The sequence below is a fragment of the Cetorhinus maximus genome, chromosome 19, assembly GCF_964194155.1.
Source record: "Cetorhinus maximus chromosome 19, sCetMax3.hap1.1, whole genome shotgun sequence".
In the NCBI taxonomy this organism is placed as follows: Eukaryota; Metazoa; Chordata; class Chondrichthyes; order Lamniformes; family Cetorhinidae; genus Cetorhinus; species Cetorhinus maximus.
The window spans coordinates 15,378,568-16,532,000 of NC_135897.1; the positions used below are offsets into that span (position 1 = coordinate 15,378,568).

General features: G+C 45.1%; 1 protein-coding gene and 1 long non-coding RNA gene across 2 annotated transcripts; both read right to left on the minus strand.

The window, feature by feature from the left end:
* Positions 1 to 106,898: 106,898 nt before the first annotated feature.
* On the minus strand, positions 106,899 to 138,958 carry LOC144694145 (uncharacterized). The gene is made up of 2 exons (XR_013579657.1): positions 138,865 to 138,958; positions 106,899 to 106,939 (listed from the first exon to the last, which is right to left on the minus strand). It is a non-coding gene; the product is annotated as an uncharacterized LOC144694145 (long non-coding RNA).
* A 57,448-nt stretch (positions 138,959 to 196,406) lies between these two features.
* On the minus strand, positions 196,407 to 736,510 carry LOC144693664 (ephrin type-B receptor 1). Its single transcript, XM_078563531.1, has 17 exons — positions 736,336 to 736,510; positions 600,370 to 600,434; positions 526,571 to 527,252; positions 397,596 to 397,751; positions 378,105 to 378,440; positions 311,373 to 311,497; positions 293,542 to 293,704; positions 285,356 to 285,464; positions 284,160 to 284,224; positions 269,511 to 269,633; positions 269,073 to 269,320; positions 260,850 to 261,065; positions 224,178 to 224,327; positions 214,714 to 214,907; positions 210,573 to 210,728; positions 207,976 to 208,933; positions 196,407 to 196,780 (listed from the first exon to the last, which is right to left on the minus strand). The coding sequence occupies exons 1-16, from the start codon at positions 736,385 to 736,387 to the stop codon at positions 208,825 to 208,827; spliced, it is 2,949 nt and encodes a 982-aa protein (XP_078419657.1). The 5' UTR covers positions 736,388 to 736,510; the 3' UTR covers positions 196,407 to 196,780; positions 207,976 to 208,824.
* Positions 736,511 to 1,153,433: the final 416,923 nt, after the last annotated feature.

The window sequence follows — 1,153,433 nt, forward strand, 5'->3', positions numbered from 1 at the left end:
AAATGCCTTGACAGCTCACTTTGACAGTTCATTCAAGGGAAGGTACCTCACCTCCTGACTCCCAAAAGCCTTTCCACCAGCTATGAGGCACAAGTCAGGAGTGTGATGGAATATCCTTACCTGGATAAGCACAGCTCCAAAAATACTCAAGAAGCTTGACACCAGGCAAGACAAAGCAGTCTGTTTGCTCGACACCCCATCCACAGAATCACAGAAATGTTACAGTGCAGAAGGAGGCCATTTTGGCCATTGTATCTGCACCGGCTCTCCGATTGTGCAATTCACTTAGTGCCATTCTCCTGTCTTCTGCCCATAACCCTACATGTTCTTCCTTTTTAGATAACAGTTTTGAATACTTCAACAGAATCTGCCTCCACCACATTCTCAGGCAGTGCATTCCAGAGCTTAACCACCCGCTGCGTGAAAAAGTTTGTTCGCAAAACTTTTGCTTCTTTCACCAGTTACTTTAAATCTGTGCCCTCTCATTCTTGATCCTTCCACCAATGGGAACAGTTTCTCCCTATCTACTCTGTCCAGACCCGCCCCCACCCCCCCACCACCATTGTTTTGAAAAGCCCTATCAAATCTCCTCTCAGCCTTCTTTTATCCAAGGAAACAGTCCTAACTTCTCCAATCTATCTTCATAATTGAAGTTCCTCATCCCTGGAGCCCTTCTCATAAACCCTTTTGCACTTTCTCCAATGCGTTCACACCCTTCATAAAGTGTGGCACCCGGAACTGGATGCAATACTCCAGCTGAGGCCAAACTAGTTCTGTGTATAAGTACAACATAACCTCCTTGCTCTTGTGCTCTACACACCTATTAATGAAGTCCAGGATATTATTTGCTTTATTAACCACTCCCTCAACCTGTCCTGCCACCTTCAATGATTTATGCACATATACACCCAGTTACTTTGCTTCTGCATCTCCCTTTAGAATTGTATCCTTTATTTTATATTGTCTCTACATGGTCTTTCTACCAAAGTGAATCACTTCACATTTCTCCACTTTTGAACTTCATTCTGCAGTCAGTTCGCCCATTCCACCAACTTGTTTAGGTCCGCATAACTAGGGAAGTAGAGAGGGCTTTAAACTAAACAAGGGGGATAAGGATCCAGTGCGGGCGGGGGAAGGAGGGAGAGTCAGGGCCAGCGCTTCTTCACGGAAACAGCACTCCAATCTCCCTGAGGCATGGAGCTGCCCCAGGGATATTGAATCGATATTAAAATTATTAAATAAAAGGTTTAAAATTTTATTTAAACATGTCCCCTCATGTGACTGTGTCATGTGAGTTGGGACATGTTTTTATATTTATGAAATTTTTAAAATTTATTTTGCAAAAGCTTTAGGAAACCTCATCCCGCTCGTGGATGAGGTTTCTTAAAAATGCAAAGGCCGCTTGGGCTTTTCGCCTGCCCGCCAACCTTAAGGTTGCACAGGCAGCGTTAACAATTACAATAGTTGCTTTGTTAATGGCCTTAACAGGCCATTTACATTTCAGTGGGCGAGCAGCAAACTCTGGTGCACGCCCACGGAACAAAATAAGGCGGGACTGCGCGATGACGCCGGGACCCACGCCCAACGTCATCGCGCGTCAGCATGTCGGGCCCACCCCTGCATGCCGATTGAAAAATTCTGCCCTTGGTGATTTTAGATGAGGTAGGAGTGCTGCCTAGGACCCGAGGGGAATGTTCCGCTCTATTTGCAATAGTAACTCCTTTAAAATTTCAATAGAGAGTGGATGACAGGAATCAATGTTGTGTTTGTCGTACATACGTTCTTGAATGTGATACAATTTCATGTGCTGAATGTAATGACTTGTAATAATCTTTCTGCTTTGAAGCTTGTGTCACTCCTGCTGCGAATAATGAATAAATAATTAACTGCAACTAGTGATTAATTGAAATGCAGTCAAGTCTTTGGTCGTTGTTTGGAATGGAGACTACTTGCTCAGTCAGAAGGACATTTCACCATGTTTGCTCATGGGTAGATGATGCCTAACTTAAAGTCACACCAAGCAGAAATACAAGAATGGAAAATTGGACAGGGTATGTAACAGGAGGCTGATCTTGGCATTGCCTGAGTTCAAAGCTTTGACCGTAATTAGGGTTTGGATTTCTCAATCTTCTTCATTTCTGAATGATATCTGTCTGAAATTCAAATTGCACCAGTTTCCAGCATGAAATTGCAGCAGGGAGCAGGGAGACGAGGCCAGTCCATGTATAGGGCTGGATTGGGGTGGAGGGCAGAGATTGAGCTGCAGTATTTCTATGGAGCCAGGAGGAAGAGCTCTCCTGTCTCTAACACAAAAACTTCATTTCTCTGCCCATTTATACATCGATTCTCATCACAATCCCAGAGCCAGTGTTAAAGACTCTGATTAGCATTTGCAAGTCACCTCAAGTCTGTTTCAGGTGGGTAAGCTGTACAACTAGAAGTACTTGGCTTCCAACCTGGTAGGTAACAGGCTACCAATGAAGACTGGGAGAGGAGGATCTCAAAATCTATTAGCTCAACATTGATTAAAGCATCCAATAAATAGGCACAATTATATACAAATATCTACTCTCCATTGTCTCTCTGACATTTTGTACCATGCTGATATTTCTAATCGGAGATATTTTGTAACCATAGCTTTTGTATTGTTTGTCATGGACTTTCAACTTTATTGTTCTTGTTTAAATGAATTTGGACTGATTTTTAAATTTTTCAACCTAGTTTAAAAATATATACCTTTTTTTGTGCGGTGAGTGCCAAAGGAGTGATTAATTCCTTATAGATTTACATAGGATCCACTATACAAACACCCCAATTCGAATTGCCTGTAAAAAGTTTCAGTATAAGCCACTTGGGTCTCACTGATGTGATTTAGGTGACCCGTGGTTTCCTGAAGATGTGCTGAGAAAGTGTTTCCTCACTTGTGGACTAATCGAGAGGATGACTTGAACTTATGTTGTGTCAGTACGTGTCCCTCAGCTCTCCAAAGAAATTCATTTAGGTACAACACTAAATATACAATGAATTATTTTGAATTAGATTGAGTCTTGTTAAGAATTCAGATTGAGCAGCTGTTGTTCACAAAGCTGTTGTTCATCCTGGAACCAACAAAGGACTAGATAATCTAGTTTTAGTCTTATTGATTGATAGACGAATGCTGATACAAGGGGAATTCTGTATTCCTCACTGAATAATACCATAAGATTGGTGCTGTCTCCCTGAGAGGGCAAGGACTTGCTTTCAGGATTCAAATTCAGTAACTCTTGACAGTGTAGCACTCTCTCTCATACTGTCTGTTGTGGCAGCTTAAATTACGTGCTCAAAGGGTTGTGAATGCATAGCTTTCTGATTCAGACGTGCAAGTGCTCCCAACTGAGCCAATCTGGAAAGTTGCATGAAACAATGCTGTAAATCATAAAATCACAGAATTGTTACAGTGCAGAAAGAAGCCATTTGTCCCACCGTGTCTGCACCAGCTTTCCGAATGAGCGATTCATTTAGTGCCATTTTCCCACTTTCTCCTCATAAACCTGCACATTCTTCCTTTTCAGATAACAGTCTAATTCCCTTTTGAGTACTTTAATTGAACCTGTTTCCATCGCATTCTCAGGCAGTGCATTCCAGACCCTAACCACTCGCTGTGGGAAAAGGTTTTCTCCTATGTTGCCTTTGCTTCTTTTGCCAATTATTTTAAACTTGTGCCCTCTCATTCACGACCCTTTCACAAGTGGGAACAACTTTTCCCTATCTATTCTGTCCAGACCCCCTCATGATTTTGAATACCTCTTTCAAATCTCCTCTCAGTCTTCTCTTCTCCAAGGAAAACAGCCCCAACTTCTCCAATCTATCTTTATAACTAAAGTTCCTCATCCCAGGAACCATTCTTGTGAATCTTCTCTACACTCTCTCAGGTGCCTTCAAACCCTTCTTAAGGAGCGGTGCCCAGAACTGGACGCAATACTCCAGCTGAGGCTGAAATAGTGTCATACAAGTTCAATATAACCTTCTTGCTCTTATACTCTATACTCCTATTAATAAAGCCTAAGATAATGTATGCTTTATTAACTGCTCTCTCAACCTGTCCTGTCACTTTCAATGACTTATGCACAACAGGAGTAAGCTATTCAGCTATTCAGCCCCCAAAACCTGTTCCACCATTCAATAAAATCATCCGCTTGACAATCCCATTCTATCCCCGTATCCCTTGATCCTCTTTGTGTCCAAAAATATATTGATCTCCGTCTTGAATATGCTCAATGTCTGAGCATCCACAACTCTCCGGTATAGAGTATTGTAGAGGCTCACAACCCTTCTAGTGAAGATGTTTCTTATCATCTCAGTTCAAAACAGTCGACCTCTTACTGCAGAGGAGAATGCTCGATCAGTGCCTTCTCCAGCTTTTCCAGGAATAATGGAGGAAGAGCAGAAGAAGTGGTGTAGACCACAGCCCCATGATTTGATGATGACTCCCTGTGAGTCCTCCTCCAGGCTCTGAGTGATCAGCAGAGTTGGGGGATGGGGGATTCTCATGCCAGCAGATGAGATACAATTAATGGCCAATTAACGGCCAGCCAGGTGAAATGCGCCCTCAAATGCCCAGCGCTGACAGGGTGGGGGAGGGCAGGTGCTGACATAAGCGCGGGCGTGGGGGAGCGTGGAATGAAAGCACCCTGAAGTCAGAGAGTTGCCTCAAGGAGCTGAAGAATTTAAAAGCAATAAATAACGATTTTAAAATCCAGAAAAAAAAGCGTCCACACATCAGAATCAGTCACCTGAACATATACATGGTGAAAATTCTGCCCATACATTTTTTTAAATTTAATAATGGAAAACTCATCCTGCCCTTGGATGAGGTTTCATCAAAAGTACAAAGTCCCCCTAGCAGATTCGTCCACCCACCAACCGTAAGGTTGGACGGACCATGGAAAAACGGGGACAATGTGAACTTTAATGGGCTTAATTGCCCTCTTAATTGTCTGCGGGCACAGATCTGAATTCCTTGTGCGCCCACCAACCAAAATGTCGTGTGTATGCGGGATGACATCAGGACGCATGCCCAATGTCATCAAATGCTATTTTACGCTTGAGTGGGGTGGGCGCGCACCAGCACGCTGAGCTAAAAATTGCGCCCTATATGTCAGAAGGCCATGTAAAATCTAACAGGAGTCTGTGAAATAGCCTTAATGAAGCCTCCAGCATTTGTGCGTAAGTCTGCCGTATAACAAAACTGAAGCTGGAGAAAAGCCATTTGGAGTTCCACTGTCCAGGTTATTGTGTTAATTTACTGAGTTTGTTTTAAATCTAAAATCTATTTTTGAACCGTTGCTTTAAAGGGTGTGTAACTGGGGGTCAGGTTAATTAGGAATTTTAGGAGTTATTATAGTAGTAATTGTAGTCTTATGTATGTGTTTGAAATCTTTTGTTTGTTAATAAATATTTTAGTTTAATTTTTAAAGTCTCTAAAAGTCTTGGTGGACATATTGCTTCTGAATTCAGTGCACACATCTCATAATAAATACAAATTGCGAAACTGTTGTGATAGCACGACCAATTTTCTCTTGTGGATTTGGTCCACCTGGCACACATCAGCTGCCACATCATAGCAATGACATAAAACCAATTTTTGGCCTTCTCGCCATATTGTCTGCTAACGCTTGCCATGATGCCCGCCTCCAATGGGGATGGAAACTTTCAGCTGTAGTCTTCGAAGCCATTGGTGCTCTGACATTTGGAGGTAGGTTATCCTCACCCTATGTAATCTGTTGATAGGATAGAGCCTGCCTGCTGCTGTCTCTCCTCTGCAGAGCCATGCTCAGCAGCAGGTTCCATAACTTCCTGGACCACAGGGTGCACATGTCCCTGGCCAGCACCCCTCCTCCTCCTTCTCTCCTCCTCACTGGAGGAGGAGCCTCCTCCAGAATGGACAATGCCCATGGGGGACAGTGATCTCCAGGTCCACAAACATCAGTTTAACCCTACCCTGTAGGTCACCTTCCATGACAATATGTCCTACTGCAGGCTGAAAACAATTATTAAAGGAACTTTAAGCACTAGGAAACTCTCCCGCTCTTCTGTTGAATGCAGTCATGTTCCTGCTTGCAGCCGTTCTCTACATCTTTACAACACCTTCTCATACCTGGTGTAAAACCCTCTGAACATTTTTCACGTGTGCCCACTGGAAAATGGAGTGGCCAACGTAAAATAGCAATCTATTAGGTTGTTAACAACCAACTTAATAGCTTGTTAATTAGTTTTTTCCAAAATAGTGGGCGTTCTACCAATCTTGGTTCTGTCCATCGCCTGTATCATTGGAGAACGACGTGATAATGTCAGGTTAGCAACACGATATCATCGCGCCAGATTTTAAGTAAGTGTGTGGGAGCTCATCAAGCCCGATTTCTGACCGTAAAGTTCACCCCCACGGGCAGAGTTCTCCCGTTGGTGAGCAGGGGCGGGACCCGCACGCTGACGCGTAAAATGATGCGCGGTGACGTCTGGCGAGTGTCCCGACATCACCGCATTCCGATGCGCGTCCGCCATTAATTAACGGGCCGCTTAAGGCCCTCGAGGCACCAATCGATGGCAATTTTTCAGCACCCATGTGATCTTCGGGTTGTTGCACAGGTGCAACGGGCAGGTGGGTAGGACACATTTGTATAAACCTCATCCATGGACAGGATAAGAGGCCTCAGTGTGGTCGCAAGTGTGCTCTGTCAAATATTGATTTTTCAAAGTTACTGGTACTTGCCTGTGTGATCTGCAATACTTCAAAATGCATACCAGCTGTTTGGACTAGATTCACAACCTTCAGCGCTCTGCAGTGAGGAATCTTTTTTGGGCCTGCAGGTTTCAGGAAGCCTTCCCTTAGCCTGGGAATGGGAGCTGAACTCTCCACTGGAGGCACCTCCTCTGAGGAGGAAGGGAGGGCTAGAAGGGGGAGGAGGCCAGGAGTGCACATTCAGCCTCAAGGGGAGCCACCTTTGGGAGGAGAGGCGCAGGCACAAGGGGTGCAGGGCCAAGAGGTAGTCCAAGGTGGAAGGGGCCGCAGAACACACCACTATCCTGCTGCCAGGGTATACAGGCGGTGAAGCAGCTACCTCAATATGTCTGAGGTGCAGTGCCAAAGGAGGTTCCATCTGTAAAGAGAGACAGTCAACTATGACTGTCAGATGATTGGGCCTGAGATCTCCGCGAACTGTGTGGGTGGACACCCCATGCCAGTGGCCCTAAAGATCACAGCTGCCATCAACTTCTATGCCTCTGGCCCCTTCCAGAGTCGGCAGGTGATCTTTGCAGTGTCTCCCAATCAGATGTCCACACTTGTGTCAAGCAGGTCAGACGCTCTGTTCAGGGGTGGATTGACCTTCATCCTCTACTGCTGGGACCAGGCAAGCCAGACACAGCGAGCCAGAGGCTTCGCGGCCATTTCTGGCTTCCCCCGTGTCCAGGGTGCTATAGACTGTACACATGTGGCCATCAAGGTGCCAGCGGGTGAGCCTGGTGCCTTTGTCAACAGGAAGGGCTTCCACTCCATGAACGTGCAGATAGTGTGTGATCACAGGATGCTGATTCTACAAATCTGTGCGAAGTACCCAGGCAGCTCCCATGAGGCCTACATCCTCAGACACTCCCAGGTGCCGGGGCTCTTCAGTGCTCTGGCTAGGCTGGATGGATGGCTGCTGGGTGACAAGGGCTATCCCCTCAGAAGGTGGCTCATGACGCCTCTCCGCCATCCAGGAACAGAAGCTGAGCAGCGGTACAATAGTAGCCACGCTTCCACAAGGGCTGTGGTGGAGAGAACCATCGGTCTTCTAAAGATGCGCTTCCGATGACTGGACCGCTCAGGGGGCGCACTCTAGTACCCCCCAGATCGTGTGTCGCTGATAGTGGTTGCATGCTGCGCTCTCCACAATCTTGCGCTGGAAAGGGGGGATGCAGTGGACGATGAAGACATCGACGCAGTTGCTCCAGGTGCACACAATGAGTCCAGCAGTGAGTCTAAGGATAAGCATGCACAGGGAAATGTTGAGGGGGTAGACGCTGACCCGGGCATTCTCCAGGGAGGCAGGGACACCTGAGAGGCTTCAATCCAATGAACCTTCAGCTAGAACACCACATAAGGACCCCCAGGACAAGCCTGGCCTGTAGGCTCCATACTCCATTCCTAAGTGCAAAATCTGCCTGGTTAGGAACATTAACTAAGGTCCTTGTTAATAAAGCTGAATGTCCCACAAAACATTCATTACATTATTGGAAACCATCCACCTGCAGAAGGACAGAGGCACCCTCAGCCATGGTGACATGTCTGAATTTAATATTACAACCAGGTTCAGCAGGGGGAGATGCACAGCCAAAATTAGGAGAGAGAGCAAGTGAGTCTGAAGGCATAGAAATTATAGGCCCGTTAAGGCACAAGGGAGTTTGGCAAGGTTGGATAGTATTTATTTTAATGCAAGGAGTCTGATAAATAAGGCAGATAAGTTGAGGGCACAAAATAACACATGGAAGTATGATGTCATTGCTGTCACAGAGACATAGTTGAGAGAGGGGCATGATTGGCAGCTCAATATTCCAGGATATAGTGTCTTCAGGCGAGACAGGGAAGGAGGTAAAAGAGGGGGTATTGCAATATTGATCAAGGAATCAATTACAGCAGTAAGGAGGGATGGCATCTTAGAAGGCCACTCAAATGAAGCCATATGGGTAGAACTAAAAAACAAAAAAGGAGCAATCACATTGCTGGGAGAGTACTATAGGCACCCAAACAGTCAGAGAAATAGAAGAGCAGGTATGTAGGCAAATTTCAGAGAAGTGTAAAAATAATAGGGCAGTAATAGTGGGGGATTTCAATTTCCCCAACATTAACTGGGTTAGACATAGTGTGATAGGTTTAGAGGGAGTGGAATTCTTAAATTGCATCCAGAAGAGCTTTTTAAGCCAGTACGTAGAAGGTCCTACAAGAGAGGGGGTGGTCCTGGACTTAATTTTAGGGAATGAAGCCGGGCAAGTGGTAGAGGTATCAGTGGGGAACATTTTGCAGATAGTGATCATAACTCCGTTAGATTCAAGGTTGTTATGGAAAAGGACAAGGATGGGCCAGAAATCAGAGTTCTAAATTGGGGGAAGGCTGATTTTAATAAGATCAGATATGATTTGGCCAGCGTGGACTGGGAACAGCTACTTTTATGTAAATCTGCATCAGAGCAGTGGGACTCATTCAAGAAGGAAATAGGGAGAGTACAGGGCCAACATATTCCAGTAAAGACAAAGGGTGGGAACAACAAATCCAGGGAACCCTGGATGTTGAGGGATATACAGGGTTGGATAAAGAGAAAAAGGGAGGCTTATGGTAGATACCGAGGGCTCAAAACAGCGGAAGCCCTGGAGGAATATAGAATATGTAGGGGGGAACTTAAAAAGGAAATTAAAATCAAAAAGGGGGCATGAAAAAACATTAGCAGATAAATAAAGGAAAATCCAAAATTATTTTACAAGTACATTAAGAGTAAGAGGATAACTAGGGAAAGAGTAGGGCCCATTAAGGACCATAGTGGTAATTTGTGTGTGGAGCCGGAAGACGTAGGTAAGGTTCTAAATGAATACTTGTATCGGTATTCACAAGTGAGAGGGACGACGTGGGTATGGAAATCAGGCAGAAGGACTGTGATATAATTGAAGAAATTAGCATAGAAAGGGAGGAGGTTCTAAGTGGTCTGGCAGGATTAAAAGTGGATAAATCTCCAGGCCCAGATGAAATGTATCCCAGGCTGTTGAGTGAGGCAAGGGAGGAGATAGCAGGGTTGCTGGAAATCATTTTCAATACCTCTCTGGCTACAGGAGAGGTGCCAGAGGACTGGAGGACAGCCAATATGGTACCGTTATTCATGAAGGGAGGAAGGGATAAAGCAGGGAACGACAGGCCAGTCAGTATAACCTCAGTGATGGCAAAATGATTGGAAGCAATCCTGAGGGACTGGTCGGAATTAATCTACACTTGGAGAGGCAGGTATTAATCAAGGACAGTCAGCATGGTTTTGTTAAGGGGAGGTCATGTCTGACCAATTTGAATTTTTCGAAGAGGCGACCAGGCGTTTAGATGAGGGCAATGCATTTTGCATTTGACGTAGTCTACTTGGGCTTCAGCAAGGCTTTTGATAAGGTCCTGCATGGGAGACTGATAATGAAGGTAAGAGCCCGTGGGATCCAAGGCAATTTGGCAAATTGGATCCAGAATTGGCTGAGTGGCAGGAAGCAGATGGTGATGGGCGAGAGGTGTTTTTGTGACTGGATGCCTGTGACCTGTGGGGTTCCACAGGGATCGGTGTTGGATCCCTTGCTGTTTATGGTATATATAAACGATTTAGACTTGAATGTAGGAGGGTTCATCAGTAAGTTCGCGGATAACACGAAAACTGGTGGGGCAGTAAATAGTGAGGACATTTACATTACAGGAAGATGTAGACGGGCTGATCAGATGGGCTGATCAGTGGCAAATGGAATTTAATCCGGATAAGTGTGAGGTGATGCACTGGGGCAGGACAAACAAGGCATGGGAATACACAATGAATGGTAGGACCCTGGGAAGTACCAAGGATCAGAGGGACCTTGGTGTGCATGTCCACCAGTCCCTTAAGGTAGCGGGACAGGTAGATAAGGTGGTTAAGAAGGCATATGGGATACTTGCATTTATTAGCCGAGGCATAGAATATAAGTGCAGGGAGGTTATGCTGGGACTGTATAAAATGCTGGTTAGGTCACAACTAGAATATTGTGCACAGTTCTGGAATCCGTATTATAGGAAGGATGTGATTGCACTAGAGAGAGTGCAGAGGAGATTTACCAGGATGTTGCCTGGGCTGCAGAGTTTTAGCTATGAAGAGAGATTGGATAGACTGGGGTTATTTTCCCTGGAGCAGAGGAGATTGAGGGGGGACATGATTGAGGTGTATAAAATTATGAGGGGCATAAATAGGGTAGACAGGAAGGAACTTTTCCCCTTGTTGGAGGAATCAATAACCAGGGGACACAGATTTAAGGTAAGGGACAGGAGGGTTAGAGGGGATCTGAGGAAAAAATTTTTCACCCAGAGGGTGGTGGGAATCCGGAACTCACTGCCTGAAAGGGTGGTAGAGGCAGAAACCCTCATAACGTTTAAGAAGTATTTGGATGTGCACTTGCGATGCCATGGCACACAAGGCTATGGGCCTGGTGCTGGAAAATGGGATTAGAATAGGTACTTGTTTGACTGGCACAGACTCGATGGAACGAAGGGCCTTTTTCTGTGCTGTAGACCTCGATGACTCTATGACTCTATAACCAAAAGAACTTAAGAAAACAAAATGACAAAGGTGTTAAAAACCACACCAACTCATAAAGACCTCATTGCGGGCCAGCACAAAAGCACCAGTGGTAAACCCGTGGTGTGCCTAAAGTGCCTTATGTTTACGTTTTCGGGTGCTACGTCTTGGTGCTGCCCCTTCGATGAGAGTGGCATCTGAGACAGCCTGCCCACTGTGCTGTCCTGTTAGCCTCGATGACCTTGGCGGCCGTCCTCTGGCCCATGAAGCCTGTGCTGGCCCCGCCTGGGAGGGAGCTGCCAGTTCCACAGCTGGCATCTCCCCAGTCGTCACAGCCTCACTGGATGCTATGGTCACTGGCAGAGGGGCAGAGGAGCTGCTGCCCTCATTTGGAACGCCCTGAGAGGAGCCCGCAGAGATGACAGGCAGCAGCTGCACCGACATGAGGTCACTTCGGAACTCCCTGCTCGCCGTGAATGGATGGGCACCAAGCTGGGAAACTTGGTGCCCAGACCACCTCCCACACTGGCACTGACCAGCTGAGGTCAATGCCGATGTGAGGTCTTGCTGGTCTGAGCGCATCCCCAGGAAGCCCTGATGGGTCTCCTGGAGAAGCACCTCCATGAGAAACACCACTCTCTCCATGGAGGATGCATGGCGCTCGGCCATGAGGCTCATTGCATCGGTGATAGTCTGCGTTGACTCCTCCACCACGGACACCAAGCCAAGCATAGCCTCATGTATCTCCCCCAGATGCTCCCGCACACCCGGCCGCATTTCCTGCGCTTGATGTGTCGCGGACGACTCCAGAGGCACATCACCAGGCCCCGACTGAGCATGTGCCTGGTCCCCTGCAGCCCTCCGACTGCTGGCGCCATGGGCACTCTCTGTCTCCACCAGCTCCTCCAGCAACTGTGAAGTGCCCTCACCACTGTGCCCTGGGACACTAGCCGCTTTTCTAATTCCCACCGAGGTGCTAGTATCTGCGCTGGTGCCTGCCTGGCAGAGATGGTGTGACGCTGGTGAGACTTCAGGGCCCTCAGGTGTGAGAGGGGGCCTCTGCTGCTCCTCCTCCCGGCCCTGCTCCTCTGATGCTGAAAGGAAGAACAGGGACATTGGATCAGTTAAAGTGGAGACAATGTCAATCTGCATCCCTGTCCCCCGGATCATTATGTGCTCATCCTTCCATAAGCAATGGTCAAGTCATGTTGCAAACTTCACTCACTGAACATTCAGCACTGCCATGGCTGCTGGGAGAACAATGGTGGCCTCACTGCTGGGTACATATACCTGCCCGTGGCACCCCAGCCACTCCGACACCGGTGGACCTGGGCGCATGGCGCCTCTCCAGATCGAGGGCCTCCTGCTCGAAGCGGCTGAGAATCACTAACTGTGCCGGGCGCCACCAGTCTTCACCCGCTCGGCTGCATTATGTGCATTCTTCTCCTGAAAAGGAGAGAAGAGCATTGATTCGTGCTAATTGTACCTGGACTCTCTTCGCAGACGGCCCACCCCAACCAGAGTGGGACATTGCAGGGCTCCAGAGCCTCCTCACCCCACAGCTGCTGAACACTCACACAAAGATGCTAGGCCTGTCCCCACCCCCCACCCCCTTGGCCAAATGCTGCCCACATCACATTAGGCACCACACGGTCTAACCTTCCATAGCAAGGAGGCGCAAGCACATGGAGCGCAGAGGACAACAAATCGATCTGTGCCAACGCCACCTTGAAGCTTCCCTCCCAGCATCACATCACCCTGACTTTGACATGTCCTGGAGTTCCAGCTCTATGTCTAGGTGCAGCTCCTCCAGGTTGCCCCCAAAACAGTAATGTGGGTAAAGTAGTGTACCACATGCTGCGGGTGCAGAACCCATCTCTTCACCACCCTCTCAGGGTGACCTCGGCATGGGCAATATCTGCTGGCCCACCCAGCGAAGGACACATGCCGTCAATGATTCAATGCAGTCACTACACTCGTACTTGGGGCAGGGGTGTGGTGGGGGGAGCATGGGGGGAGGTACCAGAGGGGAAAGCCTACCTGCTGGGCTAAGGGACCAATGCCAACATGGTACTCGCCCTTCCTGAGCACAACAGATCATATTTGCGACACTGGATCCAGGTGCACCGCACCACGTCCCGGGAGCTCACCACCTCCGCCACCTCCTCCCAGGCACGTTTGGTCACGTGGGGGGATCTCCTCCTCCCGTCCTGGGGTACGAGGACCTCACGCTGTGCTGCTACCTCCTCGAGGAGGGCAACAAGGTAATTGTCTGAGAAACGAGGGGCACAGTGCCCCCCTGCCCTACCCTCCTGCCTGGCCTGCTCACCAGCAACGCTCTGGGGAGCCCTTCCACTGGATTCACAGCCTTTGAAAGGCTGCAGCAGCTTTTTAAAACAGGCCACCGGGTCACCATTGGACCCACAGTCCTGTCACCGCCTGCCCACTCCCGCTGTCCTCGGGAGCATCGATTCACACTGGGCGAACCTTAATTGATCTGCCCGTGTAAAATGGCAGCGCGGACCTGATCGGGTCTGTGCCCACCCGCGCCTGCCCGCGCCTGCTCCCGCTCCGCCCACCCGACAGGCAGAAAATTCTGTCCCATGTCTCATTCTTCTCAACTCCAGGGAATATTGGCCCAATCTATTCAAATCTCCCCCCTACCTCTCCGGACAGCTCTTTCATCCCAGGATGATTCAGGTGAATCTGTGCTGCAGACATTCCAAAGCCAATATATCTTTCCTGAAGTGTCATGTCCAGAATTGAACACCGTTTCTCAGATGCAAACCTTTCGAGATTCTTTATTGTTTCATTACACTTCTCTTCGTACCATTTTTTGGGTCGTATTATTGGTCAAATCTTCCGTGACCATGTACCATTGGCAGAGTCTCTCGTCCAGAGGGCACTTGTGATGTCCACTTCGAGGTGGATCCTCCAATGGGGCAGCTTTGTGGAAAGATTCCCCTTATATTATCTCACTGGGAGCATGTTGCCATGGAAATGACATGAGGAAGTCATATCCTGTCAGGCTCAGCTAACTCCAAAGGATGTCAAGATACAAAATCTACAGCTCCTCTTGGCTGGACTATTTATCCCTAGTTTCTTTTCTTTAATGCTTCTGCATCTGGCAGTTAACTGGAAATGGAAATTGATTTTCCTTTTGGTCTTTAACTGCCAGACACACATAAAAATTTTAAGAAAGAGAGGCTGATTTAGAAAACTCATTGCTGGAAAATTATAGTTGGAGTTTTTAGATTTGAAGGAACGTCAATAATGGAAGAAACAAGCAAAACAATTCATACAGGGAATGGTACAGGGAATTATATTCCTACAAAAAATTCCTGTTTTTAGTGGAAGAATTGTGTCCTCACACATAAACAATAGCCACATGTTCAGCTATATACCTTATTGTAATGATTTGACAGAGTGGACAGGTTTCAACAAGAAACAGATAAGCTTTATTACGGAGAGCTTTCCAGGTGTTACATGCTCGATCAGGACTCTCGTCAGGAAGCCCCACCCCCTGGATTGCCCGTGCTTAGGGTTCATTGGTCGGAGCCTCCCAGAACATCACGTGACACCAGGTAGACAGCAGAAGAGGCTATACCTTCAGTTACTATATTTCCTCCCCCTTTAGGTTTTTTTACAATTTTTATTTACAAGGAAACATTTGAATATCCAACAACATATACATATATACAACTTCAGGTCATTAAAGGTCAAGCCTCTGAGGTGCTCTCCTTATATGGCTAGCGCGGCATAGCTCTGCCACTTGAGGTTCCTCAACAGGATCGACATGATCTGGAACTGCAGCAAGAGACACGTCATTAGCAAGAGGCAGTTCTGGGTTTGGCAACTCTACAGAGACGTCGCACATGTTAATTCTAGGTCAATCTGTCACTTCAGGGATTGACAGTTCAACATTAATCACAAGTGGAATATTTGGTTGTTGGAATGTCTCTCTAGCATGAATGTGATCTACGTGCTTACAAGCAATTCTATCTTCCACTTGAATTTGGAAAGATAATGGGCCAGTCTCTGAGACAATCGTTCCAGGAACCCAAGATCAACTTCCGAAATTTTGCACAAATACTGTGTCGCCTACACTGAGCTTTGCTGTGCATATTGTGGTTCAATTTTTTATTACTCTGATTCCGCTCTACCTTCCCCTCTAAATTTGGAAAAACCAGGCATAACTGTGTACATAGGCAGCATTTCATCAATAACTGAGAAGGTGTCGAACCTGTAGTTGAATGTGGCGTTGAATGATAACTGAGAAGAAAGTGGGAAAGTCAAGATTCTAGAGTACCTTCTGATAACATTTTCATACCAGACTTAAAAGTTTGTACAGCTCTCAGCTAAACCATTCGATAAGGGATGGTAAGGGGCTGTTTTAATATGTCTGATTCTATTCAGATTCATGAATTTCTGAAATTCGGTACTGGTAAGGGCTGTACTGTTATCAGAAACGACAATACCAGGTAGGCCATGTATGCTAAAACAGTGACACAGCTTCTCGATAGTTGTGCTCGATGTTGACAATTTGACATCGTACACATCCATCCATTTCGAATGTGCATCCACAGTGAGCCAAAACATGGTACCTAAGAATGGTCCTATGTAATCACTATGTTGTCTAACCCAAGGTCGACAAGGCCACTCCCGCAGATGCAGGGAGTTGAAACAGGCAACTTCTGTTGTTGCTGACAATGGAGAGAGTGCTTGACCATGTTTTCAATGTCACTGTCTATTCCTGGCCACCAGACATAACTTCGCGCAAGTGTTTTCATCTTTGATATGCCTGGATGTGCACTGTGAAGCTCTGTCAAGAGCGGTTCTCTGCCTTGTGATGGGACAACAACTCTTGATCCCCACAACAAAAATCCATCTTGGCAGCATCTCTGTGTTTCGGGCATGGAATGGTCTCACATCTTCATGTGCAGGTGAGTTTGACCATCCTTGCAAAACAAAGTCTCTGATTTTTGACAATATTGGACCTCTGTTTGTTCAATTTCTAATTTGCTTCACAAATACAGGTGAAGAAGCCAAGAAATTCAATAATAGCCCAACTTCTTGTGGAACATGCAGATGTACAATACTATCTGGTAATGGGAGATGACTATGTGTGTCCGCATTTGCAATGACCTTTGTTATGATAGTAATGGCATTCTGCCTCCTTGAATTTACAGGTGTCCAGTCTGTGGTGACCTCCACATCTATAACAACTTAATTTTTGAGTTGCTTCTGAAGTGTTTCTACTAGAACTTTTCATGTTTCTAACATCGGACATTGCCTCTCGCTTCACTGCTGTGTCTCTGGTTTTTGTGTCACGCCCGGCAGTAGGTTCCTGCCCAACATGAAGAACAGCGCCATGTTGTATGTGTTGTAAAGCCTGTGAGTCTCTCACAGCACTTTCCTTGGCGAGGGAGATTTCTCGGGTGTTTTTAAAGTCAATGTCGACCTCGGTGAGTTAACGCTGCTGAATGGCACTTTCCTTAGCTCCATAAACTAATCGGTCCTGCAGCTTATCATTTAAGTGTCCCCGAAGTTGCAGTGTTCGGTCAACTGCTTCAGGTTCACTACACAGGTTGCGATGAACACTCCCAGGGCCCTAAGTCTGGAATTATATTTAAACCTCTGCATTATTATGGTTGGCTTCAGCTGGAAATGTGTTTTCACGAGGTCCACTAATTCATTAAAGGACTGAGAATTGGGCGCGCTTGAGGCCATCAGGTTGTGAATGTGATTGTATGTCTTACTGTCTTTATTCAAAAGAATATCTGCCACAGTCATCACAGACAACGTGGCATAGCCTCCAACAGTGTGTACGCGAGAGGGGTGCCGGGCAGCTCGATCTCACTCCAGCTTCCCCTTCTCTTCAAGGAGTCAGCCTGGGGCCCTCGGGCACCCATAGGGAGGAGGATCGGCAGGTGCACATCCCGGGGCCATCCAATCTGGTGATTCCGGGAGTTCCTAGCCCATCCGAATCCCCTCTTCCTGTGACCTCAGCAGCTCCAGCTCCACAGACCGAGGAGGGTGCCACTGCCACACAGCAGGACCCTGGAAGTAGGCCGGGGCCCTCCAGATCTCAGCCCTCCAAAGGACGTCTGCCAAGGTCATCACAGACAGTAGCAGTCAGCAGGCTGCCTCCACCTCTGCGGTGGGTGTCCGGGGAGAACCAAGACATAGCGGCAGGGTTAGGAAAGTTGAGAAGAATTAATTGCACAGCCTGGACTCCGGTGTTAATCACTTATACATATGTTCACTATTGCAAAACAAATCCCAAGAATGTCTCCGTGTCTATGGCTCCTTGTTCTGATGAACAGTGTTCATGTCACTCAGATGTGAAACCTTGGTTCCTGCACAGGATAAAGGCAGGTGTCTCAGTCCAGGGCCTCTTCCCTGTGCAGTGTGTAACATTCAGACCAAAGTCCAGCCTCACACTCACTGGGCACATTACTGATGCCTGCACCTCGATGGTGCTGGTCAATGCTTCCAAAATGTTGTGGGCAGACGTCACAGAGTTCCCTCATTCTCTCTGTGTGCTCTCAACACCTTTAAGCTGGGGTTGGTCCCAAATCTCTTCAGCATCTGTGTCTGGTAACGGTGTATTCCTGAAGGGGTCAGGTGCTGAAGGCTGACAAAGGATTAGGTGTACTTAAAGTTTCACAGCGGTGTCTCTATGATATGACCCTGATCACAGAGCGCAAGCGAGCTGCCCTCAGCCAGACAGGAGTCAGACATTCACCGAGGTAATGTGAAGATCTATGGCGTGTCCTCACTGCATGTCATCATCATCCTCCTGGAATTTAGTGACTATTTGGGCCTCCACTACTTCTCCATGACATGAGCCTGAGCACTGAGGGTATGTGCGCTGCCATCAGCCACACAGGAGTCAAACGTTCACAGATGCAAGGTGAGGATGTCAGGGCTGTCCTCACTGCACCTCGTCATCATCCTCCATGAATCTTGCAGCTTTTAGGGCCTCACGAGTGTGCCTGCCTCAGCTAGAAAGTGTGATGTGCTCATCGTGGGCATCCTCGTCTTTGAAGATCTCATCACCCTCATTCCCCTCGACGCCCTCCTCATTGGAGGAGACATGCAGCTTTTCCATCTCCTCCTCGCCAGGTCCCCTCCCCATTGCAGCACCAGGTTGTGGAGCATGCAGCAAGCTACAATGATGCGCAACACCCTCTGGGAAATGCACATAGTTCTGTGCCTTCATGAAGTTGGCGTCCGTGACCTCCTGGATACACTTCTGTGTGGAGGCTTGTGAGATCCTGCACAGGTTACCTGTGGAGCTCTGGAAGGAGCCACTGGAATAAAAGTTGAACACCATGATCACTTTCATGGCCACTGGCAGTGGATGCCCTCCATGTCCCCGTGGCACTAAATGCAGCAGCGAGTGACATACCTGACCAACCAGTTCCCCTACATGCACAGTCTTTGGTGACACTGGTTCTTAGTCATCTGCAGGAATGACAGGCGCTGTCTATAGACCCTGGGTCTGGCGAGGTGCCTACAAGTGACGGCTCGCTGTGGACAGCTCACTATGCACAGGAGGTCCTGCCGCACCTTCATCATGAGGGAGGTACTCCTCCCATTGGTGAGCCAGGCACCTCCACCACTTTCTTCTTCTTCTTCTTCTCTGCTTCCTGTAAGCCATGAGGCAGAGCACTACATCACCAGGCTCCATGATCCTGATGTCCTCCTCCTGCAGGATCAGAGAGAGAGATGCATGGGTTAGCATATGTGTCCTAAGAACCTCTCTTGGTTAAGTCTTAAGGCCCCTTCATGCATGCAGGAGAGTGCTGGCCACCACTTGGGTGACCAGTGTGTAGTGCGCTTCATGGCTGTCCGAAACCCCACCCACCTCCGCCCCACTCCACTTGACCAATTGGGGTAGCTTTGCCCATTGGACTGCATGCTGTGTTCTCAGCTCAGGCACAGGCATTCTCCTAACCCGCACTGCAAGGCTGCACTGTTAGCTTGAACTATGGGGGAGACTGGTCCAAACCAGGATGATGACTTTGCAGGGGACTGTGAGCACCTCCAGCAGTGACTGCACCATGGCCACCTCTCGCAAGGGAATTCTACAACTGGCCCAGTCAGCCAGTAGTTCTGCTGCCCCCTAAAACGCACATTAGTTTGCAGTCTGCACCCGAGGGGTGAAAAGTTCTGGAGCATTTGGTGGCACGTTCATGTATTTGCGAAGCTTGAGTGGGCAGAAAATCTTCAGAGACCCGACTCCAAGCAGGTCAATGGAGCTGCTGCTGAACAGCCTCAGCTGTGGAAGAATGCTCACTTTTGACAAACTTTTCCAAGTGCGTGGCCGCGTCCCTCACCCCCGTACCACCCCCAGCATGTGCTTGTGCATTTCCTTCAGTCTGTGCTGTCTAGCCCCTCCACCCCTCTGGCCTTACCCGCACTGCAGCCCTTGCCCTGGCACCACATTGAAAGCCAGCCAGGAAAAGGCGACTTGCCTGTGCCACCTCCAGAATCTGCTTTCTGTCCTACGGGTGATGCTCACAAGCACTGTCCAAGGTTGTGTGCCCTCACCTCCGAGTTCCCCGCGAAGTTCAGGTCATCAGGTACACGCCTTTTAAGGCAATCGTGAAGCATGCTATTCTGGAGTCACGCCATCATGGGAAGTAAATTTGACATGGGGGAATGATTCCAGCATGATGGGAACAATAATGAGATGCAAATGCATTAAAATTATGTTCCCAACATTGGATGGCAGGAAAAGCGGCCCACCCACCATTGACGGGTGGAGCAGACGATCACAAACTGGTTTCATGATAAATTAAGACTGATTTTTGGCCTTCCCGCCATATTGTCCACTCAATCCTGACATGACACCCGCCGCCAAAGGGAGTGGAAAATTCCGACCATGGTCACACTGCAGGTTAGGAGTATGGAGGCAGAAAGGGAATGGGTGACTGCCAGGCAGCCCAAGAGAACCAGACAGGTAGTACAGGAGGCCGCTGGGCTCCTGCTGGCTAATTGGTTTTCTGTTTTGGAAGCTGGTTCTTCAGAGGAGTGCAGTCAGGGCCAAGTTTGTGGCACCATGAGTGGCTCGGCTGTATAGGAGGGGAGGAGGAAGAAAGGAAGAGCAATAGTGATAGGGGATTCATTGGTTAGGGGCACAGGCAGGCATTTCTGCAACCATAGATGTGACTCCAGGATGGTATGTTGCCTCCCTGGTGCCAGGGTCAAAGATGTCACCGAGCAGCTGCAGGTCATTCTTCTGGGGAGGGTGATCAGCCAGAGGTCATGGTCCACATTGGTATCAATGACTTCGGTAAGAAGGGGGATGTGGTCCTGCAAACAGAATTTAGATAGTTAGGTAGGAAATTAGCAAGCAGGACCTCAAAAGTAGTAATCTCCAGATTGCTCCCAGTGCCACATGCCAGTGAGTACAGAAATAGGAGGATACGGCAAATGAATATGTGGCTGGAAAGAAGCTGCAGCAGGGAGGGCTTTAGATTCCTGGGACACTGAGACCGGCTCTGAGGGAGGTGGTACATGTACAAGACGTATGGATTGCACCTGAACAGAGTCTGGACTGAGTTTCTTGCTAGTTCTATTGGGAGGGCTTTAAACTAAATCGGCAGGGATGTGGGAACGAGGGGAGAATATTAGAGAGTAATATCAGGATGCATAAAATACTGGGAGAGACAGATAGCACTAGAATAGAGAATAGTAAGTTAATAGGCAGAGCCGGAGTAAGGGAAAAAGTAATGAAGTCTAAATCAGGGTTATACTGCATGCATGTGAAAGCATGGAGTAAATAAGATCGGGGAGTTACAGGTGCAGATTGCCGTGTGGAAATATGATGTTGTGACAATAACAAAGACCTGGCTCAAGGAAGGGCAGGGCCTGGTGTTAAATATTCCTGGGTACAAGGTGTTTATATGACCATAGAAGATTTTGGGATTCCCCTTTATGTTGGCTGTCAGCCTTTTCTCATAATCCCTTTTCACTTTTCTAATATGCTTCTTCACCACACCTCTGAACCTTCTGTATTCCCGATTCTCGATTGAATTTTTTTACCTGACACTTGTCATAGGCACACTTTTTTTTTCTTTATCTTAATTTCTATCTTGTTTTTCATCCAGGGAGCTCTGCATTTGTTTGCCCTACCTTTACCTTTAGAATTCTTTGCATCTGTCTTTACCAAGGAAGCAGATGCTACCCAGGCCATGGTGACAGAAGAGGAAACTCTGTCACTAGAAGCATTCAAAATTGATGAGGTGGTGGTATTGGATATGCTGTTGGTACTTAAAGTTGACAAGGCACTAGGACCAGGTTAGATGCATCCAAGGATATTGAAGGAAATGAGAGTGGAAATGAGAGTGGAAATTGCAGGGGCACTGCGCATAATCTTTCAGTCTTCCATAGACTCAGGGGAGGTGCCAGAGGACTGAAGAATTGCAAACATTATGCCCTTGTTCAAAAAAGGTTGTAAGGATAAGCCCAGTAATTACAGACCAGTCAGTTTAACTTCAGTGGTGGGGAAACTTCTAAAAAACATTATTTGGGCTAGAATTAATAGTTACATGGAAAAATGTGGGTTGATTAGGAAGAGCCAGCATGGATTTCTTATGGGAAAATCATGTTTAACTAACTTGCCGGAGTTTTTTGAAGAGGTAACAGAGACGGTTGATGAGTGTAATGCTGTTGATGTGGTGTACATGGACTTCCAAAAGGCATTCAATATAGTGCCACACAACAGACTTGTGAGAAAAGTCATAGTTCATGGAGTAAAAGGGACAGTAGCAATGTGGAGAGAAAATAAAAAATAACTCTACTCTAAAGGGGGTGCAGGAGCAGAGGGGCCTGGGTGTATATGTGCATAAGTCATTAAAGGTGGCAGGACAGGTGGAGAGAGCAGTTAATAAAGCATACAATATCCTAAGCTTTATTAATAGGGGCATCAAGTACAAGAACCAGGAGGTTATGCTGAACTTGTATAGGACACTAGTTTGATCTCAGCTCGAGTATTGTGTACAGTTCTGGTCACCACAGTGGGCGCATTGGAGAGAATGCAGGAGAGGTTTATAATAATGGTTCCAGGGATGAAAAACTACAGTTATGAAGATAGACTAGAGAAGTTGGGACTGTTCTCCTTGGAGAGGAGTAGGCTAAGAGGAGATTTGATAGAGGTGTTCAGAACCATGAGGGGGCAGGATAGAGTAGATAGGGAAAAACTGAGCATTCGTTGGTCATTTAAATAGAAACAATGTGCAACGATACGGAGAAGAGGCAGGAGAATGGCACTGAGTCATAACGCTCATTTGGAGAGCCGGTGCAGGCACGATGGGCCAAATGGCCTCCTTCAGCATCGTAACAATTCTGTGATTCTGTGTTCCAATGAAGCTGAACACAAGCTTGAGGAGCAGCACCTTATCATTTGACTTGGCACTCTGCAGCCTTCTGGACTCAACATCGAGTTCAACAATTCTAGATCATAACCTCTGTCTTGATTTCATTTCATGTTTCTTTGCTGGCTTGGTTTCCACCCATTTCTCTCTTTCATGACTTTGTGTTCGGACTATTTAGGATCCTGCCATTCACACCTCCTCTAGATACATCTTTTCTTTCTTTACTTGTCCCATTACCACCCCCTTTACCCTTTCACCATGAATCCTTTTGTCATTGAACCTCTCCTGTCAACCTGAAGCCTTAACTATGTTTCTCTCCCTGCAGATGCTGACAGACTTGCTGAGTATTTCTAGCATTTTCTGTTTTTATCCCAGTACTCAGGGAACTAGGCTGTGCAAGGTGCAGAGTTCTCAGAAGGGAAAGAAAGGAAGTAGAGAGCTGGTGAAATTCTAAAACTCACTACCAGCTCTCAGTAACTCTGTATGTTAGACACGTTAAAAACAAAAGCTCACAATAACTCTTGTTGTCCTGAATGCAATTGGTACAGTTTGGAATTTTTACTTCTCTCAGGTCTATACAACAGCAGCATATTACATTTAAATAGTACTTTTTTAATGTATCAAAATGTCTCAGGAAGCATGCATGTGAGTAATCAGACAGAAATGGACACTAAGCTAGGAAGGGAACATTAGAAATAGCTTAAAGTTTTAACTTAAAACTTAAGTTTTTCATCACTGTTCCTAAGCTCATGACTTGCAACAAGCCCAGGGGTGAAACAGAAAATGTATAACTATTTTTCAGTTTGTTGTTTCTATCAGATATTCTCACACGCTCTCCCTCGTCTTGTCGGAAGCAGAACAAACATTACATTCGACTATGGCTCAAGCTATAAGCTGACAAACAGAAGTAATAAAGAGTAAACAGATATGTAAACAGTAGCAATGACACGCTCAAGATACGTAGTAGATACAGACTCCACAACTGTTCCGAGAGAATAGAAAATAAAAAAACAATATTGTCTGTTGTACTGAATATCAATATGATCTAAATTTGGTACATCGTCCCTGAATATGAACCTGACATGAGTCGATGTTAACCTTCCCAGGGTCAATAGACTATAATTCTCTTTGATGGTTTCAGATTGGCCACTCAATTGGAAAGACAATCCACACTTTAGTTGCGAAATATAGCTAGGATAAAGGAAATTAAAACATGCATTTCAAACTCGGGTTGAGTCCAATTAAACATCTATATTCAAAAGATAACAATAAGTTCTTGAATCTAGTGATGTGCATACTTACGGCAAATACCAGGCTTGATTGAGTGGAGGGGGTAGGGTGGGGATCGAGGCCAAACACCCCTGAATGGGCCCTGAAACTGAAGTTACGAACTTCGATCTCATCGCTCCGACCTCCACAAGTAGGGCACTTGCTGCATAACTGTGGGAAATCAGCCATTATCCTGCATTCCTGAAACTCCAGACTGGACACCATTGGCCACTGATGCTCTGGTGGAAGGAGAGAGCATGATAGTGGCCACCTCCCCTATTACCCTGCTTTATGAATGGCTGTAACTGATTCAAAACCTTTTGTTAACCCTATAATAAAGATCAGTGGGTAATTCACCAAAGGGTAATCCAGTTCATAATGGCAATTACGTTGGATGAGACATTAAACTGAGGCTCTGTCTGCCCTCACAGATGGACAAGAAAGATTGCTGACACTATTTCAAAGAGCAGGAGAGTTCTCCCCAGTACCCTGGCCAATAATCACCCTTTAATCAACATCACTGAAAAGCAGATTTTCTGGTCATTATCACATTGCTGATTGTGGGGAGTTTGCTGTGTGAAACTTAACTGCCACATTTTCCTACATTACAACAGTGACTACACTTCAAACATACTTCATTAGCTGTAAAGCGCTTTGAGATACCAGGAGGTCCTGAAAGACGTGTACCCTTGCAAGTCTTTCGCTCTTTGCTGTGGCTACTGCATACCAAAATACATGGGGTCATTTTCCAGATTTGGCTTGTTTAACCACATGTCACAAGTGGGCAGGAAGAAAGATGGCAATAAGATATTACATCCAAATCAACCAGTAAAAGCTTTCACAAATACCACATTCAACAATGCATCAAAACCAATGCTGAGGGAAAGTATCAGCAACAGTCAGCTCCATTCTGCTACTCTGTCCTACACGACAGGGCAAAGAGCCAGCAACATCTCCCGATGATTTCCTTTAATGAAACTCAATCTACTAATACTCTTCGGCTTATATAGAGCAATTGTTTTCAAGGACTAGAATCAAACTCTCATCTGATATCATTCCATAAAGATAACAGTATTATTCCAGCAACTTTATATCTGACCAAGGCTGTTAAACCTCAGACTATGAGGTCAAAGAAATACTGGAACTACACTGAGTAAAAATTGCCCTTTGGTTCCCATAAGAACGGAGTAATGAAGAACACTTCTGTTTTCTATGACCTATGAGTGGGATGAATTGATTCATGTAGTAATAAAAATGCTCAACTCTCCTTTCATTCCAAGAAAAATAAAAATAAGAAGTCTTCCAGACCGTGTCACGGGACTGAGATCAGTTCATGAATTAATTTCCTCTCTCTTGGAAATTGATGTTACATCACTGAAAAAACATTGTTTTTAAATTGACCGTGTAATTTTAAAATGAATTGTCCTTCTGATACAGCAGCCAATCTAAGTTATGCTGCTTCACTCCTATTTTATTCATTGAGTGTGAATTGTATCTGGTCTGAATATTCCAATGATTAAAGTTACCATCCCTCCCCAATAGCTCAGTGCATAAGCCTATTGTGGCAGCAGCGTAAACCATCCACAAGATGCATTGCAGAAATTCGTCAAGGCTGCTTTGACAGCATCTTCCAAAGATGTGACTTCTACCACCTAGAAGGATAAGGGCAGCAAGCACATGGGAACATCGCCACCTGCAAGTTCACCTCTAAGTCACACACCATCCCTCCTTAGAACTATGCCGCTGTTCCTTCACTCTCGCTGGATCAAAATCCTGGGACTTCAGCCCTAATGCTATTGTGGGAATACCTTCACCCAATGGACTGCAGCAGTTGAAGAAGACAGCTCACCTCCACCTTTTCAAAGGCAATTTGGAATGGGCAGTAAATGCTGGTATTACTAGAAATGGTCACATTCTGAGAACAATATTTTTAAAATAGGAAGATCACAGTTTCAATCCCTGGTCTGTGCTGAGTTAATAAGTCCAACTGGGCTGATGAGCGATGTCACTGCACCCATACAAGGAAAGGAGAAAGATAAGAAACAGGATTCCTAGTCTTGATCACCAATCATTGATCTATGTTGGAAAGTATGAACATCAGATGTAAAATCACAGTCAGCTGTGATGCCTTTCACAGCCGAGCTAAGAGCCAGCACAAAAACAATGTGTCAAGTGGTTGCTTTCCATGTTCATGTCTATGCCTCCTCTCTCTCACTGTCCAATTTGGAGTTGAGAGTCAGCTCAGAAAGGTTTGGGTTTTCATTGGCTGAAAGGCAGTTTTAAAAGCAAATATTTCAGCCTTAATTTAAAATATAGTTTGGGAAGATTAAATTGCAGCATTAAACATTTAAGCGTGACACAAATATTCGATGCATTTTCAATTGTCTAATCCAGGAAGAAGCTCAGTTGCCAAGTAAGGTTGTGGGCAGCCATGGTCAAACAAGCTATGACTGTCTGGAATTCTCAAAGGGAGCCATCAGCATCCTGGAGAGAAATGGCCTGAACTGTAGGGATTACACAGATCTCATACCAACGTTTCAGCAAGAGCTTGGGTCAGCCTTTCGGAAATTCACAGAATTATAGCCCAGAATTTTCTATGCCCGCCAGCATCAGGTGTGCTCAGTGGCGTGAGCGGACAATATGGCACGATTGGTTTCACGATGGCGTTAAAACGGTTTGCGATCATCTGCTCAAACCTCCAATGGTGGGCCGCGTTTCCTGCCATTGGACATTGGCAACCTCATTGTAAACATCTGCATATCATTACTAGGCTAGCCTGCCAGAATCATCCCCCCTGTTGGAACGTCCATTCACGTTGGTGGGAAAGCAGGCTGACGTGTTTCACAGCAGCATATAAAAGGCACGCTCTTGAGGGCTGCACTTTGAGGGAACTGAGGGGTGAGTATACAGCAGCGATGTGCAGTGCTCGATGTGGTCGCCTGATGGACTTCAAGCTTGAGGAGCGTTGAGGGGAGTGGGGTGGGCAAAGGCTGCTGTGCAGTTGAGGCAACTTGTGTGTGGAGGGGGATGTGGGTAAGGGCTGCTCTGTGTGGTCGAGATGACTGTTTTTTTATTCATTCACAGGAAGTGGGCTTCACTGGCTGGGCCAACATTTATTGCCCATCCCTAGCTGCCCTTGAGAAGGTGGTGGTGAGCTGCCTTCTTGAACCGCTGCAGTCCATATGGTGTAGGTACACCCACAGTGCTGTTAGGGAGTTGCAGGGGGAGCAAGGGCAGCTCTGCCGTTGAGGCGACTTGTTGTGGGGAGGGGGGAGGGGGGAAAGGGCTGCTGTATGGTTGAAGCAACTTGTTGGGGAGTGGGGGCAAGGGCAGCCTTGCGGTTGAGTATAGCGCACAAGCATTTGGGGTGGAGGTAGAGTGGGCGAGGAAGTGGCCATGCATTAGGGACACCTTATATAAAGTGACCATTCCTCTGCAGCTGAGACAGTTCAGATGCAGCCACACTGATATAATTGGAGTCAGGCTTTTAGCTTATCTGCCCACTCAAGCAACACAGAGGCATGAAAGTGCACCAAGTGCTCCAAAGCTTTTCACCACACCCCACCCCCAACCCTGGCACAGACTGCAAACTAATGAGCATTTTATTGGACTGCAGAACAGTTGGATGACTGGACACGTTGTACAATCTCCTTGCTAAAGCTGGCCATAGAGCAGTCACTGCTGGGGGCGCTCACAGCCCCTTGCAATGTCATCATCCCGGTTTGGACCAGTCTACCCCATGGTTCAAGCTAACAGTGCAGCCTTGCAGTGCGGGTTAGGAGAATGCCTGTGCCTGAGCTGAGAGCACAGCGTGCAGTCCAGTGGACAAAGCTGCCACCAATCGGTCAGGTGGAGTGGGGTGGAGGTGGGTGGGGTTTCGGGCAGCCATGCAGCGCACTAAACTCTGGCCATCCACGTGGTGGCCAGCACTCTCTGGGAATTGTTAAGGGGCTTCACACTTAACCAGGACAGGTTCTTAGTACACCCATGCTAACCATGTTCTCTTCCAACCTGCAGGAGGAGTACGTCAGGATCATGGAGCCTGGTGAGCTAGCTGAGTGCCTGATGACTTACAGAGAGTGAACACAATGGAGGAGAGAGTGACTGAGGCTCCTGGCTGCACAGAGGCAGGAGTAGCAACCTCAGGATGAAGGGGGCACCTGGGGTTTCCACACACACCACCAAAGAGTGACTGTGAGCCGTCACTGGTCAGCACCTTGCTCGACCCAGGTATAGACGGCGCCTTTCATTACTGCAGATAACGGAGAACCAGTGTCGCCGAAGACTGCACATGTCTAGGGAACCGTTCAGTCACATCTGCCACCTGCTGAAGGACTTGGTGCCACAGGGACATGGAGGGCATCCACTGCCAGTGGCTGTGAAAGTGACACTGGTGCTCAATTTCTATGCCAGTGGCTCCTTTCAGGGCTCCACAGGTGACCTCTGTGGGATTTCACAAGCCGCCGCCCACAAATGCATCCATGAGGTCACGGATGCCATTTTCACGAGGGCACAGAACTTTGTGCATTTCACCCAGGACCGGGACAACCAGGATAAAAAAGCGATTGGATTCGCCCAGATCTCGGGGTTCCCACAGGTTCAGGGTGCGATCGATGGCACTCACATGGCGCTCAGATCTCCATCACAACACATGGTGAACTACATCAACCACAAGGGGTGCCACTCGCTGAATGTACAGCTGGTGTGCGACCACCACAAACACATCCTTCTAAATTCTCAGTCAGTCACAGATCCCTGGAGTCCTCCAGGGTCCACAGAAGCTGCAGGAATGGCTCCTCGGGGACAAGGGCTGCTCACAGAGGCCGTGGCTGATGACACCCGTGCAGTGGCCTCAGACTGCAGTAGAGCGACGCTATAATGAGGCTCATGCAGCAGCTCACAACTTGGTGGAGCAGACCATCAGGATGCTGAAGATGAGGTTCCGGTGCCTGGACCGGTCTGGTGGAGCCCTGCAATACAGTCCACAGAGGGTGTCACACATCGTCGTCGTCTGCTGCGCCCTTTACAACCTGGCGCTGCAACGGGGAGAGGAGTTGGCTGAGGAGGAGATGGAGGAGCTGGAGGTCTCCTCCGATGAGGAGGATGCTGACAGGGATGAGGGTGAGGAGATCCTCGGAGGCAATAATGATGGGGATGAGCCCCTCGCACTAGCCAAACGAGGCAGGCACGCTCAGGAGGTCCTCATAGCCAGATTTCTGGAGGATGATGGCGATATGCAGTGAGGAGACACCATAGATCCTCACATCACATCTGTGAACGTTTGACTCCAGTCTGGCTTAAGGCAGCGCAAATACCCTCTGTGAGAATGCTCCAGTCATGGAAATGCAGTGGAGGCCCTAATAGTTGCTAGATTCCATGAGGATGATGACAACATGCAGTGAGGACACTCCATAGATCTTCACAGAGCCTCTGAGAATGTCTGACTCCTGTCTGGCTGAGGGCAGCTCGCTTGCGCTCTGTGATCAGGGTCATATCATAGAGACACAGCCATGAAACTTTAAAAGCATCTGGTTCTTTGTTTGCCTTCACCACCTGACCCCTTCAGGAGCACAGCATCACCGGACACAGATGCTGAAGAGATGGGAGACAGCTCCACCTTAAAGGTGCTGACAGCACACAGAGAGAATGAGGGAACTCTGTGACACCTGCCCACTACATTCTGGCAGCAATGACCAGCACCATCGAGGTGCAGACATCAGTAATGTGTCCAGGGAGTGTGAGGCTGGACCATCACTTTGGTCTGAAGGCCGCACAGAGCACAGGGAAGAGGCCCTGGGCTGAGACACCTGCCTTTACCTTGTGCAGACAGGTTTCACATCTGAGTGACAAGAACACTGCTCATCAGAACAAGGAGCCACAGACAGGGAGACATTCTTGGGAGTTTATTGGCAATAGTGAACATTATGTACAAGTGATCAACACCCGTGCTCAGGCTGTTCAACTAATTCTCTTTAGCTTTCCTAACCCTGGCTACGTCTTGCTGCTCCCCGGACATCCACAGTGGAGGTGGAGGCAGCCTGCTGACTGCAACTCCCTGTCTGTGATGACCTTGGCGGACGTCCCCTGGAGGGCTGAGACCTGGAGAGCCCAGGCCTGCTTTCGGGGGCCTGCTGTGTGGCAGTGGCACCCTCCTCGGCCTGTGGAGCTGGAGCTGCTGAGGTCACAGGAAGAGGGGATTCGAGTGGGCTGGGAATTCCCAGAGTCACCTGGGTGGATGGCCCTGGGGTGTGCACCTGCTGATCCTCCTCTCTGGGAGACCAAAAGGTCCCAGGCTGACTCTTTGAAAAGAAGGGGAAGCTGGAGTGAGATCAAGCTGCCTGGCACCCCTCTTACGTACACAATGTTGGAGGCCAAATATGGCATCAATGATGGAGTTGAGCCCGCACAGCCGTGCAGGACCAATGTCCTGGACCAAGGTCTCCATGGCATCTGCCATCCTACCAGTGTTGACCTCGGTGCATTGGCATGCTGGCACTATCACCTCAGCCTGAAGGTGGACGGACTCCTCCATCGTGCCTTGCAATCTGAGGAGTGCAGCGGACATCCCTTCCTGATGTCCCTGAGTTTACCTTTGCAGCTCCAGCAACTGTGACATGACCGGGTCCAGAGGTTCATCATCTGACTTGGACTCAGCAACGTTCTGGCCTCCAGCAGTCTCCCGAGTGCTGGAAACCTGGGAAGTCCCTGCTGCCGCCTCCTGTTGTTGTGGATCAGAAGGTGCCATGTGCTCACTGGATTGTGATCCTGAGGCTATTCTGAAGTTTGTTCCCATCGAGGTGTGTGTCTCTGCGCTGGTGGAGGGTGTGGGTGAGCGCTGTGACCGGACTTCAGGGAGGGTGCCTCCAGATTCCTCCTCACAGATTTCTTTGGGGCTTGAGTGGAGACCCTGGGTCGTGGACTCCATCAGCTGTTTCCCAGGTGTGCCTGTGAAAGCAAGGAGAGATAATTAGTCCATGGCAGTGGCCTGTGAAACAGGACACATCACTCACAGCATGGTTGTCTGATGGATGTTGCACTGCTGGATCTTCACTTGGTAGAGCACCATTGACCTCACCGTCAGCACAGGACCGGTCCCGATCCTCGCCGGCCAGCTGGATGGCTCTGTTTTCAAAGTCCGTGAGGACCTTGATTTCAGGCATTCCTTCACCAGCCTGCGACCTCTCCCTCTTGTTGTGACAGTTTGTCCTGCATGAATAGAGATGGAGAGAGTGTAAGCAGGATGCCTGCCGGGCCAGATGATAAGTATGCCTGGCATGTGTGGGTGGTGAGTGGTCCCATGGATGGGATGAGGACAATGAAGGTGTGTGTGTGAGAGAGTGAATGGTGATGTCCTTTGAACAGGCAGTGAGTGAGGGCCCTGTGGATGTGAGATAGGTTTGAGAGTATGTGAGTTGAGAATAATGAGAAGAGTGACTTTCTCTGGTGGAGCAGAGGAGATCACTCACCCCTTTGTGGCACTGGGTGGCTGACCTCTTTTGAAGTGTGTTGGTGCTGACCACCGCTGCCACCACCTGCCAAGCTTGGTTGGTCACACTGCTGCTGATCCTGAGGTCAGAGCGGGGGTACAGGACAGCCCAGCAGGACTCCACAGCATCCAAAAGGAATTCCAGTGAAGCGGGAAGGGGAGGTTATGGCATAGTGGCAGTGTCGCTGGACTAGTAACCCAGAGACCCAAGGTAATGCTCTGGGGACTCAGGTTTGAATCCCGCCATAGCAGATGGTAGCATTTGAATTCAATAAAATTCTGGAATAAAAAGTCTGATGATGACCATGAAACCATTGCTGATTGTTGTAAAAACCCATCTAGTTCACTAATGTCCTTTAGGGAAGGAAATCTGTTGTCCTTACCTGGTCTGGCCTACACGTAACTCCAGACCCACATGTGGTTGACTCTGAAATGGCCTAGCAAGCCACTCAGTTGTAATAACCTGTGACAATGTCACAAAAATGAATGAAACCGGACATCGAACTAGACAGTGGGAGGACAGGCCCAGCACAGTGGTATACAGTCGGGAGGGAGTTGACATCGACTCTGGACCCCATGAAGTCTCATGGCATCAGGTCAAAAATGGGCTAGGAAACCTCCTGCTGATTACCACGTACCGCCCTCCCTCAGCTGATGAATCAGTGCTCCTCCATGTTGAATAACACTTAGAGGAAGCACTGAGGGTGGCAAGGGCACAGAGTGTACTCTAGTTGGGGGACTTCAATGTCCATCACCAAGAGTGGCTCAGTAGCACCACTACTGACCGAGCTGGCCAAGACCTAAAGGACATAGCTGCTAGACTGGGTCTGCGGCAGCTGGTGAGATAAAAACATACTTGACCTTATCCTCACCAACCTATCTGCTGCAGGTGCATCTGTCCATGACAGTATCAGTAGGAGTGACCACTGCACAGTTGTTGTAGAGATGAAGTCCCAGCTTCACATTGAGGATACCGTTCATCATGTTGTGTGGCACTACCACTGTGCTAAATGGGATAGATTTCAAACAGATCAAGCAATTCAAGACTGGGCAACCATGAGGTGCTGTGGGCCATCAGTAGCAGCAGAATTGTACTGTAGCACAATCTGTAACCTCATCGCCTGGCATATCCCCCACTCGACCATTACCATCAAGCCAGGGGATTAACCCCAGTTCAATGAATAGTGCAGGAGGGCATGCCAGGAGCATACCTAAAAATGAGGTGTCAATCTGGTGAAGCTATAACACAGGACTACCTGTGTGCCAAACAGCATAAGCAGCAAGTGACAGACAGAGCTAAGCGATCCCACAACCAATGGATCAGATCTAAGCTCTGCAGTCCTGCCACATCCAGTTGTGAATGGTGGTGGACAATTAAACAACTCACTGGAGGAGCAGACTCCACAAATATCCCCATCCTCAATGATGGAGGAGCCCAAAAATAAGGCTAAAGCATTTGCTACAATCTTCAGCCAGAAGTGCCGAGTGGATGATCCATCTCGGCCTCCTCCAGAGGTCATAGAAACATAGAAACTAGGAGCAGGAGTAGGCCATTCGGCCCTCTGAGCCTGCTCCGCCATTCATTATGATCATGGATGATCATCCAACTCAAAAGTCTGCTCTCGCTTTCTCCCCATACCCTTTGATCTCTTTCGCCCCAAGAGCTATATCTAACTCCTTCTTGAAAGCATACAATGTTTTGGTCTCAACTACTTTCTGTGGTAACGAATTCCACAGGCTCACCATTCTCTGGGTGAAGAAATTGCTCCTCATCACAGTCCTAAATGGTCTACCCCATATCCTCAGACTGTGACCTCTGCTTCTGGACTCCCCCACCATCAAGAACATCCTTCCTGCATCTACTCTGTCTAGTCATGTTAGAATTTTATAGGTTTCTGTGAGATCCGCCCTCATTCTTCTGAACTCCAGCGAATATAATCCTAATCGACTCAATCTCTCCTCAAATGTCAGTCCCGCCATCCCAGGAATCAGTCTGGTAAACCTTCGCTGCACTCCCTCTATAGCAAGTACATCCTTCCTCAGATAAGGAGACCAAAACTGCACACAATATTCCAGGTGTGGTCTTACAAAGGCCCTGTACAATTGCAGCAAAACATCCCTGTTCCTGTATTCGAATCCTCTCGCTATGAAGGCCAACATACCATTTGCCTTCTTTACCGCCTGCTGCACCTGCATGCTTACCTTCAGCGACTGGTGCACAAGGACACTCAGGTCTCATTGCACATTCCGCTCTCTCAATTTATAGCCATTCAGATAATAATCTGCCTTCCTGTTTTTGCTACCAAAGTGGATAACCTCACATTTACCCACATTATACTGCAGCTGCCATGCATTTGCCCACTCACTCAGCTTATCCAAATCACATTGAAGCATCTCTGCATCCTCCTCACAGCTCACCCTCCCACACAGCTTTGTGTCATCTGCAAATTTGGAGATATTACATTTAATTCCCTCATCTAAATCATTAATACATATTGTGAATAACTGGGGTCCCATCACCGATCCCTGCGGTACCCCACTAGTCACTGCCTGCCGTTTGGAAAAAGACCCAAATATTCCTACTCTTTGTTTCCTGTCTGCCAACCAGTTTTCTATCCATCTCAAAACACTGCCCCCAATCCCATGCGCTTTAATTTTACACGCCAATCTCTTATGCGGGACTTTGTCAAAAGCCTCCTGAAAGTCCAAATAAACCACATCCACTGGCTCCCCCTCATCAACTCTACTAGTTACATTCTCGAAAAATTCCAGTACATTTGTCAAGCATGATTTCCCTTTCATTAATCCATGCTGACTCTGTCCAATTCTGCCACTGTTTTCCATGTGCTCAGCTATTAAATCTTTTATAATGGACTCTAGAATTTTCCTCACTACCGAAGTCAGGCTGAAGTCAGGTCCCCAGCATCACAGATGCCAGTCTTCAGCCAATTTGATTCATTCCACATGATATCAAGAAACAGCTGAAGATACTGGATACTGCAAAGGCTATGGGCCCTGACAATATTCCAGCAATAGTACTGAAGACTTGTGCTTCAGGACTTGTCGCAACCCAAGCCAAGCTGTTCCAGTACAGCTACAACACGGCATCTACCAGGCTATGTGGAATATTGCCCAGGTATGTTCTGTACACAAAAAGTAGGACAAATCCAACCTGGCCAATTACCGCCCCATCAGTCTACTTTTCATCATCAGAAAAGTAATGGAAGGGGTCATCAACAGTGTTATCAAGCAGCACTTGCTTAGCAGTTACCAGCTCACTGACACCCAGTTTGGGATCCGCCAGGGCCACTCAGCTCCTGACTTCATTCCAGCCTTGGTTCAAACATGGACAAAAGAGCTGAAGTCCCAAGGTGAGGTGAGAGTGACTGCCCTTGACATCAAGGCAGCATTTAATAGAGTGTGGCATCAAGGAGCCCTAGCAAAACTGGAGTCAATAGGAATCAGAGGGAATACTCTCCACTGGTTGGAGTCATATCTAGCACAGAGGAAGATGGTTGTGGTTGTTGGAGGTCATTCATTTCATCTCCAGGACATCACCGGAGGAGTTCCTCAGAGTAGTGTCCTCGGCCCAACCATGTTCAGCTGCTTCATCAATGACCTTCCATCCATCATAAGATCGGAAGTGGGGATGTTCGCTGATGATTGCACAATGTTCAGCACCATTCACGGCTCCTCAGATACTGAAGCAGTCCATGTCCAAATGCAGCAAGACCTGGACAATATCCAGGCTTGGGCTGACAAGTAGCAAGTAACATTCACGCCACACAAGTGTCAGGCAATGACCATCTCCAACAGGGGAGAATCCAACCATCACCCCTTAATGCTCAATGACATTACCATCACTGAATCTCCCAGTATCAACATCCTGGGAGTTACCATTGACCAGAAACTGAACTGGACTAGCCATATAAATACTGTGGCTACAAGAGCAGGTCAGAGGCTAGGAATCATGCGACGAGTAACCCACCTCCTGACTCCCCGAAGCCTGTCCACCATCTATAAGGCACAAGTCAGGAGTGTGATGGAATACTCCCCACTTGCCTGGATGTGTGCAGCTCCCAAAACACTCAAGAAGCTTGACACCGTCCAGGGCAAAGCAGCCCGCTTGATTGACACCACATCCACAAACATTCACTCCCTCCACCACCGATGCACAGTAGCATCCGTGTGTACCATCTACAGGAATTCACCAAGGCTCCTTCAACAGCACCATCCAAACCCACAACCACTACCATCTAGAAGGACAAGGGCAGCAGAAAGATGGCAACACCGCCACCTGGAACTTCCCCTCCAAGCCATTCACCATCCTGACTTGGAAATGTATCCGTTCCTTCACTCTCTCTGGGTCAAAATCCTGGAACTCTTTCCCTAGCAGCACTGTGGGTGTACCTACACCACATGGACCGCAGCAGTTCAAGAAGGCAGCTCATCACCACCTTCTCAAGGGCAATTAGGGATTGGCAATAAATGCTGGCCCAGCCAGCGAAGCCCACATCCCAATAATGAATTAAAAAAAACCTGGGGGCTGCAGTCTTTTTTCCTATTGTGGACATCTTCCCTGCAGCAGACATGGGCTGGAAGCACTGAGATGTGGTGCACGTGGCTGGATTTTAAATATGGCGCTTGGCGTGATGAAGTGTCGAGATGATGGCGGATGGGCGTGTTTTCTGGGAATGCATAAATAATGTGACGGGTTTGGGAGGATGGGACGTGAAAACCCGCCATCAGGGCCGGTGTGTAAAACATAATTTTCCCTGCCCGTTACCATGACGCAAACCTGGAAGGATTCCATCCATAGAATCCTACAGCACAGAGGTAGACCATTCGGTGCATCATGCCTGTGCTGTCTCTTAGTAGAGATACTCAACTAGTTCTACACCCATCTCAATTAAGCAAAGCGAGCCTGGAATTATAATGATAATTAAGCAAATGGCAGAGGTATTAAACATTAACCTTGTATCTGTCTTCACAGTCAAAGGCTTCTGGAAATAATGGGGAACCAAGGATCCAGCAAGAATGAGGAACTTAAAGAAATCAGTATAAGAAGTAGCAATGGAGAAACTAACATGATTAAGTGGTATTAAATCTCCTTGGGAGATTTTCCATGGGGATCTCATGCCCTGCGTCCTCGGGTTTTAAAGGAGATAGTGAATACAATGGTTTAGATCTTTTAGAATTTCTTAGTTTTCAGAGCAATTCCCAAACATTGGAATGTAACAAACATAACCCTGCTATCCCAGAGAGGAGGAAGAGAGGAAATGAGGAACCATAGGCCAGGTAGCCTAAAGTCAGTACTAGGTACTTAGAAAATCACAAATGGCCCATAACTTCCAAGCTCCGGGGCATCGTACCCCAAAGATACGCTGGGAAACCTGTCCCACAGCCCAGGAGGTCCCCAATTAAGGATTGAATACAATTAACCAGAAGTTCAACCTTCTACTGGGCAATTGTCCTGCCATGGGAGCCATTTGAAAGTCTGGTTTAAATCAGAAATTTCGGATGGTTCTGACTGTCTTGCAGTAATTATTACCAAGAAAAAGTTAGAAGGATTAAAACCACTTCTAACTTCTGGGTAACTATAGTACTGACCCACCTTTACACCCTTGGGATAACCCCCACCCACCCCAACACCCCCATGAGACTCCACCCCACTCCCAACCCTCATTGGCATCCTCCAAGCCCCACATGGGGCTCCGCCACCACTCCCCCGAGCCCACACAAGATTCCCCCCCACCCCCAACCCCACCCCCAACTCCCCATGGGATTGCTCCATACCTCCGAATCCCCATGGGACCCCCTGACTAGGCTTACCACCCCAGACTACCCCCATCCACCTGACTAACCCCCATCCCCGGCTATACACCCCAACCCTCAACTACATCCCCCCCCAACCGACTTTCCCCGACTACCCTCCCTACCACCGCAACTACCCCCTGCTTACCCACCGCACCCCCTAACAAACCCTGCATGCATCGACTACCCTCAAAACTACCCTACTCAACCCAACCTCCGACTAACCTCCACCCCAACCACCCCCACCCTATAACCGCGCCCCCCATGACTACTTTCACCCACCGAATACCTCTTAACTACCCTCCCCACCTCCTGACTAGCCCCCACCCCCAACCATGTTCCCCTCCCCTGGCTACCCTCCCCACCTTCCCCCTGACCATCCCATTGATCATGTGATCCCCACTGACCACCCCACCACTGACCATCACACTCCCACATCACTGACCATCAAACCCCCCCCCCAATCACCCCCTCTCCTAAAATTCTATCCACTTAACTTATACACTTACCTTCGCTCTGGCTTCTCAAAGTGGCTGGGACATTTGAACTAACCTGCTTTATGGCAGCCAGTGCCATAAAAAAGGGGTGTGGCTTCCTTTCCTCTGACTCTCCTGCCTCGAGAACCCACAGCACTGCACTGTTGTCACCCAGCCAGAGTTGGAATGTTGGGCGGGCAAGGAGCAGTTTCATTTCCAGGTAAGTAAGTAGGAGCGGAGTAGCAATCCAACTCTGACTCCAAGTTGCAGGTCTATGTGATTAATCAGGGCAAACTTGCATTAATGAAATGGAAACTGAGTTTGGCAAATCTGTTCAAGTTTATTGGGGATATAAATAGTAGGATGGATAAGGGGGAGTCAGTGGATTTAGTGCATTTGGATTTTCAAAAATCTTTTGTTAAGGTGCCACACTATACAAAATTAGGACTCATGGGATCGGGAGAAATTATATTAGCATGGATTGAGGATTGGCTAATGAACCAAAAACAGAGAGTAGGAGTAAACAGGACATTTCAGATTGCTCGGCTGTAACTAGCCTACAAGTATCTGCACTTGGGTCTCAGCTACTTATAATCTTTATTAATGACTTACCTGAGGGGACTGAATGTAACATATCCAGGGTTGCTAATGATACAAAGTTAGGTAGGAATGTAGCATTGAGAAGGACACAAAGAGGCTGCAGAGAGATAGAGGCAGGTTGGGTCAGTGGGTAAGAACATGGCAGATCAAATGTAGTATGGCAAAATGTGAAGTTATCCACTTTGGTAGGAAAAACAAGACAAATATTTTTCTGAATGACGAGAGATTGGGATTTGTTTGTATTCAGAGGGGTCAGAGGATAGCAGATTTGTGTTCCACTGAGTCACTGACTCTCAGCCAGGGCAATACTAGCAACTGTACTGATCAGTTTCAGAATAGACTGCTGGAATGCTATCACACACTGAAAGCCCCTTGGTGAAAAGTGATATTCAGAGCTACAATGGCATCAGCCTCAGCTTCCACTGGAACACTCAGAGTCGATGGAAGCAATGGAAGCTGTGACATTAGGCCCTAGACATTGCACTCGGTGGGCCCCACTAAAGTGTGATGATGAAGGCAACCAGCCATTCCATGCTGGGAAGGATGGGCTCCAAGCTCTGTGCGAACCCTGTGCCAAGTTAGTGCCAAACTCCTTCCTGCTGCTCGACATTGAGTGTAGGCTTCAGACAGACTTCCCAATGCATCAAGAATTTGATTATGTACACGGACCAGTTTGCTTCTGCCCTCTGGTCCATTAAAAATCTCATCTGAGTTCTCTGCAGCAGAGTGTGAGGTCATGAGCTAGCAAGCTGGCTCCTGCTCTATCCTTTCTCCTCTGCTCTGGCTCCTGCACACTTTTGCCAAGTGCCTCACGACGGGCAGATCACTCCTCTACCTTACTCTCTAAAGTACACACCAGTGCCAGTATCCGCACTGATGTCTGAGAGGGTAAGATCGAGTTGGCAATGCCTCTTCATCTTCACTGTCTTCTTCCTCATCCTCCATTGGCTGGGCAGGTTCCAGTTCTTGAGTAACTGACATGAGAAAGGGTTAAGTGTTGGGTTGTGGTGATGGGTGGGAAGAAAGTAAGAAGTGGGAGCTTACACCACCCACAGCTTGTGAGTCAGCAGAGATTGTGGGATGAGGGGGAACTGGGAGTGAGAGGAGGAGGATTGGTATGTAGATACCTTCATCTTCAATGGCTTCAGCCCTACCAATGGCTACAGCCTCAGCAATGCCCTTTCCCATGATGGTCAGCAGTGTCTCCTCCATGGGTATTAAAACATGCAGGTGGCTTGTGGTGTACCACCTTCTCCTGAAAGTAAGAGGGAAGCAGATCTGTGGTTGAGTAGATGCCAGTGTGTGTGAGCTGTGAGATAAGAGTGAGGTTAGCAACAGCGGTAAGCGCATGAGGGTAAGGTGAAGCATAGGAATCTTCAGGCTGAGTACTGATTGAGGGAGACAGACACTGGCTTTTTGAGCATTGGTGAGAGAGCTCTGTCCTACAGCATTTTAGATTAGGTTCCCTAACACAAATAAGAACAATTGGAGTCGGCCAGTTTTTAAAAATTCATTCATGGGATGCGGGCGTCACTGGCTGGGCCAGCATTTATTGCCGATCCCTAGTTGCCCTAGAGAAGGTGGTGGTGAACTGCCTTCTTGAGGCACTGCAGTCCATGTGATGTAGGTACTCCCACAGTGCTGTTAGGGAGGAGGTTCCAGGATTTTGACCCAGCGACAGTAAAGGAACAGTGATATATTTCCAAGTCAGGATGGTGAGTGGCTTGAAGGGGAGCTTCCAGGTAGTGGTGTTCCCATCTATCTGCTGCCCTTGTCCTTCGAGATGGTAGTGGTCGTGCCTAAGGAGCCTTGGTGAGTTGCTGCAGTGTATCTTGTACACATTGCTGCTATTGTGCGTCAGTGGTGGAGGGACTGAATGTTTGTGGATCTAGTGTCAATCAAGTGGGCTGCTTTTTTCTGGATGGTGACCAGCTTCTTGAGTGTTGTTGGAGCTGCACTAATCCAGGCAAGTGGGGAGTATTCCATCGCACTCCTACAAGGCACAAGTCAGATGGTGGACAGGCTTTGGGGAGTCAGGGGGCGAGTTATTCATTGCAGGATTCTTAGCATCTGACATTCTCTCGTAGCCACAGTATTTATATGGCTAGTCCAGTTCAGTTTCTGGCCAATGGTAACTGCAGGATGTTGATAGTGGGGAATGCCATTGAATGTCATGGGGTGATGGTTAGATTCTCTCATGTTGGAGGTCATAATTGCCTGGCATTTGTGTAGCGTGAATGTTACTTGCCACTTGTCAGCCCAAGCCTGGATATTGTCCGGGTCTTGCGGCATTTGGACATGGACTGATTCGTGTGTGTGGAGTTTCAGTCAGACAGATGATTTAGTAGGCAGACTTAAAAGATCAAGATAATTCAAATTTAATTTAAAGATAGAATTTACAGCATAGAAACAGGCCCTTCCACCCAAAATGTTTATGCCAGTGTTTATTCTCCTCCTACCTTACTTTAACACTAAGGTACCGAGGGATTAATAGATGGAAGGTGGCGTCTTCGCTGATTATTTATCCTGATTTCCACTCATTCCACACCATATTCCAGAAAGTACGAAAGCAATTCCCTGGAAATTTGGACACGAGTTGCCGTCATAAAGATCAATTACCTGCCTGAGTTACAGCGACAGATCGATGGATGTGACGTTTCATAGTGAGTCCTAACAGACACAGCTTGAAGCAGATTAGGAAGTGACCTTTCTGGTTGCCCACAAATATAATTTGGATTCTGGTGCCCTTAATATAAGTAACACTGAGGTTTCTCTGCATTCTGCAAGATATTGACACATTTATTCCCTGGAGTTTATTGTCTTGTATCGCTACTGATTACAACATTTACTGCAATAACAAAGGCATCTTCCTCATAGACAAAGAACAACGATTAGAATCAGTGTTCCATCCAGAATGTACATCCATATATCCAGTGGCTAGTTGAGATTTGAATTAGCCATAGTTCAAAAGATCAATGGTGTCCCAATTGATCACCTAATCTATGTAATTGCGAATAAAGGCTGCTACACTATTGATGTGCTTTTAGACTTCCCTAGTGTATCTCATGAATTGTGTGAGGCTGATAATGTGCTGTTTGGCGTCTGTAGCACAAAAACAGATACTGACTTCTTTTGTTTCTTTCCTTGTCCCAATAGCACTCCCTTTGACTCTGCACACCAAATCTTTTGCCACTTAACCTTTCCTGTCTTCCACCCTATCACAGACCTTCCCTTTGCTTTTCCCCCCAAACTCTTCCCCCTCTGTTTCACTTGCTTAAAGCCCATCACATTTCTAACTTTTCCCAGTTCTGATGAAAGGACATTGATCTGAAGCATTAACTCCATGTCATTCTCCACAGATGCTGTCAGACCTGCTGAGTATTTCCAACATTTTCTGTTTCTTTATCATATTCTGAGACCTGTCACTGATATGCAGTTTGCAACCATGTTGTCTACAACCAACGGGTCTACCTTTGATCCTGTTAACACCCAATGTGTTGTGTTACGTGCTGCCAGTGTATCATGTGAGTGAATGTAAGTCTGCAAAGGGATATAGACAGGTTAAGTGAGTGGGCAAAAATTTGGCAGATGGAGTATAATGTGGGAAAATGTGAACTTGTCCACTTTGGCAGGAAGAATAGAAAATCAGAATACTATTTAAATAGAGAGAGATTGCAGAACTCTACAGAAGGATCAGGGTGTCGTAGTACATGAATCACAGAAAGTTAGTCTGCAGGTACAGCAAGTGATTAGGAAGGAAACTGGAATGTTGATGTTTATTGCGAGGGGAATGGAATATAAAAGTAGGGGCTTTTTTTTTACAGTTGGTGAGACCACATCTAGAGTAATGTGTACAGTTTTGGTCTCCTTATTGGATTGCATTGGAAGCAGTACAGAGAAGGTTCACTTGACAGATTCTGGGGATGAGGAGGTTGTCTTACAAGGAAAGGTTGAGCAGGTTGGGCCTGTACCCATTAGAGTTTAGAGGCAGAATTTTCCGGTCCTGCCAGCAGCAGGTTTCGTGGCTGGGGGGGAGCTGGCGCCCAGCGGGAAACACGCCACTAAACCCACCCACCACTGCATTTAGTTTCCAAAATGGAAAATTCCACCTTAAAAGAATGAGAGGTGACCTTATTGAAAGATGTAAGATCCTGAGAGAACTGGACTGAGTGGATGCTGAAAGGATGTTTCTCTTTGTGGGAGAGACTAGAAATAGAGGACACAGTTTAAAAATAAGGGCTGTCCCATTTACGATGGAGATCTTTTCTCACAGAGGATCGTTAGTCTGTGGAATTCTCTTCCTCAGAGAGCAGTGGAGGCTGGGTCATTGAATATTTTAAACTATCAGTTCGATAAATTCTTGACTGACCAGGGAGTCAAAGGGTATAGAGGTAGACAGGAAACTAGAGGCCACAATTAGATCAGCCATGACCTCATCAAATGGGGAAGCAGGATTGAGGGGCTGAATGGCCTACTCCTGCTCATGACCTGTCAGGAACTAGAGATAGTTTAAATAAGTGATATTTGTATTTGTGGGTGTTAGGAATAAGATATAGCTTTAAGTTCTTTTTTTTTTATTAAGAAAGGTGAAACCTGGGTTTGGTTTCAGTGTAGGGCTTTTGAGAGAAGAAGCTGGCAAGTCTGGGGACCCATTTGTATACAGGCATTTTTAATGAGGTTTTATAACTCAAAGTGAAGAGATGGGCTAAAATAAACACAAAAAGCAGAAAAACCTGTGCTGTTGCCTAGCAACAGGGAATCAGAGAAGACGAGACCCACAGACATACAGGGAGAGACAAGAAAAGCAGCATTTAGTTGCAGTTGGTATAAGTGTGCCACAGAGTGAAGACAGAAAAGGTCTGAGACTCTAGCTGGAAATGATGCCAGACTGTTAAGGAGCTCATTTGTACTGCTCTAAAGTTAAAGTAATAGTGAATATAGAGTGAGTTTTCTGGATATCTCAAGGGAGACACCAGGTGTGAAAGGGCTACTAGTGAGTGTTCAGAAGCCTACTGGGAAAGAAACCTCTCTGCAACTGAACCAGCTCCACCCTTGGGATGGAAATAGCGGGACTTCACTGGAGTGCTGTGTCTGTAAGGGGATTGCTGGGATAAAAGGGATAGTGTGAGTTTTATGCTTTGAATGATCAGATTCGCTTTGTCCTGCGAATGCTAGCTGCGCCCTTGTTACCTACACACTAGTTGGTGCTTGAAATGATTTAGGCAGAGAGAGACTGATTAACTGAATAAACACTGGTGGTTTATTGGAACCAAGAACAGAGCGCTAACACCATGTGTGCTTTTTCAATCACCTCCTGCTCTAGACTTCCAGTTACCAAAGTAGCATGCGCTGTGTAGCGATTAGTCAAAGCAGTCACGTGGTCAGTTAACTACATCCTTTTAAAGGTACATAGCACTCCACTTTACCACATCCCTCCCCCTTTAATTGAAAGTACAATTGACAAGCTTTACATGAATATTTACAAGGCAAGTCTCTCAGGAGGCTTCTTCGGACATGTCGAGCATTGTAGCTCAACGACCTCATCTGGTTTTTCCGAGACCCCCTTCTCAGGGGCCAACTGCCCACCAGGCTCGTCAGTGGAAGTGGGCAAGTTTGTGTCTTCAACCCTCTCAGGTCCAACAGGCCCCACGGGTGCTTCCAAATCGTGTGACATTTCTTCCACGTGAGCTGCAGACTCGAACGCAAATGATGTTGGTATTCTTTCTCGTGGGATTGTCTCTCTTCTCCGGAGATGATCCACATGTCGTCTAATTATCCGACCGTTTACTGGTACACTATAGGAGAGAGGTCCTGTCACGGCACTCACTTCACCTAATAGCCAATGGGGCCCATCTCCAAAGTTCTTCGCGAGAACTGTGTCTCTCGCTATGAAATTTCTTTCATGATTATGGCCATCATGTCTGGTCTTCTGGGTCTCTTGGCTTCTCTCCACCCTTCCCCCTAAATTCGGCCCGATAAGAGTTAGACGGGTGCGGAGACGTCTCTTCATTAGTAATTCAGCAGGGGTAATACTGGTGGTCGTGTGTGGTGTCATCCAGTATGTGAACAGGAACCGTGACAATCTGGTGCTAATGGAATCCCCGTCCAGATTTTTCATCCCGGACTTAAAAGTTTGGACTGCCCGCCCAGCCAAACCATTAGAGGCAGAGTGGTAAGGCAAGGTTTTGATGTGAGTTATTCCGTTGAGGGTTGTAAACCTGTGGGATTCCCTGCTGGTAACTGCAGTCCCGTTGTCTAACACGAGCACCTCTGGTAACCCGTGCACTGCAAAACTCTGTCACAAACATATGTGGCAGCAGATGTGGGTGACCAGACTTCGGAGACATCCAGCCACATGGAGTGGGCGTCTAATAGTAAAAGGAACATTGTGCCCAAGAAGAGTCCCACGTATTCGACTTGGAGGCACACCCATGGCCACCCCGGCCATTCCCAGGGGTGCAATGGAGCTCAGGGGGGTAGCTTTTGTACCTGCTGGCATTGAAGACAACTTTTGATTTGAGTTTCGATGTCCACGTCCATCCCTGGTCACCACAAGTAGCTGCACGCGAGCATCTTCATCCTACTAATGCCAGGGTGAGAGCTATGTAATTCGGCCAGTAATAGCCTTTGCCCTCTAGGGGGCACAATAACCCTTGTTCCCCAGAGCAAGATGCTGTCCTGGCAGGTGAGCTTGTATCTGTGATTGAAATAGGGCTTCAGGTCAACAGACTTGGGCACACCTGACCATCCATTCAAGACCTGCACCCAGACATGAGATAAAAGCGGATCTCAGCTTGTCCACTCACAGATTTGTTTGGCCTGGACAGGGGAGGAATCCAAAACATTTAGTACTAAGAGAAGTTCCTGGGGAATTGGAACCTTCACATTGTTATCTGGCAGGTGGAGGTGGCTCATTGCGTCAATGTGCGATCTGGCTTCCTGATCGGTGAATAAAAGTGTATTTGTAAGCAGCCAATATCAGTGACACCCCCCTCTGGATGTGAGCAAATGCGATGGGGGAGGTATTGCCTTATCCTCTCCAAATAATCCCAGCAGAGGCTTGTGGGCAGATATAATGTGAAAATGGCGACCGTGGAGGTATTGATGGAATTTCTGAACACCAGACACAACAGACACCCCTCCTTCTCAATTTGAGAATGTTGTCGCTCTACAGCACTGAGGGTGTGAGACATATAACCAATGGGTCAGTCGGAACTATCCACCATCCGGTGTGAAAGTACAGCCCCTACTCCATAAGGGGATGTGTCGCAAGTTAAAATCAATTCTTTCTTTGGGTCAGAGTGGACCAGTAGGGCCGATGATCTTAACAATTGCTTTACCTTCAGAAACGCATCCTGGTGTGGAGCTTGCCAAATCCATTTATGGTTTCTCTTAGGCAATGCGTACAATGGAGCCAGTACAGTTGATAGATTTGGGAGAAATCGCCCATAGTAGTTTTTCATGCCTAAGAAGGTCTTTAGTTCTGTAGTGTTCCTCGGTGCAGGTGCCTGGGAAATAGCCTTGACCTGTTCTTCCACGGGCTGTAGGCTCCGCACGTTGACATTATGGCCCAAGTAAACTTTCTCTTTGACTTGGAAAAGACATTTCTCTTGCTACAAGCGCACCCCCGCTTGTGAGAAGCATTTCAGCACCTCCTCCAAATTAGCTAAGGGTTCTTCGTCAGTTCGTCCCGTGACTAAGACATTGTCCAGATAAACAGTGACATGGGGCAGTCCCTGCTGCAGATTTTCCATGGTATGCTGGAAAATAGCACATGCTGATGAGACCCCAAAGGGTATTCGATTTTATTAGGACAAAGCGTATTCAAGTATATTGATATTGATGCATATTCATAGTCACAAATTCTCTAGAGCCTTCTTCCAACGCTACCTGCTGGTTGGCGGGTCTCATGTCGAGTTTTGAATATGTGCTGCCCCTGCCAATTTCAAATATAATTCATCAATCTTCAGTATCAGGTGTCTATCAAGTTTGGCCAGTCTATTTACAGTTAAGTTATAGTCACCGCATAGGCGAATACTTTGATCTGGCTTCAGTACGGGTACTATGGGTGCCGCCCACTTGGAAAATTGCACCAGTTGTAAGATACCCAGCCTTTCCAGCCTGTTTATCTCGGTCTTGACCTTGTCTCGTACAGCACAAGGGACTGGTCTGGCTCTGATAAATCTGGGGGTTGCATTAGGGCCTACATGGATTTTGGCTTGTAGCTCATGAATTCTTCCTAGCTCATCACTGAAGATGGAAGCGTACTTTTGTAATCATTCCTGTAACTTTCTCATACTGATTTGAAAAATCTTGGCCCATTGCAATTTAATTTTTTCAAGCCAGTTACAACCAATTAAACTGGGGCCCACCCCAGCTACTACTATAAGGGGTAAATTTGCAGACTGATCCCTATACTGCACCAGGACTTGGCATATCCTTTACACTCTTATTTCTTTGGCCGTATATATTTTTAATTTAGTGTCCGATTCTTCCAAACTTAAAGGATGGACTCCTTTATTCAAGCTTCTGAACATATGTTCTCCTATGACAGACAATGATGTCCCAGTATCAACCTCCATCTTGATGGGTTGTTCATTGACTCTAATGACTATCTGGATTGGCTCAGTTCTACCCACTTTCAGGTTGCATAATGAATAGATGACAGATTCTGCTTCCTCTGGTTCTTCAATGAGACAGATTTCACGATTTCTACCTTTGTTTTTAAAATGCTGTCTCAGCCGATCTTGACAGTGCCGCATTATGTGACCATTATGGTGGCAGAAAAAGCATTCGATATTTCTGAACTGTTGATCGCCTGCAGGCTGCCTGGATACATTTCTCTCATTCATGTTGTGGGTTTTCACTGTAGCTCTGTTGTTCTTCAATGGCCTGTACATGGTGGGCGTATCCCGCCTTTCTGTGGAGCCCGGCGTTTTTGCCCCTTTTGTTACCGGCCCTTCTCGCTCTACAAGATGGACGGCACCATTTTGTGTATCTTTTATTGTCTCCGAGTCTCTAACAGCCTCCCCATGGCTGTTGCCAATTCTAATGTCTTACTGAAGTCTAGATTAGTTTCAGATAGCAGTCGATTTTGAATAGCATCGTCCCCGATTCCAAAATCAATCGGTCTCTTAATATGTCATTAATTGAAGTTCTGAACTCACAATATTCTGTTAACTCCTTTAAAGCAGCTACTTAGCCAACGATTGTCTCTCCTGGAAGCCTATTCCTCGAATTGAATTGAAAATACTGCACAGTGACTGAGGGCTTTGACTTCAGGTGTTTTTTTACAATATTTAACTAATTCGTCAAAAGTCTTCGTACCGGGGGTGTTAGGCGATGTGAGGCTGCGGATGAGCCCGTGTGTTTTGCTCCTGCATGCGGACAAAAGAATCACCCTCTTCTTATCCTCCCCAGCAATGTTGTTAGCTGTAAAGAAGAACGCTAGGCGTTCAACATAATGAGACCAGTCATCAGACATGGGGTTGAATGGTACAAGATGCCCAAACCGCGACATACTCGATGACTAAGGAGACTGCGCTTTCAAACAGTTTTCAAGGTAGTGGTGAAGTAACGTAGCTGGCTTACCGTGGCTTTCTCGATTCCCATCAATTGATCCGGTTTATCCTCGGTGCCGGTATTACGTTTTGAGTTATTGGGTTCGCTTTGTCCTGCGAACGCTAGCTGCACCCTTAATATCCACACACCAGTAGGTGCTTGAAACAATGTAGGCAGAGAGACCGATTAACTGAACAAACACTGGTGGTTTATTGGAACTAAGAACAGAGCACTAACACCATGTGCGCTTCTTCAATCACCTCCAGCTCTAGATTTACAGTTACCCAAGAAGCCCGCGCTGTGCAGCGATTGGTCAATACGGTCACGTGGTCAATTAATTACATTCTCTTAAAGGTACATAGCACTCCACTTTACCACATCGAGTTTGATTCATTTTTTCCTTGGTGTCTGTGTTGAAATTTTTCCAACCTTTTTGTTGTCTAGTGTTATATAGTTAATTTTTCTTGTTTAATAATTTTTTTTTGTTAAAAAGCCAACAGCAGACTCCAGTGAATCAGTTTCAGTAAATACCCTCCACAGTTCAAAAATAAAATGACCTATCAAGCCAGGTTCTATTCTGGAATCTGACTTGTCCAGTAATAACATCAGCTAGGATCATAACAACCCATATGTTAGTACGCTATGCAGCCCCCAAATTTATGAAGCCCATGACCCACCGGTAGAACAACATTGGACACCATACGTATTGAATGACAATATTGGATGAACTTTCAAGGTTGAAGATAGATTGATCATCAAGATTCCACTACCTAACATGTCTGAGATGCCTGTAATCTGGGGGAAAGTGTTGAAGGTATATATAGGACAGAGCACATTGTCACCACACACCATGCTAATTGGCTCAGATTTCATTATTTCTAAACCTATGGGTGGAATCTTGTGCCCTCCCACATGACAGGTTTGGTGGCTGGGGTGCATTTAATCAGGTGAAAGAGTGGCAGGTAGGTACCCCATCAGCTTCTCACTTCCACCCCAAATAAGTCAGTGGCAGGAGGAGCCATGGAGGCCATCTCTTTCTGCTGCCAATTGAGGCTCTTAACAGCACTGTAGGTGCACCTACACCACATGGACTGCAGTGGTTAAAGAAGATGGCTCACTAGCACCTTCTCAAGGGCAATTAAAGGTGGGCAATAAATGCTGACCTTGCCAGCGCTGTCCACATTCTGAGAGAGAATTAAAAAAATTCCACTTTTATTTCAAGTATTATTATTTTTTGCAGAGGGGATCTAGCATGTTTATTAAGTCAACTAAGAGTGATGCTGTGACTTAGTAGAGATCTGTGTGAGCTAATGTGCTAGAGGGCCATACAGAACAGAAAAGTCCTGGGCTAAATCCATGCTGCGCCCTGTGATTCCTGCTCCTGACAACTGGTCATTCTCTCTATCTGAAACATTTGCTTTGGTGCTCAGAGAGGGGCAGCTTGGTTTTGCTGGAATGTGTCCTGTGGTCAGTAGAAAATGCTGAAAATACTCATCAGAAAGGTAATGGACCTGAAACATTAACCCTGTTTCTCCCTCCACAGATGCTCCCAGAGCAGCTGAGTATTTCCAGCATTTTCTCCTTATATTTCAGGTTTCCAGAATCCACAGTACTTTGCTTTTGTACAACATTTGTAGATCGGTCTCCTATAAAAGAGTGCCCGCTTGAATGAGAGCTGTTCGTAACAGTGGAACTGTATCCCACTGTGAGTCAACAACCGCTTGAAAAAAACAGGAGAAATAAAGGGGGAAATAAGTCAACGAGGGAAAGAACATCACTTTGACTCTTTCAATGGTGTACTGGACAGAAGAGTTTGCCTCAAGTTCATAATCACAGGCCTAACAGAAAAGGGAATGATAACAAATGAAGTCTTTCAGGAATGACGGATTAAATGAAGCAGTAATAACTGTTACCTCATGAACTATTATTAACCATTCTACTTATCAGCTTCTTCAGTCCAACCGCAATTGAAGTGCTTCTTAGTGACTCGTCACATGACATTCACTGATTAGATTAAGGGATCCAAAACCACAGACTTCCTCAAACTGCTCTGTTAATATAGCTTCACCTCAAGGAGCCCTTTGTGCTCAATTTGAAAAGGGTACAATGATGATAACCTTGCAAACCTATCTAATGACAGGGCAGTGATCTTTCGTAATTCAAGGCAATGTCATTTGAGCATGACATCCTCTTCCTCATATTGGGATAAATGAGAGGGAATCTCTGAAGCGAGGGTCCTACATTGTGTGGTTCTGAATTAAATTGTAGCATTATTAGACAGGTCAAACAAGTTACATTCCTAGACATTCAACTTCTGTGCTATAGCAATCAAGCATAAAATGAGGCCTGCGCTCTATGATTTCGTTCATTTAAAGGGACACTACCCCTTTGTTGACAAGTACAAGATTCCCTTCAACATTAAATCAAACTCACCTTAATGTTCGAGGCACTTCAGCTTTGGAAAGTAATGGGCTCTTCTGTTCCTGAGTGCACTAAAGACATTTCCATGCCATAAATCATACTAATTCAAGCCAATACTTTGGTGGCGGTGGTGGGTGGGGGGGGATGTAGGGGTGGATGGCAAATTTACACATTAATGTGAGAACGTGAAGATTCACCCAAGATCTTCTCCTCCAGAGGGGCTTCCAGCTGTACATTTGTTATCTTATAATCTCATTTTGTTGGTTGTTTGGCTTGCTTAAAGTGGCATCATTTTAATAATTCTTTGAAACTCATCCTAACCTTTGAGAGGCAACTGATTTATTTGTAGATAAGTCTCTGGTTATCCTTGAATCCCAGAAGAAGCTCTGTTTTAAAAATTCAAACTTAAAAGACATGAATGGTTTTACTGATTCCCAAAAGGGCAAGGTTTGAAATTCCTGAAGCTTTTCAAAAAAACAGAAACAGGAAAGAATTACATCAAAATTAACTATGAAATTTCTCGCACCAAGTCACAGTCTGATAGGTTCATGGAGGGGACTGTAAGTACAATGAGGTCTTTTGAACTAAAAATTACTTTTAATATCATAGATGTATAAATACATAGTTTTTGTACGTTCCTAAACTCATTCTTTTGATGTTTATCCCTCTTTATACTGGCATAAAGAACATTTTTTCTTTTAAATTAAAGATAGAAGCATGGCAAGTTCATCAATTTGATCTCAATTGGACGCCCTTCATCACATTAACACATTTCATATATGTTGTATATTTGACCCAGTAACAACATCTCAAAGTGCTTCAGTGGTGTAATCAGCCAAAGATTGACACCCAGCCAAAGAACATTAAGACAATTAACCAAATGGTCAGTCAAAGATACAACAACGACGTATATTTATATAGAACATTTAACTTAATATAAAATCCCAAGGTGCTTCACAAGAGCTTTATAAAACAAAATATGACATCCAGTCACATAATGAGATATTAGGTCAGTTAACGAAAAGCTTCACCAAAGAGATAGATTTTAATGAGTGCCTTGGAGGAGGAAAGCCCGAGGTGTAGAAGAGGGGAGCGTAAGGACGACACTGCAGAATGTGAGATCTAGGAAATGGAACGTATGGCGACTGATGGTCATGCATTAAATCAGGGATGCTCAGGATGCCAGAATTAGAGGAATATGTGGATCTCCGAGGGTTATAGGGCTGGATCTGAAATCATCAATAAGAATTTTAAAATCAAGACTTTACTTGACTGGAAGCCAATGTAGATCAGTGAGCACGGGGGTGATGGATATACATGGGACTAGGTGCAAGTTAAAACACAGCCAGCAGAGCTTCAGATGACCTTAAGTTTACTGAATGTAGAATGTGGGAGAGCAGCCAGGAGTGTGCTGGAATAATGAAGTATAGAGATAATGAAGGCATAAATGAGGGTTTCACCAACAGATGAGCTGAGGCAGGGGTAAAATTGGTTATGTCATGAAGGTGGCAAAAGGCAGTCTTGGTGAATATAAGGTCAGAAGCTCACCTCAGGGTCAAATGTGACACCAAAATTGTGAACAAACTGGTTTAATCCCAGGCTTTTGCCAGGGAGCAGGATGGGTTCAGTAGCTAAGAAACGGAGTTTGGTGTGGAGACAGAAAACAATAGCTTCAGTCTTCCCAATATTTAATTGGAAGGAAATTTCTGTTTGATAGATTTGAAGTATTGACATTAAACGTTTCTCGGACTGCTGTTCCCGTCGATTTCTGAGATCCACATTCAGTGCCATCCGCCGCCATATGAACACACTCGACCTCTCCCTCCAGCAGCACCGCCGCACCCTTTTTCAAAGCTGCGCGTGCCCCCAGTTTCATTTTATTCTTCGTCTCATCCGACGCCTCAACAAGAAACTTTTTCTCTTTCTCTCAAGTGCTAAGGAACGCAAGCTCCAACAACTCATCGACACCAACACCCATCTAGGACCCTCCACCCCTGCCTGTCCCTCCGTCCCCACCCCGTCTTCCAATCCCAGCCCCGGCCGTGTATTCACCATACCCCCTGGCCTTCCCCTCTCCGAAGCTGAACGTTCATTGCTCAGCAAAGGATTTAGTTTCATACCCTTACGCCCTCATCTCAATGAATTTCGGGCTCGGCACGATGCTGAACTCTTCTTCCGCCGTCTTCGTCTCCGTGCTCACTTCTTTGGGCAGGAGTCCTCTCCCCGTTCAACGGATCCTTTTACCCACCTCCAATATTCTCTCTCCACCTGGACCCCTCCCTCTGGATTCTTACCTTCTCTTGACCTTTTCATTGAGAACTGTCGGCGTGACATTAGTCGTCTCAATTTCTCTGCTCCTCTCACCCATTCTAATCTGTCTCTCTCTGAACTTACTGCATTCCGTTCTCTCAGGTCCAACCCCAACATTGTCATCAAACCCGCTGACAAGGGTGGTGCTGTTGTTGTCTGGCGCACTGACCTCTACCTTGCGGAGGCTGAGCGTCAACTCGCAGACACTTCCTCCTACCTCTCCCTGGACCATGACCCCACCACTGAACATCAAGCCATTGTTTCCAGGACTGTCACTGACCTCATCTCCTCTGGCGATCTTCCTCCCACAGCTTCCAACCTGATAGTCGCCCAACCTCGGACGGCCCGCTTCTACCTCCTACCCAAAATCCACAAACAGAACTGTCCCGGCAGACCGATCGTGTCAGCCTGTTCCTGCCCCACGGAACTCATTTCTCATTATCCTGACTCCCTTCTCTCTCCCCTTGTCCAGTCCCTTCCCACCTACATCCGTGATTCCTCTGACACCTTACGTCACATCAACAATTTCCATTTCCCTGGCCCCAACCGCTTCCTCTTCACCATGGACGTCCAATCCCTCTACACCTCCATCCCCCACCAGGATGGTCTGAGGGCCCTTAGCTTCTTCCTTGAACAGAGGCCCGAACAATCCCCATCCACCACTACTCTCCTCCGTCTGGCTGAACTTGTTCTCACACTCAACAATTTCTCCTTTAACTCCTCTCACTTCTCCAAATAAAAGGTGTGGCTATGGGTACCCGCATGGGCCCCAGCTCTGCCTGTCTCTTTATGGGGTATGTGGAACATTCCTTGTTCCAGTCCTACTCCGGCCCCCTCCCACAACTCTTTCTCCGGTACATTGATGATTACTTCGGTGCAGCTTCATGCTCTCGTCGGGACCTGGAAAAATTTATTAATTTTGCTTCCAATCTCCACCCCTCCATCATTTTCACATGGTCCATCTCTGACACTTCCCTTCCCTTCCTTGACCTCTCTGTCTCAATTTCTGGTGATAGACTGTCCACCAATATCCATTACAAGCCTACCGACTCCCACAGATACCTTGACTACAGCTCCTCACACCCCGCTTCCTGTAAGGACTCCATCCCATTCTCTCAGTTCCTTCGCCTCCATCGCATCTGTTCTGATGATGCTACCTTCAAAAACAGTTCCTCTGACATGTCCTCCTTCTTCCTTAACCGAGGTTTTCCACCCACGGTCGTTGACAGGGCCCTCAACCGTGTCCGGCCCATCTCCCGCGCATCCGCCCTCACGCCTTCTCCTCCCTCCCAGAAACATGATAGGGTCCCCCTTGTCCTCACTTATCACCCCACCAGCCTCCGCATTCAAAGGATCATCCTCCACCATTTCCGCCAACTTCAGTATGATGCCACCACCAAACACATCTTCCCTTCACCCCCCCGGTGGCATTCCGTAGGGATTGTTCCCTCCGGGACACCCTGGTCCACTCCTCCATCACCCCCTACTCCTCAACCCCCATCTATGGCACCTCCCCATGCCCATGCAGAAGATGCAACACCTGCCCCTTCACTTCCTCTCTCCTCACCGCCCAAGGGCCCAAACACTCCTTTCAAGTGAAGCAGCATTTTACTTGCATTTCCCCTAACTTAGTCTACTGCATTCGTTGCTCCCAATGCGGTCTCCTCTACATTGGAGAGACCAAACGTAAACTGGGCGACCTGCGGTCTGTCCGCAAGAAAGATCCAAACCTCCCTGTCGCTTGCCATTTTAACACTCCACCCTGCTCTCTTGCCCACATGTCTGTCCTTGGCTTGCTGCATTGTTCCAGTGAAGCCCAACGCAAACTGGAGGAACAGCACCTCATCTTCCGACTAGGCACTTTACAGCCTTCCGGACTGAATATTGAATTCAGCAACTTTAGATCTTGAATGCCCTCATCCATCCCCACCCCCTTTCCGTTTCTTCCTCTTCCCTTTTGTTTTTTCCAATAATTTATATAGATTTTTCTTTTCCCACCTATTTCCATTATTTTTAAATCTATACATGTAATGCCCTGTTAGTCTTTCCACCCCACCCCCACTAGAGCTGTACCTTGCGTGTCCTGCCATCCATTCTTAATTAGCACATTCTGTTAGATAATATCGCCACCTTCAACAACTCTTTGTTCCTTTATCTGTGACATCTTTTGATTATCTGCTCCTATCACTGCTTGCTTGTCCCCCCCAACTTGTCTCCCCCCCCCATCCCCCCACCTTAAACCAGCTTATATTTCACCCCTCTCCTAATATTACTCAGTTCTGTTGAAGGGTCATGAGGACTCGAAACGTCAACTCTTTTCTTCTCCGCCGATGTTGCCAGACCTGCTGAGTTTTTCCAGGTAATTCTGCTTTTGTTTTGGATTTCCAGCATCCGCAGTAGTTTTTTGAAGTATTGTCTTACAGGAGCACAAAGAAGTGCAGATGCAAAGAGTCTGAGGGAGAGAATTCCAGAGCATGGGGCTGAGATGGTTAAAGGCATGGCTGCCAATGATGAGGCATGGGGGATGCACAAGAGATCAGAGTTGGACAATGAACATACATGGTTACCACTTGAAACACATATCTATCTTTCTCATCAAGATGCTGACTGACAAGCTTTTTCTACTTTTGTTTCAGAGTTGTGGCACTAGACATTATGATATATGCATATCCATATATCAGAGTTTACGTTCTATCCATGCACAAAGTTTTGCCAGTAATCTGATGTATTTGCATTAAGTTACCATGGGGAATTCCTATGAATCTAATCAATTGTTACACAGGGGAGGGGGCTGAATTGCTTATTAGTTCCACAGACAAAATCAGCAAATCACAAGGGAAAATCACAACAATTATATTAAATGACACGCAGCTTCCTTCATATTGTTTCTTGTCTTTCATTTGGTAATTTGCAACCTTTTTCCAAACCTGTTTGTATTTAGATTTTTCTGCTTCCCGTTTATAATCATTTCCTTCAACAATAACAATAGTTTGCATTTTGTAGTGTCTTTAAATAAAGGACCGTCACAAGGCAGGTAGGTGGCTGTAAGAAAAACAGACTTTTAAAGCCAGAAATTGTTTTTTGATATTCTTTCATGGGATGTGTGTGTTGCCGACAAGGCCAGCATTCATTGCCCATCCCTAATTGCCCTTGAACTGAACAGCTTACCAGGCCATTTCAGAGGTCAACCACATTGCTATGGGTCTGGAGTCACATGTCGGCCTGACCAGGTAAGGGTGGCAGATTTCCTTCCCTAATGGACATTAGCGAACGGTGATAGTTTCATGGTCACTGTTACTGAGACTAGCTTTATATTTCAGATTTATTAATTGAATTCAAATTCCACCAGCTGCCATGGTGGGATTCGAACCCTTGACCCCAGAGCATTAGCCTGGGCCTCTGAATTACTAGTCCAGTGACATTACCATTACACCATTGTATGGTGCAAGAAAGACAGACTTTTAAAGCCTGAATTTTTTTTAAAGGGGGATAACTAAAGATTTACTTGAGGAAGTGGGTTTGGCAGAGTTTTCAGAGGAGGAGAGATAGGTAGAGAGACAGAAAGATTTGGGGAGAGAATTCAAGGGCAGGATCCAGACAACAGGAGGTTCTGCTGCCAGTACTGGGATGGAGATATTGACCAGAGTCAGAGAGAGAGTATGGTGGGGGAAATATAATGTTGGAGACAATTGCAGGCTTTAGTGAGGGTTATGGTGGATATTGAAGACAAAGGGCGAGGATTTTAGGTGTGTTATGACCCCAGCTGATGTTACTACTGGACAAGCCTGATCCCAGGAGGGAACCCAACTTGATAGATCCTAATTTTTATTTTTTGTTTAGATACGTGGAGAGTGGCTATTGAACAGAGCCACAGGAGTCAGCTAATTAATTTTTAACAAAAGAAAACGTTTATTAAACAAGAGAAGATTAATAATATTACAATACTCCTTCACCCACAACTATACCTTTACAGATAAATACAGATTTGTAAGGATAACCCAAGTTACAAAAGCTATCTTATACTCTAATGTTCACAATAAGTGTATAGTCTATGTAAACCAGTCGGTGACTTGTGGTCAGACACACCACACACTGAAACCAAGTGATGGATGCCACCCCAAACAGATGCTATGGATCTCTCCCTCAACTCCCTCCCAGATGCTTGTCACACTTTGAACCAACCGGTCTCCATTTGTTGCACGAGGGTTTCCAACTCCACTTTCCAAGAATAACTTCGGCATCTCCTCCCAAACCGATGCTTTCTCTTGGATGCCTCCTGCAAGGGGGCAGCTCCAGGATTTCAAACTCTCCTTCTGATGTTCCTCTCCCCTGGGTTACCACGTGTGTTCAAGCTTTCTTCCATGCACTCTCTCTCAAATGCTCAGCCGTGCTAACAGAGCACCACTGCTTCACATTAAAGATGTATCTTATTCTTAACACACCCAAATACACACATAATTTGCTTAAACTATTACTATTTCCGAACAGATGTAACATGTTGGGGGACCAGTAGCCAATACAGGCCAGGTGATAAAAGGGTTGGGGAAGCTGGACCATGAAGGACAGGATATGAGCAACATAACTTTGCACAAGTTGCAGTTCATGGAGGAAGCAGAGGAAAGGTCACCTCTGCAAGAAACCTAACCTGAATGTGGCAAAGGCATGAATTAGTGGGAAGAATTTTTGCCCCGTTGAGGGGGGGTGGATGTGCAGGAGTAGGCACGGCTCCGATCGGTGCCCCCGATCAAGGGTACACCGCCATTGTACGTGACGTCCGCATGGAAGTACTATGCACTCCCTGTGCGGGGTGGGGGGGTAATCCTTCAGCTGAGAGTGCGCTCTTTCACGAATGCATGTCAAAGAGCACATTGATCTCCCCGAGGCTAAGTGCTGCCTCAGGGATATCGGCACCAAATTTAAAAATAGTGAAGGGGCAAAAATAAAATTTCCCTGACGTGTCACCTCATGTGATACTGTCACATGAGTTGGGACATGTCCATCACTTTTAATCAAACATTTATTAAATTTTTTAAAACCCTCATGAAACCTCATCCCGCCTGTGGATGAGGTTTCATGCTTTTTCTGAAGCCCGCCAGCACTCCCAGCCTGCCCGCCAACCCTAAGGTTGGACGGGCAGGTCCATTAATTATTTCGATTACTTTTTAAATGGCCTCAATAGGCCAATGACGGGTCGGCGGGTGCTCAGCTGATCTGGCTGCGCCCCCGCCAACCTGAAACTTGAAATGACGCAGGGTGATGTCGGGAGTTCTGCCCGATATCATCCCGCATCTTTTTACCCATCGGTGAATGTGCCCCACCCCCAGCTCGCCGACCTAAATATCCTGGCCAGTGTTTCAGCGGTGGGAAGATAGTGGTAAGGCTGGGAGTGGAGAATGATGCAGGGGTGGGAGAAAAAGTGTTCTTTTTGGCTGAGAGGTTATGAGCTTGAAACTTGGTGCAAGACACCAAGCTTGTGTCCAGTTAAACCTTTTGGTCAGGGCAAAAGGAAGAGTTAATACAAGGAGCAAGAGTTGTAAAAGAAACCCAACAGGTTCACCAATATCCACCCCTATTCTGGCCTGGTTTACGTGTGATTTTCCTGTCCTGTGTTACTTGGATGACTCTTAATGCCCTCAGGGCAACTAGGGATGGGCAATAAATGTGGTCTTGCCAGAATTGCCCTCATCCTGAGAACAAATAGATTTAAAACAAGCAAAAGAAATGGTATTAGATGGAAAAACGGTTTAATTTGGAATATGCCCCAATCAATATGTACCTAAGCTGCTGGAAATTCTAAGAAACCCTATGAAAGAAAAGCTTTTCCATCAACTACTTTACCACTATTGACAATAAGCAGTAAATCTGTTAGAAGGCAAGTCTTCTTATAAAAGTACCTTCAAGGTGGCCTCTGAACTCAGAAATTGTGAAGCTCTAATTCACTTGATTCAATCTTTTGAAATAAATACACAGGTTTCAACAGGGGTCATTGATGAGTAGTCAGGAACAGGAACATTGCTTAACCAAGGGGCACCAAGACCAATTGTGACTCTCTACTGTCGCCCTTATTGTGATTAAACACAGACTAAGGAGTTGAACCCAAAACATCCTGAATTTTGAAGCAATAACCCATTGAGTCCTGTGCATTTTCCTTCTTATTCCTTCAGGAAGGGGTAGCTCCAGCCTTCCACTTTTCCATGGATCGTCAAATCATCTTTCAGTGCATCAGCGGCTGCAGAACATTCTAAGGGAAGAGAGCGAACAGCAAGAGGTCATCTTCCACATCGGCACCAATAGGCAGAGGAGTGAGGTGCCGAAGGTAGATTTCAGGGAACTAGGAAAGGAATTGAAATGTAGTACCTCAAAAGTAGCATTTTCCAGATTGCTCCTTGTGCTGCAGGCTAGTGAGTATAGAAAACAGGAGGGTAGAACAGCTGAAAGCATGGCTGAACAGATGGTGCTGAAGGGAGGGCTTTAGATTGCTGGGGCATTGGGATCAGTTTTGGGACAGGGAGGACCTGTACATGTAGGATGCGTTGCACCTAACAGGGCTGGGAACAATATCCTAGTGGGGAAATTTGCTAGTGTTGATGGGAAGGGTTTGAACTAACCTGACAGGAGGATAGGAACCCGGGTGTAGATTCCGAAGAGAGAAAAGCAAAACTGGAAATGGAAGGCAGAAAATTAGTAAGCAATATGGACAGTCGAGGAAACAAAGAAGAGAAAATAGACAACAAAGGAGTTGTTTAATAATGAATGGTATACACTTCACTGTAAGGAGTCTTGTGAATAAGGCAGATAAGACGAAGGCACAGATAGACATTTGGAAGTATGATATTATCACTATTCCTGAAACATAAAACTTAAAGATGGGCAAGATATGGCATTTCAACGGTTCTGGTTATGTGGTTTTCAGATGATATAGAGAGGGGGATAAAAAAAAAGGAGGGGGGGCTTCACAATATTGGTTAAAGAAACAATGTGGTTAACTCTTAAATGTCCTCTGGAACAAGGGCCATTAGGGATGGGCAATAAATGCTGGCCTAGCCAGTGACACCCACATCCCATGAATGAATAAAAGAGTTATAACTGTGAAGAGGAAAAATATGCCAAAATATCATCAAATGAGAATGTACGAGTTGAACTGAGGAACAAAAAAGGGGCAATCACGCTGCTGTGAGTGTACTATAGACCCCCAAGCAGCCAGAGAGGAAGATAGAAAAGCATACATGTAGACAAATTGCTGAGAAGTGTAAAAACAATAGGGCAGTAATATTGAGGATTTCAACCACCCTAATACTAACTGGGATTAATCTAGTATAAAAGGCACAGAGGGAGCAGAATTCTTAACAAGCATTCAGGAGAACATTTTTATCAATATGCTGCATGCCCAACAAGAGAAGAGCAGTTATGGACTGGAGAACTGCTAATGCTGTGCTGTAGTTTAAAAGAGGAGGAAGGCATAGCCTCAGTTAATACAGCCCAGTCAGCCTAAACTCAGTGGTGAAAATTATTGGAAAAAATTTTGAGGAACAATATAAATGATCATTTAGAGTGCCACAGATTAATCAAGGACAGTCAAACATAGATTTATTAAGGGAGGGTCCTGTCTGACTAATTTGATTGAATGTTTTGATCAGGTAAAAAGAGGGTTGATGAGGGTAACACATTTGATGTAATTTACATTGATATTTTGAGAAGATTTGTGGCAGAGTGAGTGGTGTTCACGTCGTGTACCAGGCGACCCAGATCCTTATGTACCCCAGAGTCCTGCAATCTCTCTCCATTTAAATAATATGTTGCTTTTCTATTCTTCCTGTCAAAATGGACAAGCTCACATTTCCCACATGAAACTTCATTTGCCCACTCAATAAGCTTGTCTATATCACTTTGCAGACTCCCTACCTCCTCTTGGCAATTTACTTTCCTACCTATCTTGGTGTCATTGGCAAATTTAGCTACCATACATTCAGTGCCTTCATCCAAGTCATTGATATAGATTGTAAACAGTGGAGGCTTTGGCACTGATCCCTGTGGCACTCCAAATGTTACATCTTCCCAGTCCAGATAAGACCCATTTATCCCTACTGTTTTAGCTAACCAATCCTTGGGATTGAAAGAAACGAGGAGAGGCAGTGGTATATTGGTAATCCCACTAGACTAGCAATCCAGAGTCCCAGAAAATGCTCTGAGTACATCTATACAGCGGGTAAAATTTAATTTTAATTAATAAATATGGAATTAACAGTGAGTCTCAGTAATTGTGACCATGAAACCATTTTCAATTGTTGTAAAAAAAATCTGCTTCACTAATGCCTTTTAGGGAAGGAAATCTGCCATTCTTACTCAGTCTGGTCTGTACATGACTCCAGATCCACAACAATGTAGTTGATTCTTAAATGCCTCGGAAATGGCCTAGCAAGCAAACCGCTACAAAGCCTAAAAAAAGCAATGAAACCAGATAAACCACCTTCATCAACCTAGGCAGCAGAAACAACAATGGCACAACCAACCCTGTTGACCTGCAAAGTCCTCTTCACATCTGGGGGTTTGTGTCAAAATTACTCACGTCTGGGGGTTTGTGTCAAAATTGGGGGAGTTGGGAGAGCTGTCCCACACACTAGTCAAGCAATTGCCTTACATGGTCATACTCATGGGATCTACCTTACATACATTGCCTCAGTCAGAACAGACCATCAGTAGTTGCAGGACAGTGGTATGCAGTTGGGAGAGAGTTGCCCTGGGAATCGTCAACCTTGACTCTGGATCTCATGTAGTTACATGGCATCAGGTCAAACATGGTTACCACCTACCACCCACCCTCAGTTACTGAATCAGTAGTGCTCCATGTTGAATGCCACTTGAAGAAGCACTGAGGGTGGCAAGGGTGCAGAGAGTACTCTGGGTTGGGGACTTCAATGTTCATAATAAGAGTAGCTCAGTATGCCTTCTTGCATCTATCAATAAAATGCTGCTTGTTTAATCTTAAAGCTGACTCATGTCAAGCGTCTTTAGATACTCTGCAACAACATCAAGCCAGCATTTTTTGAGTGTGGTATCACGAGGCCCAGCAAAACTGGAGTCAATGGGAAAAAGGGATGAACTCTCCACTGGTTGGGGTCATACCTAGCACAAAAGATGATGGCTATGGTTGTTGGAGGTCAATCATTTCAGTCCCAGTATGTCACTGCAGGAATTTCTCAGGTTAGTGTCCTAAGTCCAACCAGCTATAGTTTCTTCACCAATGACCTTCCCCCGATCATAGTGGGGATGTGCGCTAATGATTGCACAATGTTCAGCACCATTCGTGATTCCACAGATACTGAAGCAGTCCATGCCCATATACAGCAATACCCGGACAACATTCAGACTTGGGCTGATTAGTGGCAAGTAACATTCATGCCACAATGCCAGGCAATGACCATCCCAAACAAAAGATAATCTAACCATCTCCCCTTGATATTCAATGGCATCACCATTGCTGAATCCTTAACTATCAACATCCTGGTTGTTACCATTGACCAGAAACTGAACGAGACCAACCATATAAATAGCATGTCTACAAGAACAGGTCAGAGGCTGGGAATTTTGTGAATTTTAACTCACCTCCTGACTCCCCAAAGCTTGTCCACCATCTACAAGGCACAAGTCAGGAGTGTGATGGAATACTCGCCACTCACTTGGATGAGTGCAGCTCCCACAACACTCAAGAAACTCAACACCATCCAGGACAAAATTGCCTGTTTGATTGACATCCCATCCAACTCCTTCAACATTCACTCCCTCCAGCACTGACACACAGTAGCAGCAGTGTGTACCACCAACTAGATGCACTGCAGCAACCAAGGCTTCTTCGACAGCACATTGCAAATCCATGACTTCTATTCACCTAGAACAACCGCCATCTGCATGTTCCCCTCCAAGCCACACAGCATCCTGACTGGGCACTATACCTTCTCTGTTGCTAGTTCAAAATCCTGGAACTCCCTTCCTAACAGCACTGTGAGTGTTTCTGCACCACATGGACTGCAGTGGTTCAAGAAGCTAGCTCACCACCACCTTCTCAAGGGCAATTGAGGATGGGCAATAAATGCTGACCTAGCCAGCGATGCCCACATCCCATGAAAACAATAGGGAAAAAAAAATGTTGGGGCTTCTACCATTACTGTCCGTAACTCCAGACTGGAAGATGTAAAACTGGAAGTTGACACAGCAACTCGGACTTCCTGTGTGAACTGCAACATACCAGCACTAATAGATTTTAGCAGGGTTGTTGACCTGGTCGCACGTGGCTGACCAGTCAGAGAAGTAAAAGTTCATGGAATCCAATAGAAAGTTGGATCCAAAATTGGCTCAGTGGCAGGAAGCAAAGGATTATGGTTGATGATGTTTTTGTGACTAGGTGGCTATTTCCAGTGGGGTTCTGCAGGGCTCAGTACAGGGTCCCTGGCTTCATGTGGTATATCTCAATGATTTATGCTGAAATGTAGGGGGCATTAGGGGGCATGATTAAGCCATTTGTCAATGAAACAAATATTGGCTGTGTGGCTGAGGTGAGGAAGAAAGCTGTAGACTGTAGGAAGATATCAATGGACTGGTCAGGTAGATGGAACTGTGGCAATGGAATTCAACCCGAAGAGGTCGGAGGTAATACATTTAAGGATGTCTAACAAGGTAAGGGAATACACAATAAATGTGGGATACTGAAGAGTGTAAAGGAACAAAGAGACCTTGGAATGTATGTTCACAGATCCCTGAAGATAGCAGGACAGGTAGATATGGTGGTTAAGAAGGCAAACGGGATATTTTTCATTATTGGCTGAGGCCTAAAGTATAGGAACAGTAAGGTTATGTTAGAACTATATAAAATACTACCTAGGGTGTAGCTAGAGTATTGGGTACAGTTCCGGTTACCACATTACTGGGAGAATGTGATCGCACTAGAGAGAGTAGATAGAAGATTTACAAGGAGGTTTAGAAGGATTTTGGCTATGAGGGAAGACTGCATAGACTGGACTGGACCTGCTGAGTTTTTCCAGGTAATTCTGTTTTTGTTTTAGACTGGACTGGAGCTGTTTTATTTGGAAAGCAGGAATCTTAGAGGAAATTTGTGTAAAAATATGAGAGGCACAGATAGAGTGCATAGGAAGAAACTGTGTCCTCAGCAGACAGGTCAATAACTAGAGTCCATAGATTTAAAGTAATTGGTAGAAGAATCAGAGGGGAGATAAGGAAACATTTTTTCACCCAGAAATTGATAGGCACCTGGAACTCTCTGCCTGAAAGGATGGTAGAGGCAGAAAACCCTCATCACATTAAAAAAAATCCTTGGATATGCACTAAAAGTGCCAGAACCTACAGGGCTGCGGACTGAAAGCTGAAAGGTGGGACTAGGCATGGGACCTACTGTCTACCAGAGTGATGGAAGAGGAGGCAATTAATGATATCAAAAGGAAATTGGATGAGTATTTGAAGGAAATAAGCCTGCAGAGCTACAGGGATAGAACAGGGAATAGGACTTACTGCTGCCCAGCATGGACATGATGGGCCAAATGGCTTCCTTTTCTGTGCCATGAAATCTTTCTATGTTTCTATAGTCCAAGTCATGGGGAAAGCCTGGCACTATCCACTGCACCTCCACTGAGCCATGGAATATTCTCATGATTTTCGAGGGAGTTGCAAGGAACATTATTTTGTTCCCTTCTTCAAATGGACCTTGCCAATGAATCAAGTGAAGCTGCGATTCATTAATTAGGAAATAATTATTCCATCTATTTAATCTTTCCAGTTCTCTGCCTCCATCTTCATTCTTCCTGCCACAAACCCCAGCAATCAGTTTCAAAACTCATTAGAATTTAATCAAGCCAAGTGCATTTTCAAGTCTCGTTGAGTTTGCTGATATTATAAGCAGCCTCTAACTCTTAGGGTAACTTTTTTTTAAAAATTACAACATTTTCCATAGGGTGTAGCTTAAAAATAAGCCATTTGACCCAACAGGTTAATGCTGGTATTTATGCTCCACTTGAGTCTCCTCCGATGCTGGTTTCATCTCATCCTATCAACATATCCTTCCACTCCTTTCTCCCTCACAGCTTCCCACTAAATGCATTTATGCTATTCACCTCAACTACTCCATGTAGTAACAAGTTCCACAATGTCACCACTCTAAGACATTATCTGACAGATGCACCTCTTTCAGTGGTTGAATGTTCGATGGATGGCGGAATGGTGACTGCAGTGGGAGGGTTCGCTTACGATTTCTGAGCTATTATTTGCTAACTGGTTACTTTATTCTTAATTAGCACTTTTCTTAGATAATATCACCACCTTCAACACCTCTTTGATTCTTTTGTCTGTGACATCTTTTGATTATCTGCTCCTATCACTGCTTGCTTGTCCCTACAACCACCCCACCCTCAACTTCTCTCTCCCCCCGCCCCCCCACCTTAAACCAGCTTATATTTCACCCCTCTCCTAACTATACTCAGTTCTGTTGAAGGGTCATGTGGACTCGAAACGTCGACTCTTTTCTTCTCCGCCGATGCTGCCAGACCTGCTGAGTTTTTCCAGGTAATTCTGTTTTTGTTTTTACTTTATTGGTAGAATGTTTGTAGAAAGTATCAGCCTGAAACATCCACTGGGCTCACCCTTAATGCAGTAACAGTGATGCACATTTGCAGCCTGGGTCTTTTGATGAGAAAGCTAACTTTCAGTGTCCTTTGCACCAGTCATTAAATTCCAAGCAGCCTTAGTAAACTGGAATACGATGGCTAAATCACCAATTAAACACTAATTAAAGGCATAGTCCCAACTAAAACAAACCAAGCTTACATGTGCTATTTATTTTGCATGTGCTAAGCATATGCACTTTAAGATGTGGTTTAATACCATCTGTGCTATTTGCACAAGCATCTCCTATAATTTGTTCCTGCTGCAATTTATACCATCAAAAATCTAACTAAGTTCACATGCAGGATTACCTACATATCTTTTTCAGCATTCTGTAGACACTATGCACGAGCTTAGTCATTAGGAAATATTCAGCCTTACACCATGTGGGAGCACCATCACCACATGAGCTACAGTGATTCAAGAAGCAGCTTCCCTACCACCTTCTCAAGAGCAACTAAGGATATGCAATAAATACCAGCTTTGCCATGACACCCACATCTTGCGAAATCACTGCTACATTAGACATCTTGCATGAGGCATCAGGCACATTCCACGTAGCAGAAACCAAACAGCTAAAATGAAACGGGCCCTTACAAATTAATTTCCTCTCCTGCTCTAGCCAACTGCAATTTTAACTTTCAGGCGGCAAGGCACCCGCCCCAATCCGGCGGAGTCCTCTTTAAAGAGCCTAGACCTAAAGGCCCAGAAAGGTTACTGTAGTGATTGAAGGTCTAACCTTTCCTACTACCTATTAGGGGTCACATGATTGTTCTTGACGAATGAGCCCTAAGCACAGGAAATCCAGGGGAGACGGAGCTTTCTATACCTGGACCTGGTTCAAGCATGTAGCCTCTAAAAGAGCTCTGTAAGAAAGTTATCTGTTTCAGGTAAGAAACCTGTCTGGCACACCAAGTTATTACATTTGGCGATGAGAATAAATATCTCCGACCCTGCACCTCACCTTGGAATGCGAGTGCGTCAATTCTCAAGGGAAGAAAGAAAAGTATTCTCACCAGGCATGCTGCTTTTCGGCAGAATCAACCCTTATGACTTGTCCATGGAAGACTGGAGCCAGTAAGTAGAGCGCCTAAGTTTTATTTTGTAGCAAATGAAATAACGGTGGAGGAGGAGCAGAAAACAATTTTTTAATTGTCTGTGGTAGCAAGACATATAACTTCATCCACAGCCTAATGGCTCTGAACGTGCCAATTCTAAACCATTTAATGACCTCGTGAAGACACATTTTCAGCTGAACCCATCGGTAATAATGCAGAGGTTTAAGTTTACATCCAGATTAAGGGCCCCGAGCAAGTCCATCACAATTTATATAGTGAAGTTGAAGCAGTCAACTGAGCACTGCGACTTCGGAGACACATTGAATGATATGTTGTGGGACCGGTTGGTTCGTGGTGTTCACAATGACACCATTGAGTACCATTTACTTGCAGAAGTGAACATCGATTTGAAGCACACCATGGAAATAGCGCTAGCCATGGAAAATGCTGAGAGGGACTCGCAAGCTTCACAAGGTGCGCAACATGGCGCCGTTCTTCAGCTGGTGCTGGAACCTACTGCTGGGCATGGTACAAAAGCCAGAGAGACAGCAGCAAAACGAGAGACAGTCTCTGCTGCTCGGAAAACAAAAAGGCCCAGTGGATGTATTTCAGCACCAATTCCAAAGTTAATCTGTTTCCGATGTGGGGGCACCTGCAGATTCAAGGGGGCAGAATGCCATTACTGCCACAAGAAAGGGCACATAATAAAGCAATGCAGGGCAAAATCAAGACAGCCAATCAGACAGCAGACCAAGGTGAATGAAGTAAATAATATAACAGATCCAGAAGCTGCTGATACTGATATCTATTCACTATACAATGTCAAAGCAGTAAAAACTGAGCCAATAACCATCACCCTTCAAGTGAATGGGAAACCTCCAGTCATGGAGGTAGACATGGAAGCCTCGACCACAGTGGTGGGAGAACACGCATTTAATGAAGTATATGAAGACACCCAGCCACTGAATCTGGAGTGAACAACGGCTCAACTGAAGACATACACTGGAGAATCAATACAGATAAAGGGCATCGCCACAGTACCTGTGAACTATAAGCAACAGACAGCCCAACTTCGAGTGATCATAGTGACCAGTGAAGAACTTAGGGCAGGATTTTATGTCCCCCGGGAGGGGCACGCGCCCGACATGATTGGGCATAAAATCACACGCGACGACGTCGGATGAGCATCCCGACATCATCGCGCACTCTCACAATATGTGTTGGCAGTACGCCCGCTGACAATTAAGCGGCCTATTAAAGCACTTAATCAAAGAACAAAGAAAAGTACAGCACAGGAACAGGCCCATCGGCCCTCCAAGCCTGCGCCGATCATATTGCCCGTCAACTAAAACATTTTGCACTTCCGGGGTCCGTATCCCTCTATTCCCATCCTATTCATGTATTTGTCAAGCTGCCTCTTAAACACCACTATCGTACCTGCTTCCACCACCTCCTCTGGCAGCGAATTCCAGACATTCACTACCCTCTGCGTAAAAAACTTGCCCCGCACATCTCCTCTATAGTTTTCTCCTCTCACCTTAAATCTATGTCCCCTAGTAATTGACTCTTTCACCCTGGGAAAAAGCTTATGACTATCTACTCTCTCCATGCCACTCATAATTTTGTAAACTTCTATCAAGTTGCCCCTCAATCTCCATTGCTCTAGTGAGAACAATCCGAGTTTCTCCAACCTCTTCTCTTAGCTACATAACCTCCAGACCAGGCAGCATCCTGGTAAACCTCCTCTGCACCCTCTCCAACGCCTCCATATCTTTCTGGTAAGTGGCGACCAGAATTGCACGCAATATTCCAAGTGTGGCCTAACCAAGGCTCTATACAGCTGCAGCATGAGTTCCCAGCTTTTATACTCAATACCCCTGCCAATGAAGGCAAGCATGCCATATGCCTTCCTGACTACCTTATCCACCTGCGTTGCCACTTTCAGTGACCTGTGGACCTGTACACCCAGATCCCTCTGCCTGTCAATGCACTTAAGGGTTCTGCCATTTACTGTATAATTCCTGCCTGTATTAGACCTTCCAAAATGCATTACCTCGCATTTGTCCGGATTAAACTCCATCTGCCACTTCTCTGCCCAAGTCTCCAACCAATCTATATCCCGTTGTATCCTTTAACAATCCTCTTCACTATCTGCAACTCCTCCAACCTTAGTGTCATCTGCAAACTTACTAATTAGCCCAGTTACATTTTCCTCCAAATCATTTACGTATACTACAAACAGCAAAGGTCCTAGCACTGATCCCTGCGGAACTCCACTAGTCACAGCTCTCCATTCAGAAAAGCACCCTTCCACTGCTACCCTCTGTCTTCTATGACCAAGCCAATTCTGTATCCATCTTGCCAGCTCACCTCTGATCCCGTGCGACTTTACCTTCTGTACCACTCTGCCATGAGAGACCTTGTCAATTAAGGTAAACTTATTTTTCGCTGCCTGTTCAACCGAACAGGTTGGCGGGCAGGTGAATCGGCCAGGCAGGCTTTGCATTTTTTAGGAAACCTCATCCACAGGCAGGAGGTGGTTTCCAACAGTAATTGAAAATGTTTAAACATAATTTTTAATATGTCCCTGTTCATGTGACTGAGTCACATGTGGGGGTATGTTTCTCTCGTTTTTAAAATCTTTATTTATGAATCCACAATTATTCAGCTCCCTGAGGCAGCTCTTTGCCTTTCGCGCTGGCTGGCCGTTAATTGGCCAGCATGAAACCGTGATCGGCCATGGCAGGCCGTTTCTCGGCCGTTCCCAGGCCCACCCGCTACGCCCACCCGACAAACGGAAAATCCTGTCCCTTGTCTTCTGGGCCGTGACTGGTTACAAAAAATTAAGCTCAACTGGCCAGAAATATTTCAAGTGAGAACAGAAGGAATTCCTGAGCTGTAAATGAAATACAACAGTATATTTCATGATGAATTGGGAAAGATAAAAGGCTTACAAGCAAAAATATATATAGGTTCAGAGGCGACACCCTGGTCTTTTAAGTCCAGACCTGTGCCATATGCCCTAAAGGAGAAGGTGGATGTAGAATTGTGCCACTTAGAGAAGCTAATCCAGCCAGTCCAATTTTCAGAATGGGCAGCGCCCGTAGTCCCTGTGATGAAACCTGATCAAACTATACACACCTGTGGGGACTACAAATTAACCATGGACAAGGCTGATAAACTATCCCAAGGTTAGACGACTTGTACGCTAATCTAGCTGGAGGGAAATCCTGCACCAAACTGGACATGAGCCATGCACACTAACAGCTAGAGCTGAATAGAATGCCTAGAGGGTATGTAGCCATCAACACACATAAGGGCCTGTATCAATATACACACCTGCCCTTTGGGCTATCCTCTGCCTGTGCAATCTTCCAAAGGACCATGGAAATTCTATTGCAAGGATGTCCCCGAGTAGTAGTGTACCTGGATGATATCCTGATCACAGGGTCAATGGAAGTCGAACATTTGGCCAACCTAGAAGAGGTTTTAAGAAGATTTTTGGAAGCCGGTGTATGATCAAAGAAAATGTACATTCCAAGCATGAAAAGTAACTTACTTCGGTGACCAAGTGGATGCCCAGGGGCTGCACCCAGTAGAGGAGAAAGTCAGGGCAATCAGAGAGGTACCCTCTCCTTCTAGTGTCACTGAACTCAAGTCTGCTTTGGGCATGATAAATTATTATAGTCGCTTCTTGTCAAACTTGTCAAGTGTTAGCCCCTTTACTCTTAATATTGTAAAAAAAGAACCATTGTTGGTCATGGAATTCGCAGCAAGAAGAAACCTTCATGAAAGTCAAGAAGCTATTACATTCATCATGTCTACTAATACATTATGACCCATTGGAAGAATTAATATTAACCTGTGATGTGTCTCCTTACGGTGTGGGAGCTGTGTTATCACACAGGATGGAAGATGGTTCCGTAAGGCCAATTGGCTGTCTCCAGAACCCTCTCTGCAGCTGGGAAGGGTTATTCATAACTTGAAAAGAAAGCTTTATCAGTAATATTTGGAGTAAAGAAATTCCACCAGTATCTGCATGGACGACATTTCACTATTGTGTCAGACCATAAACCACTAATGGGTTTATTTCGTGAGGATAAAGCCATTCCACCAATAGCCTCGGCAAGAATATAATGTCGGACTTTGATAATATCTGTGTATGAGCATACCTTTATGCACCGTCCTGGCGTGCATATTACAAATGCAGACACAATCAGTTGTCTTCCGTTAGCAGATAGCATTGTACATGCTCCAGTGCCACAGGAAGTTGTGCTTGGGCTGAATTTCTTGGACTCTTCACCTGTCTGTGTGAAGCAAATAAGGAACGGGACAAACAGGGTCCAATTTTGTCAAAAGTCCGAGACCTAGTATTGTAAGGATGGTTGAATTCACCAGTGTCTGAAGGGAGGAGACCATTCCATGCCCGAAAAACAGAGTTAGTTGTTAAAATAGAATCTTGCTGTGGGGATCAAGAGTCATCATCCCTCCGCAAGGAAGAGAACCACTCTTGACAGAGCTTCACGGTGCGCATCCAGGCATTTTGAAGATGAAGATGCCTGCACAAAGCTATGTCTGGTGACATTGAAAACATGGTCAAGCACTGTCTGCAGTGTCAGCAACAACAGAAGTTGCCCATTTCAGCTCCACTGCATCTGTGGGAGTGGCCTGATTGACCCTGGGTTAGACTACATATAGACTATGTAGGTCCATTTTTAGACACCATGTTTTTATTGATCATCGCTGCGCATTCTATGTGGATGGATGTGTATGAAGTTAGATCACCAACAAGGCGTACAACTACTGAAAAGCTAGGCCAATGTTTTAGTATGCATGGCCTACTGGAAGTAATTGTTTCAGATAATATTCAGTCTTTACTAGTACAGAATTTCAGTGATTCATAAGTTTAAATGGAATTAAGCATATTAAAACAGCACCATCTCATCCCTCATCAAATGGGTTAGCTGAAAGAGCGATGCAAATGTTCAAATCAGGAATGAAGAGGTTATCCGAAGGTACTTTAGAAACTCAACTTTGACAATTTCTCCTCAATTATCGTAGGCTCCTCATTAAACTATGAGTTCAACTCCACCTGAATTACTGATGAAACACTGCTTACATGCAAGGTTATGTCTGGTGTTTCCAAACTTAAAGGCCAAGGTAGAGAAGAATCAGCGTAATCCAAAATTGAATCATGATATTCATAGCAAAACTTGAAATTTTTCTGTGGGGGATACAGTTTTCATGTGGTATTTTGGAAATGATCCTGTTTGAGTTCCTGGTATAATTGTCTCTGAAACTGGACCCTTGTCGTTCCAAGTGGAAGTGGAAGACCCGATTGTTTGAAAACATGTGGAGCATCCAAGGAGTGGAGAGACATTCCGACAACCAGCTATTCTGCCTGTAATTGATGTTGAACCTTTAATCCCTGAGGTGACAGATCGAACTAGAATGGACATATCTCATGTTTCTGTTGAATTACCTCATCCTGAACTGCCACTTTCTAAGGATGTCTCTGCTGCTGCAGTTCCTGATCATGTCAATCCAGCGGGAGAACCTCAAGTGGTAGAGCTCTAACCAAATTAGAAAACCACCAGAGACATAATCTCTAATCACCTGACCTGTGTATATATGTATATGTTGTGGATTAAAACATTCTTTGTAAATAGGAAATGTAAAAAAACTAAAAGGGGGAGGAAATGTAGTGATTGAAGGTCTAACCTTTCCCACTGCCTATTAGGAGTCACCTGAGTGTTCTTGATGGATGAAGCCTAAGCACAGGTAATCTTGGAGGGGTGGGGGTGGGGGCAGAGGAGCTTTCTAGTCATGGACCTGGTTCATGTGGCTATGTATGTGGCTACTGAAAGAACTCTGTAATAAAGTTATCTGTTTCAAGTAAGAAACCTGTCCGGTAATCAAGTTATTACGGTAACTTATTTGATTATTTCCCTTAATTACAAAGGAATGAGGGCAGAGTTGGCTGGAGTGGACTGGGAAAGGAGTTTAGCAGAAAAGACGGTTGATGAACAATGGCAGACGTTTAAGAAGATAGTTCATGACTCTCAACAAAGATATATCCCAGTGAGGAATAAGGATTCAAGGAAGAGGATAAACCAACCATGGTTAACCAAGGAAGTTAAGGACAGTATCAAATTGAAAGAAAAAAACATACAATGTGGCAAAGGTTAGTGGAGAGCCAGAGGATTGGGAAAGTTTTAAAAACCAACAAAAGATGACCAATAAAATAATGAAGAGGGAGAAAATAAACTTTGAGTATAAACTAGCAAGTAATATAAAAACAGACAGTAAGAGCTTCTTTAAATATATAAAATGGAAGAGAGAGGCCAGAGTGAACGTAGGCCCCTTAGAGAATGAGGCTGGGGAAATAATAATGGGGAACCAGGAAATGGCAGAGGAGGTGAATAAATTATTTGCTTCAGTCTTCACGGTAGAAGATATTAATAGCATTCCAAAAATACAAAATAATCAAGCGGCAAAAGGGGGAAGGAAATAAATACAATAACTATCACTAGAGAAAAGGTACTAGGGAAACTAATGGGGCTAAAGGCCAATAAATCCCCTGGACATGATTGGTTGCATCCTAGGATATTAAAGGAAGTAGCTGCAGAGATAGTGGATGCACTGATAGTAATCTTCCAAGAATCCTTAGATTCTGGAAAAGTTCCAGATGATTGGAGAATGGCCAATGTAACACCCTTATTCAAAAAGCGAGGGAGACAAAAAACAGGTAACTATAGGCCAGTTAACTTAACACCTGTCATTGGGAAAATGTTGGCGTCTATTATAAAGGATGTAATAGCAGAGCATTTAGAAATATATAATCTAATCAAGCAGAGTTAGCATGGCTTCATGAAGGAGAAACTATGCTTAACAAATTTATTAGAATTAACAAGCAGGATAGACAAAGGGGAACCAATAGATGTAATATATTTGGATTTCCAAAAGGTGTTCGATAAGGTACCGCACATAAGGCTACTTAATAAGATAAAAGCCCATGGTGTTGGGTGTAGTATATTAGCATGGATAGAGGTTTGGCTAACTAATAAAAGACAGAGGCCAGAATTTTCCCGTCAGTGATTGGGGGTGGGGCCCGCTCGCCGATGGGAAAATGACACGGGATGATGTTGGGAGGAACCCCCGACGTCATCCTGGTCCCTTTAAATTTTTAGGAAACTCTTTCGAGTTACCAACAGTCACAGATTGCAACTTCTTTCGAGTACAATCACAGTTCTTGGTTTTTCCGGGAGTGGGACATGAACCCACAACCCTCTGATTCAAAGGCGAGGGTGCTATGAACTGAGCCACAGCTGACACAAGCGGGCGGACAGCGAAATCAGCTGTTCTCCCGCCGACCTGTCAGTGGCCAATTGAGGCCATTGACAGGATAATTAAGATAATTAAAGACCTGCCCGTCCAACCTTAAGGCTGGCGGGCAGGGCAGGAGCCCCGGTGGTCTTCTGATAAAACATGAAACCTCATCCACCGGCGGGATGAGGTTTCATGTTCGTGTTTAAAAACTTTCATAAAGTTTCAATGCTTCTTATTAACATGTCCTATCTTGTGTGACATTGTCACATGAGGGGGACATGTTAATAATGTTTTTATTTTCCTATTCTTAGAGTTTTTTAACCTGTCACTAATTTCCCTGAGACAGCACTTAGTCTCAGGGAGCAGTGCGAAAGAGCGCAATTTGACAATTGGGGATTCCCTCCCCTGCCAGCACAGGAAGCCCATAGCGCTTCCCGTTGGGCAGGGCCTTAATTTCCCACTCAAAATGGTGGCGGGCCCCGTTTCAGCAGCGGGGGTCAGCTGCCAGCCCGCCGCTGAGCCGGTGGGGCCCACCCATCCACCAAGGGCAAAATTCTGCCCAGAGCGTTGAATAAGGGGGGCATTTTCAGGATGGCAACCAGTAACCAGTGGAGTGCCACAGGGATCAGTGCTGGGGCCACAATTATTTACAATATATATTAATGACTTGGATGAGGGAAGTGAATGTACTAATGTCAAGTTTGTGGATGACACAAAAATAGGTGGGAAGGCAAGTGGTGAGGATGACACAGGGAGTCTACAGAGGGATATAGACAGGTTAAGTGAGTGGGCAAAAACCTGGCAGGTGGAATACTATGTAAGAAAATGTGAGGTTATGCACTTTGGCAGGAAGAATAGAGGAGCTGAATAATATTTAAATGGAGAAAGACTGCAGAAGGTTGCAGCACAGAGGGATTTGGGACCCCTTGTGCATGAATCCCAAAAAGATAGCATATAAGTTCAACAGGTAATAGGGAAGGCAAATGGAATGTTGTCCTTTATTTCAAAGGGAATGGAGTATAAAAATAGGGAAGTCTTGCTAAAACAATACAAGGCACTAGTTAGACCACACCTAGAATACTGTGAACAATTTTGGTCCCCTTATCTAAGGAAAGATATACTGGCATTGGAGGCAGTCCAGAGAAGGTTCACTAGGTTGGTCCCGGGGATCGAGGGATTTTCTTATGAGGAGAAGTTGAGTAGGTTGGGCTTGCACTCATTGGAGTTTAGAAGAATGAGAGGTGACCTTATTGAAACATATAAGATTCTTAGGGGGCTTGACAGGGTAGATGCTGAAAGGTGTTTCCCCTTGTGGGTGAGTCTAGGACCAGAGGGCATAATCTCAGAGTAAGAGGGCGCCCATTTAAAACAGAGATGAGGAGGAATTTCTTCTCTCAGAGGATAGTGAATCTATAGAATTCTTTACCGCAGAGGGCAGTAGAGGCTGGGTTGTTAAGTATATTCAAGGCTGAGATAGACAGGTTTTTAAACAGTAAGAGAATCAAGGGTTATGGGGAAAAGGCAGGAAAGTGGAGTTGAGGATTATCAGATCAGCCATGATCTCATTGAATGGTGGAGCAGACTAGATGGGCCGAATGGCCTACTTCTGCTCCTGCATCTTATGGTCTTAACCAAGGCCAAAATCTTCCGGTTGGCGAGCGGGGGCAGGGCCTGCTCACCGACACGTAAAATAACACAGTGTAACGTCGGGCATGTGTCCCAACATCACCCTGCATCATTTAGATTGTCAGTTTGGTGGGCGCGCATCCAGGTCGGATGCGTGCCCGCTGACCTGTCAACGGTCTATTAAGGCCATTAAAAAACAAATTGAACTCATTAATGGACCTGCCCGTCCAGCCTTAAGGTTGGTGGGCAGGCTGGGAGCCCAGGCGGGCTTGTGAAAAAACATGAAACCTCATCCACGGGCGGGATGAGGTTTCATGAGTGATTTTAAAAATGCAGAATATTTTACAATAAAAGCTATGGATATGTCCCAGCTCATGTGACAGTGTCACATGAGGGGACATGGCAGAGAAATTTTTTCTAATCTTTATTGAAAGTTTTAAATAGGAGCTGATCTCCCTGGGGCAGCACTTTGCCTCAGGGAGATCTGTGCACTCTTTTGTGCGCATGTGCAAAAGAATGCACTCCCGGCCGAGGGAATCCCCCCCTCTCCCCCCACCGCCCGCAGAGGGAGCGTATAGCGCTTCCTGGCGCATGTCACGCTGGGCAGGCCTTAATTAGCCCGTCCATGTAAAATGGCGGTGATCAGAAGCACGCCCACTTGCGCCCGCTCCCACACATCCCCCCTGATTGGTGGGGGGGGACAATGTGGCAGGCATGTCTCTCCTATCACCACGAGGAAACCATGGGCCTCTCCTACCCCAGGTAACTTCCCCCTTTTCCAGGCAGTTGGAAGGCATCACATTAATGAGGCTTGGCTGTTAATATGGCCAAATCTGCCACTCGTTAGGTCATTTTCCCCAGTTGTGAGCTCAAATCACATCTCGTATATCACAACTGTGACCTGGAGTTTATGACCAATTTTTGATGATCAAGTTTTCTTGGCACAATCACACACACCCCCACCCCCCACCCCCCCATATCAGTGTAACCAAGGAAAGATTTTGCAGAATTTTAATCGCAAATTGTGTTCAACTCAATTCACGTTTCCAGCGCTTTTTCCCTGATTTTGGAAACATCGCAGACCCCGCCCACTTAAACCAACCACACTCACAGGTGAATTAATCAACACTATGGCCGGAATTTTCTGTCAAAAGTCCATTGGTACTTTCAGCGGAACCAGATGATCCCAGCAGCAGGTGGGAGTGGAAAATCCCACTCTGGGAGTTTTCACTGATTGCGTTCATTTGCAGGTGTTCAGAGACTCCAAAGGCTCCGAAAATTAAACTGGAACTTTTGGTGCAAGATGGCCAGGCAATGACCATCTCCAACAAGTGACAATCTAACCAGCTTTTCCTTTCACGTTCAACAGCATTGACATCACTGTACCACCGACACACAGTGGCAGCAGTGTGTACCATCGACAAGATGCACTGCAACAACTCACCAAGGCTCCTTCAACAGCACCTTCCAAACCCACGACCGCTACCATCTGCAAGGACAAGGGCAGCAGATGCATGGGAACACCACAATCCTGACTTGGAAACATTTCGCTGTTCTTTTACTGTCACAGAGTTAAAATCCTGGAACTCCCCTCCCTAATAGCACTATAATACCACACCACATGGACTGCAGCGATTCAAGAAGGTGGCTCACCACCACCCTCTCAAGGGCAATCAGGGGTGGGCAATAAATGCTGGCCTAATGCAAGAATTTTTTAAAATCTGATGGTCATTTATGAGGGAATAAATCATAACTGAGGGCAGGGATACACTGGACAGACTGCTGACATTCTTTTAAACATAATGGTGCTGCTGAGTCAGTGTCCTATTTGCTGACACTAATTGACAGCAAACACAGAGGTCCTGTTTATTGGCTGCCTCCCAAAAGCTCAAACCAGAGGGCGGACCACTGACACAGGAGGGGTTGAGACTGCAAGTGGCCCTGATGCTTGAGAATTGTATAAGCCTAGAAGGTTCTGGCCAAAGAGTTAGTGTGTTGATCAGACTGAAGAGTGTTATGCTCCGGGGATCAGCACTGTGCGCATTCTTACTCTTGGTATTTGTGGATGATTTGAACTTGACTAAAGGGTGTACAGCCTTGGCATTTTCTGACCACTCAAAAATAGTAAGAGGTTTAGCAAATAGTGACAAGTCTTAAAGATTTCAAGAAGATAAAGACAGGTTAGAGGAATGGGGAAACAGGTAGAAAATGAAAATTAATGTGGATAAGTGCGACACAATTCATCTTGGAAAGAAAAACAAAGAATGGGATTGTGCACTCAATGGAAAGGCACTGAACAGAAAGCCCTTGGGTTCCAATGTAGGGCTATGGGGAGAGACCAGGACTCTGGTATTAGAGTGGTATTAGTTGGGGATTGATACAGGACTATTGGGGAAGAGCGGGTCAGTGGGATTGATACAGGGCTATGGAGTGGGGGGAGGGGGGTGGGGAGTAAAGAGTGGGACAGTGGGATTAATACAGGGCTATGGAGTTAGAGTGGGGCAGTGGGTTTAGTTTCCAATTGCTCTAGGAAAGATTTACACAGATATTTGGGCCAAATGGCTTCCTTACATGCTGTAAACATTGATCAGTCTATATTTATTAGATAAAATTCATAGTATAATACTAAGAATATATATTCTTATAGCTCCAGATTGTATAGAACGCTGAACAGAGTTTGAAACCTTGAATTAATTCAGTTGAAATGTGCATATTTTGAAGAACTCCTATTTTGCTAATTAAACATTAAAATGTAATTACATTAAGTTGTAAGTGAATTTATTTTTGATTATTGAGTACTAATTTGTTCATCTCCCTTCTCTTACCAACATACATCCTCATTTTCCATTGATCTGAATATAAAGCAGCAATTTTGTTTTTAGCAAGTGACTGAAATGTATGTGTCAGAAATATAATGTATGACTGTCACATGGGCAATTTTGAGGGCTTGGGTATAATTCTGTCTCAACGACTTTGTCTATCTTGTTTAATGTGCCATACTGTTGGTCAAGGCTTACAATGACCCGCTTTGCTTCCTTTTCTGGGGTGATGTGCTAATGAATTTCTTCTCACCCCCCCTGGGAACAGAAAGCTCCCATCAAATCAAGATTGGTTTTGAGATTCACCAAACAGTGGAAACAGGTCAGCTCCCAAAAGAATCTGCTCAGACTTCCATAACGTCTATTAAACGCAGACAGAATTGGGAGGCGGCCGGGCCAAAGGGACTGAAACAATTGCATTCTCCAGTCTACCATGGGATTTGGAAATGTTTTCAACAAATTGCCTTTGAGATTCTCACCGTGTAATGTGGTAGTGTTGAACTATTTATAGCTGATGTTCTTCCAATCTCCCTTAATGCAAAAGTGAGCAGTGTATCCAGGCATAGACAGTCAATATTATGACCTTTAACCTTCCAGGTAGTTCTTCGCTCTGCTGAATCAATATGTGTAGCAAGTGGCTCCTTGGTTTATTGACAGAATTTTATTAGCCAACAATTTGTATGTTTCAGGGGACTTTTCAGAAAAAAACATGGAGAAAATTTAAGCAATTTTGCTGCACATTCAGCACAAAAGGGGTGAGGATGAGAAAAGGAAATCTCCAGTCATTCATTTAAAATCTGTTTAATGTATCATAATTGAATTTTATGAGTGATTGGAGGAAGCAACTTGAAATGTAGATAAAAAACATGAACTGTAAAGGAATGGTTCTCTCATTTGCTAGGTATTAATTCAAGGCATCAGGCTACAGCCTTCTCCCGTCAATGGGTGAGGGTCGGATAAGACTTCATCCCAATGTCTATCCATTCAATTCTGCCATCTCCAATTGAAATGTCTGCTCAGGGTCCTCATTCAATAATGCAAGGCAGCTTTGAGCAGTAAAATTGCTAACTTATTGAGTTACCAGCAATGTATGGGATGGAAATAGAGTTGGTGCAACCATTTAAGGGCTGCAGCAAGTTAAAGAAGGGCATGAGTTTTTGAACAGCGGGAAACAGGTGATGGTGTGTCTGAAGAAGTATTGGTTTTGGGGTGAGGGTTGTGGGGATGCTTGGACAGGCTTCCAGGTTCTCTGATCTATCCATGGAGGTTTTGCTGGCTGAACAAAAAGTGAGTTGATCATAGTGTGAACCAGTTTCTAGACATTTGGAGGTTTCTTTCAACTATTGCTATTCAACCAGTATTTCTCCAAATGTCAGTGTGAATGTTAGTCCAGATGATTAAGCTTTTCTGTGTTTGGTATCAATAGGGAAGCCTTCGAGGAAGAAACCATCGACTGCGATGGCACCCAGGCATTTCCAGGCCCATTGCCATGTTTAAAATCAGCAAAGAGATGCCCATTAGGGATGAAATTGTGAGGTAGGAGGGATTTCACTGGGTGAAGCACTGAATTCTAATGAGCATGAGGCCTTGGAAGTGGAAAAGGAGGAGCATACTATTGTTCCTTGGAGAGTAACAGAGTGACATTCTCACTTAGGTGCCCAGGGAGCCAGTTCATGGGCCCAGTCTTCAGAAGAACAATGTGTAAGCAACATCAATTGCCTCTGCAGGCAGCGGAGACAGTTTTAGGAACACATCAGTTGAAACGACAGAACTGGAAGGAGTCCACTTCCTGCATCTGCACCACATTGCAGGGAGTTTCTCATCAGCTGCAGGCCACATTAGAGAGAGTGAGGGTTTAGCAGGTTTCTGCAGCAACAAGTTGGCAAAGGGACTTACCATGGAGAGGGATGGCTTCCAGTGTGACAGGCACCCCTGTTTCAGCAGATGCCCTACAAGTCAGCCTGAAAAGTACATTTACACAGGGCTTCTGTGATGATAGAAGCCAGTCGAACCTTAAAATCTATTCCCTACACCAGTGGGTTGTAAGGGGTATGTGCATTAATTTCACTGTCATTGGAATATGGCAACAGGAGGAGGCCATTCAGCCCCATCCTATCATTCCTTTAGACCATAGTTTCTGTCCATCAACTCCAGCCATATAAATACTGTGGCTACAAGACCAGACCAGTGTCTGGGAATTCTGCAATGAGCAACTCACCTCCAGACTTCCTAAAGCCTGTTGACCATCTGCAAGGCACAAGTCAGGAGTGTGATGGAATACTCTCCATTTGCCTGGATGAGTGTGGCTCCTCCAAGAACACTCAAATTCAACAACATCCAGGAGAAAGCAGCCTGCTTTATCAGCACTACATCCATCAGCTTAAACATTCACTCCCTCCAACACACAGTGGCAGCAGTGCGTATTTTATACAAGATGCGTTGCAGCGACTCACCAAGGTTCCTTCAACAGTACCTTCCAAACCCATGACTTCTACCATCTAGAAGGACAAGGGAAGGAGACAAAGGGAACACCACCACCTGGAAATTCCCCTCCAAGCCACACGCCATCCTGATTTGGAACTATATTGCTGTTCCTTCACTGTCACTGGGTCAAAATTCTGGAACTCCCTTCCTAACAGCACCATGGGTAAACCACATGGACTGCAGCGGTTCAAGAAGGCAGCTCACCACCATCTTTGAGGGCAATTAGGGATGGGCAATAAATGCTGGCAACAAATAGTGTTTTCCAATATCAGGGAGTTAACGCGGTAACCATTAGTGCCCCATTTTACTACACCTGAAAACCATCCTAGAAAATGAGCAATAAATAAAAAACGGCCCTCAATATTGTTCATTGGATGCACTCCTTTAATAATGAATGTGTTGGTACTCTGTCAAATCAATAGTCAGTAGATCAAAGTAGGACACAGCGACAATGATGTCATTAAACAGGAAAAGAGCAATTTAAAAAAGAATGATTAAACTGTGATATCCCTCTATTCTCGCCTCCTTTGCAACAACAAAAAATTACAGACATTTTAGGATGACTAAAGACATGAATATATTGCTGTGATTGATCTATCTTCTAATGCTAAAAAGAAATTGAGGAAAAAAGACAAAGGAAGGATTTGGGAAGAAAACAGGCATTTCACAAGAGCCCTTGATGCTGCCTTCAATCAGTCAAGCAGAAAATTATCATGAGGAAAGTAGGACAAGGCCCAGTGCTGTTACTTGACATCACATGCGAAAGCTACATAAAATGACACTGAGATGAAATATTCCTTTCTTTTCTGGCCTATATAGCATAGATGTTGAAACTAGTTAATGAATCAGGACAGCAAATGAAAAGAGAAACTGGATTTGCTCAGCTGTCCACTCACCAGCACCTTCTGATTGGCTACAGGAATGCTTGTTCATCCAGGCAAACAACTTTATAATTCATTCTGCTTCAAAAGGAGAACAAAATGTGGACACAGCACCAGTTTGAAGGCTACCATTGGACGAAAGAAAGACTTTGCATTTATATAGCACCTTTCATAACCACAGGATGTCCCAAAGTGCTTTACAGCCAATGAAGTAATTTAAAATCATAATCACTGTTGTAATGGAGGATCTCAGTTCCCCAGCCTGGGCAAAGGGGAGCTGAGCAAGCGTTTCCATTACTCATCACTATCCACTGGAACTTTGACTTCATGGGTTTTGGGTAAGGAGAGCTGCCACTGCTGGGTTGGACATATAAGTTTAGGTGGGCAGTGCCCACTTGTTGGGCATGATCCAATTTCTTGGTCATTATATCCCCCAAGATGAAATTCCCCAATGTCGTTCGGGATTGGATTATTCTCCAATTAGCGAGGTAAAAGCATGATAGAGTTGCTGCCCATGCCATATAACTCTACTTTTAAACCACCTGGAGCAAAATTTTTATGCCTCATGGGCAGGTGCGGGCCCGACCTGGCATAAAAATCGCACGAGATGATGTCAGGCAAGCCTCCCAAGGTCATCCTGCACACGTGCAATTTTCAGGCTGGTGGGCACGCGGTGTCAGAGCTGCGTCCACCATCAATTAAAAGGCCACTTAAGGGCACTAAAAACCCAACTGATCCAAGTTTTACTTTGCCCACGTGATTTTGCACTTGTCACATGGGTGAAACGAGCAGGCGGGCAGCCCATTTTTTGCAAAACCTCATCCAAGGGTGGGATAAAAGGGTCAGTAGCATTGCTATTGTGAGTAGTGAGGAGTTTAGGAGAAAGTTTGCTGCTGGTTGCTTATTTGAACTTGACAGCTTCATTTCAGTTCTGCCCCATGGTTGGCACTAGAATGTATTACTCCAAGAAATTATCCCAAATACACTATGAACCTATTTTCCAGGCTACCTTTGCCAACCTAATTTGCCCAATCTATATGTAGATTAAAGTCACCCATGATTATCGTAGTACCTTTCTTATACATCCCATTTATTTTACCTGTAAATTCTGTTCTACACAGTATCTATTGTTGTGGAGTTGGGGGGGTGGGGGAGGCCTAGAAATCACTCTCACAATTAATCTCTTACATTTGCTATTTCTTATCTCTACCTAAATGATTCTACATCTTGGCCTTTTGAGCTAAGGTCATCTCTCACTATTGTACTAATGTTATCCGCAATTAACAGAGCTACCCCACCACCTTTTCCTAGCTTCCGGTCCTTCCAAAATGTCAAATAGCCTTCAATATTCAGGTCCCAGCTTTAGCCATTACAGAGACATGGGTGCAAAGGGACCATTGTGCTAACAATTCATCCATTTTATTATGAATGTTGTGTGCATTCAGATAGAGGTTTTAATTCTGTCTTTTTACCATTGTTGGTATCTTTATGGCTTATCGGTGGTGCACCTTTAAGTTTGTATGCTTTGTCCCTTCCTGCCACATTCTGGTTATCTTTACCCAAATCGTCACCCTGCTTCTATTACATTCTCGTTCCCCTTTAGTTTACTATATCTCCCCTCACATGATTCCTTCCAGCCACTATTTAGTTCAAAGCCCTCTCTACCACCCTAGTTACATGACTCACCAGAACACTGGTCCCAGAACAGTTCAGAGGAAGACCATCCCAACAGTACAGCTCCCACTTTCCGCAGTGCTAGTGCAAGTGCCCGATGAATCAAAACTCATTTCTCCCACACCAATCTTTGAGTCATGCATTTATCCCTCTAATCGTATCTACTCTACGCCAGTTTGCACATGGTTTAGGTAATCTAGAGATTATAGGTTTTCCATTTAATTTAGCCTCAACTGTTCATAATCCCTAAGCAGAACCCCTTTCCTAGTCCTATCATGGTTATGGGTACCAAGTTGGACCATGACAATTGAATCCTTCCCCACCCCCATCTTGATGAGTGCAAGACAAAAAGCTTTGACAAAGTCTTTTTTTTCCTGAAATACTCAAGTTCTGTGCCAGCAAATGAATATTTATCACAGCATTCCTATTTGCTCCCCCCTGCTTGAATGACTTCCTGTACCACAATGCCATGGTCATTTCACTCATCCATCCTGCAGGCCCCACTCATCCATACAAGCTGCAAGAACCTCAAAGCTGTTGGACAATTGCAAGGGTTGAGGCTCCTCCACTTCTATATCTACCTCACATGCAGTCATACCCTCCTGTACCTGACGATGGGCCAAAACAGATGACCCTTCCTTCCTACCCTCAAGGGGTATGGCTGTCTTCTGTAACAAAGTGCCCAGGTAACTTTCCCTTCTCTGATGCATCGCTATTTCTCTAGCTCAATCTCCAGTTCAATAACTCTGAGCCAAAGCTCCTCGAGTCATAGACACTTACTGCAGATGTGGTTGCTGTGGATCACACAGGCCTCTACCAGTACCCAAATACTACAACCACAACACATCACATGCATTGCCTTCGTTATTGTGTTAATTAATTTACTTAATTAATAATTAAGAAATCCTACTACTAATAAGCTTTACCTCTGTCGGTAAACCTTACTACTACCACCAATAAAACCTCACTAATAAATTAACCAAGTTTTGGAAGATTCTTATTCTTACTATTTCAATCAATGTTATACTTAATCCAATTAAAAGCCCCTAGTTTAGATAAGAGTAAAAGAGAAAATGCTCACCAACCAATCACTTATCTTTCTTACTGTTACATCACATTTTGATTTTTTTTGGAATGCTCTGAACCCACAGGCTCATGCACCTCCCCCCCCCACCCCCTCTGACCCCACCCCACCCACTCTTCTTCTGGCACAGAGTTGATTGGCCACAGTGGAATGACAATTTGGTGCCCACAGCCTGCCAATAGCATGGTAACAAGGCCCAGCACTCAGGGAAGGTCAGCTCTCCAGTTGGCAGCACACAAGCCTAAAGCTTCTGCCTACAGAGTTGTTTGTCAGAGGGCTGCAGCTAACCTAAGGATTGACTTCCTTCTCAAAGGGCTCAGAAATAGATATCAATCAAAGTTGCAACCTTGGCACAAGTGCTGACTCTTCAATATGGACCAGGGAGTTTCCAGAATTCTGTCTGCCTATTGTTTCCACTGTGCAATTTGAATTGAGAGAGCCTCTCCCCTCCCCCAGACAATGAGATTATGGGGTAGTTTTAAACTGACTCATCAGAGAGGAGACCCACAGGAGGCTGACCCACAGGATTGGGTGAACTACCAATCTTACACCCCACCCAATATTACTTATTGACTTCAACGCAGAGTAAAATTATGAAGAGTATCACACTAGCATTGTATCCAATTGTCTCAGCTTCCCAATGATCGGTTTAGATTGAGTTTTCCCCAATAAATAACAATTCCCCCTCAGAATGGTTAACTAATTAGCTAACTACTGAACATTATTGTGTGAGTTTTACTTCTTATGGTAAATTTTAAAGGACTGATGGCTTCCTGCTCCAATTGCTGCTGTTCCCTTGCGAGTTACCCCCTTACATCCTGAATCAAATATTGTTAATTAAAAAATCCAACACAGGCAACACATGTAAAACTCTAATTTACCACAGTATTCATGGGTCCTTTTTTTTAAAAATCAAGTTAAACACAGCTAAAAATATAATCCTAAAAATATCTTTGAATGTGGTAACAAACATTATAGGTGATGGAAGAGCATTGATGGGCTTAATCCTCATACTGGTCAGCTACCTTCAATCATTAAACCACATCTGCAATGCTATAGTTAGCCACAGAAGCCTATCCAAGGGTTATTTAAACATGTTTTATCTTGATCCAGTATTGGACTGATTACATGACAGTCTGATCAGCTGCTCAAGTTTAAACACGAGACAAAAAGAGAAGTGAGCTAACTAAACTTGTAACTGTCAAACAAAGCAATACAAGTCAGAATCACTAATTCAATTGTACATCCCTTCAGGTTTCTAGAGGCAGAATCCAATTTTCAATCACTCAATCAAGGATTCGCTAGACACATCAGATACATAGCAGAACCAAACTGAATAAGATTTGTCTCTTCTGTGTCAGGCTTACATGTATTTCCTCTGTTGATCTATTTGTCGTAGAGTCTAGAGTCATAGACTCGTAATGGCACAGAGGGAGGACATTCAGTCCATTGAGTTCATATTGTTGTGTATCCAGCTTTGCCTCTTCCCTCTTAGCCGAATTTCTGTGACTAATTCTCTCTAGGAGTTTTAATCAAAACCTTTGAATAAATTAAGAAACGTAACAATTGAAACCATCAACCTAATTATTTACATGAGTTCAGACCATCAATGAATTATATGCCATTTTACGTAACCATAAGTACTGAAGCTGGTCTCTCGTGCATCTGTTTCCTTTGCGCACTATTGGGAGCAGTGCCATCTATCTTCGAAACTCTGGGATTCCTTCCCTACACCTCTCTCTTGGCCAATCTACCTCTCCCCCTTCCTTTAGGACACTCCATAACACCTTCCTTTTTGACCAGTATTCTGGTCATCTGCATCGTTGCTTCTTTGACTTGATGCCACCTATTGTGTACATATGCTCTGGTGAAGCATCTTGGGATATTTTACTGCTTTCAAGGTGCTATATAAATGCAAGCTCTTGTTGCTGAGTATGTCACAGTCCTGCCTGTTTTGTGAGCTATCTTCTGTTTCCCTGAAGGGGACATTCAGATATTAGAAAGCTGCTTGTCTAAGTGAACAGAATGGAGGAGTGCCTTCCCTATTACCAGTGAACATCCACCATTGCCTGTTACTCTGAACTTTGCCCATATTTTTCTCACAATAAAACTCATCATTGACTTTGCACTTGTCCAATCTTTAATTTGTTTTTTGATACACCAAGAAAAAAGGATGTGTTTTTTCTCTTAAATGTAACTATGCTAGTCACCTCAACCATTTCACATGATAGAGATTTCCACACTTGAACTAGGTAATTAAGAGAAAGTTACAACATTGAAGGATTTCATGTACTGAAAACATGCTCTGTCTATATTAATGTGCCAACACATCATAGCAGAGGCACAAACTGGGCTAAAGAACGTCAGTTAGCTCTGCTGTAAACACAAGGAAGGCATTTCATGGAAGCTTGTTAATGGTTTGTGTGCTAATTGAATATTTCCAGAGTTTTCTGCTTCTATTTCAGATTTCCAGCATTTGTTCTCATATTAGGGTGAGTTTAAGTCCCACTCTAGAAACAGCACTGTATAATCCAAGCTGACTCTCCAGCACAGTACTGAGAAGGTGCTACACTGTTGCAGATGTTGGGGGCAATTTTCCACAGGTAATTTGGATACTAAAGAGACTCCAAACCATCTATCAAAATCTACCCTGAGTATCAAAAATTGGTCAACTGGGAAGAGGATCCCAGCCGGGTCCATTTCTCTCCTCACCTGATATCTAGAAATCCAGCTGGGTTCACCAAATATTGTTAAGTGAGCAGACACTCAGCAGTTTAATATTCCCCAATCCAGGGATGCTGAAGACAGGTTTTGCATAGGATTACGTAGGATATCCAGCACAAAAACAGGCCATTCAGCCCAACCAATCCATGCCAGCCTTTATGATCCACTTGAGCCTCCACCCATCTTTCCTCATCTAAATCTATCCTTGGAACCCTATAATCCCTTCTCCTTCATATGCCTGTCTAACTTCCCTTTAAATGCATCTATACTATGCGCTTCAGCCACTCCCTTTGGTAGCGAGTTCCACATCCTTACCACTCTTTGGTTGAAGACATTTCTTCTGAATTACCTGTTGGATTTCTTGGTGACTGTCTTATATTGATAGCTTCTAGTTCTGCTCTTCCCCAAAAGAGGAAACATTCTCTCTGTATCCACTCTATAAAATCCTTTCATAATTTTAAAGACCTTTATTAGGTCACCCCTGAGCCTTCCTTTTTCGAGGGAGAAGGGATCCAGCCATCAAGCCTTTCCTGATGTGTATGGCCATGCTTTTATGGTATCACCCTTGTAAATCTCTGCAGTGCGTCTATATCAGTTTTATAATATGATGACCAAAACTGCAAGTGGTACTCTAAATGTGGTCTAACCAAGGTTCAATGCACACAAGGTTGGACAAAACTTCCTTACTCCTCAATTCTATCCCTCTATAATTAAATCCAGTGTTTTATTTGCTTTTTTATGGCCTTGCGAACCTGTGGCACAACTTTTAGTGATGCTGGGCTGGATTTTCGCAGATTTCTGGGATTCCTGCCCTATCCCTGGAGCTGCCAACTTTCTCTAGCACAAGAGAAGGGTGTGGGCTCTTTCCCGACCTGTCTGGCTCCATTGTGGTAGCAGGCATCTCCTACCCGCACCCCCCCTCCAATTTTCGTGGTGTCAGGCCAGCTTCCCCATGACTCATGGTTCACTTCAGAGGAGTCATGAACCATAGTCCGTGTGCAGGAACCTCTTGAAATATAACTTCAAATGGCCTTACCAATGCTCCCCATGCCATGCATGCCCTCCTCACCCACCCCCAATGGCCCCTCATACCCTCAATGCCAAGTCATGACCTTCAGCCCTACCCCAATAGCCCCTCATATCCTCCATGTCAACTCATAGCACTCCCATGCTCATTCACCTAGTATCCACTCTGTACAGAACCAACAAACGCTACAGTAACAATGGCATGTGTGGAAAAGCTTTAAATATAGACATTCATAACTTACTTAAAAAAACTGCAGATGCTACAACTCTTTAAAAGTGTAGTGTTAATCAACCATAACTTTAAAGTATAAATAGCATAAACTATAAGCGCTTGACACCTCTTTATCTTGTGTAAATGAACATTGACCCAGTGACAAAATAGATCACAGAAAAATGGGTGTAAACTTATCAATCAAATAATGTTTTCCCTCTGTGCACCTATTTCAACAAGCTAATGGACATCTGGGCACTCAGCCAAGCATATGTAATGAGAATTGATATGGGGAGTGGGTGGGGTGAGGGGGTGTGAAGGGTGAGGGTTAAACAGCCCATAGTTAACAAAGCAACTGGGACAAAGACCTAGAGAACCAAGGCCTTTTAACTAGCCCGCCTCAGCACTTGGCAGCCCCTATGGGTGTCTCCAATCAGCGTCTAGGGGTGGTGATCCCTATTGTATCCTGCTTTCATGCCCCCACCCCCCCCACCCCACCACCACCACCACCCCACCTCCAGAAACAAAAATTATGCCATTCAGGGAACTTTGTCCCAAGGCAGGTGTGCCGAGCCAGGAAATTTCCCAACTTGCGCTACCTGCCTCAATGATGAAAATCTGGCCTTGTGTATTTGTACTCTGAGATTCCTTTGTTCCACTATCCCACCTAGGCTCTCATCTTCCAAGTAATAAATGACCTCCCTATTCTTCCTACCAAAATGTACTATCTTACATTTATCTGTGTTGAACTTCATTTGCCAATTATGTGTCCATTCTGCAAATTTATTAACATCCTCCCGTGAATGTTGCAATCCTCCTCAGTATTGACTGTCCTCCCAATTTGGCGTCATCACAAATTTAGAAATTGTCGTTTTGATTCCAAAGTCCAAATTGTTAATGTAAATTGTGAACATCAGTGGCCATAGCACTGATTCTTGTGGAATACCACTTCCCACCTCCTGACATTCTGAATAACTACCCTTTACTTCCGCTCCCTGCTTTCTGTCTTGAAGCCAACTGGCAATCTGCCTTTTGTCCCCTGACTCCACATTCCCTGACCTTATCCATTAAGGCTATTGTGGGGAACCTTATTGAAGGCCTTTTTGAAAATCCAGATAAATTATAGCAACTGCATCACCAATGTCTGTTCTCTCCTAGTCCTTCCCCAAAAATTCAATAAGGTTGGTCAAGCAAAACTTTCCCTTTTGAAATTCTTGCTAATTATTCATTAGTATATTTCTCATTCCTAGAAGTTCTTCTATTCTCTCCTTTAGTAAGGATTCCCTTGTTTTTGCAGTACTGATGTTAAGCTGACTGGTGTGTCCTCCTCCTTAAAAATTGGAATTACATTAACAATCCACCAGTATCAGGCACTACAGCTTTTTCTAATGAATTATTAAATATGAGTAGTAATGCCTCTGCTATCTCTTCCTTTGATTCTATGTGCATAAAATCCATTTGGACCATGGGTTTTACCTTTTTAAGTTTGATAAGTTTATGCAATACCTTCGCCTTTTTTCTGTATCCACAGCTTGCTGCTCATTTCAGCTGTGGCTTTTGGCAAAAGGAGATCAAATATGTTCCATTGACCAGAAACCCAACATACCTCCCTGTCACACTCCACATAATTATTGCGGCTACAAGAACAGGTTAGAGGGTGGGAATTCTGCAGTAAATAACTCACCTCCTGAGTCCCCAAAACCTGTCTGCCATCCACTGTCAGGAGTACAAAACATATTCAGGAGTGATGGAATGCTCTCCCTTTGCTTGGATGAGTGCATCTCCAACAAAAGTCAAGAAGCGCAAAATCATCCAGCACAAAGCAGCCTGCTTGGTCAGCACCTCATCCCAAGCTCCTTCAACAATACCTTCTAAACCCATGATCTCTATCACCTAGAAGAACAAGGACAGCAGGTACATGGGAACATCAGCATCTACAAGTTCCCCTTAAAATCCCACACCATCCTGACATTTGACTATAATGTGGCTCCTTCATCATCGCTGGGTCATAATCCTGGAACTCCCTCCCTAACAGCACTGTCGGTGTACCTACACCAGATGGACTGCAGTGATTCAAGAAGGCAGCTTACCCACCACCTTCTGAAAGGCAATTAGGGATGGGCAATAAATACTGGCCTCGCTAGTGACGCACATCCCATGAAAAAAAGTAAGGTAGTAAAAACATCAAAAATGTTGTATTTTTTCAGTTGCCCAGGGGGATAAGGGGTGGGATGGGGGCTGGATGAGGGAAGGGTGTGTTTCTGGGTATGACTTTACTGCCACTTCATGCGTATTTGAGGAAAAGAGTAGAAGTTGTCTGCAGATAGGTCACGTCTCACCCCATCATTCAAACCATGTTTCTTGGAAGGTTACATGAGAGGCAGTGTCATTAATGCAGGACCATCTTGACTCTGAAATTAGAAAAAAAACAAGATATTTATTTTTTAATCATCAACCAGCCTTTGTGTCTGACTGTGACACAGGCACTTGGCGAAGATGAGGACTAATAATATCTCAGGTGTGGAGTGTCTTCAGTACACTTCGATTTTTTTCCAGTACAATATAATTTGTCGCCATTATTTTCAGTAACATTGAGCAATTCAGAGCTATCATCATTTTCTAAGAAGTGCTAGTTTTATGCTGATGTATTTCTCTGAAAGATGCAATTTTGTGTCATCACCATATTCTGGTTAGAAACCTCAATCACAGCAATCTATCCTATAGACGGCATTGATTTATTTCGATTACAGTGCACAAAGCTTCATTTAAAACCACCTCATTAATTGTGCTCCCTCCACAATTAATCTGCAGCAATTTGTGCACTGATCATGATTGTTGCACCAGGCTGTTATTGTTTTGCTATCACTTGTCACCTTTTTGAGGATGGCAGCACCCCCTCCATAAGTAATAGGACTTGATTTTGATTCGTGGGTGAGGTACAACCTCAGAAAGATTTTCTCACTCCAATTGCTCCTAACCATAAGTAGGAATCCAGTTGTTAGTCAACTGGTGGATTGCTTTTCAGGGTAATGGTTCTGCCCTGACAATTAACAAGTGGTTTGGTCCCCTCGACACCTGGGGCTGAATTTTCCTCCCGTCGGAGGTGGGGGGGCTTTGTGCGTTGGGCAGGAGCAGGCGCGAACCCGGTCAGTGCCCCCTATCGAGGCCACGCCGCCATTTTACGTGGGCGGGCCAGTTGAGGCCCGCCCAGCGTGACGCTCGCCCGGAACATAACAACATAAGAACTAGGAGCAGGAGTAGGCAATTCAGCCCCTCGAGCCTGCCCCGCCATTCAAAACGATCATGGCTGATCTCATTTTGGCCTCAACTCCAATTTCCTGCCCTCTCCCCATAACCTTTCAACCTGTTACTAATTAAAGATCTGTCTATCTCCTCCTTAAATTTATTCAGCGTCCCAGCATCCACTGCACTCTGAGGTAGCGAATTCCACAGATTCATGACCCTTTGAGAAAAGTAATTCCTCCTCATCTCTGATTTAAATCTACCACCCCTTAGCCTAAAACTATAGCCTCTCATTCTAGAATGCCCCACAAGGGGAAACATCTGCTCCATGTCTACTTTGTCTATCCCCTTTAGCATCTTATATACCTCAATTAGATCTCCTCTCATCCTTCTAAACTCTAGCGAGTATGGGCCTAAACTGCTCAATCTCTCCTCATAAGACAAGCCCCGCATCTCTGGAATCAATCTAGTGAACCTCCTCTGAACAGCCTCCAGTGCAACTACATCCTTCCTCAAGTAAGCCCTGAATCCTGTGTGCACGGCGGGGGGGATTCCCTGAGTTGGGGCCTGCGCTCTTTCACGCAAGTGGGTGAAAGAGCCAGAAACCTCCCTGAGGCACAGAGGTGCTTCAGGGAGATCAGGTTAAGGTTTTAAAATTTAAATAAAGGAAAAAAAAAACTTTTAAAACATGTCCCCTCATGTGACAGTGTCACATGAGCTGGGACGTGTCAATGAAATTTTAAAATAATTTTTATTGAATTTTAAAATCTTCGTGAAACCCCATCCCGCCCGTGGATGAGGTTTCATGAAAAATGCGAAGTCCGCTTGGGCTCTTCACCTGTCCGCCAACCTTAAGGTTGGATGGGCAGCTCATTTAACTGTTTTACCTAGTTTTTAACAGGCCTTAATAAGCCTTTGACAGTTTGACGGGCGTGCAGCTGAACTGAAAATCTAAATGATGCATGGTGACGTTGGGACACCCACCTGATGTCACCGCGCATCATTTTACATGTTGGCGAGTGGGCCCCACCCCTGCTCGCCGACCAGAAAATTCTTCCCCTGGTTACTTTGTTTGGTCTCTCGAGAATATGGTTGTTGTGTGGTCAGCAGCTTCCACATTAAATAAAGAAATTCATGTACCTCTGTGTTCATATGTTGTATCTGGATGCTTATCTTCAACAACAGAAGATAAACAATTGCTCATCATCTTTATATTAAAAGAAAGATTTGCGTTTATGTAACATTTTTCAGATCTCAGGATATGCTTTCTATCTAATGAAATAATAATAAAGTGTAGTCTCTGTGATACTGTAAGAATGTGACCAGAACTGGAGAATTTTGGTTATGAGCAAACAATTGAATAGGGCTGTTTTCTTTACCTTTGCAACTGAGGTGGCTGAGGGGAGATATAACTGAGGTATATACAATTATCAGGGGCTTTAATAGAGTGGATAGGAAGAATCTATTTACCTTAGCAGAGAGGATGATAATCTGGGGGCAAAGATTTAAAGTAACTGACGGAAGGATTAGAGGGAAATTAAGGAGGAATTTTTGTACCTGAAGGGTGGTGGGAATCGGTAACTCAATGCCTGAAAGGATGATAGAGACAGAAACCCTCATCACATTTAAAAAATATTTAGTTGTGCACTTTAAGTGATGTAACCCACAAGGTTATGGACCAAGATCTGGGAGGTGGGTTTAGGCTGTAGAACGCTTTTTCAGACACATTGGACTGAATGACCTCTTCCTGTACCTTAAATTTCTATGAATCCTCTGATTTGATTGCATGGTTCTAAGAAGCACTGTGACCAATTTACAGTCAGCAAGATCCCCCAAGCAATAGTAATGAGATAATAACCATATAATCTGTTTTTATTGATGTTGGCTGAAGGATAAATGTAGACCTGGACATAGGTGGGGGTCAGCTGCCCCACCCTTTTTTGAATAGCGCCATGAGCTCTTTCATTCCCACCGACGAGGGCAGACTGGTTTCACATCTCACCTGAAAGACGGTACTTCCAACAGTGCTGCACTGCACTGGAATGTCAACCTTGGAGCTAGTGACAGCTCAATCAGCCCAACCTCCTGGACAGACACAGGCTCCTGGCATCACCTGTGTCTGAAGGAAGCCACATGTGATTAAAGTTTCCACTTTTATTTCTAGTATTACAGGGGGATTACCTCAAATATGGCAACCTTGGAAATGAGTCTGTGCCAGATTTCAGAACTTTGGGTAAAAAAAATTGTAACCCTTAATTCAGTGAATAGGCGACACCAGGAAACCAAATGATATAATTGTGAAGCACTTTAGGTCAATGGTCATATCGCTCTGATATTAATTCATTTCTCATGCATTGGATTTAATAATTCTTTCATGCCTCCCCCATTTCCCTGCGTCAGCACACTCTGTTTAAAATGAGAAAAGATCAATCAAACTGAAATGATGTTCAAAAGAATCCTATAGTTGTAAATGTAAACATCACACTTGCAAAACCAATCCATATTCAGCTTGCCAGCGCGCCACTGCAGAAACTCCCTGAACATTTCCGAGCTGGATCGGGTGGGGTCAAGGTTCACTAAGCCTCTCAGAGCACAGGACAAAGATGTTCAGTTTTCGAACACCACTGGTTTCCGGGTAGCCGATTTTGAGGTACGCTACTTGCATTAATTTTTGTGCTCAAGTCTCTACATTGGGGACTTGAACCCATGAACTCTAACTCAGAGTAAGATAGCTACCACTGAACTACAGTGGACACCTATGATTGATAACACTCACCACTACATCACTGGCTTTATTTTCATAGAACTGCTGGACTCATTAAACTGCAGTCACCATGCTATCGGTTGCTATTTCTCCAAGATGCTATTGAAGTGTTTACACATCTAAACAAACTTCTGGTGAAAGATCATTGAGCTGAAACATTAACTGGGTATTTCCATGCCTGCTGGCGTCGGGTGTGTGTGGTAGCATGAGTGGACAAAATGGCGAGAAGAAACGGCGAAATGGCAACATCGTGAAACCGGTTTGTGATCGTCCACTCCACCCGCCGATGGCAGGCCGCATTGGACATCGGGAACCTCATTGTAATACATCAGCATATCATTTTAAGGCCAGCCTGGCGGACTCATCCTCCCCCGCTGGATCATCCACCCACGTCGGCGGGAAAACACACCGATCTGTTTCACAGCAGCATGTATAAGGCATGCATTTGATGGGCTGCACTTCACTCGGGCTTTCGAGTTTAGTTTGCCTACCTTGCTTCAGGCAGCACTCACAGTCATCAGCGCCAGGCTTCACAGGCAGCACCACATCACTTTTACGCGGGCTTATAGGCATTTCTCTACCTACCAGACCAGCCATAAGGCAGGCGTGGCTTTTCAATGGCTGCAGGGCTAGGGCTTTCTTGGCAAAGGGGGAGAAGTGGCCTCAGGCAAGGGAAGGGGCTGCAGGACGAGGGCTGTACTGGGGAAGGAGGGTATCCCAGGGTATGCGTGGAGGCACATGTTGATCTATGAAAGGGGCCTCAAGATGGTGAGAGCTTGAGGGGCAGCCTCCAGAGGAGATGAGTCCAGATGGAGATGTGAGGGTGTGTGTGAGAGAGTGAGTGGTGATGTCCCTTGAGCTGGCAGTGAGTGAGATGCTAGTGAACGTGTGATGGGCTTGTGAATGTGTGAGTTTAGAGTGATAAGATGGTTGCCTTACCCTGGCTGCATGGATGAGACCATTCACCCTCTATCTGCATTGGATGGCCAACTTCTTCTGTGCAGCATTGGCACCGATCACCACTGTCATTGCCCACAAGCCGGAGTGGTAATGTTGCTGCCCCTTCTGCAGCCAGAGTGGGAGTAAAGGACATCACATTGGGGCCTCCATGGCATCCAAAAGGAGCTCGAGGGCTGCAGTCTTCTTGCCTTCTGGGGCCCTGTCTTCTTTGCTGCAGTCCTGGGCTGGAAGCACTGAGCGCGGCTGTACTTTAAATGTGGTGCCTGGTGTGATGAAGCAGCGAGGTGATGGCGTGGCAGGGGAATCGGAGCCCGCCTGCCATCGAAACAGTGTGTATCCTGGAAATACATAATTAATGCGGCAGGTTTGGGACGATACAGTGTGAAAAGCCACCATTGCGACCGGCAGAAACTGCCCACTACTGCACATAGTGCAAATCTGGGACGAATCTGCCCATTAACACTGTTTCGCTCTCCGCAGATGTTACCTGACCTGCTGAGTTTTTGCAGCATTTTATGTTTTTTTGTGTTTTTGAAATCCTATCAATGATTTGGGGGAAGAGGCCAGTTGTTCAGAGGAACCTTTGATCTTATCATGATTCACAACTCTTGGCCCATCTTCACTAACCTCAGCATGACACCTTGCCTAGCCAGCCACCATCACAGACACACTTTCCTGGGAGGCCATTGTCTCTTTAAGGCACTGGACAGGCAGCTGCATGAGGAGCTGGAAATAGAAGAATATCAGAGCGTTATTCCCCCACAGAGTATGAGGAAAAATCTGTGCCTGCTTTTCAAATAAATAATTTGGGAGTGTAGATCTCACCTGTCAGCAACGTACTCTCAGGTGTACGGTTCAGATGATGGAGCAGTGGGATGGGTCCACTTCCTGCATCTGCAAAATATTGAAAGAAATTTCTCATGACATGTAGGCTATTTCAGAAAAACTGGCAGTTCAGGACATTCCTGCAGCAATAAGGCAGCAGGAAGAGTCTCCAAGGACATTGATAGCTTCTAGAATTGCAGCTAATATTGCTTCAATAGAGGATCAACCTGAACACTTCACTTTCTTAGGGCTTAAAAAGCTCAGTTGGAACTATTCAGCTGTTAGTTACAGGTTGCACATTTGAACATGGCGGGCTATAGGCGTGGTAACACATTTTTCCAGTGCAAGGAATCACAGTCCTGGGAATAGCTTCCCTTAACAATGCAAGAGGATGGGAACTAGTATCTGGATTCCCCCAGGAGGAATAGTTTCACTGAGATCAGAGTTACCTCAGGACTTGACAGATCCAAATAAATCTTTCCAGCTACCCACCTCTCAAACATATATCACTTTTAGGAATAGGAGATTAGGAGCAGGAGTAAGTAAGACAGTGGGAAGGCACCAGACACAAAAGAAGAACAGGGCAAGAAATAGCTACAGTGTGAATGAAACCGCTTGGCAAACTTTGTCGTTAAAAGCGACAGGTGTTTGACTGCACAGAAGTCAAAGTTCATTTCAGACTTGTCCTGTGACATTTGAAACTGTGACTTCTATATTATGGAGACAAGGCCCAGGGAATGCAGGTCTCTATGAGGCAATTAGAGTAGTGTCTGGGTGGTGTGGCGTTCAAGCTGAGGGGGGGCAGGGTTATTTCATTCAATTTTTCTATTTGTTGAAAGGACTCAACTGTCAGGTATTGATTCCTCTCTCTCTCTGACCCCAGGCTGATGTTTTAACCTCACTCCTTCCTGGATCCCTCTTCCTGATGGAGCATCATCTCCATATCCTTCATCATCAGCAGTTCCTTCAGACTCAGGAGATACTCAGCTTTTCTGCATTGGAGAACACAGCAATTATTCTGGAGACTTTCGTTCCTCTCTTTGCAACATGGTTCCATCAGATTTATTGATTGAGACACCAAAAGCAAGGCTTCATAATGCATACTACACTCCTTATAGAACTCCTTATACTTATTCTGCCCTCAGTCCTTCATCTATGGATGTCTTATTGGACTCATCAGGAATAGCTGAGGTAGTGGATATACCTGATTGTAAATCAGCCAGCCTGATGTGTACTTCTGAATCATCAAGGTTAATGTGGTAAATTGTCAGATGATCTGAGCTTCAAGATTAGTGTCCATTAACATGCATGAAAAATTAATTGTTACTATCTGGTTGCTTATTGAATCAAAGCCTTGCTGTTAATGAAACTGTGAAGGGTGTCAATGGGTCTTTCACTGCCACATGTGCACTAGTTGTTGCTGTCTGCATCTGTGGAACCTGGCCAATCTATAGAATTGGATTTAGAAAATATCAGCAGGATTAGACAAAGTCAACATGGATTTATGAAAGGGAAATCATGTTTGACAAACCTACTGGAGTTTTTGAGGACATAACTTGCAGAATAGATAAGGGAGAACCAGTATATGTGGTGTATTTGGATTTTCAGAAAGCTTTTGATAAAGTCCCACATAAGAGGTCAGTGTGTAAAATGAAAGCACATGGGTTTGGGGGTAATATGTGGTCATGGATTGAGAATTGGTTAACAGACAGGAAACAGAGAGTAGGAATAAACGGGTCTATTTCAGAGCGGCAGTGCTTAGGCCTCAGCTATTCACAATATACATCAGTGATTTGGATCAGTGAACCATATGTAATATTTCCAAGTTTGCTGACAATACAAAACTAGGTGAGAATGTGAGTGGTGAGAAGAACATTAAGAGGCTTCAAGGCAATTTAGCCAAGTTGAGTGAGGGGGCAAATACATGGCAGATGCAGTATAACATGGATAAATATGAAGTTGTCCACTTTGGTAGGAAAAACAGAATGGCAGAGTATTATTTAATAACTGTTGATGTACAAAGGGACCTGGGTGTCCCTGTACACCAATCACTGAAAGCAAGAATGCAGGTGCAGCAAACAGTTAAGAAGGCAAATGGTATGTTGGTCTTCAGTGCAAGAGGACTTAAGTACAGGAGCAAGGATGTCTTACTGCAGCTATACATGGCCTTGGTGAGACCACACCTGGAGTATTGTGTGCAGTTTTGGTCTCCTTACCTAAGAAAGGATATATGTGGCATGGAGGCAGTGCAGCGAAGGTTCATCAGACTGATTCCTGGGATGGCAGGATTGTTGTATGAGGAGAGATTGTGTTGATTAGACTTGTTTTCACTGGAGTTTAGAGGAATGAAAGGAGATCTCATTCAAATATATAAAATTCTGACAGGGGTGGACAGACTGGATGGAGGGATGATGTTTCCCCTGGCTGGGGGGGGTTTGGAACAAGGGGTCACAGTCTCAGGATACGGGTATGGGGTAGGCCATTTAGGACTGAGATAAGGAGAAACTTCTTCACTCACAGGATGGTGAACCTGTGGAATTCTCTACCACAGAAGGCTGTGGAGGCCAAGTCACTGAATATATTTAAGAAGGAAATAGATAGATTTCTAGACTCTAAAGGCATCAAGGGGTATGAGGAGAGTGCAGGAGTGTGGCGTTGAGATAGAGGATCAGCCATGATCATATGGAATGTTGGAGCAGACTCAAAGGGCTGAATGATCTACTCCTGCTCCTATTTTCTATGTTTTTGTGGACTGCTTTCTCTCTGCCTTTTGTAGATCATGAAAAGTGAGGTCCACCTGGATAAGCATCAGCAGTCTACTTTATCAAATGGTGAGCCACTGCCTGACTAACATGACAAAGGTCACCCAAAGCTGCCTGGAAGGGCCCAAAAAATTCAAGACAGAGGTAGCGTTGACAGGTACATACAGTCCTGTTCTCTTGTCGGAGCTGGGCTACAGGCCTTCAACCTATTGCTGGTATAACTGCCCAATTGCCCCTGTGGGCAGTGGAGGGAATGATGGAGGAGAACTACTGCAACCTCTTATCCAGAGATTGGTTACAGCATATAAGTGTTATATTATTGTAATGATATAATACTTTGGCTTATTTACTGTACAAGACACAAGGCACCAATCATTCATAAGGGTTTGGGTAAACATGTTATGGGTTCATTTATTAAGACAAAGCACATGAGAACAGTTATACACAGGTATAAAGCTTGACAACATCAGAGTTGTGTGTGTGTGTGTGTGTGTCTGTGTGCACATGTTTGTATGTGCATGTGTATGTGTGTGTGCGTGTATGTGCGTGTGTATGTGTGTGTGCATGTATGTGCGTGTGTATATGTGTGTGTGTGTGTGTGTATGTGTGCTCATATGACACCTTTCCCTTCTAGTGATGTCATGCTGATATCACTTAAAGGCATATCACAACATCCCCCTTTATTTTAAAGCTATTTTCCCCTCTTCCAAAGAAGTATAACTATTTCCAACACATGTCCATGTTTAGTTTCCATTACATAAGTGCACAGAACAGATTAATCTATGAGCCTCGAAGGTGTAAAGACAATCTGCTAGTACACTGGGATTTTGTAGTTGTAACCTTGTCTGGAGGTTTCTTTAATTGCTCACAATGATCTGTGGGATTGACAATTTTGGGTGTTGTTCCTGGTTGCATTTGGGATCGTGTCCTCAAAGGGCCCCTTAAAGCCATTAAAAAGGCAATCGATCCCGATTTTATGTTGCCCATCCGATTTTGCACTTGTCGCATGGGCAGGCGGGCAGCCCACTTTTAACGAAATCTCATCCAAGGGCAGGATAAAAAGGGTCAGCAGCATTGCCAGTGTGAGTAGTGAGGAGTTTAGGAGATAGTTTGCTGCTGGTTGCTTATTTGAACTTGACAGTTTCATCTCCATTCTGAGCTTCATTCTTAGCATTTCTAGGCTTCATTTCAGGACTCATTGCTGTCCCCAAGGCCTCCGAGTGGACCCTTCCAGGCACCATATAGCCGTCTGTTACCCTGGGAATGGGGATTGTGGTCTCTGCTGGTGGCACCTTCTCTGAGGAGGAAGAGAGGGGCAGAAGGGAGAGGAGGCCAGATGTCCAAATGCAGCTTCCAGGGTAGTGGCCTGTGGGAGGAGAGGCGCAGGCACAAGGGGCACAGGGCCAGCAGCTGGTCCAAGGCGGAAGGGGTTGCTGAAGACGCCACTATCCTGCTGCCAGGGTTTACAGGCAGCGAAGCAGCTACCTCAATATGTCTGAGGTGCGAAGCCGAAGGAGGCTCCGACTCTCAAAGGAGACAGTGACCTCCATCTGTCAGGTGATTGGGCCTTCGTCAACAGGAAGGGCTTCCACTCCATGAAAGTCCAGATAGTTTGTGAATACAAGGCACAGATTCTGCAAGTCTGTGCAAGGTACCCTGACAGCTCCTATGATGTTTACATCCTCAAACACTCACAGGTGCCAAGGCTGTCAACTGATGGGTGGCTGCTGGGTGACAAGGGCTATCCATTGAAAAGGTGGCTCATGACGCCTCTCCGACACTCAAAAACAGAGGCAGAGCAGCTTTATAATAGGAGTCATGCCTCCACAAGGGCGGTAATAGAGAGGACCAAAGGCCTTCTGAAGATGCGCTTCCGATGCCTGGACCGTTCAGGGGGAGCAATACAATACCCCCCAGAGTGGGTGTCACTGATAGTGGTTGCATGCTGCGCTCTCCACAATCTGACACTGGCAAGGGGGGGACCCACTGGAGGAAAAGGATCTTGAGACAGCTCCGCAGGCCACAAAGGATGGATCCAGTGGTGAGTCAGAGGAGAAGCATGGTGAGGAGCACTCTGAGGGCATGGAGTCAGACCTCGGTAACCTCCAGGGAGGCAGGGACACCAGGGACATCTTGATCCAACGCTCCTTCAGCTCAGCTACCAAAGATCTGCTTCCACCTCATTCCAGGGCTGCCGCCTCCATCCCGGGTGTCTGAAATGACCCTTTCATTTGAACCCAAAGTCCACACAGTGCCTGTGCAATAAAGTTTACAGCCACTCACATCCAGCTTGAGATACTGGCGTACCCTGCACCTGCAGAACAAGGGAAGCATACTCGGGCCATTAAGGCAAAAGCAAATTTTATATCATGTTAGCACTCACATCAAATGAACATAACAATATATGGTATTAATGGTCACACCAGTAAATATATTAACAAAACATGGCAGAATAGAAGATCACCGTGAACAGTCCCTCTTGTGCTCATGGTATCTTAAACTTATGTTTGCGAGTGCTACATCTTGTTGCTCCCCCGTTCACTGACAGTAGCATTGGAGTCAGACTGCTGACTCTGCTGTCCTGTTGGCCTAGATGACCTAGGTGGTCATCCTCTGGCCAGTGGAGCCTGTGCTGGCCTCGCCTGGGAAGGAGCGACCAGTGCCACAGCTGGCATCTCCCCAGTCATCGCAGCCTCATCAAATGCCACTGTCACTGGCAGAGGGGAGGAGGGGCTGCTGCTGTCATCCAGAGCACCCTGACAGGAGCCCATAAAAACGCTAAGCAGCTCATGTGCAGACTTGAGTTTGGTCTGGACCTCCCTGCTCACCATTGATGGATGGGCACCTAGCTGGGAAACTGGGTGCCTCATCCATCTCCCACACTGACACTGACCTCCTGAGCTTATTGCCTGTGTGAGGGCTTGCAGGTCCAAGTGCATCCCCAGAAACTCTCGATTCTGTCCCTGGAGTTGCCTCTCCATGAGAGTCACCAGCTCCATGTTTGAGGCTCCCAGTAATGATGAGACTACACGAGAATGTTTGCACAATCTGGCAGCCTCACCTCTGTACACTGCACTCTTACTTTCGTCAGAGACCCCTGCCTCTCCACAACGGGCCGACCGAAGTAGGTGGCAACACCAAAACATCCATCTCGTAGCTCGTCAGAATGAAGAGGTTTGGGGGGCCTCCGCCTGTCTTAGTTCTTTCGTTGATGTTATGGCTCCTCTTCTCCTGAAATCACAGAGGAGCATTGATCAGTCCACTCTCTACCTGCGGCACCATTGCAGCCATTGCAGCCTGGCAAACCCCACCCCCTCTGGGATGCCTTGCAGGGCACGTCTGTGTCATGGCCCTCAACCCACAAGGCACTCAGTCCAAACAGCCAGGGCTCAGCCCCTTGGCCAGCTCCAGTGTCATTGACGATTGGCACTCAGACTCTAACACCCCTGAGCTCCATGGGGGGACAGCCAGACCTTAACACTTCTCCATAGTGATCCATGCCACTCAGTACTCACCCTTGCCAAGCACAGCAGATCATTGAACCTTTTGCGGCACTGCATCCATGTGGCCACTGACCTCAGCTTCCACCTCTTCCCAGGCTGTTTTGGTCAGGTGCAGTGGCCTCCTCCTGCCATCCCTGGGTTCTAGAGTGTCCTGCCCAACACCGACCTCCTCCATGAGGACAGTGAGGTACTCATCCGAGGAACGGGGGGGCCAATTGCACACCTGACCTGCCCTCCCGCCTGACGTCTCCAGCCGCTGGTGAGGCCATTGTTCAAATGAAATGGTTTCCTGGACAGACTCCAAAGATTCTCCCCCGGCAGCCTTCAGGGAGCTGCCTCTGCCGGTTTTGAAGTGCCCGCTGGGTCACCAATGGACCCAGCGCCCGTCGGCTTCCCGCCCTCACCCGGCCCTTCCCGGCCATTAAGGAGACGCGTTTCTTGAAGAATGAACCTTAACTGGTCATCCAGCATGAAACTGCGTTTGCAACATGACTGCAGCCGGGAGTAGATTCCACATCCGATTCTGCTCCTGCCGACTTGGTGTGCATGCCAAGCATGAAACTCAGGCCACGAGGCACTTGGTAAAGTAGCCGATGATGACGATGAGGTCAATGCCATGGACATGAAAGAGGTTGGTTGCAATTTTGGACCAAGGATGTGTAGGAACTTCATGTAGAATCAATGGTGCTTTGTGCTGAATTGGCATATACTCATGAAAACACATAAAAAGGCATTATTCCAAACATGAAAGCTAATGTTTCCCGCTCGATGTTGGAATAGTTGGATTCCATTACAGACAGAGATTTTGAAGCAAATGCAACTGGTTTGCCTTTTTGTACTCTGCGTGCTCCCAGACCTTTCTGTGAGGTGTCTTTCTCCAGGGTAGTTGTCTCCCTCAGATGATAAAATTGCAATGTCCATGCTTCTGATAATGACTGTTTCTGTGCTTGGAAGGGGTATTGTGGTCTTCATGCCACAGGAAAAGCACATCCTTTCTCAACAATTCCCTTAACGATAAAGACTTTTGAGTGAAATTAGGACACCTGGAGACAAGAAATTAAAGAGACCTAGACATCTTCAAAGATCGTCCTTATCTTGAGCTGACATGGCTTTAATATCCTCTATTTTACTTGGATCAGGACGTATACAAGCAGTGGAGTAAATAGAACTGAAGAAATTTATCTGCTGCACATTGATGGCAAATTTCAGACTATAAAATGCCAATCCTTCATTATGTGTCACATGCATCAATGGATGCAGATTGTGGTCATGTCTTCCCACATAAGTTATATCATCTGCAATACAGATGCATGTAGGCACAGTACATGTAATGCGGTCCATATGAGCTTGAAAGAGATACTGGCTAACAGTCCAAAAGGAAGTCGTTAAAAACACTAAAACAGAATTACCTTGAAAAACTCAGCAGGACTGGCAGCATCGGTGGAGAAGAAAAGAGTCGACGTTTCGAGTCCAACATGACCCTTCAACAGAACTGAAGTATAGTTAGGAGAGGGGTGAAATATAAGCTGGTTTAAGGTGGGGGGCGGGGGGAGAGAAGTTGAGGGTGGGGTGGTTGTAGGGACAAGCAAGCAGTGATAGGAGCAGATAATCAAAAGATGTCACAGACAAAAGGATCAAAGAGGTGTTGAAGGTGGTGATATTATCTAAGAAAAGTGCTAATTAAGAATGGATGGCAGGACACTCAAGGTACAGCTCTAGTGGGGGTGGGGTGGAAAGACTGACAAGGTATTAGTTGTAGATTTAAAAATAATGGAAATAGGTGGGAAAAGAAAAATCTATATAAATTTTTGAAGAAAAAACAAAAGGGAGGGGGAAGAAACGGGGTGGGGATGGGGGGAGGGGGAGTTTAAAATCTAAAGTTGTTGAATTCAATATTCAGCCCGGAAGGCTGTAAAGTGCCTAGTCGGAAGATGAGGTGCTGTTCCTTCAGTTTGCGTCGGGCTTCACTGGAACAATGCAGCAAGCCAAGGACAGACATGTGGGCAAGAGAGCAGGGTGGAGTGTTAAAATGGCAAGCGACAGGGAGGTTTGGGTCTTTCTTGCAGACAGACCGCAGGTGTTCTGCAAAGCGGTCGCCCAGTTTGCGTTTGGTCTCTCCAATGTAGAGGAGACCGCATTGGGAGCAACGAATGCAGTAGACTAAGTTAGGGGAAATGCAAGTGAAATGCTGCTTCACTTGAAAGGAGTGTTTGGGCCCTTGGACGGTGAGGAGAGAGGAAGTGAAGGGGCAGGTGTTGCATCTTCTGCGTGGGCAGGGGGAGGTGCCATAGGTGGGGATTGAGGAGTAGGGGGTGATGGAGGAGTGGACCAGGGTGTCCCGGAGGGAACGATCTCTACGGAATGCTGCCGGGGGGGTGAAGGGAAGATGTGTTTGGTGGTGGCATCATGCTGGAGTTGGCGGAAATGGTGGAGGATGATCCTTTGAATGCGGAGGCTGGTGGGGTGATAAGTGAGGACAAGGGGGACCCTATCATGTTTCTGGGAGGGAGGAGAAGGCGTGAGGGCGGATGCGCGGGAGATGGGCCGGACACGGTTGAGGGTCCTGTCAATGACCGTGGGTGGAAAACCTCGGTTAAGGAAGAAGGAGGACATGTCAGAGGAACTGTTTTTGAAGGTAGCGTCATCAGAACAGATGCGACGGAGGCAAAGGAACTGAGAGAATGGGATGGAGTCCTTACAGGAAGCAGGGTGTGAGGAGCTGTAGTCGAGGTATCTGTGGGAGTCGGTAGGCTTGTAATGGATATTGGTGGACAGTCTACCATCAGAAATTGTTAAAAACACTATTGTCTGAAAGGGGTATGAAATATAGTAAGCACTTGGGACTTCTCCGAGGGATGTACCAACCAGTAACCGTGCTTGGCATCAAACTTCACCACTCGTCATCTCGTTGTGCACATCATCATCATTTCCTCGGCCCAACCATCTTCAGCTGCTTCATCAATGACCTTCCTTCCATCATAAGGTCAGAAGTGGGGATGTTCACTGATGATTGCACAATGTTCAGCACCATTTGCAACACCTCAGATACTGAAGCAGTCCATGTCCAAATGCTGCAAGACCTGGACAATATGCAGGCTGGGCTGACAAATGGCAAGTAACATTCGCGCCACACAAGTGCCAGGCAATGATCATCTCCAACAAGAGAGAATCTAACCATCACCCCTTAACTTTCAATGGCATTGCTATCTCTAAATCCCCCAGTATCAGCATCCTAGGGGTTACCATTGACCAGAAACTGAACTGGACCAGCCATATACATACTGTGGCAACAAGAACAGGTCAGAGGCTAGGAATCCTGCGACGAGTAACTCATCTCCTGACTCCCCAAAGACTGTCCACCATCTACAAGGCACAAGTCAGGAGTGTGATGGAACACTCTCCAATTGCCTGGATGTGTGCAGCTCCCACAACACTCAAGAAACTCGACACTGTCCAGGACAAAGCAGCCCACTTGACTGGCACCACATCCACAAACATTCACTCCCTCCACCACCGATGCACAGTAGCAGCAGTGTGTACCATCAACAAGATGCACTACAGGAATTCACAAAGCCTCCTTAGACAGTACCTTCCAAACCCACAACCCCCACCATATACAAGGACAAGGGCAGCAGGTGCAAGGGAACACCACCACCTGGAAGTTCCCCTCCAAGTCACTCACCGTCCTGACTTGGAAATATATTGCCGTTCCTTAACTGTCGCTGGGTCAAAATTCTGGAACTCCCTCTCTAACAGCACTGTAGGTATACTTACACCACATGGACGGCAGCGATTCAAGAAGACAGCTCACCACCACCTTCTCAAGGGAACTAGGGATAGGCAGTAAATGCTGGCCCAGCCAGCGAAGCCCACATCCCAGGCATGAATAAAAATAAAATCACCACATGTACATGTTTCTGACTGAATACCAGTGTCGCGGAAATCGGAGTGAACACTCAGACCCAGGAGGTTTGTCTCGGAAGCCTTTATTAATCGTGATATCACGGAGAGCCCAGTAGCATACAAGGTAGCTGGCTGACACTCTGAGGAAGCATCAGAGCACACACGTATTTATAGTAGAAGTTGTACATATCAAAGAGCTTGAAGGTGATAAGACTGTCTAACTTTCAATGATCAATTACATTGAGAATCATTGTCACACAATTAGTCTATTCTAAGTTTATGACTATACAGGATATTGGGGGAAGCTCACGTAGTAATAAAAAGTGAGACAGAGAATAGATAACCATGCTTGACCTTATCTTTAGTGCTAGGGGGTGTACACTCTAGAGAACAGATGACCGTTGCTTGATCCTGGGGGCAGACATCCCAGCCCTGTCTCAAGGATTCCAGGAAGCCTGCCCATGACACTCCCCTTTCTCCCCTCCTGCTCAATTAGCTGGCAGCTGCAGATGTACCTGCTAGAACAAAAGAGGGAACTGTGCTGTAGTATTCCACTATGGTGCAAACTGTTTAACCCTTAGTTGTCCTGTAGATGTATTTTATTCTTCCACAATCCCTCCTTATTAATCTTTCAGATTAATACCAATGAGGAATAGTATTTTCATCATCATAAGGGGGCTCATAACCATAAGGGAAAGGCCGATCCCTGGCAGGGTAAACCTTTTCTCCCCACCAGTGGGTTTCACTGGGGCCAGTGCGTGTCAATTGAGGAACAACTGGAGCTCCTCCTAATCCAGTAGAGACACTGTTAATAACCTGGGAACAGCAAATCCGCAAAGCAATACATGCACAAAACTCTATAACACATGCTACGACCAACCCAATTAAAAAGTATAGCAACCAACTTCCCCAACCGGAGAACCAACCTAGTATTACAGACCACCAAGAATCTTTTTTATAAAAATTACTCAAAACTTCCATTTCAATACATAATACAAGTTAGATCACTTGGTAACAGCTGCTATATTGTTGCCGGACAATGTCTTTTACAGTGAGTGGCGTGGACCCAGTCTTCCTTCCCTTTAATCTTCAGGGCCGTTCGAGTTGTTAGCAGCAAAAGGTAGGGTCCTTTCCACCCTCTCATGCAATTCAGCTGCTGTTTTGCATAGAGGAAAATGAGTACAAATCCAACATTTAGTCTGATAAACTTGCAAGGCTACGGCCTGCATTCGTTGAACCGCAGAATTGGTATTCCATGCCCCCGCAAGGACCACGCAGGACAGGATCCAAATCAGAGTCAGCATTCCGACGGCTCAGTTAAAGTTCTTGCACAAGCACTTCCGTCCGAAGTCAGTGTCCGCTTGACGTGCGATGCGTGGATCCACAAGGGCGTCCTTCAACCTTTACGGCCATATGGGTAGTGAGCAGGACTTGGAAAGGCCCTTCCCATCGAGGTTCCAAACAGTTCTTTCTCCTGAAGGTCTTTACTAGGACTAGGTCCCCGGGCTGGTATTGATTGCAGTCTTCAATGGTGGGCTTTTTCTGAGCTTCTACTACCTGTATATGCAAGCTCTTGAGAGAATTAGTGAGCACTATACAGTATGTAATCATTCCCTCATCCATAGCGTGGATGTCCATTTCCCTAGCAGACAAGGGTGGGGTCACTGGGAAGCGCATAGGACATCCCATTACAACTTCATAAGGAGAGAGGGAGGTGGTACGGTTAGGGTGAGAGTGCATAGCCATGAACGCCAAGGGTAGAGCTTCAGGCCATTTCAAACCGGTTTCTTCACATAATTTAGCTACTTTGTTTTTCAGAATACCATTTTGTCTTTCCACCACCCCAGTAGACTGGGAGTGGTATGGGCAGGAAAGGTGATGGTTGCATTGTAAGGCCTTCGACAGTTCCTTTATCACTTTAGCAGTAAAATGAACAACAATTTTACAACAACAACAGCATCATTTCGTCGGGTGGGATACACCTCCACCCATCGCGAGAACAAACATACTAGAACTAAAACATAATTATATTCCATACATTTAGGCATTTGTATAAAGTCCATTTGTAGGTGTACAAACGGGCCCCATGGCTGGGGTCCCGTACCAGCAGTCACTGTGGGCGTCTTGCCCGGGTTATGTCATTGACAAAGGTATGACAGGTATTACTAATACAATGCCTATTAGCATATTACTATTCACTATACATTCAACATTCATTCTACATACAGGTGTTAAACCCCTGAGCTGGCAACCGGTCAAGTCATGATTCCTGTGTCGTGAGAGATTCAATAAATGCTCATTAGTTACCCATAAAGGGACTACCCCTTCTTTAGTCTGTCTTAAATTTTCTCAGGCTTGTTCCAGTGCCCAAGATCCATAGGTGTTGCATACAGCATTTCTGCTTGCTTCGTCTGAAATATTTTTCCCTATTTCCATTAATTTATTGATAGTCCCCGCATGACTTTCGAGCACGGTAGCCAGGCTTTGGATTAACCAATGATGTCCCTAATTTGAATATCAAAGTGGCATCATTTATCAGGCTGCGCTTAACGCGGTTCCCTTCCAAGCCTGATCGCACCTCGCCATTGAACTGAACTGCTTCAGTCATCAACTGGCGCGTCAGAGCCATATAGAGTGCTTGGGTATGGGTTGAGTACCATTGGGGAAGACGACACCGGATACATTCTAGACTATGGGTACCAGCTCATGGTGTACATTATCATACAAAACTTCTGATCAACCACTACCAAACCATTCGCCGGTCCTGGATGCATAGTCGGACAAGATGGATCAGTCGGTGTGGTTTGAGGGGCTTCAATTATCTCTACTCAGACTGTGAAAGTAGAGGTGGGAGGTGGCTGGGTATTGGCGGACCTCCCATGCTCGATCTGAAGCAAACCCTTACTACAATTTGAAACCACTTGTTCTCCTACTGTTACATTTATCATTCCCCGTTGCGAGTCATTCGGCACTGTCCGTGCTGTACCAAAGTTCCTCCTGCGGTGCGGGATGAGCAGTGATGATCCCCGACCTTGTTGCCAGTACTGATAGGCCCACGACCAGGATCGTAGATCTGTGGAGAAATTAACATCGGCTCCCGTTCTCTGGGTTACCGCTTGCTCAATTGCCATGTATCTTTAACTGTGTGTAATGCCTTCATTTACTTCCCTTTCATTGTCCTGTACTTTTCCTTTCTGTGGCCCTACACCTCCTACTATGATACCTTCAGGTAATTGCATGGCCCTTCCTGTTATCATTTCAAATGGAGTGAACCTGTCGGTCCTGCTTGGGGTAGCCCACAGTGCATTAGAATATTGGGCTGTTCCCTGTCTCTTGATTGATTTTTTTTTTAAAGTTCATCCTTTCCACCCTCCCTGGACTCTGGGGGTGGTAAGGAATATGGAATTTCTGTTTAATCTCCATAAGATTTCACACTTCTTTAATGACTCTCTCTGTGAAATTAGTTCCCTGATCTGAATCCATCTGGGTAGGCATCCCCACTCCTTCCAGTTTACTCTCTCCTGCTGCTGTCTCATGTCCGACCTCAATTCCTTAAACAACTCTACAGTGCACCTTCTTATCCTATCTTTCAATGACTCGGTATCTTCACTTCCAGTGATGGTTCTCTCTGGGAACCGCTTAACTCTGCCTGTCCTCAAGGTGTTAATCCTATGGTTTTACTTTTTGTAGCTCACAGGCACATTAATATAATCAGTAATACATCTATTTAGCCTTTTTCCAGCTTTCCCTTTACCTGTATCCATCTTGTGGTAAATTGTTGTTAAGTATTATTTCTCCTTACATTTCAATTCCTGAACTACAGGTTCCTCGTAGTTTTACCTCTAAGTTTTCTTTCCTGACCATGGTCATCCTAAAGTTCTCTATTCAGTTTCTCTATTGTCTTGGATTGTTTAAAATGTTTGAATACTCTTTAGGCCATATTAACTATTCCATTTCAATGGGGATCTCTGTCTCGAGATCTTTGCTTATCTCCCCCTGTGCAGTTCCAATGCCTTAGTTGATGGCCAGATTATCAAATTCATTTCCCTTAAAACAGTTTGTACATTATGTCCTCTTTCCCTGACTCATTCTCCCACTTTCCTCATACCAGTTTACACTTGCAACAGCTACCATCTTATCTTGTTCAGGTTGTCTGGAGAGACTTTACAATCCAATCAAGTATTTTCATAACAGTTTTAAAACAGAAATCAGGTATGGACATGTTTTGCTTCCTTTTCTTCTTCTCAAAGATTTTATTGTCTTAAAAGTAACCCAATAAATTGTGTCTGACCCTTTTCTTTAGAATTATCTCAGATTCATTAACTCGGCCAAAAATTGGATTTCTGCCAAACTTTACCAAGGTCTTGAGCTTAGCTTCATATTTTGGGAACAGACTTATAAACACAAAAGCTTGCAGCATTTGAATTAGTGCCAATTGTTGTCAGACCTTTTAAAATGAAAATTCCCTTTTGAGAACTTTATCAAGTGCCAAACCTCGAATTTTTAAACTTTGAAAAAACTAATTTACACTATCAAAATTAAAACAACCTCTTGTTCATGTGTAACGATTTGTATCCAAGTTATAATTTCCGTATGTTTATTGACACGTTAGTTATCTTAAATAGCATCCTAGTGATTCAAAAGTAACCTGTTAAATTACACTGCACTTTACATCTCAAGATTGTCCCCAATTCAAATTTCAGTGCTTTTGGGAAGCAGATTTCCTTAAATATTTAATTCATCTCTTCATAAGAAACCCCTTTTTATCCATTGGAACCACCTAGACCTTGTGTTTATGTCTTTTCGTTTTCCTAGAATCTTTCTGAATTTCAAGTAATTTCTTTTTCTCAGAATTTTAGAATAATAACTCGTATGTATTAATCCCATTCAGCTTGGAAGCTGATGATAAGGGTTATTCCCTACTAGTCTGCAAGGGGGGTGGTACAAAGGTTGGTTCATCTCAAACAAAGGCAAGACCTGTTTTATCTTTACACTACCTTCAAATTACGATTTTTGCCAGAAATCTCAACTCAAACTTTATACTCAAAACTTTGGAGTATTTGAATAAACTTTTCCTTTAATCTAATATGGGGCTTTCGACTCGAGTACTCAACTACACACACAAAAGACAATTCAGGGAAGAACAACTACACACACACAAGACAATTCAGGGAAGAAAACACATTAAAGCTCACATACAAATGCTTCATTGCACACAAACAAACACATAGATAAAGGTATGTATCGATACTCCTATAATATTGAACTTAACTCTAAACGAAGCTTCGAGTAGCAGTGGGGGGAATAAAGGGATCTTGAAGGCTCCACCTATAGGGACCTTCAAGCTGACGAAAGCTCACATTTTCTCTGCTGCTGCTTGCAAATTGCTCATTAACCCCCTAGGGGTAGCCTCTCTCTCTCTCTCTCTCTTCAGCACAAACAACCCTTGTAACTTAGGTCAATTCATTCTTTTTTTTTAAGTTACAGAAAATTCAGTAGCGGACTATCTAACTCCCTTAAAACATATTATAAGCGCTCAAATCTGTCCCGATTAAAAGTTCCAGCTGGTGGGAAGCTCTCTCCTTTACTTTGAGTCCATTTAACCCAATCAGAAACATATTGGACATTTTCAGGACCGTAATGGACACAAAGGAAAAACACAGAAATTACTTACTTTTCACCTCCAGGGGACTCGAACCCTTGGGTATACTACTACTTTTTTTTTCGTTTTCTTACCCATCTTCAAAGTTCCTGATTTAAGCTCCGGTTTCGCCGGTTTCGGTTTGTTCTTAGTACTTTGAGAAGTGGGGGGAGTGGCAGAGCCCGCTCTGCTGTTGCGATCTCCCATTTTTCTGAAAGGAAAACACAATTAACAGCGCGGCGCATTTCCTACCCTATGCGCTCACCGGTGTTTAAGAATTCCTCAACAATGCCTTCAAATCCTTGGGTCTTTGAAATCTTTTCGGTCGGTAGCTACCCTTTTTGCAAGCAGTCCCCCTTTCAACTAGGATGCTTGTTCGTCCCCCCTTCACCTCTCCAACTTAAGAGGTAGCTGGGATGCTATTTAACTGCACTCCCCCTTTTCAGCTAGGATGCAGTTTGCACTCTCCCTAACTTGGGAGAGGTATTCCTCCCTTTTTTCCGCGAGGGTTCTTTTTTAGAGATCCGACGGCCCAGGATTTCAATCACCTCTCTAACTTAAGAGGTTACTGGACTTCAGTCGGATCCCACCTTCGTCGCCAATTTGTCGCAGAAATCGGAGTGAACACTCAGACCCAGGAGGTTTGTCTCGGAAGCCTTTATTAATCGTGATATCACGGAGAGCCCAGTAGCATACAAGGTAGCTAGCTGACACTCTGAGGAAGCATCAGAGCACACACGTATTTATAGTAGAAGTTGTACATATCAAAGAGCTTGAAGGTGATAAGACTGTCTAACTTTCAATGATCAATTACATTGAGAATCATTGTCACACAATTAGTCTATTCTAAGTTTATGACTATACAGGATATTGGGGGAAGCTCACGTAGTAATAAAAAGTGAGACAGAGAATAGATAACCATGCTTGACCTTATCTTTAGTGCTAGGGGGTGTACACTCTAGAGAACAGATGACCGTTGCTTGATCCTGGGGGCAGACATCCCAGCCCCATCTCAAGGACTCCAGGAAGCCTGCCCATGACACTCCCCTTTCTCCCCTCCTGCTCAGTTAGCTGGCAGCTGCAGGTGTGCCTGCTAGAACAAAAGAGGGAACTGTGCTGTAGTATTCCACTATGGTGCTAACTGTTTAACCCTTGGTTGACCTGTAGATGTATTTTATTCTTCCAAAACCAGATAGCTATTCTTATTGCTTGAAGGTACCTGTTGTGTACAGCCTGTTTGGAGCAGTGCACAACTCTTTGTAGCTGCATCAGCCTTTGCTCCAGTGCACTGCCCTACCAATGGTCCTTCCTGCCACATGTCTTGCAGAACTGAGTAAAAGCTGGGCATTTCCTTTGGTGCGTGTAGAAGTCCACACTTTCTACATGTGTTGCCAGGTTTCGGTGTTCCAGTGAATGTGTCAACAATTGGGGTCGTACTTAGGATCTGTAAGCTTCATCAACCTGTGAAAATCATTTCATATTTATGTCCATCCTTGAGCAACTCTGATGCTATATGTTTTGGGTTTGTCCAGCAGATCCATCTGGAATGCTTCCATGGGAGTGGATGTGATCACCAACTCAACAATTCTGTCTGCTAGCTCTGCGTTTGAAAAATCACAGTACAGACCCTTGTCTCTGCATCTGCTGATGAAGTGGTCTATGGATTCTGTGGGCTGTTGTCAAAATGACATGAATTCTAGTTCATGAATATGGAAGTTTAATCTGATTCTGAGCAGGTCTTCCAATGTACTCCATATCTTATGGGGATCCTTTAGCTCTTCTGCTGTTAATCCTGACATGTTCAGCCTATGGAGACTTTCATTCACAATTTCAAATTTGTATGGTTTGCTTGTCTGGCTCAGACACATCTGAATCAAGAAACTATAGCTCTGTACGCTGTTTACACATTCTGAATTTGGATAGCAAGTCAGCTGCATCCCAATCAGACTGGGGGATTTAGTGGACATTTTGACAACATCCCTTTGACCTTCCTTTGTCTGTAGTACCTGGGATAAGTGTCGCTGTAGCCGCTTTCACATGCTTTTCTGAAGCTCCGCCCACAAAGACGAGTTGTGGCGGGAACGCACCACAGAGTAATAATGTCTTTACTTTTTATTCAATTTATTGTTCAGCAACTCCCTAAGCTACCCATCATAATCACACCTTGTCCGGCCTGACTTTTATGATGGTTTTTTTTTGTTTTTTTTGTCTGTTTGACTCTCCCTTGCTCGCTATCAATCTGGCCCACTCCCTGGTCACTCGCCTTTCCCGACAAAGCTGACCGGTGCTGGTCCTCTCGATGCACTGTCCCACTCACTGAACTGACAGGCTATGTGCTGCAATCTCACCATGAGGGATCCGGCAACTACCCCGCTCTTTACTTGAGAACTAGCTCGACGCTGTGTCTCCAAAGCTTTTTGTCACAGTCACTGCGCTTCGTTTTTAACCACCCTCTGATACTGTGACTTTGTTGTGATCTGACCAAAACATCAGGAAACGTCTCATGCCATGTAGCACGATCTAAAATTGTTCACCATGTCATACCTGTACTTAATCTTGCTGTACCTGTCTTACCACTGCTGATCTCCATGTTGTATTCTTATAATGTTTATGTACAAGGCATCAATTGCTCATAAGGGATTGGACAAACACGTGGTGGATTCATCTACTAAGACTTGGCACATGAGAACAGTTAATCATAGGTATATAGCTTGAAGGCATCAGGGATGTGTGTGTGTGCTCTGCTCAAGTAAAAGTGAAACTAAGACTGGATCACATGACACCTTTCCCTTCTAGTGATGACATGTCTCCAACAAGAAAGAAGCTGAGGAGGTAGGTGTAAAGGGTTTAAGGGAAGGAGTCGAGGGGGAGGAAGGAGTGCAGAGAGGGGAAGGAGTCCGTGGGGAGAAAGGAGTGAGGAGAGGGGTGGGAGTAAGGGTGGAGGAAGAAGTAAGGGTAGAGGAAGGAGTCGCGAAGAGGGAAGTAGTAAAGCTGGAGGAAGAATGGTGGGTGTCTGAAGGAGTCAGGAAGGGAGAAGGAAAAAGGCTGGAGGAAGAAGTGAGGCTGAGGAAGGGGGGAATGTGGCAGAAGAGGTAAGGGTTTCTGAGGGAGTCAGGAAGGGGGAGGGACCAAGCGGAGGGGGATTCCGGGGGTGTGGGAGGACTAAGAAGGGCAGAAGGAGGCGAAGGTGTTCCATAGGTGGAAGGGGTCTGGAGGGGGCGAAGGGGTTCCGGGGGGGGAAGGGGTCTGGAAGGGAGGATGTCCAGGTGAAAGTGCAAGGGAGGGGTCCTTTGGGTCCATATCTGCCTCCTGGGGAGTGAACTGAGGGTGGGCATGGTATGAGGGAAAGGCAAAAATGACTGAGGGCAGAATGAGGCAGTGGAAGCGTGAGGGTTCAAAGGTAGCGGCAGAAGGGACGGCAAAAGTGGTTGGTGAGGCCTTGGGGGCAGACATGAACCCTGGGGGTGGGAAGGAGGAAGTCAAGGAGGTGAATGTGGATGGGGGTATGGTTTTTGGGAAGGAAAGGAACGTGCACGTTCACCTGAACGTCCCCAAAGAGAAAGGGTCGTGGCTGTTAGGTCACGGAAGGATGGTGGAAGGTGATGCCAGGTGGTCAACTGTGATGGGGAACGGGAATGGGGACAGGGGAGGGGAAAATATGGGAGAGCGTATGAAAAACTGAACCCAGACCATGCTGTCCAAATCGAAACTGAAACGAGAGTCCTGGTGGGCGAGATCAGGTGCTGCATGGGAGTGTGATCAGTGGGTGGGTGGAGATGCAGCTCAGCTCAGATGGACAACAGGTGAACCCCAGCAGGCAGCATTCAAAATACTCAGGACAGTGATGTGAGTGTGATACATGAGAGATCCACGTGCGAGGGACAGTGCTGGCATGAGGCTCTGAAAAGCCCTCCCACACACAAACTTCCCCCTCCAAAATCACTCGTGGTCCAGCTGCTCCCCCTGCGGTGCCAGAGGACGAGGTTGAGGGGCTCACAGGCAAAGGGGACTCGGAGGGAGTGGACAGCGTCTGAGATTCCTGAGTGGATTGCACAGGGGTGTCCAGCTGCTGCTCCTCCTCCCTCCAGGTGCCCGAGGGCCCCGCCTGACTCCTTGAGGGAAGGGAGCACCTGGAAGGATATCGAGGTGCCCCATTTCCATCCGGTGTCACCACTGCAGGAACTCACCCAGGGCTTCCGCGATGGAGTGCAGGTCTGCACACTTCTCCACGTTCTGCTGGACCAGGGTCTCCATGGCGTCTGCCATCCTCCCCATAGAGACCCCCATACACACATGTGTCGGTCGCTTGGCAGAGCTCCCTGTGAACCAAAGTAGAGATAATTAGTGCATGGCAGCAGAGTCAAAAGCAGGAGAGAGAGACACTCACAGCTGTATTGAGAGAGGGACGATGTGGTGCAGGATCCTCATGAGGGTGTTCACCATCAACCTCACCGTCACCACAGGCACAGTCCACGTCCTCACTAGTCAGTGCAATGACACACTCCTCAAAGTGAGTGAGGGGCCTAATGTGGGCCACACCACCCCCGGTCTGGGACCTCTCCCTGCTGATCTGAGCCAGCTTCTCCTACATGAAAACAGATGGAGAGAGTGTGAGCAGGACACATGACACTGTGTGGAATGTTTGTGTGGGGAGTGGAGCCATGGACGGGATAAGGACATGAGCTCAAGGGGATATGAGCCTGATGGAGATGTGAGGGTGTGTGTGAGAGTTAGTGGTGTTGTCCCTTGAGGTGTGAGATCCCTGTGGGTGTGTGAGTTGAGAGCGATGAGAAGAATGACTTACCCTGGCAGAACGGATGAGACCATTCATCCCGTAGCGGCACTGGGTACCTGTCCTCTTTTGCAGGGCGTTGGCACTGACCATCACTGACCACCTCCTCCCAAGCCGGATTAGTGAGGTTGCTGCCCATCCTGCAGCCGGAGAGGGTGTAGAGGACATCATGGCGAGCCTCCACGGTGTCCAAAAGGCACTCAAAGGACATGTCATTGAGCCTGGGGGCTGCAGTCTTTTTGCCTGTCAGGGCCATGTCTTCTCTGCAGCAGTTGTGAGCTGGAAGCAGCGAGAGGTGTGTGCGGCTAAATTTTAAATATAGCGCCCGGAGTGCTGAAGCAGCAAGGTGATGGTGTGACGGGTGAAGGAGAGCCTGTCCGCCATGGAAATGTCGTGTTTCCCGGGAATGCGTAATTAATGCAGCAGGTTTTGGATGATACGGCAAGAAAAGCCGCCATTGTGGCTGGCTAGTATAACATCATTTTACCCACCCGCACTTAGTGCAATTCTGGGACAATTCTGCCCAGAATCTAACCATCAACACTTGACATTCAATGGAATTACCATTGCTGAATCCCCTACTGTCAACATCCTGGGGGGGTTACCATTGCCCAGAAGCTGAACTGGACCAACCTTGTAAATGCTGTGGCTACAAGAGCAGGTCAGAGGCTAAGAATCCTGCAGTGAGTAACCCACCTCCTGACTCCCCAGAGCCTGTCCACCATCTACAAAGCACAAGTCAGGAGTGTGATGGAATACTCTCCATTTGCCTGGATGAGTGCAGCTCCAACAACACTCAAGAAACTTGACACCATTCAGGACAATGCAGCCGCTTGATTGGCACCCCATTTACAAATAGTCACTCCCTCCACCACCGACGCACAGTAGCAGCAGTGTGTACCATCTACAAGATGCATTGCAGGAGCTCACCAAGGCTCCTTAGACAGCACCTTCCAAACCCACGGACGCTACCATCTAGAAGGACAAGGGCAGCAGATAGATGGGAACACCAATACCTGGAAGTTCCCTTCCAAGCTACACACCATCCTGACTTGGAAATATATCACTGTTCCTTCACTGTCGCTGGGTCAAAATCCTGGAACTCCCTCCCTAACAGCACTGTGGGTGTACCTACACCACAGGGACTGCAGAAATTCAAGAAGGTCACACACCACCACCTTCTCAAGAGCAATTAGGGATGGGCAATAAATGCTGGCCTAGTCAGGAATGCCCAGTTCTCATGGATGAATTTTAAAAATCCCTTAAAGGCATATTACAACACTAAGGCCATTTGACCTTGCGCTGACTCTATGCAGGAGCAATTTAGCTAGTCCCACTTCCTGACATCTTCCCCATGGCCTTAAAATTTGTTTCATTCAGGTGCTTATCCAATTCTGCCTTGACTCTGCCTCTGCCACACTCTCAGGCAATGCATTCCTGAGCCTAACCACCTGCTGCATAAAAAATGTTTTCCCTCATGCTGCCATCGGTTATTTTACCAATCGCCTTAAATCAGTGCTGCCTGGTTCTCGATCCGTCAGCCAATGGGAACAGTTCTCTCCATCTACTCTGTCTAGGCCCTTCATGATTTTGAACAACTCTACCAATTTGCCTCTTGATCTTCTCTTCTCCCAGGAGAACTTCTCCAATCTATCCACGTAACTGAAGTCCTTCATCCCTAGAATATTCTCACAAATCTTTTCCACATCCTCTCTCAAGCCTTTACATCTTTCCTAAAGTATGGTGCCCAGAAATGGATGTAATACTGCAGTTGAGGCTGAATTAGTGTTGTATAAATGTTCGTCATAGCTTCCTTGTTTTTGTACTCTGCCTCGATTTCTAAAACCCAGGATCACATATGAATTTTTAACTGCGTTCTCAACCTTCCTTCACCTTCACCTTCAACAACTGTGGACATATTCCCCCAGGTTTCGTTATTCCTGCACCCACTTCTAGAATTGTACCCTTTAGTTTATATGGCCTCAATCTTTCTACCAAAATGCATCATTCACATTTCTCTGCATTAAATTTCATCCGTCCATTCTACCAGCCTATTTGTGTCACCTTGAAATCTATCATTATTCTCACGGTTCACTATATCCACAAGTTTTGTGTCATTTGCAAATTTTGAAATTGTGTCCTGTAGAACCAAGTCCAAGTCAGTAATATAGATCAAGAAAAGCAGTGGTCCTAACACCAACTCCTGGGAACACCACTGTATACCTTCCTCCAGGCCAAAAAACCACTAATTTCAGGTTCAGTCAGACAGCCAACTTGTTGAAACCTTCCCTTTTATCTCAAGGACTTCAACTTTTCTGTCAAGCCAGCTATGTGGCACTTTATCAAACATTTTTTGGAAAACCATATACACCACATCCACTACAATACCCTTATCAACCCTCCTGGTTACCACATTAAAAAAACTGAATCAAGTTAGTTAAATCTAAATAATAAAGAACTTCTTTACCCAGAGAGTCATAAGAATGTGCAATCTGGTATGACGGAAGGTAAAGAAACATTTGCAGGAGAACATAATAGAAGGATATATTTTTAGGGCTAGATGAATAATAGGAAGTTCGGCTGAAGCAAATCATCAGCATGGATGTGTTGGGCCAACTGGTCAAACTCTACTTAACAGAAACTTGTGTATATGTCGAGCCTTAAATATAGTTAAACATCCCAAAGTACTTCGCAGGAATTATATCAAATGTCAAGAGAAGAATCTTTGCGCAGTACAATACAGGTCCCTGACCCCCTATCCAGGAAGCTTGAGATTGGACATGTGCCGGATTTGGGGATTTTACAGATTTTGAGTCCTGTACTTATAATACATAAAGTGAAGTATAAAACTAAAGTTACAAACAACAGCCTCCTCCCATTGCGCTGTTACCTCATGTCAGTTGGGAGGCTGGGGGGCTACTGAAGCTCCTACAACATTCAGATCACTGCACAAATTCACAGTTAATGCCTGCTGTAACACCCTGCATATTGAAAGTATCACAGAATGTGGAGAATCGAATAAAGAATAAAAGGGTTTGCACACCAACTTCAAATTGTAGCTTCTCGGGTCCTTCCAGACTTTGGGATAAGGGTTCCAGTACCTATATTAGCTCATTTTATTACTTTTATTGCCCAAAAACAGGCAGAAAAAAGGACAATCAAGCCTATAACTCTATGACTTATGGTTTTCATGTGGAACCAAGGCTGAAATTTAGTGTCCCAACCCCACCCCACCTGGAAGGGGGCTGGCAGGTGTGGGGATGTAAAATTGGGTGGGTTGGTGACGGAGCGGGTGCCCACCGCCTACGCAGCTCCACTGGCATTTTACCAGTGATACCATGGGGCAGAATTTTTCCCTCGTCGGGCAGGCATGTGCCTGACCTGAACAGGAGAAGAAGAGTGCACGATGACGTCGGGCAAGTGTCCTGACGCCATCGCACACTCGCGCGATATTTCAGTCAGCGGGCACACGTGGGAGTCGACTGTGTGCCCGCTGACAATTAAGAGGGCTGTTAAGCGCATTGAATAGAATTTTTCCCTGCCCATCCAACCTCATGGCTGGCGGGCGGGGAAATAGGCCAGATAGCCTTTGGATTTTTGAGGAAACCTCATCCAAGGTTGGATGAGGTTGATTAAAAATAAAATTAAAAATTTTTAAACTCATTTTCAACACATCTCTCATGTGTCAGAGTCCATGAGGAGGCATGTTTTCCTTTTTTTTGAAAACTTTATTTCAATGTGAAAAACCTTCAGCTCCCTGAGGCAGCTCTGTGCCTTCAGTGAGCTTTCACTGAGCGCACCCACACGCATGTGCTGACTTCCGCATTCGCCCTCCTCCACCTCCCCACCCCCCACCCCCAAAACCTGGCAGCGCTGAGGTTATCAGCGCTGGCTGTTAATTGGCCAGCGTGAAATCGTGGTCAGGGCCCAATTGCGGGCGGCGGTCCATGCATGGCCGCTCCAGGCCTGCCCACCATGCCCATCCGACGAGGTAAAAATTCTGCCCCATGCCTTGTGGTCATCAGATGAATCCTGGCAGCCTGGCCGTGAGCTCAGGGGTGGGTGACCCCTCTCGTTCAGGCTTCCTATGCCCAACACATGACCCTCTTACAGTGGAAAGGGCCACCCCAACTTAAACCAACTCCCTAATCATAGACACACTACCCCCCCTCCCACAGCCCCCCCCCCCCACCCCGCCCCCACACCACCGCCTCCCACCCAAAACCTCTGCAGGACCTTCCTGATCGACCCCAGTGAGGTCATTCATTTACCTTCAAATCCAGCTTCCAGCAACGATCCTATTTGGGAATTGACTGCAGTACCAGCTGTGGCCAACATTCCTGGTGGCACTGCAGGGACTGGAGAGCTGCCCTCCCCATCAGATTGGCCAGCAGCTCTAAGAGGCAGGACATCCTCCCAGATCAGGGCAGAAACCACGACCTCATGCAATTAACTGCCTGACAACTGGAAAATCAGGTAATGGCTTCTTGGCCTGGTGGACAGGGGCTTGTGCCTGTCTTTTCAGTCAGTGGGCAGAGACAGCCTCAAGTATATTTTTAACTCAATCAAAAACACCAACAATTTGTATTGATTTGGCACCTTTACTGTCGTAAAACATCCCAAGGCACTTTCCAGGGCCATTATAGACAATACTGAATCACATAAGGAGATGTTAGAATAGATGACTAAAAGGTTAGTCAAAGAGATAGGTTTTAAGGAGTGACTTGAGGAGAGAGTGGTAGAGAGGATGAGGCACTCTAGAACTTAGGGCCAAGACAGCTGAAGGCATGGCCTCTAATGGTGTAGCAATAAAAAGATAAGAATTTGCGAGAGGCCAGAGTTAGAGGGGTCTTGTGATCTCAGAGAGTTGTAGGGTTGGCAGAGGTTACAGAAATAATGAGACGTAACACCATGGAGGAACTCGAACACAAGGATGAGATTTACAGAAACTGTGAAGAGCAAGATCTGACCAAAAGCTCTGAGATATATAATCAAATTATTTGTTTTTGATGGTGGCTGAGAGATAAATATTGGCTCAGGAACCAGGGAGATCTTCCCTTCCTCTCATCAAAATAGGGATCCTTTCCATCCACTTGATTTAATGCCTCAGCCAATAGGCTACAGCTCCGACAGTGCAGCATTGACACAATAAACTGGAGTGTCATAGGCCTAATGAGATGGGAAACTGATGAACACAAAGAAAACAGGGAAAGAAAAAGTTTGGCTCTCCTCTAGAGTTTATACAGGGATGAATTCCATGCTGATGATGAGATTTCTTTGCTTCTTCTTCCTCACTTTAACCTTCTGACCCTAACTAAAAGAATGTGACTTCAAATGCAGCAGCAGACACAAGCGCCGCTGTGTATATTGGGTGGGTGACATTCCATTGGTGGTTGTACCGATCTGTTGTGAGTAATGGGCTGCTAAAGCGTTGGTGTTTTATCTGTAGTTTAACTGATCAATGCTCTGTCACTTCCATTAGGGCAGTGAGCACAGGGGTAATAAGTGAATGGGACTTAACACAAGTTAAATTACAGTCAGCAAATTTTGGATGAGTGTAAGATTACAGAGGGTGCAAAATCAGTGGTGGGGGTGGGGGGGGCGGATGGGCACGCATTGGATTAGTCGAGTCTGGTGGTGACAAGGTATGGATGAGGCAAATGAGTTGAGTCAACGTAGAGATGGGTGATGTTATACAACAAGATGGAGGTGGTCTTGGTGATGAACTGGATATGGAGTCAACTTCTCTGTTCAAAGACAAATACAAGGCAAAGATCCCAGGCAACCTGGTTCAGCCTCAGACAGTTGCCAGGGAGAGGGATTTAGTTCACAGCTCAGGAATGGAGCCTATAACACAGATCAAAGACAGTAGCTTCCAAAATATTCTGTCTTCCCAGTATTTCATTGGAGGAAATTTCTGCTTATCTAAAAATTGGATGTCAGGTAAGCAGTCTGACAAATCAGGCCGGGAGAGTTGGAGGTGAGTTCGAGCTGGGTCTCATCAGCATATATCAGCACAAACTAACACTGTGTTTTCAGGTGATCTTGCCAAGGCCTCACATGTGGATGAGAAATAGAGAGGGGTAATAGACCATGTCCGCCAGCCCATTCAAGCTGAAGCTATGTTGAACAATAACAGACATGACAGTACCTCTCTTTCTTCAATCATAACCTGACACTGCACCTCCATGCCTCTCTGTTGTCAAAAAATGTAATGCAAACCATAATTGACAATGAGAAACTCATGAATCAGCCTTCCTCCCAGAGAACAGTAACCAAAACTTCATTTCTTTTTCTACTGTTTCTCTCTATGCATTTTGACCTTGCTGCTTGAAAGGCAAGATCAATGAAACTCGTCACTTTAACACACTCTTCTTCCCTCTTTGAAGTGCGGTAATTTATACATTAATATTAAAATGAGATGCCCAGTTGGAGTGCATCCTTTGAAATATTTAGAGTTCAGCAGCTTAGTAGCAGAGTGCAAAGTGCTTCAAAGAAAAGATGGTTCCCTCCCCAATACCCTGCAGCTCCTTGGCAGGGATACGATCTCACATGCTGTCATTATCTATACTATAATGTGTTGAACTTTTCCAAGCTGTAAGGACCAGGATGGGTACAAGAGTAAAAAAAACAGGTGAAGATGTCCTTGTGTTTACATTAGCCATATAACAAATCAAAGCATACTGAATGCCTCGAGGAGCTCATCTCGTTTTTAAAAACTTAACTTCAAAAGAGAGAGCGCGATAAAAATATTAGATAATCCCAGATTTTCTGTTATGTTGACAGCTTCAAAGTTTTTTTGCTTTTGATGTTATTGCAGGAACAGTGATAATGAAAGACAGATTCCCTTGTGTGGTGAATTCACAAACCTGTCCAGAAGGAAAGTAGTTTGAATTTTTCTAAATACCATACACAGGGGAAATCTTCCTTCATGGTGTGAGAAATGAATGAGCATGATCAGCAGAATAATAAAAACTCCTTCAAATTACTGAGGGTAACTATACAGCTAGACTTTAAGATGTCAGCTTCTCTGACCAATACAGGCCCAATGAGGACTGTACCAGGAGCAGCATCAGGAGTCCCTTAGAATGAGGCACCAAACTTAGGATTTTACAGTCAGGTAAAAGCAAAATACTGCGGATGTTGGAAATCTGAAACAAAAACAAAAATAGCTGGAAAAACTCAGCAGGTCTGAGAGCATCTGCAGAAAGGAAAACATAGTCAACGTTTCGAGTCCATGTGGCTCTTCAGCAGTTCTGATGAAGAGTCATACGGACTTGAAACGTTAACTGTCTTCCTCTCCGCAGATGCTGTCAGAACTGCTGAGTTTTTCCAGCTATTTTTGTTTTTGTTTAGGATTTTACAGGCCCGGCGTGGTATGTCTCACAACAACAGCCGCGGTGTGTCTCCCCCCAGCAGCTGCGGTGTATCTCACCCCAGCAGCCACGGTGTATCTCACCCAGCAGCCGCGGTGTGTCTCCCCCCAGCAGCTGCGGTGTATCTCACCCCAGCAGCCACGGTGTATCTCCCCCCAGCAGCCGTGATGCGTCTCCCCCCAGCAGCCGCGGTGTATCTCACCCCAGCAGCCGTGATGTATCTCACCCCAGCAGCCGCGGTGTGTCTCCCCCCAGCAGCTGCGGTGTATCTCACCCCAGCAGCCGCGGTGTATCTCCCCCCAGCAGCCGCGGTGTATCTCCCCCCAGCAGCCGTGGTGTATCTCACCCCAGCAGCCGCGGTGTGTCTGCTCCCAGCAGCCGCGGTGTATCTCCCCCCAGCAGCCGCGGTGTGTCTGCTCCCAGCAGCCGCGGTGTATCTCCCCCCAGCAGCCGCGGTGTATCTCCCCCCAGCAGCCGCGGTGTATCTCACCCCAGCAGCCGTGATGCGTCTCCCCCCAGCAGCCGCGGTGTGTCTCCCCCCAGCAGCCGCGGTGTATCTCCCCCCAGCAGCCGCGGTGTATCTCCCCCCAGCAGCCGCGGTGTGTCTCCCCCCAGCAGCCGCGGTGTATCTCCCCCCAGCAGCCGCGGTGTATCTCCCCCCAGCAGCCGCGGTGTGTCTCCCCCCAGCAGCCGCGGTGTGTCTCCCCCCAGCAGCCGTGATGCGTCTCCCCCCAGCAGCCGCGGTGTATCTCCCCCCAGCAGCCGCGGTGTGTCTCCCCCCAGCAGCCGCGGTGTATCTCCCCCCAGCAGCCGCGGTGTGTCTCCCCCCAGCAGCCGTGTTGTGTCTCCCCCCAGCAGCCGCGGTGTATCTCCCCCCAGCAGCCGCGGTGTATCTCCCCCCAGCAGCCGCGGTGTATCTCCCCCCAGCAGCCGCGGTGTATCTCCCCCCAGCAGCCGCGGTGTGTCTCCCCCCAGCAGCCGCGGTGTGTCTCCCCCCAGCAGCCGCGGTGTGTCTCCCCCAGGCAGCCGCGGTGTGTCTCCCCCCAGCAGCCGCGGTGTGTCTGCTCCCAGCGGATGCAGCAAACCATTTAAATCTCCAGCCAGTTCGGCGGGACCGTAATATTCCACGGGGCGGGAGGGGCTGTAAAATCCTGGCCTTAGTTTACCTACAACACAGGCTGACCCGCAAACTAAGCGTTAAAAACAGGGGGCCCCACACATAAAACATGTCCTTGCAAACAAGGATCAGAACAAGGTTCTATAACCTAACCTCATCCAGTCAAGCATGGTGCAAGGAAATCAGGTACTACACGACAAGGAGGCTCCATAAATATGCCAAAATCTCAACTATGTGGAGGTCAGGATTGGCCTAAGTGCTGACTGAAGTGTTTTGCAACCTTCTTCAGTGAAAAATACTGAATTGATGATCATATTTGGCCTCCGCCAATGTCCCCATGACCATAGATGTACCTCTGGTACACTGAATGTGACATTAAATGTCTGGGTGCCGCTGGACAGAGCAAAAGAAATGGGCTTAATTTTCCCGCAGGCTTCAGAGCCCTGATGTCAGGACCAAATGGGGCCCCTATGACTGGCACAGGGAGGCCACCTCCATTGAACTAGCAGCTGCCCCATGGAGTTGGGGGTTACCGGTGGGGGTGGGGGGTGGGGGGAGGTGGTATGGTCGGCACTCTGATACTGGCAAAATGCCAGTTATCACAAAAATCACCCATAATTGGGGCCTTAATCACTTCAATTGGCTGTCTGCCTCCATTGCATGGAAAGCCAATCCACCTGCCAGCCTACTCTGGGGAAAGTTCCCCGGTGGTGGGAATGCTTCAAGGAGTCATCCTGAAATGGCTCCCCACTATTTTTGCAGCACCCGGCACACCACCAGCCACCCAACCCACACCCACCACACCCCCCCGCCCCCTCCCTCCCACCTTCTCGCTGGGGTTGGGAAAATTCAACCCAACATAATGTTTGTAGTGCTGAAGATCTGTGAATCAAAGATAAATATCTCTCTAGCCTTGCATTTCCAATGCCGCTTTGACATTGGCAGGTAGCCAACAATAAGGAAGATTGCCCAGGTATGTATCCTCCATAAAAAGAATGATAAATCTAGCCAACCAAATGTTATCGGACCAGTCTGCTCCCAGTTATCAGTAAGTTAAGAAATCTCTGACAGTGAAAACACAGGAAGGATAGTGAGGTTTTCCTGAGGGTACAGTGTAAATAGACTAGGATGATGCCTGGTAAAAGGAAATACAAATACCAAGCAAGTCTTGGAAAACTGGGTTTTCCCTTTCTACAACAAGAAAGATTACACACAGTCCAAATGTTTAAAGTTATGAAGGAATGGGACAAGATCGATATGAGTTGATAGTTTCTAGTAGGTGAGGACTGAAGAACAAGGACCTATAGAAACAAGATTAATTGCAAGAGATTTAGATAAGAGGGGAGAAACCTCTTCACACGCCGGGAGCTGTGAAAATGTGGAATTCACTTCAACAGTTAGTTGTTGAGGCAGAAGCTATGTCAACATTCAAGATTAGATTGGATAGAGGATGGAAGAAAAGTAGATAAATGGATATGAAACAGGGTGAGTAAATGTGTTTAGGGTTGTTTGTTCATGTGAAGTGTAAATACTGACAAGATGGGTTGAGCCAAATGGATTGCTCCCATGTTGTAACTTCCATGTATTTCTGAGTATTTTGAGATAATCATCAATAACCCTCTCGCCGATACTCAGTTTGGGTTCTGCCTGTACAACTCAGCTTCAGACTTCATCAGGTCCATAATTCAGATGTGGAGGCAAGTAAGAAGCACATGCCAGTGGAAAGGTGTGAGTAGCTGCAGTCAACAAGGTAGCATTGGACAGGGAATGCCTCCAAAAAAAGTGTTTGCTGAGGTTAATAATTCAATCACCACTGTGGCTATAAATCCAGGGTAAATGCTGAGAACTTTGCCATCTGTGACTCATCTCTTGAGTGCATCCTTTAGATCATACACATTACAGCCATAGTGCATGGCTGGTGTAGGGATGGATATTGAATTCAGTGGCAGAGACTGCAATCAAGAGAACTGTTCAGTCCTTGGTGATGTTTAAAGTCCAAGTGATGTTTAAGTGCTATTGTAACTATACCAATCCAGGTGAGTAGTGGGGACTCCATCACACGGCTGACTTAAAAGCCTTGTAGATGGTAGAGATGAGGGTCCTCCTATACCGACCTAGTATCTTTTACATGGGACCGTATCATCCTCCTCTAACACCTGCCCTCCTTTGGCCAGCTGGGTTGGAATGCACTTACCTGGTTCCATTCTATCTGGAATCTATTGTAGCCAGATCATTACCTTGCAATGGCTTCTTTCCACACTCCTGCACCATTACATCTGGTGATCCCCCAAGGATCTACCCTTGGCCCCATCCTATTTCTCATCTACATGCTATCCCTAAGTGGTATTATTCAAAAACACAGAATCAGTTTTCACATGTATGCTGACAATACCCAGATTTACCTCACCATTATAAGATTCTTGGCCTCGCTGTGCTAATACTGAATATTTACAGAGTCTGCCGAGGTAAAGAAAACACTAACTTTATTAAGAAACACCTTACAATGGCTTCATCCTTCCAAGAGTTTCAACAAGAGGGAGCAAAATGATGAGACATTGCATCATGTCCTGTGACGTTTTATACTGTGTCACATTAACATATCACACAGTTAGAATTAACCCCTTATACTAAATCTCCTTGACATCTCTGATCTTCCCCATTATACATCTCCCCCAAGTCTCTGACTTCAATTTCTTTTTATAGGGACATCTGCTGTGTGGTTTCGTGAGTCAACCCAAACAGATCCTCTCCTGTTTTGGAGGAGACTGGGGATTTGAATCCTGTGGATGGTCTCTCAGGCTCTGCTGGGCAGAAGGAGATCTTGTAGATGACTCAGGTTCACCAACAGGGCTATCATCTGGATCTCTCAATGAATGCTGCATCTCTAGTCTGTTTGGTTTTGTAGATAACTGCTTCAACTGTGTAGGAGATTCATTCTGTTGGCAACTAACGCACTTTTGTTCCGTCTCACCATTCCATTACCTGTTTGAATGAGGTTGGACTGTGGATGTGGTACCTGTTCAAGCACTTGTCCATAGCGAACTTGATCTCAGATCCAAACTGGCTCTCCTAGTTGGATGTCTGGCAGGTTGCGTGCTTTGCGATGTTTCTCATATGGCTGGAATGGAATGGCTGGAATCTGGCTGGAATGATATTCACCCTCTTTCTCCCAAGTCATCAGCTGGTACACAAGGCATGAATGTGTGTGGGAGCATAGGGAGCTGAGTTCTCAGTTTTCTTCCTATGATGAGTTCACATGGTGCTAGACCATTTCAGAGTGGAGTTGAACGATAGCTCAGAAGTGCAAGTTGGATGCCATCATTCTTCTTCAGCAATGCTTTCACTGTATACACTCCTTTTTTAGTTTCATCGTTGGCTTGAGGGCATCTTGGTAAGCTGGTAGTATGGACTAATCCATACAATGCCCTGAACTCTTCGAAGTATTCATTGACAAATTACGGTCCATTGCCCAAGATTGCAAGGTCTAGGACTCCATGTGTTGTAAATATCTCCTTCAGCAATGTAATCACTGCTTCAGAAGTGTGACCCTATAGCTACTTGACTTCTATCTATCTGGAGTAGTAGTCTACTATGATCTATAGAAGTAGTAATGGGGCATTTGGAAAGTCAAAATGCAATCCATCAGAGTCAGCATGGTTTTATGAAGAGTAAATTATATTTGACTAATTTGCTAGAGTTCATTGAAGATGTGACAAGCAAAGTGGATAATGGGGATCCTGTAGATGTAGTATATCTGGACTTCCAGAAGGCCTTTGATAAGGTGCCGCACAAAAAATTAATACACAAGATAAGATCACACAGAGTTAGGGATAATATATTAGTTTGGATAGAGGATTGGCTAACCAACAGAAAGCAGAGTCAGGATAAATCGGTCTTTTTCTGGATGACAAGCTGTAACTAGTGGGGTGCCACAGGATTCGGTCCTTGGGCCCCAACTATTTACAATCTATATTGATGACTTGGATTCATGGATAGAAGGTACTAGAGCTAAATTTGCAGATGACACCAAAATAGTTGGGAAAGTAATTTGCAATGAAGAAATAAGAAATTTACAAATGGATATGGACAGGTTAGGTGAATGGACCAAAATGTGGCAAGTGGAGTTTAACATGGATAAGTGTGAGGTTATCCATTTTGGTCGGAAGAACAAAAAGGCGACTTATTATTTAAATGGAGAGAAACTTCAGAATGCTTCAGTGCAGAGGGATCTGGGTGTCCTCGTGCATTAATCTCTGAAAACTAGTCTGCAGGTACAGCAGGTAATAAGGAAGACAAATGGAATTTTGGCATTTATTATAAAGGAATAGAGTATAAAAATAGTGAAGCGTTGTTGCAACTGTACAAGGCATTGGTGAGACCGCACCTGGAGTACTGTGCACAGTTTTGGTCCCCTTACTTGAGGAAGGATGTAGTTGCATTGGAGGTGGTTCAGAGGAGGTTCACTAGATTGATTTCAGAGATGCGGGACTTGTCTTATGAGGAGAGATTGAGCAGTTTAGGCCTATACCCACTAGAGTTTAGAAGGATGAGAGGAGATCTAATTGAGGTAAATAAGATGCTAAAGGGGATAGACAAGGTAGACGTGGAGCGGATGTTTCCCCTTGTGGGGCATTCTAGAATGAGAGGCGATAGTTTTAGGCTAAGGGGTGGTAGATTGAAATCAGAGATGAGGAGGAATTACTTTTCTCAAAGGGTCATGAATCTATGGAATTCACTACCTCAGAGTGCAGTGGATGTCGGGACACTGAATAAATTTAAGGAGGAGATAGACAGATTTTTAATGAGTAATGGGTTGAAAGGTTATGGGGAGAGGGCGGGAAATTGGAGTTGAGGCCGAAATGAGATCAGCCATGATCGTCATGAATGGAGGGGCAGGCTTGAGGGGCTGAATTGCCTACTCCTGTTCTTAGTTCTTATGTTCTTATGTTCTTATGATCAAGAACAGCTCACCATCTCACCTCTGTGTTTGAAGAGGTCCATCCCAAGATGTTCTTATGGTCTTGATGGAAAGGAAGATGACACCAACGCTTCTCTTGTATCCTGATGATGAGTAGCACAAATAAAACAGCTTGATGGGATCTCTTCCATCAACTTGAGAATCCTAGCCACCAAACAGAAACCTTGTGCCATTTTGTGATGCCCAAGTGTCCTTACAGTATGTTGAGCCTTAGAACTCTTGGAATGACCAATCTCTTGTCATAGATGAGTAAATCATCAACTACACTGAGATGTCCTCTCTGTTCATAGCAACCTCTGAGAATAGGATTGCATGGCATGTGTGCTGGCCATCCTTTGAAGCAGTTCACTCAGACCTGAGCACATTCTTCATCAGATTTCAGATTTCATTCAGTTGCTAGATTGTTGCTGGTAGAATTATGGTTGTTTTCGATTCAAACCTCTTCGACAGGGACTACATCACCTTGTTCAGGGCCTTGACACTTGGATACAGAACTAAGCATCTGCAGGAGTCTGCCATTTTCACAGGACATGCTCTGTCTTTGCATCAAACCTCATCATCCTCAATCTGAATCATTGTACTTGTGGAGTCATTTTTGCAAACTCGTTAGAATTTAAGAGTGTTACCAAGGGCTTGTTGTCTCTCTCTATCTTGAAGTGGAGACCAAGAACATAACATGCAAACTTTTCACAAGCCCATGTAGCAGCTAATGTTTTTTTTCCTCTATCACTGAATATCTCTGTTCAGTCTCTGTCAGTGAATGAGATGCATAGTAAACTGGTCTGCGCATTCCATCTATCAGTACCTGAAAGAGTACAGCGCCTAATCCTGTAGAAGATGTATGTGCAGCAATGATAGTGGGTAGCTCTGGGTCATAATGAGCTAAAACATGAGGTGATATCAGCATCTCTTTGATTTTCTCAAAAGACCTCAGTTCTGCTTCCTCCCAGCACCATGTATTGTCTTGTCCTGACAGCTGATGTAATGGCTCCTTGACGATAGCTGGCTGGACAGGACCTTTCTGACTCAGTTTACCAAACCCGTGAATCTCTGGATCTCAGTCACGTTCTGAAACTCTTGGATTTCTCTTGCCTTCTGTGAGTGAACCTGACACCAGGGCCAGGATTTTGTGGCCTCATCATGACGGGACCCACCACAGGAGATTCGGTGACCCAGCCAAAAGTCCATTGACTTTTGGTGGGGCCGGACAATCCGGGTGGTGGACTGGGCTGGTATATCCCACCCCAGGTGCATCCACAATATGCCCAAGAAATTTGATAGCTACAAGAATTCACATTTGTTGTTGAGTGTAAGTCTTGCTTTCTCTAGGCATCGGGGTATGGCTCGCACTCTAGTGTCATGTTCTGTCTGAGTGGATCCATGGACCAGAACATCGTCCATGTGACATACGACTCCATCCAATCCTTCTAGGATGCTTGAAATTGTCCTCTGGGAGATTTCTGGCACTGATGTGATGCTGAAGGGTAATCTGTTGAAACAAAACCTCCCAAATGGTGTAATGAATGTTGTGAGCAATTTACACTCTTCATCAGGGGGAGTTGCCAATAGGTTTATGAAGACTGACATTTTTCCCAATTTTGCTACACTCTCATTCATAGACAATATAGGACGAACTTCGCATTCAACTGCTTTGTTCAGCTGTGTAAGATCTATGCAAATTCTGATAGATCCGTTGGGTTTTGACACTGGGACCATCTCTGAGCACCAGCTTGTTGGTTCTGTCACAGGTGAAATAACCCCTTGCTTCAACATAGAGTCAATTTCCACCTTTATCTTAGGCGAGTGAATGAGGAGCTTTTCTGGGTGTATATAGACACACTGGCTTCATTTCAGGATGTAGAATGATGTGGTATGCTGCGTTCAGCTTTCCAAGTCCTGTAGAAACAGCTGTAGAAATTCAGCTTTGAAGTTTTTAGGTTGACCCTCTCAGTTGTCCAGTTTGTCTACTCAGCAAATCAGATGTAAGTCGGTACAGGCCTTCCTACTTAAGATTGAACAACCCTTCTTCAGGATCAAATACAAGGTTTTAGTGATTTTTCTCTCTCTATATTGAAGGGTTGCATTCAGTTGTCCTATGACCTCGAGTTCTATACATCCTGGCCATGAAGCTTTTTGCATGACGGCTGGAGAGAACTTTTCTCCAACCACGGTTCAGCATAAGAAAGAACTGAAACTGCTGCACCGATATTTAATTTAAAGCCTGTCCGGTTTCCCTCTGCTAGGAAATCAGCACTCCAGTAACTTCTGCTTGATTTCTGGATCTCTCCAGCAAAGGCATCTTAATATCATTGATATCTTCTCTTTCATGGATCTTGTCACCTTTCGAAGGGCTCGCTTTTTGTTTATTCTGTACAGGATTCTTGCTGTGACACTACAGCCCCTAAAAATGACCCTTCTTTCTGTAAAAATGGCATTCAGCCTCTTCGTTGGGAACATTTTCTTGCCTGTGTTTTTTCCCACCACACCGATTACAGTTATCGGGGACAATTGATGGACCATCTTCCTGCCTCCCCAGCTTTTTTACGGCCACCTCTCTGCTTTTAAATTTAACATGCTCCAGTGAATCGGCCATTTTTGCGATTATGGTTCTCCCTGTCACCATGAATCCCCCATTGATTTTGCTTCCTGACCCCAGCTTGTCTGCTCAGTTGGATTGCCTCTGTCATAGTTAAACCATCTCTCAACTGCAATTGTCAGACAATGCTTCATCCTAGACTCCAACAACAATTCTGTCTCTGATTAGTTCATCTTTTAAGCTGCCATATTCGCAGCTCTCTGCAAGTCTATACAAATCATCAATACGTGTATGATATTTTCCCCTTATTGGGTGCGCTTGTTAAATTTCAACACCTTGACAATGGTATTCTTTCACAGATTGAAGTCAGCGTGGAGCGCTTTTATTATTTCATTGTACATAACTTTTTTTTTTCTCGATTCCTTGCCTAACTAGGATATCGTCTGCACAGGAACCCATCCCATAGAATAGCGTAGTAACTTGCTCACCACTTGGCTTTGCCATGAGGCCTGATGCGGTGCGATATCTGGCAAATCAGCAGTGTCAATTCAGCCATACTTCTGCCTAGATGAGACCTGTGACCTGTTTGAAGCTTTCCAGTAATGGCAGAAACATTTCCATGCTTGTTCTTTCACTTGTTGCCACCATACAATGTTCTTGGTCTTCTGCTATCACAGAATATTCAGTCTGCTGAGGTAAGGGAAACACAAACTTTATTGAGAAACATCTTACAAAAGCTTCTTGCCATGAGGTTCAACAAGAGAGAGCAAGATCATGAGGCATTGCGTCCTTTCTTGTGATAATGTATACTGTGTCTCATTAGCATATTGCACAGTTAGAATTAACCCCTTATACTACAACGCCACCTTTCTTGATTATTTTCACTATCTCTCAACCCAGTAATGGATATGCAGAAATCTCCTCCAACTAAATATTGGGGAGACAGAAGCTAATGTCTTCAGCACCCGCCACAAACTCTGTTTCCTCGTCACTGACTCCGTCCTTCCCATCAGCAATTGTCTGAGGCTGAACCAGGGTGTTTGTAAGATTGTTGCCATATTTGACCCTGAGATGAGCTTCCAACCACACATCTGTCCCACCACTAAGAACCACTAATTTCCATCTCTGTAAACTGGCATGACTCCAACCTGTCAGTCCTCTCTCAGCTCATCTGCCACAAACTCTGATTGATGTCTTTGCTACCTCTAGATTTGACTATTCTAATGCAATATCCACAAGCTTGAGTTCATCAAAAGCTCTGTTGCCCAGAAACTGAACTGGACTAGCCATATAAATACTGGGGCTACAAGAGCAGGTCACAGGTAGGAATCCTGCAGCAAGTAATTCCCCTCCTGACTCCCCAAAGCCTGTCCACCATCGACAAGGCACAAATCAGGAGTGTGATGGAATACTCCCCACTTGCTCAGATGGTGCAGCTGAAACAACACTCAAGAAGCTTGACACCGTCCAGGGCAAAGCAGCCTGCTTCACTGGCACCCTGTCGACCACGTTAAAATTCAAACCCTCAACCACCGACGCACAGTGGCAGCAGTGTGTACCATCGACAAGATGCACTGCAGGAATTCACCATATGCCAAATAATCAACTTCTAAAGCCGATTCTCTTTTCATGACTGAAAGATGTCACTCGATCTTGAGGAGGACAGAGAAAACATTTTAAGGGCACTCTGAAGGCTTCATTGAAAAAGGGACGAATTGGGATGAACTCGTCACTAACCATGTCACATGGCGGCACCTCATCCAACACGTCACTACCTAGCCAGAATCTGACCGCATAAACTCTGCTGCGGAGAAGTGAATTAAACGGAAGGACAGAGAGCAGAACCCTGGTTCAAGAACCATTCCCTTCCTCGGGGGAACTCTCACCCCCTCTACCCATTGACCTGTGACTCCAGGACTGTCCTGCGGACTCACCTGAGGACACACAAATCATAAAGTCTGGCTCGTTTCGAGGGGCTGATGACGAGGAGTTGTCAGCCCAGGCCTGGACATTATCAATCTCAAAACACTTTGCACTATGAATTATCTATGAAACATGGGGGCCGTTATGAAGTTCAGTGAGGCTGCCATTTTGTACCATCAATATGAAGAGTGGGTTTTTTTTTGGTGGTATTCCTTGAGGGAGAACATTGGCTCGAATAACAGGAGCACTCTCTATCAACACAGCAATAACTAATTTTGCTGGGACATTTTTTTCCCCCCACAGATTTCCATGATTCTGCAGAGTGGAAAAGATTCTTCTGGTTTCGTGTCCAGCTGGTTAATTTTGTGTTCTTGTCTTGCAGCCCTGTAATGATTAATTTCATTACCCATTGCTTCCGAGCTCCAGGGCATTGTATCTGGGTGGTACCCCAAAGATGCGCTGAGGAACCTTCCCCACCCCAGAAGTTCCCAGCAAAGATTGCACGGCAATTGCCCGGGAAGTTCAAACTTACGTTGGGCAAATTCCCTGCAATGGGGACAATCTGATACTGTGACTTAAATCACAAACTTCAGATGGTTCCCACTGTGTAACAGTAATAGTTGCCCAGAAAAGTTAGAAAATTAAAACCGCTTCTAACTCCTGGGTAACTATTAAACCAATTCACCCCCACAACCCACCATGCTGGACTCCCCCACACCACCCCACCACTAACAACCCATATCCCCAGGCACGGGATCCACTAACTTCCCACGGGACCCCTGGACTACCACCCACTTCCTGACTACCCCCAACTAGCCCCCTACTCCCGACTATCTGACTATAACCTCCAACTACACCAACCCCGACTGCACTCCCCACCGCCCCCCCCAACTACCCCTTTTGACTACCCTCCCCGCCTATACTATCACCCGACTACCCCCCTCCCACTGACCACCTCCCTGATCGCCTGACCAACCCCCGCCCCGCACTGACCAGCCGAGGCCCCCTGACCACCCATCCCACCCTACACCTGCCAACCCCAAATCCGGCCCATTTCTCTTACACACTTACTTTCTCCCTGGCTTCTCCCTGGCCTTTAACCTGGCCTGCTTTAAGGTAGCTAGTGCCTTACCTCCGACTCACGTTCCCTCACCATAAGGCCTCGGGAGCCCACTGTGTTGTACTGTTCTCACCTGGCCCTGAGTTGGAAGGTTGGGCAGGAAAGGAACGACTTCATTTCCAGATAAATAACGAGGAGCAGAGTAGCAATCCGAATCTGATTGCCTCTCCATTGGGAGATTCGGGCCACTAAGTTCGGCAACGTGTATAAACCTGCACCATCATTGCCTTTCAGCTTTTTTGGATTCAGATTCATGTTCCTTCATCAATCTTCCTTTCTCAACCTCGATTCCTGTGGATCTTTGTTCTGAACCCCATCATAGACGTCATCTCTGAAGTTTTTGAAATGCATCAATGCCCCTTTGGGGGCTGGGTTCAAAGATTACCCAGTCTATTCTACCCAAAGGACCTAAATAACCTGTTTCAACTTATTATTATCACCTTTGAGATACATCCCATGATTAATCTTGTTCACAACTCCTTATGCTGATGTCCAATTGTTGTCCAAACTGAATTGTTATGAACAGGAATGTACTGCCTGAAAAGGTGATGGAAACAGGTTCAATCATCATTTTTTAAATGGAATCAGATAAATATTTGACAAATAAAAAGTTTCAGGGCTTTGTGGAAAAGGGCACAGGGAGTGCAATTATTTTATAACTCTTTCAAAGAGCCAGCACAGGCATGATGGGCTGAGTGGCCTCTCTCAATACTGTAAGATTCTTTAATTCTAATAAGTACACTCCAATCCTTCCCTGTTTTAACCATTGCCAATGGTTGCTCACTCTTTGAAGGATATTGTGATGACTGAGAGAAAAACTAAGGCTGGAGGAAAGATTTGGGAGGGGGGAACGTCTAAGGGTGGCAGGAGAAGTAAGGGTGTCTGAAGGAGCCAGGAAGGGGGAAGAACGAAGTTTGGTGGGGGTGGGGGGGAATCCGGTGGGGTGGGGGAAGACTAAGAGGGAGAAGGGGTTCCAAGGTGGAAGGAGTTCCAAGTGGGTAAGAGGTCTGAAGCAGGGGATGTCCAGGTGAACATGCAAGGGAGGGCTCTGATGAGTCCATGACTGCCTCCTGGCGAATGAACTGAGGATGGATGTGGGAGGAGGGAAGGGTGAGAATGGCTGAGGGCAAAGTGAGGCGATGGGATGGGAGGCTGACAGTTTGATACTAGCAGTAAAAGGGATGCAAGGGAGGTTGGTGTGGACCCAGAGGCAGACACAGACCCCGTAGGTGGGAAGAAGGAGGCTGGGAGGTTAATGAGGCAGCTTTCAAAATGCTCAGGACATTGAGGTGAGTGTGATACATGAGGGAGAGTGCTTGCATGAGGCTCCTGCCACACACACATTTCTCCCTCCAGAATCACTCATGGTCCAGCTGCACCCTCTGCGGTGACAGAGCAGGAGGCTGGGGGCTCACAGGCAAAGGGAATTCGGAGGGAAAGGACAGCATCTTAGATTCCTGAGTGGATGACCCATGGTTGTCCCACTTCTCCTCCTATCGGATGCCCGGGGACCTCAGTCTGATTCTATGAGGGGAAGGGGCATCTGGAGGAATGCTGAGGTGCCTCATTTCCCTCTCACATTGCCACTGCAGGGACTCACCCAGGGCTCCCGCGATGGATTGCAGGTCTGCACACTTCTCCGTGTTCTGCTGGACCAGGGTCTCCATGGCATCTGCCATCCTCCCCATGGAGACCCCCACACACGCACATTTGGGCACCACTTCATCAGAGAGCAGGCGAACGCACTCCTCCAACTCATGTGCAACTTTGTTGAGGGCTTCCACAGCTCTGCGTGATGTTCTCCCACCTTCTGCTGACTCTTGGCGATGAGTTGAAAGGCTGAATCCGTCATCTGACTTGGAGCTCACAGCGGCCTCTTCCTCAGCAGTCCTCCGAGTTCCGGGAGCTCGACTGAACCTACCTCCTGCTCCGGACAAATGTCCGTGCAGTGACCACCAGATTGTGAACCCGAGCCTGCTCTAGATCTAGGTCCCACCGAGGTGTGTGTCTCTACATTGGTGGAGGGTGTGGGTAAGCGCTGTGACGGGTCTTCCAGGCTGCTTATTTCCAGCTCTTCAATAGAGGAGGAGTCCTCTTGGCTGGAGGTGAGGATGTGGTTGGAGCTGAGGGACTGGCTGAGGGTGTCAGTCACTTGGCAGAGCTCCCTGTGAACCAAAGTAGAGATAATTAGTGCATGGCAGCAGAGTCAAAAGCAGGAGAGAGAGCACTCACAGCTGTGTTGAGAGAGGGATGATGTGGTGCAGGATCCTCATGAGGGTGTTCATGCCGACCTCACCATCACCGCAGGCACAGTCCACGTCCTCACCAGTCAGTGTGATGGCACATTCCTCAAAGTGACTGAGGGGCCTAATGTGGGCCACTCCACCCCCGGTCTGGGACCTCTTCCTGCTGATGTGAGCCAGCTTCTCCTGCATGAAAACAGATGGAGAGAGTGTGAGCAGGAGACATGACACTGTGTGGAATGTTTGTGTGGTGAGCGGAGCCATGGTGTCGCGGAAATCGGAGTGAACACTCAGACCCAGGAGGTTTGTCTCGGAAGCCTTTATTAATCGTGATATCACGGAGAGCCCAGCAGCATACAAGGTAGCTAGCTGTCACTCTGAGGACACACGTATTTATAGTAGAAGTTGTACATATCAAAGAGCTTGAAGGTGATAAGGCTGTCTAACTTTCAATGATCAATTACATTAAGAATCATTGTCACACAATTAGTCTATTCTAAGTTTATGACTATACAGGATATTGGGGGAAGCTCACGTAGTAATAAAAGTGAGACAGAGAATAGATGACCATTGCATGATCCTGGGGGCAGACATCCCATCTCAAGGACTCCAGGAAGCCTGCCCATGACACTCCCCTTTCTCCCCTCCTGCTCAGTTAGCTGGCAGCTGCAGGTGTGCCTGCTAGAACAAAAGAGGGAACTGTGCTGTAGTATTCCACCATTGTGCTAACGAGAGAGGGAACTAGTATTCCACTATGGTGCTAACTGTTTAACCCTTAGTTGACCTGTAGATGTATTTTATTCTTCCACAATCCCTCCTTGTTAATCTTTCAGATTAATACCAATGAGGAATAGTATCTTCATCATCATAAGGGGGCTCATAACCATAAGGGAAAGGCCGATCCCTGGCAGGGTAAACCTTTTCTCCCCACCAGTGGGTTTCGCTGGGGCCAGTGCGTGTCAATTGAGGAACAACTGGAGCTCCTCCTAACCCAGTGGTGACTCCATTCATAGCTCCATTAACACACTGGACACAGCAAATCCTCAAAGTAGCACAAGCACAACACCCTATAACACCTATTAAAACTGACCCAATTAAAACATACAGCAGCCAACTTCCCCAGCCGGAGAACCAACCTAGTATTACAGACCACCAAGAATCTTTTTTATAAAAATTACTCAAAACTTCCGTTTCAATACATAATACAAATTAGATCACTTGGTAACAGCTGCTATATTGTTGCCGGACAATGTCTTTTACAGTGAGTGGCGTGGACCCAGTCTTCCTTCCCTTTAATCTTCAGAGCCGTTCGAGTTGTTAGCAGCACAAGGTAGGGTCCTTTCCACCCTCTCATGCAATTCAGCTGCTGTTTTGCATAGAGGAAAATGAGTACAAATCCAACATTTAGTCTGATTAACTTGCAAGGCTACGGCCTGCATTCGTTGAACTGCAGAATTGGTATTCCAAGCCCCCGCAAGGGCCACGCAGGACAGGATCCAAATCAGAGTCAGCATTCCGACGGCTCAGTTAAAGTTCTTGCACAAGCACTTCCGTCCGAAGTCAGCGTCCGCTTGACGTGCGATGCGTGGATCCACAAGGGCATCCTTCAACGTTTACAGCCATATGGGTGGTGAGCAGGACTTGGAAAGGCCCTTCCCATCGAGGCTCCAAACAGTTCTTTCTCCTGAAGGTCTTTACTAGGACTAGGTCCCCGGGCTGGTATTGATGGCAGTCTTCAATGGTGGGCTTTTTCTGAGCTTCTACTACCTGTATATGCAAGCTTTTGAGAGAATTAGTGAGCACTATACAGTATGTAATCATTCCCTCATCCATAGCGTGGATGTCCATTTCCCTAGCAGACAAGGGTGGGGTCACTGGGAAGCGCATAGGACATCCCATTAAAACTTCATAAGGAGAGAGGGAGGTGGTACGGTTAGGGTGAGAGTGCATAGCCATGAGCGCCAAGGGTAGAGCTTCAGGCCCTTTCAAACTGGTTTCTTCACATAATTTAGCTACTTTGTTTTTCAGAATACCATTTTGTCTTTCCACCGCCCCAGTAGACTGGGGGTGGTATGGGCAGGAAAGGTGATGGTTGCATTGTAAGGCCTTCAACGGTTCCTTTGTCACTTTAGCAGTAAAATGAACAACAATTTTACAACAACAACAGCATCATTTCTTTGGGTGGGATACGCCTCCACCCATCGCGAGAACAAAACATACTAGAACTAAAACATAATTATATTCCATACATTTAGGCATTTGTATAAAGTCCATTTGTAGGTGTACAAACGGGCCCCATGGCTGGGGTCCCGTACCAGCAGTCACTGTGGGCGTCTTGCCCGGGTTATGTCGTTGACATAGGTATGACAGGTATTACTAATACAATGCCTATTAGCATATTCCTATTCACTATACATTCAACATTCATTCTACATACACGTGTTAAACCCCTGAGCTGGCAACCGGTCAAGTCATGATTCCTGTGTCGTGAGAGATTCAATAAATGCTCATTAGTTACCCATAAAGGAACTACCCCTTCTTTAGTCTGTCTTAAATTTTCTCAGGCTTGTTCCAGTGCCCAAGATCCATAGGTGTTGCATACATCATTTCTGCTCACTTCGTCTGAAATATTTTTCCCTATTTCCATTAATTTATTGATAGTCCCCGCATGACTTTCGAGCAGGGTAGCCAGGCTTTGGATTAACCAATGATGTCCCTATATTGAATATTGTAGCGGCATCATTTATCAGGCTGTGCTTAACGCGGTTCCCTCCCAAGCCTGATCGCATCTCGCCACTGAACTGAACTGCTTCAGTCATCAATTGGCGCGTCAGAGCCTTATAGAGTGCTTGGGTATGGGTTGAGCACCATTGGGGCTGGACGACACCGGATACATTCAAGACTACGGGTACCAGCTCATGGTGTACATTATCATACAAAACTTCTGACTAACCACTACCAAACCATTCGCCGGTCCTGGATGCATAGTCGGACAAGATGGGTCAGTCGGTGTGGTTTGAGGGGCTTCAATTATCTCTACTCAGACTGTGAAAGTAGAGGTGGGAGGTGGCTGGGTATTGGCGGACCTCCCATGCTCGATCTGAAGCAAACCCTTACTACAATTTGAAAGCACTTGTTCTCCTACTGTTACATTTATCATTCCCCGTTGCGAGTCATTCGGCACTGTCCATGCTGTACCAAAGTTCCTCCTGCGGTGCAGGATGAGCAGTGATGATCCCCGACCTTGTTGCCAGTACTGATAGGCCCACGACCAGGATCATAGATCTGTGGAGAAATTAACATCGGCTCCCGTTCTCTGGGTTACCGCTTGCTCAATTGCCATGTATCTTTAACTGTGTGTAATGCCTCCTTTTACTTCCCTTTCATTGTCCTGTACTTTTCCTTTCTGTGGCCCTACACCTCCTACTATGATACCTTCAGGTAATTGCATGGCCCTTCCTGTTATCATTTCAAATGGGGTGAACCTGTCGGTCCTGCTTGGGGTAGCCCGCAGTGCATTAGAATATTGGGCTGTTCCCTGTCTCTTGATTGATTTTTTTTTTAAAGTTCAGTTCATCCTTTCCACCCTCCCTGGACTCTGGGGGTGGTAAGAAATATGGAATTTCTGTTTAATCTCCATAAGATTTCACACTTCTTTAATGACTCTCCCTGTGAAATTAGTTCCCTGATTTGAATCCATTTGGGTAGGCATCCCCACTCCTTCCAGTTTACGCTCTCCTGCTGCTGTCTCATGTCCGACCTCAATTCCTTAAACAACTCTACAGTGCACCTTCTTATCCTATCTTTCAATGACTCGGTATCTTCACTTCCAGTGATGGTTCTCTCTGGGAACCGCTTAACTCTGCCTGTCCTCAAGGTGTTAATCCTATGGTTTTACTTTTTGTAGCTCACAGGCACATTAATATAATCAGTAATACATCTATTTAGCCTTTTTCCAGCTTTCCCTTTACCTGTATCCATCTTGTGGTAAATTGTTGTTAAGTATTATTTCTCCTTACATTTCAATTCCTGAACTACAGATTCCTCGTAGTTTTACCTCTAAGTTTTCTTTCCTGACCATGGTCATCCTAAAGTTCTCTATTCAGTTTCTCTATTGTCTTGGATTGTTTAAAATGTTTGAATACTCTTTAGGCCATATTAACTATTCCATTTCAATGGGGATCTCTGTCTCGAGATCTTTGCTTATCTCCCCCTGTGCAGTTCCAATGTCTCAGTTGATGGCCAGATTATCAAATTCATTTCCCTTAAATCAGTTTGTACATTATGTCCTCTTTCCCTGACTCATTCTCCCATTTTCCTCATACCAGTTTACACTTGCAACAGCTACCATCTTATCTTGTTCAGGTTGTCTGGAGAGACTTTACAATCCAATCAAGTATTTTCATAACAGTTTTAAAACAGAAATCAGGTATTGACATATTTTGCTTCCTTTTCTTCTTCTCAAAGATTTTATTGTCTTAAAAGTAACCCAATAAATTGTGCCTGACCCTTTTCTTTAGAATTATCCTAGATTCATTAACTCAGCCAAAAATTGGATTTCTGCCAAACTTTGCCAAGGTCTTGAGCTTAGCTTCATATTTTGGGAACAGACTTATAAACACAAAAGCTTGCAGCATTTGAATTAGTGCCAATTGTTGTCAGACCTTTTAAAATGAAAATTCCCTTTTGAGAACTTTATCAAGAACCAAACCTCGAATTCTTAAACTTTGAAAAAAAAACTGTAATTTACACTATCAAAATTAAAACAACCTCTTGTTCATGTGTAATGATTTGTATCCAAGTTATAATTTCCGTATGTTTATTGACACGTTATTTATCTTAAGTAGCATCCTAGTGATTCAAAAGTAACCTGTTAAATTATACTGCACTTTACATCTCAAGATTGTCCCCAATTCAAATTTCAGTGCTTTTGGGAAGCAGATTTCCTTAAATATTTAATTCATCTCTTCATAAGAAACCCCTTTTTATCCATTGGAACCACCTAGACCTTGTGTTTATGTCTTTTCGTTTTCCTAGAATCTTTCTGAATTTCAAGTAATTTCTTTTTCTCAGAATTTTAGAATAATAACTCGTATGTATTAATCCCAATCAGCTTGGAAGCTGATGATAAGAGTTATTCCCTACTAGTCTGCAAGGGGGGTGGTACAAAGGTTGGTTCATCTCAAACAAAGGCAAGACCTGTTTTATCTTTACATTACCTTCAAATTACGATTTTTGCCATAAATCTCAACTCAAACCTTATACTCAAAACTTTGGAGTATTTGAATAAACCTTTCCTTTAATCTAATATGGGGCTTTCGACTCAAGTGCTCAACTACACACACAAAAGACAATTCAGGGAAGAACAACTACACACACACAAGACAATTCAGGGAAGAAAACACATTAAAGCTCACATACAAATGCTTCATTGCACACAAACAAACACATAGATAAAGGTTTGTATCGATACTCCTATAATATTGAACTTAACTCTAAAACGAAGCTTCGAGTAGCAGTGAGGGGAATAAAGGGATCTTTAAGGCTCCACCTATAGGGACCTCAAACTGACGAAAGCTCACATTTTCTCCGCTGCTAATTGCAAATTGCTCATTAACCCCCTAGGGGTACCCTCTCTCTCTCTCTCTCTTCAGCACAAACAGCCCTTGTAACTTAGGTCAATTCATTCTTTTTTTTTAAGTTACAGAAAATTCAGTAGCGGACTATCTACCTCCCTTAAAACATATTATAAGCACTCAAATCTGTCCCGATTAAAAGTTCCAGCTGGTGGGAAGCTCTCTCCTTTACTTTGAGTCCATTTAACCCAATCAGAAACATATTGGACATTTTCAGGACCGTAATGGACACAAAAGAAAAACACAGAAATTATTTACTTTTCACCTCCAGGGGACTCGAACCCTTGGGTATACTACTACTACTTTTTTTTCTTTTCGTTTTCTTACCCATCTTCAAAGTTCCTGATTTAAGCTCCGGTTTCACCGGTTTCGGTTTGTTCTTAGTACTTTGAGTAGCGGGCGGAGTAGCAGAGCCCGCTCTGCTGTTGCGATCTCCCATTTTTCTGAAAAGAAAACACAATTAACAGCGCGGCGCATTTCCTATCCTATGCGCTCACCGGTGTTTAAGAATTCCTCAACAATTCCTCCAAATCCTTGGGTCTTTCAAATCTTTTCGGTCGGTAGCTACCCTTTTTGCAAGCACTCCCCCTTTCAGCTAGGATGCTTGTTCATCCCCCTTTCACCTGTCCAACTTAAGAGGTAGCTAGGACGCTATTTAACTGCACTCCCCCTTTTCAGCTAGGATTCAGTTCGCACTCTCCCTAACTTGGGAGAGGTATTCCTCCCTTTTTTCCGCGAGGGTTCTTTTTTAGAGATCCGACGGCCCAGGATTTCAATCACCTCTCCAACATAAGAGGTTACTGGACTTCAGTCGGATCCCACCTTCGTCGCCAATTTGTCGCGGAAATCGGAGTGAACACTCAGACCCAGGAGGTTTGTCTCGGAAGCCTTTATTAATCGTGATATCACGGAGAGCCCAGTAGCATACAAGGTAGCTAGCTGACACTCTGAGGAAGCATCAGAGCACACACGTATTTATAGTAGAAGTTGTACATATCAAAGAGCTTGAAGGTGATAAGGCTGTCTAACTTTCAATGATCAATTACATTAAGAATCATTGTCACACAATTAGTCTATTCTAAGTTTATGACTATACAGGATATTGGGGGAAGCTCACGTAGTAATAAAAGTGAGACAGAGAATAGATGACCATTGCTTGATCCTGGGGGCAGACATCCCGTCTCAAGGAGTCCAGGAAGCCTGCCCATGACACTCCCCTTTCTCCCCTCCTGCTCAGTTAGCTGGCAGCTGCAGGTGTGCCTGCTAGAACAAAAGAGGGAACTGTGCTGTAGTATTCCACCATTGTGCTAACGAGAGAGGGAACTAGTATTCCACCATGGTGCTAACTGTTTAACCCTTAGTTGACCTGTAGATGTATTTTATTCTTCCACACATGGGCGGGATGAGGATGCGAGCTCGAGGGGATCTGATCCTGTTGGAGATGTGAGGTTGTGTGTGAGAGTTAGTGGTGTTGTCCCTTGAGGTGTGAGATCCCTGTGGATGTGTGATGGGATTGTGAGTGTGTGATTTGAGAGTGAGGAGAAGAGTGACTTACCCTGGCTGAGACCATTCATCCTCTTGAGCCACTGGGTGACTGACCTCTTTTGCAGGACTTTGGCACTGACCGTCACTGCCACTAGTGGCCATGCTGGATTGGTGCTGCCGCTGCACTGCCTGTGGCCAGAGCAGGGGTAGAGGACATCATTGCAGGCCTCCACTGTGTCCAAAAGGCACCCAAGGGTCACATCACTAAACTGGGGAGCAGCAGTCTTTTTGCCTTTGGGCGCCATCCTGTGTTCTGTGCAGCAGTCCGGGGCTGGGGACACTGAGAGGTGTGAATGTGGCTGCATTTTTAATATGGTGCCTGGTGTGATCAAGCAGTGAGGTAATGTTGTGGCAGGCAAATGAGAGCCTGCCCGCCATTGAAATGGTGTGTTTTCTGGAAATGCATAATTATTGCGGCAATTTTGGGATGATACAGTGTGAGAAGCTACGGGTAAAATGTCGTTATCCCCGCCCACTAATGCACAGTGTGAATCTGGGACAATTCCACCCCTTGTTTACTGATGTCCGGATGAGTTCTTGAGAAATCCATGGACTCTGTCTAGGTTGCATCTGCTATTTACTCTGTAGTGTGGTGTGTTCGACCGCAGTTCGTCTCTTAATTCACGTGTACCTCATACTTTGCCTGAATGTCAGAGTATAAGATACATATTGCAAATTGTTTTATCTTTCTGAAGTTGTAGAATAAAGTTCGTTTTTGGCTTGTTCAAAACCTGTGGAATCGTATGGCTTTATTCTAAAAGCAGTCACCTTGAATCTCAGACTTTATCTACTTTAAACAAAACATTATTGGTTCCTGACCAGATCTCCCCCACATGTCCTGGGGTCTGTCACGGATCGTAATAATCTTGTACTCACACTCTGTCCCTGGGCTGGAGCATTCACTAGTCTCATGCTCTGTGCCTGAAGTTGAAATTATGAGTCTAACTGTGTCTTTTTTGCTCCTCACGTTTCCTTTCTCATTTTTGGAATGATACAGTGTGAGAAGCTGCGGGTAAAATGTCATTTTCCCCACCCACTAATGCACAGTGTGAATCTGGGACGGATCCACCCCTTGTTTACTGATGTCTGGATGAGCTCTTGAGAAATCCATGGACTCTGTCTAGGTTGCATCTGCCATTTACTCTGTAGTGTGGTGTGTTCGACCGCAGTTCGTCTCTTAATTCATGATGTCGGGAACTTGTTTTTCGCAGTGAGATTCTGTAGTTAAGAAGGGCTAAGTTAATATCTTCATTCCTTTTCATCAATTCCTTCATTGTTCAAACCCCTCGTTCTGCTTTTCCATTCGACTGAGGATATGGAGGTGAACTAGTCTCATGCATGAAACCACATTCCTGCACAAAGTTATGGAATAGTTCATCAGAAAACTGAAGACCGTTGTCTGACACCACAACGTCCGGGATGTCACGTGTGACGAAGATTCTTCTTAGTGATGTAACGACTGCCTCCACCATGATGCTGTGCAGTCTACTCACCTCAAACCATCTGGAGTAGTGATCAATGACGATGATGAAAACTTTGCCTTTGAACTCAAATTAATCCATTCCCAGGCACTGCTATGGCCTCGAAGGAAAAGTGGAGAGTGCCAGTGGTTCATGCTGTTGTTGGCTCTGCACTGCACATGTATGGCAATTTGTGATTAACTCTTCAATGGGCTGATTGATGTTTGCCCACCAAATTGACTGCTGGGCTCTTGTTCAGCATTTCACTATTCCCAAGTGACCTTGATGGGTTTTCTGAAGAAGGTCGAGACAAATGGGGCCGGCTCGTCTATTGTTAATAATTAAGAAATTGTTGATAATTATGAGATGTTTCCTTTGCTCAGGCATTTGATTTGATAAAGTGGCATATCAAAGATTATTGTGGAAAATAAAAGCTCATGGTATAGGGGATGACATACTGGCATGGAAAGAAGATTGCCTGGCCAACAGGAAGCAGAGAGTAGGCATAAATGGGTCTTTTTCAGTGTTATGACACAGCCAATAGTAAAAACTGAGTTGTTCAAATCCCAGAGGGAAACTTGAAATAACTGTCATAACCCATTTTTGCAATTTGTATGTTTCGAGATGCAGGCTTTGAATTCAATAGTAATAAGACCACTGAGTCTCAAGGTTTTTTTTACATAAAACTACTAAATTACTACTATTATAACTACAAAAATCCACTAATTAATCTGACTCTCAGTTAGACCCCTGGTAAGGCAACAGTAAATCTCATAGATTTAAACAGAGACCTGGCAAAGCACACCCTGGGCAGTCGCATTAAAAATGAGTTTATTTTGCTCTGGGTCCTTGTGGAAAGCAGCTTGAAGCTTCTCACACTTGTTGGATCTTAAAACGCCTCTCCCTTACACACAATCTCCTTTCTCCTTTATACATAACTTTTTATTTGAATGTAAATTTGCCATTGTATCACTAGGCTTTTAATTTTTGCTCTTCTAACAATAACATCCTTTCATTCCACCAATTTTATTAGTAAGTTGAAACACATTACTTGGCATCTTCTAGCTAGGTGCAAGATTTCACCCATTCTTTTGAATGCTTTACTTAAAAATGCAAATTGCCCACTTGACACCTTAAGTTTCTAAACTTCCCCATGTTTATCTAACTACCCTTTCAGACCTATTTTTTTCTATACATCAAAGCCTCTAGACACACACACACATACATACACATAGACACAGACACCACTAAACTCTATTTTAAAAAATAATTTCCAATAACATTATAGACGTTAATATCTCTTCATGACATTCAGGCTGGCAAGATGTAAAGAGTGGTGTGCCACAGAGATTCGTGCTGGGATCTCAACTGTTTACAATTTATATAAATGACTTGGGTGAAGAGTTGGATGGGATGGTTGCCAAATTTGCTGATGAAACAAAGATAGGTAGGAAAGTAAGTTGTGAAGAGGACATAAGGAGGCTATAAAAAGATACAGATAGGCTAACTGAGTGGGCAAAGATCTGGCAAATGGGGTATAATGTGGGAAAATGTGAAATTGTGCATTTTGGCATGAAAAATAAAAAAGAAGCATATTACCTAAATGGCAGAACTCTGAGATGCAGAGGGATCCAGGCATTCTAGTGCATGAATTGCAAAAAGCTAATAAGCAGGCACAGCAAGTAATTAGGAAAGCTAATAGAATGTTATCATTTATTGCGAGAGGATTTGCATACAAAAGTAGAGGGGTTATGCTCCAGTTATACAGATGACTACAGTATTGGTCACCCTATTTTAGAAAAGATGTAAATGCATTGGAAGCAGTTCAGAGTTTTACCAGACTAATACCTGGACAGGGGGGGTTGTCTTATGAGGAAAGGCTGGACAGACTAGTCTTGTATCCACTGGAGTTTAGAAGAGTAAGAGGTGACTTGATTGAAGCCTTTAAGATCCTGAGGAGTCTTGACAGGATGGATATGGAGAGGATCTTTCCTCTTGTGGGAGAATCTAGAACCAGTGGTCACTGTTTAAAAAGAAGGGCTCGCCTATTTAAAATGGAGATGAGGATAAATTTTCTCTTGCAGAGGATTGTGAGTCTTGGGAGCTCTCTTCCTAAAAGTCCAGTGGAAGCAGAGTCTTTGGATATTTTTAAGGCAGAGGTGGATAGATTCTTGGTAAGCAAGGGGGTGATAGGTTATCGGGGGTAGGCAGCATACAGATTTAAGGTTACTATCAGATCATCCATGATCTTATTAAATGGCAGAGCAGGCTCTGGGGCCTAATCCTGCTCCTTGTTCATATGTTTGTATGTACAGGATTATTTGGAGTCTACTTTGGCCAACTGCTCTGGCATACTCTTATTTTCACCCGCATATCAGCCTGCTTTTGTGCTTGCTTAATTTCTTGCAATCTCTTCTGAATGGCTAGTAAGTGTTTGGTAATGAGAAAATTATATGCCTCCACTTCCTCAATAAAATTTAAATCTTCCAATTGAATCCTTCCATTGGTACTCTTGACAATGCACCTGCTGCTGTCTGGTACTGTTCTTGAACATACTCAGTAACTGAATCATACCTCATGAATCTCAGTCTAAAATGGTGAATTATAGGTGGCAATTTCCTTTAGGCTAACAAGCATAAGCTAATGTTCGTGGTTGGTTTCAATGTTAAACCACAATCCCATGACACAATTAGGGAACTTCTCACAGGCTCAGATGGCTGCTAATGCTTCTTTCTCAATTGTTGCATGCTTCTTCTCTATGTCTGTGAGAGATCTCAAGGTGTAATAAACTGGTCTTCTTTGTCCATCTTTTTGAAATTGAAACAACGCAACATGCATGTGTGTAGATGCTGTGTCTATTGCTACAATTGTTGGCAACTCTGGATCATAGGGCAGGATTTTTCCCCATGAAGGGCGGGCACGCACAGACGTGCTTCCGATCGGCACCCCTGATTGGGGGGCGCGGCGCCATTTTACGTGGGCGGGCCAATTAAGGCCCGTCCAGTGTGACGTCTGCACAGAAGCGCTATGCGCTCCCCGTGCGGGCGGGGGAGGGGGGAGGGGGGAATCCCAAAATCGTGAGTGTGCTCTTTCGCGCATGTGCACGAAAGAGCACACTCATCTCCCTGAGGCTAAATGCTGCCTCAGGTGATCGGCTGTAAATGTGAAAAAGCTCAAAATAGAAAAATAAAATTTCCCTAACATGGTCCCTCATGTGACACTGTCACTTGTGTTGGGACATGTCCATAATTTTTACAAAAACTTTATTAAAATTTCTTAAAACCTACATGAAACCTCATCCCGCCCGTGGGTGAGGTTTCATGCTTTTCCTAGTTGCTGCCGAGGCTCCTGGCCTGCCCACCAACCTTAATGTTAGACGGGCAGGTCTTTTAATCACTTAATTGACTCTGTCAATGGCCTCAATTGGCCATTGACAGGTCGGCGGGTGCGCAGCTGATTTCTCTGCACCCCCGCCTTCCTGAAAATTTAAATGGGGCGCGGTGATGTCGGGAATTCCGCCCGACGTCACCACGTGTCATTTTACGGATTGGCAAGCAGGCCCCGCCCCCGCTCGCCGATGTGCAAAATCCTGTGCGCAAGAATTCCTGGTGAAATTAGAAGATTTTTGATCTTGCCAAAGGCATTTTGCTGGTCTACATTCTAGCACCACTGTTGACCTTGTCTCAACATCTGTCACAATGACTCATTGATTTCTGCCAAGCTTGGTAGGAACTTGCCTACTTGATTTGCCATCCCAAGGAATCCTTGAAATTCTGTGATGTTTTTAGGCTGTGAGAATTCTCTAATCACCTTGGGTCGGCCATAATTCCTGAAACTTGCACAATGTGCCCTAAGAATTTTATCATAGGCTTTGAAAATTCATATTTGTCATTTAATGTCAAACCTGCTTCTTGTTGGACGTTGAGGACTGTTCTCATTCGACAGTCATGTTCTTCCTTTGATGAACCATGTAACAGAATGTCGTCCATATGGCAAGTTGCAACTTCCATGTCTTCCAGGGTCAGAGACATCGCTCTTTGGAATATCTCAGGTGTAAAAGCAATTCTGAATGATAACCGGTTAAAGCAATAATGACCAAATGGGGTAATAAAAATCATTAACAATCTGGATTCTTTGTCCAGAGGCAACTGCCAAAGCCATTGTTAGCATCTAATTTTGTGAAGAGGGAGCTTTTTGCTAACTTGGCGAGACTTTCATCCACTGATGCCATTGTGTGGATCTCGTGCATTACTGACTTGTTTAATAGAGTCAAGTCCACACAGATTCTAATTGAACCATTAGGACTTGGTACTGTCACCATTCCAGAACACCACTTTATCAGTATGGTTACTGTAAGGAGATGATCCCTTGTTGTAACATATATTCAATCTCTCTCTTGACTTTGTTTAAGAGTGGATGAGGGACCTTCCTTGCTGTGAAGAGACATATAGGTTTAACATTCGCCCTTAGGATTATGTGACATTGTGTCTTCAGCTTTCCTAAGCCTGAAAATAGGGATGAAAATTCATTCCTGAACACCTCACTAAACTGCTCATCAACAATTTCATCAACCTTTTAAATGGACCTCTTCTGGGAGTATGCTTTTCTGCTCGATAATGATGACTCCCGGTTCTGTTTAACATACAGGGGTTCAATAATTTATTTATTCTTGTATCTTAATCTTGCCAATGTTGGCCTACTAATTTAAGTGTTGTCCCTCCTGGACCTTGTAACAGGAAGGAGGATGGCTGTAACGTGATATTTTTCAACCATTTTACTTCATCAGGTAATACTGAAACACCTGCACCACTATTTAGTTTGAATTCTTTGGGGTGACCGTCAACTTCTAATTTAATGCTCCAAACTTATTTTCTGCTCTGTTAACTTCTTCAAAGAAGGTTATTTGTTTTATCTGTGGCTCTTCCACTTCTTAGAGGTTATTTGTTTTGTTGTTATTTCTTTCTTCCTATAGGAACTGTAGGAACTTTGGATCTGCAGGTTATTTTAAAATACCCTAACTTCCACAGTTGTGGCACTCAGCTCCTCCTGCTGGACATCCTTCCTGCCTGTGTAGGGTTTTCCCACCACACTGACAGCATCTCAAGATGTTGGTTGGCGAGTTTTTCCCTAATTTCATGGGTTTTTGCTTCACTGCACTTTCTCTTTATTGTTCGACATATTCAATGGCTTCACTCATTTTTCTCTCCAAAGGACATCGCTTGCCTCATGAACAACCATTCCATTTAGCTTCCTCTAAGCTTTCACCTAAGACCCCAACCATCATATAATCCCATATTAATTCATCTCTGAGGATCACAGGATCATAATTCTCTGCGAGTCTGTACAGGTCATTGAGTCCATGAACTCAATTGGTTTTTCCCTCCTCATTAAATTTCACTCGCTCAATGATCAGTTTTTTTTGAACACGGAAGTATGAATCAAATGCCTGGAGGGCTTCTTTGTAGCCTCATCAATGCCCTGTCTTGCAATAACATCATCTGTTATGACCCCTACTGCCACACCGATTACAGTTACCTCAGGTGGCTGATGGGTACTCTTCCTGCCTCCCCTGCTTTTGGATGGCATCATCTCTGCTTTTAAGTTTAACATCTTCCACTGAGTCAGTCATTTTTGGGATATATCAACATACGAAATAGGAGCAGAAGTAGGCAATTCGTCCCCTTGAGACTGCCTGCCATTCAATAATATCATGGCTGATCTGTTTGCATTTAAAATTCCACATTCCCATCTACCTCTGCCTTAAAAATATTCAATGACCCCGCCTCCACCACCTTCAGAGACAGAGAATTCCAAAGTTGCACAACCCTCTGAGAGAAAAAAATTCTCCGCATCTCTGTCCTAAAAGGGCGACCCCTAATTTTAAAACAGTGCCCCTTAGTTCTGGACTCACCCACAAGAGGAAACATCCTTTCCACTTCCACCTTGTCAATGCTCTTTTGGATCTTGTATACTTCAATCCAGTCACCCCTCACTCTTCTAAACTCCAGTGGAAACAACCCAAGCATGTCTAAGCTTTCCTCATAAGGCAAACCCGCTCATTCCAGGTATCAATCTGGTAAACATCCTCTGAACTGCTTCCAATGCATTTATATCCTTCCTTAAATAAGGAGACCAAAACTGCACACAATGTTTGAAATGTCTTGTAATGACAATGACAACAACTGAGGCGTAACATCCTTACTTTTATGTTTAATTCCTCTCAGAATAAAGGATAGCATTCAATTAGCCTTAATTACTTGCTGTACCAACGTACTAATTTTTTGTGGCCCATGCACTGGACCACCTAGATCCCTCTGTACCTCAGGATTCTGCAGCCGTTCTCCGTTTAAGTAATATTCTGCCTTTTCATTCTTCCTGCCAAAGTGAACAACTTCACATTTTCCTACATTGTACTCCATGTGCCAGGTTTTTTCCCACTCACTCATTCAACCTATTTATATCCGTCTGCAACCTCCTTATGTCCTCTTCTCAACATACTTTCCCATCTATCTTTGTGTCACCTGCAAATTTCGCTACCATGTCTTCACTCCCCTCATCTAAGGCATTGATATAAATTGTAAAAAGTTGAGGCCTCAGCACAGACCCCTGCGTGCCTTCACTTGTCACATCCTGCCAATCAGAAAAAGACCCATTTATGCATACTTTCTGCTTTCTGCCAGCCAGCCAATCTTCTAACCATGCCAATATGTTACCCCCTACACCATGAGCTTTTATTTTCCCCAATAACTGTTGATGTGGCACCTTATCAAATGCCTTCTGGAAATCCAAGTACAGCACATCTACAGGCTCTCCTTTATCCGCAGCGAATGTTACTTCTTCCAGGAACTCCAATAAATTGGTTAAACCTGATTTCCCTTTCACAAAACCATGTTTACTCTTCCCGATTACCTTGAGTTTTTCTAAGTGCCCAGCTATAACCTCGTTAATGATCGATTCTAACACCTTCCCCATGACAGCCATCAAGCTAACTGGCCTATAGTTTCATGTTTTCTGCCTCCCTCCCTTCTTGAATAGAGGGGTTATATTTGTTACTTTCCAGTCTGATGGAACCTTTCCAGAATCTTGCAAATTTTAGAAAATTAACACCAGTGCATCTATTACCTTATTAGCCCCCTCTTTTAAAACCCTAGGATGAAGCCCCTCAGGTCCCAAAGACTTGTCAGCCCGCAGCTCCATCAGTTTGCTGAGTACCACTTCCCCAATGATTGTAATTTCACCAAGTCCCTCGTTCCCTTCCATCTGCTGATTTACAGCTATTACTGCTTTTTGTATCCTCTATAATGAAGACAGAAGCAAAATATTTGTTCACTTCATTCGCCATTTCCTTATTATCTAATATTAACTCCCCACTATCACTCTCTAGAGTACTAACACTCACTTTACTTACTTTTTCCTTTTCAAATATCTGTAGAAACTCTTGGGGGAGAATTTTCTCCCTGTCGGTGGGCCAGTTGGGAGCATGATGTGCAACCGGTAGTGCTCGGTGCTACCTGTGTGGGTGGGGGAAGGATGGAGAGCCGCATGCGCGGGAAAGATCGCAGAAATGTCCCTGAGGCATGGCGCTGCCCCAGGGAGATTAAGTTCATGTTGAGAATTTTTAATAAAGTAAGTTAAAAATCATTTACACATGTCCCCTCATGTGACAGTGTCGCATGAGCTGGGACATATTTATGAAATGAGCAAAATTTATTTATTAATTTAATAAAACCGTCATGAAACCTCATCCCACCCGTGGGTGAGGTTTCAAGAAAAACTCGAAAGCTGCTTGGGCTCTTTGCCTGCCCGTCAATTTTAAGGTTGGATGGGCAGCATTGAGAATTAGTTTAATTGGTTTATTAATGGCCTTCACAGGCCTTTGACAGTTCAGCAGGCGCGCAGCCATCTCCGGAGCACGCCATCTGACCGGAAGATCGGAATGAAGTGCGGTGATGTTGGGACGCACACCTGACGTCCCCACACGTCATTTGACATCTCAGCGTGTGGACCCCGTCTCCGCACACCGACGTGAAAGTTCTCCCCTTGTTGTCCATTTTTACATTCCTAGCTAGCTTCCTCTCATACTCTAATTTCTTTCCCCTGATTAACCTTTCAGTCATTCTCTGCTGTTCTTTATATTCTAACCAATCATCTCACCTGCCACTCATCTTTGTGCAGTTATATGCTTTTTCTTTAAGTTTGATGTTTTCCTAAGCTTCTTTAGTTAGCCAAGGATGAATTTTTCTTTACAGTAGGAATATATTTATTCTGAGCATTCTGAAATATCCCCTTAAATGTCTGCCACTGCTTCTCTATTGATCTATCCCTTAGCCTAGTATCCGAGTGCACTTGGGAAAGCTCAGCTTTCACGCCCACATGGTTGCCCTTATTTAAGTTTAAAATACTAGTCTTAAACCCACTCTCCTCCCTTTCAAACTGCATGTAAAATTTAATCATATTGTAGTCGCTGCCAACTAGGGGTGCCTCCACTCTGAGGTCATTAATTAATCCTGTCACATTACACAATACCAAGTCGAATATAACCTGCTCTCTGATTGGTTCCAGAATGTGTTGCTCTAAAAAAAAGTAATCTCGAAAGCATTCTAAGAACTCCTCAACCAGGCTATTACTGCCAATCTGATTTTTTCCAGTTTATGTGTAGATTAAAATCACCCATGATTATTGCTGTTCTTTAATCACAAGCACCCAGTATTTCTTCTTGTATAGTTTGTCCTACATTGTGGTTACTATAGGGGACCTATAGACCACTCCTGCTAGTGACCTCTTTCCCCTGCTATTCCTCATCTCCACCCAAACTGATTCTACATCTTGATACTCTGCACTAAGGTCATCTCTAACTATTGCACCAATGGCATCATTGATTAACAGTGCTACCCCTCCACCTTTACCTAGCTTCCTATTCTTCTTGAATATCACATATCCCTCAATATTCAGCACCCAATCCTTGCTATTCTGCAGCCATATTTCCGTAATGGCTATCAGACCATATTTATTTATTTCAACATGTACCATCAATTCATTTATTTTGTTTTGAATGCTACATGCATTCAGATAGAGAGCCTTTAGTTTTGTCTTTTTGTTATCTTTTTAACATCCAGTCCTGACTATTGGTACATTCATAAGTTTTATCTCCCTGCCCCTTCCTGCCATTCTATGACCCTCATTTCCCATACTATTATTATGGTCTCCTGTCTCAAAACTACCCCTTGATTTGCCACGTTTACCCAAGCTTGATCCCTCACTCCCTTGTATAGTTCTCCCTGCCACTCGAGTCACCAATCGATTTTGCTTCCTGGCCTCAGCTTGTCTGCTCAGTTAAATTGCTTTTGTCAAGGTTAAATTGTACACCTGTGGTCAGACAATTCTTCATCCAAGCCTCTGACAACAGTTCCTTCCCTGATTACTTCATCTTTCAAGCTGCAATATTCACAGTTCTCTGAAATCTATACAGATCATTTATAAATGTATCAATACTTTCCCCTTGTTGGGTACACTTGTTAAATTTGGCCCTCTTGACAATGGCATTCATTCACAGATTGAATTCAGCATCGAGTGTTTTTATTGTTTAATTGTGCATAGCTTTTTCTTTGTCGATCCCTTGCCTGACTGGCATATCATCTGCACAACAACCCATCACATATAATAGCATACTGACCTGCTTACTGCTCTCCTTTGTAGTGAGGCCTGATGCAGTGCAATATCTGGCAAATCTACGCTGTCAATTCAGCCATGTGTTAGCTTGATTGAGACCTGAAACCTGCTCGAGGCTTTCCAGTAATCGCAGAGACTTTTCCATGCTTGTTCTTTCACTCGCTGCCACCATATAATATTCTTGGTTTTGTGCTAGCAAAGAATATTCAGAGTCTGCTGAGGTAAGGAAAACATGAACTTTATTGAGAAACATCTTACAGTGGCTTCTTAACATAAGGTCTATAAGAGAGAGCAAGATCATGTGACATCTTATCACTTCCTGGGATGATGTGTAATGGTCTCATTAGCATATCACACAATTAGAATTAAACCCTTATACTACACCTGGCACCCTCGTAAAATCCACCTGATGTTCCTTAGCCCTGTTAATTAATTTGTTGAGATCTCTATGAACATCATCAACCTCTCTTACATTTATTCCTGGGTCGAAGAGCTTGATCTCATCAAACCTCATTTTATTGTTGCAAAGGTTCTTCCTCCGTATTGTTTGAATAGTGTGAGCAGTATACATCAGTAGAAAAAAAAACAAAAGGATTCTGGACCAACCTTCTTAGTAGGCATGCTGGATTGTGAAGCACAAACTCATTATTTGAATCTATGTGAATTCCTAATCTGGAAGTCCACATGATGCTTTAGTTCTCGCAGATGTTCAGCAGTGACAGATGTCTGGATAATTTAAGTCAATATGGCCCTTTGCATTACTGTATTGACAATCTAAACCTGTGGGCCAGGATTTGTTCTCTCTCCTTCATCCCACTGTGAAAACATCATCCTTAGTAAACCTTTCTTAATATTCCTGAAATGAACAATGTATTTTTTAATAATATTTGTACATCAAAAATGTCAGATTTTACTAAATAGTTCTTTTGATAGGTGTTACACAAATGCTGACATGACTTCTGTCCATCAAAAAGGGTGAACTGAAAATTAGCTCATTAAGGACTCCATCTGTTGGCCAACAGGTTTAGTTGATCAATTTGTGTATCACCTGCCTCTTTCACATCCAAAGAAGTAGCAGTGACAATTAAACATTCTGTTCCGCTACTAATCATTCCTCACTATATTCAATGCACGCAGTTTGTCTGCATTGCCAACTGTAGCCTAGGTCACATCTCAGGAAAGGGGGTGTCTTGATCCTTGTGTCTAAATGTTTGAAACTGTGAAAAACAAAGCCCACAAAGGATGGGAGGTGGAGATGGATCTGTCCATTTTTACGACCTTTTTGAACCTTGAAGCATTAAGCAAGTGAGCTGTGAAATGATAATCCCATTGACATTAGAAAGTGTATATTTCCCTTAGGGTTTTGTCATGTTGAGAGAGGCACAAGATGAAGCCAGCAGGCAAAGCTTATATTTAAGGAAGATGTTTTTCGTTCCTTCTTGGAATTACTGATTTATAGAATGTGCTGCTGTTGAATGTGGTGAACATTAACCCCCTTGATGTATTCACAGAAGAAATGAATCAATGTGGAAGCACACAAAGGGTAGCTGCATTTGGGACTTGGGATTGTAAAAATAAAATATGTTAGTCTGTGCCGCAAAACAAGAGCTGGAGGACAAGGTATCTTGGTGAGGTTGAATGACCTTTCCTTGTTCCTTCAGCCTTGCTTATTTTCCACTTTGTAAGCAAGACAGGACAGAGCTTCAGGGTTCAAACTCAAATTGCTTTCTAATACTTCAAGAATTTGTAAGACCATTTTTTAAAATAATGCTGCCAACAACACATTTGTGAGGATGAGATGCAAGTTTAATTAACAGTGGCAACTGAGGTCTCATCGCTTTATTGAAGGAAGCAAACTATGCTGCAGGTGATAGTTTAAGCTAAGAGGAAGCAAATTAGTATTTCTGGAATAATTTACATTTACATCATTGGAAGTTTATGAAATGTCCTCCACAAATTTCACATTGAAAACATTCAGTTTAAAATCCATATACAAAAAACAGTTGTGTTTTCCTATTACAGAATATTTATTGGCACTGTGAATTTATTTACAAAATGAGAGAATATTATTCTATTTGCAATATTTAATAGATTAATAAACCGTTTTTCTCTTGGCTTGAATTTTTTTTGCCAAGAAGGGGAAAACACTTACAGCATAGGACAGAGAAACAAAGGCTTTCATTCTAGATGAAGACCAGGGTCTTCACCAGGACCTGAAATTCAGATCTCCAGAACAAATCATGTGTCTGTTTCCTTACGCAGAGGCAGAATGTCATAGAACAGAGACATTGCTTAAATTAACTTCTCTTAGTCAACCCAGTTAACTAAATAGCCTTGATCTTTCTAGTACATTTTCTGCTCATTGACAGTGCCAATGTTGGGAGATATAATACTAATGTGAGAGCATAAGAAATAAGGACATAAGAAATAGGAGCAGGCGGAGGCCATTTGACCGCTCAGACCTGCTCCAACATTCAATAGGATCATGGCTGATCTGACTGTGGCCTTAACTCCACTTTCCTGCTGAGCCCCATCCCCCATAACCTTTTACTCACTTGTAGATCAAAAATCTGCCTAACTTGGCCTTGAATATATTCAGTGACCCAGCCTCAACTCTTCTTGGACTAGAGAATTCCAAAAATTAACAACCCTGAGAGAAGAAATTCCTTCTCGTCTACATCTTAAATGAGATACCTCTCATGTTGAACCTGTGCTCCCCCTAGTTCTAGTTTACCCCATGAGGGGAAACATCCTCTCAGCATTAACCCTGTCAAGCCCCCTCAGAATTATGTTTCAATAAGATCACCTTTCATTCTCTAAACTCCAATGAGGACAGGCCCAACCTGCTCAGCCTTTCCTCATAAGACAACCCCTTCACTACAGGAATGAACTGGTGAACCTTCTCTGAGCTGCCTCCATTTATCCCTCCTTAAATAAGTAAATCAAAATTATATGCAGTACCCCAAGTGCAGTCATACCAATGCCCTTAACAGTTGTACCGAGACTTCCCTACTTTTATAGTACACAACCAACCACCGCCCCTTGCAATAAAGACCATTTGCCTATTAACGGTTTGCTGTAACTGCTTGTTAACTCTTTGTGATTCATGTAAGAGGACACCCAGATCCCTCTATACCACATAATCCTGTCTATATAAAATCTTCAATACTTAATATATAATAAAATGTAACAAAATACTTCCACATCTATGGCTAAATGAAGGAAGGCTTGCATTTATATGGCACCTGTCATGACCATTGGACATCTCAGGCTCTTTACAAACAATGAAAATGTTTTGACATTTAGTCAACATTGTTATGTATGAAACATGCCAGCTAATTTGCATACAACAAGCTATACTCCGTTCTTGCGATGTTGATCGAGGGATAAATATTGGCCAGGGCAGCAGGGGTAACTGCCGACTCTTTTTCAAAATAGTGCCATGGGATCTTTTGCATCCATCTGAGAGGGTAGGCAGGACCTCGATTTAGCACCACGGACAGTGCAGCACCCCCTCAACGTTGCACTAGAGTGTCAGCCAGGGCTTTCTTGACTAGTGTCGGAATTAAATACATGGGGTCAGGGGCCCGAGTAGGTTAAGTATGGAAGAACTCTAACAATGAGCCTTACCCTTAATCTTTGAAACCCACACTCTCAACCTAATGTAATATTTCCAAACTCCAGAGCATCTTTCATTCTGCCCTTTTGGAGTAAGGGGGCTTCCATTGTAGAGTGACTAATAGTGCAGCCGAGGCATAAATGCAGTTGAATTTGGATTCAGAGCTTAACTTGGCATTCAAACAAGGCAGAGTGACACTAGGTTGTGGGTTCAATCCCCACCCCTGAGACTTGAGCACAAATTCAATGCTGACACCCCAGTGCTTTACTGAAGAAGTGCTGCATTGTTGGATCGGCTGACTTTCAGATGAGACTAAGATCACTTGTGCTCTCCCAGATGGATGGAAAAGGTCCCATACCCTAATTCTAAAGAACAGGGAAGACCTCCCCTATTAGCTGGTCAATTCTTATCCCTCAACCAACAGTGTGGAGACTTCAAAAGGGCTTAATTGGCTATAAAACACTGAGAAATCCTGCGCCCCTGAAAGATGCTACAGAAATACAAGTCATTCTTTCTAAATGCACTGGAATCTGGATTCAGAACCTGACCTGCCACTCAAATGTGGTGATGCCATTGCTAAGTCCGACTAGATCCACCTCCATAACATTGGCCCAACCCCCTTGCTGCTGAAATCCTCATCCTGTGGACTTGGTTATTCTAATGAACTCCTGGCTGACCTCCTATGTTCTACCCTCTGTAAACTTAAGGCCATCCAAAACTATTGTACCGATATCCTAACTCATACCAAATCCAATTCAACAATTGACCCGTACCTGCTGACCTACATTGGCTCCCAGTTAAACAATGCCTCCATTTAAAATTCTCATCTTTGTTTTCAAATCCCTCCATGGCCTCACCCCTCCCTATCTCTGTAATCTCCTGCAGCCCCATAGCCCTCTGCGATATCTGCACTCCTCTAATTCTGGCTTCTTAAACATTGTCGATTAAAATCGCTCCCCCATTGGTGGCTGTACCTTCAGTTGCCAAGGCACTGGCTCTGGAATTCCCTCTCTAAACTTCTTTGCCTCTCTACCTTGCTTTCCTCCTTTAAAATACTGCTTAAAACCTACCTCTTTGACCAAGCTTTGGCCATCTGAGCCAATAACTTCTTGTGTCGCTCCATGTCATAGTTTGCTTTCTAAATATCTCTGTGTAGTGCCTCAGATGTTTTACCACATCAAAGGTATTATATAACTACAATTTCCCATTGTAGGAGTGATCCTCACTCTCCTTTGCTTCAGGATTATGTTGGTTCTTCACATCTGATTAACAGTCCAATGTCAGTATAAGAAGTAAGCATTTATGGCTTTATATTAATGCTGAGGTTTCTGAACACAGTGTGAGATTGACAACATAAAGTTAAGTACTGCTAGATGATGGTTTACTTTATATTGTGGCATCATACTCACTCAGCACAGATTTAAACTGTCCATTGTCACTTCACCAAACAATGTAGACTCTAATCTCATTATTTTCTCACTGGTTGGTGGAGAGGAGTGGGGGTGGTGGGGGTGGAGGGGTTATGTTTCTTTAAATTTGACCTTTTTTCTTGGAATAGTCTTGGCAACAGTATCTTGATGCATTTTGACAGAGACAGCACTTATCTTACTCTGCGGCAGGGTCTGTATGGAACATTTGTGTTTCCCATTGCATCCTGCTCCTGTCGAAGTAAAGGGCAGATTTTTATCTACCAGAAAGATGCTGGGAGATAAGGGAATGTTCCCATTTGGATCACAAAGTGATTTACATGGGAATTTGATGGAGTCATAAATGCTAATATTTTCCAAAAAAAGCTCTAGCCTCCTGGGTGCATTGGCTATGCAGGAAGCAGGCACAGAGTGACATGTGAACGCTTGATGTATTAAGGAGGGGCAGGGAGAAATTCCAGCAACTTCTTTAGAAACTGAGTCATTCGTATCCGAAGTAATTATTCAGGGAATTGACCTTCGGCCTGTCAGAGTTAATATTTGAATAGGTTTTTGCACATTAATGAAGGAGCAGTATAGAACAGTCTCTGATCACCAATTTGTCACACAGCAAAAGCTAGGCAGCTTTTCATCACACACACAGGAGGAGGACAGTTTTGAGTACAAGTCATGAGTTAAAATTGTACGTCAGGTGTGAGCTATGTTTTTGGATCATTCTTTTCCTCGTTTATTGAGTATCTAATTGAAGTGGAATTTGAAAAAAACCATACCATCAGGTGCGTGGTGCTGGAATAGTTTTTTCCTTCGAAAAATCACTTCAACAAATTGTCAAGTGAAAAGAAACAAAACAACTGAACAAAAATGGTTTGATTTTCCTGCTTTCATTCTGGAGTGGTGTAGAAATGATTGGCATTATTATAGAATCATAAAATGAAGAAAGAAACTAAGGCAAAGACATGTGAATTCCAAATCACAATCTTATTGCTGCATTAGTGGGAGTTTCTGATTGGCTCCAACAGGAAATAGAATTAATAAATTAATGTCCTGCAAAGCCAACAGGAAATTAATTGCCTCCTGATGCAGAGTGCATTGCATCCCAGAGAATGGAACATTGTGTCCCAGTGAATGGAACATTGCATCCCGGAGAATGGAACATTGTATCCCAGTGAATGGAACATTGCATCCCGGTGAATGGAACATTGTATCCTGGGGAATGGAGAATAGTATCCCGGTAAATGGTTCATTGTATCCCGGTGAATGGGGCATTGTATCCCAGTGAATGGAACATTGCATCCCGGTAAATGGTTCATTGTATCCCGGTGAATGGGGCATTGTATCCCGGTGAGTGGAGCATGGTATTCCCGTGAATGGAACATTGCATCCGGTGAATGGAGCATTGCATCCCGGGGGGAATGGATCATAGCATCCCGGTGAATGGAGCATTGTATCCCGGGAAATGGAGCATTGTATCCCACTGAATGGAAAATTGCATCCCAGTGAATGGAACATTGTATCCTGGTGAATGGAGCATTGCATCCTGGTGAATAGAGCATTGCATCCCGGGTATGGAGCATTGTATCCTGGGGAATAGAGCATTGCATCCTGGTAAATGGAGCATTGCATCCCGGGGAATGGAGCATTGCTTCCCGGTAAATGGAGTATTACATCCCGGGGGGAATGGGGCACTGTATCCCGGTGAGTGGAGCATGGTTTCCCGGTAAATGGAGCATTGTATCCCGGTAAATGGAGCATTGTATCCCGGTGAATGGAGCATTGTATCCCAGTGAAGGGAAAATTGCATCCCGGTGAATGGAACATTGTATCCTGGTGAATAGAGCATTGCCTCCCGGGGAATGGAACATTGCATCCCGGTGAATGTAGCATTGTATCCCAGGGAATGGAGCATGGCATTCCAGGGAAAGGACCATTGCATCCCAGGGAATGGAGCATTGCATCCCGGTAAATGTAGCATTGTATCCCTGTGAATGGAAAATTGCATTCCCGTGAACGGAACATTGCATCCCGGTGAATGGAGCATTGGATCACAGTAAATGGAGCATTGGATCACGGTAAATGGAGCATTACATCCCGGTGAGTGGGGCATTGTATCCCGGTGAGTGGGGCATTGTATCCCGGTGAATGGAGCATTGCATCCCGGAAAGTGGAGCATTACATCCCGCTAAATGGAGCATTACATCCCAGGGGGAATGGAGCATTGTATCCGGTGAATGGAGCATTGTATCCCGATGAGTAGAGAATGGTATCCTGGTGAGTGGAGCAGTGCATCCCAGTGAATGGAGCATTGTATCCCGGGGGGAATGGAGCATTGCATCCCGGCGAATGTAGCAATGTATCCCGGGGAAAGGAGCATTGCATCCCGGGAAAGGAGCACTGCATCCCGGTAAATGGAGCACTGTATCCTGGGAAAAGGAGCATTGCATCCCAGGGAAAGGAGCATTATATCCCGGGGAATGGATCATTGTATCCCGGTGAATGGAGTATTGTATCCCGGTGAGTGGAATATTGCATCCTGGTAAATTGAGCATTGCATCCTGGGAGGAATGGAGCACAGTATCCCGGGGAATAGAACATTGCATCCCGGTAAATGGAGCATTGCATCCAGGTGAATGGAGAATGGTATCCCGCCGAATGGAGCACTGCATTCCGGTGAATGCAGCATTACATCCCGGTGAATGCAGCATTGCATCTCGGTGAATGGAACATTGTATCCCGGTGAATGGAACATTGTATCCCGGTGAATGGACCATTGTATCCTGGTGAATAAAGCATTGCATCCTGGTGAATGGAGCACGGTATCCAGGTGAATGGAGCATTGCATCCCAGTGAATGGAACATTGTATCCTGGTGAATAAAGCATTGCATCCTGGTGAATGGAGCATTGCATTTCGGGGAAAGGAGCATTGCATCCCGGGAGGAATAGAGCATGGGATCGCAGGGAACGCAGCATTGCATCCAGCTGAATGGAGCATTGTATCAAGGTGAATGGAGCATTGTATCCCGGTGAATGGAGCATTGTATCCCGGTGAATGGAGCATGGTATTCCAGAGAATGGGGCACTGCATCCTGGGAAATGGAGCATTACATCGCGGGGGGAGTGGAGCATTGCATCCCGGCAAATGGAGCAATGTATCCTGGGGAAAGGAGCATTGCATCCCGGGGAAAGGAGAATTGCATCCCAGGAAAAGGAGCATTATATCCCGGGAAAAGGGTCATTGTATCCCGGTGAATGGAGCATTGTATCGCGAGAAAGGAGCATGGTATCCTGGTGAATGCAGCATTGCATCCATGCGAATGGAGCATTGCATCCAGGTGAATGGAGCATTGCATCCTGGGGTGAATGGGGCATGGTATCCCAGGGAATGGAGCATTGCATCCCGGTAAATGGAGAATGGTGTCCCAGCGAATGGAGCGCTGCATTCCGGTGAATGCAGTATGGCATCCCGGTGAATGCAGCATTGCATCCCAGTGAATGGAACATTGTATTCCGGCGAGTGAAGCATTGCAACCTGGTGAATAAAGCATTGCATCCCAGTGAATGGAGCACTGCATTCTGGTGAATGCAGCATTGCATCCCGGTGAATGCAGTATTGCATCCAGGTGAATGGAGCACTGCATCCAGGTGAATGCAGCATTGCATCCCGATGAATGCAGTATTGCATCCAGGTGAATGGAGCATTGTATCCTGTTAAATGGAGCATTGCATCCCGGTGAATGCAGCATTGCATCCCAGGGAATGGAGCATTGCATCCCCGGGGAATAAAGCATTGCATCCTGGGGAAAGGAGCATTGCATCCCGGTGAATGGAGCATTCCATCCCGGTAAATGGAGCATTGTATTCCAGTGAATGGAGCACGGTATCCCAGTAAGTGGAACCTTGCATCCCGGTGAATGGAGCATTGTATCCCGGTGAGTGCGGCAATGCATCCTGGTGAATAAAGCATTGCATCCCAATAAATGGAGCACTGTATCCCAGTGAATGAAGCATTGCATCCCGGAGAATGCAGCATTGTATCCTGGTGAACGGAGCACTACTTTCCGGTGAATCCAGCATTGCATCCAGGTGAATGGAGCATTGCATCCCACTGAATGCAGCATTGCATCCCAGTGAAAGGAACATTGTATCCCAGTTAATGGAGCATTGTATCCCACTGAATGCAGCATTGCATCCCAGTGAAAGGAACATTGTATCCCGGTTAATGGAGCATTGTATCTCGGTGAGTACAGCAATGCATCCTGGTGAATAAAGCATTGCATCCCAGTGAATGGAGCACTGCATCCCGGCGAATGGAGCATTGCATCCCGTGAATGGAGCATTGCATCCCGGTAAATGGAGCATTGTATTCCAGTGAATGGAGCACCATATCCCAGTAAATGGAACATTGCATCCCGATGAATGGAGCATTGCATCCCGGTGAGTGCAGCAATGCATCCTGGGGAATGGAGCATTGCATCCCAGTGAATGGAGCATTGTATCCCGGTGAATGGAGCATTGCATCCCGGTAAATGGAACATTCTTTCCTGGTGAATAAAGCATTGCATCCTGGTGAATGGAGCATGGTATCCAGGTGAATGGAGCATTGTATCCTGGTGAATAAAGCATTGTATCCTGGTGAATGGAACATTGTATCCTGGTGAATAAAGAATTGCATTTCGGGGAAAGGAGCACTGCATCCCAGGAAGATTGGAGCATGGTGTCGCAGGGAACACAGCATTGCATACAGCTGAATGGAGCAATGTATCCATGTGAATGGAGCATTGTATCCCGGTGAATGGAGCACTGCATCCTGGGAAATGTAGCATTACATCCCGGTGAATGGAGCATGGTAAAATGGAACATTGTATCCCAGTGAGTGGAGCATTGCATCCCGGGGTGAACGGAGCATTGCATCCCGGCAAATGGAGCAATTTATCCCGGTGAATGGAGCATTGTATCCCAGTGAGTGGAGCATGGTATCCCGGTGAGTGGAGCATGGTATCCCGGTGAGTGGAGCATGGTATCCCGGTGAGTGGAGCATTGCACCCCGGGGAAAGGATCATTGCATCCCGGGGAAAGGAGCATTGCATCCTGGTAAATGGAGCATTGTATCCTGGGGAATGCAGCATTGCATCCATGTGAATGGAGCATTGCATCCCGGTAAATGGGGCACGGTATCCCGGCGAATGGAGCGCTGCATTCCGGTGAATGCAGTATTGCATCCCGGTGAATGCAGCATTGCATCCCGGTGAATGGAGCATTGCATCCCGGTGAATGGAGCACTGCATTCAGGTGAATCCAGCATTGCATCCCAGTAAATGGAACATTGTATTCCGGTGAATGAAGCATTGCAACCTGGTGAATAAAGCATTGCATCCCAGTGAATGAAGCACTGTATCCCAGTGAATAGAGCATTGCATCCCAGTGAATGGAGCACTGCATTCCGGTGAATGCAGCATTGCATCCCGGTGAATGGAGCATTACATCCCGGTGAATGGAACATTGTATTCCGGTGAGTGAAGCATTGCAACCTGGTGAATAAAGCATTGCCTCCCAGTGAATGAAGCACTGTATCCCAGTGAATAGAGCATTGCATCCCAGTGAATGGAGCACTGCATTCCGGTGAATGCAGCATTGCATCCCGATGAATGCAGTATTGCATCCAGGTGAATGGAGCATTGTATCCTGTTAAATGAAGCATTGCATCCCACTGAATGCAGCATTGCATCCCAGGGAATGGAGCATTGCATCCTGGTGAATGGAGCATTGCATCCCGGTGAACGGAGCACTGCATTCCGGTGAATCCAGCATTGCATCCTGGTGAATGGAACTTTGTATTCCGGTGAGTGGAGCATTGCAACCTGGTGAATGGAGCTTTGCATCCAGGGGAAAGGAGCATTGCATCCCAGTGAATGGAGCATTGTATCCAGGTAAATGGAACATTGCATCCTGATGAATGGAGCATTGTATCCCAGTGAGTGCAGCAATGCATCCTGGGGAATGGAGCATTGCATCCCGGTGAATGGAGCATTGCATCCCGGTGAATGGAGCATTGTATCCCGGTGAATAAAGCATTGCATCCCGGTGAATGGAACATTGTATCCCGGTGAATGGAGCATTGTATCCTGGTGAATGGAACATTGTATCCTGGTGAATAAAGCATTGTATCCCGGTGAATGGAACATTGTATCCTGGTGAATAAAGCATTGTATCCCGGTGAATGGAACATTGTATCCTGGTGAATAAAGCATTGTATCCCGGTGAATGGAACATTGTATCCTGGTGAATAAAGCATTGTATCCCGGTGAATGGAACATTGTATCCTGGTGAATAAAGCATTGCATCCTGGTGAATGGAGCACGGTATCCAGGTGAATGGAGCATTGAATCCCAGGGAAGGAGAACTGTTTCCCGGTGAATGGAGCATTGCATCCCAGTGAATAGAACATTGTATCCTGGTGAATAAAGCATTGCATCCCAGTGAATGGAGCACTGCATCCCAGTGAATGGAGCATTGCATCCCAGTGAATGGAACATTGTATCCTGGTGAATAAAGCATTGCATCCCAGTGAATAAAGCATTGCATCCCAGTGAATGGAGCATTGCATCCCAGTGAATGGAACATTGTATCCTGGTGAATAAAGCATTGTATCCCGGTGAATGGAACATTGTATCCTGGTGAATAAAGCATTGCATTTCGGGGAAAGGAACATTGCATCCCAGGAAGATTGGAGCATGGTATCGCAGGGAACACAGCATTGCATACAGCTGAATGGAGCAATGTATCCATGTGAATGGAGCATTGTATCCCGGTGAGTGGAGCATGGTATCCCGGTGAGTGAAGCATTGAATCCCAGGGAATGGAGCATCGCATCCCGGGGGGAATGGAGAATTGCGGCCCGGCAAATGGAGCAATGTATCCCAGGGAAAGGAGCATGGTATCCTGGTGAATGGAGCATGTTATCCCTGGGAATGCAGAATTGTATCCCGGTGAATTGAACATTGCATCCTGGTGAATAAAGCATTGTATCCTGGTGAATGGAGCATTGTGTTTCGGGGAAAGGAGCATTGCATCCCGGTAAATTGAGCATTGAATACCGGGGGGAACGGAGCACGGTATCCCGGGGAATGGAGCATTGTATCCCGGTAAATGGAGCATTGCATCCAGGTAAATGTAGAATGGTATCCCTGTGAATGCAGTATTGCATCCCAGTGAATGGAACATTGTATCCTGGTGAATAAAGCATTGCATCCCAGTGAATGGAACATTGTATCCTGGTGAATAAAGCATTGTATCCCGGTGAATGGAACATTGTATCCTGGTGAATAAAGCATTGTATCCCGGTGAATGGAACATTGTATCCTGGTGAATAAAGCATTGTATCCCGGTGAATGGAACATTGTATCCTGGTGAATAAAGCATTGTATCCCGGTGAATGGAACATTGTATCCTGGTGAATAAAGCATTGTATCCCGGTGAATGGAACATTGTATCCTGGTGAATAAAGCATTGTATCCCGGTGAATGGAACATTGTATCCTGGTGAATAAAGCATTGCATCCTGGTGAATGGAGCACGGTATCCAGGTGAATGGAGCATTGAATCCCAGGGAAGGAGAACTGTTTCCCGGTGAATGGAGCATTGCATCCCAGTGAATAGAACATTGTATCCTGGTGAATAAAGCATTGCATCCCAGTGAATGGAGCACTGCATCCCAGTGAATGGAGCATTGCATCCCAGTGAATGGAACATTGTATCCTGGTGAATAAAGCATTGTATCCCGGTGAATGGAACATTGTATCCTGGTGAATAAAGCATTGCATTTCGGGGAAAGGAACATTGCATCCCAGGAAGATTGGAGCATGGTATCGCAGGGAACACAGCATTGCATACAGCTGAATGGAGCAATGTATCCATGTGAATGGAGCATTGTATCCCGGTGAGTGGAGCATGGTATCCCGGTGAGTGAAGCATTGAATCCCAGGGAATGGAGCATCGCATCCCGGGGGGAATGGAGAATTGCGGCCCGGCAAATGGAGCAATGTATCCCAGGGAAAGGAGCATGGTATCCTGGTGAATGGAGCATGTTATCCCTGGGAATGCAGAATTGTATCCCGGTGAATTGAACATTGCATCCTGGTGAATAAAGCATTGTATCCTGGTGAATGGAGCATTGTGTTTCGGGGAAAGGAGCATTGCATCCCGGTAAATTGAGCATTGAATACCGGGGGGAACGGAGCACGGTATCCCGGGGAATGGAGCATTGTATCCCGGTAAATGGAGCATTGCATCCAGGTAAATGTAGAATGGTATCCCTGTGAATGCAGTATTGCATCCCAGTGAATGGAACATTGTATCCTGGTGAATAAAGCATTGCATCCCAGTGAATGGAACATTGTATCCTGGTGAATAAAGCATTGTATCCCGGTGAATGGAACATTGTATCCTGGTGAATAAAGCATTGCATTTCGGGGAAAGGAGCATTGCATCCCAGGAAGATTGGAGCATGGTATCGCAGGGAACGCAGCATTGTATCCAGCTGAATGGAGCAATGTATCCATGTGAATGGAGCATGGTATTCCAGAGAGTGGATCACTGCATCCTGGGAAATGTAGCATTACATCCCGGAGAATGGAGCATTGTATTTCAGTGAGTGGAGCATTGCATCCCGAGGTGAATGGAGCATTGCATCCCAGCAAATGGAGCAATGTATCCCGGTGAATGGATCATTGTATCTCGGTGAGTGGAGCATTGAATCCAGGGGAATGGAGCATTGCATCCCGAGGTGAATGGAGCATTGCATCCCAGCAAATAGGGCAATGTATCCCGGGGAAAGGAGCATTGTATCCCGGTGAGTGGAGCTTGGTATCCCGGTGAGTGGAGCATTGCATCCCGGGGAAAGGATCATTCCATCCCAGGGAAAGGAGCAATGCATCCCGGTGAATGGAGCATTACATCCCGGTAAATAGAGCACAGTATCCTGGTAAATGGAACATTGAATGCCGGTGAGTGGAGCATTGCATGCTGGTGAATAAAGCATTGCATCCCTGTGAATGGAACATTGCATACCAGCAAATGGAGCATTGCGTCCTGGTGAATGGAACATTGTATTCTGGTGAATAAAGCATTGCATCCTGGTGAATGGAGCACGTTATCCAGGTGAATGGAGCATTGCATCCCGGGGAAGGAGAACTGTATCCTGGTGAATGGAGCATTGTATCCCGGTGAATGGAGCTTGGTATCCCGGTGAGTGGAGCATGGTATCCCGGTGAGTGGAGCATTGCATCCCGGGGAAAGGATCATTGCATCCCAGGGAAAGGAGCATTGCATCCCGGTAAATGGAGCATTGTATCCCGGGAAAAGGAGCATGGTATCCCGGTGAGTGGAGCATTGCATCCCGGGAAAGGAGCCGGGTATCCTGGTGAATGGAGCATGCAATCCCAGGGAATGCAGCATTGTTTCCTGGTGAATTGAACATTGCATCCTGGTGAATAAAGCATTGTATCCTGGTGAATGGAGCATTGCGTTTCGGGGAAAGGAGCATTGCATCCCAGTAAATTGAGCATTGAATCCGTGGGGAAAAGAGCACGGTATCCCGGGGAATGGAGCATTGCATCCCGGGAAATGGAGCATTGCATCCCGGGGGGAATGGTGCATTGTATCCTGGGGAAAGGAGCATTGCATCCCGGTGAATGGAGCATTACATCCCGGTAAATGGAGCACGGTATCCCGGGGAATGGAGCGTTGCATCCCAGGAAATGGAGCATTGCATCCCGGGGGGAATGGTGCATTGTATCCTGGGGAAAGGAGCATTGCATCCCGGTGAATAAAGCATTGCATCCTGGTGAATGGAGCACGGTGTCCAGGTGAATGGAGCATTGCATCCCGGGGAAGGAGAACTGTATCCTGGTGAATGGAGCATTGCATCCCAGTGAATGGAACATTGCATCCCGGTGAATGTAACATTGTATCTCGGTGAATGGAGCATTGTATCACCGTGAATGGAGCATTGTATCCTGAGGAATGAAGCATTGTATCCCGGTGAATGGAGCATTGCATCCAGGTGAATGGAGCATTGCATCCTGGGGAATGGAGCATTGTTTCCTGGTGAATGGAGCATTGTATCCTGGTTAATGGAGCATGGTATCCTGGGGAATGGAGCATTGCATCCTGAGGAATAGAGCATTGCATCCTGGGGAATGGAGCATTGTTTCCCGGTGAATGGAGCATTGTATCTCGGTGAATGGAGCATTGCATCCTGGGGAATGGAGCATTGTTTCCCGGTGAATGGAGCATTGCATCATGGGGAATTGAGCATTGTATCCTGGTGAATGGAGCATTGTCTCCCGGTGAATGGAGCATTGCATCCTGGGGAATGGAGCATTGCATCCTGGGGAATGGGAGTTGTACTCTCCACTCTCTGAGGAGGAAGGGAGGGCTAGAACTGGGAATAGGCCAGGAATGCACATTCAGCCTCCAGGGGAGCCACCTATGGGAGGTCAGGCGCAGGCACAAGGCTTGCAGGGCCAAGAGGTAGTCCAAGGTGGAAGGGGCCGCAGAAGACGCCACTATCCTGCTGCCAGGGTTTACAGGCAGCAAAGCAGCTGCCTCAATATGCCTGAGGTGCAGTGCTGAAGGTGGTTCCGTCTCTCAAGGGAAACAGTCAACTATATCTGTCAGATGATTGGGCCTGAGGTCTCCACTAGCTGTGTGGATGGACACCCCATGCCAGTGGCTCTAAAGGTCACAGCTGCCCTCAACTTCTATGCCTCTGGCTCCTTCCTGGGACCAGTGAGTGATCTTTGCGGTGTCTCCCAATCAGCTGTTCACAGTTGTGTCAAGCATGTTACAGACGCTCTGTTCAGGTGTGCATTGACATTCAACCTCTACTGTTGGGACCAGGCAAGCCAGACAGAGCGAGCCAGAGGCTTTGCGGCCATTGCTGGCTTCCCCCTCGTCCAGGGTGCAATAGACTGTACACATATGGCCATCAAGGCACCAGCGGGTGAGCCCGGTGCCTTTGTCAACTCCATGAACGTGCAGATAGTGTGTGATCACAGGATGCTGATTCTACAAGTCTGTGCAAGGTACCCAGGCAGCTCCCACGACACCTACATCCTCAGACATTCCCAGGTGCCGGGGCTCTTCAGTGCCCCAGCCCGGCTGGATGGATGGCTGCTGAGTGACAAGGGCTATCCCCTCAGAAGATGGCTCATGATGCCTCTCCGCCATCCAAGCTGAGCAGCCGTACAAAAGGAGCCACGTCTCCACAAGGGCTGTGGTGAAGAGAGCTGTTGGTTTCCTGAAGATGCGCTTCTGATGCCTGGACCACTCAGGGGGCTCACTCCAGTACCCCCCAGAGTGTGTGTCAGTGATAGTGGCTACATGCTGTACTCTCCATAATCTAGCGCTGGAAAGGGGGGACGCTGTGGAGGAAGAAGATGTAGATGCAGCTGCTCTGGCAGCAGATGATGAGTCCAGCATTGAGTCTGAGGGTGAGCACGCACAGGAGAATGCTGAGGCGGTAGACGTTGACCCGGGCATACTCCAGGGAGGCAGGGACACCCGGGAGGCTTTAATTCAATGAACCTTCAGTGGGCACACCACAGATGGACCTCCAACACATGCCAGGGCTGTAGGCTCCATATTCGTGACCTAAGTGCAAAATCTGCCTGGTTAGGAACATTAACTAAGGTCCTTGTTAATAAAGCTGAATGTCCCACAAATCACTCAGAATATTTTTGGAAACCATCCACCTGCAGAAGGACAGAGGCACCCTCAGCCATGGTGACATGTCTGAATTTAATATTGCAACCAAATAAACTTAATGAAACAAAATGAAAAAGGTGTTAAAAATCACACCAATTCATAAAAACTTCTTTGCGGGTCAACACAAAAGCACCAGTGAGAAACCCGTGGTGTGCCTAAGGTGCCTTATGTTTACATTTTCGGGTGCTATGCCTGGTTGCTGCCCCCTCGCTGGCACTGGCATCTGAGGCATCCTGCTCACTCTGCTGTCCTGTTGACCTCGATGACCTTGGCGGACGTCCTCTGGCCTGTGGAGCCTGTGCTGGCCCCGCCTGGGACGGAGCTGCCAGTTCCACAGCTGGCACCTCCCCAGTCGTCACAGCCTCACCGGATAATAGGGTCACTGGCAGAGGGACGGAGGAGCTGACGCCCTCATCCGGAGCACCCTGAGAGGAGCTCACAAAGATGACAGGCAGCTGCTGCACCGACATGAGGTCACTTCGGACCTCCCTGCTCACCATGGATAGGTGGGCACCGAGCTGGGAAACTTGGTGCCCAGACCATCTCCCACACTGGCAGTGACCAGCTGAGGTAAATTCTGATGTGAGGTCTTGCTGGTCCGAGCGCATCCCCAGGAAGCCCTGATGGGTCTCCTGGAGAAGCCTCTCCACGGAGGACGCATGGCACTCAGACATGAGGCACATTGCTTCGGTGATAGTCTGCATAGACTCCTCCTCCACGGACACCAAGCCAAGCATAGCCACATGTATCTCCCCCAGATGCTCCCGCACACCCGGCCATATTTCCAGCGTTTGCTGCGCCGCGGACGACTCCAGAGGCACATCACCAGGCACCGACTGAGCATGTGCCTGGTCCCCTGCAGCCCTCCGACTACTGGCGCCATGGGCACTCTCTGTCTCTGCCAGCTCCTCCAGCAACTGTGAAGTGCCCTCACCACTGTGCCCCGGGACACTAGCCGCTGTTCAAATTCCCACTGAGGTGCTAGTATCTGCGCTGGTGCCTGCCTGGCAGAGATGGTGTGACGCTGGTGAGGCTTCAGGGCCCTCAGGTGTGAGAGGGGGCCTCTGCTGCTCCTCCTTCCGGCCCTGCTCCACTGATGCTGAAAGGAAGAACAAGGACATTGGATCAGTTAAAGTGGAGACAATGTCAATCTGCATCCCTGTCCCCCGGATCATTATGTGCTCATCCTTCCATAAGCAATGGTCAAGTCATGTTGCAAACTTCACTCACTGAACATTCAGCACTGCCATGGCTGCTGGGAGAACAATGGTGGCCTCACTGCTGGGTACATATACCTGCCCGTGGCACCCCAGCCTCACCGACACCGGTGGACCTGGGCGCATGGCGCCTCTCCAGATCGAGGGCCTCCTGCTCGAAGCGGCTGAGAATCTCTAACTGTGCCGGGCCGCCACCAGTCCTCACCCGCTCGGCTGCATTATGTGCATTCTTCTCCTGAAAAGGAGAGAAGAGCATTGATTCGTGCTAATTGTACCTGGACTCTCTTCGCAGACAGCCCACCCCAACCAGAGTGGGACATTGCAGGGCTCCAGAGCCTCCTCACCCCACAGCTGCCGAACATTCACACAAAGATGCTAGGCCTGTCCCCACCCTCCACCCCCTTGGCCAAACACTGCCTACATCACATTAGGCACCACATAGTCTAACCTTCCATAGCAAGGAGGCGCAAGCATGTGGAGCGCAGAGGGCAGAAGATCGATTGGTGCCAACGCCATCTTGAAGCTTCCCTCCCAGCATCACATCACCCTGACTTTGACATGTCCTGGAGTTCCAGCTCTGTGTCTAGGTGCAGCTCCTCCAGGTTGCCCCCAAAACAGTAATGTGGGTCACAGTGTACCACATGCTGTGGGGGCAGAACCCATCTCTTCACCACCCTTTCAGGGTGACCTCAGCATGGGCAATATCTGCTGGCTCACCCAGCGAAAGGCACATACCGTCAATGATTCAATGCAGTCACTACACTCAGACTTGGGGGGGCAGTGGGTGGGGGTACCAGGGGGGAAAGCCTACCTGCTGGGATAAGTGACCAATGCCAATATGGTACTCACCCTTCCAAAACACAACAGGTCGCTGAAGCACTTGCAACACTGGACCCAGGTGCACAGTGATTGGGACATTGATTCTCTATGAATAGGGCATTGAATCACAGGAATTGGAATTTTATCCCAGTGAATGGACATTGTATCCCAGTGAATGGGACATTGTATCTCAGTGAATGGAGAATTGAGTCCTGGGGAATGAAGAATGGAATCCCAGGGAATGGAATATTGTATCCTGGTGAATGGAGAATTGCATCAAGTGAATGGAGATTTGAATACTCGTGAATGGGGAATTGAATCCTGGTGAATGGGGAATTGAATCCTGGTGAGCCCAACTCACATTGGACTCTGTGCAGAGTATTAAGATGGTAAATGGACATTGGAATGAGCCACAAGTCTTCGCTTTGTACCCTTGGTCTCTTAGAATCATAACATGTTATATTACCGAAACAGGCCATATAACAATTAAATAATGTGCCTGTATTTTTATTCATATAAACTGCTTTGTTTAACTTCACTCTACAGTTCAATACCCATATCGTTTAGTATCCCTCCCAGACTAAGCTCTGACTGGAATCCCCAGAAGAACTATCACTTTCGCCAGTACACTGAACTGAATATTGGTGGTGAGTGAGATATACTTAGGGGACTCCTGTCCTAACTGCTTGGCAATTACCTTTACCCTCTCTGCCTGAATAACATTAAGCTGTGGGTGACCACCTCTAGCAACATACCATCCATGTAGGTCTTAGCCTTGAAGATGCACCACAGTGATGTCAGCTGCTGCTCAAGCTCCGAAACCCAAAGCTTGAGGTCCTCCAGCTGATGACAATTCCTGCACACGTGGTGGTCCAGGCCATGAGAATATCCTGGAGTTCCCGCATGGAACAGGATGCAGTTTCCACGGGACTCGGGTATCCCGCCATGCCTCAATTTATTATACTTTTAACTGTGTTAAGAGGAATAATCTCAAGATTTAAAAGAAAACACCCACCAAGCACTCAGCAATCAGCTCCTACCCTTGTGCTGACAGTATTATCAGTGTTTTTATTGTCTCTGTCCCTAACACTCATGTTCCCATTCCTCAGGGCTCTCAGATTCAATTTAGCTTATTTCTGTAGTTTTTAAACTAATTTCTTAATCTAGATTAAGTTATAGGTAGGCTAATTTAAATGGTTTTTGTCATTAAATGATTTTTGAAATGCACCCTAGCAGAAATATCACACAGTCCACTTATAGGGTTAAGTCACAGCGCAGGCTACATTCTAAACCTGTAAAAACTCTGAAGTAGGTAAGCAGTTCTGAGTTCAGTGATACATATACAGCTGAAGTATTCAAAGTTATTTGTTCATAGCAACACAAATTACATAATTAACACTTCATCAGTTTGCAGGGCTCTTGAACATAACAACATGTCAGGTTATAAAGAGTTGCAGTGTTGTTATGATACATTTCTAATTATCTGCTGCATCTCACTGAATGAATAAGTGCTTAATTAATAAAAAAAAATGTGCATGCTTCAGTTACCTTTCAGTTTTGGATTTAAGAACTTTTTAACTACAGCTCATTGCCAAACCCTTATAAACCAATCTTTAAGTTGCAAGGTGTGTTACTCATACCTTGTGGTATAGACCTGGAGGAAGGAACTGGAGGACCTTCTGATCATAAAGTGGAAATACTTCCACTTCTACCATACCTTTCACTATCTCAGGGTCTCCCAAAGTGCTGTACCCGCCAATGAAGCACTGTTGAAGTATAGTCGCTCGTGTAACATTGGAAACATTGCAGCCAATGTTAACACAGCAAGCTCCCACAACAGCAAATGTGATAATGACCAGATCATCTGATTTAACGATGTTGGGTGAGGAATAAATATTGGCCAGGATACTGGGAATAATTCCCCTGTTCTTTTTCAAAGTAGCCATTGAATCTTTTACATTCACTCTGATTTAGTGTCTCACCTGTAAGATAGCACTCCAACAGTGCAGCATTCCACTGGTGTGTTGGCCTAGATTTTATCCTCAGGTCTTGAAGTAGACTTGGACACACAGCCTTTTGACCTAGAGGCATGAATGTTACTCATTGAAGTGGGCCTGAATTAAAAAGCGAATAAATGAATAAGGGGTTGCTCACAAGTAGATCCTGAAAAACCTGGTGCAGAATTTGATGTCCCATGGGCGGGCACACGCCCGACCCAACTGGGCATAAAACCACGTGAGAAATTTCAGTCGGCAGCACACACGAGAATCGGCAGGGCGCCCACCGACAATTACGATGCCTACTAAGGCCATTAAAGTGTTAATTATGACCGATTTTTCACTGCCCATCCAATGTTACAGTTGGCGTGCGGGCAAATCGGCCAGGCGGTCTTTGCATTTTTGAGGAGACCTCATCCACGGGCGGGATGTGGTTTCCGATATTAATTTTTTAAAAGTTAAAATGTTTTGACATAATTTTTATTATGTTTATGTTCATGTGAGTGAGTTCTATGTGAGACTCACATTTTTCAATATTTCAGAAATCTTTATTTTTGATTTTAAAATTCTTCGGCTCCCTGAGGCAGCTCTCTGCCTTCAGCGAGCTTGCATTGTGCGCACCCCCACACCTGTGCAGGCTTCAGCGCTCACCCTCCTCCCGCCCCCACCCCAGCAGCGCTGAACCTCTCAGCGCGCGTTTCACGCGTAGGGCAGTGCTTGACAAGGTTCCGGTTGAATAATTCACCAAGTCTGCTCTCTGGGCCTCAGGTGACCTTGCAGCCACAGTCAAGTAGAATAACTGAAATAACTACGTCACCATCACTTTCAACTTGTTGGCCAGGCTATCTCTGAACCTCACCAGGGACTTCACCTGAGCTGCTGCACTGGGTGAGTGACTGAGGTCGTCTACCAGTAGACCATTACAGCAGTTTCAGCATCAATTGGTAGGAAAGAAGGAAGCTTAGTCTCTCTTATCATTCCCAAAGTCCTGAATGTGTCTCAAGCGCCAAGCATTATACCACTGTTCATAATCCTGGACTGCATACAAACCAAAGGGGTTTCTATTCCCAAAGCAGACAGATGCATGCACCTTTTATTTGGAAATCAAATTGTAGAGCATTACAGCACAGAGATAGGCTCTTCCGCCCATATGCATGTGTCAGCTCTTTGAAAGAGTTCTCCAATTAGTCCCACTCCCTGCTCTTTCCCTAAGTCTTGCAAGTGTTTTCTCTTTTTCTTGAATGTTTGCTATGGACTGCCCTTCTACCGCCCTTTCAGGGAGAATCCAGATCGCAGCCAAATGGCCCAAGTTAAAAAAAAAAGAAAAACACTTGCATTTATATAACCTTTTTCACAACCACCCCCCTGATGTCTCAGTGTTTTACAGCCAGTAAAGTGCTTTTGAAGTGTAGTCACTGCAGGAATCAGCAGCCAATTTGTGCACAGCAAGCTCCCATCTGTCGCAATTTAATCATGTCCAGATAATCTGTTTTCGTGATGTGGATAGAAAGGTCATTATCACCCAGGGCACAGCGGATAACTCCCCTGCTCTTCTTCAAGATAGTGCCATTTACATCCACCTCAGCAGGCAGATATTTAATGCCTCAGCCTCAAAACTGCACCTCCAGCTGTGCAGCACTCCCCCAGTAATGCACTGGATTGTCAGCCTTGATTTTTGTACCCAAGCCCTGGAGTGGCAAGTGAAGACTCAGAGGTGAGAATGCTACCAACTGAACCACAGCTTACAAGTATTGGAGCTGGCAATCCATCAACACAAATGCTGACTTTATAACTGCCCTGGCTCTTGTACAAGCACCATTTACTGCGGATACTGCCTGTGGGAATCATACATTTCTATGTAAGCAAACTGTCTGTTGCCTATGTAAAGGATTTGACATAAAGGGGTGGGCACAGCAATGATTACATAATGCTCAGTGCTCATGTCATGAGGTGCCTCCTTTTAAAACCCCTTCTTTGCTCAGAGAATCTTTCTGTGTCAGTGTGTTAGAAATTAAAACTGAGGAATAGTTAAGGAATCTATTCTTATCAATTGCTGTATTATGTGCCAGATTCCATTTATATCAAGTTCTGCAGTAAAACTTAAAATTGAAAGGCTGGCAGTGTACCTGTGCCAAAGATTATTGCTGTAAGCTTGAAGGCCAAGCTAGCTCATTGTTTACACCGAGATTGACTCTATCACTTGAAAGTGGAGACTCAGTATCGTTGCTTTGCTAACCTGTCTTCTTGTCATGCTGGCCTTACAACATCAATGTTTTCCTGTAGAACACTGACCATAAGACATGAAAATGGGAATTGTGAGTTGGGGGAGGGTGCTGGGAAAAGCCTTTTAACCAAGTTTTAAAGCAAGAATATTGTACCATGAGTTGGAAAATGAAGAGAGAAGACATCAAGAGGTTGCAGTATATGAATCCTCTGCACCCAATGTCATCTCAGCAGGCGCAAGCACGTCAGACTCAAATACAACCTATACCTGATTGCGAGTGACCAGTTTTGTAGGGGTGTTTCTCCAAGAACAGGAGGAAATACCACAAACATTACAAAGCCCAGTGAATCCCAGGGCCACAGTTCCAGGGTCGACTTCCTTCTGTTTGGTTGTAAAACTAAAAAACTGATAGCTTTTTGTTCATTTCTGCCAATGATCTGTTCCAATGAGCAGCTTTTCTTTCTCCTCTGCCAATTTTGACCCCTTCTCTCCTGAATGCTTAGGCTGACCTTCAAAAAACAACTGCCCTCATGCTTGAGAACAGCTGACAGATGTTGACAGGTATTTAACTAGAGGTATTCACAGCCAACACTGAGCCCACCCTGACCAGACCATTCCAGAAGGGAAATCAGGAAATCATTCCTCACACAAGAGATTGCAGAAATTTGGGATCTCTCTCCCCAAGGAGTTGTGGATGCTGGGGGTCAACTGAATGTAAGATATTTTGGTTAAGTAACGGTATGAAGGGGTATGGAGTACTGGAGGGGATGCAGAGGAGATTCACCAGGATGTTGCCTGGGATGAAACATTTAAGTAATGAAGAGAGGTTGGATAGACTTGGGTTGTTTTCGTTGGAGCAGAGAAGACTGAGAAGCGACCTGATTGAGATTATGAGGGGCATGGACAGGGTGTATAGGGAGCAGCTGTTCACCTTAGTTGAAGGGTCAATCACAAGGGGGCATAAATTCAAGGTGAGGGGCATGAGGTTTAGGGGGGATGTGAGGAAAAACTTTTTTACCCAGAGGGTGGTGACAGTCTGGAATGCGCTGCCTGGGAGGGTGGTGGAGGCAGGTTGCCTCACATCCTTTAAAATGTACCTGGATGAGCACTTGGCACGTCATAACATTCAAGACTATGGGCCAAGTGCTGGTAAATGGGATTAGGTAGGTAGGTCAGGTGTTTCTCACGTGTCGGTGCAGACTCAATGGGCCGAAGGGCCTCTTCTGCACTGTGTGATTCTGTGATTCTGTGAGTAAATGCAGGAAAATGGAGCTGGGGTAAAGATCAAACAGGATCTAATTCAACGGTGGGGCAGGCCCAAAGATCTGAATGGTCTCTTCCTGTTCCTAATGTTCTTGCCTGCGTGTGCATTATCAAGCAGGATGGTGACAGGAGCATCAGACGTGGCTCAGTTTCTTCCTCTCTACCTCAGAGGCTAATGTACTATTCTTACAGCTCCCTCCCCACCAAACCTATCCTCAGATGAGAGCTATCAAGTCATCGTGGGCTCAAACGTGGACTTTCCTGCTGTGTATGATTCAGTCCTACAGTGCGCTAACTATCCAAAGGCAAGATTATTGATTTATCTGGTGTCATTGACTGGTAACAAGGTGGGTCATTGGAGCAGGAGTAGCTGATAAATGCTCAGCCAATGGGAAGAGGAGTGAGATGAAAATGCAGAAAAGAATTCAGATGGAATCCTTTGTTCCAATCTTTAATTACATTTAAAGAGATGTTATAGATTCATGTGCAGGTCATTCAGATCAGTGATGTTTTAATCTAAAACTGTGCTGGAAATGTAGGCATTTCTCCCCTGGAGAAGGCCTATGTTGGAATTAGAGGAATGTCATGAGGGGCCCGACAAACTGCAGCAGCTGAAGTGAACGCAAATCCACTTTCTAAAAGAAATGTCCCCAAGCAACATTACAAGAAATTTGCTGGTAAATTATAACAAAATGTTTGTACAGAAGCAATTTCAAGGCAGAGACCACATCTCAGGAGTCAGATTATGGTGATTATCTGCTCAGGTCTCTCTCATGGTTTACACCATAATCTGAATCCCTCAATTAGATTTCTGCCTTCAATCATTCCCAGTTATTCATTATTCTATATATAAACCATCTACACCCCTTGATTAGGCTTTCTAAGAACTCGCAAGTCATAGCTATCCTATTTATAAAACATCTGAGCTCCTTCATGAAATTATTGCCTTGAAATCACTTGCAGTGTCTATTATTTTACATATAAACGACATGAACCCCTCAGATTTCAACCTTTCACTCACTCCTATGTTTCCATTATTAGTAAATTGATGAGGTTTTAAATATGTCAGCCAATTCTGAAAACTGGTTGCTAATTCAACATTCACACACCTCAAAAGTGAATTGTGGTTCTTGTGTGAACAATGTTCACTCACAGAATCATACCACACAGACAGCGTCCATTCAGCCCAGCATGTCTCTGTCAGCTCTTTGAAAGAGCTATTCAATTGTCACTCTGACCTCATCTCTGGAGTTCAGCTCTTTTGCCCATGTTTGAACCAAGGCTGTAATGAGGTCAGGAGCTGCGACCCTGGCAGAACCCAAACTGAGCATCAAGAGAGCAGGTTATTGCTGAGTAAGTGTCACTTAACAGTGCTGTTGACGATCCTTTCCATCACTTTGCTGACGATTGAGAGTAGGCTGATAGGGTGAATTGGATTTGTACTGATTTTTGTGGATGGGACACACTTGAGCAATTTCCCACATTACCGGGTAGATGCTGTACTGGGACAGCTTAGCTAGGGGCATGGCAAGTTCTGCAGCACAAGCTTTCAGTACTACTGCCAGGATGTTGTCTGGGCCCATAGCCTTTGCAGTATCTGGTACCTTCAACCGTTTCTTAATATCATGTGGAGTGAATCAAGCTGGTTGAAGATTGGCATCTGTGATGCTGGGGATTTCCGGAAGAGGCTGAGATGGATCATCCACTCGGCATTTCTGGCTGAAGATTATTGCAAATGCTTCAGCCTTATCTTTATCACTGGTGTACTGGGTTCTCCCATCATTGAGGACGGGAATATTTGTTGAGCCTCCTCTTCCAGTGAGTTGTTTAATTGTCCATCAACATTCATGACTGAATGTGGCAAGACTGCAGAACTTAGATCTGACCCGTTGGTTGTGGGATCGCTTAGCTCTGTATATCGCATGCTGCTTCCACAGTTTGGCATGCAAGTTGTCGTGTATTGTGACTTCACCAGGTTGACACTTCATTTTTAAGTATGCCTGGAGCTGCTCCTGGCATGCCTTCCTGAATTATTCATTGAACCAAGGTTGATACCCCGGCTTGATGGTTATGGCAGAGTGGGTGTATTGCTGGACTATGATGTTACAGCCTGGGAGATGGTGGTGTTGTGGTAAAGTCATTGAACTAGTAATCTAGAAGCTTGGAATAATGCTCTGAGGGCATGGGTTCAAATCCCACCATAGCAACTGGTGAAATTTAAATTCAATTAAGAAATCTGGATTTAAAGGCTAGTCTCAGTAAAGGTGACTGATTGTTGTCAGCCCGTTTAGTTCATTAGCACCCTTTAGGGAAGGAAATCTGTCATCCTTACCTATTCTGCCTACATATGACTGCAGATCCACAGCAACATGGTTGCTCTGAAATGGCCTAGCAAGTCACTCAGTTGTATCAAACCACCACAAAGTCAAAAATGAATGAAACTGGATCAACCACCTGGCTTTGACCTTTGCACTGGAAATGACAATGGCACACCCAACCCTGTTGACTCTGCAAAGTCCTCCTTACCAACACCATCCCAATATTTTGTGCCAAAATTGGGAGAGCTAGTCAGGCAACAGCTTTGGAACTCTCTGCCTCAAAAGACAGCGGGAGCAGAGACTTTGAATATTTTTAAGGCAGAGATGGATAGGTTCTTGATAAGCAAGGTGTGAGAGGTTATCGGGGGGAGGCGGAAATGTCGGTTTGTAGTTACAGTCAGATCAGCCATGATCTTATAGAATGGTGGACCAGGCTGGAGGGGCCGAGTGGCCTACTCCTGCTACTAATTCATATGTTTGTATGTTCGTATGGGACTTTAACGTCCATCATCAAGAGTGGCTCGAGAGCACCACTACTCACCCAGCTGGCCAAGTCCTAAAGGACATAGCTGCTAGACAGCCGCTAGATAGCTGCAGCAGGTGGTGAGAGAACCAACAAGAGTGAAAAACACACTTGACCTCATCCTCACCAATCTACCTATTGCAGCTGCATTTATCCCAGACAGTATTGGCTGGAGTGACCACCGCACAGTCCTTGTGGAGATGAAGTTCTGCCTTCACGTTGAATATACACTCCAATGTGACGTGTGGCACTGCCCTCCATGATAAATTAGATCAATTTCCAACAGATCTAGCAACTCAATATAGGGCATCCATGAGGCACTGTGGTCCATCAGCAGCAGGAGAATGAATATGGTATATGTAAATACATTATTTAGATAAATAGATATAGATTCTGTCCACTCAATGTAACTTTATGATAATGTGGTCTTTCTCAATATTTTCAATTTGTTACATGTTGTAGAAATTGAGTGGAGCTGCTTCCACAGAGGATGACTGCATTTAGTATTGGCTTTAAGTATAGCAATATTTATAACAGCAGCACCAGAATAACGTCCAATGCCCAGCTACGCTATTCACTGGGATAAACTGTACACGGGATTGGACACATTCTAATAAACTACATTTACAAATTGTTCTGACCCTATTTTCAGTTATAGAACACTAGTCTGGGGCTGGAATTCCCTGAAGTACCACTAATATCAGCACACCAGACATCAAAAAATAAAAACACAGTTTGCTGTTAAACGACCATTGCTGTGAGGCTTTTCACATCCCTTCCTGCTAGTGCCATTACTGCAATGCTACATATAAATAGAGGGGTAACTTGTATGAATGCAGCTATGTACAAGGATAATTTGTAGCTCTATAGGAATGTAGATATCATGTAGTGCTCTAGGTAAACAGTAGGCTAACCTTCCAGATATGTAAACCTGTAACCCTGGTGCACTACAGGTAAGTAGAAGGGTAATCTACAATACTACAAGTATACAGACAATTGACCTGGAATACTACAGGGATATAGAAGGATATTGTCTGGTATTACAGGTATGTAGAAGGGTGATTTGCAGTTCTACAAGTGTTCAGAGGGATTTAAGTATGCTTGTACATGAAATACAGAAAGTTAGCATGCAGGTGCAGCAAGCAATTAGGAAAGCAAATGGCATGCTGGCCTTTATTGCAAAGGGATTGGAGAACACAAGTAAGGAAGTCTTGCTACCATTGCCCAGGATATTAGTGAAAATGGATTTAGAGTGGAATTTGGCGGTCGTGATGTTTCTATGCATTTGTCCTACTTGGTTTGAAAGGTGCTGTCAAGGAAGCCTTGGCAAGTTGCTGCAGCGCATCTTGTAGATGTCCCATACTGCTGCCACTGTGTATCAGGAGTGATTGTTTAAGGTGGTGGATGGGGTTCCAGTCAAATGGATTGCTATGTCCTGGATGGTGTCAAGCTTCTTGAGTGTTATGGGAGCTGTACTCATCTAGGCAAGTGGGGAGTATTTCATTACACTCCTGACTTGTGCCTTGTAGATAGTGGACAGTCTTTGGGGAGTCAGGAAGCGAGTTACTCACCACAGAATTCCCAACCTCTGACTGGCTCTGGTAGCCACTATATTTATATGGCTGGTCCAGTTATGTCTCTGTTCATTGGTCAGCTCCAGAATGTTGATGGTAGGAGATTCAGCGATATTAATGCTGTTGAATATCAAGAGGAGGTGGTTAGGGCATAACAGTATAAAAACATAAGAAATAGGAGCAGGAGTAGTCCAGTTGGCCCCTCGAGACCTTTAATAAGATCATGGCTAATCTGAATGTGACCTTAATTCCTCTTTCCTATCTGCTCCCCGAACCCTTGGCTCCCTTGTAGATCAAAAATCTGCCTAACTCGGCTTTGAATATATTCAATGACCCAGCCTCCGCTGCTCTTTGGGACAAAGAATTCTAATTAGTGACGACTATCTGAGAGAAGAAATTCCTCCACAATTCTGTCTTATTCTGTCCCTTATCCTGAAACTATTCCCTCTAGTAGTTCTAGATTTCCCATCCTCTCAGCATCCACCCTGTCAAGTCCCCTCAGAATCTTATATGTTTCGGTAAGATCACCTCTCATTCTTCTAAACTCCAATGGGTATAGGCCCAACCTGTCCAACCCTCTCGTCATATGATAACCCCTTCATCCCAGCAATCAGCTGAGTGAACCTTCTCTGAACTGTCTCCAATGCAAGTATATCCTTCCTTACTACAGGTATGCGGAAAGTTGATTATTAATGGTACAAGTATTAAAGGGGTGACCTCTAATCTTACAAGAATGCAGCAGGGTGATCTGTAGTGGTACATAGATTTAATAGAGTGACAGGTACAAGGAAGTACCTCTGGTACTACGGGTCTATAGAAGCCCAACCTGTTTTACTACAGGACTGTAGAAAAGTAACCTGTAGCAGTACAGGTATGCAGAAGTGTAGCCTGTAGTGCTATAATTACTGCATGTGGAATGGTCATGCAGGTCTCTAGGATCTTTAAGGTCATCTGTGGTTGCACAGTTATGATGAAAGATATGTAAAAGGGAAAACTGTAGTGCAGTGGTTCTTAAACGTTTTGTCTTTGGACCACTTAGGCAGGGCAAAAGATCCACAGACCACATATCAGTCCTGCCCAAACCACTTTCCCTTGCCATCACAAAAAGCCTCAACAGAATTACTGAAAATAATTGTTTTTTGATGAGACACTGTTGATGTGATGTCTGATTCCAAGCTGGAGAGCTTCAGTCTTATATCAGGGTCAATGTTCAGTCAGTCCCTCTTTGTTTTCAACCCCACAAGTGTTGAAAATCCAATCTCACAGGTGTATGTTGTTGGGAATGGCAAGAGGTGCTCATGTCCTGTCCTTATATTGATATAAGCACTAAGCACTCATAAGGGAATGTGTAACATGTTGTGGGTTCCTTTATTTAAGCTAGGCACATGAGAACAGATAAACATGGATAGCAAGCTTGAAGACATCAGCAGCACAGCTGTGTTCTGCTCACAGGCGAAAGTGAAACAAAAACTGGATCGCATGACACACTTCCCTTCTATTGATGTCATGCTGCTATCCATTAAAGGCATATTAGAACACTTCAGAGCTGCATCAGTGAGTCCAGGATGCTCGGACTGTAGGTGGAGTCAAAAGTCTGCCAAACATTTCTCGCCAAATACCAGCTTCAGTGACCTGTCTTTAATGCAGACTCCACAAGACTGTCTACCTCTTTTGATCGAAGCTTGACATTGGTCTCTTCAATGTGGCCTATGTTTGTGAATAGATTTCAGATACAATCAAATTCTATCTCTGGTTCTGGGAAATACTTCTCAAATTGCTTCTGGAGGCTCCTTAGCTGCGTTGTGAAGTCTTTGACAATGTGCACACCTATTTCTTCCTCAGATGTAAAATCGGTAAAAGCTGTGAAAGAGCTCAAATTCCCGGAGGCTGAGGTGGCCACACCACAGTTTTATCTTCATATGTAAACCTATTACTCTGTCCTGCAAATTAAAGATGGTGACTGCTTTTCCCTGCAAGACAAATTTTAGCCCATTCAAGATGATGAAAGTATCAGCCAAGTATTCTAGTTCAGTAAGCCCAGAGAAATCTTGTAAGCGATCCAAGAGGTCACACCCTCAACAGTCACTATAGTGCAGGTGGATTTTGACCTCTACACACAGTTCAAAGAGACGGGTGAGTACTTCTGAAGTGCAATTGCCCTGCACCCTGGGCCCCAGTGCGAATATCTCCAACTCTGAGCTAGAGTTGGAGACTTGGGACAATTCCACAATACCTAACTGCATAGTTATCCAAGAAATAACTATCCCCCTGAACTCCCAACCCAACTACACCCCCAACCACTAGGCACCTGCAGCCCCCATGACCTGACCTGACTACAACCCTGACCCAATTTCCCCCCAAACTACTTCCCCGACCCAACCACATTCCAACTTGACCTGATTACACCCCCAACCTTCTCCCCCAACAACCTGTCTGACCCCCGACCAGACCCTTTCCCGACTACCCACCCCAACTCAACCCGACCCTATTACTCTCCCAGCCTGACCTGAACCAGCTACCCTGACTGGACCTGTCTATTCCGCCATAACCTGACCAGCCCCCTTCCCCAACCACCCTACAATCCTTCCTGACCGGACCAGACCTTCCCCCTGTGATTACCTGAGTACGCCCCCAACCGGACTCAACCCTACCTGACTAAACCCAAGACAGATTACACACTCTGACCACCCGACAGTACCCCCCAACCACCCAACAACCCCCTGAGCTCACTATCCCCATCCCAACCTAACTACCCCACCCAATCACCCGACTACCCTTCCAACCTGACCACCTCTCCAAACCACCAGACCACCCTTCTGACCCAACCAGGCTACCCACCAACTCAGCTACCCCTCCCAATCACCCAACTACTCTCACGGCCTGACCCAACCCGACTACCCCCCCTCCGACCAAACCTAACCCAACAATATCCTCGACCTAACTCTTTGGGATTTGATCTCTGTAGTCACAAGGCCATTAGCACCTCTTTAGAGATAATGAGGTTGCTGCTGTTCTGAAGGCTAGGGATCCCTTTGTTATGAGTCATAGCCAGTGATAGCTTCAGCCAGTTTTTAAAAATATATATATAGATTATCCAGGATGATATATATTTTATAAAAATATAGAGTGAGGTCTTAAGCCCCCCTGACAAGGCTTCGATCAAGTTCTCTGTGACAGTATGATTTTTCTCAGTCTTGGCTACTAGCAGTGATAATTTTCTGAAGCTTCTGCAGCATTTTTCCCACTAGTAACAATAAAATGCATAGTGTTCTTATTGTGTATCAGTTCTATGTATTTGTCCTTAAAAAAAACTCACGGGTCTTTCCAATGGATTCCTTGTGCTTGCATTCAAAATGGGGTTTTAGCCGATAAGGTTTCAATGCTCATTAAGCAATGTTTTGTAACATTAAACACAAAGGCTGGAATTTTCAGGCTCCGTTGGCGTCGGGTTTCATGGCGGGTGGGGGGTGGGTGCACGCGGGACAATATGGTGAGAAGGTCATAAAGCGATTTGACGCCAGCGTGAAAGCACAGTGGGAACATTCTCAGAATGCCAATCCCACTTTGTATCTCGCTGATGGGATGCAAAGTAAGGCCCAACCAGAATCGTTCTGCTATGCCAGATTTACCATTACGCTGGCGGGAAAACATGCCGGCCCACAAACACGTCTGGACAAGTGTGACATGCAGAAGTTGGGAATTACTGTGAGGGCCTTGCTCACATCATGGACATCTGAGGAGAAAATGATGCTGGAGCCAACAGCTACTGGACCCTGGAGGGACACATATATCACATGCTGGGTAGATTCTCATGGACATGGATCCACCGCAAAGCAGCTCCCAGAAGGTGGGAACTCTCCGTTGATGCCTCGGGTCTGCTTCGGAACATCACGGTCTTGTCCATGGCCTGCTATGGATGATCGACGAGGTGGTGGGGGGTGGGGTGGGGGGTCGGGGGGGGGATGGGGGGAGGGTGGTGAGGGAGGTCCAGATGTGAGTGGGAGAGGGAAGTGTCCTCGGGGGGTGAAGGGTGGGGTGGGAGAGAAAGGCCTAGGTTTGACTGGAAGAGGAAGGTGTACCAGGGGGTGCAGGGGTGCAGTTGGGATGGAGGGATGAGGGTGTCAAGGGGGGGGTGACATTGGGAGGTGGGGGGACAAAGATGTCAGGTGTTGAGGTTGGGGGTGGGGGGAAGAAGGTGTCGAGCATGTGAGGTTGAGATGGGGAAGGGGGGAGTATGGGGGGAGGAGGGTAATGGGGGAGAATGTGGCAAGTGGGGTGGTAGGTGTAAGGGGGGGAGGAAGGTGTAAGGGAAGGAGTCCAGGGGTAGGACAGAGCTAGGAGGGGGAAAGGAGACCATGAGGAGGAGTGAGCTTGGAGGGGGAAGGAGTTCGGAGATGGGAAGGAGTCCAGAGGGAGAAAGGTGCCCAGGGGAAGGAGGGAGTAAGGGTGGAGGAGGGAATAAGGGAGGGATGTCCAGGTGAATGTGCAGGGGAAGGGTCTGTGGAGTTAATGACTGTCTGTTGAAGACGGTATTGAGGGTGGATGTGGTAGGAGGGAATGGTGTGTATGAGAAGGGGCAGAGGGAGCCAGAAGGGTGGGAGGATGAGGGTGCGTCAGTAGCGGTAGGAGGGACAGCAAGTGTGGTTGATGGGGACTCAGAGGCAGACACAGGTCCTGGTGTGGGAGGAGGAAGTGGTGGAGGTCGATGAGGTTGGGGGTAGGATTCTCAGGAAAGTAGGGAATGTACACGTTCACCTGGACATCCTGGAAAGGAAAGGGTTCTGGTTGGTAGGTGATGGTGGGGAGGTGGAAGGTGATTTCAAGGGCGTCAACAATGAGGGGGAAAAGGAAGGGGAGTTGAGCAAAAATCTGACGACGACCACCGTCGTTAAAATCAAAAGTGAGCAGGGCCTAGCCTTGAAGAGGCATAGGTGCTTCATGGGACAATCAATGTGTGGGGGAGATGCAGGTCAGCTCAGATGGACAACTGAAGAGAGCCCCAGCAGGCAGCATTGAAAATGCTCAGGACATTGAGATGAGTGCAATGGATGAAGGCTCGGTGTGTGTGGGACAGTGCTTGCACCAGGCTCCGAAAGGCCCTGCCACACACACTCCTCTCCCTCCAGAATCACTCATTGTCCAGCTACATGCAGCTGAACTGCTAGTGGGGGGGTGGGGGAATGCAGTGGGAGGACGCATGAAGCCTGTCAATGAAGCTGAAAGACACCATTACACATTAATCAATGAAAGTGAATATATTTTCAGAATAAAAAGTGACTAAATGTGTTCACACATGCAAACACTTGTGATCAGAATTTCTTAACTTTTCTAGGCCTACTACTTCTTCTAGGTGCTGCCCTGACATCCACAGCAGGGGCGGAGACTGCCTGTGCAGCGGTTGACCCCATTGCCTCTGATTACTTTGGCGTGTGACTTTTGGAGAGACGAGGCCTTGAGGGACCCATTTTGCTTTGGCTGTCCTCCTGTCGGCCAGCTGCTCCCTCTGTGGTGACAGAGCATGAGGTTCAGGGGCTCACAGGCAAACTGGACTCGGAGGGTGTAGACAGCCTCTGAGATTCTTGAGTGGATGACCCAGGGCTGCTCCTCCTCCCTTTGGGTGCCGGAGGGCCCAGGCCTGAATCCTTGAGGGGAAAGAGCAACTGGAGGGATGTCGAGGTGTCCTATTTTCCTCTCACGTTGTCACTGCAGGAACTCACCCATGACTACTGCAATGGAGTGCACTATGTATCTCTGTGTTCTGCTGGACCAGGGTCTCCATGGCATCCACCATCCTCCCCATGGAGACCTTCATATGTGCACATATGGGCACCACTTCATCAGAGAGCAGGCGGACGCACTCCTCTGATTCACGAGCCACTCTGTTGAGGGCTTCCGACACTCTGCGTGATGTTCCCCCGCCTTCTGCTGACTCTCCACAATGAGTTGGAAGGCCGAATCCAGACACTCGATACCTGACAATTCCGCCCAGAGACTTGAATTTTCACTCCCAGGGCGGGAGTGCAGAGTCAGAACAGCTCCCGGATCACCAACCCTGACCTGGGAAAAAGTGCCCAGAGGTATGGATTTTCATTCCATAGTGGGGAGCCATGGATGAAAATGGATGTTGTGGCTGCTACCATCAGGTGTGGAGGCAGGCCAGACGAAAAGGCCTGCCTCGGTGCTCCAGCACTTTGTTGCAATTGTGAAAAAGAATGAAACAAAATCTGCCCTCTCCTCATACCCCCTTACACCCTCACACATTCCCCATGCCTTATCAAGCCAACCTATGCCCCTACCCACCCCCATGGCCCCTCATACCTCCATGCTATTTCATGCCCTCTACCTACCTGTTCTGGCCATCTATAGCCCCTATGCCACCTATGCCCCTTTACCCACCCCATGGCCCTTTATTGCCTCTAAGCCAACTTAGTCCCAACTCATGCCAACCCATGCCCCCCAACCCACCACCCTTTGCCCTTAAATACTCCATCTCAAGTCACCCAATATCCACCATAAGTTGTCCTGAGATTTTAAAAAGTTCTTATGGGTCTCTTGATGAATTCACTATTTAAAAACAAAACACTATTGTTGATTAAAAATCCATTCACTATGTTTAATTTCCTTTAATCCCTTATAAAAACAAGCATTTGTATTCATAGTCCCACTTCAAAGATTTTATAACCACTTGGAGCTGTCAGGCAAACTGTGAACTGACATACATACCAATGTGATGATATTAAGTTGTGAAATCAGTCATGCAGCACTAATTCTATAATGATCGCTCTCAGGCCTATTTCAACAGTCTGAAATAGCAAGCACTGATCTTTTTTAACACTGCAGTTTTTTTTTCAAATATTTAAAGGGCAGGACATTTAAATGCCTTGACAGATTGACAGCTCCCTTTGATAGCTGTTTGACAGCTCCGTTTCACAGCTTCCTTTCATTGTTCCAAAAGTTTGATGAAAGCGACCAAGCAACATTACCTATTTCGTCTGAGTGCAAAGCTTTCATTGACTGGAAACTTCACCATGGCTCAGGAAAAAAGCAGCCGTCCACAGGCATCTGAAGGCAGCGGTGAAGAACAAATAGTGAATAGAAAGAGCACGGGAGATCCAACAACTCACAGGTGCCAATAACATGCACGGTTTCTTCGCACTGTCAAGACACTGTATGGCCCAAGAATGCATGGTCTCAACCCGTTGAGAGCCAAGTCCTGAAGGAGAGCTCATCATGGACAGGGAGACAGTCAGTACTCCCTGGAGAGAACATTTCAAAGAATTCCTAAACCGAGATTCTGTTTTCAAAATGAATGCCCTCAACTCCTCCCCTCACTACCACATCTGACTTTGTCTCAGCGCTAGCCCAAACAGGAATGAAGTTGAAAAACAACAAAGCCCTGGAGCAGATGGAATCCTTGTTGAAATTCTGAAACACTAAGAGATACACTCCTGGCACTGCTACACGACCTCATGTTCCACACCTGGGAAGAAAAGCGCAAGCATAGGGATCTCAGCAATGCTGTGATCATGACTGTATTCAAAAAGGGAGACAAATCTGATTGTGGTAATTACAGAGTAGTCTCCCTGCTGCCTGCCACAGGGAAGATCATTGCAAGCATCATCCTCAACCATCTCTGCCTGGTGGCCGAAGAGGTCGTTCATGAATCGCAGTCACCATCAAGAGGCACCACAGACATAATCTTCACTGGGCGGCAAATTCAAGAAAAGTGCAAAGAACAGCACAAACCATTGTGGATAGCCTTTTTTAACCACATGAGAGTTTTTAACTCTATCAACCGTCAAGGCTTATGGAGTATCCTCCTCAAATTTAGCTGTCCTCAGAAATTTGTCACAATAGGTTTCTCAGCAACCCACCTGGGCGTCAGCAAACACTGTGAGTCAACCAACCTTGTTGAAGCTCTGTCTCTCTCACGAGGGATCCCAGTCTTCACCTTTGAAGATCTCGCCCTGAAATTCTCTCCAGAAACTGCTCCAACTCGGACAGCCTCAATGACTGCATACCTCGCAAGGTTTCAATATCACCTCCTGAGATTCCGTTCCCCTGGATTCCTGATTATGTACTCAAGCACCAACTCACAAGCACAACTTCAGCTCTTGCCGCACTACTGAATACTACCGCTTCAAAGGGGTACCTTTGCCCCAATGGCCCACAGCACAGAGTCACCAATCTTCTGCTGTCTCCATCAATTTCCAGGGCTTCTCCTGAGCCCACACCACTTCAAGCCTGCCAACTGCAGCTCTTTTTCTGCTTGGAGCCTCTTTTTCTTATTTGTTCTTGGGATGTGGCTGTCGCTGCCTAGGCCAGCAATTATTGCCCATCCCTAATTGACCTTGTTCAGAGGGCATTTAAGAGTCAACCACATTGCTGTGGGTCTGGAGTCACATGTAGGCCAGACCAGGTAAGGCCGGTAGATTTCCTTCCCTAAAGGACATTAGTGAACCAGATGGGTTTTGATGACAATCGGCAATGGTTTCATGGACATCATCAGACTTTTAATTCCAGATTTTTGATGAATTCAGATTTCACCATCTACCACATGTCTTTCTCTGCTCCTCTCTTTCTCTAAACTTGAACCTCTCCCTGTCCCCTCTCCCTATCCCCTCACTGAGACTTCCTTTGGGGCCTCCCCCTCTCCCTTCTCCCTTGCCTGGGACTATCTAGATTATGGCACTCCCCTCCCTGTCACATGATCTTGTTTTTGTGTTGTTTCTTTTTTTCCCCTTTTTACGCAGGCCCACTGCCATCAGGATGGCTGGGTCCTTTAGCTGCCTGTTTGCATATGCACCGTCCGCTCCCGGCCCATGCTTGCGCAAAATTCCCGAGCCCTGTCAGGACTTGGTGTCCCCTTCCCCTGCTCCACAAGAAGGCAAGATGGATCTCACATCTTGTCCCTTTGGCTGTTCGCAATAGGCAGAGTACCGACTGTACTCAACCAACCTATGCTTGCCAAACTTAGAACATAATGTCTATCGTTAGATGTGATTCCACGATTGGACAACACTTACTGAACAATCCCAAATGTGCTAAGAATTACAACAACAACCAATTTAAGGTTATCAGTCAGGCTCATAATGTGGCTCACATATGCTTGCTAGAAGCTACATATATTCAGGGATCTGTCCTCTACAGGCAAAAAGAATGTGTCCAGGCATTGTGCCTTCTTCTATTTGAACAAAAGCATAGGGATAATAGCTCCCTGGTGCATTGGCCATGGCAACGCCTCGACCAATCAAAGTCGACTTGGCAATCAATCAGCACCTTTTTCTTGTGCAGTATAAATTGTTGCTTCCTTTGAAATTTGGCATTTTTGCATCTGTCCTGCTGAGTGCAAGATGAGAAGCTTTGACAATACGTCTCTTTCTTCAGCAATACTGAGCAAGTTCATCGGGAGCATGCAGAGACGAAGTTGAGATGTCAGTAAGGGTGCACAAACCTCCATACAACTCACCCACCCAACTCCCCAAGAGCCACATGCCCCATATATGGCAGAGACTGCAGATGGTGCATTGGGCTTAACAAGCATCACAGAACCCATCGAACTTGAGTGGAAGGAAGTCATCCTCAATCCTGAGGGACTGTCTACGAAGCTCATACTGACCCTTCTGGATTTGAGAAGCTTCATGTGTGTATCCAGTTTGATCCTGAATGCTGATTTCTTGTGCTCTGATATATATCTCGGTTTATCACAGTAACTCATGATGTGAAAGAGTAATGAAATGGCTGCCCTTGTGGAGTTGAAAGCCAGTGCTGTGAATTTTATTTTATGCTGGTTTGGAAATGTTTTCACCACAATGTTTTGAGAGGAGAGGTCAGGGAATAGTCCATGCAGAGAGTGAACACCTTATTATCTGCCCTTTCTAGGTGGGCACTAAACAACAATAAGCCTGCTTGTAATTTTCCACTAAATATCATTATAATTTGGCAAAAAGATCTTCTCGCTGGATCAATACAATAGAAACTAAAGTGGAATGTTCCAGAAGACTGGAAACTACAGGATTTAATTGTAATTTTAGGTGATAATGTGAAATGGGCAATAATGGATATTTACATCCCATAGAAAACAAAAGCTAAAGAGTAGGGTGAGCTGTTTTACACTTGTTTTACACAAATGGCTAAAGTCCAAATGACCCCATTGCCACTTACATTTCATTCCTGGTTCATGTCTAAATCGGCAGCCATACTATCATCTCTCCAGGTGTATTGAAACGTTTCCAGTCCTGTATCCGTAAGAAAATTGGGAACATATGGGGAGAGCAGTAATTATGTTTGTCATGTGATGTACCCAAACTCACTCGGCAATCTGCAGGGATTTTTAACGGCTTTTTCCTGAAGTTACGTGAAAAGATTATCCCTCTTTTCCCTCGGCAAGAATGGGCTTTTTGAGTGACTGGAGTGAGGGGATGGTGTGTGCGGCTGCCTCAGCTACTGAACAGCATGAGCACTGAGGATATTAAGGATCTTTCCTCTCTCCACTTTTCTCTGTTTGTGTGAGGGAGGTGCAATTACTGTCACATTTTGTTTGCTGGGTTTCAGGCACAGAACGGCTTTTTAAAAAAATGTAGTCCTCCTAAACAATGTCCTTTTACAACTCACTGTATATTTTGTCCTGCATTCATGTGTCTTCAAACTGTTAGTACAAAACTAAAACGTGACCAAGATTATTCCTGACCTTAGCACCTGAGGTTCACACAAATGTGAGCAATAGCAAAGGGAGTTGTTTTAGACAAGCAAAATCTCTGCTGGAAGCAAGAATCTACAAGTACTGCTTTCAGTTTCAGATCCAGCCTGGAGATGGACACACCTGGAAGGGTCACCCTGGACTCCCACTGTGGGACCGAGTAAACATAACCTCGACTGCAGCCAACGTGTACATATAATTAGTCCCAGGTTTCACAAAAAAGACAATATACCTGAGGTCAGATGAGAGGGATCTCAGTAGGAACACATGGCCATGATACCATGAGAATTCACGTTAACAGATCCACCAGTCCCTCTGCCAATTGCATAGAACCCACTAATTTTACACCAAAAGAACCCCAAAACTAACAAAGTAACACCTCCAAATGTGCCATTTACATTACGATGAAGACTGAGTTTAGGTTGACTCCAGAATCTCCTAGATTTTGAGACAGAGATAAAAATTTGGCAAAGATGGGAGGCCATTCAGCCCATCATGTCTATGTTAGCTTTATGCCAGAGCTATCTAATTGATCCAATTTCTGCCCTTTCCCCACAGTCCTGCACAGTTTTCCTTTTCAAGTGTTTATCCAATTCCCTTTTGAAAGTTACTGTTGAATCTGCTTCCGCTACCCTTTCAGGCAATGTGTTCCAGGTCATAAGTTGTTGCGTAAAAAAGAAACTCCTTTTGCCGAATTCTTCTTTTGCAATTGGGTGATCCAGGCAACTTGGCCTTAAAACTAAAAAGGATTGGATTGCTTTTTTCTGTCTTTAATCAGTTCAATTAATCTTTATTGAGTGCATTTTAGTACAATATTTTCCGAAACTTAACTGTTACAAACTTAAACATACTCCACACAAATAACAAACTGGGAATGTACAGGGAAAGCAAAAAAAAAATAAATTTTAACAGAATTTCATTCCATATTTACAGAATGCTGCTTACAACATGCCTGCACACTTCATACATCCTAGAGGTGGGGACAACAAGTGCTCAAAAATCGTGAGGGCACAAGAAAGGGTGCGGGTTGTTTAGGTACAACCTCCAGTCTCTGGATTTCTGGTTCTGTTCACCCCGAGGGTGGCTGATCCTGTCTGAACTTTCCCCACATCCTTCCATTGACTGAAATGCCTTTACCCTGCAGGAAAGGAGGACACAAGACAAAAGAGGAATTATAAGGATCCCAAGTGCACAGTAATAACACCTTTCACTACCTCAGGACATCCCAAAGCAGTCTTACAGCTAAAAAAAAGTACTTTTGAAATGTAGTTATAGCCATTTGTGGCAAGCAATTTATTGACAAACAGCAATGAGGTAATGACCAGATAATCTGTTGCAGTGATGCTGGGTGATGAATACTAAAATAGATCAATGTGAAATGGTTGACTTTGTTTGGGATAATGAGATGGCTGCCTACTCATTGGAAAATAGGTGTAAATGGGGTAGAGATGTTATGGGATCTAGGTTTCCCTATTCACAAATTATTAAAAACACAGGTTAAGAAAGCCAACAAAATGCAAATAATGCATCGGTCTTCATCTCTAGAGGAATAGAATTCGTAACAGAGAAGTTATGTTAGACTCATATAAACATAGGGCAAGACTTTACATCCCACGGGTGGGCATGGGCCTGACCCGGTCAGGCATGTAATAGTGCGCGATGACATCAGGGCACTCGCCCGACATCATCACACACTACTCTACACGATGTTTCAATCAGCGGACACGTGTGAGAGTTGGCAGCGGGACCACCAACAATTGAGAGGCTTATTAAGGCCCTTAATCAATTAATTTAAACATATTTTTCACTGCCTGTCCAACCATAGGGCTGCTGGGCAGGAGAATCGGCCAGGCGGCCTTTGATTTTTAAGCAAACCTCATTCACAGGCGGGATGAGGTTTCCACAATTAAATAAAAAATAAATGTAAATTTTTGGGCAGAATTTTTATTCGGTTCATGTTATCGTGAGTGAGCCCCATATCAGGACATTTTTTTTTCATATTTTCAAAATATTTATTTTTGATTTTAAAATTGTTCAGCTCCCTGCCTTCAGGGAGCTTTCAGTGCGCGCTCCCCCACACATGCGCAGACTTTAGCGCTCACGCCCCTCTTGCCCCCACGCCAGCAGCGCTAAGCTTCTCAGCGCGCCTTTCACCACTCGCTGGCCACGTCTGCCCGGCAACCCGAAAACCCTGCCCATAGATCACACTCAGAGCATGGTGAACGTTTCTGGTCTAAGCACACAAAGGCACTTGGGAGAAGTTGCAAAAAAGATTCACAAGGATGATACCAGAACTGGTGGGGGGGTGGGGGTACAACTATCAGGGAGGATTGACCTGGCTGGGGCTCTTTCCTTGGAAAAGAGAAGGCTTGGCAGGATTTTCCAGCCCCGCCTGCTGTCCGGATTGTCCGGTCCCGCCGAAAGTCGATGGACTTCTGGCTAGGCCACCGCATCCCTCGCGGCTGATCCTGCTACGGTCGGGCTGGGAAATCTAAGCCTCAGAGGCGAGCTGATAGAGCTCATTAAAACCATAAAGGGGTTTGAAAGGGTACACGTAAAGAAATTATGCCCCTACTTGTGGTTAAGTTTAAAATTGGGGTTCCTAAACATAAATTAATTACTAATAAATACTATTAAAAAATTCAGAAGAAATGTATTTACCCAGTGAACGGTGAGAATGTGGAATTTGTCACCACCTGGAGTGGTGAGATGAATAGTTTGGATGCGTTTTGGATCCTTTAAAAAGTACCTGGATCAGCAAGTACTTGGCATAACATTCAAGGCTATGGGCCAAGTGCTAGTAAATGGGATTAGGTAGGTAGGTCAGGTGTTTCCGACGTGTCGGTGCAGACTCGATGGGCCGAAGGGCCTCTTCTGCACTGTGTGCTTCTGTGATTCTGCATTTAAGGGGAAGCTGAGTTAACACATGAGAGATAAAGCAGAAAGTGCTGGAAAAACCCAGCAGGTCTGGCAGTATCTGTGGAGAGAGAAATGGAGTTACCATTTCGAGTCCAATTTGGAACTCTTCTTTTAAGAAGATTCATATTGGACTGAAACGTTAACTCTGTTTCTCTCTCCACAGATGCTGCCAGACCTGCTGGGTTTTTCCCAGCACTTTCTGTTTTTATTTCAGATCTCCAGCATCTGCAGTTTTTTGCTTTTATTTTTAGAACATGACGAAGAACGGAATAAAGGGATATGATGATAGGGTGAGATGAAGAGCAGTAGGAGGAGGCTCATGTGGCACACAAACACCAGCATAAATGTGTAGGGCCTGTTTCTGTGCTGTGGATTATCCATAATGATATGTAATTTTCAGCATCTGAGCTTCTCAGTGAGATCACCGTTCACTCTCTGAGATCTCACTCTACAGTTCAGCTGTGAGAGGTCACAATTCCACAGCTGATCTCCCTAAATATGGAATCATAGAATGGCTACAGTCCAGGAGGCCATTCAGCCTATTGAGCCCATGCCAGCTCTCCAAAAGAGCAATTTAGCTAGTCCGACTCCCCTGTTTTTTTCCCTGTAACCCTTAATTTTTTTCCCCTAATACTTATGCAATTCCCATTTTAAAGCCACGATTGAATCGGCCTCCACCACACTCTCAGGCAGTACATTTCAGACCATTCGCTGTGTAAAAAAGATTTCCTCCTGTTGCCTTTGGCTCTTTTGCCAATCACCTTCAATTCTGTATCCTCTGATTCTCAATTCCTTACCATACAATATTCAGCCAGGGAAGCCTAGTCAGATATACTGGCAGATAAGGGCCTTAAAGCAAGACTCAGTCTCTATTCTCACACCGTACCAGTAAAGCTCCTAATGAAATGATGATAAATGCAACTCTTATCATTTATTATTCACTGCATTCACATTAATCACCTAAAACCTGTTATTGCAGTAATGGCAAAATATAAAACTAAGCTTCATTGTCTCTGTATCAGCCCTTTGAAAGAGCTATCAAATTAGCCTCACTCTCCCGTTCTTACCCAGTGGCCCTGAGAATGTTTCCTTTGCAAGTATTGCTGCAATTCCCTCCTGCAAGTTACTATAGAATATGTTTTCAGATCACATTAACTCGCTTTATAAAATTTTCTCCTCACCTCCCCCTCTGGTTCTTTGGCCAATTGTCTTTAATCTATATCCATTGGTTACCAATCCTCCTACCAAATAGTTTCTCCTTATTCATCCTATTAAAATCTCTAATTATTTTGAACATCTCTATTAAATCTCCCCTCAACCTTCTTTAGTTTCTCCAGATAATTGAATTCCCCAATCCCTGGTACTATTCCAGTAAATCCTTTCTGTAGCTCTCGAAGGCTTTGATATCTATCCTAAAATTATTGTGCCCTGAATTAGTCACTGTGCTCCAGCTGGGGTCTAACCAATGATTTATAATGGTTTAGCATAATTTCCTTGGTTTTGGGCTTGACACCTCTATAAAGCCAAGAGTCTCATTGATTTTTTTCACTGCCCTGTCACATCGCTCAATCTCCAAATTTCCTCCCCCTTCCCATAGGGCTTCTGTCCCACAATATAATATGCTGCATCATCCAGGCTCTTCAGTAACAATGATGGCAAATTTGTGTCCTGTGAGGGTAATAGTCATCACTGCATCATAACATCTCAGCAGACTTTCATGGGTTAATAGAGGTCAACAATATATCTGGCTGGGATGTTAAGTGTGTCCATATGAGGGTTGACCAATTCCTACTGTATAAGTCGGTTCCATCCGATACAGAGAGCATGTCTAATCACTGACCAGTAAATCAAGGCAGGTCAATGGGTCTGATGCTAGCTGTGAAAGGCTGAATTAGGAATGCTCTATGGAGATGATGAGCAAAAGCACCGATTGGTGGAAATGGAGAATAAAAACAGAGGATTAGAAACCCGGTTTCAGGCAGCCAGGTATTTGATTAGAAAATGTACATTACAGGACCCAATATGGTTTGCAGTGTCCATGCACGTTCAGTTTGTCATCTTGGTTAGGGTGCCCTATGGTTTCACTGTTGCAGGCCACTTGGTGAAATCAGATCCTGCCTGCATACAGTGCGTGTCGTGCATTCTGCAGTCTATTTTCTCAGGAACACAGCCGCGGCTGTTAAAGGGGGTCACTTGCAGCTGTCCCAAAGCTAAGTCTGACGCTTTTGGCTTTGCTGAATGTGAAGCCAGGAGGAGCAGCAGTTCTTTCTCTCGGGTCCACCCATAAATCGCAGGTTGCTCCTGTCACCACTCCTCCCCCTCCCCCTCCCAATTAGCACCATCGCCCTATTTCCAGACTCAACTCAGAGCCTCGGCTACATCCCAGCCACAGTTCAACAAAAAGCCCTGTTCCCACCCACGGCTGACGAGCTAGCTCCAGCTCCACGACTGACATCAGCAGCTAACCGAAAATATGTAAATGAGGTTTTCAGCACAAGCCCATTGGAGAAATTAACTAGCAATGTACTCATCTTATTCTGTTGATTTACATAATTTAATCCAGCATGATTTGTTATATGCCTTATGCAACCCTGTAATAAAATCCTTCAATGCACATGAAGCCCAAGAGTCCGTTCCCCTCGAATGAATTAAAATCCAGCCTCTCGCCATATCTCTTGCCCTCCTAATCACCTACTTAACCCACGTATATGGCCTGTTTCAATCACTTTCCCTGGTAACTCATCCAGCAAGGCAATTAAAGTGACGTTCCCTGACCTCTCCTTCCTCCTAAACTCCTAATTTTTAAGTTTGTATCCCTTGGTGCTTAACCCTTCCCCACGGTGAGCAATTGGTTTGCCTGAACTTTGTCAGAGCACTTGTAACCTTCAAAACTTCGATTCAGTCACCGTGTCAAATAAATAATAATTTGCGTCCCAGGATCTGATTGAACAAAGGCGGCGAGCTGAGCATGGGTTAGGAACATGACCCTAACAGTCTGATAATGCTTTCACCATTCAGGCAGTATTCAGTGACCCTGATGATCTTTCCTTCAATAATACATTACCACAGCTCCTAACTACAATCCATATTGATATCATCCTTTTTTTTTGTTTAACTAAAAGCATGAATCATTCATTGTCGGTTTAACCTTTTCATTTATTTTGGCATTTAATTTATATATAGAACTGATTGTTGTATGGTTGATTGCCTTCAATTCACTTCCATATGTTGATTAATAAATGACGCCTTAATCCCTATTTATTTTTCAGGCTGGATACTTTAAAGATTCCTTTCAGCAAACTGAGGTCTAGTGTTGCTTAACCCTCCAGGATTTCCCTGGAGTCTCCAGAACTGAATCTTAATCTCAGGGCTGTTGATAGCAACTCAGGAGAAAGATCATAGGGCACTAAGAAAAAAAGTGTTTTTTTTCAAAATTTTCTTTCAATCTTCTTCAGGTATGTCCTCGATTACTCAAGGGTTGCTGAACGACAGCTTGTGCTGTAATTTTACTATGGGGCAGGACAAAGAGGCAGGTCTGAAGTCTACCTCAGCCGGAATGGGGAATTAAACCCTATGCTGTTGATGCTATTCTGAACCACCGGCCTACAAGTTACAAAACTATAGAGGTTAGTTGGGAAAAAAAGGCTGTCTGACTGTCAATAACCATCTAGCTGAGTGGTGAAGAGTCCATTCGCTTCCCAGTTGCTATGGAAAGATGACATTTTGTGAGGATGGACATATCGGCGAACCAGTGGGGGTGGGGGAGATGGTATATCATTTAATGATACCTCCAGGAATGCATCCAACTATGGTTGGCAACACTGCCAAAGCCTGCCTCTGGATGTTGAGGTATTAATCCAGTAGGGAATTCAGGGGAAATTTCTTGGCCCAGAGAGTGGTTCATTTGCTGCAAGGCTTTTCGGGACACCCTAAGGTGTCCCAAAAAGCCCAGGAGGAGGTTGAATGTGGGACTCACTCCACACACGGTTGAGGCAAATAGCATAGACGTTGTCAAGGGCAAGTTAGATAAACACGAGGGGGAAAGGAACACGGTGTGCCGATAAATGGAGATGAAGCAGGCTAGCGGGGGGGGGGAGGGGGGGGGGAGGGGGGTCTTGTGTGGAGCATAAGCATCAGCATAAAGCAGCTGGGCCAAATAGCCTGAGCCCACGCTGTAAATTCAATGTAAATGTGTGGTCCACAGCAAAGTCTAACAGTGGCATATGTGCTTGCTGTCTGGAAAGTCTTTACAGAATATAACAGAGTGGGGTTGGAGTGGTGAGATTGTGTTTCTTGATATGTTTGGTGCCTTGGTTGTGGAGTTCCTGTGAAACCAGTCACTACCACACTCCCAATTCTCAGAGTCTGCCTGCCACTGGGCTCTGTCACTCAACAAGCACTTCCTCAGTCATTTTTCACATTCTGACAGCAGCTCCCTAGAGTTTAGATGGAGGAATTTTTTTTCCCTTCCACTTATTTGTTTAGCTTGAGGTACAGTCTGTCAGAGAGGTCAGCTATGAAGAGAGTAACCTTTGAACAGTGTTCAAGATCAGGAATGTGGTGACTGCCAATCCGCTGTCGCGTATAAATATTTAAATCCCAACACCCTGAAAGAACAGAGCCACTTTTCTTCTTTCCCTCCTTCAACCTTGGCCAAGCATTCACTCTCACTTCTCTTTCAGAAACACTCCATTTTATTATGGAAATAAAATAAATGTGTTGATTATCACCACGGAAAATAAATAAGAACAGGAGTGGAGGGCACTCCCCGCTCAGCGACTCAGCACGCTCAGGCTCCGTAAAGCATGCCACGTGTCCAGCATTGCTCATTACACTCTAACAGACCCTCATCTCCAATGTGCCTTAGGCCGCCCCCCCAGTCAGGAACCCACTTCTGTCTCAGTCTCACCATTTGCTTTCCCACAACAGCTACCCTTAGGATTGAGGTGGCCATCAATGCTAAGCCAAAGGAGCGTTACCGACATGACATTTCGACCGCTGTGAAGTCCATCTTAGTCATCGGGAATTCATGGCTTGGTCACAGACATTCTCGCATTCCTCATCCCCCATACTGGGTGCTCTGGGGATTTGCTGTCCTCCCTTGGAAGTCTGCAACAAGGAGGTTAAGTTTTCTGCCACCTGATCTCCGCTAATTACCCAGTGATCTAGTAGCTTGGACATCACTGACTATAGAGTACACAGAATCCAGCAGAGTACACAGTTGGTGACACTTGCACCTCTGAGTCTGAAGATTGTGTGTTTAAGTTCCACTCCAGAGACTTGGGTGCAAATGTCCAGGCTGACACTCCAGTGCAGATGTACTGAGGGCTTGCTGCACTGCCAGATGTACCATCTCTCAGGTGAAATGCTGCCTGTCTTTTTTGGTGGATGTAAAAGATCCTGTGGCAATATTTCGAAGGACAGCAGGTGAGTTAACCCCAGTGTCCTGACCAATATTCATCCCGCGATCACTGGAGCAGTTTTGTTAGCCATCATCACATCCAAGGGTCCAAACACTCCTTTCAAGTGAAGCAGCATTTCACTTGCATTTCCCCTTAGTCTACTGCATTCGTTGCTCCCAATGCGGTCTCCTCTACATTGGAGAGACCAAACGCAAACTGGGCGACCGTTTTGCGGAACACCTGCGGTCTGTCCGCAAGAAAGACCCAAACCTCCCTGTCGCTTGCCCTTTTAACACACCACCCTGTTCTCTTGCCCACATGTCTGTCCTTGGCTTGCTGCATTGTTCCAGTGAAGCCCAACGCAAACTGGAGGAACAGCACCTCATCTTCCGACTAGGCACTTTACAGCCTTCCGGGCTGAATATTGAATTCAACAACTTTAGGTCTTAAACTCCCCCTCCCCCCATCCCCACCCCGTTTCTCCCCCACCCCCCCCTTTTTTTTCAATAATTTATATAGATTCTTCTTTCCCCACCTATTTCCATTATTTTTAAATCTAAAACTAAAACCTTGTTAGTCTGTCCACCCCACCCCCACTAGAGCTGTACTTTGAATATCCTGTCTTCCATTCTTAATTAGCACTTTTCTTAGACAAATATCACCACCTTCAACACCTCTTTGACCCTTTTGTCTGTGACATCTTTTGATTATCTGCTCCTATCACTGCTCATCTCCACAATCACCACACCCTCAACGTCTCTCTCCCCCGCCACCCCCCCCACCACCTTAAACCAGTTTATATTTCTCCCTTCTCCTAACTATGCTTCAGTTCTGCCGAAGGGCCATGAAGGCTCGAAACGTTAACTGATTTCTTCTCCGCCGATGCTGCCAGACCTGCTGAGTTTTTCCAGGTAATTCTGTTTTTGTTTTTATCATCACATTACTGTTTGTTGTGTTCAAACTGGCTGCCATGTTTCCTACAATACAACAGGAGAACACTTCAAAACTACACCATTTGCTACAGGGCTTTTTGGGACATCCTAAGGTTGTGAAAGCTGCTGCATAAATGCTAGTTTTCTCCCTTTTTTAACAGTTGAAAGTCATCGGCATTTTTTACCCAGTGAGTAGCGAGAATGTGGAACACATTGTCATATGTTGAGGGTGGAGCAGAAAATGCAGATACTGCATAGACGAGGGTGAAGAAACAAAAAGGAACTCGGGAGCAGGGCGGGAGTAGGTCATTATCGTTTCAGGAGGTGTATGCGGAGTATAAAATGTGGTCAATCTGGTTGGGCCATATGGTCTGATTCTTCACTGTTGGTTTGATGTCTTTTTGTAGTTTTACTCCTTTCAGCACTCCTCTATTACACATGGACCCTCTCTTATAGCCCAAGGAGACTGACAGGGGGAGAGCACTCAGCGCTGGATCATATGGAAACATTAGGATCAAGGGTAGGCAGTTCAGTTACTCGAGGTTGCTGCACTATTCAGTTGCCGTCAGTCTCTGTCTCAAAAGCACCAACTGTCCCCTAGTGCTCACAGAATTTTGAGGGGTTATAAATTGTGGGTAAATCAGACATGCTGTGATTTACCTTCATCTTGAATTTATTTAAGTATTTGCCCATCTCAGCTCATCAACTGTCGAAACCCTCACCCATGCCTCTATTCCAAAGCATTCCTGGCCGCTCTCACACATTCGACCTTCCGGAAACTTGAGGTCATCCAAAACTCTGCTGCCTGTGTCTTAACTCACAGCAAGTCCTGTTCCCCTATCACTCCTGTGCTCACTGACTTACAGTGGATCTTGGTCAAGGAAAGTCTTGATTTTAAAATGCTCATCCTTATTTTCAAACGTCTCTATGGCCTTGACCCTCACTATCTCTGTAATCTCCTCCAGCCCCATAACCCTCCCAAGATATCTGAGTTCCACTAATTCTGGCCTCTTGTGCATTCCCAATTTTAATTACTCCACCATTGGTGACTGTGCCTTCAGTTGTCTAGACCTCTGGAATTCCCTCCCTAAACCTTTCCATCTCTCAATGTCAGTTTCCTCCCTTAAGGCACTCCTTAAAGCTTACCTCTCTGAACAAGCCTTTGGTCATCTGACCTAATGGCCCAAATCTTCCTATATGAGGTGTTTTACTCAAGTTAAGTCCCTGATGCCAGTCAGGACCCTGACGAAGTCCTGACATGCGCACATCCGCACTACTTATGCAAGAAGCTTGGAAGGTCTAATTGCCGGTTTTACGGTGTCCAGATTGCTCCTCAGTTCCAACAACAGCGGGATCAGATCACCAGAACCATGGAAATTTGGGCTGTTTGCACTCTGCTTACCCTGGTTTTACACGGATTTACTAGAAATTTTCACAGCAGGTATAAAACTAGTGAAACTCTCAATAAATCAGTTGGAATATCAAAGCACAATGGCAACTAAAGCAATGTTCACCACCCCCACCCCGCCCCGGCAATGACCCCCCCCCCACACCCCCTCCCCACCCCGGCAACGTTCACTCTTGCCCTGGCAATGATCCCCCCCCCCACCCCGCCAATGATCCCCCACCCCCTCCGCCTGCCCCGGCAATGTTCCTTCCCCCGCCCCATAATGTTCACCACCACCCCCCCCCTTCCCGGCAATGTTCCTCCCCCCACTCTGGCATTACTCACCCCACCACCCACCCCCACCCCAGCAATGTCCCCCCCACCCACCCGCCCCGGCAATGTTCACTCCCGCCCCGGTAATGTTCCTCCACCTCGCCCCGGTAATGTCCACCCCCGCCCCAGCAATGATCCCCCCCGCTGCCCGCCCTGGCAATTTTCCCCCCCACTGCCCCGGCAATGTTCATTCCACCACCCACCCCAGCCCTGGCAATGTTCCCTCCACCCCAAGTAATGTTCACCACCCTCCCCCCACCCACCCCGCCCCGGGGATGTTCACCCCACTCCAGTCAGTGCTCACCTCCACCCAACTCACTTTCCAGAATCCCTGGCTCCTGTCCAACCAATATTGGAAGAGTCAGCATCGTCAGGGGGTGCGGTGTTAAGCATTTTCGGGAGTGAAGTGAGGTGAGGGGAGCTGAACATTGTAGGGGGTGAGGGAGGGAGTGAACACTGTCAGGGTGTGTGAGAGGAGGGTAAACACTGTGAAGGGTGACGGGGAGTGAACACTGTCTGGGGTGAAAGAAGGGTAAACACACTCCAGGCTGAGGGGGGTGGGGGGGTTTGAGGGAGGGTTTTGACATTGTCGAGGGGTGAGATGGGGGTGGGTTTAGTACTGTCTGTAGGGTGGGGCCATGCAGTATCGGACGTTGACAGCGATATATGAAACTGTGAAAGTCAATGAAGTGAAGACAGACGTTAAAGGCTTTCTTTAGTTCACAATGAGAAAAGGCTGTGCTGGAATCACCCTCCACAACTTTGTTCATTCCTGCATCCTGCTGCAGCCAACATCAGAAGGTGCAAATGCTCCACTGTTAAAATGGTAAGCAGGCAGTTTAAATTGCAGTCAGCATCGGATACACCCTCTCTGACGCTGATTGGAATACCTGAGCCATTATCTCCTGTGGCTTGGTGTCATTCTTTGTTTTAAAATGCCTCTGCCTCGGTGACGCACATGTTTCATTACATTAAAGGTGCCATATAAATGTAAGTTGTTGTTGGAATGAAGCTTTGGTACACTGTAGGAATGAGCAGTAAATTGTTCATGGTTGCCATAGTTACGACACCAGGCCGAGCACTGCCTGGTTTCTGTCATTTATTCCATCGAGAATGTAAAGTGGGAACACAGAATTGAGACAACCGAATGCATAACCTCCTGGAAGAAAAGGACAACATCAAAACCTCTAACTTAGTACACGGCGCCGAAGTAGCTCTTACTGACTGAGATGATGGGATTGTCCCAGACTGACCCTCAGGAATGGCAGTGGGCATTCAGTCAGGCTGCAGAAAGCGTGCCCCACTATTCAACACTCTGCCATCAAAAAGAAACAGGGAAGCAATCAAATTCTGGACTTACCAGAAAGTTGAAGCAGCAAAGTTCTGAGCACTGGGTTGAATGGACGTCACTAGAATTCCAACAAGCACTGACACACAAAGCAAAATGTTCAAAATGAGTCAATTAATGAGCGGTGCAATGTAACACCAGAGGTACTTCGTATCATTGTCCGACTACACCTCTCTTGTCAACGACAAGCAAGGTCAGTGGGGTCCATCGCTTGTACCGCTTGCAAAAGAATCACATCTTTTCTATACAGTTAATCCAAAGAGTTAATAAGAAGTCTGGTCACCAATGCCTGCCAGCCACAAGCACAGGCCTTGTGTATGTTGCCTGATAAATACCTACTTCCCTCTTTGTACAAGTGTAGCTGGCTCAAGTTCTGCCAGCGTTCAGAGTCATTGCTATCAAAACACAGACATTGTTGCAGAAAATGCAAGCAAAGAATGATTACTTCTGATCATCTTCAATATGAAGATATAAAGGATCTGGAATCCATCTTAGGGAAGGGGCAGTCTCTTGGCACCAACATCTGAAGAACATCACTTATGAAGAAAAAAGAAATGCATCTAACAAACATTAAAGAATATCACAGCATGTTCTTTGGAATAATGGGATGTTCATTTGATTCCAGTTTCACAGGCCCTGGCTTCATGAAGGGACAGATTGTTTTCTTAAAAAAGAGATTATCCGGCTAGATCTTGTTTGTTTTTTTAAGGACAGGAATGCATGATTTCCGAATAGGATCAGTCTGGTAGACAGTAACAATGTGTTTCCTTCATAAGAATGGTCTTGAGCCCAGGAGAAATGGTCTGCATCTTTCTTTTACACCACCAGTGCTGTTTAGACATGTCCCATCATCCACTGCTGTCATGCCATAGCTGAAGTTGATTGGCTGATTTGTCCTCTCATTGACTGAATGCTGTTCAGAATTTTCTTCTGGTGACCAGCCAAAGTGACCCCTATCCTCAGCAAGTCCCTGCAGGAAAGACAACAATCATTATTTCAATAATACTAACAAAATATGTTCATGGGATCTCACTTTTCCTGCGTTAGGTTTTATTTGATTCTGTGTGTCTGTGTGTGTGCCTCTGTGTGAGAGTGAGAGTGGTGCATGTGTGAGTTTGAGAGCATGTCTGTTTGTACGTGTGTCTGTGAGTGTGAGTGTGTCTGTATATGTGTGCGTATGTGTGTCTGTATGCATGTGTGCCTGCATCTGTGCCTGTGTGAGCATGTCTGTCTGTGTGCGTGTGCGTGCGTATGTGTGAAAGCGAGTGTGTGTATGTGTATGTGTCTGTGTGGGATTGTGTCTGTTTGTGTGTGTCTGTGTGAATGTGAGATTGTGCATGTGTCTGTCTGTGTGAGTGTGTCTGTCTATGCGTGTGCCTGTGAGTGAGAATGTGTCTGTATGTGCGCATGTGTCTATGTGGGTGCATATGTGTGAGAGCAAGATTGGGTGTGTGTGTGTGAGATTGTGTCTGTTTGTGTGTGCCTGTGTGTGCATGTGTGTGTATGTGAGTGTGTGTCTGTGTGAGTGTGAGATTATGTGTGTGTCTCTGTGAGTCAATGTGTCTGTTTTTTATGTGTGCTTCTTCCAGGAAAATAAATTCTTTCTGTTATCGGCTCTTTTTCCCCCAGCTTTCTCTCCTAATCCTTTGCTTCCACACCTAGAGAGCTGCCTTCAACAAACTCATCCAGCTTGATTGTTCCCACGTGTAACCTCTTGTAGACTGAATTGGGGGCAGAGTGGAGGGGGGAGGGGAGGGGGGTTGGGGCTTTGCGAAGAAGGAAGGTGGAGGTGGTGGTTCTGAGAGTTCCCAGTTTTACCCATGTCTGGAGCCTGTCATTATCCAACAGTCTGCAGTCATGGTTAGATGGGAATTCAGGTCCCAGAAGTGAAGGAAGAGTGTGCAATAGATCTCCTGAACACACTCCCTGTTTTGTTTCATAGAATACTTAGCAGAGGTCGCACTGAACAATGAAATGCAAGTGGCAAGTTTGAACAAAAAGAGCTGACCTAACTCTAGTCCAGAGCTGAAATTTTGAATTTGGGTGAGTGTGTGAAGTGAATGATAGGAATTCAACTGCCTGTTCCCCATCTCTCCTGATTTCAATTTCCCTTGAAGTTTTCATGACAGCATTTTGATATCTCACCCAGCATCTGCTCAGTGAGTGTCAGCAGGCTATACGACTGTGGAAAGCATCACACCTCTGCTCTTGCATGGTGAAGGTTCAATGGTTAGTGATCGGGAGTGACAATCCTTGCTGATTTTCCTGCTGCCAGCACTGACCAGCTTTGGAACCTGGAACTTTCTCAGTCTGTCTGGGTTGTTACACTTGAATGTAATCCAGCTCTCCGAAAGCTGACTGCACATGTCTTTGTGGCACAGTGCCAACATTTAGTGACTTTACATAAATGCCTTTATGTAAATGACTTTACATAAATACATACATCCTGGCCAGTTCTCCTCAACTGCTCATGTGGAAGGATTCACTGAGGGTGATTGCGGGCAGGAATTATTTCAGATGCAGTCAGGGTTAGTTTTAGTATTCTGGGAGGAATGAGCCAAACGACCTTCTTTTCCAATCCTCACTTGTACATTCCCTATGATACTCACTCAGAAGTCATCTGTGTGCTCAGCTGGAGTGAGGTGAATCCAGAATTGAGGAAGTTCTCTCTGTACTGACTCATCTTGATTGCACTAAGCCAATCTTCTACTGAGGTGAAAGCAGTGAAGTCAGGGACACTGCGATCCAACAGGGGCTGCGAAGGCCTGCGTTCGTTAGCAAACAACAAAAAGAGAACATCAGTGTCTCTGACAAACAAATAACAACTGTCGCAAAATTCTTTCTCATTCCCATTCTCAAGAAAAGCTCAAATCAACGCATTTGTTCCTCTAATCCTCTCTTTCGTACCATCTCACCCTCCGCCACCTTAGACCCTGGAAAGAATTAGTCCTCTCTATTTTCATGAGAGGACAAATTGGCCCCTGGCAGTTTTTAATTGACTTTTGTTTTATAGGAAAGAAGTGACTGGAGTTTGGATGTCTGTGATATTAGGAAGAAAAACCATGGCTAGAAATAACCATAATCAGAAAGAACTGGACATTAAATTGCCTCTGATTTTCCCTGGGGTTTAGTTATTTGTTGTCCTTTCCTGAGAAAATAAGACACTTTCTCTCTCTCAAGGTGACTTCAAAGTGTCAGTTTTACTCAATGGATAGCACTCTTGCCTCTGAGCAAAAGGTTCTGTGTTCAAGCACCTCTTTGAGCTTTTGACACTCCAATGCAATACCAAGGGAGTGCTGCACTGTTGGAAGTGCTGTCTTTTGGACAAGATCTTAAGCCAAGGCCCCATCTGCCTATTCAGGTTGGCACTAGTTAAAGAGGTGACAGGAAACTACTATTGCAGTGCTTGCTCAGAAACCAACACCACAAAGATAGACGACCTGGTCCTGTATCTCATTGCTGGTTGTGAGGCTGTGGGCAAAGTGGTGATTCCATTTGTTGACAAAATAACTGTAACCACATTTCAGAAACAAGTTATGAATCTGAGAAGCACTTTGGGGTGCCCCTCAGAGGTGAGAGGTTATATAGAAATAAAATGTTGCTCCTTCTGTCATTCATTCTCTTCAAGTAGAGACAGTCCAGCCACCAGATGTCTCCACAGGCACTTTACAAGGTCATCCCTCAAGTACATATGAATTAATCAGCTTTGGCCTGGAGAGTTTCACAAAACAATACTTGCAGCACAAGTCAACTTTTTTCATGATTTTTGAAAGTCAGACAGTCTGCAGAGATGAGTTGAAGAGTCAGAACATCACTTGGTTCCAGTTACAAGCCACGAGCTGCCCTGGCTCTCGTTACTGTTATTAGATTATGAGTTTAGATGAATGAATGGGGTTTTTGTTTATAAAGGAAGGTTGGAGTGTAATAAGACACCGCCTTGGACCCTGGAAAGAATTAGTCCTCTCTATTTCCATGAGAGGACAAAATGGCCCCTGGCGCTTTTTAATTGACTTTTGTTTTGTAGGAATTCAGAATGACTGGGGATGGGAAGACAAACCATAGCTATAAATATCTATAATCAGGGAGAATTGGACATTAAGATGCCTCTGATTTTCCCTGGGGCTTAGATATTTGTTGCCCTTTCCTGTTTTGATAGTTTGTAGAAAATAAGAGACTAAGCCTTCACCACCTCATTAAATTCTGCTCGAAAGGATGTTTGACTTTAGTTATTTTGACACTGGCTTTGTAAGGCTATGGAAGGAGGTTACAGAGATGGAAGGGGGGGCAAGGCCATGGATGGATTTAAACACAAGGATGGGAATTTTAAATTTGAGGCATTAAAGGACTGCTGCACAAACATTACTTGACCCCTTCATGAAGTTAGTCAAAGACTGAGCTCACGAACCAGTTCAACTTTAATAATGAGATTCAGCATGCCTAATCTGGCAGACAAAAAGACACATTTTTAGGAGACTCCAGACTGCCTTCTCCTTCACTTATAATTCTTTCAGCCCTTTTTCCAACTGAAGCACCTTGCTGTAAGATAGCGAGCAGTATGCCTCACAGAGACATGGCTCCAGTGTTTACTGGTGGGATGCCCCAATGGAGACAAGGAGTTCTGGTTGGGACATTGTTTCCTGAATGTCGTGAAGTTAAGTTGTGGCATGTGAGGGAGGATCAGTCATCATGGGGAGGCTGACACCTACATCCTGTAAATGAATTTTAAAAAACATACGAGGGAGAAAGGAATAAACAGATACATGGAGGCAGGATGGGAAGAGGTAATTGGAGTGCAAGAAGGCTCATGTGATATAAGTGCCATCACTGACCTGTCAGGCTGCATGGCCTGTTTCTGATTTGTAAACTCTCTAATTCCATGTGAATGTCTCCCTGTTGTGCTGGCATTTTTCATGAACATAAGCTAATAAAGAAAGGATTTGTACTTATACATCATCTTTTGCAACCTCAGTACATCCCAAAGTGCTTGGCAACCATTTTTTCTATTTTTAATGGGGTGCAGATGTCACTGGCTAGACCAGCATTTATTGCCCATCTTTAATTGCCTTTGAGAAGGTGGTGGGTGAGCTGCCTTCTTGAACCGCTGCAGTGCCTGTGGTGTAGGTACACCCACAGTGCTGTTAGGAAGGGAGTTCCAGGGTTTTGACCCAGCCACAGTGAAGGAACGACGATATATTTCCATGTCAGGGTGGTGTGTGGTTTGGGGGGAAATTTGCAGGTGATGGTGTTCCCCTGAGCCTGCGGCCCTTCTCCTTCTAAGTGATAGAGGTTGTGGGTTTGGAAGGTGCCATCGAAGGACATGAGTTTCAGCAGTGCATCTTGTAGATGGTACACACTGTAGTCACTGTGTGTCGGTGATGGAGGGAGTGAATGTTTGTGGACGGGGTGCCAATCAAGCGGGCTGCTTTGTCCTGGACAGTGTCAAGCTTCTTGAGTGTTGTGGGAGCTGCACTTATCCAGGCAAGTGGGGAGTATTCCATCACATTCCTGGCTTGTGCTTTGTAGATGGTGGACAGGCTTTGGGAAGCTATGAGGTGAGTTACTTGCTACAGAAGTCCCAACTTCTGACCTGTTCTTGTAGCCACAGTTTTTACACGGCTGGTCCAGTTCAGTTTCTGATCAATGGTAACCCTAAGGGTGTTGATAGTGGGGGATTCAGTGATGGTAATGCCATTAAATGTCATGGGGCAATGGTTAGATTCTCTCTTGTTGGAGATAGTCATTGCCTGTCACTTGTGTGGCATAAATGTTACTTACTACTTGTCAGCCCAGGCCTGGATATTGTCCAGGTCTTGCTGCATTTGGACATGGACTGTTTCAATATTTGAGGAGTTGCAAATGGTGCTGAACACTGTGCAATCATCAAAGAACATCCCCACTTCTGACCTTATGATGGAACGATGGTCATTAACGTAGCAGCTGAAGGTGGTTGGGCCGAGTACACTACCCTGAGAAACTCCTGCAGTGATGTTACCAATGCTGGGGGAAGCGTCAGGAGGCCCGCTCACCTGTGAGCCAATTGAGGCCCTTCAGTGGCCAATTAATGTAGCGCCCCCCTCCCCAAAAATGTCTATGGCACTCCCCTCTCCCAGTTCACCTTCCCCACTGTCTATCTACCTCAGCCCCTCACCCCCTTACCCTAGCCATCTAGCCTGGCCTCGTCAATCCAACCTCCCCAATTACCTTGAGTCCAGCTCAATGGCTCCTCACTGTTGGCGTCTGCATATATTCCCAACCCATTGGTCTTGGTGGTGCAGCTGGGACCAGAGAGCTGCCAGCCTTTTGGTTGGCCGGCGATTCTCATAGGCGGGACTTCCTCATGGCCGCTAAATGGCAGTTTTTCGCCAGGGTGGGCAGGAGACCCCGACGCCCCATAAAATCCAGCCCTATATCTTTTAGTCCCTTTATACACAACAGCAAACTTCATGTGCTGATCTATTGCCCCTCTGCCTTACATGTGGTAAATTACAGGACATTTCTTCACTGCTTCTGTACCCAATGTACAAACCATGAGCCTTGGGTTAGAATTTTTTCTTCACCACGTGGGCGACGTGTATCGACCAAAATTTGGGGTTATGAGGATGAAAACCAACCCCCACGTGACAGCCTGAAAACTCTTCCCCATTGCATCCTGAACCATGATGAGGGTTTGACCACTGCCACAGGCTGAATCAAATGAGCAAGAATGTCGCCAATGATTGGCCAGTGACTGAGAAGAGGATAAATGCCTACACTGCGGTGATGGTGGCCATAGTCTTGAGGCTGGTCGGATTCCGGATCATTTTGTCGAGGGTGTTGACATTCTGGGCGAATTTGGGCCTGGAATTGCGGTCTTTCTGCCAGCAGTCTAACATAAGCTGGTGTAGAGCAGCCGGGCAGTCCATGGGTGGTGGAAGGCGATAGTCCTGCTCAATAGCATTGATTACCTGAAAGTATATACAAAAAAGAACAAGTTATTTAATCATTTTCCAACAAACAGCACAAGTTATGATGCTTATTACATTAACTTTCAGTAGTGATCAGGTGGAATGATCCTGGTACCTACCACAAGAAAAGCGAGAACTTGTATTCACAAAGCATCTTCCACAACCTCAATTTCTCCAGTCAACAAAATACTTTCATGGTGTAGTCACTGTTGTGATGTAGGAAACGTGGCAGCCAATTTGCTCACAGCAAGTTCCCTACAAACAGCAATGTGATAATGACTGGGTAATCCAACTGGGGAACTCACCTGTTTTTCTTCCAAGAGCGGTGTGGGTTTTTTTGCATCTGCCTGAGAGGGAAGACAGGGGCCTCAATTTAACATCTCATCCAAAAGAAAGCCCCTCCAACAGTGCAGCACTCCCTCAGTACTGCACTGAAATTTCAATTCTGATTTTGTGCTCAAGTTAGATGACCAAATGCTTGGTCAGAGAGGTAGGTTTTAAGGAGTGTCCTGAAGGAAGAGAGAGTTGTAGTGAGGTGGGGATGTTTAAGGAGAGAATTTGGGACCTTAGTGCCTCGACAGCTGACAGCATGGCTGGGAATAGTAGGACAATGAAAACTGGTGATGCGAAATAGGTCAGAATTAGGAGTTTGGAATTCCCAGACGGTTGGAGGGCTGGGGAACATGGCAGAGATAGGGAGAGGTGAAACCATGAAGAGAGGAAAGAGAAGTGTAAAATGGAGACATTCAGGGACCAGGAGCCAATGCAGGTCAGGAAGTACAGGAGTGATGGGTGAGCAGAACTTAGTGCAGGATAGGATATGGATAGCAGAGGTCTAGACCAGCTCAAGTTTGTACAGGGTGGAGAATGGGAGGCCAGCCAAAAGAGCAGCACTTCAATCGACACCCTTCTCACTCCAGGGAGTGTGCTACCCACTGAGTCATGGCTGACACAAGGGAAATGTGTCCTCAATGGTAGGTCATCACTTTTCAACCATTTCAATGTACAATGTACACCAATGCTTGGTGCTTAGGTTTAAATTCCGGTTTAAACTAGGTAAAACCAAATTTAGGGCCGATATCTGGAAATTATTCTTTGTGCAAAAGGGTTAGGGATATGAAGCAAAGGCATTTTTGAGGTGTTGAGGCGCAGATAGGTGATCGATGATCCCAATGATTAGCCAAACAGGCTACCCCTGTTCCTATGTTCCACTTGGAATGGAATTGTGGGCAGGGTAGTGCAGAGAAAACTGAAATAATTTAAACAACAAGCCCATGTGAAGCAACTACATAGGATCATAGCAGGTGATAGGCAGAGTTAACCAGTTCCCTGGCCAATGTATCTGCACAGGAGAAAGGTGATGAAAAGCCTGGCAACTAACTGGACAAAGAGGCTCCATGAATGGTCTGTGTACTCAGAGTGATCAATGTATGAAATACATTCCCACATAGAGTATGGTTCTCTGGGTGGGTAAACTATAATATGCCAAATGGTCTTCATCATTGTAAAGATCTAGTGATTTTGTGTAGGAAAGAAAGATGAGATAAATCAGGAAGTAAGAAATAGCTAATAGGAAGCCTGGGTTTTAACACAGATTGCTGTCAAGGGATGAGTGAAGGAGGTAAAGAGTTGACGCTAAGGATAAGTTAGAGTGGGAGATAGTGTGAGGATTTAGATTTGAACAATAGATGTCTAGCCTCTCCATCACTAAGACTGTCTGCTTACATCCCGGTAATATCACTCATCACTGCCCTTTGTCTCAGCCCATCTGCTGCTGAACACCTCATCCATGACCTTATTATCTCAGGATTCAATTATTCCAATGCTCTTTTGGCTGGCCTCCCATTCTCCACCCTCTATGAACTTGAGCTGATCTAGACCTCTGCTATCCATATCTTATCCAGCACCAAGTCCTGTCCACCCATCACTCCCGTGCTTGCTGACCTACATTGGCTCCCGGTCCCTGAAAGTCTCCATTTTATAGTTCTCATGTCTTCATGGCCTCACCTTGCCTTATGGTTTTAAGGGGAGCTGGTGGTGTAGTAGCATTGTCACTGGACTAGTAACCCAGAGACCCAGGCTAATGCTTTGGGGACCTGGGTTCAAATCCCACCATAGCAGATGGCAAAATTTGAATCCAATAATAATCTGGAATTCAAAGTCTGATGATGACCATGAAACCATTGTCAATTGTTATAAAAACCCATCTGATTCACTAATGCCCCTTTGGGGAAGGAAATTTTCTGTCCTTGTCTGGTCTAGGCTACATATGACTCCAGACCCATAACAATGTGGTTGACTCTTAAATGCCCCCTGAACAAGGGCAATTAGGAATGGCAATAAATGCTGGCCTAGCCAGTGATGCCCACACCCCATGAATGAATAATAAAAAAAATGTCCTCCAGTCCTACAACCCTCTGGGACCTCTGCACTCTTCTAATTCTAATTGTCATTGTCCCATTTTTCAGCCACTTGGGAACTCCTTAAATCTCCTGCCTCATCCATCTTTCTCCTCCTTTCAGACACCCCTTAAAAGCTACCTCTTTGACCGAGCATTTGGTCACCTGTCCTAATGTCTTCTTTCTTTGCTTCAGTGGCAATTTGTTTTGCCTGTTTATAGTCCTATGAAGCATGTTGCGACAGCTTACAACATTAAAGAGTTGATATAAATGCAAGTAGTTAGTGTACGGTGAGCTGGAAGAGCCTGTATATTGGGAGCTAAGGAGAGACGAGTGTATAATGATTAACAGTTCACAACTTTGTGCTAAATCCTGGTCTGTTATCTTACTGCTGGTGTTACTCAATGTTTGTGTTAAAGTAGCACACAGGGATATTAACTGGAGAAAATTAAAGCCCTACCCCACCCCCCCCTGACAGTAGGTTATATTGATAGGTAGATTTCTGAAAGGTCAACTAATTGAATACAGAGAACAGCGGTTAATTATAGTCATATGTCATTGTTCATTGACCTTAGACAACCTTAACAATGTACTGAGCCTTAATGTCCTTGTGTTATTCCCTGTTGATTAAAAAAAAATCATTTGTTTAATGGATAGATCCTTCTGGCATGGCTGGGAGAGTAAAGCTGGTTCCCATACTCAGCCAAAGTCTCTGATCTCTCAGGTTGTCAGACTCAATAATTCTTTCTCGCCAATCCTCCTGAGGCCCTCCTCAAAACCAAGTGTTGAAACAGAAATAAATGTTAAAAAAAAAGTAACCTCATTAATGCTCAGAATAATTACCTTTAAGCAGATTACATCTAAGCAGCACTGTTAGTGAATCACACTTCAGGGGGCGACTTTATTCAAAGATTTTGTATACATTTGACCTACTGAGCCTTCAAACCAGATGCGATTGACTAACAACAGGAGTACGGTGAATTTAACATTTGAACTATGTTAACACTCGCTGGTTGATGTCAAAAATACTCTCAGCTGAAAATAACTGCTTTTATTTTTCTGTCAGGCATTTACTTTCTATTATATGTTAGGCAACTCCAGGCAACTCCAGAGCAGAACATTCAGCACCAACTGACTGCCAGAAATGTCATAATGTATATCGTCTGAAATGATTTAATTCTATCTGCCAATCAAGAGCTAAAGCATAAAAATGGATGGAAATTATTAGCATAAATCGCAGATGTGTGTGCAACTGGGTTCAGAGGTCCAACCAATCTGAAATTGATTCTTCCAGAGACATGAAATGAACCTCAAGCTAGGCCATCCAGGAGTGAAGCCAGGAAGAACTTTCCCACACAAAGGGGAGTAGAAATATGGAATTCTCTCTCCCAAAAGGCTATGGATGTTGGGCCAACTGCAGCGTTCAAGGTTGAGGTAAGTTGTTTTATCATTAGGTGGGGACATCAAGGGATACGGACCAAAGGCAGATAACTGGAGTTCAGGCACCGATCAGCCATGATCTAACTGAATGGTGAAGAAAGCCCGAGGGATTAAGATTATTTCTCATTGTCGATTCTCCAACAGAGGGAATAGATTCTCTGTATCGACCTTATCAAACCTTTATAACATTTTAATCATCTTAATCAGATCACCCCTCAATCTGCTATAGTCAAGGGAATACAGGCCAAGCTAACAAAACCTGTTTTCCTAATTTAACCCTCTATACCTTGGCATCATTCTGATGAATCTGCACTGCAGCCCTTCCATGACCAATATCTCATTCTGGAGATGTGATGCCCAGAATGGAATCCAGTATGAGGGTCAGTATGGCATCAGTATTGGAACAGGAGGGATCTGTACCGTTGGGACGGTCTCCACCTGAACCGATCTGAGACCAATGTTCTAGCGAAAAGGGTAAATAGGGTGGTCAACAGGACTTCAAACTAGAAAGTGGAGGGGTGGGGGGGGAGGGAAGGGTAAAACTCCAAGAAATATGACTAATGGGAAACAAAGCAGCAGGTTAGTGTGTGGGGGGGTGGATTCAACTTCATGGAAAATTATGAAAAAGCTGAAAAGAAAGGAGAGCCCAGGAGAGGCTATTAAAGTTCCCAGAACACAAAATAGGACAGAGTGTTTGGAAAGGGCTAGGAATCTAACTTCAAGCATATCAGATAAAGGGACGACAATGAGAAAGGGGATGGGAAATACAGGACTGAAGGTGTTGTATCTGAATACACGCAGTATATGAAATAAGGTAAATGAGCTTGTGGCGCAGATTGAAATTGGCAGGTATGATGTGGTGGGCATTACGGAGACATGGCTGCAAGGGGATCAGGACTGGGAGCTAAATATCCAAGGATATACAGCCTATCGAAAAGATAGGTGGGTTGGCAGAGGGGTGGGGTTGCTTTGTTAGTAAGAAATGAAATTAAATCAATAGCAAGAAATGATGTAGGGTCAGATGGTGTAGAATCTGTGTGGGTAGAGTTGAGGAACCGCAAAGGTAAAAAAAACCATAATGGGAGTTATGTACAGGCCTCCGAACAGTATTCAGAATGTGGGGCACAAGATACACCAGGAGATAGAAAAGGTGTGTAAGAAAGGCAAGGTTACAGTGATCATGGGGGATTTCAATATGCAGGTAGACTGGGAAAATCAGGTTGGTAGTGGATCCCAAGAAAAGGAATTTGTGGAATGTCTACGAGCAGCTTGTGGTGGAGCCCACTAGGGAACAGGCAATTCTAGATTTAGTGATGTGTAATGAGGCAGATTTGATTAGGGAGCTTAAAGTGAAGGAAGCCTTAGGAGGAAGTGACCATAATATGATAGAATTTACCCTGCAATTTGAGAGGAAAAAGCTGGAATCAGATGTAACGGTATTACAGTTGAATAAAGGCAACTACAGAGGCATGAGGGAGGAGCTGGCCAGAATTGACTGGGAGATGAGCCTAGCAGGAAAGACAGTGGAACAGCAATGGTAGGAGTTTCTGGGAGTAATTTGGGAGACACAGCAAAAATTCATCCCTAGGAAGAAGAAGCATACTAAAGGGAGGACGAGGCAACCATGGCTGACAAGGGAAGTCAGGGACAGCATAAAAGCTAAAGCGAAAGCATACAATGCAGCGAAGAGCAGTGGGAAACCAGGGGATTGGGAAGCCTACAAAGACCAACAGAGGACAACTAAAAAAGAAATAAGGAGGGAGAAGGTTAAATATGAGAGTAAACTAGCTAGTAATATAAAAGAAGATTGCAAGAGTTTTTTTAGATATATAATGGGTAAGAGAGAAGCAAAAGTGGACATTGGGTCGCTGGAAAATGACGCTGGAGAAGTAGTAGTGGGGAACAAAGAAATGGTGGAGGAACTGAATAGGTACTTTGCGTCAGTCTTCACAGTGGAAGACACGAGTGACATCCCCAAAGTTCAAGAGAGTCGGGGGGCAGAGGTGAGTATGGTGGCCATTACCAAGGAGAAGGTGCTAGGAAAACTGAAAGGTCTGAAGGTGGATAAATCACCTGGACCAGATGGATTACACCCCAGAGTTCTGAAGGAGAAAGCTGAAGAGATAGTGGAGGCATTAGTGGTGATCTTTCAGGAATCACTGGAGTCAGGGAGGGTCCCAGAGGACTGGAAAATTGCTAATGTAACCCCCCTGCTTAAGAAGGGAGTGAGGCAAAAGACGGGAAATTACAGGCCGATTAGCCTGACCTCGGTCGTTGGTAAGATTTTAGAGTCCATTATTAAGGATGAGATTTCAGAATACTTGGAAGTTCATGGTAAAATCGGGCAAAGTTAGCATGGTTTCATCAAGGGGAAGTCATGCCTGACAAATCTATTAGAATTCTTTGAGGAGGTAACGAGTCGGTTAGACAAAGGAAAGCCAATGGATGTTATCTACTTGGACTTCCAGGAGGCCTTTGACAAGGTGCCGCACAGGAGGCTGCTCAGTAAGATAAGAGCCCATGGTGTTAGAGGCAAGGTACTAGCATGGATAGAAGATTGGCTGTCTGGCAGGAGGCAGAGAGTGGGATAAGGGGGTCCTTCTCAGGATGGCGGCCGGTGACTAGTGGAGTTCTGCAGGGGTCAGTGTTGGGACCACAACTTTTCACTTTATACATTAATGATCTAGATGAAGGAACTGAGGGCATCCTGGCTAAGTTTGCAGATGATACAAAGATAGGTGGAGGGACAGGTGGTATTGAGGAGGCGGGGAGGCTGCAGAAGGATTTGGACAGGTTAGGAGAATGGGCAAAGAAGTGGCAGATAGAATACAACGTGGGGAAGTGTGAGGTCATGCACTTTGGTAGGAAGAATAGAGGCATAGACTATTTTCTAAATGGGGAGAGAATTCAGAAGTCTGGAGTGCAAAGGGACTTGGGAGTCCTAGTCCAGGATTCTCTTAAGGTTAACTTGCAGGTTGAGTCAGTAGTTAGGAAGGCAAATGCAATGTTGGCATTTATTTCGAGAGGACTAGAATATAAAAGCAGGGATGTGATGCTGAGGCTTTATAAGGCTCTGGTCAGACCACATTTAGAATATTGTGAGCAATTTTGGGCCCCGTATCTCAGGAAGGATGTTCTGGCCCTGGAGAGGGTCCAGAGGAGGTTCACGAGAATGATCCCAGGAATGAAAGGCTTAACATATGAGGAACGTTTGAGGACACTGGGTCTATACTCGATGGAGTTTAGAAGGATGAGGGGGGATCTGATTGAAACTTACAGAATACTGAAAGGTTGGATATAGTGGACGTGGAGAAGATGTTTCCATTAGTAGGAGAGACTAGGACCCGAGGGTACAGCCTCAGAGTAAAGGGAAGACCTTTTAGAACAGAGATGAGGAGAAACTTCTTTAGCCAGAGAGTGGTGAATCTATGGAATTCATTGCCACAGAAGGCTGTGGAGGCCAGGTCATTGAGTGTATTTAAGACCGAGATAGATAGGTTCTTGATTGGTAAGGGGATCAAAGGTTACGGGGAGAAGGCGGGAGAATGGGGTTGAGAAACTTATCAGCCATGATTGAATGGCGGAGCAGACTCAATGGGCCGAATGGCCTAATTTCTGCTCCTATGTCTTATGGTCTTATGGTCTGACCAAAGTTCTGTTTAACTGAAGAATAACTTCTACTCCTTTGTAATCCAAACCTTTCGAAGTAAAGGCCAACACTGCTTTTGCCTTTTTGTATCTGTCCAAAAGGAAGATAAACAGTAAAAACTGGGAAATAAGAATACTGGTCTGAATTGGCCTTGTATACCTTAAAATGGAACACCAGTAAAAACTGGGAAATAAGAATACTGGTCTGAATTGGTCTTGTGTACCTTAAAATGGAACACCAGTAAAAACTGGGAAACAAGAGTACTGGTCCAAACCTGTTTTTCCTTCTGGGCAGGCTTTAACTGATTTATATACTTGGATTCCTAAGTTTCTGTGTTCCTCCACAGTTTCTTATCATTCAGAAAGTACCCTGATTTTATCTTTCTCAGGTTTTTCTTCAGCATAAACACCTGAAAGTTAGTGCTCAAAGTCGTGGAGCGTGGAGCAGGTGTCATCTTCTGTCGGAGATACAGACACAATAGGCCTGATCCACAGGCTCAGAGTCTTCAAGGTGCTGCAGCATCTGCTTGAAAGCTGGGAGCTCATGTAGGAAAAAGCAAATCACTAATCAAAGCCCATTAGCTGCTAATCAGTTTGTCATTATGCACAGCAGCACCACTCTGTTGATCAAGACAAAGAAATTACTTCAATCCCAGTTATCTCATGCACTCTCAAAAGAAAACAAAGAACGCCAATTAGAGGGGGAAAATATTCTTATGGAAAAAAATTGAGAGAAAATCACGTGCACTTTTTGCATGGGTATACAGTTCACACTGCATACCCTAGTGAAGTAGAACAGGAGAGAACTCATGGGGGAATTTTAGCCCTACTTGCCCAGAGGAGACTGGGTAGTTAAAATGGCTTACCCACTAATTCGCCACCAATCTTGATTTTAACCTGCCTTTATGAGCAGGTGCCAAAGACACCCATCTGAAACCAGCAGGGTCCTTCTTTAAATATGTACATCAGGGGTCCAGTGATCCACTGGGCCCTGACAGCAAGTTTAACCTAGATCTGAGTGGGAAGGTTGCTGCCGTTTTCGTGCCAGGCTGAAGCTAGTCAGAATAGGGTTGGACATGAAGAGGTCCTGGAAGGTATTTACTTTTCTTCATCCTGGCCTCTGGGCCTTACAAAGGAAGTTTAAGCTCCTCCTGCCCTGAGCTCTCCCCACCATCATTCTCCCCAAACATTGAGACACATTCCCAGAATTGCCTTTCCCAAACCTCTTTGCATGCCAATGGTCAGAGGCAGACAACTGGCATGTTAATGAGGGCTGGGAATTAAAATAACCCAGCCTCATCTCTGTAGCAATGGTGACTATCCAGCCCAAGGCCTAGGTTAAAATCAGGGCCTATGTTCTAAGGAAGATTTGATAAGCTCGCCAATAAATACTTTCCCACTATTTCACTGGCTGGTTATGCAGTGCCAGGACCATTCAGATTCATTTGAAATCGAAAGTTTTAAGTGCTAATAACCAACAGATCTTACCAGAAATAAGGAGCAGGTCAGTTAGCTTGTGAAAGAGAAAGCCAATCTAATTCTAACTCGTGTATTCATTCATCAGGCCTTTTTCTGATAAATGGATCAGGTTGAAGAATAGATTTGTCTATCTCTTTCATACACTGATTTAACCCATAGTGTATTTCCAGTGTTTCTCGATTCTACTTTTTCAGCAATTAAGCATTTTTCCTTTTATCCAATTCTCAAAATAGTTTCTTATATTTTTTTGGGTTGCATTGTATAAGGATTAGGAACAGTTGTATTTTCTGACATATGTACTTACATCTTGATTTGACATGTCCCAGTAAGGCCTCTCTCCAAAGGACATCACTTCCCACATGACAATTCCGTAGCTCCACACATCGCTGGCCGAAGTGAATTTACGATATGCAATCGCCTCCGGTGCTGTCCATCGCACGGGGATCTTTCCACCCTGTACAAACAGTTAATGGCAGTCCTGTGTTAGGTTCACTCTTTGCACAGCTATGGTGTTTCTCTATGTAAAGAGGCTTTGGCAGCTTCTTCATGCTACTTTGTGGCTCAGTAGGTAGCGCTCTCACCTCCAACTCAGAAGGCCACTGGTTTAAGATTGAGCGCAGAAATTTGAGCCCATAATCCAGGCTGCCGCACTGTTGCAATACTGAAAGCATGCTGCACTGTCAGCTGGTGATGTTATGCTGTCTGCTGTCTCAAATGGATGTAAAAGATATCCCAGCAGTAAGAAGAGCAAGTGAGTTCCCCCAGTATATTTGCCAATATTTATGTCCCAAACAACATCATTTAAACAGATTATCTGGCAATGTATGTAATGTTTTTTGTAGGAGCTTGCTGCGCACACGTTAATTGCTGCTTTTCTTATATCACAATAAAGGTTAAACTTCAAAAGCACGTCATTGGCTATGAAGTATTTTGGGACATCCTGAGGTCATGAAAGGCACTGTATAAATAGAAGTTGCTAAATTATCGGATGCTTGTCTGATGTTCAGTACTGGATGAGCAGAAATTTCCTCCAGTTCGAGCTGTAGGGCAGTGTAACTGGGGGGACCACACATGCCACCCCCCCCACTCCCAACTCTGAAGTTCCCAGATAAAGATTGCATGGTAATTGCCTGAGAAGTTCAAACATCCCTAGGCAAATTGCCCTTCATTGGGAACTATCCAAAAAATGTGATTTAAATCACAAACTTCAGGTGGCTCCAACTGTGTTACAGTAATAGTTACTCAGAAACAGTTAGAAGAATTACAACCATTTCTAACTTCTGGGTAACTATTGTGCAGACCGAACCCCGAGGGGACTCACCCACCACCCCAAACCCCTGGGAGATTCTCCCACTCCCTCATGAGATTCCCTCAACCCCATGGAACTATCCCTCCTGTCCCCCACCCTCCTCTCCTCCTCGCCAACCAAGGCCCGAGTCCTGACTCTCACCCCCAACCCTGAGGCCCAACCCGACCCTCTCCACCACCCGCCCTGACCCCACCCACCGAGGCCCAGCCCAACTCCCAACTCTCGCCCCCACCCCGAGGCCCAATCTGACCCACCCCACCGTCCGTCCCCCCCACCCAATGAGGCCCAACCTGACCCCCAAATCTTACTTCCACCTGAGATCCAATCCGACCCGACCCACCCACGACTACACCCCCTACCTCGAGGCCCGGCCCCAACCCAACACATACTCCCCTTGGCCCCCCACCCAGAGGTCTGACCTGACCACCCAACCTCCCAAATGCTACCCTCTTAGCCACTTATCTTCTCCCTGGCCTGTCAAATACCTTTCAACTTGGGTATACAATTGTCATGATAATGAAAGAGAAACTGAATTGCATGTGGAAATATTGGACTTAAAAAATAAGACCTGAGTTTTTAAAATGTACACAAGCCATTGGCTGGAATGCTGTAGGGTGACTCCCTAAGGGGTAATGGAATCCCACCCTGTTGCCAGACAAGGTACTTCTAAAGGCATCCAGAAACTAAATGCTCCCTCCGGTAGAGACAATGGAACGTAATGGGAGTTGAGAATCATCTCATCAAGAAATCCTGTGAGCAATGGCCAGAGAGATTTGTTAATTTGCTTCCCACTTGGAATATACAAAGAAGGGGTTAAAAGTGAGCTGAAAAGCTGCCCTGGTGTCTGTCTGTTGGTGGATGTTCTAGGAGAGCAAGTGCTGAAAGTTTGACTCAGAAGTAACAGCCACACATAGTACCCCTGCAAATCACCATTTTGCAAGTATCCCGATCTCTCTTCATCTCCACCGAATTCAACACTACTGGAACCTCAAAACCAACTATCTGCCTGTCGGAGTCAACACTACTAGAACCTCAAATCTGACCATTCGTCTGCTGGAGTTAATTCTACTGGAATCTCGAATTGCAAAGACCAGAACAGTCAATCACCTAATCCTCACGAGTCAAGGACTTCTGTATAACTTTTTAAAAATATACATATATATATTCACTTACTTCAAGCTAAATTCTTACTTCTAACCTATATGACGGTATGTGCATGTGTTTTATACTTTCTTCCCTTTAGCAGTTAATAAACTTATTCTTACCTTTAACTCAAGAAAGTCTGATCAAATTGGCTCCATCAAAACCAGAACAAATGGGTCAAGGAAAAAGGTATCCATGAAAGGGATACTTTTTAGATTAAATCTTGTTGTGACCAATAAAGGGTGGTTGCTGAATAAAGACAGGGAGCCAGTTCACCCCTCCTCACCCGGGTCATAACAATTTGGGAGTGTCCCATCCAGATGGTGACAAATTGAGGGGTCGCGCCTGGATCAACAGCTTTGGGGAACCTCACCTGAGGGGGTGGGTTGTAACAGCATTTAACTTACCTGGCTTATGGCAGCTAGTGCCGCCAAGAAGGGGGCGTGGCCTCCTTACACCCGACTTTACAGCTCTCGACACTAGGCCTTAGGGACGCACTACACTGCACAGACCTCACCCAGGCTGAGTCGGAAGATTGGGCTAGAGGAGCAGAGTGGCAATCCGACTCTGATTGCCAGTCCACTGAAGGCCCATTGTCTTCAGTTCCAACTGCAAACTCCATTCCTCCTAGCTACAGACTCCTGCCCTCTGACAACTGGCTGAGGCTGTACCAGACTGTTCACAACCTTGATATCATATTTGACCCTGAGATGAGCTTCCAAACACATATTCATACCATCATTATTTCCACCTCTGTAACAATGCCTGACTCTGCCCATCTGCTCTTGAAATCCTCATCCAGGCTATTGTTACCTCTAGACTTGACTAATCCAATGCTTTCCTGGCCAGCCTCCCACATTCTACCCTCAGTAAAGTTGAGGTAATCTGAAACTCCACTTCCCTTGTGCATATTCACACCCATTACCCCAGTGCTCCTGACCAAGCAATGCCTTCATTTTAAAATTCTCATTCTTTTATTTCAAACCTCTCTAAGGCCTCACCCCTGGCCATCTCTGTAATCTCCTCTAGCCCTACAACTCTCCAAGGTATCTACACTCCCGTAATTTTGGCCTCTTGATCATCTGTGATTTTAATCGCTCCACCATTGCTGGCCATGCCTCAAGTATATAGCCCCCATGCTCTGGAATTCTCTACCTAAACCTCTCCACCTCTCCACCTCTCTTTCTTAAAATGCTCCTTAAAATCTACTTCTTTCAACAAGTTTTTGGTCAGTGGCCCTGATATCGCCTTGTTTGGTTTGGTGTCTAATTTTGCTTCATAATGCTTTTGTAAAGCACATTGGGATATTTTATCACATTATACGTGCTATATAAATGTAAGTTGTCGTTTATCAGACTGATACAGCTCCTCAAGTTGAAGATTGTAAAAAGGCTGAACAATAAAAATGTCCCTATCTGCACCCAGATAAGGTAGATCAAGAATTAAACAAAGGATGAAACAAATCCACCTGAGTGGCAAAGACCATGCCCTATAGACCAGTGTTCCCCACTTCCCCGAATTATGTTGCCTAATTCAGAAACAATTCGTGTGAGAATATTTGAATTAAGGCCCGGGCCCAACTTCCCTCTAAACTGAACCTACCCAAATTCATTCTTTCATCTCATCAATTAACTTGGCATTCAAACCTCAAGAAGAGGAGGGTGTATTAGGCATTAGAAAGCAGCAAGTATGAAACTTCTTTACAAAAATAGCAAGATCAATACACCAATGTCAATTAGTTGTGGGTTTTTTTCATTTGTTTATGGGATGTGGGTGTCACTGGCTAGGCCAGCATTTATTGCCCTTGTTCAGAGGGCCTTTAAGACCCACATTACTGTGGGCGGGTCTGGAGTCACATGTAGGCCAGGTAAGAAAAGCAGATTTCCTTCCCTAAGGGATATTAGTGAACCAAATGGGCTTTGATGGCAATCAGCATTGGTTCTGTGGGCATCATCAGACTTTTAACTCCAGATTTTTTACTGATCCAAATTTCACCATCTGCTGTGATGGGATTTGAATCTGGGTTCCCAGAGCATTGCCCTGGGTCTCTGGAATATTAGTTCAGTGACAATGCTGCCACGCCACTGCCTCCATCCTGAGGCTCACTCCAGGTCTTTCAAGTACCTAATTGAGATTGGCCATCTGGTGCTATACTGGAGGAGTGCTGCACTGATGAAGATGCTAACCTTTGGATGAGTGGAATTTGCCACAACCATATTCAATTCCTGGTGGATGCTGTGTGGTGATTTTAGCTGGGGGAAGGCTTGGAGGGAGCACCATAGCTTACCATTCTCATTCTTGTTCATCACCTCGTGTTGCTTGCTCAACATCGCATGTGTGTGCAGGAGTGGGTGCGATTCCTTCTCAGACTGTCTGGGTTCAGTCACTGACAATAACCATTTGGAAGGCATAATGAAGGGCAGAACTGTAACTTTGAGCGAATCATTAATGCTGTGCCCCTCTAATAACTGTACTCATAGTGGCTGTAAGCTTGCTGCATAATTGGATGCAAAAAAGGAAGATGATGCAACAGTGATCAAATGCTGCAAGCTATCAGTGTGAAACTGTTAGCCCTGTGGGAAGGAGTTAGAAAAATGCTTAACATTTGTATAAATTAGTTCCTATTAACCTTTTCACCTTTATTTAAGTGGGGAAAATACAATTCCTCATCACAGCACTGAGCTCCTGAATCTTATTGTGGATTGCTGTGTGACATGATTCAGAAATGTATACATCAAGTACATCTGAATTGTGGCTGTTTGCTCATTGCGGGGGGGTCAGGATATTTTGCTCAACAAGTTGCTGAGGCAGTGGAAGCAAGAAGGAAATAAGGAAGTCAAAAGGTATCATCTTCTTTGTGTTTATTCTCCCTCCCTAACAGCACTGTGGGTGTACCTACACCACAAGGATAGCAGTGGTTCAAGAAGGCAGCTCACCACCACCTTTTCAAGGGCAACTAGGAACGGGCAATAAATACTGGCCTAGCCAGCAAAGCCCACATCCCATGAACAAACATAAAAAATAAATCATCCTCAGACCAAGAGGCCCTATACTAACTGAACCCTTTGGGGGTCAAATACCATTTGCTTTGTGTACAGGACCTACATCTGACCTCAGTAGGCAAAGGGCCCACACGGCCTAGTAAGAGCACATTTGACAGCACAGTCTAAGGACATCCACTCATAGCTGCAAAACAATGTCCTCCCCTACAAAGAATAAACTAACCTCTTCGCCCCCATCACAGACTGGGATTGTATAGAAACACAAAGGTTTACAAGACGAAAACAGGCGAGTGGCCCAATCAGTCTGTGATAACACTTTCCCTCCACACAATCAAATCATCCCAATCATCTTTGCCCACCCTGTTCCTTTCAACCTCTTTCCTTCATATGTTTATCTAATCTAATCTTGAACATTGACATACCTTCTGCTAAAACCAATAACCCTGGGAGTGAATTGCACAGCTTCAAGAATCAAACGGACTCAAAACATTAACTGTGTTCCTCTCTGCAGATGCTGTCAGACCTGCTGAGTTTTTCCAGGTATTTTTGTTTTTGTCACAGTTCTCTGTCTGTGTAAAGAAGTTTCTCCTGCTCTCGGTTCTAAATCTCATTTATTTGACCTTGCATCTTTGGCCTCATGTTCTTGACCCCTTAACTACTGGAAACAGTCTGCTTCTAGCTATCCTGCCCCGCCTTTATAATTATAAACACTTGGTTATAACACCCCATAACCAACACCTAAAAACATTTGATAAGATCATTAGCTTATTGCTGCTGGTGGTAATTCCCTGTGTGCAAATTGGCTGCTACATTTCCTGTGTTACAACACAGTTGTTGTAAATGGCTTTGCGACACCTGGAGCTCAGGAATGGCACTGTGGCAATGCAATGCTTTGAGTTTAAAATGCTCATTAGTTTAAAATTTTCAGGTCTCTCCATGGCCTGGCCACTCTACATTTTAGTAATCTCCTGCAGCCCTACAATCTCCCCTGATCTCTGTATTGCTCCAATTCCAGCCTCTTATGCATCTCCAGTTTTATTACTTCACCATGAGTGGTTGTGCCTTCAGCTGCTTAGGCCCTAAGCTCTGGAATTTCCCCCCAAACTTCTTTGCCTCACTACCTCTCTTTCCTCATTTAAGGCATTTCCTAAGATCTACCTCTTGGGCCAAATTTTTGGACATCTGTCCCACTATCTCCTTTTTTAGCTCAGGGTCATATTTTACTTGATAATGTTCCTATGACGTGCTTTGGGATTTTTTACTCACTCACCATGCTCTCTCTCCTCTGAGCTCACTGCTCTCTTATCCTCCCTATTTCTCTCCCTCCATGTAAATTCCTCAACCCATATTCACAGCCACTCCCCTTGGCCTTGCCAACTCAATTGATCTTTCTTGTCCCATTGTATCAATCACAGATAAGGCCAGTTCTGATCACTTCCTTGTGTCACTCTCTTGTTCCCCTACCTCCATGCCCCAAACCCTACTTCCTTCTTTATTATTTCCAACCTCCCTGTCCTTTCCAAAGTTCTTGAACAGGTGGTTCCCTCCCAAATTCATGTCCATCTTTCCCGGAACTCCGTGCATCAATTTTCTCCCATTAATTTTAGGAAGACTGAAGCCATTGCCTTCGGTCCCCACTACAAAATCTGTTCCCTAGCTACTGGCTCCATTCCTCTTCCTGGCAACCATCTGAGGCTGAATTAGGCTGTTTGCAATCTTGATGTTGTCATGGTCATGGATCCTATCCCCAAATTACTTATGGACACATTGAACTCTTAAGTAAGACATGTGTTTTGTAAAAAAGGACTTAGAAGCAAAAGCTGGCTGAGACTGTAACCACTTGGTAGAGAATTACTATGTGGATTACACTTGACCAAGTAGTCCAGAGAGAATGGAATGTCACACCTAAAAGATGTAACACAACCTCCTTCAGACAGAGGCACTTCAAAGGAAAAGATATAATGCAAACTGAACTGTAATCTCCTGTGGTTGAGGAGGTAATGGAACATGATTACCCTCTCAGCCAAAATCATGTCCTGTTGGGTTATATCCAGACTGTGAACACTAATTAAGTTGAAAGGAAAACAGATCTGGGCAAAAGACACTCCTTCCAGGAATACACAAGGAAAGGAGTTTTAAAAAGCCAACTGCAACCCTAGTTGTGTGTGCTAATCTGGTGTTCTGTTCTGGTGTGTGTGTGTGTGTGTGTGTGTGTGTGTGTGTGTGCTGTGAAGGTCACAGCTGAAGAGCACCAACTGGGCATCCCTGCGCTTGCAGGTAAAAAGTCCTCTCTCTCTGATTGCTGGAAGCAAGTCACAAGTCAGCAAAGCCACAGTCGAAAAGGAAACAGGACAACTCCTTTCAGTTAACCTACAGAACCAAGAATCTCCAAACCAACTGCTCAACTACCAAAGTCAGCGCTACTGGAATCACCCAAGTTAACGGCTGCAACATTTCACCATCTACTCCTCACAGACAAGCCAAAGGACTGATTCGTATATCTTTATTAACCTTTATTTGTGGGCCTAATCCCCATTTCTAATCTGTGCATAGAAACATTGAAACTAGGAGCAGGAGTAGGCCATTGGGCCCTTCGAGCCTGCTCCGCCATTCATTATGATCATGGATGATCATCCAACTCAATAGCCTGCTCTTGCTTTCTCCCCATACCCTTTGATCCCTTTCGCCCCAAGAGCTATATCTAACTCCTTCTTGAAAGCATACCATGTTTTGTTTTCAACTACTTTCTGTGGTAATGAATTCCACAGGCTCACCACTCTTTGGGTGAAGAAATTTCTCCTCATCTCAGTCCTAAATGGTCTACCCCGTATCCTCAGACTGTGACCCCTGGTTCTGGACTCCCCCACCATCAGGAACATCCTTCCTGCATCTACTCTGTCTAGCCCTGTTAGAATTTTATAAGTTTCTATGAGATTCCTCCTCGTTCTTCTGAACTCCAGTGAATATAATCCTAATCGACACAATCTCTCCTCATATGTCAGTCCCGCCATCCCAGGAATCAGTCGGGTAAACCTTCGCTGCACTCCCTCTACAGCAAGAACATCCTTCCTCAGATAGGGAGACCAAAACTGCACACAATATTCCAGGTGTGGTCTCACCAAGGCCCTGGACAATTGCAGCAAAACATCCCTGTTCCTGTACTCAAATCCTCTCGCTATGAAGGCCAACATACCATTTGCCATCTTTACCACCTGCTGCACCTGCATGCTTACCTTCAGCGACTGGTGTACAACGACACCCAGGTCTTGTTGCACATTCCACTCTCTCAATTTATAGCCATTCAGATAATAATCTGCCTTCCTGTTTTTGCTACCAAAATGGATAACCTCACATTTATCCACATTATACTGCATCTGCCATGCATTTGCCCTCTCACTCAGCTTGTCCAAATCACACTGAAGCATCTCTGCATCCTCCTCACAGCTCACCCTCCCACCCAGCTTTGTGTCATCTGCAAATTTAGAGATAGTACATTTAATTCCGTCATCTAAATCATTAATATATATTGTGAATAACTGGGGTCCCAGCACCGATCCCTGTGGCACCCCACTAGTCACCTCCTGCCGTTCGGAAAAAGACCCGTTTATTCCTACTCTTTGTTTCCTGTCTGCCAACCAGTTTTCTATCCATCTCAATACACTACCCCCAATCCCATGCACTTTAATTTTACACGCCAATCTCTTATGTGGGACTTTGTCGAAAGCCTTCTGAAATGCAAATAAACCACATCCACTGGCTGCCCCTCATCAACTCTACTAGTTACATCCTCGAAAAATTCCAGTAGATTAGTCAAGCATGATTTCCCTTTCATAAATCCATGCTGACTCTGTCCGATTCTGCTACTGTTTTCCACGTGCTCAGCTGTTAAATCTTTTATAATGGACTCTAGGGGCAGACTTTTACGACTGACGCATGACATCACGATATTGAGGTGGGCGGACGCTATGAAGCGCGACGCGCGCCTGTCATTAATTAAAGGCCTTGTTAAGGCCCTTAACTCGGCAATTGACGCTGATTTTGAGGAGCCCGTGCAATCTTCGGCTTGGCGCACGGGCCCAAAGGGCAGGAGGGTAACTGATTTTTTAACAAACCTCATCCACGGGCGGGATATGTGGGCTCAGAGGGGTTGTTAGTGTTTTTTTCTGAAGTATTTAATGCAGAAAGTGTTTTAAAGTTGCCTGTGTGATTGTTAGCAGTTCAGGTCGATTTCCAATAGCTTTCTCTGTACTTTGAAGCTTCAGCTCAGCAGTCTGCAGACAGGAATCTTTATCGGGCCTGCGGCTTTCCAGAGGCCTCCATTTAGCTTGGGTATGGGTTCTGACATCTCCACTGGAGGCAGCTCCTCTGAGGAGGAAGGGAGGGATAGAATGAGGAGGAGGCCAGAAGTGGACAATCAGCCTCCAGGGAAGCCACCTTTGGGAGGCCAGGCGCAGGCACAAGGGGCGCAGGGCCAAGAGGTTGTCCAAGGTGGAAGGGGCCGCAGAAGACGCCACTATCCTGCTGCCAAGGTATACAGGCAGTGAAGCAGCTACCTCAATATGACTGAGGTGCAGTGCCGAAGAAGCCTCCGACTCTCAAGGGAAACACTCAACAATATCTGTCAGATGATTGGCCCTGAGATCTCCCCGAACTGTGTGGGTGGACACCCCATACCAGCAGCTCTGAAGGTCACAGTTGCCCTCAACTTCTATGCCTCTGCTCCTTCCAGGGCTTGGTGGGTGATCTTTGCGGTGTCTCCCAATCAGCTGTCCACACTTGTGTCAAGCAGGTTACAGATGCTCTGTTCAGACGGGCATTGACCTTCATCCACTTCTGCTGTGACCAGGCAAGTCAGACACAGCGAGCCAGAGGCTTCGCAGCCATTGCTGGCTTCCCCCGTGTCCAGGGTGCTATAGACTGTACACATGTGGCCATCAAGGCGCCAGCAGGTGAGCCCGGTGCCTTCGTCAACAGGAAGGGCTTCCACTCCATGAACGTTCAGATAGTGTGTGATCACAGGATGCTGATTCTACAAGTCTGTGCAAGGTACCCAGGCAGCACAACGCTTACATCCTCAGACACTCCCAGGTGCCGAGGTGCTTCAGTGCTCTGACTCGGCTGGATGGTTGGCTGCTGGATGACAAGGGCTATCCCCTCAGAAGGTGGCTCATGACGTCTCTCTGCCATCCAAGAACAGAAGCTGAGGAGCGGTACAATAGAAGCCACGCCTCCACAAGGGCTGTGGTGGAGAGAACCTTCGGTCTTCTCAAGATGCGCTTCCGTTGCCTGGACCGCTCAGGGGGCGCACTCCAGTACCCCCGAGATCGTGTCTCTCTGATAGTGGTAGCATGCTGCGCCCTGCACAATATTGTGCTGGAAAGGGGGGATGCAGTTGACGATGAAGACCTTGACGCAGTGGATGAGGCTGCACATGATGAATCCAGCAGTGGCTCAGAGGATGAGGAAGCACAGGGCGATGATGAGGGGCAGCACACTGACCCGCTACTACACCAAGGAGGCAGGGGAACCTGGGGCACTTTAATCCAATGAATCTTCAGCTAGCTCCACACACATGGATCAGCAGGACCAGCATTGCCTGGCACTTCCACACTTGGCACTTAGGTGCTACTTCTTCCACCTCAACAACTGCAACTAAGGGCTTAGTACAGAAACATCAATGTCCACTCAAACACTCTTGATATGTCTGCGAAACATGCAAATACAGCACAAAGGAAACACCCTCAGCCATGGTCAGAAAAGTGGACTTTATTCCCACCAAAATAAAGCACAAACATCACTCTGACGTACATAATGATATTTTCCCTAATCTAGGGCCGACACAAAATCGCCAGTGACATACCCGGGGAGTGCCTAACGTGCCTTATGCTTACATTTCCGGGTGCTATGTCTAGGTGCTGCCCCATCGCTCGGAGTGGCTTGTGAGACAGCCTGCTGACTCTGCTGTCCTATTGGCCTAGATGACCTTGGCGGGCGTCTTCTGGCCCGTGGAGCCTGTGCTGGCCCCGCCTGGGAGGGAGGCCAGAACTGGCACCTCCCCAGTTGTCACAGCCTCAATGGATGCAACGGTCACTGGCAGAGAGGCAGAGGAACTGCTGCCCTCATCCAGAGCGCCATGAGAGGAGCTCGCAGCGACGACAGGCAGCTACTGCGCCGACGTGAGGTCACATTGGACCTCCCTGCTCACCGCAGATGGCTGGGCACCGAGTGGCAACACTTGTGCCCAGAACATCTCCCACATTGCGAATGACCACCTGTGACCATTAGCACTGTGAGGGCTTGCAGGTCAGAGCGTAACCCAATCAGAAGATTCTCAATCCGATGGAAGCCCCTCTCCATGAGAGTCGCCAATCTCTCAATGGAGGAAGCCTGAAGCTCTGTCCTGAGGTTCATGCCATCACTGACACTCTGCCTGGACTCCTCCACCACAGAGACCACACCCTCATGCAACCCTGCCAGATGCTCCCACATACCCTGCCACTTGTTCTGAGTATGTGTCCAGCTGCCTCTCCTGCAGGTTGCCCCCAGGATACTCCAATGTGACAAACACCAACATATGCTGCAGAGAGAATCCATCTTCTCCTCAACCATTAAGGCTGATGTAAGCATGGTCACTATTTGTTTGCCCACCCAGCGTGCGCCAAATGCCCAATGCAGTAACGACACTAAGACGTGCGGGGTAGGGGGGCATCAAAGGCTAAGGCTACCTGCTGGGTAAAATGGCCAAGGCTGACATGGTACTCACCCTTACAGAGCGCAGCAAATCATTGAAGCGCTTGTGGCACTGCGTTCCTGTGCACCGCGCATCGTCATGGGGGCTAACAGCCACCGCCACCTCCTGCCACACCTGCCTGGTCACGTGGGGGGCCCTCCTCCTCCCATCCTCCGGAAACAAGACATCCTGATGGTTGGACACCTCTTGGAGGAGGACAGCAAGGCAGGCATCTGAAAACCGAGGGGCACAGTGGCCCCCCGCTGGCCTACCCTGCAGCCTGCCCCCTTCCTTCTCCTCTGCCCTCACCTCTTGTGCTGCCCAATGATTGGCCATGGTCAACAACCTAAAGGAGGCTGCCTGGCCATTCTTTATACAGACTGTTGGGTCCCCATTGGAACCGGCGGTCTGAACACGCCCGCCGCCAATTTAATTTTCCCGATGAACACGAGAGTCTGAAACGCGTTGGACGGGCCTTAATTGCCCCACCCGCGCAAAATGGCGGCACGGCCCGTTTCGGTGGCGGGGATCGGCTCCCCACCTGCCGCCGATTTGGTCGGGCCCGCCCGCTTGCCTGCCCAACAAACGCAAAATTTTGCCCTTGAATTTTCCCCACTACCGACGTCAGGCTGACTGGTCTATAATTCCCTGTTTTCTCTCTGCCTCCCTTTTTAAATAGTGGGGTTACATTAGCTACCCTCCAATATGTAGGAACTGTTTCAGGGTCTATAGAATCTCGGAAGATGACCACCAATGTATCCACTATTTCTAGGGCCACTTCCTTAAGTACTCTGGGATGTAGATTACCACGCCCCAGGGGTTTATCGGCCTTCAATTCAATCAATTTCCCCAGCACCATTTGCCTACTAATACTAATTTCTTTCAGTTCCTCCCTCTCACTAAACCCTGTCTATGTGTGTTGCATTTTTTTACTTGTGTTTGGTAACTAATAAACTCACTCTTTCTTTGACTCAAGAAAGCCTGATTAAATTGGCTCCTTTTAAAACATAAATACATTTGGGCTGGGAAAAGGTATCCACAAGGGAAGGGGGTCCTTTTTAAATTAACCTTGTTGCGACCAACCAAGGGAGTTAAATAAAGAAGGGGAGCCAGTTCATTCCTCCTCACCTGGGAGCGCAACAATTAGGGGGAACCTCACTCGGGGACCGGTTGTAACAATGTCATATTTAACCCCAAGATGAGTGCTCAACCATACAACCGCACCATCACCATGGCTGCCTAATTCCAACTTTGTAACATAGCTTGACTCTGCCCCTGCCCCAACTCATCTGTTACTGAAGCATTCTTGTGTTCCTCTGTTACTCCTAGGCTTGACTATTCTAATTCATTGCTGGCTGACCTCTCACATTGTATTCTCTGTAAGCTTGAGGTCATCCAAAACTCAGCTGCCCATGTCCTAACTCGCACAATTCTGTTCACGTATCACCCAGTGACATACATTGGCTCCAGGTTAAGCAATGCCTTGAGCTTAAAACTCTTGCCCTTATTTTCAAATTCTCCCATTGCTTCCCCTCCCTGTCTCTGCAATCTTCTTCGGTCCTGCACCCTCTGAGGTATCTGAGCTCCTCTAATTCTGACCTCTTGTGCATCCCGGATTTTACTTACTCCACCGCTGTTGGCTATGCTTCAAGCTACCTGGGTCTTAAGCTCTGGAATTCCCTCCCTAAACCTTCCCCTTCTCTACCTCTCCCCCTTTTAAGATGGTCCTTAAAACCTACCTCTTTGACCAAGCTTTTAGCCATCTGCTCTAATATCGCCTTATGTGGCTCAGTGTCCTATTTTGTTTTATAATGCTTCTATCCCAATGTGTCTTGGGACATTTTATTACATTAATAATGCTACATAGTGTCGGGCATGGCCCAGTTAGCAGCATTCTTACCTCTGATTCACAAGGCTCCTGGCTCAAGTCCCACTCAGGGCTTGTGAGTAAAAATCAAGGCTAACACTCCAGTGCAGTATTGAGGGAGTGCTGTACTGTTGGAGGTGTGGTCTTTCAGAAAGATGTTGAACTGAGGTCCTATGTGCCTACTTGGGCAGATGCCAAATATCCATTGGCACTATTTTGAAGTAGAACAGGGGAGTTATCCCCGATTGCCTGGCCAATATTGATCCCTCAATCAACATTACAAAAAACAACAGATTATCTGGTCATTTTGACATCGTTGTTTGTGGGAGTTTGCAATGTGCAAATTAGCTGCACCATTTCCTACAATACGACAATGACTATACTTCAAAAAATACTTCATTGGCCAGCTGGTAGTTGTAAAAAGCACGCAAAAACTTCAAGTCCTTTTTAAACATATGTAGAAGGTTTTATCATTACCTTAAAGATGTTATATAAATCATAGGTATCTATACATTGCTTTGCTCTGCCTTTGTTATGCACAAGAGACTTTCCAAGCATTCTGCTGTGGAGCAGAATGAATCATGCAGTGCACATCCCCTATTGGTAATGTGCAGGAGAACAGGCCTCGCTGATGGGATCGGGAGCCAGTTTACCCTGTGAGGGACCAACAGCTGATTCAAGGGCAGCATTGTTGGAAGAGCAGGAGCAGCTTGTTGAAGGTGTCGCCTGAGCAGACCAAGGGAGTGAGAAAACAAAATGTTACAACCGGCACTTTAGACTGATGCCAAGGTGGAAATGCAATCCTGCCTTAAATTTAGCAATAAGTAGGATTGGAGGACATTCTAGTCTCAGCTTGCAGAAGGTGAGAATAGAAATTAGATACAAGGATTTCAGGTTGGGGAAATAAGATTCATAGGGATAGAAACCAATCATTTTGTGGTTACACCAAACAGTTAATAATAGTTTGGCAGCACCCATTTTGCAAACTGCCCAATTTTATTTAACATTGAATTCTCTGCCCCATAAGAGGAGAGGGATTAAATTTTCCCATTAGGAGCCACTGGCTGAGACACTGAGTTGCCCCACTGCATCTCCTGAACACGGGTAATTATAATTAGTGACAGCAGTTTTCTGGCAGGTGGGATACCTTCAACAGTATGATCAGGAAATCGCAGTGCCACCCTGGATGTTACAGCAAGTTCTCGCTGGCACAGGCATTATTTATTGGTCATAAAACTTGAGTTTGACATAGCTGGAAGGACAAGGGCAGCAGATAGATGGGAACACCGCCACCTGGAAATTCCCCTCCAAGTCACACACTATCATGACTTGGAAATATATCGCCGTTCCTTCACTGTCGTTGGATCAAAATCCTGAACTCCCTCCCTAACAGCACTGTGGGTGTACCTACACCACATGAGCTGCAGCAGTTCAAGAAGGCAGCTCACCACCACCTTCTCAAGGGCAATTGGGGATGGGTAATAAATACTGGCCCAGCCAGCGACACCCATTCTTATGAATGAACTTTAGAACTATGGTGGAGGGAAAGTTTAAGATGGTGCAAGGTTTGTCAATCAAGTGGGCTGCTTTGTGCTGGACTGTTTCAAGCTTCTTGGGTGTTGTTGGAGCTGCACTCATCCAGGCAAGTGGAGAGTATTCCATCACACTCCTGACTTGTGCCTTGTAGATGGTGGACAGGCTTTAGGGAGTCAAGAGGTGAGTTACTCACTACAGAATTCCCAGCCTCTGACCTGCTCTTGTAGCCACAGTATTTATATGGCTAGTCCAGTTCCGTTTCTGGTCAATGGTAACCCCCAGGATGTTGATAATGGGGGATTCAGCAATGATAATGCAATTGAATGTCAAGGGGCAATGATTAGATTCTCCCTTGTTGGAGATGGTCATTGCCTGGCACTTGTGTGGCATGATTGTTACTTGCTTTTTTAAAAAATAGATAGCCTTTAGCTAACTTCTCAATTCTGTCCTTCATTCTGTTAAGCTGTCTGAGCAAGTTAGTTTGATGGGAGTTGTCAAATTCATTTCCATTCAGGCTCTTTGAGCATGTCTTTTCTAGGGCCATTCTGCTTCCGCATTTCCTCAGTTGCAATAGCCAAACTGCCTCTGAACTCTGATTTGTTCAGAGAGAATAAATAAGACTTCTAACCATGGGTGTGAAGTATTTATCAAAATGGAGACAAGCCATTGAACTTATAGTCAACAGCACCAAACTATTATCTTTACTATCTCTGGTCAACATTTTCCCTCTAATTAGTAGGAATACACCCAATTTTAACCAGGGGTGGCAGGGGGAGAGGAGTGAAGTGTGTATGGGGGAGGCAAGTGCAGTGAGGTGTGGGGGAGGACAGTGCGGTGTGTGTGTGGGGAGGGGAGTGTGGTGTGTGTGGGGGAGGGGAGTGCGGTGTGTGTGGGAGAGGGGAGTGTGATGTGTGTGGGGGAGGGGAGTGCGGTGTGTGTGAGGGAGGGGAGTGCATTGTGTGTGGGGGAGGGGAGTGTGATGTGTGTGTGGGGGGTCAATGCAGTGAGTGTGAAAGTTAGAGTGTGCAGTGTGTACGTGGGTGGAAGGGAGTGCAGTGAGTGTGTGAGAGAGGGGAGTGCGGTGTGTGTGGGGGAGGGGTCGGCGGTCTGTGTGGGGGAGGGGAGTTTGGTGTGTGTGGGGGAGGGGAGTGCACTGTGTGTGGGGGAGGGGAGTGCGGTGTGTGTGTGGGGGAGGGGAGTGCGTTGTGTGTGGGGGAGGGGAGTGCGGTGTGTGTGAGGGAGGGGAGTGCAGTGTGTGTGTGGGGGAGGGGAGTGCGCTGTGTGTGGGGGAGGGGAGTGCGTTGTGTGTGGGGGAGGGGAGTGCGGTGTGTGTGGGGGAGGGGAGTGGATTGTGTGTGGGGGAGGGGATGCGGTGTGTGTGGGGGGGAGGGGAGTGCGCTGTATGTGGGGGAGGGGTGTGCGTTGTGTGTGGGGGAGGGGAGTGCGGTGTGTGTGAGGGAGGGGAGTGCATTGTGTGTGGGGGAGGGGAGTGTGGTGTGTGTCGGGAAGGGAAATTTGGTGTGTGTGGGGGAGGGGAGTTTGGTGTGTTTGGGGGAGGGGAGTTTGGTGTGTGTGGGGGAGGGGAGTGCAGTGTGGGTGGGGGAGGGGAGTGCAGTGTGTATGGGGGAGGGGAGTGTGGTGTGTGTCGGGAAGGGGAATTTGGTGTGTGTGGGGGAGGGGAGTTTCGTGTGTGTGGGGGAGGGGAGTTTGGTGTGTGTGGGGGAGGGGAGTGCAGTGTGTGTGGGGGAGGGGATTGCGGTGTGTGTGGGGGAGGGGAGTGCGGTGTGTGTGTGGGGGAGGGGAGTGCGGTGTGTGTGTGGGGGAGGGGAATTTGGTGTATGTGGGGGAGGGGAGTGCGGTGTGTGTGGGGGAGGGGAGTGCGGTGTGTGTGGGGGAGGGGAGTGCGGTGTGTATAGGGGAGGGGAGTGCGGTATGTGTGGGGGAGGGGAGTGCGGTGTGTGTAGGGGAGGGGAGTGCGGTGTGTGTGGGGGAGGGGAGTGCGGTGTGTGTGGGGGAGGGGAGTGCGGTGTGTGTGGGGGAAGGGATATGGGTGTGTGTGGGGAGGGGAGTGCGGTGTGTGTGGGGGAGGGGAGTACGGTGTGTGTGGGGGAAGGGATATGGGTGTGTGTGGGGGAAGGGATATGGGTGTGTGTGGGGGAGGGGAGTGCGGTGTGTGTGGGGGAGGGGAGTGCGGTGTGTGTGGGGGAGGGGAGTGCGGTGTGTGTGGGGGAGGGGAGTTTGGTGTGTGTGGGGGAAGGGAGTTTGGTGTGTGTGGGGGAGGGGAGTGCGGTCTGTGTGGGGGAGGGGAGTGCAGTGTCTGTGGGGGAGGGGAGTGCGGTGTGTGTGTGGGGGAGGGGAGTTTGGTGTGTGTGGGGGAGGGGAGTGCAGTGTGTGTGGGGGAGGGGAGTGCGGTGTGTGTGGGGGAGGGGAGTTTGGTGTGTGTGGGGGAGGGGAGTGTGGTTTGTGTGGGGGAGGGGAGTTTGGTGTGTGTAGGGGAGGGGAGTGCAGTCTGTGTGGGGGAGGGGAGTGCGGTGTGTGTGGGGGAGGGGAGTGCGGTGTGTGTGGGGGAGGGGAGTTTGGTGTGTGTGGGGGAAGGGAGTTTGGTGTGTGTGGGGGAGGGGAGTGCGGTCTGTGTGGGGGAGGGGAGTGCAGTGTCTGTGGGGGAGGGGAGTGCGGTGTGTGTGTGGGGGAGGGGAGTTTGGTGTGTGTGGGGGAGGGGAGTGCGGTGTGTGTGGGGGAGGGGAGTGCGGTGTGTGTGGGGGAGGGGAGTTTGGTGTGTGTGGGGGAGGGGAGTGTGGTTTGTGTGGGGGAGGGGAGTTTGGTGTGTGTAGGGGAGGGGAGTGCAGTCTGTGTGGGGGAGGGGAGTGCGGTGTGTGTCGGGGAGGGGAGTTTGGTGTGTGTGGGGGAGGGGAGTGCAGTGTGTGTGGGGGATGGGAGTGCAGTGTGTGTGGGGGATGGGAGTGTGGTGTGTGCGGGGGAGGGGAGTTTGGTGTGTGTGGGGGAGGGGAGTTTGGTGTGTGTGGGGGAGGGGAGTGCAGTGTGTGTGGGTGAGGGGTGTTTGATGTGTGTGGGGGAGGAGAGTGTGGTGTGTGTGGGGGAGGGGAGTGCGGTGTGTGTTGGGGAGGGGGATTTGGTTTGTGTGGGGGAGAGGAGTTTGGTGTGTGTGGGGAAGGGGAGTGCGGTGTGTGTGGGGGAGGGGAGTGCGATGTGTGTGGGGGAGGGGAGTGCGGTGTGTGTGGGGGAGGGGCGTGCGCTGTGTGTGGGGGAGGGGAGTGCGGTGTGTGTGGGAGAGGGGAGTGCGGTGTGTGTGGGGGAGGGGAGTGCGATGTGTGTGGGGGAGGGGAGTGCGGTGTGTGTGGGGGAGGGGCGTGCGCTGTGTGTGGGGGAGGGGAGTGCGGTGTGTGTGGGAGAGGGGGGTGCGGTGTGTGTGGGGGAGGGAGTGCGGTGTGTGTGGGGGAGGGGAGTGCCGTGTGTGTGGGGGAGGGGAGTTTGGTCTGTGTGGGGGAGGGGAGTTTGGTGTGTGTGGGGGAGGGGAGTGCGGTATGTGTGGGGGAGCGGGTGAGGGCACAAGGAAAGCAGTCCTGATGGTGCCAACATGAGGCCTGCGCAACACCTCTTCCTGAGCCTCACTGTAAAATTCCAGTGCTGACTCTGCTGATGTTGGCAGGGAGTTCACTGAGTTCAGCCGGAGGGAACGCGAAAATCATGCAGTTGCATGATTAAAATTGTGGCTAAACAGAACATTTAAAGTAACTCTTGTTTTCCCGAACATTTGCTGTGGAAAAATGATTAAAGATTCCCAACTATGAGCAGTGCTGTTTTACTGAGGGAAGAGACCATAGATCATTAATTGTGTCATACGGAAAGCCTCGTGCACAACACGTCAAAATAACACAACTCTGTTTTTCACACTGACAGTGTTTACAGTCCAAACTCAATCTCAGATAGCATTGTGATTAAACATTCCCACCTGAAGGTATCTGTACAAAAGGTGCAGGAGTTTTAACAGAGGTTAATAAAGCGATCATCCTCCTACACAATAATTAGAATCCCAACACACTGCACCATCCAGATCATGAATGTCTTTCATTCGGAGTTGAAGTGCTAACTTCAGTGTTACTTGTTTGTTTCCTGCCATCATTTTCAGCTTCCTTCTCCCCTCTTCAATGTTGGTGACATAATTGGAAAATCTTCCTTCACACATTACCCAATCTTCTAATCTTTGCTGTGCTCATTAACAAACCCAGGAACATTTCCCCAAACGTCACAACAGAACAACGAATTTTGGATGTGAAAGTAATCAATCTGGCCTGGGAACAGGAGAGATATCAGGACAGTGTTTCAACCCTTAACATAACCCAGAGGTCCCATGTGTGCTGGTCACATCTATAATGATTGGGAGCAATTATAAGACCGCAACCTGATTGACTTCTGGATACACATTTTGTGTAATATAGCTTTTGACACCCTTTGACAGTTTTAATTAAAAACGGTTAAACTGAAAGAATCTCAAGTAGGTTTTAACAGCCGATCCCACCTGCTGACTTGATCACAGCCTTGCTCTCCAGTATCAGTCTAATACATCTATGAGCAGATCTCTCATGGCATTGCCCATAGTGAGTCAAAACCAAAGTGTGACTGGAAGTGTGTGCTATACACAGGATTTCCAATATTTGACTATTATTAGCAGTTAATGTGGGGCGATTTTGTCCCTTTTTGTGTTGGAGGCAGCTCTGCACAATTACTGACTGTCGAGATGCATGTAAGACATGAGACCAACACGTGAAAGGATTAATACTCAAACAGTCACTGGAGCAGATTCACATCAGGAAGGAACCTGTAACGAATTATGGGTAAATGCAAGGTACCGTGCACAGCACAAGCCTTCAAAATTTGAAAAGTCTGCGAGCTGTTTTCTAGCGATCTGGAACATGCAGGCTAATGGTTTCCACTAGAATCCTCCATCCCTTTCAGTAATTTGAAACACTACAGGGAGAAGAGCTTAGTAACACTAGCCAGGGCCTTCATGTCTGTGGTAATTAAACCCAGCCATGACAGAGCTCCTGGGTTGATTAGGTTGCGAAGTATGTGGGGAAGTATCGGCCATCCAAAAGCGATTCTAAAGGACAACAGTGTGTTCTTAATTATTAGCTAGATGGAAGGTGAGATTTGCAATGGAATTCTAAGACACGAAGGCTGCAGTCTCACCATGTGTCGCTGTGTTAGAAAGTAGCTGTTGATTAACACTTCCCGCATCCTGCTGTCAATCACGTTCTTGAACCACAGAATGATAGTGGGGCTTTTATATCATAACACGTGTTTTGTGTCAAGTCGGAGTTAAAAATTTGCCTTTCAGATTGAAAAATAGCTGAGTGATACCAGCTGTGACTAGGTAGGCTGATTCTGGAGGCCCTAATCTAATATGGATGGCATGTCCTTCATTGCTTGTAATGCCAACTCTACATCACAGCACTGGGGAATATTCAGCTGTGCCCTCTGTGTGCTGTCACTCACTGGGTATGGGACTGCATCCTGATTATTGCCTTCTTACATTCAAGGATCATCCGCTGTCTGGAATACTAAGATGCAGGGACACCAAAATCAAAAGCAAGAGATGGGTGGTTTATGCTTTCAAGGCAATATTCCGAGTAACAACATAAGAATTCTTCATTTGGAAAATTGTTCAGATGTCAAGAGGGCCACTAATGAGCCATAAAGATAAACATCTCACTAAGACCGACATGTGGGGGCCAATATCAACAATTGTCTAATATTGTTCTGACTTTACCATAGAAAGGGCTTCATTGTAATATTTGTGAGTTTGAGTTCCCATATCCAAGTGATGTGTCAACAATTCTGAACAGATGTCTGTTCAAGGGGTGATAAAATGTTTTTAAAAATCTATGCGGACTGCACTCCTATGCTGATGCAGTGAGTAATGTTGGCTTTTCTAGTGAGTAACTCAAAGCCAGTTTTGTCCCCAGCATCAGAAATGCTTGCATGGAGACGTCAAGTATAATTTTTCAACCAGGACGTGAGTGGATTAGAGAAACTCTATGAGAGAGAAGGGGAACAAACTCAAATAAATTATCAAAAAGCAAAAAATCTTTAAATGAGCTGTGTGGTCTAGAGCAATCCACACTGGGCAAAACTGAAGAGAAGTTGAAGGAATTGAATTCACAATGAATATGACATTTACATGTAATCTCCCGGTATGTGCTCTGCTGAGCAGAATTAAACTAACCCCATTTTCCTTAAAAGATCCGAAATACAAGTTAGACCTAAACCCCCAGTAAAAGAGGATCTTGCATTATGTTTCATACAGTGGACTCCCTTGGCCCACCTCTGTTCATTGCATTGGCTTCAGGGATGAACAACTCTGAGGCTAAGTTTCACCTTTACTTCAAACAGTAAATATGTAGAATGAATCACTCACATGTTATACAGCCCACCTAAGTTTCATTCCCACTGATTTCAACTGAAGTGCAAATCTAGCAGCTTTGATAGTGTATCTGAGGTGTGTTTCACTAGTTAATGTGTCACAATGAGGGTGAAGCAATGGCAATCAGTCAAAGTCCACAAAGGACCATAGGCATCTCTCTCCATTCGAGAGAGACGATGGTTATATATACTCGAGGGGCACCATTTCACAAGCGTCGGGAAAGGGGACAAGGCAGGGCCTCCTTGAACTACCACAGCCAGTACAGGGATTGACCTCACACCATTTGCATCATTCTGCTTCACACTCTAGCCAGGTGTCCCCCATTAAAGCATGTTGTAACTACAGACCCAAAGTGTATCACAACTGGGGGGGGGGGTCTACCATAGATTTCAGTGCAAACAGTTGTCATTGCCATTGGTACAACGAGGAGTAATGGTTCTCTAGTCCATTCAAATGCTTCTTGTTAGACACAGCGACACCTCAAGTTGCTCAGCCTTGCAAACATGGAAGGGTATTATCCTTCTACCAGCCACTCTTTATGTTGAACCAAGGTTCTTAAATGTCAGGGTTCTACTTGTTACCTGCTTCCCTTGCATTTAATATTTGGCATGTACTTTGCTGTTTGCTGAAAGAATTCTTCATCAGACAACTGCCATTTCAGTTTTACTTTCTTTAACGTTTCAAAAGTTAAGACTGGGAGTTTGTAACATGCTGGAGCCTGCACCATGACATTTCTGTTAAAGTCTGGGAATCTATGCAATGTAAGAGAGAGCTCAAGATCATAGTATCTGTGAGTTTTACTGGAAATGCTTCATTTTTGCTAATTTTTGAGGAGATGGGAGTAGAATTGTTGCAACAATTTCCCCCACCTCCTTATTATTTTCTTCTTTGAGGGTTTTGCCTTTGGCTCAGTGAGCAACCTTTTTGTCAGAAGGTTGTGGGTTCAAGTCCCACTCCAGCAGCCTGAGCACAAAATCTAGGCTGACGCTCCACTGCAGTACTGAGTGAGCACTGCATTATCAGAGGCACCATTTTTGGATGTGGTATTAAACCGAGGCCCCGTTTGCCCTCTTAGGCGATCCTAAAAGATTCCATTCATTCAGCAGGGAGTTGTCTCTGGTGTTCTGGCCAGTGTCCTGTCCCCCATTCAAGATCACAAAAAAAAAATCATCTGGTCATTACCTCTTGGCTGTTTGTGGGATCTTGCTATGTCTAACCTGGCTTCCTCATTTCCTACATTACAATAGTGGCTATAAATACTGCAGTTGTTTGGTAGTACAGAATTTGCTGAAAAGAGAGACACGCTGTTAAAACTTTTCCACTTGTAAGAATACCAAATTGTAAAAGGAACAACAATTTATACTGCATGAGAAGCGAGTGCTGATTGGTTGGCAAACAGGCTGCAATTGATAGAGGTGTTGCCATGGAGAATGCACCAGTAACTGACAACTGACAGTTAACTGTCAAGCTTTCTTTAAATTCAAACCAGGCAGGTTGACTCTGATTGGTCAAGGCATTAGCCTAGGGAATGACTGTTCCCTAAGCTCTTGTTTAGTTGAAAAAGGTGTAATGTGTGTACATGCTCCTGTTGTCTGCAAATAACAGGGGCCTTTGTGCAAATATATGTAGCTTCTAGCACACCTAAGTGAGCCACACTGCAAGTCCAATTGATAATCTTAAATTGGTTGTCAGTGTAATTCTTAGCACAATCAATTGTTGTTCCCTTTACAATTGGGTATTCTTGTGAATTGTCCTAATAAATGCACGACTAAAAGCTTCAAAAGCATGTCTTTTTTTTTAAGCAATAGTGACTATACTTCAAACCTACCTTTGACTGTCTTCATTGGGAAGAAAAATTGAACCATGTTGGTAAACCCAAAACTTTTTTTTGTACTCCAACTGAAGTTAAATTTTACCCCAATTATTACCCAACATCTTCATATTCAATTTGTGGCCTCGGTATTTAAACTGCTCTTTTCCTCCAACTCACAGGTGCTATTGCCACAATGGTTGTATATTTACCTTGCCATCTCATTGTATAGTGACTGACTGAAGCTTTTGCAGTGCCAGCCAATACACATTAATTAAAATCCCAATCACTGAATGGGGGTGGGGCACAAAGGGATAAAGAGGTGGTAAGGCAAAATGTTTATGACATGACAAAAACAGAATTACCTGGAAAAACTCAGCAGGTCTGGCAGCATCGGTGGAGAAGAAAAGAGCTGACGTTTCGAGTCCTCATGACCCTTCAACAGAACTGAAGTATAGTTAGGAGAGAGGTGAAATATAAGCTGGTTTAAGGTGGGGGGCGGGGGGAGAGAGAAGTTGAGGGTGGGGTGGTTGTGGGGACAAGCAAGCAGTGATAGGAGCAGATAATCAAAAGATGTCACAGACAAAAGGATCAAAGAGGTGTTGAAGGTGGTGATATTATCTAAGAAAAGTGCTAATTAAGAATGGAAGGCAGGATACTCAAGGTACAGCTCTAGTGGGGGTGGGGTGGAAAGACTAACAAGGTATTAGTTGTAGATTTAAAAATAATGGAAATAGGTGGGAAAAGAAGAATCTATATAAATTATTGAAAAAAAACAAAAGGGAGGGGGAAGAAATGGGGTGGGGATGGGGGGAGGAGGAGTTTAAGATCTAAAGTTGTTGAATTCAATATTCAGCCCGGAAGGCTGTAAAGTGCCTAGTCGGAAGATGAGGTGCTGTTCCTCCAGTTTGCGTTGGGCTTCACTGGAACAATGCAGCAAGCCAAGGACAGACGTGTGGGCAAGAGAGCAGGGTGGAGTGTTAAAATGGCAAGCGACAGGGAGGTTTGGGTCTTTCTTGCGGACAGACCGCAGGTGTTCCGCAAAGCGGTTTATGACATGGTTTACTGGAGCCAAAGTTTGGAGGTTTGTAAATTGAAAAGAAGTTTCACATTGTGTTGCTCAGCATCTTGAAGGGTAAAGCGCCAGCACACAGACTTTTAAAAAAAAATGATTCCAAAGGAATTTTTATTAGCTTTCAATATCCTCTTGTTTATTTCTGTCTTTGTGTCAATTCATTTTTCTAAAAAGTAATTTAAATATTTGCTTTAGGCACCATCAGGGGAATTAGCTAAACGGAATTACAGAGTCAAACAGTGCCTCAGGAGTTGAATTAACAAGCAATTCAAACACCATGTCTGCTGCAGCCGTCCAGATTAGCGATTGTATTCCAATTGATGTTAATCCATCCTGTTTACATCAGGGATCTCAGTAACTCTTCCAGCCCACGTTCCCCAACAATGTCATTGTGATGTGCCATTTTGGCCTCATTCTGCCTGTTTTAAATGATAAAAATCCGTATTCTATGCCATCTCTTATTAGGAATATATAGCTTGCCAGTGTGGTAACATATTAGAAGAGTCTTCCCTGAGTGTCTGAGCGAGTTGTCTATTTCTCAGTGTGGGGGAAGATGGAAGCATTTATCCAGCTGCCTAGCCATTCAACTAGTGTAACCTTGGGCTGCTTTTCTTGTCTGATATCTCCAACCCCAATTAAAGAAGCACAGGCAAACCTGCGGGTTTACCTATGTGAACTGAAAACTTTGTTGCTCTAAAGGGGAGGTGGTGGTGTAGTGGTAATGTCACTGGACTAGTGATCAGAAGCCCAGGCTAATGTTCTGGGAACAGGGATTCAAATCCCAGAACAGCAGTAGGTAGAATTTCAATTCGCTTAATAGATCTTGAATTTTTTTCAAAAAAATAGCTGGTCTCCATAATAGTGACCACAAAAGGCCAGGAATTGCCTTGGCACTGATGAAGGTACTTCAGGGCTAGTTGTTCATGCAGACAGAGTTAGCTTGTGTCACAGGCAGTTAGCCATCTGCTTCAAGGAATATCAGTTACTTCCATTCCCGGAGTGAAACTAGGGCACGGATATTTACAAAGAACATGTATAGAGCTCACACACATTAAGAGTTGTACACATGACATACATTAAAAATGACCTACTATATACAATGAGGAAACAAATACCCTTTACATATATTACCATGTAACAATGTACAAATAAATACACAAAATATTCACTGGATTTTACATCGGGTTACTCATTCATTGAGCGTGAAATAGGAGTCTCCCAAATGACAAACAAATTAACACAGGCAACTCTTATGCAAAACATGAAAGCCAAATGAATCAGCAATTCAGAGATTTTATAGCTAAACTTGGTGCCAGAGTAGTAAACCTTACTTAACTAAGCTTAAAGCATATTATTCTATGTGCTATATTAGAATTACTTGCAGGAGATTCCCTGAAGGTTCAAGTGGGTAGCTGAGTTTAACAATGCAAGACAGTCCAAGCTTTGATCTGTGGGTCTGAACTGTGAAGGAAGTTGGAGTACTGTAACTGGTCACGTTGTCCCTGGGTTAGGGGGGAGAAATCACCCAAAAACAAAAACAGCTAATGAAAAGTTTGCCATTATCTCAAGTGCGTTGGAATACTAAGGGATGGAAGTGATGCTTCACCTTTGCAGACCTTCTGTCACATTCCGTCTGGAGTGTGATGTTATGGGTACCACACCTCAGGAAGGAGATAGTGCTCATGTAGGGTTTTTTAAATTATGAAGGCATTAGATGGGTTAAAGGAGAAAGACTTGCATTTATATAGCGCTTTTCACGACCAAGAAATGTCTCAAAGCGCTTTACAGTCAACAAAGCACTTTTGAAGTGTAGTCACTGTTGTAATGTAAGAATGCAGCAGCCAATTTATGCACAGCAAGCTCCCACAAACAGCAATGTGACAATGACCAGATAATTTGTTTTTGTGACGTTGATTGAGAGATAAATATCGGCCAGGACACTGGGGAGAACTCTGCTTTTTTTGAAATGTACCACAAAATCTTTTATACCCACCCGAGGGAATGATAGGGCCTTGGTTTAACATCTCATCCAAAAGATGACATCTCCGACAGTGTAGCACTCGCTCAGTGTTGCACTGGAGTGTCAGCCTCGATTTTTGTGTTTCAGTCGAGGAGTGGGACTTGACCAGAATCTTGTGACTCAGGAGGTGAGAATGCTACCAACTGAGCTGCAGTTGTATAACACAGAACATCTCTTTTCTCTGGTGGGGCAATCCAGAACAAAGGAGCATAATCATAAATTTAGCACTGAGTCATTCAGGAAAGAAATCAGGAAGAAATGTTTCACACCAAGGTAGTGGAAAGTTCTTCCCCAAGAGGAATGAAGAGGCTGTGGATGCTGAGACAATTGACATTTTGAAAACAGATTGATAGATATTTGCTGGGTTATGGGATCAAGGGATATGGAGCAAAGATGGTTAAATAGAATTGAATAGTGGAGCAGACTCAAGGGGCTGAATGGCCTATATCCTGCTCCTGATCTCTATTCAGTAACCAGAGTAAAGATGCTGATGGTGTAGTTATTGATTGGTTGGTCTGGCTATAGTGCCATTTCTCTCAGCCATTCTCAAGCGGGCTGTGAAACACAACTGAAAAAGGTACCAAAGAGCAACCATGAAAGTGAATCCCAGGATCTGTGGAGGTGGTTAACATTTCAGGTCAATGGCCTGTCACTAGAGAAGTTTTGTGTTCTGATCAAGGGTCATCAACCTGAAACATTAACTTTGGGTGGAATTGTCCCAGGTTTACACTAAGTGAGGTGGTGGGCAGGACAAAGACAGTTTTACCCGTTGGCCGCGGTGGTGGCTTCTCACAGCGTATCATCCCAATCTGACCTCATTAATCATGTATTCCCGGGAAACACGCAGTTTTGCTGGTGGGCAGCCTCTGATTCACTAACCACACGGTCACCTTGCCTCTTCCTCATGCCAGGCACCATATCAAGTGCAGCTGCTCGCACACCTCTCAGTGCTTCCAGCCCAGGACTGCTGCAAGGAAGACAAGGTCGAGAAAGGCGAGAAGACTGCAGCCCCGATTCAGTGCCACTTCCCTGGAGTGCCTTTTTGATGTGATGGAGACCCGCCATGATATCCTCTACCCCCACTCTGGCCACAGGAGGGGCAGCAACATCACCAATCCGGCATGGGAGGTGGTGGCAGCGGTGGTCAGCCCTGCAAGAGATGACAGCCACCCAGTGCCAAAAGAGGATGAATGATCTCCTCAGTTCCACCAGAGTAAATCACTCTTCTCATCACTCCCAACTCACACACCCATCACACATCCACAGGGCCCTCACTCACTGCCAGCTCAAGGGACATCACCATTCACTCTCACACACACCTTCATTGTCCTCATCCCTTCTGTGGCACCACTCACCACCCACATGCCAGGCATACTTATCATCTGGTCTGGCAGGCGTCCTGCTTATACTCTCTCCATCTGTATCCATGCAGGACAAGCTGGCACACAACAAGAGGGAGAGGTTGCAGACTGATGGAGGAATGCCTGAAATCAATGCCCTCGCACACTTTGAAAATAGAGTCATCCTGCTAGACGGTGAAGATCTGGATCATTCCTGTGCTGACGGTGAGGTCGGTGCTGCTCTACCAAGTGAGGATCCAGCAGTGCAACATCCATCAGATAACCATGCTGTGAGTGATGTGTCCTGTTTCACAGGCCACTGCCATGGACTAATTATCTCTCCTTGCTTTCGCTGGCACATCTGGGAAACAGCTGAGGAAGTCCACGACCCAGGGTCTCGAGTCAAGCCCTGAAGACACCTTGGAAGAGGAATCCGATGAAACCCTCCTTGAAGTCCCGTCACAGCCTCACCCACACCCTCCACCAGCGCAGAAATATACATCTCTATGGGACCAAACTTTAGAGTAGCCTCGGGATCATGATCTGGTGAGCACATCCCACTGTCTAATCCACAGCAGGCGGAGACAGGGACTTCCCAGGTCCCCGGCACTCAGAAGAGTGCTAGAGACCAGAAATCTGCTGAGTCCGAGTCAGATGAGGAGCCTCTGGACTCGGTCATGTCACAGTTGCTGGGGCTGCAAAGGCAAGCTCGGGAACAACAGGAAGGGATGTCCGCTACACTCCTCAGATTGCAAGGCACGATGGAGGAGTCTGTCTGCCTTCAGGCTGAGGTGATAGCGCCAGCATTGCAACGCACCGAGGTCAACACTGGTAGGATGGCGGCCGCCATGGAGACCTTGGTCCTGGACATCGGTCCTGCACTGCTGCACGGGCTGAACTCCATCGCAGGGGCCATAGTTGGCCTCCAACAGTGTCAATGTGAGAGGGATGTGGGGCAGCTCGATCTCACTCCAGCTACCCCTTCTCCTCAAGGAGTCAGCCAAAGGGAGGAGGATCAGCAGGTGCACATCCCGGGGCCATCCACCCAGGTGATTCCAGGAATGTCCAGCCCATCAGAGTCCCCTCTTCCTGTGATCCCAGCAGCTCCAGCTTCACAGGTTGAGGAGGGTGTCACTGCCACACAGTAGGACCCTGAAAGCAGGCTGAGGCTTTCCACATCTTGGCCCTCCAGAGGACACCCATCAAAGTCATCACAGTCAGGGCGTCGCAGTCAGCAGGCTGCCTCCACCTCCGCTGTGGATGTCGGGGGAGCATCAAGACGTATTATCAGGGTTAGGAAGGTTAAAAAGATGTAGTTTCACAGCCGGTCCACGGGTGCTGAACACAATCACATAACGTTCACTATTGTAAATAAACTCCCAAGAATGTCTCCCTGCCTGTGGTTCCTTGTTCTGATGACCAGTGTTCCTGTCACACAGATGTGAAACCTTGGTCCCTGCACAAGATAAAGGCAGGTGTCTCAGTCCAGGGCCTCCTCCCTGTGCTTTGTGTAACTTTCCCAGCACACTGATGGTGCATCTTCACTGTCACTGGTCACATCAGTCATGCCTGCACCTCGATGGGGCTTGTCATTGCTGCCAGAATGCCCTGGGCCAGCGGCACAGAGTTCCATCATTCTCTCTGTGTGTTCTCAGCACCTTGAGGTGCGACTGGCCCCCGTCTCATCGGCATCTGTGTCCGGAGGCAGTGTGGTCCTGAAGGGTTCAACTCACGAAAGATGCCATAGGATCAGGAGAAGTTAAAGTTTCCCCGTTGCATCTCCATGATATGACTCTGTTCACGTGCATGTTAATGCGGCTGCGCCTGAACTGTCTCAGCTGTGGAGGAATGGTCACTTTATACAAGTTTTCCCTCATGCTTGGCCGCTTCCCTCCCTCCAACCCTGCACATGCTTGTGCACTACCATTAACCGCAAGGCAGCCCTTGCCCACTTGCCCCCGCCCCCCAACTTGCCTCAACCGCAGTGAAGCCCTTGCCCCGGCACCACCCTGTCATCAGCCGGAATGTGCGGTGCCTAAACCTTGAGAGGCGACCCTCTCGAGCGCTGCACAACGTTACTGTGCACTCACCTCCATGTTTCCCTTGAAGTGCAGCCCGACAGGTGCACACCCTATAAATGCTGTTGTGAAACCCGTCGGTGTGCAATCATGCTGATGGGCTCGGATGATCCAGCGTGGGGGGGATGACTCCGGCGAACTGGGCTTATAATGATATGCAGATGTATTACAGTGAAGTTCCCAATGTGTGGTGGAGGGAAATGCGGCCCGCCATTGACGGGCAAAGCGGACGATTGCAAACATGTTTCCCAACGTCGTCAAACAGATTTTTGGCCCTCCCGCCATGTTGTCCACTCACACCCGCCATGACACCAGACGCCAGTGGGCACGGAAAATACCACCCATTCCTTTCTCCACAGATGCTGCCTGACCTGGATATTTCCAGCATTTTCTGTTTTTATTTTAAATTTCCAGCATCCGCAGTATTTTGCTTTTGTATGTGTGCCTGAGTAACCTGGCATTCTCCTCAGGAATCAATTCAGAGTGAGACAACTTCAGCTTGACAAACCCACTTGTTCCCCATCTCCAGTTGGCAGAGAAAGGTCAATATTGACTTAATATTGGGCATGGTTACTGGATATTTGATCTTGCCTAGGCTCTGTCCTTTAGTAACATTGACTGGAAAAGCATACAATCAAAGTTCCCTTTACACCATAATTAGAAAGGCAGTAATGCAATTTGTTTGATGATGGAGAAAAGATTGGATGGTACACTGGGTCCAATCCCCTGTCAGACCTGGTCTAAATCCAGCCCATGGTAATGAAGTGATGTTTCCCTCTCTCCACCAGCAATGAAGGACCTATGCACCAATGGGTTTAGTTAGCTGCAGCTCAGCTCATACAGGGCACAGATTCACAGCACAGTCCTGGCAATGATTCAGCGCTAAAGCCATTAGTCAATGTGAGTGAACACAGAAGCCATTTTGGCAATCCTGCAGGGACAGATTGGTGGGGTGCTGTGGTGACAGATGGAGCATGTTGTCAGGGGGCTTCACTCTGAACCCAACCTGAGCCACACCTGACCAGGGAGTATTTAATACTGAATCTTGGGTAACAAGTACATCAAAATTACACTCTGAAAATTAGTGCCTGCACTACAATGGGCACCTGTGACCTTGACACTGTTATCAGCAAGTCACCAAGCCTTCTAACTACCTCTGTGTCCAGGCAGCCTAGTTGGTCTCAGGATTAATTGCTTTTCCACTTCAGTAGTTGATTAATTATTAAAAGCGGTCAGCTTCTTCTGTTTTAGCCAAACAAAAGAGCAGAAGGGAAATAGTCAAAAGCAAGAGATGTGCTCTCTCTATCTCTCTCTCTCTTGCTTTCAGGCAATAGTACTTATATCACTGTCACTCGTTGACATTGGTATGCATCAAGTAGGCAAAGCAAACCTCTCATATTATACAAGGACTGACACCCTGACTCGCTTGGCTGCGCGCTGTCATTTCTTCACACTAGATAGAGGTGTTCAGTTTGTATCATTCTACAACCTGTCAGACACAGCTGGCAAAATACTCCCAACAGTGTTCTGCGTGTTTGGTGTATGGTGTATGTGTGTATGTGTGTAGCATGTGGAGAGGTGTGCGTTTCTGTGTGACAGTGGTGTGAATTTGTCTGCACTCACACTTCCCTCAACAGATCAATACATTGATTGGTTTGTTTTTGTGTACAGGTTATGTGTATGGTGTTCTTCCTGCTGTTTTTTTTCATTTGGAAGCCTAGCTGACTGAAGCACAACAGAAGCAGCCAGGTGGCAGGCATTTAACAATGATGTTGAAGGGTTAAGATGTGTTACACTTCTGACAAAATTCCACGATAAGAGGTCTGGCCTTTTCAATGTCAGGTTTGAATATATGCTGATGTAAGTACTGGATCAGTGAATCTTAAGATGCTCCTTAAAACCTGTCTCTTTGAGCAAGCTTTTGGCCTTGATATCTCATCATTGCTACTTGTGGGATCTTGCAATACTGTTTAGCAACTTTCCTATGCAGCACCTTGGGATGTTTAACTATGTAAAAGATGCTATATAAATACAGTTTACTTAAAAAGAGTTTCTCTCTCCTGCACAAAGTCCACAGGTGGGTTGTTCAATAAATCAGGAGGCTCCTATGTTAAGGTCATCTCTGGATGAAAGGAATACCTGAAAGGTGATTAGGGAAAAGAAAATGGGTGCTGGGGGTAAATCGAAATTTTCACAGCTGAGATTGATAGGTTTTTGCTGGGTAAAAGTATTGAGGGATATTGAGCCAATGAGTTGATCAGCCATGATCGGACTGAAGGGTGGAACAGGCTCGAGGGGTTGAATTGTCCACTACTCCTATGTTAGACATTCTGGTGCAGTAATGCGGTATGTCACAGGGTGACAAAGGGGTGATTCATGCTTTAGAGAGCTAACTTATGAAGGGAAATTACTGAATTTAAGATGTGCAATAGAAAAAAAACACAAGTCTGCATACAGTGGCGTCAGGATTTGACCAGCCCTACAGTATCCACCTGAGAGGGCAGCTGAGAGATCAGTTGAATGTCTCACCTGAAAGACGGTGAACATGCATTGGACAATTATTGGGACAATGGTTTTATCAATATGTAGCATTTAAACATGACAATAACTACCATAAGTGGTTCCAAATGCTTCATTTTATCAGTTCTGTGTCTGAGCTTGGATGCTGGTGAGATGTCAGAAGTGAGGGCTGTGGGGGTTATCTCTAGTCCCCAGTAATTATTTTTACTCAACAGTAATAGGATTGTAGAGTTGCCAAAGTATAAACAAGGCATGCAAGTTTTCAGGGTGAGAGGTGTTTTCAGGCAAAATAATGTGGCTGGCATCCCATGTTAACTGCCCATCAATAGAATGATAGTCCTTCCTGTAGAAATGAGCTTCCCCTCCCACAAAGTTTACTTCACCTCAGCCTAGCAAGATATCATTCTAATCCTTTCCTCATCATTTAATTATCCAGCTTCCACTTAAATACATCTATGCCACTTACTTCAACTGCTCTATGTAGTATTGACCTCCACGTCCTAACTACTTTCTGCGTCTTTTTTTATTTGTTCATGGAATGTAAGCATCATTGACAGCATATATTGCCCATCCCTAATTGCCTCTGAGAAGGCATTGATGAGCTGCCTTCTTGAACTCCTGAAGTCCATGTGGTGTAGGTACACCCACAGTGCTGTTAGGAAGGGTGTTCCAGGATTTTGACCCAGTGACAGTGAAGGAATGGCAATATTTTTCCAAGTCAGGATGGTGAGTGGCTTGGAGGGGAACTTGCAGGTGGTGGTGTTCCCATGTGTCTGCTCACCTTGTCTCTCTAGGCAGGACACATCGCAGGTTTGGATGGCACTGTTGAAGAAGCCTTGGTCAGTTGCTGCAGTGCATCCTGTGGGCAGCACACCCTGCAGAACAGAGAGCTGTTGGTGGAGGGATTGAATGGTTAAGATATTGGATGGGGTGCCAATCAAGCAGGCTGCTTTGTCCTGGATGGCGGAATGCTTCTTGAGTGTTGTGGGAGCTGCACTCATCCAGGCAAGTGGAGAATATTCCATCACACTCCTGACTTGTGCCTTGTCAATGGTGGACAGGCTTTGGGAAGTCAGGAGGTGAGTTACTTGTTGCACTATTCCTAGCCTCTGACCTGCTCTTGTAGCCACAGCATTTATATGGCTTGACTGGTTCTGCCTCTGTTCATTGGTGGCTTCCAGGTCATTGATGATGATGAATCTGCCAATGGTAACTCATTTGAACATCAAGGAGAGGTGATTATGCTCTCTTATTGGGGAAGGTCATTGTCTGGCATTGGTGCAGCACGAATGTTACTTGCCACTTATCAACCCAAGCCTGAATGTGTCCAGGTCTTGCTGCATGCGGACAAGGACATAAAGGAGTTTCTCCTGAATTCTTTACTGGATTTATTGGTGACCATCTCATGTTAATGGCCGCTAGCTTTGGACTCCTTCACAAGCTGAGACTTCTTTTTTAGGGTTATTCCATCGAATACTTTCATAATTATAAAGACCACTGTCAGGTCACCCCTTGCCCTTTTCTCTAAAAGTTGACAAGCCTTCTGAGCAGAGAAATGGAGAGCCTATTACACTGATGCATAGTGGACATCAACTGAGGATGCTCAGAAAAAGCTGGTGCATAAGAGTTCCAGACTGTGGTCAATTTAACATCCAGTGCCGAAGCTGTGCCCATGTTGAGATAACGTGTAATCTATGGCCAGCAGCTGGTGCAACTCTCTTGTTGGGTCCAACCTCTGCATTCACTGTTATTAACACAGCAATGTAGTAACAGCTTCAGGCAAGAGAATTCATCTAGCTCGCCTATCTCCAGGGTCTGGAGCCCAGACAGCTGAAGACATGGCCCCAACGATAGGATGAAAGGGGCTGATGTACAAGTCAAAGGAAAGAAAGAAAGAAAGACTTGCAGACTCCTGAGAAACTTTTTACCCAAACAGTGAGAATGGAAAAATTCATCCCAGATAATAAACATCCCTCAGCATTGAATATATCACAATCAGAACAGGGCATTGTTGAATCGTTTGAATGCAATGTATGATGATTTCCAGCACCAGCAACCCTCTATGGTTTGGTATGTATGGGTGGTGGTTAATTAAGTGAAATGTAATGAAACATGGGGATCATATGCAGCTGACAATGTTACCTTCTAATTAAAGCCCATGTGTATTCATTCGTTGGCCTGATGTTTCTGTTAAGTTATACTGCGCTTTTCACAGCTTTTCGCCTATATTTGGTCAAAGCAGCACAAAAAGCTGTGACATTTTCAGCATAAATTCAATTTTTAAAAATTGCACAAAAGGTTGCAGAAATTTAATTTGTACTAGTTTAAAAAAACATTAAACTAGATGCATCCCCGCCCACAAAACTAACCATGCCCCAGACTAAATTAATCAGCATGGTGAGTTGGCACTAATTGAGCCCCATTGCAGGCCTTCGAAGAGACTCTTAAAATGAGGCACATGGGCATTAATAGGCACCTGTTAAAATTTTAAAAATATATTCTTTTTAATTAACTAGGAAACTGAATACTGTACACCAATGAACCAAGTAAATGGTTCTGGATGGTTTTTTAAGGTCATTTTCACTTCTCACGGCTGCCGGACTAGGCACTGATTAAAAATATTTGCTCTTTTGCGATAAACCCTTTTCCAGCTGTGTTAATAAAACTGCACCAGTTTTACCACTCAAACATAGCTCAGAATATATTTTTTAAGCAACATTTAAAGAAAATTATGTTCTAAAATGCTGCCTCAATGTGATGGTTCAAGGCAGATTTTGCATTTGTTGACATGCAAATGAGTTTGAGTGAAAATTGAGCAAAGAAAACACTTAAAACAGACATAACTTTGGTGCAATTTGAACATAGATGGCTGATTGTGCCCAAGGCAGAAACTTTACCCCATTATGTAAATTGGTTTATACTCTTAATAAAGGAGCTGACTGAAAACACAACAGACACCCATAGACCTTTAGCCTAAGGGAAGAATCACACACATGTTACTTAGAGCAGCTAGCTACTACAACATCCCTCCCCTTCTACAAGATAAACTGTGCCATTCAAATGATTTCAGCTTGTCAGGCGTGTTGTGATATGATGACATGCACTTTTAAAGGGGCGTATCTCAAACCACTGTCAATCATTACTACCTCGACAGGATGTGATTTATTAGTCCCATGACTTGTAGTCAGTCTGCAGGCAGCAGTAGTCAAGATTAGACATACTATACTTAGTGTCCCAGTTAACCTTACCTGTAGATAGTCTTATCTTCAAATAAAGAACCCACATTATTGTTTCACCAATCTCTGTGCACGATTGGTACGTTTATGTTGAAGAGAAGAAGAATGTAACAAGGAAGACTATTAGTCTTCTATCTATTTGGAGCCCAAGATATCTGTACGTTTCAAAGGGCTGAGGGATAAAAAAGAGTTACACTTATCTAGCACCGTTTGAGAGTTCAGGGCACCCCAAAGCACTTTCAAGGCAGTGAAGTGTAGCCACTGTTGCAAGGTAGGAAACAAGGCAGCCAATTAGCACACAGCAAGATCCCACAGTGGCAATGAGATAAATGACCAGGTGATCTTTTTTAAAAAAAAATTACTTTGATTGAGGGATAAATATTGACCAGAACACCAGGGAGAATCCCTGTGAATTTCTGGAAAGTACCTTGTGAGCATTTACATCCATGTGAGAGGACAGATAGGGCTTGTCCCACAGATGGGACCAACAAACAGCAATGGACCAATGACTATAGAAGACATGAGAAACACCCAGATATTCTACATTTGCTTCCACAATCAGCCAGCAATCCTATGTGAGGCTGGTGAATTTGAGTTTAGACAGGTATTGTACTACCAGCATGCTGTTTTCACTCCCTTGTCATATTCTCCCTAGAGTTCTTTTGCATTTTTCTGAATGCATCTGAGTATATTCAGACACCCTGCACACAGGTGAGCAGGATTGATGGCACTAAGAGCGGTTGTGAAGGGAACCACCATCACTGTGCTGACTCTCTGATCTACACTCCTCTCGAGTGGAACCACCCCCCACTCCCCAGGTTTGTTCTGTTGTCCCAGCTGATGCAGTCAATGTGAAACTCGGACTTACCAGAGAGCTAGTGTAGGTGGGGTCTGAGGTGTCATCCTGCAGGTAGCGTGACAGGCCAAAGTCTGACACCTTGCACACCAGGTTGCTGTTGACTAGGATGTTGCGTGCGGCCAGATCACGATGCACGAAGTTCATCTCCGACAGGTACTTCATCCCGGCTGCAATACCCCGCATCATTCCCACCAGCTGGATCACTGTGAACTGCCCATCATTTTGCTGTGGGAAATGAATAAATTCATTAGCACATGATTGGGAGGTTTTCAACAAGAAAAGACAAATCTGAAAGGGAGGTCTTTAATGCAACAATGTGAGGAGAGCACAAAGGAAAAACACACAAATGGCTGACTTCACCTCAGCTCCTCTTCCATCAAATATTACAGCTTCCCCACTGCTCTACCTGGAATTCTGGAATCTTTGCTGGGGTATGGTTTCATCAGTACTGTGCTGTTACCACATTCAAGGGAGTACTGACAAGCTATTTAATTCTGGAATGCATCTTCCCCTAACCTAACCTCATTCTCACCCATGTGCATGTGACAAAAGTGAAGGCTTACTGTCTGGAGTTTAAACAAAGAGCTTCACTCACAGGTGTTCTGTCCTATCTCAGCTCAATCCCATTCCAACAGATTCCATTTTTGCCGGAATGGGAAGGGGCGGGGGCGCGGGGTGTGACTCACATATGAGAGAAACACCAACTCAGCAATGCTAAGTTCTTATAGATTCAATTTTTGCTGGCCTTATCCTACATTGCAGTAGTTAGGAATTTTTAGTGTGATGGATATGTGAGAGAGGCAAACCTGAACTCCTTTCTTTCTCACTGTTTGTCATAAGTAGAGGCGTTTTAATTTTTGAAATAGGCTGTCCCAGTGGCAGGACGGACCCAGGCGGTACAGTGGTATACACTCAGCGGGGAGGTGCCCTGGGAGTCCTCAATATCAACTCCGGACCCCTTGAAGTATCATGGCACCAGGTCAAACATGGCAAGGAAACCTCCTGCTGATTACCACGTACCGCCCTCCCTCAGCTGATGAATCAGTGCTCCTCCATGTTGAGCATCACTTGGAGGAAGCACTGAGGGTGGCAAGGACGCAGAACGTACTCTGGGTGGGGGACTTCAATGTCCATCACTAAGACTGGCTCGGTAGCACCACTACTGACCGAGATGGCCGAGTCTTAAATGACATAGCTGCTAGACAGGGTCTGCGGCAGGTGATGAAGGAACCAACAAGAGGGAAAAACATACATGACCTCATCCTCACTGACCTGCCTGCCGCAGATGCATCTGTCCACGACAGTATTGGTAGGAGTGACCACCACACACTCGTCGTGGAGACGAAGTCCTGCCTACATGTTGAACGTACTCTCCATCGTGTTATACGGCACTACCATCATGCTAAATGGAATAGAGTTCAAACAGATCTAGCAATTCAAGACTGGGCATCCATGAGGCTTTGTGGGCCATCAGCAGCAGCAGAGTTGTACTCAAACACAATCTAATCGTCCAATATATTCCCCACTCTACCATTACCATCAAGCCAGGGGATCAACTCTGGTTCAATGAAGAGTCCAGGAGGGCATGCCAGGATCAGCCCCAGGATATATCTAAAAATAAAGTGTCAACCTGGTGAAGCGACAACACAGGACTACTTGCGTGCCAAACAACATAAGCAGCAAGTGTTAGACAGAGCTAAACGATCCCACAATCAACAGATCAGACTTAAGGTCTGCGGTCCTGCCACATCCAGTCGTGAATGGCGGTGGACAATTAAACAGCTCACTGGAGGAGGAGGCTTCACAAATATCCCCATCCTCAATGATGGAGGAACCCAGCACATCAGTGCAAAAGGTAAGGCTGAAGCATTTGCTGCAATCTTCAGCAGGAAGTGCCGTGGGTGATCCACCTCAGCCTCCTCCGGAGGTCACCAGCATGTGATATCAAGAAACAGCTGAAGGCACTGGATACTGCAAAGGCTATGGGTCCTGACAATATTCCGGCAATAGTACTGAAGACTTGTGCTCTACAACTTGCTGCGCCACTAGCCAAGCTGTTCCAGTACAGCCACAACACTGGCATCTACATGGCTATGTGTACAATTGCCCAGATATGCTCTGCACGCAGAAACCCGGCCAATTACCGCCCCATCATCAGTAAAGTAATGGAAGGGGTCATCAACAATGCTGTCAAGTGGCACTTGCTTAGCAATAGCCTGCTCACTGAGGCCCATTTTGGGTTCTGCCAGGACCACTCATCTCCTGACCTCACCACAGCCTTGGTTGAAACATGGGCAAAAGAGCTGAACTCCCAAGGTGAGGTGAGAGTCATTGCTTTTGACATCAAGGCCGCATTTGACCAAATATGGCATCAAGGAGCCCTAGCAAAACTGAAGTAAATGGGAATCAGGGGGAAAACTCTCCGCTGGTTGGAGTCATACCTAGCATAAAGGAAGATGGTTATGGTTGTTGGAGGTCAATCATCTCAGCTCCAGGACATCACTGCAGGAGTTCCTCAGGATAGTGCCCTTGGCCCAACTATCTTCAGCTGTTTCATCAATGACCTTCCTTCCATCATAAGGTCAGAAGTGGGGATGTTCACTGATGATTGCACGATATTCAGCACCATTCGCGACTCCTCAGATACTGAAGCAGTCCATGTCCAAATGCTGCAAGACCTGGACAATATGCAGGCTGGGCTGACAAGTGGCAAGTAACATTTGCGCCACACAAGTGCCAGGCAATGACCATCTCCAACAAGAGAGAATCCAAACATCTCCACTTGACATTCAATGGCAGTACCATCACTGAAACCCCCACTGTCAACATCCTGGGGGGTTACCATTGACCAGAAACTGAACTGGACTAGCCATATAAATACTGTGGCTACAAGCGCAGGTCAGAGGCTAGAAATCCTGCGGCGAGTAACTCACCTCCTGACTCCCCAAAGCCTGTCCACCATCTACAAGGCACAAGTCAGGAGTGTGATGGAATATTCTCCACTTGCCTGGATGAGTGCAGCTCCTACAACACTCAAGAAGCTTGACACCATCCAGGACAAAGCAGCCCGCTTGATTGGCATCACATACACAAATATTCACTCCCTCCACCACCGATGCACAGTAGCAGCAGTGTGTACCATTTACAAGATGCACTGCAGGAATTCACCAAGGCTCCTTATGCAGCACCTTCCAAACACATGACCACTACCATCTAGAAGGACAAGGGCAGCAGATAGATGGGAACACCCCCACCTGGAAGTTCCCCTCCAAGTCACTCACCATCCTGACTTGGAACCACATCACCATTCCTTCACTGTCACTGGGTCAAAATCCTGGAACTCCCTTCCTAACAGCACTGTGGGTGTACCTATACCACATGGACTGCAGCGGTTCAAGAAGGCAGCTCACCACCACCTTCTCAATGGCAATGAATGCTGGACCAGCCAGCGAAGCCCGCATTCCGGGGATGAATTTAAAAAAACACATTGCTGTTGGTCTGGACTCACATGTAGGCCAGACCAGGTAAGGACAGCAGATTTCCTTCCCTAAAGGGCATTAGTGAGCCAGATGGGTTTTTACAACGATCAACAGTGGTTTCATGGTCATCATCAGACTTTTAAGTCCAAATTCTTATTGAATTCATCATCTGCTGTGGTGGGATTCAAACCCAGATCCTTAGAGCATTACCCTGGGTCTCTGGAATACTAGTCCAGTGACAATACCACTATGCCACTGCCACCGCCTCCCCTGTGATTGTGTGTGTGTGTGTGTGTGTGTGTGTGTGAGGGTGTATGAGAGAGAGCATGTGAGTGTGAGAGCATATGAGTGTGGGTGTGTGAGTGTGAGAGTGTGTGCGTGTTCAACAGCTTTGCATTTCTCATGGAATCATGGAGCAGAGCAATCAGCTGAACGTCTCTAGCCTGAATTTTTACTCCCGAGTCAGATGCCCAGAGTTAGGAATTTTCCTGACTCCCCAAACCCAAATTGGGAGAAACTGCCCCAAATGGCCTGAATTTCGCCCTGACACGATGGATGCTAAATGGAGTCAAGCCCGCCGCTAAATGGAGTCAAGCCCGCTGCCCCAGAAATGCCGTGTAGGTGACCACAGTGGTAGTTGAGTTCTGAGGCAGGCTGTTTAAAAGTCCGCCTTTGTGCCCTGGGATTTTTTGCTAGTTATAATAAAAACAGTAATGCTCTCAACCCTCACGCACTCCCCATTCATGCCACCTCATGCCCCACACCCACCCACCCATGGCCTCTCTTACCCTCCCATCCATGGTATCCCATGCCCCTGTGCCCGCCCCCATAGTCCCTCATCCCATCATGGCAGCTGGAGGAATTTAAATTAAATTAATAAAATCTGGAATATAAAACTAGCCTCAGTAACAGGTGATCCTGAAACTATCATTAATTGTCACAAGAAACCATTTGGTTCACTAATGTCCTTTAGGGAAGCAAATCTGCCATCCTCACCTGGTCTGGCCTATGTGTGACTACAGGTCCACAGCAACGTGGCTGACTGTTAACTGCCCTCTGAAATGGCCTAGCAAGGTACTCAGTTCAAGGACAATTAGGGATTGGTAGCAAATGCTGGCCTTGTCAGTGACACCCACATCCCATCAAAGAATAAAAAAAACTGAGAGTCTGTTTTTTCCCCCAAAATTTAAAGAGCAGGGGATTTAAATGACTTGGCAGTTCCAGAGGCTTTATCCACCTTTTACGCACATTCATATCTACTCTTAACAATCCTAAAAGGGTCCCTGGCCTTTCCAAAGGGGTATGTGAGCTCTCTTAGAACTCCAGTAGATTTAGATCTTTTTCTCAAAGTTGTAAAGCCCAGGAGGCCTGTTTCAGAAACCTGGGTGACGAGAATTGCTCCTGAGTGAAGGCAGCTGCGCTTTTAAATGTGCTGCTGCTCAGCAAACCATGGATATGTGAACTATGTCTCGCCCCCATTCACTGTCATCCCACCCTCCCAACACCAGTGAAAATGGTGGGTGCCAGATATAGGAGCAGGACTGCCAGATTCAGGGCTCCAGCAGCATTTTGGCTAAGGTGTGCATCCTTTCCTTGTCTGTGAAAATTTGGGTCTCTCTTTCTTTTCTGTTTGTAACCAAGAGGCACAGAGTGAATTGTTACCTCAGCAACATGACAAGTGAAAACATTCTCGAGATGTTAGGTCTTTCCCACAGTCATAGGCTGAAACACAGAAGCCAAAAATATCTTGCCCGAAACTATTAAAAGAATCTGGAAAATTTGATCACCCCACACACAGGACGGTTCAAATATGGTGACAGGAGAACATTCACCAGAGATTGAGTTCCTACATCCTCATCCTGCAGCATGGAAGCTGATGGAGGCACTGCCAACAGTTGCCTTGGTGCAGTCCAGAACATTCCTGGTCTGTCCAGGTTATTGCTGCAGAGAATTATGATTTTCCCAACATAGTTTAACTGAGAAATCCGTTCTCACCCTCCTTTGAACAACATGCAAAACTTTTGACTCAAACACTGGCTTCCAGCTGTCAGAAATTCAAACGGCTTGTTAGCTTAGTGAATGTGAATGACAGAGTGTTTCTCCATTGTGAAATAAAAGTCACATTTGAAAAAGTCTCTGGCATAATTAAAACCATCCAACCTTTGATGAGATATCACAGATCAGCAGCACCTTCTTATTTATTCTCAAGCTGTTTTTCAAATCAATTTTATTGAGCTCATTCTAACTACAGCTGACCTGTCAGTGAGACCTCTTCTCAAAATCTTTATTTTATCAATGTGTTTTTGAACATTTGCCGACATCATGGTGCCTGAGATTTTGTCTTCGGAGGCTGTATCGGTGGGTACTACACATTTAGCAACCAAGATTTCCTGGGTCACAATCCTGGTGGGTTACAGGACAAAACTCTCATTGCTGCAGCACTGGACACTGAACACACCTTTAGCAGAGAGCTCTATACAGTTCCTTCTGTTCTTGCCACTGCAATTAGCAATGAACCTCACACGGCCTTACACTGGTAAATAAACCATTCAATATTAAGTTCAATTTTTCTCTTGCTGATTTTAGTTACTTCATTTGAACCCAGCTTTTCAGATTTCAGAGTGTTACACACTGACCTCGGGCCAAGAGAAACATCAACAAAATGATAGCTGTATTGACCACTGGCTGACAGGTAGAGCTGACTGACACCGATCCAATGAAGGTGTGCAGCAAGCTCTTGGCCATAAGTTAAAAAAACCACTTCTGTTTGAAAAGAATTTGACTGGTTGTCCTTCAATGATGCTGACTGAAGAGTGACATCTCTGTGCGGCTAATAGATTGTGCACACTGATCACTGTACCAGTTAATAGTTGAGTATTACGTGGTGTGTGCTGCCAGAATCCTGCCAGAGGTTCCACCTCAGCTGGCAGCCATTTGGTCAACCTCTGGGCTTCACAAACTGCGGTCGCCAGTGTCCTTGATGGAGGCCAGGAGAACTCTCGGGCCTCCTGTGATTGATTGAGGTTGACATTTAATGCTCTCAAAGGAAGTACAGTGGGGCAATGAATATTGTCCTTCCACTGTCGCCCACATCAAAAGATCAATACAACCAGTCCAATATAAATGCCCCAGTCCAATATAACAACCCCCCACCACGTCCAATACAACCCCCACCACCCACCTCCCACCCCCCAAATCAAATACAACCATCCAGTCCAACAAAACACCCCCAGTCCATTTTCACCACCCCAATCAGATTGAATCCTCCACAGTTCTATATAAATTCCCACAATCCAACATAAACCCCATAAGTCAATACAAACCCTCCTAAACCAATATAAACACCCTAATCAAAAAGAAATGCCCCCTCCCCCCCGCACCACGTTTAATACAAAGTCAACCCAGTGCAGTGTAACACCCCCAGTCTAACATAACACCCACAGTCCAATAGCTCTTCAGGGTAATTTCCTCGGCCCAACCATCTTCAGCTGCTTCATCAATGACCTTCTTTCCATCATAAGGTCAGAAGTGGGGATGTTTGATGATGATTGCACAATGTTCAGCACCATTCGCAACTCCTCAGAAACTGAAGCAGTCCATGTCCAGATGCAGTAAGACCTGGACAATATCCAGGCTTGGGCTGACAAGTGGCAAGTAACATTCGCGCCACACAAGTGCCAGGCAATGACCATCCCCAACAACAGAGAATCCAACCATCACCCCTTGACATTCAATGGCATTACCATCACTGAAACCCCCACTATCAACATCCTGGGGGGTTACCATTGACCAGAAACTGAACTGGACTAGCCATATAAATACTGTGGCTACAAGCGCAGGTCAGAGGCTAGAAATCCTGCTGCGTGTAACTCACCTCCTGACTCCCCAAAGCCTGTCCACCATCTACAAGGCACAAGTCAGGAGTGTGATGGAATATTTTCCACTTGCCTGGATGAGTGCAGCTCCTACAACACTCAAGAAGCTTGACACCATCCAGGACAAAGCAGCCCACTTGATTGGCATCGCATACACAAATATTCACTACCTCCACCACCGATGCACAGTAGCAGCAGTGTATATCATCTACAAGACGCACAGGAGGAATTCACCAAGTTTCCTTCGACAGCACCTTCTAAACCCATGACCACTACCATCTAGAAGGACAAGGGCAGCAGATAGATGGGAACACCCCCACCTGGAAGTTCCCCTCCAAGTCACTCACCATCCTGACTTGGAAATATATCGCTGTTCCTTCACTGTCGCTGGGTCAAAATCCTGGAACTCCCTTCCTAACAGCACAGTGGGCATACTTACACTGCATGGACTGCAGCGGTTCAAGAAGGCAGCTCATCACCACCTTCCTGAGAGCAATTAGGAATGAGCAATAAATGCTGGCCCAGCCAGCAAAGCCCACATCACGTGAATGAATAAAAAAAAATAACACCCCCAGTCCAAGATAAACCTCCCAGACTACAATATAAACCTGAAACATTTGTTACAAACATAAATCAATAAACTTGATCTGATTGGAAACAAGTCCCGCCAATCCAAGCATCCGTGTAAAAATTATGCAGGCTTGTAATCACCATATCACTAATAATGAAGATTGTTTTATGCATGCCCATTCTGATTAACTGTTGTAGCTTTGATTACATTTCAGTTTTGCTTCTTTTTTCGAGGACTGAACAAGAACTAGAAAAGCTGAAGATTGTTTGACCTGGCCTTCTTGGTGATGACCAGCTTAAACATTTACCCTTAGGAATGAATCCAGAGCTCCATTCTCCATAAACTCTGTGATGATCATCACGGGACGACTTTTGGTTACCACGCCCTCCAGCCGGATGATATTTGGATGGTCAAACTGACCCATGATACTGGCCTCACTCAGAAAGTCCCGCCGCTGTTTCTCGGAATAGCCCGCCTTCAGGGTCTTAATCGCTGCAGAGATTTCCCGCTTTGCCGGCAATTTGAGACGACCTTTGTAGACTTCTCCAAATTCTCCTGGGGGGGAGGTGGGTGGCGAGAAGGAGAGAAGAGGGAGAGGGTCAGGAAAGAATAGAGAAGTTAGGAATTCAATTTACAACAGAAGAAAACAAGCTTCAATTACAACAGCAGCAAAAAGAGTCGGAATATATTCCAGTCAGGAGAAGTCAATCAACATGCACAACATCTCAAACCCAACAAGACGTACCTGCTCCAATTACTTCCTCAATTTTCACACAAGAGACATCAATCTCCTTGGCAAACTCCCGGACGGCCTCATTTGGGTCCTCATAAGTGAATGGATCAATGTAGATCTTCATCCCGGGAGAACCTGGAGAGAGCAGACAGCAGATATCAGTCAAATCAGCTGCTGTCACGGCATTTCGATAAAAACAAACTAGTTAGAGCCTTCCATCCCTGTGTGGTGCTTGTAATGAATACCAAAACACTGATCTGCTGGAGGAAAAAAAATGATGCTTCAATTTTTCTGCTCTGCTAGAGAGCAGCAAAGAAATGGCCTAAAAAAGGGCACTTATAGCTCCCCTCAATTGCTGAACCTCATGATTTATGAGCTTCCTTCTACCTTCGGATGCATTAATTTATTCTCACAGCAATAACGCTTCGCCAACAGACAGAAGTGGCTGGAGGTATCGAACAATTCAACAACTTGAAATACTTTATTACAACAAAGAGCAGAAGCAGCTCTAGAATGGAAGGCTTGATTATGCGATCAGAATTTAAAGTGATACTTCTGCAGCTCGATTAAGTTTTCACTTTCTCTTTTCTCTCTGCCCATTCCCCTTCCAATAGCCTCATCTGCATATATTATTGGTTTAGCTCATATTCTCGCCTCATTACAACATCATTAGGAGCCCAATGGCCAGTAGGTCAAGAGTCTGGAGTGAATCTTAATTGTTCTGCTTAAATATCAATGCAGGAATGTTTGAACAGCTCTTGAAATATTAATTGTAGACAATACACCCCTTCCTTGTCCTGCTCTACTTATAGCTGTCATGCCTAACTCTGGCATGTGAACTGAATGACAAGCAGGGCTGGTGCTGAAACCTGTACCCGAGGGATGCCTGTAGAAGCAGTCCTCGCTCTATTTCCTACCTTATCACAGCATATAGCCATGCAGATTAGTCTTTGTGACAGCCAGCATGCCAGCTTTGATGTAGTGGCTTGAAGTTGGCTGCTGTGGATTTAAGCATTGTATAGCAGTGGGGGTGCCCAGAATTGGCATTCAATATTTATCAAGTTACTGTAAAATGATCTTTGCAGCAGCCTTAGGAAGATGCAGTCTCGGCTGTCACCCAGCTTTTTATTTGTTTCATTCACTGTTGGCAATCGAAATGGAATTGACTCCGAAACAAGCTTCCAACCTCATATTTGAACAGAGACCACTTATTTCCACCTCTGTAACATCACCTAACTTTGCCCTTGACTCAGTTCATCTGTTGCTGAAACCCTCAGTCATGCCTTTGTTACCTCTAGACGCGACAACTCCAACACACTCCTGGCTGCTCTCCCACATTCTACCCTCCATAAACTTGAGGTCGACAACGTCTTAACTCGCACCAAGTCCCATTCCCTTATCACCCCCCTGTGCTCGCTGATCTACATTGGCCTCCAGTCAAATGACATCTTGACTTTAATATTCTCATCCTTGTTTTCAAATCCATCCGTGGTCTTGCCTCTCCCTGTCTCTGTAACCTCCTCCATCCCCACAAACCTGCAAGATAATCTTCACTCCTCTAATCTGGCCTCTTGTGCATCCCTATTTTTATTTACTCCAGCACTGGCAGCCATGCCTCTAGCTGCCTGGGCCCTAAATCCTGGAATTTCCTCCCTCTACCTCCCTCCCAGTCTTCCTCAGTTTTCTCCTTTAAGACACTCCTTAAAACCTACTTTTTTGACCAAGATTTTGGTCACCTGAACCAACGGACTGGATTTTTATGGAGTAGGAGACTTCATGGAGGTGTGAAAATGGCAGCTGGCCCCAGATTCTGGGATTCTGGATCCTGTCCCTGGGGTTTCCAAATTTCACCAGTGCTACTTAAGGGTGGGAGCTGGATCAGGTCCTGAGCCTACAACCGGCACTCCTGGCCCGGCTGGCTCCATTGAGGAAATAGGCATGTCCTACTCCTCCACAATTTTCATGGAGTTGGACCAGCTTTTCATAGTGTTGTGGTTCATGACACCTCAGAGGTGTTGTGAGTGATAATCTGAATGAGGGGACCTAATCTGAATGAGGGGACCTTTCAAAAGGTCCTTACCTATGCCAAGCTCTTTCTTTCCATCCACCCCAAGGTCTCTCATACCCTCCATGCCAAGCTTTACCCCTCCATGCTGAGCTGTGGCACATCTATGCCTATTCACCCACTATACACTGTACAGAGCCAATGAGCCCTATAGTGACAATAGAATGTCTCAGTGACTTTTTATAAAAAGTCATTCATTCATAAAAGTTGTTTTGCAGCAGCCCAATTAAAGTGTCAATCATCCAGACCCTTTAATGTATCAATAGCAGAAATTGCAAGCACTTGAAACCTCTATCTTGTATAAAAACTGAAACTGACGGAATAGATCAGAGAGCCAGAGCTGTCAATCAAACAATGTTTTCTCTAGGTTTTTTAGTACCCTAATGGATACCTGGGCTCTCGGCCATCCTTTACAGTGTTGAAACAGTTGTGCCCCAGGAAAAACATTGCTTAGCTGACAGATTTGGCCATGTGATCTATTCTGTCAATTTCACAATATTTATTCACACAAGATAAATAAGTTTCAAGGGCTTGCAATAAAGCTTTTGACGCTTTAAAAAGGTCTGGATGACTGACACTTTTATTGGGCTGTAGTAAAAGCAATTTTTATGAATGAATGGCTTTTTAAAAGTTTTTTTAAACACATTCTGTTGTTGCTATATACTTCATTGGTTCTCTACAGTGTGTATAGTGGGTGAATAGGCATGAAGTGCCACAGGCAGGTGTGGAGGGGCAAAAACTTGGCATGGAGGGCCTGAGGAGCCATGGGAGGTGTGGATGGGGGGCATAGCTTGACATGGAAAGCATGTGGGGCTATTGGGGGTGGGTGGAGGGCATGAGATGTCATGGATGGGACATGGGAAATGTGAGGGGTGTGAGACAATGTGAGGGCTGAGGGCTAGAGCATCTTACAGCTTTTAAAAAAAAAAACTTGGACAAAATCCCATATCACCAAGGTAGCCCTTTTAACCCACCCTCCTCTGCACGCAGCAGCCCCTGTGGCTGCCTCAGAATATTTTCTGGGTCACCGGGCCCAAACCTTGTTAGCACCTGCACCCCTGGAATGAAAATCCCACCTCTGTGGGCACTTTCTCCCAGAGCAGGTGGGCTGAGCTGGGAAATTTCCTGACTCCCGTTATTTGCCTCAAGGGCGAAAATCCAGCCCAACATCTCCATCTGTGGCTTGGTGACATAGTTTGTTTGATGATGCTCCTGCATAAAACCTTGGGAGGTGTTATTCCATTAAAAATGCAATGTGACAACATGGTGTTATGTTGAATTAAGAGTGGAGAGAAGGTATAATGGACCAAGGATAGGCAAGTGCCTTTTTTATACCATCACCCAAAGGCAAAGTGATTTATGTGGGTGTTGGGTGACAGTGGGACTAGGGTACTCTGTGGCGGCTGATGATAGTTATCCAGCCTCACATCAAAAATCGCCACTTGGCTAAAGTGCCCAGAATTGGCCTGGGTCCTTAGAATTGCACAGGTGAATTGTACAGTTGAATTGCACAGGTGGATTGTACAGGTGACTTGTACAGGTGAATTGTACAGGTGAATTGTACATGAGGCAGTGTCCAAGGAGGAAGGGGTGGAAACAAAATGGCCCCAAAATGTGATCCAAGGGGTTACTGTACATACTTAGGTAAACATCGATCCCATGATTTGTGGCCTAAAACACAAATTCTCAAATACCTCATGTGAACGACCCTCTTAGTTTTTCAGGGGTCAAAGCCCAAAAATTTCAGAACCAAAGTGTGATCCTGGTGATGTTAATGGAAATAGCTGATTTCATTGTAATTATAAAAATACTAATGAAAATGTAAACCGGTAAAGTAAATGCTTAAAATATTTCTACGTTTATGTTTTGTTCTTATTTATTCCAATTATTAAAAAGGTCAGATTATGAATGATAATTCATATCAATTCTTTATTGTTGGTGGTTTTTTACTTTATTCCATTGCAATGGCCTTTTTTGGGCCCAAATCAAACACACATACCAGCCCCTCAAACACAGTACCATCCAAAAGTTGACCCCATGATGGCCTTCAAAGTTTCTCTCAAAAATTCAACTTTTCCACAAGTCTATCCAGCAGCATTCAAGGGATAAAATCAGAAAGCATGCTTTCACATAATAGACAGTAGAAATCTAACCCAAAAAGCTGGGTCAATTGAAATTTTTATGACTGAGATTGATAGATTATTATTGTGTACATGTAACCAAGGGATAGGGGTCAAAGGTGAATAAATGGAGTTAAGCTACAGATCAGTCACAATTTAAATGAATGGCAGGATAGGCTTGAGGGGCTGAATGGCCTCCCCTTCCTCTGGATAGTGCTAATGGATATCCTGCAGTGCCAATTCTGCCATTCAGACTAAGAATCATAGAACCATGTTGCATAGAAGGAGGTCCTTTATATCTGTGCTGACTCTTTCAAAGAGCTATCCAATTAACCCCACTCTTCTGCTCTTCCCTCAGTTTTGCTAAATTCTCTTTCCAAGTATTTATCCAATTCCTTTTTGGGAGTTACTATGGAATCTGCATCCACTGCCCTTTCAGGCAGCGTGTTCCAGTTCACAACAACTCCCTGTAAAACTGTTCCCCTCTGATTCAATCTCCAATTGTTTTAAACCTGTTTTCAGGTTACTGAACCTTCTGTGACTGGAACAAGTTTATCCTTATCTAACTTTGAACACAAGAATGCAAAGTTAAAATAAATATTTATATATATTTTTTGAGGATCCAGTCTGCCTCCCTTGCCTAGTCTCAAACCCTCAGTGAGGCAGAAATGTGCCCTAAGGAGGCCAGAAATGCCACATCTTACTGTTTCCAGCAGTCAATTTTTGGTCTGTCCCAGATTTGGTTCCTCATATTAGAGCTGGTGCAGGGACTACCTACACTGGGTGCTTTTGGACATTCTGATCTCCAAACTTAGCTGCGTCCCACTGAGAGGAGGGAAGGAAAAGTGCCCAGTTTAGGTAGTCCCTGCACCAGCTCTAATATGAGGAACCAAATCTGGGACAGACCAAAAATTGACTGCTGGAAACAGTCAGTGAAGACTGGGGCCTGGGAACTCCTATTCCCAGGCTTTTCACTTGACTTACCAGACATTCCCAAGACTAATGTATATTTAAGATACGTTCTCATTCACTAAATAATAGTTCCTATTAAAATGACAAGAGAAAGGTGATAAGCTGCCAACCCAACATGGTGGGCTGCTGGGGTGAGTACTGAGCGTAGGCATGGCAAAATTTATCTTGCAGGGTAATCTTCCAGGCCTTCCGCTTTGCTGAATCGGAGGATTGCTCACTGACTCAGAGAGATGCTTCCCTTCTCCATCTCCTTTCTGATGTCATGAAGTCCGGAGGAGTGGAGGAGAAGGCGAAAGCTTTAAATCGCCCATTGCTTCACTTGTTCCCAATGCTCCAGTTAGGCTTTGAGGCCTGCAAGTTGATGCAGTGCCTGAACAAAGCCCACAGTACCAGCAGCAACACACTCCTTCTCATGCATTATAAAACATCCCTTAGACGATGCATGATACAATATTGTGACTGCTTTACCGTAAAAGTAGTAATAACAAATCATAAAACTATGCTAAACTGTTAAAATTCATTGACATATTTTACTCTTGATTTCACGGTGCTATGGTTTCAGCTCAGGTCCATGGCAGGGTAAGGTTACCCTTTATATATACAGTTTGGCTTCAAACCACTCAAACAGCTTTGAGCAAATTTCAAGTGCCTGTCAATCACAACCCTCTTCCCCTCCTGCTGATAAGATCTAGCTTCCTGATTTCCTAACAGCATTCGTCTCACCCTCACCCCTGGTTTACAAGTCCTGAAAACTCTCCCTTTCCGGTGTTGCTGTTATGAAAAACAAGAGTTGCCATTGGCTGTTCTACTTTAAAATAAAAAACCTAAAGGTGACTGATTTCAACACTGGTCGAACCGATGTTAGCCACTCTTTTAACAGGAATTCCATCGGGTTGTTCCGATGGTTCAGTGGATTACTGTTCCGTCTCTTCAGGAATTGACCATACCGATCAGTAAGTCTCAGGTTTCATCTGTTTCCGGATAGGGTAGTGAGGGGGATACTAACCAATGACCTCAGGGTCCCAATGAAGAGGACACATGGGTGAGTTTCGGGTAAATAGCAATGTAAAGGTGACTTGTTAGTGCCGTCTGCTGATGCTTAGTGTTCCAGCTAACACATAAGGAATAGAAAAAGGAAAAAAAGGGCTTGCATTTATATAGCACCTTTCACGTCCCAAAATGCTTTACAGCCAATGAAGTATCGTCACTGTTGTGAAATGAGAGACATGACAGGAAATTTGCATGCAGCAAAACTCCCACAAACAGCAATCTGATAATGGTGTGATGGTTGAGAGATAAATATTGACCAGGACCATGTGATCCTTCATATCCACCTGACAGGTGATATCTGACATAACCTCAGTTTAATGTTTCACCTGAAAGACAGCACTTCTGATAGTGCGGCATTCCCTCAGTACCGGACCAGGGGTGTCAGCCTGTATTTTGCTTTAAGTCACTGTGGTGTGGGTTCAACCCGCAACCTCTGAGTGAGCCATGACTAACACCAGGGCATCGCCTTAGGGCTTTGTGACATTTTAGGAGGAGGAAAAGGCTCACACTGGGCATGTGTTATCCATACTTGTATTCAGTAGCACTTTTTCCAGACCCCAGTTGCAACCAGCATGGATTACTGATACCCTGGGCACTCTTACCCCCAATCTTTTGGTCCACTTTGATTGCATGTAGGGTCTTGCCAACAGCAGAATCTCCAAATCTGTTTCATCAATCATACAGTTTGGGGTTGAGCGCACATTCATCTGAAATGAGTTTCCAGGTGTGAACTCTACCTGTCCGCGATGTGCACCTGGCTATACCACGCGCACACATGCACGCACGCACGACACACACGTGACACACAACACATGTGCAACACACACGCATGTGCATACACACTTGCACACCTAACTATGAGCATGATCTTGAAGTGAAGGTTGTGTGTGGACGTGTGGAGGGCATGGGTGCATATCCAAGAGTGGAGTCACAAACCTGGAGTAAGTTGGGATGTCTTAAGCCTGAACCTGCACGAAACAGTGATAACGAACACTCCTTGCTTACAGCAGGAGCACAGCTAGATAAGGAACCACAGCATTTTGAGAAAGTGTGTGGTCCTTTAAGGGCTGCCGTTCAAATTTAGAGACTCAGTCATTTAAAGGCAATGGACAAAATCTAGGAGCAAATATTACTGGAGCTTTTTGTAATGGTGAGAAATTGATTTTTATTTCCCTTTTCAGTCTAAAGACCGAATGAGGAGGGTAGAAATGACGGACAAGAATGAAAGGGCAGAAATCCTAATTTGGTACGATAAAGAGATCTGTGGCAATATGCACCTGTATGCCTGTTGCTCTCTGATGTCTGGTGAGGTGGGTGAGAGGAGAGTGGCCTGGTGTGGCTCTCCAGAGTATTCCATCCAGGGGAGAATCAGCAGAACATGGTGCACACTGTTAATGGTGCTTTCAGGATCTGGGAGTAGATGTAGGAGAATGTGGCAAACATTAAGAAATCTGGTAAGGTAAGACTAACCAATAGTACTGCATAGCAGGTAGTTACCACAAGGTTTGTGCTGGCACGGCATTAACCTGATGATCTGTTCTACAGTCACTGCTCACCCATACTGAGCCCACACACAATATCACTTTGTATCGCTCCGAGGGCTTCACACATCATTGACCCTTTGTGACACAAACATGTGCACAAGTGGGGTTTCTGTCAAGCTTTTGTTGAAAATGTTTTATGTTTATTTCCATGCTAAAAGAGCAGAATGGGTGTAGCATTTGCTCGTTGTTTGTGCTTTGCATCAAATATGTGTATTGTAGGCCAAGACTCAAAGCAACATCTCACAAGACTCCTGCAGCTTGACTGTAGCTGAGGAGAGTTCTGTAGCTTGCTGCTTGTCTCCACAATTTCCCAGCACAGCTTACTCCAAAATCCCAGCACAGCCCATTTTGTGTCCCCTGGATATCCACGCGCTGTTCTCCCCCTCTTCCCCGATATCCATTTGCAGTTTGCACCCTCCCTTTAGTTGAAATTGATGGGATTCATGAGAATGTGAGCAGAATCATCCCAGATTTGCACTAAGTGCAGTAGGGGGCGGGTATAACGACATTTTACCCACTGACCGCAATGGTGGCTTTTCATGCCGTACTGTCCCAAACTAGCTACATTAATTATGCATTCCTGGGAAACACGCTGCTTCCATGGCGGGTGGGCTCTCATTCACCCACCACACCATCACCTCACCGCTTCATCATGCCAGGCGATATATTTAAAGTGCAGCCGCGTGCACACCTTTCAGTGCTGCCAGCCTGTGACTGCTGCATTGAAAACAGGGCCCCGAAAGGCAAGAAGACTGCAGCCCCCAGGTTCAATGACGTGTCTCTCGAGCGCCTTTTTGACGCAGTGGAGGCTGGCTGTGATGTCCTCTACCCCCACTCTGGCCACAGGATGGGCAGCAACATCACTAAATCTGGCTTGGGAGGCAATGCAGCGTTGGTCAGCGCCAATGCCATGCAAAAGGGGACAGCCCCCCAATGCCACAAGAGGATGAATGGTCTTGTCCATTCTGCCAGGTTAAGTCACTCTTCTCATCACTCTCAACTCACACACTCATAAACCCATCACACATCCACAAGACCTTCACTCACTGCCTGTTCAAGGGACACCACCATTCATTGTCTCACACACACTTTCATTGTCCTCATCCCGTCCATAGCACCACTCACCACCCACACAGGCCAGGCATACTTATCATCTGGCTTGGCAGGCATCCTGCTTACACTTTATCCATCTCTATTCATGCAGGGCAAGCTGGCACACAACAAGAGGGAGAGGTTGCAAACTGGTGGAGGAATGTTTGAAATCAAGGTCCTCACGAACTTGAAAACAGAGCCATCCAGCTAGTTGGCAAGGATCTGGACCATTCCTGTTCTGACAGTGAGGTTGGCGGTGCTCAACCAAGCGAGGATCCAGCAGTGCAACATACATCAAACAACCTGATGTGTCCTGTCACAGGCCACTGCCATGCACTATCTCTCCTTGCTTCCGCAGGCACATCTGGGAAACTGCCAAGAGAGTCCATGACCCGGGGCCTTCAATCAAGCCTCGGGGGAAGCTCAGAAGAGGAATCTGCTGAAACCCTCCCTGAAATTCCATCACAGCGTCACCCACACCCTGCACCAGCGCAGAGACACACACCTCGGTGGGACCTAGCTTTAGAGTCGCCTCGGGATCACAATCTGGTGAGCACATCTCACTGACTGATCCACAACAGGTGGCGGCAGGGTCTTCTCGGGTTACCAACACTCAGAGGGTTGCTGGAGGCCAGAACGTTACTGAGTCTGAGTCAGATGACGAGCCTCTGGATTTGGCCATGTCACAGTTGCTAGAGCTGCAAAGGTAAACTCGGGAACATCAGGAAGAGATGTCCACTGCACTCCTCAGATTGCAAGGCACAATGGAGGAGCCTGTCGGCCTTCAGGTTGAAGTGATAGTACCAGCATGCCAACACTTCTATGATTGCGGCCGCCTTGGTGACCTTGGTCCAGGACATTGGTCCTGCACTGCTGGGTGGGCTGAACCCCATCGCCAAACTCCATGGTTGATATCCAACAGTGTGTGCATGAGAGGGGTGCGGGGCAGCTCGATCTCACTCCAGCTTCTCCTCAAGGAGTCAGCCTGGGGCCCTCGGGCACCCATAGGGAGGAGGTTCAGCAGGTGCACACCCTGAGGCCATCCACCCAGGTGACTCCGGGAGTGTCTGGCCCATCCGAATCCCCTCTTCCTGTGACCCCAGCAGCTCCAGCTGAGGCCGAGGAGGGTACCACTGCCACACAGCAGGAGCCCAAAAGCTGGTTGGGGCCCTCCAGGTCTCAACCCTCCAGGGGACGCCTGACAAGGTCATCACAGACAGGGTGTTACAGTCAGCAGGCTGCCTCCACTTCCATTGTTGATGTCGGGGGAGCACCAAGACGTAGCGGCAGGGTTAGGAAGGTTAAGAATATGTAACTCCTTTGAGTTATCAACAGATCGCATGTAACTCTTTCGAGTACATTCACAGTTCTTGGTTTCCGGGAGTGGGACATGAACCCACAACCTTCTGATTCAAAGGCGAGGGTGCTATGAACTGAGCCACAGCTGACACCTCCTCAAGAATATGTAGTTGCACAGCCTGGACACAGGTGTTAATCACTTGTACATAATGTTCACTATTGTCAATAGACTCCCAAGAATGTCTCCCTGCCTGTGACTCCTTGTTCTGATGAGCTGTGTTTGTGTCACTCAGATGTGAAACATTTCTGCACATGATACAGGCAGGTGTCTCAGTCCAGGGCCTCTTCCCTGTGCTCTGTGCAGCCTTCAGACCAAAGTGATGTTCCGGCCTCACACTCCTTGGACACATTACCAGCGGTGCTGGTCATTGCTGCCAGAATGTAGTGGGCAGGTGTCACAGAGTTCCCTCATTCTCTCTGTGTGCTCTCAGCACCTTTAAGGTGGGGCTGGCCCCCATCTCTTCAGCTGGCCTTATAATGATATGCAGATGTATTACAATGAGGTCTGATGGCGGGAAACTTGGCCCGCCATTGACAGGCTGAGCGGATGATCGCAAACTGGTTTCACAATATCATGAAATCGGTTTTTGGTCTTCTCGCCATATTGTCCACTCGCGCCGCCGAGCACGCCCGACGCCAGCAGGTGCGGACGATTCCACCCTGTGTCTATATCGGGCCTACCGGCTTCCTGCCTGAGTGAATAATTGAAATTCCAACCTCCTCTTTCTCCTCCAACCTGGGAAGGCTGTTGTTACCTCCCCACAACCCCCAATAACAATTCACAGATTAAACGATCTGATAAGCGGTGAGATGGACGCTATCCAATGCCCAATGCCATGACCCACCTTCCAGACAATGGCAGAGGAAGCTGGATGCATATGGGCCTGATCAGTCGTGTAGCATAACGTGCAATACAGCGGCAGTGAGCAAACACCACCATGCGGCATTGCTTAAACAAACTGCTTCCAAAAGCAAAATCAAACAGAAAAAGCAAACAGCAGCAGCTTTTAGTCAGTGAGTAATGCAATTAGAGTAAAGTGCTGAGAGTGAGCTGTCAGTAACAAGGATGTAAAGTGTGCTGCAGCTGAGCAAACTACTCACAAATTAGCTCTCCTGTCTCCTTAGTACAGCAATTTGGAGGGACTACGTTGCGTTAAGTGTCTATATTACGGCTCACCATATTTCAGAATTCCCTGACACTTTCATGTAAACTGAGATTACGCAGGAATATATTCAATCTCGAGCTGTGACAGTGTTTATTTCGATATATTTTCAGATGAGTGCGATTAGCCAGCTGGCACCATCTGGGAGTTTAACAACTTCCCATTAACAAGGTGTTGTGTAAACATCAGTGCCATATAAGCTGTTAGATGCATTACCATTTACTGCTGGTAATAGACTCCTCCTAATTTACTCTGCACAAAACACACACTTGTACATCCTTGTAAGACACTGCTGCCCATCTGTGGCAACATTCTACCAGTGCCTGGTGCCTGCTGTTTACAGCTCACCAATCAATTAGCAAACCGCATATCTGTGCCTGCACCAATCTCCTTAACCCCCTACAACCCTCCCATGGGCAATAATAAACATGGAATTATGCAGAGAGTGGAATCTTTTGCATGGGACATTTGCAAGCATCAGGCCATTTCTGGGTCAGTGGTTCACCAGCAGGGGAGATTTTCGGGGAGGCGACCGGGAACAGGCCTCCTCCTTATTTGCCATCCAGTTGAGGAGAGCAGGCTGGTTCCAAAGATGGAAGCGCAAGATCTCAACATCCTCTACACAGCAGGCTGGTGGTCCCCACTGAAAGGCCAGTGAGAACACTGCTGAGGACCAAACTGAAGGAGCCTCCCATTAGTAACTGGAAAATAATACGCATACAGCCCTCAGCGACATCCCTCTCCACGAAAAGCTCAATGGCAAATCTGCAACATGGGGAGACAGCAGCCTTGCCACTTGCTGCTGGTGAGCTCAGCGACAGCCTTAGAGTTTTTGAGGCTCCGACCTTCCACTGTGAAATTGCCTCCTCTCACCTGCTGGGAAGCAGACACAGCATTGGGCTAGAGGTCTGGGGCATGCACAGCTCGCAAAATTTCAACTCTGTCAAAAAATCAGGCTTAATTGCCCTTTTAAGTGCCTTAACTGACTATACCCACCACAACTCACCTGCCTTCAAGGAGCCAGGAAGATTCCAGCCAGAAATGACAATATGTGAACTGGCCGTTTAGCCCACCAGTCCATCTTGTAGTTTACGTTTCACGCAGGCACAATCCTAAACTTACCTCTTTCCCTGATCCCATATCCCTTTAATCCTGCTTTCCTTCACCATTCTGTCTGACCCATTGTTAAACATTGGCTCAGTCGCTTTAATCACGAACAGAAGGAGCGTATTCCTTAGCCCCATGTGTGAAGAGGTTTGCCCTGCCCTCTGTCTTACACTTAATCTTATAATTATATCGCCTTGTTCTAGATCCCTCACCCACTTGAACTGTTCTGTTTTCTATCTGCTCTGTTCCATCCCATCAAAACTTTAAAGTTCTCCATTAAATCACTTTCTAATCCTTTCCCATAAAAATTGATTCTATTGCTTTCAATGCTTGTTTCTCTCTTTTTCAACATAACTCAAGATCCAAAATTACATCTTTGACTTCACTCAGGTTGCCCTGCCCTATCTGCCTTCACAATATAACTGAGTGGAACATCGGAACATTAGAGACAAGAGGAGGTCATTCAGCCCTTCTGGACTGTTCTATTCAATTAGATCATGACATATTGGCAGCTCAACTCCATTTACCCACCTTTGCTCCAGATCTCTTGATACCCCTGCCTGACAAAAACTGATCGGTCAAACTTGCAAACACCAATTGTACCAGATTTCACAAACTATTTTGGGATGGTGTTCCTCATTTCCACTAGCCTTTGTTTAAAAAAGTCTTTTCTGATTTCACTCCTGAATGACTGAGCTTTAACCCAATACTCCGTTAGCCTTTTTGATTACTCCCTTTACCCATCAACTAGCTTTTAATGGATTTAATGGATTCCCAAATCTTTTCGCTCCTTCACAATCCCTATTGTCTCATCATAGATGGTGGTGGTTGTGGGTTTAGAAGGTGCTGTCTAAGGAGCCTTGGTGAATTCCTGTAGTGCATCTTGTAGATGGTACACACTGCTGCTACTGTGCGTCAGTGGTGAAGGGAGTGAATGTTTGTGGGTGTGGTGACAATCAAGTGGACTGCTTTGTCCTGAATGGTGTAAAGCTTCTTGAGTGTTGTGGGAGCTGCACTCATTCAGGCAAGTGGAGACTATTCCATCACACTCCTGACTTGTGCCTTGTAAATGGTGGACAGGCTCTGGGGAGTCAGGAGGTGAGTTACTAGAGGTGAGATTCTTAGCCTCTGACCTGCCCTTGTAGCCATAGTGTTTATATGGTTAGTCCAGTTCAATTTCTGGTAACACCCAGGATGTTGATAGTGGGGGATTCAGCGATGGTAATACCATTGAATGTCAAGGGGCAATGGTTAGATACTCTCTTGTTGGAGATGGTCATTGCCTGGATGGTGTCAAACTTACCATCACAAGATCTGGGCATACCAGCAGATTAATCTCTATGCTTTAGTGACTCATAGATTCATCAATTCTATACATTTGTGTAATGGTAACTAAACATGAGCATGTGTTGTAAATAGTTATACTTCTTTGGAAGGGTGGGTGGGCAAGTATCTTTAAGAATATAGGGGGGTGTTGTAATATGCCTTTAAGGGATGGCAGCATGACATCAGTACAGGGAAATGTGTCATATGTTCCAGCCTTAGTTTCACTTTTGATTTGAGCAGAGCACACACACACAGCTCTGACGTCTTCAAGCTTTACATCTGTGTTTAACTGTTCTCGTGTGCCTGACCTTAATAAATGAACCCACAACATGTTTACCCAATCCCTTATGAATGATTGGTGATGATATCATTATAATAACATGACATCTTCCCCATTGTCTCTCAAGTACCCCTTGCCACAGAGAAACCAACAAAACGTTTTCATAAAGTCATAGACTCTTAAAGCACAGAAGGGGGACTTTCAGCCCATCATGTCTGTTCTAGCTCATTCAATCAGCATGCCAATTTAGTCATATATCCCAACCTTTTCCTCTTCTCAGTTTACTGAAATGATTCTTCTTCTTTACCTTTTTTGCAGTCGTTGTAGGAAGTGGGCATTGGGTTCACTACCCAGCCCTAACTACCCTGACCTGGGCAGTTAAGAGTCACTTGTAGGACAGACCAGGCAAATAAGGCAGCTTTCCCTCTTCAAAAGGACAACAGCGAACCACTTAGGTTTTAATGACAATCCAACAGCTTCACTGTCACTTTTACTGATTTCATTTAACCTGAATTTAACTTCTCAAACAGCAGTGTTTGAATTGGTACCGTTGCAGAGTGAAGCCCTCCCTGAGGTCACTCACCTCGTCCAGTGCTGTAATGCTGAAGCTTATCGCTGTATGCTGCTTCTTTGCCATAGGCTCGCTTCCTGTCACCAAAAGAAACACAAACACATGATTCCTCGTGGTTGGAGAAGTTATGAGGGGTGTGAGGAGACTTAAGAGAAAAACAAATAATAAGATTAATTCCAATAGTGAAAGGAAGCATCAAATATTTTAAACTTAATCTGCAGTGTTCAAATTCTGCTGGCACCATTTTCCACACACAAGTGAAAGGGCAAGCATTAATTGACACATTAGGGAGTAAATTTGTCTTTGATTTTCCTGCACTAACACCTAGAAACAGGAGGTCATTCAGCCCCTCTAGCCCATTCCATTATTCTATCAGATCATGGCTGACCTGCACCTCAACTCCTTTTTTGCTCCATAACCCTTGATGACTTACCAAACAAAAATCTACCTTGAAAGCTTCAATTAACATTCAGCGTCCACAACCAAAAGGGGGGAAGAGGGTTCCAGATTTCCACCACCCTTTGTGTAAAGAAATGCTTCCCGATTTCACTCCTGAAAAGTCTAGCTCAAATGTTCGAAGATTGTGCCTCCCCAATTCTTCTTGATTGCCCTAACTGACAAAATAGTTTTTCTGTATCTAGCCATAAACAAATTTTAACATTTTAAACACCTTGATTGGATTTCCCCCTCAATTTCCTTTACTGAAGGGAATACAATCCTCCATCATAATTTAACACTTAATTCTGGCATGATTCTGGTCAACTTGTGCTGCACCCCCTCTGAAGCAAATATGGCCTTCCTGAGGTGTGATACCCTACATTGAACACAGTACTCCAGGTGGAGTCTGTCCAACTCAAGGATAACTTCCTACCAACAACATTGCAAAGCCCTTGAGCTAAAAGCCCCTTGCTCTAGATTCCCCCACCAGAGGAGATTCAGGAACATGATGGGGAATAATCAATCCTAGAAGATAATTGGAATGTCTCTACTCAACAGATGTGGCCAATGGCTCGGAGCTTTCTCTGAGCTAGTCCTTCCACTAGACTGTGTAAACGAGAACATTAAGACACTTTCCACAACACCAAAGATGTGCTTTTGCTACCAGATTACAAATATTCTTTCATTCAAGTGGTCAATTGAAAAAAAAAACACAGCCCCTTCTCTGAATATTTTACTAGAATAAAGTCTGAATGTGTTTCCATAGCGACCTGCTGCAGACGATCGACACGGCCACCAGCGAGACAATGAAGACCACTCCCGCAGCTGCTGAACCTGCAATCAGTGGCAACTGCTCCCTCAGCTCAGAGTTGTAGTCATCTACAAGGAGAAAAATGGGGCAATGTGAGGAACTTCATCAACAATCATTACAGAAACAAGTGAGGCCATTAAAGAAACATCTTTACAATCAGGCTGAGAGCTCCAATTCTAACATTTCAGCTCTACTTAGTCTGTGTTGGTTGAGGTTAATGTGAAATGCATGTCAAATGCACTTTGACAGCATCAAACTCTCAATCCCTCAGCCTTTTTTTATAAAGCACATTTCCTTCCCATCACTGCTTTTGCTTTCAGGCTTCAGTTTAAAGTACCTTGTAATTGGGTTAGCTTAACTCATTGTGCACCAAGATTCAGTTTCTGCTTTTTTATAGTAAAGTAAGCAGCTGCCTCCTGCTTGCTGAGGAGGGTCAAATAAAAATTGATTCTTGAAAGCAAGAGCATGTTTTGGAGGAGGTGATGTGAGGCTAGCATTCTAACTGTATAGGATTCCTGGATTATATTACAGGATTATAGGAAGAAGAATCAGTACGACCAGGAGAAACCAATGGAGTAGGAGCCTGAATCTGTCAGTAAGTCCAACTGGCAAGTCTGGGAGTCATCAGCTCATGGTTAATCAGTGGCTTTCTTCAAGATGTGCCCTGGCTCTACATGAATAAGGCCCTTGCTAGGGCAAGGCAGATTATATCTGTCATAGTGTAGTATTTAAACATGTCATACATTTCAATTTAGTTGCAGCCTTTGGAGAGAAGTGGAGGTGGTTATTGTCTTTGAGGAGCAGTATTTAACAATCTGTCCTTGCTTATGGGGGGAGTGGAACTACATGTTGGTTTCTTTATGTCAGGGTTCACAAACAGTAGCATTTTGTGGTGCAACATCACATGCCCGTTGCATGCCTGCATTATGGGTGCCATCATAGTGGCAAAGGCAGCACTGGAGGTGCCCTGGTTGGCCAGCAAAAAACAGGGGGTTTGGTCCCTTCCATATGGAAATGAGGTGACTAAAGCACACTTTTGGCCCCCCTTGCAGAGATTGGTTTGTATTGAGCAGAACCAGGCCTGTTCCACTCGGGATCCTGAAGCTGACTAAGTAGATGCCACTAAAAAGCACACTTAAAATAATGACAACCAAGCAATATTCCTGTGGAGCCGGTCAGTACAATTGATGTGTTCCATCTCATGCCAATACATCAACCCTCTCCCAGCACTTAACTCCAGGCCACTGCCAGAGAGGCAAGCCCCCCAATATCCCCCTTAGTGAAATGCGTGGCTGCATTTGGGGCCTTCTCAGCTCATGCAAAAAAATGCTATTGAGGCCAGAGGGCCAATTTTGGACTGGCCTCATGCCAGCAGGTTGGTGCACACACAGTCCGCTTGTTTTAGACCAGAAAAATGGAGTTGAGGTTTGTTTGGCCAATATCTTTGGACTGTTCACCAACAGGAAAAGGTTTTGGCAAATATCATGTTATGACTGAGCAATGACCTAGAAAGTCTTTGTTGAACAACCTATCGTGTCTTGGCACTGGAAGTCTTTCAGCTTAATATCTCAATTCTACAATGGCAAAGAATATACAAACCACACTGTCGATTGTGGGTGCAAGTTCCGCTCCCTCTGCCACCCCATGCCCCAACACCATCACCCCTGCCCCCACTGTCTTCACAGCAACACAAAGCTGATTACCACCACCTGGAAGTTCCCCTCCAAGACACTCACCATCCTGACTTGGAAATATATCACTGTTCCTTCACTGTCGCTGGGTTAAAATCCTGTAACTCCCTCCCTAACAGCACTGTGGGTGTACCTACACCACAAGGACTGCAGCGGTTCAAGAGGGCAGCTCACCACCATCTTCTCAAGAGGCAAGAAACTAGTTAGTCCACACCTAGAATACCGTGAACAGTCTTGGTCCCCTTATCTAAGGAAAGATATACTGGTATTGGAGGCAATCCAGAGAAGGTTCACTAGGTTGATCCTGGATATGGAGGAATTTTCTTATGAGGAGAGGTTGAGCAGGTTGGGCCTGTACTCATTGGAGTTTACAATATTTTTTAGGGGGCTTGACAGGGTAGATGCTGAGAGGTTGCTTCCCATTGTGGGTGAGTCTAGGACCAGAGGGCATAATCTCAGAGTAAGGGGTCGTCCATTTATGACAGAGGTGAGGAGGAATTTCTTCTCTCAGAGGGTAGTTAATCTGTGGAATTCTTTACCTCAGAGGGCTGAAGGAGCTGGGTTGTTAGGTATATTCAAGGTGGAGAGAGACAGATTTTTAATCAGTAAAAGAACCAAGGGTTATGGGGGGAAAGGCAGGAAAGTGGAGTTGAGGATTATCAGATCAGCCATGATCTCATTGAATGGCAGAGCAGACTCGATGGGCCGAATGGCCTACTACTGCTCCTGCACCTTATGGTCAATCAGGGATGGACCATAAATGCTGGCCTAACCAGTGACGCCCACATCCCATGAATGAATATATATATAAAAAAGCTTCTATCTAGGATCAACACACATGAGGAATCCGAGTTGGAATATTGTGGGTATGAGGCTTAATCAATTTACATGGTGGACAATCAGGAGTTGAAGGCCCTTAATTTCATGACCATCACTTTCTCTCAAAAATTCTCCTTACTGGAGGGAAATCAGCCTGTACATTAGAAAAATGTACCCATTGTGCAGTCACCAGGTAAATGCTGGTGACCACAATGTTGCCAATTAGTGGCATGACTGAACATGTGAATGGTAACCATATCAACCTGGCATAAAGCTGTGAGAAAATAAACTAAATTTAAAAAAAATCTACAATATATGGCAAAAAAGCTTCTTGGGATCAAGTGGTCTTCAAATAACTGTATAAACTCATAACATGTTCATAACATTGTTTGATCATTAATGATCTTTGCATTTCAAATAAAAGTCTGAGATTTATTTCAGAGGGCAATAGCCCACAAAGCCTATATTATTAATTGATGGTTTACTTGTTTTCTGCTCTGTACGGAGATTAAAAAGTTCAGGGAGAAATTAATCTTGGATTGCACATCACTTGCTGCAGAGACATGACTCCACAAACCTCATCACCACATTAAGAAATAATTAAGAAAAAATTTAGAATGATATAGCACAGGAAGAGGTCGTTTGGCCCATGGTGTTTGTGCTGGCTCTTCGAAAAGCTATCCAATTAGCTCGGCTACACTGCATTTTCCCCATAGTCCTGCAAATTTTACCTTTTTCAAGCATTTATCCAATTCCATTTGAAAGTTCCTACTGATTCTGCTTCCACCACCCTTTCAGGCAGCACATTCCAGATCGCAACAACTCACTGTGTAAAATAAATTCTCATCAGCCTTCTGGTATTCTGTTACCACTTACTTCAAACCTGTAACCAACTCTTCTGCCAGAGGAAACAGTTTCTCCTTATTTACTCTGTCCAAACCCTTCATGATGTTGAACGCCTTGACTAAATCTCCCCATTAACCTTCTCTGCTCTGAGGGGAACAATCCCATCTTCTCCAGTCTCTCATCCCTGGTGCCATTCTGGGAAGTCTCCTGCGCACCCTCTCCAAGGCCTTGACATCCTTCCTAAAATGTGGGGCTCAGAATTGGCATGTAACCTGTGATTTCTAAAGGTTTATCATAAGTTTCTTGCTTTTGTATTCCTTGCCTCTATTAATTAAGCCCGAATACTTTTTAACAGCTTTCTCAATTTGACTTGGCGCATTGAAAGATTTGTATATGTGAACCCCACTCCCAGGCTGTCTCTGTTCCTGGACTCCTTTTAGAATTGTTCTTCTATGGAATTTGAGAATATGTCTTTATTAGGACCCATTTGTTTTTGAAAATTCATGACAGACACTCCTGATTTCCTCCTGTAAATACCAACCTCCACAATCGGACAATTTCACAGAGGCTTCTAGTTACTTGGTCAAACATGAGCCTAAGTGGCCAGTAGGCCACTGGACTTCAGGGAATATCACAGTCAAGAGCCCATACCTGGCCTCATTCAATGTTCCCAGCCACAGGATGTTCAGCAGAGGTTATTAGATTTCACCTGGAGAAAGAACCTAAAGTGATCTTCTCCACTCTATTCCAGTGCCCAAGGCCAATTGTGGCATCTATACAGCAGCTATGGCTGAGATCAGGTGCCAAGTGCTCAATGTAAGTCCTTCCTCAATCCCACAATGGGTCATTCAGTTACCAGGTGAGCCACTGGGGCAGCTCAGGACATGGCCAGCTGATTTCAAGTGAAATGAAAAGGAACATCAAATGGGTTCTTATTCCCTTTAAAGGTCTAACAGGATACTTGTGATGGAAAATGGAATCCCTTCCTATAACTATACCTGGTAGCCATGGACCCAATAATCTCCAATAAGCCTAACCCATCACCTAGCTGCAAGCACACTATATAGCTTCCCTGACTTGAGGTTGAGACTGATAACAGAAATATTCCAAGGTGTCCTTGCTGGTGTCCTCAACCAGCATATAAAAAACAGATTGTCTTCCCATTATCACGCCCCTGTTTGTAGAACTTTGCTGCAGATGCTTTTCCTACATTACAACAGTGACAAGATTGGCAGTTGCTTTTCCTACATTACAAAAGTGACAAGATTTCAAAATAATACTCCCATTGGCTGTAAAATGTTTTGGTACATCTTGGGGTCCTGAAAGGTGCTATATAAAAATAAGTTTGTTCATTCTTTACTACATTCTGCCTTAAGGGAATAGCCTTTGATCAGCACCTAAGCGTTTTGAGAATATCCACTTGCAACAGGAGGACAGCCTCGCTGATCACTACAGCCAGTGACACGCAATGAACCAGGGCAACCTTGAATAAATTAATTCCACTCCCAGGAATACTTTGACTCAGTTCCAGAATAAACGCATCCGATCGGGACACTGACTACAAATGCAATCGAAAGCATTGTTGCCTCATCGTTTTGTTACAGACTCTGAAGGTCGCTGCGGAGCTTGATCTGGCTTAGAGGACGCATCTCCTACTTGCTGGGAGCACATTAAGTTGAAGAGGGGAGCTGATAGTGCAGTTAAAATCTCTCCCTCTGTATGTTGCTGCCATTTGATCTGTCCCTGCTTCGCACAGAATAAATAGTTTTCTTTTCCATATTTTGCAATCTGTCATCTACCTGCTCCCTGCACGTATAGCCTGTAGCTTTCAATCCTTTGCCTCACAATCTCAATTGATGATTTTCTCCCCTGTTTATTTATTAATGCGCCGCGGGCTCCCTTTCAATGAATATGTTTATTCTATTTTACTGCAAGAAAGATACACCAATTTTTCACTTTCCTCTGATGTCCAATAATCCTGAATTTTTCAGTCAATAATAAGAATCTGACTGTACGAAATGATGAATCTCCTGTCTCTGTGCATTGCAGGCAAAATGGGAAAACTGTGCAGCATCACATTAATCTGTTTAGCTACACAGAAAGAAAATCCATTTCAGCTAATGTACAACCCTGATATCCATGTTATGATCAGACAGTAACCCTCTGGGCTCTCAAAGGTCACGTGGACAGTTAGGTTTACTGCTGGACTATTGCTCCTTGTCACTCCACCATCCTTAGCTCTTCTCAAGCAGTGAGAAAGGAGTGGGAAAGATTAAATTGGATCAGATAGTAGCAGAAGAGGCCATTCCTTAGGTGATGATGGTAACTTGGCAAAGCCACTTCCCATTTCTCTTAACGGAATGAAATTTGGGCATGCTGCACAGTCAGCGACCAGAAAGCCCTCTCCAGCAGGTCACAGTACCGCAATGAAAATCAAAATTTACCCCAGTGACTTTAGGCTCAACACATTGAGGGAATGAGCATGTGGGAAATGGATAAAGTCACACATTGCTTGGAAAATAAAAATCTAAATGGGGGAGGGAATGAAGGGATCTGGAAATATAATACACCAATCACTGAAAGTAGTGACATAGGTCAGCAAGACCAAAGAAAAAGCAAATCATTCACCAGGGTTTATTTCTAGAGAGAGAGAATTGAAAATGAGAGAATTTTAATTAGACTGCCACGTTTGAAGTACTGTGCCTAGTTCTGGTCGCCATATTATATAAAGGCTATAGAAACACAGGAGGTGGGTACAGAAAGGACGATATCAGAACTGCGAGGTTATACCTATCAGGGAAGGATGAATAGACTGGGTCTCTTTTCTCTTGAAAAAAGAATGCGGAGGGATGACCTAATAATGGTCTTCAAAATTATGCAAGGTTTTGACAGAGTACTCACAGACAGAATGTTTCCACTTGTGGAGAAGATCATAACTGGAGGCTATCAATATAAGATAGTCACCAAGAGATCCAGTAGGGAATTCAAAAAGAAAGACTTGCATTTATATAGCGCTTTTCACAGTTGCCGGACATCTCAAAGTGCTTTACAGCTAATGAAGCACTTGTTAAATGTAGTCATTGTTGCAGGAAGTGCAGCAACCAATTTGTGCACAGCAAACTGCCGTAAGCAACGTGATAGAGACCAGACAATTTTTTTTTGTGAGGTCGATTGAGAGATAAATACTCGTCAGGATAGCAGGGAAAACTCCCCTGCTCTTCTTTGAAATAATACTCCCACCAGAGTAAGCAGATGGAGCCTTCATCTGATTGACAGCACCTCTGACTTGCAGCGCTCTCTCAGTACTGCGCTAGAATGGGGATTAAAGCCACAACTTTGTGAATCAGAGGCAAGAATGCGACAAACTGAGCCACAGCTTACATTCAAGAGAAACACCTTGACCCAGAAACTGGTGAGAATGTGTAACTCGTCATCAGAAGGAGTTGTTAAAGTGAATAGTATAGATGCATTTAAGAGGAGGCTAGATAAGCACATGAGGAGAAGTGAATTAAGGGTTATACTGATAGAGTTAAATGGGAAAGAATAATAGAAGGTTTGAATGGAGCATAATCGCCAGCATGGGCTGGTTGGGCCGAATGGCCTGTTTCTGTACTGCTTATTCTATTCACACAGTAATTCCATGTTAAATGATCTTCTAATAGCCCGACATTGTGCTGCATTATTACGCTGTTTGGGCTTATATACATGTGTACTGAGACATTTGCAAGAATTGATCCAATCTTTTTAGTGAACACGAGCCAGTTTGTTATCAGCAATCCTTTCAAAAATCATTTGCAGGGCATTGGGTTTCCATGTGATTAGTGGGCACAAATCAAAGTAAGGCAGGAGCAGAAATTTGCTGGTCTGATAGTGCAGCCTGCTGGGATTCAGCTTGGGTGAGTTGGGTACACTCGTCACTGAATCAGGTGGTCATGGTTTCAAGTCTCCCACTGGACTTCAGGACAAAATCTAGCTCAATAGTTCAGTGCAGTACTGTGCGAGTGTTGTACTATCAGAGGGGCTGTCTTTCAGATGAGGTGGTAAAGAGAGTAAACCTGTTTGATTGTCCAGGTGAGTTTAAAGGAACCCGAGGCACTGTTGAAGAGGAGCAGGGGAGTTCACCTGATTTTTATTTTCTATGTGGAGAAAATGTGACAGGTGATGTAATGGCGATGTAGCCCTTGTGACCAATATTCCAATGACTTCCCAGTCTGAGATCAAAAAAATGGAAAATGATCCCTTAGGTTCCATGGATGATGCTTTCTCTTTCACATGATGGCGTTCCTTCTTGTTTGAAAGAAGTGCTCTCTTTAACAGCTGGAAAGAACAGCTGAAGGGACAGGGGCTGTGACAGTCAAATTCTCTCAGGTACCCACATACCGCTGGCCCCCTTCCCATCTGCAAAGTCGAACATCAGGCAAAGAGATTGATCATCTGCTCAGATAGGCAACAAATTCAGCACAGGCAGCTGGAGGTGGGATGGCAATGCCAGTCCGCTCAGCCGTCAGTCAGTTCCTGGTACCTTCATTCTGCACCTCCAAGGCAGTGTTCTTGGCTTTGTTCAGCCAGGAATCTCAAAAGTAGAAGAGACAGGAAAATCACAGGATGGAAAACATCAAATAATAAATCAAGGCAGGTTTATGTTTTGTTTCCCTTCTTGTTTCAGTTCCTGCCTACCCAGGCTGTCAGGAGGTGGCTACTGACGGGTTTTAACTCGTCCAGTCAATTAGGAGCTTTGCCATTATTGTAATCTGTTTCCCTCGGCAGCACCCTCCCCTGCCAAGCTTACCATCTGTCAGCGTTTGGAAGCACATTTTGCCGCTGTACTTTCCAAAGCCAGCGACGGTTCTGGCTCGCACCTGTACCACGTACACAACGCCAGGCCGCAGACCATCAATGCGAGCTGTGTTAGTCAGGCTCTTTGCCACTGAAGAATTGTATTCATTCTGATCCTGAAAAACAAGGGAAAACATCCATAGTTAATCATAGAATCATACAGCGCAGAAGAAGGCCATTTGGCCCATCCTGCCCCTTCCGGCCCTTTGAAAGAGCAAATCCGATTAGCCTCATTTCCCCCTACCCTTTCTCTGTAGCCCCACAAATATCTCCTTATCAAGCGCTGATCAAATCCCTTTTTGAAAATTATTACTGAATCTGCTTCTACCTCCACTTCAGGCAGTGCAATCCACATCACAACTCGCTTTAACTCCACTTGGTTCTTTCTTTACAATCAGGCAGAGTTAACATTGTTTTGTGAAAAGGAAATTGTGTTTGGCTAATTTATTTGAGTTCTTCAAGGAAGTATCAAGCAATGTGGACGAAGGAAGACCTGTAGATGTGGTGTACTTGGATTTCCAAAAGGCACTCAACAGGGTGCTACATCAAAGGTTATTCACAAAATAAGAGCTCATGGTGTAGGGGGTAACATTTTAGCATGGACAAAGGATTGGTTAGCTAACAGGAAGCAGAGAGTAGGGATAACTCAGTCATTTTCAGGGTACATACAAACATACAAACAAACATACATACATACATACATATGAACATATGAATTAGAAGGAGTAGGTCATTCAACCCCTCAAGCCTTACCTGCTATTTAATAATATTAAAACTGATCTGAATGTGGCCTCAGCTCCACTTTCCTGTCTACCCTCTATACCTTTTGACTCCCTGTGCAATCCCTTGTGAATCTATCTAACAGCTTTAAAAATATTCAATGACCGAGCGCCCACTGCTTTCTGGGGAAGATAATTCCATAGATAACGATCCTCTGAGAGGAAAAAAATCTCCTCACCTCTATCTTAAATGGGACACCCCTTATCTTCAAACTGTGTCCCCTAGATCTAGTTTCTCCCATAAGCAGAAACATCCTCTCAGTATTCACCCAGTTAATTCCCCTCAGGGTCTTATATGTTTCAATAAGATCATCTCTCATTCTTCTAAACTCCAATGGACACAGGCCCAACCTTTCCTCCTAAGATAACCCTTGCATCCCAGGAATCAGCTGAGTGAACCTTCTCTGAATTGCTTCTAATACCATTGTATCCTTTCTCAAGTAAGGAGACCAGAATTGTACATAGTGCTGTAAATGTGGTCTCACCAACGGCCTATACAATTGTAGCAAAATTCCCTACTTTCATATTCCATCCCCCTTGCAATAAATATCAACATTTCATTTGCCTTCCTAATCACTTGTTGTACCTGCAGACTAACTTTTTTGTGATTCATGTACCAGGACACCCATATCCCTCTGTACCTTAGAGTTCTGCAGTCTCTCTCCATTTAACCAGCATATTGTTTTTCTATTCTTCCTACCCAAGTGGACAAGTTCATATTTTTCCACATTATACTCCATCTGCCAAATTTTTGCCCATTCACTTAACCTGCCTATATCCCTTTGTACAGTCTTTATGTTTTCCTCACAATTTACTTTCCTACCTATCTTTGTCTCATCAGCAAATTTAGCAACCATGCATCGGTCTCTTCACCCAAGTCATTTATATAAGTTGTAAATAGTTGGGGCCCCAGCACTGATTCCTGTGGCATTTCACTGGTTACAGCATGCCAACCTGAAAATGATCCATTTATGCCTACTCTCTGCATCCTGTTAGCCAGCCTATCCCCTATCGACGCTGGTATGTTACCCCTACACTATGAGCTCTTATTGTGTGGGTAACCTTTGCTGTGGCACCTTATCAATTGCCTTTTAGAGATCCAAGTACACCACATCTACAGGTTCCCCTTTATCCACATTACTCTTTATTTCCTCAAAGAACTCTAACAGATTAATCAAACATGATTTCCCTTTCACGAAACTATGTTGGCTCTTCCTAATTGTGTTAAGATTTTCTAAGTGCCCTGCTATAACCTCCTTAATAATAGATTCTAGCATTTTCACTCGGACCGATGTTAGGCAAACTGACCTGTAGCTACCCCCTTCGTCTCTTTCTTTTCTTGATTACAGGAGGTACATTCGCTATTTTCCAGTCTGATGCAATCTTTCCAGGATCAAGGGAATTTTGGAGAATTAAAACCAATGCATCTATTATCTCAGCAGCCACTTCTATCAGGCCCAAGGATGAAATCCATTAGGTCCTGGGGACTTGTCAGCCTTTAGCTCCAATAGTTTTCTTCATGTCCCCTTTTCCCCTGGTGACTGCAACTGTTTTAGGTTCCTCCTTCCCTTTCTCTCCCTGAATCTGGGATGTTATTTGTATCCTCTACAGTGAAGACAGATGCAAAATATCTGTTCAGTTCATCCACCATTTCCTTATTTACCAAATTAATATCCCATACTCACTGTCCAGAGAACCCACACTTATAGCTACTCTTTTCCTTTTTTTGAAATGCTTGGAGAAACTCCTACTATCTGATTTTATATTTCTAGTTGGCTGTTGCTGGCTAGCTGGCAAGCTGTAAAGAGTGAAGTGCCACAGGGATCAATACTGGGGCCTCAACTATTTACAATCTATATCAATGAATTGGATGCAGGGGCTGAAGGTATGGGAGCTACATTTGCCGATGACACAAAGATAGGTAGAATGGTAAGTTGTCAAGAGGACATAAAGAGTGCACAGAGAGATGAAGTAAGGTTAAGTAAGTGGGCAAAAATTTGGCAGATGGAGTATAATGTGGGAAAATGTGAACTTGCCCACTTTGGCAGGAAGAATAGAAAAGCAGTATCCTTTTTTTTATTCATTCACGGGATGTGGGCTTCACTAGCTGGGCCAGCATTTATTGCCCATCCCTAATTGCCCTCAAGAAGGTGGTGGTGAGCTGCCTCTTGAACAGCTGCAGTCCCTGTGGTGTAGGTACACCCACAGTGCTGTTAGGGGGGCAGGGAGTTCCAGGATATTGACCCTGCGACAGCGAACAAATGCTGATGTAGTTCCAAGTCATAACGGTGAGTGGCTTGGAGGGGAACATCCAGGCGGTGGCGTTCCCATGTGCTTACTGCTCTTGTCCTTCTAGATAGCAGTGGTTGTGGGTTTTGAAGGTGCTGCCTAAAGAGCCTTGGTGAGTTCCTGCAGTGCATCTTGTAGATGGTACACACTGCTGCTACTGTGCATTGATGATGGAGGGAGTGAATGTTTGTGGATGGGGTGCCAATCAAGCAGGCTGCTTTGTCCTGGATGGTGTCAAGCTTCTTGAGCGTTATTGGAGCTGCACTCGTCCAGGCAAGTGGAGAGTGTTCCATCACACTCCTGGCTTGTACCTTGTAGATGGTGGACAGGCTTGGGGGAGTGAGGGGTGAGTTACTCCCTGCAGGATTCCTAGCCTCTGACCTGCTCTTGTAGCCACAGTATTTATATGGCTAGTCCAGTTCAGTTTCTGGTCAATGGTAACTCCCAGAATGTTGATAGTGGGGGTTTCATTGATGGTAATGCCATTGAATGTCATGAGAAGATGGTTAGATTCTCTCTTGTTGGAGATGGTCATTGCCTGACACTTGTGTGGCGCAAATGTTACTTGCCACTTGTCAGCTCAAGTGAGGTATTGTCCAGGTCTTGCTGCATTTGGACATGGACTGCTTCAGTATCTGAGGAGTCGCAAATGGTGCTGAACATTGTGCAATCATCAGCAAACATCCGCACTTCTGACCTTATGATGGAAGGAAGGTCATTGATGAAGCAGCTGAAGATAGTTGGGCCGAGGACACTACCCTGAGGAACTCCTGCAGTGATGTCCTGGAGCTGAGAAGACTGACCTCTAACAACCACAACCATCTTCTTTTGTGCTACATATGACTCCAACCAGCGGAGAGTTTTCCCCCTGATTCCCAGTGACTCCAATTTTGCTAGGGCTCCTTGATACCACACTTGGTCAAATGCGGCCTTGATGTCAAGAGCAGTAACTCTCACCTCACCTCAGGAGTTCAGCACTTTTGTCCCTGTTTGAATCAAGGCTGTGATGAGGTCAGGATCTGAGTGATCCTGGCGGAACCCAAACTGAGCATCAGTGAGCAGGTTATTGCTAAGCAAGTGCTGCTTGATAGCACTATTGATGACCCCTTCCATTACTTTACCGATGATCGAAGGTTGACTGATGGGGCGGTAATTGGCTGGATTGGATTTGTCTTGCTTTTTGTATACAGTACATACCTGGGCAATTTTCCACATAGCCAGGTAGATGCCAGTGTTGTAGCTGTACTGGAACAGCTTGGCTAGGGGTGTGGCAAGTTCTGGAGCACAAGTCTTCAGTACTATTGCCGGAATATTGTCAGGGCCCATAGCCTTTGCAGTACCCAGTGCCTTCAGCCATTTCTTGCTATCATGTGGAGTGAATCGAATTGGCTGAAGACTGGCATCTGTGATGCTGGGGACCTCCAGAGGAGTGCAAGATGGATCATCCATTCAACACTTCTGGCTGAAGATTGTTACAAATGCTTCACCTTATCTTTTTACACTGCTGTGCTGGGCTCCTCCATCATTGAGGATGAGGATGTTTGTGGAGCCTCCTCCTCCAGTGAGTTGTTTAATTGTCCACCACCATTCACAACTGGATGTGGCAGGACTGCAGTGCTTAGATCTGATCTGTTGGTTGTGGAATCGCTTAGCTCTGTCTATCACTTATTGCTTATGCTGTTTGGCATGCAAGTAGTCCTGTATCGTAGATTCACCAGGTTGACACCTCATTTTTAGGTATGCCTGCTGCTGCTCCTGGCATGCCCTCCTGCACTCTTCATTGAACCAGGGTTGATCCCTTGGCTTGATGGTAACGGTAGAATGGAGGATATGCCGGGCCATGAGGTTATTGATTGTGTTCGAGTACAACTCTGCTACTGCTGATGGCCCACAGCGCCTCATGGATGCCCAGTCTTAAGTTGCTGGATCTGTTTGAAATCTATCCCATTTAGCACAGTGGTAGTGCCACACAACATGTGAACGGAGAGAGGCTGCAGACTCCACGGTACAGAGGAACCTGGGTGTCATTGTATATTAATCACAAAAAGTTGGTAAGCAGGTGCAGCAAATGATTACAAAGGCAAATGGAATGCTGCGAGGGGAATCAAGTATAAAAGCAGGGATGTTTTGCTACAACTGTACACGGCCTTGGTGAGACTACACCTGGAGTACTATGTACAGTTTTGGTCTGCTTATTCAAGAAAGGATATAATTGCATTGGAAGCCGTTCATAGAGGGTTCACTGGACTGATTCTTGGGGTTGTCTCTTATGAGGAAAGGTTGGGCTTATACTCATTGTAGTTTAGAAGAATGAGAGGTGACCTTATTGAAACATATAGGATTCTGAGGGGACTTGACAGGGTAGATGCTGAGAGGATGTTTCCCCTTGTGGGAGAGACTAGAACTAGGGGATGCAGTTTAAAAATTAGGGGTCTCCCATTTAAAGAAGAGGAGAAACTTTTTCTCTCAGAGAGTCATTAGTCTGTAGAATTCTCTTCTCCAGAGAGCAGTGGTCGTTGAATATGCTCATGGCTGAGTTAGATAGATTTTTGATCAGCAAGGGAGTCAAGGGTTACAGTGGGCAGGCAGGAAAGTGGAGTTGAGGCCACAATCAGATCTGCCATGATCTTATTGAATGGCGGAGCAGGCTAAAGGGGTCAAATGGCCTATTCCTGCTCCTAATTCCTGTGTTCCTGTGCCAATTAAATGAGTCCTCTGATTACCGACCCCCTTATGCCAGCATTATTGCTGATTCTCTCTCCATCCTGCCAAATCATACAAGGCAATGTCTCATTTGACACTCATTTAGATTTGTGGAGAAGCATTTCTGCACTTTTATCCTTGCAATTGTTGTTGATGAATGTGGAAGTGTGACATACACTGCAGCAGATAGCGAACTGCACACACTGATGCCTGCAACTCTAAAATATAGCCACACAGTTGAACGGTGATGACATCGTAACAATGATCTCAGCTTCACAACTGAGCCCAGTAGTGTGAGCTGGCTGCACAAAGATCAGCAGAGTACCAATCATTAACACTGAGTTCTGGCTGAGGAGAGCAACTGAATCTGACAGAGTGAAGGAGCTGGATTAACATCAGTTGTGACACAATCATTAACACAGCGTGCTGGCAGCAAGGTGGAACTGAGCCTGGTAACGCAAGAAAGTTGGATTAACAATTGCGCAGAGACCAACACAAGGTGCTGATGTTCTCTGGTGATCCAGCCAGTCAATGACTATATCATTCAGACCAGATTCAACCCCAGGAATGTGGAGTAAATGCTTCTCAGCAGTGACAGCAATAGGGTTGTTTCACCAATGTATTTAGGTTAGGGAGAGGTAAATGGGCAGGGTTCCTATTCCTGATCACAAAGCAGTAACTGACACTGGTAGTTCACATCTGTGGATGCAGGTCAGGCACTGGATAGAAAAAAAAACTACTGTATTTATATTGCATCGTTCCCAACTCAGGACATCCCAGAGCACTTTGTGGTTAATGAAGCATTTTTTGAAGTCACTCAAAACGTTGCAGCCAATTTGCACACAGCAAGATCCCACAAACGCCAATAATATAACTGACAAAATCACCTGTTTCAATGATGTTAGCTGAGGGATCATGTTGGGTAAGAGATTGAGATGATTGCCTTGCTCTTCTTTGAATAGTGTCGTGGAGCCTTTTACATACACCATGGCTCAGCATTTGTACTCTCGACTGGGTCAGAAGAGTGTGGGTTGAAAACGGACTCCAGGGGCCTGAGCACATAGTCCAGTCTGATACTGCAGCACAGTGCTAGGGAGAGATGCACTATTGGAGATATTGTCTTTCACATGTTAAACCCCAGCTGCCCTTTCAGGAGGACGTAAAGGCACTGTTCAAAGAAGAGAAGCAAAATTCTCCCTGGTGTTTTAGCCAATATTTTGGCTTTAACCAACTTTGTTGTAGTGCACTTTGGGATACCAAGGTTGTGAAAGATGCTATATAAATGTAATCCAGCACTATGGTTTAGCTGGCCAGGCCATCTATCTAATATGAGATCCTGGGTTTGAGTCCCAAACCCATGCCTGGCTTCCTAATTATATCAGCCTCTGAATTACTTCCTGGTATAGATTCATTGGGCTGAATGGCCTCTTTCTGTGCTTTTAATCCTCTGCAAGTGCTTCCTTTTATCATTCTCTGGTAGCACGTGTACCATTTTGTTTAAATGTACAACAACAGTGAAAATGATGTGGAGGAAATTCTGGGTCAGAATGATTAATTACACATTGTCTTTGGTTTCAGTGCAGGTTTACCTAATTAGAAACTAATTAGCCACTAATGGGCTGAACAATTTCTCTAGCCTGGTATTAAGTGACTGGAAGCAGAGGTTGCCAGTCACCCAGCTTGTCAATGATTCATATCTAGTGCAATCACAGGTCAGTTCAACACAGTTCGCTATTCTAAGGACAACAAAATGGTTTGATTTGGGACTGGGTGGGTATATTTCCCCCTCATCATGAACTAGTTTCTCTCCTCGGAAGGTGGCTGATTGATGCCTGACTGTGTGGATTTTGCCAATAAAATATTAAAAGGGCAATTCCAACTGTGTCCACCTGGTGTGGCTTTCCACAGCCACACACTCAAATGGACTAGGGATTATTAGTAATTAGTAATTGAGCAGTGATTATCTCAGATCAGACACAGTATTAGTGAAAACTGAAGTATCATCAGCAGAGAAGGAATGGAATGACAGACCGGGGACCATTTGGCTCTTTGAAAGAGAGACCCAATTACTCCCATTCCCCTCCTCTCCCCCTGTCCTGCAATTTTGTCTCCTTCAAGTATTTATCCAATTCCCTTTAGAAAGTCACTATTGAATCTGCTTGCCCCGCAATTTCAGAGAGAGCATATAACAACAAGCTCAGTCTTAGTACAAAGTCACCTGATTCTAAGCAAAAACTGCTAATTAAATCATTAATATCCTCTCCTTTGATTGGTTAGCTGGTCCTTCCCTCCCCAGTTGGTTTTAGTCTCTCATCTGTTAAAATATGGCTTTTAATCTGTCATTAATCTGAAAGTGAGAGATGAGACCAGAAGTGTCAGAACTTCCTCTTTTCAGAAACTGACAGACCTGCTGTGGATTTTTGGCACTGTTTCTTGTTACTGATAATTCAAGGAATTTTCTTTTGCTATTATTTATACTGCACTAAATATGTTGAACTAAGCAAAGAATGACTCTGAATGGCAAGAATAGACTGGAATACAGACTACTGCTGTTAATTGTCTCATCCTGTACCTGTGATTTGAATAAAAATCTTTCTTTATACTACTGTATTATTATGGGTTTAAGAGTTGAATGTTTGCAAATCAGTCTTCTTTCCTTTTGTTACAAACAATTACATTATCAGCCATCTTCATACCACTCGCTTCCACCAATGCTTTTTGCTGGGAGATGCAAAGGAGCAGGGCCCCCCATTGCATTCAGAGACAGTCGCAAATCTCAATGAGACTCAATGTGACATGATAAGGTCTCAATACCAACAAGCTTACTGTCTTCCATCTTGGTGCTGCTAAACACAGAAATCATCAGTGAACAAAATGTGCTGTCAGCCTGGAACTGGGATGCACGTCCCAGTGATGTGATCTTTAAGGACAGTGCAGGCATGCTGGCACTGAGGTTAGTAACTAGCAAGTGAGCAAGTGGCGGATGTGATGGGTGATGAATGCTGCGGGTATTTTATTTTTCAGATGGAGCTATACTCCACCAAATCTGAAATCCTCCCCTCCAATGCTCTTGACAACAGGATATGGTAACTGCACTTTGGATATTAATAAATGATCTGCATGTAACAGCATCCCTCTGACTCTCCCACCCAATTCTAAACTCGTATCCAACAAGAACATCCAAGGATGTCCCAATATGGTTTAAACTGAATGAATTAGTTTTGTAAGGTAGTCATTGTAGAATGCTTGGGAGAAGATCAACTTATATCTCTCACAATCCTTGGCTCACCTCTTGGGAGAGAAGATCCCCATATTCTGGACCTGAGGTTACTGTAATGGCTGAGAGATGAGTGCTCCCTGGCCTTTCAGGGACGTCATTTCCGGACCTTCAATACGGCCGTCAATTAGGGTGCTCTGAGCTTCCGTAAACAGCAGAAATAATGACCAGTGAATCTCCTTTGGCTCATAGGTTGAGAGACATCTATTGGTCAGGACGCTGGGGAAGACTACACACTCTCCAAATAGTTTTCTGGGTCTTTTATATCCACTTGAGAGGACAGAAAGGCCCTTGGTTTAATATAACTCCTGAACGATAGCACCTGTGACCATGCAGCGCTCCCTCAGTGCTGCACCGGAGTGTCAGCCTAAGATCACAGAATCACAGAATTGTTACGACACAGAAGGAGGCCATTCAGCCCATCATGTCTACACTGGCTCTCCAAATGAGCATTATGACTTATGCCATTCCCCTGCCTTTTCCCTGTAACCCTGCAGAGTGATTGTATTTAAATAATCATCAAATGCCCTCTTGAATACGTTGAATCTGCTCAAAGCCTGGAGTGGGGCTTGAACGCTTGAGCTTCTGAAGAAAAAGTACAGGCCAAAATGCCACAAATATTATTAAATACCACTCTCTTCCACACAGAAGGGAATTAGAAAGTTGTCTGAAAAAGTGGAATATTAAATATGTATTGGATATGTAGAACTGCTGTGAGATACAAATCATAGAATGGTTACAGCACAGAAGAAGGCCATTCAACATTTAGTGTTGGCTCTCAGCAAGAGCAACTCAACTAGTCCCACTCCTCTGCCCTGTAAATTTTCTCCCTTCAGGTGCTTCCCAATTCCTTTTTGAAAGTCATGATTGAATCTGCCTCCACCACACTCTCAGGCAGTGCATTTCAGATACTAACCACTCACTGTGTGGAAATGTTTTTCCTCATGTCGTTGTTTGTTCTTCTGCTAATCTCCTTAAATTAGTGGCCACTGATTCTTAACCCTTCTAACAAGTGGAAGTTTCTCCCTATCTACTCTGTTCAGATCCGTCATGATTTTGAACACCTCTAACAAATTACAGAAGCACAGAGTTGTTACAGCTCAGAAATGTCCCCTCAACCTTCTCTTCTCTAAGGGCAATTGTCCCAGATTCTCCAATCTATCCGCATAACTGAAGTTCCTCATCCCTGGAACCATTCTCATGAATCTCTTCTGTAACTCTCTCCAATGCCTTCACATCTTTCCCGAAGTGTGTTGCCCAGAATTGAACACAATACTCCAGGTGAGGCCGCACTAGTGTTTATAAAGGTCCACCATAGCTTCCTTGCTTTTGTACTCTATGCATCTCTTTATAAAGCCCAAGATCCTGAATACCCTCTTCACCACTTTCTGCCCTACCATCATTTGTGACTTGTGTACATATATCCCTAGGTCACTCTGCTCCTGCACCCCCTTTAGTATTGTATCCTTTATTTTGTACTGCCTCTCTTCGCTCTTACCAAAATGTGTCAATTCATATTTCTCTGCATTAAATTTCATCTGCCACTTGTCTGCCCATTCTACCAGCCAGTCTTGAAGTCTACCACTATCCTTTTCGCAGTTCGCAATATTTCCAAGTTTTCTGCCACCTGCAAATATTAAAATTATACCCTGCACACCCAAGGCTAGGTCACTAATGTACATGAATAAAAGCAGTGGACCCAGTACTGGGCCCAGGGAACCCTACAATATACCTTCTTCCAGTCCAAGAAACGAAACAACAGTTCACCTGGGGGCTAATGTGGAAAATGACACTGGTGCAGATTCCATGGGCTGAATATTCCAGAGGTGAGGTGAGAGTGACTGCCCTTGACATAAAGGCAGCATTTGACCGAGTGTGGCATCAAGGAGCCCTAGCAAAACTGGAGTCAATGGGAATCAGGGGGAAAACTCTCCGTTGGTTGGAGTCATGCCGAGCACAAAGGAAGATGGTTGTGGTTGTTGGGGGTCAATCATCTCAGTTCCAGGACATCACTGCAGGAGTTCCTCAGGGTAGCGTCCAAGGCCCAACCATCTTCAGCTGCTTCATTAATGACCTTCCTTCCATCATAAGGTCAGAAGTGGGGATGTTCACTGATGATTGCACAATGTTCAGCACCATTCGCAACTCCTCAGATACTGAAGCAGTCCATGTCCAAATGCAGCAAGACCTGGACAATATGCAGGCTTGGGCTGACAAGTGGCAAGTAACATTTGCACCACACAAGTGCCAGGCAATAACCATCTATAATAAGAGAGAATCCAACCACCTCCTCTTGACATTCCATGGCATTACCATCTCCCACTAGCAACATCCTGGGGGTTACCATTGACCAGGAACTGAACTGGATCAGCCATATTAATACTGTGGCTACAAGCGCAGGTCAGAGGCTAGGAATCCTGCAGCTAGGAATCAAACGCACCTCCCGACTCCCCAAAGCCTGTCCACAATCTACAAGGCACAAGTCAGGAGTGTGACAGAATACTCTCCACTTGCCTAGATGAGTGCAGCTCCCACAACACTCATGAAGCTCAACACCATCCAGGACAAAGCAGCCTGCTTGATTGGCACCCCATCCACAACCATTCACTCCCTTCAACACCAACGCACAGTAGCAGCTATCTGTACCATCTACAAGATGCACTTAAGAAACTCATCAAGGCTCCTTAGACCTCACCTTCCAAACCCACGACCACTACCATCTAGAAGGACAAGGGAAGCAAATAGATGGGAACACCACCACCTAGAAGTTCCCCTCCAAGCCACACATGATTTGGAAATATATCGCCGTTCCTTCATTGTCGCTGGATTAAAATCCTGGAACTCCCTCCCTAACAGCACTGTGGGTGTACTTACACCTCATGGACTGCAGCGGTTCAAGAAGGCCGCTCATTACCACTTTCTCAAGGGCAATTAGGGATGGGCAATAAAATGCTGGCCTAGACAGTGACGCCCACATCCTGTGAAATAATTTTTAAAAACGGTTGTTTCTGTGCTGTAATATTCTGCTGGTCCAAGTCAGTTCTTAAAGAGAAGCAGAGACGGAGCTTTCAAATAAATGCTTTCTTATCGCCATTGAAAGACAACAAATCCTTGAGAATCTCGGAATAAAAATGCAATAGAAAATTACCAGTCCATTGATAGTGGCTGCAATTCCTTAATAACCAGCATTTTAAGTCATTATGTTCACTCTGCAGGGAGTACAATTACCTTCCTTGTCTGTGAGACATCAAAAGAAACAGTCAGGGGTATTTTTGATGGTAAAATTTAAAGGAAAGCAATGCATTCAAAAGGAACAGAAAAAAACATTCTGGATATCATCAAATCAATACTTCTGTTAAAGAGATTCTCATTGGATATAAATTTAGATTCTCGTCTCAAAAAGTCAATATTTCACTTATAATGTAATTTCAGGACAATGTAGCCTCCAGTGGGTGGGTTCACAGTAGCATGGCTCATCCATGCAATGAGAAAGATGCCTAGAACTTCATTTATTTTATTTTAAGTGCACCAGTGCCATGCAGTGCCATGAGGGAAAGAATACAAGCTTGATTCCCCAACCTGGCCTGCCTGATACTGAAATTGAGTGTGTTAAATGGGAAAGCAATCCCTTGCCCAGCATGAATTTCCCACATTTTTTTTAATGAGCACAGGACTCACCAGATCTTTTAGTCATTTTACAGTTCAGAATATGTGCTTGAGAAGGCCTACCTCCTGCCATGCTAATCAATAAGAGGCGTGAGCACTGGCTTTCAGAATCTATGGTCTGCATGTGTGAGAAAAGTTCAGGCATTTTCGAGGTGATAACAGGAAGTGCTGAGCTTGAAAACTTGGAAAGATATCTGTTTCTCTACCCATACAGTCAAACTGCCACAGACGATTAGCTGCCTTCTGTATAAACTAACTGTCTTCATTTGCTCATGTGGCAGGAGAAGCTGTAAAGTATACAGCAAGAATAAAATATAGAAAATAAGTCTACTTGCCAACCTGGTCTTACGATCAACTAAAGGTCTGATCCAATAACTAGCAGTTGACTTGATTTCATAAACAGTTAGTGACCTAATCCGATAACCAGCTCATTTCCATGACCAGTTAGTGGTCGTTCCTATAAATATAACTAACTGATGTCTATGGTCACATCATTTGGGATTATTCATTGGCTGATGCAAATTAGCAGTGAAAGGCTGTGTTCTGAAAACATTTTTCATCTAAGTACTTACCAAATTTATTCAGAGAGGTTAAAAATATTCAGTGCTCGGCTCTGAATGACACAGATTAGCATATCTCTGTGCCCTAGACACCAATCCAGCCTGGACTGATTGGTTTTAACACTCCTCTCGTCTCCGTCAACTGTGAAATGACTTTAGGGCACTCTCAACCCACTTTCAATGATTAGAATGTGGCACAAAGTATTAGTTTCTCTCAGGGCAGTCACAAGAACGGCTGCCGTTGAAAAAGAAAAACCAACTGATGCCGCGACTATTCTGTTTAAAGTTAAGGCACATTGACAAAGAGGCAGCTTTACTCTGCATTGAACTCATTCCTGAGAGAGAGGAATGCTGATAGTGGGTACAAAGCAGCAGAAAAGTATTGCCCACATTATGAGGTGCTTTATCAAATGCCTTTTAATAGTCCATATCCACAACATCAACCTCATTACCCTCATCAAACTTCTCCATTATTTCATCAAAGAACTCAATCAAGTTCATCACACACAATTTGCCCTTAACAAATCCATGCTGACTGCCATTTATAAAGCCATGTTTCCCAAGTGACAATTAATAGCATTCCACATCATCTTCACTACCTTGAAGCTGTACTTCGAGCACTGCACTTGTTCAAGAACCCTTGCTCCTTAATGACCCACAGGTCGATTGTCCTTATTAATTTATCATGTTTTTAGTCATGCCGACGGTGGATTAATAACTTAATTAAATGGAGTCAAAAAACTATATTTGTCTCCCGAATCATAAACTTAAAATTCTACTGCAGGATGCGATGTTAATAAAATCATAGACGTTTACAATGCAGAGTGAGTCCATTCGACCTTTGTTAGAGTAATCCAAAAATAATCACACTGCCCTCTCTCCCTTCACTGCCCTGTGTTTTTTTTTACTCTATTCTTGGGATATGGGCATTGGTGGCAAAATTGGCATTTACTGCCCTCCCCTAGTTGCCGTTGAAAAGGTGGTGCCTTCATGAACTGCGAAAGTCCATGTGGTGATAGTACAACCCCAGTGGTGTTGGGTAGAGAGTTCCAGGAATTTGTCCCAGTGATGATGAAGGAATGCTGATATGTTTCCAAATCAGGATGGTGTGCGACTTGGTGGGTAACTTGAAGGTTGTGGTGTTCCCATGTATCTGCCTTCCTTGTTCTTCTAAAAGGTGGTGGTTGTAGATTTGAGAGGTGGTGCCAAAGAAGTCTTAGAGAAGTCTTACTGCACTCCGTTCTCTCAGGTCCAACCCCAACATTGTCATCAAACCCGCTGACAAGGGTGGTGCAGTTGTTGTCTGGCGCACTGACCTCTACCTCGCGGAGGCTGAGCGTCAACTTGCAGACACTTCCTCCTACCTCTCCCTGGACCATGACCCCACCACTGAACATCAAGCCATTGTTTCCAGGACTGTCACTGACCTCATCTCCTCTGGAGATCTTCCTCCCACAGCTTCCAACCTGATAGTCGCCCAACCTCGGACGGCCCGCTTCTACCTCCTACCCAAAATCCACAAACAGAACTGTCCCGGCAGACTGATCGTGTCAGCCTGTTCCTGCCCCACGGAACTCATTTCTCATTATCTTGACTCCCTTCTCTCTCCCCTTGTCCAGTCCCTTGCCACCTACATCCGTGATTCCTCTGACACCTTACGTCACATCAACAATTTCCAGTTCCCTGGCCCCAACCGCTTCCTCTTCACCATGGACGCCCAATCCCTCTACACCTCCATTCCCCACCAGGATGGTCTGAGGGCCCTTAGCTTCTTCCTTGAACAGAGGCCCGAACAATCCCCATCCACCACTACTCTCCTCCGTCTGGCTGAACTTGTTCTCACACTGAACAATTTCTACTTTAACTCCTCTCACTTCCTCTAAATAAAAGGTGTGGCTATGGGTACCCGCATGGGCTCCAGCTATGCCTGTCTCTTTATGGGGTATGTGGAACATTCCTTGTTCCAGTCCTACTCCGGCCCCCTCCCACAACTCTTTCTCCGGTACATCGATGATTACTTCGGTGCTGCTTCATGCTCTCGTCGGGACCTGGAAAAATTTATTAATTTTGCTTCCAATCTCCATCCCTCCATCATTTTCACATGGTCCACCTCTGACACTTCCCTTCCCTTCCTTGACCTCTCTGTCTCAATTTCTGGTGATAGACTGTCCACCAACATCCATTACAAGCCTACCGACTCCCACAGCTACCTCGACTACAGCTCCTCACACCCCGCTTCCTGTAAGGACTCCATCCCATTCTCCCAGTTCCTTCGCCTCCATCGCATATGTTCTGATGATGCTACCCTTCAAAAACAGTTCCTCTGACATGTCCTCCTTCTTCCTTAACCGAGGTTTTCCACCCACGGTCATTGACAGGGCCCTCAACCGTGTCCGGCCCATCTCCCACACATCCGCCCTCACGCCTTCTCCTCCCTCCCAGAAACATGATAGAGTCCCCCTTGTCCTCACTTATCACCCCACCAGCCTCCGTATTCAAAGGATCATCCGCCACCATTTCTGCCAACTCCAGCAAGATGCCACCACCAAACACATCTTCCCTTCACCCCCACTGGCGGCATTCCATAGGGATCGTTCCCTCTGGGACACCCTGGTCCACTCCTCCATCACCCCCTACTCCTCAACCCCCACCTATGGCACCTCCCCATGCCCACGCAGAAGATGCAACACCTGCCCCTTCACTTCCTCTCTCCTCACCGTCCAAGGGCCCAGACACTCCTTTCAAGTGAAGCAGCATTTCACTTGCATTTCCCCTAACTTAGTCTACTGCATTCGTTGCTCCCAATGCAGTCTCCTCTACATTGGAGAGACCAAACGTAAACTGGGCGACCGCTTTGCAGAACACCTGCGGTCTGTCCGCAAGAAAGACCCAAACCTCCCTGTCACTTGCCATTTTAACACTCCACCCTGCTCTCTTGCCCACATGTCTGTCCTTGGCTTGCTGCATTGTTCCAGTGAAGCCCAACGCAAACTGGAGGAACAGCACCTCATCTTCCGACTAGGCACTTTACAGCCTTCCGGGCTGAATATTGAATTCAACAACTTTAGATCTTGAAATCCCTCCCCCATCCCCACCCCCTTCCCGTTTCTTCCCCCTCCCTTTTGTTTCTTCCAATAATTTATATAGATTTTTCTTTTCCCACCTATTTCCATTATTTTTAAATCTATAACTGTAATGCCCTGTCAGTCTTTCCACCCCACGCCACTAGAGCTGTACCTTGAGTGTCCTGCCATCCATTCTTAATTAGCACATTCTCTTAGATAATATCACCACCTTTAACACGTCTTTGTTCCTTTGTCTGTGACATCTTTTGATTATCTGCTCCTATCACTGCTTGCTTGTCCCTACAGCCACCTCCCCCACCACCAACTTCTCTACCCCCCCACCCCTCCCCACCTTAAACCAGCTTATATTTCACCCCTCTCCTAACTTTACTCAGTTCTGCTGAAGGGTCATGAGGACTCGAAACGTCAACTCTTTTCTTCTCCGCCGATGCTGCCAGACCTGCTGAGTTTTTCCAGGTAATTCTGTTTTTGTTTTGGATTTCCAGCATCTGCAGTAGTTTTTTGTTTTAAGTCTTGGAGATGTTGCAACCTATTTATAGGTGTTACACACTGCAGCCACAGTGTGCTGGATGGAGGGAGTGAATATTTAAAGTACTGGAGATAGTGCCAATCAAGCAGACACCTTTGTCCCTGATGGTTTATTGAGTGTTGTTGCAGCTGGACCAATTCGGGCAAGTGGAGTATATTCCATCACAGTTCTAACTTGTATCTTGTAGATGGTAGAAAGGCTTTGAGAGTTAAGAGACAGCCTCTTGCTACAGAATTCCCAGTCTTTGATCTGCTCTTGTATCTTCCACTGCTTTAAGTATTTATCAGTTTTCTCTTAAAAGGTGCAATGGTCCTTGCCTCATCCACTTCATCTGGTAAAGTATTCCAGACTCTAAAAAACCATCCGTGTAAAGACATTTCTCCTAATCTCTCTTCTCACTGTCTTAGTGACTATTTTAACTTTTTGCTCCCCTTACCACTGATTCCCGAATCAAAAGTAGGAATCTTTCTCTACACATCCTTTCAAAGCTCTTCACAATTTTACAAAGTTCCATTCAATCTCCTCTTCACCTTCTCAGCTCCAGTGCAAATAGTCTCTCCTCATAACGAAAGTTTCCCATTGCTAGTATCATCCTACACTGTGAGCTTTCTCTGACTTTACTGTCCTCTCCATAAAGAGGTGCCATAAACTGCACACAGTATTTGAACTGTGACCTAACCAATGTTTTCTACAATTTTGGCATTACTTCTTTATTCTTGTACATGATGCTGCAAATGTGATCTAACATTTCTACTGATTCGGTCAAAAATTACTTTGATTTTTCAGTGGGATTTACCAAGTTTTCAAATTAATAAACAAAATTAATAAACTCCACAAGCACAAACAATGATGTCATTTACAGTATGATGCATAGGTTGATTAAAAATCCCTGTACCTTTTCATAGTACCGCAGTTCATAGTCAAGGATGATCCCATTTGGTTGGTCAGGCTGTGGCCAGGACAAAGTGATGCTGGTCATCGTAGAGCTCACCTGATGCATGATGGGAACCGTAGAGGGAGCTGCAGGAAACAGAAGTGAAAAGAGTGAAAAAAATAAACTTGTGTTTTCTTTCAAAGAGGAACAACACTTTTAAGCCCAACCCATCTCCTTCTAGCCTTTCATTTCAGAATAATCAAAATCTTTGGCTTTTGCACTTGCAGCTTCTTGAAGATAATAAGGGTAAACTAATCTCCTGCTGACCATATGATTTAGTGCAAGGAAATCTTTGGTTTCAAATCTGGAGAATGGTCAGGAGTCTGCCTGGCAGTCAGTGAAAATCAAAAACCAATGCACATTGGCCAGAAGGAAATGTTTCTAAAATGTTGCTTGGTGTTGAGAGAAGGGGCAAGAGAGAGTCATTTTTTTTATCACCTGCAGTTCAATTCACACAAACAGTGACTGCTTTGTGTGGTCCAATTTGTACCACTACAGAGCAGTGGAGTGCCCCTGCTGGGAACTCCATTTAGACCAAGACCAAATTGGTTTAGATTGCTTTTTCTTTTAAAAAAAAAATAGATTTCCAAATGGATTTCTGTTCAGAAAAGCTGAATTGGTCGACTCGAAAAAACAGTTTTCCCAGATTGGATAACCATTTCAGTCCAATTCACTATCAGCTACAAAATTCAAAACAACAAAACTATAACTGAAACACTCGCTGCTGTGAATCAGAATGCTTGATACATCATTCTATATCGAGTCTGTCAAGGTATTGGGTGCGGACCCTCCATCAGGATTGGAAAATCAGAGACACACAGACGTACTTCTGGGATCAGAAACATGGGAAAGGGAAGTGTCACAAACACAGGGAGGTGGCCTCAGTGCAAATAATGACGTCTCAAGCCAAGTTGTGTGTTCTGTTTATTGTAGAATTGAGGTGTTCGATAGCATCATTCCACTGAGCGTTTCCTCCCTGTGCCTGTTGGCCAGTTTTTAATATATAGTCTTCTGCCTTATTTTTCAGATCATATTAAATATGTGTGCCCATACATTCCAGTCCTGTTACATTTGAAATATTGACGCACCTTCTTTCCCTCCACAGATGCTGTCTGACTTGTTGAGTGTCTCCAGCTTTCCTAGCTTTGTTTCTATATGCAGCATTTTAAAATGTTATTTTTACCTCCATCTCATCAGAGTCCCCTAGCTCCCTTTCCCTCTTAAGCACATACTAAACACAGGCATTCAAGTTTATTAATTTTTCTCAGCTTGCAATGTTTGTGCTGGTGTCAGATTTTGCAAGATGATGTTGTGACACACGCACATTCTGGTCTAGTCAAAATAATAATAAGAATTTAAATAGCTAATATTATGAGGGCTGAATTTATGCAAATGCTGCCTCTGCTGGATTCTTTCCAGCAACATTTATAAGTATCGTGTATGAGTCTACCATCCAGAGGGCTGAGATTGCTGCTCCAAATTCAGGAACTGCAACGGTTGCCAGCTCTCTGAATTCTTCTTGTTTTTGCCAGCAGCTAACAAAATCCACTGTAGCTTCATGCCTATGGTTTGTACATCTCTCCATCCATCCAGTTCTGGACTGTCACCTATCTCTGATTTTTGTTGCCTCAACATTGGCAGCCGAGCCTTCAGCTGCAGAGGCCCTTAGCTTTGGAATTCCTTCCCTAAAACTCTCTGCCTCTCCCCCTCTCTCATCTGTGACCCTCAAAAACTATCTCTTTGACCAAGTATCTGGTCTCCTGTCCTAGAGTCTGTTGATATGGCTTGTTGCCTTGCTTTATGTCTCCTGTGATAAGCCTTGGGATGTTTTAGTGCATACAGTATATACATGGTGCAAAATAGATATGAGTTGTTGTTGTATCAATCCAAAAAATTCTGTATGGAATACCATGTTGAAGTTCCATAGTCTGCTTTTTCTGCCAATGGTGCTGCATCCCTAAACATCAAGTCTTCGTACTTTACACATACCGTCAACATTTGTACCCAGTGCCTCTTGAAACTAGAGCTTGACCATTCAGGAGCCATGTCAGGATACATTTTTTCCACAGAAAGGCAAATTGAAATCTGGAATTCTCTCACTCAACAGGCTGTGAATGCTGGAGGAGAATTAAAATTTTCAAGACTGGTATTGATGATGATTTGTTAGTGCAGTGATTGTAAGTTAAACTCTTCATACCTCTATGGGGATCATGTGACTGTACGGACCAATCAGCCCTGAGCGTGGGCAATCTTAGGGGCGGAGCTTTCTAGCCTTGGTCTCGGTACGAGCATGTAGCTTCATCAGGAGCTCTGTAAATAAAGTTTACTGTTTCTTACAAGAAACCTACCTGGTATTCCAAGTTTATTACAAATTGGCGATGAGGATAAATAGCGCCAACACAGCACCTCACCTCCCGAATGTGAGTATTTTGATTTTTAAGGGAGGAAAAGGAAATATACTCATCAGCAATGCCTCTCTTCAGCAGAATTGACCCGTACGACTCACCCATTGAGGGCTGGGGTCAGCACATAGAGCGCCTAGGTTTCTACTTTGTGGCAAATGAAATAACGGCAGAGGAGAAACAGAGGACAATTCTCCTAAGTCTCTGCTGGAGTAAAATGTATAACCTGATCCATAGTCTGACAGCCCCGAATGTGCCAAATTCCAGATCCTTCACCGAGCTAGTAGATCTCACGAAGGCACATTTTCAGCCTAAACTATCGGTGATCATGAAAAGATTCAAGTTCAACTCTAGAGTAAGGGCCTCTGGTGAGTTGATTGCAACATACATCACAAAGCTAAAACAGTTAACGGAGCACTGTGACTTTGGTGATACACTAAACAATATGGTGTGAGATCGTTTGGTTTGCGGTGTACATGACGATGCCATTCAGTGCAGTTTATTTGCAGAAGTTAATATAGACCTGAAGCACGCCATGGAGATAGCGCTGGCAATGGAGAGAGTGCTGAGAGAGACTCACAGGCTTTGCAGAGTGTGCAACATGGTGCCGTTCTGCAGTTAGGACAGGAACCTGCCGCTGGGCGGGGCACAAAGACCAGAGAGGCAATCGCGAAGCAGGACACTGTCCCTATTGCTCGAAAAACAAAAAGAAATACTGGAAACAGCTCACCAGTCATTCTGGAATTAAAGTGTTACCGATGTGGGTGTAATCATGTACTGGAAACCTGCAGGTTTAAAGAGGTAGAATGCCACTGCTGTCATAAAAGGGGCATGTTATAAAACAGTGCAGGGCAAGATGAAGACAGCCATTCAGGCAGCAGGCCCAGATGAATGAAATGCACAATATGGATGACCCAGAAGCAGCTGATACTGATGTTTATTCCCTACACAATCTGAAGGCCAGGAAAACTGAATAAATCACCGTTACCCTTCAAGCAAATGGAAAGCCTCTAGTCATGGAGATTGACACATGAGCATCGACCACAGCAGTGGGAGAACACATCTTTAAATACCTCAGAGAAGGTACCCAGCCATTGAGTTTGGAGCAAACCACAGCTCAGCTAAAAACGTATACTGGAGAGACAATACAGATGAAAGGCATCACCTCTGTACCTGTATCCTACAGGCAACAGACAGCCCAGCTGCCAGTGATTGTTGTAACACTTTTGGGCCATGATTGGTTGAAAGAAATTAAACTCAGTTGGTCAGAAATGTTTCAAGTCAGAACAGGAGGAATTCCTGAGCTGTTAAAAAACTATGACAGAGTATTCTGAAAGGAGTTGGGCGAAATAAAAGGCCTACAAGCTAAAATATATGTGGACTCTGAAGCAACACCCTGGTTCTTTAAGGCCAGACCTGTGCCTTACATCCTAAAGGAGAGGATGGATGCAGACTTGTGCTGTTTGAAGAAGTTAGGAATAATCCAGCCAGTCCCATTTTCAGAATGGGCAGGACCTGTGATGAAACCAGGTCAAACCATTAGCATTTGCTGAGATTATAAATTAATTGTAAACAAGGCTGCGAAATTAGACAAATATCCAGTTCCAAGGATTGATGACCTGTACGCTAAACTCACAAGAGGATCCTACACTAAAATGGACATGAGCCATTCCTACCAATAACTAGAGCTGGACAACACATCTAGAGGATATGTCACCATAAACACGCACAAGGACCTGTACCAGTAGTCACGTCTACCCTTTGGTGTGGCATCTGCCTGTGTGATTTTCCAAAGAACCATGGAAAGCCTACTACAAGGATTTCCTCGAGTTATAGTGACCTGGATGATATCCTGGTCACAGGATCATGGAAGCAGAACATTTGGCCAACCTCGAAGAGGTTCTGAAGAGATTTTTGGGCGCTGGCGTTCTGGTTGGAAAAAAGTGAAATGCACTTTCCAAACAACTGAAGTCATGTATTTGGGTCATCGTGTGGATGCCCAAGGGTTGCATCCATTACAGGAGAAAGCCAGGGCAATCAGGGAGCACCCTCTCCTTCCAACGTCATGGAGCTCAAGTCTTTTTTGGGCATGGTAAATTATTACATTTGATTCTTGCCTAATCTATCTCTATGTTAGCCCCTTTACACTTTTTATTGCATAAGAACCACAGATGGTCCTGGAAGGCACAGCAAGAGGAAGTCTTCATAAAAGTCAAGAAGTTTTTACACTCGTCGAGTCTGCTAGTGCACTATCACCCATCAAAGGAATTAATATTCACTTGTGATGCATCTTTCTACGGAGTGGGAGCGGTAATGTCAAACAAGATGGTGGTTGGATCTGAAAGGCCAATAGGATATGTCTCTAGAATCCTTTCTGCAGCCAAGAAGGGTTGCCCACAAATTGAAAAGGCTTATCCATCATGTATGGAATACAGAAGTTCCATCAATATTTACATGGTTGACACTTCACCATAGTGTCATATCACAAGCCACTGTTTGTTTTGGTGAAGATAAGGCAATCCCACTGATAGCCTCTGCTCGAATTCCAAGGTGGGCTTTATTTTTGTCGGCTTACGAGTACGCTCTTATGCACCATCCGGGTGTGCAGATAGCAAATGCAGACACCCTCAGTCGTCTTCCATTGCCAGATATCATTACACATGCTCCAGTGCCTCAAGAAGTTGTACTTGTGATGAAGTTCCAGGACTCCTCACCAGTTTGCACGAGACAGATAAAGAATTGGACAAATCGGGATCCAAGAGACCAAGAACAGGATGGTCAAATGCACAAGTCTCTGAAGAATTAAAACCATTCTACGCCCGTAAACTAGTGGGGGTGATGATGGTACAGTAATCCAGAGTCCCGGGGTAATGCTCTGAGGACCCCGGTTCCAATCCCACCATGGCAGATGGTGGAATTTGAATTCAATAAAAAAATCTGGAATTAAAAGTCTAATGATGACCAATGATACTATTGTCGATTGTTGTAAAAACACATCTGGTTTACTAATGCCCTTTAGGGAGGGAAATCTAACGTCTTTGCCTGGTCTGGAGTACATATGACTCCAGACCCACAGCAATGTGGCTGACTCTTAAGTGCTCTCTGAAATTGCTTAGCAAGCCACTCAGCTGTAACTATCCATTACAAATTCTCAAAAAGGAACAAAACCGGACGGACCACCTGGCATCAACCTAGGCACTGGAAACAACAACAGCAAACTCAGCCCTGTCGACCCTGCCTCTTTACTGACATCTGGAGGCTAGTGCCAAAATTAGGAGAGCTGTTTCACAGACTGTTCAAGCAACAGCCTGATATAGTCATCCTCACACAATCGTATCTTACAGATAATGTCCCAGACACCGCCATCACCATCACTGGGTATGTCCTGTACAAGACAGAGCCAGCAGAGGTGACGGCACAGTGGTATACGGTTAGGAGGGAGTTGCCCTGGGAGTCCTCAACATTGACTCTGGAAGTCACATGGCATCGGGTCAACTATGGGCAAGGAAACCACCTGCTGATTACGATGTACCACCTTCGCACAGCTGCTGAATCAGTGCTCCTCCATGTTGAACACCACTTGGAGGAAGCACTAAGGGTGGCAAGGGCACAGAATGTACTCTGGGTGGGGGACTTTAAAGTCCATCACCTAGAGTGGATCAGTAACACCACTACTGACCGAGCCCTAAAGGACATAGTTGCTAGACAGTCTGCGGCAGGTGGGGGAGTCAACAAGAGGGAAAACATACCTGACCTCATCTTCACCAACCTGCCTGTCGCAGATGCATCTGTCCATGACAGTATCGGTAGGAGTGACCACCACACAGTTATTTTGGAGATGAAGTCCCGCATTCACATTGAGGATGCCCTCCATCGTGTTGTGTGGCACTAACACCACGTTAAATGGGATAGGATTCGAACAGGTCTAGCAGCTCAAGACTGGGCATCCATGAAGTGCTGTGGGCCATCAGCAGCAACAGAATTGTATTCGAACAAAATCTGTAAACTCATGGCCCGGCATATTCCCCCAGTCCACCATTACCATCAAGCCATGGAATCAAACCTGGTTTCAATGAAGAGTGCAGGAGGGTATGCCAAGTGCAGCACCAGGCATGGCTTAAAATGAGGTGTCAACCTGGTGAAGCTATAACATAGGACTACTAGCGTGCCAAACAGCATAAGCAGCAAATGATAGATAGTGCTAAGCGATCCCACAACCAATGGATCAGATCCAACTTCTGTGGTCCTGCCACATCCTGTTGAGAATGGCGGTGGACAATAAAACAACTGGAGAAGGAGCTTCCTCAAATGTCCACATCCTCAATGACGGAGGAGCCCAGCACATCAGTGCAACAGATAAGGCTGAAGCATTTGCTACAATCTTCAGCCAGAAGTGCCGAATGGTTGATCCATCTCGGCCTCCTCCGGAGGTCCCCAGCATCACAGATGCCAGTCTTCAGCCAATTCAATTCACTCCATGTATATCAAGAAACAGCTGAAGACACTGGATACTGCAAAGGCTATGGACCCTTACAATATTCTGGCAATAGTACTGAAGACTTGTGCTCCAGAACTTGCTGCGCCCTTAGCCAAACTGTTCCAGTACAGCTACAACACTGGCATCTACCCGGCAATGTGAAAAATTGCCCAGGTATGTGCTGTACACAAAAAGCAGGACAAATCCAACCTGGCCAATTAATGCCCCGTCAATCTACTCTCGGTCATCAGTAAAGTAATAGAAGGGGTCATCAAAAGTGCTATCAAGAGGCAGCTGCTTAGCAATGACCTGCTCACTGGTGCTCAGTTTGCGTTCCACCAGGATCATTCAGCTTCTGACCTCATTACAGCCTTGGTTTAAAGATGGACAAAAGAGCTGAACTCCCGATGTGAGGTGAGAGTGACTGCCCTTGACATCAAGGCAGCATTTGATAGAGCATGGCATCAAAGAGCCCTAGCAAAACTGGAGCCAATGGGAATCAGGGGGAAAACTCTCCACTGGTTGGAGTCATACCTAGCACAAGGGCAGATGGTTACAGTTGTTGGAGGTCAGTCATCTCAGCTCCAGGACATCACTGCAGGAGTACCTCAGGATACTGTCCTCAGCCCAACCATCTTCAGCTGCTTCATCAATGACCTTCCCTCAATCATAAGGTCAGAAGTGGAGATTTTCATTGATGATTACACAATGTTCAGCACCATTCATGACTCCTCAGATACTGAAGCAGTCCATGTCTAAATGCAGCAAAACCTGGACAATATCCAGGCTTGGGCTGACAAGTGGCAAGTAACATTTGTGCCACACAAGTGCCAGGCAATGAACATCTTCAACAAGAGAGAATTTAACCATCACCCCTTGATGTTCAATGGCATTACCATCACTAAATCCCCCACTGTCAACATCCTGGGGAGTTACCATTGACCAGAAAGTGAACTGGACTAGCCATATAAATACTGTGGCTACAAGAGAAGCTCGGAGGCTAGGAATCCTGCAATGAATAACTCACTTCCAGACTCCCCAAAGCCTGTCCACCATCGACAAGGCACAAGTCAGGAGTGTGATGGAATACGCTTCACTTGCCTGGATGAGGCAGCTCCCTCAACACTCAAGAAGCTTGAATCTGTCCAGGACAAAGCAGCCAGCTTGTTGGTACCACATCTACAAACATTCACTCCCCCCAACACCGATGCACAGTAGCAGCAGTGTGTATCATCTACAAGATGCACCGCAGGAATTCACCAAGTCTCCTTATACAGCACCTTCCAAACCCACGACCACTACCAACTAGAAGGACAAGGGCAGCAGATTGTTGGGAACACCACCACCTGGAAGTTCCCCTCCAAGTCACTCCCCATCCTGAACTGGAAATATATCACCGTTCCTTCACTGTCGCTGGGTCAAAATCCTGGAACTCCCTCCCTAACAGCTCTGTGGGTGTACCTACACCACATGGACGGCAGCAGTTCAAGAAGGCAGCTCACCACCACCTTCTCAAGGGCAACTAGGGATGGGCAATAAATGCTGGCCCAGCCAACGAAGCCCAATTCCCATGAATAAATAATTTTTAAAAAATCTGATCTGAGTTGTCAGGATACTTGTTATGGGGAGCAAGAGTCATCATCCCTTTGCAAGGGAGGGAACCACTATTAACAGAGCTTCATATGTGCATCCTGGCATTTCAAAAATGAGGTTTCTTTTTCATTCATTCATGGAATGTGGGTATCACTGGCTCAGCCAGCATTTATTGCCCATCCCTAATTGCTCTTGTTCAGAGGGCAGTTAACAGTCAGTCACATTGCTGTGGGTCTGCAGTCACATGTAGTTAGGCCAGGTAAGGACAGCAGATTTCCTTTCCTAAAGGACATGGGTTAAAGCAGATGGGTTTTTACAACAATCAGCAATGATTTCATGGTCATCATCAGACACTTAATCCAGATTTTTATTGAATTCAAATTTCACTATCTGCCTTGGTTGGATTTGAACTCAAGTCCCCAGAGCATTACCCTGGGTCTCTGAAATACCAGTCCAGTGACAATACCACTATGCCACCACTTCCTCTGATACTCACACAATGTTATATCTGGCAGCCAGGTATAGACAGTGATATATAAAGAATGATTGAACACTGTCTCCAGTGTCAGCAACAACAGAAGTTGCCCATTTCAGCTTCACTGCAATTGTACGAGTGGCCTGGTCAACCCTGGGTTAGACTACATATGGACTATGTAGGTCCATTTCTAGATACCATGTTTTTAATGATCATCGATGCACATTCTAAGTGGATGGATGTGTATGAAGTGATTACCTACATCGTGTCAACTATTGAAAAGCTGCACCAATGTTTTAGTGTACATGGTCTAGTAGAAGTCATTGTTTCAGATAATGGCACTGCTTTCACTAGTACAGAATTCCAGAGATTCATGAACCTAAATAGGATTAAACATGTCAGGACAACATCATATCATCCCTCATCCATTGGTTAGCAGAAAGAGCAGTGTAAACCTTTAAAACAGGCATGAAGAAACTATCCAGGGGAACGTTAGAAACACGTTAGAATTTCAAGATTTCTGTTCAACTATCACACAACTCCTCATGCAACCATTGGTTCAACACCTTCTGAGTTGCTAATAAAACACTGACTACATACAAGATTGAGCCTAGTATTCCCTAGAGGGGAACGTGGAGAAGAACCAAAGTAGTCAGAAAGTGAATCATGGTGTTCACATTAAAAATCGAGAATTTACTGTGGGAGAATCAGTTTTTGCACGAAAGTTTGCAACTGGACCAAGAGTGGTTCCTGGTACAATCGTCTCTGAAATAGAACCTTTGTCATATCAAATGAAAGTGGAAAACAGGATTGTTAGGAAACAAGTGGGTCATCTTAGAAGTCGAAACACATTCCAACAACCAGTTACTCCACCTGATGTCGAAGTCGAACCTTTGATCCTTGAGGTGCCAGATCGGCAAAGAATAGACATACCTGATGTCTCTGTTGAAGTAAATAATTCTGAACTGACATTGTCTAAGGATGTCCCTGATGCTGTAGTTCCTGATCAAGTCAATCTAATGGAAGAATCTTGAGTCATAGAGTTGCGTTGTTCTATCCAAATCAGAAAACCACCTCAAAGGCTAAATCTATGATTGCATGAACTGTACATATTTATATATGATATGGGTTAAGATAATTTTCTAAATAAGAGTGATAAAACAAAATTAAAGGGGGAGGAATATAGTAATTGTAAGTTAAACCTTTCATAGTGTTTTGGGGATCTTGTGACTGTACAGACAAATCAGCCCTAAGCGCGAGTAATTTTAAGGGCAGAGCTTTTTAGCTTTAGTCTCGGTACAATCATGTAGCTTCATCAGGAGCTCTGTAAATAAAGTTTACTGTTTCTTACAAGAAATCTGCTTGGTATTCCAAGTTTATTACCATTAGGCATCAAGGGATATGGAGTAAAGGGGGATAAATGAGGCTGAGATTCAGATCAGCCATGATCACATGACTCACAGAATGGGCTTGAGGGGCTGAATAGCCTCCTGCTGTTCCTCAGCTTGCTTTCTGCACTTCACATGCAGGTTAGAATAGCACCCATTGAAACCTCTGGGCTTTCAAACAATGGAGAGCTGTTCCATCACCCATTGTGGATGAGCTTCAATGCAAACTGTTGCTTCATGTGGGTCCCACACTTTAGTTTCCGAAATCAAGTTGTTTGATGTCTCTTCTCTCCCAAGTGGAGGTGATAGGAGAAAGAATTGCAATGCAGAATGGCCCTCAGGGCTTCACTTTGCGTGTGATTTTCCAGTCACTTAAATGAATGGTCAGAACTCCGTGCACTGCACAAGCCTGAGTTTCATCAATACACTCTCAGTGGTGAGACTCCTCACCAGCATCTTTCTCTCCGCAGCTCTGGCTACATGGAACTGGGGTCCCTTGGCCTCATCATCCAGACACCAGAATTACACCATGTGCCCCCTCTTCACATGTTCAAAAATAGCTGTATTCAAACATCAAGACTTGACTTACTGGCCGGAATCTTCCAGCCCCACCTCGTCGGGATCCCCCGCAGCGGGACAACCAGCCATTGAAATCTCCGTCCACATCGGCGAGGCTGGAAGATCCCATCGGCGTGAGGGGCTGGAAAATTTTGGACACTATCTAATTTCAAAAGTACTGATTCGCTGCTCATCCATCAGGTAATGGAGGAGTCTGGAGTCAGTCTTTCTTTAACATAGGTTTATTCACATAACCCAGAGAACACAGGCTCCCTTTTCCTACCCCTCACACAGATAGATACCAGTTTTTGTATATACTTAATAATAATGCCATAACCTTTCCCCAATTAGTAACAGCTACTCTCACTTACAACTAAAGCATGCACTTCATTGTAACAGAATTGCAACTTTAACACTAATGCACTTTGTTCATATATAATATTGTGCTTCACAAACTGAACAGACTCACACTAACCACCACTCACGTGTTACATTATGTAAGGAGCAAATCTTTTTATTTTTGTTGGACCATTGTAAATAACATATCCTTTTATTTTCTGTTGGGCTGTGGATAAAATTACAATGGCTGCAGTTTGAAAGACATATCCACTGGAACAGGATGAGAGATATATTCAAGGTTGCAGTCCTGGGCCAGAGTGTGCCACGAATGGTGGTGCTGGATGGTGCTGGAAAGAAGTCCTGGACCAAGAGAGCTGCTTGGCAACAGCGTTTTAATTGGCTCCTGACGAGGTGACCAGGTTTTTGTGTGAGGGCAGTGTAGCAGAATAGCTCCTAGCCTGAAAGGAAAAAGACTTAAAACCTCTTGCTCCTGTGTGTAGAAGAGTCCAGTAATTCCACAATAATGGCTAGCTGGCACAATAATGGCTAGCTGGCACAATAATGGCTAGCTGGCATTTTCTCCTCATATACCACCCCTCCTCCTCTCCCCACCCCCAACACCCCCGCTCGCCGACCGGGAAATCCTGCCCATTAAGTTTACAAACCTGGTGCTTGTATTCTGTTAACCAATTTAAACAGTTCGGTAGAATTGGGACAATCTGGTGGTTTGATCAAACTTTTCACATTTGTCATGGCTCGGGGAACAGTGGGGTTGGATAGTACAGCGCACTATCCCCGGTGAGTCGTGATAATTATCTATTTACGCTGGTCTTCTGTGTCCATTTAAAAAAACATTTTAAAAAATGTATTCATGGGATATGGATGTTGCCAACAAGGCTGGCATTTATTGTCCATCCTTGGTTGCCCTGATACAGTTCAGGAGTTGGTGATCAGGCCACTTCACAGAGCAAGTATGAGTAAATTACATTAATATGTAACTGGAGTCATGTATAGGCCAGACTGAGTAGGCAAGATTAGTTAACCAGCTGGGTTTCAAGATTTTTTTTCGACTGACTTCAAATTTCAAAAACTGCCATTTTGAAGGTGGTGAAAATGAATCTCATGTTCTGCTGGGTTACTATTAGAGGATCCAGGCCTCACGATTACTAACCAATAAACACAACCATTGCATTAACATACCCCCGTCAAGTGGCTGCCTTTCTATCTGCCTGTTACTTAAAGAATACAGGAACCAGAATTCGCCCTCTGCTGCAGACTCTGTGCCTACGAGAGAACGGAAGCTTTGCTCCACATCTCTGCTCTCTCACGAAAAGGATAGAAGTGTAGCAGTTCCCCCTTACCTAGCTTTCCACCGAGTGTATGATGAAGGCTGTAATGTTATAGTGGGATTTTCCTTTTTTTCTCTGAGATGAGAATGCTCGTCTGCCAGAAACACATTAATCAAGCTGTTTCTCGCATTCACTGCTGAACTCCCGTGGGATGCAACACAAGTTATTTCTGAAATTGTCAATTAAAGTTTCAATTCATCGCCTCTATCTGGTCGATTAGTGGCCTTGGCGAATATGAAGGGGCGCACTTGTTTTTTTCTCTTTTGCTGTTAAATGTCAGTAATTTTGCTGGAAGATGATAGCAGGTGCGAGGTGTTTTTAATCACTGTATGCAGCTCTGAAGGTCAGGCTAGATTTTGTCAGCATGAAATACCAACAGAGCAAGCGAGAACAAGAGCACTAAAGAAAGGCAAGTGTATGAAACAAATGGCTCTGTCAGGGGTCTAATCATCATGTTGTCAAGCCTCGATCTTAGTATCTGAAGCCAATTGCCTGACATTTCCATCTGTGCATTTGTACCACAGGTAGACTATCTACAATCAACTGTGATTACACGAGGAGCACTGAGACAAGCAAGATCCCTCATGATGCACAGAAGGGTGTCTGTTCAAAGAGAAAGTGCTGTGATAATATTATTTAACTCATAATCCTTCCCATGTATTAAATCCTGTTGTACTGTAAGATTAGCTTCCAGTTAATCTCCTTCCATTATCTTTGGCAGCAGTATGAACCAACTACAAGATGCACTGCAGCAACTCACCAAGACTCCTTAGACAGCACCTTCCAAACCCGAAAACTCTACCATCTAGAAGGACAAGGGCAGCGGATGAATGGGAACACCACCACCTGCAAACTCTCCTCCAAGTCTCACACCATCCTGACTTGGAAATATGTCGCTGCTATCCCTTCACTGCCACTGGGTCAAAATCCTGGAACTCCCTCCCTAACCTCACTGCGGGAGTGCCTTCACCACATGGTCTGCAGTGGGTTAAAAAAGGCGGCTCACTACCACCTTCTCAAGGGCAATTAGGGATGAACAATAAGCCCTGGCCTTGTTAATGACTCCCATATCTGCAGAAATAATGTTTTTAAAAATTCCCAACTGGAAGTGAGATCAAAATGTTTGCAAATGTTTGGATTCAGCCCTATAACATTTGATACTGAATAATCAGCATGTCTAACTCGCCTCCACTCCTTGAAATAAATGACAGGAGTTGTTCATGAACAGTTCTTCCAGTCCCGAGGCTCAGGACCATGGTAGAAGGAAGCTGGTACAACTGGTTACCTCAGAATGCTCACCAGTCCAATATTTACTGAAATGTCCAATTTGTTTGGGGGTAGGGGTGATTACTTGCTTAGGATCCAAGGAGATAAATTAAGGAACTTTTACATAGATAAAGTACAAGTGCAGATATTATGAGATTTTGTTCCTGGTAGTGAGTTTCTCCCATTGGGACTGCATGTCACAAAATCGCCAGCTCTCCCAGTTGACACTGCTAATGGAACAGATTCCCACTGAGAGTCTCTCTTCATGGAATCCATTAGGTATCTGATACGCAGAAAGCCATCATCCTGAAGGAGGATCACCAGTTGACACGTGGTTCAGTGGGTAGCAGTCTCTCCTCCAAATCAGAAGTTTATGGGTTGAAGTACCACTGCAGAGACTTAAGCACAAGATCTCGGCTGACACTCACTGCGGTTCTGAGGGAGTGTTGCAATGTCATTTGATGTTGTCTTTCTAATGAGACACTAAACTGAAGTCAACTGACCTCATCTCCTCTGGAAATCTTCGCTCTCCAACTTCCAACCTCATAATCTCCTAGTCCTGCACAGCCCACTTCTACCTCCTTCCCAAAACCCACAAACAGAACTGTCCTGATAGACTTATTTTGTCAGTCTGTTCCTGCCCCAAAGAACTGATTCCTTCCTATCTTGACTCCATTCTATCTCCCCTTGTCCAGTCTCTTCCCACCTACATTCGTGATTCCTCTGATATCCCACATCATATCAACAATTTCCAGTTTCCCTAACTGCTTCCTCTTCACCATGGACGTCCAATCCCTCTACACCTCCGTCCCCCACCGGGATGGTCTGAGGGCTCTCCACTTCTTCCTTGAACAGAGGCCCGAACAATCCCCATCCACCACCACTCTCCTCCGTCTGGCTGAACTTGTTCTCTCACTGAACAATTTCTCCTTAAACTTGTCTCACTTCTTCTAAATAAAAGGTGTGGCTATGGGTACCCGCGTGGGTCCCAGTTATGCCTGTCTCTTTATGGGGTATGTGGAACATTCCTTGTTCCAGTCCTATTCCAGCCGCCTCCCACAACTCTTCTTTTGGTACATTGATGACTGTATCAGCGCCGCTTCATGCTCTCATCTACACCTGTAAAAATGGATCAATTTTGCTTCCAATTTCCACCCCTCTATCACCTTCACATGGTCCATCTCCAACACTTCCCTTCCCTTCCTTGGCCTCTCTATCTCCATTTCTGGTGATAGACTGTCCACCAATACTCATTACAAGCCTACTGACTCCCACAGCTACCTCGACTACAGCTCCTCACACCTTGCTTCCTATAAATACTCCATCCCATTCTCTCAGTTCCTCTGCCTCCGTCCCATCTGTTCTGATAGTGCTACCTTCCAAACCGTCACTTCTGACATGTCCTCCTTTTTCCTGAACCGAGGGTTCCCCCACACTGTGGTTGACAGGGCCCTCAACCGTGTCCAACCTATCTCCCACACCTTTGCCCTCACCCCTTTGCCTCCCTCCTAGATCTATGATAGGGTCCCACTTGTCCTCACTTTTCACCCCACCAGCCTTCAAAGGATCATACTCCACCATTAACGTCAACTCCAGCAAGATCCCACCACCAAACACATCTTTCCCTCACCCCTCAATCAGCATTCCATAGGGACCGTTCCCTCCGTAAACCCTGGTCTACTCCTCCAACACCCCCAACTCTTCATCACCTTCCCACGGTACCTTCCCATTCAATCGCAGAAGGTGTAACACTGCCCCTTTGCCTCTTCCCTCCTCACTATCCAAGGCCCCAAACACTCCTTCCAAGCGAATCAGCACTTCACTTGCACCTCCTTCAATTTCGTCTACTGTTTTTGCTGCTCCAAATGAGGTCATAGAGTCATAGAGGTCTACAACACAGAAAAAGGCACATCAGCCCATCAAGTCTGCACCGGTCAAACAAGTACCTAACTATTCTAATCCCATTTACCAGCACTAGGCCCATAGCCTTCTATGCCGTGGCATTGCAAGTGCACATCCAAATATTTCTTGAATGTTACGAGAGTTTCTGCCTCTACCACCCTTTCAGGCAGAGAGTTCCAGATTCCCACCCCCCTCTGGGTGAAAAAATTCTTCCTCATATCCCCTCTAAACCTCCTGTACGTTACCTTAAACCTATGCCCTCTGGTTAGTGATCCCTCCACCAAGGGGAAAAGTTCCTTCCTGTCTACCCTATCAATGCCCCTCATAATTTTATACACCTCAATCATGTCCCCGCTCAATCTCCTCTGCTCCAGGGAAAATAACCCTAGTCTATCCAATCTCTCCTCATAACTAAAACTCTCCAGCCCAGGCAACATCCTGGTCAATCTCCTCTGCACTCTCTCTAGTGCAATCACATCCTTCTTATAATGCGGATTCCAGAACTGCACGCATTAGCTGTGGCCTAACCAGCATTTTATACAGTTCCAGGATAACCTCCCTGCAGTTATATTCTATGCCTCAGCTAATAAAGGCAAGTATCCCAAATGCCTTCTTAACCATCTTATCTACCTGTCATGCTACCTTAAGGGACCGGTGGACGTGTACACCAAGGTCCCTCTGATTCTCGGTACTTCCCAGGGTCCTATCATTCATGGTGTATTCCTGTGCCTCGTTTGTCCTGCCCAAGTGCATCACCTCACATTTATCTGGATTAAATTCCATTTGCCATTGATCAGCCCATCTGACCAGCCCGTCTATATCCTCCTGTAATCTAAGGCTATCCTCACTATTTACCACCCCACCAATTTTCGTGTCATCTGCGAACTTACTGATAACCCTCCTACATTCAAGTCTAAATCGTTTATATATGTCACAAACAGCAAGGGACCCAACACCGATCCCTCTACATTGGAGTCATACCTAGCACAAAGGAAGATGGTTATGGTTGTTGGAGGTCAATCATCTCAGTTCCAAGACATCACTGCAGGAGTTCCTCAGGGTAGTGTCCTTGGCCCAACCATCTTCAGCTGCTCCATCAATGACCTTCTTTCCATCATAAGGTCAGAAGTGGGGATGTTCGCTGATGATTGCATAATGTTCAGCACCATTTGGAACTCCTTCAATATTGAAGCAGCCCATCTCTAAATGTAGCAAGACCTGGACAATATCCAGGCTTGGGCTGACAAGTGGCAAGTAACATTCACGCCACACAAGTGCCAGGCGTTCACCATTTCCAACAAGAAAGAAACTAACCATCACCCCTTGACATTCAATGGCATTACCATCACTGAATTCCCCACAATCAACATCCTGGGGTTACCATTGACCAGAAAGTGAACTGGACTAGCCATATAAGTACTGTGGCTACAAGAGCAGGTCAGGGGCTAGGAATTTTATGGCAAGTTACTCACTTTCTGACTCCCTAAAGCCTGTCCACCATCTCCAAGAGTCTGATGGAATATTCTCCACTTGCCTGGATGAGTACAGCTGCAACATCACTCAAGAAGCTCAACACCAAGCACCAAGGCAGAGCAGCCCACCGATGGGCACCCCATCCACCACATTAAACATTCACTCCTTCTACCACCAGAGTACAATGGCAACAGCATATACCATCTAAAAGGTGCACATGCAATTTGCCAAGGCTCCTTGGCCAGTACCTTCCAAACCCTCCGCTACCTAGCAGGACAAGTGCAGCAGACATGGGAACTCCATCACCTAGAAGATCCCCTCGAACTCTCATCATCCTGGCTTGGAAATATATCGCCGTTCCTTCACTGTTGCTGGGTCAATAACCTGGAACTCCCTCCTTAACAGCACTGTGTGTGTACCTATGCCATATAGACTGTAGGGGATCAAGAAGGCAGCTTACCACCACCTTCTCAAGGACAATCACAGATGGGCAATAAATGCTGGCCTAGCCAGTGATGTCCACATCCCATGAATGAATGATAAAACACTGGGGAGACAAAACACAGACTGAGTGATCGCTTTGCAGAACACCTTCACTCAGTCCGAGGGCATGACCCAGACATTCCTGTCACTTGCCTTTTCAACACACCATCCTGCTTTCATGCCCACATGTCTGTCCTTGGCCTGTTGCAGTGTTTCAGAGAAGCCCAACGCAAACTGGAGGAACAGCACCTCATCTTCCGATTAGGCATTTTACAGCCTTCTGGACTTAACATTGAGTTCAACAACTTCAGAGCACGGAATCTCTTCTCTATTTTCACCCCTTTTTAATCCAATTTTTTATCCCAACCACCAACCCCTGCACCCCTTCCCACCCCCTCCACAGGGCCATCTGTCACTTGTTCTACGTTGTTCTTTCACAAAGCACTGACCCTTGTTCTGCTATTAACACATTCTGCTATCTCACCTTTATGCCACTGTCAGCATCTTCTTTAGTCTTTAACACTACCATTAACACTCCCTTTGTCTTGTGTCCATGACATTTTGTCAATCTCTCCTGAGCTCCCGCCTATCCCTGATCTTTTTTGCTCCACTCCCTCTTAAACAGTATAAAATCCATCTCATTTCTACCTCTCTTCAGCTCTGAAGAAGAGTCCTACGGACTTGAAATGTTAACTCTGCTTCTCTCTCCACAGTTGCTGCCAGACCTGCTGAGTTTTTCCAGCATTTTCAATTTTTGTTTCAGATTTTCAGCATTTGCAGTATTTTGCTTTTATTAAACTGAAGCGCCTTCTCTCAGGTGGATAATTAATTATGCAGAGAAGAGCAGAAGTCTCCTGACCAACCTTTATTCTTCAACTAACCTCAATTAAAAATATATTATCTACTTATTATCATATCACTGTCTGTGGGAGCTTGCTCAAACTGGCTATAAAGTGCTTTGCAACATCCTGAATTTGTGAAAAATATGATATGAATGCAAATCTTTCTTCATTTAGTGTCAGATAAAAGTATTAGGACAGTAGGACTGATTATTTGAGTCCTTGTGCGCAATGATTTGCTTCATGTGGATACTAAATCTGCCAGTCATTAAATTGGCTGGTCTCACCAGATAATGGTCAGGTTTCCCAACTGCAAAACAGGGTGGTTGCTTCATCTAAATGGAAATTGAAGTGCAATACATTGGAAAGGATCACTATTGTGTGAGCTCCAAGCCCTGTTTACAATTGCCACCCATGCCGGGGCACGTTGAGAGGACCCCCTGGCAAGTGTCAGGTGCATGCCTGGTGATTTTCCACATTTCTCCTCAGGGTGAAAGGAGCTTGCTTACCTGGGGCATTCCTCTGGGTTCACGAAAGTTTGTCACTCAGCCAAGTCAAATGATTGGATTCCTTTAGAGTTTAACGGAAGAGCAAAGCTATCAGAAACACATCACTGCTCTTCCACTTTCGTAAATGATTGTCTTTGAATCCTCTGTCAAGAAATAAAGCTTTTTATCTGATCTAAGATCAGCAAATCCCTTCAATGCTATAATCATGCAGGGTTAGAGATTGGAGTGATTTATGCATTTGTTGGAGAATGCGAGGGAGTGTTGCAGCACAATGGTGATGATCTGGTGACATGCGACATGTGTACCTTTGTCCCTTTGAGGTTATGGGGAGAAGGTAGATGAAGCTTTACAACACATCATTTATGGAGCTATTTAATCATTTTACACTATTTTCATTTTTCTCTCTCTCCCATTTCTGACCTTGAGACACATATATTGGAACAATAATGTAGAGTCAGTAAACCAGGAAGAAAATTGCAAAGCTTGACATTGCTGTTGATGATATCTCACTGTGCGCCTCAAATGTGCTAACTTCTGGAAATGGGGAGGGAGAGAAAAAAGGTAGATGGCACCCTAATAGTAGGGCATGACCCCAATACTCAGAACCTTGATGGGCTGCGAATGGTAAATGGAATATCCTGGTAGTTCTCAGCTTCTCGATAAAACCAAAAATGAGAAAATAGGATTTCCATTTACACGTGATGTATTAGAAGGGTAAGGATTCCATTTTGTTTCAAGTACACATCTACAGTTGTTTCTGCTAAATCCCCCGGTATTTATTACATTGACAGAATCATGAAATAATATAACACTGAAGGAGGCTATTTAACCCTTTGTGCTTGCGTCGACTCTTTGAGAAAGCTTTCCAATTAGTTCCCTATCCTTTCCTCACAGCTCAGCAAATGCTCCTTCTTCATTTATTTATCTAATTCTTGAACCTGCATCCACCAGCCTTTTAGGCAGTGCATTCCAGATCATCATAGCTTGCTGTGTAAAAATAAATATTCTCATCTTGTCAAAAAAACTCCTGCAAAGGTTATTTTTTGAGAGCTAGTCTCTGTGGGTCCAAAATACATTGTTCTCCACTTAACCTGTGTTGTCAAACATCTGTCCTTTTTTTGCAATGGGTTTAATTGTGTGCCCACACAAGACAATCAGTTTTTTGAGTTTATGTGGACTTGTGTTGAACTTTTATTTGTTTTTATTTCAACTTGATGGGCAATTACATAACTGCTGCAGATTGATGAAAATTGGTTAAACATGTTGCAATGCAACTATCTGTTATCCGATAACAAGGCTTTTTTTCTGGAACAAAATGGAACATCATTACTTAGCACTTGGAATGTGATGCTGCATCATGAATAAACTGCATCACTCTTAGTCTCAACTATCAATGTACAGACTATTAAAAACCCATTTCTGAATTCCACTAATCACAGAAAGAGACAAGGATCACAATCACTCCTGGACAGTAAATTACTGCTACTTAGCGTACAATATTACAGCATCAGAAAAGAATAGATATTGTATGATGGAAAATAAATCAAATGCCCACTGACTGATTTAGAATAAGTAGGATATATTTTGTGGTGTCAATGAATTTAGAATATAAATGCAATGATTTAAATGGTTGCAGGTTTATTGATTGTGTGGCTGTTTAATAGGCAGCAGTGCTTGTATATGTTAAACTGAACATTTTTTGTTTTTGCCAGCCTTAAGCCTGATATATACCGAGGCCCATCACCATGTTTTGAAATCTCCAGAGCAAACTACTGAGATACCTGAAATAAAAAGAAAATGCTATGGATGCTGGAAATCTGAAATAAAAACAGAAAATGCTGGAAATACTCTGCAGGTCTGACAGCATCTGTGGAGAGAGAAACAGAAGGTGATTCTGAAGAAGAGTTAACTAAATGTTAACTCTGAGATACCTGTTACTCTCTCTGTTCACAGGGATATGCTTTAATTATCCAAATTAAAAGAACTTACACCCAGATTATCAAGAACCAAAAACCTAAGAAATGCAAGTGTGTACCAAGCCCCTCAGGAATTTAAGCAGATAAAACTGTACCACTTACCAGCACATAGTCCCAAGTCATAGGGGGCACTTGGTTGCAGAGTTACCTGCAGTTGAGTGGGAAGAATCTCAACCCAAATGACAGATTCACCAAACTGCTGCAGCTTCCATTACCCACAAGATCCTTAAGGATGAGGAATACCAGCTGGCCCATTTTTATTTGCACATCTCATAATGACCCTAAACCCGTTGTCAAATCAAATTGATTCCAAGGTTCTTGTCTGCACTATTATGCTCAAGAGTCCATGCCAAGTTTGAAAACTTGTGTGTGCTCTTTTTAATATATTCTTTCATGGGATATGGAAGTCACTGGCAAGGCCAGCATTTGTTGCTCATCCCTCATTTCCCTTGAACTGAGTAGCATGCTAGGCTATTTCAGAGTCAACCACATTGCTGCGGGTCTGGAGTCACATGTTGGCCAGACCAGGTAAGCACGGCAGATTTCCCTCCATAAAGGAAATCAATGAACCAAATGGGTTTTTGTGATAATCAATGATGGTTTCATGGCACCATCACTGAAAACAGCTGTATAGTTCCAAATTTATTCATTGAATTTAAATTCTATCAGCTGTCATGGTGGGATTTGAACCCGCTTCATCATTGTTAGCATGAGCTCTGGATTACTAGTCCAGTGACATTACCACAATGCCTACGTCTCCCCATCTCATCCCCTCTTTGCTTCTCTACTCTTTATTGGAGAGGGTGCCTTCTCTGATGAACATACTTCGGAAGCAATGATTCAGAATATTTACCGTCCTGTGCTCATCCTTTGACTCCAGTATATTTGCATCTTTTAGTGTTTTCGACTTATCGCTTGCAACTCTCTTGCTATTTCAATACTGGGAGAATTTCTACTGTCATGTTGGGCCTCAACAGCAATATCTTTTCCAGGTCTTTCTTTGCCAACTTGATCAACCTGTTGACAGTTTTGTATTGCTTAAGAACATAAGACCATATGAAGTAGACCATGCATGAGACTGCTCTGCCATTCAATATGATCATGGATGATCTTCAGCCTCAACTTCATTTTCCCGCACTCTCCCCATATATGTCGCTTATTTTACTGAGGTACCAAAAAATCTGCCTGTCTCAGCCTTAAATTTATTCAATAGTGAAGCATTCACAACTCTCTGGAGCAGAGAATTCCAAAGATTCACAGCCCTTTGAGTGAAGTAATTTCCCCTATCTTAGTCCTAAATGATCAGCCCCTTCTCCTGAGACTGTGCCCCTGTATTTTAGATTTCCCCAGCAGAAACAATCTCTCAGTGTCTACCCTGTTAAGCTCCTTCAGAATTTTGTATGTTTCAATGAGATCGCCTCTCATTCTTCTAAACGCCAGAGAATAGAGGCACAATTTAATCAGCATCTCATCATAGGACAGCATTCTTATCTCAGGAACCAATCTAATAAACCTTCACTCTATTGCCTCCAGTGCAAGTATATCCTTCCTTAAATATGTAGACCAAAATTTACACAGTGCACCAAATTTGGTCTCACCAAAGTCCCGTGCTATTGTAGAAACGTTTTCTTATTCTGGTACACCAATCCTCTTGCAATAAAGGCCAACATGTCATTTGCCTTCACATTTTTTCATTCTTTCATGTGATGTGAGTGTCGGTGGCTGGACCACCATTTGTTGCCCATCTCTAACTGCCCTTGGGAAGGTGGTGGTGAGCAACTTTCTTGAACTGCTGTAGTCCATCTGGTGTATGTACACACAGAGTGCTGTAGGAGGGCATTGCATGGTTTTCATCCAATTGCTTGCTGTACTGTATCTGCATGCTAATTTTCTGTGTTCTTTGTACGAGTATATCTCAGCCCTCTGAACATCAACATTACAAATGTTACACCTTTTAAAAAATATTCTGATTCTGTCACTACCAAAGTGAATAATCTCACACTTCCACATATTATACTCCATCTACCACTTTGTTGCCTACTCCCTTAGCCTGTCTCTTTATATCTCTTTACAGCCTCTATATCCTCACAGCTTACATTCCCACCCAGCTTTGTATCATCAACAAATTTAAATACATTACTCTCTTGTCTCTTTGTCTAATTCATTAATATAAACTGTAAAAAGCTGAGGTCTCAGCACTGATCTTTGTGGCCCTCCACTAGTCACAGCCTGCCAACTGAAAATGCCCTGCTTATCCCAGTCTTTACTCCTAGTCTGTTCACCAAAACTTTATCCATGCTAATTATCCCCCAACTCCATGAGCTCTTATTGTCTGCATTAACCTTTTGTGACACCTTATTGAATGCCCTTTGCAAAATCCAGGTATATTACATCTACTGGTTCCCCTTTATCTGCTCTATCAGTTACATCTTCAAAAGACTCTAGTACATTTATCAAACACGTAAAACCATGTTGGCTTTGTCTGATCATTTGGTTCCTACAACATGAAAAGGAATCCAACACTATATGCTCAAAACTTTATCCTTGTTTATTTTTTTAAAAATGGATTTCCTGCTGGACCAAAAGATGGCTGCTATAAGTCACCTGACCACATGGTTGGCCCTTTGTCTGAGAACCACCACCAGGAGTTGCAAGAAATAATTATTTTCTCAGCTTCCCACACCTCATTGTAACTACAAAAGACCAGGACACTTGCATATCCAACCTCATTATACTTAGAGACCTGCTAACAGACTCATATGAGCCCTGGGACTGTCCAGACTCACTTCAAAGGGAAGCCACAGGGCTATCATTTCCATCTGATAAGCTCATCTTGATAGCGGAGTCAGTAGATCTGCCTAGGCAATGGCTTCCCAAACACAAGACCCTCAACATAGATGGTAGCTCTCTCAACAACTAATAACTGGGATATTATTACTCCTGAAATCAAAGCCAATTCCAGACATTGGATAAACATCCCTTTTGTAGTCATTGTGGAGATGGAAGGTCACATGACTTAGGTGACCATTTTGAAATCTACATATGTCTTTGGGGATTGAGAACTAGTCAGTCCGCTGTTTTAACATCCAACTGGTGGGCCACCAAGAAGCAAACCCGTTCAGGCAGAACAACAGCCTGATCATGAAGCCTGTCTCTGCTGGAAGATTTTGCACTATTGCCTACAGAACCGACTCAGTCTCTGCGTACCTATTGCTTCTAGCAGTATCAGCACCAACTGAAAAGTGAATACTACAACCCCGGTATTCAGCCAACTGAACTGGAACATTCACATGATAGAGTTCATCACTGGACTCTGACTTTGGACTCCAGAACACATGTAAACTAATATTCATTTCAGTGGTTCTTCTGCTGTAAAACTCCTTTTCTCTATTCCTTTATTGATTGTGTGTGTGTGTGTGTGTGTGTGTGTGTGTGTGTGTCAGGCGTTGAGAACACTCCTTCCCTGGGTTTTTTGAATGTGAAGTAAACTTACCTTCTGAGTTAATCTTAACGTGAGTTTGCTGCAGATTATTTGTAGACTGGATTACAAAGAACCGAGGGATTGGCTTATTTTTTAAAAAATTCAAAACATTTTCTGCTTACAGACAGGTGGCAAGAGGAAATAAATACAGTAAATCTGTCTCTCCCGTGTCTGTAACAATCATACAAAGATTTTCTAAGTGCATTAAGACTTTCTTATTTCTAGCATTTTCCCGATGACTAACGTAGTGGGGCTAAGAACTCACATTATATTTTTATGAAGTATATATGTATATCATCATGGGCTAATTCCTAAAATTTTAAAACTGGACAATGACCTTTCAAAGTGACTGAAGCTATGTCTGGTTGTGCCCCTCGAACAATAAGAGCTGCTAGGGCTGTATCGCAGCATCTTGCACCTCATTATCTCTGAAGAGACGTTAATGACCTTGGTGGACTTCAGAGACCAAATTGAAAGGGAATTAAATAAAGGCCACCTATATTTCATAAACAAGGCCTGGCCACCAGAGTCTACTAGTCTGCTAGGACAAAGAGTCCTACAACCTTCCTTTCAAATTCTTAATGGTTGAAACATTAACAATCTCAGGAAACCAGACAATGGAATACACACCCTTTGTCAAAGCCAAAGTGGAGAGGTGGGAGTCATGTGACATGTCCCCTAGCTGGGAGAACCAGTTATACTGTCTTGCTGTACTACAAATCAGTCTGCCATCTTCAATCTACCAAACAGCAGCTCAGAACAAGGGCTCTGTCCAGGTTGGAATACCTGGCTCCATCTACATTGTTTCTAAAAGGACTTCTAAACTTCTATACCATCGCCTACAAGGCTGATTTATCCCTGCATGCCTATCTCATCGTGGAAGTCATCTCTACTGGAAAAGTGAATTATATAGCATCAATTTTCAACCTGCTGGTCTTTGTGAAGGAATACATCATTGGACTTTGATTCTGGATTCATGTGAAACAAATAATCCTTTGCTCTGTGGTCTTTTTCCTGTAAATGTTTCTTTCTCTACCCCTCATTTATTGTACGATTGCACCAGGGGCTACATAGCGACAACCTCCACCACCCCTCCACCCCCCATCACATTTTAAATGTTCGAATAAACTAACCCTCTGAGTTCACATATCTTGAGTTTGCTGTGGGGTTAGTAATAGAAATTGGATCACATCAAAACTGAGGGGTGGGAAATACACCACCGCTTATAATGGGAAAAATCAAAATCAAGTACTTTTCAGTTTATGGATGGGTGGTGAGAGGGGAAATCAGGGCTGTTTAAATAAAACACCCTCTTGTCCATAACAGTGATGTCAGGCTAACTGGCCTGTAGTTGCCTGTTTTCTTGCTTCCTCATTTCTTGAATACCGTTATTATATTTGTTAATTTCCAATCTGCTGGAAACATTCTAGAATCTAGGGAATTTTGAAAAATCATAACCAGTGCATTCACTATTTCTGCAGTTATTCCTTTAAAACCTTTGGATGTAGGCCTTTAGGTCCTGGGGATTTGTTGGATTTTAGATCCTTAAGTACCTATAATACTTTTTCTCTACGAAGTTCCTCACTCTTATTAACCCATTTGGTACCCTTTGTTTCTGGTCATTTTTGGACTGTGAAGACAGTCCAAAAAAATTTTTTTTTTTTTACATCTTTACCATTTCTTCATTCCCCATCATGTGTCCTGTCTCTGCCTCTAACATTTACTTTAGTTACTCTCCTCCTTTTCACATACTTGTAAAAGCTCTCTTATAATCTGTTTTTGTATATTTGGCCAGTTTACTCTCATATTCTACTGTTTTCACCTTTTTAATTAGCTTTTTAAATATTTACCAAGCTTTCCTTCAGCTGATTGCCCATCAGATGTTGAACCTGACACCCGAGAGATGGTCAGAACAGCAGAATAAAAAGAAGTCAGGAGGCTTTCAGTCCATGGGTTTAAGCTTTCCTGTTTTTAAAGGCATAATGAAGAAAGGATACAAAGTACCAACACCAATTCAGAGAAAGACTTTGCTGGTGCCTAAACACTTCTAATCCTCAGGTTTATTACTATTATTTGCAACATTATAAGCGTCTTCATTTATTCTAATACTACCCTTAACTTCCTTCGTAAGCCACAGATGGATCTCTCTCGCTGAGTTTTTTTTGTTGTTGAACACTTTGAATTGTTTCTTTAAATGTTTTCCACTATTTACTTACTGCCATACCTTTCAGTCTATTATATTCACACAATCAATCTTAGCCAGTTCTCCCCTCATACCTATGTAATTGGCTTTGTTTAAGATTCTTATTTGGGACTGCAGTATGTTGTTTTCAAACGTAATATGGAATTCAGTTGTATTATTGTCACCTTTTCCCAACAGATCTTCTACTATCAGACTATGAAGCTTTCAAAATCCAGACTGGGGTCAAGCAAGGCTATGTGATAACCAGCATACTATTTACAATCTACCTGATGGCGACTATTCACCTCATCAAAGATCAACTGCTCTCTGGTGTGAGTATTAAATATGCTTACATGGAAAACTCTATCCTTAGTCACCTTCATGTCAAAATTAAACTGACCATCATAGATATATGTTAAGAACAGGAGGGGGTTAATTTAAACAGCGCTGATTTCTCCGCCCGTTACCCATCCTTAAACAGAAAGGTGTTTTGATTTGCTTCCTCCTTTATAAGTGGTGGCAGGTCTCCTAACCCCTCAATTTTGGTGTGCTCCAATTTTCTATTAATAACCCCACAGCAAACTCGAGATAGGATGAACTCAGAGGGTTAATTTATTTATACACACTCAAAACTCAGGAGGGGATCACTACGGAGCCCCCCCTGTGCATTCATACAGTAAAAGGATGGATAGAGAAAGAAAGATTTACAGGGCAAAGACCACAGAGAACATAATTATTGTTTCACGTGTGTCCAGAGTCTAGAATCAAAGTCCAATGAGGTATTCTTTCACAGAGGTCAGCAGGTTAAAAACTGATGCTGGATAATTCAATTATCCAGTAGAGTTCACTTCCACAATGAGATAGGCATGCAGAGATGAATCAGTCTTGTAGGCAATGGTACAGAAATTCCACTAGAAACAGTATAGATGCTGCCAGGTATTTAGCCTGGGCAGAATCCCTTTTCTGTGCTGCTGCTAGGTAGATGAAAATACAGCAGACTGAGGATTTTCCAGCATTACAAGGCAATATTACTGGTTCCACCAGCTAGGGGTCCATATCACATGACTCCCACTTCTCCGCTCTGGCTTTGACAAAAGGTGTGTAACCCTTTGTCTGGGTCCCTGAGATTGTTAATGTTCCAACCATTAAGTCTTGAAAGGAAGATGGTGGGGTCCTTTGTCCTAGCAGATAAATAGACACCGGTTGGCCAGACCTGAGTTATGAAATGCAAATGGTCTTTTTACAATTCCCTTTGAATTTGGTCTCTGCAGCACACAGGGGTTGTTAGTGTCTCTTCAGAGATAAAGAGGTGTGAGTTCATTTGTTTTTTAAATTTTGTCATGGGATGTGGGTGTCACTAACAAGTCTAACATTTGTTGCTCACCCCTAATTGCCCTTGAACTGAGTGGCTTGCTAAGCCATTTCGAAGGGCTGTTAAGGGTCAACATATTGCTGCACATTTGGACATGTGAGCCAGACCAGGTAAAATGGTAGATTTCCTTCCCTAAAAAACATTAGTGAACCAGATGGGTTTTTACAACAACCAATGATAGTTCCATGGTTACCATTACTGAGACTACCTTTATATTCCAGACTTATTAATAATGCATTCACGGGAAACACTTCGGATCACAGGTGGGCGGGCTTGGATTTTCCCGCCCCGCCATGACCTCAGTGTTACCTCGCCCCAGGCGCCATATTTAAAACGCACCAGAACACAGCCTACTTCATGTCTTCAGACCAGGACTGCTCTAGGTGACAGATGGCCCCGAAAGCAAAGTGGACGTCAGCACTCAAATTTAGTGATACCTCTCTGGGGCTGGACGCAGTGCAAGACTGCCGCGGTGTCCCCTACCCCCGCTCTAGACACAGGAGGTCCACCAGAGTCATCATTCCTGCCTGGGAGGCAGTGACAGCGGTGGCCAGCGCCACCAGATCAGACAGGAGGCCAGCCATCCATTGCAGGAAGAGGATGAATGCTCGCATCCATTCCACCAGAGTAAATCAACCACCTCATCACTCTCAACTCACATACTCAAACCATTCACACATCCACAGGGATCTCACACCTCGAGGGACAACACCACTAACTCTCACACACACCCTCACATCTCCATCAGGATCATATGCTCTGGACTCACATCCTCATCCTGTCCATGGCTCCAAACACCACACAAACATTCCGCACAGTGCCATGTGTCCTGCTCACACTCTCTCCATCTGTTTTCATGCAGGAGAAGCTGGCTCACATCAGCAGGGAGAGGCCCCAGACCGGGGGTGGAGTGGCCCACATTAGGCCCCTCACTCACTTTGAGGAGTGTGCCATCACACTGACTGGTGAGGACGTGGACTGTGCCTGCGGTGATGGTGAGGTCGGTGGCGTACACCCTCATGAGGATCCTGCACCACATCATCCCTCTCTCAACACAGCTGTGAGTGCTCTCTCTCCTGCTTTTGTCTCTGCTGCCATGCACTAATTATCTCTACTTTGGTTCACAGGGAGATCTGCCAAGTGACCAACACCCTCAGCTGGACAGTTTCTCTGGTCCAGCAGAGCATGAAGATGCACGCGGATGTGCACGCCATTGCAGTAGCCATGGGTGAGTTCCTGCAGTGGCAACGCGAGAGGGAAACAGCAATTCAACATCCCCCCAGGTGCTCCATCCCCTCAAGGAGTCAGGCCAGGGCCCTCGAGCACCTGAAGGGACTAAGAGCCACAGCCGAACATCCCTGGGTCATCCACTCAGGAATCCCAGAGGCTGTCCTCTCCCCCGATTCCTCTTTGCCTGTGAGCCCCTCAACCTCATCCTCTGTCACTGTAGAGGGAGCAGCTGGACCACATGAGAACAGTCAAATCAAGCCGGGGCCCACAAGGCCTCAGCCCTTCAGAGGACACACGCCAAAGTCATCAGAGGCAACAGGGTCAACCATTGCACAGGCTGTCTCCAGCCTTGCTGTGGATGTCAGGGCAGCACCTAGAAGAAGTGGTAGGCCTAGAAAAGTTAAGAAAATCTGATTACAAGTGGTTGCATGTATGAACTCATTTTGTCACTTTATAATCGGAAAATATATTCACTTTCACTGAATAATGTGTAATGGTGTCTTTCAGCTTCATTTACAGGCTTTGCAAGTCCTCCCCCTGCATCCTCCACCACTAGCAGTTCAGCTGTATGCAGCCGGACCACAAGTGATTCTGGAGGGGAAAGTGTTTGTGTGAAAGGGTCTTTCGGAGCCTCTCCCACACACGCAGAGCCTTCCTCCACCACACTTATCTTACTCTCCCCAGCATTTTGAATGCTGCCTGCTGGGGTTTGCTTTCAGTTGTCCATCTGATCTGACCTGTATCTCTGCCCACCCACTGATCACACTCCCATGCAGCACCTGTGCCTATCCAACATGAGGCTCCGCTCACTTTCAATTTTGACAACGATGGTTGTAACGAAGTTTTTGATCAGCTTTCCTTTCCCCTCCCCCGGTCCCCCATGTCATTCCACCCCATCACAGTCCACCCCCCAGCATCATCTTCCACTCGCCCACTGTCACCTACCAACCCGAACCCTTGTATTTCCAGGATGCCCAGGTGAACATGCACATTCCATACCTTCTTGAGAGACCCACTCTCATCCACATTGACCTCCCCGACCTCCACCTTCGCACCCCCAGGGTCTGTGTCTGCCTCCAAGTCCCTACCCACCACCCTCGCTGCCCTTTCTTCCACTACTGGCGCACCCTTACCCTCCCACAATTCCGGCCCACTCTGACCACTCTCATACTCACCATTCCCTCCTGCCACACCGCATCTCCCCACCCCCACCCCCCCACCCCCCCCACCCCCACTCAGTTCACTTCCCAGGAGGCAGTCATTGACTCCATAGACCCATCCCTTGCACATTCACCTGAACATGCCCCCCCTTACTCCCTCCTCCACCCTTACTCCCTTCTCTCCCTGAACTCCTTCCCCTTTCTGAACTCCTCCCCACCCCGGAACTGCCTCCTTCTTCCGGACATCTTCCTCCCCCTAGACACTTTTCCTCCCTCTGGACTCCTTCCTCCCCCAAGACACCTTCCTCCCCCTGGATAACTTGCCCCCTACCAAACTCCTTCCTCCTTCTGAACTCTGATTCCCCTCCTTCCCTTACATCTTCCTCCCTTACATTTTCCTCATCCATAGCAGCCCATGGCCAAGATCATGATGTTCGGCAGCAGATCTGAGGCATCAACGGAGACCTCCCACCCTCCAAAAGCTGCTTCGCGGCAGAGCCATGTCCATGAGGATCCACCCAGCATGCGATGCACGTTTTCCTCCAGGGTCCAGTAGCTGTGGGACTCCAACATCTTCTGCTCCTCGGATGTCCGCAATCTGAGCAAGGCCCTCACGGTAAGTCCCAACTTCTGCACATCACACTTGTCCAGACGTGCTCTGGGCCGGCGTGTTTTCCCACCAGCGTAACTGTAAATCTGGGCAAGGGGGATTCCAGTCAGGCCTTATTTTGCATCCCATTAATGAAATGCAATTCGGGTTCACACTGGCCTCCAGCGGGATTGGCGTTCTGCCATGGCGGACACCATCGAATGATCCCGTTGTGCTTTCTCGCTGGTGTGAAACCGATTTTTGGCCTTCTCCCCATATTGAACCCACACCCCCCCTCCCGCCATGACGCCCGACGCCAATGAGGCCAGAAAATTCCAACCATAGAGCGTGCGATCTTAGCTCCCTGACACATAGATGATTTGTGGATGCCTGCAGTACTGTTGTCCACTGTGCACCAGGTTTGCAAGGCACCTTTCAATTCTTCATCCAAGAAACCTATCCCATCCTTGAACATTGCAGAAGCAAAACTCATATATCACCTCACCACCTTCTATATATGTTGAAGGAGAGAGTCTACAACATGTTGAACACTTCCCATGCATTGGCAGCCACCTCTCTCGAAAGGTCACCATTGACAAGGAGATCGAACACTGAGCTGCGTCAGCTCAGCTTTCTATAAATTACAGGAATGAATGTTTGACAACAAAGACCTCCACAAAGTCAACAAAAATCCTAGTGTACAGAGAATTATAGTCACCACATTCCTGTACTGCAGTGAGACCTGGACTTTGTATCAGAGACACAAAAGAGTGCTAGAGAAATTCCATCAGCAATACCTCTGCCACATCCTCTGGAATCAATCCGAGGACCATTGAACAAATGCTGGTATTCTTCTTGAAGCCAGTTTCACAAGCATTCAGGTAAAACTCCTGCAAAATCAACTTTGATGGACTGGCCACTGTGTCTGGACAGCTGAAAGCCATCTTCCCCACCAGGTCCAGTTGTCTCAACTTTCAAATAGCCATCATTCCAGGGCAGGACACTCTGAAGCTCTCCTTGAAAAGCAGCATCTTTGATATTAATGACTGGGAGGAGCTTGCTACCGATCGCTTAGAATGGTAACAACTTGTCCATTAAGCTGCATCACACTGAGTCCCAATGCCTCGATGAACAAACAGGGTGGTGGCAGAAGAGGAAAGAAAAGGAAGCAAACCTGCACTCTGGACCCCATTACCTCATGTGCCCAAAGATCATAGAAACATAGAAACTAGGAGCAGGAGTAGGCCATTCGGCCCTTCGAGCCTGCTCCGCCATTCATTATGATCATGGTTGATCATCCAACTCAATAGCCTGCTCCCGCTTTCTCCCCATGCCCTTTGATCCCTTTCGCCCCAAGAGCTATATCTAACTCCTTCTTGAAAACATGCAATGTTTTGGTCTCAACTACTTTCTGTGGTAACAAATTCCACAGGCTCACCACTCTCTGGGTGAAGAAATTTCTCCTCATCTCAGTTCTAACGATCAGTAGGTCGTGAATTGACCTGTTCAGTCCTGGGCCAAACAAGCCGGCATATAAGTTTAAAATGAATTCTTATGGACCAGAGATGATCCTCTGGGTTCTACAAAAATGCTTTGGGCTTCCCATGGGTCAGGCTACCAGTCTCTCCACCCACTGATCACAGCTAGAGTTCTCACTGAAGCTGATCATGGGTCTATTCACAGCCAACCCCACAGCCTGAAGATGCTCAGGCGTGCTCCATCTCATCAGCCAGCCTGTAACACTCCTCCCTCCCCTGGAAAATCCAGCCCAAAGAGTTTACAAACAAATTCAAGTTGAAGATAAAGGTCAATGAGGAAAATGAGAACAATAATGAAAAATGCTAAAGGTGAACTTGAAAAAATAAGAAAAGAGGTTAAACAGAATTAAAAAACCCAAGAGGTAATAAGACGAGGCAATTTAAAAAAAAAAATTCCCAAGGAACAGTAAAGTATTTAGAAATATCTCGGTAGAAAGTGAACTTGCTTTAATGCAAGGTAGGAGCTCATGAGAGAAGGGTATTGTCAACATCAGATGATCAAAAAATGACAGAGATAATTCATTATTATTTGTATCAGTTATTACTATAAAGAGAAGGACATCAGAGGAGGTAAATTTTAGAGCGGTTACAACAAGATGAGCAGTAAAGTGAGGGATAAAAGGACAATTTTAGATAAGTTAGTAAGGCTACAGGAAGGCATAGTGCCAGGGCCCAAAGTGATTCATCCTGGGTTCCTGATGAAGTGAAGAAATTGTAGAAGTTGTAAAAATTACACCTCAGGGCTCTACTGAGTGCAATTTTATGCCTTGGGACTGGAGGTACAAATACAAAGAACAACGTGAAAAATTTAATCAGTTCTGATGAAAGGACAAAGGTAGAACAGGAGTAACAGTTCTAAATTGCAGGAAGACAAATTTTACAAAGCTGAGAAGTGAACAGGCGAAAGTGGACTGGAAACAGCTACAAGAAGGGAAAACAGTGTCAAGTCAGTGGGAGGCATTCAAGACTGAGATTCTATGGCACAGTGTAGACATGCCCCACAAAGAAAAAGGGTGGTCCTGCCAAATCTAGAGCCCCCTGGTTATCCAGAAGCAAACAGGATAAGATAAAACAGTAAAAGAATGCTTATGACAGTCACAAAAAGCTTAATACTGTAGAAAGCCGAGAGGAGTATAAAAAGTACAGGGTGAAGTGAAAAAGAAAATTAGGAAAGCAAAGAGAGAATGCAAAAAAATGTTGGCTGGCAAAATCAAGGAAAACCCAAAAATGTTTTACCAGTACATTAAGAGTAAGAGAATAACTAAGGCAATGGTAGGGCTGATCAGAGATGTATATGATAACGTGTGGGTTGATGTTGAAAATATATGCAGGGTTCTCAATAAGTACTTTGTCTCTGCCTTCACTAAGGAGAGGGATGATGCAGACATTCTAGTTAAAGAGGAGGAGTGTGAAATATTAGATACAATAAGCACAGTGAGAGATGATGTACTAGAGGGACTGACATCCTTGAAGGTGGATAAATTGCCAGGGCCAGATGGACTGTATCCCAGTCTGTTAAAGGAAGCCAGGGAGGATGTTCTGAGGATCATATTCCAATCCTCGCTAGATACAGGCAAGGTGTCAGAGGATTGGAGGTCTGCAAGTGTTGTGCCATTATTTAAAAAGGGTGCGAGGGATAAGTGAAAAAATTATAGGCTGGTCAGTCTGACTTCAGTGGTGGGCAAATTATTAGAATCAATTCTGAGAAACAGGATAAACTGTCACTTAGAAAGGAATGGAATAATCAGGGATAGCCAGCATGGTTTTGTTAGGGGAAGATCGTGTCTTACTAACTTAATAGAATTAATAAGGAAGTAATGAGGAGGATTGATGAGGATAGTACAGTGGATGTTGTCTACATGGATTTTAGTAAGGCATTTGACAAGATCCCAGATGGCAGACTGGTCAGAAAAGTGAGATTCCATGGGATACAGGGGAAATTGGCGAGTTGGATCCAAAATTGGTTCAGTGACAGGGAACAAAGGGTAATGATCGATGGATGATTTTACGAATGGAAAGTGGTTTCCAGTGGCGCCCCACAGGGCTCATTGTTGGGGCCCTTACTGTTTGTTGTATATATTAATGATTTGGACTTAAATGTGGGAGGTATGATTTGGAGCTTTGCAGATGACATGAAAAATGGCCATGTAGTTGATAGTGACGAGGGTAGCTGTTGACTCCAGAATGATATTAATGGTTCAGTTGAGCGAGCGGACAAGTGGCAAATGGAATTCAGTCAGGAAAAGTGTGAGTTAATGCATTTGGGGAGGGCAAACAAAGCTTGCGAATACTCAATAAACGGGAGGATATTGAGAGGGGTTGCGGAAGTGGGAGACCTTGGAGTGCATGTCCACAGGTCCCTGAAGATGGCAGGACAGGTGGATGAGGTGGTCAAGAAAGCATATGGAATGCTTTCCTTTATTGGTGAGGTATTGAATACAAAAGTAGGGATGTAATGGTGGAACTGTATAAAGCACTGGTTAGGCCACAGCTGGAATTTTGTGTACAGTTTTGGTCACCACATTACGGGAAGGCGATAATTGCTCTGGAGAGAGTACAGAGGAGATTTACAAGAATATTGCCAGGGCTTGAAAATTGCAGCTATGAGGAAATATTGCACGGGCTGGGGTTATTTTCCTTAGAGGAGGCTGAGGGGTGACCTAATTGCATGTACAAAATTATGACGGCCCTAAATAGGGTAGACAGGAAAGACCTGTTTCCCCTAGCTGAGGGGTCAATTACCAGGGGGCATAGATTTAAGGTGATTGGTAGAAAGATTAGAGGGGGCATGAGGAAAAACTTTTCACCCAGAAGGTGGTGGGCATCTGGAATTCACTGCTAAGTTGGTGGTTGAGGCTGAAACGCTCCTCAATTAAAAGGTACCTGGATCAGCACCTGAAGTAATGTAACCTGCAAGGCTACAGGCCAGGTGCTGGACAGTAGGATTAAAAATGAGCAGCTAGTTTATTTTTTTCCTTTTTTGGTTGGTACAGACATGATGGACTGTGTGTCTTCTTTCTGTGCCGTAACTTTTCTATGGTTCTATGGCCACTTAAACTGAAACATTAGCTCTGTCTCTCTCCACACTTGCTGCCTGACTTGCTGAGTTTGTCTAGCATTTTTGGTTTTATTTGAAAATTTGACTTTGTTTTGATAGAATAACTTAGATTATAGGAAGATATAATTGAAATGTTTAAAATTATGAAAGACTGTGTGTGGGAGATAGAAGGAAGCTGTTTCCAGTAGCTGAGGGGTTTAGAATGAGGAGCTAATGAAACATGATTAAATGTAAGATAATTAGAACAGAGGGCAAAGAGAGAGAGCCATGGGACTGTGGAATTCACTTCCTGGGTTAATTGTTGAGGCCGAAACTATCAACATTCAAGATTAGATTGGATGGTGGATAAAGGAAAAGGGGTTGATGGGATTTGGGAACAGAATGGTTAAATGTGACTGGGTCTATTTGTTCATGTGAATCACAGAATTGTTACAGTACAGGAGGAGTCCATTTGGCCCATCGTGTCTGCACTGGCTCTCCGAATGAACAACTCGCCTAGTACCAATTCCCCATCTTCTCCCCTTAACCCTGCACATTGTTCCTTTTCAGATAACAGTTTAATTCCCTTTTGAATGCTTCAATTGAATCTGCCTCCATCACACTCTCAGGCAATGCATTCCAAATGTGGAGGGTGAGATGGGCTGAATTGCCCATTTTTGTGTTGCAGTTTATTTGTAGTTATACATATAATTTATCCAATAAATGAAATTAATGGACAAAAACAAATCAGGTGAGTTGCAACACAAGCTTGAGATCCTCCTGACTCAGATTTCCTCTCTTGCTTCAGTCAGACAATGCTTGCCATCCTAGAAGCACAAAGTCCAAAGCTCTACTTCAACAGTATGAGGGAAAAGGAAGATAGTTGACTACATTGACCATATTGACAAGCAGCAATTGGTGGGCGGGGGGGGGTGGTGACTGTGCTAAGAAGTAAGAAATCTGGAAACTCATTTAAAAAGGACCAATTACAAGAGAGGAAATCTTCTCCCAATTTGACAACATCAGCTGGAACACTTAAAACCCCCTCTATGCTGTCTCTCTGACACATATGTCCACCCACAGTTGAAGTCTTCCTAATTGGCATTTAGTAGAAGATCTGACAAAAATAGAAACATATCAGGCAGAGCAAAATGACTCAAGCATTACTTGCCAAAGAGAGCACTTTACAATGATTCAGTCCAGTATAAGTTGACTCATAGCATTGTATTATTGCATGCATTTTATTTCATTTCAAAGGTTCTGATGGTTCAGGTAATCCATGTTAATTGGATGTTGACTGGTTTTGATATGAGCGCATATAAATTCTGAGCACAGTGACTGAGGACTGATGACATCTTTGAGTGCTTGAACATAAATAAGGAATGAACTCAATTTGGGTGGTATGAAGTCATGATTTAACAAGGATTGTGGCAATATTCAAGCACGAACCAAGTTAGCCCATGCCTTATCAGGCAAGGATAATTCATAACGGGTTGATGGATTGGAAATCTTTTTAACTATTTCTTGCAGAATTGGCAAGCAAAAAGAATCAAAACAAAACAAAATAAAAAGAATAGTCAGTGAGGTCTGAAGAAAAATCTAAAAAAAAATCATTGCCTCAGATATATGAATTTTAATAATTGCGAACATCGAGAAATTTCCTTTCACCACACAGCTTAGGCTGCAGTGGATGAAAAGTTCCTTTCTCTCCTAACTGAAAAAGATTTACCAGGGATAGAATTATGGGCAGCACTGACCCAATTCCTGTTGGGTATAGTCTGATCCCACAGAATTGTTCTTAATTCAGCACTACGGGCCACCTCACTTGGAGTGGGCAACCTGGAGGAAGTGGAACAATTTCACACTGGGGTGCAGCGCAGGTTGACTTTAGGGATGATGAAACCTCCATTTTGAGGAAATATAACTGGGATTTTATGAAATGAGTTAGACTTAAATCTTTGAAAGTCTTCATATATAACAGTTAATTAATGCAATCAAATCAGGCTGGCTTTATTTAAATTTAAACCTTTTCTTGTATATGTCATTTGATATTCTGTAGACAGGCCCTGTCTGCCTGAAATGGTGTTGTTTTTCTAGCCCAGATGGTTCATTAGGGAAAACATTGAACAGTCTGGAGGGGAGAACATGAATTCAAGTCACCCTGAGTTTTGGGACATAATAAGGACGAGAGTTGATGGTGTCTTGGCAGCAAGTTGACTGATGTGGCCTTATGTTAAAGGGGGAGGGTGGAAGATTTAGTTAAATGGGAGACTACGCATAAAAAATGTTGCACTTCTTTAGTTTCTAAAATTTATAGTTAGCTTCATCTTTTTGTGTAGAAAATCCTTTAAGATGCAGACATTGACAAAGCAGTATGTGTCTGCATGCAGCAAAGCCTGGAAGACATTCAAGCCTCAATGCTGAATGAAGCTGACAAGTGGCAAGTAACAATCATGTACCAGCCTTCTCCAACAAGAGAGAGCGTTACCACCATCCCTCTACATTAAACAACATTACCATTGCCAAATCGTCTATCAACATACCTGGCTCATGAATACTATGGCTATTAGAGCTGCTAAGAGGCTGGGAATTCCACAGCAAATGGCTCACCTCCTGACTTTCCAAAGCCACCACGAAGTCACCACCACGAGACACAAATTAAGATTGTGATGGAATATCCTCCGCTTGCCTGGATGAGTATAGCTGTAACAACACTCAAGAAGCTCAATACCACTCAGGGAAAAGCAGCCCATGGATGGGCACCCCATCCACCATATTAAACACTCACTCCTTCTACCACCAGCGTACAATGGCAACAGCATATACCATCTACAAGATGCACATGCAATTCGCCAAGGTTACTTGGACAGCACCTTCCAAACCCTCCACTACCTAGAAGGACAAGGGCAGCAGACACATGGGAACACCACCAGTTGGAAGATCTCCTTCAAGTCTCTAACCATCCTGACTTGGAAATATATTGCTGTTCCTTCACTGTCGCTGGGTCAAAATCCTGGAACTCCCTCCCTAACAGCACTGTGGATGTATCTACAATACATGGGCTGCAGCAGTTCAAGAAGCCAGCTCACCACCACCTTGTCAAGGGCAATTAGGGATGGGCAATAAATGATGGCCTAGCCAGTGATGCTCATAACTCACAATTTTCTTTTAAAAGCTCAATGAAGCGTATCTCCTTCAGATAAGTCAGTGCAGAATTTGGGCCAGAATTTTACGCTTCCCCCACCCCCCTGGCGGATTTTCAGGCATGGGGGGAGCATGAAATTGCATGGATGGGATTCCCTCCAGGACCCCGTCCACCCCGACCTGGTTGAGGTTTTACGCTGGGGCTGGGGCCTCAGGTGAGAGGTCTGCCCTTGCCCCAATTAAGGCCCCTAATGGTCATTTAAGGGCCTTTTCCTGCCCAGCCTCAATTTTTAGGCTGGCAAGTGGATGACAGATCAGGGGGGCAAAACCAAAAACGAACAGTGTGATCTCGGATGGGATATGGATGGGGGCCCCTTCATCAGAAGCCCCCTTCTGACTGGGGGCGCCCTCCCCTTAAGGCCCGGTGACCTTTAGACCTCCCTTCCCCCATCCCGGCCTGTCCCCTGGGACCCCAATCACCTCCGCTCGTGAACCCCCAGGCCTCCCCCACCCTCTGGGCTCTGGGACCCCTGCCACTTACCTGTCCTCCAGTTCCAGATGCTTAGTTCCAGGCAGCTCCTGACAGTACCTCTTCCGGCCACTGCAGCGCTCTTCCTGGAGGGACTGCAGAGCTGCCAGCCAACCTGATTGACCGGCAGCTCTCCAAGGTGGAATGGTCCTGCCTTATCTCAATCATCACTCGTTAGAACATGAAATGGCGTCGGGCCTGCTGGAGCCGGCAGGGATGTGTTCCCCACCAAGTCTTCAGATGGCGGGGGCTCGGAACTTGGAAATGAAATGGCTTCAAGTAGATTTTACTTTGCCCCAAACGTTAAGTTCAAATATGTGACACAGAAAGCAATTTGAAAACTGGTGGAATAGTTTAAATAGTTGATATCTCTAATATGACATTGTCATAGAAACATAGAAAATAGGAGCAGGAGTAGGTCATTCAGCTCCTCGAGCCTGCTCCACCATTCAATAGGATCATAGCTAAGAAATTCAACGCCACACTCCCATTCTCTCCCCATGCCCCTTGATACTTTACAGTCCAGCAATCTATCTATTTCCTTCTTAAATATATTCAGTGGCTTGGCCTCCACAGCCTTCTGTGGTAGAGACTTCCACAGGTTCAGCACCCTCTGAGTGAAGAAATCTCTCCTCATTTCAGTTCTAAATGGCCCACCCCAGATACTGAGACTGTGACCCTTTGCTTTAGACCCCCCCAGCCAGAGGAAACATTATCCCTGCATCCAGTCTGTCCATCCCTGTCAGAATTTTATACGTTTCAATGAGATCCCCTCTCATTCTTCTAAACTCCAGTGAATACAGGCCCAGTTGGCCCAATCTCTCCTCATAGGACAATCCTGCCATCCCAGGATTCAGCCTGGTGAACCTTCGCTGCACTCCCCCTGTGGCAAGTATATCCTTTCTTAGGTAAGGTGATCGAAACTGCACACAATACTCCAGGTATGATGGTTGGATTAAAGTGCATATTTATTAAATGTAATTATGGAGAAAATAAGACTACAGGGTGTCTAAAAACCAATCAGAGTATTAAACATTTCATATTAAAAATGAATAGTGATGAGTATATTAACTTATGCCTTTGCTAACTGATAACTTGTAAAGTCAGCTTTGGTTCCATAATAACATACTCACTTCTGAGGCAGAAGGTTATGGCTTCAAATTCCAAAGACTTGAGCACAAAATCTAAGCTGACACTATTAGTACAGTACTGAGGGAGTCATGCACTGTCAAAGGTGCTGTCTTTTGGGTGAATTGCTAAATCAAGGCACCATCTGCCCTCTCAAGTTGGCATGAAAGATCTATTTGGCGGCATTTCAAATAAGGCCTTGAGAGCTCTCCTTGGTGTCGTGGCCAATCCTCACCCTTCAGCTAACATCACTAAGACAGATTACCTGGTTAATTATATCACTGCTGCTTGTGGGATCTTGCTGTGCACAAATTGGCCGCCTTGTTTCCGCCATTTTAAAAGTGACTACACTTCAACAGTACTTTGGTGGCTATAAAAGCACTTTGGAATATCCTGAGATTTTGAATAGTGCTATAGAAATGGAAGTCTTTTCCTTCGAACATTCTGGGTGCATGTGTAATATTGATCACTTTTATACCACAATGTGCTGTGCCAAAACGCAGAGATAGAAGTGGCCAGTCTTTGTGATGGACAGGACAGGGGGTGGAAGGCTGGCTCAAAGCTCAATAGGTTGTGAACTGTCCTATGGTGAGGCAATATGAGCAAAATTTGGAACTTGGGGCACTCCACAACATGTCCAATATCCAAATAGTACTGGCAGGAACATTGGTGACCAATGCAGGTGTGAGAAATCCAACTAACCCCTAGGCTGAAGAGAATTGCCCAAGGTACGACATAAGGTTGAGAGGAGAATAAATCAAGGACAGGAAAGTCAAAAAATAATTTTTAAAAATCAGTGAACTGATGGCAAAAATCTGGACATCAGTCAGCTCCACAGCAGAGGGCAATGTGGTAAACTAAGCAAGTTGAGGGATCTCTGAGCTCATTATTTTAAGTCCAAACTCTAAATACTTGGCTCTTTTTTTATTCTCTCATGGGATGTGGGCACCACTGGCTAGGCCAGCATTTGTCGCCCATCCATAATTGTCCTTGAACTGAGTGGCTTGCTCAGCCATTTCAGAGGCAGTTAAAAGTCAGCCACATTGCTATGGATCTGGAGTCACATGTAGGCCAGACCAAGTAAGGATGGCAGATTTCCTTCCCATCAGTGAACCAGATGGGTTCTTACAACAAGCAATAATAGTTCCACGGTCACCATTACTGAGACTAGCTCTATATTGCAGATTTACTAACTGAATTCAAATTCCACGAGTTGCCATGGTGAGATTTGAACTCATGTCCCTGGAGCATTAGCCTGAGTCTTTGGATTACTAGTCCAGCGAAATTACCACTACCTCCCCCAATTTATTCTTCCCATATGAGAAAAACACATGGGGAGAGGGAGATGATTAAGTTTTTATATAATATTCATAAGCTGATTAGTGCTTAATAAACACTGAGGGAAAGATTACTAATGTTCGATAATTATAAAACTATAAACCTTCCATAAAGAATGTGTTTCTTTTCTTTAGAAATACAGCACAGAATCCAGGGTGAGGAGAACATGATGGTTGGAGTTGCAGGGGACAGCTCGAGTTGAGATTTGATGACTTTGACCCCCCTCAAATGTCACAGGAATTAATTTCTGGAACCTGTCACCATTGAAAAATGTTCAACAATATCTACATTTTTGTTTTATAAAAACACGCAAAGTAATGTGAGATTGAGAATAAAGGAACCAGAAACTATTATTTATTGCATTGCCTCCTGACCCTGACTAGCACTATTTTTAACTGGGTTCCTCAAGTTGGTGCCAGAAATGCAACCATTCCTCACAATCAGAGCATGAGTTTAAAAGACAAAGCAGAATTTATCTGCCAAATCTCTAGATACTTCAGAATCTTGTCATCATTCTCTCTCCCTCTCAACATCTAATGTATGCCTTCCCACTGGAAGCTGGATACAGTTACAGAACACCAAGGGTATTTGGCAAACCAATGTTTTTCTGCTTGTCTGCCTCCCCTCCAGGATACAATTCCTGAGGAGCAGGAGGGGCTGTGTGAAATTTCTTTGTATCAGTAAAAGGTTAAAGAGAAATGCCTTGATGAATTGAATGATTGAATTAATATAATTGATTCATTTCACAGTGAAGCTTGTTGCAATTAGATTATAGGATGATGCAGCTCTCTCACAAGAAGGTAACAATACATATAAAAATGATAAGCCAAACTGGATTTTACTTAATAAGCCTTCTGACTCAAAGATGACTTCTATGCAAAGCTCGAAGTTTATTCAAACCCAGTGTGTGTTCAGCTAGTTCCACTTACATTTAGAAAACTTTCTTTTGTTATGCACTTGAGTGATGAATAGTGACTTTAAAAAGAATGAACATAACCTAAACATTATTGATGAATGCCAGTCTGCTGCAGTGACTGAAAACTTGCCGCTCTTGTAGACTCAGATGGATAGGTGACCCTGGAGTGTTCGCAGGCTGTTCCAACCCAATCTATAACTTTCAAAATAAATATTTTTACAGCTACAAAGGTCACAGCACAAATTGTAGCCTGTTTCAGTGCAAGGTACATTACATCACCACGTCCTTGGTAAAATAACACATTCCTCAACTCCAAAGAGTTTGTTGTAAAATAGCATTTGTATCGTGCTGGTCTGCAGCAAGTACAGTGTTTGAGAGGATGCAGTGTTACAACGTCACTGGGTTATGACCTACCAGGAAGGAGCCTTACAGCCGTCGTGAACTCTGCTTTTATCTCTGGGTACAAAGTCTCATCCTTCCATTTCAAAGGAGATGTCCAGAACATTGTCCCATTTGGAAATCTGAGATGAATAGACCTTCTGTGTGAAAGTAGCTTAAGAGGGGGAAGTTTACATTGAGTTTGCCCACCCTGGCTCGTCCACATCTGAATCCAGTGGGAAGATGAAGCTGAGTGGTCAGAAGATGGGAAGGGTTGCCATGAATGACCTGCAGTATCTGCTGCCTACCTGAAGGCTTAACTTTCCATGAAGTCCCAGCACTGTGTCTTCTCAACTGGAAAGTTAAAAAGTCAGCCTAATCCACCATACTCCTTGTTCAGGAGTGTCATCACCAGGAACAGAGAGACAGGAGTAGGTCATTCAGTCCCTCACAACTATTCGGCTATTCAATTAGATCAGGGCTGATCTGTATATTAATTCAATTAACCCACCTTTATTCCATATCCATTAACACCCATAACTAAGAAAATCTATCAATCTGTTTTGAAATTATCAATCATCATAGTATCAGCATCCTTTTGAGGAAACATAGTTCCAGATTTCCACTACCCTTTGTGTGAAAAAGTTCTCTCTGATTTTATTACTATATAACCTAACACTAATTTTAAAGCTACCCATTTGTCCTAGATTCCCACCAGAACATCTCGATACCAACCCTATTGAATCCTTTTAACATTTATGGCACCAGGATCAGGTCAGCCCTCAACCTTTTAAACTTAAATGCAAATCAGATTTATGCAACTTGCCCTTGTAATTTATTACTTTATGCTTTGGTATCATTCTGGTGATTCTGCACTAGCTGAACGCACTGGGGTTTGAATCTGTTTGAGACAGAAGGCTTAGTAAACAAAATCCGGTTTGGTTTATCATTTCAGTTTGTATCCTTATCTTCTCATGAGAGAGCTGCATCATCCTATAATCTAATTGTAATATATTTTTGTGAGGACAATATATCTTTGTGAGGTGTGGTGTCTAAATTTGAATATAGTTCTCCAGATGGGGATTGACCAAAGATCTGAACAACTGAAGTTTGACATCCTCACTTTAGTGTTCACACCTATTGAGATTAAGGCAGTATTCTATTGAATGTAGGTGCCACTCAGCTGGCTGGCAGCAGTCTCAATAACACTCAAAAAGTTGACCCACATCTAGGACAAAGTATTTGGCTTGATCGATAGCCCTGTCACTTGACTCAACATCCAGTCCCTCTCTGACCAATGTACCGAGGCTACAGTGTGCAAGATGTACATGGAGCACTGCGCCAAGCTTATACTGATAATGTCTCTTGTCCCTGTGACCTCCCTCATAGGGAGGGATAAAAAGCAATAGGATCCTGTGAATAACGTCATCTCCAATTCAAAAGCCATTCTGATTTGGATCTAGGCTTCTGCTGTTTTATCATCTATCGGATAATATCCTGGATGGCTGTACCTAACATCATTGTGGGAATATCAACAACACAAAGAATACAGTGAGTCAAGGAGAAGGTTGACCATCACCTTCATGGGATGGACGTGGCCTCACCTGAATCCCCCCACCACATCCCGAGAACAGATTTTTATTAAAATTAAGCACTTTGAAAGTGTAACCGCTGCTACTTTGTAGGCACAATATCCAATTTGTACAAAGCAAGACCCCACAAACAGCAATGAGATGAATGACCAGTTTTGTTTTGATAGCATTAATTGAGGGATAAATATTGGACAGGACAGTGCTGTGCTCGACTTTGAATCCTGCCATGGCATTTTTAACTTCCATCTGAATGGAATAACGAAGAGGCCTCAGTCCCACACCTCTACCAAAAGGCAGTACCCAGATTATATGGTCAGGTCTGATAGTACGGCTTTAATCCACAAACACCTGTTTCAGAAGCAAAAGTGCTGCCAACTGAAGCAACACAGTCTTCTAGGTTTAATGATTCATTCATTGCAGTATAGCTATTGGGCCTGAAATTGACACAAGCATGCATAGCAATGAATCTCTGGGTGACAGGGAAGGTCACATGTGACATGCATTTAGAAAATAGGTAACAAATGTTGCTTAAGATGGCGAATGTCAGTTGTACCTTACAGCCTTGATGCTCCTTGGTTGTAGTCATTGCACTTCATGTACATGTTCAGACAAAAATATGTTAGAAATTGGGTATTAATCACTATCAGTTGACAATTGACAAGCTGTTATTTTAAATGAAGTGCCAGTCAATAATGTAAACTGATTTGACAAGTGCTTCATCCCGTAATGCCGCCACAGATACTTGACGATACAAATTAAGCATCTTTCATATTGTTAGGTACTGTTCTAAAGTGGCAATCTGAAATCTCTGAAGCACTGATCTCCCAGTCTAAATCCCTCACTCTTACATGTACTGTAATGAAGGGTTGAGACAGTTTGAAGATCATCATCCAATGAGCACCTAATTTCTTCTCTTATTCCTCATTTATCATGCAGACATTGTAACTTGCTTGGCCTTCAGAGACCTCAGAACCTATACAACTGGAGAGGAAAATAAGACCTTCGAGTTCTTTGATGAATTGTTGAGTTCATGTAACTGGCACCGTGATATGAGTTATTTTACAGACTAATGTGAAATGTTTCATCAGAGAAGCCTGCAGAGCCCATGTTTAATGTCTCGTGGTCCTTAGGAAGATCTGAGTATCAGTGAACCTCTCTGGATAATGAGTATATTGGTCAACTCAGCCCTGAAGAGTACACTGTAGTAAGGAAAATGTCTTGAAAATGCATTAAGCTCGTGTCACATCACAGTGAGGCATGCATGATCAAGACCTGCTCTAAGTGGATTAATTCCCAGGATGCCAGCCCCAAATGCTCTCTCTGCACATAGGGCCTGTATACTTCAACAAAGTGTTATCAATCTGAAACAATAACCTTTATCCTCTCGCCACCGATGCTACCTGACCAGTTGCAGGAGGTTGTTTAGATTACACATTTCCAGTACAAGTGATGTTTTATTTTCTATTCTGCATACTTAACTCTTTCATTAACTTATCCTTGTAAACTTCAATTTCCCCTTTTGAATCCACTTCCAGATTGCAAATGGTGTATTCCAGATAATAACTACTCGCTGCTTAAAAATAAATCTTCCTCATCTTCACTCTGATTCTTCTGCCAATTACCTTAAATCTGTGTCCTCTGGTTGCCTACCCCCTTGCCAGTGGAAACAGTTTCTGCCTATTTACTCTATCAATTCTAAATGTCTCTGTTCAATCTCCCTTAACCTTTTCTGTTCTAAGGAGAACAATTCCAGCTTTTGAAGTACGTTTGAAGTGTAATTACTTTTGTAATTTATGCGGCAGCCCATTTCTACACAGCAAGATCCCACAAACAGCATTGGGATAAATGGCCAGATAAGTTTTTTATGTGATGTTAGTTGAGGGATAAATAAATAACAGCCAGGATACCAGGGAGACCTCTCCTGCCACTTTATAGATTCGCAGAGTTGTTACAGTGTAGAAGGATTCGGCCCATCGTGTCTGCACCGACTCTCAAAGCATTTTAACTTAGTGCCAATCTCCTGCCTTTTCCCCATAACCCTGCACATTGTTTCTATTTAAATAATCATCCAATGCCCTCTTGAATGCCTCAATTGAACCTGCCTCCACCACATTTCCAGGCAGTGCATTCCAAACCCTAACTACTTTGTTGTGTGAAAAAGTTTTTTCTCACCTCACATTTGCTTCTTTTGAAAAACACTTTAAAACTGTGCCCTCTAGTTCTCGATCCGTTTGTGAGCAGGAACAGTTTCTCCCTATCTACTCTGTCCAGACCCCTCATGATTTGGAAAACTTCTATCAAGTCTCCTCTCAGCCTTCTCCTCTCCAAGAAAAAGTCCCAACCTCTCCAATCTTTCCTCATAACTGAAGTGTCTCATCCCTGGAACCATTCTCGTAAACCTCTTCTGCACTCTCTCCAATGCGTTCACATCCTTCATATAGTGTGGCGCCCAGAACTATACACAATACTCCAGCTGAGGTCGAACCAGTGTCTCATATAAGTTCATCATAACCTCCCTGCCCTTGTACTCTATGCCCCTATTAATGAAGACCAGAATACTGTATGCTTTAGTAACAGCTCTTTCCACCTGTCCTGCCACCTTTAATGACTTATGTACATATACACCCAGGTCTCTCTGCTTCTGCACACCCTTTAGAATAGTATCCTTTATTTTCTACTGTCTCTCCGTGTTCTTTGTACCAATGTGTATCACCTCACACTTCTCTGCATTGAACTTCATCTCCCACCTATCTGCCCACTCCACCAATGTGTCAATGTCCTTTTGAAGTTCTACACTGTCCTCCTCACAGTTTACAATTCTCCCAAGTTTTGTGTCATCTGCAAACTTTGAAATTGTCCCCCGCACACCAAGATCTAGATCATTTAACTATATCAAGAAAAGCAAGGGTCCCAATACCGACCCCTGGAGAACTCCACTACAAACCTTCGTCCAACCCGCAAAATACCCATTCACCATTACTCTCTGTTTCCTATCCCTCAGCCAATTTAATATCCACGTTACTACTGTCCCTTTTATTCCATGACCTATAACTTTCCTCACAAGCCTGTTGTGTGGCATTGTATCGAACACCTTTTGGAAGTCCATGTACACCACATCAATGGCCTTGCCCTCATCAACCATCTCTGTTACCTCTTCAAAAACTCCAACAAGTTAGTTAGATATGATTTTCCTTTAACAAATCCATGCTGGCTCTTCCAAATCAATCCACATTTTTCCATATGACTATTAATTCTATCCCAAATAACTGTTTCTAGAAGCTTCCCCACCATCAAAGTTAAACTCACTGGTCTGTATCTGCAGGGCAGATCTTTACAACCTTTTTTGAACAAGAGTGTAATGTTTGCAATTCTCCAGTCCTCTGACACCTCCCCCCAATCCAGGGAACATTGAAAGATTATTGCCAGTGCCTTGGCAATTTCCACTCTCACTTCCTGGATGCATCTCATCCGGTCCCAGTGCCTTATCAACTTTAAGTACTGACATCTTATCCAATACTTCCTCCTTATCAATTTTACACCCTTTTATTGACTAAGTTTCCTCCTCTGTCACCATGGCCTGGGTAACATCTGCCTCATAGGTAAAGACAGATGAAATGTATTCATTTAACACCTCAGCCACGCCTCTTGCCTCTATGTTTAAATCTCCTTTTTGGCCCCTAATAGGCCCTACTCCTCCTTTACCACCCTTTTACTATTGATGTGCTTATAGAATAATTTAGGATTTCCTTTTATGTTAGCTGCCAGTCTTTTTCATAATCCCTCTTTGCTTCTCCTATTTGCTTTTCCATATCCCTCCTGAACCTTCTGTATTCAGCTTGGTTCTCAATTGTATTTGCTACCCGACACCTGTTGTAATCACACTCTTCTACAATTAGGGTCTTTTTCTGATCATCTGAGAGGTCTGGCTGAACATTCTGGCTCAATTGCTTTAGTGGCTGCTTTCAAAATGGCTGTTGTGGACAACATGCAGCATGTGCTAACCATTTTTCTAATTCATCCTCAGGATGTGGGTGTCATTGGAGTGTTATTATTTATCCTTACTTACCCTCGAGAAGTGGGCGGTGATCCTTCCTGGCTGCACAGGTAGGAGGATCTGATAAAGATTGCTTGACTGTGAAACAAACTCCAGGTTTCACTTCAGTGCAATGGGTACTACACTGGGTGGTGCCAATTCAGGGGGCGCAATGCACTGGAATATTGGTACTTGGTTGGTATTCTCAGCTATCACTCACATTGGAGTTGCAAGGATCCTAGCCTGAGTCATGTGGTTGATGGGGAGAAATTAAAGGGAGGCTTTTCAATTGTCCCTCAGGCTTCCAGCTCTCTCCACTGCAAAATGAGCCAAGCAGTAAAATAAGAGTCAATACAGGGGTTTCACCTTCAAATAACAGGACCTTTAAACACAAAATTAAATATAATTCATATTGGAAAGGCAATCCAGTATGACCTATATCATCAGATACAAAATAAAAACAGTAAGTGCTGGAAAAGCTCAGCAGGTCTGGCAACATCTGTGGAGAGAGAAACAAAGTTAATGTTTCAAGTCCTATACGACTCTTCTTCAGAATCTGAATCCAAAGAAAATTCATATTCGACTTGAAATGTTAACCCTGTTACTCTCTCTCCACAGATGTTGCCAGGCCTGCTGAGCTTTTCCAGCACTTTCTGTTTTTATTTCAGATCTCCACCATCTGCAGTACTTTACTTTTATCATCAGATCCAATACCTAGCCTCCCACCATCACGGGTTATGGGGGCCCACGGAACCTTCCATCATATCAAATGGACCACCCCATGGGCTGGTATAGAGATGGTTGCAGCCATCAATGGAACAGGAGTTCCCCTCCAAGTCGCTCACCATCCTGACTTGGAAATATATCACCGTTCCTTCACTGTTGCTGGGTCAAAACCCTGGAACTCCCTCCCTAACAGCACTGCGGGTGTACCTACACCACATGGACTGCAGCGTTTCAAGAAGGCAACTCATCCACCACCTTCTCAAGGGCAATTAGGAATGGGCAATAAATGCTGGCCTTGCCTGTGACACCCACATCCCATGAAAGAAAAACAAAGCCTGCCAGACAGTTCATCAGCCCAAGAATCTTTCCAGCATTTTGTATTGTTCTCCACGCGAGCAGCCTGAAGATATGAAAACAACAAACAAAGCTGCCCTGTGGGACCCGTAGCAAGAAAGGGATTGGGATAACATTGCTGCTCCCAACAGAATGTGGATATACAGAACTTGAGGATAATTTTCCCTTCAGTAAAAATTACCTGTGTCGTTATTACAAGATAGTAAGAACAAATTGCAGGAATATGGGAAAAGAGCCAGGGATTATTGGGACTAATTGTATAGCTCTTCAAGGACCTGGCACGGACTAGATGGGCTAAATGGCTTCCTTCCCTGTAGTATTATTTTATGGTTTGGCAGTGATAAAAAGCTTCATTTAAAAATGGTATGCTTACAACTCTGCCTCACTGCAGACTGTGCTCACCTCCAGTTTCTGAGGCTGGATGGTGTGAGACAGAGAAAAGTGATTTTCATGGAAAGATACAGATCAAAAAGAAAAGGAAAAAGGTCTTTGAGTTTGCAGCTAATGTAAAATATCCACATATCCTGGGGGAAAATAACGCTGAACAAAACCAGCTTGATTTAAGCTTCAAATAATATGTTAACAGAAAATAGGAAAAGATCAGTCTGCAGGCAGCAAGCTGATTGTTGCTCATAAAATTCAGCTGCCAAAAATAATACAAATTTGTTACTGAATTAATATCTTCATTAACATATTGATTGATTCTTTAGTTGAAGATTTTTTTAAATCTATAAACCTGCTGTTTGATTAAAAACACTGTTGGATTTATTTTGTTATTATAAGAACCTAAGCCTTTACTGATTTTTATTCAGCTATTGCTTTTAAGCAGAGACATTCACCCAGAAATAATGACGGATGTGAAAATGTTTACAGGGATTGTTTGGATTTTTTTTTTATTATACAGCAGCTGCTAGAACCACCCAGATAGTAGGCTTGTTCAGAACAAATCTATTCTCCCTGATCTGACAGCTCATACACATCAGAGATCACTTTATTACTGGAATATACTTTTAACTGATGAGAGGTCATTTTGCTGGCAAGGATTGGTGACACATGAAGGGATGAATTTGCACACACATAGCACCTTTCATAAACTCAGAGTGCTCCTTCACAGCCAATGACATAGTTATGATTTGGAATCAATGTTGCAATGTACAGAAAGGGGCAGCCAATTTGTGCACAGCAAGCTCCCACAAACAGCAATGAGATAAATGGCCGGATGATGTATTTTCAGGTGTTGCCTGAGAAGCAAATATGGGCCAGAGTACTGGATAAAGTTGTCTGCTCTTTGTCTGCCCCCTTTGTCAGTTTAACATCTGATCTGAAAGACAGCATCTCCAACAGTGCAGCACACCCTCGGTACTGCACGGGAGTGCCCACCCAGATTTTGTGCACAAGTCTCAGGAATGGAATTTGAACCTAAAATCTTCTGGCTTAGAGGTGAGTCTGTTACCCACTAAGACAAGGCTGTTGTGTAGAATGCATAGATGCTATGCACAGGCATCAGGCAAGTTTCATTGCCAGCAATATGGACTGATCGAATAATCCCTCTGAATACAGCGCACCATTTTACATGAAGCAAAAATAAGTTGTGACTTCAATAGTGCTGGGTGATAAAAAGTAACCAGTATGATGGGCCGGATAGTTTTCTTCTGTGCTGTATCCATCTATTATTCTATGAAATGTGTGGGAACTATCGTGCAAAATTCCTGTTCTCTATTCTGAAGATGTTAACCAATTAAACAGGTTAGTGGCTCTGTTAAAATGGCAGAGGGAATTCTATATGATTAGAAAGTCAAAAAAATCACAAAACCACACTCCAGAGGCAGATTGGGAGCATCTTAACCTCCAAGTGACACATTATCCTGACTTGGACATATCTCACTATTCCTTCACTCACTATCAAAACCTTCAAACTCCCTACTTAGCTCTGGGAGCACCTCTCAGGATCACAGAATCACAAAACCACAGAATCGTCATGCTGTCGAAGGAGGCCATTTGGCCCATTGTGTCTGCACGGGCTCTCTGAGCATTTTAACTTAATGTCAATCTCCTGCTTTTTCCCCCGTAACCCTGCATATTATTTCTATTTAAATAATCATCCAATGCCCTCTTGAATGCCTCGATTGAACCTGCCTCCACCACACTTCCAGGCAGTGCATTCCAAACCCTAACTACTCGCTGTGTGAAAAAGTTTTTTCTCACCTCACATTTGCTTCTTTTGCAAAACATTTTAAAACTGTGCCCTCTGGTTCTTGATCCATTTACAAGCGGGAACAGTTTCTCCCTATCTACTCTGTCCAGACCCCTCATGATTTTGAAAACTTCTATCAAGTCTCCTCTCAGCCTTCTCCTCTCCAAGGAAAACAGTCCCAACTTCTCCAATCTTTCCTCATAACTGCAGTGTCTCATCCCTGGAACCATTCTCATAAACCTCTTCTGCACTCCCTCCAATGCGTTCACATCCTTCCTATAGTGTGGTGCCCAGAACTGTACACAATACTCCAGTTGAGGTCTAACCAGTGTCTTATATACGTTCACCATAACCTCCCTGGTTTTGTACTCTATGCCCCTATTAATGAAGCCTAGAAAATTGTATGCTTTAGGAAAAGCTCCCTCTACCTGTCCTGCCACCTTCACCGCATGGACTGTACAGCCCAATTAAGGAGGTTCACCGACACCTTTGAAGGTGACTGTGGATGAGCAACAAATACCTGTGACACCCGAATCCCATGAGTGGGTAAAAAAATGTATGTCACTTTATGATATATTTACAATATCTCAATCTACTGAACATCCATCAATATTAGGACGCAGTGAAGTTGTTATACGGGCAAAGATACTGGGCCAGCAACACCCAAAAAGAGCAATGAGAGGGTCGCACGGTCAATAGGGGCAAATTCTCTACTTTCATCAGCCTAGGTGTGAGAGAGTTAAATGAAGCAGAATCTCATACACAATCATCAGACAATGAACTGCTCATCCACATCTTTTCATCAAAAACACCCAGGCAGCTCTTATGCTCAATGAGGGAGAGGAAAATCCTGCCTACCTTGCTTCTGGTGCAAATGGATAACAGAGGATTGTTGGCCTGGGCACAGGAGGCCTCTCAACTCTTCCTCCAGTAATGCCATTGGAGCTTTTATTGCTATCAAAACAGTCTCTCAGTTTGATATCTCCTCTGAACAATGGCACCTCCTACAGTGCAGCATTCCATTATTAGAACATTATCTGAAGAGAAAGAATTTGCAGGACTACAGGAAAAAGGAAGGCAAGTGGGACTATTTGAGTCGCTCTTACTGAGATCAGCATGAACATGACCGGTTGAATGGCCTCCTCCTGTGCTGTAACCATTCTATGATTCTATTATCAATGCTCAGACCGGGGTCACAGCCTAGATTCGATGTCAATGCTGCAGTGAGATTTCAACCCACAATTTCTGACCCAGAAGTATGAATGCCACTACCGCTGAGCCAAGTTATCATACATAAAACAGGGCCAGAAGAACCCCTTTCCTCCACTGACACCTCCATACCCCATCTCAAACTCCAAATGGGAGATTGGTGGATTCAGGCAACACTCAGTTAACCTTAGCGCCTCTAAGTCCTGCTGACTGAATGTGTGGTAGAGCTCCAGCCATCAAACATAACGGGGGTGAAGCTGGTCTTGGGCAGCAGTAGAAGGCGGGCAATAGTAAACTGGCAGCCCCAAAATGTCCAGGTGACTCAAGTTAATCTTCAGTGATGCTTTAAGAATCCTTGAGCCATCTAAAGTCAGCGACTGGTTGCAGTAATGAAGCGGGCAATGCTGAATAAGACCTCTCTCTCACTCTCTCTCTCTCTCCCTCTCTGCTGGTATCCAGGTAACATGATTCCTCAATGGCTCTCTGATTCCAATTACAGGTTGGGGGCAGCGAAGCACAGTGTTGAATTCAGAATGGTCTTCAAATAAAAATGGTGAGCAAAAAATATTTATTTAAAATCATTTATTCAGGAAACAGGGAACCATTGCGTCTGGAGAGGGCAAGTTCTACAATAATGAGGCACAAAGAATGTTCATCAATGCATAACTCAACATTAAATGCCACTCTCTGTCAGTCTCAGTAAATTTTAAGTCAAAGCGACAGAAAAATGAATAAAATCTAATTTGCTGATTCAATTCAAAGACTTTTTTAAAATCACACAGAAAGGAGGGAAGGATAAAAAGCAGCTAAAATGCGGAGGACAGTTCTTTTTAAAACCATTTCAAAGGTTCAATCATTGACTTGATGGAACAGGGCTGGAAGGAGCATTTAGCTGTGTAAATCGCGCAGAATCGAACAGACATCAATGGCATCTCCAGGACACAATGACACAGCTTAATTGAGCAATTTCCTCGACTTACTTATGGTCAATGTAATTTGGTTGAGTTCCCTTAAAGAAATGGCCCTATTTGAACGTCACCCTAATGTCAAAGCCACATATTCCATCATGGAATGTTGTTAAGATTTCGAGTGGAAGCATTTTCAGGGGAAGGCATTAGAAATCTAATGGCTTTCCAATAAAAATTCAAGGGACCATAACAAGTCTGAGGAGGTATGGCTTGATCAGGGGCACTGAGGTGTGAGCAGACCATTTAAAGGATCAGTGCTCCTTGGAATACTTCCTGTTGCAATAAGGTCACAGAAATCAAATATGGGTTCTTTAAACGAGAATAGATGATCCTTCACCTACCACTTTAACTATGTCATTGAAAGGGAATGAATTTTAAGCAGAAGAATAATGACTACTTTTTATTATGTTGCCTGGGAATGTCTCAAATTGGATCACACACAATGTGCACAGTGAAGTACAGTGACTGATATACATGGTAAACAGGGCCCAAGAGCAGTAATGAAATGAATGAGCAGAACCTGTTTTTTATTATTGGTGGTGTTGGTTGGGTAAGGAATGTCGACCAGGATGCATGGTGAACTTCAAATCCCAGTACGCAAGTTGTCGTACCCAGCTAACTCCCAAGATGTGCAGGTTTAATATCTCGTCAAAGGGCGTCACCTCAAACAATACAGCAACTCAATTTTTACTACATGGAACTATCAGCCTATCTTACACTTGCTAGATTGTAGTAAAGCTTGAACTTGCAATCCCTTATCCAGAGCTGAGAGGGCTACAAACTGAGCCAGGCTCAGCCTTCTTACCTGGGAATGAGAATACTTCCAGGCCTAATTGTCAAACATTAGGTTGAAGTGTAATTTGACTGAAATACCTCACGCTCCAAATTCAATTGTATCAAAAATCCATGGTCGTCTTAATATTTGATGATACAGAAAGAGCAATGGGGACATTAAGAAGAGAAAGCGGAGGATAACTAACGCAAGGTGTACAGAGAAGACTCAGAGTTAGATCTGAGATAGACCCTGATTTCTTTTATGACTATGGTGTCCGCACATCTTCAATACATGCCTCAATATTGTAAATTCACTTATAAATATCTATGCATTATTAAAAATCTAGCGTAGACTGTGCAGTTTCAGTACAGGTTAACTTTCCTTCCAGTGTCACACTTTGACAATGGAAAACCTGTATGTCAACACATTGCAATAGAATAACTTAGATCAAACTTTTATATGGGGAAAGCAAATATCAAAATTGTCCCTGATGATACAATTCTCAGATTGCCTCGATATGAATGCTTAGCTGAGCTCCAAGCCTCACCACTGGATTAGTTCAGCAGGGATCTGCTTACACATGCTGAAGTGGAGCGTTAGCTTTTATTGATTGACACTTTTATGAGGTTATAATATTTTTATCTTTGTTTGATCTGTTTACATGTCCTCATGTTTATTTGGACAAGATTAAAAGGTATGAATTGGGGTAAAGCTTCTGTTATTGATACTATGAATGGCAGTGCCTGATTGATACTTTTATAGGGTTGTAGGAACAGCAGTCTTTTTCAAAGCAGATTCCTGAATGGGTACTTTTTTCACGAACATTTCAAGACTTGCCATTGACATGCCTCATTGGTTCTGTGCATGGTGCATACTGGGTGAGTGCGCACGGAGGGGGCATGGACGGGACATGTGGATGGCATGGTGGGCATGGGCAGGACATGGGGAGTGGGTCAGGGTTGAGGGGGTGTGGCAGCTGAAGGCTAGAGGGCCCAACAGCCTTTAATATAACTGGGACGAGGCCCCAGGAACCAAGGCAGGCCTTTTAACCAGCCCATCTTGGCACTCGCCCACCTCCATGGCTTCATCCGAATTGCTTCAGAGGTTGGCAGGCCATCCCACCCTCAATCCTGTCTCCGCCTTTCTGGAAAATAGTGAAAATAGTGCATGCGGGGACCATTTATATGGAGACGGGTCGGTCAACTTGGGAAATTTTGTGACTCGAGCTTCCCACGTCGTTACTGAAATTACGGCCCAAAGGTTCCAAAGCTGACTCAAAATGCTGCAAAAATAGTTTCTTTAAATTTCCAATTTTGCCTCAATTGGCATCAATTCCATATAGAATCCAGGGCGCAGAAACAGGTCATTCAGCCCAGCTGGTCTATGCCGATGTTTATACTTCACACAAGCCTCTGCCCACTCTAATTACCCCTACTACCCGTATTGCCTTCTCCCTGAAACATGCATTGAGCCTCCCTTTACGCTCTCCACTTAAACCACTCCATGTGGCTGTGAGCTCCAGGTTCTCAGCGCTCTTGACCCAGAAGCTCAATCCAGGTGCAGCCCTAACACACTGGCAGAGAGAAAAGACAAAGCTCACTTATATCTGTTGGTAAAGCGGTCTTATAAATATATTTAGGAAAACACAATTTCATTTGTTCCAGCCATAGATTTTAAGAGGTGATCGCTATAGTTATATTAGTAACCACCCTGAAAGCTGAGCAAGCTGTGGCCTGTTCGGCAGCTCACTCTGACAGGCACAGCGAGTCTTTGTGATCGCATCAGGTTTTACTTTTTACCAGGCATTATTTCACTGAATAAAGACAGCGTCATTAACCACCGCCACCATCTGGTAATCTGATATCTGGTACAATGTGGAGCAACTTTCAACATGAAGATCAAAGAAAGTGACCAGCCAGCAGCAACAATGCTCCAGTATTGAGACTGTCGACTCAGTAGTGACTTTGCAACAATGTATGTCTTTGAAAAGGAGCCGTGCGAGAAGTGAAAAATTGTTGTCTAATCACGTTCAGTGGTTTATGAAGCCAACAAGATACCGGAGCATCTGTCAGCCTGTTTTGTTTGCATATTAGCAACCGTACAAGTACTGTAGGTTTCAGTCTCTCAGGATTAGTTGCTACAGCCACAGATTGCCAAGCCTCAGTTCCACCTAAGGGACCGACCATCCTGAAATGCAGTCACCCAATTGGTTGGGCTGCAGCAATTGAAGATACTCAGACTTGATTATTATCGACACACTCAGCCGTGCCAATGTTCTCCTAGCTGGCATCCCATTTTCCATCCACAGTAAACATGAGGCCACCCAGGAACACTGCTGCTCATCCCCTAGTTAGCACGAAGTCTCGTTCACCCATCAGCCCTATGCTCGCTGACCTGCAATGGCTCCCAGTCCAAAAACAGCCATGTTTAAAAATCCTCATTGTTGTCTTCAAATCTCTTCATGGCCTTGCCTCGTCCTATCTCCGTGGCTTCCTACATTCTTACAATGCTCCTAGATCTCTCCATTCCTTCAATTCTTGCTTCTTGTGCACACCATTTCCTTCACTCTGCTATTGGCGGCTGTGCCTTCAGTTGTCAAGGTCCTAAGCTCTGGAATTCCTTCTATAAACCTCTCTATCTCTCTCTCCTTCTTTAAGACACTACCTAAAACCTGCTTCTTTGACCAAGCTTTGCAGTTATACTTCATAGCGCAGGACCTTTTCATTCGACCTTTACAAGAGTAGAGGCAACATTACTGTCTGACCAAGAATGAGGACAACCTCCCCCATCCCACCCTTCTCCCCTTCCATCACCTCCCCCATGGTATGAATGGATTTTACTATATCTAAACTTTTCTTCTCTTCTGAATGCAGTAAATTGTTCCACAATTTCTCTGTGAATTGACTGAATGAGCAAGAACTGGATCTTTCAGCTTTGGGACCTTCATTCTTGTTGTTTTGGATATCATCCAAACCTATCAATTTGATTGCTTTCTCACAGTCACCATCTGCTATTCACCTTACTCATTATAAACTGTCTGAATCCCTAGATCACTCACCTGTCAGGTAGTAATTCCTGGGTGTCCACTGTTCTTTGGACAAACTCATGGACCAGAGCAATAGAATAGCTGAAGTATGCAAAGGTCATCAGTGTTGCAGCAACAATGAGCAGAAACATTGTTCCCAGGAAAGGTCCAACCTAGTCAATGTGTAACTGCACCCAGGGTCTACCTGGGCACTCCCATGGATGTAACGGAGCTGTCACTGGCAACTTTTGCAGTTGCTGACATTTCACACAGTGCTTGACTAAACTCTCTATTTCACCATCCATCCCAGGCCACCATAGATAGCTGTGTGCCTTAATTCAGGAAATTCCTGGATGGGCACTGTGTAGTTCAATTAAAAGTGGCTCCCTTCCCTTTGAAGGAACTATCGCTCGTGCTCCCCACAATAAGATGCCATCCTGGCTGGTTATTTCATATCTTCTGTTGAAGTACGGTTTCATTTCATCAGATATGGGCTGCTCTGGCCAACCACATGGCACTTGTTCTCATACTTGAGATAGAACTGGGTCCTGACTTGTCAAATCCCTGATCTGTCGGTGAGTAATCCAAGAAATTTAACAGTAAAACAAGTTCCTGTGGAACTGGGATGTGCTCATCATTTTCTTGTAAAGGGAAACAATTAAAGGCATCGGCGTTTGCGATTTGATTTCCAGGCCGATGTACAGAAATGTATTCGTATGCTGCCAGGATTGAAGCCTTATTTGTATTTCTGTATCTTCTTCCTACACACCTTCTTCTTCCTAGCACAGACTTTAAACTTGGCCTTCTTCTTGACTTCGCTATTGGCCAGACTTCTTTCAGATAACAGCTCAATTTGTCTGAGTTCAGTGACTGAGTCTCCCAAAATTTAATTACCTGTCTGCTTCTTGGAAAATTCTGTGACTTTTGCTTCCAAAGCCTCTTTGGCTTGATTTAGCTGATTCTTCAGCTCTTCCATCTCTCTTTTGTATTTGTTTGCTGCTTCCTGGAAAATTGAACATTGTTGTGTCTTCTCTGCCAACTCATCCTTCAGTTTGTTCAGAGAGGTGCTGAATTCTTTCTGTTTCTCTTCAGACTTTTCCACAGGTACAAACTCTGACCTGAGGGAATCTTGTAGTATGTGAAGGTCTTTCAGCAGGTTTTCTTTTTCCCTGCGAAGGTCGCTCACCTCATCTCCAACTCTGTCATCAAGTAGGGTCTCTTTGAGTTTCCCCTGCTGTTCTTCCAGGTTTTGGCTTAAGACAGTCTGCATTTCTTCAGGTTGTTGAGACCTTACACACTGCTTTTTCAGAGCAGGAATGCTTCCAGCTTCCTTTTGGAATCTCAGTGGCCAATCAAGGTTGATTTTCCTTAGCCAATTTCGTCCTAGAAGGCTTGGTCCTCTGCCTCACAATACCAACACTGGTAGCTTTACCGATTGGCTTCCATAATGGACAGTTACTCTGCTTATGCCTTTTACTCAAATATCTTCACCCGTGTATGTTTTGAACTTTGCAGCTGCTTCTTCTAAACTTAATTGATGTTCACCATTATTCAAATGTCCAAAGGTATGTTCCCCAATTACTATAATGGAAGCTCCCATACCCACTTCCATTCTAACAGGTTTGCCGTTTACTTTCACTGTGACAAATATTGGTTCTGTCTTTCCAACTTTCAGATTAAACAACAAGTAAATGTCAGAATTTGTTGTTTCAGGCTCTTCTACATTGTAGATTTCATTGGGCTTCTTCTTTTGTTTACAAGCCTGCTTGAATTGTCTCATCATATGTCCATTTCTGTGACATTTCTGTAGCATTCGATTTTTTTAAACTGCCAATCACTAAAAGACTGATAGTTTCCATCTCTATTAAAATTATTCTTCAATTTTGCTGCTAAGTCATTTTTCTTTATTCTTCAGCTAGTGGGGGCTGTTTCCCGCTTCTCAGCAGAGTCTTGCATTTTCGTGCCCTTTTCTGCTGGGGTTTCCCGCCCGATGTGGAGCACGGCACCATTTTGCGTACCCTGTATTGCTTTTGAATCTCTTACTATATTTTCCATGGCTAGCGCTATTCTAGTGCCTTCTTGAAATCCAGATTCACTTTGGACAATAATCTTTTCTGAATAGTGTCTTCTTTCTCACCACATACTAGACAATCTCTGAGCATGTTGTTTAGAGTCATGCCAAACTCACAATGTTCCGTTAGCTGCTTCAAATTTCCCACATAGTAGGCAATTGTCTCACCCGGGGCTCTATTTCCTAAATTCAACCTAAACCTCTACATCATGACCCTTCACGAGGTCCACCAATTCATTGAAATTCTTTGAATCTAGGGCACTGGGTGCTGTCAAACTTGGAGTCAGACTGTAGGTTTTGCTCCCACAAGCACTCAAGAGGATCACTCACCTCTTCTCTTCCCCCGTAATCTCGGTCGCTTGAAAAAAAGTGATTCGTTCTATGTATTGAGACCAATTGCCTGTGGCTGGTTCAAAAGAATCAATTCTCCCAAATTGTGGCATTTTGTGAGGGGATAACTTCTTCAATTCTAATGGAGCTTGTTACTTGCAATCGCTAGGTGAGGTACAATGCTGTTTTCCTTCTAACTTGATTTGTTTTGTTCAATCCTGTTGTATCCTCATCGCCAGTTTATTGTAAGGGTAGTCGAATAACTACTATTGATGATAGAGTTGATCTGCAGACACTTCTTGTGTGGAAACATTAAATTTATTCGCAACATACTCAGAAGCAACTACACGTGTGCTTTAAACTCCAACTCCATCTCTACACTGACTGCTGAGGTAGTCTGCACTACTCTCCTATTGGTTACTACAGATCATGTGATCTTCCTTAACACGTGTTATTCTTAAAAGTATATTACACACTAAATAAAACCATAATTACTACACCTAATGAATCCCTTTATCATTTTGCTTGAACCCACAGCTGTGAATGAGCATGCTATCAACCTGGCCAAGTTGGTAAGTAAATGGGGAAATTACAGACCAGGAGGCATAAGCACATAAAAGGGGCAGAATTGCTGTCAATAGAGCAGCGAATTTAATGCACACAATGTTATTAGTGTTTGAATAACTCCACAACTTGTGGAGAGGAATAGATATGCTATAAGTTTGAATTGTCATAAACCGCTGGATGATTTCTGCCACTCCAGTATGAGCTTCATGCAAACAGCAGCACAGCCTCATTCGCCTGGTGAGTTTAATGAAATTGCTGCATTTAAGCATTTATTAAATTTGCTGCAGAAAGTTAAGGCTGGTACTTAACAATGTAAGGGTTCCTTTAATGAGGAGATTACTGTCCCTGCAATGGGAATCAACCTGTCTGGTCCAGAAAGGGAACAACTGAAACTGTGCAGTCTCATTCCTGCAGTAAATTGTTTTTAAGAGGTTTTTTTTTTATTTAAAAAGCTCTAGATTTTTTTTTTCTGGCTTTTCCTTTCTGTCTCTTTTTCTCTTTCCCTCTTTTGAGGAGGATAAAATAGAACTTTAAAAGGACATAGACAAGTTGGTGGAATGTGTGGACAGGTGACAGATGAAGTTCAAGGCATAGAAATGTGAAGTGATTTATTTCAGTAGGAAGAACATGGAGAGACAGTGTAAAATGGGGGTTACAACTCTAAAGGAGGTACAGGCACAGCTCTTTAGCTCTGAAGAAGTGTCATTTCGAAACGTTAACTCTGTTTCTCTCTCCACAGATGCTGTTCAATCTGCTGTGTTTTACCAGCATTGTCTGTTTATATTGCAGGAACAGGGGGGCCAGGGTGTAAATTTGCAAAAGTCATTGAAGGCAGCAGGACAGGTTGATAAAGCAAACAGTATCCTGGGTTTTATTAATAGGGGCATCAATTACAAGAGCAAGGAGGTTATGTTGAACTTGTATAAGATGCTAGTTCAGCCTCAGCTGGAGTACTGTGTCCAGTTCTGGGCACAGCACTTTAGGAGGGGTGTGAAGTCATTGGGGAAAGTGTAGGCAACATTCATGAGAATTGTTCCAGGGATGAGGAACTTCAGTTGTGAAGATAGATTGGAGAGGTTAGGACTGTTTTCCTTAGAGGAAAGAAGGCTGAGATGAGACTTGATAGAGATATTCAATATCATGAGGGGTCTGGACAGAGTAGACGGAGAGAAACTGCTCCCACTTTTAAAAGGATTGCCAATGAGAGGGCATTGATTTAACATAATTAGCAAAAGAAGCAATCGTGATTTAAGGAAAAACGTCTTCATGCAGCGAGTGGTTAAGGTCTGGAATGCAGTGCCTGAGAATGTGGTGAAGGCAGAGTCAACTGAAGCATTCAAAAGGAAATTAGACTCTTATCTGAAAAGAATGTGCATGGTTATGGGGAGAAGGGAGGAGAATGGAATTAAGTGAGTTGCTCATTTGGAGAGTTGGTGCAGACGTGATGGACCAAATGACCTCTTTCTGCACTGTAACAGATTCTGTGATTCTGATTCTTAATCCAATCTTTCTTTCCCTGTGATAAAGGCAAAATACTGCAGATGCTGGAAATCTGAAACAAAAACAAAAATTGCTGGAAAAACTCAGCAGATCTGACAGCATCTGTGGAGAGAAAGACAGAGTCAATGTTTCGAGTCCATCATACAGAATGAAACGTTAACTCTGTCTTTCTCTCCACAGATGCTGTCAGACCTTGAGTTTTTCAGCATTTTTTATTTTTGTTTCTTTCTTTCCCTATCTTTATTTCTCTTTCTGTACCAGATTTGACTTTAATTCACTTTATTTCCTGCTCTTTTATTATTTTGTTTCTTCTCTACCTTAAATCTGATTGCTTTACCAAGGGTCCAAGTGGTGGTTAATCTCACCACAACTGTTATCATTTCACACATCCAATCAACCTGCAGGACAAAATATTTTTGAGCTGAAGTGTGAGGGACAAAGTCTAACTCACAGGGCATGACCTGAGATCTCACATGCAAGCAAACTGGGGGGGTAATTTGTTTCTGAACAAAAGTAAATTATTTTGTTGAGATTTCCTTCCCCTCCCAAACTTTGTCCCTATATCTGTTCCTGCATTGCCTATATCCTCCTACTGTGCAAGACAGACATCCATTTACTATTCTCCTGAACTCTGTTGTTAGTTGGTGATTACCTCCTGGAGCGTCTCAGCTCCTCGTAAACCCTGCAGTGACTCCAGCTGCTTCTGATGCTCAGAAAGCCTGAGCTCAAATTCCTGTGCACTTCCTGCACACGAGGTGACCCAGGACACATGCACCATCCACATGGCACAGGAATTTCAGGTAACAGCTCTCAACTGTCCGATTATTTTGCTTAAAGATGATCTCTTTGGACCTTATTTGATTATTTATATGTCTAATGATGCCCCTTGATTTAAAGAACATTTAAAGAACCTCTTTCCCACCTGGCACCAAATTCCCACTCTCACCAAATTCCCGTTGTCACTTGGTTTACTGGATACGCCTAGTTCTGTGCACCTCGCTGATGTTTCAGCAAACCCATTCCACCTCACAGCTCCTCACCAGAGGGGAGAACAAGAAAGAAATAAGGGAAATGTAAATCAGGATGACTCATCGTGCAGCTTTGGAGAGAGAGGTACAAAGGTCTCAGACCAGATTGGCAGCTTGAGAGGAAACGAAAAGCAACAATTGAAAATCATGGTCGGAGCAGAAGGCCAATGTGATGTCAATGTGTGGGGAGAAGGATGTACACGAGAGATGGCTGCATAGAGTCAAGGAAATAACTTCCTCTGTTGTGTGAGGTGCATTCTAAATAAAGCAACACGTTCACAGCACAAATGGGTGTACAAGTCACTGTTTTGATTTATAAATGTAGGGAGATATAGCACAAACCAATGTCATTTCCACAAATAGAACAGAGTTTGCCTAAACACCATCCTTCTTGCTAATGTTGAATGAACAGGAAGATGGGAACTTGAATGTTGAGCGCAAGGCATAGAATATAATTCATGTTGTTTGCAATATTAAAAAAAAACCCTTTGAATCCAGACTGGGAAATGACATATTTTCTTCCTCCTCCTAGGGGAATATCTGGATAATAGAGTCTTTCAACACAGCATGTAAACGGCTTACTGTAAAACTGATGGACCGGCAGTGGCCAGGCCACAATTCACAATTAACGTTGACATCATGTTTCAACCTCTGATACTGTAATAATAAAGCACACTTCACAGCTGGGAGGCTAAACACACAACAGTTAGTCACCCTGGCAGCAAACTCCTGCTTGAGGGTACCCTTTTTAGTTTTGGCTCCGTAATGGAGCGTGATGGGATTTGAAAGCCATTTTGCCTCACAGCAGCTACACTGGGGCATTGCACTGGGGTGTGAGCCAGCTGGACCCTGGACTAGGAGCGACTTAAGGATGGATTTTAACACGGTTTAACACGACAGCTCCCATTGGGTTTCCTGTGCATGCATGTCCGCCACACTTGTAGCCTCGTGGGTTTTCAGCAGCAGTTATAGTGCGAGCCACAAACAAATGGTGGGAGCCTCATTAATATATAAATGTCGGTCTCCTGTGATGTCATTTGGATCTCACTGTGATTTTAACCGCTGAAGCTGCCAGTGAAGCCTAGCAGGTACCAGGATCATAGCCAGAAGAGGCTGGGCCCTACTCCTCTGGGACCTACAAAGGAACAGACTACCTGTGGCCGAGATTAGCCTTCCATGACCAAATCTGCCACCTCTCCAATGGGGGCATGTACGTTATACCATTCCTTCAGGCCTCCTGCCCCCCCAAAATCTAACTCTGGCCCACCAGCCTCCTTGACATTACCTCCAGTAAGTCTGCTATTGAACATTTATGTGTAAGATGACCGTTAAAATGGACCAAACTTAGGACTGGTGACAACATGGGTCCTTCATGTCCACCTAAAGCCCACACAGCAACCCAGTATAAATATCAGGGCTACACCAAATCAGGGGGAGCTGGCTACATATGGCCACATGATGCTGACTCTATTTGCTCACCTCTGAGCGCCTACTCCCCAGCAAAAACTTCTTCAACCTTGATAAGTCAGAGAAGCAGTGTCGATGTAAACATTTTGTTTCCTAACAACACTCTCAGTTGGACTGTCATCGGCCATGTAGCACCAAGCAACCGTGCTGAGAGCTGGGAACCCAATTTGCAATCCTCTCACCTCTGCAGTTTTCTCCCGATGTTCAATCATCAGTGTGAACAAGCGCCTGCTCATTTCCAGAGGAATGATCAGGCAGAGTCAGAAACAGGGAACCTACTGGTTAAGGAAACAAGCTCTTCTTTCCCAATAACAATCATATTGACAAATATAACATGATCCATCTCCCCCTACACACATCCACACAATTATTAAACTGTTTGGTTAGTTGGGCGGCACACTGGGTTGGTTTCAGGGGTAGATGAGATTTGCTAGGAACATGGGATGTGCAGTAAATCACACCTTGCAGTATATCATTTAAAATAAATAGAATTTCCATCAAATGAAAACAAGGGTCTTGAAAAAAAGTATTAAACAAAATGATGTTCTTTCTTCTATTTAAACAGCACTTTTGATGCATTGAAACCTCTTCAGATATCCTAAGGGATTTGGAAATTTGAGAACCGAGTTCCTTTTCTTCTGTTATTTTGTTTTCCTGCCAATTCCAACACAACTTGCCCATTTCGCACCATTAATACAGTAGAACGTCCCAAGCTGCTTCACAGGAGCATTCTCAAACAAAATTTAACACCACGGAGCTATTCGGACAGGTGACTAAGATTTTGGTTAGTCTTGAGGGGCGACTTAAAGATGGGGAAAGATAGAACAGAGAGAGAGATAGAGAGGTTTGGGAGTGGAATTCCAGCACTTAGAACCTAGGCAGCCATAGACACATGGTGGAGTGGAGAAAATTGGGGTTGTGCACGGTGTCAGAATTGGAGGAGCACAGCAACCTAGGAAGGTTGTGGGGCTGGAGTAGGTTACAGAGACTGGGGGTGGGGGTGGGGGTGGTGGTGGGTGGCAGGCCATGTAAGGATTTGAAAACAAGAGTGAGAACCTTAAAATTAAGTGATTGCAAGATTTGGAGACGATGTAGGTCAACAAGCACAAGGATGTCGGGTGATCATCTTGGTACGAGTTAAGATATGGGCAGCTGAGTTCCAGTTTTATATTGGTTGGTATCTGAAGAGGGATGAAACAAGAAGCACGGTAATGAGCAGAAGGGTGTCTTAAGTCTGACCCATGTTGAGGTGATTACAAGAATCTCAGCACAGGCTGGGGCTAAATTCAACTTTGACTGACACAAAAATATGCTGTTTGCAGCACACGCTGCATGGCTTCCCATTCTATTGGAAGCATGCTGTTTAACAGGCAGCCAATCTATTCCCACGAACTTGGAGCTCCCTTCAAAACTGAATTTCACCCACTTTCCTTGGGTTTACAGACTGAGCCGTAAAGGCATACAGAGTAATTGGGCAATTCAAAAATTCAGCTTGGGGGACTAATGAGCAAATCTTAGGTTTCCGCTAAAGTACTCCAATAAATGCACATTGGTAAAGGATAGTTATTATCCATCTATACTAGTACACAGAAAACAAAGCTTCTTGTGATGTAATTCACAGGTTGGAGGAATGGCTAAAGTTGAGTAACTTGTGGTGATTAACGTGTGAAGTAACACCTTGAGGCATGTGACTTTGCTGAGGAAAGAGAATTGACAGAAATTAAGGATCGATGAAGAGGAGCTAGTGAGGATGGTGGTGGGAGGCACGTCAGGTGGCGCATAGGAGCTCTCACAGTCACTTACCAGCTTGATTGGTGGTCACGTTGACAGACACGTGCTGCGGTGAGTACGTACTCTTGCCGGAGACTCCATTGACGGCCTGAATCTCAAATGTGTATGGAGTGTGAGCCCAAAGGCTGCTGATAAACACTCGGGTTTCTGTCAGGCCGAACTGCCTCGGCACAAACTCCACACTCTCATCACACCGGGTGCACAGTTTACGGTTGCTACGGCACTTCTTGCAAACAATGTTGTACATGACGTCATCACGCCCGCCCACATCACGTGGTGGATTCCATTCCAGGATGATGGAAGTCTCGTTCACACTGGATATCACATTGCGTGGGCCTGATGGAACACCTACAAACAGAAAACAGACTGTTATGCCAATCACTATAAATCGGTTAAAAGCAAAATACTGCAGATGCTGGAAATCTAGAACAAAAAGAAAAATACCTGGAAAAACTCAGCAGGTCTGACAGCATCTGCGGAGAGGAATACAGTTAACGTTTCGAGTCCATATGACTCTTCAACAGAACTTTAGTTCTGATGAAGAGTCATACGGACTCGAAACGTTAACTGTATTCCTCTCCGCAGATGCTGTCAGACCTGCTGAGTTTTTACAGGTATTTTTCTTTTTGTACTATAAATCAGTTTTTTGTGTGGGATCTCCATTGATCAAACACAAATTATTTGCTCTTCTGATTTTGCACCATCAGCTTAGTATGCTGTAACCTCACTATACAGCACTGACCACAAAGCCTCCCCAAAGCCTGTCCACCATCTACAAGGCATAAGTCAGGGTGTGATGGAAAAATCCCCACTTGATTGAATGAGTGCAACTCCCACAACACTCAAGAAGCTCAACACCGCCCAGGACAAAGCAGCCCACTTGATTGGCACCACATCCACAAACATTCACTCCCTCCACCACCAACACACAGTAGCAGCAGTGTGTACCATCTACAAGATGCACTGCAGGAACTCACCAAGGCTCCTTAGGCAACACCTTCTAAACCCACAACCACTACCATCTAGAAGGACAAGTGCAGCAAATACATAGGAACACCACCACCTCCAAGTTCCCCTCCAAGCCATTCTCTATCCTGACTTGGAAATATATTTCTGTTCCTTCACTGTCACCGGGTCAAAATCCTGGAACTCCCTCCCTAACAGCACTGTGGGTGTACCTACACCACATGGACTGCAGCGGTTCAAGAAGGCAGCTCATCACCACCTTCTTAAGGGCAATTACAGATGGGCAATAAATGCTGGCCCAGCCAGTGATGCCTATGTCCCAGAAAAATTGTATTTTAAAAAAAACTCCCACCAATGCACTTCCATCGATCTCAAAATCCATGCAGGAATAAATTCAATTTCTGTTGTTTTTATTGCGTATATCTTAATCTTGATTTTAGGGTGTATACGTACAAGATCAAAACTTGGTCTCTCCTACTCAGCTGAGCGCACTATTGTGTAGCAGTTAGGCTCAGATTTTCATGGAGTCAGGCCAAGTTGGGGGGCCTTTAAAAATGGCAGGTGGGACGCGATTCTGGAATTCCTGCCCCCATTTCCATTTCCAGTTCCAGCAATTTTTGACAGTGCAGGATAAGGGTGTGGGTAGCCAGCCTGCACAAAGCACTCCTGCCCTTGCCAGCTCCACTGCAGGTTTGGGCATTTCAAACTACCCCATCCCACACCCACGCTGGGAATTTTTATAGGTAGACACCTTAGAGGAGTCGTGAACCATGGGGGAATCCTAGTCCTGAATCAGGAACCAAAGGAAAAACAGCCAATCAACATTTCTTCTGAAAACATTACTTCTCTTACCTTCTCATAAAGCTATCAAACAATCACAGCCATCATTGTATAAGTGACAAAAAGCTTTAACCCACCTCTTAATCATGTGTAAATAAACACACAGGCATTGAACAAAACTCTTCAAAAAGATTAGGTTAGTACAAGGTAAAAAAAATGTCAATCCGACAAAGCTGGAACTCCGCTACAAGCTGTGTCAACACTGCCTACAGGGTTACGTTCATTCGCCATCATAATGATGCCATCTGGAAAAAACAGATGTCTGGCCATCTGTTCAAACTGCTTCTGTTGAGATAGTTGCCAGATACCATCATTATGAATACTTGGCTGAGCTCTAAGAATGGATAATGGACTCAGCTCACTGGGCAATGTCAACATAGCTTGCAGGGGAGCGCAGTGCAAGCTTTGTTTGATTGACATCTTTAGTTCCTTGTAATAAGCAGATGTTTCTTTTAAGAGTTTTTTTTCATTGTCTCTGTGTTTATTTATACAAGATTAAGATGTGTAAGGTGGATTAACCCTTTTTGTCATTGATACGATGAATGGTTGCGTGTGACTGACATTTTGAAGAGGTTATAAGATGAGCAATTTTTTTGCAGAGGAGATTTTCAAACTCTCTTTGTTTAATCTGTAGTTTCGGGACCATTTCAAAGACTTGTGAGACTTGTCAATGGTTCACTGATTCTGTATATAGTGAATACTGAAAGAATGGGTTTGGTGGGTGCATGGCGGGGGGTGGGGGGTGGGGGTGGTATTGATGGAACATGGTGGAATATAAGGGGACATGAAGGGTGTAAGGGAGATACGAAGGAGCATGAAGGAGTGAGGGGGTGGTGAGGGCCTAACAGTCATGACTACAACTGGGCTGATGTCCCAGAAAATGGAGGTGGGCTTCTAGCCTGCCAGCTTCACCATTAGCCTGCCACTGTTGCCACCTTGGGTCTGCCTCCAGAAATGGTGTGCCCATCTCCAGCCAATGTCCACTTCCTCAACATGATACTAGGGTGGGCAAATTCCTCCAATTCCCTATACCTGTCTCTTTGGCAGAACTCCATCTATACAGTGGTAGTTCTCTATAGCATAGTTTGTATTATTCTGAGATGTTACTCTGTAACAGTGTGTGATTTATATAATATATAATGTTTTTTCCTCATTCTATAGTTCCAAGTCAGGATGGTGTGTGACTTGAAGGGGAATTGCAGGAGGTGGTGTTCCCATGCACCTGCTGCCCATGTTCTTCTAGGTGGTCAAGGTCTCAGGTTTGAGAGTTGCTGTTGGTGGAGTCTTGGTGAGTTGCTGCAGTGCATCTTGTAGATGGTACACACTGCTGCTACTGTGTGTCAGTGGTGGAGGAAGTGAATACTTAAGGTGGTGGATGGGGTGCTAATCAAACAGGCTGTTTTGTCTTGAATGGTGTTGAGTTTCTTGAGTGTCTTGAGCACTCATGCAAGAAAGTGGGGAGCAATCCATCACACTCCTGAGTTACACCTTATAGATGGTGAACAGTCTTTGGAAAGTCAGGAGATGAGTTACTCATCATAGAACATCCAATATCTGAACTACTCTTGTAGCCACAGTATTTATGTGGCTGATCCAATTCAGTTTCTAGTGAATGGTAACCCCAGGATGATGATGATGGGGTTTGGAGGTGAGAATGCCATCGAATGTCAAGCGGAGAAGGTTCAGTGTTTTTTTTTTTGGATGTGGCCATTGTCTGGTGCTCATGTGCTCTTGCTCCTTTCTTTGTGCTAAGTATGACTCCAGCCAGTAGAGAATTTTCCCCCTGGTTTCCATCAACTAGGGCTTCTTAATGCCATACTCGTTCAAATGCTGCCTTGATGTTGAGGGCAGTCACTCTCACCTCACATCTTGAATTCAGCTCTTTTGTCCATGTTTGAAACCAAGGTTGTAATGAGATCAGGAGCCGAGTGGTTAAGTTGGAAACTAATAGAGTATTGGTGAGTGGGTTGTTGGTGAGCAAGTGATGCATAAGTGGTGCATAAGTGGTGACTCCTTCCATCACTTTGCTAAAGGAGACTGATAAGATGGTAAGTGGCAGGGAAGGATTTGTCCTTTTGTGGACTGGATATACCTATCCAACTCTGCACATTGTCAGGCAGGTGTCAATGTTGTCGTTATACTGGAGCAGCTTGGCTAGAACTGTGGCTGGTTCCAGAGCACAGTCCTCAGTAGTACAATAAGGGTGCTGTCCAGACCCATAGACAGACAGAAAGAGAAAACAACAGAGGGACATGCAGAGACAGTCAGAGAGACAAATGAACAGACGGAGAGAGAAACATATGTTCGAGGAGATACACATAGGAAAATAGACAGATAAACAGAGAGATAGTGAGATTAACACGCAGATGAATTGATCAATTTACAGATAGAGAGGCAGTCAAGGCAAATTCCTCTGTCAGTCAGTTACATCAATACATAGAGAGAGGGACAGAAAGATCAATAAATCAAACTGATGGAAAGATACATAGATCAATAGATAGTTCAATAGACCAATAGATAGACAGTTAGTGGATACCCCAATCGAAAAACAGCAAATTAGATAGTGAGGTAGATAGATACTGTAGTTAGATGGAGAAACAGAGATAGGTTAAAAAGAAAAACAGAGATCAATACATCGACAGATCAACAGACAGAAAAACAGATTAAAACACAGAGAGAGAGAGAGAAACAGACAGATAGACAGGCGGACAGACAGGCAGACCCAATGACACCATGGGAAACTAGGTTACTGTATTTTCCTGAATTGCTCACTCCGCTACTTCAGTCGAAGCTTTTACTGATTTCTTTTAAACAGGTTAACGCTTCTGCTTTAATAAGAGAAAGACCGAAGCCTCCAGCTACATTGCCACCGCATTGTCTAGTTTCACACATCAAGGGAATGGGATTACATCAGAAATCACAAGAGTAAAGCTCCAATGATTTATCAACATCATCCCAACCCAGATATGTCTCACATGGTGTGGGGTGTGCCGTGTTCTGGAAAGTGGACAGCACTGAATTGTGTGATGAGTATCTGACTGCTGGGAACATTGGGAAAATTTCTATTTAAACTGGATTTTCTTCTCTTCTTTTCCTTTTCCTTTTTGGGTTTTTCCTTTTTGACCAGACATGGGCCAATTCTATTCGCGTGTTATTAAACTGAAATAAAGCAACCAGGTCCTCAGTGTACCTCAACCTAGTAAGCAATGGACTCCCGCTGTCATTGGGTGTCATAAAATGAGAGTAAGCGGTGGATTTAAACAGCTTCCTGGCTACAAGAACCCACACTTTTTGGCTGCTTTGAGGATTTTTTGAATAACTGATACCAGAATTGAGAGGGTATACCTGCGAAAGGCTAAACAGGGCTGCAGCTCTTTTCTCTAGAAGAGAAGAGGTTAAAAGGTTCTCAATAGTGGCCTTTAAAATTATGAAATGCTTTGATGGGTTAAACATAGAGAACAAGGGACCATAAATAGAAGACAGTCACTAATAAGTCTAATAGGGAATTCAGGAGTAACTTCATTATTCAGAGTGTGGTGAGAATGAGCAAGTTGCTACCACAGTGAGTGGCTGAAGTGAATGGTATAGATGCACTTAAGGGGAAGCAGCATACGGGGAAGAAGGGAATAGGAGTTTAACATGGCTAGATGAAATAAGGTGGACTGAAGCTCGGTGGAGCAAAAACCAATTGAGCTGAATAACCTGTTTCTCTGCTGTAAATCCTACTGGGGGCAGAATTTTGTTCAGGGACATCGTATAAATGTGTTTATGGTGATGTCCTCCATTTAGTGTTACTAGTGAAGTTGCAATGTTATTCTTACAGAACTCGTTTCAGAATTTGTCGGAAAAGCTGCAGAGGAAATCTTCCCGGCTGCACACATCGAGGCAGGAGATTCCCAATCCTTCAGTACAACCAGTAACAGCCTCTACATTAAAATGCTATGTAGAAAGCAGCAACAGATGCAAAAAAGACAAAAAGAAAACAGGTTTTCTGAAAGATGCAAGGGATTTTGGCCTCAAACAATCACATTTTGTTCCTTATTTTTCAGTGATTGCCTTTCACTGGGGAGCCTCTTGCTGTGTGAATGTGCTGCCAACTGAGATTGTCAGGCTCGAGATAAAACTCAGTGACTGGTTCTGTATCTCAGCAATTGGCCACTCCAGGAACCCACGAAACAGAGGCCCAATTTGCTGTCACTGACCCATAAAAATCAGGAGACACAAAAGGCTCTTTAAATCACAAGAGCTGAAAAATAAACTCCACAAGGCACTGGGCAGACACAGGCAAGAGAATGGCAGCAATCATACCCTCCCCCAAAATAACCTTTCTTAAATATTTTGATGACACATGCATTTTGAGTATATATTTTTTTCTGCTCCGGATGCACTAACACACACACACACGCACAGACAGATAGAGACACACACACATGCACAGACAGACAGACAGACAGAGGCACACACACACACACACACGTAGACTTACGCAAAGACAGACACACGCAAACACACACACAGACACACACACACAAACAATTTCAAAGACTTTCCTCCTTTTATTTTCTGTCTGTAATATTTTAGGAATGTTTTGCTCTTTGTTACCTCTTGCTTGGAGCTGCCTATCCATACTGGGCTCGGCCACATGTACTAAGAAAATAAATAAATAAAGTGTGTACGTTTCTATAACACCTTTCATGACCTCAATATGTGACAAACCACCTACAGCCAATTAAGTACTTTTTCAAATAATGAAATGATCTAGATCACAGACCCTGAGGGAGGAATTGAGTCACAGAGATGGCAAGAGGCTCTAGCGCACAGAGATGAGCTGGGCCACAGATGCTGAGAGAGAAGTTGAACCATATATCTTGACCTGTGCCCCAGGGTGGATAAGGGGCCTTCAGCTGGGATAGTAATGGCCTGGGGATGGAGAGGTGGTGCCAGCAAGGAGGGAGGGAGGGTGGTCTCTGGGGATGGTGAAGGTCCCAGAGGGGATACAATACTGGGGGGCTCTTTGAATGGGGAGTGTCTGATGACAAGCAGGGAAGAAGGTAACTCCTGAAGGGAAGGGGTGGGGGTGGGGGAGCTCTCCTGCTCTTCCTGACACACAAGCAGTGTTGCAAGAGAACTATCCTTCTCTCCTGAGCCTCCCTTCGGCTGCCAGGTTTCCTGAAGCCTGGGAAATGCACAAGGGCAGGATTAAACCTGTGAAGCAGGTTAAATCAAAGGATGCCAACAGCATTATAGTATTAAATGGACAACCAGGCTCCTGGGAGATAGTTGGCTGCCCGCCTCTGTTAAAAGTGGATGTGGGTATGTTGGGTATTAAAAATAAAAAAAAACATCCCACTTGACCCCAACCTACCTGCTTTTTATTAAAATTACCCCCTTTGGTGACTTTTAGATATGCCACCCACATGGATGTATTATAATCACTGGGTCATCACAGAGCAACGTCTGACATTGCATCCTGTGTCACCATCATTGTAGGGATGCCAGATGCCTGGAAGGTATTCCTGCTGTATGGAATGTGAGAGGGGAATTAATCTTAAAACAATCTATTAATTATTTCCTGGACTGCACTCCCAATGAGTATGTTCTAAAAAATGTCTTTCCAGTTCAGCCACCCAAGAGGCAAACCAAACCAAGGCTTGCAATTGGTCTTTCCTCCCTCCCCACATCCTCCAGAGAATGAAATCACCCAAGGTGAAATGAGATGCAGTATCTGAGGGCTCAGGGAGCTGACCAGGAAGTATGTGGGCAGATGGTTCGAGCGTTAATCAAAGCTTCATGCCCAGTTAGCTGGCCACGGCTAGGGTGATGTTAGGGAAGTTACAATTGACTTCATTACCTATAGGTTAGGAAAGAGGGAGTCAGGCCTGCTAACCCAGGGACCCAAGCTGGAATTGTGCGAGTGTGTAGATGGCAGGTGACTGATGGATCAAATTTAACTGTGATACCCCATGTAGTGGAACAGTCTGGCAGAGCTTACTGTCATGACCTCCCTCCCAAAGAATGGTCACCATGACAAAGTATCTGAGGGATGGAAGCATATCCTCACTGTCATGTATATAGTGATCCATGCTTGCTTCCGGTACAGGGAAAGGAGATCCTTGCTTACTGTTATCCAATAAGATGGCTGGTGTTGTAATATGCCTTTAAGGGATATCAGCATGACATCAATAGAAGGGAAAGGTGTCATATGATCCAGTCATAGTTTCATATTTGCTTTGAGCAGAGCACACACACACCTCTGATGCCTTCAAGCTTTATACCTATGTATAGCTCTTCTCATGTGCCTCGTGTTAATAAACGAACGCACACCATGTTTACCAAATCCCAGATGAGCAACTAATGTCTTGTATTTTGTGCAGTAAATAAACTCAAGGATTATATCATTATAATGACACGACAGCTGGTGGTCTTTCAGACACACGTTTCTTGCCCACCATACCAGGAGCCTTAGGAACCTGAGGAGCGTATGAAAAATGGGCACTGCACAGAAGGATTTCTAGGCCCTCATCTAAGAGCAAAAATTATCCTGAAATATATTTTAAAAATATAATTGCTCTCTCTCTGCTTTACAGCTTTATTAATGTGGTCAAATGTGTCAGACGATCCTGTGTTATGATTGAACACACTACCTGAGCAGATTGCCCTTCGATGAGCCCTTTTAAGTTATTTTCTAGCATTCATAACAAAACAGTAATTAACTAAAAGAAATGAGGGAATTGAGCACAGCCTTCTCTCCAATTGCTTCCCACTTTGGCAGAAAGCTGGGCCAGAATACTCGGGTTGGTGTGCGGGGGCCGGCCCCACTCACCGACACATAAAACGATGCTCGGTGGCGTCGGGCGTGCATCCCGCCGTCACCGCGTGTCATTCCGATTTTCAGTTCAGTGGACGCGCACTGGAGTCGGCTGCGCGCCCACCGAACTGTCAAAGGCCTATTAAGGCCATTTAAAAACTAATTAAAACACTTAAAGGACCTGGCCGTCCAACCTTAAGGTTGGTGGACAGGCCAGGAGCCCCGGCAGCAACTAGAAAAAACATGAAACCTCATCCACCGGCGGGATGAGGTTTCATTCAGGGTTTTAAAAATTGTAATAAAGTTATTCTGTAAATTATGAACATGTCCCATCTCATGTGACATTGTCACATGAGTTGGGACATGTTAGGGATTTTTCTTTTCTCAATTTTTAATAGTTTTAAAAGTGAAAGCGATCTCCCTGAGGCAGCACTTTGCCTCAGGGGGATGTACGCTGTTTCGTGCGCATGAAAGAGCGCACTCTCGCTTTTGGGGAATCCCCCCCCCCGCCCGCACAGGGAGTGCATAGCGCTTCCTACCGGACGTCACGCTGGGTGGGCCTTAATTGGCCCGTGCACGTAAAATGGCGACTGGGCCGCTTCTCCGGCGGGGATTGGCTCCCCGCCCGCCGGAGGATGGGTCGGGCCCGCCCGCCCGACAGGCAGAAAATTCTGCCCTGTAACTACTAGACAGGTGATGAAGAGTCTGTTTGGTTTCCAGTTAATGTGGGGATTGGGGGGCAGGGGGAGGTGACCCTGTGAGATGATGTGTTGGGTAATCAATGGTGCGAGTGTGGGGTTGGGAAATATGTCCAAGCAGATTTGAGAACAATAGTTAGAAGCCCTGCTCCATATATAGGTGTTATATTTTGATTACAAACTTGTGACATGCAAGGTATTTACAGTTTTCCTGCAGATACTACACGTATTTAAAATCACAGAATCACAGAATAGTACAGCACAGAAGGAGACCTTTCGACCCGTCATGTCTGTGGCTGCTCTTCGAATGATCAATTCACCTGGTGCCATTCCTTCTCCCTGTAGCTCTGCATATCCTTCTTTATCAGGTAATAATCCAACTCCCTCTTGAAGGCCTTGATTGAACCTGCCTCCCCCACACTCTCAGGCCGCGCATTCCAGATCCTAACTGCTCGCTGCGTGAAAATATTTCTCCTCATGTTGCCATTGCTTCTTTTGCCAATTGCCTTAACCCTGTGCCCTCTGGTTCTCGATACTTCCACCAATGGGAATGGTTTTCCCCTATCTGACTTGATTCGTAATGTAATGACTTGGTATGGAACCCAAACATCAGCAACGTCAATAAACTCTTAACAGCCCAGGACCCCCACCAAAAGCCCCCTCATTGCAAAGTAGCGATTTTCTGCATTCTTTGGGATTCTCTGACACCCAAGGCAGGAGAACACCAGCAACTGAGGAATGAATTTCCAAATGATACTTTCAGTCCTGCTGTATAAAGTGGGACATGAACATTTGAGCACACGGAGAGCGGACCTGAGTGAGAAGGGTAGCAGTGGCGATGGGAGATAAAAACCGGTGGCAGAGAGCCCCTTCAACCTGTTCCTACCTGTCAGAGCCAAAGTGTGGCGTCAACGGAAAACAGGTAGGTGACTGGTTGATATCTCTTCTGTGTCTCTTTTAATTGGCCAAGTGGTTTAAATCAGGAGGCATTATTACAGCTGAACAGTACAGTTAAGAAATTCGCTTTTAAAATATTTAACATCTAAAGTAATTAATTAAATAGAATAGAGATGGCTGGGTAGGTGATGTGCTGTGACTGTAGTATATGGGAGCTGGTGGATGCCAGTGTGATCCACGGTGACCACACCTGTATCAAGTGTTGGCTGCTCGAGGAACTTCAGCTCAGAGTTGATGAGCTGGAGTCCGAACTGCGGACACTGCAACACATCAGGGAGGGGGATGTTTCCTGTGTTTCAGGAGGCAGTCACACCCCTTAGATTAATTACATCAAATTTGGTCCATGGTCAGGGACAGGAGGGTGTGACTGTGAATGAGGCAGGAATGGGGATGCAGAATTTAGCTTTGGAGGAGCCTCAGCTGGTGCCCTTGTCCGATAGGTAAGAGGTTCCTACTCCCCGGTGTGGACAAGGGCACAGACTGCAGGGAGGATGAGTGAACTGACCACAACACCATGGTATAGTGCACCATTCAAGTGGGGGGGAGGAATAAAAGAGAAATGGAGTAGTAATAGGGGATAGCATAGTTAGGGGAATAGATACTGTTCTCTGCAACAAAGACAGAGAGCCCCGAAGGCTGTATTACCTACCTAGTGCCAAGGTTAAGGAAATCTTTTCAGGGCTGGAGAGGAACTTGGAGTGGGAGGGGAAGGATCCAGTTATCGTGGTCCATGTAGGTACCGATGACATAGGTAGGACTAGGAAAGAGACTCTGCTGAGGGACTACGAGCAGCACGTGACTAAATTAAAAAACAGAATCACAAAGGTAATAACCTCTGGATTACTACCTGAGCCACATGAAATTTGGCATAGGGGAAATAAGATTAGAGATTCAAATGCGTGGCTCAAAGGTTGGTGTGGGAGAAATGGGTTCCGATTCATGGGGCACTGGCACTAATACTGGGGAAGGAGAGAACTGTTCTGTTGGGACAGGTTTCATTTGAACCATGCTGGGGCCAGTGTCCTGGTGAATCATATAACTAGGGTTGTAGATAGGACCTGAAACTAATTAGTTGGGGGGAAGGTTCAAATGAAGGGAAGTTTAAAAAACCAAAAAGAAATGAGAGAGCAGAGGTGCAGGGTAGTGAAGAGGTGAACGATTATCAAAGTGTGACAGGAAGAGGCAGAAAATATAAGCAGAAGCGTGTAGCAGGAATTAGAACCAAAATGAGGAATAAAAGGTAAAAAATCAAAGCTTAAGATTTTTTATCTGAATACATGCAGCATTTGTAAAAGGTAGAGGAGTTGATGGCACAAATAGAAATCTATGGATATGGCTTGATAGCTATTACAGAGATGGGGTTGCAGGGTGACCAAGTCTGGGAACTCAATATTCAAGGTATTCGACATTCTGGAAAAGTAGGCAAAAAGGAAGGAGGTGGGGTAGCTTTATAAATAAAGGAAGGCATCAGTGCAGTGGCGGGTAGTGATATAGATACAATAGATCATGATGTGGAATCAGTTTGGGTGGAAATAAGGATTAGCAAGAGGAAGATGTCACGGGTGGGTGTCATCTATAGGCCCCCGAAGAGTTGCCTCACTGTAGGACAAAGTATAAATTGGGAAATAATGGAGGCGTATAAGAAGAGTGCTACAATTGTCATGAGTGATTTTGATCTGCATAATGACTGGACAAATCAGATTGGCAGGTGTAACATGGAAGACAAATTTGTAGAGTGCATCAGGGATTGTTTCTTAGAGCAATACATTGCAGAACCTACCCAGGAACAGGCTATTTTAGATATAGTAATGTGTAATGAGGTGGGATTAATAAGAGATATTGTAGTTAAAGATCCTCTAGGGGGTAGTGATCACAACATGGTAGAATTTCAAATTCAGTTTGAGGGTGAGCAACTCGAGTCTCAAACCAGTGTCCTCAACTTAAATAAGGGCAATTACAGAGGTATGAAGAAAGAGTTGTCTAAAGCGGGCTGGGAAAATAGACTAAGGGGAATGTCAGTGGATGAGCAGTGGCAGATATTTAAGCAGATATTTCATAACACTCACAAACATTTATCCCAGTCAAAAAGGAGGACTTGATGAGCAGGATGAGCCACCCGTGGTTAACAAAGGAGGTCAAGGAGAGTATCCAATCAAAAAATAAGGCATACAAAGCAGTAAAAACTAGTAGTAGGCCAGAGGATTGGGAAATTTTTAGGAACCAGTAGCCAATGACTAAAATGCTAATAAAGATGGAGAAAATTGATTATGAAAGTTAATTGGCAAGGAATATAAAAACAAACAGCAAGAGCTTCCATGGGTATATAAAAAGAAAGAGAGTAGCTAAAGAGAGTGTGGGACCCTTGGAGGATGCAACCGGAGAATTGATAATGGGAACAGGGAAATGGCAGAAAATTTAAACCAATATTTTGCATCGGTCTTCATGGTGGAGGACACTATAAACATCCCAAAGATATCAGATAAACAAGGAGCTAATGGGAGGAGAGATCTTGTAACAGTCTCTATCATGAGGGACAAAGTATTTGACAAACTAATGGGACTAAAGGCAGACAAGTCACCAGGACCTGATGGCCTGCATCCAAGGGTTTTAAAGGAAGTGGCTGCAGAGATAGTGGAGGCATTGGTCAAAATATTCCAGAGCTCACTGAATTCCGGGAGGGTCCCAGCGGATTGGAAAACTGTTAATGTGACGCCCGTGTTCAACAAGGGAGGGAGACAAAAAGCAGGGACCTATAGGCCAGTCAGCCTAACATCTGTCATTGGGAAAATGCTAGAGTCCATTATTAAGGAAGAAATAGCAGGACATTTAGAAAAGCTTAACACAATCTAACACAGTCAACATGGTTTTGTGAAAGAGAAATTATGTTTGACAAATTTGCTAGAGTTCTTTGAGGATAAGGGGTAGGCCATTTAGGACTGAGATGAGGATAAATTTCTTCACTCAGCATGGTGAACCTGTGGAATTCTCTACCACAGAAGGCTGTGGCAGCCTGGTCACTGAGTATATTCAAGGAAGAAATTGATAAATTGTTGGATACTAGGGTCATCAAGGGGTATGGAGAGAATGGGAGAATATGGCATTGAGATAGAGGATCAGCCATGATCATATTGAATGACAGAGCAGGCTAGAAGGGCCGAATGGCTTACTCCTGCTCCTAGTTTATATATTTCTATATAACAAGCAAAACTGATAAAGGGGAACCGGTAGATGTAGTGTATTTGGATTTCCAGAAGGCATTCGATAAGGTGCCACATAGAAGGTTATTGTACAAGATAGGAGCCCACAGTATTGGGGGTAATGTACATGGGTTGAGATTGGTTAACACACAGAAGGCAGAGAGTCGGGATTGATGGGCCTTTATCAGGTTGGAAAGATGTAACTAGTGGAGTGCCACAAGGATCAGTCCTAGGGCATCAATTGTTTACTATTTATATTAATGACTTGGGGGACGGGGCAGAGAGCAATGTATCCAAATTTGCTGATAATACAAAAATAGGTGGGAGGGCATGTTGTGATGAGGGCACAAGGAATCTGCGAGGGGATATAGATAGGTTGAGTGAATGGGCAAAACCTTGGCAGATGGAGTTTAGTGTAGGAAAGTGTGAAGTCATGCACTTTGGTGGGAAGAATCAAAAGGCAGACTATTATTTAAATGGAGAGAGACTCCAAAAAATGCAGCACTGAGGGATCTGGGTGTTCTTGTGCATGAAGCACAAAATGTTGGCGGGCAGGCGCAGCAAGTAATTAAGAAGGCAAATGGAATTTTGGCCTGCATCGCTAGGGGGTTGGAGTTTAAAAATAGGGAAGTCTTGTTACAACTGTACAGGGTGTTGGTGAGGCTGCACCTGGAGTACTGTGTACAGTTTTTTGGTCCCTGTATTTAAGAAAGGATATACTGGCATTGGAGGCAGTTCAAAAGAGATTCACGAGGCTGATTCCTGGGATGAAGGGGTTGACTTCAGCCAAGAACGGCTAAACAGGTTAGGCCTTTATTCATTAGAGTTTAGAAGAATGAGGGGTGATTGAAATGTGCAATATTCTGAGGGGGCTTGACATGGTAGATGTTGAGAAGATGTTTCCACTAGTGGGGGAATCTCGAACTAGGGGACATAGTTGCAGAATAAGGGGACACTCTTTTAAGACTGAGATGCAAAGGAACTTCTTCTCTCAGAGGGTAGTGAATGTCTGGAATGCTCTACCCCAAAGAGTTGTGGAGGCTAGATCACTGAAGGTATTTAAAGAGGAGGTAGATAGATTTTTCAAATATCAGGGAGTTAAGGGCTATGAGGAGCTGGCATGAAAGAGGAGCTCAGGCCTGGGGCAATTCAGCCATTATCTTATTGAATGGCAGGGCAGGCTTGAGGGGCCAAATGGCCTACTCCTACTCCTATTTCTTATGTTCTTATTTCCTAGTGTCCCCCTGATTTCACCTGTTGGCAGACAAGAAATTAAAATTGTCCTAAATCTCAGTTCTAGGAGCATGCATAAGCAGTCACCCTGGGATGCATGAAGTTGAAAATGAATTGGGGTGCAGGGTGAATTTGTCAGTAGAATGTATTCCTGCTCTCTTCCTTCCCATTAATGATAGATACAGGAACAGTCATGGTGATGAGAAATCAGCATGCTCGATCTTAATTCAGCTTGAAAGATAAGGGGCTGGTTCAATCAGAGATGATGGGCAGGATCTTTCCCCCATCAGGTGGCTTGTGCAGGAGCAGGCGGGTTCTCGCCCAGTGTGACGTTCCCCCAGAAGCGCTGTGCGCTCCCTATGCGGGCGGGTGAGGATTCCCTGAGCCGGGAGTGCGCTCTTTTGTGCATGCTTGTGGAAGAGCGCACTCATCTCCCTGAGGCTAAGTGCTGCCTCAGGGAGATCAGCTTAAGATTCAAAAGTTCATGAAAGGGAGGAAAAAAATATTCCTGATATGTCCCAGCACATGACACTGTCACATGAGCTGGGACATATCAATTTCTTTTATTTAAATATTTTATACAAGTTTTTTCTGAAGGCCGCCTGGGCTCCCGGCCTGCCCGCCAACCTTAAGGTTGGACGGGCAGCTCAGTTGATTGTTTTAATTGCTCGTTAACTGGCCTTAATAGGCCTTTGACAGCTCGGCGGGCGCACAGCCGATTTGGCTGCGTGCCCGCCGAATTGAAAATCTAAATGACGTGCGGTGACGTCGGGACGCATGCCCGGCATCACCCTGTGTTATTTTATGTGTCAGCGAGCGGGCCCCACCCCCACTGCCTGACCGCAAAATGCAGCCCGATGTCACAAAACTGATTCTCATAACTAAATAGTTCCTGACAACAGAACCTTACATTGCAGCATTAATGCCAAATCTGGAAAAATTAGTCAGCCCGTGACACTTAGTCTCAGCAGGCTGCCAGTAGTGAGGTGGGGCTGGGGTGGAGGAGGTGGAGGCTGCTGGCAGGATAGCTTGGCTCCAGTACTGTTCGTGGATGGTGCCTGAAAGATGAATCACCCAGTCACAGCTAGCACCTCCCAACCAGACAGGGCAGGAAGCCGTCCGTCACTGAGACCCTAAAGATTGTACATTCTTGGGGACGGGTAGCTGTTTATCAATACCTACTGACCCAGGAGCCTGGCAGACAATGGTTTTTCCTATAGCCTGTAGCTTAGGGTTGCCAACCCTCTGGGATTGGCCTGGAGTCTTCAGGAATTGAAGATCAATCTCCAGGACACTGCTGTGTGCAACCCTGGAGAAAAATCATCGGGGCATTAAAAAACATTTTTTTTTGTCATTACCTTTGAGCATTTCTCTTTTCCATATGTAAAAATATTGAAAATAGGGGGAAAAAAGGCTGTTTGGCTGACAGTCAAGAATCATCCAATTGAGTAATGAGTCTTTTGCATTCCAATATTCATGTAGGAAGGCAGTGCGTCACAAGGATGAATGTGTTGGCTGACTAATGGCTGGCATGTGGGGGGGCAAGTCATGTGATCAAACCTCCAGGAATACATTTAATCACAGTTGGCAACACTAGTTAAGCTTCCATTTAAAAGTCTCCCTTACTCTCTCACTAGGCCCGCATTTTCATTGAACTTACAATCTGAATCACATAGAAATAACTACACAAACGTGAATCTTTGCATGATCCACCCAAGCAAGATAAATATAACTAATTCCTTCCTCTCCATTTTAACAAAGATTTTAATGTATTTGTACAAGCGAGTTAACACAGTACAATTTCCAAACCTACCAAAAGTCAATTGATTCTGATGCATGCTAGTTACAAGGAGATTGGAGCTCCTGTTGTCAATCATCCAGGAAAGTTGAGGAATTGAAGATCAGCCTCCTGGGCACTGCTGTGAATAATCCAGGGGAATAACCATAGAGGAATGAAAGAATTTTTTTTCCACTTTCCTCGAAGACTTCTGTTTATTAGTTAGAAATGGGATCAAAGGCAGTTTGACTGACAGTCAAGGATGATCTAATCAGATAATGAGAGTCTGTTGGTTTTCCAGTTAGTGTGGGAAGACCGCAGTTGGACGTGTTGGGCAACAAATGGCAGGGGAATAGGGGCAGGACAGCTGGAGGCAGGAGATCAAGAGATGAAACCTCCAGGATTTTATTGGTAATGCTAACTGAGCGGGAGAAGAAGACAGCAATGTTTACGGTACTGGAGGTAGACTGGCAGAGTGATCACCTGCCCACATAGAATCTGTCCAATTCTCATTATACATCAATGAAGAGGGTAACCTACTGAGGCATGAGGCAGTAGCGAGAGTCACCCAAGAACAGAAGGCCAGTGGTGTCACTGTGCTTTGGGCATCTGGTAGGGGCATTTAAACTAGTTGACCCCCTGCCTTGACTATATACCACCCCTCCAATACTCCTAATTTACTGCCTGCTGCAATGCCACTGAGTACCCAGATGGTCTGTTCTTGAGTTTAATTCCCCATATAAAACTTCTTTTAAGAACCTAACTCTCTATCTCAAGATTGGGTACAACTGACACTGGGAAAAAGTAACAGCTACCTAATCAATTCTGAATGCCTCTAACTTTGCCTTCTGCTGACTGAAAATCACAACATCAAATGCCAGGTGTAAAAAGTTGACTTCCTCGTGGTAAAGCGCCATTGCACTGCCACTCAAATACGTGGGTCTGCAGGGGCTGACTCTTTTAAAGGTACCCAAGCAATTCTCCCCTGCACAAAATGGCCTCTGCTGCTTGCAGGCCCTTGATGAGGCAGCTCCTAAAGCAGCCACCAGGAGGTGCAGACAGACTATTCAGGGAGTAACTCTGATATTCCCTTCACAAAGCTTACATTTGTTTAGATTTGGCTCTGAGAGGGGATTTTTTTACACTAATTATCAAAACAGTTTCAGAGGCCTCTTACTTGTTGGGAGACTCTTACCTCAGGCATCATACACAGGCTAATTGGTAAGAGGTTACCTGCCCCAATGAGTTCACGAGATACCTTTCAAAGTGTCAGTCCCAGCCTTTAGTACACAAAACTCAAGACAGGGTGATATCTACAATATGTAGCCCTGTACTGTTGACAACCCAATACCAGGATTACAATATGACACGTGTTGCTGGAGCACTCGAGGACTGTGCTTTTTTGGGCAGCACTATTTTGAAACAAAACTGGTGGTAGTGCTCCCTAATCATATGCTTACATTCACAAATTAGCTGGGGAGTGAGAGGAGAGGACAGGGAGCAGAAGCATTATTCTCAGCCATGTTGAAAAATCTCTCATTGTTTGGGTGATTAGCAGCATCGTACTTATGCAAAAGGCCAGCAAAAGGGGGAGATCTGAATGAATATCGTCTTCTTTAAGTCCAGTAGATAGTGTGGAATATGGACACGGTTTCAAATAATTTTGTCTACCCAGGGAGATCCCAAGAAAGTAGTGAATGAGTGACGTGCTTCAGTTCAAATTCAGCTGTGATGGAGGTAAGACTCAGGGTCTAAGGGGGAGTTAGTGGCATGGGAAGATGGTGGCATAGGGGTACTGTCACTGGACTAGTAAACCAGATTCATGGGTTCAAATCCCACCATGGTAGCTGGTGTAAATTCAGTCAATAAAGTTAGTAATTAGTATCATTGATTGTTGTAAAAACCCATTTGGTCCAAAAGGGAAGGAAATCTATTGTTCTTGCCTACATGTGACTCCAGATCCACAGCAATGTGGTTGACTCTTAAACACCTTCTGAAATAGCCTAGCAAGCCACTCAATTCAAAGAATTAAGAATGGGTAACAAATGATGGCCTTGCCAGTGACACCCACATTCCATGAAAGATAAAGGGAAAAAAAAAGTGATACCCACAAATGTAAAAGCAAGCACAATGATCAGACATGGCATCTTGACATTTCTCCTCCTTAGTCCGAGCACATCAAAAACACCTGTACACACACAGTTAATTCTTCAGGAGATGAGAGGTCTATCCTGGGACATTGCTAGGTCATGTAGCTTAGTAGGACATGAGCTTTATCATCAGGAGCCCATCCATGAAGCTTGAACACTTTACCTATGTCATCTGAAGCTGGTAAAAACTATAAAAATGCTGCATTTGCAAATTCTTTAAATCATGATAATTGATTTGTTGGAGCGAGGGGTGTGTTTCATTTACTGTTACCTGGCAATTAGAGCATGAGCTTGTCTGGAAAACCATCTCATCTTAATGTTGCCACAAAGTTCTTTTAACACATGGATATCAATGAATCACACTGAAACCGATATAGCTCAATATTGTGTCATAGTCACAATTTATGATCTGAAACTAGCCCCACATCCCTGCCCCAACCCCCAACCAACCCAATAGACCTCTAACCAACCAACCTTCCACCTAGATGTTACACAGCCCATTTGGAAGGGGAAATTTTGCAGTTGTGCTCTCAGGTGTTTAAACTGTTCAAGTTTGATAATAGAACAAAAATCACAATGACAACCCTGTGAGCATGGGCACATAGGCCCACTTTCTTCATGGGTTCTCTGGCAAATATGATGTGAAATTGCTCTCTCCCTCCCAACCTCATTTTCACTCAGGGATCCTTAGAACAGAGAAATCAACAAATCAAATATTACCACAAAGAAAAACACTGAATTGGTTTAGGAGCATTTATTTGTCACAACAATCCTCATCCTTAATAAAGAGACAGATAGCGTTGGAGCTGAACAATTGGTTATCTTCATATTTCGGCATCATTTCATTTTTTCCATGCATTGTTAGATCTTTACTCACTTGTACAAGGCATCTTGGGCGAGTCAAAGTCTGCTCTGTAATATCCGATACGACAGGAACACACACTGGACGCCTCAGTTAAGGACCTGCTGTTGGCAGGGCAAGGGGTGCACAGCTCACTGCCCTGGTTTGCTTTAAAAGTTCCAGAATGGCAAGCTGAAAAGCGAGAGAGGAGGTGGGGGTCACGTAATTTGATTAGTTCCAAAAGAAAAACATATTTCTGACTCTTGGTCACATCAGACAGCCAGGCAGTGAAGGGTAGAATGGGAGTCTAGTCTTTATACACTTGCAAGTTTTTACTTACAGAGACACACATTACATAACATGACCTCCAATCGAACAGCTGCAGTTTCAACTTGCTTCGATGTATATAGGGGCACAGGTGAATCTCCAGTTAAAACCCACCACTTGAATGCAATTAAACACCCATTTAATATACAAGTAGCACATACCATGACACGTTAAGTTGAACAAAGGTTGCACAAACTCATTAATCTCCATCTTACCCCAAGTTAACACACTTACTAATGCTACAGCAGGAAACTGTGCTAAAAGTATGATGATTTGAAAAGATTTCATGCCCTTTCACTTAGACGTCAGAGAGTCAACCTCATTGAATTCAGCAGATATAATTGTTTAATTTTCTCCTCATCTCTCTGAGTGAACTTCAACTTAATTTCCGGTTGCAGGGAGCAGCAAGGATTGACAGAAGCTGAATACAGGGCAGATTTTGCAGATTCTATCTCCCCATGAATGTTGTTCAGCCCCTTTCTATTGCCCTCCTCTCCTGATTAGTGGCACAGGCCAGGGTCGGAGTGGTGAGCAGGGCGGATTGTCTTCTAATATCTCACCCAAAGTGAGCATTCATTCTGTGTGGACTTGGGCAGTGGATTTTAAAATCATTAGCCCAGCAGGAATTCATAGCCATGCCTATTAGTCCTTATACAAATGCTAAGAAGTACGTGAGTGATGGGGGGCTGTTTGTCTTTTCTCCTTCCTGCCCCCAAAATGAATCTGGGGATATTAGCAATAACATTACTCCCACCTTGTCAGCAATACTGATTGATATCAGTGAACTCAATGTAGATCCAAGGCTCTCCAGCTCCATGGGGCTCAGTTACACGATGGTATGTCTGTTAGATGAGACGTTAAACTATGGCTACAGCTGCCCGCTCGGGTGGATATAAAAAGCTCATTGTGCTAAGTAACTAGGATAGGTAGGCCTTCAACTTAAGGGTAAACTTCACTTGAAGGATACACACAAGACAGTTTGGCTACAGTCGCACCTTGTGTTTGTCTCTCCAGCTGGTTGTGTATGAGGAAATGGAGGATAGAAATCTTGAGCAGTGAGGTTCATCCACACACACACACCGCAATGCCCAAACCTCCCCCCTACGCGCCCCCACACACACACCCCACACACACACACCCCCACGCCTCCCCCCTACCCCCCCAATACACACACACCCCACAAACACACACACACCCACATACCCACACCTACCCCCCCACACACACACACCCCACACACGCACACCTCCCCCCCTACCACCCCCACACACACACACCCACATCCACACCTCCCCACCTACCCCCCCCACACACACACCCCCACGCCCACACCTCCCCCCCTACCCCCCACCACACACACACACACCCCACACACGCACACCTCCCCCCTACCCCCCCACACACACACACCCCACACACGCACACCTCCCCCCTACCCCCCCACACACACACACCCCCACGCCCACACCTCCCCCCTACCCCCCCCACACACGCACACCCCCACGCCCACACCTCCCCCCCTACCCCCCCACACACACACACCCCCACGCCCACACCTCCCCCCTACCCCCCCCACACACACACCCCCACGCCCACACCTCCCCCCCTACCCCCCCGCACACACACACACCCCACACACGCACACCTCCCCCCTACCCCCCCACACACACACACCCCACACACGCACACCTCCCCCCTACCCCCCCACACACACACACCCCCACGCCCACACCTCCCCCCTACCCCCCCCACACACGCACACCCCCACGCCCACACCTCCCCCCCTACCCCCCCACACACACACACCCCCACGCCCACACCTCCCCCCTACCCCCCCCACACACACACCCCCACGCCCACACCTCCCCCCCTACCCCCCCGCACACACACACACCCCACACACGCACACCTCCCCCCTACCCCCCCACACACACACACCCCACACACCTCCCCCCTACCCCCCCACACACACACACCCCCACGCCCACACCTCCCCCCTACCCCCCCCACACACACACCCCCACCTCCCCCCCTACCCCCCCGCACACACACACACCCCACACACGCACACCTCCCCCCTACCCCCCCACACACACACACCCCACACACCTCCCCCCCACCCCCCCCCACACACACCCCACACACGCACACCCCCACGCCCACACCTCCCCCCCTACCCCGCCCCACACACACCCCACACACGCATACCCCCACACCCACACCTCCCCCCCTACCCCCCCCGACACACACCCCACACACGCACACCCCCACGCCACCACCTCCCCCCTACCCTCCCCCCACACGCACACCCCCACGCCCACACCTCCCCCCTACCCCCCCCCACACACACACACACCCACGCCCACACCTCCCCCCTACCCCCCCCATACATACACACCCCCACGCCCACACCTCCCCCCCTACACCCCCCCCACACACACACACAGCTCACACATGCATACCCCCACGCCCACACCTCCCCCTTACCCCCCACAAACACACACCCCCACGCCCACACCTCCCCCCTACCCTCCCCACACATACACACCCCCACGCCCACACCTCCCCCCCTACACCCCCCCCCCCACACACACCTCACACATGCACACCCCCACACCCACACCTCCCCCTTACCCCCCCACAAACACACACCCCCACGCCCACACCTCCCCCTACTCCCCCCACAAACACACACCCCCACGCCCACACCTCTCCCCTACCCCCCCCAACACACGCACACCCCCACACCCACACCTCCCCCCTACCCCCCAACACACACACCCCACACACGCACACCCCCACGCCCACACCTCTCCCCCTACCCCCCCCACACTCACACACCCCCACGCCCACACCTCCCCCCCTACCCTCCCACTACACACACACATCCCACAGATGCACACTTGCACGCGCGCACACACACACACACACACTCCTTGCACTTGTAATATACTTACATGTGGTATTTGTATGTGTCCAAATATCATATACAGGAGTGTAAACAAGTGCATTAAATGTTTAGATATGAATTTCTTTGATCAAAATCTCGACCCAAGAATGTCAAGAAGTGATTTGTCCGGTGTACCTGCTAGTGTTGCCATTCTCGCCACAGCCCTGCCAGTCCATGTGCCAATACGGTCAGTTGGTGATCAGTCTGGGCTCAGGCCTGCACTGAATCAGGTAGACAGTTCAAACTGCAGTCACTCCTCAGTCATTTTTCATTCACACCATCAATGTAATAGACTTAAGCTGCAGTTTGAATTAATAAACAGCGGTTTCTCATTCTGTCCAGCTATAAATATGTCAGATCTGTCAGCTCCTGTTGTGGCCCTGACAGTGTTATTGTACTAAGAAAAAAAAAATCCCTTCCAAATGTTTATTATTTGTACCTCACATTCTGCTGAGTTCTTTGAATACCTGTGTGAGATTTCTCCCGTTCTGAAAATCTGCCCGTTCCTTGAACTGACACCTGCTTTAGAAGGACAAAGTGCCTGCTGGAATTGCACAGCGAGTCTCTGGGACCTGAAAGGACAAAGGTGGGCTAACGCAGCAGGTGTCACCCTTCATTCCGGGGAGGGACCCTGACCATCAACACTAAAGAAAGTTCCTGCCATTGGTTGGGCAGCAACGTCACATCCGAGATTGTTTATTCGCCACGTAGCGAACTTATTTCAGAAATATAACTCGGTCAAGTCTTCACCCCAATCGACTGCAAGCAGATAGAAAAATCAATCAACCACCATTAAAGGCATCGTCCCATTAGTGGTTAATGATGTCATGATGAATAGAGCTTTTCTCATTTATCCTGCACCTGATGAACAATCCTGAGTGCACTAATAGCTACACCAACAATTAATTTAAGATAATCAATTGAGCTTGTAACATAGTCATTTATGCTTGCTAGAAGCGATATGTATTCACACTCAGCGACATGTTCTCTGCAAACAAAAGGAATAGGTTCAAGTCTTGCTCCTTTTCTGAATTACCCAGGAGCTTGGGGAGCCTATAGTTCCCCGGTGCTCTCGCCATGGCAACACCTCAGCCAATCAGGGTCAACTTGCCAACCAATCAACACCCCTCTCCTTCAGTAGCATAAATTATTGTGATCATTTGAAATTTGGCATTCTTGCATTTGTCCTGATGAGTGCAAGATGAAAAGCTTTGACAATATGTCCCACTTTTCAGCAATATTCAAATGTTATACTAACAAGTTGAGTTCTACTTTTTTCGACTATACCCCCGAGGATTCAGGTGCCATCTGACGCCTTAGACAAGTGAATGTTTCTCGTGGGTCTGCCATAGTAAGTTGTTAGACTGTAATTATCTGTCCTCACCAGCAGTGCACCAACTAGCAGGGAGCCACTAGACAGCGAGCAAAAGACAGGAGGTCTGGCTGCAAGAACATCACACACAGAACTGGAGGGGTCCTTCATTAAATATCAAGATCAGGGTTTGATGATGTCATCAAGCTCTGACCATGATATTAACTGTGAGCTGATGCTATTCACTGGCATTTAAAATCCTCCTCCCCTCCAAATATTTGGCCCTGGCAATTTTCTGGAAGTGCCAGGTCATAGATGATGTACCAGAGGTGCGAAGGCTATGTGTCAGCGGTAAGGGAGCAGTAGGTCAGCTGTCTCAGGCCATCATGGGATGGCAACTCACTCATGGCAACCATTCCACCAAAGCACAATTGTAACTTCCCTCCTTTCCAGTCAAGCACTGGGACGACTATATGGTCAGCAGAGTGATTCTGACACTGGATTAGTAACCCAGAGGTCATGGCAAACTGAATTGCATTGGAGGCAGTTCCGAGAAGGTTCACTAGGTTGATTCCTGGGATGAAGCGGTGTCTTAAGAGGGGAGGTTGAGCAGGTTGGGCTTATACTCATTGGAGTTTAGAAGAATGAGAGGTGATCTTATTGAAATACACAAGATTCTGAGGGGGCTTGACAAGGTAGATACTGGTTGGATGTTTCCCGTTGTGGGGGAGTCTAGAACTAGCGGATACAGTTTCAGAATAAGGGGTCTCCCATTTAAGATGGAGATGAGGAGGAATTTCTTCTCTCAGAGGATTGTTAATCTTTGGAATTCTCTTCCCAGAGCGTAGTGGAGGCTCAGTTACTGAATACATTCAAGGCTGAATTAAACAGATATTTGGTCTACAAGTGAGTCAAGTGTTTTAGGGCAGGAAATTGGAGTTGAGGCCAAGATCAGATCAGTCATGATCTTATTAAATGGTGGAGCAGGCTGGAGGGACCAAATGGCCTACTCCTGCTCGTAACTCTTATGCTCTTACTTTTTTTATTCTTTCATGGGATGTGAGCTTCACTGGCAAGGCCAGCATTTATTGCCCATCCCTAGGTGCCCTTGAGAAGGTAGTGGTAAGCCATCTTCTTGAACTGCTGCAGTCCCTGTGGTGTAGGTACACCCACAGTGCTGTTAGGAAAGGAATTCCAGGATTTTGACCTAGTAACAGTAGAGGAACAGCAATATATTTCCAAGTCAGGGTGGTGAATGGCTTGGAGGGGAACTTGCAGGGTTTGGTGTTGCAATGCGTCTGCTGCCCTTGCCCTTCTAGATGGTAGAGGTCGTAGGTTTGGAAGGTGCTGCCGAAGGAACCTTGGTGAATTCCTGCAGTGCACCTTGCAGGTGGTACACACTGCTGCCACTGTGTGGCAGTGCTGGATGCAGTGAATCTTGAAGGTGGTGGACGGGTTGCCAATCAAGCAGGATGCTTTGTCCTGGATGGTGTCGAGCTTCTTGAGTGTTGTTGGAGCTGCACTCATCCAGGCAAGTGGAGAGTATTCCATCAGACTCTTTTGAATTTAATAAAACTGGTAATGTCTGGGCTAGTACTGAAGAAATTACCATGAAATCTGGCAGAATGCTGGTGAAAAGCCCAACTTGATTCATTAATGTCCTTCAGGGAAGGGAAGAATTCACCCCAGCTGGGCCAGCATGTGACGCCAGATCCACAACTCATGGTGGACTCTTAATGAGCACAGGGTAATGAGGGAGGGGCAATCAGTACTGCCTTGCTAATGTCACACACGTCCCACAAACAAAAAAAACAAAATACAAAAGAAGTAATTACTTTGAATGCTTACTAACAATCTTTTTCAGCAAACATGCTTTGTGTCTGAATCCAAAAATCATTTTGTGGTATAGAAACATCCAGCCAAGCCTACATTTTAACCAGTGTGGTTTATTACACATGAGCACAAATTCATGTGGGTTGAGAGATGGTGGGCTGTGTGTGAATAGACAGTAATTCAATCAAGAGATTCTCTCAGTGCCCTGAACCGCAAGAGTGACTGTCTAGAGATTAAGAAAAAGCAAGAGGAAGCCAAGCCTGAATCACTGCAGTAAACATAGAGAAAGAGATGTCCTGGTTATTTACTTGCTTTTCAAAAACAATTAAAAAACAGTACTTTGTCCTTGGCAACTGTGCATGTGTGGTCATGGGGAGAAGCTGGCAGAAGCAAACTCAGTCAGTGATGCCTGCTCAAGCCAAATAGCTTGACAACATCCCTCACACAATGAGGGGCAGCCACCTGGGCCAAGATGCTGGGAGACTGTCACTGCCCACAGGACCAGCACAAGGCAAAGTCTTCAGGGGAGGAGGGGAAAGTGAGAACAATCGCACTCCATCCTTCAAGAAACCTTAGTAAGATGACAGTTGGGACACCATGGGCAGTTTTGACCTCCACGCTGACGGACAGATGTTGAGGCGACAGCACAGAGTTACCAGGATGTTGCCTGGTCTGAGGAAATGCAAATATGAAAACCTTTTAAAAATAGAGGGCGTTTTTCTTAAAATAGACCAGATATATGGATGATTTGCTATAAGTGCTTCAAATTATGAAGGGAAGGGAGAGGGCTAACAGAAGCAGACTAGGTCCTGTGAGTTAGGCGACTAGAACTAGAATAGAGGTTACATGAAGGGCAGTTATAAGGAGAAGCCTCTTTACACAGGAGGTTTTGTAAATCCGGAGGTTGTGTAGATCAACACTCCCAGTGTTAGTGATTGAAGCAGAGGCTGTATTAATATTTAACAATAGTGAGACAGGGAGTTAAAGGAAAGCAAAATAAATGGATATGGGAACAGAACAAGATTCAGGATTAGGACCGTGTCCACATGGAGTCCACCAACATGGGGCAGATGGGCCAAATGGCCACTTTCAGTGTTGTAGATTCTGTGTAATGGTTTGTGGGGGTTGTTTTGAGTCAGGGATTCCAGAGCCTGGATTTTCATCCTCGAAGCAGGTAGTGGGTGTTGGGAAAATTCCCGGCTGGGCCCTCCAGCCTTGGGAGAAAGTGCCCACAAAGACGGGATCGTGATTGTCGTCAAGGCGGGTGCAGACTGGAGTTGGGCTAGACAACCTGGGAAGAAGTTTAGAGGCAGCCACAGGGGCTGCTGGGTGCTGGGCGGGCTGTTTAAAAGACCCGCATTCGTGCTGTGGGACTTTGTTCTAACTAAAATAAAATACCATCCCTCCAGCCCTCGCCCCTCATACCCCCTCAACCTTCAAACACTCCCGATGCCCCAACCATGCCAGCTCATGTCTCTCACCCACCCCCTATGGCCCTTCACACTCCCTATTCCAAGCTCTGCCCTTCTACCCACCCAGCACCACCCCCAAGGCCCCTCATGCTCTCCATGCCAAGCTAAGGCATTTGCATGGCCATTGAATCATTATGCAATGTACAGAACTAATGACCCCTATAGTGACAGTAGGACGTCCTGAAAAAAAGCTTTAAAAAGTAAATCATTCATATTTTCTACTATGTTGAAGAAAATGTCATTTAATTACAGGCCAATGTAAGTGTCAATCATCCAGACCATCGAAAATTTCAATAAAAACAAAACAACCCCTCGAAACCACTTAATGTTGTGTAAACAATGTGAAATTGACAGCAGAGATCAGAGAGCCTGAGCTGTCAATCAAGCAATGTTTTCCCTGGGGCTCAGGTGTTTTAGTACTCAAATAGATACCTGGGCTCTCAGCCAAGCATTCATAATTAGGCTTGGCTGAGAACCCAGGCATCCACCTGTGCCCAAGAGAAACCATTGATTGGCAGCTCAGGCTCTCTCATCTCTGCTGTCAATTTCACAATTCCTTGGTTCTGTATAGTGGTCAATGGGCATGGAAGTGCCATAGGTTGGCACAGGGGAATGAGGGGCTATAGCGAGTGGATGGAAGGGCACAGCTTTCCATAAAGAGCATGAGTGACCATGGGGATGGGTAGAAGGGCAGAGTTTGGCATAGGGGACGTGAGGGGCCTTGGGGGTGGATGTGGGGGACCTTTTGAACCTACTTCTTAGAAGGTGCCCTCATGCAAACTAGGGTTCATGGCTTCTCTGCATGGGGGGGAAGGGGTCATGAACCACCACTCTTTAAAAACTAGCCCGACTCCATGAAAATTGCGGAGGATGTCTATCTCCGCAATGGAGCCAGCCAGGTCGGGAATGCAGACGCGGGCTTTTAACAGGAACCAGCCTGCACCCTTTGAAGACACTCCTGAAAATCAGAAGCCTGGGAATAGAGTCAGGAATCCCAGAATTGGGACCCACCCACCAATTTTAATGGACTCCCGAGTCAATCTGACTCGGTGAAAATGCTGGCCAAGTTCTCCTGTTGGCCTGATGCTGCTAGCTCTGGGTTCAAATGGGTGTCAGGTCTGGTAAATTTAAATGATATTCAGAAATCAAAATAGCCTGGGCCTCACACAGTCAAGTCAAGGCTGGCAAAAAACACCGCTGACATCCCCACCCACACACTCGCCCATCGGTCCCAGCTAAAATCAAGGTGAAGCAATGAACCAGCCTGTCAGTCTAAAAGATTCCAATTCTTGTATTCTTGCTTTGTTGGTGCATGCTACTAATCTCAAGGAGTGACTACAAAAGATCACTCTATCAGCTCTCCTTTATAATCCACCTCAAGATTGGGCAGGGTGGTCAACTCTGATTGGACCCTGTTCTGGATGGATCCTCACAGAATTAATCTATAACCTCATGGTAAAGGAGCCTCTAGGCAACAGTGATCATAACATGATAGAATTTCATGTTCCGTTTGAGGGGGAGAAGCGTGGGACTAAGACTGGTGTTTGAAACCTAAACAGAGGTAACTATAAGGATATGAAGGCAGAGTTGGCTAAAGTGAACTGGGAAACTAGGTTAAAAGGTAGGACAGAAGAGATGCAGTGGCAGGCTTTTAACAAGATATTTAATGACTGTCAGCAAAGATTTATCCCAGTGAGAAAGAAAGACTCTTTGAGGATGAAGCATCATCAACGGCTAAATAAGGAAATTAAGGATTGTGTCAAATTGAAAGAAACATTGTACAAGTCTGCAAGGCCATCCGGTCCTGGGGGCTTGTCAGCCTTGTCTGATAGTTTTCCCAGCATGATGGTGGTTGTTTTAAATTCCTCTTTTCCTTTCACCTCTCGATTTTTAAGTATCTTTGGGAAGTTTTCTAAGTCCTCTACAGTGGAGACAGACACAAAATACCTGTTCAATGCCTCTGCCATCTCCTTGTTAGCATTATTAGTTCACCAGACTCACTCTCTGGAGGGCCAACACGAGCTTTAGTTATTCTTTTCCTACTTAAATACTTATAGAATCTTTTACTGTCTGTTGTTATATTACTAGCTAGCTTTCTCTCATACTCTACCTCCTCCCTCTTTATCATTTTTTTAGTCATTCTTTGCTGGTTCTTAAAATCTGTCCAAACATTTGACCTACCGCTAATCTTTGCAGACTTGTGTAGTGTTTCTTTCAATTTGACACAATCCTTAATTTCCTTATTCTGTCACGGGTGATGTGGTGTACTTGGGTTTCCAAAAGGCACTTGATAAGGTGCCACACCAAAGGTTACTGCACAAAGTAAGAGCTCATGGTATAGGGGGTAATTTATTAGCATGGATAAAGGATTGGTTAGCTAACAGGAAGCAGAGAGTAGGGATAAATGGGTCTTTTTTAGGTTAAAAACAAAAACAGAATTACCTGGAAAAACTCAGCAGGTCTGGCAGCATCAGTGGAGAAGAAAAGAGCTGACGTTTCGAGTCCTCATGACCCTTCGGCAGAACTGAAGTATAGTTAGGAGAGAGGTGAAATATAAGCTGGTCTAAGGTGGGGGGCGGGGGGAGAGAGAAGTTGAGGGTGGGGTGGTTGTGGGGACAAGCAAGCAGTGATAGGAGCAGATAATCAAAAGATGTCACAGACAAAAGGATCAAAGAGGTGTTGAAGGTGGTGATTTTATCTAAGAAAAGTGCTAATTAAGAATTGATGGCAGGACACTCAAGGTACAGCTCTAGTGGGGATGGGGTGGAAAGACTAACAAGGTATTAGTTGTAGATTTAAAAATAATGGAAATAGGTGGAAAAAGAAGAATCTATATAAATTATTGGAAAAAAAAAGGGAGGGGAAAGAAACGGGGTGGGGATGGGGGGAGGGGGAGTTTAAGATCTAAAGTTGTTGAATTCAATATTCAGTACGGAAGGCTGTAAAGTGCCTAGTCGGAAGATGAGGTGCTGTTCCTCCAGTTTGCGTTGGGCTTCACTGGAACAATGAAGCAAGCCAAGGACAGACATGTGGGCAAGAGAGCAGGGTGGAGCGTTAAAATGGCAAGAGACAGGGAGGTTTGGGTCTTTCTTGCAGATAGACCGCAGGTGTTCTGCAAAGCGGTCGCCCAGTTTGCGTTTGGTCTCTCCAATGTAGAGGAGACCGCATTGGGAGCAACAAATGCAGTAGACTAAGTTAGGGGAAATGCAAGTGAAATGCTGCTTCATTTGAAAGGAGTGTTTGGGCCCTTGGACGGTGAGGAGAGAGGAAGTGAAGGGGCAGGTGTTGCATCTTCTGCATGGGCATGGGGAGGTGCCATAGGTGGGGGTTGAGGAGTAGGCGGTGATGGAGGAGTGGACCAGGGTGTCCCGGAGGGAACGATCCCTTTTTTAGGTTAGTAAGTTGTAACTAGTGGAGTGCCACAGGGATCAGTGCTGAGTCCTCAAGTATTTACAATCTATATCAATGACTTGGATGAAGGGACTGAATGTATGGTAGCTAAATTTGCTGATGACACCAAGCTAGGTAGGAAAGTAAGTTGTTAGGAGGAGGTGAGAGCCTGCAAAGGGATATAGACAGGTTAAGTGAGCAGGCAAAATATTGGCAGGTGGAGAGTAATATGGGAAAATGTGAACTTGTCCCCTTTGGCAGGAAGAATAGAAAAGCAGTATATTATTTAAATGGAGGGGGATTACAGAACTCAGTGGTGCAGAGGGATCTGGGTGTTCTGGTACATGAAGCACAGAAAGTTAGTATGCAGGTACAGAAAGTGATTAGGAAGGCAAATGAAATGTTGTTGTTTGTTGCAAGGGGAATGGAATATAAAAGTAGGGAAGTTTCACAGCAGCGGTAAGTTTTACAGGGCATTGGTGAGACCACATTGAATACTGTGTACAGTTTTGGTCTCCTTATTTGCAAAAGGATATAATTGCGTCAGAAGCAGTTCAGGGAAAATTCAGCCGACTCCTTCCAGGGATGAAGGGCTTAACTTCTGAAGAAAGGTTGAACAGGTTGGGCCTATACTTACTGGAGTTTAGAAAATGAGAGGTGATCTTATTGAAACTTATAAGATCTTGAGGGGACTTGATAGGGTGGACGTCAGGAGGATATTTCCTCTTGTGGGAGAAATTAGAACTAGGGGACACAGATTATGAATAAAACAGAGATGAGGAGAATTTTTTTCTCTCAGTGGGTCTGTCTTAAGTGAAATTCTCTTCCTCAGAAAGAATGGAGGCTGTGTCATTGAATTCATTCAAGGCTGATTTGGACAGATTTTAATGGACATGGTTATGGGAGGCAGACAGGAAAGTGGAGTTGAGACACAACCAAATCAGCCATGATCTTATTGAATAGTAGGGTAGGCTCGAAGGGCCAAATGGCCTACTCCTGCTCTTTAGTCTCATGTTCTAATGCTGCTCCATGCATGACCTCTTGTCAGCTGTCCACTATTGGTTTAATAATTGATCATTAATGGTGGATTGAATGCCCATGATCCTCTGAGCTCCAAAAGCTACTCTAGTTACGTTAAAAGGAGCAACACAAATTTGAAATTATACACAATCTCAAGACAAACATATTATGGGAAAACAGCTCCTAATTTTATATTTCAGCCATCTCCCAAATCATTTTAATGCCTACAAAATTCAAAATACAATGACAAGAGGTCAGTCACCAAACAATTCAGCCAAATTCAACAACTTGGGGATAGTCCCTCAGCAGATGAGACATTAATCCGAGGACTTATCTGCTCTGTCAGCTGGGCGTAAAAAATCCCTTTATAAGAAGAGTGGAGTTATCCTTGGTTCACCATCCAAAAGTTATCCTTCAACTCACAGTTAAAGTCCGATTATCTGGTCACTTACCTCATTGCCATTGGTGGGATCTTGCTGTGCACACTTTGGCTGTTGCATTTCCTGCATCACCACAGTAACTTCACTTCAACTTTTGGTGCTCTGACGTTGTGAAAGACACTAAATGAATATAAAGGCCCCTTATTTTTCCTTGCATCTGACTGAACCCCTGCTAACTTCAGACACAAACCGAGGAAGCAGCCATTGGATCACATTCATGGTTGCTTTCAAAACACAAAAAACGTTCAGGATTGATGTGTACTCTACGTACAGTCAACAGTCGAGGGTGTGCCCCATATCCACTGGCCAAAGTTAAATCACTTTCAGACTGTGGCACATTGATGTCTGTGCTTCAAACACACTTAAACCCACCAGCACACCTGTGGTTGGCAAACCACAGAGACATTCATCTCTCAGGCTTCTGTTACAGGCCTTTTTCCACTCTGCACTAAAACAGGACGAAAGTGCAGGAAAGGTTCTAAATTAAATCCATGCATCGCTAAAAGGTTTTGCAGCATCGTGCCAAGTTGAAGGGAGGTTAATAGACTGACCATACACATTTATTATATCGTAAATAGATTAGTACTGTTACCCACGCAGGTGAATTCAAAGATATGCTGTGTGTGAAGTTGTCAGTGTGCTGCACAGTAGCCTGCTTCACATTCCCAGTGCTGAGTGCATAGGGGAATTCTGACTGAGGCATGCTCTCATCAATCAATCATGATGTCAGTCTTATGTAGTCTATGAGGATTCTTATCGTAGGGCAAGGCAAGTGCTTTCTCTCTTTCCATTATTACATCAGGGTGAATGTGAGATTTGGGCTATTGCTGCATTGAAGAAAGGTTCAAAACCGGATGAATTGTGAGAGGTAAATAGCAAACCAGCTGGATCAGTTTCAGAGATGTTAGCCATGACTCAGTGTGTAGCACTCTTCGCAAACAGTTCTGGGTTCAAATCCCACTTCAGCGACTAGAGCGCAAAATCCAGGCTGACACTCCAGTGCTGTAGCGAAGGAGTGCTGTCGTTCAGACAAGACATTAGACTGAGGTCTGGTGGAAGTAAAAGATTCCATGTCACTATTCCAAAGAAAAGTAGGGGTAATCTTCCTGATGGCCTTGCCTATACTCATCCCTCAACCAACATCTTTGAATCTCATGGCTATATATGGGATCTTGCTGTGTGCAAATTGATTGCTGTATTTCCTAAATTACAATGGTGACTACACCAAAGGAATTTAATTGTTCGTAAAGCACTTGGTGGTGTCCTTGGCTCATGGAAAGCACAGGATCAACACAAATTATTTCTTTCTGAAGGTTGAGAGAGTAGTCCAGTGTTCCCAGCCCTCTGTTTTTCCTCACAATCATGACAGGGAGAATTTCATGGCTGAATGCAGGGACAAGGAAGCCATTTGTTTGCAAATGGAGTCAGCATCAAGAAAGAGCTAGGTCTAGTGGGCCAGTGGGAACAACACCCAAGAGTTTGAAATAAAAACTGGCATAATGCCAGGTCATTTCAGTAACCACACACTGCCTGTAATACAGTTGCACAAAGTGATAAAAGCTGGTCTTGGTAATTGCAAGATTAAGAAAACACTGATATTCTTGAATTGGCTGATATCCAACGTTGATAAGTGTGTCAGCCTATTCCCAAACAGCAATGGCAGCAACCCACCAGGGGAATGCAGCCAGCTCTCCGTTCTTTGAAATACTTGTTGTGTATTCTGTACCTCCCTCACAAAGATAATGTTCATTTTGATATCCTCCAGAACGGTCTGATTTTTAAAAAATAGACTGGCTGCTGCAAATTTGATGGGAACATACATTGTATTTGACTGTATTACATCCTTTTAAAGTCTTCCTTATGAAAATAAGCAAGCTATCTGATCAAAATAAACTGCCTCATTTAACACTGTGGCATCTTATTACAGCTATTCATTTTAAAAAGTAATATCACTTACTTTTGTTTTCATACTCACTCCGAGTTATTAAAGGGATATTACCTCCAAGACAGATTTGAATAACAGGATCTGAAGCAAGCTTAGGGAGAATATTTTTTTAAATGACAGTAGTAAGCAGGAAAAGCAGCCTTTATGATCAACACAGCTGCAGTAATGTGTTTTTACCACAATCTAAATAACCTGTATTCGCAAACAGAAGGTGAAAAAATATTGTCAAATAGGGTTAGCTAAAGACATAATTCCTTTAATTCAATTAGTTTGACTGAAGGTGAGTCGAAAAACTTGGTCTGATTTGCGCAGTCAGTGTTATCCTTAGCCGGTGTCACAGTCAGGCCAGGGTGCTCCCTGCAGGAGAGGGTTGTATCAAAGGATGATGGATAGTTTGGATGCTATGGCTGCCACTGCCCTGACCAGCTTTCCTTCCACCAAATCGGAACCACTGTCAGCTGCTCTTCCCCTGGCTTGTCATGTGCAATGGGCAGTATGGGGGTGGAGCCCTGACAAATTCTCCGATGGCGTTGCTGCTGTTGCACTGGGCTGCCATGGGGATGGGCCTTGGCGGGGATGCTGCTCCAATGAAGAGAGAGTGCCTTGGAGTTTATCCTCAGAGTTTACCCACAATTTATCCTTAGTATCACCAGGGCATCTTTGGCTTCCGCTTGGTGGGCACTGTTGAGACCACATCTCTGTAGTATTCGTCTCCTTATTTCAGGAAAGATGTAAGTGCGTTGACAGTTCAGAGAAAGTTTACTGGAGTAATACCAGGAACGGGTAGATTGTCTTATGAGGAAAAGTTGGACAGTTTAGGCTTGTATCCACTGGAGTTTAGAAGAGTAAAAGGCGACTTGATTAAAGCCTTTAAGATCCTGAGGGGTCTTGACAGGGTAGATGTGGTGAGGATGTTTCCTCTTGTGGGAGAATCTAGAACTAGGGGTCACTGTTTAAAATTAAGGGGTCGCCCATTTAATACAGGGGTGAGGAGAAAATGTTTCTCTCGGAGGGTAATGAGTCTTTGGAACCCTCTTCCTCAAAAGGCAGTGGAAACAGAATCTTTGAATGTTTTTAAGGCAGAGGTAGATAGATTCTTGATTAACAAAGGGGTGAAAGGCTATTGAGGGTAGATAGGAGGTTATAATCAGATCAGCCATGGTTTTATTGAATGGCAGAGCACGCTCGAGGAGCCGAGGAGCCTACTCCTGCTCCTAATTTGCATGTTCGTATGAATCTTTTGGTAACTGTCGTGCGTTAACTTTAACCCCGAGCTGAGGAATTGGATTGAAGTTGGTCAGAATCTCTCAGAACCCCTTCTCCACCAGCTCCCCCCTCACCCTCCCCTCACTGAAGAACTCCAACCCAAAGAGGAGAATTCTAGCCTGACTCATCACTGCGAAGAAAAGATCCTCACAGCCAGTTCCAGATTACTTTGACAAGTGACAAAGCACTAAGTGGCTGAAAGGACCAATAGCAACATTTTAACAAAGTTCAAGCCATGTTCGAAAAGAAAGGAAGGAAAGAACTTGCATTTTTGGGGCACGGTTACAACTTCAGTATGTTCCAAAGAGCTGTCCAGCCAGCGGAATATTTCTGAAGTATAGTCACAGTTGAAAGGCTCATTCAATCTCTTGAGCACATTCCATCATTCCATGAGATCATGTCTGATCTGCACATTAATTCCATCTTCTTGCCCTCGTGACCCTTAACTCCCTTACTTATCTAAAATCTTTCAATCTCAGTTTCAAATTTTACAATTTATCGAACAACAAGATTTTTGGCGGACTGAGTTCCAAATTTCCACTACCCTCTGAGAGAAGACGAAAAGTGACAATGACCCAAAAGGCAGAGACAGTTTAACGTTCCATCTAAAAGATGGCACCTCTAACAGTACAGCTCTGCCTCAGTTCTGCACTGGAGTGTCAGCCTAGATTATGCACCCAATTGGGACTTAAATCACAATCTTCTGACTCAAAGATGAGTTGCCATGCCGATGCACTGAAGATGGAGAAAAAGCCACAGTCGCTGATACAGTGAAGAGTTTGTAATGACCAATTCCCCCTGCTGTTGTTAACAGTTCATGTTAGGTCAACTAGTCTCAGCTTGGTTAGCAATGACTGCACAACCTCATAGCTGGATGAGGGGATGGAAAAATCAGCCAAGGATTATCTAGTTGGTGGTGACTGCTGGAAAATGTGAGTGAGGACAGAATCAGGCTTCTCAACGCGGTCTTCTTGGTCAAATATCCTGCTGCTACTATAAGCCTTACATGAATGGGTACCTGGATTAAATAACAAATTTCAGTCAACCCAGAACCTGGAGACTTCTTTGTCCACCACCTCATCCTCAAGGCTGACTCCATGTGTCAAGACTTCCATTTCAAGACCTGTATTTTCATTATTCTTTTATGGAACGTGGGCATCAGTGGAAAGGCCAACATTTGTCCTAATTGCCCTTGAACTGAGTGGCTTACTGGGGCATTTCAGAGTCAGCCACATTGCTGTGGGTCTGGAGTCACATGTAAGCCAGACCAGGTAAGGACAGCAGATTTCCTAAAGGACATTAGTGAACCAGATGGGTTTTTACAACAATCATTGATAGTTTCACGGTCATCATTACTGAGACTAATTTTCAATTCAAGATTTATTAATTAATCAAATTTAAGTTCATTCAAGTATTAACCATTTCAAGATTCAGATTACAGTTATCAACCCTGCTTTGACACATTTTTCGCTTATCACATGACCTGGATATATCTGGATGTGCAACTCAAGTGCTGTAACATGCAGGGCTACAGACCGAATGCTGCAAAGTGGGATTAGGCTGAAGGTCTCGTTTTTTGGCTGGCACAGACACAATGGGCCAAGTGGCCTCTTTCTGTGCTGTAAACTTCCTATAATTCCTATGACCTCCTAGACCCAGCAACCATGCCCCCTAACTACCCTGCCATAGGTTGCCAGGGCAGCTCCTGGTTTACCATTTTCCCACATCAAAGGGAATGTTAGCAGACTCTGAGGGCAGAATTGTGCCCTTTATGGGCGGGCGGGCCCCACCGGCTTGGCGGCGGGTGGGCAACTGATCGCCACAGCCGAAACGGGCCGCGCCACCATTTTGAGTGGGCGGGCCAATTAATGCCCACCCAGCGGGCTGCCCGACGGGAAGCGATATGCGCTTCCTGTGCAGGGGGGAGGGATTCCCCAACTGTCAGAGTGCGCTCTTTCACACATGCGCGTGAAAGAGTGCGCATCTCCCTGAGACCAAGTGCTGTCTCAGGGAGATCGGTGAAAGGTTTGTAAACTTCAAAAATAGAAAAATAAAAAAATTATTAAAATGTCCCCCTCATGTGACAATGTCACACGAGATGGGACATGTTAATAAATATGACTAAAACTTTATTAAACTTTTAAAAAACAGACATGAAACCTCATCCCACTGGTGGATGAGGCTTCATGTTTTTTCAGAAGCCCGCTGGGGCTCCTGGCCTGCCCGCCAGCCTTAAGGTTGGACTGGCAGGGCTTTTAATTGGGTTGACTACCCTGTCAATGGCCTCAATTCGCCATTGACAGGTTGGCGGGCGGACAGCTGATCGCGCTGTGCCCCCGCCATCCTGAATATTTAAATGGGGCGGGATGACGTCGGGGGTTCCCCCTGATGTCATCCCGCGTCATTTTTGCGTCGGTGAGCGGGCCCCGCCCCCAACTCGCCAACAGAAAAATTCTGGCCTTAGTTATCCAATTGGATGATCCTTGACTACTAGTCAGGCACTTCCCCACCTGCAATACTTTTATGCCAATTAGCCAAGGTGTTCAAAGGGGGAAAATGCACAATATTCTTTCTCATGAGTTTTTACGTTGTAGTGTCCAGGAAGTCAATCTTTGATTCCTGGAGACTCCAGGACAATTGGCAACCCTAATTCAGATAAGATAGAGAACAGTTTACTGGGAAAGAAAGGGAGATCTGTTGTGTGAAGGGTCCTGTAAGGCACATGTGGGGATTTGGGCTTTGGAAGCGTGGAGTGCAGTAAAGTTAACACTTCCCTACACCACAACAGTGACCACACTTCCAGAAGAACTCCATTAGATGTAACGTACTGTGATCTGTCCTGAAGCCAATGAAGGTGCTAAAGGAATGTAAGTCTTTTAAGTCTTTTGTTCTTACTAAGGATTGGTCTTACGGCCTCCAGTCATTTTGTTCATTTCACTTCTGTGTACATTGAACTATCCTAGCCCCGATTTGAAAGAAACTACTTTCAATCTAGTCAGCTTCTAACACTGTTAAAATTTACCCTGTAATACACTTTCAAAACCAACCACATTGGTTGGTGAGCACTTATATAATTATACAACCTCACATCTGGCAAGCTGGCTTCAGATCCTGAGACTGCAGCTGCCAATTTAAAACTTTAAAACTGCCCCTGTGGTTTCATCCCAATGGAATTAGTTCCACTCATTATCTTTTATTGGTGCAGCCTCTGTGGGGTTAATGGAAGTTTATCAAAACAACCTTTCCTTCTCCACTTCCCCCACCTCCTTCCCTCCTGTGGACCTTTTGTCTGCTGTTCGCAAGTTGGGGGATTATTCCTCTTAGTAAGAGTAAACATGGGCTGACAGAACAAGACAGCCCCATGCAGGGCTCCAGGATGACCCCATGTCAGCTCCACGATAACTTCAGCTTATGACCCACAGGCCCTGCTACCACCAGTAGGAAACAGTACTTATTTATGTCTTCTACTGTCGGCCTTTCAATCTGTCAATGTCCCTTTGCACATGCCTCACAATGATTCTTGCTGGTTCCCAATCCATAAAGCGATAGTCCCAATGAACGAAAAAATCCCAAATATATTTCTTGGCAAAGTCCTTCCTTCATCTAACCTGATCTTCCAACTCGTTCAGAGTGCTATTTAAATGACCTTGTAAAATACGTATTTCAAATCTATTACAGTTAGCAGCTTAAGCGTTTGCTGGGTTGATCCTTTCTGTTGAGAGTCTGGGATGTCACATGAATGAGTTACAGCTTCATTTGCTCCCATTGTAAATACGTATTTCTGCATTCCAATAGTGCAGCTGAGTCACATTAAGGACCTTTCAACTGAAGGAATTTACTGAATGAACACCTCTATAGCCTTTTAGTGCCACATCCAGTCTAAATCATATCAACTTTTATCATCAAAATACAGATTACTCCAGCTATTAACTGCATGCAGCCTGGCTCCACAGATGAAAGCGGTTGAAAGGAGGAGATTAGACGAATAACATATCTTTTTTAAAGTGACTGGATAGAAGTTTTAACACTGGGGACAAAATATTTGCCTTAGGGAGTAATAATGCAAACTTGAAAGTGCCATGGTCTCCTCAGCCAGGAAATTCTTAATCTCAATTGTTATGTCACAAGATGAATCCTTATGTAGGTTTCTTTTCTGCATTGGAAGGAAGGACAATCTGAGAAAACACCTTTCTGAATCATTTGAGGCTCCCCCAGTGATCTTACTATGTTGAGGCAGGGGCCCAGGTTCAGCTTCTGTCTAGATTGCAATCAGTGTGCACCACAGAAGGAAGAAATGAGGTGGGGATAAAGAGTAAAATAAATATATTTTGAAACAAGAGCGAATAATTGACATCTCACTAAGCAAGTGGTTATCTGAACCTCCCCTCAGAACAAGAGCAAGAACATAAATAAGAGCTTTGTGTATGTGTGAACAATCTCAATCACCTGTCCAGCAATCAAAGGGCCTGGATGCAGTATATGTTTGAGGATTTGCTAGATTCAGTCTTTGGCTGGTTTGCTGTGAGATAAATGAAGTGCTGCTGGTGATGACCGAGCAGTTGGCGGCACCTTCCTGTCGGACGGTCGGCCTTATTGTTATCGTCATGACAAACACAAACACGCATCCCCTGCAGCCACCCATCACCCAAACCCACCTGGCCACCATAAACCTCTGGCTCTGGCCTAGTTTGCTGGCTCAAATGGAAGATTCTAGCCCACCGGTGCAGGTCGAGGTGCAGTAAATGAGATTCTGGCCCATGAGCGTTGAATGGGTGTGGGGAGGGCTGGCATCAGTCCTACTGCCAACGGTGTAGCTGAATTCTGGAACACCAGCTCCCAGGGGTAAACCAGCTACTATTCAAAGCTGGTGCAAAATATTACAGTAGCACACGGACTAATTCATTGAGAGCTTTAAATTAACCTAGAGTCCTGTTGTTCAAACCCACATTCAGGCCGATCCCATGAATTTGGTGAGGGGAGGATGAGGAGGGTGTTTGTGATATAAAACATTTGGTCAAGCATCCTTTTTTTAATGAGGCACATTAGGGTTCCATCACATTGAGCACCTCTATAACTGAGACTGAAAGCAGTCATCACAGGCCAGCTACAACATCAATTAAATCTGGTGAAGTGTCAGGCAGTTACAAGGAGGAGTGTATAAAATGGTAATGTTCCAGCACAGCACTACCAGCTGGTTTAAAGCAGAATGGACCTCTTTGGCAATGGGAAAGAGACCAAAAGACATAAATCAAACTCAAGCTACTAATGAGGTTTTCTTCCCATGAAAATAAATAGGAAATCATGTTGCACACGCAATGGTATCACATTGAAAAATGTTATCCAGACTATTTTCTAGGGGACTGCTATCCTGTTAAGAGCTTCCCTCGTGCAATGCAAGTAAGAAAGGAAGAGGGTTTCATGTCTGCAGAACCTTTTATATCCTCAGTAAAGTCCCAAAGGGATTTACAGTCAATGAAAGGCTTTTTTTATTTTAAATTGTAGCCAGTGTTACAAGGTAGGAAACGCCTACCTGTGTGCTGATTTTCACACAGCAAGGTCCCACAAACACCAATGAGATAGATGGCTAGACTAGTGAAATTGGTTGAAGATTTAATATTAGCCACAAGACAGGGTCTAACTTTATTGCTCTTTTTTGGAATAGTGCCAATGGCCCCCTTTACACCCACCTAAAGGGGAAGGCAGGGCTTTGATTTTTTCCAAAAGATGGCACCTCCAACAGTGCAGCACTCCCTCAGTGCTGCACTGGAGTGTTGACCTGAATTTTGTGCTCTGGAGTGGAGCTTGAATCCACAACCTTCTGGCTCAGATGTGAGAGGTCTACCCAATGAACCACGGCTAAGGTGTCACAACAGTAGGCACTTCACAGAGCATGAGCACCCCAGCCGATCTTTCACACCACATTACTCCTCTTCCTTATTGTCTGGCTGCTCTTCCAGCTACTTCACACCAGCCTACTCAAACTCCCTTTCCCAATCGCTCTGTGACCCCTGCTTTCAAAATCCAAAAAGCTTTAAAATCAATCTTTCCAATATCCCTTCTTCCCTTCTGTTCAGCAGCCGCTGTAGTCTCTTTCACCCTGGTAAATTGCCCTGTGGCATCTCACTGTGTGTAAGAGGTGTTACAGCAATTGGATACCCCTGCTGTAATACAGTATAGTGCTCATTCCCATGTTTATGAAATAAATATATGGCATTCTTTCAAATTAGTCGTTAAAACAGATTGACACAGCCCTGAGGGAAGAGGCAGCATGGGGAAAAGAGGTACCTGGCTCACTCTGCAGGTTGTTTCTCAATCATTCTGATGGACTGCTGACAGTGTTCTTTGTTGAAAGAATTTGGTGGAAGGTCAGGGTTTAAGGTTTCAGCTGGGGACAAAAGCTGACATTGACCTATCACAGCTCGGAGGTTCGAGAAAGGTTTCCTTCACTAACTCGGAGCCCCTGCAGAGCTGCTCGTGCTTGTATCTTCCGTACCAGTTGGATGGGTGCGCCATGCTTAAAATCTCTGAATGGGGTTGGCAACATGCAGTGGGCCCTGGAGGAGCAGCAGTGTTGGCAGGAAGCAGCAGCTTTCGAAAGGGTGGCGGATGGCAATGTGGAACCAGCTGGGAGACGCTGTGTCAGACAGTACAACAGTCTGTTCACCATCAGATTCATAAGGCATACACACAGGTATATACACATAGATGTGATTGCATGTGTTTATAATATATTGTGTGTGCATGCATACGAATATATATCTCAAACATATGTGCACATATATATGTACATAAAACACCTGTACATATACATAATACAGATATATAAATACCTCCACACAAACACAGCTTGTCTTGAGAACAAAGCTTCTTTCATAACATTAAAAAACCCTCTTCCCACATTAGGCCTGCATTGTAAATTTATTTTAGCAGACAAATATCTTTCTACCTCAGCGACTTACAAATTGGTTTCATTAACACTAAATGCGTCCCACTGAGTGAGGACTGGGTAGTCCCGAGAGGATTTCACTGACACAACAATCATTCCCTGAGCCTCTCATTACAATCTGTTCAATAAATTAACGCAGCACAAACACCCGAGGTCACTCTGGAAAATGACACTTAACCTTTGAGAAAGTTCACGCTGTTTTCTGGGGAGTGAGTAGCTGCTGAATTTTGACCAGCCTCTCCGGGTTGATCAGTAAGACAAAGGCTGTGTGCAATCTCAGTTCTCAGTGGTTAGTGGGTGTGGAATAATTCACATTATGGGGAGGAGGGGAGAGTGGGTCCCATTCTGACATGGTTTATGTTGAGCTGCCTTCCACACTGCAAATCCCTGCCTTAGATCTGCTCCCAACTCTTCATATATATAGTTACCCCTCTGTTTGAAAGGATATATTTTTGTAACCTCCTCCAGCTCCTACAACATTCTGAGATCTCTGTGCTCCTCCAATTTGACCTCTTGCACATCCCCTAATTTCTTTGCATCTCCTTTGGTGGCCATATCTTCAACTGCCAAGGCGCTATGGTCTGGAATTCCCTCCCTAAACATTCCCACTTCTCTATATTTCTGTCCTCCTTTAAGATATGCCTAAAACCTACCTTTTTCTCTTCTCATATCTCCTCATCTGACTCGCTGTTAAATTTTGTTTGATAATGCTTCTGTGAAGCACCTTGGAATGTTTTATTATGATAAGGATGCTACATAAACACAAGTTGTTGTTGTTTTGTAGGGCTCCAATGTTGACATCACGCAACATTAGTGAACGAATGCTTCCCAACCTCACCCACTGTTTTAACACAAGTGTTTTGCTTATTTGCAATGGGTGACTGCTGGAACAGCAGACACGAGGCTCTCACCTGGATGCAAGAACAGTTTGCGGGGCAACATCCAGCCAGGGACCATTTTCAAATGATTAAATCTGTGTGCTCATTCAATTATTTCTAGGCTCATAGGAGCCAGACAGAAACGAAAATCCAGCTAAAATATAGACACAAACGTGGGTGGGGCGGGGTGGGTGGGGTATTTTAACTGGGTGGGCGGGACAGTAAAGGTGCCCTGGGGTAATTGTTCATCAGAAAGCCAACGGGATCCCACCGTTTCTAAATTTCAGTGAGGCTTCAGGACACACAGCTAGAAGTTGCCCGTCAGTTTACATATGATGTCAGCAGGCGCCAGCAGCGCTCTTAGCACCATGGTGTGTGGGGAAACTCCTGCAGCATTCCTGCCTGGTGACGAGGAAGTGGAAAATCTCCTCTGGCTTCCATATGGAGAGTTGAGTCACCTGGAACAGACTGAGGCTCTTGGTCACCCAATGTCCCATTAGCCAGCAGCTGTATCTTGCCCCATTCCCACATGCTCTGGAAGAGAGCTGGGCAAGCGGGTTGCTAATGAGGCCACATGGTTATAATCACCCTGGACTGATGGTGATTCTGGGGGATGGGCAAGGGTTGCAACATGGCGGTGGGTGGGCGTGGGGGAGGGGAGCTAACTCAAAGTAGCTGATTCCAACTGGAAATCCATAAGCAGATAAAGACTTGGATTTTGCACAGTGTAGCCACACCTCTTTAGTGATGTCACAAGCTGAAGACACACCCCTTGAAGTCAGTCTTCAGCTCAATGACAGGTGGGTTTTTTTAAACGCGATTTTAAATATTTTAAAACCGTTCTGATACTTATTAAAACTGTTACGAACTTTTAAATACTTCTGACACTTTTATGACTGTTTTTAAAAGTTTATAAACTTTTCAACAATGACACACATGGAGGAAGAGGGAGACAGCTACAAAGAGAGACAGGAATGGGAAAGTTCTGTCTCCAAGTTCTGACAACTGTCTCCAGGCCCTGGTTTTGCCTAAAACCTCCTGTCTACCAGGGTCTGTCCAGTATTAACATCATCCAGTTCCTCTTCCTTCCCACACCCACCCACCTCACCCCTGCTCCCATTCCAATCAGCAATACTCTCAGCTCATCTGCCTTCCCTTCCACCATCCCCCACACCCACCCCACAGCAGCTCCCCAGTCCTGTAGATAATGGAAATAGCAAATGACAGGAAGGAAAAACACAGCAAAACTGCCTGAGTGGAAGGGGAGTTAGCGGGCGGGGGTGGGGGGGTGGTTGATGGGAGAGAGGAGCCAGGCTTAATTATTATGGGTGACCCTTTTCCAAGTTTAACAAATTGTGAAGAACTGTGATATCATTGCTGATAATTTTATCTCTACTATCCTGCCTAACAGATTATCACCACTCGAATAAACAAAGCTATCCAAATATATCTGCTTTAAATTCACTTTTCACTAATTTAGCTCTCATTTGCTGAGTTGCACTGTGATTATCAGCCCTAATTCTTTGCAAAGAAAAATCCTTGCAAATTATCAGCATATAGGCAAAATTCTTGCAAAGACTGGTCCCTGCTGCTTGAAGAATTGGAACGACAGGACCATCAGCAGAGCTCACTGACAAACAACGTAACTTCCGGCTTTCGGTTTAAGCGAGATCGCCAGAACGAGAGCGGCTGTTGCATTCCACAATGGCACTGAATGTCTCAGCGTTCGTCATTTTTGGGAAAAGAGCATTCTGGCCAGAATCTTCTCCAGCCCCTATTATAGACTTAAGAGATAACAGCAGAGGAAACATGTGCAGAGTAGTAATACGTACATAGAAGTAACACATATACATTGGAGTAACACGTATACAAAGGAGCAACACATACAAAAACTGAACATGTGTACCAAGCAGCAACGGTGATGCAAAGGAGAAACACATGTACAAGGGGCATTGTGCGTATAGAAGAGGAATGAGTGTACAGAGGGGGAACATGTATTCAAACGAGTAGCACATGTATAAAGAAGCAAAGTGTGTACAAAGCAGCTGTTACACAATGGGAGATGCATAAAAAGGAGAAACATGTTTATGGGATGGAGCATGTATACAGAGGAGGAACATGTATAAAGGAGTGCAGCATCTACAGAGGAGAAATACATGTATGAAGGAAGATGTACAATAGAGGAACCTGCATACAGTGGGGGAACACATTTACAGAGGGGGAAGAAATACAAAGGAAGAAAGTGTACAGAGCAGTAGTGCGTATACAAAGGAGGAACACACCTATAGAGGAGGAATGTTGTATGAAGGAAGAACACGTGTATAAAAGAGGAACATATTTACAGTTGAGGAACATGTTTCCAGGGTAAGAGCATGCGTATAAAGGAGGAACCCATGTACAATCAGGAAATGCATGTCCACAGATGCAATGCATATAAAAAGGTGCAGAAGTTGCATAACACATGTACAAAATAATAAATAGCTACAAAGCTTTTTTTTGGCTTTAGAAATCGCTTTGTTGAAATCATGAGTTAATGAATGAGTCATCAGGAAGAAGGAAAGGAAAGGAAAGTAAATTAAATCACAGAGCTCAGTTTGTTCAGGAACCTTCTTCGCCAATAAATCCTAGCCATCATTCAACAGAGCCAGAAAACCACAGCGCGTGTGGAGTGAGAAATCTGCAGGCTTATTTTGGATGAAGATTGTTTTCATTGGGCGAAGGTTCTTGGTAGTTATGTTGCCCGTTTAAGAATTGCAGAACATATTCTTCAATAAAAGGCCTTCCTGAGGAACTAATGACAACCGACCAACTACTCTGAGTTTTGGATTTCACCTCACCGTGCAGTTGTAACTGAGCTGTGCTAATGAACTAAAACCTCATGTTTATCCAGGTGTCTACACACCAGGGTTCCTGCTTCAGGCTAAAGTCCTGCCTCAATGTGTTCAAACCTACAATATGATGAATGCAGAGCACTCGGTTTATTGCCTAATTAAAGATTAAGTACATATGGAGCAAGTTCCAACTAAAGAGGCATTGTGGGCAGCGGTGGAATTCACCGTGTATCAATGGTAAGGTGAGCTCAGAGAGACAATGGACATGATCATAGACTTTCATCACTGCCAGAATTAGACAGTGAGCACAATCTTGATAAATGCTGATTATGCAGGCTACCCAAATGATGAAACTAAAAGTTTAGTCTGTCATGTGGCCATCTGATATCAAGATTGTCAAAAGTGACGCTAACTATGACACATTATAATCAATCACCCTCTAAAATATTAAAAACTTCAATACCACATAAAAAGAAGGAAAATGTATTAATGTAATATAGAACAGTCCATTATGACTGCACTCACTGTCTATATTCAGTCAAATGACATCAGAATATTAATACCAGCTCCCTGATCTATTTGAACGTCACCTCACTGAGATACCTCAACACCACCTCACTGAGATACCTCAACACCACCTCATTGTGATACCTCCACACCACCTCACTGAGATACCTCGACACCACCTCACTGAGATACCACAAAACCACCTCATTGTGATACCTCCACATCACCTCACTGAGATACCTCAACCCCACGTCACTGAGATACCTGTAATACAAATTCAGGAAGATATCCTCAGTTAAGCTCAACGTTCCTCCATTAAAAACTGTGAGGCAATTAGATTCAAACAAATTACAACGTGAAAAAAGTCATTCCTTACAAACTCACGACTCTGTGGGTTCAGTGGGTATACGTATTATGTGATATAGTGCTAAGTCATGGGGTAGCATTTCCCCCCATTGGGGGGCTTGTGTGAGTGCGGGCACAGGGATTTCCGATCGGCGCCCCCAGTCGGGGGCATGGCACCATTTTACGTGGATGGGCCAATTAAGGTTCGCCCAGTGTGACGTCCGCCCGGAAGTGCTGTGCATTCCCTGTGCGGGCAGGGGGGTGAGGATTCCCTGAGCTGGGAGTGCGCTCTTTCGCGTATGGGATTGAAGGTAGTGTATTGAGATGGATAGAAAACTGGTTGGCAGACAGGAAACAAAGAGTAGGAATAAACGGGTCTTTTTCCGAATGACAGGCAGTGACTAGTGGGGTACTGCAGGGATCGGTGCTGGGACTCCAGTTATTCACAGTATATATTAATGATTTAGATGAGGAACTAAATGTAATATCTCCAAATTTGCAGATGACACAAAGTTGGGTGGGAGGGTGAGCTGTGAGGAGGATGCAGAGATGCTTCAGTGTGATTTGTACAAGCTGAGTGAGTGGGCAAATGCATGGCAGATGCAGTATAATGTGGATAAATGTGAGGTTATCCACTTTGGTAGCAAAAGCAGGAAGGCAGATTATTATCTGAATGGCTATAAATTGAGAGAGTGCAACGAGACTTGGGTGTCCTCGTACACCAGTCGCTGAAGGTAAGCATGCAGGTGCAGCAGGCGGTAAAGACGGCAAATGGTCTGTTGGCCTTCATAGCGAGAATATTCGAGTACAGGAACAGGGATGTCTTGCTGCAATTATTCAGGGCCTTGGTGAGACCACATCTGGAATATTGTGTGCAGTTTTGGTCTCCTTATCTGAGGAAGGATGTTCTTGCTATAGAGGGAGTGCAGCAAAGGTTTAGCAGACTGATTCCTGGGATGGCGGGACTGACATATGAGGAGAGATTGAGTCGGTTAGGATTATATTCTCTGGAGTTCAGAAGAATGAGGAGGGATCTCATAGAAACTTATAAAATTCTAACAGGACTAGACAGGGTAGATGCAGAAAGGATGTTCCCGATGGTGGGGGAGTCCAGAACCAGGGGTCACAGTCTGAGGATATGGGGTAGACCATTTAGGACTGAGATGAGGAGAAATTTCTTCGCCCAAAGAGTGGTGAGCCTGTGTAATTTGTTACCACAGAAAGTAGTTGAGGCCAAAAAATTGTATGTTTTCAAGAAGGAGTTAGACATAGCTTTTGGAGCGAAAGAGATCAAAGGATATGGGGAGAAACCGGGCGCAGGCTATTAAGTTGGATGATCAGCCATGATCATAATGAATGGCGGAGGGCCGAATGGCCTACTCCTGCTTCTAGTTTCTATGTTTCTATGAAAGAGCGCACAGACCTCCCTGCGGCAAAGTGCTGCCTCAGGGAGCTAGGCTCAAGTTTGTAAACTTTATTAAAGGGAAAAAAAAAATTCCTAACATGTCCCCTCATGTGACACTCTCGGATGAGCAGGGACATGTCAATTACTTTTATTTAAAAATTTTGTATACATTTTAAATCCCTCATGAAACCTCATCCCGCCCGTGGATGAGGTTTCATGTTTTTTCTGAAGGCCGCCTGGGCTCTTCGCCTGCCTTAAGGTTGGATGGGCAGATCCATTAATTGAGTTAATTGATTTTTTAAAGGCCTTAAGTGGCCATTGACAGGGTGACAGGCACGCAGCCGACTCTGGTGCGCACCTGCCAAACTGAAAATCTAAATGACGCGCGATGACGTCAGGACGCACGCCCAACATGGCCGCATGTCGTTTTACGCGTCGGCGAGCGGGCCCCACCACCCCCTGCTTGCCAACAGGAAAATGCTGTCCATAGAGTCCAGGAGGTCCCAAGTTCGATCACTACTCTCAATTTAGCTCTTCATAACCAAGGTAGCCATTCTCTGCACATTCCATAAGAACATTAGAAATAGGAGCAGGAGTAAATCACATGGACACACAAGCCTGCTCAGCCCACCATTCAATACAATTGTGTCTCATCTTTGGTTTTAACTCCACTTTCCTGCCCATTCCTCATATTCCTCAATTCTCTGAGAGACCAAATATCTGTCTATCTCAGCCTTAAATATACTCAACGGTGAAGCATCCACAACCCTCCTGAGTAAGGATAGGATCAAGCTCATTCAGCGAATGCATCTGCAGAGAATAGATTACAGACTCCCACTGTCTCAGTCCAAGCCTGATGGATGTCTACATGTCAATGTTTGTGAGGTGAGGGGCACGAATGAAGTGATATTGCATCCAGTTGATCGTTATTTCAAAGGGAGACCAACACCTGTGAAAGCATAGCCCAGTGAGAGTCAAAATTCAGCCTGAGCTTTGCCGGAACCCTGCCCTGAATTTCACTAGAACAATGGTGGATCTCCCAGGGAATCAGCTGAGTTTCTGATATGACTTGATGAGGCAGAACTTTTGATCCACATCTTCAAGGTAAAAGATGGACAGGATGGAGGGGAAGTGGGGAGAATTTCCATGGGGTAGTGTTTCTGTGATTGGACTAGGAAGGGGAACTGGCAATGTAGTGCTGGTCATTATGAACAGTGAGCTGAGGTATATCCATCACTACAAGGGTGTAAGCGGGCTCGTGAAGTGGTGCCTTTTATGGATTGACCCTCCTTGTTTGGAAGACGGGTTGGAGCAGGGCCATATTCAATGTGTGTGGCGCGGGGCGTCATCCCCTGTCTCTCAGCACAGGTTGAGGCAAAGCTTCTTTTGGCATGGGACCAGGTGAGTGCCAGGGATGCCCCAAGATAGCACTTGCACTTGCTTGTCCTGTGCTAATGAAGTGCCCTCCCAAAATCCCCGTGAACTCTGGCAGCTTCAGTGACGTGATGTTCATGCACTGAGGATTCTCGGAGTCAGCACCATTAGGTGAGGAAGGGAGGAAATTTGAGGAAGAGGTTTCTGAGCAGCAGTAGAAGCAGTGGCGGGCTAAATGGTGAAAGGACTATATCCAATCAGGCAAGTTACCACACCACTCTCTGACTTGAAATATATGAAGTAATTACATCCACCTCCAGGTCTTTCCTTTACTCCATTCACAAAATGCTGACTCTGGTGGATTAACAGGAGACTTGAATACAAAATATTTTTCATGTGCCTTTCATTCTGAGATCAAGATTAGTTTAAACTTTCTTTCTATTGAGCCTTTAACTCTAGCAACAACTACTTGCATGTACATATCTCCTTCAACACTGTAAAATTCCCAAAGTGCTTCAGAGGAGAGTTATCAGACATAAATTTGAACTCAGCCAGATAAGGAGATCAGCTTGGTCAAAGAGATTGCTTTTAAGGAGTGTCTTAAAGGTGGTGAGAAAGGTAGAGATCGGGAGATTTAGAAAGGGAATTCCCAGAGCTTAGGGCAGTAGTTGAAAGCGCAGCTGCCAATGGTGGCGAGACTAAAATGGTGTACATGCAAGAGGCCAGATTTGGAGGAGCGCAGAAACCTTCTGGAGGTTCCAAAGACCAGGAGGGGGTGAGGCCATGGATTTGAAAACAAGGATGAGAATTTTAAAATTGCGACATTTCCAGACCAGGAGCCAATGTGGGTCAGCGAGCATAGGGGGTGATAGGCCAATGGTGCTTGGTGCAAGTTTGGATACAGGCAGCAGAGTCATTCTAAACAAGTCCTGTCCCTGTATTCACCACCTATCAACTCCCTGATGTTTATTCAGCAGGTGAGAGGTGAAATATCAGGTCTCTTGGTGAGACCATGATTCACTGGAGTATAACAGTGTGCGCAAGAGAGTGAAACATTCTGACAACACAGTGATTCCAGTTCATCACCATTAGCTGACTGCTAGTTAAATATTGACCTGCACCGCCTGAAGCACAGGATGTAAAATTAGAAGCTGATGAGTGTGAATAAGTAGCTTGAATGGGATGGAGTGCTACGATTATCAGCCCTTTGCTGCCTGAAGAACTACCATTTAATAAAAGATACTGAATCTTCTGTTATTAACTGTGCTGAGAAACAATGGCCTTGGACATCAGATGGAAGGGCTTGGCACAAGAAGCAAACACATTAGTGGATATTAGCAGTAAAACTGCAGTCATTTGGTGATCTTTACCTTAAGGATTAAGCCGTTCCTCCTTCTTGGACAAGGACAAATTACGATAGCAGAAAATGGCCTGATGGCAGATTGAGGAACTTCTATTAATCACACAATAAATATCTGTTTACACGCTGTGCATGGGGAATCTCAATGCAAAGTTTAACTGTCGTTTGCTCTTTCTTTGTGAGGCCCAAGTGCATAATTGTTCATAACCTCATTTCACAAGATGTTGTCCTTTCAGATATTTCCATGTCTGTGCTTAGCAGGGGAGCAGTGTTTCCACAACCCTGGATGTACATCAATAATTACTTATTTAAATTCAGTCTATTTTTACCCATCTACATTTAAAATTGTATGCATTTATATAAATTAAATCTATTTCCCCAGGAACACCCTTCAGCTCCTAGATGAAGAACAGGGCATTAATGAGCAATTTAAGCCTGAATATCCGCAAAGCCAAAATGGTTCGGTGCCTTAGCCAAAATGGGGCCAGAGCCCTGATTCCAAAGTCCATCCTCTGTATCCAGCATCCACCATTTTCACTGTGGTGGAGGTGGAGATGTTGGAGTGGGGAACAGGGGCAGTTTGTATTTACGCATTCCATAGTACATGGAGGTAGCTGCACATGTACAAGTGCAACTGTCTTCAAACAGATGAAATTTTCATAACTGGGATGTCCAAAACACAACTCATGGGCTTTAGACCATTGACGAAATGATCTAAAGCTGGCAGTGTTAATTGGAGAGGTAGGATAGGCTTTTGGTGAGGTAAGGTGCTCTTTGGGAGAGGTAAGATGCCCCTTTGGGAAAGGTAAGGTGGCCCTTCGGGGGAGGTAAGGTGCCCCTTTGGGAAAGGTAAGGTACTCCTTTGTGGGGGTAAGGTATTCCTTTGGGAGAGGTCATGTGCCCCTTTGGGATTGTTAAGAGTGGACGTGAATGTGCATAGAAAGTGGATAAATTCAATAGAACTGGCAAGCTGTGAAGGCTTTTAAATCCCCAATTTTTCATTTTAAAATAAACAGCCAGCTGTGTTTGCTTACAATTTCACTAGCTACCTGTTGACATAAGCCTGAGGGTTATCATTATAGGATTAGTGTTGCATTACTGATTCCACACCTATCATCACTATGGGGAGGCTGTAAACTCATAGCTCCAAGTGGTTATAAAGGCTTTGATGTGTGGCTATGAACACAAATGTTTGTTTTCATAAAGGATTAAGGATTGAAGGAAATGTTTGTTTTTATAAGGGATTATGTACTTCAAGGAATTTAAATATATTGAATGGGTTTTTTTATGAATGAGAGTGTTGTTTTTAAAATAGTGAAGTCTGCAATAGACACTTAGGGTAGAATCTTCTGCTCTCACTGATAATGAGCTTGGAGGTGGGGAGGGCATTTAATTAGGCAGGATGATGGCATACCACAACCATGCTGCCTTCTTGCCTCCACCAGAATTAAGTCCATGGTTGACCTTCCCTCCCAGTCGCCAATTGACGCCCTTAAGTGGCCAATTAATGATCATTCATTGTACCGCCGCTGGTATTAACTCAGTGGCAAGTGAGTTTGTCACCATGCAGCGTATACGGCAGGTGAAACTGTGTGGCCAACTTGTCATCTTTTGGGGGTGCGGGTGGAGTCAGGGGGAAGAGGCCCCTCAATCAAAGGCAGTAATTGCCTGATTGAAGGGCTGGACATCTGAAGGGGGGGGGTGGCTTGCTGCAAACCCCCTACGCCCCTCTCCCTGCAGCCCCCGAATCTGCGAACCGCCCCCAACAGTCCAATACCTATGTGTGAATGGGTCACATCCTGGGGATTCTGGTGCCTGTCCTTCCGGCAGCAGCCATGGCCTCCCCAGGGATGCTGCTGAGCCTCTATAGCTGCTGGCCTCTGATTGGTCAGCAACTCTCGGTAGGCAAGACTTCTGCCCCTGGGGTTTTGATTTTGGGGAAGGCCCACCACTACTTGATTGGTGCGAATCTGGGCAGACCTTCCCAAAAAGAGGCACCACAGGTCTCTACCGACTCCACAGCCAGCAGGCAAGACGCCCGATGTCTCAACAAGATTCTGCCCTTAGAATGTTATTTTATTTCATCTCAGTATGGCTTCTGAGGTCTTCCCATGGTGGAGACTGAGTGCGTTGGCATGGAGGGGGTAAAGGCAACAGAGGGTAGGTGGGGGGGTCATAGGTCCGCATGAGTCGGCCACTAAGTTGGCACAGGGGCTATAAACAGCCATGGGAGGTGAGGGACACAGGCTGGTATGAGGGTATAAGGGGGCCATGAGCTTTCCCAGCTCTGCGCTCCCAATGCAAGAGCGAAAATTCAGCCCTTAGTCTTCTATTGATCTCATTCTTTGAGCAGCCACAAAGAGATGATCAGATTAACCATCTGATTGGCTCAATAACAACACTCTGCCCTCTGGATTAGAAGATTGTGGGTCCAAGCTCCCCATTCAGGCTGACACTCCAGTGTTGTACTGAGAGAGTCTCCGCTGCACTGTGAGAGGGGCTGTTAAACCAAAGCCCTGTTTGTCATCTCCAGTAGACACAGAGGATCCCACGACACTTTTCAATAAAGAGCAGAGGAAGTTTTCCCAGTGACCTGGTCAATATTACCAAAATATGATTCACTGGTCATCTCTCTTATTTTTGTTTGTGGGACCTTGCTGTGCATAAACTGCTTGCCATGTTTGTGTACAAAACTACAGTGACTACACTTGAAAAGCACTGAATTGGTTGTGAAGTGCATTGGGACATGGTGAGATGTAAAAGGCACGATATAAATGCAAGTTTCCCTTGCACCAGAATCTCCAGCTACCCAAAGCAAGATTAGAAGATTCATCACATGGGGTACTCCGCTACAAGTGATCATCCCACTGCTTTATAGTCTTATAGTGCCATATCCACTAAGTTACCTAGCAACCATTTTACAAGGCTACTTACAGTGGATTTATTAGAGCATCTGGCAGACTGCGCATCCTTTGGAATTACTGTATGACTGTACACTAAAATGAACATATCATTTATAATGTTGTTGCTTATTACAGATAATTAAGATAGACACAAATACTGGAGAGTCATTATTGAAGAACAATGTGTTCCTGACCTGAGATAACTGATTCGGTCAAATATTTCGAGAGATCAGCCCCATTTACACCAACTTCCTGCTTCCTTCACTCACTGAGTTAACCTCTCCTCATAGAGAACGTGGAATGTATTGGTCTTGTAAACTGAGCCTCAAAATGTACTTCTGGGCCAGTCCAGTGGTGACAGGTCACCTCGACCTGCAATGTTAACTCTGTTTCTCTCCACAGGTGCTGCTTGATCTGCTGAGTGTTTCCAGCATTTTTTTGTGTGCAGAGTGTGTTGTGTGAGAACCTTAGGAGTGTATACTCAGATTGTCTCTACTGCAATCTACAAGCTAAAGGCTCATCCAGTTAAATTTACGATTGTGACTGACTGAAGTGTGGAAAGAGAGAGGTGGCAATCAGACATTGCTGGGCAATTTGAACTTTATACAACAACTGGTTCTGGCTGAGCTTTAGAACGTCTGGAAGTCTCAAGAATGCAAAGCTAGAAGCGACTGTCAGCCATTGCTTCATTGAATATTTGGTACATTCAGATGAAATTCTGCTCTGTGCTAACCCTTACATTTATTAAACGATCTAACACTTTGATTAACAGAGCAGAGCGTGTTGTGTTCTGAGTATGTTAGGTGTTTATGTGATAATAGCGGCCACAATGTTTAAATTGAAGCTTGTTTTCCTTGTGTCTTATGAGGGTGAAGGCATTAACCAATGAGGTTTTCAATAACTTGTCATGACCAGGAAAATAAAACTCTGAACACACACACACACACACACAGATTCCAACTCCTGATTAGCTTTAGATTTGGGAACAGATAGCAACTTAAATTACATCCAATGTGTGTTTAACCACCAGCAATTCGAAAGCACAGGTAATTACAATGAAATGTCGGATTGTGCAAGACCTGTCAGAGTGCTGAAAAGTTTCACTCAAGCTCAGTCCTCTGTAATGTCTTTAACACATCATTCCACATTTCAATTTTTAAATCTGGCACCCATTATTTCTGATCTAGTTCTGGTCTCTTGTACATCCCCAGTTTTAATTGCTGCACCAGTGCAGCTGTGCTTTCAGCTACCTAGGCCCTAAGCTCTGGAATTCCTTCCCTACACCTCTCCACTTCTCTGCCTCTTCCTTTGAGAGGTTTTTGGGCAGGTTTTGGTCACCTATGCTAATACCTCCATGTGTGGCTACAGTGATAACACTTCTTTGAAGCATCTTGGGTGGTTTTGTGGCGTGGGAGAGAGTGTCCCTGCCTCAGCTCTGGGTTCAAACCCCACTCCAGGGTTTGTTGGCCATGGTGCGGCTGAGCAGCTTGACAATCAATCTGCCAATCCTTCCAATATTTCCATAGCAGGCGGTAAGAGCTGGAGAGATTCCTGCTCAGCCATTACTGGCAACATGCTTCACTAATACGTCAGTATACAGCAGAAATCCCTCATGAAAAAGGCATGAGGAGGTCTACATCCTACAGTGGATAAATACAAATTGAAAAAGACGAAGCGTCTTGGGCCATTTTATCACATAAAGGTACTAGGGTTGATGATTTCCCAGAGGATCCCTGCGGTGATTGGAACTTCTATATTTGCTGACTTACTAATAAGTTATCTCTTTAACCTTGAATGGTTTCCGCAGTCACATCACTGTTTGTCATTATGTAGCTTCCTTTTTTTTTGGAAGATAAAGGGTGGAGGTCCCCAGCAGTGTGTTAATATTTGTAGAGACTCCCCTCCCCCTCAAACATAAAAGAAAAGTCTGATAATTGTTGCTCCAGAATGATGAAAACGCAGTGATAATTTCTCAAAATGAATATGTACTTGGCATGATATGGAGCGCAGCTGATGAAATGGGTGCTGAATGTGCTGTACAGTTTATGCCTACCCTGAGCTGCCCTGCTGACCTCTTGCTGAGAACCTGCTGCTCGGAAAGTGACTGTGCACACCACTTAATCCCCAATTCCTGACTGCTCACAACAGACACAGATGAGTCGCCCAGCTTGGAAATAGTTTCCAGCCCCAGCACTGACCCCAAAGCTCTTGTAGTCATCCGCCTTTGTGATGGTTATTTCCCCACAGGAGATGCTGTTTTTAAAGAGTGAGGTGAAGCTGAGGGTCGCTTTGATGGGTCGACATTTCCTCGACTACTGGCTACCAAACGTGCACAGCTAAGCCTTCTCCCCTCCCTCCTAATGAGGCCAATCACTTGTCTGTACAATGTCCTCCCACACTCACTTAAATGTCCAGGCTTGAATACTAAACTGAACGACCGTTACCACTCACATACAAGCTGCTACCTCCTCGCTCCATTAAACCTATTTGCACACAATCTTTAGGGCCATTTCAATATCTTTTGGCCGCTCCTGCAATTATCATGTATTTTTTCTCTTCTTCTTGACATTTTTTCCTGACATAAGCAGAGATAATTTATTTTTTTCTTCTTTCATGAAATATTTACTGAGGTGCCTGGTGCTTTGCTGTGGGAACACTGAAATCAGGCAGTATGTTGGTCCCAGGGCAGAAAAGAGCAGATAAGCACTCTGAGTAGTGCCTATCTGTCACAGCAAGCTTCAACAGTGCATTTCTTTCTGTAGAGCGCAGCGCGACCATCAGCGGGTGGGAGTGTGTATGTATATATACACTGGTCTAGTCACTGGGTATATATACTTCTCCTTCTCACCATGGCTCCTTTGACAGCAACTTCCAAACCCACAACCTCTATCATCTGGAAGGACAAGGGCAGCAGATAGATGGGAGCACCGCCACCTGGAAGTTCCCCTCTAAGCCACTCACCATCCTGACTTGGAAATATATCGCCGTTCCTTCACTGTCGCTGGGTCAAAATCCTGGAACTCCCTCTCTAACAGCACTGTGGGTGTACCTACACCACGTGGATTACAGCAGTTCAAGAAGGCAGCTCCCCACCACCTTCTCAAGGGCAATTAGGGATGGGCAAAAACTGCTGGCCTAGCCAGCGAAGCCCATATCCCGTGGTCAAATAAAAATGTTTTAGAAAGTCCCTCAGGATTAAGAAAATTGCTTCCACTCCAGTTTAATGGGTTCTGAGATGGCTGATAAATGCAATGCACGATCTGCATACTCTGCCATGTGTGGGCAGGTGGTGCATGAAGGATAGCGTAGATGAGTTGTTTGGAGGTTTATGCACTCTCTCTGATGCCTCGACTTCTCCTCTGCACATTTTCCATGAAGTCTCTCCATGGTGTTCGGTGCCTTCCGAAATAAGCCTTCTCAATTTTGGTCGGTTACGAGCCATGGTCTCTCAGGGATGTTTTGAGGATATCCTTAAAGCATTCCTGCTTTTCCTCTGGGAATCTCCTGTCATAACCGAGTTCGGAGTAGAGCAGTTGCTTTGGGAGTCTGGTGTCAGGTATGTGAATGACATTTCCTGCCCAGTGGAGCTGGTTTCAAGTAATTAGTGCCTCGATTATTGTTGGGAAAATTGGCTTGGGAGAGGACGTTGCTGTTGGACCGCCTTTCTTGCCACCGGATTTGGAGGATCTTGCTGGTGGTGCTTCTCCAGTGTGACCAACCCATGTTTAAAAAACACACACACACACTCTCATCGAAATGAAGTTTGGGACCTGCAAAGTGACGACCCTCGTGGATAACCCCAACTGTGAGAGACCTGAGCACTGCACCACCATCGTAGCTCGGGAGGTCAAGTGCCTCGACATCCACATTACTGCTCTCACTAAGACCCCTCCACAGGGTGGGCTTCATTGAGCTAGTCAGTGCCTCAGAGATACACCCTGTGAGGTAAGTGAGCGCCTCATGACTGCCGGGCTCACACTAATGAGGAATCTGAGTACCACTATCATCAGCACATACACTCTACTATACTTGAGACAACAGATGAGACCAAGTAGGGATTCTACACTGACCTTGAGCAATTCCCTTCCCAAGTCGCAGCAGGCAACAAAATGATCGTCCTTGGAGATTTCAACATCAGAGTTGGGAAGGATGCTAATCTCTGGAAGGGTGGGATCGGCTTAAGGAGCAGGGAAAACAAACTCCAACAGAGTCCTGCTCCTGACAAAATGTCCCGAACATGGTGTTGTCATAACCAACACCTTGTTCCTCCAGTGAGACAAACACATGATCTCATGCATGTATATTCACTGTCTTAGTCTCTGGGTGTAGAAACACCGGTCCAGTCTCTGGGTATATGTACACTGTCCTAGTCTCTGGGTATATGTACACAGTCCTAGTCTCTGGGTATATGTACACAGTCCTAGTCTCTGGGTGCATGTACACTATCCTAGTCTCTGGGTGTATATACACTGTCCTAGTCTACCTGTGTATATACACTGTCTAGTCTCTGGGAGTATATACACTGTCGAGTCTCTGGGTGTACATACACTGGCCTGGTCTCTGCTGTATATACACTGTCCTAGTCCCATGTATGAACACTGTCCTAGCCACCCCCCCCACCCCCCACCCACCCATATACACTGTCCTAGTCTCCCCGTGTATATACACTGTCTAGTCTCTAGGTGTATATACACTGTCCTGGTCTCCCCATGTATATTCACTGCCCTAGTCTCCCCATGTATATAAATAGTCTTAGTCTCTGGGTGCATGTACACTATCCTCATCACTGGGTTTATAAACACTGTCTAGTCTCTGGGTTTTTATTCACTGTCTAGCCTCTGGGTGTATACACACTGTCCTAGCCTCTATCAGTATATTCACTGTCTAGTCTCTGGGTGTATATTGACTGTCCTAGTCTCTGGGTGTATATACACTGTCTAGCCTCTCGGTGTATATACACAGACCTAGTCTCTCGTTATATAGACGCTGTTCAGTGTCTGGGTTTACATTCACTGTTTAGTCTCTGGGTGTATATTCACTGTCTAGTCTCTTGATGTTTAAGCACTGTCCTAGTCTCGGGGTGTATATTGACTGTCCTAGTCTCTGCATGTATATCCACTCTCTAGTCTCTGGGTGTATGTACACTGTCTAGTCAATGGGTGTATATACACTTCCCTAGTATCCCCATGTATATACACTGTTTAGTCTCTGGGTGTATGTATGATGTCTAGTCTCCGGGTGTATATTCACTGTCTAGTCTCTGGGAGTATATTCACTGTCCTAGTCTCTGGGTGTATATATGCTGTCCTAGTCTCTGGGTGTATATACACTGCCCTAGTATCCCCGTGTATATATACTGTCTAGTGTCTGGGTGTATGTACACTGTCTAGTCTCCGTGTGTATATATACTGTGCTAGTCTCTGGGTGTATCTACACTGCCTAGTCTCTGAGAGTATATTCACTGTCTAGTTTCTGGGTGTATACCAACTGCCCTGGTATCCCCATGTATATACACTGTCTAGTCTCTGGATGTATATTCACTGTCCTAGTATCTGGGTGTATTTATACTGTCTAGTCTCTGGCCGTATATTCAATGTCCTATTCTCTGGGTGCATATACAATGTCCTAATCTCTAAGTATTTACTGTATAGTCTCTGGGTGTATATTCACTGTCTGAGTATCTGGGTGTATATACACTGTCCTAGTCTCGGGGTGTATATACACCGTCCTAGTCTCTTGGTGTATGTACACTGTTGATCTCTGGGTGTATATTCACTGTCCAGTCTCTTCTTGTATATGCACTGTCCTAGTCTCTGGGTGTATATTCACTGTCTCGTCTCTGGGTGTTCATACACTCTCTAGTCTCTGGGTGCATATACACTGCCTAGTCTCTCGGTGTATATATACTGTCCTAATCTTCGGGTGTACATATATTGTCCTTGTCTCCCTGTGTATATACACTCTCCTAGTCTTGAGGTGTATGTACACTGATGGATGGATGATGACGAACAGAACCTGTGGACATGCTAGAAGTGATGTCCCCTATCTCCATGGCCATCTGCAACTGGAGGAATTGTATCTGCTTGTACCTGGGTACAACATGCCAACATAGCTTGTACTATTTTCACTGCCAGTTCCTTGGAGGAACTGACACCATGCCTTTCTGCCCCCGCCCCATCATTGGGAAATCTGTGGGCTTAACACAGACTAACCCGAATAGAAGCCTGCACAATACAGTGACACTGTCTCTCTACTAATCAATTAAATCCCTTAATTTTCTACAGTCAAAGAGATGCAAGCCTGGTCTATACAACCCATCCTCATAATTTAAACCTTTAGTGATGCGATCAGGTATAAAGACATAAACTTGAAGGATGGCACCCCCTCAGTAATGCACTCTGAGTGTCACCCTAGATATTGATGTGTTTTGTAACTCAAGAATATACGGAGATGACATACCAGTTTCTGTGTGTGTAACAGGAGTTTTATTTACAAGTGTTCCAGTTGTATGCTCTCTTAGCTTCTTGCTTCAGTTTCATTTCTGTTTCTCAGTAACCACACCAGGCTTGACTAACAGCACACACAGAGAACAGACACCAAACAACTGAACAATTGAATACTACATATGGGTCCAAGTCTCTGGAGCAGTGCATGAACTTGTGGCCTTTGAGTCAGGAGGTCAGAGTGTCACCACTGAGCTAGGTTGACACAGCCTTCTCTCAGGATTACCCAACAGCAGAGCGGTGCTCAGGCAAGTGTACGGCAGACATTTACACTTCTCCTTGTAACTGTGGATCAGAAATTATTTATATGTGCAAGAGACAGGACTTCCATTGATGTGGGAACACATGTTAAGAAGATACAGGCATGCAATGGACCAGCCAGACTCCTTGCTGAATTTAAATGCTGAGGACTTGTGTTAGCAAGCACATACAGACCATCCTTATCATAAAGGATCTCCACAATAGGAAACTCTCCTTCAATTGGAAAATGCAGGAAGTGAATCACTGTTCAGGACACTTATCTTTAGGAAGCATAAAAGTTGAATGAAAGAGGTGAATTGCTGGCTTCACAATAGGAAGGAAGCGTTCACAGAATCAAAATGTTGCGAATGAGCCTCATTTGGTTCTCTCCTTAACCAGCACCATTATCAAACAGACTTTCAGGATCAGAGGGGCTGCATGATATAAACAGTGTGTCACACAAACTCCAATCCCCTGCCCAAGATCACCACAAACAGTTCAAAATAGCTTAATGGGATGTGGGCATCACTGGCTAGGCCAGTATTTATTGCCTATCCCTAATTGCCCTTGTTCAGGGAGCATTTAAGAGTCAACCACATTGCTGTGGATCTGGAGTCACATGATTTCCTTCCCTAAAGGACATTAGTGAAGCAGATGGGTTTTTATAACAGCCGGCATCATCGGACTTTTAATTCCAGATTTTTATTGAATTCAAATTTCACCATCTGCCATGGTGGGATTTGAACCCAGGTCCCCAGAGCATTACCTTGGGTCTCTGGAACACTGGTCAGTGACAATACCATTATGCCACCACCTCCCCCACTGGTCAACTGCAGAAGCCATCACAACTGCTAAACAAAACCTCACGTTTCATCCCCTTCACTTTGGAAAGAAGAAACTCAAGCAATGGGCCTGCAATGATATCTTACAGGGACTGATTTGAAACCTCATCTTTAAGTATCTGCTTTTAATCTTTGTATCTGTATTTTAGTTAATAACTTTATCACTTTTACCTAAGGAACTTTCAGCAGTAGTTCTTGAAATAAACTAACCTTTATCTTGTTTAAGACTAAAGCTTGTCTGTTGGATTATTTTTAAATTGAACCATTCATAAATTAAAAAGGGGGCTACATATACACACACACACACAAATTCTTATCTCATAGACCACTTTAAGGAAACGTCTTTTACAGGGCCGGGACAGTTGTTAGACTTCACCTCATTGGCATACTTGTGTAATTAATAAGGTTTAATTTATCAAATTTTACTGTACATAAGCTTAGTGATGATAAGTCATAACATGTATGTATTATCGGGATGATTCTTGAATTTTCGGGTACGCTGTTAAGCAAGTTTTTAACTTTAAAGTTGGCATCTCTTTAAATGCCAAGTACTGTGAAGTAGCTTTAGGAAAGAACACACGGGTTCATGAATGGTTTTCCTTTGCCATTACTATCCTTTTTGACATTTCCCTGCTAGTGCAGAATTCTTGTTTGAATACATCTTTAACCGTGACCTCTTCCATCTCCATGTCCTCTGTTGCAATTTACTGGGTACTTTTGTGCCATTTGTTGTCTCTGTGGCTGGCGTATTTTGAATTGTCCTCCTACATCAAGAAGAGCTCTCCCTTTCGTGTGAGCCCTCAAGAATGAACTGGCTTTCGAATTTGCTGCTCATTTACTTTGCACAAAAATCACACACTCAACAAACATTTCGATATTTACACCAGTCATGCGGCTCACCAGCTGCCCAAGAATTGTGAAAGGGGCATTATTATAAAGTTAGCTGTTTTATTTTCCCAGCATCCAAATTACATATTTTAAATTCTGTGTTTCCGCCATCTTGTTAGCAGGTTATGAACAAAAAAAAAGGACAATTATCACCTCTGTCCGTAAGAACAGAAAATGGAGCCCTATCAATGGGAAGGGTCACTTTTCCAACCCCTTCTCCACATGGCCACAAATCAGACAAAATACACTCAAAATGTGATGTTCCCATAGCAGAGGCCTCACACATGGAGTGGAGGAGGAAAATCAAATGATGCTGCAGCTCCTGGGACCTGCAAGGACCTACAAGCTTCAAATACAGCAGCCAGCAAGCCTACACTCCTCAAGTACATCCTGGTGGTCACTGCCTGACACTTGTGTGGTGTGAATGTTACTTGTCACTTGTCAGCCCAAGCCTGGATATTGCCCAGGTCTTGCTGCATTTGGTCATGGACTGCTTCAGTATCTGAGGAGTCACGAATGGTGCTGAACATTGTGCAAACATCAGCGAACATCCCTACTTCTGACCTTATGATGGAGAGAAGGTCATTGATGAAGCAGCTGAAGATGGTTGGGCCTAGGATGTTGCCAGGACTGGAAAATTGCAGCTATGAGGAAAGATTGGATAGGCTGGGGTTGTACTCCTTGGAACAGAGCAGGCTGAGGGGAAATTTGATTGAGATGTACTAAATTGTTAGGGGCCTGGATAGATTGGATGGGAAGAACCTATTTATTTTCACAGAGACGTCAGTGACTGGGGGGTACAGATTTAAAGTGATTGGTGGAAGGATTAGAGGGGAGATGAGGAAAATTTTCTTCACCCAGAGGGATGTAGGAGTCTAGAACTCACTGCCGGAAAGGGTAGTAGAGGCAAAAACCCTCAATTCATTTAAAAGTTATCTGGATATGCACCTGAAGTGCCGTAACCTGCCGGGCTATGGACCAAATGCTGGAAAGTGGGATTAAGTTGGATGCCTCGCTTATCGGCCAGTGCAGACATAATGGACCAAGTGGCCTCTTTCTGTAATGTAAACTTTCTATGATTCTATCTATTTAAACATAATACTGAAACAACACTGATTTGAATTTTGGCAACTTTTAGGTGCAATGTTAAGATGGCAGAGGAAGAGGAAGTCCAGTACGATTCCTTCCTTCTGTCGCTCACTATCCAATGATCCCTCTGTGCGGATAGTGGGTGATAGTGGATGCTTGGATGGGCTGTGAGACACACCCCCAGCCTCCATTGTTATTGGCCAAAGACTTTACCTATCCTCACACTTCAGGGTGACTCTTGTCAACTGGCCAACCACTCATTGTCTGTACAACTTTGATTAACGGTAGAGCTTAACCTCAGGAAGTGAAGAATAGACTGGACAGAATAGAAGATTGTAAATAGGATCACCAACTCCTTTTGGAGATATTCCTGGAGGTTTCATCACATGACCTCCAACTAGTCAAGCAGCCTTTTATCTCATTTCCCATATTCTACAACTAATAAACATAAGTACTCAAAGGACATGAAAAATATAATTTTAATTTTTAATGATTTTGCCCGATGTTATTTGCAAACATGTCCAGATGATTAACTTTCAATTCCTGAGGACTCGATGGCAACCCTGAAGGGTTGGTGACTCAACTTGTGAAATGTAAGACACACACACTCAACCACACTAGGGACATACACAGCTGTACAATGACTATGACAAGCATTAACCTCAACAAAGAGTACCATGGCTAAGTGATGCAATTATTTCCTTGCAGAACAGGTTCCATCAGCTAAATGGTCTACTCTTGTTCCTCTATTTAGCTCCTTTACTTTTTCAATCCCCCCTTTGCCTTTGTCTTCCCTCCTCTCTCGATGGCACCAACCACTTCCTCGGGTGAAGTTCCACAGGTGCCAGCATCTTGCCCGCTTAACAAGCGCACAGGGTTGCAGGCTGTTTGCTCACGGGAGAGAGAGAGGGATATCACAGCCAAGACCCCATTCTCTTGCCTTCATAAGATACCCACCGGGGTCACTAACTCTGGTTAGACGTATTCCTGGAAGTCTCATCACATGATCTCTTACCTCCAACCACACCACCCACCCCAACCCCACTAACGATCACCCTACATATCTATCCTTATAGAATCGTACCAAGTGTCAAGTGAACAGTCACAATTGATTGGATGATTTTTAATGATTGGTCAAATGGTCAATTTTCCATCACCAATATTTTTATGACCAATAAATGAAAGTGCTTGAAAAACAATAAACAATTTTTCAATACCCTTTGGATTTTTCTCAGGGTTTTTTGCAGGAGGATTAATCCTAAAGAATAATCTTCAATTCTTGAAGACTCCAGGATAATCTTGGAGAGTTGGCAACACCAACTCCCACAGTGGGGGCACCTTCAAGATGGAGTTGTGGGAAATCGATTAGAAATTTCAGATCCTCTCCATTCCTTACTCCCTGGGGTCATCCTGCATGCCCTCAGCCAAAGTGGTACAGAAATCCAATCTGGGAACTTGCCCTGTCTAGTCACACATGGGGTTAACTGGCTAACCCATGTGGTGCACCATTCTGACAGGTACATCATATGAAAGTTACAGACCATCCCCAGGTGCTGTGACCCTCCAGGCTTCCCTTCTTACTGGCTGAAGCCTGGCAGCATGTAACAGCTTCCATCTGCTCATAGCCAGCTCATGGCGAGTTAACAGCTGAACCTACCACCAGCCTAAACTCTCCAGCAAAGCTTGTTGCTCCTCACACGAGATAAATGAGTCTTAAAGTGCTTTCACACAAGAAGCCATATTTGACATGACTTGATGAGCGAGCTCCAATAACCCTGCTCGCTCCTCTGACTTGCCAAACACTGAGCTGCTCCCTCTAATTGAACATTACAGTCTGCAGCTCTGGCTGCCCCACTCTTCAGCAGAACCATCTGGATGAATTACACAGTGATCACATTTTGCCTATTTGCACAATTAACTGCAGCACAGAATCCACCCCACAGTGCCTCTCGTACTACAAAGTGCCCATTTTTCTTGCCACCTACAGATCCTGATACAGCATGGTACATTAAATAGGTCATTGTAAATGTCACAGAACTCACAGGAGGTGGGCTGCACACTACTCTGTGTGATTAAATCCTGTTCCCTTCAGACGACTTGATCTCAATGCGGAGGGCAGCTTCCCACTCCCTTCACACATTGGATACACATGGTCACATCTACTCGAATCATGACCCCTGGCTGCTCCAAGTAAATGTTCATTTGTTTTGTCCTCATCGAATCTAATACAATATGGTCTGACCTCAGATCTTGATGCCTGTCACTGCTGTGAGGCTTGTGGAATAAGGATTGGGAACTAGGCATTGATGGGCAACATGAAGGTCACAAACCAAAGGCAAAAATAAGCACCCAGTAGTGCCTGTCAGTGAATTCAATGCCAGTCTGAATGCATTCTCATTCACTAACCCACTCCTATTCTCATTCACTAACCCACCCCCATTCTCATTCATCCACCCACTCCCAGTCTCATTCACTAACCCACTCCTATTCTCATTCACTAACCCACCCCCATTCTCATTCATCCACCCACTCCCATTCTCATTCATCCACCCACTCCCATTCTCATTCACTAACCCCCACTTCCATTCTCATTCACTAACCCCCACTTCCATTCTCATTCACTCACCCAATCCCATTCTCATTCACTCACCCACTCCCATTCTCATTCACTCACCCACTCCCATTCTCATTCACTAGCCCACTCCCATTCTCATTCACTAATCCACTCCCATTCTCATTCACTAACTCATTCACTAACTCACTCCCATTCTCGTTCACTAACCCACTCCTATTCTCATTCACTAACTCACGCCCATTCTCGTTCACTAACCCACTCCCATTCTCATTCACTAACTCACTCCCATTCTTTTTTTAATTCATTTATGTGATGTTGTGGTCACTGGCAAGCTCAGCATTTATTGCCCATCCCTAGTTGCCCTTGAGAAGGTGGTGGTGAGCTGCCTTCTTGAACCACTGCAGTCCCTGTAGTGTAGGCACACCCACAGTGCTGTTAGGAAGGGGTTCCAGGGTTTTGACCCAGTGACAGTGAAGGAACGGCGATATATTTCCAAGTCAGAATAGTGAGTGACTTGGAGGGAAACTTCCAGGTGGTGGTGTTCCCATGTGTCTGATGACCTTGTCCTTCTAGATGGTAGTGGTCATTGGATTGGAAGGTACTGCCTAAGGAGGCTTGGTGAATTCCTGCAGTGCATCTTGTAGATGGTACACACTGCTGCTACTGTGCGTCAGTGGTGGAGGGAGTGAATGTTTGTGGATGCGGTGCCAAACAAGTGGGCTGCTTTGTTCTGGACGGTGTCAAGCTTCTTGAATGTTGTGGGAGCTGCACTCATCCAGGCAAGTGGGGAGTATTCCATCACACTCCTGACTTGTGCCTTGTAGATGATGGACAGGCTTTGAGGAGTCAGGAGGTGAGTTACTTGCTGCAGGATTCCTAGCCTCTCACCTATTCTTGTAGCCACAGTATCTATATGGCTAGTCCAGTTCAGTTTCTAGTCAATGGATCCCCCAGGATGTTGATGATGGGGGATTCAGTGATGGTAATGCCATTGAACATCAAGGGGCGATGGTTGGATTCTCTCTTGTTGGAGATGGTAATTGCCTGGCACTTGCGTGGCCTGAATGTTACTTGCCACTTGTCAGCCCAAGCCTGGAGATTGTCCAGGTCTTGCTGCATTTAGACATGGACTGCTTCAGTATCTGAGAAGTCATGAATGGTGGTGAACATTTTGCAATCATCAGCGAACATCCCCACTTCTGACCTTATATGGAAAGAAATTCATTGATGAAGCAACTGAAATGGTTGGGCTTAGGACACTACCCTGAGGAACTCAAGGACTGTGCAGTGTCACTCCTACCTTATACTGTCATGGACAGGTGCGCCTGCGGCAGGCAGGTTGGTGAGGATGAGGTCAAGTATGTTTTTCCCTGTTGTTGGTTCCTTCACCACCTGCCACAGGCCCAGTCTAGCATGTCCTTTAGGGTTCCGCCAGCTCAGTCTGTGGTAATGCTACTGAGCCATTCTTGGTGATGGATATTGAAGTCCCCCATCCAGAGTACATACTGCACACTTGCCACCCTCAGTGCTTCCCCCAAATGGTGATCAACATGGAAGGGCACTGATTCATCAGCTAGGTGCAGAGGGGGCGGTGGGGGTGGGGGGTTAGGGGTCTTGTACATGGTAATCAGCAGGAGGTTTCCTTGCCCATGTTTGACCTGATGCCATGAGACTTCATGGAGCCCAGAGTCAATGTTGAGGACTCCCAGGGCAACTCCCTCCCGACTGTATAACTGTGCCGCTACCTATGCTGGGGATGGTGATGGTGGTGTCTGGGACATTGTCTGTAAAGTATGATTCTGTGAGTATGACAATGTCAGATCGTTGTTTGAGACAACTCTCCCAATTTTGGCACAAGCCCCCATCCCGTTTCATTCCATTTTATTGACTTTTTAGCATTTGATACAACTGAATGGCTTGCTAGACCATTTCAGAGTCAACCTCATTGCTGTGGGTCTGGAGTCACATGTAGGCCAAATCAGGTTAGAATGGCAGATTTTTTTCTCTAAAGGGCATTAGTGAGCCAGATGGGTTTATTATGACAATTGACAATGGTTTCATGGTCATCTTTTAATTCCAGATTTTTTTTAAACATTAAATTGAAATTCCAACTTCTGCCGTGGATTCAAACCAGGGTCCCCAGAGCATTACCCTGGGTCTCTGGATTACTAGTCCAGTGACAATACCACTATGCCACCGCCTCCCCCATTCTCGTTCACTAATCTGCTCCCATTCTCATTCGCTTCCCCATTTTGATTGTCTTTCACTAACCCACTCCCTTTCTCATTCACTCACCCACTTTGATTCTCATTCACTAACCCACTTCCTTTCTCATTCACTCACCCACTTTGATTCTCATTCACTAACCCACTCCCATTCTCATTCACTAACTTGCTCCCATTCTCATTCACTCACGCACTTTGATTCTCATTCACTAACCCACTCCCTTTCTCATTCACTCACGCACTTTGATTCTCATTCACTAATCCACTCCCATTCTCATTCACTAACCCGCTCCCATTCTCATTCACTAACCCACTCCCATTCGCTAATCCACTCCCATTCCCATTCACTAACCCACTCCCATTCCCATTCACTAGCCCACTCCCATTCTCATTCACTAATCCACTCCCATTCTCATTCACTAACCCGCTCCCATTCTCATTCACTAACCCACTCCCATTCTCATTCACTAGCCCACTCCCATTCCCATTCACTAATCCACTCCCATTCTCATTCACTAACCCACTCCCATTCTCAATCACTAGCCCACTCTCATTCTCATTCACTAATCCACTCCCATTCTCATTCACTAACCCGCTCCCGTTCTCATTCACTAGCCCACTCCCATTCCCATTCACTAATCCACTCCCATTCTCATTCACTAACCCACTCCCATTCTCATTCACTAGCCCACTCCCATTCCCATTCACTAATCCACTCCCATTCTCATTCACTAACCCACTCCCATTCTCATTCACTAGCCCACTCCCATTCTCATTCACTAATCCACTCCCATTCTCATTCACTAACCCGCTCCCATTCTCATTCACTAACCCACTCCCATTCGCTAATCCACTCCCATTCCCATTCACTAACCCACTCCCATTCTCATTCACTAGCCCACTCCCATTCTCATTCACTAATCCACTCCCATTCTCATTCACTAACCCACTCCCATTCTTATTCACTAACCCACTCCCATTCTTATTCACTAACCCATTCCCATTCTTATTCACTAAACCACTTAGATTCTCATTCAGTAACCCACTCCCATTTTCATTCATGACCCACTCCCATACACTAATCCACTCCCATTCTCATTCACTAATGCACTCCCATTCTCATTCAGTAACCCACTCCCATTCTCATTCACTAAACCACTTTGATTCTCATTCAGTAACCCACTCCCATTCTCATTCAATGCCCACTCCCATTCTCATTCACTAATCCACTCCCATTCTCATTCACTAACCCACTCCCATTCTCATTCACTAGCCTACTCCCATTCTCATTCACTAATCCACTCCCATTCTCATTCACTAACCCACTCCCATTCTTATTCACTAACCCACTCCCATTCTTATTCACTAATCCACTCCCATTCTCATTCACTAACCCACTCCCATTCTTATTCACTAACCCACTCCCATTCTTATTCACTAACCCACTCCCATTCTTATTCACTAAACCACTTAGATTCTCATTCAGTAACCCACTCCCATTCTCATTCATGACCCACTCCCATTCACTAATCCACTCCCATTCACTAATCCACTCCCATTCTCATTCACTAATGCACTCCCATTCTCATTCAGTAACCCACTCCCATTCTCATTCACTAACCCACTTTGATTTTCATTCAGTAACCCACTCCCATTCTCATTCAATGCCCACTCCCATTCTCATTCAGTAACCCACTCCCATTCTCATTCACTAACCCACTCCCATTCTCATTCACTAACCTACTCCAATTCTCATTCAGGAACTTACTCCAGCCTCAGTCACTATGGGTGGAATCTTCCACTCTGAAGTCTAAAGTGGACACGGAGGTCCGAGCGATTCCTGTTGGGGAGCCGAATGGCTGGACACGCAATCTTGCGCTGTTCAGTTGAATATTTATGCATTAGTGTGGAGGCATGGTGAATTTTGTGGTGGGGCGGGCAGGAAGTTACCTCATGGGATCGAAGGTCCAGACGCCATATTTAACGGGTACCCAGACAGCCTCCCCCACCTCCCCCCTTAGCCTACCTCTCAGTCCAGCCTCTACTCTGCCCTTCCGCCCTACCAACCTTCACACTGCTTTTCCCACCGGCACCCGTTGTGAGAAGTTATCAGCATTCCCTAAGAATGTGAAAGCAGCATCTAATGGCCTCAAAGTCGTGGAAGAAGTCAAGCCTGCCAGGTGCACACAACTTATATACAGGAGTAGAAGTGAACATTCTCATTTCCTGCTGGAGGGGAACTTAATTTGGAGGGGGAGCTTAATTCCAATGAAATGACATTTTAATGAGCATACATAACATGCTATTGCAAGCAAAAAGGCTTCCCAAGATTGTTCATTGGGAAGTTCAAACCTCCTTTAATCCACCTTTAAAATAGTGACAACAGGATTCTGATAGTTCATTCTGATGTCAGGAAACTGATTTTTGGCCTCTGGCCAAAAATTATGTTCCCCCCACCCGCCCACCACACTTACCATTGCTAGCGGCACAGGAAGATTCCACCCTTCATAACTCACTCCCACCCTCACACACTGTGTAACTCACTCCCACCCTCACACACTGTGTAACTCCCTCACACACTGTGTAACTCATTCCATGCCTCACACACTGTGCAACTCACTCCCGCCCTCCTCAGTGTCTAACTCACTCCCACCCTCCTCAGTGTCTAACTCACTCCCACCCTCCTCAGTGTCTAACTCACTCCCACCCTCACTCACTGTGTAACTCACTCCCACCCTCACACACTGTGTAACTCACTCCCACCCTCACACACTGTGTAACTCACTCCCTGCCTCACACACGGTGTAACTCACTCCCTGCCTCACACACTGTGTAACTCACTCCCTGCCTCACTCACTGTGTAACTCACTCCCACCCTCCTCAGTGTCTAACTCACTCCCACCCTCACTCACTGTGTAACTCATTCCCACCCTCACTCACTGTGTAACTCACTCCCACCTTCACTGTCTAACTCACTCCCAGCCTCACTCGTTGTGTAACGCACCCCTATTGTAACTCACTCCCATCCTTACACGCTGTGTTACTCACCCCTAGCGTAACTCATCATGTAACTCACCCCCAGCCTCACTCACAGTCTAACTCACTCCCAGCCTCACTCACAGTCTAACTCACTCCCAGCCTCACTCACTGTCTAACTCACTCCCAGCCTCACTCACAGTCTAACTCACTCCCAGCCTCACTCACCATCTAACTCACTCCCAGCCTCACTCACCATCTAACTCACTCCCAGCCTCACTCACCATCTAACTCACTCACAGCCTCACTCACCGTCTAACTCACTCACAGCCTCACTCACCGTCTAACTCACTCCCAGCCTCACTCACCATCTAACTCACTCACAGCCTCACTCACCGTCTAACTCACTCCCAGCCTCACTCACCGTCTAACTCACTCACAGCCTCACTCACCATCTAACTCACTCCCAGCCTCACTCACCATCTAACTCACTCCCAGCCTCACTCACCATCTAACTCACTCACAGCCTCACTCACCGTCTAACTCACTCACAGCCTCACTCACCGTCTAACTCACTCCCAGCCTCACTCACCGTCTAACTCACTCCCAGCCTCACTCACCATCTAACTCACTCCCAGCCTCACTCACCATCTAACTCACTCACAGCCTCACTCACTGTCTAACTGACTCCCAACCCATAGTAATTCTCTGATGGAACATTACACTCAAACAAATCAAAGAGCAGAATGGTTCCTTTTACTGTTGATGCAGAATTACAGCGAGGCAGATGGTATGATTGGGATTAATTGTGTTCGAACTGTTAGAAACACACAGAAAAATGCCTCTATAAATCAGTGGTCCAATTATTCACAATTATGCAAATAGCCTACACGCTTGTCATTTGACCTTTGAAAGGAGCTTGTGTAGCCCATCAAAGTAAGTCAGCCCAGAAGGGTTAATGAAGGCCTGCTATCAGTCTTTGTTACTCATCCAGTACATGCTGATGATATTCTCACCACAATGATAGCTTTTCATCCACCAAATACGTAGAGGAATGTTTCACAGATTTGAAGGTTAAGACTGAAATGTCAGCTGTATCTGTCTCGCTGACATCCTGCATAAGTAATTGTGTCATATTTTACCATCCGTCTATTATTCTTACACCTAGAACTGTTACCCATCTCTCATCTTCTCCTCGATCCTAATTGGTGAAAACTGCCCACGGAATATCCGGAATCTGTAGATTCCGAGGTGTATTTTAATTTGTAGAGCCACTGATGCTTAAAAAAAATTTCAAATCTCATTAAAGGTGTAAACTCGTAAAGTGCAAGGAGTGAGATTTTATCACTGAACAGGGGGAGACATGTTAAAATGATCTGAACATGTGGAGGTTACTTACTCTAAATAACAACACACAAAATAGTTTGAGTTTTGAGGCCAGATGAACAAGTCATTCAAATAAATGAAGCTGTTGGGGTTCGTTTATAGCTTAAAATGTGTATAATTTGAGAGATTCAGTTGGAGCCATTTACATCTAATGCTGGCATTTAAAGACATTGAGACACTGCAGAAAGTGCATGAGAAAAGATTTGCAAGGCTATACCAGAACGGGAGAGGTTATGTCTATCAGGAAAAAAATGAACAGATTGGGGCTCTTTTCTCTAGAAAAATGATTGCTGAGGTAATCTGATAAAGGTTTTTAAATCTATCAAGGGTTCCAATGGAGCAGATGTGGAGAAAATGCTCCCGCTAATGAAGGAGTCTGGAATTAGAGGCCATAAATATGAAACAGTCACTAATAAATCCAAAAGAGAGAGGTGAGAATGTGAAACTCGCTACCAGTTGAGGTGAATGGCACAGATGCATTTAAGGGAAAGCTGGAGAAGGAAACAGAAATGGGAGATATGTTGATAGGGTGAGATGTTGTAGAGTGGGAGGAAGGTCATGTGGGGAATAAAGACCGACACAAACCAGTAGGCCGAATGGCCTGTTTCTGTGCTGTATTTTATGTGGTTTGAGGTTTTTTAAAAAATCATTCTTGAGATATCGTCTTAATTGTCCACACTGCATTACCTTGAGAAGGTAAAGGTGGCAGTGAGCCACCTTTTTGAACCACTGGGGTCCATGTGATGAAGGCACTCCCACAGTGCTGCTAGGTAGGGAGCTTCAGGGTTTTGGCCCAGCTACGATGAAGGAGTATTTATGCTTATCTGTGTACATCTGCAGTGGGGAGACGGTGGCATAGTGATAATGTCACTGGACTAGTAATTCAGAGGCCCAGGCTAATGCCCTGGCACACAAGTTCAAATCCCACTGTGGTAGTTTGTGGAATTTGAATTCAATTAATTAATAAAAATCTGGAATTGAAAGCTAGTTTCAATTAAGTTGACATGAAAACTATCATTAATCATCTGGTTCAGTAATGCCCTTAAGGAAAGGAAATCTGACTTCCTCACTTGACCTGGTCTGCATGTGACTCCAGGCACACAACCACGTGGCTGACTCTCAACTGCGCTCTGAACAGCAAGCCAACCAGATGTACCAAACCACTACAGAAAAGTCCTAATAACACTGTGGGTGCACCTGCACCAGAATGGCTGCAATGGTTCAAGAAGATGGCTCACCACCACCTTCTCAAGGGCAATTAGGGGTGGGCAACAAATGCTGGCCTTGCCAGTGATGCCCACATACCATGAAAGAATAATATATTGCACACACGTCTTTATCTATACAAAAACTTGTGTTACATATATATGTATATGTTTAAGGTGGTGGATGGGATGCCAATCAAGCAGGCTGCTTTATTCTGGATGCTGTCGAGCTTCTCGAGTGTTGCTATAGCCGCAATCATCTAGACAAGTGGAGAGCATTCCATCATACTCCTGATGTAGGATTAGTCAAATGAGTTTGGTTTGTCTCAATGCAAGCTTAATGATTGTGAACCCACAGCATTAAACTGCCTATAATTTGGCAGGAATTTGACACTCAAACTGAATGAAGCTGCAATGATGGTTGGTGTCGGTAACCCTATGTTATGCTGTATGGCAAGCAACTTGGACCAGAGTGTTCTGTCGCTAGATGTGCTACACATGAATGGGAAGTATTTAATGTTAAAGAAAAATAATTTGTATTTATAGAACACCTTTCACAATCTCAGGATGTCTCAATGTCTCTCACAGCCAATGTAGCACTTCTGAAGTGTAGTCACTATTGTAATGTCAGAAACACAGCAGCCAAATTGTGCACAGCAAGAACCCATAACAATAATGTGATAATGCCCATATCATTTGTTTTAGGTGTTGGTGAGGAATAAATATTGGCCAGGACACTGGAAAGAACTCCCCTACTCCTCTTCCAATAATGCCATAGAAATTTTTTTATCCACATGAGAGGGCTGATGGTGTACTGGTTTAACATCGCCTCCAAAATAGGCACCTCCAAAACTGCAGCGCTCTCTCAGTATTGCGCTGCACAGGTTGCCTGAGCTGAGATACTGTTCTATTCACCCATATGCCTCAATTTGATTATCACAAAAACACTTGTATTTTTCCCTCTGTATCTAACACTCTGTGGATTTTACCTACCCCTTTACTGGAATCTGTCATGTACATTACAATCAAGGGTCATTTGGAAGCAGTGGTCATCCAAGCCTTTATTGAAATGAAGGACATTTCAAGCTCTGTTGTCCATTAAGGATTGTAAATGTTTCCCATCTCCTGTGACACATTGATTGCAGTAAATCCATTTGAAGATAATGGCTCACAAATGTGCAGTGAGCTGCCACAAACATATCGACTAGTGAAGTTATCAGGGTGGTAGCCTTTTTTATTCATTCATGGGATGAGGGCATCGCTGGCAAGGCCAGCATTTATTGCCTATCACTAATTACCCTTGAGAATGTGGTGGTGAGCTGCCTTCTTGAATACAATGGACTGGCTTGCTCGGCCATTTCAGAGGGCAGCTAAGGATCAATCACGTTATTGTGAATCTCAGGTCACATTTCCGTAAGCGTGGCAGATTTCCCTCCCCTAAAGGACACCTGGGGTAGGTTTTTTTTTAATGACAATCCAGTACTTTCAGCACCAACGTTACTGTCACTTTTAGCATTTTTATTAATTCCAATTTTATTTAATTAATTGAATTTAAATTCCGCAGCTGTCTTGGTGAGATTTGAACTCTTGTTTCTGGATCACTAGTCAGGTAAGTTTACTAATGATCATAGGGCTGCACTATTAAATCGCTAACATAGACATCACACGGCTCTTTAATGGGATGGGGCAATCAAAAGGCAGCTGGCTGAAGCATGAAAATGAACATCAGGTCCCCTCCTGTCATTAACTGCTCCTTATTTTAATAATTATTCTTGGGATAGGGTGTCACTGACAAGGCAGGCATTTATTGTCCACTCCTAGTTGCCCTGAGAAAGTAGGTGGAGGGCTTTCTTGCTCGTTCATTTCAGGGTGCAATTAAGAGTCCCCATATTAATGTCAGACTTCAGTCACATATTCAAGGCATGAATGGACTTAACAAAAAAATACAACAGCATCACAGTCTTTTTCGCTCATTCCCAAACTATTTCCAAATTTTTAATGAAAATTCAAATTCTCTCAAACTGCCATGATGGGATTTGACTTACATTCTTGTGATTATTGGTTAATGGCTCTGGAGAGCTGATCTATTAACATAACACTACCCTTATTTATTCATTCACATGATGTGGGCATTGCTGGCAAGGCCAGCATTAACTGCCCATCCCTAATTGCCCTTCACCTACCATACCCTTCCTTATTTTAACACGATGGTTTCTGCAGCACATAATCCAATGAACCACTGACAATCGTGTTCTGGTGGTATCCTGGCCAATATCTCCCCCAAATTCATAGCATTAATAGAGACTAGCAGGTAATTCATTCCCTAACTAGTTGTGGGGACACTATGCTGGAGCACAAGACAGGTTTTTTCCCGTTAGTTTATCAGCCACTGCACTTCAAAAAGAATTAGTTTTGTGAAGCACTTTAAGACATTTTCAGTCTGATGAACAGACATATTATAACTGCGACTGTTATTAGAGTTTAGCACAGTACAAGCATCATGCAACGATGCTCAGCTGGGTTGCACCGCAGTCATGTTCAGGATGGCAAGTTCATGTGGAGCTGGCACACTGTGGATGAAATCCAAGCTGCCATGGTAGAGGGCATGCAGCCGTATTTGGCACAGGTAATCATGGTGCTCCATGTTATGGTTTCATGTCACAGAGCACAGTATAGCCGACTAATAATGTATGGCACAGTGGATTTACCATAATGCAGGGACAGGAGGAGGCTATTCGGCCCCTTGTTCTGCCATTCATTCCAATCATGGCTGATCTTCAACTCAACTCCATTTTCTCACCTCTGCTCCGGCAAGCGTAGCTTTTTGGGGAGAGAATTCCAGGTTTCCACTGTCCTTTGTGTGAAGAAGCACCTCTGAGCTCACTCTTTAATGGCCCCTCTCTCATTTTAAAATGATGACACCTTGTGCTGGATTACCTCCCTTCCCCCCACACCCCCACACTCCCCACCCCCACCAGAGGAAGTCGCTTCTCCCTATTGAAATTAACAAATCCTTTTCTAATTTAACACTTAGTGGCACAGAATCAGTGTGCTGAATGGTCTCTTTCTGTGTTGTACTATTCTATGGTTCTACCTTGCTCAGCTCACCCCCTGGTACGACAATAAACACAGGATGGACAAGGGGCGGTTTCAGCTTGGGAAATAATTCCTGAATCAGGACTGTCATGGCAGAGTTTCCTCACACAAGTCCCAGCAGAATAAGTTACTGCTTGGCAAACCTTGCTGTGCGTGGAACAGCATCCACCCTCGTTTCATTCCAACTACTGTGATTCCCAGTCTGCAAAGAACTTAGAGAGGAGATAAAGCACTTGATTTCTACAAGCCTTTCTTTGTCATGCTATTTCAGAAAGCAGAATCTCCTTTCAAGTCAATGGTTAATTTTCCATTCTAATTGCAGTTCCAAGTCATGGTTATCATAGTGCTTGGGTAGCAGAAGTCAAGAGGTGTCACGTGTAAAGGAGAATTTTCCAACCATATTCTTATAAAGTTGTCTGCTATCGACACCTGAGGAAATGTATTTTTGACAATCAACTTTAACAGAGATTAACGTGGGAAAAGTTGTAACACTGATCAATAGATAATCTTTTAACTCAAGGGTGTCATTAGACCCCAGTTAATAGATCACCATTTCTAATCTCAGACCCAGATACTCTTCAACACTTTCAAAGTTAATAAGTTATCTCAATACACTCATCCAGCCAATAACCTTCATTGGTACAGTAAAAATTAAATTTTAAAATCATAACCAGTCTTAATAAAATTTCTGGAAAATGGTCATGGAAACTACAACAGCTAAATACTTGGGCATTGCAGAAAGGCTTTTAATGTCCAAATCAAAAACAGAAGATGAAAATTCTTGAAGTGTCCAATGGGGCAATTTTGTCTGATCTACTCACAGCCACTTTCACCAACAGCAAATCACTGGGCAACACACATCAATTGGAAACTCACCAAAATATACCAATGCACCTTCATTTTAAATGTGAGACACACAAAAAAATGGTCATAATTCTTCATGAGAGTGGTTGCTGCTGCTGAGATTAACTGAGAGACTCGATAAGTCTGGTTACCTTTTGTGTCTGAATGAGAATTAAAAGAGTAAAGTTCTGTCTGAGCAGCAGTCACAGAACTGTGACCCACGCAACACTCTGCACTTACAGTAAAACATGGAGAAATGTGTTAACAAACTAATTTAAAGAGCGCGTTTTGCCATCAGATTTTTTTCAAGTTCCTTCCACTTTCATGTTTGGAATGCAATGTTGCGCCAGTCACTTCCACTTCCGCTGCCTTCTGATAGCTCATGCTTGCCCATACCTTGGTGTTGCTTGCCAGCTGCTTTTACCATTGATGTGGTCTTCATGCAGTGTTGTGTATATTGTCACACTTTATCAGATAGTCAAAGTAACTCAGTTTTGGATCTTGATGGTGTCTATCATGCCTCTTCTGGATTTCATTCCCCCTTGGACATTCTCATTGTTTACTCTCTCATTCCAAGACATTTGAAGCATTCTTCTGTATGTCCTTTGAGTCTTTTGATCATTTGGTTACATACAGTCCAGGTTTCACAGCCAAAGTGAAACATTGACCAGACACAGCATTTGAGCACGTGCTTTTTTGTACACAGGCTTATTCTCTTTGTTGTTGGAATCAAATCAATTTTGTTGAAAGCACCTCTTGCCATCAATAACCTAATTCTATTTTCAGAAAGTAAACTAATTATGATGTACTTCAAGTCAGCATACTTTGTCTTTGATTTTATCTTTTTGCAAAAGTATTGAGTTTTCAAAAGCTCAACATAGCAAGTTAAGATGAAATTATCGCTCATGTGTAACACTGCAATAAAACTGATGTACAGATCTCCATCCTGGAGCTAAAATAAATTTGAAAAGTATTCACATGAGATCCTACAGTTAATCTTGAGAGGCAAAGCTTCTCATACAGAGCCTCACTAGCTGACAGCACAGGTCAGAGAGCTAACTACATAGTTACGCTGCCCAACCTCAGGTTTCTGTTCCTATGTCGGGAGAAGAGCTGCCCAATTCATCCCTGTTATCACTTTAGACCAGGTATCTAGGTGTCAGATCTTGGCTCCAAGGGTAGCACTCTCATCTTCAGATTAGACAGTTGTGGATTCCAGATACTTGGGCACAACGTTTAAGCTGATACATCAATTTATTACTGAGGGTGTGCTGAGGAGGTACTGTCATTCAGACAAGATTTAAACCCAGGCCATGTCAGGAGTACTTAAATGATCTCACGGCAGGGGAGGTCTGCTCGTGTCCTGACAAATATGACTGTCTCAATCTACATCCTTACAAACTTTACAATTACACACCAGCTAGGTTCTGGTTTCCTAAGAATTTTGTGGGCAAGGCAAATAGACAGACCTGCTGAAACCTCTTGAAGTCCAAAGGATAAAAGTGATTTTGAGTTTGCTTCCTTGGACACTGGCCTTATCCCTACCTGACAGTTTGTTTAGGAGGAGCTGAGTGATGTGTCAAGTAGGGATTGTTTAGCATTCAAGGCTGACAGAGCTGACTTTTCCCTTCCTGTGTAAAGTGCAATGGGGGAACGCAGTGTTCAGCATTGTGCTTTGAAAACTTAAAACTGTTGAGCTTTCCGACCCAGCTACCCCCTCCATCCTCCACACACAGAGACTCCTTCAGCACCTCCGTGGATAATGTGTCGTTTGACCCCGGGTCAGGTGAGGGAGTAAGAATCAATGAGACCAGCTGATAACCTTCCTGTATGAACTCTCTGTAGTAAATGATCAGCTCGCTCTCCCATCTGTTGACTGGTTTATTTTAGCCCTCTCAACACTGGTTCTTCAGAGAGAGGGAAAGAGAAAAAAACACAATCTGCATTTTTACAGCATTAAAAACATCCTGAGGATAGGCGGCTGAGGGAAATGAAGATCAGGGCAGAAAAGAGGAGAGTGACTGAAACCTTGATGTAAGGCAGGTCACAGAGGGTTTTAAAGACGGAGGAGGGGGATGGTGTGATGGAGAGATTTAAACAAGGAGTGGAGTTGATGTACAATAGGCTGCAATCAGGGTAAAAGAGAGCTTGATATGGGAACAGTAACCTGGAGCTCTGAAGCTTTTACGGAGTAAATGGCTGGCACGTTCATGAGTCTCCACTTAAAGGAGAGGTTTCCATCATGATAATTGACTTTATGTGCCAATGAGGTTGGCACACTGGCATACCTCTTCATTGACTTCAAATAGAGTTTTGTTGCCTGCACTCCTCCTTCTCTCCTGAACCATCCTCTGCTACCTCGCCCAAGGGGTCCATTCTTCATGCTTCAACAGACAATTCGACTGTGCAGGGCATCAAAGTCCTCACCAGATGCACACATATTCCATCAGGGCTCACTGGACTGCATCAGCTATGTTCCTGCCTTCCCCACCTAAAAGTTAAAACCAATTGTTGTGCTTTGACCAGAACCTCAGCACAGACTAAACCTGCCATCTTCTTTTACCTGTATTCCCAATTCTGGCCTCTTGCGCATCCCTATTTTCCTATGCTCCACCATTGGTGGCTGCAATTTCAGCTACCATGGCCCTAAACTCTGGAATACCCTCCTTAAACCTCACCACCTGTCTACATCTCTCTTTTTTCTTTAAGACTCTCCTACCTCTGCGGCCAAGTGTTTACCTGTCCTAATATCTCCCTATGTATTTCATTGATTATAAGCCACTTTAGGATGTCCTAAGATCATGAAAGGCACTACATAAATACAAGCCTTTCTTTCTTTCTTTCTTTCTTTCTTATGTTCCTGTGAAGCATCTTGGGATATTTCACTATGTTAATGGCACTATAGAATTGCTGAATGATTCAGTACTGTACCATGCTGAAGAACAAATTTACCAATTAACTTCTGATACAGATTCACTTTTAAGCTTTTTTAAAATTATCTTCTTACCTACTAAGTAGGTCAGCTCTGAAAAGGTTAACAGTGATGAGCATGCTCAGATAATTGTGTCCTTCTCTATCTCTGTTTAACATAGTCTAAGCAGAAATTTCAGAGGTGGTCAGTTTGGCCAACTGAGAAAGGTCATTGAGAAACCGTGGGCAGTTAGATCATAATTTAGCATCCACTGCGTCCACGATTGCTGGATGTGTGTGGCAGGTTAGCCCCTATGACACATGCCTTGGGTTGTCAACTCTAGTTGGACATCTTTCTGGCACTTAGGGATGGACAACAAATGCTGGCCTTGGCAGCGATGCTCACACCCCATGAAAGAATTTTAAAAACTCTTTATTCTCTTTTCCCTCAACAACCAATCTAATCTTTTCTGAAATATTTACAGTCACCAGTAATCAGTTACTACCTTCACTTCAATCTGCCCCTGTTAATCACTAATAGTAGGAACATGTTCTACAGTTCCACAACTTCCCGTGTAAAGAGACCTCTCCTAATTTTATTTAATGTCAGGTGTATGTCCCTTATTTTAGGCTCCCCACTCACCAGAACTAGTTTTTTATCTTCTTTACGTGGGTGTCTCTGGCAAGGTCAGCATTTGTTGACCATCCTTCATTACCTATGAACTGAGTAGCTTAGGTCATTTCAGAGTCAACCAGATTGCTGTGGGTCTGGAGTCACAGGTAGACCAGAGCAGACAATAGGGAACTAGATGGGTTTTTACATGTTTCATGGTCACAATTACTGAGACTAGCTTTCAATTCCAGATTTTATTAATTGAATTTAAATTTCACCAGCTGCCATGGTAGGGTTTAAATCCATATCCCCCTGGATTATTAGTCCAGCAACATTGCCACTATACTATCACTCACCCCTAATAGTCTGCTTCAATCTGCGCTGTCTCATTCTTTCATAATTTAAAACTCTCCTCTGAAAACATCCCTTGTTCTACCCTGTATTAAAAAACAACCCTAATTTTTAAAAGTCTTTCTTTGTATTTGTATTTCCTCAGAACAGACAGCTTCTTGGTGAATCAATACTGGACCTTCTCTATAGCGTGGAACCCCAAACTGCCACCTATCTAATTCATTCTTAAATGTTGATACAGTCTTTGCTTCAAACACAATTGCTAGTAGTGTATTCCACAGCCGCACAACCTTCTGCGTAAATTTAACACTTCCTCCTACTCCCTATCCTGTATCTCCAACATTTTATTGTATATCTGTCTCCTTGTTCTAGACGCCTGAACTACTAAATAAACAGGTACTCTGAAGACGCTCAGCAACAAATGCTTTAATTTAATAGCTTCACTCAATGCTTGTAAATTATAACATCACTGTGTGAGGGTGTGCTTTAAACAGCAGGCTGTTGCTAAATCCAGGCTCTATCTGCCTTCATTTTTCACATTCCCCTTTTCCGTTCCTTCTGAGTTTCATTCCTTGGAGACTTGTGTGTGCCTTTGCTATGCTGATTGACTGGACACAGAGAGGGCTGCCACTTATTTATTTATCATCATTAGGACCAGGTCATGACAGCAAGCTCCGTAAACCAGCTCCCTCCCTCCTTCCATGCTAATAGCCCAACTCCAGAAGTTCCTCCCAAACTCTGCAGCCATAAGACACTCAACACCACTCCCCAGTTAGAAGCCTGACCTCAAGGGGTTTCAGCCCAGAGCAAAATCAAAGAAATCTCCAGTTCAGCAATAAAAATTCATTCTGGAAATTTGGCCAGCATTTATTGCCCATCCCTAATTGCCCTTGAGAAGGTGGTGGTGAGCTGCCTTCCTGAATCACTGCAGTCCATGTGGTGTAGGTACAACCACAGTGCTATTAGGAAGGGAGTTCCAGGATTTTGACCCAGTGACAGTGATGGAACGGCGATATATTTCCAAGTCAGGATGGTGTGTGACTTGGAGGGGAACTTCCAGATGGTGGTGTTCCCACCTATCTGCTGCCCTTGTCCTTCGAAGTGGTAGAGATTATGGGTTTGGAAGGTGCTGACTCAGGAGCCTTGGTGAGCTGCTGCACTGCACCTTGTACACACTGCTGTCATTCTATACTGATGATGGAGAGAGTGAACGTTGAAGGTATTGGATGGAGTGATGAGCTGGCTGGTCATAAGACTTCTCTTGGATGGTATGGAGTTTCTTGATGTTGGAGTTGCACTCACCCAGGCAAGTGTACAAAATTTCACTGATCTGCATCACCAACTAACACAATGTTCATCCTGAAGTTCCTAGATTAATTTACTGCACAGAGTAAGGCCATTTGGCTCATCAAGTCTATATCAGCTCCCCCGGAGCCATCCAGTCAATCCTACTCTCCCAAAGTTTGAGAAAACTCTAATCTTCCAATTACGTTGAAACCATTCATTCCATTCAAAGCTGCCAGTGTCTTACTCTAACCCAGAATTCGTTAGAACAGTGATATTATGGAACCAAATTCTACAGAAGGACCAACATGGTTGTTTGGTGAAATGAGCACAATAACTGGACCTCTTTCCGACCACATGAAAGTGGAAGATCGAGTCATACGGAGACATGTGGATCATATTAGAGGAGAAACAAAATACCCAGAAATGATTCCACCAGTGATCATGACTGAGTCAACGTCTCCTGTTGAAAGAACTGAACTAAATACAGAAGTGTCTGAAGATTCAATTGTACCTGAAAGAGTTGAGGAAACAGATTTGCAGGTACCTACTGAAGAGCCTGATGCTCAGACGACTCCAGTGAAGGAGATTCCAGATAAAACATTGAAACTGAGACGTTCTACACGCATAAGGAAACCCCCAGAGAGACTGGCTTTGTAAATTACCTATCTGTGTGAATAATTTGACACTTTGAAAAGTTGTAAAATGTATTTCTGAATAAAGGGGGTGGGATGTAGTCATCTGATGTGTAATATACCTTTAAGACGAATGTGTAATGAAAGATCACATGATCTTGGTATCCATTAGCAGAGTAGCACAGGCTACCTCTGTAGTCAATGGTCTAGAATTAGAGAACGAAGTGTGAAGACAGAGTTTTGAGTTGTAAGCACACTTGGTACCAACTCAGTCACCCTGAAACAAGTGTGCAACCCAGATCCTTATGCCCCAACAAAGCAGGGTACAGGACCAACACACTCCAATAGGTAGTAAGTTGTTCTTGGAGGCTTCTAACATTTTAAATTTAAAATTCAATTTATTTTCTTACTCTCCCTTCCTGTCTTTTTTTCTCTCTATTCCTCTCAATCCAATCTGTTGATCTCTCTATTTCTTTCGGAGTCAATTTGACTCTAATTCATTACATTTCCTTCTCTTTCATTCTTTGGTCTCTTTATTAATTGTTAAATCTCATTGTTTAAGGAGATAGATTATTAGTCCTGTCGTTCACTGAGGTCCCAGGTGCTGTATCCCACACGGCATCACTATTACCTTGCAACTCCAGCAACTTACAACAGAAAAACAATTGGATTGAAGAGGGAAGGAAGAAGTCTAACAAAGGTTCATGTTGTGAGATACCCCACCCCAACAAGATCTTGGCCAATGTTTTCATAAAAGTATAAAAGCTAAATAATTCATGAAGGTATCCCCCTATATTACTGGGTTGTAGGTTGCCAACTGTGATTAAATGTATTCCTGGAGGTTTCATCACGCTCCCCACGCTCCAGCCATTAATCAGCCAACGAATCCATCCTTGTGACGCACTGCCTTCCTACATTAATTGGAAAACAAAAAGTCTCATTCCCCAATTGCTTCATGCTTGACTGTCAGCCAATCAGCCTTTTTTCTCCTTCCAATTTTCAATACTTTTGTAGTAATTGTAGGTTAAACCTTTCCTACTATTAAGGGGATCTTTCATACTGTTATGGGGATCATGTGACTGTACAGACCAATCAGCCCTGAGGGTGGGTAATCTTAGGGGCGGAGCTTTCTAGCCTTGGTCTCGGTACGAGCATGTAGCTTCATCAGGAGCTCTGTAAATAAAGTTTACTGTTTCTTACAAGAAACCTACCTGGTATTCCAAGTTTATTACAATTGGCGACGAAAATAAATAGCGCCAACACAGCACCTCACCTCGCAACTGTATTTGAATTTATAAAGGAAAAGAAAGGAAAGTATGCTCATCAGCAATGCCTCTCTTCAGTATAATCAACTCGTACGAATCACCCATTGAGGACTGGAGTCAGTATGTAGAGCACCTAGGTTTTTACTTTGTGGCAAATGAAATGACGGCAGAGGAGAACAGAAAGCAATTCTTCTAAGTCTCTGCTGGAGTAAAACGTATAACCTGATCCATAGACTGACAGCCTCGAATGTGCCAAATTCCAGATCCTTCACCGAGCTAGTAGATATTGTGAAGACACATTTTCAGCCTAAACTATCGGTGATCATGCAAAGATTCAAGTTCAACTCTAGAGTAAGGGCCCCTGGTGAGTCGATTGCAACATACATCATGAAGTTAAAACAGTTAACGGAGCACTGTGACTTCGGTGATACACTAAACTATATGGTGTGAGATCGTTTAGTTTATGGCATACACGACAATGCCATTCAGTGCCGTTTACTTGCAGAAGTTAATATAGACCTGAAGCGCGCCATGGAGATAGCGCTGGCAATGGAGAGAGTGCTGAGAGGGACTCACAGGCTTTGCAGAGTGTGCAACATGGTGCCGTTCCGCAGTTAGGACAGGAACCTGCCGCTGGGCGGGGCACAAAGACCAGAGAGGCAAGCGCGAAGCAGGACACTGTCCCTACTGCTCGAAAAACAAAAAGAAATACTGGAAACAGCTCACCAGTCATTCTGGAATTAAAGTGTTACCGATGTGGGTGTAATCATGTACTGGAAACCTGCAGGTTTAAAGAGGCAGAATGCCACTACTGTCATAAAAGGGGCATGTTATAAAACAGTGCAGGGCAAGATGAAGACAGCCATTCAGACAGCAGGCCCAGATGAATGAAATGCACAATATGGATGAACCAGAAGCAGCTGATACTGACATTTATTCCCTACACAATCTGAAGGCCAGGAAAACTGAATAAATCACTGTTACCCTTCAAGCAAATGGAAAGCCTCTAGTCATGGAGATTGACACAGAAGCATTGACCACAGCAGTGGGAGAACACATCTTTAAATACCTCAGAGAAGGTACCCAACCATTGAGTTTGGAGCAAACCACAGCTCAGCTAAAAACGTATACTGGAGAGACAATACAGATGAAAGGCATCACCTCTGTACCTGTATCCTACAGGCAACAGACAGCCCAGCTGCCAGTGATTGTTGTAACAGGAGAAGGGCCTAGCCTTCTGGGCTGTGATTGGTTGAAGAAAATTAAACTCAGCTGGTCAGAAATTTTTCAAGTCAGTATAGGAGGATTCCCGAGTTTTTAAAAAAGTATGACAGAGTATTCTGAGATGAGTTGGGAAAGATAAAAGGCCTACAAGCTAAAATATCCATGGACTCTGAAGCAACACCCAATTATTTAAGGCCAGACCTGTGCCCTATGCCCTAAAGGAGAGGATGGATGTGGCATTATGCCAATTGAAGAAGTTAGGATTAATCCAGCCTGTTCAATTTTCAGAATGGGCAGCACCCATAGTCCCTATGATGAAACCAGATCAAACCATTCACATCTGCTGACATTATAAATTAACTGTGAACAAGGTGGCAAAATTAGACAAATATCCAATCCCAAGGATTGAAGATCTGTATGCTAAACTCACAGGAGGAAGATCCTACCCTAAACTAGACATGAACCATTCATGCCAACAGCTAGAGCTGGGCAACACATCTAAAGGATATGTCACCATAAAAACACAGAAGGGCCTGTACCAATATACACGTCTACCCTTTGGTATGTCATCTGCCTGTGTGATTTTCCAAAGAACCATGGAAAGCCTGCTACAAGGACTCCCTCGAGTTATAGTGACCTGGATGATGTCCTGATTACAGGACCACGGAAGCAGAACATTTGGCCAACCTAGAAGAGGTTCTGAAGAGATTTTTGGGCCCTGGTGTTCAGTTGAAAAAAAAATGGACTTTCCAAACAACTGAAGTCATGTATTTGGGTCATCGTGTGGACGCCTAAGGGTTGCATCCATTAGAGAAGAAAATCAGGGCAATCAGGGAGCACCCTCTCCTTCCAAGGCCACTGAGCTCAAGTCTTTTTAGGACATGGTAAATTATTTTGGTTGATTCTTGCCTAATCTATCTATAGTGTTAGCCCCTTTCCACTTATTATTGCAGAAGAACTATAGATGATCCTGGAAGGCACAGCAAGAGGAAGCCTTCACAAGAGTGAAGAAGCTTTTATCGAGTCTGCCAGTGCACTATCACCCATCAAAGGAATTAATACTCACTTGTGATGCATCTTCCTACGGAGTGGGAGCAGTAATGTCAAACAAGATGGAGGATGGATCTGAAAGGCCAATAGGATATGTCTCCAGAACCTTTTCTGTAGCCGAGAAGGGATACTCATAAATTGAAAAAGAGGGCTTATCTATCGTATTTGGAGCATAGAAGTTCCATCAATATTTGCAAGGTCGACACCACCATAGTGTCAGATCACAAGCCACTGTTGGGTTTGTTTAATGAAGATAAGGCAACCCCATTGATAGCTTCTGCTAGATTTCAAAGATGGACTTTGGTTTTGTCGGCATATAAGTACACTCTTATACACTGTCTGGGTGTGCACATAACAAATACAAATTCCCTCAGTTGTCTTCCTTTGCCAAATAGCATTACACATGCTCCAGTGCCTCAAGAGGTTGTACTTGTGTTGAATTTCCTGGATTCCACACCAGTCTGTGCAAAGCAGATAAAGAATTGGACAAATCGGGATCCAATTTTATCAAGGGTCCGAGAACAGGCATTGCAAGGATGGTCAAATGCACAAGTCTCTGAAGAATTAAAACCATTCTATGCCCGTAAATCTGAACTGAGTTTTCAAGATGGTATCTTGTTATGGGGAGAAAGAATTGTTATTACTTTGCAAGGAAGAGAACCACTATTGACAGAGCTTCATAGTGTGCATCCTGATATTTTGAAAATGAAGATGTTTGCACAAAGTTATATCTGGTGACCAGGTATAGATAGGAAAAATGGTTAAACACTGTCTCCAGTGTCAGCAACAGCAGAGGTTGACCGTTTCAGCTCCACTTCATCTGTGGAGTGGCCTGGTCAACCTTGGGTTAGACTACATATAGGCACTGTAGGTCCATTTTTGGATACTAGTGATCATCAATGCACATTCTAAGTGGATGGATGTGTAGGAAGTGAGAGCACCTACATCGTGTACAACTACTGTAAAGCTGCGTCAATGATTTAGTGTACATGGTCTACCAGAAGTTATTGTGTCAGATAACGGTACTGCTTTCGTTCATACGGAATTCCAGAGATTCATGAACTTAAATGGGATTAAACATGTACAACACCATATCATCCCCCCATCCAATGGGTTAGCAGAAAGTGCAGTGGAAACCTTTAAAACAGGCATGAAGAAACTATCCGAGGGAACGTTAGAAACACGAATTTCAAGATTTCTGTTCAACTATCGCATGATTCTTCATGCAGCCACACGTTCAACACCTTCTGAGTTGTTAATGAAACACCGACTGTGTACAAGATTGAATCTAGTATTCCCTAACTTACAGAGGATGGTGCAGAAGAACCAGAGTAGTCAGGAAGTGAATCATGGTGTTCACAGTAAAGGTCGAGAATTTACTGTGGAAAAGACAGCTTTTGTACCGAGATGGGTTCCTGGAGCAATCGTCTCTGAAACAGGACCATTATCATTTCAAGTGAAAGTGGAAAACACATTGTTAGGAAACATGTGGATCATTTCAGAAGTTGAGACACACTCCAACAACCAATTAATCCACCTGAATTCAAAATCAAACCTTCGATCCCCGAGGTGCCAGATCAGCAAAGAATAGGTATACCTGATGTCTCTGTTGAAGTAAATAATTCTGAGGTGCCATTGTCTAAAGATGTCCCTGATCAAGGGTTCCTGATCAAGTAGATCCAATGGAAGGATCTCAAGTTGTAGAGTTGTGTCGTTCTACCCAAATCAGAAAACCATCTCAAGGACTAAATCTATAATTGTACGAGCTGTATGTATTTCTTTTATGATATGGGTTAAGATATTTTTGTAAATAAGAGAAGTAAAACAAAATTAAAGGAGATGGGACGTAGTAATTGTAGGTTAAACCTTTCATACTGTTAAGGGGATCATACGTACTGTTATGGGGATCATGTGACTGTATAGACAAATCAGCCCGAAGCATGGGTAATCTTAGGGGCGGAACTTTCTAGCCTTGGTCTTGGAACAAGCATGTAGCTTCATCAGGAGCTCTGTAAATAGAGTTTACTGTTTCTAACAAGAAAATTGCCCTGCACTCCAAGTTTATTACAACTTTTATATTTGGTAAAGAGGACTGTTCAAAAGAAAATAACAAAAAAAAACTTTCTTAATGTCCATATATTTCTCCAGGATTGCATAGGCCTGGTGCCACTATGTGTTGATGGTAGAGGAAGTGAATGTTGAAGGTGATGGATGGGGTGCCAATCAAGCCAGCTGCTTTGTCCTAGATGGTGTCAAGCTTCTTGAATGTTGTTGGAGCTGCACTCATCCAGGCAAGTGGAGAGTATTCCATCACACTCCTGACTTGTGCCTTATGGACAGGCATTCGGGAGCCAGGAGGTGAAATACTTACCACAGAATTCCAAGCCTCTGACCTGCTCTTGTAGTTACAGTATTTATATGAGTAGTCCACATCAGTTTCTGGTCAATGAAAACCCTAGGATGTTGATAGTAGAGGATGATGGTAATGCCACTGATTATCAAGAGGATAGATTAGTGTTGGATTCTCTCTTCTTGGAGATATTTATTGCCTGCCAGCAGTGTAGTGCAAATGTTACTTGCCACTTATCAGCCCAAGCCTGAATGTTGTCCAGGTCTTTCTGCACATGAACATGGACTGCTTCAGTATCTGAGGAGTTGCGAATGGTGCTGAATATTGTGCAATCGTCAGCAAACATCCCCACTTCTGGCCTTACGATGGAAGGAAGAAAGGTCATAAATGAAGCAGCTGAAGATGGCTGGACTTCAGATGTGACCCTGAGAAACTCCTGTGGGTGATGCCCTTGAGCTGAGATGATTAGCCTCCAACAACCATCACCACCTTTCTTTGTGCGAGGTGTTACTCAAAATAGTAGAGACTTTTCCCCCTGATTCCCATTGATTTCAATTTTGCCAGGGCTCCTTGGTACCATACTTGGTCAAAATGCTGCCTTGAGTTCAAGGGCAGTCACTCTCACCTCACCTCTTGGTTTCAATTTTTTGTCCATATTTGGACCAAGGCTGTAATGAAGTCTGAAGCTAATTGGCCCTGACAGAACCCAAACTGAGCCATGGTGAGCAGGTTGTTGCTAAGTATTGTAGCTGTACTGGAAAAACTTGGTTAGGGGTGCAGCTAGTTCTGGAGCACAAGCCTTCACTACAATAGCCAGGATATTGTCAGTGCCCATAGCAGTTGCTGTGTCCTTGCATCTCTCTTTCTAGACTTAAGTTTTTGAATTGAACAGTACAATCCCACAGCACATGAAATAAAATAAACTATAGAGCTTGCACTTATATAGCCTCTTTCACAACCTCAGAATGTCCCAAAATGCTTTACAGCCAATGAAGTACTTTTAATAAGTAATCACTGCTGTAATGTCAGAAATGCAGCAGTTAATTTGCACACAACAAATAGCAATGTGACAATCTATTTTGGTGATGTTGATTCAGGGGTAAATATTGGCCAGGACACTTTGAAATAATGCTATGGATAGGGCCTTACCTTAAATACTGATCCAAATGATCACATCCCTGACAATGCAGCACTCCACTGGAGGTCAGCGCAGATTCTGTGCTTAAAATTCCTGAATGGGATTTGAACCCATGACCTGCTGACTCAGAGACGACAGTTTTACCAACTGAGCCATGGCAAGGCACGTACATAAATGCCTCGAGACCCAGTGAGAAAATAGGGAAGCCACAACTAAATTGAGTATCAGTCAGTAGGAGCTGTTGAGGTGAGAGGGTTCAGAAGGAGTTTGGTAGGCTGATGCTTTGTTTTTCTGCTAGGCCCAGTGTAGTAATTGGCATTTTGAAAGTCCCATGCGTGTTAAAGTTGTAACCCCTGAATGTGAATGTGTAGTGGAATCCTTTGTGAGCACATTGACCTGTCAATCACTCATCGCCATGACAACCACAGGCACCTTATTTGCACCAGACACCGTGTATGTTTTCCTTAATTGCTCGCCAACACTGCACCCTAGCCCCCACCGCCCATCCTTGATTGATACAGAGGGATCTTACATGTCAAGAAATTAATAAGAAATTTCACAGATCAAGTATTATTCATGCAGTATAATTAATCATGTAAGTTAAAAATAGGTAATGTCTGAGGGTTGTGCTCACTTCTAATCAGTGTAATCATTTTCTCTTGGACCAGGGTCATTTTCCACAGATCGCAGATTTGAGAAGTGTTTCTGAATCTTCAATATGTTAGTTTTTGTCATCTACTTAACATTTCAAAGCAGCACCAAAGGGCTGTTCCAGAGTCGATAATACATTAACAGGAAGATTATTCTCGCCCATTCTGTTGATAACACTGAGAGAAACACTTTCTTCTTACCCTCACACCACCCTGCAGCGCCTCCAAGTCATGGTCCTCATTGGGATGAGAAAAGGATTCATGTAATTCATTATCAGTAATCCCAATACCCAAAGCCCAGTTCTCTTTGGTTAAATCTTTGCTCCACTGACTGATGTCAGACAGCAAACTCCAAATGGAATTTAATAACACACTCACCCCATGGAATCATATAATTTGCACAAATTGATTGAAGTGACTGTTTCCTTTGTAGATTTTATTCAGAAGTGTGTGCGAGGGAAAGAAGGTGTGTGAGTGTAAGAGAAGGTGGGTGTGTGTGAGAGTGTGAGGGAGGGTGTGTGTGAGAGACAGTGTGTCTGAGTGGAGTGAATGTGAGCGAGCGTGTGTGGGTGTGAGTATGAGTGGGTGTGAGTTGGGGACAGTGAGTGTGTTTGGGTGTGAGTATAAGTGTGTGTAGGAATGGGAGTTTTGTGTGTGTAAGAAAGTGCGAAGGCGGAATTTTCCCTCCAGGTGATCCGACATGGGGGCCAGTCCTGGGTGCAGATCCCACAAAACATGCCCATCTCCATTTTAAAGCAATGGCCAATGAAAGGCCAGGGAGCTGACTCATCATCCAATTAGGGGTGGTGGGTGGGTTCCTGACACTGGAGGGCCAATAGGAAGCTCTTCAGTAGCCAGCTGGCAGCCCCATTGGCTGAGGTGGGAGGTGCCAATCTAAAGATGGAATGTGAGGGAAGGAGAAGGCCAGGTAAATTGATTTGAGTTTTAAAAATGGCCACAGCTTGCTAGCCATGATAATGGAGACCAACCCCTGCAGGTACAGCCAATGGCACCCGGCTGCCATTAAGGCTTCAGGGTTCCTCATGGGTCCAAGCACGGAACAAGATCTGAGCCCACCAAACACGTTGGCCGAAACATGTTCAATATGGGGACAGGGCTTTAAAGGCTGCAAAATTAAATTAATTTGATCTAAATTGGCTACTGGTCCATTGCAGCCAGGTAGTGAATGGTACGTGACCCTAACCAGCCTGTCTGAAAATGGCTCTGGGTCAGGATCGTGTGACCCACCAACACGACAACCAGAAGCATCAAACTGTTACCTGCCCTCCTCCGAATTTAACCCCAAACTTGACTGAATATTTAGCTGAGCTTGGATGTGTGTATGTGAGCGTGTGAGAATGTGTGTATGAGTGAGTGTGTGAAGGTTTGTGAGAGTGCGTGAGTAAATGTGAGAGAGTGCGAGTGTCTGTGCATGCATGGTAGTGTGTATGCAGGAGTGTGTGTTCATGTGTGTGAAAGAGCGTGTGTGAGAGAAAAAGTGTGTGTGCATGTGAGTGTGTGTATATGCGTTAGTGTGTATGCAAGTGAGTCTGCGTGTGTGTGCGAAAATGTGTATATGTGCATTAGTGTGTGTGTGTGTGATTGTGTGTCTGTAAGCGTGTGTATGTGCACTAGTGCGTATACAGGAGTGTGAATGTGTATGTGTGTATGAGTGTGAATGTGTGTATATGGGGGTGAGTGTTTGTGTTTGTGTGTGAGAGTGTGTGTGCGTGTAGCAGTAAGATTGGGTCTCATTATTGCACTCTCCGAGAGGTCATCAGTCACTGGCAAGAGCAGTGGGAAAGTTATTTGCAGGTCTGTGCACCCACTAGACAGGGAAGGTGCCTGTTCACTAATACTACAAAAGCCACTTGTGGCCTTAAGTCTTTAACATCAAGGATAGAGAATGCAGATATTCTGTTAATTTCCAGGGGGAAAATTTTCCCCGGTCGGGGTGGTGTGGGGGAAGCTCTGTCGCGGGCAGGCGCGCCTCCGATCGGTGCCCCCGACTGGGGGCGTGCCACCATTTTATGTGGGCGGGCCAATTAAGGCCCACCCTGTGTAACATCCGCCAGGAAGCGTTTTGCCCTCCCTGTGCATGTGGGGGATTCCCTGGGCCGGGAGTGCGTTCTTTTGCGCATGCACATGAAAGAGCGCACTCATCTCCCTGAGGCTAAGCTCATTTGCATATATATGCTTTTTGTTAAGCCCTTTCAATTACCTAACTTGGTTTATTAATGGCCTCAATTGGCCATTGACAGGTCGGCGGGCGCACAGTTGATTCGGCTGCGCCCCCGCTGACCTGAAAATTGAAATGATGCTGGGCGACGTCAGGAGTTCTGCTCGACATCATCCCGCGTCATTTTACTCGTCGGCGAGCAGGCCCCGCCCCCTGTCGCTGACCGGAAAATCCTCCTCCAGGACTCAATAACCAGTCTGTTACAAAATACACAACCTCTTACTTATTGGTAATCCCTGTTTGCATAAAGCATCTAAACTCATTGATTAGCTAATGACATGTCCCTCACTCGGAGGTATCAGGAACATTTGTAAGTGTACATGTGATTCTATGGAATGAGGTAATGCCCACTGAGATGGGTGGGTGGTTTGCATTTGAGATATATCCACTATTTCCCTAAATATAAGCCATAAGAACTCAAGTTCAAGGACTCATACAGCACAAAAGAAGGCTATTCAGCCCATTGTGCTGATGCTGCTTTTTTGGTAGACCTAGCCAGATACTCCTACTCCCCCTCTATAACTAAATACTAAATTCTTTTTTGGAAGTTACTATTGAATCCGTGTTGACTACCCTGCCAGATCACAACAAATTGATGTGTTAATGAAAATTTCATCATTTCCCCTCTAGTTCTTTTCCAATTACTTTACATTCTCCCCTGATTTGTGTGTAAGCTTCATCTATACTGGCCCATGGCTTATAACCTTGAGCACACTGATTCCAAAGTAAGACTGTGCCTGTGGCTGTGTTGACTGTGAGGGATTACATGGTCGACCAATCTGCTGATATTTAATGTTTATGCTCCCTCATCAAAAGGTCCCCTTGACTGAGGTCCCAGAGGACTAGAATTAAATCCAATCACTGAATGAATCATTGTCTCTTACAACAGCGCAAGGAAAAAGCCAGCTGAGGAACATAAAAGTCAAAAAACTCCTAATTCTATTTCATACGGTTTAAGAATCTAATCACTGCCGTATTTGAACTGATGTATTAGAGTATTATGCTAATAACTTCCCTCTGCATATTTAAATTAGGTTAATTCAGATGGACTTCATTAAAAGTCAAAAGATGTACGACATAGTGTGTGTTTGCAAACCTTGGCAAATATAATTGTTTAGCTATAAGCGATAACATAAAATGAATTATGCTGATTGCACCTTATTTGCATTAATTAGAAAACAGACATTCCCCTTTAACTCAGAAATTGCAAATTTTACAATTATGAAACTTTAAGAATTTAATTGTTATGCCTTTAGGGACTGTATATGCAAATTAGCTTAATTAGAAACCAGATTTCTCTATTATTTAATTAATAAGTTATACTGTCACACACAGTACTGGGTTTGGGAAGGATAGAGATAATCTAACTTTACAGAGGAATAGTACAATAAATAACACATTTAATTCAATGCACACTGTCAATCAGAATGGTGCTTTCTCAAATCCCCATCATATAGCCAGCTGCAGATGCTGCAGTGTTAAACTCACACATGGAAATGGTAAACTAAAACATCAGCAACCTCCCATCAATCAACTTGAACAATCACCAAGGGCTAAAAGCTTTCCATAAGACAAATATTTGTATTAGACAAAAAGTGACCTGAACTACCTCACACTGCTTGCTGTGAGTTACTTAACTATATGTGAATATGTTGAGAGCAGCAATACTGCTGAGATATGGCTTCAAGTCGAGCCCAGGCATTGGATGAAAGGGGAGGCAGTGGCATAGTGATATTGCCACTGGTCAATTAATCCAGAGACCCAGGGTAATGCCCTGGGGACCCGGGTTTGAATCCCACCACAGCAGATGGTGGAAATTGAATCCAATAGAATTTGGAATTAAAAGACTAATGATAACCATGAAACCATTGTTGATTGTTGTTAAAAAAATATCTGGTTCACTAATGCCCCTTTAGGGAAGGAAATCTGCCATCCTTAACTGACCTGGACTACATTTGACTCCAGACCCGCAGCAATGTGCTTGGCTCTTAAATGCCCTCTGAAATAGCTGAATAAGGCACTCAATTGATGGACAGCAAATGCTGACCTTGTCAGTGATACTCACATTTCATCAAAGAGTTTAAAAAAACTATCTGTGGAAGCTCAAAACATCTTAAATTAGGAGGGGAATCTAGGTCCAGGTTGGAGCAGGTATAGATCAATGAAACCACATTCATGGAATTTCAGTAGCAGTCTAAAGAGATATGCCTGAAATTATCCTCCTCTGAAGTTTAAATTGGGACCCGATTTTGGGAAGAGTGAGCTTAAGTATATATTGAAGTTCTGCCACACTAAACTCATAATCCTTTGAAACTAATATTATAAAAAAGACACCTGTCAAGTGGTAATAAAGTATTACATTTCAATTCAGACTAAAATACCAGCTGCAGCTCAGTGGGCAGCCTCTTGCCTGAAACTTGTGGGTTCAAGTCCATTTTTGAGACATAAGCACAGAATCTTGGTTGACATTTCAGCAAAATACTGAGGGAGTGTTAGTGCCTTTTGGAAGAGACCTCATCTTCCCTCTTGATTGGATATGAGAGACCCCACAGCACTATTGGATGAAGAGCAGGGGAGTTCTCCCTGGTGTCCTGGCCAAGACTTATGCTACAGTCAACATCACTAAGAAAATAGATTATCTGGTCATTATTACATTACTGTTTGTGAAATGTTACTGTGTGCAAATTGACTGCCACCTTTCCTGCATTTGAAGTAACTACACTTCAAAAATATTTCACTGGTTGTGAATCTCTTTGGACACTATAAATGAAAGGTGCTATATAAGTGCATGTTCCCTTTAGTGTTACAAACACATTTGCACTGAGACACAAACTGGTTTTGGCAAATCTGGCAGCACAAATCTCGAGCCAGGTCCTGGCTCAACTCTGGAGGACACTGAAACCAAATAATGCAAGAGTCTTGGGAGCTTGATGTACACTGCGTAGAATTGGAACCATGAGCAGTATAACCCCAGTGCCATGCAGGTACAACAGACAGACATGCAGGCAGTCTGTTGAGCCATAGCTGGCAGTTTCTAAATGTACTGAATCCTTTTAAAGCCATAGACTCTCAACATTCAAATTAGCACTTGACTATGTTGACATACACAGGTTGTGTCCCTGCTAGCAGTGGAATTTCAGGCCACAGTGTAAGTGTAGATGTTACCAGCTACACTTTGCACTCTAGAGTTACCTGTACTGGAATCAGGCAGCTGGTGCAATCTAACCTGCAATCGGCTTTGTCCTTTGTTGATTCTTGCAATGATGCATCCCATTTGGGAAGGAATTCCACACACTCTCTAAAGTAATATTGTTGGGAATAATGAGGTGGTCAGGACCCTTGTCACTTTCATTATCAAGCACTGGTGTTAAGAAAGGGCAGCACACTGCCCAAGTCTGAGAAGCAATCTCAACAATTTCTGGTACAGGAAAGTTTGGCTCCAATCCACCATCACCTTGGGCCAAGGAAGACTGAAAAATAATTTAGGAAGAGTACTAAATAGAACAAATGCACTATTCTTAAAACTATAGAACACAAATTTTGACCCATCATCCTACGTTCTCTATCTGCTCTCCTGGTCTCTGTGTGCTACTATGGGGAAATGCAGGGCCAGGTCCTTTTGCCTTGGTGTGGAGAGAGCCATGCCAAGCCATTACCATAACTTCAACAAGGAAATGGCAAAGGGACACAGCCCCTTTCCTGAAACTGTCTGAAGAATTTTCATTTTTGAAAACCTAATCCAATGTGTGGCTGGGTATCAAGAATCAATCTCTTTCACGAATATGTATTCCACCAGAGGTTTCAAGGACAATTGTACAATCAGCTTTGCTACAGAGCTACAGAAGATCAGGAAGATTCTGACTTCAATCCTGGGTGCCAAATTAGCTGAACTCACTGGGCAATGTTGGCTGCTCCAATTGGCCTCCATTTCCCTAGGCAAAGTTTGAGGGGGTATGGGTACATTCAAAATTCCAAACATACTCACATTCCCACTTTTAATTATCAACAGCAGTTTTCAAACTCACCCACGCTTCTTCCTGTGTACCTACCAAGGACTGAAAACAATCTTGTCCAGTTTCTAGTACAGGAATGTTTTGCTGTTGGGAGAATATGCTTGGAGATTGTGTCAGGACCAGATGAGGTTTGACTGCAGTCTACTGTCCAGCACTCATTGCCCGTTCTCAGACATGAAAGGATAGTCAATTGCACCAGGGATTGGAGGGCTTGCAACATCCAAGATGAACCAAAATCTTTAACAGAGACAGGGAAGAAAATGAAGAGGAAAGTATTTGGAGATTAAAAGGGAAATGGAATGGAATAAGGAGGCAGAGATGGAAATAAAAAGAAAGAACCATTAAATAAGGCTATTTCCTGACACTTATTGTCATCAAAAATACTGCTTATTCCTTGGATGAGGAAAGTGACATGAGAACTGGCATCAATCTGTCAATTTATTGAAGTGGAGCTTGTGAGAGAGAAGCATTAATAGAAAGTGACCAGTCAGCTAAATTTACCACCAGATCAGGGGATCACTGATTCATTACAAGCCCAGCTCATCTATCATCTCCAGCTTAAAGTGCGTGTACAGAACATTAACAAGAATTCAGTCTTTCATATTCCCCACTCTCTGCTACCCAAAGGCTTTTCATCCCCTCTCTAGGAATATGATTTTGCATCATGTCACCACAAATCGTAGAGCTAAAAATCTATTTTCTGTAGAGTTCCACGTGGATACACTCTTGACACCTTCGCTGTGATATCACAAATATATTCAAATAATGTTATTTAACAACCCGTGGCTTATGTTGAAATGAAACATGAGCAACTAAGCCAGTGTGGTTCCATTCCCACAACTGACTATTCATCACCCAACATCATTTATAATCAGTTTGGCTGCTGACTTTAGACTGTATCATACATCTTTTCAGCAGCTCACTGAGCATAGTGCTGAAAAGAAGATGGCAAAGGGGACAGAATGAGGTGATGCATCAGGAGATGGCCTAACACCCCCCAGGAAAAGGTAGAGGCCATTCAATCCCTTGAACTTGTTCTGTCATTCAGTTAGATCATGGCTGATCTCTATCTCAACTCCAATTACCAAATCACCCAAACACATGAAAAATCTCTCAGCCTTGAAAGCTCCAACTGCCCACCGGAATCCTCAGCCTTTTACTGAGTGTTCCAGATTTCCACCACTCTTTGTTTGGATAATGCTTCCTGGTTTTACTTCTATATAACCTAGCACTAATTTTAAGATAATGCCCGCTGGTTCTTGATTTCCCCACCAACGGATCAGTTTCTCTGTATCCACCTGATCAAATCACTTGATTATCTTAAACACCCCAATTAGGTCACCCCTCAGCCTTCTAAATTCATGGGAATACAAACAGGTGTACACAACTTGTCCTTATAATTTAATAATAGCCTCATTCTTTATGAGTGAGCCGCGTCAGTGAGTCTGCTTTGGCTATTCAACCATAGGAAGCATTCCAGCTAAGCTCATTTCAATTCTTTCCCAAACATGCCCAGCTCTGATAAAACCCACTGAATAGCAGTCAGCAGAGGCACTGGCTACGTTTATGCTATTCTTTTAAACCTTGGTGGCTTGCCGTACTATATTCCTCCAATCAGAACTCTTGTGCACCCCCCACTCAAATTGCCCACCATTGGCAGCCATGCCTTCAGCTGTCTACGACCTTTGCACTGAAATTCCCTTGCTAAAACACCCAGTATCCATTTCTGTGAACACCTTTAGCACGCTCATTAAAGCCGACCACACTCAGCAAACTTTTGATCGCCTGCTATAAAATCTCCTTCCTTGGCATGGACTCAATTTTTGTCTGATTACATTCCCGTGAGGAGCCTTGGCATGTCTTGCTACTTTACGACGGGTATTTCAAAAGTTGTTCTCAAGCTATGATATATTAAAAATCTTATAGCCACACTCAACTTCTTCCTTCATAACTTCCAATGTCCACCCTTACAATGGAAACAGCCTATGTATACACGTCAGAATCACAGAATCACACAGTGCAGAAGAGGCCCTTCAGCCCATCGGGTCTGCACCGACACGTGAAAAACACCTGACCTACCTGCCTAATCCCATTTACCAGCACTTGGCCCATAGCCTTGAATGTTATGACGTGCCAAGTGCTCATGCAGGTACTTTTTAACGGATGTGAGGCAACCCGCCTCCACCACCCTCCCAGGCAGCGCATTCCAGACCGTCACCGCCCTCTGGGTAAAAAAGTTTTTCCTCACATCCCCCCCCTAAACCTTCTGCCCCTCACCTTGAACTTGTGTCCCCTTGTGACTGACTCTTCAACTAAGGGGAACAGCTGCTCCCTATCCACCCTGTCCATGCCCCTTATAATCTTCTACACCTCGATCAGGTCACCCCTCAGTCTTCACTGCTCCAACAAAAACAACCCAAGTCTATCCAACCTCTCTTCATAACTAAAATGTTTCATCCCAGGCAACATCCTGGTCAATCTCCTCTGCACCCCCTCCAGTGTAATCACATCCTTCCTATAATATGGTGACCAGAACTGCACACAGTACTCCAGCTGTGGCCTCACCAAGGTTCTATACAACTCCAACATGACCTCCCTACTTTTGTAATCTATGCCTCGATCGATAAAGGCAAGTGTCCCAAATGCCTTTTTCACCAGCCCACTAACATGCCCCTCCGTCTTCAGAGATCTATGGGCACATATGCCAATGTTCCTTTGTTCCTCAGAACTTCCTAGTGTCATGCCGTTCATTGAATACATCCTTGTCAAACTACTCCTTCCAAAGTGTATCACCTCACACTTTTCAGGGTTAAGTTCCATCTGCCACTTATCTGCCCATTTGACTATCCCGACTATATCTTCCTGTAGCCCAAGACACTCAACCTCACTGTTAACCATCCGGCCAATCTTTGTGTCATCCGCAAACTTACTAATCCTACCCCCAACACAGTCATCTATGTCGTTTATATAAACGATGAACAATATGGGACCCAGCACAGAACCCTGTGGTACGCCATTGGACACTGGCTTCCAGTCACTAAAGTAGCCTTCTGTCATCACCCTCTGTCTCCTACAACTAAGCCAATTCTGAATCCACCTTATCAAATTACCCTGTATCCCAGGTGCATTTGCCTTCCTTATATGTCTCCTATGTGGGACCTTCTCAAAGTCTTTGCTGAAATCCATATAAACTACATCAACTGCACTATCCTCATCTACACACCTGGTCACCTCCTCAAATAATTCAATCAAATTTGTTAGGTATGACCTCCCTCTGACAAAGCCATGCTGACTATCCCTGATCAAACCTTGCCTCTCCAAGTGGAGATAGATTCTCTCCTTCAGAATTTTCTCCAATAGTTTCCCTACCACTGACGTGAGACTCACTGGTCTGTAGTTCCCTGGCTTATCTCTACAACCCTTCTTAAATAGCGGAACCACATTAGCTGTTCTCCAGTCCTTTGGCACCTCCCCCGTGGCCAGAGAGTAATTAAAGATTTGGGTCAGAGCCCCTGCGATCTCCTCCCTTGCCTCCCTCAGCAGTCTGGGACACAAATCATCCGGACCTGGAGATTTGTCCACTTTTAAGCCTGCCAACACCTCCAATACCTTGTCACTCCCTCTATCAATTTGCGCAAGAACCTCGCAGTCTCTCTCTCTGAGTTTGATACCTTCATCCTCATTCTCTTGGGTGAAGACGGATGTGAAGTATTCGTTCAACACTCTACCAATGTCCTTTGGCTCCACCCATAGATTGCCCCCTCGGTCCCTAATGGGCCCTACTCTTTCCCTGGTTATCCACTTCCCATTGATATACTTATAGAATATCTTGGTATTTTCCCTACTTTTACCAGCCAGAGCTTTCTCATATCCCCTCTTTGCTCTCCTAATTGCTTTCTTATGATCCACACTACACTTTCTGTACTCCACTAATGCCTCCACTGATTTGCTCCCCTTGTACCTGCTAAAAGCCTCTCTTTTACTTCTCATCGTAACCTGGATATCCCTGGTCATCCATGGTTCTCTGGGCTTGTTACTCCTTCCTATCACCCTAGAGGGAACATGTTGAGCCTGTACCCTCCCCATTTCCTTTTTGAACACCCCCCACTGTTCCTCTGTAGATTTCCCCGCAAGTAGCTGTTCCCAGTCTACCTTGGCCAAATCCTGCCTTATTTTACTAAAATCTGCTCTCCCCCAGTCCAAAACATTGTTTTGCAACTTGTCTATTTCTTTGACCATAACAAGCTTAAATTGTACCACGTTGTGGTCGCTATCACTAAAATGCTCCCCCACCACCACCTCAGCCACCTGTCCGGCTTCATTCCCCAGAATTAGGTCCCCTGTTGGGCCCTTTACATATTGACCTAAAAAGTTCTCCTGTACATATTTCAAGAAATCCACTCCATCCAAGCCCTTAACACTTTGTCTGTCCCAATTAATGTTGGGAAAGTTGAAATCACCTAATATAATTACCCTATTATTATTGTTTTTACACACCTCCGCAAATTTTGCACATATTTGCTCCTCAACTTCCCACTGACTATCTGGAAGTCTATAATAAACACCAGTCCCAATCTCTTACCCAGAAGGGGAACACAGTTTGCTCCCAGTCCCAATCCCTAACCCAGAATAGGAACACAGTCTGCTCCCAGTCCCAATCCCTAACCCAGAATAGGAACACAGTTTGCTCCCAGTCCCAATCCCTAACCCAGAATAGGAACACAGTTTGCTCCCAGTCCCAATCGTTTACCCAGATTAGGAACGCAGTCTGCTCCTAGGCCCAATCCCTAACCCAGGAGCACAGTCTGCTCCCAGTCCTAATCCCTAACCCAGAATAGGAACACACTCTGCTCCAGTCCCAATCCCTAACCCAGAACAGGAACACAGTCTGCTCCCAGTCCCAATCCCTAACCCAGAACAGGAATACAGTCTGCTCCCAGTCCCAATCCCTAACCCAGAACAGGAACACAGTCTGCTCCCAGTCCCAATCCCTAACCCAGAACAGGAATACAGTCTGCTCCCAGTCCCAATCCCTAACCCAGAACAGGAACACAGTCTGCTCCCAGTCCCAATCCCATGGCTGCCCCTTTTTTTCATTCCCAAACTCTACCCACAAAGGTTCATTTGATGTCACATTGCAATTACACCCTCCTGCCACTTGAAGCACTACAATGACTGTCACTGGCAGAAAGATGTGATTACAATATGATGGGTTTATATATAGCTATCATTCTAAATGTGGTTGGTGGAAATGGAGAAAATTTATTTGGGATCTCTACCACTTCACTGTAGTAACTTTAGCAAAATCTCCCCTTACACTTGTTGGCAGGGTTTCTCAACTGTAACAGTGTGGGAGACATCTGAGGAATTCTACTCCTAAGATTTGTAAATGGGAGAGAATTCTATCTGCCAGCCCTGGATCATTTATACTCTTAATCTCTAACTTCATTTACCTGAAGAATATGTTTGGTCTTGACTCCCAAATTGTTCCATACCAAAGCACCAAATGGATGAGCAGTGTTGATTTACTTAGGCTGTCTAGATTGGCGAAGGGCAAACCAGCCAACACAGAAACCACCAATCCCATTGGGCGGGCCCAGGATCATGGAGTCCCTGCCTCATTTGGGTGTTTTTGAGGTGCAGAATGACTGTGGGATTGTACATGGGTTAGAATCAAAGCTGCAGGGAGTAGATGGGAACAATCGACAGAGAAGGGGTTGGGAAACTAGAGAGTAAAAGGAAAGAAAAATGTTGCGGTGTTGCTTTATCTAATCCAGGAGTGCGACTGGGAGCAGACTGTGTTCCTGTTCTGGGTTAGGGATTGGGACTTGGAGCAGACTGTGTTCCTGTTCTGGGTTAGGGATTGGGACTGGGAGCAGACTGTGTTCCTGTTCTGGATTAGGGATTGGGACTGGGAGCAGACTGTATTCCTGTTCTGGATTAGGGATTGGGACTGGGAGCAGACTGTGTTCCTGTTCTGGGTTAGGGATTGGGACTAGGAGCAGACTGTATTCCTGTTCTGGGTTAGGGATTGGGACTGGGAGCAAACTGTGTTCCTGTTCTGGGTTAGTGATTGGGACTGGGAGCAGAGTGTGTTCCTGTTCTGGGTTAGGGATTGGGACTGGGAGCAGAGTGTGTTCCTGTTCTGGGTTAGGGATTGGGACCGGGATCAAACTGTGTTCCTGTTCTGGGTTAGTGATTGGGACTGGGAGCAGACTGTGTTCCTGTTCTGGATTAGGGATTGGGACTGGGAAAACACTCTGTTCCTATTTAAGGGATTGGGTCCTGAAGCAGACTGTATTCCTGGATAAGGCATTGGAATGGGGACAGACTGTGTTTCTGTTCTGGGTTAGGGATTGGGACTGGGAACAGACTGTGTTCCTGTTCTGGGTTAGGGATTGGGACTGGGAACAGACTGTGTTCCTGTTCTGGGTTGGGGATTGGGACTGGGAGCAGACTGTGTTTCTGTTCTGGGTTAGGGATTGGGACTGGGAGCAGAGTGTATTCCTGTTCTGGGTTAGGGATTGGGACTGGGAGCAGGGTGTGTTCCTTTTCTGGGTTAGGGATTGGGACTGGGAGCAGACTGTGTTCCTGGGTTAGGGATTGGGACTGGGATCAGAGTGTGTTCCTGGGTTAGGGATTGGGACTGGGAGCAGACTGTGTTCCTGTTCTGGGTTAGGGATTGGGACTGGGAGCAGAGTGTGTTCCTGGGTTAGGGATTGGGACTGGCAGCAGACTGTGTTCCTGTTCTGGGTTAGGGATTGGGACTGGGAGCAGACTGTGTTCCTGTTCTGGGTTAGGGATTGGGACTAGGAGCAGAGTGTGTTCCTGTTCTGGGTTAGGGATTGGGACTGGGAGCAGACTGTGTTCCTGGGTTAGGGATTGGGACTGGGAGCAGACTGTGTTCCTGTTCCTGGGTTAGGGATTGGGACTGGGAGCAGACTGTGTTCCTGTTCTGGGTTAGGGATTGGGACTGGGAGCAGACTGTGTTCCTGTTCTGGGTTAGGGATTGGGACTGGGAGCAGACTGTGTTCCTGTTCTGGGTTAGGGATTGGGACTGGGAGCAGACTGTGTTCCTGTTCTGGGTTAGGGATTGGGACTGGGAGCAGACTGTGTTCCTGTTCTGGGTTAGGGATTGGGACTGGGAGCAGACTGTGTTCCTGGGTTAGGGATTGGGACTGGGAGCAGACTGTGTTCCTGTTCTGGGTTAGGGATTGGGACTGGGAGCAGACTGTGTTCCTGGGTTAGGAATTGGGACTGGAAGCAGACTGCGTTCCCATTCTGGGTTAGGGATTGGGACTGGAAGCAGACTGCGTTCCCATTCTGGGCTAGGGATTGGGACTGGAAGCAGACTGCGTTCCCGTTCTGGGCTAGGGATTGGGACTGTGTTCTGGGGTAAGAACCGGGACAGGGAACAGACTGTGTTCCTGTTCTGGGTTAGGGATTAGGACTGGGAGCAGACTGTGTTCCTGTTCTGGGTTAGGGATTGGGACTGGGAGCAGACTGTGTTCCTGTTCAGGGTTAGGGATTTAGACTGGGAGCAGGCTGTGTTCCTGGATAAGGGATTGAGAATCGGAGCAGACTGTTTTCCTGGATAAGGTATTGGGAATGGGAGCAGACTGTGTTCCTGGATAAGGGATTGGGACTGGGAGCAGACAGTTTTCCTGGATTTGGGATTGGCCCTGGGAAAACACTCTGTTTCTATTTAAGGGATTGGGTCCTGAAGCAGACTGTATTCCTGGATAAGGCATTGGAATGGGGACAGACTGTGTTTCTGTTCTGGGTTAGGGATTGGGACTGGGAGCAGACTGTGTTCCTGGGTTAGGGATTGGGACTGGGAGCAGACTGTGTTCCTGTTCTGGGTTAGGGATTGGGACTGGGAGCAAACTGTGTTCCTGTTCTGAGTGAGGGATTGGGACTGGGAGCAGACAGTGTTCCTGTTCTGGGTTAGGGATTGGGACTGGGAGCAGACTGTGTTCCTGTTCTGTGTTAGGGATTGGGACTGGGAGCAGACAGTGTTCCTGTTCTGGGTTAGGGATTGGGACTGGGAGCAGACTGTGTTCCTGTTCTGGGTTAGGGATTGGGACTGGGAGCAGACTGTGTTCCTGGTTTAGGGATCGGGACCATGAGCAGACTGTGTTACTTGGTAAGGGGTTGGGATCAGACTGTGTTCCTATTCTGGATAAGGGATTTAGGCTCAGCTATTTAACACGGAGTAGATAGGGGAAAGCTGTTCCCAGTGGTGGAAGGATCAAAAATGAGAGGACACAAATTTAAGTTAATTGGCAAATGAAGCAATGGAGACATGAGGAGAAACTATTTCACCCAGCGAGTGGTTAAGATCTGGAATGCACTGCCCGAGAGTGTGGTGGAGATAGGGTTAATCGAGGCCTTCAAGAGGGCATTGAATTAATATCAGAAAAGGAAGGGTGTGCAGTGTTACGGGGAGAAGTGACTAGGCAGGGGAATTGCACTAGGCCATTCGCAGAGCAGGTGCAGACACTATGGGTCGAATGGCCTCCTTCTGTACTGTAACAATTTTGTGATTCTGTGTTATTTTTGTACAGATGAAGTGTGTTCAAATACCTCTCATAGGAGAAAGATAACACGTATTTAAAGTGGGCAGCAACTGTTCAAATCAGCGAGTGTAAAGGTGCATAGCTTCTGCCTGACTGACCTGTAATCCCTAATTCTCCCTGACCAAAGACTGAGTTGTTGCTGTTTTGCCATGTTTCTTTAACAAAGTAACGAAGCACACTTTGAGCCCAAAGAAGTGTTCTGCGAAAGATCATGGGATACCTTCCAGCCTGGCGATTATTTCAAACACGATTCACGCTCAGAAGCAAGGTCGCTTTGCAAAAGGAGAAGAAAAGGGAGTGTGAGAGAGAAAGCAGCCATCAGACCTGAGTGAAGATAGACAAAGCCTGGTGTTCGCTTCCACTCTGTTAGGCATCTCTGCATTGATCTGTGAATCAATGTAGTTATCCGTGGTGACTCAGTGTTGGATCCACACAGGCAGGCGATTGAAGATTCAAATAATTACTTGCTTCTTTTCAAAAGACAGTTTGTTTCCCTTTGCTATCAAGGTAAAGCGTAAAACAGTATCATAAAAAAATAGTAAATTCAGCAAATAAGGTAATGTATATTCTTGAATAGAACAGCAGTAAAACAATACCACAAGAATGTGATGGGGGTGAATCGGCTTCCTGGCACTGGAACCGAACAGATCATCACAACAAAAGACCTCTTCCCACAGTCCAAGCCGGAGTCTATGGATACACAAAGACTGCTCTGTACATCGAGTGAGAAAGGAAAAGACGCACCCCTCGAAAGGCTCTCACATAGACAAAATCAAAACACCAAGAAATGCCTTTGAGTCTCAAAATAATGGAGGCAGCCTCTAAAGACATGGAGTTTGGCATTCGTACTGAGGTCCTTTTTATTAAAATGTGAATTCGAAAAAAAGGATCTATATTAATATTTCGAACAGCGATTTTTTTTTTCATATTGTTAATCTCCAAACTACCCTGGATATGCTCAACACAAACTGGCGAGAGACTGAGAGATGAGACTGGTCTGTGAAGTAATTGGCATTAAGAAGCCTAACTACCAAGGGCAAGAGATTAGTGACCCTCACACCACCACCCCCAACCTCCCCATTCAAGAGATTTAAACTCAAGCATGAGATGTTCAAGAGCGGTGTAATCCACTATGGTGATGAGAAGCTCAAAGAGGAGGCAAATTTCAGGGAGACTCTAGGCTGAATAACCCCCTCAACACCTCCACTCCAAGTCACTCTATAGACATGTCAGACTTGAGGGCTGTCTGTTGCCCTCTGGCTGTCAGACATCAGTAGAGGGGGCTGTAAACTGGTAGGATGTGATGCATTGCAGGTTGCAGCTAAGTACACAGCTGTGTTTGAAGCATTCACTGTGAGAGTTATCACACACTAACAGAATGAAGCACGTTGGTCACTGGTATCAGCCACAACAACAACCCTCTAAAATAAAATCTCTCCAAAACTGCAGCAAGAACAAAGAAGATTTGAGGGCATATTTCCTCTGTTCTTGGCTCTCCTACATAAGAATATAAGTAGGAGCAGAAAGATACCCTTCACCAGTCAATAAGATCATGGCTAATCTGAGTGTGGCCTTAACTCCACTTTCCTGTCTGCTCCCATAACCCTCGACTCCCTTGTTGATCAAAAATCTATCCAGCTCAGCCTTGAATATATTTAATAGCCCAGCCTGCACTGCTCTCCGGAGTAGAGAACTCCAAAGATTAACAACACTTTGAGAGAAGAAATTCCTCCTCATCTCCTTCTTAAACGGAAGACCTTTCAGTCTAAAATTGTGCCCCCTAGTTCTAGATTCTGCCGCGAAGGGAAACATCCTCTCAGCATTAACCATAGAAACGTTACAGCACATGAAGAGGCCATTCAGCCCATTATGTCTGCACCAGCAGAAAAAGAAAAAGTAAAAAACTGGCAGCCCACCTTCCAGCACCTAGTCTGTAGCCTGGCAGGTGACAGCACTTCCCCTGTCAAGCCCCCTCAGGATCTTATATGTTTCAATAAAATCACCTCTCATTCTTCTAAACTCCAATGAATATAGGCTCAACCTACGCAAAGCTTCCCTCATAATCCCGTCATCCCAGAAATCAACCTAATGAATCTTCTCTGAACTGCCTCCAGTGCAAGTATATCCTTCCTTAAGTAAGGAGACTAAAACTGTGCACAGTACTCCAAGTGCGGTCTCACCAGTTGGAGCATGACTTCCCTACATCCACCTTGCAATAAAGGCCAACATCCCATCTGCCTTCCTAATTGCTTGATGTACCTAACTTTTTGTGATTTCTGCTCAGCGGAACATCACTCTTCACCTGAATTTTATGTTAATATGTCTTTGGTCTTTCAGATTGATTTGCTTATTGTATTTGCTTATTGTGTTTTATTACCTGTTTTAATCGTTTGGCAGTACAGAGCTTAAGTATTTCTGAAAAAGAGACATGTCTAAGCTTTTCACCTTGCACTCATCAGGACACTCACAAGGAGACCGATATAAGGAGAAAACAACAATTTATACTATATGTAAAGAGAGTGTTGATTGGTTGGCAAGTGGCGTTGCCATGGAGAATGCACCACTGTCAAAGTCATTTCATTTTTTAACCAGAGTGTAGTTAGAATGTTGAACTCACTGCCAAAGAGTGAATGGATTTAAACATATGAGGGAGAAAGGAATAGAAGGATATGCTGTGTGGGTAGGATGGGAGGAGATTCATATGGAGCATAAAGACCAGTTGAGCAAAATGGCCTGATTCTGCATCAATTCCATGTAATTCAATTTTTTTAAGCACAAAATTCTTCCTTTCTTGTCATATTTGCATTGCTTAATTCAAGTTATTGGCTTTTTAGTTCAAAAATGACTTTGCGTTATCAGGGACAGACTGCAATATCAACCATGGCAAAGAATATGGCTCTCATGTTATGAGAATGAAGGCTTAAACTGATTCCCAGCTGTCTCACTGGAATATATTCAATAAGCACTCACAAATGCACATTAATAATGGTGTAAGATGGCAGTGATATAAGAGCACAAAGCTCTAATGGGAGCTAGAAACATAAGACCAGGAGGCCATTCAGTCCCTCAAGCCTGTTCCTCCATTCAAGAAAACTATCCATCTCTGTTTGAAATGTTCAGTTGATCCCCATATTCAACAGCTTTTTGGAGAGAGTTTTCCAGATTTCCATTACCTTTTTTGTGATTGCTTCCTGATATCACCCCTGAATGGCTTGGCTCTAATTTTAGCATTCTGCCCCTTTGTTCTGGATTCCCCCATCAAAGGAAATAATTTCTCTCTATCCACCCTTTCAAATCCTTTAATTATCTTAAACCTCTCAATTTGATCACCCCTTAATCTTCTAAGGGTGTCATACATAAGTTAAATTTATTGGGATGAGTCAATCTGTGATTCAGCCTAAACTCTCACTGGGTCGCCCTCAAGAGGACAGCTACCATGTCACTGCCTGTTTATACCTGTATCTCCAAGAATTGGCTGTCACTTACAAAAAGCTGTGGCATCACAGGGGTATGAATGAATCACTGTTCTCATTCTGGCAATTTAATCTTCAGCCTACTATTTGTAACAATCAGCAATGTTATGTGTGAAATCGAAGGTGAACTAGGAGCAGGCAATGCTTGATTTACTGACTGACAGAATCTTCTGGGTGTACTGAGATTGCTGGCTGCCTGATTTTGATATTCACAAAATTATTTTAATGTTGATAAGCTGCCAATGGGAAATAGGGCCAATTATTACCATGAGTTTAATGCTTACTCTCAATTTGTGAGGAAGTGATCTGTAATCAGGTGTCCCCAACATCACTGTGTGTATAAATTGTTGATTGACATGCACTGAGACTGGTCTGGGTGGAATACAAAACTAGGCTTGAGTTGAAAAAGCTCTGTCCATAGTGGAAATATTGATGAGTGGCAGGGGGATGGTTCAGTAGCAAGGATGGGGATGGGTCGGTAGGGAGGGTGAGGGATGAGGATGGGGAATGGTATTGCAGGGAGGATGGGGATGTGTTGGCAGGAAGAGTGGGAGATGGTTGGCAGGGAGAGTGGAAGATGGATCGGCAGGGAGTGGGGGATGGTATTGCAGGGAGAGTAGGGATTAGGTCAGCAGGAGGAGTGGCAGATGGGTCAGCAGGGAGAGTGGGGGTGGTAGTACTGGGAGGGTAGGAAATGGTACTTAGGGAAGGGTGGGAAATGGGTCGGCAGGAAGGATAGGGATAGGGCGGCCAGGAGAAAGGGGGAATTGGCAGGGATGATGGGGAATTATACTCTAGCGAGAGTTCAGAGAGATTTGGATTGGATAGAATAATGAGGAGATTTCAACACAAAAACAGACCATTCATTTCATCCAGTCTGTGTTGTTGTTCATGTTCCACACAAGCAGTATTCTAATCCCAAATCGTGCACTGTCCCCTTATCCCTTTATTTCCTTTTCCTTTAACCCTCTGTCTAACTCATTGTTAAACATTGACATGGTTTCTGCTTCAATCACTAACACTGGGAACGTAATTCACAGACCCTTTGTGCAATGCGATTTCTCTTGTTCCCCATCCTTCATTCATATCTCCTAGTTCCAGACCCCTCACTTATTGCAACTAATTTCTTTCTATCTTCTTTCTTCCATCCCTTCATTTCTTTAATTACTTCTTTCAAATCATCCCTGAATTTCTTGTTTGAAGAAAAGCAAATTGTCAGATGTTTCCTCATATTTGTATTTCCTCACAGTGGGAAGCATCCTGGTGAAGCTGTGCTGGCTTTTCTCTATTGCCTCAATATCTGTCCTACAGGGCAGAATCTAGTGAAGCTCGCAGGAGCAGGAAACGAGGTGGGAAGGGGCCCTTAATTGAGCAGGAGGCAAAATGTCAACTTCCTGCCTGCGGGATGAAAGTTTGTTATGAGGTCGGTGGTGGATTGTGAGCGGATTAATAGCATGTGGCGGGAACCTATTTTAAATATATTAGCATGGCATGCATACTCATTAATATACAACTTTGCCAGTTTAAATTGTACCTTTGGAATTATGTATGCAACAAATGAGAAACGCATGCCTTCAGATCCATGACTGGTGAAAGGTGGCATGCAGCAGGCAAGGTAACCTTCCAGGGGGATTTGGACTGGCTTTTTTTTTTTGTATGGGGAGCTTTACTGAACCAGGGGAGAGGAGGTATTGATGTATTGAGATTGGGTGACAGCTGTGAAAGGGAAAAGGGGCAGGGCTGAGGCAGAGAGGAGTCAGCACCACGAAGACTCGTGAGAGACAGGGGGTATCTACAGAAGGCCTGACTTATGACACCTGCACAGAACCCACAGAGCCCAGCAGAGGAGAGGTATAATGTCACCTATGCCTCAACAAGGGCAACAATAGAACAGACCATCAGATTGGAGAAGATGAGGTTCCACTGTTGGGGCCGCTCAGAGCGCTGCAGGACGCGCCACAGTGAGAATCAAGGATCACTGTGGCCATGCTGCGCCCTACACAACCTCATGCAGCAAAGGGGTGAGGAAATTGCAGATGGGGTGATGGAGGGGAGCCAGATGCCTCTTCAGACAAGGAAAAGGGGGGAGAAGGCTGATGTTCATGAGAGAGCGGATGGTGAGGCTATAGCTGCAGATACCAGGGTGATGGAGCAATGCACCAGACAGGCCTGTGACACCCTCACTGCATCTGGATTCCAGCCAGAATGAGGTCCCTGCAAGATTTTGTGATCTCCTCACAAATTGACACTAAACGGAGTTACAAGCTCCTCACAAACAGCCAGACTGATGCTGCTGGATGGCAGAAATGGGTAGCTGCCCAGATGCCATTTAAATATGGCACCCAGACCTTCGACCCTGTGAGGTAATGGCGGGACTAGTAACTTCCTACCCGTCCCCACTGCATGATTGGCTGGGGCCCTGGCCTCTGCACGTCTAATTGTGATTGCATGTGGCCAGCTACTCCTGCTCTGAGTGGAAGTGCCGTGTGCTTCAGGTCCTGCCATTGGGACCCTCGACCTGAAAAGATTCTATCCATAGTGTGGAGCCTAAAACTACACAAAGTGCTCCAGCTGTATTCTTACTGAGGTTTTATATTGATTCATCATTACATCTCAATTTAACATTTCTGTACCTCTTGACATAAAACAAAGCATTCCAGTAGCTTTTTTATGGCCTTATCCACTTTAGGAGCTGCTTTTAATGTTGTGTGTGAACTCACAAATCCATCTGCTCTTCCACAGCACTAAGCCTACCCACATTTAAAGTATTATTATGCTTTTTAAATCAAAACATTTAATTGTACATTTATGACATTAAGTTTTAGCTGCTACCTTTTTTGTCTATTCCACAATCTTATCAATAACCCTTTGCAGCTTTCCAAAGTCCTCAGAATTATTTACCCTGCATCATATTTTAATGTTGTCTATAAATTTGTATACTATTCTGTCTAGACAATATATCAAAGATGGTGCTGTACGTTGTGATCCAGAACAGAAACCTATGGGAGAAACAACAGACTCCAATCTTGATGAATCACTGTCTTTAACTCCGAATCTCTCTTTCCTGACTTGTAATCAGTTTTTAATCTAATTTCCACTCTCTATTAATTCAATACCCCATAAAGTACCATCTCTAAGGTTGTAAAGCACATACACTGTCATTCCCCAACCATCATTTCTGGAATATTCTCAAATATCTGTATCAGATTTGCCAAGTACGGTTTCCCTTTCTGGAATCTATATTTGCTGCATCTAGTTATCTTCTCTTCATGTCAATGCTCATTTTTTAATCTTTATACAAAGTTCTGTAGTAACTGAGAACAGGATGATACTAATTCAGGACAGCCTGATACACTATCCCGGGACTGACTCAAACACTATTCAGAGACTGACTGACACACACTATCTCGGGACAGGCTGATACACACTATTCCCAGACTAACTGATACACACTACCCCAGGACAGGCTGATACGTACTATCCCAGGACAGACTGATACACAATATCCCGGGACTGACTAGGTACACACAATCCCGGGAGAGACTGATTTACACTATCCCGGGACTGACTGATATACACTATTCTGGGACCGACTGATACACACTATCCCAGGACTGACTGACACCCACTATTCAGGGATTTACTGATACACACTATCCCGGTTCAGAATGATATAAGCTATCCTGTGACAGACTGATTCACACTATCCCGGGACAGACCGATACACACTATACTGGGACAGACCGATACACACTATACTGGGACAGACCGATACACGCTATCCCGGGACAGACCGATACACGCTATCCCGGGACAGACCGATACACGCTATCCCGGGACAGACCGATACACGCTATCCCGGGACAGACCGATACACGCTATCCCGGGACAGACCGATACACGCTATCCCGGGACAGACCGATACACGCTATCCCGGGACAGACCGATACACACTATCCCGGTTCAGAATGATATAAACTATCCTGTGACAGACCGATACACACTATACTGGGATAGACCGATACACGCTATCCCGGGACAGACCGATACACGCTATCCCGGGACAGACCGATACACGCTATCCCGGGATAGACCGATACACGCTATCCCGGGACAGACCGATACACACTATACTGGGACAGACCGATACACGCTATCCCGGGACAGACCGATACACGCTATCCCGGGACAGACAGATACACACTATCCTGGGACTGCCGGACACATACCATCCTGGGATTGCCGGACACACACTATCCTGGGATTGCTGGACACATACCATCCTGGGACCGACTAACACACACTCTCCTGGGACTGTCGGACACACACTATCCTGGGACTGCCGGACACACACTATCCTGGGACCACTGGACACACACTATCCTGGAACTGACTGACACACACTATCCTGGGACTGCCGGACACACACTGTCCTGGGACTGCCGGACACACACTATCCTGGGACTGCCGGACACACACTATCCTGGGACTGCCGAACACACACTATCCTGGGACTGCCGGACACACACTATCCTGGAACTGACTGACACGCACTATCCTGGAACTGACTGATACTTTCCCGGAACTGACTGACACAGACTATCCTGGGACTGACTGATAAACAATCCCAGTTCTACCTGACGCCATCCCGGGACTGACTGATACTATCCCGGTACTGACTGACACACTATCCTGGGACCAACTGATATATCCCGGGACAGACTGATACTATCCCGGGACAGACTGATACTATCCCGGGACAGACTGATACTATCCCGGGACAGACCGATACACGCTATCCCGGAACAGACCGATACACGCTATCCCGGAACAGACCGATACACGCTATCCCGGGACAGACCGATACACACTATCCCGGGACAGACCGATACACACTATCTCGGGACAGACCGATACACGCTATCCCGGAACAGACCGATACACGCTATCCCGGAACAGACCGATACACGCTATCCCGGGACAGACCGATACACACTATCCCGGGACAGACCGATACACGCTATCCCGGGACTGCCGGACACACACCATCCTGGAATTGCTGGACACACACCATCCTGGGACTGACTGACACACACTCTCCTGGGACTGCCGGACACACACTATCCTGGGACTGCCGGACACACACTATCCTGGGACTGCCGGAAACACACTATCCTGGGACCGCCGGACACACACTATCCTGGGACCGCCGGACACACACTATCCTGGGACCACCGGACACACACTATCCTGGAACCGCCGGACACACACTATCCTGGGACTGCCGGACACACACTATCCTGGGACCGCCGGACACATACTATCCTGGAACTGCCGAACATACACTTTCCTGGAACTGACTGACATACACTTTCCTGGGACTGCCGGACACATACTATCCTGGGACTGCCGGACACACAATATCCTGGGACTGCCGGACACACACTATCCTGGAACTGACTGATACTCTCCCGGTACTGACTGATCCTATCCCGGGACAGACTGATACTATCCCGGGACAGACTGATCCTATCCCGGGACAGACTGATACTATCCCGGGACAGACTGATACTATCCCGGGACAGACTGATACTATCCCGGGACAGACTGATACTATCCCGGGACAGACTGATACTCTCCCGGGACAGACTGATACTATCCCGGGACAGACTGATACTATCCCGGGACAGACTGATACTATCCCGGGACAGACTGATACTATCCTGGGACTGACTAATACTATCCTGGGACTGACTAGTACTATCCCGGGACTGACTAATACTATCCCGGGACCGACTGATACTATCCTGGGACCGAATAATACTATCCTGGGACCGACTGATAGTATCCCTGGACTGACAGACACACTATCCCAGTTTTACCTGATACCATCCTGCGACTGACTGATACTCTCCCAGGAATGTCTGATACTATCCTGTTTCTACCTGGTACCATCCCGGGACTGACTGAAGCTATTGGGTGCGAGGACAGTATAATAATAATCCATTAATCTACTCCATAGACTTGGACATTATATCTATAATAACCTTTTGGTCCAGTATTGAAGGAGTGCTGCACAGTCAGAGCTATCATCTTTCAGGTGAGACATCAAACTGTTAACTATGCAAAAGAAATACCACAGTACTATTTGAAGGAGAACTGGGCCGTTTTCCCCTGTGCCCTGGTTAATATGCATCCCTGAACCAACATCTCTAAATCAGGTTATCTGGTCATTTTATCATTGCTGTTGTGGGAGCTTGCTGTGCACAATTTGGCTGTCATGTTTCCCACGTTACAACAATGACTACCCTTCAAAAGTACTTCATTGGCGGTAAAGCACTTTGGGTCATCCTGAGGTTGTTAAAGGCGCTATATGAATGCACGTTTTTCTTTACTGGTCCTTCTCAAGTTTGTTTCTTTCAGTTCTAAAGTCATCAGTCAGAGTTTTTTTGCCTTACAAGCACTTTCTCGAAGCTATTGTCCTTTTACCAAGAAGGAGCAGGGTACACAAGTTGTTATTGAGGAGATTAATCGATCTTTCTGTTGTAGATGATTGACAGGAAGCGGCCATTTCTCCTAATGGAATGCCTTTATTCCCAGAAGCAGCTGGACTGTCACAGCTCAGCAGTAACTGAGCTATTAGTGAGAATTGACACTGCAGGAAGCTTGATGCTGGGACAGTCATCCGTCAGCTAAATTTCATCTGAAGCTCAATGCAAATACATTCAGCATTCAATGTAATTTAAAGGGTACAGTAAAGAGGCTGCTGATCTAACACTGAAAATTCAACATTCTTTTCATTCTAGCCCCTTGCACATCACCAAATTCGTTCACCTCAACGTTGGAGTCAATATGGCCATGTGCCTTCAGCTGTCCAAGTACTCAACCCTAATCCCACCATAAACTTTTCCACTCCTCAAGATCTCTTTATGGTCAATGGAGGTGCCTCTTACAAGCTATCAGGCATCATAAATATATGGCAGTTAACAATAAATCCAGAACTCAGGAGAAACGTCTTTTCCCAGAGAGTGATTGGAATGTGGAACTAGCTACCTCAAAGAATAGTTGAGGTGAATAGCACAGATATGTAAGTGATGAGGCTAGATAAGTGCATGTGGGAGATAGGAACAGAAGGACATGTTGATAGGGTGAAAAGAAGTAAACTGAGAGAAGGCTTAAATTGCATTAATATACTGCCTTTCACAGCCTCAGGATGACCCAATGTGCTTTAGTACTTCTGAAGTGTAGTCACTGTTGTAATGTAGAAGACATGGCAGCCTATTTGCAGGCAGCAAGTTCCCACAAACAGCAATGAGAAAAATGATGAGATATTCTGATTTAGTGATGTTGGTTGAGGGATAATAGCCACAAAGAAAGGCCAGTTGGGATGAACAGCCTGTTTCTCTACTGTAAATACTGTGTAATTCTAGGCAGCTCTTTAACTAAGCTTTTGGTCACCAGTCCTAATATCTCCTTACGTAGAACAGTGTAAAATTCTATGGAATAGTTCACTATATCAAAGATGCTTTATAAATGCAAATTGATATTGTTTACTCCAATCTTCTGCACTATTGTCACTTCCCGCAATCACCTGAACTGGAAAAGGAGTCTAAAACATTATTAAAATGGCAATAGCTTTAATAAAGGTTGGTGGAGAGTGATTCTGTGTGGCTCACTGATAGCACTATAGCCTTTGAATGAGATGGTCATCAGTCTAACTTCACTCTAGTGACAGCAGCACAGGGTGGGTCAGTACAGAGGGAGTGCTGCACTGTCAAAGGGTCAGTACTGAGGGCGTGCCGCACTGTTGGAGGATCAGTACTGAGGGAGTGCTGCACTGTTGGAGGATCAGTACTGAGGGAGTGCCGCACTGTTGGAGGATCAGTACTGAGGGAGTGCTGCACTGTTGGAGGGTCAGTACTGAAGCAGTGCTGCACCATCAGAGAGTCAATACTGAGGGAGTGCTGCATGTTCGAGGGGCAGTATTGTTGGAGGAACTGACTTGCAGCTGAGGTATTAAACCAAGATTATGCACCCTCTCAGGTGTTCAATATTGATTCCACAGTCAACATCTAAAAACAGAATGTCTGATCATTGACACAATGCTGTTTTTTGGGAGTTTGCTGTGTGCAAATTGGCTGCTGCGTTTCCTACATTATAATAATGACCACTTCTAAATTACATCATTGGGTATAAAGGGTGGGATTTTCCAGCCCCGCCCACTGCCGGGATCATCCGGACCCCCCAAAAGTCAATAGACTTTTGCTTGGGCTGGCACGTCCCCCGCAATGGGTTCCACCATGACATGACCGGAAAATTCCGGCTATAGTATTTTGGGGCATCCTGTGGCTGCAAAAGGTGGATGCACTTTTGTGTTGAATACAGTTTGTATACGATAGCACTGGCTAGGATCAATTAAGTCAGCATAGATCAGGCAGTTGGGCAGGGATTGGGGTAACTGATGCAGTCTTATGCTGATGTTCGCTAATAGTTGGAACATTGTCCTTGCTCTCTTGGGTCTGATGATTTCGTCAGGAATGTGCATCTAAAGCACTTACTGCCAACTGCTAGTCATGTATTTTGATCTAATTGTGCACCAGTCCTGAAATAAAGGATATGTCTCGGGAAGGAGCAGCTTTTAACAGATATTGAAAAACGACGGGTCCTGGGGCTTGCTGCCTTTAGCCCAACGCACAAAGTGATGGGTCCCAGTGCAGAACTTGACATTTCCCATCCTCTTCATCGCTCTTTAAAGCACGCTTTCCAGGATAAACATTTGGCCACCTAACCTGTCATTTTATAACAAGCTGTTTTACATCGTGATGTTCTATTCGAGAAGAGCTGATGTTACCCCAGCAGAAAAGCATTCAAAAATGCAATTGTGCTGGGGCTGCACTGTGACCTGGCTTGTCAGCTGCCTGACAGGGGAGCTTGGTGATGTTTCCAGAAAGCCACATCTTCATTGTCTTAGCTATCATTACACAGAGAACACTGCCCAGAGTCTAAGGGCAACTCGAGCCCCCCTATTCATAATTTAGACCAGTGCAAGGAAGACAAGAGTCACGCATTGAGCTGCACACCAATAAAATCAGAATGTGTTTGATTTCCTGCTCCATATGCCTCCATTGCTGTGAACTGACTCCTTCATTCTCTGCGGAGAGCTGCCTACATTGGATATAGAATTAAAAAGTAGATTATTCTCACCAGAATTTTGTGGCAGCCCCAGTGATTTTTCTGCTGTATCCTCAGGGAGAGTGACGCTTAGGATTCTAACTTTCCTGGGTATCAGTTATGGTTCAATTGGTAACCCATGACTGCCACCCTCCCCTCCCCCTACATGTCAGAAAAGGTCATGGATTCAAGACCAGGTCCACGGAACTGAGCACAGGAATCTAGGCTGTCAGTTCAACACAGTGCTAAGGGAGTGCTGCACTGTTGGAGCTGCTGTCCCCTCAGATACAGGATTAAACCAAGCTCAATCCACCCTCTCAAAAGATCCCCTGACACTAAATGAAGAACAGGAGTGGAGTTCAACTTGTGCACTGCCGATTAGCAGATTACCTGGTCATTATCATATCACTGCTGGCGAATGTGTGTGTTGCTGTGCACACATTAGCTGCTGTGTACACTACGTTTCTAAAGTGCCCATCCACTCACCAGAACTGCCTGTGCCAAGTTCAGGCCCTTCACCCTCCGACTTGGAATAGAAATTCCAGCACTGACAAACAAAACACAAAAAAAAACAAAAGAACAGTCTCATTGTTTTTAGGAATTGGGAATAAAAGAGGCAAAAGAAACCTGGACCTAAAAAAAATGCTTATTTCCAGCATATGTCAGTGTGTGCCCTTGAAGTAATAAGCATAGTATTTAATCAGCTCCTACCAAAAAGAAATCAATAAGACCTCAGCGCTCCCAGCAATAAAAAGCCTGAATTAATTTCTGAAGACTATTCCCTGTTGACTCTGGCCAGCAGTCAGCATCAGAATGAAACACTTGCTGCGTACTGTGATTTGGGGATTAGTGATTGGTCCCGAGATACAGTACAGAACAGAGGGGATAGCAAATAGCATAATCTGCATAAACATGTTTCCGTATTAGGAGGCTAAATTGCACAGCTTGAGAATTTGTGCAACAGCTATTCCCAGGGCCTCGCAATTTAGATAAATCAGATCCTTCACAAAGCACAGAGGTAAGAATCTTATTTCATCACCCCTCTTCCTGACTGCAGCATCTGCTGCGTTAGGGGATCTATATGAAAGAGCCCCACTCGAAATGGGGGGGAGAACAGAGACTTCCATGCTTCCATCCAAGTGTTTTCCATACTGATGGCACTCAATTTCGAAAGAGCTACATGCAAAGTCAAATTTGTTGTGTGAGTGTGTGGGAGGAGGGGTGCCTTAAGCTTAAGAGAGATGAGGTATCTGGGGCAGACATCTGAACTCTCAAATTACCCGATAGAGAACACATCCTCATTTGCTAAGCATGAACAAAGTGCTGATAGCTTTAAATGTCTGCCTCCATTTTGCTCACCTGTGATGAATTTGGGGTTACTGAATGTCAAGAGGAAATGTCACACCTTGAAGCCGTATTACTGGCTGAACCATGACGTAGCAGCAGCATGTAGGTTTGAGTCCTCCTCAGCCCCATGTGAGTGAGAAAATAACATGTGACAGCAATCCCATTTCACCAGCCAATGTGAAAGCCTCTTATGAATGTACTCACCATGCACCATGAACTCATCCTCGTGTCTCTATTTTTCCATAGCTTCACCTTTCCTTACCTCTGTAACTTCCTCCACTCTAACAACCCTGCAACACCTTTGTCTTGCTCCAATTCTGGACTCTTGTGCATCTCTGATTTCCTCCGCTTAATCTTTGGTGGTCCTGCCTACATTTGCCTAAGTCCCACAGTCTGGGATTCCTTCCCTAAACCTCTCTACCTCACCTTCCTCCTTTACAAAGCTCTTTACAACCTAGCTCTTTGACCAAGCTCCTGGTCACCAGTTGTACTATCCTGTCATGCGGTTCGGTGTCAATTCTTATCTGCCAAAGGTGTCAAAGGGACTATATAAACATATGTTGAGGAAAGATATATTGCAAGCAAGATTCAGGGCAGTACACTGAAGATAGATCGGCAAAGCAATCACACTCTCAGGAACAAGCTGGCTAGAATAAATTCAAAATAAATCCTGCGTTGCTATTGGACAGTAAACAAGATCCACAGTCCAAGGTGAATTCCAAAACCTAGCTACAGAATGTTGCAAAAAAGCTCCTTGCAACATATTTCTATCTTCTGCATTTCTCCCTCACCCCTTCCCCATTCCCTTGAGTCTCCTTTTCATTGCTAACTGCTTTGGAGCAGGTTTACATTTGAATCGAAGTGCATTCCCATTGAAAGCATTCATTACTGGAATATATTATAATTCACTTGATTGTATAAGTAGGGCCCATTATTCAAAGTGCTTATTAAATTCTTTTCAAGAGACGAAGAAAAAGCAGTAGCATCAAGAGTTTGAATGCAACATAGGAGTCACAGCTCCTCTTCCGTAACTCTTCAAATGCTGAAGAGCGTTCCCATTTTGAATGACATGATTGGCCCTCCTCAGGAGCTGCTGTACTTACTCTAACATTGTTTCAAACACTAGATGACGTCTTGTGTGTTGTGCACAGGAATCAGGACCATGGGGAGAGGGGATAGAGGGTGGGAAATTATTGGATCCTTTTTAATTATAAAAATATAATGGAAATTATCTACAGTATTCCTCATTCCGTAATTACAGCATCCTGTCAATGATAATCTCCCTTCGAAAGGAGGATGCAATTACAGTATGAAAAGCACAAAATGGTAGTGTCTGAATGGCACAGTGCCATGGGATTATGCATGGATTTCTGTCATCCAGGCCGGGCTGGTTAAGTAGAAGTTATAAGGAGGAGTGGTTGATTAAAACTCAGGTGGGCTAATCTCCAAGATGTTGGTGGGAGAGCCATGGACAAGCCCTTTTCCTGAGCCACAGCTGAAACACTGGTGAATAGATCACAGAAACCGATAATTTTGGGAAGAGGAGGGCAGGTTCCTTAGATCTAGACATATATTCCCTTGAGTAAAGAAGATTAAGATGTTTAAGATGATCAAATGAGTCTTGGGGGTCAATAGAGAGAAACTATTTTCCTGCCTGGGTAGTTGAGGGGCAGGGTGAGGATTAGGGGGGCATAATATTAATTTTAGAATGAGGCCATTCAGAGATATTGTCAGGGAGAATTTCTTCACACAAAGGGTACTGGAAGTCTGGGATTCTCCCACAAAAAAATGTTGTGATTGTTAATTGAAAATTTCAAGACTGAGATTGACAGATTTTTTTTAGGTAAGGGTATTAAAGGTTACAGAACCAAGGTGAGGGCATAGATCAGGCATGATCTAACATGATGATAGTCTCAAGTCTCAAGTGGTTATTAGCTATGAGGAGAGGTTGGAGAAACTCAGATTGTTCTCACTAGAGTGACGGAGATTGAGGGGCGACTTGATAGAAGTTTACAAAATTATGAGTGGCATGGACAGAGTAGATAGTCAGAAGCTTTTTCCCAGGGTAGAGGAGTCAATTACTAGGGGACATAGATTTAAAGTGAGAGGAGAAAATTTTAGAGGAAATGTGCGGGGCAAGTTTTTTATGCAGAGGGTAGTGAGTGTCTGGAATTCGCTGCCAGAGGAGGTGGTGGAAGCAGGTACAATAGTGGTGTTTAAGAGGCAGCTTGACAAATACATGAATAGGATGGGAATAGAGGGATACGGACCCCGGAAGTGCAAAATGTTTTAGTTTGACAGGCAATATGATCGGCGCAGGCTTGGAGGGCCGAAGGACCTGTTCCCGTGCTGTACTTTTCTTTGTTCTTTGTTCAAGGGGCTGAATGGTCTACTCCTGTTTCTATGTTCCCAACTGAAAGAAAATAAAAAGCAGTCAACTCATATAGTGAGAGTGTACAGCCTGGGTGATGTCCAAGTCAAAAATATCTCCGAGGAAAGGAACAGAAATGGATTTAGAAGAAAAGTGCAATTTATTTTCTGCTCAATGGTGATGGCAATTTCTCCCTTTTAAAGTGCTGACCACTGTCGGTAATAAGCCCCTCGAGGGTACCTTGCTCTTAGTCCTGATGGCCATCGGCCCCTTTCATTCCCTAAAGTAAACTGTTGAGTATGTATGGATTTACGGAACACGAGAGGGACAAGCTTTCAGTGTGTGTTTTGGTGCTAAATCCACCCAGTTAATGCAGTCATAACATTCAGTATAAAGTGCACTGATATCTGTTTAATTACTACATGCAAGAAAACCAAAAGCTCATTCAAATAACCTCAAAGATAAACAATCTGCATGCCTAACAAAAACTAAAATCAGGACAAGGATGAAGATAAATAGTAATATTTATCCAAAACAATAAGATGTCTCTAACAGAAGTCTGCTTTTCCATTTATTCTCAAATAGCTAGGTATCCTAAACAGCAAATGTAATGCTATTATCCTTCATTGTGGTGAAAACATTAAAGTCTCTTCATTATTATTGAAGTTGTTTTCGGAGTCTGACCCTGTCGCACTCTTCGTCTAGGCACCTCTCACGCTCTCATTGTCAACGTGTTGACAGAATAGTTGGTGTGACAGTTAGGCCCTTCTACTCCTCACACTCTCCTAATTAGCCGTCAATACCCCACATTGACGGGACCTTGCTGAACCATGGACTTCACTGGCAGATGGCCTTTTCTTCCTGCAGTTTTCCGCAATGACACTGGGGTCAAACAGAAGATCATATCACTCGGGGCTCCTGGCTGGAAAGAAGTCCCTCCTGCTACACTGACTGAGCCAGCAACTGGAAACACTTTCACTGGGGTTGCCATGGCTTACAACTTTTATCTTTAAAAAGTTGATGCAATTGGATGCTGCTTATGTAATTAAAAGATTATTAGTAAACCATCAGAGAATTATCTTGCTGACCAGCCAATTGAAGGTATGGTAATGAATATTTGACATTTACCTAATTTCTAATGTAAGGGTTTGGTGAAAATGAGGAATTTAAGGAGAGATTAGTGGAGCTCAAAGCCAACAGATCCCTATGACCTGATGGTCTACATGCTAGGGTTTTAAAAGAGGTGACTACAGGGATAGTGGATGCTTTAGTTTTAGATCCTTAGATTCTAGAATGGTATCAGTGTATTGGAAGATGGCAAGCATAATTTCACTATTTGAGAAATAAGGGAGAGTGAAAGCAGGAACTATAGACCAGTTAGCCTAACATTAGTAGTAGCGAAAATGGAATCTATTATTCGGGACATGTTAACAGAACACTTAGAAAATCATCATATGATTAGACAAAATCACCATAGATTTATGTAAGGACAATCTGTTCGTATTTTCTGAGGTTGTTACAAGAAAGATCAAGAAGGGAGAACCAGTGGATGTAGCGTATTTGCCATGCAAGAGGTTATTACACAAAATTAGGACTCATGGGATTGGGGGCATGGATTGAGGATTGGTTAATGGACAGAAAAGAGAGAGTAAGGATAAGCGGGACATTTTCAGATTGGCAGGCTGCAACTCGCAGGGTACCACAAGGAGCAGTCCTTGGGCCTCAGCTGTTTACAATCTATACTCATGACTTAGATGAGGGGACTGGGTGTAACATATCCACGTTTGCTGGTGATACAAAGATGGACAGGAAATTAAGTAGTAAGGAGGATGCAAGAGACGGACAAAGGATTTAGGCAGGTTAAGCGATTGGGCAAGAACATGGCAAATGGTTTAGAATAGGGAGACTTGTTAAGTTATCTAATTTAGTAGGTAAGATAGAAAAGTACAATAGTATTTGAGTGGTGAGCGACTGGGGAATGTTGTTATTCAGAGAGATCTGTTGTGTATTGTACATGAATTATAGGAAGTTAAAATGCAGGTACAACAAGCAATTAGGAAGGCAAATGGTACATTAGCTTTTATTAAAAGGAATTGAGGTATAAGAGTAAAGAGGCCTTACTGCAACTGTATGGAACCTTGGTGAAAGCACAACTGGAGCACTGTGTGCAGCTCTGGTCTCCTTGCCTAAGGAAGGGTATACTTTCTTATAGGGAGTGCCACAATGATTCACCAGACTGATTCCTGGGATAGTGGGATTGCCCTAGTAGGAGAGATTGAGGAGACTGGGCCTTTATTCTCTAGAGTTTAGAAGGATGAGTGGCGATCTCACTGAAGCATACAAAATCCTGAAGAGGATTGACGGGTAGATGATGGGAGGATATTTCCCTTGTCTCGGGAGTCTAGAACATGGGGTCGCAGTCTCAGAATAAGGGGTCAGCCATTTAGGACTGAGATGAGGAGGAATTTCTTCACACAAAGGGTTGTGAATCTGTGGAATTCTCTTTTCCAGAGGGCTGTCGATGTTCAGTAATTAACATGTTATTAATATTATATTCAAAACAGAAACTGATATTGACTTGAGGCCATCCAAACCTCTGCTGCCCATGCCTTAACTTGTTTTCCCTATCACCCCTGTGCTCATTGACCTACTTTGGCTCCCAGTCAAGCAACATCTTGATTTTAAAATTCTCATTCTTGTTTTCAAATCCCTCCATGGTCTTGCCTCTCCTTATCTCTGCAATCTCCCCCAGTTCCACAAATCTCTGAAATATCTGTGCTCCTCTACATCTATCTTCTTATGCATTGCTGATTTTAATCGGTCCACCATTGGTGGCTATGTCTTCAGCTGCTGAGGTCCTAAGCTCTGGAATTGCCTCCCTAAATCTCTCTGCACCTCTACCTCATTTTCCTCCTTTAAGACATTCCCTTAGACCTACCTCTTTGTCCAAGCTTTTGATCATCTGGCTGAACATCTTCTAGTGGTTCAGTGTCAGATTTTGTTTTATACTGCTCCTGTGAAGTGGCCTGATACATTTCACTACATTAAAGGTGCTATATAAATATAAGTTGTTGCTGTTGGTGTATTTTTGGATACTAGGGGAATCAAGAGGATGGAGCAGGAAGATAAGGCTGAGATAGAAGATCAGTCATGTTCTTATTGAACTGCAGAACAGGCTTTAGAGGCCAAATGGCCTCCCCCTGCCCCTATATTTCTTATGCATTTATTTCCTTTAAAACTAGTATCCCTGCAGCAGAGTGCTGATGTTTACAGAGGCCGGTCTCCTTCACAGAAATGTTGGACGTAGATTACACACTCAGGTTTACAATTCAGTAGGAGCTGCTCTGAAGCTGCAATTAGTGCGATGCATTTTGCACACCTGAATCTTATTAATGTGATCTTATCTTTAGCTGCAGCACTTATCTGGTGTCCACTGGATCAGCAGATACCAGTCAGGCTCTGTGATAAAACATTATATTGTGACCTTGATCCCTCCCTCGTGAATCCACCAGCGAGACATTTTCCTGAAGGCAGCGATGAACCATCGAGCAGGAGGGGACAGCTGAGTTACTGAGGGATGGGAGCAGTTGTTAAACCAGAAAGGCAAATAAATGGTTGAGCTCAGGGTTGCCAACCCTGCAGGATTGGCCTGGTTTCTCCAAGAATTGAAGATCAATCTCCAGGACCCTGGAGTGTGCAACCCCGGAGAAAAGTCATCAAGACATCGAAAAAGATTTTTTTTTGTCATTTTCTCTTTAGCAGATATAAAAATATTAAAAGTGGGGAAAAAAAAGTCTGTTTGGCTGACAGTCAAGCATCATCCAATTGGGTAATGAGTCTTTTTGTCTTCCAGTTGGCATTGGAAGTTAGTATGTCACAAGGATGAATGTGTTGGCTGACTAATGGCTGGAGCGGGGTCAGGATTCAGGGATTAGAGGAATGAGATTAAATGCCTCAAATGATTATTTCTTATCTCTGGCATTTCGGTTTTTTGCTTTTGGTCAAACAAACAGCACAGGAAGAACTCAGCAAGCCTGTTCTCTCTGTGGGGAGCCGGGGTCCCCTGATGGGACGGTGGCCTGAGGTGGGACCATGTTGCCCATGCCGATTATTTGCTCCATGTCTCCGTTGGGAACAAACGGCCAGGAAATTCAGCACCAAAGATCCACACATGGTTTGGTTGAGTCAGAAGAATTCTGAGCTTTTCTCACCCTCTCAGTCTATATGTTTCAAATATCAGAGCTACAACATGAAGTGTATTGCTCAGGCAGTGATGGTGAGGAGGAAGATGGAGCTGAAGGTCAGATGGGACGCCCTTTTGCAAACAATCCTTCCCAAATGAATGCCCATAAACTGAATGACTCTGAATCTCGGTCTCTCGCTACACAACAGCTGCTTATTTGTCTACAGCACTCTGAGTGGGTTTTGTTTGAAAAGGGCCCCTTCTCAGCCTCAAATGTTTTGCTGAGAATGTGTCAGGCAGCTTTTCAGATTGCCTTTACTCCCTTCAGAGAACCGACACTTACCTTTTCTTCCCTTCCATGCACTATTTCTACCCACCATTCATAGCTCACACTAATTATAGCTCGTTAATTATATTTCATTCTACCCAGAAGGAGGGAAGAATCACAATGTGTTTTGACTTCCCTGAAAGCTTTGCATTCATGGCATAAATAATTGATCAAACCTCTGCGTCCCCTCCCCCCTCTTTGATTGTATCTGCTGCAGACCACCTGCTGTACAGTTTCAAATGAGGCAGGGGAGAACAAGAGTGAAAAAATAATGTCCTGCACGTCCCCCAGATGCTCCATGCTCTCTGGGGCACCGTACGCTCCCCAAGGCACCGCACAGTCCCCAAGATGCTACACACTTCCCAAGGCATCACCCGCTCCCTGAGGCACCACACATTCCTCGAGGCACCTCATACTCCCCAAGACACTGCACACTGCCCGAGGCACCGCACACTCCCCGAGGCACCTCACACTCCCCGAGGCACCTCACACTCCCCAAGACACTGCACACTTCCCAAGGCGCTGCGCACGCCCTGAGACACCCCACACTCCCCAAGACGCTGCACACTCCCTGAGACGCCCCATACTCCCCAAGACGCTGCACACTCCCTGAGGCACCCCACACTCCCCAAGGCGCTGCACACTCCCTGAGGCACCCCACACTCCCCAAGACGCTGCACACTCCCTGAGACTCCCCACACTCCCCAAGATGCTGCACACTTCCTGAGACACCCCACACTCCCCAAGGCGCTGCACACTCCCTGAGACACCCCACACTCCCCAAGACGCTGCACACTCCCTGAGACACCCCACACTCCCCAAGGCGCTGCACACTCCCTGAGACATCCCACACTCCCCAAGATGCTGCACACGCCCTGAGACACCCCACACTCCCCAAGGCGCTGCACACTCCCTGAGACACCCCACACTCCCCAAGGCGCTGCACACTCCCTGAGACACCCCACACTCCCCAAGGCGCTGCACTCTCCCTGAGGCATCACGCACTCCCCGAGGCACCATATAGTTCCATTGTGTGTTAGCTGTGGCTCAGTTGGTAGCACACTCACCTCTGAATGCAAGGTTCCATGTCAAGACCCACTTCACGCTTGCGTACAAAAATTTAGGCTGATACTTCAGTGCAGCACTGAAGGGGTGCTGCATTGTTGGAGCTGCCATGTTTTGGATGAGATTTTAAGCTAAGGCCCCGTCTGTCTACCTGGGTGGATGTAAAATATTTCATTGCACTATGTCAAAGAAGAGCAGGGGACTTTTTCTTGTGTCCTGGCCAATATATATCCCTCAATCAACATCACAAAAAACAGATCATCTGGTCATTATCACATTGTTGTTTGTGACAGTTTTCTAAGCGCAAATTAGCTACCCCATTTGCTACTTTACAACAGTGATTACAATCCAAAAAATACTTCATTGGCGATGAAGCACTTCGAAAAGTGCTACAGAATTGCAAGTATTGCTGAAAAAAGAGACCCATTGTCAAAGTTTATCATCTTACACTTATCAGGACAGATGCAAGAATGCCAAATTTTAAAGGGAGCAGCAATTTATACTGCATAGGAAAAGGGTGCTTACCACAGAGTGGCAGCAAGAAACAGCTACAGCTTCACCTGTTGCACAGGTTTTTGAGATACTTTAACCTGAGGTAGTCTGGGCACTTTTCAGAAGTGAAAGTGACAGCCTTAGGCCCATTCTTGAGTATGTGCAATACACGGTGAGCAATTATCTGATCGGGTAGCCATTATACTGCAGGGTAGCTTTGATGTGCCCTATTTCAGTATCAAGCTTGCACAGTGAGCAGATCGCTTGGGACCGATTTATGAGACTGCCAATAAGGCCAAGGTGCCATAAGATTGTCTACTATGCAGCAGCAACACGAGTGATATTTTACACCAACAGATGTAAAGCTGTCAAGCTATAAAGATGTTCTACCAACTACATGAAAAGAGTAATGTGGTATATGTATTTTAGCACCAGTGTGATGCCAGGTACATGGGCTGTACGTCCCAGTGACTGGTGGATTGCATAAAATAGCACATCCCTTCAGGTGTTCGCAAAAGGCAAAGTACTGAACATACTTACCCAGCCAGTGCTTTCAAAACTCAGGACATAACGTCGACTGTTAGATGTGATTCTGTGATTGGGCAGCACTTGCGGAACAATCCTGAGTGTGCTAAGAATTACACAAACAACCAATTTAAGATTATCAGTCGGGCTCACAATGTGGCTCACTTACGCCTGCTAGAAACTATATATATTCATAATCAGGGACCTGTCCTCCCCAGGCACAAGGAACATGTCCAGGCATTGTGTCTTTTTTGAATGAAATAGAAGTGCGGGGGACAAGAGCTCCCTGGTGCATTCTCCATGGCAATGCCTCAACCAATGCGGTATCAATTGTTGTTCCCTTTGAAATTTGGTATTCTTGCATCTGTCCTGATAAGTGTAAGACAAAAAAGCTTCAACAGCATGTTTCTTTTTACAGCGATACTCAAGTTTTGAATTGCCAAGCAACTATAAATGCAAGTCTTCCTTTCAATGCACCATGCACTCCCAACGCCTGAAACTGTAATTGAGGTCCCAGTTTATATCTTTCCATTTCGCTGGACTGCAAGTGGTGAGTTCTGCCCTGGATATAAGACTGCTATTTAAAATTGACAATGGCGCTGAAAGGATACAGCACATTCTTCTGAATTGATACTGGAGTTCCTGGTGAAGATTAGTCATGTACAAAGAATAAAGGTACTGTCAGGAGTGGTTAACCCAATAACATCTCCAATGCAAAAAGGCAGTCTTGTTCTTTCATTTACACTCCTTCTATTCATTCCTTTTCACTAAGCCGCTCACACTTGCCAATTTCTATTACTTCAGTAGGCAGACATTTTACTGTGTTTACAGTCCTGTGATAAACACATTTGACTTGCCACCAGTTTATAGTAATGGAATGTGGCTTAACAGTGCAAGAATAGTCACAGTGGTACTTAACAGTATCTGCACAGTGTGTCCAAGAAATGGCAGGCAGAAAATAAGTTTGTGGTATTCCAAATTCAGAATTCCTGTTAATGAGACATATTTTTTCTGGAGCAATGACTTTTGCTATCTTTTCATCCGACCAGTAAATAGTGTTGACCTGTCTTTCTGAGCTCGGGGCCAGAAGAAGTAACTGGGTTAAGAGCTACAACCCTACCTCCTCCATCCACTTTGCTAGGAATGAAAATGAGTTGAAAACCTCAACAATGAATGCGCAAAACTCATCAGGCACATAGGGTGGGTGAAGAGGACTTGAGCCTATAATCTAGGCTGACACTTTGTTGCAGCAGTGAGGGGGTGCTGCACTGCCACCAGGATGCAATGTTAAACAACATCTGCCTGTTTGGATGGACATAGAAACAAATCAAGGCATTTACCAATGTCCTGGCCAACCCTTCAACTAAACACCCACCAAACTAGATTAACCAGATTGCTGTGTGAATTACCTGCTGTGTGTGCCCACAAAATGCCACTGCCCTTTCTAGGGTAATTCATTGGTCCAAGTGCCTGACCTGTTCAATATAAATACAGGCCCTTTCTTTCTGTTTTGGAACTCAGGCTTTGGGAGCGCAAAATTTATATGCCCTGATTTTTGGGCACATGGGGCCAGGGAGGTCAACTCCTCAAGTCTGGACTTAAGGACCTGGCAGATCTTTAAATAAAAATTAAGAGTTTGTATGTACAATCAACATTTCAAGACTAATTAAATCAAGAACCTCCATCCCCTGTACAAAGCATTACATTGCGAGACATCCCTCCTCGAGGGCTCCTAACGATTTGTACATATATTATTTTTGTAGAACAATCAGACAGTTGATTATTTGAATCCACTCATTTAATTTGAGAGATTTCCTTTCTCTCAAGCATTTATTTCTAGCCAGCAATGCCAATTCATGACCTTTTTTCAGTCACACTTTTCACAGATTTTCCATCTACATAATATTCAATGCCACAAAAGGTCTAATGACCACACACAGGTGGCCGAGGTCAGTGAATGCATCCGCACATGACATACTTACCCACCATGCCACCAACCTCTCACGCTGCTCAATACACTACAACCCCATCCCTCACTCGACTGCACTTCCTGGTGCTCAGGACTCACGCCTAACATCCAGATATCCCACTCACCCTCATTGCTGCCAACCTCACACCCACCGCTTGCTGCATTCACGTACCTCCATTCAGTCATGATAGGCACATCACCCAGTGCTGTACAACCACTGACATTCTGCCCTCTGTCTTGCACAACAAGGCGGTTATACAATAGAAGGGACCAGGGCAGAATTGGTGCGAAACAAAAATGCCTCCATATCTTGAGCCCTACGAAGAAGATGGCTTTCTGCAAAACGGGGCAGGCTGTGATAGTCCACCTAGCATCTGATGTTGCTGAGAATATGGAAGATGATGGTAGCTTCCTTCCTTCGGCCCTTCTGGCCTCTAAGCCCACCTTCATCCTGCAACTGGCGTAATGAGCAAGCTGCAGATAGTGTGACCGTGGATCCTCACGATTCCCACTGCATCATCCTACCTTCACAACAGCCTTCTCCTTCTGAGTTCAGGCACCCGAGAACTGCCACCTGCTATACTCCAGAAAGCTAAGTGGTGAAGGAAAGAACTGTGACAAATCTTTGCACACTTTATTAAGCATTTATTTACAGAGATACACATTAAAAATATGCACCTCCTAACTGAACAGCCACAATTTCAGTCTATTCGGAATTATACTCTTTGGAATTGTGAAGAACAAGAGGCAATTTCATTGAAACATTCAAGATTCTGAAGGGGCTGATAGAATGGATACTGAGAGATTGTTTCCCCTGGCTGAGGAATCTAGAGCAAAGGAGCACAGTCTCAGGATAAGGGGCCGATCATTTAGGACTGAGATGAGGAGAAATTTCTTCACTCAAAGGATTGTGAATCTTTGGAATCCTCCATCCCAAAGGGTTGTGGGTGCTCCATCGTTGAATATATTTAAGGCTGAGATAGACAGATTTTTGGTCTCTCAGTAAATTGAGGGATATGGTGAGTGGTGGGAAAGCGGTGTTGAAACCCAACGCAGAATTGCATTGAATGGTGCAGCAGGTTCAAGGGGTCGTATGGTCTACTCATGCTCGTATTTCTTATATTCTTACAAGAGCACAAGTGAATCCCCAGTTAATGCCAACCACCTGCATACAACTAAATATAATTATTATATAATTAACGGATTTCCATCTTTCTCTTTAAATAAAAATTAAGAGTTTGTATGTACAATCAACATTTCAAGACTAATTAAATCAAGAACCTCCATCCCCTGTACAAAGCATTACATTGCGAGACATCCCTCCTCGAGGGCTCCTAACGATTTGTACATATATTATTTTTGTAGAACAATCAGACAGTTGATTATTTGAATCCACTCATTTAATTTGAGAGATTTCCTTTCTCTCAAGCATTTATTTCTAGCCAGCAATGCCAATTTCATGACCTTTTTTCAGTCACACTTTTCACAGATTTTCCATCTACATAATATTCAATGCCACAAAAGGTCTAATGACCACACACAGGTGGCCGAGGTCAGTGAATGCATCCGCACATGACATACTTACCCACCATGCCACCAACCTCTCACGCTGCTCAATACACTACAACCCCATCCCTCACTCGACTGCACTTCCTGGTGCTCAGGACTCACGCCTAACATCCAGATATCCCACTCACCCTCATTGCTGCCAACCTCACACCCACCGCTTGCTGCATTCACGTACCTCCATTCAGTCATGATAGGCACATCACCCAGTGCTGTACAACCACTGACATTCTGCCCTCTGTCTTGCACAACAAGGCGGTTATACAATAGAAGGGACCAGGGCAGAATTGGTGCGAAACAAAAATGCCTCCATATCTTGAGCCCTACGAAGAAGATGGCTTTCTGCAAAACGGGGCAGGCTGTGATAGTCCACCTAGCATCTGATGTTGCTGAGAATATGGAAGATGATGGTAGCTTCCTTCCTTCGGCCCTTCTGGCCTCTAAGCCCACCTTCATCCTGCAACTGGCGTAATGAGCAAGCTGCAGATAGTGTGACCGTGGATCCTCACGATTCCCACTGCATCATCCTACCTTCACAACAGCCTTCTCCTTCTGAGTTCAGGCACCCGAGAACTGCCACCTGCTATACTCCAGAAAGCTAAGTGGTGAAGGAAAGAACTGTGACAAATCTTTGCACACTTTATTAAGCATTTATTTACAGAGATACACATTAAAAATATGCACCTCCTAACTGAACAGCCACAATTTCAGTCTATTCGGAATTATACTCTTTGGAATTGTGAAGAACAAGAGGCAATTTCATTGAAACATTCAAGATTCTGAAGGGGCTGATAGAATGGATACTGAGAGATTGTTTCCCCTGGCTGAGGAATCTAGAGCAAAGGAGCACAGTCTCAGGATAAGGGGCCGATCATTTAGGACTGAGATGAGGAGAAATTTCTTCACTCAAAGGATTGTGAATCTTTGGAATCCTCCATCCCAAAGGGTTGTGGGTGCTCCATCGTTGAATATATTTAAGGCTGAGATAGACAGATTTTTGGTCTCTCAGTAAATTGAGGGATATGGTGAGTGGTGGGAAAGCGGTGTTGAAACCCAACGCAGAATTGCATTGAATGGTGCAGCAGGTTCAAGGGGTCGTATGGTCTACTCATGCTCGTATTTCTTATATTCTTACAAGAGCACAAGTGAATCCCCAGTTAATGCCAACCACCTGCATACAACTAAATATAATTATTATATAATTAACGGATTTCCATCTTTCTCTTTAAATAAAAATTAAGAGTTTGTATGTACAATCAATATTTCAAGACTAATTAAATCAAGAACCTCTGTATCCGGTACAAAGCATTACATTGTGAGACATCCCTCCTCGAGGACTCCTAACGATTTCTTTGTACAAATGTTATTTTTGTAGAACAATCAGACAGTTGATGATTTGAATCCACCCATTTAATTTTAGAGATTTCCTTTCTCTCAAGCATTTATTTCTAGCCAGCTGTTCCCCATGACCTTTTCTCAGTCACACTTTTCACAGATTTTCCATCTACATATCATTGAATGTGTGTACTATCTTCAGTACACCCATTGTACAAGATGTCACTTAAAATATTTTACAAATAGAATCCCATATCTACTGCCTCCACAAGAGTTAGTGTTTCAGCAGCCAAAGCACTTTTAAGAATCTGTTTTATTTTCTTAGCTTCCCAATCTAAAAGACATTTCTCAGTTTCTCCCCGCAGAAATATTATGAAATCCACTGCACTCGAATACCCATCAGGAAGATTAGCAGATGAAACATATTAAAAATAACTAGTTTCATTTTCTACGGGTCACCTAAGGATGGGAATTCAAGTATGCATTCATCCAGATTCAATTTCTTTTTAATGTTTTATTTGTCTGTAAATTATTCTCATTATTGTACTTACCTCCAGCACATCAAAACTAGCATTCAGTCTAATCTAAGTGCACAACCAGTTCAACTGACCAATCAAGCTTCATAATTGCCCTGTCTCTTCTTTAGATACAACATCATGTTTCAGTGATCATCTAGTATGGTTAACCAGAACTGGAATAACACACTCTAAATAGAATTGTTAATTTCAAGTTATACCAGACTTGCTCATTATTAGCTTAATAACTAAACTAGTACATTTCAAAGACCCACAAGCCTGATTCAAATATTTTTAATTCTACTCTAACCTCATTCAAAAAACATTTCTCAAATTCGGCAGTACCACCCCATAAGAAATCATCAAGATGCATCATGAAGATGCCTGCAAGTTTCCCTTTATGATACTAGTAAAACGTTGTAGGATCTGATTTTAGTTGAACAAAACCTATTTTCAGCACAACAGACTTAACTGAAAAATACCACACCTCGGAAGCACCATTCTGGTCATAGGTAAATTTGGTTAGCTTCCGTTTTCCTTCTGCCTCTTTGGGTGGTTTCAGAAACGGTTTTCTGTAAAGTATCACCCTGCAGAAATGTAGTTTTTATGTCGATTGACCTACACTTCCATTAATGTGTGGCTAAAAGAGCTAAAGAGATTTGTAAGATTATTTTTCCAGCTATGGGAGAGTCTAATCTAACATCTGTATCAGCCAATAACTCTTCAAAAACCCTAGGAACTAGCCATGCTTTTGCCTTATAAGTCCCATCTGCAAGCATTTTCTCAGTACGATTCCCATGTGACAACGCTGGTTGCCCTTGATCAGTTACCTCAGAATAAACTTTAATCTCTCTCCAACTATTTAATTCCCTCATTCTGCCAGTCCATGGACCTCACTTCTTGACCATAATTCTGCAAATTCAACCAATATTTAAACTTTCCAGTAGCTTTTCCTACATGTCCCACAATTGTTGCACCCCTCTGGAATATATGTCACCTGAGTACCACTCGGGACAATTGTTCTGTGGATGTGTTAGCTTGGTCATGTGTGTCATGTTCATTACCATTGTCCAGCCCTTGATCTGCTGTATTCTGTACCTCATGATCTTAATCACAAAACACAACTGAAGTATAAGATGTCCTGTTTACTTCTATCAGCTCACAGAGTCCAAGATTTTGTAATTCATTCTGATTAATCACAAGGAATTAATTTTAACAGTTTGATTGTCATGTTTGACAAGTATTGTTTTTCCATCATGATCCATTACATTACCAAGACCTTTCCATTCCCTGGAACCCTCTTTTTACAGTATACCAAATCTCCTGAAATAAAGACTCTTCTCAGATGCTCACGATACGATGCCTCAGTGCTCACCAAATTTTCTCTGGGGCCTCAGCCTCATATATATCTCGTGTTTCTGCATGTAAAGCATTCAACTGTGCAGAAAAAAATGAACTAATTTAGCGCGGGGAGACTATTGCATAGCGCAGGAGACAATTTGGGATTTCATCCATAGACTAATTGATAGGGACTACACCCTCCAACCATCTGGAGTGAATTCTTTGCATGAACTGCCCATCTCAGGGTGGCTGTCAACTTGCAGTCCAGATGATCAGCTAAAATTTTATGCAGCATTTCATCAATCACCACATGATTCCTTTCACAGAATCAATTACTGACAGGACTTCTAGCTCCGGAATTCATGACTATGGCGTTCATATTTTCACAAATGTCTCTGAACTCATCATTGCTAAATTCCCCTCCAATATCAGTCAGGACCTTTACTGGTGTCTCAAATTTGTTCCCTATCCATTTACCATGATTTTGTCTATGAAAACTCCTTTATCCTTACTTGGTATTATCGTAGAGAGACTAAATCTGGTTGTCAGGTCTGTAAAATGTAGAATAAAAATATTTGTCCCATACCTTTAGGTCCATGGCAACTACTTTGTTCAAGTCGTGTGCCAATGAAATTCTGACAGTCGGACATGGCAGCATCCTCCAATACGTTTTACAGATACTTCACATCCGTCTTCACCCAAGAGAAAGAAGATTAAGGTAAGGAACTTGGGGAGAGAGACTGTGAGGTTCTTGAGCAAATTGATATCGGGAGTGACAAGGTATTGGAGGTGTTGGCAGGTTTAAAAGTGGACAAACCTCCAGGTCCGGGTGATTTGTTTCCCAGGCTGCTGAGGGAGGCAAGGGAGGAGATCGCAGGGGCTCTGACCCAAATTTTTAATTCCTCTCTGGCCTCGGGGGAGGTGCCAGAGGACTGGAGAACAGCTAATGAGGTTCCGCTATTTAAGAAGGGTTGTAGAGATAAGCCAGGGAACTACAGGCCAGTGAGTTTCACGTCAGTGGTCGGGAAACTATTGGAGAAAATTCTGAAGGAGAGAATCTATCTCCACTTGGAGAGGCAAGGTTTGATCAGGGATAGTTAGCATGGCTTTGTCAGAGGGAGGTCATGTCTAACAAATTTGATTGAATTTTTTGAGGTGACCAGGTGTGTAGATGAGGGTAGTGCAGTTGATGTAGTTTATATGGATTTCAGCAATGCCTTTGACAAGGTCCCACATGGGGGACATATAAGGAAGGCAAATGCACCTGGGATACAGAGTAATTTGATAAGGTGGATTTAAAATTGGCTTAGTTGTAGGAGACAGAGAGGTGATGACAGAAGGCTGCTTTAGTGACTGGAAGCCAGTGTCCAGTGGCGTATCACAGGGATCTGTGCGGGGTCCCCTATTATTCGTCATTTATATCAACGATATAGATGACTATGCAGGGGTTAGGATTAGTAAGTTTGCGGATGACACAAAGATTGGCCGGGTGGTTAACAGTGAGGTTGCGTGTCTTGGGCTACAGGAAGATATAGAAGAGATGGTCAAATGGGCAGATAAGTGGCAGATGGAATTTAACCCTGAAAAGTGTGAGGTGATACACTTTGGAAGGAATAATTTGACAAGGAAGTATTCAATGAACGGCATGACACTAGGAAGTTCTGAGGAACATAGGGACCTTGGCATGTGTGTCCATAGATCTCTGAAGGGGGAGGGGCATGTTAGTAGGGTGGTGAAAAAAGCATATGGGACACTTGCCTTTATCAATCGTGGCGTAGATTACAAAAGTAGGGAGGTCATGTTGGAGTTGTATAAAACCTTGGTGAGGCCACAGATGGAGTACTGTGTGCAGTTCTGGTCACCACATTATAGGAAGGATGTGATTACACTGGAGGGGGTGCAGAGGAGATTCACCTGGATGTTGCTTGGGATGAATCATTTAAGTTATGAAGGGAGGTTGGATAGACTTGGGTTGTTTTCATTGGAGCAGAGAAGACTGAGGGGTGACCTGATCGAGGTGTAGAAGATTATGAGGGGCATGGACAGGGTGGATAGGGAGCAGCTGTTCCTCTAAGTTGAAGGGTCAGTCACGAGCGGACACAAGTTCAAGGTGAGGGGCAGGAGGTTTAGATGTGGGGATGAGGGGAAAAACTTTTTTACCCAGAGGGGTGACGGTCTGGAATGCGCTGCCTAGGAGGGTGTTGGAGGCGTGTTGCCTCACATCCTTTAAAAAGTACCTGGATGAACACTTGGCACGTTATAGCATTCAAGGCTATTTCTCACGTGTCGGTGCAGACTCGATGGGCCGAAGGGCCTCTTCTGCACTGTGTGATTCTGTGATTCTGTGATTTCACACTTCTCACATCTCTTCTATTTGCCTCATAAACACTTCTTCAACCACATCTGCATCTGTTAGTAGTGTGTGATTACATTTTCTGAGTAACTTTAAGAAAACTTGTTTTTTTTTCTCTCATTCTTACCATTTGATGCCATTAATACTTGCTTAACACTCTGATTAGCATCAGGTTATATTAAAGGGATACAATAATGTTCAGAGTGGGTAAACTGGAGATTCACTGACTTTCCAAAAATAATTGCCTTATCATGCTCCATGTCAAGAAACACTTGTGCCTTTTCATAGATCATTTACTCAACAGCAAAGTTATCTCACCAGAGACTTCATCAGTACTGAAACAATTGCTTTCTCCAGCTATTTTGCATGAAATTACAAATCACTTTAATGACCTCAATGTGTTGTCATCATTGCCAAAATTAAAGCTAGTAGCCATTTCATATTCCTTAACCTTGTATCACTCATCACCACTTAGTAAATCCAGAAAATATTTTAACCAACCTGTTCCATGTATTGTCAAAGTATAAGTACTATACAGTACTGCACAGTTAAAGGAGTCTGTGACTTAACACATTCATCACAGGACTAAAACTCTTGGTGGCCAGTATAGCTTGTTTGGACTCATCACTGTGTTCATCTAATTCCTCTGAATTATTTTCGTCATGTTGTTTCAAGGACACTTCTCCTTACTTTGGGCAGTTCATTGTACAATGAGATTTTAAGCAGCATTTGAAATCCCTATTAATTGTTCCTTGAGTATTTATTTTTGTTCCAATTTTGTCTTTTCCTGTAATAGCCTGATCTGCTGATAAAGCTGCTTTTATCCTTCTTCCTCCTGTCTTTGATCCTTCTATTGCATTGACACCTGAATCCAGCACCTGGACCATTTAGAAACCTGGCAATCATTGAGTCGTCTATTTATTAGTTGCGCGAAGACTGAAGGAAATTCCTCAGGAATAGTTTTTTAAGGCAACTGACATCAGATCCAACAGAGTTCCCTTCTCTGAGAACCAAATACCAGTTGGAACCAGTAGTCTGTCCATATGAAGCACAATCCAGTGATTTAAACATTAGGACTAATCCAGGGATACGCAAATTGAATCTTGTTTTCTATGTAAAATCTGTTCAAATCCATGACACATTCTTCCATGGAACCACCATCTTTTTTCTTTCTCAAAATCTATCAAATTCTGACCATGCCTCATAAGCATTTAACACGTCATCTTTTTTGTAGATTTCGTCCTAGAATTCTAATAGAAGATCCAAACCTTCATCTCTATCCAACCAATTGACATGCAGCTCGGAAAATACTTCCGATTTTACTGCTTGTGGGGAATGACAACATCAAAGCCATACCTTTGTTTGCTAGAAAGATAATCTGTGCCCACATATCCATTTAATTCTTCCACTGGTCATCATACAGTTCAGATTCCAAGAACAACGGAGTGTATTCATACCCTGACAATTTACACTTGCTTTTTGCCATTTCCCACAATGGCGACTGGGATAGTAGTTTTCTGTCAGAAAAGCTTTCCTTAGTTTTCAACCTCCACCTGTAGGTAACCATTCGCTGCCACCTTGGTTATATTCCAGAAACCCAGGTGGTGAAGGATAGAGCATTCTTTACACACCAATATAAGCATTTATTTACATAGGTACAGATTACAAACGCCCTAATCCAATAACCACAGCTTCAGTCTGTCCCTATTTATAGCAGTACAAGCGGATATCCATTTAATGCTCAGTAAATTCACAATTAACACCACCCACTCAGCCACAACAGCCCCAAGAGGAGGAGAGAGAACAAGAGCAGAAAACTGATGATGCAGTCTCATTGCTCGATTTACTGCTTGCAAGCCACTATCCAAAAGTAGCAATATACAATTGAATTTTGCACCACTGCTGTATGTTTTATACTTGGACAAGGATCCAAGAGGGTGTTTGTGTCTATTGACAATAATGAAAATCTTCAGGGGAGAAAACAACAATATTAGAATGAGAATGTGAAAAGGAAGAATCTGTTTGAAATTTACCCTCAGATAATTTGAAACATTGATAATGCTTCAATCCCTTGATGAACGCCCCAACATTATAGATTATTAAGTCTTTGAGGTGGTCACTAGCATGATGGACAGGGAGGTTCAATGGATGTTGTTTATACTGATTTATAGAAGGCATTTGATAAAGTTCTCAACAAGAGATCATGAGCATAAATGACAGCACACAGAATAGGAGGTAACCTTGTAAGGTTGTAGTTGGTTAAGAGGTAGGAGACAATGTAGGAATAAAACAAATGTGTTCTAAGTGATGGGATCAGACAAGTGGTATTCGCCAGAGATCTGTACTGTGGCCTCAGCTTTTTACCATCTCTATCAATGACTTATATTAAGAATTAGAGAATTATACATTCAAGTTTTCAGATGACACTAAATGAGGAGGCACAAAAATCATGTGGATTGGGGTAAGAAATTATAAAATGGGGTATGTTTGAAAATAGAAAATGCTGGAAATACTCAGCAGCTCTGGCAGCATCAGTGGAGAGAGAAATGCGTAACATTTCAGATCGATGATTTATCCTTAGTTGTGTTTTGCATCGGCAGACAGATGCATTAGAGATGGAGAAGCTGAGAGAATGAAAAAGAGCCCTTACAGGAAATAGGGTGTGAGGAAATGTGATCAAGGTAACTGAGGGAGTCAGTGGGCTTGTAATTAATATTGGCCGATAGCCTATCTCCAGAAATGGTGACAAAGAAATCGAGAAAGAGAAGGGAAGAGTCGGAGATGGGCCATGTGAAGGTGTGCAAAGAGGAAGCTGGAAGCAATGTTAATGAAATTTTCCAGTTCAGGGTGAGAGCAAGAAACAGCAGATATAGACATCAATAAGTTGCAAAGGAGGAGAGTGAATGCAGTGTACAACATAAACAAAGAACGTTTCTTATACCACACAAAAAGGTAGGTGTAGCTAGGACCCATGTAGATTCACATAGTAACACCTTTTATTTGGAGGAAGTGTTAAAGGAGAAGTTGTTCAATATGAGAACAATTTCATCTAGGCAGAAGGAGTTGGCAGTGGACAGGGACCGGTTGGTCCTCTATTCAAGGAAGGTTTGGAGAGTCCTCAGTCCATACTGGCGGGAGACGGAGGTGTACAGAGATTGGGTGTCCATGGTATAACGTTTAAAGTGATGGAGGGCATTGGAAGAGTCATGGATGTAGGTTGGAAGAGGCTGGACAAGGTGAGACAAAATAAAACGGTGATAGGAAAAAATCAGTTCAGTGGGACAGGAGCAGGCTGACATGATGGGTCCACCTGGGCAATGCCATTTCTGGGTCTTAGAAAGGAGGTAGAAGCAGGCTGTTCGTTGGGGACGATGGGGCACCTGAAACATTTAGCTCTGTTTCTTTCTCCACGGATGCTGACTGATCTGCTGAGCATTTGTAACATTTTCTGTCTTTATTTCAGGTTTCCAGCACAGGAAATATGAGCAGGAATAGGCCATTCAGCCCCTCGAGCCTGCTCCTCCATTCAACTGGATCATGGCTGGTTTTCTACCTTAATGCCATTTTCCTGCGCTATCCACTTATTCCTTGATGTCTTTAGTATCTAGAATTCTATCGATCTCTGTCTTGAACATACTCATTAGCTAAACTTCCATAGCCTTCTGGGGGAGAGCAGTGCAAAGATTCATCACCGTCTGGGTGAAGAAATTCCTCTGCATCTGAGCCTTAAATGGCCTGCCCCTTATTCTGAGACCGTGTCCCCTGGTTCTAGACCCACCACAGTATTTTGCTTTCACAGACAACCTAATCGTGCCAGATAAAGTTCAATGTGGGGAGATGTGAAGGCAGCCATTTAGGATCCAGGAAAAATAAATCAGAATATTTCCTTTATAGTGAGGTGGCAGAAATTGTGGCAGAGCCAAGAGGTTTAGATATCCATGTAAACATTTTTTTTTATTTGTTCAGGGGATGTGAGCGTTGCTAGCTGGACTAGCATTTATTGCCCATCCCTAATTGCCCTTGAGAAGGTAGTGGTGAGCTGCCTTCTTGAACCGCTGCAGTCCATGTGGGTGTAGGTATATCCACTGTGCTGTTAGGGAGGGAGTTCCAGGATTTTGATCCAGTGACAGTGAAAGAACGGCGATATATTTCCAAGTTAGGGTGGTGTGTGGCTTGGAGGGGAACTTGCAGGTGGCGCTGTTCCCATCTATCTGCTGCCCTTGTCCTTCTTGTTGAATCTTGGACACTCAGGTATAATAAGTAATCAAAAAGGCTAATGGAATGCTGGCCTATATCTCAAGAGGATTGAAATGCAAAAGTAGGGAAGTGATGTTCCCATTGCACAGAATCTTGGCAAGTCCCCATCTTGAGTACTGCACTTACAAGAAAGATATATTAGTCTTAAAAGTAGAGATTCACCAGAGTGATAAACAGGGCTGAAAGGGTTAAATCATGAGGATAGTTTGCCTAAACCGGACTTGTATTCACTGGAGTTTAGATGGTTGAGTTGTTAGGTGTCTGAAATGATAGAAGGATTTAATCAGTCAAAATAGAATTAAAATATCCTCTGGTGTGGAAATCCAGAATGAGGAAACCTAACCTTAGAATTAGAGCCAGGTCATTCAGGAGTGACGTCAGTAAGCACTGTTTCATACAAGGTAGTGAATTGAGAGTGACTGCCCTTGACATCAAGGCAGCATTCGACCGTGTGGCATCAAGGAGCCCTAGCAAAACTGGAGTCAATAGGAATCAAGGGAAAACTCTCCACTGGTTGGAGTCATACCTAGCACAAAGGAAGGTGGTTGTGGCTGTTGGAGGTCAATCATCTCAGCTCCAGGACATCGCTGCAGGAATTCCTCAGGATAGTGTCCTAGGCCCAACCATCTTCAACTGCTTCATCAATGATCTTCCTTCCATCATAAGGTCAGAAGTGGGGATGTTCGCTGATGATTGCACAACGTTCAGCACCATTCGTGACTCCTCAGATACTGAAGCAGTCCATGTCCAAATGCAGCAAGACCTGGACAATCTCCAGGCTTGGGCTGACAAGTGGCAAGTAACATTCGGGCCACACAAGTGCCAGGCAATGACCATCTCCAACAGGGGAGAATCTAACCATCGCCCCTTGATGTTCAATGGCATTACCATCACTGAATCCCCCATCATCAACATCCTGGGGATTATTATTGAGCAGAAACTGAACTGGACTAGCCATATAAATACCATGACTACAAGAGCAGGTCAGAGGCTAAGAATCCTGCGATGGGTAACTCACCTCCTGAGTCCCAAAACCTGCCCACCATCTACAAGGCACAAGTCAGGAGTGTGATGAAATATTCTCCACTTACCTGGATGTGTGCAGCTCCAACAACGCTAAATAAGCTTGACGCCATCCAGGACAAAGCAGCCCGCTTGATTGGCACCCCATCCACAAACATTCACTCCCTCCACCACCGACGCACAGTGGCAGTGGTACCATCTACAAGACGCATCGCAGAAACTCATCAAGCCTCCTTAAACAGCACCTTCAAAACGCATGACCACTACCATCTAGCAGGATAATGGCAGCAGATACATGGGAATATCACCACTTGGAAGTTCCCCTCCAAGCCACTCAACATCCTTTTTGGAAATGTATCGCCGTTCCCTCAATGTCGCCGGGTCAAAATCCTGGAGCTCCCTTCCTAACAGCACTGTGGGTGTACCTACACCACATGGACTGCAGCGGTTCAAGAAGGCAGCTCACCACCACCTTCTCAAGGGCAATTAGGAATGGGCAATAAATGCTGGCCCAGCCAATGATGCCCACATCCCGTAAATGAATAAAATAAATGAATAAATAAATAAACCTGGAACTCTCTCCCTCAATATATGCTCTGGATGCTGGGGGACAATTGGACTTTGATAGATTGAGATTGATAGATTTTTGTTTGGTGAGGATATCAAGGGGTATCGAGCAAACGGGGATAAAATTTAGTTGAGGTCAGCAATGATCAAATAGAATGATGGAGCAGCCTCAAGGGGCTGAATGATCCCTTCAATTCCTATGACCTATTCCCTTTAATATTTACTACTCATTCTAATTCTTTCACCTTTGCAGCCCCTTCCACACCCCCAGAAAAAAATGTCATTCAGGGGCTCTTTGAAAGGAAGCTCAGGTATGTTAATTGAGGTTGATGTCATGTTATGTATTTAAAGCATTAAACTTTGCACTCTCAAATCAACAAGCTTGAAACACTAAGGTGCTCGTTTTTTGCTGTGTTTAAAATCACAACATGGGATTAAAGCATGCCAGAGACAGGTCCTATTTTGCATTAGGAGAGGGAAGTGGGGGGATGTGAAAAGGACTTCACTAGGGCCTAGCATGCTTGATAAAAACCTATGTCAAAATGGCTCACAGAGTGCTCTTAAAGCAAGTCTGTCAGCCGGAGGGCATAATTACAGTATGTGATAACTATCAAGTCAACTGAAAGGTACAAAGAGTTTCTGTCTGGCAAGTGAATGCATAAAAAAGCAATACTTGCATAACTGTGCGCAAGTTGACAAGTGTAAGAAGAGCTGAACAGCATAATAACAGATTCATCGCTTTTCCACATTCTGTGTACAAGCTTGACTTTAGCCTAATTTAGTCTTTAAATTTAACCAATATATGCAGGCAGTGATATTTTAGTACAGTATTGCTGCACCATTTACTCCTTTCCTTTCACTGTGACTGTACCTTACTGTCAGTTGAATGATTTCCAAAATGTTTAATGCAGTTTCAAAGTCTTGCACAAGATAACATGAACATAATTCTATTACACCAGATGGACAAGTGAAGTGCTATCTCAATGAAACACATAACAGGGAATGCATCCTTGAACGGGTTCTATCAACAAAGCTGATAGGCTCCTGACACCATTAACAACCTTCCTGCATCAACACATTCCTGATTAAAGCCAGAACCATTGGCCTGGCATAGATTCAACTTTGGTCACGGTACAATCACTTTATTGGACATACATCCTTGCAGACATGTGACTCAAACCAGCAGACAGGGAAACAAAATGTCACCAATGATTCGTATTACTTCTGAGAAATGTCAATGGTCCACTTTCCCTGTTGCTTTGTTGGTGCAGTCAATGCTTCATCAGAGAACATCAGTAATCAACTATCTTGGTTGTGGGGTTGGAGTCACTTGTAACCAGACCAAGCACAGCAGCGAATCAATAGAATGGTTACAAAACAGGAGGCCATTCGGCCCCTCATGTCTGTGCTGGCTCTCTGCAAGAGCAACTCCACTAGTGCCACTCTCTTGCCCCTTCCCCTTTGCCCAAGTTTTTCTTCATATAATTACTCAATTCCCTCTGAAAGCCATGGATCGAATCTACCTCCACCACGCCCTCAGCAGTGCATTCCAGATCCTAGCCAATCGCTGTGTGAAAGTTTTTCCTCATGTCGCCATTGCTTCTTTAGCCAATCACCTTAAATCTGGCCCCTCTCGTTGCCCATCGTTCCACCAATGGGAACAGTTTCTCCCCATCTACTCGATCCACATCCCTCGTGATTTTGAATACCTCCATCAAAACTCCTCTCAACCGTCCCTTCTCCAAGGAGAAGAACTCCAGCCTTTCCAATCTATCCATGTTATTGAAGTTCCTCATCCCTGGAACCATTCTCGTAAATCTTTTCTTCACTTTCTCTAATGCCTTCACATCCATCCCAAAGTGGGAAATTTTATGGAGGTGATGGGGGCCTTGACCATTGGGTGGAGGGCCAGTGAGAGACCTGCGTTTCCTCCTCCTAGAAAGGCTTATCATATTACGAGCCAATTAGGCATTTAACAGACCACTGGCAGGTCTTTCATGGGATCAGGACCCCCAGGGGTAGGATATCCCGCCCACCAGGAGCAACTGGCCAATCAGAGGCTGGCAGCTCTTTTCTCAGCAGCACCATCAGGAAGCGGTGGTTGCTGTGGGACATACATCCACCAGGGGCCCAGGATCGCAGTGTGAGCCAGGCAGAGGTGCGTGATGGTGGGAAGGGTTTTGTGAAGTGGGAGGCTCATGGGGGAAGGGGAGGTAGAGGGGTCAGCAGCAAGTGCAGGGGATGACTCTCAATGGGCTCCCCTCCTTCCTGATGCTGGGTCTCTCAATCAGGCACTGAGTGTCTTTGAATGAGATGCCACCCCTGGGACACCACAAGCAACCCATACAAGTTTGTATGTCATAGTGGCAGGCCTGCCTGCTGCTAGGTTAACACCTGAATTGAACATTAATGGGCCCATAAGGGCCTCAACTGGCAGTGGGGTGGGAAGGCCATCCACCAACCATCTCGCCATGGGTATAATCAGGCTGAAGTCAGGAAGGTGGTTGGGTCCCCATCCTTCACCTGATTAAATGCCCTCCGCAACTCCAAACTCACCACGGGGGAGAACATAAAATCCAGCCCAAAGTGTGGAGCCCAGAACGGGACACAATACTCCAGTTGAGGCTGAACGAGTGTTTTATAAAGGCTCACCATAACTTCCTTGCTTTTGTACTCGATGGGTCTACTATGAATGACATTGATGAATCAGTTTGGTTTTTATAGTTTTTTTTATCTGGTGCCAGTCGACAAATTAATAAATGCATTGAATTCAATTTTGCAATTTACCCTGGAGCTCAGGACCAGGGGGTTGCTCATCTGGGATCAGAATGCACTATAGTATCTAACCTGCTCAGTACTACATCTGATATTTGCCTGGGGTTATAACTGTAATTGTTACTCATTTCCCATGACTGTAATGTGTCTGTACACACAAGCACTGCACAATGACAGCTTAGATTATGTAAAGGAGGCAGGATATTCCACCATCCCCCTTTGACATTCATGTGTATTAAAAGTGCCACTAGTAACTGAGTAAACCTTCACCATATGGTACAGGGTAGCGCAAGAACAGATACAAAAGAAGCTATAAAAATGCCTGTTGTCCAGCTGACCAACTCTGGAGCCCATGGGCTGAATATTATGGGGGTGGGGGGTGGTGATAGAGGGCGTGTATTACTCATCCCCCCACCAAAGGAAGGGTTGGTGCCGCTCCAACTGGTGTGCAACGTGGCTGCCCCCGCAGCAATGAAGCGCTGCTGGGGGAATGAGAGAGTGGGACTTCTGATTGACCGGTAGCTCTACCAGTCCCAACAGTGCCAGAACTCTGTAGGGGACACTGCTGGGACTGCAAGAAGGCCCCAGGATGAAGAGGACATATATCCTGGTGAGAGATAGGTTGTGGGTAATGTACAGGGAGTGATCAGGGAGCTTAGGGAGGGGCGGGTGAGTGAGGGGGCAGGTTTTGGAGGTCAGGTTGGGAGGACCAAAGGGGAGTATACACACAGGGCACCCACTGAATGATGTGCCCCCCCTCAACCCTACCTGCCTTTTAACCAGTTTGCTTAAAAAGTTGGCCTTCCCTCTCCCGCCTGCCTGCCCGCCCATGCCAACCATATTATGACGTGGGCAGCATAATATTTGGGTCAATTGGCTTGTTAACAAGCTCAATTGCCCATTAATTATTTATTTCAAAATGGCAGGCGCGCTACTGATTTTGGCACCTGCCTACCTCTTGTATTATGGGGACCGGGTCGGGATGGCAAGAAGATGGTGAGTGAGCCACCCATCATATTTGACATGCCTCCCCCCCAAAAACACACCCGGCTGGGTTTAGGGGTCGGTGGGATTGTGTGGGGTAGTAGTGTAAAATCCAGCCCTATTTGGGGTATGTTTAAGATATAAGGTGCTATATAAACGCACGTTTTGTTTTGCTAATTTTCTACAGGGTTTACTGTTCCTTTGTAACATGCTGTGGATAACCCTATGGCTGCATTATAATCCACATGGTTGTGTCCTATAGAGAGACATATGCTACAATAATGGTGCAGCATATGTCACAGGGTAGAATAACAATGGATGAAACATGTATACACTTTGGATATACACGATGTATGTAAAATATATGCATGGTACATCAGGGGATGTGCCAGCTCACCACTTCCTCCCCACAATCTGGCATTTTTGGTACTCGCAGGGTGTCATTCTGTAACATCCTACTGAAATGCATCATGCACAGTGACCCTGACCCACTCAGTTTGCTTAGCTTCCTTGCCAAATATGGAGATAGCTGTTGTCAAATTAAAACAGCAGTTGAACCACCTTTTTTCCCATCAGATCATATAACAAATGAACTAAGTGACGCAAACACCAAAAGAGGGCAGACAAAGTTTGCCAAGGGAAGGTGTTAATATTTGCTGCCATCCCCACTGTCTCATACAGGCATGTCATAGTCTTACCTCTGCATGCCATCGCCTTTTCTGGCTCGTAGCCTGCCTTGCAGGTGCAGCTCCCTATAGGCACCATCCATTCTCCGTCACCATTGCAGTACAGTTTGATGGGCACATCGACCTCCTCAGCGTTCTGCACACAGGTGCCCTTGGCAATGACCAGTGAGGTGCTCTCCGTGCCTGTCATGGTCTCAGCGAAGGTGGCATAGTTCTGAATGACACTTGGGCACTTCTTGAAAAAGACACGGACGGAGAGGAGCGACATGCAGGCGCCATAGTCCTGAAAGGCCAGATAAAAGCCATTCTTGCTGAGAGGTCCAAAGCTGCGGATCTCAGTGTTGACCTTCATCAGCCTGCCGCCAAAGTCCACCTGGGAGAAGCTTTCGTCCGCAGCAATGGTGTCCACCTTGAGGTATGGCATCTCAGCCCACAGAGCTGCATGTTGGACAGTCAGCCCAGAGTCAGTCTCATAGTAATACAAATTGAATGTTTCTTTGCAGGAACCTGGGACATTAGGTATGCTGCTGCAGTCACGCACAGTAAACCTCATCTCCACGTAAATGCGCTGGGCACCCTTGCGGTTGACGAATGTGGTCCACAGCCAATTATTTTGGTTGGACTCAAAGACATTGCAGACCTGGTAGGTACGGATGGTATTGAGGTTTTCATCGTAGCCGCTCACCTCTTCCCACTGCAAGGAAACAAAAAAAGACAAGGGCAGATATCGCCAAGTCAGTACAGTCACGGTCAGGTTTGGTGCTTCCTCGTGTCTTTGTCTACACATCTGACGTAAAATATTCTGCACTGAGCACTGAAACACAGATAGACAAGACCTTCTACTTAAAGAGTGTCATCCTTTTAATCAGGATTTTGTAACAATAGAACTACTCTAAAACAGAGATTCTCCAAATCAGGAACACATTTTCATGTGGGAAAGTTGTTTCTTTAAAGGGGGATTCTTATTATCCTATTTCCTTTTAAAGAGAGAACAGGTTTGCTTTGAAACCTATCCACCTGATTTCTGGCAGGAACGACCAGCTTGGAACTTCCCTGCCATCTCCAAAATTAACAACAACTTGTATTTCTATATTACCTTTATCATAGCAAAACACTTCACAGGAGAGCTACCAGCCAAAATTTAACACTGATCTGCATAAGGAGATACACGAGCAGGTGACCAAAAGCTTGGTGAAAGAGGTAAGTTTTAGGGAATGCCTTAAAGGAGAAGAGAGAGATTAAGGAGATTTAAGGAGGGAAATCCACTGCTTAGGGCCAAGGCAGTTGAAGGCACAGCTACTAATCATGGAGGGATTAAAATCAGCAATGCACAAGAAGTCGGAGTTGGGGAAGGTAGCAGATATTTCGGACGGCTGTAGAGCTGGAAGCTGTGACAGAGATGGGGAGGGGTGAGAACTGGACAAGTGGCTTTTAACTCAGGCTTTGGAGTTAAAATGCCCAGACATCGTCAGGTTTGAAGCTTAGGTTAGCAAATGCACATTGCATTCATTTGTCTAAAACCTTGTTACAACACGGGGGACAAACTGAGTGATGAACAGACAATGCTGGAAATATTCAGCTGGTTACGGCAGCGTCTGAGGAGAGAAACAGAGTTAATGTTTCAAGCCTGTGACCTTTCACCAGAACTGGGAAAGGTCAGAGATGTGATAGGTTTTAAGGAGGGAGTGTATGGGACAAGGACAGGTCTGCGATCGGGTGAAAGGCAGGAGAGATTGAATGACAGAACAAGTTATCCCACCGGGATGAAGGGAATGGCGGTGGGGCAAGGAATTAAACAAAGAAAAAAAACTGTGCCTGGAGTAGGTCTGCTGCTGACTGAAAGGAAAAAGGGAAACGCCAAAACAAGCAGAGGAAACAAAATGGGTCAGAGATAATGGTTTAAAATTGTTGAACTGAATGTTGAGTCCAAAATAAAGGCTGTGAAACATTAACTCTGTTTCTCCTCCACAGGTTCTACCATAACTTGCATTTTCTGTTTTTATTTCAGATTTCCAGTATCTGCAGTATTTTGCTTCTTGATGAGTGTTGAACATCCCGGCTTCTGCTGTGCAGAAGGTCGCTATGTGGATGCACGTCAGGAGGTTTCACCACATGACCTCCCATCTCCAAGGCCCTGTTTCTTTTCCCCCTCAGCCTCCAATTTCTTTACAAATAATAAGCAAAAGTGCCCAAATAAAAATATTTAAAAAAAACACAATTTTTTAACACCTCTATAATTTTTCTCCTAGGTTGCTCACAGGAATTCCAGGGGATTAATCTTTAATTTCTTCAGGGCTCCTGGACAATCATGGAGGGTTAGCAGTTCCAATAATGCTGTGTTCAAAAAAACAGTAGATGCTGATGATTTTGGGGATCTGTACTGAGAGAAATTCACCAAGTCCAATAATGGGGATTGAACCCATGACTTCCCTTGCTCAAAGGCAAGAGTATACCAACTGAGCCAAGTTGATACTCTCCTACTTTCCAATAGCTATAGGTGGGCTTCTTCACACATCTATCTCCCAATCCCAGCCACACCCAAGCCCATCACCCGTGGGTTTATTCTGTTCCCCAGTCTTCTGCTCAACTCCCAGTCAGACATTGTCAGTCATAAGAACACATGCATTAGAAGCAGTAGTAGGCCATTCGGCCCCTCGGGCCGACTCAGCCATTCAATAAGATCATGGCAGATCTGATTGTGGCCTCAACCCCACTTTCCTGCCCATTCCTCTTAACTCTTGACTCCCTTGTAGATCAAAAGCCAAATATATGCCAAACTCAGTCAGTAATTCTGAGTTCAGCATTCAAAGAAGCGAATCTGGAAACAATGCCAGGAGCTGGGGTAATGCCAGGCACAGAGCATGTGTGAAATAAAATCTTAATTACAGGGAGCCACAGTTTTAATCCACTTTTCACTTATGGATGGGTGGGGAGGGGTGATGGTGCTGGGCATGAGAAGGAGCAGGGACTGAGGTAGGATCGGGGAACCTGAAAAGGGGATTAGGGAAAACAAATGGGGAACTGGGGAACATAGTAGAGTCCTTAATATGCTAAAGGAGTCATTAACAGGGGTGGGGTTTATGGGATGACCTTCGAAGGTTCTGGTGACAACCTCTTGCTTCTTCTATGTTCATTCCTCACATTAACTGTGGCTGTGAGAGTAAAATATTGATCAGTGGCTATTCAATGATTGTTTATCACCATTGACTATCACAACGTAATCCCACTTCAGCAATTGGATACTTGGATATATCCCAATCCAGTTAGCAGGCGATAAGAAACATCACTCACTGGATACCCACTCATTAGGAAACATTATCTGGGTTTACTTAAAGTTTATTCCTGCAATGACTGCAATAATTGTACTCCAAACATGTCGTTTGCAAGCATTAATGTGATTTTTACGATCTAACAAGGAATTATGCTGCAGGCTGTTCTAACAGGAATGTTTTTCTTCATCCACACAATGGAATTAATCATGGAGCTTGCAGCCGGCACAATCTTTTATTTATTTATTTGCCTTGCAATTGAACTGTTTGTTTTCAGTGAGCAATTAATGTTAATTTGCCTCAAATCAATAAGCACTGTTTTTCAACTGCCGAGGAAAATATAGGGAAGTTAATTTTGTTTTAATGACATCTGTACAGAAAATATAGACTGTGCCAACATTTTAGGTGGCAAGATAATTGTTTGGCAAATCAGAGGCATTTAGTGTTTCTTGAACAATTTTATTGAAATTTGTGTTTATTGTCATAAACTCTGTCCTCCTGAATACTCCATGGGAAGCAGTCATTGCAAGTTTTGTTGCATAAGCAGATAATGTTAAAACTCTCCTGTTTGAAACAAGCACAGGATGCAGTTTTAATGTCCCCGGAGCACTTATAAACATGCTTTCTCCTCCTCTGTTTGAAGAAGGGGACATTTGAAGAAAGGTCTATAAATTTCTCTCCAGAGATTGGAGCACATAATCTAGGCTGACACTCCCAGTGTAGCACCAAGGGAGCGCTATATTCTTGGAGGTGCCAACTCCTAAACCGAAGCCCCGTCTGCCCTCTCAGGTGAGCATAAAAGATCCCATGTCAACATTCAGAAAAAGAGCTAGGAAGTTTTTCCTAATGGCCAGGCCAATATTTACCCCTTTATCAGCATCAGTAAAACAGATTAATCGCTCATTATGTCCAGGGCCCAGGAGAGGAGGGTGCAGACGGTGCCAAACACTGGGGCCCAGGGCTGGTTGAAGGGGGTGGGGTGTGTGACAGGGGTGAGGGCTCTTTGTTTTTAGCAGAGCTTCTTGACCCCCAGTCTGAACATCCAGAGGCAGAACTGAAGACCTGAAAAACCGACTTTAAAAAAAATCGGGACCTTCGGGCTGAGTTCCGATGTTTTATAAAGCCGGCTTGTCAGTGGCAGTGTCAATTCCACTGAGTCGCTGTGGCTGCTGCTTCTGACCTACGAGCAGCTTCGTGCTTCTGATTTTTTTGAAAAGCCCGCCAATTGGATGTGGTGGGGGTGAGGGGCAAGATGGTCGGAGGAGATTGGGGGTTGTTGGAGGGGTAGGAGGAGGTTGGGAGTCTATTGGAGGGGTGTAGGAGAGGTCAGGGTGCTGTTAAAGGGGTGTGGGTAGGTTGGGGGTATTGGAGGGGTGGGGTAGGTTGGGGGGGTGTTCAAGGGATAGGGGTAGGTTGGGGGGTGTTGGAGGGGTGGGGGTTAGGTTGGGGGTGTTGAAGGGGTGGGAGATAGGTTGGGGTTGCTGGAAGGGTGGTGGGTAGGTTGGAGGTTTGTTGGAGGGGTGGGGGAGGTTGGGGGCTGATGGAGGTGTGGGGCGTAGGGATGGGGTGGCAGGGGTAACGTGGCATGGGGTGGGGTGTGTCACTCTTTTTTGCTGTTGGAGTTTCTTATTTATTAATTACATTTTTCCATTTTAGGCTGTAAATTCACAGTGTACAACACAATTTGTATGACAACTTCTGGAGGAAGTGGAAACAATACAGTTCTTGAGTTAAGGCTGCACTGAATTTATGTACTTTGTATCATTCTTCTCTGAAAAATTCAGATCAGCAATTCAATCTACTGTACATTTTTCCTGAGCTACTGGTGATGTCTGATTGACATCAATCCTGGGAATAGTGTCATTAGCATAAAAGGAGCAGATGCCATTTAGGTATTTAGTGGGTTGGCACCAGAGAAATCAGAATGGCAAGGTTGTATTAGCTACAGAGTTGAATTGTTTTCTAAATGTAGTGATTTTTTGTAGCCACTTTTCTCACATCAGTTGATTGCCCCGTGATTAATTATCCTTAGAAAATCAGCTTTGGGCCTCCAATTCTCCATTGCTACAGTCACTCTGCCTACTGCCTGCAGGTGTAATGAAAGAAAGACAAAACCTACATTTATACAACACCTTTCACAATGTTTAAAATTGCTTTAGAGCCAATTAAGTACTTTTGAGTTGTAATCACTGGTATAATGTAGGCAATATTATCAAATGGTGGAGCCACTGTATGGCTTATTCCTGCTCCTAATATGTATGTTCATACGTTATCCTGGATAGATGAGATGAACTGGGTTAGATGGCCTTTGTCATCCATAATTAACTTGTGAACAGGGAGTGGAATCATGGCTTATGTTTATTTTGTTGCTAATAAAAGCTTACTGTGAGCCAGGACAGAAGTGCATAATGGGCTAATAGTGAATCAGTAACCTGTTTTGCATCATACATGTTTCTCAAGAACCTTTTCCATTGACTTCAATCTTGTCCTTTTGTTTACTTACATATTATCCCACTCTATCTTGGTGCTTTTATGAGATTTTAGAGGTATTGAAATAATGTGATAAAATTGAGTTACATAGTAGATATTGAAAATATATTGTGGTGAGAAGCAGCAATCAGCAGTCTTCAGGTTTGCTGATCAAGAAAAGACAAATACAATTGTGAACCATTCAGTTTTTGTTTTCTGGCCTCTTAAAAGTTGAATCTCACAGAGACACCTGAGAACTCCAGTGCTTCTCACTGACAGTGAAGACCTATGTTGTTCGATCATTCCACTTTGTTGCTCAGGAGTCATTTGATCCTTCTACCCTGAGAGATTACTGATAAAATAGAACCCAATTACATTCCTTCTATGAAATAATTATATTGAATAATATCATGCACCCAGGCAGAAGAAAGTCTTCTACTACTTCTACAGAATGGAAAAGGTCTTGTGCCGTTTACCTGGGTTGCAAGTATTAGAGCTTGCTGTGCACACTTTGGCTGCTGCATTTCCTTCATTACAATGATGGCTGCACTTTAAAAAGTAACTAATTGGCTGTAAATTGGAACATCCTGAGGTCCAGGTCAGCAGGGAACCAGGAGCAAAGCCATGCAAGGACACATGCAGCTATCATGCAGCAATAGAGCTGGCACAACAACAGTAATATTGGCAAGTTGCAGCCTTAAACCTGCGCCCACCTCCCTTTCCCCTGCTGCAATGTGGACCTATTAGAATGATGCCAAGAAGGGGCTTGCAGGTTCCTCTCAGACAACACCTTGTCAGCAGCCATAAACCCTGAGAGCTGTTGTCATTAGCTCAGACTCACAAGTGCACAAATGAATGGTTCACATTTATATAGCACCTTTCATGACCTCAGGATCTCTCAAAGCACTTCACAACCGATGGAATACTTTTAATGTTTAGTAATGTAGGAAATGTGGCAGCCAATTTGCACACAGTAAACTCTCACAAACAGCAGTGACATAATGATCAGAAAATCATTCAGTGATATTATTGAGGGATAAATATTTGCCAGGACATTGAGCAGAACTCCCCAACCCTTCTTCAATATTGTGCCATGGGACCTTTTACATTGACCTGAGAATCAGACAAGGCCTTGGTTTAAAGTCTTGTCTGAATGTCAGCATCTCCAGTAGTGTTACACTCCCTCATTACTGCATTGGATGTTCCGCCTAGATTTTGTGCTGAGGTCCCTGGAATTCACAACCTTCTAACTCAGGAGCTGAGAATGCTTGCACTAATCACGTGTGACCCCACACCCTTCCTCTTTATCTTCACCTATCACATCTGAATCCACTTCTCTTGGCTGCCAATGGATGGGTGTATCTGTTGATCCTTTCTAAACGCTTTTGCAATATTAGTCGCCCTATTGTGGCATAACCTTTTCATTGTCTCCATCCCTTGTTGCTGCTAAATTTTTCACTCCCACCAACAATGTACTCCCCTGACTGATTGCAATAATTACACAAATGCATTGAGGCAACAGTTTGAGAGCTGTCAACACATCACCAACCATCCCAAACAATTTCCACCAGTCAGTTCCATGACGACCTGACAGTTTAAGCCAATGAATTCACTTCCACTTATAGTTTTGGCTGGTTTCAGGGAAAGGCAACTGCAATGCCGGCTGTCTTCTGCTTCTGCCATACTGCCAATTCAACTCATTGTTAGTCAGTTCTCAATTTAATGGACAATTAAAGCAGGCAGGCATTTATATTGTGAGGAAATGTTTGATCAATTCACAATGATGCCCAGGCTGCAGGAGCAGCCTACAGGTGCTCTCAAATCATATCTCAGTAGCTTCAGGTTTAATTGAATCCCAACTGAACTCACGGATAATTAAGATTGCTTCCTCAGTAGTTTAATCCTGGGATTTTGCAATAAAATTATACTGATTTTGAAAATTAATTCATTAACAGCGCTGACAGCTTCCTCATTGAAAAGGCAATTTGAGTCCAGCTTATGTATAAAACCAAAATGCTTTCCACTGAGCGATTTTTTTCAAATTAATTCCCTATAAAATGCTGACCCTATTAATTCATATTTGTACTGAGGTCACAGACAAACTGTTCACTTCCACTGTTTGACTCACACCAAGTGAATTAATCAAAGTTCAATGTAATTAATTGTATTATTCATGCAACCTTTATAATTACAAGTAAAACTGAGGAATGTGAAGCAGGAGGATCTTTTACAGGTTAACTGATGCTCTTTATTTTAAGCAAAGTTTTAACTATAGCAGTTTGATAAAGTGGAAGCTGTCAGCTGTAACCTTCCGGTGAGCACTTAATCATAGATTGGTTGATGGGAAAATTTAATTGCAATTATTGGTTGGTGGAATGACTTAGTTAAGTGTGGTCAACAATTAAATAGCAACACAGGAATTTCTGGATAAAAAGTCCATGATCTTTCTATTTTAACCACCCTGGTAGTCACATGATACAATGATAATGGAATGGTTGATTCATTATTGAATTACATTGTTTCTATGCAGTTGACTCAGTCACTCAGCCTGTCTGGCAGTGCTTATGCTCCACATGAGCCTCCTCCCATCCTACTGTCTTTAATCCTATCAGTATAACCTCCTCTGCTCCCTCACGCGCTTATCTAGCGTCCCCTTAAATGCATCAATGAGGACAATCAATCTCTATTAGTCTACAGTACACCCAGACATGAGGTGAGGAAAGTCTGAGTGCTGGAGAGCTTTAAGAAGTGTCCTCCTCCCGAGCAAGCTACAATTACCCAAAATCAAACTGCCCATAAATTGTAGCAGAAAAATACTGCAGATGCCGGAAATCTGAAATAAAAACTGAAAAGCTGGAAATACTCGGCAGGTCTGACAGCATCTGTGGAGAGAGAAGCAGAGTTAACGTTTCAGGTTGATGACTCAGGGCTGCTGAGTCTTTCTCATGTTTTCTGTCTTTCCTCATTAATTGCATCACACAGTAACACATCAGCATTCAGTTTACAAAAAATGTTTAGGCATGGATGGATCTTGCCAAATCTCACATCTGTCATGTTCCCACTGCAGCAGTTTCCTAAAGTAAACCCAAGGTGCCAGATTCAACTACTGTCTCCTGGTACAAAGAACACCCCTTCCTGCATTCATTTGTCAAATCACCAGTTGTCTGGGTCATTTGATTAATGTGATCCATGGTTGGTAGAATTATACAGTTAGGTTCCCTTATGTCTCAGTAACATGTACTGCCAAGTGTATCTATACAAGTGGGGAATGAGAAATTGAACATTGAGTTCTTTTGCTCAGCCTCTGATGATTCTGCGTACCATCCAACTGTCCATAGCCTATGTGCCGGTATATTTCAGTTCAGTTCATTTAGAGAGGAAGCCTAATTATATATGTTAATGAGACCTCAAGCCGATGAAAGTTGCTGATGTTTGACTGGAATTCCACCCAGACCAATAAGATGTTAAAGCAAAACTTGTTAATCTTCCAATCTAAAGGAGCAGATGGAAAAAGGTTACAACAATTTTTTCTCCCATATTTTGCAATTTTTGATCAATATTTGGTAGATATACTTTTTTCTCCACTAATGTTCAATCTGTTAATGTATTTGTTTTTGTTCCAGTTAATGCAGTACAGTATAGTACAGTAATACATTACATGATAATACAGTACAGATAGTACAGTCAAAAGTGGATCTTGAGTTCTCAGTGCATTCAGCCAATTGCTAATTCTTCTTGGAGTTTAGGGGTCAGTGACTAGGGGGAACGATTGGTGGAATGATTAGAGGGGAGATGAGAAAAACATTTTTCACCTAGAGGGCTGTGGGGGTCTGGGACTCATGACCTGAAAGGGTAGTAGAGGTAGGAACCCTCAACTCATTTAAAAGGTATTTGGATGTGCACCTCAGGCCTCGTAACCTTCAGAGCTACGACCAAATGCTGGGAAATGGGATTAGGCTGGGTGGCTCATTTTTCTGCTGGCACAGACATGATGGGCCGAGTGGCCTCTTTCTGTGCTGTAAACTTCCCATGATTCCTATAATATTTAACGGGCCATAATTTGATGCATCAGGACAGTGTTAATTAGACTTGACCTTGTCCTTTTATCACAATGATACTTAGAAACATAGAACATAGAAACTAGGAGCAGGAGTAGGCCATTCGGCCCTTCGAGCCTGCTCCGCCATTCATTATGATCATGGCTGATCATCCAACTCAATAGCCTGCTCCCGCCAACTCCCCATACCCTTTGATCCCTTTCGCCCCAAGAGCTATATCTAACGCTTTCTTGAAAGCATACAATGTTTTGGTCTCAGCTACTTTCTGTGGTAGCGAATTCCACAGGCTCAGCGCTCTCTGGGTGAAGAAATTTCTCCTTATTTCAGTCTTAAATGGTCTACCCCGTATCCTCAGACTGTGACCCCTGGTTCTGGACTCCCCCACCATCGGGATCAACCTTCCTGCATCTACCCTGTCTAGTCCTGTTAGAATTTTATAGGTTTCTATGAGATCCCCCCTCATTCTTCTGAACTCCAGCAAATATAATCCTAACCGACTCAATCTCTCCTCATATGTCAGTCCTGCCATCCCAGGAATCAGTCAGGTAAACCTTCGCTGCACTTCCTCTATAGCAAGAACATCCTTCCACAGATAAGGAGACCAAAACTGCACACAATATTCCAAATGTGGTCTCATCAAGGCCCTGTACAATTGCAGCAAGATATCCCTGCTCCTGTACTCAAATCCTCTGGCTATGAAGGCCAACATACCATTTGCCTTCTTTACCACCTGCTGCACCTGCATGCTTACCTTCAGCGACTGGTGTACGAGGACACCCAGGTCTCGTTACACATTTTCCTCTCTCATTTTATAGCCAGACAATAATCTGCCTTTCTGTTTTTGCTACCAAAGTGGATAACCTCACATTTATCCACATTATACTGCATCTGCCATGCATTTGCCCACTCACTCAGCTTGTCCAAATCACACTGAAGCATCTCTGCATCTTCCTCACAGCTCACCCTCCCACCCAGCTTTGTGTCATCTGCAAATTTGGATATATTACATTTAGCTCCCTCATCTAAATCATTAATATATAGTGTGAATAACTGGGGTCCCAGCACCGATCCCTGCGGTACCCCACTAGTCACTGCCTGCCGTTCGGAAAAAGACCCGTTTATTCCTACTCTTTGTCTCCTGTCTGCCAACCAGTTTTCTATCCATCTCAATACGCTACCCCCAATCCCATGTGCTTTAATTTTACACGCTAATCACTTATGTGGGGTTTTGTCAAAACTCTTCTGAAAATCCAAATAAAGCACATCCACTGGCTCCCCCTCATCAACTCTACTAGTTACATTCTCGAAAAATTCTAGTAGATTTGTCAAGCATGACTTCCCTTTCATAAATCCATGCTGACTCTATCCGATTCTGCCATTGTTTTCAAAGGGCTCAGCTATTAAATCTTTTATAATGGACTCTAGAATTTTCCCCACTACCAACGTCAGGCTGACTGGTCTATAATTCCCTGTTTTCTCTCTAACTCCCTTTTCAAATAGTGGGGTTACATTAGCTACCCTCCAATCTGTAGGAACTGTTCCAGAGTCTATAGAATCTCAGAAGATGACCACCAATGCATCCACTATTTCTAGGGCCAATTCCTTAAGTACTCTGGGATGTAGATTATCAGGCCCTGGGGATTTATCGGCCTTCAATCCCATCAATTCCTCCAACACCATTTCCCTACTAATACTTTAAGCTGGTAATAGTGAGGTGAAGGAAACCAGGCATCTACATGAGCAGGACAGTTGATGGTATTTCTCCTTAACCATTCTGATTGAAGTCTTATTAATAAATAGTGTGCTTAATAAATTAGAGTGGGTGAATTCAATGTTAAATCACAAACAGTAAGAGGAATGAAGAGAGGGAAGGAAAAATTGAAATAAGGTAGAGAAAAAAGAGAAAGGAAAAGTAAAACAAAATTACATTTTTCATTGTTCAAATCTCCAACAACAATTACTACCTGAAGGAATGAAGGTCTGCACTTGTGATTAATTTTTGGTGCCATTAACTTTTATCATGTTAGAGGGTACTTAGGTTAAAATGAACAATTATCTTTTGGTAGTGAGGTTAGCTCAGATTCACTGTGCAAATGCAGTAATTTCACTTCAGACGGCAAGATGCCATTTTCACAGAGTTAATGATAAAGTGGTGCATCTCGGACAGTGATTTTTGGATTTCTACGTTTAACAGTGCATCTGAAGTTACTCTAGCGTTTTCACATTAATAATTGTGAATGCCATTAGCCTCAGCATTATTTTGACAGCACATTATCACCCAATATATTTTTTTCTGTATTTTCCAGATCAGGCCATCGAAGGTAGCATTAATGGAATGGAAGTGAGCTGAAAGCATCCTAATCACAGTATTTTACATCTTAATTGGTACAAGATGAAAGACGGTATGACAAGGAGAGCAGCAGGTACCAGAGCCTACAATTGCCCAGACTCCATGCTGATAGACAGATAGTCAGGTACTAGGTTTTGGCAGCTATTGTTTTTCCCCATCAACTATTTCAAAAAGTTTTTTTTTTAATTTTACTAATTTAACGTACAAAGATTCACAGCATCATGATGCCATTTATAAAAGCTCTACTAATTTCTTCCCCATAGATGGAATTTCATATATGAATAGCAGCAACTCAAACTCCAATTACTCTCATTCCTCTTGACTCCTCCGCCCTCCCCCAGTCCTGCGAGATGATTTACCTTTTGTCTTTTTGAGAATTACTATTAAATCTGCTTCTACCCCCCTTCCAGGCAGAACATTCCAGATTATACAAATCCCTTTCAGGAGGGGGGAAAATAATTAAAAGAAAAGAAAGACTTTTTGTTTATGTGTCACCTTTCATGTAGACCAAAGCACTTTACAGCCAATGAAGTGCTTTTGAAGTGCAGTCACTATTGTAATGCAGGAAATGCAGCAGCCAATTTGCGCCCAGCTAACTGTGTGGGTGGAAACCCCATGCCAGTGGCTCGAAAGGTCACAGCTGTCCTCAACTTTTATGCCTCCGGCTCTTTCCAGGAGTCAGTGGGTGATCTTTGCGGTGTCTCCCAATCAGCTCTACACACTTGTGACAAGCAGGTTACAGACACTCTGTTCAGGCGTGCATTGGCCTTCATCCACCACCACTGGGATGAGGCCAGCCAGACAGAGCGAGCCAGAGGCTTCGCAGCCATTGCTGGCTATAGACTGTACACATGTGGCCATCAAGGCGCCAGCAGGTGAGCCCAGTGCCTTCGTCAACAGGAAGGGCTTCCACTCCATGAACGTGCAGATAGTGTGTGATCACAGGATGCTGATTCTACAAGTCAGTGCAAGGTACCCAGGCAGCTCCCATGACGCCTACATCCTCAGACACTCCCAGGTGCTGGGGCTCTTCAGTGCTCCAGCCCGGCTGGATGGATGGCTGCTGGGTGACCAGGGCTATCCCCTCAGAAGGTGGCTCATGAAGCCTCTCCGCCATCCAAGAACAGAAGCTGAGCAGCGGTACAATAGGAGCCACTGCTCCACAAGGGCTGTGGTGGAGAGAGCCATCGGTCTTCTCAAAATGCGCTTCAGATGCCTGGACCGTTCCAGGGGCGCACTGCAGTACCCCCCATATCGAGTGTCACTGATAGCAGTTGCATACTGCGCTCTCCACAATCTTGCGCTGGAAAGGGGAGATGCTGTGGATGAAGAAGATGTCGACGGAGTGGCTGCTGCTGCACATGATGAATCCAGCAGTGAGTCCGAGGATGAGCATGCACAGGGAAATGATGAGGGGGTAGACGCTGACCCGGGCGTACTCCAGGGAGGCAGGGACACCCGGGACATTCTAATCCAAGGAACCTTTAGCTAGCACAGCACATATGGATCTCCAACACAAGTCTGGCCTGTCACCTCCATCCTGAAGACCCGAGTGCAAAATCTGTCTGGAAAGGAGCATTGAGGATGGGCCCAGTCAATAAATGTAAATGACACACAAATCACTCATCAAATCTCAGGAATCCAGGCACCTGCCCAAGAAAAGAGGCACCCCCAGCCATTTTATATGACATAATTTAATGCTGTAACAAAAGCCTCTTGACATAACAGAAATAAAATAGTGTTGCACTTCACACACAATCAGAAGGAACTCTTAGGGGAACCAACAAAATGCCACCAGTGATGAACCCGGGGTGTGCCTAAGGTGCCTTCATTTTACGTTTGTGGTGCTATGTGTTTGTGGTGCCCCCTCGCTGGCACTGGCATCTGAGACAGCCTGCTCTTCCTGCTGTCCTGTTGGCCTCGATGACCTTGGCGGACGTCCTCTGGCCCGTCGAGCCTGTGCTGGCCCCGCCTGGGAGAGAGCTGTCAGCTCCACAGCTGGCACCTCCCCATTCGTCGCAGCCTCATTGGGTGCTGCGGTCACTGGCAGAGAGACGGAGGAGCTGCCACCCTCATCCGGAGCGCCCTGAGAGGCGCCCGCAGAGACAACAGGCAGCTGCCCTGCCGACGTGAGGTCCGTTCGGCCTTCCCTGCTCACCGTAGATGGATGGGCACCGAGGGGGGATACCTGGTGCCCAAACCACCGCCCACATGGGCACTGACCACATGAGGTCAATGCCCCTGTGAGGGATTGCAGGTCCGAGCACAACCCCAGGAACCCCTGATCCTGTCCCTTGAGCTGCACCTCCATGAGAGTAGCCACTCTCTCCATGGAGGAAGCTTGGCGCTCAGCAATGAGGCTCAATGCATTGGCGATGGTCCACGTAGACTCCTCCACCACTGACACCAAGCCAAGCACAGCCTCATGTATCTCCACAAGATGTTCCTGAGCACCCGGTCACATGTCAGAACTTGGCTGCATCGCCCACGACTCCAGAGGCTCATCATCAGCAACAGGCTGAGCATGTGCCTGGGCCCGTGCAGTCCTCTGACTGCTGGCGCCATCGGCACTCTCTGTCTCCGCCAGCTGCTCCAGCGACTGTGAAGTGCCCTCACCACTGTGCCCTGGGACACTAGCCAAAGATATGATGCCCACCGAGGTACCAGTATCTGCGCTGGTCCCTGCCCGGCAGAGATGGTGTGACACTTCTGATGTTGGAACTTCATGGTCCTCAGGTGTCAGAGGGAGCTCCTGCTGCTCTGGGTCCCAGCCCTGAGCTGCTGATGCTGAAAGGAAGAGTAAGGATATTCGATCAGTCGAGGCCTCTATCTGCCCTGTCGGATAGGCATAAAAAATCCCATGGCAACAATTGGAAGAAGACCAGGGGCATTATTCCAATGATGAAATGCCATAGATCTGAATCGTTCACTCCATGTTTCTCCTTCCACAGATGCCCTACCTGCTGCATGTTTCTAGCATTTTCTGTTTTTATTTCAAATTTCCAGTATCTGCAGTATTTTCCTTTTGTGTTCAAGTTATCCCAGTGCCCCATCCAATACTTCTACCTCAACCAATATCATTAAAAGCCAGATTTTCTGATTATTATTACATTACAGTGCGTGGGAGCTTGCTGTGCACAAATTGGCTGCTATGTTACCTCCATTACAACAGTGACAACATTTTAAAAATACTCCCTTGGCTGTAAAAACATTTTGAGCTGGTCTGAAGTCCTAAAAGGTGCTATATAGAGTCAAGCCTTTCGTCCTTTTATGATTAGATTTGAGTAGTTGGCTCTTCATGTAAAACCAAAGCTACATGCTCAATTTTAACCTGATGAAAGTGAATGGGCTTTGAGTGAGTTGTAATCTCCTCTATGAATTTGCTGCTAGTTTGTGAGACAGGAGCTGACTGGAGGAATGCCAAAGATTCAGAATCCGACTTAAAAGCCCAGCTTTAAAAGGTACGGAATATTAAAAGTATGGAACAGGAGAAGATCATCAAATCTATCTTTTCCAAAGGCCATGTATCACTTGTCTTGTCATGAAATTGACCCATAACTATTTAATCTCATGGGATTAAATGCTGTGTAAGTACTCCCGGAGTCCCAGAGGTAATCAAGCCAAGCAGCAGAGTGTCTCTCCATCACCATGTCTCTAGCCTGTTGCTTCCTGCACCTGGCATTTCCCTGCAGGACAGTAACTATCACATTCCAAAGGACATTTCATCATTCTTGTCTATATTTATTTCAATATCCTGAAATCTCATTAACTAGATATTTAGCCATTGAAGATGATGAAAGGAGCTGCTACAGTGGATAGAGAGAAACTATTTCCTCTGGTGGGGTGAGTCTAGATAAGGATTCATCATCTTAAAATCAGAGTGAGGTTTTTCAAGGACCAGGGTCAGAAAGCACCTCTTTACACAAAGGATGCAGAAATCTGGAACTCTCTTCCCCAGAAAAACTGTTGCGGTTGGAGGTCAACTGAAAATTTCAAAACTGAGATGGATAGATGTTTGTTAAGTAATGGTATAAAAGAGATAGAATCAATATGGGTTGATGCAGTTAAGATACTGAAAAGCCGTAATACATCATAATGATGGTACAGTTTGAGGAGTTGAATGGTCTCCTCCTGTTCCTAAGTTCCTTTCTCAAGGAGTTTAATCTACTCAGCATCAGCTGGTTCTCTCACCATTTTTGTTTCTCAGTGCATTTCGTTGTGTGGTCATCTAGATGGGTGTTTTGGGGGGTTGCCAATTCTCTCAAAATATGCTGCTCGAGTTTAGTGTTTCTCAAAACCATGACTCTTTATTTACAGCAAGTATTTACACATTTGCACCTCTACATGAGGGTGGAGCTTCTCCTTCCAGGTCTCTATTACTTCTCAGTCATGTGATCTGACATCACTATTACATCAGCATCATGTATGCTTCGGATGTTAACCCTTTACACAGTGAGGATAAGATTTTTTCTCTTTCAGAGTGTGTGCCTGTTATCATAAGAACTAAGGGATAGGAACAAGAGCAGACCATGTGGCCTGCTGGGTCTGCTCCATCTTTCAATACAACCATGGCTGATCTTGGACTTCAACTCCACTTTCCCACCCACTCAAATCCTTTGATTACCCTGAGGCACCAAAAATCAATCAACCTTGACCTTAAATATATTCCATGATGAAGCATCTACAGCCCATTGCTATAGGTAATTCTAAAGATTCATGAACCTTTGAGTGAAGAAATTTCTCCTCATATCAGTCCTAAATGTCAGCTGCTTATCCTGAGACTGGGCCCCTTACTCTAGATTCCCGAGCCAGGAGAAACAACCTCTCAGCATCTACCCTGTCAAATTCCTTCATAATCTTTTCGGTTTCAATGCGATCACCTCTCATTCTTCTAAACTCCAGAGGATATAGATCCAATTTACTCAGTCTCTCATCATAGGACAACCCAGAGGGTTGTGCGAATTTGGAATTTTCTGCCTCAGGCGGCGGTGGAGGTGGGGTCATTGAATATTTTTAATGCAGAGGTAGATAGATTCTTGTTAGGCAAGAGAATCAAGGATTATCGAGGGTAGATGGGATTGTGGAACTCAGAACACAAACAGATCAGCCATAATCTTATTGAATGGCAGAGCAGGCTCAAGAGGCAGAATGGTCTACTTCTGCTCCTAATTCATATATTTGTTTCTCATCGTACGGGCAAATATAGTGAACCTTTGTTGTATTGCCTGCTGTTTTGTCTATTCCTGTTACAATTCATTTGAGTTGAATAGCCTGATTAAATTTATAATATGCACTCCCCACAGCATAGATCATGTCCCCTCTCCCAGTAGGCTGGAGGGGGAAAGTGAATCTACTGAACAGGCTGTGAGCTGACTGCCCAGCCTCTGAAATGGGTCAAGTGATTGTCACTCGAGAAGTGTGCAGCATGGGCAGTCTGAAAATGGGCATGTACAGATTTTTACCTCTATGAGGCTAGAATGAGGCTCTGTTCTAGTTGTAAATACACGACAATGCTGTCAGTCCTGAGCTGTGAAGGTGAGAATTACTTGTAACAGTTGATACCGCTTAGCCTCAGTTCTGAGCTATCAGGGACTTGGACTGAGTACAGACCATCCACGGTCGTTGACAGGGCCCTCAACCGTGTCCGGCCCATATCCCGCGCATCCTCCCTCACGCCTTCTCCTCCTTCCCAGAAACATGATAGGGTCCCCCTTGTCCTCACTTATCACCCCACCAGCCTCCGCATTCAAAGGATCATCCTCCGCCATTTCCGCCAACTCCAGCATGATGCCACCACCAAACACATCTTCCCTTCACCCCCCCTGATGGCATTCCGTAGGGATCGTTCCCTCCGGGACACCCTGGTCCACTCCTCCATCACCCCCTACTCCTCAACCCCCACCTATGGCACCTCCCCATGCCCACGCAGAAGATGCAACACCTGCCCCTTCACTTCCTCTCTCCTCACGGTCCAAGGGCCCAAACACTCCTTTCAAGTGAAGCAGCATTTCACTTGCATTTCCCCTAACTTAGTCTACTACATTCGTTGCTCCCAATGCGGTCTCCTCTACATTGGAGAGACCAAACGCAAACTGGGCGACCGTTTTGCAGAACACCTGCAGTCTGTCTGCAAGAAAGACCCAAACCTCCCTGTCGCTTGCCATTTTAACACTCCACCCTGTTCTCTTGCCCACATGTCTGTCCTTGGCTTGCTGCATTGTTCCAGTGAAGCCCAACGCAAACTGGAGGAACAGCACCTCATCTTCCGACTAGGCACTTTACAGCCTTCCGGGCTGAATATTGAATTCAACAACTTTAGATCTTAAACTCCCCCTCCCCCTGTCCCCACCCCGTTTCTCCCCCCTCCCCCTTTTTTTTCAATAATTTATATAGATTCTTCTTTCCCCACCTATTTCCATTATTTTTAAATCTAAAACTAAAACCTTGTTAGTCTTTCCACCCCACCCCCACTAGAGCTGTACTTTGAGTGTCCTGTCTTCCATTCTTAATTAGCACTTTTCTTAGACAAATATCACCACCTTCAACACCTCTTTGATCCTTTTGTCTGTGACATCTTTTGATTATCTGCTCCTATCACTGCTTGCTTATCTCCACAATCACCACACCCTCAACTTCTCTCTCCCCCTGCCCCCCCACCTTAAACCAGCTTATATTTCTCCTTTCTCCTAACTATGCTTCAGTTCTGCCGAAGGGTCGTGAAGGCTCGAAACGTTAACTGATTTCTTCTCCACCGATGCTGCCAGACCTGCTGAGTTTTTCCAGGTAATTCTGTTTTTGTTACAGAAGGAAGTAAGGCCAATCCAAGTTCTGCCTGCCTTGTCTGTTGTACCTGCAGTCATTTTCAACTTGGCAAACTACAACTAGTGGAATGCTACAGGGAACAATGCTGGGACCTCAACTAGTTACAATCTATATTAATGATTTGGACAAAGGGATGCAGTCAAATTTGCTGACAATACAGAAATAGGTAGGATTTGGCAGATGGAATATAACGTGGGAAAATGTGAGGTTGTCCACTTTGGCAGGAAGAACAGAAAAGCAGAATATTATTTAAATTGAGAGAAACTGTAGAATGCTGCAGTACAGAGGGATTTGGGTGTCCTTGTACATGAATCACAAAAAGTTAGTATGCAGGTAGTTAGGAAGGCAAATGGAATGTTGTCCTTTATTGCAAGGGGGATGGAATATGAAAGTAGGGAGGGAAGTCTTGCTACAAATGTGGGGGGCAGTGGTGAGACTGCACCTAGAATACTGCGTAGGGATTTGGTCTCACAAATTTAGGATGGATGTACCTCTGTTGGAAGCAATCCACAGAAGGTTCGCTCAGCTGATACCTGGGATGAAGGGGTTTTCTTATGAGGAAAGGTTGAGCAGGTTGGGCCTATACTCATTGAGTATATGAGAGGTGCTATTGTTGAAACATATAAGATCCTGAGGGGGCTTGACAGTAAATGCTGAGAAGATGGCCTGAATTTTTGCTCCTGGGTCAGGAGCACAGAGTCAGGATAATTTCTGGCCCCACAAACCCGACCTGGGAAAAAGTGCCTCGGGCAGTCAGATTTTCATACTGGGAGGGAGCGGGTGAAAATGGGAGTCATTGTGGGTGACCTCGGGAAGAGTGCAGGGGCTGCCGAAGCTTTGATAAAACAAAAACCAGCCCTCCAGCCCTCCCATCCACTTACCCCCACACACTGCCCGTGCTCCATCCATGCCACCTCATACCCGCACCCACCTCCCATTGCCGCTCATAACCTCCATGCTAATCTATGCCCCCACCCACCACCCATGGCCCCTCATACCCCCTACCCATCCTTTATAGCCCCATGTCAACTTAGTGCCAACTCATGGCAACCCATTCCCCCCAGCCACCACCCTTTGCTCTTACCTACCATGCCAAATCATCTAATATCCAGCATGGGCAGACCTCAGGACCCATGCTGAGATTAAACAAAGCTCTTAAGTGCCTATTGATGAATTCACTGTTTCAAAAAAATCTTGCATTCATAAAAACCCATTCACTCATTTAACTTCATATGAACCAGGAGTGGAGTAGGCCACTCAGCACCTCGAGCCTGCACCGCCATTCAGTAAGGTCATGGCTGATCTGATTTTAAACTGAACTCCGCATTCCCATCTACCCCCGATAACCTGTCACCCCCTCGCTTATCAAGAATCTATCCAAATCTGCCTTAAAAATATTCAAAGACTCTGCTTCCACTGCCTTATGAGGAAGAGAGTTCCAAAGACTCATGAGCCTCTAAAAGAAAAAAATTCTCACAATTTCTGTCTTAAATGACCGACCCCTTATTTTTAAAACGTGATCCCTAGTTCTAGATTTTTAAACATTGTTCCTTAGTTCTAGATGGCGACGATGGCAGATTTGTTACAGTGTAGAAGGAGGCTCATCGTGTCTGCACCGGCTTTCTTGAACATCTGCAGCCCATGTGGTGTAGGTACACCCACAGTGCTGGTAGGGAGGGAGTTTCAGGATTTTGACCCAGTGACAGTGAAGGAACGGTGATATATTTCCAAGTCAGGATGGTGAGTGACTTGGAGGGGAACTTGCAGGTGGTGGTGCTTGCATGCATCTGCTGCCCTCATCCTCCGAGGTGACAGAGGTTGAAGGTTTGGAAGGTGCTATCGAAGGTGCTGTGAGTTGCCACAGTGCATCTTGTAGATGGTACACACTGCTGCTACTGTGCATCGGTGGTGGAGGGAGTGAATGTTTGTGGATGGGATGCCAATCAAGCGGGTTGCTTTGTCCTGGATGGTCACAAAATCACTGATTTTTTACAGTGTAGAAGGAGGCCCATCGTGTCTGCGCCTCCCTGAGCATTTTAACTTAGTGCCCATCTCCTGCCTTTTCCCCCATAACCCTGCACATTGTTTCTATTTAAATAATCATCCAACGCCCTCTTGAATGCCTCGATTGAACCTGTCTCCACCACACTTCCAGGCAGTGCATTCTAAACCCTAACTACTTTGCTGTTTTTAAAAGTTTTTTCTCATCTCAGATTTGCTTCTTTTGCAAAACATTTTAAAACTATGCCCTCTGGTTCTCGATCCATTTACGAGTGGGAACAGTTTCTCCCTATCTACTCTGTCCAGACCCCTCATTATTTTGATAACTTCCATCACATCTCCTCTTAACTTTCTCCTCACCAAGGAAAACAGTCCCAACTTCTCCAATCTTTCCTCATAACTGAAGTGCCTCATCTGTGGAAGCATTCTTGTAAACCTCTTCTGCACTGTCTCCAATGTGTTCACATCCTTCGTATAGTGTGGCACTCAGAACTGTATACAATACTCCAGCTGAGGTCTAACCAGTGTCTTATATAAGTTCATCATAACCATCCTGCCCTTGCACTCTATGCCCCTATTAAGGAAGCCTAGAATACTGCATACTTTAGTAACAGTTCTCTCCACCTGTCCTGCCATCTTTAATGACTTATGTACATATACACCCAGGTCTCTCTGCTCCTGCACACCCTTTAGAATAGTATCCTTTATTTTCTACTGTCTCTCCATGTTCTTTGTACTAAAGTGTATCACCTCACATTTCTCCACAATGAACTTCATCTACCACCTATCTGCCTACTCCGCCAGGGTGTCAATGTCCTTTTGAAGTTCTACACTGCCCTTCTCACAGTTTATTATTCTCCCAAATCTTTTGTAATCCGCAAACTTTGAAATTATCCCCTGCACACCAAGATCTAGGTCATTTCTATATATCAGAAAGAGCAAGGGTCCCAATACTGACCCCTGGAGAACTCCACTAGAAACCTTCTTCCAGCCCGAAAAATACCCATTAACCATTACTCTCTGTTTCCTATCCCTCAGCCAATTTTATATCCATGTTGCCACTGTCCCTTTTATTCCATGACCTATAACTTTCCTCACAAGCCTGTTGTGTGGCATTGTATCGAACACCTTTTGGAAGTCCATGTACACCACATCAACAGCCTTGCCCTCATCAACCATCCCTGTTACCTCTTCAAAAACTCCAACAAGTTAGTTAGACATGATTTTCCTTTAACAAATCCATGCTGACTCTTGCGAATTAATCCAATTTTTTCCATGTGACCTTTAATTCTAATCCAAATAATTGTTTCTAGAAGTTTCCCCACCATCGAAGTTAAACTGACTAGTCTGTAATTGCACGGCAGATCTTTACAATCTTTTTTGAACAAGGTTGTAATGTTTGCAATTCTCCAGTCCTCCAGCACCTTGCCCGAATCCAGGGGACATTGAAAGATTATTGCCAGTGCCTCTGCAATTTCCACTCTCACTTCTTTCAATATTCTTGGACACATTTCATCCAGTCCCGGTGCCTTGTCAACTTTAAGTACCGACAGCTTATCCAATATCTCCTCCTTATCAATTTTAAAGCCTTCTGGTGACTGAGTTTCCTCCTCTGTCACCATGGTCTGGGCAGCATCTGCCTCGTAGTTAAAGACAGATGCAAAGTATTCATTTAACATCTCAGCCATGCCTCTGGACTCTATGTTTAAATCCTCTTTTTGGTCCCAAATCGGCCCTACTCCTCCTTTTACCACCCTTTTACTATTGATGTGCGTATAGAATAATTTGGGATTTCCTTTTATGATAGTTGTCAATCTTTTTTCATAATCCCTTTTTGCTTCTTGTATTTGCTTTTTTACATCCCTTCTGAACCTTCTGTATTCAGCTTGGTTCTCAATTGTATTTACTACCCGACACCTGTTGTAAGCACATTTTTTTCTTCTTCAACTTAATTTCTATCTCCTTTGTCATCCAGGGAGCTCTGGATTTGATTATCCTACCCTTCCCTTTTGAGGGAACAAACCTTCACTGTGCCCAAACCATCTCCTCTTTGAAGGTAGCCCATTGTTCAGCTACTGTTTCTCGCACCAACCTTTCATTCCAGTCTATCAGGTCCAGCTCCGTTCTTGCCCCATTGAAGTCCGCTCTGTGTCAATTGATTATTTTTACCCTGGATTGATCAATCTCATTTTCCACCGTCATCTTAAACCTCATGATACAATGATCACTGTCCCCTAAATATTCCCCCACTGTCACTTGATCTACTTGGCCCACCTCATCCCCAAGAGCCAGGTCTAGCAGTGCCTCCTTTCTTGTTGGACTGGACACATACTGCTGTAGGAAATTCTCCTGAACACAATCTAGGAATGCTTGTCCCTCACTGCCCCTTACACTACCACTGTCTCAGTCTATATACGGGTAATTAAAGTCCCCCATTATAGCTACTCTACAATGTTTATACCTCTCTGTAATTTCCTTGCAGATTTGTTCCTCCATATCCTCCCCACTAGCTGGTGGTCTGTACATTACACCGAGCAATGTAATTTCACCCTTCTTATTCCTTAGCTCTAGCCAAATCAATTCTGTCCTTGAATCTTCTGACACATCCTCTTTCTCCAGTACTGCAATACTCTCCTTTACCAAAAACACCTCCCCTCCTCCTCCTTTTTTCCCTTTCCTACCTTTTTTGAACACTTTATAACCAGGAATATTTAACACCCAGATCTGCCCTTCCTTAAGCTAGGTCTCCATTATCGCCACAAATTCATAATCCCACAGGGCAATCTGTGCCTGTAACTCCCCAATTTTATTAACTGTACTTCATGCATTCACATACATGCAGTGTAACCCTGATTTAGATTTCATTACTTGCTCCCTTACTCAGACTCCATCTATTAGCTTACTATTCTCTATTTTAGTGCTACTTGCCTCTCCCAACATTCCGTGCACCCTGGGGTGCTGCTTTCTAATATTCTCTCCTGGTTCCCACACCCCTGCTGAGTTAGTTTAAAGCTCTCTCAACAGCACTAGCAAAACGTCCCACAAGGAACTCAGTCCCAGCTCTCTTCAGATGCAACCCGTCCAGCTTGTACAGGTGCCATCTCCCCCAGAGCCAGTCCCTGTGTCCCAGTTATCTAAAGCCCTCCCTCCTGCACCATCTTTCCAGCCACACATTCATCCGTCTTAGCTTCCTATTTCTGTACTCATTTGCAGGTGGCACTGGGATTAATCCGGAGATTACTACTTTAGAAGTCCTGTTTGCTAATTTTCTACCTGGCTCCCTAAATTCCAATTGCAGGACCACATCCCCCTTCCTACCTATGTTGTTAATACCAATATAGACCACGACCTCTGGCTGTTCGCCCTCCCCCACAAGAATGTCCTGCAGCCGTTCTGTCATATTCTTGATCCTAGTACCAGGGAGGTAACAAACCATCCTGGAGTCACGTTGACGGCTGCAGAAACGCCTGTCTGCTCCCCTGACTAAAGAACCCCCTATCAGTACTGCCCTTCAGCTCTTCTTCCTCCCCTCCTGTATAGCTGGGCCACCCATGGTGCCACAGGCTTGGCTCTTGCTGCACTCCTCCAAGGATCCATCGCCCTCACCGATATCCAGAATAGGAAACCAGTTGGTGAGCGGGACCTCTGGGGACTCCTGCACAACCTGCCTGTTTCTCTTGGACTGCCTGGTGGTCATCCATTCTCTATCTGCCTGCATTCCCCTAACTTGCAGTGTGACCACCTCTCTGAACGTGCTATCCACGGAGTTCTCTGCCTCATGGATGAGCCTCAGTGACTCCAGCTGCTGCTCAAGGTCTGAAACGCAGAGGTGAAACTTGTGCAGCCGGTGACACTTCCTGCACATGGGCTCGTCTGGGTGACGAGAAATGTCCATAACTCCCCACCACATGCCACAGGACGGGCATTCCACTTGGCTGAGCTGTCCTGCCTTAACCTTAAACTTTTAAATCACTTAAACGTTCAAATCCTACTTAATAAACATTAGGAGTAGAATAAACCTTAAACACATATTAGATATTCACCAGGTACTCAACAAACAGCTAGCTTCTTCTTCAACCAATCAAATTGCTTCTTTCCTGTGATGTCACAATGTGTTTATTCACTCTGCTTTTGAACTCAGCATGGGCCGGTTCCGAGCAGCGGACAGGTCTGCCTCTCCGACCGCTCTTCCCGAAGGTGAGTGATGTAGGTCGTGCTCCTCGGGCTGTATTTATTCTCTCCCTGCTCCATGTATCTCCCGCAGGTCCGCCTCTCCAATCGCTCTTCCCGAAGGTGAGCATTGTAGGCCCGGCTCCCCTAGCTGTATTTATTCTCTTCCCTCTCCGTGTATCTCCCGCAGGTCCGCCTCTCCGACTGCTCTTCCCGAAGGCGTTGAATTTCTTGAGTGTTGTGGGAGCTGCACTCATCCAGGCAAGTGGGGAGTATTCCATCACACTCTTGACTTGTGCCTTGTAGATGGTGGACAGGCTCTTGGGAGTCAGGAGGTCAGTTACTTGCTGTAGAATTCCCAGCCTCTGACCTGCTCTTGTAGCCACAGTGGCTGGCCTAGTTCAGTTTCTGGTCATAACACCCAGGATGATGATAGTTGGGGATACAGCAATGGTATTGCTTTGAATATCAAGGTTATGATGAATATGATGGTTAGATTCTCTGTTGTTGGGGATGGGCATTAAATGGCACTTGTGTGGCGCAAATGTTACATGCCACTTATCAGCCCAAACCTGAATGTTGTCCAGGTCTCACTGCATATGGACACTGACTGCTTCCGTATCTGAAGAGTTGCAAATGGTGCTGAAGATTGTGCAATCATCAGTGAACACCTCTGAATTTATGGTGCAGGGCAGGTCTTTGATGAAGCAGCTGAAGATGGTTGGGCCTAAGGCACTGAGGAACTCCTGCAGCAATGATCTGGAACTGAGATGAATGACATCCAACAATCACAACCATCTTCCTTTGTGCTCGTGCCATATGACTCCAACTATGGAGAGGTTTCCCCTGATTCCCATTAACTCCAGTTTTGCTAGGGCTCCTTGCTGCCACACTCGGCCAAATGCTGCCTTGATGTCAAAGACTGTCACTCTCACCTCACCGCTTCAGTTTAACTTTTTTGTCTATGTTTGGACCAAGGCTGTAATGAGGTTAGGAGCTGAGTGACCTGGGCAGATCCCAAACTCAGCAACAGTGAGCAGGTTATTGTTGAGCAAGTGCCATTTGATCGCACAGTTGAATACCACCTCCATCACTTTGTTGATGATCGAGAGCAGATGGGGAAGTAATTGGCCAGATTGGATTTGTCCTGCTTTTCGTAGACAGGACATCCTGGACAATTTTCCACATTGCCAGGTAGATGCCAGTCCAACCAATCCATTTACCGTCTAAAGGGGCAAACATGTTAGTTACCCCCTTTGTTCTCATGTTCTTTCACCAAATGAGCCTGCCTCATTAACAAGCCCAGGATTGTACTTAAAATACTTTGTCTTTCTCAACAGCCTCTCCTCCAGCTCTATGAATGGGCTGGTGTCAAATTAGAAGCATTGCAGTCTAGAATCACAGAACCCATGATCTGTATGTCGATGATCAGAATCAGATTCACATAGAGGGCAGTGCATCACCAGTAATAAGTCTAATCACTCAGTTTGAAACCTCAAATGAAGCATGTTACAACAGCAGTGTGTCACATTCATACATTACTCCCAACAGGCAACATAAGAAATGACTCCTTTGGATCGTGTTCAATCCATAGAGATTCAAGCTCTGCACAAACAGAAACAAAGAGCGGGGGTGTGGGAAAATGGGAGTGCCCCTGATCCAGGAAACAACTCATAATCACAATGGAGGAACTAGCCTCAGGAATTGGCAGCGTCCAGAAAAAAGTCTTACGTCCAAAATGTGTCAGTGTGAAAGACAGTGCAAATGAGTTTGTGTGCATGTAACTGTGTGTATCTATGAATGTATCTATGAAATATCTGTGAGCCTATGAGAAAAAGAGGGTGCTAATGAGTGTATCCATATCTGAGAGTGTGGGTGTGCATATATGTGCACATGTACAATGTATCTTTGTGTGTCTGCATGGACTTCTGTATGCATTTGACAAGATCCCTCATGGCAGACTGGGAAAGGTGGCAAGTTGGATCCAAAATTGGCTCAGTGACAGGGCACAAAGGGATGGACATCGATGGATGTTTTTACGAATGGAAAGTTTTCAGTGGTGTTCCACAGGGATCAATGTTGCTGTTTGTTGTATATACTAATGATTTGGACTTAAATGTGGGAGGCATGATTGGGAAATTTGCAGATGACACAAAAATTGGCCGTGTAGCTGGTAGTGAAGAGGATAGCTGTTGACTCCAGAATGATAGCAATGGTTTGGCTGAGTGGACGAAAAAGTGGCAAATGGAATTCAATCCGGAAAAGTGTGAGTTAATGCATTTGGGGAGAGAACAAAGCATGGGAATATTCAATAAACAAGAAGATATTGAGATGGGTTGAGGAAGTGAGAGACCTTGGAGTGTAAGTCCACAGGTCTCTGAAGGTGGCAGGACAGGTGGATAAGGTACTAAAGAAAGCATATGAAACGCTTTCCTTTATTGGGTGAGGTATAGAATAGAAGAGCAGTGATGTAACATTGGAACTGTTCAAAATGCTGTTAAAACTGCTGGAATTTTGTGTACAGTTCTTTAAAGGAAGTATATTATTGCTCTGGAGAGGGTGCAGAGGAGCTTTTCAAGAATATTGCTAAGGCTTGAAAATTGCAGCTATGAGGAGAGATTATATAGGCTAGGGTTGTTTTCCTTAGAACAGAGAAGGCTGAGGAGTGACCTAATTGAGGTGTACAAAATTATGACAGCCCTAGATAGGGTAGACAGGAAAGACCTGTTTCCCCTAGCTGAGGGGTCAATTACCAGGGGGTATAGATTTAAGGTGATTGGTAGAAGGGCTAGAGGGGACATGAGGAAAAACTTTTTCATCCAGAGGGTAGAGGGCGGCTGGAATTCACTGCCTGAGCTGGTGGTTGAGCCTGAAACGCTCAACTCATTTAACAGGTACCTGGACCCCCATCTGAAGAGCTGCAGCCTGCAAGGCTATGGACCAGGTGCTGGAAAGTGGGATTAAAACTGAGCGGCTAGTTTCTTTTTTTTCTCTTTTTATGGCTGGTACAGGCATGATGGGCTGAATGGCCTCTTTCTGCACCGTAATCTTTCTGGTTTGTATCTGTGAGTGTATGCGGGTATATATGAGAGTAAGTGAGTATTTGAGTTAAATGTGTGTGTGTGTCTATGTGTGTCTCTTGGGTGTGAAAAGGGAATGTTAAGAATGGTGGTGTAAACAAAGTACAGCATTCCTTGTCCCTGCTAATCCCAGACAAACAAGGCATTGCTTCTGTCCAATGCTCCACACCTGAGCTTCTGGTAGTGCTGACTCACTGTTGTAGGGTGACCGAATTGTGCTCTATCTGTGATAGAGTTGATCTGCGCACACTTCTTGGGTGGAAATTTTAAGTTTATTTACAATATACTCAGCAGCAACTACACGTGTGCTTTCAACTACAACTCTGTCTCTACTCTGACTCCTACATGTGATCTTGCCTAACAAGTATTATTCTTAAAGGTAAACTAGACACTATGTAAAACCATAATTACTACATTCCTCCCCCAATAACATGGCTATACATATATTTACAAGTGTTCTTCAAGACAACGTAATATTTACACTGGGTAAGGAATTTACAAGTTCAGTCTTTCAGGTGGTTTCCTGGTACATGTGGAACGTCGCAGCTCCACAACTTCAGATTCTTTGTCAGGAACCTCCTTTTCCGGAGTTGCCTGAACATCAGGTGCTTTGGTGGCACTTGCAGTTCTGTATCCTCAACTCTTACAGGAACATCAGACATGTCAGTCCTGAAATCCTCACCAGGAAATGCAGACCCGGTCATGATCATTGGTGGAATCAAATCTTGGTGATTTGTCTCTCTCTTCCTTAATTGGTCCACATGTTTACAGATGATCCGCCCTTCAACCTCCACGTGGTAAGATAGAGGCCCAGTCACTGCACTTATTTCACCCGGTAACCACTTTGGTCCTTCCCCAAAATTCTTCAGGTATACCATGGTAAATTTCTTCTCACGACTATGCCAGCCGTGTCTAGTTTTCTGGCTTCCCTGACTCCTTTCCGCCTTTCCCTCTAAATTCGGCATTATTAAACTCAATCTCATCCTGAGACGTTGTTTCAACAATAATTCCACAGTTGTGACACCTGTTGTTGTGTGGGGGCTAGTCCTGTAGTGAAAAAGAAAGTGTGCTAACTTGGTTGCCAAGGAATTGCCAGTTAGCTTTCTCATGCCTGCTTTGCACATTTGAATCGTCCTTTCAAGCAATCTATTTGAGAAAGGGTGGTATGGTACAGTTTTCACATGAGTGATACTATTGAGGCTGATAAACCGTGGAAGCTCAGCGCTCATAAATGCCGTGCCGTTATCGGAAACGACCATTTCTGGTAGTTCGTGAATGGCAAAACTCTGACATAGTTTCTCAATTGTAGCGCCCGACGTTGGTGACTTCACCTCATAAGCGTTCAGCCATTTTGAATGGGCATCGACAATGAGCAGAAACATTGTTCCCAGGAAAGGTCCAACCTAGTCAATGAGTAACCACACCCAGGGTCACTCCCATGGGTGTAATGGAGCTGTCACTGGCAACTTTTGTAGTTGCTGACATTGCACCAGTGATTTACTAACTCTCTATTTCACCATCCATCCCAGGCCACCATAGATAGCTGTGTGCTATGGTCTTCATTTGGGAAATTCCTGGATGGGCGCTGTGCAGTTCAATTAAAAGTGGCTCCCTTCCCTTTGGAGGAACTATCACTTGTGCTCCCCACAATAAGATGCCATCCTGGCTGGTTATTTCACATCTTCTGTTGCAGTACAGTTTCATTTAGTCAGGTACGGGCTCCTGTGGCCAACCTTGTGGCACTTGTTCTCGTACTTGAGATAGGACTGGGACCCGGCTTGTCCAGTCTCTGATCTGTTGAGTACATACCAGCAAGGAATCTAAGGAATTCAACAGTAAAACAAGTTCCTGTGGAACTGGGATGTGCTCATAATTTTCATGTAAAGGCAAACGACTAAGGGCATTGGCATTTGCGATTTAATTCCCAGGCTTATGTACAAAAGCCTATTTGTATACAGCCAGAATTAAGGCCCATCGTTGTATTCTTGCTGAGGCTATAGGTGATTTAGCTTTGTCCTCACTAAACAATCCTAACAATGGTTTGTGGTCTGAAATGATTGTAAAATGATGGCTGTGTACGTACTGGTGAAATTCCTTGACACCAAAGATGATGAACAGGCCTTCATTTTCCAACTCTGACCTGAGGGAATCTTGTGCGTGAAGGTCTTTCAACAGATTTTCTTTTTCCCTGCGAAGGTTGCTCACCTCGTCTTGAACTCTGTCATCAAGCAGGGTCTCTTTGAGATTCTTCTGCGGTTCTTCCAGGTTTTAGCTTAAGACAGTCTGCATTTCTTCAGGTTGTTGAGTCCTTACACACTCCTTGTTCAAAACAGGAATGCTTTCAGTTTCCTTTTGGAATCTCAGTGGCCATTCAAGGTTGATTTCCCTTAGCTAATTTCGCCCTAGAAGGCTTGGTCCTCTGCCTCTCAATACTAACACTGGTAGCTTTCTCAATTGGCTTCCATAATGGACAGTTACTCTGCTTATGCCTTTTACTTGAATGTCTTCACCCGTGTGTTTTTAGCTTGGCAGTTGTTTCTTCTAAACTTAATTGATGTTCACCATTTTTCAAATGTCCAAAGGTATGTTCCCCAATTACTGTAGTGGAAGTTCCTGTGTCCACTTCCGTTCTAACAGGTTTGCCATTTACTTTCCCTGTGACAAATATTGGTTCTGTCTTTCCAACTTTCAGATTAAACAATGAGTAAATGTCAGAATTTGTTGTTTCAGGCTCTTCTACATTGTAGATTTCATTGGGCTTCTTCTTTTGTTTACATGCCTGCTTGAATCTTTCCTTGCATTGCCTCATTATATGCCCATTTCTGTGATAATAGTAGCATTCAATTTTTTTAAACTGCTAATCACTACAAGACTGATTGTTTCTACCTTTATTAAAATTATTCTTTGAGTTTACTGCTAAGTTATTTTCCTTTATTCTTTGGCTAGTGGGAGCTGTTTCTTGCTTCTCAGTGGAGTCTCGTTTTTCCGCGCCCCTTTCAGCCTCCCGATGTAGAGGACGGCGCCATTTTGTGCGTCTTGTATTGCTTTTGAATCTATTACTGCACTTTCCATGGCCAGTGCTATCTCTAGCACCTTCTTGAAATTCAGATTCATTTTGGACAATAATCCTTTCTGATTAGAGTCCTCTTTCACACCATACACTCATACCGCATGTCGTTCAGAGTCGTACTGAACTCACAATGTTCCGTTAGCTGCTTCAAATTTCCCATGTAACTTGCAACTGTCTCACCCGGGGCTTTATTTCCTGTACCTCTGCATCGTGACTGAGGGCTTTGGTTGAAAGTGACCAATTCATCGAAATTCTTCGAATTAGGATCACTCACCTCTTCTCTTTCCCCGTAATCTTGTTCACTTGAAAAAACAATGTAGGGCATTCTATGTATTGAGACCAATCATCTGAGGCTGGTTCAAAAGGATCAATTCTCCCAGATGGTGGCATTTTGAGAGAGGATAACTTCTTCAACTTCTAACAGAGCTTGCTACTTACAATCACTGGGTGAGGTACAGTGCCGATTTCTTTTTAACTTGATTTCTTCTGTTCAATCCTGTTTTATCCTCACCACCACTTGTTGTAGGGTGGCCGAGTTGTGCTATTAATGATATAGGCGACCTGCAGACACTTCTTGGGTGGAAACTTTAAGTTTATTTACAATATACTCAGTAGCAACTACATGTGCTTTCAACTCCAACTCTGTCTCTACGCTTACTCCTATTGGTTACTACAGATCATGTAATCTTGCCTAACAAGTATTATTCTTAAAGGTACATTACACACTAAATAAAACCATAATTACTTTACTCATGAAACCTCAAGATTTTCAAATACACAAGATCACTTCCCATTCACACCTACAGCATGGAATCCCTGGCCCTTCAATCCTGATTCCAGATTTCATTCTGTTTTCACTCCCCAACATAGAACTCGTGATTGATACCTTATTCTGAAAATAGCAAAGCACAATGGCCTGCAGTTTCTGCTGAGCTACACTGAAGTTCTCATTTTCCTTAATGTGGACAGAAAATCTGGGACAGGACAATGAAGTCCCATTATACATTACTGAAGCAGATAAACTGGGCCTCCAGGCTCCCACTGACATAGTCAATGTTTGTGATTTGTGATCTTTCCTAGTAACCTTGTACAAATTTGCTTGGACATGACAAAGATGACCGAAATGTCCAAAACATGTCATTGATAGAATTGAAAACAAAATTCCTTTGCATGATAATAGCACTGAGTATTGCTACTGCAAACACGATAGCTGGATTATTCTGGGGCAGGGTGGGGGGTGGTGGCATGGGTGTACTGCTCACCCACCTGCCCCCCACCACCCCAACTAAAGTGTCCACCCTGCAGCAATAACATACTGCGTGTGGCAATCACAAGGAAAGAGTGGGACCTCTGCCACTCACTGGGAGGAAGTCCCGGCCTCGGGAGCTGCCAGCCAATCCGATTAGATGGCAGCTCTTGCAGTCACAGCAGCACCAGAGCTCAGTAGCGGACACGGCCGGGACTGCAAGCAGGCCCAGGATGAAGGCCTGAATGGATCCGAGGCTCAGGTAAATCAGTGTTATTGGTTGGGGAGGGATTGTGCACTTTAGGGAGAGAGGTGAGGTGGTTGAGATGTGGGCTTTGCAGTGCAGCTGGGGAGGAATAGAGTGTTCTATCTTCATGGGGGTGCCACCGATGCACAAAGGCCAGATGTCGCCACCACCACCCCCCCATCCCCGAAGATATTACCCTCCATTCCCTCCTGCCCTTTTAAAAACTGTTTGAAGGAACAGGCTGCCAACTCTCACCCGCCTGCCGACACTGACCATGTTATGGTGTGGGCAGCGTAATATTGAGGTTAAGTGGCTTGTAAACAAGCTCAATTAACTTTTAATTATTTATTTACATATGGCACGTGGGCTGTCAATTTTGGCACCTGCCCTATGATGGGGAACAGCTCAGGGTGGGAGAGAAGGGGGTGGGCTAGCCACTCCTCGTATTTTACATGCCTGCCCCTACCAAGAACACACCTAGCAGTGGGCAGTGAAATCCAGCCCAATATGTCATGGAATAGGCAGGCATGGGATCGCACCCTGCGATTTTCTCCAGAGCTCCTAACTTGACCATACCTTCAGGAGAATGGTTGTTTCAGAACGATACTGGGGCTTAAGGGGTTAAATTATAAGGACAGGTTGGAAAGATTTGATTTCTATCATTTCCTGGAGTTTACGAGATTGAGGGTGGCCTGATCATGATGTTTGAAGTGTTAAAAAGATCCCAAAAGGTAGATTGGGAGGAATTATTTCCTCTGATGGGGGAATCCAGAACAAAGTGAAATGATCTTAAAGTTAGCACCAAGCTCTTCAGGAGCAAAATGGGGAAGAAACTTTTCACACAAAGTGTAGTGGAAATTCAAACTCTCTCCTCAATAGGGCTGCAAATGCAGGGGAACAATCGGAACTTTCAAAGACTGAAGTGGATAGGTTTTTGTTAAGTAAGGTTATGAAGTGATACAGAGGAAAGGCAGGTAAATGGTGGTAAGCTGCAAATCAGTCATGATTAAATTCAATGGCTCAGTGGGTTGAAATGCTTCTTCCTGTTCTTGTGCCGCTGGAAGCCCACCTTTGACTCATGGGAGGGGTTTGGGGCGTTGACTAATCAGGGAACATGTGAACCAAGAGCACACTCGGGCACTGAACATCTCCTAGACAAGCAGTGAACTGAATACAGGTTAGTTGCCTGCCACTGGCATATAGTGCACAGAGCCCTCAAAGAAAAGACAAAATAAAATACATTAAACAAAAGTGACTTAATAATACATAATTAGTCCTAAATTATACAGTGTGGTTCCTCAGAATAGCAGAGTGGAAACACAGCCAGAATTCCCATGTCTTATTTCTGAACTGCCTTGCAAAATGCTTCATGAGGTAATCATAAATTCCACCAGATACCACCAAGTGGCACATTAGTAATTACACATTTGATTGCTTCAGGCAAGGAATAGAACTAATTTAACGGTTTGTCTCTGATTTGCCTACGATGCTTTATATATATATTCTCATTTGATATTTGGAAGTTTATTTTTTAGGTCAACGTGAGAAATCAAAAGATTCCAGAAATCTATTTCCTGGAAGGTTGTTGGACGGTAGGTAGCAGATCCTGCCACACTCACACTCATCTGAAAGAAGCATAAAGAGGATCTATTCCGATCTCACTCTTAAAATTGCCCCATCAGGTATAAGTAGTTAGTTAACATGACCATGTATTGTCCCTTTGTTTATAATTTCAGTCATGACTAACCCTTCACATTAAACAAGATAATCCCTTTGTTGGGTAGAGAAACTCCAGCTGACTACATTAGCACATCTGTGAGTGGTACACCCCAGTTTCAACTGCTACGTTTGAATGGATTAGCAATCAATGTGATCACACATACACCTTTCTCCTGAGTGATCGTGGTTGCTATGTAACATGACCCTGAACGTAGGATAGATCAGGCTCTGGCCAGGGACTGTGCAGGTATTTTTTATTCATCGTTCAGTTATGTTCATGTTCACCTTACAAAGTTACATGATTCTCTGGTTAACTGGTTTACTAGTTTACTGGTTAACCTTTACCCATCTAATCCTTGCATGTCCTATTTTAAATAGACTAACAGTTGTATTAATACAGGAATTTGATGTGACTTGTTAAAGGAAATGGAGCATGGAGAAAATGAGAACCTGGCCATTATGTTCCTCAGAAGTACTAATGTTATTCATGAATATCTGTCATTTAAAGGGAAATATGCTTATATAAATCATCTATAACAGATGAAAAAGGGCCACTTTCTTCACTTACTGGAGATCATGCAGTGAGCTTGCATGCAAAGGAATCTTTGTCAGCAGCTGTATGAGTCAATGTTCCACATGAGGAGTTGAAAATATGCATAAGCTGCTAGTGAAGCAGCACTAGAGGGTGGAGGACAGGACATACCAAATATATCTTCACCTCCCCTCCCAGCATTCCAGAGGGACCGCTCCATCTGCCTCAGTCACCCCCAACATCCCCTCCCATTCCTACACCACCTTTCCATGCAAGCGCAGAAGATGCAACACCTCTTTCACCTCCCTCCTTCTCACCGTCCAAGGTCACAAACATTCCTTCCAGGTGAAGCAGAGATTTACGTGGACTTCTTTCAATCTACTCTACTGTTCTCGCTGTTCACAATGTGGTCTCCTCTACACTAGGAGACCAAATGCAGGTAGTGTGACTGCTTTGCAGAACACCTCTACTCAGTCTACAAGCATGATCCCGGGCTTCCAGCCTGGCATTTTAATACTCCAGCCCATCCCAGCCTGACTGAACTGTTCAAATGCAGCTCGATGTAAACTCAAGGAACAGCAGCTCATCATTTGATTCAGCACTTTACAGCCTTCCACACTCAACACTGACTTCAACAGTTTCAGACCATAATTTCTACTCCCATTTTATTTTTGCATGGAAGCTGTTAGTAATGATTCTGCATTTACATCTCCCCTAGGCCCATCTTTTGTTTGTCCCATTATCATTTCCTTTTGTCTTGCACCATCACCCTTTATCATTTAATCTCTCCCGCTTTCCACCTGATCACAGACCTTTCCTTTTTTCCTATCCTCCCCTCCCTAATCTCCTGCTTGCTTAAAAACTCTCTATCGTTTTCCCACACTGTCGAAAGGTTGTCGACCTTTAACTCTGTTTCTCTCCACAGATGCTGTCTGACTGCCTAAGTATTTCCAGCATTTTCTGTTGTTTGTTTCAGATTTCCAGCCTCTGCAGTATTTTGCTTTCAATGACTTTTCACATTATCTCTCACTTTTTTTGATGAAGTGTTGTTATCTGCACAGTAAATAAATATATCGTAGTGCGTAGAGTTAAATACGTTTGTGCGTTATGCTTCCTGTTTGATATTGAAAGCAGTCAGGAAGACACAATATGTCAACAGTTTAAACTCGGTGCCAACAAGGGGGCTGCTGTCATTTTCAGAGGCTGCAGTGCTCAGTGATTGAGTTGAAGAAAGACAATAGCAAGCTGAGGGACGGCAGCTCCAAATGGAGGCCTCATCAGCACAGGGATAAGTTTCTTAACTCCACCAGCTGTCCAGCACCAGCTGCAGGTGTCAATGCTGGATGGAAGGATTTGTTGTCAGCCCTCTGCCCTTCCTCAGACTGACTGCTACTTTTCAGTGTCCCGGAAAACCACATTCATCAGTCTACTTACTGAGTGGCGTAGATCATCAGAATGCACGGGGGCATCTCACAACCACCAAGGGTGGAACTCTTGAGTGCCCAGATAATGAAAGAAGGCTCTCGAGCAGAGAGTTAGATGATTTCACACTTCACAGCTTCCTGAGAGGTGAAATTTGCTGTTTGCACTTCAGGGGGAAGGAACAGCAAGGTGTGAAAGACAAGGGGAAAACAAAATGGTCTCAGAGGCTTGAAGCATTCCACCCCTACAAAGAGTCCATCATCTCAAAAGCCGGCAGCGTCCACGCCGAAAGCTGGTAAATGCCCTGGGACAATGCATTTGGAATTGACAGGCTTCAATGAAAGAGATGAGGTTGAGGCTGGACTTTCACGTGCAACACTTCAGGAGCTTAAATCTCGTTCAGTACAGCTACACCACAGACCATTGCTTCAAGACATTGTCGGTGCTATTTTGCCATGTAGCACAAGAACCTGAGTTTGTTAAAACAGACATCTCATCACTGTGCCAATTCTCACCCATAGGCCGGAATTTCATTTGCCTCCACGGACAGGATGATAGGAGGCGGGGCGAGTAAAATTGGGTGCCATGGTAGTGGTGCGGTGCCCACTGCCTACCTGCCCAACCCACCCAATCCAGCTGCCATTTTACCAGTGGCGGGGAGGTATTAGGTGGCCTGTTCACTCGTGGGTCATTTCAGATCCTTAAATGGACAATTAATGGCCACTTAAGGGCCTCCTCCCGCCGCTGCCAAGTGTCCAACTCTGAGTGCCTAGATAAAGTACACTCAGGTGAAGTTGCAATTCTGAACCCACTGTTTCCTCTCTTTCCCTTCTGCCCCCACCCCAGCCCTGCCGATCTCAGCCCCTCATCCACCTCAGCAAGCCCCGCCAGCCCGGCCTCCGCATGACCCTGGGCCTACCTCCATTGAAGCCTCCTCTTCAGGACAGCCTACAGTCCCAGAAGTGGACATTGCTCCCAGTGGCAATGTTGAGATAAGAAAGCTGCCAGCTCTCCGATTGGTCGGCTGCTGCCAGAGGTGAAGCTTCCTCTCTGAGGGGTCAGAAGGCTCGCCTTGACAAACGAATAGCTCGACGGCCAAGTGTAAAATTCCGGTTGTAGAACATGCGATAGCACTTTTATTGCAACAAGTCAAAAGACACAAGGTGGGAGAGAGAGGAGAAACTCATCATTGATGGAACCGCAGTATAGAGCTTCATCGTATGCATGGAGCATGATGTTATACACAAGCAGAAGGGGCCAGCAAGATGGGGAATGATGAACAGTACAGATGGCTACAGGACTGTCACTAGATTAGTGACAATGAGCAAAAGGTACAGGTGACATCAGCCATATGTTTCACCACCATGCCCATCCCCCCCGCCCTCCCCACCGCCACAGCAGGTGAAAGATACCCTGCTTTTCAAGTGTTACCAACAAATTTCTGTGCCACACTTTGAACAAATGTTTTAAAGCTGCTGTTTAGAAAGCACAAAGATCTTCACCAAGAATTGAATATTCCAACATTATATATGGGGAGGCAGTGGCGTAGTGGTATTGTCACTGAGCTAGTACTTCAGATGCTCAGGGTAATGCTTTGGGGACCTAGCTTCAAACCCTCACCACAGCAGCTGTTGAAATTTGAATTCAATAAAAAATCTGGAATGAAAATGACCACGAAACCGTTGTTGATTGTCGTAAAAATCCATCTGGTTCACTAATGTTCTTTAGGGAAGGAAATCTGCTGTCCTAACTTGTCCAGACCCACAGCAATGTGGTTGACTCTGAAATGGCCTAACAAGCCACTCAGTTCTCAAGGGCAATAAATGCTGGCACAGCCAATGATGCCCACATCCCATGAATGAATAAAAAAAAACTGTGGCTTAGGTGTTGCTCTGAGTCAGAAGGTTGTGGGTTCAAGTCCCAATTGAGGACACTCCAGTGCAGCACTGAGGGAATTCTGCATTGTCAGAGGTGCTGTTATTTGGGTGAGACATTAAACCAAGGTCCTGTCTGCCCATGGCACTATTTTAAAGAAGAGCAGTAGGATAATCCTGGTGTCCTCGCCAATATTTATCCCACAAAACCATGGGTTTGTCTGGTCATTGACATGTTGCCATTTGTGGGAGTTTCCTGTGCCCAAATTGGCTGCCGTGTTTCCTAAAATGCTGATTGAGGCTCGACCAAGCTCTGGGTTACTGGTCCAGGACAATAATCAGTACATAACGGATATCTTGGCTAACTTATTCACAGCAATGCCTTGGAAGACCAGCTACTACATTTAAGTTCTGAAAGAGACCATCACATTGCAAAGTGTTAAAAGGAAGATACTGATTTACTATGAGTTTGTTGTGACCTGAGCATGCACATTTATAAATCTGTCAATCTTGGAGCTTACAGCACTGGGCACAATAATTAAACACTGGTTGTTGACAGCAATTAGACGCCATAGTCTTAAGAGGGACATGTCAGTTTAAACTCAGCTGCAGCTAAACTGCAGAATAATACATTGTACATTGTGTCTTGCACATGAGATGTTAAACCCTCAGTGGATGTAAAAGATCCCATGCATTATTTCAAAGAAAAGCAGGGGGTTGCTATTTTGAGAGACTATACCTATCTGGAAAGATTGAACAAGCTTGGATCTTTTCTCTAGAGAAGAGAAGATTGAAGTGCAGGGGAATTCTCCATGGACTCCTGGTCAACATCACTATAAATCAGATTATTACCTTGTATTTACAATACTGAAACAGGTCATTTAGCCTAACAGATCCACATGCTCCACGCGTGTGTCATCTTGCCCCAGCAACACGGTCTTCTATTCCTTTCTCCCTCATGGGTTTGTCCAGCTTCCCCTGAAAGGCATCTCTGCTATTCACCTCAACCACTCTGTGCGGTAGTGAATTCCACATTCTCAGAATTCCCTGGGTACAGAAGTGCCTCCTGTATTATTATTTGTGACTATCTTATAATAAAGGCTGCTAATTCCGCTTTTCCCACAGGTGGGATCATTTTCTCCAAATCTACTTTATCAACCATCTTCATAATTTTAAAGACCTCAGTTAGGTTACACTTCAATCTTTTTTCTAGAAAATAGTACCGAGCTGTTCAATCTTTCCTGATAGGAATCCTGTCAAAAATGCAGTCAGTGGCTCCCTTTAAGATAGTGTATCGGCCATATTACCTTGAACATTACACAACGCCACAGGATTTCTTTAAACTAAACGAAAAAACTCCTCTTAAAATTTTCTATGAAATGGGCTGACAAACTGTTGCTGTGTATATGTTGTGCAGATAGAATTCATTAATCTGTCTGCTCCTGGCAGGTAATAGGATACAGTATGTTGGATATAGAGAGTGTGAGGTGTTCCCCCAATGAACTGGTAGCTTTCCAGGTCGGGTTACTAATGAGTAGAGAGAGTAGGAATTTTTACTTTGAGGTGCTCCAGACACAGTCTCCCGTATTTTCCTGTGTTCTGTTTTCCTCGTGCCCATTTTGCTTTCTCCTCCTCTTCTGAAAGCCTTCATTCCACACAGGAGTATACTTGCATGGGTTTTATTCATGTGTAAATCTTGAGCAGCCTATTTGGCGATGAGAGACTCACTGCAAAGCCCAATCCTGTCCTTAACAAAAACAGAATTACCTGGAAAAACTCAGCAGGTCTGGCGGCATCGGCGGAGAAGAAAAGAGTTGACGTTTCGAGTCCTCATGACCCTTCAGCAGAACTGAGTAAAGTTAGGAGAGGGGTGAAATATAAGCTGGTTTAAGGTGGAGGGGGTGGGGTGGGGTGTCCTGTCCTGTCAATCCTGTCCTTAACATTTATGGCAAGGGTCCAGCAAATAGTGAAGATTCTGACTGATGCCAGCAACACACCTGGCCCATCTGAGGGGTTGATAATACAGGACAAGCCAGAGATTAAGCTTTGGGCCTTCCCGGTCTACATGGCGCAGCTACTTAGAGACACTTAAGAGACCATTGGGATGCTCACATTTCATGGCAGTCAAAGAATCAGGCACACTGCAGGACACAGCAATGAAATGGAATCACTATGTAAAGACAGTCGGTTTGTTTCATATTTGATAGTTTACCAAAAGCTATTGCACTAAATACAACATTTCATCTGGGTATTTTAAAGCCTTGTAGCCTAAAAGCATTGCTGTCTTACAGGGAACAGTGACCCATTTTTATATTCTGTCTAGCTTCAAGAGATTTGCCGATAATTACAGACAGAGCTTGCTGTTCTGCCAGGTTTAGGATGACCCTGTTTGTAGTGACATGGGGAGATGGTATAATGAAACACAGTAATCCTGCTGTTAATAGAGCTGGAGACGAGCCACGCCATCCTGAGCATTCCCAGCCGCTTCATTCTGCCTATTTTTGTGCAGTTTGGGTATGAGCCACTGAGTGAGAATGCGACCTGGGGACAGGACAAGATGGCAAATAGCAGAGGCAGCAGTTGTTTGTCTTAAAGCACAAGATGTGAGTAAGGGTGGCAGGGCACAAGACAAAACAAATATTGCACTGCATGGGTTGGTCTGGCATGGCATCGATAATCACACTGACACTACCACACAATGCACTAATATCACAGCGCATTCACTGATATCACAGCGCATTCACTGATATCACAGCAGACTGAACTGATATCACAGTGTACCACACTGATATCACACCACACCGCTCTGATATCACAGCACACTCAGAGATATCATAGCGCCCCCACTGATATCATAGTGCACCACAATAGCATCACAGCACACCACACTGATATCACAGTGCACCACAGTGGTATCATAGCGCACCAAACTGATATCACAGCGCACTGAACTGATATCACAGTGTACCACACTGATATCACAGCAAACTGTTCAGATATCACAGCACACAGCATTGATATCACAGCGCACTCACAGGTATCACAGCGCCCCCACTGCTGTCACATCGCACCCACCAATATTACAGTACACCCACTGATATCACAGCGCAACACACTGGCATCACAGTGTAGTGCACTTATATCATAGCGCACTCACTGATATCGAAGCACACCACACTTATATCGCAGAACACTGCACTGATATCAGAGCACAACACAGAGATATCACAGCACACTCCCTGATATCACAGCACACAACATAAATATCATAGCACACCACACTGATATTACAGCACACCGCACTGTTAACAGAGCACACCGCATTGGTATCACAGCGCACCACACTGACATCACAGTGCACCCAGTGATATCACAGCATACCGCAATTTCACAGCACACTGCACCGATATCACAATGTACTTACTGGTACCACAGTACAACACAATGATATCGCAGCACACCCACTGATATCACAGCACAACACACCAATATCACAATGCACTCAATGATATCACAGTTCACTCACTGATATCACAGCACAACACACCAATACCACAGCATATCGCACTGATGTCACAGCACACCGCACTGATAGCACAGCACACCGCACTGATATCACAGCGCATCACGCTGATATCACAGCGCACCACGCTGATATCACAGCGCACCACGTTGATATCACAGTGCACTACGCTGATAAGACAGCACACTGCAGTGATATCAATGTGCACCTACTGATATAATAGTACACCACACTGCTATCAGAATACACCCACTGATATCACAGCACACTGTACTGATTTCACAGCACACCGTAGCAAAATCACAATGTACTCACTGGTATCACAGCACACTGGACTGATATCACAGGACACTGCATAAATATCACACCATACCACACAGATATCACAGCACCCCCACTGATATCACAGTACACCAAACTATATCATAGCAAACCATACTGATATCATAGTGCACCACACGGATTTCACAGAGCACCCACTGATATCACAGCACACTGCACTGATATCACAGTGCAACCGCTGAAATCAAAGAACAGTGTGCTGATATCACAGCACACCGCATTGATATCACAGTGCAACACACTGATATCACAATACACTGCTGTGATATTACAGCACACCACACTGATATCACAGCACAACTCATAGATATCACAGGACACTGCACTGATATCACAGCGTATTGTACTTATATCACAGCACACCACACTGATATCACAGCACAGAGCATTGACATCATAGCACACTACAATGGTATCAGCACAACACACTGATATCACAGAGCACTGCATTGACATCATAGTGCACCCAATGATATCACAGAACACTGCAGTAATATTTCAGCACACCCACTGATATCACAGCACACCACACTGCTATCACAACGCACCCACTGATTTCACAGTGCACCACACTGATATCACAGACTCTCACTGACATCACAGCACACCATAATGGCGTCACAGTGCACTGTACTGATATTACAGCACACTGCATGGATATCACAGTGCTCCACACTGATATCACAGAGTATGAACTGATATCACAGCACACTGCACTAATATCACAGCACACTGCACTGATATAATAGTGCACCACACTGACATCAGAGCACACCGCACCAATATCACAGTGCACTCATTGATATCACAGCGCAACCACTGATATCACAGTGCACGACATTATGTCACAGCATGCCCACTGGTATCAGCACACTCACTGACATCACAGTGAACCCACTGATATCATAGCACACCGGATTGATATCACAGCACACCACAATGATATCATAGTGCACTCACAAACATTACAGCTGATATCACAGTACAACAATCTGTTATCATAGCAACTGATATCATGCCATACTGATATCACAGCGCACTCACGGATATCACAGCACCCCCACTGATATCACAGCACACTGCACTGATATCACAGCAAACCCAAGGATATCACAGTACTCCGAACAGATACTGCACTGATAGCACAGTGCATCCACTGATATCACAGCACATGGACTGATATCACAGCAAACCCAAGGATATCACAGCGCACCCACTAATATCACAGCACACCTCACTGGTATCACAGGACACCTCACTGGTATCACAGCACACTTCACTGATATCACAGCGATCCACACTGATATCACAGCACACCATACTGATACCACAGTGTACCACACTGGCATCACAGTGTTGCGCACTTATATCATAGCGCACTCACTGATATCGTAGCACACCACACTTATATCGCAGAACACTGCACTGATATCAGAGCACAACACAGAGATATCACAGCACACTCCTTGATATCACAGCACACAACATAAATATCATAGCGCACCGCACTGATAACATAGCACACCACACTGATATTACAGCACACCCACTGTTAACACAGCACACAACACTGATATCACAGGACACCATATTGATACCACTGTACACCTCACTGATATTAGAGCTCACCGCACTGATATCACAACGCACCCACCGATATCACAGCTGACTGCATCAATATCGCAGTACACCCACTGATATAATAACACACCGCACTGATAACACAGTGCACTCACTGATATCAAAGTGCACCCACTGATAACATAGCACACCGCATTGATATCACAGCACAAAGCATTGATATCACAGCACAAAGCATTGATATCACAGCACAAAGCATTGATATCACAGCACACCAAAACTAATATCACAGTGCAGAACAGTGATATGAGAGCACACCGCACCGATATCAGAGCGCACCGCACCGATATCAGAGCGCACCGCACCGATATCAGAGCGCACCGCACCGATATCAGAGCGCACCGCACCGATATCAGAGCGCACCGCACCGATATCAGAGCGCACCGCACCGATATCAGAGCGCACCGCACCGATATCAGAGCGCACCGCACCGATATCAGAGCGCACCGCACCGATATCAGAGCGCACCGCACTGATATCAGAGCGCACCGCACTGATATCAGAGCGCACCGCACTGAGCGCACCGCACTGATATCAGAGCGCACCGCATCGGTATCAGAGCGCACCGCACTGATATCAGAGCGCACCGCACTGATATCAGAGCGCACCGCACTGATATCAGAGCGCACCTCACTGATATCAGAGCGCACCGCACTGATATCAGAGCGCACCGCACTGATATCAGAGCGCACCGCACTGAGCGCACCGCACTGATATCAGAGCACACCGCACTGATATCAGAGCGCACCGCACTGATATCAGAGCGCACCGCACTGATATCAGAGCGCACTGCACTGATATCAGAGCGCACCGCACTGATATCATAACAAAAAGCGTTGATATCAGAACGCACCGCACTGATATCAGAGCACACCGCACTGAGCGCACCGCACTGAGCGCACCGCACTGATATCAGAGCGCACCGCACTGATATCAGAGCGCACCGCACTGATATCCGAGCGCACCGCACTGATATCAGAGCGCACCGCACTGATATCAGAGCGCACCGCACTGATATCAGAGCGCACCGCACTGAGCGCACCGCACTGAGCGCACCGCACTGATATCAGAGCGCACCGCACTGATATCAGAGCGCACCGCACTGATATCAGAGCGCACCGCACTGATATCAGAGCGCACCGCACTGATATCAGAGCGCACCGCACTGATATCAGAGCGCACCGCACTGATATCATGACAAAAAGCATTGCTATCAGAACGCACCGCACTGATATCAGAGCACACCACACTGATATCATGACAAAAAGCATTGCTATCAGAACGCACCGCACTGATATCAGTGCACACCACACTGATATCATGACAAAAAGCGTTGATATCAGAGCACACCACACTGATATCATAACAAAAAGCATTGCTATCAGAACGCACCGCACTGATATCATAGTGCATTGCACTGATAACACAGCACACCAGACTGACATCACAGCACATTGCACTGATACAACAGCACACTGCTCTGATATCACAGCAAACTGCTCAGATATCAGAACACAAAGCTCTGTTATCACAGCGCACCACGCTGATATCACAGTACATCACACTGATAGCAGAGCATATCACAGTGATGTCACAGCACATTGCACTGATATCACAGTGCACCACACTGATATCACAGTGCCCCCACTGATATCACAGTACACTTGAACTGATATCACAGCTCACTCACAGGTATTACAGCGCCCTCACTGCTATCACAGTACAACAAACAGATATCATAGGAAATTGTTCTGATATCACAGCACACCACACTGATATCATAGCACATGCACTGACATCACAGTGCACCACACTGATATCACAACACACCACACTGATATCACAGTGCATGGAACTGATATGACAGAACACTGCTCTTATATCACAGCAAACTACTCTGATATCAGAGCACTGCACAGATGCCACAGAGTACCCACTGATATCACAGCAGACTGCACTGATATCACAGCACACTGCAGTGATATCACAGCACACCACACTGATATCACAGCGCACCACACTGATATCACAGCACACTCACAGATATCACAGCACCCCCACTGATATCAAGGTACACTGAACTGATGTCATAGCAAACCGCACTGATATCACAGCACACTCACAGATATCACAGTGCCCCCACTGATATCACAGTACACCAAACTGACATCACAGCTCAACGCACTGATATCACAACACATCCATTGATATTGCAGCATACCGAACTGATATCACGGTACTCTCACTGATATCACAGCACTCCCACTGATATCATAGCACACCCACTGACATCGCAGCGCACTCACTGACATCGCAGCGCACCCACTGACATCGCAGCACACCCACTGACATCGCAGCGCACCCACTGACATCGCAGCGCACCCACTGACATCGCAGCGCACCCACTGACATCGCAGCGCACCCACTGACATCGCAGCGCACCCACTGACATCGCAGCGCACCCACTGACATCGCAGCGCACCCACTGACATCGCAGCGCACCCACTGACATCGCAGCGCACCCACTGACATCGCAGCGCACCCACTGACATCACAGCACACCCACTGACGTCGCAGCACACCCACTGACATCGCAGCACATCCACTGACATCGCAGCACACCCACTGACATCGCAGCACACCCACTGACATCACAGCACACCCACTGACATCGCAGCACACCCACTGACATCGCAGCGCACCCACTGACATCGCAGCACACCCACTGATATCACAGCACACCACACTGATATCAGAGCATACCACGCTGATATTGGGGCACACCGCAGAGATACCACAGCGCACTGCACTGATATCACAGTGCACCACACTGATGTCAGTGTGCACTGCACTGATATCAAAGCACATGCACTGATATCACAGCAAATACACAGGTATCACAGGACAACACACTGCAAAGATACCACAGGACACTGCACTGACATCACAGCGCAAAACACTGATGTCACAGTGCACTTACTGATATCACAGCACATGATACTGATTTCACAGTGCACTGCAGTGAAAATATAGCGCACCGTACTGATATCACAGCACACCCACTGATATCACAGCTGATTGCACCAATGCCACAGCATACCCCAATGATATCAGAGCACACTGCACTGATATCACTCTGCACCACTGATATCACCACGCAACTCACTGATATCACAGGGCACCGCACAGATATCACAGTGCACCTCCCTGATGTCACAGCACACCGCACTGAGATCACAGCACACCACACTGATAACACAGCGTACTCACTGATATCACAGCACACCATACTGATTTCACAGTACACTGCACGGAAATTATAGCGCACCACACTAATATCACAGCACAACCACTGATATCACAGCTGACCACACCATTGTCATAGCACACCGCACTGATATCACACGGCACTGCACTGATATCACCGCACACTGCACTGATGTCACAGCACACCGCACTGATATCACAGCGTGCCGCTCTAATATCACATTGCACCACACTGATATCACAGCACACCATGCTGATATCACAGTGCACTGCACTGACATCACAGTGCACCACACTGCTATCAAGTGCACAGAACTGATATTACAGCGCACTCACAGATGTCACATCACACACACTGATAGCACAGCACACCATACTGATATCATCGTGCAACTCACTGATAGCACATGCCACCACACTGATATCACAGCCCTCCCACTGATATGACAGCGCACCAAATGATATCACAGTGCACTGCACTGATATCACAGCACACCCACTGATATCACAGCACACCATCCTGATATCACAGCACACCATGCTGAAATCACAGTGCACCACACGGATATCACAGTACCCCGTGCTGATTATTATAGTGCACCCACTGATATCATTACACATTGCACCAATATCACAACACACCGCACTGATATCACACTGCACTCACTGATGTCACAGTGCACTGCACTGATATCACAGCACACCCACTAATATCACAGCACACCCACTAATATCACAGCACACCACACTGATATTACAGCACACCACACTGATATTACAGCACACCACACTGATATTACAGCACACCACACTGATATTACAGCACACCACACTGATGCCTCACTGTGCCAATACCACTGTGCATTTATACCGGAACCATAACATACCATGGCCATACAACTGCTTTGTCACAGATCAAATGTTCTAAATTTCATCTACAGCAGTTACCTCATTCTTGTGTGGCATCAAAGAGACAAGGTGCCACTACCAAAGGGAAAAGATGAGAATTTAGTGTTTGACTCAGTCAGTTCAGGTGAGCTTGGCAGACAGACCTGGGTGCAGAGTGCCTGCCCAGCTCTAACTCCAAACCTGTCATTTCCAGATCATTTCAAAATGGAGAATGGAGAAACATAAGCATTAAAAAGAGGGAACACTGAAAGGTTATTGACTGGCATTGCTGAAATTACCCACATCATGTTTAAAAGATGCCCAACCGTGGTCTTAGTTTATTCTGGAAAGCATTTTACACCTTGCCACCCAGATTGATCCTATTGCAGACAGTGCTGATTCCAGAACATAATACAACTTCAAATTCACTCAGTGCCGTCTGGTTTAATGAGGAACAGCTTTTTTTAAGTTCTCACATTTCCCCCACATCCACCCTTATTTCTATTTTCCCACCTTCTCTCTCTCCCTCTCTCCTCCTCCCCATCCCCAACATATTACAGTGCTGTCCAGTTCCCCACTGTTCTACACCCGTCTTTATTACATTTTCTTCTTGGGCTTTCCTGATCATATCCGGTTTCCTTTACTCCTTCTTATCCTATCCCACCTCTCTTTTCTCTCCCTCCTCACTGTCAGGGTCTGCACACAACTTGTCACAGTCTTTCATTTTTCCCCTTCCTTGGAAACCACCCCCCCACCTTGTCTCGTCTCATCTCTCTCTCTCTTTCTCTCCACTAGAATCCCATGGAGTGTCCGTCCATTCTGTCCGTCCTCCTCCTGTCAGTGTCTGATGTGATTCTGACCAATCTGACAATCAGTGGGAAATTCTACAAAACATTCCCTCAGTAAAAAGAGGATAGTGAGAGGGCTGGGCTTGATTCACCATGTGACCTGGAGCCACACTGTGTTTCTTAAATTCTGACGGAGACTCTTTGCTGGTCTCTCATTTCTTTGCTTCTCACTGAGTTTATTTGGAGTCATAAAATGTGGAGCATTTCTTTTAATGAGCCTTGCTCATCCAGTGGCCTTGAGAGTTAAACCTAAACGGCCTTTCTCATCTTTCTGTCTTCTATTCTCCCACTTTGTTAAGCCTCCTGAGACTCAGCAAGAAAGAGGACATTCATTTTACCTGAACTCCCAATGTGTGGTGATCGGGGTTTAAGGGGCTTTTGTGTGCGCACATGTCTGTCATTTTCATTGTGGCTTTCTGCGTTTGAAATTATGCCAAGACAATAGATCAGTTATAATTAATATCATTCAATTATTGAGTAATTAACTAATTCCTGCAGCTTTTATCACACAGAATTGCAAGTGTGGGTCTGATTTTACTGTAATAATATCTCATACTTCTTACATGAGATCATATTAACTATGGTTGATTAAGAGGCTTGATATTGAGTTTTGCTCTTTGCTGGATCTTCTCAGAGTTGACAGTTGTGGAAGGAAATTATGGCGGAATGGTGACAGTATCACATTAGCCATTGTAATTATTTTTGAATAATAAAATCCCAGACAAAAGATAGAAACATGTCCAACTTTTATTTCCTCTGGATGCTGTTTTTAATCTCACTTGTTAAGATGTTTGGGTGTTGAGTTGCTTGCTGTGTTATTTTAAACATGCCTGTCAAAGACAGTGCAGCCAGCAATGTAACAAAAACACGCTAACCTGTGTGCCAGGAATAGTACACGGAAGGAAGCTGAGCAAACAGGCTGTAAAATTTCACACTACAGTTGACAAATCCTCCTCCCAAACATGAACTCTGTTAAAGTCACTGGCATGAGTAGATTCTTTGAAGTTGCTGATCCAATCATAGAGAATGCTCACTAACTCCCCCACTGAGTCCACCAGACCCTTTCAAGATATATAACTGTGAACAGCATTCAAATCTCCTTTGTCCACAGATTGGCCAATTTATTAATTAGCTCTTGAGTCAGGAGAAGGCTGTCAGCACAAGTTCAGCTCCAATCTCATTTTGTGTCAGCTGTGGCTCAGTTCATAGCACCCTCGCCTTTGAATCAGAGGGTTGTGGGTTCATGTCCCACTCCCGGAAACCAAGAACTGTGATTGTACTCGAACGAGTTGCAATCTGTGACTGTTGATAACTCGAAAGAGTTTAAGAAGTTCTCCTTGGTAAAAAAAGCAATTTGCTTCTTCTATTTTTCAAGCTGTTTTTGCTGTTAATGTTTCCTTTTTTTTGATTCCGTCTCCAGTCTCCTTGGAATTGGCATTACCTAAGACTTGGAGGGTTTTGGGGGTGACTTGGGGGTGATACTTCCAGGGATGTGCCAAAGCACACCAGCCAAGGGCTGGTAACTCCTCCCTGTGTGACCAGGCTTATAGTCTATGAGTAGCTCCACTCAGTTCTGAGCTCAGATCAGCAGCTGAGTCATGAGGAGCATGGTGAAGGTGAAGCCCCATCACATGATGAAGCCACAGGTGAGTTCTGCAGGTGCAGGGTAAGCCATGGTGTTATGATGGACGTGTTTCTCCTTAAACTTTATTGAAATGGCACATAGTGTATGCTGTTGACCAAGGAACTGGTCCTGTCAGGGAGCGAGTATGGAGTCTGCAGCCCTGGCATGTGGTGGTGGCTCTTATTTGGTAGGCTAGCTGAAGCAGTGTTGGATCAAAGCCTCCCGGGCATCCCTCAGTGTTCTCCTGACCGTACTTATCCTTGAACTCACTACTGGACTCATCGTCTGTTGCCTGAGCAGCTGTGTCAACATCTTCTTCCTCCACTGAAAGCTGAAAGATCCTCAAACCTGTTGGACAATTGCAAGGGCTGAGGCTCCTCCATTGCTACCTTCTAGATCCCCATACCTGCCTTTGCTAGAAACACACTCTCCTATCCCTGACCGTGGACCAAATCTGAAGTACCTAGTCTCAGGGGTGTGACTGCCTCCTGGAACAAACTATCCCGGTAACTTTCCCCCTCCCTGATGCATTGCAGTGTTCGAAGCTCAGACTCCATCTCATTAACTCTAAGTCAAAGTGCCTTGGACTGCAGACACTTACTGTAGGTATGGCTGCCATGGATCACACAGATGTCCACCCAACCCACATGCTGCAGCTGCAAGACATCTCCTGCCCTGCCACCTTTATAGTGTTTCATTTAACTAATTAGGTTTTAAGTTTAGAAATATCACTCACCAATTATTTGTAGCTATATTAAGTAGTTTAACTGGTGAAGTATAAATTTAATACAATATTTATACACCCCCGTACTAGATAAACACACTGCCCATTAAACTAATGCCTCTAGACCTACTCTGTTCTTATACTTTTATTCATACACTTCCTGTTATAGTCACCTGACTGACGTTTTTAATTTCTCATCTTAGAGTTTAGAAAAAGAGGAAAAATACTCACCAATCAATCACTTACCTACTTCTCTTTGGTGTCACAGTAAGATTTTAGTCTCTCCACCATTGGCAGCTAAACATTCGGCTACCTAGGCCCCAAGCTCTGGAATTCGCTTCATAAACTTCTGTGCCTCTCTACATCTCTCTCTTCCTTTCAAGATGCCCCTTAAAACCTATCTTTTTGGAAACCTTTTGATCACTTGTCCCAATATCCCATGTGATTTGGTAACATATTCTGTTTAATAATGCTCTTTGAAGTGTCTTTGGGTGTCTTACGACATTAGAGGTTGCTATATAAATGCAAATTGTGTTGCTGATCAGCACTACGAATATTCCCATTGGGAGAATTTTTTTCACCCAGAGTGCAGTGGGGATCTCGAACTCATTACTAAAAAGGTAGTAGAGGCAGAAGCCCTTACCACATTGAACAAGTACATGGCTATGCACATGGAATGCTATCACCCACAAGGCCATAGACCAAGAGCTGCAAAGTGAGGTTAGGTTGGATAGCTGTTTTTCAGCTGGTACGTGATGGGCCGAATGGCCCCATTTTGTGTTGTAAATTTTTAATATTCTATGTTGTTTGATTTATAATGAAAATACTTTTCTGAGTCATTGCAGGTTTTAAATGAGAGCTACATTGTGTTGCTTTGTGTTGGATAATGGAGAGACAATAGTCTGTATTGTAGCACGTTCCCTATGGGGATTTTCTGAGTAATTAATGATACAGTTTGCTCCAGGGACTATGGTAAATGTCCTTGTTGCAGAGAAGCTTGGTTTTGGCTGGGCCCATTTCCTGGCAACAACCTTGTATGACTTCACTAAGTTGCCAATTAATATCTGCAGCTCAGGAAACTTCAGACAAGTTTCTACTCTCTTACCATGGAATACATCCAAATCTTTACTCACAGGATAAGTTCTTAGATCTATTGTAAATTTACTTTTCACTCATTCAAAAACCCTGATGAATAACAACACATGCATATGCATGCACATAAACCTATGCCGATATAGAGGTTCAAAGTTAAGCAGAGTATTGGAGAACTGCCCTACAAGATCCGGGCCCTATGTCCCACCATTCCAGGCAAATGTGGAATACAGTCCCCTTTCTTTAACAGCTAAAACTCATAATTGAACTTAAATTGTCCCACAACCTGGTGCTAACTGTGTTCAATGAGTATTCTCCACAAGGGAGGAGTGTGTGGGAAGTGGAAGTGGAAGTGCTGTGTTGGTGCAGTTCTTGTCACTGGTACACCTAGAAATACATGGAATGTATAACATGGAAAGAATGTACGGCACCAAAATAAGCCATTCGGCCCAGCTGAGGCATCCTGTGTTATTGCTGTACATGAGCCTCTTCCCATTCAATTTACTTCATCTAACCTTGTCAACATATTTCCTATCCCCATCTCCCACATATGTTGAATGCATTTATGCTATTTGCCTTGACTACTCCACGTGACAGCACGTTCCACATTCTCAACACTTTCTGGGTAAAAGGTCTCTCCCAAATTCCCAACTAAGTTTATTCATGACAGACGGTGGCATAATGGTAATATCACTGGATAAAATCAAGAGGCCTGGGACATGGGTTCAAATCCTACCACGGCAACTGATGGAATTTAAATTCAGTTAATAAAACCTGGAATTGAAAAGCTATAGACCCTCTAGGGAAGGAAATCTGCACATGAACCTCTTCCCACCTTAATTTCCTTCTTGGCCTGACCTACATGCAACTCCGTTGACTCTTAAATAGCCTCTGACACTCAGTTCATAGGTGATTAGGGATGGGCAACAAATGCTGGCTTTGTCAGTGACGCCCACATCCCAAGAAAGAATAAAGAACCTCCATCCCCACCTCTCCTGCCCTCGTAGGTGGGAACACAGCACCTCTTCATCTAGCCCATCTAACCCTTTCATAATATTAAAGCTCTCTATCAGGTCACCCCTCAGCCTTCTCTTTTTTAGAGAAAAGGACCCCAGCCACTTTTCACCTCTGTTGACAGTTTTACACACTCAGTTCTGATGACCTCCTTGTAACTCTCTTTTGCACCTCCCCAGTGCCTCTACATCTTTTTTATACTATGGAGAGCAGAACTCTGAATAGCACTCTATGTGTGGTCTAACCAAGGCTCTATACAAGTTTAGCATAACTTATGTTTTTTTTTTCCCTTCAGAGATGAAATTGGTGTGCTGCAAAGCAGAGCAGGAAAAGCCTTACTCTGATTCCAATCTCTGTTGTAATCACAATTAGATAAACATGGTGCTGTCGCTAGATGTCAGATTGGAACTGCCTGTATTCTACATTGCTGACAGCTATGACTTAAAGCCCAGACAGGTTGCAACTATGTGAACACTAATTAATATGATAAACATTGGAGACAATAGAAAGGATATGTACTAGTTTGTGTGACAACAATTTAATATGGCTAGATCCTGGGATTGGGAAAGCCCTAATGGGACCTTTGCCTAAGGGTTTAATCAACCTCACAGTTATACAACAAACAAAGAGTAGGTTCCCAAAGTGCGGCTGATCAAACAGAATGCTTTCTCTCAGCTGTCAAGCCTGGATTCATCAAAGTGAATATTCAAAACTGTTGAGTTATTTCGTGAGCTGGAGAATGGAGAGATCAGATTTTTTTTTAAGATATGAAAGCAACCAGAATGGTTTGGCATCTTCACAATGCAGGTAGGATCCAACTGTGTTTGCCAATGCTAAATAAACATAACCAGAGTGCTACAACTTCAAAAATATCTGGGTGCTTAGCTTGCCAATTAGTTAATATTTTCTTCCATATATTAGAAGACGAGACAGTGGGCGGGATTTTCCCCTCATTGCACTAAGTGCGGGAGTGGGTATGAAAAATGGCGTTCTACCCGCTGGCTGCAATGACAGGTTTTCGCACCATGTTGTCCACTGCCCACTTCATTAATTATGCACACACAGGAAACACTCCAGGTCACTGGTGGGCGGCCTCTGATTCGCCCACCCCACATCAAATCAGCTCTCCCTCACTCCAGGCGCCATATTTAAAGTACAGCTTTGCACAGCCATCTCAATGTCAGCAGCCCAGGACTGCTCCACTGAAGACATGGCTCTGAAACCCAAGAAGACAGTAGTCCCAATTTCGGTGATGCCTCACTGGAGCGCCTACCGGACGCAGTCGAAATCCACCGCCATGTCCTCTCACCCCACTCTGGCTGCAGGGGGTCCAGTAAGGTGACCAATCTGATTTGGAAGGCATTGGCAGCAGTGGTCAGTGCCAACGCGGTCCAGAAGAGGTCAGCTTCTCAGTGCAGGAAGAGGGTGAATGATCTCATCCGTTCAATCAGAGTAAGTCGACCATCTCATCATTTTCAACTCACACACTCACAAGTCCATCACACATTCACTGGCATCTCACTCACTGCCAGTTCAAGGGGCATCAGCACTCACTCTCTCACACACCCTCACATCTTCATCTGGGCTCATCTACTCTAGAGATTGTGTCATCATCCCGTCCATGGCTGCCCTCACCACCCACACATGCCAGGCATCCTTATTATCTGCCCTGGCATGTATCTTGCTCACATTCTCTCTGTCTGTCTTTATGCAGGGCACAATAAAATGGAGAGGTCCCAGACTGGGGGTGAAGTGCCCAACATCAAGGTCCACACAGAGTTTGAGAATCGAGCCATCGCGCTGGCCAGAAAGGATGTGGGTCTTGCCTGCAGCAATGGTGAGGTTGGCGTCACACACACAAGTGAGGGTCCTTCATCAGCTCATCCATCAGAAAACAATACTGTGAGTGCTTTGTTCTGTTTTAGAGTTGCCTGTCATGCACTAATTATCTCTCCTTTCTTTCAGAAACACCTCTGGAAAGCGCCCGAGGGCATCCACAAGCCAGGGCCTCAAACACTAGGACACCTCAGGTGAGGAGCCAGAGGAGAGCACCATAGGAGACCCATCACAGCGCTCACCCACACCTTCCACCAGTGCAGAGGCACACACCTTAGTGGGACCTAGATCTAGAGCAGACTTGGGGTCATGAGCAGGCACACAATCTGTTTCGTAGCAGGCAGCGGCAGGGACAGCCAAGGTCACCAGCACTCAGATGACTGCTGGAGGCTCAGGTTCTGCTGAGTCCGAGAGAGGTGACGAGCCTCAGGACTCGGCCCTAAATCAGTTGCCGGAGCTAAAGTGACAGTCAAGAGAATATCAGGAAGGGATGTCAGCTGCATTCCTCAGATTGCGAGGCATGACGGAGGAGTCTGTCCACCTTCAGTCTGAGGTGATAGCGCCGGCATGCCAACGCACTGAGGTCAAAACTGGCAAATTGGCAGCTGCAGTGGAGACCTTGGTCCGGGACATCGGTCCTGCACTGCTGCAGAGCTGCACTCCATTGCTGTAGCCTTTGATGGCATCCACCAGTGGCTACTTGAGATGGGGGCGGGACACCTAGGTCTCACTCCAGCTGCTCCTTCTCAAGGAGTCAGCCAGGGGCCCTCAGGCACCCATAGGGAGGAGGACCAGCAGCTGCACGCCCCACGGTCATCCATGCAGGTGACTCCAGGACTCTCCAGTCGATCCCAAACATCTCTCCCTATGACTCCATTACCACCAGCTCCGCAGGCTGAGGAGGGTGCCACTGCCCCACAGCAGGACACCCAAATCAGGCCGGGCCCTTCCAGGTCTCAGCCCTCCAGAGGACACTTGCCAAGGTCATCATGGACAACAGGGCATGGCAGTCAGCAGGCTGCCTCCACCTCTGCTGTGGATTTCATGGTATGAGCCCATACTAAGAGCTCGTGTGCGCTGCTGTCAGCCAACCACGTTTTTGACTTTCAGGGTGTACGTCTGCTAAGCTCACCAATCAGTGGGGGCACCTTGCCACCTCAAGGTGATGAAGCTTGGACCCTCTCAGCCACATTATTGTCCTGGCGCTCAAACCTCCAACCTTGAGCATCTCTCCCTGTGGCTGTGTGTCTTGCGGGGACATGGCTCTTGTTACAAACTAGGAATGCAGCATCGCCGTTCCTGAGCACTCACCGAGGTCACTGATGCTAATTACAAATGGTGTTTCCTGGCGGCCAATACAGGCTTTGAGCATGCTCTGGAACTGCACGTGGTTGCTTTAGACAATGCTGAGGGGAGCAATGGGATAGAAGTGAGGATGTACTGAAGCCAAAGTCTGCTCTTTATTAGCAATGACGTGTGCCCTTGGTGACACGCCGATGTGCAATTGCCCCCACTTCCCCAATACAGCCTTAGCCCTGCAGCCCATGGGAAACCACCCCGCTTTACTGCTGCTCTGTGCCTGCGACAACCCCATGAAAGTGATGTGGTGCTGCCTGTGAAGCAATGCAGGCGAACTAACCGGAGCGAGGTGTAGGTCTCCAGGCGCAAGTCACATATATCCTGTTGTGAAACACATTGTCCTAACTGCATGCCGATGTACCCAGGTGATCCAGGGTGGGGGGATGATTCCAGCGAGGACTCCTCATAATGCGAAGCAAGTATATTGAACTGGTGTTCCCGATGTCCGACGGCCTGCCATTGACGCCTGGAGCGCACAGTCGCAAACTGCTTTTACGATGCAGTAAAACCAATTTTTCGCTTTCTCGCGATACTTTTTGCTCCTGCCCATCATGACGCCTGCCGCGAACAGGCGCGGAAAACCCCGGCCAGCGTCAATGCAGGCAAAACGCAAGCAGATGGTTAAATTCAGCGGCTGGTGTGATTGTTGGACCAGACCAGTACGTCCACTCAACGGCTAATGCTTTTGCGGTTGGCATTGAATATAAACAAACACACACCACAGTAATACCAATAATTTAAATGAATAAGCTGAAATTTTCTTTTCATCTCTTTCAGTCGAGAAGCAAGAAGTCCTTTTTGCATAAGAATGTTAGGAGAGTTTTAATTACAGGTAGAGCCTGCACATTTTAGGAGCAGGGCTGCCCACAACCTCAATACTTTTCTTCTTCAAAGTTAGTGAACTGGACCCCCTTGGGTTTGCTCGGTGCATTGATTATTAACAAGCCCCACAAGTTGCAGGGAAAACTCAAGAATTTTCCATTCTGCTTGTCTCTGTGTATCGTTGTTTCCCCCTACAAATCATATAAACATATGAATTAGGAGCAGGAGTAGGCCACTCAGCCCCTCGAGTCTGCTCCGCCATTCAATAGGATCATAGCTGATCTGACTTTAAGCTCAACTCTACATTCTCACCTACCCCTGATTATCTTTCATCCCCTTGCTTATCAAGAATCTATCTACCTCTGCCTAAAAAGTATTCAAAGATTCTGCTTCCGCTGTCTTTTAAGGAACAAAGTTTCAAAGACTCACGACCCTCAGAGAGAAAAAAATTCTCCTAATCTCTCTCTTAAACGGGTGACCCCTTATTTTTAAACAGTGACCCCTAGTTCTAGATTCTCTCACAAGGGGAAACATCCTTTTCACATCCACCCTGTCAAAACCCCTCAGGATCTTATGTTTCAATCCAGCACTCTAACCTTCTCTTCCGCTCCAATGTGCTTAATGTTAATCAGTTTGTATTCCAACAAGAACACAGTGCTGGACCTAGTTCCAGGACATTACTGAGGCAGGTAGGAAACAAATAGGTAGGGGAGCATCAAGGGAATTGTGGCCAGAACATAATTTCTTTTAATATCAAAATTCAAAGGGAGAGGAAACAATCATAGAATAAAGTACTTGGTTGGAAAACAGCCAATTTTAATGAGATGAGAAGGAAGTGATCTGGAGAATCTGGAAAATTATCAGAGATGACATGACAAACAGAGGAAAGTATTCATAATGTACAGACTAGGCACAGGCAGGTATGATGGAAATATGATGCAGCAAAAGCTGTAGCTCCTTGGATGAGTACAGAAATTCATTCAAACGAGACATGATAAATAAAGAGATCGCAAATCGAGTGCTTATAACATAAGGGATAATCCAGCTGAAAATACAGACAGGAAGTGTTTAGAAAGGCTGAGAGGATACAAAGAAAGATGCAAATAATCAAAGGAAGTATTAATGGATTTTATAAACCATATAAAGTTTTAAAAAATAAAAGGGTACAGATGAAAAAGGGAATCTTTTGGTGGCGGATGAAGGGATGATAGAGGTATTAGATGTGTGGTTTGCCTCAATATTACTATTAGGAACAAACAGTGCAAAAAAAAGTTGCTGGAGGAAAGAGACAGGATGGAAAAATAGTTGTTAAAAATTGGCAGAATTTATCGTGTGTGTTAATAACAATATAAAGGCAACAACCGCTGTGGATTCACTTATCAATTTTGGCACATGTGGACGGAAAGCTCGAGGACATCAGAGCTACAGAGCGGTTAATGGAACTGAGGCTGGATCACATGACACACTTCCCTTAAACCTCCCATGCTGCTATCCCTTAAAGGCATATTGCAACAGAACTCAACATACAGAAAGCAGAGTGCTGAGGGGGATTCAGAGAGGAATTAGCAAAGGCTCAAACAACAATCTTTCAAACATCTTTGCATTTACAAGGTGTGCCAGATGACCAGAGAATCGCCAATGTTACATCTCTCTTCAATAAAGGAGAAAGGATAAACCAGGGAAAAGAGAACGTAATTGAAAGATAAAGCAACCTTCCCAGCCTCAGGATGTCCAAAAGCATCTTACAGCAAATGGAGTATCTTTTTGAAAAACAGTCATTGCTGTAATGTAGGCAAATGCAACAGCTATTTTGTGCACAGCAAGCTCCCACAAACAGCAATGAGATCAATGTCCAGGTAATTAGCTACACTGATATTGCCTGTGGGATAAGTGCTTGCCAGGAGAACTTGGTGTTTTTAAAAAAATATTTCCATAGGAGTATTTGCATCCACCTGAAAAAGCAGATGGGGACTTGATTTAAACTCTCACCATAACAATGGCACCATTGACAATGCAGAACTTCCTCAGTGCTCCAATGAAGTGAGAAGCCCAGATTATGCACTCAAGTCTGTAACTCAAGAGTTGAGTATTTCTACTGCGATATGGCTAACACTTCACTATTAGCAACCAATTGCCAAGTGGTTAGGCTTCTAAAGGCTGTAAAAAAGGATAACTTTGATGCTCAAAATGACATAGAAAGATAACTGACAGAGAATTATAAAAGGCTAGTCATGTCTGCTGAGTTTAATAGGGTTGTTTTGAAATAATGAAGTGTGTTGATGAAGGAAATGCTGTGGATGTTCGGTGCATTGAGTTTCAGCATTGTAAGCTGGTTGATAAAAATTAAGACATGTGATAGTAAGTGTGTCAGCCAGGATAAGAAGTCGACTAAAGGACTCGAGACAGAGTCATGATAAACGGAGAGTGATAAGCAATGGAGTCCCCCAGAGTCAGTTTTGGAACCATTGCTCCTCTCAATGTATAAAAAATCTGAAGTTCAGCACAGAGGGTAAAGTATCAAAAATAAAAATAGAGAGCATGATTACCTGGCAAGAGGATTGGAGCTGACTTAGAAGATAGGTTTGTCAGTTGGGTAGATGAGATTCAATGAACAGGATGTGGGGTGATGCAATTTGAAATGAAGTAAAGAAAATGTACATGGGATGGTAATATTTCAAATGGAGTGGCGAAAGGGATGGGCTTAGGGTTTCAGATACATAAACCTGTTAAAATGGGAGGACAAATTGGTAAAAAAAAATAAAAGTCTGAGGTGCATGTTTTTATATGTAGGGCTGTAGAGTATAGAGCCACTGTCAAACCTCTATGGACCATTGCAATAGATTGTATTGCCTTAAATTAGGAAGGATGGCAAATCCATCTGGGGAAGAAGAGTTTCATTAAGATAAAACCAGGGATGAGAGGCTTTATTCCATTACAGGTATGATGGGCTGAATGGCCTCCTCCTGTGCTGCATGATTGCAGAGACTAAAGAGAGTTTGTCTTGTTGGAAAGAGAAGTTTAAGAGGAAATCTGATATAACTGTTCCAGATAATGAAATGCTTTGATAAGGTAAATCGGGAGGAACCACTCAACTGATCAGTGAGTCAGTAATTAGAGGTTATCAATTGAAGATTGTCCCAGGAGAATAAAGAGGAATGAAAGGAGAATTGATTCAATGAAGGTGATTGTTAGGATATGAAATGCTCGAGTACAAGCTATGACAGCTTTCAAAAGTGAAGTGGATTTGAAAAGAAAAATGTTAGAAGGCATTGGGAAAGGGAATGGTTATTGGTCGATAACTCTTTGGGAGAGTTTGGCAGATATGAACAGCACCAAAACAGACTATTTGGACCAACATGCCAGTGCTAATGCTCCACACAAGCTTCTTCCCACTAGTCTTCCTCTAATCCCACCAACATATCCTTCAATTCCTCCCTCTCTTATGTGCTTATCTAGCTTCCCTTTAAATGAATCTTTCCTAATCACTTGTGAATCATCAGAGGTGCATTCTTTTCCCCTTATCTTTTTAGTTTGTATGCAGGAAATATCATACAGGAGGCATTGGATGATCATGTTGGAACAATAAATGTAGGAGGGTGTAGGATAACACATTTAAGGCAATGATGACAGTCTTAATTGCTGAAAGCCCGAAAGAGCTGGAAGGAATTGTGAACAAAGTAAACAATGCAGGAAAAAAAACAGAAGCCTGAAACTAAGTGCGGAATCATCTCAGATTTGCACAAAATGCCATAGTGGGCCGGAAAAAGGACGTTTTACCTGCTGGCCACAATGGCGGCTTTTCGCGCCATGTCATTCATGGGGAACACACTGGACCACTGCTCTGTGGGGTCGGATTTCCCTCCACGCTGTAACCTCAGCACTTCCTCACTCTGGGCGCCATGTTTAAAACGCATTAGAGCACAGCCTACTTCATGTGTTCAGACCAGGACTGCTCCAGGTGTCAGATGGACCCGAAAGCAAAGAAGACGGCAGCACCCAAATTTAGTGACACCTCCCTGGGGTGCCTGCTGGATACAGTGGAAGGCCACCACAATGTGCTCTACCCCCTCGCTGGCTGCAGGAGGTCCAGAGTCACCAATCGGCCTGGGAGGGGGTGGCAGCGGTGGTCAGCACCACCAGAGCACAGAGGAGGTCAGCATTCAGCGCAGGAAGAGGATGAATGGTCTCCTCTGTTCCGCCAGAGTAAATCAACCACCTCATCACACTCAACTCACACACTCACAAACACTTCACACATCCACAGGGATCTCACACCTCGAGGGACAACACCACTAACTCTCACACACACCCTCACATCTCCATCAGGATCAGATCCTCTCGAGCTCACATCCTCATCCCGTCCATGGCTCCACTCACCACACAAGCATTCCGCACAGTGCCATGTCTCCTGCTCACACTCTCTCCATCTGTTTTCATGCAGGAGAAGCTGGCTCACATCAGCAGGGAGAGGTCCCAGACCCGGGGTGGAGTGGCCCACATTAGGCCCCTCACTCACTTTGAGGAGTGAACCATCACACTGACTGGTGAGGACGTGGACCGTGCCTGCGGTGATGGTGAGGTCAGCGGTGAACACCCTCATGAGGATCCTGCACCACATCATCCCTCTGTCAACGCAGCTGTGAGTGCTCTCTCTCCTGCTTTTGACTCTGCTGCCATGTACTAATTATCTCTACTTTGGTTCACAGGGAGCTCTGCCAAGCGACTGACACCCTCAGCCAGACAATCCCTCAGCTCCATCCACATCCTCACCTCCAGCCAAGTGGATGCCTCCTCTATTGAAGAGCTGGAAATAAGTAGCCTGGAAGACCCATCACAGCGCTTACCCACACCCTCCACCAGTGCAGAGACACACAGCTCGGTGGGACCTAGATCTAGAGCAGGCTGGGGTTCACAATCTGGCAGTCACCGTGTGGACATGTGTCCACAGCAGGAGGAGGCAGGTTCAGCCGAGCTGCCCGGCACTTGGAGGACTGCTGGGGAAGAGGCATCAGTGAGGTCTGAGTCAGATGACAAGCCTCTGAATTCAGCCTTCCAACTCATTGTGGAGAGTCAGCAGAAGGCAGAGGAACATCTCGCAGAGCTGTTTGAAGCCCTCGACAGAGTAGTACACGAGTCGGAGGAGTGCGTCTGCCTGCTCTCTGATGAAGTGGTGCCCACATGTGTGTATGGAGGTCTCCATGGGGAGGATGGCGGATGCCACGGAGACCCTGGTCCAGCAGAACACAGAGATGCATGCAGACCCGCAATCCATCACAGGAGCCATGGGTGAATTCCTGCCGTGGCAACGCGAGAGGGAAACAGGGCACCTCGACATCCCTCCAGGTGTTCCTTCCCCTCAAGGAATCAGGCCAGAGCCCTCCAGCACCTGAAGGGAGGAACATTGGCAGCTGGACACCCCTGGGAAATCCACTCAGGAATCTCAGAGGCTTTCCATCCCTCCGAGTTCCCTTTGCCTGTGAACCCCTCAACCTCGTCCTCTGGCACTGCAGAGGGAGCAGCTGGACCACAGGAGGACAAAGGCCTTGGCTCTCCAGAGGACACGTGCAAAAGTCATCAGAGACAACAGGGCCAACCATTGCACAGGCTGTCTCCACCCCTGCTGGGGATGTCAGGGCAGCACCTAGAAGAAGCGGCAGGCCTAGAAAAGTTAAAAAACTCTGATCACAAGTGGTTGCATGGATGAACACATTATCACGCTATAATTGGAAAATATATTCACTTTCACTGAATAATGGTGTGTAATGGTGTCTTTCAGCTTCACTTACAGGCTTTGCAAGTCCTCCCCGGTATTCCCCCCACTAGAAGTTTAGCTGTATGCAGCCGGACCACGTGATTCTGGAGGGGGAAGTGTGTGTGTGAGACGGGGCCTTTCAGAGCCTCGTGCAAGCCTCTCCCACACACACGGAGTGTTCATCCATCACACTCATCTCACTGTCCTGAGCATTCTCGATGCTGCCTACTGGGATTCTCTTTCAGTGTCCGTCTGAACTGACCTGTATCTCCACCCACCCATTGATCACACTCCCTGCAGCACCTGTTCCCGTCCAACAAGAGGCTCCGCTCACTTTCGATTTGAGAAAAATGGTAGACGTCATGTTTCTGCTCTGCTTGCCCATCCTTTCCCCTGACTCAGTCACCCATGTCATTTCCATCCTCACTGTTGACCTTGACCTTTCACCTCCCCACCATCACCTATCAACCTGAACCCTTTTCTTTCCAGGACGTCGAGGTGAACATACTCATTCCCTATCTTCCTGAGAATCCCACCCCCATCCATGTTGACCTCCCCAACCTCCTCCTTCCCACTCCAGGGCTCATGTCTACCTCCAAGTCCCCACCAACCACCCTCGCCATCCCTTCTACTGCTACTGTCGCACCCTCACTCTCCCACCCTACCGACTCCCTCTGCCCCCTCTCACGACTCACACTCACCATTCCCTCCTATCTCGCCCACCCTTAGTTCGGTCCCCAGGAGGCAGTCATTGACACCACAGACCCCTCCCTTGCATGTTCACCTGGTCATCCTCGCCCCCCTTACTCCCTCCTCCACCCTTACTCTGACCTCTACCCTTACTCCTACCGTCCTCTGAACTCCTGCCTCCCTGCCGGACTGCTTCTTCCCCTGAAATCCTTTCCCCCTCCGAACTCCTTCCTTTATGCTTTCATTCCCCCCTTACACCTATCTCCCCACTTGCTGCGTTCTCCCCCATTACATCCTCTTCCCCCTCCCAACCTCACCCCACCAACACCTTCGTCCACCAACCCCCAACCTCACCCCTTCATTCCCTCACTCCCAACCTCACCCTCGCCCACCCCCATGATACACCTTTCTCTCCCAGTCAAACCTAGACCTTAGACCATCTTCTCCCACGGCAACCCCCGCTGCTGCTACACCTTCCTCTCCCACTCACAGCTGGGCCGTCCTCTCCCCCCGCTCGCCGATCATCCATAGCAACCCATGGACAAGACCATGATGTTCCACAGCAGACCTGAGACATCACTGGAGACCTCCCATCTTCCGAGAGTTGCTTTGCGATGGAGCCATGTGCATGAGGATCCACCCAGCATGTGATACATGTGTTCCTGTTGGGCCCAGTAGCTGTAGGACTCCAGCATCTTCTGCTCCTTGGATGTCCGCGATCTGACCAAGGCCCTCACGGTAAAGTCCTAACTTCTGCACGTCACACTTGCCCAGACGTGTTCTGGGCTGACATGTTTTCCTGGCGGTGTAACGGTAAATCTGGCGTGAGGTGACGATTCTAGTCGGGCCTTACTTTGCATCCTATTAGCGGGTTAACGCCGACCTCCAGCGGGATTGGCAGACACCATCTGATGATTCTACTTTGCTTTCACACTGGCGTGAAACCAATCTTTGGCCTTCTCGCCATATTGCGCCCCCGCCACCCCGCCCGTCATGATGCCCGATGCCAAGAGGGCCAGAAGATTCCAGCTTAAATGTTAAAAAGACCAAATGATGAGAGTCAAAAAAGAGGTACCGAATAATGAAAAAACTTCAAGTCGACAGTGAGCACTGACTTTACCTACCTGAGCAGTAATGAACAGTAAAGAAATTCAATGCAGAATCAGAAGAGCCAAGCAAGTAATGACTGCACTAACAAACTTTTGGAATGATAAATCAGGAAACCAACTAAGCTTAAGCTTCTTGAAGCATTGGTGTTTCCTATCACTACTTATGGTGGACTATGAAGGAGATAGAGAGGAAAATGATCAGTTCTATTGATCTGTGGTGTTTCCGAAGGATGGATTGACAGACGTACAAACAAGTGGCTATTATAACAGGTGGGATTTGACAATGCAGACAAATTATCAGTGATAGGCAGACAGAAGTTGAAATACTTTGGACATGTAGCATGAAGCAATGATGTAGTAAAGAAGATGCTGGAAGAAATGTTAGAGGGTAAACGTAGTTTCAGTAGGCAGAAGGTCAGATGGAGTGGGAACATCTTGGAACTAACTGGCTTGAGTTTCACGAGGGCACTGAGAACAACAAAGATGGATGCAGCTGGAGGAGAAGAGTGCATGTTGCCACAGCAACTCAGCCTCCCTGTGGTATCTGCACCACCACCACCAATCCTTGTGATAGCAAGTTCTACATCCTAAACCCTGTCTGAGTAAAGAAATTTCTCCTGAGTTTTTTATTGGGTTTAGTGGTGATTATCTTATACTTCTGGCCCTATTCCTGGTCTCCCCAACAAATGGAAATATCTTCTCTATGACTACCCTATCAAACCCCTTCATAATCTTAAAGACTTCTATCAGGTCGCCCTCAGTCTTCTGTCTTCCAGAGAAAAGTGCCCCAGCCTTTTCAATCTTTCCCGATAGGTGTAACCTCTCCATTTTAGTATCATTCTGGCAAATCATTTCTGCTCTCTTCCAGTGCCTCTATGTTATTTCTATAATATGGAGATGAGAACTGTTAACTCAATCAGAGTCAGAGTCATTACAGCACAGAATGAGGCCATTCAGCCCATCAAGTATATGCCCCCTGTAGAGCAATCCAGTCAGTACCATTTCCCCGTTCTATCCCCGTAGCTCTGCATGTTTATTTCCCCAAATTCCTTTTGAAATCATTCGTTGTCTCGGCTTCCACTACCCTCATGGGCAGTGAGTTCCAGGTCATTACCATTCGCTGTATAGAAAGTTCTTCCTCACATTCGACCCTGTATCTCTTGTTCAAAACCTTCAATCTGTTCCCACCAGTTCTTGTACCATCAGCTAATGCAAACAGCTTTTCTTTGTCTACCTTATCTAAATCTGTCATAAGCTTGTACACCTCTATCAAATCTCTCCTCAATCTCCTTGGCTCCAGGGAGAACAACCTCAGCTTCTCCAACCTAACCTTGTAGCTAAAATCCCCCATCCCTGGAACCATTCTGGTAAATCTCCTCCGCACCCTCTCAAAGACCCTCACATCCTTCTCAAATGTGGTGACCAGAACTGGATGCGATACTCTAGTTGTGGCCTAACCAGAGCTTGATAAAGGTTCGACATACATTTCTTGCTTTAGTACTCAATGCCTCAATGAAGCCCAACAATACTTCAATTGTGAGCAAAACAAAGCTCTAACATAACTTGCCTGTTTTTCGATTGTACCCCTCTGGAAATGCACCCCAGTGTGTTGTTTGCTTTTTTAATGTCATTAGTAACTTTTGTCACTATTATTAGTGATTTGAGTATCTGTACCCCAGATCCTTTTGCTCCTCCCATTCAGATGTGTACTTCCCAAGCAGTATGTGAACTCCATATTTGGTAGGATGATGTGAATGACCTTGTCCCAGGATTTTGTTGAATTATATTCCTTGTCCTTGTGACTCTTATTGCAAGGTTGGGATTGCAATGATATGAAATGGAAATTTGGTTGACCTCGTCTCCCTCATGGTGCAAACAAGAATCAATCAGTCTCGCACCATGAGGAATTCTGGGACAAGTAGTGGTTCATTATTAGTTGGGGTACTTGCCTTGAAGATGAGGATTATCTTATATCACCTATTTTCAAACTGTGGTTCAATTTTTTTTCAAGTGTTTGATAAGATTACTCTATTGATGAGTTTCTGGCTGCAACTTAAATTCTGTCAAGTCAATTCTGTTACAAAATCAATAATATTAATTGTGTGAGTAATCATGCATGATTGACTCTGCTCAATAGTTATCCTGGCCTAATGATTGGTGTTGTCCCTTGACTGGCTCTGTGTGAACATACACTTCAAGCATGCCTAAACCAAACACAGGTTTCAAACATTAAAAACCCAAGCCTTATCAAACCTTATCATCGCTCATTCTTTTCAATCTTGTCAATGGCCCTTATTATGAGCCTTGTGGCTTCACCTAGATATCTAAATAAACTTTATTATTTGATCTATTGTGTTAATTGCAGCTTCTAAGTGCTCAGATTCTTTTTCTGCATTCCGATCCCATAAACAGCAATGTGACAATGACAAGATTATTTGCATTAGGTGTTGACTGAGGGATAAATATCGGTGAAGACAATACTGAGCTGAGTTGGAAAAATATCCACTGCTTCTCCTGAAGATCACCAGGACCTAGGATTCCCTGCTCCCCGGAATGCTCAGGAGTTAACCAGTATTCGGGATTCCTCCTCCAAGCACCTTCTCCAGCAGCCTGAGAGATCGGGGCTTTAAATTTTATGCCACCGTGCAAAAAATCTTCTTCCTACGCCCACACCACCCATCTGATCCCCACAGCCTGACATCACCAGCTGCGGCTGAAGAAGCCGCCAGCTCGGTGTTGCCTCCCGACCATGACTGCAGAGGGCCGTGACCAGGTCGGAGTACAGGTGGGAGGAGACTGGAGGGTTGGGAATCAGAAGCTGATATTTGGGAGAATTTCAGCATTCGTAGGGTTGGCGGGGGGCATGGGGGGGTGCGGTTGATAGGGGCGTGGGGGTTCTAAAATCTGAGGGACGGAGGCAGATGGGAAATGGGGGCCTGGGGAGAGATGTAGACTGGAATCAGGGCTCAGGCAGACAGGGAGAGATTGGAAAGAGAGGGAGACTGTGGAATAGAGCACAGGGGAGAGAGGGAGACTGGGGAATAGAGCACAGGGGAGAGAGGGAGACTGGGGAATAGGGCACAGGGGGGAGAGGGAGACTGGGGAATAGAGCACAGGGGAGAGAGGGAGACTGGGGAATAGAGCACAGGGGAGAGAGGGAGACTGGGGAATAGAGCACAGGGGGGAGAGGGAGACTGGGGAATAGGGCACGGGGGAGAGAGGGAGACTGGGGAATAGAGCACAGGGGGGAGAGGAAGACTGGGGAATAGAGCACAGGGGAGAGAGGGAGACTGGGGAACAGAGCACAGGGGAGAGAGGGAGACTGGGGAATAGAGCACAGGGGGGAGAGGGAGACTGGGGAATAGAGCACAGGGGGGAGAGGGAGACTGGGGAATAGAGCACAGGGGAGAGAGGGAGACTGGGGAATAGGGCACAGGGGAGAGAGGGAGACTGGGGAATAGAGCACAGGGGAGAGAGGAAGACTGGGGAATAGAGCACAGAGGGGAGAGGGAGACTGGGGAACAGAGCACAGGGGAGAGAGGGAGACTGGGGAATAGGGCACAGGGGGAGAGAGGAAGACTGGGGAATAGAGCACAGAGGAGAGGGAGTCTAGGGAATAGGGCACAGGGGAGAGGGAGACTGGAGAATAGAGCACAGAGGGGAGAGGGAGGCTTGGGAATGGGGGTTTCTAGAAGAGATTTAATAACCAGTCCTTCACGGTTGCCCTGTGTTTCCATTAACTGAAGATGAGTCTCCAGGACAGGGTTTTGTGTAACCTAAGAGAAAAATTATTAGGGCTTAAAGAATTGTGTTTTTTTTCACATTTTGTTTATTATTTATAAAAAATACTTGAGATGGGAAAGGCAGGCTGTTGGACTGAGAATCAAAAATCATCCAATTGGTTGATGAAGAGTTTGTTGGCTTTCGAACTGAGCTGAAGATGGGTATGTCAGGCACCAATGGCGGGAGTGTGGGGGTGGGGCAGCTGGAGACAGGAAGATATTTGAGGAAATTGCCAGGAATTTGTTGAACTAGAGTGGGGAACCTTATCAGGATGGAACATGTACGTGTAAAGAAGAGCCTCACTGGCTTTGTGGGGGTGTTCATGCTGCCTGCTCGATAGAGCAGGTTAAAAATGGCAATGGACAGGTCCCGGTGGTTGCAATGTGAATGAGTAACTGGGCAGGTAGAGTTAAAATTGTTCCCAATAACTCTGATTTAAGTAATATTCATCCCATTCAAATTGCATGTAAACCACTTTAGCTTCCCAGTCATTTACTGATTCCCAGGAGACTAGCAAGATGATATTACAATGCAAATACATTACCAGATTGGTTAGCATCAGTAAAACATTACTGAGCTGTAGAATGATAGATAAAAGCAAAAAACTGCGGACGCTGGAAATCCAAAACAAAAATAAAAATACCTGGAAAAACTCAGCAGGTCTGACAGCATCTGCCGAGAGGAACACAGTTAACATTTCAAGTCCGTATGACTAGATCTGTGCTTTGTCCCACATGGTTCTGTCAGAATGAGAACACACCAAAACCAGGAACTTCAGGGAGGTCAAAAGCTACCACATGGTCATTAATTTTGCTGTGGAAACAAAGCTCCAAAGAGGATCTCAGCTTCTTTGCTGTGAGTCTATTTGCAAAGAGCCTGTCTGTAACACGGAGACTGTGACTTTATGAATCTAACCTGAAATTCACCCGTCACTGAATGGAAGGAGGTGGATAGTTCAGGACTAAGGAATTCATGTGTGTTCAAAAGTAATAACTGCTCTTAATCACATTATGGAGCGGTATGAAAGGACATGGTCCTTCAATGTCTTGGCTGGATTTCCTGTGTTAATCCAGGCATTAGAAGATTCACAACTGCCTGAAAGCCTTCATCAGGAATTTAATTCCCACCCTCCCATCACCTTTCAAAGACTTAGATTCCAGAGTCATCTTCTCACAAGGTTAGGACAAACCTACAATTATCTGACGTCACTGGTTGCTCACTACAAAGCTGGGTCAAAGGTTCTTACGCACAAGAGAAATCTCCCTTAATTCGACTGTTATTGAACAGGCTGTGTGAGGATCTCTCAGGCACTGTATTTCTCTCACTGTTGTCTCCATGCTGGTGTTAACGTTGCTACACTTTGTTCAGCTATGTGAAAGGAGGGGAGGGGATAAATGCTGAAGGAATTTGGCAAATGAAAGAAGCACCTGAGAGGGACGGGGTGAATAAAAAAGAAGAGGTTAGAGGGCATCTAATGATTCATCTCAAATTGCTTTAGAATTCAAGCATTCCATTATTTCCCCCCAATAGTCCCTTTCTTTTTGGCAATCCATACGCATTCATCCAATGGGATATAATGGAATGTCACCCTGTGAAACCAATGTTGTAGCTCTGTGTAGAATGGCAACAAGTAGAGCTGAGCAACAAACTGTGTTTAAAACAAAAAGTTCCCAGTGAGAGGAGGAATCAGCCAAGAAACCTGCTGCTAATTACTATCCAATGAGCCCAATTGGTAAAGGACATGTTCAGGGGTCAGCTAAGGTCAGGCTAAGGATCAGTTGTGATGGTCCCATAGTTTAGAGTCACACTTGAGTGAGGTGCTGGAGGTCTTGGGTGGCCAGTGGCTGTTGAACTGTACCCTAAGCTTAAGTCATTATCTACAGAAGATTGCAGAGTCGAGAAACAGGTAACACTGAATTATAAAAAGTAGCATAAGAAACAGTAGGACAGCAAAGCAGGACTTGACCATTTGAGTGTCAGCTTGACTCAGTTGATGGACTGACACTCCAGAGCAGTACTGAAGGAATGTTGCACTGTCGGAGGTGCTGTTTTTCCATTTAGATGTTAAATGAAAGGCCTGTCTGTCCTCTCAGGTGGATGTAAAAAAATCCCATGGTACAATTCAAAGAAGAGCAGTGGAGTTTTCCCTGGGGTCCAGGCCCAACATATATCCCCAATAAAAGAAATGATTATTTGATCATTTGCCTCACCCTTGTAAGTGGGACCTTACTGCATGCAAACAGTCTCGTCATGTTTGTCTACAAAACAGCAGTGATTACATTTCATAAAGCATTTGATTATCTGTGAGGAACTGGGGAGAGCCCTGAGGATCCAAAAAGTGCTGTGTAAACTCCAAACTTCCTTTTTTCTGTTTATTCTCAAACAATAGGGCAACAAAGAGAACTTGTCCCACTTTCTCCTCACCTTGGCACATCGCCCGTTGCACCAGTAAGATTAAGTACTTACCATGTAACCACTCGCACATCCACCTGCCAGTTTGATGCAGAAGAAGTGTTTTGGATACTGTTTTTAAAAACTACACTATTCTGTTGGCTCATGATAATAAAATGCAACTTTAATAATGTGTTCTGTTTCAGGACACAAACATGATGCCGGGAGAATGACCTAGTGATAAGCAGCTGAATCCTTTGACGCTATTAATGGCTTGATAAGTGTGACAAATGTGTTAGAATTTCATGAAATACCTAACCACAGTAAATTGGTGCTTTTAATGTTTCTATATCCCAGCTACAAATCCACTTAGCCAATGTGGCTTAATTTCCACATTATCAACAAGTTAATTTAAAGTGAATCATTTTCTTGCAATCCAAAATCCATCTTCCTTTGATCCTCATGAAGTCAGTAAATTATACCAGGGAACGGTCCACACTAAGGTCCTGCGCTACCTCACCAAATGGTCAGCGGGCCTCAGTGAGTTATCACAGATGCCTTAGATCCCATTTTTACCAATATAAAACGCCGGTCCATTTTGAGTGGAGGGGGTTGATACTGATCGAGTGTAGAAAATAGGACAGAGGGTCACATACACCTGTCGCATAGCATTATAAAGTAATCTCAGGATCCTGCACAAAAATGCAATCTCCATGGAAAAGCATAAACCACCTTGCAAGGCAAAGGAAAACATGCTCACCTTTCTTTCTATTTCATTTGACTCTCATTTCTACAGTTATCTAACCTCCAAAGATCCAGAAACTTGGCCCTAAAACTCTCCTGCCCTTCATCTTCCTATCAGTTTTTTAATCCTTTCTCTCCTCTTTTATTCTACGCTAATCCTCTCTCCGTCACTCTTAACCCCCACTGTGTTCACTACTTCTGTCCTTTGGTGTTTACACTCACTTCCTTAGCCTTCTCTCTCTTCACTGCTGGTCCTTTGTGTCTTTGTCTCTCCCATTCCTCCACTTTTTCCTTCTTTCTCTCTTCTCCTCTGGCTCCTCTACACTGCCATGAGTTGCTCATGTAGTTTCAGACCTTCATCTCCAATACATTCATGCCTCAGTGAAAGATCACTATATTCACCAATGGATTTAAAAAAGCTTCATTTAAGTAGCAACTTTCATGACCTCGGGACATTTCAAACTCTATAAAGTCAACAATGTACTTTTGAAGTGCCATCTCTATTGAAATGTGGGAAACACAGCAACCAATTTGTGCACAGCAAGCTCCTACAAACAACATTGAGTTAATAACTGGATAGCCCCTTTTAGGGATGTTGGTTGAGAGAGAAATATTGGCCAGGACACCAGAGAGGAATCACCTGCCCTTCTTTTCATAGGCCCATGGGATCCTTTCATCCATCTGAGAGGTTTAACATCTCATCTAAAAGGTGGCATCTACGACAGTGCAGCATTCTGTCTGTGCTGTGTTGGAGTTTCAGCCAAGATTTTGTGCTCAGTTCTCTGGTGTGGGATTTGAACTCAACCTTCTGACTCAAAGGCAGGGGTGTTACCCACTGAGCCAAGGCCACCATCCAACATTGGTGATTCACAGAGACACTGTGAAGGCCCTTACGATGCCTGAACGGAACCTTCCAGGTGACTCGTCCAAACGTGGGGTTGCATGCTGGAAGTTGTTTGTGCTGAAAGTGGATCTTTTTTGGATGGGGGCAGGGGCTAGCTGAATGTAACTGACAGGGTCCTTTATATCATCGCCTCTCCATCAATTACATGAATAATATTTGTTTTGCATTAGCCAGGTGCATGAAAGCTGCGGTGAGTCAGAATTCCAAACATGGTGCGTTGTTAGACTGAAGAATGTAGATAATTACTGTTTTCACAACTAGTGAAGTGCAAGGATTTAATGATAGGCTTGGAGAAGTTTAAGTAGTTCCATCTTTTCTGTTCCTTGACAGCATCTTTGTACCATTTATATGTAAGAAAAGTGAATATTCTGCTCCCCCATCTGTTTCCTCTGCAGTGTAGGCATTATCACTCATCTCAGAGAGTAGCTATCCAGTTCTGAACGTTTACCTCAAGAAGGATATATTGGAATGTGTGCAGTGCAGATTCACCACAATGAAGGCTATAAGGGTGAGATTATTTGCACAGATGCCATTAATTTGGTGTCTATTATCTTGAGTACAGGAGCGCGAGGTTTTATCTAATCAAGGCATTTAAATCAACTCGGGTAAAAGGGGAACAAATGACATAGGGTAGAAACAGAGAAACTATTTCCTCTGGTAGGGAATCTAGAACAAGGGTGCAGAATCTTAAAAATAGAGCTAGACCGTTCAAGAGTGAAATTATGAAGCAATTCTTCAGACAAAGGGTAAGGAAATCTTGAATTCTCACCCTCAAATGATTACAGATGCTGGAGATCAATTGGAATTTTCAAAGCTGAGATCGATAGACTTGCACAGAAATGGCAGCAATGACAATATTTTGGAGAAGAGCAGGCAAGAACTCCCTGGTGTCCTGCTCAAGTGTTATCCTTCAACCAAACAGTTTAATTGGTCATTTATCTCATTGCTGTTTGTGGCATTTTGCTGACTGCAAACTTCAAAGTAATTAATTGGTTGTTAAGTGCTTTGGGGCATCCTGAGGCTGTCTATGTCTGATTCTTTTTCTTTCTCTCTTTCTTCATGCTACCATTTTGAGAAGAGGACTGTCAATAAACTGTGTGCAAAAAAAAAATAGTTGAAACGTTCTTACCCCTGATGGGGGATATGCTGTCCAGCCCAGTTCAGCTGTGGCTGTCCGAGTATCCAGCAGGGTCTCTGAAGAAAGAAGCAAGAACAATGATAGATCAGCAACTGAGCCCTCAAACTCAATGAGACAGAGCATTAGCCACAGTGACAATCAGAGAGTATGGATATATATTACCATTCCATTCATCGCCCATTCTGGGTTACCAGTGACTTCTCTGCCATTTTCCATGGAAATGGAACTGTGCAGGTGATGACCACTCCTGACCCAAGGTGGCAATCAGAGTTACAGTTACATGATGGGACCCCAACATTTAGAGGAGGCACATTGGACACCTGGCTGGAGGCCCATTAAAAAATGGTGCCAGTCACATCACCAGTGACTGCATTTTGGGGTCATTTCAACCCTGTGAGGCTGCCTAAAATTGACCCCACAGAGTGAAAATGCAGCAGTCCCGGATTCTCAGATTGGAGCCCCACTTCAAAGGGCTAAGGTAGCTCAGAGATCTATCGCTGTTGCAGTTTTGGCTGTCACTACACCACGTTCTATTAAGCAGACTTCTCAGGATTGGTCAATTTTCCATTACTATTCAAATGGTGGGAGGAGCCTCATTTGGACCATAAACACTGAGATGGACCTGTCGGGCTGAATGGCCTGTTTCTATGCTGTAATTCTAAACAAATAGTAACCACACCAAATGTTTAGCTTCCGAATATAAATTCTGGCAAGTCAGCACCTTGACAGCTTGTGATAACCAGCCTCTAGGAAAATCAACTGATGAATTTTCTTGGCATTTATCAAAAATCATAAAATATTAATGTACATTTTGGGACAGTACAGAGACAGAGAAGGGATGAATGAAAAATATAAGCATGTAACATGAAAAGGCCAATTGGACCATCGAGCATGTTCTTTCCTCAGCCCATGTGCAAGTCTTTCTATCAGAGTTCCTATCCAAAAACATTTAAGATTGCTTTACAAGAGTTTTACAAAATGCCCACCCTTCTCCGTTATCCTGATAATCAACCAGCCAACAGTCCCAGCACAATCAATGAGCAAGTGTTGGATTCTATGCTCATGACCCATACACGTCCAAATGGAACTTTCTCTGGGGTGATTTCTTGATCTGTCCAATAAAGTTCATTTTGCTTCAGCCTTCTTTCTTTGCCTTAAATCTGATTGGTCCAGATTATCATGGAGTCAGGCTGACCCCAGAGACTTTTAAAAATGGTGGCAGGACCCGCATGTGGAGGTCCCACCCCTATTTCTGGCTGATCCCATTTTTGCTGGCAGTGGGATGGATGTGGGGAGCGGGGAACGGGGAGCGGGAAGCGGGAAGCGGGGAGCGGGAAGCGGGGAATGGGGAGAGGGGGAAGGGGGGAGCGGGGAGGGGGAGCGGGGAGGGGGAGCGGGAAGCGGGGAGGGGGAGGGGGAGGGGGAGCGGGGAGGGGGAGCGGGGAGGGGGAGTGGGGGGGAGGGGGTGGAGGGGGAGCAGGGAGGGAGAGCGGGAGTGGGGAGCGGGGAGGGGGAGCGGGGAGGGGGAGCGGGGAGGGGGAGCGGGGAGGGGGAGCGGGGAGGGGGAGCGGGGAGGGGGAGGGGGAGCGGGGAAGGGGAGCGGGGAGGGGGAGCGGGGAGGGGGAGCGGGGAGCGGGAGGGGGAGCGCGGAGGGGGAGGAGGGGGAGTGGGGGGCGGGAAGGGGGGAGACCGGGGAGCGGGGAGCAGGAGGGGGAGCAGGGAGTGGGAGGGGAGGGGGGGGGGAGGGGTAGAGGGGGGAAGGGGGAGGGGGAGGCTGGAGGGGGAGGAGGAAGCGGGGAGGGTGAGGGTGTGCGGGGAGCGGGAGGGAGGGGGGAAGCGGGGAGGTGGAGCGGGGAGGGGGAGTGGGTGCAGGGAGGGGGAGCGGGGAGGGGGAGCGGGAAGCGGGAGCGGGGGAGGGGGAGCGGGGAGGGGGGAGCGGGGAGGGGGAAGCGGGGTGGGGGGAGGGTGAGAGGGGAGGGTGAAAGGGTAGGGGGAGGGTGAGAGGGGTGGGGTGGGGGGAGAGTGAGCGCTGGGGGGAGCGGGGAGGGGGAGGGGGAGGGGGAAGCGGGAAGGGGGAAGGGAGGGGAGGGTGTGCGGGGAGGGTGAGGGGGAGGGTGAGAGGGGAGGGTGAAAGGGTAGGGGGAGGGTGAGAGGGGTGGGGTGGAGGGTGAGAGGGGTGGGGTAGGGGGAGAGTGAGCGCGGGGGGGAGCGGGGAGGGGGAACGGGGAGGGGGAGGGGGAGCGGGGAGGGGGAGGGGGAGGGGGAAGGGGGAGGGTGTGCGGGGAGGGGGAGGGGGAGGGGGAGGGGGAGGGGGGAGGGGGTAGGGGGAAGGGGGTAGGGGAGGGGGAAGGGGAGGGGGAATGGGGAGCAGGAGCAGGGAGGGGGGAGGGGGAGCGGGGAGGGGGAGGCTGAGCGGGGAGGGTGAGAGGGGAGGGGGAGGGGGAGGGGGGAGGGGGAGCGGGGGGGAGGGGGAGCGGGGAGGGGCAGCGGGGAGGGGGAGGGGGAGTGGGGAGGGGGAGCGGGGAGGGGGAGGGGGAGCGGGGAGGGGGAGGGGGAGCGGGGAGGGGGAGCGGGGAGGGGGAGGGGGAGCGAGGAGGGGGAGGGTGAGCAGAGAGGGTGAGCGGGGGGGAGGGGTAGGGGCGGGGGGGAGGGGTAGGGGCGAGGGGGGAGGGGTGAGCGGTGAGGGGAAGGGAGGGGGCGGAGAGGGGAGGGGAGGAGACTGGAGGGGAGGGGGGAGGGGAGAGGGAGCGGGAAAGGGAGAGGGAGTGGGTGGTGGAGAGGGAAGAGGGAGGGGGAAAGGGAGAGGGATGGGGATGGGTCACACAGACGGGAAAGCTGAACCCAGCAGGATCATTTGAACTCAGTGCTGAGTTCAAACAGGCCCCATTTTCACTGTTCCAAGGGCTTGCTAACCAGCCTACCTAGGTACTCTCCCAATCTTATGGTGACCTGTGATCGGCTTCAGGTGTTGGCAAGTTGACTCTATCCCACCTGCCTCTTCGGAGCAAAAATTGGGTGTACAGGGTCTTGTAAACCAAGGTGGGGTCTGCTGAGTTGGGAAATTGCCCAACTCAAGCCACACACCTTTGTAGAACAAATCCGACCCTATGCCTGCACAATATTAATTTATAAAGGATCAAAGAATGGATACAGTTACCTACTAATAATATTAAAAATCTTATATCTGTACATGCTTGCTGTCAGCATTTGCCATTATAAATTCACACGTCCTTACTGAAAAATAGAAATTGCCCATGGCCTGAATTTTTTGCTCGTTGGGCATGAGCGATCGGCCGGCCGGGAGCGGACGGGAAATTGGACCCCAACTGTAATCGACCCCCGGCCACGATTTCTTGCTGGCTGACCAATTAACAGCCAGCCAGCATGAAACTTGCCCGGAGAAAGCCTCAGCACTGCTGGTGAACAGTCTCCAGCCAATTCAATTCACTCCACATGGCTGAAGGCACTGGATACTGCAAAGTCTATGGGCCCTGACAATATTCCAGCAATAGCACTGAAGACTTGTGCTCCAGAACTTGCCGTGCCCCTAGCCAAGCTGTTCCAGTACAGCCACAACACTGGCATCTACCCGGCTATGTGGAAAATTGCCCAGGTATACAAAAAGCAGAATAAATCCAACCCAGCCGATTACTGCCCCATCAGTCTACTTTCCATCACCAGTAAAATAAAGGGAGGGGTCATCAACAGTGCTATCAAGCAGCACTTGCTTAGCAATAACCTCTTCACCAGTTTGGGTTCTGCCAGGGCCATTCAGCTCCTGACCTCATCACAGGCTTGGTTCAAACATGGCCGAAAGAACTAAGCTCCAGAGTGAGGTGACAGTGACTGCCCTTGACATTAAGGCAGCATTTGCCCGAGTGTGGCATCAAGGAGCCCTGGCAAAACTGGAGTCAACGGGAATCAGGGGAAAACTATCCGCTGGTTGGAGTCATACCTAGCACAAAGGAAAATGGTTGTGGCTATTGGAGGTCATTCATCTCAGCTCCAGGACATCACTGCAGGAGTTCCTCAGGGTAGTGTCCTCAGCCCAACCATCTTTAGTCGCTTCATCAATGACCTTCCTTCCATCATAAGGCCAGAAGTGGGGATGTTCGCTGATGATTGCACAATGTTCAGCAACATTCATGACTCCTAAGATACTGAAGCAGTCCATGTCCAAATGCAGAAAGACCTGGGCAATATCCAAGCTTGGGCTGACAAGTGGCAAGTAACATTCGTGCCACACAAGTGTCAGTCAATGATCATCTCCAACAAGAGAGAATCCAACCATTGCCCCTTGATGTTCAATGGCATTGTCATCATTGAATCCCCCACTATCAACATCCTGGAGCTACCATTGACCTGAAACTGAACTGGACTAGGCATATAAACACTGTGGCTACAAGAGCAGGTCAGAGGCTTGGAATCCTGCAATGAATAACTCACCTCCTGACTCCCCAAAGCCTGTCCACCATCTACAAGGCACAAGCCAGGAGTGTGATGGAATACTCCCCACTTGCCTGGATGAGTGCAGCTGCCACAACACTCAAGAAGCTTGACACCGTCCAGGGCAAAGCAGCCCGCTTGTTTGGCAGCCCATCCACAAACATTCACTCCCTCCACCACCGAAGCACAGTGGCAGCAGCGTGCACCATCTATAAGATGCACTGCAGGAATTCACCAAGGCTCCTTCGACAGCACCTTCCAAACCCACGACCACTACCATCTAGATGGACAAGTGCAGCAGATAGATGGGAACACCACTGCTTGGAAGTTCCCCTCCAACTCACTGACTTGGAAATATATCGCCGTTCCTTCACTGTCGCTGGGTCAAAATCCTGGAACTCCATTCCTAACAGCACTGTGGGTGTACCTACACCACACGGACTGCAGCAGTTCAAGAAGGCAGCTCACCACCACCTTCTCAAGGGCAACTAGGGATAGGCAATATATGCTGGCCCGGCTACTGAAGCCCAAACCCCGTAAATGAATAGAAAAAAAAATGCTGCAAGTTATGTCCATGCAGCATAATCAAGCACCTGAAAGCATACCTCATAAAAAACCAGTCCCCAGGGGGAGAATTTTCCCCATGTCGGGCGGGGCGTGCGGGAGCGGGCGCGGGCGGTCGAGGTGGCCATTGGGACCGCGTTGCCATTTTACGCGGGCGGGCCAATTAACGTCCACCCAGCGTGTTTGCCGACTCCCAGGGATGGCGGGAGTGGGCGGGCAGAGGCGGATCAGCAATCGCCACTGGGGTCAAATGGTGACCCAGCGGCCTGTTTAAAGGCCAAGCTGCAGCCGCTCCAAGGCTGCTGTCCATGGCCAGAGGTCGGGGCCAAGGCACATCGAGGCTCGCCATGCAGGAGGGTAGGGCGGGTGGTCGCTGTGGGCCCAGGTTTTCAGACGAGTGCCATGCTGCCCTCCTCGAGGAGGTGGCAGCATGGCGGGAGGTGCTCGTCCCTGAGGATGGGAGGAGGAGGTCACCCCACTTGAACAAGCGCGCGTGGGAGGAGGTAGCGGAGGTTGTGAGCTCCCACGACGCGGTGCGGCGCTCATGGACCCAGTGCCACAAGAAACTTCAACGACCTGCTGCGCACGGGGAGGGTGAGTAACATGTTAGCATCGGTCACTTCACACATCGTGTAAGCTTCTCCCCCTCTCCGGCGCCCCACCCATGTCTGAGTGGCCTGAGTGCAATGAGTCATTGACGGCATGTTTCCTTAGCTGGGCAGCCCAGCAGATATTATGCGTTGGTCAGCCTGAGAGGGTGGTGATGAGATGGATTCTGCACCCGCAGCATGTGGTGGACTGACACCCACGTGACTGTGGTAGGGGCAACCTGGAGGATCTGCACCCAGGCGCAGTGCTCAAACTCCAGGACATGTTGAAGTCAGGGTGATGACATGGTGGGAGGGGACGTTCAAGGTGGCGTAACACAGATGGATCTGCTGCCCTCTGCGCTCCACATCATTGTGCCTCCTTGCAGCAACAGCTACAACAGTGTGTTCCCAACTGTGATGAAGGCAGCATGTGGCCGAGGGGGGTGGGGGGGGAGGATACACTTGGCATATTTGTGTGAGTGCTGGCCAGCAGCGGGGGATGAACCTCTGGAGTCGTGGGCGATGCAGCCAAGTTCTGACATGTGACCGGGTGCTCAGGAACATCTGGTGGGCTCTGCTTGGCTTGGTGTCAGTGGTGGAGGAGTCTACGTGGACCATCGCCAATGCATTGAGTCTCATTGCTGAGCGCCAAGCTTCCTCCATGGAGAGAGTGGCTACTCTCATGGAGGTGCAGCTCCAGGGACAGGATCAGGGGTTCCTGGGGTTGTGCTCGGACCTGCAATCCCTCACAGGGGCATTGACCTCAGGTGGTCAGTGCCCGTGTGGGCGGTGGTTTAGGCACCAGGTATCCCACCTCGGTGCCCATCCATCTACGGTGAGCAGGGAGGGCCAAACGGACCTCACGTTGGCGGAGCAGCTGCCTGTTGTCTCTGCGGGCGCCTCTCAGGGCGCTCCGGATAAGGGTGGCAGCTCCTCTGTCCCTCTGCCAGTGACTGTGGCACCCAATGAGACTGTGATGACTGGGGAGGTGCCAGCTGTGGAGCTGACAGCTCTCTCCCAGGTGGGGCCAGCACAGGCTCAACGGGCCAGAGGACGTCCGCCAAGGTCATCGAGGCCAACAGTACAGCAGGAAGAGCAGGCTGTCTCAGATGCCAGTGCCAGCGAGGGGGCACCACAAACACATAGCACCACAAACGTAAAATGAAGGCACCTTAGGCACACCCCGGGTTCATCACTGGTGGCATTTTGTTGGCCCCCCTAAGAGTTCCTTCTGATTGTGTGTGAAGTGCAACACTATTTTATTCCTGTTATGTCAAGAGGCTTTTGTTACAGCATTAAATTATGTCATATAAAATGGCTGGGAGTGCCTCTTTTCTTGGGCAGGTGCCTGGATTCCTGAGTTTTGATGAGTGATTTGTGTGTCATTTACATTCATTGACTGGGCCCATCCTCAATGCTCCTTTCCAGACAGATTTTGCACTCGGGCCTCCAGGGTGGAGGTGACAGGCCAGGCTTGTGTTGGAGATCCATATGTGCTGTGCTAGCTAAAGGTTCCTTGGATTAGAATGTCCCGGGTGTCCTTGCCTCCCTGGAGTACGCCCGGGTCAGCGTCTACCCCCTCAACATTTCCCTGTGCGTGCTCATCCTCGGACTCACTGCTGGATTCATCATGTGCAGCAGCAGCCACTCCGTCTACATCTTCTTTGTCCACAGCATCTCCCCTTTCCAGCGCAAGATTGTGGAGAGCACAGCATGCAACCACGTTCAGCGACACTCAATCTGGGGCGTACTGAAGTGCGCCCCTGGAACAGTCCAGGCATCTGAAGCGCATCTTGAGAAGACCGATGGTTCTCTCCACCACAGCCCTTGTGGTGCCGTGGCTCCTATTGTACCGCTGCTCAGCTTCTGTTCTTGGATGGCGGAGAGGCGTCATGAGCCACCTTCTGAGGGGATAGCCCTTGTCACCCAGCAGCCATCCATCCAGCCGGGCTGGAACACTGAAGAGCCCCGGCACCTGGGAGTGTCTGAGGATGTAGGTGTCGTGGGAGCTGCCTGGGTACCTTGCACAGACTTGTAGAATCTGCATCCTGTGATCACACACTATCGGCACGTTCATAGAGTGGAAGTCCCTCCTGTTTACGAAAGCACTGGGCTCACCTGCTGGCGTCTTGATGTCCACATGTGTGCAGTCGATGGCACCCTGGACACGGGGGAAGCCAGCAATGGCCGCGAAGCCTCTAGCTCGCTCTGTCTGGCTGGACTGGTCCCAGTGGTAGTGGATGAAGGTCAATGCACACCTGAACAGAGCGTCTGTAACCTGCTTGACACAAGTGTGTAAAGCTGATTTGGAGACACCGCAGAGATCACCCACCGACCCAGGGAAAGAGCCAGAGGCATAGAAGTTGAGGGCAGCTGTGACCTTCAGAGCTGCTGGCATGGGGTGCCCACCCACACAGTTAGCTGAGATCTCAGGGCCAATCATCTGACAGATATAGTTGACTGTCTCCCTTGACAGACGGAGCCTCCTTCGGCACTGCTCCTCAGAAATATTGAGGTAGCTGCTTTGCCTTCTGTATACCCTGGCAGCAAGATAGTGCCATCTTCTGTGTCCCCTTGCTTCTTGGACAGCTTCTTGGACAAGGCCCTGCGCCCCTTGTGCCTCCCTAAGGTGGCTCCCCTGCAGGCTGAATGTGCACTCCTGGCCTCCTCCCCCTTCTAGCCCTCCCTTCCTCCTTAGATGAGGCGCCTCCAGTGGAGAGATCACCTCCTGTTCCCAGGCTCAGGGAGGTTTCCTGAAACCTACAGGCCCCAAAACAAATCCTCACTGCAAAGTGCTGACCTGAAGGTTATGAGTCCAGTCCAAGCAGCTGCTATGTGTTTGCAACTTTTCCACCTCACACAGGCAAGTTTCACTAACTTCTGAACAGTAACCTTTAAATGTCTGGATTCGCGAACCCACTGAGCCCTCTTCTCCCGCCCGTGGATGAGCTTCATGCAAATTTCTAACACCCGCCTGCCTGTTGCGCCCGTGCAATCCTTGGCTCGTCGCACAGGCGCCTTAAAATCCAGGTCAATTGGAGCCTCAAGGACCTTAAGTGGCCCGATAATTAATGGCGGTCGCGCAATGGACATTGTCGCGTGCCCGCCCACCAAAACATCGCAATGGCGCGCGGTGATATCGGGACGCGTGCCCAACATCACCACGTGTCATTTTATGCGTCGGCGTGCAGGTCCCGCCCCCACACGTCGATGGAAAAATTCTGCCCCAGATATCTCTTATTTTATTTCCCCATGGAGATTTCATTCCGTCCTGGAGCACAAATTAAAAGGCTGCCTGGCCGATTGGCCCATCCCCCAACAGTAAAAGTGGACGGGCCATGAGAAATCACTTTCAATTGCCTTCTTAATGGGCTTAATTGCCCACTTAATTGTCGGTGGGCGCGCTTTCAACTGCTGTGCACGCCCGCCAAGCGAGATATCGAGTGTGCGATGATGTCGGGACGCCCGCCTGACGTCATCTCGCACTATTTGGCAGCTGGATAGGTCAGGCGCTACTGGCCTGTGGGATGTAAAATTGTAGCCTATGTAAACTTGTCACACTGCAATTACACCCTCCAACCAGTGGAAGCACAGTGGGAAGAATGACTTCAAAATGGAGACTGGATTTCCTCTGTGCACCTGGTCCAATCCTCTCACCTTCTAACCTCACTTTACCCTGGGACAACTCTTGGTTTTGTCTCCTCCTGTGTCGTGCTATGGGACAACATATTGCAAGGAAAATAAAACAGTTCTTCAAACTGCAAAGAGCTATTCATTAAAGCAGAATCACCGTGAAATAATACTGTCAAAACCCCCTGAATGATGGGCAAAGGTCAAAAAACCTCAAAATGGACTTCATTAAGTAAACATGCTCAAAATCTATTAAGCATCAAGTATTTTTAATTATACTGTTTCCATTTAAAGGAGAATTAGGTTTACATTCCACAGTGTTGTCAAATGCAGCATCAAATTAATTTTGTGACAGTCTTGCCATCCATCAAATTGAATTAATCTAGGTACGATGCTGCAGCTATTAGCTGTAATAATTACACACAGATAATATCAGCATTGTAGCAAGGAGGCCTGAAAGAAGATTGTTTTTCTATATTATTCTGTCATTTTCAACTCATTTTGGAGACTCAACATAAAAATATCTTGTTAATGAAGCCACTCAAATAGTTTTTTTTAAAAACTCTTTGATCTGAAAGGATTCCACAAATGCCAGTCTTCATTAAGGTCTCCCATGAAATCTATTAGCGCTTCCGCAATGAATACTTTGTTTAAAAAGATTAACACTATTCCTAAGGCAACCCCACTAATACTCAGAAAAAGTTTCAAAGCTGTTGACCACTGCGGTTCAAGTTGTGCCCCATTCCAAACCCAGCAAGGCATTCCTCAATTTTAACCACCGACACCCATTGGAAACAGGATTTGCGAGTGGCTAAAATATTGTCCACGCAGCTCCACGCTGTCCACACTGGAGTTGCCAACTGTGACTGGACATATTTCTGGAGGTTCATCACATGACCTCCTGTCTTAAATAGCCCAATGCCCTCTCTCCTGCCATTGGTCACTCAACATGTCCATCATCACAGTGTCCTGCCTTCCCACACCAATTGAATGATTCTCGACTGCCAGGCAATAAGTGATTTCTCTCCACCTCCAATATTTTTGTAACTAATAAACAAAAGCGTTCAAAGAAAATAATAACACTTCTTTTGAATGCTCCTATGATTTTTCTCATGGGTTGATCAAAGCTGTGTCAAGCAGTTTAATCTGTAATTCATACAGGCTCAAAGACAGCCCCACCGATAATTTTAACCCCCACTGATAATTTTAACAGGTGTGTTTCAGACAGTGCACGAGGCCTTCGTACCAGGCAAACAACAGCCTCATTGGACAGCAAAGGTCAGGCTTTGATGATGCAATTCGTACCCAATGCCATTTCCACCATTCCGGCCTCAGCGGAGAAACCCAGGCCAGTAAGCACAGGCCCTGAAGAGAAGAGAAGCTGAGTTTATTTTTATTTTAGGTTCACAGGTGTGTTCCACCAGCCCCACAAGGGAACCTTGGGCCTTGCCTCCACTCCCCTGCCCACTAGGCCCCAACCATCACATGATCCAATTAGCTTGATGTAGGGGACTGTTCCTGTTGGTCATTAGTGGGGTGTCAGCTGTGGCTCAGTTCATAGCACCCTCGCCTTTGAGTCAGAAGGTTGTGGGTTCATGTCCCACTCAAGGAAACCAAGAACTGTGATTGTACTCGAAAGAGTTGCAATCTGTGACTGTTGATAACTCGAAAGAGTTTGGTCATTAGTGGGGTGTCAGCTGTGGCTCAGTTCATAGAACCCTCGCCTTTGAGTCAGAGGGTTGTGGGTTCATGTCCCACTCCCGGAAACCAAGAACTGTGAATGTACTCGAAAGAGTTACATGCGATCTGTTGTCGATGGATACCCTGGTGCCCTCCACTGACTCTCCCCTCATCCCCCCACGGGAACTCCGGGACTTTTGAGGTGTCAGCTGTGGCTCAGTTCATAGCACCCTCGCCTTTGAATCAGAAGGTTGTGGGTTCATGTCCCACTCCCGGAAAACCAAGAACCGTGATTGTACTCGAAAGAAGTTGCAATCTGTGACTGTTGGTAACTCGAAAGAGTTTCCATGTAATAATACGTTGGTCATTAGTGCCGGCTTCCCTCAGCGCCCACTCTACTCCCACCCTCCCTCCTCACATCACTGACACCAGGTTCAGGGGAGAGTTGGATCTGGCATATTTAAATGAGGCCTGGGAGTTAAAATGAGCCCAGCTGTCAGATCTGTGGGTCAGGATGAAACCCAACTCTTGACTTTCACCCTGAGTTAAAGTTGGGACTAACAAGTCAAAAAAAAAGTTCTATTTGAATAACAAACATCAACTCAAATGAGCCAGAAAGTGAATTGTTGATCTTCCTTGGCAACTTCATCGAAGATGGTGAGGCCATCCCTTCAGGGAAATCAGGAAGAGGCTGGAATTTCCTAGGTTAAAATGCCTCTTGTGTATTATACTTATTCAGAAAGGTCATAATTATTTTGTACAACCCTTGGACCTTACCACAGACAGAGGCAACATTCATGAACCATTAATGCTATGTAATACCAAGAGTGAAGCCTATTTGCCTGGGCTGTAATCAAACAGCGAATAACACTTCTGACAATCATTTTTGATGATATGGGTTTTCATACATATTACAATTAAACAGTTCCCAAACCAGTCCTCCTTCTCAGGTACCCCCAGTGACCCGCCTAATATGCCACAAAGGGACTGAATTGTTTGAGATGATGTTAACCTTGCAGGCCTTAATCTGCAATTTATCAATCAGGTGTTGCCAGACTGAACTGTGTGCCAGTGGGCGAGGTGTGTCGTGAGTAACACACCTTCTAGTACACACAGGAATCAAATCTCATTCAACTAAGGGAAGATTTACTAAATTAAGGAAAATTGCATAAAATGCCACCTCAAAAGATGGTTTTGGCACTTACATTGGTGCATACAGTTAAAGGAAAAATCTTACATCCATTGTTTCTTGTTCAATATATTTCCGACCCTCTGAAGTGTGCAGAAGGGGAGCTGCATTTTTGCAAAACAGGCATTTCTATCCAAAGTCTCAGCGGGAAAGCCAGCTGGTACAACCTGGTGTATTTTCTCAGGTCACAGACTTCTTTGGTGTATGCTTCTAACTTACAAATACACAGAGAGATTCATGCACATAGAAGTAAAGGTTAATGGTTAATCAGCAGTGTTTGCATTCACTGAGCCACCATGACTAAAACCCTTTTTTCCAGGTCCTTGTTGCTAATTTTGTACCCAATCTGTCTTTCTTTTTGTATGTGTGCCAGAATTATGAGTGGCAATTCTGCACAGTGGACTCATTTCCACTGGGAGTCGCAGAGATGATCCAAGCTCACTTTACTCAGCGAGCTTAACAGCTGTCAGCAGAAGGAGGCCTCCATCCCATCTGTTTGGGATGCTTTTGAACCCAAGTCCCAGGCCTTGAGATGAAAGGCTCTGATCTTCTTCCCAGTACGGCTTAAATGGGCAAGTTCCCAAAGGAGACAAGGAAACATTCCTTGAAAAATAAGCCATTGGCTCTGTTCTTAATTTATTTAGTCCAATCTGCTCTTCTGACAGTCAGGATGTTGAACACTAAATAGGCTTTTAGGTTCCTCAGAATAGAACTAACTCCAATTTCAATTTTTTTGGGACCATTGTGAACTGCAGTTGTTACTGTAAATGGGAGCCAGGTTTCACCGTCAGCGCTCGATTTAGTGGAATGCCCATCACACAAATTCTATAATAGGCGAGCAATCTGTTTTCTTAAAATTATGAGGTGGTCAAAATTATGACAGGTTTTGATAGAGTAAATCAGGGGAAACTGTGTCCACTGGCAGGAGGTCAAATAACCTTAGATTTAAGGTTATTGGCAAAAGGAGCAGAGGTGAGCTGGAGGGAATTTTTTTCACACTGAGTTGTTGTGATCTGGAAGGTGCTATCTGAATGGACAATGGAAGCAGATTCAACAATAACTTTCAAAACGGGATTGGAAAAATTGAAAAGAAAGATATTGCTATGGGGAAAGAGTTTTTTTTTATTTGTTTACAGGATGTGAGCATCGCTAGCTAGGCCAGCATTTACTGCCCATCCCTAATTGCCCTTGAGAAGGTGGTGGTGAGCTGCCTTCTTGAACCGCTGCAGTCCATGCGTTGCAGGTAGTGGGAGGTAGTGAGGTACTAGGACTAATTTGATGGTTCTTTTAAGAGTTGGCAAAGGCGTGATAGAATCATACAACACAGAACGAGACCCAAGTTCCAGCCAATTACAGTCTCGGCAGTGAAGACAAAGATACATAACAAAATTTAAGAGTCAGTTGTAGTATAAAAAGTTGGTTCCATTACCCTGCATAAACAGTGCATTGTGAGATTGTGCCAATGATCTAATTGTTGGCATCACTATATTTATGCTTTTGGGAGGCATAAAGTATTGTGTTAAAAGTGAGATGTCTTTATTCTTTCATGGGATGTGGGCATCACTGGCAAAGCCAGCATTTGTTGCCCATCCCTAATTGCTTTTGAACCAAGTGGTTTACTAGGCCAATTCAGAAGTCCATTTAGAGTCAACCACATTGCTGTGGGTCTGGACTCACATGTAGGCCAGACTGAGTAAGGACAGCAGATTTCCTTCCCTAAAGGGACATTAGTGAACCAGATGGGTTTTTACAACAATTGATGATAGTTTCATGGCCACAATTACTGAGACTAGCTTTCAATTCCAGATTATTAAATGAATTTAAATTTCACCAGATGCAGTGGTAGGATTTGAACCCATGTCCCCAGAGGATTAGTCTGGTCCTCTGGATTACTGATCCAGTGAGATTACCACTATGGCACCATACTGTGTAATAGTAGCATCACATTGAATACCTTTAGTTGTGATTGCTCTAATAAGGACTTTTTTAAACTTCCATGACAAGTTCTGCAATTTATTACTTTTGAATGAGAACAAGCTTTATTAAATCTACATTGTTGTTCTGACTGAAAGTCATGATCCCATTGTACATTATCCAGGACGACATGAGATTAAGGACACTGTCTCAGTGAGTAGCAGTATTGCTTCTGGATCAGAAGGTCCTAATCCAGAGACTTGAACATAAAATCTAGGCAGATACTCAAGTGCAGTACTGAGGGAGTTGGAGGATCCATCTTTTGGATAAGACGTTAAACAGAGGCCCTATCGGCACTCTCAACTGAATGTAAAAATTCCCAAGACACCATCTTGAAGAAGAGCAGGAGACATTATTCATTCCTCAACCAACATCATTAAAACTGAATATCTGGTCATTATTACAAATCTTTGTGGGAGTTTGCTGCATGTAAACTGGCTGCCATGTTTCCTATATTTCATCTGTAACTATGCTTCAAAAGACATCCATTGGTTGTGAAGTATTTGGAAGGTGCTATACAAATGCAAAAGATCTTTCTTAAAGTCCAATGTGCATCATAGGTCTACACAAGGGAAAGCTCCCCATGAAAAAAGTTCATCAACATTGGCTAAAGTGGACAGACATTGGCCTGAACTTTTCCTGTGTCGGGTGGGCTCGGCGGGAGTGGCTGGAGTGGTGGAGGAGCCACAAGGCGCCCACGAACGGCTCCGCGCCGCCATTTTATGCGGGCAGGCCAATTAAGGCCTTCCCAGTGTAATACGTGAGTGGTAGCGCTGTGCGGGCGGGGGGAGGTGGGAGGGTTGGGTCCAGCGCTCTTTCGCGCATGCGCACGAAAGAACACTTCAATCTTCCTGAGGCACAGAGCTGCTTCAGGGAGATTGAAGCGCTTTTGTAAACAATACAATAAAAATTTAATGAAACGTGTCCCCTCATGTGACTGTGTCACATGAGATGGGACACATTTTCGTTTTTCAAAAAAAAAGTTTTTATTCAATTTGTAAAAGCTTTAGGAAACCTCATCCCGCTTGTGGATGAGGTTTCCTAAAAAAACGTAAAAGCTGCTTGGCCTTTTCGCCTTCCCACCAATCATTAGGTTGGATGGGCAGCATAAATTTGAAATTAATTAGTTCCTTAGTGGCCTTAACAGGCCGTGCCAAGCGAAATATCGCAAGACAGCACGATGACGTCGGGACGCACGCCCAATGTCATCGCACGTCATTTTACGTGCTGGTGTGTGGGGCCCGCCCCTGCATGCTGAATGTAAAATCCTGGCCATTGTGATTTGAATTCTATTCCACCTTAATATGATCTTCTAGGAACTCTGATGTTCATGAAGATTTCATAAAGCCACTGCATACATTTTCTACGTGAATAATCAATAGAAAGAATCTGGCAGATTTAGTTTGGCAATTACAACATTAAATATTGAAACTCTGCATGCTTGATCAATAGTGTTTTTCTAATTAAAAGATTGAACAAGGTAGTCAATTTTAAACACCTCACACTGGTTCCCCCAGATCATTAAAGGCAAGAGGGTTAGGCTGTGAAACAGCAATGAATGATATAATCTGATGGTTACAGTGTGGGCTGGTGATACACTGCCTTGGGGAACAAGGCTGCTTACTATTAGAGGAGTAGAGAAAAGGGTAGATATATACCATTACCAAAATTAAAACTGACAACAGAATCATAGACTGTACACACTACAGAACAAAATAACAAAAATCAACAACACCAGTGAGGCTGAAAGATCTTTACATCTGCTGCAAGACTGTTAATGGTAAGAAAAATCTTCCAACAGCAATTTCTGGGGTATTGTTACATTAAACTAGAAATTCAATACAATAGATCACTTCATCGTGTTGCTCCGTTGCAATAACAAGCCTCAAACATGTTTACAAAAGAAACTATTTTGAAAGCTCAGAAAACCAATACATGGGAGGCAGTGTCAGTGGGTTAAGATGTTACTTATTTCTCTCTGGGACCCGGGCTCCAGTCCAGAACTGCCTGCCTCTCTCTGCTGCTGTTCCTCTCTTGTCACAGGGCTCCCAGGGGCTTGTAATAAGCCAAACGCATTCTCGCACTCTCAATCCAATTCTGATTAAAAATATGCACACACGGTTAAAGGCCCCCTGACACTGTCAGTGACACTAGCTGCCAATGTTTTACCAAGCTAACTGCAGCGTGAGAACTCAACTTCACCAAGCAAAATAACAGCAATTATTGTGCTTTGTTTAGTAAGAATTCAGAGAAATTGACCTGTGTGCTTATAGCATTAACTGTCTATTATAGCTAAAAGTATAATATCTGTACATTTGCTGTGTCCAAGCATGAGAAACATGCAGATTTTCACAGCGACCAACCTAAAAGCAACAACCTTCTATCTAACTTTTGACTTGATACAAGTCTCCAATTTGTCTTGAACAGGCTTCTTTGGAGTCTTTCAGTCCCATGCTTGGATGAGGTTGTGGTTCTGATCTCTAAAGGTGACGCTGTCCAATGTAATTAAATAACTCATTTCAGGATTTCGTGTGTATCTAACCATCAATATCCGTATGAGTATGGTGTATTTCCAGTTGTCTCTAAGTTAGCTAAAAACGTTTATTCCACCAGTCACCAAAGCGATCATTTCTTTGACATCTGGCGGAATCGTCCCAGATTTTGTCCAAAAGTGCGGTAGCGGATGGGAAAAATGTCATTTTACCTGCCAGCCGCAGTAATGGGTTTTCGCGTTGTATTGTCCCATTTCCGCCTCATTAATTATGCAGCCACAGGAAACACACCTTCTCACTGGCAGGTGGCCTCCGATTTGCCCGCCACGCTGTTACTTCGTCACTTTCTCACGCAGGGCGCCATAATTAAACTGCAGCCGTGTGCACACTTCTCAATGTTTGCAGCCCAGAACTGCTCCGGTGAAGACATGGCCCCAAAAGCCAAGAGGAGGTCAGTCCCTCGATTCAGTGATGCATCCCTGGGATGCCTTCTGGGCACCGTACATGCCCACCGTGATGTCCTCTACACCCGCTCTGGCCACAGGAGGCCCCTCAGGCAGGGGCAGTGATGGTCAGTGCCAACGCTGCACATAAGAGGTTCGCCATCTAATGCAGAAAACAGGTGAATGCTCTCATCGATGCCAGCAGGGTAAGGCAACCATCTCATCACTTTAAACTCACACACTCACAAGCCCATCACACATTCACTGGCATCTCACTCACTGCCAGCTCAAGGGACATCACTCCTCACTCTCTCACACACATACCCCCACATCTCCATCTGGCCTCAGCTCCTCTGGAGACTGTCCCCTCAGTCCTCACCATCTTGAGGCTACTTGCACAGATCAACATGTGCCCCAACATATACCCTGGGTTGCCCACTCTTCCCCAGTACAGCCCTCAGCCTGCAGCCAATAAAAAGCCACCCCCGCCTTATGGCTGGCCTGGTAGGTAGAGACCTGCCCGTGAGCCCCCCTGAAAGTGATGTGGTGCTGCCTGTGCTGCCTGGCACTGATGACCATGAATGCTGCCCGAAGCAAGGTGAGCAAACAAACCTCGAAGTCCCGAGTGAAGTGCAGCTCGCCAGGTACACATCGCTTCTGTACAGTTGTGAAACACGCCGGTGTGCAATCACACTGACATGCCCGGATGATCCAGTGTGGGGCGATGATTCTGGTGAGATGCTAAAGTATTGAAATTAGGTTCTCATTGTGCAGCGGCAGGAAATGTGGCCCGCCACCGACGGACGGGGTGGTCAATCGCAAACTGGTTTGATGACAGCGTGAAACCGGCTTCTGGCCTTCTCACCATATTGTCCGTTCCACCCCCGCCCCCCCCCCCCCCCCCCCCCCCCCCCGCCAGCCCCGCCAGCCCCACTATGACACCCTATGCCAACAGGGCCAGAAAATTCCAGCCATCGTCTCGACCATTATGAACGCTCTCACCCACACATGCACATTTGGCAACAGAAGTCAAGAGAAGTCAATCGGGAGTGAGAACTTTGCGTTATTTTAATCTTCAAGTCGCTCTTTCAGAGAGCCTCCAGAGGGATGATGGGCCATTTGGCCTCTTCCTGTGCTGTTTCATGTTGCAATTCCAATTCATTTGGTGGTTTGCTCACTACAATAACCTGTGACATCACATTGGACCAAGCGTGATGGGCCAATTAGCCACCACCTGTGTTGTGTGATTGTATGGACCAGGAATAAAACCAGAAGTGTTCCTGATCTGCACGTTTACCAGTTGACCGCTATGAAAACCAGTTTTGAATTGCTTAACACATTCACAATTTATTTTAGCTTACGCATTCGTATTGGGAATGGCAACTGGGGTATATATTTTACCCAGAAAGAGTTAATACTTTTCTCCCTGAGGTTTTGAGGCTGTGATCCCGGCACTGATATTGGGGAGCGCACCCAGCGATGCTTTCCAATGTCGATCCCGCCAGGGGGCATGGTGTTAGTGAGATGGCATTTCAATTGCAAAGATTGGAGGACATCTGCTGCCAGTTGGGGAAAAGGTTCATGATTGTCCCTGCCTCCCTGGAGAAATTATTTTTGTAACACTTTAAGGCCCCTTTGCAAGACAGCCCAAACTCAAACAAAAATCTTTTAAATTGGTCTGGTCTTTAGAAGTGCAGGTTGCTTTTCCTGGACTCTGTCTGTACCGCCGACCTTTATTCCTATCTCTGGTGGGGACCACTTTCTGGAAGGTAACCTCATCTCACCGGTACAGCACAGGAAGTCCCCACCCTCCCAAACTCTACTCTCTTCAATGTGTTGGGATATATTTAAGGAGGGTGGAGGTTCTGCTGCTCAACATCGAATTTTATAGCACAGAAACATGTCATTCAGCCAAAGAGGTGTTTATGCTCCACATGTGCTTCCTCCCATGCTACTTCATTGCACCCTATCAACATATCCTTCTATTTCTCCCTCATTTGCTTAGCTAGCTTCCTCCTAAATGCATCTTTGCTATTCACATCAACATCTCCATGTGGTAGTGAGTTCCACATTCTCATCACTCTCTGGGTAAAGCATTCCATACTGAATTTATTACTGACTATCTTATATTTATTGTCTCTAGTTTAGGACAGGTGGGGTTTTCTACCTGAGTTACAACATGTCCTGCACAATGTTATTCAAATTATTTTGTTTTTTGCTTGTCCAATATCCAAATTTTGATGAGAAAAGTCATCATTTGCAGCAACCACCACAACTCTAAACCTTCACCGTCAAATCCGCACTTCACTGCAGCCATCGTCTCAGGTCAAACCAGACTATTTGCATCCTTGGTATCCAAGTCAATCACAATCTGAGCTTTAAACCCCATCTCCTCTCCATCATGATCACTGCCTACTTCCACCTCCAGGGCATTACCCATCTCTGCCCCTGCCCCAATACATCTGCCAATGAAACCCTCATCCATGCTTCTGTTAGTTCTAAAGTCAACTATTACAATGCTTTCCTGGCTTGACTCCCATCTTCCAACCCAACTCCCCCTTAAACTTCAGCTCAAATAAAATTCTAACACCCCCATTCCATCCTGCACCAAGTCCCACTCACTCACCACCCCTGTCTTTGCTGACTTATATTGCCTCAACCCCACAAATTTAAATCCTTTCTCACCCTTCCCTATCTCTGTAGCCTCCTCCAATCTAACAACCCTGCTCAAGTTCTCCATTCCTCTGACTCTGGTCTCTTGTGTAAATCCCTATCTATCCACTCCATCTTTGATACCTATACCTTCACCCACTTAGACACTTAGCTCTGGAATTCTCTCCCTAAACCCCTCGCCATGACAGCACCCCCTCTGCTCTTCTCTAAATTCCATCCCTTTGACCAAACTTTTGATCACCTTTCCCACTATCTCTCTTTATGCTCTGTACCCATTTTTACTTTGTTCCTCTGTGGTCACCCCTTGCGACAGTTTCTTACAAGGTTGAAAGTTCAAATTCAGTGTTTAAGAAAAAAATTAAGCAAAATAAACGACTTGAGATTTAGCTTCTCAACTGACAGATCCTGAAATTACTCCCATATATTTTAACTCAGAGCTTTACAAGTGACAGGGTTTAACAGTAATAACAATCAAACATGTAATGAGAAATTATTGCCAATAAATGTCAGCTGGGTATGACAGTAAAACAATTCTAAATAAGCTTCATATCACAACAGACTGAAATGTGTCAGCTAGTTAAAGTGAGCTATCATCTTCTAGCAATAACAGAAAACTACACATGCCTGGCATTTATTTAATCACTTCAAACCTATCGGGGTAAATTTAATTCAAAAAATGAATCACAAAAGATTAATGATGGCAAAATGTTCAACAATTAATTTTCAATTTCAAATTAAATCAACTGAAATCATCCGAATTGCAACCTGTACTTAAACTGTACTGAGAGCGTCGACTGTGAGCACAACCCTGTCTGCTGGTTTGGTTCTCTTGCACTAACTGAGGAACACTGTAAGCAAAGGATTGAGTAACAGAACGAGGTTCACTCCACACCCGATCTTTGTGGGGACAGCTGATTGGATATTATCTTTAACACAGCTTCTCCTATGGATATTATCTTTAACACAGCTTCTCCTATAATGTGTATCTGTGGATTTTTAGAAATTTCCAAAATCGGGAGAAAAGACAAGGGAATGTCAAAATAACCTGTAAAATCAAAGGGAGCGTTAAAGTAGCCTGTAAAATCAAAGGGAGCGTTAAAGTAGCCTGTAAAATTAAAGGGAGTGTTAAAGTATCCTGTAAAATCAACACCCGAGGTCTACTAAACAGGATGGTCTTCTGACTGAGGCGGTTAACTCAGAGGCCTGGACCTCTGCCTGGCACCTGCCCAACCAACCCTCTCTCAACAGATCCTCTCAGAGTCTCCCTCCCCAGGCTGGCAATGGGAGACCCCAGGCCAGTGGTGGGCTCCTGGGCTCAGTGGGAGACCCAGGCTGGGGGTGGACTCCTCGGCTCAGTAGGAAACCCCAGGCCACTGCTGGACTCTTGGGCTCAGTGGAAGACCCCTGGCCAATGCTGGGCTCCTGGGCTCAGCGGGAGACCCCAGGTTGGTGATAGGAGACCCCAGGCCAGTGGTGGGCTTTTAGGCTCATGGAAGAGCCCAGGCCAGTGGTGGGAGACCCCAGGCTGGGGATGGACTCCTGGGCTCAGTGGGAGATCCCAGGTCAGAGGAAGAGACTTGCTGCAGACCACTTAAAATGTGCACAGACAAGGGAAGAAGGCAGCCAGAGTGTTTATGTATCCGGTGTTCATGTGAAACCCATTAGATGGAGCATTATGACTGTTTAGCACTTTGCAGCTATTCTCCTGCACAATGGGTCCTGGGTTCAGCGTCCAGTGATGTACACAAAGTGCCCATTGAGATAAAGTGGAGATTTAAAAGACAGACAAACATGCGACTCCACAAAAACGTGAATGTCTCCTGTTCCTATGCAATAGCATAGAGAGCTTCCCAGCACCAACGGTGTAGCAGGTCAGTTGTATTAGAGCACTAACAGCTAGCCTTTATTGAAAATGGATTGTTGATCCAGTCATTGTCCTGCATCAGTCTCTCAGCTACTCGAGCAGAATCTTCCAGGGTGATTGCACATAGAAAGACTTGGATTATTATAGCACCTTTCATGACCTTAGGAGATCTCAAGATACTTAACACTAATTAAGTAGTTTTGAAGTATATTTACTGTTGCAATGTAGAGAGGACAGCCATTTTGCGCACAGCAAGGACCGATAAATAACAATGAAAAAATTGATTAAACTGAGTGATATCAGTTGTGTGATAAATGTTTACCAGGGGAGAACTCCCCTGCTCTCCTTTGAATAATGCCATGGGACCTTTGACGCCCACTCGCGAGACTAGAGAGAGCATCAGTTTATTGACATTCAAAACACAGCACCTCTGATGCTGCAGCACTCCCTCAATCCAGCACTGGGAGTGTCAGGCTGCATTATGTGTTCAAGTCTCTGGATTTGAACCCACAATCAACTGACTCAGAGATGTAAGGTTGTGCAGTCTTCTGGGTGGGTGAGTAATCAGGTTTTTGCTAGGTGGATAGGGATGAAGTAAAAACAAAAACAAAAATACCTGGGATGAAATAATGCTGACTATGTGGGACTGTGGTCTGTGATAAAATATTAGTGAATCTCACTGTTGTTTACATCACAAATAATCAAAAAATCTCATTTCAGTCTGTAGTTTTATTTACTCCGTGTGATCTCTTTGAAACTAAGAGCATCCCATTAGTGTTGAGTTTGAAGCTGAATTGTTGTTTGCTTCTTAATTGATATTTAATTCCACTGCAACTTAAAAACACAGACACAAAAGCACTCAAGGTATTGGTTACATCTCAAAGTCCTCTGTATCGACTGTAATCCAATGTGGTCTCCAATGTTTGCAAGTGATTGTGTTTACTTTTACAAAACCCACAGGACATTCATCCTGGTTCCTGTCTAAACAGACACATCCCCCATTCCAGTGATGATTCACAACCCTAGCTCCCATCTTATTACTGATGTTCCATTGATATATGGATCCTGGCAGGTGCTGGAGTGTATATACATATATTTTTATGGAGGCTAGATTGTGCTGTTAACTGCGGATTTCCCATTACATTAGCCTCACAAGTCATTAACCCTTATCCTTGTAAGCCAATCTATGCTAACACAATTCAAGTGTAGCAGGCAATTAAAGTCAAGTGGGAGAAAAATGTCTCCTTGGCCAATTGAAAGATTCATGACTCATCCCATGAGACTTCACTTCCTATACCCCCGGGTCCCTCTTAACCCTAGGCTGGCCCTTAGCACTCACATTAAATTAGCAATGCTATCACGGTCATTGCTTTGGACTGGGCCTCAAAGGGACACCAGAGTACATCAGTCTGACAGGACCGCTAATGCAACATGTATGGAACTCTCAGCCGATGGCAGACCAGCATTTCAGGCTCATGCCAAAACAAGGGGCTACAGAGACAAGATTAAATATAAGAGATTTGGAACAGAGAGCACAAAAAGCTTCTACACCCAGGCAGTTAATATGAGGCTATGGGATTCACTTCCAGGGTCAGCAGTTGAAGCAGAATATTTTTTTATTCTTTCATGGGTTGTGGGTGTCATTGATGAGGCCAACATTTGTTGCCCATCCCTAATTGCCCTTGAACTGAATGGCTTGCTTGGCCATTTCAGAGGACAGTTAAGAGTCAAGCACATTACTGCGGAGTCACATGTAGGCCAGACTGGGTAACAATGGCAGACTTTCTTCCCTAAAGGGCATTAGTGAACCAGGTGGGTTTTTATGAAAATCAATGGTTGCTTCATGGTCACCATTACTAAGATTAGCTTTTAATTCCAACTTATTTTTAATGAATTGAATTTAAATTCTACCAGCTGCCATAGTGGGGTTTGAACCCATGTCCCCAAGGCATTAACCTGGGCCTCTGGATTACCATTTCACCACCATCTCCCCTACATCAACAAACATTCAAGTTTAGGTTTTGTAGGTAAAGGAGTTGAAGGGACATGGGAACAGGGTTGGTAAATGTTTTAAAAGTCGTTTGCTGGCCTGGAAGAGAAACACTGTTACAGGCTTAAGTAGCACACTTCCACATTGCAACTTCTATGTATTTCTAAATTTCCCTGTGCCGTTAATTTATTTTTCAGGGGGTACTAGTAGATGGATAGTGTGTAAGGTCTTGGTGTTAGCTGATGGAAATTTTTGTAAGTCCATTTGAAGAATTCATCTGTCAGAAGTTGCCTGGTTCTTACATACATCGATATTTAGTCATTGGCCAGAATTTTCCAGCCCCATTGGCATTGGGCATCAAGGTGGGCGAGGGCGACGCCATCATGAACCCAGTTTGTGATCGTCTGCTCCAGCCGTCAATGGCACGCCGCGTTTCCCATAACTGCACACCAGGAACCTAATTTCAATACTTTAGCATCTCATTATAAGCCCGGGCACGTCAGTGTGATTGCATGCCAATGTGTTTCACAACTGTACATAACCGACGTGCACCTGGCAAGCTGCACTTCACTGACCGCAGCACTCATGGTCATCAGCGCCAGGCCTCACAGGCAGCCCCACATCACTTTTAGGGAGGCTCACAGGCAGGTCTCTACCTATCAGAACAGCAATACGGCGGGGGTAGCTTTTCAATGGCTGCAGGGGGAGGGATTGCTTGGGGAAATGGCAGAAGTGGCTTCAGGCAAGGGAAGAGGCTGAAGGACAAGAGCTGTACTGAGGAAAGGGGGTATTCCACGGTGTGTGTGGGGAACACATGTTGATCTGTGCAAGTGGCCTCAAGATGCTGAGGGCTAAGGAGGCAGTCTCCAGAGGAGATGAGGCCAAATGGAGATGTGAGGGTGTGTGTGAGAGAGTGAGTGGTTTGTTCCTTGAGCTGGCAGTAAGTGAGATGCCAGTGAATGTGTGATGGGTTTGTGAGTGTATGAGTTTAGTGTAATGAGATGGTTGCCATACCCTGGCAGCACAGATGAGACCATTCATCTTTTTTCTGCACTGGATGGCCGACCTCTTTTGTGCAGCATTGACACTGACTACCACTGCCACTGCCTCCCAAGCCAGAGTGGTGAGACTGATGGATCAGCCAGAGCTGGGGGGGGGGGTAGAGGAAATCATGACAGACCTCCACAGCATCCAAAGGCATCCCAGGGAAGTGCCACTGAATGGGGAGGCTGCACTCTTCTTGGCTTTTGGGGCCATGTCTTCACCGGAGCAGTCACGCGGGAGTCGGCAGCACACCCGCCGACAATTAACAGGCCTATTAAGGCCATTAAAGATTTAATTAAATGAACTTTCCCATTGCAAACATTGAGAAGTGTGCGTGGGGCTGCAGTTCTTCATGAGGAAGTGAGGGGTAAGAGCGTGGCGGGAAAATCGGAGGCTGCCCGCCAGCGAGATGGCGGCTTTCCTGTGGCTGCGTAATTAATGAGGCGGGAATGGGGTGATGTGGCGCGAGAAGCTGCCATTGCTGCCAGTGGACTAAATGTCCTTTTTCCGACCATGACTGAACTTTGTGGAAATCTGGGATGATTCCGCCTACAGAGTCATTACAGCATAAAAGGAAGCCATTTGGCCCATCTCCCTCTCCCTAGAGCAATCCAATCAGTCCCAGTTCCTGCAGCCCTGCAAATTTATTTCCCTAGAGTCTATCACAATTTCCTTTTGAAATCATTGATGGTCTTCGCTTCCACAACCCGTGAGCCGTGAGTTCCAGGTCATTACCTCTTACTGCGTAACAAAGTTCTTCCTCACATACCCCCTGTGACATACTATATAGAATACCACCCACCTGGTTGCCATACAGCTCCTCTAACTCTCCACAGTTTAGCTGAGACATAAAGAAAGAAATAAAGGCTTGTATTTTATTTGGCACCTTTCAGAGCAAGGTCCCTCAAACAGCAATGTGATAAAGGCCGAATCAACTGTTTGAGTGACACGGGGGGATAAATATTAGCCAGGACACTGACACCCCTGCTTTTCTTCGGGTAGTGCCATAGGATCTTTTACATCCACTTGAGAGGGCAGACAGCATCTCAGCCTTGTCCGATAGACGGCACCTCTAACTGTGCAGCACTCCCTAGCTACTGCAGTTGAAAATAAAACTGGATTGTGTGCTCAAATTTCTGTAGTGAAGCTTGAAACCACAGCTTTCTGACTCAAAGTAAGGAGACCTAAAGCAAACTCCCTCATGCCTGAGGATCGGAACTGTAAGCACAGTGTTCAGGATAATCAAATTCATACTGTAGACATGACAGATCAGTAAACGGTTCTAATACAGAACACATTCTATTTATTTACAAAGGAACTCAGCAGCTATACTTGTGCACTTACACCTAACACCCTGTCTCTACATTACAGACTACTCACTACTGACTACAGACTACTAAGGTAGCCCGCGCTACTCTGTCATTGGATAATAAGATCATGTGAGCTTCTATTTTAACATTCTTCTTAAAGGTATGTTACTCAGATTACCACACTTGGGCAAAGAGGTGGGTTTAAAAGAGCAGTTTAAATGCGTATATACACACACACACACACACACACACACACACACAGTCACTCACTCTCACACATAAACACACAGTCACTCACGCTCTCACACACAAACACACAGTCACTCACGCTCTCACGCACAAACACACTCACTCATACACAGAAATGCACACCAATGCGCGCACACACTCAAATAAACACACACACAGCTTCTCCCTCCAGTTGATCTCGACTATTTATGAACAAGCCTGCTAACCACTTCAGTTGTCCGATAACCCAGTTATTTGGTTTCATAAATGTCATCCACAGAGATTTCATTATTTTTGTTTCTAGTTACTGAATCGAGCACAGGTATGATGAACAAGTAACGTCTGTTTTGGGCTCTCTTATGCAGCCCTCTGCTTGCTTATCTGTGTTCTGATGCGTGACTGTAAAACACAACACATTAGTGTACCGTCAGGAGTTCCAACATCTTAAAGTGCTTGTTAGAAAACACACTGAGGTGACACTTCATTTGCTTTTGAGTTACCCATCTCCTTGCTTCTGTTTCACAGACAGTGCTGAATTAACCTCTCCAGGATTACTGGGAATTCTGACCCAAAAACTGGAATTTTACAGAGGAGAAAAACCCCAATATCATATCACTGGTAAGATCAAATCATTGAAACTAAACCTGATTAAACAGAAAGCGAGCTGCGTTGGCTTGTTAGGTATGATTTGGAAGATGAAAGGGATTAGTTAGGAGTTGGGGGCACCCAGTGTATGGGAGGCCCAAGCTTTTCTGCTCACCGGTAAACCGAAAAACATTTAAAACAATTTACCATGCTGGACTTCATCTTCATCTGTCCACTTTGGGACAGATTTGTCCTACCAGGCCCAGGTTAAATACTGTCGATCTCCAGTGACATCACGAGGATCCCAGGGCCCTTGGTGGCTGCCATTTAACATAACTAAATCTCCTGCTCCATTTTAACTACCCTCCTCCACCACCCTCTTACCCATTGACCTCTGCTGGAATGAGAGAATTACAAGATCCCCATTATCACAGTGTTGGCCACTCACCCCAGTATCTTTCAGCCACTCCTTGCTACCCTGTTGAACTGACAGTTTGGTGACATTTTGAATTTCTCCTGGTCAACGAGGAACAGTATTCCAGCACTTTGGGCACTTTACAGCCTTTTGAACTCAACATTCAGTTCAACAATTTCAGACTGTAATCTCTGCCCCCATTTTCTTTCCTTTTTAACTGCAAGTTCTGGTCTTGCTCTGGTTTCTTTCCTGCCTTTGCTTTCAGATGGCACCCGTTCATCACTCTGCCATTCAAACCTCCTCTAGACACAGCTTTTGTTTTTTTCCTTGTCCTGTTACCACTCCCTTTGGCTTTTCCCCACCAATACTTTTGTCATTTAATCTCTCCTTTCCTCTATTTTATCACAGACCTTCCCTTTTGTTCTTTTTCCACCCCTCCACTTTCATCTTGTTTAGCAACTATCACAGTTCTAACTTTTCCCACTTCTGATGAAAGGTCATTGACCTGAAATGTTAACTCTGTTTTTCTCTCTCCGCAGACGCTGCCCATCCTGCTGTGTATTTCCTGCATTTTCTGCATTTATTACAAATTATTTGGGCTCAGGTTGTATCTATAGAACTGCTCTATGTTGTAAAAGGCAGCTATGTAACTCAGGACAAGTCAAGTCGAGACCCACCCAAACCCAGGAAGGTTTGATACCTGGCCTGTACGGACTTAGTTGCACTTAAAGATTTAGCAACCCAGGCCCCTATTTATCCAATGATGTTAAGTAAAGTTGATGCATTAACCTTAGGACACCACAAGATGCCTCTGGTTCCTGTCAAAACTGCTCAGGCCAACAGTAACTTGACTAGTAACAGCAGAAAGTAGATGATGTACCAGTTAAAAATCTCCGGTGGAAAACTGAGAGACTTCCGATGACCCTTGGAAAAGCATTGATTGTTAAACTGATCTCAGTTTGGTTTGTTTTCCATAAATTTATTCAGCAGCTGGAATATTTTTCTCACTTTTTCGAACAGCAGATCGATGAATTTTCATGAACAAAAGAATGGCAGATGCTGAGAACCTGCAACAAAAATGGGTAACTCTTATAAACGCTCAGAAGGTCAGGCAGGGTCTCTGGAAGCAGCAGGGTCTCAGGTCTAGATCACTCACCAAACCTGGTCAAAACTTTGACACGGGTCACCAACGAAAATGTTCTTCTCTCTCCAGGGACGGTGCCTGACCAGCTGAATACTGTCAGCACTGTCTGAGTTTGTTGTAGTGCATCTTGGTGTTCTTCAAGCTGTCCAAGGCCACCACAGAGCCTTTCCATGTTGGGTGTAACACATAGCTCACACCTCACACATACCACACCCTGCACACCCCACAATATATTTATCCAAATCCCAACTTCAGAACCATGTCAGCATTTACACTTCACACACCAGCTTATCTCCCTGAATGAATCTCAAAATAGAATGTCCATTAGCACCTGTTGAAAGTCAACATTTGAACATGTCATTGGTTAGTGAAACTCTCCACACCAAATGTACTGTTAATTAGTAAAAAGTTATAACCTTCTACACCAAGAATGCTTTAGTTAGTAAAGGGCTGTAATGCTCAACACTAAATGCACTTGTTCCACGCACACTAGATATTTTCAACTGTCTAATGACTTTGAAAATTACACAGTACAGAATTACAGTAATAAGTATTTGGGTGAAGAAGAAAAGACAGAACTTCACTGCAAAATTGTTTAATTAATAGTATTCTGCAGAATGAGCTCCCATATCATTATTAGCAGCTGGATATGGAATGCTTCTTCACAGCAAACGCTCTGAGCCGACCAGCCCAACCAAGGCGAAGGAGCACTCCAGATGCTGATTGGCTTTTGTGACTGGATATCAGAGGCTGATGCACCAGAATAAATTTCCAATCTGTGAGCACCCCTTACTGTGAATCACCATGTGTACGCAAAGTAACCTTGCTGCTTCTTTGTAGGGCTAGCTAGTCGCATAGATTTCAGCCTGAGCGAGGAAGAACAGTCAGGGAAAGTGAGGAGATTCCTTGCCACAACGTGTAACACCACAGTTGGCACAGTTTTAGTTGCCTGGCAGACTTCCTGTGACTTTGATCAATGCTAATATTTTCAGAGTGATGTGGGGATCCTGTCATGATTCCAGGCAATCCTTTTCCCCACATCTCTTCACCACTGAGGTTAGATTCAGGCAGTTTTGTGTCCTGATTCCCCCAGAAGCTGGCGTTTTTTACTCTGAAGAATTATTTTGTTTCTCTCATTAGAAAACACACAAGAATTCAGAAATATTGTTATGATTTGTATCTCACATGGTTTGTCACTTCTTAATTAGCCTGCACCTACCAAATTAATCCCATGTAAAGGATATTCAATTTCTCCATCATTATTTGAACCAACATTTTTGAAACAACATTCTTACAAAATATCGCCGCTTAGCATCAATCAGATCTTGAAGGACACTTTGAGCATCATGTGCAGTGGTTTCAATCACAGTGTAAAGCAGGCTTGGTGCCATGCTGCTGGTCTGCCAACCCAATCATCCTGAGGTCAAACTCAACCATGACAAATTTACAAAACAGGATTCAGTAAATCGCAATTTGTGGGCTGGCACCAAAAAAATGACCATGAAAGCCAGTGGACTGTCATTTTAAACCCAACTGGCTCATTAACTTCCTTCAGGAAAAGGAACTTTTAGATCTGGCCTGTATGTAACTACAGACCCATGTTGTGCAGTTGACATTTAATGCTCTCAGGGCAACAAGGGATGGACAATTAATGATGCTTTGCCAAGGTCACCGAGATCTAAAGAATTAGGATCAGCTGTGGCTCAGTTGGTATCACAAAAAACTAGGCTGACACTCCAGTGCAATGCTGAGTACTGCACTGTCAGAGATATCACCTTTTGGATGCCATATTAAATAGAGGCTCCGCCTGTGCTATCAGTTGGTTGTAAACAATCCCAATGCAATTTTTTGAAGAAGAGCAGGGAAGTTATCCCCAGCATCCTGGCCAACATTCATCCCTCAATCAACATCACAAAAATACAGTTGACTTTAGCATTATCTCGTTGTAGTTTGTGGGAGCTTGCTGTGTGCAAATCTGACGCTGCTTTTCCCACTTAACAGTGGTGGCTACATTTCAAAAGTACTTCATTGGCTATGAAGTGCTATGGGATGTCCTGAGGTTGTAAAAGGTCTTAAATAAATGTAAGTCATTTTCTTTGCCATGTCAGATATATGAGAATTATATATTAAGGAGGCTCCTCTGTCATTTTCCTTGTAACTTTGCGACCATAAGACTCAAGATATTACATATCAATGCATCAAGGAATATATTGTGAGCAGCAAACAAAAACAAAGGTGCAATGTCACTTCCCTTTCCTTCCTGTGCTTTGGAATTACTGATCACAAGTTGGATGAAAGGAGGGATGTAAAAGACCCCATGGCAGGGGCATACTTCTGGTGGCCAACATTTATCCCTCAACTAACAACTAAGATAGATTAGCTGGCCATTTATTTCATACCATTTGTGGGAGCTTGCTGTGCACAAATAGCTGCTACATTCTGAACATTTCAAATGCTTTACTGTTTGCAAAGAGCTTCAGGACATCTTGAAAGGTGCAGTAAGAATACAAATTCATTCTCTCTTTCTTTACACACTTACAAAGAGATCCTGAGAAATATAACTGAAACTTTTCCATTAAGCACCTAATTGTAATGGAGTATTCCCCTGTAATTGGTAGAAATAATTAGACCTGTGAAAAGTCATTTGTGTGGTAACCTTGGAAACGAGTGCAATCTGGGCAATAAAATATTCGCACAACAGGAATAAACAGCTCAAGTTATTCACGTATTAGAAGTGAGCAGAATGGCTGAAGACAGCAAGCAGTGTGTGATTTTAACATCCATTCAGAGTCAGTGCTCACTTACTTCAAAAGGACAGCATTAGCTCGCTGGGGACTGCTCTGACAGGCCTTCTTCCTCCGATAGCTGACAGCAAAATTTCATGACTCCATTTTCTCTAACTCCACCATGTTCAATTTGCTGAGCAGAATCAGCAAACGCTCTGTCCAGTTGCCTTCAAGAATATTTGGAACTTTTTGCAGTACTTTCACCAGGTTTTATATCACTTCACTTGTGATGAAGGAAAAATTAAATCATCCTGAGTAAACTCTTGGTTTCTTTTGGTCACTTCTGACTTAAGACATTGAAGATTAACAATACGGGGCTGCGGGTACAGGGCATGAAATAGGAGCCTGAGGGTATGGGACAAGGGAGGAAGGGTATGGAACAGGGGGTATGAGATAGCAGACAAAGGGTATCAGATAGGGATATGGCAAAGAGCAGGGGAGTAGGGCTAATTGGATCACTCTTTCAGAGAGCCAACACAGGCACAATGGGCCGAATGGGCTCCTTCTATGCTGTATGATCATATGACTGACTGGAAGTGCAGCAAGATTGGCTCAGGTCCCTGTTCACACATTGCTTTCACAAGATCACAAAACAGGTACAGATTGTATTATGTGACAACAGTGACTACACTTTAAAAAGTAGTGTGACTGTAAAGCACTTTGGGGGCATCCTGGGGTCTGGAAATGCAAGTCTGTCTCAGGATAAGAAAGATCTTTCAGCTCAGGTTAAATAATCCTATAATTCCCCCAATGCAGCACCTAATTGTTTAATAAGTTCTACCAAGGATTTTTACCTTCATTTAGGATTATGAAAAGGATGGGAGAGTACAAGTGGAAAAGGAAAAGCTGTTGAGTTTCAACTGCCCAACGCCCATCTCTCACCCCAGAAACAGGCAGATGATGACCGAAAATTGGGAGGGGCAGCCTCGAGTGCCCCACTGCTGCTCAAGGCCCAGCTGATGTGATTTTCAAGCAGGCCTGTAAATGGGCAGAATAACCCGCATCAGAAACAGGCTTAAATATACTCATGGTGGTCCTTCAATAACAACTTGCATTTGAATAGCACCTTTAATGTAGTAAATCGTCCAGTGCACTTCACAGGAGCGGTTATCTTACAAAATTTGACACTGCGGCGCATGAGGAGGGATAGGTGGTCAAAAACTTAGTCAAAGGGGTGGACTTGTTTTTCACAACCTGAGGACACGTTATCCACTTTTTAAAATGTGACATAGGAAACATCTTAAAATCTTGACGTTTAAAGATGTAAGGAGAATCTTAAAGGAGAAGAGGTGGAAAGGTTTAGGGAGGAAATTCCAGGGCTCGAAGCCTAGCTAGCTGAAGGCATGGCCACCTATGATGGAACAAAGAAAATTGGGGATGCACAATGAGCCAGAATTGGAGGAACACAAAGATTTAGGAGGGTTGTAGGTTTGGAAGAGGTTACAGAGGTATGATGGAGCATAAAGGGATTTGAATACGAGGTTAAGAATTTTAAAATGTTGACATTTTACAGGAGCCCACAGGTCAGCAAGCACAGGGTTGATGGATGAGCGGGACTTAGTGTGAGTTAAGACACAGGCAGCAGAGTTTTGGATGGGCTCATGTTCACAGAGGATGGAAGCTGAGGGGTCGACCAGGAAAGCATTGTTTTGGAACACCTGATGCCAATGTTCATGTATAAATGGGCAGATGTGGCTGCTCCACCCCAGTTTCCCAGGCATCGAGCCATCTTTTTTTGTAATTCATTCACAGGATGTGGGCTTCGCTGGCTGGGCCAGCATTTATTGCCAATTCCTAGTTGCCCTTGAGCAGGTGGTGGTGAGCTGCCTTCTTGAACTGCTGCAGCCCATGTGGTGTAGGTACACCCACAGTGCTGTTAGGGAGGGAGTTCCAGGAGTTTGAACCAACAACAGTGAAGGAATGGCGATGTATTTCCAAGTCAGTATGGTGAGTGGCTTGGAGGGGAAATTCCAGGTGGTAGTGTTCCCATCTATCTGCTGCACTTGTCCTTCTAGATGGTAGTGGTCGCTGGTTTGTAAGGTGCTGTCTAAGGAGCCTTGGTGAGTTGCTGCAGTGCATCTTGTAGATGGTACACACTGCTGCTACTGTGCATTGGTGGTGAAGGCAGTGAATGTTTGTGGAATGGATGCCAACCGGCTTTGTCCTGGATGGTGTCAAGCTTCTTGAGTGTTATGGGAGCTGCACTCATCCAGGCAAGCAGAAGGTATTCCATCACACCCCTGACCTGTGCCTTGCAGATGTTGGACAGGCTTTGGGGAATCAGGAGGTGGGTTACTCACCACAGGACCCCTAGCCTCTGACCTGCTCTTGTAGCCACAATATTTATATGCCTAGTCCAGTTCAGTTTCTGGTCAATGGTAACCCCCAGGATATCGATAGTGGGGATTCAGCGATGGTAATGCCGTTGAATGTCAAGGGGTGATCCTTAAAGGGGTAAAAACAGAAAGTGCTGGAAGAACTCAGCAGGTCTGGAAGCATCAACAGAGAGAGAAACAGAGTTAATGTTGAGTCCAATAACTCTTCTACAGAACTTTGAGTCAAACATTAACTTAACATGAACTCTTTTTCTCTTTCTGCACAGATGCTGCCAGACCTGCTGAGCTTTTCCAGCACTTCCTGTTTTAATTTCAGATTTCCAGCATCTGCAATGTTATACTTTTTTTTTTCACCCTGAAAGGGATAGTGGAGGCAGCTCAGAAAAAAGGCAGCTTGTAATTTGCATTGTACTTTGGTTAGCCCAGGAAGAGCAGGAAATAAACTGTCTGACAAAGAGGTGGCACAGACTTATAATGTCGGAAGATCATCTTATAAGAACTTAATTAGGCTTAATTAGACAAATATCCTTTCACTCTATACCTCTTTAATGGAACTTTTCTGTGTGGAAGAAGAACAAGTGTTTACAAGGATTGTGGTGAATTCAGTAAATTATAACATTGCAGCAAGCCAGTGATAAGTGCCGGGCTTGTTCAGAACCAGTTTATCCTTCTAACCACTTCTGTACAGGTTGATTATTGATCACTTATTCTGTATGGTAAAATGAAATGTTCAGGGGCGATATGTATAATATTGTACAGGGTGCTGTCAATTCTATTCAATCCAACCAGAATGACAAGAACGTTAAATTTATATAGCAGCTTTACCAAAGAAAAAACATGCCAAGATCCTACAGAGTCACAATTGGAGAGAGGGGAGATGTTAGGAGAAGAAACCAAAACCTTAGCTGAGGAGTTGGGTTTTGTGGTAATTTGAGGGTAATACACCTTTAAGAGACTGTGAGCAGAGTGACCACGTGAATGTAAGACCCAATAGCTGTGTAGCGTGGGCTGCCGTGTAAATGTTAGTCTAGAGTATGATCTGGTTGGAGAAGCACACATCATGTTAGTGCTCTGTTGTTTGTGTAAATAAATAGTATGTGCTTCATTCATATTGGTCTCTGCCTCTGCTGTATATTGTCATCTGCCTGCCGACAGATAAGCGTGCAACTGGTGCACGAGCAAAGCGACCCTTAGTTAAAACATAACATCTGGCGATGAGACAAAACACCAGCAGTTGACGACACCAAGGAAAGCCGCGAAAACTCAACTGTGCTGAAGTAGCTGTGCCTGCAGGCCGATTGTAAGCACATTACATTGTAAACACTCACCATAGTCATTGAAGTCATCACCCTCCAATATGACACAATTTGTCCGCATCGAACCGCTTGACCAGGCCACCGATGACTGGTCACAATATATTGAACGCCTTGCGTTTTTCTTTCTGGCCAACGACATATCGGGGGAGGAGAAGAGGCGGGAAATCCTCTTGTCGACATGTGGCAGTAAAATGTATGGCCTAGTTTGTAGTCTATCAGCACCCAACGCCCCAGATTCTAAGAGCTTTGATGAGTTGGTGAATCTAGTGAAAGGCCAGTTCCAACCGAAACACTCGGTGACAAGGCAGCATTTTAAATTCAATTTGAGGTGTCGAGCCCCTGGAGGGACAGTCACTTGCTATGTAGCCACCTTAAAACAATTGACAGAGCGCTGTGAGTTCAGGATGTCGATTAATGACATGTTAAGAGACCAATTAGTGGGTGAGATTAACAAAGATGCCATTCAAAAAAGGTTGCTGTCTGAGACAAATTTGGATTTTAGCAAAGCCCTGGAGTTGGAGCTCACAATGGAAAGCGTGGTCAGGAACTCAAAAGAAATCAAAGGAGCACAAAATGTCGCCATTCTTCACGTTGGGAGGGAGGTACCGGCTAGAAATGGCGCAGAAGCGCAGGGATCCGCGGAAAGGCGGGAAACAGCCGCCATTAACAGGCCAGCAAAAAGCAATGACTTAACGGATAAAAAACACAATCATATTAGCAGAATTGAAACCAGACAATCTATAAACGAACGACAATATAAAAGAACCGAGTGTTTCTACTGTCACAGCAATGGGCACATTATGCGATATTGTAAAGACAGATTGAGGCCAAAGTTCAAACAAAAAGGCAGGAGTCGTGAAATTTATATAATGGGGGAGCCAGAAGAAACAGAGTCAGATAATTACTCCCTGCACAATTTAAAAATGGGTAAAACAGAGCCAATCTGCGTGACAGTAGAAGTCAACAGAAAACCCCTTCGAATGGAGGTGGATACAGGTGCATCCACGGCAGCCATAGGAGATCATACGTTTAAGTATCTGAACGGAGGAAACCACTCATTAAAGCTGGAAAACTCAGGTGCCAGGTGAAAGACATACACTGGCAAAAACATACAAGTGAAAGGTATATGCAAGGTTCCAGTACAATATGGAGGCCAGTCCACTAACCTATCCCTGATAGTGGTAGCAGGGGAGGGTTCAATTCTATTTGGTCAGCTTAAGTATATAAAATTGGAGTGGGATGAGATTTTTCAACACAGAATGAAAGACCTACAAGAATTTTTACAGAAATATGCCCCTGTATTCAGGGAAGAGCTCAGGAAGATTCAGAGGCTGCCAGCTAAAATCCATGTGGATCCCAGAGCAACCCCCAGATATTTGAAAGCGAGGCCAGTCCCCTATGTATTACGAGAAAAGGTGGATATTGAATTAGACAGTCTGGAAAGGGAGTCTTACAACCTGTACAATTTCCTGACTGAGCAGCGCCCATAGTTCCAGTTCTAAAGCCTGACCAGAGTGTGCGAATATGCGGGGGCTATAAGTTGACCGTTAACAAAGTGGCCAGACTTGATAGGCATCCTATACCAAAAATTAGTGCATTGTACTCCAAGCTGGCAAGGGGAGCCACATATACGAAGCTCGACATGAGCCACGCTTATCAGCAAGTCGAGTTAGAAAGGCCTTTTGGGATTTTGTGACTATCAACACACATAGGGTATTATACCAGTGGACCAGGTTACCCTTCGGAGTCTCATCGGCTTGTGCCATTTTCCAACGGACTATGGAAAATTTCGTCCAAGGTTTACCCCATGTTGTGGTTTACCTCGATGATGTCCTAGTAACAGGGCTAACTGATGAAGAACACCTGGCTAACCTGGAAGAGGAATTGAAGTGTTTCTCACAAGCTGGAGTATGCTTGAAAAGGGAAAAATGTAACTTCCAAGCAAAAGAAGTGATTTACCAGGGTCATAGGGTCGACTCACAAGGCCCTCACCCAGTAGAAGACAAGGTGAGAGCTATTCGTGAGGTTCCAGTCCTGAAAAACACCACAGAACTTAAGCTCTTCTTGGGAATGGTTAACTACTATGGTCGTTTTCTCCCAAATTTGCCAACAGTACTGGCTCCATTGTACAGGTTACTCAAGAGCCACAGGTGGACTTGGCGAGCCCCACAACAACAGGCTTTTATGGCAGTAAAGCAGTTACTACATTTATCGGCCCTGTTGGTACATTTCAACCTAAGAAGCAATTGATTTTAACATGTGACGCATCCCCTTATGGAGTATGGGCAGTATTCTCCCATCAGATGGGGGATGGCTCCGAACAGCCCATTGGCTACGTTTCAAGAGCACTCAGTGAGACAGAACGAAGATACTCACAAATAGAGAAAGAAGGCTTATCCATCGTATTTGGTGTTAAGAAATTCCATCAATAGATCCATGGTCACCACTTCGCCATTGTATCCAATTGCAAGCCACTACTAGGCTTGTTTGGGGAAGATAAGGCAATACCCCCAATTGCCTCAGCACACATCCAAAGGTGGGCACTGATTCTAGCTGCTTACAAATGTACTTTTACCCACAGGCCGGGAACCCAGATTGTCAATGCCGACGCACTGAGCCGATTACCTCTAAAAGACAGCAATGTGAACGTCCCAATTCCTCACAAACTTGTCTTGTTATTAAATTTTCTGGATTCATCACCAGTGAATACCAAACAGATCAGAGAATGGACCAACCGCGATCCAGTTTTGTCTCAAGTCAGGGAACAAGCCTTGCAGGGATGGTCTAACAAGCCAAAGTAGGATGAAATGAAGCCCTATTTTAACAGGAGATATGAGCTCACCTGCTAGGATGGCATCTTACTGTAGGGAGCGAGAGTTATTTTGCTTCCAGAGGAAGACAGCTAGTATTGACCGAATTGCATAGTGCTCACCCCGGCATTTCCAGAATGAAAATGTTGGTGCGCAGCTACTTATGGTGCCCAGGGATGGTTACTGAGATCAAAAGCATGGTCAAGAGCTGCATGCAGTGCCAACAGATGCAAAACTTGCCTCCTTCTGCTCCACTGCATCCTTGGGAATGGCCAGGAAGGCCATGGGTCCACCTCCACGTTGACTATGTGGGACCACTTTTGGGCACAATGTTCCTCTTACTTATTGACTCCCACTCCAAAGGGATGAATGTATACGAGGTGAGATCGCCCACATCGGCTGCCACCATAGACAGATTGCGTCAGAGTTTCACAATACACGGGTTACCAGAGGCAACAGCGTCTGACAACGGAACGGCATTCACTAGCGGGGAGTTCCAAAGATTTACAACTCTCAACGGCATAACACATGTTAAGACCTCACCATACCACCCTGAATCCAATGGGTTGGCTGAGAGGGCAGTCCAGACCTTCAAGGCCAGAATGAAAAAACCTAGAGGGGCACTCTATAGCAACGAAGTTATCACACTTCTTGCTCAGCTACATACAACCACCAGTATTGCCCCCACAGTGCTATTAATGAAGAGACGTCTCAGGACACATTTGAGTCTCATAGGGCCGAATTTAGGGGAGAGGGTAGAGAGAAGTCAGGAGGCCCAGAAAAACGAACACGATTACCATAGTCATGAAAGAAACTTCAGTGTAGGGGAAGCTGTTTTCACGAAGAGCTTTGGAGATGGGCCCAAATGGCTATCAGGTGAAGTCAGTGCAGTGACAGGAACCCTGTCCTAACATATATCGGTTGAAGGTTGGATAATCAGGAGACATATAAATCACCTCAGGAAACAGGGAAGAGATCCTCAAGAAAAGGTGCGCCAAGCATTCCCTTTGGAGTCTGCACCACAGGCAGAAGGAACTCCTCTTGCTTTGGAAGTACCTGCAGAACCCGTTGAGCTTGAGAGAGTCGAAGAGACAAACTTGCAGGTTCCTACTGGGGAGCTAGTGGACAGATAACTCCTGAGAGAGAGCCCTCAGATAAACCATCCGAAGTCATAGAACTCTGATAGTCGACGCGTTTGAAAAAGCCTCTAAAGAGACTGAATTTATAAATAGCTAATTTTTGTAAATAGTTAATATATTGTAAAATGTACTTTCAAGTAAAGGGGGAGGATGTGGTAATCCGAGGTGTAATACACCTTTAAGAGACTGTGAGCAGATTGACCATGTGACTGTAAGACCCAATAGCTGTGCAGCACGGGCTGCCAGGTTAACGTTAGTTTAGAGTAGGATCTGGTTGGAGAAGCACACATCATGTTAGTGCTCTGTTGTTTGTGTAAATAAATAGTATGTGCTTCTTTTCATATTGGTCTCTGCGTCTGCTGTATTTTGTAATCGACTCGCCTGCCGACAGATAAGCGTGCAGCCAGTGCGCGAGCAAAGTGGACCCATAGTTAAAACATAACGGGTTTCAAGGGGCATCTTAGAACATGAGAGGAAGATGGAAGGGTTTAGAACAGGAGAGGGAGATAGAGGGGTTTAGAATAGGAGAGGGAGATGGAGGGGTTTAGAATAGGAGAGGGAGAGAGGGGTTTAGAAAGGGAGAGGGAGAGAGGGGTTTAGAATAGGAGAGGGAGAGAGGGGTTTAGAATAGGAGAGGAACATGGAGGGGTTTAAAACTGTAGAGGGAGATAGACGGTTTAGTGAGGAATTTCTGGACATTGGAGCTTAGATGGTACTGCTCACAATTTTTGGGTGAAGGCCAGGGCTACAGAAGAGGCCATACAGAGAAATGTAGAAATCGTAGCGATGGGGCATATCGTTGGTCTGCAGGAAGTTCCAGGCAAAGGGAATTGCATTGCCATGAGTATAGGAAAATGAAGGAACTTCAGTTATAAAGATAGATGGAGAAGTTGGGACGATTTCCTCGGAGAAGAGAATGTTGAGAGGAGATTTGATAGACTGTCCAAAATCATGAGGAGTCTGGACAGAATAGATAAGGAGAAACGGTTCCCAATCATGAAAGGATCGAGAACAAGAGGACACAGATTTAACATAATTGGTAAAAGAACCAAAAGTGACATCAGACAAAACTTTTTCAAACAGCGAGTGGTTAAGATCTGGAATGCATTACCTGAGATTGTGGTGGAGGCAAGTTCAATCAAGGCATTCAAAAAGAAATTAGACTGTTACTTGAAGAGGAAGGATGTGCAGAGTTACAGGGAGAAGGTGAGAGAATGGCACTAAGGGAATTGCACATTCAGAGAGCTGATACAGACACGATAGGCCAAAGGGCCTCCTTCAGCATGGAAACTATTCTGTAATTCTGTGACTATGTGATTCCATACACACGGGTGAAGTTGGAGGCATTGTGGAATAAGGAACCAATGGAGGTCAATGTACACTGGAAGCCAATACAGGTCAGTAAGGACAGAAGTGATGAGCAGAGGTTAGCTGCAAGTTTCCTGCAACCACTCCATGACTAAAATCAGCCAACTCAGCATGGCCCACAAGACAAAACAAAAACAGAATTACCTGGAAAAACTCAGCAGGTCTGGCAGCATCGGTGGAGAAGAAATCAGTTAACGTTTCCAGCATCCACAGTAGCTTTTAGCTTTTTGTTTTTATGGCCCACAAGAGGTTATCTTTGACAGTGAATCACAAGAGCATTCACTGCCTTGTGTACATCAGGAATCCTTACAATACTTGAGCCAAATTAGAAATGGCTTTCTCAAGTTGTGAATGTCGGTGATTGGAGATCTGTGTGGAATTTGAATTTGGAACGGAATGATAAAAGTGCACCTTTGGCGAGGGTGAAAAATGAGCGGTACCTGATTGGCCACTGTTGCACACCACATCAGAGGGGCCCAATCCCTGCCACTTATTTAGATCCTCCGGTGAAACTGAGCTTTACCTCCAGCAGCTTTTCTAAAGCACATAAGAAAAGTATAATAAGCATTAGATGAAGTAACATGGGAGGATGAACACCAGCATAGACCTGTTGGGCCAAATGCTCTCATTCTGTGATGCAACATTATCTCTATATCCTAAAGGGTAAGGAAAATAAATAGTTGAGAATTGTCAAGACAGGGGGAAGATGTTCATATCGTAACAACTCAAGGAGAGCAATCCTGTTTCTCAGCCTGTGTTTGCTCCACATATATGCCCGACAAGAAGAGGGTAGGGTGAAGAAGAAAAGGTTTCTGACTTGATTTCCAGACTGCCAGGTGTTCTGTACTTATTTCTTCAGCCAAGAGGTGTAGTAGATGAGAGTGAAGGGCCATTGGTCTGAATGAAGTTTGATACAGTAGGAAGTCAATCATGAAGCAGCGTTACTGCTGCCCACCCTGTCTGGCATTCACCAAATCTGTAATGCAACTGTTTCAACAGTGACCATGTAAGAAGGCTTCTGTACAACAAAGAGACAGCTGGGCACAGAACTTCAGAGAGCAGCCCACTCCCAGCTCCCTGGACAACAAAGTCTATTTGTGTGTCTGGCAAGAGCAAATCTGTATTTGTTGGCACATAAGGGTGAACCCTCAGACCTCCTGGGAACCCACACCAAAGGCTGATGAAATGGATGTCAGCATTTCTTTGGATTGGTTCATGAATGACTTCACATTGTCCCACAGAATCACAAACACTGGCAGCCCTGAACCTCAGGCCAATATCATCAGAACAAGCACTCAGCTTGTTGGGCTGCTGCATATTAAACACAGCATACAATGTCAGTTGTGTGAAAGAGGTTAGGAAGAAAAGAATGGCCACTTTGCTTTTCTTTTGTTATTCTTTGGAGGGGAGGCTAAGTGTTTTTAAGATGAACAGAATTTTCATCTCTTTCCCAAACTGTTTGCTTAAATCTTTTTCATTCACCTGGCCATTAGCCAAGGAGTCAAACATTACTCCCAAGTTGCAACTCAAATCATTTTAAGGCTGTTTTATGATTTTACCACTTACCACATACTGTCATGGGGGGCAGTGGGTGGGGGGAGGGTTACATTGAGTAAATGATGCATTCTAGCAGCAGGTTAATCAGTCTAAACAAGATAGGTTTTCTTGAAAAGGATTTGACAACAGCAGTATTCAAGAGCTCCCGAAAAAAAATGTCATATATTACAATTACAAAACTTGAAATTATTTTTATGTGCTCAAACTTCCTCCAGGTCACTTCCTTTCTAATATTTACCAGTTCGAAATGGCAGCGACCACCCTGAGTCAGATGTAATTGTTACTGTTAGGGCTGATCCCAGCTCTCATTATTTGACTTCACAGCAAAGTACACCTTCCACAAGCAGACCTGCACCTCCTGTGATCTAAATTTGACACCCTCATGTAGACTGTGAATGAGAGCAATGTGTTATAATTAACAAATTACAATTGCCTCACTATTTACACACAGTCCAGAAAACTGTAAAGACTGTGTTATTAGATACTGTAACTCAGGTTAAGATAAGTTGCAAAATTTATTTCCATGATGTATAATTATAGAGAGGCAAAAGGAACCTATCAGATAAACGGTAACACAGAAAAATTTGAGGCAGGGCCCAATTATACCAAGTCATCACTTCTTTGCCTTCTCCAAAAACACAGCCACAGCTTTCACATGGATGCTGATGACACCTGCTTCTTCGACATCCAGTACTGGATGAGCAAAGATTTCCTCTCATTAAATATTGGGAAAACCGAACCCATTATCTTTGGTCACCGTTATAAACTCCATTCTCTAGCTACCAAATGCATCCCTCTCCTTGGCTACTGTCTGAAACTGAACCAGATTGTTCACAACCTTGGTGTCATATTTGACACTGAGATGAGCTTCCAACCACATAGCCACACTGTCACAAGATTGCTATTTCCACCTCCATGACATCGCCTGACTTTGGCCCTGTCTCTCAATGCAACTGCTGTTGAAACTCTTATCTCCACACTTGACTTCCAAAGCACTCCAGGCTGGCCTCCCACATTCTACTCACCCTAAACCTGAGAAGATCCAAAACTCTGCTGCCTGTGTTCTTAAAATCGCATCAGGTCTGATTCACCCATCACCCCTGCGCTCACTGACCTTTATTGGCTCCCATTAAGCAATGTCTTGATTTTAAAATTCACATCCTTGTTTTAAAATCTCTCCATGGCCTCGTCTCTTTCCTATCCCTCTAATCTCCTCTCACTCGACAACCCTCCAAGATATCTGCACTCCACTAATTCTGGCCTCTTGAGTACCATTGATTTTAATTGTCCATGCCTTCAGTTGCCAAGGCCGAAAGCTCTAGAATACCTCATCCTAAACCTCCCCACCTTTCTAACTCATTTTCCTCCCTGAAGATGCTCTTTAATCCTACCCCTTTGACCAAGCTCCTGGCCATCTGCCCCAGTATCTCCTTACTTGGTTCAGTGCTGTACTTTGTTATATAACGCTCCTGTGAGGCACCTTGGGACATTTTATTATATTAAAGGTGCTAAATAAATACAAGCTGTAATTGGTCTCTTGTTTTGAAACCCCCAAGTGTTAAGGGGGGTGCTGACAGGCACTTCTCATCTCTTCTGCCATGATGTGACTCAAGGATGCAAGACTGGTGGAATTTTGTCCAGCCCTATCAGACCTCCAGTGGTGAACTGGGACATCATGGATTTCTAGTCCATCATATTCAATTGTTTGGAGCAAGAGAGGTCACAGAATGACGCAAAACTCATTCTGGGCATTGCAATGGGAATTCGCTTCCCAAGTGGGTTAAAAATACAGATTCACATTCAGTTTTGCCAAGTTTCCAATGCTCTTGGGCTAATGATCTAATGATTATGTTCAAAAAGGATGTTTATTTTTGCTTGATTTCTCCTATTTTTGGGTGTGTGTGTGTTCTCTCCTTGCTTTGTCTTCTTTCAACTAATTTAATTCTTTCCTCTGCTTGGCTCGCTATTACACTTTCTCTATCCAGCAGGTTCCGCTTGCTGTGCAGCCTCTGTTCTTCTTGACTGTCACACTGGTGTAACTCTGTAAAGGCTCCAAGTGTGAGATATTAGACAAAGTGCTTTAGTTGCCAAACATTTCTTTCAGAAGTTAATGGGAAAGGATTTTGCAGCTAACTCGGTCATTCAACAAATATCTCCCACTTGGAAGCTATTTAGTTGTTTCACGAGTACTGCAGTCTGGTAACTGCTGCAAAAATCACACATCTTCTCCCTGCTGTCCTGTGACATTCAAATTAAGACTCATTGGTGTAAAACTGGCAAATCCATTGCCCATTGTTACAGAAAAATAGCAATTTTTATATTTTCGCACGGTTTCTATAATGGGTAGTTGCAATCTGCAATGCCTGTTTCAGCAAGATGAGAATTTATAACGGTATGTTGTGTACTAAGACCCAAGTCTCAACGGGTCTCATTTTCATCCTTACTCTTCTCGACCTTTGCACTGTCCTGCACTGTAAAGCTTAGCCCTTAGCCTAGGTTTTCTGAAATAAAATTAACCATAAAGTAACTTATCAGCTTGAACAGAACAGGAAGAAAACATTTAGATTTGCAAAGAGGAGTTCATCTTCATGTTGGTTTAAGGATGTTCTGGGATCACAGCACCCTGTGCAACTGTTAAGTTGGTTGTCTACAGTACATATTTAAATAAACAGCCAAGTTGAACTATATGATATCTGTTGTGCACCACAAGTAGAAAAATAAATCCCAGTAAAAGAGCCAATCTTAAATACCCATACCTCAGTATTGATTTTTTTTCATTAATCTCTCTATAAAATGCACGTATACACGAGAATAGGCACTATCTCAATAAATCTAGCAAACCATATCTCGTTTACCTTATCTGAGGAAGGATGTACTTGCTATAGAGGGAGTGCAGCGAAGGTTTACCAGACTGATTCCTGGGATCACGGGACTGACATATGAGGGGAGATTGAGTCAGTTAGGATTATATTCGCTGGAGTTCAGAAGAATGAGGAGGGATCTCATAGAAACCTATACAATTCTAACAGGACTAGACAGAGTAGATGCAGGAAGGATGTTCCCGATGGTGGGGGAGTCCAGAACCAGGGGTCAGTCTTAGGATACGGGGTAGACCGTTTAGGACTGAGATGAGGAGAAATTTCTTCACCCAGGGAGTGGGTGAGCCTGTGGAATTCGCTACCACAGGTAGTTGAGGCCAAAACATGGTATGTTTTCAAAAAGGAGTTAGATATAGCTCTTGGGGCGAAAGGGATCAAAGGGTATGGGGAGAAAGCGGGAGCAGGCTATTGAGTTGGATGATCAGCCGTGATCATAATGAATGGTGGAGCAGGCTCGAAGGGCTGAATGGCCTACTCCTGCTCCTAGTTTCTATGTTTCTATATCCAAGAAGGCAAGTTATAATTTTTTGTTATTCTGACTTCACCCAGAAAGGTATATTTTGGTATCTTTAGATTGTAGATTGACAATAATGCTGGGTTACATTGTTATATCAAATATAGTCAAACTCCCCAAGTCATACTGGAGCTGTAACATGTTTTGGTGACGTCACAGATGAAGTTACTATAACTTTAAAAAAAGGAAGACTGGCCATCCTGAAGTGCTTTACAGCCAATGAATGACTTTGGAAGTGTAATCTGTTGTAATGTAAGAAACACAGCTGCCAATTTGTGCACAGCAAGCTCCCACAAACAGCACTGTGATAATGACCAGATAATAATACTTTAGTGATGTTTGTTGAGGGATAAATATCAGCCAGGATATTGGGGGAGAACACCCCTGCTCTTCTTCAAAATAGTGTCATGGGACCTTCTACCCAAGAGGACAGACTACAGAGGTGTTGAGCTCAAGCCTCTGGCGTGGGACTTGAAGCCACATCTTCGAATTCAGAGGTGAGAATGCTACCCATTGAGCTACAAATGTCACCAGAAGGAGGAAGTGGTGGGGCATCCGGGAGCTAGAGGCAGTAGAGATGATACCATAAGACTAAGCAGAGAGAACAACCATAAGAAATATCTCTTCAGGCTTGGAATGAGACATCTACAGGGAGAATGTTAATTGTATGTTAATTATATTGTTAATAGACACAGGTGAAGGGTATTGTTTAATTAAGTACTTGGAGCACTTACTCTTTAACTTAACTTGCTAATTGTTTTTGCCCCTTGTTAATTTGGTCTACCAAAAGCATATGAAGAAAGACTGTTGGGACACTGTGGGTAGTAGGCAGACATATGTATGCTGCATTCTGTAAATAAACCAACTAACAAGAAAAGGGTTTGTGTCTACCTTCATACTTCACCATCTGGCTTGGGATCCAATTATCAGAGAACTCCTAGATCTATATGAGATATTTAATGAGATAGAGAAAACAAAGAGAACAGAGGATCATGGTTTTATGGCTGTGAAAGACAAGTATAGGAGCGATATCATTAAGTCTTCTTTCTTACAGAGGGTGGTCAACAGATAAAGCAGGTGTCAAGAAGGGAGATGGAGGCCAGAACACTGAATTCATTTAAAACTCAGTTGTAGTTTGTAATGGGAAGATCGTAGGGTTGGTTTAATAAAACAATGAGATCAGATGGGGTAAAAGTTCTCACTCACCTGAAGTTGAGAATTATGCAATGGCTTATGAATGCTGCAACAGGAAGACTGCACTCTTTTTGAGGTGCTGGGTTCCATAAGACCATAAGACCTAGGAGCAGAAATTAGGCCATTCGGCCCATCGAGTCTGCTTCACCATTCAATCATGGCTGATAAGTTTCTCAACACCATTCTCCCACCTTCTCCCTGTAACCTTTGATCCCCTTACCAGTCAAGAACCTATCTATCTCCTTATTAGGTGCAGCTAACTGTAGACCTGCTCAGAGTCTGATTCTGCCAGCAACTTCACAGTTGAATTAACAAAAAAACTGCCCTTAATAAGGTTGTATTTTACAGAGGTGAACAAAGACAGTATTTCTAATGGCGATAATATAGGGTCAAAGGTCAGCTCAGAAAATAATGGAACAGCAATGTTGCAAAGAGTCTGGCTGAGTTTGTGACAGTGATTGAGGAGTGGAATTGAGCCATTAGCAAGTGTACAGGTTACATCGTGGGGAGAAGGGGGTGGGGGATGGGCAAAGATGATGGCTTTGCTTTTACCAATGTTTGGTTGGGAGAAATTATAGTTCATCCCAGAAAGCAGGAGCGACAATACTGAAGCAGTGAGCAGCAGTGGAATGGCCAAGCTAGGCGTTGTCACATACTTGTGGAAGCTGATCCTATATCTGTGATGATGTCACCAAGGGGAAACATGTAGGTAAAAAAGGGTCTCAAGGATAGATCCTTGGAGATCTCTGGAAGTAATGGTAAGATTGCTGGCTATGATTGGATAGGTAGTGTTCAATCAGGAAAGGAGCTGCATAAAAGGAGAGGTGTTGGATGGAAATGATGCGATCAGCTGTGTCAAAGGTTACTGAGAAGTCGAGCTGGGATAGTGTATCACGATGACAGTCGGAGACAATCCCAATTCTCAGTCCGGTTAGGGTCATTTCGGTGCTGCGAGAGACAGAGAAAGCCAATTAGAGGGATTCAAACTGGGAGATACATGAGAGATAGCAATGGATTCAGAAGGCAGCAACATGTCCAGGGAGCTTGCAGAGGGAGGGAAGACTGCAGATGGATTGATTATTAATAAGGACAGAGAGCTCATGGGTGTGCTCTTGAAAAGCTGATTGAAAGCTAGTCTCAGTAATGGTGACCATGAAACTATCATCGATTGTCATAAAAACCCAACTGATTCACTAATGTCCTTTAGGGAAGGAAATCTGCCATCCTTAACCTGGTTTGGTCTACATGTGACCAGACCCACAGCAATATAATCGACTGTTAACTGCCCTCTGAAACGGCCTGGCAAGCCGGTTAGTTCAAGGGCAATTAGGGATGGGCAACAAATGCTGGCTGAGCCAGAGGTGCCCACATCCCATGAAAGAATAAAGAAAAAAGAATTGAGGGACCCCAGTTTAATTGTGACTCCAAGCCCACATCAACATGGCTGATTATTAAATGTCCTCTAAAATGGTTGAGCATGACATTCTCTTATATCAGCACCTTTCAGAACTATGAAGAATGGTTGATAAATGCTGGCCTACATCCCGAGAGTGAACATTTTAAAAGTGGTTGAAATAAAGGATGGAGCAATGCACTGGAGGACAAAAAATGGTGATTGAACCATTTGCTTTTCCTGTTGAGCCTTGTCTGAGTGACAGAATTAGGCTTCCATCCCATCAGCCTGGATGATATTCAAACCCAGAAAAGCAGGGCAGTATTAGTATAAGCCCTCACTGTAAACTTTCCCTGTCTGAATATAGTCAGTGCTGGAAAGCAAATACAGCTGCTGGCTGTGTACTTGCTTTTTAATATTGTGGGATGTCATTATTGGGATAATAGCCCGATTAGAGACACTGCCTCTATTATTGTAAGAGATCACTAAAAGCCCTCGATCACCCCTGGGCTCTCGAAGAATGTTACTCGAAACATGTTCTTCCTGTATTCTTTTGTGAACATTTCAATCCAGGACTGATGGACCATGTTCAGGCCTGATGATTTGTTGAAGTGATTTGAACTGTTATTAATTAGAATTTAGATCTTGTCTTTCCACATCTGAAGCCTCAATTCTATCTGTTCTATATAAGTGCACCTCAGGAATTGAGGGGAAAGTAGCAATAAAGGTCAAAACTTTCCCCCTGTCGGGGGAGGGAAGTACAGGAGCAGGCGTGGGCAGGTGGCCCTCCGATCGGCACCCCCAATCGGGGGCGAGCTGCCATTTTTCGTGGGCAGGCCAATTAAGGCCCACCCAGCGTGATGTCCGCATGGAAGCGCTGTGCGCTCCCTGTAGAGGTGGGGAGGGGAAATGGCAAATGCAGAAGTGCGCTCCGATCTCCCTGAGACTAAGTGCTGCCTCATGGAGATTGGTTCCCAAAAGGGAAAAAGTTATTCTTTGGAAAATTTCATTAACCATCCATGTCCCCTCCTGTGACAATGTCACATGAGTTGGGACATGGACATAACTTTAAGTAAAAGTTAATCTTAATTTTTAAATTCAGTCATGAAACCTCATCCCACCCATGGATGAGGTTTGATGCTTTTTCAGGTGGCCGCCAGTACTCCCGACCTGCCCGCCAACCTTAAGGTTGGATGGGGAGGTCCACTAATTGGTTTAATTGCTTTTTGAATGGCCTCAATAGGCCGTTGACAGGTCGGCGGGTGCACAGCTGACTCAGCTGCGACCCCACTGACCTGAAAATGAAAATGACACGGGATGATGTCGGGAGTTCCACCCGACATCATTCCGTGTCATCTTATTTGTCGGCAAGCAGGCCCCGCCCCCACTCGCCAACGGGGAAAATCCTTGCCAAAGTAATTTCAGTGTAATATTGTGCAGTGTGAAACTGGCATTCCACTCAATCTCATCAGTTACCTGATGGGAAGATCTGTTTAAAATGTCCCCCAGTATTGCAGTGAACGTGCCATATTACAGTCAGGGGCAACTGTTCCTCTATTACAGTCAGGGGGGGAACTGCTGTTTTATTACAATTCGGGTTAACCTCATTGTATTACAGACATGGGCAACTGTCATGGTATTTGTTGTAAGGGTGGCTGAGTTGCTATTATTGATAGAGTTGATCTGCAGACACTTCTTGGGAGGAAACATTAAGTTTATTCACAACATGCTCAGCAGCAACTATACATGTACTTTAAACTCCAACTCTATCTCTACACTGACTGCTAAAGGTAGCCCACGCTACTCTCCTATTGGTTACTACAGATCATGTGATCTCTCCTAACACGTATTATTCTTAAAGATACGTCATACACTAAATAAAACCATAATTGCTACAGTATTACAGCCATGGGAACTGTCATTGCATTATAGTCAGGGGGAACCATCATTGTATTACAGCCATTGGGAGCTGTCATTGCATTATAGTCAGGGGGAACCATCATTGTATTAAAGTCCAGGGGGAACCGTCACTGTACAGTCCAGGGAGGAACCATCATAGTATTACAGTCAGTGGGAACTGTCATTGCGTTACAGTCATGCAGAACTCTCATTGTATTGCAGTCATGGGGAACTGTCATTGTATTACATCGTGGGGAACTGCCGTTGTATCACAGTCTGAGGGAACTGTAGTTGTATTACAGTCAGAAGGAGCCATTGCTACATTACTTTAGGGGGAACTGTCATTGTATCACAGTCATAGAGAACTGTCATTGCATTACGGTCAGGGAGAACCATTGTTATATTACTGTCGGGGAGAACCATCACTGTATTACGGTCATGGGGTGACCGTCACTGTATTACAGTCATGGGGTGACCGTCACTGTATTACAGTCATGGGGTCACTGTCACTGTATTACAGTCATGGGGTGACCGTCACTGTATTACAGTCATGGGGTGACCGTCACTGTATTACAGTCATGGGGTGACCGTCACTGTATTACAGTCATGGGGTGACCGTCACTGTATTACAGTCATGGGGTGACCGTCACTGTATTACAGTCATGGGGTGACCGTCACTGTATTACAGTCATGGGGTGACCGTCACTGTATTACAGTCATGGGGTGACCGTCACTGTATTACAGTCATGGGGTGACCGTCACTGTATTACAGTCATGGGGTGACCGTCACTGTATTACAGTCATGGGGTGACCGTCACTGTATTACAGTCATGGGGTGACCGTCACTGTATTACAGTCATGGGGTGACCGTCACTGTATTACAGTCATGGGGTGACCGTCACTGTATTACAGTCATGGGGTGACCGTCACTGTATTACAGTCATGGGGTGACCTTCATTGTATTCAGGCTAAAACATCAAGAGGTTTGTCGCAGGTTCCCCATGAGCTATGCTTCAGAAGATGAACAAATATAAAATGAAAGCCACATCCGCTTCAGTGATCAGACTCAGTATGGAAGGGAAATCAATTCATCTCTAATTAACCTTAGAATGTGATTTATCATTAAACATGTCCTTAATTAATCGCACCATTTACCCTTTCACAATAAAAAACCTAGTGGCCGTAAAGGGTTATGCCAATTAACCACAATTCTGCTTCAGTAGTATGTGCCTCAGGGTATACCCTTTAATGTACCATGAGCAATGTCAGGTCATACAGAAATTTTATACATTAAATGCAGCAGCTGTCTCAGGGTTTCATAGGTACTATACCAGAAGGAGGTGCAGTAAATGTAACATTACATGACCAATTGAATTCAATGGGGTTCTACCTAGTGTTTCATGGTAGATAACCTTAAATTGGTAAGATCCAACAAATCTACTGCCTTGGCTTTGAAAGATGGGCTTACACACAGGTATGAATGAGAAGAAACCCCTTATGGGAGCTATATAAGAATCAAATTTCAATGAAGTACTATCCAGTGTAGAAGACCAAGGTATTGAAAATCAGTGGGTCAGAAACATCATTGAATGCTTTGTTGAAGGAATAGCTTTTCATTGTTACAAGTATGAGAGGAATATGAAACTGCAGTGGGGACGTTAGGAGTCAGATTTGCAGCTAACATCCACCCATTCCCACTGACACATTCAGAAACCTAATCCAAACCCTCATCCTGCTGAGAATGAAGCTAGCTCAAAGACCTTCCCATCACCTTCCACATCCTTACTGCTACTGTCAATGATCACCTTAACCATGGTCTTGCTGCTTCAGCGGGAAGCCCATCATCACAGAGCGAGTGCTCCTTTCTTTGACACCCGGGTGAATCGGAACTTGCTGCCAAACCAGAGTAAATGTGAGACCTGGGTAAGTGAGGGGTATTTGTCCCCAACCCCATCGTCTCCCCCATTCCCCCTTCTCTCACCTCCATTGAGACCATATTGTAAACTGTGCATGGAAGAGGGTTTCTCACAACCCTGCCTCCCCACACACCTGCTGCCAGTGACAGGAAAGCTAAAGCTACCTCTTTCTCCTTCCTGCTATCCCACAAACAAGAGTGGTGGACTATTGGGCATTCTGCTCACACCCCTTCCCGAAACCACCTGCTTTTCCCCCCTCTTCACTATCCCTCTCCTTAGTCACTCAACTCATCCATCATCTTCACTCTGATGCTTTTCCCTATCCTGCCTCTCCAACCTCTCTTTCAATTTCCTCCTCCCTTCACTCCTCTGTTACTTTAAGACTGACCACACTTGGAAAATTGGCTGTGAAGCACTTTGGGGTCTCTGAGGTTATATGAGGTGCTCAGGCTCCTTCCCATACTGAGAAATGGATATTGGCCCCTTTGTAATTGTACTGATCCTCAACTCAAAATAAAATGCCAACAGTTGTTAATAAAAAGCTGGTTTTTGAACATCTACACAGAAGGAACCCACCTTTCGAAGTCATCTTACAAGACCCTTCACCTGTAACATTACCCACATCTTTTTGCTTTTTCAGACATGCATGCTGAACATTTCTGTTTTCATTTAACACCCCATTTTAGCCAATATGTTTTAAAGAAGGGAACAGATGATATCCCTGCTTTTACTTTGGAGCACAAGAATAGGATCATAAGATCATAAGCAACAGGAGCAGGAGTAGGCCAGTTGGCTCCTTGATACTGCTCCGCCATTCAATAAGATCATGGCTGATCTGATTTGGCTTTAAATTGACTTTCCTGCCTGCCCCTCATAACTCTTGACTCCTTTGTCGATAAAAAATCTGCTTAACTCAGTCTTGAATATATGTAACACCCCAGCCTTCAATGCTCTCTGAGGTAGAGAATTCCAAAGACTAACAGCCCTTTGAGAGAAGAAATTCCTCCTTATCTCTGCCTTAAATGGGAGACCCCTTATTTTGAAACTGTGTCCCCTGGTTCTACATTCCCCCACGAGGGGAAACATTCTCTTGGTATCCACCCTGTCAAGCCCCCTCAGAATCTTATATGTTTCAATAAGATTACCTCTCATTCTTCTAAACTCCAATGAGTATAGACCCAACCTGCTCAACCTTTCCTTATAAGACAGCCCATTCATCCCAGTGAACCTTTTCTGAACTGATTCCAATGAAAGCATATCCCTTTTTAAGTAAGAAGATCAAAACTGTATACAGTACTCTAGGTTCCTCTCATCAATACCCTGTACAGTTATAGCAAGGGACTTCCCTCATTTATACTCCATTGCAATAAAGGCCAACATTCCATTTGTCTTCCATTTGCTGTACCTGCATGCTAACTTGTTGTGATTTATGTACACCAACATCCAGACCTCTCTGTACCTCAGCTTTCTGCAGTCTCTCTCCATTTAAATAATATTATGCTTTTCTATTCTTCCTGGCAAAGTGGATAACCTCACATTTTCCCACATTATACTCCATCTACCAAAATTTTGCCTACTCACTTAACCGCTCTCTATTCTTTTGCAAACTCTTTGTATCCTCCTCACAACTTGCTTTCCTACCTACCTTTCTATGGGCAGCAAATTTGGATACAATACAGTCGGTCCCCTCATCCAAACCATTAACATAGATTGTAAATAGTTGAGGTCCCAGCACTGATCCCTGTGGCACTCCGCTAGTTTGCCAACCTGAAAATTCTAAATTTCTGTTTCCTGTTAGTTAGCCAGTCCTGCATCCTGGCTAATATATCATCCCCAATATCATGAGCTCTTATCTTGTATGGTAACCTTTTATGTGGCACCTTATCATGTGCTTTTCGGAAATCTAAATACACTACATCTACTACTTCCCCTTTATCCATGTTGATTGTTACAGCCTCAAAGAACTCTAATAAATTTTTCAAACACAATTTTCCTTTCACAAAACCATGTTGACTCTGCCTGATTGTATTATGATTTCCAAGTGTCTTGCTGCTTCATCCTTGATATTGGAGGCTAGCATTTTCCTAATGACAGATGTTAGGTTAACTGACCTATAGTTTCCTGCTTTCTGTCTCCCTTCTTTCTTGAACTGAGGTGTTATATTTGTACTTTTCCAAACCACTGGGACCTTTACAGAATTTAGGGAATTTTGCAAGATTACAACCAATGAATCCACTATCTCTGCAGCCACTTCTTATAAGACCCTAGAATGCAGGCTATCAGGTCTGGGGTCTTGTCAGCCTTTAATCCCATTAATTTTCCTAATATTTTTCCTCTAGTGATCGTTTTTAGTTCTTCCCTCCCTTTTGTCCCTTGTTTTTCTACTAACCTTAGGCTGATTTTTGTGTCTTCCACTGTGAAGACAGATATAAAATACTTCTTCAAAGTTCTGCCATTTATTTTTTCCTCCATTATTAATTCACTAGTCTCATTCTTTAAGGGACCAACATTCACTTTAGTTACTCTTTCCCTTTTTATATGCTTGCAGAAGCTTTTACTATCCATTTTTATATTTCTTGTTAGTTATCTCTCATACTCCATTTCTCCTTCTTTATCATTGTTGGTCATCCTTTGCTAGTTTCTAAAATTGTTCCCGATCTTCTGACCGCTAACTTTTACAGTATTGTATGTCCTTTCTTAAAGACAGTATCGGTAGGAGTGACCACCGCACAGTCCTTGTGGAGATGAAGTCCTGTCTTCAAATTCGGGATACACTCCATCATGTTGTATGGCACTACCACTGTGTTAAATGGGATAGACTTTGAACACATCTAGCGACTCAAGACTGGGTAAACATGAGGTGCTGTGGGCCAACAGCACTAGCAGAATTGTACTCAACCACAATCTGTAACCTTCTGACCCAGCATATCCCCCACTTTACCATTACCACCAAGGAAGGGGAACAGCCCTGGTACAATGAAGAACGCAGGAGGGCATGCAAGGAGCAGCAGTAGGCATACCTAAAAATGAGGTGGCAAGCTGGTGAAACAACAGCACAGGACTACTTGCATGCCAAACAGCATAAGCAACAAGTAATAGACAGAGCTAAGTAATTCCACAGCCATCGCTTCTCGGCCTTTTGGCTAAGATCAAGTGTTGCAGGGGCGACACCATGGTCCTGCCAAGGCAAGGTCGGGATGGAAGGGCGATAACCAATCGCAATCCAAATCCATACCGTGGGTTACCTATCACCATCCGAGTCACGGTGAACCACAGCGAAGGAGGATCACCTATGGATCGGGGATTCTTCACCAGGAGGATCCTGTTGAAGGCGTGCGGCTTCCAAGCTACGGAGATCTTCACCCTGCATGACTCCCGCAAAGGCGGTTATTTTGACGTGACGTTCAAGCGGGTGGCAGACTGCGTCCGGCTCCTGAGGGTGTTCGAGGAGAAGAGAGACCTGCCGGAGATGAAGATCCTGACGGCGGAGCCGCACTTTTCTCTGCCGTTGCAACGGGAACGTGAGGTGATGGTGCATGTGTACAACCCCTTCGTCCCTGTCGCCGACGTGGTCACCTTCCTCACCAGGTACTTCGATAAGGTGGGGAGCGGCACCGAGATTCGAGACGACTTGGGGATCTGGACAGGCAAACGCCTGTTTAAGGTCACGTTAAAGACCGATGGTAAGGGAGCCATTTTCCACCCTCCCTCCAGTTTCGCTATCGGGGGAAACCGGGGCTACCTGGTCTACGCTGGGCAACCCAAGCATTGTCGCTCATGCGGCAAGGCTGGTCATGTGGCGGCCAACTGCAGCGCCTCCCTCTGCAAGATCTGCAAACAGGAAGGGCACCAGACAAAAGACTGCAAACAGGCCAAGTGCTGCAACCTGTGTGGCGAGGCAAGTCACCTCTACAGGACCTGCCCCAAACGCTGCCGTACTTACGCACAGGCAGCCAAAGCCGACCAGGGGGAAGCAGAAGAAATGTTTCGTGTCACTCCAACCACCAAGGCCCCCAGGGAGCTCAACGGGACAAAGGAGGACACAGAGAGAGACAAGGTGGAGAAAGAGATTGAGGCAACAGAGAGCCAAGCAACAGCACTACCCCCTGAACCTCCCAGTCCTCAGGACAGCGAATCAATGGAGGAGGAGGCAGCAGTGGAAAAGCAGCAGGGGGAGTGGCGGACGGTGAAGAACAAGAAAAGTAAGAGGGAGCGAAGAAGAAGCAAAGGTGTTTCCCAAAGAAGCGGCAAGAGGCGTCTCCCATCCGACACGGATGACAAGGGCAGCAGCTCTTCGGATGATGAAGTGCCAGAGCGGCACCGACAGAAGAGGCGGCAAAGCTCCAGGGCGTTGGAGGACGAGACACCCGAGCTCCAGAAAATTGGAGACAACAAGGAGACCAGCGCACCCCAACTTTGCCTGCAACCTGAGGAGGCCAGTGCACCACAGCCCCTGGAATCTGGGAGCAGTGAGGCAATCATCGCACCCCAGCTCCAGGAAGCCGGGAACAGCAACACCCCAGAGGGGGTGAGTTTTGGAGAAGCTTCTCCAGCAAAGGTCATCTCAAAACCCGCTCTCTACGTGAACCTCCAGATGCCACCGGAGCAGAACACGGCCAAGGAGATCTACCTCAGCCCATCCAAAGTGAAGGAATTTGAGCTCACTACGGGTATGAAGGAGCAGACTAAAGGTCTGGGACTCTCAGAGACAGTGGGTTTGGTAGGAGAATAAATGCTTTAAAATGGGTTTAAAGATTGTATCCATAAATGTGCGTAGCATTAAATCTACTACGCGATGTGTTGCGACCTTGGACTACCTAGCCAAGGTCAAAGCTGACCTGTTGTTTCTGCAGGAGTGTGCGATACCGCACCTCAGCTCCTACAGGCAATGGTCACGATGGTGGTCCCACGGGCCATCGATCTGGTCGGGCGGAAACGACTCTCGTTCCTCCGGCCTGGGTATTCTGCTGCGGGGAGGCAACTTCACCGTCTCCGAGGTCAAGGAGGTGGTGGGCGGGCGACTCCTCGTAGCAGACGTAATGTACAAGAATGCTCCACTCCGGTTAATTAACGTGTACGGCCCGGCACAAGGGGCTGAGCGGCTGGAGGTTTTTCAGCAGCTCCCACTGCTGCTGGCGACCTCCAGGCCGGTCATTCTGGGCGGGGACTTCAACTGCATCATCGATGCGGCTGGACGATCCGGCAGGGCCGGCAGCAGATTGGACGCTACGTCCAGATCCCTGATGGAAACAGTTAAGGATGCCAAGCTGCACGACGTCTTCAGCAACCCTGCAGACGGAGCGCAGCGTAGATACACCTGGTCGCGGCCAGACGGGTCCATTCGTTCCAGGATAGACTTCCTGTTTGTGTCCCGTGCATTCACAGTCAGATCCACCGACGTCAAGCTGGTGTTCTTCTCTGACCACTGCCTCCTACTGGCGGACTGCCACTTGGAGAAGGACCTGAGGGTGGGCAGGGGGGCATGGAAGCTAAATGTGCAACTGCTGACCCCAGAGAACATTGAGGAGCTCAAGAGGGATTACAAAGGTTGGAGAACCGTGAAACCCCTCTTTGAGTCCCTGACACACTGGTGGGAAGCGATCAAGGGAAGCATCAAGAGGTTTTTCATCCTCAAAGGCACCCAGAAAGCTAGAAAGGAACAGAGGGAAATGTCCCGACTCCAGAAAAAGATGCAGAATCTGCTCCGGCTGCAGTCGATGGGGGTCGATGTCAAGGAGGAGCTCCAAGAGGTGAAGGGCCAGCAAGCCTCGCACTTTGCCTCGGAGGCCTCCAAGATCATCTTCCGTTCCAGAGTCCGCTCCGTGGAGCAGGATGAGACGTGCTCACGTTTCTTCTTCCAAAAGGTACACAGAGAGCGCTCTGTGATCAGCAGCCTGAAGGAAGAAGACGGCTCAGTAAAGTCATCACGGTCCGACATTCTGAGGATCAGCAAATCCTTTTATGCCGGATTGTATGACGTGAAGCCCACGGACAGCACGGCCTCCCAGTCCTTCCTGTCCTCTATCACGGAGGTCTTAGACCACAGTACGCGGGAGAGCCTGGACAAACCGCTAACTCCTGATGAACTGACTAAGGCCCTCGAGTCCTTCGAGAAGAGTAAAACTCCCGGAAGCGACGGCTTGCCGGCGGAGTTGTATTCGGCTCTGTGGGACTTGATCGGCCCAGACCTGCTAGGAGTGTACGAGAGTATGCTCCTGGCCGGCAGCATGTCAGAATCCATGAGGAAAGGCATCATCACCCTCATCTACAAGCACAAGGGGGAAAGGGAGGAAATTAGAAATTGGCGACCCATTTCACTGTTGAATATGGACTATAAGATTCTGTCCAAGGTCATCGCCAACCGGGTCAAATCCGCTCTGGAATTGGTGATTCACCCTAACCAGACCTGCTCTGTGCCAGGCAGGAAGATCTCTGACAGCCTGGCGCTGCTCAGGGATACGATTGCCTATGTACAGGACAGGGGTGTGGATACCTGCCTCATCAGCTTGGATCAGGAGAAGGCCTTTGACAGAATATCGCACACCTACATGGGGGATGTGCTCTCCAAAATGGGGTTTGGGGAGGGAATTCGAAATTGGATCCAACTGCTCTACACTAACATCAGTAGCGCAGTCTCAATCAATGGGTGGGAAACAGATAGCTTTCCGATTAAATCTGGAGTCAGGCAGGGCTGTCCTCTCTCGCCTGTCCTTTTCGTGTGTTGCATAGAACCCTTTGCCGAGTCCATCAGGAAGGATCCGGGCATAAGAGGAGTGACGATCCCAGGCAGTGGAGGCACTCAGGTAAAAGCCTCCCTGTACATGGACGACGTCGCCGTCTTCTGCTCGGATCCGCTGTCGGTGCGCAGACTGATGCACATCTGCGACCAGTTCGAACTGGCCTCGGGAGCCAAGGTAAATCGTGGGAAGAGCGAGGCCATGTTCTTTGGGAACTGGGCTGACCGATCCTTTGTCCCCTTCACTGTCAGGGCTGACGGCCTGAAGGTGCTGGGGATATGGTTCGGAGGGACCGGGGCATGCGTTAGAAACTGGAAGGAGCGAGTGGCTATGGTGAAGAGGAAACTGGGCATGTGGGAGCGACGCTCCCTCTCCATTGCGGGTAAGAACCTGGTCATCAGGTGTGAGGTACTCTCGCTGTTGCTGTACGTGGCGCAGGTCTGGCCCATTCCAGACTCCTGCGCGACGGCGATCACTCGAGCCATCTTCCGCTTTATCTGGAGGTCGAAAATGGATCGTGTCCGCAGGGACGCGATGTACAAGCCTCTAGATAAAGGGGGAAAAAACGTGCCCAACATCGCCCTCATACTGATGGCCACCTTTGTGTGCGGCTGCATCAAGCGGTGCGTAGACCCTCAGTACGCAAACACCAAGTGTCACTACGTGCTGAGGTTCTACCTGTCCCCGGTGTTGCGAAGGATGGGTCTGGCCACGCTGCCGCGGAACGCTCCAAGTAGTTGGACCGTGCCGTACCACCTGTCCCTGGTGGAAAAATTTATGCAGAAAAACACCTTTGACCACAAGTCCATCAGGCAGTGGTCAGCACGTAACGTCCTAGAGGCCCTGAGGGATAAGGAGAGGGTGGACCCTGTGGGATGGTTCCCCGAGCAGACTGTCAAAGTCATTTGGCAGAATGCCTCATCGCCAGAACTTTCCAACAAGCACCAAGACGTAGCTTGGCTGGTGGTGAGAAAGGCCCTCCCCGTCAGATCCTTCCTACACGCCAGGAAGCTCACCCCCTCTGCACGTTGCCCTCGAGGTGGCTGTGGTGGGGAAGAGACCGTTGTCCACCTCCTTGTGGATTGTGCCTTTGCAAAGAAAGTCTGGAGAGAGATGCAGTGGTTGCTGTCGAGGTTCATCCCGAGCAGTTCTGTGACACAGGACTCTGTGCTCTACGGGCTGTTCCCAGGGACACACACCGAGACAAACATCAACTGCAGCTGGAGGATCATCAACTCGGTGAAAGAGGCGCTTTGGTCTGCCCGAAACTTGTTGGTCTTCCAGCACAAAGAGTTGTCCCCGACCGATTGTTGCGGACTGGCACAATCCAAAGTCCAGGACTACGTGCTGAGGGACGCACTAAAGCTTGGGGCAGCTGCCGCAAAGGCGCAATGGGGAAGGGTCGCTGTCTAAGACCTTTCTACCACAGCGCACCGAGAGACTGGGAACTGTTTAGAGCCCCTCGGGCTGTACAGATCAAAATGAAAGGCTGTAAATGATTGTAATATTGTTTGTACTGATGCACCTGGTGATACATTTTGTAAAAGTTTAACCTAGATTGTACCCTTGTAATGTTGTTTTTGAAATGGTTTTGAATGTGATTGAAGATATTTTATGAATAAAGTATATTTTTACAAAAAAAAAAAAAAATTCCACAGCCATCGGATCAGATCTAAGCTCTGCAGTCCTGCCACATCCATTCGTGGTGGGCAATTAAACAACTCACTGGAGGAGGAGGCTCCACAAATAACCCCATCCTTAATGAGGGGGGAGCCCAGCACATCAGTGCAAAAGATAAAGCTGAAACATTTGCAAAATTCTTCAGCCAGAAGTGCAGAGTGGATGACCCATCTCGGCCTCCTCCAGAGGTCCCCAGCATCACAGATGTCAGTCTTCAACAAATTTGATTCACTCAACATGATATCAAGAAATGGCTGATGGTGCTGGATGGTACCGTAAAGGCTATGGGCCTTGACAATATTCCGACAATAGAACTGAAGACTTGTGCTCCAGAACTTGCCGCGCCCCTAGCCAAGCTGTTCCAGTACAGCTACAACACTGGCATCTATCTAGCAATGTGGAAAATTGCTCAGGTATGTCCTGTACACAAAAAGCAGGACAAATCCAACCCGGCCAAATACCACCTCATCAGTCTATTCTCGATCATCAGTAAAGTGATGGAAGGGGTTATCAAAAGTGCTATCAAGTGGCACTTGCTTAGCAATAACCTGCTCACTGACGCCCAGTTTGGGTTCCGTCAGGATCACTCAGCTCCTGAATTTATTACACCTTGGTTCAAACATGGACAAAAGAGCTGAACTCCAGAGGTGAGGTGAGAGTGACTGCCCTTGACAACAAGACAGCATTTGACTGAGTGTGGCATCAAGGCGCCTAGGAAAACTGATGTGGGAATCAGGGGGAAAACTCTCCACTGGCTGGAGTCATACCTAGCACAAAGGAACATAGTTGTGGTTGTGGGAGGTCAATCATCTCAGTTCTAGGACATCACTGCAGGAGCTCCTCAGGGTAGTGTCCTAGGCCCAACCATCTTCAACTACTTCATCCATGACCTTGCTTCCATCATAAGGTCAGAAGTGGGGATGTTCACTGAAGATTGCACAATGTTCAGCACCATTCACGACTCCTTAGAGACTGAAGCAGTCCATGTCCAAATGCAGCAGATAACACCTGGGCAATATCCAGGCTTGGCTGACAAGTGGCAGGTAACATTTGTGTTACACAAGTGCCAGGCAATGACCATCTGCAACAAGAGCAAATCTAACCATCGCCCCTTGACATTCAATGGCATTACCATCACTGAATCCCCCACTATCAACATCGTGGGAGGGGGTTAGCATTGACCAGAAACTGAATTGGACTAGCCATATAAATACTGTGGCTACAAAAGCAGGTCAGAGGCTAGGAACCCTGAGACGAGTAACTCACCTCCTGACTCCCCAAAATCTGTCCACTATCGACAAAGCACATGTCAGGAGTGTGATGGAATACTCTCCACTTGCCTGAATGAGTGCAGCTCCAACAACACTCAAGAAGCTTGACACCACCCAGAACAAAGCAGCCCACTTGATTGGCACCACATCCACAAACACTCACTCCCTCCACCACTGACACATAATAGCAGCAGTGTGTACCATCTACAAGATGCACTGCAGGAATTCACCAAGGCTCCTTAGGCAGCACCATCCAAACCCACAACTTCTGCCATCTACCAAGACAAGGGCAGCAGATAGGTGGGAACACCACCACCTGGAAGTTGCCATCCAAGTTACTCACCATCCTGACTAGTAAATATATCACTGTTCCTTCATTGTCGCTGGGTCAAAATCCTAGAACTCCCTCCCTAACAGCACTGTGGGTGTACCTACACCACATGGACTGCAGCAATTCAAGAAGGCAATTAGGGATGGGCAATAAATGCTGGCCCAGCTAATGACTCCCACATCCCATGAACAAAATTTTTAAAAATGCCAATTTGCTCCTGGCTCAGGTAGTAATATCCAGAGATTTTAATTTCATCCCTAGCTGCTCATTCTCCCTCAGCAGAACCTCTTTGTTAGTCCTCCCTATGTCATTGATACCCATGTGGACCATGGCAAATGGATCCTTCCGCTCCCACTCCAAGTTCCTCTCCAGCTCGGAGGAGATGTCCTTAACCCTGCCACCAGGCAGGCAACACAGCTTTGAGGACTCATGCTCTTGGCTGCAGAGAACAGTATCCATCCCTTTAACTATACTGTCCCCTACTACAACTACATTCCTTTTTACTCCGCCACTTGAACAGCCTCCTGCACCACGCTGCTGAGGTCAGTTTGCTCATCCTCCCTGCAGTTCCTGCTCTCATCCACACAAGCTGCAAGGTCCTCAAACCAGTCGGAGAATTGCAAAGACTGAGGCTCCTCCATTGCTACCTTCTGGATTCCCATACCTGCCTCACTCAGTCACATCCTCCTCTCCTGACCAGGACCAAAGCTGAAGTAAATAGCCTATGGGGTGTGCCTGCCTCCTGGAACAAAGTGTCCAGGTAACTTTTCCCTTCCCTGATGCATTGCAGTGTTCGAAGCTTGGACTCCAGCTCATCAACTCTGAGCTAAATTCCCTTAAGCTGCAGACAGCTACTGTAAATGTGGCTGCCATGGATCACACAGGGTGTCCACCAGCAGCCACATGCTCCAACTGCAACATATCATCTGCGCTGCCATCTTTATTTTGTTTTATTTAACTAGTTTGTTTTCAAGTTTAAAAATGTTGTTCAATGATTTTCCTTAGTTATGTTATGGAGTTTAACTCGTTATGCTATCAATTTAATAAATTACTCCCCTGTACTAATTTAAACAACTGCCCCAGTTTAATTGAAATAAAAACCGTTAAAACTCACCAATCACCTACCTGCTCACCTAATTAATTCCTCCGGACTTCAGCTCTCAGGTCTCACTGTTACTACTTCCTTCTCTGGACTACTTCTCTTTCGTAAGGGACCACACAGCAAATCCTTCCGCACTGCACAGAGCTCCCCTATTCAACACATTCCCAGAGTTAAGCACTCAGCCTCACTGCACTCAGACAAAGCTGCACCTTCCTGCTACTCACTTTGTGCGTTTGCTAAATCTCCTGTATTTATATTCACAGAGATTCCAGTGACCTGAGTCAGTTGCTGCTGGCTAGGGAACCCGTAGTCACTAGCTACCTAATTAGCGAACTCTGCAGCTGCTTCCGAGCAAGGCAATTTCTTTTTCACTGGCTAAGACCGAAAGGAGTAGGCCATTCAGCCCCTCGAACCTGTTCTACTATTCAATTAGACCTGCACCTTAACTCCACCTATCCACCTTGGTTCTGTAAACGCTAATACCTTCACCTAACAACAATCTATCAATCTCAGTTTTGACATTTTCAGTTGACCTTCAATCTCAGCAGCTTTTCTGGGGGAGAAAGTTTGAGAGGTCCACTGCCCTTAATGTGAAGAAGTGTTTCCTGGCGTCACCCTCTGGATGGCTTTGCTCTAATTTTGAGGCTATGCCTCCTTGTTATGTACTCCCCCTGCCATTAGAGGCAATAGTTTCTCTCTATCTGGCCTCGCAAATCCTTTAATCACCTTAAACACAACAGTACCATGAGCTGGAGCACCCATTGCCTCGACTGAATGAGTAGGACTCAGAATGAAACAGAAGATCAAAACAAACCCCTGATCTATAATTTCATTGGGAAATTATTTGAAATGCAACGTGCATCTCGGAGCAATGTAAGTCAGATAATACTTTGAAAGAAAAATGAGATTCTACGTGTTCTGATCCATTGTTACCTTAAACGTTTACTGTACAGGAGACATGACCTATTATGACTGAATAGTTTTAGATGAACCAGAGCAACAAAACCAGAATCCATTTATCATAATCCCATTCAAGAGAAACAAAGCAGATCTCTGGCAACAGGCTGACTGAAAACAAATTACTAACAGAAAGAGAATCGTCTGAGTGGAGCGGGGCTGAGGATTTATCGACAATGAGTGTGTAATGAAACGTGACTCGCTTCTCTTTAGACACTCCTGTCACTCTCTCACTAAGGAAAGCAAATAAGAGGAGGCATTGTGTTGGAAAAAAGGAATGATGAACAAGCTGTGTACAGAGCAGAAGGAAAACAAAACTCCCTGATTTTTTTTAACGCTAAAAATAAGATTTTTCAGAAAGCTGCCCAGGCATTGGTTGGACTATTTCAGCGAAGCAAGGAACAAAACAGGCAAATTTTCTCACAATTAAACAACTCACAAAATGCAAACAAATCTTTCCCATGCCTGTGAACCCGCCAGAGAAAGAAAAGGCTGTTCGGCCCATCAAATCCATCCCTTCCACTGGGCATGAACCATCTGCTTCGTCATGTACATTAGCCCACCCACTTCATTTCCTGGGGGGAAAAGCACTCTGTGCCATTCCCTAATGTATGACGATAATCAAGATAAAGACAAGAACATCAATCATCAGCTCCAAATTCAAACTGCCCACTTTGGGTGGACAGATAAAGTGAAGGAAAGGGAGCACTGGAGTAAAGTTCTATAATATTCTACTTGCCTGTCAAGCATTCAGCCAGTGCCCTATTGTGCTGAGTGAGAACATTCAAGAACTAGCAGAATTCCTTGTGAATTCGCCAGTTTGGAATAGTCAAGTGATAAGGATTATTAACCAGGATGTAACATCTCTGGTAGTCTTCACTTCCAATCTTAAGACTCACACCTCATTCATACAAAATCTGGTCACGAGAACACTATTTACAGGAACTGTTTTGAGGCTGAACATTTTATTCCTTTATCTGATGATTCCTGTCAGCAAATTCAGCACCTGACTAGTCGCTTTAGAGATCCTAAAAATTAAATATCAAGAAGCCAGGTTGCACTGGGATATTGGGAATATCAGGGAATGGCCTGTTCTGGGATATTGGGAATATCAGAAAGTGGGCTGTCCTGAGTTATTGGGAAGAGAACCATACAGGGATGTCAGAGGTGGGCTGTACTGGATTTTGGGAATATCAGCGAATGGGCTGTCCTGGGATATTGGGGAGTGGGCTGTACTGGAAAACTGTGGAGACGTTGGATCGATCTATACATCAGCCGCAACTCAGGAAATTCTGCGTGGTCACCTTGGCCTATAGTACACACATTTTATGTGCAGCACAGATAATGAACAAATCCTGAATCCACACGGCTTTTCCAGTTCGGATTTTCTATTGAGTACTGTCTATATTTACATCTACAGGCACATCAGTGATAACAGTGCATTTTTAGTTTGACTGAATTAAAGGTATTTCTGCAGGCAAAAAATAACATGACAGCCTGGTGAAACAGGTTGGGCTTTTCTTCTTAGTTTCAATCATCTGGACAAGACCCTTAACCAATGAGGGGGAAGCCCACTTTTCAACATGTTCAGTGATAGCATTCTCGCCTCGGAGTCTGAACGTTGTGGGTTTGAATCTCACACCTGAGACTTGAGCCCATAAACTGGGTGAGGGAGTGCTGCATTGCCAGGGGTGCAGATGTTTGGATAAGATGTTAACCCTGTGCCCCAGTCTCCTCAATATTCCAGTTGAGTGCCCACCCACCCCCCCTTCCCGCGATATCCCTGTCTGCCCTCTCAGGTGAACGTAAAAGATCCTCTTGCACTGTTTTGAAGTGGAGGAGGGGAGTGCTCCCTAGGATCACCAAAAATCAGATTGTCTAGTCACTTACATCAATGTTGATTGTGGGATCTTGCTGTGTACAAATTGGCTGCTGAATTTCCTGTAATACAACAATGACTGCACTTCAAAAGTACCTCATTAACTGCAAAGTGCTTTGGCACATCCTAAGGTCATTAAAAGTGTTTTAGAAATGGAAGTCTTTGTTTTTTTTTAACTTCAGAGTGGGGATACACAGAGGCAGGCAGCCTGCGCCTCCAGGTGCAGGGTGACCACTAAGATGCCACACACGGCCTCAAAGCACTAGTAGCAAGTAAATGAACTGTGTTGCCCCCTAGCTTGTTTGTAACCTTGGTTCACACAGAACTTGAGGTAGACAAGATTGACCCAATTCACTGGTAGAATGTGGAATGCATTGAAGTTAAGATGTCATTGTAACACAGGAATGTAGCAAGGGTCAGTTGCCATAGTGACCTGATTACAATGGTTCGCTAGACCAGCGCAGTTTCAGTCAATGGGTGGCAATCGGAAAGCTTTCTGATCAAACCTGTAGGCAGGGCTGTTCTCTCTCCCCTGCCTTGTTTGTGTGTTGCATAGAACCCTTTGCTGAGCTCATCAGGAAGGATCCGGGTATAAGAGGAGTGACGGTTCCAAGCAGTGGAGGCAGTCAGGTCAAAGCCTCCCTGTACAGGAAGACATCACCGTCTTCTGCTTGGATACGCTATCGGTGCCCAGACTGATCAACATCTGTGGCCAATTCGAACTGGCCTCGGGAGCCAAAGGAAACCGTGGCAAGAGCGAGTTCTTTGGGATTTGGGCTAACCAATCCTTTGTCCCCTTCACCGCCAGGTCAGACTGCCTGGAGGTGCTGGGGATATAGTTTGGAGGGGCCTGGGCATGCTCTAAAAACTGTAAGAAGCACATAGCTATGGTAAAACAAAAACTGGGCATGTGGGAGCAACGCTCCCTCTCCATTGTGGGTAAGAACCTGATCATCAGGTGCGAGGTGCTCTCGGTGTTGCTGTACATGGTGCAGGTCTGGCCTATACCCCATTCCTGTTCTGCGGAGATCACCCGAGCCATCTTCTGCTTTGTGTGGAGATTGAAAATGGACTGTGTTCACAGGTACAGGATGTACAAACCTCTAGATAAAAAGGGGAAAAAACATAACCACCATCAACATCATCCCGATGGCCACCTTTGTGTGTGGCTGCATGAATTTTTGCGTAGACCTTCGGCACGCAAACACCAAGTGTCATTATGTGCTGAGGTTCTACCTGTCCCCAGTGTTGCGAAGTGTGGGTCTGGCCACTTTGCCGTGGATGCTCCAAGTAGTTAGAGCTCTATGAGGTTCATCCTGAGCAGGACTCTGTGCTCTACGGACTGTTCCAAGGGACACACACTGAGGCCAAAATCAACTGCGGCTGCATGGCCATCAATTCAGTGAAGGACATTCTTTGGTCTGCCCGAAACCTGATCTTTCAGCGCAAAGAGTTGTCCCCAACTGAGTGTTGCAGACTGGCACATTCCAAGGTCCAGGACTAAGTGCTGAGGGACGCACTAAAGCTTGGGGCAGCCACCACAAAGGCCCAATGGGGAAAGGCCTTTCAACTATAGTGCACTGAGGGGCTTGGAATTGTGTAAACCCCCTACCCACCCCATCCCCTTCCCCGGGCTGTATGCCTGACATGTAATAAACATTGTAAATATTAACTGTCATTGTAAATGTGGTGAGTAACATACAGCATTGGAAGAAACTGGTTTGGTTTGCACCTTATGTAATTTTAACTTTGGACATTCATGTAATGTACTTCTTTAAATTTTATGAATAAAGTATATTTTTTGAAAAGAAAAGTACGACACAAACACATCATGGGAAGTGACAGCACATTGTCAGTCTGTGCTGAATGTGTGAAAGCATCAAACCGTGCAGTTAATTATACGGATGAGGATAATTTAACAACATGAGGAGTGAATGCACAATTGAATGATGAAGGTGTTTCACAGTGTCACAAGCTCAATGTCCCCACTCTAACCTACTCCTGGATAAAGCTTACCTAGACATTTAGTAACCTGAGTCGCCTAACAAAATCTCAAAATGTGCTTTATAACAAGGATGTGTGATCAGAGCTAAGGCAGAGAGGCAGGGACTGGAACAGATAGAGTAATAGGTATGATGACAACCTTCAAACCACTCCCCTCAGTGCATCCCTCACAAAGTTATAGGGAGGCTTCTGTCACTATGGAGGGTGGGTGAAAACGTCCACCATCCTGATTTGAGTTTCTGACAGGATGATCACCACGACCCTGTGATTCCTGAGCTAGAGAGAACAGAGAGTGAGATTGGTGTTTAAGGACAGAAGGCCAGGAATTTGGGAAGATCGTTATCCATTTGTAGTGTACCTTTAAATTTCAGTGGAGCTCTCCTAGATTTCCTGCCTCATAAATCCTCAGTGAAAGTCACTCCAGCCTTCAAAGGGCCCGAATCCTTTACTGGGCTCATTAGCCATGATGGATCACTGCACTACATCCTGCGGTTTGAGACTCCACCTGGTACAATGATACATGTGGAGACTTGCAGCAATCTCCCTCTCTCTCCTATATGCCTCAGGCTAAAACTGCTGATTTCAGGGCAAATCAAATCCATGTGATGCCCAATTATATTCAATTTTTATTGTCATCGGCACAGAAGAGCAGTTATTTTTGCATTGAGGGGCGAGAGATAGAGAGGGGCGGTGGGTGGGTAGGTGGGGGAAGGGTTGGGGGTGGTGTTGAGGGGGTAAGGAAGCAGCCATCGCGTCATAGAAACCATGGCAATGACCAACCAGGAAAAAAAAATCCAAACCAGTTAAGTACCTTTGGCAGTGAAGAAGGAGAATTTAGCTTTGCAAGCCTTGCTGACCACATCAGAGAGCAACCACAAACCAATCAATTTCCGGAGAATGTGTGAAAATGGGCAATGCACCAACGCACAAACACAGTGCTACACAGTGAGCAATCGGCACTACAGGCCTGAAAGGCATGTTGCTACCTTGGAGAACAGTGTGGGGCCGGATGTTATTTGTCTGGAGTAGCAGAGTTTGTTATAATTCACTGAGCAGGTGTGAATGCCAGTGAGTGGTTAGCTCAAAGTGTCTCTGAGGAGCAGCTGGGATACTAAGAGGGGATTAGTCGCAAATAGTGAGGGTGTTAAACATATAGCAACCTCAATAACCCCAGCAACAACGAAATGAACAAAACCAGGAGCACATCAATAGACATATAGAATGTGCCTCATCTGTAAAAGGATTTTCCTGCCATGACACCCATGTCTTTAAGCTCCCACTGCCTTATATTCATTGGTTCGACTTCTCTCCCTGGGCTTGTCCTATATACACACATCTCCAATGTAGGGACGCATCGGGCTGGGAACTTGCATCTCACTCAAATCTCCCTAGCTGCACACAGCTCTGATGAGATCAGGACAGCCACTGCACGATGATGGCAGAGGGAGGCTCACCCCACTCACTAGCTGCATGGATGGCTCAGCTGAAATGGCAACATTGCTGCACAGACATTGTGGTAAATGTAATAATTTGTAAAGGGGCATTCTGCAGATTACTAAGGTTCATTAGTTAGATGTTAACACATTTGAAAGGCTCCCTTTCCAGGGTAAGGATGTGTTCAGTGTTGTCATGTCCCATATATTATGAACTTTTAGTCAATACATTTATATTTTAAAACTGGACAAGACAGGCTGCTAAAATGACCACTGAAAATCATATGACCCTTGGCATTTTGAGCTTTGGACAGTCCTAAGTCTCAAGTGAAAACCTTTTAGGAAGGCGGGAGCGCAACAAAATCAGCTGCGCACCCGCCGACCTGTCAATGGCCAATTGAGGCCATTGACAGCGTCAATTAAGCAATTAAAGGACCTGCCCATCCAACCTTAAGGTTGGCAGGCAGGCCAGGAGCCCCGGCGGGGAATAGAAAAAACATGAAACCTCATCCACTGGCGGGATGACGTTTCATGTAGGGTTTTAAAAATTTTAATAAAGTTGTTATGGAAATTATGAATATGTCCCAACTCATGTGATATTGTCACATGAGGGGACACGTAAGGGAACTTTTTTTTTCTCTTCTAATTTTTAATATTGTTGAAAGTGGAGCTGATCTCCCTGAGGCAGCACTCAGCCTCAGGGAGATAAGTGCGCTCTTTTGTGCGCATGTGCGAAAGAGCGCACTCTCGCTTTTAGGGTTTTCCCCCGCCCGCACAGGGAGCGCATAGCGCTTCCCTGCGGATGTCACGCTGGACGGGCCTTAATTGGCCCACCCACGTTAAATGGTGCTGCGCCTCCGATCAGGGGCGCCGATCGGAAGTGCGCCCGCACGCACCCGCCCATCAACGTCCCCCCCGATGGGGGGAAAATTCTGCCCAATGTGTGTAAGACAGATGTAAATGGATCCTATTAGCCTTCCACTGTATTATGATGGTTTTCCTCATCCAAGCTATGCTGGATGAATCTCAAGGTGTCAATCAACAAAACAGTTTGATTGGAATCAACATACGCACCACCTTTTGTTTGGAAAGAGAACTTTGAACTTGTGGAAGTCACACAATGGGGGAACTATATTTGTCATCTGCTTCTAAAACCAGTAGGTAGCTGCAGACAGAGTTCCACTGAAAGCCATCAAACTAGATGCAAGTCAGCAAGCAGCCAAGGTCATTAACAGCAACACTTTGAAAGCAGGATATCTGACCAGAGGGGAGGATTCCCCAACCTGCGCCATTAAAATTCACCTGAGAGCCAACCCTCTAGAAATTTGACTAAAGAAACTTCGGAGCCGACTGAGAAACCTTTGCTTTACAAGACCGTCACTTCAACATTAAAGCATCAACTGCCTTCAAGAAACTACGGGCCTGCCACAAAAGAGACTGAGATAATTATAAGATTTAACAGTACTTTACCTCCATCTGTACCTAATCTTTTTGTGTGTGGAAGTGCGTGTGAAAAGAGTGAGTAAAACATTGTGTTAAATTCAGGATAAGTGTGTGATAACAACTAACCTTCTTTATGTTTAAACAAAAAATGCTTGCTGCCAGAATTATTTAATTGGGAAACTTACTCTGAGAGTAAGAAAACACTCACCTCTTACATGTAAACATAATGTTCAAAGGCAGGAAAAGGAAACCCATAAATTCTGTCCATGCCAGGGTGCAGTTCAGTTCACTGCAAACTAATAATGCTGCATGAAATAAGGTCTGATCCACTTCCCAGTTCCCTCTCACTGTGGGGAACAGGCCCCAGTTCACTCTCGCTGTGGGGGACAGGCCCCAGTTCTCTCTCACTGTGGGGGACAGGCCCCAGTTCACTCTCGCTGTGGGGAACAGGCCCCAGTTCCCTCTCACTGTGGGGAACAGGCCCCAGTTCTCTCTCACCGTGGGGGGGACAGTTCCCTCTCACTGTGAGGGGGACAGTTCCCTCTCACTGTGGGGAACAGGCCCCAGTTCCCTCTCACTGCGGGGAACAGGCCCCAGTTCTCTCTCACTGTGAGGGGGACAGGCCCCAGTTCTCTCTCACTGTGGGGGGGGACAGTTCCCTCTCACTGTGAGGGGGACAGGCCCCAGTTCTCGCTCACTGTGGGGGGGACAGTTCCCTCTCACTGTGGGGAACAGGCCCCAGTTCTCTCTCACTGTGAGGGACAGGCCCCAGTTCTCTCTCACTGTGGGGGGGACAGTTCCCTCTCACTGTGAGGGGGACAGTTCCCTCTCACTGTGGGGGACAGGCCCCAGTTCACTCACACTGTGGGGGACAGGCCCCAGTTCACTCCCAATGTCGTGGACAGGCCCCAGTTTACTCACACTGCGGGGAATGGATTTGGTTAAAGTGACTCCTGCCGCACTGGGCTCTAGCTCCCTCGTCATTTCCCTAACCCCAGCTGCAACGCATTTGAGGATATTGGGGAAGAGATTCAGAAAATTGGTGTAATGGTTAACAATGGAGTGAAAAAGATGCATTGACCTTTGAACATGATAATTGGTTCCTTTGTTAATTTGCTGTCAATTAAAATTACATCTAGTAAATGAGCTGAAGGAGAGTTTTGCTTTCGTTTTTGAGCTGCATTTAAATCAATGAATGAATCAGTCGAAACAGATCTCTTGGATTCACGTTTAATGGAGTTATTTCAAAGAGCTGGTTAAATTAGTTCCACTTTGCTCCAGATTGATTGAGTACAGATCCACTGTCTCAGCATGCTTTATCAGTTAATTATAGGGGTGAGCCTCTGCGCTCATCAGTGTTGCCAGTGGAATGCTTGCTGTACGGACTGCCAGCTTCAGTATAAAGCAAAGGTACACAGTAAAGGTCACTCAGCATCAACCAGCCTCTGTAGAGCAGCGCCTTAATTCACCAGTGTGGCATTAGCAAACTGGCGCAATGGAAAGAATAGAAAGACTTGCATTTATTTCACTTTTTTCACAACCTCAAGATGTGCCAAAGCATTTTACAGCGAATGAGGTCCTTTTGTAGTGAGGTCATTGTTGCATTGTAGGAAGTGTGGCAGCCAATTTGTGCACAGCAAACTCCCACAGAGTGCAATATGATAAACAGCCAGATAATCTACATTTAGTGATGTTGCATTGAGATAAATATTGACCAAGATGCCAGGAAGAACTGCTATTCTTCAAAATGGCATATTTCATATCATCCAGAAAGAGCAGTGAACACCTCTGACATTCCAGTACTGCGCTGGGCTCCAGTCCCTGGACTGTGAGTTCTCAACCTTCTGACTCAAAGGTAACAGTGCCACCCACTGAGCCACATTGGGTGTCAGGTCAGCCTGGCTCCAGGTTCAGCTTATATTGAAACTGTGGCTGCAGCATCCATGCAAAGCAAAATTCAGACTAATGCTACTGAAGTGGATGAGTGCAGCTCCCACAACACTCAAGAAGCTGGACACTGTCCAGGAAAAAGGAGTCTTCTTGATTGGCACCACATCCACAAACATTCACTCCCTCCACCACCAACACACAGTAGCAGCAGTGTGTACCATCTACAAGATGCACTGCAGGAATTCACCAAGGCTCCTTAGGCAGCACTTTCCAAATCCACGACCACTACGATCTAGAAGGACAAGGGCAGCAGGTAGATGGGAACACCACCACCTGGAAGTTCCCCTCCAAGCCACTCACCATCCTGACTTGGAAATATATCGCTGTTCCTTCACTGTCGCTGGGTCAAAATCCTGGAACTCCCTCCCTAACAGCACTGTGGGTGCAGCTACACCACATGGACTGCAGCGGTTCAAGAAGGCAGCTCATCACCACCTTCTCAAGGGCAACTAGGGAAGGGCAATAAATGCTGGCCCAGCCAGCGAAGCCCACATCCCACAAATGAATAAAAAAAAACACACTCAGTGTTTGTGGGGCCATTTGAGTTTTACTGATTATAACACGGTACTACAGAAATCCTCTAGATGTGTTAATAGGTTAGGTAGTTAGGTATAGCTGTGGCTCAGCTGGTTTTGCTCTTGTCTCTGAGTCAGAAGGCTATGGTTCAAGTTTCACTCCAGACACCAAAGCAGATGAATTTTGCTGACACTTGAGTGTAGTCATTCAGATGAGAGCTAGACCAAGGTCCCATTTAGCATTTCAGGTGGATGTAAAAGATCCTGTGAAGAAGAAAAGCAGGGTATCCACCCCAATGTCCTGGCAAATATTTATCCCTCAACTGACATTCATTCAAACCGATATTTGCTCATTCTAAGAAAGAATCAGGTCAATGGGTTTTTGTTGGGTAGAGCTATCGAGGTATATGAAGCAAAGGTGGATAAATGGAGTTAAGAGACCTTTGGGGCATGATCTAATTGAATTGTGGAAAAAGGTCTCTTGACCAGATGGCCTCCTTGTATCGCAATGCTATTTTTGAGATCATACATTATAACTGCTATATCACAATGATAATTATACTTCAGGTTCATCAGCTTTGGGTGTCTCCTGAGGTCGTGAAGGGTGTTATATATGCCAGTCTGTTCAACGCTTCTTGTGAGAAACCTAGGCTTTGTAGATAATTTGCCATAGTCTATGAGGAACTGTAAGCATCTCTCTCTATTAGAGAGCTAAGAGTTTGATAGCTTGAGTGGCACCATTCCACATAAAGGACAGGACAAGTGAAGAGGCAGACCCCAAGTCTAACTCAGCCAGAACAGGAATTGAACCTGCACCAAAGGCATTATTCTAAATCACATACCAGCCATCTAGCCAACTGAGCTAACCAACTCCCTAGACTTGGTACCAGGCTGAATTTTCCCACAGTAAGTTTTTTTTTCTGGATGGCAGGCCCATTTTCAAGAGACTGGCAGAACAATCTTAGGGACAGCTAATGTGAAGGGTGGCTGACATCTAGATGTGTGTCCTTTCCTCATTTTCCAGCCCACCCCTGCCTCCAGGGGTCTGGGGAAAGATCAGATCGAAGACCTCCGTCTCTCTCTCTCTCTCGGAAACATGATCCCCATCACTCATTCACCAGCAGGAAACTCAAATGGGTTTTAATTGGTACCTCCTCGCTGCTGTCTGGGGGCAGACAGACAATGTGAATTACAATGGGATGTGTGAGTTGTTGAGACGACTTATCCTAAACGTTATTGAATCAAAGCTAATCTGAGTTTATAATGTTTAGTACTTGGAATTTCTATTTGGCTGCTCATTGGTGAAAGTTAAACAGTAAAATGTGCCCATCAAAGGCAAAAAGGACCTTGTTGTTGGTACGGTGATGAAGAAGAAACATCAGAATTATTGACATTCTCATTCATTAGACTATCAAACTAAAAGCACAGATAACAGTCATTAATGTGAGTGAAATCTTCAGTCCTGGCTCGAGGGCTGTCAATGATTGTCAGCCTCTTAGCTGATAATTACTTATCTTCTACAAACAATTCAAAGCACAAGGAATTTCTTTGCCCAGAATGTGAACTATTTGTGCTGCAGGTGTAGTCAGGAAACAAGAGATTGGGGCGGGGGGGCAGGTAGAACAGGGAGAAAGTAAATTATATCCAAGGCTTCAGTGGCTACTTTTCTGTTGTTTTGGAAACATGTCAATTGGATGTGCAACACAGCTAAACACCTTACCCAGTTCACCCTGCAAAAACTAATTGCCTACAGCAAAAGGAAGACCTTCATATACAGACTCGCACTGCTGTATGTGAAGAAAGGAGACTGTGCAGTGACTTTACTAGTTTGGAGCATTGAGTCATGTCTGGGCAGCCATGGTCTTTCGGGGAAGGTGTGCACTGGGTGTGGGAGGGGAGGAGGGACACTGCTGCCTGACTTTAAATTTTAAAGGCAAGCAACCAGCAGAATAAAGTCTTGTTTCAAACTGCAAATAATTCCCAACTAGACTGCAGTTAGATATTAACATGTATCGTGAGGGAACTGAGTGCCCTGCATGTCTCCATCAATGCTCACTTCAGGTGCAATCTCGGAGTGTCTGCACAATTCCTCACACTGGGTACAATCCCGGAGTGTCTGCACAATTCCTCACACTGGGTACAATCCCGGAGCATCTGCATAATTCCTCACACTGGGCACAATCCCGGAGTTTCTGCAGTATTCCTCACTCCAGATGCAATCCCAGAGTGTCTGCAGTACTCCTCAATCTAGGTCCAATCGTGGAGTGTCTGCAGTATTCCTCACTCCGGGTGCAATCCCGGAATGCCTGCAGTATTCCGCACCCTGGGTACGTTCCCAAAGTGCCTGCAGTCTTCCTCACTCTTGATATAATCCCGGAGTGTCTGCAGTATTCCTCACTTTGGGTACAATCCCGGAGTGTCGGCACCATTCCTCACTCTGGGTACAATCCTGGAGTGTCTGCAGCATTCCCCACTCGTTACAATCCCAGAGAGTCAGCAGTATTCCACACTCCAGTTACAATCCTGGAGTGTCTGCAGTATTTCTCACTCCAGATACAATCCCAAAGTGCAGTATTTCTCACTCCAGGTACAATCATGGAGTTTTTGCACTTTTGCCCCACTTGGTGTGAATATCAGTCCTAAATTTATCTTAGATTCACCCTGAATCACCTGGTCCTCCTCATGGAATCTAGTTTCAGATTTATCGAAAATAAAAGTAAAATACTGCAGATGCTGTAAAGCTGAAATTAAAAAACAGAAAATGCTGGAAAAACTCAGCTGCACCTATGGAGAGAGAAACAGAGTTAGCGCTTCAAGTACAATATGACACTTCTTCAGAACACATCTTACCATCTCATGTGCACTAATCCACCTTTGTCAGTATTAATATCTGGTGGGCACTGTTCTTCTCCGAACACATTTAATCCAACTGGTACAATTTCTGAGCTGCCTGGTCTGGTACCACAAACCCTTGGGTTTCTAAATTCAAGTCATTGATGAAAATCAGAAACAGCAGAGGCCCCAACTGCACGCCCAGGGGCTCCCCACTCACTACATCTCCCTATTGACCCAGCTTCTCCAATGACAACCTGTCATACACTCATGGAATATCACAGCACAGTAAGCGGCTTTTCGGTCCATCGTGTCTATGCTAACTCTTTGGTGGCAACTTCCCCCTTTTCATTTGGGGGTTTTCTTGGGATGAACTAGAGTTTCTGGGCACAGTGAAAATTGCGCTGTGGGACTATTGCTGAAAAAAGAGACATGCTGTTGAAGTTTTTCATTTTGCACTCATCAGGGCAGATGCAAGAATTTCAAAGAGAACAACAATTTATACTACATGAGAAAAGGATGCTGATTGGTCAGCCATTAATCTAGTTGAGAAGTACAGACCGAGGAAATCTCCCTGGTTGTTTCCTACCCTCTCTGATTCACTCCCGATTTTATCATGAATCATCACAGCTTGAGCATTAACCAATAGCCTGTCGCATGGAATTTTGTCAAATAGCCTTTGAAAGTTATCATATTTCAAGGCTTCCCATAGTCCATTTCCTCCGAGGCTGGTTATGCAATATCTTCAATGTTGGATAAATGCATCACGGACTATAGGGAAAGGTGGATAAAGTTAATATACAGATTGGCCGTGACCACACAGACACTATCAACCACCACCAAATTCTGGCTTTACCCCGCCTACTAGGACTATCAATAACACAACCCTCAAGGCTGTAGATAACTTCACATAACTCAGAAGCACAATCTCCATTGACAGTGAGGTGGCAAGTAGAATCGCCAGAGCAAGCTTCGCATTTGCCCATTTTTGTAAGAGACTGTGGAGCAAATGAGGTACCAAACTTACAACAAAATTTGCAATGTACAAAGTTGTTGTAATACCTGCCCTCCTATATGCCTGTGAGGTACTCCAGGCAATTTTTTTATTTGTGCATGGGATGTGAGCATTGCTGGCTGGGTCAGCATTTATTGTCCATCCTTAATTGCCCTTGAGAAGGTGTTGGTGAGCTGCCTTCTTGAACCCCTGCAGTCCTTGTGCTGTTAGGGAGGGAGTTTCAGGATTTTGACCCAGTGACAGTGAAGGAACGGCGATATATTTCCAAGTCAGGTTAGTGAGGGCTTGGAGGGGAACTTCCAGGTGGTGGTGTTCTCATCTATCTGCTGCCCTTGTCCTTCTAGGTGGTGGAGGTCATGGGTTTGGAAGGTGCTGCTTAAGGAGGCTTGGTGAGTTGCTGCACATATTAAGCAGTTGGACAGATTCCACATGAGATGCATTCGGAACATGATGGGCATCGAATGGGAGAACGAAGTGCCCAACATTGAAGTACTTCAAAGGGCAGATATGTCTGGAAGTGGAGGACTCAGCATTAGAGCCCAGCTCAGATTGAATTGACACGCGGTACATGTGACTGGCAAAAAGATCCCTAAGGCAGTCAAGTATTCACAAAAGCTTGAGCACCATCTGTGAGGTAGGTTGAGATTAAGGTTCCAGGAATCCTTGAAGGTGAACCTCAAGAAATTTGGCATGGCTGCCATAAACTGGAAGAAAAATGCACAGCAAAGAACTACTTTGGGTGTTGTTTCCCTCAAACGCAAAGAATACAGGCAGCTAAGGTCAAAAGGCAAGCTAGAAAGACTGGGCAGTCCCAACAAAATCAGACAAGCTCACACTGTGGAAAGCCATCCAGGTCTGCAATTTCAAAATGCACAAAGCTGACTCCACACAAAAAAGGAATGGCCAATTTCCATAATGCAGGGAAACCAACATCAATGATGAGCCTGCCTAGCACTTTTCCCTCATTTACATTGATGTCACTAATTTTTCCTAGATTGTCTCTGCTTGAAGAAGGTATGTCACTCATGTTTTCTCATATGAATGCTTGGAGGAAATAATCATTCACAAATAATCAAGATTTTCTATCTTGAGCTCATCCTTAGCTTCAAGCCATTTGCATCTTGTGAGGTCTCTATTTTCTTTGTTTCACTATTTGTGGCCGTGCCTTCAGCTGCCTAGGCCCTAAGCTCTAGAATTCCCTCCCCAAACCTCTCCATCTTGCCATCACTCTCTCCTCCTAGAAGATGCTCCTTAAAACCAACTTTTTTGACCAAACTCTTGGTCACCTGCCTTAATATTTCTTTGTGTGTTATTTTTATTTTTGTTAACATCGCTGTGATGTGCCGTGGATTACTAATTCAAGAGATAATATGAATCCAAGTTGTTGTTTACCTCTTTTTTAATAACCTTCTTTCTTGCTTTATGTCTGAATGATCTAATTACCTGTTAAAATAGTTAGGAAGGTTAGTTAAGGATGACCTCCAGGAAAGAGAGAGGGAGAATTCTGAGAGAGACAATTGATGAGGAAAATAAATGTGGCTGAATTCTTGAACTGACCTATTTACTCTAAAAGATCATCTGAAGACCTAGTATTATAAGGTCATGCTAACAAACTGCAAGGACCAGTGCAGCATCTTCCATTTAGCCTACAGCACAGAAACAGGCCATTCAGCCAAACCAAACTATGCCAGCATCAACGCTGCACACGAGCCTCTTCTCCAACTAACCCTAAAAAGACCAGTGAAAGATTGAAGCTGGTGGGTATAACTCCTAACCTACTGGTTTGAGGGAAATGGCATTCGACTGGTAGAGAAAATATTGCTACCATTATGTAGAGCTACCAGAACAGGGAAGCAATCAGAGTCACAGGGTCACAGGGTAAGTGTGCAAGTTTCAGATAGCTCAGGTTTCTGTTTTTGCTTCTAATTTTCCTCTCTCCTGCTCGGGTAGATCCTCATCCAGTCTCTCCTCCCAGGTTGGGAATCCTCTCGTCCCTCTTCCCAGGGTAGGGATCCTCTCATCTCTACTCCCAATGTAGGGGTCCTCCAGTCTCCCTCCCAGGGTGGAGATTCTCTAGTCTCGCCTCCCAGGGTAGGGATCCTCCAAAGCACTTCACATTGACGGTTCATGTTCTGAGGACCCAGTCAGTTCATGACCTGGTCCTGCAAGTTGGGTAGTTCTTAATTTGTCTGTTTATTTTCTTTTGGAGTTGGTGCTCTTTTGCTCAGTCCTGTGTTGGTAATTATGCCTTCTGGTTTATATTGAACAGGACACTAAGCTACAAGGGGGAGATCTAACAGCAGGTACCATAATTACTGATCAACCAAACTGCGTTTTGCTGCATTAATAGTCTCTCCTGATTCAATCTGAAGTTTGCAGCATTAAAAAGTAACTGAGAGCCTTAGGCTTGATTGGAGGTTTGGATTGGGCCAGTAACACAGCCACTGTCTCTGTGCCAAACTGACATATGTTTGTGACAAGACGTATTGGCAAGCTTGCTGCATCCAGCTTTCAAGATGCAAGGCCTGTCTTCCCTAACTTCTCTGCAATTTAAGTTGGTAGAATTTGAAATAAATTGAAGCCAAGCTTCTCCTTTGGACTAACTGTCTCTGGCCAAAAGTTAGATATCACACGAGTAAAAAGCTACAGATCTGTCGACTCCTACAAATTGTCACAATCTCTGTAGCGACCAATAACTCTTAAACATGAAATTTGATTTCCCAGTGGACAACATAAAGAAATTGTGTGACAGGATTTCAAGTTTTAAGACTTTTACTATAATACAAACTAAAAGCAACATTGACTAAACACTATTGCAGTTGGAAACTTCTACTCTGAACCACAGAAAAGGTCCTCCATTTAACAACTGAAAATCTCCCTCCATGGTTATACTTCACTTTGCCCCTTTAGTGGAGAGTTCATTCTCCAGGAACATATCCAAAGTGATTATTAGCTCCTTTTTCCTTTGTCAGCTAGGTGACTTCTAATCCCTGAACTGCCTTTCATGGTGCGAGTTACCCTGGAAATCCCTAGCCAATGTTAGGTGAAGCTTTCAGCTTCATTTGAACCCTCATGACCTTGGTCTCTTTAATCCGAGCGTGAGCTCCTACCCACATTTCGCATGGTGAACCACAGAGACTTGCTGCTCTGTCTCTCAGCTCTCTCTCTCCCTTGGATTCTTGTAGTCTGACCATAATGACCTCTCCATAAAACTCCAGTATATTTAGACCTTTTCCTCAAGTTCGTAAAGCCCATGAGTCCTGTTTCAGAAACATGAGTGACAAAAATTGCTGATGTTCAGTGATATTTTTAGGAAAGCCAGTAAACCGATCCTATAATGGCCTCCTGGGGACTTTTTCCCCCCCTCAAAGCCCATCTCCATGGTAACGTGAATCACCTGGGCCTTTGTATAGGTAGGAATGCTGGATGCCTAACTTCACTCTGTCTTGAAATTAAGTAGTCAGTTTAAAGTATAATCATTTACAAATCCTGACATCCCTTATACCTTCATGGGACTTTGGAGAATTGGGCCTGAAATTTCAAGGAGATGGAAGGGTTACACTCTTTAGCCAAGACGTGCCAGATCTGGAAGTCCCATTCCTGTATCCAGCATCCACCATTTTCTCCAGGAGTGGTGGGATGTGGGCAGGATGCATTTTGCACATCTTTGGTTCATGGAGGCAGAGGCACATTTTAAAGTGCAGCTGCCTTCACTCAAAGCAATTTTCATCACCCAGGTTTCTGAAACAGGACTCTCGGGCTTTACGACTTTAAGAAAAAAGTCTAAACCTACCACGGATCTTCGGGAAGGTCATGTACCCTTTTGGAAAAGTTAGGTACCCTTTTGGAGAAGTAAGGTACCCCTTTGGGACATTAAGAATAGATATGAATGTGCGTAAAAAGCGGATATTGTCTGTCAAACTGTCAAGTCATTTAAATTCCCTGCTCTTTAAATTATAAAAAAAATGCCTGCAGGTGAGAAAAATCAGTACTTACAATTTCATTAGATGTTCATTGACATAACCCTGAGGGTTATCATTATAGTATTATTACCGCTTGATTCTTCCACAACCTACCATTATCACAGCAAGTGGTCTTAAAACAGTTCGATTGACAGCTCCAAGTGGTTATAAAGAGATTAGCTGTCTTTGATGTGGAGCTATGAATATAAAAGTTTGTTTTTATAAAGGGTTTAAGTGCTTGAAGAGGCTTAAAGATATTGAATGGGCTTTTCTCAATGACAATATTTTTTGGATAAAGTGGAGCCTGTGACAGATACTTAGAAATTTATTTCATCACAGCTCCCGAGGTCTGCCCATGGTGGATATTGAGTGAGTTGACATGGAAAGTGTAAAGACAAAGGGTTGTGGGGTGGGGGGTCAAGTTGGCATGGGTTGACACTAAGTTGGTAAGGGGGCTTTAAATAGCCAAGGGGATGAGTGGGGTGTCATGGGTAGCATACATGATATGAGGGGCCATGGGGGGTGGGTAGAGGGGCATAGATTGGCATGGAGGGTGTGTGGGACCATGACGGAGTGGGTGGGGGGCAAAAGGTGGGATGAGTTGGCATGGAAGGAGTGCATGGGGAATGTGTCAGGGGTGATAGGGTGTGAGGGGTGAGGGCTAGAGGACTTTACTGTTTTTATTATAGCTGAGACAAAGTCCCAGAGCACCAAAGTAGCCCTTTTAAACAGCTCACTTCAGCACTCAGCAATCCGTATGGCTTCCTCCGCAATGTTTCCTGAGGCGGCAAGGCCTGACTCCAGTTAGCACCCACTTCCCACCACACTACCCCGCCCACCCCATCCTCACTCCTTCCACCCATAGAACAAAAATTCCGCCATTCGGAGAAGTTTCTCCTGAGTTCGGAAATTTCCCAACTCTGTACTCAGGAGTGAAAATTCAGGCCCAACAGTCGATCCACCATCAGCACAGATGCTCTTCCTTGTTTACAGGCGTGAGCAATTTGCAGCTTCTTCTCAGGGAAATAACCTGGGCCTCCCCTTAACCTTTAGCACCCAAGCCACCGGTCTTGTTGTCAGCAGCGTGCTGAACAGGTCACATGACCCTCTTTATCCCTCCATTTTATCTTAAGTGAAAGACACAGTCATGAAACATCATCTTCTAAAACCTCGCATTTGTAACAAAGTCAACTGCTCCTATTCTAGCATCTGTCAAATTGTCCTGGCTATGATGGACTACTCACATTGCCCTGAATCTTTGGGTATTTTATATTTTGCATCCAGATTTTTTAATCTTCCAATTATCCTATTGTTGCAACATCCAGCTGAGCAGGAACAGGAAGAGGAACGTGATGATTCGACACACAGACTACACTTGGACAGCTGTTAGTGTCAATTCATCTTCAACCTGTGGGAATTGCAATGATTTGTTGTGTCAGCTTTGGCCTTTCCTGCTCTTTCTTCCCTCCCCTTCCCCCTTCATTGAGATAAAATTCCTCATCTCCTCATGTGGCTTAATTAGGCAGCCCAGCCAAGAGCAAATGGAACTCACTCAACCAAAATAAATGAGTTGGCGTGACAAGTACCTCTGGGATGTCAAAGTCACAACCTTCTGAATGGGGCGGGGGGGGTGGGGGAGAGTCAAACCCTTCCACTGAGCAACCAAACCATTGGGGAAGTGTCAATCTCCCCAAGCCTTAGCTGTCTGGTGGGGAAACACAGACGTAGGCACAAATTAAATTAAATATTAATACAATTAAATATTAATGATGGAGCAGCTTAAACTGAGACCACTCAGACACACAAGGAACAAAGGTTAGTCAGAACCCGTCTGTCGCAAGCCTGATTTTCCTGTTGAATTTACAGAGCAATGTGAGAGGGACACATGGGCTCCTTAACCTCACATTGCTCCACACCATTTAACTTCACTAATGGAAGGATATGAAATGGAAGGATATACCTACACGTGTGTGCCTGCGAGTAGGGAAGACATGGGAGCAGGTGGGGGGGTGGGGGGGGGTGGGGGGTTAACAGTTCTTTAGCTAACATAACCCTTATTCACCACCCCCCCCAACCTTCATTTCTTTGTGACTGCTTTTGTTAATTTTTATTTTTTCAAGCCATAATATCCTTGTGAATAAGGAGGATCATTTGGCTCAGCTTTGCCCTGAATTATCCTACATCCCCTCTGCTGCTGTTTCGAGTGCTTATCCTAAATGATCCTTTGGCTTACACCTCTAACACTCTGCACATTCCAAGTGTTGATCACTCCCTGTGTGAACAACCACTTTCTGATATCAGTCCAAAAGTTTCCTTTTACTGGCTTGAACTCCGACAGTTTAATGTATAGCCTCCTTTCCAGCCTGACTGGCCTGTGGCTCTCCAATAACAATTTGGAACTGTTCATCAGACTCATGTCTGGCTTTGCACTGCCTCCATCTTTCTTGTGTCTCGGTGCCAAGAACTGGGTGGAGGACTCAAGGTGCGGTTGGTCAGAGCCCTGTACAATTTGATCGGGATTTATTTTCAACTTTATTTCTGCCTTTCTCCACTCAAGGTGCTGACTTGTGCTGGGATGAAGTTCCACAGACTTCAGGCACCCACTAGTACCTCACTCTACTGCTCTTCACAAGTTTTGGTAAGGAGGAGCCGCATCTAAGGCAGCTCTTCCTTCACTCAATGCTCACTCCATTTACACTGTCCAACAGCAGTCACATGTCAGCCATGGTTCAGTGAGTAGCGCTCCAACCCGAGTCAGAAGATTGCAGGTGCAAGTTTCACTCCACAAACAAACATGAGGCTAACACTCCCAACACACTACTGAGGCAGTGCTGCATCGTCAGTGATTCTTCTACCTCTCAACAGCCAGCTAGCCTTTCAATATGATTGGCTGCAGCTGCAAATGCATTTTCTTTTTATTCATTCATGAGATGTGGACCCAAAGTCTTGGATTTCACAGGGTTAGTCTCTGAGGTGCCTTGACCTACCTCCCTGATTTGGCCCTGATTTCATTTCAAGGTAGAGGATAAACTGCAGCCTATCCTCAGTCGATAGGAGTATCTTCCGCTTAGATGGTTGTAGAATTTCAACTGGCTTCTGGTTTCTTGTTTCCATCTGGATCTGAATAGTATGTCCAAGATTCCATTGGTTTCCTTCCCGGTGACATCAAGGTGTTTTGGCTCTTTCTGATGTTTCCTTACTCTGACTCAATTCTATAAGATCTCGATTGTGGAGTTCTTTCTAATACTCTGCCTTCTTTCTGTTTATCTCGTATTCACACTCTCTCCCTGGGTTGGAGCATTCGCTAGCCTTGCGCTCTGTGCCTGCAGTTGAAATTATGAGCTTTACTGTGTCTTTTTTGCTCCTCACATTTCCTAACTTTCTCACGAGCATCTGAGATAATATTAGCGAGTTGTGTTTGTTGTAGAGCTGGAAATTGTGTTCGCAGCTGTCTTCCCATCAATAGTTCTAATGTCGGGAACCTGTTTTCTCGCAGTGAGATTCTGTAGTTAAGAAGGGCTAAGTTAACATCTTCATTCCTTTTCATCAATTCCTTCACTGTTCAAACCCCTCGTTCTGCTTCTCCATTTGACTGAGGGTGTTGAGGTGAACTAGTCTCATGCTTGAAACCACATTCCTGCACAAAGTTATGGAATAGTTCCTCAGAAAACTGAGGACCGTTGTCTGACACCACAACGTCCGGGATGCCACGTGTGACGAAGATTCTTCTTAGTGATGTAATGACTGCCTCCACCATGATGCTGTGCAGTCTACCCACCTCAAACCATCTGTAGTAGTGATCAATGACGATGATGAAAACTTTGCCTTTGAACTCAAATTAATCCATTCCAGGCACTGCTATGGCCTCGAAGGAAAAATGGAGAGTGCCAGTGGTTCATGCTGTTGTTGGCTCTGCACTGCACACGTATGGCAATTTGTGATTAACTCTTCAATGGGCTGACTGATGCTTGGCCACTAGACTGACCGCTGGGCTCTTGTTCAGCATTTAGTTATTCCCAAGTGACCTTGTTGGATTTTCTGAAGAATGTCCAGTCTAAGTGTTTTAGGGATAACTAGTCTGTCATTAAAAACTTGCGAGGTGATTGTGTGATGCTTTGTCTGTTTGAAGTATTGGCAATGTACTGAGCTTTTGGGAGTATAATCCAATCTTCCATCCTGACAATACTCTTTTATAGTGATGCACCCATCATCCCGCTGTTGTGCTTAATCTATTGTAATTTCTTTTCAGTGGTTGGTAAGTGTTTGGTAATGAGCAAAGTATATGCTTCCACTTCCTCAATAAAACTTAAATCTTCCAGCTTGATTCCTTCCACTGGTACTCTTGATAATACATCTGCCATTGTCTGGTACTTACCTTGAATGTACTCAGTAACTGAATCATATCTCATGAGTCTCAGTCTAGAATGTTGAAGTCTAGCCAGCATTTTTGCAATTTCCTTCAGATTAAAAAGAGTAACCAGATATTCGTGGTTGGTTTCAATGTTAAATCTTAATCTCATGACATAATCAGAGAACTTCTCACAGGCCTACGTGGCTGCTAATTCTTCTTTCTCAATCGTTGCATGCATCTTCTCTATGGGAAGAATTTTCTGGTCAGCGAGCAGGGGCGGGGCCTGCTCACCGATGCGTAAAATGATGCACGGTGACTTTGGGCGGGCGCCCCGACATCACCGCGCGTCATTTAGGTTTTTTTGATGCTGAACTGTCAAAAGCCTATTATGGCCTGTTAAAAACTAATTAAAACAGTTAAATGAGCTGCCCGTCCAACCTTAAGGTTGGTGGACAGGTGAAGAGCCCAAGCGGCCTTTGCATTTTTCATGAAACCTCATCCATGGGCGGGATGGGGTTTCATGAAGTGTTTTAAAATTCAATTAAAATTATTTTAAAAATTCATTGACATGTCCCAGCTCATGTGACACTGTCACATGAGGGGACATGTTTCGAATTTTATTTAAATTTTAAAACCTTAAACTGATTTCCCTGAGGCACAGATTTCTGCGCTCTTTCGCTTGCATGCGCGAAAGAGCGCAGGCCCCAACTCAGGGAACCATCCCCCTGCCCGTACAGCATCATGCTGGATGGGCCTTAATTGGCCCGCCCACGTAAAATGGCGGCGCGCAGCCGATCGAGATTGCTCCTGCCTGCCTTCGCACAACCCCCCCGACGGGGGGAGCATTCAGCCCTATGTCTGTGAGGGATGTCTTTGAGGTATAATAAACTGGTCTTCTTTATCCATTTTTTGAATTTGAAACAACACTGCACACAAGTGTGCAGATGATGTATCCACTGCTATGATTGTTGGCAATTCTGGATCATAGCGCACCAGCATTTCTGGTGAAATTCAGAGATTTTTGATCTTGTCAAAGGTATTTTGCAGGTCCACATTCCAGTGCCACTGTTGGCCTTGTCTCAACAGCTGTCATAACGGATCGTTGATTTTCACCAAGCTGGTAGGAACTTGCCTGCTTGATTGACCATCCCAAGGAGTCTGTGTAATTCTGTGATTTTTTTAGGCTGTGGGAACTCTCTAATCAACTTGGTTTTCTGCCAGTAGGCCTTAATTCCCAAAACTTGCGCAATATAGTCTAAGAATTTTATCATAGGCTTGGCAAATTCACATTTGTCATTTAATGTCAAACCTGCTTGTTGGACGTTGAGGACTGTTCTCCTTCGACAGTCATGTTCTTCCTTTGATGAACCGTGTACCAGAATGTCGTCCATATGGCATGTTGCAACTTCTATGCCTTCCAGGGTCTGAGGCAACGTTCTTTGGAATATCTCAGGTGTAAAAGCAATTCTGAATGATAACCGGTTAAAGCAATAATGACCAAATGGGGTAATAAAAGTTATTAACAATCTGGATTCTTTGTCCAGAGGCAACTGCAAAAAGCTGATGTTAGCATCCAATTTTGTGAAGAGGGAGCTTTTTGCCAATTTGGCAAGACTTTCATCCACTGATACCATCAGGTGGATCTCATGCTCTGCTGATTTGTTTAACTGGGTCAAGTCCACACAGACTTTAATTGAACCATTAGGATTTGGTACTGTGACCATTCCAGAATACCACTTCATTGGTATGGTTATTGTGGAGATGACCCCTTTGAGGGACCTTCCTCATTGTGAAGAGATATATAGGCTTAGCATCTGCCCTTAGGGTTATGTGATATTCTGTCTTCAGCTTTCCTAAGCTTAAAAATAGGGATGGAAATTCATCCCTGAATTCCTCACTAGAATACTCATCAGCAATTTCCTCAATCTTGGAAATCAGACTCAACTGGAAGCATGCTTCTCTGCTCAATAATGATGAATCCTGGTTCTGTATAACGTACAAGGTTTCAATAATTTCTTTACCCTTGTATCTCAATCTTACTAAGTATTACATGTGAACATACGAATTTGGAGCAAGAGTAGGCCACTCAGCCCCTTGAGTCTGCTCCGCCATTCAATAAGATCATGGCTGATCGGAATGTAACCTCAACCCCACATTCCTGCCTACTCCCGATAACCTTTCACCCCCTTGTTAATCAAGAATCTATCTTGCTCTGCCTTAAATATATTCAAAGACTCTGCTTCCACCACCTCTTGAGAAAGAGAGTTCCAAAGACTCACAACCCTCTGAGAGAAAAAATTTCTCCTCATCTCTGTCTTAAATGAGTGACTGTGACCCCTAGTTCCAGAAACATCCTCTCCACATCCACCTTGTCAAGTTCCCTCAGGATCTTCTAGGTTTCAATTAAGTCGCTTCTTACTCTTTTAAATTCCAGCAGATACAAGACTAACCTGTCCAGCCTTTCCTCATAAGACACCCCACCCATTCTTGGTATTAGTCTAGTAAACCTCCTCTGAATTGCTTCTAACACCTTTACATTTTTTTTTAAATAAGGAGACCAGTATTGTACACAATACTCCAGATGTTTATTGGCCTATTACTTTTAGTGTTATCCCTCCCGGACCTTGCAACTAGATGGAGGATGGCTGTAATGTGATGTTGTTAAGCCATTTTACTTCATCAGATAATACTGAAACAATTGCACCAGTATCCAGCTTGAATTCTGAGGTAACCATCTACGTCAAATTTAATACTTCAATAATCATTTTTGTTTCTTTAGCTCCTCCTAAGCAGGTTATTTGACTTTTTTTTCTGGCCCTCCCACTTCTTGGATTTCAATTGCTATCGTTGTTATCCCTTTTTTCCCCTGAGCTTGAGGAACTTTGGATCTGCAGACTATTTTAAAATGTCCAAACTTCTCACAGTTGTGGCACTCAGCTTCCCCTACTGGGCATTCTTCCTGCTTGGGTAGGGTTTTCCCGCCACACCGACAGCATCTCAAGATGGTGATTGAAGCACTTTTTCCTGATTTCACAGGCTTTTGCTTCACTGCGCTTTCTCGTTTTTGTTCAACATATATAATGGCTTCACTCATTTTGTTCTGATGGATATCACTTTTCCCATGAACAACCATTGTGCTTTGCTTCCTAAAGTCAACCTGTTGTGCCATTTGTACTGCCTCTGTGAGAGTTAAGTCTTCCCTCATTGCAAAAGATCTGCTATGGTTTCATCTAAGACTCCAGCCACTGTGCGATCGCGTATTAATTCATCTTTGAGAATCCCATAGTCACAATTCCCCATGAGTCTGTACAGGTCGCTTATAAACGAGTCAATGGATTTGCCAGGTTTTTACCCCTTATTAATATTCGCTCGCTCAATGGTGAAATTATTTTCGAACACTGAAGTATGAATCAAATGCCTGGAGGAGTTCCTCATATGAGCTTGAATCCTCATTGATACCCTGTCTTACAATTAAATCATCTGCTATGGCCCCTACAGTGTAGAGTAAAATGCTGATCTGATCCTTCTGGTCCTCCTTATGCAAACCTGAAGCTCTTCTGTATCTGGATTACCTCTTCTTCCAATTGTCCTGTGTTGAGCTTGTCGCAAGCCTTCAGCACTTTGGAACGATTCTGAGAGTGGCAATATAGATACTATGCTTTCCCTAAGCTCTGGATATGTTGCTGTTTCAGTAGTTTGGCTTGTAGATTGTGATCTGTGCTCACTGCTGACTAGACTCTGGGTCTGTGTATATGCTTGCGCCTGCAACACCCATGGTGCATCTTAGGTGAGCTTTCAATCTTTTTTCTTCTTTTGCTTTTTGCAAGGATTTGTAGGTCAGTCAGGTCTGCCATCTTCTCCTGAAGCTTTTCTGGGTCTTTACACTTCTTCCGCTGTCACCCATGTTTCAGATGGTGTACATGAACAGTCGACAGAAACCACCAGCTGTCACCATGTTCCATCTTGAGTTTGGGGTCTAGATGGGGTTTCTTTAGGGTCTGCCTGTTACGCTAAGAATGCTGCCATAGACTGCTATTCATATAAACAATTCTTGTTTATTTTCAGGTCTATTTACATCTCAGTACTTTACACGAGGCTGTACTTCTGCTTCCCACCAAATCCCAGGCTCTTATTCATATCACATTGCATCATAGCTACATCAGTATTAGGTGCTCCAGATGTTAACCCTTTACTCTACACTCCACACCCTCACTGCCTCCCTGAAAATATATGGGCCCCTATAACTATGGTCCCAGCTATGCTTTCTCCATAGGGATACATTCCTCTCTTAATTTCTTTCTGAATCCTATCTCTGCAAATTATCTAACTATTACTGATTATCACTTCATTCCATAGACTTGTGATAACACAATATAATAAAGAGCATGGTAATCTCATATCATTAAATTGTTGAGGCATGTTTCATGGAGGACCAGGAAACCCAATGTTACTGTCACTGTGAAAATTATTAATGGTTATCAAAATTGTAGCAGCAATGACAAAAATATAGTGGAAAAATGCTCAGACTTGAATTTTTAAGTCACATTTTTTTAAGTGTTAAAATGGCAACGTGCTATTTCCTCAAGTCCATTTGTTAAACAATTCTTACATACAATACATTCCATGGGTAAAAGCCAATTAACCTTTCAAACCATGATATTAATTAGTATTCAAAAGACACTCACCATGCAGCAGTACAATCACTATTCCAAGAGGTCAACACCTTTTGGCCTTTGAACTGAGGAAAAATTACCACTGGTAATGATCATTTCCTAAATGACTCTCCATTGTGGCCTGAGGTGTGTCAGTACGAACCGGACACAAAGACCTTTCCCCAGGGTCGCTCTGCAGGGAGATCAATTGACCATACCGGGAGACTCCCAAACAACCCAGAATAGCTGGCAATCCTATGAAAACTGAACATGGGTAATAAATGCTGCCCTTGCCAGAGGCACCCATATGAATGAATATATTTTTAAGAATTCATTTGTTCATTTTAAGTGTAAAAGATTGAGGGTATTTAGCACTGGCTTGTGAATTGGCTTTTCCATTAGGTTCACCGTTTACTATATTGGCAAAGGGAGGGACTGTCTTGTATCAGGCAGTGATCCAGACAGAACAGATGGCAAAATATGGACTGATTAGTCAAAACTTCTCAGTCAAATATGCAGCGTAAAAGAGAATCACTGTTCCACACTCACTGAATGTAACTAAGTGGGACATAAAACCTGGGCACTTTCCTGCATTACTCCCTCTGTCATTAGAGGTTATTCAATGTGCAGCACTTCATATCCAGCTTCTGCTCTTAAGATTGGAAAGACAAAGAGATTATTAGTGGATAGATGTGATCTCGTCACAATCAGGGCTGTGAGGAGCATTACTCATTAAAGGACCTAATTATTCAACACCCGTGGAGTGAATATTGATTTTTTTTTTTGTCCTCCACTTGACTAAAGAGAGCAAGCAAAAAAAAAACCCTTCAATGATGCCTTGTTATTATTCAGTCCCTTCTAAAACACACTGAGACATTTCAGCTGGTAGAGTTACGGATGGATAAGAACACAAACATAAGAAATGGGAGCAGGAGGAGACCAGGGCTCTGAAAACAGGAGTTTGAATTTTTCAGTAATTACAGAGGCCCATTAATCTGATTAAAAAACTTGAGAAAAAGTATAAACACTGACAGCAAGAACCAAGAAAGGCAGTATTGATTCTTCCATGCACAAGTTCTGAGCTGGGTGTCAATGGGGCAGTTTTTGATATACATTAGCATCAGGCACAGAGAGGGAACTGAGTCAAGTGACAGACGGAAACAGTTTGAGTCATTTTCTAGGTTGGTAAGCCAGACTGGCACTGAGAGAAAGAGAAGAAGAGATAGAGAAAGAATAAAAGTAATTCTATATGAAACATGAAATACAAACTAGAGATATTAAGATGAGAACAGTTGAATGTCAAAAGTAGGCTCTGGGGATTTTTTCAATTATTCTAAACTTAGTAGACCAGCAATTGTCAAGCTTAAGCACAAACAGTCTATCATTGAGATTTAATTGGTGTAATTTAAAACAAGGTTCATCTTAGGAACTAAAAGTCTATGTTAGGTATTCTATGTAAGGGTAGCGAATTGAAAAGGAAATTGGTTGATTTTAACTCTGAGATTATAAAGGGACTGAGTGCAAGTGTCTCATTAGGCAGCCATGATTCAGTGGGTAGCACTCTTGCCTCTCTGTCAGAAAATCATGAGTTCAAGGCCCAATCCAAATACTGTAGGAAGTGCTGTCTCTCAGATGAGAGGTTAAAACCAGGCCCTATCTGCACTCTTAGGTTGATGTAAAAGATCCCAAGGTACAATGGAAAACAGAGTCCTCCTTAGCCAATGTTTATTCCTTACCAACATTACTAAAACATATTATCTGGTCATTGTTGCTGGGAGCTTCAGGTGCATCATTGGCTGACATGTTTCCCTACATTACAACAGTGACTACACTTCAAAAATACTTCATTTGCTGTAAAGCTCGGTCGGAGGATCCTAAGGTCATGAAAGGGGCTGCAGAATTACAAGTCTTTAGCCCCTTGTGGGGCTGGCCTTTATAATTCAATGAATCCCATCATGTGAAACTATTGAGTTTCTCGTGCAGTCAGCAAAATATCCAAACAATTTCATATTTTCCTCGGAGCATTTTCTTTCTTGTGAATGCACAGGGGAATCGGACAAAGTACATGTCAAAAAACAAAACACATGGGGGAGAATTTCCCCCCCGTTGGGGGGCTTGTGTGGGGGCGGGCAGGAGTGGGCACCGATCGGGTCCACGCCACCATTTTAAGTAAGCAGGCCAATTAAGGCCCGCCCAGCGTGACGTGTGCCTGGAAATACTGAGCGCTCCCTGAGCGGGCGGGGTGGGATTCCCTGAGCCATGGCTCACGCTCTTTTGCGCATGCACACAAAAGAGCGCAGAAATCTGAGGTGCCTCAGGGAGATTAGTTTAAGTTTCAAAAATTTAAGAAAAAACCTTAAGACATGTTCCCTCGTGTGACAGTGTCACACGAGCTGGGACATGTCAATGAATATTAATGAAAAAACTTATTTAAATAATAAACCCTTCATGAAACCTCATCCCGCCCGTGGATGAGGTTCCATGAAAAATGCGAAGGTTGGACGGGCAGCTCAGTTTATTACTTGAATTGACATTTAAATGGCCTAAATAGGCCTTTGACAGTTCGGCGGGCGCACAGCCGAGTCGGCTGCGCGCCCAACACGCGCTGACGTCAGGACGCAAACCCAATGTCACCCCACATCATTTCACGCCTCAGCGAGCAGGAGCCGAAAATTCTGGCTATAGGCTCCAGGAAAAGTCAGACCCAGGTTGTAGACAGTTGGGGCATCTTTGTTCAACAGGGTCAGTTTTCTTCATCCCAGCCAGGACGTTAGCATTCACTGCTCAAAGCAGGGAGGGAGGAAGAAATGGCAGTGGGGGCTGCTCACTCCATGCAGAGCTCAAAGGTAAATTTGCCTCACAGCACCCTGGCATCTTCTAACTTGGCAGGTACATTCTCCATTTTTGTTTAAACATCCTTGCATTTAGTGTTTTTCTTCGGTTCAGATTGGTGACACTTACCCAGTCTGGAGCTGTACAGTGAATAGCAGTGATAAGAGCCCTGGTCTGGTCCACCTTAGCTGACTTTAGTCACCACTTGCTGACAGAACTGGGGGAGGAAGCACTACTTAACATCTCTTAGTATCCCTGGGAAATGGAATGCAAAAAGAAGCCATCCTGACCTGATGAGGATGCACTGACTCCATTTGGAAAGTGTATGAACATTGGTGTTGAAGGAGCTGGAATGATTGCAGCTTTTCGGCCTTCTCCCAAGGTCAAGCAGCCTCTGCCACTCAAGGTACAGACTCGTACATAAAGACTGCTCACTGATGTACAGTTACCAATAATGCAGCAAGAGACTCTGCAGTCAAGGGAGGAAAGGAAGAAAGTCAGGGTTGAGTGGGAGGATCAGTTCTCCTCTTATCCTGATCACAAAGCTCATATTATGCCACAAGCCAACCTGCTCTTAACGCTTGGTAAACATGGCAGACACTCAAGGAGCAGGTTAGCAGAAGCCCAAGAGTAGATAGGATAGATGCACTGGTGGGGCAGAGTGTCAAAAATATAAGGTGGTCACTAATAAATCCAATAAGGAATTCAGGAGAAACTTCATTACCTGGAGAGTGGTGAGAAGATGAAACTCATTATCACAAGAGTGGTTGAGGAGAATAACATGGAAGCATTGATCGGGAAACAAAGAAATAAGTGAGATGAAGAGCATAAACACTGTATGGATCAGTAAGGCCCAATGTGCTATTTTTGTTCTGTACATTCAGTGTAATAGACACCTTGAATCTTTCCTGCCAGTACAAATGGTGGAAACAGACACAGTATACACAGGCACACTCACACACACATACTTGCACATGCACACACACGCACAACTCACACACAAACACACACTTCACACACACTTCACACACTCACACACACTTCACACACTCACACACACTTCACACACAAACTCTCTCACATACACTCACATACACACTACACACACACGGTGTTGACATCCCAGCTACAGAAAGATAGTCCAAGTAAACACGACCAACTTGAAAAAGTCTCGCAAGGACTGAAATCACATTGAGTGGCTCTCCGGAAGTTGCAGTTACTCAGGGCATTGAGCTCCATATCCGTTTTTTGCTTTGTCCTGTCTACTTACAATAGACTAACTGGGCAAACACATAGGAATAAGATCTCTTTGTTTCTTTATAACTACAGTCCTCACCCAAAATAATATAAAAGAATACAGCTGGAGCGAGTCCTGCAGGCAGTGTGACTTGGCGCTGAATCAGATCTATTACTGTTTCCTATCCAAACAATCCCATCAATTAGAACATCTGTAATGCATAACTTTGCATTCTCTTAGTTCTGTACACACTCCTTGTGCTTGCAAGCAGAATTTTAGATGATGAGTTAAAGAGGGGCAGCTCAGAGGTGAGCTTTGTGTACTGGGAAACCAGCCAAGGGGGTTATTTTGATGTTCTGTAATAGTTTCCTTGTGCTGACATGCTCACCACAAAAAACATCAAGCATGCATAGCCTGAAAACACTTCATTTGACACAAGTGAAACTCTGCGTGCAGGCCAGAAAACTGATCGATACAGATCAATAATCCTGGAGCAAAGAAAGACGGCGACTGAGGAGGAGTGTGAGAGACAAAGGCATTAAAGCATTGAGGCACATAGAAATTACAGGGGACGAAGAAGAGAGGCAGCAAAACTGTAATGGTGGCATAGTGGGAATGTCACTGAATTAGTAATGCTGAGGCCCAAATAATGCTCTGGGGACAGGGGTTCAGATCCCACCATGGCAGTCAGCGGAATTTAAATTCAATTAATAAAACCTGGAATTGAAAGCTAGTTTCAACAATGGTGACCATGAAATTATCATTGATTGTTGTAAAAACCCATCAGGTTCACTAGTCCCCTTTAAGAAAGGAAATCTACTGTTGTTACCTGGTCTGGCCTACATGTAACTCCAGACCCACAGCAATGTGGTTGACTCTTAGCTGCTCTCTGAAATGGTCCAGCAAGCCACTCAGTTCAAGGGCAATTAGGGATGGGAAACAAATGCTGGTCTTGCCAGCGATGCCCACAATACATGAAAGAATATTCAAAAAATCCGGGGAGTAGGTGGGGGGAAAGAGGCAGATGGTAAGACTGGAGAAGAAAGATAATTGCAGTGAACTTGTTTGTTTACCATGTTCTGTGTGGCACTAATTAGCAAAATCATTTTGAACAAAAATATATTTCATTTTGGGTCGCATTCATAGTACATTCCTCATTATTGTAAATCTAATGACTCATCTTCATTACCGGTCTTCAATGATGCAATAAAATCAGTATTAAAATCATCTAAAAATTATAAAATTATTATTTATTAATCCCCTTTAGGGGGAGTGGTAATAATCAATGTGGTTTTAATATGCCACAAGGACAGGGGGTTCCTTGGAGTGCATATGTGATCCATAACTTGCGTCTAGACTGCCCCTCTACATCCCTCTATCAGAATGATATCCAGCACTAATCACACAGGGCTTTACCAGTGATATGCCATTTCATTACTTACCCAGCTCTAAACAGATGCTCGGTATTGGATTAGGAATTAGTTTGAATCCATTAGAGGCAATCCCGCATTCTGAATGCAGGTTAGTGGAAACCAGTCATAGCCTCATCAACCAGATTCACTCTGTGAAAACTAATTTTTAAAAAATCAACACTGGTTGGGTATACAGCCCTTTGGACCTGATCCAGCAATCAATTAGATCATTGCTGATCTACACGATCAGCTCCATTTTTCCACTTTAGCTCTTTAGTTCTTGAGATCCTAGCCTATGAGAAAAATCTTTTGACCTCAATCTTGAAAGTTTCGATTTGTCCCCCAGAATCCACAGCCTTTGGGGGAGACAGTTCCAGATTGTTACTACCCTCAGTGTGAAGAAATACTTCTTAATTTCCCTCCTGAAAGACCTGACAGTAATTTTAAGATTGAGTCCTTTGTTCCCGATTCACCCACCAGAGGAAATAGTTTCTCTGCCTCTATCCCATTGCATTCTTGAACATTTTAAGCAACGATCAGATCACCCTCCCTCAGTCTTCCAAACTCTAAAGAATACAAGCTAAGTTTATGCCACCTGTTTTCAACCTTTCAGCCTTGGGATCATTCTGGTGAATCTGTGCTGCACCCACTCCAAAGCCAATGCATCCTTCCTGAGGAATTGTACATCTGAAGCGTTCCTCCCCTTTGCAATCCTGCCCCTTGAGATTAAGGCAAGCAATCCTTTTTGATTGCGTTTTGTCCACCAGCTTGACTTTCCTCACTGTTGTCGCTTTTCTCAACTAAGGTGTCCTTTTACCATCCCATAATTCATCTGCCTCCTTCCATCCACCTTCCACTACTGATGATCCTTATGACAAATTCCAAACAATCAAGGAGCACAGATTTGAGAAACCAATTCACAGAATTCCCATTGCATTCAGAGTCAAAGACAAAGATACACCCACTTAATTCTGTGGCAATTGGAAAAAGTCAGTCTTCTGGCCACTTATTCCATGATCAAGCTCAATATGATAATTTTTGCAAATAAACCCTGTTGCCATAGAAATGGCACCTTCTTTGTATAATTCTAAACTAATGAATTAACTAATTGGGTTAGTGACTGTCGCATGCGCATAATTCCAGACACATTTCTTCACTGTAATTATTTCTTCTGGGCTTTAGATTGATTTCTCTGTTTTACCAAGGTGACACGCTTGATTTTTCAGAGCAGTGGACCCCAGTGGAAGTCACTCTCACACCTTACAACACAGACCCTGTACAAGACAGATTTTCATTTGTGTGTGTGTGTGTGTGTGTGTGTGTGTGTGTGTGTGTGGGGGGGGGTGCGCGTCGGGGTCAGGGATGGTGGAAATGGAGGGTTAGAATCTTCCAGATGGCTTGCACATCGCTAAATAGGAACAGCTGAAGGAACCACAGCAGGAGCAATATTAAATCACCAGCTCTTTTCCTGATAAGTCCTTTGTTAGACAGGTGTTCCCATCTTGATGAGTAAATACACATCACGGAGGCAGGACTGCTCCATCTGACTCCCTGGAAAGGGGTTTCACCCCGATATAAGGACAGGAATGAAGGGTGGGCAGGCACATTTTGTGATGCCAGCCACCACGCCAGTTTGCCAACACTATCCCGCCCCCAAGCCATTTTCATTGGAGACTGGAACGGTGACCTGCCCTCAAGTGCCAAGTAACCTGGTTAGGTCATTAAGACACCAATTAAGGCCACTGATTAGAGGCCAACTGGAATTTTTCAGTTGCCCTGCAGACCCCCGCAGTGTTGCAAGCATGGCAGCTTTCTGGAGGTGACCACACAGAGGCAGACTGGGGTTGGCAGGTGAGCGGGGCACTGATCCAGGGAGACTTTGAGGCCCACCCCAGCCATCACCTACCTGGCTACAGCTGCAGCCCCAGGGAGGAGGGAAGGGTGAGAGGAAGTGGAGAGAAAGAGGGAGGGGAAGGGAGAGAGAGAGAGAGGTGTGTGGTGAGAGGGGCTGGGGGGAGAGGAAGAGAGGAGAAGAGGGAGTGGAAGAGAGGGGATGAGAGAGGTAGAAGGGCACAGGGGGGGGTGAGCACAGAGGGGGAGGGAGCAGAGTACAAGAAGCAAGCAAAGAGGATAGAGAGGAAGTGAAAAGGACAAGAGAAGGAAGGGGAAAGAGAGAGAGGCAGGGAGAGGAGAAGAGAGAGAGGGAGGATGAATAAAGAGGGAATGGAGAGGAAATGGGAGGGGGTGGAAGAGGAAGAGGGAAGAAGGAGGAAGAGGGAGGGGAAGGAAAGAGAAGGGGAAGATAAGAAGGGAGGGGACAGGAGGAGGTGGCTAGTGAGAGAGGGGGAGGGATGAGAGAAGGAAAGGAAAGGGAGGTGCGGGGTGGTGGGGATCAAGGAATGGCATGTTCACATTTTAACTTTATTGAGTGAAACCATGATTTAGAAAGAATGGCCAGAATTTTCTAACTCTCCCGTGGCGGGGCTGGTGAACCATTGAAATCTCCATTCACATCGGCTGGACCGGAAGATCCCACTGGTGTGAGGGGCTGGAAAATTCCAGCCAATATGTCTAAAGCAGGAGGTGAAGGTTAATTTTAGCCTAAACCACTCGATGGGAAGCTGAAGGGTTTAGTTGATCATTTGGTTCACACTCTACCTTATTTTAAACATCATTGGCTTTAATTGCATGTAAAATTGTGCAGGGTGTAAAACTCACTTTCCTTTCAATGTTGTCAGTTTCCCACTGGCAGGTTAGTTAAAATTGTGCCGATGATCACACTGCGTCAAACACACCAACACATTCTAGGGTCATCTAGGTCCCTTTAAAATGCAGAAGGTGAACTAAGAATAAATTTCCTGTACGTCAGTATACCAGTCATACAGGAAACTAGTGTAACATTAATTCATGTTCTACAGAGTTACAAAGAATTTACAGAAACAGGCAATTTGGCCCAAATGGTCCATTTATAGCATTTATGTTCCACAAGAATCATCACCCACTTATTTCATCGAAGACGTTCCTTTCTCCTTCATGTCCTGATCTAGCTTCACCTTAAATGTGTTAAGAAGGCCTTTGATTATTTCTCCCATTTATTGTCCCGTTTCATACCCTTTATTTACCCCTCCTCCACCCGCCTCTCCGCAACCCCCTCAACCCACTGTCGACATGGGACACGAGTGATTCAATTAGCTGCATCCTCCACGTTCCATTCATTCATCTACAATGATGTGTAACATCAGCAGATGTGAAGGTGTCCCCTATTTTAGTGGGAGGTGCTGAGTCAAAGCCATAGTGTAGAGCACAATCATGATCAAAAAGAGGACCAGAGCAGGAGGAGGCAACTGAAGAAACAGTGACAAGACAACACAAAGAAGTTGGATCTGCAGAGAGGCAGGGTAGACTGGAGGGAATGGCAGAAATGTTTGTGGAGGAGGACTGAGGTGCCAATGAACAGGTACACAAAGTGGAAACAGAGAATCGCCCAGGCACGCAATCCATGTCAGTGTTAACCCTCCACATGGTCAAATAGTTTGAATCACAATTGCCAAAACTGCGTGAAGAGTTGGAAATTTTGGGGTTATTTTGCTCAATTATCTTTGGGAATCAGCTAGAATTTTTCCTGAGAAAATGAAATAAAGCTGGCCTTTCAGCCTATCAAATCAGCCCCATGTGACATTACTCCTTCATGGAAATATCCACTTTCACATTACCTGTTGTTCCCCCAATTTACGAAATTAACTGCACTCCCCTTAAAGAACAAGCAGTGAGACGTTAAATGACTCTACCACCCTCAACCCTGCTACTCAACAGATATTGATCTAGCCCTTAAATCATCCATTCCCTCTTTGTGGGTCTGTTCCCATACCAGCATCATTTGAGGGAAATATTTACTTTATTAACTTTGAACCTTGCTTGAAGGTTTTGTATCTATTTTGTACTCATGTCCTCTAGTCCTATATGTTTGTAGCCCTTAGGCAAATACTCTAAATGGTCAGTGGAAGAAGCAGTGTTCGTGTGTGCCTCTACCTTCCATCTCCTGTTTCCCTGCCTCTGTCCTTTTCTCTCCTCCATAATAGTGTGTATGTGTTTCTCCCCCTCTCTCTCTGTCTCTCTCCACCATTCTTTGTATGTGGGTCTCTCTTGATCCTCCCCAGCGTTTTGACATGTGTCACTCTAATTTACTCTCTCTTGTTCAATGGTTTCTTGAGTTTGAAGGATGGGAGTAAACCTCACCCTGTTAAAGAGACTGGGTGACACAGTGGATGGGAATGATATCTTGCGTCTAAATTGAAACACAAGAACCTTTTCTTTCTCTGTGTCAGTTATGCTCCATAATTAGCAACATTAGCAGAGTGAAGCCAGCTGTGTTTGAGAAGAAACAAGTTATTTCTTCCAGTTCGCCTGAGAAATCATTATTTTTGGCCTGATCCCTTGCTAATACTGCCAGGACCTCTGTGCTCCCAGATCGTATGTCCACATGTTACAGCTCCACAGTGTTACATAATGTGATAAGTTATTCTAAATAAAATACTTGAATCTCTGCTTTCAGCATTGTGCCATACTGAGCAGCTGATTCAAGTGTGGTGGTGTGACACACAAGGTTTGGGGGGACCCTATCATGGAGGCCATTGTCTGCGTTACATTGACTACGCCTGAACCCCAATCTGAACTTGGTCAGCCTTTGGCTCAATACTGACTAAGAATTTCTCTTCTTTTTCCCATTGTTGTCAATGTTCAGCTTTGTGTGGGAGGCAAGAGACAAAGGGAGGGGCTGGGAGCCACTGCCAAAATGTCAAAAGAAATGTGAAATGTGGACTTGCTGTGCCAACACTGCATTGCCAAACTGGCCTCCTGTGTTCACTCCACAGATGCTGAGTGACCTACTGAGACTTCCCAGCATTTTCTGCTTTTGTCTGAAATTCTGCAGCATTTTCACTTTCCATTAACACTTCCAAGCTCACTCCCTGCTTTTTCTTTTTGTGTATTGTGTGATTTAATATATCTCTTCTTGTTTAATGTTCCCCATGACAGATTTCCCCACGGGAAGGGATCAGAATGGCTATTTTAACAACTGCAGGTGGTAGCCTGATTGCTGTTTTTAAATAAATCACATTTTTTCCCATAAGAACAAGGAGGCCATTCAGCCCCTCAAGTATGTTCCTCTACTTCATTAAATCATGACTGATCTGTATTTAACTTCATCTATCCGCATGGGTACCCTTAATACCCTTACCCAACAAAAATTTATCAATCTCAACTTTGAAATTTTAAATTGGCCCCCAGCCTCAATAGCTTTCCAGGGGAGGGATTTTTAAATTTCAATTGCCCTTTCTGTGAAGAAGTGTTTACTGAAATCACCCCTAATTTAAAAGCGGTGCCCCTTTGCTCTGAATTCTTCCACCAGATGAAATAGTTTTTTGTTATTTTTCCATTCCTGTCAAATGTGGCACAATTGGTAGCACATGTGTTCCTGAGTCACAGGGTTCTGGGTTTGAGTCCCACTTAAGGACAAAAATCAAGGCCAACTCACCAGTGTGTTACTGAGGGTGTAGTGCACTGTTAGAGGTGATATTAAACCAAGGTCCATCTGCCTGCTCAGGTGGTTGGAAAAGATCCCATGGTATTATTTCAAAGGAATGCAGGGGAACCCCCCCCGCCCTGGTGTCCTGGCCAATATTCATCCCTAAATTAACATTACAACTAAAACCAGATTATCTGGTTATTACTGAATTCTGTTTGCGGGATCTTCCTGTGTGCATATTGGTTGTCGTATATTCTTCCTGAGGTGCAGTGCCCAGAACTGAACACAGTGGGCGGAATTTTACTGTTGAGGCTAGAAAATGCGGCGAGCCATTCGAAAGTCCACTCAACTCGGCGGGACCGAAAAATCCCGCCACCGTTAAATTCCACCCAGTATTCTAAAAGGGGTCCAACCTGAGCTCTAACTAAATGTGACATAACACTAAGCCTTTTGTATTCCAGTCCTTTTGAGATAAAGACCAACGCGCAGTGATGCCCTAGAGATTCATTCTCCGTTCCTGGAGCTTCTGAGCATTCTGGAAGGGTTACTGACCCACGGGGATGGTGACATCACTGCCACAACATAGGAAAGATTACCTGTTGGGTCACTGGGCAATCCCTTTCAGGTGGAAGTGCTTTTAATTTTGTTTGTTCTGTTTGCACACGGCAAGGAATAACAGAATATTGTGGACTAACGCCCAGCTTGCCAGAGGTGCTCAGATCTTGAAAATGAATAAAGAAAACAGCAAGATGCCGGGCGATCAGTCCATGCAGGCAGTGGAACCAAGGGTTTGGTCAAGGATTCACAGTTACAGTACAGATACAGTTGGGTTTGATACTGGAAGTAAGGTCAGAGCATTGAATAATGGAGAGGCCTTATCCAAATATTGCAATTGGCTTCACGTTGCCACTTTCTCAGCTGCAGTCAGTGCTGGACAATTCTCTTTCAAGCCCACATGTGGTGTTGCTAAACAAATACCAATGATTCGCTCAGACCACTAAGAGCTGTTTTCATTATGGTGAAGTGCTTTGAGAATGTTTGTGAGGTACAGAAGGTATGTCAAAGATGGATCCGATTTGATGAGGAGGTCCAGTATGACCAACTCATTATCTTTTAATCAAACAAGAAGAACTGGAACAAGGGGTCACAACATTAAAAGTAGAGCCATGCCATTCAGGAATGAAATTAGAAAGCAATTTTTCACAGAAAGGGTAGTAAAACTGTGGAATTCTCTCCCCAAAATACTGTGGGCATTATGAGTCAGTTTGTTTTTTTCTGTCGCGTAATGTTATCAAGGGATATGCAGCAAAGGCAGGTTAATGGAGCTCAGTCCTGATCTAATTTAATGGTGGAACAGGCTTGAGAATCTGAATGTCCTACTTCTAGTCCTACATTCACATTTAAATACCTGGTAACTGCAGAAGCTGAAATGGCCTCATCAGATAGACCAATGTGAGCTCAATAATCTTAGGTAGAAACTTCTCTCATTTTAACCAAACCCTCTCTCTGGTTCCAATCTTTAGTCACTAAAGGTGCATAAGTTTCAACATGTTGAACCCTGAGAATATTTGTTCAATATTTATCCACGAGGCTTTTTTCCCCTCGTTCTTCCCAGGTACCATGGCAGCTACACTGTCACGGATGCCATCTTTTATAGATGAGAGGTTAAACTATGGCCCAGGGTTAATGTCCTAGACATTGCTGCAAACAATCCAGGAGAAAAACCAGAGGGACATTAATAAAAATGTTTTTCCATTTTCTTTGAATAAATTTTTATTATTACTTATAAAAGCATTGGAGATGGGAAAAATGGATTGTTTCACTGCAATGTTCAGAGGTAAGAGATCATATGTTGAATATAAATATGAATACGAATAAATTCATCCAAGTTGGAAGCTCTTAATTAAGCACAAAACCTGCAGCTCCATCAAACCCCAGCCATGCAAATAGGTACAACTCAAAGTTTCTCAAACCAGGCTCTGGGATTTTTCAGGAGTCCGTGAAATAGTGAAGACATACATGAGAGAACAGCGGCTGGAGGCAGGCCTTGCTGTGAGCCAAGAGGGGCGACTGAAGTGCAGCCACCAAATGTATAGCATAGGGTGGGAGAGTAGTCTCACCTCAAGGATAGCGTGCATGGAGGAGTGCTAAGAGCAGCAGGAAGATGGCCATTAGACTCGCAATTACCAATGCTGGCAGTGGATGCCAGGTGAGTTCAGAGAGGGGTGTTTTGTAAATATTGACGACTTAAATATAAATGTATCCCAGCATTGAGCATGATATAGTATAATTTACACTGCAGGGGCCCATGATTTCTGATCCATCAAAAAAGGAGCTTTTCAACCAGAAAGGTTTGGGAACCATTATAGTAAGGCATCCTGGTCTTCAGTTGTGAGGCTAATTTGCAACAAATATTGCTCAACTGAATGTACAAAATTTGGAAGGATACCTGGAGATTAAACAGTGAAACTAAATGCAGAGTCACAGGATGCTTGTTTGAACTCAGTACTCAGCTGCCAGTATTGGCCGCTTGCCAACAAGGGGTATGAGGCAGAGATTAGACACTTCACTGTCTACTCGCCAATAACCCGCACCCCACAGGGAAAGATCCATGGAGAGAGATAACCAATGAGGCTCTGGTAATCACACCTGTCATAACCTGTGAGGTCCATAAATGACCAGGCTATTTAAAAAGAAAAGGAATAATTGATTCCAGAGGTAAACGGCTGCCAGTGAGCATTTGAATTGGGATAGCACACAGCAGGGTCAGTGTTTTGAGAAATGTGATCTTCAGTTTCCAGTGAGTCACACAGTGTTGAAATACAATGTGGCTCTGAGGCAATATGGAAGTGATCAGCAAGTGTTGGGATGGAGTCTGCACAGACAGAAAGGAAATATAATACCATATAAAAACACACCTGTAGCAAGGAACACTAATTTCTAAACTTCTGACACTTTTGATTATATAGTTAATACATTAAGAATAGTGGCCTGATATACCCCATATATTCTTCCCGAAAACTGCTTGCCTTCCTCCAATCACTGCCCGGCTGATCAGAAGCGACTGTCAAGGTGATACCCTGATCTCACAGAGGGGAAATGCTTCAAACTGCTTGATTCAGAGTGAGTGTTCCAATCACCTTTGATCAGCCTGAGCTCCGTCGTGGCTCTGCTTAGACCTCATTTATTGTGGCCTACCTCGATGTGAATGGCCCACAGTAGCAGTTAAACAGTGGGACCATTACCATCGCCCCTCCCCCACCCCCGCTGAAATCAATCATTTATTTTTTTAAAAGACTGCTCACAGGTTATGACAGGTGTGATTGCTTAGATCCCTGGAGGTCACACTCGCAGGGAGAGTCACTGAAAACAGATAATGACTCCTGACCCGCACTAGTAATATGTTACTCGATACCTACTGTAACAGGAGACAGCAGCCTGACAAATCTAACCATTGAAATATCGCCATCACTAGACACTAAACTGTAAACCTATTGGGAAATCCAGAATGGAACAGGCTTTCAGTGGCTACAACACTGATCCATCATCGGCAGGAGACCAGGCCAAGATCAGTCAATGGGAGGCCTCCCGGGGATTTGGTGGTAAATGAACCTCAAGTGATATCACTGAGAACTGTCACTGAGGCTCCCCTGCGCAGTGAGTTCAAACCTCAGTTGGACCCAATGATGGCATCAGACCCCAAGTTGCAAATCTGAAGGAGTAAAAATCCAGGCACTTTCCAGATCAGTAACCTGGTGCATTTTAACTGCCCTCTGGATTTAACGCACCCACCCCCACCCCCAACACCCACACACAGGTATGCATACACATGGATACGTACACACACGGATAAACCCATGGATATGCACACGCAAGTGGATACACATACTCACAAATGCACGGAAATACATGCATGCATGCACACACACAAACATGCGCGCACACACACTCACACACACACAAACATGCACGCACACACACACACACGCAAGCACACTCAGAGACACTAAAGTGGGCGCGATGGAACAGGGATACTGATTGTAACACAAACTGTGCTACAGTGGAGTGGCTGAAAGCAGGGATACTTGGAACATATCCATGTACACCTTGTCGACGAGAAACAGCAGGAGTGTGACAGAGTAATGATTCTGTTTTATAACAAATCCTTGCCTCTACTGCCATTGACTCACGGTGTTTTGCTAGACCCTGTGTTAATTCTCTGCCGTGATGTTAAACAGGGATGAAAGGTCTGCCAGAATATCCTTCCTCTTTATGTTTAGATCAAATTGAACTGGCCAGTTTCACTGCACACATCATTTCAAGAGCAAATATCCGTTCTGTATAACTGGAAGGGAGAGAATATACATACTAGTGCATGCTTTTCATTCAAAACAATGAGGAGAAAATCCATTAGTTGTCTTTTTGTGCAATGTTGATTTATTTGCTGCCTTTTAATAATAATTTATTAGTTTATTGCAATAAAACATCCCAAGACACTTTACAGGAGCAATATTTGAAACAAGCCATTTGGCGGCCAAGGAGGGAGCTTTTAATGAGCATATTAAAAGAGGACTACAATGCCTCCTCATCATGCACCACTTCTCAGGCTGAGGGGGCAGCAGTGGCCACATACCTCAGCCTCTGCCATTCTTAATTCGATTTGGGAGCTGTTATGGGCATATTCTTTCCCTAACATGCTGGTTTGAGTTTTTTTTAAGAGGGTTTGATAAAGAAGCTCCAAGTGATAGCAGATGAAAAGGCACAAATTCATCAGTCAACCAGTTTCTGGAGACTTCAGCACAAAATCCAGCTGACACTCCTCGTGCAGGACTGAGGGAGTGCTGCACTGTCGGAGATGCCATCTTTCAAATGAGATGTTAACTCGAGATCCTGCCAATCCTCTCAGGTGGGCAGAAAGGCTCCCATGGTAATAGTGGAAGAGGAATAGGGGAGTTCTTCCTCGTGTCAACATTGGTCTCTCAACCAATCTCACAAAAATAGATGATCTGATTATCTCATTGCTGATTGTGGGACTTTAATGAGCATAAACTGGCAGCCATGTTTATGACATCACAATAGTGATTACACATCAAAAGGATTTCATTGGCTGTAAAGTGTTTTAGGATGTCCTAAAGTCATGAAAGGTGCTCATATGTGTAAATCCTTACCAGTTCTTTACTTTAATCTGATTACCTTTTTCCAAAACTTTGTACCGTATATATCAGACTAAGGTTGAGGAGAAATTGCTTTCACTGGTACACAGAAAGAGGGAGCAAGAGAGACCATCAAATCGAACTCCCATGTCTGCTCGAAAGCAGTACTGAAATTATAGTGGCTTTACTGTGCATCTAATTTTCATCCTGTCAACACACACACTAGCTTCCCACACACACACTTACTCGTTCCCCATACACACACACACACACACACCTCCCACCCCCCATGCACACATACACACAAAACACACTCACTAGCTCTCCCCATACACACACACAAACATATTCCTACACCCCCTCACACATATAGAAAAGCAAATGCACTAGCTCCCTATACACACACATACACACACATACAGCTCCCACCTTCTACCCCATTCCCACTGCCACACACACACAGACAAAAACATTTACTAGCTCCCCATACACACACACACACACATACAGCTCCCACCCCCCACACACAAAGCACACTGACTAGCTCCACCCCCTCCCCCAAACACACACACACAAACACACTCACTCACCACATACACACACTCCATCCTGACAATGCCTCTTTCAATCATTAGCTCCAGGCTAATGAAGCAGTATAGGTCTTAAAAGATAGCTAATTTAGTGTAATCTGTTGATATCACTACTGCACATGCCGCTTGCCCCTCCTACCTACCTTGACCCTTTTCCTACAGCAGATTCGCAGGCAAGTTACTGGTAGTGATCCTGACAACTGTGTCACACAGGTTATCCTTTCAAAGGTCTGAGTCTCTACAACAAACCATCACACCCACTCTGTTCCTTAATAGCTCCACACTGCTCTGCGGGACTTCATTTGTAACACTGTTACCTCTTCATTAAGAAGCGACTTCACCATTGGGGAAATTCCACCAGAGTCCAGTTAAAAATGCACTGGCGTTATTATAAATATTACACTATGATTTATGGGTGTTGGAGGTATCTGTGTATCTAATCTATCAAGACTTTGATATCAATACCTTGAAGAATCCCTGTGGCTAAATGCGTGGCATATTTCATGGATATTAAGTTACATTGTTCGGAGGTAAAGTGATTTCTAAACGATTAATGGATCTCGCATACTAAAACCAGCGTTTGACATCTTTCAAGCAAACACATTTTTTTTACCATATTTAATACTAAAATAATCCATCTTTTAACTGATGTGATGTGTACACATCCTGGTCTCAGCATGGCAGACAAACTCAACACCTCTCACTTCATACACTGCCTTCAAGTTAAAAGTCATGATGCTGAAAATATTTTTAAATTCCTTTTAGTTTTCTCACCTTTTATTTTCAGCTGGTTTGTTAAATTATATTTATGCACACTTTCCTCCATCTTACTCTTGCTTTCAAGGTCTGCCTGACTCAGTACTTCTGCATTCACCATAGGACTGCTCTGGACTGAAAACTTCTCTAATGTGGATTGGCCAACTCTAATTGGTTGTATTGATGGAGGTTCCATCACATGATCTTCCACCTTGGCCTGCCCCATCCTAATACTGCCAGCATTAGTCCGTCTGCAAGGAGCACTGTCTTCCCACACCAACTGGAGAGGGAATAGAATCTTTGTTGCCCAATTGACTTAATTCTTGCAAAATAGTGAAACAGTTTCTGTTTCCCACCTCCATTATTTTTTACAGCAATGAAAGTTATCTGGATGAAAGTGTTCAAAGAAAGAAATGGCCCCATGATCTCCCCCCTAGGCTGCTATCCAGGAGACAACCCTCCATTGCATTCCATTCAGAGTGCCCTAGCCTAGCAACAGTATTGCTACTCCCTCCCTCACCTTCCTAACAGCACCATGGCAACTATTCAAGGGTGGGTTCAAACTGCAGGCTGGTCGGGAGGAGTGGATGCCTTACAGGGTGGAGAGCTAGTTACTCGACACAAACCACACTCACAAGCAAGCAAACTTTGGAACATTTGACCAAAATCCTCCTGATCCACCATCACATGCAACATCACCATCTTTCATTACAAGTAATATTTACTGACAAGCCCACATCTAGGCTGAAACCTCAATGCAGCACAGAGTGACAGCAGCACTGTCAGAGGTGCTGCCTTTGAGTTGAGCTATTAAGCTGTGGTCCACTCAGATGGATGTAAAAGGACCCACAAGAATATCTGTAGAAGACTTGGAAGCTGTCCCAGTGTCCTGGCCAACATTCATCCCTCAATCTGTCTTTATTGATATTGGTTATCTGGTCCCTCATTTCATTGCTTTTTATGGGACAATCCTGGGTGTAGATTGGTTGCTGTGTCTGCTTATAACAACAATTCAATCATTCATTGGACATGAGGCACTCTGGGATCTCCTAAGGTCATACTAATCGTAGAAACGTGGTTTGGTTACAGCACAGAAGGAGGCCATTCGACCTGTCATGTCTGTGCCAGCTCTCTGCAAGAGCAACTCACCTAGTCCCACTCTCCCATCTTTTTGCCCATAGCCCTACAAATCTTTCCTGCTTAGATAATTCTCCAATTGCCTTTTGAAGGCCTCAACTGAATCTGCCTCCACACTTTCATATAGTTCTATTTTTTTAGGCATTTCAAAATATGCTTCAATTTCGACATGAGTTTGAATTTCCAGGACTAAGAATGTGTATAATAGTTTTGAAAGGTTGTTCCATTTGTGAACACTTTAGTTGAAATGTTTTGGAAATATGCTGGGTATCAATGAGTAATTGAGGAGGCTGTTCCAGTACAGTAAGATGCCCAGACATATCAATTCAGTATGAAAACTAATGGATATAATATAAGTATACATCCAGGGTATGACTGGAAATGAAGTTAGAGTAGTCAGTTGTATAGCTAAAAAAGTGCAGTTTGCAAAGGTGACTTTCTGTGCAAGTGTGGACATCAACTGGAGCGATGCCAGTGCTGAATTCGACAGTCTTCATGCAATCAAACTAGGCCAGGTAGAGCATGTGCCACAGTGGAGTAAACTCTCCCCATTCTATCTCAATATAGTGCCTTTGGCATTCAACTCCAACGGCGCTGCATCATTAATGTGCTATCATCCATTTTCCTCATCGTTCACATTTAGTCTCTATTGGTGAAACCGCTGAATTAATGCAATTTTTTTTCTGGCAGATGAGGGAGGGTATTCTGCTTGAATTTGATGACAAGATCTAATTTCCCAGTGATCCAAAGTGCCACCATGAACTGAGGGGTCTTTCGGTCTAAGCTGAATTTGAACTTGATGTCCAGAGGTAAACTGATTAAGTGTCACTCCAGTATCCTTCCCCTGGTTCTGATTTACTCATGGTTTCAAGTTTTATTGAATCTCCTATTTCTGCTAATGATGTGTAGATTTGAAGTATTACTAGATGTAACCACTGCCCTCTTCAAATTCATCTGTCAATTTAATAAATTAAAAATTTTATGTCCACACCCGTTTCCAGTCAACATTTTTCCATTTTAAATGTCTGTGTTCACAGTTGTAAAGGAAACTGCTATGTAAGCTTATCATGCTGTAGTTACACTGTCCTGCCACTAAGTCACTGTAACAGCACCATTGTCAGGAGAATGTAACTACTGCGTGACTACTTTACATAGGCAGTTAACATTTTAAATGTGGAAATAGGAATGTATGATTAAAATACAAAAATAAGCATAGAATGTAAGAATTGAAAATTAGATTTACATTCTACCTGTACAATCTCACCCAAATGTGCCGGTCCTCTAACCCCACATCGTCTGAAAACTATACTCGTTTATGAATCAGTTTGAGCAATGCCACAGGTTATCAACTAGCATTTTTTGCTCACGGGTACAGTCTGGCACCTAGCAGAAGAGAATACACTGCTGCCAACTGGTTAGGGTGACTTCTGTTTAATTTCTGTATCCCAGAATTAAACTGTAGACCTTGTCAATTATTTTGGCAGTCAGAACAGAAAAAACATTGCCCTGTTTCTTATTCAGTTTTTTTTATAATCCACCAATGTGTAAGTACTCTTCGCCTTCTTTCAGAAGTAAGAAAGTTAGCCAGATCTTTATTGATTTATTGATGGTTTCAGGATGAATATCACAGCCACAGTTTCCGCTAAGGTTGCATCAGAACCATCAGGAACCAAAGCTCCAGCTGTCCTTGGCTATTGTAGTTGCAGTGCCCACACTCGCAATGCTTGGAGTTAGCAATAATAGACCCTATTGTCGCGAACCTAACTCTGTAGGTTGCCATTCTCTAGTTTCTGATTCTGCATTGGCATTGTTAAGTGCAACACTGATTTTAAAAAAAGACTTCCTCTCCCCTGCTGCCAGAAATAACTGCGAGCTGGTTCCTGCCATCCAATGCGCATTGACACGAACTTTAAATTACACAAAGCATCTCGGAATATTCGTGGAAGTTTTCTCACCATTTCCAGCCCTCCCGCTGATCGCTGTTCTTTTTAAATCCATTCTTCATGTGGCAACAAAAGAGATACAGTCTGTTTAAGCAGCAATCCGAAATCGCAACACTGCTGACCTAAATGGAGCTGTTGACGATGAAGGATGAGGGAGCACACCATCTGCCAAGGAGATGGACTGTCTTCTCAGGAAATACTCCCAGGCATCCTTCAGGTACCAACTAATTATGCTTTCTCCATAAAACACACTGGGTTACAACAAAGTAGTTTCCTTCACTTTGTGATATCATTTGTTCTGATGAACTGTGAAGTATTGCAGCATGCCCAGAATATTAGTGAATCAAAAATGCACTTAAATTGATCTTTTTAAAATTTCAGAGTTCTGGCCTCCCCTGATGCTAAGTTGCTAAATACACCACCACATGCTGAGCTTTTGCTTCATTCTCAGGATGTGGACATTGCTGGCACACTTCCATTGATTTTTTAAAACTGCTCTGAGAAAACATTGTTAAAAGTGAGTTGACTTGCTAGGTGGCCACCTCAGGGGGTAGGTGAGAGGCAATGATATTCATGTAAGACTGGAGTCAGATACAGGCCCAGGCCAGGTAGGCATGGCAGGTTTCCTCCCAGGAAAGACATTAGTGACCCAGTTGAGTTTCTATGACAGTTGGACAGCTTCATGGACACTTCTACTGAGACCAGGCTTTTAATCCCAGGTTTTTTTCAACTGGGTTTAAATTCCCATACCTTTGAATGGGCCTCAGGTTTGATGTTTTCTCAGTTATCTGATTGCAGTCAGGCCAACAGTGCTGATGTAAAAGTTGGCCTCAGTGTGCCTGGGTTCCAGAGGCTGAACAGAACATTAGCCATGGTTCTCAGTGCTAATCACTATCCATTGAGCTCTCCCTCCCCCAGCAAAACGAGAGTACGGGTAGGCATTTGGCAAATACAGGATTGGGCTCTGTGATTTCTCCAGAGTCAAAGTACTTCATGGCACAGCACAATTAGGGATGTCCAAGTGGATAAGGTGGCACTGGACACTGTGTCATTGCCATCAGGATGGGAGGAAACTTCGGGAAAGTTGAAGAAAAATGTAAATAGTTATTGTTGAAAAATAGAGACACACTGTCAAAGATTTTCATCTTGCAATCATCAGGACAGGCACATGAATGACAAATTTCAAAAGGAGCAACAGTTTATACTACATGGGAAAAGGGTGCTGATTGGTTGGTACATTAACTCTGATTCGTCGAGGTGTTACCATAGAGAATGTGCCAGGGAACTATTGTCCCCCACGCTTTTGTTTATGTCGGGGGCTAAAACCGCACGCTCTATATTTTTGTATCCTCATGGCTAATTTCTAAAATTTTTAAAACTGGACAAAGACCCTTTTTAAAATGGCTGAAGCTATGTCTGTTTGTGACCCTCAAACAATAGGAACTAATGTGGCAGTTTTGCAGAAACTGACACCTTGTTATCTTTGAAGAGGCCCTAACAACCCTGCATGGGTTGCAGAGACCAAATTTAAAGGGAGCTACACAAAGGCCATCTACATTTCATAAGCCAAGCCTGGCCAACTGGAGTCAATTCATCTGCTAGGACAAAGGACCCCCCAACCTTCTGTTCAAGACTTAATGGTTGGAACATGAACAATCTCAGGGACACAGGCAAATGGATACACACCCTTTATCAAAGCAAAGTGGAGAGGTGGGGGTTATGTGACGTGAACCCCTAGCTGGTGGAACCAATAATATTGCCTTGTGGTACTAAGAAACCTTTGCATGCCATCTTTCCATCTACCTAGCAGCAGCACAGAAAAGAGGCTTTGCCCAGGCTGAATGCCTGGTCCCATCTAAACTATTTCTACTGGAACTTCTATAGCATCACTTACAAGACTGATTCATCTCTGCATGCCTATCTCACCGTGGAAGTCTGGGAATGTGAATTATCCAGCATCAGTTCAACCTGCTGACCTCTGAGAAAGAATACACAATTGGACTTTAATTCTGGACTCTGGGCACATGTGAAACAATAATTATTTTCTCTGTGGTCTTTGCCCTGTAAATCTTTCTTTCTTTATCCCTCCTTTTACTGTAGGAGTGCATAGGGGCTTACGTAGCAACCCCTCTCCCACATTTTGAGTGTGTGCAAATAAACTAACCCTCTGAGTTCACCCTATCTCGAGTTTATTTTGGGGTTATTAATAGAAATTGGATCACACAAAAGCTGAGGGGTTGGGAAATACACCACCACTCATAAAGGGGGATACAAATCAAAACACCTTCCTGTTTACCGACAGGTGGCAGGAGGAGAAATCAAGGCTGTTTAAATTAATGCCCCTCCTATCCATAACATTTAATTCAAAAAAGGTGCAATGCCTGAACATGTTCCTTTTGCCTGCAGAGGACAGATCCCTGTGTATAAATATATGTAACTTCTGGCATGCGTAGGTGAGCCACATTGTGAGCCCAACTGATAACATTAAATTAGTTGTTAGTGTAATTCTTAGCACACTCAGGATTATTCAGCAAGTGCTGCCCAATTGCAGAATCACATTTAACAATAGACATTGGACGGACCCATTGGTGGCAGGGGTCATGGTGGGCATGAGTGGATAATATGGCGAGAAGGCCAAAAATCAGTTTTACACCATCGTGAAATCAGTTTGTGATTGTCCGCTCCTCTCATCAATGGCTGGAACCTAATGTCAAGAACCTAATTTCAATACTTTAGCATCTCATTATAAGGTCTGCTCACTAGAATCATCCCACCCATGCTGGATCATCTGGACATGTTGGTGTGATTGCACGCTGACATGTTTCACAACTGTACATAAGCAACGTGCACTTGGTGAGCTGCACTTCACTCGGAACCTCGAGGTTTGTTTACCTATCTTGCTTCGGGCAGCATTCATGGTCATCAGCGTCAGGCTTCACAGACAGCACCACATCACTTTCAGCAGGGGCTCACGGGCAGGTCTCTACCTACCAGATTAGCCATAAGGCTGCTGGGCTGGGGCTTGCTTGGGGAAGGGGGAGAAGTGGCCTCAGGAAAGGGAAGAGGCTGCAGGGCAAGGGCTGTATGGTGGGAGGGAGGTATCCCAGTGTGTGTGTGGGGACACATGTTGATCTTTGCAAGTGGCCACAAGATGGAGGGCTGAGGAGGCAGTCTCCAGAGGAGATGAGGCCAGATGGAGATGTGAGGGTGTGTGTGAGAGAGTGAGTGCTGATGCCCCTTGAGCTGGCAGTGAGTGAGATGCCAGTGAATGTGTGATGGGCTTGTGAGTGTATGAGTTTAGAGTGATGAGGTGGTTGCCATACCCTGGAGGCACGGATGAGATCATTCATCCGTTTTCTGCACTGGATGGCCAACCTCTTATGTGCAGCATTGGCACTGACCACCACCATAGACAATGGACGGACCCATTGATGGCAGGCTTCATGGCGGGCATGAGCGGATAATACGGCGAGAAGGCCAAAAATCAGATGCTAAGGTATTGAAATTAGGTTCTTGACATTAGGTTCCAGCCATTGATGAGAAGAGCGGACGAACACAAACTGATTTCACGATGGCGTAAAACTGATTTTTGGCCTTCTCGCCATATTATCCGCTCATGCCCGCCATGACGCCTGCCACCAATGGGTCAGTCCATTGTCTATGCTGGAGTGGTGAGACTGATAGGTCTCCTGCAGCCACAGCAGGGGGTAGCAACATCGCAGCAGGCCTCTGTGGCATCCAGAAGGCATCCCAGGGATGTATCACTGAATTGGGGGGCTGCGCTCTTCTTGGCTTTAAGGGTCATATCTTCACCAGAGCAGTCCTGGGCTGCAAGCATTCAGAACAGTGAGCACAGCTGCAGTTTAAATATGGCGCCAGGTGTGAGGAAGCTGCGAGGGAGAAGCATGGCAGACAAATCGGAGGCTGCCCGCTAGCCAGACGGCATATTTCCTGTGACTGCATAAGTAATGAGGTGGGACGGGGATGATATGGCACGAAAATCCACCCTTGCGGCCAACAGGTAAAAAGTCCTTTCTCACACCCACCACCGCAATTAGCCCAAATCTGGGCCGATTCTGCTCATTATTTTCTGAGTTTTGTAAGCATGGGCTAGTTGCGCACAGTCAAAACTCCGCCTACTGTGGACAGATGAAGGGACATACTGGTTGTTATGATCCATCAGTTGTTGGGATGTACAGCCTATGTACCTCACACCGGCACTGAACACGTGCTTGTGAAGGGAAGCAAAGATCATACTGAGGCAGGGACATTTCTTCGAGCGGTTTCCTAATTTCAGACTTTTGATCTGCATGGGAGCCAAGGGTTATGGGGGTCAGTGGAATCAAGGTCACAATTGGATGCAATAATCTTACTGGATGGTGGAGCAGGCTCGAGGGGCCAGATAACCTATGCCTGCTCCTATCTCTAATGATCTTATGGTCTGATTATCAGCATTACATGCTCCCAGATGAGGTGGAGGACGGCCTACATGCAGAGACAAGCTTCCTCTCCTCTATTTCCACAATAGCTCTCAGAGGAGCACCCCGTAGCTCCCAAACCACCCATCCAGTTGGCTCTCTGAGGGAGACTGAGTGGGTGGCAGAAAGAGAGATGAAGTATGAACCTGATATAGAGATGAAAAGCCAGCTAGTGGGAGAAAGAGAGACTTAAAGAGAGAAAGAGAGTGAAAGAAAAAATGAACAAATTAGCTGCTGTCGTCGGTCTCTGTCAGACTAATTGTTCAGGAAATTAGAAATGCAAAAAAGCTCCATGTGAATTCAGAGGAAGAAAAACAGTAAAGGCTTTCAATTATACAATGCATTTATTTGAAATGAACTCCTTTCCCTGCTCTTTATTTAACTTAAATACTTTAAAAGTGAGATTTGAAGAGGTTAGTATATTTAAGGTTTCTCCACCAATCTCCCCTGCTAGAATATCAAGGCTGAAGATTAAAGAACACAACCGGGTGAATAAATAAGGTATGGCACTCCCTGGCAGGCTTGGTGGGGGATGGTGGCCTTCTGTTCCATTCCTGCTTTAAGAACCCCCCTGCCCGCCACATCGATCCTGCGCCAACCACCACTCCCACCTCCCCACCCCAGCCCACCCGACCCGTGACCTGCCTGATCGCCTGCCTGATAGCAAGCCTGCCCCATTCAGCTTCTTCAGGGACCCCCTCCATGATTGCTGCTCCAGGTCTCCTGCAGTACCTGCAGTGGCCACCTCTCTATGTGGCGCTGCTGTGATTGAAGAGCTGCTGGCCTTTGATTGGCTGGCAGCTCTTGGAGGCGGGACCTTTGCCTTTAAAAGCACAGGAATCCTAATGACAGGCAGCAGACTGTGTGGTTGGCATTTAATCCCATCGGGCCTTCCGGAAATAGCCATACTGGTTTGCCACCATCTTTCCAGCTTGTGGATGGGGTGCCACTGCAATCATTAAATTCAGTCCACTGTAACCGAGGACAACCGGAGAATGGATTTGATTAAGGGAAACCTGTCCTTCCTGCTTCTCTTCAGGAAAGCATTATTTGCAGATGGGTTCAGGGTTTTCAACTCATTAACGTTCCTCTCTTGTTTTAAACATTGTCCTTCGTATTTTTTCCTGTGTCCTATCAAAAACTAAAACAACCAAACCAAAAATGGTGAAGGGCTGAATAAGGAGCAACTGTTTGCACTGGCAAGACGGTTAGTAACCAGAGGACACAGATGTAAGGAAATTGCCAAAAGAATCAGAGGCAAGACGAGGAGAAGTGTTTTTACACAGAGGTTGTTGCGATCTGGAATGTACTGTCTGACAGGATGGTGGAAGAAGATTCAATAATAACTTTCAAAAGTGAATTTGGTAATTACTTGAAGGATGAAAACTAGCAGGGATCTGAGGTTTGAGACTGATTGCACCACTCATTTAAGGAGCCAGCACAGATATGAAGGGCTGAATGGCCTCCTTCTGTGCTGTATCCTTCAATGATTCTATGAACTAAAGATCGAATCATCACATTGTGATTGTGGTATTATTGATTAAAGCTGGTTATTACTCAGTTATGTTTGACTGTGAAATATTATTCCCTAAGCTGCATACACCTTCATTTAACTACTTGACTCTGCTGATGGAGGGCAGTGATGGACAGCAAGAGAGGCATCAACTTTGAATGCACACTGGGATTACCTGAGTTAGCAATGCCTCAACGTGACTCAACTTGGCCTATAGTTCAGCACCTTTTCAAGAGCCCAAGCTCTCATCATTTGCCACTCCTGCAGATCCCTTCACAAGCCTATATATCAATACAATTACTGTAATTGATTCTTGGGCTGTGAGAGAGACAGGCATTTATTCACCAGCAATACATATTGCCCATCCCTAACTCTACTGAGGGTCAATCATGTCACATGGGACCAGAGAAACGTAAAGGCTAGATTGGGTAGAAGCAGCAGGATTCCTTCCCATGAAGGACTTTAGTGAGCCAGTTGGATTTTATTGATCATTCTTCAAGTAGTAACGCATAATTTATTCAATTTAGTTCCATATCCAGTCATGGGGGGATTTAACTCACTAATTGCAGGGACATTAATCCAGTACAATAAGCACTAGGCTACTCTAACCACCCCTTTTTATGTATCAGCAAGATGCCTATGTCCTGCTTAAGGTGGATCTGTGTGTGGTGCTGAGATAAAGCTTTTTCCATTAGATAATAACTTGAACAACCAAGTTAGTATCAATAGGCCATTCAGCCCCTTGAGCCTGTTCCGCCATTTGATAAGGTCATGGCTGAACTGATTGTACCCTCTGCTTTCCTGCTTACCTACTATAGCCTTTGACTCCCTTATCAGTCAAGAATCTATCCAACTCAGCCTTAAAAATATCCAATGACCCTGCCCCTACTGCTCTCTGGAGAAGAGAGTTCCAAAGATTCACGACCCCCTGAGAGAAAAAAAAATTCCTCATCTTCATCTTAAATGAGACCCCCCTTATTTTTAAACTGCATCCCCTAGTTCTAGTCTCTCCCACAAGGGGAAATATCCTCTCAGCATCCATCCTGTCAAGTCCCCTCAGGATCTTATATGTTTCAATAAGGTCACCTCTCATTCTTCTAAACTCCAATGGATACAAAAACCACCTCCTGTCCAACATTTCCTCATATGATAACCAACACCAGCCACCCCCCTCCCCATCCCAGGTATCAGTTGAGTGAACCTTCTCTGAACTGCTTCTAATGCAATTATATCTTTTTAAAAATAAAGAGAGCAAAAACTGTGATCTCACCAATACTCTGTACAACTGCCACAAAATATCCCTACTCTTATACTCCATTCCCCTGGCAATAAACACCAACACTCCATTTGCCTTCCTAAGCACAGCAAGTGTCTGCATACTAACTTTTTGTGATTCATGTACCAGGACACCCAGATCCCTCTGTACCATTGAGTTCTGCAATCTCTGTCCATTTAAATAGTACACTGATTTTCTATTCTTCCTGCCAAAGCGGACAAGTTCACATTTTCCCACATTATACTCCATTCGCCAAATTTTTGCCCATTATATCCCATTGCAGACTCCTTCTGTCCTCTTCACAATTTACTTTCCTACCCAGCTCATCAGAAAATTTGGCAACTATACATTCAGTCCCTTCATCCAAGTCATTGATATAAATTGTAAATAGTTGAGGCCCCAGCACTGATTCCTGTGGCACTCCACTTGTCACATCTTGCCAACACGAAAATGACCCAATTATCCTCACTCTGTTTCCTGTTAGCCAACCAATCCTCTATCCATGCTAATATAAAGAGAGAAAATCCTGGAAAAACTCATCAGGTCTGACAGCATCTGTGGAGAGAGAAACAGAGTTAACTGTTTCAAATCTGTATGGGCAGAATTTTCCCCCTGTTGGGGGGAGGTTCAAGAGCAGGTGTATGCAGGTGCACCTCCGATTGGCGTCCCCAATCGGGGGCGCGCCACCATTTTATGTAGACAGGCCAATTAAGGCCCACCTAGTGTGATGTCCACCAGGAAGCACTCTGCGCTCCCTGTGTGGGAGGGGGGAGATTCCCTAAGCCAAAAGAGTGCACTCATCTCCCTGAGGCTAAGTGCTGCCTCAGGGAGATCGGCACCAAATTCAAAAATGTTAAATGTAGAAAAATAAAATTTCCCTGACATGTCCTGTCATGTGACACTGTCACATGAGTTGGGACATGTCCATCACTTTTAATTAAACTTTTGTTAAATTTGTAAAAACCTACATGAAACCTCATCCCACCCGTGGATGAGGTTTCATGCTTTAAAGCCCGTCAGGGCTCCTGGCCTGCCCGCCAGCCTTAAGTTGGATGGGCAGGTCCTTTAGCGAGGTCAATTAGTTTTTAAATGGCCTCAATAGGCCATTGACAGGTCAGCGGGTGCCCAGCTGATTCGGCTACGCCCCTGCCGACCTGAAAATTGAAATGACGCGGGGTGACGTCGGGAGTTCTATTTTATGCGTCGGCGAGCGGGACCCGCCCCCCCGCTCACTGACCTCAATATCCCACCCTATGGCTCTTCTTCAGAGCTAAAGAGAAGTAGAAATGTGATGGAATTTATACTATTTAAGTGGGGGGGAGGTGGAGCAAGTGAAGCAGGATAGGAGGTCAGCGATAGGTGGGAGCTAGGGAGAGATTGACAAAGATGCATGGACACAAGACAAAGGGAGTGTAAATGGTAGTGGTAAGGTCTGAAGAAGGTGCTGATAGTAGCATAAAGGTAAGAAAGCAGAACATGTGAATAGCAGAGGGTCAGCACTCTGTGAAAGAACAACGTGGAACAAGTAGCAGATGGCCCTTTTGGGGGTGGGGTGGGGGGAGGGAGCAATAGTTGGGGAAAAAGGATAGAGAAAGGGATAAGGGGATAAAAAGGGATACAATAATGAATAAAAATAAGTAAAAAATAAAAATGAATTTAAAGAAAGGGGTTAGAAAAGGGTGAAGTTAGAGGAGAAAGTTCATCAACAGAAAATGCTGGAAAAACTCAGCAGGTCCCATTTTTACATTTATTTTTGTTTTTAAATTTATTTTTTATTTTTATTCATTGTTTTATCCCCATGTGCCTTTTTCTATCCCTTTCCCCAACTACCGCCCCCTCCCCCCATCCCACCCCCCAATTGGACCATCTGTCACCTGTTCCATGTTGTTCTTTCACAGAGTGCTGACCCTTGTTCTGCTATTAACACATTTTTTTACCTTTATGCCACTATCAGCACCTTCTTTAGCCCTTACCACTACCATTTACATTCCCTTTGTCTTGTGTCCATGGCATCTTTGTCAATCTCTCCCTAGCCCCTACCTATCGCTGAACTTCTATCCTGCTTTACCTGCTCCACCCCCCTTAAATAGTATAAATTTCATCACAGTTCTATCTCTCCTTAGCTCTGAAGAAGAGTCATACGGACTTGAAACGTTAACTCTGTTTCTCTCTCCACAGATGCTGTCAGACCTGCTGAGCTTTTCCAACATTTTCTGTTGTTATTAGAGATTTCTAGCCTCTGCAGTATTTTGCTTTTATCCATGCTAATATATTACCCCCTACACCATGAGCTCCTATTGTGCAGTAACCTTGTCAAATGACTTCTGGAAATTTAAGAAAACCACATCTACAGGTTCCCCTTTATCCATGTTGCTTGTCACTTCCACAAAGAACTCTAATAAATTCATCAAACATGATTTCCCTTTCACAAAACCATGTTGACTCTGCCTTGATTGCTTTGAGATTTTCAAAGAACCCTACTGTAACCTCCTTAATGTTAAATTCTAGCATTTTTCCTACGACAGATGTTAAGCTAACTGGCCTGTTATTTCCTGCTTTGTGTCTCTCTCCCATCTTGAACAGAGGAGTCACATTCACTATTTTCCAATCTGATGGGGCCTTTTCAGAATCTAGGGAATTTTGGAAAATTAAAACCAATGCATCTCCTGTCTCAGCAGCCACTTCTTTTAAGACTCTAGCTTGAAGTCCATCAAGACCTGGGGGCTTGTCAGCTTTTAATTCTAATCATTTTCTCAGTACCCTTTCCCTGGTGATTGTAATTGTTTTAAGTTCCCCCTTCCCTTTCACCTCTTGACTTACAATTATTTCTGGGATGTTATTTGCCACTTCTACAGTGAAGACAGAGATACAAAATATCTGTTTAATTCATCCGCCATTTCCTTAATTTGCATTATTAATTCCCCAAACTCATTCACAGAGGGCCAATGTTCACTTTAGTTAGTCTTTTCCTTTTCTAAATAATTGTTGAAACCTGCTTTAATATTTCTAGTTAGCTTTCTCTCATACTCTAATTTCACCGTCCTCATTACTTATTAGCCATTCTTTGCTGATATTCATATTCTGTCCAATCTTCTGACCTGCCACTAATCTTTACAGAATTATATGCTCTTTCTTTCAATTTGGTACTATCTTTAGCTTCCTTAGTTAGCCACAGATGATGTGTCCTTCTCATAGAGTCTTTCTCATTGGATTGTATCTTTTCTGAGTATTCTGAAATATCGCCTTAATTGTCTGCCACTGCATCTCTACTGACCGACCCCTTAACCTAACATGATTAACTCTGCTTTGTTTAGCAGGTTTCTTCATTGCTTTATAATCAAAGCAGCTGCTTCTCTTTTCCTACTTCCCACACAGAATATTTGATGCTTCCCATTTGAGTCTCTTGATGATATGAACAAATTTGGAATCACATCTTTTATTTGATAATGTTTTTCTCCTTTCAAGCTCCCTCAGCCTAGACATCCAGCTATTTAAAATTGCTGAAATGGGGAAAGAAAAGGCAAAGTTGTTCTCACAAAGACAGAGCAAAGGTAATGATGTTCCTTCTTCAGTACAGTACTGAGGGAGTGTTGCACTGTCGGAGGTCCCATCTTTTGCATGAGATCTTAAACTGAGGCCCTGTCTGCGCTCTCTGAATGGATGCAAAAGATCCCATGACACGATTTCAGAGAAGAGCAGGGGAGTTCTCCCTGTTGTTCTGGGCAATATTTATCCCTCAAACATCAATAAAACAGATTGTCTAGGTTATTATCTCGCTGCTGTTTATGGGAGCTTGCTAGGCGCAAATTGGCTGCAGCATTTCCCACATTGCAACAGTGACTCAACTTCTAAAACACTTCATTGGCTGTAAAGCACTTCGGGGTGTCCCGAGGTCATGAAAGACACATAGAAATACAGGTCCTTTTATTCAGTATGCCTACTGCTCGCTGCACCCTTTGATGTCATTGACCTGGCTCTCAAAGACCACATAACCACAAACACCCACATTTTTGTGGTGTTTTGTAATGAGCTTCTGTCAAATTGTTTGGTTTTCTTTCCTTTGCCTTTTCATGGATCACAGGACTGAGGTTCCAGAAGGAAAAACAAGCAGGAGGCCGGGGAATGGTTAGCAGGTGAGGGGGAGTGTGCGAGAATAGTGCACCTCGACTTAGGCATTCCTGACTCAGAAGAACTTCCGATTTTCCTTTCCCTTTTGTACCTTTGCTGCGATGCGGATAGATGAAAAGGCAGAGGACGCTGGTTAAAAGTGTGAGCAAAGGGTGAAATATGAGGGTATTGGAGTAAGCGATGTAAAGATGATGCTGGGCCCTGCAGCATTCAGTCGGTGTCTGCATCATCAGGGCCAAGCATTGGCTGTGAAGTCAACCCCGGCCCTCATCCACAGGGAAAGATTCCAGCAAAGCAGCTCGGAATATGCCTGATGTGTGCCTGCTCGCAGTGGAATGGTTGAGTGGCAGCTCCGGGGAATTCAGGAAGCATCAAAAGTCAGCTTGGATATCAGGCATTTCAAAACACTGCTGCCTATTCCAGCTGCTGTGTGAAGTTTTCGAGAGAGCATGTTTTTCACTGTGTGCTGCAAAGCTTGAAGATGATAAAAAAAAAGCCAGCTTTATTTGCAGAGGCCAGAAAACAAGCAAATGGAATAGAGCATCATGACGACAATGAAAAACATTATCAAATAAAGGACGTGATTCCAAATTTGTTCATATCATCAACGGGCTCAAATGGGAAGCATCAAGTACTCTGTGTGGGAAGTAGGAAAAGGATTTGGCAAAGTTGGAGAGAAAAAAAATCCAGCAGACTATGAGCTAAAAGTGAATTATTCTAACCTCAAAACTAATTTATTCAACAGTTCTTAAGCTTGTATCCAAACCTTATTTTTTATGAAAGGCACAAGAGAATTGTATCCCTCAGTCACAAACCCTCCAATCTATTCTGTTCAAAAAATTCTGTTTTTCAAATGCACTGATTCTGCCACTGTAAGTTTCATTGAATGAAAGCAGCAATCCCATGATAGCAAAGGGATATTGTTATGTTTATACATCATGGAGAGTGCATTACCACGGCTGCTAACCGAGCCAATCTGATACCTGCCTCAAACTATGTGTTGTTTTTAATAGCTGTTTTCCGGTGTCAGCTGTTGCTCAGTAATAGTACACCCACCTGTGAGTCAGAAGGTCGTGCATTCTAACAACACTCCAGAGACTTGATAATCTAGGTTGACATTCCAGTACCACATTGAGGGAGCGCTGCGCTGCTGGGGGTGCCACCTTTCAGATCAGCTGTTAAACTGGGGCTCAATCCACCTTCCCAGGTGGATATAAAAGATCCCATGACACAATTTGAGGAAGGCCAGGGCCATGATTTTCCCACTGATGGGAGGGATTGGAAAATCCTGCCTCAAGGGATTTATCCCAGTGCCCTGGCCAATGGCCAATCTTCAACCAGCATCACTGAAACAACTTAACTGGTCATTTATCTCACTGCTGTTGTGGGAACTTGCTATGTCTAAATTTGCTGTCAAAAACTACTCTTTGGCCAGAATATTGCTGTCGGCGTGAGCGGGCGGGGCCCAACATGCCAACGCTGCAAAATGACGCGCAGTGACATCGGGCATGCGTCCCGACGTCATCGTGCATTATTTAGATATTATGTTCGGCGGGCGTGTGCCAGAGGCGGCTGTGAGCCTGCCGGACTGTCAACGGCCTATTAAGGCCATTAAAAAACCAATTACAGTAGTTATCAACACCGCCTGTTGGCGGGCAGGTGAAGAGCCCAAGCGGCCTTCCCGTTTTTCAGGAAACCTCATCAACGGGCGGGACGAGGTTTCCTGAAGCTTTTATAAAATTATTAATTAATTTTTGCACAGTTCACAAACACGTCCCAACTCAAGTGACACTGTCATATAAGGTTACATGTTTAAATAATTTTTAACTTTATTATATAAAAACTTTTATTATGCACTTAATCTCCATGAGGCAGCTCTGTGCCTCAGGCAGATTGTTGCACTCTTTCACGCGCGTGTGTGAAAGACTGCAGGCCCTGACCCTTCCTCCTCCCCCGCCGACTGCACAGGTCCAGCCGTGTGTCACGCTGGGCGGGCCTTAATTGGCCCGCCCACGTAAAATGGCGGTGAGCTGCCGATTGTGGCCCGCGATTGGCTTTGTGCCTGCCCACTCCCGCTCAGCCCACCTGACACAGATAAGTTTCTAGCCTTTGAAAGTGGTTAATTAGCTATCAAACAGATTCACAAGAATGATACCAAGGCATAATTGTTAAATTGTAAGGATAGGCTGCAGTTTGTATTAAGGTTGAAGGGTGAAATTATTGAGGTGTTTAAGATGATTAAAGGGTTTGATAGGGTAGATAGAGAGAAACGATTTTCTCTAGTTGGGGGGAGTCCAGAACAAGGGACCATAACCTTAAAATTAGAGCTGGGCCAATCAGGAGTGATGCCAGGAATCACTTCTTCACACAAAGGGTTTTGGAAATCTGGAACTCTCTCCTACAAAAAGCTATTGAAGCTGGAGATCAATTTAAACAGAGATTGATAGATTTTTGTTAGGTAAGGATATTAAGGTTTATGAATCCATTACGGTTCGATGGAGTTAAGACACAGAACATATGATTTAACTGAATGGCAGAATAAGCTTCAAAGTCTGAATGGCCTCCTCCTGTAGCCATACTCCTCAAGCACTTTGGGATGTCCTGAGGTTATAAAAAATAATATATAAATGCAAGTTATTTCTGAATGAATGAATTTCATGAATGAAAGTTAGCACAAAACTACCCAGTGGTTATATTCTGGTTTTAAGATCAAGGCTTTCAGGTGTTCTCCAGGGGCTGTGTTTTGGTATCTTAACAAAGACACTTTAGGTTGGGAAATGGAGCTCTCTATGCATTATTGTTATGCTTCACCATAGCTGGTGCATTCCCTGACAGGTATTCCTGCCTAAATCTATTTGGTCTCACTGGACTGACGAATGGGCGGCTTTGTTCATCCAGATGCCAGGATTTTGGCTCATACTATGGGGCCACTGTTGAGGAAAGATGTAGACCAGTAGGTCTTTCATTTCCTTGTGCATTACTGTGACCATAATGAAAGCAAACTCCTCTCCAGCATCTGCTCCAAACGCCTCTTCAACCTAACAAAGAAAGCGCAGCCAACCAACCTAGCACCAGCCCAACACAACCAGATTGACTGCCAAGCATTGCAGCGTATAAAGAAATTCTAGTAGTTACAACCATTCCTGTAAATACCAAGAGGAGCAAATGTACAGTGACACAACTAACTATATGATTATATGCAGAATACATTAAAACGTTGAGCACTGATGTCCATCTTCTATCATGGTTTGATTTTTTTGATGAGGTAAAACAGGGTCTGTACCAAAAGCCTTTAGCTGTACTCACAGTCAACAAGCTTTAGTTCACACTGACTAAAACTTGAATTGCAAATCAGGTGCCAAGTCCCAGATGGACACCAAAGTGAAGCTGAATGAGGCTCCCGGGCTCCAGGGGATCTCAGCCAGCTGAATTTTCAGTGTCAGATTGCGGCCTGATGCTGGATTCAGGCTGCATATACGCTCTGCACTGATGCTAGAATTGTGCTGTGAACTCACTCTCAAAACCTGAAGCTTTACAAGTACATAAATAACCTTATTGCAAATGTATGCACCATGATACCAAAAACCAACATATCGAAAGTTGACACCCTGTTAAAGCAAATTACTTTAATGGGGACATTAACTTACCAGGTAGATCACTTTCAGGCTGTTGTTGACTCTAATACTTAAAATCAGTGTTAATGGATTCAGCTTAATGTGGTGAAATGGGATCGGATGAATGTGATGAATACTTTTCATTAGATAATTTAAAAGGCTTCAATTGTACATAAAACTCATATCAGTCCTGCTGTCCCTCAATCTTATATACTTGAACATTTTACATCCATTAAATCTGCCACAGGAGGTCTTGTGGTGCAGTGGGTTGTGTCCCTGCCTCTGAGCCAGAAGGTCTGGGTTCAAGTCCCACTCCAGGATTTGGCCAAGGAATGTACATTCATAGCACGGCCAAAACAGGTTGAGTATCAACTTGTAAATCCTTTCAACACACGCCAGTGGCAGGTTGTAAGAGTGGGAGAGATTCCTGGTCAGCCATGTGATGGAAAGAAATTGGAGCCTCAGCCATCACTACCCATAGCTCTGGGCTACCACATATATGTAAAAGTGTATGTTGCCACAGCAACTTGGACTCCTTGGATGCTGGTGTGGACTAAATTGATGGCGACAAGAGGGGGGTTCAATTCCCATTCTGGCTGTGGCAGATTCAGGACCTGTCTCTTTGCCCTACCTGTGGTGGAGGTTGTGGCACTGTGGGTTGGACCTGCCTTTGGGCAGAGAACTGAAGAAGAGGATCTACAGTCACCCAGTAGCATCTAGCACAGTCCCTGATACTAGGAAGTGGAGCAGCTGCAAGCTGATATTATAAAAACAAAAAGCTAAAAGCTACTGCGGATGCTGGAAATCTAAAACAAAATAAAAACAGAATTACCTGGAAAAACTCAGCAAGTCTGGCAGCATCGGCGGAGAAGAAATCAGTCAACGTTTCGAGCCCTCATGGCTCTTCGGCAGAACTGAAGCATAGTTTCAACAAGGGAGAAATATAAATTGGTTTAAGGTGGGTGGGGGGGGAAGAGACACATTGAGGGTGTGGTGTGAGCAGATAATCAAAAGATGTCAGAGACAAAAGGGTCAAAGAGGTGTTGAAGGTGGTGGTCTTTGTCTGAGAAAAGTGCTAATTAAGAATGGAAAACAGGATATTCAAATTGCAGCTCTAGTGGGGGTGGGGTGGAAAGACTAAAGGTTTTAGTTTTAGATTTAAAAATAATGGAAATAGGTGGGGAAAGAAGAATCTATATAAATTATTAAAAAAAAAGGCGGGTGGGGGGGGAAAATAAACGGGGTGGGGATGGGGGGAGGGGGAGTTTAAGATCTAAAGTTGTTGAATTCAATATTCAGCCCAGAAGGCTGTAAAGTGCCTAGTCGGAAGATGACTGGAGGAACAGCACCTCATCTTCCGACTAGGCACTTTACAGCCTTCTGGGCTGAATATTGAATTCAACAACTTTAGATCTTAAACTCCCCCTCCCCCCATCCCCACCCCGTTTATTTCCCCCCCCCACCCGCCTTTTTTTTTAATAATTTATATAGATTCTTCTTTCCCCACCTATTTCCATTATTTTTAAATCTAAAACTAAAACCTTTAGTCTTTCCACCCCACCCCCACTAGAGCTGTACTTTGAATATCCTGTTTTCCATTCTTAATTAGCACTTTTCTCAGACAAAGACCACCACCTTCAACACCTCTTTGACCCTTTTGTCTCTGACATCTTTTGATTATCTGCTCACACCACACCCTCAATGTGTCTCTTCCCCCCCACCCACCTTAAACCAATTTATATTTCTCCCTTGTTGAAACTATGCTTCAGTTCTGCCGAAGAGCCATGAGGGCTCGAAACGTTGACTGATTTCTTCTCCGCCGATGCTGCCAGACTTGCTGAGTTTTTCCAGGTAATTCTGTTTTTATTTTGAGCTGATATTATAGGCTTGTCCAACCAGTCTGCACTTCCTGACAACAGGACCAAGATTGGGAAATAGGCAACAGAATATCACTCGAGCAACACTAACATCTGATCTCTTAAAAATTATTTGCCATAATAACAATGATTAAAATTTCCATGAAAGGAAGGTCCAGAATGAATATGATTCTGCAATTCTATAATTGATGTTATACACCCTGGATTTACTAAAGAATCTTATAATGAGAGAAGTGGTGGGTGGCATGAATTTAAAACACTGCTCTTTCGCATCTGATATCTGGCTTTGAATAAAAGCCTCAGGGCATGATCATTGTCTATCTTCAAAGGTACAAAGCAAAATGACTTTACATAGTCTCAATCCAGTTCCTACTGGAATTGAGCCAATGGGACAAGCTACCTATAATTCACCATTAATTGGCACACTCATATGCAAATGTTACATCGGTGCAGAGAGGGGTGTATTTTCTTTCAGATTGGGATTAAAATGCAGGTTTGGTAAATGTACTACAATGTACCATTGTGTGATACTGAATCATATAGGTCAGAAAGGCTCCAGTTTTAACCGCTGTGTTATGTCTCAGCTGGACTCAATAGCGCTATCCCTGGTCTCAGTGTCCTTGGGCAACCAAAGGGGAAACTAAAGCCTGCTAAGGTTCTCATTCCAGATCCCTATTCAGAGACCCTTGTTGAAATACATGTGCAGCACCAAGTCAAATCAAGGTAGAAGTCAGCTATGTTCCTCCCATGGTTGAATATCTTGCTCAAACACACTATCTGTACTCATGCTTGAAGCATGACGACTTGGATAACAATGACAATTTACATTTATATAGTGCCTTTAACATAGTAAAAAATGTCCCAAAGCGCTTCACAAAAGCGTTACCAAACAAATATTTGACACCAAGCCATGTCTTAGAAGAGAGGAGAGAGGTACAGAGGTTTTGGGAGGAAATTCCAGTGCTTAGGCAGCTGCCAATATTGCAGCGATTAACATTGGGGATGATCAAGAGGCCACAATTGAAGAAATGCAAAGATCTCAGAGGGTCGAAGGAGGTTACAGAGAAGAGCAGGGATAGATTTGAATATAAGGGTGAGAATTTTAAAATCAAGGCATTGACAGGCCAGGAGCCAATATAGGTCAGTGAGCACAGGATGAGCCTTCAAAAGGAAGGAAATAGGTGTACACGTTACTGTGGTCAGGGACATTTGAGTAATATTTAATCTGGGAAATAAGTGACCTTGTCAATTATTGCACAAGCTATGTTATACCTTGAGAGGCAAAAGAAAAGATAAGAAATAAAGTGTGTCAGGTCTTGTGATGGCACTTTTAGTTTCTTTGCAAACAATAGTTAGTGCAGTTCATGGATGAACAGTGAAATGAAATGCCACCCAGGCTCAGTAACCTTCTGCACATAAGTGAGCTCTGATGCATGAAAACAGGTGGAGATGGAATAAGGTGGCTGTTGGAAGAAAGGATCTATAACCTCCACTATTTTCCATATATAATAAGCAGAGCTTTTGTTGCATTTCAAAGGAACACAAATTCTCTTGAATGTATTACATTACTCTGTGGAAACATACACTCCACTCCCATAACAGTCCTTAAGAGCTGAGCATTTGTGCGTTTTAATGAGGTGGGTGTTGCACTGAATATCCCCAATAGTCCAGTCTTCAGATGGCGCAGCCTTGCAGCAGACAGAGAACTGAGAGATCTGTAATGAGGGTGAGGTCCAGTGTTATTTTATAACAGCAAGGCAAACAGCGTATTTCCTTCTGCATTACAGCAGCTTTTAATGGTTCATTTTAGAAGTGGTAAACTCAAGTCGAGTGATAAAAGCATTTGCAGCATGAGGATATACACGATGAATATGGTTACTGATCATTTCAATGGATGTATATTGGTCTAGAATTTTCTGGGAATATAGTGAGCTTAGTGCATGAATAACCCAGCAACCTGTGATGAGCAAGAGATACGCTGTAAGGTTGTGGCTGGATAATTTGCACCACTCCACCATTAGCTTCACAAAAATGATACATCCTGCTGTCAGCCTCTCCGTGAGTTTGAAGAAATTGTTGAGTTTGTGCATTAATTGAACTTATCACAGAAAGTTAGGGCTGGTACTTAACAATTTAAGGACCCTTTTAATGAGGAGATTTACATTCCTGCAATGCCGGTCACCTCTCCAGCCCAGGAATTGAAACTGTGGAGATTCATTCCTGCTTGTAGTAAATTGTTTCCAGAGATTTTAAAATTCAAGATGTTTTTAAGTATTTTAAAGTATTCCTTTTCCTTTCTCTCTTTTTTCTCACTCTCTTAACCCAACCTTTCTTTCCCTCTTTTTGTTTTCCTTTCTGTACCTGATTTGACTCTAATTCACCTGATTTCCTGCTCTGTTGTTCCTCTCTTTCATTCTTTATTTTTAAATCTGATTAGTTAAGGAGATAGAATGTTAGTCGCATCATTTACCAAGGCCCCAGGTCTCCATTAACCTCACTGCAGCTGCTATCACCTGACACTTCCAGAAACTTGTACAATAAATCAATTGAAGATTGAGGGAAAAAGTCTAACTAACAGGGCAAAGTGTGAGCCTCCCTCCAGCAAACCCTGGGCCAATGTAAGGAAAAGTTCCACACCACAATTGTAGAAGATTTATAAGGTTGAAAGTCTCTGTGCTCGAACAATGTTTTCCCATGTTTTGCTAAGTTTAGAATATCGTGTCTGAGTCTGGGAGGTTGACAATCATCAAGGTAAGTGTGAGGGGTGAGGGTGATGGCTGTGATCACATAGCGGGTACTCAGTATGACACAGGACTGTAATATTTTTGTGGGGCCTAGAGGTGCACACCTATTACTCAGGATCCCAGAAGAATAATTCCAGAAGCATCGCTTTGGCACCAATGCACATCAAATGGCACAGATTCCATCCAGTTCCAACCTAAGATGGTGATCAGGGTTCTAGGATCCCCATTTCCACACTAAAAAGGCCCGACCAACTGAAACAGGCAGGCACTTTGATACCTAATGTTAGGCCCACTTCAAAATGGTGTCAAAGAAGCAGAAGGCTGCTGAACCCCTGTTAACTCCACGGCAAAAGCCAATCAGAAATGGCTTCTATCTTCTAGCTCACCAGTACCAAAGTAAACAAGGGCACACTGCCGCGTTGCATTGGTGACTCCTTTGCTCAAATGTTTATTGAGGTTTGGTGAAATGGTTTTCAGTTAGAAACATTCTTTGTCCAGTGTGCAGGAAGGAAAATCCCATCAGTGAAAAGGACAGTGTGAGATCACAGAGGATTTCCCCCTTACAAATCGTGCAAGCTGCCCTTCATATAGTCAAGAAGGCATTGCCTTCACTTCACCTGGAGAGAGGAGCAAAATGCAGCTGCACCACTGGAACATAGGAAAAGAGCTGGCCTTTCAGCCCCTCTAGTCTGTTCCACCATTCAATTAGATCAGGGCTGATCTGAGAGAGGGAAGAACAGGATGTCAACTACGTAAACAAGCTGCTCTAAAGCCTGAACTGTGCAGAGACAGAGACAAGCTTTCCTGTTGTCTGAAAAGTCCAGTATTCCTAAGTAAGTTGAGGATGTGTAGCTCAGTCTTAGAGGACTGGTTTTCTTCTAGGCCCACCTTCTCCCTAATGCAAGGCTTGCTCTCTGGAACCATGTGACTGGGGCAGCAGGCTACCACTGGGTTCAGACTGAACAGCCACAGAGAGCATGGACATCTCTTCCGACATGTGCTGATGATGGCACAGCGCAACTCCAGCACGCGCTCAAAGGGCAATATACAACCCCTTGAGCCTGTTCTACCATTAAATCAAATCATGGTTTGTCAAAGTTAAAATCAGCCCATTACACAACATATAATGGAGACGGTGGTGTAGTGGTAGTGTTGCTGGACCAGTAATTAGAACAGGCTAATGCTCTGGGGATATGGGTTCAAATCCCACCATGGCAGCTGGTGAAAATTCAATTCAATTAATTAATCTGAAAGATAAACCTAATCTCAATAATAGTGACCATGAAACTAACATTGATTATTGTAAAAACCCATCTGGCTCACTAATGCCCTTTAGGGAAAGAAGCCTGCTGGTCTGGCTTACACATGACTCCAGGTGCACAGCAATGTGGTTGACTTTTAACTGCCCTCTGAAATGGCCGAGCAAGTCATTCAGCTCAAGGAAAGTTAGGGATGAGCAGCCAATGCTGGCCTTGCCAGTGACACCCACATCCCATGAAAGAACAAAGAAAATTAATACATAAAGACTCCAGTAAATATGAACTTGTCCACGTATCAAACATCCTCTTTCTGTTTTCGCTCTCACAAACGCTGCATGTCATGCTTTCTTTGGCATGACAGGGAAATTAGACAAAGGCCATTCATCCTGGGTCAACAGTACATTAAACTTAAAATATTCACCTTGCTTTACTGATTTATATTGTTTTTCTTTGAATTAAATAAAAGAAAAATCATCATTTTAAAAATATACACCAATTTCACACACTTTTTTTAAAGAAACGCATTCATTGCTTACGGATCTACTTAGCAGTTTCAGATCAATTCCACCGATTTAAATTCAACCAGCCAGTGAGTTATGCTCAGGCAACTTAACTTGACAATAATTTATGTGAATACAGTGTAATCAACAAATTATAGGCATGAGGTACAAATTTAAATTGAGTATTCCACAATTCTCATGACCATGCTCTGCTAACCCCACCTAATAGGTCTCAAAGTGATAATAAAACATTGTGTTGCACGTTGTTGAATATCACAATAATGAATCCCTCCATGGTCTCCCCCCTCCCTGCCTCTGTTATCTACCCCAGCACCACTGAGATTTCTGAACTCCTCAAAATTCTGGCCTCTCTGATTTTAATCACTTCACCATTGGTGGAGGTGCCTTCATTTGCCTTATATAAAATTCTGACAGGGCTGTAGAGACTGGGTGTGGGGATGATGTTTCCCCTGGCTGGGAGTTTTGAAACAAGGGGTCACAGTCTCAGGGTATGGGGTAGACCATTTAGGACTGTGATGAGGAGAAACTTCATCACTCAGAGTGGTAAACCTGTGGAATCCTCTACCACAGAAGGCTGTGGAGGCTAAGTCATTGAATATATATAAGGAAACACTCTAAAGGTATCAAGGGGTATGGGGAGAGTGTGGGGGTACGGTGTTGGGATAGAGGTTCAGCCATGGTCACACTGAAAGGCGGGGCAGGCTTGATAGGCTGAACGACCTATTCCTGCTCCTATGTTTCTAAGCTCTGGGATTGTTTCCTGAAACCTCTGCCTGTCTTTCATTTTTAAGATGCTCCTTAAAGTCTACCTCTTTGACCAAGCTTTTGGACATTTGCCTTAGATGTCTTGGTGTCAGATTTTGCTTCCTAACACGCCTGTGAAGCTCCTTGGGGCACTTTACAATGTTAAAGATACTTTCCAAATACGTGTTGTTCTTGTTGCTGTTGATTCTTCATTGAAAAAGGACTGACTATGATGGGTATGACCCCTTTTAAGAGTGGTATGGCCTTGTGGCTGGGGAAATCAGTCAATAATCAATAATGTTATGGCATAACAAGGATATTTGTTATTTAACAGTTTAAAGGGAATTCTGAAGGCTGGGGCTAAATTCTGCCCCTATTTTCAGCATTCACCTTTCAAATAGTGTAAGTTAAACAATGTGCACAACAGCAGTGAAATTTCACTGGTTAACCTCTATCACTGTCTCCACATGACACATATTGGTTCCACCTAGCCTCAAATCCTGCCTCACTCGAACTGCTGATCTAAAAATTCCAGGCACTTATCTCAGGATGAATCAGGAACAGACCCAGACTGATAGATATCCAAATCTGATTCCTCCCCAGTGCAATAATCAACCATTAACAGCAGCGAATAATCTCACAACTCAGTTGGTTATATCGGAACTGGAGGCATGAATAACGGCCAAATGGTGAGCTGCGAAATCAGCCAGTTAAGAAACTTACACACACGCACAGGATCAGAGAAATACAGACAAACACACACAAATACGCACATACACACCACAGAGTCAGAGATGCCCACACACGCACATACACACACACACAATCTCTCTCACACACACACACAATCTCTCTCTCACACATGTACATACACACATATAGAGTCAGGGGTGCACACTCTCTCGCACACCAGGCTCAAACACACAGTGTCGCACACACAAATGCACAAACCGACTGAGACACCGAAACACACACATACAAAGCCTCTCTCACAGGCACAGACTCAGAGACACATACACAGTCTCAAAAATATACATACTCTTACACACAGTCTCCCACAACTCACACACACACAGCCCATACTAACTTGTTTGTGTCACAGAAAGATTGACCTGATATTACCAGCATGGATGTTTAGAATCTTCAGTAAGCGATGTTTGGGACACACTGCAGTGAGGCAATGCTACTAGTAATGCTGGGGGTTCTCGGGGAGGCTGTGTTACACAATACGTGGCTCAGGCTTTCTCCATTTTCAGCACTCTGCTTTCTGCTCTGGTGAATTTCCTCACTTTCCGGCTGTGGTTCTGAAGCTATAGACACATCCATTGCCCACTCCCCCCCCCCCGCCATCCACCAACTCCAACTACCCCTCACAACCTCCAAAAACATCCACCACCTCTGTCTGCTCATCACCATCCTCCCCCACACCCGCCACTAACCCACAACTTCCATCACACTGATTAAGCCCTCCTCTCGCAGGCACCTACCCACCATTCACGCTGCACTCCAGCACCACCACTCCCAGTCTACTTACAAACAACCACCCACACTCAAAAAAAAATAACAATCTGACCCTAGCGTTGCTCTCAAAGAGCCCCAGCTGGGATCCTGAAAGCTTTCACTGAACAGTTAACACTTCACCACTCAGACTGGGGAAATCCAACTCTCATTAACAAAGAAAACGAGGTGACAATGTAGACTTTCTTCCGTCCCAGGTGCCGAACAATGATTTCCCCTTGAGGTGGGGAGCCGTATTAGTGGGACAGAGTGTATGTCAGGCAGGGTGCAGGAAATTGTTAGAATCCCAGCTCCCTGTAACCTCCCCTCCCCCTTATTGTCCTCCGAAAGCTCTCCCTGCTATCTTGACGTCTCGCAAGTCCCGTTTGGATGAGGGAGGATGTGACTCGCAGGCAAAATGGGTTTGAAATGGCTTGGGGAAGGAGGAGGAGGAGGGGTGGGATGTGAAGCCCACATCTCCCCGGAGACCCTCATTAGGAGTCTCATTGAAAGCAATGTGTTAATGAACTCTCAGAGTGGCGACATTGAGGCACTCCTCAAGCTGCTCAACAAGCGTCTCGAAGGCACTGGTTGCAATAATGAGGCCATCCACGCTTCTTCAGAGAGAAACATACCAAGCTTTCCGATTAAAGGGAGCGGTAAGGGGTGGAGGGGCTCAAAAAAAAACAAATTGTCTATTTACGTCCTTAAATATTCGTAAAGAGAGATAGGATGGGTGCTTTGCTGATTCCGAACTAGCGGGACTCTGCACTAAACACTGAGCTGATAAGGCGGGGGAAAAGTGGAAAGCGCATAGCGAGCAGAAAGAAATGATATCAATGCGTGTTATACCTGAACCCCCAGCGTCACTCTCGTTCAGGTTCTGGGTGCTTTTAAAAAGGGGAAGCTGCCTTCCAGAAATTGAGCAAATACAAATCATGTACAATATTATATTGTGGTCACATTGCCAGTAGTCTCGGTATTTCAAACACTAATGAAATAGGCAGAAAAACAATAGCCAGGAGATGGAATGTAACAATGAAGTTCCACTAAGACATTTGTACAACACAACGTCTGTGGTATTAACATCCAAATGATACTCTATATAATCACCAGGTTCACAGGTCACCATGATATTGTCGAAACAGCATGAATCACTTTGAAAGATGTTCTTATACTGTCAGCGCGATGCTGCCCATTGTTTAATATGGTGAGGTGTACAAGGGCTCTCCTCGACCCACTGTATGTGTTAACTAATTTATCACCCAGACATCCCGAAAAGAACATTTTCACCTCATGTACATGTACAAAAAAAACCATAAAAGCGGTTCTTGCCGTTCCCTCATCTCGGAATGTCTCAAATTCTGGAATCAAGTCAGTCTCTAACTGCCCTCATCCATCCACCTTGTCCCGGAATATATAGCTTTTCAGAACCCCTGCACACACACACTGACACAGACAAGATATTGACACACTCTCACAAACTGACACCCACACACACAAATACACGCACACACTCCCATGCATCACACATTCACACACACATCACAGATATCCGCACACAGGTAGACACACACACTGTATATCACACAAACACGGACACTCACAGACACCCACACACTTACAGTCACACACCGAGATTCACACTCACACAGATACACAGGCATTCGCACACACATCACACAGATACGTACACTCACAGATACACACACAGGCATTCACAGAAAGATTCACACACACATTCGCACAATGATACACTTTTCCCCCCTCACACTTTCTCTCTTGCACACACATTCAGCACAATCTGCAAGAGTTCAGTTTTATTTTTACGAGTCACCTAATTAAGCATCGCTGGCTGCCCCTCCAGTCAAGCTCCGGAAAGTGCCGGAGTCTAAATAGGAGAAGGGGGTCCCATCCTGGGAAAAAGCGAACGAAACCCGAGGTAAATCCACCGGGCGCGCAGAGAATTCCAATCCCTTAGCCCCAAAAACACTGCATTGCAGCTGCAAGAGAAACTGGTGCTGGAAAGGGAATATAACCGATCAACATCTGTTTGCAAATGAATAATACAGATTACTTTTGAAAAAAAAACTAATCAGTCCTTCTCCAAAAGCACTGGGAGACTCTGCTGCAACTTTTTTTAAACATGCAAGTTTTGTTTTAAAACAAGACGAACAATTGCAAGGCTGCAAACGAGGGTAAATCACAGTGAATAGCAGGAGAATTAGGGGAGTTGTTACCTTCCACAGCACCGACTGCAGACAGCAGGCAGAGGATGAGAATGGGAATCATAGTTTTGGATCCTGCCCGGGGGGGTCTCCTCCTGCTGCTGCTGGTTATATTCCAGATTGCGGAGTGCCACTCTCCTGCCTCTGTGTACACTCACATTGCAGCTTCGGCAGCGGCGGAGCGGAGTTCTCGCACACAGAGCGGGGTCTGGGGAAGGCTGGCACCCAGACCCCCAGCATCAAACCCCTTCCAATCACCGGCTCTCATTGCTCCCTACCCGACCAATCACCAGCCGGCCCAACCCACAACTAGGGCTGGCAAACAGGGGGGTGGCTATGAGAAATAGCAAACTTTGCACTATTCAAGGAGCTGGGAGTGCAAATAAAAGTGAGATGGCACTATCTAGTGGGAAGGAAGGGTACTGCACACTCAAACTTTGAGGATTGGTGTGAGTATGTGTCTGTGTGTGGGTGTATGTGGGTGTGAGTGTCTGTGGGTGTGTGTACGTTTGCATGTGTGTAAGTGTGTGGTATGTGCATAAGGGTGTGTGTGTGAATGCATGTACGTGTGTATGTGTGTGTGTGGACGTGTGCATGTGCTCACACACACTTCCCATCTCGAACATTTTCATAATTAGTAGACAAAGTGTTCAAAGAAAACAAACGGATAACATCACTTTTCCTAATGCAACCATGATTTAGAATCATAGAACCATAGAACACTACAGCACAGAAAACAGGCCATTTGGCCCTTCTAGTCTGTGCCGAAATATTATTCCGCTAGTCCCATTGACCTGCACCTAGTCCATAACCCTCCAGACCTCTCCCATCCATGTATCTATCTAATTTATTCTTAAAACTTAAGAGTGAGCCTGCATTTACCACGTCAGATGGTAGCTCGTTCCACACTCCCACCACTCTCTGAGTGAAGAAGTTCCCCCTAATGTTCCCCCTAAACCTTTCCCCTTTCACCCTAAAGCCATGTCCTCTCGTGTTTATTTCTCCTAATCTAAGTGGAAAGAGCCTACTCGCATTTACTTTGTCTATACCCCTCACAATTTTGTAAACTTCTATCAAATCTCCCCTCATTCTTCTACGCTCCAAGGAATAAAGTCCTAACCTGTTTAATCTTTCCCTGTAACTCAACTCCTTAAGACCCGGCAACATCCTAGTAAATCTTCTCTGCACTCTCTCAATCTTACTGATATCCTTCCTGTAGTTAGGTGACCAGAACTGCACACAATACTCCAAAGTTGGCCTCACCAATGTCTTATACAACCTCACCATAGCATCCCAACTCCTATACTCAATACTTTGTTTTATGAAGGCCAGTATGCCAAAAGCTTTCTTTACAACCCTGTCTACCTGTGATGCCACTTTCAGGGAATTGTATCTGAACTCCCAGATCCTTTTGTTCCTCCGCACTCCTCAGTGCCCTACCATTTACTGTGTATGTCCTATCTTGGTTTGACCTTCCAAAATGTAACACCTCATACTTTTCCGCATTAAATTCCATCTGCCATTTTCTGGCCCATTTTTCCAGTTGGTCCAGATCTCTCTGCAAGCTTTGAAAGCCTTCCTCGCTGTCCACAACGCCTCCAATCTTAGTGTCATCAGCAAACTTGCTGATCTAATTCACCACATTATCATCCAAATCATTGATATTTAGCTCTTGGATTTACTCACAGTGACGGGAAGATTATATTTCAATGGATAGTCCCGGACAATACTCAAGAGTTAACAACCCAATCATTAACAGACAAGGCAAATCCATAGGGTAGCTTCAATTTTGAAAAAAGATACATTCCTTCTTATTGCTTTGAGGTAGACACATTTTGGTGGTGACTTCATTCTGCATATGTAGAGGAGGGCCATTACGCTAATGCCCTGTTTAGAGCACCCTAGCTATCAAGATAGGCTCTAGAGTTGGCACTCTATGCTTTAGAGAAGCATCAACTTAGGGGAGATCTGGATGAGGTTTGTAAGGTGATGAAGGGAATAGATTATGTTCCAATTCACAGTTTCCTACAATTCAACAGCTTTGGGAGGACCTGGGGTGAGAATGTTAAGTTGTTCAAGGTCAGATCTAGGTTAGAAATCAGGAGCTGGTTCAGTTCCCATAGAATAATGGATCTCTGGAACAGGCTGTTAGATTGTTTGGTGGACACTGACTCACTGAATTCCTTCAAGCGAGAGCTAGACCTGTTTAAGATTGTGGAGAGGGGATTGGGTGGGGCAAGAGTGGAGATCACTTTGTACAAAAAGTACGAATTGTAAGAAATGATCAGGGCCAGGGTTGGAGAGAAGACACCCAGAACTTTGTTTCCACCAAATTGGCCTTTTTTTTAGGCTCTCCCAGGAGACTGCATCCATGGTACCCCTGACAGTGTAGCACTCTCTCAATACTGCATTGGGCCATCTGCCTGCAAGTGTACAAATATGTTGGTGAGTATCATGGTACTTTCATCTTTACCTGAGGAAGGGGAGAAGATAACTAATTGTTTTAAAAAGGTCTCACTTTGGTGTCCCCTTACCTGTGTTCAAACTAAAACTTGTATTTATATAGTACCTTTAACATGAAAGCTGCTATAGCAGTGCAAGTTTTCCCTTGGAGGTTGAAGCAAATGGTTTTGATTTAAGAGTGTTTTCCCAACAATGATGTCAATTCACTCCACATAGTTCCCATCAGTAGCAGCTCAGAGTAGATGTGTAAACATGGAGCTTGCTCATCATTGTTGTGTCGAATGAAGAATGCATTTAATTGATCATAACATTGCACAACTCTGTCCCTGCCTCAGTTCATCTGCTGTTAAAACCTTTGTCCATGCCTTTGTTACCTCTAGACTTGGCTGCACCACATCTCTCCTGACCAGTCTCCACCTTCCACCCTAAACTTAGGCTCATTAAAGAACTCTGCTGCTTATATCCTAACTCGCACCAAGTCCCACTCATACGCACCACTTTTCTCATTAACCTACATTGGCTCCCATTCCAGCAATACCTTGTTTTCAAATACTTCCATGACCTAACAATGATGAGCAAGCTCCATGTTTACACATCTACTCTGAGCTGCTACTGATGGGAACTATGTGGAGTGAAGTGACATCATTGTTGGGAGAACATCTTAAATCAAAACCATTTGCTTCAACCTCCAAGGGAAAACTTGCATTGCTATAGCACCTTTCACATCCTAGAACATCAGTAAGGACTTTGATGCGTCACAGCCAATTTAAATGAGTAAGTTCCAATGATCAGTATGAATGAATCACCAGTTAATCTGTTCTGGTGACATAGGTTGAGGGATGACTATTGGCAAGGATATCAGGAAAACACCTTAAAAAAAATGTAATGGGGTCTTTTATACTTATCTGGCCAACCAGATGGAACCTCAGTGTTAATTTCTTAGTACTGCCAGGGATATCAGTCTAGGTTACATCCTCAAGTCTTGCAGTGGGGTTTGACCCCACTCCTGTCTGATTCAGAGATGCAAGCCCTACCATTGAGCCAAGCTGACATCAAGCTATTCAAAAGGGCAAAGCAATCAATGAGCATTTTCAATCATTACTTACACTACAAATACTTTGCCTCAGTATTTACCAGGAAAGCTAACAAGGTGGACACAGCACCGGGAAAAAAAAATCAAGACATTTAAGATAGAAATTGGGGCGGGCGGGATAATAAATTTAGAGAGCATAAACTGCAGGGTCCCAAAAAGGAGCAAGCAATGAGATAGCAGAGGCACGATAACATACCATAAAAAATCATTACAAAATGGAATAGTGCCAGAGGACTGGTGGACAGCTAATGTTATTTCTATGTTTTAAAAGGGAGATAGAACAAGCCCAGGGAAATATAGACCAGTCAGCTTAATGCCAGTGGTAGTAAAGATAATAGAATCTTCGCTCAAAGATGTAATAGAAAAATGTCTAGAAACCGAAAATATAATAAAGGGTAGTCAGCATGGATTCCGAAAGGGGAGGTCATGCTTGAACTACTTTATTGAATCCTCGAAGAAGTAACAGGTAGTATCGATAGGGATAATGCAATAGTTGTAATATACTTGCGTCTTCAAAAGGTCTTTGATAAGGTACAGTATAATAAATCCGCGACTAAGGTCAGAGCACGTAGAATTAGCAGCCAGGTAGCAGAATGGATAGCAAGCTGGTAAGAAAGCAGAGAGTAGGGGTTAAATGTAGTTACTTAGCCTAACAGAGATTGGAAATGCTGTTCAACAAGGAATAGTATCTGGACCACTGTTGTTCATTTACATAAAGAATTTGGATGTACATTGACAACATTTTCAGATAATACAAAATTGGGGTTATAGTTAATCCTGAAATGAGCTGCAACAATTTACAAGCAGAAATTAATAAACTTGCAGAATGGGCATGTAAATGACAAATGAAGTTCAGTATAGGTAAGTGTGAGGTGGTGCATCTTAGAAGAATAATGTGCAACATAGTGCTCAACAAATAAGAGTCTGAATGTGTTTTGGGGATAGAGGTGGACATACCATTAAAAGTTGCAGGGTTCATCCCGAGCAGTTCTGTAACACAGGACTCTGTGCTCTACAGGCTGTTCCCAGGGACGCACACAGAGACAAACATCAACTGCAGCTGGAGGATCATCAACTCCGTGAAAGACGCTCTTTGGTCTGCCCGAAACTTGTTGGTCTTCCAGTGCAAAGAGTTGTCCCCGACCGAGTGTTGCAGACTGGCACATTCCAAAGTCCAGGACTACGTGCTGAGAGACTCACTAAAGCTTGGGGCAGCCGCTGCAAAGGCGCAATGGGGAAAGGTCGCTGTCTAAGACATTTCTGTCACAGTGCACCGAGGGGCTGGGAACTGTTGAGAGCCCCTCGGGCTGTACAGCTCAAAATGAATGTATGCAGTGAATACTAAGTGTATTATAAATGTATTGAAGCACCTCAGAGAGCAACATGATGTATGTTGATAACTCCAATACCTTTGTCTGATTGTCTGCATTGACCATATTGAAATGATTGTAATATTCATTGATTGTATTGATGCACCTTGTGATACATGTGTAAATCTGATTGTACTTTTTGTGATAGTGATTTTGAAATGGTTTGGAATGTTCTGCCAAATATTTTATGAATAAAGTATATTTTTCAAAAAACACATTATTAAAAGTTGCAACACAGGTTAGCAAGGCCATAAAAAATCCAAAGTACTGACATTCGTTTCTAGCGAAATAGAATTGAAACACCAAGAGGCTTTGTTAAACTAGCACAGAACATTGATTAGAGTACACTTGGAGTATGGTGAACAGTTCTTATCTCCATATTATTTAAAGGATAGAGAGGCACTGAAGAAATTACAAAATGATAAATATACAAAGATGTTACCAGGACTGAGATGTTAAAGCTATCAGAAGGGGCTGAATGGGCTGGGGATTGTCTCACTCGAGAGATGGTAGCTGGGGGGTAACCTAATAGTGATCTTTAGAATTCTGAAAGGGTGGACATAGAGAAGGTGGTTCCACTTGCAGGAGATTCCAAAATTATGGGCTATAAATATATCAGAGTCAAAATACTGCATATAGGAATTCTAAAATATAAATAAAAATTGTTATAAATATTCAGAGGGCAGGATCGAAAGAGAGAGCACCAGGATTAACATTTTCTCTCCCCACAGAAGCTGCCTGACCTGATGAGTACTGCCAGTATTTACTGTTTATATTTTAGGCCATAAATATAAGACAGTCACTAGTAAGTCCAATTGGGAATTCAGGAGAAACTCCTTTACCCAGAGACTGGCGGGAATGAGGAACTCACTACCACAAGGGGCAGATGAGGTGTGAATGGCATAGATTCATTTGAGGAGAGGCTAGGTAAGTTTATTCAGGGAAGGAAATGGGAGGATATGGTGATAGGGTGAGATGAAGTGTGGTAGGAGGAGGCTCATATCAAGCATAAACACTGGCACGGACCACTTGGGCCAAATGGCCTGTTTCAGTGCTGTAAGTTCTATGTAACTCAATCAAAGCTTTGGTCAATTAAATTAAAGCCCACTTCTAGGAATACACAAAAAGCCAAATCATTAAGGAGCGTATGCATTTACATACAAATAATACATTGAAATCGGCTGTTGTAACACCCCGTGGTCTCTGACAGCCGAGTCCTTCCCAATCCCTCCACTCCTTTCCTTACTGCAGCATTCGTCATATTGCATGTCAGAAATGAGGATGTCTGAAGTGTGGTCATTCCACGACTCCTGAAGAGTCAATTCCCTCCCTCACTGGCCTAGTTCCCAACTGACAAATCTCATTACTGATTTAATTGGCAAGGTCAAGTGTCAGGTCACAACGCGCGACCAAAACATTTGCAACAAGTGTCGCAAGTATTCCCTCACAGCAGTAGAATCCTTGAGCAGAATGCCATTACACAGTTTGACTGCATTGACCATAAAATGCTAGCCTTTCTGTTCTAGCCCAAATACACATTATCATCAATTAATATACGTGTTTGACTGGAGCTTGCTGCTGATATTCAGATGTAACCAGTGAGCTGGGGCTGATAAGGCTCCACTTCCATTCATTTTAATAGAATGTAGAGCTCACTCAGAATTAAATAGGACACCCAGTTGTTTCAGGCTACTGATCTCAGCTGTGCAAAGAGTCTATCAAGCAATCATCTGGTACCACGACTCAAACAGGTAATGCCAGTAATTTAAATACAGGCAGTCCACTTCTCGTTGCAATGAATCAGGTGGGGAGCTATATGAAGATAATTCAACATAGTTAATTTGGCTACTGGGACAATTCAAAGAGCTGTCACTGATCTATCTTCACAGGACAGGTTTATTTATAGCACAGGCTTCAAGGAGCAACACCAGTATTCATCCATCACTGGCATTATAGCATGTTCGTTCAACCGTTAATTACAGCAACAGTCCACCTCAAAGCCCAGTGAATACGTGTCACAAACTGATCCCCCTTTGCATAGTCATAAAATTAACTTTTAATATGATTTATTATATATATATATATATATAGAGAGAACTGAGCAAAACAGAATTTATTACAAGAGAGTGATGACCTCACGTTCTGATGATCTGGAGTGCAGTGCCTGGAAGGCCGGTGGTAGCAGATTCAATAGAAACTTTCAAAAGGGAATTGGATAAATATGTGAAAAATAATAATTTTCAAGGCCGTGGGGAAAGAGCAAGGAAGTGGGACTAATTGGATAGCTCCTTCAAAGGCCCGGCACAGATATGATGGACCGAATGGCCTTCCTCTGTACTGTATCATTCTATGATTCACCTGAAAAGAGGTTAAAAAAAAAAATTACAATGATAAATAAAATTGAAATCAGGGGGAATAATAAAGACAGTAGCCCAGATCTATTTGTCAGTGTTGGAGTGGAAGCACACGCCATTGACTGTGATTGAAACTGTTCACGTACACTGGAGTGTTTGGACCTTCCAGTCCCAGATCCAGTTTGAACCAGCGAAGAGCAGAGTCAGGAGGCCATGTGGCAAAGGATAACTCCAGCGAAGTCACAACCCCCTTTTTCACATGAACTGAAGTTCCTACCTTAAGGTCTAAACTGTTGAGTTTGTGAATGTACCTGACGGCCACAACACAGAACAGCTTTCCCCTGACACAGCTCAATCCCCCTCCGCCCCCCCTCCCCCCTCACACCCCCTCACCCTCCCTCTCCCCGCCCACACCCCTCATCGTGACACAGCTCAATTCCCCATACCACCCCTCCCTCACCCCTTCACCTACCTCACTCCAACACAGCTCACACCTCCTCCCTCACCCTCCTCAACGTGACACAACTGAACCCATCGCACCCTGACACAGATCACCCCCTTCCCTCACCCCCTCACCCTGATACAGTTTACCCCCTCACCCCCTCAACCCCCATCCCTTGCCTTCTTCACCCCCTCGACCTACCACAGCTCACCTGTCATGCCTTCACCCCTTCAGTCCCTCAGTCCCCTCAGCCCCTCACTCCCCTCATCCCGACACAACTCAGACCCCATCCCTCACCTTCTCCCTCTCAGCCCCATCACTGACACAGCCCAGCCCCCTCACACCCTCATTCTGATACAGCTCACCTCTCTTGCCCCACCACCTCACCCCCTCACCTCACCTTGCGCAATCCCCTTCACCCTCCCTCAACCTCATCACTCCCTCACCATCCCTCACCCCCTTACCCTCCCTCACCCTGACATAACTCTGCCTTCACCCGGCCCCCTCATTTCCAGACACAGCTCAACCCCCTTCTCCCTCCCTCACCTACAACATAGCCCAGCCCTCTTCTCCCCCTCATCCCAGCCCCCCTCAACACCCTTCTTATCTGCTCACCCCACAACCGCTCCTCACCCCATCGCATTCCTCTCCCTGACACCCACGCATCCCCTCCCCTGACACCTTCTCACTGCTCAACCCCCAACACAGCTCACCCTCTCCCCTCACCCACTGACACAGTTCAGCCTTCCCCTAACAATGGTGAACCCCCTCTCCTTAACCTTTCCCCTTGCCCCTGACAACGTTCATCCCTCTCACCCTCTCCTCGCACCTCCAGCACTGTTTAACCTGCTCACCCTCTCCTCATTCTCCTGAAAATGCTTACCGCCTCCAACCCCAACAATGATGCATTTATCGGCACCAGCCGGACAGGACCAGTGGATTCCGGATGGTCGGTCGGGAGAGACGGTGTTGGCAGGGAGGGGTTGTGGGTGGATGAGATTGTTAAGAGGAATGAGCAGTATCGAGCTGCAGGGTGAACATTGTGGGGGGGTGAGCAGTGTTAGGAATGGGTAGCATTATCAAGTGGGGGGAGGTTGACATTATCGGGAGCGGGTGAGCATTATCAGGACACGGGTGAACATTATCGAGAGAGGGTGAGCATTATTGGGAGAGGGTGAGCATTATTGGGAGAGGGTGAACATTATCGAGAGAGGGAGAGCATTATTGGGAGAGGGTGAACATTATCGAGAGAGGGAGAGCATTATTGGGAGAGGGTGTGCATTATCAGCAGGGGGGTGAACATAATCGGGAAGGGGATGAACATTGTCAAGAGAGGGGTGAACATTGTCCATTGTCGGGAGGGGGTGAACATTGTTGGGGGGGTGGTGAGTGGAATAGGGAGGCAGGGTGAACAGTGTCAGAGGGTGAGCAGTCTCAGGAGGGGTGTGAGCAGTGTTGTAAGGGGGATGAGCTGTGTCGGGGTGGGGGACAGATGCTGAGCTGTGTCAGGGCTGCTGTGGTGTTGGGGTCTTTGACACTGCAGCTGATTTAATGTGGCCTGTGCTCCTGAGCTGGTTTAACACCTTCTAGGAAAAGCTCCAAGTAAATCTGTGTGAAAAAGCAGGAGTGAGTATAGGGTAAATAGCATAAGTCTCCATGGAATAAAAACAGGAAATGCTGAAAAAACTAAGCAGGCCTGGTAGCATCTGTGAAGAGGGAAACAGAGTTAATGTTTCAAGTCCGTATGACTCTCCTTCAGAAGGAGAGGAGCATGGGCTCTGAAGAAGAGTCATACGGACTCAAAACACTAGCTCTGTTTCCCTCTTCACAGATGCTGCCAGACCTGCTGAGTATTTCCAGCATTCTCTGTTCTCATTTCAGATTTCCAGTTTTGTATGTTGGCTGCGTGGTCTATCTTATCTCTAATGTTTTTATACATTTCTGGGATGTGGGTGTCACTGGCAAGGCTAGTATTTATTGCCCATCCCTAATTGCCCTTGAGAAGGTGGTGGTGAGCTGCCACCTTGAACTGCTGCAGTTCATGTGGTGTAGGTACACCCACAGTGCTGTTAGGAAGGGAGTTCCAGGATTTTGACCCAGTGCTGGAGCGGCAATATATTTCCAAGTTAGGATGATGAGTGGCTTGGAGGAGATGTGGTAGTTGTGTTCCCATGCATCTGCTACCCCTGTCTTTCTCAATGGTAGTGGTTGTTGATTGGGAAGGTGCTGTCTAATGCGGCTTGGTGAGTTCCTGCAGTGCATCTTGTAGATGGTACACACTGCTGCCACTGTACATCAGTGGTGGAGGAAGTGAATGTTTGTGAATGTGGTGCCAATCAAGTGGGCTGCTTTGTCTTGAATGGTGTTGAGTTTCTTGTATGCTGTTGGAGCTACACTCATCCAGGGAACTCATTCATCACAGTCCTGACTTGTGCCTTGTAGATGGTGGACAGGCTTTGGGGAGTCAGGAGGTGAGTTATTCACTGCAGGATTCCTAGCCTCTGACCTGCTCCTATAGCCATAGTATTTGTATGGTTAGTCCAATTCAATTTCTGGTCAATGGTAACCCCCAGGATGTTAATAGTGGGGAGTTCAGCAATGGTAATACCATTGCATGTCAAGGGGTGATGTTTAGATTCCCTCTTGTTGGAGATGGTCATTGCCTGGCACTTGTGTTGTGCGAATGTTACTTGTCACATGTCAGCCCAAACCTGGATATTGTCCAAGTCTTGCTAATTTGGAAATGGGCTGCTTCAAATGCAGCAAGACAAGGACAATATCCAGGCTTGGGCTGAGAAGTGACAAGTAACATTCGCACCACACAAGTGCCAGGTAATGACCATCTACAACAAGAGGGAATCTAGTAATTCTGGTCTGACTCTGGAGGGTTACTTCAGGCTGATTTATTTATATTACATACGCTATATACATGATAAGCTACAAGGTAAGCACATCTCCCTTGTGTACAAACAATTCCATCTGTCTCACAGGGTCTCTGTTACATCATGATATCCATCACTCATCACCATAACTATTCTAAAAAACCATTATGCTACACCTCCCCCAAGGACAATATCAACTTTTTTTATTAATGATGTTAAGCTATTTCTTAAATTATTTACAGTGCATTTTCCCCAGAACCACCTCCCCCCAAAGTCCACTATTTAGAGGTTAAGTCTTTGTGGTGCCTTCACAACTCTCCCTGATCATGGTTGTGACCAATGAGCAGGGGCGGTGACCTTGAACCAAGTCATTGGATGGTTCAGTATTCGTAAATTGATTGATGTATCCCTGGGCGTTTCATCCCAAATCACATAGACTGACCAGGGATAAAGCTATATTAGATTGAGTATTGTGTAACGTAGAAGGATTAATTAGTAATTTTACAGCAAAACGTCCACTGGGAAATAGTGACCTTAATGCCGTTGAATTTCATGTTAAGTTTGAAGGTGACTCTATTCCAATCAAAAACAAAAATATTAAACTTAAACAAAGTCAATTACATAGGTATGAGGGGAGAACCGGCTATGGTTAATTGGGTAAACAGACAAAAAGATACGGAAGGAAATGAACAGTGGGAAACATCTGCATAAACGATTCAAAATCTTCAACAAAAATACATTCCATTGAAAACCAAAAGATCCGGAAGAAAGACCCGTCCATGGCTCACTCAGCAAGTTAAAGATGGTCTTAGGTTAGAAGAAAAGGCTTACAATGTTGGAAATCCAACAGTCACAAGTCTGAGGATTGGGAGTGTTTTAGAAACCAGCAGAGGGCCACCAAAAAGTTGATAAAAAGGGAAAAAAATAGAATGAGAGTAAACTAGCCAGGAATATAAAAAAAACAGATTTTAAGAACTTTTATAGGTTTATTGTTAGGAAATAGATAGTTTAAGCGGGTTTTATTTGTACTTGTGGGTGTTAGGAATGAGCTTTAGCTTTAAAGTTTAAGTTTGTTTTGTATTTCTGTACTTGTGTGTAATGCAGCTTTAATTTTACTTTAAAAGGTGAAACCTGGGATCATGTTTCATTTTTGAGAGAAACAGGAGGTCTAAAACTGTTTGTAGACTTGCATTTCTAATGAGAGTTTTCCCACTCTAAGGGTAGAAAAAAAACTGTGCTGTTACCTAGCAACAGGGGTCCAGAGAGGCAGGCCCCACCCACACACAGAAACATACAGAAAATCTAAAGAGAAACCAGTTTGAGCTCAGTTAGGAGCAGCTGCCAGGCAGAAGCAGCCTAGAAGGACAGGTAGCCAGTCCCACGCTAAAGAAGAAAGTTCCCAAATCCAGGGGACAATCCCAAGAAGACACTTTATTCAAAGGAAGGACAGGAACCTGGAAAAGACCCTGTTAAGTGCAGTTAAGAGTGAGGAGCAGAGGAAGGCTCCAAGTTTTTAAGCTTAAAGAGATGAACACTGCAGGAAGCAGATTTAAAGCAAGAATGGCTTGTGAGAAGTCAGAAAGCCCAAAGAGAAGGCTGAAGATCTGTAACTCTTTACTATGGGCATATGAAGCAGTGGTATTGTTGATGGCTGAGCTGGTGAGAGCGAGTGCGTGGAAGAAAGCTTGAATGCATGCGGTGACCCGGGGAGAGGAACATCTGAAAGAGAATTTGAAACCCTGAAGGAGGACCCTGGCGGAAGGCATCTGAGAATAAGCATCAATTTGGGAGCAGATTCCAGAATGAGTTTTTGGAGAGTGGAGATTGGAAACCCTCATGTGGAAAACAAAGTTCAGTGAGACTGGTTGGCTCACAGTGTGACAAGCGTCTGGGGGGAGTTGATAAAAGAGACTCATAGCATCTGGTTGAGGTGGCATCTATCACTTGGTTTCAGAGTGTGGTATGTCTGACCACAAGGTGTCTATTGGTACATGGACTATGTATTTGCTGTGAACGTTGGAGTATAAGATAGCTTTTGTAACTTGTGTTATGCTTACAAATCTGTATATAGCTGTAAAGGTATAGTTGTGGGTAAAGGCGTATTGTAATATAGTTCATCCTTTCTTATTAAATAAATATTTTATTCTTTTGTTAAAAGTTCATCAGCTGACTCTGGTGACTCTATTCAGTAGCCACTCTCCATGTATCTAAACAAACAAATAAAAGTTAGGATCTACCAAGCCGGGTTCCACCCTGGGGTCAAGCTTGTCTAGTGGTAACCTTGGTTGGGATCATAACAATATAAAGAGGAAGAGGGTAGCTAAAGTAAACATTGGTTCCTTAGGAGCAGAGGCAGGAGAAATTATCATGGGGAATGAGGAAATGGCAGAGGCATTGAACAAATATTTTGTCAGTCTTCACAGTTGAAGACACAAGTTTCATACCAGAAATAGACGATAATCTAGGGACAAAAAAGAGTAGGGAAATTAAGAAAAATAATATCAGCAGTGATAAAGCATTGAAGAACTTAAGGGACTCAAATCTGACAAGTCCCCAGGAATTGATGGCCTACACTCTAGAGCTTTAAAAGAGATAGCTGCAGAGATAGTGGATGTGCTGGCTACGATTTTCCAAAATTCCTTAGGTTCAGGAATGGTCCAATTAGGTTGGAAGTTGGAAAATATTACACTACTCTTCAAGAAAGAAGGGAGAGAGAAAACAGCGAACTACAGGCCAGTTAGCCTAACATCAGTTGTTGGGAAAATGCTAAAATTTATTAATAAGGAAGTCTTAGCAATGTACTTAGAAAAGCATAGTATGATTTGAACAAGTCAGCATGGTTTTACTAAAGCCTGTTCTGTTTGACAAATTTATTAGAGTTTTTTGAGGATGTAACTAGTAGGGTAGATAAAGAGGAACCTGTAATATACCTGGATTTCCAGAAAACGTTCGATAAGGTGCCACACAAAGGATTAATAGGCAAAACAAGGGCTCATGGAGTTGGGGGTGATAAAATAGCATGGGTAGAGGATTAGTTCATGGATAGAAACCAGAGTGGACATAAATAGGCCTTTTTCAAGTTGGCAGGCAATGAATAGTGGAGCACCACAAGGATTAGTGACTTAGATAAAGATATCGAGGGTAATATATCTTAGTTTGCAGATGATACCAAACTAGATAGAAAGGTAAGCTGTGGGGAAGACACCGAGAGGCTGAGAAGAGATATAGGGCGGAATCATCCCAGATTTGCACTAAGTGTGGTAGCGAGCAGGTAAAACAACATTTTACTCACCAGCCACAATGGCGGCTTCTCACACTGTATCGTCCCAAACCTGCGATATTAATTATGCATTCCTGGGAAACACATCATTTTGATGGCAGGCGCTCCCCGATTTGCCCGCCATGCCGTCACCTCGGTGCTACATCACGCCGAGCGCCACATTTAAAATACAGCCATGTGCACATCTCTCAGTGCTTCCAGTCCAGGACTGCTGCAAATAAGATATGGCCCTGAAAGGCAAGAAGACTGCAACCCCCAGGTTTAGTGACACATCCCTCGGTTGCCTTTTGGACACGGTGGAGGCCCGCCATGATGCCCTCTACTTCCGCTCTGGCCACAGGAGGGGGAGCAACATTGCCACTCTGGCTTGGTAGGTGGTGGCAGTGGTGATCAGTGCCAATGCTGCAAAGAAGAGGTTGGCCTTCCAAAGCAGATAGAGAATGAATGATCTAATCTGTGCCGCCAGGGTAAGGCAACCATCTCATCACTCCAAACTCACACACTCACAAACCCATCACACATTCACTGGCACCTCATTCACTGCCAGCTCAAGGGACATCACCACTCACTCTCTCACACACACCCTCACATCTCCATCTGGACTCATCTCCTCTGGAGACTGCCTCCTTAGCCCTCACCACCTTGAAGCCACTTGCACAGATCAACACACAAACCCTGGGTTACTCCTTCACCCTGCAACCTCTTCACTTGCCTGAGGCCACTTCTCCCCCTTCCCCAAGCAAGCTCTAGCCCTGCAGCCATACAAAACCACCCCTGCCTCATGGCTGGCCTGGTAGGTAGAAACCTGCCCATAAGCCCATCTAAAAGTGATGAGGCACTGTCTGCGAAATGCTGCCTGAAGCAAGGTAGGCAAACAAACCCTGAAGCCCCAAGTGAAGCGCAGTTCGCCAGGTGCACGTCACTTATGTGCAGTTGTGAAACACGTTGGCATGTAATCACGCTGCCGTGGGTGGACGATCCAGTGGCAGGTGGGGAATGAGTCCGGCGGGCTGGACTTAAAATGATACGCAGATGTATTACAATGAGGTTCCCAATGTCTGATTGTGGGAAACACAGCCTGCTTCGATGGGCTGCGTGGCCTATGTTGTGAAACCAATTTTTGGCCTTCTCGCCATATTGTCCACTCACGCCGCTGAGAAAATTCTGCCCATAGACAGGTTAGGTGAGTGGGCAACAAGGTGGCAGACAGATTACAATATCGGCAAGTATGAAGTTATTCACTTTGGTTGTAAGAATAAAAAAGCAGAATATTTTTCAAAAGATGAGAATCTTGCAAATGTTGATGTTTAAAGACATTTGGGTGTGCTTGTAGAAGGAATTTAGAAAGTTAGCATGCAGGTGCAGCAAGCAATTAGGAAGGCAAATGGCATGTTGGCCTTTATTGCAAGGGGATTATAAGGATAATGAATTTTCCCTACAATTGTACAGGGCTTTGGTGAGACCATATCTGGTGTACTGTGAGCAGTTCTGGTCTCCATATTTAAGGAAGGATATGCTTGCACTGGAGGTGGAACAGAGAAGGTTCACTAGATTGGTCCCTGGAATGAGGGTTGTCTTATGATGAGAGGCTGAGTAAATTGGGCTTATATTGTCTGGAGTTTAGAAAAATGAGAGGCGATCTCATTGAAACCTACAACATCCTGAAGGTGCTTGATAGGTTGAGAGATTGTTTCCACTGGTCACGGAATCCAAATCATGGGGGCACAATCTCAGGATAAGGGGCCGAGCATTTAGGACTGAGATGAGGAGAAATTTCTTCACTCAAAGGATTGTGACTCTTTAGAATTCTCCACCTTAGAGGTTGTGGATACACCATCACTGAATACATTTAAGGCTAGGGTAGCCAGATTTTTGGTCTCTCAGGGAAATAAGGGATATGGGGAGTGGGCAGGAAAATGGAGTTGAAGTCCAGGGCCAGCCATGATCATATTGAATGATGGAGCAGGCGGAATGGGTCGTTGGTGGAACAGGTTCATGGGTGTACTAGAACATGTGTTCACTTAGGTGTCAATGAGGTCAGGTCTTTCCTATTTCGTCTGAAAGCATCTGATGGTGTCTGGACAAGGTAGGAATGTGGATGCTCTGTTTGTTGAAGGATATTACCCTCAGATCTACAATCCCGAATCCAGACATTCTGGCCTGGTGTTAAGGGGGTAGAGTCTTGCCTCTGTGTATGGAGTTGTACCAATCTTCCTGCTTTCCACGCAGGCCAGGCTCCATGTTCCTCACCCTCTTGTGGACAGCTGCCATAATGTTGAGTTGCAGGTTCTGTGGCAGCAAAGAGACTCGTGCCTTCAGCAGTCAGCAGCTCATGACCAATTCAGCTGGTGTAGGGCCATTAGTTAAAGATGTAGTTCTGTCGTGCAGCAGGGCTGAATTCCAATCTGAATTCTTGGCCACTAACGTTTCAATGGTTTTGACAGCTCTTTTAGCCTATCTATTATTCAGTGGTTGGAGAGGAGAACAGGTTACATGGTAAGTATAACTTTCATTAGGTAAGGAGACCAAAACTGTACACAATACTCCAGGTGATGTCTCACCAAGGCCCTGTATAATTGCAGTAAGACATCTTTACTCCTCTACTCAAATCCTCTTGTAATAATTACTAACATATATTGCCTTCTTGCTTCCGGTAGCTGCATGTTAGCGTTCAGTGAGTCATGAACAAGGACACCCAAGGCCCTTTGAAGTTCAACGCCTCCCAGCCTCTCACCATTGAAAAATGCTCTGCTTTTCTGTTTTCCTTCCAAAATGGAAAACCTCACATTTCTCCACATTGTATTCCATCTGTCAGACTTTGTCTGCTCGCTTAGCCTCTCCAAATCCCCTTGAAGCATTTTTGCATCCTCTTCACAACTCACACTCCATCTAGTTTTGTGTCATCTGCAAACTGTTTCCCCTTATGGGAGCGACTAGAACCAGGAGATGCAGTTTAAAAATAAGGGGTCTTCCTTCTAAGACTGAGATGAGGAGTAATTTCTTCCCCCGAGGATTGTCAGTCTGCGGAGTTCTCTTCCCCAGGAAGCAGTGGAAGCTGGGCCATTGCATTTATTCAATGTAAAGTTAGGCAGACTGTTGATCAACAAGGGAGTCAAGGGTAATGGGGAACAGGCATGAAAGTGGAGGTCACAATTAGATCAGCCATGAACTTATTGGATGGTGGAGCAGACTCAAGGGGCTGAATGGCCTACTTGTTCTTATGAGGGGGAGAGGAGGTGAGAGGGAGATGGGGGATGGAGGGATATGTGTGCAAACAATGACCAGCACTAAAGCCCAGTTTTAATGTGGAGCCAAGAGCAACTTTGTTGTCCCCACATTAAGGTAAACAGAAAACCTGAAATATCCTCTGATGGCAGCCTTGAGTGGTCCCGTTAAGAACTCTTTGGCTGCCACGTGACCCAGAAAACTGAGCACAGAAGGGCACAGTGTTCAGACCAACCAATTTCACCAAGAGGCCTGAAGTGGATGTTGATCCCTGATTTGCTGAAGCAATGAGCTTGACACCACTTTCAGGCAGGCTGCGTAATTCTTTTTCATTTCAGCATCTTTGATTTCTTTGCCTGTTAAATAACAATTGATTGATTTTTTACCTTTACGCTTTTCTTGAAAAAAAGATTCAAGCACTCTTCATTGTAATCAGTGCACTTCCATAGCATGATGCCTTCCCCAGTCAACAGAATAAACTAGATAAGTGCCTGCCCATCTTTCCATAAATATTTGCATTGAAACATGTTTGAACCATTTCTGTATTTTGTACATGGCTCTACAGAAGCCAGTGACAAACTAAATCTGAAAGGTGATGTGATGTAAAAGATCCAAGAGTTAATAAGTGAGGATCTGAGTTTTGCCAAACTTAGTGAATTCTAGAATTGCACAGGTCTCTGTAAAAATAATAACACAGAGAGAAGGATAAAGTGTTATTTAATGTTATAGAGCCAAGTGGTGTTGGTATATGTTTGTGTGTGTTTATTGTCATGGCATGTAGTTCTGATATTGTAAAGTTTTAGAAAAACTGTTTTGAAGGTCACATCACCTTGAATTGAGTTTAAAGACTGTTTCTAAGATGGACTCTGAGGGTAACCTGACTTTCTCCTTGTGGATTCGGGCTGGAGCTCCTTCAGTCAGATGAAGCAGAGAAACCCTCAGACATATGCATTTAAAATTCAATGAGTGTTCCAAAATAATAAATTTGGTGGCTAGTCCTCCAAACACAAATTGATAAGCCACTGTAAGGTGTGAACAACATTGACCCTTTTGATCTCCACAGGAGGTAAGGAGACTTCAGATAACTAACGGGATTACCACTTGCCTTATATGGAAAGTGACTTGGCATTCTTGTACAGATAATAATCATGATAATAATCACATGATAATGGTGGCCATCTTGGCTTACCTGCAAAAAGCATTGAAAAGGGCAAGAAGTCAGCAGATCCACAGAGAACTGCCTTGAAGAAGCTTCAACCCAAGGAGAGACAGGGAAAGGCATCTAAAAACAGCTACAGGTCTGTTGTAAAGTAATTAGGCAGCAGAAAGTGCCATGCCTGCAGAACAGGAGTAAGGAATCTATGCTCCTCCCGATAAACCCTGATTCCTTCCACATACTAAGTTCACCTGTTAAAGCAACCTCTGGCAATCTGACAGTGGAATCCATTGCAGCTGGAGAGACAACTCTACAACCGCGCACCTTCACTTCAGGCAATGCAACATCTCAACTTCAAAATAGATCAGGCCTGCAACGAATATGGACTAAATTTGAATCACATTTACAAATATTGTTTTAACTTCATTTGTAACTAACCTTTGTGTGTGTATGTGTTCGTAGCTTTATCGTTGCTTAGGTATCTTTCAAAGTAGTAGTGTCACATAAACTAACCTTTTTCCTTTTTAAGTAAAAAGGTTTTTCTGATGGGTTATTTTAATTTTAAATTGAGAATGGCTGCAGGATTACTTGGAATGGAATCTAAGTATGAACGATGGCTATCAGATTATTATTATTTATTTGTATTTGTGCTATCAGTTCATCTGCTTTGTTTCAAATGTTACATGCATTCAGATACAGAACCTTTAGTTTAAGCCTTTTAGATCCAACAGTTCCAACAATTTGCTCAGTATCACTTCCCTGGTGATTGTAATTTTCTTGAGTTCCTCCCTCCCTTCCATTTCCTGATTTACAGGTATTTCTGGGATGGTACCTGCATCCTCTATGATGAAGGTTCATGCAAAATGCCAGTTCAATTCATCTGCCATTTCCTTATCTTCCATTATTAATTCCCCAGATTCACTTTCTATAGGACCAATGCTCACTTTGTTAACTCTTTTCTTTTTTAATACCTATAAAAACTCTCGCTATCTGTCTGTATATTTCTAGCAAGCTTTTTCTCATACTCTAATTTTTTCCTCCTTAATAATCTTTTAGTCATTCTTTGCTGTTTTTTTTAATATTCTGTCCAATCTTCTGACCTGACAGCCATCTTTGAGCAATTATATGTTTTTTCTTTAAGTTTCATACTACCTTTAATTTTTAGTTAACAACAGATGTTGGGCCCTCCCCTTGGAATTTATCTTTCTCATTGGAATGTATCTTTTCTCTGTATTCTAAAATATCCCCTTAAACGTCTGCCATTGCATCTCTATTGACCTATCCCTTAACCTAATTTGCAAATTCACATTAGCTAGCTCTGCTTTCATGCCCTCATATTTTCCCTTGTTTAAATTTAAAGTACTAGTCTTAGACCCACTCTTCTCTCCTTCAAACTGAATGTAAAATCCAATCACCTTATGATCACTGCTATCTAGAGGTGTCTTCACTATGAAGTTATGAATTAATCCTATCTTGTTGCACAATACCAGGTCTAGCATAGCCTGCTGTCTGGTTGACTCCAGAATGTGATGTTCTAAGAAACTATCCTGAAAACATTCTATGAATTACTTATTTAAGTTACCTTTGCCCATCTGATTTTTCCAGTCCATATCTAAATTAAAAGCCCCTGTGATTATCGCTATACCTTTCTGACAAGCTCCCATTATTTCTTCCTTTAATACCCCATCCTTACCATATGGATATTGTTAGGGGGCCTGTTTCCCATGTTAATACTTTTCTCTCATGCCTTGTCTCTACTCTTTGATTTACCACATCTTCCCAAATTTGATCCCTTGCCCCCACTATTTTGTTGAAAAGTGCCTCTACTTCTCTATTTACGTGTCTCACTAGAACACTGGTCCCAACAATACAGCCCCCATTTCCCCAGTACTGGTGCCAGTGCCCCACAAGCCGGAACTCATTTTTACCACACCAGTCTTTGAGCCACGCATTCAATTCTCTAATCTCATTTGCCCTATACCAAATTCCACATGGCTCAGGTAATAATCCAGAGATTATTACCTTTGAAGTGCTGCTTCTTAATTTGGTGCCTAGCCCATCATACTGACTATGCAGAACCTCTTACCTTGTTCTGCCTATGGTGGCTCTACATGGATCATGATGACTGGATCCTTGCCCTTCCACTGTAATTTCCTCTCCAGCCCTGACATATGTCCCAAACCCTGGCATCAGACAGGCAACACAGACTTCTGGACTCTTGCTCTTTGCTGCAGAGAACAGTGTCAATCCCCTTCACTATACTGTCCCCTACTACCACTACACTCCTGTTTACTCTACCTGGCTTGAACAGCTTAATGTACCATGGTGCCATGGCCAGGCTGCTTATCACCTTTCAGACCTAACTTTCGTCCTTACAGGTTGCAAATTGCAAATTGCAAAGGCTGAGGCTCCTCTGCAACTGTCTGATCTGTCCTTTTATCTGCCCCACTCCTGGTCACAACCTCCTATTGCTCATCGCTGACCAAAACAGGTGACCCTATTCTAAGGGGTGTGACTGCCTTCTGGTACAAAGTGTCCGGGTATCTCCCCCTGCCCTGATGTTGTGCAGTATCTGCATTTCGGCTTCCAGGTCAATACTCCTGATCCAGAATTCCACTAGTTGCTTATAGTTTTTTGCAGATGTATTTGCCCTGGAATACATTGGCAACCACGAGTGCCCACCTTCCACAGCTGCAACACAACACCTGTTCTGCATATGTTATTTAGTCAATTTAATTCAGTTACTTTCTCAATTAACTTAGAATAATTCCTATGTATACAATTTACTTTGCTTATTCAATGCTAGTACCATCGCAACAAAGATTCCTATGTTTCTTAAGTACACATAGGTGTTTTAGGTATTTATTTCAAAGGTTTTTCCAGATCTTCCCTAACTCGCAGTAGCTGAAATGCTATGCTCCACTGCTCCCATCTGTCTCCCGCAGGTCCGATCTAACCCCCAGGTAGGTTAGACCTCATTCCGACCCTTGGGCTTTAATTATAGGTGCTCTGCATTTCCAGAATGTCTCTCACAGGACTGTTCTGACTTCCAGGCAGGTTAGGCCGCATTCCAATCCCTGGGCTTTATTTATCAGTGCTTTGCTGCTCATGACTGACTCCCGCAGGTCCGCTCCGACTCCCAGGCTGGTTAGGCCACACTCCAATCCTCGAGCTTTATTTATAAGTGCTCTGCTGCTCTCGAATGGAGGGGGAGCAAGGGCTGCCCTGTGGTGGAGGCAAGTTGGGGTGGGTAGTAGAGCACAAGCACAGACGGGGCGTGGGGGGAGGGATGGCTAGCGGCCATGCATTAGGGAAACCTTGTACAAAGTGACCATTCCTCCACAGATGAGACAGTTTAAATGCAGCCACATTAACATGCTTGGAATCGGGTCTCCAGTTTATCTGTCTACTCAAGCAACACAGAGGTATGAAAGTGCCACCAAGTGCTCCAGGGCTTTTCACCCCTCAGGCACAGACTGAAAACTAATGAGCGTTTTAGTGGACAGCAGAACAGTTGGATGATTGGGCACATTGTACAATCTCCTTGCTAAAGCTGGCCATGGATAAGATGATAATGTGCCGCACAAAAGATTAATACACAAGATAAGATCACACGGGGTTAGGGGTAATATATTAGCTTGGATAGAGGATTGGCTAACCAACAGAAGGCAGAGAGTCAAGATAAATGGGTCATTTTCTGGATGGCAAGCTGTAATTAGTGGGGTGCCACAGGATTCGGTCCTTGGGCCCCAACTATTTACAATCTATATTAGTGACTTGGATTCAGGGATAGAAGGCACTATAGGTAAATTTGCAGATGACACCAAAATAGGTGGGAAAGTAATTTGCAATGAAGAAATAAGAAATTTGTGAACGTATATGGACAGGTTAGGTGAATGGGCCAAAGCTTGGCAAATGGAGTTTAACGTGGATGAGTGTGAAGTTATCCATTTTGGTCGGAAGAATAAAAAGGTGACTTATTATTTAAATGGAGAGAAACTTCAGAATGCTTCAGTGCAGAGGGATCTGGGTGTCCCCATGCATTAATCTCTGAAAGCTAGTCTGTAGGTACAGCAGGTAATAGGGAAGGCAAATGGAATTTTGGCATTTATTGCTAAAGGAATAGAGTATAAAAATAGGTAAGTGTTGTTGCAGCTGTACAAGGTATTGGTGAGACCACACCTGGAGTACTGTGCACAGTTTTGGTCCCCTTACTTGAGGAAGGATGTAGTTGCATTGGAGGCGGTTCAGAGGAGGTTCACTAGATTGATTCCAGAGATGTGGGGCTTGTCCTATGAGGAGAGATTGAGCAGTTTAGGCCTATACTCGCTAGAGTTTAGAAGGATGAGAGGAGATCTAATTGAGGTATATAAGACGCTAAAGGGGATAGACAAAGTAGACGTGGAACAGCTGTTTCCCCTAGTGGGGCATTCTAGGCCATAGATTTAGGCTAAGGATGGTAGATTTAAATCAGAGATGAGGAGGAATTACTTTTCTCAAAGGGTCATGAATCTGTTGAATTCACTACCTCAGAGTGCAGTGGATGCCGGGACGCTGAATAAATTTAAGGAGGAGATAGACAGATTTTTAATTAGTAATGGGTTGAAAGGTTATGGGGAGAGGGCGGGAAATTGGAGTTGAGGCTGAAATGAGATCAGCCATGATCGTATTGAATGGCTGGGCAGGCTCGAGGGGCCGAATTGCCTACTCCTGCTCCTAGTTCTTATATTCTTATGGAACAGTCACTGGTGGAGGCGCTCACAGCCTCTTGCAATGCTATCATCCAGGTTTGGACCAGTCTCCCCCATGGTTAAAGCTGACAGTGCAGCCTTGCAGTGCGGGTTAGGAGAATGCCTTTGCCTGAGCTGAGAGCACAGCATGCAGTCCAATGGGCAAAGCTGCCGCCAATCGGTCAGGTGGAGTGGGGCAGAGGTGGGTGGGGTTTCAGGCAGCCATGCAGCGCACTGAACTCTGGACATCCAAGTGGTGACCAGCACTCTCTGAGATGCGTTAAGGGGCCTTCAGACTTAACCAAGAGAGGTACTTAGAACATCCAAACTAACCTACGCGTCTCTCTCTTTAATCCTGCTGGAGGAGTACATCAGGATCATGGAGTCTGTTGAACTAGATGTATGCCACGTGGCATGCAGGGAGCAGAGACGAAGGAGATGAGAGTGGCAGAGGGGCCTAGCTGCGCAGAGGGAGGAGCAGCATCCTCATGAAGAAGGGGCAGCTGGGGCTGCCGCGCACATTGTTGAAGAGCCACAGGGAGCCATTGTTGTTGGCGCCTAGCTAGACTCAGGGTCTATAGATGCCGCCTTTCATTCCTGTAGATGACCGAGAACCAGTGTTGTCGAAGACTGTGCATGTATAGGGAACTGGTCGGTCACATCTTCACCTGCTGCAGGATTTGGTGCCAGAGGGCATCCACTGCTAGTGGCTGTGAAAGTGACCACGCGCTCAATTTTTACACCAGTTGCTCCTTTCGGGGCTCCACAGGTGACCCCTGTGGCGTATCACAAGTCTCCATCCACAAATGCATCCATGAGGTCACGGACACCAGTGTTGTGAAGGCACACAGCTTTGACCATTTCGACTGGGATCAGGAAAGCCAGGAAGCAAGAACACTGGGATTTTCCCAGATCTCGGTTTCCCACAGGTGCAGGGTGCGATCGATAGCACTCACATGGCGCTCAGGTCTCCGTCGCAACACGTGGTGAACTACATCAACCACAAGGGCTTCCACTCACTGAATGTGCAGCTGGTGCGCGACCACCAGAAACAGATCCTCTCTTTCCAGGGAGTGTACACAACTCCTACATTCTCAGTCAGGTGGGAAAAACAACGTTTTACCCGTTGGCTTCAATGGCAGCTCCTCAAGCCGTATCATCCCAAACCGGCTGTATTAATTATGCATTCCCAGGAAACACGCCATTTTGATGGCAGACGGGCTCTCATTCACTCACCATGCCATCACCCCGCTGCTTCGTCACGCTGGGCACCGTATTTAAAGTGCAGCCGTGCACATGCCTCTCGGTGCTTCCAGCCCAGCACTGCTTGCCCCAAAAGGCAAGAAGACTGCAGCTCCTGGGTTTAATGACGCATCCCTCAAGCACCTTTTGGATGCCATGGAGGCCAGCCGTGAGGTCCTCTACCCCACCCCTGGACACAGGAGGGGCAGCAACATTATCAATCCAGCATGGGAGGCATTGGCAGCGGTGATCAGCACCAATGCCCGACAAAAGAGGACAGCCACCCAGTGCCGCAAGAGGATGAATGATCTCCACTGTTCCACTGTTCTTCTCATCACTCTCAACTCACACACTCATAGACCCATCATCATCCACAGGGATCTCACTCACTGCCAGTTCAAGGGGCATCATCATCCACAGATCCCTGAAGACTTCCAGGATCCACAGAGCTGGCAGGGTTGGATCCTCGGTGACAAGGGCTACCTGCCGAAGAAGTGGCTGATGACACCCGTGCGGTGGCCTCAGACTGCAGCAGAGTGACGCTATAATGAGGCTCATGCAGCAACGCACAACTTGGTGGAGCAGACCATCGGGATGCTGAAAATGAGGTTCCATTGCTTGGGCTGGTCTTGTGGAGCCTTGCAATACAGTCCACAGAGGGAGACATGCATTGTCAGTGTCTGCTGTCCCCTTTACAACCTGGCACTGCAACGGGGAGAGGAGCTGGCTGAGGAAGAGATGGAGGAGTTGGAAGTCTCCTCAGATGAGGAGGATGTTGATGAGGATGAGGGTGAGGGGGTCCAAGAAGGTGACGATGATGGGGTTAAGTCCCTTGCACTGGCCAGACGAGGCAGGCATGTTCAGGAGGCCTCATAGCTGCTAGATTTGTGGAGGATGATGACGACATGCAGGAGACACCATAGATCCTCACATTGCATCTGTGAACGTTTGACTCCTGTCAGGCTGAGGGAAGGTCGCTTTCACTCTGTGATCAGGGTCATATCATAGAGATGCAGCCATGAAACATTAAATGCACCTGATCAATTCTCTGCCTTCAGCACCTGAGCCCTTCAGGAGCACAGCGTCACTGGTCACAGATGCTGAAGAGATGGGGGCCAGCCCCACCTTAAAGGTGCTGAGAGCACACAGAGAGAATGAGGGAACTCTGTGACACCTGCCCACAACATTCTGGCAGCAATGACCAGCACCATCGAGGTGCAGGCATCAGTAATGTGTCCAGGGAGTGTGAGGCTGGACCATCACTGTGGCCTGAAGGCTGCACAAAGCACAGGGAAGAGGCCCTGGACTGAGACACCTGCCTTTATCTTGTGCAGGAACCAAGGTTTCACATCTGAGTGACATGAACACTGTTCACCAGAACAAGAAGCCACAGCCAGGGAGACAGTCTTGGGAGTTTATTTACAATAGTGAACATTATGTAGAAATGATTAACACCCCTGGAGGGCCCCGATCTGCTTTCAGGGTCCTGCTGTGGGACAGTGACACCCTCCTCGGCCTGTGGAGCTGGAGCTGCTGCTGTCACAGGAAGAGGGGATTCGGATGGGCCAGACACTCCCAGAGTCACCTGGGTGATGGCCCTGGAGTGTGCACCTGCTGACCCTCCTCCCTATGGGTGCCCGAGGGCCCGTGGCTGACTCCATGGGGAGAAGGGAAAGCTGGAGTGAGATTGAGCTGCCTGGCACCCCTCTTGCATATACACTGTTGGAGGCCGACTATGGCGTCAACGATGGAGTTCAGCCCGCACAGCAGTGCAGGGACAATGTCCTGGGCCAAGGTCTCCATGGCGGCTGCCATCCTACCAATGTTGACCTCGGTGTGTTGGTATGCCGGCACTATCACCTGAGCCTGAAGTGGACGGACTCCTCCATTGTGCCTTGCAGTCTGAGTGCAGTGGGCATCCCTTCCTGGTCCAGATCCTCACTGGCCAGCTGGATGGCTCTGTTTTCAAAGTCCGTGAGGACCTTGATTTCAGGCATTCCTCCACCAGTCTGTGACCTCTCCCTCTTGTTATGTGCCAGATCGTCCTGCACAAATAGAGATGGGGAGACTGTAAGCAGGATGCCTGCCAGGTCATATGGTTGGCCAATGTGGGTGGTGAGTGGTCCCACAGGTGGAATGAGGTCAATGAAAGTGTGTGTGACAGAGTGAATGGTGATGTCCCTTGAACTGGCAGTGAGTGAGATCCCTGTGGATGTGAGATGGGTTTGTGAGTGTGAGAGTTGAGAGTGATGAGGAGAGTGAGTTACCCTGCTGGAACAGAGGAGATCATTCATCCTGTAGCGGCATTGGGCAGCTGTCCTCTTTTGTAGGGCATTGGCGCTGACCACCACTGCCAATGCCTCCCACATTGGATTGGTGCTGTTGCTGCCCATCCTGCAGCCAGAGGGCAGTGCAGAGGACATCACAGGGGGCCCACGGTGTCCAAAATGCACTTGAGGAACCCGCCATTAAACCGAGGGGCTGCAGTCTTCTTGCCTTATGGGCCATGTATTCTGTGCAGCAGTCCTGGGCTGGAAGCACTGAGAGGTGTGTGTGCGGCTGCACTTTAAACATGGCGTCTGGTGTGAGGAAGCGGCGAGGTGATGGTGTGGTGCGTGAATGAGACCCCACCTGCCATCGAAATGGCGTGTTTCCTGGGAATGCCAAATTAACGTGGCGGGATTTGGACGATACGGCGTGAAAACCCATCATTGCGGCCGATGGGTAAACCGTTCCTTTCCCCGCCTGCTACCGCACTTAGTGAAAATCTGGGAATTCCGCCAAGGATGTAACTTGGACATTCATGCTTCAGAGCTCCTTTCATTAACAATACTGCCTCAAGTGCAAGCGATGATCGATTATGAACAAGTGGGAGCCTAGCAACAGAACAACACCAGAACACACAAACTGGAAGATAAAAACAAAAAACTGCGGATGCTGGAACTCCAAAACCAGAATTACCTGGAAAAACTGAGCAGGTCTGGCAGCATCGGCGGAGAAGAAGAGTTGACGTTTCGAGTCCTCATGACCCTTCAACAGAACTAAGTAAAAATAGGAGAGCGGTGAAATATAAGCTGGTTTAAGGTGGGGGGGGGGGTGGGGTGGAGAAACCAGCTTATATTTCACCCCTCTCCTATTTTTACTTAGTTCTGTTGAAGGGTCATGAAGACTCGAAACGTCAACTTTGTTCTTCTCCGCCGATGTTGCCAGACCTGCTGAGTTTTTCCAGGTATTTCTGTTTTTGTTTCACAAACTGGAAGACTGTCTGATCAGATAAATCATCCTCCCCGTTTCTTCAATGAAATCCCAAAAACTGTAACCTAAGTGACAACCTCAAAGGGTTGTTACTGCACAAGATTCAAGGTGTCATGTCAGCGAGCACGATGTCGGAGTGAGAATGACTCACAACCCAAAAACTAACTACAGGCATATTGAACTGTCTAAAGGAGACGTGTGTGTTTTAGAGAAATATAAGAAAAGACACCGATGGAAAGATGGCTGATACTGTAAAGGGATCCCATTCCTATCTGGATTATACTGAGAAACCTGCCCTTGCAGCACATGGAAATTTGCACCTGAAGAAGTGTCAAGGCCCATTTCAAACAGAGACACTTGAGAGGAAGGCATATAAAATGCAAAAGGCTGGACTTTTAAATCACTGTGTTCCTGTGAAGACAATGGATACTGCCCCCTGGCCAGCTACATCCCATCAGACCGCCTAAAAACCATCTCCTGATTTATAGCTCAGAATGTATCAAAAAGTTCCTGAGATGGAAGCAAAATGGATCTTGGATGCAAGACATGCCTATTTCTCTCCCTGGAGTTCACAGAGAAATGAGATTAAAACTGACTCTGAAAATGGGCAGTGTTGGGCAGAGCAGAAGAACAATGACGAGGAAGCAAGAAGGACACCCCTGTGTGTGTGTGTGTGTGTGTGTGTGTGCGCGCGTGCCTCTCTCTCTCCCTTGCTGGAAACAAGTGCTTTAACTGGAAGAAGCAAACAACAGGAAAAAAGGATAGCCACCCTGCAGAGACAAGCAAGTCATCTCTCCCTCTGGGGACAAGCCAGCAACTATCTCCAACAGACTGTGAAACTGCCAAAGTCAGCTCCAAAGTTTTACTGAAATCACCTAATTAATGGGCACAATGTACCACCACCTCCACCTCACGGACAAGCCAAAGGCTTATTCAGATATTCCTTATAACTTTTATTTGGACTCTTAACCTCCTTTTCTGATCTGTGTGAATGTGTGTTGCATTTTTTATTATTTTTCCTGAGGTTTTAGTGACTAATAAACTTACTCTTTCCTTGGCTCAAGAAAACCTGGTTTGTTTGGTTTCTTGTTAAAAAAAGTGAATACATTCAGTCTGGAAAAGGTATGCGTGGGGGCAAAATTTTAAACAAACCTTTGTCGCAACTATGCTGCAACTAAATTCTACTTGCATCTTTGTTATGACCAACTAAGGGGTTGAACAAAAAGGGAGCCAGCTCATTCCTCCTCACCCAATCATAACAGAGATGCAAGTAGAATTTAGTTCCAGCATTACTCTAACTTCAAACTAATGGATGATATCATGGATAGGGAAAGAGAGATAAATTGAAGCCTCAATTCCCTTCCCTTCTGTCTGTAATCAGTGTGGTTTATTTTGAAAAGCTAGATGTGTGTGTTTCTATACCCCCATAACAATGTGTGGTCAATTTAAAAGTCACAAGCATGGCTTTCATGGGTTAAACAAAGATGATTACTTATTCACACACTTGCCCCAAAAGATCTAATGTTACATCACTCACACACCACCCTTTCAAGAAAGACACAATTAAAGAAGATAGCGCACAGGATTAAGCCTACAGAATAGTTAACAATTCACATGTCTTTGACAGTCCAGTGAGGAAGGGCACCTTTTCCCACTCTGGAACTGTAGTTCAGGTAAATTCTGATGGCTGGGGTCAGATCTGGATTAACTGCAGGATTCCTTCCAAGTAAAGACAGTACACCAGGTTGCGTAGATGGGCACACACCTGGGGCTGTTGTATCTAAAGATCCAATTTCTTTACAGGTGAACTTGAAACTTTGGAAACAAGCTGGAAGGCTTTTAAAAGGCTTTTAAGCCTTTTGGTTCTGGAAAGTCAAAGGTGGAACAGCCATCCTGGAAAGCTGTTGTCTTGTCAGTGTTATTCTGCAGGCTGCCCTGAACATTAGATGTGATCTTGCGATTGGACAACATTTGCTAAATCGTCCTCAGCGTGCTAAGTATTACGCTAACAACCAAGTTAAGATTATCAATTGGGCTCACAGTGTGGTGCATTTGCATGTACTGGAAGTTACATACAATAAAACACAGGGCCCTGTTCTTTGCAGAGAGAAAGAGCATGTACAGACATTGTACCTTTCAGCTAAACAAAATAAGTGACAGCCATTCACTGACTCATTCCTCAGGGCAACCAGGATCGAGCTACCTGGTTTAAATTTCAAACAATGCTTGGCATTGTTTCTCTGAATTTTGGGATAAAAGGGTTTCAGCATCAAGAGAACCAGTTTCAGTCACATGATTAAGAGTCATTGGTATTCAATAGAGGGTAAATGGTGACCTTTTATACTTAACATGTGACTAACTGGTGCAAGTGTATTATTTTTAGACCCCTGTAAGATGTCTGGGTTCTCCCCTTGTATGATATTTTTGTTGGCCTTGAAATTTGAACTGCTGAGTTCAGGTACATTTAAGCTTTGAACCTGATGCTTTGATGGCTCTGTGCTTAATCCTGGTTTAGCTACATTTGAATTTCCTGTGTGGCTGTCACAAGTGCAGGCTAACTTCAGGGGTAATGGCTTTCTCATTTCTGTTACTTTGGGGATGGGTTGGTCCCCAGTCTTCCCTATATCCATGCCCAGAGGTGGATGGCCAGCATCTGTTGCACTGCACTGTGGCTTTTCAACAAGGTGTGCTGCCTCCCTCACTGTCTGCTATACAGAAACCTCCTCTGTCTGTATTTAAATCTAAAACAAAGTATCTGCTAATCAGACCTCTGGTTCAACCCTTCATTTTTTAAAATCTCCATTCGCCCTTCCTTGGCCTATTTTAACTCTACAGACCTTGTTTTGGCCTCTAACTTTTCTGGGCTCTATCCTGACCCTTTCGATCTCAGAAGGTTCATTCCTGGCCTTCAAAGCGTTCTCAGACTTGCCTCCAATTTCATAATCTGTGATGGCTCTATTAGGATGGTAGGGTTTTCTTTGGCATTCCACAGCTGAACAATCTTTTTCTGGTTCCCTCCTGTTTCCCCAGTCCCTGTGGAACCTACTGGACACGGTACTACCAAGTTATTTCCCAGCAATAGATCGATGTCCTCTTTGGGGAAGCTCAGAACCATCCCAATGGTCACTACCCCAGTGACATACTTACTCTGGAGGTGAATTTTGTACAAGGGGAGCTTTGGATCATGTAATCATTTGGTAGTACAGAACTTGAGTATTGCTGAAAAAAAGAGACACGTCAAAGCTTTTCGTCTTGCACTCATCAGGACACTTTGCAAGAATATCAATATAAGGGGAAAAGGACACTTTATAATGTATGTGAAGAAAGTGCTGATTGGTTGGCAAGTGGGCCCTGATTGACAGAGGCGTTGCCATGGAATGATGGTGACTGATAGTTAACTGCCAAGCATTGTTTTAAATTTAAACCAGGTAGCTTGATCCTGATCACCCTGAGGAATGAGTCAGTGAATGGCTGTAACTTATTGTGTTTAGCTGAAACAGGTACAATGGGCAGAATTTTCTGCCTGTCGGGCGGATGGGCCCAGCCCAATCTCCGGCGGGTGAAGAGCCGATCCCCACCCCCTGCTCGCTGACGGCAAAATTCTGCCCCATGTGTGTACATGTTCTTTCTGCCTACAAAGAACAGTGCCCTGTGTATTAAAAACAAAAACAGAATTACCTGGAAAAACTCAGCAGGTCTGGCAGCATCGGCGGAGAAGAAATCAGTTAACGTTAACTGATTTCTTCTCCGCCGATGCTGCCAGACCTGCTGAGTTTTTCCAGGTAATTCTGTTTTTGTTTTGGATTTCCAGCATCCGCAGTAGCTTTTAGCTTTTTGTTTTTATCCCTGTGTATTAATGTATGTAGCTTCTAGTACATGCAAATGCACCATACTGTGAGCCCAACTGACAATCTTAAAGTGGTTGTTAGTGTAATTCTTAGCACGCTGAGGGTTATTTAGCAAATGTTGTCCAATCGCAGAATCACACCTAATGTTCAACACTGTGTTTTGAGTCTTGCAAGCGCTGCTTGGGTTTGGTCTGTACTTTGCCCATTGCAAACAGCAGCTGGGACATGCTGTTTGATGTGATTGGGATGTATGGCCTACATACCTAGACATCACACAGGCACTGAAATTTATATACCACATTACTCATATTTGTGATAGGCAGAATGTCTTCTTGGCTTGGTAGCACCCTGTTAGTGGCGAATACCACTCATGTTGCTGCTGCATGGTAGCACCTGAAACAGCTAGCTTCACCCGTTGCTCAAATTTTTGAGATACCGTGCACTTCCAGGGTAACCAACATAAACTGGGCACTTTTCAGGGCCGAAAGTGATGGCCTTAGGCCTGTTCATGAGCTTGCGTGATAGACAGTGCAAAATGATCTGTTCAGGGTAGCCATTATCCTACAAGACACCTTTGATGACATCAGGAGGGAGGTCTCAATATCACCCCCTCTCAATATACTCCAACAGTGTTGCTTTCTTGAAGAGGGGAGGAGGCCATGAGCTGCACACATAGTTTGAAACATGTTCATTATCTTCAGATTCTCATGAATATAGAAGACTCTTGTCTTTGTCCAAACCCTTGGGCAGATGTCTTGTCCTGTCCCTGGCCTGTCAACATTGAAGAGATTCCAGCATAGAGCTATATTTTTCATGTAGCTTTAGCGTACAATTTCCTTGAGACATGCTGAAAATCCTAGAATCATTCATCTCTCATGATTGCTTGTTTTCAAATATAGGCCGGTAAACTGCCTGCTGGAATACAGTTTTTTTTCTTGCTGGCAAGCAGAACTCCACCAAGTGTTGTCAGGGAAGTACTGCTTGTCCTCAAACCAATCCAGTTCAGGTCATTTATAAAGCTTCCACTTATTGCAAAGTCTACACATTTGCCAAGTTCTCCTGGTGTAATTTGTCTTCATAAAGAGCTAGCGGCTTTATCATCAGAGAGTGCTTTAAAAAAATACTCAAACCAGTGATTCAGAAATTATCTGATGTGATTACCTGGGCTAGGTCTCAGTGTGCACAGATTTTGGACCATTAATTTCTTGGCCCTTTGTCTCCTTTGATGATTCACTAACATCAACACATTAGTCCTCAGACTTTTCAAAATTAGGCAGATATCGAAAAACAACCCAGTTGCCTCACAGCTTACCCCATTAATGCAATAGTTCTGCTACTCTAGGCAAACTTATACATGCCTTTCAGAAAAATTGGGGTGAGTTTTACAGGTGCGTATTGCTTGTTCCCCCATTAGAAAAGTTGGTCGTGAACCGGCCAACTTTAAGGAAGTATGTCCCATAATGATAATGCACTGTGAGTGGCCTTAACAAGGGCCGAGTGGGGCTTCTGCCCTCATTGGTAGGAAGTCCTGCACTTGAGAGCTGAGGGACAATCTGGTCCCTGCAGTGCCAGAAGCAAGTAATGGCTGCTGCTGGGACTACACCAAGTCCCAAGAAAAAGAGAAAATATCTCCTCGCACTATGGTGGGTCTAGGCTTTTTGGGTGGGGAGGGGTCTGGTAGCATAGGGAGGAGGGGGCTGGGGGAGTTGGGCTCTATAGCCCAGGGTGAGAGGTACAAAGGGAGAGTACTCTCTTTGGGAGTTGCTCCCGGTGTGCACAGGGCACTCCCAAAGGAGGTACATCCCTTCCTTCCCACTTATTCCCCAACGTTGGTGAAATAGCGGCTTGCCCGCTCTTGCCCACCTTCCACCACCCGGTGTATATGGTGCTGGAAGTGGAATGAAACCCAGTGTCACTGCAGTAAGATTACAGATGAAAAGTAATGTCTATTGTGGATTGTACTTGCATCTGGAATATAAATCATTACAAAAGAGACTGGCATAGATTGGATACACTGTCATGAGTGGCTCATTTGCTCAGTCCTCCAAGGTCTCCATGTCTAGAAGACTCAAAGGAAAGATTGTGAAGGAAGACTTTTCATGTAACTGGATGGGTGCAGCCACAACAACAGTTAAGAAGGCGGTGGGGGTGGAGGGTGGCGGGGGGGTCTGTGGGGAGAGTTAATAAGCTGTACCTAAGGCAAAGCAGTTTTTTTGGTCAGTAACACTGTCAAAGCACTTAAAATCCGCTGTCCATTTCTGCTACACCATGCCTGTAGCGTGTGCTGTTGATAAGATGCCCTGCAGCAGCTCATCAGGGTAACTTTGGGAGTTACTCCTAACCCTGTGACCTCCACTACCAAGAAGCACAGCAGCAGATGCATCACAAGCCACCATCACCTTCGAGTCATGTAAAATCCTGACTTCAGCTTTATATTGCTGATCCTTCAACATCAATAAGCCAATGGGCGAAATTTTTTCATGAAATAGTATGGCCATAAGCAGATCAAGAACCCAATGAACTCTTCAGCGGGCTTTGCTGAGGCTCTTTCACTGAGTCATAGTATTAGCATTCCTCCGCTGAGCGCTCTGACAAATCAGGGGAGGGTGGGTGGGATGATGCACTGGACCTGTCAAAGAATGGGTTTCTATTGATGTGGGGCAGTCATTACTATGGTCAGTGGCTCATCGCCAACTTTTGAGCCGGGTGGTGAAGGACCAAATGAAGTTCAACCCTCGCTTTTTTTCATGTTTAAAGGCTTTGGATTTAAAAAACTTTGGATCATGACACTTACCTGCCCTGCAAGATCATTTAGCCCTCCTCCAGAAATTGGTGACTCCCACACTGTGGGTTAAGGCCCTTGGAACAGTGAAAATGGGGTCAATTTCAATGGGGTAATTTCAAACGGCCCTGTTGAGTTTGGGATTTGCAAACTGTATACTTCACACTCTTCCCCCTTCCCACTTCGGCAAAAATGGGATCTGTTGGAAATGTGGGTCAGGCTTCTTCATTCCGATCCCACCTGCCAATTTTAAAGGCCTCCGGAGTTGTCCCAACTCTGTGAAAATCAGGCCCGACCCATAAGACCATAAAGAATAGGGGCAGAAGTAGGCCATTCGGTCCACTGAGTCTACTCCTGCATTCAATGAGATCATGGCTGATCTGATAATCCTCAACTCCCCTTTCCTGCCTTTTCCCCATAACCCTTGATTCCCTTACTTATCAAAAATCTGTCTAGCTCCGCCTTGAATATACTTAACAACCCAGCCTCTACAGCCCTCTGCAGTAGAGAATTCCACAGATTCACTACCCTCTGAGAGAAGAAATTCCTCCTCATCTCTGTTTTAAATGGGCTCCCCCTTACTCTGAGATAATGCCCTCTGGTCCTAGACTCTCCCACAAGGGGAAACAACCTCTCAGCGTCTATCCTGTCAAACACCCTAAGCATTTTATGTGTTTCAATAAGGTCGCCTCTCATTCTTCTAAACTCCAATGAGTACAGGCCCAACCTACTCAATCTCTCCTCATAAGAAAATCCCTCCATACCTGGGATCAACCTAACGAACCTTCCCTGGACTGCTTATAATGCCGTATCTTTCCTTAGATTGTTCAAGGTATTCTAGGTTTGGTCTAACTAGTGCCTTGTATTGTTTTAGTAAGCCTTCCCTATTTTTATACTCCATTCCCTTTGAAATAAAGGCCAACATGCCTTCCCTATTACCTGTTGAACTTGTGTTAGCTTTTTGGGATTCATGCACAAGGACTCCCAAATCCCTCTGTGCCTTAGCCTTCTGCAGTCTTTCTCCATTTAAATAATACTCAGCTCCTCTATTCTTCCTGCCAACGTGCATAACCTCACATTTTTCCACATTGTATTCCATCTGCCACTTTTTGCCCACTCACTTAACCTGTCTATATCCCTCTGTAGACTCTTTGTGTCATCCTCGCCACTTGCCTTCCCACCTCTTTTTGTATAACCTGCGAATTTGGCGATAGTACATTCACTTCCCTCATCTAAGTCAACAATATATATTGTAAATAATTGAGGCCCCAGCACTGATTCCCGTGTCACTCAGTTACAGGTTGCTATCCTGAAAATACCCCCCTTACCTCAACTCTCTGTCTTCTGTTAGTTGTCTATCCATGCTAACATACTACCCCCAACACCATAGGCCCTTATCTTATTAAGTAGCCTTGCGTGTGGTATCTTATTGAATGCCTTTTGGAAATCCAAATATATTACATCTACTGGTTCCTCTTTATCTACCCTGCTAGGTACCTCCTCAAAGAATTCTAATAAATTTGTTCGGCATGATTCCCCCTTCATGAAGCCATGCTGACTCTGCTTGACTAGATTATGTATTTCTAAATGCTCTGCTATTATATCCTTTAGAAAAGATTCCAACATTTTCCCAATGACGGATGTTAAGCTAACTGACCTAAAGTTACCTGCTTTTTTATCCCTCCCTTTTTGAATAAGGGTGTTAGATTGGACATTCTCCAACCCTCTGGGACTTTTCCAGAATCTAAGGATTCTTGGAAGATTAATACCAGTGCACTTGCCCTTGGCTATTCCACTACCGAATACGCCTGCCCTGCATGGGAAAAGATCTACTCATGCTAAGAAGATGGATGCCATTCTGAATGCAAGCTGCCAACTTATCACAGGTTGTTTAAAACCAACAAACACCAACAACCTATATATCCTGGCGGGTATCGCTCCCCCTGATATAAGAAGAACGGTAGCAAGAAAGAGCGACTCCGTCAAACATCAAATGAGAGGCACCCTTTACATGGTCATACACCTACACCCAGCCGTCTAAAGTCAAGGAAGAGCTTCATGAAAAGTTTTGTTCCATTACAATCAACCCCATCTGAAGCCGCATCACCTTGTGGAAAGACCGGCTCACCAGTCTCGAACAACACCCAGCGATGGAAATTCTACTGGATGAAAGCCTTCCCCCAGGAGCTAATTGCAACTGGGCAACCTGGAAGTGCCTTAACAGACTCAAGACCGGTGTAGGTCGTTCAAAGGTGTCACTAAGCAAATGGGGATATACAACCTGGCCGACAACTTGTGAATGTGGAACTGAGCCACAGACTATGCAACATCTCCTGCAATGTCTATCGCTAGAGGAACCCTGCACTGTTGCAGATCTTGCCGAATTCAACAACAAGGCGCAAAAATGTGTCCAGTTCTGGCTGGACCATGTATAGACTGTCCGTGGACACGATAAGAAGATCCACTATCTCTGTAGCTACTTCCTTTAATATCCTAGGATGCAACCCATCTGGTCCAGGGGACTTATTAGCCTTTAGCCCCATTAGTTTCTCTAGTACTTTTTCTCTAGTGATAGTTATTGTGTTTATTTCCTCTCCATCTTTTGCCTCTTGATTATTTAGTATTTTTGGAATGCTATTAGTGTCTTCTACCGTGAAGACTGAAGCAAAGTATTTATTCAACTCTTCTGCCATTTCCTGGTTCCCCATTATTATTTCCCAAGCCTCATTCTGTAAGGGGCCTATGTTCATTTTGGCCTCTCTCTTACTTTTTAGATATTTAAAAAAACACTTACAGTCTGTTTTTATATTATTTGCTAGTTTACCCTCGAAGTTTATTTTCTCCCTCTTTATTTTTTTTGGTCATCTTTTGTTGGTTTTTAAAACTTTCCCAATCCTCTGGCTTTCCACTAACCTTTGCCACATTGTATGTCTTTTCTTTTAATTTGATACTATCTTTAACATCTTTGGTTAACCATGGTTGGTTTATCCCCTCCCTTATATCCTTCTGCCTTACTGGGTATATCTTTACTGTGAACTATTTTCTTAAACATCTGCCATTGTTCATCAACCGTTTTTTCTGCTAAAATCCTAATCTAGTCCACTCCAGCCAACTCTGCCCTCATTCCTTTGTAATTACCTGTATTTAAGTTTAGGATAGTTGTTTCTGACCCAAGTTTCTCACTCTCAAACTGAATGCTAAATTCTACCATATTATGATCACTGTTGCCAAGAGGATCTTTTACTCTGAGATCATTTGTTAAACCTGCCTCATTACACATTACCAAATCCAAAATAGCCTGATCCCTGGCTGGATCCACAATATATTATTCGAGGAATCTCTCCCGAATGTACTCCATGAATTCTTGCTCGTGGCTAACTCTGCCAATTTGATTTTCCCAATCCTCAGGAAGATTAAAGTCACTCATGATTAATGTATTGCCTTTTTTTACATGCTCTCATTATCTCCTGATTTATTCTCTGTCCTAGAATATAGCTACTGTGTGAGGGCCGATAGATTACTCCCACCAGTGTTATTTCTTACCTGCATCAATACGAATTCTATATCTTCCAAACCAAGATCCTTTCTTGCTATCGCACTTATTCCATCTCGTACTAACAAAGCTGCCCCACCACCCTTTCCTTCCTGCCTGTCCTTTCGAAAAGTCACATACCCCTGAATATTTAGTTCCCAGCTTTGATCTCCTTGTAACCGTGTCTCCATAATGGCTATAAGATCATATCCATTAACCTCTATTTGTGCCATTAATTCATTTATTTTGCTCTGAAAACTAAATGCATTTAAGTAAAGAGCCATTAAGTTTGCCTTTTTACCATTTTTTCCCCCTTTGGCCCTATTTGCTGCTTTTTTTTAATGTTTGTACACTCTGTCCCTGCCTGTCACACTCTGGGTATCATTACCTAAATAGCTGCCCTGCAAGGCTGTCGTGTTATTTTGCTTTATAAGCTTATGTCTCCCCTTTCCAGAATCCTCCCCCCCCCGCCATTTAGTCTAAAACCCTCTCTACAGCCCAAGTTATTTGACTCACCAGGATGCTGGTCCCAGCACGGCTCAAGTGAAGCCCCTCCCACCGGAAAAGTTCCCTTCTACCCCAATACTGGTGCCAGTGCCCCATGAACTGAAACCCATTCCTCCAACACCAATCTTTGAGCCACACATTTAACTCCTTGACTTTACCTACCCAATGCCAGTTTGTTCATGTCTCAGGTAGCAATCCTGATATTATTACCTTGGAGGTTCTGCTTTTTAATTTAGCTCCTAACTGTTCAAATTCTTTCCAGAGAACCTCCTTTCTAGTCCTATCAATGTCGTTGGTACCAACATGGATGATGACAACTGGATCCCTCACCTCCCATTCCAAGTTGCTCTCTAGCCCTGAGGAGATGTCCTAAACCCTGGCACCGGGCAGGCAACACAGCCTTTGGGACTCATGCTCACGGCTGCAGAGAACAGCATCTATTCCCCTAATTATACAGTCCTGTATGTTCCTATTTCCTCCTCCACTTGAATGGCTCCCTGTACCATGGTGCCGTGGTCAGTTCGCTCATCCTCCCTGCAGTCCCCATTCTCGTCCACATGGCTTGCAAGAACCTCGTAACTGTTGGGCAGTTGCAGGGGCTGAGGCCCCTTGAATGCTACCCCCTGGGTCCCCATACCTGTCTCACCTGCAGTCACGCCCTCCTGTCCCTGATCACAAACCAAATTTGAATTACCTAATCTGAGGGGTGTGACTGCCTCCTGGAGCAGAGTGCCCAGGTAACTTTCCCCCCTCCCTGACGTGGCGCAATGTCTGCAGCTCGGACTCCAGCTCCTTAACTCGGATCCGAAGTGCCTCGAGTTACAAACATTTGGTACAGATGTGTTTGCTCTGGATCACCTTGGTGTCCTGCAGCTCCCATATGCTGCAGCAGGAACACATCACTTTTTACACTTGATTATAATTATATTTGGTACATACCAGTATCAATATTATACTGAAGAAGCTATCTTTAAGAAAAACATAAAAAAAGTGCAAGTGGCCTAAACACAAATTAAATACTTTAGCTTTCCCTTAAAGAGTAGATATGCTTGCCAATCAGCTGCTCTCCATGCTCTTATCCCTCTTGCACTATTTCATGGCCTCTCAAACTTCCCACACTGTATAAGGTACCTCTCCTCCTATTCACTCACTGTTAACGGTCACTGTAATCTTGCAATCTGACTGTTAAAGGCCATATTCCTCTCAGACCCACACTGTTATTGGTCACTTTCCTCTCACTCGGTCATTGCAAAAGGCCACGCAGATTATCACAAGTGGTCTCTCTGTAAATGTCCTTGCTGCTTATCACAAACACTCTTTCTGTCAATGGGGTCGCTGATTTTCACAAGCTCTCTCTGTAAATGTCCTGCTGATTTCACAAGCGCTCTGTCTGTAAATGGCACCATTGGTTTTCACAAGCTCTGTCTCTGTAAATGGTCCCGCTGCTTTTCACAAACACTCTCTCTGAAAATGGTCCCCCTGCTTTTCACAAACACTCTCTCTGTAAATGGCCCCGCTGCTTTTGACAAACACTCTCTCTGTAAATGTCCTCGCTGCTTTTATCATGCACTCTCTCTGTAAATGACCCCACTGAAATTCACAAACACTCTCTGTAAATGGCCCCGCTGCTTTTCCCAATCGCTCTCTCTGTAAATGGCCCCACTGCTTTTCACAAGCACTCTCTCTGTAAATTGCCTCACTGCTTTTCACAAACACTCTCTCTGTAAATGGCCCAATTGCTTTACACAAACTCTCTCTCTGTAAATGGCCCCACTGCTTTTCACAAGCACTCTCTCTGTAAATTGCCTCACTGCTTTTCACAAACACTCTCTCTGTAAATGGCCCAATTGCTTTACACAAACACTCTCTCTGTAAATGGCCCAATTGCTTTTCACAAACACTCTCTCTGTAAATGGCCCAATTGCTTTTCACAAACACTCTCTCTGTAAATGGCCCAATTGCTTTTCACAAACACTCTCTCTGTAAATGGCCCAATTGCTTTTCACAAACACTCTCTCTGTAAATGGCCCAATTGCTTTTCACAAACACTCTCTCTGTAAATGGCCCAATTGCTTTTCACAAACACTCTCTGTAAATGGCCCAATTGCTTTTCACAAACACTCTCTGTAAATGGCCCAATTGCTTTTCACAAATACACTCTCTGTAAATGGCCTCACTGCCTTTCACAAACAGTCTCTTTGTAAATGGCACTGTTTCTTTTCACAAGCTCTCCCTGTGCAGTTGGCGCTGCTGCTTTTCACAAACACTCTCTCTGGAAATGGCCTCACTGCCTTTCACAAACAGTCTCTTTGTAAATGACACTGTTTCTTTTCACAAGCTCTCCCTGTGCAAATAGCGCTGCTGCTTTTCACAAACACTCTCTCTGGAAATGTCCCTGCTGCTTATCACAAACACTCTCCCGGTACATGTCCCTGCAGCTTTTCACAAAGACTTTATCTGTAAATGGCGTCGCTGCTATTCACAAACGCTCTCTCTGTAAATGGCCTCCTGCTTTCCACAAACACTCTCTCTGTAAATGGCCTCCTGCTTTTCACAAACACTCTCTCTGTAAATGGCCTCCTGCTTTTCACAAACACTCTCTCTGTAAATGGCCCAACTACTTTTCACAAACACTCTCTCTGGAAATGGCCCCGATGCATTTCACAAGCTCTCTCTGTAAATGCCCTGCTGATTTCACAAGCGCTCTGTCTGTAAATGTCCCCAATGATTTTCACAAGGCCTCAATCTGTAAATGGCACCATTGCTTTTCACGAGCTCTGTCTCTGAAAATGGTCCCCACTCCTTTTCACAAACAATATCTCTGTAAATGGCCCCGCTGTTTTTCACAAACACTCTCTCTGTAAATGGCCTCACTGCCTTTCACAAACAGTCTCTTTGTAAATGGCACTGTTTGTTTTCACAAGCTCTCCCTGTGCAAATGGCATTGCTGCTTTTCGCAAACACTCTCTCTGTAAATGTCCCCGCTGCTTTTCACAAACACTCTCTCTGTAAATGGCCCCACTGCTTTTCACAAACACTCTCTCTGTAAATGGCCCAATTTCTTTTCACAGCCTCTCTCTCTCTGTAAATGGCCCCACTGCTTTTCGCAAACACCCTCTCTGTAAATGGCCCCACTGCTTTTCACAGGCACTCGCTCTGTAAATGGCCCTGCTGCTTTTCACAAACACTCTCTCTGTAAATGGCCTCACTGCCTTTCACAAACACTCTCTCTGTAAATGGCCCCGCAGCCTTTCACAAACACTCTCTCTGTAAATGGCCTCACTGCCTTTCACAAACACTCTCTCTGGAAATGTCCCCGCTGCTTTTCACAAACACTCTCCCGGTACATGTCCCTGCAGCTTTTCACAAAGACTCTATCTGTAAATGGCGTCGCTGCTATTCACAAATGCTCTCTCTGTAAATGGCCTCCTGCTTTTCACAAACACACTCTCTGTAAATGGCCCCGCAGGTTTACACAAGTGCTCTCTTTGTAACTGACCCCCTTGCTTTTCACAAACGCTTTCAATTTAAATGTCCACCCTGCTTTTCACAAACACTCTCTCTGTAAATGGCCCAACTACTTTTCACAAGCTTTCTCTCTGGAAATGGCCCCGATGCATTTCACAAACACTCTCTGTAAATGCCCTGCTGATTTCACAAGCGCTCTGTCCATAAACGGCCCCAATGATTTTCACAAACACTCTCTCTGTAAATGGCGTTGCTGCTATTCACAAACACCCTCTCTGTAAATGGCCTCCTGCTTTTCAAAAACACTCTCTCTGTAAATAGCCTCTTGCTTTTCACAAACATTCTCTCTGTAAATGGCCACGCTGTTTTTCACAAGCTCTCTCTGTAAATGTCCTGCTGATTTCACAAGCGCTCTGTCTGTAAATGGCCCCAATGATTTTCACAAACCCTCAATCTGTAAATGGCACCATTGCTTTTCACGAGCTCTGTCTCTGAAAATGGTCCCCACTGCTTTTCACAAACACTCTCTCTGTAAATGGCCCAATTGCTTTTCACAACCTCTCTGTCTGTAAATGGCCCCGCTGCTTTTCACAAACACTCTCTCTGTAAATGGCCTCGCTGCTTTTCACAAACACTCTCTCTGTAAATGGCCCCACTGCTTTTCACAAATACTCTCTCTGTAAATGGCCTCACTGCCTTTCACAAGCAGTCTGTTTGTAAATGGCACTGTTTCTTTTCACAAGCTCTCCCTGTGCAAATGGCGCTGCTGCTTTTCACAAACACCCTCTCTGTAAATGGCCTCACTGCCTTTCACAAGCAGTCTGTTTGTAAATGGCACTGTTTCTTTTCACAAGCTCTCCCTGTGCAAATGGCGCTGCTGCTTTTCACAAACACCCTCTCTGTAAATGTCCCCGCTGCTTATCACAAACACTCTCTCTGTAAATGGCCCCGTTGCTTTTCACAAAGACTTTCAATGTAAATGTCTCCGCTGCTTTTATCATGCACTCTCTCTGCAAACGACCCCACTGCTTTTCATGAATACTCTCTCTGTAAATGGCCCCGCTTCTTTTCACAAACACTCTCTCTGTAAATGGCCCAATTGCTTTTCACAACCTCTCTGTCTGTAAATGGCCCCGCTGCTTTTCACAGGCACTTGCTCTGTAAATGGCCTCGCTGCATTTCACTAATACTCTCTCTATACATTCCCAACTGCCTTTCACAAACACTCTCTCTGTAAATGGCCCAATTGATTTTCACAAACACTCTCTCTGTAAATGGCCCTGCTGCTTTTCACAAACACTCTCTCTGTAAATGGCCCTGCTACTTCTCACAAACACTCTGTGTAAATATCCTCGCTGCGCTCTCTGTAAATGTCCTCCTGTTTTTCACAAGCACTCTCTATGTAAATGGTTCCGCTGCTTTTCACAAACATTCTCTGTGCCAATATCCTCGCTGCACTTTCTGTAGCTGTCATCGCTGCTTTTCCCAAGCACTCTCACTGTAAATGGCCTCCAGCCTTTATCAAACACTCCTCTTTAAATGGCCCCCCTTCTTTTCACAAACACTCTCTCTGTAAAAGGCCCCGCTGCTTTTCAAAAGCTCTCTCTCTGTGTAAATATCCTCGCTGCGCTCTCTGTAAAAGGTCCCGCTGCTTTTCACAAGCACTCTCACTGTGTAAATATCCTCACTGCTCTTCACAAGCGCTCTGTCTGTAAATGGCGTCGTTGCTTTTCACAATCACTCCCTCTGTAAATGGCCTCGCTGCTTTTCAAAAACATTCTCTCTGGAAATGGCCCAATCTCTTTTCACAAACATTCTCTCTGTAAATACCCTCGCTGCTTTTCACAAGCTCTGTCTCTGAAAATGGCCCCACTGCTTTTCACAAACTCTCTCTCTGTAATTGGACCCGCTGCTTTTTACAAATACTCCCTGTAGATGTCCTGCTGATTTCACAAGCGCTCTGTCTGTAAATGGCACCATTGCTTTTCACAAGCTCTGTCTCTGAAAATGGCCCCGATAAATTTCACATACACTATCTCTGTAAATGGCCCCGCTGCCTTTCACAAACACTCTCTCTGGAAATGGCCCAACTACTTTTCACAAACACTCTCTCTGGAAATGTCCCCGATGCATTTCACAAACACACTCTCTGTACATGCCCTGCTGATTCTCACAAGCTCTGACTCTGTAAATGGCCCAATTGCTTTTCACAAACACTGTCTCTGTAAATTGCCCCGCTGCTTTTCACAAACACTCTCTCTGTAAATGGCCCCGCTGCTTTTCACAGGTACTTGCTCTGTAAATGGCCTCGCTGCATTTCACTAATACTCTCTCTATACATTCCCAACTGCTTTTCACAAACAGTCTCTTTGTAAATGGCACTGTTTCTTTTCACAAGCTCTCCCTGTACAAATGTCGCTTCTGCTTTTCACAAACACCCTCTCTTTAAATGTCCCCACTGCTTTTATCATGCACTCTCTCTGTAAATGGCCCCGCTGCTTTTCAAAAACACTCTGTAAATGGCCTCGCTGTTTTTCACAAACACTCTCTCTGTAAATGGCCTCACTGCCTTTCACAAACAGTCTCTTTGTAAATGGCACTGTTTCTTTTCACAAGCTCTCCCTGTGCAAATGGCGCTGCTGCTTTTCACAAACACTCTCTCTGTAAATGGCCTCCTGCTTTCCACAAACACTCTCTCTGTAAATGGCCCCACTGCTTTTCACAAACACTCTCTCTGTAAATGGCCCCACTGCTTTTCACAAACACTCTCTCTGTAAATGGCCTCGCTGCATTTCACAAACACTCTCTCTGTAAATGACCCCACTGCTTTTCACAAACACTCTCTCTGTAAATGGCCACGCTGTTTTTCACAAGCTCTCTCTGTAAATGTCCTGCTGATTTCACAAGCGCTCTGTCTATAAATGGCCCCAATGATTTTCACAAGCCCTTAATCTGTAAATGGCACCATTGCTTTTCACAAACACTCGCTCTGTAAATGGCCCCGCTGCTTTTCTCAAGTGCTCTCTCTGTAAATATCCTCGATGCTTTTTACAAACCCTCTCTCTGTAAATGGCCTCACTGCTTTTCACAAACACTCTCTCTGTAAATGGCCCCGCTGCTTTTCACAAACACTCGCTCTGTAAATGGCCCCGCTGCTTTTCACATTCTGACTATATATGGCACCGCAGCTTTTCCCAATCGCTCTCTCTGAATATTGCCTCACTGCTTTTCACAAACACTCTCTCTGTAAATGGCCTCACTGGTTTTCACAAACACTCGCTCTGTTAATGGCCCCACTGCTTTTCTCAAGCGCTCTCTCTGTAAATGGCCTCGATGCTTTTTACAAACCCTCTCTCCGTAAATGGCCTCACTGCTTTTCACAAACACTCTCTCTGTAAATGGCCCCGCTGCTTTTCACAATCACTCTCTCCGTAAATTTCCCTGCTGCTTTACACAAGCGCTCTGTCTGTAAATGAGAACACTGCTTTTCACAAACACTCTCACTGAAAATAGCCCCACTGCTTTTCCCTAGTGCTCTCTCTGTAAATGGCCCCATTGCATTTCACAATCTCTGTCTCTGCAAATGTTTCCGCTGCTTTTCTCAAGCGCTCTCTCTGTAAATGAACCTGTTGCTTTTCACAAACACTCTCTCTGAAAAGGCCCCGCTGCTTTTCACAATCACTCTCTCCGTAAATTTCCCTGCTGCTTTTCACAAGCGCTCTATCTGTACATGGCTCCACTGCTTTTCCCAAGTGCTCTGTCTCTGTTAATGACCCCGCTTCTTATCTCAAGCGCTCCCTCTGTAAATGGCCCCGCTCCTTTACACATGCGCTCTCTCCGTAAATGGCCTCCTGCCTTCCTCAAACACACTCTCTTTAAATGGCCTCGATTCTTTTCCCAAGCGCTCTCTCTGTAAATGGCCCCGCTGCTTGTCACAAACACTCTCTCTGTAAATGGCCCCCTATGCTTTTCACAATCGTTCCCTCTTTAAATGTCTCTGCTGCATTTCACAAACATTCTCTCTGCAAATGGCCTCACTGATTCTCACATGTGCTCTCTTTGTAAATTGCACCACTGCTTTTCATAAATGCTCTTTCTCTGTGAATTACCTCGCTGCTTTTCACAATCGTTCCCTCTTTAAATGGCCCCACTGCTTTTCACAAACACTCTCTCTGTAAATGGCCCCAATGGTTTTGACAAACACTCTCTCTGTAAATGACCCCGCTGCTTTTCACAAGCTCTGTCTCTGTAATTGGCCATCTGCTTTTCACAAGCTATGTGTCTGTTAATAGCCTCGCTGCTTTTCACAAACACTCGCTCTGTAAATGGCCCCGCTGCTTTTCACAAACACTCTCTCTGTAAATGGCCCCGCTGCTTTTCACAAACACTCTCTCTGTAAATGGCACCGAAGATTTTCACAAGCTCTCTCTCTGGAAATGGCCCCGATGCATTTCACAAACACTCTCTGTAAATGTCCTGCTGATTTCACAAGCGCTCTGTCTGTAAACGGCCCCAATGATTTTCACAAGTGCTCAATCTGTAAATGGCACCATTGCTTTTTCACAAGCTCTGTCTCTGAAAATCGTCCCCCTGCTTTACACATACACTATCTCTGTAATTGGCCCCGCTACTTCTCACACACACTCTCTCTGTGTAAATATCCTCGCTGCTCTTCACAAGTGCTCTATCTGTAAATAGCCCACTGATTTTCACAAATACTCTCTCTGTAAATGGACCCGGTGCTTTTCACAAATATTCTCTCTGTAAATGGCCTCGTTGCTTTTCACAATTACTCTCTCTGTAAATGTCCTCGCTGCTCTTCAAAAACAGCCCCACTGCTTTTCAAAAACACTCTCTCTGGAAATGGCACCACCACTTTTCACAAACATTCTCTCTGTAAATGCCCTCACTGCTTTTCACAAACACTCTCTCTTAAAATGGCCCCACTGCTTTTCACAAACACTCTCTCTGTAAATGGCCTCCTGCTTTTCACAAACACTCTCTCTGTAAATGGCCTCCTGCTTTTCACAAACACTCTCTCTGTAAATGGCCCTGCTACTTCTCACAAACACTCTGTGTAAATATCCTCACTGCGCTCTCTTTAAATGTCCTCCTGTTTTTCACAAGCACTCTCTATGTAAATGGTTCCGCTGCTTTTCACAAACATTCTCTGTGCCAATATCCTCGCTGCACTCTCTGTAGCTGTCATCGCTGCTTTTCCCAAGCACTCTCACTGTAAATGGCCTCCAGCCTTTATCAAACACTCCTCTTTAAATGGCCACCCTTCTTTTCACAAACACTCTCTCTGTAAATGTCCTGCTGCTTATCACAAACACTCTCTCTGTGTAAATATCCTCACTGCTCTTCACAAGCGCTCTGTCTGTAAATGGCGTCGTTGCTTTTCACAATCGCTCTCTCTGGAAATGGCCCCTCCTCTTTTCACAAACACTCTCTCTGTAAATGGCCCCGCTGCTTTTCACAAACACTCTCTCTGTAAATGGCTCTGCTAATTTTCACAAACACTCTCTCTGTAAAAGGCCCCACTGCTTTTCACAAACACTCTCTCTGTGTAAATGTCCTCGCTGAACTTCACAAGAGCTCTATCTGTAATTGGACCCGCTGCTTTTCACAAACACTCTCTGTAAATGGCCCAACTGCTTTTCACAAGCTCTCTCTCTGGAAATGGCCCCGATGCTTTTTACAAATACTCCCTGTAGATGTCCTGCTGATTTCACAAGCGCTCTGTCTGTAAATGGCACCATTGCTTTTCACAAGCTCTGTCTCTGAAAATGGCCCCAATAAATTTCACAGACACTCTCTGTAAATGACCCCGCTGCTTTTCACAAACACTCTGTAAATGGCCCCGCTGCTTTTCAAAAACACTCTCTCTGGAAATTGCCCCACTGCTTTTCACAAACATTCTCACTGTAAATGGCCCCACTGCATTTCTCAACCTCACTCTGTAAATGGCCTCTTGCCTTTCTCAAACACTCTCTCTGTAAATGCCACCCCCCCCCCCGGCTTTTCACACTCTCTCTTTAAATGGCCCCTATTCTTTTCCCAAGCGCTCTCTCTGTAAATGGCCCCACTGCTTATCACAAACACTCTGTGTAAATGTCATCACTGCCCTTCATAAGCGTTCTCTCTGTGTAAATGGCCCCGCTACTTCTCACAAACACTCTGTGTAAATATCCTCGCTGCTCTTCACAAGCGCTCTATCTGTAAATGTCCTCGCTGCTCTTCACAATCACTCTCTCTGTAAATAGCCCCACTGCTTTTCATAAACACACTCTCTGGAAATGGCCCCACCTCTTTTCACAAACACTCTCTCTGTAAATGCCCTCGCTGCTTTTCACATAGTCTCTCTCTGAAAATGGCCCCACTGCTTTTCACAAACACTCTCTCTGTAAATGGCCCCACTACTTTTCACAAGCTTTCTCTCTGCAAATGGCCTCACTGCTTTTCACAAGCTCTCTCTGTGTAAATGGCCCCACTACTTTTCACAAACACTCTCTCTGTGTCACAATGTCTCTGCTGCTTTTCACATGCGCTCTCTCTGTAAATGGCTTTTTTGATACCCAGCCCGGTCAAGTGCCCAGAATTCCCCGTGCTATGTTCCAGTGCTGGACGTGAGACTCCCGTCTCTCTCTCTCTCTCTTTGGAGAATGACATTGCTATAGGTAATTGAAGAGACGGTGTCATTGTAATAATTGTGAGGGGATGTCCACACCTGCAATGGTGCACCCTTCTGGAAACTCGGCTGGCAAATGTCCAATGAGACCCCACACTCACTTTAGTGATGTTGACCATGTGGGTGGAACCTTAAGGACCTTCTTGGGCCAAAGATGAAGATAAATTTGATTTTCTGCTTCTACTTGAGCAAAAATCCTTTTAAAGTTCTTTGCATTCTCTTCCAAAGTGATTCTCATACTTGGTGATTTGCCTTGAGTTTTGGGCCCAGTTGGGGTTTCTTTGGGGAATTGCCTTTTACCCTAAGAATGCTATCATGCACCATTATTCTAAAAACAATTCTTGCTAATTTACATATCTATGTCCATCTCATTACTCTACACAATGTTCAGCTTCCCACCAGGTCTCAGTCTCCTAGAGATAGTTACATTAGAATCACGTGCTCCTGGTGTTAACCCTTTACTCTAACACTCACCGCAAGTCTTTATCCCAACTATATACACTCTCCTACATCTCCCGCCAAAGTCTTGGACTTCGTTGCGTTAGTCTCTGTTGTGCCTTAACCAATCTGACTGATTTAGTCTTGATTTCATTTTGAGGTTGAGGACAAACTGCACTCTCTTGTCTTTCGATAGGAGTGTCCTCCATCTGGTTCCTTTTCTCCATCCGGATCTGAATAGCATGTCCAAGATTACATTGGTTTCCTTCCCAATGACATCAAGGCTCTTCGGTTCTTTCTGATATTTCCTTGCTCTGACTCCATTCTATAAGATCCCAGTTGTGGAGTTCTTTCTAATACTCTGCCTTCTTTCTGTTGATCTCGCATTCACACTCTCACCCTGGGCAGTAGAACTCTCTAGTCCATGCTCTGTGTCTGAATTTGACCTTGCGAGCTTGTCTGTCTCTTTGCTCCTCACACTTCCTAACTTTCTCACAGCCATCTGAGATAATATTAGATGGTAGTGTTTGTTGTAGAACTGGAAATTGTGTTCACAGCTGTCTTCCCACCAATAGTTCTGATGTTGGGAACCTGTTTTTTCACAGTGAGGTTCTGTAGTTAAGGAGGACTAGGTTAGCATCTTCATTCCTTTTCATCAATTCCTTGATTGTTCAAACTCCTCTTACTGCTTCAACTCAGGATACCGAGGTGAACTAGTCACAAGCATGAAATCATATTCCTGCACAAAGTTGTAGAACAACTTGTTAGCAAACTGAGGATCATTACCTGACACCACAATGTCCCTGATGCCATAAGTCATGAAGATTCTTCTTAGTGATGTAATGACTGCCTCCACCATGATGCTGTGCAGTCTGCTCAGTTCAAACCGTCTGCAGTAGTGATCAATGACGATGATGAAAACTTTGCCTTTAAATGTGGCCTCAAAGGAAAAGTGGAGAGTGCCAGTGGTTCACCCTGTTGATGGCTCTGCACTGCACACACACGGCAATTCATGATTAACTCTTCAATGGAGTGTCTGATACCTGGCCACCTGTTAGGCTCTTCCTTCACACTCAACTTTCCCCAAGCGACCTTGATGGATTTTCTGGAGAACGTCAGGTCGAAGTGTTTCAGGAATGGCTTCCCTGTCATTAAAAACTAAGAAATCATCAATGATCGTTTTCTCTGTTTGAAGTATTGGTGAAGTACTGGGTTGTTAGGGGTAAAATCCGGCCATCTGTTCTGGCAATTCTCTTTTATTTGGATGCATTTGTCATCCTGTTGTTGTGTTTTCTTAATCTCTTGTCACCTCTTTTCCGTGACTTGTAATTGTTAGTAATGAGCAAAGTATATGCTTTCACTTCCTCAATAAAACTTAAACCTTCCAGTTTTACTTCTTCCACTGGTACTTGTGACAATGCATTGGCTGTCATCAGGTACTTCTCTTGAACATACTCAATAACTGAATCATACCTCATGAGTCTCTGTGTAAAATGCTGAACTCAAGGTGGCACTTTTGTAGTTTCCTTTAGGTTCAGAAAAGTAACCAAATGTTTGTGGTTGGTTTCAATGTTAAACCACAATCCCATGACACAATCAGAGAACTTCTCACAGGCTCATGCGGTTGCTAATGCTTCTTTCTCAATGGTTGCATACCTCTTCTTTATGCCTGTGAGAGATCTTGAGGTGTAATAAATTGGCCTTTTTTGCCCATCTTTTTGAACTTGAAACAGCACTGCACCCAAGCCTGCAGATGATGCGTCTGTTGCTACAATTGTTGGCAACTCTGGATCGTAATGCGTTAGAATCTCTGATGAAATTAGGAGATTTTTGATCTTGTTAAAAGCGTTTTCCTGGTCCACTTTCCAGCATCACTGTTAGCCTTGTCTCAACATCTGTCATAACAGCTCATTGATTTCTGACTTGCTCAGTAGGAACTTGCCTACTTGATTGACCATCCAAAGAACCTTTGTAATTCTGTGATTTTTTTTAAGCTGTGGGAATTCTCTAACCACCTGGTTTTCTGCAGTTCGGCAGTAATACCTGAAGGTTGCACAATGTAGCCCAAGAATTTTATCATAGGCTTTGCAAATTCACATTTGTCATTTAATGTCAAACCTGCTTGTTGGACGTTGAGGACTGTTCTCATTCGACAGTCATGTTCTTCCTTTGATGAACCGTGTACCAGAATGTCGTCCATATGGCATGTTGTACCTTTCATGCTTTCCAGGGTCTGAGACATCGCTCTTTGGAATATCTCAGGTGTAGAAGTAATTCTGAATGATAACCGGTTAAAGCAATAATGACCAAATGGGGTAATAAAAGTCATTAACAATCTGGATTCTTTGTCCAGAGGCAATTGCCAAAAGCTGCTGTTAACATCAAAAAGTGAAGAGGGAGCATTTTGCTAATTTGGCGAGACTTTCATCAACTGATACCATCAGGTGGATCTCGTGGTCTACTGACTTATTTAATTAAGTCAAGTCTACACAGATTGTAATTGAACCATTAGGATTTTGTACTGTGACCATTCCAGAACACCACTTTATTAGTATGATTACTGCCAAGATTACCCCTTTGAGGGACCTTCCTCGCTGTGAAGAGATATATAGGCTTGGCATCTGCCCTTAGGGTTATGTGATATGCTGTCTTCGGCTTTCCTAAGTCTGGAAATAGGGATGGAAATTCATTCCTGAATTCCTCACTAAATTGCTCATCAGCAATTTCATCAACCTTGGAAATCATGCTTTTCTGCTCAATAATGATGACTCCTGGTTCTGTTTAACATACAGGGGTTCCACAATTTATTTATCCTTGTATCTTAATCTTGCCAGGTGCTGTCCTATTACATTGAGAGCAATACTACATAGTAGCATTGCCTCTCCTGCACCTTGCAACTGGATAGTGGAAGCCTGTAATGTGGTATTTTTCAGCCACTTTACCTCAGTATCAATCTTGAATTCTGTGGGGTGACCATCTAATTTAATGTTCCAAGAATCATCTGTTTCATTAACCTCAGCTAGAAAGGTTATTTGTTTTTGTTTTTTGTGGAGCTCTTCCACTTCTTGAATTTGAACTGGCTTTGCTACTTTCCCTTTCTTCCTGTGAGCTACTTGCATTTTAGATTGGCAGGCATTTTTATAGTGTCCTAATTTTCCACAGTTGTAGCACTGTGTTGCCCTGCTGGGCATTCTTCCGGTTTAAGCAAGATTTTCCCACCACATCGAGAGCATCTCAAGATGGTAATTAGTGCGCTTTTTCACAATTTCACGGGCTTTTGCTTCACTGTGCTCTGTTTGTTGCCTGATACATTGAATGGCTTCATTCATTTTTTTCCAAGGAATATCACTTTCTCCACAAACAACCATTCTGTTTAGCTTCCTAAACTTGGTCTGTCAAGCTATCGATACTGCCTTTGTAAGAGTTAACTCTTCCCTTGTTTGTATGAGATTTGATAGGTTTCATCTAAGACCCCAACTACTATATGATTGCATATTAATTCATCTCTGAGGATCCCATGGTTGCAGTTCTCCACGAGTCTGTACAGGTCATTTATAATTGAATCCACACGTTCACCCAATTTTTACTCCCTCCTGTTAAATTTTGCCCTCAATGATCAAGTTTGTTCATACATTGAAATACGCATCGAATGCCTGGAGGACTTCATTGTATGAGCTTGAAACTTCATCAACCTCTTGTCTCTCTGTTACATCATCTGCAATAGTCCCTACTGCAGAGAGTAAAGTACTGACCTGGTTCCTTTATTCCTTCTTATGCAAACCTGAAGCTGTTCTATATCTTAATAACCTCTTCTTCCAGCTGTCCTAGTGTTGAAACAAAAACAAAAAATGCTGGAAAAACTCAACAGTTCCAACAGGATCTGTGGGGAGAAGGACAAAGTTAATGTTTCGAGTCTATGTGACTCTTCTTCAGAGTGAAGAAGACTCACATGGACTCAAAACATTAACTCTGTCTGATGCTGTCAGACCTGCTGAGTTTTTCCAGCATTTTTTGTTTTTGTTTCAGATTTCCAACATCCACAGTATTTTGCCTTTGCCTTAGTGTTGAACCTGTTGTGAGCCTTCATTTCTTCAGAAAGGTGCTGGAAGTGGAAATGTAGAGTCCATGCATGTCCAAAGCTCTGGATCTGTTTCTGCTTCAGCAGTTTGGCTTGCAGGTTGTGACCTGTACTCACTGCTGTCTGCACCCCAGGTCTGTGTATCTGCTGCACCAACTATGCTCCATTCTCAAGTGAGTCTTCAATCTTTTATATTCTTGTCCTTTTTCCATGGATTTGTATGTCTTTCAAGTCTGCTGTATTCTCTTGGAGTTTTTCTGGGTCTTTACGCTCTGATGGTGCACATAAACAGTCGAGAGAAACCGGTAGTGCACCAGAGGCCAGAGGTTGCCACCATGTTTCATCTTGAGTTCAAGGTCTAGATAGCCTGTTACACTAAGAATGCTACCATGGATGGCTATTCATAAAAAAGCATACTTCCGGTGGCATAGTAGTAATGTCACTGGGCTGGTATTCCAGAGACACGGGGTAATGCTCTGGGGACCCAGGTTCGAATCCCACCATGGCAGATGGTGGAATTTGAATTCAATAAAAATCTGGAATTAAAAGTCTAATGATAACCGTTGTTGATTGTCGTAAAAAAAACCATCTGGCTCACTAATGGCCTTTAGGGAAGGAAATCTGCTGTCCTCACCTGGTCTGGTCTACAATGTGACTCCATGTCCGCAGTAATGTGGTTGACTTTTACATGCCCTCTGAAGTGGCCTAGCAGGTCACTCAGTTGTATCAAACCATTAAAAAGTCAATAATAAGGAATGAAAACGGACAGTCCACCCGGCATCAACCTCTGCACTGGAAAGTACAACGGCAAACCCGACACTGTCAGCCCTGCAAAGTCCTCCTTACTAACATCTGGGGGGCCAGTGCCAAAATATGGAGACATGTCTCGCAGACTATTCAAAGATAGACATGGTCATACTCACTGAATCATACGTTACAGATCATGTCCCAGATACCAGCATCACCATTCCTGGGTATGACCTGTCCCATCAGCAGAGGTGGTGGTGCAGTGATATACAGTCAGGAGGGAGTTGCCCTGGGAGTCCTCAAAATCGACTCCAGACCCCATGAAGTCTCATGGCATCAGGTCAAACATGGGCAAGGAAACCTCCTGCTGATTACCACGTACCACCCTCCCTCAGCTGATGAATCAGTGCTCCTCCATGTTGAGCACCACTTGGAGGAAGCACTGAGGGTGGCATGGGCACAAAATGTACCCTGGGTGGCAGACTTCAATGTCCAACGCCAAGAGTGGCTCAGTAGCACCACTACTGGCTGAGCTGGCTGAGTCATAAAGGACATAGCTGCTAGGCTAGGTCTGCAGCAGGTGGTGAAGGAACCAACAAGAGAGAAAAACATACTTAACCTCAACCTCACCAACCTGCCTGCTGCAGATGCGCTTGTCCATGACAGTATCGGTAGGAGTGACAACCGCACAGTCCTTGTGGAGACAAAGTCCCGCCTTCACATTGAGGATACCCTCCATCATGTTGTGTCGCACAACTACAATGCTAAATGGGATAAATTTCGAACAGATCTAGCAACTGAAGACTAGGCAATCATGAGACGCTCTGGGCCATCAGCAGCAGCAGAATTGTACTCAACCACAATCTGTAACCCCATGACCCGGCATATCCTCCACTGTACCATTACCACCAAGCCAGGGAATCAACCCTGGTTCAATGAAAAGTGCAGGAGGGCATGTCAGGAGCAGCACCAGGCACACCTGAAAATGAGGTGTCAACCTGGTGAAGCTACAACACTTGTGTGCCAAACAGCATAAACAAAAAGTGATAGACAGAGCTAAGTGATTTTACAACCTACAGATCTGCAGTCTTGCCACACCCAGTTGTGAATGGTGGTGGACAATTAAACAACAACTGGAGGAGGATGCTCCACAAATATCCCCATCCTCAACTATGGCAGAACGCAGCACATCAGTGCAAAAGGTAAGGCTGAAGCATTCGCAACAACCTTCAGCCAGAAGTGCCGACTGGATGATCCATCTCGGCTTCCTCTGTAGATCCCCAGCATTACAGATGCCAGTCTTCAGCCAATTCAATTCACTCCACATGATATGATATCAAGAAACGGTTGAAGGCGCTGGATACTGCAAAGGCCATGGGCCCTGACAATATTCCGGCAATAGCATCGAAGATTTGTGCTCCAGAACTTGCTGCGCCCCTAGCCAAACTGTTCCAATACAGCTACAACACTAGCATTAACCTGGCTAGGTGGAAAATTGCCCAGGTATGTCCTGTATACAGAAAGCAGGACAAATCCAACCCAGCCAATTACCACCCCATCAGTCTACTACCCATCATCAGTAAAGTGATGGAAGGGGTCATCAACAGTGCTAGCAAACGGCACTTGTTTAGAAATAACCAGCTCACTGGTGCTCAGTTTGGGTTCTGCCAGGATCACTCAGCTTCTGACCTCATTACAGCCTTGGTTCAAACATGGACAAAAGAGCTGAACTCCCAAGGTGAGGTGAGAGTGACTGCCCTTGACATCAAGGCAGCATTTGACCAAGTGTGGCATTAAGGAGCCCTAGCAAAACTGGAGTCAATGATAATTAGGGCAAAACTCTCTGCTGGCTGGAGTCATACCTAGCGTAAAGGAAGATGGTTGTAGTTGTTGGAGGTCAATTATCTCAGTTCCAGGACATCACTGCAGGAGTTCCTCAGGGTAGTGTCCTAGGCTCAACCATCTTTACTTGCTTCATCAATGATCTTCCTTCCATCATAAGGCCAGAAGTGGGAATGTTTGCTGATGATTTCATAATGTTCAGCACCATTCGTGACTCCTCAGATACTGAAGCAGTACATGTCCAAATGCATCAAGACCTGGACAATATCCAGGCTTGGATTGACAAGTGGCAAGTAACATTCACGCCACACAAGTGCCAGGAAATGACCATCTCCAACAAGAGAGAATCTAACCTTCGCCCCTTGACATTCACTGGCATTACCATTGCTAAATCCCCCACTATCAAATCCTGGGGACTTACATTCATCAGAAACAGAACTGGACTAGCCATATAAATACTATGGCTACAAGAGAGGTCAGAGGCTAGGAATCCTGCAGCGAGTAACTCATCTCCTGAGTCCCCAAAGTCTGTGCACCATCTTCAAGGCACAAGTCAGGAGTGTGATGAATGTTCTCCACTTGCCTAGATGAGTGCAGCTCCAACAACACTCAAGAAGCTTGACACCAAACAGGACAAAGCAGCCTGCTTGATTGGTACCACATCCACAAACATTCGCTCTCTCAACCACTGACGCACAGTGGCAGCAGTGTGTATCATCTACAAGATGCACTGCAGGAATTCACCAAGGCTCCTTAGACAGCACCTTCCAAACACACCACCACTACCATCTAGAAGGACAAGGGCAGCAGATACATTGTAACACCACCACCTGGAAGTTCGCCTCCAAGCCACTCACCATCCTGACTTGGAAATATACCACCGTTCCTTCACTGTCACTGTCAAAATCCTGGAACTCCATCCCTAACAGCAGTGTGGTGTACCTACACCACAGGGACTGCAGCAATTCAAGAAGGCAGCTCACTACCAGCTTCTCAAGGGCATTTCAGGATGGGCAATAAACGCTGGCCTAGCCAACGATGCCCACATCCCATAAATGAATTTTTTAAATTTTACAGTTCCAAGCGAGATTATACTTGTTTCCCACTAGACCTCAGTTACTTAATCATGGTGACATTGCATCATAGTTACATCAGTATCAAGTGCTCCTGATTTTAACCTTTTATTCTGCACTTGACATGTCTCTAAACCTTTCCTGAAGCTCCAACAGAGCTCATGCCACCTACCAGGGAGTTTATGGCTTATGGGGGCGGGCAGGAAAGTGGAGTTAAGGCCACTATCAGATCAACCATGATCTTATTGATTGGCAGAGCCAGCTCAAGGGGCTAAATGGCCTATCTCTTCCTATTTCTTATGTTCTTATCCTACTTAGTGGGAGCTGCTTTAAGCCTTACGCTAACTCATACACCCAACTCCCCCCTTTACCTTGACATGGGATCAAGGGGTCAAGTGGAAAACATAGAGATTTAGGAACAGGAGATGACCATTAAACCCCTCAAGTCTATTCCTTTACTCAGTGAGAAAATTGCTAATCTGCAATCAAACCACTTTTGCCCTATATCCCTTCATACTTTGGTTAACAAAAAAGAACAATTAATCTCAGATTTAAAATTAACAATTGATTTAGCATCAATTACCATTTGTAGAAGAGAATTCCAAACTTTCAGCTCCCTTTACATATAAATGCCTTTCTTAATTTTACCCCTGAAAGGTCTGTCTCTAATTTTTAGATTAGTCCTGGACTCCCCAGCCAGTGGGTATAGTTTTTCTCTTTCAACCCTAACTTTTTCTTTTAATACTTTATAAATTTTAGTTTGTGTAATCCCTCCTCCTAATTTAACCCTTGGAGTCCGGTTCTCATTCTGGTGAATCTATGCTCCATTTCCTCCAAGGCCAACAATATAATTCCTGGGATGTGGCACCTAGAATTCCTCACAGCACAGAAACCTCACCTGCATCCCCCGTGGATTTTCCTGTACCCTTTGCCCCAGCCAGAAACCCAAGCAGGTTCCTGCTCCTCCCTTAACCCTTTTCCCATAAGGCACAAAGTCTACCCTCTTTCTATGCTCATTACCCAGTGACCCTAATGCTCAGCTGTGCCCTGTGTTCAAACTTAGCCTCAGTGTGAAATACCTGGATCCACATTTGCAATCTTCTTCATCATCGTGAATGCCTGAAGGATGCATGAAAATTCCTTTTCCGACTTAGTTGCTTTCCCCATGTTCTTCTACACTCACTTTCTCTCTCATTTTTGATGGTCTTGTTGTTTTGTTTCTCTGACCCTTTCCCTCAGCTCCAATTCCTTTTATCATTGGTTTATCTCCCTTTTCAAAGGAGTCTGCTGACCTAAGAAAGGGCCAGATTTTCAATGCAGTTTCAAGAACCTGACACCATATGAATTTGGGGTCCCAACCCCCTCCTGAACTGTATTGCTCTCGTGATGTTATGTTCAAACGTGAATGCCCTAGTTGGGCTGAAGGACAGCTTGTTGTCCAATTAGAGGTGCTGAGCACCTCCAAAAAGCTGGAGCTGCCTGCCTGGCGCGCCAGGGCCAAAGGCAGATGCAGCCATATTGGAGGCTGCCACTGCCTTGCTGAGGATAGCAGGCAGCTTATGAAAAAGCCATGGAAGATAAAGGCAAGGCAAAGTGACCATGGACACCAAGTCGGGGTGCAGCACTCGAACTAGTGCTGGTTGACACCCGAAATTTCAGATACACACAAATGGAAACAAACTTTCTTTTGCCCCACAGTGACCCTAACAGTTGGGTGCCAACTTGCCCCAGACTGCTCGGGATCGCTGAAATCAGTTTTTAAAATTGTTTTCCCGAAAACGCCAGCCCCATAATCAGCTCCTTAAGGAATTTAGTGGGCTGGTGGTGAGCAGGTTTCCTGCTCTTAACCCTCCCTGCCCGATCATCCCCTGCCGGCCCTGTGGAAATCGCATACTGTCCCAGAGGTGTCGGGATCCTCAGGCAACCTTAAGGACCGTGATTTTCAAATCCAGCCCGCACCGAATCCTGACCCAATAGTCATTTGAAAATCCAATGCCTGGTATTGGCAACTTTTAACAAGAACAGAGAATTTACAGGTCGGCACTGGGAATATGAGAAAAATCTGGAGAAACTGTAGCGAGAGCCGCCCCCCTGCTGCGCCCACAACTCGCCCCGTCATCATTACTGGTACATGCTTGAAGAACCGTGCTCTCAGCAAATCCCAAAGTGCTATTCAGCTTAATGGTGTTCTTGTTTTGAAGTGTAGCCGCTGTTGTAATGTCAGAAACACAGCAACATTTACACACAGCAAATTCCCATGAAGTAATGATCAGTTAATTTGCTTTTTAATGATACTGTTTGAGGGATAAATATTGTTCAGGGCATGGGGAGAACTCCACCAGTCTTCTTCAGATTGTACCATGAGATCTTTTACATCAGCCTGAGAGGACAGACAAGGCCTTGCTTTAGATAAATGTCTCATCTGAAAGATAATGCCTTCAACAGTGCTGGACTCCCTCAGTATTACACTGGAGTTATAGTCTAGTTATGTGCTCAAGAGTACTTGAACCCACAAACTCCTGACTCAGTGGTGGGAATACTACCACTGAACCATGTCTGATTCTGTCAGAGCACAGCACACTGTGGCTAAGAGGCCAACAATGCATGGCTGTTCCTGCAGCCTCCTTTTGCAATTTTGGGTATGTTAGCTCCCAGCAATGGGGTGAGTTTTATGTCCCCTCTACACACTCCCTCCAAGGAGTTTTAGTACCATAGCCCTCATTAGGCACCCAACATAGAATCAGCCAAGAAATGCAGATTGTAGTGCCTTTGGGGTACAAGCACATTTGGGACTGAGAACTCCAAAATGTTGGCACATTTTTTAATGTGTATATAACATTAGTGATGCAGGACATGTTTCTTCCCCTTTCGGAGGAGGGTGGCTCACAGTATTCCCTAACCTGGTGTGAGAAATGGACAATTTTTGAAATATTTTTGGGGAATATTGTGCTATTCTGTGGAAAAAGCTGTGTGTGTGTGTGCTTGTTTTTGTGTGTGTAACTTAACTGAGCTGGGCAAAGATTAATAGGAGGCAGGTTGTCTGGGGCGTTTAAAAGTTGAAAAGGATAGAGGTGTTAGGTTTGAGGTACCAATGAATAGGTCAGATCTGACATTTACATTTTTAGATAAGTTGAGAGTTTGTTTGAATATCAAAGGGGAGTCAGAGGTAACAAGAAACATGCTTGCATCTTGCAGGAATTCCATAGATAAATAGAAGAGGGTATATTACACTTTATTGATCCAAAAGCAAAGACAAAATTGAAACATGAAAGATTTTATATTTGGAAGGATTTCAGTTTCAAAGAGGTGTGAAAACAATGGATACGGAGATGAAAAAGGAGAAAAAGCTATTTTAGAGTTACTTTGGAGTGCTTAGGTGGCTGTGGAGCTGGAGCTGTGAGATGTAGCTACTGAGCTGTGGCTTTGGGCTGGGAGAGGATGCAGGTTTGAATCAGCTATCCAGTCAAGCCAGGAAAGTATTGGGCTGCAAAAGCAGTTTTATTCTGATGTTTGGTTTTCTACAGTAGAGTGGAACAGGTCATGTGGTATGCCTTTATTAAAGCTACAGCAGTTTGCCTTGGTTAATATTACTGGATTATTTTTATAGTTAAACATCTATAAGGGAGTGTTGCCTGGAAGGTCTTTACTTGTGGGTCTGACCAATTAGTGAGTCTTTTTGGAGGAATATGTTGTTAGACTAAGTTTAATTGTATATCTGTAATCTTGTGTGCTTAAGTTTTCTTTTATTCTTGTAATAAAACTTCCACTTTTAATTTTTAAAATCCCAAAAGTGTTCCTGGACTTCTTGCTGCTGAGATCAGCATGACTTCTCTTTTTCAGAATACGAAAAACAGGATATGGCCCGTAAGCCAAGTTTCCCTTTGGGATTTGGTTCCTGCAACAATTAACACCAGCTGTGATCATAACACTGGCAAGTCAGGCATCTGTGGCCTGTTAAGTTGTGGGAGTGGGGCAACATACCAGGTGTGCCCCCAATATCTGCCACTGGACCCCATGATCTCCGGCAGGGTCAGTGGCAGAGATTGTTGGCAAGTGTTTCCAGGTATTTATCCTAGACTATATATCAGTATCCTTTGGTGAACTCCATATGTATGGGATTGGAGCACTGGACAAAATAATTATCCAGCTGAACAAAACAGAGCATCACAGAAAAAACTTCTTCAGCTTAAAACTGTAGACATTCTTATCTATGTACTATTGTTGATTGTCATTACCAACTTGCTCCCCCGATTTCTCTCTCTCATGAGAGCTTTGACATTGTGTGTTGTCAGGGCTAATTGACCACAACCAGGCCTAATCCTGTTCTTATCTGATGTCCATACAGATGTACTTACAGTGGTCGCTGGGTGGTGATGAGCATCAGGAGCCCAGGTTCCTAACATCGGGCCAATGACGCTGGCTGTGGTAGACTCTGTGCATGCCATTCATTCAACTGGGAGCTTTCATCTTGGATCAGAACTCGATGGGGTGGAAATTGAACATTGCACTTCCACTTTCTGGGTGGAAAATATGGGCAACAAAGATCGATCTTTTGGGTTAATATCCCATGCCAAATCTGTGCTTGTGTGGACGAAGGCAGATTTGCTGGCATCCCAGGTAGGCCTCCTAAAATGAGCATTAGGCTCCTTACATTTGTAAATGTGGAACCTAAATCCTGTTTTAGGTTCTCTATCTAGAAATTGGTTTGGATTGAATGGAGACTGACCTGCTCCCCTCCAAACTCCTTCTGCAGCCTAACTATCCAGCAACAAACAGCTTCTATGAAGAAAAGTGCAACATAGAGCCTGAAGGAACTTCCCCCAGCCCCACTGTCCTTGTGATTGTCCCCTCCAGCACCATTGCCGCTCCTACCCCACCCACTCGTAGAGTTTACATTCCGGTCAGGCGAGTGGAGGCAGCTCTCTCAGCCCTTTAGTGATTTCAGCACCTTACTCATTAGCAACAATCTGGTTGCTAAGGAATCTGACTGCAGGATTTTCCATGACCTCTCATGATAGGTAAAATCTGAACCACACATCTAAAATCTAAACCACCTTATTTGTTTTTTATACATGGGAACAAAAAGCAGCTCAGTGAACAATCATTGCCATCATTTCAATTATAAGCAAAGCCTTTGAATAATTGTAAACAGTCTTTCTAGATGAGCATTTACACTGTAATCGGGAATTACAGATTCACACATGATTATTCTAATTATTTGTAATGTAGATTTAAGCCATGTTTGGCTGAGCAAAGGATATTTTCTGCGATCACGCACAGTCTTGGAAACAATTTCTCATGAGTTGGAATCAAGCCTGTAATTGAAAACAAGATTTATAAAAATTAGCTATCACAGGGAACCTGGGTTTCACAATACAGACTTGTATTTAAACACAACAATGCTGACAACTGTGAAAATCAAAACAGTTTGGAAAAGTAGCAGCACTCAAGAACAGCAGCAATCTGATACAGTAAAAATAGTTTTTGAATGTGCCTGTCACAGAAGGCTGTGGTTGTCCATTGCCTATTGTTGCTCATCTCACACTTCTGATTAAGTAAAGGCTATTTACTGTTGCAGTAGTTATACTGTTAGCCAGCAGTGAGAAAAGAGCTGACAATCAGACTGACCACTATGCACTGCCCACCATGCTAAGACATTTGGCACACTGCATCAATCGGAGACAAACTGCTTGTCACCTCTTGCTTTCAGCTCTCACCGCTGGCTAATAGTATAACAATTGTGAAAAGAGAGCCAAGTGTGCAAGACTCTCGCACTAGTACATAGCCTCTTCATCAGCAAGCCCAATGCAATGCCTCCGCACAGCAACTTATATAAACTGGGTACCTCACAGACCTAGGTTAAACTACAGGGGGCTCAGACAAGGCCGGGCCCCCAGATGTATGGCATGCAGACCCACACAGGCGTGTGGTTACATCCTGGTGCCCATGAACCAGACCCCTAGCTCTGGGTAAGTAACCTCATTGCCTTGTGGGTGTGCTGGGAGAGAAGAAGGCTATGGGAATAAATCCTGACAGAAAATCTGGACTGGAGTCCCATAGTTGGTAATCTGTTAGCTATCAAGCAGCTTTCTGCCAACTCCTGCAGCAGGGCTGCTACCAAACAGTTCTGGTTTTATCCTTTTCTTTGGACAATATTAGCAATGCTAAGAAGGGTGTCCTGATGCTTGGGCAACTCAGGGTCTCCATATATATGCCCAAGCCTGTGCCCGGGAGAGGACACTCCAGCTTCATGGTTTATGTTGGCACAACATGGGAAGAACCAGTTACTTTTTATAAACTCTCGCTTGATTGGTTAGAGCACAAGCAGCAGGGGTTATTTCCGATGGTGGGAGAGATCATTGCGTCTCGTTGGGTAGCTAACACCCACCTCAAGCTGGGCAGGCCCCGGTCAGTTAGATGCTATTTTGCCATGGCCTGCTTGCTTCAATGGGTGCTTGGAGCTTAGGGAGACACCTCCCTATAGGCTGCTCAATAATCTGCCATGCAAGACCAACTCAACAAAGAAGACACCAGTCCTTTGCATTTCAAGCTGGAATGTAAGGACCATGTGTCCTGGCCTTAGTGATGACATTCTACATGCTGATGACACACACACACACACACACACACACACACACACACAAGACAGCTGGGATAGTCAAGGACTTGCAAGGCTCAATGTGGACATTGCTACACTGCAGCAAGAAACGGGGCTCACTCAAAGTGGATCCCTTAAAGAGAAACACGACACGTTCTTCTGCCAGGAGAAAACCCAAGAGGCAACACATGAGCAAGGAATGGGCTTCGCAGTGAAAAATACTCTCCTCGCAATGCTTGAACCCCCCCTCAGAAGGCTCAGAGAAACTTCTTATTCTTCATTTGGCAACAAGCACGGGCCTAATTAACCTCATGTGCATCTACACCCCAACACCCACCTTCACTCCAGATTTCAAGGATCAATTCTAATAGACACTTGACACTGCCATCAGTTGAATTCCCAGCACTGTGGGACTGTACCTTCTTGGGGACTTCAACACAAGGGTGAGTACCGTCTACACAGCTTGGCCAGTGTGCATAGGGAATTGTCAAGGTGAACAAAAGTGGATAGAGATTGCTGGATCTGTGCTGCTACCATGGTCTGTGTGATGAGCAACTACTTCCAAACTAAGCCATGCCACAAGATCGAGGTCACATCACCAGTACCAGCTAGATCTCATCATCACCAGAAGTACCACTCTCAACAGAATCCTCATCACTCAGTTACCATAGCACTGACTGTGACACTGGTCACTCCCTGGTGTGTAGCAAGGTCAGGCCTCAGGCAAGGAAACTTTATCACTCCAAGAAGAAAGGTCATCCATAGATCGGCAATTGCTGCACCATTAACTGCTATTTTAGCTGCTTCATCAATGATCTTCCTTCCATCATAAGGTCAGAAGTGGGGATGTTCACTGATGATTGCACAATGTTCAGCACCATTCACGACCCCTCAGATACTGAAGCAGTCCATGTCCAAATGCACCAAGACCTGGACAATATCGAGGCTTGGGCAGACAAGTGGCAAGTAACATTCATGCCACAGAAGTCCCAGGCAATGACCATTGCCAACAACAGAGAATCCAACCATCACCCGTTGACATTCAATGACATTACCATCACTGAATCCCCCATTATCAGCATTCTGGGGGTGACCATTCTCCAGAAACTGAACTGGATTAGCCATATAAATATTGTGGCTACTAGCACAGGTCAGAGACTAGGCAGGCAGTGACGTAGTGGTATTGTCAGTAAACTGGTAATCCAGAGACTCAGGGCAGTGCTTCGGGGACCGGGGTTCAAATCCCATCACGGCAGAGGGTGGAATTTGAATTCAATAAAAACCTGGAATTAAAAGTCTAATGATGACCATGAAACCATTGCCGATTGTTGTAAAAACCCATCTGCTTCACGAATGCCCTTTGGGGAAGGAAATCTGCCATCGACATGTGACTCCAAACTTACACCAATGTGATTGACTCTTAAATGCCCTCTGAACAAGGGCAATAAGTGCTGGCCTAGCCAATGATGCCCAAATCCAATGAACAAATTTTAAAAAAATTCCTGTGACAAATAATTCATCTGCTGACTCCCCAAAACCTATCCACAATCTACAAGACACAGGTCAGGAGTGTGTTGGAATACTCTCCACTTGCCTGGTTGAGTGCAGCTCCCACAACACTCCAGAAACTTGACACCATCCAGGATAAAGCAGCCCATCCACAAACATTCACTCCCTTCACCACCGACACACAGTAGCAGCAGTGTGTACCATCTACCAAATGCACTGCAGGAACTCACCAAGACTCCTTTGACAGCACATTCCAAACCCACAACCGCTATCATCTAGAAGGACAAGGGCAGCAAATACATGGAAACACCACCAGCTGGAAGTTCCCCTCCAAGGTCACTCACCATCTTCAGAAATATATCACCATTCCTTCACTGTTTCTGGGTCAAAATCCTTGAACTTCCTCCCCAACAGCATTGTGGGTGTACCTACACCACAGGGACTGCAGTGGTTCAAGAAGGCAGTTCACTACCACCTTCTCAAGGGCAACTAGGGATGGGCAATAAATGCTGGCATAGCCAGCAAAGCCCACATCTCATGAATGAATAAAAAAACTGACCCAGAAAGGACTCCAGAGTTCCTCAACATCATGATCAGGCTCCTTCAGACAACACCGCCTAATGTTATTCACAATAAGAGGTTGTGGTGGAAGAATTAGTCCAGACTGGTCTTTTGGTTCAAGCTGGTTTATTTTCAAGACAACTCTTCAATGATACTCTTTCGAGTTATCAACAGTCACAGATTGCAACTCTTTTCGAGTACAATCACAGTTCTTGGTTTCCGGGAATGGGACATGAACGCACAACCCTCTGATTCAAAGGCGAGGGTGCTATGAACTGAGCCACAGCATGATACTGATTTCCAAATGGCTTCCACACAAAGTGTTCCAGCTGTATCTTTTTATTCTGTTTAGATGGGATAATCAATGCCCATCACCTGTTTAACTAGCAATTGCCTTTCATAAGGTGATTGCCGGGCAGTGTGATTATTTATACACTGACAGAGCCTCCTCTTTTTAAATTAAAACTTTGAAAAGAACTTAAAGAATATTTTTTTAACCAAAAAGGAAATAATGTCACGCATTTCCACATCTATTGGTCCTGTATTTCCTTTACCAAATATATGTAAACAATTATAAAACAAGAAAGTATTTTTTTCATTGCATCATTATAATATAAGGTGCCCCTCTCCCAACACATTTAGTAATTTCTTAGAGCAGGCACTTCTTTTCGTAAAACAGTCTGATAGTTTGGTGACTTGTGTCAATCCATCGTATCTTAGAGATCTCTCTCCTCTCTAACATTTTTTTAATGTTGGCTTGGTCTATTCTTAGCCTTTTTTCAGCGACTCTTTTCATGGAATGAATGTTGTCCCAAAGAGACCAGTTATCAACATAAAATTCTATGGGCAAACCTTTCTCACATTGAGCCTTATATATTTCTGTCAGTATATTGGATAAGTAAACCCCCATATCTAAAGCTTGTACTAATACCAGCGTTTCAGCAGCAAAGGTGCTTTTCACAGCCCTTTTTATTTTCTTGGCCTCCCAAGCCAATGGGCAACATACATTATTCTTTCCCACCAAGAATTTGATAAACCCTGCTGTGCTAGAGTACCCACCTGGAAGATTGAAGCATCACTAAAAATGACCAACGTCATATCTTCTAGATCACTCAAGGGTGGAAACTTGAGCACACATCTCTCCGAATTTATTATTTTTAGTGTTTTATTTGCTCTCAGAACTTCCTCAACTGTAGCATGTTTCATCCTGGTACTCAGCTCCAACACATCATAACTCACATCAGGCCTAGTCTGAGTGCGCAAACTAGTTCAACTGCCCAATCAAACTTCTCAACTGTTCCTTTTCTTCCTTGGTAACAGCATCCTCTTTTTGTGAGGGTCTGACCCAAGTTATTGGGATATGATGAACATTTTCTAGATAAGATTGTTGATTCAATTTCACTCCTAACTTGCTCTGCTTAATGTCTAAACCTATGTATTTAAAGGCTCCTGAAGCCTGGCTTCTGACCTTGAATTCTTCTTTATCTTCTTGATTACCCATTGTTCAAATTCTACAGAGCCTCCCCACAGGAAATCAATCAACATGCATGATAAATATTCCAGCTAGTTTCTCCTTATGGTACCAGTAGAACATTACGGAGTCTGTCTTTAACCAAATGCAATCTGTTTTGAACAGGACAGACCTCACGGAAAAATACCAAACTCTTGATGCATCATTCAACCCATAAACGCACTTGTTCAATATCCATAGCTTTCCTTCTACATCCCCGGCTGCTTTGGGCAGTTTCAAAAAAACTTCCCTTTGAAACTTCTCCCCCTGTAAAAATGCAGCCTTTACATCAATCGATTTGCATCCCCAGGAATGGGATGCCAAAATAGCTAAAAAATCTTCAAACTCACTTTCCCCGCATTAGGCAAGTCCACTCTGACATCCTGATCCCCTAGTCTCTCTTCAAGGCCTCACTTTGGCCTTATATGTGCCATCTGGGAGTACCTTTTCTGTACAGATCCATCTGTGTGATAAAGCTGGCTGTTCTCTGTCAGGTATTTCAGAATATACCCAAATTTCTTCCAACTTTCTAACTCTTTCTGTCTGGCTTCCTTTATCGGTTTATTTTCCAATTCATTAGCAGCTACTAGAATCTCTTGTTCATAAGGACTTCTACTCCTCTTGAGATTCCTCGCTTGTTCTCTCGTCCTCTTTCTTGTTAAGCTACGACCTCTACTCACATTCCTCTCCCTTTCTGGACTACTACTATATGATCTTTCTCCCACGTGAGCAGAGCCCTGTTTGCAAGTTCATCATTTTTTTTAGCGTCGTGACGACTTTCTGGTCCACTGTCAGAACTCATACTGCGCTTTCTGGGTTTCCACATCTTTACCTCAGTTTCCAATCGATAGGTTTCGTCTCCTGTCCTTCATTTTGCATATTTAGCCAATGTTTGTATTTACCAGTGGCCTTTCCTGCTCTCCCTATGATGGTGGCGTCCCTCCACACACTGGTCCCTTTTGGCATGTATGTTACCTTTGTTCCCACTTTGGGTAGTTGCCCTTTTGGATGAATAGCGTTGCCCTGTACCTCAGTGTCAGTCAATCCTGTATCTGCCATCGTCTGCTCCTCATAACTACCCAGTGTGTGTATGTAAAGTGCATGGTACTTCCTCACGTTCTATGTCCTGTTCAGGACCTGTAAAGGTACAGTCAGTGCCAATTAACCGCGAGGAATGTACCCAAACAGTTTGATTGCCGTGTTGCACAAATACTAACTTCTCTTCGTTCCCCATTACCTTGCCAGGTCCTTTCCACTCTTTCCGGCCTTCCCTTTTATAATATACGTCTCTTTGTCTAAACTGCATTCCCAATGGTCTTTTGAGGTTCTGTCGGGCCTGCCGAATTTTCTCCGAAACCTCAGCTTTAATGAAAGCTTTTCTGCCCACATGCAAAGTGTTCAGATGAGTGGAAAAGGTGGAGCTAATGCTAGTCCCTTCTAGAGCAGGGGGGAGCATCCAATAACACCGACGGCAACGTCGGGTTTCTTCCATACACCAACTGGTACAAGCTGTATCCCCCCAACCATTTGCAGAGAGCTCTTCGCGTGCACCGCCCATGCTAGCGCTGTTTGCAATTTACAATCTGGTTGATCAGCTAATATTTTATGTAACATGTCATCCATTACTGCATGGTTTCTTTCGCAAAGGCCATTATTAAACGGGCTCTCAGTTGCCGAGTGTATAACTATGATGTTTAAATTTTCTTACATATCTCGAAATTAATCATTTGGAATTCCCCACCATTATCTGTGAGGAACTTCGTTGGTGTTCCTAACCCTGTTCCTATCCATTTCTCCACGACCTTATCGACAATGGTCCTTTTGTCTTTACTATGTATCACAGTGGATAGGCTGAATCTGGGTGCCATATCTATGAAGTGTAGTAAAAAAATTCCCCTATCCTTGTCCCAAACTTTCAAGTCCATTGTCACCACATCGTTAAACTCCCTGGCTAGTGGCAGCTCACAACAGGACACGGTGGTGTCTTGCGATATTTAAGGCAAATTTCACACTGAGCAGTGATTTGTTCAGTAAGGTCGTCATATCCTTTATCAACCACTCCCGCATCTTAAGCAGAGTCTTCAGTTTCTGTGGCGCCGGATGTGCAAACTGTCTATGTAATTTCCAAATGATCTTCTTTTCGTCCACCAAATGCGTATTCTCAGTTAACAAAACTTCATGAACTCTTTGATGAGAAATCTCTGGCTTCCTTAGTGGCAGGCAGTAATGGCCTGACTGAATAAAATGTAGATACACCTTTTTTTCCCAAACACAACTGCTCTATCATTCTTCATATCTACCATCACCTGAGCCTCCTTCATTGCAGGTCAGCTTAACAATAGCGGCATCTTGCTAGAAACCACTTCAGTACTGATGGTCAGGTTGACCCCTGCTATCTTACCAAGGAGGACCACCCATTTGGAGGATGTTAATGTATTGTCATCTCTGAACCTGAAGCAGGTGGAGCTCTCATACTCCTTGACCTTCCACTGATCTGCCCCATCAAGAGGTAGCAGTCAAGCCAGTCCATGCCACACACCATGGAAGTGCAACCACTGTCCAGAACTATGCAGTTGAAGGAACCTACGGTCAAGATACTCATCACCGGATTCAAACTCTCAGTGATCAATACAATCCCATCATGGCAGTCACCATCATCATTTTCAGTTTCAGGTGAATCCATCTCATGGGTCACTTCAAAAACACGATTCCTTCTCTGTGGGCATTTCATCGCATAATGATGTTGGGAATCTCACTGAAAATACTGAATAACCATTCCCTGTGCAATTTTTGGGTTTAAACGCCTACAGTCACTGTCCCAGACACTTTTTGTCCTGACTCTCAAATTGGCTATGGTTACAACAATTTTCAGACCTCCTGTCATTAACCCCATCTTTGTATTGGAACCTTCGTCTAATGTTTGGTCAACCTTGAAATTCAGTCACCATTGAATCCTCTATCCTTCGTTTTACAGCATAGTTGTTTGCATTTGTTAAGAAAGTGGCAGGGAATGACTGTTTCCCCAAAAATCTTTTTAGGGCAGCAGCCATTTGATCTAGAAGAGGTTCTTTCTCCTGGAATTAAACCCCCGTTAATGTTAAAAGATGATCAACATGAGAAATGCGAGCACAGTCCAGTAATTTAAATGCCAATACCAATTCTGGAATTTCAAGTTCAAATCTCTGTAGTCTCCTGTACCATTTGTCAAAATCCACGATATATTCTTCTATGGACAGATCATCTGATTTCCTAAACCTATCAAAGATCGTCCAAGCTTCATACGCTTCCAATAACTCATCCTTTTTGTAAAGCCTATCCAAAAACTGTAACAGAAGGTTCAATCCCTCATCATGATCCAAATCATCCACTTTCCACATGAAAATACCTTACTCCTTATCTCACTTTTGGCTGGTAATGATAACGCCAAAGCCATACCTTGCTTCTTCCAGGGCATGGGAGTAACCTGGGTCCACATTTCAACTTCAGCCTTCCATTGCTGATAAGGTTCAGAGTCAGAAAAAATTGGTGGATAGTCAAAGCTTGCGATTTTGCACCCCGCCATTCCTTAACTTAAATTGTCAGCAACAGTGCACTTCTTTTCCCTCAGAGGATTGAGACAAAAAGCTTCACGTACAGCAATCAATCAGCAAAGCTTAAAGTTCATCCCCTGCGACCATGTTATTAACAATAAGAGGTTTTAGTGGAAGAATTAATCCAGGCTGGTCTTTTAGTTCAAGCTGGTTTATTTTCAAGACAGCTCCTCAGTGCTACTGACTTCCAAGTAGCTTCCACACAAAGTGTTCCAGCTGTATCTTTTTACTCTTTTTAGACGGGATAATCAATGCCTGTCACCTGTTTAACCAGCAATTGTCTTTAACAAGGTGATTTTCATACAGTGTGATTATTTATACACTGACACCTAAGGCCAGAGTGCAGTGTCAAAGTGGATCATCTGCACAACACCATCTCTAACTCTGCACTCACTGTGTACAGGAAAAGAGATCAGGAGAATGCTGACTGGTTTGAGGCTTTTAGACTGAAATGAAGCAAGTTATTGCAGCCACCAGGAGAGCCCTCATGAACTACAAGCAAGTCCCCAGCAAACAAAATCTAGATGCTCTCAGAGCTGCCAGAATCAGGTCTCAGCAGACGGCTCAGCACTGCATCATTCAATACTGGTTGAAACTCTGCAGCATCCAATCTGCTGCTGAACCTGGGAATACTAGATGGATGTACGAAGGAATCAGCAAAGCAACAGGCCCACCAGCAACAAATAGTCTCTGGAAGACAAAGACAGGGATGATCCTCACTCCGAGCAAGCAGATAGAAGGTGGGTGGCGCATTCTCTTGAACTCTACGCAGCAGAGAACGTTGTCACTAAAGAAACTCTCAATGTTATTCTAAACTTTCCTGTCATGGAGGAGCTGGGCAGTGAGCCCATCACTGCAGAGTTTACTAAAGCCACTGACCTTCATGCCAGTGGTAAAGCCCCAGGAAATGGTGGCATTCCACCTGAAATCATCAAAAGTGAAAAACCAACATTCCTGCAGCATCTTCATGAGTTTTTGTGTCTCTGCTGGAAGGAAAGAGTTGTGCCTCAAGACATGTGTGATGCAAAAATAGTCACCTTGCACAAACACAAAGGAGATCACAGTGACTGCGACAATAACCGAGGCATCTCCTTGATAAGTAATGTGGGGAAGGTCTTTGCTTGCATTGCTCTGAGCAGATTGCAGACCCTGGCATCACACCTCTACCCTGAGTCTCAGTGCGGCTCCAGAGCTGATAGAGTGACTATTGACATGACATGATTTTCTCACTTCGGCTGTTACAGGAGGAGGGCAGCGAACAGCGCAGACCATTAGACATTGGCTTCATAGACCTCACCAAGGCCTTTGACCTTGTCAGCAGGGATGGCCTCTTTAAATTACTGGACTCCTGGGTGTCATTTCTTCTTCCCAAGATGCACAATTCTGTCTGTTACAATGGAGCAACATCAGATGCTTTCAAGATCAGCAGTAGGTTAAAGCAGGGCTCTGTCCAGGCACCCAATCTCTTTGGTATATTTTTCTCCACACTGCTATTGTACACTTTCAGTGACTCAAATGAGGGTGCCCACCTGCTTTCCAGAGCTGACAGCAAGTTGTTCACCTTGACAAGACTGAGTACCAAGACCAAAGGGCATAATGGCCATGGCAGGACAGAACCTGACTGACTAGGGGCTGCCCCAGCTTGAGGCGGGCGGTAGCTTTCCAATGAGACATGATGATCTCTCGCGTTAGTTGCTGTTTGTTGATAACGCCCTGCTGGCACCCCATACTGAAGTTCACTTGCAGCAGCTAGTAGATCTGTTCTCCTGGGTCTGCAGGAAGACCAATGTTATGGGCCAAGCCTTAGAGACACCACCTTCAATCAACATCAACAACCTCACTCTGGAGATTGTCGACAGCTTCATCTACCTTGGGTCAACAATTACCAGCAACCTGTCCCATGATGTCAAAATTAGCACTAGGGTTGCCAAGGACACAGCTGTCATGTCAAAGTTGAGAAGTCGAATGTGGACCAACAGCAAACTAACCAAAATACAAAGCTCCATGTGTACCAGACTTGTGTTCTCAGCGCCCGTCCTTTACAGTACTGAGGAATGGACAACTTATGCAAACCAAGAAAAGCAGCTGAACAGCTTCTGCCTCTGCTATCTCAGACAGATATTGGGCATCTCCTGACAGGACAGTGTGACAAACATAGAAGCACACCAGAGGGCAGGGGTCCCCGGCATATTCACCCTCTTGAGTCAGCAGCGACTCTGTTGGCTGGGACATGTGAACCAAATGGATGATGGCTGTATCTCCAAAGACATGCTCCATGCTGAGCTCGCTATCAGCACAAGACCAACAGGATACAAAGGTGTCTGCAAGTGAGACTTCAATTTGACCAGGATTGAAGTTGATGCATGGGAAGTTTTCATTGCTGACCAGAATACCTGGAGACAAGCAGTCAGGAAGGGCATGGAAAAAGCAGAGGACAAAAGGAATAACCAGGTGGTGGAAAAGAGAGCCCTTGGGAAGGAAAAATTTATAGTCAACCTCAAGTCAATGCTATTGGCCTGTGCCAGCTGCAGAAGGGGCTGCCACTCATGAATCGCCCTCTAAAGCCACAACATGCGATGTTGGATACAGAAGTGACATACAAGTGACACAGTCCATCATCTCCTGAGATGAACAGGTGCCATAACTTACTGTTGCAGGTACAACTTGACAATTCTGAATCAAAATCCTGCTTCTTGATAGGGTATATAAGGAGAAATTGTTTTCACTGGCAAAAGGCTCTGTAGCCAGAGAATACATATTCAAGGTAGTGTAACTGGAATCTCTTATGGCATTTTTTGGGAGCCATGAGTGCCCTCAGACCTTCAAAATGGAGTTCATGGTACACGTGTACACTTTTGGGCTGGGTTATATTGGTGAGGAGATAAACACAGCTCAGTGAATGTCCGCCAGAAAGATGCAGAGTAGGAAGATCATGAAGGCAATCCGAGTGCAATTCTGATTTGATGCCACTAGTGCCATTTTGGAACTCAATGGTCCAGTAATGCCCTCTCTTATCCTCACACATCACCACACATTCTACTGTGGAAAGGACCCCACCACCAATGCTATACAGCAACTACTTACAGGTTAGCTGCTGGTTGGTTTCTTCTGGTTGTTGCCATGATTCTACACCTATTTAGTGCTTTGTAAAGTTGTTTCTACATGTGTTAAAGAACTTTTTACAAACTTTAAGGCTTGTGCACAAACTTTTTGCTCCAAGATATAGGTGCACGAAGTAGCCATTCCTCTTGCAATATAGCATAACTTGGAGAATAAAGAAAGTTCAAGGAGAGCAGGGCAAGCCTCTGGAAAAGGGATGAGGAGGAAGATGAGCTGAAGGGCTCTCAGTAGGATGTATGTCCCATTCACCCAGAGTGCCCAAGGAACAATTTTGCTACCCGAATCTCAGCAAGGAACAGTGTGTCAAATGTGTGTGTTTCGGTAAAGATGTCCTGACTGGAGTCTGCCTCCTGCTGCATCCACTAGTACAACCTCAGAGAAATGTAGGAACTACACAGACAAAGTCTAATGAGGGATTGCTGGAAGTGGCTGGACAAAAGAGGAAATTAATGCATTACATCAGAGAGAGAAAAGTGCAATACTTCCATCACATCATTTGAGCATACGGCAGAGACAGTTATTGGAGGGGAAGATCAATTGAAAACAAAGGATATAGAAACAAGGGAGAAAATGGATGGCGGATATAATGGATTGGATACAGTTGTCCTAGCGGAATGTGTGAGAGCAGCAAGAGATGGAGATCCATGACAGTCAACTACCTGAGAAGAAGATGACACCAATGAGTGAAGCTTAACCCTTAGAGTCCAGATAATGAACAAAGCTTAACCCTTGCAGTCCAGGTATCAACCAGGTAAATCTATTCAGTAATCCCATAGATTTGGACATCCAAATCTCTGGTTCTCCACTGTTTCTAGCCATTCACCACTTATAACATAACCTGTTCTATCCATTTTTATATCTAAAGTAGATAACCTTGCTTTTGCCTACACTGAAATCTATTTGCCACAATTCTTTCCCATTCACTTAAGCTATCAATATCTTTGTAATTTTATGTTTTCACCTACACTGCTTACAATGTTGTCGATCATTGTGTCATTAACCAACTTGATTATGTGGCTTTCTATCCCATCATATAAATCTTTAATAAAAATGGCAATTACCTTAGACCGCAGCTGTGACACACACAGGCTGTACAGTAAAAGACAGGAGTGAAAATTCCATCCTGGGGGAGTTTATTCTTGGCTCATTTTTTAATGTTTGAGGGGAAAAAAAGAGTTCACAATCACAATAGCCCATTATGGGATTTAAACTCCTGGGCTGGAATTTTACCTGCGCTAGCAGCGTCATGGAAGTGGAACTGGAAGCTGGTGGTGAAGGCTTTCCCACTCTGACTGTTTGCGGAGCAATCTCGCACCGACCAACAAATTAATGACCAGAATAGAGGTTTATGACCACTCAGTGACCAGAGGCAGGACGTGAAGTGGTGGCCAAATTGACACATGACACAGAAGGAGGTGCTGGTTGACGTGATGATAACCAATTATTATGTAAGCTTGGCTATTAGGAACTATGCAGTACTCAAATATTCAATACTGTACAGTACTGTGATATTAGATAGTGTACGGTAATCAGATATTAGAAACTATATGGTACTTGGATATTAGATACTGCGTGGTAATTAGATACCAGTATGGTACTCAGATATTAGATACCATATGTTGCTGGGATATTAGATACTATACGGTGCTCAGTTATTATAAACTGTACTAGTCAGATATTAGATACTGTATGGTACTCAGTCATTATTTACTGAATGGTACTCAGACATTAGATACTATATGGTACTCGGTTATTATGTATTGTACGGTACTTGGATATTGAATATTATAGATTTTTCAGATATTAGATACTGTATGGTGCTGGGATATTAGATACTATATGTTACTCTGTTATTAGAGACTGTATGTTACTCAGATATTAGATACAGTACAGCAGTGATGAGCAACCTAGGCTAGTGAGTGGGCTGTATGAATAGCCTTCCATCAACTCAGTGGGTCGCAAGATTGAAATCGGGCACGTGCACTAACCATGACCCCCTGAATAAGGCTTTTTTAACACATGCCAAATATTTCATAATGAGTTATAGAAAATGATTAATCATTCATATATGCATAGAACTGTCATCAACTTCAAATGGTAAAGATAAAAGAAATATTTACGCTTACCTTACTTACATCGTAGTCATTATGACTTCTGGCTGGACCTGCCCTCCACAAGTTTTCTTCGATTAGGACTCAGGGATGAGCAGATGCTTTGCAATTCAGGACTGAGGTTTCCATCCATTAGTCTGTTGTGCTTCTTGCATTTGATGTTTCTCATAGCAGAAAAAGTCTGCTTGCATGCAGTACCCTGATTGGACGCAGTGGGAGCCCATGGCTCTCACAGTCAATGTTGTGTGCAATCAGCAAGCATCTCACTTCACGTGCCCTTGCTTTACATGCGTATTACTTTAGTAATACCGGTAGGAAAAAAACGACGCGGATGGAAACCAGCGGAGTCTGGCAACACTGCGCATGGGCAACCATCAACAAAATGTCTCGCAGGCCGTACTCAGAACTCTGATGGGCTGCAAGCAGCCCACAGGCCATAGGTTCCTCACCGCTTCTGTATGGTATTCAGATATTAGATACTGTATGACATTCTAATATTAGATACTTTATGACATTCTAATATTAGGTACTTTATGGTACTCAGATATTAGATACTGTGCAGTAATCGGATATTGGATACTGCACAGTACTTGGATATTAGATACTATATGGCACTCGAATATTGAATACTATATGGTATATATTAGATACTGTATGCTACTCAGATATTAGATACTGTACGGTGCTTGGATATTAGATATTAAACAGGACTGGGATATTAGATACTATATGGTACCTGGCCATTATAACTGTACGGCACTCTGATATTAGTGACTGTACAGTACTCAGATATTAGATACTCTATGGTATTCGGGTATTAGATATTATATGGTACTTGGATATTAAATACCATATGGTATTTGGATATTAGATACTGTACTGTATTTCAATATTAGATACTATACAGTATTTGGATATTAGATACTACACAGCATTTGGATATTAGATACTGTACGGTACTCAGGTATTATATACTATATGGTAATCAGATATTAGATACTGTACTGTATTTCAATATTAGATACTATACAGTATTTGGATATTAGATACTGCACGGCATTTGGATATTAGATACTGTACGGTACTCAGGTATTATATACTATATGGTAATCAGATATTAGATACTGTACAGTAATCAGATGTTAAATACTGTATAGTACTCCAATGTCAGATATAGAGTCACAGAATCACAGAACTGTTACAGCACAAAAGGAGGCCATTCGGCCCACTGTGTCTGTGCGGCTTTCTGAGTGGGTAATGCACCTCGTGCCATTTCCCACCTTCCCCCTGTAACCCTGTACATTCTGCCTTTTTAGATGATAATCCAATTCCCTCTTGAATGCCTTGATTGCACCTACCTCCACCCCTTTCTCAGGCAGTGCATTCCAGATCTTAACCACTTGCTGCATGAAAATGTTTCTCCTCATGTCTCCATTGCTTCTTTTCTCAATTACCTTAAATCTGTGCCCTCTGGTTCTTGATTCTTCCATCAACGGGAACAGTTTCTCCCTATCTACTCATGATTTTGAATACCTCTATCAAATCTCCTCTCAATCTTCTCTTCTCCAAGGAAAACAGTTCCAGCTTCTCCAATCTATAAACGTAATTGAAGTTCCTCATCCCTGGAACTATTCTCGTGAATCTTTGCTGCACTATCTCTAATGTCTTCATATCTTTCCTAAAGTGCGGCACCCAGAACTGGACACAATACTCCAGTTGAGGTCGAACCAGTGTTCTTATACTCTATGCCCCTATTAATAAAGCCCAGGATATTGTATGCTTTATTAACAACTCTCTTAACCTGTCCTGCAGCCTTCAATGACTTATGTACATATATGCCCAGGTCTCTCTACTCCTGCGCTCCCTTTAGAATTATACCTTTTATTTTATATTGTCTCTCCATGTTCTGCCTACCAAAATGAAACATTTCACGTGCTTCTGCATTGAATCTCATCTGCAACTTGTGCACCTATTTCACTAACCTTTCTATGTCCTTTTGAAGTTCTACACTAGCCTCCTCACAGTTCACAATGTTTCCAAGTTTTGTATCATCTGCAAATTTTGAAATTGTGCCCTGTACACCAAGGTCTAGGTTATTAAAATATTTCAAGAAAAGCAAGTGTCCCAATTCTGATCCATGGGGAATTCCGCTACAAACCTTCCTCCAATCTGAAAAACATCCATCAACCACTACTCTCTGTTTCCTGTCACTCAGCCAGTTTCATATCTATGTTGCTACTTTCCCTTGTATTCCATGAGCTATAATTTTGTTCACAAGTCTATTGTGCAGCACTTTTCAGATGCCTTTTGAAAGCCCAGGTGCACCACATCAACAGCATTACCCTCATCAACCCTCTCTGTTAGCTCTGCAAACAATACCAGCAACTTAGTTAAACATGATTTGCCTTTAACAAGCCTGTGCTGGCTTTCTTTAATTAGCCTGTTTTTGCCCCAGTGACTAGTAATTTTGTCCCAAATTATTGTTTCCAAAAGCTTCCCCACCATTGAAGTTAGACTGACTGGCCTGTAATTGCTGGACTTATCTTTACACCCTTTTTTGAACAATTTGCAATTCTCTAGCCCTCTGGCACCACCCCTGAGTCTAAAGAAGACTAAAAAAGTATGGCCAATTCCTTGGGATTTTCCACTCTCACTTCCCTCAATATCCTTGGATGTATCTCATCGGGTCCTGCTGCCTTATCAACTTTAAGTACAAACAGCCTATCTAATAACTCCTCCTTATCAATTTTAAACTCTGCAAATGTCTGAATTGCCTCATCTTTCCGTATGACCTGTGCAGCATCTTCTTCCTTGGTGAAGACAGATACAAAGTGTTCTTTAACGCTTCAGCAATTTCCTCGGCCTCCATGCGTAAATCCCCTTTATGGTCCCTAATTGGCCCACTCTTTTTTTAATCAACCTTTTACTATTTATCTGTCTGTAGAACATTTTGGGATTTCCTTTTATTTTAACTGCCAGGCCCTTCTTATACTATTCCTTAGCTTCTCGTATTTACCTTTTGAATTCCCTTCTGAACCTTTTATATTCAGCCTGGTTCTCGATTGAATTGTTTACCTGACATCTGTCATAAGCACACTTTTTCTTCTTCATATTGATCTCTATCTATTTTGTCATCAAGGGAGCTCTGGATTTGTTTGCCCTATGCTCCTCCTTCAAGTGAATGCACCTTGTGTGTCCCTGACCTATTTCTTATTTAAATGTCGCCCCATTGTTCAGTTATTATTTTTCCTGCCAACCTTTGATTCTATTCTTCCACCATTGAAGTTGACTTTCCCCCAGTGAATTATTCTTACTCTGGATTGTTGTTTGTTGTTTTCCAGAGTCAGCCTAACCCTTATGATACAATGATCACCGCCCCCTAAATGTTCTCAGATTTGGCCCACTTCATTCCCAAATACAAGGTCCAGCAATGCCTCCTCTCATGTTGCACTGGACACATACTGCTATAGAAAATTTTCTTGAATACACCTTGGGGACTCTTTACCCTCTCTACCCTTCACACTACTACTACCCCAGACTATATTTGGATAATTAAATTTCTCCATTATAACTACTCTATAATTCTTGCACCTCTCTGTAATTTCCTTGCAAATTTGTTTCTCTATACCTTTCACACTAGTTGGTCTCCTGTAGAGTGCACTGAGCAATGTAATTGCAACTTTTTGTTCCTTACCTCTAGCCAAATTGATTCTGTCCTTGAACCCTCGGGGACATCCTCTTTCTCCAGCACTGCAATGCTCTCATCAATTAATACAGCCACCCTTTCCCATTTTCTTCCTTTCCTATCTTTCCTGAACACATTGTATCCAGGAATATTTAATACCCAGTCTTGATCTACTTTAAGCCAGGAGCAACAACATGTTCTAGCCACAACATCATGCTTCCACTCAGTAATCTGCACCTATATATCACTAATCTTATTTATCACACCCCGTGCATTCACATACATGCACAGTAACTCTGACTTAGATCTTATTACTTTATCTCTTCCTCTAAACCTACCTATTCGAACGCTATCTATCTTTCCTTCCTGTGCACCTTGGATTTCCTCTCTGATATTTCCCCCTTGTTCCCAAGCCCTGCCAAGTTAGTTTAAACTCTCCCCAGTAAGTGCTAGCAATTACTCTATGGTACCTGGTCATTGGATACTGTACAATACTTGGAACTTAGATACAGTAAGGCATTCAGATATGAGATATTATACGGTATTCAGAAATTACATACCATACGGTATGCGGATATTAGATACTATACCATGCCCGGATATTAGAGACTGTATGGTACTCAGATACTGTAGGGCACTCGGACATTGATGCTATACAATAAATGGATACTGGTTACTGCACAGTTCTCAGATATTAAATATGGTATGGTATTAGGATATTAGATACTGTACCGCACTTGGATATTAGATACTATACGGTACTTGGATATTAGACACTGTATGGTACCCGGTTATTAGATACCACACGGCACTCGGGTATGAGATGCTATACAGTACTTGGACATTAAATACTGCTTGGTGCTCAGATATTAGATGCTATACGGTACTCAGATATTAGATTCTGTGCAGTACCTGGATATTAGATACTTCATTCATTAATAGAAGCATAGGAAATGGGAGCAGGAGTAGGCCATTCAGCCCCTCCAGCCTGCTCCATTATTCAACTAGATCACAGCTGATCTTCTACCTCAATGCCATTTTCCTATGCTATCCCCATATCCCTTCATACCTTTAATTTCAAGAAATCTATTGCTCTCTGCCTTGAATTTGCTAAATGACTGAGCCTCCACAGCCCTTTGGGATAGAGAATTCCAAAGATTCACCACCCTCTGAGTGAAGAAATTTCTCATCTCAGTCCTAAATGGCCTACCTGTTATTCTGAGCCTGTGCCATCTGGTTCTAGAAACCCCAGCTAGGGGAAACATCCTTCTTATATCTACACTGTCGAGGCCTGTAAGAATTTAGTAAGTTTCAATGAGATCACCTCTCATTCTTCTAAACTCTAAAGAATACAGGTCCAATCTCCTTAATCTCTCCACATAGGACAATCCTGCCATCCCAGGAATCAGTCTGGTGAACCTTTGTTGCATACCTCTATGGCAAGTATATCCTTCCTTAGGTAAGGAGACCGAAACTGTACACAACACTCCAGGTGTGATCTCATTAAAACTCTATACAATTGCAGCAAGACTTCTTTACTACTGTACTTAAATCCTCTTTCAATAAAGGCCAACATACCATTTGCCTTCTGAATTGCTTGCTGGACCTACATGCTAACTTTCAGTGACTACTGAACAAGGGCACCCAGGTCCCTTTGGACATCAACATTTCCCAATCTCTCGACAGTTAAGAAATACTCTGAATTTCTGTTTTTCCTACCAAAGTGGATAACTTTAAGCTTTTCTACATTATATTCCATCTCCTATGTTCTTGCCCACTCACTTAGCCTGTCTAAATCCCCTTGAAGCTTCTTTGCATCCTCCTCAAAACTCACATTCCCATCTAGTTTAGTGTCATCAGCAAACTTGGGAATATTACATTGCACCCCCACATCCAAATCATTGATATAGATTGTGAATAGCTGGGGTCCAAGAACTGATCCTTGTGCTACCCCCACTAGTTACAGCCTGTCAACCTGAGAATGACCCATTTATTCCTACTCTCTGTTCTGTGTCTGGTAACCAATTCTCAATCCATGTTGGTATATTACCCCCAATCCCATGTGCTCTAATTTTGTTTACTAACCTCCTGTGTGCGAACTTATTGAAAGCCTTCTGAAAATCCAAATACATTACACCCACTGGTTGCCCCTTATCTATTCTGCTAGTTACATCCACAAAAGATTCTAACAGATTTGTTAAACGTGATTTCCCTTTCATTAATCCATGTTGACTCTGCCCAATTACCATTATTTTCTAAGGCCAGGATCTTCGGGTTGGCAAGCGGGGGCAAGCCCCACTTGCCGAAGCATAAAATGATGTGCGGTGATGTCAGGCGTGCGTCCCGACATCACCGCATGCCATTCAGATCTTCAGTTCTGCGGGCATGCAGCGGAGTCGGCTGCACGCCCGCCGAACTGTCAAAGGCCTATTAAGGCCATTTAAAATCTAATTAAAATAATTAACTGAGCTGCCCGTCCAACCTTAATGTTGGTGGGCAGGCGAAGAGCCCAGGTGGCTTTTGCATTTATCATTAAACCTCATCCACAGGTGGGATGAGGTTTCATGAAGGGTTTTAAAGTTTAATAAAAATTTTTAATAAAATTCATTGACATGTCCCAGCTCATGTGACACTGTAAAATTTTTAAAATCGCGCTAATCTCCCTGAGGCAGTTCTGTGCCTCAGGAAGATTTCTGCACTCTTTCACGCGTAAGCACAAGCGCAGAAGAGCAAAGGCCCCGGCTCAGCCTACCCTCCCCCGCCCACACAGGGAGCGCTCAGCGCTTCTGGGTGTGCATCATGCTGGGCGGGCCTTAATTGGCCCGCCCACATAAAATGGCGGCGCGCACCCGCCCGCACCCGCTCCTGCCCAAACACCCACCGATGGGGAGAAAATTCTCCTCTAAGTGTCCCATTATCACATCCTTTATAATAGAGTCTAGCATTTTCCCTACTACTGATGTCAGGCTAACAGGTCTGTAGTTCCCTGTTTTCTCTCTCCCTCCTTTTTTAAATAGTGGGACTACATTTGCCACCTTCCAACCTTCCATTCAGAATCTATGGAATTTTAGAAGATGATCACCAATGCATCCATCTCTCTCTACACTCTGAGGTGTGGGTCATCAGGTCCAGTGGATTTATAAACTTTCAATCCTATTACTTTCTCCAGTACTACCGTTTTACTAATATTAATGCCTTTCAGTTCCTCAGTCTTGCTCGCCCCTTGGTTCTCTGATATTCCTGGAAGATTTTAGCATCTTCCTCCGTGAAGACAGAAACAAAGTATTTGTTGAGCTTCTCTGCCATTTCCTTATTCCCCATTATAAATTCTCTCGTCTCTGCCTGTGGTGGGCCCACATTTGTCTTTGCTAATCTTTTCCTTTTTACATACCTATACAGCCTGTTTTTATGTTTCTCGCTAATTTACTTTCATATTCTATTTTCTCTTTCTTTATCGGTTTCTTGGTCCTCCTCTGCTGATTTCTAAAAAGCTGTACAGTACTCGATATTAGTCACTGTACGGTTCTCAAATATTAGATGTTATATAGTACTCAGATATTAGATACTGTATGGCATTTGGATATTAGATGCTATACAGTACTTGAATATTAGATAATATGCAGTACTTGGATATTAGATACCATATGATACTCAGATATTAGGTGCTATACAGTACTCTGACATTAGATATCATGTACTCAGATATTAGATACTGTACAGTGTTCAGATATTAGATACTGTATAGTTCTTGGATATTAAATGCTTTCTGGTACTCAGATATTAGATACTGTACGGTACTTGGATATTAGGTACTGTAATGTACTTGGCTATTAGATGCTATACTGTACTCAGATATTAAATATTGTAGTATACTCAGGTATTAAATACTATATGGTACTCAGATATTATATACTATATGGTACTCAGACATAAGATGCTATACGGTATTCAGATATTAAATGCTGCAGTGTACTCAGATATTAAATAATATACAGTACTCAGATATTACATACTGTATGGTACTCAGACATTAGATGCTATACAGTACTCAGATATTAGATACTATATGGAATTTGGATATTGGATGCTATATGGTACTTGAATACTAGACACTATACTGTACATAGGTATTAGATGTTATATGGCACTTAGATATTAGATACAAATGGTACTCAGATATTAGATACTTTTCGGTACTCGGATATTAGATGTTATACGGTAATTGGAAACTCAGATACTAAATGGAACTCAGATATTAGATGTTATACGGTAATTGGAAACTCATACTAAATGGTACTCAGGTATTAGATACTGTATATTGGTATTGGATGCTGTACATCACTTGGATATTAGATACATTGCGATACTTGGACATTAGATACTGTACGGTACTCGGATGTTAGACACTGCGGCACTCAGCAATTAGATACATTACACTAATCTACAGTTTTCGGATATTGGATACTGTACAGTACTCTGATATTAGATACTATATAGCACTCAGATAATACATATTCTATGGTACTCTGATATTAAATACTGTATGGTACCTTGATATGAGATACTCTACGGTATTTGGATATCCGATACGGTCCACTACTTGGATATTGGATACTATTTGGTATTCAGTATTAGATACTCTACCGTACTTGGATATGGCATTTTGATATTTGATACTGTCCAGTACTCAGATATTAGTTACTATAGGGTATTGGATATTAGGTACCATGCAGTACACAGATATTAGATACTATACACTACTCAGATATTAGATACCGTTTGACATTCAAAAATTGGATAGTGTATGATACTCTAATAGTAGATTCTATCTGCTTTTCGGATATTGGAAACTGTATGGCACTTGGATATTCGATACAGTAGAGTATCTGGATATTGGATGCTACAAGCTACACAGATATTAGATATTATACCATACTCTAGATATTAGATACTGTATGATATTCGGATATTAGATAATGTATGGTACTCTAATAGCAGATTCTATCTGGTATTCAAATATTAGAAACTGTACGGCACTTGGATATTAGATACAGTAGGGTATCTGGATATTAGATACAATACGGTACTCAGATATTAGATACTGTAGGGTATTTGGATATTAGGTGATCTACAGTATTTGGATATTAGATATTATATGGTATTCGGATATCAGATACTATACGGTACCTGGATATTAGATACTATATGATATTCAGATATTAGATACTCTACAGTATTTGGATATTACATACTCTACGGTATTCGGATATTAGATTCTATCCAGTATTCACATATTAGATACTGCATGGTACTCAGATATTAGATTGTATACAGTATTCAAATGTTAGATACTATACAGTATTTGGATACTAGATATTCTATGGTATTTGGATATTAGATACTGAATGGTACCCAAATATTAGATACTATATGTTACTTGGATATTAGGCATTATACGGTACACGGATATTAGATAATGTACAATATTTGGATATTAGATGCTATACGGTACTCAGATATTGGATACTATATGGCACTTGGATATTAGATATTGTATGATACTTGGATGTTAGATACTATACGGTTTTTGGAAAATTAGATACTATACAGTAGTTGGATACTAGGTGCTGTGTGGTACTTGGATATTAGATAGTATACATTTTCAGATATTAGATACTATACGGTATTTGGATATTAGGTACTATGCGATACATTCTCTGCTATGTACAGGATCACCTGACCCAGGGGTCGGGGTTCAGGTGGCACATGTTGCAGGGACTGTGTCAGAGAGTGGGGAGGCAGGCTGGTGAAGATGGCTAAATAAAGTCAATGAAGCGGGTTAAATCTCAAACTTGTTAACTGTAGTATGAACCAATTTTGAAATGTCAAATCCGGGACACATGAAAAAGCCTTGGCAAGGTGGGACCTTGTGATGATTTTGAGGTGCTGGCGACCAATGGCGAGAGTGTGGGAGGGGCAGTTGAAGGTAGGGGGTCGTGAGATGACATCTCTCACAATATGTTCAGCCAGAGTTGACAACCAACAGCCAATTGTTGTTAACAGCAGGCTTGTTTCAATGACATTACTGCCTCATTTTCTTTAAAACAACTGAACCAAGGTTTCATTTGTAACGAGATCCCAGCCAGGATTCCCTATTACTCTGTAACTTTACTGTGCCAAATACAATGGCCAGACCAATCTCCATTTAAAAGCCTTGTTTAGCCTCATCCATGAACTTGCTTGCATGAAATCTGAGTTGACCTAAGTGCAGCACCACTGCATGTTCTATATGGCACTCAGTAATTTCAGAACTCAGAACAAGGTTAAAAATGTTGATGGAGGAATCCAATTGCCCTATCTCTTTCTCTGTCATTTCCAAAGCCTTTTGAAATGCACAATTGTCCATCTCTGGACTCTAGAGTAAACACAATTCTCTACTGATTCTGTTGCTGGCAGTTGAGCCTGAGATTACATAGTTGACTGGAGACCGGAGAAATCACAACTGCTGTTCAGTTGACCTCCAAATTGCTCCTAGCTGCTGAGGATATACTGTTCCAGTAGTTATTTGCAATTCACAAGACAGATACCTCCAGCCTTTCATGATCCATTGTCATTATAATGCCTGGTGATAATTGACCGAAAAACTGAGTCAGTCTAGAAGATTTCCTGGATTTCTCTTAGAAATCTTCGAACTGTCTGTAGTGACCATTGGCCATAAAAGGCTCAGTTGTCTAGACTGTCTGGGAGGTATCTTTCTTGTAGGTTGCAAATAACCGCTGGAGCATTATATCCTAAGAGTAATTTGTGAGGAATGAGAAATGTCAAAAGGATATTTGTTCCTTAGCTTAAAAACAACAAAAGATGAAACAAAATAAAAAGGATAATTGGTTTTCAACCCTCATTCTTCCACCAACATAAACCGTGCACCGAGTTCCGATGTTGGGTGAGTGCCCTTTGCAAATGTTTGATCAGGTGGGAGGTTGTGGGAGCTGGCGGGGGTGGGGGGGTGGTGGGGGAGTCAGGACCCCACGGTGACATAATAACATTAATATCATTTATGAAAAGATACAAAATCATGGGGTTTTTTAAAAGCCTCATTTATTTCACGAGCATTTACACACAATGTCACAATGGGTTCTACTTCTGAACAATGAAATAGACATTTTGAGGCAGGAGCTGGAAACTAGTGAGTGATCTGTGAAGAACCGGGGCTGCAAGAAGCAGGAAAGCGCACAACAATCTTCAAAAAGCAAAGGGGAAGTTTGGTTGCATGCCACAGCTCAATAGGACTTGCCTGTCACTTTCCACACAGTTGGTTGGTGCTACCCTCCAGTTGGTGGACACTGCTATCAATCTTCTGTTGTCACCCAACCAACTCTCTCATTGCTCTGATGCCGGTGAGAAGGATTATTTTCTGCGCATGCTGGAGAATCCCGGTGCAGATTGGCAGAGTATAGCACAGTGCGAGAGGGCTTGTTTTTTGCTGAGACTCGCCGACAGTAATTGGAATGTGAGGGACGGGATAAAGGGGCAGGGACTCGGGCGAAAATGTAGAGGGACACTGATACTGTGTCTGATACTGATACTGAAAGGTGAGAGCCTAGGCCTTTGAGCATTTTGGAGAAAAGTGTCAGGACACCAAAATCTTTGAGTGGAATTTTCTGGAGCTTCCCCCCCTACTGTGGTGGGTTTAATGGGGGGGACGGAGGGGATGGGGGGGGTACAATGTGGCAGGAGCTGAAAACTTGGTTTCCTGCCAGCGTAAAATGGCAGTGAGACGTTCCACTCCCGGCCGCAATGGCAGATCGCAGTTCCCACCAGAGGCCAGCATTAACTGATTTGTATTCCACTAATGGGTGTAGAAGAAAACCCAAATGGAATCATCTCTCCCCCAAGCCTGATCATCAGCGATGCCAGCAGGAAATCATGCCAGCCCAGAACACATCTGTAAGTATCAGCATTTACCTTAAGAAGGCTTGGGGCAGCTCGCGGAGATGAGGACAAGGTGCAGCCCTTCAGCAACTGGACCCTGGAATAACCATGTGCAGCACTGGCTGGGTGGAGCATCAACCAGGTGGATCTTCTCCACGCAGCACCCAAGAGGTGGGTGCTCCTTCTCCTGGGGCCAGATCATCAACCAACAACTTCTCCCACGGTCCAGCTCTTCCAGCAACAACATCTGTCAGGGTTCGGATCATGAAGCTATAGGTGGAAGGCTGCAGGAGGTTCTGCTGGGCGGATAGGGTCTGTGGGAGGTGGGGGGGCGATGGTGGGTAGGGGGTGTGGTGGTGGGTGGGGGGGGTGAGGGTGCAGTGAGGGGGTGAGGGTCAAAGGACAGGGAAAAGGGTAATGAAGAGGTGGAGCAGGTGTGAAGGCCTAGAGGGGAGGTTTTGGGTGCTGAAGAAAGAGAGAGATTCAGTGGGGGTCTTGCAATGGGTGAGTTGATATGGAGTGGGAGGTTGGGAAGGGCCTTGTTGGGTTTCAGGTGGGCGGGGTTTGTGCAGCAGTGTGGACGGGCATGGGCGGGGCTACTGAGGGGAAAGGGGTTCAGAAGCAGGGGACAGTGGAGCCAATGGAGGATTCCTGGGAGGGCAAGGAGGCCACCGCTGGTAGGAAGGGATGGTGATGGCTAAAGGGGGTAGTGGGAACCGGTAGGATGGGAGGGTGAGGGTGCGACGATGTCTTGTGAAGGAGCACCGAGGGTTGTTGGTGGAGATGGGGAAAGTGACTTGAATTCAGGGGGTCAGAAGGATGATGGAGGGCATGTCTATCATTATGTGGGTGGGGTTTTTGGGAAGGGAGGGTACTTCTACAATTACCTGGATGGGATGGAAAAAAAATTTCTCCTCACCTCTGTCTTAAACAGTAGACCCCTTATTTTTAAACTGTGTCCCTTAGTTCTACTCTCTCCAACAAGTGGAGGCATCTTCCCAATATCCACCCTGTCAAATCCCCTCAGGATCTTAAGATCAGCTCTCACTCTTCTAAACTCCAATAGGTGTAGGCCCAACCTGTTCAACCTTTCTGCATAAGATATATGAACTCCTCATCCCAGGAATCAGTCAAGTGAACCTTCTCTGAACTGCTTCTAACACAAACATATCTTTTTTCAAGTAAGGAGACCAAAACTGTACAGAGTATTCCAGATGTGGTCTCACCAAGGCCTTGTACAGCTGCAGTAAAACTTCCCTATTTTTATATTCCATTTGTCTTGCAATAAATACCAACATTTCATTTGCCTTCATAATCACTTGCTGTACCTGCATGTTAACTTTCTGAGATTCATGCACTAGGACACCCAGATCCCTCTGCACCACTGAGTTGTGTAATCTCTCTCCATTGTAATAATATGCTGCTTTTCTATTCTTCCTGCCAAAGTGGATAAGTTCACATTTTCCCACATTATACTACAGCTGCCACTTTTTGCCCACTCACTTGATCTGTCTAAATCCCTTTGCAGGCTCCCTACCTCCTCTTGACAATTTACTTCCCTACCTATCTTGGCGCCATCGGCAAATTTAGCTGCCATGCATACAGTCCCTCCACCCAAATCATTGATGTGGATTGTAAATAGTTGAAGCCCCAGCACTGATCCCTGTGGCACGCCACTAGTTACAGCTTACCAACCTGAAAAAGACCCATTTATCCCTAATATTCCTACTCTCTGCTTCCTGTTAGCCAAACAATCCTTTATCGCCTACACCATGTAATCTCATCTTGTGAGGTAACCTTTGATGTGGCATGGTTTGGAAATCCACGTACACCACATCTACAGGTTCCCCTTTCTCCACCTTGCTTGTTACTTACTCAAAACACTCTAATAAATTGGTTAAACATGATTTCACTAAGCCATGTTGACTCTGGCCGATCATATTATGATTTTCTAAATATTCTGCTATAACCCCCTAACCTGGATTCTAGCAATTTCCATATGACATTCTTACTTTTGATTTTAATTCCCACTGTGGTCTTTCCCCTCCCTACCTCTTCACCCCTTCACCTCCACAACCCTCCAATCTTTCTGTGCTCATCTAATTCTGGCGTCTTGAGCATCCCCGATTTTAATTATTTCACTATTGGTGGCTGTGCAAAATAAAAACAGAATTACCTGGAAAAACTCAGCAAGTCTGGCAGCATCGGCGGAGAAGAAATCAGTCAACGTTTCGAGCCCTCATGGCCCTTCAGCAGAACTGAAGCATAGTTTCAACAAGGGAGAAATATAAATTGGTTTAAGGTGGGTGGGGGGGAAGAGACACATTGAGGGTGTGGTGTGAGCAGATAATCAAAAGATGTCAGAGACAAAAGGGTCAAAGAGGTGTTGAAGGTGGTGGTCTTTGTCTGAGAAAAGTGCTAATTAAGAATGCAAGACAGGATATTCAAAGTACAGCTCTAGTGGGGGTGGGGTGGAAAGACTAAAGGTTTTAGTTTTAGATTTAAAAATAATGGAAATAGGTGGGGAAAGAAGAATCTATATAAATTATTGAAAAAAAAAGGCGGGTGGGGGGGGAAAAGAAACGGGGTGGGGATGGGGGGAGGGGGAGTTTAAGATCTAAAGTTGTTGAATTCAATATTCAGCCCAGAAGGCTGTAAAGTGCCTAGTCGGAAGATGAGGTGCTGTTCCTCCAGTTTGCGTTGGGCTTCACTGGAACAATGCAGCAAGCCAAGGACCGACATGTGGGCAAGAGAACAGGGTGGAGTGTTAAAATGGCAAGCGACAGGGAGGTTTGGGTCTTTCTTGTGGACAGACCGCAGGTGTTCCGCAAAACGGTCGCCCAGTTTGCGTTTGGTCTCTCCAATGTAGAGGAGACCGCATTGGGAGCAACGAATGCAGTAGACTAAGTTAGGGGAAATGCAAGTGAAATGCTGCTTCACTTGAAAGGAGTGTTTGGGCCCTTGGACGGTGAGGAGAGAGGAAGTGAAGGGGCAGGTGTTGCATCTTCTGCGTGGGCATGGGGAGGTGCCATAAGTGGGGGTTGAGGAGTAGGGGGTGATGGAGGAGTGGACCAGGGTGTCCCGTAGGGAACGATCCCTACGGAATGCCGTCAAGGGGGGTGAAGGGAAGATGTGTTTGGTGGTGGCATCATGCTGGAGTTGGCGGAAATGGCGGAGGATGATCCTTTGAATGCGGAGGCTGGTGGGGTGATAAGTGAGGACAAGGGGGACCCTATCATGTTTCTGGGAAGGAGGAGAAGGCGTGAGGGAGGATGCGCGGGATATGGGCCGGACACGGTTGAGGGCCCTGTCAACGACCGTGGATGGAAAACCTCGGTTAAGGAAGAAGGAGGACATGTCAGAGGAGCTGTTTTTGAAGGTAGCGTCATCAGAACATATGCGACGGAGGCGCATCTGTTCTGATGACGCTACCTTCAAAAACAGCTCCTCTGACATGTCCTCCTTCTTCCTTAACCGAGGTTTTCCATCCACGGTCGTTGACAGGGCCCTCAACCGTGTCCGGCCCATATCCCGCGCATCCTCCCTCACGCCTTCTCCTCCTTCCCAGAAACATGATAGGGTCCCCCTTGTCCTCACTTATCACCCCACCAGCCTCCGCATTCAAAGGATCATCCTCCGCCATTTCCGCCAACTCCAGCATGATGCCACCACCAAACACATCTTCCCTTCACCCCCCTTGACGGCATTCCGTAGGGATCGTTCCCTATGGGACACCCTGGTCCACTCCTCCATCACCCCCTACTCCTCAACCCCCACTTATGGCACCTCCCCATGCCCACGCAGAAGATGCAACACCTGCCCCTTCACTTCCTCTCTCCTCACCGTCCAAGGGCCCAAACACTCCTTTCAAGTGAAGCAGCATTTCACTTGCATTTCCCCTAACTTAGTCTACTGCATTCGTTGCTCCCAATGCGGTCTCCTCTACATTGGAGAGACCAAACGCAAACTGGGCGACCGTTTTGCGGAACACCTGCGGTCTGTCCGCAAGAAAGACCCAAACCTCCCTGTCGCTTGCCATTTTAACACTCCACCCTGTTCTCTTGCCCACATGTCGGTCCTTGGCTTGCTGCATTGTTCCAGTGAAGCCCAACGCAAACTGGAGGAACAGCACCTCATCTTCCGACTAGGCACTTTACAGCCTTCTGGGCTGAATATTGAATTCAACAACTTTAGATCTTAAACTCCCCCTCCCCCCATCCCCACCCCGTTTCTTTCCCCCCCCCCACCCGCCTTTTTTTTCAATAATTTATATAGATTCTTCTTTCCCCACCTATTTCCATTATTTTTAAATCTAAAACTAAAACCTTTAGCCTTTCCACCCCACCCCCACTAGAGCTGTACTTTGAATATCCTGTCTTGCATTCTTAATTAGCACTTTTCTCAGACAAAGACCACCACCTTCAACACCTCTTTGACCCTTTTGTCTCTGACATCTTTTGATTATCTGCTCACACCACACCCTCAATGTGTCTCTTCCCCCCCACCCACCTTAAACCAATTTATATTTCTCCCTTGTTGAAACTATGCTTCAGTTCTGCTGAAGGGCCATGAGGGCTCGAAACGTTGACTGATTTCTTCTCCACCGATGCTGCCAGACTTGCTGAGTTTTTCCAGGTAATTCTGTTTTTATTTTGTTTTGGATTTCCAGCATCCGCAGTAGCTTTTAGCTTTTTGTTTTTATTGGTGGCTGTGCCTTCAGTTACCTCAGACCTCAGTCCTGGAATTCTCTCTCATCGCCTCCCTGCCTCTCTACCTCATTTCCACCTTTAAAACACTCTTTAATATCTACCCCTTTGACCAAGCTTTCGGTCACCTGCCCTAATATCTTCTTGTGTGGTTCCGTCTCATATTTTGAATTATAATTTTTCTGTAAATCGGCTTGATAGATTTTAATATATTAAAGGTGCTCTATAAATGTAGGTTGTTGTTTTATCAGAGGCCCATGCTTTTGCTGTATCGGTTATTCCCATGCTGCAGTGAAGGCTGACAGCAGGGAATTTGTGATGAAGGTGAGTAAACTCCAAGCTAGGTGAAATTATTGCTAAACAGCTGGAAGTGACCATCAAAGCAGTGCAATCAGGCTCTAAGGACAGTCCTGTGAACACAAGCCTTTCACTGAGCCGCCTGCTTGGAAGCTTCACCCTTTAAATACTTCCTAGCCTGTCAGTTCCATTGATCAATGACTCCCTCTCTGTTCTCAGCTTTTTGACCCTGGTGAGTTGCAGATAGTTTGGGAATCCTGCTGGGTTAAATCCTCAGTTAGTTGCTTATTTGAATGTTAAGAGGCTTCAAGGTGATTTAGACAAGTTGAGTGAGTGGGCAAATACATGGCAGATGCAGTATAACCTGGATAAGTGTGAAGTTATACACTTTGATAGGAAAAGCAGAATGGCAGAGTATTATTTAAATGGTGATAGATTGGGAAATGTTGATGTACAAAGGGGTCTGGGTGTCCTTGTACACCAATCACTGAAAGCAAGCATGCAGGTGCAGCAAGCAATTAAAAAGGCAAATGGTATGTTGGCCTTCATTGAGAGAGGACTTGAGTACAGGAGCAAGGATGTCTTATTGCAGCTGTACAAGGCCTTGGTAAGATCACACCTGGAGTATTGTGTGCAGTTTGGTCTCCTTACCTAAGAAAGGATATACTTGCCATAGAGGGAGTGCAGCGAAGGTTCACCAGACTGATTCCTGAGATGGCAGAATTGTTGTATGAGGAGTGATTGGGCTGACTAGACCTGTTTTCACTGGAGTTTAGAAGAATGAGAGGAGATGTCATTGAAATGTATAAAATTCTGACAGGGATGGACGGACTGGATGCAGGGATGATGTTTTCTCTAGCTGGTGGGGTCTAGAACAAGGTGTTAGAGTTTCAGGATAAGGGGTAGGCCATTTAGGACTGAGATGAGGAGAAATTTCTTCACTTAGAGGGTGGTGACCCTGTTGAATTGTCTACCACAGAAGGCTGTGGAGGCCAAGTCACTGAATATATTTAAGAAAGAAATAAATAGGCTTCTAGACTCTAAAGACATCAAGGGGTATGGGGAGAGAGCGGGAGTATGGTGTTGGGATTGAGGATCAGCCACATCATATTGAATGGCGGAGCAGGTTCGAAGGGCTGAAAGACCTACTTCTGCTTCTATTTTCTATGTTTCCATATTTCTGTTTGAATTTCAGATCTCCAGCATCTGCAGTATTTTGCTTTTATTTTACATGAAGTGACCTTCTTTCTGCAGAAATGTCATTCAGCCTGTTTGGGGGGTAATTTTTCTGCCTGTGTTTTTTTCCCGCCACTCCAATTACAGTTAGTTGGGGCAATTGATGGATGCTCTTCCTACCTCCCCTGCTTTTGTACAGCCACCTCTCTGCTTTTAAATTTAACATAATCCACTGAGTCAGTTGCTTTTGTGATTAGTGTTTCTCTTGTCGCCTCGAATCACCAATCAATTTTGCTTCCTGACCTCAGCTTGTCTACTCAGTTGAATTGCCTTTGTTAAGGTTAAACCGTCTCTTGACTACAAGTGGTCAGACATTGCTTCATCGAACATTCCGATGACAATACTGTCTCTGATTAGTTCATCTTTCAAGCTGCCAAATTTCCAGTTATCTGCAAGTCTATACAGGTTGTTTATAAATACATCTGTGCCTTCCCCTTGTCTTTGGAAACACTTGTTGAATTTAGCCCGCTCGACAATGATATTCTTTCGCAGATTGAAGTAGGCATCAAATACTTTTGTTACCTCAATGTAGGTAGCTTTTTCCTCATCAATCCCTTGCCTAACTAAGATATCATCTGCGCAGACGCATATCACATATGACAGTGTATTGACCTGTTCATGGCTCGGCTTTTCAGTAAGGCCCAATGTGGTGCGATATGTGGTAAATCTTTGGCACCAATTCAGTATGCTTCTGCTTGGTTTAGGCCTGCAGCCTGCTCAAAAAATTCTGATAACGGCACAGACTTTTCTATACTTGCTTGTTCCTCTTGCTGTCACCATATAATATTCTTGGCATTGTTGTGCTAATACAGAATATTTGCAGAGTTTGCTGAGGAAAACATTAACTTTTAATGGAACACATCTTACGGTGACTAGGTCTTATCACGAAGTTGTACAAGAGAAAGCAAGATCACGGGATGTGGCATCACTTCCTGTGATGATGTACACTGTGTCTGATTAGCATATTACACATTTAGAAGTGACCCCTTAGGCTATTCAGCCCTTCAATACCGTACAGTTCTCTGTAGAGAAAACCATATGATAATGAACAGAATCTGTTTTTTATTAGTGATTTTGGTTGAAGGATAAATATTGGCCAGGGTACTGAGGAGAAGTTCCGTGTTCAGCTCGATATAATGATGTGAAATCTTTTACGTTCATCTCAGCTGGTAGACAGGGCCGCAGTTCAGTGTCTTATCTGAAAGAAGCCCATCCAATGAAAGGGACAGTGGCAGCATGGAGTTGGCTGAATGACAGGAAACAGAAAGAAGTAGTGAATGGTTGTTTTTCAGGCTGGAGGAATGTATACAGTGGACTTCCCCAGGGCATGTGTTAATTAGGCCTCACAATCCCTGTGCCTGTTTTGGGGTGGCTATTGAATTTACCCCCCATACCCCCTCACAATTTTAATTGGAAAGAGGGGAGGATAAGGATTTTTTTTTTACACACAGTGAATTGCAGTGATCTGGAATGCACTTCTTGAAAAGGCAGTGGAAGTAGGTTCAATAGGAACTTTCAAAAGAGATTTTGATGATTAGCTGAATGGCAAAAAATGCAGGGCTATCAGGAAAGAGGAACGGAGTTTTTATGTCTTGAGTTTATGAGTTCACTAGTCGAGTATACTCGAATTGCACGCCTTCATATACACTCGTTAGTTGATGCTCATTCTCAATAATGGAGAGAGACTGACATAAGAACAAACTGTGATAGTTTATTGTAACAGAAGGCAGAGCACTAAATCCTTCCGTGCTCTCACAACCACCTTAAAAAGTTAACAAACATAATAACATGTGAACTATTTACAGTAATAACTATTTACAAATCAAGCCTCTCAGGAGGCTGACTCGAACGTGTTGCGCGTCGCACTTCAACAACCTCGGCTGGTTTTTCCGAGACCTCCTTTTCAGGGGACAGTTGTTCACTAGGTAATTTCACCATCTTCCGGGTACAGTCACAGTCACTCCTTCTGCCCTTCCCCTACAAGCTGAAACTTTTTTAAAAATTCATTCACAGGATGTGAGCTTCGCTGGCTGGGCCAGCATTTATTGCCCATCCCTAGTTGCCCTTGAGAAGGTGGTGGTGAGCTGCCTTCTTGAGCTGCTGCAGTCCATGTGGTGTAGGTACACCCACAGTGCTGTTAGGGAGGGAGTTCCAGGATTTTGACCCAGCGACAGTAAGGGGATGGCAATATATTTCCAAGTCAGGAGGGTGAGTGACTTGGAGGGGAACTTCCAGGTGGTGGTGTTCCCATATATCTGCTGCCCTTGTCCTGCTAGATGGTAGTGGTCGTGGCTTTGGAAGGTGCTGTCGAAGGAGCCTTGGTTAATTCCTGCAGTGCACCTTGTAGATGGTATACACTGCTGCTACTGTGCGTCGGTGCTGGAGGGAGTGAATGTTTGTGTATGTGGTGCCAATCAAGCGGGCTGCTTTGTCCTGGATGGTGTCAAGCTTCTTGAGTGTGGTGGGAGCTGCACTCATCCAGGCAAGCGAGTGCAGATAAAGGGCAACAGGCACAAAGCAACACAGAGAAAAAAAAATGTTTTTCTTTTTGAGGATTGTCAAAAATTCCTCTTTTCCTTCCTGCATGTCCTTTTCCTGGTAGCACTGATCCATATCTTGGTCTGCTCTTTCATTTCGCTATTGGCCGGACTAGACTCAGGTACAAGCTGAACGTGAATAAGCTCAGTAGTTATGTTTTCTGACATATTTTGACATGTTTTCTTTTGAGAACTTAGGGCCATCTAGTTTTAAAACTTCAGGGCTTTTATGCAGCTACTGCTTCAGCTCTTTCAATTCTTTCCTATCCTCATTAATAGTTTCCTGGAAAATCTCATATCGTTGCCCTTTCTCAGCTGATTTGTCCCTTAACTCAGCCAGGGACAGGTTTAACTCTTCCTTGTCTTCTTTATATCTTTTCAGTGGCACAAATTGGGAGCTGATTGAATTTTGTAGCACGCCAAAGTATTTAATAGGTGTTCCTTTTCTTTTCGAAGGGTGCTGACTTCTGCTTGAACTCTGTCCTGCTGTAACACTTCTACAGGCTTCTCCCTTTGGGTCTTCGAGCACTCATTCTTTTTCCTGCAGTAACGCTTCTAGTTTCCAATTGGGAACTTAGCGGGCCCTCAAGGTTTATCCCTCCCAGCCAATCCCATCCTCGTCGCCTGTTTTATATCTTGAGTTTATGAGTTCGCTAGTCGAGTAAACTTGAATTGCACGCCTTGACATACACTCGTTAGTTGATGCTCGCTCTCAATAATGGAGAGAGACTGACATAAGAACAAACCGATAATTTATTGCAACAGAAGGCAGAGCACTAAATCCTTGCGTGCTCCCACAGCCACCTCCAGCTCTAGACTTACCGTTAATCAGTAGCTCGCTCTGGTGGTCAGTAATGTCACATGGTTAGACCACTTGCATTCTCTTAAAGATACATGGTACTCCACTTTACCCCAGGAGTGAACTAAAATTGGATTGATTTTCCAAAATACTCTGGAATCTGTGGGCTATAGCCTTCTATAATTCTATATCAGTATTTCAGATAGAACTGACCAATTCTGAGCCACCATCATCTTAACTCCTGACAACCACCCATCCAAATTGTGCAAATAGTGCAGCTTACACAGTGATCTCCCAGGCAGTATTATTGGGACTCTATGTCTGGTAAATGAATATTCCGATGCACAGGAGACTGAGGATTGCTGAAACTCCAGCAGGCACTGGGAAGTCCGTTAACAGTGGTGATGTTGTTGGAATAGTAATCCTGGAGTCCAGGCTAATGCTCTGGGGCATGGGTTCAAATCCCATGATAGCAACTGGTGGAATTTAAATTCAATGAATACAATCTGGAACTGAAAGCTAGGGTGGAATCAGTTGGTATTGTTGGTGATGGGTGTGAGCAGAGAATATGGTGAGAAAGCTGAAAGTTGGTTTCATGCTGTCGTGAAAGAAGTTTGTAATTGTCCACTCCGCCAGTCAATGGTGGGTGTGTTTCCTGCTGTCAGGAACTTTTTAATTTTAATGTGTTTGCATCTCATTATTGCGCCCTCGCACCAGAATCATCTCCCCCATGTCAAATTTACCCCCCACGTCGGAGTGACTTTAGAGAAGTGTGCATCTCGACTGCCTTTAAAAGGTGTGCACCTGGTGAGCTGAACTTCGAGGGGCAATCGGAGATGAGTGCACACAACCTTAAGCAGCGATCGTGAGGATCGGCTGTGGGACATCGAGGAAGAGACGCCACGCATTAGTCGAGGGGTGGGGGGGACACAGGCAAGTCACTGTTTTCAGGCTGGCCAGGGCAAGGGCTCCAGTGCGGGTGAGGCCAAGGGGATGGGGGAAAGGCAGCATAGACTGAAGGAAGTACACCAGCACATGCCGGCGGGGGCCGGGGAGGGGGCGCGTGACAGTTACGGCCTGACTGACACACACACACACACACACGGAAAAGCCAAACGTGAGCATTCTTCCACAGCTGAGACCGTTCAGCAGCAGCTCCTTTGACATGCTTGGAGTCGGGCCTCTGAAGCTTTCCTGCCCACTCAAGCAACACAAAAGCATGAAATGTGCCTCCAAATGCTCCAGAAGTTTTCACTCCTCGGGCGCAGACTGCAAATTGAGGTGTGGTTTAGGGGACAGCAGCACAATTGGTTGACTGGGCAAGTTGTACAATCCCCTTGTGAAAGGTGGCCATGGCGCAATCACTGGTGGAGGCATTCATGGTCCCTTACAACATCTTTATTAAGCTTTGGGCCAGTCTACCCCCATGGTTCAAGCTAACAGTGCAGCCTTGCAGTGTGGGTTAGGAGAATGCCTGTGCCTGAGCTGAGAGCACTGCGTGCAGTCCAATGGGCAAAGCTGCTGCCAATTGGTCAGGTGGAATGGGGCGGAGGTGGGTGGGGTTTCGGACAGCCAGGAAGCGCACTACACACTGGTCATCCAAGTGGTGGCCAGCACTCCCCTGCATGCATGAAGGGGCCTTCAGATTGAACCAAGAGAGGTCCTTAGGACACATATGCTAACCCACATATCTCTCTCTCTGATCCTGGAGAAGGAGGAGGAGGAGGAGGAGGAGGAGGACAACGACGACATCAGGATCATGGATCCTGGTGGTTTAGTACTATGCCTCATGGCTTACAGGGCAGAGGCGCCTGGGCTTGCCAATGGGAGGAGCACCTCCCCCATGATGAATTGGTGCTAGGACCTGCTGTGCACGGAGCTAAAGATCCACAGCGAGCTGTTACTCATAGGTTCTTCACTAGACTCAGGGTCTATTGAGGGCGCCTGTCATTCCTGCACATGACTGAGAACCACTGTCGTTGAAGACTGCGCATGTCCAGGGAACTGGTCAGCCACATCTGCCATCTGCTGCAGGATTTGGTGCCACAGGGATATGGAGGGCATCCATTGCCAGTGGCCATGAAAGTGACCGCGTCGCTCAATTTTTTTGCCATGTCTCCTTCCAGGGCTCTACAGGTGATCAGTGTGGGATCTCGCAAGCTCCATGCACAAGTGTATCCGGAAGGACATGGACGCCATCTTCGCAAAGGCACAGAACTTTGTACATTCTGCCCAAGATCAGGAAAGACAGGAAGCAAGAGCACTGGGATTTGTGCAGATCTCAGGTTTTTCACATCTGCAGGGTGCAATCGACTGCACTCATGTGGCACTTACATCTCCATGGCAACAAGCAGTCAACTTTATCAACCAAAAGAGCTTCCACTTGCTGAATGTACAGCTGGTTGCAACCACCACAGATGCAACCTAAAGATCTGCACATGATTCCCAGGGGGAGTCCACGACTCCTACAACCTCAGCAGGTCTCAGATCCCTGACACCTTCCAGGGTCCACAGAAGCTGCAGGGCTGGCTCCTCGGGGACAAGGGCTACCCACAGAGACCGTGGCTGATGATGTCATTGCGGTGGCCTCAGACCGAAGCAGAGTGACGGTATAATGAGGCTCATGCCGTGACCCGGACTTTAGTGGAGCAAACTATTGGCATTTTGAAAACGAGGTGCCGGTGCCTCGACAGGTCCAGTGGAGCAATGCAATCCAGTCCCCAGAGGGTGTCACGCATCATCATCGCTTGCTGCACGCTCCACAACCTGGCGCTGCAACAGTGGGAGGAGCTGGCTGAGGAGGAGATGGAAGAGCTGCATGTCTCCTCTGATGAGGAGGTCGCCGAAGGGGATGATGGTGATGAGCTTCTTAAGGCAAGAGTTCCAGCGATGAGGCCATCATACTGGCCAGGTGGGGCAGGCGAGCTCGGGAGGCCCTCATAGCTGTAAGATTCATGGAGGATGATGACGAGATGCAGTGAGGACAATCCTAACATCCTCACATGTTTGACTCCTGTGTGGCTGATGGCAGTGCAAATACCCTCAGTGCTCAGGCTCATGTTATGGAGGCGCAGCGGAGGCCCAATTAGTCGCAAGGTTCAAGGAGGATGATGACATGATGCAGTGAGGACACTCCATAGATCTTCACATAGCCTCTGAGAATGTCTGACTCCTGTCTGACTGAGGGCAGCTTGCATGCCTTGTGTAATATCATGGAGACACAGCCATGAAACTTTAAATACACCTGATCCTTTGTCCACCTTCAGCACCTGAACCCTTCAGGAGCACAGCATCACCAGACACAGATGCTGAAGAGATGGGGGCCAGCCCCACCTTAAAGGTGCTGAGAGCACACAGAGAGAATGAGGGAACTCTGTGACACCTGCCCACGACATTCTGGCAGCAATGACCAGCACCATCGAGGTGCAGGCAACAGTAATGTGTCCAGGGAGTGTGAGGCTGGACCATCACTTTGGTCTGAAGGCTGCACAGAGCACAGGGAAGAGGCCCTGGACTGAGACACCTGCCTTTATCTTATGCAGGAACTAAGGTTTCACATCTGAGTGACACGAACACTGCTCATCATAACAAGGAGCCATAGGCAGGGAGACATTCTTGGGAGTTTATTTACAATAGTGAACATTATGTACAAGTGATTAACACCCGTGCCCAGGCTATGCAACTACATCTTCTTAACCTTCCTAACCCTGCTGCTACATCTTGGTTCTCCACGGACATCCACAGCAGAGGTGGAAGCAGCCTGCTGACTGCTTCGCCCTGTCTGTGATGACCTTGGCGCCGTCCTTCAGAGGGCCGAGACCTGGAGGGCCCCGCCTGTTTTGGGTATCCTGCTGTGGACCAGGTGCACCATCCCTGGCCTGTGGGGCTGGGGATGATGGTGTCATAGGAGGAGGGGATTTGGATCGGCCGGACATTCCCGGAGTCACCTGGGTGAATGGCCCCAGGTTGTGCACCTGCTGACCCTCCTCCCCATGGGTGCCCGGCAGCCCCTGGCTGATTCCTCGAGGAGAAGGGGTAGCTGGAGTGAGATGGAGCTGCCCCGCACCCCTCTCGCATTGACACTGCTGGAGGCCAACTATGGCATCAGTGATGGAATTCAGCCCGTGCAGCAGTGCAGGAGCGATGCCCCGGACCAAGGTCTCCATGGCAGTTGCCATCCTGCCAGTGTTGACCTCGGTGCGTTGGAATGCCGGCACTATCACATAAGAGTGAAAGAGGACAGACTCCTCCATCGTGCCTTGCAATCTGAGGAGTGCACCAGACATCCCTTCCTGATGTTCCAGTGATTGTATTTGCAGCTCCACCAACTGATTGAAGACTGAGGCCAGAGACTCATCGTCTGACTTGGACTCAGCAGATTCCTTGCCTCCGGCAGTCCTCCGAGTGCTGGCGACTAAGGATATCCCTGCCTCAGCCTGCTTTGGAACGGATTGTGTGTTGTACTCACCAGATTTTGCTTCCGAAGCTGCTCTACATTTCGGCCCCACTAAGGTGTGTGCCGCTGCACTGGTAGGGGGTGTGGGTGAGAGCCATGATGGGTCTTCAATGCTGCTGCCCTCAGGGTCCGCACCCAAGGCGCTCTCGGCACTGGGGTTGGGGTCAAGGTTGCCTGAGGGCAATATGTCAGATGTGCCTAGGACAGAAAGTAGAGATTATTAGTGCTTGGCAGCCACATTGAACAGAGAACATGGATTTGGAGTAGCTCTGAGAGAGGGACGATATGGTGCAGGATCCTCACGTGGGTGTTTGCCGTTGAACTCACTGTCACCATAGGAATGATCCAAATCCACTCCGGCCAGCTCCAATGTGTGACTCTTGAACGGAGTGAGGACCTTGATGTCCGACACTCCACCCACGGTCTGGGACCTCTCCCATTGATTGTGCACGATCTTGTCCTGCATAAACACAGATAGAGAGAGTGTGAGCAAGGCACATGCCAGGCCAACTGAGAAGGATGCCAGGCATGTGTGTGTGCTGAGTGGAGCTAAGAATGGGATAAGGAGACGATCTCCAGAGGAGATGAGTCCAGATGGAGATGTGAGGGTGTGTGTGAGAGAGTGAGTGGTGATGTCCCTTGAGCTGGCAGTGAGTGAGATGCCAGTGAATGTGTGATGGGCTTGTGAGTGTGTGAGTTTAGAGTGATAATGTAGTTGACTTTCCGTGGTGGCACGGATGAGACATTCATCCTCTTTCTGCACTGGATAGCCAACCTCTTGTGTGTAGCGTTGACACTGACCACCCCGCCACCACCTCCCATGTTGGTGAGATTGATGGGTCTCCTGTGGCCAGAGCAGGGGTAGAGGACATCTCGGCGGGCCTCCATGGCATCCAGAAGGTGTCCCAGGGATGCCTCATTGAATTGGCGTACTGCACTCTCCCTGGCTTTTGGGGCCATGTCTTCACCGGAGCAGCCCTGGGCAGCAAGCATTGAGAAGTGTGACGGCATTATTTATGAGTCGGGAAGGGGGTGATATGGCATGAAAATCCGCCACTGCAGCCGGTGGATAAAACATCTTTTCTCATGTCTGCTACCACACTTAGTGCAAATCTGGGACAATTCCACCTGTAGTCTCAGTAACGGTGACCATGAAGCTATCTTCGATTGTTGTAAAAACCCATCTGGTTCACTAATGTCCTTTAGTCCTCCAACCAGTGGTAGTAAGGTAGGGGACGGTATAAAGCAGGAAATTAGGGATGCATGTAACAAGGGTGCTACAGTAACCATGGATGACTTTAGTCTACATATAGACTGGGCAAAAAAAATGAGCACTAATATTGTAGTGGATGAATTCCTGGAGTGTGTACGAGAAGGTTTTTTTAGACCAGTATGTCAAGGAACCAACTAGGGAACAGGCTATCCTAGATTTGGTATTGTGCAATGAGAAGGGTTTAATTAATAATCTTGTTGTGTGGGGTCCTTTTGGAACAGTGACCATAACGTGATGAATTCCTTAGGTTGGAAAATGAAGTAGTCTGGAGGAAGACACAAATAACTTTGCAGAAATACTACGGAATTGAGGGTCTAGTGAGAAGGAGGAATTGCAGGAAATTAGTATTACTAAACATCGCTGAAGAAATTAATGGGACAGAAAGCTAATAAATCCCCAGGGCCTGATAATCTATATCCCAAGGTACTAAAGTAGGTAGCCATGGAACTAATGGATGTGTTGGTTGTCACCTTCCAAAATCCTGCAGATTCTGGAACAGTCCCGGCAGATTAGAGGGTGGCAAATGTAACCCCAGTATTTAAAAAAGGAGGGAGGGAAAAACAGGTAATGACAGACTGATTAGCCTAACATCAATGGTAGGGAAAATGCTAGAGTCTATTATAAAGGATGTGATAACTGTACACTTAGAAAATATTAACAATATTAACAATATTAGACAAAGTCAACATGGATTTATGAAAGGGAAATCATGTTTGACAAACCTACTGGAGTTTTTCAAGGACATAACTTGCAGAATAGATAAGGGAGAACCAGTGGATGTGGTATATTTGGATTTTCAGAAAGCTTTTGATAATGTCCCACATAAGGTGTGTAAAATTAAAGCACATGGGATTGGGGGTAATATATTGGCATAGATTGACAATTGGTTATCAGGCAGGAAACAGAGAGTAGGAATAAATGGGTCTTCTTTGGGATGGCAGGTGGTGACTAGTGCGGTACCACAGGAATCAGTGCTTGGGCCCCAGCTATTCACAATATATATCAATGATTTGGATGAGGGAACCAAATGTAATATTTCCAAGTTTGCTGACAACTCAAAACTAAGTGGGAGTGGTGAGAAGGATGTTAAGAGGCTTCAAGGTGATTTAGACGAGTTGAATGAGTGCGCAAATACATGGCAGATGCAGTATTATCTGGATAGTGTGAAGTTATCCACTTTGGTAGGAAAAACAGAATGGCCGAGTATTATTTAAATGGTGATAGATTGGGAAATGTTGATGTACAAAGGGACCTGGGAGTCCTTGTACACCAATCAGTGAAAGCAAGCATGCAGGTGCAGCAAGCAGTTAAGAAGGCAAATGGTATGTTGGCCTTCATTGCGAGAGGACTTGAGTACAGGAGCAAAGATGTGTTACTGCAGCTATACAGGGCTTTGGTGAGACCACATCTGAAGTATTATGTGCAGTTTTAGTCTCCTTGCCTAAGAAAGGATATACTTGCTATAGAGTGCAGCGAAGGTTGACCAGACTGATTCCTGGGATGGCAGGATTGTCATATGAGGAGTGATTGGACCGAGTAGGCCTGTTTTCACTGGTATTTAGAGGATTGAAAGGGGATCTCAATGAAACATATAAAATTCTGACAGGGATGGACAGACTGGATGTAGGGATGATATTTCCTCTGGCTGGGCAGTGGGAGTGGAGGGGTGGTGGTGCGGTGTCTAGAACACGGGGTCACAGTCTCAGGATACGGAGCAGGCCATTTAGGACTGAGAGGAGGAGAAACTTCTTCACTCAGATGGTGGTGAACCTGTGGAATTATTCTCTACCACAGAAGGTTGTGGAGGCCAAGTCACTGAATATATTTAAGAAAGAAATAAATAGATTTCTAGATTCTAAAGGCATCAAGGGGTATGGGGAGAGAGCAGGATTATGGCGGTGAGATAGAGGATCAGCCATGATCATATTGACTGGCAGAGCAGGCTTGAAGGGCCTATTACCTATCCCTGCTTCTATTTCTATGTTCCTATGTTTAGGGACGGAAATCTGCCATTGTTATCCAGTCCGGCCTACATGTGACCCCAGATCCATAGCAATGCGGTTGACTCTTAACTGCCCTCTGAAATGGCCAAGCAAAATGAAATGAAAGTCACTGTAGTCCTAGAGGCTGCTCCCTCATTAGAGAGGGACAACTGGTGATGAGTTTATCCTGAGGGTCACCACACCTCAGGCCAGGGGTAAGGTTGAGAAGGATGACTTCAGCTGGTATGGGAATTGAACCCACACTGTTGGCATCACTCTGCATCACAAACCAGCTGTTCAGCCAACTGGGCTAACCAAACCCCAACAGCCTCAGAAGCTACTCAGTTCAATGGCAATTATGGATGGGCAGCAAATGCTGGCCTTGCCAGTGATGCCCACATCATGTGAAAGAATAATTTTTAAAAACTGCCCAGTGCAGCCCCAGCACACTTACATTTTGGGAGAATTTGTTATTGCTGATATATTTGTAAAAATAAACAGAAAATGCTGGAATCAATCAGCATCTGTTAAGAAGACTGAAGTCAGTCCTTCAGGTATTGAACTCTTGCCATTCTCAGGTGTTGCATTGTCTTGTAAAAACATATCATGTGGATAGGGAAGGTAACATTTCCCTGACTCTCCATGTGGAAAGGGAAGGTAACATTTCCCTGACTCTCCATGTGGATAGGGAAGGTAATATTTCCCTGACTCTCCATGCGGATAGAGAAAGGTGACATTTTTCTGACTCTACATGTGGATAGGGAAGGTGACATTTCTCTGGCTCTCCATGTGGATAGGGAAGATGATATTTCTCTGACTCTCCATGCAGATAGGGAAATGTGACATTTCTCTGGCCCTCCATGTGGATAGGGAAGGTGACATTTCTCTGGCCCTCCATGTGGATAGGGAAAGGTGATATTTCTCTGGCCCTCCATGTGGATAGGGAAAGGTGATATTTCTCTGGCCCTCCATGTGGATAGGGAAAGGTGATATTTCTCTGGCTCTCCATGTGGATAGGGAAGGTGACATTTCTCTGACTCTCCATGCGGTTAGGGAAATGTGACATTTCTCTGGCCCTCCATGTGGATAGGGTAGGTGACATTTCTCTGGCTCTCCATGTGGATAGGGAAAGGTAACATTTCTCTGGCCCTCCATGTGGATAGGGAAGGTAACATCTCTCTGGCCCTCCATGTGGATAGGGAAGGTAACATCTCTCTGGCCCTCCATGTGGATAGGGAAGGTAACATTTCTCTGGCCCTCCATGTGGATAGGGAACGTGACATTTCTCTGGCCCTCCATGTGGATAGGGAAGGTAACATTTCTCTGGCCCTCCATGTGGATAGGGAAGGTAACATCTCTCTGGCCCTCCATGTGGATAGGGAAGGTAACATTTCTCTGGCCCTCCATGTGGATAGGGAACGTGACATTTCTCTGGCCCTCCATGTGGATAGGGAAGGTAACATTTCTCTGGCCCTCCATGTGGATAGGGAAATGTGACATTTCTCTGACTCTACATGTGGATAGGGAAGGTAACATTTCTCTGGCCCTCCATGTGGATAGGGAAGGTAACATTTCTCTGGCCCTCCATGCCACTAGAGATGTCACAGATGCAGATTGAGGCTTGACAAAAAAACAACAATTCACTCACCACAATGGACAGGAATATTCCCACAGATTTCACAGAAACTGGCCTCTGCCAGAACTGAAGGATCTTGAGACTTCTCTCTAGTGCAGTAAAAGGACTTGAAAATATGTCCAAACTTGACAGCTGGGCATTGAAGGACATGGAATTAGAGAACAACAATCTTACACACTCAATTTAAAATTCCCAAAAGGAAAAACCAGTAAAACTTGGAAATGAAGGGTAGCAGTAAAGCTTTTTTTCATTCATTTATGAGATGTGGGTGTGGTAATTTGAAGTGCAGAACACTTTTAAGAGACTGTGAGCAGATTGTCCACGTGACTGTAAGTCCCAATAGCTGCGTAGTGTGGGCTGCCAGGTAAATGTTAGTCTGGGGTATGATCTGGTTGGAGAAGCACACATCATGTGAGTGCTCTGTTTTTTGTGTAAATAAATAGTATGTGCTTCATTTCATATTGGTCTCTGCGTCTGCCGTATATTGTAATCGACTCCCCTGCTGACAGATAAGCTTGCAACCGGTGCGTGAGCAAAGCGGGCCCATAGTTAAAACATAACAGTGGGCATCACTGGCTAGGCCAGCATTTATTGCCCATCCCTAGTTACCCTTGAGAAGGTGGTAGTGAGCCACCTTCTTGACCCACTGCAGTCCATGAGGTGTAGGTACACCCGCAGTGCTGTTAGGAAGGGAGTCCCAGGATTTTGACCCAGCGACTGTGAAGGAACAGCGATCCAGTTCCAAGTCAGGATGGTGTGTGACTTGGAGGGGATCTTCCAGGTGGTGGTGTTCCCATCTATCTGCTGCCCTTGTCCTTCTAGATAGTAGTCATTGTGGGTTTGGAAGATGCTGCCTAAAGAGACTTGGTGAGTTCCTGCAGTACATCTTGTAGATGGTACACACTGCTGCTTCTGTGTGTCGGTGGTGGAGGGAGTGAATGTTTGTGGATGGGGTGCCAATCAAGCGGTCTGCTTTTCCTGGGTGATGTCAAGCTTCTTGAGTGCTGTTAGAGCTGCACTCATCCAGGCAAGTGGAAAATATTCCATCACATTGCTGACTTGTGTCTTGTAGATGGTGGACAGGCTTTGGGGAGTCAGGGGATGAGTTACTCACCACAGGATTCATAGCATCTGACCTGCTCTTGCAGGCACAGTATTTATACGGCTAGTCCAGTTCAGTTTCTGGTCAATGGCAACCACCAGGATGTTGATAGTGGGGGAATCAGCTATGGAAATGCTATTGACTGTCAAGGTGCAATGGTTAGATTCTGTCTTGTTGGAGATGGTCATTGCCTGACACTTGTGTGGCATGAATGTTATTTGCCACTTGTCAACCTAAGCCTGGATATTGTCCAGGTCTTGATGCATTTAGATGTGGACTGCTTCAGTATCTGAGGAGTTGCGAATGGTGCTGAACATTGTGCAATCATAGGCAAATAGCCCTACATTTGACATTATAATGGAAGCAAAGTGATTGATGAAGCAGCTGAAGATGGTTGGGCCTTGGACACTACAGTGAGGAACTCCTGCAGTGATGTCCTGGAACTGAAATGGTTGAGCTCCCACAACCACAATCATCTTCCTTTGTGCTAAGTATGACTCCAACCAACAGAGAGTTTTGCCGCTATTTCCATTGACTCAGGTTTTGCTAGGGATCCTTGATGCCATACTTGGTCAAATGCTGCCTTGATGTCAAGGGTAGTCACTCTCACCTCGTCCCTAGAGTTCAGCTCTTTTGTCTAAGTTTCATGTGCCGCTTGAAAGCATTGTTGATGACACCTTCCATCACTTTATTGATGATTGAGAAGAGACTGATGGAGTGGTAATTGGGGGCCGGTTTGGATTTATCCTGCTTTTTGTGTACAGGGCATATGTGGGCAATTTTCCACGTTGCTGGGTAGATGCCAGTGTTGTAGCTGTACTGGAACAGCTTGGCTAGGGGCACTGCAAGTTCTGGAGCACAAGTCTTTAGTACTATTGCTGGAGTGTTGTCAGGGCCCATAGCCTTTGCAGTATCCAGTGCCTTCAGCTGTTTCTTGATATCATATGGAATGAATCAAATTGGCTGAAGACTGGCATCTGTGATGCTGGGGACCTCCGGAAGAGGCCGAGATGGATCATCCACTCAGCACCTCTGGCTGAAGATTGTTGCAAATGCTTCAGCCTTATCTTTTACACTGCTGGGCTCCTCCATCATTGAGGATGGGTATATTAGTGGAGCCTCCTCCTCTAGTTAGTTGTTTAATTGTCCACCACCATTCACAAATGGATGTGGCAGGACTGCAGAGCTTAGGTCTGATCTGTTTGTCATGGAATCGCTTATATATCACTTGCTGCTCACACTGTTTGGTATGCAAGTAGCCCTGTGTTGTAGCTTCACCAGGTTGACACGTCATTATTAGATATGCCTGGTGCTGCTTCTGGCATGTCCTCCTGTATTCTTCATTGATTCCCCTGGCTCTGGTTTAATGGTGGAATAGGTGATATGCCGAGCCATGAGGTTACAGATTGTGGTTGAGTGCAATTCTGCTGCTGCTGATGGTCCACAGAACCTCATGGATGTCTAATCTTGAGTTGCTTGATCTATTTGAAATCTATCCCATTTAGCACGATGGTAGTGCCACACAACGTGGTGGAGGGTATTCTCAATGTGAAGATTGGATTTCATCTCCACAATGACTGTGTGGTGGTTACTCCTACCGATACTGTAATGAACAGATGCATCTGCGGCAGGTAGGTTGGTGAGGATGAGGTTAAGTAGGTTTTTCCCTCTTGTTGGTTCTCTCACCACCTGCCGCAGACCTAGTCTAGCAGCTATGTCCTTTAGGACTCAGCCAGCTCGGTCAGTAGTGGTGCTACTGAGCTACTCTTGGTGATGGACATTGAAGTCCCCCACTCAGAGTACATTGTGCCCCCTTGCCACCCTCAGTGCTTCCTCCAAGTGGTGTTCAACATGGAGGAGCACTGATTAATCAGCTGAGGGCGGGCAGTACGTGGTAATCAGCAGGAGTTTTCCTTGCCCATATTTGACCTGATCTCATGCGACTTCATGTGGAATGGAGTCAATGTTGAGGACTCCCAGGGCACCTCCCTCCTGACTGTATACCACTGTACCACCACCTCTGCTGGGTCTGTACTGCCGATGGGACAGGACATACCCAGGGATGGTGATGGTGGTGTCTGAGACATTATCTGTAAGGTCTGATTCGATGAGTATGACTGTGTTAGGCTGTTGCTTGACTAGTCTGTACCAATTTGGCACAAGCCCCCAGATGTCAGAAAGGAGGACTTCGCAGGGCTGAGTTTGCCATTGTCTTTTCCAGTGCCTAGGTCGATGTTGGGTGATTCGTCTGGTTTCATTCATTTTAGACTTAGTCGGGGCTTGATACAACTGAGTGGCTTGCTAGGGCAGTTAAGAATCAACCACTTTGTTGTGGGTCTGGAGTCAAATGTAGGCCAGGCTAGGTCAGGGTGACAGATTTCCTTCCCTAAAAGTCATTAGTGAACCAGATGGGGTTTTTATGACAATCAACAATGGTTTAATGGTCATCATTTGAATTTTAATTCCAGATTTTTATTGAATTCAAATTCCACCATCTGGCGTGGTGGGATTCAAACCCTGGTATCCAGAGTATTACCCTGGGTCTCTGGATTAGAATAGGGGAAATGCCAGGCCCTGAGATTACAGATTATGGTTGAACATATCTCTGCTTCTGCTGATGGCCCACAGCTCCTCACGGATGCCCAGTCTTGAATTGCTAGATCTGTTCGAAATCTATCCCATTTAGCACAGTGATAGTGTCACACAACACGACAGAGGGTACCCTCAATGTGAAGACCAGGCTCCATCTCCATAATGACTGTGCGGTGGTCATTTCTACTGATATTGTTACGGACAAATGCATTTGTGGCAGGCAGGTTGGTGAGAATGAGATTGAATATGTTTTTCCCTCTTATTGGTTCCCTCACAATCTGCCACAGACCCAGTCAAGTGACAAACCCACAACACCACCGTCTCTCCTGTCTTATCCAACCTGGAGTTGCATACCTTAAAATGGAATCCCAGTATTATTGATTTTGACTGAGATTTGAAAATTTTGAACTGGTTTCCCCTTCTGGGTGGCACAGTATCAAAACCTAACCACCAGGGGAAATGGGTACTTTGAGGCTAATGTTACTGGTTGAACAACGCGATATACAAAATACGTGGTAGATCCAGCAGGGCCAAATGGTGTCTCCTGTGTGGAGCTTGCCCCCTGCAACTCTGAACAGCAGTGATTCAGGCTCATGCTGCACTAACCTTTCATAACTGTGCTCAACCAAAGGCACCTTTTCTGAATAAATTACTGTCTTTATTGGCTCTTTCCAACCATAAGATTCATTTTTAGGTGTCAGCTGTGTCTCAGTTGGTAGCACTCTTGCTTCTGAGTCAGAAGGTGTGCATTTAAGTTCCATTCCAGGGAGATGAGCATATGATCTAGGCTGACACTCCAGCGCAGTTTTGCAGTCGTGCTACACTGTCAATATTCCATTTTTCAGATGAGATATTAAATCAAACACCCCCTCCGCCCATCTGCCCACTTACAAAGATGTAAAAGATCCCACGGCAGTGTTTTGATCAGCAGTTAGGAGGTTATCCCTGGCATCCTGGCCAATATTCTTCCCTGAACCAATGTCACCAAAAAGACTAATTCAACATCAAAATAATTCAGATGTTGGATATCTGAAATAAAAACAGTAAGTTCTGACAACTGATCTGCAGCATAACTCTGTTTCTCTCCCCACAGATACTGCTTGACCTGTTGAGCATTCCCAGCATTTTCTGTTTTATCACTATAACCAAGTTATCTGGTCAATACCTCATTGCTTTTTATAGGAACTTGCCTTGGACAAATTGGCTGTTGTATTTCCTGCAGTGACGACACTTTAAAAATCCTACATTTCAGATATCCTGAGAAGGCGTTTTATAGAAATGCAAGTTTCTCTTTCTTAAAAAGAACTTTCTGAAGTTGGATTTAAAAGTCTCAGTCACTGCATCCTGGGATGGCCTATCTAGTTACAGCTGAGTGTCACAGGGGACATTTTAGCAGCAATGGTTGGGGACATCAGCTCCATGAATCAGGCATGTGAGTGATTCTAGTAGCAGAGATGGTACTGCAAGTAAACCTGCTTGATTTTAGTTTCTGCTTTTAGTTTAAGATTTGGCTTGCTGCTGGGTGCAGGATAGCACAGCTGTATTGGTGTATTTTTTTTTACATATTCCTTCATGGGATGTGGTCATCATTGGCAAGGCCAGCCCATCCCTAATTGCTCTTGAGAGCAGTTAAGAGTCAACCACATTGCTGTGGGTCTGGAGTCACATGTCGGCCAGACCAGGTAAGGATGGCAGATTTCCTTCCATCAAGGATCTCAGTGAACCAGGTGGGTTTTTACAGCAATCGATGATAGTTTCATGGTCACCAATACTGAGACCATCCCAGATTTAGATTTTAAAATTATTTACATGAATTTAAACGCCATCAGCTGCCTGTGGTGGGATTTGAACCCATGCAAGCTCTAAGTTCCCTTTCAAGTTCCTTAGCCAAACTATTGAAACAATACTGTATTTTTAACGATTGAGTGGGATTGAAGTTGCAAAACTCCAGGTTGAGCTCTGGGAACGTAACCTGGTGAGTAGCCAGTGCCCGAGACCATCAAACACAGACAGCTCTGCAACTCATTACATACGGGAATGACACCATCACAAAAGACCACAAAAGATGGCGGGCGTTGGGGGTTGGGTTAAAAAAAGAATAAAAATGTATGAAGACATGCCTGACTCTTGCATCCCCATTGAATCAAGGGAAAAGTGAGAAACCCAGGACCCTGCCGATGCTTTACTGACAGTAAGTAGACTACGGGCTGGATTTAATGGGGTGCCATGTTCACCTCCCCTCCAACTCCACCCCCCTGAAAAATTTGGGGGCGTGGTGCCCACCCCACTCCCAGTGACTTTCCTATTAAAAGCTATGGAGAATGTTAAATGGCTGGAGTTGAGAACTCTGCCCCTATCTGAAGATCAAGTCCCACCCTCAAAGAGCTTCCAGCCAATCAAATCGCTGGCAGCTCTCTGGTCCCACCAGTGCCACAAGGAGTGGTGGCCACAGCTGGTACTGCATCCAGTACCAGACATCAAGGAGCCAGGAGCTGCTGGCAAGGTAAGTTCTGGAGTCGGGAGGCATGGCTTATCACTGGTAGGCCCTGCCAAGGCAGTAGGAGTGGGTGGGTGGGCCCGGTGGGCCCAGGGATAACAGACTTTGATGGACTGTGAAGCGGGGGATGAACTTGGGGGCGGAGCTACCGATGAGCCCAATGGGCCCAATAAAGGATGTTCCCCCCACCTTGCCTGCCACTAGCATGTGCAGCTTCAGCTGCCAGGCTTCACACATGGCGTGGGCCTCACCCCACCATGGGTAAAATACTGGTGGCGGCAAGATGAAGCCCTTGTTCACCATTTAAGACTCCCATGCTGCATATATAATTGCAATGGGGGCAGAAGCAGGTTGGCAGGCAGCAGGTTAGGCACCTATAGGATTTTACATGCCCCCCTGGGGGAGTGTAACCTCCAGTCCTATGCTAAAAACATACTGTCTGGTACAAAACTGGATATCTGGCCACCCTAATCCCTGAACTTGAAAGAGTAGGTCTGTTGCCTGATCGAAATTGGGTCTTGTGACCTTAGGGCAGTAAGGTGGGCATCGATGGGAGGTCACTGTAACACCTGCAGTGGCTCTCCTGTGAAGTGCCTTGGTAAATTTTACTACAGTAAATGCACCATCTAAGTACAAAGTGCTGTTGTGTACCACTCTTGTGTAGGGATAGTATGAGGCAGTAACCTAATGAAGCTGGGAGTTAAGTAGCAAAGAACAGCTTGCATGGAAAAAATTACAGGTTAAAGGTGTACTCCCAATGCAAGGTTGTGTGTGTGTGTGAATAAGGGGAAGATGTAATAATCAGAGAAATGAAAATCACATTCCACCGAGAGTATAAGTCGCCTGCATCTATCAAGAAGTGCCTGATTTAGTCCATGTTTATTATTTTCATATCTGTAGCAGTCCTGCCAGCTGTACCAGCCATGCCAGATACACAAACTGTGTCAACTTTGCCAGCTGCAGCACAAAGCTAACTGTGCCAACTGTCACAATCAGCCAGCTGTGATAGCATAGAACAGGAGCTTGACTCTTCTTCAACTCTCCCCTGAGACAGAATTACTCAAAGTCAGGTAATAAATAGAGAGAACCAGAGGGAATCTATCTGTCGTACTGATAGATAGATCAGGGAGCAGGCATCTGCAGCACTGCTAACATTAGGGGAAAACACAATCCCCTGGTACTGACCAAAATGGCTCATCCCTCAGTGTCTGTGTTGTGTATATGGTGGTGATTATACAATACCACTACAGATACTGTAGGATAATGCATTTAGAGATTGAATAGATTACACTAGAGTGCACTTATAGTCAGGAATGTAACTCCGTCTAATATTTATATAACTCCCTACATGTATCAGAGTGTCTCAGAGCATGCAACCTGACCACAGGAACTCCACCAGATGGACACACAGGGCTCCCGCAGTAGCCATTCGTTTCTCTGAAACCAAAGGTCGCAACAACAGATGACCATTCAGCACTTTGAGCCTGTTCCATCATTCATGACTGATTTGTATCTTAACTCTATTAACCTGCCTTTTCTCCATATCCCTGAATACCCTCGCCAACAAAAATCCGTCAATCTCTGTTTTGACAGCTCCAACTGACCCATTATCCACAGCATTTGGTGGGAGAGAGTTCCAGAGTTCCACTATCCTTGGTGTGAAAAAGTGCCTCTTGACATCATTCCTAAATGACAGTTCAAATTTTAAGATTGTGTCCTGCTTGTTCAGAATTACCCTGCCAGAGGAAATAGTTCTTTGTGATCAAATGCCTTTATTATTTGAAACACTGTAGACAGTGTTTTATACGTAGCAATGTGCCTGTTCTCACTCTCAGCTTCCAGTTAATGTCTCCCAAAGGCAGTCACCCCAAGAGAATGATTTTAACCAAACTTCCTCTGTAACAAGCTGACTGGTCAGGTCAGCCGTATGTTTTACACTGTACCTATTGAAGTCAACATAAAACAGAATCTAGTGGGGTGTAAAATGGTTGTCTGGTCTAATCCTGCCAGTTTCTCACAAGCAGATTGGTTCAGTTGACCTCAAAGAGTCAGTTACTTAGCATTTCTTTCCAGTTATCAACAGTCACAGATTGCAACTCTTTTGAGTACAATCACAGTTCTTGGTTTCTAGGAGTGGAATATGAACCCACAACCCTCTGATTCAAAGGCGAGGGTGCTATGAACTGAGCCACAGCTGACACCTCTACTTAGCATTTATAGAACACAGGACAGCCATTCATTTTAATTACTTCATTAATGATGGGTTGAGCAACATCAAACTAAGGGCCAACAATATCAGTAAGACTTCTCTCAGGCAGCTCCTTATTCCTACATGTCATCACAGTTTGGAGCTTCCTCCAGGCCTGAGAATGCTCTTCGAACAGTAAAATGCTATCAATAAAACCAAAACAGAGAAATAACTTGCATTTCTATATTATCTTTCAAACCTCAGGATATTCCAAAGTACTTTACAGTCAACGAAGTGCTTTTGAAATGTACTCACTGTTATAATGACAGAAACACTGCAGCCAACTTGCACACAGCAAGCTCTCACAAACAGCAATGTGATAATCATGCTCAATGACTTTGGGCGAGGGGAGATTAAAAGCTGATTTTAGCCAATGGGAAGTTGATTCAGGATTTTCTTGTGTAATTGCCCGTCCTTGCAGATGAATACAACCCAATGATTTTGTTTCAACTCTCTATTGGCCCCCTTGGCCTCACAATGCAATGAATCATAATCTGCTTTTGCAGCAGCTCTCAACTATTCTGAAGAGGCTTCAAGTACTGCTTTAAAGGTCATCTCATTTTGTCTAACAATTCTCCTTCCCTGAGCATGTATTGTAGCAGGAATGTGCTTAGCACTGATTGGCCAGCAGATTTCGCACTTCAATGCACTTACAGACAGCAGGCGAAACATTATTACAAGGAGGGCTGAGAAGCTGGAGAATGTATTATAGCTTGTGAATAAAGGGAACAGCCTGACGTTTAAACAGAGTGATGGCAGTAGAAATGGCAGACAGCAAAAAACAAACAACGAGGGAATTTGCAAAAGTAACGCCACAGTGAATGAACAGGGAGAGAATGTCAAATCAACAAGGGCGGATGCAGGAGTAAGTTATGGGTAAATATTTATTTCAATTTAATCTACCTGCAACTTAAACTAGATAAACTAATTTAATCTTAAATTTATTTCTGGTAAGTTTAGCTACTTGTCCAATAAATAGAGGCATGACACCTCAGTACTGTTAAATGCACATCCTATACCATGTGAAAGCTCCAGAATGCCTTTTGTGTGCTGGACAACCAGATGTGCAGAAAGCGTCGTCAGGTAGAGGAGCTCCAGCTCTAAGTTTCAGAGCTTGAACAGCAGGAGTCACTGGGGTGCATCCATGGGCTGAGAGCTACATGGATAACAGGTTTTTGGAGGCCTCACCGTACAATGTGCGTAGGGAATGGGTGACTGCCAGGTAGATAAGGAGGGCCAGGCAGGGAACGCAGTTATCTCCTGAGGGCATCCTGCTCTCTAATCACTATTCAGTTCTAAATACTGGTGAAAGTGATGGTTCCTCTGGGGAGTGCAACCAGATCCAAGTGCATGGCACCCTGGGTGGCTTAATTGTACAGGGGGAAGGGGGGGGGTACACGGGGGCAGGATTCATATAGATTCAACAAATCAAATTGGCAAAGGTATCTTTCGGGAAGGGTTCATCCCAAACTCATCAGGATGATGATGAGTATTTGGGACAGTTTCTCCAATATGTTCTAGAGCCAACCAGGGAACAGGCTGTTTTAGACTTGGTAATGTATAATCAGATAAGATTAGTTAATGACCTCAGAGTAAATGATCCTCCAGGCAAGAGTGATCATAATAAAAATAGAAAATGCTGGAAAAACTCAGCGGGCCTGGCAGCATCTGTGGAGAGAGCAACAGAGTTAATATTTCAAGTCCAATATAATTCCTTTTCAGAACTAGCAAAAAAAAAACAAAATGGAGGACAAAGTTCATGGTCTAAAGTTGTTGAACTCAATGTTGAGTCCAGAAGGCTGTAAAGTGCATAACCAGAAGATGAAGTGCTTCCCTCGAGCATTGTAGCAGGCTGAGGACAGAAATGTGAGTATGGGAGCAAGATGGTGAATTGAAATGACAAGCAACCGGGAAGTCAGGGTTATTCTTGTGGACTGAGTGGAGGTGTTCCACAAAGTGACCATTCATTTGGTCTCCCTATTGTTCTGTTTCAAAGAACCTTGAACTCAAAACATTAACTCTGTTTCTCTCTCCACAGATGCTGCCACACCTGCTGAGTTTTTACAATATCCATAGTATTTTCCTATTGTTGCAAGAGTGATCATAACATGATTTCACATTCAGTTTAAAGGTGAGAAACTTGGGTCTGATATTAGTGCCGTAAACTTAAATAAAGCCAATTTCAAAGGTATGAAGATAGAGTTGGCGATAGTGGACTGGAAATTTTATAGGTTAAAAGCTAAGGTGATAGATAAGCAGTAGTAGACATTTAAGGAAAAATTTCATAACGCTCAACAAAGATGTATTTCATTTGAAAAGAAAAGACAAACTGTATGAGAACGATGCCCGGTTCATTACTAAGGAAGTTAAACATGTTATCAAGTTGACTAGAAAGATGTGCAATGCTGTGAAGATTAGTGGTAGGCCAGAAGATTTTAGAACCAGCAAAGGGTGACTAAAAAACTAATAAAGAGGAAGAAATTAGGATTTGAGTATAAACCAGCAGGAAATATAAAAAAACAAACAGTAAGAGCTTCAACAAGTATATAAAAAGGAAGAGAGTAGCTCAAGTAAATGTTGGTCGTTTAGAGGGTGAGACTGGGGAATTAATTATTGGAAACAAAGAAATGATAGAGATTTTTAATAAATATTTTTAACCTGTCTTCACTGTAGAAGACACAAAAATAATCTCAAGAATAGCAGAAAATCAAGGGGCAAAAGGGAGGGAGGAACTTAAAACAATCACTATCAATAGAAAAAAAACTGCTCGGTAAATAAATGGGAATAAGGGCTGCCAAGTCCCCTGGACTAGATGGCCTGCATTCTAGCCTCTTGACTGCAGAGATAGTGGATGTGTTGGATGTAACCTTCCAGAATTCCCAAGATTCTTGAAAGCCACAAATGTACCACCTCTGTTCACAAATTGAGGGAGACAGAAAGCAGGAAACTATAGGCCAGTTAGACTAAAATCTGTCATTGGGAAAATGTTGGAATCCCTTATTAAGGAGGTAGTAGCAGAACATTTACAAAATCATACTATTATCAGGCAGAGTCATCTTGCGTTTCTCCTGTGGTAACAACCAAGAGATTGAATCTTCTTGCACCATTTCTTGTATGTCAAACTGAAATAGTAACTCCAAAGCCTCAAGAGTGACCTCTGCAGCTTTGCTGTTGCTCTACACAGATTTTTCTTGTAGATCTGCTCCAGTGGACGATGATCACTCTCCACTATGAACTTTCTCCCATAGAGATACTTACGGAATGTCTCACATTCGTACATGATTGCCAAAAGCTCTCTCTTTTTGTTGGTATACCTGGTCTCAGCTAATGTTAGCACCTTGGGTGTGAATGCTATCGGCTTCCCCTCTTGTACCAGGGCTGCTCCCAGTTCTTTTGTTGAAACATCCACTTGCAGAGTGACAGGTTTCTGTTGTCATATGACAGACTTAGCTCCTTGCATACTACTTCTTTGAGTTTGTTAAAACTCCTCATGTGTGACTCTGACTGCTAGTACTCAACATCTCTCATCAGCTCGTGTAAGTTTGCTGTGTGTCCTGACATGTGAGGTACGAAAACATTCATGCACTGGATCAAACCAAGGAAACTTCTTAGCTCTTTTTTTCTCCATTGAAGCTTCCATCTCAGAGATGGCTGTGATCTTTGCAGGACTTAGCTTGACTATGTTAGGTGTGTACACCATTCCAAAGATCTGGCATTCTGTCACCTTCACAATGCATTTGTCTGCGTTCAGCTTGATCCCAAATTTCCTGGTTCTCTCCATGGATTCATGTAGATGGCAGTCTTGGTCTTTTCCATCTACACCATAGATCAGGATATCATCAGCTATGCCGATTGCTTTTTACGTCCTCTGTATGTCTCATCTACTTTCTGCTGGAACACAACCTGGCTCTCTTTAAGGCCAAAAGGTAGATGCAGGAATTTGTACTGGCCAAAGGGTGTGTTGAATGTTGTCAACAGTGAAGATGCCATGTCTAGTTTCACATCCCAGTAGCCATTTCTGGCATTGATCTTGCTGAAAACTTTTACCCCTCCCATCGCTGGCGTGATCTCTGCCAGAGTGGGAATAGGGTAGTGATCTCTCTTTCTTGCTTGATTAAGATCTTTGGGATCCAGGCAAATTCTTAGCTATCCATCTGTACCCAATCTGTAGGCTCAGTGACTCTGATGATCTCCTTTTCTTCCATCTCTTGGAGCACTCTTTCAGGCTTTCCTTTTACCTCTATTGGCTCTTTACATAGGGGATGAATCATTTTTTTCATCATTGAATCAATAGAGATGTGATAATCAAAATCTTCAAAGTATCAACTGTCTTGTCGAAACACTTTGGGTACATTTGTACCGGATCTTCCTTGATTCTAATCGGAGGGTGCTTTGCAATGGATGTACTACCTTCAACCCTCAGTGACAGCTGCTCCACCTCATGGTTTACTGAAATAATCTGCAGCTCTTTGCATCTGCTCAACCCCAGATAAACAGGATCACCTTTTTCAGTGACGTAGAACATGCAGTTAGCATCTTTGCATTTGAGTGTGCCTCTGATATGGGGCGTTCCTAGCTGCTAAATCTCAGTTCCCCCATAGACTGTTAGCATGACATTGCTCAGCTTCAGAACACTCTAACTTGGGTAACCATTTTCTTTCAAATTTTCAGGTAAGATCTTCTGGTAAAGTCTGAGGCTCCAGTTACTCTGCGCTTCAGTCTCAAACTTCAGTATCAAATTTATGGCTGTGGGCTTATTTCTCACCCTCCTCCTGATCTGAATGGTTGTGTGAATTTCTTTTCTCTGGGAACTGTCACATCCAGCCATTTCATGCAGTTATATGGTTCCTATGTCTATTGTGTTCTCAAATTCATTGTCATGTTCCAGGATATGGATGATTTGGTTTCTTTTCTTTCTCATTCACCCTGTTACTCTGACTCTGATAACTCCTTTATCATCTTGTTTTCTTGTTCTGCACACAATTTCCCAGGTAATTGGGCTTTCTGCAAGTTCTGCAGTTTGATCCATATACAGGGCATTTCCTTCTCTCTGTGAGCTCATGTGGTCATCCACAGCTCCTGCATATTTTCTCTTTGTCTGGCCTGTATACTTTTGTTGCTGTTTCATTGCATCAACACTGCTGCCTTTTCCCCTGATTTAATTGAGAGCCAGCCACTTGTGTGGTCGGTGTTTTCATCTGTCAACTCATGGCTTTATGTGCTCTGGTGCTGTCCACAGCCTATGGTATTGCAAGTTTGTCCTTTACAATTAAAGCTTTTTGTACATCAGAGACCCAAATAAGCTGATCCAGTAGTCTTTCATTTGCGCCTTTAAATTTATATTTTCTGGCAGCATTTTTCAATCTTGTTAGGAAATTGTTTACAGGTTCACCTGATTCATGTCTCAGGCCTTGAAATTCATGTTTGTAGATCTAATGATTTGGCTTTGGCTGGAGATGTCTGCTCATCAACCAGCTAGTAAACACATTTATCCTTTTCCCTCCTGCCCACATAAGGATCCTATCCTGTGCACTAAGTGCCTTTTCGAAAGCTACTGAACGTCAGTCTGCACTTTTGTTTGAACTTCTTAAATTCCTCTACAAAACCACCAACCTCCCAACTCATCATGGACTATAGCTGTGTGTTCATTGTTGCAGCAGCCATTTCATTTTTGCACAATTCACTTTTTGTCTCTTCTTCAGCCATGGCTGAGGTAATAAATCAATACTTTGCATCCATCTTTACCATGGAGGTAGATGCTACCCAGGCCAAGGTGACAGACAAGGAAACTCTGTCACGAGAAGGGTTCAAAATTGACAAGGAGGAAGTATTGAATAGACTGTCGGTACTTAAAGTTGATAAGGCATTGGAACCGGATGAGATGCATCCAAGGATATTGAAGGAAGTGAGAGTAGAAATTGCAGGGGCACTGCGCATAATCTTTCAGTCTTTCCTAGATTCGGAGGTGGTGCCAGGCGACTGGAGAATTGCAAACACTACGCCCTTGTTCAAAAAGGGTTGTAAGTATAAGCACAGCAAATACAGACCAGATTCTAGAAGCAAGATTCTAGAAAAAATTGTTTGGGATAGAATTAGTAGTCACATGGAAAAATATGAGTTGATAAGGAAGATTTCTAAATGGATTTCTAAAGAGGAAATCATGTTTAACTAACTTGCTGGAGTTTTTTGAAGAGGTAACAGAAAATGTCAACGTTGGTAATGCTGTTGATGTGGTGTACATGGACTTTCAAAAGGCATTTGATACAGTGCCACACAACTGACTTGTGACAAAAGTTATTGCTCATGGAATAAAAGGGACAGTAGAAACATGGATACAAAATTGGCTGAAAAATAGAAAGCAGAGAGTAATGTCAATGGATATTTTTTGGGCTGGAGGAAGATTTGTATTGGAGTTCCCCAGGGATCAGTATTGGGACCCTTGCTTTTCCTGACATATATTAATGATTTAGATCTTGGTGTACAGGGGACAATTTCAAAGTTTGCAGATGATATGAAACTTGGGAGTGTTGTGAACTGCAAGGAGGATGGTGTGGAACTTCAAGAGGACATGGACAAGTTGGTGGAGTGGGCAGATAGATGGCAGATGAAGTTCAACATGGAGAAGTGTGAGGTGATGCACTCTGGTAGGAAGAACATGAACAGACAATATAAAATAAGGGGTGAAATTTTGAAGGGGGTGCAGGAGAAGAAAGACTTGGGCATATATATGCGTAGATCAGTGAAGGTGGCAGGGCAGGTGGAAAGAGCAGTTAATAAAGCATAAATATTCTGGGCTTAATTAATAGGGCCATAGAGTACAAGAGCAGGGAGGGTGTGCCGAATTTATGTAAGCTACTCATTAGACCTCAGCTGGAATATTGTGTACAGTTCTGGGTGCCACATTATAGGAAAGATGTGAACATATTGGAGAGAGTGCAGAAGAGGTTTACAAGAATGGTTCCAGGGATGAGAAACTTCAGCTATGAGAATAGATTGGAGAGGTTGGGACTGTTCTTCTTGGAGGGAAGAAAGCTAAGAGGAAATTTGATAGAGATGTTCAAAATCATGAGGGGGTTGGACAGAGTAGATAGGGAGAAGCTGTTCCTGCTCGTAAAAGGATCAAGAATGAGAGAGCACAGATTTAAAGTGATTTGCAAAAGAAGCAAATGTGACGTGAGAAAAAAACTTTTTCACACAACGAGTGGTTCGGGTCTGGAATGCACTGCATGGAAGTGCGGTGGGGCTGGGTTCAATCGAGACATTCAAGAGGGCATTAGATGAATATTTGAATAGAAACAATGTGCAAGAGTACGGGGAAAAGACAGGACAATGGCACTAGGTCATGATGCTCATTTGGAGAGCCGTTGCAGACACGATGGGCCGAATGGCCTCCTTCTGCACCATTAAAATTCTGAATTTCTATGATTCTCTCTCTCTGGCATGAATTCAGGTTGATTTTAGAATTTAATTCAGCATGAAATTTGTTTAAAATGGATGTTTTTTTATGAAAAAAACAACCTACTGCTACCATGTTATGACTTTGGATTCCTTTAAGTTAATAATCACACTTTAGACTCGAAATGCTGAAGCTTCATCGAGTGTACTTCTTTCAGCTGTCTTGTGGCTGGTAGGTTGATAGGCTGACACATTGTTACTTGGCACATGGCTGCAGAGGGACAGTGGCATCTCTGGATAGATATTCACATAACAATGAGTTCCTAGTTCTTTACAACTAATACAACAATATAACAATGCCCCTGGGCCTCCAATTGGTTGCCCAACCTGCCCTCCAGCCAATTGATAGGGCTCTGACTGTTTGCCCCGCCCTGGTGGGATTGGGACCCAGGTGCAGTCCTGATGTCCATTTCCTAGTCCCAGATGGAAAATCAATGCCCATCTTTAACATTTACACACCCTTTATGACCACTGTGCATGGCCACTCTCAAAAGTCAGCCAGAAAACTGCAGACTGGTGTCTCTCACCAATGTCACTTGCAAATTGCTTGAACACATTGTTCATTCTCATGTCATGAAACATTTTGAAGTTGAAACATTTTGAAGTTGACAATATCCTGGTAGATAGCCAGCATGGTTTTCAGGTGAAAAGATCTACCGAAACAGATGATGACCTGGCTTCAAGTTTTGAAAGAGATGAAACTACTTTCATGCAATACTAGATTTCTCAAAAGCCTTTGACAAAGTTCCACATGAAAAGCTCCTGCCCAAACTCACCACTATGGAATCAGAGGGATATTATTAAATTGGATCTGGCACTTCCTTACCAACAGAAGACAAAGATAGGGAATCATCCTCACCTAGAGATTTCCTCTTTGGGCTGCCCCAGGGAACTGTGATGGGACCTTTACTCATCTTCACATATATAAACAGCCTTACCAACGAGTTAAAAAACAGGATGTAGCTACTTGTAGATGGCTGTACAATTTACGCATCAGGAAAAACTCAAGATCATATCAGTTCACTGCAAGATGATCTTCTGCAATTACAAAAATGTCAGGACCAATGGGAGATGGCGTTCTATGCCAAAAAATGCTATGGCATGTGCATCACCAACAAAAAGGTCAACCAACAGATAGTTTTAAGTTCTGTCATCAAATTCTTCAATAGGAAGATACACAGCCATATCAGGGAGTTCATCTTAAAAACAAACTTCAATGGGGATCCCACATTCAGCAGATAACACCCAAAGCAAACAGCATTCTTAGGTTTCTGAGAGGGAATCTTTGGCATTGCAGCTGTTATGAGGATTTTTTAAAAATCTGGAGCCCTCTAAAGACAATGGAAACTGCCCAGACTGCTACAATACAAACAATCTTGCATTCCACCAAAAAAATGACACTCACCCCCCCTAAGGGAGCATGAACGTCCCCCATCTCCTGTTGGCTTCACACCATCCTGAGACTTTTCTAGTGTTTCTAATGAGACATCAAAATGTAATTTACCTGCTCTGAAACAATAACTGCAGCAGGCATAGACTAATAGAATATCTCTGGAATACACAGCCAGCAAGGCACTTTTAAGGACCCACTTACTAAGCAGGAGAGAGAAAAAAAGGCAATGCTGTATTGACCCAGGCTGTCAAAGCTGTGTGCTCTCTCTCTCTCTCTCTCTTGGAAGTGCTGTGCCCAGTTTGCAAAGTAACAAACCTGAGAAGAGTCCTAAGCCCAACCATCTTCAGCTGCTTCACCAATGACCTTCCTTCCATCATAAGGTCAGAAGTGGGGATGTTCGCTGATGATTGCACAATGTTCAGCATCATTCGCGACTCCTCAGATACTGAAGCAGTCCGTGTTCAAATGCAGCAAGACCTGGACAATATCCAGTCTTGGGCTGACAAGTGGCAAGTAACATTTGCACCACACAAGTGTCAGGCAATGACCATCTTCAACAAGAGAGAATCCAACCATCACCCTTTAATGTTTCACTTTATATATTAATGATCTAGATGAAGGAACTGAGGGCATTCTGGCTAAGTTTGCAGATGATACAAAGATAGGTGGAGGGTCAGGTAGTATTGAGGAGGCGGGGAGGCTGCAGAGGATTTGGACAGGTTAGGAGAATGGGCAAAGAAGTGGCAGATGGAATACAACGTGGGGAAGTGTGAGGTCATGCACTTTGGTAGGAAGAATAGAGGCATAGACTATTTTCTAAATGGGGAGAGAATTCAGAAATCTGGAGTGCAAAGGGACTTGAGAGTCCTAGTCCAGGATTCTCTTAAGGTTAACTTGCAGGTTGAGTCGGTAGTTAGGAAGGCAAATGCAATGTTGGCATTTATTTCGAGAGGACTAGAATATAAGCGCAGGGATGTGCTGCTGAGGCTTTATAAGGATCTGGTCAGACCACATTTAGAATATTGTGAGCAATTTTGGGCCCCGTATCTCAGGAAGGATGTTCTAGCCCTGGAGAGGGTCCAGAGGAGGTTCACGAGAACGATCCCAGGAATGAAAGGCTTAACATATGAGGAACATTTGAGGACTCTGGGTCTATACTCGATGGAGTTTAGAAGGATGAGGGGGGATTTGATTGAAACTTACAAAATACTGAAAGGCCTGGATAGAGTGGACGTGGGGAAGATGTTTCCATTAGTAGGAGAGACTAGGACCCGAGGGCACAGCCTCAGAGTAAAGGGAAGACCTTTTAGAACAGAGATGAGGAGAAACTTCTTTAGCCAGAGAGTGGTGAATCGATGGAATTCATTGCCACAGAAGGCTGTGGAGACCAGGTCATTGAGTGTATTTAAGACCGAGATAGATAGATTCTTGATTGGTAAGGAGATCAAAGGTTATGGGGCGAAGGCGGGAGAATGGGTTGAGAAACTTATTAGCCATAATTGAATGGCGGAGCAGACTCGATGGGCCGAATGGCCTAATTTCTGCTCCTATGTCTTATGGTCTTATGGTCTTATGTTCAACAGCATTACTATCACTGAATCCCCCACTATCAACATCCTGGAGGTTACCTTTGACCAGAAACTGAATTGGACTAGCCATATAAATACTGTGGCTGAAAGAGCAGGTCAGAGGCTAGAAATCATGTGACGAGAAACTCACCTCCTGACTCCCCAAAGCCTGTCCACCATCTGTCCACAAGTCAGGAGTGTGATAGAATACTTCTTAGTTGCCTGGATAAGTGCAGCTTCCACAACACTCAAGAAGCTTGACATTGTCCAGGGCAAAGCAGCCCACTTGATTGGAACCATATCCACAAACATTCACTCCCTCCACCACCGATGCACAGTAGCAGCAGTGTTTACCATCTACAAAATGCACTGCAGGAATTCACCAAGGCTCCTTAGGCAGCACCTTCCAAATCCATGATCACTACCATCTAGAAGGACAAGGGCAGCAGATAGATGGGAACACCACCACCTGGAAGTTCCCCTCCAAGCCGCTCACCATCCTGACTTGGAAATATATCACCGTTCCTTCACTGTCGCTGGGTCAAAATCCTGGAACTTCCTTCCTAACAGCACTGTGGGTGTACCTGCACCACATGGACTGCAGCAGTTCAAGAAGGCAGCTCACCACCACCTTCTCAAGGGCAATTAGGGATGGATAATAAATGCTGGCCCAGCCAGCGAAGCCCACATCCTGTGAATGAACAAAAAAAACCTCCACCTTTTCGAAGTTTTTTCAAGATCTCGATCTCCCCTCCTAATCTCTCCCCACTTGGCTGGCCTTGCTTCTTTATTTCTGTTTCTCTTTGTTCTCTTTTCAATGTTAACTTTTAAAGGCACTGTGCAGCTGGGAGCTGTTGGCAAATTCAGATATTCATCTCAGTGGTTAGTGAACCTTCTCTGGCCTTTAGCATTGATACAACCCTCTGCTCCCATTGAAAAATAAGAGCTCCTGAGGTAAGGGTCCCACCTGCTGTGGATTTTATATAAACTGCTGAGCTGTAGAGAAGCAGTCTACACAGTCTACAAATCCAGTGTTTATATGGAATAAAGCTTCAATCTCCAGCTGTGTCATGGTAGTTACAATAATTTTCTGTTACAAGTCCCTTCATCAAGCCCCTGACTCTTAACAACTGCTGTCTCATGTTGGTCAAATGCATGCAATAGCCCATTAATGGATCAGAAAGCTTTGTGAAAAGCCACTTTGTAAAATGTGAAACTACAGCTTTGAACCAGCTTATCTAATGTAAATAAGTCTAAGTGGAGCTAATGAATTCGAGACAAACAAACTCACTGCCAAAAAGCACCAGGGAGGCTGCAGAGGCAGGTGTTGCAGCTAGGACCACATTAACCTGAGGAACCTGAGCCAAGCAGTCTCCTCCTGAATTATACAGCTGTGATTCAATGTGCTTTGCTTCAGCTGGTTATCAAAGTTTGCTCATGGCCTTGAAAGATTATTGAAATCACATCTATTAGTGCAATTGAATGGGGATAGGAGCTTATGCAGTGCAGAGAAAGGTGAGTAAGGAAGAGATGTGAGAACAATTAAATGGGTTTGCTTCAGCAAGCAAAAGAGTAAGGAACAGTTAAAGTTGTTTCCAATCATGTGATGCTTGAGGGAACTGCAGGGACCCTTCCCAAAAGATAATGTTTGTATATGGAACAGGGTAATTGCCAGAATTCAGGAAATGTGCATACAAGGAACAGTGAGAGGGCCGAATTCAGGAAACGTACATACAGGAAACAGAGAGAGGGCCAGAATTCAGGAAATGTGCATACAGGAAACAGAGAGGGCCAGAATTCAGTAAATGTGCATACAAGGAACAGAGAGAGGGCCAGAATTCAGTAAATGTGCATACAAGGAACAGAGAGAGGGCCAGAATTCAGTAAATGTGCATACAAGGAACAGAGAGAGGGCCAGAATTCAGTAAATGTGCATACAGGAAACAGAGAGAGGGCCAGAATTCAGTAAATGTGCATACAAGGAACAGAGAGAGGGCCAGAATTCAGTAAATGTGCATACAAAGTACAGAGAGAGGGCCAGAATTCAGTAAATGTGCATACAGGAAACAGAGAGAGGGCCAGAATTCAGTAAACGTACATACAGGAAACAGAGAGAGGGCCAGAATTCAGGAAATGTTTGTATATGGAACACACTTCAGAATCTATTGACCATTTTTCCACAAAGGATTCTTCAGAAAAGAGCTACTTTTAATTCTGAGTTTTTACAAATGCATTCTCACAAGTTTAGAAAAAGATGAAAGCTGATTAATTTTCTGAATAGGAGTTTCTCCTATACATTTAATAATAAGCAATGAATTAGCTTGCCTAGATGATAGGAACATAGAAAACATCGGATCATGGGAAAAGTATAGATCAGTGAGCCTCTCGAGCCTGTTCCATTATTTAATGAGATCATGGTTGATCTGCAAACTCATTCCATATACCAACCTTTGCCAAATCATTTCCCCTTAATATTTTGAAAACTTTGATCAAATCACTTCTCAATCTTCAAATTTCCATGGAATACATGTCTAGTTTACATAATCTGGCCCTGTATTTTAACCCTTGAAGCCCCTTGAAGTCCAGGTAAGATTCTAGAAAATCTATGCTAACTATCATCAAGGCAGATATATCCTTCTGCAGGTCAAAAGGACATGAAAAGAAATCTAAAACTTTATTATTTTACTGTTTTTAAAATGGATTTTCTGATGAACCAAAAGATGGCTGCTACAAGTCACATGACTACAGGATTGGCCCTTTGTTCTGGAAGCTACCAACAGGAGTTACAAGAACAAAAGAATACTTCTCTCAGCCTATGAATTCTCACATCTCATCATAAAGACCCCTTGTAATCACAAAACCAGGGGACTCGCACATAGGAACTCATTATGCCCACAGAGCTGTTAACAGACTCATCTCATATCTGGGACTGTCCAGGTGCATTTCAAAATGGGACAATGGACATCATTTCTTTCTTGATAAGCTTACCTCTTGAGCGGATTCAGAGCATCTACCCAGACAATGGCTTCCTAACGCCAGGACCTCATGAATCAAGTGACCATTTAGAAATCTCTATAGCCCACTGAGAACTGAGAAACCCTCAGTCTGCTGTTTTAACACCGAGAGGAAAGGACTCCAGTAAAACCCTCAGTCTGCTGTTTTAACACTGAGACGAAGAGACTCCCGTAAAAACCCTCAGTCTGCTGTTTTAACACTGAGAGGAAAGGACTCCAGTAAAAACCCTCAGTCTGCTGTTTTAACACCGAGAGGAAAGGAGTCCGGCAGCTCTCGGTTGACCAAGCAGCCTGGTACCGTCTCTAAATTCCTCAAAGTCTGTTTGATTTTATAAGTCACTGATCTATGCCTGCCAAGCAGTATAAGCACAAGAAGCCTGTTGCGTTCTAGTGTCATTCATTTCAAGGATTCTTGTATTGTTTTCTCCAACCAGAAATTCATCTGGACTGAACTCCACCATAAAGGAAACACTTCCTGGACTTTGACTTCGCCGACTCTGTAAATCACATGTATTAATATTCATTCCTGTGGTTCTTATACTGTTACTATGCATAATTGTAAAACTCTTTATTCTAATGTGTATGTATGTAGTGTGGTGGGATGTTGCGAACACCCCCTCCGGGTTTTGAATGTGAAATAAATAAACCTTCTGAGTTAATCATAACCTGAGTTTGCCGCGAGCTATTAGTAAATTAGGTCACACAAACCAAGAGTTCAGAAAACACACCACAGCATACCTTAAAAATAATTCAAAACACCTTCTGCTTATGGACAGTTGGTGAGAAGAAAGAAGTATAGTTTGCCTGTCTCTCTCCTGTCCTAAAATGTGATGTTAAGAATTACTCACAGTTCTCCAGGTGAAATCTAACCAGGGATTTGTACAGCTGAATGACTTCTACCCCTTTGTATTCTAATTCTCCAGATATCAAGGTCAGCATTCCATCAGCCTTTCTGATTATTTTCTGTTTCTGCTCCTGACATTTTAATGATCTAGGTACTTGGACTCTGGAAGTCTTTTTGGACATCCAACATTTCTAACTTTTTACCATTTAGAAAGTTCTCTGTCTGTCCTTTTAATATCCAAATTGGATAACTTCACATTTGGCTGCATTGAAATCCATTTGCCTCAGTTTTGCCCATTTTTTTCATCTATTGTGTGTCAGCTGTGGCTCAGTTGGTTAACACACTTGCCTCTGTGTCACAAGATTCCAGGCTGAAGTCCCAATCCAGGGTCTGAGCACAAAAAAACCAAGGATGACACTCCAGTGCTATACCGAGGAAGTGCCGCACTGCCCTTCAAAGGAGACGTTAATCTGAGGCCCCATCTGCCTCCCACGTGTTCTGATCAATATTTATCTCTTGATCAACAAAAAACAGAGGCCAGGATTTTACTGCCCCTCCCGCCCGGTGGGATATTACCGTCCCGCCGAACTAAATGGAGATTTAAATGCCTTACCGAATCCGTTGATGGGGGAGATGTGCTGCGGCAGGGCCGTAAAACTCTGGCCAGAGTACCAGGCCATTATGGCCTTGCTGTTGGGGAGCTTGCTGTGTGCAAATTGGCTGTCTCATTGCCCACATTACAACAATGGGCAGAATCATCCCAGGTTTGCACAATGTGCGGTGGGAGAAAGAACGTTTTACCCATCGGCCGCAAAGGTGGCTTTTCACGCCGTATTGTCCCATTCCCGGCACGCCCCGCCTCCTTAATTATGCATTCATGGGGAATACGCCAGAGCATTGGCGGGCAGACTCAAATTTGCCTGCCACCCCATGATCTCAGCGCTTCCTCGCTCCGGGCACCATATTAAATGTGCACCAGAGCACTGCCTACTTCATGTCTACAGACCAGGGCTGCTCCAGGCGACAGATGGCCCTGAAAATAAAGAAGACAACAGCCTCCAAATTTAGTGACGCCTCTCTGGGGCGCCTGCTGGACACAGTGGAAGGCCACCACGATGTCCTCTGTCCTTGGTCTGGCAGCAGGAGGTCCGCCAGAGTCATCAATCCGGCCTGGGAGGCAGTGGCAGCGGCGGTCAGTGCCACCAGAGCACAGAGGAGGTCAGCCACCCAGTGCCACTACAGGATGAATGCTCTCATCTGTTCTGCCAGCTAAGTCAACCACCTCATCACTCTCAACTCACACACTCACAAACACTTCACACATCCACAGGGATCTCACACCTCAAGGGACAACACCACTAACTCTCACACACACCCTCACATCTCCATCAGGCTCATATCCTCTCGAGCTCATGTCCTCATCCTGCCCATGGCTCTGCTCACCACACAAGCATTCCGCACAGTGCCATGTCTCCTGCTCACACTCTCTCCATCTGTTTTCATGCAGGAGAAGCTGGCTCACATCAGCAGGGAGAGGTCCCAGACCGGGGGTGGAGTGGCCCACATTAGGCCCTCACTCACTTTGAGGAGTGTGCCATCACACTGACTGGTGAGGATGTGGACCGTGAGTGCGGTGATGGTGAGGTCGGCATAAACACCCTCATGAGGATCCTGCACCACATCACCCCTCTCTCAACACAGCTGTGAGTGCTCTCTATCCTGCTTTTGACTCTGCTGCCATGCACTAATTATCGCTACTTTGGTTCACAGGGAGCTCTGCCAAGTGAGCGACACCCTTAGCCAGTCAGTCCCTCAGCTCCATCCAGGTCCTCACCTCCAGCCAAGAGGACTCCTCCTCCATTGAAGAGCTGGAAATAAGCAGCCTGGAAGCCCTGTCACAGCACTTACCCACACCCTCCACCAGTGCAGAGACACACACCTCGGTGGGACCCTGATCTAGAGCAGGCTCAGGTTCACAATCTGGTGGTCACTACACAGACATATGTCCACAGCAGGAGGAGGCAGGTTTGGCTGAGCTCCCCGGCACTCAGTGGACTGCTGGGGAAGAGGCATCTGTGAGGTCTGAGGCAGATCTCTGGATTCGAGCCTCTGGATTCAGCCTTCCAACTCATTGTGGAGAGTCAGCAAAAGGCGGGGAGACATCACGCAGAGCTGTTGGAAGCCCTCAGTCGAGCGGCATGTGAGGAGTGTGTCCGCCTGCTCTCTGATGAAGTGGTGCCCACATGTGTGTGTATGGAGGTCTCCATGGGAAAGATGGCATTTGCCATGGACACCCTGGTTCAGCAGAATGCGGAGATGTGTGCAGACCTGCACTTTGCAGCGGGAGCCATGGGTGAGTTAATGCAGTTGGCAACGCGAGAGGGGAACGTGGAACCTTAATGCCCCTCCAGGTGTTCCTTCCCTTTGAGGAGTGAGGCTGGGGCCCTCGGGCATCTGAAGGGAGGAGAAGCAGTAGCTGGACACCCCCGGGTCATCCACTCAGGAACCTCAGAGGCTGCCCTCTCCCTCTGAGACCCCTTTGCCTGTGACCCCCTCAACCTCACCCTCTGTCACCACAAAGGGAGCAGCTGGCCCACAGAAGGACAGTCAATGCAAGCCGGGGCCCACAAGGCCTCGGCCCTCCAGGGGACCGATGCTGAACCCAGCAGAGGCAACAGGGCAAACCATTACACAGGTTCCTGTGGATGTCAGGGCAGCACCTAGAAGATGTAGTAGGACTAGAAAAGTTAAGAAAGTCTGATCACAAGTGGTTGCACAGGACATTTGTCACTTCATAATCTGAAAATATATTCACTTTCACCGATTAACGTGTAATGTTGTCTTTCAGCTTCCTTGGCAGGCTTCGCGAGTCCTCCACCTGCATCAACCCACCCCCCACCAACCCCCCCACTAGCAGTTCTGCTGCATGCAGCCAGGCCATGAATCATTCTGGAGGGTGAAGTGTGTGTGCAGCAGGGCCTTTTGGAGCCTCGTGCAAGCACTCTCCCTCGTACACAAAGTCTTCATCCATCACACTCATCTTATTATCCTAAGCATTTTCAATGCTGCCTGCTGGGGTTCTCTTTCAGTTGTCCGTCTGAGCTGACCCGCATCTGCACCCACCCACTGATCATACTCCCATGGGCACCTGTGCCCCTCCAACACGAGGCTCCCCTCGCTTTCGATTTGAAAAACATGGTCATAGTCAAGTTTCTGCTCAGTTCCCCCATCCTTTCCCTTCCCCCAGTCACCCATGTCCTTTCCCCGGTCACTGTTGACCCCCCGCAGTATCATCTTCCACCTCCCCACCACCACCTATCAGCCAGAAACCGTATCTTTCTAGGATGTCCAGGTAAACGTGTACATTCCCTACCTTCCTGAGGATCCCACCCCCATCCACGCTGACCTCCCTGACTTCCTCCTTCCCACCCCCAGGATCCGTGTCTGCCTCCGAATCCCCACCAACCGCCATCGCCATCCATCTGATGGTGGTGCCCACATGTGTGTTTATGGAGGTCTCCATGGGGAAGATGGCATTTGCCATGGACACCCTGGTCCAACAGAATGCACATTCCTTTGGTCACCTTGTACTAGCAGAACAGGAAGAGAGTCCTGCATTTATATAGCGCTTTCCATGGCATCTGGCGCAGACGCATGATGGGCCAAGTGGCCTCTTTCAGTGCCCTAAACTTTTTATCCTTCTAACCAGATGTCTCAAAGTGCTTTACAGCCAATGATGTATTTGATGTGTAGTCATTGGCCGGAACTTACTTGCCCCATTGGTGTCAGGCGCATGGTTTCCCAAGGAGACCTCCATAAACACACATGTGGGCACCACCATCAGATGAATGGCGATGGCGGTTGGTGGGGATTCGGAGGCAGACACGGATCCCGGGGGTGGGAAGGAGGAAGTCAGGGAGGTCAGCGTGGATGGGGGTGGGATCCTCAGGAAGGTAGGGAATGTACACGTTTACCTTTACCAACTCACCCTCACCCTCCCATCTCCCTCTGCCCCCTCTCATAGTCACCATTCGCACCTACCACACCCACCTTCAGTTCACTCCCCAGGAGGCTGTCATTGTCTCCACAGACCTCTCCCTTGCACATTCACTTGGACACCCCTCCACTTACTCCCTCCTTCACCCTTACTCCTTCCACCCCTGAACTCCTCCCTCTCCCTGAAGTCCACCGCCCCCCCCACCCCCCACCCCAGACTCCTTCCCTTACACCTTCCTCCCACCTTACACCTCCCTCCCCATTTGCCACATCCTCCCCTGTTACACCCTCCTGCCCCCGTACCCCCTCCTCCCCCCTTCCAACCTCACCCTGCGGACACCTTTGTCCCCCAAGCCCTGAACCTCACCACCTCCCCCGCCCCCCCCACCCCCACGCCCTCCATAGTACTCCTTCTTCTTCCAGTCATTCCTAGACCTTCCCCTCCCTCATTCCGACCCCCCCTCCTCCCTCCCAGTACCCCTTCCTCTCCCACTCACAGCTGGACCTTCCTCTCCCCACCCTTAATAATCATCCATAACGGCCCATGGCCAAGATGGTGATGTTCTGCAGCAGACCCCAGACATCACGGAGACCTCCCACCCTCCAGAAGCTGCTTCGCGACAGAGCCATGTCCATGAGGATCGGCCCAGCATGCGATGCATGTGTCCCTCCAGGGTCCAGTAGCTGTAGAACTCCAGCATCTTCTGTTTCTCGGATGTCCGCAATCTGAGCAAGGCCCTCACAGTAAGTCCTGGCTTCTGCACGTCACACTTGTCTAGACATGCTCTGGCATGTTTTCCCACCAGTGTAATGGTAAATCTGGTGTGGGGGGAATGATTCTGGTCGGGCCTTACTTTGCATCCCATCAGCGAGATGCAAAGTGGGTTTACGCCAGCCTCCAGTGGGATTGGTGTTCCTCCATGGCGGACACCATCTGATGATCCCGCTGTGCTTTCACACTGGCGTGAAATCAAACTTTGGACTCCTTGCCCTATTGACCCTCTCCCCGCTCGCCATGACGCCCGACACCAATTGGGCAAGTAAATTCCGGCCAATGACTACACTTCAAAGTACTTCATTGGCTGTAAAGCACTTTGAGACATCTAGTTAGAATGATAAAAAGTTTATGGCACAGAAAGAGGCCACTTGGCCCATCATGCATCTGCGCCAGTTGCCATGGAAAGCGCTATATAAATGCAGGACTCTCTTCCTGTTCTACTAGTACAAGGTGACCAATTTTGGGGTAAAAGATAAGGGTCACTAGTGGGACACTTTGCTGGAGGAGTAGGGTGATGCAGTGCTGTCGAGACCAGGGGGTGGGGTGCTGACGAGATTGGAGGCTATGCCCATCACAACATACTACATATAAAATTCTTTACTTACAGTCTACCTCCTCAACTCCAGGATAGAAATAATACCTGCTACTTGTGGGCATAAATCAAAGAAAACAAGACTAGTGCTGTGCTGGAGATTATTGTGATTGCTTTCAGTGGGGTTTTCCAGAACTCTTCTTCCTGAGTGGCAGTCAGCATGGCTTTGATAAGGGGAAGTCATGTCTGACCAATTTGACTGAATTTTTCAAAGAGGTGACCAGGTGTGTAGATGAGGGCAATCCATTTGACATAGTCGACTTGGACTTCAGCAAGGCTTTTGTTAAGGTCCCGCATGGGAGACTGAAAATGGGATCCAAGGCAATTTGGCAAATTGGATCCAGAATTGGCTGAGTGGCAGGAAGCAGAGGGTCATGGTCGAGAGGTGTTTTTGGGACTGGATGCCTGTGTCCAGTGGAGTTCCGCAGAGATCGGTGTTGGGTCTGTTGCTGTTTGTGGTATATATAAACGAGTTAGACTTGAAAGTAGGAGGGTTGATCAGTAAGTTCGCGGATGACACGAAAATTGGTGGGGTGGCAAATAGTGAGGAGGATAGCCTTAGATTACAGGAGGATATAGACGGGCTGGTCAGGTGGGCTGATCAGTGGCAAATGGAATTTAATCTGGATCAGTGTGAGGTGATGCACTTGGGCAGGACAAACAAGATATGGGAACACACGATGAATGGTAGGACCCTGGGAAGTACCGAGGATCAGAGGGACTTTGGTGTGCATGTCCACCGGTCCCTTAAGGTAATGGGACAGTAGATAAAGCAGTTAACAAGGCATATGGGATACTTGCCTTTATTAACCGAGACATAGAATATAAGAGCAGGGAGGTTATGCTGAAACTGTATAAAACGCTGGTTAGGCCACAGCTAGAGTATTGTATGCTGTTTTGGAATCCGCATTATAGGAAGGATGTGAATGCACTAGAGAGAGTGCAGAGGAGATTTACCAGGATGTTGCCTGAGCTGGAGAGTTTTAGTTATGAGGAGGGGTTGGACAGACTGGGGTTATTTTCCCTGGAACAGAGGAGATTGAGCAGGGACATGATTGAGGTGTATAAAATTATGAGGGGCATAGATAGGGTAGACAGGAAGGAACTTTTCCCCTTGGTGAAGGGATCAATAACCAGGGGGCATAGATTTAAGGTAAGGGGCAGGAGGTTTAGAGGGGATGTGAAGAAGAATTGTTTCGCCCAGAGGGTGCTGGGAATCAGGAACTCACTGCCTGAAGGGGTGGTAGAGGCAGAAACCCTTGTAACATTTAAGAAGTATTTGGATGTGCACTTGCGATGCCATGGCACACAAGGCTGTGGGCCTAGTGCTGGAAAATGGGATTAGAATAGTTAGGTACTTGTTTGACAAGCACAGACTCGATGGGCCGAAGGACCTTGTTCTGTGCTGTAGACCTCTATGATTCTAACTGGTCAATATTTTTTGTCTCTCGCAAGAGATTTCATGGTTTTTGGAGTACTAGGAGTAGAAGCTGACTTATAACATGAATGCATGGGACAAGCTTGATGAATCAAATGATCATTTCTTTTCATACGGACTCGAAACATTAACTGTGTTCCTCTCCGCAGATGCTGTCAGACCTGCTGAGTTTTTCCAGCTATTTTTATTTTTATTTTTATTTTTGATCATTTCTTTTCCCTCAATTCTGTCTCTTCCTAGGAAGACTGGGAGCTAACAGTAACAGCTACACAGGCTTCCCTTTGCTTTTGTGTCAGACATTCTGTTTTTATTAAAAAAAACTACTGCGGCTGCTGGAAATCCAAAACAAAAACAGAATTACCTGGAAAACCTCAGCAGGTCTGGCAGCATCGGTGGAGAAGAAAAGAGTCGATGTTTCGAGTCCCCTCTCCTAACTATACTCAGTTCTGCTGAAGGGTCGTGAGGACTTGAAACGTCGACTCTTTTCTTCTCCACCGATGCTGTCAGACCTGCTGAGTTTTTCCAGGTAATTCTGTTTTTATTCTGTTTTTAATGCTCCCTTTACAATATTTAGGGTTTTGGAATAAATTAGGTGAACTTAGTGGTCCCTTTCAATGAATATTTTCAATACTAAAGCAATAGAATTTCAAGTTTAAAGGAGTGGAGGTCAGTGACTATAAGGAATAACTGTTAAATAGCTCACAATCACCAAACACCAACCCCATGAAGGAGTTAAACATTAGCGGCTGTCATTACAAGCAAGTCTGTGACAGAGGCTTCAGAAATCGCATTACCAGATGTCGTAAGTCAGTCACATCTGCCATTAATCAGAAGTTTGACTTTGATAATATTGGTTGCTCACAGATGGAAGTGGATTAAACCTGAGATGTTATCAACACCTGGTACCAAAGATAGAAGAGATTGGTGCTGTTCTCAGAACATATGTAGCTCTATCAAATGCTAAATAGGCATCACACTGTTTATAACAGGTTCCTTTCCATCATCAGGATGCTGTTCTTCTACTGTGAGCACTGTTGTGTAAGAAACATCAGTTTACTCACCTCTGAAGTTGAATTAACACTGAGATGTGTCACTTTTACTGTCCTTCATCATCAAAGATTTGAAATCAAATCACCTGGAAGGACATTGTCATTCATGAACTGAGGCAAGATGAATGGATAAAGAGAGTTTTATGCATATCATAGAAGGTAATAGTGGTGAGGGGCTGAATTCCAAATGTGTATTGGGTGTTGTTGCTTTCTTATGTATTTCATCTACACACTGTGCAATCTCCATTCTGTTTCACACCCTTGATTAAATCCATTCTTCCAAGTGGATTTAATTCCTTATCCACTCAACTACAAGTGTAATGTCAATATAAAAGCAAATACTGTGGTTGCTGGAAATCTAAAATAAAAACAAAAATGCTGGAAATATTGAGCAGGTGTGGCAGTATGAGGAGAGAGAAACAGGGTTAACATTTTAGGATGATGATCTTTCAACAAATGAAAAGTCACAGACCTGAAATGTTAACTCTGTTTCTCTTTCCACTGATGCTGCCAGACCTGTTGAGTATTTCCAGCATTTTCGTTTTTATTTTACAAGGGTTAGCTGATGCAATGCACAAACCAGCCAATTTTAATTAACTATTTATAGTCTGCCAGCAAGGTAAAAATCCTCTCCAATATCTCATGTGAAAGTATTTAGGTCTGTTTTTGGTAAGTTGTCTCGTTTCAGTCATCCAAACAAGATGTGTCTCCTATGGGTAACACTCGTATTTCTAACCTGGGATCAAAAATAAACATGCCTGATCCCAGTATAATTTGCAATTAATTGGAATCCTAATTGAGTGCATCATTTCCAATTCACTGTAACGTAGAATTCTTTTCATGAACATAACAGAAAAACAGATTGTACTCGTCTAAGCATAAAAGCTGCTTCTGATGTTCCTGTTTTTAAGGTCAACTGGAAGCTGTTGGACCTCATCCTGAATGAATTTTTGTGCTACAAAATGTTTCCCAGATCCCTAAGTGGAGATCCGTTAATGTGAGATAGGCAGTTCGAGTTCAGACAAGCAGAACACACAACAAAAGGAACAATTTTGCCAGACCCTGGGGGCATGCATTTATGAAGGTTGAGTACATTGTCAAACTACTGTCTAATATCTTCCAAGGTCATTGTACACCGATGATTGCCAGGGCAACCGCTGTATGGGAACATTGATGAGTATTGTGTCCACTTCTGGCCATTGTAATTATGAAAAGCCAAACATTAGAAATAATTCACATGGGCACACAAGATATATTTTCAGGTTGTAGGACTGATCTACAAAGGTAGGCTGGAACAGCTCAGTGGGAAAATATCAAAATATATAAGGCTTTTAAAATTCATATTAGGAATAAACCAGAAAGATGGAATATTGCAGTCAGATACCAGGAAAGGAGAACTTGATTCATCTGGCCTTTAGCTGTTCAACCAGTTAAAATTAATTAAATGAATTCACTCTTCCTATTTACGGGACAGAATTTTGACGTCGGCAGGTGGGGGTGGGCCTGACTTGCCGATGCATAAAATGACGTGCGATGATGTTGGGCATGCGTCCCAACGTCACCGTGTGCCATCGCGATGTTTCAGTGGGCGGGCGCGCTATGAGTTCCGATGTGTGCCCGCAATTAATTAACGGGCCACTTAAGGCCCTTGAGCCATTAATACACTGTGATTTTTCACAGCCCGTGTGATTTTCAGAGTGTTGCAAGGGTGCAACGGGCAGGTGGGTAGGCCACATTTTTAAAAGCCTCATCCACAGGCAGGATAAGAGGGGTGAGTGGGTTCGCGAATGCGAGTTGTTAGCCATTTACTTTAGAAACTTACTGCTACTTGCTTGTGTGAACAGGAGAACTTCAAATCTCTTCACAGCTGCTTGTACAGGAATAACAGGCTTCAGGTCAGAACTCTGGAGTAAACATCATTCTTGGGGCCTTGCAGGTTTCAGGAAGCCTTCCCTTACCCTGGGAATGGGGGTTGTGCTCTCCACTGGAGGCACCTCCTCTGAGGAGGAAGGGAGGGCCAGAAGGGGGAGGAGGCCAGGAGTCCACATTCAGCCTCCAGGAAAGCCACCTTTGGGAGGCCAGGCGCAGGCACAAGGGGCGCAGGGCCAAGAGGTAGTCCAAGGTGGAAGGGGCCACAGAAGATGCCACTATCCTGCTGCCAGGGTTTACAGGTAGCGAAGCAGCTACCTCAATATGTCTGAGGTGCAGTGCCGAAGGAGGCTCCGTCTCTCAAGGGAGGCAGTCACCTCCATCTGTCAGATGATTGGCCTTGAGATCAGCTCTGACTGTGTGGCTGGACACCCCATGCCAGTGGCATAGAACGTCATGGCTGCCCTCAACTTCTATGCCTCCAGCTCTTTCCAGGAGTCGGTGGGTGATCTTTGTGGAGTCTCCCAATCATTTGTCCACAGTTGTGTCAAGCTGGTGACAGACACTCTGTTCAGATGTGCATTGACTTTCATTCACTACTGCACGGACGAGGTCAGCCAGACACAGTGAGCCAGAGGCTTCGTGGCTATTGCTGGCTTCCCCCGTGTCCAGGGTGCTATAGACTGTACACATGTGGCCATCAAGGCGCCAGCAGGTGAGCCCAGTGCCTTCGTCAACAGGAAGGGCTTCCACTCCATGAACGTGCAGATAGTGTGTGCTCACAGGATGCTGATCCTGCAAGTCTGTGCAAGGTACCCAGGCAGCACAACGCTTACATCCTGAGACACTCCCAGATGACAAGGCTCTTCAGTGCTCCAGCCCGGCTGGATGGATGGCTGCTGGGTGACAAGAGCTATCCCCTCAGAAGGTGGCTCATAACACCTCTCTGCCATCCAAGAACGGAAGCTGAGCAGCGGTACAATAGGAGCCACGCCTCCACAAGGGCTGTGGTGGAGAGAACCATTGGTCTTTTCAAAATGCGCTTCCAATGCCTGGACCGCTCAGGGGGCTCACTCCAGTATCCCCAGATCGTGTCTCGCTGATAGTGGTTGCATGCTGCGCTCTCCACAATCTGGCGCTGGAAAGGAAGGACGCAGTGGACGATGAAGATGTAGACACAGTTGCTCCAGATGCACACGCTGAGTCCGGCAGTGAGTCCGAGCATGAGCACACACGGGAAAACGCTGAGGGGATAGACACTGACCCGGGCTTACTCCAGGGAGGCAGGGACTTTCAGCTAGACCACCACAGATGGACCTTCAACACACGCCAGGCCGGCAGGCTCCATACTCGATACCTGAGACCATCATCTGCCTGGTTAGGAACATTAACTATGTGCCTTGTCAATAAAGCTCAATGACAAACAAGTCACTCATAACATCATGAGTTCCCGTCCACCTGCAGAATTAATTAAGCACCCAGAGGCTTGTTGAGAACTAAATCATTTAATGATTTCACACTACAAAACAGAAATGAAAATGCATTAAAATGAGTTGAGCTGCAGGGCGACTGAGAAGCAACTAATACGAGGGCAACAAAAAACCACCAGTGATAAGTCCATAGTGTGCATAAGGTGATTTACGTTTACATTTGCTCCCCCCTCACCGGCACCGGCATTGGAGACATCCTGCTCACTCTGCTGTCCTGTTGACCTCGATGACCTTGGCGGGTGTCCTCTGGCCCGTGGAGCCTGTGCTGGCCCCGCCTGAGAGGGAGCGGCCAGTGCCACAGCTGGCACCTCCCCAATGGCGTAGCCTCATCGGATGCCACTGTCACTGGCAGAGGAGCGGAGGAGCTGCTGTCATCATCCGGAGTGCCCTGAGAGGAGCCCGCAGAGACAACAGGCAGCTCGTGCGCCAATGTGAGGTCGCTTCGGACCTCCCTGCTCACCATTGATGGATAAGCACCGAGCTGGGATACTGGGTGCCCAATCCATCTCCCACACTGACACTGGCACTGACCAACTGAGGTCAAAGCCACTGTGAGGGCTTGCAGGTCCGAGCGCATCCCTAGGAAGCCCTGATTGGTCTCCTGGAGGAGCCTCTCCATGAGAGTCGCCACTCTCTCCATGGAGGAAGCATTGCGCTTGGCCATGAGGGTCAATGCATTGCTGATGTTCCGCATGGACTCCTCCATCACGGAGACCATGGCACGTGCCTCAAGTGTCCCCACCAGATCCTCCCGCACACCCTGCTGGATTTCCAGCATCTGCTGCTTCAGGGATGACTTCAGAGGCTCATCATCAGCCACCGACTGAGCATGTTCCTGGCCCCCAGCAGTCCTCTGACTGAGACGGTGTGACACTGGTGTGGCTATACCTTCAGGGCCCTCAGGTATCAGTGGCAGGCCCTCTGCCTCCTCAGCCCGGGCGTGCTCCGGTGTGGCTGAAAGGAAGAACAAGGACATTTGATCAGTTGAAGTCGTTACACTGTTAATGTGCATGCTTGGCCCCTGGATCAGGACACACTCCTCCTTCCATAATCAACGGGAAACCCATGTTGGAGGCTGGAATCAATATATGGTCAACAGTGGAATGGTTACAATGACCTCAGTGCACGGCACTCTTACCTCCCAGTAGCACCCCAACCTCACCCTGGCTGGTTGACCTGGGTGCATAGTGCCTCTCCAGCTCGAGAGCCTCCTGCTTGTATCTGGTGAGAATGAGTAGGTGGGGCTGCCCTCCACCAATCCGCATCCGTTCAGCTTTATTGTGTGCGGTTTCCTCCTGAAAGGCGAGAGGAGCATTGATTAGTCCACCCTATACCTGCATTGCCATTGCAGCCCTGCCACCCCCACCTGAGTGAAACATTGCAGGGCTCATCCGATTCATGACCCTGGAGCCGCCATACACTCACTCCAAGCAGCCAGGGCTGACCCCCTTGTCCAGATGCTGCCTCCATCACATTTGCCACTCACACTGCATCACCTTCCAAAGCAAGGAAGCACTACCACCTAGAATGCCAGGAATAGCAGATGGATGGGTGCCCCGCCACCTGGAAGTTCCCCTCCCAGTCAGTCAGCATCCTGACTTTGACATGTTTCGGTGTTCCAGCACTGCGTCTAGGTCCTGATCCTGGAGCTCGCCCCTAAAACAGCACTGTGGGTGTACATGCACCACATGGAGCGGATACAGGAGGCAGCTCAGCACCACCCTCTCAGGGTCAACTAGGCATGGGGAATAAATGCTGGCCCACCCAGCGAAGGTCACATGCCATGAATCAATTAATGCACCAGCTAAATTCAAGCTGGAGGGGTGGTGGTGGTGGTGGTGGTGGTGGTGGTGGTGGGGGGGGGGGCGGGGGGGGGGGGGGTAGAGAGTGGGGGGCGGGCAGGCAGGGGCCAACCTACCTGCTGTGCTAAGTGACCTGTGCTAACACGGTACTCACCCTTCCCGATCACAAGGGGTCATTGAACCGCTTGCAGCACTGCGCCCAGGTATGTCGCACCACATCGTGGGGGCTGACCCCTTCTGCCACCTCCTCCCAGGCCTATTTCCTTATGTGGGGGGGGCCTCCTCCTCCCATCCCTTGGCATGATGATCTCACACTGTGCTGCTACCTCCTCGCGGAGGGCAGCGAGGCACTCATCTGAAAATCTGGGGGCACAATGCCCCGCTGACCTGCCCTCCTGCCTGGCTTGCTCTCTGAGAGCGGTCTCGGGAACCCTTCTGTGCCCCATCGTTGACAGCCTTTAGAAAACAGGCTGCCAGGTTGCCATTGGACCCAGTGGTCATTGGACTCCCGCTGCCACCTGCCCTCTCCCGCTGTTCTCAGGAGCTGCAAATCACTCTGAGCGGGCCTTAATTGGCCCGCCCACGTAAAATGGCGGTGCAGAGCTGATCGCTGGCAGCGATCGGCTCCGCACCTGCCTGTGCACGCTGTCGCTCAGCCTGCCCGACATGCTAACAATTCTCCCCTGGAAAACATATAACAAGCAATGACAACAACTTGCATTAACATAGCACCTTCAACATAGAAAAAAGTACCAAGATGTTTCACAGAAGCATGGTCAAAAGAAATCAACAGCAAGCCAATGAAGGAGATATTGAAGGAGAGGACAGAAAGTGGTGCATTTATGACCACAGGTTGCCCCAAAGCAATTAACAGCTAATTAAGTATTTTTCAAAGTGTTATCACTGTTGGAATGTAGGGAATATGGCAGCTAATTTGCACACACTAACCCCCCATAAACTGAAATGAAATAATGACCAGATAATCTGCTTTTTATGTTGATTGAGGAATAAGAATTGTCCAGGGCACGAGGAAAAACTCCTCTGCTCTTCTTTGGAATAGTTTCATGGGATCTTTGTATTCATTTATTTCACCTGGATTGGTTTAATATCTCATGCAAAAGATGGCACCTCTGAAAAGTGCAGCAGACTTTGGTGCTCAAGTCCTGGAATGGGATTTAAACCCACAACCTTCTGACTCCGAGGTAAGAAAGTTACCAACTGAGACACAGCTGATATTAGGGAAGGTTAGTTAATGAGGTAGTTTTGAAGGAGGAGAGAGAAGTGGGGAGTTGGAGATGCTTCGGGAGGGGATTCAAGAGCTTAGTGATTAAAAATGGCTACCAATGTAAGGGAGTGGGGAGGTGCAAGAGGCCAGAATTCGGGGAATGAAGAGTTATGGTGGCCTGTGTGGCTGGAGGAAGTTATAGAAATTGGGAACGGTAAGACCATGAAGCGTAACATATCTGAAAGATAGCACCTCCAATAGTGCAGTGCTCCCTCAGTACTGTACGGTACTGGGTGTGTTAGTCTAGATAATAAGACCATAAGACATAGGAGCAGAAATTAGGCCATTCGGCCCATCAAGTCTGCTCCGCCATTCAATCATGGCTGGTAAGTTTCTCAACCCCATTCTCCCGCCTTCTCCCCATAACCTTTGATCCCCTTACCAATCAAGAACCTATCTATCTCGGTCTTAAATACACTCAATGACCTGGCCTCCACAGCCTTCTGTGGCAACGAATTCCATAGATTCACCACTCTCTGGCTAAAGAAGTTTCTCCTCATCTCTGTTCTAAAAGGTCTTCCCTTTACTCTGAGGCTGTGCCCTCGGGTCCTAGTCTCTCCTACTAATGGAAACATCTTCCCCACGTCCACTCTATCCAGGCCTTTCAGTATTCTGTAAGTTTCAATCAGATCCCCCCTCATCCTTCTAAACTCCATCGAGTATAGACCCAGAGTCCTCAAACGTTCCTCATATGTTAAGCCTTTCATTCCTGGGATCGTTCTTGTGAACCTCCTCTGGACCCTCTCCAGGGCCAGAACATCTTTCCTGAGATACGGGGCCCAAAATTGCTCACAATATTCTAAATGTGGTCTGACCAGAGCCTTATAAAGCCTCAGCAGCACATCCCTGCTTTTATATTCTAGTCCTCTCGAAATAAATGCCAACATTGCATTTGTCTTCCTAACTACCGACTCAACCTGCAAGTTAACCTTAAGAGAATCCTGGACTAGGACTCCCAAGTCCCTTTGCACTCCAGACTTCTGAATTCTCTCCCCATTTAGAAAATAGTCTATGCCTCTATTTTTCCTACCAAAGTGCATGACCTCACACTTCCCCACGTTGTATTCCATCTGCCACTTCTTTGCCCATTCTCCTAACCTGTCCAAATCCTTCTGCAGCCTCCCCGCCTCCTCAATACTACCTGTCCCTCCACCTATCTTTGTATCATCTGCAAACTTAGCCAGGATGCCCTCAGTTCCTTTATCTAGATCATTAATGTATGAAGTGAAAAGTTGTGGTCCCAACACTGACCCCTGCGGAACTCCACTAGTCACCGGCCGCCATCCAGAGAAGGATCCCCTTATTCCCACTCTCTGCCTCCTGCCAGACAGCCAATCTTCAATCCATGCTAGTACCTTGCCTCTAACACCATGGGCTCTTATCTTACTGAGCAGCCTCCTGTGCGGCACCTTGTCGAAGGCCTTCTAGAAGTCCAAGTAGATAACATCCATTGGGTCTCCTTTGTCTAACCTACTCGTTAACTCCTCAAAGAATTCTAACAGATTTGTCAGGCATGACCTCCCCTTGATGAAACCATGCTGACTTTGCATGATTTTACCATGCACTTCCAAGTATTCTGAAATCTCATCCTTAATAATGGACTCTAAAATCTTACCAATGACCGAGGTCAGGCTAATCGGCCTGTAATTTCCCGTCTTTTGCCTCACTCCCTTCTTAAACAGGGGGGTTACATTAGCGATTTTCCAGTCCTCTGGGGCCCTCCCTGACTCCAGTGATTCCTGAAAGATCTCCATTAACGCCTCCACTATCTCTTCAGCTATCTCCTTCAGAACTCTGGGGTGTAATCCATCTGGTCCAGGTGATTTTTCCACCTTCAGACCTTTCAGTTTTCCTAGCACCTTCTCCTTGGTAATGGCCACCATACTAACCTCTTCCCCCAGACTCTCTTGAACTTTGGGCTTTCAGCTAAACTCTAATTCTCATCCTAAACTTCTCCACCTCTCTTTCAGCCTTTAAGACACTCTTTAAAACCTATCTCTGATGAAACTTTTGGTCATCTGCCCTAACATCATCCTGTGGCTCAGTGTCAAATTTTATTTGATTACACTCCTGTGAAAGGGTTTGGGACGTTTTACAATCTTAAAGGCACAATGTTGGGGTGGTAATGCCAGAGGACTGGAACACCGCAAATGTTATACCCTTGTTCAAAAGGGGAAAGGGTTAAATCTGGCAAAAGTTGGGCAGCCAGTCCCAATGTCAGTAATGGGGTAACATTGAGAGACAATAATCCAGGACAAAATGAATTGCACTTGCAAAAACATGGGTTAATGCATGTCAGCCAGCACATGGCAAATCTAACCTGCATTTGTCCATGTGACTATTCATTTTGTCCCAATCATTGTTTTCTAGAAGTTTCCCCACTATTGAAGTTAAACTGACTGGCCTGCAGTTGCTGGGCTTATCTTCACAGCTTTTTCTTGAACAAGGGTGTAACATTTGCAATTCTCCAGTCCTCTGGCACCATCCCTGAGTCTAAGGAAGATGGAAAATTATGGCCAGTGTCTCCACAACTTCCACTCTCACTTCCCTGGATGCATCTCATTCAGTCCTGGTGCTTTATCAACTTTAAGTATAGACAGTTAATGGGGTACATCCTCCTTACCAATTTTAAATCCTTCTAGTGTATTAATTACCTTCTCTTTCACCATGGCCTGAGTTGCGTCTTCTTCCTTGGTAAAGACAAATGCAAAGTGTTCATTTAATACCTCACCTATTCCCCCTACCTTCACGTGTAAGTCCACTTTATGGTCCCTAATCAGCCCAACTCACCCTTTTACTATTTATATGCTTATAGAAGACTTTGAGATTCCCTTTTATGTTGGCTGCCAGTCTCTTTTAATACTCCCTCTTTGCTTCTCTTATTTGCTTTTTCACCTACCTTCTGAACCTTCTATATTCAGCCTGGTTTCCCATTGTACTATCCACCTGACATCTATCAAAAGGACACTTTTTCTTCTTCATGTTAATCTCTATCTCCTTTGTCATCCAGGGGGCTCTGGATTTGTTTACCCTACCTTACCCTTTTGAGGGAACATACCTTGACTGTGCCCGACCTCTCTCTCTTCTCTGATGATAACCTATTATTCAGCTACCGTTTTTCCTGCCAACCTTTGATTTTAATTTATTTCCCCAGATCCTTTCTTACCCCACTGAAATTGGCTTTCCCCTAGTTAATTATTTTACCTTAGATTTTTCATTGTCCTTTTCCAGAGTCAATCTAAATGTTATGATAAAATGATCACAGCCTCCTAGATTGTCTCCAACTGACACTTGATCCATCTGGCCTACCACATTCCCAAGAACCAGCTCCAACAGTGCCTCCCCACTGATGGACAAGTTGTCGCCATTTTGAAGAGTTGGTAGCAAGCTCCTTCCAGTCATTAATGCCAAGCTGCCGCATTTCAAGGAGAGCTTCAGAGTGCCTTGAAGTATTTTCTTTGTGCTCCCTGGAATGTTAGCCATTTGAAAGTCGAGCAAACAGGACCTAGCTGGGGAAATGCTTTTCAGCCATCAAGACAATCGAAGTTTGTAGAATTGGCTTTCTGAAGGACACTAGCATTTGTTCGGTGATCCTCCTATTGAATCTGGGGGCTGTGGCAGAGGCATTGCTGATGGAATTTCTCTAGCACTCTTATGTATCACTGATGCACAGTCCAGGTCTCACTGCAGAACAGGAGAGTGGTGATGACAACTGCTCTGTACACAAGACTTCTGTTGATTGCAGAGTCTTTGTTGTCAAACACTCATTGCCATGGTTTGTAGGAGGCTGAGCTGGCTGATTCATTGTTGGATCTCCTAGTCAATGGTGACCTTTTGAGAGAGGTGGCTGCCAAGGTATGGGAAGTGCTCAACATATCCCAAGAGTCTCTCCTTCAACATATATGAAAGGTGGAATATTTGGCTGACCAGGTTTGGGTCGATTATACAAGTTCTGTTTTGGCAACATTCAGGACAGGCTGAGTTTCTTGTGTGCAGAATTGAAGAGATCGAGAGTGGCTTGCAAATCTGGTGCAGAAGTGGGCAAACGGCACTGCAATCATCTGCAAACTGTAGATCATGTATGTCTAAATGAATGTCATATTTTGGCTATTGCACTTTGGAAAAAATCAGGGAAAGATGTTATTGATTGCTTTCAATATTTCATTGATTCAATGTAAAGCAATCAAAATGCACTCCATTCATTGGATGGATGAGAAAAGCTACTGTTCAGCAATAAACACATAGGACAAAAGCACTAATCACTCAAGTTAATTAATTACTGCAAAACAAGGCAATTACATTGCTTAAGCATTTTTAAAGCACCTTCTACTGCTTTATACAGGATTGTATCAGCAGCTAAACCAATACTTATAATAAAAAAAACATAAAATCATAACAAACTGAAGCAAATTCTTGTACAATAAGTGTTGGGAGTGCTTGTGAAAATCTTTCCTTGCACAGATCTGTCTGTCTCTTGAAGGTTTGAGGAAATGGAGAAAGAACTTGTATTTCTGTAGCATCTTTCAGGGCATCCCAAAGTACTTCACCATTAATGGAGTACTTTTTAAGTATGGTGAATATTGTGATATAGGAAAAGGTGACAACCATTTAGTGACATTATGAAAATGTGATCTAAGGGAGGAATCGTGTAGCATCCTAGTGAACCTACAATGCAGGCCCGCTGCATACTAAACTTTACTGCCCAAATTTTAACTCTTGCCAAGCCCCTCTCACCCATCACCTCTGTGCTCCCTGCTCTACATTGCCTCCCAGTTTGGCAAAGCTTCAATTATAAAATTCTCAGCCTTGTGCTTAAATCCTTCTATTGCTTCATCCTTCCCCTGTCTGTGACTTCTTACAGCCCTACAAAGTTACAAAATGTCAGTGTTCCTCCAGGTTTGGTATCTTGCACATCTCTCCACAATTGCAGGCTGTACCTTCAGCTCTCTGAGCCTTAAGTTCTGGAATTCCATTCCTAAACCTTTCCACTCTCTACCTCTCTCTGCTTCTTTAAGTCAGACCTTAAAACAAGACCAAGCTTTTTTAACCAAACTTTCAAATACTGGCCCTAATATCTCCTCAAGTGGCTTGGTGTCAGTTTTGCCTGTCAATGCCCCTGTGAAGTACCTTGGAAGCCGCTTGCCACATAAAAGTTGTTATACAAATGCAAGTTGTTGTTGTAACAATTGAAAGCAGCAGGCTATAGACAAAGATAACTAATCTCTGAACCAACAGATCTACTCCTAGCATATCCATTCGAAAATGGTGCTGGACAGCCAACGGGAGAGTTCATGAATACCCTCAGTCCCTCAGTCCTGATCCATTTGATGGCTTTGGGCTTGCAAGGAGTGGTCAAAAGTTCGGTTCCAGATACAAACTCTTGAAATAATCATATCCTTGCCTCTTTCATGTGGGTTGCATCCCAGTTATGGAGGGGTAAAGTAAATCCAGGACCATAACGAATCACAGGCATAGGCATGGAAAGGCCAAAGTTACTTGCATTTTAAGTTGTGACAAGAGAGATTGGTGCTGTATCTTTCAATACCCATCTGCAACACTATATATTCCTTTATTAACTAATGGACTTGCAGGAACCATCAGGAATTACATTCCAAGATCAGGGACTACCTGAGATCAGTGCAGTGAGAGATCTCCCAGTCAAGAGATAGAGCCCCATGCTGACATTGAAAGCAGTTTAACCCTATTACTATTCAAACTTTTCTTCACAACAACTCCTGAAGTCTAAAACAGAGTCTAGGTTTATTCCTATTTCAGAGTCTAGGTTTGCTCCTATTTCAGAATTCTTGATCTAACAGACCAAGAGGTCTGTGTATTAAATTAGCATCTATTGCAGGCAGGTTAGGACTCATTTAATCAGCTTACCAATTTATCACTAACAATGGAACTATTTGAGAAGAAATGTTTTTATAATTTATTAATGCTCAGAGTACTATTTATGGCTTAACATTATGGCCATTGTTGGTGTTTCAGATTTATTTTAATAAGCTGATTAAATTATTCTCAAAACATAGTGTTCATGCTTCATAAGTGACCAAGTTTGACAATTTGATGAAAGAGGTCATTTGCTTCTTGGGCTACTTAAATTGATTCCAACAGATCAGTTCAATGATATGCAAATTACAACTCCAAATAGAATAATCAGGGGATGATGTCACCTGCTAATATCAGTTTTAGATTTGGGGGAAATGACATAAACAATGAGATCATTATCTATCACCGCCATTCAAATATTGTCTGCCATAGTGTAAACATACAACATAAAACTCTTGGTAAGGCTTTCTAAGCCGGCACTTATGTTTGGAAATCTCCGTCTTGTGATGTTAGAACCCCTTTAAAATGTCAGAATAAATCCTACAGTAAGGGATTTGTAATAAACTTCTGAATGGCAGCGTGTCATTGAACTTTATCAAGTAGAATGTCCCATATTCCATTCATAGTCTGTGCTGACTGAGCAGATCCCAGGCAGCATGGCAGTAAGGAGCACAGCAGCTAGTCCTGTCAAGCCTGAAGTAGGTCAGGGCTGGGATGTTAGCAGTTGTTATTATGCTCCCTATGGGCAGAAAATGGAGCTGAGTGGGCGGGCGCCTGAACTGGCCGAGCGTAAAATGGCGTGCAGTCACGTCTGGCCAGCGTCCCAACATCATGCGTAGTCCAGTAGGGATATTTCATTCAGTGGGCACGCACCATAATCGGCAGTGCGCCTGCCGAAAATTAAAAGGCCTATTAAGACCACTAAAAAGTAACTAAATTCAAATTTACACTGCCCTTCCAAACTTACAGGCAGGATGAGGTTTCCTAAAGCAAATAAAAATAAAATAAAAAGTCTACACATAAACATGTCCCTGCTCATGTGACAGAATCGCATGAGGGGGCATGTTTTATGACATTTTTATTCTCTTTGTTAGTTTTTTTAAACAGCGCTTCATCTCCCTGATGCAGCTCCATGCCTCAGGGAGATCGAAGGGCTCACACGTGTGCATGTGCAAAGTTCGCGCTAGGCCCGCTTACCCTCCTCCCCCTGCCCGCCTTAATTGGCCGGCCCGTGTAAGATCGCGGTGCGGTGCCGATCGCGGGCGGCAGTCGGCTTCCCGACCACCCCCGCCTGCCCCTGCCAACCACCCCCTCCAAGGGCAAAATCCTGCCCTATATTTGGATAACCTGCCAATACCCACTTCCTGGATTTATACATCAAGAATAATCATTCAGGAAGAATTGACATAGTAAAGTTGGCGGTGTCATTTCTGGGGTCTCTGCTAAAGAACTGATGAAGTTGAGTTCCACAGGCATTGGTTTTCTTTCACATTGCCTGTGGAACTCAACTTCATCAGTTCTTTAGCAGAGAGCCCAGAAATGACACCGCCAACTTCACTATGTCAATTTTTAAAGTATCATTGTAACAGTTTCAGGGAAGAGGAGACCTCCTATTCACAGTATCTCCTTGATAGATTCCTAATAGCACTGAATTCTATTCATTTAAGTTTCTTATTCAACCAGTATTCTGTTCCATATAGTTACCACCTTTTAAAAAAGATGGTCCCTCCCACGTTTCCTGTTCATTTGTGTTGTTGTAAATTTGTAAACATGATCCATTATTCTTGAATTTTGTACATGGCAGAAAAGCTTACTGCTTGGTCCAAACATTTCATACTTTTAAACACGTCTATTATATTCCATCTTAGCCTTCTCTTTTCCAAAGAAAAGTTACAGGATTTGCCAATCTTTCCACATATTTGATTCTCTTAAGTTCTGGGATCAGCAAGTAGCTCTTCTGTGTGCCCTCTTCAACAACTGAATACCTTATCTGAAACAGGGAGGCTAAAACTGCACATTGTGGTCCAGAGTTTTTTTAAATTCATTTGAGGGATGTGGGCATGCCTCAAAAACATTTATTGCCCATCCCTAATTGCCCTTGAGAAGGTGGTGAGCTGCCTTCTTGAACCCCTGCGGTGGTGTAGGTACACCGATAGTACTGTTAGGGAGGGAGTTCCAGGGTTTTGACCCAGTGACAGTGAAGGAACAGCGATATATTTCCAAATCAAGATGGTGAGTGGCTTGGAGGGGAACTTCCATGTCGTGGTGTTCCTATGTGTCTGCTGCCCTTGTCTGTTCCTGTGCAGGCGGTTGGGGGGGGGATTCCCCAACTGTCAGAGTGCACTCTTTCACACATGCGCACGAACGAGCTCACATCTCCCTGAGGCAAAGTGCTGCCTCAGGGAGATTGCTGAAACTCTGTAAAACTCTAAAAATAGAAAAATTTAAAAATCATTAACATGTTCCCCTCATGTGAAGATGTCACACGAGATGGGACATGTTAAGGAAATACACAAAAACTTTATTAAAAGTTTTTAAATCCGATATCAAACCTTATCCCACCACTGGATGAGGTTTGTAAAAAAAATCACTTACCCGCCTGCCCGTTGGGCCCGTGCACCGAGCTGAAGTTCACACGCCCTCAAAATCCTGGTCGATTGGAGAGTTAATGATCTTAACAAGGCCTTTAATTAATGGCGGACGTGTGTCCTGCTGCATAGTGCGCTGCCGACTGAAATATCACGCTGACGTCAGGACGCCCGTGCGACGTCAGTGCATTACATTTTAAGCAGTGGTGTGCGGACTTCACCACCCGCACACCAGCCAGAAGATTCAGCCCAATGTCAATGGACTAGTAATCCAGAGAGCCAGGATAATAGTCTCGGGACATGGGTTCAAAATTCATTGTGGAACTTGAATTCAATTAATAAATCGGGAATATAAACTGGTCTTAATAATGGTGACCATGACAACTATCAATGATTGTTGTAAACACCCACCTGGTTCATTAATGTCCTTTAGGGAAGGAAATCTTCCATGCTTACCTGGTCTGGCCTACATGTGACTCCAGAACCACAGTAATGTGGTTGACTCTTAACTACTCTCAAAAATGGCCAAGCAAGCCATTCAAGGGCAATTAGGGATAGGCAACAAATGCTGGCCTTGCCAGCGATGCCAACATCCCATGAAAAAATAAGGGAAAAAAAAGCCATAGGTGAAGGAAATCTCAAATCCCTCACACAAATTTACAACAAAATGATGCTTTCCTTTTGAAAGGCATCTTGGAGGAGTTAATCTCATAAACATGCAGGTGCCCATTTTAATGGGCAATGGTTGTGCTGTGGTTGGATTCTCATCCAACCCCATCAAATGTCCATCAGAAAAATCTAACATTGCATTTAGCGATTTATGTGAGGCTGTGCAATACCGACAATGCTTTCTAACAATTTCGCCCCAAATCTCATCTCACAAAATTTAGTTCTGAACTCATTGAAAAAATTTTATGAGCAGCAGTGGGCTTCCAAAATTCACCCTCATTCCTCCAGAATATCAATTGGAGCTAAAGCTTTGAGAATAAAAAAACAAAAAAAATGAAGATTAACATTCACCAACATGTTTCTTGATTTCTTGCTTGTATAGATAGCAGATGATACCAAATTAGGAGGTTCAGTGGAATCTGAAGACTTGGCTCAGAAATTATAGAATGTTTTTTTTCATTCACGGGATGTGGGCTTCACTGGCTGGGCCAGCATTTATTGCCCATCCCTAGTTGCCCTTGAGAAGGTGGTGGTGAGCTGCCTTCTTGAACCGCTGCAGTCCATGTGGTGTAGGTACACCCACAGTGCTGTTAGGAAGGGAATTCCAGGATTTTCACCCAGCGACAGTGAAGGAACGGTGATATATTTCCAAGTCAGGATGGTGAGTTGACTTGGAGGGAAGCTTCCAGGTGGTGGTTCTATCTGCTGCCCTTATCCTTCTATATGGTAGTGGTCGTGGGTTTGGAAGGTGCTGTCCAAGGAGGCTTGGTGAGTTCCTGCAGTGCATTTTTTAGATGGTACACACTGCTGCCACTGTGTGTCGGTGGTGGGAGGGAGTGAATATTTGAGGTGCCAATCAAGCGGGGCTGCTTTGTCCTGGACAGTGTCAAGCCTCTTGAGTGTTGTGGGAGCTGCACTCATCCAGGCAAGTGGGGAGTATTCCATTACACTCCTGATTTGTGCCTTATAGATGGTGGAAAGGATTTGGGGAGTCAGGAGGTGAGTTACTCGCCACAGGATTCCTAGCCTCTGACCTGTTCTTGTAGCCATGATATTTATATGGCTAGTCCAGTTCAGTTTCTGGTCAATGGTAAAGCCCAGGATGTTGATATTGGAGGATTCAGTGATGGTAATACCATTGAATGTCAAGTACAGCAAAATGTGCAAGTGGCAGAACAATGGGGGATAAAATGTAATGGAGTCAAGTGTAAAATGCTGGAAGGAAAAATGGGAACTGTAGTATAAGGGTCTGGGATGTAAAGGTTTAATGTGGGACTGAGTGAAGTACCACCCAGACAGTGATGCAAGAGGATATATGACCTGCACCTAGGGGTCAGTGTAGTGTTGGGCAGAGCCATGTGTAGAAACAAGCATGAAGACAGCTCCGAGCTTGGACCTTTACTGTACTTATGTATAAAGCTTCTTGTGGTTAATAAATACTTACTGTTGAACTACCTAAGACTATGAACACCTTAATAAGACCTAAGGAACTATGCCTAACACCTTACAACAGGAACCTATAGTACACCATGAATAACATTGAAATAACTTAGGATGAATCTGAAAGTGACTGAGGAATCTTAGTAAATTCAATGTTCAACATATTGAACTGCAGCAGAGTAGCAATCAATGAAACCAATAGCCTGTTAAGCTGCACTTAGTTAAAGCAGCAGAATAAAGGAATTAGCAATTGAACTGCCCAGGGCTCTGTTCAGACAGTATTGTGTCCAATTCTTGCTGTCAAGACACAAAGAAGAGGTTTAAGTACTGCGTCCAATCCAGAGGCAGGGAAAAGCCATGAGGCTGATCCCATTGTCAAAGGGCTGAGCTATGAGGGAAGACAAGTGTCAAGGGTGCTGAAGTCTACAAGACTGTTTTGTTTTGAAATGTACCTTTGACCCAAAGTGCAACAGAGAAAACCAGATAAGCACCTCAACTTGGAGGTGTGCCCATGTGGTCTGGTTGGCATGGAGAGAGAAACTCACACACAAACCTGTAGGAGTTTGACAACTTTTGGTCTGGAAGAAGTAACAGTTTGGAAAATTTGTAATTATTTTAAAATGTTTGGGGAATCTGTAACAGCAATTTAAGAATGTTTGATAATGACTCTTAAGAGTTTGTATCAATTGTAAAGGGATCAATTATAATTTTTGGATAATCGGAAATACTAGTCCATGTGACCTGGCGATCTTTGAGCTGGAAGTAGTACCAACAGGAAATAAATTAAAATATGGAGGCCATGCAGTCTACAGACAGAAAGAGGAAAGAGCTGGATTCCTTAGCGGTTAGAAAGTATGTTTAGGACTGCTGCCATTTTAAGTTCTGAGTTATTGAATGCCCAGAATCAGCCAAACCATGTGAAGATAAAGGAAGTTCTTGTGGATCTACTCTACCATGACTGATGGGAGCTGAGAGTTTCGAGCATTTTGGATAGAGTGCATCATTGTATAGCAGAGTATAGAGGTTTACACATGTTTACACAGAAGCAGCTGCCTGTGGAGAATCGGCTCAGTCCTTGAAAGAAAGTGATGGGAATTTGGCCTGAGAGAGATCCAAGCCTGGAAGAACTTTGTGAATGACATTGGGGCCATATAGGCAGAGTGGCTAGCCTACCTTTGTTGTATCTTCTATTCGATGTGTAATTTATAGTTCATACTGCCCATGATTTGCCTGTTAATGTTTAATTTATACTGATTTTGATTCATGTTAAAGTAAAAGCTACAAAAAAGTGAAATCATGGCCAGAGTTTTCTCATTGGCGTGTGGAGGCAGGCCCTGCACGCCAAGGCGTAAAATGACACGCGGTGACGTCAGGCGAGTGTCTCAACATCACCGCACACCATCGTGATATTTAGGTGGGCGGGAGTGTGATGTTCTCGGATGCGCGCCCACCATTAATTAATCAGCTAGTTAAGGCCCTTGAGCAGCAACTGTCTGTGATTTTTCGGAGCCTTCAGGACGTTGCACGGACAAAAGCAGCAAGCGGGTAGGAGACATTTGTATAAAGCTCATCCACGGGCGGGACAAGAGGGGTGAGTGGGGTCGCGATTGGTATCTGCTAGATATTTAAGTGGGAAAGTTACTGCTACTTGCCTGTGTGAGCAGGAATACTTCAACACTCATACCAGCTGCTTGGACAGGAGTAACAGCCTTCAGGTCAGGACTCCACAGTAAAGATCATTTTTGGGGCCTGCAGGTTTCAGGAAGCCTTCCCTTAGCCTGGGAATGGGAGCTGAACTCTCCACTGGAGGCAGTGCCTCTGAGGAGGAAGGGAGGGCTAGAAGGGGGAGGCGGCCAGGAGTCCGCATTCAGCCTCCAGGGGAGCCACCTTTGGGAGGAGAGGCGCAGGCACAAGGGGCGCAGGGCCAACAGGAGGTCCAAGGTGGAAGGGGCCGCAGAAGACACCACTATCCTGCTGCCAGGGTTTACAGGCGGCGAAGTAGCTACCTCAATATGTCTGAGGTGCAGTGCTGAAGGAGGCTCCATCTCTCAAGGGAGACAGTCAACTATATCAGTTGGATGATTGGCCCTGAGATCTCCGCTAACTGTGTGGGAGGACACCCCATGTCAGTAGCGCTGAAGGTCACAGCTACCCTCAACTTCTATGCCTCTGGCTCTTTCCAGGGGTCAGCGGGTGATCTTTGCGGTGTCTCCCAATCAGCTGTCCACACTTGTATCAAGCAGGTGACACACACTCTGTTCAGGCATGCATTGACCTTCATCCAGCACCGCTGGGACGAGGCCAGCCAGACAGAGCAAGCCTGGGGCTTCGCAGCCATTGTTGGCTTCCCCCGTATCCAGGGTGCTATAGACTGTACACATGTGGCCATCAAGGCGCCAGCAGGTGAGCCCGGTGCCTTCGTCAACAGGAAGGGCTTCCACTCCATGAACGTGCAGATAGTGTGTGATCACAGGATGCAGATTCTACAAGTCTGTGCAAGGTACCCAGGCAGCTCCCACGACACCTACATCCTCAGACAATCCCAGGTGCCGGGGCTCTTCAGTGCTCCAGCCCGGCTGGATGGATGGCTGCTGGGTGTCAAGGGCTATCCCCTCAGAAGGTGGTTCATGACGCCCCTCCACCATCCAAGAACAGAAGCTGAACAGTGGTACAATAGGAGCCACGGCTCCACAAGGGCTGTGGTGGAGAGAACCATCGGTCTTCTCAAGATGCGCTTCCGATGCATGGACCGCTCAGGGGGCTCACTCCAGTACCCCCCAGATTGAGTGTCAGTGATAGTGGCTACATGCTGCGCTCTCCACAATCTAGCACTGGAAAGGGGGGATGAAGAAGATGTAGACACAGCTGCTCTGGCTGCAAATGATGAGTCCGGCAGTGAGTCTGAGGGTGAGCACGCACAGGAGAATGCTGAGGGGGTAGACGCTGACCCGGGCATACTCCAGGGAGGCAGGGGCACCCGGGAGGCTTTAATCCAAAGAACCTTCAGCTAGCACAGCACGGATGGACCTCCAACACATGCCAGGGCTGCAGGCTCCATACTCGATACCTGAGTGCTAAATCTGTCTGGATAGGAACATTAATGAAGGCCCTTGTCAATAAAGCTCAATGTTAAACAACTTACTCACAACATCATGGGCTCTTGTCCACCCGCAGAAGTAAGAATGACCGTGAGCCAAGCTTACATATCAAAATTTAATGAGATTACAAAATGAAATTCAGAAGCCAATAAAAATGGTGTTGCACATCACACCAAGTGGTCCTGAACTAATAGTGGGTAACATAAAAGCACCAGTGAGAAGCCCGTGGTGTGCCTAATGTGCCTTAAATTTACGCTTACAGGCGCTATGTCTAGGTGCTGTCCCCTCGCTGGCACTGGCATCTGAGACAGCCTGCCCGCTGTGCTGTCCTGTTGACCTCGATGACCTTGACGGACATCCTCTGGCCCGCGGAGCCTGTGCTGGCCCCGCCTGGGAGGGAGCGGCCAGTTCCACAGCTGGCACCTCCCCAGTTGTCAGCCTCATCAAATGCCATGGTCATTGGCAGAGGGGCGTAGGAGCTGCTGCCCTCATCCGGAACGCCCTGAGAGGAGCCCACAGAGATGACAGGCAGCTGCTGCGCCGACATGGGGCCACCTCGGACTCCCTGCTCACCATAGATGGATGGGCACCGAGCTGGGATACTTGGTGCCCAAACCATCTTCCACACTGGCACTAACTAGCTGAGGTCAATGCCACTGTGAGGGCTTGCTGATCCGAGCGCATCCCCAGGAAGCCCTGATTGTTCTCCTGGTGGAGCCTCTCCATGAGAGTCGCCACTGTCTCCATGGGGAAGCATGGGGCTCGGCCATGAGGCTCATTGCATTGGTGATGCTCCGTGTGGACTCCTCCAGTACGGGCGCCATGCCACGCATAACATCATGTATCTCCGCCAGATCGTCCCGTATCCCCTGCTGCATTTCCAGCGTTTGCTGCCTCACGGACGACTCCAGAGGCACATTATCAGCCACCGACCGAGTATGTTTCTGGTCCCCAGCCGTCCTCCGACTGCCGGCGCCCTGGGCACTCTCTGTCTTCGCCTATGCCTCAAGCGAGTGTGAAGTGCCCTCACTGCTGTGCCCCGGGACACTAGCTGAAGATCTAATTCCCACCGAGATGCTAGAATCTGCGCTGGTGCCTGCCTGGCAGAGATGGTGTGATGCTGTGAGCCAATATGTTCTGGGTGTGAGAGGTGGACCCTCTGCCTCCTCCTCCCGGTCCTGCTCCGGTGATGCTGAAAGGAAAAACAAGGACATTTGATTAGTTACAGCACAGACAATGTCAATTTGCATCCCTGTCCCCCAGATCATTATGCGCTCATCCCTCCGTAATCAATGGTCAACCCATGTTGCAAACTTCAATCACTGAGCATTCAGCACTGCCATGGCTGATGGGACACACATGGTGACCTCAGTGCTCGGCAAACATACCTCCCCGTGGCACCCCAGCCTCACCGCCACCGGTGAACCTGGGCGCATGGCGCCTCTCCTGATCCATGGCCTGCTGCTCAAAAGGAGTCAAGACGGCCAACTGGGCCTGGCCTCCGGCAGTCCGTATCTGCTCAGTGGAATTGTGTGCAGTCTTCTCCTGAAAAGGAGAGAAGAGCATTGATTAGTCCAGCCTGTACCTGGATTCCCATCACATCCCTGCCACCCCAGCCAGAGCGGGACATTGCAGGACTCCAGTGTTTCATTACCCTGCAGCTGCCGCACTCTCACAAAGAAGCCAGTGCTGACCCCACCTTGCCCAAATGCTGCCTCCATCACATTTGGCACCACAAGGTGCCACTTTGCTAAGCAAGGAGGCACAAGCACATGGAGTGCAAAGGCCAGCAGGTGGATTGGTGCCCCGCCACCTGGAAGCTGCCCTCCCAGCATGTTCGCACCCTGACTTTGACATGCTTTCCAGTTCCAGCTCTCTGCCTAGGTGCAGATATTTGAGTTTCCCCCCATTCTATACTCTGGGTGTCAGTGTCACATGTGCTGCTGGCCCAGGACCCATCTCAGCACAACCCTCTCAGGGTGAACTGGGTATGGGCAATATCTGCTGGCCCACCCAGTGAGGGAAACATGCCGGGAAGGATTCGATGCTGTTACTGCACTCAGAGTTGTGGTGGGGGCAGGTGGGGTGCTTTAGGGGGAAAGGCTGACGGCTGCAATAAGTGACCTCAGCCAACATGTTACTCACTCCTCCCAAGTTCAGGAGGTCGTTGAATCTCTTTCGGCACTGGACCCATGTGCATCGCACCACATCATGGGAGTTCACACTCTCGGCCCCCTCCTCCCAGGCATGTTTGATCAGGTGGGGAGGCCTCTGCCTCCCTTCCCTCGGAAGCAGGACCTCCCGCCATGCTGCCATCTCCTCCAGGAGGGCAGCTAGGCACTCATCCAAAAACTGAGGGGCTCACTGTCCCGCTGCCCTACCCTCCGGCCTGGCCTGTCCCACTGTCCTACCCTCCGGCCTGGCCTGTCCCACCGTCCTACCCTCCGGCCTGGCCTGTCCCACTGCCCCGCCCTCCAACCAGGCCTGTCCCACTGCCCTACCCTCCAACCTGGCCTGTCCCACTGCCCTACCCTCCAGCCTGGCCTGTCCCGCTGCCCTACCCTCCAGCCTGGCCTGCCCTACTGTCCTGCCCTCCAGCCTGGCCTGTCCTGCTGCCCTGCCGTCTGGTCTGGCCTGTCCCACTGCCCTACCCTCTGGCCTGGCCTGCTCCTCTGCCCTACCCTCTGGTCTGGCCTGTCCCACTGCCCTACCCTCTGGCCTGGCCTGCTCCTCTGCCCTACCCTCTGGTCTGGCCTGCTCCTCTGCCCTGCCCTCCGGCCTGGCCTGTCCCACTGCCCTACCGTCCGGCCTGGCCTGCTCCTCTGCCCTACTGTCCGGACTTGCCAGCTCATCAGAAGCCTTCTGGTGAACCCTTCTACCGGCCATTTTGAGCAGCCTTGCAAAAGCTGCCAGGGCTTCATTTAAACAGGCCACCAGGTCGCCATTGGACCAGGCTGTCAGTGCACTCCCGTCGCCGCCCGCCCACTCCCACTATCCTTGGGAGTCAAGAAATATGCTGGACGGGCCTTAATTGGCCCACACTTGTAAAGTGGTGGTGCGGACCCGATCGCAGGCGGCAATTGGGTCCCTGTCCCCTCATGCCCGCTCCCACTCAGCTCGCCCGACATGGGGAAATTCCTCCCCCATGTCTTGTAATTTTTTCCTTTGGGGATTGTTTGGGAAATTTGGTTCTTTTGGTTTACGGATCCCCATGAGGGTTGTAACATGAGAAACTCTTTTTGCCTGGAAAGGAGGCACCTGAGCAATGCTGCTCCAGAGGAACATAGATAGTTATAGGCACAGAATAAGTTAACCTAGCAGAGAGTGCAAGAGCACAGGGCGAAGAGCACAGCAAAGGATGACTAAAAGATGAATAAGGAGGGAAAAAATCAGAATATGAAAGAAAGTTAGCCAGAAATATAAAAACAGATAGTGGGAGTTTTTATAAATATTTAAAAAAGAAGAGTTAACAAAGTGAGTGTTGGTCCTAAAGAAAGTGAGTCTGGAGTATTGATAATGGAAAACAAAGAGATGGTAGATGAATTGAACAGGTATTTTGCATCGGTTTTCACTATAGAGGCTACAAGTAACACCCCAGAAGCAGCTATAAACCAGGAAATGGAAGTGGGGAAGGAAGTCAGGAAAATTACAGTCACCAGAGAAATGGCACTGAGTAAATTGTTGGAGCCGTGGGCTGACAAGAGCCGGGTCCTGATGGACTTCATCCTAGGGTCTAAAAAGAAGTGACTAGTGAGGTAGTTGATGCCATGGTTTTAATTTTCTAAAACTCCCTAGATTCGGGGAAGGTCCCATTAGATTGGAAGATAGCAAATGTAACTCCATTATTCAAAAACAGAGGGAGATAGAAAGCGGGAAACTACAGACCAGTTAGTTTAACATCTGTCATAGGGAAAATGTTAGAAGTTAATATCAAAAAAGTTATAGCAGGGCACATGGATAAGGTCAAGGTTATCAGGCAGAGTCAACATGGTTTTGTGAAAGGGAAGGCGTGTTTAACCAACTTATTGGAGTTCTTTCAGGAAGTACCATGTGTTGTGGATAAAGGGGAACCAGTGGATGTACTGTATTTAGATTTCCAGAAGGCATTTGATAAAGTGCTACATCAAAGGTTATTGCAGAAAATAAAAACTCATGGTATAGGGGGAACATATTGGTATGGTTAGAAGATTGGCTGGCTAACAGGAAGCAAAGAGTCGGCCATAAATGGGTCTTTTTCAAGTTGGCAAGATGTAACGAGTGGTGTGCCACAGGGATCAGTGCTGAGGCCTCAACTGATCACGATTTATATAAATGACTTGGATGAAGAGATTGAAGGGATAGTTGCTAAATTTGCTGATGACACAAAGATAGGTAGGACATAAGGAGGCTACAAACAGATATAGATAGGTTAAGTGAGTGGGCAAAAATCTGGTAGATGGAGTTTAATGTGGGAAAATGTGAAGTTGTCCATTTTGGCATGAAGAATAAAACAGAAATATATTATCTCAGTGGTGAGAGATTGCAGAGCTCTGAGGTGCAGAGGATCTGGGTGTCCTAGTGCATGAAACACAGAAGGTTAGTATGCAGGTACAGCAGGTAATTAAGAAAGCTAATAGAATGTTATCATTTATTGTGAGGGATATTCAATACAAAGTAGGGAGGTTATGCTTCAGTTGTACAGGGCACTGGTGAGACCACACTTGGAGTATGTCTACAGTATTGGTCACCTTATTTAAGGAACAATGTAAATGTGTTGGAAGCAGTTCAGAGAAGGTTTACCAGACAATTGCCTGGAATGGGTGTGTTTTCTTAGGAGGAAAGGTTGGACAGACTAGGCTTGTATCCACTGGAGTTTAGAAGAGTAAAAGGCGAATTGATTGAAACATATAAGATCCTGAGTGGTCCTGACAGGATGGATGTGGAGAGGATGTTTCCTCTTGTGGGAGAATCTAGAACTAGTTTAAAAATAAGGATTCGCCCATTTTAAATGGAGATGAGGTGAAATTATAACACTCAGACGGTTGTGATTCTTTGGCACCCTCTTCCTGAAAGCAAAGTCTTTGAATATTTTTCAGGCAGAGCTGGACAGATTCTTGGTAAGCAAGGAGGGTTATCGGCGGGATGCAGGTTTCAGGTTGCTATCAGACCAGCCATCACCTTGTTAAATAATGGAGCAGGCTCAAGGGGCCGAGTGGCCTACTCCTGCTCCTTATTCATACGTTCGTATGACCCGAGGACAGAGTGCTTTGAGGTACAAGTGCTAAATTCAACAAGGCTCCTTGGACAGCGCCTTCCAATCCCAGGACCACTCCCAAATATATGGGAACACCACCACCTGGAAGTTCCCCTCCAAGTCACTCATGATCCTGACTTGGAAATACATCACCGTTCCTTCACTGTCGCTGAGTCAAAATCCTGGAACTCCCTTCCTAACAGCACTGTGGGTGTACCTACACCACATGGACTGCAGCGGTTCAAGAAGGCAGCTCACCCACCACCTTCTCAAGGGAAATTAGGGATGGCAATAAATGCTGGCCCAGCCGGCAAAGCCCACATCCCATGAATGAATAAAAAAAAACTTAGGAATTTGGTGCAGGTGGGAATTTCATAGAAACAAGCAAAATGCCAGCAAAAAGGTGATAAAAAGGGGAAAAAATAGAATACACAAGTAAATTAGCCAGGAATATAAAATCAGATTGTAAGTACTTCACATATATACGAAGAGGAAGGGAGTAGCTGAAGTAAACATTGGTCCCTTTGAAGCAGAAACAATAGAAATTATCATGGGAAATGAAGAAATGACAGGGACATTGAGCAAATATTTTGTTTCAGTCTTCACAGCAGAGACACAAGTTACATACCAGTAATAGAGGGTAACCTAGAGGCTAATAATAGTGAGGAAATTAAGGCAATTAATATCAGTAGAGAAAAAGTACTAAAGAAATCCAAGGAACTAAAGTCCAAAAAAATCTCCAGGACCAGGTGACTTACATTCTAATATTCTGAAAGAGATAGCTACAGAGGTAGTGGATGTGCTGGCTATGATTTTCCAAAATTTTCCTGGATGGTCCCAGCAAATTGGAAGTTAGCAAATGTAACACCGCTATTCCAGAAAGGAGGAAGAGCGAAAACAGGGAAGTACAGGCTAGTCAGCCTGACGTCGTTTATCAGGGAAGTGCTAGAATCTATTATTAAGGAAGTCTTAATAACCCTCCTAGAAACCCAGTTGCAGCCTTCCATCTCAGAAAATGATGCTTTGTGCAGTGGGGGTCATCTCTGTGTTAAACATTGTCTGGTGTGACTCAGGAGCCTCACTCTAACATGACAGTCTCTGCGCATTTGCTGCAGAGGAAGACAGTGGGCTGAGAAGGTGTACGATTCACTGACCTCTGTTTTCTCTGGGCCCTCTTCTCAGCCAGCTGAGCTTTTCATTTCTGCTCTTCTAACGCCCTTCCAAACAGCCGGCCTTCAGAGGTCAGAACCGTTGATAACTGTCTCCCAGTTGTCAGTGTGAATGTCATAAAATGATTAGGGCAACTCAACATGGTTTTAAGAAAGGGAAATCCTGTTTGACAAATTTATGAGGTTTTTGTGGATGTAGCTAATAGGGCAAATAAAGGGAAACTAGTAGACGTCGTATGCTTGGATTTCCAAAAGGGATTTGATAAGTTGCCACAGAAAAGGTTAATGTACAACTTAAGGGCTCATGGTGTTGGGGGTGATGTATTAACATGGACTCGGAGCAGAGAGTAGGGATAAATGGGGCATTTTCAAGTTGGCAGGTTGTGGCTAGTGGAGTGGCACAAGGATTAGTGCTGTGCCCTCAACTATTTACACTCTATATTAGTGACTTTGATGAAGAGACAGAGGGCGGAATCATCTCAGATTTGCACAAAGGACAAAGCTGTTGTGCCTGTCGCCACAATGATGGGTTTTTACCCACTGTATCGTCCCATTTGTGCCTCATTAATTATGCCCCAGGAAACAGGCCGTCTCGCTGGTGGGCAGCCTCTGGTTTGCCCATCACACTGTTACCTCGCCGCTTCCTCACACAGGGTGTCATATTTAAATAGCAGCTATGCGCACGCTTCTCAATGCTTGCAGCTCAGGACTGCTCCAGTGAAGACATGGCCCCAAAAGACAAGAACAGTGCAGCCCCCTGATTCAGTGACGCATCCCTGTGTCACCTTCTTTACGCCGTGGAGGGCCACTGTGATGTACCCTACCTCTGCTGTGGTTGCAGGAGGACCATCAGTCTCATCTCTCCAGCTTGGGAGACGGTGGCAGAGGTGGTCAGTGTCAATGCTGCACACAAGAGATCAACCATGCCGTGCAGTAAACGGATGAATGATCTCCTCTGTGCTGCCAGGGTAAGGCAACCATCTCATCAGTCTAAGCTCACTCACTCACAAGCCCATCACACATTCACTGGCATCTCATTCAACGACAGCTCAAGGGACATCACCACTCACTCTCTCTCACACACACCCTCACATCTCCATCTAGCCTCATCTCCACCTGGCCTCATGTCCTCAGCCCTCACCATCTTGAGGCCACTTGCACAGATCAACATGTGCCCCCACACACACACCCTGGGATACCCACCTTCCCCAGTACAGCCCTCGTCCTGCAGCCTTTCCCTTGTCTGAGGCCACTTCACCCCCTTCCCTAAGCAAGCCCTAGCCCTGCAGCCATTGAAAACCACCCCTGCCTTATGGCTGGTCTGGTAGGGAGACAACTGCCTGTGAGACCCCTTAAAAGTGATGTGGTGCTGCCTGTGCTGCCTGGCACCGATGACTGCAAGTGCTGCCCGAAGCAAGGTAGGCAAACAAACCTCGAAGTCTCGAGTGAAGTGCAGCTTGTCAGGTGTATGTCACTTATGTACAGTTGTGGAACATGTCAGCGAGCAATCACACCGACGTGCCCAGGTAATCCACCATGAGGGGATGATTCTGGTGAACAGGGTTTATCACGAAAATGCTAAAGTATTAAAATGAGGCTCCCGGTGTGCAATGGCGGGTAATGTGGCCCTCCATTGACGGGTGGAGCTCACCATCGCAAACTGGCTTCACGATGGTGTGAAACCGATTTTTGGCTACCTCGCCACATTGTTTCCACTTCCTCACCCCCCACATGCCCACCATGACGCCCGAGGCCAATGGGGCCAGAAAATTCCGGCCAGAGAGTAAATCATCCAAGTTTATTGACAATACAACGTTCAGGAGGAATGTAGGCTGTGAGGAGGAGTCAAAGGGGCTGCATAGACAGGCTACATGAGTGGGAAACAAGGCAGCAGAAGGAGTCTAATGTGGGGAAGTGTGAGGTTATTCATTTGGTTGTAAGAATAGAAAAGCAGATTATTTTTTAAAATGTGTGAAACTTGTAAATGCTGACGTTCAGAGAGACTTGTGTGTACTCGTATGAGGAGCACAAAAAGTTAGCATGCAGGTAGAGCACGCAATTAGGAAAGCAAAAGGCATAAAAAACAGCAACTGCTAGAAATACTCAGCAGGTCTGGCAGCATCTGTAGACAGAGAGGAACGGTTAAGGTTTCGAGTCGAATATGATTTCTTCAGAACTGAAGGAAGGTAGAAATGTGATTCATTTTATGCTGTTGCAGTCGGAGGGGGGAGGAAGAACTAAAGGGAAGGTCTGGGGTAGTGTAGAGGGTGGGAGGGATTAAATGACAAAGATGTCATGGACAACAAAAGGCAAAGGGAGTGGGAATGTTTGTAGTAAAGAAACAAAGTGTTTGTCCAGAGCGAGTGTAAATACTCAAATAGTAAATACTTATGCCCAAAAGGAAAAACATGAAAACAAGATTCAGATTGGCACATCGCAAAAAAACAGAATTAAAGTGGGGAAAGAGGTTATATCCAAAATTGTTGAACTAAATATTGAGTCCAGAAGGCTGCGACGTGCCTGATCGGAAGGTGCAATTCCTCTAGTTTGCGTTGGGCTTCACTGGAACACTGCAGCCGGCCGAGTGCATGAGAGCAGGGTGGTGAGTTGAAATGGCGAGCGACAGGAAGGTCGGAGTCATGCGTGTGGACTGAGCGAAGGTGTTCCACAAAGCAAGCACAATTTGCTTTTGGCTTCCCCACTGTAGCGGGGACTGCATTGTCAGCAGCATATACAGTATACTAAATTGAAAAAGGTACAAATGAATCAGTGCGTCGCCTGGAAGGAGTTTTTAGGGACATGGGCAGTGAGGAGAGGGAAGGTAAAAAGGCAGATATTACATGCCCTGCGATCGCATGAGAAGATGCCGTGATAAGGGGACAAGGTGTTGGGGGCGATAGAGGATTGGACCAGGGCGTCACAGAGAGGATGGTCCCTTCGGCATGCTGACATGGAAGGGGAGGTGAAGACATCATGCTGGAGGTGACGGTGATGACAGAGGGTAATCCTTTGACTTATTTAGCCAATGCAAATCCCTGGAGCCAAGCGATTGCCTCCTGATTAGCTGAATTTAAGTTGATTGGTCCACCATTTATTCTGTAGAGGGGTCCTCCTCAGTAATGTGCAGCATTGTTCGTCTCTCTCCACAAGTGCATAAGGGGTTTGTACTGAAGGCCCAGCAGTGGAGGTTGGCTGCACAGGAACCCTGACTTGTTCTGAACCTGCTTAGGAAGTACCACTCCCTCCATGGTAGATCAAAGCCTGCCATTCAACAGGTGGGATTTGTCACAAGCAGCTTCTTAGTGACTTCCCGTGTTTCCCATTCCTTGGTCCAAAGGATGTCCCTTGGTAGACCTTGCCCGGGGAGATTATTCCATATGGGGCACTGAGACGGAAAGTGGGCAGTAGGTGATTTGAATATATCATTGTGGAGTGGTAAGTGAGGTGCAGCATGGATGGTTTCAACCAGCTGTGAGTTTTCGTCAGATAGCGGATGTGTGGGAGTGATGTTTGTGAGGACAGGAAGCCAAGGGAAGGGGTGTTGAGTGGAGAGTTCCAGTTATAATGTGCATTGTTGCATTCAATTGTGTGTCAACAAGATGTGAGTGTGATGACCTGTGCCACCCAACACTCCATCAGCATAATTTGCCTTCAAGATACCCATACTGGAACTGAAGAAGCAGGTCGCTATTACATCAAAGGCTTTAACCTACTGTGATACTCCCCTAATGCTAAATGAGGGGAGATGAAGGCATAGTGGTATTGTTGCTGGACTAGTAATTTAGAAACCCAGTGTAATGCTCTAGGGGCCCGGGTTTGAATCCCACCACGGCAGATGGTGGAATGTGAGTTCAATAAAAAATCTGGAATTAAAAGTCTGATGATGACCATGAAACCATCGTCGATTGTTGTAAAAATCCATCTGGTTCACTAATGTCCTTTAGGGAAGGAAATCTGTCATCCTTACCTGGTCTGGCCTACATGTGACTCCAGACCCACAGCAATGTGGCTGACTCTTAAATGCCCCCTGAACTAGAGATGGGTAATAAATGCTGGCCTTGGCAGCGACACCCCCATCCCATGAACCAATATAAAAAAGACAGGTGTACAGTGCTCTGCTGCGGAGTATGATAGATGCTGAGGTTCGGAGTGTTGTGGCAGGTGAACCCCACAAGATCCAGCAAGCTTGGTTAAAAAGTTGCTTCTGGTTTTGAACTTTGCTGCTGTTTTCTTCAGATGTTCCCGGAAGGATAGCATCCCATCCAGAGTGACTCCCAAGTATGTTGGGTTGGGGGTCATGCTTTAGTCTCGGACTACCCATATAGATGTGCAATTCTTTTATGGCACCGGTATTATGGAGGTGGGATACACTGGATATCGTTTTAGAATAATTCAATGTAATTTGCCATATGCTGCAGTAGTCCATCAACTTTGTAATGTCTTCATTAAGGGTTTGGTGCAGGTTTCAGAAGGATGGGCTTAGGAGGCACAGCAGATGTCATCAGCATGGATGAACTTAACGGATGTGGCTGTTGATCGTACCAGCAGACTGAACTCCAAGCAAACATTAAAGCACTCTGAAAGAGCTCCCTTGTGGAATCCCAGACAGCCCAGAATCGGCAGTCCCAACATTGAGCAGCCCTCTGGCTTTATGGCAATGGGACATGCTCTCCAAATTTACAACTTAGTGTTGAGGGCTTATAACCCACCAAGCGAAACCTCACTGGATGCCTTGCCACCCAACACTCCATCAGCATCATTTGCCTACAAGAGACCCATATTGGAACTGAAGAAGCAGGTCACTGTTACATCAAAGGCTCTACTCCCCTCATGCTAGATGTGGCCTCGCCACCTATGTCCGATCCGGCATTGCTGTTGCAGCCTCTCCGTCATCCTTTGTATGTGGAGGCTGGTGGGGTGGAAAGCAATCAATGTACTAGAAAAAGAGTTGGGGAAGGGGTCTGTGTAGTACTGGAACAAGGGCTGTTCCACATACCCCACAAAAAGACAAGCATGACTAGGGCCCATGCGGATACCCATAGCCACACCTTTTATTTGGAGGAAATGAGACAAGTTAGAGGAGAAATTGTTCAAGAGAGAACAAGTTCAGCAAGATGGAGGAGAATGGTGGTAGATGGGGAGGTTGGGCCTCTGTTCAAGGAGAAGGTGGAGAGCCCTCAGACTGTCCTGGTGGGTTTTATGTCTTGAGTTTATGAGTTCACTAGTCGAGTAAACTCGAATTGCACGCCTTCATATACACTTGTTAGTTGATGCTCACTATCAATAATGGAGAGAGACTGACATAAGAACAAACTGTGATAGTTTATTGCAACAGAAGGCAGAGCAGTAAATCCTTGCGTGCTCCCACAACCAACTCCGGCTCTTGACTTACAGTTAACCAGTAGCCCGTGCTGTACAGTGATTGGTCAGTAATGTCACATGGTTAGTCCACTTGTATTCTCTTAAAGGTACATGGTACCTCACTTTACCACATCCCTGCCTCTTTACTTAAAAAATACAGTTGACAAACTTAATAACATGTGAACTGTTTACGCTAATAACTATTTACAAATCAAGTCTCTCTGGAGGCCTTCTTTGATGGATAGAGTGTCGCATTTCAACAACCTCGGCTGGTGTTTCCGAGGCCTCCTTTTCAGGGGACAGTTGTCCTTTAGGTTCCTCAGTGGAAATTGGCAGGTTTGTCTCCCCGGCCCCCTCGGGCCCCACAGGCCCCACCGGTACTTCCAAATCATGTGACCTGTCCTCTACACGTGGAGCAGACTCGAGCGTAGATGAAGACTGCATTTCTTCTTGTGGGATTTGCGTTCTTTTGTGGAGATGATCCACGTGTTGTCTAATTAAACGGCTGCTTACCGATACATGATTGGAGAGGGGTGCGGTTAGTGTGCTCACCTCGCCTAACAGCCAATTAGACCCAACTCCAAAGTTCTTCACGAGGACCACATCTCCCACCGTGAAAGTTCTTTCACGACCATGACCATTGTGCCTGGTCTTCTGCGCCTCTTTTCTCCTCCCTCCCCTCTAAATGTGGCTGGATAAGGGTCAGGTGAGTGCAGAGAGGCCTCTTCATTAATAGTTCTGCAGGAGCAATGCCGGTCGTCGTGTGTGGTGTGATCCGGTATGTAAACATGAACCAGGACAATCTAGTGCTCGCAGATCCCTCTTCCATCTTTTTCATCTCAGATTTAAAGGTTTGGACTGCAGCTCAGACATGCCATTCGATGCTGGGGGGTAGGGTAAGGTTTTGATATGGGTAATGCTGTTAAGGATCATGAACCTGTGGGACTCCCTGCTGGTAAAAGCAGTCCCGTTGTCGGACACGAGGACCTCCAGCAACCCATGCACTGCAAAACTCTGCTGCAAATTTTCTATGCCGACATGGGCAATTGGACTTCGTAGATGTCCATCCATTTGGAGTGGGAGTCAATCAGTAAAAGGAACATTGTGCCCAAGAAGGGTCCCACGTAATCAACGTGGAGGCGCATCCATGGTCGCCCCAGCCATTCCCAATGGTGCAATGGAGCTAAGGGAGTGGGGGGAGCTTTTGCACCTGCTGGCACTGAGGACAGCTTTTGACCAGGGTTTCTATATCCAATCCATGCCTGGGCACCACAAATAGCTGCGCGCGAGCAACTTCACAGTTTGAGGATATGGGGTAGACCATTTAGGATTGAGATGAGGAGCAATTTCTTCACCCCGAGAGTGGTGAGCCTGTGGAATTCATTACCACAGAAAGTAGTTGAGACCAAAACATTGTATGTTTTCAAGAAGGAGTTAGATATAGCTCTTGGGGCGAAAGGGATCAAAGGGTACGGGGAGAAAGTGGGAGCAGGCTATTGAGTTGGATGATCAGCCATGATCATAATGAATGGTGGAGCAGGCTCGAAGAGCTACTTCTGCTCCTACTTTCTATGTTTCGATGTTTCATTCTGCTAATGCCTGGGTGAGCGCTATGTAGCTAGGCTAATAGTGGCCTTCGCCCCCCTCATGGGCATGATAACCCTTGCTCTCCAGAGTAATATACTGTCCTGGCAACAGAGTTCATATCTGTGATCAGAATAAGGCTTCATCTTCTCAGATTCAGATCCACCTGACCAACCATTCAAGACCTGCTCCCGGACGTTAGACAATAGTGGGTCCCGTCTTGTCCACTCACGAATTTGTCTGGTCTGAAAAGGGGAGGAATCTTGAAAATTTAGCACTAAGACCAGTTCCTGGAGAATCGGAGCCTCCCTGTTATTAGCTGGCAGGGGAAGGCGGCTTAGTGCGTCGGCATGTGTGACCTGAGTCCCTGAACAGTGAAAAAAAGTGTATTCGTAGGCGGCTACTACTAGTGGTCATCTCTGGATGTGAGCCGATGTGATAGGTGGTATCACTTTGCCTTCTGCAAATAATCCCAGTAGGGGCTTGTGGTCGGTTATAATGTGGAAATGGCGACCGTGGAAATATTGATGTAATTTCTGGATACTGAACACAATAGATAAGCTCTCCCTTTCAATCTGGGAATATCGTCACTCTGTAACACTGAGTGTGCGAGAGGTATAACCAATGGGTCGTTCAGAGCCATTCGCCATCCAATGTGAAAAGACAGCCCCTGTTCCATAAAGGGCACATCACATGTTAAAATTAATTCCTCCATGGGGTCAAAGTGGACAAACAAGGCCAATGATCTTAACAATCACTTCACTTTCAGGAAGGCATCCTGGTGCGTGGGGCTTGCCAACACCATTTCTGGTTCTTCTTTAGCAGGCCGTACAATGGGGCCAACACAGTCGAGAGGTTTGGGAGGAATTGGCCGTAATGGTTTACCAGGCCTAAGAAGGCCTTAAGCTCTGTGGTATTTCTCAGGCCAGGTGCCTCGTGAATGGCCTGGACCTTTTTTTCCACAGGATGCAGGCCCTGCGCATTAACCTTATGGCCCAATTAAACTACCTCCTTAGCTTGGAACAGACACTTCTCTCATTTTGAATGTACCCCGGCTTGTGCAAAGCGTTTGGGCACCTCTTCTAGATTTGTTAAGTGTTCATTGTTGGTCAGTCCCGTGACAAATACGTCATCCAAGTAAATGATAACATGGGACAATCCTTGGAGCAGGTTTTCCATTGTTCTTTGGAAAATAGCTCACGCCGAGGAGACCCCAAAGGTTAGACGTGTGTATTGATACAGTTCTCGGTGTGTATTAATGGTAATGAATTCCCTTGGGTCCTTTTCCAACTCTACCTGCTGGTAGGCATGGCACATGTCTAATTTCGAATATGTGGTGCCCTTTGCCAATTTCGTATACAATTCCTCAATCTTGGGTATTGGGTGCCTATCAAGTTTGGCCACCTTATTGACTGTTAGCTATAGTCACCGCATAAATGGATGCTTTGATCCAGCTTCAGTGCAGGTTCGACGGGTGCCGCCCACTCAGAAAATTGCACTGGTTGTAGGATGTCCAATTTTTCCAATCTGTCCAGTTCGGTTTCAACCTTGTCCCGTAGAGCATAAGGGACTGGTCTGGCTCTTATAAATCTGGGGGTTATGTTTGGGTCGACATTGATCCTGGCCTGTAGCCCTCAAATCCTTCCTAACTCGTCATTGAAAACAGAAGCATACTTTTGTAACAATTCCTGTCAGACTTTCGTTGTAATTTGAAAAATTTCAGCACATTTCAATTGAATCTTTTTGAGCCAGTTGCGGCCTATTAAGCTGGGGCCCTCTCCAGCCACCACTAACAAGGGCAACCTTTCAGATTGATCTCCATACATCACCGAGACTTGACATAACCCTTTCAGTCTTATTTCTTCAACCATGTATGTTCTCAGCTTCATGTCCGAAACTTCCAATCTTAAAGGATGGGGTCCTTTATTCAAGTATCTGAATGTATGTTCTCCAGTGATGGACATCGACGCTCCAGTATCAACTTCCATATTGACGGGTTGTCCATTGACTATAACAACTGCTTGGATTGGCTCGGTTCTACCTTCTTTGAGGTTATATAATGAATGGATGTCTGATTCTATTTCTGCTAGTTCTTCCATGAAACATATGTCACAATTTCTCCCCTTGTCTTTAAAATGTTGCCTCAGCCTATCTCTGCAGTGCCACCTTATGTGACCATAGTGGTGGCAGAAAAAACATTCAACTTATTTGAATTGTTGATAGCCCACTGGATGCCTGGATGCATTTTGCTCATTAATTTTGTGGGTTTTCACTGTGGTACTGCTGTTTTTTACTGATCTGTACATAGGAGATGTTTCCCGCCTTTTTGTGGGATCCGATGTTTTGTTGCCAGTCTGTCGTGCCCTACCAGATGGACGGCGCCATTTTGTTCATCTCTTATAGCTTCTGAATTTCTAACAGCACTCTCCATGGCTGTGGCTAATTCTAATGCCTTAATGAAGCATAGATTAGCTTTGGCTAGCAAACACCTTTGGATAGTATCATCTCCAATCCTGCATATCAGTCGTGTTATGACCGATGCAGCTGGTAAAGCAGAGTTCTCTAAAAATGTCCCAGAGGTTTTTTAAACAACTGTCATAACCAATAATTTTAAGTGTTATGTTTGAGATGCGACTCTAAACTCAGCAATCAGACCATTAGTTCTTGAGGCTTTACAGTAAACTAAATAAAACATTTTATTAATTTACACAGGTTAAAATATAAATACACATGGCTACAAATTACTACTATCACAACTTTTAACAAATTCCCAAACTAATCTCCATTAAGGCAACAGCAACTCATAGACTTAACTAAACACCAGGCAAAGCATTTTCACCTTACGAATTCAAAATGAGGCTCTTTTCACTGTGGAGCCAGTTGGAGGCTTACTGCTGCCTTTTGATCTTACCTTGCCCCTGCCTGCACACCCGAAAACTACTGAAGTTATACTTACCAGGCTCATTGAATGTTAATTCTCATTGTATCAACAACCTCTTTGAACTTCACCTTTTAACAATGAAGCCCCTTTCACAGTAACAATTTTATTTGTAATATAAACATATTGCTTGGTAGCAGCTAGAAAGGCATCAGTTTTCACCCCACTTCTTGAATGCTCTGTTCAAAAAATGCAAAGTATGCTATCTCCCTTACATATCAAAACTAGTACCCATCAAAACACCCGGACCAGCTGGCTTTAATCCAACTAAGACACACCCGCGCACTAAACATCCATTTTAAAAGAAAAATATTTTCCAAAATATTATATACGTTAATAGCTTCATGATAGTTGGTCTCTCAACATATCACTAATGGACGTTCCGAATTTGCAATGTTCAGTTAATGCCTTTAAAAAGGCAACATAGTCAGCTATTATATCCCCTGGAAACCTATTCCTTGAATTGAACTTGAAGCGCTGCATAGTAACTGAGGGCTTTGGTCTCAGGTGGTTTTGTACAATTTTTATTTACTTGACGAAAGTCTTCGAGTCGGGGACGCTGGGTGGCGTGAGGCTGCGGATCAGCCGTGTGTTTTGCTCCCGCATGAGGACAAAAGAATCACCATTTTCTTTTTCTCCTCCATGATGTCGCTGGCAGCATAAAAGAATGCTAGGCGTTTGACACACTGAGACCAGTCATCTGAAATGGGGTCAAATGGATCAACACACCCGAACAGCGGCACCATGAATGACTGCAAGGGGACTGCGCTCCTGATAGGCTTTCCAGGTAATGACGAAAGCATTGGCTTACCACGGCTTTCTTGACTGACATTGATCGATTCGTGTTTTGTCTTCCACAGTGTTGCCCTCTCTCTTATAATTTTCTGTCCATAGCCATTTTTCTTGCATGTACCTCTTTAAATGTATTACCACTTTAAGAGCAGTCACCTTTCGTTTTAACTCCGTCTTTGCAGCTGCTGGCTTTTCTGTGCTGGGTTTCACACTCTTTTCGAGTTTTGGTGGGACCCCCGCAATTGCGATTCTGCAGGATTTTCTCTTTTCTTTTTTAAAAAAATTTAAAACTGCAGCACTGCTTCCGGCTCTGATTGTCGTTTATTTGATAACATAAATACAGATTCCCTTTCTAATGTTTTGCTCACCAGTCTTGTGGATTCTCACTCAGGGTGCTATTTTATGCTATTTTTAGCCTCGTCGCCCGTTTTATGCCTTTAGTCGATGAGTTCACTAGTTGAGTAAACTCGAATTGCACGCCTTCATGTAAACTCCGTAGTTAATATTCGCTTACAATAGTGAAGACAGACCAACATAAGAACAAACTGTGATAGTTTATTGCAACAGAAGGCAGAGCACTAAATCCTTGCGTCCTGCAACCACCTCCAGCTCTAGACTTTACAGTTAATCAGTAGCCCGCGCTGTACAGTGATTGGTCGGTACTGTCACATGGTTAGTCCACTTGCACTTGGTACTCCACTTTACCACAGCGGAGGATGGAGGTGCGGAGATATTGGACATCGTAGTGAAGAAGTGACAGTTCGGTGAGGAAATTGGAAATTTTTGAAATGAAATCGAGCATCAGAAGAGTCACGAATGTAGGGGAGAAGAGACTGGACATGGGCAGAAAAGATATTCAAGATAGAAAGAAATGAGTTGAGTGTGGCAAGAACAGGCTGAAATAATGGGCCTACCAAGAAAATGGCCTTTATTGCAAGGGGATTGAAATGCAAGAATAAAGAAGTCTTGCTACAGCTATAGCTGACTTTGATGAGACCACACCAAGGATACCGTGTGCAGTTTTGGTCTCCATATTTAAGGAAGGATGTACTTGCCTTGGAGACAGTACAGAGAAGGTTCACACAATTGGTGGTGGTAGGTGGCATGGTGGTAATGGCACTGGACTAGTAATCCTGAGGCCCAGGCTAATGCTCCGGGGATGTGGTTTCAAATCTCACTGTAGCTGAGGTGATTTAAATTCAGTTAATAAAATTTGGAGTTGAAAGCTGGCCTCAGGAATTCTGAATATGAAGCCATCATTGATTGTTGTTAAAAAAAAAGCCCATCTGGTTCACTAAAGTCCTTTAAAGAAAATCTGCCATCCTTACCTGGTCTGCCCTACATGTGATTCCAGACTCTGTTTGACTCTTAACTGTCCTTTGAAATGGCTGAGCAAGCCACTCAGTTTCCAGGTCCTTGCCAGTGGCACCCACATCCTGTGAATAAACTTTTACGTTCATAGATGGGAATGTGGAATTCGAAACACAAAACAGGTCAGCCATGATCTTATTGAATGGCGGAGCAGGCTCAAGGGGCCGAATGGCCTACTTCTGCTCCTATTATATATGGTCGTATGGTCCTTGGCATGTGAGGGTTTTCCTATGAGGCTGAGTAAATTGGATCTATATTTTGTGGATTTTAGAAGAATGACAGGTGATCTCATTCGAACATTCAAGATGTATGAAGGGACTTGAAGGATAGATTTTGAAAGATTGTTTCCCCTGGCTGGGGGACTAGAACAAAGGAGGCACAGTTTCAGAATAAGATAATTTCAGACTGAGTTGAGGAGAAATTTCTTCACTCAAAGGGTTGTGAATCTTTGGAATTTTCTACCTCAGAGGGCTGTGGATACAATGCCATTGAGTATATTTAAGACTGAGATAGACAGATTTTGGTCTCTAAGGGGATTAAAGGGATGTGAGGAGTGTGCAGGAAAGGGGAGTTGAAGCCCATGAGGAGCAGAGTAGGCTCAACAAGCCAAATATTCCTTATCCTATTTCACATGTTCTTATGTGCTTAAATGAAACTGTGGGAGTAATACTTGGTACTAGTACTTAGGCTAGTACTAGTTCAAACCAGTAAAAGTTAAAATAGGGATAAAAACAAAAAACTACTGCAGATGCTGGAAATCCAAAACAAAAACAGAATTACCTGGAAAAACTCAGCAGGTCTGGCAGCATCGGCGGAGAAGAAAAGAGTTGACGTTTCGAGTCCTCATGACCTCCTGCCAGACCTGCTGAGTTTTTCCAGGTAATTCTGTTTTTGTTTTAAAGTTAAAATAGGATCTGATAGCAGGAAATGATTCTTTACACAGTGTAGAATAAACTACCAGATGGTGTAATGAGGTGGAGATCATTTAAGAATGAATTGGATGCAAAGTTGGGGGATGAAAAGATCTTACTAGATGAATGAAGTAAGGTGGCTCCAATGCTCTTCTTTATTTATAATGATCTTGGGTGACATTGTAGATGAAACGATTTACCTAACAAATAAACTGACAACTCATCAAACAATAAGCTTTGTCCACAGTTCACAGGATGTAAATGTTTTTAATGGCAACATAGATAAGGTGAGATCTTTTATTTTGATGTCAAATGCAGATTTGTTATCTTGCACAATCAGAAAAATGTTTTTCATTTCTCTTTTAAGATGTGAGCTGATATAACAACAACTGTCATGGTGAAAATAAAACACAAAATACTATCAGCCAATGATCAGGACTGTAATAACCAAAGCCAGGGCTTCATTCAGCCCTCAGAGATTTGCAGATAAAGTTCAGATCAGCCCTTTCAAAAATTCACTTAATCCAGAATTATTGTTCCTGGACATAATTTGCATCAAGCCAGATTCGTCATTTTTATGTAAGAAACTGTTTTGACTGCCAGGTTGGTAACCAAAGACCACAGATTGAAGACAATTGGCACAGAACCAGAGAAGAATGTTTTTTATGTGGTATGATCTGTGATGTACTGTCTGAAAGGGCAGCGGAAGCAGATTCAACAGTAACTTGCTAAAGGGGATTGGATAAATACTTGAAAAGGAACAATTTGCAGGACTGCAGGGAATGAGAGTAACTGGATGGGTCTTTCAAGGAGCTGGAACAGGCATTATGGGCTGAATGACCTCCTTCTGTGCTGTAAGAATTTATGGTCATGAATCTGGATTCTGTAGCTACTGGTGCCAGCATTACAGAAGTCCCAAGGTCAGCAAATGATGTTCACAATGCTCCAGACCACTTCCAGTGTGGACCACGCAGTGACTGATGCTGGCAAGTGCGCTAGTGCTGGTATACCTTGCATGCGCCAGAAGCATCAGGATTCCCTGTCTGTCCCCCACTGGCTCTGCTCTACTCCCTGTGATTTTCAGTGAGCTTGTCCTATAGGAGAAGAGGGTCGAATGTCAGTGATTGCATTGCATTGTTTTGGGGTGATGTGCTTGCCATAGCTGAATAGCTGGAAGTATGTGGGGGCTGTGGGAGGTGGGTGTGAGACTGACATCATTAAAGATGTGTGAGGGTGAGGTGGAGCATCAGAACATTAGGCCTGAGTCCTGCCTGCAATAGGGGGAGTGAGTAAGTGATGGAGCTGTAGTACTCTGAGCAGTGTGAGAGGCTGGTGTTGCAATAGTCATGAAAAGGGGCAAGTTGCATTCACTGACTTTGAGCATCCTTGTAAGGTCATTACATTCTTGTAGCACTGTCACCATGTCCTTGAAGCCAAATTCCTGGAGTTGACCTCCCTGGTTACCTGTTCTCAACCCTTACAGAGGGTGTTCCTTAAGGATACCCTGGTAGTCTGCAGAAACATGTCTCCGCCTGTGAATCTCCATCAGGCCTCCTGCATCACATCCGTGAACCTGGGAGGCCTTTCTCTGCCTGGTGCTCTTTTGTTTTGCTTCCACCTGCAGCCAATTCCCCTTCAAACAATCAGCAGCAGCTTCCTTCCAATGAGGAGGTGTCAGCTGTGGCTCAGTTCATAGCACCATCGCCTTTGAATCAGAGGGTTGTGGGTTCATGTCCCACTCCTGGACAACCAAGAACTGTGATTGTACTCGAAAGAAGTTGCAATCTGTGACTGTTGGTAACTTGAAAGAGTTTCCTTCCAATGAGTGCATCTGCCCTTTAAGAGGCTGCCTTTGAGAAGTGGACTCTAGCAACATCACGATTGCATGTTGTTAGACCCCTTGTTAGACGTCCAGTCAGCCAGCAGCACAGGACACACTCGGCTGAATGTTACAATCATGGAAATGTGGAGGGAGTATAAAGTTTGTGTGCTGCCTGCCTGAAAGGCACCGGGCATGGGCAAATCATCAATCACAGTCCCTGCCCGAACAGACAAATGTTTAGCCCAAGGTCCTGTGATTTGTTTTGATTCAGGGTGGTAGCAGGGCTTTGAAGGTTTGTAATTTAGTGCCAGTGAAGGTTTGAATCTGGGTAACAGCAACTTTATCAAACCCCAACCATTGGACCTTTAGCTAATTCTGTTCCAACCCTGAGTCAAAGCTTTCTGGTTGACTCCAGAATAATTCTGCTGAAGTTTTCAGGAGAACTGACCACAGTAGACTCACAGATTACAGAAGTCACTTATTGAAACAAACAGAAAGTGACTGTCAAGCAGGGAATTGTCTGTGAAAGAGTACCTTGAGGTTTCTCTCTTTGGGTGTTTCCAAAACCCACACCGTTCATTTGCTTTGTAACTGAGAATGTCAATTGGAGCAGCTCTCCAAGCCTCTGAGGTTTGCTAAATGCTAGGTTATGTCCTCTCCGAGGCAACTTCCCCAGCAAACTGTACTTCTAATAGTTCAAGCCTTCCAGGAACATCTAGGGGTTACCTTTGCCAAAGGAGGATAACAGGGGCTAAGTAGCTGCTGCACTAATAAGATAAGTCTGTTTGAAAGTCTAAGGTGAAAATTTTAGTCTAGTCAGTTTACAGGTGCAGAGACCACAATGAGTGGTTATGTTGCACTTGATGGAGAGGGTATAGGCAACATGGAAACTTCATGTTGCCTGTTCGTCTCAATGATAGTGACATGTAGCCCAATGTTAAAAACCCTGCTCTCTCCAGGGAGATGGGCAGTTAGACAGATTAGTTGTTTGTGGTACAGACCTTGAGTATTGCTTAAAAAAAGAGACATGTCGAAGCTTTTCATCTTGCACTCATCAGGACACCTGCCTAAGCTTGCGAGTGTCCTGATGAGTGCAAGACGAAAGCTTTGACATGTCTCTTTTTTCAGCATTAGACAGATTAGTCGAGGATTATGGGGAACAGGCAGGAAAGCGGAGTTGGGGCCAAGATCAGGTCAGCCATGATCTTATTGAATGGTGGAGCAGGCTTGAGTGGGTGGATGGCCACCTCCTGCTCCTATTTCTTATAAGCTTATGTTCTTATGTTCTTAGGTGTGTGCAAGACTAGAGAATGTTACAACTAGCCTGCACTTCTTAAAGGCAAGGGGAATTCTGGCAGCAGCATGTGCTGGAAGTATTTGAGAAAGTGTTTCTCATTGAATACCAATGAAACAGCAGGACAATCAGGGTTCTGGAGACCTTGATCCAGGAGGTGAAAAAGGAGAAGAGAGCTATCCATAGGATGCCCTCCAGGCACACGCTGCAAAGGGAATGGAAGCAGGTGACCATGGGGGTCAATACAAGGAACCTGTAAAAATGTCACTGACTGCACCAGATTGCTCAAGGTCAATGCACCTTCAAATGCCGCCTCCTAGCCACTACACCACTCACCAAAACATTGCATTCAATGCTCCACAGCCCCATCACTCATCCCTAGCACCAAGGATGAAAGCAGGTCTGATTATTACAGCATACAAGCTAATTGAAATAACAATAATATGTGAATGAATTCCAGGAATGCCCAAGGAATCATTCATGGCTGCTTCAGGTGTGATTCAAAGTATCATTATGTGATGAGGAGTGGGGAGGTGGGACCCTCAGTGACACACAACACAGAGAACTCGGAGAAAGTGAATTAAAATAATGTTGAACCCAAGTGAATTGTATTGGTCTCGAGGAGTTTCAGTACTGTGATGAACGTGGTTGTGGATTCCTTCAGTTGTGTAGTGCTGGATAGTAGCAACATCCAGAAGACATCATCTGGCAATTGACCTGTAATCGACGATCTCTTTAATCTGATAGTGGGGTAGTCTAGTCCTCCATGCTTGGGCCTTCACTGAGCCCACTTTTGCACCCCCGCCCCCCCCACCCATCCTGTGACCTTTCAAATAAAACACAAGACCAGTTCTCTGTACCTTTCCTGGGCACATAAACTCCCCCTTGTCAGGAAAGGGTTCGTCAGCCTGTCCAGAACTCTACTAATGGTACACGGTTAGTGAATTAGAATTAATTTGTAGCCTTCAGCTGTTAAACCAAGGAACACAAGTAAATCTAAAGTGACCCAGAGCTGACCCTGCAGCAATGTGGGTTTTAGGATGAAGCACTAAGAAGTTTGTCTAAAGACAATGTATACCGGGTCACTTGATAATATTATCAAACAATGCTGCTAAGGAAAGCATCTGGATGTTGATCATGTATTGTAATTGGTATGAATGGTATAGAAGCAAAGATTTCACTTGCTGGAGTAAGAATTAGAGGGAACAAAGCAGTTAGCTTAATGGCAAATGTATATGTTAAATAAGAAAATCCAGTGTTATTGTTAAAGGATAAGTCAATTGAATTCTCTTTACTGAGTTGTATTTAAACATTTATGTAATCATTTAATACAGGATTATGTGGATTGTCATAAGGAGGGTGCAAATAAAATGTATAAAACTTTCTGTCTGTAATGGCCCACAGTGTTCGGTCAGTGATACTGAGGCAATTGTTGCTGACCGTGAAGATAATTACTCCCCTACCTTTCTCCATCCTTGCAACTGGGCATTCAGCAGTGACCCCTCATCGCAATTGTCCACAGAGAGCAATTGCAAAGAGAAGCATTGGAGAAACCACCACCTGCCCTCTCACCCCCCCCCAAAACCCTTTTTACCACAGCAGCTGCTATGTTCAGGCACCTTTTAAAGGTCTCAAAGGTTTTAGTGTGTTAGTGAGTGAATGGGGGTGGAGGGATGTGCCCATGAGAGTGTGAGGGGATGGAGGGAGTGGGGAGAAGGTGGGGGGTGAGTGAGTGTGGGGTATGAGAGTGTGAGGGGGTGGGTGAGTGGATGAGGGTGGGTAGCTGGCATGTGGTAGTTGGGCGTGTGTGTAATCAGGTCAGATGGTGGGTAGTCAGGGGGATGGGTAGTTAGGAAGCAGTGGGTAGTTGGCAGGGTGGGTAGTCAGGGTTTGGGGAGTGCATGGTGGGATGTGTTGGGGTGGGGGATGGTTGTTTGGGCTCCACTGTCACTGACCTACACCAGAAATTAACAGCAGGATAATACGAGGGTCAGTACCTGAGTATGGTGCAAATGGCCCAAGTCTCCAACATTGAGTTCAGTGTAAGAGACATGTGTGGAGGGGTCCGGGAGCACAAATCAGCCTATTGGAAGCTTAAATTTCCTGGGCAATTATTGTGCATGTGTGTGGGTCAGGAATTCCAAAGGGTCCTGATGTGCAACAGCGATGGATCTCTGATCATTCGCCGCACTGGCAACAGAAGATCTGGCCCAATGAGCATTTGGGCTTACAAAGGCCTAAGATTGTGAACTTAAAACTGTAAGACATTTGAATCCCCAACAAACCATCAGGGTTTGTTGTAAGTGTGAACTGTTAAGTGTATTTCTCAAAGCAATTGCACGTGTCATGCTTGATGAACCTCTCACACCTGATGTCAATGTTTAGGCAACTTATTGATTTCAGGAGTATATAAGACCCAATAAATAAGGCCCAATCCTTTGACACTCACCAATAAATTCTGTGGGAGTCTATCCTGATTGATGCAACGTTTAAACTGTTTCACTGGGGTGGAAGTTACTGGTTATTATTTGAAGGAGATTGGAGGAGTTCTCCAGGTTTCCTGGTTGCATTGAACCCTCAGCCAACATCACCAAAAATGGACTAGCTGATTGCTTTTTGTGGAAGCTTGTCGTGGGCAAATTATTTCCTATTAAATAGAGACAAAACTGCAACAGATGTTAGAAATCTGCAACAAAGACTTAAAATACAGGTCATGTCACATCTGTTGGAGTGAGGTTGTGACAAAAAGTCATTGACCTGAAAAGTAAACCCTACCTTTGTCTTTCCACAGATGCTGCCTGTCAAATGGCTACACATTTCATCATCAGCTGGTGACCAACTTGTCACCTGGGGATAGACTGGAAAACTGCAAGATGGGATTGAAGTGGAGCTCTGACAGTGACACAGCTCATAATCAGTGTACCACAATGCAATTTGTGAGTTTGTAACCATTCCGGTACCTTGAGAGGTTTCTGAATTTGTTTTTCAACATTTTTATAAAGCAATGTTATTACTGGTGTTCTTTCAAAATAAAATGAATAAATGTGATACCTCCAAGCTTGGCACGTCCCTATTGCTTTCAGTAAGGGCAAGGAATAGGAGCATATTTATTAGTCACAAAACTGTAAAACTGTTAATGAAACTTTGCCGCGACAAGTAATGTGATCTCTTCAACTCCCTTCAGCTCAAGAAATATTAGTGGGTGGTCTCGCCTGAACATGGGGCAGGATTTATGTTTTTGTGGAGTTGAAAGCGTGTCAGGCATCACATTAGCCAGTCAACTCTCGATTACTAAGGTGACATGAGTTTCACGCTCAAGTCACGTTCCCAATAGCACTTTATCTGGCACAATTTCCTATTTTTTGCACTCATGTCAGGATTGAGCACCCCCAAGTTAGATTTGTTGTTCATTCTTTTCTGTAACAAGTAACATAGGTGGCACCCCATTTCTTCCAGGGCTGTTACTTTGTGCCGATGGCACTCTGGACTGCAAAGGGGAGTTAGTTATATTTCAATTATACAGAGTATTGGCCAGACTCCTCCTGGAGTACAGTGCTCAATTCTTAGGGTTGATGTAGTACAAATTATTTCTTCCTCTGATTTAATTATCTGCCTTGATCTCAGACCCAGAAAAGTACCTTATTCAGCATCACTGGAAGAATTAATTTCCTATGCCCTTTGAAATAGGATGGTCAATTTAGAAAAAATATTTTGCATTTATACAGCATCTTTCATGACTTCAGGACATCTCAACGTACTTTACAATTACACATTTTTGCAGTCACTGCTATAATGTAAAAAATGCAGCAGTCAATTTGCACACAGTAAAGTCTCTCAAATAGCAATGAGATAATGACCAGCCAACTCCTTTTTTAATGATGTTATTTGAAAGGCAATAGCCAGGACAGCACCCATGAGAGTGCAGCACTCCCTCAGTGTTGAGGAACATCAGCTTGGGGCATGTGCTTGTCTGTAGAGTGGTCCTTAAACCCAGAACCTTCTGACTCTGAGTGCTATCCACTGCACCTTGATGGACAGTTTAGGTGTGAGAGGATCTGCTATATTAATCCTGTCCACTACTACTGAAACAAAACCAAACTCCCATCATGGAACAGCCAGCAGAGAGAGTCAGCTTTCGTTCTATTTGTTTGGGATGAGGTAAGAAATGTATATTTGGCCCCAAAGCTTGCTGCTTTCACAGATTGTGCACCATCTGCTCTATTTGGGAATCTGCCCCTTCACTTAATCCCCTCATTCAAAACTGTGTGGATTTTGTCCTTGGAACTCCCAAAGGCAATTGAACAAAATACCAGAAGACCTACTGATCCTAACACCTCCATTGTTTAAATCAGGCACTTTGCACAGTAGTGATCTGCACACTCCCTGCAGCATAGAATGCATGTATTCCATGGATTACTCCATGTTTTCTGTCTAGACTTTTGGATGAACCATTAAGTTAAAGTCCTGATGGTTCTCTGAGGTAAACGCAGATCTCTAGTCTTTTTTTTTCTCTTTTTCTTATAGATAGCTTGTTAAGTATAAGATCGATACTGGTGTGTATAAAAAAAATATATAATAAAGTGTAAAGAATGTGGATACGAGAGTAGTTAAATAATAAATTGAATAAAATACGATAATGATGGCAGGACAGGTTGTCTGTTGCTGCTGCAACATGTGGGAGCTGCTGGACACTAAGGTGATCCAGAACGAACACTTCCGTAGTAAGCGTTTGCAGCTCGAGGAACTTCGGTTCCGAGTTAAGGAGCTGGAGTCCGAGCTGCAGATATTGCACCACATCAGGGAGGGGGAAGGCTAACTGGACACTTTGCTCCAGGAGGCAGTCACACCCCTCAGATTAGGTAATTCAAATTTGTCTGTGATCAGGGACAGGAGGGGGTGACTGCAGGTGATGCAGGTATGGGGACCCAGGGGGCAGTGTTTGAGGAGCCTCGGCCCCTGCAATTGTCCAACAGTTACGAGGCTCTTGCAAGCTGTGTGGATAAGAGCGAGTACTGCAGGGAGGATGAACGAGCTGACCACGGCACCATGGTACAGGGAGCCATTCAAGTGGAGGGAGGAAATAGGAATGTAGCAATGGTAGGGGACAATATAATTAGGGAGGATAGATACTGTTCTCTGCAGCTGTGAGCGTGAGTCCTGAAGGCTGTGTTGCCTGCCTTGTGCTAGGGTTAAGGGCATCTCCTCAGGGCTAGAGAGAAACTTGGAGTGGGAGGGGAGGGATCCAGTTGCCGTCGTCCACGTTGGTCCCAACGACATTGATTGGACTAGAGAGGAGAATCTGCTGAAAGAATTTGAACAGTTAAGAGCTAAATTAAAAAGCAGAACCTCCAAGGTAATAATCCCAGGATTACTACTTGAGCCACAGGCAAACTGGCATAGGGTGAATAAAATCAAAGAGTTAAATGCAAGGCTCAGAGATTGGTGTGGGAAGAATGAGTTTCAGTTCATGGGGCACTGGCACCTATACCAGGGTAGGAGGGAGCTGTTCTGGTGGGACGGGCTTCACTTGAGCCGTGCTGGGACCGGTGTCCTGGCGAACTGAATAACTAGGGCTGTAGAGAGAATTTTAAACTAAATAGAGGCGGGTAGTGTTCTGGAAAGGGGACACGTAGGCTTACAAAGCAAAAGGAAGTGGCAGCCTTGCAGGGCTGCTATTTAGGTTATGATACCCAGAGTGTGACCGAAAGGGACAGAGTGTACAAGCAAAAAAAAGAAGCAGCAAATAGAGTCAAAGGGGGAAAAAATGGTAAAAAGGCAAAATTAATAGCCCTTTTCTTAAATGCATGTAGTATTTGGTACAAAATAAATGAATTAATGCTACAAATAGAGGTTAATGGGTATGATGTTATAGCCATTACGGAGGCATGGCTACAATGAGATCAAAGCTGGGAACTAAATATTCAGCGAAAAGTGACTTTTCAAAAGGACACACAGGAAGGAAAGGGTGGTGGGGTAGCTTTGTTAGTACGAGATGGAATAAGTACGATAGCAAGAAAGGATCTTGTATCAGAAAATGTAAAATCCATATGGGTGGAGGTAAGAAATAACAAGGGGAAGAAGACACTGGTGGGTGTAGTCTATAGGCCTTCTGACAGTAGCTGTACTGTAGGACAGAGAATAAATCAGGAGATAATGAGGGCATATAAAAAAGACAGTACATTAATCATGGGTAACTTTAATCTTCATGTAGATTGGGAAAATCAAATTGGCAGAGGTAGACACGAGCAAAAATTCATAGAGTATATTTGGGACAATTTCTTAGAATAATATGTTGTGAATTCAACCAGGGATCAGGCTATTTTGGATCTGATAATGCTTAATGAGGCAGGTTTAATAAATGATCTCAGAGTAAAGGATCCCCTAGGAAACAGTGACCATAGTGTGGTAGAATTTAGCATTCAGTTTGAGAGTGAGAAATTTGGATTGGAAACAATTGAGCTAAACTTAAATAAGGGTAATTACAATGGATGAGGGCAGAGTTGGCTGGAGTGGACTGGGAAAGGAGTTTAGCAAAAAAGACAGCTGATGAACAATGGCAGGTGTTTAAGAAAATAGTTCTTGCAAAAATAGCTCAACAAAGATATATTCTAGTGAAGAAGAAGAATTCAAGGAAGGTGATAAACCAACCATAGTTAACCAAGGAAGTTAAGGATTGTATCAAATTGAAAGAAAAAAACATACAATGTGTCAAGGATTAGTGGTAAACCAGATGATTGTGAAAGTTTTAAAAACCAACAGAAGATGACCAAAAAATAATGAAGAGGGAGAAGATAAACTTTGAGGGTAAACTAGCAAGTAATATAAAAATGGACAGTAAGAGCTTCTTTAAATAGATGAAAAGGAAGAGAGAGGCCAAAGTGAATACAGGCCACTTAGAGAATGGGGCTGGGGAAATAATGATGGGGAACCAGGAAATAGCAGACGAGTTGAATAAATACAAAACAAAAACAAAAATACCTGGAAAAACTCAGCAGGTCTGGTAGCATCTGTGGAGAGGAGCACAGTTAACATTTCGATTCCGCATGACTCAAGATAACTAAGGAAAAATAGAAAAGGAGTGAAATATAAGCTGGTTTAAGGGGAAGTGGGACAAGAAGAGCTGGATAGAGGGCCAGTGATAGGTGGAGATAACCAAAAGATGTCACAGACAAAAGGGCAAAGAGGTGTTGAAGGTGGTGATATTATCTAAAGGAATGTGCTAATTAAGGGTAGAAAGCAGGACAAGCAAGGTACAGATAGGTCTAGTGGAGGTGGGGTGGGGTGAAGGAATCGAAAAAGGCTAAAAGGTAGAGATAAAACAATGGATGGAAATACATTTAAAAATAATGGAAATAGGTGGGAAAAGAAAAATCTATATAAATTATTGGAAAAAACAAAAAGGAGGGGGAAAATCGGAAAGTGGGTGGGGATGGAGGAGGGAGTTCATGATCTAAAATTGTTGAACTCAATATTCAGCCCGGAAGGCTGTAAAGTGCCTAGTCGGAAGATGAGGTGCTGTTCCTCCAGTTTGCGCTGAGCTTCACTGGAACAATGCAGCAAGCCAAGGACGGACATGTGGGCATGAGAGCAGGGTGGAGTGTTGAAATGGCAAACGACAGGGAGGTCTGGGTAATGCTTGCGGACAGACCGAAGGTGTTCTGCAAAGCGGTCACCCAGTCTGCGTTTGGTCTCTCCAATGTAGAGGAAACCGCATTGTGAGCAACAAATGCAGTAGACTAAGTTGAAGGAAGTGCAAGTGAAATGCTGCTTCACTTGAAATGAGTGTTTGGGCCCTTGGACGGTGAGGAGAGGGGAAGTGAAGGGGCAGGTGTTGCATCTTCTGCGGTTGCATGGGAAGGTGCCGTGGGAGGGGGTTGAGGTGTAGGGGGTGATGGAGGAGTGGACCAGGGTGTCACGGAGGGAACGATCCCTACGGAATGCCGCCGGGGGGGTGAAGGAAAGATGTGTTTGGTGGTGGCTTCATGTTGGAGTTGGCGGAAATGGCGGAGGATGATCCTTTGAATGCGGAGGCTGGTGGGGTGATAAGTGAGGACAAGGGGGACCCTATCATGTGTCTGGGAGGGAGGAGAGGTGTGAGGGCGGATGCTCGGGAGATGGGCCAGACACGGCTGAGGGCCTTGTCAACCACCGTGGGTGGAAAACCTCGGTTAAAGAAGAAGGAGGACATGTCAGAGGAACTGTTTTGGAAAGTGGCATCAGAATAGATGCGACGGAGGCGAAGGAACTGAGAGAATGAGATGGAGTCCTTACAGGAAGTGGGGTGTGAGGAGCTGTAGTCGAGGTAGCTGTGGGAGTCGATAGGGTCCTCAACCGTGTCCGGCCCATCTCCCGCGCATCCGCCCTCCATCTTCTTCTCCCTCCCAGAAACATGATAGGGTCCCCCTTGTCCTCACTTATCACCCCACCAGCCTCCGCATTCAAAGGATCATCCTCCACCATTTCCACCAACTTCAGCATGATGCTACCACCAAACACATCTTTCCTTCACCCCCCCGGCGGCATTCCGTAGGGATCGTTCCCTCCGTGACACCCTGGTCCACTCCTCCATCACCCCCTACACCTCAACCCCCTCCCACGGCATCTTCCCATGCAACCGCAGAAGATGCAACACCTGCTCCTTCACTTCCCCTATCCTCACCGTCCAAGAGCCCAAACACTCATTTCAAGTGAAGCAACATTTCACTTGCACTTCCCTCAACTTAGTCTACTGCATTTGTTGCTCCCAATGCGGTTTCCTCCACATTGGAGAGACCAAACGCAGACTGGGTGACCGCTTTGCAGAACACCTTCGGTCTGTCCGCAAGCATTACCCAGACCTCCCTGTCGTTTGCCATTTCAACACTCCACCCTGCTCTCATGCCCACATGTCCGTCCTTGGCTTGCTGCATTGTTCCAGTGAAGCTCAGCGCAAACTGGAGGAACAGCACCTCATCTTCCGACTAGGCACTTTACAGCCTTCCGGACTGAATATTGAGTTCAACAATTTTAGATCATGAATTCTCTCCTCCATCCCCACCCCCTTTCCGATTTTCCCCCTCCTTTTTGTTTTTTCCAATAATTTATATAGATTTTTCTTTTCCCACTTATTTCCATTATTTTTAAATGTATTTCCATCCATTGTTTTATCTCTTAACTTTTAGCCTTTTTCGATTCCTTCACCCCACCGCACCCCCACTAGGGCTATCTGTACCTTGCTTGTCCTGCTTTCTACCCTTAATTAGCACATTCCTTTAGATAATATCACCACCTTCAACACCTCTTTGTCCTTTTATCTGTGACATCTTTTGGCTATCTCCACCTATCACTGGCCCTCTATCCAGCTCTTCTTGTCCCACCCTCTCCCCCCTTAAATCAGCTTATATTTCACCCCTTTTCTATTTTTCCTTAGTTCTGTTGAAGAGTCATGCGGACTCGAAACGTTAACTGTGCTCCTCTCCACAGATGCTGCCAGACCTGCTGAGTTTTTCCAGGTATTTTTGTTTATGTTTTGGATTTCCAGCATCCACAGTTTTTTGCTTTTATCTTAGAGTTGAATAAATACTTTGTTTCAGTTTTCAGGATAGAAGATGCTAATAGCATTCCAAAAACATTAAATAATCAAGGGAAAAAGGGGGAGGAAATAAGTACAATAACTATCACTAGAGAAAAAGTAATAGGGAAACTAATGGGGCTAAAGGCTGGTAAGTCCCCTGGACCTGATGGGTTGCATCCTAGGCTATTAAAGGATGTAGCTACAGAGATAGTGGATACACTGGTAGTAATCTTCCAAGAATCCTTAGATTCTGGAAAAGCCCCAGAGGGTTGGAGAACGTCCAATCTAACACTCTTATTCAAAAAGGGAGGGAGAAAAAAGCAGGTAACTTTAGGTCAGTTAGCTTAACTTCCATCATTGGGAAAATGTTGGAATCTTTTCTAAAGGATATAATAGCAGAGCATTTAGAAATACATAATCTAGTCAAGCAGAGTCAGCATGGCTTCATGAAGGGGGAATGATGCCGAACAAATTTATTAGAATTCTTTGAGGAGGTAACAAGCAGGATAGATAAAGGGGAACCAATAGATGTAATATATTTGGATTTCCAAAAGGCATTCGATAAGGTACCGCATATAAGGCTACTTAATAAGATAAGAGCCCATGGTGTTGGGGGTAGTATATTAGCATGGGTAGAGGATTGGCGAACTAATAGAAGACAGAGTGTTGGGATAAGGGGGGCATTTTCAGGATGGCAACCTATAACTAGTGGAGTGCCACAGGGATCAGTGCTGGGGCCTCAATTATTTACAATATATATTAATGACTTAGATGAGGGGAGTGAATGTACTATCGCCAAGTTTGCGGATGACACAAAAATAAGTGGGAAGACAACTGGTGAGGATGACACAAGGAGTCTACAGAGGAATACAGACAGGTTAAGCGAGCAGGCAAAAACTTGGCAGATGGAATATAATGTTGGAAAATGTGAGATTATGCACTTTGGCAGAAAGAATAGGAGAGCTGAATATTATTTAAATGGAGAAAGACTGCAGAAAGCTGCAGCACAGAGGGAATTGGGGGTCCTTGTGCATGAATCCCAAAAAGCTAGCATACAAGTTCAAGAAATAGGGAAGGCAAATGGAATGTTGGCCTTTATTTCAAAGGGAATGGAATATAAAAATAGGGAAGTCTTGCTAAAACTATACAAGGCACTAGTTAGACCACAACTAGAATGCTGTGAACAATTTTGGTCCCCTTATCTAAGGAAAGATACATTGGCATTGGAGGCAGTCCAGAGAAGGTTCACTAGGCTGATCCTGGGGATGGAGGGATTTTCTTCTGAGGAGAGGTTGAGTAGATTGGGCCTGTACTCATTGGAGTTTAGAAGAAAGAGAGGCGGCCTCATTGAAACAGATAGGGCAGAATATTACACTTGGCGTGCGGGCATGTGCCCGACACACCCGAGTGTAAAATAACGCATGATGGCATCGGACGTGCGTCCCGATGTCATTGCGTGCTCGTGCGATATTATGTTCAGCGGGTGTGCGCCAGAGTCGGCAGCGTGCCCGCCGATAATTAAAGGGCCTATTAAGGCCATTAACAATCTAATTAAATTCAAATTTACACTGCCTGTCCAACCTAATTCAGGTTCAGCACTGGAGGTCTTTGGTGGAAAGGATGAAAAAAGTCATCTGTCTACAGGTTGCTTTGGTCCCTCCAGATAGACCAAAAGAAGAGAATGGAAGCAGACAGACATGGAGGTCAAGGCCACAGGCCTAGCCCCAGGACCTGGCTACAGAGCTGGATAAAGTTCAACGAACTCTCATGAGTGGTCAAGGACAGTGAATGCATCATCAAATCCTACCCAATGCACCAGCAATCCTATTCATTGCAAATTGCACATCACTCACCCGTCAACAATCTCCAGCATTAAGGCCTCATGCTTAACAGTTACATGCTTGCCCTCATGTTCACACAGTTAGCACTACTGCAAGTGCCACACCCACCTCTTGCAGCTTCCACATACTTCCAGTTATTCAGCTATGACAGAGACATTGCCCAAGCACATTGCAACCCACTCACTCCTTGAAGAAGATGATGCTCTGAATTATTGGAGCACCAGTGACTGAGGCTGTTAGAACTGGCATTTCTGAAGCCATCCAGGATGTTGGCATGTCTCAAACACTTTGTCCAAGCGAAACAATGATTTACTTGTCCTTCTTTCAATTCAGAATACTGTATTCACTGCTCATGATGTGGCCTTCTCTACAATGGGGAGACCATACACAGACTGCATGACTGCTTTGGAGAACACCTCCATTCAGTCTGCAAACACGACCCCCAGTTTTATGCCACTTGTCATTTTAATTCTCCATCTTGCTCCCACTCTGACCTTTCTGTCCTTGGCCTGCTACAGTGTTCCAGTAAAGTTCAACACAAACCTGAGGAACAGCACCTCATCTTTCGACTCGGCACTCTACAGCCTTTGGGACTCAATATCGAGTTTAACAATTTTAGATCATAACCTCTACCTCCATCTTGCCTTGTTTCTTTCTTTATTTGTTCACTTTGCATTCAGGTGGTTGCTATCCAGCCATTCACACCTCATTTGGAAATATCTTTTGTTTCTTTACCCATTGCCTTGAAACCTTTAGTCATTTAATCTCTCCTGCCCTCCACCCTTTCACAAACCTTCCCATTTGTCATTCCTACCCCCCACTAACCACCCCCACCACCACCTTCACTTGCTCAAAACCTATTATATTTTGATCTTTCCTCAGCTCTGAAATGTGAACTCTGCGCACTCTGTATGCGTCCAGTGCTTGCACAAGACGCCTATAATATCACCAATGCTAACATGGCATTTGACATGGGCTGTGCCAGAAGTCATCGGGTACAGTCTCCCTGCCATCTTTTCCTCTCTGGGCTCCTGTTGCGCCAAAGCCAAAGCAACTGAATTTTGTGGCCCTGGTCACATTTGTTCATTTTGCACAGTGTCGCTTTATCCGCACTGAATGTCCTGTTTATATCTATACTGTGTCTGCTCATGAGCTCGATGAGGCTCACAGATATTTGAAAAACATCCAGCCTGCCACTGAAAACAACATCAATCATCTGCTCAGTGGAGACTGAGCCAGTGTAACGCACAGGACACACAAAAGACACAAAGATATTTCATTCGGAAAGTATATTAATACTGAAAACAAATGAATAACTTTGCTATTTGCAAGGATCCTTAATGTGCTGTATTTTGGAGATGATTGTGAGCCTCTCTTAGCACTGACTGAGGGCAGATGGCAGATTGAAAAGTGCCATTCCTCAGAGAGCTGTAGTAAAGCAGAACTCAGTGACATGGTGAGGTGGATATTTGCTTATCAATAAGGTACAATGTTACACCTGTTTTGTTTCAATTAACGCTCTTGGCACAAAAGCGATATTTACTGTGAGTCAGCCAAATGGCCATTGTCTTTCCGCCAAATCACAGCAAAAAATGCCCCCACTGGCGGAATCACATTGAGAACATTTCTCCTGTTGTACTGGAGCTTAAAGGCACAGTGAGGCAGGTCTAACAATGACATTTGTTAATACCTAGTGCTTACCAAGGCTACCCAGGGAAATTTCAGTTCCTGGTAATGTTGATACAAAGAACTAGAATCCTTTTGTTAATCTGTGCAGCTGTTTATCACAACAGTTTATTTATTCCGTATACAGAATTTCTGTGCCAATTGAATGGTTATCACACAACACACTGGATGCAGCTCATAACCAGCAGGCACTATGGCTTTGTTGTGATCATCAGATATAACCTGCATCTTCAGAAAAGGATCTGCACTTGTCCCATCTATTCTGACATGATTGCAAGCCACCTACTTTTGACTTATTTTTCTGCAATTTTTTTTTTAATATTCCTCCTGTTTTATTGCCACCTAGGAATATTGGACCACTCCTGTTCCTTTTAAAATCTTGAGCCCGTTTAATTAGGTCATGGATGATCTATACCTTAACTCGTCTTAATTCTTTAACCCTTAACAAACCTGCCTAACAAAAACCTATCAACATCAGCTTTGATATTTTCAGTTGATCGCCAGGTTCAACAGCTTTTTAGGGAAGAGAGTTCCAGATTTCCAATTCCCATTGTGTAATGAAATGCTTCATGGCATCACCCATCAACAACCGAGCTCTAACTTTAATGTTATGCCCCCTTGTTCTGGAAATAATGTATCTCGATTTACCCAATAAACCCTCTAATCAACCTCAATTGGATTATCCCTTGATCTTCTATACTCAAGGGATTACAAGCCTAATCTATGCAACCTGTCCTCCAAATTTAACCATTTTGGGCCCAGTACCATTTTGCTGAATCTGTGCTGTAACCCTCTCAATGCCAATATGTGCTTCCTGAGGTGCAATGCCCAGAACAAGAGTCAAAATGGGGTCTGGCCAGTGGTTTATAAGACTGATAAATGTCACACCTACCTCACACCAAAACATCACATCAGCTGCAAATAATCCGATACACTGTGAAAATTCACACCAACCATGACAAACCAAATCATCAAACCAATGACTAGAGATCAAAACATTGCAGCAAACTAACCACCACATATAACCAATTGGTGGGTGAGGTTGAAACGTTTAACTCATTTAAAAGGTACCTGGATCAGCACCTGAAGCTCTGTAACCTGCAAGGCTATGGGCCAGGTACTGCAACGTCAGGTTAGAAATGAGTGGCTAACTTCTTTTTTCTCTTTTTACGGCTGGTGCAGACACAATGGGCTGAATGGCCTCTTTCTGCATGGTAACTTTTCTATGGTTCTATGGACAACAACTCCAACAAAACTGGGGGGGCCACAGTTTAAAAATAAGGTGTCTCCCATCTAAGATGGAGATGAGCAGGAAGTTCTTCTCTCAAAGGGCCGTTAGTCTTTGGAATTCTCTTCTCCAGAGAGCATTGGAGGCTGGGTCATTGAATATATTTAAGGCTGAGTTAGATTGATGTTTGATTGACAAGGGAGTCGGGGTTATGGGAACAGGCAGGAAAGCGGAGTTAAGACTACAATCAGGTTAGCCATGATCTTATTGAATGGCATAGCTAATTCAAGGGGCTCAATCGTGTCCACCTGCTCCTACACAACACTAACTGTCCTGACAGCTGAAAGGCCACATCAACCCCAACTATCCCCCCGATCACTGAAACTTTACACCAACCCCAACAACAAAATACTGAGGTAACACACCACATGCAATATCCAGAAACATCACAGCAACACCAAACAGGCCCAACACATCAAAATAACACTTTAGCCTTTGTGGTACTACAAATGGGGAGGGGCACCGTAATTGAATAGGTGAAAAAATCAAGAGGGAACACTTAAAAGTTTGACATTGTTGAAAGTAAAAATGTCACCTGGCCTGGACAGGTGTATCCTAAATTTTCGAGGGCAGTAACAATGAAAATATTGAAGGATCAGTCCACAACCTTCCAATCCTCCTGCTATAAGGGAGCAGTGCCAGAGCACTGGAGGGTATCAAATGTTACATCCCTGTTCAAAAAAATGGAGAGAGTGGAGTTTGGCTCTTAGAGGCCAATCAACCCAGGCTCAATGGTGCGGAACCTTCCAGAAGCCATAATCTGGGAGAAAAGTAATTTTCGCCCAGGAAATCCTGGTTTAATAAATGACAGCCAATATGGATTTATTAGAAGTAAACCATGCCCAACAAATAGAGTTTTTTTGAGGAAATTGCAGAGAGAGTTGATGAGGTTGTGCTGTGTAATATGGACTTTAAATACACATCTTATAAAGTGCTATACAACAGACCTTTTAGCAAGATTGGAGTTTATGAGATTAAAGGGGCAATGGTTGCATGTATACAAAATTGGTAAGGGGACAGAAAGTGAACAGATATATTTTTCTGACTGGAGGACTGTGATACCTGGTGCTCAGTAATCGGATCACTGCTGTTTCTCGTGAACATTCATGACTTGGCCTTGGGAAGAGGGGGCATAATTTTAAAATTTACCAATGACACCAAGCTCAGAATTGCAGTGAACAGCGAGGAGGATATAGACAGACTGTGAAATGAGTAGACAAATGGCAAATGAAATGTAATCCAGGGAAGTTGTGAAATTATATATTTTGGGAGGAAAAATGAGGTGAGGCAATATAAACTAAATGGTACAATGTTAAAGGTGTGCATAAACAGAGAGAGAGAGAGAGACCTGCTTGTCCTCAGGGAGTCAATGTAGTTGTGCAGCGCTGTGAGAAATGGAGCTTCATGAACAACTTTCTCCTCCATGCAGCAGAAAAGCCAAGGAAATTATACGAAACTTCATGCTGGCTAGACCTCAGCTGGAATATTGTACCCAATTCAGTGCATCATAGGAAAGACATCAACTTCTTGGAGCTCTTCTTCAAATAGTGCCATGTGACCTCAGAGAGCAGCTGGCGCCTCTGTTTAACATGTCACCTGGGAAACCTCACCTCTGACAGTGCCAGTCACTGAAGTCTCAGCCCAGGTTATATTCTTAAATCTCTAGAATGGGAAGCAGCTCTCTGACTGAGAGCCAGAAATGTTGCCACTATCACTAGGTGGTGCCTTACCTAATTTGTGAATATTTGACGATTCTTTCCCCACTTTTTCATGATTGGATATTACAGTTTGTCTTGAGACAATGGACTAGAAATTTCGACGCATCCATAGGGCACATGGAGGACCTGGGAAGTAGTCACTAAAATATGATAAATGTGCAACAGAGACTCACTAAGGGAGCAACAGGACAACTAACACAATGATGGAGATGGAGAGAGAAAGACAGTAATAGGGATAGAGAGTTACGATAATGTTGAGAGAAAGCCTCTGTATCAGAAAAACAGTGATGTTGTGTCAGGTCCACAGTGACACAGGCCTGGGTTTTGGCAGCAGTGAAGGAGCCCCAACATCAGGTGGTAAAGTGAGTGGTATGTCCACATGGGTGAGGGGTAGAAGTGAGAGTGCAATATTCTGGGAGATGGCCAATTAATGGCTGGCAGGCAGGGGAGTTGGCCAGTTAGGCGGTGCAGGCAGGAGGGAGTCCCAGCACAGGCAATGCTGGAATTACCATTAAAGGTATTCAGTGGGGTTTGTACAGGCAGCAGTCCTAGAGGGAACAGAGGCAACCACACAACTTTCTGAAATGACCGAAGGAAGATCAAGGGTCGCACCAAAGTTCACTGATACCTCCCTGGAGATGTTCCTCCGCGCTGCTCAGACTGAAGGGGAGTTCTGTTCCCCCTGGATGGGAGGAGGAGACTGGCTCGTCTAGCCATGGATGGGTATAGCCAAAGAGGTGAGCAGCTGTGAGATGGTCCCACTTATGTGGCTGCAGTGTCACAAGCAAATCAATGGCCTGATGTGTTCTGGCAAGGTGAGTACAACACATAACATTAAACTTACAGCCTTATGTGACCTGGGATGAATATGAGGTTGGTAGAATGGAGTGCCCACCTAGTCACCAGCAATGCCCAGGCATTAGCATTGGCTGTCAGAGGCATGTTAGTCTCTCTGTAGAGGACCCCGCTCAACCAGAGTTGACAGCTGCACTATTACTAAGCGGCCACATGCAGGAGACATCCCTTGTGACACCATGACGGAGAGTTAGACTGCTACCAGCACAGGTGGGGAGTGTGTCTCTGATGGGTGAGTAACAATGGTGGTTTATATGATTTGTGATGAACTCTGCACTTTGCTTAAAGCTTGTATGTGTGAAATATCCCCTTAACTAAAATGAAACTAAACTACGCTGGTTCTGGGAAAGGAATGTGTAATTGGATTTCCAAGCTGTGAAGTCATTTCTGAGAGGTTACCTGGTGACTTGATGTTGATGTTGCTATAGAAAGGAGACCTGGGTAACTGAAAATATGGCAAATAGAAGCTAATGGTGGGGTGCAGCGGGGGATATGGGGGGAGTGTGGGGGTGGGGTGAGGGGGTGGGGGGTGGGGCACGGGGGGGTGGGGGGCGGGGCATGGGGGCTCAAATTTCAGCTTCTGTTGTGCAGAGCACAGACACACAAATCTCCTGGTGAAGAAGCAAGACCAGGTCAGGCAGGATGTGAAATAGAACTGTTGGTTTTCCAGCTGACTGAGATTAGGACAGGGACTGTGAAACTGTGGGTATGATGCCGCTGGGGTTGGAAGTCATGGCACAGCTGGCAAAGGAGACCAAAAAAAGCTGATTCCAAGAGCGAGTGTTGTACGGATCCAGAAAGGTGTGCTTGGGTGAACATTGTACCCATGACACTCGAGGGTGATAATGCTGTTGGGGGATGGGACTCCTGACCTAACCCTGTATTACTAAAGGAACAGAAACTCTACTAGGTAAAAGAGTGGTCTGGGCATTTGCAATTATATATCACTAGAAGGTGGAGGGACAGCTATAGGGATTTGTGAGAGTGAGCTTTGTAGTGACTATTTAAAGTGAACTTCAGTGTTTCTATTGAAATACCATTGCTTTGTTAATGCATGCTTAATTTTACATTGGCTTTGGGTTTGACTGTTACAGTAAAAGTTTTAAATAGTAATATCGTGCCCATTGGTTTCTTTCGTCAGGTTTGGGGATCCCTTCCTTTTCAGGTTATTGGTTTCTACAAGGATGGTAACAGCTTGCAGGAAAAGAGAGCTCATAATACATGAGAAAGGGAAAAAGCTGGTGGCTATGTTCCTTTCATCCCTGGAAGAAGAGGTGCAGGGACGGGGAGGCCTGGAGTCAGGGCAGGCAAGCACGGGCGATGAGAGGGTCTGAAGTCCCAAGAGATGAATGACCCACTGGATGAGAAGATGAGACCTGGTGACAAGCACAAAGCAAAGTGTTCATGTGTGCAGCACTGGTCACACAGGACTCCAGATGATGAGTGGTCAGAAGGATGTGTTGGAACCTGCCCTGCCCTCTCAGCACTCTTCTCTCCCTCCCAAGTCATGGACAAGAGCAGTCAGCTGCCAAGCCTGTGGCACAGCCCTATATCTCCAAGGAGGAACAGGGGACCTCTGAGCATGCACTATCACATCGCTCCCCAGCACAGTTTATCCTGCATGAGTAGCAATGGGGTCACAAACTAGTGAGCATATCATCGCCAAGCAGCTGATAGAGGTGATCACTGCTGAGTTCACTCACACACCGAGGACTGTGGGAAGGTGTGGTGATACTGAGCCTGAGGCTGCTGATGGACCTCTGGAGTCATCCACAAGGCAGCAGGTGCTGGAGCTGCAGTGGGAGATAGAGTTTTTAGAGCTACAAACGCCCATGTGTGAATGATGGAGGAGTCCATCCAGGCCAAGGGTGGAATTTTCATGCCCGCTGGCATCGGGTGTGTTCAGCAGCATGACCGGACAATATAACGAGGAGGCCAAAAATTAGTTTCATGACGTTGTGAAACCAGTTTGCAATCGTCCTCTATGCCTGTCAATGGTGGGCCGCATTTCTACCATCGGATGTTGGGAACCTCATTGTAATACACCTACATATTATTATAAGGCCAGCCTGCTGGAATCATCCCCTCATGCTGGATCGTCTGCCCACATTGGCGTGATTGCACACCAACGTGTTTCACAATAGCATATATGCACTTGGCGGGAGGCACTTTGAGAGGAACTCGGAGGTCATTGTACAGTAATGTTGTGCAGCGCTCATGAGGATCACCTGTTGGACTTCAAGGTTGAGGTGAGTTGTGGGGGGGTGGTGGCAAAGGCAGCACTACGGTTGAAGTGACTTGGTGGGTGGTGGTAAGGGCTCCCCTGCAGTTGATGGTAGTGCACAAGCACATGTTGGGTGGGGGAAGGGAAGCGGCCAAGCATGAGGGAAACCTTGTATAAAGTGACCATTCCTCCACAGCTGAGACAGTTCAGGAGCAGCCACATTGACATGCGTGGAGTCGGGTCTTTAGCTTATCTGCCCACTCAAGCAATGCAGAGGCGTTGTCACCAAGCGTCACCAAGTGCTCCAGAGCTTTTCAATCCTCGGGCACAGACTTCAAACTAATGAGTATTCTATTGGACGGCAGAACAGTGGGACATTGGGCACATTGTACAATCTCCTCGCTAAAGCGGACCATGGAGCAGTCACTGGTGGAGGTGCTCACAGCCTCTTGCAATGTCATCATTCAGATTTGGACCAGCCTCCCCTATGGTTCAAGCTAACAGTGCAGCCTTGCAGTGTGGGTTAGGAGAATGCCTGTGCCTGAGCTGAGAGAACAGCATGCAGTCCAATGGGCAAAGCTGCCACCAATTGGTCAGGTGAAGTGGGGTGTAGGTGGGTTGTGTTTTGGGCAACTATGCAGACCACTAAACTCTGGCTTTCCAAGTGGTGGCTAGCTCTCTACAAGATGCGTTAAGGGGTCTTCAGACTTAACCAAGGGAGGTTCTTAGTACACCCATGCTAACCCACATGTCTCTCTCTTTCATCCTGCAGGAGAAGCACATCAGGAGCCTGGAGCCTGGTGACCTAGCTGTATGCCTCATGCTGTACAGGGAACAAAGATGAAGGAGGAGAGAGCGATGGAAATGCCTGGTTGCACAGAGGGAGGAGCGGCATCCTCAGGAAGAAGGGGCGGCTAGGGTTCCTGCACACGGCGCTGAAGACCAATAGCAAGCCTAGCTAGATGCAGGATCTATAGAAACTGCCTTTCATTCCTGCAGATGACCGAGAACCAGTGTCACCAAAGACTACGCTTGTCTAGGGAACTGGTTGGTCATATCTGCTGAAGGATTTGGCACCACTGGGACATGGAGAGCATGCACTGCCAGTGGCTGTGAAAGTGATCACGGTGCTCAATTTTTGCACCAGTGGCTCCTTTCAGGGCTCCATAGGTGACCTCTGTGAGATCTCACAAACTGCCACCCACAAATGCATCAATGAGGTCATGGGTGCCATCTTTGCGAGGGCACACAACTTTATGCGTTTCACCCAGAACCAGGACAGCCAGGATGTAAGAGCGATAGGATTCACCCAGATTTCGGTTTTCCCACAGGTGCAGGGTGCGACTGACTGCACTCACATGGCACTCAGGTCTCTGTCTCAACAAGTGGTCAACTATGTCAAGCACAAGGACTTCCATTCACTGAATGTGCAGCTGGTGTGCGACCACCACAAATGCATCCTGCAGATCTGATCATGGTTTCCAGGGAGTGTTCATGACTCCTACATTCTCAGTGGGCCATAGATCCCTGACATCTTCCAGGGTCCACAGAAGCTGCAGGGATGGCTCCTCGGGGACAAGGGCTACCCACAGATGTCGGGGCTGACGACACCCATGTGGCAGCTTCAGACTGCAGCAGAGCGATGGTATAATGAGGCTCATGCAGCAGCTCACAACTTGGTGGAGCAGACCATCGGGATGCTGAAGATGCAGTTCCGGTGCCTGGACCGGTCTGGTGGAGCCCTGCAATACAGTCCACAGAGGGTGTCACACATTGTCATCGTCTGCTGTGCCCTTTACAACCTGGAGCTGAAATGGGGAGAGGAGCTGGCTGAGGAGGAGATGGAGGAGCTGCATGTCTCCCCTGTTGAGGACGACATCGATGGGGATAAGAGTGAGGAGGTCCTCGAAGGTGACGATGATGGGGATGAAGCCCTTGCACTGGCTAGACAAGGTAGGCACACTCAGGAGGCCCTCATTGCTGCCAGATTTGTGGAGGATGATGACGACATGCAGTGAGGAGACACCATGGATCCTCACATCGCATCTGTGAACGTTTGACTCCAGTCTGGCTTATGGCAGCGCCAATACCCTCTGTACTAATGTTCCTCTCATGGAGATGCAGTGGAGGCCCTAATAGTTACTCGATTGCAGGAGAATGTCTGACTCCTGTCTGGCTGAGGGAAGGTCGCTTGCGCTCTGTGATCAGGTTCATATCATAGAGACGCAGCCATGAAACTTTAAAAACATCTGATCCTTTGTCCGCCTTCAGCACCCGAGCCCTTCAGGAGCACAGCATCACCGTACACAGATGCTGAAGAGATGGGGGTCAGTCCCACCTGAAAGGTGCTGAGAGCACACAGAGAGAATGAGGGAACTCTGTGACACCTGCCCACAACATTCTGGCAGCAATGACCAGCACCATCGAGGTGCAGGCAACAGTAATATGTCCAGGGAGTGTGAGGCTGGACCATCACTTTGGTCTGAAGGCTGCAAAAAGCACAGGGAAGAGGCCCTGGACTGAGACACCTGCCTTTACCTTGTGCAGAAAGGTTTCACATCTGAGTGACACGAACACTGTTCATCAGAACAAGGAGCCATAGGCAGGGAGACATTCTTCTGAGTTTATTGACAATAGTAAACATTATGTAGAAATGATTAACACCCATGCCCAGGCTGTGCAGCTGTGGCTCAGTTCATAGCACCCTCACCTTTGAGTCAGAAGGTTGTGGGTTCATGTCCCACTCCAGAACTTTGAACAAAAAAAAAAGTCAAGAACTGTGAATGTACTTGAAAGAGTTACACCTTCTTAACCTTCCTAACCCATGCTGCTACACCTTGGTGCTCCCCGGACATCCACAGCGGAGGTGGAGACAGCCTGCTGACTGTAACGCCCTGTCTGTGATTATCTTGATGGGCGTCCCCTGGAGGGCTGAGACTTGGAGGGCCCCGGCCTGCTTTCAGGGTGCTGCTGTGTGGCAGTGGCACCCTCCTCGGTCTGTGGGGCTGGTGTCACAGGAAGATGGGCCAGACACTCCCAGAGCCACCTGGGTGGATGGCCCCGGGGTGTGCACCTGCTGATCCTCCCTATGGGCGCCCAAGGGCCCCTGGCTGATTCCTTGAGGAGAAGGGGAAGTTGGAGTGAAATCGAGCTGCCTCACACCCCTCTCACGTTGACACTGTTGGAGGCCAAATATGGCATCAGTGAGGAAGTTCAGTCCAAACAGTAGTACAGGAGTGCCATCCTGGACCAAAGTCTCCTTGGCAGCCCCCATCCTACCAGTGTTGACCTTGGTGCATTGGCATGCTGGCACTATCACCTCAGTCTGAAGGTGGACAGACTCCTCCATCGTGCCTTGCAATCTGAGGAGTGCAGCGGACATCCCTTCCTGTTGTTCCCAAGCTTGCCTTTGCAGCTCCAGCAACTGTGACATGACCGAGTCCAGAGGCTCATCATCTGACTCAGACTCAGCAGATTTCTGGCCTCCAGCAGTCTCCCAAGTGCCAGAAACCTGGGAAGTCCCTGTCTCTGCCTGCTGTGGATCAGACAGTGCGATGTGCTCATCAGATCCTGAGGCTAGTCTAATGCTTTCTCCCACCGAGGTGTGTGTCTCTGCGCTGGTGCAGGGTGTGGGTGAGCGCTGTGATGGGATTTCAGGGAGGGTTTCAGCAGATTCCTCTTCTGAGTTTCCCTTGGGGCTTGATTGGAGTCCCAAAAATGGACTCTGTCAGCTGTTTCCCAGATGTGCCTGTGAAAGCAAGGAGAGATAATTAGTGCATGGCAGTGGCCTGTGAAACAGGACACATCACTCACAGCATGGTTATCTGATGGATGTTGCACTGCTGGTCCCTCACTTGGTAGAGCAGCACTGACCTCACCGTCAGCACAGGAATAGTCTAGATCTTGGCGGCCAGCTGGATGGCTCTGTTTTCAAAGTCCGTGAGGACCTTGATTTAAGGCATTCCTTCACCGGCCTGCGACCTCTCCCTCTTGTTGTGTGACAGCTTGTTCTGCATGAATAAAGATGGAGAAAGTGTAGGCAGGATGTCTGCCAGGCCAGATGATAAGTATCCCTGGCATGTGTGCGTGATAAGTGGTCCCATGGATGGAATGAGGACAATTAAATTATGTGTGAGAGCGTGAATGGTGATGTCCCTTGAACTGACAGTGAGTGAGATCCTTGTGGGTGTGTGATGGGTTTATGAGTGTGTGAGTTGAGAGTGATGAGAAGAGTGACTTACCCTTGCGGAACAGAGATCATTCATCCTCTTGTGGCACAGGGTGTCTGTCCTCTTTTGCAGGGCGTTGGCGCTGATCACCACTGCCACCGCCTCCCAAGCCAGATTGGTGACATTGCTGCCCACCCTGCAGCCAGGCCGGGGGTAGAGGACCTCACGGTGGACCTCCACTGCGTCCAAAAGGCACTCGGGGATGCACTGTTAAACCAGGGGGCTGCAGTCTTTGTGCCTTTTGGGGCCATGTCTTCCATGCAGCAGTGCTGGGCTGGAAGCACTGAGAGGCATGTGCATGGCTGCACTTTAAATGTGGTGCCCAGCGTGATGAAGCAGCGGGCTGTTGGCATGGTGGGCAAATGAGAGCCCCCGCACTATGGAAACAGCGTGTTTCCCAGGAATGCATAAATAAATAGCTGGATTGGAACGATACTGCGTGAGAAATTGCCATTGTGGCCGATGGGTAAAATGTCGTTTGCACTTAGTGCATATCTGGTCCGATTCTGCCCTGCATCTGTCATGTGCGTGCTTGACTTCCTCCATTGAGTGGTGATCCTCATGGCGGACCGCTTCCAGTCAGTGTGAAAAATTCCATGAGTTTTTACAATGTTATTAGACGTCACCTTACTGTTTACTTGTCTTCAATGAATTCTGAATGCAGAACAAAAAGACTCTTTTACCTCTTTACACATGACTGGACCATTAACAGTTCATTGGCTTCTGCATCGGGTGTCGTGGGAAGGACTGAAAAAGGTCAATGCATTTCCCATGCGTTGTCTCATGTAATGACAGGCCCAGGGAAATGGTAAGGAAACTCAAAGAAATGGCAACAGGGCTGCAGAAGATGAAAAGTTTATTGGATTGATTGGGTGTGTAAGTCTGGCTCAAATGAAATGTGTCCATATTAGCGAGTCATGAGTCTATCTTGTGTACCTCCCATTGCACCTTATCTGCTATTCCTCGAGGCCTACATCAAGTTGTGCCTGATCACTATCTCCCTTCATATCCTTTTCAGGATGTCCTCATTGTTCAAAGCTTCTCCCCTCTGCAGCACGAGTTTATGCAGAGCTCAGCACACCACCATGATATGTGAGACCATTGCTGCTATATATTGAAGAATTCCACCAGATCTATCCAGGCATCATAACTACATCTCTTGAAAGCTGATGGTCCCTTCAATGGTTACTTAAGATGCCCTGTGGCAGCCATTTTATCTGTCCTCTGCATCTGTGCTTGGGTTCCTATGTAGCCATCTCTTTAGTCGGTTCCTCTTATCACTTGGCATTCACCCTTAAAGATGCATAGGGGTATGAAAATGTCTAGCACCTGGGACTGCCTTAGTATGTACTGTCTTGGCAGCTTCCTGGGAACCATGCACTGACCTGAAGGATCTGTTGTATATTGTGGAAACCCTTCCTGTTGACGAAGGCTGCTGCTTAGACTGTGGGAGCCTTGATGGCCACATGCAGTGATGACACCCTGCATATGAAGGAATCCTGTGATGGCTCTGAATCCTATAACCCTTTCAGCCTGACTCTTCATGTCGGTGCAAAACCACATGTATTATGTTGCCCTCTTTACTGTGGCATTGGTGACCATCTTGATGCAGTGATGAGCCGCAGACTAGGGGATCCCACAGGTATGTACAGGGGACCCCTGGAATAATTATGAGGCATAGTGTATTAATTATGGTTTTATTTAGTGTGCAATGTACCTTTAAGAGTAATACTTGCTAGGGAAGATCACATGATCTGTAAGTAACCAATGGGGGAGTGGTGTGGGCTCCCTCTGTGGTCAGTGAAGAGACAAAGTTGGAGTTGAAAGCATATGTGTAGTTGCTGCTGAGTATATTGTCAATAAACTTAATGTTTCCACTCAAGAAGTGTCTGCAGATCAACTGTCTCACTAATAATACAACTAGGACACACTACAACAAACTGGCGATGAGGATAAAACAGGATTGAACAGAAGAAATCAAGTGAGAAAGAGATCGGCACTGTACCTTGTCCAGTGATTGCAAGTAACAAGCTCCGTTAGAATTGAAAAAGTTATCCCCTCTCAAAATGCCACAATTTGGGAGAATTGATCCTTTTGAACTAGCCACAGAACTTTGGTCTCAATGTATAGAACACATCACATTCTTTTTTCAAGTAAACAAGATTATGGGGGACGAGAAGAGGTGAGCAATCCTCTTGAGTGCTTGTGGGAGCAAAACCTATGGTTTGATTTGAAGTTTTACGGCACCCAGTGCCCCAAATACGAAAAATTTTGATGAATTGGTGGACCTTGCAAAGGGACATTTTCAACCTAAGCCCTCAGTCACGATACAGAGGTTCAGGTTTAATTGACGAAATAGAGCCCCAGATGAGACAATTTCATGCTACATGGCAAATTTGAAACAGCTAACGGAACGTTGTGAGTTCAGTACAACTCTGACCGACATGGTCAGGGATCGTTTAGCGTGTGGCGTGAAGGACAATATTCAGAAAAGATTATTTTCCGAAGCGAATCTGGATTTCAAGAAAGTGCTAGAGAAAGAACTGGCCATGGAAAGTGCTGTAGGAGATTCACAAGCAATACAGGGTACACAAAATGGCGCCGTCCTCCACATCGGGCGGGAAACCCCAGCTGAAAAGGGCACGAAACTGCAAGATTCTGCCGAGAATTGGAAAACAGCTCCTGTCAGCTGAAGAATAAAGAAAAATAACTTAGCAGTGAAATTGAAGAATAATTTTAATAGAAGTAGAAACAATCAGACTTTTAGTGATTGTCAGTTTAAAAAAATCGAATGCTGCTATTGTCATGGAAATGGACATATAATGAGGCAATGCAAGGAAAGATTCAAGCAGGCTTGTAAACAAAAGAGAAGCCCAATGAAATCTACAATGTAGAAGAGCCTGAAACAACAAATTCTGACATTTACTCGTTGTTTAATCTGAAAGTTGGAAAGATAGAACCAATATTTGTCACAGTGAAAGTAAATGTAAAACCTATTAGAATGGAAGTGGACATAGAAACATAGAAACTAGGAGCAGGAGTAGGCCATTCGGCCCTTCGAGCCTGCTCTACCATTCATTATGATCATGGCTGATCATTCAACTCAATAGCCTGTTTCTGCTTTCTACCGATATCGTTTGATCCCTTTCGCCCCAAGAGCTATATCTAACTCCTTCTTGAAAACATACAATGTTTTGGCCTCAACTACTTTCTGTGGTAGCGAATTCCACAGGCTCACCACTCTCTGGGTGAAGCAATTTCTCCTCATCTCAGTCCTAAATGGTCTACCTCGCATCCTCAGACTGTGACCCCTGGTTCTGGACTCCCCCACCATCAGGAACATCCTTCCTGCATCTACCCTGTCTAGTCCTGTTAGAATTTTATAGGTTTCTATGAGATCCCTCCTCATTCTTCTGAACTCCAGTGAATATAATCCTAACCAACTCAATCTCTCCTCATATGTCAGTCCCGCCATCCCAGGAATCAGTCTGGTAAACCTTCGCTGCACTCCCTCTATAGCAAGTACATCCTTCCTCAGATAAGGAGTCCAAAACTGCACACAATATTCCAGATGTGGTCTCACCAAGGCCCTGTATAATTGCAGCAAGACATTCCTGTTCCTGTACTCGAATCCTCTGGCTATGAAGGCCAACATACCATTTGCCTTCTTTACCGCCTGCTGCACCTGCATGCTTACCTTCAGCGACTGGTGTACAAGGACACCCAGGTCTCGTTGCACATTCCCCTCTCTCAATTTATAGCCATTCAGAAAATAATCTGCCTTCCTGTTTTTGCTACCAAAATGGATAACCTCACATTTATCCACATTATACTTCATCTGCCATGCATTTGGCCATTCACTCAGCTTGTCCAAATCACACTGAAATCACATGGGAGCTTCCACTACAGTAATTGGAGAACATACCTTCAGATATCTGAATAATGGTGAACATCAATTAAGTTTAGAAGAAGCAGCTGCCGAGCTAAATACGTATACAGATGAAGACATTCGAGTGAAAGGCGTAAGCAGAGTAACTGTCCATTATGGAAGCCAATCAGCAGCGCTACCAGTGTTGGTATTGAGAGGCAGAGGACCAAGTCTTCTAGGGCAAAATTGGCTATGGGAAATCAACCTTGAATGGCCGCTGAGATTCCAAAAGGAAAATGGAAGCATTTCTGCTCTGAAAAAGGATTGTATAAGGACTCAACAACCTGAAAAAATGCAGACTGTCTTAAGCCAAAACCTGGAAGAACAGCAGAAGAAACTTGAAGAGACCCTGCTTGATGACAGAGTTGGAGATGAGGTGAGCGACCTTCGCAGGGAAAAAGAAAACCTGCTGAAAGACCTTCACATACTACAAGATTCCCTCAGGTCAGAGTTTGTACCTCTGGAAAAGTCCGAAGAGAAACAGAAAGAATTCAGCACCTCTCTGAACAAACTGAAGGATGAGTTGGCAGAGAAGACACAACAATGTTCAATTTTCCAGGAAGCAGCAAACAAATACAAAAAAGAGATGGAAGAGCTGAAGAATCATTTAAATGAAGCCAAAGATACTTTGGAAGCAAAAGTTGCAGAATTTTCCAAGAAGCAGACAGGTAATTAAATTTTGGGAGACTTGACTACTGAGCTCAGACAAGTTGAGCTGTTATCTGAGAGAAGTGAAGTCAAGAAGAAGGCCGAGATTAAAGTCTGTGCTCGAAAGAAGAAGACACATAGAAAGAAGATGCAGAAATATTAATAGGACCTTAATTCTGGCAGCATGTGAATAAACTTTCATACATCGGCCTGGAAATCAAATCGCAAACGCCGATGCCTTTAATTGTTTCCCTTTACAAGAAAACGATGAGCAAGTCCCAGTTCCACAGGAACTTGTTTTACTGTTAAATTTCTTAGATTCCTCGCCGGTATGTTCTCGACAGATCAGAGACTGGACAAATCAGGACCCAGTCCTATCTCAAGTACAAGAACAAGTGCTACATGGTGGAACAGAGGATCCCGTATCCGATGAAATGAAACTGTACTGCAACAGGAGGCATGAAATAACCAGCCAGGATGGCATCTTATTGTGGGGAGCACAAGTGATAGTTCCTCCAAAGGGAAGGGAGCCACTTTTAATTGAACTACACAGTGCCCATCCAGGAATTTCCCAAATGAAGGCCAAAGCACACAGCTATCTATGGTGGCCTGGGATGGATGGTGAAATAGAGAGTTTAGTCAAGCACTGTGTGCAATGTCACAACTACAAAAGTTGCCAGTGACAGCTCCATTACACCAATGGGCATGGCCAGGTAGACCCTGAGTGCAGTTACACATTAACTAGGTTGGACCTTTCCTGGGAACAATGTTTCTGCTCATTGTTGATGCCCATTCAAAATGGTTGAAAGCTTATGAGGTGAAGTCACCAACGTCAAGCGCTACAATTGAGAAACTATGTCAGAGTTTTGCCATTCACGGACTACCAGAAGTAGCCATATGAGTTAGCGGCACGGCATTTACGAGTGCTGAGTTTCAATGGTTTATCAGCCTCAATGGTATCACTCATGTGAAAACTGCACCGGACCACCCTTCCTCAAACAGACTGGCCGAAAATTAAAAGGCCTAATAAGGGCATTAACAATCCAATTGATTTAAAACTTTTCACTGCCCGTCCAATTTTACAGTTGGTGGGCAGTCGAAAAGGCCTTTGCGTTTTTTACGAAACCTCATCTGCTATATAAATCCTGGCTGAGAACAGGGGTTTGTGCACAACCCCCAGGAAGAACTCTAAGAGAGGGTTCTCGGTCAAAGGAGGACAAAGAAGAAGAAATTCAGAAATCACCCGCTGTTCTGTCAAAAGAGTCCAGGCAATCTGCAAATGCCCTAACCATAAAACTAGAGAGGAAAAAGGAACTTCTCTCTCTCCCCAAAACACCAACTGACCTGTTGAGTCCATCTACAAAGCCAGCCTCTGCCTATCCAGCTATTGAAACCATCAAAGCTGTTGAACAACTCTTTAGCTTCAACCCTTCACTCCAAACAACCAGCATTTCAACTTCAAGCTTTGGGCCTGCAAGGATATCTTAAAGGATTGAACTGAATTCCATATTTATAAGTATCTTTTATTCTTATCAGCATTGAACCTTTGCATTCATTCAGTTAGTAGCTTCATTGACTTCACTTAAGTAACTTACGGCAGTATTTTTGTAATGAACAAACCTTTATCTTGTTTAAGGCTAAAACTTTGCTGCTGGTTATTTTTAAATTGAATCACTTGCAAATTACACAGGCATAGCCAGGCGCTTACATATAAATTCTTAATTCACAGACCACTTTGAGGAAATGCCTTTTACATGGTATGACATTTGTCTTTACTCAAGATTGCTATTGTTGTTGTCTATTCACTATCATCTATCTTACAAAACCATGATACCTCTCAGAATGCCTACTGCCTGCAGCCAACACTGAGTTTCTTTCTCGGTATAGCTGGTGAGAATCTGAAGCACCGTTGTTCCTGTAAGTTCCTCCTAAACTGGAAGAAAAGCTGATAACTTTGCTGTTAGTTGCATGTTTAATAGCCCAATTACCTACCCGCCAACAATCCCCTCCCACCAGCGTGGCTTTCTTGTGATAAGCACTGCCACATCCAGCCGTGAATGGTGATGGACAATTAAACAACTCACTGGAGGAGGAGGCTGCACGAATATCCCCATCCTCAATGATGGAGGAGCCCAGCACATCAGTGCAAAAGATAAGGCTGAAGCATTTGCTATAATCTTCGGCCAGAAGTGCCGACTGGATGATCCATCTCACCCTCCTCCAGAGATCCTCAGCATCACAGGTGCCAGTCTTCAGCCAGTTCAATTCATTCCACATGATTTCTCGAAACAGCTGCAGGCAGTGGATACTGTAAAGTCTATGGGCCCTGACAATATTCTGGCAATAGTACTGAAGGCTTGTGCTCCTGAACTTGCCAAGCCCCTAGCCAAGCTGTTCCAGTTCATCTACAACACTGGCATCTACCTGGCAATGTGGAAAATTTAATTGCCCAGGTATGTCCCGTACAAGTTCGGATGGTGTGTGATTTCAGGGTCAATGTCAATCGATGAAGGCCACAATTTAATTGCCACTTTCACACTGATGTTTCCGTGATGCTGCTGCTCTTTACCTCTCATAGGAGCACAAGAACAGGTCAGAGGCTAGGAATCCTGTGGCGAGTAACTCACCTCCTGACTCCCCAAAGACTGCCCGCCATCTACAAGGCACAAGTCAGGAGTGTGATGGAATACTCTCCACTCACCTGGATGAGTGCAGCTCCCACAACATTCAAGAAGCTTGACACCATCCAGATAGATGGGAACACAACCACCTGGAAGTTCCCCTCCAAGTCACTCGCCATCCTGACTTGGAAATATATCGCTGTTCCTTCGCTGTCGCTGGGTCAAAATCATTTGACTCCATCCCTAACAGCACTGTGGATGTACCTACACCACAGGGACTGCAGGGGTTCAAGAAGGCAGCTCAGCACCTCCTTCTCAAGGGCAATAAACAATTTAGATTTGAATGTAGGAGGGTTGATCAGTAAGTTCACAGATGACACAAAAATTGGTGGGGTGGTAAATAGCGAGGAGGATAGCCTTAGATTAAAGGAGGATATAGACGGGCTGGTCAGATAGGCTGATCAGTGGCAAATAGAATTTAATCTGGATAAGTGTGAGGTGATGCACCTGGGCAGGACAAACAAGGCATGGGAATACACAATGAATGGTAGGACCCTGGCAAGTACCGAGGATCAGAGGGGCCTTGGTGTGCATGTCCACCAGTCCCTTAAGGTAGCGGGACAGGTAGATAAGATGGTTAAGAAGGCATATGGGATACTTGCCTTTATTAGCTGAGGCATAGAATATAACTGCAGGGAGGTTATGCTGGAATTGTATAAAATGCTGGTTAGGCCATGTATTGCGTGCAGTTCTGAAATCCGCATTATAGGAAGGATGTGATTGCACTAGAGAGAGTGCAGAGGAGATTTACCAGGATGTTGCCTGGGCTGGAGAGTTTTAGTTATGAGGAGAGATTGGATAGGCTGGGGTTATTTTCCCTGGAGCAGAGGAGATTGAGGGGGAACATGATTGAGGTATATAAAATTATGAGGGGCATAGATAGGGTAGACAGGAAGGAACTTTTCCCCTTGGTGGAGGGATCAATAACCAGGGAGCATAGATTTAAGGTAAGGGGCAGGAGGTTTAGAGGGGATGTGAGGAAGAATTGTTTCTCCCAGAGGGTGGTGGGAGTCTGGAACTCACTGCCTGAAAGGGTGGTAGAGGCAGAAACCCTCATAGCATTTAAGAAGTATTTGGATGTGCACTTGCGATGCCATGGCACACAAGGCTATGGGCCTAGTGCTGGAAAATGGGATTAGAATAGTTAGGTACTTGTTTGACCGGCGCAGACTCGATGGGCCGAAGGGCCTTTTTCTGTTCTGTAGATGTCTGTGACTCTAATTACGGATGGGCAATAAATGTTGGCTTAGCTAGTGACGCCCACATCTGTAAAATTTTTAAAATTCACAGCTATATTGGTCAATATTTAACTCTCAATCAACATCACAAAAAACAGATTATCTGGTCGTTATCACATTGCTGTTTGTGGGAGCTTGCTGTGTGCAAATTGGCTGCCGCATTTCCTGCATCATAACAGTGACTATACTTCAACAGTACCTCATGGGCTGTAAAGCACTTTGGGTGGTCATGAAAACACTATATAAATGCAAGTCATTTCCTTTTTTAGCAGAGTAAAGGCTGCTTTATAGAGAAACTGAATCTACAGAGCTCTCAGAGACAATGGCTAAGTTAGCCCTATATTGAAACCAGAGATGGGCCACGTGACCCAGCTCTTGGGTACAGAATACAATGGATTTCAACTAAAAGTCAGGTACAGGCTTTCACAAGATAGAAGGGGCAACATTCTCACCCCTCTAATTTTCACTGAAACCACTGTCATTAAAGTTGAGCTGTTTGTGATTTTGTAACCCAGTAGAAGACTACATTGCTGTAAACTAAGAGTTCTTAAAGGAAGATTCTGAATCAGCACAACTATCTCCAAGATAAAAGAAAATCAACCAGCCTTGGCTGCTCCAGTGAGAAACTCAAGTACCAGCAGCTACCGTGGAAAGTGCCCTTCAGCTGTAAACAAGCATCTGGACAATCCCTGAAGATTCTTTTTTCTGACTTTACTTTTACTTGGTCAGGTTTTAAGATCTGATTCTCTAAAGAGTTTTTTTGCATTTGTGTGGGGCGGGGGGTAGGGTGGGTGGGGGGTAGGGTGGGTGGAGGGGGGGGGGTGCGGGGGTGGGGAGGGGGTGGGGTGGGTTGTGCCTGTGTTGTTTTTGTATTAGTGAGTGGTTGGGCATGTTGTGTATTTTAGATGTTTTGTTAATAAATTTTCCATCTTTAGCTGAGTGATGTTTAGCAATAGAGCAAACTCTTTATATGTAAATGTAAGGAACTTCGATGGCTTATTTCTTACACCGAGCTACACACAGTTAAGGATATACATTGAACTGGCATCATCACTGTTTTAAATAAACTCTATTATAACTGACCTAGCAGTGGGACAAAGAGGGGAGTCAGTTCATCCCTGCTAACCTGGTAGTAACAGAGAGAGAGCGACACAGTCACAGGGATACAAAACCACAGTCAAAGTGATACAGAGACACAATCAGAGTGATGCTGTGACAAAGTCAGAGTGATACAGAGACACAGTCAGAGTGATATGAAACACGGTCAGAGCCATACAGAGACACAGACAGAGTGATAAAGAGACACAGTCAGATTGATACAGACACAGTCAGAGTGATGCAGTGACATAGGTCAGTGTGATACAGAGAAAGTCAGAGTGATACGAAACACAGTCATAGTGATACAGAGACACAGTCAGAGTGATATGAAACACAGTCAGAGTGATAGAGAGAGACACAGTCTGAGTGATACAGAGATCCCGTCAAAGTGATACAGAGACATAATTCAGAGTGACAGACACAGTCGGCGTGATACAAAACACAGCCAGAGTGATACGGAGACACAGTCAGAGTGATGCAGTGATATAGTTCAGAGTAATACAGAGACACAGTCAGAGTGATACAGAGACACAGTCAGAGTGATGCAGTGACATAGGTCAGCGTGATACAGAGACACAGTCAGAGTGATACGAAACACGGTCAGAGGCATACAGAGACACAGACAGAGTGATAAAGAGATACAGTCAGATTGATACAGACACAGTCAGAGTGATGCAGTGACATAGGTCAGTATGATACAGAGAAAGTCAGAGTGATACGAAACACAGTCATAGTGATACAGAGACACAGTCAGAGTGATATGAAACACAGTCAGAGTGATAGAGAGAGACACAGTCTGAGTGATACAGAGATCCCGTCAAAGTGATACAGAGACATAATTCAGAGTGACAGACACAGTCGGCGTGATACAAAACACAGCCAGAGTGATACAGAGACACAGTCAGAGTGATACAGAGACACAGTCAGAGTGATGCAGTGACATAGGTCAGAGTGATACAGAGACACAGTCAGAGTGATGTAGTGACATAGGTCAGCGTGATACAGAGACACAGTCAGAGTGATGCAGTGACATAGGTCAGTGTGATACAGAGAAAGTCAGAGTGATACGAAACACAGTCATAGTGATACAGAGACACAGTCAGAGTAATATGAAACACAGTCAGAGTGATAGAGAGAGACACAGTCTGAGTGATACAGAGACATAATTCAGAGTGACAGACACAGTCGGCGTGATACAAAACACAGCCAGAGTGATACAGAGACACAGTCAGAGTGATGCAGTGATATAGTTCAGAGTAATACAGAGACACAGTCAGAGTGATACAGAGACACAGTCAGAGTGATACGAAACACAGTCAGAGTGATACAGAAATTGAGTCTGATTGATGCAGTGACAAAGTCAGAGTGATACTGAGACACCATCAGAGTGGTACAGAGACAGAGTGATATAGAGACATTGGTCAGAGTGATACAGAGACACAGTCAGAGCGATACAGAGGCATAGGTTCGAGTGATATAGAGACACAGTCAGAGTGATACAGAGACACAAAGTGATGCGGTGACATAGGTCAGCGTGATACAGCGACACAGTCAGAGTGGTATGAAACACAGTCAAAGTGATACAGAGACACAGTGGGAGTGATATGAAACACAGTCAGAGTGATATAGAGACACAGTCTGAGTGATACAGAGATCCAGTCAAAGTGATAAAGAGACATAATTCAGAGTGACAGACACAGTCAGCGTGATACAAAACACAGTCAGAGTGATACAGAGACACAGTCAGAGTGATGCAGTGACAGAGACACAGTGAGAGTGATGCAGTGACATAGTTCAGAATGATACAGACACACAGTCAGGATGATACGAAACACAGTCAGAGTGATACAGAAATTGAGTCTGAGTGATGCAGTGACAAAGTAAAAGTGATACTGAGACACCATCAGAGTGGTACAGAGATATAGGTCAGAGTGACATAGAGACATCGGTCAGAGTGATATAGAGACACAGTCAGAGTGATTCAGAGACATAGGTCAGAATGATACAGAGACACAGTCAGAGTGATACAGAGGCATAGGTTCGAGTGATATAGAGACACAGTCAGAGTGATACAGAGACACAGAGTGATACAGTGACATAGGTCAGCGTGATACAGCGACACAGTCAGGATGATACGAAACACAGTCAGAGTGATACAGAAATTGAGTCTGAGTGATGCAGTAACAAAGTCAGAGTGATACTGAGACACCATCAGAGTGGTACAGAGATATAGGTCAGAGTGACATAGAGACGTCAGTCAGAGTGATACAGAGACATAGTTCAGTGAGATGAAGTGACAAAGTCAGAGCGATACAAAGACACATTCAGAATGAGGCAGTGACATAGGTCAGAGTGATACAGAGACATAGTTCAGAGCAATACAGAGACATAGTTCAAAGTGATGCAGAGTCAGAGTGAAACAAAGATAAAGTCAGAGTGATGCACTGACAAAGTCAGAGTCATACAGAGTCCCAGTCAGAGTGATACAGAGACACTGTCCGAGTGATAGAGATACACAGTCAGGGTGATACAGAGGCACAGTCAGAGTGATACAGACATAGTCAGAGTGACACAGTGAGAAAGTCAGAGTGATCTAGAGGCACAGTCAGAGTGACACAGAAACATAGTCATACTGACATAGAGATACAGTCAAACTGATACAGAGACATAGTCAGAGTGATACAGAGATGCAGTCAGAGTGATGCAGTGACAAATTCAGAGTGATACAGAGACACAGCCAGAGTGATAGAGAAACACATTTAGAATGATACAGAGACATAGTTCAGAATGATAGTGAGACACAGTCAAAGTGATGCAATAACTTCAGGCAGCGTGATACAAAGAGAGTGGCATAAAGCAGAATCAGAGTGATACAGAGATGCAGTCTGTGTGAAACAGAGAAATGGGTCCAAGTGATACAGAGACACAGCCTGAGTAAAACAGAGACAGGTCAGAGTGATACAGAGACACATCTCACAGTGAAGAGAGACATAGAGTGACATGGAACACAGTCAGAGTAATATAGAAGCACAGTCATACTGACATAGGGATACAGTCAGAGTGATACAGAGACAAATTCAGGGTGATACAGAGGCACAGCCAGAGTGGAACAGAGACAAACTCAGACTTATTGAGAGACAGTCTGAGCGACACAGAGACACAGTCAGAGTGCTACAGCTATTCAGTCATGGTAATGCAGAGATACATTCAGGGGGATGCAGAAACACAGTAAGTGTGATGCAGACAGACAGTCAGAGTGACACAGAGATACAGCCAGTGTGATACAGAGATACAGTCAGAGTGATACAGAAACACAGTCATACCGGTATAGGGACAGTCAGACTGATACAGGGACACAGTCCGAGTGATACAGGAAGAGAGTCAGAGTGAAAAAGAGACACAGTCGAAGTGACACAAAGACACTGTCAAAGTGAAACAGAGAAACAGTCAGAGTGATACAGTGGCACAGTCAGAGTGACACAGAGACACAGCCAGAATGATACAGAGACATAGGTCAGAGTGACAGACACAATCAGAGTGACACGAAACATAGTCAGAGTGATATAGAGACACAGTCTGATCGACACAGTGACACAGTCAGAGAGGTACAGCTATTCAATCAGAGTAATACAGATACAGTCAGAGAGATGCGGAAACACAGTCAGCTTGATACAGACATAAAGTCAGGGTGATATACAGATACAGGCAGTGTGATACTGAGACAAGGTCAGAGTGATACAGATACACAGTCATATTGATATAGAGAAAGTCAGACTGATACAGAGACATAGTCAGAGTGATACAGAGACACAGTCAGAGTGATACAGAGAGAAAGTCAGAGTGATCTGGAGACACAGCCAGAGTGATACAAAGGCAAATTCAGGGTCATACAGAGATACAGCCAGAGTGGAAGAGACAAACTCAGACTTATAGAGAGACACAGTGAGAGTGATAGAGAGATATAATCAGAGAGATGTAGAAACACAGTCAACATGATACTGAGGCACAGTCTGAGTGACACAGAGACATAGTCAGGGAGGTTCAGCTATTCAGTCTGGGTAATACAGAGATACAATCAGAGAGACGCAGAAACACAGTCAGTGTGATACAGACATAAAGTCAGAGTGATACAGAGATACAGTCAGTGTGATACTGAGACAGTCATGGAGAAACAGAGACACCGTCAGAGTGATACAGAGACACAGTCAAAGTGAAACAGAGGCACAGTCAGAGTGATAAAAAAAACAGTCAGAGTGGCTCAGAGACACAGTCAGAGTGATACAGAGACGCACTCAGCATAATACAGAGACACAGTCTGAGTGGCACAGAGAGGCAGTTCAGAGTGATACAGAGACACATATCACGGTGATAGAGAGACATATTTCAGAGTGATAGACACAACCAGAGTGATATGAAACACACATTCAGTGTGATACAGAGACACAGTCAGAGTGATATAGAGACACAGTCAGAGTTATACAGAGACACAGTCCGACTGATAGACAGACGCAGTCAGGGTGACACAGAAACATATGTCAGAGTAATACAGAGACACATGTCAGTTTGATACAGAGACACAGAGTGATACAGACATAGTCAGAATGCTACAGAGAGAAAGTCAGAGTGATCTAGAGGCAAAGTCAGAGTGATACAGAAACACAATCACATGTACATAGAGATAAGTCAGAGTATTACAGAGTCATCATCAGAATGATACAGAAAGAAATTCAGGGTGATACAGAGACACAGTCAGAATGATACAGAGACACAGTCAGAGTGACACAGAAACATATGTCAGAGTGATGCAGAGACACATGACAGGTTGATAGATAGACATAGTCAGAGCGATACAAAACACAGTCAGACTGATACAAGGACACAATCAGAATGACACAAAATACAGTCAGGGTGATACGGAGACACAGATCAGAGGGATACAGAAACACACTCATAGTAATATGGAGACCTATGTCAGAGTGATAGACACAGTCAGAGTGATACAGAGGCACAGTCAGAGTAATACAGGGACACAGTCAGTGTGATACGGAGATACAATCAGACTGATAAAGAGACATAGAGTGATACAGAGCTATTGTTAGTGCGATAGGGAGGCACCATCAGAATGATAGAGACACATTCAGAGCGATAGAGAGACACAATCAGAGTGATACAGGCATAGTCACAGTGATACAGAGAGAAAGTTAGTATGATCTAGAGGCACAGTCAGAGTGATACAGAAACACAATCATACTGATGTAGAGGTACAATCAGAGTGATACAGAGACACAGCCAGAGTGAAACAGAGACATAGTTAAGGTGATACAGAGACACAATCAGAGTGAAATAGCGATACAGTAAGAAAGATACAGAGACACAGGTCAGAGCGATACAGAGGCACATTCAGAGTGATAGAGAGACACAGTCAGAGTGATAGAGAGACACAATCAGAGTGATACTGATATAGTCAGAGTGTTACAGAGTGAAAGTCAGTGTGATCTAGACACACAGTCAGAGTAATGCAGAAGCACAGTCATGCTGACATAGAGATACAGTCAGTGATACAGAGTCACAGCTAGAGTGAAACAGAGACACAGTCAGAGTGAAACAGAGATACAGCGTGATACAGAGACACAGTCAGAGTGATACAGAGCCACACTGACAGTGAATCAGTGCTATAGGCCAGAGTGATAAAGAGATAATTCAGAGTGATCTAGAGACACATGTCAGGATGATAGAGAGACATAGTCAGAGTAACACGAAACACAGTCAGAGTGATATAGAGGCACTTTCAGAGTGATATAGAGACGCAGTCAGAATGTTGGAGAGACACATTCAGAGTGATAGAAAGACCCAGTCAGAGTAATACAGACACAGTCAGAGTGATACAGGGGTACAGTCAGAGTTATACAGAGATACAATTAGAGTAATACAGAGATACAGTCAAAAGGATGCAGTGACAAAGTCTGAGTCATACAGAGAAACAGTTCAGAATGATACAGAGACGCATTCAGAATGATAAAGAGACAGAGTAATGCAGAGCTATTGTGATAGGGAGACACCATCAAAATGATAGAGACACATTCAGACTGATAGAGAGACACAGTCAGAGTGATACAGAAACACAATCCGAGTGATAGAGAGACACAGTCAGTGTGATACAGACATAGTCACAGTGATACAGAGAGAAAGCCAGTGTGATCTAGAGGCACAGTCAGAGAGATACAGAAACACAGTCATACTGACATAGAGATACAATCAGAGTAATACAGAGACATCATCAGAGTGATACAGAAACAAATTCAGGGTGATACAGAAACAAATTCAGGGTGATACAGAGACACAGCCAGAGTGAAATACAGACACAGACAGGGTGATACAGAGATACAGTCAGAGTGATACAGAGGCACAGTCAGACTGATACAGAGGCACAGTCAGGGTGAAACAGAGACACAGACAGAGTGAAACAGAGACACAGTCGGATTGATACAGAGACATATGTCAGGTTGATACAGAGACACATTGAGAGTAAGTCAGTGACATAGTTCAGAGTTTTACAGAGACATAATTCAGAGTGATACAGAGACATAGTCAAAATGATTCAGAGACACAGTCATTGTGATACAGAGGTACAATCAGAGTTATACAGATATACAGTTAGAGTGATACAGCGATGCAATCAAAATGATACAGTGACAAAGTCAGAGTGATACAGAGAAACAGTCAGACTGATAAGAGATACAGTCATAGAGATACAAAGACACAGGTCAGAGTGATACAGAGACACAGTCTGAGTGATCCAGAGGCACAGTCAGAGTGATACAGAAACACAGACATACTGACATAGAGATATAATCAGAGTGATACAGAGACATCATCAGAATGATACAGAAATAAATTCAGGGTGATGCAGAGACACAGCTAGAGTGATACCGAGACACAGTCAGAGTGATACAGAGACACAGTCAGAATGAAACAGGAACATAGAGCGATACAGAGACACAGTCAGCATGATAAGAGACACAGTCAGGGTGATACTGAGACACAGTCAGAGTGATACAGAGACACAGTCAACATGATACAGAGACACAGTCAGGGTGATACAGAAACACAGTCAGCGTGATACAGAGACACAGTCAGTGTGATACAGAGACACAGTCAGCATGATACAGAGACACAGTCAGAGTGATACAGAGACACAGTCAGAATGAAACAGGAACATAGAGTGATACAGAGACACAGTCAGCATGATAAGAGACACAGTCAGGGTGATACTCAGACACAGTCAGAGTGATACAGAGACACAGTCAACATGATACAGAGACACAGTCAGGGTGATACAGAAACACAGTCAGCGTGATACAGAGACACAGTCAGAGTGATACAGAGACACAGTCAGCATGATACAGAGACACAGTCAGGGTGATACAGAGACACAGTCAGAGTGATACAGAGACACAGTCAGAGCGATACAGAGACAAAGTCAGAGTGAAACAGAGACACAGTCAGAGTGATACAGAGACACATTCAGAGTGAAACAGACAGTCAGAGCGTTACAGAGACATAGAGTGAAACAGAGACACAGTCAAGGTGATACAGAGACACATTCAGAGTGAAACAGAGACACAGTCAGGGTGATACAGACACACAGTCAGGGTGATACAGAGGCACAGTTGCAGAAACCATACAAAGCAGAGTTATGATAGGAGAAATAAACATACAGAGAAATTGAGTGTGAAAACGCAGACACTCTTTGAGTGACTAAAAGAAGGATTTTTGGAAATGACAGGTTCGAGAGAAACATTTTCTGTCAGTGAAGGAGTCTAGGAAATGAACCTTTTTAACCTTAAAATCAGAGCCTGGTCATTGATGAAATAATTTAGGTGTCAGTTTTTCACAGAAAGAGTAGTAGGGTCCCTCCCCAACAAAACACAGTCAATGGTAGCTCAATAATAAACATTTTTTATTCATTCACGGGATGTGGGCATCGCTGATTGCGGCCAACATTTATTGCCCATCCCTAATTGCCCTTGTGAAGGTGGTGGTGAGCTGCCTTCTTGACCCACTGCAGTCCATGTGGCGTAGGTACACCCAAAGTGCTGTTAGGGGGGGGGAGTTCCAGGATTTTGACCCAGCGACAGTAAGGGGATGGCGATATATTTCCAAGTCAGGAGGGTGAGCGACTTGGAGGGGAACTTCCAGATGGTGGTGTTCCCATCTATCTGCTGCCCTTGACCTTCTAGATGGTAGCAGGCATGTATTTGGAAGGTGCTGCCTAAGGAGCCTTGGTGAGTTCCTGCAGTGCATCTTGTAGATGGTACACGCTGCTGTCACTGTGTGTTGGCGGGGAAGGGAATGAATGTTTGTGGATGTGGTATGAATTAAGCGGGCTGCTTTGTCTGGATGATGTTGAGCTTCTTGAGTGTTGTTGGAGCTGCACTCATCCAGGCAAGTGGGAGTATTCCATCACACTCCTGACTTGTCCCTGTAGATGGTGGACAGGTTGAAATCAATAGATTCATGCTAGCTACGGCTATATGGATCTAGGGCAGGTGGAGGAATGGGGAGACTGGTCAGCCATGGTCTAACTGAATGGTGGAACAGGTTTGAAGGGCTGAATACACTACCTATATCCCTATGATCAGGGCTAGTTTTTTACACTCCCTTTGGGTTCAACACTTGGTATTGTATCAGTCCCTGCTCCGCACTTGACTAACTGCTACTGCTCGCTGCAATGTCAAACGGAATGTGTGAGATTTGCTGTTTGAATGTGTGCAAAGTGTGGGAGGGATCACACACCCACCTGTTCCTCTACCTTCATAATTAAAAGAAAGATAACTACACTCGTCACTGTCATACAAGCCTACCCTGAGCATAGGCAATAACTTCTGTTAATAACTGGGTCGGTATCATGTAGATAACTCAATGATCATGGCTCTCTCACTGTTGGTAATATGTACCGCTCTCACAATGAAAGCTAATAAAAATGAATCATTAAAAAATAGATATGAGCTGCCATCTATATTGATGGGCTGATTAAAAAAATTGCCCATGCAGTTTTGAAGCAGAATATTTCAAGAGCCATGTTCCAAACCTACAGAGATCGAAACAAGGAATACACTTTAGATATTTGATTCCCGACATTTTTCTGCAGTTTACATGGGTCAGGGGAAAAGAGGTGAGTGTTTCAGACACCCTGTGGATTGTGAAGGAACATGTCTGGATCAGAAGTAGGTCAGCAACACTCGGCTGCTGGTCACTTTATTTCAATTCCTGGTATGTGCACCAGGCTCTGCGCAGCTGCAGAGATCGTCCCAAAATAGGATCGTTGAAACTTGGAGGAGAATTGGATTGGGCCCAACAACGCTAAATGTGAAACGCAATGAACCCATAGCAGTTCGTTGCAATGCAGGCAACATGCAAACTTTGCACTATATACTTTGTCATTATAGTATCAGTAATGTGCAGTCTGGCGCTAAATGCAGGATTGAGTGGCTCAGCGGGGTCTCAAGTTTGCGTGAGGTTAATACCGCTTAAAGCTAGCCTGCACCTTTTAAACGTGGCCTGCATCTCTGAAAGACAAGGAGCATTCTGGCTGTAGCAGATGTTACAGCTGGTTCCAGAAGACACTCTGAACAGGAATAACAATGTAAATGGGGCAAACAGGCCAGAGATCATGCTCCTAGGTTCTCTGATGCAGCATTCAGGGCCTTGGTACAGGAGGTGGACAGAAGGAGAGAGACTCCCTTCTCTCAGGAGACCAGGAAGACCTCCTGACAGACAGTGGGAAGACAGTAGGAGCAGGCAGTCATCATGGTCAATGTCAGCAGACTAAGCTCAAGGACCTAGATGCAGTGCAGGAAGACATTTAATGACCTCACACAAGTAGCCAAGGCCAGTGAATGCATTTTTAAATGCCATATCTTATAAATGAACCATAAGCCTGGCACACTGCTCGAATCACCAAATCCTCTGCTCACCTACCAACAATTTCCATCAACCAGGACTCAGACCTCACATTCAAAGCCTCACCTCACCCTCACACAGCCTCACACCCACATCTCACAGATTGCACACACTGCCAGCTATTCAACTATGACAGGAACATCATCCAAGCACCAACTTGTCACTCAATCTCACACTCTTAGCCACCTGTTCAGTCATTGGCACCAGGCAAACTTCAAAGAGCAGCACAGGGGCAGGATCTGCATGTGGTGAGTCAGTGGGCAAGAGCAACTCGTAGCCAGAGCAAGGGGAAAGGGTAGTGCAGGTGCCAGCTCCCCAGAGCATGAGGTCACACATGAGTTCTGCTGCAGGGAACTCAGATCAGGACTTTCATGGGGCGGCCTTCAGAAAAAGCCTGATGGGCATGCACAATGAAATGCTTGGTGCATTGGCATAGAAAGCTTGTTGCTGAGATACATGGAGGAGTCCAGCTGCAATTTGGTAAATGGCATTGCAAAGAGCTTGGAGCCCATTGTTTTCAATGTGGAAATGGTGGCCAACTCCATCAGCACACTTGCAGACCCAAGCATGATGCAGCGTCTGATATTCGATGGTTTATCAGTTTCCATTGAAGCACAAGCAGAAGGCCACGTCATGTCTGAGTGCTGTAGTGGAGGTTCAGACTAGGGTCACGAGGTTCCAGCTTGGTGTTGTACAAGCACAGCTTGCTGCCATTTATAACCACTTATGCTCTGTAGGTAAATACAGCAGCCAATTTGCACAGCAAGGTCACACAGACATCAAAAGAATATAACCAGTTAATCACTATTTGGTGGTGCTGTTTCAGGAATAAATGCTGGTCAAGACATTGTGTGCGCTGCCTATTGGTTGGATGGTGTTCCAGGGTCTTTAATATCCACTAAACAGAGGTAATTTTTCTGCGCACAAAGTGAGCACCTAAAGTTCCAATATGACTGACAAGGAGTACAGTCTGTTATGAGTTCAAAGCACCATATGGGTTCCATTGACATTATCCTTCCAGGAACATATCACACAAAGCAGCACTGATTTCCCATCTAATACAGCAGTGGAGGTGTAAACTGGAGTTAGATTTACCCATGCATCGCATGAGGCATTTTGTCAATTAATAAATAGAATTTGACACAAACATAGACTGAATATTGCTATCCTTAACTCCCCCACATATTCCATCCCCACAACACCCCACCCCCTTCTTGCCCCCACCTCGTCTCCCTACTTCCTTCCGTCAGAAAAAAGTTACAAATACGTCACTTTCTTGTCTCTGCTAAATCTTTGACTCTGCAACACGGGAGATCTCATTGGAAGCAAGAAATTTCTGATGGCATGCACTCCACATTATAAAACATTCAACAGATTTTCTGAAGTAAATGAAAAAGCCTGTACTATGTGGGGAAGCCTAAAAGGCCCTGTGAGATAAACTGGACAAATGGAAGAACTCAGGACACTGTCTAAAGCACAAAGAGCATTTTCTCCACAAGGCCACATTATAACCAACCTTCTCTACAGATTTCTGACAAAAGCACAAAGCTGGCAGAGTGCAGGCATGTTATGCAGTGATTAATTCCCGTTTGTCATCTTGAATGATTGTGTCTGCCGATTTTGGCAAGCCGACCATATTGTGATTAATTTTATATTATCATGTTGAGTGATTGCACCTGGAATCTCTGCCCAGCTCCAATAATGTGATCATTTTCATATCGTTATATTGAATAATTGAGCTGATGTTAATGCAGTTAGTGGCGTAAATGTTTTAAACAGATATTGTAGTACCACAGAGGCGTATGGAAATGTTAAAGGATTATCTACTCTCATAATAGATCATATATGCTGATATACCATTGAATATAGATCAACTTTAAGCGAGAATTATTAAGAATTAATCTCAATTCCTAGTATTACCTAACAGCAGCCTTTCCACCTCTTGATAGCAGGCTGCCAGGTGTGCTTTCTATCTGATTGTTCTACAGTTCAGTTTAAGCTGGGCTGGATAACATCTGTTGAACAACATTCTGTATTCCTAGATTGCCACCATGATGCAACTCTTTACTCATGTCAAACCACACTAAGAAGATAATTGTACTGCAAAACCCATAGAGAAATTCAGACTATTGAAGGGCACATCTGAAGGCTCAGAATTTTGTGTGAAAGCAAGAGAACAGTTCTACGGAAGCAAAAGATTAAATATAAGAACTTCAGAAGAGGGATGTATGAGCCTGGTGTATGTAAATGAAAATCAAAGCATGTGAGCAGAAAGCGCTAGTGTCTATGTCCAGTGATCTTGCCCTGTACATACTGCACATTGGGCTATGTTGCATACATAATATTAAATAGCGTTAAAACGGGAGACTTCATGTTGTGTAAGATCTTTATCAGTGGGTCATGCTTTGCTATAATGAATGGTATCTGCATAATATCTAACATCGTCTACCAAATATATCAGCTTTAATTGAAGGTGGGACTTTTTTATCAGTTCTCTCCCATTTCTTTCTCCCACCTTCCACATGAGATGTTAAACCGAGGCTCCTCGGATTGTCATGAAAGTTCCCGTGGCACTATTCAAAGCAGAATAGAGACGTTCTCCCCAATGCCCTGACCAATATTTATGAACTGAAAATCTGGGACTACATCATAGTATTGTAGAATCATACAGCACAAAAAGAGGCCATTCATCCCATTATGTCAGTGCTGGCTCCTTGAAAGAGCTATGCAATTAATACCTTTGGCCTTCCCCTGCAGCTCCCCTCTCCATCTAGTTCTACAGCCACTTATCTTAAATCTGCATTATCTGGTTACTGACCCTGCTGGCAACGGAAAAAAATTCTCCTGATTTACTCCTTGGAAACCTTCGTGATCTTGAACATTTTCCTTAAATCTCCCTTTGACCTTCTCTGTTCTATGGTGAAAAATGTCAGCATCCCTGCTCTGCCCATGTAACTGAAGTTCCTTATTCCTGATGCCATTCAAGGAAATTTTCTGTGCACCATGACATCCTGCCCAAAGTGCAGTGCCCAGAATTGAATACAATACTCCAGATGAGTCTAATTCAATAGTTTATGCGAAGAAGACCATAATGTCTTTGCTTTGGTACTCCATAAGGATCCTGCACACTTTTCCAATAACTGTCTCAACTTGTCTCACCACCTTCCAAGATTTTTGTAAGTGAATTCCCAGCTCTCTCTGTTCCTGCATCGCTGTTGAAATTGTACCATGTATTTTATATTGCCTCTCCTCATTCTTCCTACCAAAATGTATCACTTCCAAGTCTTTCTTTTTTCACATTCATTCCAGACAAGACATCTGTCCAAGTTACTAGTTTATCTGGATTCCTAACTCTGAGTGCAAACCTGAAGGTGTTTGGTAGATTATTTCATGCATTACAGAAAATGTCCAAAGGCAAAAGAGCACATTAAAATATATTTTAAAAAGTAAGAGTATAAACCCACTCATTTAACTTTAAGCAACAGCTTCAGTTAAATGCTGCTGTTTGTTGCTCCGGGCTCGATTTGCAAATCATACATGATTCACATTATAGGAATGGGGGAAGAGAGGCAACATTTCAGTCTGACTGATGTTGAAAGTAAAGTTAAAAACTGGTGCTTACAGACGTATTAAATTTCTTTCGCAGCGCCCATCACCTTGTGATTCTGCCACCACAATGCTGCTATTTTCTCCTCGTCCTCTACTTGCTATTTACGTCAGGTTACTGGCTCTGGGAGGGAGGGAGGGCCTTATAGTTCTGACTCAGTCTTTAAAAGAGACCATCACTTTCCAGCCAGCAGCAAGAGAAGTGGCCACAATACCTGAACACTGTCCTCAAGTGGAGGCTATGACCTCAGACAGGGGTCATGGCTCAACAATGGACTCTGAAAGAGGTCACAGGCTCAGATGGGAGTCATAGGCTCTGTTGGATCTTGTGGATCCTCATCGCATGCTTGTTGTGAGTGGTGACCGAGTTGGTACTATTGATAGAGTTGATCAGCCGACACTTCTTAGGTGAAAACTCTTAGTTTTTTTATAGAGGTACTCAGCAGCAACTAAACATGTCCTTTCCTGGAGTTGTCTGAACATCAGGTGCTTCAGTGGGCATCTGCAGATCTGTATCCTCCACTCTTGTAGGAACATCAGGCATGTCTGTACTGGGTTTGAGTTCTCTCAACAGGAAACACTGACCCAGTCATTAACAGTAGTGGAATCATTTCCTGGTGTATTGTTTCTCTCTTCCTTAGATGATCCACATATCTCCATATCACTCAGCCTTCCACCTCCACTTAGTTAGATAGAGGTCCAGCCACTGCACTTATTTTACCCGGTAACCACTTTGGGCCTTCCCTGGAGTTTTTCACATATACCATCTCTCCCACGGTAAATTTCCTCTCGTGCCTCTGCCAGTCGTGTCCAGTTTTCTGACTTCCCTGACTCCTTTCTGCCTTCCCCCCTAAATTCAGCATTATTAAGCTCAATCTTGTACTGAGACAGCATTTCAACAATAACTCCGCAGGTGTGGCATCTGTTGTTGTGTGAGGGTTGGTCCTATATTGGAAAAGAAAGCGTGCTAGCTTGGTTGTTAAGGAATCTCCAGTTAACTTCTTCATGCCTGACTTGAATGTTTGAACCGCCCTTTTGTCCAGTCTATTCAAGGAGGGGTGGTATGGTAAGTGATATCGTTGAGGCTGATAAACCACTGAAACTCAGTACTCGTAAATGCTGTGCCACTATCAGAAACGACCACTTCTGGTAGCCCATTAATGGGAAAGCTTTGTCGTAACTTCTCAATTGTAGCAGAAGACGTTGGTGACTTCACCTTATTTATGCCCATCCATTTTGAGCAGGCATCAAGAATGAGCAGGAACATTGTCCCATGAAAGATCCCACATAGTCATTGATTAACCGCACCCATGGTGTTCCTGGCCACTCCCAAGGGTGTAACAGAGCTGTCAAAATTAACCTTTGCAGTTGCTGACATTGCACACAATTCTTCACCATCCATCCAAGGCCACCATAGGAAGCTGCGAGCTATGGTCTTCATTCAGGATATACCTGGGTGTGCACTGTGTAATTCAATTGTGGCTCTCTTCCCTTTGGAGAAACTATCACTCATGCTCCCCACAACAAGATGCCCTCCTGGCTGGTTATTTCATGTCTTCTGTTAAAGTATGGTTTCATTTAATCAAATACAGGCTCTTGTGACCAACCATGAATCACTTGTTCTCGTACTTGAGATAGGACTGGGTCCCGACTTGTCCAGTCTCTGATCTGTCGAGCGCATACTGGTGAGGAATCTAAGAAATTTAGCAATAAAACAAGTTCCTGTGGAACTAGAATGTGCTCATCATTTCCTTGTAAAGGCAAATGCCTAAATGTTTGCAATTTGACTGCTAGGCCTATGAACGAAAATATGCTCGTATGCTGCCAGGATTAAAGTCCTGTTGTATTGTTGCTGAGGCTATGGGTGGTGTAGCCTTGTCCTCGCTGAATAATCCTAGCAATGGCTTGTGGTCTGAAATGATTGTAAAATGGCGGCCGTGTACGTACTCGTGAAAGTTCTTGACACCAAAGATGATCGACAGGCCTTTTTCTATCTGCGAGTATCCCTTTTCCGCTGTGATGAGCGTTCTTGATACGTATCCTATAGGTTGTTCCGTGCCATCATCCATCCGGTGGGAGAGCACTACTCCCACTCTGTAGGGGGATGCATTACAAGTCAACACTAATTCTTTTCTCTGGTCATAATGTACTAATAGGTTGGACGAGTGTAATAATTGTGTGAACTTTATGAGGTGCTCGCAAGACCAACTTTTGTTCTTTTTGAGTAGATAATTTAGGGGTGCCAGTTCTGTCGACAATTTGGGTAAGAACCGCCCATAATAGTTGATCGTTCCTGAAATGATTTGAGCTCTGAATCGTTCTTTGGTGCAGGTGCCTCTTTTATGGCTCTCACTTTCTCCTCAACTGGGTACAGGCCCTGTGAATCTACCCGGTGACTCAAATAGATTACCCCCCTTGCTTGGAAGGTGCACTTTTCTTTCTTTAAACGCACCCCAGCCTGCAAGAAACTTTTTAAGGCTTCTTCTAAATTTGCCAAATGTTCTTTTTCAGTGAATCCTGTCACCAAAGCATCATCTGAATAGACTACAGCCTGGGGCAGTCCCTGCAGTAAGCTCTCCATTGTTCTCTGAAAGATGGCACAAATGGAAGAGACACCAAAAGGCAGTCGTGTATATTGGTACAACCCTTTGTGGGTATTAATTGTGACAAATTCTTGGGAGGCATTATCCAATTCTAGTTGTTGATAAGCATGACTTATATCAAACTTGGTGTAGGTGGTTCCAACTACCAGCTTGGCATACAAGTCTCGATTTTTGGGGTGGGGTGCCTGTCTAGCCTAGTTCCTTTATTAACTGTCAATTTATAGTCGCCACAAATTGGGGCACGTTGGTCAGTTTTAAGGATGGGGACTATGGGTGCTGCCCATTTTGAGAACTGCATAGGTTGTATAACACCCAGTTTTTCTAGTCTGTCCAATGTTGACCTTTTCTCGCAGTGCGTAAGGTACTGGTCTCGCCTTCATGAATCGGGGGGTTGCCTCAAGATCCACGTGAATTTTTGCCTGCAGCCCCTGGATCTTCCCAAGTCTGTCCTTGAAGGCTGTGGTGTACTTTTGTAGGAGCTCTGGTAATCCACTTGCTCTTAACTGGAAAATTTCAGCCCATTCTAACTTAATCTCCTTTAGCCTGTTTTGCCCCAGGTGACTTGGCCCCTCGCCTGGTACCACCATCAAGGGTAGCTTTACTGACTGGCTTCCATAATGGACGGTTACTCTATTTATGCTTCTGCCTTGAATGTCTTCACCCTGTGTATGTTTTTAATTGGGCAGCTGTTTCTTCTAAATTTAATTGATGTTCTGCAGTATTCAGATATCTGAAAGTATGTTCCCCAATTACTGTAATGGAAGCTCATGTGTCCACTTCCAACTGTTCTGCCATTTGCTTTCACTGTGACATATATTAGTTCTGTCTTTCCGACCTTCAAATTAAATAACGAGTAAATATCTGAATTTGTTGCTTCAGGTTCTTCTACATTGTAGATCTCACTAGGCAGAATATTGCGCTCGTCGGGCAGGCATGTGCCCAACCCGAAAGAGCGTGAAATGATGCGTGATGACGGGTGTCCCGATGTCACCGCGCAATTGTGCAACATTTCAGTTGGCGGGCGCGCGCAGGAGTTGGCAACAATTGACAGGCCTACTAAGGCCATTAAAGTAATAATTAAGTTCAATTTTTCATTACCCGTCTAACCTTATGGTTGGCGGGGAGGCAAAAGGGCAGGGTCATGTTTTTAACGTTTTTAAAATCTTTCTTTTTCATTTTCAAAAATCTCTCATCTCCCTGAGGCAGCTCTGTACCTCAGGGGGCTTTTCCTGCGCACGCTCGTGTGCACGCGAGAACTCCTGCACTCGCCCTCTTCCCCCCCCCCCCCTCCCCCCACACAGACAGCGCTGAGCGCTGCAGCCTGCGTTTCACGCTGGGCGGGCCTCAATTGGCCCAACAACATGAAATCGCGGTCGGGCCCTGATTGCGGGCGCTGGGCGGTCCCTTTCGCAGCTGTTCCTGCGCCCACCCAACGAGGGCAAAATTCTGCCCACTAGGTTTTTCTTTTGTTTAAAAGTCTGCCTGACTCTTTCCTTGCACTGTCTCATTATGTGTCCATTTCTATGACCATAAAAACGTTCCATTTTTTTCAACTGCCAATCGTTAAAAGGCTGCTTGTTTCCACCTCTATTGAAATTATTCCTTGTTTTTGCTGTTGTCATTTTTCCTCATTTTCCTGCTAGCGGAGGCTTTTTCCCGCCCCTTGGCAGAGTCTTGCATTTTTGTGCCCTTTTTGGCTGGGGCTTCCCACCCGATGTGGAGGATGGCGCCATTTTGCACTCCCGGTATGGTTTTTGAATCTCTTGCTGCGCTTTCCATGGCCAGTGCTATCTCTAGTACCTTCTTGAAATCCAAATTTGTTTTGGATAACAATCTCTTCTGAATCGTGTCCCCATTCACAACGCACACTAAACGGTCTCTAACCAAGTCATTTAGGGCTGTACCAGACTCACAATGTTCCGTCAGTTGCATGAAACTTGCCACAAAGCATGCAACTGTCTCTCCTGGGGCTCTGTATCTTGAATTAAATTTGAACTTTTGCATCATTACCGAGGGTTTTTTCCTGTTAATGACCCTTCAGGAGGGCCAACAATTCATCAAAATATTTTGAATCTGGAGCACTGGGTGCTGTCAAACTTCGAATCAAGCCATAGATTTTATTCCCACATGTACTTAAGAGGATCACCCGCCTCTTCTCTTCCCCTGTAACCTCGTTCGCTTGGAAAAAGAACACGAGGCATTTAATGCAGTGAGACCAATCGTCCGTTGCTGGATCAAAAGGGTCAATTCTACCAAATTGCAGCATTCTGTGAGGGAATTACTTCAACAACTTGAAAGGAACTTCGACTTAAAATTACTTTGTGAGGTACAGTGCCGATTTCATTTCTCCTGATTTCTTCTGTTAAATTTGTTTTATCTACATCGCCAGTTTGTTGGATCCTGTGGATCCTCATCGCACGCTTGTTGTGAGTGGTGACCGAGTTGGTATTATTGATAGAATTGATTAGCCAACACTTCTTAAGTGAAAACTCTTAGTTTATTTACAAAGGTACTCAGCAGCAACTAAACCAACTAAACATGTGCTTACACTTCAAACTCTATTCTACACTACAAGCTACAGGCGCAGCCCATGCTACTCCACTATTGGATACTAAAATCATGTGACCTTCCTTTATAACATTCTTTTTAAAGGTATATTATACGTCCAATAAAACCATAATCACCACAGACTCAGATGCTCCAAGTTTATCAGGTGCATCTCCAGGTGCTGCTGGCTAATTTGAGGGTCAAAAAAGGCAGGTTGCTGGCCATTCATGGCAGGAGGCCCTGTAAGAGAGGAGTGAAAGCTATCAAAACAAGGTGCTTCATCTGAGGGTCAGCCACACATTGCAAAAATAGGTTCAGCAATCACACAAGTGTAGTTAATGATGATAAAGTATTGTAATGCTCTTATGCTCAGTAACCATTTCTTTAAAAGTGTATGTTGCTGTGTGTGTGCAGTTAAATAAGCTCTTCCATATTTGACATTGGAAACAGCTGCACCTTGGATGATGAGGCAGATCGGGATGATGATGTTCCAGGCACTTCCACTACGGTTTCAGCTTCCAGAACCCCAGCTCCAGCTGCTGTCACTTCCTCACCAATTGCACCATGGCCTCTTAACGGTGTTACCACCAGCATCAAAAACTCCACAGGGGAGGAGGAGATAGTTGCTTAGTCAAAATGTTTGTCATTGGGTGCAGCACTGAGCCCTGGTGAATTCAAAGGCCTTGGAGCGAGAGTGTTGAGTTGAGATTGAGCAGCAAGAGAGGGTGGGGGGTATATTTTGCTCGAGCGATGGAAGGCCCTCAATGCCTCTCATCTCTGAGTAGCAGCTGTTCTAGGAGGATCAGCTTCTGGTAGTTTTTCACTTGCAGTGTAAGGGATGCCAGGCCTGAAGAACCCTGAAGTGGATTGGAAGGTTTAGGATGCAACACCACGGTCTTGAGAAATAGAGACACAATTGCTGACTCTTTTCAGCCCACTGGTGCTGGGAATAGGCTCAGAGCAATGACGGTAACACTTATAATCCTCCATCTGTGAAAGCCTTAATAGAATCATCAGCTGTAACATCAAAGGACAACCCTGATCATCAATCAGCCGCCAGCAAACATGACTCCAAAGCATAAAGTTGGGCACAATGGATTTTCGCTTGATGAAAGCAACATGGCAGCCTCCAGGTTGTCTGACAGTGGTTCAGGAGAAGGTGATTGGCAATAACCAGCTTTTCCTGACCATGAAGCTGAGGAGCTGAGGGGGTGAGGGTGTGGCGGGGGGAGGGGGAGGGGAGCGGGGGGGTGGTTGGCCTAATGGCACCTCAAGTGTCAAGGATGTTGTTCTCTCATTTACACCTCGTACCTGCATGAACACAGTCAGTCTATAGAAATCAATGGCTCTCTTTCCCTTAACTGCTGGGTTGAATTTTCACTCCTGAGTCAGGAGCGCAGAGTCAGGAAAATTCCCTGACTCCCCAAATCATACTCGGGAGAAGGTGCCCCAGATTTCGGATTTCTGTTCCGGGGGTTGGGGAGGCGGATGTTAACTAGAGTCAGCCTGTTGCCTCGGAAACAGTGTGGAGGCAGCCACAGGGGCTACCTGGTGCCAAGGTGTGCTAGCTAAAAGGTCTGCCATGGTTCTCAGGGGCTTCATCCCAGCTATAAAAATGCAATAAAACCAAAAGTAGCCCGCAATCTCTCACCCAACTCAACACACTCCTCATGCCCCATCCATGCCAACTCATGCCCCCTACCCAACCCATCACCTCCATGTCAAGCTATGTCCTTCTACCCAGTTGCCCTTGGCTCCGCATACCATCCATGCCAAAGGATATCCCTCTATACACCCCATGGCCCTTTATAGCCCTTATGCCAACTTAGTGTCAGCTCATGCCCACCAATGAACCCCACTCATTCCCATGACCCTTTAAAGCCACTATGCCATTTCATGCCAACCCATACCACCCACCCACTATCCTTTGCCCGTCTTACTCCATGTCCACCATGGGGAGACCTCAGGAGCCATGATAAGATGAAATAAAATAAAGTTTGAAGTGTCTGTTGATGTTTTCACTTTAAAAAAAAATCTCATTCATATTACCTAATACATTTAAATTACTTCAAGTATTTAATCCCATATAAAACAAATATTTCCTTCAAGTACTTAATCCTTCATGAAAGCAAATATTTGTATTCATAGCCTACTGTGACAATGATAGTTTGTGCAATCAATCATGCAACACAAATCATATAATGATCACCCTCAGACTGATGTCAATAGACAGTGAGTGAAATTGCAAGCACTTCTTTTTTTAATTTAAAGAGCGTGGCGATTTAAAGGCCTTGACAGCTCCACTGAGTTTATCCACTTTTTATGTACTTGCATGTCTACCTTACCTCTCCAAAAGGGTATTCCATCTTGCCAAATAACTTCAGCAGCTTTGGGCTTTTTGCTCAAATGTCTAAAGCCCATGAATCATGTTTTAAATATCCCACTAACAAAAAGTTGCATCTGTTTGAAGGCAGCTGCACTTTGACGTCTGTAGCTGCCTCCTCGAACTATGGGTGTGCAAACTACAACCTACCCCCATTCCACCCCCATCGAAAATGGCGGCTGCTGCTGGGTTCAGGGGTAGGACTTCTGGAATCGGAGCTCTGGCACCATTTTGCCTTGGGTGCAGAGCCCTTCTGCCCCTGCAAAAATTCAGGTCTCTGTGTTTTTATTGGGATTAATAGGAATTACATGGCTGCCTTGAATAGAACATGAGTGACTTTCTTGGTGCAGAGTTTGAGTTGTTGCCTGATGAATGTTGTAATGGTCACTCAGCAGTAGCCTAGAATCAGGAGTCTGAGGTTCAAACACCAATCCTGACACTTGAGCACATAATCTAAGCTCCCACTCTAGTGCAGTGCAAGGGTGTGCTGTGCAGTCTGAAGTGCTATCTTTCAGATGAGATGTTAGACCAAGGTCCCAGCTCCCGTCTCATGGGAAAGTAAAAGATCCTGTGGCACTACTTCAAGCCGTGCCTTCAGGTGTCTAGGTCCAAAGTTCTGGAATTCCTTCTTTTGAGATATTCCTTTAAATCTACTTCCTTGAGAAAGCCTTTGATCCCCTGCCCTCATATTTATTTACCTGGCTTGTTGTCAAATGTTGCCTGATAACATTCCTGTGAATTACTATGGGACATTTTACATGTTACAGGTGCTGTATAAATGTCGTTGTTGTTAACCTACTGTTTAAAAAATGTGAAATAAACTATTCCAGCTTTGGCTGGGAGTGATGGATGATGATGGGCAGCTTCATTGAATGAGCTCTCTTATGTCCCAGCCCACTCTTTAGAAGCAAACTAGTTAATCACATGGAACAGACGGTCTGCTCTGGCATTCTGCTTGAATGAATCACCAAGACATTTTTTACAATTCATGACATGGTGAAGCAAAAGGGTATGAAATATTAAAGAAATGAAAATAATTACAGTTCAGCATGGGTAGAAAGTTGTGCCTGTTGCCTAGTTGGCAGGCTTTCCTCTGTGTCCAACATTGCAGCCTGCATTCACAAACATTCTGTGTCCACGCATCAAGGTAGAAAATTACTCAGATGAAGTGGGGTTTCTTCAATCCTAAAGGCCCCACAGATCTTGGTACAATAAGATCTTCCTGTTCACTTAGTGGTATTGCCCTTTTGAGGGTTGTACCTGCTGAATTCTGGTAGGACCTTTACTTTATCCCACCTCACATGCCCCTCTGCTTTTATTTAAAATTGGACCATTACCTATTAAACTAAGTCCCTGGAACATTCTGGAATTTTCCTGTTGATTTCTCCTGACTTTTCCCCTTAAATTTGATAAATTGTATTGGAGTTGGTTTTCCTTCATTCTCTTGTTTATTGCAGCTTTGGGTGGGCCATTCCCATTTGAGTTCTCTTGATGGTTTTCTCATTTGATGAAGTGCTGGAGATACCACAATGAGGTTAGATTAATCCAACGTCTCCGTTCAACTGACCTACTTAATGTAGGACCACATCATGTTGTACACATGTTTACTGTTATGCTTTCCTTTACATAATTGGTTCAAGTCTGGTTGGAGATAATCAGCCTTCTGTCTCTTACAACTTGGGCTGCCTGCCAAAACTGATTATTCATTCTCAGTGCAAACAGCAACATCCAGAGGCAAGCACATACTTCTTCGGAACTGAAAATTATTTGCTAATGGGTGCTGCAGGGCAAACAATTCTAACTTGTAGGTTGCAGCCTTGTCACTACGTTTGCCTTTGAAGATTATGGGTTCCACCCCCACTCCAGGACCTGAGCTAGAACCTAAATTATAAAAGACCACGGTAATCTGAAAGTTAACAGCAGCAAGTACTGTCACTCACTGCCTGTCGCTGTGCAACACAGATCCCTGACTGTCCTTGCAACTCATTCATAGCATCATCTGCTAAGCACCAACAATTGTTTCTTTTGTTTCTTGTGTAGCTTCTAAAGGCTCTGCAATCCTGTATTAGCCGTTTCCTCAATATTGGATATCCAATAATAACTTGGAACGTAGAATGTTGGATAGGTCACATGTCCTGCCCATCTCACCTTGCCCTGCGATATTGGAAATGGGTTCTTGTATTACTGTCGTATTTACACTGATCATTTATACAACTCTCTGACTGTTAGGGCAACTTAGAAACTCAGAATCCTGGAAAGATATGATAAAGAAGGAGGCCACTCAGCCCCTTGTGCTGATATCGGCTCCTTGAAAGAGCTATCTGATAAGCTCCACTACACTATACTAACCCAAAGCCTTGTAAATAGTCCCTTCAAGTGTTTATCCAATTCCCTTCTGAAAGTTACTATCGAACCCGCTTCCAACTCCCTCTCAGGCAGCATGTTCGAGATTATAACAACTCTCTGAATAGAAAAATACTTCCTCATGCCACCTCTGGGTCTTTTTTCAGTCACTTTAAATCTGTGGACTCAGGTACTGACCCTTGAACCACTGCAAATATGTCTTTTTAATTACTCTATCTAACCCTTCATGATTTTGAATCCTAAGTACTTGACACCTCTTTATCTTGTGTAAACAAACATTGAGCCATTGACAAAATAGATCTAAGAAAATAAATAGTCAATCAAGCCATGTTTCCTATTAAATCTTCTCTTAACCTCCTTTGTTCGAAAGATGCACGATTTCAGCTTCAAAATATCTCCTCATCCCTGGTAATATCTCTGTAAATATCTTCTGCACCTTTTCTCAGGCCTTGATGTCCTTCCTAAATTGTGGAGTCCAAAATTGAATAAAATCCTCCAGCTGAGACCTAACCAGCATTTTATAAAGATTTAACATAACTGCAGTGCTTCTATACTCTATTAATAAAGTGAAGGATCCTACATGCTTCTTTAACAGGCTTCTCAACTTCTGCCACCTTCAAAGATTTGTGTATAAACACCTCACATTGTTCTGTCCTTGCACGCCTTTGAAAACTGTACTACTGAGTTCATTCTCTCTCTCATCATGCTTCCTACCAAAATGTATCACTTTGCAATTCCCTGCATTAAATTTCACCTGCCATGTACCAGTCCATCTCACTACGCCCTGTCATCCTGAAATAAAAACAGAAGATGCTGGAGAAACTTAACTGGTTAGGAAGAATCTGTGGAGACAGAAACTGATTTAACGTTTCAGATCGATGACTTTTCATCAGAATTCTCATTATACATGCTTGGCTGAGAGTCCAGACCTCCATTAGTTTGTTGAAACAGGTACAAACAAGGGAAAACATTGTTTGATTGGCAGCTTTGTTCTTCAATCAATTTCATCAGTGGCATAAGATAAAGAGGTGTCAAGTGCTTATAGCTTCTGCTATTGATGTATTAAAGGTGTGGTTAATTGACACTTTTATAGGGTTGTAGTAACAGCAATTTTTCAGAGAAAGTGACAAATGGCTGTTTTCATAACCTTTTTCACATATGTCATTGTTACTGTAGAGTCCATTGGTTCTGTACAGAGTGTATACTGGGTGAATGGGCATGGAAGTGCTATGTGTTGGCATGGAGGAAACGAGGGGCCATTGGGGGTATGTCTCTCTCCTCAAAGGACAATCCCGCCATCCCAGGAATCAGTTTGGTAAAGTTACATTGCACTGCCTCTATGGCAAGTATATCCTTTCCTTAGATAAGGAGGCTAAAAATATACACAATACTCCAGGTGCGGTCTCACCAAAGTTTTATACAATTGTAGCAAGACTTCTTTACATCTGTACTCAAATCTCCTTACGCTGAAGGCCACCATACCATTTGCCTTCCTAATTGCTTGCTGCTCCTGCATGTTAGCTTTCAGTGAGTCATGAACGAGGCCACCCAGGCCTCTTCTTGCATCAACACTTCCCAGTCTCTCACCATTTAAGAAATGCTCTGCATTTCTGTTTTAACTCCCAAAGTGAATAACTTCATGGGCAGAATTTTGCCCCTGATGGGTGGGCGGGCCTGACTGACTCAGCGGCGGGTGGGCAGCCGATTGCCACCGCTGAAACGGGCCGCGCCGCCATTTTGCGCGGGTGGGCCAATTAAAGCCCACCCAGCGTGACACCCGGCGGGAAGCGCTATGCACTTCCTGTGTGGTTGGGGGGGGGATTCCCCAAATGCGAGAGTGCACTCTTTCGCGCAAGCGTGTGAAAGAGCGCACATCTCCCTGAGGCTAAGTGCTGCCTCAGGGAGATCGCTGAAAGGTTGTCAAAGTTTAAAAATAGAAAAATAAAAAAATCCTTAACATGTCCCCCTCATGTGGCAATGTCACACGAGTTGGGACATGTTAATAAAAAGCACAAAAACTTTATTAAAGTTATTTAAACCCTACATGAAACCTCATCCCGCCGGTGGATGAGGTTTCATGTTTTATCAGAAGCCCGCTGGGGCTCCTGCCCTGCCCGCCAGCCTTAAGGTTGGACGGGCCGGTCTTTAATTGTTTTAATTATCCTGTCAATGGCCTCAATTGGCCATTGACAGGTTGGCAGGCGGACAGCTGATCGCGCTGTGCCCCCGCCTTCCTGAAAATTTAACTGGGGCAGGATGACGTCGGGGGTTCCCCCGACGTCATCCCGCATCATTTTCGGGTCGGCGAGACGGCCCCGCCCCCTTCTCACCGACAGAAAAATTCAGCCCCATATTTTTCCATATTTTATTCCATCTGTCATGTTCTTGCCCACTCACCCAGCCTTTCTAAATCTTCTTGAAGCCTCTTTGCTTCCTCCTCAAAACTCACATTCCCATCTAGTTTAGTGTCATCAGCAAACTTGGAAATATTACATTTGGTTCACCACATTCAAATCATTGATATAAATTGTGAATAGCTAAGCATTGACGCTGCCAGTGCCTCACTAGCCACAGCCTGCCAATCTGAAAATTGTCCATTTATTCCCACTCTCTGTTTTCTGTCCATTAGCCAGTTCTCAATCCATGCCAGTATATTCCCCCCAATCCCATGCTCTCTAATTTTGTGTGGGACCTTATCAAAAGCTTTTTGAAAATCCAAATACACCATATCCATGGGTTCCCCCTTATATATTCTGCTGGTTACACCCTCAAAAAAACTGCAACTGGTTTGTCAAACAATATCTCCCTTTCATAAATCCACATTCCTCTACCCAATTCCACCAGTACTTTCTAAGTGTTCAGTTATTACATCCTTTATAATAGATTCTAGCATTTTCCCTCCGACTGATGTCAGACTAACAGGCCTGGAGTTCCCCATTTCCTCTCTCCCGCCTTTCTTAAATAGTGGGTTTACGTTGGCTACTTTCCAATTTGAAGGAACCTTTTTGGAAGATGACCAAGAACGCATCTGCAGCCACCTCATTCAACACACTGGGATCATCAGGTCGGGGTTGGGGCAGGGGGTGCAGTGGGGGGTTGATCAACTTTCAGTCCCATTAATTTCTCCAGTGCTACTTTTCGCAAATACTAATCTCTTTCAGTTCCACATTCCTGCTCGCCTCTTGGTTCTTTTGTATTTCTGGGAGGTTTTTTGTACCTTCCTCTGTGAAAACAGACCCAATGGGTGGAATTTTCCGTTCTGGAGACTAAGTGTGGTGGTAGGCAGGAAATTCAGCGCGATCCCAGCTGGGTGGCGGGTTCTCGTGCCAGATCACCAGCTTTCCAGCTCATTATTGATGCATAAATCAGGAGCTCGTTGAATCTCGTGGTGGTGTGGTCTGGGATTCGTCAGCCCCGCCATTACCTCATGGGGGTCAAAGGTCCGGCTGCCATACTTAAACTGTGCCTGCACAGAAATTTGCACTGTGCAGCCCAGATGAGTTATGGCCTGCAGAAGAAACAAGCCCTCTGCCCCCCAAGCTCAGCGAGAAGTGCATGGAGAGACTCCTCCAGGCAGCCTAGGGCCAGCGAGAGGTCCTCTTGATGGAAGCCTGAGGCCCACCAACTTCACCACACTGGCTTGGGAGGCGGTTGCCAGGGAGGTTGGCACATGTAGATCCCAGAAGAGGACCGCCATGCATTGCAGGAAGAGGATGAATGTTCTCATCCGCTCTGCCAGGCAAAGTCAACTTCCTCCTCAATCCAAATTCACACTCTCATAAGGCCACAGTGGCTACAGTCCACAGGGATCTCACACACTACCAGCACAAGGGACATCACCACTGGTCCTCTCACACACACATCAGCACCATCATCTCCTGTGACATCTGCACAAGTCACGTCTTCAGCCAAACACACAGGGGAACATTTTCCCCCCAATGGCGGGGGGGAAGTGCGGGAGTGGCCGGCCTTCCGATCGGTGCCTCCCATCGGGGGGGGGTTGCCACCATTTTAAGTGGCCGGGGCCAATTAAGGCCCACCCAGCGTGACGTGAGCCAGGAAGCGCAATGTGCTCCCTGTGCAGGCAGTGGGGGGAGTGGTATTCCCTCAGCTGGGAGTGTGCTTTTTCGCGCATGTGCGTGCAATAGCGCACAGATCTCCCTGAGGCAAAGTACTGCCTCCAAATAAACCGGCTCCAAATAAAAACTTGACAGAAAGGTAATAAAAAAACTCCCCTGACGTCCCCTCATGTGAAACTGTCACGTGAGTTGGGACATGTCCATAACTTTTATTTAAACATTTGATAAAAATTTTAAAACCCTCATGGAACCTCATCCCACCCGTGGATGAGGTTTCATGTTTTTTCCGAGGCCCATCTGGGCCCTCGGCCTGCCCCCTAACCCTGAGGCTGGATGGCCAGGTCCATTAATCAGGTTAATTAGTTTTATAATGGCCTCAATAGGCCGTTGACAGTTCGGCAGGCGCGCAGCAGAACTGAAAATCTAAATGACGCGGGGAGACGTCAGGATGCCCGCCTGATGTATTTCCACATCATTTGACGCATCAGCGAGTGGGCCCCACCCCCGCTCACCAACCATAAAAACCTGCCCACGGTCACACAAATGCACACACTCAGACACACAAATGCACACACTCAGACACACAAATGCACACACTCAGACACACAAATGCACACACTCAGACACACAAATGCACACACTCAGACACATACACACACATAAAAAAAGACACGTACACACACTCAAATGCACGAACACACTCACACCATACCTTTCACACAAGCATACACACACATTTGCACACACACATACACTCACACGCTCATACAAACTCAGACACACACACACGCACACACACAGACAGGCGCAGAAACAAACACACTCACAGAATGCATAGATTCACACAGAAACACCCTGACACGTATACACACACACACACAAACACATTAATTCACAAACACGCACACAGACACACACACATTTACACTCACACGCTTACACTCACACACACACTCAAATAAGCACACACATGAACTAACGCATGTGCACTATTATAACCGGGAAGGGAGGAGTGTGCAAATTAGTAAGCCCCACTGCTCTGCAAACCATACCATTAATTTAAATGTTTAATTTTCTCACTGAAATGGCCAATTGGGTACCTATACCTCTCGTACCCAGAAGAAAAGAGACTCTGACCAGGCTACTTTCAAAAACTCAATGATTAATTTATTTTAAAACAAAACTTCTTTTAACAAGTTGCAAGTACTGGTTATCACACAGTTGTAATTGGGGAGTATAACTATCTATCTCTTTCTAAAGAATTCCCCCAGCACTCACACAGACACACACAAACAAAGGACAAACAGACAGAGTCTCTGTGCAGAGATGGGCTTTGGAACATGGGCATTATAAAATAAAGGATAAAGTCTGCAGGATCTCGATGCTGTCGACCTGGAGTTCTCTCGTGTGAAGACGTGTGCTGGCCCAGGTGGATGCCTGGAAGTTCTCACCACTAGTCTCAGCTTTGCAGGTCCAAATGCAGACTAGTTACACTCAGATGAGGGTTCTCTGGCTACAGGTTGATAGCCAAACACAATTTTAGGCAAGGTAGAGAGAGGGAGCCAGTCAAACCTTCCCTCCTTAGCTCGTTCTTCAACAAGACTGCCTTCAAAACAAGCAGCTGCACAACTGAAGCTTTCTTTTCCCTCTCTCCCATATGATTGCCTTTTTGTCTCCCAACTTTTTATTAATTGAAGAGTTTTGCAGTTCAGCACAAACAAACAACTCCTTCTCAAGTACCACATAGGTCAGGTGATTTTTTTGGAAGAGGCCGCTTGTTTACAGTTCAAAGGTTAACTTATGACCTTTTTAAAAAATCCCAGGTTAGCATCCACATGCCCTGATCATGCCATGTCCTTCCATTTTGTAAAAGAAAGCTTCAGTCTTGAGAGAGATGATTCTAACCACACACACACACACACACACACACACTGACACTCTCACACACAAACACAAACACTCACACATACCGTACCATTCACACACGCACACACTCAGACACTCTCACACTCACAGACACAAACTCTCATGCATACCGTACCATTCACAGACGCACACAATCATACAGACGCAGACACACACAGGCACACACACTCACACCATACCCACAAGCACCTGTACACACGCTTGCACACACACGGGCACACACACATACACATACACATACTCTCAGACACACACAGATACACACATGTAGGGCAAAATTCTTAGCTCGGCAGGTGGGCACGCGCCTGACCAGCTCGAGTGTAAAATGATACACGTTGGCGTTGGGATGTAGTTGACGCTGTCACGTGATATTTCGCACCCGCCGACAATTAAAAGGCCTACCAAGGCCATTAAAGGATCATTTAAAATCAATTTTTTGCTAACTGCCCAACCTTACAGCTGGCGGGCAGGCGAAAAGGCCAAGCAACCTTTGCACTTTTTAGGAAACCTCATCCTCAGGTGGGATGAGGTTTCCTAAAGCAAATGAAAATAAAATTTAAAAATTAAAATTTAATTAATAACATGACCCTGCTCATATGACAGAGTCACATAAGGGGACATGTTTTATAACATTTTTAATTTCTTTATTTTATTTTAAACTCTTCATCTCCCTGAGGCAGCTCCATGCCTCAGGGAGATTTCCAAGCGCTCACTCATGTGCAAGCATGAAGTTCGCACTCGCCCCGCTCGCACTCCCTCTCCCCGCCTGCACAGGTAGCGTTAAGCACTGCCGCTCGTGTTTCAAGGCCCACCAGCGTGAAATCGGGGTCCAGCTCCGATCACATGCAGCAGTCGGTTTCCTGAGCCCGCCTGACATGGGTATAATTCTACCCATACACACTCACACTTACATGCACACACATACACTTGTGCAAACACACAGACTTTCACACCACTGCTGCACTCACACACATGCTCACGCAAACACAGACACACACGTACGCACTTACGTGTGCACATGCACACAAATACACACACTCCACACACTCACACAGACACACACAGACACATACAGACACATACACTCTCAGACACATACACACATGCACCCACACTTGCACATATACACACACACACACATACACACAAATTCTGCCACATACACACACACGCACATACCCCTACACACTCTCACACACGCTCATGCAAACACAGACATACATGAACGCACTCACACGACCACACACACTTCACACACATATTCATTCACACAGGCACACACACACACTCATACACTCTCACATGCACACACGTACTCACTCACACACATTCACACACACAAACATACACTCACACCATACCATGCACACACATGGACACACACACACATGAACACATGTGCGCGTACATGCTTACACACTCAGATACACACATATAGAAACACACATTAATTGACAAACATACTCATACACTCTCACATGCACACACACGGGCATACAAACACATACACTCACACACGCACACACTCGCACGCTCTCCTGCACACTCACACACATGCTTGTGCAAACACAGACACACATGCGTACATAGAGACACACACACAAACGTACACATGTACATACACACAGACAGATGTACGCGCGCACACACGCACACACACACAGAGTGCAAATCTGGGACGATTGTGCTGTTAGCGCAGTACTGGGCGGGGCCATATCGGCCCAAACCCGTTGTATTAATTATGCATTCCTGTGAAACACGGCATCAGTTAGCCACTTCATCATGCCAAGTGCCATATTTAAAGTGCAGCCGCGTGCACACCTCTCAGTGCTTATAGCCCAGGGCTGCTGCACAGAATCAGGCTGACCATGAAAGGCAAAAAGTCTGCAGACCCCAGTTCAATGACATGTCCCTCAAGCACCCTTTGGACGTCGTGGAGGCCCGCTAGGATGTCCTCTATCCTTGCTCTGGCCACAGGATAAGCAGCAACATCACCAACCCAGCATGGGAGGTGGTGGCAGCGGTGATCAGTGCCAACGCCCTGCAAAAGAGGACAGCCACCCAGTGCCATAAGAGGATGAATGATCTCCTCTGTTCCACCAGGGTAAGTCACTCTTCTCATCACTCTCAACTCACACACTCACAAACCCATCACTCATCCACAGGGGTCTCACTCACTTCCAGTTCAAGGGACATCACCATTCACTCTCTCACACACACCTTCATTGTCCTCATCCCTTCTGTGGGACCACTCACCACCCACACAGACCAGGCATACTTATCATCTGGTCTGGCAGGCATCCTGCTTACACTCTCTCCATGTCTATTCATGCAGGACAAGCTGGCACAACAAGAGGGAGAGGTCACTGACTGGGTGGCAGAATGCCCGAAATCAAGGTCCTCACGGACTTTGAGAACAGAGCCGTCCAGCTGACCGGTGAGGATCTGGATCATTCCTGTGCTGATGGTGAGGTCGGTGCTGCTCTACCAAGTGAGGATCCAGCAGTGCAACATCCATCAGATAACCGTGCTGTGAGTGATGTGTCCTGTTTCACAGGCCACTGCCTTGCACTAATTATCTGCAGGCACATCTGGGAAACAGCCAAGAGAGTCCATGACCCGGGGCCTCCAATCAAGCCCCGGGGGAAACTCAGAAGAGGAATCCGCTGAAACCCTCCCTGAAATTCCATCACAGCGTCACCCACACCCTGCACCAGCGCAGAGACACACACCTCGGTGGGACCTAGCTTTAGAGTCGCCTCGGGATCACAATCTGGTGAGCACATCTCACTGACTGATCCACAGCAGCAGACAACAGGGACTTCTCAGGTCACCAATACTCGGAGGGCTGCTGGAGGCCCGAACGTTACTGAGTCCGAGTCAGATGATGAGCCTCTGGACTCGGTCATGTTACAGTTGCTGGGGCTGCAAAGGCAAGCTCGGGAACATCAGGAAGGGATGTCCGCTGCACTCCTCAGATTGCAAGGCACGATGGAGGAGTCCATCCATCTTCAGGCTGAGATGTTAGCGCCGGCATTGCAACGCACTGAGGTCAACACTGGCAGGATAGCGGCCGCCATGGAGACCTTGGTCCAGTACATTGATCCTGCACTGCTGCGCGGGCTGAACTCCATCACTGATGCCATTTGGCCTCCAACAGTGTGTATGCAAGAGAGGTGCTGGGCAGCTTGATCTCACTCCAACTTCTCCTTCTCCTTAAGGAGTCAGCCAGGGGCCCTCGGGCACCCACAGGGAGGAGGATCAGCAAGGGCACATCCCGGGACCATCCACCCAGGTGACCCTGGGAGTGTCCGGCCCATCTGAATCTCCTCTTCCTCTGACCACAGCAGCTCCAGCTCCACAGGCCAAGGAGGGTGTCACTGCCATACAGCAGGACCCCGAACACAGAGGTCGCCCATCAAGGTCATCACAGACAGGGCATTACAGTCAGCAGGCTGCCCCCACCCCCACTGTGGATGTCCAGAGAGCACCAAGGTGTAGCAGCAAGTTTAGGAAGGCTAAGAAGATGTAGTTGCACAGCCTGGGCACGGGCGTTAATCGCTTGTACATAATGTTCACTGTTGTCAATAAACTCTCAAGAACATCTCCCTGCCTATGGCTCCTTGTTCTGATGAGCAGTGTTGGTGTCACTCAGATGTGAAACCTGTCTGCACAGGATAAAGGCAGGTGTCTCAGTCCAGGGCCTCTTCCCTGTGCTCTGTGCAGCCTTCAGACCAAAGTGATGGTCCAGCCTCACACTCCCTGGACACATTACTGATGCCTGCACCTCGATGGTTCTGGCCATTGCTGCCGGAATGTAGTGGGCAGGTGTCACAGAGTCACCTCATTCTCTCTGTGTGCTCTCAGCACCTTTCAGGTGGGGCTGGCCCCCATCTCTTCAGCATCTGTGTCCGGTGATGCTGTGCTCCTGAAGGGTCAGGTGTTGAAGGCAGACAAAGGATCAGATGCTTCTAAAGTGTCATGGCTGCCTCTTTATGATATGACCCTGATCACAGAGCGCAAGCGAGCTGCCCTCAGCCAGACAGGAGTCAGACATTCTCAGAGGCTATGTGAAGATCTAAGGAGAGTCCTCATTGCATGTTGTCATCATCCTCCTGGCATTGAGTGACTATCAGGGCCTCCACTGCATCTCCATGACAGCAGCATCATCACAGAGGGTATGTGCGCTGCCATAAGCCAGACTGGAGTCAAACGTTCACAGATGCGATGTGAGGATCTATGGTGCCTCCTCACTGCATGTTGTCATCATCCTCCACAATTCTAGCAGCTATGAAGGCCTCCCGAGTGCGCCTGCCTTATCTGGTCAGTGCGAGAGATCAGCGCTGTCATCCTCGCCTTCGAGGACCTCCTCACGTTCATCCCCGTCAGAGTCCTATTCATCGGAGGAGGCCTCCATCTCCTCTTCAACCATCTCCTCTCCCTGTTGCAGCACCAAGTTGTAAAGGGCGCAGCAGACGATGACGATGTGTGACACCCTCTGTGGACTGTATTGCAGGGCTCCACCAGACCGGTCCAGGCACCGGAACCTCATCTTCAGCATCCAGATGGTCACCTCCACCAAGTTGTGAGTTGCAGCATGAGCCTCATTATAGCGTCGCTCTGCTGCAGTCTGAGGCCACCGCACGGGTGTCATCAGCCACGGCCTCTGTGGGTAGCCCCTGTCCCCAAGGAGCCAACCCTGCAGCCTCTGTGGACCCTGGAAGATGTCAGGGATCTATGGCCCACTGAGAATGTAGGAGTTGTGGACACCCCCTGGAAACCATGTGCAGTCCTGCAGGATGTGTTTCTGGTGGTCGCACACCAGCTGCACATTCAGCGAGTGGCATCCCTTGTGGTTGATGTAGTTCACCATGTGTTGTGGTGGAGATCTGAGCGCCATGTGAGTGCAGTCGATCGCACCCTGCACCTGTGGGAAACCCGAGATCTGGGTGAATCCAATCGCTCTTTTACATCCTGGCTGTCCCGGTCCTGGGTGAAATGCACAAAGTTGTGTGCCCTCACAAAGATGGCTTCCGTGACCTCATGGATGCATTTGTGGGTGGCAGCTTGTGAGATCCCACAGAGGTCACCTGTGGAGTCCTGAAAGGAGCCACTGTTGTAAAAATTGAACACCACGGTCACTTTCACAGCCACTGGCAGTGGATGCCCTCCATGTCCCAGTGGTGCCAATTCCTACTGCAGCTGGCAGATGTGACCGTCAGTTCCCTAGACATGCGCAGTCTTCGGAGACACTGGTTCTCGGTCATCCGCAGGATTGAAAGGCGGCGTCTATAGACCCTGGGTCTAGCTGGGCACCGACAAGCGGCGACTCACTGTGGCTCTTCGGCAGTGTGTGCAGGAGCCCCAGTGGCCCTTCTCCCTGAGGGTGCTACTCCTCCCTCTGCCCATCCAGGCACCTCAGTTGCTCTCTTCTCCATTGTCTCCATGCTCTCTATGCCACGAGGCATACAGCTAGTTCATCAGGCTCCATGGTCCTGATGTACACCTCCTGTAGGATGAAAGAGTGAGATGTGTTGCTTGAGTGTTCGAAGAATCTCTTTTGGTTAAGCCTGAAGGCCCATTAACGTATCTTGAAGAGCGCTGGCTGCCACTTGGATGGCCAGAGTTTAGTGTGCTGCGTGGCCGCCCAAAACTCCATGTTCATCCATCCAAATCCATCCAACCGATTGGGGCAGCTTTGCCCATTGGACTGCATGCTGTGCTGTCAGCTCAGGCACAGGCATTCTCCTAACCCACACTGCAAGGCTGCGCTGTTAGCTTGAACCATGGAGGCATGGGGGAGATTGATCCAAGTTGACACCTCATTTTAGGTATGCCTGGTGCTGCTCCTGGCATGCCCTCCTGCACTCTTCACTGAACCTTGTTTAATCCCCTGGCTTGATGGTAATGATATAGTGGGGGATATGCCGGGCCATGAGGTTACAGATTGTGTTCGAGTACAATTCTGCTGCTGTTGATGGCCCATAACGCCTTATGGATGCCCAGTCTTGAGCTGCTAGCCCTGTTCGAAATTTATCCCATTTATCACGTGATAGTGCCACAAAACACGATGGAGGGTATCCTCAATCTGAAGGCAGGACTTCATCTCCACAACAATTATACAGTGGTCACTCCTACTGATTCTGTCATGGACAAATGCGTCTGCAGCAGGCAGGTTGGTGAAGATGAGGTGAGGTCAGTACATGGCAAATGCACTGTAATGTGGATAAATGTGGAGTCATCCACTTTGGTAGGAACAACAGAATGGCAGAGTATTATTTAAATGGTGATAGATTGGGAAATGTTGATGTAGAAAAGGACCTGGGTGTCCTTGTACACCAATACCTGAAAACAAGCATGCAGGTGCAGCAAGCAGTTAAGAAGGCAAATGGTATGTTGGCCTTCATTGTGAGAGGGCTTGAGTACAGGAGCAAGCATGTCTTACTGCAGCTGTACAGGGCCTTGGTAAGACCACACCTGGAGTATTGTGTGCAGTTTTGGTCTCCTTACCTAAGAAAAGATATACTTGCCATAGAGGGAGTGCAGCGAATGCTCACCAGACTGATCCCTAGGGTGGCAGGACTGCTGGAGGCCAGAAATCTGCTGAGTCCGAGTCAGATGAGGAGCCTCTGGACTCGGTCATGTCACAGTTGCTGGGGCTGCAAAGGCAAGCTCGGGAACATCAGGAAGGGATGTCCGCTGCACTCCTCAGATTGCAAGGCATGATGGAGGAGTCCATCCGCCTTCAGGCTGAGGTGATAGCGCCAGCATTGCAACGCACTGAGATCAACACTGGTAGGATAGCGGCCGCCATGGAGACCTTGGTACAGGATAGCGGTCCTCTTGCAATGAAGGCCAACATACCATTTGCCTTCCTAACTGTTTGCTGCACTTGCATGCTTGCTTTCAGTGATTGGTGTACAAGGACTCCCAGGTCCCTTTGTACATCAACATTTCCCAATCTATCACCATTTAAATAATACACTGCCATTCTGTTTTTCTGACCAAAGTAGGATGCACGGGCTGAACTCCATTGCTGACACCATAGTTGGCCTCCAACAGTGTCAACACGAGAGGGGTGTGGGGCAGCTCAAACTCACTCCAGCTTCCCCTACTCCTCAAGGAGTCAGCCAGGGGCCCTTGGGCACCCACAGGGAGGAGGATCAGCAGGTGCACACCCTGAGGCCATCCACCCAGGTGACCCTGGGAGTGTCCGGCCCATCAGAGTCCCCTCTTCCTGTGAACCCAGCAGCTCCAGCTCCAGAGGCCGAGGAGGGTGTCACTGCCACACAGCAGGATCACGAAAGCAGGCCGGGGCCCTCCAGGTCATCACAGAATTAATGTGTGGCGCCTCAACCTTGAAGTCCAACAGGCGACCCTGGTGAGCGCCACACAATGTTACTGTGTACTCACCACCGAGCTCCCTTTGAAATTCAGCTCTCCAGAGTCACGCCATATAAATGCTGCTGTGAAACACGTTGGCGTGCAATCACACTGACGTGTCCGGATGATCCAGCGTGAGGGGATGATTCTGGTGAGCAGGGATTCTAATGATATGCAGATGTATTAAAATGATGTTCCCGATGTGCTACGGTGGACTCTCCATTGACAGGCTGAGCAGACGATAGCAAACTGGCTTCACGCTGGCGTGAAACCGATTTTTGGCCTTCCTTCCACATTGTCTACTCACACCCGCATGACGCCTGACACCAACGGGGACGGAAAATTCTGTCTACAGAGCACGCACACACATACAAACTCACACACACACACATACAAACTCACATACACATACAAACTCACACACACACATACAAACTCACACGCACACACATACAAACTCACACACACACACATACAAACACACACACACATACAAACTCACACACACACATACAAACTCACACACATACAAACTCACACACACACATACAAACACACACACACACATGCACCCACTCACACGCACACACACACACATACAAACTCACACACACACACATACAAACTCACACACACACATACAAACTCACACACACACACACACATGCACCCACTCACATGCACACACACACATGCGCACCCATTCACATGCACACACACATACAGGCACACATACAGAAAGAAACACACACACATGCACTCTCACTCAGATGCACACATTCACAAAGACACATACATACACACTCAGACACACAACATTTATTCACAAACACACACAAGCACACAGACACACACACACTTACACCATACTATTCACATGCACACACACGTATGTGCACACACACGTATGTGCCCACACACAAACACACATTCATTCGCATACACACATACAGGCACACACACATACACAGGCACAGACACACAGGCACACACTTGCATACACACGCGCACATGCATGCATACACTCACACATTCACGCTCTCAAACTATACCATTCACACACACAGACACACACTCACTCACACACAAATGCATGCACACATTTGTTCACACACACACACACACTAATACATCTGCACTTACACTCACACCATACACATACACAATACCATTTGCACACACTCACATATACACACATGCACAGACATAATTAGATGGACACACACAGACATGCACACTCATACACTCTCACGTGCACAGACACACACTCATACACTGTCAGACACACACAGATGCGAAAACCAAAGCCTAAATATGCCTGACTTCAAGATGCTGCTTATTTCATGCTGTTATCTATTTCTCCCTGCCCACTGCAGGAGACTACAATTGTGTAATGTGTCTCACCAGACAATTTACTGTTTACCAGACCACCATATGCTACACTTGCTTTTTATTGAGAAAAGCAAATTAGATGAGTTAAGGGATTCCAGGGTGGTCTTGTTTGGTTTGATATGCTGCCAGTGCTGAAGGTTGCAGCTTTACTGTTGGTGCCCTGTGTATAATAACAGAAGTGGTTACTGCCAGTTTTTATTCATTTTGTTCTCCATCAAATACTTCAGTAGTGAAAAGTTTGCTTCTTTAAGGGAAACTGCCCATTCTCTATTGTCACTGCTTCACAGCAAATGAAGTTTTTTGAAATATGGCCACCCTTATAATGCAGGACACATGATAATCAATTTGTACATAGCTAGATCCCACAAGCTGCTGTGCGTTCATTTGTTTGTTTTATAGATTAATATTGGTTATGGGATAAATATTGGCCCAGACACTAGGGAAAATCCCTTGTTCTTCAAATAATGCAATGGGATATTTTACAACTACCAGAGATAACAGTCAAATCTCAGCTTAATGTTTGATCTGAAAGACAGCACCCCTGACAATGCAGCACTCCATCAGTGCTGCACTGGATTGTCAGCTTGGATTGCTGTAGTCAATGTTCTGGTGTGGAACTTGAACCCAAAAGCTGTGATGCAGAGATAAGAATGCTACTCACTAAGCTTCAGCTAATGCATGAGGATAAATTCCTAGGAATGTATGTTGGAATCGAATTCTGGTGTCATTCATTACATTTGAAATTTCCTTTTGTGAATCGCTATGTTCATCAAGGCGAGGGATGTGAATATAGGTGGAACTGGAACTATTTTCATTAGGGCTACCAAGTGTCAATGCTAAACTCCCGGGTCATGTATTGCTTCATTAGATGCAGAGGGAAAGGAAAGGAAAAGTTTGCAGGGGTATGGGCCAAATGGTCACCTGCAATGCTGTGTGATTCTCTGACTCTATGGTGAAGCTCCTTCTAATTTTAAACCTCAGCCTCAAACATATACTGATACCTGTGTCCGCTGATACCTGTGACACAGCTTCCCATTTGTCACACAAACTATCCATGGGCTTTGAGTTACAGGCCACTACTTTGAATAAATATTTTGTGTCTGTCTTCATAGCAGAAGGCACTAGCTACATACCAGAAACAGAGGGTAACCTAGGGGCTAATAAGAGTGAGGAAATCAGGGTAATTAATATCAGCAGCCAAAAAATGCCGGGGAAACTTCAAAGCTCTAAAATCGAACAAATCCTCAGGGTTCTAAAGGAGAAAGATGCAGAGGTAATGGATGTACTGGCTGTGATTTCCAAGTTTCCTAGATTCTGGAATGTTTCCGGCAAATTAGAAGTTAGTAAATGTAACACCACTAGTCAAGAAAGGATGCAGAGAGAAAACAGAGAACCGCAGGCTAGTTAGCCTGACATCAGCATCGGGAAAGTGCTGGATCTATTTTTAACGAAGTCTTTGCAAAGCATTTAGAAAATCTTAGTATGATCCAATAAAGTCAACATGGTTTTACGAAAGGGAAATCCGGTTTGACAAATTTTTTAGTATTTTGAGGATGTAACTAATAGATTAGGTAAAGGGGAACCAGTAGATGTAGCATAATTGGATTTCCAAAAGGCATTCAGTTTGGTACCACACAAGTTAACTGTGCATGGAGTTGTGGATGATATACTAGCATGGATAGAGGATTGGTTAATGAAAGGAAGTAGATGGACAAGTTGGCAGGTTGTGACTAGAGGAGTGCCGTAAAGATCAGTGCTGGGGCCTCAGCTATTTACAATCTATATTAATGACTTAGGGAAAGAGACACAGAATAATGTATCTAAATTTTCTGATGATACAAAGCTAGGTAGGAACACAAAGAGGTGGCAAAGAGGTATAGACAGATTAAGTGAGTGGGCAACAAGGTGGGAAGATGAAGTATAATGTGAGGAAGTGTGAAGTTATTCACTTTGGTTGTAAGAATAGGAGAGCGGAATATTTTTTTAAAGGTGTGAAAATTGTAAATGTTAATGTTCAGAGAAACTTGGCTGTACTTGTACAAGGAACGCAGAAAGTTAACACGCAGGTACAGCAACAATTAGGAAAGCAAATGGCGCTTTGGCCTTTACTTTAAGGGATTGGAATACAAGGATAAAGAATAGTTCTACAATTTTATGGGGCTTTGGTGAGACCACACTTGGAAGATTGTGGGAAGTTTGGTCTCCATGTTTAAGGAAGGATAGAGTTACATTGGAGGCAGTACAGCGATGGTTCATTAGAATGGTCCCTGGGAAGAGAGGGTTCTCCGAAGATGAGAGGCTGAGAATGAGCGATGATCTCATTGAAACATTCAAGGTTCTGAAGGGGTTTGACAGGATAGACACTGAGACATTGGGCAGGGTTTTCCAGCCCCCCCATTGCATGGCAGGTTTAATAGCAGGCGGGAGGAGCTGAAAAATTGGTTTCCCACTGGTGTAAAATGACAGCTGTTAATGGGGTGCAGATTAAGGTCCGACTGGAATTGTCCTCCACTGTCCAATTGTCTGCACAGCCAGCGGGATATCACACCTGTCTAGAACATGTCTGGACCAATGTGGCGTGGAGATGTCGGGACTTACCTGAAGGAGGCCTGGGGCAGCCTGTGGAGATTGGGATGGAGGTCTCTGGCCGTGAGAACCTTGATTTCAGACATTCCTCCACCAGTCTGTGACCTCTCCCTGTTGTTGTGTGCCAGCTTGTCCTGCATGAATAGAAATGGAGAAACTGTAAGCAGGGCACCTGCCAGGCCAGATGATAAGTATGCCTGGCATGTGTGGGTGGTGAGTGGTCCCATGGATGGGATGAGGACAATGAAGGTGAGTATGTGAGAGTGAATGGTGATGTCCCTTGAACTGGCAGTAAATCAGATCCCTATGGATGTGTGATGGGTTTGTAAGTGTGTGAGTTGTGAGTGAGGAGAAGGGCAGAAAGGAGGAGATCATTCATCCTCTTGTGGCACTGGATGGCTGTCCTCTTTTGAAGGATGTTGGTGCTGACCACTGCTGCCATCGCTTCCCAAGCCTGGTTGGTCACACCGCTACCCATCCTGCGGCCAGAGCAGGGCTAGAGGACATCCCAGTGGGACTCCACGGCATCCAAAAGGCATTCCAATGACGCGTGGCTAAACCTGCGGGCTGCAGACTTTTCACCTTTTGTGGATATCTTCTGTGCAGCAGTCGTGGTTTGGAAGGCACTGGTGGTGGACTTTAAATATGGCATCCAGCGTGATGAAGCAGAGGCGAGGTGATGGCAGACGGGCGAATGAGAGCCCACCTACCATGGAAACGTGTTCCCGGAATGCATGAATAATGTGGCGGGTTTGGAACAATACAGTGTGAAAACCTACCATCGTGGCTGGAACATCATTTTACCTGCCCGCTACTGCGCAGTGCAAATCTGGGATGATTCCACCCTTAATCTGTAATCACCTGAAGTTGTTTCTATGCATATCTTGTTGGATGTTCAAATGTTGTCTGTAAATATAAACTGTAAAAAAACTAAATGGAGGGGAAATGTAGTAACTGAAGGTATAGCTTCTCCTGCTGTCTATCAAAGGTCATGTGATGATCTTGAAGGCTCTGACCGGAGCGGGGGGCAGGGCTTCCTGACGAGAGTCCTGATCCAGCATGTAGCACCCAAAAAGCTCTCTGTAATAAAGTCTATCTGTTTCTTGTTGAAACCTGTCCAGACTGTCAAGTCAATACAGGTAGAGATAAGAAACAGTAAAGGTAGAAAAGCCACTTGCAGATGTAGGCCCCTAACAGTAACCACACTGTAGAATTGGGTATACAGGAAAAAATGATAGGGGATTGTGAGAAAGATACGGTGATAGGCATAAGTGATTTTAATCTACATATAGATCGGATGAACCTGATTACTAAAGGTAGCCTAGAAGATCAGCTCATAGAGTGTTTTTGGGACAATTTCTTAGAGCAGCACATGCTAGAGCCAAACAGAGGGCAGGCTATTCTAGATCTGCCAATGTGCACTGAGACAGGGTTTATTAATGACCTCATTGTAAAGGCACTCCTAGGTAGCAGTGTTCATAACATGATTGAATTTTGCATTCAGTTTGAAACAGAGAAGAATGGGTCTAAGCCTGGTGTTTTGAACATAATTAAGGGCAATTATGAGGGTATGAAGACAGAGGTGGCTAAACTGAACTGGCCTTCCGTGCCCGGTGGGCACCGCAGGGGCTGGGATGTTTTATCGACCCTCTTAATCACATTTTGATTTGATGTTTGTCAATTTTCTTTAAGCCTTTTCTTTGGTTTTGCAGCTAACATAACTTAGGGGCTGTGTTTACTTTATCCCTCATTTTGTTAATTTAGTTTATTAGGTTGGCTTTAAAAGAGCTAAACTGAACTGGGAAATTAGGTTAAGGGGTCGGTCAGTTGAGATGCAGTGGCAGACATTTAAGGAGATATTTCAGAATAATCAGCAAAGGTACATTACAGTGAGAAAGGAAGAATCTGACAGGATGCACCACCTGTGGCTAACAAAGGAAGTTAAAGATAGTATCAAATTGAAAGAAAAAGTGTATAGTTCCACAAAGATTTGTGTCAGGTTGGAAATTGGACAGAATATAAAAATCAGCAAAGAATGGGTAAAAAAATATGGAGGGAGAAATTAGTGTATGAGAAAAAAGCAGGCGAGAAATATAAAAACAGATAGTAAGAGTTCTTACAGCTATTTAAAAAGGAAAAGAATAAGAAAAGTGAGCTTTGGTCCTCTAGAGAGAGCCTGAGGAATTAATAATGGAAAATAAGGAAATGGCAGATAAATTAAACACATATTTTGCATTTGTCTTCACTGTAGATGATACAAATAACATCCCAGAAATAAGTGTGAAGGAAGAGGTGAAAGGGAGGGAGGAACTTAAAAGAATTACAGTCACCGGGGAAAGAATACTAGGAAAATTATGATGGACTTCGTTCTCAGATATTAAAAGAAGTGGGTGCTGAGAGAGTAAATGCTTTGGTTTCAATTTTCCAAAATTCCCTAGTTTCAGGAAAGAACAAAGAACGAAGAAAAGTACAGCACAGGAACAGGCCCTTCGGCCCTCCAAGCCTGCGCCGATCATATTGCCTGTCAAACTATAAAATTTTGCACTTCCGGGGTCCGTATCCCTCTATTCCCATCCTATTCATGTATTTTTCAAGCTGCCTCTTAAACACCACTATCGTACCTGCTTCCACCACCTCCTCTGGTAATGAATTCCAGACACTCACTACCCTCTGCGTAAAAACTTGCCCCACACATCTCCTCTAAAGTTTTCTCCTCTCACCTTAAATCTATGTCCCTTAGTAATTGACTCTTCCACCCTGGGAAAAAGCTTCTGACTATCTACTCTGTCCATGCCACTCATAATTTTATAAACTTCTATCAAGTCACCTCTCAATCTCCATCGCTCTAGTGAGAACAATCCGAGTTTCTCCAACCTCTCCTCATAGCTAATAACCTCCAGACGAGGCAGCATCCTGGTAAACCTCCTCTGCAACGCCTCCATATCCTTCTGGTAATGTGGCGACCAGAATTGCACGCAATATTCCAAGTGTGGCCTAACCAAGGCTCTATACAGCTGCAGCATGACTTCCCAGCTTTTATACTCAATACCCCTGCCGATGAAGGCAAGCATGCCATATGCCTTCCTGACTACCTTATCCACATGCGTTGCCACTTTCAGTGACCTGTGGACCTGTACACCCAGATCCCTCTGCCCATCGATGCACTTAAGGGTTGTGCCATTTACTGTATAATTCCTGCCTGTATTAGACCTTCCAAAATGCATTACCTCGCATTTGTCCGGATTAAACTCCATCTGCCATTTCTCCGCCCAAGGCTCCAACCGATCTATATCCCATTGTATCCTTTGACAATCCTCTTCACTATCTGCAACTCCTCCAACTTTAGTGTCGTCTGCAAACTTACTAATTAGCCCAGTTACATTTTCCTCCAAATCATTTATGTATACTACAAACAGCAAAGGTCCCAGCACTGATCCCTGCGGAACTCTACTAGTCACAGTTCTCCATTCAGAAAATCACCCTTCCACTGCTACCCTCTGTCTTCTATGACCAAGCCAATTCTGTATCCATCTTGCCAGCTCACCTCTGATCCTGTGCAACTTTACCTTCTGTGCCAGTCTGCCATGAGGGACCTTGTCAAAGGCCTTACTGAAATCCATGTATATAACATCCACTGCCCTTCCATCATCGATCATCTTTGTCACTTCCTCGAAAAACTCGATCAAGTTAGTGAGACACAACCTCCCCTTCACAAAACCATGCTGCCTCTCACTAATATGCCCATTTGCTTCCAAATGGTAGTAAATCTTGTCACGAAAGGCCCCATCAGATTGGGAAATAGTGAATGTAATTCCTCTATCCAAGATGGGAGGGAGACTGAAAGCAGGAAACTGCAGGCCAGTTAGCTTAACATCTGTCACAGGGAAAACGCTGGAATCTATTATAAAGGAGGTTATAGCAGGGCACTTAGAAAATCCCAGTGAAATTGGGCAGAGTCAACATGGTTTTGTGAAAGGGAAATTGTGTTTGACTAATTTATTGGAGTTCTTTGAGGAAGTAACAAGCAACATGGATAAAGGGGAACCTGTGGATGCTCTGACCTCAGATTTCCAGAAGGCATTTGACAAGGTGCCACATCAAAGGTTACTATGCAAAATAACAGCTCATGGTGTAGGGGGTAACATATTAGCATGGATAGGACATTGGTTAGCTAACAGGAAACAGAGAGTGGAGATAAATGGGTCATTTTTGGCAAGTTCTAATGAGTGGAGTACCACAGGGATCAGTGCTGAGCCATCAACGAATTACAATTTATATAAATGACTTGGATGAAGGGACTGAATGTATGGTTGTTAAATTTGCTGATGACACAAAGATAGGTAGGAAAGCAAGTTGTGAAAAGGACATGAGGAATTTGCAAAGGGATAAAAAAAAAGCGAAGTGAATGGGCAAAAACATTGACAAATGATGCATAATGTGGGGAAATGTGAACTTGTCCATTTTGGCAGGAAGAATAGAAAAGCAGCATATTATTTAAATGGAGAGAGATTGCAGAATTCTGGGGTACAGGGGGATCTTGGTGTCCTGGTACATGAATCACAAAAAGTTAGTATGCAGGTACAACAAGTGATTAGGAAGGCAAATGGAACGTTGGCATTTATTGCAAGGGGAGTGGAGTATAAAAGTAGGGATGTTTTTGCTACAGTTGTTAGGATGTTGGTGAGACCACATTGAGTACTGTGTAACAGTTTTGGTCTCCTTATTTAAGAAAGGATATAATTGCATTAGAAGCAGCTCAGATAAAGTTCTCTTGACTGAAACTTGGGATGAAGGGGTTATCCTATGAGGAAAGGTTGGTCAGGCTGGGCCTGTATCCATTGGAGTTTAGAAGAATGAGAGCTGATCTTATTGAAACATATAAGATCCTGAGGGGACTTGACAGAGTGGATGTTGAAAGGATGTTTCCCCTTGTGGGAGAGACTAGAACTCGGGGACACAGTTCAAAAATAAGGGGTCTCTCATTTAAGATGTGGATGAGGAGTTTTTTTTCTCTCAGAGGTTGTGAATCTTTGTACCTCTTTGCCAGAGAGCCGTGGAGGCAGGGTCAATGAATAATTTTAAGGTAGACTAAGAAGGGAGTCAAAGGTTATCTGGGGCAGGCAGAATGTGGATTTGAGAACACAATCGGATCAGCTATGATCTTGTAGAATGGCGGAGCAGATTTGATGAGCCAAATGGACTAATCCTGCTCCGAATTTGTATGTTCGTATGTTTACATGTTCATATAGAAAACCTCCAGTAGTGTAATGGTAACTCTATTGTTTCTTAACTCTAACCAAATATTCGGTCATTGACCTCTCCAGAACTTCCTCTCTCTCCAGCACTGTAATATTGTCCTTAATAAATCCTGCCACCTCTCCTTTTTTTTCCTTCTCTATCTGCCCTGAATGCCTTGGATCCTGGAATACTTAGTGCCCAGTTCTGCCCTGTTTTAAGCCAGGTCTCCATTATCACTACAACATCATATTTCAATATGTGCTACCTTGGGAAGTATATTCATTTTTTAAATTCATTCTCATTTCAAATTTTTTAAGCTGAATTCAAATTCTCAAACTCCATGGTGAAATTTGAATTTATGTTCCGTGGATTAATAGTCCAGCAAATTAGATTACAAGGCAAGCACTGCACTTCATCCAGAATTATCCCGCTATTTTCTATCTAGACAGCATTATTTTGGCTTTTATTTTCTGGCAGGTAGACCATATTATCCATGTGCCAACACAGCATTATTGTAGCAGCCCCTATCTTAGGAAGCATTTGGCGCTTGGTGGAAAGCCAATTCTGAACTCAAAGGCTGGAGAATGAGCCTATCCCTTTTGTTGCTGGTTGCATTGTGGTCTAGCCAGAGACCTCAGTGCACATTACCAAACCTTCCTCTCAACAGAGTTGGCATTGGAAAGTGAGGGTGCGGTTACTGACTGAAATTCTGAAAGAAGAAGAAACAGAATTTCAGAATCATTTAACTGCTTCTGCATTCCTACATTTCCCACATTCAGTGACTAGAGGCAGAATCGTCCATGCCCACTGGTGTTAGGTGTGTTCAGTGGCGTAAGCAGACAATATGGTGAGAAGGCAAACAATCAGTTTCACAACGTCATGAAACCAATTTGCAATTGTCCACACCACTCGCCGATGGCAGGCCGCGTTTCCCACTATCGGACGTCAGGAACCTCATTGTAGTACATCTGCATATCATTATAAGCCCAACCCTCCGGAATTGACCCTCCCACTGGATCGTCTGTCCATGTCAGCGTGATTCCATGCCACGTGTTTCACATCAGCATATAAAATGTGTGCACTTGCTGGGCTGCACTTCAAGGGGAACCTGGAGGTGAGTGCACAGTAACGTTGCGAAGTGCTCATCCGGGTTTCCTATGGGGCTTCAAGGTTGAGGCGTGTTTAGGGGTGGGGGGCGCCGGCAAGGGCTGCCCTGGGGTTGAAGGTAGCACACGAGGATGTGCAGGGTCGGGTGGGGGGTTGGTCGGTGGGCGAGGGAAGTGGCCATGCATTAGTGACACCTTGTATAAGGTGACAATTCCTCTGCAGCTGAGACAGTTCAGGTGCAGCCACATGGATATTATTGGAGTCGGGCCTCTAGCTTATCTGCCCACTCAAGCAATGCAGAGGCATCAAAGTGCCACCAAGTGCTTCAGAGCTTTTCACCCTTTGCGCATAGACTGCAAAGTAATGAGCGTTTTAGTGGACTGCAGAACAGTTGGATGATGGCACACGTTGTACAATCTCCTTGCTAAAACTGCCATGGAGCAGTCACTGGTGGAGGCGCTCACAGCCCCTTGCAATGTCATCATCCCGGTTTGGACCAGTCTCCCTGCCATGGTTCAAGCTAACAGTGTAGCCTTGCAGTGCGGGTTAGGAGAATGACTGTGCCTGAGCTGAGAGCACAGCGTGCAGTCCAATGGGCAAAGCTGCCCCCAGTTGGTCAGGTGGAGTAGGGCAGAGGTGGGTTGGGTTTTGGACAGCCATGCAGCACACTAAACTCTGGCCATCCAAGTGGTGGCCAGCACTTTCCTGGATACATTAAGGGGCCTTCACAATTAACCAAGAGAAGTTCCTAGCGCACCCATGCTAACCCACACATCTCTCTCTTTCATCCTGCAGGAGGAGTACATCAGGAGCATGGAGCCTGGTGAACTAGCTGTATGCCTCGTGGCGTGTAGAAAGCGAAGACGACTGAGAAGAGAGCGACTGAGGTTCCTGGCTGTGCAGAGAGAGGAGCAGCACACCCTGGAAGGCTGGGGCTCCAACACATGCTGTTGAAGAGTGACAGTGAGCTATCGCTGATCACCTACAAGCTAGACCCAGGGTCTATAGACGCTGCCTTTCATTCTAGTAACTATAAATTAAAATATGACATTCTGGTGGACCACTTTTGGACTTCCTGGGGTTGTGAACGGTACTGTAGAAATGCAAATTTGTTCTTTGAAGCATATAGCTTTCTTTCAGGCTGTCCACAGTCCACGAACAAGATAAAAAAAATAATTTCTCCGTGATACGAACGGACGAATCAGGGGCAGGAGTAGGCCACTCAGCCCCTCGAGTCTGCTCCGCAATGCAATACGATCATGGCTGAACTGATTGTGTTTCGAGTTGCACATTCCCATCTACCTCTGATAACCTTTGATTCCCTCGCCTAACAAGAAACTACCTCCGCCTTAAAAATATTCAATGTTCCCATCTCTGCCACCTTCTAGGACAGAGAGTTCCAAAGTCATACAACCCTCTGAGGGAAAAAAAAACCTACTCATCTCTGTCCTAAAAGGGCAACCCTGATTTTAAAATAGTGCCCCCCTAGTTCTGGACTCACCCACAAGAACATAATAAGAACATAATAAGAAATAGGAGCAGGTATGGCCATTCAGCCCCTCAAGCCTGCCCCACCATTCAATAAGATCATGGCTGATCTGCCCCAAGCCTCAACTCTTCTTTCGTGCCAGCTCCTCATAGCCCTCAACTACCTGATATTTCAAAAATCTATCTACCTCCTCTTTCAATACTTTCAATGATCTAGCCCCCAAAACTCTTTGAGGTAGAGAATTCCAGACATTCACTACCCTTTGAGAGAAGAAATTCCTTCACATCTCAGTTTTAAATGAGTGTCCCCTTATTCTGTATCTATGTCCCCGAGTTTGAGATTCCCCCATTAGTGGAAACATCTTCTCAACATCTACCCTGTCAAGCCCCCTCAGAGTCTTGTATGTTTCAATAAGATCACCCTTCATTCTCCTAAACTCTGATGAATAAAGGCCTAACCTGATTAGCCGTTCTTGATAAGTCAGCTCCTCAGGTGTTAGGCTGACTGGCCCATAGTTTCCTGCTTTTTGTCTCCCTTCCTTCTCGAACAGGGGCGTCACATTAACGGTTTTCCAATCCGCTGGGACCCTCCCGGAATCCAGTGAGTTCTGGAATATTTCGACGAATGCCTCCACTATCTCTGCAGTCACTTCCTTTAAAACCCTTGGATGCAGGCCATCAGGTCCTGGCGACTTGTCTGCCTTTAGTCCCATTAGTTTGTCAAATACTTTGTCCCTGATGATAGAGACTGTTACAAGATCTTTCCTTCCATTAGCTCCTTGTTTATCTGATCTCTTGGGGATGTTTATAGTGTCCTCCACCATGAAGACCGATGCAAAATATTGGTTTAAGTTATCTGCCATTTCCCTGTTCCCCATTATCAATTCTCCAGTCGCATCCTCCAAGGGTCCCACGCTCTCTTTAGCTACTCTCTTTCTTTTTGAAAATCCATAGAAACTCTTGCTGTTTGTTTTTATATTTCTTGCCAATTTACCTTCATAATCAATTTTCTCCCTCTTTGTTAGCTTTTTAGTCATTGGCTGCTGGTTCCTAAAAGATTCCCAATCCTCTGGGCTACCACTAGTTTTCACCGCTTTGTATGCTTTAGTTTTTGATTGGATACTCTCCTTGACCACCTTTGTTAACCATGGGTGGTTCGTCCTTTTCATTCAATCCTTTTTGACTGGGATAAATCTTTGCTGACTGTTATGAAATATCTGCTTAAATGTCTGCCACAGCTCATCCACTGTCCTTCCCCTTAGTCTACTTTCCCAGCCCACTTTAGACAACTTTTTCTTCATACCTCTGTAATTGCCCTTATTTAAGTTGAAGACACTGGTTTGAGACCCGAGTTGCTCACCCTTAAACTGAATTTGAAATTCTACCATGTTGTGTTCACTACCCCCTAGAGGAACCTTAACTATGAGATCTCTTATTAACCCTCCCTCATTACACATTACTACATCTAAAATAACCTGTTCCTGGGTAGGTTCTTAACGTATTGCTCTAAGAAACAATCCCTGGTGCACTCTACAAATTCGACTTCCATGTTACCCCTGCCAAACTGATTTGTCCAGTCAACATGCAGATTAAAATCACCCATGACAATTCTAGCGTCCTTCTTACATCATCCATTATTTCTCAATTTATATTTTGTCCTACAGTGAGGCAATTCTTCGGGGGCCTATATACAACTGCTGCACATGACTTCTTCCCCTTGCTATTCCATAATTCCACCAAACTGATTCCACATCACTATCTATTTTACCTATATCATTATTCACTACCATACTGATACCTTCCTTTATTAACAAAGCTACCCCACCTCCTTTTCCTTTTTGCCTATTTTTCCAGAATGTCGAATGCCCCTGAATATTGAGTTCCCAGCCTTGGTCACCCTGCAACCATGTCTCTGTAATAGCTATCAAGCCATATCCATATGTTTCTATTTGTGCCATCAACTCATCTATCTTACTACAAATGTTGCATGTATTCAGATAAAGAGTCTTCAGTTTTTAATTTTTGCCATTATTACTCATCCTGGTTCTAATTTCTGCTGCACTCTTCTGCTTAAATTCTCTGCCCCTTCCTGTCACACTTTGATTGTCATTCGCCTCTTCACTACCCTGCACCTCTGCTCTCTCATTTCTTTTTGATTTTCTAAGGTTCCCTTCAATTGAAACCTCCCCCTCACTAAATAGTTTAAAGCGCTATCTACAACCCTAGACCCAGCATGGTTCAAATGAAGCCCATCCAAATTGAACAGCTCTCTCCTTCCCCAGTACTGGTGCCAGTTTCCAATGAATCGGAATCCATTTCTCCCACACCAACCTTTGAGTCATGCATTTACCTTTCTAACCTTATTTACACAATGCCAATTTGCATGTGGCTCAGGTAGTAATCTGGAGATTATTACCTTTGTGGTTCTGTTTTTTAATTTAGCCCCAAGCTGCTCGTAGTCCCTCAGCAGAGTCTCTTTCCTAGTCCTATCTATGTCGTTGGTACTTACATGGACCACTACAACTGGATCCTTCCTCTCCCACTCCAAGTTCCTCTCCAGCCCAGAAGAGATGCCCTTAACCTTGGCACCAGGTAGGCAACACAGCCTTCGGGCCTCTCAGTCTTTGCTGTAGAGAATAGTATCTATTCCCCAAACTATGCTACCCCTATTACTGCTACATTTCTCTTTACTGCCCCCCTACTTGAATGGCACTCTGTGTTGTGGTCAGTTCGCTCATCCTCCCTGCAGTCTGTGCCCTCGTCCACACCAGGAGCAAGTACCTCGCACCTATTGGAGAGGAGCACTGGATGAGGCTCCTCCAAAGCTAAAGTTTGGATCACCAGACCTGCCTCACTCACAGTTGCACCTTCCTATCCCTGACCACAGTCCAAATTTGATGTAATTAACCTAAGGGGTATGACTGTCTCCTGAAACAGTGTCCAGGTAACTTGCCCTCTTCCTGATGTGTTGCAGTGTCTGCAGTTCGGACTCCAGCTCATCAACTCTGAGCTGAAGTTCCTTGAGCAGCCAACACTTGCTGTAGATGTGGTCACCGTGGATCATACCGGTGTCCACCATCTCCCACATACTAGAGTCACAGCACATCACCCGCCCAGCCATCTCTATTCTATTTAATTAATTAATTTGGATGTTAAATATTTTAAAAGTGAATTTCTTAATGTACTCTACAGCTGTAATAACGCCTCCTTATTTAAACCATTTGGCCAATCAAAAGAGACAGGGAAGCGATACCCACCAATCACCTATCTATATTCCTGTGATGTCACCCTTTGGCTCTGACAGGCAGAAACAGGTTGAAGGGGCTCTCTGCTGTGGGTTTTTATCTCCCACCGTCGCTGCCCTTCTCACGCAGGTCCGCTCTCCGTGTGCTCCCGGCTCTCCTCTCGCTGTTTTAAACTGTGAAAATCCCAGCTCTCCTCTCACTGCTTTAAACTGTAAAAATCCCAGCTTTCCTGTCACTGTTTTAAACTGTGAAAATCCCATCTCTCTCTGTTTAAAATTTTCAACATCCATCTTGTCGAGGTCATTCAGGATCTTGTATACTTCAATCAAGTCACTTCTCACTTTTCTAAACTCCAGCGGAAACAGATCCAGTCTGTCCAACCTTTCCCCATAAGACAACCTGCTCATTCCAGGTATCAATCCAGTAAACATCCTCTGAACCGCCTCCAATGTATTTACATCCTTCCTTAAATAAGGAGACCAAAACTGCATACAGTATTCGAGGTGCGGTCTCACCAATGCCCAGTATAACTGAAACATAACATCCTTACTTTTATGTTTGATTCCTCTCGTAATAAAGAATAGCATTCCATTAGCCTTCTTAATTACTTGCATTAACTTTTTGTGACTCATGCGCTAGAACACCTAGATCCCTCTGCATCTCGGAATTCTGCAGCAATTCCCCATTTAAGTAATACTCTGTTTTTTTATTCTTCCTGCCAAAGTGAACAACTTCACATTTTCCCACATTACGTTCCATCTGCCATATTTTTGCCCATTCACTCAACCTATCTATATTCATCTGCAACCTCCTTATGTCCTCTTCACAACTTACTTTCCTGCCTATCTTTGTGTCATCTGAAAATTTAGCTACCATACCTTCACTCCCCCATTCAAGTTATTGATATAAATTGTAAAAAGTTGAAGCCCCAGCACAGGCCACCGTGGGGCTCCAGTCGTCACAAATTGCCAATCTGAAAAAGACCCATTGATGCCTACTCTCTGCTTTCTGCCAGCCAGCCAATCTTCTATCCATGCCAGTATGTTACCTCCTACACCATGAGCTCTTATTTTCTGCAATAACCTTTGAAGTGGCACCTTATCAAATGCCTTCTGGAAATCCAAGTGTAGTATGTCTACAGGCTCCCCTTTATCCACAGCACATGTTACTCCTTCAAAGAACTCCTATAAGTTGGTTAAACATGATTTCCCTTTCAAAAAACCATGCTGACTCTTCCTAATTACCTTGAGTTTTAAGTTTAAGGTACTAGTCTTAGACTCACTCTTCTCTCTTGCAAACTGGATGTAAAATTCAATTATATTGTGATCGCTGCTACCTAGAGATGCCTTTATTCTGAGGTCATTAATTAATCCTGTCACATTACACAATGCCAAGTCTAATATAACCTACTCTCTGGTTGGTTCCAGGATGTGCTGCTCTAAAAAACTATCTTGAAACCATTCTATGAACTCTTCATCCACTATTGCCACTAGTGAGAATCTGATTTTTCCAGTTTATATGTAGATTAAAATCACCCGTGATTATTGCTGCCCCTTTATCACAAGCACCCAATATTCCTTCTTGTATACGTTGTCCTACACTGTGGTTACTGTTAGGGATCCTGTAGACTTATCCCACTAGTGACTTCTTTCCCCTACTATTCCTGATCTCCGTCCAAACCGATTCTACATCCTGATCTCCTGAACCAAGGTCATCTCTAACTATTGCACCAATGACATCCTTGATTAACAGTGCTACCCCTCCACCTTTACCTAGCTTCTTATCCTTATTGAATGTCACAACCCCTCACTATTCAGGACCCAATCATTGTCATCCTGCAGCCACATCTCCATAATGGCTATCAGATCATACTTATTTACTTCAATGTGCTATCAATTCATTTACTTTGCTTTGTGCATTCAAATACAGAACTTTTAATTTTGTCTTTGTTATCTTTGTAACATCTAGACTGTTGGTGTATTCTGAGGTTTCCTCTCTCTGTCCCTTCCTGCCATTCTCTGACCCTCATTTCCCATATCACTATTTTGATCTTCTGTCTTAATTTGACCTCTTGAATTATTACCTCTACCCAAGCTTGATCCCTCACCCTTGTTTAGTTTAAAGCCCTCTCTCCTTCCCTAGTTATGTGGCTCGCTAGAACACTGGTCCCAGCATAGTTCAGGCATAGACCGTTCCAATGGTGCAGCCCCCACTTTCCCCAGTGCTAATGCTAGTGCCCCACAAACCGGAACCTATTTCTCCCACACCAGTATCTGAACCATGCATTCATTCCTCTAATTATGTTTGTCCTATGCCAATTTGCATGTGGCTCAGGTAATAATCCAGAGGTTTTGCTACTTCATCTGGTGCCTAACTCTTTGTACTGACTATGAAGAACCTCTATCCTTGTCCTGCCTATGTTGTTGGTACCTACATGGACCTCAACAACCGGATCTTCCCCCTCTCACTTTAAGTTCCCCTCTAGCCCTGAGTGCAATCTGGAACAGTTCACTGTGGTCCCCTCACTATTCTATCCTCTGCTAACAGTACATTACTTTTTTCTCCCGTGCTTGAGTGGCTCCCTGTACCATGGTGCCATGGTCATCCTGCTCATCCACCCTGCAGACCTCACTTTTGTCCACACAGGTTGCAAGTACCTTGTACCTGTTTGACAATTGCAAAGGCTGAGGCTCTTCCACAACCATCTGCTCAATATCTTTACCTGCCTCACTCACAGTCACATCCTCCTGTCCCTCACTGCTGACCAAAACAGGTGACCCTATTCTAAGAGTGGTAACCATCTTCTGGAACAAAGTGCCCAGGTATTTTCCCCCTCCCTTATGATACACATTGTCTGTAGTTTGGCTTGCAGACAAATAATCCTGATCCAGAATTCCTCTAGCTGCTTACACTTCCTGCAGATGTGTTTGTCCTATGTTGCCTTGGTGTTCAGAAGTCCCACATTCCACAGCTGCAACATAACACCTATCCTGCCATTATTTTTTATGTTATTTAGTTAATTTAATTACTTTCTAAATTAACTTCAAATAATTCCTACATATATGACAAATACACTACATATATTACAATTTAATGTGCTTATTAAAAGCTAGTTCCACCTATAACTAAAAGTCGCAAGTTTCTTAATTACACAACTATGTATTTTAGGTATTTATGTGAATGTATTTTATTTTAAAGCTTTAATTATATTTATTTATTTGTATTAATTTTTGTTTATTTGAATTCATAAACCCTACTACTCCCAATACTACTGCTATTACCAAAACCTTATTCTGAAACCAATAAATTGTACGAGTATTTAAAAGATAAATAAGCAAAACAAGCAATATACTCACAAACCAATCACTTACCTAATTCCTATGATGTCACATTTGATTTTCTCCAAATCTGGCCTGTCCACTGAGACCCACCAGCAGCCCCAGCAACTCTTTTACCTCCCGGCTCCTCTCTGGCTCCTTCTCGCGCTCTTTTGCCTCCCGGCTCCTGTCTCGCTCTATGAGGTCAGCCTGCTGGATGGAACCTCGGGTGCCCTGAGCTGATCTCCCATGCCTCCAGTCCCGATCGCGGAATCCAAAAATAATCTTATAAATGCAATGTATTCTTGTTATTACCAGTTCCAATTTGCTCATCACAAGTGACAATATACAGAATCTGACAGTAGCTGGATAAAATTTCTCAGTAATCTAGTTCTCTCAGGGAAACACACACTAAAATATGAGATATGTATTTTTATAGTTACTGCTCAGTTGTCCTCTCAGGAGGGATCAGTTTTTAGTTAGATTTAGATTGTACAATGAAACAAATGAGAATGAACCAGTGATAAAACATTACAGCAAAATCACTGAGCTTTTCATTTAGTTTACAATATATATTTTTTTTTAAAAACAAAGGATTAAAGTCCAACAGAAATAATGCCTAATGAATTATTGAGTTTAACTTATATATGAATAATTTCACCATAAATATATGAATGAGCCCAAAAAAATGCAATTGAAATGTGCTCAATAAAATTCTGGACCATGTTTTCAACCTGTTAAAACCCCAAATTCAATAGAGGTTAACTGGAGCAGCAGAAACATTTCACAATTTTCTGATGGAGGAGTTGCAAACAGTGAGGATAATACTAATCGACTGCAGCAGGACGTAGTTTAGGGGATGCAGTGGCATAGTGGCATTTTTCACCAGACTAGTAATCCAGGGACCCACAGTAATGCTCTGGGAACCCAGGTTTGAATCCCACCACGGCAGATGGTGGAATTTAAATTCAATAAAAATCAATAAAAATCGGGAATTAAAAGTCTAATGAAGACCATGAAACCACTGTCGATTGTCATAAAAACCCAGCTGGTTCACTATTGCCCTTTAGGGATGGAAATCTGCTGTCCTTACCTGATCTGACCTACATGCGGCTCCAGGCCCACAGCAATATGGTTGACTCTTAAATGCCCTCTGAATGGCTTAGCAAGACACTCAGCTGTATCGAACCGCTGTAAAGTCACAAAAAAGGAATGGAACCAGACGGACCACCCTAGGTGGTCCTAGACATCTAGACACCAGAAATGACAATGGCAAACTCATCCCTGTCGACCCTGCAAAACCCTCCTTACTAACATCTGGGGGTTAATGCCAACATTGGGAGAGCTGGCCCACAGAATAGTCAAGCAACAGCCTGACATAGTCATCCTCACGGAATCATGCCTTACAAATAATGTCCTAGGCTCCTCCACCACCACCCCTGGGTATGTCCTGTCCCACTGGCAGGACAGACCCAGCAGAGGAGGTGGCATAGTGATGTACAATCATGGGGGATTTGTCCTGGAAGCCCTCAGCATTGATTCCAGACCCCTTGAAGTCTCATGGCATCAGGTCAAACATGGGCAAGGAAATCTCCTGCTGATTATGACGCACCGAACTCACCCCCCCTCAGCTAATGAACCAGTACACCTCCCAGCATCACAAATGCCAGTCTTCAGCCAATTCAATTCACTCCACATGGTATTAAGAATACTACAAAGGCTATGGGCCAAGACAATATTCTGGCAATAGTACTAAAGACTACAGCTACAACACTGGTGTCTACCCGGCAATGTGGAAAATTGCCCAGCTATGTCCTATATACAAAAAGCAGAAAAAATCCAACCCGGCCAATTACCGCCCCATAACATCAGGAAAGTAATGGAAGGGGTCATCAACAGTGCCATCAAGCGGCACTTGCTTAGTGTGGCATCAAGGAGCCCTAGCAAAACTGGAGTCAATGGGAATCAGGGGAAAACCCTTCACTGATTGGAGTCGTACCTAGCACAAAGGAAGATGGTTGTGGTTTTTGGAGGTCAATCATCTCAGTTCCAAGACATCACTGCAGGAGATCCTCAGGGTAGTGTCCTCAGCCCAACCATCATCAGCTGCTTCGTCAATGACCTTCCTTCCATCATAAGGTCAGAGAGGGGATGTTCGCTCATGATTACACAATGTTCAGCACCATTCGCGACTCCTCAGATACTGAAGCAGTCCATGTCCAAATGCATCAAGACCTGGACAATATCCAGGCTTGGGCTGACAAGTGGCAAGTAAAATTGGTGCTACACTAGTGCCAGGCAATGACCATCTCCAACACTAGAGAATCTAACCATCACTCTTTGCTATTCAATGGCATTGCCATTGCTGAATCCCCCACTATCAACAATGGGAGGCTACCACTGGCCAGAAACTGAACTGGGCTAGCCATATAAATACAAGATGCTACAAGAGCAAGTCAAAGGCTAGGAATTCTGCAGAGAGTAACTCACCTCTTGACTCCCCAAAGTCTGTCCACCGTCTACAAGTCATAAGTCAGGAGCTTGATGGAATACTCTCCACTTGCCTGGATGTGCACAGCTCCAACAACACTCAAGAAGCTTGGCACCATCCAGGACAAAGCAGCTCACTTGATTGGCACCACTTCAACAAATATTCAGTACCAATTACAAGATGCACTGCAGAAACTCACCAAAGTTTCCTTCAACAGCACCTTCTAAACCCCACCATCATCTAGAAGGACAAGGCAGCAGATACATGGGAACACCACCACCTAGAAGCTCTCCTCCAAACCATTCTGACTTGGAAATATATCACCATTCCTTCACTGTAGCTGGGTCAAAATCCTGGAACTCCCTCCCTAACTGCACTGTGGGTGCACCTACATCATGTGGACTGCAGCGGTTCAAGAAGCCAGCTCACGACCACCTTCTCAAGGGCAACTATGGATGGGCAATAAATGTTGGCCTAGCCAGCAAAACCCCACCTTGTGAACAAATTTTTAAAGTGATACGTTAGCAGAAGGGGTGGACAAGTGACAGATGGAATTTAGTACAGAGAAATGTGAGATGATGCATTTGGCAGATGGGATAGATAGAGGCAATATAGATTTAATGGCACAGTTCTAAAGAGCGTGCAGGGAGACAAGGGCCTTGGGCTTCATGTGCATCGACCTTTGAAGGCAGCAGAACATATTGAGAGAGTGGTTAGCGAAGAACCTGGGATCTTGGGATTCATAAATCGAGGACTGAATACAACAGCAGGGAAGTTTTTCTGAACCTTTATAAAGCTCTGGTTAGGCTGCAACTGGAGTATTGTGTCCAGTTCTGGTCATCATACTTCACAAAGAATGCAAGGGTCCTTGAGAGGGTGCAGAGGAGATTCATCAGAATAGTTCGAGGGATGAGGGGATTTAGCTAAATGTTAGGCTGGAGAAGCTGGGGATGTTCTCCTTGGAGCAAAGGGCATTCAGGGGAAATTTGATCGAGGTTTACAAGATTATGACAGATTTAGATAAAATAAACAAAAAAAAAACTGTTCTCGTTAGCTGATGGTACAACAACTCGGGGACACAGATTTAATGTTTTCGCAACAGGTGCAGTGGGGAATGGGAGGAATAACCTCTTACACAGCGAATGATAATGGTTGGGACTCACTGCCCATGAGGGTGGTGGAATGGAGACAATGAATGATTCAATTATATTATAATATCATTAATGATGGTAATGAGCTGTTCAGAGAAATAAAGCGACAGGGTTACAGGGATAAACCAAGAAATGGGGGCTGACAGAATTGGTCTGTAAAGAACTAGCATGGACTTCATAGTCCAAGTGGCCTCCTGCTGTGCCATAATGACCCTATCTTTGACAATGACCATGACAATCTTTTACAATTCAATCACAATGTTCAGTAACAATCTGCTATAGTACAATCCCAGTGTTCAGTAACAATCTGTTACAGTGCAATCCCAATATTCAGTAACAATCTTTTACAGTACAAATCCAATGTTCAGTAACAATCTGTTTGAGTATAATTCCGCTGTTCAATAACAATCTGTTACAGTACAATCCCAGTGTTCAGTAACAATCTGTTAGAGTATAATTCCGCTGTTCAATAACAATCTGTTACAGTACAATCCCAGTATTCAGTAACAATCTGTTATAGTACAATCCCAGTGTTCAGTAACAATCTGTTACAGTATAATCCCAGTGTTCAATAATAATCTGTTACAGTACAATCCCAGTGTTCAGTAACAATCTGTTACAGTACAATCCCAGTGTTCAGTAACAATCTGTTACAGTATAATCCCAGTGTTCAATAATAATCTGTTACAGTACAATCCCAGTGTTCAATAACAATCTGTTACAGTACAATCCCAGTGTTCAGTAACAATCTGTTACAGTACAATACCAAATCAAGTTCTATTGTTATAGGAAATTCCCAACTACATAAATTTACTTGCTGCTTTTAATCTTTCTTTGATAACAAGAAATACATTTTTTGCCGTGAATCCTTTAATGATTAATGAATATTTTGCTGGCTACACATTGAGCTATGATCCCAAATATACTACGTTTGTGACCTTTTTTGTTCAGGTATGAATGCCTTAGTTGGTTCAGCATCAGCAACAGGCCTTTTGGTTGGAGTTGCTTTTATGGATGGATTCTCACCAAGTTTTCTTACCTTGATCAAGTTGTTCACACTGAATTTTCAATTTTGTACTATTTCAGAATATCTTTGAAGCAGCCTTTATATATCTTTTGTTTTTCACCACCAAATTGCTTTCCAGTGTCAATGTCAACCCTCTCAGATGGATGCAAAGGCAATGTGACATGATTTGAGGAAGAGCAGGGGCGTTCTCTCCAGTGTCCTGGCCAATACTCATCCATCAATCAACATTCCTAGGTTATCAATAATAAAAGCAAAATATTGCAGATACCAGAAATCTGAAATAAAAGCAAAAAGTGCTGGAAAAATTTAGCAGGCCAGGCAGCATCTATGAGGAGAGAAACAGAGTTAATGTTTTTAGTCCAGTATAGCTCTTCTTATAACTGAAGAGAGGCAGAAATGCAATGGGTTTTATGCCATAAAAAAGGAGGGAGGGGCAGGTGGAACAAAAAGGGGGAGGTCAGGGGTAGATTAGAGGGCAGGGGAGATTAAATTACAAGGATGTTATGGAACAAAAGGCAAAGAGAGTGGGAATGGTACTCATAAAGGAACAAAACATTGGTCCAAAGTAGGTATAAATAGCAGAATAAAGGTAAAAACAAAAAGCTAAAAGCTACTGCGGATGCTGGAAATCCAAAACAAAAACAGAATTACCTGGAAAAACTCAGCCGGTCTGGCAGCATCGGTGGAGAAGAAATCAGTTAACATTTCGAGTCTTCATGACCCTTCGGCAGAACTGAGTATAGTTAGGAGAAAGGTGAAATATAAACTGGTCTAAGGTGGGGGGCGGGGGGAGAGAGAAGTTGAGGGTGTGGTGATTGTGGAGATAAGCAAGCAGTGATAGGAGCAGATAAACAAAAGGTGTCACAGACAAAAGGATCAAAGAGGTGTTGAAGATGGTGATATTGTCTAAGAAAAGTGCTAATTAAGAATGGAAGACAGGATACTCAAGGTACAGCTCTAGTGGGGATGGGGTGGAAAGACTAACAAAGTTTTAGTTTTAGATTTAAAAATAATGGAAATAGGTGGGAAAAGAAGAATCTATATAAATTATTGAAAAAAAAGGGGAGGGGGAGAAACGGGGTGGGGATCGGGGGAGGGGGAGTTTAAGATCTAAAGTTGTTGAATTCAATATTCAGCCCGGAAGGCTGTAAAGTGCCTAGTCGGAAGATGAGGTGCTGTTCCTCCAGTTTGCGTTGGGCTTCACTGGGACAATGCAACAAGTCAAGGACAGACATGTGGGCAAGAGAACAGGGTGGAGTGTTAAAATGGCAAGCGACAGGGAGGTTTGGGTCTTTCTTGCGGACAGACCTCAGGTGCTCTGCAAAGCGGTCGCCCAGTTTGCGTTTGGTCTCTCCAATGTAGAGGAGACCGCATTGGGAGCAACGAATGCAGTAGACTAAGTTAGGGGAAATGCAAGTGAAATGCTGCTTCACTTGAAAGGCCATCACTGTCTGAAAGCGAAATAGCAGAATGTGTTATCTAGTTATTATTGCATCTCTGTTTGTGGGACCCTGCTATGGAGAAATTGGTTGCTAAAATTTTTAGATTATACCAGTGACCGCACTTCAAGAGCATTTCATTGGTTGCAAATTGCTTTGAGCTAAATTGAATTTATGAATAGTGCGAGAAAAAGGTGTAAATCTTTCCTTTGTTAATAATCAAGCTTTGCCCTTTTGGATTCTCCAATGTTCTCCATTGGAGTACACATTTCAAAAGTCTCCTATACTGGCACAGCAAAGTCCCACATCCTAGGTCCTTGCTCTCTTACACTTACCATTGCTGTCACCCATTCTGTGAATCTGAACTAGCTGTGACTACAGGATTTGGAGACTGCAGCGGCCAATTAACACTGTGCACTGGTCCTGCAGGAGAAGCCCACTCCATAAGGAACCAACAAGAAAATGATGCGGAGTTGCTACCAGCCAGAATATATAACCAACAGGCACTTAGCCCCACTGTGGAGGATGAAAGCACCTCATCTCCTGTTGGTTTCTATGATCTTGAAATGTGTCAAATATTGCTGAGGTAGAACATGAAAATGTGATCACTTGTTCTCATCGATGACTACAGCAGACATGGGAATCAAACTCCTTTGGAATTTACGGCGAGAAGGGCTTGAAGAACTGGATTTGCCAAATAGAAGCAGAGCAGTCTGGAGAAGCTGTTAGTGGAGCAGTAAGGAATCTCTGGCTAGAGTTTTCTGGCCCCGTTGGCATTGGGCATCATGGTGGGTGGGATGGAGGGTGGGACAATATGGTGAGAAGGCGAAAAATCAGTTTCACACCAGCGTGAAAGCACAGTGGGACCAATTAGTGGTGCCCGCCATGGCGGAATGCCAATCCCGCTGGAGGTTGGCATGAACCTGCTTTAGTATTCTGTTAATGGGATGCAAAGTAAGGCCCGACTAGAATCATCCCCTCCCACACCAGATTTACTGTTACGCCGGTGGGAAAATATGCCGGCCTAGAACACGTCTGAATAAGTGGGATGTGCAGAAATCAAGACTTACTGATAGGGCCTTGCTCAGGTGGCGGAGCCTGAGAAAAACCGGACCCTGGAGGAACACGTGCATCACATGCTGGGTGGGTTCTCATGGACATGGCTCCACCACGAAGCAGCTCTCTGAAAGTGGGAGATCTCTGTAGATGTCTTGGATCTGCTTCAGGACATCACAGTCTTGGCCATGGGCTGCTATTGATGATCAGCTGGGATGCGGCAAAGAAAGGTCCAGCCTAGAGTGGGAGAGGAAGGTGTTCCCGGGGTGAGTGGGAGAGGCTGGGAGGGGGAAAACAAAGGCATCGGGGGCGGCAGGGTTGGATGGAGGAGTATGGGAGGGTGAAGGTGGGCAGAATGCAGCAAGTGGGGAGACAGATGTAAGCTGGGAGGAAGGTGTAAGGGAAGGAAAGAGTTCAGTGGGAGGGAGGAGTTCAGTGGGAGGGAGAAGTCCGGGGCATGGAAGGAGTTTGGAGGGGAATGAGTAAGGGAGGAGAAGGGAGTAAGGGTGGGGGAAAGAATAGACAGAGTGGGGATGTCCAGGTAAACATGAAAGGGAGGGGCCTATGGAGTTAATGGCTGCCTCCTGGGATCGAACTGAGGGTGGGCGTGGTGGGAGGAAATGGTGTGTATGAGAGGGGGCAGAGTGAGCTGGTAGGGTGGTAGGGTGAGGGTGAGTCAGTAGCAGTAGAAGGAATGGTGAGGGTGGTTGGTAATGGCTCGGAGGGAGGCACGGACCCCGGGGGTGGGAAGGAGGGGGTCGGGGAGGTCGATATGGATGGGGGTTGGTTTTCTCAGGAAGGTAGGGAATATGCACTTTCACTTGGACATCCTGGAAAGAAAAGGGTTCTGGTTGGTAGGTGACGGTGGGGACGTGGAATGTGATGTCAGGGGGGTCAACACTGAGGGGGGAAAGGACATGGGTGACTGGGGAAGGGGAGGGATGTGGGAGTTTACGAGAAACTTGACTACGACCATGTTTTTCAAATCGAAAGTGAGCGGAGCCTCGTGTTGGACGGGAACAGATGCTGCAGGGAGTGTGATCAGTGGGTGGGCAGAGATGTGGGTAAGCTCAGACAGACACTGAAAGAGAATCCCAGCAGGCAGCATTGAAAATGCTCAGGACATTGAGATGAGCGCGATGGAGGAAGGCTCTGTGCATGGGAGAATGCTTGCATGAGGCTCGAAAGGCCCTGCTACACACACAGTCCTCCCTCCAGAATCATCTGTGGTCTGGCTGCGTGCAGCTGAACTGCTAGTGGAGGATGTGGGCATGAGGTGGGGGCACATGCAACCACTCGTGATCAGAATTTCTTAACACTTCTAGGCCCACCACGTCTTCTAGGTGCTGCCCTGACATCTGCAGCGGGGGTGGAGACAGGCTGTGCAATAGTTGGCCGCGTGGCCTCTGGAGAACTGAGGCCTTGAGGGCCCCATTTTGCTTTGGCTGTCACCCTGCGGGCCGGATGCTCCCTCTGCAGTGACAGAGGATGAGGTTGAGGGGCTCACAGGCAAAGGGAGGGAGAGGACAGCCTCTGAGATTCCTGAGTGGATGACCCAGGGGTATCCAGCTGCCTCATCCTCCTCTCTTTTGGTGCCCAAGGGCCCTGGCCTGACTCCTTGAGGGGAAGGAGCATCTGGTTGGGCATCAACGTGCCCCAGTTCCCTCTCGCGTTGCCACTGCAGGAACTCACCATGGCTCCCACGATGGAGTGCGGGTCTGCACACATCTCCACGTTCTGCTGGACCAGGGTGTCCATGGTGTCCACCATCCTCCCCATGGAGACCTCCATATATGCACATGTGAGCACCACTTCATCAGAGAGCAAGCAGACGCACTCCTCCGACTCGCGTCTGTTGAGGGCTTCCAACAGCTCTGCATGATGGTCCCCCACTTTCTGCTGACTCTCCATGATGAGTTGGAAGGCCAAATCCAGAGGCTCTTCATCTGACTCAGACCTCACTGATGCCTCTTCTCCAGCAGTCCCCCAAGTGTCGGGGAGCTCGGCTGAACCTGCCTCTTTCTGCTGTAGACACGTGTCCATGAGGTGACCAGCAGATTGTGAACCCCAGCCTGCTCTAGATCTGGGTCCTGCCAAGATGTGTGTCTCTGCACTGGTGGAGGGTGTGGGTAAGCGCTGTGACGAGTCTTCCAGGCTGCTTATTTCCAGCTCTTCAATGGAGGAGGTGTCCTCTTGGCTGGAGGTGAGGACCTGGGTGGAGCTGAGGTACTGGCTGGCTGAGGGTGTCAGTCGCTTGGCAGATCTCCCTGTGAACCAAAGTAGAGATAATTAGCGCATGGCAGCAGAGTCAAAAGCAGGAGAGAGAGCACTCACAGCTGTGTTGAGAGAGGGATGATGTGGTGCAGGATCCTCATGAGGGTGTTCACCGCTGACCTCACCATCACCGCAGGCACAGTCCACGTCCTCACCAGTCAGTGTGATGGTACACTCCTCAAAGTGAGTGAGGGGCCTAATGTGGGCCACTCCACCCCCCGGTCTGGGACCTCTTCCTGCTGTTGTGAGCCAGCTTCTTCTGCATGAAAACAGATGGAGAGAGTGTGAGCAGGACACATGGCACTGTGTGGAATGTTTGTGTGGTGAGTGGAGACATGGATGGGATGAGGATGTGAGCTCGAGAGGATATGAGCCTGATGGAGATGTGAGGGTGTGTATGAGAGTTAGTGGTGTTGTCCCTCGAGGTGTGAGATCCCTGTGGATGTGTGAAGTGTTTGTGAGTGTGTGAGTTGAGAGTGATGAGGTGGTTGATTTACTCTGACAGAACAGAGGAGACCATTCATCCTCTTCCTGCACTGGGTGCTGATCTCCTCTGTTCTCTGGTGGTGCTGACCACCACTGCCACTGCCTCCCTGGCCGATTGGTGACTCTGGACCTCCTGCGGCCAGAGAGGGGGTAGAGCACATTGTGGTGGCCTTCCACTGTGTCCAGCAGGCGCCCCAGGGAGGTGTCACTAAATTTGGGGGCTGCCATCTTCTTTGCTTTTAGGTCCATCTGACACCTGGAGCAGTCCTGGTCTGAACACATAAAGTAGGCTGTGCTCTGCTGCTCTTTAAATATGGCGCCTGGAGTGAGGAAGTGCTCAGGTCACAGTTTGGCGGGCAAATCTGAGCCTGCCCGCCACTGATCCGGCATGTTCCCTGTGAATACATAATTAATGAGGTGGGGCAAGCCAGGACTGGAGCCGATAGGGCGCGAAAAGCCAGTGCTTTTCTAGATCCAAGGGAAGTTACTTTTAAGAATTTATAAGTTCTGCCCCTCAAAGAGCTGAAAGTGATAGCTAGGCACTAGAATTAGAGTTTCACCCCAAAGCTGTGAAACGTAGAGTGGTAAAACGCATGGCCAGAGAATTAGATTGCAAACCTAAAACAAGTGTACAAAACAAAGAATTGGCCAAAACACAGCTGCAACAGAGACAAAGAATCACAGAATCACAGAATCACACAGTGCAGAAGAGGCCCTTCAGGCAATCGAATCAGCACCAACACGTGAGAAACAACGGATCCCATTTCGCAAAAGGGAAATGAGACTATGTGAACTGGAAAGGGACATAATGGCAGCTGAGGCAGGCCAAAAGATAGTACTCCTGAAAAGCCAGAGAAGCAACTTGAATCAAGAGAAGCTGAAAAGGCTGGAGAAAGCCATGCCGGACTCTATAGGAATGCAGGGAGCTTCGAATGGTTCAGAGGCCCTGTGGGTGGCAATAGAACTGTGAGGTTTGAAAGGCTATTTGCAGTTAAAGAGGCTGGAAATCAACAGCAGAGTTCCGCAGAGGTGCAGAGAGCTGGAGAATGTTCAAAGGTCCCAAAGAGGACGTTAGAATCTGTGAGGGGTGGAGTCGCTAGGAAATAGCTGCTTGAATTTTAAAAGGGCCATGGTTAGGCCTGAGGAGTTAAAGGAGGTCAAGGAAGGACCAGTGGAATTGAAAACAGTCAAAGAGAATGACTGTATATTAGGTTGGCAGATATAGCTTCCTCAGAATTAAACAAGGACCAGGGATGTCCCAAAGCAGGTAAAGAGGCAGTGAGGGAGATGCTACACCCAGTTGGAGAGCCACTTGAAGTTGAAAGGTCCAAAGGCAGGCCAGGAGAAGTACAAAGAGCCAAGATGCCAGCGTAAAAATAATCAACTGGCAGAGAGTGGACTTCAATGGGGCAAGAACAGAGCTGGGCCGGATAGACTGGAACCAAAGGTTGGTGGGGAAAACAGTAGCTGACCAATGGGCTACCTTCAAAAAGGAGGTGGCTTGGGCACAGTCAAGGTATGTTCCCTCAAAAGGGAAGGGTAGGACAAACAAATCCAGAGCTCCCTGGATGACAACGGAGATAGAAATTAAGTTAAAGAAGGAAAAGTGTGCTTACGACAGGTGTCAGGTAGTAAACACATTTGAGAACCAAGCTGAATACAGAAGGTTCAGAAGGGATGTGAGAAAGCGGCTAAAATAAAAGGAAACCCCAAATTATTCTATAAGCTCATCAATAGTAAAAGGATGGTAAGAGGAGGAGTAGGGCCGATTAGGGACCAAAAAGAGGATTTACACAGCCATTATACAGCATGGCTGAGATGTTAAATGAATACTTTGCATCTGGCTTTACCTACAAGGCAGATGCTGCCCAGGCCATGGTGACAGAGGAGGAAACTCAGTCATTAGAAGGGTTTAAAATTGATAAAGAGGAAGTATTGGATAAGATGTCAGTACTTTAAGTTGATAAGCTACTGGGACCAGATGAGATGCATCCAACAGTAGTGAAGGAAGTGAGAGTGGAAATTGCAGAGGCACTGGCAATAAGCTTTCAATGTCCCCTGGATTTGGGGGAGGTGCCGGAGGACTGGAGAATTGCAAACATTACGCCCTTGTTCAAAAAAGGTTGTAAAGATCTGCCCTGCAGATACAGACCAGTCAGTTTAACTTCAGTGGTGGGAAAATTTCGAGAAACAATTATTCAGGATAGAATAAATAGTCACATGGAAAAATATGGATTGTTTTGGAAGAGCCAGCCAGGATTTATTAAAGGAAAATCATATCTAACTAACTTGGAGTTTTTGAAGAGGTAACAGAGATGATTGATGAGGTCAAGGCCATTGATGTGGTGTACATGAACTTCCAAAAGGTGTTCGATACAATGCCACACAACAGGCTTGTGAGGAAAGTTATAGATCATGGAATAAAAGGGACAGTGGCAACATGGATATTGAATTGACTGAGGGATAGAAAACAGAGAGTAATGGTTCATGGGTATTTTTCAGGCTGGAAGAAGGCTTGTAGTGGAGTTCCCCAGGGGTCTGTATTGGGACCCTTGCTCTTCCTGATATATAGAAATGATCTAGATCTTGATGTGCAGGGGATAATTTCAAAGTTTGCAGATGACACAAAACTTGGGAGAATAATAAACTGTGAGGAGGACAGGGTAGAACTTCAAAAGGACATTGACACATTGGTGGAGTGGGCAGATAGGTGACAGACGAAGTTCAATGCAGAGAAGTGTGAGGTGATACACATTGGTACAAAGAACATGGAGAGACAGTATAAAATACAGGATACTATTCTAAAAGGTGTGCAGGAGCAGAGAGACCTTGGTGTATATGTACATAAGTCATTAAAGGTGGCAGGACAGGCCGAGAGAGCTGTTTCTAAAGCATGCAATATTCTAGGCTTCATTAATAGGGGCATAGAGTACAAGAGCAGGAAGGTTATCATGAACTTATATAAGACACTGGTTAGACCTCAGCTGGAGTATTGTGTACAGTTCTGGGCGCCACACTATAGGAAGGATGTGAACGCCTTGGAGAGCGTGCAAAAGAGGTTTACAAGAATGGTTTCAGGGATGAGACACTTCAGTTATGAGGAAAGATTGGAGAGGTTGGGACTGTTTTTCTTGGAGAAGAGAAGGCTGAGAGGAAACTTGATAGAAGTTTTCAAAATCATGAGGGGTCTGGACAGAGTAGATAGGGAGAAACTGTTCCTGCTCGTAAATGGATCGAGAACCAAAGGCCACAGTTTTAAAATGTTTTGCAAAAGAAGCAAATGTGAGGTGAGAAAAAACTTTTTCACACAGCGAGTAGTTAGGGTTTGGAATGCACTGCCTGGAAGTGTGGTGGAGGCAGGTTCAATTGAGGCATTCAAGAGGGCATTGGATGATTATTTAAATAGAAACAATGTGCAGGGTTATGGGGGAAAGGAAGGAGATTGGCACTAAGTTAAAATGCTCAGAGACGATGGGCTGAATGGCCTCCTTCTACACCATAACAATTCTGTGAAAGAGGTCCATGAAGGGCTGGTAAAGGTTAAAAAGGAGAAGAGAAATAGGTCAGTGGTCTGTTCAGCAGATAGCTTCATAGCAGATTTAAGGAGGGATGAGGGGAGCTCCCAAACAGACAAGGAGATAGTGAGGGAGAGGCCTCACCCATCTGAAGAGCCACAAGGGAGTAAGGCAGGAGCTGAACATCCACTTAGAGGCAGCCCTGTTGCAGAGGACATGGAACAGCTTAGGGGAATGTCCATTCCCAAGACAAAGGAGGTAGCTAATGAGCCAATGACCTGTTTAGAAGATAGTTTCATGGTGGATTTAAATGAGGACGAGGGAAGTTCCCAAACAGACCAAGAAAGAGTGAAGGTGATGCACAACTTAGCTGAAGAGTAACAGGGGAGCACAACAGGAACTGAACATCCACCTGAGGGCAGTAATGTTCCAGAAGACATAGGGCAGTTTAGGGGAAAACCCATTCCCAAAATGAAGGAGGATGAGAAGAATAGTAAGGATGAGTTGGAGACGTGGGTATTCAGCTAACAAGCACAGAAATTCTAGTGAAATTGGACCCCATTGTCACCCACCTAAATGCAGAAAAGCGAGAGACCTGACAGGGCCCCTCACTACATTTAAAAGCCTCTGTAGAGACAAGCCAGGCTGCACCACCCTAGCTCTACATGACATGGATGTGGGAGAGGCCCCTCCCTATGGTCTAGGTCCAGAGAAGCTGGCCCAGGTCCGGGAGGAGATTAACTGCATGCTGGAGCACCAACTAATACAGTCTAGCAGTAGTAGCAGGAACTCCCCAGTTATTCTTGTGCCCAGGCCGGACACTAAACCAGAATCCCTACAGGAGGTGAAAATCAAAGTACAGCCCACTAACCTGCTAGCAATGAGATTTGTAAAAGTGCCTGGGGTTGAGCAAACAAATACACAGATTACAGAGGTGGACAGGGAAGAGTTAACCTTGACAAGAGTAGCTCAGCCCTACAGTTAAAAGATTTAGATTTACATAATGAGAAGCACAGCATACCCCTACAGGTAACCAAGAGTAGCTTGGCAGATAGTAACAATCTTGGAGCTAACAGCCATGCAAACCGACCAAACCCCTTAGAAAATACTTAATCCGGCATTACAGCAAGAAAAAGGCACTGGGTTTCTGACAAAATCATCTCCCATGACTATTACCAAAAATGAAGTAACTTCAGAATGCTGATGATAGCCTAATCTTTTCAAGTGAATGTAGGCAACCTCCTGAAAGGGGAAAAAGAACAATGTGTAAGCAGATTATCCAGAATCTAATGCAGTTCAGGGTCATCTGCACATCAAGACCACAATAGAGCAGAATGACTGCAGTGCGGCTAAGAGAGTGAATGGGTGTGCATGTGATTAGTTTTAATTCTCTTAATATTTGGACGTCTATAATGAAACACTTATTATAATTCATGTTTCATTCTTCGTGCGATGGAGGGTTATCTACCGGTAGCTTCACCAGCTAACCAAAAACATCCTAAAATATTTAAAGAGGACCTTTTTTTTAAGTACATAAAAAAAAAACAATGACCAAAAATGGCTGCCCCAAGTCACCTGATGACTGGAATTGTAAGTTGACCTTTTCTGGAAAGTTACTATATGGGTTGCAATGCAGGCATGCCCTGACAAGATTGTTCATGGAATGTCACACCCGGGGGTGTCAAGGCCCACTTCATAAGGGACTATCAAGACAATGGGAACTGCTAGCCAGCCAGGATATACAACCAGTCAAACCCCCCGGGGAGGATGAAAGAACCCCACGTCTTGTTGGCTTCTACTATCTACTGCGTCAAAAGTTTCTGAGATGAAACACCAAAATGTTATTACTTGTTCAATAACAATAACTACACCAGACATGGTCATCGAATTCCTTTGGAATATACAGCAAGAAGGGTTTGCCAAGCGGAAGCAGAAGAGTCTGGAAAAGCTGCTAATGGAGCAGTAAGGAATCTCTCTCTCTCTCTGTCTTAAGATAAGAAAAGCCTTATTCCTTAACAGTCTAAAAATTATGCATGGAGATAGTCCGTTCTATCAGAAGGAACCTCAGGAGAAACATTTTGATTTCTGGAAAAGACGGCTTACGGGTTATAAAAGGAAGCTGTCTCCAGCGAAGTGCAACTAATGGACTTCAGTTCATTTCCAGGAATTTAAAGGAACCAGCTAACTTTAAAACAATTGCAACAATTAACAGTCCACTCCTCAAAGGCAAGCAAAGGACTTCTAACCATACCATTTTTTAACTTTTATTTGGACTCTTAACGTTCCTCACTTCTGAAGCCTGTGCGGGTGACATCACATCTTTTATTATTTTTTCTCAGGTTCAGTAACGAATAAACTTGCTCTTTCTTTGCCCCAAGAAAACCTTGTTTGATTGGGCCCTTATTGCTCACTGCATAGATAGTAAAAATACTTTTGGATTTGAATAAGACATCCACGGGGAAAATAAATTTAAAAAAAACCTTTGTTGTGACCAACTGAGGAGGCTGAATAGAGAGGAGGCAGTTCACCCCTCCTCACCACGTCTTACACAAGCTTTGCACTACTCCAGCTCCTTGCTATCTCATCAACAGAGATTTATTGTTACGCTATGCTCACCCACAATACTCCTTTTTGCTAGCTGTTGTCCTACTTGTTTCTTAAAAGCTATCCTTCTCGTAATCATGCCCAAATTTCAGTTTTGCAAATTTGCCAAAAAGTGTGAATCGAATAAATATTTAGAAAATTTACATCCCTCTCATTAATAAGCACTTTATTTTTTTTTAAAAAATGGTTATGACAGGACAGTGCACTAATTTGTATTCCAGAGCAATTTTAGGAGTGTGGAGAAAATAATAACTCAAAAAAATGCCCTCATTGTCGACACGATGGTCCCGAATTTCCATGGGTTCTCCTAATCGATTTCAGTGGGAGATCGGCAGAAGCCCTGAAAGAGTGGTAACCAGCACAGGTCTAAAAATGTTAGAGGTTTTTGTTTAATTAATTCACAGAACATGAAAGTTTCTGGAAAGGCCAGCATTTATTGCCCGTCCCTAATTTGCCCGAAGGTGGTGTTCAGCCACCTCCCTGAATTGCTACAGCCCATGTGGTGTAAGGATGCACTGTCAAGGATTGGGCCCCAGGTTTCTCACTCAGTGACAGTGGGCAGAATTTTTTGGATGGAGGGCAGGGTTTCCTGTTCCAGCATCGATAAAGTCGGCGGGTAATGCACACTGCGGAGTACTAATTGGCTGGAGGCGGGCCTTTGTCTCACCTCAGAGAGCTGCTGACCACTTGATTGGCTGGCTGCTCTCTAGTCTCCACAGCGCAACTGGGAGCAGTGGCCACTGCTGGAACTACAACAATCCCCAATAACTAAGTGCAAGGAGCCAGGATGAGGTCAGTGCATGGGTCTCTCAGCAAGGAGGGCGGGGGAGGAGTACCCAGGGCTTGGTTGTTGGAGAATGTTAGAGTAGTTGCTGGAGTTGAGAGGTGTGGGTGTTGGCTTGCAAAGGCTAGAAGGGGTGGGGAAACCTGGGAGTGGGATGGAGGGAGGTATGAGCGGTGGGGGGTGGGGGAAGTGGTGGTGGTCTTGGTCGAAGGCTCCAAACTTGAAAGGCAGCCCATGAGGGAGACATCCATTTCTTTCCTACCAAAAGCCTGAGCAGACTAAGTTGTTGAGCCTTCTCCCCACCCCGTCCCTGACCTCATCCCACTGTCCTGAAAATTGTAGCAAAGTGGGAAGTGGCTTTTAAATGGCGGTCTCCTAGATAGTGACAGTTTATCTCATGATTCAGTTCATAGGTGTTAAAGAATTTAGCATTCACAATTATTTCATGCTAGAATTTATTGTTATCTAAATGTATTAGGAGAAAATATCACACAGGGAAGATTTGTCTCACTTCCTGAAGGAGTAAGAACCATGTTTTTATTGTGTGAATAAAAGGCTGATCACTATGCTGCACAATACAGATTCAAATGATTAAATTAACAAAAAATTAGACCTAAGTAAATCTGTCTGAGTTGTATCACACTTGCAGATAATGCTTTTAGTTAGAGGGACACATTTTATAGTTATGAGTATTATTGTTTCTCATATAGTTCAGATGATAATTTTTTTGAAAGCGCTAGTAGAATTTTTTTCTATCATGAGAATCAATTCCACACACCTTAAGTTAATGTTTGTTATAAAGGTGACTTCACTGGAAAAACTATAGTTTAAAAAAATTATTACAAGATATGTTCTAAAGACACAAGGACAAATAACGTTCAGTTTTAAATATAATTTACTTATTTTTCATTCAAAGTGGGAAAGTGCAGTTTTCTAATAAATGAACATTGTTCGCTATTTTTACATTTTCTATTTCTTTAATGTTGTACATATATCTGCACTAAAACATTAAAATAACACAATTTACAAAGAATCACTTAAAATAAAAACAAGCTGTTGTCTATCGAACAAGACCCACCTGTAGCACAGCACTGGAACAGCCTTAGCTACAGATATCACAAGATGCATAAGCCTCTGATTTTCCAAGAGGCTCATCAAAAGAATGCGTGTTTGGTTACAAAAAGATTTACAAGGAAAAAAGGGTTATAAATAATTTATTAAGAAAAGGAACCCTGCTTCGGCTTCTGTATTGGTTTTGTCAGCATCACACATTAACATCCACATTCTGCCAAAATGTATATGGGCAGCACTGGCCAAACCGTGCATGGGCTGCTGAGTTGGTCATCCTGATAATAAACAACCTACAAATGGAAACAATCTAAAGATGGGTCCTGAAGATTTCAAGTGATGGGGCTGTGAGTATTTCCTTTGGCAGCTTGTTCCATTGTGGGACAAAAACAAAAATAGCTGGAAAAACTCAGCAGGTCTGACAACATCTGCGGAGAGGAACACACTTGACGTTTCGAGTCCATATGACTCTTCATCAGAACTAAGGAAATATAGAAATGAGGTGGAATACCTATCACTGGCCCTCTATCCAGCTCTACCTGTCCCACCACCCCCCCTACCAGCTTATATTTCACCTTATTTCTCTATTTCCTTAGTTCTGATGAAGAGTCATACGGACTCGAAACGTTAACTGTGTTCCTCTCCGCAGATGCTGCCAGACCTGCTGAGCTTTTCCAGGTATTTTTGTTTTTGTTTCAGATTTCCAGCATCCACAGTATTTTGCTTTTATCTTAATGTTTCATTGTGGGATTGTCCTTAGGAAGAAAGAACGTTGATGCACTGTCTTGGAAACAAATGAAATGAATCGCAGAGAGCTAAATGGTTGAATAGCATTGAAACCGAATCAATGAAGATGTGACTTTAGCTTTGAGAAATGTCTCATATGGAGTGAAATGTTCCATGTTAAAAAAAAATCGAATTCTGATCGTCAGTTGTTAGCAAAACTCAATACATTTGCTGAATATTACCCAAGTGGAAATGAAATTTTTTTTTTTCAATTCTTTCATGAGATGTGAGCATCTCTGGCAAAGGCCAGCATTTATTATCCATTCCAAATTCACCCTTGAGAAGGTGGTGGTGAGCTGCCTTCTTGAACCGCTGCAGTCCATGTGGTGAGGTACACCCATAGTGCTGTTAGGGAGTTCCAGGATTTTGACTTAGTGACGTTGAAGGAAAGGCGATATATTTCCTAGTCAGGATGGTGTGTGACTTGGAGGTAACTTGCAGGTGGTGGTGTTCCCAAGCATCTGCTGCCCTTGTCCTTCTAGGTGGTAGAATTTGCGTGTTTGGAAGGCACTGTTTAAGGGCCCTTGGTTTGTTTCTTGCAGTGCATCTTGTTGATTGGATACACTGCTGCTACTGTGCGTCAGAGGGGGAGGGAGTGGATGTTGAAGGTGGTGGATAGGGTGCCAATCAGGTGGGCTGCTTTGTCCTGGATAGTGTCAAGCTTCTTGAGTGCTGTGGGAGCTGCACTCATCCAGGCAAGTGGAGAGTATTCCACCACACTCCTGACTTGTGCCTTTTAGATGGTGGACAGGCTTTGGGGAGTCAGAAGGTGACCAAGGTTGCAATGAGATCAGGAGCTGAGTAGCCCTGGTGGAACCCAAACTGGGCATCAGTGAGCAGGTTATTGATAAGCAAGTGCCACTTGATAGCACTTGTGATGACCCCTTCCATCACTTTACTGCTGATCATGAGTAATTGGCCAGGCTGGATTTGTCCAGCTTTTTGTGCATAAGATATATCCAGGAAATTTTCCACATTGTCAGTTAGATGCCAGTGCTGTAGCTGTACTGGAACAGCTTGGCTGGGGGCACAAATATTTCTGGGGCACCAGTCTTCGGTACTACTGCCAGGTTGTCTACACAGTGTGTGAAGCCAGGGATCTGATGAGTGAGGGAGTTTTAAGGGTTAATTTCTCTCCAAAGCCCACTTTTTTTAATTTAGGCAATTAACTAAAAATTAAGAGATAAGTTTAGTTTATTCCAACCTTAAACAGGGATATACAAGCTGTCAGAGAGCAACTGTGGCTAGTTAATTAGGTAGCTATCTTAAACTGATTTCTGAGCTTGACTCAGCATTGCCTTTCAAAAAGTATAAATACAAGGGTCTCGGAGTGTTGCTTGTCTGCACTAAGTGCTGCTTGAGTGCAGAGTGTGAAGCCAGGAATTTGATGAATGAGGGAGTTCGGTGAAGAGGGGAACTGTAAATTAATTAAGAAAGATATATTTAATTAACACAATAAAGATGGCAGGATGGGTGATGTATAATGGCTACCACATGTGAGAACTCCTGGACACCACTGAAACCCATGGCAACCAAATTTGTAGTAAGTGTCTGCGGCTTGATGAGCTTTATCTCAGAGCTGATGAGCTGGAGGCTGAGCTGCCGACATTGCAATGCATCAGGGAGGAAAGTTACCTGGACACTTTGTTCCAGATGGCAGTCATGTCACTTAGATTAGTGTTATGTGCCTTGGTCAGTGGTCAGGGACAGGAGGGTGTGTCTGCAAGATAGCCAGGTAAAGAGATCAAGCCTCAGCCGTTGCAATTGAGCAGCAAGTTCAAGATTCTTGTAGCTTGTCAAGAGCAAGGGCTGTAGTGTGGATGAGCAGGCTGACCATGGCACCATGGTACACAAAGCCATTCAAGTTGGGGGATTTAAAAGGAATGTAGTGGTATGAGGGGATAGTATAGTCAGGGAAACTGACAGTGTTCTCTGCAGCTGAGAGCGAGAATCTAGAGACTGTGTTACCTGCCCAGGGTTCAGGATATCAGCTCAGGTCTAGAGAGGAACTTACAGTGGGATGGGAAAAATCCAGTTGTCATGGTCCATGTAGGTACCAATGGCATACATAAGATGAGGAAAGTGATTCTGCATCGAGAGTATGAGGAGCTAGGCGCTAAATTAAAAAGCAGAACCTCAAAGGTAATAACCTCCGGCTTATTACCGAGCCACGTGCAAATTGGCATAGGGCAAATAAGGTTAGAGAGATGAATGTGTGGCTCAAAGACGGGTGTGGGGGAAGTGGTTTCTGGTATGTGGGGCACTGGCACCAGCATTGGAGAAAGAGGGGGATCGACCATTGGACAGGCTTCACCTGAACAGTGTTGGGACCAGTGGGAAGTAGAGAGGGCTTAAAACTAAATAGAGGGGAAGGGATCATGTAGGGGAAGATTGAGTAAATTAAAGAGAAATGAAAAGGCAATTGATCAAGGTAGCAATAAAGGCAATGATAATCAGGGTATGGCAGGAAGGGACAGTGATTGCAAACTTAAGATTGTGCCACAGTGGGCCCGGGTTTACACAAACAGTAAAAGACTGAATTAAGGGTTCTGTATCTGAATGCCTGCAGCATTAGTAATAAAAACGATGAATTGTCAATTCAAACCAAAATTCATATGGATGATCTGATAACCATTACTGAGACATGGCTACAAGGAGATCAAAGCTGGGACCTGAATATCCAAGCGTATGTGGCACTCAGGAAGGACAGGAAGCTGGGAAAAGGTGGTGGGATAGCTCTGTTAACTAAAGAGGGCATTAGAACTGTACCGAGAGATGGCCTTGGTTCTAAAGATCAAAATGTAGAATCAGTTTGAGTGGAACTAAGAAACAGCAAAGGGCAGAAAATATTGGTGGGAGTTGTTTATAGGCCACCAGACAGGAATGGGTATGTAAATCACAGTATAAATCAGCAAATTAGATGTGTGTGCAAGAAGGGAAATACAGTAATCATGGTGGATTTCAATCTACATATAGACTGGGTAAACCTAATTGGTACTAATGTTGTGGAGGATGAATTCTTGGAATGTATACAAGGTGGTTTTCTAAAGCAGTTGGTTGAGGAACCAACAAGGGAACCGGTTATTTTAGATCAAGTATTATACAATGAGAAAGGGCTAATTAATAATCTTGATGTAAAGGAGACTTTAGGAAAGAGTGACCATAACATGATTGAATTTTACATTAAGTTTGAAAATGACGTGGTTCAATCAGAGACTAGGGTCTTAAACCTAAACAAAGGAAACCATGAAGTTATAAGGAGCAAGTTGGTTATGGTAGATTGGGAAAGTTTATAGAATAATGGTAAGGCTGGGCAGAGTCAACATGGATTTACAAAAGGGAAATCATGTTTAACAAACCTGTTGAAATTTTTTGAGGATGTAACTTACAGAATAGAGAAGGGAGAACCATTGGCTGTGGTATATTTCAATTTTCAGAAAGCTTTTGATAAGGTCCCACACAAAAGGTTAGCGAACAAAATTAGAGCACATGGGATTGGGGGGAATATACTGGCATGGATTGAGAACTGGTTAATGGACAGAAAACAGAGAGTAGGAGTAAATTGATCAATTTCAGGTTGACAAGCTGTGACTAGTGGGGTACTACAATGATCAATGCTTGGGCGACAGCTATTCACAATCTATGTCAATGATTTGGATGTGGGCATTAAATGTAATATTTCCAAGTTTGCAGATGACACAAAACTATGTGGAAGTGTGAGTTGTGAGGAGAATACAAAGACACTTCAAGGAGATTTGGAGAGGCTAAGCGAGTGGGCAAAAGTTTGACGATGGAATACAATGTGGAGAAATGTGAGGTTACCCACTTTGATAGGAAAAACATAAATACGGAGTGTATCTTAAATGGTGAGAAGCTAGAAAGTGTATGTTATACTCTATTGCAAGAGGATTTGAGTAGAGGAGTAAAGATGCCTTACTGCAATTATACAGGGCCTTGGTGAGACATCACCATGTGTATTGCATACAGCTTTGGTCTCCTTACCTAAGGAAAGATATACTTACCATAGAGGGAGTGGAGCGAAGTTTCACCAGACTAATTCCTAGGATGGAGGGATTGTCCAATGAGGAAAGGTTAAATAGACTGGGTCTTTATTCTCTGGAGTTTAGAAGAATGAGAGGTGATCTCATTCAAACATAAAAATCTCTTACAGGGTTCGACAATGTAGATGCAGGAAGGATGTTTCCCCTGGCTGTGGGGGGCATCTAGAACCAGGGGACACAGTCTCAGTGTAAGGGGCAGGCCATTTAGGACTGATCTGAGGAGGAATTTCTTCACTCAGAGGGTGGCGAATCTTTGAAATTCTCTACCCCAGAGGGCTATGGAATCTTGGCCATTGAGTATGTTCAAGACTGAGATCGATAGATTTCTACATATTAAAAACATCAAGAGATTAGGGGATAATGCAGGAAAATGGTGTTGAAGTAGAAGATCAGTCTAGTTGAATGGCAGAGTAGAATGAAGGGTTGAATGGCCATGTCCTCTCCAATTTCTTGTGTTCTTATGGTGTTGTTAATGCTTTTCCCATCACCACAGGCGCAGGGTGGACCTGCGTATGCTGCTCCCATACTGCACTGAAGGCTGGCAACAGGCAAGTGCAGCTGAAAGTGAGTGAAGCATTTGGCAGGTGAAGTGTCTTCCAGAAGTTGGCAATCTCCTGTTAAGCAGTAATAACATTCTATGGAAGAAGAGGTGTTTTGAACAGCAGTCTCTCAATGGCCATGGCCACAGCTCTTCAGTTTCACTGATCAAAACCTTCCCAGCTTGTCAGTTTCTTTATTTTCACTGTGCTCTTGCCTTCTCCAACCTGCCGGGTTGCAGACACTCCTGTGTTGCTGGGAAAGTGAGAATCCATGTGCAAAATAACCTTTCTACTCCTTCAATTGGCTTCAGTTGTCAACCATGAGGGTTCCAAACTGCACTCCCAGCCTGGCCTGAATCACATCAGGATCCTGACCCAATGTCATTTTCTGCAATTTAACTAAAATCCTGCTCCCATCTTGCCTCCACCAACCTGGGAAAATTCCACCCTAAACGCCTGCTTAGTGCCATTTCTGCTAGATTTTGGAGAGGGGTTCTAAACAGGTCCTAATTGGCATATTCCAGCCTATCTAATTTGGCAGTCAGCATGCTTCTGGGGCAGAACCAGCATGAGTCTACACACTTGGAAGTTGCTCTTCAGTAACATTAATTTTGCTCTGAAACAGGCATGGTGGGAAATAATTTATCCAAGAGGGCTCCTCTTTCTCCAGGAAATGAACCCAGAGAACGATTGGCCATTACCACAGTCAACAGTACACTTGCCCAGCACAAGGGTAGGGCACTCGCTATGTTTGGGTCAGCAGAGTGTGATGGTGAGGACTGGGACTGTGTGACATGGAGTGTAATATTCATTGGAGTGACTGCATCAAATGCGCAAAAATATTATTGGGTTCCTCTGACACGGAACAGAAGCCCAGCCCTGTATATATTTCAAAACTTTATCCTAATGACGATTTCTAATCTGGACTTTTCTGCTGAACAAAGCCAATTTAAGATAGTTGACCCTCTGTCTGGAAATTATCTTGCAGCGATCTCCAGAACAAAAGAATTCTCTTAGTTTCAAGGAATGTCTCATTGTGCCTAAGCAGCTTCGAATAGAATACAGGCAGAAGTACAGACCAATTTCAAAACGAGCTACAGGAATACCATTTGCATTTGATAAGAAAACTTTGCTAAAAGAGTCTGTGAGCCTGTTGAGGCAGTGGCTTCCCAAACACCAGACCCTTAACACGAATGGCACCACTTTCAACCCATAATGGCTGAAACATTATCAGTCCTGAAAACAAAAGCCAAATTCCAGATGCTGGATAAACATCCTTTGTTGAAGTCACTGTGGAGAAGGAATGTCACATGATGAAAGACTCTTGGCCTTTTGAGCTGTTTAATATTATCTTTCTGAGCTGCGTGGCCAGCCTGCTGTTTGACATCCAACTGGCAGGCCACACAGAAGCAAGCTCTGTTCAGGTTGAACCATCTGACTCTACTGGAAGATTTTTTATCCTTGCCTACGGAACTTACGCCATCTCTGCGTGCGTAGTTCATCTTGCGGCATCAATGCCACCTGAGAAAGTGAACCTAGCAACACCAGTCTCCAGCCAGCCGAATGCCCTCATTGAACTCTGACTTTGGGGCTCTGGAACTCACATGAACCAATATTCTGTTTTTCTGTGGTCCCTGTACTATAGAAATCCTTTTCTCTATCCTTCCCTTTACTATGGGTGGCTTTACCCACCGGCCGCAATGGTGGCGTCTCACACCGTATCGTCCCAAATCCTCCACATTAATTATGCATTCCCGGGAAATAAACCATTTCAATGGTGGCCGGGCCCTCATTTGCCCACCATGCCATCACCTTGCCACTTCATATCACTGGGTGCCACATTTAAAGTGCATCCATATGCACACCTCTCAGTGCTTCCAGCCAACGACTGCTGCATGGAAGACAGAATGGCCCCGAAAGGCAAAAAGCCTGCAGCCCCCTGGTTTAGTGATCCATCCCTCAAGCGCCTTTTGAACGCCATGGAGACCCGCCATGATGTCCTCTACCCCTGCTCTGGCCACAGGATGGGCAGCAATCTCACTAATCCAGCATGGGAGGTGGTGGCAGTGGTGGTCAGGACCAATGCCCTGCAAAAGAGGACAGCCACCCAGTGCCGTTACAGGATGAATGGTCTCATCTGTTCTGCCAGGGTAAGTTACTCTTCTCCTCACTCTCAACTCACACACTCACAAACCCATCACACATCCACAGGGATTTCACATCTCACAGGACAACACCACTAACTCTCACACACACCCTCACATCTCCATCAGGATCAGATCCACTAGAACTCACATCCTGATCCTGCCCATGTCTCCGCTCACCACACAAACATTCCACACAGTGCCATGTGTCCTGCTCACATTCTCTCCATCTGTTTTCATGCAGGAGAAGCTGGCTCACATCAGCAGGAACAGGTCCCAGACCGGGGGTGGAGTGGCCCACATTAGGCCCCTCACTCACTTTGAGGAATGTGCCATCGCACTGACTGGTGAGGATGTGGACTGTGCCTGCGGTGATGGTGAGGTCGGCATGAACACCCTCATGAGGATCCTGCACCACATCATCCCTCTCTTAATGCAGCTGTGAGTGCTCTCTCTCCTGCTTTTGGCTCTGCTGCCATGCACTAATTATCTCTACTTTGGTTCACAGGGAGCTCTGCCAAGCGAGCGACACCCTCAGCCAGTCAGTCCCTCAGCTCCAACCACATCCTCACCTGCAGCCAAGTGGACACCTCCTCCATTGAAGAGCTGGAAATAAGCAGCCTGGAAGACCCATCACAGCGCTTACCCACACCCTCCACCAGTGCAGAGACACACACCTCGGTGGGACCTAGATCTAGAGCAGGCTGGGGTTCACAATCTGGTGGTCACCGTACAGACACGTGTCCACAGCTGGAGGAGGCAGGTTCAGCCGAGCTCCCCGGCACTTGGAGGACTACTGGGGAAGAGGCATCAGTGAGGTCTGAGTCAGATGATGAGCCTCTGGATTCGGCCTTCCAACTCATTGTGGAGAATCAGAAGAAGGTGGGGGAACATCACGCAGAGCTGTTGGAAGCCCTCAACAGAATGGCACATGAGTCGGAGGAGTGCGTCCGCCTGCTCTCTGATGATGTGATTCCCACATGTGTGCGTATGAAGGTCTCCATGGGAAGGATTCCTACGCCATGGAGATCCTGATCCAGAAGAATGCAGAGATGCACACAGACCCGCACTTCATTGTGGGACCCATGGGTGAGTTCCTGCAGTGGCAATGCGAGAGGGGAAGGATCACCTCAACGTCCCTCTAGGTGCTCCTTCCCCTCAAGGAGTCAGGGCCGGGACCCTTGGGAACCCGACGGGAGGAGGAGCAGCAGCTGGACACCCCTGGGTCATCCACTCAGGAATCTCAGAGACTGTCCGTTCCCTCTGAGTCCCCTTTGCCTGTGACCCCCTCAACCTCGGCCTCTATCACCGCAGTGGGAGCAGCTGGCCCATGAGTGATTCTGGAAAGAGAATTGTGTGTGTGTGTGTGTGTGTGTGTGTGTGTAGCAGGGCCTTTCAGAGACTCGTGCAAGCGCTCTCCCACGCACGCTGATCCTTCCCATGTCACTCTCGCCTCACTGTCCTGAGCATTTTCAATGCTGCCTCCTGGGGGTCGCTTTCTGTTGTCCATCTGAGCTGACCTGCATCTCCGCCCACCCACTGATCACACTCCCATGCAGCACCTGATCTCAACCACCACGACTCACGTTTATGTTTTGATTTAGACAGCATGGTGGTAATACAGTATTCCATTCAGTCCCCCATCCTTTCAACCTCTCCAGTCACCCATTTCCTTTCCCCCATCACAGTTGAATTGGCTGAAGACTGGCATCTGTGATGCTGGGGACCTCTGGAGGAGGCTGAGATGGATCATCCACTCGGTACTTCTGGCTGAAGATTGTAGCAAATGCTTCAGCCTTATCTTTTGCACTGATGTGCTGGACTCCTCCATCATTGAGGGTGGGGATATTTGTGGAGACTCCTCTTCCAGTGAGTTGTTTAATTTTCCACCACCATTCACGACTGGATGTGGCAGGACTACAGAGCTTAGGTCTGATCCGTTGGTCATGGAATCGTTTAGCTCTGTCTATCACTTGCTGCTTATGCTGTTTGGCAGCAAGTAGTCCTGTGTTATAGCTTCACCAGTTTTACACCTGAATTTTAGGTATGCCTGGTGCTGCTCCTGGCATGCCCTCCTGCACTCTTCATTGAACCAGGGTTGATCCCCTGGCTTGATAGTAATGGTAGAGCGGGGGATATGCTGGGTCATGAGGTTACAGATTGTGTTTGAGACGCTGATGGCCCATAGCGTCTCATGGATGCCCAGTCTTGAATTGTTAGATCTGTTTGAAATCTATCCCATTTAGCACAGTGGTAGTGCCACACAACATGATGGAGGGTATCCTCAATGTGAAGGCGGGACTTCATCTCCACAATGACTGTGCGGTGGTCACTCCTACTGATACTGTCATGGACAGATGCATTTGCAGCAGGCAGGTTGGTGAGGATCAGGTCAAGTATGTTTTTCCCTTTTGTTGGTTCCCTCACCACCTGCCGCAGACCCAGTCTAGCAACTATGTCCTTTAGGACTCAGCCAGCTCAGTCAGTAGTGGTGCTACCCAGCCACTCTTGGTGATGGACATTGAAGGTCCCCACCCAGAAAACATTCTGCACCCTTGCCGCCCTCAGTGCTTCCCCCAAGTGGTGTTCAACATGGAGGAGCACTGATTCATCAGCTGAGAGAGGACGATACGTAGTATCAGCAGGAGGTTTCCTTGCGCATGTTTGACCTGATGCCATGATGCTTCAAGGCGTCCCGAGTCCATGTTGAGGACTCCCAGGGTAACTCTCTCCCGACTGTATACCACTGTGCTGCCACCTCAGCTGGGTCTGTCCTGCCGGTGGGACAGGACATACCCAGGGATAGTGTCTGGGACATTATCTGTCAGGTATGATTCTGTGAGGATGACTATGTTGGGCTGTTGCTTGACTGGCCTGTGAGACAGCTCTTCAAATTTTGGCACTAGTCCCCCGACGTTAGTAAGGAGGACTTTGCAGGGTCGACAGGGCTGAGGTTGCCTTTGTCATTTCCGGAGCCTAGGTTGATGCCGGGTGGTCCGTCCGGTTTCATTCCTTTTTTGAGACCTTTTGGCAGTTGATAAAACTGAGTGGCTTGAGGCCATTTCAGAGGGCATTTAAGAATCAACTACATTGCTGTGGGTCTGGAGTCATGTGTAGGCCAGACCAGGTAAGGATGGCAGATTTCCTTCCCTAAAGGACAATAATGAACCAGATGGGTTTTTACAACAATTGACAATGGTTTCATGGTCATCATTAGACTTTAATTCCAGATTTTTATTGAATCCAAATTCCACCATCTGCCGTGGCAGGATTAGAACCCTGGTCCCCAGAGCTTTACCCTGGGTCTCTAGATTACTAGTCCAGCAGGTGGCAGATGTGCCCAGCCAGTTTCCTGGACATGCGCGTTTTTGATGACACTAGTTCTTGGTCATCTGGATGAATAACAAGTGCCGTCTGTAGTCCCTCGGGTTAGCTGGGTGCCGAACAGTGACGGCTTGCTGTGACTCTTCAGTGGCACGCGCGGGAACCCCAGCCTCCCCTTCTTCCTGAGGATGCTGCTCCTCCCTCAGCCCAGCCAGGAGCCTCCATTGCTCTGTTCTCATTCATATCCACTCTCTGTACGCCATGAGGCACACAACTAAGTCACCAGGCTCCATGCTCCTGATGTACTCCTCTTGCAGGATGAAAGAGAGAGGCGTCTGGGTTAGCATTGGTCTCCTAGGGACCTCTCATCCTTACATGTGAGGCTCCGGCTCCATTTCAAGGCCCCTTAATGCATCCTGGAGAGTGCTGAGCACCACTTCGATGGCCAGAGTTTCGTGCGCTGCATGGCTGCCCGAAACCCCACCCACCTCCGCCCAACTCCACCTGACCCACTGGACTGCACGCTGTGCTCTCAGCTCAGGCACAGGCATTCTCCTAACCCGCACTGCAAGGCTGCACTGTTAGCTTGAACCATGGGGGAGACTGGTCCAAACCGGGATGATGACATTGCCAGGGGCTGTGAGCACCCCCAGCAGTGACTGCTCCATAGCCAGCTTTAGCAAGGAGATTGTACAACGTGCCAGTCGTCCAGTTGTTCTGCAGTCCACTAAAACACTCAATAGCTCGCACTCTGTGCCCAAGGGATACAAAGTTCAGGATCACTTGGTGGCACTTTCAGGCTGATGTGTTGCTTGAGTGGGCAGATAAGCTATAGAGTCCCAACTCCATGCGTGTCAATGTGGCTGCGTCTGAACTGTCTCAGCTGCAGAAGAACGGTCACTTTAGACAAGGCTTCCTTAATCCGTGGCCGCTTCCCTCCCTCTCACCCCACGTGTGTGCCACCATCACACCATGCTACCTGTCCCCTCCCCCGCCAACTCTCCTCAACCGCAGAGCAGCCCTTGCCCCGGCACCACACTGCCAGCCAGCTGGGAAAGGGCGACTTGCCTGTGTCCTCTCCTGAATGTGCTGCGCCTCTTTCTTGAAGTCAAAGGGGCGACCCTCACGAGCTCTGCGCAACGTCAGTCAGCGGGGAACATTGAGTTCCCCTCGATGTTCAGCTTGCCAGGTGCACGCCTTTTAAATGCTGTTGTGAAACACATCGGTGTGCAAACACGACACTGTGCCTGTACGATCCCACGTGGGGGGATGATTCCAGTGCACAGGGCTTATAATTAGATGCAAATGTATTAAAATGATGCTCCTAATGTCCGGCGGTGGGAAATGCAGCCTGTCATTGACAGGTGGAGCGAATGATCACAAACTAGTTTCACGATGGTGTGAAACCGATTTTTGGCCATATTGTCCACTCACACCCACCATGACGCCCATGCTAACAGGGCTGGAAAATTCCAGCAAATATAAAAGAATGGGTACAGGAACTGAAGCTACTCTAATATGTGTATAAGTTATTGAAGATGGCGAGACAGGTTGAGAGCATGATGAATAAAGCATATAGTATCCTATCCTCTATTAATGGAGGCAGAGAGTACAAGAGCAAGGAGGTTATGTTGAACTTGTTTAAATCACTGGTTTGGCCTCAGCTGGAGTATAGCATCCAGTTCTGGCTGTTGCACTTTAGAATAGATATGAAGGCATTGGAGAGAGTGCAGCAAAGATTCTCTGGAATGGCTACAAGAATGAGGGACTTGAGTTACATCGATAGATTGGAGGGATTGGGACTGTTTTCCTTGGAGAAGAGAAGGCTGAGAGAAGATTTAGTAAAGGTCTTTAAAATAATGAGGGTTTGGACAGATTAGATAGGGGAAAATTGTTCCCACTGGTGGAAGGATTGAGAAAATGAGGGCACAGGTTTAAAGTAATTGGCAAGAGACGCAAAGGAGTCATGAGGAGAAACTTTTTCATGCAGCGAGCGGTCAAGATTTGGAATACGTTTCCTGAGAAAGTGGTGGAGGTAGGTTCAATCGAGGCATTCAAGAGATATTATCTAAAAAGGAAGAATGTTCAGGGTTACGGGTAGAAGGCAGGAGAATGGCACTAGGTGCTTTGCTCAGTCAGAAAGCTGGCACAGGCACGATGGGCTGAATGGCCTCCTTCTGTACTGTAACAATTCTGTGTGCAGAATATTACGCTCGGCATGTGGGCGCGAGCCCAACACGCCTGAGTGTGAAATGACACAATGATGTCGGGTGAGCGCCCCGATGTCATCATGCGGTCTCGTGATATGTTGTTGGGTGGGTGTGCGCTGGGGCCGGCTGCGCACCCGCTGACAATGAAAAGGCCTATTAAGGCCATTAAGAAGCTCATTAAATTCAAATTTACACCAAGCAGCCTTTACATTTTTTAGGAAACCTCACCCACGGTGAGGCAAAGCAAATAAACATTTAATAAAAATTTTATTTTTGAATTAAAAACATGCCCCAGCTCATGTGACAGAGTCACATGAGGGGACATGTTTTATGACAATTTTATTTCCTTTATTTTGTTTTTAAACAGCACTTCAGCTCCCTGAGGTAGCTCTGTGCCTCAGGGAGACTGAAGCGCTCTTTCACGCGCATGCGCGAAGTTTGGACTAGGCCCACTCGGCCTCCTCCCCTCGCCTGCACAGGCAGCGCTGAGCACTGCCGCTCGTGTGCCACGCTGGACGGGCATTAATTGGCCCACCTGCGTGGAATCGCGGTGCGGTGCCGATCGTGGGCAGCGGTCAGCTTTCCAACTTCCCCTGCCGAGCACCCCCGCCAAAGGCAAAATGCTGCCCTGTGATTCCGTGATAATTCCATATGTTTCAGTTATGGCCGATACATTTTCCAAATACAGTAGACCACAGCGAAAGACATTCCTCCCTCTATCATGTGGACAAGGTGGCCCATAACAGGAGGAAACAGAGCAGACAAGGGCACCTGCACCTCTTGAATGGCTGCTCACGCCATGGGGCCGGCTGTGACAGAGCCCAAGACATCCTGCATAAGAAAAAGGAGCAGGAGGAATCCACTCAGCTTCTTGAGCCTGCTCCAACACTCAATAAGATCATGGCTGATCTGATCGTGGCCTCAACCCTGCTTCCCCTCCTGCATGGCATCCCTCCTCGATCAAAAATCTGTCTAACTCAGTCTTCAATAAAGTCAATGACCCAGCCTCCAATAATCTCTGGGGAGAAAATTCCAAAGACTATCAACCCTCTGAGAGAAGAAATTCCTCCTCATCTCCATCTTAAATGGGGAGACCCCTTATTCTTAAATTGTGTCCCCTAGTTCTAGATTCATCCATGATGGGCAACATCCTCTCAGGATCTGCCCTCTCAAACCTCTAAGAATCTTATATGTTGCAATAAGATCACCTCTCATTCTTCTGAACTCCAGTGAGTATAGGTCCAACTTGCTCAACCTTTCCTCATAAGAAAACCCCTTCACCTCAGGAATCAATCTATTCAACCTTCTCTTAATTGCCTCCAATACAAATATATCTCTCTTTAAATAAAAGGTCTAAAACTGTAACAAAAACAGAAAATGTTGGAAAAACTCAGCAGGTCTAACAGCATCTATGGAGAGAAAAAGAGAATTAATGTTTTGAGTCCGTATGATATAGACTCGAAACGTTAACTCTGTTTTTCTCTCCACAGATGCTGTTAGACCTGCTGAGTTTTTCCAGCATTTTCCGTTTTTGTTTCAGGTTTCCAGCATCCGCAGTATTTTGCTTTTATCTTAGAGTCTGAAACTGTACGCTGACAACATTGAGGATGATGTCATCTTCCTGCCTTATGTTCCTTCTCAGCTCCCAGCACACCCTCATTCTGCTACGATGAGTGAACTACTGATGGTGCGACTGCCTCTTGCTTCCCACCCAACCCCAAAGTCCTCGTAACAAACTTCTGCTTCAGGGTTCCTGTTCTCAAACAATGAAGGAGTGACACCCGCCCAGCCACAGGTGCCCCAGGGGGAAGGAAAAGAGCAACAACAGCACTGATGAAGAGACCCCATCACTTGATCTGATACTTTCAGCCAGCAGCACAGAAACAGGTACTGCATGTACATTAGACAACAACTGATATTTATAACATAAATTTAACCTAATAACTGTCCCCGGGTGGTTCACAGGAGCATTAGAAACAACATATAACACCGAGCCACATAAGGAGATATGAGTTCAGTTGATGTAGGTTTTAAGGAGACTCTTAAAGGAGGGAGGCAAGGTAGAGAGGCGGAGAGGTGTAGGGAGGGAATTCCAGAACATAGGGCCTAGGCAACTGAAGGCACATCCACCAATGGTGGAGGGGTTAAATTTGTCACTGAGGATCAGCACGTAGATGGTAATTGTAAATTAAAGGGTTAACATTAGGAGCACCTGACACTGATGTAACTATGATGCAATGTCACATGACTAAGAGATTGTGATCTGGTGGGAAACAGATGTACAAACTCGTGTAGGGTACTGTGATGTGCATAGATCTGTGGTTTTCGCAAACAACAGTCTATGGTATCATTCTTGGGGTAACAGGCAAACCCTAAAGAAACCTCATCTAGACCCCGAAACCAAGATGAAACAGTAATTAGGAGTGCGACAAGGGGTACACTAGAGGTAGTGATACAGGAGCAGGGAGAGAAACCATTGCAAGTCCAGCAGATCAGACCTAAAATCTGCAGTCCTGCCACATCCAGCCACGAATGGTTGTGGGCAATTAAACCTGGGAGGTGGTGGCATAGTGGTATTGTCACTGTACTAGTATTCCAGAGACCCAGTGTAATACTCTGGGGACCTGGGTTCAAATCCCACCACAGCAGATGGTGAAACTTGATTTCAGTAAAAATCTGAAATTAATGACCATGAAACCCATTACTAATGCCCTTTAGGGAAGGAAATCTGCAGCCCTCACCTGACTCCAGACCCACAGCAATGCAGTTGACCCTTAAAAAAAATGCCATCTGAATTAGGGATGGGCAATAAACGCTGGCCTAGCCAGCAATGCCCACATCCCATGAACAAATTTTTTTAAAAGTGATACTTTGGTTACGAGGCAAGGCTACAAGTCAGGATCTGCACAGGGAGACTCAACAGGCAAGGGTGAGCTGCAAAACAAAAACAGAATTACCTGGAAAAACTCAGCAGGTTTGGCAGCATCGGCGGAGAAGAAATCAGTCAACGTTTCGAGCCTTCATGGCCCTTCGGCAGAACTGAAGCATAGTTAGGAGAAGGGAGAAATATAAACTGGTTTAAGGTGGGGGGGCGGGGGGAGAGAGACGTTGAGGGTGTGGTGATTGTGGAGATGAGCAGATAATCAAAAGATGTCACAGACAAAAGGGTCAAAGAGGTGTTGAAGGTGGTGATATTTGTCTAAGAAAAGTGCTAATTAAGAATGGAAGACAGGATATTCAAAGTACAGCTCTAGTGGGGGTGGGGTGGAAAGACCCCCCTTTTTTTTCAATAATTTATATAGATTCTTCTTTCCCCACCAATTTCCATTATTTTTAAATCTAAAACTAAAACCTTGTTAGTCTTTCCACCCCACCCCCACTAGAGCTGTACTTTGAATATCCTGTCTTCCATTCTTAATTAGCACTTTTCTTAGACAAGTATCACCACCTTCAACACCTCTTTGACCCTTTTGTCTGTGACATCTTTTGATTATCTGCTCATCTCCACAATCACCACACCCTCAACGTCTCTCTCCCCCCCCCCCACCCCCCACCTTAAACCAGTTTATATTTCTCCCTTCTCCTAACTATGCTTCAGTTCTGCCGAAGGGCCATGAAGGCTTGAAACGTTGACTGATTTCTTCTCCGCCGATGCTGCCAGACCTGCTGAGTTTTTCCAGGTAATTCTGTTTTTGTTTTGGATTTCCAGCATCCGCAGTAGCTTTTAGCTTTTTGTTTTTATATAAGGGTGAGCTGCAGTTAGGCCAGGGGGAAATGATAGCTCACCAGAGGGCGGGGTTACAGGTGGGTTTTGCTGAAGAGGAGCACATGAGGATCTTGATGGGGCAACAGGAAAACATTGAGGAGGATGCCCATCGAGTTGATGGGCTAGCCTGCCTCACTGTCACGCAGCATGGAAGAGTCCAGATCCAAGTTGGCAGAAGGCATCACATAGAGCTTTCCCTCCCTGCATTCTCTGCTCCATCTCCCTGTTGTGCTACATACCTGTTGCTGTCTTTATGTAGACAGGTCACCTACTCCTCTGAAATCCCTGTGAGGACGTAGTAACACTCAGTCAAATCCAGAAACGCACAACATTACTGCCAGAGCCTTTAACATGGTTGCCTGTCCCTTTAAATAATGCTAATCCTGGGCCCCTCTTGCAGTTGATTGCATGCTCTTTGGTGGGTAACAAGTGAACATGCTGAATGGACCCACTTGTTTTAAGTTCGCAAATAGAGTGTTAAATCAGCCGGTAGGGCTAAATGATGTCAAAACAGCACCAGCTGGGAGTCTACTGACACACAGGGGAAGGCCGCTTGTATGCCCTTCCAGCGAGGGGCACTGCATAGGCCCCGCTGGAACTGGCTGAAGACTCAGGCACTACAGACCCAAATTTCTATGCAGATAGTTTCATATCCACGTTTTCCAACACGTTGTTAGTTGGCATGGTAATTAATGTAGGTCAGAGCCAAAAAGTTGCAAAGGGACATTGATAGATTAGTGGGTGAGTAAAACTGTGGCAGGTGGAATTTAATGTGAGGGAATCCAGAAAAGTAGATGAGAATATTTTATAAACAGTGAGAAGATGGGAACTGTGGAGGAGCAGAGAGAGATCGGGATCCATTTACAGAAACCACTAACAGATAGTGGACAGATACAGAAAATAATTTCAAAGGTTCATGGAATGTTGGCCTTTATCTCAAGGTAGCTGGATTACAAAGGGATGAATATTATGTAACAGTTGTACAGTGCTCAGGATAGACTCTATGTCTAACATTGTGCTCATTCTGGGTACTGCATTTCAGGAAGGATATATTGGCCTTAGAGGGGGTGCAGCACAGACTTACCAGAATGATAACAGGGGCAAAAAGGTTTAAATAAATAGGACAGGTTGCATAGACTAGGCTTGTACTCCCTTGAGTATAGAAGATTAAGGGATGATCTAATTGATGTGTTTAAGTTGATAGTGTCAATAAAGAGAGACAATTGTCTCACTGGGCAGAATTTTGCCCTTGACGGGCGGGTGGGCCCCACCGGCTCGGTGGTGGGCAGGCAGCCGATCGCCGCTGCCAAAACGGGCCCCGCTGCCATTTTAGGTGGGCGGGCCAATTAAGGCCCACCCAGCGGGCTGCCCGATGGGAAGCGCCATGCGCTCCCTGTGCGGTTGCGGGGGAAGGATTCCCCAACTGTCAGAGTGTACACTGCTCCCTGAGACTAAGATCTGTCTCAGAGAGAATGCTGAAAGTTTTATAAATATTAAAAATAAAAAAATTATTAATATGTCCCCCTCTTGTGACAATGTCACACGAGATGGGACATGTTAATAAATATCACATAAACTTTATTAAAGTTTTTTAAAACAGGCATGAAGCTTCATCCCGTCGGTGGATGAGGTTTCATGTTTTTTCAGAAGCAGCAGCCTTAAGGTTGGATGGACAGGGCCTTTAATTGGCTTAATTTTCCTGTCAATGGCCTCAATTGGCCATTGACAGGTCGGCGGGCGGACAGCTGATCACGCTGTGCCCCCGCCTTCCTGAATATTTAAATGTGTTCCCCCCGACGTCATCTCGCATCATTTTCGCGTCGACGAGAAGGCCCCACCCCCAATTCGCCGACGGAAAAATTCTGCCCACAGTTTCTCTTCCCCAAAAACTGAGGGGTAAATTGAAAATTTTAAAACTGAGATTGATAGATTTTTGTTGGGTAGGGATTTTAAGGCTTACAGAACCAAGGCAGGCAGATGGAGTTAAGATACAGATCAGCTATGATCTCGTTGAGTGATGGAACAGGCTTGAGGGGCTGGCTGGTCTCCTTATGTTCCTATGTTTCAGGCAAGGCTAATTACAAACCTCTTGCCTCAGTGAAATTGTGTGGCTGTTCTGGCACACAACCCTGGCAGGAGCTTCGTAGAGCTCCTACTCTTCCAGTAGGCATCTGTGGCACCCTGATGATCAAACAACAGGCTGGCAAACAGTTAGTCTGGGGCTCACCTTGAGCTGATAGTATAGCTTGGACCTCCTAAGAAAAATGATGTTCATTTCATTACAAAGGGGGAATTGCTGCTCTCTTGCTGGATCTGAGATGGCTATCCACACCCTTTGCAATGGGACCCAGCTCCTGGGACCGGGTGTGTGCTCCAGATGCACTGCTAGTAGAAGGGAAATAAAGAAACCCTGAGAGGAGCACAGACCTTGGCACATATCCCCGGATGTGTCCTCCTCCCCGTGCATTTTTAGCCCCAGGCATATAACAGACCTGTTTTTATGAAAGGTTATTGTGACAGGAGAGGAGACATTACGTGACACAGCTCTGATCATTGAGACTTGGGAGGGTATTTGGGAGGATGAAATAGTGGAAAAAAGAGGATTCTTCTTGACATTAAAGCCAATAGTAGGAACACAACCCCCTTCATTCATTAATTCCCACTATGAGGCCATTGACTCAACAGTAACACTCCTGCTTTTAACATCAGAAAGTTGTGGATTGTGGGTCTCACTTTAGACACATGGGGCAGAATTTTCCCATCGGTGAGCAGGGGGCGGGGCCCGCTCGCCGATCCATAAAATGACACGGGATGGCGGAACCCCCGACGTCATCCCGCCCCATTTAAATTTTCAGGAAGGCGGAAGCGCAGCAAAGTCAGCTGTCCGCCCGCCGACCTGTCAATGGCCAATTGAGGCCATTGACAGGATCAATTATACAATTAAAGGACCTGCCCATCCAACTTTAAGGTTGGTGAGCAGGCCAGGAGCCCCGGCAGCAAATAGAAAAAACATGAAACCTCATCCACTGGCGGGATGAGGTTTCATGCAGGGTTTTAAAAAGTTTAATAAAGTTATTGTGTAAATTATGAACATGTCCCAACTCATATTTTCACATGAGGGGGACATGTTAGGGAATTTTTTTTCTTCTATTTTTAATCTTTTTCAAAGTGGAAGCGACCTCCCTGAGGCTGCACTTTGCCTCAGGGAGATGTGTTCTCTTTCGTGTGCATATGCAAAAGAGCGCACTCTCACTTTTAGGGAATCCCCCTCTGTCCGCATAGGAAATGCACAGTGCTTCCCGGCGGACGTCACGCTGGGCGGGCCTTAATTGGCCCACCCAATTAAAATGGTGGCCGGGGCCCGCTTCTCCGGCGGGGATCGGTTCCCTGCCCGCCGGAGATTGGCTTGGGCCCACCCGCCCAACAGGCAGAAAATTCTACCCATGAGAATATAAGGCTGGGATTTCTCCGGTAAGTAACCCACCTCCTGACTCCCCAAAGCCTGTCCACCATCTACAAGGCACAGGTCAGGAGTGTGATGGAATACTCTCCACTTGCCTGGATGAGTGCAGCTCCCACAACACTCAATAAGCTTGACACCATCCAGGACAAAGCAGCCCGCTTGATTGGCACCACCTTAAATATTCTCTCCCTCCACCACCGCAGTAGCAACAGTGTGCATCATCTACAAGATGCACTGCAGAAACTCACCAAGGCTCCTTTGACAGCACCTTCCAAACCCACAACCACTACCACCTAGAAGGACAAGGGCAGCAGATAGATGGGAACACCACCACCTGGAATTTCCCCTCCAAGCCATCCACCATACTGACGTGGAAATATATCACCGTTCCTTCAGTGTCACTGGGTCAAAATCCTGGAACACCCTCTCTAACATCACTGTGGGCATAGCACATGGACTGTAGCGGTTCAAGAAGGCGGCTCAGCACCACCTTCTCGAGGGCCATTAGGGGTGGATAATAAAAGCACTGGCTTTGCCAGCTATGAAAGAATATAAAAACTATATATAATCCAAGTTAGCACTCCAGTGCATTACTGAGGGAGTGCTCCACTGCTGGAAGTGCTGTATTTTGAATGTGACATTAAACAAAGTCTGCAATTTGAGTTAAATGTAAAAAATCCCATGGTACTGACTTAAAGTAGAACAGATGAATTCTCCCCAGTGTCCTTCTCTGTATTTTTCCCTCATAGGTAGATAGGAAAGTTGGTTGTGAAGAGGACATAAGGAGTTTGCAGATGGATAAAGATAGGTTGAGTGATTGGGCAGAAATCTGGCAGATGGAGTTTAATGTGGGAAAATGTGAAGTTGTTCATTTTTGCAGGAAAAATAAAAAAAGAGTATTACTTAAGTGAAGAATGACTGTAGAATTCCAAGGTGCAGAGGGGTCTAGATGTTCTTGTACATGAGTCACAAAAAGTTAATGCAGGTACAGCAAGTAACTAAGAAGGCTAATGGAATGCTATCCTTTATTACAAGAGGGATTGAACATATAAGTAAGGATGTTGTACTTCAGTTATACAGGGCATTGGTGAGACCGCATCTTGAGTACTATGTGCAGCTTTGGTCTCCTTATTTAAGGAAGGATGTAAATACATTGGAGGCATTTCAGAGGAGGTTTACGAGATTGATACCTGGAATGAGTGGGTTGTCTAAAACAGTTTACCTGGTTATTTTCAAGTTACTGTTTGTGGGAACTTGCTGTGCACAAATTCGCTGCCGTGTTTCCTATATTATACCAGTAACTACATTTCGAAAGTACTTCATTAATTGTGAAGAGCTTTCAGAAATCCAACAGTTATGAAAGGTTCTATAAAAAGGCACGCCTTTCTTTTGTTTTTCCTTGCTCATGCTCTCGTCCCAAGCCATGCATCCCCCACCTGCTTGGCGTCAAGTGCAGATGAGACAAAGGAAATCTAACCAGACTGGGTAGGGAATTGTCGAACGTGTAGAGTTCATCAGATTTCCTATCCTAATGTACACTTCCACTGTTCTAATCCTTGTTGTGTCTAATCTTGTTCAGCACCTTTATAGCACAATACCAGGATGGTAAAGGATGCTGCACAGGCAATTAGATTCCTTGTAAATTGTATTCTCAATTTTTATTAAGTAGATTACTCTGAATAGGTTTAATTTTGGAGAGCTGGCAGGCAGTTTCGAAAACCTTGTCTGCACATTTAATTGAGTTTTTAATTAGTTTTCCTGCACAGAGATGAAAATTGATTCAAACCCATTTTTTGCTATTGACCCCCAATGATTTCACATTCCAACAGGTCTTAACAGTTTACACCTGACTCAGCTTTGCCTCCGCACAGTTAAATATCAGATTAGTCTTTTGAGGATGATTTACCATCACTGTAGCAACTTTTCTGAAGAACAACGCTTCTGTTGGTATCTACAAGTAAAAAATAAGTCAGGTCTTTTAGAAATAGTGCATTCAACTGATCTGCACTGGGAATAAGATGAGCTCTAATTGATTCAATCCTACAGAGCTTTTCTGTCAAGTAATCAGAAATGACAGAGGCAACAATGACTCACAAATCAGAATTTGCTGGCAAAATAATGGTGAGTTTAATGATTTTACCATCATTAATGTGTAAATTGTCTAGCAATTTGTTGCTAGGAAAGAACACCCATGAGTTGTGAAGCAGCACAGAACAGTTGTTTCCTACATTGGAGCAGTGACTATACTTCAACAAATATTCCATTGGCTGTAAAGTGCTTTGAAACATCCAGTCGCGAAAAGCCCTATATAAAGGCAGGTCTTCCTTTCCTTTCCCTCCGCCTTTAGCCTCACGCCAATGGCAGCACCCTGGCAGTTTTAAATCACTGCATTTACACTGTAAAACCCAGTTAAAACTTGCTGCAGAAAGTTGGGGTTCTCATTTAACGATTCAAGGACTAATTAATGATGAGGTTCATGTTTCTGCCACTCAACATTTCTGACCCAGAAACAACATTATTTAAGCTGTTCTTAGTGGTTTTTAAAACTTGCAATTTAAAATGTTTTTCTTACCTTTCCTTCTTGTTTCTCTCTCTTAATTTAATCTTTTTTTCCCTCTCTTTCTATTCCTGATTTGAATCTGATTCACCCTAATTTCTTCTCCGCTGTTCACTCAGCTCCCAGATGCTTTGTTCCTCCCACTGCCTCATACTCGCACTCCCACCGATTGCAGTACAGGAAAATTCTAACCAACAGGGCTTGGCATGAGATGCCACACTCCAGCAAACGCTGGGCCAATAATTCCACTTTTTATTGTCACTTATCCAAGCTTATTTTAAAAAAGTATTACAAAGTTTTTGCTCAGGATTGCCCATATTTACATTTACAAAGCCAATTCACCCGTTTGCAGCATGGCCCAAGACACCTCATGTTCTACCTGATCACTTCTGATGTGAGATCAGCACCCTGCCCAGCGTTGTGAACTGTTCACTGTGCTGTGTGCTGTTAGTCAAGCCTATGTGGGGGGTATAGAGAAGGAAAAACTGAAAGCAAACTGGAAGTTTCAGGCTGGGGTCATTTAAAAAAAGCATTTGTAATCAATTCCTGTTCCCACATAAAACTTGGTTTTTATCATCTCTGCATATCTCTCAAGCCCAAAACATAGTAACTGGCAACACGGATGGAGAATGGTTTAAATTCGCTGGCTCCAGCACCTTTCAGCTCTTCACCGGGAGATCCACCCACTCTGTGGGGCCGTTGGCTTTTGGAGGTCAAGGCCAACTTTCTGGCTCCGGGCATGGAAGATAGAGAGGAATCCACAAGAAGGCAATGCTTGTCCATTGCTTCGGGGCAGAAGGCAAATGAGTACTTGAGCAGCTCATAGAAAGCATGTCTATTTTTGATGTTTGGTAAATGCTCTCAGACAATACTTTGGGCCAAAGAATAGTGTGGTGATTGAATAATATACATTCCACCAGAGATGCCAGGGTGAGCCCATAACACAATATGTGGTAATGTTACAGCAGTTGACTTCCACATGTAAATTTGGCACACTAACCAACTAACTGGTTCGTGACCAACTGAGAAAACTTCAAGTCCATGAATTAGGGAATGACTGCTCATGGGCGATGATGATTTAACCTTTTGCAGTCCTAATCACTTTTGCCATGTTTGATTCAATCTACCTTCAGATTCGAAGTGACAGGTATGGCTTACCTAACCAGCTCAAGTGCAAGAGTTAAAGACAAAGAAATCTTAGCAGGCTCATCAACACTTCCTCCATTGGGGGCAGATACCCTCAACAATGTGCCTGAATTGTGGTGATACCCATTGATTTGCAATATCATGTCCAGCTTGAGAGAAAAAAGTGTAACTCATGCTCAAAAGTGAATCACTTTGCAAAGGTGTACGGGTAGACTTCAGGAGGAATATTTTCCCAAGAGTGAAATATCACATATGTTTAGCATCATGGACAAGGAAAACCAGGTCATTTTAAGGATTGTTCAGTCGAGATCACAGAATCACAGAGTCACAGAATCACAGTGCAGAAGAGGCCCTTCAGCCTATCAAGTCTGCACCGACATGTGAGAAACACCTGACCTACCTACCTAATCCCATTTACCAGCACCTGGCCCATAGCCTTGAATGTTATGATGTGCCAAGTGCTCATCCAGGTACTTTTTAAAGGATGTGAGGCAACCCGACTCCACCACCCTCCCAGGCAGCACATTACAGGCCCTCACCACCCTCTGGGTAAAAAGGTTTTTCCTCACATCCCCCCTAAATCTGCTGCCCCTCACCTTGAACTTATGCCCACTTGTGACTGACCCTTCAACTAAGGTGAACAGCTGCTCCCTATCCATTCTGTCCATGTCCCTCATAATCTTGTACACCTCGATCAGGTCGCCCCTCAGTCTTCTCTGCTCCAAAGAAAACAACCCAAGAGTATCCAACCTCTCTTCATAACTTAAATGTTTCATCCCAGGCAACATCCTGGTGAATCTCCTCTGCACCCCCTCCAGTGTAATCACATCCTTCCTGTTATGTGGTGACCAGAACTGCACACAGTACTCCAGCTGTGGCCTCACCAAGGTTCTAAACAACTCCAATATGACGTCCCTACTTTTGTAATCTATGCCTCGATTAATAAAGGCAAGTGTCCCATATGCCTTTTTCACCACCCCACTAACGTGCCCCTCTGCCTTCAGAGATCCATGGGCACACACACCTAGGTCCCTTTGTTCCTCAGAACTTCCTAGTGCCATGCCGTTCATTGAATACTTCCTTGTCAAATTAATCCTTCCAAAGTGTATCACCTCACACTTTTCAGGGTTAAATTCCATCTGCCACTTATCTGCCCATTTGACCATCCCGTCTATATCTTCCTGTAGCCCAAGACCTTCAACCTCACTGTTAACCACCTGGCCAATCTTTGTGTCATTCGCAAACTTACTAATCCTACCCCCCACATAGTCATCTATGTCGCTTATATAAATGACAAATAATAGGGGACCGAGCACAGATCCCTATGGTACACCACTGGACACTGGCTTCCAGTCACTAAAGCATCCTTCTGTCATCACCCTCTGCCTCCTACAACTAAGCTAATTTTGAATCCACCTTATCAAATTACCCTGCATCCCATGTGCCTTTGCCTTCTTTATAAGTCTCCCATGTGGGACCTTGTCAAAAGCTTTGCTGAAATCCATATAAACTACATCAACTGCACTACCCTCATCTACACACCTGGTCACCTCCTCAAAAAATTCAATCAAATTTGTTAGGCATGACCTCCCCCTGACAAAGCTATGCTGACTATCCCTGATCAAACCTTGCCTCTCCAAGTGGAGATAGATACTCTCCTTCAGGACCTTCTCCAATAGTTTCCCTACCACTGACGTGAGACTCACTGGCCTGTAGTTCCCTGGCTTATCTCTACAACCCTTCTTAAATAGCGGAACCACATTAGCTGTTCTCCAGTCCTCTGGCACCTCCCCCGTGGCCAGAGAGGAATTAAAAATTTGGGTCAGAGCCCCTGCGATCTCCTCCCTTGCCTCCCTCAGCAGTCTGGGACACAAATCATCCGGACCTGGAGATTTGTCCACTTTTAAGCCTGCCAACACCTCCAATACCTTGTCATTCCCTATATCAATTTGCTTAAGAACCTCGCAGTCTCTCTCCCCCAGTTTGATACCTTCATCCTCATTCACTCGGGTGAAGACAAACGTGAAGTATTCATTCAACACTCTAGCGATGTCCTCGGATCACAGGCATCTTATTGTCACTCCTCACTGAGATTGCTGTAAAGGTATCTATGTTGAGCAACAAACTACCATCATTAGTTTTCGAAAATTTCTCTCATTCCTTCAAGTTTACAGTGACTCAATTATTCCAGTTTTGGGAATAATGTCAGTTCCAGTGTACTACAAAAATGTCAATCTAGACAAATTCATGTTCTACATAGCCAAAGGAGGAAGCCTGAAAGAGGCAAACCTCTTTTATAGGCTTGGCTTATGCAGAGGCTAGGAATCCTGCAGCGAGTAACTCACCTCCTGACTCCCCAAAGCCTGTCCACCAACTACAAGGCACAAGTCAGGAGTGTGATGGAACATTCTCCACTTGCCTGGATGAGTGCAGCTCCCACACCACTCAAGAAGCTTGACACCGTCCAGGACAAAGCAACCTGCTTGATTGGTACCCCAGGCACAAACATTCATTCCTTCCACCACTGACGCACAGTAGCAGCAGTGTGTGCCATCTATAAGATGCACTGCAGGAATTCACCAAGGCTCCTTTGACAGCATCTTCCAAACCCATGACCACTACCATCTAGAAGGACAGGGGCAGCGGATAGATGGGAACACCACCTCTTGGAAGTTCCCCTCCAAGCTACTCACCATCCTGACTTGGAAATATATCACCGTTCCTTCACTGTCACTGGGTCAAAATCCTGTAACACCCTTCCTAACAGCACTGTGGGTGTACCTACACCATATGGACTGCAGCGGTTCAAGAAGGCAGCTCATCACTGCCTGGCCAGCCAGCGTGAAATCCATGTTGGACCTCGATGGTCATATACCTCTGCCTCTCCAGTGCAGGTTCACGCACAGATATCCTTTAAACTAATAGCATTGCTGGCTGACATATGTTTCTGTTGAATGATCTATTTACAATGATTTCTTTTCTCTGTGTTCAACAGCAAACCTGAACAATTACATCTGTAAACATTTAGAGAATCATTTTTTCCCCTTTTTCTGTGGTTCACATCCCAGACCTTTGGTCCCAGGCCACAGAGGACGGTGGTCAGCTTCGAGACCGCTCCTGGGTCCGCCCACCGCTCCCACCTGCCCAATGAGGGCAAAATTCTGCCCCTGGAAGCAAATTCCTGTTCACATACAGAACCTGGTGTGATCACCTCTGCATATCTCTGAGCCAAAAACACAGTACCTGCCATATTGGATGTTTATTTTCTCACCTGCTAAATGGAAAATGGTACATGGTCTTTGAATTTCAAGGTCCATTATAGAGATCAGGGTTTGTCATAAGGCAGAATCAATGGACACAGGAGCCTTTCGCATAGACAGGATGGGAAGATCAAACTGAGAGTCACACCAGAGTCACTCATGCCCAGTGACTGGTTTATAGGGTGACAATATATCAGTGCATAGTGCTAGGGTCGGAGCTCCTGTCCCAAAGGTCTGGGATGTGAACCACAGGAAAAGGGGAAAAAATGATTCTCTAAATGTTTACAGATGTAATTGTTCAGGTTTGCTGCTGGACACAGAGAAAAGAAATCATTGTAAATATATCATTCAAGAGAAACATATGTCAGCCAGCAGTGCTATGAGTTTAAAGTTATCTGTGTGTGAACCTGCACTGGAGAGGCAGAGGCATTACAAACTGGTTTCACCAGATGCAGACAATGAACAATAGATTGTGCACATAGTTTACAAAGATGTCTGCATTGACAGTTTGCTGATGAACTTCGTTATTCACAACCTCAGGGTGAAGTTGGTGATACCTTGTTCAGCCTGCTCTGTAACATACTCATTTCTCTTGTAAGCCACAATAGGATTGACACGGATTTGGAACAGGAGCCCACAGATATGTAATGTGCAAACAAAGGAGCTTTCAGACAGCTTTGGAGTCATCTCTTTGGTTCTCCCAAAGTTTAATCTAAATGGTCTATCTGTCTCTGGATAATTTGTTCATCCTGAAAACTTAAACTCGTTAATCATCAACCTTCAATATTTTAACGATCCCAACCAAACTCACTGCACCAACACCTGCATAAGAATTTCCAGACCACAAAAACTCAACTCAATACTTGTTAAAGATTATTTTTTTGTAGTTTCTACCATCACCACATCACAGACATGACAGAATAGGTGAATTGCACCATTAATATAAGCATGTCAAGCAGTGGCGAGCCACCTGTCTACAGATCCAACGCCCAATGTAGTAAGTTTCCAATTTCTCAAGCACGTTATTCAGAAAAGCATCAAGTGAAGTGTTGGTATGTTTTGGAAAGGAATGGGGTAAAGTTACGGGACATTATCTACCTGGTGTCTAACTGGACAATTCACTGACAGAGTTTGGAGAGTAGGGCAGCTGCCTACATAGTAACTCACTGCCGTTCCAGACCTCCTTAAAATCTAATCAAAATCACCCCTTATGTTTAAACGATGTGAGACTGGAAGCTGACTGTTTGTTGAATGGTTCTTCTTTTCCCAGAGATCAGTGAGTCTCTAGAATGTGTTGCTGATTGGTGTGCTGGGTATTGACTCTTTGCACAGCTTCAAAAGGGAGCATGGCCTTTCCTGACTGGGGTTAGGGGTACCATCCTAATGAAGAAAAGCATCTTTATAGAGAACACTTGGTCCAGTGACTGGTTTTGATTATTTGAGGGGGTCGCAGAGGAATCTTTCCAATTACAATCTCTCTTGTTGGCCCTGGATATGTTCTCTGTTGTATTTGAATAGCTACAGAGGAGGGGACAGTGGATGAAGGAGACATTTGACCTTGATGTTCTGTCCATTGTGCTGTGGGACTGGGTTAGTGAACAGCTGGTCTTTTCCTGCCTGACAATTTTTTATATTTGTCTTGTTTGTCCAGCATTTGTCTTTATCCTTGAGCCTGGACCTTCTGCAAGGTGAAACCGCTCCACACTTTCCAGTTAGGGCAGGTGAAGGAAGGAGAATGGGAAGAAAACCTCCTCTACCTTAGAAATGGATGTTCAAACAGGAACTTATAACATTTGTTTTTAGGATGTTGGTGAGACATTTATGAGAAGATGGTGTTGTGAATTTTCATGAACTGTTACAGATATTATACTGATAATGCAGCCTTAATGGTATTGGATGGGGAATTCCAGGATTCTGAATGCACGACAATTAAGTCAAAATGAAATAAAAACAGAAAATGGTGGAAATACTCAGCAGATCAGGCAGCAGAAACAGAGTTAATGGCCGGCATTTAATTACTTCCTCCGTGACCAGTTTGGTGGTGAGGAGCTATTTAATTGGACAGAGGGTGGTGGGTGGGGACCCTGCCATCTTCCCACCTCTGGCCCAATTAAACCCATGGATATCCTTCCCACCCCCCCGCCAATTCAGGCCCTTAAGTGGGCAATTCATGCCTAGGACACTAAACTAGTTTGGGCCTAGGAAACTACCCTGAGGAACTCCTGCAGCGATGCCCTGGAGCTGAGATGACTGACCTCCAACAACCACAACCATTTTCCTTTGTGCTAGGTGTGACTCCGACCAGGGGAGAGTTTTCCCCATGATTCCAAATGACTCCAATTTGCTAGGGCTCCTTGATGCCACATTGGGTCAAATGCGGCCTCGATGTCTAGCGCAGTCACTCTCACCTCGCCTTGGGAGTTCAGCTCTTTTGTCCATGTTTGAACCAAGGCTGTAATGAGGTCAGGAGCTGGGTGACCCTGGTGGAACACAAACTGGGCATCAGTAAGCAGGTTATTGCTAAGTACATGTAGCTTGATAGCACTGTTGATGACCCCTTCCATAGCTTTGCTGGTGATGGAGAGTAGACTGATGGGGCAGTAATTGGCCAGATTGAACTTGTCCTGCTTTTTGTGTACAGGACATACCTGGGAATTTTCCATATTGCCAGCTAGATGCCAATGTCGTAGCTGTACTGGAATGGCTTGTATAAGTCCATGGTGAGCTCTGGAGCACAAATCTTCAGTTCTATTGCCAGAATATGGTCAGGGCCCATAGCCTTTTTAGTAACCGTGGCCTTCGGTCATTCCTTAATATACTTGGACTGCAGCAGATTGGCTGAAGACTGGCATCTGTGATGCTTTGAACCTCCGGATTATCTACTCAGCATTTCTGGCTGAAGATTTTTGCAAATGCTTCAGCCTTATCTTTTGCACTGATGTGCTGGGCCTGCTCCATCATTGAGGATGGGGATATTTGTGGAGCCTCCTCCTCCAGTGAGTTGTTTAATTGTCCATCACCATTCATGGCTGGATGTGGCAGGACTGCAGAGCTCAGATCTGATCCGTTGGTTGTGGGATCGCTTAGCCCTGTCTATCACTTGCTGCTTTCGCTGTTTGGCACACAAGTAGTCCTTTGTTATAGCTTCACCAGGTTGACACCTCATTTTTAGGTATGCCTGGTGCTGCCCCTGGTATGCCCTCCTGCACTCTTCATTGAACCAGGGTTGATCACCTGGCTTGATGGTAATGGTAGAGTGAGGGTTATGCCAGGCCATGAGGTTACAGATTGTGTTTGAGTACAATTTTGCTGCTGCTGATGGCCCACAGCGCCTCATGGATGCCCAGTCAAGTTTCTAGATCTATTTGAAATCTATCCCATTTAGCACGGTGGTAGTGCCACACAACATGATGGAGTGTATCCTCAATGTGAAGATGGAACTTTGTTTTTGCACGGACTGTCTGGTGGATACTGTCATGGACAGTATCTGCGATAGGTAGATTGGTGAGGACGAGGTCAATTATGTTTTTTCCCTCTTGTTGGTTCCCTCACCACCTGCCGCAGACCTAGTCTAGCAGCTATGTCATTTAGGACTCAGCCAGCTCGGTCAGTAGTGCTGCTACTGAGCCAGTCTTAGTGATGGGCATTGAAGTCCCCCACCCAGGGTACATTCAGTGCACTTGCCATCCTCAGTGCTTCCTCCAAGTGTTGTTTAACATGAAGGAGCACTGATTCATCAGCTGAAAGGGTGTGTTAGGTGGTAATCAGCAAGACATTTCCTTGCCCATGTTTGACCTGATGCCATGAGACTTCATGCGGTCTGGAGTCGATGTTGAGGCAACTCCCTCCCAACTGTATACTGCTGTGCCACCTCTGCTGGGTCTGTCCTTCCAGTGGGACAGGACATACCCAAGGATGGTGATGATGGTGTCTGGGACATTGCCTGTAAGGTATAATTCCATGAGGATGACTATGTCAGGCTGTTGCTTGACTAGTTGTGAGACAGCTTTCCCAATTTTGGCACAAACCTCCAGATGTTAATGAGGAGGACTTTTCAGGGTGGACAGGACTGGGTTTGCTGTTGTTGTTTCCGGCACACCCAGCCCTGTCAACACTATATTTCAACTCAGCAAGATGCTGAGCTCTTCCCTTTCTCCTTCATCTCCATTCCCATTTATTTGGCTCAGAGTCTTCCCCAGCATTGAACCTGCAACACTCCAACCCTAATATTGTCATCAAGGCAGCTGACAAGGGTGGAACTGTTGTTTAGTGAATTAATCTTTACCTAGTGGAGGCTAAACATCAAATTTTTGACACCTTCTCCTACCTCTCCTTGGGTCATGAACCACCCACCAAGCACCTAACCATAATTTCCCAGGTCTGTCACTGACCTCATCTGCTCTAGAGATCTTCCCTCAATGGCCTCCAGCCTCTTAGTCCCCCAGCCTCACAGTGTCTCCTTCTACCTCCTTCCCAGCCAAGATCCACAAACAGGACTGCCTTAGTATACCCATTGTTTCAGCATGTTCCTGCCCCACAGAATTTGTTTCTTTCTATCCCAACTCTATTCTTCCCATTGTCCGAGTATCAATGAAAAGTCAATGACCTGAAATGTTAACTATCTTTCTGTACAATTTTCCTGCCGCGTGTCTCCTGCATTTTCTGTTTTAATTCAGATTTTCAGCATTGGCAGTATTTTGTTTTTGTTTAAGTAATGGTGATATTTGTACAAGTTAGGATGGTGTGTGACTTTAGGGTCCATGTCCTTCGATCAAGGCCACAGTTTCATTGCCACTTCTACATTGATGTTTCCATGATGATGCTGCTCTTTACTTCTCTTGGGAGCACAAGAAAGGACCATTTAGCTCCCTTTCTACCATCCTAGCAATCACATGATACAATGATAATGAATTTGTTGATTAATTATGGAAATTATTCTTTATCAATGAGTCTATAACACACCCAGACATAAGCTGAGGTAAAACCTAGTGGTGGTGGGCTTTGGGATCCTGGGTCTAAAATCACCTTTTCCTTCTGAACATGCTGCATTTACTCTGTGTAATGACTCCAATTGCTCATATTCTGTATCCCAAATGTTATTTTCTGAAAAAGAATTATCTGTCTGTTCTTGGTTCTAGACGTTGCAGGGAAGGGAACCTAAACTTACATTAAAATATTTTAATAGACCTCAAAAAATTGTTTGCAATGATTTTTGGTGAATCTGTGTAATTAGCCACACATGAATCAAGCAAAGTACATGAGAAAACCCATTAACATAAGGTCATTTTGAGGTATTGCTTATTTGATTTGTTGGTTACGAGTAGGAAAAGACCAACATGATTTGTTTTGTTTGTGGGGTGTGGGTGTTGTTGGCAAGGTCAGCATTTATTTGCCCAACTCTAATTGCTCTTGGGATTGTCGTTGTTAATTGGTCAGCCTTGTTTATGAGCTGGTGTTTACCGCGTAGGACAAGTTCACCATAGGATACCATCAAGACCTGTAGGGATAATATGAACATCCAAAATTGGCAAGCAGGAAAAGACCAGCTAACTCATCAAGCCTGCCCTGATAGTCAGAGCATCGGAGCATCATGATTAAACACTTCTTTCCTTGGTAGAAAAAAAGGGACGATACCTTTTAGCACACAGAATCTTAGGTTCATCGAATGGTTACAGCACAGAAGGAGGACATTCAGCCCATTGTGTCCATGCTGGTTCTCTGCAAGGTCAACTCACCTAATCTGACTCACCCATCTCTTCCCCGTAGCTCTGCAATTTTTTTCTCTCTTTTGAAGGCTTCAATTGAATCCAGATTGCAAATACTATCCACAGACTTAAAGAAGTTTTTCCTCATGTTGCTGTTGTTTCATTTGGTAATCACCTTAAATCAGTGTCCTCTGGTTCTCTATCCTTCTGCCAATGGAAACAGTTTCTCCCTTTCTACTCTGTCCAGACCACTCATGAGTTTGAATATCTCTATCAGATCTCCTCTCAGATTTCTCTTCTCTCAGAAAAAACAGCCCCAGTTTCTCCAATCTACGTAACTGAAGCATGTGTCATTCTGATTGGTTCATCGAATATAGGAAGCCTCTCTTTTGAATTAAGCTATAAAATTGACAATGTTGCATCCCCTAGTAATAGTCGCTAGAAGTTGTAACAGTGGTCAATAAACTACCTTTGTTAGGTTCTCTTTGTTAGGTCCTCTTGCAGTCTCTTGGCTTTCCTTAGGGTTTACAAGAAGCTTCTCTTTATCTTCTAGAAGAATCTTTGTCAACATATGTTAGAGACACCCTTACAAGTACAAGGTACCTTTAAGGTTATATGGTGATAGAGGTTTAATGTTGAATTCCATTACAGCAGCCAAACACAGACAGACTGAAGTGTATCAATTGAATGTACATGTGCCTGAAATCAAGGAAGGAGAGAGTGAAACCAGCTCACATATTGTTGCTCCTGTATAAGGTGGGTTCAAAGGAATGGAAGATCCACATTGAATAAACAAACTCACCAGGAGGGGTTTATTGACTCGACACAGCAGAAGCTAATGCCTACATCCCAGAGAAGGATGGAGATTGACTCAGTCACCCCACTCATAAAGACATATTCCATGAGTTCTTCAAAATGCTAATCTTGCAAATAGGCCTAGAGCTATCTGATATTCCATCTAATACCGTTAACTTGTCAGTTATCTAGGGACTTAACCCTAAATGTATCTTGCCCATTGTTATAATATCATTGTCTGATTGTTGCTATAATTAATACTCAGTATCTGTTAACATTGATTGACAGCAATATGCTGAATTGCCTGTTTAACCTCTGCTCCCCAATTACTATGTGACCCTGCCCATTAATTATTTGCTATTCAAAATGCCATATGACCTTGAATATGTCATATCTATGAAATACTTGTATAGCCAACATTTAACTTTACGTTGTGACTATGTAGTCAATAATTAGTTGTTGGTCCAAGCATTGTGGTCTGACTTCTTCCTTGGTGATTTGCCAAGAAAGGGTTAGTTAATTCACTCAGTAGCCTTAGGCAGTCAAATTGAGGGTTGGTAAAAATAATTCAATTTATTTCAATGCAAACGAGTTAATGTAGGGTTGGTTCACTTGGATATCACTCACTCCATAACCTATGCTGGGACATAAACCCCAGACATTGCTTCGATGGAGTTAAGCAACGATTTAACCTGTCCCTAGGCATGTATCTGGGGCCTTCTTACAGCTGGTTGTGCAGTATCCCTAGTCTACATCATCATTTATATCTTTAGATTTAATTAAGGGCAATTCTAAAAGAGTGACTTCTAGAAAAACAAAATGTGAAAGTAATTTTTCTTCTGAGTCACCTGACTTTGTAAGTGGTGAAGGATGGGGTAATGTGACACACAATAGAACTACTTAATGAAGCTGCTGGATATTAGCTGGGTTAACAAAGCCCTGATAGCCTCTTTGTGTCAAAGGAATAGCTTATTGAACTCTTCCAATTTGCAGCTTTACAGTCTGTTCAGGGGAAAAAAAATAGTAGCAATTATTTTAATAAATGAGTGACTGAGGATGGGGTGGATGAGGCATAAGGGGTGTGACTGGTTGTGACATGAATACAACCTTCAGGCAGAAACAAGATGCAAGATACTGATGGGTTACTGGGTCCCCTGACTTCTTTGATTTTACATCATCCAGTGACAAAAGCAAAATTACAAGGATTGAAAGTTCAACATTGAATGCTTAGTTCATTTTAGAAAGATCACTGGAATATTTTGAATAAATTATAATAAATTCTTTGAGGTATCCTGACAGCATGAGCAAAAGCAAAATACAATGGATGATGGAAATCTGATATAAAAACAGTAAATGCTTTGAATATTCAGCAAGTCAGGCAGCACTTATGGAGAGTGAAAGAGGGTTAACATTTCAGGTCATTGATCATCTGTCAGCACTAAAAAGTCATAGACCTGAAACACTGGCTGGAATTATCCCAAGCTAGTGGAGGTAGGTTCAGGGGTGGGTAAATTTCAGAAAATGACATTGGGCCAGATGCTGTCCCCTCCCAGCTTTCCCAGGGGCAGCTTGGGAAACCCTGTTACTGAGGAACAAAGCCAATTGAAGCAAATTACCAAAAAAGGTAATTCGGAGTGATTTTGCGGGTTGCATCAAATTCAAAGGCAGAGGAGTTCCACGCTGTGTTTGCAACTGGGCAGTTTGGAAAAGGGGAGTTTCTTCAGTGGGAAGAGCTTCTTCAGTGAAACTGACAAGCTGGGAGGACTTTGATCAGTTACACTGATGAGCTCCAGCCATGGTCATTAAGAGACTGCTGTTCAAAGCATTCTCTCAGAGAGTGCTTTCAGTTGTTGACAATGATTGCTAACTTCTTGGAAGGCACCTAGCACTTCACTCACCTTCAGTTGCACTTCTCTGCTGCCAGTCTTCATTTCTTCATCATGGCATGGCAGCAGTTTGTGCAGCTCCAACTCCTATCTCTGCTGAGCGGCAAGAACAGACGCCCACACCATCACCTAGACCACCAGCAGCAGCAGGAGCAACACCAGCCTCTTCTCAACACCAGCCTCTCCTCAACACCAGCCTCTCCTCAACACCAGCCTCTCCTCAACACCAGCCTCTCCTTAGCCAGATGCTCCTCCACATGGCAGAGGGGGATGGACATTGAGATCCAGCTGGCAGGAGGCAAGACCCCCAACGCAGAGTCTACAAGCAGAAGATCAGCTCTGAGCATCAGCACCTCAGGAGGCTCAGGCAGTCATGGCAGGCAACTGCTGGTACCTGCCGCCTCCTGCAACAAGACCTCCTTCCCAATGGAGCAGGTCAGTACGCACTGTCAATAGCTGACAAGGTACCCGTCACTGGAGGCCCAACCCCAACATCCCCCCACCTCCCCCAGTCACCTCCAACCCTATGGGCAGAATTTTCCAGCTGAAATGCGGATGGCGTAGCCGCACCTCAGCGCCTAAAATGACGTGCACTGACGTCGCGCGAGCATGCTGACGTCAGCGTGCGCCATCGCGATATTTCGGTGGGCGGGCACGCTTAGTTCGCCCGCTATTAATTGAAGGGCTCGTTAAGCCCCTTAACTTGCCAATTGTCCAGGATTTTGAGGGGCCCGTGTGAACTTCGGGTCGGAGCACATGCCCAATGGGCAGGCAGGTAGGAGATTATCTAAGAAAACTTTTGCACTGTTGGGATATGTAGACTCAGAGGGGTTGTTCATGTTTTACATGAAGTTATAATTGATGAAAGTGTTTAAAACTTGCCTGTGTGAATGTTAGTAGTTCTCATCGATGTCCAAGAGGTTTTTGTGCAATTTGAAAGCAGTCTGCAGACAGCATTCCTTTTCGGCCTTGCAGCTTTCCAGAGGCCTCCATTTAGCCTGGGTATGGGTTCTGACCTCTCCAGTAGAGGTAGCTCCCCTGAGGAGGAAGGGAGGGATATAATAAGGAGGCCAGGACTGAACAATCGGCCTCCAGGGGAGCCACCTTTGGGAGGCCAGGCGCAGGCACAAGGGGCGCTGGGCCAAGAGGTTGTCCAAGGTGGAAGGGGCTGCAGACGACGCCACTATCCTGCTGCCAGGGTTTACAGGCGGCGAAGCAGCTACCTCAATATGACTGAGGTGCAGGGCCGAAGGAGGCTACATCTCTCAATGGAGACACTCAACTATACCTGTCAGATGATTGGCCCTGAGATCTCCCCTAAATGTGTGGGAGGACACCCCATGCCAGTGACTCTGAAGCTCACAGTTGCCCCCCATTTCTATGCCTCTGGCTCCTTCCAGCGCTCGGTGGGTGATCTTTGTGGTGTCTCCCAATCAGCTGTCCACACTTGTGTCAAGCAGGTTACAGACGCTCTGTTCAGACGGGTATCCACTTTCATTCACTTCTGCTGCGACCAGGCAAGTCAGACACAGTGAGCCAGAGGCTTTGCAGCGATTGTTGGCTTCCCCCGTATCCAGGGTGCTATAGACTGCACACATGTGGCCATCAAGGCGCCAGCAAGTGAGCCCGGTGCCTTTGTCAACAGGAAGGGCTCCCACTCCATGAACGTGCAGATAGTGTGTGATCACAGGATGCTGATTCTACAAGTCTGTGCAAGGTACCCAGGCAGCTCCCATGATGCCTACATCCTCAGACACTCCCAAGTGCCGGGGCTTTTCAGTGCCCCAGCCCGGCTGGATGGATGGCTGCTGGGTGACAAGGGCTATCCCCTCAGAAGGTGGCTCATGACGCCTCTCCGCCATCCAAGAACAGAAGCTGAGCATCGGTATAATAGGAGCCAGGGCACCTCAAGGGCTGTGGTGGAGAGAGCCATCGGTCTTATCAGGATGGCTCTCTCCACCACTTGACCGCTCAGGGGGTGCACTCCAGTGCCCCCCAGATTGCGTCTCTCTGATAGTGGTAGTCTGCTGCGTCCTGTACAATCTTGCGCTGGAAAGGGGGGATGGAATTGACGATGAAGACCTTGCCCTGGATGGGGCTGCACATGATGACTCCAGCAGTGCCTCAGAGGATGAGGAAGCACTGGGCGATGATGAGGGGCACAACAATGACCCGTGTTTACACCAAAGAGGCAGGGACACCCGGGACAATTTAATCCAAAGAACCTTCAGCTAGCTCCACACACATGGATCAGCAGGAACAGCATTGCCTGGAACTTCCACACGTGGCATTTAGGTGCTACATCTTCCATCTTATCAGCTGCAAATAAGGCCTTAGAAACATCAATGTCCACTCAAACACTCATGATAATTATGTGAAAAAGAAAAAAGCACCACAATGAAAAGACCCTCAGCCATGGTTACAAAGGTGGACTTTATTGTGTCCAAAATTAAAGCACACATGATTATTTCACAATGACAGAAAAATGGATCCCTAATCTAAGGCCAACACAAAATCACCAGTGACATACCCGGGGAGTGCCTAACGTGCCTTATGCTTACGTTTCCGGGTGCTATGTCTAGGTGCCACCCCATCGCTCGGAGTGGCTTGTGAGACAGCCTGCTGACTCCGCTGTCCTATTGGGCTCGATGACCTTGGCGGGCGTCCTCTGGTCCGTGGAGCCTGAGATGGCCCCACCTGGGAGGGAGTGGCCAGTTTGAGATCTGGGACCTCCCCAGTTATCGCAGCTTCAACGGAAGAAACGTTGACTGGCAGAGGGGCGGAGGAGCTGCTGCCCTCATCCGGAGCAGCATGAGAGGAGCTCATAGCGACGACAGGCAGCTGCTGCACTAACGTGAGGTCCAAATCTACCTCCCTGCTCACTGCAGATGCATGGGCACTGAGTGCCAGCGCTTGGTGTCTACAACATCTCCCACAATGGAAAACACCACCTGTGGCCAGAACCGCTGTGAGGGCTTGCAGGTCAGAGCATATCCCAATCATATTTTGATCCATTTGGTGGAAGCCCCTCTCCATGAGATTCGCCAAACTGTCATTGAAGGAATCCTGATGCTCTGCCCTGAGGGCGGATTCTTCACGTGCCCTCTGCCTAGACTCCTCCGTCGCAGAGAGCAACTGAACCACTCCCTCCTGCAACCTTGCCAGATGCAAACGCACTTCCTGCCGCCTGTCCTGCAGCTGCTGCATTGGGGACAACTCCAGAGGCACGTCATCAGTGCTGGACTCAGCATGTGCCTTGTCCCCTGCAGCCCTCCGGCTACTGGAGCCATCAGCACTCTCTGCCCCTACCATCTCCTCCAGCGATCGTGATGTGCCCTCTCCACTGTGACCCGGAACACTAGCCGACGGTAAAGTCCCCACCGAGGTGTGTGTGTCTGCGCTGGTGCCTGGCTGGTTGAAATGATGTGCCGCAAGTTGCTCCTCAGGTGTGGAGGGGGGTCTGCGGTGAGGACGTGTGGGTCGCTCTGGCGGTGATGCTGAAATTAACAATAAGGACATTGCATCAGTTAGCGTTCATTCACTTCAACCTTTCATCCCTTTCCCCCCAGCTTCATAAGTCACTCACCCTTCAAGACCCTAAGGAGAAGAACATTGGTGAGGTGGAAATGACGGGCCCCAACCATTAAACGCACATGCAGACAGGCTGGTTAGCTGGCCTCATGAATGCCACATGGCATGTTATGAACCAGAGGAGTGGGGAGAGTGCAGGGGTACCTGACCTGGATGCATTGTTGCCTGGATAGTTGCGGGGCTGGGGAAACATCGCAAACAGTTGTGACATTTTCCACCAAACACAGGAGATTGAGAGGTCATATTATTGCCCTTCATTCTGTAAGGAGGGGCATAGACCAGGTGGGCAGAAGGCAACATTTCCCCTTGGCGCAGGGGTGAGTAATGTGGTGGCATTCATCTAAGTTGAGTGCCATGAGGTTCACAGCTGAGGTGCTGAGGACCTTTTGGACAAAGTAATGTGGGGCGCACTGGCTGAAAGGGTGCAGGAGGTCCCAAACCCCTGATAATGGAATAAGCCTTTGGCTGTGCAGCAGGATCCAATGGCATGTTAGGCCATGGTGACAGTGATCACAAATGGGATAAGGTGACTTTGGAAGGTGGTGGAGACACTATTCCTCAAGGAGACCAGGGTCCCTCCTGTATGACCCACACGTCAGAATGTCTTAGTCTGTGAATGAGTATTGTTGCAGCATTAACGATTGCAGCAACCATCAGTGGTTTGGATGGTGGGCAGACAAAGTGGATGGGACTGCGGACCTCAAATACCTGCCTGTTGGACCCCAGCCTCCAGCCGCCCTGGCCTCCTGCCTCCTGCCCAGCTCCATTGCCTGCTCCTTGAAGGGTATGAGGTGCTGGAGGAGGGTGTGCCCATCACCAGTCCTCAGGCGCTCCCAGGCATTGTGGTTACTTTTTGCCTGCAAAATAGAGAAGAGGATTAAAAGCAAGAATCTGCGGATGCTGGAAATTGAAAACAAAAACAAAAATACCTGGAAATACTCAGCAGGTCTGGCAGCATCTGCGGAGAAGAACACCGTTAATTTAGTTGAAAAGCTAGTTTTATTCAGTATATTAAGAATAACACAGAGGGACCAATATTTATGACTGCTAATTTTCTGAAATCACATTTAATCCATATTTAGTCCTGCTCTTGGGGTTTATAATCCTCTGAAAATAGAAAAAGACTGTGAAAAAAGTTGATTTTTATTTGTTTAGGCTTTGTGAATGTCATTCTAATGAATTCATTGCAGCATGAAGTCAAAAGAGTGTGGAAGGGAGCACAGTTAACGTTTCGAGTCCGTATGACTTGTCAACAGAACGAAGGAAAAATAGAAAAGGGGTGAAATATAAGCTGGTTTAAGCGGGGGTGGGGGGGTGGTTGGGACAAGAAGAGCTGGATAGAGGGCCAGTGATAGGTGGAGATAACCAAAAGATGTCACAGACAAAAGGGCAAAGAGGTGTTGAAGGTGGTGATATTATCTAAGGAATGTGCTAATTAAGGGTAGAAAGCAGGACAAGCAAGGTACAGATAGTCCTAGTGGGGGTGGGGTGGGGGGGGAAGGGATCGAAATAGGCTAAAAGGTAGAGATAAAACAATGGATGGAAATACATTTAAAAATAATGGAAATAGGTGGGAAAAGAAAAATATATATAAATTATTGGAAAAAACAAAAAGGAGGGGGAAAAATCAGAAAGGGGGTGGGGATGGAGGAGAGAGTTCATGATCTAAAATTGTTGAACTCAATATTCAGTCCGGAAGGCTGTAGAGTGCCTAGTCGGAAGATGAGGTGCTGTTCCTCCAGTGTGCGTTGAGCTTCACTGGAACATTGCAGCAGGCCAAGGACGGACATGTGGGCATGAGAGCAGGGTGGAGTGTTGAAATGGTAAGCAACAGGGAGGTCTGGGTAATGCTTGCGGACAGAACGAAGGTGTTCCGCAAAGCGGTCACCCAGTCTGCGTTTGGTCTCTCTAATGTAGAGGAAACCGCATTGGGAGCAACGAATGCAGTAGACTAAGTTGAGGGAAGTACAGGTGAAATGCTGCTTCACTTGAAATGAGTGTTTGAGCCCTTGGACGGTGAGGAGGGGGGAAGTAACGGGGCAGGTATTGCATCTTCTGCGGTTGCATGGGAAGGTGCCGTGGGAGGGGGTTGAGGAGTAGGGGGTGATAGAGGAGTGGACCAGGGTGTCACGGAGGGAACGATCCCTACAGAATGCCGCTAGGGGGGGTGAAGGGAAGATGTGTTTGGTGGTGGCATCATGCTGGAGTTGACGGAAATGGCGGAGGATGATCCTTTGAATGTGGAGGCTGGTGGGGTGATAAGTGAGGACAAGGGAGACCCTCTCATGTTTCTGGGAGGGAGGAGAAGGCATGAGGGCGGATGCGTGGGAGATGGGCTGGACACAGTTGAAGGCCCTGTCAACCACCGTGGGTGGAAAACCTCGGTTAAGGAAGAAGGAGGACATGTCAGAGGAACTGTTTTTGAAAGTGGCATCATCAGAACAGATGCAGCGGAGGTGAAGGAACTGAGAGAATGGGATGGAGTCCTTACAGGAAGCAGGGTGTGAGGAGCTGTAGTCGAGGTAGCTGTGGGAGTTGGTGGGCTCGTAATGGATATTGGTGGACAGTCTATCACCAGAAATTGAGACAGAGAGGTCAAGGAAGGGAAGGGAAGTGTCAGAGATAGACCATGTGAAAATGATGGAGGGGTGGAAATTGGAAGCAAAATTAATAAATTTTTCCAGGTCCCGACGAGAGCATGAAGCCGCACCGAAGTAATCATCGATGTACCGGAGAAAGAGTTGTGGGAGGGGGCCGGAGTAGGACTGGAACAAGGAATGTTCCACATACCCCATAAAGAGACAGGCATAGCTGGGACCCATAGCCACACCTTTTATTTGGAGGAAGTGAGAGGAGTTTAAGGGGAAATTGTTCAGTGTGAGAACAAGTTCAGCCAGACGGAGGAGAGTAGTGGTGGATGGGGATTGTTCGGGCCTGTGTTCAAGGAAGAAGCTAAGGGCCATCAGACCATCCCGGTGGGGGATGGAGGTGTAGAGGGATTGGATATCCATGGTGAAGAGGAAGCGGCTGGGGCCAGGGAACTGGAAATTGTTGATATGATGTAGGGTGTCAGAGGAATCACGGATGTAGGTGGGAAGGGACTGGACAAGGGGAGAAAGAATGGAGTCAAGATAGCGAGAAATTAGTTCCGTGGGGCAGGAAGAGGCTGACACGATCGGTCTGCCGGGACAGTCCTGTTTGTGGATTTTGGGTAGGAGGTAGAAGCAGGCCGTCCGAGGTTGGGAGACCATCAGGTTGGAAGCTGTGTAAGGAAGATCTCCAGAGGAGATGAGGTCAGTAACAGTCCTGGAAACAATGGCTTGATGTTCAGTAGTGGGGTCATGGTCCAGGGAGAGGTAGGATGAAGTGTCTGTGAGTTGACGTTCAGCCTCTGCGAGGTAGAGGTCAGTGTGCCAGACAACAACAGCACTACCCTTGTCAGTGGGTTTGATGACAATATCAGGGTTGGACCTGAGAGAACGGAGTGCAGCAAGTTCAGAGAGAGACAGATTAGAATGGGTGAGAGGAGCAGAGAAATTGAGACGGCTAATGTCACGCCGACAGTTCTCAATGAAAAGATCAAGAGAAGGTAAGAATCCAGAGGGAGGGGTCCAGGTAGAGGGAGAATATTGGAGGTGGGTAAAAGGATACGTTGAACGGGGAGAGGACTCCTGCCCAAAGAAGTGAGCACGGAGACGAAGGCGGCGGAAGAAGAGTTCAACAATGTGCCGAGCCTGAAATTCATTGAGATGAGGGCGTAAGGGTATGAAACTGAGTCCTTTGCTGAGCACTGAACATTCAGCGTTGGAGAGGGGAAGGTCAGGGGGTATAGTGAATACACGGCCGGGGTTGGGATTGGAAGATGGGGTGGGGACAGGGGGACAGGCAGGGATGGAGGGTCCTGGATGGGTGTTGGTGTCGATGAGTTGTTGGAGCTTGCGTTCCTTTGCACCTAAAAGAAAGAGACAAAGTTTCTTGCTGAGGCGTCGGATGAGACAAAGAATAAAATGAAACTGGGGGCACGCACAGCTTTGAAAAAGGGTGCGGCGGTGCTGCTGGAGGGATTTATGAGAGGATTTATTGGGTCAGGTCGCTCATGTACTCTGCACGCACATGCCGCACCTCAACCACTGTGGCCCATCTGAGGCCTCCAGCGGCTCCTGTCCACACTACTGGTGATCAGTCCCCAGAAGACAGTATGGCTGGTCCCAAACCCCTCCCCCAACAGTCCCCTTTGACACATTCAGCATCCATCACTTTGAATAGCACATGGGTCCTAGCGCCCATGGCAAGGAGGAGCAAATAGGTGCAGCGCCAATGCCAGCAGATGGGACTTGCCCCTTGAGGCACCCCTTGGACCATCTCATTACCATCAATATGACATGTGTTGGAGTTCTGAGTATGTGTCGTGCAGCCTCCCCTGCAGGTTGCCCCCGAACTACTCAAATGCCACAGAAACCAACATATGCTGTGGGGAAAGCCCTTCTTTTCCTCAACCCCTAAGGCTGGTGTAAGTATGGTCAGTACCCATTTGCCCACACAGCGTGCGACAGATGCCCAATGCAGTAACGGCAGCAAGACATGGTGGGGGGTGTAGGGCAAAGGCTAAGGCTGCCTTCTGGGTCAAAAAGCCCAGACAGACATGGTACTCACCCGTCCGGAGGGCACCAATCATTAAAGCATTTTCTGCACTGGGTGTCAGTGCGCTGCACATCATCATGGGTGCTTACAGCCTCGCCCACCTCCTCCCACGCCTGGCTGGTGACATGGGGGGCCCTCCTCCACCCATCCTCAGGATACAGAATCTGACGCCGGTTTCCCACCTCTTGCAGGAGAACAGCAAGGCATGCATCCGAAAATCTGGGGGCACAGCTGGCCTCTCCTGCAGCCTGCCCCCCTCCTCCTCCACCTCTTCCTCTGTCCCCCTTGGAGTATTTATGCCTCTCTGAGTGGCCGTGGTGCACTGCCTAAAGCAGGCTGCCTGGCCACTCTTTAAACAGGCTGCCGGCTCCCCATTGGAACCGGCAGTCTGAGGCCGCCCGCCCCCGCGACTATTTTCCTGTTCTCCACGGGAGTCGCTAACCTGCGGGGTGGGCCTTAATTGGCCCGCCCGCGGAAAATGGTGGCATGGCCCGTTTCGCCAGCGGCAATCGCCCACCTGCCGCCGAGTCGGTTGGGCCCGCCCGACCGACAAACGTGAAATTCTGGCCTATGTCTCTGTCTCTTGCTAAGTTGTGTGCTTTCTCCTCCTGCAAGAGAGAACTGTGAGTGCTGGTAATGGCTTGCATACAGAGGAGTGAAGGACATCATTTGTGGAGGATAACTGAGAGGCAGGACTGCGAGAGGACAATATCCTGAGAGTGAGTGTGAGTGTTGGTTGCTCAGATGGGGGTGTGAGGTACCTGCAGGGATTGGAATAAATGGAGTTCTCACCTGAGGTGTGATGTGCAGGAGAACGGTGAGCAAATCAGTGTGGGCCTTGGGAGTTGAAAGTGTTAATCTCTCACCTGTCATTGCCTCCTGAAGCTCTGCATCCTCTTGGTGCACTGCGTCCAGGTTGAAGGGAACACACTTCTATTACCAGCTTTCCTCAGCCACTTTCATTCATGCCTCTTAGTTGAAGATGTTGTCCTCTTCCTCCCACCTTGGGAGTGCTCACCTCACTGCACCCCCTCAGATTCTACATCAGGGTCTCCAGGTAAGAGTGAGAGACCTAAGGAGAAACCTTCACAGGTCTCCCCTCCATCCCTGTGGTTGCTGCAGCCTCAAAAAACCAACAGCTGCTGAGTTTTTTCTGAAACATAAACAAAAATTCTTCCTCTCACAAAATGGCCACATCATCTTGCCCACCCTAATTTGTTGGGGAGCTCCTGGCATGCTCTCTTATACACCTCATTGAACCAGGGTCAGTCATCTTGCTTGTTGGCAATTGTCATATCCTGGGCCATGAGCTTTTAGTTGATGGCCCAGAATTTGCTGTCAAAATAACAGTGAAGTAAATCACACGGCAACTACAGGTGAGAGCAGAATTGTGATTAAATGCAGAGGTGGAAAGGTTGTGAATAGAGATGCATTGTTCAGCCATTAGTGTGTGAAAACAGCATATATCTGTCTGGCTCCGCTTTCAATTGCAAAGGCTGGTGTGAAATTCCTGTACTTGTACTGTAGATATGAAATAAATGCACCAGATTAAGGTAGATCCTTTTAACAACACCTTATATGTTAATTACTGCCAGTCAAGTTCTCTGGAGCTGAAAATTAGTGAAAATTAGTGAAGGAGTCTTATTCCTTCAAGTTTTTACCCTTTTAGGAGATTTTTTGTCAAATGTAAATTTTTAAACACTTTCACTTTTTCTGTCTCTTTTTTCTCTCTCTCTTTTTATTCAATCATAGAATCACAGAATGATATAACAAATAGCTAAGCTATTCAGCCCATCCTGCCTGTACAAGCCCTTTGAAATATCCATCCTTTTTGCTCCACTCATCAGCTTGGAACCCATATCCCTGCAAATCTTTCCTTTTCAAGTATTTATCCAGTTCCTTTTGAAAGTTATTACTGAATCCATTCACACCACCTTCCAGGCAGCACATTCGAAATCACAACAACCTGCTATCTTAAAAAATGTTCTCCTCATGTTGCCTCTGGTTCTCGTTCCAACTATCTTAAATCTCTGCCCTTTAGTTACCGAACCTTCTGCCACCAGAAATAGCTTTGCCTTATTCACATCACCAACACTTTGAACCCTTGTTTCTCCAGTTTCTCAGTGTAATTGAAATCTTTCCTCCCTGGTACCATCCTAGCAATTCTCTTCAAATCTTGACATTCTTCCTGAATTAGATCAAAACCAATCTACCCCACTCTTTGGGCAGAATTTTGTCGTCGGCGAGCAGAGGGTGGGGCCCGCTCGCCAACGCATAAAATGACGCGGGATGATGTCGGGCGGATCCCCCTATGTCATCCCGCCCCCATTTAAATTTTCAGGAAGGCGGGGGCGCAGCGAAATCAGCTGTGGGCCCACCAACATGTCAATGGCCAATTGAGGCCATTGACAGGGTCATTTAAACAATTAAAGGACCTGCCCGTCCAACCTTAAGGTTGGCGGGCAGGCCAGGAGCCCTGGCAGCAAATAGATAAAACATGAAACCTTATCCACCGGCGGGATGAGGTTTCATGCAGGGTTGCAAAAATTTTAATAAAGTTATAGTGTAAATTATGAACATGTCCCATCTCATGTGACATTGTCACATGAGGGGGACAGGTTTGGGAAGTTTTTTTTCTACTTTTCATATTTTTGAAAGTGTAAGCGATCTCCCTGAGGCAGCACTTAGCCTCGGGGAGATGTGCGCTGTTTCGTGCGCATGTGCGAAAGAGCGCACTCTCGCTTTTGAGGAATCCCCACCCGCCCGCACAGGAAGCACTTCCCGCCGGATGTCACGCTGGGCAGGCCTTAATTGGCACGCCCACATAAAATGGCGGCGGGGCCCACTTCCCCGGTGGGGATCGGCTCCCCACCCGCCAGAGATTGGGTCGGGCCCGCCCGCCCGACAGGCAGAAAATTCTGCCCATTATTTTTCTTCCTGTTCCTGATTTGACATTAAATTCACACACTCCAGTTTACAATTTCTTGTTCAGACCTTGTGCTGTTAATTTCACAATCCTTCAGTCAGATTGGTTAAGGAGATACTGAGTTGCTTGCCACATTGACTCAGGCCCCTGTAGTGTGTGTCATGTCCTTCCCATCTCCCTCTTCCGGCAACTTGAAGCAGAAAGTATCATGGAGAGCAAGGGCAAGTCGAGCTAACTGCGGGCATCAATCAGCCACTGCTTACTACAAATTCTGGGTCATTGTTGAAAGCAGTGAATGAAGCATTAGCTGCCTCCTCAGTGCCTTCTCTCTATGGGACTCTTCCCAATGGAAGGTGTCTGAAGCTGTGCTCCAATGAGAGAGGGTGGAATGCATCCCCAACCAAACAGGAAAATAGGTCACACTGCTCATGCAGGGGCTACAGTGGGGTTTACCTGACTTAACCTTGTTTGAATTTTATCTTTCAGGAAATCTCTACCAGGCTTTATCTAAAATGAGAATTGCTTTTTAGATTATCAAGAATATCCCGGTTACAATAAGCCTGGCAGCACTGGCTGTTTTTAGATCATTGTGGAGATGATTTAGCATGTACATTAACTGAAAGGTAATAGTGAGGCTCAGGCAGCCAATGCGTGCTCAAAATGCTGAGGTGAGTGTGACTGCCTTTGACATCAAGGCAGCAGTTAACCTTGTGCGGCATCAAGGAGCCCTAGCAAAACTGCAGTCAGTGGGAATAGGGCAATGCTCTCCACTGGGTGGAGTCATACCTAGCACACTAGTGCCGGGGAATGAGGTCCAGCCACCTTTGACATTCAATGGCATTACCATCGCTAAACCCCTACCATTAATTACCTAGGGCGCCATTGATCAGAAGCTGGGCAGAATTGGATCAGCCACATAATTACTGTCGCTACAAGAGCAGGTCAGAGGCTGAGAATTCTCCAGTGAGTAACTCACCTCCTGCCTCCCCAAAGCCTGTCCACCATCTACAAGGCACAAGTCAGGAATGTGATAGAATACTCCTCACTTGCCTGGATGAGTGCAGCTCCCACAACACCCAAGAAACTTGAGACCATCCAGGGCAAAGCAGCTCTCTTCATTGGCACCCCATTTACCACCTTTAACATTCACTCCCTCAACACCTATGCAGCGGCAGCAGTGTGTACCATCTACAAGATGCACTGCAGAAACTCACCAAGGCTCCTTCGACGTCACCTCCCAAACTTGTGACCTCTACCATCTAGAAGGACAAGGCCAACAGACACATGGGAACACCACCACCTGGAAGTTCCCCTCCAAGTCACTCATCATCCTGAATTGGAAATATATCGCCGTTCCTTCACTGTCACTGGGTCAAAATCCTTGAACTCCCTCCCTAACAGCACTGTGGGTGTACCTACACCATATGGACTGCAGTGGTTCAAGGAGGCAGCTCATCACCACCTTCTCAAGGGCAACTAGCGATGGGCGATAAATGAAGGCCCAGCCAGTATCATCCTTACATCATGAATGAGTAAGCAAAAGTCAGATATTGTCCTGAAAGTTTACTAACACTAGTTTAAATTTGTATGTGTAGATCAAGTTGAGAATACATGAGTGAGTGGGAGTGAACACCTACCAAGAGATGAAGGTGATGGGTAGGAAAGTTGGAGCTGGTGCACTAAGCCGCCTCCAGATTGACGATGGCTGGAGCATCATGATGTGCTACTTCCTCTCCTCCCCTCCCTGCCACACCTCCACAGCTCCCCACAGCCATGGAATTACCTGAGTAAAGGCATAATAACCGGGAAACACTGGGTCAATAAGGGAAAAAAAATAATAAGGTGGAAAATTCCTCTCCAACCTCTCAGGCAATGAAAACCAGCCCAGGTGATATTTGTTAATCCTCTTACCTTTAGATGATGTATTCTCTGTCCCACCAAGTTTCTTCTGAATTTCCAATTTGATTTTTTTGGTGACTATCCCATATCGATTGTCTCTTGTTCTGCTCTTACACTCAAGTGGAAACATTGGGCAGAATCGTCCCAGATTTGCACTAAGTGCGGTAGTGGGCAGGAAAAAGAATGTTTTGCCCATCGGCTTTTCACGCCTTATCATCCCAATCTCACCTCATTAATCATGCATTCCTGGGAAATACAGCATTTTGCTGGTGGGCAGCCTTCGATTTGCCCGCCATGCCATCACCTCGCCATTTCCTCACGCCAGGCGCTATATGTAAAGTGCAGCCGCACACACACCTCTCAGTGCTTACAGCCCAGGGCTGCTGCATGAAGAAATGGCCCTGAAATGCAAGAAGACTGCAGCCCCCCAGTTCGGTGACGCATTCCTTGAACGCCTTCTGGACACTGTGGCAGGCTGCTGCGATGTCCTCTACTCCAGTTCTGGCTGCAGGAGGCCCATCAGTGTCACCGTTCCGGCTTGGGAGGCAGTGGCAGTGGTGGTCAATGCCAATGCTGCACAGAAGAGGTTGGCCATCCAGTGCAGAAAACGGATGAATGATCTCATCCGTGCCACCAGGGTATGGCAACCATCTCATCACTCTAAACTCACACACTCACAAGGCCATCACACATTCACTGGCATCTCACTCAGTGACAGCTCAAGGGACATCACCACACACTCTCTCACACACACCCTCACATCTCCATCTGGCCTCATCTCCTCAGCCTTCACCATCTTGGGGCCACTACCACAGGTCAACATGTGCCCCAGCATACGCCCTGGGATATCCCCCTCCCCCAGTACAGGCCTCTCCCTTCAGCCTCTTCACCAGTCTGCAGCCACTTCTCCCCCTTCCCCGAGCAAGCCCTAACCCTGCAGCCTTTGTCAAGCCACTCCCGCCTTACGGCTGGTCTGGTAGGTAGAGACCTCCCCGTGAGCCCCCTAAAAGTGATGTGGTGCTGCCTGTGAAGCCTGGTGCTGATGACTGTGAGTGCTGCCTGAAGCAAGGTAGACAAACAGACCTTGAAGTCCCGAGTGAAGTGCAGTCCGCCAGGTGTACGTCACTTACGTTCAGTTGTGAAACCAGCATGACCCAGCGAGGGGGGATGATTCCGGCGAGCTGGGCTTATAATGATCTGCAGATGTATTACAGTGAAGTTCCTGACATGTGGTGGCGGGAAACGCGGCCCACCATTGACGGGCAGAACAGATGGTCGCAAACATTCCGCCCATTGTCTCTGAGTCTACTCTATCAAAACACTTCAAAATTTTAAGCATAATGCCACCACCAAATACATCTTCCCCTTTTAGCTTTCTGAAGGGACTGCAGCCCCCTCGACTCTCCTCTATCACCACCAACACCCCTCCTCTTTCATCTGCACCTTTCCGTGCAAGCCAGGAAATGCAACACCAGCAATTTTACCTCATCCTTTCTCACCTTCCTATTGGACCTCTCCTCATCTCTTCCTGGTGAGGTGTAGGCACAGGTTTCCATGTGAAATTGTGATGTTGTGGCTATAACAGAGACCTGGCTCAAAGAAGAGCAGGACCGAGTGTTAAATATTCCTGGATACAAGATGTACAAGGAAGTTGGGAAGAGAAGAAAAGGAGGATGGGTGGCAGTATTAATTAAGGAGAGCATTGCTATACTGGAGAAAGAAGGTGTCCCAGAGGGGTCAAGGACAGAATCTATTTGGCTTGAGCTCAGGAACATAAAAAGGGTGCAATTACATTGCTCGGTGTAGACCATAAGCAACCAACTAATGGGAAGGATGTAGAGGAACAAATTTGCAAGGAAATTACAGAGAGATGCAAACGTTATAAAGTAATTAGAATGGGGGAATTTAATTATCCAAATGTTGGCTGGGACAGTAATAGTGTAAAGGGCAGAGAGGAGCAAGAGTTCCTAGAGTGTGTTCAGTAAAATTTTCTGCAGCTGTATGTGTCCAGTCCAACAAGATAGGAGCCACTGTTAGACCTGGTTCTTGGAAATGAGGTGGGCTAAATGGATCAAGTGTCAGTGGGGGAACATTTAGGGGGCAGTGATCATTGTATCATAAGGTTTAGGCTGACTGTGGAAAAGGACAAAGAACAATCCAGTGTAAGAATAGTTAACTGAGAGAAAGCCAACTTCAATTGGGTAAGAACAGGTCTGGATAGGCGTAAAGAGGACCCAGAGGCAGTAACCACCACCTAGAAGAGCTATCCAATCCAGCCCAGGCTGTGGCTCCAGAGTGGAGCGACCGCATACTGAGAGAAATCAAGGTGTGACATGACAGGAAACAGATGAGTGGTTGGTTGGTGAATATTGTGCTCATTTATCTTCAAATCTCATGGGGCAGAATTTTGCCCTTGGCAGGGGTTCTTGGTGGGTGGGCGGGGAAGTCGGGAAGCAATCGGCACTGGACCATAATTTCACACTGATGGGCCAATTAAGGCCCACCCAGCATGAAATGCGAGCAGCAGCGCTGAGCGCTATCTGAGCAGGGGGTGGGAGGAGGGTGAGTGGCCTGACTGCAAACTTCGCGCATACATGCAAGTGAATACTTCGTAATCTCCCTGGGGCACAGAGCAGCCTCAAGAAGATGAAGAGATTTGAAAAAAAAATAAAAATAAAAATGTAACGAAACATGTCCCCTCATGCGACTCTGTCACATGAGAAGGGACATGTCATTAATGAAAGCTTAAAGTTTTTATTTTGTTTTCATTTGCTTTTGGAAACCTCATCCCGCCTGTGGATGAGATTTCCAAAAAAATGCACAGGCCGTTTGCCTTTTTGCCAGCCCCACCTCTGCCTCCTCTGGAGGTCCCCAGCATCACAGATGCCAGCCATCAGCCAATTCAATTCACTCCACGTGAAATCAAGAAATGGCTGAAGGCACTGGATACTGCAAAAGCTTTGGGCCCTGACAATATTCCAGCAATGGTACTGAAGACTTGTGCTCCTGAATGTGCGGTGTCCCTAGCCAAGCTGTTCCTGTACAGCTGTAATACTGGCATCTACCCGGCTATGTGGAAAATTGCCCAGGTATGTCCTGTACACAAAAAGCAGGACAAATCCAACCCGGCCAATTACCGCCCCATCAGTCTACTCTCCATCATCAGTAAAATATTCAGTAAAGTAATGGAAGGGGTCATCAACAGTGTTATCAAGCAGCACTTGCTTAGCAATAACCTGCTCACTGATGCTCAGTTTGGGTTCTGCCAGGGCCACTCAGCTCCTGGCCTCATTACAGCCTTGGATCAAACATGGACAAAAGAGCTGAACTCCCGAGGTGAGGTGAGAGACTGCCCTTGACATCAAGGCAGCATTTGACCGAGTGTGGCATCAAGGAGCACAGCAAAACTGGAGTCAGTGGGAATCAGGGGTAAACTCTCCGCTGATTGGAGTCACTCTGGTTGGAAGATGGTTGTGGTTGTTGGAGGTCAATCATCTCAGCTCCAGGACATCATTGTAAGGGTTCTTCAGGGTAGGGTCCTCGGCCCAACTATCTTCAGCTGCTTCATCAATGACTTTCCTTCTATCATAAGGTCAGAAGTGGGGATGTTCGCTGATGATTGCACAATGTTCAGCACCATTCACGAATCCTCAGCTACTGAAGCAGTCCATGTCCAAATGCAGCAAGGCCTGGACAATATCCAGGCTTGGGCTGACAAGTGGCAAGTAACATTCGCATCACACAATTGTCAGGCAATGACCATCTTCAACAAGAGAGAATCCAACTATTGCCCCTTGATGTTCAATGGCATTACCATCACTGAATTCCCCACTATCAACATCCTGGGGGTTACCATTGACCAGAAACTGAACTGGACTAACCATATAAATACTGTGGCTACAAGAGCAGGTCAGAGGCTAGGAATCCTGCAGCATGTAACTCACCTCCTGATTCCCCAAAGCGTGTCCACCATCTACAAGGCACAAGTCAGGAATGTGATGGAATATCCCCCACTTGCCTGGATAAGTGCAGCTCCCAAAACACTGAAGAAGCTGGACACCGTCCAGGACAAAGCAGTCCATATGATTGGCACCACATCCACAAACATTCCCTCCACCACCGACGCACAGTAGCAGCAGTATGTACCATCTACCAGATGCACTGCAGGAATTCACCAAGGGTCCTGAGACAGAACCTTCCAAACCCACAACCACTACCACCTAGAAGGACAAGGGCAGCAGATAGATGGGAATACCACCACCTATAAGTTCCCCTCCAAGTCACTGACAACCCTGACTTGTAAATATATCACAATTCCTTCACTGTCGCTGGGTCAAATTCCTGGAACTCCCTCCCTAACAGCACTGTGAGTGTACCTACAGCACATGGACTGCAGCAGCTGAAGGAGGCAGCTCACCACCACCAAGGGCAATTAGAGATGGGCAATAAATGCTGGCCTAGCCAGTGAAGCCCACATCCTGTGAATGCATTTTTAAAAATTTCATTAGTACGGCAAATGGAATGCTGGCATTTATTGCAGGGGGAAGGGATGTTTTGCTCCAGTTGTACCACATCTGGAGTACTGTGTACAGTTTTGGTCCCTTTATTTAAGAAAGGATATAGATGCTTTAGAAGCAGTTCAGAGAAGGTTCACTCAAACCTTACCTGGGATGGAGGGGTTATCTTATGAGGAAATGTTGGACAGGCTGGGCCTGTATCCACTGGAGTTTGGAAGAAACAGAGGTGATCTTATTGAAACAAAGATCCTGAGGGCACTTGACAGGGTGGATGCTGAAAGGATGTTTCCGCTTGTGGGAGAGACTGGAATTCAGGGACACAGTTTAAAAATAAGGGGTCTCCCATTTAAGGAGGTGAGAAGAAATTTCTTCTCAGAGAATCATGAATCTTTGAAACTCTCTTCCCCAGTGAGCGGTGGAGGCAGGGTCATTGAATATTTTTAAGGCAGACATGGATAGATTCTTGACTATCAAGGGAGTCAAAGGTAGGCGGAGTGTGGAGTTGAGGGCAGAATCAGATCTGCCATGATCTTATTGAATGGCAGAGCAGGCTTGAGGGGTCATATGATCTACTCTTGGTTCATATGTTCACATGTTTCTATGTGCATCTTTACTTTTACTCTGATTCCGCACCTATTACTAGATCTAGTGGCAAATCCTCCCTCTTTGCACCTTTTACGTTTGAATTAGAGCAAAAGCCTGTAGACAAATTGAAGGAGCTATATTCCTCGATCCCCTTTCCTTTCACTATTGAGATAATTAAAATCCCCCATGATAATTATTCCATTTTTAAAAACTTATTTCCCTAATTTGTTTACCAATTTCTTCCTGGCATCATTTGGAAGGCTTTTATTGGTGTTTCATGTTTGAGATTCATGGCCTGGGTGCTGCAATTATTTGACTTCACAGTGTCTGAAGGGTTAAACATTTGATGGAATCACTAGAAGATTATTAGAATTTAAAGAGCATTGAATGACTGGTATTCTTAGCTACAATGGCATTAAAGCAAATCAATTAAAGAGCTGAATATTGACTCGGAATGGTAAAAGATCACTCAAGGTTAATTGGAGAAAACTAAAATGAAACACTAAGCAAATTCAGTGAGCATTATTTCAAAATGGAAATGCCTTATTTCAGAATTATCAGGAAATATTTCCAATTATTTTTATCAAATTGTCTGACAATCTCAGGATCTAATGATTAAAAGTAATTCGCCTGATCCTATAACAGCCTTGTTGATTCTACGTTGCTTTGCTCCACAATTTCAGGCCTGGAGAGATCTGTTGTGATATTCAGTAACCGACTGTAGGAAGTAAGACGTGAGTGTGGGTTTGAATTGACAGTGAAATAACAATTCTTGCTAAAGGAACTCCAGAATCGGGCTGCTGTGTCATTGTGTAATTTGGTCAAATCTGAATTGGGAGCCGTTTGTGCTGTGGACTGAGTTCAACAAAAGGCGGTTCATGGATTAATGGATTAATCCTGAAAAACACTATATGGTTCTCCTTGGATAACTTATGTCAAGCACTGGAGTGCCTTTGGCTTTGCATTGTGAAGGGTCAGGCGCTGTCACTGCCTCTCCTCACAATCTCTAAATCAGGCCTTACGACAATACAGGAAAGCCATGAGTGAATTCAATGGAAAAGAAATTTGGTTGGAACATAATTGAGTGTCCATTTTCCATCCCCCATTTTGTATTACTGCCTAAAGAAGTTATTGCCCGCTGTGGAACTCCGTTCTGCAATTCTCTTATTAGTGGCAATGTGAACTATCCCATTAGGTACAGGCTCGGACAACAATTACCCTGATGTACATCACAAGAGGAATGATATGGCCTGCTTTCCCAGCTATTCCACTGGGATAAACCTCATCAAAGATAATAGCTCCTCTGTGGCTACTGCTAATCTTAATGCAGGAAGGATTTACCAAAGCACCAGGTTTGTGTAAAGAAATAGAACACCCCAGGATTAGCCTAATTGTGCCAAATTCAGGTATTCTCCAGCCTCAAAACAAACACACAAATGGCTTGAAAGCTCCCTCTTTGTCTTGGTCACTCAACACCCAAGCATGTTCACGTTCAACAAAGATGCAGCTCTGATGCACATTAGGTGGAGGTTCTGTTCTAGAGTCAGGTCTTGCTTCTCACTCTGTTGAAAAGTTGGTTTCTAACTTTTGTTATTTTCTATGAAAGTGCAGAGAGCACTCTTCATGTGTGTACCTATTAACTGGGAGTGATGGTGATCCAAATGGAGGGTTCAGGTGGTTTGTCTATGAAACAGAGGATAGCTGGGAGGGATTCATGGTAATAATGTGGTAAGAGGAATCAGATAGTTCGTTATATATAGACTAATAATAGCGGCTGAGGAGCAATGTGAAGACTGCAACCTTACCAAAGCAGTTAGATGGTTATTGTGGAAGATTACAGATGCACAGAAAGGATTATAAGGATGAGACACCATGGCTTTTGCCTCCAGAAATTGAAAATATAATATAAAATAGCCAGCACGGGTTACAAAATTGAAGCTCATACTTGACCGGCTTTATGGTATTCATTAAAAAAGTAAGAAGAGAAATAGACAAAGGTAATGTGGTAGATGTAATATACATGAATTTTTAAAAATGTTAATGGTAGTGTTAGGGTTAATAATAGACTCATGACTAAGGTAAAAGTGTGTAGGAAATCAAATTACCATGGATGTTAGAAATCTGATGGAAGATCATGCCCAGAAGCATTTACCTTCATCTCTCCACATATTTTCCGTTGTTATTAAGAATATGTAGAGTCAGTCATTAAGTAGAAAAAACAATAGCAAACTGGCTACAAAGCAGGGATCAGAGTGTAGGGATTAAAGGTAGTTACTCAGATTGGCAGAAAGTGAGACCACTGCTGTTCATCGTTGATAGAATTGATTTGGACCAGGAAATTAGAAGTACAATATCAAAATTTGAAGATGACACCAAACTAGGGCCTATAGTTAATACTGATGCTAAGAAACTTGCAGGACAGTGTGTAAATTATAAGGGCTCCTGGAGTTAGGATTCATTTATTGGCATGGATAGAAGATTGGTTAATAGGCAGTAAGCAGAGAGTAGAGATAAATGGTGCATTTTCAAGTTCGCAGTTTGCAGGCTGTAACTACTGGAGTGCCACAATGAATGGAGCCTCAGCTCTTGACCTTGTCCAACAGGTAAGAGGTACTTGCTCCCCGTGTGGATGAGGAACAGGGCTGTAGGGAGGATGAGCCAGCTGACCACGGCACTGTGGCACAGGAGGCCATTCAAGAGGGGGGAGCAAAAAGACAAGTGGTAGTTGTAGGGAATTCTATAATTAGGGGAATTGATAGCATCCTTTGTAAGCAGGATCGAGAGTCCCGCATGGTATGTTGCCTGCCCGGTGCCAGGGTGAGGGACATCTCTGACTAGTTTGAAAGGATATTGGAGAGGGAGGGGGAGGATCCAGTTGTTGTGGTCCACATTGGGACAAATAACATAGGTAAGACTAGGAAAGAGGACCTGTTTGAAGATTATCAGGAACTAGGAACTAAATTAAAGAACAGGTCCTCAAGGGTTATAATCTCCGGATTACTACCCGAGCCATGTGCAAATTGGCATAGGGACGTAAGAATAAGGGAAGTAAACACGTGGTTAAACGAGTGGTGCGGGAAAGAGGGGTTCCATTTCGTGGGGCACTAGCATCAGTAATGGGACAGGAGGGATCTGTACCGTTGGGACGGTCTCCAACTGAACCGATCTGGGACCAATGTTCTAGCGAAAAGGGTAAATAAGGTGGTCAACAGGACTTTAAACTAGAAAGTGGGGAGGAAGGGAAGGCTAAAACTCCAAGAGGTATGATTAATGGGAAACAAAGCAGCAGGTTAGTATGTGGGGGGGTGGATTCAACTTCATGGAAAATAATGAAAAAACTGAAAAGAAAGGAGAGCCCAGGAGAGGCTATTAAAGTCTCCAGAACACAAAATAGGACAAAGTGTTTGGAAAGGGCTAGGAATCAAACTTTAAGCACATCAGATAAAGGGACAACAATGAGAAGGGGGACAGGAAATACAGGACTGAAGGTGTTGTATCTGAATGCACGCAGTATACGAAATAAGGTAAATGAGCTTGTGGTGCAGATTGAAATTGGCAGGTATGATGTGGTGGGCATCGTGGAGACATGGCTGCAAGGGGATCAGGACTGGGAGCTAAATACCCAAGGATACACATCCTATCAAAAAGATAGGCAGGTTGGCAGAGGGGGTGGGGTTGCTTTGTTAGTAAGAAATGAAATTAAATCGATAGCAAGAAACGACGTAGGGTCAGATAATGTAGAATCTGTATGGGTAGAGTTGAGGAACCGCCAAGGTAAAAAAACCATAATGGGAGTTATGTACAGGCCTCCGAACAGTAGTCAGGATGTGGGGCACAAGATACACCAGAAGATAGAAAAGGCGTGTAAGAAAGGCAAGGTTACAGTGATCATGGGGGATTTCAATATGCAGGTAGACTGGGAAAAACAGGTTGGTAGTGGATCCCTAGAAAAGGAATTTGTGGAATATCTACGAGATAGCTTTTTGGAGCAGCTTGTGGTGGAGCCCACTAGGGAACAGGCAATTCTAGATTTAGTGATGTGTAATGAGGCAGATTTGATAAGGGAGTTTAAGGTGAAGGAACCCTTAGGAGGAAGTGACCATAATATGATAGAATTTATCCTGCAATTTGAGAGGAAAAAGCCGGAATCAGATGTAACGGTATTACAGTTGAATAAAGGTAACGACAGAGGCATGAGGGAGGAGCTGGCCAGAATTGACTGGGAGATGAGCCTAGCAGGAAAGACAGTGGAACAGCAATGGCAGGAGTTTCTGAGAGTAATTTGGGAGACACAGCAAAAATTCATCCCTAGGAAGAAGAAGCATACTAAAGGGAGGACGAGGCAACCATGGCTGACAAGGCAAGTCAGGGACAGCATAAAAGCTAAAGAGAAAGCATACAATGCGGCAAAGAGCAGTGGGAAGCCAGGGGATTGGGAAGCCTACAAAGACCAACAGAGGACAACTAAAAAAGAAATAAGGAGGGAGAAGATTAAATATGAGGATAACTAGCCAGTAATATAAAAGAAGATTGCAAGAGTTTTTTTAAATATATAAAGGGTAAGAGAGAGGCAAAAGTGGACATTGGGTCGCTGGAAAATGACACTGGAGAAGTAATAATGGGGAACAAAGAAATGGCGGAGGAACTGAATAGGTACTTTGCACCAGTCTTCACGGTGGAAGATACGAATAACATCCCCAAAATTCAAGAGAGTCAGGGGGCAGAGGTGAGTATGGTGGTCATTACCAAGGAGAAGGTGCTAGGAAAACTGAAAGGTCGGAAGGTGGATAAATCACCTGGACCAGATGGATTGCACCCCAGAGATCTGAAGGAGATAGCTGAAGGGATAGTGGAGGCGTTAGTGGTGATCTTTCAGGAATCACTCGAGTCAGGGAGGATCCCAGAGGACTGGAGAATCGCTAATGTAACCCCCCTGTTTAAGAAGGGAGTGAGGCAAAAGACGGGAAATTACAGGCCAATTAGCCTGACCTCGGTCGTTGTTAAGATTTTAGAGTCCATTATTAAGGATGAGATTTCAGAATACTTGGAAGTGCATGGTAAAATCGGGCAAAGTCAGCATGGTTTCATCAAGGGGAGGTCACGCCTGACAAATCTGTTAGAATTCTTTGAGGAGGTAACGAGTAGGTTAGACAAAGGAGAGCCAATGGATATTATCTACTTGGACTTCCAGAAGGCCTTCGACAAGGTGCCGCACAGGAGGCTGCTCAGTAAGATAAGAGCCCATGGTGTTAGAGGCAAGGTACTAGCATGGATAGAAGATTGGCTGTCTGGCAGGAGGCAGAGAGTGGGGATAATGGGGTCCTTCTCAGGATGACGGCCGGTGACTAGTGGAGTTCCGCAGGGGTCAGTGTTGGGACCACAACTTTTCACTTTATACATTAATGATCTAGATGAAGGAACTGAGGGCATTCTGGCTATGTTTGCAGATGATACAAAGATAGGTGGAGGGACAGGTAGTATTGAGGAGGCGGGGAGGCTGCAGAAGGATTTGGACAGGTTAGGAGAAAGGGCAAAGAAGTGGCAGATGGAATACAACGTGGGGAAGTGTGAGGTCATGCACTTTGTTAGGAAGAATAGAGGCATAGACTATTTTCTAAATGTGGAGAGAATTCAGAAACCTGGAGTGCAAAGGGACTTGGGAGTCCTAGTCCAGGATTCTCTTAATGTTAACTTGCAGGTTGAGTCAGTAGTTAGGAAGGCAAATGCAATGTTGGCATTTATTTCAAGAGCACTAGAATATAAAAGCAGGGATGTGCTGCTGAGGCTTTATAAGGCTCTGGTCAGACCACATTTAGAATATTGTGCGCAGTTTTGGGCCCCGTATCTCAGGAAGGATGTTCTGGCCTTGGAGAGGGTCCAGAGGAGGTTCACAAGAATGATCCCAGGAACAAAGGGCTTAACATATGAGGAACGTTTGAGGACTCTGGGTCTATACTCGATGGAGTTTAGAAGGATGAGGGGGGATCTGATTGAAAGGTACAGAATACTGAAAGGCCTGGGTAGAGTGGACATGGGAAGATGTTTCTATTAGTAGGAGAGACTAGGACCCGAGGACACAGCCTCAAAGTAAAGGGAAGATCTTTTAGAACAGAGATGAGGAGAAACTTCTTCAGCCAGAGAGTGGTGAATCTATGGAATTCATTGCCACAGAAGGCTGTGGAGGCCAGGTCATTGAGTGTATTTAAGATCGAAATAGATAGTTTCTTGATTGGTAAGGGGATCAAAGGTTACAGGGAGAAGGTGGGAGAATGGAGTTGAGAAACTTATCAGCCATGATTGAATGGTGGAGCAGACTCGATGGGCCGAATGGTCTAATTTCTGCTCCTATGTTTTATGGTCTTATGGTCTTATGGTGCTGGGGTCTCAGCTGTTTACAATCTAAATTAGTGACTCAGACGAAGAGACCAAGAATAAGGTACCATATCTTCCGGTCTCTGGATCGTCGGAGGCCGTATATATAAGACTGAGATATGCATCGGGACCATGTGGAAATCCTGATGTGCTGACCTACATGGGAATTGTCCAGGAAATTCCGACTTCCCATGGGCAAACCCCCTGCTCCCTGGGACCCTCTTTGAATGTCTCCAAATCTGGGACAGTTCCACTGTACATAACTGGATAGTTATCCAGGAAGTGTTAGACAGATTAAATCCTAGGCTAACATCTGGGAAAGTACACAACTGACCACACACCACCCCCACACGCCCGACCCTAATCCCCTGACTACCCCTTGACCCAACAAACACCCGATCACTCAACTATCAGGTGAGACCACATCTGGAAAGATATAAATGCATCAGAAGCAGTTCAGAGAAGGTTTACTAGACTAATACCTTGAGTGGGTGGGTTGTCTCATGAGGAGAGGTTGGACAGGTTGGACTTGTATCCACTGGAGTTTAGAGGAATAAGAGGCGACTTGATTGAAACCTTTAAGATCCTGTGGGGCCTTGAGAGAGTGGATGTGGACAGGATGCTTCTTCTTGTGGGAGAACCTGGAACTAGGGGTCACTGTTTAAAAATAAGGGGTCACTCATTTACAAAGAACAAAGAACAAAGAAAAGTACAGCACAGGAACAGGCCCTTCGGCCCTCCAAGCCTGCGCCGATCATATTGCCCGTCAACTAAAACATTTTGCACTTCCGGGGTCCGTATCCCTCTATCGCCATCCTATTCATGTATTTGTCAAGCTGCCTCTTAAACACCACTATCGTACTTGCTTCCACCACCTCCTCTGGCAGCGAATTCCAGACACTCACTACCCTCTGCGTAAAAAACTTGCCCCGCACATCTCCTCTAAAGTTTTCTCCTCTCACCTTAAATCTATGTCTCCTAGTAATTGACTCTTCCACCCTGGGAAAAAGCTTCTGACTATCTACTCTGTCCATGCCACTCATAATTTTGTAAACTTCTATCAAGTCACCCCCACAATCTCCGTCGCTCTAGTGAGAACAATCCGAATTTCTCCAACCTCTCCTCATAGCTAATAATCTCCAGACCAGGCAGCATCCTTGTAAACCTCCTCTGCACCCTCTCCAACGCCTCCATATCCTTCTGGTAATTTGGTGACCAGAACTGCATGCAATATTCCAAGTATGGCCTAACCAAGGTTCTATACAGCTGCAGCATGACTTCCCAGCTTTTATACTCAATACCCCTGCCGATGAAGGCAAGTATGCCATATGCCTTCCTGACTACCTTATCCACCTGCGTTGCCACTTTCAGTGACCTGTGGACCTGTACACCCAGATCCCTCTGCCCGTCAATGTACTTAAGTGTTCTGCCATTTACTGTATAATTCCTGCCTGTATTAGACCTTCCAAAATGCATTACCTCGCATTTGTCCGGATTAAACTCCATCTGCCATTTCTCCGCCCAAGTCTCTAACCGATCTATATCCCGTTGTAACCTTTGACAATCCCCTTCACTATCTGCAACTCCTCCAACCTTAGTGTCGTCTGCAAACTAACTAATTAACCCAGTTACATTTTCCTCCAAATCATTTATGTATACTACAAACAGCAAAGGTCCAGCACTGATCCCTGCATAACTACACTAGTCACAGCTCTCCATTCAGAAAAGCACCCTTCCACTGCTACCCTCTGTCTTCTATGACCAAGCCAATTCTGTATCCATCTTGCCAGCTCACCTCTGATCCCGTGCGACTTTACCTTCTGTACCAGTCTGCCATGAGGGACCTTGTCAAAGGCCTTACTGAAATCCATGTATATAACATCCACTGCCCTTCCATCGTCGATCATCTTTGTCACTTCCTCGAAAAACTCAATCAAGTTAGTGAGACACGACCTCCCCTTCACAAAACCATGCTACCTCTCACTAATACACCCATTTGCTTCCAAATGGTAGTAAATCCTGTCACGAAGAATCTTCTCCAATAATTTCCCTACCATTAACGTAAGGCTCACCGGCCTGTAATTTCCTGAATTATCCCTGCTACCCTTCTTAAACAATGGAACAACATTGTCCATTCTCCAGTCCTCTGGGATCTCACCCGTTGGATACAAAGATTTCTGTCAAGGCCCCAGCAATCTCCTCCCTTGCCTCCCTCAGTACTCCCTCAGATCCCTTCTGGCTCTGGGGACTTATCCACCTTAATATTCTTCAAGACACCTAACACCTCTTTTTTGATCTCAACATGATCCAGGCTATCTACGAACTCTTCCCTAGACAAATCGACCACTAAGTCCTTCTCTTTGGTGAATACTGATGAGAAGTATTCATTTAGTATCTCTCCCATTTCTTCTGGCTCCACACAGATTCCCACCTCTGTCCCTGAGTGGGCCTACCCTTTCCCTGGCTACCCTTTTGCTTTTTACATACGTATAAAAGGCCTTGGGATTTTCCTTAATCCTGGTTGCCAGTGACTTTTCATGACCCCTTTTAGCCCTCCTGACTCCTTGCTTAGGTTTCTTCTTTATATTCTCCATGGGCTTCATCTGTTCCCAGCCTTCTAGCCCTTACGAATGCTTTCCTTTTCTTTTTGACTAATCTCACGATATCCTTCGTTATCTAAGGTTCCTGAATCTTGCCATACTTATCCTTCATCCTAACAGGAACATGCTGGTCCTGAATTCTTATCAACTGGCGTTTTAAAGCCCCCCACATGTCAGTTGTTGATTTGCCCTCAAACATCCGCCTCCAGTCTAGATTCCTCAGTACCTGCCTAATATTGTTAAAATTAGCCTTCCCCCAGTTAAGCACCTTAACCCGAGGACTCCTGTTATCCTTATCCACCAGTACCTTGAAACTTACTGAATTATGGTCACTTTTCCCAAAATGCTCCCCTACTGAAACTTTGACCACCTGGCCGGGTTCATTCCCTAATACCAGGTCCAGTATTGCCCCTTCCCTAGTTGGACTATCTACATATTGTCTCAGGAAGCCCTCCTGGTTGCACCTTACAAATTCTGCACCATCCAAACCCCTAGCACTAAGTGATTCCCAGTCAATATAGGGAAAGTTAAAATCACCCACCACAACAACCCTGTTGCTTTTAAATCTTTCCAAAATCTGCCTACATAACTGTTCCTCAATCTCCCGCTGGAAATTGGGAAGCCTATAGTAAACCCCCAACATTGTGACTGCACCCTTCCTATTCTGGAGCTCTACCCATATTGCCTCGTTGCATGAGCCCTCCGAGGTGTCCTCCTGTCCTACAACTGTGATATTCCCCTTAACCAGCAGTGCAACTCCCCCACCTCTTCTACATCCCTCTCTATCCTGCCTGAAACATCTAAATCCTGGAACGTTTATCTGCCAATCCTGTCCATCCTTCAACCAAGTCTCTGTAATAGCAGTAACATCATAGTCCCAAGTACTAATCCAAGCTCATCTGCCTTGCCTGTTATACTTCTCGCATTGAAACAAATGCATTTCAGACCCCCAGTCGCACTGTGTTCAGTAATTTCTCCCTGCCTGCTCTTCCTCTTAGTCCTACTGGCCATATTCACTAGTTCCCAGTCATTTATTTCACCTGCTGACCTATTGCTCTGGTTCCCACCCCCCTGCCATACTAGTTTAAACCCTCCCGGCAGAGATGAGGAGAAATATTTTCTCTCAGAGGTATGTGAGTTTTTGAAACTCTCTTCCTCAAATGATGGTGGAAGCAGAGTCTTTGAATATTTTTAAGGCAGAGTTAGATAGATTCTTGATTAACAAGGGGGTGAAAGGTTATTGGGGGTAGGTGGGAGGTTACAATCAGATCAGCCATGATCTTATTGAATGGCAGAGCAGGCTTGAGGGGCTGAGTGGCCTACTCCTGCTCCTTGCTCATATGTTCAAATGTTCGCATCCCCCTGACCCAACTCAACATTAAAAAGCACAAAATAGCAGTTTTTAAAAACATGTCAAAAAGAACAAGCAAAATATTTAATGGGCTACTTTCTTGATCAATCTGCTGCTTGTTAGGGAGAAATGACCTAAAAAAAAAACAGCCCTGCCTCAAATTACAAAAGTCCCTTGCACAATTATCCTCCCAGCCACCCAGCTACTTTCCAACCTGAACCAACCCAACTACCTCCCAATCTGAACCAAGCCGACTATTCCCTTGGCCACCCAATTAACCCCCAGACCCGCATAACACCTCATTCACCTGTCACCTCACCCTCCTACTACCTCACCCCCATCCACTTACCCAACTACCCACCTCATCCCTATCCACTTACCCATCTTACCCATTTACCCACCTCACCCACCTGCCACCTCACCCATTCACCCACCTGCCACCTCACCCCCACCCACTTACCATTTACCCATCTGCAGTAATTATAGTTCTGATATATGTAGGACTGTAGCTTTATGAATAATCCTGTGTTGTAAGATCACATGATCTGTATAAACCAATCAGTTAGCAGCGAAGGGAACTTCTAGGTGCGAGTTCTTCTTTAGCTATGGAGTTAGATGCACACATGTTGTGCAGCTGTTGCTGTCTTTTAAATAAAGTTTAAATAAAGTTCAATGTTTCCACCAAGGAAAGGTGCCTGGAAAATCAACTCTACAACAAACTGGCAATGACGATAAATCCGATCCGGTGCTGTCCCTCATTCAGCGATTGTGAGTATCTGAGATGATTAAAAAGAAAGGAAGATATACTCATCCGAGATACCACAGGTTGGCAGAATCAATCCCTTTGTATCAGCCACAGGTGACTGGTCTCAATTTGTAGAACATCTTGCGTTCTACTTTCAAGCCAGCGAAATCACAAAGTTATCTTTGGTGGCTGGGTATGGATGATGATATTGAGAAGGTGGCTAAACACTGTGTGCAATGCCAACAGCCACAAAAGGTGCCTGTGGCAGCCCCATTACACCCATGGGAGTGGCTGGGTAGACCCTGGGTGGGATTGCACATAGATTACATCAGTCCTTTTCTTGGAACCTTGTTTCTACTGATTATAGATGCTCGTTCCAAGTGGTTAGACGTTTATGAGGTTAAGTCGCCAACGCCAGGTGCTACTATAGAAAAACTACACCAAGGCCTGAATTTTTCAGTCAGCGGGTGGGCTTGGCGGGAGCAGGTGGGGGTGGTAGTGGAACCGATCGCCACCCGCAATCGGCTCCGCGTGTCAATTTTACACGGGCGGGCCAATTAAGGCCCGCCCAGCATAAGACACAAGCTGTAGCGCTCAGCGCTACCTGTGTGAGTGGGGGGAGGAGGGAGAGTCAGAGCTGCCTCGGGGAGATTGAATCGCTAATGAAATTATTAAATACATGGTTTAAAAATTTACTTAAACATATCCCCTCATGTGGCAGTGTCACATGAGATGGGACATGTTTTTATATTTAGGTAAATATTTAAATTTAATTAATAAAAGCTTTAGGAAACCTCATCCCACTCGTGGATGGGTTAACAATTATATTAATCACTTCCTTAATGGCCTTAACAGGCCATTTAAATATCGGCGGTCACACAGCCGACTGCGGTGCACGCCCGCTAAACGAAACATCGCAAGACAGCGCGATGACATCAGGATGCACGCCCGACGTCATCACGCGTTATTTTACGTGTTGGTGCGTCGGGCCCGCCCCTGGCACTCTGACTGAAAAGTCCTGCCCCAAAGCTTTGTTATACATGGATTATCAGAAGTAATCGTCTCAGATAATGGTACTGCATTTACAAGTGCTGAATTTCAAAGGTTTGTCAGCCTGAATGGTATCAACCACATGAAGACTGCACCATACCATCCATCATCTAACAGACTGGCAGAAAGAGCAGGACAAACCTTTAAGGCAGGAATGAAATTGTTAACAGGTGAATCTTTGGAAGCTACACTTGCTTGATTCCTATTTCACTACAGAACAACCCCCCACCATCCCCGCCACTACGACAGGTGCAACACCTGCAGAATTACTTGATGAGGTGCCATCTTCGAACAAGACTAAGCCTAATATTTCCTAATTTGGAGGGGAAGGTGGAGAAAAGCCAAGGGAGTCAAAAGGCGGCTCATGATTCTCATAGTTGTGAGTGACAATTTACTGTTGGAGAAGCAGTATATGTAAGAAGTTTCGGTGGAGGACCCAAGTAGTTACCTGGTAAAGTAAACTCCGTGACCGGATCATTGTCGTACGAGGAAATGGAGGTCCGGATCACCTGTAAGCATGTGGATCATTTAAGAAAAAGGGAGACACCCCAACAAAGTAATGTTCCACCTGCATCACATCATCCCTCTCTCAACACAGCTGTGAGTGCTCTCTCTCCTGCTTTTGACTCTGCTGACATTCACTAATTATCTCTAATTTGGTTCACAGGGAGCTCTGCCAAGCGACTGACACCCTCAGCCAGACAATCCCTCAGCTCCAACCACATCCTCACCTGCAGCCAAGAGGACACTTCCTCCACTGAAGAGCTGGAAATAAGCAGCCTAGAAGACCCATCACTGCAGAGGGAGCAGTTGGCTCACGAGTGATTCTGGAGGGGGAAGTGTGTGTGTGTGGCAGGGCCTTTTGGAGCCTCGTACAAGCCTCTCCCACACACGCGGATCGTTCATATATCACACTCACCTCACTGTCCTGAGTATTTTCAATGCTGCCTCCTGGGGGTCGCTTTCTGTTGTCCATCTGAGCTGAGCTGATCCTCCACCCACCCACTAATCACACTCCCATGCAGCACCTGATCTCGCCCACCACGACTGTCATTTCCCGTTAGATTTGGACAGCATGGCCTTGATTCGGTTCTTTGTGCACTCCCCCGTCATTTCCCCTCCCCCAGTCACCCATTTCCTTTCCCCATCACTGTTGACTCCCCGGCATCACCTTCCACCTCCCCACCGCGACCAACCAGCCACAACCCTTTTCCTTCAGGGATGTCCAGGTGAACGTGCACATTCCCTTCCTTCCTGAAAATCCCATCCCCATCCACATTCACCTCCCCGACCTCCTTCCCACCCCCAGATCCATGTCTGCCTCCGAGTCCCCACCATCCACCCTCGCCATTCCCTCTATCACTACCGTCAAACCCTCAACCTCCCACCCTACCGCCTCACTCTGCCCTCGAGTCATTCTCACCCTTCCTCCAGACAACACCCACCCTCAGTTCACTCCCCAGGAGGCAGACATGGACCTAACCGACCCCTCGCATGCAGGGTCACCTGCACACACCCCCCTCTGCACCCTTTCCCCCCTTCGTACCCCTTCACCCCTCAGCACCCCTTCGCCCCCCAGAACCCCTTTCCCCCCAGTATTCCCGCCATTGCCCCCCCAACCCCTCTGGACTTTAAAACACGGGGACACAGTCTCAGGATAAGGGGCCAATCAATTAGGACTGAGAGGAAGAGAAATGTCTTCACTCAGAAGAATCTTTGGAGTTCTCTCATCCAGAGGGTTGTGGATGCTCCATCATTGAATATATTTAAGGCTGGGATAGATGGAATTTTGGTCACTCAGGGAATCGAGACATATGGGGAGCAGGCAGGAAAGTGCAGTTGAAGCTGAAAATCAGCCATGATCAGACTGAATGCTGGAGCAGACTAGACGGAGTGCCTGGTAGAATCCTGCTCCTATTTTTTATACTCTTAAATGATATGAGGAGTACAAGTGCTCCTTGGAAAATGAAGTAGAGGCTTGCTGTGTAGCTCAGATGCTTAGCACATGGTTTTGCCATCCTCACATTGCATGTTCAATCTCCGATGTGGTGAAATTTCCTACTTTGTACATGTGGTATAATTAGATTTTAACCTTGTGTCCTGTTCCTGAAAGCCAGGCGGTAAAAGATAGAACTGGAACTAACCATTACCACCTCTATATTTATTTACAGAGTTACACTTCACAAACATACACCTCCTAACCCAACAACCACTGTATCTGCATTTGGGGCTCAAGTGAATCCCCAACTAATTCCCACAAGCTTCATACAATTAAATACAATTAATATGCAATTATCAGATTCACTTCTTCCTATTTAAATATTAGATTCAATATGCACGAACAAAATTTCAAAATAAATTAAAACAAAAACCTCCTTATTCTGCACAAAGCATTACATTTTGCACACCACATCTCCTATAGCATGCCTAACAATTTATTATTATATGCATCTCTTTTTATAAAACAATCTCATGGTTGGTGACTTGCAACTACCCATTTAATTTTAGAAATTTGCTTTCTCGCCAGCATTTGTTCCAAGCTAGCAAGGGCAGTCTGTAAATTTTTGTCACTTGCTTTCCATAGAGTGTACAATGAATGATGCACACCCATTTAATGTTATAAAAATTAACTTCAGTACATCCCTCATACAGAATTCCAAAGTATCTGACGAATAGAATACCATTTCCACGGCCTTCACAAGAGCCAATGTTTCAACAGCTAAACTACTTTTAATAACCCCTTTTTAATTTCCTTAGTTTCCCAAGCTAAAAGATATATTTTCCATTTTCACCCAAAAGAGGTATTATGAAACCAGCTGAACTCAAATATCCAGCAGGAAGATTAGCATGTGAAGCATCATTAAAAATGATTAGTTTTATATTCTTTGGATCACCCAAGGATGGGTACTTAAGTATACATTTCTCCAGAGTTACTTTTTCAAAATATTTATTTGCCCAGAAAACATTTAGGGTGCTTCATGGAGTTCTTAATGCCAGCATATCAAAATGAGCATCCAGCCTAGTCTGAGTGTACATCCAATTCAACTGATCAATCAAACTTTGTGATTACACTGCTTCTTCTTTAGATATTACATGTGTGACGACCTAGTACGATTACAATATGGCTGTAACACTCTCTAAATAGGATTGTTGATTTAGTTATTCCAGATCTACTCTGCTTAATTTCTAAATAGATATATTAAACTTAAATCACAATTCTAAATTGGACTCGAATTAAAAACGCATTTCTCAAATTCTTCTGTAACACCCCATAAAAAACCAAGATAGATCATGAAGATGCCTGAAAGTTTTCCTTTATGACGCCAATAAAACATTGAGGGATCCACATTTAATTGTCAACAATCTATTTTCAGTAAAACACATCTCCCTTGAAAAAATACCACACCCTGGAAGCATCATTCAGGACATAGATGCATTTGTTTTTTTTTGTGAATGTGACACTCTTGTTCAAAAAAGGGTGTAAAGGTAAGCCCAGCAACTACAGACCAGTCAGTTTAACTTCGGCGATGGGGAAGCTTCTAGAAAGAGTAATTTGAATAAAATTAACAGTCACTTGGGCAAACGCAAATTAATTACAGAAAGCCAACAAGGATTTGTTAAGGGCAAATCAAGTTTAACTAACTTGCTGGGGCTTTTGAAGAGGTGACAGAGAGGGTTGATGTGGGTAAAGCTGTTGATGTAGTGTACATGGACTTCCAAAAGGCATTCGATACAGTGCCACACAACAGGCTTGTCAGAAAAGTTATAGCTCATGGAATAAAAGGGGCAGAAACAACATGGATATGAAATTGGCTGAGTGACAGGAAACAGAGTAGTGGTGAATGGACGTTTTTCGTGCTGGAAGAAGGTTTGTAGCAGATTTCCCCAAAGGTCAGTGTCTCTTCCTGATATATATTAATGACCTAGACCTTGGTGTACAGGGCATAATTTCAAAATTTGTGGGTGATACAAACCTTGGAAACATTGTAAACTGCGAGGAGGGTAGTGTAGAACTTCAAAAGGGCATAGAAAGTTTGGTGCAATGGGAGGACAAGTGGCAGATGAAGTTCAATGCAGAGAAGTGTGAAGTGATTCAGTTTGGTAGGAAGAATGCAGAGACATTAATATAGAGAAAAAGGAGGTACTAGCAGGTTTAGCGGCCTTAAAAGTAAGTAAATCCGCAGGCCCAGATGAGATGCATCCCAGGCTGTTGAGGGAGGCAAGGGAAGAGATATCAGGGGCCCTGGCAGTAATTTTCAAATCCTCCCTGGCTTCAGGTGAGGTGCCAGAGGACTGGAGGACTGCTAACGTTGTCCCATTATTAAAAAAGGGAGGAAGGAATAGACCAGGAAATTATAGGCCAGTCAGTCTAACCTCGGTGGTGGGGAAGTTACTAAAAAGAATTCTGAGGGACAGAATATATCTGCACTTGGAGAGACACAGATTAATCAGGCATGGTCAGCATGGATTTGTTAAGGGAAGGTCGTGTTTGACAAATTTGATTTAATTTTTTGAGGAGGTAACCGGGAATGTCGATGAGGGTAATACATTTGATGTGACCTACATGGACTTTAGCAAGGCTTTTGATAAGGTCCCTCGTGGCAGACTGGTCAAGCAAGTAAGAGCCCATAGGATCCAAGGCAAAGTTGCCTGTTGGATCCAAAATTAGCTGAGAGGCGGCAAGCAGAGGGTGATTGCAGGGGGATGTTTCTGTGACTGGAAGTTTCTTTCCAGTGGGGTTCCACAGGGCTCGGTGCTGGGGCCCTTGCTGTTTGTGGTGTACATAAATGATCTGGACTTAAATGTAGGGGGTATCATCAAGAAATTCGCAGATGACATGAAAATTGGTAGGGTGCTAAGTAGTGAGGAGGATAGCTGTAAACTGCAGTAGGATATCAATGGACTGGTCAGGTGGGCAAAGCAGTGGCAAATGAAATTCAACCGTGGAAAAATGTGAGGTAATGTACTTGGGGAGGGCTAACAAGGCAAGGAATTACACCCTGAATGGTAGAACCCTGGAAATTACTGAAGATCAGAGGGACCTTGGTGTGCATATACACAGATCCCTGAAGGGAGCAGGGCAGATAGATAAGGTGGTTAAGAAGGTATATGGGATACTTGCCTTTATTAGCCGAGGCATAGAATATAAGAGCAGGAAGGTTATGCTGGGACTGTATAAAATATTGGTTAAGCCACAAATGGAGCTCTGCATGCAGTTCTGGTCACCACATTACAGGAAGGAGGTGATTGCACTGGAGAGGGTGCAGAGGAGATTTACCAGGATGCTGCCTGGGCTGGAGAGTCTGAGCTATGAGGACTGATTGGATAGGCTGGGATTGTTTTCGTTGGAGCAGCGAAAGTTGAGAGGGGACCTGGTAGAGGTGTATAAGATTATGAGGGGCATAGGTAGGGTGGATAGGAAGGCACTTTTTCCATTAGCAGAGGGGTCAATAACCAGGGGCATAAATTTAAGGTAAGAGGTAGAAGGCTAAGAGGGGAATTGAGGAGAAATTTTTTCACCCAGAGGGTGGTGGGAGTCTGGAACTCACTGCCTGAAAGGGTGGTTGAGTCAGAAACTCTCATAACATTTAAGAAGTATTTAGATATTCACTTGTGTTGCCATAGCCTCCAGGGCTATGGGCCAAGCACTAGAAAATGGGATTAATGTAATCATATCTTTGTTGACCAGGAGGATACAGTGGGCTGAATGGCCTCCTTCTGTGCTGTAAGTGTCTATGAGTCTATGAATCTATGAGACAATATAAAATAAAGAGTACCTCTCTAAAGGGAGTTTAGGAACAGAGGGACTTGGGAGTAAATGTGCATAAGTCATTGAAGGTGGCAAGATAAGTTGAGGGAGCGGTTAATAAAGCAGACAGTATCCTGGGCTTTAATAATAGGGTCATAGAGTACAAGAGCAAAGAGGTTATGTTAAACTGGAATAGAACATTAATTTGGCCTCAGCTGGAGTACTGCACTCAGTTATGGGTGCTTTAGGAGGGGTGTGAAGGTATTGGAGAGAGTGCAGGAGAGCTTCATGAGAATGGTCCCAGGGATGAGGAGCTCCAGTTACATAGATAGATTGAAGAAGTTGGGACGGTTCTTCTAGGAGGAGAAGGTTGAGAGGAGGCTTGAAGAGATATTCAAAATCATGAGGGGGCTAGACAGAGTAGCTAGGGAGAAACTGGTCCTATTGGTGGAAGAATTGAGAACAGATATAAGTAATTGTGAAAAGAAGCAATGAAGACATGATGGTTAAAGATCTGGAATGCACTGCCTGAGAAAATGGTGGAAGTAGTTTCAATCAAGGCATTCAAGAGGGAATTAGATTAACATCTAAAATGGCAGAATGTGCAGGGTTAAAGGGAGCAGGTGGCAGAGTAGCACCAGGTAAATTGCCAGAGAGCCGGTGTAGACACGATGGGCTGAATGGCCTCCTTCTGTGCTGTAACAATTTTGTGATTCTGTTTGGTTTTCACAGTTTTTCTTCTGCATCTGCTGCCTCTCTGGGAGGTTTCAGAAACAATTGTCTCTGTAAAGTGTCGCCCTGCAGAAATGTGGCTTTTATGCTGATTGACCTATATCCCCATGAATGTGTAGCTAAAAGAGCTAAGGAGATTTGTAAAATAACTTTTCCAGCTGTGGGAGAATCCACTTGAACATCTGTATCACACAGTCATTCTTCAAAACCCCTAACAGCTAGCCTCACTTTAGCTTTAAAAGTCCCATTTTCAGTCCCAATCCATCGATGTGACAATATTGGTTGCACCATATCAGGTACTTCAGAATAAACTCCAAAATCTCTCCAACCGTGTAATTCCCTTTGTTTTTATTGTCCTACTAGTTTATCCCCGAGTTAATTGGCAAACACCAAAAATTTCACAATCATGAGGACTTCTGCTTCTAGTTCAGCACATCAGTGCAAAAGATAAGGCTGAAGCATTTGCAATAATCTTCAGCCAGAAGTGCCAAGTGGATCATCCATTTCATCCTCCTCCGGAGGACCCCAGCATCACAGGTGCCAATCTTCAGCCAATTTGATTCACTCCACGTGATATCAAGAAACAGCTGAAGGCACTGGATACTGTAATGGCTATGGGCCCTGACAATATTCCAGCATAGACTAGAGAAAAAGTACTGAGCAAACTATTGGGTTTATAGGGTGACAAGTCCCCAGGACCTGATGGCCTACATCCCAGGGTCCTAAAGGAAGTGGCAGCAGAGATAGTGGATGCATTGGCTATAATGTTCCAAAATTCCCTGGATTTTGGAAAGGTTCCAGTGGGCTGGAAAAATGCTAATATAACACCCTTATTCAAAAAGGGGGGGAGGCAGAAAGTAGGAAACTATAGACCGGTTAGTTTAATGTCTGGATAATGGGGGCCATGTAGATGTAGTATATCTGGACTTCCAGAAGGCCTTTGACAAATGGGTATGGACAGGTTAGATGAATGGGCCAAAATTTGGCAGATGGATTTTAATGTGGATAAGTGTGAGGTTATCCATTTTAGTCGGAAGAATAAAAAGGCGACTTATTATTAAAATGGAGAGAAACTTCAGAATGCTTCAGTGCAGAGGGATCTGGGTGTCCTCGTGCATGAATTGCTGAAAGCTAGTATGCAGGTACAGCAGGTAATAAGGAAGGCAAAAGGAATTCTGGCAGTTATTGCTAAAGGAACAGAGTATAAAAATAGGGAAATGTTGTTGCAACTATACAAGGTATTGGTGAGATCACACCTGGAGTACTGTGCACAGTTTTGGTCCCCTTACTTAAGGAAGGATGTAGCATTGGAGGCGGTTCAGAGGAGGTTCACTAGATTGATTCCAAAGATGCTGGGCTTGTCTTATGAAGAGAGATTGAGCAGTTTAGACCTATATTCGCTAGAGTTTAGAAGGATGCGAGGAGATCTAATTGAGGTATATAAGATGCTAAAGGGGATAGACAAAGTAGAGGTGGAGCCACTGTTTCCCCTTGTACAGTTGTGAAACACTTTGGCATGCAATCACAATGACATACCCGGATGAGCCAGCCTGGGGAGATGATTCCAGCAAGCAGGGCTTATAATGAATGACATGCTAAAGTATTGAAATTAGGGGCAGAATTTTCCGGTCGGAGTGCGAGGGCAGGCCCGACACACTGACACGTAAAATGACACGCAATGACATCGGGCGTGCATCCTGATGTCACCACGCGCCATGGCAATATTTCGGCAGGCGGGCGCGCTATGAGTTCCGACGTGTGCCCACCATTAATTAACGGGCCAGTTAAGGCCCTTGAGGCAGTAATTGAAGATGATTTTTCACAGCTCGTGCGATTTTCAGGATGTCACACGGGCGCAACGGGCAGGCGGGTAGGCCAGGTTTTCAAAAACCTCATCCACGGGCGGGATAAGAGGGGTGAGTGAACTCTCTAATGCGAGTTTGTTTTTCAGGATATAACTTGCTGCTACTTGCTTTTGTGAACAGGGCAACTTCATTTCGCTTCAGAGCTGCTTTGACAGAAATAACAGGCTTCAGTTCAGGACTCCGGAGGAGTCATGACACTTGGGTCCTTCCAGGTATCAGACAGCCTTCTCTTACCCTGGGAATGGGGATTGTGGCATCTGCTGGAGGCGCCTTCTCTGAGGAGGAAGAGAGGGCCAGAAGGGGGAGGAGGCCAGGAGTCCCTATTCAGCCTCCAGGGGAGTGATCTGTGGGAGGACAGGTGCAGGCACAAGGGGTGCAGGGCCAACAGGAATTCCAAGGTGGAAGGGGTTGTAGAAGACGCCACTTTCCTGCTGCCAAGGTATACAGGTGGTGAAGCAGCTACCTCAGTATGTCTGAGGTGCATTGCTGAAGGAGGCTCCATCTCTCATCGACAGTGTGGGTGGACACCCCATGCCAGTGGCTCTGAAGATCACAGTGGCCCTCAATAACTATGCCTCCAGCTCTTTCCAGGGGTTGGTGGATGATCTTTGTGGAGTCTCCCAATCAGCTGTCTACAGTTATGTCAAGCAGGTTACAGACGCTCTGTTCAGGCGGGTATTGACTTTCATTTACTACCACACGGACGAGGCCAGCCAGACACAACGAGCCAGAGGCTTTGCCGTGATTGCTGGGTTCCCCCATGTCCAGGGTGCTATAGACTGTACACATGTGCCCACCAAGGCGCCAGCAGGTGAGCCCGGTACCTTTGTCAACAGGAAGGGCTTCCACTCCATGAACGTGCAGATAGTGTGTGATCACAGGATGTTGATTCTACAAGTCTGTGCAAGGTACCCAGGCAGCTCCCACGACGCCTACATCCTCAGACACTCCCAGGTACCGGGGCTCTTCAGTGCTCCAGCCCGGCTGGATGGATGGCTGCTGGGTGACAAGGGCTATCCCCTCAGAAGGTGGCTCATGACGCCTCTCCGCCATCCAAGAACAGAAGCTGAGCAGCGGTACAATAGGAGCCACGCCTCCACAAGGGCTGTGGTAGAGAGAACCATTGGTCTTCTCAAGATGCATTTCCAATGCTTGGACTGCTCAGGAGGCGCACTACAATACCCCCCAGATCGTGAGTCACTGATAGTGGTTGAATGCTGCACTCTCCATAATCAGGCGCTGGAAATGGGGTATGCAGTGGAGGAAGAAGATGTTGATGCAGCTGCTCTGGCAGCAGAAGATGAGTCCAGTAGTGAACCGGAGGACGAGCACAATCAGGAGAACGCTGAGGGGGTAGACGCTGACATGGACAACCTCCAGGGAGGCAGGGACACCCGGGAGGCTTTGATCCAATGCTCCTTCAGCTAGCAAACCAAATAAGAGCCACCGCCACATGCCAGGGCTGCAGGCTCCATACTCGATCCCTGACAGAAATATTTGCTTGGTCAGCAACATGCACTATGTGCCATTTCAATAAAGGTCAGTGACAAACAAATTACTCATAACATCATGGGTTACCCTGCACTTGCAGAACTAATGAAGCACCCAGAGGCTTGTTGAGAACCATAACATTTAATCATTGCCAACTTGGCATACAGAAATCAAAGTAAATTAAAAGTGTTGAACATCACACCAACTTAACAGTAACTTAAAAGTGGGGCAAAAGAAAAACACCAGTGATAAGCCCATGTTGTGCTGGCACCGGTATTGGAGACATCCTGCTCACTCTGCTGTCCTGTTGGCCTTGATGACCTTGGCGGGTGTCCTCTGGCCCGTGGAGCCTGTGCTGGCCCCGCCTGGCAGGGAGCGGCCAGTGCCACAGCTGACATCTCCCCAGTCACCGCAGCCTCATCGGATGCCACGGTCACTGGCAGAGGGGCGGAGGAGCTGCCGCCCTCATCTGGAGCGCCCTGAGAGGAGCCCGCAGAGACAACAAGCAGCTCCTGTGTTGATGTGGGGTCGCTTCGGACCTCCCTGCTCACCATTGATGGACGGGCACTTAGCTGGGATTCTGGGTGCCCAATCCATCTCCCACACTGCCAGTGACCACGTGAGGTCATTGCCGGTGTGAGGGCTTGCAGGTCCGAGCACATCCCCAGGAAGCCCTGATTCAGCTCCTGGAGGAGCCTCTCCATGAGAGTCGCCGCTCTCTCCATGGAGGAGGCCGTGCGCTCGGCCATGAGAGTCATTGCATTGCTGATGCTCCGCATTGACTCCTCCGTCATGGAGACCATGGCACACATTCCCTCATGTGTCTCTGCCAGATCCTCCCACACACCTTGCTGGACTTCCAGCATCTGCTGCCTCAGGGACGACTCCAGAGGCCCATCATCAACCACTGACTGAGCATGTTCCTGGTCCCCAGCAATCCTCCGACTGTCGGAGCCCTGGGCACTCTCTGTCTCCGCCTGCACCTCAGGCGAGTGTGAAGTGCCCTCACCGCTGTGCGCTGACATTCTAGCTGATGATCTTATCCTCACCGAGGTGCTGGTATCTGCGTTGGTGCCTGCCTGGCTGAGAGGGTGTGACGCAGCTGAGTTCATGTCTTCTGTGCCCTCAGGTGTCAGCGGCAGTCCCTCTGTCTCCTGAGTCCAGGCATGTTCTGGTGAGGCTAAAAGGAAGAACAAGGACATTTGATTAGTTGAAGTAGTTACATTGTTAAAAACAAAAAACTACTGCGGATGCTGGAAATCCAAAACAAAAACAGAATTACCTGGAAATACTCAGCAGGTCTGGCAGCATCGGTGGAGAAGAAAAGAGTCGACGTTTCGAGTCCACATGACCCTTCAGCAGAACAGTTCTGTTGAAGGGTCATGAGGACTCGAAACGTCGACTCTTTTCTTCTCCACCGATGCTGCCAGACCTGCTGAGTATTTTCAGGTAATTCTGTTTTTGTTTTAGTTACATTGTTACTGTGCATGCCTGGCCTCCAGATCAGGATGCGCTCGTCTTTCCATTATCAATGAGGATTGCACGTTGGAGGCTGAAATCAATATACAGACAACAGTGGAATTTTTGCAATGACAGATGTTGTGACCTCAGTGCACGGTACTCTTACCTCCCTGTGGCACCTCACCGCGGCCAGTTGATCCAGACACGTGGCCCTTCTCCAGCTCCGGTGCCTCCTGCTCGTACCTGGTAAGGATTAGAAGGTGGGGAAGACCTCTGCCAGTCTGCAGCTTCTCAGCATTATCGTGTGTTGTCTTCTCCTGAAAGGAGAGAGGAGCATTGATTAGTCCGCCCTGTACCTGCATTGCCATTGCAGCCTGGCCAACCCCATCTGAGGAACACCTCGCAGGGCTCAGCCGATATTCGTGACCCTGGAGTTGCCATACACTCACTCCAAGCAGCCAGGGATAACACCCTGGCCCAGATGCTGCCTCCATCACATTTGCCATTCACACTCTAAGAAGCTCCATACCCACGACCACTACCACCTAGGACAAGGGCAGCAGATAGAATGGAACACCACCACCTGGAAGTTCCCCTCCAAGTCACTCACCATCCTGACTTGGAAATATATCACCGTTCCTTCACTGTCGCTGGGTCAAAATCCTGGAACTTCCTCCCTAACAGCACTATGGGTGTAACTACCCTACATGGACTGCAGCAGTTCAAGAAGGCAGCTCACCACCACCTTCTCAAGGGCAATTAGGGATGGACAATAAATGCTGGCCTAGCCAGCGAAGCCTTATGAATGAATGAATACAAAAACAAAATTCTGAGTTGTGGGGTTGGGGGTGGTGGGGGGCTCCTACCTGCTGTGCTAAGTGACCCATGCCAACACGGTATTCACCCTTCCCAATCGCAGGAGGTCATTAGACAGCTTGTGGCACTGCACCCAGGTGGGTCTCACCACATCGTGGGAGCTGACCCGTACTGCTACCTCCTCCCAGGCTTGTTTTGTTAGGTGGGAGGGGGGCCTCCTCCTCCTGTCCCTTGGTATCAGGATTTTGTGGCATGCTGCCACGTCCTCGAGGAGGGCAGCGATGCACTCATCCAAGAACCTCGGGGCTGACTGCCCCACTGACCTGCCCTCCTGCCTGGGCTGCTCTCCAAGGATGTTCTCCATTATGCTCCTGACCGAAATCAGTGGCAGCCTTAGGACGGCTGCCTGCGCCGTTTTTGAATAGGCCAGCGGGTCGCGATTGGACCCGGCAGTCATTGGCCTCCCACCGCCACCAGCCTGCTGTTCTCAGGAGCCACGATTTACGCTGTACTCTTCATCAAAGATAATTGCAACTTTTAGCAGGATTGTTAACCTTTGACAAGTAAGATGAGTAGGGTGGACAAATTATCAATGTAACTTAAAGACAATTTGCTTTTACTCACTGAAACTTATCACCTGATGCCATTAATACTTGTCTAATATTCTGAAATCTCAGGTTTTGTTAAGTGGAGACAAAAATGTCTTGACTGGGTAAATTGGAGATCCACTGACCTCCTAAAAAAATGCCTCATTATTCTTCATGCTATGCCTTTATCTTAGAAAGTTTACTCAGCAGCAATCTCACTAGAGGCTACATTAGCACTTATAAAATGGCTTACTCCAGCTGTTTTAAAATAGAATTACAACTCTATAAAGCGACCTCAATGTGTTGTTTTCACCAAACCTGAAGTACTTTTATATTCCTTAACTTTGCATTAATCCTCACTACCTAGTGAGTCAAGACCTGTTCCACACATTGTCAAAGTGTAAGCACTATCTAATGCTGCACCATCTAGTGCTGCACTATCTAATGCTGCACTATTTAATGCTGCACTATTTAATGCTGCACTGTCTAATGCTGCACTGTCTAATGCTGCACTATTTAATGCTGCACTATCTAACGCTGCACTATTTAGTGCTGCACAATCTAGTGCTGCACATGATGAACACATTCATAGCAGGACTAAAGTTCTTTGTGACAATTTGTCCAGATTCAGCATTATCTTCACCCTTTGCCTCAGAATTCTCTGCCACGTGTAATTTTGAGGATCTTGACTCTCCACTTCGGACATAATGAGACTTTGAGCCAGAACCTGAAGCACATATTATCTGTTCCTCAAGCATTCTGGGGAGTCATTTGCTCATTATTGTTGTTCCAATTTTGACTTCTGCTACAATATCCAGATATGTTAAAGGCGTTTTTAGCCTCTGTCTGCCTGTCTACAACCCCTCCATTTCATTGATGTCTGTGCCCAGTAGATGGGCCATTTGGCAATATGGCAATCATGGAACCCTCTGTTCTTCGTGTCACCGTGGACTCTTCCATTCGCTCCACGAAGGCTGAAAGAAATAACTGTTTCCCCAGGGATTTTTTCAAGGCAGTAGACATCCAATCCAACAGGGTGTCCACCTCTGAGAACCCAACACCAGATAGATTCAGGAGCCTGTCAATATGAGACACTTCAGTATTACCCAGCAATTTAAATGCTGGGACTGATCCACGGATTGAGGCCATTGACAGGATCATTTAAACAATTAAATGACCTGCCCGTCCAACCTTAAGGTTGGTGGGCAGGCCAGGAGCCCTGGCGGGAACTAGAAAAAGCATGAAACCTCATCCAGCGGCGAGATGGGGTTTCATGCAGGGTTTTAAAAATTTTAATAAAGTTATTCTGTAAATTATGAACATGTCCCATCTCATGTGACATTGTCACATGAGGGGCACATGTTAGGGAATTTTTTTTTTCTATTTTTAATATTTTTCAAAGTGTAAGCGATCTCCCTCAGACAGCACTTAGCCTCAGGGAGACGTGTGCTCTGTCGTGTGCACGCATGAAAGAGCGCACTCTCGCTTTTGGGCAATCACCCCCCCCCCACCCCCCGCCCCTGTACAGGAAGTGCATAGCGCTTCCCACCGGACGCCACACTGGGCAGGCCTTAATTGGCCCACCCATGTAAAATGGCGGTGCGGCCTGCTTCGCTGGCGGGGATCGGCTCCCCGCCCGCCGGAGATTGGGTTGGGCCCACCTGCCCGACAGGCAGAAAATTCTGCCCTATATATTTATTCCTCTATCTCCCATTGACTGTTTGGGGACCTATGGTGTGCTATGGCCAGCAGTGTGATTGCCCCTTTTTGTTCCCCAATTCAACCCATTTAACCTCATTTGATGATCCTGCTAGCATATGATCGCTGCTCACAGCTTTAATTGTTTATTTAATCATGTTGTGTCCTCCCCTCCTTCTTGTTTATCCCTCCCTCTATCTCATCTTGCCATGTTTCAAAGGCTCTGCAGGTAACTCATCCATCCCAAGCACCCTGTTGATTTTTAGACTCCTGATGACTCTTTAGACCTCTGACCTGGCAATTTCTCCCAAGTTGATATTCAGTTGTTGAGGTGCAATGCTGTCATCGAACTCAAATGTGGAGCTGGGGTTGGGCTGGTTGAGGATCTCCCAAAAGTGTTTCATCCACCTTGCCTCCTGCTCCTCGTCTGTCAATAATGCCCTGTTGTCCTTGCCTTTCTTTGGAACAGTGGTATTGTTTCTTGCACCAGTCAGTTCCCGTACAATCCTGTACAGCGTCTTGGAGCCATTCTGATTTGCTGCTCCTTGTGCCTTCCTGCCTTTTAACTCTACCCATCCTCGTTTGTCTCCCCTGCAGCTCTTCTTCACAGCTTTAGCCAGCCCTCTGTACGTCTCATCATATGAACATATAAACAAGGAGCAGGAGTAGGCCAATCAGCCCCTCGAGTCTGCTCCACCATTTCATAAGGTCATGGCTGATCTGATAGCAACCTGAAACCTGCATCCTGCCTATCCCCGATAACCTATCACCCCCTTGTTTACCAAGAATCTATCCACCTCTGCTATAAAAATGTTCAAAGATTCTGCTCCCACCGCCTTTTCAGGAAGACAGTTCCAAAGGCTCAAGACCCTCTGAGTGAAAAAATTTCACCTCATCTCTGGTTTAGATGGGCAACTCCTTATTTTTAAACAGTGACCCCTAGTTCTAGATTCTCCCACAAGAGGCAACATCCTCTCCAAATCTACCCTGTCAGGACCACTCAGGATCTTATATGTTTCAACCATCGTCTTCTTGTCTTTGTTGAGTGTATTTTTCCTGGTCTCTCTTGCTCTTCACCAGCTTTCTTTTATTAATAAACTTCCATGTTGGGTCAGTGATCCATTGTTCTTTGTTGGTTCCTCTCCTCCGCCCACTGGTGACTTCTGCGCACTCCTTAATCCCTTCTTTGAAGATTTTGCACTGTTCCTCGATGTTGCCTGACCTCAGTAGTACTTTGAACCTGGTGAAGATAGTCAGCTGGAAACTGTCCTACATGTCCTTGTCCTTCAGTTTCTCCATTGAAAATGGCTATTGTCAATTTGTGCTTGTTGCCCTCTTCAGCTTCAGCTGCAAGAGGATCATGACAGTGACTGCTGGATGGCAACAAGGCCCACCAATCACCATCAGGCACAGAGCACTGAGGATGTCAACCACTCCCCCTATCTAATAAGTAATATTTCCAGGGAGAGTAATGAAGATATCGATGTTCAAACAAGAATCGGCAAAGCAGCATCGGTCTTCCAGGGGCTCCAAACGGTCTGGGCATCGATCATCAACAACACAGACATGAAGCTGCAACTCTACATGTCAATATTCATACCAACTGTAATCCATGCCAACGAGACATGGAAGAGAACAGCAAAGGTGCCACATAAATTGGACCTCTTTCACCAGAGTTACCTGCATGAGATCCTGCGCATCACTTGGAGCGACAACATCGCCAACGAGGAAGTGCTACAGAGAACTGGTCAGAGGCGCCTATGGGACATCGTGATGGGCAGGAAAATGAGGCTGGCAGGACACACCCTATGCCTTCCAGACATACGCCCTACCAGAGTGACAGTAGCATGGACACCACCAGGTGGAAGCAGAAGATGGGACTGGCAAAAGAAGACCTGATGAAGTACATTTAACATACCAATGTACGAATTAGGAGCAGGAGTAGGCCACTCGGTCCTTCGAGCCTGCTCCACCATTCAATGGGATCATGGCAGATCTGATTGCAACGTCAACTCCACATTCCCACCTACCCCTGATAACCTTTCATCGCCTTGCTCATCAAGAATCTATCCACCTCTGCCTTGAAAAATATTCAAAGATCTGCTTCTACCACCTTTTGAGGAAGAGAGTTCCAAAGTTTCCTTATCTACCCGATCAAGACCTGTCAGGATATTATATGTTTCAATCAAGTCACCTCTTACTCTTCTAAACTCCAGCGGATACAAGTCTAGCCTGTCCACCTTTCCTCATAAGACAACCCGTCCATTCCAAGTATTAATCTGGTAAACCTTATCTGAACTGCTTCCAACACATTTGCATCCTTCCTTAAATAAGGAGACCAATACTGTACACAATAATTCCATTGAATTGAAGGAAAACCTTCAAGAGCGGGACACCATCTGGGTTAGAGTGAGAGATTGTGTTGGGCTGGTGTCTGTGGTGGTGTTTTGCTGCCTATTATCCCGCACAGGAACAAAGTCTAACTAAGTCGATGTCATCTGAAAATTCTCTACCCAGGAATGTTGAAATGCCATATCCTGCCCATCTTTAAGCCATGTTTCAGTAATAGCGATGATATCATACATCCAAATGTCTGTCTGAGCCCTCAACTCATCTTCTTTATTAATATGGAAAGAGTAATCAACTGTGCTATCAAGCAGCATTTGCTTAGCAATAACCTGCTCTCTGACACTCAGTTTGGGTTCCGCCAGGGCCACTCAGCTCCTGACCTCATTACAGACTTGGTTCAAACATGGACAAAGGAGCTGACTCCCGGTGTGAGGTGAGAGTGGCTGCCCTTGACATCAAGGCAGCATTTGGACGAGTGTGGCATCAAGGAGCCCGAGCAAAACTGGAGTCAAGGGGAATCGGGGGGAAAGCTCTCCATTGGTTGGAGTCATACCTAGCACAAAGGAAGATGGTTGTGGTTGTTCGAGATCCATCATCTCAGCCTCAGGACATCACTGCAGGAGCTCCTCAGGTTAGTGTCCTAGGCCCAACCATCTTCAGCTGCTTCACAATGACCTTCCTTCCATCATAAGGTCAGGAGCGGGATGTTTGCTGATGGTTGCACAATGTTCAGCACCATTCGCAACTCTTCAGATACTGAAGCAGTCCATTTCCAAATGCAGTGAAACCTGGACAATATCCAAGCTTGGGCTGACAAGTGGCCGGTAACATTCACACCACACAAGTGCCAGGTAATGACCATCTCCAACAAGAGAGAATACAACCATTGCCCCTTGATGTTCAATGGCATTACCATCAATGAATCCCCACTATCAACATCCTGGGGGTTACCACTGACCAGAAACTGAACTGGACTAGCCATATCAATGCACTCCCTCCATCACCAATGCACAGTAACAGCAGTGTGTAGCATCTAAAGGATATACTGCAGAAACTCACCAAGGCTCCTTAGACAGCACCTTCCAAACCCACGACCACTACCATCTAGATGGGCAAGGGCAGCAGATACATGGGAATGCCACCACCTGGAAGTTCCCCTCCAAGACACTCACCGTCCTGACTTGGGAATATGTCGCTGTTCCTTCACTGTTGCTGGGTCAAAATCCTGGAGCTCCCTTCCTAACAGCACTGTGGGTGTACCTACACCACATAGACTGCAGCGGTTCAAGAAGGTAGCTCACCACCACCTTTTCAAGTGCAATTAGGGGTGGGCAATAAATGCTGGCCCAGCCGGCAAAGCTCATATCCCGTAAATGCATTTAAAAGAAACAAGACTCCTTAATATTGAAGTATATACCATTCATTACTGAACAATTCCTTTGTTGTCTATTTTCTAGCCTTTGTTTCCTTGACCTTCCGTACTTGCTTAATGTTCTGCCTTTGATGTCCAGTTTTACTTTTCTTCCTTCTAAATCTACTCTCAGGTTGCTATCCCCTAACACCTTAGATTAAACCCTCCCCTATAGAACTCACAAACCTCCCTGCCAAGACATTTGTCCTGGCCGGCGGAGGTGCCAGTCTGTACTGGACCGCCTCCCTGAAAACTGATCCCCATATCCCAGGAATGTAACACTCTCCCTCCAGCATCACCTCTCCAGCTACAGGTTCAGATACACCAGCGTCCTATTTTAGTATTCACTGGTGCATATCACTTGGGGCAATCCAAAGATTATGACATCTGAGGTCTTCCTTTTTAATCTCTTCCCTAGCTCCCTGAAATGTTCCCGCTTCTCAACATCCTTCTTTCTACCTATGCCATTGACCTCTGGCTGTTCACCTTCCTCCCTTCACCCTCAAAATGCTCTGTAGCCACTTAGTGTTGCCTTTGACCTTGGTTCTAAGGAGGTGACATCCCATCCTTGAAGTGCCCTGAAGTTCCTTAATGGAATGGGGTGAGCATTCTATGGAACTGAAGGGTTCTGCCATCCTGCAATTTATTAGGCAAGTTATTAGACTTAACAGACTAAAAATAAAACATTTACCAGATATCAGCTCAGTTCCTTGTGCTGACATCATCTCTGGTATTTTATCCCACATAGGCATTTGTGCTCTTTAACCTCTGATTAGATGTTAACAATACTGAACACACAAAAAGTGAAATATGGGACTGAATTTTGCTGTCAGCGAGCAGGGGGCAGGGCTCACTCACCAACGCGCAAAATGACGCGGGATGACGTCGGGGGAAACTCCCGACATCATCCCGCCCCATTTAAATTTTCAGGAAGGCGGAGACACAGCCAAATCAGCTGTGGGCCCACCAACCTGTCAATGGTCAATTGAGGCCATTGACAGGATAATTAAAACAATTAAAGGACCTGCCCAACCAACCTTAAGGCTGGTGGGCAGGCCAGGAGCCCCGGCGAGAAATAGAAAAAACATGAAACCTCATCCACCGGCGGGATGAGGTTTCATGTAGGGTTTAAAAAACTTTAATAAAGTTTTTGTGAAATTTATTAACATGTCCCATCTCATGTGACATTGTCACGTGAGGGGGACATGTTAAGGATTTTTTTATTTTTCTATTTTTAATCTTTGTACAACTTTCAGCGATCTCCCTGAGGCAGCACTTAGCCCCAGGGAGATGTACGCTTTTTCGAGCGCGTGTGTGAAAGAGCACACTCTCGCATTTGGGGAATCCCCCCTGCCCGTACAGGAAGCGCATAGCGCTTCCCGCCGGACGTCACGCTGGGTGGGTCTTAATTGGCCCGCTAACTTAAAATGGCAGCAGGACCCGCTTCTCTGGCGAGGATTGGCTCCCCGCCCGCCAGAGATTGGGTCAGGCCCACCCGCCCAACAGGCAGAAAATTCTGCCCATAGATACTTAATCTAAATACTTACCTTAAAAAACCTCAAATCCTGATGCTCCTTCCTCTGTGTAGATTGTAAGTCACCTTTCGATTTCTGCCACCTCACTTATGGTGCCACCACTAAAAACATCTTTCCCCGTCCTCCTTTTTCAACAATCTGAAGTGACTGTTCCCTCTGCAATGCCCTGGTCCACTCCTCAGATACCCCCAACACTCCATCCCCTTCCAAAGGAAATTTTCCATGCAAGTGCAGGAAATGCAGCACCAACCCTTTTACCTCCTCCTTTCTTATCATCCAAGGCCTCAGATACTCCATCCAGGTGAAACAGTGATTTATGTGTACTCCTTTCAAATTAATTACTGCATTTGCTATTCATGATGCAGACTTTTTTTTTAATGTATTCATTCTCAGGGTGTGGGTGTCGATGGCTAGGGCAGCATTTATTACCCATCCCTAATTGCCCTTGTCCACTGAGGAGACCAAACATAGATTGGATGACCACTTTATGGGACACTTTCATTCAGTCGACAAGCATGAACCCTGAGCTTCTGGTTGCCTGTCATGTTAATTGTCCACCTTGCTCCCTCTCTGCCCTTTCTGTACTGGGCCTTCTGTTCCAATAAAGATCAAACTAAACTCAAGGAACTGTAACTCATCTTTTGATTAGGCACTTTACAACTCCAGAGCATGCATAGAAGATTGGCTGTCTGGCAGGAGGCAGAGAGTGGGGATAAGGGGGTCCTTCTCAGGATGGCGGCCGGTGACTAGTGGAGTTCTGCAGGGGTCAGTGTTGGGACCACAACTTTTCACTTTGTACATTAATGATCTAGATGAAGGAACTGAGGGCATCCTGGCTAAGTTTGCAGATGATACAAAGATAGGTGGAGGGACAGGTAGTATTGAGGAGGTGGGGAGGCTGCAGAAGGATTTGGACAGATTAGGAGAATGGGCAAAGAAGTGGCAGATGGAATATAACGTGGGGAAGTATGAGGTCATGCACTTTGGTAGGAAGAATAGAGGCATAGACTATTTTCTAAATGGGGAGAGAATTCAGAAATCTGGAGTGCAAAGTGACTTGGGAGTCCTAGTCCAGGATTCTCTTAAGGTTAACTTGCAGGTTGAGTCGGTAGTTAGGAAGGCAAATGCAATGTTGGCATTTATTTTGAGAGAACTAGAATATAAAAGTAGGGATGTGCTGCTGAGGCTTTATAAGGCTCTGGTCAGACCACATTTAGAATATTGTGAGCAATTTTGGGCCCCGTATCTCAGGAAGGATGTTCTGGCCCTGGAGAGGGTCCAGAGGAGGTTCACGAGAACGATCCCAGGAATGAAAGACTTAACGTATGAGGAACATTTGAGGTCTCTGGGTCTATACTTGATGGAGTTTAGAAGGATGAGGGGGGATCTGATTGAAACCTACAGAATACTGAAAGGCCTGGATAGAGTGGACGTGGGGAAGATGTTTCCATTAGTAGGAGAGACTAGGACCCGAGGGCACAGCCTCAGAGTAAAGGGAAGACCTTTTAGAACAGAGATGAGGAGAAACTTCTTTAGCCAGAGAGTGGTGAACCTATGGAATTCATTGCCACAGAAGGCTGTGGAGGCCAGGTCATTGAGTGTATTTAAGACCGAGATAGATAGGTTCTTGATTGGTAAGGGGATCAAAGGTTACGGGGAGAAGGCGGGAGAACGGGGTTGAGAAACTTATCAGCCATGATTGAATGGCGGAGCAGACTCGATGGGCCGAATGGCCTAATTTCTGCTCCTATGTCTTATGGTCTTATGGTCTTATGGACTCAAAATTGAATTCAACAATTTCAGATCATAACCTCTGCTGCCATTTTGTTTTGTGTTGTTGGTGTTTTATGACGACAGTTGCTATTGAGGATTCTGCTATTCCCATTTACACCTCCTCTGGACATATCTTTTGTTACTTGACTTGTCTTATTAGCACCCCCTTTTACCTTGCACCACCATTCCCCCTGTTATTGAATCACTGCTGTTTTCCACCCCATGACAGATCTTCCCTTTTATTTCCCTTCCTTGCCTCTATAGTTGCTTCAACTTGTCACATTGCTAACGTCCTCCGGGTCTGATGGAAGTTCATCAGTGTAAAATGTTACATTTTTCCAGGTTGCTGGAGGCAGCTTTGGTCTGGTGAGCAGGGTGGGGAAGCCTTGGGAAAGGGTGTCAGGTTGGGATGCTGATGTGTTTGCCCTTCTTTTGCCTTTCCCTAGGGCAACATTGAAGGTAAAATGGGGAAGCCCCTTGGATCTACCGCATAAATAAACAAGAGCTTTTTGATGTTGTTGTCAATTCAATTTTGAGGTCTTTTAACCTTGGATCCTGAATTTCCCAGCCAGGAAACAGATTCCCTAGCCTGTCAGCAACATGCTGGGGTCACTGAGGGAGTACACAATGAGAAACTCTTCTTCAGTGAAAATAACAAGCTGGGGAGGCTCTGATCAGTGAAACTGGAGAGCTCCGGTCTTGGTCATTTGAGGGGCAGTTGTTCAAAGCAATTCTTATCTCAGAGGATGCTTTCAGAGCTTGGCAACTAAGTGTCAACTAATTGGAAGGCACTTGACCTGTCAACACTTCATGCCTTCAGCTACACTCTCATGCGCGTGCCTTCACCACCGCCTAGGAGCAGCTTATGCAACTTCACCTTTCACCACTGTTGAGAGGCAAGAACTGAGGCCACACGCCACCCAAATGCTCCAGCTGCCTTCTGCTCAGGTGCAGACCACTCCACAGAGGATGGAGACTGAGACCCAGCTGGAAGGAGGTGAGACCCCCATCACAGGGTCTACAGGCAGAGGATCAGCTCCCTTGACATGTCTGAGCACCAGTTTCTCAGGCTCTTGGGACAGGTCACTGCTGACACCTGGAACAAGACCCCTTTCCTAGTGGATCAGGTGGGTATGCACTGTCAATAGCCAACAAGGTGCTTGTCAACGGAGGGCTACCTTCCCACACCACAACACCCCTGCCCCACACCCCACCCCCCGCAACTGTGGGGCTCTGTTTGTTGTCGAGTTATGTGCTCGCTCCTCCTTCAATGGGAGAAAGCAGGGAGATAGGGAGTGCTCATAATGTCTTTTAGTCTTTTATGCAGCAGATGGAAGGATATCATTTGTGAAGGGCCACTGAGAGGCAAGAGCGTGAGAGGATGTTTTAGTTGATGGGCAATATGATCAGCGCAGGCTTGGAGGGCCGAATGGTCTGTTCCTGTGCTGTACTTTTCTTTGTTCTTTGTTCTTTATTCTAGGACAATAGGCTGAGGGCAAGTGTGAGTGATGAGAATGAGCAATGACTGGAGCTGTAAGGTGTGTGGCCTGAGGAGTGTTGTGCAGGTGAACACCAGGAAAGTGAGAATCTGGGCTTTGGCAGCTGAAAGTGTTAGATCACTCACCTGTCTTGGCCTCTTGAGGTTCTGGATCCTCTTGATGCACTGTATCCAGGTTACAGGGAGCACGCTCATGTTGCTGGCCTTCCTCAGCCACTCCCATGCATGTCTGCTTGGCTGGAGAGTTTGTCCCCTTCTTCTCATCCTCTGTAAAACTCATCTCACTGCAGCCCCTCAGATCTTCAGCACGACCTTGAGGGCAAGACCAGAGAGACAACCTTCACAGGTCACCACTCCATCCCTGTGGTTACTGCAGCTTGAAAATTCCAAGAGCAGCTGAGCTTTTCTGACACATGTTGTGATGTCTTTAATTAGAAATCCTTCCTTTGACAGGATGGATGTTATATACCATTCACCTTTCCTAATGGGTGAGGGAGCTGTGGAGCAGGCTGTATAATTTGCTCCAGTAAGGAACAATGCGCCCACTGTGCAGGGAGTTGGGTTCCCGACCAAAGAACGGGCCCTCCATTGCAATAGGGACTAAGTTAGTAAGCTCCCACCCATTATCTCTGTTTGTCTCTCCACAGATGCTGCCAGATGTGTTTAGTATTTCTAACATTTTCGGTGTTAACTTCAGGATTTCTACAATCATGGTCTTCTGCTTTTGCAATAGGCTTGTATTCCCTTGAATATAGAACATTAAGGGGTGGTCTAATCAACATGTTTAAGAGTATAAAAGAAGTTGATATGGTAGATGATAAACTATTTCCATTGACGGGGAATCCAGAACAAGGAGACATGACATCAAAACTAGAGCCATTGAGGGCTGAGGTCAGGAAACACTTCACACAAAGGGTATTGGAAATCTAGAACTCCCTCCTCAGAAAAACTGGTGGTGGTGGAGGGGCATGGTCAATAAAAAATTTCAAAACTGAGTTTGATAAATATTTGTTCAGTGAGGACATTAAAGATTATGTAACCAGGATGGAGTGAACATACCGGTCTAATTAAATGTCTGAACTGACTCAAGGCACTGAATAGCCTTCTCCTGTCCCTATGAGCCTATGCTTTTCTTTAGCTATTCTGGATGGATGTTTAAAACTGTCATTAGGTCCATTAAATATGTAAATTAGTGGTTGGAAGCCTGTTAAAGGAGTCCATTTCAAAATTAGTCAGCAACAAGTGGGCAGAGGTTGGGCTAGCTGGCAACTTAGGATTCTTCAATGCCAATGACAGGGAAGTTCAATAGTCTTTTTTTATAAAAAGCCTTTCTTGGTTATGCAGGGATTCTTCTCCAACTGACACCATTTCCCTCATATCATGCTCTAATCTGCACTGCCAACACATACCTGAGGACTGTGCCGGGTATACCTGACATTGATGTCCTCTCGTGGACGAGCCCCCTGTGGAGATACAACCAGGGCTGGATGGACCAAGGACTGAATTCCATCGATCCTTAGGCCTCTCTGTCCAGCCACCCAGATTAAATGCAACACCATGTCCTCTTCAAGCTGGGGTCAATGGACCAGGATCAGAAATCCAAGCTGATTTGCTTATCAGCCTCCCTCCCCTGCTACTCATACCATAGTTTCAGCTGACTCTGCACAGCCTGGGAGTTGAAGCCAGGACTATGCTGGTCTCTGTTTAGCTCCTTATGTGTGACTGTCAAGGGGGAACTCTATCAAACATTTTTGTTGAAGATTGTGACTTGTCCATGAATAGAAGTCAAGGCAAATTTCTTTTGTATAAAGGAAAACATCTCTTTCTTTTGTCTTATGAGGTTTAATTGCTATTATATTGCTTTCAGTGGATTTGAGGCCTGAGTCATATGGTTATAAAAATCACTCTATATATTTAAGCTCTATGTCACCTAGGTATTAAATGAACTAGGCACAAGCCTCAAGCTACAAAAAGTTCCACATTCTGAAAAGCATTGACTGCTTGGTTCCTATGGAAACCTTAGCTCTCTCCATCTATTGAATAGGCTTTTCCAGTTGTTTCGTTTAGTGATGAAACAATGAGGCTGAATTTCTCTGGAGGTAATAGTTCATCTGTAGTAACTCCATAAAGGTGGAAGGGCAGGAGAACATCTGTGAAAAATCACTCCCAGTATTTATTTTCAAGGATTAATTATGATAACTAAGTGAGTCTCACGTTATTATAACATTATTCATGACTTCAGGATGTCCCAAAGGATCTTGTAGCCAATTAACTACTTTCGAAGTATAATTATCGCTGTAATGTAGGATGGTTGAAGTGGAAGCAATCAATGATTTCAAAGAAAATTGGATGGGCACTTGAAGGTAATAAACTCGCAGGATTACAGGGGTCTAGCGGGGATGACTGGATTACTCTGCGGACAGCTGGCAAGAATAGTCTCCTTCTGTGTCACAAATGACTCTATGGACACAATTTTCCATTCCGGAGACTAAGTGCAGTGGCGGGCAGGAAAGTCAGTATGATTCTTGCTGGACGGCAGGTCAGATTAATCCGTGCAATTTTCTGCTTTTCAGCTCATTAATTGCGCAACAACAAGGAGCTTGTCGAATCTTGTGAGGGGGGCAGGCAGGGATTTGTCTGCCCTGCCATTATCTCATAGGCTCAAACATCCTGACACCTGCACGCATTCACTCACTGCAGGCCAGCTCTCTAAAGTTCTGCTTCACCACAGTGCCCAAAAGAACAAAACCCTCCACTCCACGGTTCAGCAAGGCCTCCCTGGGGATTCTCCTCTAGGCTGTCCAGGAAAGGCAGGAATAGGAACTTCCAAAGCTGAGGCCACTTTCCTCCCATGAGGAGCAGGTGGCAGAGCTCGCTAGAGAGGACAGAGATCACTCCTGCATGGAATCAGAGATCGGACTCCCACAATGAGCCAGGTGGGTCCATTCAGTACATATTTGCCACATGCAGACAATGGCTGTGTGAAGTAGATTATAATCCTTGCCCCTTTTTGGGACTATTCTGGATTAGGTGTACTCCCCAGATGATCACTCTCACTTAAAATTGAGAAAGACAGGCCTCACGGACACTTAAGTGGGTCTGAAGAACTGATCTAACTCTTCCTGGAGGAAATGAACCACCAGGGAATATTACCTTGCTCCAGATAGCTTTTTTAACAAGTTTTAGCCAGAATATAACAACCCGGATATTATAAAGTTCCGGACATCTCTCCTCAACAATGTACCTCTCCATTGAAGAGTGTACAGAGATTGCTTCTTGAGTATGAATACAGAAGACTATGTGAGACAATATATTTTCTAAATTATATAAGCTTTATTAAAGACAAACATGCATTTCACTTTTGATGGTAATTTAATCGCAACATTGACAGTTCTAGGAAAAGTAGGTATAATCTTGTTTCCAATAGAGAATCCAGGACTTAGTTATGTTACAGAGAGATATTTAAGATATCCATCAATATTTAAAGTAGTATTTACCTTAAATCCCCGAATAGAAAACTACCGAATCTAGCAAGATACCTCTATCCCAATTAAGAGGAGAACTATCATCACTACACTGCAGCATCATACCTTTACCCAAGAGAGACTGGAATGAATCCAACAAATCTAAACATCCTAGGGCAGGATTTTTCACTGAGCGGGCGGGCACGCACCTGACCCTCTCGAGCGTAAAATGACATGCGATGACGTCAGCCAAATATTTTAAAACATTTCAAAAATCTTTATTTTAAATTGTCAAACTCTTCATCCCCCTGAGGCAGTCCTATGCCTCAGGGAGCTTTTCCAGCGGGCATCTGTGGTCAGCTCCCGCCCATCCCCACCCACCCTGCCGACCCCCACCCACCCCCGCCGAGCCCGCCCGACGAGGGAAAAATCCTCCCCCTACTGTGCAGTTCCCATATTTATAGCCTAAAAGAACTAAACTAGCAGGAAGCATGTTGAGCACTAACGCTGGACAACAGCCTTTGATTTTCATCAACATCCTTCAATCAAACAGCATACTGAGAGATGCAGACACTGGTCATTTCCTTGCAACACCTAGTTTCCAGGATTCAGTTAACTTGTTAGTTAGTGTCATCTTTAAGGTTATCCATTGTTAGATTGTAATATCTTACAATTTACCAATGCCTTACTAAGATGATGTCAAGATTAGCTCCTTTCTTTTGCAGAACTGCCTTGTATTAGAGGATATACCATAGGATTTGTTATCCTTGAGCACACAATTATGCCTCTTCATTTTTAAAACTTTTTAAACCTTTTTTCAGTAAATGAACTCTGCTTTTCATTTTTAATCCCTACTTCATAGGAGAATCATTATTTCAATCTTATAACTCCTTCTTTACAGCTGGATTCACTTATAACTTTGCATTTATAACTGCACTCTTTTATATGTGTGTAGCCCATTGTGTAGGAGCTTGCCTAGGCAATCCCTAATTATCTCTTCTCTCTATTCTCGCTGCCAGTAAGAAAAGGTGGAGGAAGACCTCTAGCAAGCTCCTCAGCCCCAAGCCCACCTTAGATGAGGAGGCAGAGCAACCATGAAGATTGTCACTGCATTCAACAGCACCCTCCACCAGAGCAGATGCATGCACTTTGATGGGACCTAGTTCTAGTGTAGGCTCGGATTCACAACCTGGTGAGCACCTCACCGACACATAGCCATTGCAGGTGGAGGCAGCGGCAGCCGAGGTCACTGACACTTGGAGGACTACTGGAGACCAGACCCCTGCTGAGTCCAAGTCCAATGATAAGCCTCTGAAATCGATTCTGAGGGGAAATGTTTGAGCTGCAGAATCAGGTAGGGGAACATCAGGAAGAGTTGTCAGAGGCCGTCACCAGACTGGAACAAAGGATGGAGGAGTCCATCCACATTCCATCTGATGTTGTGGCTCTGGCATCCGAGCATATCAAAAAGTCTCCATGGGAATGGTGGCAGCCACCTTGGAGATCCAGCAGTTTCTGCCAGATTTGTGTTTGGACCTGCATACCGTCACTCTAGCCAGGGGTGCATTCCAGCAATGGGTAGGCGAGGGGTGGGGGGTGCAACTCAACCTCCTTCCAGATGGATCTTTACCTCAAGGAGTCAGGGAGAGGCCCTAGGGCACCAAAGGGGAGGAGGAACGCCCCAGGTTGAAGAGACCGCACCTCGAATAGTGTGTGCGGTTTTGGTCTCCTTATTTAAGGAAGGATGTAAATGCATTGGAGGCAGTTCAAAGGAAGTTTACTAGATTGAGCCCTGAATGAGTGGGTTGTCTTATGAGGAAAGGTTGGACAGACTGGACTTGTTTCCACTGGAGTTTAGAAGAGTGAGGGGTGATTTGATTGAAGTATACAAGATCCTGAACGGCCTTGACAAGGTGGATGTCAAAAGGATGTTTCCTCTTGTGGGTGAGTCCAGAACCGGGGGGGCACTGTTTTAAAATTAGGGGTTGCCCTTTTAGGACAGAGATGAGGAGAATTTTTTTCTCTCAGAGGGTTGTGCGACTTTGGAACTCTCTGCTTCAGAAGGTGGTGGAGGTGGGGCCATTGAATATTTTTAAGGCAGAGGTAGATAGTTTCTTGTTAGGCAAGGGAATCAAAGGTTATCGAGGGTAGCTAAGAATGTGGAAATCAAAACACAAGATCAGCCATGATCATTTGAATGGCTGAGCAGGCTCGAGGGGCCAAATGGTCTACTCTTGTTCCTATTTCTTATATTCTTATGTCAGACACCAAAGTGGCATTTACCCAGGGGTCTCCAGACACTCCAAATACCCTCTGCCTATGAGCCCAAAAACTCCAGCTGGTCAGGCCGAGGAGGGTGCACCTGCCTCAGAGCAGGAAACCCTTAGCAGGCCGGGGCCATCCAGACCTCGGGCCACCAGAGGACGCCTGCCAAAGTCAACACAGACAAAAGGGAGCCATCAGCAGGCTGCCTCCACCTCTGCTCCAGCTGTCGTGGCTGCACCTAGATATGGTGGTAGAGAAAGAAAAAATAATAAGTTTTGAATGCACAATGGTGGCCCAGCTGTTCATTCATAGTATAGAATCTGCACTATTGTAAATATATTTCCCATTTACCCCTCTCCAAATCTCAGGCATTCAGTGGCTAATTGATGTGATGCAAGGTCCTGCATTCATTCAAGGGTCCAAAATGTACCCCATCTCCCATCCCCCAACTAATTATTTCCCATATGGATCCTCAGTTCAATCTCATTACAGAACATGAGCACATGTGAGAATGATGGCTGGACAATACACATTTAACCCTTTTATCTCAGACAGACATTATCTGCCCTCAGGAGAATTGCTTATCAAGGTTAGTGATTATCCTGCTGCTGTCGCACTTAAGTCTGTGGTTTGTGGATGTAACAAGCATTTGTCACGCCCAGCTTTAAACCTTTTCTCCCAGGTGTCCTTTGCAATGGTGTTTGTTTTATGCCTGTGAGCTTTTGGGAAAAGTAGTATTCATCATCAAGCACCATAGCCTTTCATACCTCCCTGCTGCGTGTTTTCATCTCCTCATTTAAAGCTGAACATTGTTACTTTCTTAATTCCCACTCTCCCCATGCGTGACGCTGAGCGGTGGAAGTTGGTTCCGCTCGGTGACATTTGAAATCTCTGCGAGAGGGGAATGAGTGTGTGAGGTCAGAGGCTCATCCTGATGAAGCTGTCCACTTACCTGTGAGGATTGCACTTTACTCTTGAACGACTGCCTAGCCGTGCTTTAGGGAATCTTTCCGTAAAGGCACAGTGTGCAACTGGATATGGAATTCATTGCATGATTGCACAGGCTGTTATGATATGCCAGGTGGTAATTGCCGGGCTGACCAAATCCCAAAGGGAAACTTGGCTAAGCCATCACAACGATTTTCAATTTGTATTTTTATTCCGAGAAGGTATGTACACTGAAGTCAGAACTAAAGGGTCCACTACCACTTTTGGAGATTTTAAAGATTAAATGAAAGCATTTATTCACATAAGAAAAGAAAACTTAAACACACAAGATTACATTTACACAGTTAACTTTAGTCTTAGAACATTTCTCAAGAGATTTCTACTTAGCTAGACTCCCAAATTAAATGCCCTTTTCAGGCAACAGTCCAAATAGATTTTTAATCTATAAACCATCCAGCAATATTTTCACAAGGCACCCACTGCTCATGTAAGAGAGGTATTTCACAGCTTCTCTCCTCCTCTCACTCGACAATGGAATTCCAAGGCTTTTAACAAACCTTTGTTTTCTGGAACAAGCTCGCACCTCTCTGAGTGGCTAGAAACTGATATTTCACAGCACACTCTTCAGGCTTTCACATGGCCACTCCCCACACAGCTTTCAATCTTTCCTTAAATATATTTTCTCCCCTTTTTATCTTTAATTCCATTGTTTTAAACATTCTTTGAAATTAAAACTCTTCCAAATATAAGATCTTTCATGTTTCTGTCTTGTCTTTGCTTTTCAGTCAATGAAACATGATATCCCCGCTGCTTATTTACCTATGATCTCCTCCAAGATGCAATAATTTTCCTTGTCACCTTCTAATTCCTTTTTGAAATTCAAACAACCTCTCAATTTATCTACAAATGCAAATGTTAGCTCGTCCATTTTCATTTCCATTTCAAAATGCTTGCTTACACCTAATCCCTTTGATGATTTAAACCTTGCAGTCTGACTGCCTTCAGTTTTTTTAAATTAGTCACACACACGCACACACACACACATACGTACACACACACACAGCCCCCTCAAGCCTGCTTCGCTATCCCACAGTAATATTAGAAAAAATTACATTTCCTTTACAACTCATTAACTTAGAATATATAGAAAGGATTGGTCTTTGTGAGATGGACAATGTCAAGGGCTGTCATGCTATGAAAGTGATGTTTCAGCACATCTCCTGAGTCCTCAGCACTATCTCTGAAGGGAAGGAGTTGTCATTGGCTGCTGTGACAATACTGACTGGGCCACATCTCTTCTAAATGCCAAGGCAATGCAGTATGTAGACTTGGCAGGTTTTCAACAAATGGAGAGTCATAAGTGTTTGTAAAGAATCAAACTATTATCCTGCTGAGTGCATCCATGTGGGCAATGGCATTTCAGCTGCTTTAAGGCTGCCATGGCCACTGACTTATTGACACCATGGTTGAAAGGACTGCCCTAGTGTAGTTGCTTAAGGAGGTGGAGAGCTGATCACATTCCACGATGGCCACATGTTCCCTAGGCTACTGTGCCTTCCAAGGACGACCCCATCATTGGGTAAGAAGGTGGCTTATGCTGCTTCCGCGATCATTGTGAGATTGATGACCTTTCCTGTTGTGTTGATGCTGACAATGAAGGTTTTGTTGTGTCCCTGCATTGAAGCCTGAAGATAACTTCAACAGTGAAAACTTATCTTCACCTTATTCTTCTTGAAATCTTGTAGCTCTGAGGTTGTCACAGGCATGTCTGCCACTTCGTACCCATGTAATGGCATCCTCATGAGGCTTGTCTGAATCCTCATTATCCTCAGAGTCATCCCCTTCCAAGTCCTCCTCAACTGAGGAGATGTCTAGCCTCAATGTGTCCCTGTGGCAACACCCCTCCTTTGAAGCACTAGGTTGTGCAGGGCACAGCAAACAACGATGATGGGAGACACTCTCTACGGTGAGTATTAGAGAGACCCACCTGATCAGTCTAAACATCAGAAACACTGTGTCTCTCTTCAGACACACTTTGGATGACAAATGGGCATCATTAGCCATGTATATCACCGAGGATCCAGCCCACTAAGAACCAAGCTCCCTGAAATATCTCTGGCACCTGGGAGTGACTCAAAGGTCAGAATTTCACGTTTGACTTGTGCGCCAAGTCGGCGGTCATGGAAGCTGACGCGAAATGCGCTTCCACCTGCGATTGGCCTCCACATGCAGCTTCACGCTGGCTGGCAAATTAACGGCCTGTCAAGCATGAAACGCGCGCTGAGAAAGACTCAGCGCTGCTGAGGAGGGCGGGAATGGGGTGGGCGCCGACAGAAGTGAGGGTGCGGGTGGGCACTTTAGAGAGCTCCCTGAAGGCAGACAGCTGCTGCAGAGCTGCAGACCTGGACAGATTAAATGGCAAGAAAAAAGTGCACCCAACTGTGTCTATGCAGCACATTCAAGCGCCTGACAGCAGAACTCAAAAAAATCACTCCCCAGATATCCTTTATTATTATGTTTTACCCCGTACATTTCATCCCTCCCTTGGATGAGGTTTCATTAAAAACGGGCTGCCCACCTGCCTATTTTGCCCATGCGACGAGCGCAAAATCGCACGGGCAATGTAAAATCGTGGACAATAGGGTTTTAATCACCTTAATTGGCCCTTTAATTGTTGGCGGGCGCGACTCCGACTCCCACGTGTGCCTGCCCACCTCAATATTATTCGCGTGTGAGATGACATTGGGACACACACCTGACATCATTTCAATCAATTTCACATGTGTTTGGGTCAGGAGGGTGCCCGCCCAATCAACACAAGGTCCTGGCCAAAGTGTGCGCTTTCTGGGTACCGAGCACAAACATGCTGGACCTGTTTTCTATGATCACAAATTAGCTGAACATTCAGAGAGAGAAATGCTCTTCCATTAATGAATCTCACAGGCTGCTGCCAGGGAGCTCTCAAGGCCACCTGTGTGCAGTCGATTGTGCCTTGCGCTTGATGGAAGCCTGGGGTTGTAGCGAGTCCCACAGCTCTGGCAGCCTGGCTTGCTTCATCCATGCAGAGCTGCATGTAATGGTGAGCTTCACTGAAAAGTCTGTCACCTCCATTATGGCGCTCATTGTGAGATTCTGCAAAAGTCCCCAGTGGAGCCCTGGAAGGATCAGCTTGCAGAAAAGTTCAGTGAGGCAGTAACCTTCAGAGCAACCGGCATTGGATGCCCTCCAAGTCCATGTGGTGTGAGTTGCTCAGGGACAATGTGGCAAATATGAGCTAACACATCAGTAGACAAGTAAGGTGTCTGTGGCACTATCTCTCAATCATCTCCATGTATGAGCTGCACCTTCTATAGATCCTTGCTCGCGCCAAAACGTCTTTGTGGATTTGGCCCCTCCTCGTCAGCATCTGGGTCTTCCCGGGGCTCCGCAGGTTCTTGTTCCTCAGGGTGATGGTTTTCCCTGAGTTGTGCCAATTGACAACGGGCCCTTCTTCTCATTTTAATCAAAGCTATCAACAAGGCATTGCCTGCAGCCTGCATTCTCCACTCCTCCTTGTATCTGTGAACGGATACAATTGACCAATTAATGATAGTTCCCCTTGAATGGTCTCCCTCTGTATACAAGGCAGGAATCCAGTCTCCAGCCCTTGACCTGTCCTCAGTCTGTACATGGCATACCAAGGCCACCCCTTGCAGGATGATACCATCCTGGAGGATGAGAGGTGGCTGAGCTTTCCCCTCAGATGTGACTGCACATTCACAATGAGGGTCAAAACGGCCATACCCTGTAACCCACTGTCAGGTTTCTGGTAGTTGTCCTCCAGTGGCCTTGATAATAAGTATCAATAACCAATCCTCGCACTCATGTCCTGACTGTAAGCATAGTGTCTTAAAGACCATGGCCAGTGGATTGGGAACAATGAGGCTTGTAGAGTTCATGTTGACTCTTGGCAGCAGTCGTGGCCCTTGATTGTTTGACCCTACACCCATTCTCACATGCCTCTGTAAGGATCGGATGCTAATTAAGGCCATATGCACTGCAGCACCTAGATTTAATGGATTCTCAAACAAAAACAGAAAATGCTGGAAAAACTCAGCAGGTCTGATGGCATCTGTGAAAAGAGAAATAGAGTTAATGTTTTGAATCCATATGACCCTTCTTCAGAGCTGAAGAGAAGTGGAAATGTGATTAAATTGATGCTGTTTAAGGGGGGTGGGGCAGGTGGATGGAAGGCCAGCGATAGGTGGGGACAAAGGAGAGATTGACTAAGATGTCATGAACTAAAGGACAAAGGGAGTGTTAATGATAGTGGTTAGTGCTAAAAAAAATGCTAATAGTGGCATAAAGGTAAGAAAGCAGAATGTGATTATAGCAGAACAAGGGTAGCATTGTGTGAAAGGACAACATGGAACAAGTGACAAATGGCCCTGTAGAAAATGATAGGGTGGGGGGAGAGGGTGGTGGTGGGGAAAAAGGATAGAAAATGGGATTAAAAATGGGATAAAACTACAGAAAATGAATAAAAATAAAAATAAGTGGATAAAAAATAAAAACGAATGTAGAAGAAGGGGAATAAAAAAGGGGTGGGGATGGAGGAGAGAGTTCATGATCTGAAGTTGTTGAACTCAATGTTGAGTCCGGAAGGCTGTAAAGTGCCTAGTCGGAAGATGAGGTGCTGTTCCTCCAGTTTGCGTTGAGCTTCACTGGAACAATGCAGCAGGCCAAGGACAGACATGTGGGCATGAGAGCAGGGTGGTGTGTTGAAATGGCAAGCGACAGGGAGGTCTGGGTCATGCAAAGCGGTCACCCAGTCTGTGTTTGGTCTCCTTATGTGGAGGAGACCACATTGGGAGCAATGGATGCAGTGGACCAAATTGAAGAAGGTGAAAGTGAAGCACTGCTTCATCTGAAAGAAGTGTTTGGGCCCTTGGATAGTGAGGAAGGAGAAGGTAAAGGGGCATATGTTGCACCTTCTGTGATTGCATGGGAAGGTGCTGTGGGAAGGGGATGAGGTGTTGGGGGTGATGGAGGAGTGGACCAGGGTGTCCCAGAGGGTCCCTACGGAATGTTGACGGGGGGGTGAGGGGAAAATGTGTTTGGTGGTGGCATCATTCTGGAGTTGGAGGAAATGGCGAAAGATGAGCCTTTGAACGCAGAGGCTGGTGGGGTGAAAAGTAAGGGCAAGGGGGACCCTATCATGGTTCTGAGAGGGAGAGGCAGGTGTGAGGACAGAGGCGCGGGAGATGGGTCGGACATGGTTGAGGGCCCTGTCAACCACCATGGGTGGAAAACCTCTGTTAAGGAAGAAGGAAGAATTGCCAGAAGTGGATGGATTCTCGCCTGATAGTTTACCATTAGTGAGGGAGCCAAGCTCGTTCATTGTGCATTACACCCTCGAGTCCAGCACTCAGCTGAGCCGTGCTCTCCATGGTTTGAGCAGGATGTTTATAGGGTGCCCCTTCAATCAGCCAGAAATTGCTGTGCTGAACTCCTCCCACATGCCCAGAGACCCCTCCTCGATTGATTTTTTTCTGTCTTGCTTTTCAAACTGTGCCATTCTGAGGTGAATGTGAAAATTGTGCTACTGACCTTCATCCATGACACCAGCTTCCAGCCTCCCCCTATAGCCCAGCGAGTCCCTCCCAGCCTCCTCCATACTCACCACCTCCTAATTCCCCCTATGAAGACTTTAATAGTGATGTCTCCATGCCCTTTGTTGACCTGACCCCTCTCCTTCTCCTGGCCACAAGCACCCTTACTTTTCGTGACCACTACCCCCATAAGACCATCCAATATCCACCCCATGACTTCAGCTGCTGACTTACAGGATACTGATGCCTCCCCAAAATGTTACTGTGCCCTCTGCCTCACAATACCATGACTCAAACCCCCAGGACCAAATGCCTCAGGGGCAGAATTTTTTGCTCGGCATGCAGGCACATGCCCAACACGCTCGAGCATAAAATAGCGCGTGATGACGTTGGGCAAGTGTCCTGACGTCATAGCACACTCTCGTGATATTTTGGCTGGCGGGCGAATGTTAAACTCGGAAGTGCACCCGCTGACAATTAAGAGGGCTATTAAGCCCATTAATGCTGGGATTTTTCACTGCCCATCCAGCGTTACGGTTTGCTGCCGGGTGAATCTGCCAAGCAGCCTTTGCATTTTCCAGGAAGTCTCATCCAACGGCAGGATGAGGTTTCCGGTAGCAATTAAAAAAAAAAAATCTTTGCACAGAATTTTCATCATCCATATGTCCCGGTGACTTATTCTGATGCATGGGTATTTTCTTCCCGGTTTTTAAAATCTTTATTTTGTGCATTTAAATTCTTCAGCTCCCTGAGACAGCTCTCTGCATCCAGGGAGCTTTCATTCCGTGCTCCCCTGCTGCCGCGCTGACTTCAGCGCCCACCCTCCTCCCGCCCCAACCCAGGCAGCGCTGATCATATCAGCAAGCACTTCACACTGGCCGTCAGTGTGAAATCACAGTCAGGGGCTGAACGCAGTCGACGGACTGTCTCCTGACCGTTCCCGGGCCCATTGATCGCGTCTGCCTGCCGAGCTGAAAATTCAGGCCCAGGTGACTGACCACGCCCTGAACACTATACTATGCACAACCACCACTGCCTAGATAGGCTTCCCCCACCCAAGACTTGGGCCATGACATGTGCACAACAAGGCCTATACCACCCCAGGATGGTCTCTTCAAAATGCCCCTGACAGAGTGGCCTCAGCCTCAGGACAGTCTCTGACTATTCCATGGACAGTCTTGCCCCGGGACTGTCTTCCACTACTCCACTCTGTTCCTTGACCATCCCTAGACCTGTTTCTGTCTCCTCCCTCCCTTCTCATGTCCACTACACCCCTGCAGCCCAGCCTCCGTCTCCCCCCTCCCATCTCATGCTCCCCTCAACATCTCCCTCCCTCTCGAGTCCTGCCTCCATCTCACTCCTTCCTGCTGGCCTTGCCTCCTGTGATCAACTTTGGCACAGCTTGTGCTGCAGGCACCCAAAGCCTCGCAGCAACGCTCTTAATGGAAGGAGAAAGCAGCGTATATTATCCTTGAAGTTGTGGATGAAGGGAAGCTGGCCAGGTGTGTAGCACTTATATGCAGTTGGGAAACAGATCATTCTAATTATCCACTGGCGGGACACTTAATTTAGAGAGGGCATGTAATTCCGTTGAGTTGGCCTTTTAATGAGGATTTGTGAGATGCAAATGAATGCAAATGTGGTCCCCGACATAGATCAGTGGGAAACTTGACCTGCCTTTAACCTGCCAAAGTAGGAAGAACAAAATTCCAAACAAATTTCCTGCCGACGAGGAACAGACTTTTTCCATCACACCAAATTTAGTGCCCACCACAATTCCTCCCACTGGTGGGAGCAGAAAATTCCACCCTATGGCTCTAAATGTGACAGCTATTTATGCACAGCAAGATCCCACAAACAGCAATAAGATAAATGGTCAGGAGACCTTCCTAGCTTGCCTTCAAATAGTATCATAGGATCCTTTACATCCTGAGAGGGCAGACAGTGCCCCCCAGACATCACATCTGAAAGACAGCACCTCCAACAGCACATTTCCTCGGTACTGCATTGTTCTCACTGTGAATATACCAATTTCTGAAACGTTTTCAATCTAATTGGAATAATTTTATAATTTAATAGTATGCTGGGAAATTAGCAACTGAAAATATACAAGGATTTGGAACAGGGGATTTTCTTCTTCATCATTTTGAAACCTGTGCCTGAAATTCCTGTGAGGATTCTCATATTCCCTTATTGAAACATGTCAAAGATTGTATATTCCTGACTAGAAATCTAATTCATTTATTCTGACCAAAATAATCTTTGTAATCTATTTTAACACAAAGTAATACTTTGTCAAAGAATTCTAGGCTGCTAATTTCAGAATAATTAATGAAGACACATTTTCTTTCAGTTATGAAGACTTCCAGTAGTTACTGTGTTAATAAATATCCTCTGAAATTTGCCAACATCCTTCAAATACTCCACAATGACATGCAAGCTGTGATCCTCAGCAAGAGAGCAACCACAAACCCTATTTCAGTGAAAACTGGGGTCAAACAAGGCTGTGTCACTGCACCTACTCTACTCTCCATTTTCCTCACTGTAATACTGCCCCTCACCTCCAGAAAATTACCCACAGCCTTGGAGATAATCTACAGAAAACATGGGAAACTGTTAAATCTACGCCACCTTCAACCCAAAACCAAAACCACTCCAGCCTCAGTCTTAGAGCTTCATTATGCAAATAACACTGAGAAACTGAGATCCAGGTCATTGTCGACTCCTGCCATGAAGCACATGAGAAAATGGGCCTTTCAGTAAATACAGAAATACAGAGGTCCCCTTCCAACCAGGTCCCACAGCAAAACACATCCACATGTCAATTAACAACAGTGAGACCCTGGAAACCATGGACCATTTTCTGATTCTTGGGAGACTCCTCTCGATGAAGGCAGACATAGATGGTGAAATTCATCATTGCCTCCAATGTGTCAGCTCACTGGCCCACTGAGGAAAAGAGTATTTGAGGAGCAGGATCTCAAACCTGAGTCTAAGGTCATGGCTTCCTGGACAGTAGCGATCGTTGTGCTCCTATATGCTTCAGAGACTTGGACAACCTGCAGCAGGAACCTCAAAGCACCAGAGTAAGTACCACCAGCACTGCCTTCACAAGATCATCCAAATCCAGGGGTAAGAAAGGCGGTCCAACAGCAGCATCCTCCCCCAAACAAACATGCCCGGCATCGAGGCGCTAATCACCCAAAACCAGCTCCACTGGGTGGGAATGTCGTTCGTATGCCTGACACCAGACACCTGAAGTAACTGCTGTACTCAGAACTCCCAGGGGGAAAATAGAAATGCCTTCAGGATGTCATCAAAACACTCTTGAAGAGGTGAAACATTCCCGCTGATTCATGGGAGACTCTGGCTTGTGACCGACCAAAATGGAGAAGGTTCACTCAGGAAAGCACCGAGCACATGGAGAGACTTCGTTGGGAATGTGCAGAGGTGTTGGAGAGACTACACAAATCTCCAAACAACCTACCTATCTGACCTGCCCCACATGTGGCAGAGTCTGCAGATCACACATTGAACTTGTCAGCTACCTCAGAACCCATCGAGCCAGAGTGGAAGCAAGTCATCTTTGATCCCGAAAGACATGCCTAAAAAGAAGAATTGTTATGGTTTCAGTATACACACTAGCATAGTACTGCCTTAGCACTGCTCTATTATACCACCATCTCACATAGTGGCCATGAACCCATCATAAACGCTATAAATGACGGAGACTAAAATATCAAATGCGGCCATTGGACAGAACAAAGGATTTTAAAGCACTTTGCAGGGCTCTGGGGAAAAAACACAGGGCAGCGGGATTAATTTGGTATCTCTACCAAAGACCCAGTTTAGGCATGATGGGCCAAAATTCAACTCCGTAGAGCACAGGTTTTGGCACCACAGCTGCTGTTTATCCACTTCTGGTGTAGATATGGGTGTTGACAGTGTGCAGAGAGCCTTCACTGCAAGTACACAGAGTTGACAGATTGTGATGTCAATCTGCTTGTACCTCTGACATTTTGGAGCTCAATGCTCCAGCTAATGCTGGCATTTCAACGCACACAGCTTAACGTGTTCAGAAGCAGGGAGAAGCTCCCCATCAGTGTTATTTAAAGGAAACAGTAACTACTCCTAGTTTAGTTTCTGATTGATTTCTACCTGGCTCTTGCCATGATTGTAGAAATGTTTGGTGATTTCCAGAGTTGTTTAAAGTTGTTGAAGTCCACAGGGGGAGACATGGCACATGTTGTGGGACTTTGCCCTTACTTCAATGATTCTACACAAACCAAAGAATCACGTAGGTCAATGCCCGATATCCTGGCAACAGTCATTCATTCTGCGGCAGTCCACAGTAACATCTGCATTTCTGTCACCGTGACAAACAGAGGTTACTGTGCAAAAAGGGCCCTCAGCTGACCACGTGACTCTGGTCAGCATCCCATTGACACATGATAATTATACATATAAAAAAAAGCTGTGCTGTCACACAAAACATAATTGAACAGACAATTAGGTGTTTTGACAATGCCAATGCTGCCTGGGCCACTCTGGAGGAGCCATGTGATACCCCGATAGTTGCAGCATGACTAGTGGAATGTTGTTGACTTACACTGGAAGAGACTTCAGGTGGCCTTGCAGGACAACCTCGAACAGCTCTGGACCTCGGGGACCCGGCATAGTTGGACTGCGCCAACTCAGTATGGGCTGCAGCAGTCTGGGTTGGCTGAATGACAGGCAAAGAAAACTGGCAGAGTGGTAGGAGTGGGAGGCTGAATGCTCTCGCCCTGACAAAGGACAACAGGTGCATGCTCTATAGAGCCATTGCCACTCTCCAGGGATGGTGTCTCAATTCTAGCAATGCATTGCAGTACAGATTGCTGACTGTTGTGACATCCTGCAAACCCCTTTGAACACTGTGAGTTATAACTATGATATTTGTAGTCTGAACCTGAACCTGTAAGATCTCTGTCTGAGCTCCCTCTGCAACACTGAGATGTTGAGTGACTTCTCCTTGTGATGTAATGGAAGCTGAGACATTGGCCATCGAATGCTGCATCCTGAAGTTCTCATGAAGCTGGCTACCACATTCATGTTTGTTCTGACCAGGTGAGAAGGGCTGAACTGGCTCCCCTCTACTCAATCCCCTGTGTTGGTCACAACAAAAGTTTAAGTTCCTTTTTCACGAGGACATGCCTTTTCCAAATCAGAATATATTTCACTCTTTAAGCTGTGAACAATAAGGAGCCAATCAAATAAGGTTTTTTTGAGTTAAAGAAAGAACAAATTTATTAACCACTAAACCTGGGAAAAATAATAAGAAAGTGGGGTTCACCCCACTTTCACACATTCACACACTTCACACATTCATTCGGCCTCACACACACACACACACACACATGCGCACACACGCATGCACACTCACACATGCATGTATCAGAAATGAGGGGAGTGAGGGTCCAATAAAAAAAGGTAAAGAACATATGCTCAAAAGTCCTTGAGGCATAGATTTTAAACGCTGTGGCCGATTTGGGGCAGCTGGTTTCTTGGATGCTGTCACATGTAGAAAATGTTGCAATTATTACAAGAGGTTGGTTCGCCAGTAGGTTTCTGGTAGAGTTGGCTTCTCAAACCAGGTGCCATGCTTATTCCACAAGAGAAGGAGGGTGGGAGAGCTTCCCTCAGCTTGTTTCCTCTGCTGAGGACTTTCTTAACATCATTTATGTCATTTGCATTCTCTCTGTAAATGGCTAGGCAGCCTTGTGTTGAAATACTTTACCCATTGTGTATTTCCAAAAGATTCTGGGTGGGTCTGTCTGTGGCAACCATCGTTTCAATATCCAGCACTTTACATTTTTAATGTCTCTTCCTTAGACAGTTACAAGCTTCGATGGGTGTCTGGATTATAGGAAATGTCTCTCTCTTCACATTCCTCTGAGGGTAATTTGTTTGTTTCACACCTTCACCTTGGAATGTGGTCTTGCATTTTTAAGCAGTTTGCTCTGTCTCAGTTCAAATTGCAAAATTTCCAGTTAGTTTAAAGTTGAAAAATCATATTTTCAAAAAGAAAGGGGTATAACCTCGTAATGTGTTGGAGAGAATGAGCTCCTAGATCTGCGGAAAACCCTGTGCCAAGTTAGTGCCGAAAAGATCTGGGCATGCTCCTTGACAGTGGCAATATGTTTTCTGGTAGATCTGCCAATGGATCAAGAACCTCAGTGTGGATACCCATCAACCTTCTTCTGTAGGCTGCCCAATCAAGTCCCCATCTCACCCCTCTGCAACAGAACTCGTGTGAGGCCCCAGCAGTGGAGGTTGGCAGCACAGGGGCCCTGGTATGTCCTGAAACCATTTATCAAGACCACTGTCACTGTGGTAGTTCAAACCCTGCCATTTGACAGATGGGTCTTGTCACTAGGAACTTGTCAGTGACTTCCCGTGTTTGCCAATCCTGGATCCTGAGGATGTTTGTTGGTAGATCTTGCTCAGGAAGAGTGCTCTTTGTGGGGGGTTGAGAAAGAAGGCAGGCAGTAGGCAGGTTGAGCAGGTCATCATTGAGTGGTTGGTGAGATGCATCATGGATGGTTTTGACCAGCTTGTGGGTGTTCGTCAGTTGGCAGATGTGTGTGGGAGTGATGTTTGTGAGGGCAGGAAGCCAGGGGCATGGTGTTGAGTGGAGAGTTCCAGTTATGATGCGCATTGTTGCATTAGCTGAGTGTCAACAAGATGTGTGTGTGATGACCTGTGCCAGACAGGTGTACATGCTCTGCTGCGGAGTATGATAGGTGCTGAGGTTTGGAGTGTTGTGGCAGGTGAACCCCACAAGATCCAGCAAGTTTGGTTAAAAAGTTGCTTCTGGTTTTGAACTTTGCTGCTGTTTTCTTCAGATGTTCCCGGAAGGATAGCGTCCCATCCAGAGTGACTCCCAAGTATTTTGGGTTGGGGGTCATGCTTTAGTCTCGGACTACACATATAGATGTGCAATTCTTTTTTGGCAGTGGTATTATGGAGGTGGGATACACCGGATGTGATTTTAGAGAGATTTAACGTGAGACACCATGTGTTGCAGCAGTCCGTCAACTTTGTAATGCCTTCATTAATGATCTGGTCCAGCGTTCAGAAGGATGGAGCTTAGGTGGCACAACAGATGTTGTCAGCATAGATGAACTTGTGGGATGTAGTTGTCGACAACTCATTTGTATACATGCTGAACAGGATTGGGGCTAGCACTGAGCCCTGTGGTAGTCCGTTGGACAGTCTTCTGCTTGCACTTCTCCCTTGCCCAAGGTGGACTCTGAATCGTCTCTCGTGAAGGAGTGTTTCAACAGCTATCCAGACCAAGTATCCTGGTCAGCTTTAGGAGCTGGCAGCATGTCACAGTGTATTGTAGGCAGCTGTAAGGTCCAGGGGCACCACATCCACCTTCAGGTTCTTTTAGAAGCCATTTTTGATGTAGATGGTGAGTCCCAGAGCACATGTGCTGTGCCCCGTATGGAAACCAGCTTGGTCAACATTAAGGATGGTCTCTACTTCTAGAGATATGCATTGCAGGATACGACCCTCAAAGACCTTAAAGCGCAGAAAGTGGTGAAACCAGTCGATAGCTGGCCGCTAATGTGAGCTCTTTTCCAGGTTTTGGAATGGCAGTGCGATTTTGCGATCCACACTTCAGGGGTGAGTTTGAGCTGATGATTCTTGTGTAGAGCTGAGTCAGCCAGGCATTAGCATGGGGGCAAAGTTGTTCCAGGAATTCTGATGTGATGTTGTCATATCCCATTGCTTTGCAATAGGGCAAAAATACGACATTCAAGTGGCACGCCTGGACCCCCCTGCCCCACCCCCCCCACACTCCTGTCAGTACCCAAGCACCCCTGAGTAAGCTAATGATCAAGCAGCAGACTGAATTCCAAGAGAAAATTAAAGGACTCCAAGAGAGCCCCCTTGCAGAATCCCAATCCTCGCAGAACTGCCAGTCTCAACATTGAACAGCCCTCTGGTTTTATGGCAATAGGGCCCATCAGCCACCAAGTGAAACCTCACTGGATGGTTTGCCATCCAACGCTCCACTGACATCATTTGCCTACAAGAGACCCATACTGGAACTGAAGAAGCAGGTCACTATTATATCAAAGGCTTTGACCTACTGTGTTACCCCCCCTCATGCTAAATATGGCTGTGCAAACTATGTCCAATCTGGCATTGGCGATGTAACCTTACTGTCATCAATCACGTTCTGTTACACAATTCATGTCGGCGATTTCCATATTGTGAATGTGTACAAGCCTCCATGTGCCAGCTGGGAACAGCAAGTCCTGTCAATATTGCCCCAATTGACTACCTATGTGGATGACTCAACAGCCGCATGGACTGGGGTTACTCAGCACCAGAGAGTGATGGCGAACAATTTCTGGAGTGGGCCTCCAGAAAAAGCCTCACCCTGATAAATGACCCCAAGCAACGTTCTATTCAGCCAGATGGGGATGGAATTACTCACCTGACCTATGCTGGATTAGTTCCCTTGATGGTCACCCACAACGCGCACATGGATGATCTTCCACATGGACGACCATCCTCATGGCTACATCCCATGCCTCGATGCAGGGAGTGCAGCACTCCTAAAGGAATATGAATCACCCAGTGACCCTGCCAAAGCAGGCCACCTCATCGAATCTCTCACCGCTGCTCGCTGCACCAGGTGGGAGGAGTGGACTGCAGGGCTCAATTTCACTCATTCCAGTCAGAAGTGCTGGAACCTGATTCACCATCCTGGAACAACCCAAAAATCACCTGTATTAAATTGCCCATCAGTCACCACGAACCAAGCTGCCAATCATCTGCTCCATGTAGCGAGGACACCATTGGAAAAGAAAATAAAACACATCACTGAACTGAAAAAACCATGCCTGCAACATGCAGAATACAGCAGTCCTGATTGCCTCATCGTTACTGCCTGCCTACTCTTCCAACTCTTTCTCTTCCAGCGCTCCCAGGCCAGGCTCAGGTCTTTGATACCCCAGAAAGGAGAAAGGCACGTGGGGCCAGCCACAACTGAGGTTGTGCACAGAGGTGCCTCGCACTGAGGGGAGAGAACAAGAGGTGGATGTCTACACTATCTGCTGCTTAGGAATTAATAGCATTTGTGGGAAGAGGTGAAATGGCTGTGAGGAGGAGGATCAGGTGGGTATGCATATACTATCATCTCTGATAGCTTCAGCCCCACCTCTGGCCAGAGCTTCAGTCGTGGCTAACCCAATGATGGCAAACACTGTTTCCTCCATTGGCAGCCATAGCTGTCCCTGTCAGTTAAGTGTTGCTGCCCCCAGTTATGCGTCACCTTGTCCCATAAGCAAGATGGAAGTATGACAGTGAGTGTGGTGCAATGTGTTTGGATGATGTGCCTGTCATGGTAAAATAGCTAGAAAGTACAGAAAATAATCGAATTGCTGACCTTTATATCTATAGGACTAGAACAGATAGGGGTAGTAACCAAAGACCTGGTTAGACCACACCTGGAATTACTGTGAGCCATTCTGGGCTCCACATCTCAGGAAAGATGAATTTGCCTTGAGGGGGATGCAGTGCAGGTTTACAAGGTACCTGGACTTCAAGGGTTAAATTATGAGGTCTTCTTATCGTGTCCACGGACATTGTAGACATAGCCCAGCCAGAACTGGACACGTATTTGCGCCTTGTTGTTGAATTCGGCAAGATCTGCAACAGTACAGGGTTCCTCTAGTGATAGACATTGCAGGAGACGTTGCATAGTCTGTGGCTCAGTTCCACATTCACAAGTTGTCGGGCTGGTTGTATATCCTCATTTGCTTATTGACACCTTTGAATGACCTACACCAGTCCTAAGTCTGTTAAGGCACTTCCAGGTTGCCCAGTTGCAATTAGCTCCTGGGGGAAGGCTTTCATCCGGTAGAATTTCCATCGCTGGGGGTTGTTCGAGACTGGCGAGCCGGTCTTTCCACAAGGCGATGCAGGCTTCAGATGGGGTTGATTGTAATGGAACAACACTGTTCATGAAGCTCTTCCTTGACTTTAGGCGGCTGGGTGTAGGTGTATGACCATGTAAAGGGTGCCTCTCATCTGATATTTCACGGAGTTGCTCTTTCTTGCTACCGTTCTTCTTATATCAGGGGAAGTGATACCCACCAGGATATACAGGCTGTTGGTGTTTGTTGGTTTTAAACAACCTGTGATAAGTTGGCAGCTTGCATTCAGAACGGCATCCATCTTCTTAGCATGAGTAGATCTTTCCCATGCAGGGCAGGCGTATTCGGCAGTGGAATAGCAAAGAGCAAGTGCACTGGTTCGCAATGTTTTCGAGCTTGCTCCCCGTTTTGTGTTAGTGAGCTTTGGTGTGGAGCAACACTGATGCATTGCGAGCACCCTATCTACTGAGGTGTCACCCTTGACAGATGCCTCACCTTCAAGAACCACATCGAAAAGACAAAGGCAAAAGTGAGCACACAAAACAATTATGAGGTGAGATTACACAAAATAGGATTGCATTCCCTGAAATGTATAAAATTAAGGGACAATTTGATCAAAGTTTCCAAGGAATTAATGAAAACTGAGAGGGTAGATAGAGGGAAAACTATTTCTGTGGTATGGGGAGTCTAGGACTGGGGAATATCGATTAAAAATTAGAGCCAAACCTTTCAGGAGTGAAATTAGGAAACACTTCTACACACAGGGTGGTAGAGGCTTGGAATCTCCTTCCACATGTGGTTATTGATGCTACATATGAGATTGATACATTTTTGTAAGTCAAAGGTATTAAGGGATGTGGATATATGGAGTTATCTGTGATCTCAATGAATGGCGGAACAGGCTCAGAAGTCTAAATAGTCCACTTGTGTTCCTATGCTCCTAGGTGTGACCTCTGGAGATTGACTGGAGGGACATTGGAAGAGCTGAGCAGAAACGAAAAGCTCAGCTGGCTGAGAACAGGGCCCAGAGAAAACGGAGGCCAGTGAATCATACACCTTCTCAGCCCACTGTCTTCCTCTGCAGCAAATGCGCAGAGACTGCCATGTTAGAGTGAGGCTGCTGAGTCACACCAGACAGTGTTTAACACAGAGGAGATGGTGGAATAGTGCTAATGTTATTGGACTGGTAATTCAGAGGCCCAGGCTAATGTTCTTGAGACAAGGATTGAAATACCATGGCAACTGGTGGAATTTAAATTCAGCTAATAAATAGTAAATTCAATTAAATAATTGTGACCAAGAATGGATTGTTGTCAAAAAAGCATTTGGTTTACCCATGCCCTTTAGGGAAAGAAATCCGCCATCCTTATCTGTTCTGGCCTACATGTGACTCCAGACCCACAACAATGTGGTTGACACTTAACTGCCCTCTAAAATGGTGTAACATGCCAGTTCAAGGGAGATTAGGGATGGGCAACAAATGTTTGGCTTTCCAGTGATGCCCACATCACATGAAAGAATAAAAGAGTTGACCACCACAGTGCAACCATCACCTTACGAGACAGAAGGCTGCTAAAGAAAGAAATGTGTGAATTGATGTGGAGTTTAAGTGCGTTGAAATACATGGAAATTGCAGCATTGAAATAGGCCATATAGTCCATGTTACTGTTTTAATGTGTGTTATGACATGGCAGATGATAAGCGCCAGACAGGCCAAATTCATAAGGGAAACTTGATCACGCTATCACAATGGTTTTGCAACTTATATTTATTTCAAGATGCATGCACTGAATTCAGAAGTAATAAGTCCACCAAGACGTTTAGAGATGTTTTTTAAAAAGTAAATTAAAATACTTATTGACAAAAGAAAATATTTCAAACACATGCATAGGACTACAAATTACTACTATAACAACTCCTAAAATTCCAAATTAACATGACTCCCAGTTACACCCCTTTTAAGGCAACGGTCCCAAAAAAGATTTTAGATTTTAAACAAATCCAGCAAATGAACACAATATCCTGGACAGTGGAATTCCAAATTACTTTTATCCAGCTTCAGTTTCAGTAGACAGCAGACTTATGCACAAATACTGGACGCTTCATTAAGGCTATTTGACACACTTCTGTTTGATCTCACAATGCCTTCTCCTGACACATAGCCTCATCCTCCTTTATATATGTTTCTCTTTTTAGTATGTAAATTCTATTGTTTCATATGTCTTTGAAACTGTATCTTCCTTACAACACAAAAACTTTCATGTTGTTACTATTTATTGTCAGTAACCTTTGGGAAAAATAAACACCTTAGCCTTGCTTACCTGGCTATTTGTAAACAGACTGAGATCCCTTTGAAATCCAAATCTCCCTTCATTTATCCAAAAATGCAAATTCCCTTAATACCTTGCCTGCTAAGCCAGCATCCATGTTTACTCATTAGCATGTCAAGCACCTAGCTTCTTTTGATGAGTTAAATCTTGCAGTCTACTTAACTCCAAATGTAATTAAATCACAGAAAGACAGAACTAACTACTTAGCCCCAATCTACTTTACAATAAACCAGAAAAATATTATGAAAATTATTATACCTTCATGGCACCTTCCTCCTTATGAGAAAATAAACTGTCATAATTTAAAATGATGGCCTCATTTTCTTAACCCATTTTACACTACTTACTATATTTATCTATGTACTAACACTATTACCTTACCAGATGCATGCGTTAACATAACTATATATATATATATAAACGGTATATATATATATATATATATATATGCGCATCTGGTAAGGTAATAGTTATATCCTTGGTATTAACAGAGGTAATTTCAGTCTAGTGTCCAGGTTTTAAAATATCCAATTTCCCTTTGAGCTTTAAACTCTCAACAATGAATCTGCAACTAGATTTTCTCATCCAGCCACATGTATAATCTGTAGATTAAATAGTTGCAGTGATAAACACCATCTGAACAGCCTTGCACATCAGTCTTGAAATCTGTCCAGAAATTTTAAAGGATTGTGGTCTGTATAAACAATTGTTTCTGATGAACTGTTTGCAACAAAAACCTTGAAATGCTGCAATGCTAACACCAGATTTAGTTTCCTTTTTGATTGTTGAATATTTTCTTTGTTGTACATTTAACTTTCATGAAAAAAAAATGCCCCATCGTTTTCTCAATTCCAGTTTCTTGCAACAGTACAGCCCCAATGCCTACATCACTTGCGCCAATGGCCAACTTAAATTGCTTGGCAGAATTGGGTACTTCCAAAACTGGTGTCATAGTCAATACAGTTTTAAACTATCAAATTCCTTCTGACATTCCTGCGTCCATTGAAACTTCTTGTTCTTTTTTAATAGTTCAGTCAATGGAGCAACCACACTGTTAACATTTGGTACAAATTTCCGGTAAAACCCATTCATTCCCAATCTCAAAGCTTCTAGTTTTGGTGTAGGTATGGAGAAATCCATTTGACTTTCACATCTCTTGGAGCCACCTTACCATGTCCAATGGAATGGCCTAGACATGTAACTTGCGCTTTTGCAAATTCACTTTTAATCAACTTCACCAAATTAGCTTCTTAAAGTTGATTAAATAACTCTTCTAGATGTTGTAAATGCTCCTCCCATGTTTAACTGAAAACTATCAAGTCGTCAACAAAAACAGCACAATTGTTCAGTCCTGCAATTACTTTATTTGTCAGTCTTTGAAATGTTACTGGTGCATTCTTCATGCCAAATGGCGTAACTTTAAACTGATAGTCCATCTGGCATCACAAAAGCCAATATCTCCTTTGCTCTCTCCGATAACGGTTCTTGCCAATATCCCCTCAGCTAGTCAATCTCTGTGATAAACTTTGATTGTCCCACTGTCTCAATGTAATTTTCCAACTGTGGTATGGGATGTGAATCTGCTGTTGTAACTTCATTCGCCTTTCAATAGTCCACACACAGTCTTTGTGTTCTATCTGGTTTTGTACCATCACAATAGGCAAACTCCAGTTACTGCAACTAAACTCAATGATGTCATTTTGAAGCATAAAGCCAATTTCTTTCTATACTTGTGATAATTTTGCTGGACTTAATCTATAAGGATGTTGCCTTATTGAAGATGAATCTTCTACACTCACATCATGTGTAGCTAAATTTGTCCTCCCCAGCTTATTCCCACAAATAGCTTTGCGTGACTGCATTAGCTTCTCCAAATCATTTTGACACTTGCCTGGAAGGTAACTCAATATTACATTTCAATTTTTAAGTACCTCTTCATTATCCAATTTGATAATTAATTATCAAATTTCAGAATCCTGCATTTATACCTCATTCTCTTTATCTACCACCGCTAATGCCTCGTTTTGGTCCTCTTCCCTGTCAAAGTACTTTTTAAGCATATTTACATGACACACCCTCTGCTTCTTTCTTCTATCTGGAGTATTTATTAAATAGTTTACTTCACTCAGTTTCTTTTCAATCATGTAAGGCCTGCTAAACCTTGCCTTTAATGAGTCACCCACTACTAGTAACAAAACTAACACTTCTTCCCCAGCAACAGAACTATGAGCTGTGGCTCTCCTATCTGTCTTCACTTCCATCACTGGCTGTGATATCTTTAAATGTTCCCTAGCTAACTCACATAGTCTGTTCAATCTTTCTCTGAAGTTTCATACATAATCCAGGAGAGTAGTTTCCAAATTTTGACCCATCAATTTCTCATGAATTAACTTTAGTGGTCCCCTTATCTCATGACCATAGGCTAATTCAAAAGGACTAAACACAGTTGATGCAATAGGAGCATCCCCAATAGTAAATAACAAGAATGGAATTCCCTTATTCCAATCCTGTGGATAGTCCTGACTATACACCCTTATCATGGTTTTTAAAGTTTGATGCCATCTTTCCAAAGCCTCTTGTGATTCAGTATGGTAAGTTGTTGAATTAAACTGCTTTATCCCCAAATTGCTCATTACTTCCTTAAACAGCGGTGACATGAAATTTGACCCCTGATCTGATTGCGTTTCTTTTGATAAACCATGGGCAGAATAGTTCGCTGAGCAGGCAGGTGCACGCACGAGCCACTCGAGTGTAAAATGACAAGCGATGACATCAGGTGAGCATCCTGATGTCATTGCGCACTCGTGCGATATTTCACTCAGCAGACGCATGCAGAAGTCAGAGCCATGCCCGCCATTAATTAACAAGCCAGGTAAAGTCTTTGACCACCCAACTGATGGCGATTTAACGTTGCCCACATTATTTTTTGCTTGCTGCACAGACAAAACAGGCAGGCGGGCAGGCCATAATTTGCAATACTTTATCCACGGGCGGGATAAGAAGGGTCAGCAGCATTGCCAATGTGAGTGGTGAGGAGTTTTGGAGATAACTTGCTGCTGGTGGCTTATTGGTACTTGTCAGCTTAATCTCTGATCGGGGCTTCATTCTTCGCATTTCCAGGCTTCATTTCTGGACTCATTGGTGTCTTCCAGACTCCCTGAGGACTCAGACCGTGAGAACCCTTCCAGGTATCAGACAGCCCTCCCGTACCCTGAATGGGGATTGTGGTCTCTGATGGAGGCACCTTCTCTGAGGAGGAAGAGAGGGGCAGAAGAGAGAGGAGGCCAGATGTCCAAATGCAGCTTCCAGGGGAGGGACCTGTGGGAGGAGAGGCGCAGGCACAAGAGGTGCAGGGCCAGCAGGTGGTCCAAGGCGGAAGGGGCCGCAGAAGACACCACTATCCTGCTGCCAGGGTTTACAGGCGGCAATACAGCTACCTCAATATGTCTAAGGTGCAGTGCCGAAGGAGGCTCTGCCTCTCTAGGGAGACAGTCACCTCCATCTGTCAGATGATCGGGCTAGAGGTCATCTCCGACTGCATTGGTGGACACCCCATTCAAGTGGTGATGAAGGTCACAGTGGCCCTAAACTTTTATGGCCTCTGGCTCTTCCCAGGGCTCAGTGGGGTATCTGTGTGCAGTCTCCCAATCAGCTGTCCACAGTTGCATCAAGCTGGTGACAGATGCTCTGTTCAGGCAGGTATTGACTTTCCTTCATTTCTGAATGGACGAGGCCAGCCAGGCTGAGTGAGCCAGAGGCTTCGCGGCCATTGCTGGCTTCCCCCGCATCCAGGGTGCTATAGACTGTACACATGTGGCCATCAAGGTGCCAGCGGGTCAGACGGGTGCTTTCGTCAACAAGAAGAGCTTCCACTCCATGAATGTGCAGATAGTGTGTGACCACAGGATGCTGATTCTACAAGTCTGTGCAAGGTACCCAGGCAGCTCCCATGACGCCTACATCCTCAGACACTCCCAGGTGCCGGGGCTCTTCAGTGCTCCAGCCCGGCTGGATGGATGGCTGCTGGGCGACAAGGGCTATCCCCTCAGAAGGTGGCTCATGACGCCTCTCTGCCATCCAAGAACAGAGGCTGAGCAGCGGTACAACAGCTGCCACGGCACCACAAGGGAGGTGGTAGAGAGGATCATAGGCCTTCTCAAGATGTGCTTCCAATGCTTGGACCAATCAGTGGGTGCACTGCAATACGTCCCAGAGTGGGTGTCACTGATAGGGGTTGCATGCTGTGCTCTCCACAATCTGACACTGGCAAGTGGGGACCCACTGGAGGGAGAGGATCTTGATGCTGCTCCACAGGCCACAGAAGGTGAGTCCAGTAGTGAATCAGAAGAGGAGCACAGTGAGGAACACGGTGAGGAGAATGCTGAGGGTGTGGAGCCAGACCTCGGTAACCTCCAGGGAGGCAGGGACACCAGGGATGCCTTGACCCAACACTCCTTCTGCTAGGCTGCCAAAAATCTGCTTCCATCTCACGCCAGAGCTGCCGCCTCCATCCTGGATCGCAGAAATGACCCTTTCCTTGTCCCCCAAGATACACTCAGTGTCTGTGCAATAAAGTTTTGAGCCACCCACGTCCAGCGTTACATACTGGCCTACCCTGCACCTACAAAATGAAGCACACTCAGGCCAATAACACAAAAGCAAATGTAATTTAATGTTGGAACTCACATAGTCATGAACAGAAAAAAAACGGTGTTGCTAGTCACACTATTAGAAAAAGAAAAACAAAAATGGGGAACAAAAGGTCACCCGTGACCAGTCCCTCTTGTGCTTAAGGTGCTTTAAATTTACGTTTACGAGTGCTATGTCTGGGCGCTCCCCCTCGCTGGCACTGGCATTGGAGACATCCTGCTCACTTTGCTGTCCTGTTGGCCTTGGTGATCTTGGCGGTCATCTTCTGGCCCGTGGAGCCTGTGCTGGCCCCGTCTGGGAGGGAGTGGCCAGTGCCAGGGCTGGCATCTCCCCAGTCACCGCAGCCTCATCAGGTGCCACGGTCACTGGCAGAGGGGAGGAGGAGCTGCTGCCGTCAACTGGAGCGCCCTGAGAGGAGCCCGCAGAGACAACAGGTAGCTCATGCGCCAAAGTGAGGTCGCTTTGAACTTCCCTGCTCACCATTGATGGACGGACATCTAGCTGGGATACCGGCTGCCCCATCCATCTCCCACACTGACACTGACCAGCTGAGGTCATTGCCCGTGTGGGGGCTTGCAGGTTCGAGCGCAACCTCAGGAGCCCCTGATTCTGTCCCTGGAGCAGCCTCTCCATGAGAGTCACCGCTCTCTCAATGGATGAGGCATTGCATTCAGACATGAAGGTCAACGTAGCTCTCATGTTCTGCAGGAACTCATCCACAACGGAGACCGTGGCACGCATACCCTCTTGGATCTCCGCTAGATCCTCCCGCACACCCCACTGGACATCCAGCATCTGCTGCCTAATGGACAACTCCAGAGGCCCATCATCAGCCATTAATTGAGCATCGCCCTAGCCTTCAGCAGTCCTCCAACTGCCACACCCTGGACACTCTCTGCCTCTGCCTGCACCTCAAACGAGTGTGAACCGAGATACTAGCCACCAAACTAATGCTGACTTGGGTGCTGGTATCTGCGCTTGTGCCTGGTTCAGAGAGCGGGTGTGATGCAGGTGCTTAGGGAGCATGGTCATCCTCTGGTGTCAGGGGTGGCTCTTCAGGGTTCGGAGAGTGAACCCCAGCTGACGAACCTAAAAGGAGAAGGAGGACATATCATTAGTTAAAGTCATCAGACTGTCACTGTCCATGCCAGGTACCCTAGCGAGACAATGGAGACCTGCATCATGGTGCCCTTGTCTTTCAATGATCAATGGGGACTCCAGGTTTGAGGCTCACATCAACGAAGAGACTACACTAGAATGGCTGCATAAACCGAAATTCTCACCTCAGTGCACTACACTCTTAACTTCATCTGACACCCCAGCCTCACCGCGACCGCTTGACTGAGGTGCATGGTGCCTCTCCAGCTCCAAGGTCTCCTGCTCCTACTGGGAGCGGACGTGGAGGTGTGGGGGTCCTCTGTCAGTCCGCGACCTCTCACTATTGTTATGGGATCTCTTCTCCTGAAAGGCCAGAGGAGCATTGATTAGTCCACGCTCTACATGCAATGCCATTGCAGCCTGGTCAACTCCAGCTGAGGAGCACCTTGCAGGGCAGATCCGGCTCGTGGCCCTTGAGCCACAAGGCACTCAGTCAAAGCAGCCAGGGCTCACCCCCTTGGCCCGCTCCGGTGTGATTGCCAGTTGGCACACAGATTCTAACACCCCTGAGCTCCACGAGGGGATGGCATGCCCAAAACAAGTCAACACACTGACCCATGCCAACACGGCACTGACCCTTCCTGAGCACAACAGGTCATTGAAGCACTCCCAGCACTGCACCCAGGTGCGCTGCACCGCGTTGTGGCTGCTCACCTGGGCTGCCACCTCCTCCCATGCCCTCTTTGTGAGGTGTGTTGTCCTCCTCCTCCCATCTCTGGGTGCAAGGCTGTCCCTTCTGAAACTCACCTCCCCCAGGAGATGGCGTGGCACTCGTCGGAAAAACTGGGGGCCAAGTGCCCACCCAGCCTGCCCTCCTGCCTGGCGTTTGCTGCCACACTCCAGTCCATCTTTACAATGACTGACAGACGTCCTTCCCTAGCAGCCTTTCTGGGGCTGCCTGGGCCATTTTTAAACAAGCTGCCGGGTCGCCATTGGACGCAGTGGCCAACAGGCTCACTCCCCCCGCCCTTCCCGGCCAGTGATGAGCCATGTTTCACGCTGTACAGGCCTTGAATGACCCGCTAACGTGAAATTGCAGTGGGGCCCTGAACGCGTGTGGTGGTCGGCTTCCCAACTGCTCCCGCCTGCCCCTGCTAAACCCACCCAACGAGGGCGAAATTCTGTTCCATATCTTGTAAAATATTTAGTCAACTCTTCCACAATTCTCTTTGTTGTAATATTTCTCAAAGGTATCACTTCAGGAAACCCTGTAGACACATTCATTATTTTCAGCAAGTACTGATTTCCACTTTTAGTCCTACAGAGGGGTCCTACACAATCAATCATGACCCAAGTAAAAGGTTCCTCAAATGCTTGAATTGGAATTAAATGTGTTAGTTTAATCACAGCTTATAGTTTCCTTGTCACCTGATATGTGTGACATGTTCTACAGAATTTAACTACATCTTTATGCAATCCAGACCAATAAAAATGTTTTTGTATTTTCGTCTGTGTCTTCCTAATTCCTAAGTGTCCCCCTACTGGAATTTTATGAGTTGCTTTCAGTATCTCCTTTCTGTATCCAGGTGGTAGAACAATTTGATGCACTTCCACCCATTTTTCACCTTCTGAAACTTGTTACAGTTGACACTTTCTCATTCACATATTCTGCCTCTGTTTCTGAGTAGGCTGTCTGATATAACTGCTTTATGCATGGATCCTTTTGCTGTAGCTCTACCAACTGCATTGAGCTAAATACTTCAGCTGTATTCTCTTCCATTTTTTCTCCCTGAACAGTTTTATCAAAGATTGTATCTGCTAATTGAACTTCAACACCTTTTCCCTGAATTTTAACTTCCTCTTCTTCATGTTTCAACCTGTGAGCTTGTGATCTCATTATCACACAATCTGGAAACAATCCAGGGTGCTCTTTCTGCAACACTTCTGTTGAAAGTACCTCTACAGGCTGCTCAACTACTATAGGCATCATCCACATCTGTGACCCAGCTATATCATTACCTAAAATGAAATGAACCCCTGCAATGGGAAATTTTTCCACTACTCCAACAATCACTTCACTAGTTTTCCACTAACTCTTTAAATTTACCTTCCACAATGGAATAGGTTTAGCATGTCCATGAACCCCACTTATTATCACCTGATCCTGCAATAGTCCCTCTGAACAACAAATATCACTATCCCATAACATTAAAGATTGACTAACCCCTGTGTCTCTTAAAATTTTAGTAAGTTTACCTGCTCCACCCTGTACACATGGAAAGACTTCCTCTTCACATACAAAATCTTTAAACATTTCTGCAACCGGCTGCTCAGAGCTCCCTTGGATAAATTGTGAACACATTCCCACTTCTTTACCTGTCACTTATTCTTCCTGCTTTACCCGTACACAAACAATTGGTCTTTCCTGTGCCTGAACCTCAGAACCCACAATACTTTTACTTCCAGAACTTTTCTGCTTTCCAATAATTGCAACAGATTTTCCCTGTAATTTGCAGCACATTGACTTTATGTGCCCAATTTTATCACAATGGAAACACCTCAATTTTAAAGTGTCACTTCTACTCTCAGAACTTCCGTTTTAGTCTGAGAAAAAAACTTTCTGGGAATTTCCGCCTAATCCTTCTCTTCCCTGACTACCCACCTTCTTTTCACCTTCCCACTTTCTATCCTTCTCTGATTTAAAAGGGTGATGATAAAAATGTTTAAATCTATGAACTAACTCATAATCATCAGCGGTCTCTGCTGCTTACCTTACCATGTTAACCCTCTGTTCTTCCACATGGGTTCTCACTACTGAAGGAATTAAATCTTTAAATTCTTCCAAAAGAATAACTTCTCTAAGAGCTGCAAATGTTGTCTCTACCTTTAATGCCCATACCCACCGGTCAAAATTACTTTGTTTTACTCTCTCAAACTCAATATAAGTTTTCCCAGGCTGTTTTCTTATATTCCTAAATTTCTGCCTGAATGCCTCAGGAACCAACTCATGTGCGCTCAAAATAGCCATTTTACTGTGTCATAGTCCACTGACACCTCTTCTGACAGTGAAGCATAAACTTGATGAGCTCGACCCAATAACCTGGATTGTAAAAGCAATGTCCAGTTTTTTTTCAAGTTGGCACGTCCTATCTCTTTCCTTCTCCTTCTCCTCTATTGCTAACTGTTCCTTTGAGAGGTCAAGTTTTCACATTTCCATTTCTCTTTGAAGTACTCTCTCTTTTTCCTTTTCTTTTTCTGCTGCCTCTAGTTCAGGTTTTTCATTTCCAATGCTTGTTCAAATTCAAGCTTCTTCATTTCTAACCGAAGTCACACCACCTCCAGCTGTGACTCACTAGTGTCAGGTATCACTTCCAACTTCAAATGCTGTGCTTTCACTTCAACTATATCGACCTCCGTTTCCCCACAGGTAGCCTCAACTGCAATTTATCCACCAACTCTGTTAACCTATCCTTAGGCCAGGATTTTCCATTCGTTGGGTGGGCTCGGTGGGGGCAGTTGCAGAGCTGTCTGCCGCCCGCGATTGGCTCGGCACTGCGATTTCACATGGGTGGGCAAATTAAGGCCTGCCCTGCATGGATCACGAGCGGTAGCGCTGAGCACTACCTATGTGGGTGGGGAGAGGAGGGAGAGTTTGATCCAGTGCTTCAATCTGCCTGAGGCAAAGAGCTGCCTCAGGGAGATTGAAGCACTTCTTAAAAAAAAACAATAAAAATTTAATGAAACATGACCCCCTCGTGCGACTGTGTCACATGAGATGGGACATGTTTTTATTTTTCAAAAAGAGTTTATATTTAATTTGTAAAAGCTTTAGGAAACCTCACCCCACTCGTGGATGAGGTTTCCTAAGAAACGTAAAGGCCGCCTGGCCTGTCTGCATGCCCACCAACCGTAAGATTGGAAGGGCAGTGTAAAATTCAGGTTAATGACCTGGTTAATGGCCTTAATAGGCCTATCAATCATCGGCAGGCATGCAGCCGACTCCGGCGCGCGCCCACCGAACGAGGCATGCCTGATGTCATCGCGTGTCATTTAATGTTCCGGCGTGTTGGGTGCGTGCCCACACGCCGAATGGAAAATTCGGCCCTTAGAAACTAGTGCAACCCAATCGGAGTTATATCTTCTACTTCCAAAAAAGTTTTAGCCATGGATATAGCCATTTTTGCAGTCTCAACACTTTAAAAATCTCTCACACCAACTCTTGAATTCAAAGTGCCTCTCATACTCGTAACCTTAAGATTCATCAACTCCAAACCAATCAAGGAATTTCAAACAAAAACAGAAAATGCTGGAAAAACTCATTAGGTCTAGCAGCATCTGTGGAAAGAGAAACAGAGTTAATGTTTCAAGTCCTTTTGACCTTTCATCAGTGTGGGAGAGAAATGTGAAGAAATTTATACTGTTTAGGGGGAGTGGGGCAAAGGGAGCTGGATAGAAGGCCAGCGATAGGTGGAGAAAAAGGAGGGATTGACAAAGAAGTCATGAGCTAAAGGACAAAGGGAGTGTTAATAGTAGTGTTTAGTGCTAAAAAAAAAGGTGTTGATAGTGGCATAAAGGTAAGAAAACAGAATGTGATAATAGCAGGTCAAGGGAAGCATTGTGTGAAAAAACAACATCGAACAAGCAACAGATAGCTCTGTAGGGGATCGGGGCGGGGCGGGGGGAGAAGGGACGGTGGTGGGAAAAAAAAGGGATAGGAAATGGGGTAGAGGGGGGATTAAAAAGGGATAAATCACAGATAAATGAATAAAAATAAAAATAAGTGAATTAAAAAAAAACTTGAATGTAGAAAAAAGGGGGTGAAGATAGAGGAGAGAGATCATAGTCTGAGGTTGTTGAACTCAATGTTAAGTCTGGAAGGCTGTAAAGTGCCCAATCGGAAGATGAGGTGCTGTTCCTCCAGTTTGCATTGAGCTTCACTGGAACAATGCAGCAAGCCAAGGACGGACATGTGGGCATGAGAGCAGGGTGGAGTGTTGAAATGGCAAGTGACAGGGAGGTCTGGGTCATGCCTGCAGACAGACTAAAGGTGTTCCGCAAAGCGGTCACCCAGTCTGTGTTTGGTCTCTGCAATGGAGAGGGGACAGCATTGGGAGCAGCGAATGCAGTAGACTAAATTGAGGGAAGTGCAAATGAAGCACTGCTTCACCTGAAAGGAGTGTTTGGGCCCTTGGACGCTGTCTGTCCGTCTGTCTGTCTGTCTGTTTCTCTCTTTCTCTCTCCTGTCTTTCATGGCACACCCTTTTCCAGGACTGCAACATTATATATTTCTCCCATCCTGTCTCAGTGGGCATGCCTCTCAAACTGCAGCCATTGCAATCCAATACACAGCCCATCAGAGAATAAAAAGATATGTTCTTTACAACAGTCCAACAGAAATAAAAAGATATGTTCCTTACACTCGTAAACCTGTATGAATAAAAAACTCATGCCACTATATTCAACCATAGATCTGTTTTTGCCACATTGCAGGTGAAGAGTGCACAGAACTCCAAGAAGGCCCAAGTGATGCAAAAGCAATCCTCCATAGATTTCCCAGCTAACAAAATCAGAGGGTGAAGCAGTGAAGATCATTGGCATTTCAATATGCCTGACCATCAGAGATAGAGAGATAGTGTTCTCCCAGCTTCCTGATGACACTATTAAATATCAGTCATCTACATGCCATGCAAAACCTAGTCATGACGACATCAACAGTGAGTGAAATATGATCATCTTTTCAATGAGAAGCTACAACATTCTTACCTTGCAAATACTAATTCACCTCTTTTCTCTCCACCAAGATCTTCACACATGCACTAAGAGTCTATAGATATTATGGAAGACACATCCACAGAGGAGCTGATTCCCTCTGGTACCATCTCATGTATAGTTTGTAGCAGCTCAGATACTTGCACTGCCATGGGACTAGATATAGAAATAGCTGGGTTTTCAGTTGATGACTCTTTTCCTTCATTCTTTCATGGGATATGGGTGTCGCTGGCGAGGACAGCATTTCTTGCCCATCCCTAATTGCCTTTAAACTGAGTAACTTGCTAAGGCCATTGCAGAACTCAATCAAGAGCCAAGCACATTGCTATGGATCTGGAGTTACATATAGACCTGACAGGGTAAGTATGGCAGATTTCCTTCCCTAAAGAGGATTAGTGAATCAGGTGGGTTTTTACGACAATCGACGATACTTTAATTGTTTCTTTATTGAGACTAGTTGTTAATTCCAGATTTTAATAATATAAATTCCATCAGCTAATGCTCGAGGGACATGGGTTCAAATCCCAGTTGTCTCACATTATCACTACACCATCATCTCCCCTCTCACAAGTGAGCAAGAGCGGATGATAGAGACAGGGACAGCAGTGAAGAGCCCATATTGATAGATTCAGCCCTCAGCAAACTTAGCGTTGTTGGACAAATATATTGTACACCGGGGCCATTGATCAAATGGAGGACCATTGAAATGGATGGCTTGTGTCAGACAAATTTTAAGGTGCTACCTTTTATTACCCATGATTAAATACTTTTGTATGTGGATTTTCTTACCATCAGATTGAGTCAATTTAAATAGCTCAGCAGCAAGCTTTTGCATTTTAAAAATGAAGACGGTTAGTATATTTGTCACACACTTGCCCTGGAGGTTAACAAAAATGTGACGTCTCACATGACTCACCCACACTATCGCACACAGTAAAATAAGATACGGTTGAAGGTAAAACAGTAGTTATAAAAATGGAATTTAATTGAAACTCTATTTTGGTGCAGGCCTGATGTTTCATAGTTAGATTGTTACTTTAGCTGAAGTGATGGTCTCAAAAATGCAGAGATTTCTCAGTAGTTTCTCAGTAGATTATCTAGAGTTGAACTGCCCGGAGGTTGTTTTCACAAGTAGGCTTGGAGATGGAACAGGTTAGAGGAGAGAGGGAGGCTTGGTTTCACTTGTAGGTAGCTACTTTTCTGCTTAACTGTCTGCAGCAATTGATGGCTTTGCTCGTTGGACACTGGCCCAACCCTTCCTCTCTGATGGAATTCTGCCTGCGTCTCCGAAAATGTCTTTGAAAATCAGGTGTAATTTTCTTCTATAGCTTTAGCAGGGTGTCGAGAGGGCCACTGTATCATGTGACCTCGCTTCAGTGTCAAGCTATTGTCCCAAATAAGGGATTGTGGTAATTTGATTAACAGCCTGAAGTCTTCTCCCACCTGTGTTTTTTTCATATAAGATAAAAGCAAAAAACCACGGATGCTGGAAATCCAAAACAAAAACTCAGCAGGTCTGGCAGCATCTGCGGAGAGGAACACAGTTAAAGTTTTGAGTCCGCATGACTCTTCAACAGAACTAAGGAAAAATAGAAAAGGGGTGAAATATAAGCTGGTTTAAGGGGTGGTGGGACAAGAAGAGCTGGATAGAGGGCCAGTGATAGGTGGAGATAACCAAAAGATGTCACAGACAAAAGGGCAAAGAGGTGTTGAAGGTGATGATATTATCTAAGGAATGTGCTAATTAAGGGTTGAAAGCAGGACGAGCAAGGTACAGATAGCCCTAGTGGGGGTGGGGTGGGGTGAAGGAATCGAAAAAGGCTAAAAGGTAGAGATAAAACAATGGATGGAAATACATTTAAAAATAATGGAAATAGCTGGGAAAAGAAAAATCGACATAAATTATTGGAAAAAACAAAAAGGAGGGGGAAAAATCGGAAATGGGGTGGGGATGGAGGAGAGAGTTCATGATCTAAAATTGTTGAACTCAATATTCAGTCCGGAAGGCTGTAAAGTGCCTAGTCGGAAGATGAGGTGCTGTTCCTCCAGTTTGCGTTGAGCTTCACTGGAACAGTTGGCCAAAGCCTTTAAATTTGAGAAGGCAAATTTGCATTTTTACAAAAAAGGTATTGATGGAGTTTCATTTATCTCCTGGCTGAAACCACAGTGAATCAATATCAGAAAAGGTATCTCTGTCCTCTTGAGAGATAAGGTGGTTTAATCCACAAAAACTGCCTGCTAGCTCTGCAGAGCCATCTTAAGTTCCAGTTTGATTCATTTTTAAAATGTAGTCTCTAAAAATATATGTCTAAAGATTTATAATACTGTCATGCAGGCACTGTGCCATGACACATGTTTGATCACACATCTGGTGTCATAATGCACTATGCACAGGCAGGGGCTTCATTTAAGATAAAAGCAAAAAACTGCGGATGCTGGAAATCCAAAACAAAAACAAAAATACCTGGAAAAACTCAGCAGGTCTGGCAGCATCTGCGGAGAGGAGCACAGTTAACGTTTTGAGTCCGCATGACTCTTCAACAGAACTAAGTAAAAATAGAAGAGAGGTGAAATATAAGCTGGTTTAAGGGGGGCGGGGGGGTAGAGTAGGGACAAGTAGAGCTGGATAGAGGGCCAGTGATAGGTGGAGATAACCAAAAGATGTCACAGACAAAAGGGCAAAGAGGTGTTGAAGGTGGTGATATTATCTAAGGAATGTGCCAATTAAGGATAGAAAGCAGGATGAGCAAGGTACAGATAGCCCTAGTGGGGGTGGGGTGAAGGAATCGAAATAGGCTAAAAGGTAGAGATAAAACAATGGATGGAAATACATTTAAAAATAATGGAAATAGGTGGGAAAAGAAAAATCTATATAAATTATTGGAAAAATCAAAAAAGAGGGGAAAAATCGGAAAGGGGGTGGGGATGGAGGAGAGAGTTCATGATCTAAAATTGTTGAACTCAATATTCAGTCCGGAAGGCTGTCAAGTGCCTAGTCAGAAGATGAGATGCTGTTCCTCCAGTTTGCGTTGAGCTTCACTGGAACAGTTGGCCAAAGCCTTTAAATTTGAGAAGGCAAATTTGCATTTTTACAAAAAAGGTATTGATGGAGTTTCATTTATCTCCTGGCTGAAACCACAGTGAGTCAATATCAGAAAAGGTATCTCTGTCCTCTTGAGAGATAAGGTGGTTTAATCCACAAAAACTGCCTGCTAGCTCTGCAGAGCCATCTTAAGTTCCAGTTTGATTCATTTTTAAAATGTAGTCTCTAAAAATATATGTCTAAAGATTTATAATACTGTCATGCAGGCACTGTGCCATGACACATGTTTGATCACACATCTGGTGTCATAATGCACTATGCACAGGCAGGGGCTTCATTTAAGATAAAAGCAAAAAACTGCGGATGCTGGAAATCCAAAACAAAAACAAAAATACCTGGAAAAACTCAGCCGTTCTGACAGCATCTGCGGAGAGGAACACAGTTAACGTTTCGAGTCCGTATGACTCTTCAACAGAACTAAGTAAAAATAGAAGAGAGGTGAAATATAATATATTCCTTAAACCAGCTTATATTTCACCTCTCTTCTATTTTTACTTAGTTCTGTTGAAGAGTCATATGGACTCGAAACGTTAACTGTGTTTCTCTCCGCAGATGCTGCCAGACCTGCTGAGTTTTTCCAGGTATTTTTGTTTTTGTGCAGCGGCTTCATTTGTCGGGTTCCTGGCATGTCATCACCCAAATTTGAAGTAGCAACCTCCCTTGTCATCTAATTGCCACACCCCAAGTCTGTTTCCAGGTCTAAGGAGATCAGGGGCTGCTGCAGGATGAAAGATTAATTGCAGTTCCCTGGGGATCATGCACATTTGCAGAAATCTGTGATTGCTCAGCAGTTACACATTGAATTCCTCATGTGTTTATCCGGCTTCCCCTTTAATGCTTCGGTGCTATTTGGCTCAACTACTCCTTATGGTATCATGTTCCATATCCTCACCACTCTCTGGATAGAGAGGTTATTCCTGAATCCCCTATTTGATTTATCGATGGCCATCTTATATTTATGACCCCTAGTTTTGGTCTCCCCCACAATTTGAAACATCTTCTGTACGTCTATCTTATCAATTCTTTCATAATTTTAACCGCCTCTATCAGGTCTCCCCTCAGCCTTTTCTATTCTAGCCTATTGAGTCTATGCTGAGAGGTGTATCCTTTCTGATCTGGCATTATCTTTAAAAATCTTTATTGCACGCTCTCCTGTGCCTGTGAATCCTTCAAGACCAGAAGTGTACACAGCACTCTAAGCTTGGTCTGACCAAGTTGAACATAACTTCTCTAATACCAACTAATGTATTGCTCATTTCTTCCTGTCACCTTTTTTGCTTGGACTTAAATAAATCCTGCAGGAGCCAGCTATACTCTACTGCTGCCAATGACAAGCCTACAAATTCCAGCAACTCCTGCTTCAAAGGAGCATTTATTGCTCACAAATGTGAGCTAAAAAAAACTACCTAATGATATATCACTGCTGCAAAACAGAGCCAGCCCGAGAGGAAAACAGGTTCAATTACTGCAGCTCCAGAATATATAATTCCTTTTAAAAATACATCAATCCATCTCCAGGTTGTTACTTGACTCCAGTTATATTACTGAGCTGTCAATTCCCATTTGTCACCAGCAAATGAATATTTAAAGTTTAATAAATAAAAGAAAAATCTAATTAGATCCAGCCACTTTAGCAAGCTCAGATCTGCCTCTCAACAGAAATCCCAAAGGAACAGATTGAGGCCTGTGGCTATTGTGGCCTCTATCAGGAGATAAACAAATCCTCCGATGTGTAAACGTCCAAAAACACCTCTTGAAAACACGGTGATTCTGGACATAACTCTCTTCTGGTTGCTAAATCTCTGATTAAGCCTGTAGACCACATACCAGTGTGAAAACTCAAAGTCCTTCTGCTGACACACAGCTGTGTTTCACTAAGTAAGTCAGGTACCTCATATCCATCAAGCAGTTTCAATACTTTGCACCACACTTTCAACTGATAGACTGAAAACACCAGCAGTTAGTACCGGAAATGGACAATATGCAAAAAAATATTTATTACACCAATCTCTTTGTAAACTGAGCAGGTGCAACTGAAGGAAATGAAGATAAATGTCACAGTAAGTGATTGGCTGATTTACATCTTTCCACCTTTGATGGGAATGCAGCCTCAGAAATTTGCTGAGGTCAGATGATGTCATCAGCTGCACTCTTGTTGGCTGCTGACCGAGCTGATTCTGGAAAGGCAAAATCTACCACAAGTGCCACATATGAAGTTGTCCTTTGCCGGTGGTGCAGGGTGATCTCCGCCGATGCCTTGTTTGCTTGACTGGTGTCTGCTTGAAGCTTCTGAAATCACCTGTTGTCGTGGTGGTAAATTTCTGTCCACAGCCGGTGTCACCATTTTCACTGGCTGCCAGCTAGACTTGTCCTGATTGATGTTGAGGGCTTTCATGTCTCTTTTGAAAGTATCCTTGAATCGGAGCTTTGGGCACCCTGCCAGTCTCTTGGCATGGGCTGCCTTGGGTACATGGCCATCTTTCATTCCGTGCACGTTAAGCCAGCAAAACCTTCTTTGCTCGATTAGCGCGAGAATACTTGGCATAATTTAACCCCCCAAGCCCTGGTATCATTCTGATGAATTTGTCCTGCACCCCCTCCAAGACCAAGATATCCTCCCTGAGGTGTGGTGCTCAAATGTGAGGCATTTATCCTGTCATCAGGAGCTTTGAAATGTGCTTATAATGGCTGCCAGTTGGCTAATCTTTCTAAAATAATATTTTCAACACGTGCTATAATTAAAGAAGTAAAAGAAAGACTTGCATTTAGACTGAGCCTTCCACATTATCAGGATTCATTCACTCCAGCAGATTACTGCCTAGGGGCTGAAAGCAGAAATCTAACTGATTGTATGTGAAAGGTATTTAGTTGAAGGTTTAAAAACTGAAATGGTGGATGAGTGGAAAGAGTATTAGCCAAAAAACAATGACCTCTTAAAGAATAGGAAGAAGTGAATCCTGCCCAGTTAACTGTATGGATGAAAGCCAAGGTGGAGAAAGGTAAACCAAGAAATCCCAGTGGCAGACAGCCAGCAATGAGATAATTGTAGCTAGCATCAGATTTCATCACTTGGAGAAAAGTAATTGTACTAAGTCAAATTAGACTTCTCAATTAGACATGAGGTAAAAGGGATTTGCCTCTTTGTAATCTACACTGTTGAGTCAGTAAGGTTTTGGGATAATTTTTTACCTTGAACATTGTCGAGAGAAGCGTCTGTTGTAAAAAATTTTTAAAATCTCACTCAGAACCAAGAGATAAACATTATATTAATCACTGCCATCTTCTCAATATTTTAGGCTTAAAAGTGGTACTAGCAACAGACCTGCTGAGCACTGTTTCCACTAAGATGTTTTCTGGAAAGATTGACCTGAATGAGATACTTGCTCAGCAGCTCCCCAAGCTGTGTACAGTGCTAAAGCTGTAGAATATTAACTCCACCTGTGCACTGGTCCAAATGTAAATCCAGCAAACCAGGTAACTTTGTGCAGGATTTTCTGGTCTCGTCAGCAGGAGGTGTCATGGCTGGTGGGGCGGGAAATTGTGGAGAAGGGCCAAAAGTCAGTTTCAGCCAGCGTGAAATAGAGCGCAATTTTCTGCTCCTGACTTTCATGGCGGGTTGGATAGCCCATCACACCATGTCGGAAACCGCATCTGAATGTATTTGAATATCATGAATACTCATCAAAGAGACAGATCGCCAGAATCACACTCCACCACCCCCCCAGATCAAATAGCCATGCTGGTGGCTAGTTAGACTGGTGGGAGCCACGACAGGATAGAAGCAACATGCACCTGGTGACCTGCACTTCACTCG

What these genes read in the sequence shown, in the direction of transcription:
- LOC144693664 (XM_078563531.1), bottom strand. Translation starts at nt 736,387, where the DNA reads ATGATTCCCATTCTCATCCTCTGCCTGCTGTCTGCAGTCGGTGCTGTG. An exon ending in GCCCAAGATGCCTTGTACAA is followed by an intron (nt 378,441 to 397,595) that starts GTGAGTAAAGAT and finishes TTCTGTTTGTAG; the next exon opens with GTGTTCCATCAGGCCCACGC. An exon ending in GCATTACAGCACTGGACGAG is followed by an intron (nt 269,634 to 284,159) that starts GTGAGTGACCTC and finishes TGCTCTCTCCAG; the next exon opens with GTTCTCCCGGGATGAAGATC.